This window comes from Bos javanicus, chromosome 12 (assembly GCF_032452875.1).
Source record: "Bos javanicus breed banteng chromosome 12, ARS-OSU_banteng_1.0, whole genome shotgun sequence".
Classification (NCBI taxonomy): Eukaryota; Metazoa; Chordata; class Mammalia; order Artiodactyla; family Bovidae; genus Bos; species Bos javanicus.
Genome location: NC_083879.1, coordinates 2,270,924 through 3,424,356, shown reverse-complemented (window position 1 = coordinate 3,424,356; position 1,153,433 = coordinate 2,270,924). Strand labels below are relative to the sequence as shown.

General features: G+C 39.9%; 1 protein-coding gene, 4 long non-coding RNA genes and 2 pseudogenes across 13 annotated transcripts; 4 read left to right on the top strand and 3 right to left on the bottom strand.

Moving 5' to 3' along the window:
* Positions 1-291,993: 291,993 nt before the first annotated feature.
* LOC133258147 (uncharacterized) lies at positions 291,994-337,442 on the bottom strand. 3 transcript variants are annotated; one of them, XR_009739826.1, is made up of 4 exons: positions 337,094-337,438; positions 328,417-328,500; positions 299,072-300,374; positions 291,994-293,120 (listed from the first exon to the last, which is right to left on the bottom strand). It is a non-coding gene; the product is annotated as an uncharacterized LOC133258147 (long non-coding RNA). The 3 variants fall into 3 exon arrangements; XR_009739827.1 differs by lacking the exon at positions 291,994-293,120 and having other exon boundaries at positions 298,958-300,374; positions 337,094-337,442; XR_009739828.1 differs by lacking the exons at positions 291,994-293,120; positions 337,094-337,438 and adding an exon at positions 331,452-331,546 and having other exon boundaries at positions 298,958-300,374.
* Positions 337,443-533,608: 196,166 nt separating this feature from the next.
* Positions 533,609-1,096,043, bottom strand: DIAPH3 (diaphanous related formin 3). 7 transcript variants are annotated; one of them, XR_009739822.1, is made up of 29 exons: positions 1,095,776-1,096,043; positions 1,066,422-1,066,454; positions 1,043,753-1,043,920; positions 1,020,087-1,020,191; positions 963,111-963,241; positions 927,968-928,042; positions 927,816-927,885; positions 922,897-923,033; positions 921,033-921,138; positions 900,834-900,944; positions 900,428-900,546; positions 899,509-899,625; positions 893,453-893,571; positions 890,780-890,844; positions 885,299-885,403; positions 882,378-882,662; positions 881,507-881,621; positions 840,084-840,179; positions 828,559-828,653; positions 824,375-824,476; positions 782,750-782,989; positions 768,607-768,736; positions 749,729-749,852; positions 741,763-741,928; positions 712,848-712,983; positions 675,403-675,498; positions 674,857-674,916; positions 664,514-664,706; positions 534,772-534,860 (listed from the first exon to the last, which is right to left on the bottom strand). XR_009739822.1 is itself a non-coding variant. In XM_061434433.1 (29 exons), the coding sequence occupies exons 1-28, from the start codon at positions 1,095,953-1,095,955 to the stop codon at positions 670,288-670,290; spliced, it is 3,318 nt and encodes a 1,105-aa protein (XP_061290417.1). In that variant the 5' UTR covers positions 1,095,956-1,096,043; the 3' UTR covers positions 534,778-534,860; positions 670,249-670,287. The 7 variants fall into 7 exon arrangements, 6 of the variants coding, with proteins under 6 accessions (XP_061290413.1, XP_061290414.1, XP_061290418.1 ...); XM_061434433.1 differs by lacking the exon at positions 664,514-664,706 and adding an exon at positions 670,249-670,319 and having other exon boundaries at positions 534,778-534,860; XM_061434429.1 differs by lacking the exon at positions 664,514-664,706 and having other exon boundaries at positions 533,609-534,860.
* Positions 608,453-609,091, top strand: LOC133258141 (large ribosomal subunit protein eL31-like; annotated as a pseudogene).
* On the bottom strand, positions 638,457-664,507 carry LOC133258144 (uncharacterized). Its single transcript, XR_009739823.1, has 2 exons — positions 642,410-664,507; positions 638,457-641,485 (listed from the first exon to the last, which is right to left on the bottom strand). It is a non-coding gene; the product is annotated as an uncharacterized LOC133258144 (long non-coding RNA).
* LOC133258143 (large ribosomal subunit protein eL30-like) lies at positions 802,338-804,149 on the top strand (annotated as a pseudogene).
* Positions 828,604-846,198, top strand: LOC133258145 (uncharacterized). Its single transcript, XR_009739824.1, has 2 exons — positions 828,604-828,691; positions 845,871-846,198. It is a non-coding gene; the product is annotated as an uncharacterized LOC133258145 (long non-coding RNA).
* Positions 896,309-897,070, top strand: LOC133258146 (uncharacterized). Its single transcript, XR_009739825.1, has 2 exons — positions 896,309-896,467; positions 896,838-897,070. It is a non-coding gene; the product is annotated as an uncharacterized LOC133258146 (long non-coding RNA).
* Positions 1,096,044-1,153,433: the final 57,390 nt, after the last annotated feature.

Genomic DNA, 1,153,433 nt, shown 5'->3' with positions numbered 1-1,153,433 from the left:
ATCAAATCTGGAATTTTTTTCAAAAACCTGAATGTTTTCTGCACCGTTTCCATTTTCTTTTATAATGTTCTAAAAAACATTATTGTGCTGCATAAGTCAATGTGATGTGTAGTTATCTGCATAGTCTAGCATAAAGAGTTCAGTATTTTATTTTAGAGTTCCTTCCATTACTATTTAACTGTTCATTTATGCATTTCTTTACTCCCCCAAAGAGAACATACTCCTTCGAAGGCAGAGATTTCACCTATTAACTTTTAGTATCTTCCACAGCATCTAACACAAGACATAAATCAACATTCTGCAAATATAAAACAAGGAAACAAGTATTAGTCTCTTATTGTTAATTGAAAACTTATATATGCAAATTTTCAGAGAAAACTGAAATACTTCAAAACAAAAGCAATATTTTAAATATAGAAAGAAAAATAAGACAACATAATTTTAATTCTCTTTGATAATTAAAAAGGCCTTCTAACATCTTAGAAACCAGTTTTTGTTGGCTTGGCAAAGTATATGTACCAGAGTAATTATAGTTATTTGCTTTGTCCTTAATTTGGGCCCTTGTAGTTATTTTACAAAGCATTTTGGAGGACCCTGAAGACAGGGCTGAATTGCCCCTGGTTAATAAGGACACTTAGTTAATAACAAGAATACTCCAGCTGTTAGACTAACCTCAAGAAGCAACTGATGACCCAAGTTGGATCGTTTTCCAATATACACTGTCATCTTGGCCTTGCTTCTAAGTTGACAGAATCTCTACATCTGCTTTAAAAGCTTTCTACTTTTTATTTTACCAAAGCCTCTTTAAACATTGCCTATGCATACTGAGGCTTTTTCAAACAAATCAGAGATTTTTATGTCTCTAAAGCAGCTATGAGGACTTTATGTTTTCACAAAGGGAATAAAAGATGGAGGTGATAAAGAGTGGTATATGGGAGCCTTTGTACTTATAACTAAAATGTTTTAATGAGCTTATTGATGCATACAAAATAAAGGGAAATGGTTAAAAAAAACTACAAACAATTATTTACTATCTTAACCAGTGAAGTTATGTCAATGAATTTTTCTACTTCTATGGAGAAGAAAATTAAAAATAATTAACATAATTAAAATGATAATAATACTCTAAAATCTCACACATTATAAAACTATGTATTAGTTTCCTAATTTAGATTCTAGACAAAATGTTAATGGAACAGGTTAATATATATTTAATTATATAATTTTAATTTTTTTTCTAATATTCTAAGCAAGCTTGAAAGTGACAAATAATATCTAAAAGATAATAAATTAGATTGCAAAATTTATAATGAAGCTATTACATCTTATAATAGCTTCTTCATTTATAGTACTGAATAATTACACAGAACATACATTTCTAAGAAAAACATGCTATTTTACTAGGTATTTATTTGCATAGTAGGTATTTAATTACTATTTCCAACATACCAATATTATTATGTATCAGCAATAAATTACCATTACATTTTATGTTCTCGATAAGGATGAAAAACTCCTCATGATATGACATGCATGTTCAAGAAAAGTAAACATTTAAATTGATAACAAAATATAAGACATTCAAGAAAAGTAAACATTTAAATTGATGTAAGTTCAAGAAAGGGAGAAGGCAATGGCAACCCACTCCAGTACTCTTGCCTGGAAAATCCCATGGACAGAGGAACCTGGTAGGCTGCAGTCCATGGCATCGCTGCATCGGACACAACTGAGCAACTTCACTTTCACTTTTCACTTTCCCTTTTCACTTTCCTGCATTGGAGAAGGAAATGGCAACCCACTCCAGTGTTCTTGCCTGGAGAATCCCAGGGACGGGGGAGCCTGTTGGGCTGACGTCTATGGGGTCACACAGAGTCGGACAAGACTGAAGCGACTTAGCAGCAGCAGCATGTTCAAGAAAAGTAAACATTTAAATTGATAACAAAATATAAGAAATTCTTTAAATGGCCCAAACTGTTCACCGACCATAACATGGTTTGATAGTCCTTTATAGTTCCACATGTACCATAGCTCTTTCCAGAGATAAATGAAACATTATCCTACTCTATTTCTTATTATATGAAAGGTATATACCCTGTGGCTAAATGATATCAATGAATTCTCATGAGCATTTATCAAATGAATGAATGAGTGAATATGTGAATGAAGGACTGACTAAAAATACAAATACCACTGTGCTTAACTAAGACTGAATAGAGTGTTATGTTGCTTTTTTATGTCTTGAGATGTCATTCTGTATCCAGCATGATGATATCCAAATATTTCCAGCATTAAATAAGAATTTATTATTTTTATTAAGACAACATGATTAACATTCCATCCAAAAAATGTCATAAAGATTTGCCTTTGTTCATTTTGAATTAGTAATGCTTACCAGAAGTCTCCATTTTTCACCTCAAGTGCCTGCTCAATTGAAAGGATTTTCAATTTTTTCCATTGTTGTTAGTCACTAAGTTGTGTCCAACTCTTTGTGACTCCATGAACTGCAGCATACCAGGCTTCCCTGCCCTTCACTACCTCCCAGAGTTTGCATAAGCTCATGTCTATTGAGTCAGTGATGTTGTCCAACCATCTCATCCTCTGTCACCCCCTTCCCCTCCTGCCTTCAGTCTTTCCCTGCATCAGGGTTTTTTCCAATGAGTCGGGTCTTTGCATTAGGTGGCCAAAATATTGGAGCTTCAGCTTCAGCATCAGTCCTTCCAATGAATGTTCAGAGTTGATTTCTTTTAGGATTGACTGGTTTGATCTCCTTGCTGTCCAAGGGACTCTTACAAGTCTTCTCCAACACCACAGTTGAAAAGCATCAGTCCTTTGGTGCTCAGCTTTCTTTATGGTCCAACTCTCACATCTGTACATGACTACTGGAAAAACTATAACTTTGACTGTACAGACTTTTGTCAGCAAAGTGATGTCTCTGCTTTTTAATATGCTGTCTAAGTTTGTCATACCTTTTCTTTCAAGGAGCATCTTTTAATTTAGTGGCTGCAATCACCATCTGCAGTGATTTTGAAGCCCTCAAAATAAAATCTGTCACTGTTTCCATTTTCCCCCATCTATTTGCCATGAAGTGATGGGACAGAATGCCATGATCTTGATATTTTGAATGTTGAGTTTTAAGCCAGGTTTTTCACTCTCTCCTTTCATCCTCATCAATAGGCTCTTTAGTTTCTCTTCATTTTCTGCCATTGGAATGGTATCATATGCATATCTGAGTTGCTGATATTTCTCCTGGCGATTCTTTATTCCAGCTTGTGAGTCATCCAGCCCAGGATTTTGCATGATTTACTCTTCATTATGTACCATTTCATTGGACATGAGCTTGAGCAAATTCTGGGAGATAGTGAAGGACATGGAAGCCTGGCATGCTGCAGTCCATGGGGTCACAAAGAGTCAGACACAGCTGAGTGACTGAACAACAAATCTGCATATAAGTTAAATAAGCAGGATGATAATATACAGCCTTGACGTACTCATTTCCCAATTTAGAACCAGTCCGTTGTTCCAAGTTCAGTTCTTACTGTTGCTTCTTGACCAACATACAGGTTTCTCAGGAGACTGGCTAGGTAGTCTGGTATTCCTAGATCTTTAAGAATTTTCTACAGTTTGTTGTGATCCACACAGTCAACAGCCTTAGCATAGTCAACAAAGCAGAAGTAGATGTTTTTCTGGAATTCCTCAGCTTTTTCTATGATTTCTTCCATAGGCTTTCATAAATATCACCTCTGTTATGCAATGAGTCTATTTTTCCCTCTTCATTTTACACATTATAGTTTGAAAGTCTGTGTTTAATAAACAACAACAAACAGGCAAAACAAAATAGCACAAGCAAATGGATGTACAAGATGGAAGCCTGAATTCCTCCAGGGTCGTAACAGAAAATAAAAACCAGGAAGAGAAGATGGACCTTGTCATCCTTGGTGTGCGCCAGAGGGTAGCATTGAACAGCGTGGCTTCTTCTCTGGGGCTGCCTGAGTCTGGATCCCAGCTTTGTTTCAAAGGACCAATAACCTCTCTGTGCTTCAGTATTTTCCTAAGTGCAAGGTGGACGTTATAGCATCTACCCCGTAAGCTTACCAAGACAAACAAGAACATGCCTACAGTAAGTATTCAGTCAACATTTGCTGTTACTATTATTACAGGAAAACCATATTCTTTCTGGGAAATAGACAACATTTTAAAATTATATGTATTTCTCCAGTATCATTTGCCCTAAAATTGATCCATGAATTAAGTACTTTTTTTCTTTCCTAAATGTAATGTAGATTATAATTTTGAATTTAATCTTTCCCTAGCATTAGTTTCAGCCTGTTTATGCAGGGTGAGGGGGAAGGACTGTCCCTATTGAAGATCTGTTCCTTGACAAACAGGAGTCATTTATTCCAGATGGCAAGAAGCCGGCGAGACCCCCTTTCGTTTGCCCTTGGTTCCCCGCTGCCAGCCTCCCTCCTCTGTCTCCCCTTCATGCAGGCTTTTCCTGTCCTCAAGATGTTACTTCAATATAAAATGTGGTGAAAAATAATTGTCACTAAAGGATTCAAGGTAAGTGACACGTTCCATGACGCTTGCATTTTAAAAGAGGCCTTTCTGTAATAGTCATGCTTAGTATACTGTGTAAGCCTCAACTAGTGAAATTTCAGTCACTGTGCTATCAGCTCTAATACAAAGGTAATCTGAGAGTATATAGGAGCAAGTACACATTTGATGAAAAGCAAGAGAAGTGAACCTAAAAATGATGGCCTGGTAAGTCTAATATCAACAGTAAAATAATAAAACAGCCCCAAAGAGAGAAAATTTATCAAAATCTGGAGGATGATGGAATCATGAGCAATAAGCAGGGTTTTATAAAGAGCAAATCATGCCTGACACAGTCAATAGCTCTTTTCAGCAGAGTGACAAAATTAGAGGATGAAGGGAATCAGGTAAATGTTGCCTATTTGCACTATCACAATGCATTTTAAATGGTCCCTGTGAATTTTAAATTTAACTGTAGATAAAACTGATTCAGTTCTGAATGCCTTCTAAAAAGGCCTGAAAAAAAACCCATAAAATGTCATAGATAATGACAATGGGGGCCGTTGTGGGATGCTGGAGTTAATAAAGCTCATTCACTGCATTTCCCACACTGATGAAAGGGAAAAGGGTATCAAAATTGTGCATAACATTCTTGATGAATAGCAGATTTCATGGAACACAATTAGACAGATTTTAAAATACAATGGGTAATCTAAAAGGATCCTACGTGACATCCAAGAAACAGCTATGTCTGTTCTGAAATAAAACAGACTAAGCTAATTGGGAAGCCCCCAGGATGAAGAATCAAGAAATCCTGGGTTGTGTCTTTCTACCTTCTCCAAGTGCAGCTTCACTGACTTATTTACTGTCTGGGCTTCCTTCCCCAACCCTGATTTCGGGATTAAATAGAATACAGCAGGAACCCGATGGTGCCCACTGGGCACACTGACTCTTTGTCCAGAACTTGACGAGACAAATTTATAGAGACTTCCTCGAGTCTGACGCCCTTGTTCGCAGTTAAGAACAAACACAGCCTTGGCCCAGAGATGCTCTCCTGGCCCACAGTCTGAATAGAGAGGAAGACAGGAGTCATAAATAGCTACAGGGCCATGAAATAATGAGTAATAATGCAGTGTGTACAAAGTTTTAGAGTAACTCAAATAAAATAATGAGACTAACAGAGGAAACTGGGTGAGCTTTCAAAGAAACAACGTTTGAACTGGGCCTGGAAGGTCAGGCAGAGCAGGGGTGGGACTAAAGTAAATGCCATAAAGGCATAAAGCAAGTGCAGGAATTCTCCTCGTGGATATCAAGAGAAGGATGATTACTCCATCTAGCACAGAACTCTGCTTTGAAGAGCAGACGGAAGGACCCATATGACAGAATTTTGTAAAAAGATTACAAAATACAAAAAAAAAGTTTAATTATATTATGAGCAGTTGAAAATTGCTTTGAAATATTACCCAGTAGGAAAAAGTTAGGTGAGGCTTAAGCCCAACACTACCCGAAACATGGCAGCATTAGGGTCTCCCAGCTCTAGCCACCTCTCCAACTGTTTCAAAATCCTGAGTAGGGCAGGGAGAGGCCTCCTGCAGAGGAGAGCTGAGTTTTGTTCCTGGTATGTGTCCTCCAAAACGGAGCATGACTCACATGTGTGGAGTAGGAAACCACCCACAGATCAGCATGGATTCACAGGCGGCAGCTGCCACCATCCTCCTCTGCAGTTATGTTCCCTGTGAAAAAGGGGAATCGGTGCTCCCATCATCTAAGCTTAAAGGCTCCGACCGCTTCTCCATGTGCTGTGAACCCACAGTAACTCATGTTGCTTGTACTCATCTTTTCATTTCCTTTCACGCTGACACCAGTAAATCTACCATCTCAGCTGAACCATTGCAAGGTCCCTGACCTGGGGTCTGCAAGCCTCTCTCCCTCCCCAAATGCATCTTCCACATCAAGTTGGCATATAAAAAGTGCTTCAATCCTGATACATTCAGATTCAAAATTCAAGCAATTCCCAATAGCTTACATCAGTGATCTTCAAAGTTTATGTGCATAAATACCATGTGTGATATTTGCTTAAAATGAAGATTCCAGTATGTTCCTTCTTTTTCTTATCCAATAGTGATCGGGCCCTAGAACCTTCATTTTTAGTGAACAAAAACTTAATATATGAGGTTTTAATTGCTTATTTTTTAAATTAAATTACAGTTATTGTGTTAGTTTCAGGTATGCAGCCAAATGATTCAAGCATATATATAGTCATATGTATATATTCTTTTTTCAATCATTTTTCATTATAGGTTATTGCAAGATATTGAACATAGTTCCCCATGCTATACAAATAGGTCCTTGTGGTTCATCTATTTTGTATATGGTAGTTTGCATCTGCTAATCCCAGACTCCTAATTTATCCCTCCCTCCTCCTTCCTCTTTGGTAACCATAAATGTGCTTTCTACATCTGTGGGTCTGTTGCTGTTTCACAAATAAGTTCACTCGCATCTTTTTTTTTTTTTTAGATTCCACATAAAAATGATATCATATATTTGTCTTCCTCTGTCTGACTTATAAGTCTCTCACTTAGTATGGTAATATCTAGTTCCACCATGGTGTCAATTTTATTATTATGTGCTTTAAAGACATACCTACAAGAGAGATCAGCTCTTCTTGGTCTCTGGACCTGAACTTTAAATACCTGTTACCAACTGTTATTTACAGTCTTTTAAACATAATCACTTCATTTAGGCATGATTACAAAACTGGGAATATAATATACAATTTATATGTGTTTATAACGCATATCTATCTATCCCTTTATCTATCTAAACACACAGTATGATATGAATAAAGTACAAGCTGAAATGCCTTTCTGCTCCCCAAGGGGCTACTAACCGGTCCAAAGATATCTGTTGAAATGGCTCACAGTTAAAAATAAAAGATGCTAAACTCCATATAGTCATGTTCAAAGGAAGCTTGATTCATGGGCTTAAAATCTCACAGTGTAATAAGTCTCCAAAATTAACTCTTCCTGCCAGGAAGGGAGGGCTGTCTTCCTGAGAAGAGTTAAGTCATAAGATAGCTATTTCTTCCCCTTTTTCCACATACTGAGGTTGGCAGTGGCAGAACACTGAACTTATTTCTCCCACAATGATGCCCATGCAGCAATCCCCAAACTGGAGACTTAGCCCTGCCTTCTGTTTGAAAGTGACCAGTGGCAAATGTACTCCATTTGGCTGAGTAATATTCAGCAGAAAGAGTGAACTGAGAGACACGTTATATGGAAATAGCTTACATGCCCAGAAATTAGCACTTAGGGCTCATACATGTGACATGGTCAAAAGAATGACATGTTAGGCCATTGGGACCTATCTCAACTTTCCAGGCACAGCTGGAGTGAAAACAGCCTAAAAGAAAGGTTTTTCAGGGACCATGCCATTCATGGAAAAAAGGGAGAAGGAGGCTGTATATCACTGGGGTCATCAGACCAAGAAATGAACCAACAAGGTCCCCAAGGAACCACCAATGAACCTCATGAAAGGTCTTGCCTTTGGGGGCCCACAGTCCAGAAAGAACCAAAGGCCACACTGGTTAGACAGTTGTAAGACAATTACAGAAAAGGACTCTCTCCTCCTGAGGTCACTCACAGAGCCTGGGCTGAAAGAGACTTGATACTCGCGTAGACCATAAGCTTTAACAATTTAAAATCAGCTTCTCCACAGTTTATAGAGCCTCTACTTTGTCTCCTGGAGAGAAGTTATTGAACTGAGGAGTTCACAATACTAAATTGACTGACCCAAACCGGAAGTCTCAGAGTGTTATAGGATAAAAGTATCATTTATCAGAAGGGATCAATGTATATGTAAAACTGATTTTTTTTTTTACAGCAAAGGTTCACTTTGCTGTAAACCTGAAACTAACACAACATTGTAAATCAATTACACTCCAATAAGAATTAAAAAAAAAAAAAAAAGAATGCATGGAAATAAAGCCAACTGGCTACTTTAAGTCTGAACATAAATATCAGTTTTTGGTATTCTACTTTGAAAAAAAATGACCACAAACATAATATGAAATTAAAATAAAACAAATATAATTCCAACATATGTATTACTAAGTCTTTTCACTTTTGAATTTCTCTAAGTGCAGCATGGTGCAAAGAAAAAAGCTCTGGATTGCAACCAAAGACTTGAGGTCGAGGACCGACCAAAACATTTTTCAAAACTAGGTGAGTGGTATAAGCATCACGAGCTATAGCTATTTATCTGTGAATTAGGCACAGTAATTATTGTAGTACCTACCCAAAACAGGTTTGAAACAAATGAGATATGTAATACTATTATCCATAGTACTTTTCAAATTCACTATTTAAATCTTAATATTTGGTAGATATATTTAAAATGAAAACTCCATCTAACATCAAATCTCATTTTACTCCTTGAAAGTTTTTGCCAAGTTGATCTCTTTCACAATATTTTAGGGTATTTATCTAACGTTTACTTCTAAAATCTCTTATCCAAATGAGAGAATTGAACTATAAGTTTTCTAAGTTTCCATTCAGCTCTTAAGAATTTTGTGATTCTATCTTTTTCTTTTGCTCTTAGAACACATTTTATTAGAACTATTAATAAGTATGAACATAGTCTAATTTCAGTTTTCCATTAGGGTAATGAGGAGCAAAAAAATAAAATGAAAACAAGAATCTAGAAAGGGGAAAAATAAGAGGGCAAAAATTTGAAGAGAAGCCATCTGAAAAATCAGCTAAAGAAGTAACCAAGAGCTACCTTTCTGTTCATCTTAATACAGTGTTCTATAAGACATATTTTACATACTTACTGGTTACTGGGTTTAAAAAAAAATTATTATAGTTGAAGGTTAAATGTTCATGAATAATTAGACAGGAGGTAATTGTCATTTCCTGTGTTGCTGCTGCTGCTAAGTCACTTCAGTCGTGTCTGACTCTGTGCGACCCCATAGACGGCAGCCCACCAGGCTCCCCCGTCCCTGGGATTCTCCAGGCAAGAACACTGGAGTGGGTTGCCATTTCCTTCTCCAATGCATTAAAGTGAAAAGGGAAAGTGAAGTCGCTCAGTCGTGACTCTTAGCGACCCCAGGGACTGCAGCCCACTGGGCTCCTCCGTCCATGGGATTTTCCAGGCAAGAGTACTGGAGCAGCAGCAGCAGCATAGGAAGTGACAGTTGCCTCCGGTCTAATTATTCATGAACATTTAAGCTTCAACTATAACCATTGTTTAGATATTATATGAAGGAATTACCAGCCGGAGATAAGAGAGTTAAAGAACTTCACAGTATCTTTTGTGAATTTGAACTGTCTAGAGGGAAATGGTTTCTAGGAGTCAGTGCTTTTGCAATGTGGAGTCACGGCATGAGGCATTCTCCATGTTTCCCTTTTCCAGCAGAGTGAGCTGAAGCATCGCTGGAACAAATCCTGACAGCAGTCTGATCCCGCGTTTGCGATGCTCCATTCCCAAGCTCATGTCCCTTGGTTCAAGGACAGATAATGGGTTATAAGCACCTAGTATTGCAAGGGTCTTGATTCTGCCCACAACTACTAAATTACCTATGTATACAACCCAAATATTGATGGTAAATAACTTGTAAAGTAAACATGGTAATGCAGAGAATTCTAAAGTAATCAGGCAGGAAGCAAGAGAAGCCAAAGAGAGACTTTCATATCAGAAACCTGTTCACTTTTCCTGCTGAGGCTAAAGTAACCACGAATCATTTTAATTAATCTGCCATAAAATGTCACAGCCTAAATGAGTTCAAAGGATTTCAATTCAATCCATAGTGCATCACAAATACCACCATGAACCAGAGTCAATGCTGCAGCCTTAAATCTGAGAGACACGCAGATAAGAAGACAGGTGTATGCATAAAAGAATAAAGTATAGTAGAAACCAATTACAGCAAAGTCGTTTTTCTTCCATAAGAAAAAATTTTTATTATAAAAAGAAAAATTACTACAATGAAGGGAACTGATTTCTCTAATGATTGAAGTATCTACATACTTTCTTGATGAAATGAATTTCACTCAGGGTGAATTATAAATAAATTGTCCAGCTTGCCATGAATATTATAGTTCTAAAAAAATGTACCACCTGCACTGAAAGATATATTCACCACCTCATGTCCTAAACAATGTGATGTAATTAATGGGGCAGTTATAATTAATATGATGCTTTCATATCTAAGATTAAATATACAGATGGTGACAAAAGTCTAGGGTACATCTGGTTCCAAATAAGAGCCTGACAAAGGCTCTCTTGCTTGATTTATTACTTAAATATTTGACAGGGTACAGAGATCTAATATGTAATTTTGCAGGTGAACATCACCACCCAGTTAATCCTACTGTGGATATCTTTATATTTCAGATCTGTGGTATTCTTTCTACTCGAAGCAGATTGCTTTTTGTGGCAGCTGAATACTTAAGAAGAGCAAAGATGTATTATTAGCAAAAATCTGGCTTATTATTCAATTATCAATGGCTGGTTGAACTCTCAAAGTAGACTAAGTATGGCTTTGATAAATATGCAGAAGTTTTCAAAATGTTCTAAAATAGTAATATCACAAAACAAAGCTTTTCAGGACTTTTTTATTATTATTATTTCTAAGGTATCTTTCTGTCTCATTCAAAATAACTAAGACCATATTGTACCAAAGTGAACTTCAGGAGTTTGTTGATATTTTAGGAGTGCTCATGTGTTTAAAAAAAAAAAAAAAGATGAGGGGAGGATGAATTTATTCCTTTTAATTAAAGAATTGTGCTAGACAATACACTGGTAGCTACTACTTAACACAACGATGAGGTTTATTATTATTACTATGAACTAAAAATTAGCTGCATAACTGGAAAAATTCTAACTTTTCTAACCTCAGATGTGGTCACAATGATAATAATATTTCATAATATTGTATAATTATTAAATAAATATGCCAAAAACCTAGTATAGTTGTGGAGACTAGGCAAGTATTTATTATATTGGGGTTTTTTTTCTGCTTTGAGTAACATTTGCTTCCTTTCTTTCTTCATCCCCTAATCTTTATTTTCTCTCTTCCTTCCTGACAATAATTTTTAGATTTCAGAAGGGCAAGAAAATTTATAGAAATTCAAGTACCTTCCATTTGCCTCATTATATCATTGTCTTTCATCCCTCTGTAATAAGTGTTTTCATAAGCACTAATATTTGTGTTGTATTTGCCCTTACTTGCCTAATTTTTCAACTTGACAATAAACTCTTGAAGAGAAAGAGCATATATTTACATGTTCCCATGCTTTGACCCTAGTTCATTTAGAAGACAATAAACTAACAATAAGATTTCTTGAAAAAAATCAATATTGGGAATATTCAATGAGATCCCTGTCCATAAATACAGAACACAAAAAATATGATTACATAATTCTGTACAGACTAAAAAATGCATCCATGTACATATTCCATTTTGGTAATCCATACAACAATGTTGAGGTATATGTTAGCATGGCAAAAAAGTAAAATGTCCTGTGTTCAAAACTCTGTCATTACCAGTCACCTCACCTAAGGCAGTGACTCTGAGCCTGTCTTATCTTCAAACAAGATTAATATCCACCCTGCCTCCCTGGTAGGGTCATAGTTAGAATCAAATGAGAGATTGTACACCTAGATATATATGAACTGTAAACGTATACATGTCAGTGAAAGTGTTAGATGCTCAGTCATGTCCTGTCTTTGTGACCTCATGGATTGCAACCCACCAGGCTCCTCTGTCCACGGAATTCTCCAGGCAAGAATACTGGAGTGGGTTGCCATTTCCTTCTCCAGGGGATCTTCCCAACCCAGGGATCGAAACCCAGGTAGCCTGCATTGTAGGCAGATTCTGAGCCACCAGGGAAGCCCCAATACATGTACGAAGTATCTACAAATTCTAACCTGAAAGGTAGGTTATAAATTATTAGCTATGAGTTGTCTTCTTCACATAACAATTAAAAAAAGAACCCTGAAGACCAAAAGGCCATATTTTGTACAGAGAAATTTGTAAGTAAGATTGAAATAATGGGAGCAGTTAAAGAAGAATGCCTTTCAGAAGTCACGAAGCATCTGAACCTTGAAATCTGGTAGAACCTGGATGGGAAACGAGTGAAAGGGAGGATGTGGCTGGCAAGAACGTTTGACAACAGGCTTGACGTAGAGCACAAGCGGATTACTTGGGGAATTGTAAGCTTGTCCCTGTTGGAACTGAGTACTGGTATAGGGAAATAATAGATGAACCTGGAGAGCTAAGAAGTCAGGGTGTGGACGGTTATTAACATGCATAAACAATGGAAGGAAGGAAGGAAGGGAAGTTACTGTAGTCTATTCAGAAATGAATATCAAAAAAAAAAAAAAAAGAGCTTAAGGAGTAAGCTCCTAAGAGTGGGAAGGGGGAGAAGTGATGAATTCAATGCCATAAGTAAGGACTATGGAATTAGTAGAAGTTTCAGATATATACAACATGGTCTTAGAACACACAAGTGAAACATGCTTAATTGACCAGATGCATGGTGGAATGCCTATGAGTCCCTGGGGTGTTTAGGTCTAGGAGGAAGCCCATCCTGTCAAACCCTTGTCTGGCATGAATAAGTAAATGTGAGCATAGCATTATAGAAAGGGAATTCAAACAGTATTTGAGAATACAGCTATGGAAAATCAAAGTCTTATTTATATTTAAATAGTATGAACGTCATAAATTTAAATCTGAATATGAGACCCAATATATAATATTTAATCCCTATAAAGTAATTTGCTATAAAGAGTGTGAAGCGGTCCACATAAGAATAATGACCAATAGTAGGATAGCAACATTTTGCATTCTAAAATCATTACTAGAGAATTACTAGATCCTTAATTAAGGGGAGAGGATGCCAAAGAATTCCCCAAAAGCTTTTGAAGGAAGCTGATTAACTGGGATTCTAATACCTAGATGAGAAATAAACACACATAAAGAGAATGTAGTGGTTAACTTTATATGCCAAATTGTCTGGGCCTTGGTGCACAGATATTTGGTAGAACACTATTTTGGGTGTTTATGTGAGAGTGCTTTGGGATGAGATTAACATTTAAATTACTGGACTTTGACTAAAGCAGACTGCCCTCCGTGATATGGCTAGGCCTCATCTGGTCAGCTGAAGGAGTGAATAGAACAAAAGACTGACCTACACCAAGCAAGAGGAACTTTGAAGTTGAACTGCAGCATTAGCTTTTTCCTGGATCTCCAGGCTGGCAAGCTAATCTCCAGACTTGTAACTTGCTAATCTCCATAACTGCATAAGCCAGTTCCTTAAAATATATCTCTTTCATAGATAGATATAGATATATCCAGCCAATTGATTATGTTTCTCTGGAGAACCCTGACTAACAGAGAGAGCGATGCACACATAAGAGCAACATGACACCTGTATTGAATATGCGGTGAGATATGTGAGCACTCCATAAGGTGGATATATGCAAATACTCAATAATGTTGTCTGTAAATAAAACTGAAATTTTGAGTCGAGATTAATTCTAAGTTCTGAAATGTTTTGTATCAGATCAGATCAGATCAGATCAGTCGTTCAGTCGTGTCCGACTCTTTGCGACTCCATGAATCTCAGCACCCCAGGCCTCCCTGTCCATCACCAACTCCCAGAGTTCACTCAGACTCACATCCATCGAGTCAGTGATGCCATCCAGCCATCTCATCCTCTGTCGTCCCTGTCTCCTCTTGCCCCAAATCCTTCCCAGCATCAGAGTCTTTTCCAATGAGTCAACTCTTTGCATGAGGTGGCCAAAGTACTGGACTTTTAGCTTTAGCATCATTCCTTCCAAAGAAATCCCAGGGCTGATCTCCTTCAGAATGGACTGGTTGGATCTCCTTGCAGTCCAAGGGACTCTCAAGAGTCTTCTCCAGCACGACAGTTCAAAAGCATCAATTCTTCGGTGCTCAGCCTTCTTCACAGTCCAACTCTCACATGCATACATAACCACAGGAAAAACCATAGCCTTGACTAGGTGAACCTTTGTTGGCGAAGTAATGTCTCTGTTTTTGAATATGCTATCTAGGTTGGTCATAACTTTCCTTCCAAGGAGTAAGCGTCTTTTAATTTCATGGCTGCAGTCACCATCTGCAGTGATTTTGGAGCCCCAAAAATAAAGTCTGACACTGTTTCCACTGTTTCCCCATCTATTTCCCATGAAGTGGTGGGACCAGATGCCATGATCTTCTTTTTCTGAATGTTGAGCTTTAAGCCAACTTTTTCACTCTCCACTTTCACCTTCACCAAGAGGCTTTTTAGTTCCTCTTCACTTTCTGCCATAAGGGTGGTGTCATCTGCAATCTGAGGTTATTGATATTTCTCCTGGCAATCTTGATTCCGGCTTGTGCTTCTTCCAGTCCAGCGTTTCTCATGATGTACTCTGCATATAAGTTAAATAAACAGGGTGACAATATACAGCCTTGACGTACTCCTTTTCCTATTTGGAACCAGTATGTCGTTCCATGTCCAGTTCTAACTGTTGCTTCCTGACCTGCATACAGATTTCTCAAGAGGCAGATCAGGTGGTCTGGTATTCCCATCTCTTTCAGAATTTCCCACAGTTTATTGTGATCCACACAGTCAAAAGCTTTGGCATAGTCAATAAAGCAGAAATAGATGCTTTTCTGGAACTCTCTTGCTTTTTCCATGATCCAGCAGATGTTGGCAATTTGATCTCTGGTTCCTCTTCCTTTTCTAAAGCCAGCTTGAACACCAGGAAGTTCACGGTTCACATATTGCTGAAGCCTGGCTTGGAAAATTTTGAGCATTACTTTACTAGCATGTGAGATGAGTGCAATTGTGCCGTAGTTTGAGCATTCTTTGCCATTGCCTTTCTTTGGGATTGGAATGAAAACTGACCTTTTCCAGTCCTGTGGCCACTGCTGAGTTTTCCAAATTTGCTGGCATATGGAGTGCAGCACTTTCACAGCATCATCTTTCAGGATTTGGAATAGCTCAACCGGAATTCCATCACCTCCACTAGCTTTGTTCATAGTGATGCTTTCTAAGGCCCACTTGACTTCACATTCCAGGATGTCTGGCTCTAGGTCAGTGATCACACCATCATGATTATCTGGGTCGTGAAGATCTTTTTTGTACAGTTCTTCTGTGTATTCTTGCCACCTCTTCTTAATATCTTCTGCTTCTGTTAGGTCCATACCATTTCTGTCCTTTATTTAGCCCATCTTTGCATGAACTGTTCCTTTGGTATCTCTGATTTTCTTGAAGAGATCCCTAGTCTTTCCCATTCTGTTGTTTTCCTCTATTTCTTGGCACTGATCGCTGAAGAAGGCTTTCTTATCTCTTCTTGCTATTCTTTGGAACTCTGCATTCAGATGTTTATATCTTTCCTTTTCTCCTTTGCTTTTCGCTTCTCTTCTTTTCACAGCTATTTGTAAGGCCTCCCCAGACAGCCATTTTGCAAGCATTTCTTTTCCATGGGGATGGTCTTCATCCCTGTCTCCTGTACAATGTCATGAACCTCATTCCATAGCTCATCAGGCACTCTATCTATCAGATCTAGGCCCTTAAATCTATTTCTCACTTCCACTGTATAATCATAAGGGATTTGATTTAGGTCATACCTGAGAATGGTCTAGTGGTTTTCCCTACTTTCTTCAATTTCAGTCTGAATTTGGCAATAAGGAGTTGATGATCTGAGCCACAGTCAGCTCCCGGTCTTGTTTTTGCTGACTGTATAGAGCTTCTCCATCTTTGGCTGCAAAGAATATAATCAATCTGATTTTGGTGTTGACCATCTGGTGATGTCCATGTATGGAGTCTTCTCTTGTGTTGTTGGAAGAGGGTGTTTGTTACAACCAGTGCAGTTTCTTGGCAAAACTCTATCAGTCTTTGCCCTGCTTCATTCCGTATTCCAAGGCCAAATTTGCCTGTTACTCCAGGTGTTTCTTGACTTCCTACTTTTGCATTCCAGTCCCCTATAATGAAAAGGACATCTTTTTTGAGTGTTAGTTCTAAAAGGTCTTGTAGTTCTTCATAGAACCGTTCAACTTCAGCTTCTTTAGTGTTACTGGTTGGGGCATAGACTTGGATTACTGTGATATTGAATGGTTTGCCTTGGAAATGAACACAGATTATTCTGTCGTTTTTGAGATTGCATCCAAGTACTGCATTTCAGACTCTTTTGTTGACCATGATGGCTACTCCATTTCTTCTGAGGGATTCCTGCCCGCAGTAGTAGATATAATGGTCATTGGAGTTAAATTCACCCATTCCAGTCCATTTCAGTTCGCTGATTCCTAGAATGTCAACATTCACTCTTGCCATCTCTTGTTTGACCACTTCCAATTTGCCTTGATTCATGGACCTGACATTCCAGGTTCCTATGCAATATTGCTCTTTATGGCATTGGACCTTGCTTCTATCACCAGTCACATCCACAGCTGGGTATTGTTTTTGCTTTGGCTCCATTCCTTCATTCTTTCTGGAGTTATTTCTCCACTGATCTCCAGTAGCGAATTGGGCACCTACTGACCTGGGGAGTTCCTCTTTCAGTATCCTATCATTTTGCCTTTTCATACTGTTCATGGGGTTCTCAAGGCAAGAATACTGAAGTGGTTTGCCATTCCCTTCTCCAGTAGACCACGTTCTGTCAGATCTCTCCACCATGACCTGCCCATCTTGGGTTGCCCCATGGGCATGGCTTAGTTTCATTGAGTTAGACAAGGCTGCGGTCCTAGTGTGATTAGATTGACTAGTTTTCTGTGAGTATGGTTTCAGTGTGTCTGCCTTCTGATGCCCTCTTGCAACACCTACTGTCTTACTTGGGTTTCTCTTACCTTGGGCGTGGGGTATCTCTTCACGGCTGCTCCAGCAAAGCACAGCTGTTGCTCCTTACCTTGGACAAGGGGTATCTCCTCACCACCGCCCTTCCTGACCTCCAACATGGGGTAGCTCCTCTAGGCCCTGCTGCGCCCACGCAGCCACAGCTCCTTGGACGTGGGATAGCTCCTCCCACCAGCCGCCCCTGGCCTCGGACATGGGGTAGCTCCTCTCTGCCATTCCTGCGCCGTCGCAGTCTGGTACTCTTGGCCGCTGCCCCTGACCTCGGACGTGGGGGTAACTCCTCTTGGCCACCACCCTTACGGCATGGGGTCCTCCCGGTTTCTGCCCCTGACCCCAGACGTGGGGTGGCTCCTCTTGGCCACGAGCCGCCTGCGCTTAGCGCGCCGGTCAAACAGTATAAACTCTACAGTATAAAGTCTAGCAAAAATCAGATATTCTCTTATTTTTGTATGTTATAACCTGTCGTAGAACATATTAGGAAGTAAGAAAGGTATTCCAATTCTGGAGTAAATCAAGGTAATTTTTAGATATTTAGGAGCTCTCTCTTACTACTTTTAAGTTAATAGCTCAGGATGGGGAACACATGTATACCTGTGGCGGATTCATTTTGATATTTGGCAAAACTAATACAATTATGTAAAGTTTAAAAATAAAAATTAAAAAAAAAAAGAAAACAAATATTTGAAATTTTAATTAATAGAAGTCTTCATTTTCATAGAGCTTTACAGTTTACAAAACACAAATGATTATTATGTATATTTATTGATATATACTAACAGATGTTTGTGAGACTTTTTCATAAACTGTAAAGCACAGATGCAAATGTAAAATATTGATAGCTATGTTATAGTCATTTTGTTAAACAATTTTAACTTGTTCATGTATGTCCTTTAAATAGCTTTATTTTTCTCCTGTCATTGTGAAATTTAAGGATATCTTATGCTTAAATCTAAGAGCCCAAAGATTTGGTGTCACATTCAGCCTTAAAAGCATAACCTAGATTAGTTTAAAACTCCAATCTCATATGTCCCTCTTCCCTCCAAACCAGCCATCAGCCTCTGAGTTGGGGTAAGAATGATCTGCTTTTTGTGCCCTCTGCTGCTCTTTCTTGTCTTAGCTTCTCTCAGGAAGAAGATATATTATAGAAGGATGGAAGGAAAAAGGACTAGAGTTTCTTCATGAGGCTGTAATCCTACTTAGCTGTCACTGTACTGCAGCTAACACTGATCCCAAGGCCCTCACTGTGGAAGTATTCACTGCTAACTCTCCCAGCACCACTTACCTACTGAATACTTTCTTGAAATATATGAGCAAGTTATAGCATGGAGATTTCTAAACTCCCTCAACTTCTACCAGGGGATCAAACCATAAGCAGTCATCATGGGGACCCCTAGCCTCATGACCAATCAACTCTCTTGATTAGGATAACAGCTCAAATAGGCATGTAGGCAAACTTGGAAGTCCACTCCCTAATTAGAATCCCTGTGATGGAATACATGCTAATTGACAGCAGATGTAGCATTTGTTTCTTGGATGTGACTCTAAAAGCATAGGGTAGCAAAAGAAAATGTAGACAAACTGATTTTATGAAAGTTTAAAATTTGTGTACATCAAAAGACACTATCCACAAGTAAAAAGTCAACACACAGAATGAAAAAAAACACTTCCAAATCATATATCGATAAAGGATTAATATCCAGAATATATAAAGAACTCCAAAAACTAAATACAACCCAATTCAAAAATGGGTAAAGGACTTCAGTAGACATTTCCCCAAAGAATATATACAGATAGTCAAAAAGCACATGAAGAGATGCTTTACATCACTAAACATTAGAGTAATGCAAATTAAAACTACGATATATACTATCTCATAACTGTCAGGATAGCTATTATCAAAAAAAGAAAAAAAGATAAAACAACATGTGTGATGGGAAGAAATTGGAAGCCTTGTGCGCTATTGATGGGAATGCAAAATGGCGCAAGCTGTTGTGAAAACAGGTTGGAGTTTCCTCAAAAAGTTAAAAATAGAACTATCATACGACCCAGAAATTTCCATTCTGGGTATACATCTAAGGAACTGAAAGTAGGATCTTAAAGAGATATTTGCGCGTCCATGTTCAGAGCAGCACTACTCACTGGAGGTAGAACACAGAGGCAATCCAAATATCCATCAACATAGTAATGTATACCAAAAAATGTTGTATACACATACAAAGGAATAGTATTCTGCCTTAACAAGGAAGGAAATTCTGCAATTTGCTACAACATGCATAAAACTTGAGGACTTTATGTTAAGTGAAATCAGCCAGTCACCCAAAGACACAGATTGTCTGACTTCACTCATATAAGGTAGTTTAGAGTAACAGGAATCAGAAAAGTACAATCATGACTTCCAGGAACTGAAGGGAAGAAAGAATATGAGCAATAATTGTTTAACAGGTGAGTTTGCTTCATAAGATGAAAAGAGTTCTAGGGATGAAGAGCAGTGATCATTGCCCACCAAAGTGAATGTATGTAATACCACTGAACTGTACCTTAAAATGGTTAAGATGGCAAATATTACATTATGTATTTTAACACAATAAAAAAGTAAATAAAAGAGTTGGGGGGAGGATTCCACCTGCTATTAGAGAAAACTGAAGTCACACTGAGAGGGATATGGATACAAGAGGTGGGAGGGCCTGAGGGACTCAGTCTATTTTGCAAGCTTTTGGTTAGATGGGGATCACCTCAGGCCAGAAAGGAGAGAAAAGTCCTGGCTGAGGAACAGGGCACACAGACTTTGTTCCCCAGGCCTCTGCTTAAAGAGGTAAAAGTTCAGGAGACACTGTATTGCCAATCCTTGGGACATTCAGAGCTTGTGGAAAGTGGCTTCTATTTTGATGTATGGTTTTGAAAAATATATTTAATTCATATTTCTTGAGCTCCAACTGTGGAATATAGTTGCTAGTTCTGAGGTCACTTCACATTCTATTATTACAGCATCATTATAACATTTAATCTGATTGGGTAGATAAAGCTATAATTTAACTTTATTTATCAGATTGACCTTTGGAAAGATTAAGGACCAGAACTCCAAGGCACACAGCTGGGAAGGGGCTGAGGTCCCAACCTTACCTAAGTGTTCTGATTCCAAGGCTTCTTATTTGCCATTTTGAGGGGTCTGATATTGCCAATCAGGTTGAGAGGACAAACTAGAAAAATCTTTTTTGAAAGTTACCTGTACGTAGCCCTTAACATAGATTGAAAAATACTCAATTTTCCACTTAAAAAATGGGTGAAGGAGTTGAAGAGAATTATGAAGAGAGCTAATGATGGTCCTCTCCCACAAGCCAGTACTTGGTGATGCCTTTGCTCTGAATCCGATGCTCTTCCCATGACACAGCCCTGCCCTTTGTTGTGGGTAGTACTGTGTCCTCTAAAAAGATGCACTGATTCCTAACCTGCAGTACCTGTGAATGTGACCTTATTTGGAAATAAGATCTTTACAGATGTAATCAAGTTAAGGATGATCTGAATTAATCTGAATATGTGTCTTTAAAAGATGGGGGAATTTTTGGACACAGACACACAGGGAAGAATATCGTTTGACCACCAAGGCAGAGATTGGTGTGGTCTATCTATAAGCCTAGGAAAGCAGAAGATTGACAGCAACCACCAGAAGCTAAAAAGAGGTTTAAATAAATAAAAAAAAAAAAAATCACCTTCTAGAATCTTCAGAGAAAGCATAGCCCACATGATACCTTGACTTCATACTTCTAGCTTCCAGAACTATGAGACAATAAATTCCTGTTGTTTGAAGTTACCCAGCTTGCTGTAATTTGTTATAGCAGCCCCATACACTTTTCAACTTCTTCCAAATTTTTACGAATTTCTTTCATGATAAATATCCTAGTACACACCTTGTATAAGTTAATGAAGAGAAGAAGAATCACAGGCAAGTCAGTATTTAATATTTCTTAGAATGAAGAAGGGAGGAGTGAGAAAGAATGGAGGACTTTTGCTTTAAAATATGTATTTTTCTCTCTAGTTCTCGCAAGGTCAGCCCGCTAACCAAAACAGCCATTTGAAGCTAATCTCAGAGTTCCCAGAATAATTTTATTTGAGCTTTACCTTACCAGGCAATGGACTATTTCATCTCCTTGGACTGTTATGAAAGGCAAGTCTCAAAGTGTTCCTTTCACTGCTCTGCTTGGAAATCTAAAACCTGTTCATCCTAAAAGAAACCAAACTGAGAGTGCCAAGGGATGCGATAGCAAAACATATTTCATACACTATTGAGAAAAAAATATCCAGAGAAGAAAAATGAATAAAATAAAATAGCTTGTTTATCTGAAAAGCATGTTTTTTCATGCTAAGTACCATGTTTATGGAGCCAATACATCATGTCCACCAGTAAGTGGAAGTGAAGCATGTTTCTTCCACACATTGTTTGACACGGCAAGTGAGTATTTTATTGGCACTGGGTAATTTAAACTCACACAGTGGTGTCTGGAGTCTATTAGCAGTATACCATGCAAAGACTAGATTGTTCAGCAATTTGGGTACTAGAGAGAAACAATCCAATATAATTCAGGAGAGAGGCAAGGGCAAAAAGTGTGGGAACGCTTCAGTCGTGTCCAATTCTGTGAGACCCCATGGACTCTAGTCCCCCAGGATCCTCTGTCCATGGGATTCTCCAGGTAAGAAGACTGGAGTGGGTTGCCATGCCCTCCTCCAGAGGATCTTCCCGACCCAGGGTTAGAATCTCATCTCTTAAATCTCCTGCATTGGCAAGCAGGGTCTTCCCCACTAGCACCACCTGGAAAGCCCCTGGGGAAGTTGTTTTCTATCAGACAAACACAGGTGGATAAAACATAAACAGCCTAGCATCCAGTTTGCTAACTACTAGTTTATATGGCAGAGTTGCAGCCAATGATCTGGAAATGCTGATTGAACCACACATGCAGAGCTGATACCTCCTCACCTCATCTTTTGCATTCATTTTTCTTACTTTTTCCCTCTCTCTCCTATCACAGATAGCATGTAAAGGTACACACACACATACATACATGCCCCCCAGACAAACATCCACATACATATTTATTGCTATGAGAAACAAGCTGAATTGTGGTTTAAAATTGTTGTATCTGTAGTTAGACAACCTAAATTTGTATCCTAGGTTTGCTATTTACTGTTACTGCTGAAGAGATTATATAGTTCAAATCTCATTGTGAACTCTTGTGACAAGCATCAAAAGAGATACTGCACACAAAATGCAGACTGAGGCACAGAGTAGGTGGTCAATAAATGTCAGATATCATCAGCAGCAGCAGCATTATCATCATCACTATTATAAACATGCATACTCTTGGTTATCAGTGTATATCTGTACAACCAAAAGCATGTATAGGTTTGTTTATAAATTTAGAAGCCTGTGAGCTTAAGAAGGTTTCAAGTTTGAGAAAATTACATTAATTTCTCCTTTTAAAATATTGTGAAGATAACATCAAATGCTGGCAAGAACATAGAACAATAGGACTTTCATTCATTGCTCGTGAGAATGAAGAGTGGTACAGCCGTTTTGGAAGACACTTTGGCAGTTTCTTATAAAACTAAACATACTCTTACCATATGATCCAGCAATTGCTCTGCTTGGTATTTATTGAAAGAATTGAAAACTTCTGTTCACACAAAACCGTGTACCTGAATGTTTATAGCACCTTTATTCACAAATAAAGGTGAAAATTGGAAGCAACCAAGTTGCCCTTCAATAGGCAAATGGATAAATAAATTGTGGTCCATCCAGACCATGGACTATTACTCAGCATTAAAAAGAAATTAGCTATAAGCACAAAAAAGACATGAAGGAAACATATGTATATCACCAAGTGAAAGAAGCCAGGCTGAAAAGGCTACATACAACTATGTATGTTGTATGGAGATAGTAAAAAGATATTCATTGTGAGAGGGTGGGGGAAAAGGGGATGATAAATAGGCAAAGTGCAGAGAATTTTTAGAGCAATGGAACTATTCTGTATGGTACTACAATGGTGGATACATGTCACTGTATATTTGTCAAACCCATAGTATGTCCAGCTCCAAAATGAACCCTAAGGTAAGCTATAAACTCTGGGTGATCATAAAGTATCAATGCAGGTTAATCAATTATATACTGAAAATAACCCATTCTGGTGAGGGATGTCAGTAATGAAGGAACCTGCATGTGTGGGTCAGGGAGTATATGGGAAATTTCTATACTTTCCATTCAATTTTGCTCAAACCTAAAACTGCTCCAAAAAAATAAAATCCTAAAAAATATATTAAGAAATAGAACTGAAAACTCAAAACAACCTGAAACTCAAGCTTAAAACTGTTTAGTTTTTACTCATAGCTTCCCTCAGAAGCCTCTTTACTGTGGCTCAGACAGTAAAGAATCCACCTGCAATGCAGGAGACCCAGGTTCAACCCCTGGGCCAGGAAGATCCCCTGGAGAAGGGAATGACTACGCACTCTAGTATTTTTCCCTGGAGAAGTGCATGGACAGAGGATCCTGGCAGAGTACAATCCATGGGGTCGCAAAGAGCCGGACATGACTGAGTGACTAACACTTTTACTTTTCATGATTTATTAGTGAATGAATAAGAACCAGGATCAGTAAAGAAAACGGGCACATGGGGCCAAGTCTGGGGAAAGCAGGTGTGAACTTCCAGAAATTCTATCCCAATGCTATTGTATCGTACAAGACATGCCTATTCCTTCAGCTACAAACTACAGCAACACATATGAAGTGCTGTATGTCCAGGAAGTTTTATTGGAGTCTAGGACTCAAACAATAAAATGCCCAATTAATTTAATAAATAAAGTCTACTCAATATTGATAGATTTTGTCAGCTAGTCAGCCTAGAACAGCTTTGTCTCATCTGTGCATTTATGGACTATCTGAATCACTCTATTAAGGAAGAGATAACATGATCAAAGGCAAAAAGTAACTAAAGCCAAAGATGTTGAGGAAGGGTAACAAATATGTCAATTTTTCTGACTCACCAAGTCATAGCATAAAGCACAGTAAGCGAAAGTGAAAGTCGCTCAGTTGTGTCTGACTCTTTGTGACCGGAATTCTCCAGGCTAGGATACTGGAGTGGGTAGCCACTCTCTTCTCCAGGGGATCTTCCCAACCCAAGAATTGAACCCAGGTCTCCCACAATGCAGGCGGATTCTTTACCAGCTGAGCCACAAGGGAAGCCCAGAGCATGAGAGACCTGAGACAAATCTCAACTTCCACCCTCTGACCTGCAGTACAGACATCAGACTCCTCAGAGCCTCAGTGTTGGGTTGAATATTCATTTCTCCTATAAACAAATGTTTAAGTGAGCAACTGTATGTCAAATTGCTTTCTAAGATTCTTCAAATTAGTAAATAATAATAGACTTTTTAATTAAATCCACTATAAGAAATCATCTTAATATGTAGTTTAAAAGTAAATAAAAGTAAATAAATAGCTCCTACTTGTTTATTTTTGTTTCTATATCTCTTACTCTACAAGGTGGGTCATAAATGATCTTGCTGTGATTTATGTCAAGAGCATTCTGCCTGTTTTCCTCTAAGAGTTTTATAGTTTGCGGTCTTAAATTTAGGTCTTTAATCCATTTTATAATGGATTATATAGTGAATAGTGTTAGGAAGTTTTCTAGTTTCTTTTTTTTTTTACATGAAGCTTTTCAGTTTTCCCAGCACTATTTATTGAAGAGACTATCTTTGCCCCATTGTATATTTTTGCCTTCTTTGTCAAAGATAAGGCTGCCCATAACTCCGGGTTTATCTCTGGCTTTCTATCTTGCTCCATTGGTGTATATTTCTGTTTTTGTGCCAGTACCATACAGTCTTAATAATTGTGGTTTTGTAGTATACTCTGAGGTCAGGAAGACTGATTCCTCCAGCTCCATTCTTCTTTCTCAAGATTGCTTCAGTTATTCAGGGTCTTTTGTGTTTCCATATGAACTGTGAAATTTTTTTTGTTAGAGTTCTGTGAAAAATGACGTTGGTAATTTGACAAGGATTGCATTGAATCTGTAGATTACTTTTGGTATTATAGTCATTTTCACAGTATTGATTCTTCCAACCCAAGAACATGGAATATCTCTCCATTTGCTTATATTGTCTTTGATTTCTTCCATCACTATCTTATAATTTTCTGTATACAGTTTTTTTATCTCCTTAGGTAGGCTTATTTCTAGATATTTTTATTCTTTTTGTTGCAATGGTAAATGGGATTAATTTCTCTTTCTGATTTTTCATTGTTAGTCTATAAGAATGCAAGTAATTTCTGTGAAATGATTTTGTGTCCTGCAACTATACTAAATTCACTGATTAGTGCTAATTATTTTCTGGTAGTATCTGTAGGGTTTTCTATGTATAGTATCATGTCATTTGCAAACAGAGTTTTACCTTTTCTTTTTCAATCTGGATTCCACTTATTTCTCTTTCTTCTCTGATTGCCGTAGATAGGACTTTCAAAACTATTTTGCACAGCAGTGTCAAAAGTGGGCAACCTTGCCTTATTCCTGATCTTAAAGGGAATGCTTTCAGTTTTTCACCATTTGAGAATAATATCTGTTGTGGATTTATCACATATAGCCTTTATCATGTTGAGGTAGGTTCCTTCTATGCATCTATGCCCATGTTTTAAAGAGTTTTTATCATAAATTGGTGCTGAATTTTTTTTGCTAAGTGGCTTCAGTCGTGTTCGACTCTGTGCGACCGCATAGACGGCAGCCCACTAGGCTCCTCTGTCCCTGGGACTCTCCAGGCAAGAATACTGAAGTGGGTTGCCATTTCTTTCTCCAATGCATGAAAGTGAAAAGTGAAAGTGAAGTCGCTCAGTCGTTCCCGACTCTTAGCGACCCCATGGACTGCAGCCTACCAGGCTCCTCCATCCATGGGATTTTCCAGGCAAGAGTACTGGAGTGGGGTGCCATTGCCTTCTCCAAAAGATTTTACTATGTTTATTGAAATTACCATATAGTTTTTTATCTTTCAATTTGTTAATATGATTAACAACATGGATTGATTTATGTATATTGAAGAATCCTTGCATCACAATAAACTGTGGAAAATTCTGAAAGAGATGGGAATACCAGACCACCTGATCTACCTCTTGAGAAATTTGTATGCAGGTCAGGAAGCAACAGTTAGAACTGGACATGGAACAACAGACTGGTTCCAAATAGGAAAAGGAGTACGTCTGGGCTGTATATTGTCACCCTGTTTATTTAACTTATATGCAGAGTACATCATGAGAAACGCTGGACTGGAAGAAACACAAGCGGGAATCAAGATTGCCGGGAGAAATATCAATAACCTCAGATATGCAGATGACACTACTCTTATGGCAGAAAGTGAAGAGGAACTCAAAAGCCTCTTGGTGAAAGTGAAAGTGGAGAGTGAAAAAGTTGGCTTAAAGTTCAACATTCAGAAAATGAAGATCATGGCATCCGGTCCCATCACTTCATGGGAAATAGATGGGGAAACAGTGGAAACAGTGTCAGACTTTATTTTTCTGGGCTCCAAAATCAGTGCAGATGGTGACTGCAGCCATGAAATTAAAAGACGCTTGCTCCTTGGAAGGAAAGTTATGACCAACCTAGATAGCATATTCAAAAGCAGAGACATTACTTTGCCAACAAAGGTTCGTCTAGTCAAGGCTATGGTTTTTCCTGTGGTCATGTATGGATGTGAGAGTTGGACTGTGAAGAAGGCTGGGCACTGAAGAATTGATGCTTTTGAACTGTGGTGTTGGAGAAGACTCTTGAGAGTCCCTTGGACTGCAAGGAGATCCAACTGGTCCATTCTGAAGGAGATTAGCCCTGGGATTTCTTTGGAAGGAATGATGCTAAAGCTGAAACTCCAGTACTTTGGCCACCTCATGTGAAGAGTTGACTCATTGGAAAAGACTCTGATGCTGGGACGGATTGGGGGCAAGAGGAGAAGAGGACGACAGAGGATGAGATGGCTGGATGGCATCACTGACTAGATGGATGTGAGTCTCAGTGAACTCTGGGAGTTGGTGATGGGCAGGGAGGCCTGGCGTGCTGCGATTCATGGGGTCACAAAGAGTCAGACACAACTGAGCAACTGATCTGATCTGATCTGATCTGCATCCCTGGGATAAACCCAACTTGATCATGGTATATGATCTTTTTATGTGTTGTTGTATTCTGTTTGCTAGAATTTTGTTGAGAATTTTTACATTCATGTTAGCCTGTAATTTTCTTTTTTTGTGATGTATTTGTCTGTTTTTGGCATCCAGGTGACGGTTGCCTCATAGAATGAGTTTGGAAGTGAACAGGGAAGTTAGGACATGGAAGCAACCTAGATGTCTATTGACAGATGAGTGGATAAAGGAGCTGTGGTTCACATATACAATGGAATTTACTCAGCCATAAAAAAGAACACACGAGTCAGTGCTAATGAAATGGATGAAACTAGAGCCTATTATGCAGAATGAAGTAAGTCAGAAAAAGAAAAACAAGCATTGTATATTAATGCATCTATATGGAATCTAGAAAGATGGTGCTGATGAACTGTTTGCAGGGCAGCAATGGAGACACACACACGGAGAACAGACTGATGGACACAGGTTGGGTGAATGGAGAGAGTAGGATGGAAATGTACACGACCATAGATGGAACAGACAGCCAACGGGAGTGTGCTGTATGACTCAGGGAACTCAAACAGGGCTCCGTGACAGCTTAAAGGAGTAGGAGGGGTGGGAGGTGGGGGAGAGGCTCAAGGGGAAGGGTACCATATACACACCTATGGTTGATTCATGTTAATGGATGGCAGAGAACAACACCGAACTGTAAAGCAATTATACTTAAATTAAAAATAAATAAACTTTAAAAAATAAATATATACAAGTAGAAATGCCAGTCTAGAGAAGTTGGATTCTCCACTCCAGCCCATGGAAAACCAGCAAAGAAATTTTAAGAAATGAGATCATCAGAATGTTTCAATGGTTTATTAGGTCATGTTTTTATTCTTGCAACATAGATGAAATCACAATATATTCTATAGAATATATTTTTGCTCCTTAGAACTTACTATAACAAATATGCATTAAAAAGCAACTTGTGACATTTGTAAGCATGATTCCCTGACTATCACCTGGCTTTACATTGCCACAAATGAAAACACTTAAAAGAAGAAGATTCTAAAAACCTATCAGAAATGGATTTTTGTTTCATGTAATCATGTTTGGTTCTGCTTTTAAAGAAACATGACAGGTTTTCTTCTGATATAATTGCACTGGATTTGCTTTCTACCATACTCTGTCAATATGCTGCTGCTGCTAAGTCACTTCAGTCATGTCCGACTCGTGCGACCCCATAGATGGCAGCCCACCAGGCTCCTCTGTCCCTGGGATTCTCCAGGCAAGAATACTGGAGTGGATTGCCATTTCTTTCTCCAATGCATGCAAGTGAAAAGTGAAAGTGAAATCGCTATAGTAGGCCATATTCTTGTTCAAAATACTTGCTGCCTCTCCCAACTCTGACTTGATTGAAGATTTGTTGCTCAGTTTATCTCTGTGATTTTCTTTGACCAATAAAATGTGGGTGGAAGTGACACATCACTTCCAAATGGAAACTATAAAACCTTTCACATGGTTTCATACCATTTCCTTATTTCTGAATACCAAGGGAGAATGAAATAATAAAAGTTTCTATACTCTTAAGAAAAAGACTGTCCTGAACCCATGGAATGAGGTAAATACCAAAATTCTTTAAAATTGTTTAATTGATCAATGGCAGTTCTACAGTCATAGTAGCAATCACAACTGCTTAGGAACACCAGCAAACAGTGGCAGAATTTTGCTTCTAAAAAAGTCATCCAGTGGGAATGGACTTACAAAAGAAACATTCTCTGAATGTCAGTCAGTCAACAACAGTTTCACTGTAGTATCCATGCTCCTACAGCTGATGCAGGCAGAATCGCATCCCCAAATTCCATTCTTGCAAAAGTTCTGAAAAAAATCAGTTCTCCACTTTGCTTGAAGAGTACATGCCTGATTGCTCACTCACTTAAGGAACAAATTTAATGTTAAGATTTTTGTTTTAGATGATGGTCTTATCCTTTGATGGCTTCCCTGGTGGCTCAGATGGTAAAGAATCGGCCTGCAATGTGAGAGCTGCTGCTGCTAAGTCGCTTCAGTCGTGTCCGACTCTGCAACCCCATAGAGAGCAGCCCACCAGGCTCCCCCATCCCTGGGATTCTCCAGGCAAGAACACTGGAGTGGGTTGCCATTTCCTTCTCCAATGCATGAAAGTAAAAAGTGAAAGTGAAGTCACTCAGTCGTGTCTGACTCCTAGCAACCCCATGGACTGCAGCCTACCAGGCTCCTCTGTCCATGGGATTCTCCAGGCAAGAGTACTGGAGTGGGATGCCATTGCCTTCTCTGGCAATGTGGGAGACCTGGGTTCAATCCCTGGGTTGGGAAGATCCCCTGGAGGAGAGCATGGCAACCCACTCCAGTATTCTTGCCTGTAGAATTCCCATGGACAGATAAGCCTGGTGGGCTGCAGAGTCAGACGCGGCTGAGCAACTAAGCACTTACCCTTTGACACATGAAAAAAAAAAATGACTAGATATGGGCTAATCTGTCAGTTTGCATCCTCCAATGAAGAGCAGAGCCATGGTCAACCCATAAAGCACATAAAACATTAGTGAGAACTCTTATCTGTGTAAGCCCCTGAGATTTTCAGGTAGTTTGTAAATATAGAATAACTTAGATTACACTGAATTATATGGTCTGTAAATTTAAGTTATGACCATAAGACATTACACAAAGAAAACAAAGTCATAATTTACATCTCCCCCTCCAGTGAAAGATGAGTTTTCCTCTTTGGAACTAGGTTTCTCTCTTGTAATGTAACCATGATAGTTATGTTAAAAGCTTCATTATATTATTTCACTTGAAAATTATTTCTTCTGTCAAATATATGATTTTAAAAGATTTCTATTGTGCAGAAAGACTTGGCCAAAACAATAACAACATGAGTAAAAATTATAAAACAATAAAAAATTTAACAAAAGAAATATTATATTTCATTGCACTTTATCCAGCCATAAATATTCAATTACTAAGTAATTCCTCCTACAAGATTCTTTACTCAATTTTAAAATGAAAACAAATACAAAAATTAAAGTTGTCTTTAAAACATGCTTAACTTTACTAGAATATATATTACAAAGGGAATTAGTATGTCTATATTTGTATCTTATTTGATACATAATTTTTAAAAATTTTTATTATTTGGTTGTACCTCATCCCACTCCAGTACTCTTGCCTGGAAAATCCCATGGACGGAGGAGCCTGGTAGGCTGCAGTCCATGGGGTCGAGAAGAGTTGGACACGACTGAGCGACTTCACTTTCCCTTTTCACTTTCATGCACTGGAGAAGGAAATGGCAACCCACTCCAGTGTTCTTGCCTGGAGAATCCCAGGGACGGGGGAGCCTGGTGGGCTGCCATCTATGGGGTCGCACAGAGTTGGACACGACTGAAGTGACTTAGCAGCAGCAGCAGCATGTAATTTACTTTGAAAGACAGTTAATCATAAGAATGCGGTTATCATGGAAACCCAGTGAATCATTTAACAAGTATGTGATGAGAACATATTAAATGTAAAGTATAGATTTAAATGCTGTTGGTGTTCAAAATCTAAAAGTAAACAGAATTTACCTTCAGGTCTAGAAATAGAAAAGAAAAAATATAATGTATAATCATAATATAATGTCAGATTGATAAATGGTATCAGAAAGATATAAATGAAATGATATGCAAGGTCTAAAGGATTAGAAACCAGCTGAAGAAAATCAGGGGAGGGTTATGGAACTGGTGCATCTAAACTGGGCCTGAAAATATAGGTAGGAAAGACACAAATGAGCCTGGATCTAACCCATATAAGCAAGAAAGAATCACTTCTCTCTTCAATGTTGCCCTGATCTAGCAGGGCAGAGCTCTTCTTCCAGTATCAGGACTCATCCCCTTCCTGACATGTATGTACCATCAATACCCTCTGAGATCTGGCAGGAGGGAGAGAGGTTATGTTTTAGGCTCTACTCTTGAATTTTCCCCACTCACTTAAGCAGCATAATTTAACCCAACACTTCTTTTAACAAATCTTAGTGAAGCAGAGATTTCAAACCATACAGGTCATTGGAAATTAATTCAGGGTCTGTGCATCTTTCTGAATTGTTGGCCTATGAAGGCCCAGCCTTGTCAATACCTTGAGTCAGAATCTTTCTCAGAGTCGACTACCTTTCTAGATTTTATTTCTTCTGTATAGGTCAGAGCTTTAATCTGAAGCACTGAACCTCAGCCCAAGATTAATAGTGGTAAAAATTGTTAGCTAATGAGATTTGATGGAGCAGAGGACTGATAAGGCTTGATTATAGGCCTCATAATTTACAGGGAAAACTTCATTAGTCAACATTTTTTCTGACACTCCCTTTCTACTAATAGTCAAAATATAGTTCTGTAGCCCTTTCCTACAACTGCTTTTCTCACCTGAGAAATTCTGGGACATAGGGGTTTTAAAAATGTAAATCTTTCACCCCAAATCTTACCTATGAAAGTGGGCAGCAACATGATTTGGGGAAGTTTCCTGAAGTCATGATAAAATTTATAGCAGAACAAAAGCCACCTGGACCTGTTATTTATTTCGCAAAGCAAAGTAAAATGTTTTTTAAAACCTCATATTCAATTTTATTAAGCAATATTAAAAAGCAATAGCACTTCCAGGACACACAAGAATATAGTGCACATATCATTTATATGCAGTTGTGCATAAATCATTCCTCTTTATTTCAGATGAATAGAATCGGAACTTCACAGCACTTGCAGAAAACACCCACTTAACTCTCAAGAATAACCCTATAAAAGAATGCTTATCAAGTTCCCCAGAATAAAAATCAGGACTAAATATGAAGACTTTGCCATTTTACAGTCATTCTTCAACCCATGACTTAGTGAAGTTAATATCATTGCTGTCATTATGACTTAAAATAAATGGAATAATGGCCACTTTCTGGGGGTAGGGAGGGACAGTATATTCACTGACAAGCCCATGAAACTTAAGTTTCAATGTTTAAAAAAAAAAAAAAACGTTCCCTGGCTAAAAACGTAGTCATCAGCAGCCACTTTCTAAAAAGAAAATAAAAACAAAACAGCCTTTAAACTCCCCATCTGAATTTCACTAGTGGGCCAAACTAGAGGAAAAAGTACTGGGTAATGATTCAGAGGCCCTTAGCTCCAGACTGAGTTTACTAGCTGACATGAGTTGACTTTCTGTTCCTCGGTTTCTTCACCTGAAAATGAGAATCAAATCTAGGATTTTTCCAACATCAGGTTTAAAAACAGCAAGTAGAATCCTAGAATTTTCCAAACATCAATTTCCAAAAACACATGCAGAAGTAATCTGTAAACTATAAAAGGTAAGAGATCACTCTTTCCCCACTTACCAAGTCCCTGTGACCTTGAGTTCCTGTACACAGGGCTCATCAGTTGATCCCTTGGGTATTTATGTCCAGACCCTCTTGGCCTTGACTTTCTTGGTACTGCTAGATGGGTCCCTACCCTCTCTTTTCTCATTCTTCCCGCCTGTAAATCTGAGTTGATCTCCACTAGTCACAAATATCTGTGAAGCACATAAATGTTTCAAAAGTTCTCTGAGAGACTCAGAGAAAAAACAAAACAGACTGAAAATTCAAAGTTCTAGTAAGATTTTCATGACACTAAAGTATTACTGCATCTCTCTGGAATTTGTAGGTCTTTTCTATCTTTAGGACAAAGTAGAATAAATTGGATGAGGGTTACTGGGTCTTTGAGAGCAGCTCCAGGCAGCCAGGTACGCACACAGACTGTGGCCAAAGCTGAATATAGAGCCTCAGAATTTCATAATGAAACTGTTGGATGAGGCTATTTTTCCTACATACATAATGAATAAATTATCTCAGGCTTCCAGACTCTTTTGAAACTAGACATATGTCACTTCAAATTGAGGTAAGCAATTTCTGGAAAAACTGACAATCTGCACCACCAACAAAAAAAAAGTTCCGAATGTTTTCTTCTGCAGCCAGGTACATTTAACCATGTGGAGAGAAGGGGAACTAATCTATGTTTCAATTAGTTCCCAGTGACTCCAGTGAGCTTTGATGGATTAATCAAATTCTGGCTTTTGTGGGGAAAGATTTACTTAAAATCAAATTGATCTGTTGTTCTCATATTATCACTGCTAAATCTATATTTACTCTGCTTTAGGGCTTCTGAGGAGTAATAAATTGTCACCTCTCCTGCAGTCTGCCCAAGTCTCAAGTCACATGTGAAATGAGTTTAATATTTAGAGCCCCTTTCAAAAGTACTGTTGCTTGGAGACACTCCATCGTAAACTTTCCAACAACAGACAACACCATGGTAGAGGCAAGATTTCACAAAGGCAAAGTCAGGTTGTAATTTTTAATTTTTCTTGACGTTTGAGGACAAGGAAGATGCTTTCACCAAACAAAAGCAAAATTCAAATAAAAGAGCATGAGAGGTGAGTGGGCTGTGCGTGTACAGTGTGTGTGTGTGTGTGTGTGTGGTGGCTGACAGAGGTGGAAAGAAGAAAAAAGAAAGTTGCTCAGTTGTGACTGACTCTTTGTGACCCCATGGACTATAGCCTACCAGGCTCTTCCGTCCATGGTTTTTCCAGGCAAGAGTACTGGAGTGGGTTGCCATTTCCTTCTTCAGGGGATCTTCCCAACCCAGGGATTGAACCCGGGTCTCCCACATTGTAGGCAAATGCTTTACCATCTAAGCCACCAGGGAGGTCCGGTGGGGGTGGGGAGGGCAGCTAATTGCTAGTCCACTATGGCTTCCACTTGGTGAATCATTCTTCCTAGGCTCAGGCATTCTGTTCATTAGATGAACACCTACAACAGGCAAACCATTCAATCTCACAGTAATCCAAGTCTAGCCCCAACCACTAATGCTGAAGAAGCTGAAGTTGAACGGTTCTATCAAGACCTGCTAGAACTAACACCCAAAAAAGATTCCATTTTCATCATAAGGGACTAGAATGCAAAAGTAGGAACTCAAGAGATAATTGGAGTAACAGGAAAGTTTGGCCTTGGAGTACACAATGAAGCAGCGCAAAAGCTAATAGAGTTTTGTCAAGAGAACACACTGGTCATAGCAAACACCCTCTTCCAACAACACAGAAGAAGACTCTGCACATGGACATCACCAGATGGTCAATATCAGACTCAGATTGATTATATTCTTTGCAGCCAAAGAACGAGAAGTTCTACACAGTCAGCAAAAACAAGACTGGAAGCTGACTGTAGCTCAGATCATGAATTCCTTATTGCCAAACTCAGACTTAAATTGAAGAAAGTAGGGAAAACCACAAGAGCATTTAGGTCTGACCTAAATCAAATCCCTTACGATATACAGTGGAAGTGACACATAGATTCACAGGATTAGATCTGAATTACAGAGTGCCTGAAGAACTTTGGACAGAGGTTCATTACATTGTACAGGAGGCAATGATCAAACCCATGCCAAAGAAAAAGAAGGGCAAATGACTGAGAAAAAAAGAGAAATGAAAGGCAAAGAAGAAAAGGAAAGATATAGCCATTTGAATGCAGAGTTCCAAAGAATAGCAAGGAGAGATAAGAAAGGTTTCCAACGTGAACAATGCAAAGAAATAGAGGAAAACAATAGAATGGCAAAGACTGGAGATCTCTTCAGGAAACTGAGAGATACAAAGGGAACATTTTATGCAAAGATGGGCTCAATAAAGGACAGAAATGGTATGGACCTGACAGAAGCAGAAGATATTAAGAAGAGGTGGCAAGAATACACAGGAGAACTATACTAAAAAGATCTTAATGACCCAGATAACCATGATGGTGTGATCACTCACCGAGAGCCAGACATCCTGGAGTATGAAGTCAAGTGGGCCTTACAAAGTATCACTATGAACAAAGCTAGTGGAAGTGATGGAAGTCTAGCTGAGCTATTTTAAATCCTAAAAGATGATGCTGTTAAAGTGTTACACTCAACATGCCAACAAATTTGGAAAACTTAGCAGTGGCCACAGGACTGGAAAAGATCAGTTTTCATTCCAGTCTCAAAGAAAGGCAATGCCAAAGAATGTTCAAACTGCTGCTGCTGCTAAGTCGCTTCAGTCGTGTCCGACTCTGTGCGACCCCACAGACAGCAGCCCACCAGGCTCTGCCATCCCTGGGATTCTCCAGGCAAGAACACTGGAGTGGGTTGCCATTTCCTTCTCCAGGGCATGAAAGTCAAAAGTGAAAGTGAAGTCGCTCAGTCGTGTCCGACTCTGTGCGACCCCACAGACAGCAGCCCACCAGGCTCTGCCATCCCTGGGATTCTCCAGGCAAGAGTACTGGAGTGGGGTGCCATTGCCTTCTCCAAATGTTCAAACTACATGCTAGAAAAGTAATGTTCAAACTTCTCCAAGCTAGGCTTCAACAATATGTGAACCTAGAACTTCCAGATGTTCAAGGTGGATTTAAAAAAGGCAGAGGAACCAGAGATGAAATTGCCAATTTCCATTGGATCATAGAAAAAGCAAGAGAGTTCCAGAAAAACATCTGCTTCATTGACTTCACTAAAGCCTTTGATCATGTGGGTCACAACAAACTGGAAAATTCTTCAAGAGATGGGAATACCAGACCATATTACCTGCCTTCTATGCAGATCAAGGAGCAACATTTAGAACCAGACATGAAACAATGGACTGGTTCCAAATTGGGAAAAGAGTGCGTTGAGGCTATATATCATCACCCTCCATATACCACTTATATGGAAAGTGGTACATCATGTGAAATTCAGGGCTGGATGAATCACAAGCTGGAATCAAGATTGCTGGGAGAAATACCAATAACCTCAGATAAGCAGATGACACCAACCTAAGGCAGAAAGCGAAGAGGAACTAAAGAGCCACTTGAAAGTGAAATAGGAGAGTAAAAAGCTGGCTTAAATCTCAACATTCCAAAAACTAAAATCATGGCATCTGGTCCCAACACATCATCACAAATAGTTGGGAAAAAAATGGACAATAGTGACAGACTTTCTTTTCTTGTGATCCAAAATCACTGGAGACAGTGACTGCAGCCATGAAATTAAAAGACACTTGCTCCTTGGAAGAAAAGCTATGACCAAATTAGACAGCACATTAAAAAACAATGACAAAAAATAAATAAATAAAAATAAAAAGCAATGACATTACTTTGCCAACAATGGTCTGTCTAGTCAAAGCTATGGTTTTTCCAGTAGTCATGTATGGATGTGAGAGTTGGATTATAAAGAAAGCTGAGCGCCAAAGAACTGATGCTTTGAACTGTGGTATTGGAGAAGACTCTTGACAGTCCCTTGGACAGCAAGGAGATCCAACTAGTTCATCCTAAAGGAAATCAGTCCAAATATTCATTGGAAGGGCTGATGATGAAACTCCAATATTTTGGCCATCTAATCGGAAAAACTGACTCACTGGAAAAGACCCCGATGATGGGCAAGATTGGAGGCAGGAGGAGAAGGGGATGACGGAGGATGAGATGGTTGGATGGCATCACTGTCTCAATGGACATGAGCTTGAGCAAGCTCTGGGAGTCGGTGATGGACAAGGAAGCCGGGCATGTTGCAGTCCACAGGGTTGCAAAGAATTGGACTTGACTGAGTGAACTGAACTGAAGTGACAACAGCCTCCATTTTGGGCATACAGTCTGTGGGTATTAATTAGAAAAGCCTGCACATCACTATTTCCTTATCATCTTCAGGAACTGTTGTTCTTTGTCCTTCATGGGACAGAGATGATAAAAACTTCAAGGCTCTGAAGTTTAAATACATATTCATGCATTCAAAAAGCATCCAGGTGGCACTTCTTGCCAAGAGAGCTAGACTGCTAATTTGACACATCAAATGAGCCTTTTGAACTGCAAAGGGTTAACCCAGCCTGCCAGCCAAGCTGGGAGAGAGGAGCTGACTCCCAGACGCCAGTGCTAGCAAAATTCATCCTGGAGCTTAGCATCTGGATGCTTCACCTGCCAGGCAGGCCCCAGCAGGTCCTTTTTGTCACTGGACCAGATTAAAAGAGAATGATGAGCAGAAGAGGTTCTGCACCACCAGAGACAAAAAGGAAAATGGCAAAAAGCCATCATCTGCCAACAGCAAGGCTCCCCACCGCCTCCAGGTACTAATGTCCTGGAAACACTGGACAGGAGCGTGTGTTACCTTGTCCAGACACCACCTCAGCTGTCTGGCTGCTGGAGGAAGGCTCGGGAACATCAGAAACCACAGGGTAGGCCAGGCTGAACCAGTCCCAGAACCTTCAGGGTGCCACCTGTCAAGTTTTCACCTGAGCAGACAGGATTTTTAAGTATGTTCTTTGGTTTCAGGCTCCTGGCAACATTTGTCAGGACACCCAGCCCCCATCTCCACCTGGCATTTTTTTCCTGCTTTGTTTGCTTTGCACTCAACAGAAAATTAAACTTTCTCAAACCCGTATGCCTTCTTGATCTTCTCAATCTTAAGAAATTTTTTTTTTAAACTCCAAACTTTTCTTGTCTTCATAGGTATTTGTTTTTTACATTTTCCAAGTCTAGCATTTTTAATGTTGTTTTAAACATTAGAAACACAATTACAGTGTTGGGGAAATGGTCAGTGCCAGAAAAACACTCCTTTCCATGTATCTAGATGAATCTGATGGGACAGCAAAGGGCTCAGAAACACAGGAGGGAGGGCCAGGAGGACAGAGCTGATTTGCAGGGCAAGAACCTCAAAGAAATAATGAGGCCCCAGGAGAGGGCAGCTCTGATGTAGGGGATTGAATCCTTCTCCAAGACTTTTCATAAGATGTGTTTTTCTTTCCGCTGCCAGATAAAGGTCTGTGTGGGGTAGAGGGGAAGAAAGGAGGCGAAGCATTTGATGAAAAATAGAGGATGGTTCAGCGCTTGGCTTACCGGTCAGGTAAAGTCTCCTTCAAAGGTACCACGAGCAACTTAAATAGGAGAAGTGTCTGGGAATTAAAGAATAAAGCAAGATGGAGACGTGCATTTCCAAAGATCATTACGAGGGACAATATTGTTTCTGTTGAGCAGACGCACCTCAAAGTGGATGGAAAGACATTGCTTAAGATGAGTACAGTAGACCTCTGAACATGAAGACTTAGTTCTAAGTTTTTGAGCTACTACTTTTACAAACGAACTATGTCATCTCCCAAGTAAATAGCTTGAATTAGTGTGTGTCCTCTGAAAAAGAATAGTCGGTAAGCCAAATCTCTAATGTTCGATTTGTTCTCATAGCAAGATAAAATAATTATTTCCAAATGTGAACATTAAAATGCTAATGGTTAATTGAATCTAATGGTAATTTGACTTTTCTATAGAGGTGATTTTTTTTTTTAAATCAACCTGTTTTATAAGGAAATAACACCCTGTGCAACTTCTTCACTCAGCTTCATGAATGCATGTGATTCTCTTACTGTTTTCAAAACTATATCTCTCAGTTTGCCCAGTACAGTCCTGGCTTTTTCTTGTTATCTAGGTGAAATCTTTAACAGCACCCCTTTAATTATGTTTTGGTTTGGATGATAAATTATATTGTCTCCTTAGGACGACAATGTTCTCAGGTAACAGGTTGAGGCCATTGGGTGTGGAGACTGAAGGGTGGCCCGCACAGCGATCCTAGGGTGGGGCGTGGACCTCAGCCCGCAGTGGAGAGCTGACTTTGAGCTCAGCTGTAGCTAGGATGCCAGTGCCCACTAGGAACAGCGCATCCCTTCACATGAAGTCAAGTCTGGTCAAAAGCTCAGAGAACTCTGAGCTGAATTAGGCAGAATTAAACAAATGATCAGTGTCCACTTTGGGGCCTGACTGTAAAGAGATGCAAACACCCCAAATCCAGAACTGTGACAACAGAGATCTGTGAGAAGTCATCCATGAGGAAAGGATCCATCCATAAGGGTCGGTAGCTCTTCAGCCAGGAGCACGCTTCCCAAGATGCTGGCCTTAGAACACCTGGCCTTTGTTTCATTAAAGCAATCAGTAAATTTTGTCTTGTGATGTGTTCAGTCACTCAGCATGGTCCAATTCTTTGAGACCCTATGGACTGTAGCCTCCAGGCTCCTCTGTCCATGGGATTTCCCAGGAAAGAATATAGTAGTGGGTAACCAATTCCTTCTCCAGGGGATCTTCCAGACCCAGGGATCTAAACTGCGTCTCCTGCATTGCAGGTGGATTATTTACCACTGAGCCACCCTGGAAGCTCCCCCATTATATTGAAGAATACCTAGATGTTTAAAACTGCAGTAAAGGAAGGAAAAACAAAACATTCACAATAAATGCCATTTACACTAGTGAGATGAGCAATGTGTAATAAGTGTAAAATAATGCAATAAGTATACACTAATTTAAATAATGCAGATGAGAGAAAGTGATAAATAATCAAAAGCAATTTCAGGGCATTAACACTACTCTATATACAGTTGTAAAAGCCTCAATTTATTTACTTCTAGATTCTAAAGAACTTATCTGAAAATCAAGAAGAAAAAATTCTGATTACAGTTGTATGAAAGTAGATATTCACTCAATGTACAAATATGTATTAACATAATACCATCCACAATTCTTTAATCGGGGCTCAAACAAATAACATCGGGGATATTTAAGCCTTGCAGAAAATATAAAACATACATGCATTTGTAAGCAACTAACATTTCAAGGTTGTATAAGGCTTTTCCACACCCTTTATTTCATTTGATCTGCCGGACAGTATATTTTACAGGTGAACCAAACCAAATTCATAGATGTTAAGTGAGTGATTCAAGAAAGTAAGTAAGAAAGTAAAAAACAACAACAAAAAACATAGTTCCTAGCTAAATTTTCTTTGACAATAGTTCTATTTCTTACAGCATCAGCTGCACTCAGGAAAAGAATATGACACAAGATTTCAGTACAGCAGGAGGTAGACAAATAAATGAATAAGGATTCTAGTCACATACCATGATAATTTAGAAAAAGTTCTTGACTTTCTATTTCTTCCTTTGTGAAATAGATTATTGTTGCTTTTTAGTCACTAAGTTATGTTCTATTCTTTTGCAACTCCATGAAGAATATAGCCCGCCAGGCTCCTCTGTCCATGGGATTTCCCAGGCAAGAATAGTGGAGTGGGTTGCCATTTCCTTCTCCAGGGGATCTTCCCAACCCAGAGATCAAGCCATGTCTCCTGCATGATTCTTTACCACTGAGCCACCTGGGAAGTCCATGAAATAGATCAAATAGTTAAAATACTTCATGACTTACACCCTTCATAGTATCTCATAATGAAATACTCTTGAAAGCTCCATAAGGGATGAAAAATTTTATTCCCATTAGAAACTAGAAATAATTAATGACTCCATCAGTTATTTTAACTAAGCAAGGCATTTTTCCAAGGAAGAATTTTAGATTGGGGGCAGGAGTATGTACTAGATGCCTGTACTGGTATAGTCACATGAGTTGGTAAATTTTGAAATACTTCTCAACTGACTGATTAATTGACATTTTCTCTAGTCCCTTGAGTGCCTTGCCCCTCCCCTGGCAACCTCAAGATCTCCCCATGAATCAGAAAGTAAAGGATTAATTAACAGCAGGAGATTCATATTTCAGTACTAAGGCCAGTACCAGCCTTACGATCCTTGACCTCTGTCCTAACCTCATTGGAGACACTCCTGACCAATAAAGGCAAAACTCCAGCTATGTGTCTGCAGCTTGCTTTCTCATGTGACCAGAGTCATGTCACCAACCTGTGTTCCTGTGATTAATGCTCATGTGAAAATAATATCACTGTTTCTACTCACTACAAGATAATAATTCCCAGAAATATATATTTAAAAATGTGGTTGGGATAGGATGTTTATCAAAATGTGATGCTTGACCTCAAGGTATATTAGTACAGCTATAGAGAAAGTCAAAGCTTGAGAGATCTGGGAGCAGTGTGGGAAGGTTCTTGATTATTTATTCAGCATCTTGGACAAAGGAATAACTAAAGAGTGCTTCAATTATCCAAGACTTTATTCCGCAACACACAGCAATATAATGTGGTTGGACCAGGAAATGATCTCTCCCAAGTCAGGTGATCCATATTACAGAAAGACCGTCTAAACACCAGGAATTTCAGAAACTCTTAACATCAAAAACCCTCCCTTCCAGTTTAAAGCCTGAGACAGCTCCAACAGCTGTCAAATGGCTAGTGAGGTTAACCCAGAGAAACCACCAAAACTGTTTGCTGGCAAATATCATGGTAGGATATACTCTGCTGATTTGGGGGGGAAAAAACAATAAAACCAAAGAAAAAATAGGCATAATTCTTATGGAAATAGTCTACACTTTAAAAGTGAAAACATAAGTACTAAAAATACAAAAGAAAAACATAACTTTTGAGAAAAATCTATTATAGGAAATGGTCGAAGAAAAATGGCTTAATGTTTTGCAGAAATCTTATTTTCATTCCAAATGATATTGAAGAAAACATGAACTATGAAATAATATAATGTTAACATTTAGATAGAGAGGGAACTGACTATATCAAGGAGTTAGATTTTTAAAAAAGAAGGACACACTGCAATGATTAAAAAAATGCAATAAAATTAAATCATCCATTTAAAATGTCTTTATGAAGAGCAAGGCAATCTCAGGAAAAAAGATGAGCAAGATATTAGAAGCAATATTATTGAAAACTAAAGCCATTGAACAAGCAACAAACTTAAGAAGCACTTCAAGAATGCAGAAGGTGTTGGTTCCTAGACTGGCTCCCATACAGGAAAGGCAAGCAGAGACCAAAGTAAGATGCAGCCACTGCAGATTGGTAGCTGGAAGGTTTAATGAGCAAAGGCACTCACATATGAGGTTCAGACAGCCACGGGGCAAGCAGACCTCCACGCCCCCCACCAAATCTTAAAAGTTTATATAAAGGCTTTAACTGGGTTCAGTGAGGCACACTGTTCAGATGATCTCAACACCACACTGCTCTCTCAAGGCTGGGTCCTTGAAAGAGCTCCCAGTGTGGATATGGAGGGTAGAATGTGCATGCCAAGCACCAGGAAGCAGGGAGGAATCTCTGATTGGCCAGGGCCAGCTCAAGGGTCAAAAGGCAAGTCACGTGCTTGTCTCAGAAGGACAAGAAAAGAAATTATATGATTAAAGGTGATTAAGGCAGAAGACAGAAAGTAAAGATATAAGAAATGAATAACGGATTTCCTGAAAAGAAACCAACAAATATGACATAATAAATAAATGATACAAAACAATAGGGTTCCCTAATAAAGTAAAACATTCTTATCTTCCTCCCAATAGATTAAAGTGTTCCTATTGTTTTCCTAATTTATATGGTATGTGTGAGTTGCTCAGTCAGGTCTGACTCTTTGTGACCCCATGGACTGTAGCCCAGCAGGCTCCTCTGTCCATGGGATTTTCCCTGGCAAGAATACTGGAATGGGTAGCCACTTCCTTCTCCAGGGGATCTTCCCAACCCAGGGATTGAACCTGAATCTCCCATATTACAAGCGGATTCTTTACCCTCTTAGCCACCAGGGAAGCCCTGAGGGCTTGGATTAAAACTTCTTACCTTTTTCTCACCATACTCTGGTGAAGCTGTGAATTTCAAGGGAAAATAAGAGCAAATCATGCAACTTTGAAGCTGGGGCAGGACACACAGGAGAAAACTCTCTCAGAAGAAAACCTCTCTCGGAAGGAAATATCTGAAGCTGTCCCTAGGCTTCTCTGTAGCATCAAAAGCCAATTTTAAAAAGGCACAAAACAACTTAAGATGTTTTGAGAAAGAAAAGAGTTGCCAGAAAACCTGTACTCAACCAAGTTATCATTCCAGTATGAAAGGAGAAAAATATTCTTAGTAACACACAGGCTCACAAAGGCTGTCTGCCAGAGTGCTCCCACAAAATGTTAATAGTTCAAAAGATCAATCAAAAAGAATGCTGAGCATCTGTTGATGGGCACTTAGATTGCTTCTATATCTTGGCAATTGTAAATAATGCTGCTATGAACATTGTGGTGCATATGTCTTTTTGAATTAATGCTTTCATTTTCTTTGAATATATGCCCAGGAGTGAAATTGCTATATCATATGGTAGTTCTATTTTTAATTTTTGAGGAAACTCCATATTATTGGCTATACCAATTTACATTCCCACCAAACAGCATATTAGGGTTCCCTTTTCTCTACATTGTTATCAACATTTATTATTTGTTGCCTTTTTGGTGATAGCCAGTTTGACAGATATGAGGAGAAATCTCATTGTGTACATGTATACAGTAGAATATTAGCCATAAAAAAGAATGATATTTTGCCATTTGCAACAACATGAATGGAATCAAAGTGTGTTATGCTTTAGTGAGATAAGTCAAAGAGAGAAAGACGAATGCTATATGTTTTCACTTCTTTGTGGAATATAAAAAATAACACAAAATAGAAACAGACTCATAGATACAGAGAACTAACTAGTGGGAGAGGAGTGAGCAGATGGGACAAGATAAAAGTAGGGCATTAAGAGATACAAACTACTATACAAGATACAATGCACAGCACAGAAAATATAGGTGTGTGTGTATATATATATATATATATATATATATATTACAATAACTTTAAATAGAATATAATCTATAAAAACATCTAATCACTATGCTGCAAACCTGAAACTAATTTAACACTCTAAAACAATTATGTACTGTGCTTAGTTTCTCAGTCATGTCTGACTCTTTGTGACCCTATGGACTGACAGCCCGCCAGGCTCCTCTGTCCATGGGGATTCTCCAGGCAAGAATACTGGAGTGAGTTGCCATGCCCTCCTCCAGAGGATCTAGCAACCTAGTGATTGAACCCAGATCTCCTGCATTGCAGGTGAATTCTTTACTGTCTGAGCCACCAGGGAGCCCAAAATCAATTATATTTCAATTTAAAAGAAGAAAAAAAATGCTAAGAATTCAGCATGTGGCATAGGAAGGCACTAAACTCACTTAAATGTAATAACAATTGTGAAACAAACAAAAAAGAAAATTATTTAGAAAGAATAACTAGGTAATGTCAATATATAGTAAATTAATAATTTATTATAAATGATATTTATATCATCGTCATGGTGGAGAGGTCTGACAAAACATGGTCTGTTGGAGGAGGGAATGGTAAACCACTTCAGTATTCTTGCCTTGAGAACCCCAAAAGCAGTATGAAAAGGCAAAAAGATATAACACTGAAAGATGAAATCCCAGGTCAGTAAGTGACCAATATGCTACTGGAAAAGAGTGGAGAAATATTCCAGACAGAATGAAGAGATGGAACCAAAGGGAAAACAATGCCCAGTTGTGGATGTGACTGGTGATAGAAAAAAAGTCTGATGCTTACAGACAGTAACCTGGAATGTTAGGTCCATGAATCAAGGCAAATTGGAAGTGGTCAAACAGGAGACGGCAAGAGTGAACATCGACATTTTAGGAATCAGTGAACTGAAATGGACTGGAATGGGTGAATTTAATTCAGATGACCATTATATCTACTACTGTAGGCAAGAATCCCTTAGAAGAAATAGAGGAGCCCTCATAGTCAACAAGAGTCCAAAATGCAGTACTTGGGTGCAATTTCAAAAATGACAGAACAATCTCTGTTCGTTTCCAAGTCAAACCGTACTATATCACAGTAATCCAAGTCTATGCCCTGACCAGTAATGCTAAAGAAGCTGAAGTTGAATGGTTCTATGAAGAGCTACAAGTCCTTCTAGAACTAAAAAACAAAAAAAGATGTCCTTTTCATCATAAGGGACTGGAATGCAAAAGAACTCAAGAGATACCTGGAGTAACAGGCAAATTTTGCCTTGGAGCACAAAATGAAGCAGGGCAAAGGCTAGCAGAATTTTGCCAAGAGAATGCCCTGGTCATAGCAAACAGCTTCTTGCAGCGACACAAGAGGTGACTCTATACACAGACATCACCAGATGGTCAACACCAAACTCAAACTGATTATATTCTTTGCAGCCAAAAATGGAGAAGCTCTATACAGTCAGCAAAAACAAGACCCAGAGCTGACTGTGGCTCAGACCATGAACTCCTTATTGCCAAATTCAGGCTTAAATTGAAGAAAGTAGGGGAAACCACTAGACCATTCAGGTATGACCTAAATCAAATCCCTTATGATTATACAGTGGAAGTGAGAAATAGATTCAAGGGATTAGGTCTGACAGAGTGCTTGAAGAACTATGGATGGAAGCTCTTAACATTGTATAGGAGGCAGTGATCAAGACCATCCCCCCAAAAGAAAGAAATGCAAAAAGATTGTCTGAGAAGTTCTTACAAATAGCTGAGCAAAGAAGTAAAAGGCAAAGGAGAAAAGGAAAGATATATCCATTAGAATGCAGAGTTCCAAAGAATAGCAAAAAGAGATAAGAAAACCTTCCTTAGTGAACACTGCAAAGAAATAGAGGAAAACAATAGAATGGGAAAACTTTTCAAGAAAATTAGAGATACCAAGGGAACATTTCATGCAAAGATGGGCTCAATAAAAGACAGAGATGGTAGGGGCCTATCAGAAACAGAAGATATTAATAAGAGATGGCAAGAATACATGGAAGAACTATACAAAAAAGTCTTCATGATCCAGATAACCAGGATGGTGTGATCACTCACCTAGAGCCAGACATCCTGGGGTGCAAAGTCAAGTGGGCCTTAGGAAGCATCACTACGAGCAAAGCTAGTGGAAGTGATGAAATTCTAGCTGAGCTATTTCAAATTGTAAAAGATGATGCTATTAAAGTGCTACACTCAATGTACTAGCAAATTGGAAAACTCAGCAGTGGCCATAGGACTGGCCAGTTTTCATTCCAATCCCAAAGAAAGGCAATGCCAAAGAATGTTCCAACTACCACACAATTGCACTCATCTCACATGCTAGCAAAGTAATGCTCAAAATTCTTCAAGTGATGCTCCTAGAACTTCCAGATGTTCAAGCTGGATTTAGAAAAGGCAGAGACCAGAGATCTAATTGCCAGCATTCATCAGATCATAGAAAAAGCAAGAGAATTCCAGAAAAATATTTACTTCTGCCATATTGACTACACCAAAACCTTTGACTGTGTGGATCACAACAAACTGGAAAATTCTTCAAGAGATGGGAATCACTGACCACATTACCTGCCTCCTGAGAAGTCTGTATGCAGGTCAAGAAACAACAGTTATAATCAGACATGGAACAACAGACTGGTTCCAAAATGAAAAGGAGTACATCAAGGCTGTATATTGTCACCCTGCTTATTCAACTTATATGCATTGTACATCATGTGAAATCCTGGGCTGGGGAAATCACAAGCTGGAATCAAGACTGCTGGGAGAAATAGCAATAACCTCAGACACATAGATGACACGACCCTTATGGCAGAAAGTGAAAAGGAACAAAAGAGTCTCTTGATGAAACTGAAAGAGAAGAGCAAAAATGCTGGCTCAAAGCTCAACATTAAAAAAACTAAGATCATGGCATCTGATCCCATCCCTTTATGGCATATAGATGGGGAAAAAAATGGAAACAGTGACAGACTTTACTTCTGAGGGCTCGAAAATCACTGCAGATGGTGGCTGCAGCCTCAAAATTAAAATACATTTGCTCCTTGGAAGAAATGCTATGACAAACCTAGACAGCATATTAAAAAGCAGAGACATTACTTTGCCAACAAAGGTCCATCTAGTCAAAGCTATGGTTTTTCCAGTAGTCATGTATGGACATGAGAGTTGGACCATAAAGAAAGCTGAGCACTGAAAAATTGATGCTTTTGAACTGTAGTGTTGGAAAGGACCCTTGAGAGTCCCTTGGACTGCAAGGAGATCAATCCAGTCAATCCTAAAGGAAATCAGTCTTGAGTATTCTTCGGAAGGACTGATGTTGAAGCTGAAACTCCAATACTTTGACCACCCGATGCAAAGAACTGACTCATTCGAGAAGACCCTGATGCTGGGAAAGATTGAAGGCAGAAGGAGAAGGGGACGACAGAGGATGAGATGGTTGGATGGCACCACCGACTCCATGGATATGAGTTCGAGCAAGCTCTGGGAGTGGATGATGGACAGAGAAGCCTAGCGTGCTGCAGTCCATGGGGTCACAAGGAGACATACACAACTGAGTGGCTGAACTGACTGACTGAATGATATAGTTTAGAAATTTCATATCATATGAAAAAAACATATGAAATGGAATGAATAAAAGGGGGTACTTGGTGGAACATGTGGGTGGCAACAGTTTCTGGTGCATTCATGATATTGATAATCAGCCATTTTTTAATTTTACAGCTACCCTCTAAAATGTTGTTTTCAAAGATATTTTCTTCCCAATTGTCAAGCAACAAAATTTAAAATGAACACATTTCACAAGACAAAAAGAGCAAACAGAAAAATTCTGAGAGGCAAAATATACAAAACAATATAATACAAAATACAGAAATCTCCAAACAAAATGACAAAGTAAAATCAAACAATATTTATAGTAACAAACACTTCTGCTAAAAGATAACTGCTAGATTTATCTTTAAAACAAAAGCTAGGAATAATAGTCCTCTCTAAAGCAAAATAACAGAAATCCTAAAAGTAATTATGTGGCAAAATGCAGCAGTTAAATACAAGGAAATAGAAATAACCAAAGTATATTAATAACAGAAAAAGAGCCTTCAACAAAAATTGAAATATGTATCATCTTATTTTTTATAAAGATACAGTTTATAAGTATTTATAGTTATGATACTGGAGTCATGGAAAAATTATACTTTATAGTATTAAGATCAGCCACTCACTCATGTCTGACACTTTGCGACTCCATGGACTATAGTTCTCCAGACTCCTCTGTCCCTGGGATTCTCCAGCCAAGAATACTGGAATGGGCAACTATTCCCTTCTCCAGGGGCTCTTCCTGATCTAGGAATTGAAACCGGGTCTCCCAATTGCAGGTGAATTTTTTACCATTTGAGCCACCAGGGAATTATACTTTATAATTTAATTTAAAATACATGAAAAAACTGTTAAAATATAAGAAATAAAAAAAAAACACAATATAAGGTAGAGATTTGAGTGCAATATTCATAGTCTTTGGTAAAAAAAAATAAGATGAAAAATAATATGAAAAACCTAAATACTTTTATTTATATTGAACTCCATTTGAAAAATATAAAAACCTAAACTTTTTTCCCAAGTCTAAATAGAACTTTTGCAAAAATTTTTCTCCTATAAGGCCATTTCAAAAAATCTAAATAAATTTAAAACCCCAGAAATTCCATGATACAGTCTTTGATACAAAATTGCTGCTAAGTCACTTCAGTCGTGTCCGACTCTGTGCGACCCCATAGACGGCAGCCCACCAGGCTCCCCCGTCCCTGGGATTCTCCAGGCAAGAACACTGGAGTGGGTTGTCATTTCCTTCTCCAATGCATGAAAGTGATAAGTGAAAGGAAAGTCGCTCAGTCGTGTCCAACCCTTAGCATGGACTGCAGCCTACCAGGCTCCTCTGTCCATGGGATTTTCCAGGCAAGAGTACTGGAGTGGGGTGCCATTGCCTTCTCCTGATACAAAATTTAAAAACCTATAAAATAATATCAAAATATTAAACAAAAAATTCAAATGTTTGAAAAATTATTAACTTCATAGATTACTGGTATTAAAAATAAAAATAACAGAAAATTTTAAAGTAACATTATGATAAAACTGCATACAAATATCTGGGAAGTAGCCAAAGTTATGCAAAAGACGATTCTTCTCATTCCTAAATACTTTTATTATAAAAAAAAAAAAAGAAGAAAGGAGAAAAATGCTAACTAAATTGTTAATTCTATAAGCTGGAAAGAAAGCACAACAAAACAACTTTAGGAAAAGCAGAAGAAACAAATTATAAGTGCAGAGAAATTAACATTTTAATGTGAAAGTTAAAAAGTAGGATTATTCTAAGTCTCCCTTTGAAAATAAAAGGATGCAGTCAAAGTAACCATTCTCCAAAAAATAATGATTCTCAAAAAAGAAATCCTAATACATAGGTACAGTATAGAGGTGGTTAAAACTAATGCTGTGTATTTCATGATGTTAAATATAATAACAATAATATATAATTTTATACAATATAACATATTATATAATAATGCTATGTGTTAGCTTATGCTAAAATTTTGTTAACATCAATGAAATATACGTTTTTCTCTAGGAAATTTAATTAGCAAAATTGACCCAGAAGAGGTAGTAATCCTGGAAGGAATTTAAAAGTTACTCAATCACTCAACAAAAATGTGCCAAATTAAAACAAGGTATCATACCATATAAATCCCTCTGGAAAGCAAAAGCAATTAGGTTTCTTTTATAATTTTTTGCATAACCTTAATGCCTAAGTATGAAAATAGGCAAAGAAAGAATTCAGGCCTACTTCACATATACACGCACATTTGAACATTTTAGATAAATCTTGGTATTACATGTTCCATTTTAAAAATTATTCCCCACAAGTGCATACAAGTCATGCATGCAAGATGTGACAGGCACAGAGAACACAGAACAGCCAGTTCTGCAGATGGGGCCCCAGGAGGGTTTACACAGGAGGGACCCTTGAGAGAGGCTTTACAAACGAGCTGATTCTACCAAGATGAGACGATGCAGCCTATCCAGGGTAGGAAAAGCCCTGGATAAAGGCAGCGAGGCTTACAGGCAGGTCAGAGAGGGCTCAGTTTGGAGACGGGGCCAGGGACAGAGCGCAAGGCTGGAAAAGGAAAGGCGCGAGCACTCTTCCTGGTCAGGGACCGCAGGCCGTGTTGCCTTGGCTGAGGGAAGCCGGGCCTGATGAGGTCCCACACGAGGCTGCTGCTCCCTCGCCTTCGCAGACACAGCCTCCCCGACCCTGCTCCGTCTTCTCGAGCTTTCTTTCCTTGTGGGGAGGGGCAGAGAGGGAGTCAACAAATCTCCTGCTCCTACAGGTGTGTGTGTGCTCAGTCATTCCTACAGGAAAAGTAAGTAAAAGACACCCTATCTGTGTGAGCCACTGATACTGTCTTCATAAAGAAATGACTAAACATTTTGTTATTGTCTTTATTCTGCACACTTGAAACCCGAAAGGTTGGAGGTTAACTTGGATCATTATCCTGCTTGACCAGAAGATATTTGTGCCATCTCGTAATGCCTTTTAATACCTCCTCAAGATTTGTGTTCTGCTCTTCCTCCTCTTCAAAGTCTCCCACATATTTTTTAAGACAAGACTTGGCCCCTAGAGACTCCCTTCCAACCATTGTTTGGAGTCAAAATAATCGCAATAAATGATATCTCTCTTTGCTGGTAAACTTTCAAAAACAAAAAAACTGCTCACCATGACAGCAAGATTGATTGATTAGCCAGATAGACTTCTTGCAAGAATGCAACAAAAGTTTACTTCACGTTAAGAAATCTCTTAAATATCAAATAATTGCAAAGAAGGAAAATAGTTATCAAGAAATTATCTTAATATCAAGAAATTATCTTAATATATACTAAAAGCAACAAAAGTTTACTTCACGTTAAGAAATCTCTTAAATATCAAGTAATTGCAAGGAAGGAAAATAGTTATCAAGAAATTATCTTAATATATACTAAAAGAAATTAAGAAATTATCTTAATATATACTAACTTAATATTACTAAAATTTTGCATGTATACCAATGTACTAACAAAAATTCTCCCCTCCTCCCCAAAAAAGTTCCCAGATCCAGGAAATCTTCAAAAGACCACAGCAAGAAGTTCAGAAGTCTTGAGTATAAATTTGCTATACTGTGTCACTATATATATGGCTGCATTTTGAACTCAGACCCAGTTGACAACTACAGAACCACTCTATGGTGTCTGTGAGGTGAGGCTGCTGTTCACTGTTCAGTCGCTAAGTCATGTCTGACTCTTTGTGACCCTGTGGACTGCAGCACGCCTGTCTCCTCTTCCTTCACTGTCTCCCGGAACTTGCTCAAACTCATGTCCATTGAGTCGGTGATGCCATCCAATCATCTCATCCTCTGTTGCCCTCTTCTCCCCCTGCCCTCAATCTTTTCCAGCATCAGGGTCTTTTCCAATAAGTCAGCTCTTCGCATTAGGCGGCCAAATTATTGGAGCTTCAACATCAGTCCTTTCAATGAAATTCAGGGTTGATTTCTTTTAGGATTGAGGTTTCTTGACAAACCACAGTCTTCATCCATGTCCCCAGAGAAACCTATTCTTATGAAAATTTATTGTGATAGTACTGTGGTTTGCTACCTAGATTCTACTTCAGGGAAGAATTCATTACCCAGACAGACGCTAGGAGTCCTAGCAGCAGACAGCCTTCAGCTCTCAGCCTGTTCGAAATTAACTCAAACACAGAGAACTGCCTAACTCCAGGTCACACCTTCTCTAGGTTGGCCCATGTTCACTGCAGGAGTATAAAATGCTGGCCATCTTGACCCAAGTCAGGACAACTCTGAAAGATCACTCTTGCTCTGGAGCTCCTTGGAAGTGTGTTGCAGCTCATCCTTGTCCTCTGCCCAACACTGCTTTCCTCCCTTCCATTTCACAGGTGTTCATCCCAAAGGCACTCCTTCATAAACATCCTGCAAGCTAAACTCCATTTCTGAGCCCACTTCCTAGGAAATGCAACCTACGACTTTGTGACTTATAATCACGTCATTTTACTTAGTGCCTGGCCCTAGTACTGCATTTCAGACTCTTTTGTTCATTATGAGGGCTATTCTATTTCTTCTAAGGGATTTCCTGCCTACAGTAGTAGATATAATGGTCATTTGAATCAAATTCATCCATTTCATCCATTTTAGTTGAGTTCAGTTCAGTCGTTCAGTCGTGTCCGACTCTGTGATCCCATGGACTGCATTACACCAGGCTTCTCTGTCCATCACGAACTCCCAGAGCTTACTCAAACTCAAGTCCATTGAGTTGGTGATGCCATCCAACTATCTCATCTTCTGTTGACCCCTTCTCCTCCTGCCTTCAATCTTTCCCAGCATCAGGGTCTTTTTCAATGAGTCAGTTCTTCATATAATTTTAGTTCACTGATTCCTAAAATGTCAATGTTTACTCTTGCCTAACACCTGGGCCAGACATTAAATCTTGAGCCAGGGACTTAGAAATGTGTCTAGAACATCACCCTGGGTTGCTATCTCAGGTTCTATTTCTGAGGCTGTGAGCCTCAGTTTATCATCCGTAAAATACAGAAATCTAAGAGATTTCTAGGCTTTTTTTCAATTCAAATGCCATAAGATGGGATTTTCAAATATGATTTAGGGCTTTCAAATATATGTACCATTATGTCATTCAAATAATTTTCTAAACAACATAATACTATAATCACTTGGTCAAAGTAAATTGTCAGACAGTTTGAGGTTGGACCTAGAATAGCTATTTGGAAGCCAAACAAATTAGGAGAGATAATGAACATCATCTTCATTCACTCATTTGCCAACTTATTTCTTCATCAGCCACCTACTATGCTCTAGGCATTGTTCTATGTTGCTGTTCTTGAGAGCTCACAATTTAATGAAGAAAAGGGATACTTAAATAATATAACAATAATCTACTATATTCAGTAATAAAATGCAATGAGTTCTGTAGGACCATAGAGGAACGAATACAACTCAATCCAAAGGGCGTAGGAATGGCTCGCCAGAGGGGTTGACAGTCCCTGGCATTAAAAGTCATCCAGAAAAAGGAAGCAGTATCCATAAAGATGTGTTCTCAACAATCAGCATGGTGTTTGGAGAATGCTATCAGTAACTAAGTGTCTCAAGGAATGATCAGGGCAAAGTGAGAAAGACTTAGTGAATCAGTTTAAGGATCCTGTAGAACAGGGACCGCTGTGTTTCCTAGCATTACCTTCCCCGCCCCCACGTGCTCAAGATTCAGCTTCTCCAGGTGACCTGAACCAACAAGCCAAGTTGATTGCGTTGATTTGGAGATGGAACCTACAAATTACAAGACAAACAGAGGGTGCCAACGTATAATGGTATCCCTGGGACAGCCTCACTTACACCTGTTATCGCTCACTCGTGTCCGACTCTTTGCAACCCCATGGACTGTAGCCTATCAGGCTCCTCCGTCCATGGGATTTTCCAGGCAAGAGTGCTGGAGTGGATTGCCATTTCCTTCTCCAGGGGATCCTCCCGACCCAGGAATCGAACCCGGGTCTCCCACATTGCAGGCAGATGCTTTACCATCTGAGCCAGCAGGTAAGCCCGTTCTCTCAGCATAGTTCAGTGATAATTTCACCGTTCACTCTCAGAAGTGTTCCTGTCTGAGAGATAGATTATTACAGTCACTCTCATTCCACATGGGTATGCTGCAGGTAACCCAGGGACCGCAGAGGACTGTAAGGAGTAAAGGGTGGTCTAAAGGCTGAGGCTCTGGCCCTCCCCCTGACTCAGTTGGATCAAAGTCACACATTGGAGATTTCTTCTACAGAAAAGTTCAGATGCTTGAAAATGAAAAGGGGAAATAATTGAATGGTTTTTAATATGTTTTTAACTTGGTCAGATGGATACATGACCTTGAGAGGAATAGATAGACCATTTGGTAGCTGTGTAAACCATGAAGAAATGGGCAATCCAAATAGGAATCCGTTCAGCTGCCCAACAGAGTGAAGGCCCTAAACGAGATAAGGAAACAATGGGAAATAGTCAAGAAATCTTAACTTGTGGCAAGTAACTTTACAAGAACGGAGTGAAAGATGTGGGTAAGTTATGAAGGATTTCCCATGTGTACATAGACCACTAAAGAAGAAACCCTGTGAATGTTCATTATTTAACCTCTTAGGAAAATCTCCAAAGGGCAAAAAGATTGTTCAATGAAAAAGAACAAATCTCTTGCCAACATACACAATAACAACAGCACTTTATTTCACTCATAAAAATGTTATATTTCATTAAACTTTGCCAAGCATTTTTAGATTGTCAAATTAAACCCCCCAAATAAAATTATAACACTGAGATAGAGAATCGTTTAAGTGGCATAGTAGTAAAGAATTCACCTGCCAATGCAGGAGACACAAGAGATGTGGGTTTGATCCCTTGATCGGGAAGATCCCCTGGAGTAGGAAATGGCAATCCATTGCAGTATTCTTGCATGGAGAATCCCATGGACAGAGGAGCCTGGTGGGCTACAGTCCAGGGTCTCAAAGAGTTAGAACGACTGAGCACTCACATACAGTGATGTCAAATTTTACTGGTATATAGAAGTGTTTAATCATAATTCTAAACCAGGATTAACTCAGGATTTGGGGAAGTAAAGATAAAATTTTGAGTGGTACCTTAAAAAAAAAGAATAGAAAATTGGGTACCAATTTACATTTTTATTAGGAAAAATACAAATTACAAGTTTTAAAAATATGAAAACATCACAAAGCCCAGAAAATATAAAGTATTTATTAATTACTTGTTCAACATCTTTCTCTATATTTTTTCCCATATAGTTGGCTATATCCTCTTTGATCATCTCTTCATCATAAGATTTTATATCATTTTCTGTAGCAGGGTTTCTCAGATTCGACCATTTCGTCACTGTTGACATTTTGAGCTGGGTAATTCTTGGTTGCGAGCAGGTGGAGGAAAGAGGGGAGATGATATCCTATGCACTGTAGGAATTTTTGCAGCATCTCTGGCCTCTACCCACTAGATGCCAGTAGCATCCCCCAGTTGTGACCATCAAAAATGTTTTCCAGGCATTGTCAAATATTCCCTGGGGGGGACAATCACACCCAGTTAAGAATCACGGTTTTGCAGAAAGAAGAGAAGGATAGTGTCATAGTCCACTCAGGCTGCCATAACAAAATATTATAGACCGAGTGGCTTAAACAACAGGAATTTATTTTCTCCCAATCCTGGAGGTTAGAAAGGCCAAGATCAAGGTTCTGGCAGGTTCAGTGTCTGGTGAGAGCCCTCTATAGTTAGCCATGTTCTCACTGAGTCATCGCATGGCAGAAAGTGAGAGAGAGAGAGAGAGAGAGGGCAGGAGAAAGAGAGTGATCTCTTCTCATGATGTCACTAACCCATCAACTCATTGTTTTTGCCTTGAAAGTGAAAGTGAAGTCGCTCAGTCATGCCTGACTCTTTTCGACCCCATGGACTGTAGCCTGCCAGGCTCCTCTGTCCATGGGGTTCTGCAGGCAAGAACACTGGAGTGGGCTGCCATTTCCTTCTCCTCTTCCCAACCCAGGGATCAAACCTGGGTCTCCTGGTTGCAGACAGATGCTTTACCATCTGAGCCACCTTACTTTGTCTTAATTATTTTCTTGTAGACCCCTTCTCCAAATACAGTTACCTTGAAAGTTGGGGCCTTAACACATGGAATTGGGGGAAAACACAATTCAATCCATAGCAGATAAATAATTAAGCCTTTAGTATGGTTAGTCAAAACTGTTTCAGTATTTTGGATAAGTTTCTATACGTTTTATAACTTTATTGGTAATATGTACATTTTTATAATTGCTGTCAAATTTGAGAACATACCAAGTTTCTTTCATAAACGGCCTATGAGATTCTGGGCATTTCAAGTTTTCTGACACTCGTTTGCCAGTTTTTCACAGATGTCCTCATTGCAGTGGTAGTGGTATATTATGGATTTTATTATAATGTTGTCAGTGTTAGAGTTTCATGTCACATTAGCAGGAAATTAATAAGAAATATGCATAGGTTTAGTTGGGCCAAGGTATTTCAGAGAAAGGAAGGAGCATAAACAAAGATCTCTCCCAGCAATGACAGAGTCTGCATAGCAGAAAGGCAGCAGCCTAGGATGAGAACATTAGAGAAAATACTCCAGAGTCAGGAGGAGAGGCGGAAATATTGTCAGACACTGGCCAGATGAGAACAGATGACCATGGCTTGAAGTTTGGGTTAATGAATCAAACATCAGCTGATGTACCACTAAGGACATAAAAACAGTATCATGTGAAAATCATTAGCATCAGAGTCTGCCAAACCTCTATTTAAGCAAAGATCTGACCCAAGCTATCCTGGAAAATCTTTCATTGCATCAGTTCATGTCTTCTGATGAGATGGAATTAGGCATGCAAGAGACTGCAGGGAATGTCCTCAGAAGATAAAGAAGAGTGTGACCACAACAAGGCTGTGCTGTAGAGCACAGGGAGCTCTGCTCAGTGTTATGTGGCAGTCTGGATGGGAGGGGAGTTTGGGGGAGAATGGATACATGTATATGTAGGGCTAAGTCCCTTTGCTGTTCATCAGAAACTATCACAACATTGTGAATTGGTTATACTCCAATATAAAATTAAAAGTTTTTAAAAGAGAGAGAGAGTGACCAGAAGATAAAGAGAAACTTGCAAACGTGATGAAGATTTGACACCTGTGAGAGGAAAGAGAAAAGGAAGGAAAAGTGGGTGGGAGAACCCTAAGACTGCTGTGCTGTCTTAAGAAAATCCATATTCCAGGGCAAACACCACCCATTTTGTGTCAGGCAGGAATGGTCTGGCTCTGGAACTCTGGCCATGCTCAGTCACTGGCTGCATTGGCTGAGAGCAGCCTAGGGCGAGTACGGCCTCGGTGTGAGGTCATGATGGATCTAAGGGTGTGGGGGCTGCAGGAAGCATGCTGAGATACTCTCTCGCTATGGAGGTCTGAGCTGCACACCTTCAACCCTGCCCCACTAACCATGGCTTACTTCTAGAAGTAATTCCTAAACACATAAATCCCTTCCAATATACTCAAACTAAATATATCTTGCATTCTATTTGGCCAAATACAAAAAAACCTGTCCAGGCCCACCTCAGTGCCACCAGTGATGAGTGGGATTATGACAGAGTAGAAATCGAAGTGAAAAGACACAGTGGTCTTCACTGGTTGAAATCAAACTAACTACTTTTGCAAATCATTTGTCTAGGCAAACTCATTGCAGGAGCCCCAGTCTGGGCGTCAGAAGGAGCCCATGCAAATGAAGACCCAAGAATTTAGGATTCTTTAGCCTCACATAAATTCACTCTGCTTCTAGAGGTGGTGATGATTCTTTGTACTGGACTCGCACAAGCATCAAGGCCCAGTCCCACTCCTAATTCCCCAGAGCTCTCAACTGAGCTAAACTAGCATTGAGTGAGTATGTCTGGACGAGCAGAAGAGCTGCTCCCTCCTGGAATACAAACTCACCAAGTCCAGTGGGGTCAGGCAACTCTCATTTTTCAACTCAGGCCAGAGTCAATATTTACTGGAGTCAATATTCAAGGGAGAAGGGCAGGTACACTTGGGGTGAGGACGTTCAAGGTGGGGGCAGCTCTCATTACAACGTTCAGCAAAGGTAAGAGGAGACATATAGGACAATGTAAAACAAAAGCAGACCAAAAGTGGGATCCAAGCCAGGTCAAGGAGCTGGCAGCATCTAAAGAGAGACCCGGAGCCCTCATCAGCAGTCAGGGCTGGCCTCTGGAGTTAGGGGACCAGTACCAGACCTCCTGGTCGGTGGACGGACTAACCAGGTGTGCAGTGAGGGTGGGCAGCTAGACCATCGATCCACTAGCCCCACATATCACTGGCGAGGAGGCAGCTGCTGGAACCTTGCCACAGCTTCCCAATCACCTAAGGGACTGAGCAAGGGGAGACAGGCCCTTATTACCCGCATGTAGCAGAATAGAGCGAGGAGACAGGCAATGAATGGGGAATTACATCCGTGCTGCGCGAGACTCTTTAGAAGGCATCCAAGCCTCAGAGCTCTAAATGTGCTTCTCACCATCGCCAGGCTGTCAGGATACAAAGCTAATAAAAGGAAATCCTGGCCAAGATAAAACCCTCAGAGGCACACAAAAATACTTTCCAAAGGAGAATAGAAACAGCAATCGTGTGTGCAGGGGCACGTGCACTTTATCGGTACAAAATGAGATGCAAGCAAGTCAGAAAACAATCCTGGTGGGGAAATCAAGGGAGACGGCAAAATAACAAGAAAGACGTGGCAAAGAGTTCCTCAGGAGTGTCACAGACAAGTGGCCCTTTGCAATTATGGCGTTTGTATAAAATCCAGGTGTAAACAGCAAAGTTGGCACATCCTTAGGTTTAAAAAATCTCTTTCTTAAACAGAGCTAATTTGTGTCCCAAGTTCCTGGTTATTGGTCTCATGTTTCCCCTAAAAAATAATTTAGAATCTCTGAGTGGGCAGTAGGAACTGGGGATTCTCTCCAGTTATAAATTATTTATCACCTTACTCTGCTCTCTTTAACTTCATTGGGATGCTTCCAGATTGACAAAGAAACCTATTTACTGTTAATTGATCACCACTCTAAATTCATTGAGATTGAAGCAGAAACAGGCATCTCAGGTATTTCAGCTGAGATTAGCTGTATCACATCACAGAAGAGGAGGCAGGATGTGGCTACAGCGGGGTCTCCTAAATGACAGTAGACTTCCAATTTTAAGTGCACATGCTTCAAAATTCAATACGACAGTCTGAGTTTGTCTGAAAGTCAAGCTAAAGTGCAGAGCTTCATCTTTGCAGCACAAATGATGGTCAGTGGGAATTAAGTCGGGAGAAGAAAAAAGAATCCTTACATCTTCCACTACATGTTAAAACCTACTAAAAATAGGTAAAAACTCTTGATAACATATCTGTTGATAGCATAAAAAAAGGTTTTCCTTTTTCACTCAGTTCTAGTTTCCCAAATATAATAAGCATTAAATTTTAAAGCAAATAAAATAAATGCAGCAGAATCTAGTGTTATATGGGCACAGAGAAAATTTCTACACAAAGAAATGAGCTCTAAGGAGATGCATTTTATTTCACAATATTTTTGCCAGAAATGACTTGTTTATAATATTATTCATTCAGTTTTAAGGTTCTAATGTATAAATTGCATTCCCCAAAGGTGAGAATATTTTTTATCAAAGCCAGAGTTAATTATACTAAAGCTATAGGTTAGTGGTACAAAAACAATCAAAGAAAAAGTAGTTAAAATTCTTATCCTTAAGAACTTTGAACTCATCTACAAGAATGAAACATTATATCACAAATATTAACATCAATTTATTTGTTCAACAAATGCAAATTGATTTACTAGTTCAAATCAAACATTATTCTAAGCAAATCTGAGAAGTCTCTGTCCTCATAGACATTATATATGGAACATAGGATAGAGAGTATTGTGAAAAGAAAAATGAGCAAAAATATACAATGTTATGGATGATGAATATTGTAGAGAGAACTGAAGGATGAAAAGAGTGTTGCCATTTTATAATGAGTGGTCAAGATAGACTTTCTGACAAGGTGATATTTTAGCAGAAATGTCAAAAAAAGTATGGAATAACAAAGTAACCTATGTGCCTATCTAGCAGAAGAGAGTTTCATCCAGAAAGAATGCAAGTGCTTGCAGGTTTGAGGAAATAAAATGTGACCAGGGAGGCTAGAACAAAGGAGGCCTGGGAGATCATGGCCCATCATGCTGACCATCACATCAGAGCTCGGATCAAGCCGGGTGATGGAGGCTGCTATACAGACTTTGGATCCTACATTGTCGATGGACAAACGCGGCTCATCAGCAGATGGTAAGCACAGGCAGATAGAGAAGTGTGGGCAGAAGGACCACATAGGACATGGTTGAAGCACTTCAGGCAAAAGATGTGGAGGGAGGTCACAGTGGAGGGTGTCATTGCTGTTGTTGGTCAGTCATCAGTCGTGTCTGACTCTTTGTGACCCCATGGACTGCCACATGCAGTGGCACTGTCCATCACCACCTCCCAGAGTTTACTCAGACTCATGTCCATTGAGTCGGTGATGCCATCCAACCATCTCAACCTCTGTCATCCCCTTCTCCTCCTGCCTCCAATCTTTCCCAGCATCAGGGACCTTACCACTGAGTCAGCTCTTCACATCAGGTGGCCAAAGTATTGGAGCTTCAACTACAGCATCAGTCCTTCCAATGAATATTCAGGACTGATTTCCTTGAAGATGGACTGGTTTGATCTCCTCACAGTCCAAGGGACTCTCAAGAGTCTTCTCCAACACCACAATTCAAGAGCATCAATTCTTTGGTTCTAAGCTTTCTTTATGGTCCAACTCTCACAACCATACATGACTACTGGAAAAACCATAGCTTTGACTAGACGGACTTTTGTTACAGAGTAATCTCCTCCCTTTTTAATATGCTGTCGAAGTTTGTCATAGCATTTCTTCCAATGAGCAGTTGTCTTTTAATTTCATGGCTGCAGTCACCATCCTCAGTGACTTGGAGCCCACAGTCACAGAAAACTAACCAAACTGATCACATGGATCACAGCTTTGTCTAACTCAATGAAATTATAAGCCATGCCATATAGGGCCACCCAAGATGGATGAGTCACGGTGGAGAGTTCTGACAAAACGTGGTCCACTGGAGAAGGGCATGGCAAACCACTTCAGCATTCTTGCCTTGAGAACCCCCAAAACAGTATGAAAAGGCAAAAAGATAAGACACTGAAAGATGAACTCCCCAGGTTGGTAGGTGTCCAATATGTTACTGGCGATCAGTGGAGAAGTAGCTCCAGAAAGAATGAAGAGATGGAGCCAAAGCAGAAACAATGCCCAACTGGGGATGAATCTGGTGGTGAAAGTAAAATCTGCTGCATAGGAACCTGGATTCATAGGCCCATGGATCAAGGCAAATTGGAAGTGGTCAAACAGGAGATGCAAGAGTGACCATCAACATTTTAGGAATCAGCAAACTAAAATGGACCGGAATGGGTGAATTTGATTCAGATGGCCATTATATCTATTACTGTGGGCAAGAATCCCTTAGAAGAAGTGGAGCCCTCATAATCAACAGAAGAGTCCTAAATGCAGTACTTGGATGACTTGTGTGCAGTCTCAAAAATGGCATAATGATCTCTGCTTGTTTCCAAGGCAAACCATTCAACATCACAGTAATCCAAGTCTATGCCTCAACAACTAATGCTGAAGAATATGAAGACAAACAGTTCCATGATGACCTACAAGACTTTCTAGAACTGACACCAAAAAAAAAAAAAAGATGTCCTTTTCATCATAAGGGACTGGAATGCAAAAGTAGGAAGTCAAGAAATACCTGGAGTAACAGGTAAATTTCACCTTGGAGTACAAAATGAAGCAGGGCAAAAGCTAAGAGAGTTTTGCCAAGAGAACGCACTGGTTATAGCAAACACCTTCTTCCAGCAACACAAGAGATGACTCTACACACAGAGATCACCAGATGGTCAATACTGAAATCAGATTGATTATATTTTTGCAGCCAAAGATGGAGAAGCTCTATACAGTCAGCAAAAACAAGACCAGGAGCTGACTGTGGCTCAGATCATGAACTCCTTATTGCCAAATTCAGACTTAAATTGAAGAAAGTAGTGAAAACCACTAGACCACTCAGGTCTGACCTAATCATATCCTTTATGATTATACAGTGGAAGCGACAAATAGATTCAAGGGATTAGATATGATAGACAGAGTGCCTGAAGAACAATGGACAGAGACTCATAACACTGTATTATGTTATGGCAGTGATCAAAACCATCCCCAAGAAAAAGAAATGCAAAAAGATTGTCTGAGGAGCCCTTAAATAGCTGAGAAAAGAGAAGCAGAAGGCAAAGGAGAAAAGGAAAGATATAACCATTTAAATGCAGAGTTCCAGAGAATAGCAAGGAGAGATAAGAAAGCCTTCCTCAGTGAAGAGTGTGAAGAAATAGAGGAAAACAATAGAATGGGAAAGACTAGAGATCGTTTCACAAAAACTGAAAATACCAAGGGAGCATTTCATGCAAAATGGGCACGATAAAGGACAGAAATCATATGGACCAAAGAGAAGCAGAAGATACTAAGAAGAGGTGGCACGAATACACAAAAGAACTATGCAAAAAAGATCTTAATGACCTGGATAACTCAATGGTGTGATCACTCACCTAGAGCCAGACATCCTGAGTGCAAAATCAAGAAAGCCTTAGGAAGCATCACTATGAACAAAACTCATGGAGGTGATGGAATTCCAGTTGAGCTATTTCAAATCCTAAAAGATGATGCTGTTCCAGTGCTGCACTCAGTATGCCAGTGGACGGTGTGACAGTTTATGGAGGGATCAGTTGATGTGCTAATACATCCTGCTGCTGGTTTCCATAGGGAAGGAGGAGTTGAGCATGGCTGAGGTTTATGTATGTTGAAAGGCAGAGGAACCAGAGATCAAATTGCCAACATCCGCTGGATCATAGAAAAATCAAGAGAGTTCCAGAAAAACATCTATGTCTGCTTTATTGACTATGCCAAAGCCTTTGACTGTGTGCATCAGAATAAACTGTGGAAAATTCTGAAAGAGTTGGGAATACCAGACCACCTGACCTGCCTCTTGAGAAATTTGTATGCAGGTCAGGAAGCAACAGTTAGAACTGGACATGGAGCAACAGACTGGTTCCAAATAGGAAAAGGAGTACGTCAAGGCTGTATGTTGTCACCCTGTTTATTTAACTTATATGCAGAGTATATCATGAGAAACACTGGACTGGAAGAAACACAAGCTGGAATCAAGATTGCTGGGAGAAATATCAATAACCTCAGATATGCAGATGACACCACCCTTATGGCAGAAAGTGAAGAGGAAATAAAAAGCCTCTTGATGAAAATGAAAGTGGAGAGTGAAAAAGTTGGCTTTAAGCTCAGCGTTCAGAAAACGAAGATCATGCCATCTGGTCCCATCGCTTCATAGGAAATAGATGGGGAAACAGTGGAAACCGTGTCAGACTTTATATTTCTGGGCTCCAAAATCACTGCAGATGGTGACTGCAGCCATGAAATTAAAAGACACTTACTCCTTGGAAGGAAAGTTATGACCAACCTAGATAGCTTATTCAAAAGCAGAGACATCACTTTGCCAACAAAGGTCTGTCTAGTCAAGACTATGGTTTTTCCAATGGTCGTGTATGGATGTGAGAGTTGGACTGTGAAGAAAGCTAAGTGCCAAAGAATTGATGCTTTTGAACTGTGATGTTGGAGAAGACTCTTGAGAGTCCCTTGGACTGCAAGGAGATCTAACCAGTCCATTCTGAAGGAGATCAGCCCTGGGATTTCTTTGGAAGGAATGATGCTAAAGCTGAAACTCCAATACTTTGGCCACCTCATGCAAAGAGTTGACTCATTGGAAAAGACTCTGATGCTGGGAGGGATTGGGGGCAGGAGGAGAAGAGGATGACAGAGGATGAGATGGCTGGATGGCATCACTGACTTGATGGACGTGAGTCTGGGTGCACTCCGGGAGTTGGTGATGGACAGGGAGGCCTGGCATGCTGTGATCCATGGGGTCACAAAGAGTCGGACACGACTGAGCGACTGAACTGAACTGAACTGAGGTTTATGTCCTGGAGTTTCCACTTATTGAGAAAAAGAAGAACATGGACTGATTTGAGACACTGAAACTGAGTTCTCTTCTGATCATATCAAAACTGAGATGACAGACATCTGAGAGGAGATGTGTGTCTTTCCATAGTCATTCTACTGAGAATAATCAATATTGCCACTAGTAAGGATTGAATCATGGATTTAAAAAGAAAATTCTCAAGAAGAGATACCAGAGACACCAAAAGACTCTTGAACAGAAAAAGCTAAAATGCCATTAGCTGAATGAGCTCAAGGTATCAGACAATCTTTCAGAGACTGGGAGGTCTCTCATCTTTAAGAAAAAGAAATATGACTAAATTCCACAAGTGAATGACTCAGCATTTCCAAATTCAAAGAGGAAACAAATCCTTCCAAACCACTGCTCACAAACAGAGCCCTCATGTCCACACCTGGGGCGGTGGCAGATCATTTTTTTAGATGAGGACAATTTCCTGTTTTGGGACTCAGGACTTGTTTGAAGACTTAGGAGCTAAAACTCAGACTGGCTTGCCTTTTGAAGAGGCTGCAAAATGAAGACAGAGAAATGTACAAGGAACTCCAGCACGTTCCATCTGACTGTTCTGGCCAGAAACTGGTAATGCTGCACAGATCTCCAGAATGCCACACAAACGTCCTCATCTAGAAAAGAAACCAAGTAACACCACTCTCACACAGTGGCTATGAAGATGTAAGAAATAAAGGATTGAACACCACATAATATGGTATAGATTTGCACTACACCATCTGATTCAGAGCCTCCTGGGTGGCTCAGTGGTAAAGAACCTACCTACCAATGTAGGAGACAAAGGAGACCTGAGTTCGATGATCCCTGAGTCAGGAAGATCCCCTGGAGTAAGAAATGGCAACTCATCACAGCTTTCTGGCTTGGAAAATCCCACAGACAGAAAAGTATGGTGGGCTACAATCTATAGGGTCACAAAGAGTCAGACACAACTGAGCACACACATATATGATTTAGAATGTACTGCAATTCCTACGTATTACAATATCTCCACCACTCACTCCACAGCTTGAGGGGAGCCGGACAAGAACCAAGCCCGTTGGTGTCAGGATCTGATTAGTCCTGTAGGCGAATGAGTGAGAGCTCGCAACAACATGAATTAATTTACACAGTGGGGAGGCTGAGAGAACTACACTTTTAGCATCTACTATACGCAAGGCATTTTGTAAACATTGCTCAAATTAATCTCCCTAACAAACATACCAGGTAAATATTTTCATCCTATTTTGTAAATAAGGAATCTGAGGCTCTGAAAGGTTAAGTGATTCAAGCAACACCCACAAGATCATGCAACCAGTAATTGCTTCTCAGACACACTTGGTTCTGAAGCCTCTTTCCCTGCATGACTTCTCTCCCTTGAGGCTGCTTCCCACCCTGCCTCAGTGGCCTGGAGAGGTTTTGAAATATGATGATGGGAACAGGTCTTCAGACTAAGAATAGACTGTGAACGTGACCTGTCTAGACGTATGCCTGCCCATGCCGCTCTCCTCTCTGAATCCCACCTACCACTGTGCTCTGTCTGCACTTCAGTTTTTATGATCAAAGGCCCTCTTTAAATCAATGTTATTTCTGATCAGTCATCTGGCCATGCTTCCAGACAGCACCTTGGTCTGCAAATCTACCTGTAATCCTCTTTGACTACTGTTATTCAACTTTGAAGAAATCTACAAGTTTTCTTCAAGTTTCCTCTCTCAGCCAGTCCTTGGATTTAATCTAGCACCAAGATCTTTTGCTTCTACATCCAAATTATCTCTTGAACCTTCCCACTTTTGGTTATTCCCATAACCATCCTTCTCCTCCAGCTCACCTATCACCTCTCATCTGAATGTCTACAATAGCCCCCAACGATCTTCCCAGCTTCTCTCTTTTCCAAGACCTATCTCTTCTCATAGAAAAGTAAGATTTTTAAAGTAGCCACAGATTCTGTGCTTCCCCTCAACCAAACAGATAACATCTGTAGCTTCTCACTGCACTCTGGGAAGCTGCAGATGTTATTTGGTGGGTTTCCTGGTGGTCCAGTGGTTAAGAATTCACCTGCCAATGCAGGGGACATGGGTTTGATCCCTGGTGGGGAAAGATCCCACATGCCATAGGACAACTAAGCCAGTGTACCTAACTACTGAGCCTGTACTCCAGAGCCCTAGACCACAATGACTGAGCCCACAAAGTTACAGCCTCGTGCTACACAAGAGAAGTCACTGCATTGAGAAGGCCACGCACCACAGCAGAATATGCCCTAGAAGAAAGTGAAAGTGAAGTCGCTCAGTCATGTCCAACTCTTTGCAACCCCATGGACTGTAGCCTACCAGGCTCCTCCGTCCATGGAATTTTCCAGGCAAGAGTACTGGAGTGGGTTGCCATTTCCTTCTCCAGGGGATCTTCCTGACCCAAGGATCAAACTGGGGTCTTCCACATCGCAGGCAGATGCTTTACCATCTGAGCCACTTGGGGAGCCCCAAATATCCCCTGCTTACAAAGATCCAACAGGGCCAAAAATTAAAAAAAAAAGTCAACTTTAGGTGGTGCATACTACCCCCAAGTCTGCATACCCCGCCTCTAGCTCTCACCTCTGCTCCCTGCCCAGCACGGCGTCTCCTCTCATTTCCAAGAGAAACAGCTCTTACTCTCTGAGGGGTGGGCAACTTCCTCTCTTCCTCAAGTGCCCACCCCTGCTCCTCCCTCCGGTTTCAGGATGACTGTGGACTGTCTGTCTCCACGCTCCCTTCCGTGGCTTTATAACAATTCACAGTTGGTAACTGCAGGCAAGTGCCTGCCAAGAGAAAAGAAAAGAGCTCTCCAGGCAGAGGTAAGAGCAAAGGCCAGCGTGTGCAAGGGTTCTGATCAGACATGAGAAAGGGTTGCGTGTGTTTAAGGAACTGAAATTAGGGTTTCCCTGGTGGTTCAGAGGTTGAAGTGTCTGCCCGCAATGCAGGAGACCTGGGTTCAATCCCTGGGTCAGGAAGATCCCCTGGAGAAGGAAATGTCAACCCACTCCAGTATTCTTGCCTGGAAAATCCCATGGACAGAGGAGCCTGTCAGGCTATTTAGTAGCCGACTTAGCAACTACATAAATAATAATAAGAAATAACAATGGACTATGTGAAGTACTTTTGAACTGTGGTGTTGGAGAAGACTCGTGAGAGTCCCTTGGACAGCAAGGAGATCAAACCAGTCAATCCTAAAGGAAATCAGCCCTGAATATTCATTGGAAGGACTGATGCTGAAGCTGAAGCTCAAGTACTCTGGCCACCTAATGTGAAGAACTGACTCATTGGAAAAGACCCTGATGCTGGGAAAGATTGAAGGCAGGAGGAGAAGGGACAGCAAAGGATGAGATGGTTGGATGGCATCACCAACTCAATGGACATGAGTTTTAGTAAACTCCGGGAGTTGGTGATGGACAGGGAAACCTGGCGTGCTGCAGTCCATGGAGTCATGAAGAGTCAGACTTGACTGAGCAATTGAACTGAACCGAACTGAATGTGGAGTACTATAAAGTTACATATTAATAGTAAAAGGTTTGAATGTATAAACCCATAATACAGAGTGAAGGATTGAAACCATGATACAGTCTACTACAGAATTCATAAAATTAGTCTCTGAGTTCAAGGAGCAATCTTGGATCTGGTTACTTAAAGACAAAATAAAGAAATTCTTTTAAAATTAATTTAGTGACAAAAACGTTTATTTTGAGATGTAAGTTTACATATAAACTTAAAGATAAATATGAACAACTGTTTTAAGAATATTATTAAATAGAATGTGTCAAAAGTAGAAGCTGGCAGTTCCAAAATTCCTGTATCCAAAGAAAAAATGATTAACAGTGAGTCATTTTTAAACCTGTCAAATCAGTAGTCATTAGCTACTAAAATTTATCATAAGGTGTTAGTTTACAGATCTCACCAATATAAAGATATAAAAGTCAATGCAAAAATAAGATTCTAGTTAATATATGGGCTCAAAGAATGTGTTCAAATTCATGAGGGTAGAAACAAGAAATGTCTTGATAAAGTTGCTCATATTGTAGTGTTGCTGAGAAAATAAGAAAACCACAATTTATAAAACATGGCCAAATATCTTGGGTAAAAATGTTAAATGTTAGAAATAAAGTAGGAAAAAAAACACATATACAAAATCATTTAAACATTTTCTTTACCTCGGAGATATTACTGCTTTAAATATTAAAAAATTACTTCTAAATTCTTAAGAAGTTGGGATCATTATGTCACTTAACAACACTGATTCACTTTATTTTTTTTATTTTATTTTATTTTTAAACTTTACATAATTGTATTAGTTTTGCCAAATATCAAAATGAATCCACCACAGGTATACATGTGTTCCCCATCCTGAACCCTCCTCCCTCCTCCCTCCCCATACCATCCCTCTGGGTCGTCCCAGTGCACTAGCCCCAAGCATCCAGTATCGTGCATCGAACCTGGACTGGCATCTCGTTTCATACATGATATTTTACATGTTTCAATGCCATTCTCCCAAATCTTCCCATCCTCTCCCTCTCCCACAGAGTCCATAAGACTGTTCTATACATCAGTGTCTCTTTTGCTGTCTCGTACACAGGGTTATTGTTACCATCTTTCTAAATTCCATATATATGCGTTAGTATACTGTATTGGTGTTTTTCCTTCTGGCTTACTTCACTCTGTATAATAGGCTCCAGTTTCATCCACCTCGTTAGAACTGATTCAAATGTATTCTTTTTAATGGCTGAGTAATACTCCATTGTGTTTTAGAAGTACACAGACCAATGCCAAGATGAAGAAATCAGTCCACTTCCAATTCTTTCCACCTCCTGATTTTTTTTTTTTTTTTGACTATTTCATTGTGGTTTATAACATTTACATTTTCCTACCATCCCACCCACTGGCTCAAACAGCCACGATGACCCTCTTATTATTCCTTGTCCCTGCTCTGATCATCCCTGCCTTGGGTTCCTTCTATTATTACTTATCTCTTCCTCTTCCTGCCACACTCTTTCTCCAAACATTTGCCAGGCTGGCATCTTCTCAGCAGTCAGGTCACACACAGTTCAAATGCCACCCTCTCAGAGAGGCTTCTCTGACCACTGACCCTCCAAATATTCAACATATCACTGTGTTTAATTTTCTTTAGAGCATTTATCACTATCAGAAACTCCCTTGTTCAGCACTTTATTTTCTGTCTTCCCCCACAATTGTGTAAACTCCATGATGACAGGAATGCTGTGTTTACCACTGCTGTTCAGAACTGTGACACTTTTGAGGAAACCTGTTCTCTCTAGATTGGAGAAGACTTGTGTCGTATCCCAGCAGATTCTCTTATCTCAAGCTAGGCATGAAGCATCTTAGAGCTTTGTTTAATGTTTTGCAGTTGGAAGTTGTTTCTTTTACTTTTTTTTTATTTTTTAGCAAAATTTGACCTGAAATGCCATGAGACTCTGTATAAACTTCATTTACTCCACTTGCTCTAAATAAATCTTAACACATTTTACTGGGAATTATTAATGTGTTTGAATAGTGGATAATACCCCAGACCCTGCTTAGTTAGCTTCAGTTATTGTTTGGAAGTTGCTTGGAACTTGCTTCTTTAGAAGTTGCTGGATTGGAATTGAATTGGATTAATTTGGAAGTTGCTTCTTTATCCTCATTGAACTGAGGACAGTTTTTAAAGAATTAAACACTATTTTCCTTTTTATTGCTATTCCAAGTATTGATCATTCCAAGAGAGGAAACTTAACTAAAATCCTCCCACACCAATATTACCAGTTTGCATTCTTCAAACACCTTGCTGCAGTCCACAGGGTAAAAAAGAGTCAAACATGACTTAGTGACTGAACAACAACAAAACACTGTAAATATTTTAATTTTCCTCTTAAATCTGTTTGTATGAGACCACATTTAAAAGGAAGAGATGATGATGGAAGCTAAGTAATGGGAACCACTACTGCCATCATGAGCTGCAGGTGCCTTTGGGAGTCTGATAAAAACATATAAAAGATGAACAGGCAGACCTTTATAGTCAGGCTATTAAATGCAGTCCCCAGAAAACCTTTTCACGGACTCCTTTGAGAACCACAGACTACGCATACTGCATGTTAATTTCATGTCGGATTGCTCCACATTAACATTTGAACTTCTCAATATACACATAGTTTTTCAATAATCTGAATTACTCAAGCCAAAATAAATCCTGCCACACCCCATCAGGTATCATCCATTTAATTAATAATATGTTAATGTTGACAAGTGTTAAGATTACTGCCTGGAACATACAGGGCACTATATTGTTTGATAAATATATAAGACAAGAAAAATTGTTTTGAAATAACTCCCATTTCCCTCAGTTGTTCAAAATATATTACTGTTGCATGGCATTATTACAGTGAAACAAAATACATGTCTTGGAAATTATATTTCAAATGCATAACTACCTGTGGTCATGTATGGATGTGAGAGTTGGACTGTGAAGAAGGCTGAGCACTGAAGAATTGATGCTTTTGAACTGTGGTGTTGGAGAAGACTCTTGAGAGTCCCTTGGACTGCAAGGAGATCCAACCAGTCCATTCTGAAGGAGATCAGCCCTGGGATTTCTTTGGAAGGAATGATGCTAAAGCTGAAACTCCAGTACTTTGGCCACCTCATGCAAAGAGCTGACTCATTGGAAAAGATTCTGATGCTGGGAAGGATTGGGGGCAGAAGGAGAAGGGGACGACAGAGGATGAGATGGCTGGATGGCATCACTGACTCGATGGACGTGAGTCTCAGTGAACTCCCGGAGTTTGTGATGGACAGGGAGGCCTGGCGTGCTGCGATTCATGGGGTCGCAAAGAGTCGGACACGACTGAGTGACTGATCTGATCTGATCTGATCTGATGATAAAAAGAGCATGAATATTTTTTATCATAAGCTGACCAAAGCTTTGCTCTTGGAATACAAATGAGGCAGGGCAAAGGCTAACAGAGTTTTGCCAAGAGAACACACTGATCATAGCAAACACCCTCTTCCAACAACACAAGAAACAACCCTACACGTGGACATCACCAGATGGTCAACACCAAAATCAGGTTGATTACATTCTTTGCACCTGAAAATGGAGAAGCTCTATACAGTCAGCAAAACAAGACTGGGAGCTGACTGTGGCCCAGATCATGAACTCTTTATTGCAAAATTCAGGCTTAGATTGAAGAACGTAAGGAAGACTACTAGACCATTCAGGTATGACCTAAATCAAATCCCTTATGATTATACAGTGGAAGGGATTAGATCTGATAGACAGAGTGCCTGATGAACTATGAACGGAGGTTTGTGACATTGTATAGGAGGCAGTGATCAAGCCCATTCCCAAGAAAAAGAAATGCAAAAGGGCAAAATGGTTGTTGGAAGAAGTCTTACAAAGAGCTGAGAAAAGAAGAGAAGCTAAAGGCAAAGGAAAAAGGGAAAGCTATACCAATCTGAATGCAGAGTTCCAAAGAAGAACAAGGAAAGAGAAGAAAGCCTTCCTCAGTGAGCAATGCAAAGAAATAGAGGAAAACGATAGAATGGGAAAGACTAGAGGTCACTTCAACAAAATTAGAGATACCAAGGGAACATTTCATGCAAAGGTGGACACAATAAAGGACAGAAATGGTATGGATCTAACAGAAGCAGAAGATATTAGAAGCAGAAGAGGTGACAAGAATACAGAGTTCAGTTCAGTTCAGTCGCTCAGTCCTGTCCAACTCTGCAACCCCAAGGACTGCAGCATGCCAGGCTTTCTGGACCATCACCACCTCCCAGAGCTTGCTCAATCTCGTGTCAGTGATGCCATCCAACCATCTCATCCTCTGTTGTCCCCTTCTCCTCCTGCCTTCAATCTTTCCCACCATCAGGGTCTTTTCCAGTGAGTCAGTTCTTCACATCAGGTGGCCAAAGTATTGGAGTTTCAGCTTCAGCATCAGTCCTTCCAATGAATACTCAGGACTGATTTCCTTTAGGATCAACTGGTTTGATCTCCTTGCTGTCCAAGGGACTCTCATGAGTCTTCTCCAACACCACAGTTTAAAAGCATCAATTCTTTGGCTCTCAGCTTTCTTTAGAGTCCAACTCTCACATCTATACATGACTACTGGAAAAGAATACACAGAACTATACAAAAAAGATCTTCATGACTCAGATAACCACAATGGTGTGATCACTCACCTAGAGCCAGACACCCTGAACTGTGAAGTCAAGTGGGCCTTAGGAAGCATCACTACAAACAGACTTAGTGGAGGTGTTGGAATTCCAGTTAAGCTATTTCGAATACTAAAAGATGATGCTGTTAAAGTGCTGTACCCAATATGCCAGCAAATTTGGAAAACTCAACAGTGGCCACAGGACTGGAGAAGGTCAGTTTTCATTCCAATCCCAAAGAAAGGCAATGCCAAAGAATGCGCAAACTACTGCACAATTGCACTCATCTCACACGCTAGCAAAGTTATGCTCAAAATTCTCCAAGTGAAGCTTCAACAGTAAGTGAACTGAGAACTTCCAGATGTTCAATTGGATTTTGAAAAGGCAGAGGAACCAGAGACCAAATTGCCAACATCCATTGGATCATAGAAAAAGCAAGAGTTCTACAAAAACATCTACTTCTGCCGTATTGACTACACCAAAGCCTTTGACTGTGTGGGTCACAGCAAACTGTGGAAAATTCTTAGAGACGGTAATACCAGGCCACCTTACCTGACTCCTGAGAAATCTGTATGCAGGTCAGGAAGCAACAGTTAGAAATGGAGATGGAACAGCAAACTGGTTCCAAATAGGAAAAGGAGTACATCAAGTCTGCATGTTGTGACCCTGCTTATTTAACTTGTATGCAGAGTACATCATGAGAAACGCTGGACTAAATGAAGCACAAGGTGGAAACAAGATTGCTGGGACTAATATCAATAACCTCAGAAATGTAGATGAGACCATCCTTATGGCAGAAAGTGAAGAGCTAAAGAGCCTGTTGATTAAAATGAAAGAGGAGAGTGAAAAAGCTGGCTTAAAGCTCAACATTCAGAAAACTAAGATCCTGGCACCTGGTCCCATCACTTCATGGCAAATAAATGGGGAAACTATTGAAATAGTGACAAACTTTTATTTTCTTGGGCTCCAAAATCACTGCATATGGTGACTGCAGCCATGAAATTAAACTACACTTGCTCCTTGAAAGAAAAGCTATGACAAGCCTAGACAGCATATTAAAAATCAGAGACATTACTTTGCTGACAAAGGTCCATCTAGTCAAAGCTATGGTTTTTCCAGTGGTCATGTATGGATGTGAGAGTTGGACTATAAAGAAAGCTGAGCACCAAAGAATTGATGCTTTTGAACTGTGGTGTTGGAGAAGACTCTTGAGAGTCCCTTGGACTGCAAGGAATTCCAACCAGTCCATCCTAAAGGAAATCAGTCCTGAATATTCACTGGAAGGACTGATGCTGAAGCTGAAATTCCAATACTTCGGCCACCTGATGCAAAGAACTGACTCATTGGGAAAGATCCTAATGCTGGGAAAGATTGAAGGCAGGAAGAGAAGGGTATGACAGAGGATGAGATGGTTGGATGGCATCACCAACTGGATGGACATGAGTCTGAGTAAACTCCGGGAGTTGGTGTTGGACAGGGAAGCCTGGCGTGCAGCAGTCCATTAGGTCCAAAGATTCGGACACAACTGAGCGATCGAAGTGTCCAAAAGCTGTGGGAGATTTTGTAGCTGTAACAGGAAGAAAGGACACAGGAGAAACTCAAGCAGCAACTGCCTAAATGTTTCCAAACTGCTTCCAGGACCTCAGGAGTGGGAATTTCTTATTTCTCCTAGTCCAGGATTTTTTATTTCTCAGCTTTTCTCCCAGGCAGTCATGGTGATAGTGAGTTCCAGAAAGGTGAGTTGGATGTAGAATATTGATGTGATAAGAGTGAGTTGACAGCCTGGAACCAGCAGTCCCTGGAGGCCCTCTTGTGCACGCAATACCATTCATCTATTTCTCTAAAAGTCATATTCTGTGTATCAATTACATGTTTTGTAGGACCAAACCTCCCAATTACTGCCATACTTGACCCATAGTAAACGTAATGAGGTATCTGCCTCTTTAAAAATGTGTACATCTTGATCCTAATTATAATGTCAGTATCATAAGGTGAATGTCCTATTGCCAAGGCAACCAGGAATGGGATATCTTGCATCAATGGGGCAACTTTGATTAAGAAATTGAACTCCATTTGGTCCGAGTACTTCTTGGTATCGAGTCCCTCACACTTAGTTTAAAGAACTGCAATTCCTTCTGCAGTGGAGCCATTCCCTCCTACTCTTATCTCTCACTCCTCAAGCCTGAATGACCTCCACAGATTTATTCCTCTGACCCACACTGCTTCAACATCTCTCCACTTTTAAGAGAAATTTCTAAAATTTTATCTCCTTACTAAAAAAAAAAAATGAAGCCTATTGTTGAGTTTTATTGTTAAAAAATTGCTTGGTTCACCTTTTTTCACTTTATATAATTGCTATTAGAATATAGTAGTCTTGAAGAATAATAACACTCTTCTTTATTATAATTCTTACACAAAACCATATACAATGCCAAAACTTACAATTTCTTGTTAATCTAAACAGTGACATTCCCCTAACCTAAAACAATCCCTGAATACAGAAGCACATCTTTTGACCACTGTGGATGTCTTTGTTCTTTTTCTTCATTCAGTTTTTTCCCACAGGCAAAATAAATCCTGAAGTTTCTCCCGAGATGGGCCAGTGTATTCTCAGGTGGCAGCTCAAATGTTGACCATAGCACCAAGCCAAAGGGGCCTTGTCTCTACACATCCCTAGGTCATGGAGCTTCTGTGTCTCTATGTGCTTATATTATCCCTTTGACTGTCAGCCACTTGGGGTTACTTTATTAACATGCAGTAGGGATATAAAAGGGATTTTTAACTGCCAGATGCACTAGAGCTAGATTGTATCCCAGTCCAATTAACTCCCCCGTGAGCCCAGCTTCATACATAATATTTGACCTGTGTAATCCACGTGGCATTCTGAAATACTGAAAACATCTCTACCAGAGGTGTCCCCACTACTAGCAGAGCACAGAAATAATGCAAAAGAAGCCATTTTTAGCTATACAAAACAGCAGTGACCACACACCTCACCTACCACCTGCAAATGCACTGTCTATATTCAAAGATATCCTATCAGTTCAGTTCAGTTCAGTTCAGCCACTCAGTCGTGTCCAACTCTTTGCGACCCCATGAATCGCAGCATGCCAGGCCTCCCTGTCCATCACCGCCTCTATCTATACAACCTGGCAAAACAATAGAGCTAAGGTACTGTCTAAATTTTTAAATGATCCATCCTACTCTTTTTTTTTTCCTTCAAATAAATTGTTTGCTATCATATTTATTCAATCGTCACAGAAAACTAAGGCAAGTATAAATGCAGCCAGCCCTGACAAATAGGGCTTCCCAGGTGGCTCAGTGGTAAAGAATCTGCCTGCCAATCCAGGAGACGCAGGAGACACAGATTTGATCCCAGGGCCGGGAAGATCCCCTGAGAAGGAAATGGCAGCCCACTCCAGTATTCTTGCCTGGGAAATCTCATGTACACGGGAGTGTGGTGGGCTACAGTCCGTGGGGTCGTAAAGAACTGGACACCACTGAACAACTGAGCACACGGTAAAGAAATACCAACAGCTAATGTAGCTGATGTATTAAGATGTGGGTTATATCAAGGCAGGTTATTTCCGTAGGGACTTCATTCCCACAAATCCTCAAGCACGTAGGGTGGTACATACCAGATTGCTCAGTCAGACATTCTGCCTCTGAATTCCAGGTGTGCTCAGTTTGGCATCTGTTACTTCACAAACGCATCAGACTTGAACAGCAAACCATATGGCTTCCCTTACTGGACTGACTTTTTATCACAAATATTCACCGATTACCAATACAGAGGCTCTGCCCTCTGAAAATGCCCAGAGTGAATGGTGCTGGGTTGGGTGTGCAGACATAACTCAATATGAGTTTACAGCAGCCCTGAGTGTACTGTCTGGGGCTTCCCAGCTGACCTTGATCTATGGTATCTGGATAACAAATGTGCACATTTAGAATATTTTGTTCGGTTACAGCTCTGTGCTGGGAATCAAACAAGTTACAAATAGCCCCAAGTCCAAATACAGTAGCGCCATGCAGTAATGGTGTCATTATCAGACAATAATTCTATGCCTATCACTGACTCCCACTAGCAATAAAAATGGTAGCCGGCAGCAAAGCAGCAGCTCACAGACACCAGCAAGGGGGCAGCAAATGACACTTGGGCCCATGGTTCTATCCTCAGTTAGCTCTGTGTGTGAATGTGAGTCTGTATCCACGTGTGCCTCCATGCTCATGTGTGTGCCTGCGTGTGTGTGTCTCTATATGTGTGTGTGTCTTTATGAAAGTCTTAATGACACAACTTGAATGCACGTGTCCAGTCATTAATTCACTGTCAAAGAAAAATTAAGTAAAACAAAAAGGGAATGTTCATTTTTCAGAATTATTTGTGGGCGCTGCTACATGACAAGTTATCATCAAGGGTGCTTTCACTGAACAGCACTTCCTTTTATGACATAGCCATGGACCGCCAAACATTCCCTCAGGAAGAGATGCTTTTGGAGAAGGGAACTCTCTGAAACTTCCATAAAAATATGGAAATGCTTCTGTATAGTTCTTCAACCAAGAGAAAGGTGTCCAGAGTAGAAGATCTACTTGAAATTCCCAAACAAGGAAAAAAACTAAAAATTTTTTGACCCTCACATATTCACAGCACCTTAAGAAAGACCTAACAGTTATGATTGTTATTACATCTCTTTCATCAAGGACTTCTCATAATCACTGCTTGAGGCAGTCTCGGATTATCAGGGCTTTATTATGCAAGGGAAACAAAAGTTCATGCTGCCCTATTGGCATTTTTATCATTCCTTATTTACTTTATGAATCATAGAACGGTGACAGAGCAAACATGTAAAAGATGGCCACAAATCAACACTTTTAACAGCATTCAAAATCAGTCTAATTTTAAAATAATTTTAAAAGGTTACAAACATTAATACAAAGATAAACAACAGATTGAGACTGGCAAATTCAAAACTGGAACAAAAGCTAACACTGCTAAAAAATGTTGAGTCAGTTCAGTTCAGTCGCTCAGTCATGTCTGACTCTGCGACCCCATGTATCGCAGCACGCCAGGCCTCCCTGTCCATCACCAACTCCCGGAGTTCATCCAAACTCATGTCCATCGAGTCAGTGATGCCATCCAGCCATCTCATCCTTTGTCGTCCCCTTCTCCTCCTGCCCCTAATCCCTCCCAGCATCAGGGTCTTTTCCAATGAGTCAACTCTTCCCACGAGGTGGCCAAAGTATTGGAGTTTCAGCTTTAGCATCAGTCCTTCCAATGAACATCCATGACTGATCTCCTTCAGAATGGACTGGTGGGATCTCCTTGCAGTCCAAGGGACTCTCAAGAGTCTTCTCCAACACCACAATTCAAAAGCATCAATTCTTCAGTGCTCAGCTTTCTTTACAGTCCAACTCACATCCATACATGACCACAGGAAAAACCATAGCCTTGACTAGATGAACCTTTGTTGGCAAAGTAATGTCTCTGCTTTTCAATATGCTATCTAGGTTGGTCATAACTTTCCTTCCAAGGAGTAAGCATCTTTTAATTTCATGGCTGCAGTCACCATCTGCAGTGATTTTAGAGCCCCCCAAAATACTCTGACACTGTTTCCACTGTTTCCCCATCTATTTCTCATGAAGTGATGGGACCAGATGCCATGATCTTCGTTTTCTGAATGTTGAGCTTTAAGCCAACTTTTTCACTCTCCTCTTTCAGTTTCATCAAGAGGCTTTTTAGTTCCTCTTCACTTTCCGCAATAAGGGTGGTGTCATCTGCATATCTGAGGTTATTAGTGTGCTGTTAATCTAAGATTCCAAGGGCTTTGATTGGCATTGCAAGCTTAGTGCTAATCGAAGCAACAGATAACATAGGACCAAAGTTTGCTCAGATTACTTGGCTCTCTCTGCTTCTCTTTACTTCCTAGTGTGAGGCTGGCTGTATTTCAGTGTTATTTACTTACTTGTTACCAACTTAGGCAATGAATTATACAGTCAGGAGCATCACATGCTTTCTTTCTTTTGGCCAATTGTATTGATTTAGTTCTTTCTCATTGGCAGATAAATTCAGCTTACGTAGCAGCAATTATCCAGAGGGAACAGTAATAAGATCCAGAAGATATAAGGAGCTTGCTTAAGCCTCCTGAACCACCCTTAAAACCTGACTTCGAGACTATCTTTTATTTGTGCAAGACAAAAGTCTCACCAGCTTCACCTCATTAATCTTGAATGTAATGTCACAATTTACAGTCTAGAGGTATAACCTTAATAAGCACAGATCCTACCTTTACCAGAGCTTGACTTGAATCTTTTTTTAAAAAATAATAGCCACTTATGTTTGAGGATCAAAGCCTTGACAGAGATTCATGACTCTCACCCAGGTAAAGTTATAAGGAGCAGCAGTGTCTGGACTCCTGAAACTGGAACTCCACCACAGGGAGAACATACAAGATCGCTTTGTGACAAGCTGAGAAGGTCTCAGTTTTAATTGGTTCCATTTCCGTGTACTACCTCCTGCCAAGTTACTAATCATCATAAATTATGCAGGAATAGACTGAAGAGAACAGAACAGACCAGACTTCGGCCATGTAGTAACCAAAATAATGATTAACCAAGTAAAAAAGGGAGGAATGTGTTACTATGTCCTTAATAATATTATTAGCTAGCAGGTCATTAGAATTTAATAAATAAAAATTTATACCATCTTACTATTGCCCCATTCCAAAAGTTCTAAATTTACCATTTATTTACCTGAGCAGACCAATTTTCTATTCACCTGGCATGGTTAAGAATTCTTTCTAGCAAAGAATTGGAGAATCAGCATTCTACTGCTTCCAACACAGTTGACTCTCCTGTTTCCAAATTAGGAGATATTCTCTCACATAGGCATTTACTCCATGAAATTGATATAATACCGTACATCTCTGGCATTCTCAATGGATATATACTCAGCACTCTATGATCCTCAAAATTACAAACTACATTAATTAATTGAGGTACAGCTGAGAAACTGGTTAGGTTTCCTAACTAGTAAATTGAATTTATCCAATTTCAACACTAGCAGCCATGGCCATGTGACTCAAATTCACCTTGCTGTTTTCAAGGGGTATGTTATTTAATGTCTCTAGGAAGTAGGTATGTTTTTCCTTATTTCAACTATAGACATTTAGATCCTTCAAAGAATGTCAAAAGGATAAATGCTAAATTTACTAATGCCAACAATTGCAAAACTCCTAAACTAAGTGTTTTTTGCTTTTGATAAGAGTAAATAAATTTTTAATATTAAAGCAATAATAAAGCTGACTTATGCTTAATTAAGTGTTGAGTAAAGTTTTACAGATTTCCATTGAATACTAAAGTGCAACCCTTACTTTTTAACATATTCATGCATGTAAATCCATGTTGTATTTCTCTACAATGCTTTGGGAGCTTTTAAAATAATCTGCAAAGTAAGAAGTAGATAAGTTTCAACTCTAAGTTACAGTGAAGTAGAATGCAATGGCTTATCGGGTAACACTTAATTTTACCTACAGATATGAAGTTAAAGAATACAAAGAGAAAATAAAGTGATGATCTTAAAATACATATATAAAGGAAGCAAGAATTTCCGTAAAATATGTGGTAACAAAGTGATCAGAAAATAAAAATGGATTTATCAAAGATAAAAGATAAAGAGTAGGACCCCAAAATTAATGCCCTTAAAATTTCAACCTTTCAAATGATTGAATAACTGGGCTGCTGTTGTTGGGAATCCAGCTCTTCAAATAAGGTGATTCAGTCTTCAACAAGAAATGAGAGCTGAAGCCTTTAGAAACTGCTTAATATTCGCAAAATTCTGAGGTCAACAGTAGATCCCATGTAAGACTGTTAGCTGTACTGTAGTAGCTTTTCTCTTCTTCTTGTTAACATTTCCTTCTTCCAGATTTTTTTCTGGATACCTGCCTGCCCAGAACACTTCCGCCCTCTGGCCTCCCTTACAGGTCGATGTGACCACAGGCCAAAGTTTACACAATGGTAGACAAACAGAAGTCAAATGGCAGTTTCCAAATGCTCTTGTAAAGAGCCATGTAGTCACACTTCTGCCCTGTTTTTCTTTCTCTCTTTTTGATGTTTTCTGGAATGCTATTTTGATCATAAAACCTGGACTACCCCTTCGGGACCATAAGTCACCTTGAGAATGAAAGACACCGATGATAGAACAAGTCGGAAAAATATCTGTATCCTGGTAAAATGCCAGCCTTGAGCCTGTTCCAGTGACTCATTCTGGCTAGAACCTGACTTGCTCTGGCCACATTTATCTGTTGCGTGAAGTTAACAAGGGGAGGCTCTCTGTTCACTCAGGGCCCGGTCTCTTGGCTCTGTTCATCCACAAACAATGGACATTTATTCTCAACCTTCAGGCTCCAAAGAAATAATGAGGCAGGTCAGGCTCCCTCATCCTGCTCCTGCTAGTGGAGAGACTAATGCAAGACAGGGCGGGTGGAACAGAAAGAACCATTTCAGGCTCAGGGCCAAGCCCATTTCTAAAATTTAGCTGAACTGTGCATGAAGAGGGCAATCAGTTTAATCCCTATCCTACCCTGCTGTGACATCAACAGATCAGTTTAGGCCTTGAGGAGAAAAGGGATATTAATGGGGCCACCCCACCAATGACATTCTGTGCTTCTTCTCAGTGTTTAAAGTCAAATCAGGAATGTAAGTGGCCCTTAATTCTCCAGTTCTGTATGTGCGTCCATTTTAAGTAACTGTGGTTATAAAATTTTCATAGAAATCATGTTATTTTTATCTTTAAAAATATATCCAATAAAACAACACACAAAAAGCATCACCACTCTGTATTTTAGTGATCTGAGCTTGAAACATAGCATCACAATATTGTACCAGTTTCACTCCACTGAGCATGTCTTCAGCAATGGCAATAGGGAGGCAGTGCCCAGAGAAACAAGAGTAAACTCCAGGTGTAGCGAAGTTTATTTATGGAATAAATTTGTGGAATCTTAGATATTCCTAAGAAACATGTCAGGAAATAAGTCTTACACAGTTGAGAGCAGTTAGATGTCATCTTATCCCAGTAGATGGCAGAGAAGGAGGTTTGTACTTTGCAGCAGTATCATGCCAAGCTATATAGGAGCCTGAGGCAAAAGCAAAAAATCAGTTGTCCTGGGGCTACCTTTATTTTAAATTTTGATATTTTATTCATCATGGATTTTTTGGTACTACTTTTGGTTTAAATATTTTCTTGAAACATTATCTCTATTGTTCCTCCTTACATTTGGCACCCAAAACAAAAGGGTGTGAGGATACATAAAAGGGTCTTGGGGTCTCGCCCTAGTCCTGGCCATGCATTTCAGAGTCCAGCCCTGGCTATCTGCATGAATTCTGCCAAGTTCATCTGCCTTTCTGGACCTTAGAGCACCTGAGATGTGTCACCAGATGATGTTTCCTCGCTTCACATTATTATCTGACAGTTGAGAAAGCCAGTGCCATGTACGATGCCTGAAGAGCTGGCATTAAACAACACCAGAGCAGCCTTGCTGTTGTCAAAAATGCAAGCCCCAACCTGCATGGGGCAGGCTCATAACAGAGCTGGTCCCATCATCCCTGAAGTGGGAGCCACTTCGACACGTCAAAGAGCTCCAAATGGGGTAAATAATCAGCTGTGAACCCTTTAGGAGGAGTTTTCTTCTTTTTTAAAAGGACCGTGCACAAAACTATGAAAACCTGCAGATATTTAATAAGAACCAGCATCTGTGCTTTGCCTGCTTCCAATTACACAGCATTATCCTAGTACCAGACTGGGGCTGCTTACACGCACTGATGCTTAAAGCACAGCCATAGCAAAAGCTGGACTGACATTCTTCTTTGCCTCTAGCAATTGCTCAATGTTCTGTTTTATTTTATTTGGCTTTTGGTTGGCTGCACTACAAGCCCAGCCTGCAGCGACAGCAAATACAGTTCCTTCCAGCCGACTTGCAAGACTTCTCCAGCGGTCCTCACACCCTCTGCCTGGTTGGGGACAAAGATGGGGCAAACTCCTTCCAAGGGGCCACACACAGACACATCCTGAAAGGCACGTTCCTTCTCCCAGGATGAGTGCCATCTGCAATGTTGAGATTGTCAGCAAAGAACAACGGGAATCTTTAGGGATAAAAGCATTACCTAAATGCAAGATTTTGTCAGGTAATGACCTCACGATTTTCAAAGTATCTCACAATTGCTGTCTGGTGGTGATTTTAGGGTAGGGAGCTGTGTGGTTCTTGGAAAGGTCCAGATTAGGCTTGGGAGGGAGGTAAGGTGTCTGGCTGGACTGACATGTAATGAAAGATTATAAAAACCCAGTTTCTCCGGTCTGACAATGAGCATGGTTAGAAAGGAACTTAATTGCACCATTTAAGATTAGGAAAGGTACAGGGGGGAACAAAGTTATCAATTCCAAGCTTAAAATGCCATCGCACAATATGAGAATAAGTACTCATATGAATGGCGCAGCAAGAAAATTTAAAAACCAATAAAATGAAATACTTCTGCACACAGTAGAATTCAGTGCTGCAGGAGATCAGAGAGTCAAATGCAGTAGCTGTATTTTAAAAGGAAGCTGAATAATTTTATGACCACTATAAAAGAGGAGACAGGCTTAAATTGCTGCAGGAGGTTAGAAATGAGGAAAAACTTCATAACTATAAAAGTAGTAAGACCCGGGTGTGGGCTTAGTCAAAGTATTTTGATTTGCCACATTTTCTTTAGCTTTACCAGAATTTGTCACTCCTGTTAGACCCACAGGAACCTGTTCAGCCTCTAAACCCATGCTCTTCTGTTTTCTTCTGGGTGGCCCACCATCCTCTGTCTTCCCCACTTATAGCATCACCAAGGCATTTATCACAGACTCCCTGGTGATTCTTCCTCAGAAACGCATCCACCAAAGTGACCGGCCAGATGCCGTTTACTTTGCACACAGATTCCTGAAACCCACTTTATGCCCTCAGTCTCTCCTCCACTTCAAATCACATTATAGCCCCCAGGAGATATTGGGAGCAGACTCCAGACTACACCCAGAAATTCCATTAGATTTCAGATCAGTTGCCTTAACCTCTTACACACCACAGACCACAATAATCTATCAGACCATGCTAGTTTAACCACCTCCTACCTCTCCCCAGGAGCCAAACAATGGGCTTCTAGATAAATTAGGATTTTCATTCTGTTGATTGTCTTTTGCATCATTTCTTGGAGGTTGGCATCCTGAAATGATCTTTGTATTGGTGTAGCACTTCATATTTTTGTATCTGTATCACTTAATAATCATAGGAACTCACTGTAAAAGTCAGGGTAGGGCAGATATTAACATAGACCATTGATAAATGAGGAACCAAGTTTCATTTCTGCTCAAGAGCTTTTATTTTCTGATTCCTGGTCCTTTTCAGTACAAAAGATAATTTACTGTAGCTAAGCAATTGGTCATTTTACTCACAAATTTCCCTCCTTCCTCTGCCAACTTACTTAAATGTTCTACCACACCTAGAATCATCTAGTGTTTCTTTCTAATAGTTTTAGTTCCTAGAATGCTATTTATTCCATAAAAACAACCTTCACTCACTTAGAATGATCTCATAGCCCAAGCAGTTATTCCTAATACACACATTTCTCAGGATTCTTTCCCTAGTCTGCTGAAAACTCATGTTTGCATCCATAAAATACCAAGATACAGATAAGGTGAATAAAATCTATGATGTTTGTCATTTTATATGCCTCACAAATTCAGACCATCTTCCATTTGAGTGTTCATATTTTCTTTCATTTATTCAATAAATATTTGAGCATCTTCTTTATGCAAAACACTGTGGATATGTAGCAGAGAATAAAACAGAACAGCATTCCTGCCTTTACTGAGTGTAGAGTTTAGTGAGAGAGACAGAAAACAAAGTAACTAAGAAATTTATAGAAGTGTTAGAGTATAAAAACATGCAAATTTAGTAAAGGAGGAGAAAAGTGTCAGGATGGAGGCAAAGAGATAAAGAGGGTATATAAGTCCTCGCTGAAAAGATGACTTTTTAGTGAAAATGAGTGAAGCAAAAGAGATACCTATGTGACTGTATGCTGTTGTTCAGTTGCTCAGTCATGTCCACCTCTTTGTGACCCAATGAACTGCAGCATACCAGGCTTCCCTGTCTTTCACCACCTCCAGGATGCTTGCTCAAACTCATGTCCACCGAGTCCATGATGCCATTCAATCATCTTGTTCTCTGTCGTCCCCTTCTCCTCCTGCCTTCAATCTTCCCCAGCATCAGGGTCTTTTCCAATGAATCAGTTCTTCACATCAGGTGGCCAAAGTATTGGAGTTTCAGCTTCAGCATCAGTCTTTCCAGCGAATATTCAGGACTGATTTCCTTTAGGACTGACTGGTTTGATCTTGCAGTCCAAGGAACTCTCAAGAGTCTTCTCCAATACCACAGTTCAAAAGATTCAATCCTTTGGTGCTTAGCCTTATTATGGTCCAACTATCACATCCATGAGTACTGGAAAAACCATAGCTTTGACTAGATGGACTTTTGTCAGCAAAGTAATGTCTCTGCTTTTTAATATGCTGTCTAGGTTGGTCATAGCTTTTCTTCCAAGAAGCAACCATTTTTTAATTTTGTGACTGCAGTCACCATCTGCAGTGATTTTGGAGCCCAAGAAAAGAAAGTCTGTCACTGCTTCCACTGTCTCTGTTTATTTGCCATGAAGTGATGGGACCAGATGCCATGATCTTACTGTTTTGAATGTTGAGTTGAGTTTTAAGCCAGCTTTTCGACTCTCCTCTTTCTCCTTCATCAAGAGGCTCTAGTTCTTCTTCACTTTCTGCCATAAGGGTGGTATCATCTGCATATCTAAGGTTATTGATATTTCTCCCAGCCATCTTGATTCCAGCTTGTGCTTCATCCAGCCCAATATTTCTCTTGATGTACTCTGTATATAAGTTAAATAAGCAGGGAGACAATATACAGCCTTGATGTACTCCTTTCCCAATTTGAAACCAGTCTGTTGTTCTATGTCCAGTTCTGACTGTTGCTTCTTGAGCTGCATACGAGTTTCTCAGGAGGCAGGTAAGGTGGTCTGGTATTCCTGTCTCTTCAAGAATTTTTCACAGTGACTATATGAGGGAAGGGCATTTCATATAAAAGGACAGCAAATGCAAAGGCTCTGAGGGACAGCTCTGGCTATGTGCTTCAAGGACCAGCAATGAAGCTTGTGTGGTCAGAGTGGAATTAAGGAGGACAACAGTGGTAGAACCTAAGGTCAGAGAGACGCCAGGGCTGATAGTGATTCAGGGCCTGGTAGGAGGTGGAGACCATGTCAGAAGAGAATGATATGAACTAAGTTATACTTTACACTGTGTCTATCTGATTCATTGAAAAGAGGCAAGAACAGAAGCAGGAAGATTAGTTAGGAATCTTTTGCATTAATCCAGATACTTGACTCAAGAGTTACAGTGAGAATGATAAGAATGAGACAAATTCAGGATATATTTTGAAGGGTAGAATCAGTTTGATTTATGACAAATTATATGTAGAGTGCCAGAGAATGAAGAGGCAAGGATAACATGCAGATCTGGGGCTAGAACAATAGATAGATGAATTTTGTATTATGAAAATATGGATGACAACCGTTAAGACAGATTTGGAGGTAGGGAATATGAGCAGATCTACTTGGAAAATGTTAAGTTGTGGTGCCCACCAGACATTCCTGTGGAACCTCAAGTAAGCCCTGTGTGTGTGAAATATTTGGATGCATTTGGATTTTTAAGTTCAGAGGTGGGGTACATGGGGAGACTTAAACATAGGCATTGATAAGCGTGTAAATAGATGGTGAAGATATACCTAGAAATGAAACAGTATGAGGTCCCCTGGGGAGTGGGAGAGAAGGAATCAAAAAGAGAAAAATCTAAGGAGTGGGACCTGCACATTTCGACATATAGTAATTGGACAGATGGAGATGGTAAAGACGTAGCTAGAAAAGTAAAAGTAAAGATAGGTAAACGTGCATCTCAGGAGGCAAGTGAGGAAAGTGTTTCAAGGACGGAGTGATAATCTGTGTCAAATGCTTATGAGAGGTTAAGTGAGATGTAAGAAATAATCTTTAGATTCAGCAAGAAGGAAATCATTGATGACCTTGATGAGAACGGTTTCACTGGTGTAGTGAGGAGTAAAGGGTGATTTAAGTGGGTTCAAAGGAGAGAGGAGAAGAGTAATGGGAAGCAGAAAGCCAGCAAACACAGATAATTCTTTCAAGGAATAATGGGATCATAGTTAAAGATGGAATTAGGGACATGAGAGGTTATTATTATCTTTACTATTAGAAAAATAAAATTAGAAAAATATTAGAAAAAAAATCCAATTTAACGGGGTTTGGTGAGCTACAGAAGAAGTGTCGTCTCTAAGGAAGGAAGGCAGGTTGGGGTGGAGTCCCTCATGGAGTATTTGCCTTAGCCAGGGATATCAACTTCCCTTACAGGAAAGAAGACAAAGTAGATTTGAGAAAAGGGTGGGTGATTGGAGCATGTGGAAATTTCTTCTGATTGCTCTAAAGCAGTATTATTCGGCAAGAGTTAGAATGAGGCAGGAGGATTGAAACCGAGGAAGTACATAGCACAAACCTTGGAGACTGAGAGAATGGATGGATTGGCAGGATAAGCTGTGCCGTGAAAGTAATGATCATGGGTTACAAGTGAAACCAGTCATTGCAAGGGTGCATTTTGTCTCACTTATACTGGCTGCCTGGACTCAATCACAGAAGCACTCAGAAAGCTTTTCTCACCAAGGTTGTTATTTAGCCAAGTATAACGAAGGGAGTGGGGACCAGGGAGTCGAGAGTACAGTAGGTCCTCCACAGGCACGCGCACCACATCCAGGGGGATTCAATCAACTGGAGATTGAATTTTTTTCTTTTTTTAAATTTCAGAAAGTTCCAAAAAGAAAAATTTGAATTTACTACACACTAACAACTATTTACATAGCATTTACATTGTATTAGATATTATAAGCAAACTATACATTATTTAAAGTATCTGGGAGGATGTGTGCAGATTGTATGGAAATACCCTCTTATATATGGGACTTGAGCATCTCCAGATTTTGCTATCTCTGGGGGGAGAGGAAAGAAGGAAGCGTTCCTGTAACCAGTCCCCTGTGGATACTGGATTCTTAGGGAAGACTGTATTTGAAAATGACAAGTGAATGAGTATAATTATTGGCCATAGATTTCAAACTAAATAAGAGGTTAGGATAGGAGGTCAGGGATCTAGAGAAAGTGAGAAGGTGGCAGGATCCTGAGGGGTGGGGGCAGTGAAAATACTCGCACTTGAGGGAACTGAAGAAGCAAACTTGGAAGAAGGGATGGGGAAATAATCAGTAATGGGATGTTTGAAATTGTGGTAACATGCATTTGATAAGGAAAAGATCCAGGTTATAGCCACAGGACTCATTGGCTGATGTCCAGTGGAGGCTAAGAAACTGTGAGTGCAGAGGACTAACTGGAAAGATGGTATGTATGCGTGGACTTTGAGTCACTAAGCGTGTGACAAGTGGTACTGGAGTGAGGAGCAGTAAGATAAATCCTCAAAGGATACAGCATACTAGCCAAAGGGATGGATGGATGGGGCAGTGAATGGTGGCAACAAAAGATATAACAGATGGCACTCTAGTCTGATGACAGGAGAGTAACAGTTCATTCTCTTCAAGGAAGAGGAGAATTGAAACAATTATTTGGAAGTGGTCAAAAGTAAATGGTATAATCCATCTCATTCTTTTCCACAAGGAATGTAAGAGATAAATGTTATATTTGATGGGTCTTCCAGGAAAGTAAGGCAGGTTTTAGTTAAATGATAAAAGTGAAAAGAACTGACAGAACAGGTTAAAAACAGATGTTTTTTCCAGTTGACCCTTTGTTTCAGAAAAGTGAGCATGGCTCAGGAGTGAGGAAATGAGAATGAGTCTGGGATGAGTTCCTGGGCTTCTGCTGGTAACTACCTGAGCAGGACTGAAATGCATGGTAAGGTCAGTCCTCATGGCCCCAAGGCTGTGAGCTATCTTCTCATGTGTTCAGTCACTCAGCCATGTCCAATTCTTTGCAACAATCCCATGGACTGTCATGCACCAGGCTCCGCTGTCCATGGAAATTTCCAGGCAAGAACACTGGAGTGTGTTGCCATTTCTTCCTCCAGGGGATCCTCCTGACCCACCTGTGTGTGTGAGCAAAGTCGTTTCAGTTGTGTCCAACTTGGTGTGACCCTATGGACTGTAGTCTCCAAGGCTGACGAGACTGGAAAGGCCGCAGTCAGCCCTCCTCTCGGCACCTCCCTCCCAGCGCAGCGGTAGCCTAAGTCATCTACAGAGAGTGAAATGGCTCAGTTGGCTTGTGAAGAGTTTTAAGGAAAACCCTAACCATACTTCCATATATATTCATTTTATTAGAGTACATACATATATTTCATTCATTAGAGTATATGAAATATTCACACACAAAAAAAAAGTCTGGAAGGAGGAAATATTGGAAGCCTACAGCTTCAAAAGAAAACTACCTGGTCTCCTTTGGTTATTAATTCCTTTTTCTGAGTGTTAACACATCAAGTTTAGCCTGAAGAAATGCAGAGTTGGTACTAAATTCTATATGTTTTCCAGATAGCATTACTAAAGAAAATACAGGATAGCCAATTAAATAATAGGGCTTCCCAGGTGGCACTAGTGGTTAAAAACCCCTGCCAGGGCAGAAGACATAAGAGACTCTGATTCAGTCCCTGGGTTGGGAAGATCCCCTGGAGGAGGGCATGGCGACCCACTCCAGTATTCTTGCCTGGAGAATCCCATGGACAGAGCCTCGTGGGCTACAGTCCATAGGGTCACACCAAGTTGGACACAACTGAAGCGACTTTGCTCACACACACAATTAAATAGTAACTTTTTAAAGTATAAGTGTGCCCCATGTCGTTTTTCTCTTTATTGTATTTATACTTGCTATATTTGACAACCTTTTCCCTAAGGGAATTTTAGGAAATTAATAGGTATGTTCAGATGGCTAACAGTGGTCTGTCTTAGAGTAACAAGCCCTGAATGCATATGCTTCAGAAATAGTGAAAGGTTTTAAAGCCTCCTTCTCCCAAGTTATCCATTCTAGCTTTTCTGTGTCACCAGTTGAGTTTGAAAGGATACAGCTGAAGCTGAAATAAGCCAATAGTCACCTAAGGTGTTTTCGCTCTGTTTTCCCAATTCATTACTATTGTTGCTCTTCAGTCAATGAGTCGTGTCTGACTCTCTCTGACCCCATGGACTGCAGTACTCTAGGTGCCTCTGTTTGCCCAATACACCCCATTATTTTCAATGGCCTCACAATTTCAAGGGATGGCTTAGAGAATGAAGACAAAAACAGTACAAGAGAGTGGATCTAGTAACCATTAAAAGGTGGTTTCAACGAGATTCCACAGTAATGGAACAAAAAGAAGACACTCTCAGGGATGGTGCCCAAAACAACACCCCATCCTATCGTAGGCCTTTCACAGCACTAGCCTTCCCTGTGGGGTTTCTGCATAAACCTGGATAAATAAATATTCTACATATTTTCACCCTAACAAATTTTAAAGAAAAAAATAGAAGATGGAAAAAAATCTTTTCCATTGAAATATTTCAAAATTCCCAATTTAAATGTAAAGAATTTAGAATACTACATTGTTTGCCAATTGTGTTCTACTTACTTAGAGCAAAGATGATGTTCCTTAATTACTGAAGGTCAGCAGTCACCAGAGCATACCCTGTGTTATACAACCAAAAGTGAAGCCACATGGATGACTGAAACAAAAGAAATACATTATATTAAAATCTACTATCAATCCAGGAGGCAGGAGCCAGATGGATAAATCAGACAGACTTCAGATAATCACTCTATATGAACCTGCACATTTATCCACATCCCTGTCTCAAAAGCTAACACATTTCATGATCTTTCTCATATTTAAATCTAGATAAGTGAATTTCCAATATCCTTTGAGGATGCAGCTGTTGTTTAACACTGTGATTTCATATTTATACAGCTCCTCTCATCATAGGATCTTAGACCATTTTACCAGCATAATTCAGTATTAATAACCATAAAAAAACAATAATTTCAGCTACAGTATTCTACTGGGCAACTAGTCAGGAACACATTTATTTTCCTGGGCATTTGGAAGTCCCTGTTTTAACCTCAAGGAGAAAATACCACCAAATCTTCTGATCCCCCAGAGGAAAATAAAAAATAATCAAGGCCAGCCAACAGGACAAAAGAGTGATGTTTCAAAACAAACTCCATTTTCAGGAACATCTAGAAAACCCTTTATGTGTTTCAGGAAAGAGGAGATCAGTTTGGTAATGTGGTGAAAATTTTTGACAACATTTATATAGGAAAAGAAACCAAGATTTTTGCACAGATTAGACTAGTTGGATAAATTTATATTTTTTAATTAATGTGACAACTCCCCCAAATAGAAAGAACTACAAGCAAGAAAATAAGCAAGAGTACTTATTCTGTCTTATAACCAAGAATACCATCTTGTGTGTGTGAAAATTAACTGTAAAACTTGGCAGATTCTCACCAGATGCAGAGAATGATTTTTAAGCAGTTCAAATAACTAGGATAACTAGGCCTCATTAAACAACACTGTGCCTGTCACCCCCTTACAGCACAGTTTGTTTTGGTTGATTGGCATATCGAAGTTCTTGGTGCTGAATCTTTTGTCCCATTTTAAAATGAAATCTCCTCTTGAAAGTTTCTTTTTCTTTTCTTTGTTTTGAGTCATCCACATCAAACTTGCTCCCCACAAGTGGATGTCATTCACTCAAATTGGGTCATGAACTGAAGAAGTAGCATGCTGGGAAGACAGACTGAACCCTGGACATCATTAGACACTGTGGGATTACTAAGTAGCTCCAGAAAGAAATTGTATTTCCCTGTCACAGTGATCCGAGATGGATTTAGGACAAGACAAGGAAAGTAATAAGGATGTCTGTTGAATGTCATGAATCCTACTAAATCAATTAGTTGCTAAGATATAGAAGATTGTCCCTACCCTCTTCCTCACCCCAGTGCTACAAAGGCCATGAAGTTAACAAGCGCAAGGGACTGGAGTGCTCTGCCAGTGCTCAGCTGCTGCAGGGGGCTCCCAAATGGAAAATTACTCTGATTGTGGCAGAACAATTTGAGAAGGCAAGTGTCGTCCACAATACTGAACCTCTCTGCTAAAGCTCAGAAAAAGGCCTAAGTGTTTATCCCATTCTAAAGACACAATTAGCTCAAGTTTTTATCTCCACATCTGAAGAGCTTACGTCAGCCTAGTGCTGCAGGAGCATTTCTGGTGGAGAAAGGAAGGATGGAGTCCCACACCGGGTTGGTTCCTTTTTTCTTCCACTACCTGGCTTTTTGAATAAGAAGCAATTAATCACCCTCCTCTGCCTATAAAGACAAAATTAGAGCTTTGTATTCTAACTCTATTTGATGAGTATTTAGGGTGAAGAAATAGCAACGTGGTCAGCACCTTCAGCATCAAAATAATAGCTTATGCAGAGTGTCATGAATGAGCAATTTTTTTATCTCCACAAGAATTTTTTCAGCACAAATTATTTTTTAAAAATGGAAAGCTGTTGAATCATCTTTGGAGGGGTATAAAGCACAAATTAATACATTGCTAGTGATCTCATCAAACAGGTGCAAAGAACATTCAACCAAAAGGGTGTTGCCCGTTAATGTTACTATAAGAGGCTACACTTGATTTTTCACTACTCTGTATTCTTTCACTGAACTCTCTAAATATTTGTCCTTTGAAGCAAAATCTGATTTTTTCAAATTTGCAAAATTTGTATGGAAACTCATCTCATCTGATGAATAAGAGCCCCTAAACTGACCACATTGAAAAACAATATTCCTTGGTGAGCGTCATGTTTATCACATTCACTCAGACTGAGAAATTGCCCTGTGTAAGACTCCAAGATGGAAAGGTACGAATAAGAATACTTGTGTAACCTAACCACCCTACCCATTAAGGAGCTTAAAGTCTACTGGGGAGAGAAAAGCAGATACCTGGGCAATTGCAGAATACCTCAAAGAATTTACAGAGTGATCTAAGAGCACCTAAAAAGGAATCATTAATGAGAAGATTGGCTGAGAATGTTGAATTTAATCTGGGCCTTGGGAGATGAGTAAATCTGTAACAGAAGAAATCAGTGATGGATGGAAAGGAAGTTCTAGTGAAAAAAAATATGAGAGCAAAGTAACAACAGACAAGAAAGTTTAGAGTGTGTTTATGATGCCACAATTATCCTGTTGTAAGTCAAGGCTTATGTGCAAAATAAGAGGCTCGAAAAGTAGAAAAGTGGTCATCAAAAAATGGACCACTGGATAGGACCTGAGAGAACATATGATTCTGCTCTCTTCTTTCATAGATGAAGAAACAAAAACTATCTAGTCTAAACTGTAAGTTCCCAAGGATCACTAGACCCAGACAAAAGTCAACCCAAATCTGCCAGTTCCCTTCGCACCACTCCACATGTAGGTTGGCATCACCTTGTGGAAGGCTGTGCTTGAAAGCAACAGTGAGTATGAAGTATTTGAGCAGGAGAATGATGTGATCAGATATGTATACAGTATAGGAAACTCTGAAAGCAGGTAGAACAGACTGGAGAGAGAAATACTGATGAAAAATCTTCTATAGCCATCAAAGTTGGAGAATAATCTGCACCAGATCTGTGATGACCGAAATAGAAAGGAAGCAGGGGATTCAAGTGTCATTTCAAGAATAAAATTGCTGCAACTTGGTGATGAGAGAGAGAAAAGAATTACAGATGATGAGAAAGCTTTAGGACTTGAGTAAAGCATAATATCCTATCACCTGAGAAAGGAAAAGGAGAAAAAAGAAAAGACTTGGAGGGATAAAACATTTAACTCTGTGTTCTCCAATCATGGTGAAACATTCAATTGCTCATTAGAAACTAAGATCTAAGTCTCTGCCCAAGTTTCTGGCCCTTAGAGAATGCATGCAAAGATCAAAGACAGAAGAGGTTAAAACAGCAGCTTTATTAATGACTGGTGAAGAACAACAGCAAAATGTTAAGTTTGGGGACACTGTACACTGGATATGTACAAAAAGAACTTTTATTTTTCACCCAAGTCAATTGTTTGGGATGAAGAGTAATTTGTCTACAGGGCAAACCCTGAGTCAAATTCCCAGACAGCATTAGGAATTCAGTTTAGTTCAGTTGCTCAGTTGTATCCAACTCTTTGCTGCCCCATGGAATGCAGCACACCAGGCTTCCCTGCCCATCACCAACTCCTAGAGTTTCCTCAAACTCATGTCCATAGAGTCAGTGATGCCATCCAACCATCTCATCCTCTGTCATCCCCTTCTCCTCCTGCCTTCAATCTTTCCCAGCATCAGTGTTTTTTCAAATGAGTCAGTTCTTCACATCAGGTGGCCAAAGTATTGGAGTTTCAGCTTCAGCATCAGTCCTTCCAATGAATATTCAGGACTGATTTCCTTTAGGATGGACTGGTTGGATCTCCTTGCAGTCCAAGGGACTCTCAAGAGTCTTCTACAATACCACAGTTCAAAAGCATCAATTCTTCAGCACTGGAGCGACTTTGAGGAGATACCCCCTGCCCAAAGGCAAAAGAAAAGCCCCAGAAAGACAGTTTTGAAATTGCTTTTAGAATCAAACCCCACATCTGCCTGAGATGCTCAGAAGGCTAAAATAAACCTTGTGCACACCAGGACCCAGAGAGCCCACAGAGACTGAGACAGAACTGCGTTTGAGTGTTTCCTGTGAAGGTACCTGTCAGCAGTGGCCTGCTGCAGGGACAGGGGCTCTGGGTGCGGCAGACCTGAGTGTGGCATAAGCCTCTTGCAGGAGGTCACCATTAACCCCATCATAGAGCCAGCAGAACTTACACAGGACTGGGGAAACAGACTCTTGGAGAGCACAGACCAAACCTTGTGCGCAACAAGACCCAGGAGAAAGGAGCAGTGACCCCACAAGAGACGACCCAGACTTGCCCATGAGTGTCCAGGAGTCTCTATCAGAGGCATGGGGTGGAGGTGGCCTGCTGCTGGGTTGGGGGCACCGAGTGCCTCCTTTTGAAGGAGGTAGCAGTTGTCTTCATTACCTCCATCATAGTTTGGTCTCAGGTCAAAGAAGAGGTCAGGTCAAACCCTGCCCATCAACAGAAAATTGGATTAAAGATTTACTGAGCATGGCCCCGCCCATCAGAACAAGACCCAGTTTTCCCCACAGTCAGTCTCTTCCATCAGGAAGTTTTCATAAGCCTTTAATCATTCTCCATCAGAGGGCAGTTCAGTTCAGTTCAGGTCAGTCGCGCAGTCATGTCCGAATCTTTGCGAGCCCTTGAATTGCAGCACGCCAGGCCTCCCTGTCCATCACCAACTCCCAGAGTTCATCCAAACTCATGTTCATCGAGTAGGTGATGCCATCCAGCCATCTCATCCTCTGTCATCCCCTTCTCCTCCTGCCTCCAATACCTCCCAGCATCAGAGTCTTTTCCAATGAGTCAACTCTTAGCATGAGGTGGCCAAAGTACTGGAGTTTTAGCTTTAGCATCAGTCCTTCCAATGAACATCCATGACTGATCTCCTTTAGAATGGACTGGTTGGATCTCCTTGCAGTCCAAGGGACTCTCAAGAGTCTTCTCCAACATCACAGTTCAAAAGCATCAATTCTTCGGCGCTCAGCTTTCTTCACAGTCCAACTCTCACATCCATACATGACCACAGGAAAAACCATAGCCTTGACTAGACAGACCTTTGTTGGCAAAGTAATGCCTCTGCTCTTGAATATGCTATCTAGGTTGGTCATAACTTTCCTTCCAAGGAGTAAGCGTCTTTTAATTTCATGGCTGCAGTCACCATCTGCAGTGATTCTGGAGCCCCAAAAAATAAAGTCTGACACTTTCCACTGTTTCCCCATCTACTTGCCACAAAGTGATGGGACCAGATGCCATGATCTTCGTTTTCTGAATGTTGAGCTTTAAGCCAACTTTTTCACTCTCCTCTTTCACTTTAATCAAGAGGCTTTTTATTTCCTCTTCACTTTCTGCCATAAGAGTGGTGTCATCTGCATATCTGAAGTTATTGATATTTCTCCTGGCAATCTTGATTCCAGCTTGTGCTTTGTCAGGAGCGTTAGGCATTATTGACAAAATGGAGGCACAGCCCCAGCCCCCTCTCCTCATTCTACAGGCATGGACCCGGGATGAAAGACTTAGCTCTTGTGAGTCTGACTTGTTTCTTCCTTTCTTCGGTTGAGTTGCCTGGAAAGAATGTTAAGGTGCTTATTGTTCTCGAGAGAAGCCTGAGAAAGCACAAAGCCTTCTGCAGTTGTGCCTAGAAAATAATCTATAAAGTAACCATTGACATTTGTTCAAGGATTTTTACAAAGAATGTCCCAGGATGAGCGCGTAGGCCGCAGCTTGAGGCCATGGGAAGGATTTTTATCTGAGACCTGTTTGTGAGGGAAATGTTTAAGACAAAGGAGGTTTGCTGAGTTTAGGGTTTAGGAATAATTAAAAATAGTTAGAAGCCTTTTTAGGAGATAGTGAGCTTAAGATACCAGGGGAAAGCAGGATATAGAAAGATAAGAAATAAACCGAGGAATGTGGTATGAAGCCCAGACATAAGCATGAGTTACAGTGTAATCACAAGTAAACACCATTCTGAGAGAATCGCTGAAGCAGGAACTCTGTTTGAAGAGCAACAATGAGACAATAACCTGGGTGAGGGGGAACTGAAAATGTCAAACCTCTGACCTAATGCTTTTGAAAAAGTATAAAAGAGAACATGATGCTTGAAATAAACATGTAGTCCCGTACCTCGAGTCAGAGGCTACATCATTTCCCGCCGACACCGCTCATCCCTTCAAGCTGATCCCCTGGCTGCTGGAGCTGGACTCCGGCAGTGCTTCTTCCAGCCCAGAGTTTCTCATGATGTACCCTGCATGTAAGTTAAAAAGGCAGGGTGACAACAGCCTTGACGTACTCCTTTTCCTATTTGGAACCAGTCTGTTGTTCCATGTCCAGTTCTAACTGTTGCTTCCTGACCTGAATAGAGGTTTCTCAAGAGGCAGGTCAGGTGGTCTGGTATTCCCAACTCTTTCAGAATTTTCCACAGTTTATTGTGATCCACATAGTCAAAGGCTTTGGCATAGTCAATAAAGAAGAAATAGATGTTTTTCTGGAACTCTCTTGCTTTTTCGATGATCCAGCGGATGTTGGCAATTTGATCTCTGGTTCCTCTGCCTTTTCGAAAACCAGCTTGAACATCTGGAAGTTCAGGGTTCATGTATTGCTGAAGCCTGGCTTGGAGAATTTTGAGCATTACTTTACTAGCATGTGAGATGAGTGCAATTGTGCGGTAGTCTGAGCATTCTTTGGCATTGCCTTTTTTTGAGATTGGAATGAAAACTGACCTTTTCCAGTCCTGTGGCCACTGCTGAGTTTTCCAAATTTGCTGGCAGATGGAGTGCAGCACTTTCACAGCATCGTCTTTCAGGATTTGGAATAACTCAACTGGAATTCCATCACCTCCACTAACTTTGTTCATAGTGATGCTTCCTAAGGCCCACTTTGCTTCACATTCCAGAATGTCTGGCTCTAGGTCAGTGATCACACCATCGATATTATCTGGGTTGTGAAGATCTCTTTTACACTGTTCTTCTGTGTATTCTTGCCATCCCTTCTTAATATCTTCTGCTTCTGTTAGGTCCATACCATTTCTGTCCTTTATCAAGACCATCTTTGCATGAAATGTTCCCTTGGTATCTCTAATTTTCTTGAAGAGATCTCTAGTTTTTCCCATTCTGTTGTTTTCTTCTCTTTCTTTGCATTGATCGCTGAGGAAGGCTTTCTTATCTCTTCTTGCTATTCTTTGGAACTCTGCATTCAGATGCTTATATCTTTCCTTTTCTCCTTTGCTTTTCGCTTCTCTTCTTTTCACAGCTATTTGTAAGGCCTTCCCAGACAGCCATTTTGCTTTTTTGCATTTCTTTTCCATGGTGGTGGTCTTGATCCCTGTCTCCTGTACAATGTCACAAACCTCCTTCCATAGTTCCTCAGACACTGTTTATCAGATCTAGTCTCTTAAATCTATTTCTCACTTCCACTGTATAATCATAAGGGATTTGATTTAGGTCATACCTGAATGGTCTAGTGGTTTTCCCTACTTTCTTCAATTTAAGTCTGAATTTGGCAATAAGGAGTTCATGATCTGAGCCACAGTCAGCTCCCAGTCTTGTTTTTGCTGACTGTATAGAGCTTCTCCATCTTTGGCTGCAAAGAATATAATCAGTCTGATTTTAGTGTTGACCATCTGGTGATATCCACGTGTAGAGTCCTCTCTTGTGTTGTTGGAAGAGGGTGTTTGCTATGACCAGTGCGTTCTCTTGGCAAAGCTCTATTAGCCTTTGCCCTGCTTCATTCCGTATTCCAAGGCCAAATTTGCCTGTTACTCCAGGTGTTTCTTGATTTCCTACTTTTGCATTCCAGTCCCCTATAATGAAAAGGACATCTTTTTTGAGTGTTAGTTCTAAAAGGTCTTGTAGGTCTTCATAGAACCATTCAACTTCAGCTTCTTCAGTGTTACTGGTTGGGGCATGGGCTTGGATTACAGTAATATTGAATGATTTGCCTTGGAAACGAACAGAGATCATTCTGTCATTTTTGAGAATGCATCCAAGTATTGCTTTTTGGACTCTTTTGTTGACCATGATGGTTACTCCATTTCTTCTGAGGGATTCCTGCCCACAGTAGTAGATATAATGGTCATCTGAGTTAAATTCACCCATTCCAGTCCATTTTAGTTTGCTGATTCCTAGAATGTCGACATTCACTCTTGCCATCTCCTGTTTGACCACTTCCAATTTGCCTTGATTCATGGACCTGACATTCCAGGTTCCTATGCAATACTGCTCTTTACAGCATCGGACGTTGTTTCTATCACCAGCCACATCCACAACTAGGTATTGTTTTTGCTTTGGCTCCATCCCTTCATTCTTTCTGGAGTTATTTCTCCACTGATGTCCTGTAGCATATTGGGCACCTACTGACCTGGGGAGTTCCTCTTTCAGTATGCTATCATTTTGCCTTTTCATACTGTTCATGGGGTTCTCAAGGCAAGAATACTGAAGTGGTTTGCCATTCCCTTCTCCAGTGGACCACATTCTGTCAGACCTCTTCACCATGACCCACCCATCCTAGGTGGCCCCACAGGGCATGGCTTAGTTTCACTGAGTTAGACAAGGCTGTGGTCCATGTGATCAGATTATGTGATTCTGTGATTATGGTTTCAGTATGTCTGCCCTCTGATGCCCTCTGGCAACACCTACTGTCTTACTTGGGTTTCTCTTACCTTGGATAAGGGGTATCTCCTCATGGCCACCCCTCCTGACCTTGGACATGCAGTATTTCCTTTCAGCCCTCCTGTGCCTGTGCAGCAACCACTCTTTGGACATGGGGTTGCTCCTCTGGGCAGCCTCCCCTGACCAGAGGAGAGCAGACTGAATGAAAACCACAATCACAGAAACAGTCAAACTCATCACATGGACCACAGCCTTGTCTAACTCAGTGAAACTATGAGCCATGTAGGGCCACCCAAGATGGACTGGTCATGGTGGAGAGTTCTGACAAAACATGGTCCACTGGAGAAGGAAATGGCAAACCACTTCAGCATTCTTGCCTTGAGAACCCCGTGAACAGTATGAACAAGTGAAAAGATAGAACACTGAAAGATGAACTCCCATGTCAGTAGGTGCCCATTATGCTACTGGAGAAGAATGGAAAAATAATTCCAGAAAGAATGAAAGGCTGAGCCAAAGTGAAAACAATGTCCAGTTGTGGATGTGACTGGTGACGGAAGTAAAGTCCAATGCTGTAAAGAACAGTATTGCATAGAAACCTGGAATGTTAAGTCCATGAATCAAGGTAAATTGGAAGTGGTCAAACAGAGGATGGCAAGAGTGAATGTCGACATTAAGGGATACTTCAGCACTTACATGAAGATAGGCTGCAGACAAGAGTCCCTCCCCTAAGAGTCGACAAAGGAAAAGGAGATCTGCCTGGTTCCTTATTTTGAGGACAGTAGCTTCATCCTCTAAGAAATGATTGTCCAATGAACACCAAGCTGAATAACTCATCTTCCTCCTCAAAGCAAGCTGAGAGAAGCAGAAGCTTCCTGCCAGCATGCCTCTGCAAATGCCAGATTTCGGACAGAGTAAAAAGAACAGAGAACTTCCTTGTTCTATGTCCTAAGGCAGAAACCTCAGAGTCACCTTCAACAATATTCCCTTCTCGCAAAACAGTTGCCTGATCCTTAAATCCAATCAGTTGTGTCTCCTGAACACAGCCCAACTCTGCCCTCACCTGCCCATCTACACTGGCACTGCTTTCATATCCCCCTTAGGTCAGCACAGGAGCATCTCCCTAGCAATGTCCCAGTCTGTGGCTTCACAACTTTCCATTTCATCCTTTACGATACTGAGAGATACTAAAATGCAATATAGGGACTTCCCTGGTGATCCAATGGTTACGACTCCTCGTTTCAAATGCAGGAGGCCTGTGTTTGATCCCTGGTTGGGGAACTAAGATCCCACAGCACAGCCACAAAAAATAAATAAATAAATAAATAAATAAATAAATAAATGCAATGTAATTCTCTCTCCTCTCACTTAAAGCTCTCCACGTGCTCCAAGTCATTTGGATAATATCCAAATACTTGACAGTATTAAATTTGTTACAGTTATTTGTTGTCAAATTCTTCTATCTTACTAAATTTTGGGTTCTTTTATTGCAGGAACCTTTTCTAATTTATTGCTTCAAAGCCTAGCAATGTGTTGAAGTGTTCAAAAATGTATTTTGACCTGTACAAAATCCTCAAATATTTGAGCCTGCCTATTTCTCTAACCATGTGTTCTACCTGTGACAGCTTCATCAGTTCCTGCCTACCTTTCATACAAGTTTTAATCCCAAGTATATCAAACTATTTGCTAGTAACTGAGCACTTTTTTGTGACAGAGGATGAGATGGTTGGATGGCATCACTGACTGAATGGACATGGCTTTGGGTGGACTCTGGGAGTTGGTGATGGACAGAGAGGCCTGGCGTGCGACGGTTCACAGGGTCACAAAGAGTCAGACACGACTGAGCGACTGAACTGAGCACTTTTTTGCTCTTTCTCCTCACATTTGCATATAGCCTTTGCCTCTTTCCATCTGTTTCTCTTTTTCTCCTAGATATATTCCTGCATATTATCTATATTTAAAAATATCAGCTTATGCCCCTTTCCTCTAAATAGATTTTCCTTTTAATCCTTTCTTCTCATTGCGCCACTGGGCCCAGAGTGAATAGAAAACTCTTCCCATAGCTATCTATGCATGTCTCTATCTCTTCATTTATCAAACTGTTTTTTAATGGTTATTTATCTTCTTCTTTTCCTATATAGATGAGAAAACAAAAAATACTGCAGGCCATATCAGTAAACAAAGAATGTTGCAGCCATCAAGCCATCACATTACAGCTGCCCAGATGGTGTGCCCTGAGGGGACTCAGGATGAGAAAACACTGGATACTGGCCACAGATAGCTGAGGTGCATATCAAAGGAATGATTTCAATGAGCCCAGACTTCCATCTTCCAGTATACCTAGAAAAGCATTAAATTACTTATCTTGAGCTATTACTTTGCTGTAATTAACATTACTCTTATACTTTGGATGTTCCAACTCCCTGGTCTTTGTTGCAAAAAGTCCTACATATCCTGGATGTCCCAACCTTGTCTTTTTGGAGCAGTCTCAAGAGTTATCTGAGATGCTGTGTTCCAGGCTTAAAAGCTGAAAGTGTTAGTCACTCAGTTGTGTCTGACTCTTTGTGACCCCATGGCTTATAGCCCATCAGGCTCCTTTGTCCATGGAATTCTCCAGGCAACAATCCTGGAGTGGATAACCATTCATGGGATCTTCCCAACCCAGGGATCAAACATTCTCCAGGGGATCTTCCCAACCCAGGTCTCCTGCATTGCAGGCAGATTCTTTACCATCTGAGCCACCAGGAGTGTCCCAGGCCTAAGACCTCAGATTTGTCCACTGAATAAAACATAATTCTCAACTTTTTAACTGTGAAATTGTTTTAGTTGACAGACACTGTTTCCTGTAGAGAAGCTGAGTTACAGGCACAGGTCTTCATGTGGATGATACATACAGAGATTTGGTAACTGTAGAATGAAAGGAGGGAGGGATGGAAAGAAGAAATGAAAGGATAAAGCAAGGAAAGGAAAAAGAAGTTCAGGATTTTACATATTCAGTTTTTCAATAGAACATTCATCGGGAAGTGTCCAACAGATCGACAGGGTGGAGTGGAGAGAAGGCTGAACATCTATTCCTCTGTCTTCCTGATAAATACTTTGTTTTACCAAACCTTCAGAAACAATTCAGCTACTAAAGAGTTCATTCTAAATTGCATTTCAAGTTGTTAGGAGACAGTAAAAAAAAAATCTTTTAGGAAAAGCCAAGTTTTATTAAATATTTAACTTTCTCCTAAGGCTTATGCAAGTCAGAAAAGATCTGCTATTCAATTAAATAGTGCAACTATAAAAAGTAAATAAGGTCAAATTTGCCTATATTTATGAATTATTTGACAATTCCTCTACTGGAAGAGTATCACATCCCTCCAAATACTGTTTGATTGCTGCCTTCTCTCTGGGCTGTTGCATTTCATGGCCATGGTCAGAATCACGAAAAACAACATTCCAAAAATTAAACTATACTCCATTATTTTCCTCTGATGAAAGACAAGTGTCCTTCAAAAAATTCTTACAGGAATAAACAAGAACACATAAAATACTTTAAAAATAAAACCATTACAGCTTAATAAGTTAAACCTGGAGGAAGAGCTTAGGACAATAAGAGATATCTAGATCCATTTAAAGTACTATGCAAGTAAGTTGTAAGAAAACAAGAAACTTTATTCTGCAAAGTTCTGCTTTCAGCACTTCTGCTTCTTTGGAGAAGAAAGTAAAACAAAAAAAATTAAGATTCCTCTCAATGATTGTAAATATATAATGGGGCTGAAACTTCCATTCAACTTGTTTTGTCTTTTCCTTGTCTATTCTCATTTTCTTGACAAACCTATCTGACTAGGGTTCTACATTCAGCCCATAAATGTTTGCTGGTGGTTTAGTCGCTAAGCCATGTCCGATTCTTTCAACCCCATGGACTGTAGCCAGCCAGGCTCCTCTGTCCATGGAATTCTCCAGGCAAGAATACTGAAGTGGGTTGCCATTTCCTTCTCCAGGGCATCTTCCCAACCCAGGGATCAAACCTGGGTTTCCTGCACTGCAGGCAGATTCTTTACCAATTGAGTTATGAAGGAAGCCCCATGGTTCATAAATGTTTATATATGCCTATTATATAAACACAGTTTAATTGCCCTGAAGGTAATTTAAAAGAACCAAAGACAAAATCAAGGTGTGATAAGGGCTAAACTGGGGAAGCAAGTAAAAAGAAAACAATCTTGTCTGGGAGGGGCTAGAGTGAGGACTTCCAGGTGGAGGTAACTGCTAAACTGGCATAATCAAGCAAAGAATAGTGGCTTGGCAATAGGGCAAAGGAATCAGAGGACAGAGTGGAAGTTTCCATTTGAGGGAGCAACATCTGCAAAAGAAAAAAAAATACTTGTAAGGGATTTACCAATGTTTTAGAATCTTATAATTTATACTGTAAATGTGTATACTGTAAATTTATATGTAATGGAAGAAAAGACAGGAGATGAGATAAAAAAGACCAAAACAGCAAACTCATGAGAAGTCTGAAAGGATAAGTAAAGGATTGGGATCTTATCCTGAGGACTGTGAGTTATACTGCTGCTGCTGCTAAGTCACTTCAGTTGTGTGCGACTCTGTGTAACCCCATAGACGGCAGCCCACCAGGCTCCCCCGTCCCTGGGAGTCTCCAGGCGAGAACACTGGAGTGGGTTGACATTTCCTGCTCCAATGCATGAAAGTGAAAAGTGAAAGAGAAGTCACTCAGTTGTGTCTGACTCTTCGAGACCCCACGGACTGAAGCCCACCAGGCTCCTCCGTCCATGGGATTTTCCAGGCAAGAGTACTGGAGTGGGGTGCCATTGCCTTCTCTGAGTTATACTAGAGAATTTTAATCACATCATCCGGGTTTTAGAGAGACCATAAGCTGTTAGTGTAGAGAAACACAAGCTTGGAGATAGTTTAAAGATAGTTTAAAGACTGATAACCTAGGTAAGAGGTGATGATGGCCCAACTCATGAGAGCAGTGATGTGTGATAGATATGGAGATGGTCTTAGGGGCAAGGAGCTATAGCAGAATTTGATATGTAGGCTTGGGAAGTTAAAAAGGAAGAAATTGCTCTTTGGGTTTTTTATATCATGTCTTTTTTTTTTTCTTTTTTAACATGATCCATGAGTTTTGCCTGGATCAAAAACCCCTGGAGAAGGGTTAGGCTACTCACTCCAGTATTCTTGGGCTTCCTTGGTGGCTCAGATGGTAAAGAATCCACCTGCTATACAGGAGACCTGGGTTCAGTTCCTGGGTTGGGAAGATCCCCTGGAGGAGGGCATGGCAACCCCGCTTCAGTATTCTTGCCTAAAGAATCCCCAAGGACAGAGGATCCTGGCGGGATACAACCTATGGGGTCACAAAGAATTGGACACAACTGAGCAACTAAACACAGCACATGAAATCTGTGCACTGCACTACTGGTTGTTGAATACCTATGAAATCATGGAAGGCAGCTGTGGGGAATGCATTCAGTTGTTTACACTGATGAGTTAAGGATAGTGATAAAAAGAAATGAAACATCCTGCTCAATTAACAGAAATTTTGTCACTGCTCTAGGAAAATGGGATATTCAACATTATACTTAGGAAGATGAATGAAAATTATTTGAAAAGGTAAGGAGAACAAAGACTGAGGTTTGTGATCATGATTCTCCATAAAATTACTAAACCAGTCATAAATGTTTCTATGAATCTGATGTGTTTCAGAATTTAGTTCTGTTTCAAAACAAAAGAAGTTTCTGTTCATATGATGATTATTTCATATGAGTTCACATCTCATGTTTCTTTTTTTTGAAGCTACAATTCAAACAAACCTCAAATCTAATCATGAAACTTCAGGGTTTTTTTCCCCTCCAAAATCTGAGAATAGACTGAAATTCTTTTCACATTTGCATGAAATCTATATAGGAAATATAGTTCCATATTAAGAGATTTCTCAACCAAAGATAAACACAAGCAAATTTCAAAATGTTCCAAGGAACTGTCCAGTCTTATTTTTTTTTTTTTTTTTTTACTACTTTAGCCATGAGACAAATAGGAGAAAAGAAAAAGTACTGTGTGCCTTGACCAAACAGAGAGGAATAACAGTGAAAATCTAAACATACTCCTGATAGTCTCCTTTAAGGAAATAAAAGTAGACTTCTGAAAAGTTAGAAGTGCCATGAGGCACTAAAATGATCAGTTATATTACAAGGAGGGAGAGGAGGGAAGGAAACTATTCATAAGCAAAAATCTTCCCCAAGCTCCACATAACAAACTAACCAACATAATACTCAAGAGAACTTTATTCTTTTACTGCTCCACTCTGAATGGTCAGAAGTACAAATCTAGTAAATGTATGTTGATAGGTTTGAGTCTGTGGAAAACAGTATCTTAGCATTACAACCCTTGGCAATAACCCAGTGAATATAGAACCAAACCAGAAATTTCTCCAACCATTACAACAGAACCACACAGCAGAGATCAGAAATATTTTAAGTTCCTATTTTGGAGAAGGCAATGGCAACCCACTCCAGTACTCTTGCCTGGAAAATCCCATGGACGGAGGAGCCTGGTGGGCTGCCGTCTATGGGGTCACACAGAGTCGGACACAACAGAAGCGACTTAGCAGCAGCAGTGGTAGCTGAGTAGTATTTATTGCCACCACATCCCTAATGAAAGAAAGTGCCTTAAATTTTTGAGATGAAACTTTTTTTAAAAAAAGTGTTTTTAGAGATTTAAGAAATTAGACAAATTCCTACCTTGATCTAGCACCCCCCCTTGGAAGGATAAAGGCCCCTGTGATGATTACTTTATGTGGAAAAAGTATCTTGGCAGATGTGATTAAATGAAAGGTTTCAGATGGAAAGATGATCCTGGGTTATAGGGTTATCTGGGTAAGTCATAAATGCCATCACAGTGTCTCTGCAGACAGAGGCAGAAGGAGATTGGACTCAGAAGAGAAGGTGATGTAATCACAGAGGCAGAGAATGCAGTAATGTAGCCAGAAGCCAAGGAATCACCGAGTCACCAGGAGCTAGAAGAGGTCAGGAACAAGGCTACCCCAGACCTCCAGACCAAACTCCGCCTACATGCTGTTGTTCAGTCACTCAGTTATATCTGACTCTTTGCAACCCCATGGACCGCAGCATGCCAGGCTCCCCTGTTCTTCCGCATCTCCCAGAGTTTGCTCAAACTCATGTTCATTCAGTCGGTAATGTCATCCAACCATCTCATCCTCTGTCATCCCCTTCTCCTGCCTTCAATCTTTCCCAGCATCAGGGTCTTTTCCAACGAATCAGCTCTTTGCATCAGGTGGCCTAAGTATTGGAGCTTCAGCATCAGTGTTTCCAATGAGTATTTAGGGTTGATTACCTTTCAGATTGACTGGTTTGATCTCCTTGCAGTCCAAGGGACTCTCAAGAGTCTTCTCCAGCACCACAGTTTGAAAGCATCAATTCTTCGGTGCTCAGCCTTTCTTATGGTCCAGCTCTCACACCCATAGATGACTACTGGAAAAATCATACCTTTGACTATATAGATTGCTATTGGCAGATTGATGTCTCTGTGTTTTAATATGCTGTCTAGGTTTGTCACAGCTTTTCTTCCGAGGAGCAAGCATCTTTTAATTTCAAGGGTGCCGACATGGGTGATCCTGATTTCAGACTTCTTGGCTTACAGAATTGTAAGAGAATAAATGTATCTTGTTTTAAGCCACCAAGTTTAATGTGACTTGCTACAGCAGCCATAGGAAGCTGAAACAGACACCTCGACTATAGTGAGGGAGTGAGATTCGTCTCATCTCTCACTTTTCCATTCATCAGTTCTCCTACACACTTCACTTGCAGCCTTGGGCGTGTTACCTCATAAAAGAGGCAGAGCTTTGACTCGTATAACTGAAGATAGTCCCCAGGGTGTCCTTACACCAGAGGAAGTAGAAACTTCTGTGCCATCAGAACATCCAAGCCCCCCTCAGGAGCAGCGTCAGGAGGTGCGTACTCCATCCTTCTCAATGCACTTCCCGCTGCCAGTTATGCCTGGAACCATTCTGGTAACAAGTCAATTTGTATGACTCACTAATAAGGAGAAATCAGAGGCCAAGTGTGGGCTGGTGGGAACACTCCTGGAGAAGGAGGCGCCCATCTCTGGCACAGCATTCACAAGCAGTGTGACTCTGGGCAAGTTGCTAACCTATTTCACAACAGTGTCATAGGGCAGCTTCACAGTGAATTTGGAAATGCCCTTTGGCCCACAGAAAATCCGTTCTGCCTGTGAGATTTGTTATCTCCCAGAGCTACTCATCTGCATACCATGCAGCTGTGACAAGGCAACAAGCAACTACCTGCAGTAAGGACCCATGCAGAGTTCTCTTGCAAACTCAGATTCTCTGCAAGATCCGCATAAAAGCATAAGAAAGGAGAGGGAGTCTCTTCTATTTGTTTCAGTCCTACTGATGAAATCCAATTTGACAGATTCTGATTCTGTTTAACAAACAGGTATATTGGCAAGCATTTATTTCCTTGAGCCCTGTGAGGCTGTTGGCAAATTATGTTCAGATGCTTTCAGATCCTCAGGAAAAGGGCACTATATAAATCCAGGGAACCATTATGTGAGAGAGACAGAGACTTTATCTTCTAGTCTTAATAAAGAACTAAGCGCAGGGCCTATCAGACTTGTGGTTCCAACACCAAATTGACCCCTCTGGGATCTGGGAAAGTCTCAATCTCTCTCCTGCCTTATATAGCGGCGGTAATAAAAGAGCGTGCACTGAGGATTAACTAAAGTTCACATCCTGCCTTGAAGAGAAAAGTCTTTATTTAAGTGCCGAAAATTTATATTAGTGGGAGGGGAAAGACTGGAGAATGTCAAAAAGAATGGAAAGCTAAAGAAAGTTATAATGAAAAATATAAATTGAAGCAGGTCTAAGGGGAAAATGAGAGATCAGATGCATCAAGATAGGGTATAGCAAAGATTGTCCCCCAAAATAGACTTTTCCTCCATCTGTGTTGGCTTGGGCAGGCTCCTCGAGTCCTAAGGCGAAGTGTATCCTTTAGATAACAAAAGAAGAGCAATGCCAAGTGGAGAAAAGAGAGAAAGCAGCAGTGGAGTACCAGGGAATGGGAAAAGGAAGCAGAAGACAAAGGACAGAAAGGTTAAGAGACGGTAAGGGACATGATAAAACAAAGGGAACGGAATTCATGGGCTCTGTAACAGGATCTAGGAGAGGAGGCCTTCACTCTCCAATCCATTCTAAGCACAAAAGTTGCTCTGATCTTATGAAAGCAGAGTTGGCCCACACTGTCAGCTTCCGGCTTCAGAAACAGTGTGACCAAATCAACCAGAGATATAGTCCAGCCTCTTGGCATATGGCAAAAGGAAATGTTTTACTCACATTTAGAATTCCTAACATAAATACTCTGACCACCGAAGCTGTAAAGCTGTATTTGCACAGGAAAAAGCAATTTGGCAGAATTTTTTAAGAAGTTGAATACAATGAACTTGGTTTCCAGGCTCCTATAATCGAGAAAATGGTTAGTTTTTTTGTTTATGTTTGTTTTTAACAAAAGTTGCCTAAGCTTTACATACACATAGCCGACAATAGTGCTTACAAAAGGTAACATTTTCAGATTTACCTAAATTGTTAGAGGCAAAGGTATGACACTGCATTTTGATTTTGTAGTGGATAATTCCAAAACCATTTCATGGTTTTATAAAAATCTTGGCCAAATTCCATCAGAAAATAGTCACATCTCTCTTTGTGATGTGAAGGGGAGTAGGGAAGGCAGGTGGCAAAATTGGCCTGCGCTGCAGCCCACAGCAAAGTCAGCATTTCCCCAGCTCAGGAATGAGCAGATCTCAGATTATGTGACTGTTCCTCAGGCTCTGTTTTCTTCAACAGTACTCAGGTCTTTTACTCTATTTCAAATGATTAAACCATATCATCTATGTAGCTTTTTAAGGTATAATGATCTTAGTTCCTCAACAGCGTCATTCATTTATTGGACAAAAGTATTGAATAGAATTCAGTTAAGGAATAACTAGCAGACTAGTTATTTCAATAAGGGATGATTTGTACAAGGAATGATTTGTACAGGGACTGATTAGGTAGGTGTTAAACACGGTTTTATCACAAGTAGTAACAGCAGAAGGACCTCCCCTGGGCCTGAAAAATGAGGGAAGATGTTGCAAATATTAAACTTTGAGTGGTATCATCCAACATGGCAGCCACTAGCCACATTTGGCGTTTGAGAGCTTGAAATATTGTTAATCTGAATTGAGATGAACTGAAACTAGATTTCAAAGACAAAGTATGAAAAAAAGGAAGGTAAAGTATTTCGTTAATTATTCTTGCATTGATTATAGACAGAAATGATAATATTTTTCAATATCTTGGTTAAATAGCATACTTGTGTCACCTATTTATATTTACTTTTATGCCATAAGGAAACAAAATATTACAAATGACTTGCCTTTCCTTTCCACTGGGCAGTGCTGGCTTCCAGGCTTAGAAGTCTCCCTGGAGCTGGAGTCTTTTGAGAAGGGCTCTGCAGGTTGTTGTCAGTGTGTTTGAGGGACAGAGAGGGGCCTGGTTCTGGCAGCATAGAAATCTGCGAATCGGCACCGACCGTAGGCGCCCACAGGAGCAGTAGGAACATGAACAGAGAAGGTCTTTCCCTTCCCAACCTTGTAATTTTCTTCTGTTGCCCCCAGTCGACAGAGCCTAAAAGAAACCCAACTCTAGGAGAGTAATGTGATTTGCAGGTTCCCAGCCTCAGAGACATAAAGCACAGCATAGAAATAGGAGTTTGGTGTGGAGAAGTAAATGGCTTAACAACCAGCATGACAGATATTCCTTGCTGTCAGGCATGGTATTAGGGATGCAGCCATGAACTGAAGCCCCTGACTTCATACAGCTTCCATTCCAGTGAGATTAGCAGACATAATAAATACATTAAACAGGATGGTTTCAGAGTGATAGGTGTTACAGAAAGAAGAAAACAGGGTCATAGGTTGGGCTTCCCTGATGATTCAGACAGTAAAGAATCTGCCTGCAGTTAGAGAGACCCAGGTTCAATCCCTGGGTTGGGAAGATCCCCCTGGAGAAGGAAATGGCAACCCACTCCAGTATTCTTGCCTGGAGAATCCCGTGGACAGGGGAGCCTGGCGGGCTATAGTCCACGGGGTCACAAAGGGTCATAGGTTAGAAGGTGTCAAAATGAAGGAATGAGTTGAGCACTGTTCCAGATAATGAGATCAGTAAAGGCCTCTCTCAGAAGATGACACTGGAACTAATGGAGGGATGGAGATGAAAGAGGAAGCATTCCAAGGCTGAAGGAATAAATTATGCATAATCTCTGAAAAAAGAATGATCTGGGATGGTAGCTGAAGCAAAGCTGCCAGGAGGAAAGATGGTAAGGGATGGTTGTGACTGGATTAGGTAGGGTCCCTGTAAATCGTGGTAAGTAATACAGGTTTTAACTTAATTGCTGTGGGAACCAGTGCAGGATTTTAAGCAGGAAAGGGGTATGATTTGATTTACATTTGTAAAAGGTCATTCTGGCTGCTGTGAAGAGCAATGGACTCTAGAGGAGTCAGCATATGAGGGAGACCAGGAAGCTATGGCAATACCCAGGGAAAAGATGAGAATGAATCCCAAGGCTGCAGGGCAAGCAGTGGAGACTGTGAAAAAGTGCCTGTCTTCAAAATATGGGTTAGAGGTTGAGCCTACAGTGCCCGTTAAGATTGGGGTGATTCATGCAATTCATTTGAGTAAAATTTCCAAAGTGCTAAAACACACTTTAACCACTGAAATTTTTTACAAAAATTCTTGGTTTTCTTTCATGGAAACAATTTAAAATTGTACAAAACACTCCTTGGGCTTGTTCTATAGAAATCCCAACTGAATTTACAAATTGTTATTTTGACTCCAGGTCCTGGCCTCCATTTTTGTCTGCCATCTGACACAATCTCTGTCAATTTCTTGAGTTCCTCAACTCCAATTACTTAGACTCCATATGTTAAAACTCTGCTTGTTTTGAGGCAAGTCTTAATTAGGATGAAAAGATGATTTTCTAGCTAATCTAATCCACACACTGACTATGCCATTTAGGTAGAAACTGCACCTGCCTGGCTGAGGTCAGCACCTGCCACCCCAGTCTGTCCACAAAGCCTCTGTTCACAGAAGCCCTCATCTAACCAAAATTACCCTAGCTTCTGAGACATCAGTCATAGTTAGCTGTTGTGACCCACCAAGGTCAAAATCAACCTGATCTCTATTTACAAAAGCTGAATAACCAGTCATTCAGAAAACCTTATCTCCATATTATTTTAACTCTCAATTTCCAGTTCTTGTCTATTTTTCAATGTTCCTAGCCAATTCATAAAGTTGCTAGGCTTTTTAAGGGGCCAATAAATGACCTTTTTTCATCTGTCAAGATGTGAGTGGAAGTTTCAACTAAAATTCACATTATCATTTACTGATCAATCTGAACTAGAGACAGTGGCTTGGATTTAAGGTTAAATGTCTTTCTGAATTCAACTTAATTTGCCATACAACAAACTCACCCCCTTCAATGAAATGGTGAAGGTGAAAATCAGATTAGAATTGGATGAAAAGTGAACAGAAGGTAAAGAGGTAGAGATAGAAAATAAAGCTTGATCATTCACAAAGTTGGGCTCCTGAGAGCAATGGAGAAATGGAGCAGAGTTGATGGGAATGTCAGGTCCCTGAAAGACTGCATTTTAAGAAGGAAAGTAGTGAGGCATGTTTACACGTACGTGGAAATAAGCAAGAGGGAAAGACCAAGGATGTAGGAAAGTGTGTGCATAGCAGGAAAGGTGACTGAGAGTCCCTGAGAGTGTGTGGGCGAGGCTCAGAGCCATGGTGGAGAGACCGCCCTCCATAGTAACAGGCGGGAACGCAACAGACACGAGGTAAAGGAGCTTAGGTTTCTAGATTTAGCTGTGGGCAGATTGGGTTTTCATTCTATGTTTTCTATTTTCTGAATGAAAAATAAAGTGATGTATTCAGCAAAGAATGAGAGGGTGGGAAGTGTGAAAGACAGAAGGTTTGAAATTAAAATCTTGCTGGGGAGCACAGTTACTTTAGAAACATTTCTGAATGGTGGTGAAGGTCCATCCATGGCATCAGATCAGATCAGATCAGATCAGTCGCTCAGTCGTGTCCGACTCTTTGCGACCCCGTGAATCCCAGCACGCCAGGCCTCCCTGTCCATCACCAACTCCCGGAGTTCACTCAGACTCACGTCCATGGAGTCAGTGATGCCATCCAGCCGTCTCATTCTCTGTCGTCCCCTTCTCCTCTTGCTCCCAACCCCTCCCAGCATCAGAGTCTTTTCCAATGAGTCAACTCTTCGCATGAGGTGGCCAAAGTACTGGAGTTACAGCTTCAGCATCATTCCTTCCAAAGAAATCCCAGGGCTCCTTCAGAATGGACTGGTTGGATCTCCTTGCAGTCCAAGGGACTCTCAAGAGTCTTCTCCAACACCACAGTTCAAAAGCATCAATTCTTCGGCGCTCAGCCTTCTCCACAATCCAACTCTCACATCCATACATGACCACAGGAAAAACCATAGCCTTGACTAGACAGACCTTTGTTGGAAAAGTAATGTCTCTGCTTTTGAATATGCTATCCAGGTTGGTCATAACTTTCCTTCCAAGGAGTAAGCATCTTTTAATTTCATGGCTGCAGTCACCATCTGCAGTGATTTTGGAGCCCAGAAAAATAAAGTCTGACACTGTTTCCACTGTTTCCCTATCTATTTCCCATGAAGTGATGGGACCAGATGCCATGATCTTTGTTTTCTGAATGTTGAGTTTTAAGACAACTTTTTCACTCTCCACTTTCACTTTCATCAAGAGGCTTTTTAGTTCCTCTTCACTTTCTGCCATAAGGGTGGTGTCATCTGCATATCTGAGGTTATTGATATTTCTCCCAGCAATCTTGATTCCAGCTTGTGTTTCTTCCAGTCCAGTGTTTCTCATGATGTATTCTGCATATGAGTTAAATAAGCAGGGTGACAATATACAGCCTTGACGTACTCCTTTTCCTATTTGGAACCAGTCTGTTTTTTCGTGTCCAGTTCTAACTGTTGCTTCCTGACCTGCATACAGACTTCTCAAGAGGCAGATCAGGTGGTCTGGTATTCCCATCTCTTTCAGAATTTTCCACAGTTTATTGTGATCCACACAGTCAAAGGTTTTGGCATAGTCAATAAAGCAGAAATAGATGTTTTTCTGTAACTCTCTTGCTTTTTCCATGATCCAGCAGATGTTGGCAATTTGATCTCTGGTTCCTCTTCCTTTTCTAAAACCAGTTTGAACATCAGGAAGATCATGGTTCACATATTGCTGAAGCCTGACTTGGAGAATTTTGAGCATTATGTGATGGTCCAAAGGGAAGCAGTCAGCTCAGACAGGTAACCTTCTCCAGCAATATTCCCCAGCTCGGGGACCCCCAAGGAGAAGATGGGCATGTGAATTCAAGTAAACAGAGTTACCACAAGTCAAGGACAAGGAGAAATGGAGAGTCAGGAAGCTAAGGACATTTGCAAGAGTGTGATTATATTAATTTATTTAGCAATAATCCTTCAACTCCTAATACATGTCAAGGACTAGTCAATACCTGTGGTGGATTCATGTTGATATATGGCAAAACCAATACAATATTGTAAAGTTAAAAAATAAAATTAAATTAAAAAAATAAACTATTTACCATAAAAAAAAAAAAATATCCAACTGACTGACTGGTAAGTGTAGGTACAGGCCACCGCCTGGCTCTCCCAGAAGTGGGTGTGGTCTTCTTCTTTACCCTTTTATTTCTCGTAATGCTTCTTAGGAAAAAAAAGAAGGAAAAGAAAACAACAACAATGAAAAAGATAACATATAATTTAGTACATACTATGCTTCAGGTACTCTGCTGAAGATAATTCAAAACTGATCTTACAGCTCCTTATATCAATATTATCAGAAAATCACTATTACTAGCCCCATTTACAGATGAGGGAAAAGCGTATGAAGATATTAAGCAACCTTTCCAGATAACCACCCTGCATTCTGAAATCCTGGCTTTAGGGCCCCTTTCTTGCACAGGTTAAGTTCTCATAACATGGAGGGTAAAAATGAACACTTTTCATTAAATATTTTAAGTTTTCCACTTTTACTTTGATACATAAGAATGGATCATTTACTTGGAGCTCCTTTTAGAAGAAGTAAGAACTTTAAACTCTGTTATGAAATGGAGTAAAATTATTATTCCAAATCTTCTGATTTTAAAAATTGAGTGGTTTTTCCACACTAGTAATTGTTTAAAAACTCTACATAGAGGTAAATTACTACTCTATCTCCTTCCTTCCTAAAGTCCCTTGTGGGTAATATACGCTGAAGAAAATATTTATGCTTTACCTAATATTTTCTACTTAACAGAAACAATCCGAATTTCTAAATTTGGTCCGGAAAATAAACAGAACAATCCCTCCTTAATTCCTCTTCCTTCCTTCCTTGCTAATCAAACCAAAATAATTGTTCTGTTGTAGATAATGTTCAGTGAGTAATAGATACTATTTTTTTTTCCTATGCAAAGTCATACTTAAAGAGACTCCCCATCATATTCATCAAGAATCACAAAATTAGAGAGAAATTAAAGGAGTCAGGCTTTAAAACAAATGCTGTGTAGGGGTGAAAGTCACTCACATTTTAATGTGAAAAGTTTGACAGGGAAATAGGAAGTGTTCTCATATTATCTAGGAAAAACATAATTTCTACAGCTGAATAACACAAAGTTCTTTTTGACGACTTCTATTTTTTAAGACTATGTCATATTTGAATATATTGTATCATCAGTATCTGGAAAGACAAATCCAGGTCAGACAAACATATAAAATGAATCATGCTTGCGAACTGCAGAACTGATTGGTCATGCATGACTTTTAACAAAGTTTGCTAATAGCTATCATTTGTTGAGGATGTACTGCATTCTAATCCAGAGATTCTCAATCTTGATTACACATTAGAATCACAGGAGACTTTTTAAACTTTTGATTTTGAGCTAATTTTAGACTTATGGAAAGTTGCAAAAATAGTACAGTGGGTTCTCATATAGTCCTCACCTGCTCCCTCTGACATTAACCCCTTACTCAGGACAATGATTAGAACCAAATTAGCATTGGCACAATACTAGTAACTAAATTACAGATATTATTAGAATCTTAGGAGTTATTCCACTCATGTCTTTTTTTATTATTATTCAGGACTGCATTTCCCTGTATTTCTTCTTAGTTCTATCCAACTTGTGATTTTCTGTCTTCCCTTCTCTTTCACAACCTTGATCCTTTTGAAGAGTACTAATCAGTTATTTTGTAGACTTTCTTTCAACTTGGATTTTGCCTGGATCTGTTTTCTCATGATCAGAATAAAGTGATGATTTTTATAAGAATACCCAGAAGTGATGGATCCTTTCAACATGTTGTATTAAAGAGCTCATGATATCCATTGTCTTTTCCTGGTGATGCTAACTTGGATAACTTGGTTAAAGTCGTATCTATTGTATTTCCCCACCATAAGGTTGCTGTGTCTCCCTTAGTAGTTAACAAATATATTGACACTTTGAAACTTCACAAATCCTGTTTCTCCTCAGACATTTATCCATGAATTTTAGCAGCCATCAGTAGATCTTTTCTACAACAATTATTACTATAATCTTTATCTAAAACTAAGTTTCTATTTCCCTAGTTTCTTCTGTATTTATTAACTGGAATTCCACCTGATACTGAACCCCCACCCCAAGTCAATTAAATGAAAATATACAAAGCATATTATTCCTGGTCCTCACAATGTGGCTATAATCAAAAGCTAGTATCTGCATTGGATATGAAGAAATGGATACTCATAAAGACAACATTTATATTTTTCCAGCTGGTAAGTAACTCTGATCTGCTGTCACCAAAATTCATGCTCTTTCCACTTTCCCATCTTCTTCCCTTTCAAGTTCACCTCAGTGTTTCTAATGTCCACATTTGTCCCATTTAAAGCCTGCTCTCTCTACTAACTCTAATCATCTGTAATTTTTCCTAGATCAGCCCAAGTTTAGACTCTTCTATTTTTTCCAAGAACCTTTTGACATTGACCTTCCTAAAGAGTAAGGAAGAGATGCCAGCTACATCTTTTGCTTTCATCTAGACAATAGATCATTGCAGAACAATATGTGGGTAAAAAAAGAATATGTCATATACGTATCAAATCCTTTCTGTTTTTAGGCTGATAGGCAACTTTTAAATAAGCATAATCCAAATATTTTCTGAAGGAATTCAACTCAGCAAGTACTTAAATTTGTGTGTGTAATGGTTAAGAGTGAGGTTTTCTCCTACACTGTTGGTGGAAAGGTAAATTTGTGCAAGCACTATGGAAAACAGTATGGAAGTGCCACAAAAAACTAAAAATACAGTTGCCATATAATCCAACAATCCTATTCTTTGGCATAACTCCAGACAAAGCTAAAATTCAAAAAGCTACACACACCTCTATGTTCATAGCAGTACTATTTACAATAACCAAGACATATGCTGTTGTTGTTGTTGTTGTTGAGTCACTCAGTCGTGTCCAACTCTTTGGAGCCCCATGGACTGCAACACACCAAGCTTCCCTGTCCTTCACCATCTCCCAAAACAACTAATGTCCATTGAGTCAGTGATGCCATCCAACCATCTTGTCCTCTGTCATCCTCTTCTCCTCCTACCTTCAATCTTTCCCAGCTTCAGGGTCTTTTCCAGTGAGTTAGTTCTTCACATCAGTTAGCCAAAGTATCAGAGCTTCAGCTTCAGCAGCAGTCCTTCTAATGAATTTCAGGACCGATTTCCTTTCGGATTGACTGGGTTTATCTCCTTGCAGTCCAAGAGACTCTCAGGAGTTCTCTCCAATACCACAGTTCAGAAGTGTCAATCCTTTGGCCCTCAGCTTTCTTTATAGCCCAACTCTCACATCCATGCATGACTACTGGAAAAACCATAGCCTTGACTAGACACACGTTTGTTGACAAAGTAATGTCTATGCTTTTTAATATGCTCTCTAGATTGGTTGTAGCTTTTCTTTCAAGCAGCAATTGTCTTTTAATTTTATGACTGCAGTCACCATCTGCAGTGATTTTGGAGCCCAAGCAAAGAAAGTCTGTCACAGTTTCCATTGTTTCCCCATCTATTTGACATGAAGTGATGGGATCAGATAACATGATCTCTTTTTGAATGTTGAGTTTTAAGCCAGCTTTTTCACTTTCTTCTTTCACCTTCATCAAGAAGCCCTTTAGTTCCTCTTCACTTTGTGCCATAAGGGTGGTGTCATCTGCATATCTGAGGTTGATGATATTTCTCCCATCCAACTTTGATTCATCCAGTCCAGCATTTCATATGATGTACTCTGCATAAAAGATAAATAAATAAGGTGACAATATACAACCTTGTTGTACTCCTTTCCCAGTTTGGAAGCGGTCAGTGGTTTCATGTCCAGTTCTGTTTCTTCTTGACCTACATCCAAGTTCCTCAGAAAGCAAGTATGGTGGTGTGGTACCCCCATCTCTTTAAGAATTTTCCACAGTTTGTTGTGTGATCCACAGAGTCAAGAGCTTTGGGGTAGTAAATGAAGCAGAAATAGATGTTCTTCTGGAATCCCCTTGCTTTCTCTATGATTCAACAAACATTGGCAATTTGATCTCTGGCTCCTCTGCCTCTTCAAAATCCAGCTTTTACATCAAGAAGTTCTATGTTCACATACTGCTGGAACCTAGCTTGAAGGATTTGAGTATAACCTTGCTAGTGTGTGTATAACCTTGCTATAACCTTATACAAGCATACAGTAGTTTGAACATTCTTTGGCAATTTCTTTCCTTTAGATTGAAACAAAAACTAACCTTTTCCAGTCCTGTGGCCACTGCTGAGTTTTCCATATTTGCTGACATATTGAGTGCAGCACTTTAACAGCATTATCTTTTAGGTTTTGAAATCACTCAGCTGGAATTCCATCACCTCCACTAGCTTTGTTTGTAGTAATGCTTTTTAAGGCCCACTTCACTTCACATTCCATGATGTCCAACTCTAGGTGAGTGCCCACATCATCGTGTTTATTCAAGTCATTAAAATTTTTCTTATATAGTTCTTCTGTGTGTTCTTACCATCTCTTATTAATCTCTTTTGCTTTTGTTGGGTCTTTACTGTTTCTGTCCTTTATTGTGCCCATCCTTGCATGAAATGCTCCCTTGATACACCCAGTTTTCTTGAAGAGATCTCTAGTCTTTCCCATTCTATTGTTTTCCTCTATTTCTTTGCATTGTTCATTTAAGAATTCTTTCTTATGTCTCCCTGCTATTCTCTGGGACTCTGCATTCAGTTGAGTGTATCTTTTCTTTACCCTGTTGTCTTTCACTTCTCTTCTCTCCTCAGCTATTTGTAAAGCCTCCTCAGACAACTTCTCAGCCTTCTTGCATTTCTTTTTCTTTGGGATGGTTTTGGTCACTGCCTCCTGTACAGTGTTTTGAACTTCCGTCCATAGTTCTCCAGGCACTCTGTTTATCAGATCTAATTCCTTGAATGTCTTTGCCATCTCCACTGTATAATCATAAGGGATTTGATTTTGTTCATGTCTGAGTGGCCTAGTGGTTTTCCCTCCTTGCTTCAGTTTAAGCTTGAATTTTGCATAAGGAACTCATAATCTAACCACAGGCAGCTCCAGGTGTTGTTTTGCTGACTGTTTAGAGCTTCTCCATCTTTGGCTGAAAATAACATCATCGATCTGATTTTTGTATTGATCATATGGTGATGTCTATGTGTAGAGTCATCTCTTGGGTTGTTGGAAAAGTATGTCTGCTATGATCAGCATGTCCTCTTGACAAAACTCTGTTAGCCTTGGCTCTGCTTCATTCTGTACTCCAGGGCCAACCTTGCCTGTTACTCAACAGTATCTCTCAACATTCTACTTTTCAACCCAATCCCCTGTAATGAAAAGGAAATTCGCTCTAGCCAGTCTTGTAGGTCTTCATAAAACTGGTCAGCTTCAGCATCTTTGGCATCAGTGGTTGGGGCATTGACTTGGATTACTCTGGTGTTGAATGGTCTGCCTTGGAAATGAATCACTCTGTTGTTTTAGAGGTTGTACCCAAATACTGCATTTTGGACTCTTTAGTTGTCTATGAGGGCTAGTCCATTTCTTCTAAGGGATTGTTGCCCACACTAGTAGATACAATGGTCATCAGAATTAAATTCACCCTTTCCCAGCCACTTTAGTTCACTGATTCCTAAGAGGTCAATGTTCAATCTTACCACATCCAATTTATTTGATTCATGGACCTAACATTCCATATTCCTATGCAATATTGTTCCTTGAAGCATCAGGTTTTATTTTCACTACCAAACACATCCACATCTGAGAGTCGTTCGGCCACATTGCAGGCAGATTCTTTACCATCTGAGTCACCAGGGAAGCCCCAGTTATTAGATTACTGGATAAATGAATGAATACCTTGATAAATTCTAAAGACTGATTAGGAAGCTTAGATACTAAAGAAGGGTATGTCACATTACTTACAGGTCTTTTCTGTTAATAAGAGAGTTAAAAAAAAAAAAGTTACAGAGCAGGGCTGATTTTTCTGGTCTATAGAAGAAAACCTAGGTTCACCTACAAGCTGCACTTCTTGTCTCCTCTTCCTTTAGCACTTCCTCCTCCTTTAGCATCTTTTCTAAATACTTGTTGAACACATTAAAAAATAATAAGTTTTAAAAAGATGCCCAGTTATTAACCTGCTCAGGACATGTACAAATCTTTTAGACCTTGGCTACAAGTCACTGAAATCAGTCCTGGAGAGTCATTGGAAGGCCTGATGCTGAGGCTGAAGCTCCAATACTTTGGCCACCTCATGCGAAGAACTGTCTCATTGGAAAAGACCCTGCTGCTGGGAAGGATTGAAGGCAGGAGGAGAAGGGGACGACAGAGGATGAGATGGCTGGATGTCATCACTGACTCAATGGACACGAGCTGAGCAAGCTCCAGGAGTTGGTGATGGATAGGGAAGCCTGGTGTGCTGTAGTCCACGGGGTCGCAAATAGTTGGACACAACTGAGTGATGGAACTGAACTGAAGAAAGAAGAATGCAAGACTGCTACTGCCTTGGTCCTATCACACATACTGCTTGAGGATATAACCTCTCCCTGCACACTGGAGGCCGATGCATGTCTTCAGTGTCCTGCCGCTGAGGATTTGGGCCTCCTGATTTGCACAGGACTCTGGACTTCCCAGGTGCTGCTAGTGGTAACGAACCTGACTCCCAATCAACACAGGATACACAAGAGACCCTGGGTTTGATCCGTAGGTGGAGAAGATCCCCAGAGGAGGGCATGGCAACCCACTCCAGTATTCTTGCCTGGAGAATCCCATGGACAGAGGCATCTGGTGGCCTATAGTCCGTGAGGGTCACAAAAGTCAGACATGGTTGAAGCCACTTAGCACGTATGTCACTGAAAATTGTATTTGTACAAAGAAAAAATCATTGCTTGCCCAACTATGAAAATGTGAAATAAGATGCCATTGGCAATTATTTGAAGTTGCTTTTCTCCCTTTCATGTTTAATAAAGAGCCCTGGGAAATGTGCCTAGCTGAAAAATTCTATTTCCCAATCACAGCTGTAAATAGAAGTGGCCATTGAGATGTAAGGGATCTCCAGGGAAACTGCCTTGCCCCTTGCTCCTGTATTCACCCCTGCAATAAAAATATGATGATTGGAGCTCCAAGAGTTACCTTGTGATTCTGAGGATGATGAACAAAGATATAAGGAAACCGGGTCTCTGATGATTTTCTAGAGCTTTCATAACAGTGTCTATCTCCAGACTTGATTTGTGTAGGAGAAAAACAAATGTCCATCCTGTTTAAGTGACTATAGGGCTTCCCTCATAGCTCAGTCAGTAAAGTAGCTACCTGCAATGCAGGAGACCCAGGTTTGATTATTGGGTCGGGAAGATCCCTTGGAGAAGCAAATGACAACCTGCTCCAGTATTCTTGCCGGGGAAATCCCATGGACAGAGGAGCCTGGTGGGCTACAGTTCATGGGGTTGCAAGAGTCGGACACAACTTAACGACTAAGCCACCGTAAGTGACTATAGTGAGATCAGTAGCCAATACAATTTCAGTGTTGCACCCCATCAGATGAAGTGTGTATAGCTGAAATGGCAGAATCTAAATATGTGTACTCTGGAGAAAGAAAGCAGTTAGAAGTTTTAATTGACAGTTTGAGTAATCATTAAGAGAATGGGAAGAAACTATCGTGCGCAATTTAAACAGATGCTTATTACGAGAGCACTGGTATCCAGTGTAGAGATAAATAGCTGAGCTTTGGCATAGCAAGTGTTTTTGTCAGTAATTGGCACATGTAGTATTGAAAAGAATTATAAATCACCTACTCCAATTATTAATACCTATCTGATGCTCAACTCTTATCTAGACATTTAGGTAAGAAGTCATCCAGCTTATGCTTGGCTACATCAAGTGATGAATAACTCTGCTTCCCACGCTAGCCCATTTTTATCTTTGGACAGTTCTGAAAGTTAGAATGCTGTTTCTTACACTGAGCTGAAAATCTGTTTTCCTTTAGCTCTCATCCACCCATTCCAGCATTCATCTTTAAAGCCATGTTCAGTATAACCAATCCCTATTCTAAATGATAAGCCTTCAATTATCACACTCTTCTTGAGACAGCTGTCCCTCTGAATTTTCATGCCACAAAATCGTGCTGACCATGTTTCTGAACATATTGAAATCTACTTTCCCAGAATCCAGGGAATATGCAATGACTACTCTTTCCTTCCCTTGGAATCATATACCTTGAAAGGATATGGCCACGTCCTTGTAGTTATATAACAATTTCAATTTTGCCAAATACTGTCTCTTTGTTACTCAAATACAAAGTAATCATTATTCCCAGTTGCTTTCAATAACTCTGAGAGATACATTTTGAGACAAAAGCAAGTAAAGAAGTTTTACTATTTGCTGAATGAGACTCCCATTATACATCTCCCCAGTTTTTAGATTTTCCTTCTTACTGTGTATTGTATGCATGCAACTTATTTGACTTACATCAGAAATAAGTCACTTTTTTCTTACATGGGGCCATATGACATTTGGTACATCTTCATGGTAATATCACCCGTCATTTCACCCTTTCATACACACTCCAGTGGTCTCCAATACATTTCTGCTCTGTGGATTTTGGATTTCTCAGCAGGCATAAATGATATTGATGTGGAATACTGTTGTGAGTTTCTCCACTAAACAAAGTCTATTTCCACTCAATTGGATCAAACAGACCCCACATGCCAAACTTTGGTAATACCAAGAGGTTTTTACCATCTGTGTGGTAATATTTAATTCAGTTGGTTACCTGTTAAATTCAATTGATTACCTGTTAAAATCAAATATATTGAGCTCACAAAATGTAATAATAGGCAAATTAAGTGTAACCTAAAATTTATTTCTGTTCATTTTAAAAAATGAAACTGAAATTTGACCAACTAGCAATGGCATTGTAAATTTAATCTGGAATTAATCTATGGAACACCTAAGGGCAGACGTCCCATAAGTAATGTCTGCTGCTTTTCTCTGTTTCTACTACTGGTGTTATGTCAAAGAGGCAACATGAAAATAATCAGGAACTGCAGTTACCCTGTACCAGGGGAGCAGAACTCATTTTTCAGGCTAGATTTTTAAGAGTAAAACAGCCAGGTTCACAGTTTAGGAGAAACAGTTTCTCATTCACAATCTGTCTTCTAGTCAACCTATCCTATTACCAATATCAGGAAGGCCCAGAGATAAAATATAGTTAAAACTTTCAAGCCCTCAAACCAGGCTGGCTGTCAGAGAGGGGCAAGGTCAGAGGCTGACCTGCTGGAAGAAGGGAGAACTGCTGACGACCACAGTGGTGATATCAGTTTTTCACCAGATAAGTGTGAGCTGGGATGGGATCAGCAGAAGGTGAGAGTTGGGTTGGTTGAAGTTTATGCTGTGGACTTGAGAGACAGATGTGCCTAGAGAGAGTTAGGTTAAGTAACAGGTGAAGCAATGCATGTTCAATGTGGAGATAAAGCCTCTGCAATCCCTGGGAATCATCCCATTCTCTACGAAATGTAGAAAAGATTTGTTTTTGAATCATATGCATCCAAAAAAATTATTTTCTTCTGGCCCCCGAAATTTCCTGCCCATAGCACAGGAGGGAAAGATGAGCTCTGTCTACAAGCTTATTCATGTCCTTAATTGGCTTCCATTTCAACATGTATCTATTTTTCCTTCTCTTAAAAAATAAAGACATTAAGATATGTTAGTGGGATACCCCTTGGGATTTTCATTCTTATGGCATATTAGAAATAATTATTTAAATTATGCAATTATTATGTGGATGGCAACTTATTATTAGCTTTCTGAGTTGGTATTGACATTTTACAGACAAAAGAGAAAGGATAGGTTTCTTCTGTCTTCACAGATGCCGCAGCCTAGGAGAGAAGGTAAGACACACATAAATACCTAATACATAATCTGTACTGCAGTGTGTACCTTAAGAGAAAGCTAAAGAGTCCTAGAGTTCTAGGGAAAAGAAGGTTAAATCTGAGCTCAAGAACACCACAAGTAAAAAGGCTACTGAGGTTTGAATGTTCATGCTCCACTAAATTTGTATGTTGAAATCCTAATGCCTAGCGGGATGGCTTTAGAAGAAGGGGTCTCTGAGTGCAGAGGGGGTCCTTAGGTCATGGGGGTGGAGCCCTCACTTAAGGGGATTGTTGTTGTTCAGACACTCAGTCGTGTCTGACTCTTCGCAACCCCATGGACTGCAGCATGCCAGGCTTCCCCGTCCTTCATCTCCTGGAGCTTGCTCAAACCATGTCCATTGAGCCAGTGATGCCATCCAACCATCTCGTCCTCTGCCGTCCCCTTCTCCTCCTGCCTTCAATCCTTCCCAGCATCAGGGTCTTTCGTAATGAGTAGGCTCCCTAGTGCTTTACAAAAGAGGCTCCAGTAAGATCCTTAGCCCCCTTTCCTATGTGAGAACAGAGCGAGAAGGTAGTCTATGAACCAGGGTGAGAATTCCACCAGAAGGCAACCATGCGGCCAACTTGATTTTGGACTTTCCAGCTCCCAAAACTGTGAAAGATCAATTTTTGTCATTTATAAGCCATTCAGCCTGTGGTAGAGCAGCCCAAGCAGACTGAGACAGTAGCTAACGGCAGAAGGACAGGACTCAAAGGTGAACACGGTGTATGCTGATCTCGGTTTACTGCCCCGAAATAGCCACTTCATTTCACTGTGCATGAGTTTCTTCAGCCATTACATGAGAAAGGAAAGCGGCTTTCTTGACCAAAGTACTCATGCCCTCTGGAGACAGCTCAGAGATGAACACATCAATAGACAGATCCCAAACCAAGCAAAAACATCGCATTGTTCATGGAAAGCTTCACAGAGCTCAGAATAGAACAGAAGTGTCATCGCTGCCCACCACTGCCATCTTCCAAACGTTACAGTCTTTAGGGGAGTCCCACAAACTGAGACTTTATTGTCAGGCTGGAGTAAAACCAGATGTTCGCATCCAGCCAGTCTTAAAAGAAGGTTAATTTGCCTTAGCAAACTGTCAAATAACTTGTCATATCTAATTATTTTTCTTTACAAACATCTTTCCCCACCCTCAGCATAAAATAAATAAACAGAAAAATAAGGTCTTCAGGACTGTGTGATAGCTGATCTTTCAAGGTGAATTTGTGGCTAGATAAATAAAAAGAAAAATAGAAACATTGATATTCCAGGATTTTTTTCTCTCTTTGAAGATCCTGCAAAGCAATAATGATGATGTAAATTCAAGGACAACTGTTTTATTCTGTATAAACTTGAATTAGTAAGTTGATCCTCTTCATCCAGCATGTTATTAATGCACAGAGAGACAACATTTGCTAAGTTCATAAAGAAAAAAATTACATCAGTACAAGTAAGAGGTGTTAACAGAGTATAGGCAGTGAAAATGAATGAAACAAACCAAAATACAAAGAAAGTGATGGAGTCCCTATTGTAGTATGTAAATACACTGTTAAAATGATGATTGATATTATACTTCCTATTTCAAAGACTCCCTTTATATAACAAGTCTATTGTCAAGACTGATAACAAGAAAATACTTTCTCAAGAGCATACCTGCCCATAAATTATTCCTATAAAATTGTAGGCATGAGAGAGTTATCTGAAATAATGGCACATCTGAAAATGAGAGGTAAGGAGATGAATTTAAAGGAAGAAAATGACACTAAAATATATCACTTTAGAATGCTTTTTTACAAAGTATATTGCATAAAGGTGCTGCAAAATATTCAAAAAAGGGCATGCAAGATTATATTATTTAAATCTATATAGCACTCCATGTTTTCCGGTTACATGTTTTCCAGAATTCTGCTTGAATTCCTAGCAGTGTTCTTCTATAGTTATCAGATTATATATTAGATAACTCTCTCCCTTTCTTTTTGTCTCTCTCAGTATTCTTCAATAGTGATCTGATTTAGTTCAGTTCACTTAGTCACTCAGTCGTGTCTAACTCTTTGCGACCCTATGAACCACAGCACGCCAGGCCTCCCTGTCCATCACCAACTCCCAGAGCTTGCTCAAACTCATGTCCATTGAGTCAGTGATGCCATCCAACCATCTCATCCTCTGTCGTCCCCTTCTCCTCCTGCCCCCAATCCCTCACAGCATCAGAGTCTTCTCCAATGAGTCAGTTTTTCACATCAAGTGGCCAAAGTATTAGAGCTTCAGCTTCATCATCAGTGCTTCCAATGAATATTCAGGACTGATTTCCTTTAGGATTGACTGGTTGGATCTCCTTGAAGTCCAAGGAACTCTCAAGAGTCTTCTCAAACGCCACAGTTCAAAGGCATCAATTCTTGGGCACTTGGTTTTCTTTCTGGTCCAACTCTCACAGCCACACATGACTACTGGAAAAACCACAGCTTTGACTAGATGGACCTTTGTCAGCAAAGTAATGTCTCTGCTTTTTAATATGCTGTCTAGATTGGCCATAGCATTTCTTCCAAGGAGCAAGCGTCTTTTAATTTCATAGCTCTAGTCACCATATGCAGTGATTTTGAAGCCCAAGAAAATAAAGTCTCTCACTGTTTTCATTGGTTCTCCATCTTTCCATGTTTCCATGGAGTGATGGGACTGGATGCCATGATCTTAGTTTCCTGAATCTTGAGTTTTAAGCTAGCTTTTTCACTTTCTTCTTTCACTTTCATCAAGAGGCTTTTTAGTTCTTCTTCACTTTCTGTCATAAGGGTAGTGTCATCTGCATATCTGAGGTTATTAATATTTCTCCTGGCAATCTTGATTCCAGCTTGTGCTTCATCCAGCCCAGCATTTTTCATGATGTACTTTGCATATAAATTAAATAAGCAGGGTGACATATATAGCCTTAACATATTACTTTCCCAATTTGAACCAGTCTGTTGTTCCATGTCCAGTTCTAACTGTTGCTTCCTGACCTGCATACAGGTTTCTCAACAGGCAGGTAAGGTGGTCTGGTATTCCCATCTCTTTAAGAATTTTCTGCAGTTTGTTGTGATCCACAAAGTCAAAGGCTCTGGTGTAGTCAATACGGCAGAAGTAGATGTTTTTCTGGAACTCTCTTGCTTTTCCTATGATCCAATGGATGTTGATCTCTTGTTCCTCTGCCTTTTCTAAATCTGGCTTGAACATCTGGAAGTTCACAATTCACGCAATGTTGAAGCCTGACTTGGAGAATTTTGAGCATTGCTTTGCTGGCATGTGAGATGAGTGCAATCGTGCAGTAGGTTGAACATTCTTTGCCATTTCCCTCCTTTGGGATTGGAATGAAAACTGACCTTTTCCAGTCCTGTGGCCACTGCTGAGTTTTCCAGATTTGCTGGCATATTAAGTGCAGCACTTTAATAACATCATCTTTTAAGATTTGAAATATCTCAACTGGAATTCCATCACCTCCACTAGCTTTGTTCATAGTTATGCTTCCTAAAGCCCACTTGACTTCTCACTCCAGGATGTCTGGCTCTAGATGAGTAATCACACCATCATGGTTTTCGGGGTCATGAAGATCTTTTTGTATAGTTCTTTTGTGTATCCTTGTCACCTCTTCTTAATATCTTCTGCTTCTGTTAGGTCCATGTCATTTCTGTCCTTTATTCTCCTGATCTTTGCATGAAATATTCCCTTGGTATCTCTAATTTTCTTGAAGAGATCTCTAGTCTTTCCCATTCTATTGTTTTTCTCTTTTTCTTTACACTGGCCACTGAGGAAGCCTTTCTTATCTCTCCTTGCTATTCTTCGGCCTCTGCATTCAAATGGGAGTATGTTTCCTTTGCCTTTCACTTCCCTTCACAGCTATTTGTAAGGTCTCCTCAGACAACTGTTTTGCCCTTTTCCACTTCTTTTCCTTGGGGATGGTGTTAATCACTGGTTCCGGTACAATGTCACAAACCTCTGTCCATAGTTCTTCAGGCACTCTATTAGATCTAATCCCTTGAATCTGTTTCTCACTTCCACTGTATAATCATATGGGATTTGATTTAGGTCAGACCTGAATGGTCTAGTGGTTTCCCCTACTTTCTTCAATTTAAGTCTGGATTTTGCACTAAGGAGTTCATGATCTGAGCCACAGTCAGCTCCCAGTCTTGTTTTTTCTGACTGTATAGAGCTTCTCCATCTTCACATGCAAAGTATATAATCAATCTGGTGATGTCCATGTGTAGAGTCTTCTCTTGTGTTGTTGGAAGAGAGTGTTTGCTATGACCAGTGTGTTCTCTTGGCAAAACTCTGTTAGCCTTTGCCCTGCTTCATTCTGTACTCCAAGGCCAAAGTTGCCTGTTACTGCAGGTATCTCTTGACTTCCTACTTCTGCGTTCCAGTCCCCTATAATGAAAAGGACATCTTTTTTTGGTGTTAGTTCTAGAAGGTCTTGTAGGTCTTCATAGAACCATTTAGTTTTAGTTTCTTCAGCATTACTGGTTGGGGCACAGACTTGGATTACTGTGATATTGAATGGTTTGCCTGGGAAACGAACAGAGACCATTCTGTCGTTTTTGAGATTTCACCCAAGTACTGCATTTCAGACTCTTTTCTATGAGGGCTACTCCATTTCTTCTAAGGGATTCTTGCCCACAGTAGCAGATGTAATGGTCATCTGACTTAAATTCACCCATTCCAGTCCATTTTAGTTCACTGATGCCTAAAATGTTGATGTTCACGCTTGCCATCTCCTGTTTGACCACTTCCAATTTACCTTGATTCATGGACCTAACATTCCAGGTTGCTGTGCAATATTGTTCTTTATAGCATTGGACTTTACTTCCATCACCAGTGACATCCACAACTGGGTGTTGTTTTTGCTTTGGCTCCATCTCTTCATTGTTTCTGGAGTAATTTCTCTATTGAATCTCCAGTAGCATATTGGGCACCTACTGAGCTTTTGAGTTCCTCTTTCAGTTCATATCTTTTTGCCTTTTTGTACTGTTCATGGGGTTCTCAAGGCAAGAATACTGAAGTGGTTTGCCATTGCCTTCTCCAGTTTTATCAGAACCCTCCACAATGACCTGTTCGTCTTGGGTGTCCCTACACAGCATGGCTCATAGTTTCACTGAGTTAGACAAGGCTGTGGTCCATGTAATCAGTTTGGTTAGTTTTCTGTGATTTTGGTTTTCATTCTGTCTGCCCTTGGATGGATCAGGATAAGAGGCTTATGGAAGCTTCCTGATGGGAGAGACTGACTGTGGGAGAAACTGGGTCTTGTTCTGATGGGCAGGGCTGTGCTCAGTAAATCTTTAATCTAATTTTCTGTTGATGGGCAGGGCTGTGTTCCCTCCCTGTTGTTTGACCTGAGACCAAACTGTGGTGGAGGTAATGAAGATAATGGCGACCTCCTTCAAAAGGTCCCATGCACAAACTGCCCCACTCAGTGCCCCGGACCCTGCAGCAGGCCACTGCTGACCCACATCTCCACCTGAGACTCCTGGACACTCATGGGCAAGTCTGGGGCAGTCTCTTGTGGGGTCACTGCTCCTTTCTCCTCGGTCCTGGCGCTCACAAGGCTTTGTTTGAGCCCTCTGAACGTCTCTGGCAGGTATGGGGTTTGATTCTAAACACGATTTTGCCCATCCTACTATCTTGCTGAAGCTTCTCCTTTGCCCATGGACACGGGGTATCTTTTTTTGGTGGGATCCAACATTTTCTGGTCAATAATTGTTCAGCAGCAATTTGTAATTTTGGAGTTCTCACAGGAGAATATGAGCGTATGTCCTTCTACCCCACCATCTTGCCAGAATTACCTGATTATATACTAGGTTACTGTCTCTCTTTCTCTTTCTGTCTCTCCCTCTATCCTTCTAATGAAGAAATTGAGAAAGAAATGAGTCAAGTAAACTGAGTCAAGTCATTTGCCTCAGCTCATTCTGACTAAAGACAAGCTTTTGGACATCAAATAAGAGAATTTTCAAATATGGTAAGAGGAATCATGTCTGATCAACTTATTAAAAATAGAGAAAAAAATAAGGCCTTTAATCAGACCTAACATGATGTTTGTTGATACGTTATAGGTTGCAAAGAAGAGACAGGGAATTTCAAGTTATTTCAAGTAATAGGGATAGCTTCCAGCTTCCAGTTCAACATGTAAAAAACTTGGAAGTTGTCACTCCCCTCTTCACAGCAAGGAAAGAGCTGAACAATCTGAAAACCAGCAACTCTTCTTAGATCCTGCAGAGAAATGAGATGATGGAGTAAACCATAATACCTGAGCCTGGTGAAACAGGCAGATACAGAGAACTACAGCTTACTAGGAGAAGGAACTGCAGCTAGAGCCAGCATCCTTTAGAGATGCTTAAAGGGTAATTAACTGATTTCTGGAGAGTGAGTATGGACAAGGTTGAGAAGTAAAACCTGCTGGAGATCCAACCTTGGCGGTGTTCCCCCAAATTTTCTTGAGCAGCCTCCAGCAGCCCTACCAGGTTCTTACTGAGAAATCAGAGAAAAATCAGGAGTTTCTAGAAGAGGAGAAGGAGAGTAACCATTCTGAAATATTCCTAGAGCATATCTTTTTCTCCTTAACAAAGATTTCCCTTAAGGGAAACTGTTCTACCAGAGCCTAACTGACTTGGGTTTTGACAGAGTTCAACAGATCTGGAGGAAGGGAAACATCTCAATCTAATCCCTCCTAGTCAGGTAAACAAAATAAAACAGATATGCACATAGTCATAGGACCATGGAATGATGCCCTAATTCCCACTTGCACCTCATCAATAGCAGTCCTGAATAATAATGGGGAATTATAGTAAAAGATTACTGCATAGCTCAGACCTTATTTACAAAGGAGACTTTAGGGAAACCTGATTACAACAGAGAAGACAAAAGCTAGGAACTACAAGAAATGGCAACCCACTCCAGTATTCTTGCCTGGAGAATCCCATGGGCAGTGGAGCCTGATAGGCTACAGTTTTTCCAGTAGTCATGTATGGATGTGAAAGTTGGACTATAAAGAAAGCTGAGTGCCAAAGAATTGATGCTTTTGAACTGTGGTGTTGGAGAAGACTCTTGAGAGTCCCTTGGACTGCAAGGAGATCCAACCAGTCCATCCTAAAGGAAATCAGTCCTGAATATTCATTGGAAGAACTGATGCTGAAACTCCCAAACTTTTGCCACCTGATGGGAAGAACTGATTCATTTGAAAGACCCTGATGCTGGGAAAGATTGAAGGCAGGAGGAGAAGGGGACGACAGAGGATGAGATCGCTAGATGGCATCACCAACTCAGTGGACATGAGTTTGAATAAACTCCGGGAGTTGGCGATGGACAGGGAGGCCTGGCATGCTGCAGTAATGGGGTCGCAAAGAGTCAGACATGACTGTGCGACTGAATTGAACTGAACTGAATAGTTAAAGATTACTGCATAGCTCAGACCTTATGTACAAAGGAGACTTTAGGGAAACCTGAATACAACAGAGAAAATAAAAGCTAGGAACTACAAGAAATGGCAACTCTCTCCAGTATTCTTGCCTGGAGAATCCCATGGACAGCGAAGCCTGGCAGGCTACAGTCCACAGAGTCACAAAAGAGTTGGACATGACTTTGCGACTAAACAACAAACAACAACAACAAATAATTTTAGCCTCTGACATCTACAGCTACAATAGTGCACAGCTTAAAGTCTAACCAGATAAATATAAAACCTCATACTAGAGAGCTCATTACCTCGGCTCCTAATACCCAATATATCATGTCTGGCTTTCAGTTCAAAATTACGAAAAGACTGCATTATAAAAGACAGAAAAAGCACAGTCTGAACAGACAGCAAAGCTTAGAAGAGGACTAAGATCTGGCAGATATTTTGGAATGGTCACACCTAGAACTACCTATATCCTTAGGCTGCCAATGGAAAGGGAACCACGTGCAAGAACAGATGGGTAAAATAAGTAGAGACAAGGAAACTCTAAGAGAGAACTAAAAGGAAATGCTAGAAATAAAAAATACAGCAACAGAAATTAATGTCTTTGATCTGCTCATCAGTAGACTGACTGCAGCCAAGAAAGAATCAGTGAGCATGAAAATATGCCAATAGAAATGTCTCATAATGAAAAGCAAAGAATTTTTTTAAAACTGTGGGGATGTGGGAGTGAGGAATGGAAAATGCAAGATCTGTGGGACAAATGAAAAGGCATAACATTTACCTAAAAGTGATTCTATAATGAGAAGAAAGAGACAAAAGAATGTAAGGCATGTTTAACATGTTAATGAAATGATGAGGATTGGGAAAATTAGGAAGTGCAGGCAACCATCTTCAGCTGTTTGTTGTTCTAGGAAACAAGTTTCATAGAAAACTTGAATGCCTTCTTTCTCATCATGCCCACTCTCCCAGTCACTACTCACAGATGACTTTTCTGCTGTGAGTGGGTCTGGTCTGTTTTCTAACTACTTTCCTGCTTCTCTTCCTCCTGTTTTTTTTTCACATGGCTTCTACCACGGCATGCCTGCTGTGCATCTCTTAGTTTTGTGATTAATTTATTGTCTGTGTTCCTCTCTGGATGTCTCTATTCCACTCACTAAGAGAGAATCTGACTGGGTTAATCACCCTCCGGTGTTAGAATCTCTATGAGACAGGATTCCTTTATCAGATCACCTGGTAGGCTGCTGTGTGTGTGCTCAGTCACATCCAAGTCCTTGTGACCTCATGGCCTGTAACCCACCAGACTCCTCTGTCCATGGGATTTTCCAGGCAAGAACACTAGAGATGGTTGCCATTTTCTTACTCTAGGGGATCTTTCTGACTCAGGGATTGAACTTCTGTCTCCTTCATCTCCTGCATTAGCAGGTGGATTCTTTACCACTGAGCCACCAGGGAAGCCACAGTTAGGTTTATGGCCAACCTATAAAATGACTATATGCAGTTCAGGGGCTGATTACTAATCCAATCATCTCTGAGCTAAGCAAATGGATCACGTGATAAGAGGAATTAAGAACCAGAAGCTGCTTCTTAGTTTGTGTTTGGAAAGGACTATTGGCATGTTAGTCTCTGAGTAGAATATGAATTTATTTGAATTACCTGGCACTTTGGCAGCATGTTTCAAAATGCAAACTTAAGCACCCCCCCCAAAAAAATGGTAGCTTTGATTCAATATATCCTTTTCTCCTTGAGTTCTGGTTTATACCATGTTACATAGTCCCTACCACCACCAATGGGGGGACAGGGAGTGGGAAAAGTAACACTGCTGCTGACAGCTCCAAGGTAAATGCTGAGATTCAGAACATGGACCAGGCTGCTTCTATGACCCAAAGCACTCTGGTGACAGACCGAGGCAGACAGCTCCACAGACAGTACCCAGACTAATCCGATGTCCCCAGGAACAGCAGTGCACATCCGTGATGGTCTAATTCTTTGAGTTATTCCACTGTATCACCTGTTGCTTATATTTTCATCCATCCTCTACTAAACAGGGCTGAAAGACACAGAGGAAATGTATGTGCTGAAACAGAGGGGTGTGTGCATGAAAGTTTCCCCTCAAGAGTGCAGTATGCTTGAAAATTATTTTTCACTTACCTGATTTCAGTTTAGGCTATTAATTTTCTGAAGCAGATGAAATCAATGTAGGAAGAGAGCAGTATTCTATTAGTGTTCACTTTTCACTGAAATTCAAGTTAAATATGAATGTGCTTTCTCTTCACTAGTTTCCACAGGATTGTATTTAGCTGACTTCCCTGAATACATGTGATGCACAGCAGTGAGGGAGAGGCGTCAGCATCATTCTCTTTAGTTCTTGACTGTGTTTGACTTTGAACGGCACTTTTCTTAGGGAGGGAAAGAGTGTTTTGCTCTACCTTCATGGAAGGGGTTGTGAGTGAGTAAAGCCTACAAAGAAGAAGATAAGAACCCTATTCCTGTTTAACTCTGGCCTCAGAATCAAAAGAATTGTCCTCCTGCATGACATCCTGTTTATTATCTTTGCCCGCTGTGCATGCTGCTTCTTGGAAAGAACTAGAGTGGCGTCTTATGCTTTCCTAGTACAGACCAGTATTTAAGAAATTGACATAAAATGTGCACAAGTACACTCTTCCCATTTTACCAGTTTTCTTTGATTCAACATACCTTAAAACCTGACTGTTGCATGACTGTAAACAGCATATTTCATCCTAATCTGTTTCTTATGATAGATTTTTAGGGGAGAAAAGATAACTTTTAAACATTATTTCTTCATAAATCCTTTGTCTTTATCAAGAAAAAAATGTTCACCGTTGTCCCTATTCAATTTGCAAAAGAAAATATCAAGGTGATTTATTCAGTCATCAAAGTGTATTAAGTGCCCCCAAGACTCAAACAGCCTTTATTACATCTGTGGGAACTTAAGTTGGTCAGATACTATTCCTATTTTAAAGATGAAGAAACTAACTCACAGGGAAGTTAGATGATTTATCTAAACTAAAAAATGGAGTATAACTGCAAAAATAAGGTTATTTTTAAAGTCTGGATTTATGACTTTCAGCCAAATCATTTCACTTACACTTTCACACAGCTGTTATAAATGTTACCATACATCAGGACCCATATAAGTATCAGATCTGTATCTTCTGTAACATGCATGACATGTATGTTACAGGAATTCTATCTCATGTAGCATTATGCCAATTTTTTGTTTTTACCTGTCACATAAAATTTATGGCGAATTTATACTTAATGTTAATTGAAAAAAAAATGGCCATCGTCAAAAAATCTACAAACAATAAATGCTGGATAGGATTTGAAAAAAAAGGGGAACCATCTTGCACTTGTTGGTAGGAATGTAAATTGAAGCAGCCACTATGGAGAACAGTATGGAGATTTCTTAAAAACCTGGAAATAAAACTACCATATGGCCTAGCAACCCATAACTGAAAAGAACACATGTACCCCAATGTTCACTGAAACACTATTTACCACAGCTAGGACATGGAAGCAACTTGGCTGTGCATCGACAGATGATTGGATATAGAAGTTGTGGTACATATATAAAATAAATATACTCAGGCATAAAAAGGAATGCATCTATGCTTTTGAGTCAGTTGGACTGAGGTGGATGAACCTAGCGTGTTACACAGTGAAGTAAGTCAGAAAAAAACTAATACCATATATACGAAAAATGGTACTGATGAGCCTATTTTCCGGTGAGAATAGAGACCTAGACATAAAGAAAGGACTTGTGGACACAGAGGGGAGAGTAGAAAGTGAAAGTGAAGTCGCTCGGTCGTGTCCGACTCTTTGCGACCCCATGCACTGCAGCCTACCAGGCTCCTCCATCCGTGGGATTTTCCAGGCAAGAGTGCTGGAGGGGGTTGCCATTGCCTTCTCCAGGAGATCTTTCCCACCCAGGGATTGAACCCAGGTCTCCAGCATTGAAGGCTTTACCGTCTGAGCCACCAGGGAAATCTGGGGAAGGCAGAGTATGGGACAAATTGAGAGAGTAGCATTGACATATATACACTGCCACGGGCAAATAGATAGCTAGGAGGAAGTCACCATATCACACGGGGAGCTCAGCCCAGTGCTGTGTGACCGTCTAGAGGGGTGGGGCGGGGATGGGGAGGAAGGTTCAGGAAGGAGGAGATAACATGTATACCTAGGGCTGATTCATGTTGTTGTACAGCAGAAACTAATACAACCTTGTAAAGCATTACCCTCCAATTAAAAATTTTTAATAAAAGAGAGGAAAAAACATTCATAGTCAACTTTATTTTTCATTAGCAAAAAACAAAAAACAAAAGATGACAATTGGACAGGTTTACTTTGTTCCCTCTCCTAAGGGCCTCTTGTGCATGATTTAGCATTAATGAAGGGAGTGAGAAAAGTGAACTCCCTGTACCTGGACAGCAAGCAAAGCCAGATGTGTACAGAGAGCTTAGTGTCCACAACACATAATAGTATATCTGAAGAGTAGTGAACTCCACATTCAAACAGAGGTCGGCAAATAAATCCAGAGTTCCTGAGAGCTTGATTTTTCCTTTTGAAAGACAAGCTAGTCTGACGGCTGGAAGCTGTCGTTGCCCACCCCAACACAGAGCAGTCACATATGCAAATATGGACATGATGCCTGCGGTCTCAGTGCAGATTAATTACTGCTGGCCGCCAGGAGCCACGAGTGAGCTATGTTGTTTCTGTGATAAACCCAACCCTCCCTCCCTCAGAGACAAAAGAAACACAGGCGTGAAAAGGCCAGAGCCTCAAACCATAGTTATTTCACCTTGAATAGACTTTCAAAATGAAGCCCTTTCATTTCGTTTTCTATATTAAACATTGAAAATGAAAAAGGAATTTCAAATCGTGTTTCTTCATTGGTGTATCACAAACTGCTAATTAGAAAAGATTTCTTTTACTAAATGATTATCTCTTATGTCTTTTTTAACACTTGAAAAGTTACAACTTCAGGAGAAGAGGAAAAAGCTTTAATTAAAGAATGAATTATTGAATATTCAGTTTTAATTGATGTTGCCCTGTGCTATTATTTTGCATGTTTATGGATGTTTTATGTGATTCTGTTATCAGAATGACTAAAGAGAGACACATTGACTATTGAGCCTAAAAAAGGGGGAGGGTTTCTGCCTGATCTCATTCAGTCATTTAAGTTCAAGAATCATCTGAAGCATGGTTTCCATGACAACAAGTCACTAATTGTGAACATAAAATAAAAACTCAACCTTCCCTGAATTTGGCAGTTACATGGATGATGTCTAATTTTTTTTAAGTAGTAAAATGGCACTTTTCTTTAGTGAATTCTTCGAGTCAGTTTCCTGAAATGAAGAAGCCACTTCATTGTGGAGTTAACTCTACTGTGGCAAAGGTGTGGGCTTAAAGCTGTCCAGATCATCAGACAGTGACTCTCAGCACATAGCTCTTGCTAGAGACATGGGAGAAGGTTGTAATGAGTGAGGAATTTTTGCATCTTTGAGCTAAGAGAGTTGCTGAGGTGGATGAATGAACCCAGAAAATGCTATCAAGCACTGGATTTGAACCTTCTTTAGACTGGGGACAGAAAAAAAACAATTGAGGGGAAAAGAGTTAAAACCTAAAATCAGCTACCTTTCATGGGGTTAGTCATCTACGCTCAATCACTAGCAAAAGCTTCTGGTTTCTCTGTCTGGCATATTAAAAAAAAAAAAAAGTGAACCCTTCGGGGCTTGAAAACCTATTCATCTGACACAATGGCACCACTGAAAATTCATCGGTTGATGACCTGCGCATATCATTTGTAAAAATTGCTTCAGTCTGAGTTACCTTTCACCAGCTCTGTAAGTCTACTCACTAGGTCACTAGAAGTGAGTAGAACTTTGTGACAAATTCTGTTTCCATGACAATGAATGAACCAGTGAAAATGGGGAGGAGAAGAAAGATCTGTATTCTGTAGAATACTCTCAAATGTTTGCCTGTTTTCTTTTTTAGCCGTTTAGTTCTCGTGGCTCTGTTCCAGGACTCTTTAATTTGCCAGTAGCTGTTTTTCCTACACAGATTACAGGAGTAATTCATCAGTGAATGTTTCACTCCATGGTCCCATCTAATGCAAGGAAACATAAAAATGATTTTTTTCCAGTTATGTGTTTTTGTTTGTTTAGAAAGAATGTAATAAGCTTTTTTCCTTTCTTTTTTCACAATCTAGCTTTAATGTTCTTATTCGCTCTTATTTATTGACTATTACTTTACACAGACTACAAATGCAATTTGTAAGTTGTGGGATCTGCTTTTAAATGCCAATAAATCCCAAAAAGGCAATGATTTTTGAATTTATTGGACTAAAACCCAGAGGGGGATGTAAAGAGAAAAGGAACATTAAAATATGTAGACCCAATACACGCTAGAATGAAACAAAGTGTTTAGGAAAAATTAAGAGAGCAACAGAGCCTTTCCTTTACTAAATTACCTTAAATTGGCTTACATATTTACATACAGTAGGATGTGTTTATATTATTTCAGCTCTTATCCACTTCCTGAACTTAGTGATAGCGCTACTATTTCCTGGGGGAGAGAGGGAAAATTGATTCCAATGGTTTTAGTTTTTAAATGATGAAAACAGCAAAAAGAACTCATGTTTGCACCAGGAAAAAAAATAGATATGCAACTATTTCTTTCTGAGGTATGAAATAAGAAAAATATCCCCTGAAACCATGTATTTTCAATTTAGCTTTAGTTTGTATCTCAACAAGTAACTAAGCTCATTTTTAAAGCTAAGTTCAAATAATAGGATTTTCCCCTTGCCTTCCTTTTCAACTAAAACAAAGAAAATTAACCAGTCTTCAATTTTCAAGTGTTTATTCTGCCATTTTGTAGCCACAGACTTAAAGGACAATTATTTCTTTTCCAACTTCATTCCTTTGCTCAGAGCAGGAAGAAATGTTACTCCTAAATGTTGTAGACTGTCAGCAATGAACAAACTAATCAGATTTCATCTTCATCTGAGACTAAATGGGCAAAGGTCCTTGAGATTCACAGAAAGTAAAGCATAAAACTATTTAACATTTATTATGCAAAGCTCTGCCAATCAGAACTATTTTTTTCAAAATTTCAATAAATATTAATGCAATAATATATTTTTCCATGAAGAACTGTTCTTCAGGGTCATATTTGCTCTGAGAGCTTAATTTCTCTACCAAGAACAGAAAGAGCTCTCACGTTGAAAAGAATATGGTAATTTTCTTTTCCTCCCTTTTTAACACATATACACAAAAATATTAATATTAGTGGATCTCAGAGAATGTGCATGATTGAAAATCAAAGTAATTGTCTTAATGAATAAACTCTAGTTGTTTTGCAGCCGATATCTATAAACTATTTAGAAAGAAAGCCATGCCATTCTGAAATCCATGTTGGCAGCCCTGAATTTGTTCTTCTTGATTTGAAGTAGTGAGGGCAACGGTGTCAGTTGACTAGATATGAACAAGGTGAAGTCTAATGACTACTTTTGTTCACCTGCCATATGTAACTCCTTCCACTCTTTACGGGCAATGTGCATGGTTCTGCTGGCAGTGTCATGCTTCCCTTGCTAGACCTAAGATCATAAAGCAGGTAGCTGGCATTCAGTTCACACTGATGTTAATAGCGTGAGACCCCTCAGCCAGCTGCTGTCTGGGAAATAAAGATGGCATGACCCACCCAAGAGACACCTGCCTCCACACCAGCATGACCCAGAGCTGGTATAAACAGTGCAGGAGCCGGCTTGTTAACGCTAATATCTCCAGCAACATAGGAATAAACAGCCACTCTCTCAGTCCTATAGATTGAAAGTGTCACAAAAATACTGTTGGGCTCAGTTGCTGATCATTAAAAATGAATACAAATGAGAGGAATAATGACTTGTTGATCCACCAAGTCAAGTTGACATCCTTATGATACTATTCACAACTGTATAGATATCTTTCAGGTATTAGGAGGAGAGAGGTTGACAAAGAAAATAATCATGAGATTTCCTGACTTTTGGGTTAAAACTGGTAGATAACAAAGATGTAAATAAAGTGTGTGTGTGTGTATATATATATATATATATATATATATATATATATCTGAATCACTTTGCTATATACCTGAAACTAACACAACATTGCACATCGGCTAAATTTCTACAAAAATAAAACTGGTCAATAACAAAACACACTATATACTCCGATGACTTCTTTTCACAATGCACATTAAATGTTGTGCTCAACAACTATTTCATATGTCACGTATGCTACAGAATATCTATTATTTAAAATTGTTCTTAACAGTGACAGGACACTACATAAATATTCAGGACAATGACATTTTCAAAGGCTTATTACTCTGTGTATGAACATAATACATATATAAATATATAGTGTTTATCATAAATGTGGTCACATTTAAAAAACAATGAAAAAAGATATTGAATGTATATTCATATAGCACTATAAGCATTAATAAGGAAATATATATTTATAAATCTAACAGGTGTTTTCTAATACTTTCAATCCATTCCTGAAAAATTATGTGAAATAGTTTTTTACTCATATAGTTTTTAATCCACTGAGATGTCACTACTTAAATACATTTTGTGGGCAACATGTTAGTAGAGCCAGAAATACATTTGCAGTATGAAGACTATTCTTTTTATCTGTTTTTCAGCTTAATTTTTAATACCTATGATTTTAAAATATGCTTAATAGTAAACATTTAAAGCACATGTATACTTTTATTGTTGGCATTTTTTCCATTCTTTCCCCAGAGGTGATGCTGAGAGGTATTGCTTCAAGGTTATCATGTTGAAGCAAATTAGATCTGACCAAGACTGCTGGCCCAGGATCCAACATCCCGCATGCCCAGAATCCAACCCCAGTGGCCAGCCAAATCTCCCTTTGGTGTTTTGGGAGTGTAAGAGATTTATTCTATACATGTAGTTGACAGCTCAGGATCTCTGACCCAAGCCAAGAAAACATCTATTGAAGGATCTTTAGATAAATGAATGTCATAGTCTTCTATTTACTGTATAAGCAAGGCTATCTCCCATCAGTAAATCATGCAAAATTTTCAACTGCATTGAAAGATCATTACTTTTAAAAGACCTTCAGTAAAGTAGATTGTTACCAATTTAGTGTGCTGACAGTCATTCACTCAGTAATATTCTTTATTTCTTCTTCCCATAGTAGACAAGGTATGCACCAAAGATAAATAGAGGTAGAGTTTAAAAATCTAAAGATTATAAACAGTATGGAAGACTAACCACAGAAAAGCAACCAGAATAATTGCACTGGAGGATTATAGAAGTGGGTTATCGGGGAGAGCACAGTAAGGTTTAACAATGTAATAATTAGGGAAAGGATGTTGCATGCAAAGAAACAGTTGAACAAAGACAGAAAAGTGAAAATCAACCTATTATAGATAGACAACCACAAACAGCTCACTGTTAACTGAAAGAGTGACTGAGCTGCACGGGGCCACATCAAGGAGGTCCCACGGTCGTTAACTCCTTGCATGTTATTTTATCCCAATGACCTTTTGGGAGATGAAGATGGCAGTTCTGATGAAAAATAATGACAATGACAGAAAATATGCAACAAGATGAATTGGGGAATTGTTTTGAAAGTAGAATTGTCAAACCTTGGGGATTATTTGGGAATCTCATGAAGAGATGAGAGACTGCAAAATTCTATATGATGCACAAATTCTACCCGGAGCAACTGGGTGGATGTCAGTGCCACCAAGCAAGGGAAAAGAGCCAGCTTCAGGGGAAAGGGTTGAAACAAATGTGTCTGTGGGACATTCCTGTAAAGATGCCCACCTAGGAACCAGGTAGATGAGTCTGGAGTCCAGAACACAGACCTAGAATTGGGATCCACTGGTAAATAATGTATGCTGAAATGAGGAGACTGAAGGAGACTGCTCAAAGAAAATAAAAAGTGAAATACGTTATGAATTCAGGATCCAAACCTGGGGAAGAATAATTATTTAAGAAATTTCCAAAAGAAAATGAGCCAAGAAAGGAAACAGAAAGGAGTTGACCAAAGGAGGAGGAGAATCCATAACATATTAATATTATGGAAGCCACAAAAGTGAAAAATGCAGCAGAGGGTTCCAGGAAGATAAGATGAAAAACTACAAATTAATCTCCTGTTCTGCCTCTCCCTATCTGAATACAAATCTGCTGCTGCTGCGTCGCTTCAGTTGTGTCCGACTCTGTGCGACCCCATAGACAGAAGGCCACCAGGCTCCCCCGTCCCTGGGATTCTCCAGGCAAGAACACTGGAGTGGGTTGCCATTTCCTGCTCCAGTGCATGAAAGTGAAAAGTGAAAGTGAAGTCGCTCAGTCGTGTCTGAGTCTAGCGACCCCATGAACTGCAGCCCACCAGGCTCCTCCGTCCATGGGATTTTCTAGGCAAAAGTACTGGAGTGGGGTGCCATTGCCTTCTCCCGAATACAAATCTACATCATTGGAAATAGAACTCAGATTAAGAAACATCTAGGAAAGGCCATGGTGAGCATACTCACATATTATTTAGAAGTTTGGTAAGTTTTTTTTTTTTTTTTAATTCCTTTTATACCTTATCCTCAAAGCACCACAAATTCTTTAGATAATATTCCTGAATTCATTCTTCACAACTAAACTTTTAATAAATATTATGCAAAAGTCAGTTCAATGTTATTGTCATTGACAAGGACCAGGAGTGAAGATTCTGTTACCAGTTATGGGTGGAAACTTTGGCTTTAATGTCAAGCTGAGAGTACAATGGATATTTTGTGAAAGATGAGAAGCCTCTGCATTAACTGAGTCCTAACAGAAAAGCATAACATTCTTGAATGCAGACAAGAAGAGCAAGTTTCACAATGGAAGGAAACTGGGTTGTAAAGCCACACGGAATGAACACAGAATGCCAAAGCCTTTGACTGTGTGGATCACAATAAACTGTGGAAAATTCTGAAAGAGATGAAAATACCAGACCACCTGACCTGCCTCTTGAGAAACCTATATGCAGGTCAGGAAGCAACAGTTAGAACTGGACATGGAACAACAGACTGGTTCAAATTGGGAAAGGAGTACGTCAAGGCTGTGTACTATCACCCTGCTTATTTAACTTATATGCAGAGTACATCATGAGAAATGCTGGGCTGGAGGAATCACAAGCTGAAATCAAGATTGCCGGGAGAAATATCAATAACCTCAGATATGGAGATGACACCATCCTTATGGCAGAAAGTGAAGAACTAAAGATCCTTTTGATGACAGTGAAAGAGGAGAGTGAAAAAATTGGCTTAAAGCTCAACATTCAAGAAAACTAAGATCATGTCATCTAGTCCCATTCAGTTCAGTTCAGTTCAGTTCAGTAATTCAGTCCTGTCCGACTCTTTGCGACACGATGAATCACAACACGCCAGGCCTCCCTGTCCATCACCAACTCCCGGAGTTCACTCAGACTCACGTCCATCGAGTCAGTAATGCCATCCAGCCATCTCATCCTCTGTCGTCCCCTTCTCCTCCTGCCCCCAATCCCTCACAGCATCAGAGTCTTTTCCAGTGAGTCAACTCTTTGCATGAGGTGGCCAAAGTACTGGAGTTTCAGCTTTAGCATCATTCCTTCCAAAGAAATCCCAGGGCTGATCTCCTTCAGAATGGACTGGTTGGATCTCCTTACAGTCACACCACAGTTCAAAACCATCAATTCTTCTGCGCTCAGCTTTCTTCACAGTCCAACTCTCACATCCATACATGACCACTGGAAAAACCATAGCCTTGACTAGACAAACCTTTGTTGGCAAAGTAATGTCTCTGCTTTTCAATACACTATCTAGGTTGGTCATAACTTTTCTTCCAAAGAGTAAGCGTCTTTTAATTTCATGGCTGCAGTCACCATCTGCAGTGATTTTGGAGCCCAGAAAAATAAAGTCTGTTTCCACTGTTTCCACTGTTTCCCCATCTATTTCCCATGAAGTGACTGAACCAGATGCCATGATCTTCGTTTTCTGAATGTTGAGCTTTAAGCCAGCTTTTAAACTCTCCTCTTTCATTTTCGTCAAGAGGCTTTTTAGTTCCTCTTCACTTTCTGCCATAAGGGTGGTGTCATTTGCATATCTGAGGTTATTGATATTTCTCCCAGCAATCTTAATTCCAGCTTGTGTTTCTTCCAGCCCAGCCTTTCTCATGATGTACTCTGCATATAAGTTAAATAAGCAGGGTGACAATATACAGCCTTGACATACTCCTTTTCCTATTTGGAACCAGTCTGTTGTTCCATGTCCAGTTCTAACTGTTGCTTCCTGACCTGCATACAGACTTCTCAAGAGGCAGGTCAGGTGGTCTGGTATTCCCATCTCTTTCAGAATTTTCCACAGTTTATTGTGATCCACACAATCAAAGGCTTTGGCATAGTCAATAAAGCAGAAATAGATGTTTTTCTGGTACTCTCTTGCTTTTTCCATGATCCAGCGGACGTTGGCAATTTGGTCTCTGGTTCCTCTACCTTTTCTAAAACCAGCTTGAACATCAGGAAGTTCACGGTTCACGTATTGCTGAAGCCTGGCTTGGAGAATTTTGAGCATTACTTTACTAGCGTGTGAGATGAGTGCAATTGTGTGGTAGTTTGAGCATTCTTTGGCATTGCCTTTCTTTGGGATCAGAATGAAAACTGACCTTTTCCAGTCCTGTGGCCACTGCTGAGTTTTCCAACTTTGCTGGCATACTGAGTGCAGCACTTTCACAGCATCATCTTTCAGGATTTGGAATAGCTCAACTGGAATTCTATCACCTCCACTAGCTTTGTTCATAGTGATGCTTTCTAAGACCCACTTGACTTCACATTCCAGTCCCATTACTTCGTGGCAAATAGATAGTGAAACAGTGGAAACCGTGACAGATTTTATTTTGGGGGACTCCAAAATCACTGCAGATGGTGATTGCAGCCATGAAATTAAAAGACGCTTACTCCTTGGAAGGAAAGTTATAACCAACATAGACAGCATATTAAAAAGCAGAGACATTACTTTGCCAACAAAGGTCTGTCTAGTCGAGGCTATGGTTTTCCAGTAGTCACGTATGGATGTGAGAGTTGGACTATAAAGAAAGCTGAGCACCAAAGAATTGATGCTTTTAAACTGTGGTGTTGGAGAAGACTCTTGAGAGTCCCTTAGACTGTAAGGAGATCCAACCAGTCCATCCTAAAGGAAATCAGTCCTGGGTTTTTATTGGAAAGACTGCTGTTGAAGCTCAAACTCCAATACTTGGCCACTTGATGCGAAGAGCTGACTCATTTGAAAAGACCCTGATGCTGGGAAAGATTGAAGGCAGGAGGAGAAGGGGACAACAGAGGATGAGATAGCTAGATGGCATCACCAACTCAATGGACATGAGTTTGGGTAGGCTCCAGGAGTTGGTGATGGACAGGGAGGCCTGGCATGTACAGTTCATGGGGCAAAAAGTCAGACATGACTAAGCAACTGAATTGAATTGAATGAACATACTGCAGATTCCTGGGTATGGGACAGCAGAAACACAGTGGACTGTTGACATCTCGGCATTGTGCACAGGAACAACTCATCAATTAAAGACAATAACTAACATGCCATCAAAGCTTTGTTGTCAGGCACTGTCAGATGCTAGTAACAGCCCAGCCCTTCCCAGCTATGTGTCTTTGGTAAATACTTACGATCCTAAAGTCTACTTTCCTCATTTGTTCCTACCCTAGAATCTTGTTGTGAAAATACACATGCAAAGCATTATTCTAGTACAGTAGTTCACAACACAGGGTGATTTTGCCCCACAGGGGACATCTGCAAATGTCTGGAGACATTTTTGGTTATCATGACTCAGGAGGGGTTGGGCATTCACTGTCATCTAGAAGGTAAAAGTTTGTGGATGCTGTGAACATTCTATAACACACAGGACAGCATCCAAGAATGAAGAATTATCTGATCCAAAAGGCCAACGTGCTAAGAATAGGAAACCCTGATCTAGCCATCATGCATACATTATAATAGTCCTTACCCCATGCTAGAAACTACTTAAGTGCTTGACGTCATCTCAGCTAACCTCATCCAAACACCATGAGATTAGTCCTAGTATCATCCCCTCTTTACAGATTAGGAAACTGACAGACAAAAAAGAAGTTCAGTAATGTAAACAGGGTCACGTAACTAGTAGTGATAGAACTAGGGTTTCATAGATGTTAACTCTGACTGTATTTCATAGAAAAGTGACATTCTTTCAGGTATTTTCAAATACTCAACTTTTGGCATCAAATAGCAAAGAGACTGGTATTTCAGCTTCCATGCAAACATTGACATAAACCCAGGCAAAACTGACATGTTGCATGCTTTGGCTTCCTTACTCAAGTTTTTCTTTAAATGAGGACAAAATGAAAATGGAGTAATGTTAAAAAGGAGGAAATTTAGCATTTCTTAAGAGCATCTTAAAAAGACAATTGCCAGACTTCCTTTTAGAGAAATCTTCTTAGTGTTAAAAATCAGTAAAACCTGACTTCAGTAGCTGGCATTAGGGCTCCTCTAATGTCGAAGTCAATAGCTCCTCTTGTAGCGGTGTTATGGTTTAAGCACTGCTTCAGGCCTATGCGGAACTTGAATGTGGGATCAAAGAGATAAAAGTCACCTGACTCTATCACTTCACTTTATAGCCTGAAATTCCTAGGATGGTACATTTATGCAATTTTCAGTGATGTATCATTGATTGTTTTTAACAATTCTTTGCATCAGTGTGTTTTGGAAGGTATTTCTCTCCTTTTTAAACCTCCCTTTAGGGATGCTGAAATGTAAGCTGTTGAGTGTAGATGTGTGTGGACCTAAAACCCTGAAAGGCAACAAATACTGAAATGTTAGCACACATATAAATATTTTGACAATTGTAACAAAATAGTTACGGGATTTTGGCATCCTGAATTTTCAAGATAATTGCAAATGGAGTGAAAACAATACAATATAACAGTACACTATAGTGCAGCATAGTGGCTAAAAGTATGAGGTTTATTCTCAGATCAGTATTCAAATCTAATCCTTTAATAATAACATGATCTTAAAAAATGACTTGACTACTCTGAATCTCAGTTACCTTTCCTACTGGAGAAGGAAACAGAAGGTTTGATCATAGAATATTCTCCAAAAATAAAAACTATCATATGCCAAGCACTGTTTTAGACAGTAAGGGTACTATGATGAACTACCCTCAAGCAGCTTATAATTAAAAAATTAAAATGGAATATCATCTCAGCGATAATTGGTCCAAAGGAAACAATTCTGAATAAGCTGATTGTGATCAGACAAGCATAGAGGCCAATAAGGCCTCTGAGGGGGTGCCATTTGGGCAGAGATCTGGACACTATGAATCAGTGATTCACGTGAATACCTGGGAAGGAGCGTCCTAAGCAAAGGCAAGAGGAAATGGAAGCATCCCCAGTCTGGAATACTCCAGTGAATTTGAGAAAAATCAAGGGGATCTGTGAGGCTGATGCTCATTGACTCATGAGTTGAATTTGAAAAGTAGCCAGGGATTATCTCTTGCAGGAACTGATAAGCTATAGTAGGATTTTGGATTTTATTCTATGATGGGAAATCATTGGACATTTTTTGTAGGGGAGTATCACAATGCAATTTATGTTTTGAGAGGATTGCTATGGGTCCTATGTGAAGAATAGACTCTAGGAAGCAGGGGTAGATGCTGGAAACCAAGAAAAAGCAATTGCAACAGTGAAGGCGAGACGTGGTGGTGACTTCAAATAGGAAGATGACACTTGGCAGCAGCCAAAGGGATTAGAATCATCATGTATTTGGAAATAGATGTAACATAACTTCTGATAGATCGAACATGAATTGTGAGAAAGAAACTAAAAGTGATTTCAAAATTTGGGGTCTAAGTAGCTGGATGAAAAGAGACTGGATAATGAACTGGTAAAAAGAAAGAGGAATTACACAGAGTTTAGTTAGAGATACTAATTCAGCATCCATGTGGGAATATTCAGTTGACCACTGGATGTACAAGTATTCAGGAAAGAGGTCAAGAATGGATCATAAAATTTGCTCATTATTAGAGTATAAGTATATTTGAGCCAGGAGAACTGAGTAAAATCACTATAGGAGTATGCTGAAATTGTAAAGAAAAGAGATTCCAGGTCTAATCTCTATGGGTCTCCAATATTTAGAGGTCAAGAAAATGAGACAAATGAAGGAAAATTATAGAAGGAGAATTTCTTAGATCCAAGCAAATGAAATGCTTCAAGAAAAAGAAAATGACCTACTGTCATATGCTACAAATATAGTGAGTAAGATGAGGGAAGAATTGACCATTGTCAAGATAGAGGCCATCAGTGATCCCAGGAATAAACCATTCAGTGGAGTGATGGGTATAACACCTTATTTCATGGACTGAGATCAAGAAAGAATGTGTGTTGGGGGCGGGGGGAGTGGGGGTTGGTGCCGGGAGGGGTACAAATAGAGAAAGGAAAAATAATTAACGCATGTTTGTGAAAATTAAATAAGAAAATATATGTGAAGCATTTAGGTCCAGGCTTGGTACATTACAAAGTGCCAGTTAATAGTCACCATCACTCTTTGTATAATTTTTATATAGTCATTCCCTATTACTTAAATATTAACAGTATACACAGTCAGAAATATATGTGTGCATTAATACATTAATATTTTCATTAAGGTGTTATATATATATATGAATAATTATATTTTTTCTCACAACATTCTGTAGAAAAAATCTATATTGTCATGTGAGTTTTTCCATTTCACAGCTGACAAAGCTTAGGTTCTAATTTATGACTTACCCAAAGTCACATATAAAACTAGAAGTAAAACCAAGAACTAACAATGCTTGACTCTTTTTAACAATAAAGAATAAAAGTTCAGTTTTATCACTGAAGAGGAAAACAAAAATATCAATGAGAATTAGACAACATAAATACAAACATATATCACTTTAGTGAGCTTTACTTTATTGTCCTTATCAAATATTGTTGTTTAAAAATTGAATATTTATAGCAAACTTGTATTAAACAAGTCTATTGACATCATTTTCAAACAGATTTTACTCATGTCATGTATCTGTGTCACATTTTGGTAATTCTTGCAATATTTCAAACTACATTATTATTATATTTGTTATGGTTATTCATGGTCAGTCATCTTTGATGTTACTATTATAAAAAGATTACAGCTGACTGAAGGCTCAGAAGATAGTTAACATTTTCTAGCAATAAAGCATTTTTAAGGTATATATATTAGTTTTTTTTTAACATAATGGTATTACACATTAATTTACTACAATATAGCATAAACATAACTTTTACATGCACTGGAAAACCAAAAACTTCATATGACTTTCTTCACTCTGATCTTCACTTCATTGCAGTGGTCTGGAACCAAACTCATAATATCTCAAAGGTAAGTCTGCATCTGTCTTGAATAATGAACATCCAAAAGATATTTGTGATTCATAAATCATTTACACGTGTTCTGTTAACCATCTTATACAATTTGTTCTTTGCAGATATGGTCAGATAATTCCATCAAGTGAGAAAATGTTCTGCCATAATGACAGATTAAAATGTTTCTTCATAAAAATTACATAAGGGGAGGGTAGATAAAAGGGAAAGCATTTCTTCAAGTATGCATTTAATCAATCAAAAAATACAGTGCAATTACCCATGCTGAGTAGTTGTCTAGGTACTGGGCATACATAGAGAGATATAGCAAGCATGATTCCTGCTCCCTTGATATCTATAGTCTAGTGAAATAAATAGTAATCAAAATTAAGAGCCAGAGGAATATGTTCCAAATGAAAGGAATGATGACACCCAGAAAAAGAAATAAACAATGTGGAGAAAAACAGTCTATCTGATGAGGAGTTCAAAGGAATGATCATAAAGATGCTCAGTAAACTCAGGAGAAGAGTAGATAAATAAAGTACAATTTTAAAAAAAGAATTACAAACAAAGCTGAAGAATATAATTACTAAAATAAAAAAGACACCAGAAGGAATAAACACTAGATTAGATGATGCAGGGTAATAGATTGACAAACCAGCATACAAAGTGATGGAAAGCATCCAAATTGAACATAATAAGTAAAAACAAGTTTTAAAAATGAGGATAGTTAAAGAGAACTCTTGGACAATACCAAGCATACTAAACATTTTCATTAAAGACACCCTAGAAAGAGAAGAGAGAGAAGGAGTGGACAGAGAACTTATTTGAAGAAATAATAGCTAAAAATTTCCCTAACATAAGGAAAGAAACAGATGTTCAGGTTCAAGAATCACAAAGAGTCCCAAACAAGATCAATTCAAAGAGATATACAAGACACATAATAATTAAAATGGCAAAACTTAAAAATGGGACAAAATCTTAAAAGCAGAAAGAGAAAAGCAACTAGTCATGTACAAGGGAATTCCCATAAGACTATGAGCTGACTTTTCAATAGAAATTTATGCCAGAGAGGGTGGCATGATATTTTCAAGGTGATGAAAGAAAAAAGAACCCTATAGCTAAGAATATTATATTATCAAGGCTATGATTCAGAGTTGAAGGCTAGATAATGAGTTGTACATACAAACAAAAGCTAAAAGAGTTCAGTATCACAAGGCAGCTTACAAGTAATGTTAAAAAGATACCTCTAAGAAGAAGAGATCACAGCTATAAATATTAAAATTATGAAAAGAAAAATCTCATTCAGTTCAGTTCAGTTGCTCAATTGTGTCCGACTCTTTGCGATCCCATGAATTGCAGCACGCCAGGCCTCCCTGTCCATCACCAACTCCCAGAGTTCACCCAAACTCATGTCCATCGAGTCAGTGATGCCATCCAGCCATCTCATCCTCTGTCATCCCCTTCTCCTCCTGCTCCAATCCCTCCCAGCATCAGGGTCTTTTCCAATGAGTCAACTCTTCTCATGAGGTGGCCAAAGTACTGGAGTTTCAGCTTTAGCATCATTCTTCCAAAGAAATCCCAGGGCTGATCTCCTTTCGAATGGACTGGTTGGATCTCCTTGCAGTCCAAGGGACTCTCAAGAGTCTTCTCCAACACCACAGTTCAAAAGCATCAATTCTTTGGCATTAGCAAAGGTAAATATACATAAAGGTAGTAGATGAATTACTTGTAATACTAGTAGTAATGTTAAAAGACAAAAGTAGCACAATTAACGATATCTATAACAAGCAATTAAGAGATACATGAAACAAAAAGATGTGAAACATGATTTCAAAAACACTAAACATGAGTGGGGATTAAAAATTTCAAGAATATGGGATTTTTATAATGTGTTTCAAACTCTATATTATCAACTTAATATATCAATAATATATGATGTTATATATAAACCACATGATAACATAAACCAACAACCTATAATATATGCACACAGAAAAAAGGAAGAATCCAAATAGAGCACTAAAATAGTTATCAAATTACAAAGGAAGAGAAAAAAAACAATTACAAAACAACCAGGATATAATCAACAAAATGCATTAAGTACATATCTATCAATAATAGAATTATTTCAAATGTAAATGAACTATATGGTCCAGTCAAAAGGCATAGAATAGCTAAATGGATTCAAAAAGACAAAAGACCATTAATATGTTTAGCTCACAAGAAACTAACTTCAGATGGAAAAACACAAAAATTGAAATTGAGGGGATGAAAAATGGTATTCCATACAAATGGAAAGAAAGAGAAAGCCTAAGTAGGGACTTCCCGGAGGTCCCACGGTTAAGACTTTGCACTTCCACTGCAGGGAGCACAGGATTGAACCCTGGTCTGGAAACTAAGATTACAGATGCCAAGTGACCAAAAACAGACAGACAGACAGAAAGAAAAAGAAAGCCGAGGAAGCAATAATTAAATCAGGCAAAATAGACTTCAAACCAAAGACTGTTGCAAGGACAAAGAAGGACATTACAAACTGATCAAGGAATCAATCAAAGAAGAAAATATAAAGATTGTGACTATGTATGAACCTAACAAAGATCACCTAAATATATAAGGAAAATATTATCACATGTAAAGGGAGAAATTGACAGTAACACAGTAATTTCAGGGGATTTAACACCTGACTTACATGAACAGACAGATAATCCAGACAGAAATCAATAAGGAAACACTTAATACATTAAGCCAGATGTACTTGATAGATAGATGTTCCATTCAAAAGCAGCAAAACGCACATTCTTTTCAAGTGTACCTGGAACATTCCAAGGATAAATCACATGAGTGAAAGTCATTCAGTTATCTCCGACTGTTTGCCACCCCAGGGACTATACAGTCTATGGACTTCCCCAGGCCAGAATACTGGAGTGGGTAGCCTTTCCTTTCTCCAGGGTATCATCCCTACCCAGGAATTGAACCAGGGTCTCCTTCATTGCAGGCAGATTCTTTACCAACTGAGCTATCAGAGAAGCATATAAATCACATACTAGGCCACAAAACAAGCCTTGGTAAATTTAAGAAGATTGGAATAATATTAAGCATCTTTTCCAATGTAATGACACTAGAATTAACTACAAGTAAAAAAAAAATGCAAAAATCATATACACTTTGGAGGATAAACAATATGCTACTAAACAACCAATTGTTAACTGAAAAACTCAAAAAGGATTTTTTTTTTAATATATGGAAACAGAAGTAGATGTAGATGGTTTTTCCAGTCGTCATGTAATGGATGTGAGAGTTGGACTATAAAGAAAGCTGAGCACCAAAGAATTGACGTTTTTAAACTGTGAGCTTGGAGAAGACACTTGAAAACCCCTTGGACTGCAAGGAGACCCAACCAGTCCATCCTAAAGGAAATCAGTCCTGAGTTCTCATTGGAAGGACTGATACTGAAGCTGAAACTCCAATACTTTAGCCACCTGATGTGAAGAACTGACTCATTGGAAAAGACCCTGATGCTGGGAAAGATCGAAGGCAGGAGGAGAAAGGGATGACAGAGGATGAGATGGTTGGATGGCGTCACTGACTCAATGGACATGAGTTTGAGCAGACTCCAGAAGTTGGTGACGGACAGGGAGGCCTGGCACACTGCAGTCCATGGGGTCACAAAGAGTCGGACACGACTGAGCGACCGAACTGAACTGAACTGATATGGAGACAAATGAAAATGATAGCACAACAATCCCAAATTAATGGGACACAGTGAAAACAATTCTAAGAGGGAAGTTTATAGTGACACAAGTTTACCTTACTTCAGGAAACAGAAAAATCTCGAATAAACAACCTAACCTTACATCTAAAGGAACTAGAAAAATAAGAACAAACAAAACCCAAAGTTAGTAGAATGAAAGAAGTTGGAGAAGAAATAAGTGAAGTAGTCTTAAAAAATAGAAAAAAAGTCAATGAAACTAAAAGTTTGTTCTTTGAAAATAAACAAAATTGATAAAACTTTAGCCAGACTCATCAATAAAAAGAGTGCCCAAAGAAATAAAATCAGATGCAAAAGAGGAACAGTTGCAACCAGCATCACAGAAATATAAAGGATTTTAAGAGATTGCTATGAGCAATTTTACATCAATAAAATAAACAACATAAACAAATTGAATAAATTTCTAGAAATGTGCAATCTCCCAAGATTGAATCAGGAAGTAAGAAAAAATATAAACATATTAGAAGTAATGAAATTTAATCAGTATTAATAATAAAAAATAAATGAATTTATTTCCCAACAAATTAAAGTCCAGAACCAGAAGGCATCACAGGTGAATTCTATCAAATATTCAAAGACAAATTAGCAACTTTCTTCAAATGATTCAAAAAAACTGATGAAGAAATATATTCTGTGGCCTTCTGAACTCAGTCTATAAGATCAGCACCACCCTGATACCAAAACCAGACACTGACAACACACACGAAAAAAAAGAGTAGTCAATATCATGGATACCAAAAAAAAAAAGCAAAAATCCTCAACAAAATAGCAAACCAAATTTAATAATATAGATCAGGAATTTAAAAAGTATACCCACTGTTGCCACTTTTCCCCCAGTATAGCTCTGGGAGTGCCAGCCACAGCAATCACACAAGAAGAAGAATTAGAGAAATACACATGGGAAAGGAAGACTGAAACTGTCACTATTTGCAGATTACATGACACTATGTATAGAAAGTCCTAAAGATGCCATCAAAAAGCTATTAGAACTAATGAATGAATTCAGCAAAGTTGTAGGATACAAAACGAATATGTTAGAAATCTTTTGCATTTGCATACACTAAAAACAATCTATACATAAAAGAAATTAATAAAATAGTATTATTTACAATTGCCTCAAAAGCATAATATACCTAGGAATAAATATAATCAAAGAAGTAAAAGGTCTGTACTCAAAAAATTATAAGATATTGATAAAAGAAATTGCAGCAAAAATGATTGAAAAGATACATGGTGCTCATGAATTTGGAAGAATTAATATTGTTGAAATGACTATCTTACCAAGGTAACCTACATATTCAGTGCAATCCCTATCAAAATACCAATGGTAATTCTCACAGAACTAGAACATATAATCCTAAAATGTGTATGAAAATACAAGAGACCCAAAATAGCCAAAACAATCTTGAGAAAGAACAAGCTGGCAATATCATGCTCCCTGATTTCAAACTATATTACAAAGCCAAAGTAATCAAAATAGTATGGTACTGGAACAAAAACAGACAAATAAATCAATGGGACAGACAGAGTCCAGATATGAACCCACACTTACATGGACAATTGTCCTACAACAAAGGAGGCAAGAATATAAAATGAGGAAAAGACAGCCTCTTCATTACATAGTGCTGGAAAAACCAAACAACTGCATGAAAAAGAATGAAACTCAGCTATTTTCTCACAATATACACAAAAAGAAACTCAAAATGCATTAAAGGCTTAAATGTAAGGCCCAAATCCATAAAAGTCCTAGAAGAAAATATAGGCAGTATGCTCTTTGACATCAGTCTTGGAAATATTTTGGAGGATCTGTCTCTTTAGGTAAGGGAACTAAGGCAAAATTAAACAACAGGACTACATCGAACTAAAAAGCTTCTAAAAGCACAGTGAAAGAAACTATCAACAAAATGCAAAGGCGGTCTGCTGAATGGAAAAAGATATCGGCAAACAGTATGTCTGTTAAGAGTGGTCCCCTGTCTTTTTGGCAGCAGGAATTGGTTTTGTGGAAGACAATTTTTCCAGGGACTGGGCGGGGCAGGGGGAAGATGGTTCCAGGATGATTCAAGAACATTACATTTACTAGCACTTCATTTTTATTATTATTACATCAACTCTATCTCGGATCATCAGGCAGATACCAGAGGCTGGGGACCCCTCTGTTAAGGTGTTAATGTCCAAAATAAACAAAAAACACATTCAATTCAAAATTAAAAAAAAAAAATAGGTGATTAAAAAATTGGCAGAAAAACTGAATAGACATTTTTCCAAAGAAGATATAGAGATGGTCAACAGGGACATCTAAAAAGATGCTCAAAATCACTAATCACCAGAGATATGCAGATCAAAAGCACAGTGAGATACAACCTCACACGTGCCAGAATGGCTAAGATCAAAAGATAACAAATAAAAAGTGTTGGTGAGGTGGTGTAGAAAAGGGAATCCTTGTGCACCTCTTTAAATCGATGCATCCACTGTGGAAAAAAGTAGGTAGGTTTCTAAAATACTTAAATAGAACTACTATATGATCGAGAAATTTTGCTTTTAGGTATTTGCTGAAGAAAACAAAAACACTAATTCAAAAAGAAATATGCATCTAATGTTCACTCCAGTGTTATGATACCCAATACAAGAGTTCCTTTCATGGATCACAACCTTGCTGTGATGAAGGGACATGCATAACTCAGTGAAGCTATGAGCCATGCCATGTAGGACCACCCAAGACGATTGAGGCATATTGCAGAGTTCTGACAAAATGGATCCCCTGGAGGAGGGAATCACAAAACACTCCAGTATTCCTGCCTTGAGAACCCCATGGAAGTATGAAGAGGCAAAAAAAGGTATGACACCAGAAGATGAGTTCCCAGGTCAGAAGGTGTCCAGTATGCTATGGGGGAAGAGCAGATGGCAATTACTAATAGCTCCAGGAAGAATGAAGCGGCTGGGCCAAAGAGGAAACCACACTCTATTGTGGATGTGTCTAGTGGTGAAAGTAGAGTACAATGCTGTAAGAACAATACTGCATAGGATCCTGGAACGTTAGGTCCATGAATCAGGGTAAATTGTACATAGTCAAGGAGAAGACAGCAAGAGTGAGCTTCGAGGTTTTAGGAATTAGTGAACTAAAATGGACAGGAATGGATGAGTTTAATTCAGATGACCATTGTATCTCCTACTGTGGGCAAGAATCCCTTAGAAGAAATGGAGTCCAAAATGCAGTACTTGGGTGCAATTTCAAACAACAGAACATTTTCAGTTTATTTCCAAGGCAAACCATTCAACATCACAGTAATTCAAGTCTATGCACCAACCACTAATGCTGAAAAAGTTGAAGCTTAATGGTTCTATGAAGACCTACAAGACATTCTAAAACTGACACCAAAAAAGATATCCTATTCATCATAGGGGATTGAAATGCAAAAGTAGGATGTAAAGAGATACCCAGAATAACAGGCAAATTTGGCCTTGGAGTACAAAATGAAGCAGGGCAAAGGTTAACAGAGTTTTGTCAAGAGAACACACTAGTCATAAACAAATACCCTTTTCCAACAGCACAAGTGATGACTCTACACATGGACATCACCAGATGGTCAATATCCAAATTAGCTTGATTACATTTTTTGCAACTGAAGATGGAGACGCTCTAACAGTCAGCAAAAGCAAGCTCTGAAGCTGATTGTGGCTCTAATCATGAGTTCCTTATTGCAAATTTCAGTCTTAAATTGAAGAAAGTAGGGGAAACCACTAGGTCATTCAGAGGTGACCTAAATCAAATCCCTTATGATTATACACTGGAGGTGATGAATAGACATGAAGAATTAGATCTGGTATGCAGAGTACCCTAAAACTATGGACAAAGGTTCATCTCACTATATAGGAGGCAGAGACCAAAATCATCCCAAAGGAAAAGAAAGGCAAGAAGACAAAGTGGTTGTCTGAGGAGGCTTTACAAATAGCTGAGGAAAGAAGAGAAGCAAAAGGTAAGGGAGAAAGGGAAAGACATGTTTAATTGAATGCAGAGTTTCAGAGAACAACAAAGAGAGACAAGAATGCCTCCTTAAATGAACAATAAAAGAAATAGAGGAAAACAATAGAATGGGAAAGACTAAAGATCTCTTCAAGAAAATCAGAGATATCAAGGTTCACATTTCATGCAAGGATGGCACAATGAAGGACAGAAATGGCAAGGACATAACAGAAGCAGAAGAAATTAAGAAGTGGTGGCAAGAATACACAGAAGAACTATATTAAAAAGGTCTTAATGACCTAGATAATCATGATGATGTGGTCACTGAACTACAGCCAAACATCCCGGAATGTGAAGTCAAGTGCACCTTAGGAAACATTACTATGAACAAATCTAGTGGAGCTGATGGAACTCCAACTGAGCTATTTAAAATCCTAAAAGAAAATGCTGTTCAAGTGCTGCACTCAGTATGTCAGCAAATTTGGAAAATTCAGCAGTGGCCACAGGACTGGAAAATGTCAGTTTTCATTTACATCCGAAATAAGGGCAATGCCAAAGAATGTTCAAACTTCCGTACAATTGAGTCCACTTCACATACTAGTAAGGCTGTGCTTAAAATTCTTCAATCTAAGCTCTGGCAGTATGTGAACTGAGAACTTCCAGATATACAACCTAGGTTTAGAAAAGGCAGAGGAACCAGAGATCAAATTGCCAACATCCGTTGGATCACAGAAAAAGCAAGGGAATTCCAGAAAAACTGCTTCATTGACTATGCTAAAGCCTTTGACTGTGTGGATCAAACTTGAAAATTCTTACAGAGTTGGAATATCAGACCACCTTACCTGCTTCCTGAGAAACCTGTGTGCAGGTCAATAAGCAACACTTAGAACCGCATATGGAACAATGAACTGGTTCAAAATTGGGAAAGGAATACGTCAAAGCTGTATATTGTCACTCTGTTTATTTTACTTCTATGCAGAGTACATCATATGAAATATTAGGCTGGATTATTCCACAAGCTGGAATCAGGAGAAATATCAATAACCTCAGATATGCAGATGATACCACTCTAAAGGCAAAATGTGAAGGGGAACTAAAGAGCCTCTTGATTAAGGTGAAAAAGGAGAGTGAAAAAGTTGGCTTGAAACTCAGCATTCAAAATACTAAGACCATGGCATCCAGTCCCATCACTTCCTGGCAAATAGAAGGGAGAAAATTGGAAACAGTAACAGATTTTATTTTCTTGGGCTCCAAAACCACTGCAGATGGTGAATGCAGCCATGAAATAAAGACACATGCTCCTTGGAAGGAAGCTATGATAAACCTGGGCAGTGCATTAAAAAGCAGAGACATCACTTTGCTGACAAAGATTCATACAGTCAATGCTATGGTTTTCCAGGAGTCATGTACGAATGCAAGAGCTGGACCATAGAGAATGCTGAGTGCTGAAAAACTGATACTTTCAAACTGTAGTGCTGGAGAAGACTCTTGAGAGTCACTTGGACTGCAAGGAGATCAAACCTATGAATCCTAGAAGAAATCCGCTCTGAGTATTCATTGGAAGGACTGATGCTGAAGCTGAAACTCCAATACTTTGGCACCTGATGTGGAGATATGACTCACTGGAAAAGACCCTGATACTGGGAAAGATTGAAGGCAAAAGAAGAAGGGCTAGCAGAGGATGTGATGGTTAGATCAGATCAGATCAGATCAGTCACTCAGTCATGTCCGACTTTTGCGACCCCATGAATCGCAGCACGCCAGGCCTCCCTGTCCAACACCAACTCCCGGAGTTCACTGAGACTCACGTCCATCGAGTCAGTGATGCCATCCAGCCATCTCATCCTCGCAGCCCCAAATCAATGGACATGAGTCTGAGCAAACTCCAGGAGACAGTAAAGGACAGGGAAGCCTGACATGCTGCAGTCCATGGGGTGTCAGAGAGTCAGACATGACTTAATGACTGAACAACCACAGCAACAATGTTACAAGTGTCACTGATGGTGTACTAGATAAAGATATATATGTAGATATATATATTTATAATGGAGTTAAATATTTATATATATGATGGAAAAAAGTCATAAAATGAATTAAATCTTGCCATTTGTGACAACATGGATGGATCTACAGGGTATTTATTATTCTAAGAGAAATATTATATACAAAGACAAATGATCTCATTTATATGTGGGATCTAATAAACAGTATAAAATGAGAACAGATTTGTAGATACAAAGAACAAATAGTGGTTGCTAGAAGGAAGGAAAATAGAAAGTTGGGTGAATTAGTTGAAGGGGATTAAGAGTAGCAAAGCTCTAGTTATATAATAAATAATAGGTATATAATCTACAGCAGAAGGAATATTGTGAATAATATTGTAATAAATTTGTATGGGCATAGATGGTTACCAGACTTATGTTTATCATGTTATAATGTATGCAAATGCTAAATCATTACTGAGTACACTAACATATACATATCTACCATATATGTTAACATATATATATATATGAAAATAACATATATGTATATATCAGCTGTATTTCAAATTTAAAAAAGAAACACTTATTAAACCAACAGAAAACTTTTTACTAGTAAACAAGTTCCAGAAAACAATAAATAATATGTTCAAAGTTATAAAGGAACATCTCTGTTGATCTATAATTCTATACCCAATTAAACCATTGTACAAAAGGAAAGAAAATAAAGATATTTTGTATGAATGAAAACACAAAGCTAGAAAAAGTTTTCTCTTAAATTCGTAGGCCTTATATTGCATATAAGAATACTGGATTGGAAACACTGGAACATTGCCAAAGCCTTGTCAAGCTGGGAATCAAGATCCATCCTGAACTCCTCAATATCTTTCACTCTTCACCCCATATATATTTACTTTTCAATACCTATGTATTGAAATCCTTAAAAATCTCTCATACCCATCCACTGCTCTCCATATTCACAGCCATCACTCCAGTCCAAGTAAGGTTATCTATTTCTACAATTACTGCAATCTTATCTGTGCCTTTGATATTATTTCTCACCACATTCAATTCTGCACTAAGCCAAGGTGCTTCTTGTATTGGAAGACAAAAGAGAAAACAGATACATAACTGTGGCTGTTTTTGATACAGAGACTTTTTGCAAATTCCAGGGGAAATGTATGATGAAGGGAAAACTGTATTGAGGTAGAAAATTTTTAATCATTTTGCTTATGGAATACTAAAGTCCTTGAGGTTAATTTGTACTGTGAGTGTGTGTGTGTGTGTGTGTGTGTGTGTACGTGTGTGTGTGTAAGTCACTTCAGTTGTGTCCAGCTCTTTGCAACCCTATGGACTATAGCCCACCAGGCTCCTGTGTCCATGGGATTCTCCAGGCAAGAATACTGGAGTGGGTTGCCATGCCCTCCTCCAAGAGATCTTTCCCACCCAGGGATAGAATGCATGTCTCTTAAGTCTCCTGCATTGTCAGGCAGTTTCTTTCCCACTCGTGCTACCTGGAAAGCCCCAATTTGTACCATAATTACAAGTAAATAATATAATGAAATTAGAAAGTGCTTTTTGGGCAATAAGAATTTGTTGACTTGGTTGTTTCATTTTTAGTACAGTTAAGATTTATTTCTATCTCAAAGCTTTCAGCCAAAATTGATTCCTGGGGAAGGAGGGCTCTGCTCTCTAGCTGTGGAGGGCAAGTCTGATAGGAACTCAACCATAATGGTGATATATGACCTGAAGTTCACACCTGTTTCAACTCCCAGTGAAGGAGATGCCATAGCACAAGGAATCCTTACACATTTTTTATCTGGCTTTGGTCTGGGAGTGATTCATTGATCAGGACTACTTGGGTCTCCCTCCCTAAAAGCAATGGGCCTGGGAAACACAGCTTTCTGTGTGCCCAGAATAGAGAACTGGATCATCTCTACAGAGTCAGTCTATTCACTCTACACCCCAGTCACTTTCTTTCCTGTGTAGAGACTTTTCCCACCCACCCACTAAAGAAGACAACCCCGTTGCACACTAAACACAGAGCCAGGCTATTTCTTTTCTTATCCAGGTCACATGTGATCCTTTGATCTCATTCTGAGCAATAAAGGCCAGTTTCTGTCACTTTATCAGATGACTAGCAACGACAGCTCCCTGGCCCCTGGAGTGATCTGGTTAGAGCTGCATAGGGGCTGAACCTGAGTGGGCCGCTTTGTATCTGATGATATGAAAGAGGAACAGCTCCTGTGGGATCTGAAAACAGAGGTGGTAAAGAATGATGTCTGTGTGGCCTTTACAAAAAAGCTTCCTGCCATTAAGAGAACATATGAAAAAACGGATGTGACTCCCACATCCAGAATCAGTTTCATCCACAAATGTGCACATAATGTGTGGTGATGTATACTGCTTCATGATCCTGGCGTGCTGTGAGAATTGGGTTCAACCTCAAGGAGAGTGTGGATCATGGCAGTGACTTGTTTCTTTTAAGGTGAGGGTATGTTAGATTGCCACCTGCCCAGCCAGACAAAGGAGTTACTCCTCTGTTTACTTTGGGTGGGATTCTTGGGGCAGTTGGGACTCAGAAAAGGGAGGAAGTGGGGAAAGAGGCTGTGGAGTGAGAACAGAGGGCAGATTGCGTCAGTCTGTAAGGGTGGCAAGAGCCAAGGGAAGAAGTCAGCAAGCCCCCTCCCCCACGACAGCTAATGACAAATTAGCTGACTTCCAGGTTTTCTTTTTCTCCTCCGTAATCCTCTTATGAAAGCCTCACATATTTAGCAAAGCATGCTAGTATAGCCTCGGGGAAGGAAATAAATAGATTGTATTTATTTCTGTGGTGAGGCAGCATGGGAGAGGCCCACGCTCACAGGGCAGCGATGGACAGGCCAGTAATGTGTGTGAGGAGCCTCAAGCCGTGCCGAGGAGTGAGCAGCAGTAACGGGAAAAACAGAGCCCTCCTTTCTGGAGGTCCTCAGACAAAATTTTGTACTTGGAGCAGATGGAGTATTTTTCCCACAAATTTACGTTGTCAGTCACTAACACTCTCGTAGGTGCTGGGGGAGAGAGAACAGAACCACCACAGCCTACACCTCGTGGGGCAAGAGTACTCAAGCAAGACAATCGAAAAACACCCTCGTGCTTCCAGGTGGCAAGTAGCGAAGGATCCGCTGCCCACACAGGAGACGCAGCCTCGATCCCTGAGACGGGAAGGATTCCTGGAGGAGGAAATGGCAGCCCACTCAGTATTCTTGCATGGAAAATTCCATGGAGAGAGGAGCCTGGTGGGCTACAGTCCGTGGGGTCCCCAAGAGTCAGACACGACTAAGTCACTGAACACACACACACAAGTTGTGTCCTATGGTGGTAAGAGCTGTGCAGAAAATAGTGTGGTGATGGGATGGCAGGTGCTGGGGGAGGGTTCCGTGCCATTTAAGAGGAGACCGGAGGCCCTCTCCAAGAAGATGACATTTGAGCAGAGAGCTGAAGGAGGTTGTGATTGATCCATACAGATGTCTGCAAAAGAATGTTCTAGGCAAAGGGAACAAGTGAAAAAGACAAGCCTGCAGTGTGCTTGATATTTTTGATAGCTTAGTAAAGAAAGAAGCTCCATATGTCCATGTGACTCACTGCTATCCCTACTGGTATATATTGGCATCAAATCTTATTTTCCACTGAGAAAGTCATTAAATTCATCAGAAACTGAGCGTGATTGACTGGTTTTTCTTGAGGATTTAGTCAAGAAATGGAAGAAAAACATGAACATTTTAACTTTTATACCAGAGTTTTCTGATCTTCCATAGGGCAAATCTGGAAGCATTTGATTAACCTCCGGCAAGATATGTCCCTATTCGTTTTGGGGGTTTTGTTTTGTCCTTTTTTGTTTGGGGGGTCACTTTGGAGAGTCAGGGGTTTGGGAGGTTTTTTGTTTTGTTCTTGAGAAAGAGCAAAAAGACTAGACAACTCTAATAGTTTTTCAGAACAGAGTCAATTCATGATTTGCCTTACTTGGAAACCATGTTTGGCCACATTAATGTGATACATCTTTTTACTCAAGGTCTTCCATCACTGTCAGTGAGGCTACTGCAAGAATATGTGCATTTGGGTCAAGTTGCTCACTTCTGCAGGGAAGATTGAAGGTAAAGAACTATATAAATGTAATGTTAATAAAGTGTTTCCACAGTCTAGAATTAAGAGTGACCAAGCTTTAATGTCTCTGCAAGCAGAAAGCTGCAGATACCTGGAAATAAAAGAAAGAAAGAAAAGGAGAAATGAAAGGAAGAAAGAAAGGGGGAAAATGTAGTGTGCTTTTGATGTAAAAAAAGCCAGTGATTACTTAAACATTTATTTTTATTTTGATGCCAAGAATTATGGAACACCCTGACTTCAAAGGCTGAGGTAGGAAGTGTAATCAACCGTCTCACAGTTTACCCTCAGATAAGAGGGGACTTGTATGGGGAATTTCAGAGATCAGGTTTCCAACCTGAGCAGCTGAATTCATGTAACATCATTTCCTTTGTCTTCAAATCAAAGAAACTCCCTTTAAGAAGAACAATGACACAGATGCTGTCCGTGGCAGGAAAATTACAATAAATTCATGCCTGATTTTTAAAGTCACCTAAATAAAAGTAACCCTTAAAAAACTTAGTTTCTTTCTTTCCCTTTCTTTCTCTTTCCTACTTTCTTTTCCTTTTCTTTCTTCTTTTTATGTTTACAGATATCTGCAGCTAGCTTGATTTCTCCTATCCTCTCTCTTCCTTTCTTTCTCTTTTGTGAATAAGTTTAAAAGCATATTAAAATTTACTTTTAAAATCTACACAAGTTACAATTATGTTAACTTTTTAGGAAATGACCATTTGTTGTTGGTATGAGAGAGCATGACTGAAAGATGCAGTTATTTGTAGAGACTGATTTTACATTCTGTCTCTGAAAAGAAATCAATTTTCCATTCAATAGACTACCTTGTATGCACTTCTTATGTATATGTGTGTTTACATGCAGTTTCCTAGGAACAAATATATAGCTTTCATCAAATTCTCAAATGGCTTTCAAAGGAATACAAATTTAAAAAGCCAAGGCCCACTGCCTTAAACCAAACCCTAGCTCTACTCTGGGAACGGTTCTTCTATTCTCTCCAGTAGAGTCTATTAAATTCCTCACATTTCACAAATCTCAGCACCGGAATATGATCCCCACTACCACTTCCAAACCACTCCTCACCAACCATCTTGTATCCTGTTTATCCTCATAGTATCACTGTCTTCCACCAACTTCCTTTTCTTTGTCCTTTATCTACTTATAAACCTCATAACCTAATTCTTGGTCTTCCTCTCCACTACATGTTCTGCCAGCATTAACAGAAAGTTGAGCACATAGGTGAACAATATATCCAAAACTATCCTCAAACATCTGTTTATTTTTATAATTTCAATGACTTTCCCCATCATTCTAAATCTGTCGTCACTTGAAATGTTCATGTCTGATTTTCTATACTTAAGCATCACAATCTAATAACCAAAACTCCTAACCTTTCAACTGTCAACTTAAAAGAATGCACAACACGAGAGTTGCAAGTTAGGTTTCATTTGGGGCAAAATGAGGACTGCAGCCCAGGAGACAGCACCTCAGATAGCTCTGAGAAACTGCTCCAAAAGAGGCAAGGGAGAAGGCCAGTACATACGTGATTTCAGTGAAGGGAGAATACGAGAAATCGGTTCAGTTCAGTTTAGCTGCTGTCATGTCCAACTCTGCAGCACGCCAGCCCTCCCTGTCCATCACCAATTCCCAGAGCTTGCTCAAATTCATGTCCATTGAGTCGGTGATGCCATTCAATATATATAACCATCTCATGGTTTTATATATAACCATGTCCTCCTCTGTCGTCCCCTTCTCCTCCTGCCTCCAATCTTTCCCAGCCTCAGGGACTTTTCCAATGAATCAGTTCTTCACATCAGGTGGCCAAAGGATTAGAGTTTCACCTTCAGCATCAGTCCTTCCAATGAATATTCAGGACTAATTTCCTTTAGGATGGACTGGTTGGATCTCCTTGCAGTCCAAGGGACTCTCAACAGTCTTCTCCAACACCACAGTTCAAAAGCATCAATTCTTTGGCACTCAGCTTTCTTTATAGTACAACTCTCACATCCATACATGACTACTGGAAAAACCATAGCCTTGACTAGACAGACCTTTGTTGGCAAAGTAATGTCTCTGCTTTTTAATATGCTGTCTAGATTGGTCATAGCTTTTCTTCCAAAGAACAAACATCTTTTCATTTCATGGCTGCAGTCACCATCTGCAGTGATTTTGGAGCCCCAAAAAATAAAGCCTGACACTGTTTCCACTGTTTCCCCATCTATTTCCCATGAAGTGACTGAACCAGATGCCATGATCTTCGTTTTCTGAATGTTGAGCTTTAAGCCAGCTTTTAAACTCTCCTCTTTCATTTTCGTCAAGAGGCTCTTTAGTCCTTTGCCTTCTGCCATAAGGGCGGTGTCATCTGCATCGCTGAGGTTATTGATATTTCTCCCGCCAATCTTGGTTGCCGCTTGTGCTTCACCCAGGCCGGCATTTTGTATGATTTACTCTGCATATAAGTTAAATAAGCAGGGTGACAATATACAGCCTTTCCCAATTTGGAACCAGTCTGTTGCTCCATGTCCAGTTCTAACTGTTGCTTCTTGACCTGCATACAGATTTCTCAGGAGGCATACAAGCAATAAAACACATATTTTTCCAGATTTCTACTAGTCTTGTGACATTTTTGCTAGTCATGAGTAACAGTTGTCACCATGAAGGATTTTAGAGCTTTTCTGGATCAGAGGAGATACAAGAATTGGGTTCATAAAATGGCTCCTGAAAATTTCTAACTATATGAAGAAATGCCCTGCCGGTTTTTCCCTGAGCACAGAGTGCATCATTTCTGCTCCTTGAGAGGTTGTTGAAAATCAGCAGCACATGATTTAATCCTTGTAGAAGTAGAGAGCAAGTGCCCATGGCAAGTGCCAGTTTGTAGTTGACAGTGATTCTTTCACTCAGCTAGTTACCTAACACCTGTAGCTGCAAAGCAGCCCAATGGTTACAGCAAGAGCTCTGGAACAGACACTCTGGGCTTAAGAGCAGTTCTACTACTTATAAGATGTATGAACATGAGCAAGTTTTTTAAGTTCTCTAAGCCTTTGTTTTTTCTTTTGGAAATAACAGTTGTTGTTGAGAAGATAATATAACCCATAACATTTAGCATGATGCATGATGCTACTGAGGAAGCAGACAATAAATCACAGTCCTGTTTGTTATTATTTGACCTTAGCAAGGTCTCTAGTGACTTCCTTCCTGAAATCTCTTCTTTGTTAACTCATTTCTAAACTCACTTCCCTCCCTAAACAATGTAGTCTTTCACTTTAGACATTCTCCTGCCAATGTGTGTAATTCTTTTACCCCTCTCTGCTTCCACTACCCACACTGAACAAAACCCCAGCCCTAGATTGTCATCAAAAAATAAAAAATCCTATGATTTGGTATGCTGTATTGGGACCAGTATAAGTGTTCAATAAATTGTGAGTGAATTAATACTATCGTAAATTCAAAGCCTTCAAAGACCCTCAGAGCTGCTCAGTAGACTTATTTCTTAGTCATCTCTTTCCTTTTTTTCAAAACAGTTTTTTCAAACATTCTCTACCCTTTTCTATCACACTGCCTGATTTCCCAGGAATTGCAATCTATGTATTTTCTTCTCCCTCCTGTGTCCTACTCTTTGGGACCTTCTCCATAAGCCCTGAATTGCATATGAGTCTCTCTCCAGCCCAGATGCAAACAAAACCATACTTCAAAGTCAAATCCATTCTTCTTCTTCATATCCTCTCCAGTGTTCACCCATTTCTCTTTTTTTCCAGTCAAATTTCTTGAAAGTGTTGTCTAAGATTGTCTGTGCTTTCTCACCTCCCATGTACTCCTCAATATGACTTGTACCCTCACCAGACAATTGAAACTGCTCCTGCGAATGTTACTTGCTGCAATAGAAGCTTGACATTTGGCATCAATTGACATTTTGACCTCTAGATATTTTCCTTTGAATGCTTTCTTCCCCTGAGGTTATATATATGTATACATATATATATAGTAGCTTTATTGAGATGTAATTCACATACCGTAAAGTTTACCCCTTTAAAGAAGACAAATCAATGGGTTTTAGTATATTCACAAAGTTGTGCGTTGATCACCATGATCTAATTTCAGAATATTTTATCACCTCCCAAAAGAGACCTTGTACCCAGTAATGGTCACTCCATATTTTCTCCTGCTCTGGCAAACATGAATCTACTTCCTGACTCCCAGATTTGCCTATTCTGTTCATTTCATATAATGAAATCATATAACCTATGGCTTTTTGTATTGGGCTTCTTTCACTTAGCACATTTTGAAGGTTCATCTATATTGTAGCATGTATCAGAGCTTCATTAATTTTTGCGGTTGAACAACATCACATGAAGTTGTGGCATATGTGTTGTCATTATTAATTAGTTAATGTACATTTAGATTGATTCCATTTTTTGGCTACTATGAACTTTCATGTGCAAATTTTTTGAGTATATACCAAGAAGTGAAACTGTTGAGTTACACGATCACTGGATATGTAACTCTTTGAGGAAATGTCAAGCAGTTTGCTAGGGTGTCTGCACCAGAAACGTAAGAGGGTTCTAATTTCCTCACATCATTGACAATGTTTGGTATTATCTATAATTTTTAATTATAGCCATTTTAGTTGGTGTGAAATGGTATCTCATTGTAGCTTGAGTTTGCATTTTCCTAATGAATAATGACATTGGACATCAATTTTATTTGCTTCTGAGCCATTTGTTTATCTTCTTTGGAGAAATATCTATTTTCTCTTGGTGTCTATGAAATCATACTTTGCTAGTTTTCCACCCTGTTATGTAGGTTCCTTTTCATTTTGAATATTGGTATCTCATTATTTTGTGCCAGATTTTATCCTGAGGTGACCTCATCCATCCCAAATATTCATTAAAATCTAAATATCAAATATGCTTACATCTCTACCTCTTGTTCAGCTTTTTCCTGAGGTCCCGATTTGGCTATCCAAGTATATTCTGGACATCTTCATCTGCATAATCTAAAAACATCTCAAACTGAGCATGATTAAACTTAATCCATTGCTCTCCACCAACCCAAATCTGTCCTTCCCATGACCCAGCCATTCAACCCAAACCAACATGCTAGCTATCTTCGTCTTCCCCTTTCACTAAACCATGCAAGTAAAATATCCAAATCCACTTTGTTCTATTTCTTCAGTTCTCTGAATAGGGTCTTCCATCATGTCCCTGTAATCAGTGCCTTAGGTCAGACCTCTTCATTAAATATCGAATCACAGATTAGAGTGGAAAATACTACAGGCTGGCTCCCTTAACACCACTCCCTCCTGTCCTGCCAACATGAACAGAGACTAGTATCCTTAAGGGCTCTATTTCCCAAGGTACCTTCAACTGGGGTTTTCCATACTGATTTACCAAGCAGAATTATCTTCCAGGGTAAAAGAGAGACGTAAGTATGATGAGATGGCAGTCACTCACTTCTGAAAGCACTGGCAAGGAAGCAAACTGGTTATCCCGTGGCGCTTTTCCTGGACATCCTGAGATCCTTATGCATGCTTCTTAACCTGTGCTCTGTGCCAACATCATCTGGAGAGGTTTTTTTGTTTAATTTTTAATATGACTGGCCCTGCTCCAGGGCAAGTAAATACAGTCTCTGGAGGTGCAAACCCAGCATCAGTGGCTTTGTAAAGGTGATGCTAATGTGCAGCCAACTTAGGGAAAACTTACTCGGATGTCCAACTGGTCCCTAACTTCCTGGTTGCCAAGTCTAACCCACAGAGCAGCCATAGCTCCTGATTCAGCAGTTTTCCTGAGAGTGGACAAGGCAGTGTGATTCTTGAATAGGAGTGGTAGCAGCAAACAGCAATTCTTTGGCCACCCAGCACGGGAATGTGAATTGTGCAGTTGTTGTTTTAGGAAGCTCAGACTAGAATCAGCTCTGCCAGTCCTTCCAACAAGTCTATAAGTTGCTGACTAAGTCACTTCAGTTCAGTTCAGTCACTCAGTCGTGTCCGACTCTTTGCAACCCCATGGACTGCAGCACGCCAGGCCTCCCTGTCCATCACCAACTCCCAGATCTTACTCAAACTCATGTCCATTGCGTAGGTGATGCCATCTAACAATCTCACCCTCTGTTGTCCCCTTCCCCTCCCACCTTCAATCTTTCCCAGCATCAGGGTCTTTTCTAATGAGTCACTTCTTCATATCAGGTGGCCAAAGTATTGGAGTTTCAGCTTCAACATTAGTCCTTCCAATGAATGTTCAGGAATGGTTTGATCTTGCAGTCCAAGGGACTCTCAAGACTTTTCCCTTGAGAAAGAAGTTTGAACCACAGTTCCAAAGCACCAATTTTTTGGCGCTCAGCTTTCTTTATAGTCTAACTCAGAAAAGTTATGACCAACCTAGACACATATTAAAAAGCAGAGACATTACTTTGCCATCAAAGGTCCATCTAGTCAAGGCTATGGTTTTCCCAGTAGTCATGTATGGATGTGAGAGTTGGACTATAAAGGCACTTCAGTCTTGTCCAACTCTTTATAACCCCATGGACTAAAGCCTGCCAGGCTCATCTGTCCATGGAATTTTCCAGGCAAGGATACTGGAGTGGGTTGCCATTTCCTCCTCCAGGGGATTTTCCCAACCTAGGGATTGAACCCACATCTCTTATGTCTCCTGCACTGGCAGGAGGATTTTTTACCACCAGCACCATCTGGGAAGCCCAAGTTGCTTAGTACCCTGTAATAAATCCCTTTCTGGTGAAACTGGCAAGGAATTGTTCAGTTGTGTGCTACTGAACCATACCCAATACAGATACCTAAAATTCAAGTCAGACCACATCACATTCATGATTTAAATAATTTACTGTTCCATTCTGTTCTTACAATAAATTTAATAAATTACAAGGTTTTTTGTGACCTGGCATCTGCTTTTTTTAAAGGCTCATTAGAAATATGTATTAAAAGTAATGTAGAAACGCGTATCTTCATTGAGGAGCTTTTTTGTTGACTCAGACATAAAGAATCCACCTGCAATGCAAGAGACCAGGGCTTGATCCCTGGGTCTGGAAGACCCCTGGAGAATAAAATGGCAACCCACTCCACTTTTCTTGCCTGGAGCATCTCATGGACAGAAGAGCCTGGTGGGCTACAGACCATAATGTTTCAAAGAGTTGGACACAACTGAAGCAACTTAGCATGCATAGTTGATTAACAATATTGTGTTAGTTTTAGATATACAGCAAAATGATTCAGTTTTACATATACATATATCTATTCTTTTTTCAAATTCTTTTCCCATTTAAATTGTTACAAAATATTGAACAGAGTTCCCTATAGGTCCTGGTTGATTATCCATTTTAAATATAGCAGTGTGTACATGTCCGTCCCAAATTCCCAGTCTATCCCTCCCTCTCACTCTTCCTGCCTGCTAACCATAAGTTCATTCTCTAAGTCTGTGAGTCTGCCTCCATTTTGTAATTAAGTTCATTTGTATCATTTTTTAAAGATTCTGCCTGTAAGTGATGTTATACGATATTTGTCTTTCTCTAACTTAATTCATTTAATATGATAATCACCAGATCCATCCATGTTGCTGCAAATAGTGTTATTTCATTTTTTTGATGGCTGAGTAACATTCCATTATATATTTGTATCAGGTCTTCTTTATCCATCCCCTGGTGAACATTTAGTTTATCATGTTTTGGCTATTGTAAACAGTGTTGCAATGAATATTGGGGTGCATGTATACTTTCAAACCAAGTGCTTCTTTGGATATATGTCCAGCAGTGGGATGGCTGTATCATATGGTAGCTCTGCTTTCACTTTAAGGGATACTGTTCTCCATAGTGGCTATACCAATTTACATTTCCACCAACAGTATAAGAGCCTTTATGCCAAACCCTCTCCAGTATTTATTGTTTGTAGATTTTTGATGATGACCATTCTGACTGGCATGAAATGATATTTCACTGTAGTTTTATTTACATTTCTCTAATAATTAATGGCACAAATAGTCAGACATGACTTAGCAACTAAATAACAACTGCAATTAGTGATGTTGAACATATTTTCATGTGCCTCTTGACTATCTGTATGTCTTCTTCGGACAAGTGTCTATTTAGATCATCTGACCAATTTTTGATTGTTCGTTTTGATGATATTGAGCTGCATTCATTGTTTGCATATTTTGGAGAATAATCCTTTATCGGTTGCATCATTTGCAAATATTGTCTCCCTTTCTGTGGGTTGTATTTTGTTTTCCTTATGGTTGTTTATACAAAAGCTTTTGAGTTTAATTAGGCTCTATTTCTTTATTTTTGCTTTTATTTCCATTACTCTGGGAGACAAATCAAAAAGGAAATTGCAATTGAAGTCAGAGAGTTTTCTGCCTATGTTTTCTTTTAAAAGTTTTGCAGTATCCAGTCTTACATTCAGTTCCTTAATATGTTTGGTGTTAAAGAGTGTTCTAATTTCATTTTTTACATGTATTATAGCTATCCAATTTTCTCCGCACCATTTATTGAAGAGATTGTCTTCCCTCCATTGTATATTCTTACCTACTTTGTCATAGATTAGTTGACCACAGATGCATAGATTTATCTTTGGGCTTTCTATTCTGTTCCATGGATATGTTTTCTGTTTTTGTCCCAGTGCCATCCTGTTTTGACTACCATAGCTTTGTAGTAGAGTCTAAAGTCAGGAAGTCTGATTCCTCCAGCTCTGCTTTTCTTTCTCAAAATTACTTTGGCTATTTGAGGTCTTCCACACAAATAGCCAATTGTTTTCTAGTTCTTGAAAAATTCCATTGGTAATTTGGTAAGGATTGCAGTGAATCTGTAGATTGCCTTGGGTAGTATAGTCATTTTGACAATATTGATTCTTCCTATCAAATACATGGTACATCTTTCTACCGTTTGTGTTGTCTTCAATATCTCACATCACCTACTTATGGTTTTCTAATTAAAGGTCTTCTGTACCCTTTGCTGTTGTGATTAAGCTGCTCAGTCATGTCTGAGTCTTTGAGACACTATGGACTGCAGCACATCAGGCTTCTCTGCCCTTCATCATCTCCCGGAGTTTGCTCAAACTCATGTCCATTGAGTCAGTGATGCCATCCAACCATCTCATCCTCTGTCATCCCCTTCTGCTCCTGCTTTCAATCTTTCCCAGCATCAGGGTCTTTTCCAGTGAGTGAGTTCTTTGCATCAGGTGGCCAGATACTGGAGTTTCAGCTTCAGCATCAGTCCTTCCAATGAATATTCAGGACTGATTTCCTTTAGGATTGACTGGTTGGATCTCTTTGCAGTTCAAGGGACTCTCAAGAGTCTCCTTCAACACCACAGTTCAAAAGCATCAGTTCTTCAGTGCTCAGCCTTCTTTATGGTCCAACTCTCACATCCATACATGACTAATGGAAAAACCATAGCACTGACTAGACAGAACTTTGTTGGCAAAGTAATGTCTCTCCTTAACAGACTGTCTAGGTTTGTCATAGCTTTTCTTCCAAGGACCAAGCATCTTTTAATTACATGGCTGCAGTCACCATCTGCAGTGATTTTGGTGCCCAAGAAAATGAAGTCTGTCTCTGTTTCCATTGTTTCCCCATGTATCTGCCATGAAGTGATGGGACCAGATGCCATGATCTTAGTTTTTTGAATATTGAGTTCTAAACCAGCTTTTTCACTCTCCTCTTTAACCTTCATCAAGAGGCTCTTTTGTTCCTCTTCACTTTCTTTCACAAGAATGGTGTCATCTGCATATCTGAGGTTACTGATAGTTTTCCATGCAGTCTTGATTCCAGCTTGTGCTTCATCCAGCCTGGCATTTCACATGATCTACTCTGCATTTAAGTTAAACAAGCAGTCAACAATATTCCTTTCCCAATTTGAAAACAGTCCATTGTTCCATGTCCAGTTCTAAGTGTTGCTTCTTGTCCGGCATACAGATTTTTCAGAAGGCAGGTAAGGTGGCTTGTATTCCCATCTCTTTAAGAATTTTCCACAGTTTACTGTGATCCACACAGTCAAAGGCTTTAGCATAGTCAATGAAGCAGAAGTAGATGTATTACTGGAATTCTATTGCTTTGCCTATGATTCAGCAATGTGGGCAATTTGATTTCTGGTTCTTCTGCCTTTTCTAAATCCAGCTTGAACATCTGAAAGTTCTCAGCTCATGTACTGTTGAAACCTGACTTGGAGAATTTTGAGCGTTACTTTGTTAGCATATGAAATGAGTGCAATTGTGCAATAATTTGAACAGTCTTTGACATCGCCTTTCTTTAGAATTGGAATGAAAACTGACCTTTTCCTGTCCTGTAGCCACTGCTGAGTTTTCCAAATTTTCTGGCATATTGAGTGCAGCACTTTCACAGCATCATCTTTTAGTTTTATAAATAGCTCAGCTGAAATTCTATCACCTCCACTAGTTTCATTGGTAGTGATATCTCCTGAGGCCCACTTGACTTCACATTCCAGAATGTCTGGCTCTAGGTGAGTGATCACACCATTGTGGTTATCTGGGTCATTAAAGTCTTTTTTATACAGTTCTTCTGTGTATTCTTGCCACCTCTTCTTAGTGTCTTCTGCTTCTGTTAGGTCCATACCATTTCTGTCCTGTATTGAGCCCATCTTTGCATGGAATGTTCCTTTGGTATCTCTAATTTTCTTGAAGAGATCTCTAGTCTTTCCCATTCTATTGTTTTCTTCTATTTCTTTGCACTGATCACTGAGGAAGGCTTTCTTATCTCTCCATGTTATTCTTTGGAACTTTGCATTCAGGTGGGTATATCTTTCCTTTTCTCCTTTGCCTTTTGCTTCCCTCCTTTTCTCAGTAGTATGTAAGGCCTCCTCAAACAACTATTTTGCTTTCCTGCATTTTTTTCCCTTGGGGATGGTACAATGTCCATCCTGTACAATGTCACTAACCTCCATCCATAGTTTTTCAGGCACTCTGTCTATCAGATCTAATCCCTTGAATCCGTTTGTCATTTCTACTGTATAATCATAAGCGATTTGATTAAAGTCTTACCCGAAAGGCATAATGGTTTTCCTTACTTTCTTCAATTTCAGTCTGAATTTGGCAAAAAGGAGTTCATGATCTGAGCCACAGTCAGCTTCTGGTCTTGGTTTTGCTGACTGTATAGAGCTCTATTTTTCAGTGCAAAGAATATAACAAATCTGATTTCAGTATTGACCATCCGGTGATGTCCATGTGTAGAGTTGTCTCTTGTGTTGTTAGACAAGGGTGTTTGCTATGACCAGTGCATTCTCTTGGCAAAACTCTGTTAGCCTTTGCCCTGCTTCATTTTGTACCCAAGGCCAAACTTTCAGGTTTCTCTTGGAAACCTTCTGTTACTAACCTTCTGTTACTCAGGTTTCCTGCTTTTGCATTCCAGTCCCCTACAATGAAAAGAACATATTTTTTTCATGTTAGTTCTAGAAGATCTTATAGGTCTTCATGGAACCATTTAATATCAGCTCCTTCCACATTAGTAGTTGAGGCATTGACTTGGATTACTGTAATATTATGTTTGTCTTGGAAACAAACAGAGATCATTCTGTTATTTTTGAGACTGCACCCAAATACTGCATTTCAGACTCTTTTGTTGACTATGAGGGCTACTGCATTTCTTTAAGGGACTCTTCCCCACAGTAGTAGTAGTAGTTATAGTGGTCAACTGAACTAAATGTGCCCATTCCAGTCCATTTTAGTTCGCTAATTCCTAAAATGTCAGTGTTCATTCTTGCCATTTCCTGTGTGATCACATCCAGTTTACCTTTTTCATGGACCTGACATTCCAGGTTCCCGTGGAATATTGTTCTTTACAGCATTGGACTTTGCTCTCACAACCAGACACATCCACAGCTGGGCCTTGTTTCTGCTTTGGCTCAGCCTCTTTATTATTTCTGGAGCTATTTCTCTGCTCTTCTCCAGTAGCATACTGGGCCCCTACTTACCTGGAGAGTTCATCTTTCGGTGTCATTTTCTTTTGCCTTTTTATACTGTTCATTTGTATCCTTAGGTAGGTACATTCCACAGTAATTAATTCTTTTGATTTGATGGTAAATGAAATTGTTTCTTTAATTTCTCTTTGTGATATTTTGTTATGGTATATAGAAATGCAATAATTTCTGTGTATTAATCTTGTTTCCTGCAGATTCATTGAATTCTTGGACAATCTCTAGTAGTTTTCTGGTAACAACCTTAAGATTTTCTGTGTATAGTATCATGTTACCTTCAAACAGTGACCGTTTTGCTTCCTCCTTTCCAATTTGGATTATTTTTCTTCTTCTTCTTCTCTGATTGCTATGGCAAGGATTCCAAAAACTATGTTAAATAAAAGTGGTGAGAGTGGACCCATTGTCTTGCTCCTGATTTTAGAGGAAACATTTTCAGCTTTTCATCGAGTACGATGTTAGCTGTATGTATGTGTGTGCTCAGTTGTGTCCAACTCTTTGCAGTCTCGTTAACTGCAGCTCATCAATCTCCTCTGCCTATGGAATTTCCCAGGCACAAATACTGGAGCGGGTTGCAATTTCCTCCTCCAGATGATGTTAGGTGTAGGTTTGTCATATATGGCCTTTCCTATGTTGAGGTATGCTTCCTCTATGCTCACTTTCTGGAGAGCTTTATTATAAATGGGTGTTGAATTTTGTCAAAAACTTTTTCTCCATCTATTGTGATGATCATGTGGCTTTTATTTTTCAGTTTGTTGATGTGGTGTGTCACATCAATAGATTTGTGGATATTGAAATATATTTGCATTCCTGGGATAAATCCCACTTGATTATGGTGTATGATTCTTTTAATGTGTTATTGGATTGGATTGCTAGTATATTGTTGAGGATTTTTGAGTGTATGTTCGTCACTGACATTGGCTTGTAGTTTTTCTTTTGGGGGTATTTTTTTCTGGTTTTGGTACCAGAGTCATGGTGGCCTCGACGAACTTGGGAGTGTTGTTTCCTCTGAAATTTTTTGAAGTAACTTGAGAAGAATAGGAGTTAACTCTTCATTAAATGTCTGATAGAATTTGTTTGTGAAGTCATCTAGTTCAGAACTTCTGTCTGTGGGGAGTTTTTAAATCACATTTTCAATTTTAATATTTGTGATTGGCATGCTTGTGTTTTCTATTTCTTCCTTGTTCAGTCTGGGGAGATTGTGCCTTTCTGAGAATTTGTCTGTTTCTTTCAGGTTGCCCATTTTCTTGGCACATAGTTGCTTGTGGTAGTCTCTGTTGATAATTCCAATTTCTGGTTTTAATTTTATATTTGTGTGCAGACAATTTTCTACCTTTATTATATTTTGCCTTTGCTGGTGCACTTTTCCATTTACAATTTTCTTGTTTCTAGTTATAACCTTTTCTTTTCCACATAGAGAAGTTCCTTTAGCATTTGTTGCAAAGCTGGTCTGGTGATGCCGAATTCTATTAGTTTTTGTGTGTCTATAAAGCTTTTAATCTCTCTGCCAAATCTGAATGAGAGCCTTGCTTGGTAGGGTATTCTTTATTAGGTTCTTCCCTTTCATCATTTTAAATATATTACGCCATTCCCTCCTGGCCTGCAGAGTTTCTGCTGAGAAATCAGCTGATAGCCTTATGGCCATTCCCTTGTACGTTATTTGTTGTTTTTCTCTTGTTACCTTTAATATTTTTTTCTTTGTCTTTAATTCTTTTCAGTTTGATTACTATGTGTCTCAGTATGTTCCTTCTTGGATTTATACTCCTTGGGACTCTCTGTGCTTCCTACACTTGGGTGACTGTTTCCTTTTCCATGTGAGGAAAGTTTTCAGCTATTAGCTCTTCAAATATTTGCTCAGATCCTTTTGCTCTCTCTTCTCCTTCTGAGACTCTTATAATGTGAATTTTGGTGCTTTAATGATGTTCTAAAAGTCTCATTTCTTTCCATTCTTTTTTCTTTTTTTTGTTCCATATCAATGATTTCCATCATTCTATCTTCCACCTCACTTATCTGTTCTTCTGCCTCAGTTACTCTGTAATTGATTCCGTCTAGTATATCTTTTCAGAGAAGGCAATGGCACCCCACTTCAGTACTCTTGCCTGGAAAATCCCATGGATGAAGGAGCCTGGTAGGCTGTAGCCCATGGGGTCGCTAGGAGTCAGACACGACTGAGCGACTTCACTTTCACTTTTCACTTTCCCGCACTGGAGAAGGAAATGGCAACCCACTCCAGTGTTCTTGCCTGGAGAATCCCAGGGACAGGGGAGCCTGGTGGGCTTCCGTCTATGGGGTCGCACTGAGTTGGATATGACTGAAGCGACTTAGCAGCAGCAGCAGCAGTATATCTTTTATTTCAGTTATTGCATTGTTCACCTATGTTTGTTTGTTCTTTAGCACTTCTAGGTCTTTGTTAAGAAGACAATCCCTAGAAGGCAATGGCAACCCACTCCAGTACTCTTGCCTGGAAAATCCCATGGATGGAGGAGCCTGGTAGGCTGCAGTCCATGGGGTCACTAGGAGTCGGACATGACTGAGCGACTTCACTTTCACTTTTCACTTTCATGCATTGGAGCAGGAAATGGCAACCCACTCCAGTGTTCTTGCCTGGAGAATCCCAGGGATGGACAGTCTGGTGGGCTGCTGTCTATGGGGTCGCACAGAGTCGGATACGACTGAAGCAACTTAGCAGCAGCAGTAGGTTTTTGTTAAAACATTTCTTGCAACTTCTAGGTCCTTTCCTCCATTCTTTTTCTGAGATACTGGATTATCTTCACTTATTTATACTAAATTATTTTTTTCTAGTAAGTTGCCTATCTCCACTTCACTCTGTTTTTCCTCTGGGGGTTTATCTTGTTCTTTCATCTGGAACACATTTTTCTGCCATCTCATTTTATCTAAATTTCTGTGATTGCTGTTTTTGTTCTGCAGGGCGCTAGACTATATTTCTTGTTTGCCCTCTAGTGGATAAAGCTATCTAAGAGCCTTATGCAAGCTTCCTTATGGGAAGGGATGGTTCCTCCCCAATGGTTGTTGGGGTGGTTCTTGTCCCTCTAGTGGGCAGAGCTGTGCTCAGGGGAAGACTGGAAACCACTTGCTTGCTGATAGGTGGGGCAGCGTTCCCATCCTTTCTGTTGTCTGGCCTGAGGCATCCCAGCACTGGAGCCTACAGGCTGCTGAGTGGGCCTGATGGTGTGCTCCAGGTGGGCTCATGCCAATGAGCGCTATCCAGAACTGCTGCTGCCAGTGTCTTTGACCCCGTCGTGAGCCAGGGCACCCCCTTACCTCTGCAGGAGACCCTCCAATATTAGCAAGTAGGTCTGGCACATTCTCTTATGGGGTCACTTTTTCCCCTGGGTCTTTGTGTGCATGAAACCTTGTGTGTGCCCTCCAAGAGTATAGTTTCCATTTCCCCAAGTCTTGTGAAATTCCTGTGGTCACACCTTGCTGGCTTTCAAAGGCAGGTTCTCTGGTGTCTCCTCTCCTATTGCTGGATCCCCAGGCTGGAAAGCCTAATGTGGGGCTCATAAATCTCACTCCTTTGGGAGAACCTCTGTGGTATAATTGTTTTCTGGTTTGTGGCTTATTCACCTGGTAGATATGGAACGTGATTTTATCACAGTCTTGCCCCTCCTCTTGTTGTGACTCTGTCTTTGGATATAGTGTATCTTTTTTGGTAGATTTCAGCTTTTTTTTTTTTTTTGCCAATGGTTATTCAGTGGTTAGTCATGACTTTGGTGTTCTCATAAGAAGGGGTAGGCTCATATCCTTTTACTCCACCGTCTTGAGCTAATCTCCCCTCAGTGATTTCTTATACTTTATTCTTATTTCTCAATTTTTTTTTTCAAAAAACATGTATTTGTCTATCAGAAAAAAATTAAAAAAATTAATAAAGAGAGCTTCACTGTAGGAGAAAGAATTTTATGTTTACAAGAGAAAATAGAATCAGATACACCACCCTCCTTAGAGAACAATGCCTTTAAAAGTCAGGATTCTTTCTGGGTGACTTAATGGCCATGTGCTATCCATTAACAATTTCCTTTTGTGTAAGCCACTTTGGTCATTTCTATGGACTTTATAATGGCTAGAAGGTGAAAGGATATATTCCAACGATGTGAAGAAATTCAAATATCTTATGAAGTGTTTATTTGCTTTGCCTGCTGAGTAAAAGTAAAAGAATCCTAAACAAAGAAGAGAGATAAAAGCAGACCTAAGGAAATTAGGAGAAATCATCAATAATTCTGCTACCTTCTTCGGCTTCCTTTGTCTCTTGCATGAATAAGATGTGTCATAGCAAAAGGAAAAGCAATTTGGTATTGACTAATGCACATACTGATAAAAAAAAAATCGTCAAAACATGTTTCCATTTTCTAGCATTCACCAGAAGCCATGGGAGGAGCTTTAGGTAATAGATAAATATCATTATAATCTCTTAGAGTATCTTATCTGGCTCTTTCAATAACCTTGTGTTATGGGAATTCCTGCCTCATCACTTTATAGGTAGGAAAACTGAGGTTCTGGGAAAATCAAGTTATCTTGCTCAGGTCAGCATAATTTATAAGTAGCAAACAAGGTTTCTTAGCCAGACTTTAGTATTCTCTTAAGTTCTTTTTATGAAACATTTAATTTCCTAAATCCTATTTTATTGTGGTATGAACACTTTAGATAACCTTTACCCTCAATGAATTTTAAGTGCACAGTATGTATCGTTGACCATGGGTACAGTGTTGTACAGCAGAGCTCCAGAGCTTATTTCACTTTGCTTACCTGAAACTTTATGCTCAATGATTAGTAACTTCACATTTTCCCCTCCTCTAGCCCTTGGTACTCACTTTCCATTCTTCAAGTCTGTGAATTTTACTGTTTTGGATACCTCATATAAGTGGAATCATGTCATATTTGTCTTTCTGTGACTGACTGATTTCACTGAGCATAATATCCTTAAGATTCACACAAGTTGTCACATATTGAAAAATATCCTTATTTTGTAAGACTGAAATATAACACATTTCCTTTATCCATCATATTTCCTTTATCCATTCATCAGTCAATGGACATTTAAATTGTTCCCACATCTTGGCTATTGTGAATAATGCTACAATGAACATGGGAGTGCTAATACCTCTTTAATACCTTTCTTTTGGATAAATACTCAGAAATAGGACTTCTGGATCAGATGGTAGTTCTATTTTTAACTTTTTCAGAAGCTTCAATACCTTTTCCAGAGTACTTACCAGAGGTGAAAGACTTGTGTATTGAAAATGACAAAATATTAACAAAATAATTTAAAGAAGACACAAATAGAAAGATATTCCACTTTCATGAATTGGGAGACTTAATATTGTTATCATGCCAATTCTACCCAAAGAAATCTACAGATTCAATGTAGTCTCTATCAAAATTCCAATGGGACTTTTTATAAAAATAGGGGAAAAAAAATTCTACCATGCATATGAAACCACAAAAGACCACAAGTTGACAAATATATGCTGAGAAAAAACAAAACTGGAAGCATCACACTTTCTGCTTTCTAAATATATTGAAAATCAACAGTCACGTATGTTTTGAAAAGAAAATTCACAGAAATCATTCAGGTCTTAATGCCAGGTCTGCAAGTGTAAGCAAGAAGGAGAAGAGGGGTGAGGGAAGAAAACAACATTTTCAGGGAGATTTTCAAGGGAGTGAGTAGTAGGAGTGGTCCCCCTCAGAGCTTCTTTACAAAAGCAAATTTGAAGAAACTCTCCCTTTTGGGAAACAAATTTAGTGGTTAGCACAATGTGTGTGTGTGTGTGTGTGTGTTTGTGCTCATTTATTCTATGGAGACAGGAAAGAATCCCTTCCCTTCTGTTGGCTCCAGGAAGGACCATCCTAAACCAAGGGGTCCAAGTGTGTCTGTGCCGTCTTCTTCTGCCTTCCAGAGTTTGGGGAGCTCACTACACTGCTCATTTTTAGTTGAGAAACTCAACTTATAGTAAATGTCTACTTTTAAAACATGAAGCAATGCTAAAGTAAATAAGAAACATAAAGAAAAGGAAATTCTCACCTCTAACTTTTTTCCCACTCTACCACCTGAATTTTTTCTCTAAAGGTGACTCTGGGAAACAGTAGCATTTTTCCTACGTGGCTGAAATTCCTGCCCAGAATACAGCCTCCCTTCCTTACTTTCAGCAGTCAGTTTTAAAGACCACTCAGTTTTAAATACACACCATTACATCATATACATGGATGTTCATTGTAGCACTGTTGATGACCATAAAAAATTGAGGGAAAAGATGCCAATCAATAGGAGTGATAAATAAATCATGAAAGAGCCATACCCTGGAACAAAAAACAACAATTAAAAATTAAAACTTGGACTTTGAACAGGAATGTTTAGAAACAGCCACCTAACAGCAGAAACCAAAGAGGAATTCAAGAGCCTCTGATGAAGGTGAAAGAGAGTGTAAAAGCTGACTTAAAACTCAACATTCAAAAAACAAAGATCATGGCATCCAGTCCCATCACTTCATGGCAAATAGATGGAGAAGCAATGGAAACAGTGACAGACTTTTATTTCTGGGGCTCCAAAATCACTGCATATGGTGACTGAAATTAAATTTCAGCCAAGAAATTAAAAGGCGCTTGTTTCTTGGAAGAAAAGCTATGACCAACCTAGACACCATATTAAAAAGCAGAGACATTACTATGTCAACAAAGGTCCATCTAGTCAAGGCTATGGTTTTTCCAGTAGTCATGTATGGATGTTAGAGTTGGACTATAAAGAAAGCTGAGCACTGAAGGATTGATGTTTTTGAACTGTGGTATTGGAGAAGACTCTTGAGAGTTCCTTGGGCTGCAAGGAGATCCAACCAGTCCATCCTAAAGGAAATCAGTCCTGAATATTCATTGGAAGGACGGATGCTGAAGCTGAAACTCTAATACTTTGGCTACCTAATGGGAAGAACTGACTCTTTAGAAAAGACCCTGATGCTGGGAAAGACTGAAGGCAGAGGAGAAGGGGACGACAGAGGACAAGATGGTTTGATGGCATCACCGACTCAATGGACATGAGTTTGAGCAAGCTCCAGGAGATGGTGAAGGACAGGGAAGCCTGGCGTGCTGCAGACAATGGGGTTTCAAAGAGTCGGACATGACTGAGCAACTGAACAAAGAGCAACAACAACACCCCTCCTCATTAGGGTCCTGATTCCTGTCTAAGAGGGAATTTAGGTTGGGGAGAAAGCTTTTTTAGCCTAAATAGCTAATTACAGTGCTCTTCAACCCGAATCCTTATAGGGGACTGACAAAAGTGAGGTGGCAGTGCATCTGGTAATATAAGAAGCAAATGACTCGTGTGAACTGAAGGAGGTCAACACGATTAAACTCTCCTAGTGAGAGATTTAAACTATTGTTGCTACTGCCTTGACTATTTTGCTACTGCTCCATCCAGGCATCCCACATATTCATGTTCTCTCTCTCTTCCTGCTTTCAGCTCAAAGGCTGATCTGAAATCAGTCATTTACAGCTTAGTGGGAATGTGTTTCAGAGCCAATGCAGGCCTGGCTGAATCACTCAGGCACCTATTCCCAGAAGTTCCTGGGCTAGAGTATTTAAAATAATGGTACACTGGAATTGCTTTTTGCTGTTTCCATCATTTTTTACATTTTCGTTACAAGTGCATTGTTTTATGCTACAGAGAGGCAGTTGTGTTTTTATGGACTGGGCTGACTGAAAGATAAGGATAATTTTCTAATATTGTTCAGTGGGAAGGATGTGACCCAAATTTCAAAATTTCTAACATTCACATTAGAAAGGGATCTGCTTCTAAATTTTGAACTACATGGATGCTCCCTCAGAAATTAAAGGTGGTTAACCACCACAGAGCATTCTTGAAGAGATGTTTTTGCCTTTGGAGCAGGGATCTGAGTGTCATTGCTGAAGGCAATGGGAAACCACTGAAGTCATGAAGAAAAATGACAAAAATAAAAGTGACACTTACAGAAAATCAATTTGTTAGTGGAGAGTGGACTGGAAAGGATGGAGGTAGAGGCAACCAGATTAGAAAGCTCCTGTGTGTAGAGTCACTAAAATGCACACTGTCCATACCTAGCCTCACTCATCATGCCAACAATCTGCCATAGATATTTTGATATTTATTTTACAGATGAGAGAACTGAGGTTCAAGGAAATAAAGTAGCTCTCGCAGTTTCACATTGCTATTAAATATCAGTGCCAATCTGAGAAAAAAGAGAGTATAGAGTAAATGTATAACCTCCTAGGACCTAGGATCAGTTACTTTGATGATTCTCTCCCTAAAGCAATGCTTCTAACTCGACTGGGCACTGGAATCACTTGAACAAGGTTTTAGAATACCAGCCCAGCATTCCACACCAGAAAGATTCTGATTCTCAGTCAGGTTTGTGAAGCTCTGTTGTCATCTTTGTGATCTTCTGGTCATTTTACTAAAAGAGAAACTAGCTGAAGAGATGGTTAATTTAGCATTAGACTTGTTAAATTTGAGATACTGGCAAGGACCCAGTAGACTCTTTGCATAATTTAGCTGGAGACATGAAAACAGAGCTGGGAAGCAATGTCAGGAGGCAGGAGGCAGAGGCCCCACCCCTCCGCCCAGGGTAAAGCAATTGGAGATTTATTCCCTACTGACTGAAACTCCGAGAACAGCAGGACAATTAAGAGAGGAGGCAGGCCCTGCCCAGACCACATTTTTCTAGTTCTCAAAGTCAGGAGAACTCCGTGACCACATATGAGCAGAAAAGCTCCTTGGAGGTCTGAGATGAGTGATGCCGACTAAAGCCAGGCTCCCCACAGGCCTCTTCGGTAGAGTCCATCTTGGCCGAGTTGCGTCTGCACACGTGGGAGAATCCTGAGATACACCAAACTAGGGACTGTGAACCAGGCAAATCAAAATGATTGGCCAAATAAAACTTGTACGAAATACCCCATAAAGTAATTCAAACTGCAAAGAGGGCGCAACACAGGGACTTTCCTTCTGAGTCCGCCTGTATCTATCCACACATACTGTACTTTTTTCCTCTCACTAAATACTTTCCTTGGTTCACTGCTGTCTGTCTTTGCGGAAATTCCTTTCTGCAAAGCTGAAGGGCCAGGGCCATCGTCACTGACCTCTGGCTGAGTGGCTGGAGGCTGGGGCTTTCATCCCCATGACCCAGCCCAGGCTCTAGCTGGAAACCCAAGCCCCGCTCCAAGCCATGGCACACTGAGGCCGCCCGAGAGCATCAGGACTCAGTTCAGTTCAGTTCAGTCGCTCAGTCGTGTCTGACTCCGCGACCCCATGAATTGCAGCCCATCAGGCCTCCCTGTCCATCACCAACTCCCAGAGTTCACCCAAACTCATGTCCATCGAGTCGGTGATACCATCCAGCCATCTCATCCTCTGTCGTCCCCTTCTCCTCCTGCTCCAATCCCTCCCAGCATCAGGGTCTTTTCCAATGAGTCAGCTCTTCGCATGAGGTGGCCAAAGTATTGGAGTTTCAGCTCCAGTATCAGTCCTTCCAATGAACACCCAGGACTGATCTCCTTTATGATGGATTGGTTGGATCTCCTTGCTGTCCAAGGGACTCTCAAGAGTCTTCTCCAACACCACAGTTCAAAAGCATCAATTCTTCGGCGCTCAGCTTTCTTCACAGTCCAACTCTCACATCCATACGTGACCACTGGAAAAACCATAGCCTTGACTAGATGGACCTTTGTTGGCAAAGCTTTTTAATATGCTATCTAGGTTGGTCATCAGGACTAGAAGAATACACTTAGGATTGATTTGCATGGAGGCGGTAACTGGTGTCACAAAAGGTCTCTGGGGAAGAAATGAAGGGGGAGGGATAGATGCTGAGGGCAGATCTCCAATAAACACCCACAGAGATGGAAGAGGAGGAAGAAGGAACAGGGAGACACAACTGAAACATCCTTTTAAACAGAAGGAGAACCAGGAAGATAAACTGCCTCAGGAGTCAAATAGGGGGAGTCCAATCCTAAATTCATTAAAGGCAATGGGCACTAAGGAAAATTCTGGATTTAATAATTGAAAAGTTACTGATAGACCCTGAGATTATTATTCAGGATAGAAAATAGATGATAGGGAGTTGATGCACTCAGTGAGAAATGGAAGGAAGCAGATATCAGGCTCAGGGAAGTCTGGTTATGAAAGAAGGGAAGAAAAAATTGTAGCATCTGGACCATGAAGCTTAGTGGAGGGTGTTCTAACTGCCATTGTCATTGGAGTGTTTGGAGAATGTTGAGTAAGTGCAAATGCATAATATTAAATTTATGAAACAATTCACCCAAAGCCAGAAAAAGTATTCCCAGTACTAAACATGGCTTGGTTATGGTACCAACAAATGTTTATTGAATTTGATCTATTAAATTTGACAAAGAGGCTAAGAACAGGATTCAGTTTAAAGTTCAAAAATTAAGTTTGGGATCATATTGGGATCAGACCAAAGGAGAGGTGTTCCTGGGGCTCTGGACATCAAGTTTAACACTTCACATATGTACACGTGTGACCATCTGCTTCAAAGGAGAGGAAGAAAAACAAGTCTACCACCTCACAAAACTGTTGCAAAAATTAAAGTATGTATGTATGTATGTCTAGGCTACGACAGTCATTATTCATAAATTTATTTTAATCCTATGCAATGTAACACAAGACTAATAAGGGCAGAGAAAGTCTTAAATTTGCAGCTTTAACCCCTGTATGTAGAACAGTACCTATTATGTAGCAGATGCTTGCTCATTGCTTATCAATTGAAGAATGGTCATTCCTTATATATAAAATAAGTTAAATCAATAGAAAACTCTGTAGAGTGATTTAGTCCTACTCCTTAAAATGTCAGGCTCTCCTTAGAGGAATTTAATTTAAAGGTTCTGAAAATAATATACAGTCACACATATGAAAGGGTGTTTTAAAATTGAGATGGTAGAATACACAAATCATTCCTTTAAAGATAACTCCAAGACCTATGTCCCTAGTTAATTGCCATTAATACTTGAAAATCAAGTCAAGCATTATCTCCTCCAAAAAGTCTGCCTTGACTACCCAGTCTCGGCTAAATACTCTCCACAACCCCACCACCGACCCACAACACCCAGACCTTCTGTAGAACAGTGGGAATATCCCTTTCACAGCACCCTTCCTGTTGCTTTGAAATGTACTGGTGTCATCCCACCAGTCTTTAAGTCCCTTTAGGTCAATTGGGTTGTCTTATTCTTCTAATGGCTGCTATTTACTAACATAGTATCTGGCACGTAGTAGATGCTAAATAAGTTTTCACTGGCGTGAACTGAATTCATGATGACTTTCACAGATGGTATCAATTTTGTAACCTAATTCACTCATGCATTAGCTTTCGGCCAGTTTTTCAGCTAATCCCTGTTCATACCTGGAAGGAATGATAACATATCATTTCATAAAGACTTTCAGGACCACTTTCAAGTTACCAAACGTCATTTTAAAGGAATTCTGATCAGTACTAGCTTAAATTAGATATCAGAAAATGCAATGCATACATAAGTGTTTGCAGTGTTTATATAAAGCTAAACTCAACAGTTTCATCTGTTTCCTTTCCTTGAACTGCTGGGTAAAGCAAATGCATTTCTATTAGAGCCAGTTTGTTTTGTGAGATTTTGCCAACAGGTGCTCCAGCTTCTTCATTCTATGTACACTTTCCCTTTACTTGCTTGATTACTAAAACTAGAATTCTGTATTAAAGAATTTACTGTGATCTCTATAAAGACTGATCTTTACAAATAAGGCTTTGTGGGATTACATACAAAGTGAAAATTTAAGGACCAACTGTTCCCCAGCATTGTACAACATGTGGTCAGTTGACAGTGTCCTGACGTTTTCTTACCTACTCCTTTGCTCAGTACTGAAATTCTGGTGGTGGTAAGGGTGGGGAGGGGAACAGGGAGAGATATTCCAGGGACGCATCTTTATATTCACAACTCTCAGTATGCCAAACACATACAAAGTCCCACTCTAAGAAAATACAGTTTAATCTTTCCCTTCCACATATGACATGCCAGCCTATGTCCATATATTCCAGATAACTCTCTCTGATAAATATATACTTTGTGTTACCCATCTGTGCAACCACCATACGGTTTTAAAGCCCCACAGTTCACAGAAAACTGTCTTAGAGAAACAAACAATGGAAAAAAACATATAAATATCTGATTTATTTCTCTGAATAGGGACCTCCCCAGAAGAAAATATACTACAACATCTTCAAAGCATGTGGTTTATTTTTGAGAGAAGAGGGTGAGGGTGAAGGAGGCATCATTTTTCTGCAGTTTTAAGTGGTATCTCTAGTGATATTTGTAAAAATATTTATGATTCTCATGAGTTTTAAAAAGTTGGCTTTGCTCTGTACTAATTAATCTTAAACTCCCCCAATACTGCTTTACTCTTCTTTTCCCCAGAAATTCATAATATAGGCATGCGCACGCACACACACACACAACACACTTTATTTCCCTGGCTAATTACAATTGTATTCATTATCTTCTGTCCTTTTCCCTCCTCCATATCTCTTGCCCCAACAGAGCATTCTTGCACATTTTATTTTGTCTTATCCTGCTGAACATCCCCAACTATTATTACTCTGCAGCAGCCCCTGCTGGTAAAACGCATCATTCAGTTTATCTGTCCTTAGCTGTGTGTGTCAGGCTGGTGCTAAATCCTCAACAGGCCATGCCATGGTCTAGCCGTGGGCGACCTGCAGGCCCGGTGGGGCCTCAACAGGGCTGCCAACCCTCTGCAGGGGAGCAACTGTGCCTTGTTTCCAGTGTGGAAAGAGCGCCAGAGAAACACATAATTTTCAGGAGGCTTTATTTCCCTTGTTTCTAGAGCACAGAAGGAAAAGGGGGTTTGAAACTGTTTGTGACTAAAATGATAAAAGAAAATCAATGCAGCAAAGCGTAGACTACCAGAAAATCTTTGGTTGAAGCACAAGTTGTGACATGATGTCAAAAAGGCATTCTTTTCACAGAGAAGGCGTATTAAATTATGCGAGTGCTGACTGCTTCTCCAAGGACTGTTGATAGATGCTTAGGAGGGGAAAAATCTTCCTTCCTGGTTGACCTTAAAAACTGTCTTACTCCAGGCCTTAAATGTTTAAATGTGAATATAAAACACTTTTTCATTGATCCTAGAAAAAAAATATTTTCAACCTGTTCTCTTTGGTTGTGGCTCATCATCTGCCCATGTATAAAGATCTATGTATGTGTAGATGGGTAGATAGATGTATAGATATATTAATTCTCAGCTAAAGAGTAAATACATTTATCATTCAGAATGACAGAACTAGAGTGGAAAACACCCAGGTGATTGCAATTTGCTTTGCCATGCACCCATGAAAAGTCCCTGTAGTGGAAAGAAAATAGAGCAAGCAGGTTATGATAATAGAATATATCTATTTTTCCTCACATTTGTCACTATATTTAAGCCAATATTCCCAAACAGGGTAAAATGTATACATTTGTAATATGGATACAATTCCCCCAGGACTTTGATTGTGGCAAAAGCTGTGGAACTAATCTACAAGCAGGTCAATCATGTCACAGAGCAAACAAGGCGTTGATTGGGAAAAATAGAAGAGAACAATGGGGGACAGGAAACAGGACACAGAAGACAAACCGATTTGAGAATCTGGAATATGTGGCTATTTTGGTATCAGGAAACCTATCTTTAAAAGGAAGGATGAATAAGCCTAGAACAGTGGGAGACGCATAATTTTAGTCTGCGATATCAACACGAACAACATCCCTTCAAAGGGTCATCTTGGGGCTACTCTTAATTCAATTATGATGAGTAGGGTAATTTTATTTCATAGCAAATAATACCACCAGGTGTGCCAGCTATCAAGATGCTGTTAACCCAGCCAGGCATCCCAAGCAGATCAGGTTGTGATACTTGCAGGCTTCTCCTGAACACTCTCACACAGGGTACCCAAGGCCAGCAAAGCGTGATGGGCAAGATTAGCATCTCCTTTAATGTAACAGTATCATCCCAGGGCTTTGTTTTTCTATCTGAAAACCAAAGTTGACCCCAAAGAGCCAGCCTTAAGCAACACAATCTAGGCTGATACAATAGGAACCTCTTAAGCAAAGCTGCTAAACAGTTGTACCTTTTAAAGTAAATAGACACCCCCCCAAAAAAAAAAAAAATCAAAACAAAACACTGTATGTTCCCTCAATGCAAAGGATGAAGTTTCTTTTAAAAAAATTTTTTTGTTTATTTATTTGGCTCTGCCAATCTTCATTGGGGCATGTGGGATCTAGTCCCCTGACCAGGGATCAAACCCAGGTCCCCTACACTGGGAGTGTGGTGTCTTACCCACTGGGCCACCAGGGAAGTCCCAAAAGGTAAACTTTAAGTTGTGACAAAGGGCTTTTACTTAATATCAAACCTGACCTAAAGAATCAGTGTGTGGGGTCTTGTGTGTTGGCTCAGTGGTAAAGAATCCACCTACCAATACAGAAGACACAGGTTCGATGCCTGGTCGGAGAGGATCACACATGCCGTGGAGCGACTAAGCATGTGTGTCACAACTACTGAGCCCGTGCTCAGAGCCGGGAGCCGCACTGATGAGCCCAGCAAACACAGCTACTGAAGCCCGCGAGTTCTCAAGCCCATGCTCTGCAACAAGAGAAGCCCCCATGTGAGAAGCCTGTAAACAAATGGAGAGCAGCCTCTGCTCGCTGCAACTCGAGAAAGCCTGCACACAGCAGCGGAGACCCAGCACAGCCAAAAATCAATAAATAAGATTATTAAGGAAAAAAAGCAGTGTGTGGATGAGAAGCTGTTAAGTCATCTGACCTTTGTCTACTATTTGGCAGGCACCCACAAAAATGTTCCCCAAGCAATATCTCTATGGTAAAGCAACGCAAAAAAGTCACTAACATAATACGATATCTGGTAAAAGGAATGGTCTAGAATTTACTCATTAATGAATCATCAATAGGAGGAGTATATGTATATATACTTTCTGCAAAAAAAAAAAAAAAGTAAGGCTTCATTATGCCAATGGGTATATGCTCCTTTGACAACCTTCTTGGCAGTGACTGTAAAAGCAGAAACTTGGGGGGAAATGCCATGAGGACCCAGCTTATTAAATTTTGTAAATCATAAGGCTTGTCTGCAAATGCAGAACACTGTAGCTCATTTAGCCATGGGCCTAGAATCTCTGCTCTTAGGACCATTAAACTGGTCCAGAGTTTAAGTTGCACAGTAAATTACACTCAAAAGAGACAGTCAGAGATTTTGCCTCTTGTTTTCTGTCTGTGAAGAGCAAACCAGCTGCACCACAGTGGCCCTTGAGATGGTATCAGACTTTTACATGAATATGTCACGTACTGCTCCTTGGTTGAGCCTACCTGAGAGGATTGCAGCATTCTCCTGTGAATTTTAATATCAAAAATGGAGAGCCAAATTAAATTAGACTTTTCCTATTTGAAACATTTTCACAGCTGGAATAGATACAACCAATATTCTTTTTAGGCTATGCCAGCTTTTACAGTCACTTTCAACAAATAGCTATCATTAGAAATAGCAAGGATAATACAGTTGATCGTTTAAAAATAAAAGGTTGTCATTTTGATTTTTTTTTCTTACAAGAAATAATGAATTGCCTATAGCCACTCTGACTGAAACACCCCTTTAGCGGCTACAAATAAATGAGGCCATAAAGAAAGCATAGTCATATGTCAAAGAAACCTGATCCAATTAATCACTCTTTGTAGTAATTCTGTCACAAAACTTTCTAATGTTTTGTTTCTATTGAGATGTAAACCGTTAGCTGGTAATTTGCAGCCTACTCAGTTATTTAATATTATATTCATTTTTCAAAATGAAGGTTTCTTCTAAACAAGGCGAAAATTTTCAAAGTTCCTAATGGCCAAGTTATAAATAGCCGATTATTTCATAAGTAGTGGGAAACGATTATTTTCTGAAATAGAGAGACTGTAGAAAAATGCTTTGGAGTATGTAATATAACATGAGTGTGTTTATATTTTGAAAAAGGATTACATTCTTGGGGTAAACATTTAATTGGCTAAAATAAATACCATAATTGATGCCCATTACATGGATATAATCTGGGAGTATGTTTTTCAATCATTGTAGAAAGAAGACTGTGCTCCTCAGCATCACTTCCAGAATGGAGCCCGACACACAGTAGACACTTACGAACGCTGGTTGTTGATAAGCAAGATTCCGCCCATCCATCCTATAGACTTGGTAAGCGTAAAATTCTGATTCAGTTTTCCATGTCAAATTAGCGGAAACCAATCGTCCTTGGTGATTTATAGCCACAAAACCATCTTCAGGGCAAAAGAAAATTAGTGTCAATCATTTATTGAGTTCTTCCTACTATCTCCCAAGATTCTGCATACCTCGTACTCCATGATGCAATGCAAAAGAACACTGCTTGCTTAAATCCATTAAAAAAATTTTCCCACTTGGACATTTTTTTATGTTAAGACACAAAAATCTAGTTTGGAAGATGTGATTAAAATGTGGTTTGATCTCAATAGAAGAAGGAAAGGGCAAAAATCGATACTGTGGGAGCTAATAAAGACAAATGTTCTGTGATCCACCAGGGAAGAAATAATGGATGAAAAATTGAATATGATTCAGCAGTGTAACACTGTCACCAAAAGGCAAATGCTATATCGGATTGCATTAATAGACATATCATGTAAAACAAGCTAGGTAATTTTTCAACAGCAGTAGCTCTCAACATTATTGGTTAGGCCAAAATTAGAAGAGTGTCTGTTCTTTGGGGCACAATCAGCACATGAAATATTGTATAGAGTTCACAGGAGAACAAAAGACAAACACACACACACACAAAAATAAATGAATTGATACGGATTGATAGGTAGATAGACAGATGAGCTATCAAACACAAAGTTTAGAAAACCAGGCTTGCTTTCAAAGAACAAAAGAATTAAGTCAATGTTCAATTGAAAGCAAAGCTAAAATCAGCTAAGGGAGGACATAATTACCATGAAACCAAATGAATAAAGGGAACAAGATCCAAAAAAAGATAGGTAGTAGCTGCTTTTATTAGGCAGTGATACAACCACTAACAAAAAAATTCCAGTTGTTTCAGACAATGATTCAGATGAAACAGAAAGAAAAATCCCTAGCACACAGAGAGGCGTGCAATGACTCAATGGTATGCCTGGGTCCCAGTCACCAGAAGTATTCGAAATAATCCGCATATTCAACCATTCAAAATGATCTGACTAGTAACTGAAGACACCTCTAAACATTTAGAGTTGTTCTGTGGTCTACATAAAGTGGCATCTAGTCAGATTACTTTACCAAAAGAGCAAAATGCAAAGTAACAGCTGAGGAAGTTCAACCTAAAGTACACATTCCAGGGATTACTGAATCCCCACTTTGTCAAAAGTAATCTCAGAATAAAAAGATAAGGAAAATATTTAGCTAATTTTATTGAAAACTTACTATATACCAAGCACTGTCCTTTATTTTACATACTTATAAAATCTCATATAGTCACAAACAGTCTAAGAGCTATTTACTATTATTATCTCCATTTACAAATGAGAAACTGGGGTATAAGGAAATTAGATGACTTTGTCCACAAAGTCCCACAGTCAGAATTTTGATCTTCAGCAGTGTAGCTGCAGGGCCTAGAGGGCTATCTGCCCCTCAGTTAACTCGGAGTATACCACAGACTCAAAAGTAATAAGTGTTAATAGAATGGGCTGGGATGACACTATCAATAGGTAAAAATGGTTAGAGACCAAAGAAATAACAAGAGGAATACATTTAAATCAGGAATAATAAAAAATTTACACTTAATGGATGACATTAAGATTAGAATGCACATTTTAAAAAGCTAAGGAATATTCTCTCTAGTCTCTCTAAAATTTTCAGTAGTTTAGATTTTCTTTTAGCGATGATTTAGCAAGATTTCTTTTGAATGTAGAATATTACATTAAGTCCTCCCAAACTCTTTTATAGCATACAATTTACATAAATCATAACATTGCTTAGAAACATCACGCTAGAGGACTTCTAAGGGAATATTTAATTTCTGTCTAATATAGATTAATTTAATATTTAATTTCAGTCTAATATAGATTAATCTCATTAATAGAGGCAGCTGGCTACATAATCATATTCCCAAATTTTGCATCTCTTGGGCCCCATTGAAAGAATAGGCAGTTAAAAATGGGAATAGAAAAGCTATCTAGAACATACTTATGATTATGACAATTACCTAAATTGCATCACTTGTAGTATAAGCAAACCCAATTGAGAAGCATTCTTCAAAAATGTATTCATAACATAAGAAAGAAAGTCTAGCTGTACAACAGACATTGTATTAATGTTGTTTTTTATAAAAATCCAATGATTATAACTAGCTTCCTCTTGCCTTGTGTTAATATCTTCCAGGTATTTCAATATACGTTGGTATTATGCTTCTTTTCTTTTTTCTCCCCTTCCCTGAACTGGTCTCATTGAAAGCACACTTCAATTTTGGTCGAAACAATGAGTCTGCAGTTGATGCAAGACTTCTTCCTCCAATGCACATCTCCGTTACCACCTTGAACATGTAGCACCGGTTCTTCTGAGGCTCTCCCCATTGTGCTATTACTTTGTTCTTCACAACTAAGGGTCTTTAAAAGGCATTTAGAACAACATTGTCTTCTTTTGTAATGGGTTCATTCATCTGTCCATTGTGGATAAAATTGCACAACTGAGCATTCTCTTTCTGCTTAAGGAATTTTCTCATTAAAATTCCTATGTTGGTGATTAAAACTTTTTGTCCAATATAAATTTTAATTCTCACATATAGTAGTGGTAAATTTATGAATTGAACACTACAGTCAAAAATAACATGCTTTCTCTCGATCCTAAATCCTGAGACTTGTTTAAAAAAATCAGCAGCGTTCTTCATATAAAATGCTGCTTCTCCACTGTTCTTCACTGAATATTCACTAAGTGACAAAACATTGTTTATACCTATGTAGGTATAAGACAGATAGGATTGGTTCAAATATTGGTTCTATGACTTACTAGCTGTATAAATTAACAACTCTGCACCAATTTCTGTATGTTTAATAATGGTAATAACTTTGGGCTTCCCTAAAAGCTCAGTTGGTAAAGAATCCTCCTGCAATGCAGGAGACCCAGGTTTGATTCCTGGGTCAGGAAGATCCGCTGGAGCAGGGTAGGCTACCATTCCAGTGTTCTTGGGCTTCCCTTGTGGCTCAGCTGGTAAAGAATCCACCTGCAATGTGGGAGACCTGGGTTCGATCCCTGGGTTGGGAAGATCCCCTAGAGAAGGGAAACGCTACGCACTCCAGTATTCTGGCCTGGAGAATTCCATGGACTGTATAGTCCATGGGATTTCAAGGAGTCACAGACAACCGAACAACTTTCACTTTCATTTTCAATGGAAATAACTTTACTACTTTACTTAGAAATCCAAATCAAATTACCACAATATCTTGCACATGGCAGATACATAATGAATGGTAGCTTTTAATATTATGTTTATAGCCTAATTACATATAAAAGCGCATTAGAAAGTCAAAGAGTTTTCCCAAAGGCAGCAGATTTTTGTACAGAAAATCTGAAAAAGAATTAAAAGAGTGTCTCACAATCTTCCATTTCTGTGGACCTACTTTGTGCCTCCAAGACTTCTAAAATGATCAAGTGGTTTTAAGAAGACAGATCCCCAAATCCCACTCTTCTTTCATCAGATAATCTCAGAATTTGTTTTGTGGACTGGGCTTCCTAATTAAGGTTTTATTTTATTTAAAAAATTTATTTTAGTAGAATAACCTAGGAAGCTATGTGAGATGTTCAGAATTCAAACTTTTTTTTTTTAATTCTAGAGTTGACATACTAAACAATTTTTTAAGTATATGAAAAAATCAACAATATTGCCAAATTTGGGGTCTCCAATGTTTGAAGGAAAAACATTTTATGTATTTTAAGAGCCAAAGATAAGCAAAATTCAATCAAGAGGTATAGCCATCTAAAAGAGGATTATAGAGTAATCCGACTTATGGTGTATGATTAGCTGTAGCTTTAAGTTATGAAGTCCCTGTCAAATGAAATATATAAGGATCAATCCACTTTATCCACATCACAGACAAAGAATCTGTTGCTTCCTGATCAGAACTTCTGATTGTTAATTACTGCAGCAAATTGAGAAGGCAACCAAAAACATCCCTCATGAACCACTCTAAACAATGAGGCAATAAAATTACATCCCCCAAAGGAAATGTTGTTCAAGCCATGTATATTTAGAATTAAATATAGAGTCTTCAAGATAATCATGTATGCTCTTTATTTATCCATTCATTCATTCTAAAGTATCTACTGCCTGTGTGCTAGAGCCAGGAACTCTTCTGAGAACTGTGGAAACATTAATGAGCAAAATAGAAAAAGCCTCCCTGTGTAAATCTTGCTTCTCATCAGGGAATAAATATAATAAATGAGCAGCACTGATGATGCCAGTGCCCTGCTTACTTTTTCTCCACACTCATGGGTTGAAGGCTATTAATTGTGAATAAATAACTGCAAGTCTGCCTGAGCAGCAGGCGCACAGTCTTCTGACACTCCAGGAACAGCAGAAATGAGCTTTGAAGTCCTGAAAAGAGCCCTCATCCAAAGACAGAAGTGGTGCTGGGGGATACACACCCCGGCTCCTAACGTCTTGGCGAGAAGCAGTTGAGCCTCAGTGGTCCACCACGATAATCTGCTCGATAACCTGCCTCTTCTTGACCAGCGTCCTTGCACCCCTATCTGTTTTTCTTGGGGGTCACATCCCAAACAAACTACTTACACTCAAATTTTGTCTCAGGATGTGTTCTAGGCAACAATTACCTTGAAAAGTGAAAGTGAAGTCATTCAGTCGTGCCCGACTCTTCGCGACCCTATGGATTGTAGCCCACCAGGCTCCTCCGTCCATGGGATTCTCCAGGCAAGAATACTGGAGTGGGTTGCAATTTCCTTCTCCAGGGGACCTTCCCGACACAGGGATTGAACAGAGGTCTCCCGCATTGCAGGCAGATGCTTTTAACCTCTGAGCCACAAAAAAGGGATACATGCTATAGAAAAGACAGAACATAGTAAGAAGGATCTAGACTAAAAGGCAAGGGGCAAGATGGTGAAAGGTTTTTGGACAAAGACTTGGGGAGGTGAAAGGGTAAACCATGGGAATATAGGGAAGAAGGTCCGTGCAGAGGCCCTGGAGTAGGAGGATGCGTGCTGCCTTCAGGACTTTGGAGACCACTGTGACTGCCGTGCAGCACGTGCAGGGGGGAGTAGAGTGTGGGCTACGAGTGAGGGAACAGATGTGGGGAGGTATTTCAGATTCTACAAGGGCTTGTAAAGACTTTGGATGTTAGCCCAAGTGATACCATGATATGGAAGATTTGAGGAGGGGAGTGACATAAAGTGACACATTCTAAAAGCTTCTCTTTAGTTACTATGTTGAGAAAAGACCGTAGGAGGTCAAAGACAGAAGCAGAGAGAACAGTTGGGCATCTATTACAAAATTACACACAAGATGAATGGATATATAAACTGTGGTATTTACATACAATGAAATATTATTCGGCCATAAAAAGGCATGATACATGCTACAAAGTAGCATGCACCTCAAAACTATTATGTTAAATTTAAAAATGCTAGACACAAAAGGTCACATATTGCATGATTCCATTTATAAGAAATACCTAGATTAGGGAAATTCATAAAGATTCATAGTAGTTTCCAGGGCTTGGGGGGAAGATGACTTAGGAAGTAACTTCTTAATGGATATGCCATTCTACTTTGAGATGATGAACCTATTCTGGAACTAGATAAAGGGGTTGGTGAACAACATTGTGAATATGCCAAATGCCACTAAATTATTCCCTTTAAATGGTTAATTTTATGTTATGTGAATTTTATCTCAATTTTTCAAAAGTAAAAGGGGGGAAATATATGCAAGAAATGATGATGGCTTGGACCAGAAGGCTAGTCTGGTCTAGTGAGGCTAGTGAGAATGGTATGATTCTGGACATATTTTGCAGGTCGAGTCTAGACAATTTCAGGACCAAATGTCAGTGTGAAGCATCAGAGATGACTCCAAATTTGTGGGCTTCAACAACAGTAAGGAGAAAGTTGGCACTTATAGGAAGATTGTCACTGGAGCATGGATTGGATAAAAGATCAAGAGTTCAGTTTTGAATATGTTAAGTTTAAGAGATTTATAGATAGTTTAAGATTTCTAGCATTATGGCAAAGCTCTAGAATCATATTCATTGTATTATTATGTTCACTGAGCAATGAGTCAGTGAACATTTGGTATTTTAAGTATGTGTTGCATTTAAGAGAACTTAGATTATTGAAATAATACATCAGGCTTGTAATTCTGAGTTAAAATGTATAACCAGAATTTAGATACATTGATGTTTCTAAGTGAAAATTTTGGGTTTTATGTATCAGATCATGAAAAAAAAAAAAACTTTTTTATATTTGTAGTTTTAATTTATTAGATGCATAAGAAATGATAAAATTCTTGAGGCTTGCCAGTCATATCATCAACACAGTTAAAAAGAAAATATTAAATCTACTAATGAAGTTTAAATGATTTAAAGGTGTAGGTGGCTCAGCGGTAAAGAACCCCCCTACAATGCAGGAGAAGAGTGTCCGATCCCTGGGTTGGGAAGATCCCCTGGAGAAGGAATGGCAACCCAGGCCAATATTCTTCCCTGGGAAATCCTATGGACAGAGGAGCCTGGCGGGCTACAGTCCATTGGGTCACAAAAGAGGCAGACACGACTTAGCCAGTAACCAACAGCAACAACACACTTGCAAATAGACCCAACTGTTAATCAAATGCCTTTAAGAGTTACTATAGACTTTTAGAGCAAATTTTGTAAAATAAACCTAAAAGCTTAAGGAACAACTCAATTTTTCAATCTCTAACTTTAATAGATTGACTATTATCCCTTAAAAGCAAGTTAACTACTGAACATTTTTTTCTGTACCTGAAGGCATCAACAAATATACTTGTAATAGCTTGCTCTGATGAAAAATGAAGAAGTTGAGTGTCTACTGTCTAGCCAAGCAAATTTCTGAGGACCAAAGAAATTAAATGTACTACTTAAAATTTCCAAGCCTAGATTTCTGGATATTCCTAATGTTATTCAGGCCTAAAGGGAGTTGTGGTTTAATTGTGAGTTATTTTGGAAGCTTTGGCATTCTATGTTCCATGTCATGTTATTCAGGAAAATGTTTGGAAGCTCATCTTGTTAATGTACATGTTGTCTTCTATTACTGCTGTTGATTTAAACATTCAACACAGCATATCCAGAATTTCGATCCAGTGCACTTTGTTACACAATAGTCCTGCCCATAGGAGAGAATGAAGCTGCCCAGAATGTCCCAATATGTCACAGCCAAGGCAATAGCAAGTACTCAGCAAACAAAGGGAAGAAGTTACATATGGGCATGTGAAAGGTGCTGAATTCACTGTTTTCTAGCCCATTAACATATCCAGATAGAGATCACATCAGAAGTTAAAAATATTAAGAATAATTTGAGGATACATATGAAACTGTGCTGATCAATTTTTTAATTATTATGTATAACTAATACAGAGCTCTATTGGATTACAGCTATTTCTAAGTTTATAACAAGAGTTTCACTGTGCTTATTCTTTATGGACTTAATGACTGAAGGCAGCTGATATTTTGAGTTGCTCTGATAGTAGAATTAATTTAGTTGCTTTGATAACTGATTATTTATGAGGCTGACTAGAGGTGGAGTAGTAATATGAAAGTAGAAAATTAGTTTAAGCAGCTGAAATTTCTGGCCAAGCTTTCTGTATTAGTTTAACTCATTAGGTAATTCTTCATTCCTCTCCGAGATTTTATCTTTGGGGAACAGACTAGCAGAGAAAATTTAAAGAAAACAATTAAGAGTTAACCACAGAAGAGTGGAACATGGGATTTTGTAGAACTTAACTTTCACTTTCACTTTTCACTTTCATGCATTAGAGAAGGCAATGGCACCCCACTCCAGTACTCTTGCCTGGAAAATCCCATGGATAGAAGAGCCTGGTAGGCTGCAGTCTGTGGGGTCGCTAAGAGTCTGGCATGACTGAGTGACTTCCCTTTCACTTTTCACTTTCATGCATTGGAGAAGGAAATGGCAACCTACTCCAGTATTCCTGCCTGGAGAATCCCAGGACAGAGGAGCATAGTGGGCTGCCATCTATGGGGTCGCACAGAGTCGGACACGACTGAATCGACTTAGCAGCAGCAGCAGCAAGAGAAAAGCAAAGATAACCTATTGAAGAATAGCAGTCCTGTCATTTTTGTCCAATTCACCTGGCCTTATATTTAAATATTTTATTAGCTTATTTCCAAATCTTCAACTTTAATGTAAAAGTTTATTTAATTTTTTAAAAAATTCTTGCACATTTTGCAAATTCCTTTTTTGCAAAATTGGGAAAAAAATAAGTATTTCAAAAAGAAAATAAAAACTTCCCATAAATTTACTACTCAGAGTCAATATTTTGTTGTATTTCCAGGGTTTTTTTTTTTTTTTTTTGCCTGTATATAATAAGGCTGGATGGCATCACCGACTCCATGGACGTGAGTCTGAGTGAACTCCCAGAGTTGGTGATGGACAGGGAGGCCTGGCGTGCTGTGATTCATGTGGTCGCAAAGAGTCAGACACGACTGAGCGACTGAACTGAACTGAACTGAAAAAGTTTACTATTTTAATTTTGGATTATGTTTTTCATGTAGTTTAGTATTCTTTTCTTTCATAGGTAACTTCATTTTGTGGACATTTTTTCAAACCTATAAAGATTCATGAAAAAAGTTTTTAAATGTTTATATAATATTTCACTGTATAAATATTTCTAACATTTAACCATTATACTGTGCTTGAGTATTTAAGTTTTCTGAGTGTTTATTACTACATAACAACCTAATTAATATTTGAAAACCTCTGTGTACCAATAGAATAAAAGCTGACTAAAATATGTATTATAGGGAAGTTCCTAAAGAGTTAAAATATCATTTCTTATTTTTAAAAATCTGTTCTATCATCCTTCTCCTTAAAGATTTGATTGTATAATTTTAGTACTTAATACCTATTTTGATTTTCCTCTTTTTGCTCATAATTGACTATGCAATTATCTTTATCCTGTGGCTCTAATGTTCCTGAATTGTTGACATGCTAAATTTTCGTTTTTATCTCAGCTATATTCGTTTGAGAGATTTACTTCTGATCACTTGTATCAACACTTTGCTTTTTATGTTTTCTAATATATTTTTTGAAATAGTGAGGACAGTTCAGTGAGATATTCGAATAATTATACAAACATTGCTGTTAAACATGTCAGCACCAAACATGGAAGATAAAATGGTAGCTGACATTTCATCTGTATATACCAGCAGGGATCAACTTCAGCTCCCCAATGTAAGGGGGGGAAATGCTGGAGAAACATGAGGGCTTTCACAGGACCAGAAGGAAGTCAGCACAGGAACAGACAGAAGGCAGCTGCACAGGTCCCTGTGACCGGAAAACGCTGGAAGTTTTGCCCTGGGATCGCTGTGACTAGAGTTTTAAAAATCTATTTCTTCTTCCATCATCACATTCAAGGCTCAGTTCTCCTTGGAGAGTGTGTCTGACTGTGCAAGCTGCCCTTGACAGTGCTGGAGGTGAGGAGAAGGATCCGGAGTGAGCTAGCGTGTGAACTAACCTTAGGAGAGGGAATTCCTCGACGGGAGTCCCGATACTACTCAGAGATCTTGTTATTGTCCGCTGATGCTACACATGGAGAAGGAAATGGCAGCCCACTCCAGTGTTCTTGCCTGGAGAATCCCACAGACAGAGGAGCATGGCGGGCTGTAGTCTTCGGGGTCGCACAGAGTCAGACACGACTGAGCACAGATCCCTCAGGATGCTACATGTGTGTGTGTGTGCTCAGTCATATCTGACTCTCTTCGATCCCTCTGTCCATGGAACTTTCCAGGCAAGAACACTGGAGGGTGTTGCCATTTCCTACTTCAGGGGGTCTTCCCAACCCAGGGCTGGAACCCGTGTCTCCTGCATCTCCTGCATTGCAGGTGGATTCTTTACATCTGAGCCACCAGAGAAGCCAAATGCTACTTATACTAGGTGCTTAATAAATATTTGTTGAATCCAATAGAACTGAGTAGGCAAGAAAAAAAGAAGAGAGAAGGGAGGGAGGGAGGGAAAAGAAAAAAGAAAGGAAATGAGAACTAAACATAATGCATGGTAAATATTTTCTTAATAAAGTTAAGAGCCAAGCTAGATGACACTTTTTCTTAATATGAATAAGGAGTGACTCTCAGCAATGTGATCAGTTTTCCTAGATGGCTTGCATATGGACTTTGAAGGCAATTTTCAAAGGGAAGTTCTGAAATGATCTTAAACAATGGCAGTAATGCCGATGTAATAGAGAGCTTCCCTATGGGGACGTTTTAAAGGACTCATTTAGATGTATAAGTCCTTCTAGGTAGGCTTTTAAAAAATTCATTTGTGATTACACATTGCATATTTTCCATAAACTAATTGGTTAAGGAAAGCAATATAAGGTAATAAGAAAACTGAGAGAGGCGCCGGAAGAGCACCACTCTAAACATGGTAGGGTTAATAAGATTTGCAAGTCAAATACAGTTTGGGGACCTAAATGATTTTTTAAAACACATTTGCCAAGACCTGCTAAAAGCTATACTAATAGTGACTATATATCTAACATTGACTAGGTATAAGGCACTTTACATTAAATTATCTATAATACTCATAACATCCACCAAGCTAAACAGATATCTCTGTTCCAGTTTTACACGTAAGGAAATTGAGGGTCAGAAGAGTTGAGTTGTTCAAAGTCAGGCAATAAAGCAAAACAAAGCTGTGATTTGAACCAGTCTATTCAGTACCTCACCCTGAGTGTGACATAAAGCAACACTCTCCAAAAGCAACCAAGCAAATGAGACAATATCCCTTTGTCCTCCTCAAAGGTACAAACTTATGACCATTTTTACTCCCTACATGTATCTCCAAAACATTCATGCAAACTATTTAATATATTTCCTAAATGATGCTAGGGCTTTCCTCATAGCTCAGTTGGTAAAGAATCTGCCAGCAATCCAAGAGACCCCGGTTCAATTCCTGGGTCAGGAAGATCCCCTGGAGAAGGGACAGGCTACCCACTCCAGTATTCTTGGGGTCCCTTGTGCCTTAGTTGGTAAAGAATCCACCTGCAATGCAGGAGACCTGGGTTCGATCCCTGGGTTGGGAAGATGCCCTGGAGAAGGGAAAGGCTACCCACTCCAGTGTTTTGGCCTGGAGAATTCCATGGACTGTACAGTCCATGGTATCACAAAGAGTTGGACACAACTGAGTGACTTTCACACACAAATGATGATAAAGTCAAGCAAACATTTAATGTTATCAAACCCATGTTTCCACTTTTGTTCTTTTCAACCCAATTTATGTTACTGGTTTAAACGTCTAATCATGTATTTAATGCACTTCCCTGGTGGCTCAGACGGTAAAGCATCTGCCTGCAATGTGGGAGACCCGGGTTCGTTTCCTGGGTGGGGAAGATCCCCTGGAGAAGGAAATGGCAATCCACTCCAGCACTCTTGCCTGGAAAATCCAATGGACAGAGGAGCCTGATTGGCTACAGTCCATGAGGTCACAAAGAGTCGGACACGACTGAGCAACTTCACTTTTACTTCCACTAACTTTTAAAATCAAAATACCTGAAACCTTACCAAATAGATGGATAGTGATGAATGTTCTACTAAATGAATGGAACTTTAGCACATGATTTGCATTTGGACTAAATTCTTATTTTATGGGGAAAAAAAAAAAGTCTTGTTTTTTGTATGACCAAGGAATAGGTCTAGAGATATCCCTTTGTTCAGGAATCTTTGATGCCAGAGCATATCAGCATGAAAAAGTAATAAAAGAGAGCTCACACAGATCTAAAAAGTTTAGGAAAGAACAGCTACTTCATAATGAGTTTCCAGATCACAAAGTAGAAAGAAGAAATCCAACTATAAATCTATATTCAGAGTATGACGGAGGAAATAGGATATGAGGTAATTTTTGCCTTACCTTTTTGAGCAGCACAGATCTTATGAACAGAGGTGGAAGCTATTCAATAACATTTATTGCGAGGCCTCATTCAGTGCCTTCCACGGGTGGGCAGTCAATAAATCTTATCTGGAGATGATATTTATGCAATGATAATCAGTCTAGCTCAGCACAGCAATTTTGACGGGGAATATTGTCTGTGGCGAGGTTAAGCCTTGTAAAGTAAAATGATAAAAGGAAGGGCAAAGACCAGATGTGGAAAGTATTCAAAAAAGAAATTAAGGTTTATGCAATATTTGCATAAGCATTAGCAATTACAATTTAGAAAAGTAAATGCATTTTTAGAAAAATTTGAAGCACATTTTGGTAAATGAAGGGAAAGCATTAAAATTAGACATGATTCTCCCCTCCTCTCCAACTTCACCAACCAACACATATTTATTTGCTCATTCAAACACCAAAGACACAGAAGAAATCTGACTTTGTTTCAAGGCAGGGTGGGATCAATCATATAACAAGCCCTTTTATCTTTGTTCCTTGACTCTGCATATTCTAAACTGACATGTTATAAACATGACCCCTATAGTTTTGCCACAAAATATCAAACTAAGTAATTTCATACGCTAACTAAATGGTTTGGTTTAACTGTAAAAAAATAATTTAAACACAGAAATTAGGTTGGTTTTAAGTTGAAAATATTTATTTTCTTTGAACGAAATAAAATGTATTACCTCATTGCAACACACACACACACACACACACACACACACACATATACACACCAGGGCACTCTCAGTGGACACTCAGGTGCTGATATGTGAGTTGGTCTTGTGTTTAGAAAAAAATATCCCAAGCAGAGCTGACAGTTAAAGTAGAAAAAAGAATCTATATTTTCCTTATGAACCATTTATTTTTACATAATTTTGGTATGGAATTTTAAAATAATATAAATTTCAATTATTTTTTTTTCTATTAGTAAAAAACCCTCAAATTTGAGGAATGAGTTATGGAAATGAATAAAATGGGGAGTAGACTAAGAAAAAGGTTCCATGACAACACTTCTCTAAAGGTAGCATGCAGAGTTACTTCACTCCATTCACCATAAAGTTATCCAACACGTATGTTTTAGAAATTGCTAACAACTAAAAAATAATATGTAAAGTAAAAAATATAAATAACCAGAGCTAAATATGTCACCTTAACAGTCTAATTTCTCATTGAATATTTGTATGATCAGTAAGAAGCAGCTACATAGCAGACAGGACTCTCTGTAACGAACCCAAAAAAGAAACAGATAATTGATGGCCAACTTTGGATTACTTGACCACTGAAATCATTTCTGTGTTAGGGTCTAATGTTAATTTTCTTAGACTTGCCTACAGCCTTCTTCTTTTTCCCATTCATAAACCCAGTCTGAAGCTCTATGGCTGGCATAATTCCCTGAGATTTCAGCAGCCAGCTAGAACAGTAACTCTTACCCAATCCTCTCTTATTGAGAAAATGGAGAAGAAAACCCAGGCTGTTCAGTTAGCAGAGACTATCAAATATAAAAAACAAGAGGTTTCTTTTTCATAGTTGGAGGAGATATGTAAACAGGTCAGGAAAGGGAAGTGTAGGAGGGAAACTGGTCCCCAGGAACTGCCATCAGGCAAACAACCAGAAAGATAAACTGAGAATCAGAATGATTTCCTTTCTCCAGGGCTTCTCGTTTTCCACAAACTCCTCACTACATCTGTACTCCAACTTCATCTCTGACTTCTCTCTGTTATCACAATTCAAGTGAGCAAAGTTTACAATCAATCTTTACAAGACAGTTAAAGCCTTGGGAGCAAGTCACTCTGAAAACCTGGAGAAGACAAAACTCCAGAGTACACTGAAACCAAATCAAATAAATTATGGATTTGTGCCAGTATATTTTGGAAACATATTGGACATAACACAGAGACGCATACACTCACACACACAGACACACACACTCAGACGCACAAATTAACAACTTCTGACATAAACACGTGTGCATATCCATGCATGTGTATGTGTGTGTGAGAGACAGAGAGACAGACAGACAGTGAGACAGGCAGAGGGAGAGAAACAGAGAGACAGAACTGTAACAAAACCCAAAAGAATATAAAGATGAAAAAAAGGTTTTGCAATGTTCAAGTACTTAGAAATAATTAAATTAAAATATGCCCTCTTCAGGAGAAAAAGTTTCAGGTTAGAACTGGGGGAAAGTCTTTTGGCACAAGACTCTATATGAGCTTAGTTGAATTAGAGGTGGTCAAATAAATTAAGCACTAGTCAAATTTAGGAACATCAGCTAAGACAAGGTGCAGACAAATAAAGTGTTCAGCAAGAATTTATTAAATATCCACTCTTCATCCATTCAACACTCATAAATATTTATTAAGCACATACAACTTTCCAAATGTAAGCTTTGCTTTCAGTGACTTCACAGATAATCTTGTGCACGTGGCCAATGGTAACACTTCTGGCAATCAGGCAACAGGGATCAGAAATTCAGGCTAAACACAACGAAAAGAAGGATCAGATACCTGACCAGACAAATGAAACCAAGAGAACCTGGAACCCCAGCCTGGTGGATCCGCCTCGCTTAGCAGAGATGTGTGTGTGTGTGTGTGTGTGTTTAGTTGCTTCAGCAGTGTCCAACTCCTTGCAACCTCATGGACGGTAGCCCACCAAGCTCCTCCGTCCATGGGATTCTCCAGGCAAGAATACTGGAGTGGGTTGCCATTTCCTTCTCCAGGGGATCTTCCCAACCCAGGGATCAAACCCAAGTCTCTTGTGTCTCCTGTAGTGCAAGCAGATTCTTTACCACTGAGCCTCCTGGGAAGCCCTAGCAGAGAGGTCCTGAGTCTCAATTCAGAAAGGTTCTCATACCACAGATGGGAAAACTAAAGCTGACCCAAATCCTATACAATCCTCTCTGTTTCCCCATCAGTCCCCACAGCACCTACTCTCACCCCTACCATTGCTTCTGTCTTTGTACATTTCTGCTCAAACCCTCTAATTGTTCTAAATTTATTTATTTATTTTCAGGCGTGCTAGGATTTTTGTGGTGCACATGCTCTTCACTGCAGCGAGCAGAAGCTACTCTTTAGTTGCGATATGCGGGCTTCTCCTTACAGTGGGTTCTCTCGTTGCGGAGCACGGGCTCTAGGGTGTGGGCTCAGTAGTTCTGGCCTGGGGGCTTAGTTACCCTGTAGGAAAGGGGATGTGGGTTTCTGGACCAGGGATCGAACCTGTGTCCCCTGCATTGGCAGGCAGATTCTTAACCACTGGACCAGGAAAGTCCCCAAATCCCTGCATTTTAATACAAAAAGACCTCTTTTTTCAAAAAGACACACCCTCTTCACACAGTTGAGGAAACCAATTTCAGATTTGCATGTGCAACACACTCTTTCACACTTACATGCTTCTACCAGAGCCTCCATGTGACAAGTGCTCACACATGCTAGGTATCATGCCAAGTGCTCAATGTGAATTACTTGTATAATTCCCAGGAAGAAGCTACAGTGCTTATTACTGTCTCCCAGACAAGGAAACTGAGACCTGAAGAGTTAACTAACTTACATAATTCACAGCTATGCGTTGAATTGAGGTCCAAAGCCTTGAAACCTGCCTCCAAATCAATATTATCATGAATCAGATCACCTTTGCGTTAACAACTAATTCCTATCCCAGACAAACTCCTGCACTCCATTATTTGACTTGGATGTTGTTTTCTATTTTTTTAATTTATTTATTTTTTATTGAAGGATAATTGCTTTACAGAATTTTGCAGTTTTCTGTCAAACCTCAACATGAATCAGCCATAGGTATACATATATCCCCTCCCTTTTGCACCTCCCTCCCATCTCCCTCCCCATGCCACCCCTCTAGGCTGATACAGAGCCCCTGTTTGAGTTTCCTGAGTTATACAGCAAATTCCCGTTGGCTATTTTACATATTGTGATGTAAGTGTCCATGTTACTCTCTCCACACAGCTCAGCCTCTCCTCCCCTCTCCCCATGTCCATAGGTCTGTTCTCTATATCTGTTTCTCCACTGCTGCCCTGCATATGAATTCTTCAGTACCATCTTTCTAGATTCTGTATATATACATTAGCATACAATATTTATCTTTGTCTGTCTGACTTATTTCACTCTGTATAATAGGCTCTAGGTTTATCCACCTCATTAGAACTGACTCAAATGTGTCCCCCCTTATGGCTGAGTAATATTCCATTGTGTATATGTACCACAACTTCTTTATCCATTCATTTGTCCATTGACATCTAGGTTGCTTCCATGTTCTAGCTATTGTAAATAGTGCTGTAATGAATAATGGGATACATGTGTCTTTTTCAATTTTGGTTCCTTCAGTGTATATGCCTAGAAGTGGGATTTCTGGATCACAAGGTAGCTTTATTCCTAATTTTTTAAGGAATATCCATACCATCTTCCATAGTGGCTGTATCAATTTACATTCCCACCAACAGTGAAAAAGTGTTCCCTTTTCTCCGCACCCTTGCCAGCATTTATTGTTTGTAGACTTTTTGATAATGGCCATTCTGACTGGTGTGAGGTGATGTCTCTTTGTAGTTTTGATTTGCATTTCTCTAATAATGAACGATGTTGAGCATCTTTTCATGTGTTTGGTAGCCATCTGTATGTCTTCTTTGGAGAAATGTTTGTTTAGGTCTTTTTCCCACTTTTTAATTGGGTTGTTTCTTTTTCTGGTATTGAGTTGTATGAGCTGCTTGTATATTTTGAAAATTAATCCTTTGTCAGTTGTTTCATTATTATTTTCTCCCATTCTGGGGGTTGTCTTTTCACCTTGCTTATAGTTTCCTTTGCTGCGCAAAAGCTTTTAAGTTTAATCAGGTCCCACGTATTTACTTTTGTTTTTATTTCCCTTACTCTAGGAAGTGGATCATAGAGGATCTTGCTTTGATTTATATCATCAAGTGTTCTGCCTATGTTTTCCCCTAAGAGTTTTATAATTTCTGGTCTTACATTTAGGTCTTTAATCTATTTTGAGTTTATCTTTGTGTATGGTGTTAGGAAGTGTTCTAATTTCATTCTTTTACTTGTAGCTGTCCAGTTTTCCCAGCACCACTTATTGAAGAGGCTGTCTTTTCTGCATTGTATATTCTTGCCTCCTGTGTCAAAATAAGGTACCCATAGGTGCATGGGTTTATTTCTGGGCTCTCTTGCTCCATTGGTCTATATTTCTGTTTTTGTGCCAGTACCATACTGTCTAGATGACTGTAGTTTTGTAGTATAATCTGAAATCGGGAAGGTCGATTCCTCCAGCTCCATTCTTCTTTCTCAAGACTACTTTGGCTATTTGGGGTCTTTTGTGTTTCCATATAAATTGTGAAATTTTTGTTCTAGTTCTGTGAAAAGTGTCATTGGTATTTTGATAGGGATCGCATTGAATCTGTAGATTGCAGTTGGTAGTATAGTCATTTTCACAATATTGATTCTTCCTACCCAGGAACATGGAATATCTCTCCATCTGTTTTGTCATCTTTGATTTCTTTCATCAGTGTCTGATAATTTTCTATATATTCTTTTCTGATATGGATTCCTTTTATTTCTTTTTCTTCTTTGATTGCTGTAGCTAGGACTTCCAAAACTATGTTGAACAATAGTGGTGAAAGTGGACACCCTTGTCTTGTTCCTGATCTTAGCGGGGATGCTTTCAGTTTTTCACCATTGAGAACAATGTTTGCTGTGTGCTTATCATATATGGCTTTTACTATGTTGAGGTCACTTCCTCTATGTCCATTTTTTGAAGAGTTTTAATTATAAATGGGTGCTAAATTTTGTCAAAAGCTTTTTCTGCATCTATTGAGATTATCATATGGTTTTTATCTTTCAATTTGTTAATGTGGTGTATCACATTGATTGATTTGCATATATGGATGTTTTCTATACCCTCGAAATAGTTCATCACTCGTCTGTCACAACACTTGTCACACTCACCTCATTGCTCCATTTACTTGACTGTCTTTTCTCCAGTGTACAGAATAAGCCCATGGATCCCTGACACTTGCAGAATTTAGCCCAAGGCCTGGTATCTGGAAGGTAAACAATAAAGATTGTTGACTCATTCAGGAATAAATAATTGTTACATGGTTAAGAAATCACCAGAACTGGAAAGATTGAAATACTGGTCCATCTAATTTCCAAATCACTCTTCTTTCAATGTACATACTGGCTCCCAGCTAATTGTGGATAAATTGAAAACAAAATTGTCCATTCTGTCATCCTTGAGTTAGAATAGTGGGAGTCAGTCAGTTCAGTTGCTCAGTCTGAACTGAGTATAAAAAAAGTTTTTATACTCTTTGCAACCCCATGGACTGCAGCACCCTAGGCTTCCCTGTCCATCGTCAACTCCCATACTCGAACTCATGTCCATCGAGTCAGTGACACCTTCCAATCATCTCACCCTCTGTCATCCCTTTTTCCTCCTGCCTTCAATCTTTCCCAGCATCAGGGTCTTTTCCAATGAGTCAGTTATTCACATAAGTCAACCAAAGTATTGGATTTTCAGCTTCAGCATCAGTCCTTCCAATGAATATTCAGTACTGATTTCCTTTAGCATTGACTGGTTTGATCACCTTGCTGTCCAAGGTGATCACCAAGACTCTCAAGAGTCTACTCCAACACCACAATTCAAAAGCATCAATTCTTCAGTGCTCAGCTTTTTTTATACTCCAACTCTCACATCCATACATGACTACTGGAAAAACCTAGCTTTGACTAGATGGACCTTTGTTGGCAAAGTAATGTCTCTGCTTTTTAATATGCTGTCTAGGTTGGTCATAGCATTTCTTCCAAGGAGGAAGCGTCTTTTAATTTCATAGCTGCAGTCACCATCTGCAGTGATTTTGGAGCCCACGAAATAAAGTCTGTCACTGTTTCTGTTGTTTCCCCATCTATTTGCCATGAAGTGGTGAGACCAGATGCCATGATCTTAGTTTCCTGAATGTTGAGTTTTAAGCCAGCTTTTTCACTCTCCTCTTTCACTTTCATCAAGAGGCCCTTTAGTTCTTCTTCGCTTTCTGCCATAAGGGTGGTGTCATCTGTATATCTGAGGTTATTGATATTTCTCCCTGCAATGTTGAGTCCAGCTGGCACTTATCCAGCCCAACATTTCTCATGATGTACTCTGCATATAAGTTAAATAAGCAGAATGACAATATACAGCTTTGACGTACTCCTTTCCCAATTTGGAAACAGTCTGTTGTTCCATGTTCATTTATGACTGCTGCTTCTTGACCTGCATACAGATTTTTCAGGACGCAGGTAAGGTGGCCTGGTATTCCCATCTCTTTAAGAATTTTCCACAGTTGGTTGTGATCCACACAGTTAAAATTGTTGGCATAGTCAATAAATCAGATGTTTTTCTGGAACTCTCATGCTTTTTCGATGATCCAACAGATGTTGGCAACTTGATCTCTGATTCCTCTGCCTTTTCTAAATCCAGCTTGAACAACTGGAAGTTCACAATTCACTTACTGTTGAAGCCTCACTTGGAGAACTTTGAGCATTACTTTGCTAGCGTGTAAGATGAGTGCAATTGTGCAGTAGTTTAAACATTCTTTGGCATTTCCATTCCTTACCTTGACATTTTCCAATCCTGTGGCCACTGTTGAGTTTTCCATGTTTGCTGGCATATTGAGTGCAGCACTTTCTCAGCATCATCTTTTAGGATTTGAAATACCTCAACTGGAATTCCATCACCTCCACTAGCTTTGTTCATTGTGATGCTTCCTAAGCCCACTTAACTTTGCATTCCAGAATGTCTGGCTCTAGTCCAGTGTTCACACCATCATGGTTATCTGAGTCATAAAGGTCTTTTTTCTTCTGTATGTTCTTGCCATCTCTTCTTAATGTCTTCTGCTTCTGTTAGGTCCATACCATTACTGTCCTTTATTGAGCCCATCTTTGCATGAAATGTTCCCTTGGTATCTCTACTTTGCTGGAAGAGGTCTCTAGTCTTTCCCATTCTATTGTTTTCCTCTATTCCTTTGCACTGATCATTGAGGAAGGCTTTCTTATCTCTCCTGTCCTTTGGAACTCTTCATTCAATGGATATATCTTTCTTTTTCTCCTTTGCCTTTAGCTTCTCTTCTTTTGTCAGCTATTTGTAAGGCTTCATAAGACAACCATTTTACCTTTTTGCATTTCTTTTTCTTGGGGATGGTGTTGATCACTGCCTCCTGTACAATGTCACAATCCTCCATCCATAGTTCTTCAGGCACTCTATCAGATCTAATCCCTTGAATCTATTTCTCACTTCCACTGTATAACCATAACAGATTTGATTTAGGTCATACCTGAATTGTCTAGCGGTTTTCCCTACTTCAATTTAAGTCTGAATTTCAAATTCAAATTTTAAATAAGACTTCAAATTAAGTCTCATCCAGCATTAAAATCTACTGTTTCTTAAATCTAGCACACAATAGGAGCTCAGTAAAAGTTTATTGAATAAATAAACCTGGTCCTGGCATATGGGTAGCTGCTGGCTCCTCACATAGGTTGACAGTTAGCAACCTGTAAAGTGTGTTTTACTCATATTGTGATTCATAGGCCAGTAGGATTGGTATCAGCAGGAAATGTGTCAGAAACACAGAATCCCAGGCCCTACCCCAGACCTACTAAACCATAATTTGCACTTTATCAAGATACCCAAGTGCCCAGTGTACATGGTAAAGTTTCAGAAACACTACTCTAGAATATATAATGTGTATGGACAGGTGGATCCCACTCAAGGGATTTGCAATTTAAGTTACAGAGAAAAGTTCTCCCAGTCATAAAATACAGTAGAGTAGCACCATGAAAAAACATTAATGCAAAGGAAGAACAGCATTGTTATAAATCAAAAATCATAAGTGAAGTGAGGTCGCTCAGTCGTGTCCGACTCTTTGTGACCTCATGGACTGTAACCTACAAGGCTCCTCTGTCCATGGGATTTTCCAGGCAAGACTATTGGAGTGGGTTGCCATTTCCTTCTCCAGGGGATCTTCCCAACCCAGGGATCAAACCCTGGTCACCCGCATTGCAGGCAGACACTTTACCATCTTAGCCACTAGGGAAGCCCAAAAATCATAGAGAACATAATGCAGTATTTCAAGGAGGCCTTCTTAGGCAGAGGACACAGAGCCGTCCATACAGGTGCTGTGTTTAAAAGACTGGTAGTGAGCTCCCTGCCCGGCATACCTGCCTTTAAATCATAATGAAGACAGGCCTCAGAAAATCCATGTTGCTGGCTTCATATCACAACTCAAGATGAACATTTGTATAATGGATATGAGTCAGGATCTGGAAGTAAACAGCCTACGGTCAAATCCCACCTCAATCACCGACCAGCTTGGTGATCTTGACATTGGACACATTGTTTAAATCTCCGTTCCTTTTTGGAAAATGAGACAATACAGGTACCTAACTCAGAGAGTTGCAATGAGCATGGATGAAACAATCCCTGAAAAGCACTTAGCAGGACGTCTGGCACAAATAAGCACCCAATGAAAACAATTATGTAGTTACATAAATGTAATCATTATTGAAATATGTAGGCAGCTGGCTTAGTTTGGCATGGCTCCCCTGTCCCGACAGGCTGATGGGTGGCCTGGGCTGTCCCATCGCTGCTTCTATCTTCCCACCCCCAAGTGCGGCTATTCGTCTCCTGGTCAGGGATCAAGAACTAGGGCATAGCTGACCTTCTTAAGCTTATGTGAAAATACTATGTGTAGAAATATTTGTGCATGTTTCTTTGAAAATGTTCATAGCTTTTACGAGATTTTCAAAGGCATTGATGGCCTCAGAAATGAGTATTCTAAATGAGGTGGGATGGCACGTCAAAATTGGGTAGCAACCACAGACTTGAATTTGATCCTGACTTCACTAGCTGGGTGACTTTTTTAAAGGTATCTTCTCATCTTTAAAGTGCAGATAATAACCCCACCTTAATGACATCATTTCCTGTGAGAGACTGTGTCAGAGTCTATTGAGATGCTGTATGAAGTGGTACTCCAGTTGTAAAAGGTGTTAGTGACAGACGTTATTATTAGTGATTTTTCCAACATCTTCCACTCCAAGGAAACATGCTCTTAGGGAACATCCCCCTTCAAGAGCCACCAGTCAGGTAAGCTTGGTAGGGAGTTTCAGTGCCCACAACCTGCACCCCTGGGATGTTTACAGGGATGCACATGGCTGAGTGGAGAGAGGTAGAAGCAGCAGCAGAGGAGTGGCTCAAAGAACTATTGCTTGGGCAGGAAGAGGGGATGTGGGGCATCTGGCTCAGCCGCGGGGGGTTGCGATAGTCACGTCTCCGGACAGGTGTCAGGCAGACAGGCCCAGGCAGGGCTTCCAGCCAGAGGTATTTTCTCTTCAGCAACCACATCTCCAGGCAGCCTTGCTATGACATTTCCATTTATCAACAGCAAAAGTGAGTGGAATAGAGAATCCAGGAGTCAAAAGACTACTTCTTTCATTAGAAGAGGTCCGAACAAAGCAGTATAGAGAAAGGAAGGGAAAACAAGCTCCATGAGTCGATCAGGACGTCAGCCTGGCTTTGAACCTAGACATTTCCACACTGTAATCAAGTGCGTTGTCAGGAAGCCATGAGTGTGTGGCTGAGGTGCAAGTGAAAATGAGACTGCAAGGGGTGTGATAACAGCTCTACATCCCAACACTTTCATCTCAGAGGACTCTGGTGCAGCAAATGCATTTGCCAGCAGCTTCCCTGCCTTGCAGGCAGGAATCTAGCTGGAAGACCGCAAAACAGAAACTGTCCAGAAGTTAGATTCTGCATACATGCCAGAGGGACAAGAGTGGGCCAGCCCTGCACCAAGCACAAAGATGACTGCAGAGTTTTTAAGGACGTGTTATAGTCTTAATCTTGTTCTTAAACAACTCATTCCAATCAACCAGGCTTTCCCAGCTACCATTCCTTCTGAATTTCAAAGAGGGAAATGTAGGCTTTCTGTGTCTTTCCCTGAATGCTCTCAAGTCAGAAATATGGATATTAAATCAGTTCCTGAAGAAATGACATCGGAGAGCTATTTAAAACTTCCGATTCTTGATAATATGGAAAAATAGATGATGTTGGGTGTTTTCTGTCTCTAGGATTGAATCATGTTTATGTCAGCCCATGTCCATGTAGAGCTGATGTCTATGTTCTGGCGTTTTGTTTGCACTTCTTCTCTCTGAGTTTTACTGCTTGAACAGTGGTAGTAATGAGAAAAAACATATTTGTCTCTCGTAACTGTCAGAGATGACACAGAGAAGCAAAAGGAATGTGGGTGGTGCTGTTTTGTTTCTAATTAATAAGGGTTTTCAAGCATTTGTGTATAAAAAAGAAGTTGACTTTCAAAAGGTTGAAATCCATTGCCCTGTTCAATGTTTTCCTTTAAGGGGAAAAAAAGGTAAATTTTTATGTAAAAGAAATATTGTGTGTGCAATTCAATGGAATGATAGGGATGGCTAGAAATAAAATATGAAAAAAATTAAATCACCCAAGTACCATAAAGCAATGCACAGCTGAAGGTACCTTATTACTTTATATTATACCTTCTCATTCTGAATAACTACTGTTATATAATATGAATCATTGATGTTTAATAATAGAAATAACCACAGTCAGATACCAAATCAAGGAGAAAAGATCTGCACTTTGAAAAAAGAACTCTCTTAATGTACATGCCACATAAATGTTCAGGGCTTGAGCTCTGAAAGGGATCCTGTGGTGGGAAGCTATTGAGAAAAGCAGTTCTGAGCTACAGAAGTGGGGGTGGGGGCCGATCCAGTTCCAAGTCTGGCTGTTTCTCAGTTGAAGTAAGTGACACTATGAGAGCACATCTAGCCCAGCTGTGTGTGTGTGTGTGAATACCACCACACACTGACACCCTCTCTGGTTGCCTAGTAGCAGCTGGCAGAATTCAATATGCAATGTGTCCATCCATCAGAAATACCTGCTGAAGTGTCTAATGAGAAGAGAGCTCTGTATTACTCATCTTACGGGAATAAAAAATAACTAGACTTTATGACTCAAAGACACAAAGCAAAACATAGGAATATCGCTAAGAACATCTCTCTACAGGATAGCGTAGCAACAAATAGAAGGTATTCATATTGCAAAATATATCACATTAACAGTGCAAAGTCAGGAAGTAAAAGGGATGTCCAATACAGTGTTTAATAATCATCATAAAAAGAAGAGAATATACTCCTGATGCAGTTGTTGGTTCAAACATTTATTATGTTTTCCTGAAAGAGCAGAGGTTTTAGCAGATGAGAAATGGAAATGTATGAGAATTCACAGGTGAATGGAATATGTTGGTCAAAGTTACCATATCCAGAATTTAATCAGTCACCAGTAGTAACAAAAAAAAAAAGTTATAGACAGCAATTCAAAGCAATGGGATTTTCTTGTTTCATGTAACAAAAAGCCTAGAGGTAGGCAGCTGCTGGTATTAGTCCTGCAATTTCAGAAGATCAAAGCTGGAATTTCTGTGATTTGGGGGATCTTGTCCAGCTATCACAACATGGCTGCTGCAGTTCCAGTCATCATAACTTCATTCAAGGCAACAACAACAACGCCAACAAGAATGAAAGGAAGACAGAGGATGGGAGGGGAGGAAAGAAGGACTGATTAGTACTTACGGTGTATGCAATATATGTCACTTATACTAGGAAGAAGTAAAAGTTTTCCCTGACTCCCTTCTGGACTTCTGTTTGTATTTTATTGGGTAGAATGGTTTCTCAGAACTACAAAGGGATTCTGACAAGGTGAGTCTTGAGTTTTTCCGGTCTCCAGAATGGCTGGCAGAGAGTTGAGGAATATCTTATGATAGTCTAGCAAAAGTTGATGCCTGCCATAACTGGACAGACAAATAAGGGAACACACAGGTGATGGAGATTCACTTGAGGGACTGAAACCATCTAGATGGTATTTTGAGAGGTTTTACAAAGCCCTCCAAAAAAGCACAAAAGTAAATTGTGGGTAGAAATAACATCTAGCATATCTTGCTTACAAAAACATTCACACCCTCATAATACACTTTCACACTTTTATGCATTGGAAAATTTCTACCCATGACAGAAGAGCGGCCATCTCTGAAACAGGATATGGCAATAATTTGCCAGGCTGCACACAGGAATTCTACAACACAGGTTAAGCAAGCAAAGAGAAACCACTTTCCCCAGAGCAAAACTACAAAAAGAGTCATAATACTAGAATATATCTACTTAAAGAATCTCCCACGGAAGTTCCACATTTCACCTTCTCTCTCCTCCCATCTGTTATCAGATAGGTGACATCTGTCTTTTGTAATGCCCAAGCACTTTGTTTGGGGATGTTTTATTTGCTTTCAGGCACATCCTGCTGGGAACCTATGTCCTAAACCTGAAATGAGGGGGAATTGTAGGGGGTTTTGCTCTCTGTTTGCTCCATGTCAGTGAAGTCTTTGCGTTGGGAATTTTGAGACTCCTCACAACCTGTGATTTAAAGTATTCCTATCCCAGTTTGAAAGGTGGGCAGCCTGAAGATTAGAGGAGTTAGCTGACTGAGAAGGAATATCATGGAGGAGCGGCCTGGGCACCAAACCAAGCCTGTCAGACCATAGACCCCGCTGCAGTTTCTCCTGAGCACCTGTGACTCCAGAAGTCTAAGAGACTAGCCCCGAAATGCAGCAACTAGCAAAACTGCTGGATTATGTTAGATGTTGAACAAGTGGAAGAGACCAATTCTACTGTGGCCTCAATATCAGATCAAAGCAGTCACTCAGTGGTGTCCGACTATTTGCAACCCCATGAAATGCAGCACGCCAGGCCTCCCTGTCCATCACCAACTCCCGGAGTTCACTCAGACTCACGTCCATCGAGTCAGTGATGCCATCCAGCCATCTCATCCTCTGTCGTCCCCTTCTCCTCCTGCCCCCAATCCCTCCCAGCATCAGAGTCTTTTCCAATGAGTCTACTCTTCGCATGAGGTGGCCAAACTACTGGAGTTTCAGCTTTAGCATCATTCCTTCCAAAGAAATCCCAGGGCTGATCTGCTTCAGAAGGGACTGGTTGGATTCCTTGCAGTCCAAGGGACTCTAAAGAGTCTTCTCCAACACCACAGTTCAAAAGCATCAATTCTTCGGCACTCAGCCTTCTTCACAGTCCAGCTCTCACATCCATACATGACCACAGGAAAAACCATAGCCTTGACCAGACAGGCCTTTGTTGGCAAACTAATGTCTCTGCTTTTGAATATGCTATCTAGGTTGGTCATAACTTTCCCTCCAAGGAGTAAGCGTCTTTTAATTCATGGCTGCAGTCACCATCTGTAGTGATTTTGGAGCCCAAAAAAATAAAGTCTGACACTGTTTCCACTGTTTCCCCATCTATTTCCCATGAAGTGATGGGACCAGATGCCATGATCTTCGTTTTCTGAATGTTGAGCTTTAAGCCAACCTTTTCACTCTCCACTTTCACTTTCATCAAGAGGCTTTTGAGTTCCTCTTCACTTTCTGCCATAAGGGTGGTGTCATCTGCTTATCTGAGGTTATTGATATTTCTCCCAGCTATCTTGATTCCAGTTTGTGTTTCTTCCAGTCCAGTGTTTCTCATGATGTACTCTGCATATAAGTTAAATAAGCAGGGTGACAATATACAGCCTTGATGTACTCCTTTTCCTGTTTGGAACCAGTCTGTTGTTCCATGTGCAGTTCTAACTGTTGCTTCCTGACCTGCATACAAATTTCTCAAGAGGCAGATCAGGTGGTCTGGTATTCCCATCTCTTTCAGAATTTTCCACAGTTTATTGTGATCCACACAGTCAAAGGCTTTGGCATAGTCAATAAAGCAGAAATAGATGTTTTTCTGAAACTCTCTTGCTTTTTCAGTGATCCAATGGATGTTAGCAATTTGATCTCTGGTTCCTCTGCCTTTTCTAAAACCAGGTTGAACAACTGGAAGTTCACGGTTCACATATTACTGAAGCCTGGTTTGGAGAATTTTGAGCATTACTTTACTAGCATGTGAGATGAGTGCAATTGTGTGGTAGTTTGAGCATTCTTTGGCATTGTCTTTCTTTGGGATTGGAATGATAACTGACCTTTTCCAGTCCTGTGGCCACTGCTGAGTTTTCCAAATTTGCTGGCATATTGAATGAAGCACTTTCACAGCATCATCTTTCAGGATGTGGAATAGGTCAAGTGGAATTCTATCACCTCCACTAGCTTTGGTCGTAGTGATGCTTTCTAAGGCCCACTTGACTTCACATTCTAGGATGTCTGGCTCTAGGTCAGTGATCACACCATCATGATTATCTGGGTCGTGAAGATCTTTTTTGTACAGTTCTTCTGTGTATTCTTGCCAGCTCTTCTTCATATCTTCTGCTTCTGTTAGGTTCATGCCACTTCTGTCCTTTATCGAGCCCATCTTTGCATGAAATGTTCCTTTGGTATCTCTGATTTTCTTGAAGAGATCTCTAGTCTTTCCCATTCTGTTGCTTTCCTCTATTTCTTTGCATTGATCGCTGAGGAAGGCTTTCTTATCTCTTCTTGCTATTCTTTGGAACTCTGCATTCAGATGTATATATCTTTCCTTTTCTCCTTTGCTTTCACTTCTCTTCTTTTCACAGCTATTTGTAAGGCCTCCCCAGACAGCCATTTTGCCTTTTTGAATTTCTTTTCCATGGGGATGGTCTTGATCCTTGTCTCCTGTACAATGTCACGAACCTCATTCCATAGTTCATCAGGCACTCTATCTATCAGATCTAGGCCCTTAAATCTATTTCTCACTTCCACTGTATAATCATAAGGGATTTGGTTTAGGTCATACCTGAATGGTATAGTGGTTTTCCCTACTTTCTTCAATTTCAGTCTGAATTTGGCAATAAGGAGTTCATGGTCTGAGCCACAGTCAGCTCCTGGTCTTGTTTTTGCTGACTGTATAGAGCTTCTCCATCTTTGGCTGCAAAGAACATAATCAATCTGATTTTGGTGTTGACCATCTGGTGATGTCCATGTGTAGAGCCTTCTCTTGTGTTGTTGGAAGAGGGTGTTTGTTATGACCAGTGCATTTTCTTGGCAAAACTCTATTAGTCTTTGCCCTGCTTCCTTCCGTATTCCAAGGCCAAATTTGCCTGTTACTCCAGGTGTTTCTTGAGTATTCCAGTCCTCTATAATGAAAAGGACATCTTTTTGGGTGTTAGTTCTAAAAGGTCTTGTAGGTCTTCATAGAACCATTCAACTTCAGCTTCTTCAGTGTTACTGGTTGGGGCATAGACTTGGATTACTGTGATATTGAATGGTTTGCCTTGGAAACGAACAGAGATCATCCTGTCGTTTTTGAGATTGCATCCAAGTACTGCATTTCAGACTCTTTTGTTGACCGTGATGGCTACTCCATTTCTTCTGAGGGATTCCTGCCCGCAGTAGTAGATATAATGGTCATCTGAGCTAAATTCACCCATTCCAGTCCATTTGAGCTCACTGATTCCTAGAATGTCGACATTCACTCTTGCCATCTCTTGTTTGACCACTTCCAATTTGCCTTGATTCATGGGCCTGACATTCCAGGTTCCTATGCTATATTGCTCTTTACAGCATCAGACCTTGCTTCTATCACCAGTCACATCCACAGCTGGGTATTCTTTTTGCTTTGGCTCCATCCCTTCATTCTTTCTGGAGTTATTTCTCCACTGATCTCCAGTAGCATATTGGGCACCTACTGACCTGGGGAGTTCCTCTTTCAGTATCCTATCATTTTTCCTTTTCATACTATTCATGGGGTTCTCAAGGCAAGAATACTGAAGTGGTTTGCCATTCCCTTCTCCAGTTGACGACATTCTGTCAGATCTCTCCACCATGACCCACCCATCTTGGGTTGCCCCAAAGGCATGGCTTAGTTTCATTGAGTTAGACAAGGCTGTGGTCCTAGTGTGATTAGATTGACTAGTTTTCCATGAGTATGGTTTCAGTGTGTCTGCCCTCTGATGCCCCCTTGCAACACCTACCACCTTACTTGGGTTTCTCTTACCTTGGGCGTGGAGTATCTCTTCACGGCTGCTCCAGCGAAGAGCAGCCATTGCTCTTTACCTTGGACGAGGGGTATCTCCTCACTGCCACCCTTCCTGACCTTCAACGTGGGATAGCTCCTCTAGGCCCTCCTGCACCTGCGCAGCCACGGCTCTTTGGACGTGGGGTTGGTCCTCCCGGCCACCGCCCCTGGCCTCGGGCATGGGTAGCTCCTCCAGGCCGCCGCCCCTGACCTCGGACGTGGGGTAACTCCTCTCGTCGCCGCCCCTGACCTCGGACGCGGGATAACTCCTCTAGTCGCCGCCCCTGACTTCGACGCTGGGTAGCTCCTCTTGGCCGTTCCTGCGCCGTCGCAGTCTGGTACTCTTGGCCACTGCCCCTGACCTCGGACGTGGGGTAACTCCTCTTGGCTGCCACCCTTCAGGCATAGGGTCCTCCCGGCTTCTAAGGAAAGAGTAAAAATGAATGAAATGTTTTCCGACTTTGAAAACACCAAGCCAGTATGAATCAAGCCATTGTGGTCACCTGAAAACCATTGTGTGCTTCACAGAAAGTAACCAGGCTCTACTATGGACAAACCTAGCCACGCTAGGGAAGTCCCTGACTATTGGCAGGGCATGAGTTAACAGGATCCCATGGAAAGACTGGGGGCTTTAAATAATATGGCCCTGAATGCAGCGCCTCACTCTCTGCATCACCAGTCAACACCCGCAGTTAGTAGCTGAGTTCTCAGTCTTCATCTCCTCTTCTGTGCAGTAGGCTTCCCAGTGTCTATCCAGTTGAGATAATACGTGCAAAGCACCTTCACAGTGCTTGATGCAGACGGCCGATACTCTAGAAGGAGAGCAGGCTTGAATGCTTGAGTCTTCCGGTAGCACAATGGTCTCCACACGGTTTAGCCACAGGCTGAGGACCTTTCAAGGTGAGACCTCAAAGTGGGATGAGGGAAACTGAGTCAGCAAGACAGTTCTCTCCACCTGGCCAGCCCAGGACAGCGCAGTCCAGGGCTCAGTGCTACCTGAACAACACATTACCACGGTGTCAGGAGAGTTTGAGCCCAGAAGGTGGTAGAAAGAGCAAAAGATTAAGGCTGTTGAGAGGAGGAGAGGTGAAAGGGAGACTCAAGGGAACGTGCTGCTGCTGCTACGTTGCTTCAGTCGTGTCCAACTCTGTGCCACCCCGTAGATGGCAGCCCACCAGGCTCCCCCATCCCTGGGATTCTCCAGGCAAGAACACTGGAGTGGGTTGCCATTTCCTTCTCCAATGCATGAAAGTGAAAAGTGAAAGGGAAGTTGCTCAGTCGTGCCCGACTCTTAGCGACCCCATGGACTGGAGCCTACCAGGCTCCTCTGTCCATGGGATTTTCCAGGCAAGAGTACTGCAGTGGGTTGCCATTGTCTTCTCCGGGAACATAAGTCTTGCTAACTGAATTGACCTTTTCCAAGTTACCTTGTTTTGGCTTCCTCGCCTGTAAAATGGGGTTAATGTTAATAATATCGTCCTCATAGAGATGTTTTGAGCATAAGTGAGTTAGTAAATGTGAAGAAGCACTTAGAACAGTATGCTAAAAAAGAACAAAATAGATAAGCCAGGAAGATCAAATGGTCCCCAAAGAAGATGAGGTGTTAAGATATTTTTAAAGCCTTAGAATCATACAAAGTTATGCTACTCTCAATAGTGGAGTGGGGTGGAGTGGAATTGTTAGTGTGAACTAGGAAATGGGTGAACAAGCCATGGAAACCTGGCAGTTGAAAGCCAGAGATGCTTTAGGATGGATTTAGGGGTAAAGCCAGCTTTTGGAGGGGGTTATTTGGGGTTTTGTTTGTTTGTTTAATTAATTTATTTATTTTAATTGGAGGCTAATTACTTTACAATATTGTGGTGGTTCTTGCCATACATTGACATGAGTCAGCTATGGGTGTACATGTGTTCCCCATCCTGAATCCCCCCTCCCCATATCCCATCCCTCAGGGTCATCCCAGTGCACCAGCCCCAAGCACCCTGTCTCATGCATCAAACCTGAACTGGTGATTTGTTTCACATATGATAATATACACTTTTCAGTGCTATTCTCTCAAACCATCCCACTCTTGCCTGGAGGGGGTTATTTGGGAGCAGGGTTTCTTAACCTTGTCACGACTGATGTTTGGCTAAATAATTCTTTGTTGTTGGCTGTTCTGAGCATTGCAGAACGTTTGGCAGTACCTCTGGCCTCTACTCACTGGATGCCTGTAGCCCTCCCACCTCCAAGTCTTGGCGATCAAAAATGTCTCCACACTTCACCTGCCCTTGGGGTGTGGGGAACAGAGAAAGGAAGGGGCTGCAAAAATCACTCAGTTGAAAAACACTGCTTTCCAATGCAGAGACCAGGGTATGTTTCAAACCACAAAGAAACAAAATATATAAATAGTTTCAACTTCTTGTCACGTCAAGCTTTTCTTTTTCATATCAATATAGAGGAAAAATGCCAAAATTGCAAATGGTAAACAGGAAAAGGAAACATAGCAATGACTGTCAACTTGAAAGGAGGGGAATCAGCAATTCTTTGTTGCTGTTTTTCTGTGCAGTAGTGCGAGTAAAGACAACTGGGGGGAAACCTTGAACTGTACTTTTATTTAATTTCAGAATATGGCCAAACTAATAATAAATAGTAATAATCTCTATTTACAGAATAGAAAAATTCATATTAGCTTGAAAGCAAATTTCCAACCAAGAATTGTGAAAAAACTCAGTTGGCTTACAGTAGTGTGGGCAGCAAGAAGAAATGAATACGATAAGAAGTCCCTGATACCTTCAGCTTATCTTTTGTTTTTTCAGATGTGATGCATTTGAGTCTTTCAATTGTTCTTACTTCCTGGTTTGCTTTCAGTATGAAAGCTTTAGAATTCAGTCATGAAATACTGCACCCCACTTGCTCCTATTTTTAAACAGTTTCTGCAGAGTTGATATTAGTATAGTTTAATGTTTTACGCATAAGTTCAAAAAATAAATAATTCAACCCCATATCTTCACTTAGTCACATATTAAAGAAATATAATTTATAATAAACATCTGCTTTCCAGTAATAGTGTAACAGACGGCAAGGAAAATTGGGTGTGAGAAATGACATACACACATGCATATATGTAATTAAACCTTAAAAGAATAGCTAAGTGATTTTTTTCTTTTAATATCAGTCTAGGAATTAATAACATTCAAGTCAGTGTCAGCTCTTATAAAAGCACCATCTTAACTCTATGGCCTAGCCCAGTGACAGCACCTGTTAAGGTCTCTTTCTAGACAGTGCTCTGAAGTACATGCTGAGGGTGCTACATGCAAACAAAACAACTGGTCAGCTCAGACGGAGGGAAATCAATACAATTGATTATCTGGCATTGTGAGCACACTCTCCAAAAACGGTGATCACGTTTAATTTTCACTTTCCAATTGTTTGCTTTAAATTGCTTTGATAAGAACTTACAGGAAATTACTACAGCAATTGCTGTGTTATCTTTATACCAAAATATATGATGCTTATATTTTCTTCTGTCTCTTATCAAATATGCCCCTGAAGAAATAATGGATATTTGAAAAAGTAATTGCTGGACTTTCTGGAAAATTCCCCAAAGATAAGGACTTTAATTTTAAAAATATCCATAGGTTAAAACCAATAAACCCTGGTGTAGAGCATGTTGCAAATGAGGTCAGACTCTTGAGTTAATTCTGAAATAAGCTGTTTATTTTGGTTTTGTTCCATGACTATAGATTGCAGCTTCCACCCACATCAGCCAAATCAAAACCACAGATGTTAGTCCAAGACTGCTCTCTTGGATTAATGAATTAATTCAAGCCCGTGACCATTACTGGAAAAACAACTCAAAATATACCTACCCTAAAACATGACCCAGTAATGGGGAAAAAACCACCCCACAGGCCTTGTTCTTATGATTAATCAATAATGCTGCTGTTGTTTGTTTGAGTAGGGTGGGGGCGAAGCAATATAGTTGCCATTTTAAATTACAATAAAGGAAGGAAAATTCTACATGTGGCTCTAACTCAACCTCAGATTACTAGTTACAAAGTATCTTTTTTGGTTCAGTCCTGTGAACCCTGTTGTGATCTATGTCCACCAGTATCCACTGTCCCTGGAATTTTCCCAAGAATTGTCCCAAGAATACTGGAGTGGGTTGCCATGCCCTCCTGAAGGGATCTTCCCCACCCAGGCATCGAACCTGTGTCTCCTGAATCTCCTGCTTTGCAGGCAGATTCATCACTGAGCCACAAAATACCTCTGCCTCCCTATAAATCAGCAAGGCCAGTCAGCACACATGGCTTATAGAGTCACAGTTAAGTCATAGCCAGCCTCAGTCAATTGTTTAAAGCCTTTATTAAACAGGATTTGAAATGCCATTTGTTGAGAGATGACTCAGATTATAGAGTTCCAAATGGAAAAAAAGTTATAACAGTGTAGGGAGGTAGAGCATCCATATTCTATAGAATGAAGCTCCAAATGACCAACAAAACCTTTATTGAAAAACAGTGAAAATCAATATTTCATTCTATACAATAAACATACTATAACCACAGATATCTGGCACCCAAACACTTGAGTCTTAAAGCAAACTGACAATACATAATATTTTGAATGCTGCAAAGAGATGATGATAAAAACGGAAAAGAAGCTTTTAGTGTTGATTAGGAAGTATCTTGGAAATGACTTCATCTGTTGGTAATTTTGCAAAAACAAAACAAAAAAAAAAACAGCCATATTATCTCACCTTAGAGGTCGTGCAAGTTGTTCATTCACCACATTACTTTTATGAAAATGAGACTAAATAACAAGAACATGTGCTGGTATTAGGGATTCCTTTTAAAAAACAATCTTATCATCCATACAGTTTCTACCCACTTTCCCAACTTACTGCATTCACATCTTTAATGTTCACCATAATTGATGTTTAAAATATTTAACTCAAGGCACTGTAAGAGTCTGAAAAGTCAATTTGTGTTTAATATGTCTTGTTTATTAAAGCATAAAATTAGAAAATACATTTTCAAAAACGTGTTCAGAAGGTATGATTGCAGCAAAGAAACAGAAGTTGGGATGATAGAGACATAATCAGATGGCTTATATTCAGCCATGCCAGAAAACTGAACAGTGACCAAATATTTATAGTTCTGTGCAGAGCTCTTTTCAGTCAAGCTGCTTAAATTTGCTCTCCATCAATGATTCTCCACCTCAGTGTGCAGGAGGAGAGAGGATGTGGGGGCAGGGTAGGGACTAATGAACAGGACATGTCAAATGCCCAACTGCATGCTGCTGCTGCTGCTGCTAAGTCACTTCAGTCGTGTCTGACTCTGTGTGACCCCATAGACAGCAGCCTACCAGGCTCCCCTGTCCCCGGGATTCTCCAGGCAAGAACACTGGAGTGGGGTGCCATTTGCTTCTCCAATGCATGAAAGTGAAAAGTGAAAGTGAAGTTGCTCAGTTGTGTCTGACTCTTAGTGACCCCTTGGACTGCAGCCCACCAGGATCCTCCGTCCATGGGATTTTCCAGGCAAGAGTATTGGGGTGGGGTGCCATTGCCTTCTCCGGCCCATAGCTCCTCTCAAATATATCTGATTCTAAGGCAGAGGGGATCTTGTGTAGACCTGTGTAATGAGTAACCCAGGTGATTCTGCCCATGAATGAAGCTTACATTAAGAAATGCTGTTTGATTTGCATTTATCTGATAATGAGTGATGTTAAGCATCTTTTCATGTGTTAGCCATCTGTATGTCTTCTTTGGAGAAATGTCTGTTTAGTTCTTTGGCCCATTTTTTGATTGGGTTGTTTATTTTTCTGGAATTGAGCTGCAGGAGTTGCTTGTATATTTTTGAGGTTAGTTGTTTGTTAGTTGCTTCATTTGCTATTATTTTCTCCCATTCTGAAGGCTGTCTTTTCACCTTGCTTATAGTTTCTTTTGTTGTGCAGAAGCCAGTCCAGGTTTGATGCAGGATACAGGAAGCTTGGGGCTGGTGCACTGGGATGACCCAGAGGGATGGTATGGGGAGGGAGGCGGGAGGGGGGTTCAGGATGGGGAACCTGTGTACACCCGTGGCGGATGCATGTTGATGTATGGCAAAACCAATACAATATTGTAAAGTAATAAATAAATAAATAAATGAATAAAAAAGAAATGCTGTTTAGACTTCCCTGGTAGTCTAGTGGTTAAGACTCCGAGCTTCCGCTGCAAGGGGGAGGGGTTTTATCAGTGTTTGGGGAATTAAGATGCTGCAGGCTGCACGGCCAAAAGAGACAAAGATACAAAAGAGAAGGAACTGCTGCAGCATTCTGCCTGACACTCAGGAAGCCTTGCTTACATCCTTAATAACTCTCTACCAAACACTCTCAGGAATGCACATTGCCCTTAAAAGATTCCTCCTTATTTCTTATCATTTCCTCAGGGTATCTTTCCAGTCTCTGCTTCTCGAATCTCCTGGAATCTCTCCCTGCCTCATTTCCTTCAGCTGGACTTGATAGTTTGGACTGTCCTTTACTTCCTGAAACTGAGCTTGCCTGATCTGAAGATTCTAGTTCCCCTGAAAATGTAATTTTCTGCAAGGTACAGACAGTTCTGTTCTTCTTCAGTATAGCTGCTAAGACAAATTTATGACATTATTATTCTGAAAAAGGCAGAGTGGTGTAAGACAAACAACCTGGGGCTGGAGTCAAGTGACTTAAGTTTGCATATTGATGCTTCTAATTCTGACTCAGGATATTGGGAAAGTCATTTTATGCTCTGACCTCGTCTCCTCATCTGTAAAATAAGTCAAATAATGCCTACCTCTTAGGACATTAGTTTGGGTTAAATGAGATACAGTCTGTAAAAACTCCTTTGGAGATTATAATTTCCTATATAGGGCTTCCATCATAGTGCAGTTGGTAAAGAATCCACCTGCAATGCAGGAGACCCCAGTTCGATTCCTGGGTTGGGAAGATCCGCTGGAGAAGGGATAGGCTACCCACTCCAGTATTCTGACTCCAGTATTCTGGCCTGGAGAATTCCAGGGACTATACAACCCATGGAGCCACAAAGAGTCGGACATAACTGAGCAACTTTCACTTTCACATATAGATATTGGAGTATTAGATAAAATTTGAGATATTTTTGCAAAGCAAGACAAAAACCGGCCTATGATAATTTTGAAATCTTCATCTCATATGAAACAAAATACAGAACGTCTAGCTTCTTTTTCATGAAGGGTAAAAAGCGTAAGTGTTGAGTGTTAGTCGCTCAGTCGTGTCCGACTCTTTGTGACCTCTTGAGTCGCAGCTTGCCCAGCACGTACGTCCTTGGAATACTCCAGGCAAGAACACTGGAGTGGGTTGTATAATAATTTAGTTCTTTAGACATCAACAATGCTAATCCTTTAGCGACTCAGAGATCAACTGTTCTGGATACGCTTCCTTTTTCCCCCCGCCTTTCTTCCTCTGCGCCCAGAATGTGGTCCATGCCCACCACGCTCCTGGGCTCTCTTGCTGGCCGCCTTCTGAGCAAGGCTGGCCAACAGAGAGACGCAGGAGATGGTTGGCGGGAGAAGAAGCTGGCATGTTTCTTCCACATGCATTCTGTTTTCTACGGTGGCAACTGTGTCCGTTCATTCTGACAGCAACCCTCTCCCTGCACAGTCTCAAGGCTCACTGGGGTCTGGTTTACATATTTGCTTTCCTCAGCCTCTGAGTCAGGGCGAGGTGATGACTTCCTGCTTCAGTCCTGAGTGGACCACCTGCTCATCCTTCATTGGTTCTCGTTTGATTCCAGCCTGCACATTCCTTTAAGTATTCCCTTTATTAAAGTTTTCTCATTTGAACCATCAGTAATGAATTCTGCAGGGACCCTGATTGATACACCAGTGTAGTCGTAAGCCAACTACATGCTGAAATTTTTGAAGGACATGGATTTAAGTTCAGTTTTATGATCAGGGTTTTTTGTTATTGTGGATTATTTTCCATCTTATTCTTAGTCATAAACAGACATTACTGTTAATATTGAATTGTTTGCCTGGGGCAACATGATAAAAATGTTATTGCCCTAAAGCTAAATAGAAGCAAATTCTCTCTCCTGAAGAATCTGTCTGAAGTTTCTTGTTACCATGGGGTACTCTGGCTTTGGAGTGTTTTTATTTTGTTTCTTTGTTGTGTTTAAAGACACATGGAAGTTTTCCAGTGGAGGGGAGGTATTGTTTCCTATTACTAAGGTGGGGTGAGAGATGCTTTCTTCTTTTTAAATAAATGTTTGTAGGTTTTTTAAATGGATTAAGGTCCTTCAATATTTTTATGAGGAAAAAATTTAATGAAGAAGTTATTAACAGTGGAAAATAGGCTTTCTCAATTACAGAGTAACTTTTTCCCAATGGTTTTCCTAATATTTATATATTAACATTATAATGACTCAATAGAAATTATACAACTTGGAGCCATTATTGTGAAAAAAACAAGAGCCACTAAAATAATATCTCCATCTTACAGACAGACTCAACACGTGGTAATGGCTCACAGGGAGCCAAATTCAAATTCAGGAGAGGCATGAAGTTGTGTCATGGTCTACCAGGCCGGGTAAGGAATATTCATTTCATAAGGAGCCAAGTAAACAGTTACAGAAACAGGAAAAGTCTCTCTAGACTCAGTGTGTGCACAGGCAATTATTAAAATACGGATTATGGCAGATTCTTTTTTTCCTTTTCTCCAGGTTTCCCCTTTTAATAAGAACAAAAGTAAATCAAACGCGTATGCACAAAGACACAGAATATATTCTAATAACTTTGAGGACTCTGTTTTAATCGACTAAAAGGATCTATTTCAGAGTAGAGAAATGACATCTGGAGACCCCTTCATTCTATCTGGGTGTTACAGCTGAGATGGGCCTGTGTCAAGCAAGCTAAGAACAATACGTGCTGTTCTGATGCCTGAATATTAGAGGTGCAGCAATAACAAGCTTGCAGAGCTTCAAGGAGCAGAAGCGATTTCAACCTTAATAACCCCCGTGGCATTTTTCAATTTTCCAGGCTGCCAGTCAAATGAATGCATGTCTGGGGCAGAGAGGAGACAAGAAAGGGGAAAGATTAACCTCTGAGATCCATGATATAAACTCCATTGGCTAAAACTGGTCATGTGTTCGAAAACAAACACAGATAGCAATAACTCTCTCTATACCCTGAGCTCAGATGTTAGAAGAAAGGTTCTAGGAGAGAAACTGGTATCTTCGGGATTGCCTGGCTGAAATAATCTTGGAATATTAATCATTCTTGGTTTCTTCTTCCTCTAGATTGAAAGCAGCTCAGCAGTCTCCTCCTAATCTTCAAGCTAATTAGTTCAAGAGATAATTCTTTAAAAACCATAAACTGTCTTTTCAAATGAGAAAAGTTTGCAGAAAAGGCAGATCTGCCCCTGCCCAAACTGCTGGATCTCACCAAAGTGAGAAAACAGAACTCTTGGTATGGCACCTTCCCCATACACAGCCCTTCCCCTGGCTTCCTTTCTCCGTAGGGAAATTAGAAACTCCCTCAGGAGGTGAAGATCTTGTAATTACAGGTGCTGTAAGAAAGCTAAGATTGCTTCTTTTGCCAAAAGAGCAAAATACAGATTATCTGCAGAATGAACTTGCTCCAAAGAAGGAGCCATTGTGCAGATGTCTCACCGCATCTTGACTTACTTATATTTTCTGGTATCAAACACTTTCAAATCTTTCCAAGTGTATCTTGAAGTTGTGCCTTTACTTTCAGTGCTCCTCCCAGAACCTTTGGGCAAGAACTGAGCATTCTGAAAATAAGACAAGGAACCACCCATTTCTGGAGTAAGGTCCTGGCAAGTAAGAGGGAAAACCCTGAGGAAGAGTCTGTTGATTCTGTCAGAAATCACAGGTCCCAGTCCTCAAGCCTGGGACAGTGTCCCACACTCCTGCAAGTCTGAGTTCCCCTGATCTGATCCTTTTTCATTAGTTCATCTATTTGTCTACTAATTTATTCATCTGTGAAATATGTCTGATGAATATGCACATCACCAAAGAGAGTCTGTCCCACCTTCATCTAATTCTTGTCAAGTGATTGTAACAGTGTCCCACCTGGCCTCTTTTGCCCACCCAATTACCCTTCTAATCCATCCACACTGCCCCCATACCAGTGATATTTTCAAACGCAGCTCTGCTGTGTCATCCACTGTCTAAAACCATCACAGCCTTACACTCACTGCAAGATAAAGACCAACACTCTTAAGATGGTGCACAAGGTCCCTGGGACTTTCCATCTTTCTTTCTTCCTTAAATAATCTTTTAATTTGGAATAATCTTAAATATGCAGAGAAGTTGAATAGGTAGTGGAGAGTTTCCATACACAGCCACCTCAGTTTCACTTCCCTCTAATGTCACCATCTTCTGTGACTGTGATGTGTTTCTCAAAACTTAGAAACTGACATTAGTATGTTACTATCAACTAAACTCCATACATTACTTAGATTTCACCAGTTTTTCTACTAACGTCCTTTTTCTGTTCCTGGCTCCAATCACCCCGCCCTTCCTCTATGTGCTTGCCCCACATACGGCCTTTACTCATGTCACTGCATCACTTAAAACCTTCTCTTACCCTCACTCTCCCCCCAGCCCTCTTCACTATGTGCTTTCTGTCCACTATTCAGATCCCAGTTCAGAAGTCACCTCCTCAAAGGAACCTCTCTGAAGTCTGGGTCTCGGGCTGGTTTCTGTGTATGTATCTTTATACAACCACGTGTCCTCCCTTTATAACACTTTCTCTTTAATGTGATTATTTAATTTTGTCCCTATTTGTCACAAGACTCTAAAGACCATGAAAGCAGAAAGTGGGTCTGTTTTTCTTAATCTTTATATCCCCCTAGATTTAGCATGGTATGTGGCATATCATATGTATTCAAAGGATATGTTGAATTAATAAATGAATAATGACTGAAAGAGAAAAGTTAAGTGATAATAGGAGGAAACACATTACAGAACATCAAAATGAGTAACCCAGGCAATACAGATGATCACAGAGCTTCAAAAGAGCGAAAGATCTAAGTGAGTTCATTTTAAGCAAGGAAATGGTATGATTGGTGTGACATGTTATAAAAATAATAGAGCAATAGGGGGGATGGATTGGTTAAGAAGAAGCCAGAAAGTTAAAAAAAAAAAAAAAAGTTAATAATCTAGCTAAGAAACACTGAGATCTCAAACTAAGACAGAGGTATGCTGCTGCTGCTGCTGCTGCTGCTGCCGCTAAGTCGCTTCAGTCGTGTCCGACTCTGTGTGACCCCATAGACAGCAGCCCACCAGGCTCCCCCGTCCCTGGGATTCTCCAGGCAAGAACACTGGAGTGGGTTGCCATTTCCTTCTCCAAGACAGAGGTATAGAGAAAGGAAATACTGAGGAGGTCAACTCAACAAGCATTTGGCAGTAACATATATTAGAATAAGAAATCCCCAGGGGATTAAACAGCTACAAAAATTAGTTGAGTGAAAAAAAGGCATGGATATCTGGAATACAGTGATAATACTTCCAGGTTGAAATAAAGGGCTCGTGATGGAAGCAATGGAATAAAAACTTGGATAGATAAATTCTGCTTTTGAAAAAGTCAAGGAGATTGGACTTTATTCTATTAGTAATGAGTCATTAAGCAACAGTGACATGATGAAAAGGAGATATAGGATGAAGAGAATTTAGACAAAAGCAGGTTCATTGAGAAACTGATGAAAAAACCTAAGCACGTGCTTTAGAGTGTCAGCATTAGAAATAAAGAGGAAGTGACATACCCACCACATTCTATGAAAGAAGATCGATTTACAGGTGCCTAAATCAGCGTCCAGGTACTATAGGCACAGAGTGTTTTATTCTGAAGAGCTTCCTTTGACTTACTCTTCTTTCTAGAGAAAGCACCCTGGAAGACTAGTAGGCTTTACATAGCCATAAATATTCATTGAAAACCCTTCATATGACAAGTACATGGAGCATACAGAAAACGTACGTATGTAATCCTCCCTTGGACTTTCAGTTTTAGTCCTGCTTTCAGGAGAAATGCATGCATGTGATATATGTCTGTGGTCATGAACCTCCACGACGACCCCCGCGATCTCCAGCTCCACCCAGTTCACGCGCTGCGTAGGCCCCTCCCTGTCGCACTGGGGATGGACTGGGAAACCAGTGACCACGGCAGAACTCACGGCTTAGCATTTCCCAGAGGACACATAAAAAACAGCATCTTCCGTTTTGGCTTTCTCTCCTTCCTCGGATGACTCACTCTGGGAGAAACCAGCTGCTGTGTCATGAGTGCGTTCAGGCCACGTGTGAAGAAGTACCTGGGGTAGAAGGGAAGCCTCCGGACAACAGCCAGCGAGGAACTGAGGCCCGCCAACGACCACACCAGTGAGCTTAGAACTGGATTATCTGGTTCCAGACAAGCCCTGCTGCACAGCCGCTGCTGCCAACAGCCTGACTGCAGTTGGAGACTGTGAGCCTGAACCCCCTCCCCGCTTAAGCAGCTCCCTGCTTCCTGCCCCTGAGAAGCTGTGAGAGAGAATAAATGTTCGTTGTTTCAAGCTGCTAAATTTGGGGGTAATTTATTACACAGCAATAGATAACCAAAGCAACTTTATACTACTGAACATTGAAAACTAAGCAAGGGAATCATGTTTCCATTTTTGTCCTAGCTGCTAAGAGATATAAGCTAAATGTTATTTCTGATTGTGGTTGGTTTTCTCAGTCAATACTTGTTGATTTATCTTCTTTTCACCTCCTTTTATTTTTTGTTTCCCATCCACTGTCCACTGGTTTTTATTTTATCCTTCTTACTCATTTATTGTAAAGCTTCTAAAATCTTTTTGGATATAGATGCACGGTAAAACAGCAAAGTAAGAACAGTAGATATTAAGATAGGGTTCCAAGCACTATCAGAGGGATCACAATCTCATTGGAGTGAAAAGTGATCGAGCAGTGTGGCACAGTATATTACTAATGTTCAAGCAAAGATTGCTGTTAGAATTCAAAGAAAGGGGATACCAGGAAAGTTGTATTTTCAGTCAAGTTCCCCAGGAGCAGACTTTGAGATAGGATGTGCATTATGAAAAAGCTCTCAAAATAAACTGCTAAGGAAATGAGGAAAGTAAGACAGGGAAGAGGAAGAAGCTATTTCAAAGTCTCATGGAAGATGACTCCAACCAGGTCCTGCATGAGAAGGCTGGAACGTGAGAACACTTCAGAAAGAGGCCTGAGCTCCCATGCTTCTCTACCGGTCACCCACCGGCCCAGGGCCTCTGAAGGACAGGGACGCTCCCAGCACACCCCCTCTTAGGGCCCCTTGAACATGCAGGCAAAGGCGCTGCAGCAGCTTGAGGGAAGTCCTCTAGAGACCCAGAAGCTGTCAGTGGTCCGAAGAAAGAGCACGCTGAAACCAAATGAGGACACAGAAACGTTGAAGCGATCTGAGGGCAACTGCCTAGAGGATCGAGGTCTGCTCTGTTAGGGAAAATTCCATTCAAGGAGTGGCTCATGACCTGTAAGGAACCTCATGGAATACACTGAATTGGGATAGACATGAAGGAGAAAGTATTACAGAATCTAAGTGGTAAAATACTTGCTTGGCGACTCAGATGGTAAAGAATCCACTTGCAGTGTGCGGCGGGGGGATCAAAGTTCCACCCCTGAGTCGAGATCTCCTGGAGAAGGGAATGGTTACGCACTCCAGTATTCTTGCCTGAGAATTCCATAGACAGAGGAGTTTGGTGGGCTACAGTTCAGTGGGTTGCAAAGAGTTGGATCTAAGTATAACAACTAATCCCAGTGACAAAGGAGACAAAAGCTCTCAGGCATTCTAGAATGACTTGGTATTATAACTTAGACTCTTTATTTATTTTTCACCCTATTTTTAATTCCAAGGCGGGATCTTAGGCCTATCTCTTATTTAGGTTATTAAAATACAGTCATTTTCTTTAGCAAAAAGGTAGGGAGAGGTTTAAAAAAAAAAATCTCATGCTTCTTCTAAACCTTAGCAATGCTATATTTTCACCCATTCTGTTTCTAAAATACAAATACAGAACAAAGCTCTAAGCTAAATCTTAAATAAAAAGAAAGCCTGGTGGAAGAGGATGAGACTCCCTAAAGTGTTTTAAGACTCCCTCTTCTATTATTATCATTATCCCTGGGCTGCTGAAATTTGGAAACCATTTCAAATACAAGCTGTTTAATAATATGTCTCTCTCTCTCTCTTTTTTTTTTTTTCAGAATGTATTACATTTACCAACCAGTAAAGTGCTGCAATAGCTTTTCCTTCTATATGCACTCTAGGATATAGTCTAACTTTATCTGGAGTTGGGCATGAAGGCATAAATCATTAAGCCCCTGCTTGCCTGATCAAGAGCTTATCTTTCAGAAAAATCAGGCATCCAGGGGCTGCTGTTCACAGAAGCTCTATTTTCTGGCTCTCCATCAGGATTGCAGACACTTCTCCCCAAGGATTCATCAACTGCCAAACAAAGAGGAAGGCAGGTCAATGATACCAAAATCTGCAGCTTCAGCAGCTTCTAAAGCTCCCAACCAGAAAAAAAAAATAAAACAAAGAGAAAGACTGAAAAAAACACAGATGCAAAGGAACTATAACAAATGGTCTTAAAATTCATAGGTTGCATTGTGGAAAGGAGACTCTTAGAACCCTACAACAAGCATCTGGTGCTCTAATGATGGACTACCAACCAGCCTAAGGAGATACTGGCCATGACTGTTTTAGTAGCTACAGTCCAGTTTTGTGTGCCATTCTGTCATTTTGACAAAAGAAATTCTTCATGACACCTTTTGTCATGTTATCATGACTTAAATGTGGATGAGCCGTACTGAAAGCGTCACATCTACAGAATGTAGGCACTGCCTTCTGGTTGAATATTTCTCTTTCAATTTGTTCCCAGATACCCTTGCACTTTTGCAACCCCAATTTTTAACCACAAAATGTTAGGATCCTACCCAAAACAGGAACTACTGCATTGAGAGTTGCTACTTATTTTACAGGTGAGAGAGCTGTGACTGAGAGAGGTCAGACAAGCCTGCTCAAGGCCAGTCAAAGCCTGCAGTCACCTGTGTTTCCATCCAGAGCTCTTCCAGCTACACCACAGTTCAACTAAGAAGGTAATAGACAAATTTAAACTGCAAAGTGGTTCTGTGTAAGATGTAAAGAATCTTTTGAAGGTGAGACATAGGCAATGAAACTTGGATCAGTTCAGTTCAGTTCAGTCACTCAGTAGTATCTGACTCTTTGCAACCCCGTGGACTGCAGCACACCAGGCCTCCCTGTCCATCACCAACCCCCGGAGTTTACCCAAACTCATGTGCATTGAGTCGGTGATGCCATCCAACCATCACAGATGAGAGGAAAAGCAAACCCTATCACTTCAGCTCCAAATGACAGAATGCCATGGTCAAGGCCGGTCAGGGCTGGACTGAAGAAGAACCACAACCAGCTGGGGCTGGAGGCAGAAAGTATGGGGTGTGGGGTGACTGAGTGAGTGGGGTGGCTGAGCTAGGTTTCTCAAGCCTCCTGTGGATCAGAGCGAGTGGGGTGGCTGAGCTAGGTTTCTCAAGCCTCCTGTGGATCAGTGAATTTGAATTAACAGGTTCCAGGACATAGGGGCTGCCCTCGTGCCATCTGGCTCTTGGGAAATTAAGGTGGGTGCCTAATAGCCAGGGAAAGCTACCATTTTTCCAGTGGTCATGTAAAGATGTGAGAGCTGGACCATAAAGAAGGCTGAATGCCAAAGAACTGATACTTTCAAATTGTGATGCTGGAAAAGACTCGTGAGAGTCCCTTGGACTCCAAGGAGATCAAACCAGTCAATCCTAATGGGAATAAATCCTGATTATTCATTGGAAAGACTGAGGCTGAAACTGAAGCCCCAGTAATTTGGCCACCTGATATGAAGAGCTAACTCACTGGAAAAGATCCTAATGCAGGGAAAGATTGAGGGCAGGAGGAGAAGGGGACGACAGACGATGAGATGGTTGGATGGCATCACTGACTCGATGGACATGAGTCTGAGCAAGCTCGGGAAAACAGTGAAGGACAGGGAAGGCTAGGTGCTGCAGTTTATGCAGTTGCAAGGAATCGGACATGACTTAGCAACTGAACAACAGTAATAATCCTGGAGTGTGGGCGCTCCATAAGGGAAGTAGAATGCAGACGTTACCAATTGTTCTGAGAAGGGAAACTCACCAGCCTTTAACCATGGCCTTAAAGTTGGGTGAGCAAACCATCTCTGAAATATTTGCTACAAGTGGTAATGAAAAAAAGTATTATCCTGCTTCAAAACCACAGGTACCCACAGAAGCAGCTGTGAATAAATGAAAACAACAACACCATCAAGAATCAAAAAGCCTGGGGTTGAGTCTCTGTCACTCATTTGTTATGTGGCCTTAGACAATTTATTTAACTTCCTCTGGACCTCAGGCTCTTCATCTGTGCATTGAGAATTCACATAATTCACCTCATAGGACTGTGGTAGAGATTAAATATAATAATGTATATTTAACAAATACACATATTTCATGCTTACATAAAATATATACTTGTTAACAAATTAATTTTCACCCTAGTCACAGATATTACGTAAATGGAATGGTATCAAAATATTTTTAAAGGACCATAGTCTTATCGCTACATATACGCACAATCCTTCTAGCTCTCAGGGAGTGTCTTTTTACTACCAAATAGACAGAGCTATAAATTGTAGATTCTTGATATGATAGATCAGGATAACTCCTTCCAATGTGTTGTGTTCTATTGCCTCAAAATAATAAACTGCCAAGACAATATCATGCATCATATTACTGGCAGATTATTCAGTGAAACTCCCAAGGAAAGGAACTTGCAGCTCACAGACAGATGCTAAGTTTCGTCCTTTGTTAACTCATCCTTCTTTGTAAAGTCCTGAGTTTCACAGAGTAAGAAAAAACTTAAAATAATCAGAAAAAGACATGATTCATGAAAACACTCCAAGTTCTTGGAAACACAAAACTTTAAAGTTATCAGGAGTAAAAAGCAAGATAAAAATAAATCAATTTGAACTTAGAAGGACTACGTTGGGGGCAAAGATTTATAAGGGGTAACAAGGAGTGGGAGTCTGACTATAAAACATTCGGAGTTCTTTTCCAGACTTCAGAAGTTCTCAATGATTCTCAGTTCCTTTTTTTCAGGAAGCACCCTGCTTTTGATATCAATAAAAGAGACTCAAATGGGCCCATAACTGAGTCTTTCTCATTAAAATCCCTTCCCTCATCAGAAAGGGCGGTAGAGCAGACCCCCAAGGAAGGAAAAGGTCTGTCAGTTAAAACCCTTGTTCACATTCTCTCAAATGCTGAAAAGGGTTTTCCAGGAAGACCTCAAACGTTTCCAAGAGACAGAGCTTTTCTTTTGTGTCTTTTCTCCACAGAAACAAGACTGGTGAATTCCTCTATTTTTTCAAAGCACCATAGTGTGTACACTTTTTAAATGCTTATAAAGCAGTAGTCTGCATAGCACAGTTCCCGAAGAACTGATACTAATGAAGTCCATCCCAAGCATAAATTTCCACTCCTTACTTACAAATCCCAAATATTTAAGAGTATCCACTTACAAATGCATAAAACTTGTCATCGTGTGTTTACTTGCCTACTCTGTAACCTTGAAACTCCTGGAAACCTTCCAGTAGCCTAGTCCAAGTGCGTATATTCTCTTACCACTCAGCTGGTTACTCCTCCTATATCAGTGGCCAGATAATAGGAAAGAACAAATCTGACTCCATATTACATCCATTTCTTTTACTTTAACCTTTGTACTATATTGCTTTTACTTTAAGAATATTGACTATATCCTAAAATATACAGGATAGCCCATTCTCAAGCTTCTGACCTTTAAGGGTATGACACTTTTGCATTCATACAGAGATAAAAAATTGCAAAATAGAGAATAACTTTTGTCTTAGTGCAGGTTTACAGGAACCTCATGACCTGACCTACTTGGACAGCTGCAAGAACAAAGAATTCTGACACTAAGAAGTTTGCAATAACAAACCAAACAAACAAACACCATCTCTCTTTAGCATAGAAGAAGCCTGAGTTCTGACTTGGGTAAGATGATTCTCTAGGACACTAGGTGGCCATCTTCTCAGACTTCCAGCTTTCCAAATAAAGTCGCTATTCCTTGCCCCAACACCTCATTTCCTGATTTACTGGCCTGTCGTGGGGCCAGCAGAATGAGCTTGAACTGAGTAATAGTCACACATTCACTTCTGGTGACACATCCAGTCACTGGTGAGGGGCATTAGACTAGCGCACTTGGCTTAGACAAGTTGGGACTTTGTGCTGAATCATGTGTGAAGGGGTTGGCAGGGCACACATTAAGTTCTAAAATGGCCATTGGGTAGGAACCCAGCAGGGTCTGTTAGCAGTGTCATGAGTACTGCACTTAGCATGTTAATACAGGTTTTATTTAATCATCAAATACCCATGAGGTATTTACTACTATTCTCATTTTATACATGAGATGACAGTTGTGGGAAGAATTAGTAATATTCCTAAAAGATCAGTGATATGCCCAATGTTACATCATTTTTCATAGTGGAGCCAGAAACTATACCTAAGTTGGTCTGATTCCAAAACCTTTGCAATTACCTGGTGTGCTGAACTTTGCAGTAAAACCTTCAGCAGATATGGTTTTTGTTGGATCATCATCATGAGTTGCTGTTGAATCATTGATTCGATTTCTTTGGAAGCTCTTAGCAAATAACAGGTGAAAGATACTGATCTTGGACAATTTTCAGTGAGTGTGTGTTAGTCACTCAGTTGTGTATGACTCTCTGCGACCCAATGGACTGTAGCTCGCCAGGCTCCTCTGTCCACAAAATTCTCAAGGCAAGAATACTGAAGATTCCCTTCCCCAGAGAATCCTCCTGAATCAGGATCAAACCTGGAGTCTCCTGCATTGCAGGTGGTTTCTTTGCCATCTGAGCCACCAGGGGCGCCCCAGACTCTTTTAGTTACTCCCAAACCAATTCAGTCAGATTCACCTATACTGAGACTGTTCAACGAAATGCCTGTATGAAAAAACAAAGAGAACTACAGCCTTGCCATGAGACACTGAGAATAGTAGAGTTATTAGGAGGAAATACCAAAATATCATTGATTCGCGGGAGAAAATGTTCCTGTTCTGATCCTTGCATGCTAATACTACAGATGGACCCAGCTTAGCTGAGGCATGCTCTGTGCTTCAGCTGTTTACTTAAGCAGCACCAGGTTCTCAGAAATAGTTGCTATGCCAACCAGCCCCGGGACTATATATACATTCATGACCAGGGCTTATTCTTTGGGCTTTGTTACCTCTCTTTCAGAAGTTTGAATTGCTTATTGCTAAACTGCTTGCATTCATGCATTACTGCCTCTGATAGTCAGAGAGCTTCCTTTTCTCCAGCAGGAGAAAAGCCCAAGTGGAGGTTTGTAGCCTGTGTAGAGCAACCTTCTGACGTCACAATTTTATAGTCAGGGACCAGACTGCTCTTTTTCCCCAGGTCTCTGAAGATTTGGTATTTAGATGATAAAGGGCAGTGCCTTTGGTCATCTATTATTAACTGTCACATGTATGCATTGCCATGGAGGTTCTCAGAGGGGGAATAAAGTGTGCTTTGAGGTGCCATGATTATCATGCTTTTTTAATTTCTTTGCCACATTTTTAATGGGGCATATTTCAGAACAGCATTAGCCAACAAATTTGTCCAATCAATCCAGCTCAGGTCTCTTGCTACAGCTGTATTTAAATAAACCTGTAATGCTGAAAGCTGAAGAGAGAAAGCTCTTTAATTACCTTTTCTCCTGTTTATGTTACTTTGATGGCTTTTGTTCAAATGCCTCTGAATTTTCAATCTGTTTATTTTCTAATTATTGGATGACTACATGCAGCACTACCATTTCAATTAGATTCTGATGGCTGATAAAGCCATTGTTGACAGGGAGTGCACAAATGAATTTTCGTAAACCAGATTAGTGATGTTTGTGTTGCTGCATTTAAATAAAACCAAATATCCTGGTAGCAATGTGATCAAATGTAGAAAAATTTTTGTAAAGAAAGAAAAAGCAGTTCTGTGAGAAATCAGGTTTTCAACAGAGAAGCTGTTTCCTGTTAAGACATCATTTTAAATCCCCAAGTATGCTGCCAGTTCTTCAAACAGATTACAAACCCAAAAAACAATCATATAATCTCTTCTAACAAGACATTTGCAACTAGATAGATTGCTTTAAAGGAGAAAGAAGTAGAAAGAAAGTCAAGATCTAACTACTGATAATGCATGCTAAATCCATTTGAATTGATAAGGTAGAGAAAGCATGGTGATAAAGCTTAAGGGGTGAAGACTTTATGTTCTGCCCAAGAGATCAATACTTCTGGAAGAAGAAAACTTGGAAACATTTCCATCTCCAGTTTACATCTGAAATATACATGGCAGATGAGGCAAAGAAGAAACAGACAGGCTATTTCCCTGGAACCCACCCTGCTCCAGCCCCGCTCAGGCTTGCTTTGTTACTGATGTAACAACTGTGCGAATGACAATCTTGAAGTGTTAAAATATTTGCAAAAAGGAATGAAAATCTGCTGTTTCTCTCAAGTCATTAAAGCAAAGCCAGAGAGCCTAAATAAAACAGAACCATGTGTCAAACTGAACAGAAACTAACATCCGTGCAGAGCGAGTCACCAGCCATCCCAGCGCTCAGCTCCAGGTCGTGATACAGCCTCCCAGCTTGGAACTCATCGCCCACCTGGCTGGCCGAGGGCAGAGCTGTGGTAAGGACCCCGGAGTGAGTCCCATGACTGTGCTCTTGCCATCTGGTGATGGCCGGTGATCTAATTTGATTTCATCTTATATTCACTTGCTGAGCTGTGCTGTGCTGAGTCACTCAGTTGTGTCTGATTCCTTGCAACTTATCTGCTATTTTCTTTGCCCTCTTTATTGAGCAGATGCTGAGGTGTTCACCAAGAAAACTCAGCAGAGTTGGAAGTGAGCGAGAAGCACTGCCCACCCTGTACATGTTCACAAACAAAGCCTGGTGTTAGATCTTGGGGACAACAAAGCCCAGAGCGGTTGGCTATGCTTCTCACCTTTCAATCATACATTTTGATATAACAGAGTAAAACCAGCTAACAGGGGCTTCCCTGGTGGCTCAATGGTAAAGAATTGGCTTGCAATCTAGGAAACGCTGGTTCAGTCTTTCAGTTGGGAAGATCCCCTGGAGAAGGAAACGTCAACCCACTCCAGTATTCTTGGCTGGGAAAACCCATGGATAGAGGAGCCTGGTGGGCTACAGTCCATGGGGTTGCAAGAGTTGGACACAACTTAGGGACTAAACCACCACCAGCTAACAACTAGATAGACTTTTCTCTATGTGAGGCATTTTCCTAAGCACTTTACAGACAGCTCATCTAATCATCATCACAAACGTTAGGGGCTCATTTCCACCACCCCCTTCTCACAGATAGGGAACAAGGGACAGAAAGAACTCTCATCTGCTTAGTAAAAGAGCTGGATTCTGACCTAGGCAATCTTGCTCCAGAGTCCACACTGAGCCCAAGTGGGCAGCACGTGACCCTGCATCATGCACGTGTAAGCGGTACTTACATCTAATTGTATATCTCTGGCCAGTGGAACAGTGAAACAAAATTGCTTTTCTATTACTTGTTTTTCATGACTATTGCTGCTGATAGTTGGCCTGATAAAAATGTGTTTCTAATTGTTATAAAGTATAGAATTTACAACATTTCCCTATGCCAAATTTATAGATAATATATTTATACCCTGTTTCACAAGTAAATAGCCTATATACTTTCACACTAAAGGAAAGAACTCTCTGAAAGTAACATACGCTTATAATGTATCCTATACCTACTGTTCAAATGTGTAGAGCATTTCATTTGGTCCTCACAGCAAGTTCATGAAGTAACATAGGTGTTATTTTCTCAGAGTGAAAAGCAAAGAACCACGCATGGGAAAATCAAAGACAATAATCAATCAGATTAGTTCCAAAAAATACAAGAAGGAAAATGACAGATGTAGTGATTGATGAAGTTGGTTTGCCCATAACAACTGTTGAATAAGTCAGACAAACTGCTTAAGATACTAAGGAGGCTAGGCAGAGGTCTGTAAGCCCATTAAGACTATTGTGTTCTGAATACCATTCCATGGGCTGCATGGGGGTTACATAAGGAGAAAGCAAACTCTTTAACCTTCAAAGACTTATAATTTGAAGAGATACGCACTTAAGTCCATGTAAAGAAGAAAGATATTTAACACAGCTCCATCTCTCTCTCTTTCTTTTTTTAATACTTCACAGCTTTTGGGATCTTAGTTCCTCAATCATGTCCCCAGAGCTGGAAGCACAGATTCCTAACCACTGGACTGCCAGGGAATTCCCAACACAGCTCCATTTTATCTCCTGATAAAATACTTGAAAAAAGTGCCTGTCTGCTAATCAAATATCCAAATTATTTACAGGATTATTGTTAAAGTGTTAAAGCTATTATTGAGGGAAGAATAAATAGCACAGTGAAAGCACTGGGTAAGTTTCTCAAACGGATGGAGAGGATTTAACGTTGACGGGTAGAATGAAGCTGCAGCCAGAGGAGCTGTTGTAACTCGCTTGCTGCTAGAAGTCAGGAGTCACTTTAATAAAAGTTTCTATTGTGTGAACTCAGAACTGAGATCTGAAATGCAGGTAATGATGGATCTTGAGGGTAGGTAGCATGTAGGAAGAGTAAGCACTGAACTCTCTTGATTTCTTGTTCGGCAGTAAGGTTGTGTTGCAGAAAAGGAGTTTTATGATGATAAAAATTCTATACTGTATTTCTAGTTTGAAGATTACTGCCTTTACCTGTTGTGATCTTAGTTGCACGTTTTTGACTGTTGTGCTGTGCTGAGTTGCTCATTGCTCTGACTCTTTGCAACCCCATGGACTGTAGCCCACCAGGCTTCTCTGTCCATGGGGATTCTCCAGGCAAGAATACTGGAGTGTATTGCTGTGCCTTCCTTCAAGGTATCCTCCCAACCCAGGGATTGAATCCAGGCCTCCCACATTGCAGGTGGATTCTTTACCCTCTGAGACACCAGGGAAGCCCATGAATACTGGGATGGGTAACCTATCTCTTCTCTAGGGGATCTTTCCGACTCAGGAATCAAAGCAGGGTCTTCTGTATTGCAGGCTTGCAGAAGATTCTTTACCAACTGAGCTACCAGGGAAGCCCTTGATAGACATAGCTTATTCATCTCTCTTATTTGACCCCTCCCTCCTACCCTCTTACTCACAATACACTTCAAACATTTATGGTAATGAAGTAAAACAAATTCCAGTGGACTGGGTCAAGGTGTACATGTGAGAGCTGACTGAGGAAAAGAAAGAGCCGATTCTTATCAGCGTGTTATGACAGAACCGGGCAGACATACCACACGTACCCAGGAGCTAGACCCAGGGATTATTTCAGAGGTCACACCAAAACAGCTGCATTTCTGCTTTTAATTCCAATTACATATGACAGTTTACCTCAACATAACCTACAGATAAATTCAGAACCTGAGAAGGTGTAATAGTTACACATCTTGTCAGAATGTTGTTTACTACAAACCTTACAGTCTTACTGTTAAGCAGTATATGGCCTTAAAACACTATGCCAATTTCTCTGAATGTCTATTTCTTTATCTGTAAGGGATGGGATTGAACTGGGAAGAGATGTAAACTCCCAAATCAGCTAAAACTGTGATTCTAGGCACTGTGACATGCAGAAATGATCTTTCAATACATTGTGTTACCTTAGCATGCTTCAGCCAGCTCTTCTCTCATTGTGTGATAAAGAGATGCCCTCCAGAAAGCAATACTATTGTTTAATACTTGAACTCACATTTATTTTTGCTGTATCATTACTAGCATTTTATTTATATTTTAATGTTTTTTTTCCTTGTCATCAAATATAGTTGTTTCTTCACATTGAATTCTCAGAAGGAAGAAAGAAAGCTTATATTCTGTTTCAAGTCAGTTTCATCTTTTAAGGCTTGAAATACATGGCATGTTAAGTCTCACATGGATGTATTGATAATCAAAGTATCTAGGGAAAAATCAAGCCACCCCTCTCTTCTCATCTACCCTTCTGTTAGAGGAAATGTAACAAAGGGAGGGGAGGAGAAACAAGGAAAATAGAAAAAACGCTTTTCAAGATTTTGAACTAATCACAATCAAAATAAAGTGCTTACAAACGTCCTTCCCTGTAAACACAGGATGCTGAGAGTCTAGCCTGTCTTGAGAGCGTGTTTCTTGCCCCTCCTGCTCCATGCCGATTGCTCTGTGCAGCTTCACCCCTGCCCTCCTCACCGTGATTGCTTCCCTCAGCTCTGCCTTCCTGGTGCTCTGCCTGCCCTTCACACCTCTGCTCTGATTGCTCTGTCCCCCCGTGGCTCCCTCTAAGCTGCCCTGCTCCTCCGTTATCTTCTACTTCAGTAACCCTTTCCGTGCGCTCCGTTTCTCCCCCTGCCCTCCAATCACTCTTGTGATCTTTCTGGCCCATGAAGCTTTTGCTGTGATCGCTTTCCTTGATTTTTCTCTGATTTCTTTGCCCTCTCTGGCTTTCTCTGCTTACTTTAGAACTCATAAAACCTTTAAAGGTTCAGAGATTAATTTCAGTTTGGATAAGCACCCAAACTTGTGAGTGCTTATGCCAATTCTTTACTAAAACTCTGGATCTAAAAATCTCACTGGGAAGGTGAGCATTATAAAAGTTCAAGTACTTGGAATTTTATCAAGAGAATAATTTCCCCTCAAATACTAGCCTTTCTGCTTCTAATTCTGGGTACAAAGAAGATGGCCATTGTTCACTGTGCATAGTGTATCATCTTTCTTTGCACGTGGGCTCTATATAAGATTAGAAAACCTAGGAGGGTGCTGAGAAGGAGCCCAAGCAAGCACTTTTTTAAATTCATTCAGTATAGGTTTATTAAATGCCTACTACATGCTGCTGCTGCTGCTGCTGCTGCTGCTAAGTCGCTTCAGTCGTGTCCGACTCTGTGCGACCCCATAGACGGCAGCCCACCAGGCTCCCCCATCCCTGGGACTCTCCAGGCAAGAATACTGGAGTGGGTTGCCATTTCCTTCTCCAATGCATGAAAGTGAAAAGTGAAAGTGAAGTCGCTTAGTCGTGTCTGACTCTTAGCGACCTCATGGACTGCAGCCTACCAGGCTCCTCTGTCCATGGGCTTTTCCAGGCAAGAGCACTGGAGTGGGGTGCCATTGCCTTCTCCCTACTACGTACTAGAAGTGCACAAAGCTATACTTCAATCTCAATGAAATAATCATAGATTGACCTTCCATAAATACATTTTATAAACTGTGTGTGTTGTAACCATAAATTATATAGGAAATGTAAAAACTATTATACCATGTCTCCCTACCACTCTTATTTCACTGTCCAGAATTTAAAAATTAGATATTGGTATTTACGGGCTTCCCTGATGACTCAGCGGTAAAGAATCTGCCTGCAATGCAGGAGACCACTTAATGCAGGAGACCCGGTTCGATCCCTGGGTTGGGAAGAAGCCCTAGAGAAGGAAATGGCAACCCACCCCAGTATTCTTGCCAAGGAAACCCCGTGAACAGAGGAACCCTGCAGCGTACAGCCCATGGGGGGCTCAGGAGTCAGACACAACTTAGTGACCAAACCATCACCACCACTGTTATTTACTTTCTGTTGAGGTAGGAATTGCTAGGTAGTCAGAGTAGGACTCTGAGACCTCGGTCTTATTTTCAGTAAACATCCTGCTCCATTAACCTAAAACTATACCCTTTGTCCCAAATTCCTGGAATGTGTCTTGGGTCTGATAAATGATCAGCACTCAGATCCAGGGAAGGGCGGTAATTCACTTCTGTTCCATATGCCTGAGGGAAAAACAACTGGTGATCTTAATCTTAAACCCATACATCTGGTTGATTGTGAAATGAAAAAGGGTGGTGACTTAATCTGAGGATCAAAAGAAGCCACAAAGATATAAAATTAAGCATCTTGACCTTTAAACTGATGGGTTAAAAATGACATATTTTAAGGATAGGAGCCAACCAAAAATGTACAGATTAATATTAGTAAAGATATAAAACTGCTGCAATCCCTGACTTTTGGGGGACTCTTTACCCCCTCACAGTGTCTATGCTGAGACCTTTGTACCTTCCTTCTCTCTAGTAAATCCTATTCACTTGCTACCATGAGCCTTTGTGTGTCCATGAAGTTCATTCTTCGGCTCCACAAAGAGGAACTTGGATTCCCGTGTCACGGTTACCTTAAAATATGTATTTCCATCATCCCTATCACAGAGCAGCTTAGGTACTTTTAAATCTAAAGTTTTCCCTCATTCTGTTACCAAACAAAGTTTGTGTGCCTGACATACTGCTGCTGCTGCTAAGTCACTTCAGTCTTGTCCGACTCTGTGTGACCCCATAGACCGCAGGCCACCAGGCTCCCCCGTCCCTGGGATTCTCTAGGCAAGAACACTGGAGTGGGTTGCCATTTCCTTCTCCAATGCATAAAAGTGAAAAGTGAAAGTGAAGTCGCTTAGTCGTGTCCGACTCTTAGCGGCCCCATGGACTGTGGCCCACCAGGCTCCTCCGTCCATGGGATTTTCCAGGCAAGAGTACTGGAGTGGGGTGCCATTGCCTTCTCCGCAGGAAGGCTTACTATGGGGCAAAGCACGGAGAACAAGTAGTTAATGCTCAAAAACACCTACCTCTCTGATGCTTTGTGAGGGAGAAGTTTTTATAGGCAAAATGTGGGGTATGGGGTGCAGAGTGTGTGACTTCCTTCTGATTGGCTGGTGGTAAGGTGATAGAGAAGTATCCCAGGAATCCTGTGCTCAGCCTGAAGTCATCATCCTCCACCTGGATGAGGGCCTTAGGTCTACAAAATAAGTGTTATTATATACTTCCCTGGGTATATATTGTATACTCCCCTGGGTATATATTGTATACTCGCCTGGGTATATATTATATACTCCCCTGGGTATATATTGTATACTCGCCTGGGTATATATTATATACTCGCCTGGGTATATATTGTATACTCCCCTGGGTATATATTGTATACTCGCCTGGGTATATATTATATACTCCCCTGGGTATATATTGTATACTCCCCTGGGTATATATTGTATACTCGCCTGGGTATATATTGTATACTCGCCTGGGTGGCCTCAGAACCCAGCCCAAAGCAGCACTCTTTCTTGACTGCTCCTGCCTTGTCTCTGCATCCCCTCCCTTCCACGATTAATAACTATTTGAACCTGCCCTTTGGAAGTCATGGAAGATCAAGGAAGCCTATTTCCTACAAACAAGAAATGGGACATAGAAAGGATTTGACCCACAAGTTCCACAGGGTCCTGCTTGGTTTCAATTTCTTCCTTTCCTGGTCAAGTCCCTACCACAAAGAATGAAAAATGAATAGGGTGAAATCATAATTCTTTTGCTTGATGCCTCCATCCATTATGTAGTACAATTCTTTGTTTAGCTTTTATTTTTACATTCTGTAGGAAAGTTGGAAAACTGATTTTTTACAGGCAACATTAAGTCAGATTGCATAATCTGAAAATATCTGAAATGCTAAGCCAAAAAGTAAACTCTATCTTCTGTCCTACTAATATATGGGCATTTGCTCCTGTATCCCTTTGTTATAGGAGTCCCAAACTCATGAGTCACGTCTGTCAAAAGATCTGTTTCACTTGCCTGTAAAATATTTGCAAAATCTGAATGTGAATTCTATAGCAGACTGATAACTGCCACTTTGCCATTCTCTCCAGTAATATCTAGTCATCTACTGCCCTATTTCACACATAACGCACCTAGTTCCATAGGCATTTGTATTTGTAATTCATAACTGAGTATTAAAAGGGAGGTGAGATGTGGAGGGACATGAACTTTTGATGATAAATAGCTCAATACACCCTAACAACAGGTGTGCTTGAAATGTCGTGGGAAAATGTAAACTTTGATTAGGGCTCAGTCTCCCACAACTTCTTCATATGGGTTTCTTGATAAGTCCCAAAAGAGCCTTATGCAGTGTTTGGGATGAGTGGGTCTGCAAAGAATTCTCTTGTAGTTGAAGCTGGCAGGAATAAGAACTTTCTTCCAAACATGGGGATATTGCTTTCCATTGCTAACTTTGGTTTCAGGATCGGGAAAATAATGTTTATAGGAAATCCCTTAAGTAAAATTGCATAGGTTGTCAGGCTCTTTTATGATACGGTGAAGTAATGCCTGAGTATGTAGGGCAGTAAGATTACAATTTGTCCATATCCTTAATTCCAGCAGAATCTTACACAGAAAGTATCACTGACAACTGCAAGTTCCTTCAGAAAATCTAGGGGCCAGAAATAAGTTGAATTTACACTGGCTATGCTGCTTCTGAATTCGCCCTGTGGAGCCACCTTGTTTAATATCAGTATCAAATGGAGAAGGCAATGGCACCCCACTCCAGTACTCTTGCCTGGAAAATCCCATGGACAGAGGAGCCTGGTAGGCTGCAGTCCATGGGGTCACTAAGAGTCAGACACGACTGAGCGACTTCACTTTCACTTTTCACTTTCATGCGTTGGAGAAGGAAATGGCAACCCACTCCAGTGTTCTTGCCTGGAGAATCCCAGGGATGGGGCAGCCTGGTGGGCTGCCGTCTACGGGGTCGCACAGAGTTGGACACGACTGAAGCGACTTAGCAGCAGCAGCAGCATCAAAAGTATTGTTGCTACTATACTTCCTACTGTTTTGGAAGCAGTCAGAGTGTGGTATACAGGACAGGATTAACTTTGCCCAGATTTAGGTTTGGCCGTTGCCCTCAGCACTGGGAGGTAATTTCTAAACCTTAAGAATGTCCACTGATAAGAGTATCTTTGTTGGGGGTGAGGGCGGGGTGCAGGGCGGTGCTAGATAGTCTACACTAACAAAATGACTTGTGGTGGAGAACCTTGTCCACGTGGCCTCAGCTCAACCCCTGGATGGGCTGGAGACTAAGGTCAGCCACAGGGACGGTCATCTGTCACATAACTGAGCCCCAACAACACTCTGGACGTTAAAGACCGGGTAAGCGTCCCTGTTGGCGAAGCACATGTGTCGAGACACCGTGTTGAGAAAAATAGGCCCTGTCCACATAGCCCCTCTGGGAGAGGACCACTGGACGCCCCAGCTCTTGTGTCCTGGATCCCCCTCTCTGCAGCTCTTCCCTCTGCTGACTGCATCTGCATCCTTCCCTGTGACAAACGCAGACCATGAATATCACAGCTATTCTGACTTCTCCAAGTCTTTCCAGTGAATTGTTGAACTTAAGGACAGTCTTACAGACCCCTGAAATTGCAGGTGGAGAAGGTTGAATGAGAATCTGAGAATCTGAGAAGGTTGAATGAGAATCTGCAATACTTTAGAAATTCTACAGTGACTTTGTCAGTGGTCCAGCCCTACAACGCCAACTGTTGTCAGAAGACAGAGCCCCTCAGACTTTCAGCCTTTATCTAGCTCACAGAAAAGCATCTAGGCATCCAAGCAGAGTAGCCTAAGCTTTCAAGCAACAATACGTGGATTCTTCCTCTTTCCAACTTAAGGCCCACAAAGAGAAAGGAAAGGCAGCCAACTCATCTTTTCTTCATTTTCAACACCTTATTCAATAAGTTTTCCTAAAGCTGCTTCTCAGTATCATCTCATTAAGGAAAAAGATAATTATGATATTAATGCCTTGCTTCCAGTACTGAGTGAAGCCACAGGCATTTAACTTCACACTTCAAAGAAGTGGGTACCAATATAAACCTGACACCTATTATTCAAATGCAAATCTCAGAGTGAGACTGAAAACTCAGTTTCTTTTCATTTCTGACTACAAAGAGCAGATGGCATTTTCAGTGAACTGATCTCAAACTGCCTGTGGGACTGGAGGGAAAACACAGGGATGTGTATAGCTCCACCTTCGAAAGTAACGTATTATATTTGGAAAGATATACATCCAGACTAATTCCACCCCTGATACTAATAACATGCTGCCAAACACTGGGAAAGCTTTTACCCCTACCTATCACTTTCCTCTTTAGGATGAAGTTTCAAACCCTAGAACAGAAACACAGAAAGCCTGCTGGTACACACCCAGGCTTTCCTCTCTCCGAGTATATCTTCTACAAAATAATCACAGGGCACAGCCAATGTGGAACCCGGTACAGACACCAGGGCGGCTACGGACGCCTACTCCTGCTACTTATTGAAGTAGTTATCGAGTACCTGTCACTGTGCGGAGCACAGTCGTTACCTCCTTCCATCCTCCCTACAGCCCTGGAGGGAGGAGGTGCTACTCTTCTCATTTTATAGAGATGAGGAATCCAAAGTTTAGAGAGAGTCAAGGACCTCCGCAAGATCACAAATCTAGCACCTTCGAAATCAGCCTTCCAGCCCCACTCTGTCCACCTCAAAACAGTTTTTTAATTGATGCACATTCGGTGCTTTGGTTAATTAAAGATTCTGATTCTAGCAATTTATCTTCTGGATCCTTAGTGGATTGCCAGTTTTCAAAGAATTAAAGTACAGTAAAATATCCTCAAGATTAAAAATACTCAAATTATGCAGAATATAATCAAATTGTTCTTGGATGCTTCAGATGATCCTTTACGTACTGGTAACGTCTCAGGTGCATCAACCAGCAGAAGAGTGATTGTGCTAATGAAGTGTAGGTCAGAAGAATAACATATAGATCAGCTTCCACGTACATATAATCATTACCCTAATTCTCACAAATACTTTTGCAGAGTTCATGATGTAGCAATCTACTAACTTTTATTCAACACAAGTTAACAAATCTTCATCCAGTGCTTTCTGTGTGCCAAATCCCAAGGTAAGCTCTAGGCAGCCATAAGAGTGATATAGTGTCGGTTCTTAAGGAGGACACATTCTGAATTTGGGACAGTGTATTATCCTCCTTGCAACAGAATTACCTTGGGGCTTGCAACAGAATCACCCTGACAATATTTAATTTAATTAACTATGAGGCTTCCCTGGTGGCTCAGACGTAAAGCTTCTGTCTGCAATGCAGGAGACCCGGGTTCTATCCCTGGGTTGGAAAGATCCCCTGGAGAAGGAAATGGCACCCCACTTCAGTACCCTTGCCTGGGAAATCCCATGGACATGGAGGAGCCTGGTAGGCTGCAGTCCATGGGGTCGTGAAGAGTCGGACACAACTGAGCGACTTCTCTTTGAGTGGAATAGTAACAGCAGCAGATGTACATTTTTTAAAATGACAATTGGTATGTTCACTGATATTGTAAAGTGACTACTATTCTCTTTCTTCTCCTCTCCTTTATGTTATCTTTTTCAATGAGCTATAGTTTTTACCTCACACGTCACCCAAGCTCTTTTTGAAACTTTCTCTCTCTCTTACACACACATACATATCTTAGTAAATAAATCATTGTTGGTTGTGTTTATGGTATTATCTAGTATCTATCACTGTTGCAAAAATCCCTCTTATGACACTTGGGAGGGAAGAGAAGCAGGGAAAAAAAGCAGAAGGAAGAAAGGAAAGAAGCATAACCTTCCCTTTGGCAGATGTCTGGGAAAAGGAGACCCTTTATGAGATCACTGCATCAAAAGGAAGTAAGAAGTTTCCAGGCTGCCAGTCAGGAAGCCACCAAAACTCACTTCTAATGAAAAAAGAAACTGTTAACTCCTGCACTGTTGTAAAATACTTACCAAAGACACCTTCCCTGCTAAGCGTCATTCATTTCAGGAGTGAAATGCTGTAACAGAGAAAAACGCCCAGGGCAACTGGGAACCGGGAAGTGTGTGGTTCAATTGTCCCTTTAGGGGAGGGAAAGCATCTTTCCTTGACAGCTACCCCTACTTAACTACTGTGCTGTCAGCCCTCCCCCGCATCAGAGAAAATTCAGCCTTCCAGCGGATTCCCTGCCATCTGCCTGATGACTATCAGCCTGCAGTCAACACACCTTGAATGCTTAACATCCTCAGCAATCCCAACGGCTGCCTCTGGGGGGCAATTAGAAGATCCATGGGAAGAAAATCTTTACTTTGCCACTTGGCTTCTGTTTCCAAATTTAGTTGAAATTCTGGAAGACAACATTCAGCTAATTGTTCTTTTCTCATTTTTTTTTTCTTCACCTTGATGCTTTTGGGGTATCCATAGCCAACAGCCACGGAAGCTGAGGGGGTGACAAATGGCCATCAGGAAGACTCGAGTCCCCAGAAAATCAGCAGAGGGTAGTAAACTGACAGTGGGGGGGGAGGGTAGGAAGGAATGAAAACAGAACAGAAGAAGCTCAGGTTTTGGCCCCAGAGCTCCACCAGGTATGTGCCAATTTATTCACCCTGAAATCTAAGCGATTCCAGATGGAAACATTTTCGTTTGTTTTTATTATCTCTTTACTGTATTGGGATTTAAGTAGTTAGTATTTGAAAGTTTCCTTGTATAGGGCTAAGAAAGAAGTTAAGACAATTACTCAGAATGTATGGAGGGAAGTAGGGGAGCTTTAATCACTTAGATCACTAGAGTATAAGACTCAGTAAAGTCAAGATCTGCTCTTCCAAAATGTATTCTCATGAGAAATAAAAAAAAAAAAAAGGACAATTTTTTTTTTTTTTTTTAATACAAAACACATGACTGGTCTTGAGTACAATCGAAACATGTCTCCCTCATCCATTCGGGCCCTAGCAATACCCAAAGCTAAATGACAGTCCACCAGTTCAGTCCAGGGCCTGAAAACTTAGATAATTGCTTGGCACCTTCAAAGTTTGAAAAGTCTTGTGAAAAGTGGTGTGGCTGGTAGAAAGAGTTTTTAATTCAGCCAGTATTGTCCTCCCTGCTACATTTTTGTCCCTGGGTAATTTCTGTCTAATTCCCATTGTTGCATGATTTCTGTACATTTGAACTAATAAACCGTTAAAACTCTTCAATTCAGATCCACGTTAAGATTCATAGCCTACTCGCTTTCCTAAGGCACCCACTTAAGGAGGTCATCAGCTCAAACATATATAATGCCTATGAACAACGGCATTTTTCAATACCGTATTTAAAATTACACTAAAGTTGAAACAAAATCTTCCTAGTTAAAATAGGAAGTGGCCTGGTTTCAACAAAATACGTATTCAACCATTCAACCATACTGTACCTATGTTCCAAGGACAGTTTTTTACCTTCTTAAAGACATTTTAAAATGCAGTGGACATTTCCTGTAACATCTTAACATGGTTTTCAATCACTTTCATGCAGAATTAAACTTAGATTGACTTTACAATCAATACTCAGTATCCTTTTTTCCTAGATTTTTTGGAGACAAGAAGTAGTTCTCTACATTGAAAATAAGAGGGTTTTTTTGCATTCAGTTCAGTTCAGTTCAATTCAGTCACTCAGTCGTGTCCGACTCTTTGTGACCCCATGAATCACAGCACGCCAGGCCTCCCTGTCCATCACCAACTCCCAGAGTTCGCTCAGACTCACGTCCATCGAGTCAGTGATGCCATCCAGCCATCTCATCCTCTGTCATCCCCTTCTCCTCCTACCCCCAATCCCTCCCAGCATCAGAGTCTTTTCCAGTGAGTCAACTCTTCGCATGAAGTGGCCAAAGTACTGGAGTTTCAGCTTCAGCATCAGTCCTTCCAATGAACACCCAGGGCTGATCTTCTTCAGAATGGACTGGATGGATCTCCTTGCAGTCCAAGGGACTCTCAAGAGTCTTCTCCAACACCACAGTTCAAAAGCATCAATTCTTTGATGCTCAGCTTTCTTCACAGTCCAGCTCTCACATCCATACATGACCACAGGAAAAACCATAGCCTTGACTAGATGAACCTTTGTTGGCAAAGTAATGTCTCTGCTTTTCAATATGCTGTCTAGGTTGGTCATAACTTTCCTTCCAAGGAGTAAGCGTCTTTTAATTTCATGGCTGCAGTCACCATCTGCAGTGATTTTGGAGCCCAAAAAAATAAAGTCTGACAGTGTTTCCACTGTTTCCCCATCTATTTCCCATGAAGTGATGGGACCAGATGCCATGATCTTCATTTTCTGAATGTTGAGTTTTAAGCCAACTTTTTCACTCTCCTCTTTCACCTTCATCAAGAGAAGAATTTCTATTTTGAAGATGCAAATACCTATATATGTGAAATCTAAAATCTGACATAAAAGAACCTATCAACAAAGCAGAAGCAGACTCACAGACATAGATAACAGACTTGTAGTTGCCAACTGGCAGAAGGTTGGGAGAAAGATGGACTGGGAGGCTGAGGTTAGCAGATGTTAGCTCTTGTATATGGAATGGATAAACAAGATCCTACTGTATAGCTCAGGGATACGTTCAATATTCCATGATACTGGAAATAGCATAACAAAAAGATTATAAATAAGAATGAATGTATATGTGTGTGTGTATGTTTGTGTATCTCCATATACATGCATAACTGAATCTCTTTGCTGTGCAGCAGAAATTAACATTATAAAACAACTCTACTTCAATTTTTAAAAATTTAAAAACAAAAGAATGTCTACCTGTCAGAATCCGAATCAAAAGGAACAAGCATAATAATTTTCTTTTAACTGAAAAGTGAGTGAAAGACCTCAAGAGTATGACTTACACATATCAACTCTCAGGTCAGAGTCCTGGAACAGCAAACAGCCTGTTTCCAGCCTCTAGATCCCGGTTGCATTATTTGAGATTCCCTCGTTAGTAGTTCCTAGAAGCTGGAAGTGAGTTCCAGAGATGTGACTGATGCTTTGAACTCAGTAGGTTTCTGCAGGATGAAATTTTACACCAGGGTTCCAATTAGAACCTAAGGCTGATTACTTACATTTATAGACCTCCTGTCTAAATCCCAGCTTTCCTCATCACTTGATCGATGTTTCCTCACTAGATGATTGATTGTGGGAGCATTTTAGTGATTCTTCCTCAGAGATCTTCTTTCTATTGCTTTTGGGGAAGCTCCAACGGCTTTGCTTTAGCAAACAGAGAAGCTGGTAGTTCTGGAGCCTCCCTGCCTCCATTTATAACCCGACAGAACCACTTTCAGCAGTACCATCTTGAGCAAGTTCCTAACCTTCTCAAAGTCTCAGTTTCCTTATACATCAATGTAAATACTTAACACACTGATCTTAAGGAGTCCCTTTGAAAATTAACTGTATAAAATATCATAACTGTATAAAATATTCTAAGAGTAACTATAAAATATTATATAGTTATATATAATATATAACTGTATCAATATTATAACTGCATAAATATATTTATAAAATATTATAAAATATATAGTACATACTATAGTAAGAACTCAAAATATGAGCTACTATAAGTTTTTATTATTGTATTATTACATACATTATATATGTGTTTTATATATTATTAGGTTTTTCTGGTTCACTGGAGTCTCACTGGGGTATAACACAAATTACAGCATAACCTAACACACCCTTGAAAATCTCCCTAAGGTAGTATGAGCACTTTTGAGTACAGAGCTTTGAAAAGACACAGCATTTATAGCAAATGTGGTCAGTGCCCTGTTGATATCCTCTTGTGTGTCTTAAATCACTTACTGCATGCCAACACCTAGAACTCTCTGCCCAAGGAGTTTCCATCAGTCTGTGATCACACTGGAGAGTTGATGTCAGGTTGGCCACTCTGGAGAGTTAATGTCACTCAGAATTTTCAATCAATGACAACCAAGGAAGTAATAGGTTAATGTCACTTTTTCCTTGGCCGTCAGTTGGAATAAATGAAATATGTTCACACTGACCTCCAGATTCCCCTTAAGGAACTGAGCTCCAGACATCCTCAGAGATGGATGAAACTGCTCAGAAGACAGCTTTAATTGTGTTCATCTTCTTCTCTACTATCCCAGTATTTGCTGGGATGACCTCCTAAACACATCACTTACGCCCAAATCCTTGTCTCTAAGTCAGCTCCCAGGAAACCAAGAAGAGCTCTGGATAAAACCATTATAGTCATGTTTTCATTCAATGAGTGTGGAAATACTATGTTGTCTTTTGCTTGGTGGTTTAGTCACTTAGTCTTAGTCAGACTAAGTTGTGTCTGACTCTTGCAACCCCATGGACTGTAGCCCGCCAGGCTCCTCTGTCCATGGGATTCTCCAGGCAAGAATATTGGAGTGGGCTGCCATTTCCTTCTTCAGGGAATCTTCCTGACCCAGGAATCAAACCAGATAAGATCAGTCGCTCAGTCGTGTCCGACTCTTTGCGACCCCATGAATCACAGCACACCAGGCCTCCCTGTCCATCACCAACTCCCAGAGTTCACTCAGACTCACGTCCATCGAGTCAGTGATGCCATCCAGCCATCTCATCCTCTGTCGTCCCTTTCTCCTCGTGCCCCCAATCCCTCCCAGCATCAGAGTCTTTTCCAATGAGTCAACTCTTCGCATGAGGTGGCCAAAGTACTGGAGTTTCAGCTTTAGCATCATTCCTTCCAAAAAATTCCCAGGGCTGATCTCCTTCAGAATGGACTGGTTGGATCTCCATGCAGTCCAAGGGACTCTCAAGAGTCTTCTCCAACACCACAGTTCAAAAGCATCAATTCTTTGGCACTCAGCCTTCTTCACAGTCCAACTCTCACATCCATACATGACCACAGGAAAAACCATAGCCTTGACTAGACGAACCTTTGTTGGCAAGGTAATGTCTCTGCTTTTGAATATGCTATCTAGGTTGGTCATAACTTTCCTTCCAAGGAGTAAGCGTCTTTTAATTTCATGGCTGCAATCACCATCTGCAGTGATTTTGAAGCCCAGAAAAATAAAGTCTAACACTGTTTCCACTGTTTCCCCATCTATTGCCCATGAAGTGATGGGACCGGATGCCATGATCTTCGTTTTCTGAATGCTGAGCTTTAAGCCAACTTTTTCACTCTCCACTTTCACCTTAATTAAGAGGCTTTTTAGTTCCTCTTTACTTTCTGCCATAAGGGTGGTGTCATCTGCATCTCTGAGGTTATTAATATTTCTCCCAGCAACCTTGATTCCAGCCTGTGCTTCATCCAGCCCAGCCTTTCTTATGATGTACTCTGCATATAAGTTAAATAAGCAGGGTGACAATATACAGCCTTGAGTACTCCCTTTCCTATTTGGAACCAGTCTGTTGTTCCATGTCCAGTTCTAACTGTTGCTTCCTGACCTGCATACAAATTTCTCAAGAGACAGGTCAGGTGGTCTGGTATTCCCATTTCTTGAAGAATTTTCCACAGTTTATTGTCATCCACACAGTCAAAGGCTTTGGTGTAGACAATAAAGCAGAAATAGATGTTTTTCTGGAACTCTCTTGCTTTTTCCATGATCCAGCGGATGTTGGCAATTTGATCTCTGGTTCCTCTGCCTTTTCTAAAACCAGCTTGAACATCAGGACGTTCACGGTTCACATATTGCTGAAGCTTGGCTTGGAGAATTTTAAGCTTTACTTTACTAGCATGTGAGATGAGTGATATACCCCACACACAAGGTAAGAGAAACCCAAGTAAGACAGTAGGTATTGCAAGAGGGCATCAGAGGGCAGACACACTGAAACCATACTCACAGAAAACTAGTCAATCTAATCACACTAGGACCACAGCCTTGTCTAACTCAATGAAACTAAGCCATGCCCTTGGGGCAACCCAAGATGGGCAGGTCATGGTGGAGAGATCTGACAGAATGTGGTCAACTGGAGAAGGGAATGGCAAACCACTTCAGTATTCTTGCCTTGTGAACCCCATGAACAGTTCGAAAAGGCAAAATGATAGGATACTGAAGGAGAAACTCCCCAGGTCAATAGGTGCCCAATATGCAACTGGAGATCAGGGGAGAAATAACTCCAGAAAGAATGAAGGGATGGAGCCAAAGCAAAAAGAATACCCAGCTGTGGATGTGACTGGTGATAGAAGCAAGGTCCGATGCTGTAAAGAGCAATATTGCATAGGAACCTGGAATGTCAGGTCCATGAATCAAGGCAAATTAGAAGTGGTCAAACAAGAGATGGCAAGAGTGAATGTCAACATGCTAGGAATCAGCGAACTGAAATGGACTGGAATGGGTGAATTTAACTCAGATGACCATTATATCTACTACTGCGGGCAGGAATCCCTCAGAAGAAATGGTGTAGCCATCAAGGTCAACAGAAGAGTCCGAAATGCAGTACTTGGATGCAATCTCAAAAATGACAGAATGATCTCTTTTCGTTTCCAAGGCAAACCATTCAATATCACAGTAATCCAAGTCTATGCCCCAACCAGTAATGCTGAGGAAGCTGAAGTTGAATGGTTCTATGAAGACCTACAAGACCTTTGAGAACTAACACCCAAAAAAGATGTCCTTTTCATTATAGGGGACTGGAATGCAAAAGTAGGAAGTCAAGAAACACCTGGAGTAACAGGCAAATTTGGCCTTGGAATACGGAAGGAAGCAGGGCAAAGACTAATAGAGTTTTGCCAAGAAATTGCACTGGTCATAACAAACACCCTCTTCCAACAACACAAGAGAAGACTCTACACATGGACATCACCAGATGGTCAACACCGAAATCAGATTGATTATGTTCTTTGCAGCCAAAGATGGAGAAGCTCTATACAGTCAGCAAAAACAAGACCAGGAGCTGACTGTGGCTCAGACCATGAACTCCTTATTGCCAAATTCAGACTGAAATTGAAGAAAGTAGGGAAAACCACTAGACCATTCAGGTATGACCTAAATCAAATCCCTTATGATTATACAGTGGAAGTGAGAAATAGATTTAAGGGCCTAGATCTGATAGATAGAGTGCCTGATGAGCTATGGAATGAGGTTCGTGACATTGTACAGGAGACAGGGTTCAAGACCATCCCCATGGAAAAGAAATGCAAAAAAGCAAAATGGCTGTCTGGGGAGGCCTTACAAATAGCTGTGAAGAGAAGCAAAAAGCAAAGGAGAAAAGGAAAGATATAAACATCTGAATGCAGAGTTCCAAAGAATAGCAAGAAGAGATAAGAAAGCCTTCTTCAGCGATCAATCAAACCCAGGTCCCCTGCATTACAGGCTGACTCTTTACTGACTGAGCTACAAGGGAAGCCCTGCTTCTTGGTTGAGGACCTAGCAAAGTATTATAACTGACTTGGTTTAGAGGCTATACAGTACTTGCATGTACTTATATTACTCACATGTATGTGTGCATTCTTGAGACTGTAGTGAGGCTCAACCATGTGGCTCTGCCTTCTCACTCCAACTTCTAGAAGTTGCTCCAGTTTTCTGAGAAAGTCATTTAGTATATGGATCTTAATTCTCCCTCTTCTCTTCCTTTCTTGAAAAACTGACCTCAAATAGTAGCTGGGGCCAAACCAGATACATAGCTTTACATTTCTGGGGAAAGAGGGAAGGCAGCCCAAGGGTATGAGAACTAGGCAGGACGAGGAGAGCTGAGCAGTCAGGAAGATGGACTGGAGTGCATGTTTGAACCTAAGTGCTGCATACATACCATAGAGATCAGGGTTTCTAAATAGTATTTTCTACTAAAAGAGACTATTAAATCATATCCTGGCTTCTCAATGATCTTGTGGCTGGAGAAAAAGAAGTCCTCCAGGAATGATGGGGCTGCATCAGAACTATACAGTGGTCATCTTAGCTCTTACTGGTCAAGTCCAGGGCATTTTGAGCATCAATAGAAAATAATATCACAACTAATTATAACCATTGAAGAAAATACAAATCTGTGAGTTCATGCTGATCTCAACTAATGAATTAAATTTGATGAAAAACAGGATATTTACAAAAGCTTGAAGCATCTCCCACACAAAACACTTCTTAATTACAAAAGGAAAGAAGTAACATTACTGTGGAGAATCCTGGCAAACACCACCTAACTCAAGTGTTCAAATTTAATATCACTAATAACAGAACAAGTCAAAATTATGCACCACCCTGTGATAGGTTGCATAAGAAATTTACTGCTGTGATATTCCTGCTGAAGACACATCACATAACACGAAAATAATCAGAAGGAAATATCAGTAAAACACAGAACAGAAGGACATTGCACAAAATATCTGACATTCACAAATGTTAAGGCCAATAAAAGTTGAGGAAGAACTGAAGAACTTTCCTAAACTGAAGGAGACTAAGAGATACAAAATCAACATAGTAGTCTAGCCTAGATTCTTTCCACAATGGACATTATGGGAAAACTTAAATGGGGTCTGAAAGTTAAGTGCTAGCAATGTTAATTTTCTGATTTTGGTGGCTATGATTTGATTTTATAAGGAAACATCCTTATATATAGGAAATACACACAGAAGTATCATGTAGACCACTTACTCATAAATGATAGAGAAAAAATTATATATATTCACTATTCTTAAATTTTTTTTCTGTAAATTTGAAAATTTTTCTACTTTGGTAGACAGAGAAAATACCTATAGTTACCAATACTTGGAGAAAGTGAAACAAATGAAAGCAAAAGTCTCTCAGTCGTGTCCAACTCTTTGCAACCCCATGGCCAGAATACTGGAGTGGGTAGCCTTTCCCTTCTCCAGAAGATCTTGCCAACCCAGGGATCAAACCCAGGTCTCCCACATTGCAGGCAGATTCTTCATTAGCTGGTTCCGCCCCAAAATATCAGTTAACCACTAGAAGACTCTAGTCTAGAAGCTCTACCAACAGTATGCAGGTTTTGTCAGTTTTCAGTGCCTCATACCAAAGCATGAATGATCAACCAAAGATCACTAAACTCTTTAGAAAAGCTTACAACATGCCCAAACAAACCAACAAGGGAAAAGTGATCCAGGCAAAAATATACATAGGAAAAGAGCATTGGTTCGTTTTTTTTGAATAATACCTGTGGAGCCCTCACAAAGTCCACACACTAGAGATGTTTTTTGAATGAGTTCCCCCATTTCCAACACAAGTTTTCAATTTCCCCATGTTCTTTTACATACTCTCCCCAGATAGCTGAAATTTACTAAAGCTATCACTGATTGCTATTTTTAAGAGAGTTGATAAAGCTGAAGATTACTCAAGTAGTAATTACCACATAGGTAACTACTAGATAATTTAGAACACCTAGGTAATTCAGAATCAGACAGACTCGGGTTCCAATCATAATGTGCTAGATTTCCTTCCTGTCTCTTCTCTCCTCATCTGCAAAATGGGGATAATATGGTTGTGAAGAGTAAATGAGATTATATCCACAGCTTAGCCTAGCACATAAAAGGTACTCCTGCAATGATGCTATTGATGGGATTTTTATTATTCACCATTAGCTTTTCATAATCTCAAGATAAGTAGGTCTTTTTGGAAGAGGCCTCAAGCTCATCATGTGTCTCAATCATGTTCTGTCAAAGAACATCCGTGACCTGTGTCTACCGACCACTCTACTCGTGACACCCATTCCACCAATCAGTATCGATGACCCGATTTCCTAGTTATTACACTGTTGTCTCTCAGCATCAAACCCGACCTTGTGTACTCTGTTTGGCATCACCAGGGCTGAGACTTGAAGACCTTTTCTCCTCCTTTGCCAGCAGCTCCACGTTATGCTCTCCCACAAGGGGATGCTAGAGGGAAGTTGTTTCTTCCTGTTTGCATCCTGCTTCCATTCTGATTTTCTGTTGTCACGTTACTTTTCTCTGCCATCTCACTCTAACAGCCCTTCTTCACCCTGACGGTTGGTTCCAGTAGAGCTGTTGATTCCACTGTGCAACCCTCAAAGGACCAGCCTCAACACGTGACTCAGGGGCAGCTATACAGACCCCCTCTCCAAGCCATTCAATGTTAGTAATCCCAACCTCCTCCCTCCTCCTGCAGTCTGGAGTTGCACTTACTGCTCCCTCTGGGCCTTTTGATTTCGGTAGTACCTATTAACAACAGGTGTTGAACAATTCTTTAAATTCTTTTTATTAAAATAGTGGTTGCATTTTTTACCTCCTGTGTGGACTCAGAGTAGTAAACATGGGTTGTGCATCCTTCTTAGAGTTCCCTTTAGACTCCATCCTAAGGTCCCTTCTGGGAGTAATCTTGAGCCATAAGCTTAGTTCCACACCAACCTGTTCAGTGGAAGCGTTTCTCAAGTAACTTTGATCTCAGTGACTGTTCGGGCTAACCACACCTCCCTCAAGGTAACACTTACCACCCCTTCTAATCTTCCATTCAGGTCCACTGGTCCCTTAGACAAGGCGTGTGTGCTTTACCAGGCTGCCAGTCACTTATTTATAGTCTGCCATTCATAGTCTCCCACTGAGATCACCTGTAAAAGGTTCTTGACTCAGACTAATAACATAGCTGACTGCTAAAACCAAAATTAGTGGACAGAGATAGACAAATTCATATGTATCATGTTTTTATTCTGCCTCTCTTCCATTCCTCTATCTCCAGGTCACTCCAAAGATGTCACCAGTGTTTTCCCCAAACATCATTTTCATCTTGGCACTCCCTTCCTCAAGCAGGTATGTATGATGACTCCCTATTGCCTTGCAGATCAAGAATAAACTCCTAAATTAGACCCTGGGTATCATTAGAATGCTCCAACAAATTAGACTGACCAGTTTCTAGTCTTGAACTGACGTTTCCAGATTGTAGGTCTGATCATTTTTAAAAGAAAGAACTAGTCACAGTCTGTAGGTATTCCCACTGGGGGAATAGGGTGCCCAGGAAGTGGGCACAGATCCAGCCAGTCTCAAAGCCAACACTCTGGAATGTGGTGTACAGGGGAGAGGGCAGACAGGATGCCAAGTCTCCACAGTTCAGTTCAGTCACTCAGCCTTGTCCGACTCTTTGCGACCCCATGGACTGCAGCACGCCAGTCCTCCATGTCCATCACCAACTCCTGGATCCTACTCAAACTCATGTCCACTGAGTTGGTGATGCCTCCCAACCATCTCATCCTCTGTCATCCCCTTCTCCTCCTGCCTTCAATCTTTCCCAACATCAGGGTCTTTTCAAATGAGTCAGCTCTTTGTATTAAGTGGCCAAAGTATTGGAATTTCAGCTTCAACATCAGTCCTTCCACAGAATGTGATAAAGTCTCCATGCTGCTGCTATTGCTAAGTCGCTTCAGTCGTGTCCGACTCTGTGTGACCACATAGATGGCAGCCTACCAGGTTCCCCCATCCCTGGGATTCTCCAGGCAAGAACACTGGAGTGGGTTGCCATTTGCTTCTCCAATAGGTGAAAGTGAAAAGTGAAGTCGCTCAGTCATGTCCAACTGGTAGTGACCCCATGGACTGCAGCCTACGTCCATGGGATTTTCTAGGAAAGAGTACTGGAGTGGCTTGCCATTGCCTTCTCCGAAAGTCTCCATAGAATCTCCATAAAGTCCAAGAGGGAATCCCTCCAGAAATGGTGCAAGCCTCTTGGAACAGCCTGAAGTTCTTCTGATCTCAGTCACATGCTCTTAGGGGCCAAAGCACATCTTCAGAAGTATTGGTGGCCCAGGAAATCTTTCCCTGACACTGGGAAGGCTGTTATGCCCCTTTATAGAAGGCCATTTGTGTACAGTAAATGAAGTTCTTTACCTACATTAAAAGAACTTGAATATTTTGCCTATCTCAGTGGGCATTTTCATTAGCTAAACATATCTATCAGATAAATTAGTATTAAATGACTTTTTAAAAAATACTTATTAAATATATATATGACGGTCATCTTACATAATAAGCTACAATCTTGAACTGATGAATAGTCACTTTTTAGGTTTTATTGCATTATATGTTACCTACAAGAAATATTATCTGTGCCTAATTCATAAGTCTAAAGATGTTGTTCAAGCTATATCTATATGATGCTAAGTAGCCAGCTAAAACTAGGAAATTCAGTCAAATGTCTGCATTTCTGTTCTACATGATATCAAACACCTAGATATTTAAAGATACCTGGACAATTGACATGTCTTAGAGATCAGCCTAAGGAAGGACATGTAAAATGTATTCACACATTTTTAGTGTTCCTACTGAATTTTTACTTAGCTAATTATAATTTTGCTTTAATGTTAAATATTATGTTTGGGTTTTTCCTTAGAAGTTGACTTTTACTAAATTATCCTTATTTTTGATGTGCCTGTCATGACTTTAAATACATTAGCCATCATTCATTTCAACATTTTTTCTCAGTTACAGTCTTGCCATTTACTCTATTTTAGCTGTTTCATGATTAGGATATGGCATATTTCAACTTTTTCACTCTCTTTATTTCTCAAGGATTTATGTTCTTAGCTTGATTTCTTACTTAATATTACAAACTCCTCTGATTTCGGGAATCTATATAAATACTGAGTGCAAAATGAGGGTTATAATCAAAGGAAAGCTTCTGTTAACCTGATTTCACCAAAAAATGAAGATCTGATGAGCAGGGTGGAGGTGGGCGGTACTGCCTATTTAAATCAGTGGCCCACATTGTAAGCTTCACATGTGCCACACACAAGATACTTTAAAATTTCTACTTCTTTCTGTGAAATAAAATATGTTTACTACACATGTATTACTGAAATGCAGTTTATTCATACTTGAACGTGAAGAATATACTGCTGTTGATGACTTATCTGGAGGTGGTAAATGTAAGTAGCAGTGTATTTATTTTTGTAAATGTCCTTTAGCCCACACTGCTGGCCAAACTTCAGGTTCAGCTTCATTTTACATGTTTCTTAAAGAAGAATTACTCTTACTTAAAAATAAATAAATTCTTAACAATCAGTAATAATTACTTCTATTTATATTTCCTTGGAACATATCATATATTGTATAACTGAATTTAAATACATTCTCAGATGACTAAAATGCCACTCATTTCAGAAGTCCTCTGGAACATGCCTCCCCCAAGAATATCAAGATGTAATTAAGATAAAATACAAACTCTTTTACCCTTATCGTCAAGGCCCTGCCTGATCTGTCAATTACTCATCAATTACTACTCCCTTTGTTCATCAATAATATATCCCAGCCATACCAGTCTTCATTTTACATGCTATTCCCTCTACCAATAAGGGGAACTATAGCTTCCCTGATGGCTTCCCTTCCCCGATAGCTCAGTTGGTAAAGAATCCGCCTGCCATGCAGGAGACCCCGGTTCAATTCCTGGGTCAGGAAGAGCCATTGGAGAAGGGATAGGCTACCCACCCCAATGTTCTTGGGCTTCCCTTGTGGCTCAGCTGGTTAAGAATCTGCCTGCAATGCAGAAGACTGGGTTCGATCCGTGAGTTGGGAAGATCCCCTGGAGAAGGGAAACCTACCCACTCCAATGTTCTGGCCTGGAGAATTCCATGGACTGTATAGTCCATGGAGTCACAAAAAGTCGGACACGACTGAGTGACTTTCACTTTCACTGCCAATAAGGCTGTTCCTCCAAGTCTTTGCATGGCCAGTCCCTTCTCTTTTGTCACCCCTTACCTCAAGTGCTACGTCCTTGGAGAGGCTGTCTCTGAAATCCCAGCTGCTCTGGGCTCCATTGCCTTGGGTCCTGACGTTATCTGCATCTGACATCAGGGACATCCTCGCTGCTGCCTTCCGTAGGCCGAGTCCCCGGTTGACCTCACTATTATTATTAGCTTGCGCCTTTTCATCCTTTCTGACCATCCAAGTCTGGTCCTTGGATTCTTTCCAGATTCCTGATTTGTTCTCCCACTCTCTGCTGGGAGAACCTGCCTAAAATTTTGAAACGTTTATCTGTGGCCTTAATGCTTGTCTTCCTCCCACCAACACCTTCTGTCTCAGAACTACATGTGGTTCCCTGTACCCTCTTGCCTTGTTTCCACAAAAAGGCCTTTCTAAAGCTTCTTTTCTTTAAGCTTCACTCACTAGATCAGAATTTTTGGCTTCAACCTAGGAACTGATTGAACACTCACCTCCTTAAGAAACAGGCTGAGCATGAGGACTGTTCTCTTACTTCTCCAACATTCCTTGAGATGGTAAATTCCCTTGACTCTCTAGTTTTCCTTGATATTTTCAGGAACTTCATTTCTAGAAATAAATGGTTTCTTCTGAATTTTATCAGGATACCAAAACATGATTCATGCCGCTTAATGCAGGCAAAGCATAGAGTGAAGTGGTCAGTTGCTTGAGTCTGGGTTCAAATCCTGGCTGTGCCACTTGCTAGCCATGTGAAACTGGAGGCATTTGTGATGATCTCTGAGCCTTACTCTCCTAAGCATAAAATGAGGGGAATAAAATAATCTTCCTGAAAATATTGTTGTTAGGATTCCGTAAGATAAAGCAAGTGTTAATATCTATGTCACACATGCTCACACACTACAGAGGTGCAGAATGATACAACCATATGGAGAGGAATTTGCAATATGTAACAAAACCTCTTGTGTATTTTACCTTTTAGTCCACTGTTACGCCTATAAGTACAGCTCTACAAGTAGAGTACGAGTAAGCACCAGGTTACTTGTCAAGGCTTTGATAGCAAAGTGTTGAAAAAATTTAAATGTGCCACCAGAGAAGGCTGACTAACACAACAGACACCATGCAGTTGTGAACAGAGTAAGAAGTACATCTACGAACTAATATGGAGAGATTCCTATGATATATTAAATGAAAAAGCAGAGGAAAAGGATATTATATATATAAAACCTTTACCATAAGACAGAAAACCAGAAATATATGTATCTACACACACACATGGGTTTCCCTGGTGGCTCAGATGGTAAAGAATCTGCCTGCAATATGGAAGACCTCAGTTTGATCCCTGGGTTGGGAAGATTCCCTAGAGGAGGGCATGGCAACCCACTCCAGTATTCTTGCCTGGACAATCCCCGTGGTCAGAGGAGTCTGGCTGGCTACAGCCCATGGGGTCACAAAGAGTCGGACACGACTGAGCAACTAAACACAGCATAGTATAGCACACACACACGTATAGAGACACTCGTATATACTCACGCATATGTGCTACGTGCGCTGTGTGCTTAGTCACTCAGTCATGTCCAACGCTTTGCAACCCTACGGACAATAGCCCACGAGGTTTCTCTGTTAATGGGAATATCCAGGCGAGAATACTGGAGTGGATTGCCATTCCCTCCTCCAGGACATCTTCCCAACTCAGGGATCAAACCCAGGTCTCCTGAATTGCAGGCATATTTTTACCAGCTAAGCCACCAGGGAAGCCCACGAAAACTGGAGTGGGTAGCCTATCCTTTCTCCAGGGGATCTTCCCAGCCAAGAATGGAACCAGGGTTTCCTGCATTGCAGGCAGATTCTTTACCAGCTGAGCTACCAGGGAAGCCCATATCTATGCGTATATATGAAATTAAAAGATGTTTGCTCCTTGGAGTAAAAGCTATGACAGACCTAGGCAGCATATTAAAAACCAAAGACATCACTTTGCCAACAAAGGTCCATATAGTCAAAGCTATGATTTTTTTTCAGTAGTAACGTACAGATGTGAGAGTTTTACCATAAAGAAGGCTGAGTGATGAAAAACTGATATTTTCAAACTGTGGTGCTGGAGAAGATTGGAGCGTCCCTTGGACAACAGAGAGATCAAACTAGTCAATCCAAATAAATCAACCTTGAATATTCACTGGAAAAACTGATATCGATGCTAAAGCTCCAATACTTTGGCCACCTGATGTAAAGAGCTGACTCATTGGAAATGACTTTGATGCTGGGAAAGATTGAAGGCAGGAGGAAAAGGGGATGACAGAGGATGAGATGGTTGGATGACATCACCGACTCAATCAACATGAGTTTGAGAAAATTCTTGGAGATGGTGAAGGACAGGAAAGCCTGGCATGCTGCAGTTCATGGGATTGCGAAGAGTCAAACATGACCTATCAACTGCACAATAACAAAATTCATATATACATATATATTCGTATATAATTTATTTGCTTACTTTTGTAAAGTGAAATATAGGAAGAATAAACCAGAAATTAATGAAAAAACTACTGAGAAATGGTAAGTAGAAATTTGGAAAAAGATAGAAATAGAAATAAAGACTTCTCTGAGTAGATTTTTTAATACAGTTTTGTCTTTTGAGCCAAGTAAGTGTTTTACATATTCAAAAATTAAATTTAAATTAAAAAGGATTTACAAAAAGCAAATTCTAAAATTAAATATTAGCAGAAACAAATGAGCCTAACTGTACATCAACTTGATGACATAACCACACAGAAAAGAAGTAAGTCTTGAAATTTATTGTCTGACTACGTGTGTATGTGTGTATATATATATATATATATGAAATGGCAATCCACTCTAGTATTCTTGCTTGGGAAATCCCATGGAGAAGCCTGGTGGGCTACAGTCCATGGGGTCACAAAAAGTCAGACATGCTTAATTACTGAGTATGCACACATATATACATACATATACACGTGTGTATATACATACACACATACACAGTACTGTTGGTGGGGCTTTATCAGGTACATCCAAATTGTGGGACTTTCTACTGGGCATCTGTCTTGGAATCTTCAAAAAATATTGATAGCACAATTAACAAATTAGGCAAGGGGAACTGTACTAAGTGAATGGAGACCAAAGAGACAAGACAATGAAATATAATATGGGATCCTTTTTTGGACTTTGAATTCAACAACAAAAAATAGCCATAAAGGACATTATTGGGACAATTGGCGGAAATTTGCCTATGGACTGTATGTTACAATATACCATCATACCAATGCTAAATTTCTTGGATATGACCATGATAGGGTGTTTTTGTTCTAAGAAAATATATACTAAAGTAGTTAGAGATGAACTCTCATGATTCTACATGAACCTAACTTTTCAACTTTAGGCCAAAAAAAAGAGAGAGGGAAAGCAAATGTGCAAAATGTTCACATTATGCTTTCAACTATTCTGCAGGTTTGAAATTTTTCAAAATAAAAATTTGGGAGGTAACCTCCCAAACAAACAAACTAAAAAAGATCTGTGCCTGCCAGCTATTACTATCGCTGATTCTCCCAATCTGGGAGGCTGTGAAAAGGAAACCTGGAATAAATACATATGGCTGATAAATAAAAAAGAAATCATGTACTGGGATCTATTTTCAGCCTACTGAAGCATGTCATTTGATACTTATTCATTTCCCATAAGATTTGCCCAAACAAATAAAATTGCCTCCAACTTTAAAAAAGGAAGTAAGACCGTCTCCAAGCTTCCCTGGAAAGAAGCAGTTAAATCTTATCCTTATTTTACCTCCCTCTTATTTAGTGATGTGTCTTGGCGGAAACTCAAGGCAAGTATATCTCCAGCCAGCCTCTGGAAAAAACGCAGAAAACGCTACCTCTCGCTCCCATGAGTTACGCTGGGGAACTTGCTGCTTTCCAGCCTGCCCATCTCAATTGGGCTGACAAAGCACCAGGCCAAGAAGCAGACCCCTAGGTAGCTGGGTCTATATTATTTCAGATTTTAAATACTGAAAGCAAGACAGAAAGCCTTTCTCCCAGGTCAAGGAGTGGGAAGTATAATTTGCAATAGATTAAGCTTGCCATATCTGGGGAGCATTTAAAGGTCTATAGGCTGTTCCTTTTAAATTCCCGGTACACAGCTGACCTAACAAAACACCTTTGCTATGCTATGCTATGCTAAGTCACTTCAGTCGTGTCCGACTCTGTGCGACCCCATAGATGGAAGCCCACCAGGCTCCCCCGTCCCTGGGATTCTCCAGGCAAGAACACTGGAGTGGGTTGCCATTTCTTTCTCCAATGCATGAAAGTGAAAAGTGAAAGTGAAGTCACTCAGTCGTGTCCGACTCTTAGCGACCCCATGGATTGCAGCTTAACAGGCTCCTCTGTCCATGGGATTTTCCAAAACACCTTTAGATACTCCTAAATTACATACTTTTAAAAAATCTTTTTCCCAGATATATAATATTTGCCCCACAAGATGATGAAATGACAATTTGCAGCTGGTCTTCTCTTTTCCTTTCTTTCAAGACTTAAAAGCCTGTGTTATTTCTATTGCAGGACTGTGTCCAGGCTTAGAGAGACACCCTTTGTAACTGGTTAAAAGCTCCAGAAGGTCTCTATTGAAACAAAATGTTGCTCATATCCCAATCTATCCCAGGAGGAATAAATCCCACAAAAGCACCTAAAGAAAACCATTTTAGAGTTACTACTGTGTTACATTAGCTGACAAGGGAGAGATGATTACATTTATAGATTTGTTTTTTCCTTTTACAGAGACAGTCTCTATGCAGCTGAAGAATTGTGTACTTTCACCACTGGAATTTGAATTCAGCTAATGAGAACTAAGAGTAAAACGAAGATGCCTTGCAAGGCTCCTTGGTCTCGGCCCTGTACACTGGCCATAAAATTAGGCTGCCTCCCTTCCCTTTGGGGCTACAGCCCTGCTCTATAAATGCATTTCAAACCTATAAAAATATTAAACTTCCTTAAAGCATTCATCCTAAGCTAATTATGAAGCTGAAGCTATTAATACAGAGAAAATTATAAAATAATATCTTATATTTACATGGTGTTACATACCTCTGTGTTTGAGAGCACAGTCACAGACATTATCTCTTAATCCTGGAAACTCGTGAGGTAGATTGAGCAGTTCATTTTTCCATTAGGCAGTTAAAGCAATGCAGCAAGACATCATGCTCGATGCTGAAACTTTATGTCTACCATTTATCAGAACTGAACAACTCCGACTTGAGAGAGAGAGCAAGCGGAAGAGAGAAGCGCCCGATTCTGTCAGTCTAGCTGTGTGACCCAAAGGAAATGATCCAGCCTCTCTGAGCTTCAGTTTCCTCAGCTGCAAACTAAGGGAAATAACTATCTCTTAAAAATGGGTAGGTAAATTTTTATGACGGTTAAATCCATTTTTTTACCTTACACTCACAAATGATAACTATTTGGGACTTCCCTGATGGTCCAGTGGTTAAGAATCTGCATTGCTATGCAAGGGACATGGGTTCAATCCCTTGTCAGGGAACTGAGATCCCACATGTCCTGGGGCAACTAAGCCTGTATGCCACAACTGAGAACCCACTCAACCAAATAAATAAATAAATACATTTTTAAAATGATACCTATTTATGTACTAACTCATTCAATGACTTTTAGTGTTTTCCTGAGGATCGTGTAGTATTGAGGATTGTACAGTAGTGTACTATTTATAACTGAGAAAAAAAAAAGCCACATATAAGTGAACTCACACATGTTCAAACCATGTTACTCAAGAAAGTGTTAGTTGCTGAGTTGGGTCCAACTCTTTGTGACCAAATGGACTGTAGCCCTCCAGGCTCCTCTGTCCATGGAGTTCTCCAGGCAAAAATACAGGACTGGATTGCCATGCCCTTCTCCAGAGGATCTTCCCAACCCAGGGATCAAACCCATGTCTCTTGCATGGCAGGCAGATTCTTTACCAGCTGAGCCACCAGGGGAGTCCTCAAGGGTCAACGGTAATCTGTACTTCAAAACAACAAAATACTTTAGTGTAAATGTGTGACTGCTTCGTTAGCATAGCTTCTTCATTTCCCATCAGCCCCTAGTCTCCATTTGAAGATAGTTCTAGAGATTTTCCAAACAGAATGAGGTCCAAAAGCATTATTGATAATGCTGAGGCATCTGTAAAGGGCACACTGTGGCCAGGAGGGAAGACAGGCTTGGAATAAAACTGACACATGGCACACAGATTGCAGTGAGAGAAAGAATCCAGACTCCTGATGACTGTACTGAACCTGCAGGTCGAGACTTATCTGAAGCCCCCCTACCTTGGGATCTTCAGTAATGAACCAATACATAGAACCAATACAATTCTATTTATTTCTTAAACCAGTTGGAGTTTTGCCATCTATTTCTTTCCATCAAAAGATTTTAACTAACACAAGTGCTAGTGAAAGACTCAAAACAAAGAAGTAACATTTCATTAAAATATTACTGACAGCAACTGGGAAAAGAATGTACAGGAAGAGGCCAGAAGTCAATGGAATAGCCTTTCATCAAATTCTAAGCAAAAAGGGAAGACAAAGAATGAGCTGTATATCTTGTTATACAAAAAAATTATTTGTTCTTCCCTGGTGGTCTAGTGGTTAAGAATTCGTCTGCAATGCAGGGGGCATGGGTCTGATCCCCAGTCTGGGATGACTCCACGTGCCTTGGGGCACCTAAGCCCATGCACCTCAACTACCAAATCCAGAGTACCCTAGAGCCTCTGTTTTGCAACCAGAGAACCCACCGTAGTGACAAGCCTGAGCATGGCCAAGAAGAGTAGCCGCCACTCACCACAACTAGAGAAGGCCTGCACTCAGCAATGAAGACCTAGTGCAGCCAACAATAAAACTAATTAATTAAAAAATCGTCAAGTAATATTTTTCAAGGCAAAAACAAGTTGCAAAACAGTATAATATAATCTTGTTTTAATTATTAAAGCCTTCAGTATTTATATGCTTATGTGTCATTTCATATTTTGCTATTATATTCTGTCTGAATTTTTTAATGAGAATTCTTCTGTACAATTTAAAGAAAGAAAATTTAAGCAATAATGACCAGTGACTCAACAATGTGGTCTTGAATGGAAAGGATGAATTGGAAAGACATCTGGAAGTCAGTCTATTTAAAGCCATCCTTTTAAGAAAAGTTGTAGCCCCACCTCCTACATGATTCTTCTCTGGAATACCCCTGTCCAGGATTATTTTTCTCCTTTAACTCCTAATTCTTTCTTTGGATGTTTATTCAGTCTTTCCCACATTCTGCCTTGTGCTGAAGATTACATTTTCATGAATGTATATCTCCAAATGGATATCATCTACAAGAATCTTGGTTTCTGTCATATTAACAGCTCCACCGTGTCTAGCTCAGTGCTTTGTATATAGTAATTATTCACATATCTCCTGGTTTGCTGAGTGCTCTTTTCAGCGCACTACACCACCCACCTTGTTCCCTGTGTCCCAGTCAAACCCCAGCCATTCCTCAACCCAACAGAGAAGCAGGCCTGGAAATCTCCTGAGAGTGCTTTAGGAGATGCTGTCCTGCAGTGTTAGAACTCTCTCAGTTTCTATCAACAGTTTTCAAACTGCCTCTGTATCACTTTCACGAGTCTCTTTCTATCTGGAGAGGCCAAGATTAAGAATCAAGGTAACTAAGAACCTGTGAGGCACAGATGGAAAAAGTAGGCTGGTGCAGGAAGATGACATCGAAGAAAACACATGAGTCGACTACAAAGTGGAACTTGCCAAGAGCAGTTGCCAGTGACTGAAAAAGCAGTTGCCAGTGACTGCTGCAGCGGCTGACCTTCAGCACTGCCTGAGAATAGTTAGGGTGGAGAGTGAGGCAGTCTGTGCTCCAGGGAAACTGGTGGGAAACGTCTTAAGATAATGAGATAGTTTCAGGAACTGACTTCATAATCCCTATCCTTGCATCTTTTCATATCTAGAAAATCGCTAAATCCCTTCATGTGACATCAGCTGTTCATGACTAGCAGAAAACATTTTGTAAAGGAGACATTGAACTTCCTCTTCCCCTTCAATTGATGGCATTGAACTTCCCTTCACCAAAATCTTACATATTGACCTTCCCGTACTACTTCTTTAGAGAAGTCTCTCAGACCTATCTAAGGTGATGTCTCTTGGGCTGCAGCCCTCATTTTGCCCCCAAATAAAACTTAACTCACAACCCTCACGTTATGCATATTTTTAGTCAACACATGTCTGAAGGAAGATAGTTAAAGTTCATTCTCAAAAAAGTAGAATTGATAAAGACATCCATTTGAGAAAAGCAATGGGACAGAGGACATGACTAGAGGCTTTGCACCAGAAACCGGGATCCAAGTAAATAAACTGTCCTCAAATGACTAGAATAAACATTACAAACAGATCTGATCTGGTTGTGTTTTGTTGTCAAGGTCATTTACTCAATATATTCATTGAGTTTCTATATCTATGAAGCACTTTGATCAGTATTGAGACAGTAGTAAACAAGACAAGCATGATCTTGCCCTCATGAAGCTTTGGTTCTAGTGAAGGATAAAGACAAGTGAACTATTAATTGCAATACAGTATGAAGGTGCAATATTGGGAGGGCAACACTCACATTGTAGTGGGTGTCCTTGGACACTTGCATTTTGCCCTGAAGGGCATTTCATGAACTGCACCACTGGGAGGTGCTCTGGACAAGAAATATAATGGGCATTATGGACTGAATCTGTGGTGTTGGAGAAGACTCTTGAGAGTCCCTTGGCCTGCAAGGAGATTGAACCAGTCCATACTAAAGGAAATCAACACTGCATATTCATTGGAAGAACTGATGCTAAAGCTGAAGCTCCCATACTTTGGCCACCTGAGGAGAAGAGCTGACTCATTGAAAAAGACACTGGATGCTGAGAAAGATAGAAGGCAGGAGGAGAAGGGGACAACAGAGGAAAAGAAAATTGTAAAACTGGAATCCAAGTTCTTGTTAGCTGAGCCAAAGAATGAACTTCATGAATACTCACTCACTCACATTAGCAACTGATAAGGATTTATTAAAGAGAAGGAAAGTACAAAGCCCTCAGCATAGACACTGAGAGGGGGAAAAGAGTCCCCCAAAAGGTAGGCATTACAGTAGTTTTATATCTTTACCAGTAGTAATCTGTACATTTTTGTTTGGCTCTTGTCCTTAAAGTACATTATTATTATTTTTGCTGGATTTTACTTGGTTTTCTTAATATAAATTTATTTATTTTAATTGGAGGCTAATTACTTAACAATATTGTAGCAGTTTTGCCATATATTGACATGGATCTGCCACGGGTGTACATGTATTCCCCATCCTGAATTTCTCTCCCACCTCCCTCCCCATCCCATCCTTCTGGGTCATTCCAGTGCACCAGCCCCGAGCACCCTGTCTCATGCATTGAACCTGGACTGGCAATTCATTTCACATATGATAACATACGTGTTCCAATGCCATTCTCCCAAATCATCCCACCCTAGCCCTCTCCCACAGAGTCCAAAAGACTGTTCTATACATCTGTGTCTCTTTTGCTGTCTCACATAAAGGGTTATTATTACCATCTTTCTAAATTCCATATATATGCTTTAGTATACTGTATTGGTGTTTTTCTTTCTGGCTTACTTCACTCTGTATAATAGGCTTCAGTTTCATCCACCTCATTAGAACTGATTCAAATGTATTCTTTTTAATGGCTGAGTATATGTGTATACGGCTCCATTGTGTATATGTACCAAAGCTTTGTTATCCATTAGTCTGCTGATGGACATCTAGGTTGCTTTGGGGTACATGTGTCTCTTTCAATTCTGGTTTCCTCGGTGTGTATGCCCAGCAGTGGGATTGCTGGGTCATAAGGCAGTTCTATTTCCAGTTTTTAAGGAATCTCCACACTGTTTTCCATAGGGGCTGTACTAGTTTGCATTCCGGAGGGTTCCCTTTTCTCCACACCCTCTCCAGCATTTATTGCTTGTAGACTTTTGGATCGCAGCCATTCTGACTGGCGTGAAATGGTACCTCATTGTGGTTTTGATTTGCATTTCTCTAATAATGAGTGATGTTGAGCATCTTTTCATGTGTTTGTTAGCCATCTGTATGTCTTCTTTGGAGAAATGTCTGTTTAGTTCTTTGGCCCATTTTTTGATTGGGTGATTTATTTTTCTGGAATTGAGCTGCAGGAGTTGCTTGTATATTTTTTAGATTAATTCTTTGTCAGTTGTTTTGTTTGCTATTATTTTCTCCCATTCTGAAGGCTGTCTTTTCACCTTGCTTATAATTTCCTTCATTGTGCAAAAGCGTTTAAGTTTAATTAGGTCCCATTTGTTTATTTTTGTTTTTATTTCCAAATTTCTGGGAGGTGGGTCATAGAGGATCCTGCTGTGATTTATGTCGGAGAGTGTTTTGCCTATGTTTTCCTTTAGGAGTTTTATAGTTTCTGGTCTTACGTTTAGATCTTTAATCCATTTTGAGTTTATTTTTGTGTATGGTGTTAGAAAGTGTTCTAGTTTCATTCTTTTACAAGTGGTTGACCAGTTTTCCCAGCATCACTTGTTAAAAGAGATTGTCTTTTCTCCATTGTATATTCTTGCCTCTTTTGACTTAGATAAGGTGTCCTTAGGTGCATGGGTTTATCTCTGGGCTTTCTATTTTGTTCCATTGATCTATATTTCTGTCTTTGTGCCAGGACCATACTGTCTTGATGACTGTAGCTTTGTAGTAGAGCCTGAAGTCAGGCAGGTTGATTCCTCCAGTTCCATTCTTCTTTCTCAAGATTGCTTTGGCTATTCGAGGTTTTCTGTATTTCCATACAAATTGTGAAATTATTTGTTCTAGCTCTGTGAAAAATACTGTTGGTAGCTTGATAGGGATTGCATTCAATCTATAGATTGCATTGGATAGTATACTCATTTTCACTATATTGATTCTTCCAATCTGTGAACATGGTATATTTCTCCATCTATTTGTGTCATCTTTGATTTCTTTCACCAGTGTTTTATAGTTTTCTATATATAGGTCTTTTGTTTCTTTAGGTAGATATATTCCTAAGTATTTTATTCTTTTTGTTGCAATGGTGAATGGAATTGTTTTTTACTTTCTCTTTCTGTTTTCTCATTGTTAGTGTATAGGAATGCAAGGGACTTCTGTGTGTTAATTTTATATCCTGCAACTTTACTATATTCATTGATTAGCTCTAGTAATTTTCTGGTGGAGTCTTTAGGGTTTTCTATGTAGAGTATCATATTATCTGCAAACAGTGAGAGTTTTACTTCTTATTTTCCAATCTGAATTCCTTTTATTTCTTTTTCTACTCTGATTGCTGTGGCCAAAACTTCCAAAACTATGTTGAATAGTAGTGGTGAAAGTGGGCACCCTTGTCTTATTTCTGACTTTAGGAGAAATGCTTTCAATTTTTCACCATTGAGGATAATGTTTGCTGTGGGTTTGTCATATACAGCTTTTATTATGTTGAGGTTGTTCCTTCTATTCCTGCTTTCTGGAGGGTTTTTATCTTAAACGGATGTTGAATTTTGTCAAAGGCTTTCTCTGCATCTATTGAGATAATCATATGGTTTTTATCTTTCAATTTGCTAATGTGGTGTATTATGTTAATTGATTTGTAGATATTGAAGTATCCTTGCATCCCTGAGATAGAGCCCACTTGGTCATGATGTATGATCTTCTTAATATGTTGTTGAATTCTGTCTGCTAGAATTTTGTTAAGGATGTTTACATCTATGTTCATTAGTGATATTGGCCTATAGTTTTCTTTTTTGGTGGCATATCTGTCTTGTTTTGCTATTAGGGTGATGGTGGCCTCATAGAATGAGTTTGGAAGTTTACATTCCTCTGCAATTTTCTGGAAGAGTTTGAGTGGGATAGGTGTTAGCTCTTCTCTAAATTTTTGGTAGAATTCAGCTGTGAAGCCATCTGGTCCTGGGCATTTGTTTGCTGGAAGATTTCTGATTACAGTTTCAATTTCCATGCTTGGGATAGGTCTGTTAAGATTTTCTGTTTCTTCCTGGTTCAGTTTTGGAAAGTTATACTTTGTCCATTTCTTCCAAGTTTTCCATTTTATTGGCATATAGTTGCTGCTGGTAGTCTCTTACGATTCTTTGTATTTCTGTTTTGTCTGTTGTGATTTCTCCACTTTCATTTCTAATTTTGTTGATTTGATTTTTCTCCCTTTGTTTCTTGATGAGTCTGTCTAATGGTTTGTCAATTTTATTTATCTTCTCAAAGAACCACCTTTTAGCTTTGTTGATTTTTGCTATGGTCTCTTTTGTTTCTTTTGCATTTATTTCTGCCCTAATTTTTAAGATTTTTTTCCTTCTACTAACCCTGGGGTTCTTCATTTCTTCCTTTTCTAGTTGCTTTGGGTGTGCTGCTGCTGCTGCTAAGTCGCTTCAGTTGTGTCCGACTCTGTGCGACCCCATAGACGGCAGCCCACCAGGCCCCGCCATCCCTGGGATTCTCCAGGCAAGAACACTGGAGTGGGTTAGGTTATTTGACTTTTTTCTTGTTTCTTGAGGTATGCCTGTACTGCTATGAACCTTCCCCTTAGCACGGCTTTTACAGTGTCCCATAGGTTTGGGGTTGTTGTGTTTTCATTTTCATTCGTTTCTATGCATTATTTAATTTCTTCTGTGATTTGTTCATTATTCAGCAGCATGTTGTTCAGCCTCCGGATGTTGGAATTTTTAATAGATTTCCTCCTGTAATTGACATCTAATCTTACTGCATTGTGGTCAGAAAAGATGCTTGGAATGATTTCTATTTTTTTTAATTTACCAAAGCTAGATTTAGGGCCCAGGATGTGATCTATCCTGGAGAAGGTTCCATTTGCACTTGAGAAAAAGGTGAAATTCATTGTTTTGGGGTGAAATGTCTTGTAGATATCAATTAGTTCTAACTGGTCTATTGTATCATTTAAAGTTGTGTTTCCTTGTTAATTTTCTGTTTAGTTGATCTATCCATAGGCGTGAGTGGGGTGTTAAAGTCTCCCACTATTATTGTGTTATCGTTAATTTCCCCTTTCATACTTGTTAGCATTTGTCTTACATATTGTGGTTTTCCTATGTTGGGTGCATATATATTTATAATTGTTATATCTTCTTCTTGGATTGATCCTTTGATCATTATGTAGTGTTCTTCTTTGTCTCTTTTCACAGCCTTTATTTTAAAGTCTATTTTATCTGATATGAGTATTGCTACTTATGCTTTCTTTTGGTCTCTATTTGCGTGGATATCTTTTTCCAGCCCTTCACTTTCAGTCTGTATGTGTCTCTTGTTTCCAGGTGGGTCTCTTGTAGACAACATATATAGGGGTCTTGTTTTTGTATCCATTCAGCCAGTCTTTGTCTTTTGGTTGGGGCATTCAAATCATTTACATTGAAGGTTATTATTGATAAGTATGATCCCTTTGCCATTTACTTTGTTGTTTTGGGTTCGAGTTCATACACCTTTCTGTGTTTCCTGTCTGGAGAAGATCCTTTAGCATTTATTGGAGCTTTAGCTTGTCTGTAAAGCTTTTGATTTCTCCTTTCATATTTGAATGAGATCCTTGCTGGGTACGGTAATCTGGGCTGTAGGTTTTTCTCTTTCATCATTTTAAGTATGTACTGCCATTCCCTTCTGGCCTGAAGAGTTTCTATTGAAAGATCAGCTGTCATCCTTATGGGAATCCCCTTGAGTGTTATTTGTTGTTTTTCCCTTGCTGCTTTTAATATTTGTTCTTTGTGTTTGATCTTTGTTAATTTGATTAGTATGGTCTTGGGGTGTTTTGCCTTGGGTTTATCCTATTTGGGACTCTCTGGGTTTCTTGGACTTGGGTGACTATTTCCTTCGCCATTTTAGGGAGGTTTTCAAGTATTATCTCCTCAAGTATTTTCTCATGGCCTTTCTTTTTGTCTTTTTCTTCTGGGACTCCTATGATTCAAATGTTGAGGCATCTAACATTGTCCCAGAGGTCTCTGAGGTTGTCCTCATTTCTTTTAATTCTTTTTTCTTTTTTCCTCTCTGCTTCATTTATTTCTACCATTCTATCTTCTACCTCATATATCCTATCTTCTGCCTCTGTTATTCTACTGTTGGTTCCCTCCAGAGTGTTTTTGATCTCATTTATTGCTTGGTAGGCTGCAGTCCACGGGGTCGCTAGGAGTCAGACACAACTGAGCGACTTCACTTTCACTTTTCACTTTCATGCATTGGAGAAGGAAATGGCAACCCACTCCAGTGTTCTTGCCTGGAGAATCCCAGGGATGGGGGAGCCTGGTGGGCTGCCGTCTATGGGGTCGCACAGAGTCGGACACGACTGAAGCGACTTAGCAGCATTGCATTATTCATTATATATTGACTCTTTTCTATTTCTTCTAGGTCCTTGTTAAACCTTTCTTGCATCTTGTCAATCCTTGTCTCCAGGCTATTTATCTGTAACTCCACTTTGATTTCAAGATTTTGGATCATTTTCACTATCATTACTTGGAATTCTTTATCATGTAGATTCCCTATCTCTTCCTCTTTTGTTTGGTTTGGTGGGCATTTATCATGTTCCTTTACCCGCTGAGTAAAGGATTTCTCTGCCTTTTCATCTTGTTTATATTGCTGTGTCTGGGGAGGCCTTTGCATATTCTGACAGTTTGTGGTTCCTCTTTATTGTGGAGGTTCTTCCCTGTGGATGGGGTTGTACTGGTGGCTTGTCAAGGTTTCCTGGTTAGGGAAGCTTGTGTCAGTATTCTGATGGGTGGAGCTGGATTTCTTCTCTCTGGGGTGCAATGAAGTGTACAGTAGTGAGTTTTGCGATGTCAGTGGGTTTGGTGTGACTTTGAGCAGCCTGTATATTGCAGCTCAGGGCTATGTTCCTGTGTTGCTGGAGAATTTGCATGGTATGTCTTGCTCTGGAACTTGCTGGCCCATGGGTGGTGCTTGGTTTCAGTGTAGGTATGGAGGCTTTTGATGAGCTCTTATCAATTAATGTTCCCTGGAGTCAGGAGTTCTCTGCTGTTCTCAGGTTTTGGACTTAAGCCTCCTGCCTCTGGTTTTCAGTCTTATTCTTACAGTAGCCTCACGACTTCTCCATCTCCTTTCAAAGACAATGGGCTGCCTTTCTGGGTCCCTAATGTCTTCTGCCAGCATTCAGTAGTTGTTTTGTCAAATTTGCTCACTGTTCAAATGTTCTTTCAATGAATTTGTGGGGGAGAAAGTGATCTCCCCATCCTATCCCTCCATCATCTTAGGACCACCCCCAAAGTACATTATTTTTAACCAATCAGTTTAAAGGTAAAAATGGTTTAACAACATCTTTATGGATCCTCTTGATCCTTGAAATAAGTTGCCACCATTTTTCCTGCCCCCTGGCTGTTTTACAATGGATCAGTTGGATGGGCTTAAGATTAGTGAAGTCACTCAGTCATGTCTGACTTTGTGACCCCATTGACTGTAGCCTACCAGACTCTTTGGTCCATGGGATTTTCCAGGCAAGAGTACAGGAGTGGGTTGCCATTTTCTTCTCCAGATTAATGATCACCAATTGTTTTTCCCTCAGGTATATGGAACAGAAGTTAATTACTGCCCTTTCTTGCTGACTGCTTAGCAATTTCTACCTCAATTGGATGGAATCACTGACTCAAAGGACATGAGTTTGAGCAAGCTCCAGGAGATGGTGAGGGATAGGAGACCGGGTGTGCACAGTCCATGCAGTCACAAAGAGTCAACTGACTGACTGTTTGTGTCTATCTGAAATTTAGGTAAAGCCCCAGCCCCCAAGGTACCTACATTTAGAGGCAGAGTTTTTATGAATGTAATTAAGTTATTAAGGTAAAATGTTCAGTTCAGTTCAATTCAGTCACTCAGTCGTGTCCAACTCTTGCAACCCCATGAATTGCAGCACTCCAGGCCTCCCTGTCCATCACAAACCCCCAGAGTTCACTCAGACTCACGACCATTGAGTCAGTGATGCCATCCAGCCATCTCATCCTCTGTCGTCCCTCTCTCCTCCTGCCCCCAATCCCTCCCAGCATCAGAGTCTTTTCCAATGAGTCAACTCTTCACATGAGGTGGCCAAAGTACTGGAGTTTCAGCTTTAACATCATTCCTTCCAAAGAAATACCAGGGCTGATCTTCTTCAGAATGGATGGATCTCCTTGCAGTCCAAGGGACTACTCAAGAGTCTTCTCCAACACCACAGTTCAAAAGCATCAATTCTTCGGCACTCAGCCTTCTTTACAGTCCAACTCTCACATCCATACATGACCACTGGAAAAACCATAGCCTTGACTAGATGGAACTTTGTTGGCAAAGTAATGTCTCTGCTTTTGAATATGCTATCTAGGTTGGTCATAACTTTCCTTCCAAGGAGTAAGCATCTTTTAATTTCATGGCTGCAGTCACCATCTGCAGTGATTTTGGAGCCCCCCAAAATAAAGTCTGACACTCTTTCCACTGTTTCCCCATCTATTTCCCATGAAGTGATGGGACCAGATGCCATGATCTTCGTTTTCTGAATGTTGAGCTTTAGGCCAACTTTTTCACTCTCCTCTTTCACTTTCATCAAGAGGCTTTTTAGTTCCTCTTCGCTTTCTGCCATAAGGGTGGTGTCATCTGCATATCTGAGGTTATTGATATTTCTCCCAGCAATCTTGATTCCAGCTTGTGCTTCTTCTAGCCCAGCCTTTCTCACGAGGTACTCTGCATATAAGTTAAATAAGCAGGGTGACAATATACAGCCTTGACATACTCCTTTTCCTATTTGGAACCAGTCTGTTGTTCCATGTCCAGTTCTAACTGTTGCTTACTGATCTGCATATAGGTTTCTCAAGAGGCAAGATCTGGTATTTTCATCTCTTTCAGAATTTTCCACAGTTTATTGTGATCCACACAGTCAAAGGCTTTGGCATAGTCAATAAAGCAGAAATAGATGTTTTTTTGGAACTCTCTTGCTTTTTTGATGATCCAGCAGATGTTGGCAATTTGATCTCTGGTTCCTCCTCCTTTCGAAAACCAGCTTGAACATCTGGAAGTTCACGGTTCATGTATTGCTGAAGCCTGGCTTGGAGAATTTTGAGCATTACTTTACTAGTGTGTGAGATGAGTGCAATTGTGTGGTAGTTTGAGCATTCTTTGGCATTGCCTTTCTTTGGGATTGGAATGATAACTGACCTTTTCCAGTCCTATGGCCACTGCTGAGTTTTCCAAATTTGCCGGCATATTGAGTGCAGCACTTTCACAGCATCATAAGGTATAATGAGGTCATTATTATAACCCAGGTGGCACAGTAATAAAGAATCTGCCTGCCAATGCAGGAGACAAAGGAGACAAGGGTTCCATCCTTGGGTCAGGAAGATCCCCTGGAGAAAGAAATAGCAACCCACTCCAATATTCTTGCCTGGAGAATTCCACAGACAAAGGAGCCTTACAGGCTACAGCCTATGGGATCACAAAAGAGTCGGATATGACTGAGCACACACACACACACACACACACACACATGGGTGGAGCCTTCATCTGATGGGATTAGTGTCCTTAGGGAAAGACACTTGAGTGGAGAGAGCTCATAATCTTGAAAGGGACTATCTACAAGCCAGGAAGAGAGATCCCACCCGAAACCAATCCTGCCAGACTTTTGTCTGGGACTTCCAGCCTCCAGAAAATTTCTGATTTTTAGCCATCTAGCTTGTGGTATTTTGTGATGTCAGCTCTAGCAGAGTAATTCAATGGGGAAATCACAGATCATTATAGGAGCACCAAAGGGTTCATAGAGTCCTCCTAAGAGAAAATGAAATTTAATATTAGATCCCCAGAATGAGTATGAGTTAGCAAGTCAAAAGGAGAGATGGTAGAGGGGCTGAGGGACAGTGTTGTGTGGAAATGCTTCCCAGGCAAACAGAGAAGCACCTGCAGAGAGCAAGACACATTCACAGTCCACCCTAAGTGGGAGAGGTGCAGTTGAGGAAGGACTAGCAGGACACAGTCACACAGGTCTTTTATAAACGTTTGTAAGAAGTTGGATTTTACCCACAGATCATAAAAATGCTATTGCATTCATAATATCATAAAAATTAACAATAACTGGAATCTTTTGTTCTATGTAAAACAATTTGCAATCTGGAAGGAAATTTCACTTTTGCAGTTTTTCAATCATTTGCTCAGTACCACATGGTTGGCCTTCAGTGACATTTGTTTAATAAATGATGGATTTAGGCCTTTTCTGAGGATATCATGATGCTCATCTTACAATTGAATATACCCATGGTTCCAAATCAAAAGGTTTTTTTAATGACCTCTTATCAACATGATAAGGGGGTCTTTCTCTAAAGAGATTCATGTTAAAACTCTGCCCTAAAATTCAGCCTTACAGTTAGTCAGGTTGCCACCTAAAATTCAGCCCTTGCATTATCAGACCAGCCAAACAGTATTGGATTTGTAAAAGTCAGGTTTTAACCATCCACTCTGGCCTCCAGAACAATTCTGTGTATTCTTGCTCCTTCTGTAAGCTGCCGATCCTTGGATAAGTGTGACCATTACAGTTTTACATTTCTCATCCTTCTGGAAAACAATAGCTAAAACATCAGAGTATAAAATAATGTTTTGTTCTGGGGTCTGCCAAGCGTGTCAGGTCAAATTCTCCTTTATTGGCCTTCAAATTGTTTTTTGAACTCCCCTAATAATATTGTACCACATTTGGTCTTCGGGAAAACAGGCTTTGAAGACAAGTGTTGATGGACCCTGACTGCCTGCTCTTTAGCACGGGAGACAGGTACACTGTCATCCTGGGGTCCTTGGTCCTCCTCCAGTCCTTCCACATAGCACGGGAGACAGGTACACTCTCATCTTGGGGTCCTTGGTCCTCCTCCAGTCCGTCCACAGCACTGTGAACTCACAAATGCTAGAAGTCCACTGCCTGCTAGATACACCTTAGTCTCAGCATTTGGGAAAGATGGCTAGCTCTCAGAAATCTTGAAAAATTTTTTTTCATATTGCCCATTTTTTTAATATGTATCTGGTCCACGGGAAGAAGCTCAATATGATAAAACTAAGAATAAGAGCTATGGGATGAGGAACATCACAACCCAAGCCTCAGGTCAAAAATGTGAGCAAACCCCTAGCCCCACCTGGCACCACTGCTGACCGGACTGGCAGTAAGAAGTTATTTGGAGGAAAGGTGTTTCCGTGATCAATAATCTTTGAACATTCTATTCAGAAATACCAGGCTTACATCTCAACAAGAGTCTTCCTGAGAAAGCAAGATGTCCAAATTGCTTCAGAAACAGCTGTCATTCAACCCTGATGAAATGCTAGAGAGATTGGTGAGTGCAGCTCTCCTGAATTCTTCAGCATTCTGTGTGAAGATCACTCTGGCCGAGTCACTGGATCCATTTCACATAGAAATGGTGTTACCTACCTTCCCTCCCTGAGTAAACAGCTCTCACCTCAGCGCAGGGTTCTCTCTGCTGGAATCCTGACGGTGCTCTTTCTTTTGGAGCAGCTACCAGCCTTGCCATGAAATTAAAAGACGCTTACTCCTTGGAAGGAAAGTTATGACCAACCTAGATGGTATATTAAAAAGCAGAGACATTACTGTGCCAACAAAGATCCATCTAGTCAAGGCTATGGTTTTTCCAGTGGTCAGGTATGGATGTGAGAGTTGGACTGTGAAGAAAGCTGAGTGCCGAAGAATTGATGCTTTTGAACTGTGGTGTTGGAGAAAACTCGTGAGAGTCCCTTGGACTGCAAGGAGATCCAACCAGTCCATTCTAAAAGAGATCAGTCCTGGGTGTTCTTTGGAAGGAATGATGCTAAAGCTGAAACTCCAGTACTTTGGCCACCTCATGCAAAGAGTTGACTCATTGGAAAAGACTCTGATGCTGGGAGGGATTGGGAGCAGGAGGAGAAGGGGACGACAGAGGATGAGATGGCTGGATGGCATCACTGACTCAATGGACGTGAGTTTGAGTGAACTCCGGGAGTTGGTGATGGACAGGGAGGCTTGGCATGCTGCAATTCATGGGGTCACAAGAGTCAGACACGACTGAGCGCTGAACTGAACTGAACTGAACTGAACCAGCCTAGCCACCACCAGTCAAGGACAGAATCCCTACTGGCCACCTTTTCATTTTCACTCATCCTTGTCTGCTTGTCTGTCTTGGGTCAGGCTCTCTGGAAACACACCCTGAGATGAGATTTGCACTCAGGTTTATTTGAGGATGCGGTTAGGACTGACGCGTCCACAGGAGTGAAGGATGGAAGTGATCGGAAAGGATGTATGGTAGAGGAAGGCAATGCATTGGGAGATGGTCACACAGGGGTCCATCCTACAGAGACCACTGAAGCTAGCATGGTCCCTCAGAGTTGTCCCAGTTGAGGCAAGGGGGCCAGGGCTTTGGATTTCTAAATTGGCAGGTTCTTAGAGCAGGAGTGCTCCAGGAAGGGGTCATGGTCTCAGGCAAGGTAGTTCCAGCAGACAAAAGTGATTCCTGGGGAGGCACTCAGCTGTGAGCCTTCAGCAGCAGCACCCCCAGAATCTGGGGCCCTGGTGCTTGAAGGGGCACATGGGTGGGGACCCACAGCATTCACTACACTCTCTCACCTGACAATCTGAAGGGCAGCAAGGGGTGGAGGGGGTCTGGCTTAGGGTGATGAAGTCATGTTTTCTCCCCTCTGCATTTCGATGGGCATCCCCTGTTCATTCTTCCTCCCTCCTAAACTCCGGTGGTACATTAGGGAAATGCCCCAAGGGGGTCTTGTTTCGACTTCTTCAAAGTATCAGACTAAGGCAGGCAGCTTAGGCCAAGGGGCTTGTGGTTTTAAGTTCTGCAGTGCTTAGTGAAGTAAAGTCGCTCAGTCGTGTCTGACTCTTTGCAACCCCATGGACTGTAGCCTACAAGGCTCCTCTGTCCATGGAATTTTCCAGGCAAGAGTACTGGAGTAGGTTGCCATTTCCTTCTCCAGGGGATCTTCCCTACCCAGGGATTGAACCCAGCTATCCCACATTGAAGGCAGACGCTTTACCATCTGAGCTACCAGGGAAATCTCTAAGTACTTAGATAGGTTTAAATATATTATGTAATGTTTTTTACAAAATTCTAATGCTTCTAATTTCTCTTGCTAGCTTTTAACTGCAAAATGCATAGGACTTCAGCTACATTCTGGTCCAATCAATTTTTGTCCACCATCCAAGAAGCCTTACAGACATTGTTTCTATGGGAAAATGTATATTGAGTTCCAGCTACTCAGTTCAAAAGAAGTCTTGGAACATTGCCCAGGTGGAGAATGCCACCCAGGTAGTGGCTGAAATGAGCACGCCACAATTGTCAAACCCTTCAAACACACAGAGGGAGACCAACCAGCCCATTAAAAGCCAGAGCTGCTCAGACTGGGGCTGGAGGGCCCAAGTATTGTTCTCGTCAATTTCTCCCCAACAAATAAATGCAGTAACACGCATTCCAAGACAAGGGAGGCTGACGCAGGAGTTCGCTCACTGTCAAGGAATGCACTTGATCACTGGGACAAGCACACCTTGTCCAAGCAGCTCAACTGTCATTACCAGTTCGGTCTAGTCCCTGCTCCCTCATCTCCAGCACTCTCCCGGTCCCCTGCGAAGGGGACCAGCTCTGAGACAGGATGCGGGCTGCAGAGGCAGCTGGGGAAGGCGGCAGCCTCCACCTGCGACTCGCTCCCTATGGTCTGGGCGCTTGAAATGTCCCTTAACTCTCCTTGGCTCTTTTACCTGTGAAACAGACTGCAAACAGCCTTTTCCAGGAAGACTCAATGTTCAGTCACTAATCAGAGAAAAACCCGCCCTCAAAGGAGACACAGAACTCAGCACAGTCTCTGAGGAGTGCCTTTCTTTCTTCCTCAATGTGCGAGTGCCTGCTAAGTCACTTCAGTGGTGTCTGATTCTTTTCGAACCTAGGGACTGTAGCCCGCCAGGCTCCCCTGTCCAGGGATTCTCTAGGTGAGAACAGTGAAGTGGGTCGCCATGCCCTCCTCCAGGGGATCTTTCTGGACTCAGGGGTTGAACCTGCATCTCTTATGTCTCCTGCATTGGCAGGTGGGTTCTTTACCACAAGTGCCACCTGGGAAGCCCTTCCTCCTCAAAGAGGGTCAAGATATCTGCGGTTGGAAGCCCTCTGATTCCTTTGAGCGGTGTTCACAATCGCAGGTGCTCAGCAGGCAGGGCAGCACCACGAAGGAAAGCAGAATTGGGAGATGCTCCCAGAGCAAAGATGCAGGCTAAATAAGTACCATTCATCACCTCCCAACAGTCAAGAAGTTTCAGATCCTGTCAATTCATCCCATGTGAGGGAGATGATGTGATTTACAAGTTCAAGTGCCCCAGTGGTTTGATTTGCATAAGCAAAGACTTTGGGGGCATGGAAACAAAGGATCAGTGTGCAGGACACGAGTATATTAGCATAGAGCATTCTGATTTCCAGACAGCCCAGGCCAGGCAGACAACCCCCACCCTCCCCACACGCGCTGAATTTACAGAATTTGACAATTTCTCATCTATGGTAAGGAGAGAGGGTAGGGAGTTGGGGTGTGGAATGAGGTTTGTGGAAAGCCTCTCTTCTTAAGCACAATAATTAGTCTTCCCTCCCTTCTCCCACTCTTTCTCTTCTGACGTTCATTCCAAGGCAGATATACTCCACCTGATAAAACTGGGAGAGGCGGTCATCACCATTTCAAACACTGGAAAGCACAGGTGGGAGCTCTACCCTCTTCAGTACACACAGACACACACCCACACACACACCCACACCCACACCCACACACACGTATTTATTTGTATCCTGTTTTATCATTCATTCATGGAATGTTGATTCTGCTGTGCTGTGTTTAGTCACTCAGTTGTGTCCAACTCTTCAATTCAGTTCAGTTCAGTCACTCAGTCGTGTCCGACTCTTTGCACCCAACTCTTGGAGACCCCATGGAGAGTAGCCCACCAGGCTCCTCTGTCCATGGGGATTCTCCAGGCAAGAATACTGGAGAGGGTCGGTTAGGAAACTTGGAGTCTTGGGTTTAGTCCTGACTTTGCCACATTTGCTCTCTGGGCAGGTCACCTGTGTCCTCTGCATCCCAGTTTTCTCCTCTCTAAAATAGAGATGGACCAGAAAACCTCTAGGCTTCCTTCCATCCTTAACATGAAAGAAATGAGTAAGACAGCCCAGTGCATGGTCATAGCAGACAGGCTCAACCACTGGCCTGTGAGGGCTGAAGACCACGGGGAGTGTCCCAGAAACTCCACCTTAAGCTTGCTGTTACCTGTCACTGTAAGAGTGTGTCACCTACCCTCCCTGAGCCAGTCTCTACTCCTTTGAAAGAAGACTGTCGACAAATGTGTCTTAGGGCTGTTGGGTGAGTTAAATATAGTACTTCTATGTGAAAAGCACTTTGCAAATTATAAATGCAATACACTGTTACTAATGTGTTAACTCAGATGAAATTGAAATACCAAGTACTAACAGCAGGATGTTGTGAAGCAGCCCTTTAATCCATTGGTTTTCAGGGGAGTGGAGTTGGGAGTGATTTTACCCCCCAGGAGACATTTGGAGGGTCGTAGAGACGATTTTTTTTTTTTTTTTTTTTGGTCACACCCAGGGACAGAGGACAGAGTCTATTGGCATCTGCAGGATAGCGGCCAGAGATACTGTTAAATGAGCGTGGAGCACCAACACTTAGATCCCAAAAGCACCATGACAGTGCTCCAGCCAAAAGCAGTTTCCCTGAGAGATTTCATCACCAAGCTCTTAGCTGTAAGATTTCGGATGAAGCTTGTCTTATAACCAAAACACACCATACTTGGAAGGGCAGAAAAATCATGAGCATGAAAATAACTCTGTAAAGGATGTACTTTTTTACTGGGGTCGGGGGAAGAAAGTCAGATCTCTGAAACACATTTATTACATGTAATTTGGCAACAAGAGTTATAGAAAGAATGTATGCAGATTGTACAAGGCATCAGTTAGACTGTGGGCTGAACTCTTTGAGTCAGAATGTATTCCATCCTGTGCAAAAGAGTCACTCATTCTCTCTGGAAATCTGCCAATCTAAAGGTCTGCTGTGACAGACAATGTAAGAGTTTAAAATATCTGCTTTAATTGATATTTTTTTCAGTTACTGTTTAAAAAAATGTTTGGTCACTCGCCAGGTGTTAAGAATTTGAAGGGAGAGTAGTTCCACTGAATGTCTGTTGAGCATTTGTGCTGGAAACATTGCTTTCAACCCAGGCTGAACAGTGAACGTGATTCTGTTGGATCTTTAGTGGGCTGATAGTTTTAGTCTCCAACTGGTTCAACACCTCAGATGGAGAAAAATAAATTCTGAAACCAGAAACTTTTATTTCACATTTAAATAGCAATGTTTTTGTCCCAAAGGAAAAAAATATAACTTTAAACACATTTGAATTATTTCTCACCATAATGACTTAAGGAGGATGGTACCATAAATGCGGGGAAAAAAACTGTAAGGAATAAAAAAGCTTTGAAAATGAGATTAGAACTCACAACTTTTAAGTTATTGAAGCTAATACCAACAATTCTGAAAATACAATAGTTACCCTCTCTACACCTACTCCTTAAACTTGGCATTTTTGTGTTCCATGTTACTCCAATATGTTCTCTGAAAGGTTTTTTGGGTTTGTTTTTTTTTTTTTTTGAATCACAGTGACTTGGTAGACGAGGGTGTTGCAGTGCTGACCCATTCCCTCTTGACTTGACATGATCAGACCAGATTTGAGGCCTTGGGCCTGGTGTTAAAGTCTCTGACTCCTGACACTCTGATGGAGCTGAGAGTTCTTTCTTTTCCCTCTTGAAATTGTGTGGGCCCTGGCACGGACCCTGTCCACTGAGACGAAGGGCCTGGCAGTGAAATCGAGTAGTGGAGGTGAAGCCCTTGTGAAACACACTGCAGAAGCTTCATGGCTTTGAGGCGAACAGAGGTCACTGCTCCTGGGAGCTCGGTGAAGAGGCACTGGCCACACCTTAGGAAGCCCTGGTTCCGTAGCACGCCGGCCACTGTGGGCTCTTCACGAGGAGGCGGCTGATTAACGTATATGCAGGTAACACTCCAGAGTTTTCCTGTGTCTGAATATAAACTTGGCCCTTTTGAAATGGCATGAAATTGTCAAGTCACTGGGGTGCCATTTTTTAAATTCCTTCTACAATGAACTAAGTGGCACCTCCCGAGATTTACCCCATGTTCAAAAAGTGTTCTTATAATTAAAGGATAGACTCTCCTGATAAAACTTTATAATTTAGGTCCCAGAAGAATCCAACTATTGGGGGCTTGCTTTTGTCCCTGTTCTTCCCCTAGGACCTAGGTGAACTCTGAAACTTTCTAATTAACAGTTGATGATAAAAACTTTGTGAAAAAGCATTATTCTACGATTTCCTAACATGCATGCACACATATACATTTTCTTTGTAGAACTCACTTTTGAGGTTTCTGGTTAAAGACAACCCCAGCTTCAAAAAGGCCTTTTGGTTTGAGGCAGCAAGAGAAGAGCTCAGGAGGTGCCTCTCAGAACAGTCAGATTGTTTTCATTCAAGACCGAGATATGGGAACGGCTGAAGGCGGAGGGAAGGAGGTTTATTCTCCACTGACGTGCGGATGTTCAAAGTGAAGACCTTCTCAGTGCTGCCTAGGTTGGGAAATAAGTGAAGTGAATGTGTTAGTCACTCAGTTCAGTTCAGTTCAGTCGCTCAGTCGTGTCCGGCTCTTTGCGACCCCATGAATCCCAGCACGCCAGGCCTTCCTGTCCATCACCAACTCCCAGAGTTCACTCAGACTTACATCCATTGAGTCAGTGATGCCATCCAGCCATCTCATCCTCTGTCGTCCCCTTCTCCTCCTGCCCCCAATCCCTCCCAGCATGAGGGTCTTTTCCAATGAGTCAAGTCTTCACATGAGGTGGCCAAAGTACTGGAGTTTCAGCTTCAGCATCATTCCTTCCAAAGAAATCCCAGGGCTGATCTCCTTCAGAATGGACTGGTTGGATCTCCTTGTAGTCCAAGGGACTCTCAAGAGTCTTCTCCAACACCACAGTTCGAAAGCATCAATTCTTTGGCACTCAGCCTTCTTCACAGTCCAACTCTCACATCCATACATGACCACAGGAAAAACCATAGCCTTGACTAGATGGAACTTTGTTGGCAAAGTAATGTCTCTGCTTTTGAATATGCTATCTAGGTTGGTCATAACTTTCCTTCCAAGGAGTAAGCGTCTTTTAATTTCATGGCTGCAGTCACCATCTGCAGTGATTTTGGAGCCCAAAAATATAAAGTCTGACACTGTTTCCACTGTTTCCCCATCTATTTCCCATGATGTGATGGGACCAGATGCCATGATCTTAGTTTTCTGAATGTTGAGCTTTAAGCCAACTTTTTCACTCTCCATTTTCACTTTCATCAAGAGGCTTTTTAGTTCCTCTTCACTTTCTGCCATAAGGGTGGTGTCATCTGCATATCTGAGGTTATTGATATTTCTCCCGGCAATCTTGATTCCAGCTTTTTTCTTGATTCTTCCAGCCCAGCCTTTCTCATGATGTGCTCTGCATATAAGTTAAATAAGCAAGATGACAATATACAGCCTTGACATACTCCTTTTCCTATTTGGAACCAGTCTGTTGTTCCATGTCCAGTTCTAACTGTTGCTTCCTGCCCTGCATACAGATTTCTCAAGAGGCAGATCAGGTGGTCTGGTATTCCCATCTCTTTCAGAATTTTCCACAGTTTATTGTGATCCACACAGTCAAAGGCTTTGGCATAGTCAGTAAAGCAGAAATGTTTTTCTGGAACTCTCTTGCTTTTTCAATGATTCAGCAGATGTTGGCAATTTGATCTCTGGTTCCTCTGCCTTTTCTAAAACCAGCTTGAACATCAGGAAGTTCACGGTTCACATATTGCTGAAGCCTGGCTTGGAGAATTTTGAGCGTTACTTTACTAGTGTGTGAGATGAGTGCAAGTGTGTGGTAGTTTGAGCATTCTTTGGCATTGCCTTTTTTAGGTATTGGAATGAAAACTGACCTTTTCCAGTCCTATGGCCACTGCTGAGTTTTCCAAATTTGCTGGCATATTGAGTGCAGCACTTTCACAGCATCATCTTTCAGGATTTGGAATAGCTCAACTGGAATTCCATCACCTCCACTAGCTTTGTTAGTAGTGATGCTTTCTAAGTTAGGGGACCTTAAATAAGCAGGGAGGAACTTTCCCTGAGAAAGCAGTACCATCCCTGGTAGGGCCACCTACACAAGCTGGTTTTGTTAGCACAATTGGCACAGAAGCGCCTCAGAACCAAGCCTCTGGGAGAACAATCACCTAGAATAACAAAGAGATACAGGGAGGAAACTCATCTTAGTGAAAATGATGTTTATTCAAAAATACTTCCAGAGGCTATCACAGTTCAAAGAGTAAAGATACTTTTTTCTCTCTGCAACAAGGAAATTGAGCCAGTCACACTGTTAGAGCAGTAGTGGCAAAGGAGGCTTGGCCAGACCTAAGAGGTAGGCAGGAGCGTGTAAGACCCTGAGGTGCCGTGCGCGGTCTCTGCTGAGAGTGAGGGATTCTGGGAAAAGAGGCGCAGCAAGCATCCCTACAGTGTCTGCCTCAGAACAGTAAGACAACGTCCTGAGATCAAAGCACACCGGCTCACCCTCGCCTAGATTTTATATTGAAAATAATTACCAGTATACATCTGACACAGAAGTGCTTTAAAATAGAACGAAATGAGCTTGATAAATATGAAAGGGCAAGAAGGTATACCTAATTATTTCTATTCCCTTTGCTAATAACTTACCCTTTGTGGCTCCCTCTGTTTCTCAAATCTGAAGTTGTTATATGGATCAAAACAAAGTCAATTTTTAAAAAAGACTTTAAATAAATGACTTTACTTTTTAACTTTATTTAAATAAATAAAAAAGACTTTGAGTAAAGGAAGAAAAAGAGTCTGTTTAAAGAAATATATTCTGAGACACATTTGTTTAGTTTCTTCATTCCCTACCCTGATATTAAGCCAATGTTACACACACTCTCCTAGTGAAATGTTTAAGATAAAACAAGATTTAATAAATGTTTCCAGTTTATCTGAGAACAATCACCCTTCTCCCTCTGTCTCTTCATTCACTACATTTTTGCACATAAGGAACGCCATATCTGAACAATCCATTTTAGAAATAAACAAAGTTCTGTGGGTGGCTGATCTCAGATTGGGTCTGAGATTCATCTTCATATCAACACTAATCTGTGTTGTCTTCCAGTCCTGGCGCTTCCTCAGCCTCCAGTGGAAGGCATTCCCCTAGCAAACAGAAGATCCATCTTTCAGTTGTCCCAGAAGGTTCTTTCTCAACATGAATGTTTTCATGAGTACTTTGTATCCTGTTGACTATAACCCTATTACCTCAATTGGGACCAGATGTTGTATGTTGTGAAAAACTAATATTCATCTCAAAAATTTCATTTAGGTCATTGTATGTGAAAACTGAGAGATAAATGCAGGGCTAAGGCAATAGAGTGCAAAAACATGGAAAAATTCTGAAATAGCTTATTCTTGCTATGCACTTTATCTTCTGGAAGTAAAAGCAGCAAACTTTGCCAAGAATTGATTAGGAATTAATTATAAAAGTCTCTAATCTAAATCAAATAATAAATAATATGAAAATAGAATTATTTTCATATAATGAAAACTATACTTTCCTGGGTATATCTGTTTTATTACATAGTATTATATACATTCTTAATAGCACTCTATGCTCATCAACATCATTTACTTTATACACATTTTTAGTTCAACTCTACGTCTAATGACACAGGATTCCAAACACACACAGTTTTAAGGAAAAATCCATCTTTGGTAAACTGCCCAGTAGACACTAATAATGTCAAATATTTTTAAAAGCTTACCAAATAATGGTAGACTTTTTAGTTATGATTAAAGTTTTGAAACAGAATGCCTAATACATATTGACCAACCCAGAGAAATTGTTACAGGATTCCAGAACAGTGAGGTGCTATTAGGTGGTGCTCTTAGATGTTCACCAAAGGCTGTTCATTACTCAAGATCAGGAAGTAACTGTGAGGCTGCAAAAGAAACGGAGTGTGCCCATTATTCAAAAAGGATATTTGAATTCAGGTGTCAAAAATTTGATTGGCATTAGTTTTAGGATGTCCCACTTTTGCATTCCAATCCCCTATGATGAAAAGGACATCATTTTTTGGTGTTATTTCTTTTTTCAGTGTTAGTTCTTTTTTTAATGTTAGTTCAGATATGCAGATGATACCACTCTAATGGCAGAAAGTGAAGAGGAACTAAAGAGCCTCTTGATGAGGGTGAAAGAGGAGAGTGAAAAACTGGCTTAAAACTCAACATTCAAAAAAGAAAGATAATGGCATCTGGTCCCATCACTTCATGGCAAATAGATGGGGAAACAGTGACAGACTTTATTTTCTTGGGCTGCAAAATCACTGTGGATGATGCCTGCAGCCATGAAACTAAAACATGCTTGCTCCTTAGAAGGAAAACTATGACAAACCTAGACAGCATATGAAGAAGGAAATGGCTGCCCACTCCAGTATTCTTGCCTGGAGAATCCTGTGGATGGAGGAGCCTGGTGGGCTGCTGTCCATGGAGTCACACAGTCAGACACAACTGAGGCGACTTAGCATGCAGGCATATGTGCGTGCATTGGAGAAGGAAATGGCAGCCCACTCCAGTGTTCTTGCCTGGAGAATCCCAGGGATGGAGGAGCCTGGTGGGCTGCCGTCTATGGGGTTGCATGGAGTCGAACATGACTGAAGCAACTTAGCAGTAGCAGCAGACAGCGTATTAAAAAGCAGAGGCATCACTTTGCCAACAAAAGTCTGTCTAGTCAAAGCTATGGTTTTTCCAGTAGTCACGTATGGATGCGAGAGTTGGATCATAAAGAAGGCTGAGCACTAAAGAACTGATACTTTCAAATTGTGGTACTGGAGAAGACTCTTGAGAATTGTTTGGACTGCAAGGAGAGCAAACGAGAAAATCCTAAAGTAAATCAACCCTTAATATTTATTGGAAGGACTGATGCTGAAGCTCCAATACTTTGGCATCTGATGCAAAGAGCAGACTCTTTGGGAAAGACTCTGATGCTTGGAAAGAATGAAGGCAAAAGGAGAAGAGGGCAGCAGAGGATGAGATAGTTAGATAGCATCACTGACTCAATGGACATGAATTTGAGCTAACTCTAGGAGATAGGTGTTACAAGAGGGCATCAGAGAGCAGACACACTGAAACCGTACTCACAGAAAACCTGTCAATCTAATCATATTAGGACCACAGCCTTGTTTAACTCAATGAAACTAAGCCATGCCTGTGGGGCAACCCAAGATGGGTGGGTCATGGTGGAGAGATCTGGCATAATGTGGTGAACTGGAGAATGGAATGGCAAACCACTTCAGTATTCTTGCCTTGAGAACCCCATGAACAGTATGAAAAGGCAAAATGATAGGATACTGAAAGAGGAACTCCTCAGGTCAGTAGGTGCCCAATATGCTATTGAAGATCAGTGGAGAAATAACTCCAGAAAGAATGAAGGGATGGGGCCAAAGCAAAAAGAATACCCAGCTGTGGGTGTGACTGGTAATAGAAGCAGGGTCCGATGCTGTAAAGAGCAATATTACATAGGAATCTGGAATGTCAGGTCCATGAATCAAGGCAAATTGGAAGTGGTCAAACAGGAGATGGCAAGAGTGAATGTCGACATTCTAGGAATCAGCGAACTGAAATGGACTGGAATGGGTGAATTTAACTCAAATGACCTTTATATCTACTACTGCAGGCAGGAATCCCTCAGAAGAAATGGAGTAGCCATCATGGTCAACAAAAGAGTCCTAAATGCAGTACTTGGATGCAATCTCAAAAACGACAGAATGATCTCTGTTTCCAAGGCAAACCATTCAAATCACAGTAATCGAAGTCTATGCCCCAACCAGTAACGCTGAAGAAGCTGAAGTTGAACAGTTCTATGAAGACCTACAAGACCTTTGAGAACTAACACCCAAAAAAGATGTCCTTTTCATTATAGGGGACTGGAATGCAAAAGTAGGAAGTCAAGAAACACCTGAAGAAACAGGCAAATTTGGCCTTGGAATACGGAATGAAGCAGGGCAAAGACTAATAGAGTTTTGCCAAGAAAATGCACTGGTCATAAAAAACACCCTCTTCCAACAACACAAGAGAAGACTCTACACATGGACATCACCAGATGGTCAACACCAAAATCAGACTGATTATATTCTTTGCAGCCAAAGATGGAGAAGCTCTATACAGTCAGCAAAAACAAGACCAGGAGCTGACTGTGGCTCAGACCATGAACTCCTTATTGCCAAATTCAGACTGAAATTGAAGAAAGTAGGGAAAACCACTAGACCATTCAGGTATGACCTAAATCAAATCCCTTATGATTATACAGTGGAAGTGAGAAATAGATTTAAGGGCCTAAATCTGATAGAGTGCCTGATGAACTATGGAATGAGGTTTGTGACATTGTACAGGAGACAGAAATCAAGACCATTCCCATAGAAAAGAAATGCAAAAAAGCAAAATGGCTGTCTGGGGAGGCCTTACAAATAGCTGTGAAAAGAAGAGAAGCGAAAAGCAAAGGAGAAAAGGAAAGATATAAACATCTGAATGCAGAGTTCCAAAGAATAGCAAGAAGAGATAAGAAAGCCTTCTTCAGCGATCAATGCGAAGAAATAGAGGAAAACAACAGAATGGGAAAGACTAGAGATCTCTTCAAGAAAATCAGATATAGCAAAGGAACATTTCATGCAAAGATGGGCTCGATAAAGGACAGAAATGGTATGGACCTAACAGAAGCAGAAGATATTGAGAAGAGATGGCAAGAATACACAGAAGAACTATACAAAAAAGAGCTTCACGACCCAGATAATCACGATGGTGTGATCACTGACCTAGAGCCAGACATCCTGGAATGTGAAGTCAAGTGGGCCTTAGAAAGCATCACTACGAACAAAGCTAGTGGAGGTGATGGAATTCCAGTTGAGCTATTCCAAATCTCACATGCTAGTAAAGTAATGCTCAAAATTCTCCAAGCCAGGCTTCAGCAATATGTGAACCGTGAATTTCCTGATGTTCAAGCTGGGTTTAGAAAAGGCAGAGGAACCAGAGATCAAATTGCCAACATCCATTGGATCATTGAAAAAGCAAGAGAGTTCCGGAAAAACATCTATTTCTGCTTTATTGACTATGCCAAAGCTTTTGACTGTGTGGATCACAATAAACTGTGGAAAATAAGACATGGGAATACCAGACCACCTGATCTACCTCTTGAGAATTTGTATGCAGGGCAGGAAGCAACAGTTAGAACTGGACATGGAACAACAGACTGGTTCCAAATAGGAAACGGAGTACGTCAAGGCTGTATATTGTCACCCTGTTTATTTAACTTATATGCAGAGTACATCATGAGAAACGCTGGGCTGGAAGAAACACAAGCTGGAATCAAGATTGCCGGGAGAAATATCAATAACCTCAGATATGCAGATGACACCACCCTTATGGCAGAAAGTGAAGAGGAACTCAAAAGCCTCTTGATGAAAGTGAAAATGGAGAGTGAAAAAGTTGGCTTAAAGCTCAACATTCAGAAAACAAAGATCATGGCATCTGGTCCCATCACATCATGGGAAATAGATGGGGAAACAGTGTCAGACTTTATATTTTTGGGCTCCAAAATCACTGCAGATGGTGACTGCAGCCATGAAATTAAAAGACGCTTACTTCTTGGAAGGAAAGTTATGACCAACCTAGATAGCATATTCAAAAGCAGAGACATTACTTTGCCAACAAAGTTCCATCTAGTCAAGGCTATGGTTTTTCCTGTGGTCATGTATGGATGTGAGAGTTAGACTGTGAAGAAGGCTGAGTGCCAAAGAATTGATGCTTTTGAACTGTGGTGTTGGAGAAGACTCTTGAGAGTCCCTTGGACTACAAGGAGATCCAACCAGTCCATTCTGAAGGAGATCAGCCCTGGGATTTCTTTGGAAGGAATGATGCTGAAGCTGAAAGTCCAGTACTTTGGCCACCTCATGAGAAGAGTTGACTCATTGGAAAAGACTCTGATGCTGGGAGGGATTGGGGGCAGGAGGAGAAAGGGACGACAGAGGATGAGATGGCTGGATGGCATCGCTGACTCAATGGACGTGAGTCTGAGTGAACACTGGGAGTTGGTGATGGACAGGGAGGCCTGGCATGCTGCAATCCATGGGATCTTAAAGAGTCGGACATGACTTAGTGACTGAACAACAGCAACAAAATTTTAGAATATTTGACAAGTGAAATGTCAACTATCTTGATATTTGAGCCCATATAAAAGGAATTTGAAGTTTTGGATAGGCATAAAATCATCAAAGAAGACCTCAGCAACTCTTAGTTGGGCTGTCTCAGTTTAGCCACGCTGTTATCTCTATGTGTGCGTGTGTGCTAAGTCACGTGAGTCGTGTCTGACTCTTTGCGACCCTATGGGCCATACGGCCCACAGTCTCCGCTCTCCATGGGATTCTCCAGGCAAGAATACTGGAGTGGGTTGCTCTAGGGGATCTTCCCAACCCAGCAACCGAACCCTCTTACATCTACCTTCATTGACAGGCAGGTTCTTTACCACTATCACCACACGGGAAGCCCTATTACCACTATGGTATTGTAAAAATTCAAATAAATATTGAAAGTATTTTTCCTCACCTGTTTCTGTCTGGTAAAAGTATTCATGAAGAACTTAAGTATTGGAGCCATGCTTAAGTGGTAGAGAATTATGTGATAGAAGTTAATTATTAGAATTAATAGAACTAAGATATCTGATACAATCCCCTCTATTTAACAGATAAAATATTCAAATCTGGAGAAGCTAAATGCTTTTTCTAAGTACACATGGGGACTCAGTGGGAGACTGTTAAACTTGAGGGTGGGGGTCTTTGAAACTGCACTGCGGTGGGCATCCCACATCCACCACTTGGTGACTGTGGAATCATAGTTTTTCCCTTCATTACTCTTTCTTGGGTTTTATTTCAACTTCTTCCTTTGTAAAACAGACATAATAATAGTAGAGTGGAAGCCCTCTTATTTAGCATTACAAAGACAAATGTATCAAAATGTAAGCAGTGATGTGTTAAGAAATCCACACTAAATTGTTTATTTTTCATCTAAAGCATATTTACCCACCTTTCATACAGGGTCAAGGTCTTTTGAGTTCTCTTAACTGGTCTAATAATTAATTGACCAAGACAGATTAACAAGAGAAAAAGACTAATTTAATTCATAGACACAGAGCTTTCATTGAAATAGGACCCCTGAAGTGAACAAAGTAGGCTGTTTGTATATTATTTTTATACAAAGAAAAAAAGTATCTGTGAAAGAGGCTTGTGCTTGGGGAAGCAGACTAATGAAGAAGTAATAAAGCCTGTTTATAGCTTTCTTAGCCTTGAATTCCCTAACTTTGTTTGTAAGAAATCTCTCTATCCCCCTGGTATAGGAAGGACACTTTCACATGGAAGATTTATTTCCTACTTTCAGGGGAAATGTGGAGGGTAAGAGTGTTTTCTGTATCTTTTTTTACCAACTGCTTCTCAAGTAATTTTAATTCTAAATAATCTCTATGCCATTGAGGTATATGTTGGGGCAGCCTGCCCTTGGCCCTAACACAGGAAATCGATAAATCCTTGTATGTAGATATCATTCTTTCTTCTCTACATTTTTTTTTCACATTGATATTCAAAATTGACTTTGGAAGAAAAAAACAAAATTAACTTTGATTCCCTGTTAAGTTATATTAATAAAAATTACTAGTGGATTACATTATATATCCAGTGTTAGTTACAAGAGTAAAGACTGGTGATTAATTCTAGAATCATGCTAAATACAGTCCCTGTAATATAATAAAACTGTTTTTATTTTTTGAGTTAGTCTATAATTTTCTCACAACTAAGATGCATATAGTGTGAGTCAGATACTGTATGCCACTGATTCTAATCTGCACACTTACCCACATTTTAATATCTTGAAGATCTGGATGCTCTCTTACTGCCCATGGCATGTCATAATTACTGTGGACCAGGTGGCAGTCATAACATACAAAGCTGCTGCACATTTACACTCCTTAAACATATCAACATCAAAATTCAGAAGTGACAGTAACTTGAAGAGAATCACAGAATCAATAGATCAGTCATTTGAGGAATCAGTAGCGATCTCAGTGGCCCAGAGCACCATACAACAGTATGGAAAATTACAAGCACCAACAACTCTGACTTGAAGTAATTCAAAAGAATTTGAAGTTTTAGGAAAATACTCAATTCCTTTCACTTATATTTTTGTTTTTTGCGTATTCACAAGAAGGTCGTATGATCAAAACTACAGTGTAAAGTGTACAGTTCAGTTCAGTTCAGTTCAGCCGCTCAGTCGTGTCCGACTCTTTGCAACCCCATGAATCGCAGCACGCCAGGCCTCCCTGTCCATCACCAACTCAGGCACCAATCATATCCGACTCTGTGCGACCCCACAGACTGTGGCCTGCCAGACTCCTCTGTCCATGGGATTCTCCAGGCAAGGATACTGGAGTGGGTTGCCATTCCCCTCTCCAGAGATCTTCCCGATCCAGGGACTGAACTCGGGTCTCCTGCACTGCAGACAGATTCTTTACTGTCAGAGCCTATATGTTTAACAAATATAAAGAACTGTCATTAATATTATATAAAGATTAAAATGATGCTGACTATAATGCAATAACTAGTACCAGAGTAGCATTCCGATCATAAACAAGTGTAGTAATGGGTCAGATATAGGAGGCATCTGGGTTTCAGCAATGGATCACAAGCAGTTCAAGGCTGTGCTCCCTGAAAAAGGAACTCACAATGTGAGTCTCATTCATGATAACCCAGCTGTCTGACTGGGGACAAGTTAGGGTTTTTGTTGATTTTATTTTGCCCTCACCAGGAAGCATACAGGGGTATTTGTTCCCCAACCAGGGATCAAACCTGTGCCCCCTGCACTGGGAGCATTGTGTATTAACCACCGGACCACCAGGGAAATCTTGGAACAACTTCTTGACTGCAGTGTGGTGAGCTGGAGTCCAGGTGGCAATCCATCTGTGCTAAGAAGGCAGAGATCAGAGTTGGAACAGCTGGAATCTATAGGACCAGGACCCCAGAAGCAGAAGATATACACAGTAGGGACTTTAAATGGTGGACAGAAGATTCCTCATATACCACATGACCAAAGGCTGTGCTGTGCACGGTCAAACTGATATCACAGAAGGCTTCCAGAAAGCAGCTGCTGCAGGGTTAAACCTAGAAAAGAGATAATAGTGGTCAATCAGTGCTTGTTAAAATTTCACTAGCACTTTGGATATCCTCCAGGACAACAAAACACTGCCTTTTAGAAGTAAGACCTATGCCTTTTTCCATATCTACCCAAATAAAATCTAAAACCAAACCCTGACAAGATCTCCTGGAAGACAAAGTGCAGAAATTGAGTCCCATCAAGTGAGAGGCTGGAAAACCCCTCCAAACGTCTTTCCAAACATCTATCCTAACAAAGCAGATTACTAAGGCCAAGACTATAAAGTCAAAGATGACCAGCCAGTAATTGAACTGCCCACCAAAATAAAATCAACATTTTCCAGAATCTCTACAATGTGCTATCAAAGATGACTACTGAATAACCAAATCCATAAAGAAACAAGAAAACATGAGTCATATTCAGCAAAAAAAAAAAAAACTGCCAAAATAATTCATCCCGCAGATTACTCATGTGTTGGATTTAACAAAGACTTTAAAGCAGCAACTGTAAATATGTTCAAAGAGCTAAAAATTCTGACAGAGGTAGATCAGAGTAAGGCAAGGGCAGCCAAATCATGCATGTTCAGAGTCAGTTTCTGTCTTTTTTAAAAGTTTGATATTTTGCTCATCATGAGCTTTCTATATTGTTTAATTTTTAAAATATTGGATTTTTTTTTTTTTTTTTTTATCTTGAGTACTTAGTTTCCAGCATCCCTTTAACTTCTGTGCCTGAGACAAATGGCTTGTTCTCCTCACCCTTGTCCAGGCCAGATCCCGTCCTTCCTACGTTCTGAACTCTGTATCCTCAAGTCACTGGGACCCACAGGCTGGCCTTTGGTTTTCTCTCCCAGTTATGTAGTCAGAACACCCTTTCCAGTTCATTACCTGGGGCAGTTATAGAAAGCACCTCAGCTCCTTTTCTTCTCCTGGAATCACTCTCCATTTCTCATCTTCCAGTGGGTGAGAATCATTTTTTACATGTTTTATCTAGTTTTCTACTAGCTTAAGAAGGGAAGGTAATTCTGGTCCTCAGCTCCATTATACCTGAAGCAGAAGTACTTACAAGAGTTTTGAAATGTATTTTTATACTTAGTGTTTGTACGTTTAAGTGAATATGGCAAGCTTCTCAATATACCTCAATTTATACTGGTTTAGAAGAGATAGTTATACAAAAAAATGTTAAGTATTACTAATCTTTAATTTATATTAATATTTTGCAGGTGGCCTAGTGACCATTAATTTTTATAATGTTGCCTTTTATTAAGCCTAAAAATATGTGGTTATTACTTGCAAGAATGCTGTGGAAAGTACACCAAACTTAAGTTATAGACAACGTTGGAGTGTGTGACATATGACTGTTGGAAAGAACCAGAAGTTTCCGGGTTCCTTGAATGACAATGAAGTTATTTCTGTCTCACATGTGAAGATGTAGTCCATCTGTATGAGGCAGGCTAGAGATACAAAAAATTTGTATTCTTGCCTCTATTGCTATGAAACTTTGAAGATGTCTTATCTTTACTTCCCAATTCAGGGATAAAGAAATAAATTCCAGGAAGGTGGACTAGACTTAGAGAGAAAGGTCGGTTGCTCTCAAACTGCTGGTCTCTGGTCTAGAATCAGGAGATGAAGGTGGGAACTGCCAGGAGGACAAGGAAGCTTCAGGTTCCTGCCTATGAAATGAAGATCAGAGACAGCGGGAGGTTAGAGGCATCAGCTCATATAATCCTCAGACCTGAGAGTGGAAGGAATAGCTTGTGACCCAGCAGCTGCTGCCCACCTGCCCATTCAGTTCAGTTCAGTTCAGTCACTCAGTCGTGTCCAACTTTTTGCGACCCCATGAATTGCAGCATGCCAGGCCTCCCTGTCCATCACCAACTCCCGGAGTTCACTCAAACTCACGTCCATCAAGTCGGTGATGCCATCCAGCCATCTCATCCTCTGTCGTCCCCTTCTCCTCCTGCCCCCAATCCCTCCCAGCATCAGAGTCTTTTCCAATGAGTCAACTCTTCGCATGAGGTGGCCAAAGTACTGGACTTTCAGCTTTAGCATCATTCCTTCCAAAGAAATCCTAGGGCTGATCTCCTTCAGAATGGACTGGTTGGATCTCTTTGCAGTCCAAGGGACTCTCAAGAGTCTTCTCCAACACCACAGTTCAAAAGCATCAGTTCTTCGGCACTCAGCTTTCTTCACAGTCCAACTCTCACATCCATACATGACCACTGGAAAAACCATAGCCTTGACTAGACAGACCTTTATTGGCAAAGTAATGTCTCTGCTTTTGAATACACTGTCTAGGTTGGTCATAACTTTCCTTCCAAGGAGTAAGAGTCTTTTAATTTCATGACTGCAGTCACCATCTACAGTGATTTTGGAGCCAAAAAAAATAAAGTCTAACACTGTTTCCACTGTTTCCCCATCTATTTCCCATGAAGTGATGGGACCAGATGCCATGATCTTTGTTTTCTGAATGTTGAGCTTTAAGCCAACTTTTTCACTCTCCACTTTCACTTTCATCAAGAGGCTCTTTAGTTCTTCTTTACTTTCTGCCATAAGGCTGGTGTCATCTGCTTATCTGAGGTTATTGATATTTCTCCCGGCAATCTTGATTCCAGCTTGTGCTTCCTCCTGCCCAGCGTTTCTTGTGATATACTCTGCATATAAGTTAAAAAAGCAGGGTGACAATATACAGCCTTGACTTACTCCTTTTCCTGTTTGGAACCAGTCTGTTGTTCCATGTCCAGTTCTAACTGTTGCTTCCTGACCTGCATATAGGTTTCTCAAGAGGCAGGTCAGGTGGTCTGGTGTTCCCATCTCTTTCAGAATTTTCCACAGTTTATTGTGATCCACACAGTCAAAGGCTTTGGGATAGTCAATAAAGCAGAAATAGATGTTTTTCTGGAATTCTCTTGCTTTTTCAATGATCCAGCAGATGTTGGCAATTTGATCTCTGGTTCCTGTGCCTTTTCTAAAACCAGCTTGAACACTTTGCTGCTGCTGCTAAGTCGCTTCAGTCGTGTCCGACTCTTCACGACCCCATAGATGGCAGCCGGTCAGGCTCCACCGACCCTGGGATTCTCCAGGCAAGAACACTGGAGTGGGTTGCCATTTCCTTCTCCAATGCATGAAAGTAAAAAGTGAAAGTGAAGTCGTTTAGTCGTGTCTGACTCTTCACAACCCCATGGACTGCAGGCTACCAGGCTCCTCCATCCATGGGATTTTCCAGGCAAGAGTACTGGAGTGGGGTGCCATTCCCTTCCCCAGCAGGCCTTAAATATTTCATCCAGAGGGAGAGGTCATTTCACTCTAGTGTGATCAACAGCATACACTTACTATAGAGAGCAGAAACCATATAACAACAATTAAGAAATTTGTACTCATAAATTTTCTCCCTAAGGAATAAGATATTTAAATTAGTTTAGATTAAGAAAGCTATTTTTTTACTTCCTCTTACTCACCAACCATAGAGCAGGCTTCAGCATCTTCAAGCATTGCAGCAATAGGCTTATTGTAACACAAATATGAAAGAAACTGCCACTCTGCAAGGTGTAAAAGACCCATTCTTTCTTTTTTTTTTTTTTTAGTAAATTTATTTCTTTAGATAATATTGGTTTGCATCAAGTCACATAGTATTTTTGCTTGGAAAAATAAAGTTGTTAATCTAATAGAAAGTTCCTAATTTCACACTGATAGATGAACATTACTCTAATTAGATCTAACTAAATATACTTGGAGCATAATCTCAACTGTAATTTTCTTTTTACTTATTGAAAAATGCAAAATCTAATTATTTTTTAAACAGAATTTACACATCTTATAAAGGCCTTGACATATGGTTTGAGTCTGTGGATTCTCTTTGCTATACAGGAAAAACTAAGACAACATTGTAAAACAACTATACGCCAATAAAAATCAATTTAAAAAATAAAAAAATTCGCCAAATCATGGGTGACTGCTAACTGATTAGAAAGTATTTCCAGTGAGGAAATTGGTGGCAGTAAATATGTTCCAATGGTCTTCTGAAAACATGTGATTGTTGAATTAAAGAGCCCCATTCATTCCTAAAATGATTTCATGCTCTCCCTGCTGATGCTGCCAGCCTCCTGCCAGTTGTGATGTATTTTATGATATAGACCAAGGGAGCTGGACAAGGATCACAAATTAATTTCCTTCCCAACAAATGACAAAACATACCATGAAAGCAGTGACCACTGGGTCTTGTCTTCTACCCCAGAGAAAACAGTTTCTCCTCTTTGACAACTGCTTTAAACTTGGAACGAACTCAGCAGTTCTTGCCTCTGTGGCCACAACTGTCTAAGCCAGGTCTGTAAACAGAATGCTTGGAGAAGACCGCACAGCACCTCTGATCCAGACCTCCCAACTTAGACAAGCCAATCAACACCCAGGAAACTATATGACTTGCACAAAATCAGCATAAATCAAAGACATACAACTCACACACTTATCCAATTATGAGAGTCAGGGGTACCTTTCTTACTTGCCTTATCCTGTCTACACAGCTTAAAGGTAAGCTTGTTGTTGTTCAGTCGGTAAGTTGTGTCCAACTCTTTGCAACCCGTGGACTGTAGCCCACCAGGTTCCTCTGTCCATGGGTTTTCCCAGGGAAGAATGCTGGAGTGGGTCACTATTTCCTCCTCCAGTGCATCTTCCTGGACCAGGGATCAAACCTGTGTCTCCTGCATTGCAGGCAGATTCTTTACCACTCAGCCACCTGGGAAGCCCCAAAGATAAGTATATTTTTATCCAAATTATGAAACTACATTGCAAATATGTGATCAGGCTTCTAAGAGAGCCAACTAAAAAATCTAACTTAGTAAACATAAAATTAAATAAATTGAATTTGTAAAAAGATCAAGCCAAGGAAAAAGCAGGTATTAATTCCACCATAAAACACTTGAGTGTTTATAATGGACAAGGGTGGGCTAGGTTGTAAGGAGGCTAAGGGGGAATATGAAAGAAATTTAAGATAACCTTTAGCATCAGCTACATATTGCTGCCAAAACCAAACAAGACAGAAAATGAAGCTGAGCATGTTAAGAACAATTTATCATTGTTTATTTATCAATTCATCATCAAATATTTCGGGATTTTGGGGGCTAACCACGCAGTTCTTCCAATCTCAACTGGACTCTGTGTCTGCAGCAAGCTGGTGGCTTGACTGGAACAGTGTACCCTGATGACCTGGGCCCTAAGTACGAAAGCCTGAAGTGACATATGCCTGGGCCTCTCTCCACTTGCTCTTTCATCCTGGGCTTCTTCACTGCGGCCGAGCGCTGCAAAGGAGCAAAAGCTACAGTCTTCTTGAAACCCCCACAGCACTGATTCTATTATGCTCTGTGGGACAATAGGAGGAGAAAAAGTCCAGCTCAGATGTAAGTGAAGAGTATACGTTCTAGTTGGTTATCTATTTTATATACAATAGTGTGTAGGTGTTAGGAGAAGGCAATGGCAACCCACTCCAGTACTCTTGCCTGGAAAATCCCATGGACGGAGGAACCTGGTAGGCTGCAGTCCATGGGGTCACACAGAGTCGGACACGACTGAAGCAACTTAGCAGCAGCAGCAGTGTAAGTGTCAATCCCACACCCCTAATGCATCTATCCTCCCTTCCCTTTTGGTAACCATAAGTTTGTTTTGTCTATGGGTTTATTTCTGTCTTGTATGTAAGTTCACTCATATTTTCTGAAGGTTCCACATATAAGTGATATCATATGATATTTGTCTTCCTCTGTTTGGCTTGTGTGTGTGTGTGTGTTAGTCGCTCCGTCGTGTCCGACTCTTTGCGACCCCATGGACTGTAGCCCACCAGGCTCTCTGTCCATGGGATTTTCCAGCAAGAATATTAAAGTGGGTTGCCGTTTCCTTCTCCAGGCTGTTCGGCTTACTTCACTTAATATATGATAAGCTCTGAGTCCATTCATGTTACTGCAAATTGCACTATTTCATTCATTTTTATGGCTGAGTAATATTCAGTTGGGTGCTTCCATGTCTTGGCTATTGTAAATAGCATTTCAGTGAACATTGGGATGCATGTATCTTTTCAAATTATGGTTTTCTCTAGATGTATACTTAGAGTGGGATAGCAGGATCATATGACAGCTGCAAGCCAGACTTCAGCAGTATGTGAACCGTGAACTTCCAGATGTTCAAACTGGATTTAGAAAAGGGAGAGGAACCAGAGATCAAATTGCTAACATCCACTGGATCAACAAAAAAGCAAAAGAGTTCCAGAAAAACATCTATTTCTGCTTTATTGACTATGCCAAAGCCTTTGACTGTGTGGATCACAACAAACTGTGGAAAATTCTGAAAGAGATGGGAACACCAGACCACCTGACCTGTCTCTTGAGAAATCTGTATGCTGGTCAGGAAGCAACAGTTAGAACTGGACATGGAACAACAGACTGGTTCCAAATAGGGAAAGAAATATGTCAAGGCTGTATATTATCACCCTGCTTATTTAACCTATACGCAGAGTACATCATGGGAAATGCTGGGCAGGAGGAAGCACAAGCTGGAATCAAGATTGCTGGAAGAAATATCAATAACGTCAGATATGCAGATGACACCATCCTTATGGCAGAAAGCAAGGAAGAACTAAAGAGCCTCTTGATGAAAGTGAAAGAGAAGAGTGAAAAAGTTGGCTTAAAACTCAACATTCAGAAAACGAAGATCATGGCATCTGGTCCCCATCACTTCATGGCAAATAAATGGAGAAACAGTGGAAACACTGGCAGATTTTGCTTTTTTTGGCTCCAAAATTACAGCAGATGATGATTGCAGCCTTGAAGTTAAAAGACGCTTACTCCTTGGAAGAAAAGTTATGATCAACCTAGACAGCACATTAAAAAGCAGAGACATTACTTTGCTGACAAAGGTCCATGTAGTCAAAGCTATGGTTTTTCCAGTAGTCGTGTATGGATGTGAGAGTTGGACTATAAAGAAAGCTGAGCACCAAAGAATTGAAGCTTTTGAACTGTGGTGTTGGAGAAGACTCTTGAGAGTCCCTTGGACTGCAAGGAGATCCAACCAGTCTATCCTAAAGGAAATCAGTCCTGAATATTCCTTGGAAGGACTGATGCTGAAGCTGAAACTCCAATACTTCGGCCACCTGATGTGAAGAAGTGACTCATTTGAAAACGCCCTGATGCTCAGAAAGATTGAAGGCAGGAGGAGAAGGGGATGACAGAGGATGAGACGGTTGGATGTCATCACCGACTCAATGGACATGAATTTGAGCAAGTTCAGGGAGTTGGTGATGGACAGGGAGGCCTGGCATGCTGCAGTCCGTGGGGTCACAAAGAGTCAGACACGAATGAGCGACTGAACTGACTGATGTTTAGGTCATTAAGGAAGCTCCATACCACTCTCCGTAGGGGCTATACCAATTCACATTCCAAGTAACAGTCTAGGAGGGTTCCCTACTCTCCATACCCTCTCAGCATTTGCTGTTTGTAGTTTTGATTTACATTTCTCTAATAATTAGAGATGTTGTGCATCCTTTCATGTGCCTAATGGCCATCTATATGTCTTCTTTGGAGAAATATCTGTTTAATTCTTCTGCCCATTTTTTGATTGGGTTGATTTTTATTTTCTTGATACTGTACTGTATGAACTATTTGTATATTCTGGAGATTAACTGCTTGTTGATGGCATCATTTGCAAATATTTTCTCCCATTCTAGAGGTTGTCTACAGTCATATAACCCTAAATGTGTCCAATATCATCTCATCTCAGAAGTTAAGGTGGGTCAGGCCTGGTTAGTACTTGGAAATTCAGTTCAGTTGCTCAATCGTGTCCAAGTCTTTGCAACTTTATGGACTGCAGCACACCAGGCTTCCCTGTCCATCACTAACTCCCAGAGCGTGCTCAAACTCATATCCATTGAGTCAGTGATGCTACCCAACCATCTCATCCTCTGTCATCCCCTTCTCCTCCTGCCTTCAGTCTTTCCCAGCATCAGAGTCATTTCAAATGAGTCAGTTCTTCGCATCAGGTGGCCAAAGTATTGGAGTTTCAGCTTCAGCATCAGCCCTTCCAATGAATATTCAGGACTGATTTCCTTGAGGATGGACTGGTTGAATCTGCTTACTGTCCAAGGGACTCTGAGGAGTCTTCTCCAACACCACAGTTCAAAAGCATCAATTCTTTAGCACTCAGCTTTCTTTATGGTCCAATTCTCACTAATACATGACAACTGGAAAAACCATAGCTTTAACTAGATGGACCTTTGTTGGCAAAGTTATTTCACTGCTTTTTAATATTCTGTCTAGGTTGGTTATAACCTTCCTTCCAAGGAGCAAGTGTGTTTTAATTTCATGGCTGCAGTCACTGTCCGCAGTGATTTTGGGCCCAAGAAAATAAAGTTTCTCACTGTTTCCATTGTTTCCCCATCTATTTGCCATGAAGTAATGGGACTGGACGCCATGATCTTAGTTTTTTGAATGTTGAGTTTTAAGTGAACTCTTTCACTCTGTTCTTTCACTTTCATCAAGAGGCTCTTTAGTTCTTCTTCACCTTCTGCTGTAAGGGTGGTGTCATCTGCATATCTGAGATTATTGATATTTCTCCCGGCAGTCTTGATTCCAGCTTGTGCTTCATCCATCCTGTCATTTCACATGATGTGCTCTGCATATACATTAAATAAGCAGGGTGACAGTAAACAACTTTGACATACTCCATTGCCAATTTGGAACCAGTCTGTTGGCCCATGTCTGGTTCTAACTGTTGCTTCTTGACCTGCATACAGATTTCTCAGAAGGCAAGTAAGGTGGTCTGATATTCCCATCTCTTGAAGAGTTTTCCACAGTTTATTGTGATCCACACAGTCAAAGGCTTAGGTGGAGTCATAAAGAAGAAATAAATGTTTTTCTGGAACTCTCTTGATTTTTCTATGGTCCCAAGGATGTTGGCAATTTGATCTCTGTTTCCTCTGCCTTTTCTAAATCCAGCTTGAACATCTGGAAGTTCATGGTTCACATACTGTTGAAGCCTGGAATGGAGAATTTTGAGCATTACTTTGCTAATGTGTGAGATGAGTGCAATTTTGTGGTAGTTTGAACATTCCTTGGCATTGCCTTTCTTTGGGATTGGAATGAAAACTGGAAGTACTTGGAAGGCTGAACTCTTGTTAATATCTGGAAAGAATCTGCTTCCTATTTCACCTTGGTTTTTGAAGGAATTCAGTTTCTAGCACTTGAAGAATTGAACCTTCATTCTCTTGCTGGCTGTCAACTGAGGGCCACTCAACTCCTAGGAGCCTCTCTCTAGTCCTTCCTGGTGGGTCCCTGTATCTCAAAGTCAGAACAGTGCATGAAGTCTTCATCACACCTAGACCCTCTACCTTTTCCTTCTGCTGCATCTCACTGCCTCCTCTCCTGCCCCATCTCTTTGACTACAGCCAGAGAAGGGTCTAAGGGCTCATGTGATAAGACTGAGACCACCTGAGTAATACAGGATTCCTCCCTTATTTTAAAGGTCTGTAACTTTAATTATGGCTTCCCTGGTGGTTCAATGGTAAAGAATTCATCTGTCAATGCAGGAGACACAAGTTCAGCCTCAGGGTCACGAAGATCCCCTGGCAAAGGAAATGGCAACCCACTCCAGTATCCTTGCTTGGAGACTTCGATGGAGAGAGGAGCCTGGCGGGCTACAGTCCATGGGGTTGCAGTAGAGTCAGACACAACTATGTGACTAAGCAACAACAACTTTAATTACACTTGCCAAATTTTTATTGCCCCATAGTTTAACACAACACAGATTCCAGGAATTAGAAGATAGATATCTTTGTAGGCTATTCTGCCTACCACAGGTACAGAGGTCCGAGGAAAGTGAGACCATGAGGGTTAGGGCTAGCAAGTGTTCAGAGACAGGAAACAGGAGCTGGCTTTTAAGTGATGCAGGAGAGGTGCTCTTTTTGTTGGGGAGGAGGAAGTAAGTGCTCATGGGGGAGGCTATTCCAGTTAGTAACAAGAATTGCACAAGTAAAGACCCACGGAGAACTATAAGGCTTTTGTGGTAAACGACAATGAGGAGAAGGATGGGCTTGTGGAAGCAATTAGTGGGAAGACATTTTAGAATGCAGGTTAAATTTAGCTGGTGGGAAACCATTAATGCCACATAGAGGAATTTGTATTTTATGTTACAGGCAACAGGAAGTCATTACATTTTTTAGAGAGAAGTGAAAATTAAAATGATCTTCTGGAAAAAAAGAATGCCACCAATGTATAGCAAAGACAGGACTGAGGAGGGCAAGAAGAGGGCAGAGTACATTAGGGGACTATGAAAGTCACCCAACTGTGCTGCAATAAGGGGGGATGGGCTTCCCAGGAGGTGCTGGTGATAAAGACCCTGCCTGCCAATGCAGACGTGGGTTGGATCCCTGGGACGGGAAGATCCCCTGGAGGAGGGCATGGCAACCCACTCCGGTATTCTTGCTGGAGAATCCAGTGGACAAGGAGCCTGGCAGGCTACAGTCCATAGGGTCACAAAGAGTTCAACACCACTGAAGTGACTTGGTAACCACGCACTCAAGGGTAGCTAGAAAGGAAGGGAACTTGGCAAGAAATCTCCGGAAGAAGAAACAGCTGGACTCTCAGATTGATTGAAAGTTGCATGTAAGAGGAAACTATGATCTCAGAAAAATGGTGAGGGGTGGGGGGAACCTACTACAAAGAGGAAACTGAATGCAGCTAAGCACTAAGTGGGGTCCAGGCTGGGGAGAACACTCTGTCCTCACAGGGAGGGCCTGGGCTCAGCGTCCTGCCCAGCCTTCCGGTCCTGCCATCTTCCTGCAGGTTAAGAAAGGCCCGCCTGAGTCCCCCTGACTTCAAAAGCCACATCTCCAGGTGCAGGAAATCAGAGAGACTTTTCCCCTTGAAAAGTTCCTTTTAATATTTGGAGTTATTTTCCAAACAGTGCTTTAATTAGTGTTTTTAATTTCTGCATGTAATGAAAAATTTACAGCTCCATGGTTGCTTCTGAGAATTCTATGTGTTTGTGGGAGAGCTTTTTTCTTTCTTCCTGTTTTTATAATGCAAGATTTTTATAGACTCAAAATCCTCTGAACTTTAATCTTTGGGGGCATCTCTGCATCTCAGAATTGATGTATATAATAATAATAAAAAATATCCCTGCTGTACTAGAGGATGGATTAAGAGATCACTCTTGAAGGCACTTCTTAATAAACATTCTTTGGCAGGCCTGAGATTTACAGGGGCCATCATCAAAGCAGCCATGTAAATGGGGACATATTGACAACTTTCCCCCATAAAGGCAAAGCAAAAAGGATTTACACGCTTCAACCACAGCTCTCTAGGGAACTCAACAAGGGACTTATTTTGTTTCTCTTTTAATAGCTCCTCTTGGGTACTTTATGGACCAGTTCTCTCATCTCAAGTGTCTGATCCCAAGACATAAATTAATTTTAGGTGCACCTTTTATCCACCTTGTCTGCTAAGGCAATATTCACTATTTGTTTTGGTTGCCATGGAGATAATTGACTTCCTGCTGTGGCAGAAGTCTTGTTTGGGGGTATTAAAGGGGTTCGGGTCCAAGGATTCTTTAATATCCACACAGTGAGGAAAGCCATTTCATCAATGGAGTATTTTTATACATCACCCACTTATAATTGGAATAATTTTTTTATCACCTTATGAAATTTCCTTTTTTATTTTCCATCACTTCCTTTTTTAAGGTTTAACCTCTACTCTCCAAGGTGCTGACTAAAACCACAGCAAAGGGCAAACAGTCCATTTATTACTGTTTTGTAAGATGGTTGGACATAGCCTCCCAGCAGAATATTATCTGAAAAAACAGCTGAAAAATCTGAGAAAATGGTGGATTATAGGACCCCATTCAGGCTACATTTTATTAAGGCAAGAAACACTTTGAATACCAATTCATAAAATCAGTCTCCCAGTGACCCACTCAGGCTGCTGCAGATTGGGTCCCTCTAGAGTTTATGTACTAGCTCTGATATTTACAAAGGCAATTGTTGGATTCTCCTGTAAACCATTAGAACAGGCAGCCTGAAAGCCTTTTCAACTACTATGAGAAAAATTAAGAAAGTTTTAAAACACTCTCTTTAAGGTAAACAATAAAATGATAAAATATAACATTTTACACATATTCCCTCTCACCATCCACATTTTAACTGCTACTACAGTCATGAACATTTGCATAACAAATTATAAAAAGATCTTTAAAGGCGTTTAAAAACATAAATACTAGAAACATACCATATTTGTTGCATTCCACAAAAATGATGTTTGAAAATCATATGAGTTATGGTATTTCTACACATATATTTACAACACCCAAAAAAGTACCTTAACAATTATCCACAGGGCTAATATTTTTGCTAAAATAATTTTTTGTTGTAGATCAAAATGCTATTACTGTAAGAAAAAAATTAAATCAATGATCAGGATGAGAATGCTTAGGAGCAGTAATAGTGAACAAAACTCTAAGAACCCACTTCAGTTCTTTTAAGTGCACAGCACAAAATCAATTTGCTATGACCCTGAGAATCAGCCTTCTTCACCACATGACAACAAAAGAAATGGGGATGAAAATAAATTAAAGTAGGTTCTTAAAAGTCTTTTTTGCCTTCCAAAGGTTTCAGGGTCTCTTTGAGCTATGAAACTTTTAAAGGCAGCTCTCTGAATGTTTATCAATATCGTTATATATTCTTACAGTAATAGCTTTTAGGCTGACCCTAGAAATTCATGATTCACTTTCTGATTCCTCTTTCATTCTTATTATTGGCTTATTCCACAAATGTTTTCTGAGGGAGTATCATGAACATAGCACTGTGCTAGGCAAAGGAGGGGAAGAAAAATAATGGACACAGTCTAGACACACACTCGGTAAGGATAACACAAGGAGGATAATTCCGTGTACACGCCCAGAAGAAAAATTGTCAACAGCACCCAAAGTGGAGGGGCTGCTCCCCTACAGTGTTCCCATACGTAGACTCGTATAAGGCTGCTGATTCTCTGAAAAGGGAGGACCTAGTAGTTCATCTGATTTACTGATGACAAAGCTATCCTTTAAAAAGGACTTGATAAAGAACAGAGGCTGGATATGCTACTCCAGATCTTTCTGATCCCTAATGCAAGCACTAAACCATTGACCTATATGCTTCCTTAGTGAAAGTTTTATACTTGACTTCAGTGATGGCATTTATGGGACCAGGAAGGTATTAGACACGTGTAGGAGAGGAAAAGTTATTTCAAAGGAAAAAGCATGTACATAGGGAGGCCAGGATGCATTGAGGCAGATAATAACTAAGTCTTCCAAGGCACTCATTTGCTGGCCCAACAGTGTTCTGAGTCCATTCTATAGGTTAACTTGTTCCATCTTCACAGTGACACCCTCATTCTTCAAGGAGAGTAAGTACTATTCTCATTCCCTCTGTCTAAATGAGAAAGCTAGGCTGAGACCTAAGTCCTGTCCACAGTCAAAGCTCCTCCGTGGCGGAGAGGACCGGAGAGTCCCACTCAGAGCCAGGCCCACGCCCCAGGGCGTGCCCCGCCGCCCCGAGACCGCTGGGGGGACCCGGCGAGAGGGCCGGGAGCACGGGAAGGGGAGCGCAGGCCAGGCCAAGGGGGCCACCCCCGCCGCCCTCTCTAGGCCCCAGGAAGTGACATTTTCCTTCCCTTTTTTCTCTTGAGCAGGGATAAGCTAAACTCAGCTTTGTGCCTCAGAACGATAACCTTTAAACAAAGAGGAGCTTGGATTGAAGGGCATAAAATTTGGAGGGACTTTTCCTTCTACAAAAGCATATTTATAAATAATCCTCCTCACACATACACGCCACACACAAATCTCACATAATCTATTGCACATACACACGCATATTCCACATACACTAAACACATACACCAAACACACACATACACACACAAACACACATGACAGGCACACATACATGTACCACACAAACAACATTCACACATGTGCACATAAGAGCAAACACACACACACTCCATGGAACACATCCACTCGCCCACACGCACGGGCCGCATGTAAACCACACACATACACACACATTCACAACACAAGCACACTGATTGCACGCTCACATCCATCCCCTGGCTTCTATTATGAAGTAAATAAGTTCAAAAGGGCAATGCTCACTAAGATTTCTTTATATCACTTATTTTCTCTTCTCTGAACACAGACTGGACATTGTCAGCAATCCTGAGCCCGCAGCAAAGAAATGTTGCAAATCTCCTTTTCCTTCTATTTCGAATGACCTGCCATTGGTGTTCTCTAGATTAACTTGGATCCTTTCTGAGCTCAGTAAGCATGCCAGGGGCGGGGCTACCCTGAAGGACCCCAAAATGGACCTCGGGCAGCACTGTCCTCAGCTATTGCTTATGTCTTAAATTAAGAAAAAAATATAAAACAGAGGAAGGGGACATGGGTGTACCTATGGCTGATTCTTGTTGATGTTTGACGGAAAACAACAAAATTCTGTAAAGCAATTATCCTTCAATTAAAAATATATGTAAATTTAAAAAAAGAAAAAAAAACAGTTCATTTGGTTTCCTGAATTTTGTCTGGTTTTCTATTTAAAAATTGTCTTGTCTTAAGCCTGGACAAAATCAGTGTATAGAATAGGACAGTGACTCTAGCCTGCCAAGGGACCCTCCCCCACCCACGAAGATATGTGGACTAATTTTTGCAATTTTCTTAATGTCTAATTTTCTACATTTCTTGTATAATTAATCCACAAGTATAATATTCATCATTTAAAATAATAATATTTCCATATTTAAACAAAATAAAAGCATATTTTCACTCAAAATAACTGCCACCTAGATAGTAAACTATATTCCTATTGTGATTCATGCTGTACACTTCTTAAGCCTTCAGGAAATTCTGGAAAGCAAAATATTTTTCAGCGCACACACTTTTGGTTTCACTTAGGGACCCTGAAAAACACATCCTTTAGAACACACAGAAGGCACTTACAGTAAATGTGATCCAGGAGCTACAAAGCCCCTGTTTAGTCTGAATGGAAGATCACATTTTCATAGGTTAAGGTCAAATTACATCAGTTTCTTTCCAGTAAAAAAAAAAAAAAAAAAACAAAGGATAATAATACAATGTTAATGTATTTAAAACCTCTGAGACACAATATCGTGATATCTCAGGATAATTTACTGAAGTGAGACTGATAAGGTGCAGCAGCTGTAAATACCCAGAGTTGTGCTTAGGAGAAAAGGATTTCCAGAATAAACCATTTGCAGGGAAAATTCAATCTAGCATCCTTTATTTTGAGAACCTACATTTAGGGTGGAAGGAAAAAACCTCCAATATATATCAGTGCAGAGTCTTCACCCTTTATTATAAGTACGGATAATTTGAGTTGCTGCAGTAATTTAGGATTTATGACCAATATATAACCCTAGGAAATCATTTCATTGAAATAAACAACCAAAGTGATTTCTTTTTGTTTCTTCTCTCTCCTCCCTTTTTCCTCCTTGTCTGTCAACTGTCCAGTATCCAGTGTCTACAACACTGCAACAAAAATATATTCAAGAAGCATTTCCTGAGCCCCCAATCTGCTAGGTATGAATGAGACATAAAACTGCAGGAAACTTCATATTTGCCCTCAGTGAGCCTGAAGTCCAGCAGGAGAGTTAAGACACCTATGGGAATACCTGAAAACAAAAGCCCACTTACAAGGATGAGCAGGGCGGTACAAACTGCTTTAGCAGAGCTGAAGTCGAGATTCGCCAGACTACAGGCTAAAGAAGATATACGCCCAATGCCAACGATGGCAGATGAAATTCCCATTTCAGGGACATAAAGTTTAAGTCTGTTGAGGGACGTTTTGGCAGCAGCAGCAGATGTTTGAGGACCTGTGCTAGAAACAGGGACACTTAATGACTACAGGTGGTTATCATACCGAAATGACAAACAGCAATAACAAAAAAAAAATCCAAAACAATCAGAGTGGCTTCTGCTAGATGGGCTGGCATATTTTCAAACACTGAAAAAGGTTGCTCATCAATTATCTTTCAAGTTGATTTTCTTTTTTCTCTATGTTGGTGAAGTGCTTTAATGAACATCCACACCGTTTTAGTGGAGTTGGTAGTCAGTGCTTTTCAGAAAAGCAAGTGAGGTTGTTGCTAAAGGGCAGCTAAGTGTTTCTGCCTGAGGGGCACAGCAGAGGACTCAGAAATCTCCTCTGGGTCTGGGATAATAGCAACAACTGTCAAAGCAAGAGGGTTTTGGTTCTTGGGGAGTTTTCCAAGTGGGATTTTATGGAAGACTCTATCAGAGCCCTTGAGGCTCTTTCTGAGTTCACAAACATCCCTCCTGCTCCCCTTTGCATCCGCAACCCGATCTTCCTGCACAGAAGCACATCCAGAGCTATAACATAGAAGAGCCAAATTTGATCAGAGACATCCCTCTCTCCCCGACCAATGAGAAAAGCTCCACTATCAATATTTCTGCTGAAGTCTGAGCAGCCCAGAGCCTGTAGGTTAAGTAAACACATTATCAGAATCGCCAGCCTCCAGGAGAAATAGCACCCTGACATTTACAAAACACCTATCACGTTCCAAAGCCTTACATACATTTTTTTTTTCTCTAAACAATAATTCTGTTAGAGAAATTAACAGAATTTCCCTAACAATAATTCTGTAGGGTTAACTACTGTTACTCCTTTTTCATAGGCCTCAAAGGCAAAGTAATCTGCCCAAGACAACATGTAGACCGAGCGGTGAGACTTTCTGACCCCAGACCATTGCTCCTCTCTGTTCTAGGACTAGAAGGAAAATCCACAGGTGAATTATAAATTTCAGTTTTCAGTTCAGTCCAGTTCAGTCACTCAGTCATGCCCAACTCTTTGTGACCCCATGGACTAATGCATGCCAGGCTTCTCTGTCCATCACCAACTCCCAGATGCTCAAACTCATGTCCATCGAGTCGGTGATGCCATCCAACCATCTCATCCTCTGTTGGCCCCTTCTCCTCCTGCCTTCAATCTTTCCCAGCATCAGGGTCTTTTCAAATGAATCAGTTCTTCACATCAGGTGGCCAAAGTATTGGAGCTCCAGCTTCAACATCAACCCTTCCAATGAATATTCAGGACTGATTTCCTTTAGCATTGACTGGTTTGATCTCCTTGTAATCCAAGGGACTCTCAAGAATCTTCTCCACCCCACCATTCAAAAGCATCAATTCTTCGATGCTTAGCTTTCTTTATAGTCCAACTCTCACATCCATAAGTGACTATTGGAAAAACCATAGCTTTGACTAGATGGGACCTTTGTTGGCAAAGTAATGTCTTTGCTTTTTAAAATGCTGAACAAAAGGTTGGTCATAGCTTTTCTTCCAAGGAGCACGTGTCTTTTAATTTCATAGCTGCAGTCACCATGTGCAGTGATTTTGGAGCCCAAGAAAATAAAGTTTCTCACTGTTTCCATTGTTTCCCCATCTATTTCCCATGAAGTAGTGAGACTGGATGCCATGATCTTAGTTTTCTGAATGTTGAGTTTTAAGCCAACTTTTTCACTCTCCTCTTTCACTTTCATCAAAAGGCTCTTCTTCGCTTTCTGCATAAGCGTGGTGTCATCTGCATATCTAAGGTTATTGATATTTCTCCCGGCAATCTTGATTCCGGCTTGATTCCGGCTTGCTTCATCCATCCTGGCATTTCACATGATGTACTCTGCATATAAGTTAAATAAGCAGGGTGACAATATACAGCCTTGACTTACTCCTTTCCCAATTTGAAACCAGTCTGTTCCATGTCCAGTTCTAACTGTTGCTTCCTGACCTGCAAACAGGTTTCTCAGGAGGCAGGTCAGGTGGTCTGGTATTCCCATCTCTTTCAGAATTTTCCACAGTTTGTTGTGATCCACACATTCAAAGGCTGTGGGGTAACTGACACAAATCCCAGTTTAAGCAATGTAAAACCATGGTGCTCCAGTAAGTATCACTGCATTGCGCCAACCCCGAGATAAATTGAACAAAACCCCTGGGGAGCCCAGACCACATTATTCTAGGTTAGAAGAAGCTGAGGAGACAGCTCAGCCTGGGACATAGTAACCTTAACCAGATTAACGATTCCCTGCCCACGGGGTCAGGGTAATGGAATCTTGCTTCTCCTTTCACAGGCATGAAATCCTCTCATAACCTCAAACAAGGGCTTGCTGACTGTCTCATTCACACACAGTGCCTACCAAAATGTACTGGGTGGAAATTTGAACCCAGGCAAGTTACAGCTTGTTGACTTTTCCTTATGAGCAGTTAGTCTAAAAACAGATTTCAAGCAAAATATGGACATTCAAAATTGCTGTGCCATCCTTTATGAAATAAATGCTATTTACCCCAGAATTACTGAAATCTCATCGACTTGAAATGGGCTGACCCCAAGACATAGGGATGAATAGAAATGAAAGATGAAAGAATCTGCCCTGAAGAACGATCATCTTATTCTCCTACCACCTGTGATCTGGAATGGACTAGATCCTGGATTAGGCAAATTTCCCAGCACCTCATAGGGAACGTACTCTCACTTTACCTCTTCTTCTGTGCAGCAGTTGTGTTCCGAGTAAGATGGGTGTTGAGGTGTATATGGAATGCAGGGAGATGACAAAGAAGAGGAGGCGATTAATCCTTTCAGTCATTCATTTCACAAGTATCTGAGAACTGCACTTGTACAAGCTGGGGATATTGTTAAGCAAAACAGTCAACACTCCCTGCGCTTACGAAGATCACATTCTAGTGAAGGGAAAGATGACAAAAAAGAACAAATAAATATGCAGCATGTTAGACAGTAAGTGCTAAGGAGGAAAAATAAATAGAGGGTCATAAAAAGTCTGGTGGTGCAATTTTACATGAAGTGACACGCTAACCTGGGATCCCATGTAACCCACATAAAGACTCCCAATTGGTGGAACTATCCTAACCTGGTATGGTAGACTTAATGTCAGTTAGTGCGTGAGTTTCCTAAGGCTGCTTTAACAAAGAATTACAAACTGAGTCAGTTAAACAACAGAAATGTACTGCTTCATGGGTCTGGAAGCTAGAAGTCTGGGATCCAAGTATCAGCAGGGTTGCATCCTTCTGAAGACTGTGAGAGAGAATTGTTCCGGACCTCTCTCCTGGCCTCCTGGGCTCATCAATAGCATCCTTCCTGTGGCTCCACACTGTCCTCCCTGTCAGCGTCTCTGTGTGTGTGTCTGTCTCTGTCCAAATTTACCCTTTTTCTGAGGACACCAGTTATACTGGATTCAAGCCCACCCTGATGATTTCACCTTAATTTGATGATCTGAAGATCCTGGGCTTCCCAGGGGTGTTAGTGGTAAAGAATCGCCTGCTGATGCAGGAGACCTGAGGGACATGGGTTGGATCCTGGGGTGCAGAGCTGGACATGACTGGCGTGACTGAGCACACATGCACAGGTCCTGGGGCTTAAAAATGTAACATCTTCTTAGAAGGACACAGCTCCACCCAGAAAACTGGGTGAGTATGAAATGTAATGTCTTCTTAGAGGGACACAGTTCCGCCCAGAAAACTGGGGGAGTGTGAAAGGTAACGCCTTCTTAGAGGGACACAGTTCCACCCAGAGAACTTGGTGAGTATGAAATGCTTTAAAAAGGAAATTGTAAAGTCCTGACAATAGCACTTGGAGAGAGGAACCATATAAGGGGTTGACTGTACTCATCAGGGAATGGTAATGATGCCTGCTTCTATATTTAATAAAGGCTAATTTCAGCCTACAAACATTTGTAATGAATTATTTAATGTAACTTGGCAAAAATATACCCATTGAACACAGATGTTGTCTTCTGTTGCTATTGGATTTGGCTATAGAATAAGAAAGGAATTAGTGATCTCTTAGGGACTAGAGCAGCAGAAAATTGGACAGACATCGGTCTCCCTAGCCCAATCACAGCAACTGAGCACACACTGGGCTGGTACCTGTGCTAGCAGCAGCTCAGCATTGCCTCCTGGGTTCCCTAATAGCATATTTTCTTTTCACAAAGTGTATAAAATGTTATCAAGCTAAATTTTTCCCTCTGCCAACAAGTTAGGGATAATGTGCACCATGTGAATCAAGCTGATCACATAAATTAAGCCTTTAAAGCACAATATCTGAGCATTTCCCAACTGAACATTACTTTTCTGTATAAATTAAAAATGTCTAAAAGGGGGTTTATTAGAAGGAAACTATCAAAGCTTTTCATGAACATGCTTTCTCTTTTGATCTATATAATTTTCAAAAAGTGTTAGACATATCATGATTTCTAGAACAACTGGAATTTTAAATATAAGAATCAGAAGGAAAAAATGCAAATAGAAAAGACATTATTTTTGAAGCCATGTGTATTTTGCTGCAATTAGTCATTAAGCAGAGGAAATGAATTTCGGTAAAATGCTTGCATTATCTAACACTTTATCAACCAGAAAGCTCCAGAAAAAAAAGCATTTCTAATATCCCCCAACACAAATCTTCAATCTGTTAACCACAGGACTACAAGAAGGTTGTTATTTGCTTTCTTACTGGTTTAAGAGGAGAGAGAAAATTACATCTTTGCATCAGTGAGCTTTTTCAAACAATGGTGATTTACATGTCAGTCTCCTGATTATTAAATATTATCTATGTGATTTCCATCCACATCCAATAGAAAAAATTTTAATCACAGATGATATTTTAGAAATACTATGTACTTTGAATTTACATAGAGCCTTGGAGAAGATCAAAGTCCTTCCAAAGTATGCTTGTGGATCACTGAGCCAGAACAGCTCTGAAGTGGTCATTTATTTCCTAGCCGTCTCCTCAAGCACGTCAATATTAAAATATCAAATATTAGCAGACTTTTCAGATTCTAGTCTTAAAGAACTCAGCCCATGTGAGACAAGTTAACAGTGCCTCTTTGGGCTCAGGAAATTACCAAATAATACACACAGTGTTCTTAATATGTCCAGGTGGGTGACCATGAGCAGCAATGGAGAAACAGCTGCTGTCTGAGTGGAAACCAGGGAAAATTAAAGTTCATCTCCTTTGAAAGTTTAACCCATCAAGTTACTGGACCACAGAATATTCAAACGATACAAAGTCAAGTATGTTACTTTGCAAGGACTTCCATAACAAACCACAGAGTGGGTGGCTGAAACAACAGAAGTCTATTTTCTCATAGTTCTGGAGGCTGAAAGTTCAAGGTCACGTTCTGGCAGGGTTGGCTTCCTCTGAAGACCACGAGAGAAGAGTCTGTTCTAAGCCTCTCCCCCGATTTGCAGATGGCCCCCTTCTCGTTGTGTCCTCACGTGTCCCTCCTTGCAGGCACACCCCTAGTGTCTCTCTTTCTCTGCGTCCGAGTCTTCTAAGGACATGAGCCAGATTTCAAAGGCCCATCCTAACACACTCATTTTAATTTAACTACCTCTTTAAAGGTCTTATCTTCAGATAAAGTCATCTTTTGAGATATTGGGTAGTAGGACCTCAATGAATGAATTATGAAGTGAAACGACGCTGCCCATAACAGCAAAAGATGGGCATCATCTATTGAGCTCAGCCATCATGACTCCACTGGGCATAAAGCTTTGCATACTCTTCCCACTTGAAGGACGGATGCAGGCACCATCTTATTCAACTGCACAAGCTACGGCTGTGTGATCTGCCTGGCAAGAGAAGACTGAGCACAATATGGACTGTTAACGTAGCATCCCCCCTGCAGCGTGTGAGGCTGCCAGTCTCTCCCTTCTACTCTTGAAATGAAGAGGAAATGCAATGTGGACAATGAGAGTTAAGGCTTTAGAAACCTCAAACTAGAATACAGAGTCCATTGGGAGATTTCAAAACTTTGCCTAGCACAGTGTTTGGTACAATCAAGAGCTCCCTGAATTGTATATCTCTAATAGGTTGTCCTCTATCATTCCCCTTGCTTATATCTTTCAGCAGTGACCCCTATCAAAACAGAGATAAATCACATTCACTAGATTTCCCCGGTTTTAGGCATCCATCATACTATTGACCCTGGAGCAACACAGGCATTAGGGCCATTGACTTTCCACACACTAGAAAATCTGTACGTAACTTATAGTTGGCCCCTCTGTATACACCTTTCCCCATTTCCACAGTTCCACACCCGTGTACTCAACCAGCTACAGATCATGTAGTTCTGCAATATTTGCTACTGAAAAAGTCCATGACTAAGCGGACTCGTGTACTTCAAACTGTGTTGTTCAAGTGTCAACTCTCATTAGAGCCTGCTGATGAGTGAATATACCTCCTCCTCTAGAGGCAGCTTCAGAGCTACCCCAGTCACAGGTCAAGCAAGTTGCATGCTTCCTAAATCACCACCTTTGGCTTTTCCAAGTGATCTGATTCAAATTGCCTGCCCATTCTTGCTAGGAGACAGGCAGTTTAAGCTTATCACTCACAGGTTTTCACTTTTCTCCCCACTACTCTGTGTTGTCTTATTAACTAGTTGAAGGAGACAACTCTAAACAGGATGGACTTTCCATTGATCAGCTTTGCTTCTGGTTTGATTCATCTGAATACCAATCAAGGAAGGGCCTTCACAGGAGTGCAGCCAGCTGGCAGTAAGGGCTTACGTGCTTTTTCACTTTCTACAGTACAGGGTAAATCTTGTTTCTTCTAACAAAATACCTGACATTTATTACATTTCTCACAAAATGTCCTAATTAGTAGGTGAACATGTGCTCACTTACAATGTAAGTTACACGATTATGACTGAAAGGCAACCATGTCCACATGCATTTTTATTGCTACCATTGCCATGGTTCAGGGGCAAGTATCCACCTGCAATTCAGGAGACACAGGAGATGTGGGTTCAATTCCTGGGGGAAGATACCCTGGAAGGGGAAATGGCGACCGACTCCAGTAGTATTGTCTGAGAAATCCCATGGACAGAGGAGCCTGCAGGGCTACAGTCTGTAGTGTTGCAAAAGAGTCGGACGTGACTGAGCACAGCACAGGAACACATGCAGACGTAAAGTCTGTGTGCCTTCTAGGTCCTGTTTCCTGCTCTTAGGACTGCTGAACTCCCTTCATTTGCTGAGATTCCCAGGGAAGAATCATTAGAGACCTCTCCCAACAGTAAGAGGAATCTCAGTACCAGCTCGGCTCCCCTGGCCCTCCTCTCTCCAGCTTCCTGGAAATGAAGGTTATCCCACTTTGTTGAAAGATCTACTGTCCCTGCCTTGCCCTGTGGGTTACAAGGGAGAGAAGAGAGAATAATCAAAATCAAAGGTTGGATGCTGTTTCCAGAAAGGCATTCTCAGATTATAAATTATCTAAAGGGAAAATTTCACTCAACCAGTGATTCGTTCAGCTCTGTGAAGCTGCAGATGTTCTAAAAGGACTCTTTCCTAAAGATCACCAAACCTTGAATTTTTCCTGCCAGAGAGGAGCTGATCGTCATGGATACCCGTGTTATTACCAGACATTAAGAAGGAAGGTGAACTCTGTTCTTTCCTCATAAAACACATTTTGTACCTTCCCTTCTTCTTTTCCACTGAACCCACTATGGTTACAAGTACAAGCTATGACTCTGGAGATGGAAAAATCTGATACCGTCAGCACAAGTGGAACAAAATGAAAAGGGAAAAAAACATACACCCATCTGGACTTCCATATGCTCTGTAGCCAGGAGGCTAATATAATTCCTTGAATGTTGGTTATAAAGCAATGTGCTATGGATAACTGCTATGCACTGAGCTTATTTAGACAAGTGTTCTTTCTACTCAATAAACCTTTGAAAGGATTAAAGTACAATCAGTCCCAATTATCTCCCCGTAAGTCCTTCCCTTCTACCCGAGCTTGGACCATACCCTACAACCGGTCCCTGTTTTCATCCTGGTCTGAGTCCCCGTCCACTGAACCAGGTGACAGGGTGTAAGGAGAGACATGAATTCAGGGAAGGTTGAGAAGTTGATCATGACAAGGCTGCTGGGCACATAGCCAGGCAGAGAGCTGCTGACAAGATTTCCCTAACAAGATAGGAGCCAGGCTGCGTATGGATTTTAACTCTGAGCAGCAGGAACCCTTCGGAATATGTGATGATTTTTTTAAAGCAATAATCCTGGTGCCAGTGTGGACAGTGTGCACAAGAAGAGAAAAAGGATGAAGGGACAACTCATCTGATGGGATTGCCATGGTCCAGCAGAGAAATTAGGAGGCCTAAATGAAGGCAACTCCAGGAGGCATGGAAGGGAAAAACCAAATTCAGTGTTGTTCTCAGAGTAATACCTTGGGAAAACACACTCCCTTCTCCTCAAAGAAAGAGAGCAAAAGTTAAACCCCTAATCCTTCGGGAATCTTTGCAGCCCCTGTTATAGAAAGAACAATATTAGGGACTCTTTTAGTGCCTGTTGAAAAATCTGAGGAAAAAAGTAGGGAGAACCTTAAAAATATAAAACTTATCTCTTTATATTATATGAGCAACAGTCATTAATGTTCTAATTTCTCATATTAACCTAAAAATTACTTCATTATTATTTCAAAAAAATCATATTTTTTGTAAATTTTATCCTGTTATGCTGAATATAAAATTGCCCTTGGTTTTTTGTTCCTTCTCATTTTGTACTGATGACACCTCAGATTTCCACCTACCTCCAAAAGCTCAGTAACAGCCTTCAATATACTTCATAATAAAATTAAAACTAAATGGATTTCAACAATCTAGCTTAAATGTTTTTATGTCCTCTTTTATATACATCCTTTTGCGACCCCATGGGCTGTAACCTACCAGGCTCTTGCGTCCATGGGATTTTCCAGGCAAGAATACTAGAGTGGGTTGCCATTTCCTTCTCCAGGTTTTATATACATCCTTTAAAGTTGGACTCTACACAGTGGGTTTTGTGTCAATCATTCTTTTAAAAAGGAGGGGATTTTTTAAAGATATTTTTCCCCCTTAAAATTTAACCTTCATGCAAAGAAAGTGGAGTCACTCAGTCATGTCCAACTCTTTGCAACGGCATGGACTGTAGCCTACCAGCATCTTCTGTCCATGGGATTTTCCAGGCAAGACTACTGGAGTGGGTTGCCATTTCCTTCTCCAGGGGATCTTCCCAACCCAGGGATTGAACCCAGGTCTCCTGCATTGCAGACAGGCACTTTACCATCTGAGCCACCTCATGCAAAAATCTAGTCAAAACTATTTTTACAGGAAAGAAATGTAAAGACCAACAATGCAGCATGGGTAAATGAATACTATCATAAAATTATTTACAAAGACAGCACTGTTCTGACCAAACTCTCTATTGTTCTACACTTGGAATAATGGTGGGTTTCAATGATTTTACCTTTAGAAAGGATAGACCAGCTTAGAAAGGATAGGCTGGCTTAGCTGAACACTACTTTGTAGGTCAGCAGGTTCAAGGTCATCCCTTAGAATCAGCTTCCCAAGCACTCTAGAGTGTGATGTGAATTAGATAACCATACCAACCTCATGCCCAGATGCTCAGGGACCCATGTCCAGGATACAGAAGAGTCTAGTCTTAGACATTAGAGGTGGGTGGGAAGACAGAATTGAGGGACGTATTTTAAAACAAATAACAATTTCAAAAGGGGTGGGGGGAATCGCCTTATGTCCTCACTGAAGCTTCTTGGGAAGCCTGGACACAAACTCACTTCATCAGAGAAGCAGATGTTTCTGATTTCTAAGCTTTTTTCTTGTTATGAAAATAAGCACAGGTTTAAAGAGAGCGGTGTTTGTGAGGCCATGACGTGGAACATGCATCCCGCAGGTACAGCAGCAGAAGCCCTCACCTGTTTTCTGATGGGCTGAGCAGAGAGACAAGCTCTCGGGAAGTAAACAAGCTTGTCAGTTCACTAAGAAAGCAGCAGACCAGCTGTCACTCTATTGCACAACACTTAGTTTTTAATTTTATCCCGAAGACACAAAAGCAAGCATCCAATATCACCTCTCCTTTCTCCTAAGTAACACAATGGAACTAAGATTCTCTGAATCTGAAGAGAAAAATGTAATCAGAGTAACTAGAATAGGGAGAAAATTTTTAAATATATATATATATATATACACATGAGGGAGAAGGAGGCAGCAGCCACTCACTCCGAATGGGATTTTCAGTGGATCTTCCCAATCATGCCTGGAGTCTTTCTAGGCAGCTTCCACTTTCACCAGTATAACCCACATTTCAAAAGCAAATTGGATACCTGCATGAACAAGCAGGCAGTTAGGCAGCTAATTACTGTTTGCAATTCAATTACCTAATTACTGTGGGCAAGTGCAGGGTGTCTGTGAAAGCAAACAGTCCCACCCACAAATACTGCTGATTTGATTAAGGAGGCTTAGGGGCAAAGAACTATGTTCACTGCTAGTGCCTAATAGGCTCAATCATTTTCCCCCTGGGCCCAGGAAGGTCCTGGTTAAACACTCCTGGGAATGGAGTGGGGAAAGACCACCCAAGCAGACCTCACGAGCGTCTCCCCATGTCAGGCTGACACTAAGCTGGAACTCTACCTCACCACTCAAAGAGTGGTTCACGGAGCAGCACCATCAGCATCTTCTGGGAGCTTGTTCGGGAGACAGAACCTCGGGCTCCACCCCAGACCTGCTGAGTTAGAAGCTGCATTATTTTACGATACCCAGGTGATTCATATGCCCTGTGCATTTAAGAAGCACCACTATAGAGGGCTGCTCAGGAAGCAACGCTGCCCTTGACTCTCATTTTGCAGAGTTAGGTTGGGGAGTGGGGAGCGGTTGAGTGTTGTCCTAAGAAGCCTTCCTTTCAAATGAGATCCAGGATGGTAGAAGGAGGTGACCAGTCATTATTCAGCCACCATGAGTAAGCTTGAAGCTTCAAGAAAAATCCAAAAGTGGTGACTTTTCAGGAACAAACTGCAAATGCTAATACTGAAAGTTCTCAGCCCATGCCCTGGGAGGGAGCAAAGGCCATGGAGCCCCTTCCCCCTCCCCAAAGGCTTTCACCCTTCACTCCATGAGCATCCTCCCCTCGTCTAGGAGCCATTTGATTGGTGACATCTGTCTTCATCTGGGACTACATGTTCAGCTGCAGAATCGTTCTGTGAATGTCCTCAAGCAGGACTTGGAGCCCAGTTAATCAGTGCCATCGGCTTCCCCAGACGGGCACCTAAGAGTGCTCTACCTTGAGGTCTCTGCCATCTCCACAGAGGCGGCCACACTGATGTCTTGACCTGGGTGGTGCTGAGAGCATGGTCGTGCAGCCTCAGGAAGAGGCTTTTCCACTCCCAGATAGACTGCTGCAACCACCTCATCAATCTTGCTCACTCTGCATGGTCCTGGACCCTGAGAGCAAGCCGTTTCAGGTGAAATGGTGCAGTTTGTCTTCATGATCTAAAGGAAAAGCACTGCAAAGGAACCAGACACCTGACCCGCCACTTACAGCTGGCAACCTCGGGTTCAGTCTCCTCATCTGGAAAATGAGAGGATGGGACTGGGTGGTCTCCTTAATTCCCTTCCAGCTCCTACAGTAATTTGTCTTCATCCTCCCATACTTGGGCTCACAGCTTCTAAGTCTCCCTCCGGACTCCCCATGGAGCGCATGAGACCTTCCATTTCCCAGTGTGGTTTCTCAGCTCTCTCCCAGCTACACTTTCTTGCTATTAATTTCACCCTGTTCAGAGCTTCCTTCACTAACTGTTCCACTGGGCACCTTCCAGGAAGCAGTGCTCTGCAGTACTAGCAGCTAATTTAAACGCGTGAATTTTCCCATGGAGTATTTGGACTTGAAAGGAGACCTCCTGCCTTAGCACAAAGAACTCAGTTTCTAATGATGAAATTTTAAACTTGCTCCCTTGATAAAGAAACTGTGGCGTTTCTACACATAGCCAAGCATTAGGCACGAGGTCACAAAACACAGTCTGGCTCTTTTCATTCCAGCAGCTGAGGCTCTGAGAGATGAGTTCACTTGCCCAAGGAGATACTGCCAGGATTAGAATGAACATTTCCTGAATCCCAACACAGTGAGAAGGTTCATCTTTTTTACTGTTACTGTTATTAAAGCATCTGCAATTCGAGGTATCAGCACTTACCCTGAGATCACTAAATTTGTCTCCCCAAATGTCAATGGAACACCAGATCTCAGGAAGGAAAAGGATGTCATTTTAGGACTTCTTCTGTAAAGGAAACAAGAAAGTATCTTTCACAATAATGCTTTACAGTAGTGATCCAAATGAAAGCTGCGTTTGTGCATCCTCAGTCGCTTTGGTCGTGTCTGACTCTTTGCAACTCCATGGACTGTAACCCACCAGGCTCCTCTGTCCATGGGATTCTCCAGGCACGAATACTGGAGTGGGTAGTCATTCCCTTCTCCAGGGGATCTTGTCGATCCAGGGATCGAACCCGCATCTCTTATGTGTCCTGCATTGGCAGTCAGGTTCTATACCACTAGCACCACCTGGGAAGCCCAAAGGAAAGCTGCTGCTGCTGCTGCTGCTGCTAAGTCGCTTCAGTCATGTCTGACTCTGTGTGACCCCATAGACGGCAGGCCACCAGGCTCCCCCGTCCCTGGGATTCTCCAGGCAAGAACACTGGAGTGGGTTGCAATTTCCTTCTCCAATGCATGAAAGTGAAAATGAAAAGTGAAGTCCCTCAGTCGTGTCCAACTCTTAGCGACCCCATGGACTGCAGCCCACTAGGCTCCACCATCCATGGGATTTTCCAGGCAAGAGTACTGGAGTGGGGTGCCATTGCCTTCTCCTAGTGGGCTCTTAAAATCAGTCATTCAATAACCCAGTGGGAAAAGGCAATGTTGCTGGAAGTACAGAGATTATCACAAGAGACCAAGACAGAGAAGAGGAGACAGTGAAACCTCAGGGACTCCAACTGTCATCCATTGGAGTTAATGACTTTGCATCTTTGTTTGATGTTGGATTGGATGATCTCAACATTTCTGTCATACTCTGAAAGGTTTTTTGAAGAGTGTAATAGGTAGAAATAATGAAATAATGTAATAGGTAGAAATAATGAATCGACCCCAAAATGAATATTAAAGTAAAAGTAAAGTTAGTTGCTCAGTCGTGTCCAACTCTCTGCGACCCCATGGACTGTAGCCCACCAGGCTCCTCTGTCTATGGAATTTTCCAGGCAAGAATACCATAGTGGGTTGCCATTTCCTTCTCCAGGGGATCTTCCCAACCCAGGGATGGAACCCAGGTCTCCAGCATTGCAGGCAGACTCTTTACTGTCTGAGCCACCAGGGAAGCCCAAAATGAAGATTAGTAGGAATAAATAAATGGTCTGACATGCTGTTGTTGTTCAGTTGCTCAGTCATGTCCTACTCTTTTCAACCCCTTGAATACAGCACACTGGGCTTCCCTGTCATTCACCATCCCCCAGAGTTTGCTCAAACTCAAGTCCATTGAGTCAATGATGCCATCCAACCATCTCATCCTCTGTCATCCCCTTCTCCTCTTGCTTTCAATCTTTCCCAGCATCAGGGTCTTTTCCAATGAGTCAGTTCTTCATATCAAGTGGCCAAAGTATTGGGGTTTCAGCTTCAGCATCAGTCCTTCCAATGAACATTAGGGTTGATTTCCTTTAAGATTGACTGGTTTGATCTCCTTGCAGTCCAAGGGACTCTCAAGAGTCTTCTCCAGCACCACAGTTTGAAAGCATCAATTCTTTGGTGCTCAGCCTTCCTTATGGTCCAGCTCTCACACCCATAGATGACTACTGGAAAAATCATACCTTTGACTATATAGATTGCTATTGGCAGATTGATGTCTCTGTGTTTTAATATGCTGTCTAGTTTTGTCATAGCTTTTCTTCCAAGGAACAAGCGTTCTTTTAATTTCCTGGCTGTAGTCACCATCTGACGTGTGGATCCATATAAATGGCTGTACAAGGACAGGATGAAGTGCAGCCATTGCGTAGAAGCTCTGATTTTTTTTAAATCACTGATTTCAATCAATCTCATATGACTTAGAAAGGATTAATTTGAGTCCAAGCAGAATGAACATGTTTATTTTTACAAAAATTAAGAAAACTTGCAGTCTTATTCTGCATGGTTATGCCACTTCTAGAGTTGCATTTCATTTTGATGCCGTACCTATGTGGATGCAGCATCATCCACATATGGATGTGGACAGGAGAAAGTAGCCAGAATGGTGAAGAGAGTCTGGACTTTGTTTTGTGAGGAATGATAGAAAGATGCAGAATGTTTAGTCTGAGGAAAAAAAGGTTCTGCGTGGCTTCATGACTACATGAAGGGCTGTCATTTCAAAGAGGGGTTGGCACTATTCCGTGCAGCCCCAGCAAGTGGAGTCGGGGCCGGTGCAAAGGAGATGCAGAGCAGGAGGGCTCTGAGCCGTCAGGGGCATCCGAGCACAGAGCGGGCGCTTCAGGGGGTCAATCACCAGAGCAGCCCAAGCGCTTCTGCTTGTTCTCCTTTGGAAAGCATCCAAGCATCAGATGAGTGAATGAACAAGGTGACCCTTTCCAGCTAAGAGTCTGTGAAATGGAGGGAGGAGCTGGACAAAAAGGGAGCAGGGATGAGCACATACCAGGTGTGTATTACTGCTTTAAATGAAGGGAAGAACAGGAAATCATTCATTTTCACAGAGGAGTGTTTTTAGTCTATTTCGCTAACATACATGGAAGGCACTTCTACAGCATTACAATAATTAAGGCACTCTTGATGTCACTGATACAGCAAGGTTATCACCTATTAGTAAGTTTTATTTTTCACTAATGAGATACAAATGTATCTTGTGTTTATAACTAGAAAACTCATTTTTTTCCATACCTAATGTGTGAATTCACTCCACGTGCCATATTTAAAGTTGTCATATCTCATTAGCAAACTTTATTTTTACTTGACTGGTTGAAAACTCATCATGTTAATGGCAACTCTCATTACTTTATGAAGAAGTGTCTATTTGCTCTGTATTCATTCTAAGTTTCTTTGTTGCTGCCAGTGTAACTATAATTTATTAAGATATGACTGTATTCAGTGGTGTCACCATCTGTGTTATTAATATGAAAGCAAAACAAAATCTGCTCCTTTTATCTTATAGCTACCGCTGCCCCCACCCCCAAATCTAATGATCCCCTTGTTTTGACTCACCCTAGAGGCATGAATTGTTTCTTGATTTTAAAAGCTTCCATTTGGAGAGTGTTTGAAGTTCACCACTTCTTTATAGACACAGGAGAAATCACTAAAACTCTGACAAAACACATCACAGTCAAATGTGCAGATGTCTACAACTATTAATTAGCACAGATATTGGAATTATCAGAAAATATCATTCCTCTGCAGTTTGTATCACTATAGTCTATTTTGAAATTGTGCTATATTACACCCCAATAAAATCCTGGAGACAGAGAAGAAAGAGATTCATTAAAAAGTGATTCATTAAAAAGAGATTCATTAAAAAGTGATAATTTTTAATAATTAAAAGAATAAACCACTAATTCTTTTTAAGAAAAGGAAAAAAGGGAGCAGTGATTTTTGGACAGCTAAGGGATAAAATAAGGCCCCTGAATGTTACCAAGAAAGGGAAAAGCACCTACCACAATGTTGGAGAAAGGTCAAAGGGGATGTGAAGACATCAGAGGCCATTTTTACCTGCTTTTTAGTTCATCCTGGGTTATAATGAGGCCAGTAGCATATTGGGCACCTACCGACCTGGGGAGTTCATCTTTCAGTGTCCTATCACTTTGCCTTGTTATACTGTTCATGGGGTTCTCAAGGCAAGAATACTGAAGTGGTTTGCCATTCCCTTCTCCAGTGGACCACATTCTGTCAGAACTCTCCACCATGACTGGTCCGTCTTGGGTAGCCCTAAATGGCATGGCTCATAGTTTCATTGAGTTAGACAAGGCTGTGGTCCGTGTGATTAGATTGGTTAGTTTCTGTGATTGTGGTTTCAGTCTGTCTGCCCTCTGATGCCCTCTCTCAGTGCCTACCGTCTTACTTGGATTTCTCTTACCTTGGACGTGGGGTAGCTCCTCTTGGCCACTTGCCACTCCAGCACCCTGCAGCCACAGCTACTGACCTTGGATGTAGGGTATCTCCAATATGCTACTGGAGATCAGTGGAGAAATAACTCCAGGAAGAATGAAGAGATGGAGCCAAAGCAAAAACAACACCCAGTTGTGGATGTGACTGGTGATGGAAGCAAAGTCTGATGCTGTAAACAGCAATATTGCATAGGAACCTGGAATGTTAGGTTCATGAATCACGGCAAATTGAAAGTGGTCAAACAGGAGATGGCAAGAGTGAACGTCGACATTCTAGGAATCAGCGAACTAAAATGGACTGGAAAGGATGAATTTAACTCAGATGACCATTATATCTACTACTGTGGGCAGGAATCCCTTAGAAGAAATGGAGGAGCCATCATAGTCAACAAAAGAGTCCAAAATGCAATACTTAGATGCAATCTCAAAAATGACAGAATGATCTCTGTTTGTTTCCAAAGCAAATCATTCAATATCACGGTAATCCAAGTCTATGCCCTGACCAGTAATGCTGAAGAAGCTGAAGTTGAACAGTTCTGTGGAGACCTACAAGACCTTTTAGAGCTAATACCCAAAAAAGATGTCCTTTTCATTATAGGGGAGTGGAATGCAAAAGTAGGAAGTCAAGAAACACCTGGAGTAACAGGCAAATTTGGCCTTGGAGTACAGAATGAAGCAGGGCAAAGGCTAATAGAGTTTTGCCAAGAGAACACACTGGTCATAGCAAACACCCTCTTCCAACAACACAAGAGAAGACTCTACACGTGGACATCACCAGATGGTCAACACTGAAAGCAGATTGATTATATTCTTTGCAGCCAAAGATGTAGAAGCTCTATACAGTCAGCAAAAACAAGACTGGGAGCTGACTGTGGCTCAGATCATGAACTCCTTATTGCCAAATTCAGACTGAAATTGAAGAAAGTAGGGAAAACCACTAGACCATTCAGGTATGACCTAAATCAAGCCCTTATGATTGTACAGTGGAAGTTACAAATAGATTTAAGGGGCTAGATCTGATAGACAGAGTGTCTGATGATCTATGGACATTCATGACATTGTACAGGAGACAGGAATCAAGACCATCCCCAAGAAAAAGAAATGCAAAAAAGCAATATGGTTGTCTGAGGAGGCCTTACAAATAGCTGCGAAAAGAAGAGAAGCAAAAAGTAAAGGAAAATAGGAAAGATATTCCCGTTTGAATGCAGAGTTCCAAAGAATAGCAAGGCGAGATAAGAAAGTCTTCCTCAGTGATCAATGCAAAGAAATAGATGAAAACAATAGAATGGGAAACATTAGAGATCTCTTCAAGAAAATTAGAGACACCAAAGGAACATTTCATGCAAAGATGGGCACAATAAAGTGCAGAAATGGTATGGACCTAACAGAAGCAGACGATATTAAGAAGAGGTGGCAAGAATACACAGAAGAACTGTACAAAAAGATCTTCATGACCCATTAACCACCATGGTGTGATCACTCACCTAAAGCCAGATATCCTGGAATGTGAAGTCAAGTGGGCCTTAGGAAGCATCACGATGAACAAACCTAGTGGAGGTGATGGAATTCCACTTGAGTGATTTCAAATCCTAAAAGATGATGCTGTGAAAGTGCTGCATTCAATATGCCAGCAAATTTGGAAAACTCAGCAGTGACCACAGGACTGGAAAAGGTCAGTTTTCATTCCAATCCCAAAGAAAGGCAATGCCCAAGAATGCTCAAACTACCGCACAATTGCATTCATCTCACACACTAGAAAAGTAATGCTCAAAATTCTCCAAGCCAGGCTTCAGCAATACGTGAACCCTAAACTTCCAGATGTTCCAGCTTGTTTTAGAAAATGCAGAGGAACCAGAAATCAAATTGCCAACATCCACTGGGTCATCGAAAAAGCAAGACAGTTTCATAAAAACATCTATTTCTGCTTTATTGATTATGTCAAAGCCTTTTGGAGAAGGCAATGGCACCCCACTCCAGTACTCTTGCCTGGAAAATCCCATGGATGGAGGAGCCTGGTAGGCTGCTGTCCATGGGGTCACTAGGAGTTGGACACGACTGAGGGACTTCAGTTTTCATTTTCACTTTCATGCATTGGAGAAGGAAAAGGCAACCCACTCCAGTGTTCTTGCCTGGAGAACCCCAGGGACAGGGGAGCCTGGTGGGCTGCCGTCTATGGGGTCGCACAGAGTCGGACACGACTGAAGCGACTTAGCAGCAGCAGCCAAAGCCTTTGACTGTGTGGATCACAACAAACTGTGGAAAATTCTGAAAGAGATGGGAATACCAGACCACCTGACCTGCCTCTTGAGAAACCTGTATGCAGGTCAGGAAGCAACAGTTAGAACTGGACATGGAACAACAGACTGGTTCCAAATAGGAAAAGGAGTACGTCAAGGCTGTATATTGTCACCCTGTTTATTTAACTTATATGCAGAGTAAGTACATCATGAGAAATCCTGGACTGGATGAAGCACAAGCTGGAATCACGATTGCTGGAAGAAATATCAATAACCTCAGATATGCAGATGACACCACCCTTATGGCAGAAAGTGAAAGAAGAACTAAAGAGCCTCTTGATGAAGGTGAAAGAGGAGAGTGAAAAAGTTGCCTTAAAGCTCAACATTAAAAAAACTAAGATCATGGCATCTGGTTCCATCACTTCATGGCAAATAGATGGGGAAACAATGGAAACAGTAGCTGACTTCATTTTGGGGGCCTCCAAAATCACTTCAGATGGTGACTGCAGCCATGAAATTAAAAGACATTTACTCCTTGGAAGGAAAGTTATGACCAACTTAGACAGCATATTAAACAGCAGAGACATTACTTTGCCAACAAAGGTCCATCTAATCAAGGCTATGGTTTTTCCATAGTCGTGTATGGATGTGAGAGTTGGACTATAAAGAAAGCTGAGCACTGAAGAATTGATGCTTTTGAATTGTGGTGTTGGAGAAGACTCTTGAGAGTCCCTTGGACTGCAAGGAGATCCAACCAGTCCATCCTAAAGGAAATCAGTCCTGAATATTCATTGGAAGGACTATGCTGAAGCTGAAACTCCAATACTTTCACCACCTGATGTAAAGAGCTGACTCATTTGAAAAGACCCCGATGCTAGGAAAGGTTGAAGGCAGGAGGAGAAGGGGATGACAGAGAATGAGATGGCTGGATGACATCACCGACTCAATGGAGATGGGTTTGGGTAAACTCTGAAAGTTTGTGATGGACAGGGAGGCCTGGCGTGCTGTGGTCCATGGGGTCGTGAAGAGTCAGACACAACTGAACTGAACTGAACTGAATGAAGCCAATTGCCAAAGAAAATCGTCATGTCAGCTCGTATCTGGGCAGACTGACAGAAGAGGGGCCCTGGGTCATCCCAGTGCAATCAGACCCTCTCCCTCATAAAGACCTTTATGCTGAAGAGCTACTCTGTCCCTCAGTAACCCTTCAGAGCCTCTCAAGAAACATTCTTCAAGAGATTATTCTCGGGGAGTTCAGTCCATTTAAATAACCTGAATTTTCAAGCTCATGTCTTTCTCTTGATCACTACCATTTTTACCAAGTTTCTGGCACAGGGGAAGGAGGAAGAAAGTCCAAAGTGAAAGTGGAAGTCACCTAGTCGTGTCTGACTCTTTCCTACCCCATGGACTATACAGCCCATGGAATTCTCCAGGCCAGAATACTGGAGTGGGTAGCCTTTCCCTTCTTCAGGGGATCTTCCCAACCCAGGGATTGAACCCAGGTCTCCCACACTGCAGGCAGATTCTTTACCAGCTGAGCCACAAGGGAAGCCCAAGAATTTGGAGTGGGTAGCCTATCCCTTCTCCAGCAGATCCTCTCAACCCAGGAATCAAACCAGGGTCTCCTGCATTGCAGGTGGATTCTTTACCAACTGAGCTATCAGGGAAGCCCCAAGAAAGCCCAAAGCCCACAACAAATAGGACAGTCATGTTCCTAACCCTTGGAAGCCACTGACCCTCACTGGACCTCCTCCCCACCAATCACAGCTGCCAGAGAAACACAGCCCCAGTCCAGGTCAGCCTGCTTTGACAGCCCCGTGTCAGACAGTTAGTGACCTCTGAGGAAATGAGGAAAGTTACTTGAAACTTTGCTCAGTGCTGTCTAGAGATGGGTAGAGGTGAAGGGGATTATTTTTATATTTTTTATTTCATTTGACTTTCCAGACACAACTGAAAGTTATCAAAGTAAATATCACATTGGTCAATGCACAAAAGAAGAAATCAAGGCAAGAAGAAATTCAGGCTTTTCATAGTTATTGGTGTCACTCAACTCTGGCTAGTAATTCAAAGGTCAGATGGTGATAAACAAAATTAAGATTAGAACCCCGGTGCCCAAATCCCTTATTGAAAGCTCTTCAGCCAAGTCAACTGCTGTCTTTCCAATACTATTTAATTCTCCTCAAAAAAATCTATCAATTCTGCATTAATTCCAGAAACTTCTAAATTCTGATGAATCAGTCAAGTCCACAGAAACTCAATATTTTTAGGTTAGACAGGTCAGTCAATAATTACATGATTTTTTACTGTAGATAATAATAGAAGTTTAAAGAAGATGCTGGAAGAACACAGTAGAAAAAGAAAAAAAAAACCTCTTTATTTTGTCTGAGGATGTCAAATGTAGTAATATTTGAACTAGTTCTTAAAATACAAGAGTTCCCAAAGTAGACAAGAGGCAAGAAATGTCCCCGAAGAAAGCACAGGGTAAATAAAGGCAGAAAAATATACAGACCTCAGGTGTTCCGAAGGAATGATCAAGGAATCAGAGCTGCTACGTGGGAGCTGGGCTGTCAAGGTGGCTGTTTGCTGGTTAGTCAGCCCCGAGCGCCGAGAAGGACCCTCTAGAGACAGTGAGTAATGACTGTTATCAGCAGCCTGTTCGGAGCAGAGTGCCAGGTTGCAGATCGCACTCTACTGACACGCCAGCATGAACTGAGAACAGCAAGGCCCCTTTTGCTTATATTATTACTAACCCTCTTCTCCCAAGCTGACATCATCACTTCACCTCCCCTTCTACATGATCCTGGAGGTCTCCCATGTGCGTAACTGAACATCCACAGCAAGTTCTCTATTTGCAGTGAATGGAGTCATTCATCCCGTTCCAGGATCTTCATTATAATTGCGTGACGTTCTCACTGTGGGCTGCCTTAGGACAGCCAGCTCAGGGCTGGCATGAGGCAGCGGCTGGTAGAGCCAGCTGCTAATATGTCCAGCTTTGATGCACAAAGTGAATGGGAGTTTAAAAAAAATTTGATGTCCATTATCATCGCAATTCATCTTCTTCCATCAGCACAAGGACTTCCCAATGATGCTGTCTGACTTTTGGGGAAAAGCTCTATGGTCAAGCTGGAGGGACAGGGCTGTCACTGACAGTCAGGGCTCCTCTGAGGTCCCTGCTTCGGACACTGTGTTCCAAGCTCAGCCGAGCCAAAGTTGGCCTGCACAGGGCTAAGAAAGCTTCCATAAAACAGAACCTGAGGCCTCCTCCTCCCACTAAGAGAAGAAGGAAGCAGTGTAAATGACTGTCATTTTCTTTTTCTGTGGTACCAGAGCATGGAGAAATATCACAAACATGAGGCAGGGGAAACGGGAGATCTTAATCCTGAGCTGCTGAATTCACAGAAGCTGAAAACCACAATAGGTAAGTTCACACCCAACACCGCTTGGCATTTCACCTGGTGTTTTCAAGAATCTTGGGAGCAAGGACTTTGAAAATACAGCCATTTCATCTGCAGACAGGCACAGACTGCCTGAAACCTTGGGATGGAGCTATGGAGCTCTGAGTGCCTGTATCCGTGAGGATCCAATCAGAAAAGCAATGTATTGCTGGGATTTGGCTTACAAAATTGAGGGAGCTGGTAAATAGTCTCTGAAAAGCTATTGTCTCTGCATCTAATGCTGGAGCTTGATGTCCAGAGGGCAGGAGGCCCAAAAGGGAAGGTGGATGTAAAGTGGGCAGAGAAGACGAGCTGGCACCGGGTGGAGACACCGGGTGGCACCTCACTGTCCCCCGCAGGAGAAAAATGAATCCTTCTTACAAGGTCAGACACACTCTTGGCTAGGAGTCAGAGAAACTGCAAAAGGACCAGGGGAAGATGGACCAATCATAGACCAAGGGGTGGACAAGCAGGCGTGAACCTCTGTGCAGAGTGACAGAAGACCCGGTGACCCTGCTCAGCCTTCTGAGCACAAAAACTATCCGGTCGTTGCAATTACAGTTGTGCCCCCTAAAGCTTGCACAAAAGTGTCTCTTGTGCCACCTTGATTAGATGCACACAAGGAGGAGGATTCTGCAACATGGTAGGCAGCCCAGTCAAGCCGAAATGCTGCACAGCAAGCACATACCTTTAGAACTGACTTTGGGACTCGAACTGAAGGTGGATGACGTATAGGTGTTGTGTTACTTTCTTGGTGCTTATAATAAAGTGTCACAACCTGGGCAGCTTGAAACGACAGAAATGTATTTTTTTCACAGTACTGGAGGCTAGAAATCCAGAATTGCAGTGTCAGCAGTGCCATGTCTCCTCCAGAGGCTTTTCCACAGCCCAGAGAAGAACCCTTTCTTGCTTCTAGTTTCTGTGGTTGTCAGCAGTCCTCTGTGTTCCTTGGCTCATGGCGCATAACTCCAGTTAAGCCTCTGTCTTCACTGAGGTCTTCACTGAGGTCCCAGGTTCTCTGTGTGGCTTCTCCTCTTTTCTCCGGGACACCAGCCATGCTGGGTTTAGGGTGCACCCTAATTCAGTCTGACCCTATCAATTGTAAGGTAGCTAATTACATCTGTAGTTGGGCTTCCCTGGTGGTTCATATGGTAAAGAATCTGCCTGCGGTGTTGAAAACCTCGGTTCAATCCCGGGTCAGGAAGATCCCCTGGAGAAAGGGATGGCTACCCACTCCAGTATTCTTCTTGGAGAATTCCATGAGCAGAGGGCCCACCATAATTCAGTCTGTGGTGCACGCATGCTCAGTCGTGTCTGACTCTCTACAACCCTGTGGACTGTTGCTCACCAGGGTCCTCTGCCCATGGAATTTTCCAGGCAAGAATGCTGGAGTGGGTTGCCATGCTCTAGGGGCTGTTCCTGACCTAGGGAGTGAACCCACATCTCTTGGCGTCTCCTGCATTGGCAGACGGATTCTCTACTTGGAACCTGATTGTAATGTAACTAATTATATCTGTAGAGACCTTTCTAAACTTTCAAATAAGGTCATACTCTAAGTTTCTGCATCATGAATTCTGTGGGGGACACTATTTAACATAGTACAGGTATCATAAGGGAAAATCTAGACCAGGAAATAAATGGAAATTTTAAAACAGAGAATTCAACCCAAGAAGAGCAGCCTCATTCCAAAGGATCATGTGTTCAGAAATGCGTCAGGATCCCAGTGGGACCCTAAATCTGTGGACCTTGGAATTCAAACATATCTAGAAGACTGGGAGGCATGCATTTATTGTTATTTATTTCCTCATAGTATATACCTTAGTCTTATTCAAATAAAAAAATCTAGGCTCAGATAGGTTAAATAATATGACCAAGTCTATACAATCAGAAAGGAGTAGGGTAGAATTTGAACTTAGAACTGCTAGCTTCCATAGGATATCTTCTATTATGGACATCTTATAACAATAAATAATACTGAGTGAATATTAACAAACTTTTCCAGACCATCTCTTACTGATTCTTCAATGTTTATATTAAGTATTACATCCTTTCTGCAGATTCCCCTGACTGCAGTTCTTCCACTGACCTCCCACATTTTGATCACAGTTCCAAGAATGCACTGATTCCATTGTTCTGAAGTTAACTATTTTCATACCTGTTTCCTGTCTCCTGCATGAGTACAATTTTTATCATTGCAGTATTCCTGCACCCAGCCCAGTGCCTGGCATATAATACGAGTTCCAACCCTAATTGATTGAAGTTTTTCAGAGAAGAAGCATCACTTTCTAAAAATTTCTGGGAATGTTGTGTCTATATCCTCCCCCGATACACTATTTTCAGACTTTTAGAGACTCTGAACTTCTCTCATATGCCAAATAAAATACTTCTACTGCAATGCAAATTTTTATTTCTCTTCTTTTTTCTGAAAAGATATAACTAGTCTTCAAAACTTCAGAAAAAGTAGCAGGTAATTTTATGTGTCTATTTTTCTTTCTCTGGTTAATAATCTCACTTCCATAACCTAATTTTATGATTTTTTTGAAAACCTGTTACCTGTACTTATGAACACACATAAATGCTTTTCATTTCACTTTTGTTTTTAGATCATTTCAGAACCTTTAGAAATCCACATTAATCCCAGCCATGCTTTGGTTCTATTTCTCTCATGTATCTTCTCTACTTCTTGCTACTTTGATCATATCTCTAGGAAAAAGCATCTGTGCAAGCTTTCTAGATCAAAGCAATCCTTCATCAGACTCACTCACTTCCCAGGGAAACACATCACCATGAAAACTGCCCCAAAGTAGAGGAAAAAGGCAAGGCGAGATTTACTCAGGACCACCACCTAATTTTAGACTCACTGATTCCCCTGGGCCTTTCAGCAACTCAATTTTATTTTTATTTATCTAGTAGCCTTCAATTTGCTCTTTGTTATCCACAGTAGAGGCTACAAGTCAGATCCATTTATTGTAGCTCATGACCAACTCTCATTTCATTAAATATTTCAGTCCATACCTGGCCATGTCCTAGATCCTGGCAATCAATGTGTATACCACAGGCCAGCATCTCCCAGGAACTTGTCAGAAATGCAGCATGTCTGGCCCCTCCTCAGATCTACTGTGTCAGAATCTGCACTTTGACAAGCTCCCCAGTTGATTCATACACAAAAATTTGTATTAATTTTTGAGACCTATATCCCTAGATAATTGGAGGTGACTGTGAGTTAGAGGTAATAAATGTAGATGGCATTAAAAAAAAAATTATTCTGGAATCTCTGAAACCCTGGTTCTTCTGTATTTCTACCTATGTGAGCTTTGGAAAAACACACAGCATTTCTGACCCCCAATTTCCTCAACTGTATATAAACACTGTAAAGTAATCCAAGAGCCAGTTGCATCAGAGTCGTAAGTGCTACTCTATAACTACTAAAGCAGAATTTCTCAGAGATTTACACTTTTAACAAGTTTTGAGGTGACTCTAATCGCATGTTAATTTCAGAGGGTCACTGTTACCAATGCATGCAGAGAACTACCTTTTCAATCTTGACATCAATGCTAATGACATGCAGGCCAGTTCTAGTAATGCAGAGGACGGGGATTTAAATAATTCTGACTAAATTGGTGTCTAGACTGTGTTTCATCTTCCTTCTTTAGTCTCCATCATACAAGAAGTGGTAGTGTTTCCTCAAACTGACTCATCGCAGGAGGACTGCTTTACGGAAGAACTCAAAGACTGACAATCATTTGAAAACATTCTGGCAAGACAAAGGCATGTGGTGCCTAGAGAGTTATTATTATCAGTGGCTATTCACTGCTCTTCTGATTTGTCTAAGAATACCGAAAAGGTTTCCAGGGAGATGTAGCTCCCTACTTTCTCCTTCGCAAGATGTTTCTACACCTGGCGGTTAAATAAGATGCCGAAAACCAAGCACTCCCTTCTCACTGCTGTGCAAGCTTTCTGGATCAAAGCAATCCTTTCAGCAGTCCTATGCAATTAAGCAGTTAGAGAGCAAAAGGATGGAAATCAACAGTTGGTGAGCCTCTCCTACATGCCAGGCACTATCCAGTACTAGTTATCCTATGGTTGCAGATACAGAAAAGAAAAAAAAGTATAACCTTAGTAGCCAGGGGTTTATTTACTGCATTTTACAGATAATGATGAAAATTGGCATTGGACACATTATACTTTATTTTCAGGCATACGTTTGATTCTGAGCTTTATTAGCTCATTCACACATGCTCAGTCACTCCTATCCGGCTCTTTGTGACCACATGGAATGTAGTAGCCTGCCTAGGAATTTTCCTAGGTAAGAATGCTGAAGTGGGTTGCCATTTCCTACTCCAGGGGATCTTCCTGACCCAGGGATTGAACCTGCATCTCCTGCATTGGCAGGCAGATTCTCTACCACTGAGCCACCTGGGAAGCCCCAGTCAGCTCATTAGAAAAACCTAAGAACTAATAGTCCAGCAGTGCTCAACTGACAATTCATTCACCATCTAATCCCATTTATAGTTTTCGATCTCATAGCATCATGCAACTTAATTCATGAGATACTGTTTAGTGCTGGGTCTGCTCTCTGGGCCTTGACAGGCAGGGTGAGGGAGGGTTAATACCAAATGATGATAACACCTAGGAAGACTGCCTCACATCCTGCTCTAAGATGGGGTTGGTACAAACAAATGAGTTGAGACCACACGAGTAAGGAACATGTACTCGGAGACGAACTCTGGAAACTTCCACTGATAACTGGCTGAGGGGGACAGACAAGCACAGGAAGGATCTTAGCCTGCTGAGGTGGAGAGCTGAGCATCACAGGAGAAAGATCAGATAAGCGCAGGACAGACAGCAGGGCAGGTCAAGGTCTAGTCAAGCAAACAGGAGGGCCCCCATTTGGTGGCAGCATAGCAGATATGCAGGGGAGACCTGGGAAGACGGGATATATTGTGGAAAGCCTTGAATGTCAAGCCAAAGAGTGTGTCATATATTCAGGAGGTTTTGGAGCAGCAGAGCATTTGACAAAAGCTACACTTTAAAAATCACTCTGCCAGCTCTGTGTAGGGTTCCTGGAGGAGAAAGAAAGATAGAGCTAAGAAAGGGGGCTGTGAAAATGTTAGTAACTCAGTCATGTCCAACTCTTTGCGACCCCATGGACTGTAGCCCACCAGGCTCCTCTGTCCATGGGATTCTCCAGGCAAGAAATACTGGAGTGGGTAGTAATTCCCTTCTCCAAGGGATCTTCCCAACCCAGGGATTGAACCCAGGTCTCCTGCATTGCAGGCAGATTCTTTACAGTCTGAGCCACCAGGGAAGCCCCTAGGAAGGGGCCTGTAGCCAAACCAAAGCCCCTGAGTGGGTGAGAGTAGAAAGCGCAGCTGATGGGAGAAACAGAATGTGTGCACCTCGCCGGGGACTGAGTGTCACCAGGAAGGCAGACAGCACTGAGCAGAGGCCACCTGTGACCCTTGACATCAGCTGGATGGCATTTGTATCCCAACTCACTCAGCTACCACACCTCTTTGAATTTGAAAGCTTATTTGTAATGGGGAAAAATTAATTGTACAGAGCTGTGAGAGAAGGAACAGAGCAAACTTGTGAAATGTCTCATTCCGAGTGCTCTTGATACCATGGCTTCCTCCTCTCCCCATCCTTTTTACTTAAAACACAAGGTGTGTTGGGTGGGGATGGAGCGGGAGGTTGGGGTTAGCAGATGTAAGCTATTTTATATGGGGTAGATAAACAAGGTCTTACTGTATAGCACAAGGAACTATATTCAATATCCTATGATAAACCATAATAGAAAAGAATATTTTAAAAGAACAACCCAATCAAAAAGTGGGAAAAAGACCTAAACAGACATTTGTCCAAAGAAGACATATAGATGGCTAATAAACACATGAAAAGATGCTCAAATTCACTCATTATTAGAGAAATGCAAATCAAAACCACAATGATGTATCATCTCACACTGGTTCGAATGACCATCATCAAAAAGTCTACAAACAATAAATGCTGGAGAGGGTGTAGAGAAAATGGAACTTTCTTACACTATTGCATACTGGGAATGCAAACTAATACAGCCACTATGGACAACAGTGTGAAGATTCCCTAAAAAACTGGGAATAGAACTGCAATACGACCCAGTAATCCCACTGCTGGGCATACACACCGAGGAATTGAAACCACAATTGAAAGAAACATGTACCCCAATGTTCATCACAGCACTGTTTACAATAGCCAGGATGTGGAAGCAACCTAGATGTCCAACAGCAGATGAATGGATAAGAAAGCTGTGGTACATATACACAATGGAATATTCCTCAACTATAAAAAGGAATGCATTTGAATCAGTTCTAATGAGGTGGATGAACCTGGAACCCACTATACAGAGTGATATCAGAAAGAGTAAGACAAATACTGTATATTAACACATATATATATGGAACTTAGAAAGGTGGTGCCAATAATCCTACATGCAGGGCAGCAAAGGAGACACAGATGTAAAGAACAGACTTTGGGACTCAGCAAGAGAAGGTGAGGGTGGGATGATTTGAGAGAATAGCATTTAAACATGTCCTTTACCATATGTAAAATAGATGACCAGTGCAATTTTGATGCATGAAGCAGGGCACCCAAAGCTGGTGCTCTAGGACAACCCAGAGGGATGGATGGGGAAGGAGGTGGGAGCGGGGGTCATTATGGGGGGGCACACGTGTATACCAGTGGCCGATTCATGTTGATGTATGACAAAACCCATCACAATATTGTAAAGTAATTATTCTCCAATTAAAATAGGTTAATTAATTTTAAAAGAATGTATGTGTATGTATAGCTGTATCACTTTGCTGTACAGCATAAACTAAATCAACTATATTTGAATTACAAAATGTAGACCCTCATAAATCTGCCTTTTGACATGATCCACAAAGATTTCCATTCACAGTAAAGTCTGAGAAGAATTACCCTATGCTCCCAATCCAAGTTCCCCAGCTTTTCTCTGACTCTTTAGCTTTGACTCCCTGCTTCTTTCTTCTGCCTCCCATCCTCCAAGAAGAAATGGAGAAATGAAGGGAAAAAATACTGTAGAGCCTGGAAGAATGTCCTCTGACTCTAATGTTATAACACTAATTTTTCTCTTTTGTTAAAACTGTCACTAGAAGGCATTTTAAAACATTTCTGAGAAGTAAGTTTCAAAAATGTTTGAAGAAAAATGACTTTTAAAGACAGATTTAGTTGACAGTTTTTCTGCTGTGTTTGTAGGAAGTGGGAACTGTCTCGCTATTTTATTGGCACACCTGCAGCAAAATTTTTAGATTGGCTGATAAAAGGAAAAGACAGGGCTCCAGTGACAGCAGTAATCCAATTTTATAAGGTAACAAGCAGGACCTGTGGCTGAGAGAGGAGAACCTTTGATTTTGTGGATTAAGGATCAAGCTTAGTCCTGAACGCCTGTGCATTTGGCTACCATTCAAACCAAAGCTTTTAGGCTCTTGACATTGTGAAACAACACAGTAAAGGATCAAAGGACAGAGATTTCTTCACAAGTGAGGGTTAGTTCAGGCTCTGGCAATGTAGGTATTCCCTGCATAACATCTGCAAGCATGGGGAAACTGCTAAGCTGGTGAGCCAGAGGCTCAAGGCAGCAAAAACAGACATTCTGACACGAAGCAGAGACGACAGCACCATGATCTCCAAGCCTCAGGCTTGCAAAACTGTGTTCATGATGAGAACACAAAAGCCACAAAACGAAGAGCCCTGCATCAACACCTCAGAAATTCACCAACATGGATCCAGGACTCTTCACCAGAACAGTCCTCCAAATACTTTTCAGTAGTAATGGGAAAAACTTCTGGAATCTTCTAACCCTGATGAGAATTTGCAACCAATAAAACATCCCCTGATTTTATTTCAGTCTTAATAAGTGAGGACTCCATGGAATACAAAGTATATGCAGTTGAGTGGGTAGTCTATCACATTTAACATAATTTCATATTAGTGACAGCACAATTACGATAGAGAATGAAGAACTAGGAATGTGATAGTCCAAGTAAATTGAAAGCTACCTTTAAGTAATTGTGTGGTTGTCAATATTGATAATGTTAATTTACATTTATTAAGCAATGGACTGTTCTTACAAAATGTTACTGTAAGAGTAGTAGATAATTTCCACTATACAGATGTTAAAGGGACTCCCTTGGTGACTCGGACAGTAAAGAATCCACCTGCAATGCCGGAGAGCTAGGTTCAATCCCTGGGTCAGGAAGATTCCCTGGAGAAAGGAATGGCCACCCACTCCAGTATTCTTGCCTGGAGAATTCCATGGACAGGGGAGATTGGCGAGCTATAGTCCATGGGGTCACAAAGAGTCAGACACAACTGAGCAACGAACACTTCCCTTCAATTCAGATGTTAAAACTGAGACAGAGAGAGGTTAATATCTTGTCCAACAATACACACAGCTAACAAAAGATGAATCTGCACCTTATATTTATATCTTTCTGGCTCCCAACTTCTATCCACTAATTCATATTGTCTCCACTAAGTCATTTCACCTGTGCCTCACTTTCCTTACCTATAAGGAAGTCTTCATACAAGTCTTCATTTTATATGAAGACTATGCAGTATCCCATGTCCTTTTCTACCCTGACATCTTTGGTTCTCTGTGAGGCTAGGTTAGTCAATTTACATAATGCAAGACATTGTGATGGTTAATTTCATGTGTCAATTTGGCTAGGCTATGATATCCAGCTGGTTGGTCAAAACTAGTCCAGATAATGTAAAGAAGGTATTTTTTAGATGTGATTAACATTTATAACCAGTTGCCTTTAAGTAAAAGAGATGATCCTCAATAAGGTAAATGGGACTTATTCAGTCATTTGAAGGCCTTAAGAGAAAAACTGAGACTTTTCACAGAGAGAAAGTAATTATGCCCCAAGACTGTAGCATAGAAACTCTGCCTGAGTTTCTAGTCTTCTAACCTACCTTACAGAGAAGGCAATGGCACCCGACTCCAGTACTCTTGCCTGAAAAACCCCATGGATGGAGGAGCCTGATAGGCTGCAGTCCATGGGATCGCTGAGGGTTGGACATGACTGAGCGACTTCACTTTCACTTTTCACTTTCATGCATTGGAGAAGGAAATGGCAATCCACTCCAGTGTTCTTGCCTGGAGAACCCCAGGGACAGGGGAGCCTGGTGGGCTGCCGTCTATGGGGTTGCACAGAGTCGGACAAAACTGAAGTGACTTAGCAACCTACCTTACTGATTTTAGACTCAAGACTGCAGTTCTTACCTGAGTTTTTAGTACAATAACCTGCCAAACAGATTTAAAACTTCCCCCCACAATCCTGTAAGACAGTTTCTTAAAAGAAAAAAACTATATACATAATTTTTATTATAATTATTTTTTTCTGAAGGTTTTAATTCTCTGAAGAACCTTAACTAATATAAGTGATAGGAAATCATTTGTAAATATTAAATACAGTGTTTTTCAATCATTTGGCCTAAATGAGAGTTCTAAACACAATCAAAAAGCAGGTATATAGAAGAGTGACATTATTAATATGGAAGAATTGACCTGCCAGGAGATTGATTTTGAACTTCTCAGGCTTCAGAATTGCAAATAAATTCCTGTTGTGTATAAGCTACCCAGTCTGTGATATATTTTAATAACAGCCTGAGAAGACTAAGAGAAAAGACTAAAGAACTACAAGACAGAAAAAAACTAACAAAATGGCAATAGTAAGTCTTTTTCTATTAATAATTGCTTTAACTGTAAATGGATTATACTCTCCAATCAAAAGACATAGAATGGTTTAATTAATTTAAAAGCAACCAAAAAAAAAAAAATCTAATTCTGTGCTGTTTACAAATTCTACATTTAAGGACACTCATGGGCTGAAAATGAAAGGATGGAAAACATATTATGTGCAAATGGTAACCAAAAGAAAGCAAGAGTGGGCATAATTATATCAGACAAAATAAACTTTAAGTTGAAAATTGTCTAAAGAGACAAAGATAAAACATCATACAATGATAAAAGATATCTTATTATATCATTATACAATGATATATCTTCTTCACAAGACTATATAACAATATATTAACATAACATCAGAGATAGCTCAACATCAGAGGTGGATATACCTAAATACATAAAACAAACATTGACAGAACTGAAGAGAGACATAGACAGCAGCTCAATAATAGTAGAAGCTGTCCATACCCCACTTTCAATAAGGGATAAAATATCCAAACAGAAGATTAATGAGGAAACAGACTTGAGCAAGGCTAAACGTCAAATGGGCCTAAAGGAATATACACAATGTTCCAACAAACAGCAACAAAATATATATTCTTCTCAACCACACATGGAGTGCTTCTAGAAGAGATCACATGTTAGGTCACAAAACAAGTCTTAACAAACTTAAGAAGATTGAAATCATAGCAAATATCTTTCCAACCACAATGAAAACCAGTAACAGACAGGAAACTGGAAAATCTATAGTATGTGGAAATTAAGCAACACACTCTTATACATTGGGATAAAGAAGAAATCAAAAGGGAAATTTTAAAATATCTCAAAAAAAATGCAGCATAACTAAATTTATGGGATATGGCAAAAGCAGTACTAAGAAGGAAGTTTATAGGGATAAAGGTATGCAGTAAAAAAGAAACAACAATCTCAAATATATAACCCAATTTTACAACTCAGATAATTATAAGAACAAACTAAGCCTAAAGTTGGCAGAAGGAAAGAAATACCAAAGATTAGAGCAGAAATGGAAAATAGAAAAACAACAGAAGTCAACACAGCTAAGAGTTGTTTAAAAAAAAAACAACAAAATTGACAAACTTTTAGCTAAACTGACCCAGAAAAAGAGAAGATTAGAATAAACAAAATCAGAAATGAAAGAAAAGATATAAACTGATGCCACAGAAATAAAAATGATGCTGAGACAACTATAAACAATTACATTCCAACAAATTGGATGACCTTGAAGAAATGGATAAATTTCTAGAAACATGCAATCTACCAAGATTGACTCATGAAGAAATAGAGAATCCAAATACACTCATAACTAGTAAGATTGAATCAGTAATCAAAGAAAAGTCCAAGACCAGATGACTTCACTGGTAAAGTCTACCAAATAAGTAAAGACAAATTAACACCAATTTTTTTCAAATTCTTCAAAATATTGAACAGAGCACACCTAAACTCATTTAACATGAGCAGCTAATGCTGATATTAAGCCAGAAAAGACCCTTTTTGTTGTTATTCAGTCACTAAGTCAAATCCGAATCTTCGCAACCCAATGACCAAATCTTTGCAACCCAATAACCAAATCTTTGCAACCCTATGACCAAATCTTTGCAACCCTATGGACTATAGCATCCCAGGCTTCCCTGTCCTTCACTGTGTCCCAGAGTTTACTCAAACTTATATCCATTGAGTTGGTGATGCTATCTGAGCATCTCATCCTCTGTCATCCCCTTCTCATCCTGCTCTTAATCTTTCCCAGCATCACGATCTTTTCCAATAAGTCAGCTCTTCACATCAGGTGGCCAAAGTATTGGAGCTTCAGCTTCAGCATCAGTCCTACCAATGAACAGTCAAGGTTGATTTCCTTTAGAATTGACTGGTTTGATCTTCTTGCTGTCCAGAGGACTCTCAAGAGTCTTCTCTAGCACTACAAGTCGAAAGCATCTATTTTTCTATAGAAGAAGCAAGAACTACAATCCCACAGCCTCAAACATGAAAACAATAATCACAGAAAACTAACCAAAATGAACACATGGAATACAGCTGTGTAACTCAAGGAAGCTATGAGCCATGTTGTGCAGGGCCACCCAAGATGGATGGGTCATCGTGGAGAGTTCTGACAAAACACAGTTCACTGTAGATGGGAATGGCAAACTACTTCAGTATTCTTGCCTCAAGAACCCCATGAACAACATGAAAAGTCAGAAAGATATGACACCAGAAGATGAGTCCTCCAAGTAGGAGGTGTACAAAATACTACTGGGAAAGAGGAGAGAAATAATTCCAGAAAGAATGAAGAGCCTGGGCCAAAGTGGAAACAATGCTCAGTTGTGGGTTTGACTGGTGGTGAAAGTAAAAATCTGATACTGTAAAGAACAATATTGCATAGGAACCTGGAATGATAGGTCCATGAGTCAAGGTAAATTGGATGTGGCCAAGCAGGAGATGGTAAGAATGAACATCAACATTTTAGGAATCAGTGAACTAAAATGGATGAGAATGGGCAAATTTATCTCAGATGACCATTATATCTGCTAGTGTGGGCAACAACCCCTTAGGAGAAATGGAGTAGCTCTCATGGTCAACAAGAGTCCAAAATGCAGTACTTGGTTACAATCTCAAAAATGACAGAACAATCTTGATTGGTTTCCAAGGAAAACCATTCAACTTCACAGTAATCCAAATCTATGCCCCAACTACTAATGTCAAAGAAAAGATACTTTGAGGCCAATATTCTAATGTATATATATATATTTTTTTAACCCTCAACAAAATACTACCATACCAAATTCAACACACCTTAAAAGGATCATACATTATGACCAAGTAGAATTTATCCCTGGGATGTAAGTATGTTTCAACATATGGAAATGAATCAATGTGAAGGATACATCATATTAACAGAATGAAGACTAAAAATCACATGATTATCTTAATAGATATGGAAAAAACATTTGACAAAATCTGACACTCTTTCATCCTAAAAAGCCTCAACAAACTAAGAATAGAAGGATTATACCTCAACATTATAAGGGGCATCCATGAAAAATCGGTAACTAACATTATACATAACAGAGAAAACCTCAAAGCTTTTCTTCTAAGATCAGGAGCAAAACAAGGATGCCCACTCTCACTGTTTCTATTCAACATAGTACTAGAAGTCCTAGCCAGATGATTAGTGAAGAAAAACAAATAAAAGGCAGCCATATCGGAAAAGAAGATGTAAAATCATCTCTGTTCACAGATGTTGTTGTTCAGTCACTAAGTCTTGTCTGACTTTTTTTCACAGATGAAATAATGTTACACATAGAAAATCCTAAAGATTACACACACACACACACACAAATTAGGACAAATAAATTAATACAGCAAACTGGTAAGCTACAAAATCAATAATCAATTATGTTTCTATAAACTAGCAATAAATAATCCAAAAAGAAATTAGCAAAACTATTCTATTAACAATAACATCAAAATGAATAAAATACTTAGGATGAAACTTAACTAAGGACATGCAAAACCTGTACACTGAAAGCACAAAACATTGCTGAAAGAAATTAAAGAAGACACAAATAAATTGAAGGGCCTCCCGTATCCAATGATTGGAAGACTTAATATTATTAAAATGTCCATACTAACCTAAGTAGTAGTTGATCTACAGATTCAGTTCAATCTCTATCAAAACCCAAGGGTTTTTCCATGGAAATAGTGGGGGGCGGCGGGGTGGGGCGGGGGGAAGAATCCTAAAATGCATATGGAACCACAAAAGACTCTAAATAGCCAAAACAATATTAAGAAAGAGTAAAGCTGAAGGCCTCAAAATTTTTTATTTCAAAATATGTCACAAAACTACAGTGATTGAAACTGTATGGTACTAGCCTATAGACAGACATAGATGAATGGAACAGAATAGAGAATCTAGAAATAAACCCATACATATATGATCAACTGATCTTCAACACTGGTGCCAAGAATACACAATATACAATTATTGTAGATAATAATATACAATGCATTATTTTTTTCAAAGGGTGCTGAGAAAAATGGATATTTAAACACAAAAGGATGAAAATGGATCTTTATTTCATACCTTACACAAAAACCAACTCAAATGGATTAAAGACTTAAATGTAAGATCTAAAATTGTAAAATTCCTAGAAGAAAACATAAAGGCAAAGCTTCTTGATGTTGGTCTTGGCAATGGATATGACACCAAAAAGCACAGAAAACAAAATAAAATTAAATAAGTGAGACTATATCAAACACAAAACTCTTCAAAGTAAAGAAAATAGTCAAAAAGAGTAAAAGGCAATCTGTGTAACTGGAGAAAATTTTTGCAAACTCTATGTCTCCAAAAGGATTAATGACCAAAATATTTGAAGAACTCCTATAACTCATTAGAAAAGAGAAAACAAATAATTGGATTTAAAAATGGGCAAAAGGTTTAAATAGACATTTATCCATAAAAAGGCATACATATAACCAAGTGTATGAAAAGATATTCAATATCACTAATCAGAGAAATGCAAATCAAAACCACAATGAGATATCATTTCATACCTGTTAAGATGGCCATTATAAAAATAAATAAATAAGACATAGAATAACAAATGTGGGTCAGTATGTGGACAATTTCTATTAGCAATTCCTGTTGCTAATAGGAATGTAAAATGGTACAGCCATGGTGGAGAACAGTATGTATATTCTTCAAAGAGTGAAAAAGAGAACTACTATATGATCCAGTAACCACTTCTGGATATTTTATCCCCCACACACAAAAAAACTGAAATCAGAATCTCCAAGAGATGCATTCACTCCCACGTTTATTACAGCATTGTTTATAATGACCAAGAAGTAGAAACAAGCTAGATGTCCACTGATGAATGAATGAAGATTATATGCATACAATGGAAAATTATTCAGCCTTAAAAAGCAAGGACATCCTGTCATGCACTACAACATGAATGAAATTTGAAGACATTATGCTGATGGAAATAAGCAAATTCCAGAAGGGTAAATACTGCATGATTCCATGCAGAAAGTAGAATGGTGGTTTCAGGGCTGGAGAAGAGGGAAACTGGAAGCTGCTGTTCAGTAAGTGTAACGTTTCAGTCAGGCAAGATAGAAAAACTCCAGTGATCTTCTGCACAACATCGTGCTTATAGTTACTGCAATACTGTAATGTACAATCAAAAATTTAGGACATTAGATCTCGTGTAATTTTTATTACAATTTTTTTAAAGGTAGGTATATGTTAAAATTGAAAGTAAAATCAAATTAGTGACAGGAATTATAAGAAGTGTAATTTTTGCCTCCAACCTATGGTCAGCCAAAGTCAAACCATGTATAGTTTTTTAAAAATAAATTCCATAATTTTGCACAGAAACTCCCTCCACTGTCCTTAGAAATCCATCTTTAAAATCCTTAACTCTGTTCTGAGATATGCCATTTGATTCTTGTCCTAAGTCTAAAAGTTTTATTCCGTACTCGCCCATGCCCTTAGCGTTCTCTTTATACTTTTTCTTTCTTGTACAATAAAAACGTTTGAATGGCTCTGAGACTTTACCATGCTATAAACCACTAACATTCCTTGGTATTGACCAGCAGATTGATGATCCTTAAACTTCATTATGAAACAACCAATTCAGTCAGCAAGATGGATATGTCATCAGATTTTATTCTCTTGGCTGTGCTTTCATTTTGTTACATAGCTCTTGCCTTTCAAAATGCATAAAATTAGTGTGGGTTTACCTGTGCTAGCCACATGTGGCTAGTTATATTTAAATTTAAATTATGTAAAATTATATAAAATTGAAGATTCTGTTTTCTAGTCATACTAGCCACGTTTCAAGTGCTCAGTGGCCACGTGTGGCTAACCATCGCTGTGTTAAGCAATGCAGATATACACAGGACATTTTTATCACTGCAGAAAGTTCTGTTGGACAGTGCTGCTCTAGATCCTTTTTCCACCCTCCAAAACCCCACCCCTAGTTGGCATATTAGCAGAACACTGAGCCTTTAAATAAATTCCACTTGTTTCATCTGAAAAGTGAGAATAACGTTTCTCTGACTCAAGAAAGAGAGCTGACCCAGATTACTTTGAGGTTCCTTACTAGTGTGATAGCCTCATTCCTGCAAATCCACTAAGACTTGACCCTTTGTCAAGAAAATAGCTCCATTATAATAATGCTTCTCTGGAAAAAATCAAAATTGAATTACATCATCTCAACTCACAGTCTCTTTGCCAAGAATGTAACCTACTTAAGTGTCAAAACTGCATTCCAACTTCACAGATTCCTTAATGGATCCAATATGGCAGGTGGTACTTAAACTGTATCTTTTCACACCCCAAGAGGCCTTGAAAAACTGTGATAAGAGAACCAGCCTCTCCATGAAGGGTCACAGTATTCCTACAAGAAGGCATCTGGGAAGCAGAACATTCATTTCAAAATGCAAACTACACAGTCCTGTAAGTAATTAATTGGGGAACATAAGTTATACTTGAACTAAAATGGAACCTTTGATTACACTTAATGTCTGGTGGATGATTAATGTTTAAACTGCTTCTGTTTGCTCAACAAGGGATTTGTCTTTTCTTACCATCTGAAAAATCTTGTTTAAAACACTTAGATTCAGAGATGTGATCATTTCTTTGAAACTTAGTGGACTGTTAAATTGAATTCATGTGTCCTTCCATGTTTCCAACCTATGCAAGAAACATGAAAATGGAAACTGATGGGCAAGGCCTGGACATGTTTCCACAACCACGGTGCTGATGCTTATTAATTCAAGTCAGCCCTGTACAAAGATCTACCACCTGGGCCAAGATAAACAGGGAAAGCAGACCTTGCTGCTTGGGCAACTTCCCTTCCACATCCAAAACAGAAGTTTCCTAACTTGGAATATTATTCACTATAACTGCAAGCTTCACTGAGACCATTATTTTAATAAGTCCCACGTCCCAGTGTCTATGGACTCGGAATGAAATCACGTCACCAACGAAGTTATTCCTTCTACCACTAGAAGAGGCCTGTGGCTGGCCTCAACACAATGACCAGAGCTCTATAAAAAGAAGCAGGACTTTGGGTGCTAAAGTCAAGAACCCCTCTCTGGGAATTCCCTTTTTGTCCAGCGGTCAGGACTTGGTGCTCTCACTGCTCAGGACTCAGGTTCAATCCCTGGTCCAGGAAGCAAGGTTTCACAAGCTGGGCAGCACTCCCAAAACCAAACAGCAACAAACAAAGACCGTCTCTCACCCCCAACTTTTAATAGTTGAGATGTGATTAATAAACATGGATGGTGGACTCTAAGTGCTAAAAAAATGGCCAGTGATGTCTGAAATTGATTGCAATAAGACCTACCACTATTTGTTGTGGGGCCAATTTACACACATTCTTCCATTTAATATAAATAATCCTTCCTGTGGGTATGACTTACCTTATCTTGAGATGAGAAAAATGAGGCTCAAATTGGCTAAATATTGCTTGTGTTCAAGATAACAAAGTTAACATGTTACAGTATCAAAAGTAGATCCCAGGTCACTCTGATTCAAAAAGCTTGTTCATTAATATTGCCCAGCTAGGAATGTCCTCCCATACTCTAGGCAAGGACCACCAATTCTCCAATCAAGCCCCTTGAAAGTGAAAAAGTGACACATCTCATCATTCTTTGGGAAGGACAAAATAAAGCTAATTTTAGAAGTCGATTGAAAAAGGATTAAGGTACTTCCTGTTAGACAGTCAACACAAGCAGCTCTCATTAGCACAAGGAAAAGCCAGTTTGTATGATAGGCAAAAGAAGCAGCCTCAGCTTTCTTTTGTGATTCTCAGCTGGGTTGCCCCTTTAAGAAGCTTAGCCCACGTAGTCACACTCATAGATCCTCCAAATCAAAACCTTTTTCAAAAACCACCCAGGAGAGATTCCTAATTACCGAGGAGTAAGACATATCTTCTCAGGAAAGAACATTGAAGAGGTTTCTCTGAAAGCCAGTGAGTTTCAACTTTTCAAGAGAAACCCATCTAGAGGGGTGATTTCACACAATTTGTGAGCTTTATTCAATTCCAGCAAACTTTTATTGGTACCTGCTCTATGTAGAAATTGTTCAAAATACTGCAGAAGAGGCAGAAATGTGTAGCATGAGATAGCTGTCCACCAGAGGTGCACAGTTCATAGGGAAGGACAGATACACACCTAATATATATGGTCTGGCAGACAGTAGTAAGTTGCAAAATTGATCTCCGAACAAAATGCAAGAGGAGAGCAGGTCAGGGAAAGAATGATGCTAATGAGTGGGAAGGGTAGAGACAAGCTGAGAAGGGGTTGTGGAGAATGGGAGTTCTTTGGATAAAGAAAGGCAAGTAAGACATGGACGGGGGCTAACATCCCAAAAGCACCAAAGACAGCACATATGCATCCGAGAAATACGGACAGCCTGGGAAGCTCGAACAGTAGCGTGACTGTGGGGAGCTGGAACGGGAAGGGCAATCAGCCAGGGAAGATACTGGAAGCCTAGTGCACTGCCGTCATCAGACTGCTCCTACAGACCCTTGATGCTCAGGGTGCAGTTGAGGGGATTCCCTGGCGGTCCAGCGGTAGGACTTGGCACTCTCACTGCCCAGGGCCTGGGTTCAATCCATGGGTGGGAAACTAAGATCCTGCAAGTCATGTGGTGTTGCCAAAATAAAGAGTGCATTTGAGAGACCAGCAGAAAATTGTTAGATGTTCAGAAGCCCAGGCCCCACCCTAGACAAATCACACCAGGATCTGCAATTTTTTAAGACCCCCCAGGTGAATTTTTGCACATTAAGATTTGAGAAACACTGCCAAGGATTGTGGGGATCCACTGAAAGTTTCTGAAAAAGGGGAGAAGTCTGACCTTAGATGTGCTTGGTGAATACAACTTTGTGAAGCAACATGGAGGGCACACAAAATGGCCATTTGATGAGCAGTTATTCAGTGACCACATTCTTCACAAAAATACAACCAGTTGTCTTCTGGAATAATAAGTATTAAATGATACCCCAGTAGTCATAGCTCTATCACATTTCACTTTGATGTAACTTGGATATTAATTTTTTAAATGCCATTTATTCATCAAATGGGAAGATGAAGGGAAATCTGCTTGCTGCCAAAAGTAGACGTATTTTTCACTCTAATTAATAGATCTGGAATCTATGTAACCATGCTGTATGATTTTAGATGGTTCAAACCCTTTTAATGCTACCTGAAATCTGACAGTCAAGAACCCTGTAATATGAGATAAAAACTAATCAGGCAAGCCCAATGCCCTAATTCTAGAATAGTCTGTAGCAACTCACACCCTCCCACATTCCCCAAACACTCATTTTGAGATAGCCAGGATAACCTTCCTCATTTCCTGCCCAGACAGTTGTGGAGTGTTGTAATTCATTGTTAGACAGCTGCAGCCTTCCTCCTTGGAAAAGAATACTTCTTGTCAAGGCTGCAGTCATTCTCAAAGTTTTAGTTTGTTTCTCAAACAGTGATGTACCCACCAGATGTTGAAACAGCCTAGCCCTAGAAACCTCAAAGACAGGCCACAGCTAACATGTGCATCCCTGCTTAGAGGTCAGTACTACAAACACCCTCCCTAGGTTACTTATAATCTCCTCTGCTTCAGCAAACAGTCTAAACCACTCCTGTTGGCAAATCCTGAAAATAACTCCTTACTAGCTGAGCAAACTTTAACCTTCCCCTACAAGCAGATAAGAAAATGCCACACAGCTAGAAGGCGAGGGGTAGCCAATTTTAATCCCCAACTATCTCCTGCCTCCACAAAACAGCCCTGCTATCTTCTGATCTTTACTATGAAACTGCGGAGACGAGAGGAGAGAAAAAGCTGAAAAAAGATAAAATCTCTCCACTCCGCGTGTGTGCACGTGCATGCGTGCACACAGTCATGTGGGAGGGGGACAAGGCACAACCACATAAAGACAGAAAATCACCTCAGATGACGACGAGGAGGTGGGACTTGGGAGACTCTGGGGAGCAGAGATGATTAGAGTGAGTGGGCATGTTGGGAGAGGGCTAAGAGGTTAGATTCTGTACTTAGATTATTTGGGAAATGTTGGACTTTGGTCAAGGGAGGTTTGTTACTATGCCATGGTCTGTGATCTAGATATAACAGGTGACAAGTAGGAGGGAAGCATTTATTCTCTAAAACCACTTTTTCTGTGTTCATAATAACCTCTTGTTTGGCACTATTTTCATTTCTTAAGGCACCTTAGTGTTGGCAAAATGGGTCCAGAAGCAATTAGATCCCTCTAATTTCTTCTGTGAAATTGATGTTTAACAGCTATTTGGGGAGTTTCTCCCCAATAAAAATTCCATTTTCCCCCATTTCTATTTCAAGATCTCTAATAGTCATTAAATTTTGTTTGACAAGTAATGCCACAAGTAAAGCCACTTCTTAACTTCTTAAAATCAGTCACAAACTTCCTTGTGGTAAGAGGAGACAGTCTGTTCATTGGCACAGCCCGGAAATCCTCAGAAATCAGACTGCAAACGTCGGCTGGTCTGATGTAGTCAAAACCTCTCTGAATCCCTGTGAGCACCTCCTGCGGAGCAGGGGCTTTGCTAGGGAGAGGCTGCGAGAAGACAAATAAGGCATACAGCCTGTCTCACAAGCTTACATAATGTGAGGGAGACAATCGAAGAAAGGGTCATTTTAATCCAGGTTTATTCTACAAATCAATATAGGGGTGGCTACCCATGAAGGGTCAGAAAAAGCTTCTTGACCTGTTAGGGGGAAATCTGTCCAAAAGTCAGTTCTTAGGAGTTCATTCTGATGGAGAATTTCAGTAGAGCTGGAAATGACCAGGCAGGGTTAATCAGCTCTGAGACCAAAAGACAAATATCATACAATATTAGTTGCATGTGGAATTTTAAAAAAAGAATGATACAAAGGAACTTATTTACAAAACAGAAACAGACAAATAAAAAAAACATGGTTACCAAAAGGGATAGCAGGGATGGAGAGGTGTGGGGGGATAAATTAGGAGTTTGGGGTTAAAACATACACCCTACTATATATAAAATTGGCTTATCTGGTGATTCAGATGATAAAGAATCTACCTGCAATGCTGGAGACCCAGGTTCAATCCCTGGGTCAGGAAGATCCCCTGGAGAAGAGAACGGCAACCCACTCCAGTATTCTTGCCTGGAGAAGCCCATGGACAGAGGCGCCTGGTGGGCTACAGTCCATGAGGTTGCAAATAGTCAGACACAGCTGAGCAACTAACACTTTCACTAGTTAGTCGGGACGCATCACTGTCTAGTGGTTTAGAATGAGCAAGGCCCACAGAGCTGGATGGACTGTCTGGATCTGAACCTGGCTCCCCATTTACCACATGCTAGACCTTTGACTCAACCTTTCTGTGCCACGGTTTCCTCATCCGGGAAATGGGGATAATCATAACATCTACCTGCCTCCTGAGAAACCTGTATGCAGGTCAGGAAGCAACAGTTAGAACTGGACATAGAACAACAGGCTGGTTCCAAATAGGAAAAGGAGTACATCAAGGCTGTATATTGTCACCCTGCTTATTTAACTTATATGAGGAGTACATCATGAGAAAGGATGGGCTGGAAGAAGCACAAGCTGGAATCAAGACTGCCCGGAGAAATATCAATAACCTCAGATATGCAGATGACACCACCCTTATGGCAGAAAGTGAAGAGGAACTCAAAAGCCTCTTGATGAAAGTGAAAGAGGAGAGTGAAAAAGTTGGCTTAAAGCTCAACATTCAGAAAACTAAGATCATGGCATCCGGTCCCGTCACTTCATGGGAAACAAATGGGGAAACAGTGGCAGACTTTATTTTTCTGGGCTCCAAAATCACTGCAGATGGTGACTGCAGCCATGAAATTAAAAGACGCTTACTTCTTGGAAGGAAAGTTATGACCAACCTAGATAGCATATTCAAAAGCAGAGACATTACTTTGCCAACAAAGTCTAGTCAAGGCTATGGTTTTTCCAGTGGTCATGTATGGATGTGAGAGTTGGACTGTGAAGAAGGCTGAGCATTGAAGAATTGATGCTTTTGAACTGTGGTGTTGGAGAAGACTCTTGAGAGTCCCTTGGACTGCAAGGAGATCTAAAGGAGATCAGTCCTGGGAGTTCATTGGAAGGACTGATGTTGAAGCTGAAACTCCAGTACTTTGGCCACCTGATGTCAAGAGCTGACTCATTTGAAAAGACCCTGGTGCTGGGAAAGATTGAGAGCAGGAGGAGAAGGGGACGATAGAGGATGAGATGGTTGGATGGCATCACCGACTCAATGGACATGGTTTGGGTGGACTCTGGGAGTTGGTGATGGACAGGGAGGTCTGGCGTGCTATGGTTCATGGGGTCGCAGAGTCAGGCACGACTGAGCAACTGAACTGAACTGATAGTTTCTACATCCTAGGATTGTCATGAGGAGTAAGTGAGTTAATATTTGTATGGTCTTTAGAATAGTGCTTAGCCCTTAGTAAATGTTTTAAAAGGTTATGGTAAATAAAAGTCAATATCATGAGCCCCGTCTCCATTCAATATGTATCAAGATAGGGGGTGAACCATAATTTATTCCAGATAATACCTGCTTTTCTATGGATGACATGACCTTTCTCTGGGGGAAAGAGACCATCTGTCTGAAGTAGCCTTGCTCTCTACTAAAAAAGGTGCTCTAGGATTATATTCCAATCAGACAGCTCCATGTTCCCTTCCCACCACTGAGTGAATGGCATTCATTTTCCTAAGATACTGGCCATGGCCATCATCTCCCTCTTGTAGGAAATATATAATCATCCAAAGGTAAGAGGTGGCCTCACTGTATGGGAATAGAGATTCCAGGATAACAAATCCTTAAACTATAGTCCTATATTTTTTTTTATCACTCTTCTCTTAAATTCAACACTGAAATTAATGACATTAATTGGTTTTTTTGTCTAATCTCAGACTATAAAATTGATCATTTTAAATCTTCTGTTTTTCCTATTGGTCTCCACAAAAGTTAGCAAATAACCTTCCTTCTCTAGACGGAAATTCTTGTAAAAAATCTTTCTTAAAAATTTCACTTAGGCATCCCCATTATCCCCAGACTGACAGACTTCTACAAAACTAATTTCCCCGTGGTCTTATCAGAGGTCTGTACTGAAGCAGCAACCACATGGAAACTATTTATAAGCTGTATGAGGCAAGTAAATGCCAGGAAGCAAAATTGGCTGCCTTTAAGATTTTACACAGATATTCCAAGTCCCAGAGCTATTTCTTTTCCAAAATTTTAATAATTAGTCATTCTCTTAAGCTTCGACCCCAGAAAAAAAGGAAAAGAAGAAAGAGCAAAAGCTCTCTTCGGAGGACTTTAGGACTGTATTAGCCTCCTTTGTCAGGCGGCTTAATAAGCTTCCCACTGAGAGGGTCAGGAGCCACAGCCACACACCTCCCGGGGCCACTGCAGATAAAAACTCAACTGACACTCACTGGAGGCCCTGACCTGAAAGTTCACACTCCCTGTGTGTCCAGACGGCCATTCTCCTGAGTGCAGGCTGACAATCCTGTCAAACGAGGCTACCACCAGCCTCATTTTCAATTGTGAGTAAAATCAGGATTTGAAGCCAGGTTTCTGAAGATCAGGCACAATGATATGAACTTGGTCCCCTAATAAATCACCGTGGGCAAGAGACCAAATGCTCTATGATGCTGCTGGCAAGATGAATTCTATTTCAGCCTCACTCATCCCCTTTCGCCTCAGCTTAAAACTTTCCAAGAAGTTTAATCAGAGTTTTCAAAACTCCATGTTTATCCTTTGTTTAAAAGCATTTTTTTTTGTTGTTCCTTTGGGAAATCATCTTACAGATGGCCTCAGGAGGAAAATTATATATTTGATATTTATTCTGAGGGCTGTGGGTTCTCACAGGAGCAGAGTTTAGAGCAAAAATCTTATGTGGATTTAGGAATTCTGAGTGAAGAAAGAACAAAAATTACATATCAAGCCATTTTTGAGAGAGCAAAAATTATATATCAAGTCGTTTTGAAGTATTTTTAACATTTTACATTTTCTGTCTAGAAATGCTGAAAGTAAATAATAATGCCTGAAAATTACAATTTACCTTCTGAATTTGGCTTCATTGGAGCAGGTAATACTTAAGAAAGCATTGCCAGTAAATATTGAAACATCATGGAAATATTGATGTCTTACTCTGTGCTCTTCTTAGCAATTTTTAAATGTACCTAATGGTATAAATTCACCATTAAACCTGTAGAGTACAAATATTTCTTTCTGATCTTTAAAGGAGAGATGTGTGCTCACAAAGAAAAATCAATTTGTCAACCTTGTGTGTACACGACATTTTTCATTTTCCCGCTCGCTGAGAAGAAATGCAGACAACGCACGCTACTGAATGAAGCAACATTCAGAGAATTGTGATTTTTTTCATCACTGCCTTAGTCACTCTTAAAATTTTTATTTTAAATATTACATGATAATCATTTCCTACCTATTTGAAATCCAACCAGCGAAATTCCTTGCAAGGAAGCAAAATTTTCACCTTCTCAAATCACCCTTTTATGCTTATTGTCAAAATGATACATGTAATGGCATCAAAAAGGCTGAACAAGTAGAAAACTCAGGCTCTTTGGGTGATATTTTACAAATTGTATCCAAGTTTTCACTTGCCCTAAAGTCACTTTTTTTAAACCTTGAACTTGTTCTTTCCAGATCTAGCCCATCCTTAATTTCATGACCATATGATTCAAACTGCTGAACTAGAAGAAGCTAATTTACAGTCTCACATGGCTCAGTGGGTAAAGAATCTGCCTGTATTGCAGGAGATGCAGGAGACACAGGTTCGATCCCTGGGTCAGGAAGATCCCTGGAGTGGGGCATAGCGACCCACTCCAGTATTCTTGGCTGGAAAATCCCATGGACAGAGGAGCCTGGCAGGCTACTGCCTATAGGGTCATAAAGAGTCAGACGCAACCGAAGCAACTGAGCACACGTGCACACACATCATGAAAGCAACATGTTTACCTCTTGAAAGAGGTAGTTGATCATTGATGGTTATTGCCTTCTATATTTAGAATATTCTTAGTCATATCTTGCAATGTGAAAAATGATTTGGGGAGAACCCTGCTGTTTTGCCCACTGAGCACCTTTTCCTGAAGTACCTTCATTTTCCTGAGTTTCTCAGCTTCCCTGATGTGGGACAACAACAGACACCCCAGCCATCCGGCTTCAAGCATGTCATACTCTGGGAAATGAAGGTCTTGTTCAAATCAGGCCAGACCCAGATAATTCTTTCCTTTGTTTCTTGAAACAGAGTGCTGCAGGATCTGGCATCTTATCGCATTTCTAGTTGGAAAAACAGACTCAGAAAGGTCAGAGGAGTTAGGTTCCCTTAGCTATCAAGAATTTGAGTCTAAGTTGTGAAATACATGTAAATCAGTGAAGTTAGAATACACTCTCTCTCACCATATACAAAAATAAACTCAAAATGGCTTAAAGACTTAAACATAAGACATGACACCATAAAACTTCTAGAAGAGAACATAGGCAAGACATTGTCTAACATAATCATATCAATGTTTTCTCAGGTCAGTCACCCAAGGCAATAGAAATAAAAACAAAAATAAACAAATGAAACCTAATCAAACTCACAAGTTTTTGCAGAGCAAAAGAAACCATAAATGAAGCAAATAAATAAATAAATAAATAAAATAACCTAAGGAATAGGAGAAGATATTTGCAAACAATGTGATTGGCAATGTTTTAATTTCCAAAATATGCAAATAGCTCATACAACTCAACAACAACAACAACAAAACCAACCCAAAAATGGGAAGAAGACCTAAGTAGATATTCCTCCAAAGAAGAAATACAGATAACCAATTAAATTAAAAGACACTTGCTCTTGGAAGGAAAGCTTTGACAAACCTGGGCAGCATATTAAAAAGCAAAGATATTACTTTGCTGACAAAGATCCTATTTGTAGAGTCAAAGCTATAGTTTTTGCAGTAGTCATGTACAGACTTGAGAGTTGGACCATAAAGAAGGATAAGCACTGATGAACTGATGCTTTTGAACTGTGATGTTGCAGAAGACTCTTGAAAGTCCCTTAAACTGCAAGGAGATCAAACCAGTCCATCCTAAAGGAAATCCGTCCTGAATATTCATTGGAAGGACGGATGCTGAAGCTGAAACTCCAATATTTTGTCCATCTGATGTGATGAGCTGATTCCTTAGAAAATACCTTGATGCTGGGAAAGACTGAAGGCAAAAGGAGAAGGGCTGGCAGAGGATGATTTGGTTAAATAGCATCACCGACTCAATGGACATGAGTTTGAGCAAACTCCGGGAGACAGTGAAGGACAGGGAAGCCTGGTGTGCTGCAGTCCACAGGGTCACAAGGATTCGGACATAACTCAGTGACTGAACAAAAACAGCAAGTCACACTGATGACACTGAGAGAAGAATATCATATGATAAACCAAAATGGGAAAGAATATTTCAAAAAGAATGTGTATATATATATATTATACATATATGTGTGTATATTATATATATACATATATGTGTGTAATATATATGTATATATGTATAATATATATATATATTATATGTATGCGGCTTCCCAGGTGGCACTAGTGGTAAAGAACCCACCTGCCAATGCAGGAGACATAAGAGACCCAGGTTCAATCCCTGGGTTGGCAAGATCCCCTGGAGGAGGGCATGACAACCCACTCCAGCATTCTTGCCTGGAGAATCCCATGGACAGAGGAACCTGGCAGGCTATAGTCCCTAGGGTCACAAAGAGTCAGACACGACTGAAGCAACTTAGCATGCACACGTGCATACATATGTATAACTGAATCACTTTACTATACAGCAGTAGTTAACACAACATTATAAATCAACTATACTTCAATTTGGAAAAAAATAATTTGCATCTAATTGGTCTGCCCTCAAGGCTTGGATTCCATAAGGAATTACCTTGCTGCTGCTTCAGACCACAAACAAAATATAATGGTGAGGGTTTGAAGCTTGTATTCAAATCCCACCTCCGCCCCTTCCCAGTTTGGAAAAGTGAAGTAAGGCTAGAGATGGACAAGGCCCAAAAGACCTTTGGTTGTAAATATTGGAGAGTATGTAAAAAGCACTTGGCACAGTGCTTCCTGTGTAGCAAAGTGTTCAATAAGAAAGGGGCTATCAGAGCACGGCAAGTCCCAAGCTCATTTAAGATACTCCACATCATACTGCCTTCAAAACATCTGTAGAGTTAAGATACTCCACATCATACTGCCTTCAAAACATCTGTAGAGTTAAGATGCAATAGTCGGAGCTAGTTTTTTAGTCAACCAGGGCTTTAATAATCTTAATTAATAAAAGCATCTTTCATTAAAAGCTTACTACAGCCAGGCACCTTGATAAGCACTTTCTACCCAACATCTTCATTGATTCTCACAATCATGCAATGAGCTAGAAATTAAACCTGTTTTATAGCTGACAAGCCAAGGACTTGGAGCGGTTCTGTATACAGCCAGCTAGTTATATGGAGGAGTGGAGCTATAAACACAGGCTTTTACTATAGTTCTGTGAACTACCCTTTGATTATCTCCATAGCAGGATATGTAGTCACCTGTCTAAATGTGCCTGAACTATTTTTTCTTTGCTACATTAAAAAGATGGAATGCAAGCATTTCTACTCACTTCCTAGAAAATGTGACAACTGAGACTTCCCTTCCTTCCAAGAAAGGGAAGAGGCACAGAAACAGCAGCCTCAAGCCCAAAAGTCAGCCCCACCAATGACAGGCTGAGGGCCTGTCTCTTCTGAAAGGCAGAAGCAGAAGTGATGAAGAGCATCACTTGGAAGCCAGCCTGCCTCGGAGCAAACCCCACTTCCACTGCTGACAAGCTTTGTGACCTTTGACAGGGGCCTTAACCTCTATGCTACTCAAAGCTGCCTCAGTTTTCCCTTCTGTAAAATGGAGGTAATATTAGCATCTACCTTATAGGGTTCTGAGGATGAACTGTTAAGCCACTAAAGAGTGTCTGGCCCAGAGTATATGCTTAGTAAGTGTGGGTTATTATTTATACAATATTTGCAAGCTTTGGAGTGGGCAGAGCTATGTCACCAGGAGACCAAAATAGACGACACACATACCCTCTGCTTGCACCAGCAGGTTCTCCTGTTGGGGCTCAGAGAAGCTCATTCCTGAAGAAGGAGGACATTTTCCCTCTACTCTTCCAGGTTCTTGGCTGAGAACTCCCGTGACAGAAGATTAGCAGGAGAAATGCAAACACATATTTAATATCATGTATACTTCTTGTACCGGAGAAGGCAATGGCACCCCACTCCAGTACTCTTGCCTGGAAAATCCCATGGACGGAGGAGCCTGGTGGGCTGCAGTCCATGGGGTCACTATGAGTCGGACACGACTGAGCGACTTCACTTCCACTTTTCACTTTCATGCATTGGAGGAGGAAATGGCAACCCACTCCAGTGTTCTTGCCTGGAGAATCCCAGGGATGGGGGAGCCTGGTGGGCTGCTGTCTATGGGCTCGCACAGAGTCGGGCACGACTGATTGTACACTTGGGAGATATTCAGAGAAACGGAGCAACTCTCCAAAATGACCAAAGACACCACCTTAAAGACCATCTCCAGCTAAAGACAAAAGATGCTGGGGAGTAGGGGGATGGCCAGGTATGGGTGTTTACCAGGTAAACAGCAGTAAACAGGGGCATGGTGTTTCTGCCACTTTGATTCCATGCATTCCCCACTGATAAGAATTTCTAGAGATCTGACCATCCTTCTCCTGGTACAAGGAAAACATACTTAGAAATGCCCTTATGCATGTAAATATCTCTTACAAAAGGGTAACGGCTACTTAGTCTTCAGAGTTTCCCCATGGTCTGCTCTTTCTTTAAAATAATCAGCCTTAAATAATCTTTACACCAAAGAGGAGTATTTGGGGGTAAGAAATCGTGCCCCACCTCCAACCCAATAGTACACCTGCAATCTCCGAGCTGGAATAATTCTGCTCTGCCCCTTTCAAGTGCCATGTGGGCCCACTGGAATTCCAGGGTCAGAAAGTCTAGTAAAGTCAGAGCCCACATGACTCAGAACTGGAACTCCAGCTCCTGTCTCTCTCTCCCTTTCCCCCACTTCACTCTATTTTACTTAGTTCTTCATCTGTAAAATAAAACCACCACCCATCCCACAAGGCGTTATAAGATATAAGTATTAACTGAGATAATAAATAAAAAGCAACTAGTGTAGTGCCTAACACATAGTAGGTCATTTAAACGATTCATTTCCTCCCTTCTTTCCTTAAGCACAGGACAGCACTTACTAGACATGAAGGGGTTAATAAAAGGTAAAATCCTAATGGGAAGCAGCAAACCAGCTCTAGCACTAAAACACTACTGCCCATACCGTGCACACTGACTTATTCCTTCCCCAACTGTTTACTTCTCATGATGTTGACAGGTCAGAGAGAAAAACTTCAATGTAGGAATAAAATGAGGATGTGATCGTAATGATCATTAATAATATCTAACTTCAGATACATTGGAAAAGTGCCTTCTGTTTCTTTAATAGAAACATCTATGCTTTTCTCTTTATGTCCCTAGAAAACTGAATAATAATTTATGCCTGTGTGTTGGGAGATTAGTCCTGCTGAAGTCACTTTGCATGCTCTCTTGCTAAGTCATGTCTGACTCTTCATGACCCCGAGGCTTATAGACCACCAGGCCACTGTCTATGGCTTTTGCAGGTAAGAATGCTGAAATAGATTGTCATTTCCTTCACCAAGGGATCTTCCTGACCCAGGGATTGAATCTGTGTCTCCTGCATTGCAGCTGAAGTCACTAAACTCATTTAAGTCCACACAGCAGAAGGAGACGTTACGGAGGTCCTCTTTCATTGTGAAATGAGCATACATGTGGCATTGACAGAAGTGAAGGAGATAAAATCACTGAGGAATAAAAGAGAAAAAGCACCAGCATAAAAAATAATCAGATTTTACATATTAGTGGATAGAGACCAGCCATCTGTTTACCACACCCGCCGTGTGCCAACCCGAGGAAGGTCACGAGGAAAACCGCCAGAAGGGCCCCAGTGCATCAGAAACAGAGGCTCATGAAGGACCAGTTACATTGCAACACCTCACTCCTCAGCAGGACAGGTGATTTCTCACGCCAATCAGCCCACTGCTAGAGTGCTGAGGAGGAAGAATCCCTGCTGCACACTTCCCTGTCTTTCCCCAGATTCTAAATTTTCACACAGAAATCATTTGCAAGCACATTCATCTCTAAGATTCAATTAATTCTCCCTCCCACCTCCCTTTGTTCCTTCAGTCCTGGGGGGATGCTCCAGGTAGACGGGAAACAGGGCCCGGAAGCATGGCGGCCTGAGTGAGTCCCGTTTCAGGAGGATGAGTGATCCTCAGTCTCCTCCCATTAAACTTACTCGTTCTATCGTGGGATAAAATTTAAAGAGTCCTGGCTTCTGCTCTCAGCACAGCCCTCAGGACCCAGAGCCTGTAAATGACTTGGTGGTATCCTCTGTGCTCTGAGTATATAATTTCAGCAATCAGGGCTAGCTATTGGTATTTTCATATCATGATTTTTTTAGGCAGGATTCCTTGTTCCCAACCAGTAATATCAATCCCAATCTTGGTTACATCTCAAGAATCTATCTCAACGGTCACGTGCTGGTTAAATAGAGTGGATACAATATATGCATATCACTTTCTAATTAGTTCCCTTTTTTCCTCTTGATTATAAAATGTCATTGAAAGTATCCTTAAAGAAATAAATGAGAGATATGTGTGTGCTGCTAAGTCGCTTCAGTCATGTCTGACTCTGTGCGACCCCATAGACGGCAGCCCACCAGGCTCCCCCGTTCCTGGGATTCTCCAGGCAAGAACACTGGAGTGGGTTGCCATTTCCTTCTCCAATGCATGAAGGTGAAAAGTGAAAGTGAAGTCGCTCAGTCGTGTCCGACTCTTCGAGACCGCATGGACTGCAGCCTACCAGGCTCCTCCATCCATGGGATTTTCCAGGCAAGAGTACTGGAGTGGGGTGCCATTGCCTTCTCCGCAGATATGTGTGTAGTCCACACAAATATCTCTAGGTAGCTGGGTTTCACCCAAATGAACCCAGACACAGAAAATGTATCTGCATTAACTAATAAGAACAACTACTCTTTTCCTCTCTTATTGAAATGGGATTGCAGGCTAGGGAAGTCAGGGATGATTGATGTAGAGAATTTGGGGTTCAAACTGATATCAAGAGCACAAATGTGCCCAGAACTGCCTCTAACCAATACGATAAATGTGGACACATCCCACTCCCGCCTGACCCTGAGCAGAGGCAGTCCTATGAATTTCAGATCACACAGTGACGTCAGTTAGCGTTGTATGTTCCACAGACAGCACAGTCAGGAGAGCCTCCGTGTGCCCAGGGCACATCCTGCAGCGGAGTGAACCTGTGCTGGTAACAGGAACCATCCCAAAGGTAAGTCTTCAAAAAGGTGGCCTCTCCCCTGTCCTTCTGATTATGTGAATGGAAGTGAAAGTTTCTCCCATGCATGGCAAAAAATCAAGGAAAAAATTACCACCATATGTCTTGCCAACATCGTCTCCTGGATGGGGTGAGACTTTGAAGGCAGAGGGAATGATCACCTGGCTCTTTGTATCTGGAGCAAACCAGTTTCTTCTTCCCTGTTGGATTCATGCTTTGGGATACCCAGTGCTGCCATGAGAAGTACCAGTGCACCAAACAGCCCAACACACAAGCAGTTCATGTGGGAATGGCTTTAGCTTGTAATCAGATGTAAGAATTGAATGATCGTACTCTTTAAATACATGGGATACATTTTACCTTTCCAAATAAAAATTCTAACACATTACCTCTCACAAATGAAATAAACAAAAAAGTCATAATCAAGAAAGAAGTGAGAACCCACCCAAATAATTTCTTCTGAATCATCTATCTGCTCCTTTTCTCTTTTCCCCACCTTCCCAGAGTCTGTTGTTGCCCACGAGGAAATATGAATGCTGAAGCAAGAAGAAAAGGAAAACAGAAACATATATTTATGTAAACTTGTATTGATTCAACTAGGAAGAGACCCCACAGCTTTCAAGGTCTGAGTCACAAATCATTATGATCAGAAATGGTGATGTGCTAGGAATACACAAGGACTTTTGCTTGTTACCACAGCTCAGGCCTGTTGCAGAGCTAAAGTTGAGCTAACAAACACTAAATATAGTTTTGAGCCTCCATCTATCAGGTGATATTTTGGGAAGGGGAGAACACGGTGGCCGGCCATGAGCCCAGGCTTGTATATTCTGCTCCCCCTATAGTCACAGACAGATCCTCATTCGGGAAAATCAGAGGGAGGTCACGTCACCTTTCCAGACAAGAGAAAACTTTGTTCTTTCCCAGATGACCCAAAATGTTCTAATTATTGGTTATTCCCTCTGGTTGGTGATGCAGCCAGCAGGCACATAGAGTGCAGTGAACCCGCACACGCACAGCTGTTATCTTTGACTTGTGGCCAAAGCAAAAACTGGAACTGAATTTACCCAGACAAGTGTAAAGGCTTCTGTTTAAAGCAGCTATTTTCTAAGCTAGATAAACAGCTTTGAAATGGAGAAGAAATGAATTCTTTTCTAGAACGTCTGAATCAAAGTGAGGTCAACGTCTTGAAGACAAGATGTTAACACAGATTACCCACACAGGCTGCACAAGTCTCCAGGAGAAGAATCAGGCTGCTTCCATGCCTCCAGGCTGCCTGTGCGTCTACCTGTTTCATCGACTCGCTTTTTGTGTTTGGAAACAACCTTCTGCATTCGGGAATGGGGGCTATGTTGAGTTAGCTAGCACATGACATAAAGCAGCAAAGGACAGCAAACCACTGTGCTGGAAGCTTCCATGAGCTGGCAGGGGCATAAGCCAGTGGCCTCTTTTGCCAGTAGCCCAAGAGTCCTTGTCTGGCAGTCAGAGGGCAGGATGAAACACAGTAGTTTCACTCTGGGCTTGAGTCAGTGATTCTGCCCTGTGAATTTTCACCAAGAGATGACATTAACAAATACCTCGCTTTTTACAGTAAGCAAAGGGACTGGTAAGAAATAGCTGCTGGGAGAAGCAGGGAAAAATCACTTTCCCTGTTCCTTAGACAAACTCCTTGTGCCTGTGCTAATCTGGCAATCCATCTTGCAATCACCAAGCAGAGCCGAGCAAGGCAGCAATTCGCACGGCAACAGTGCTCCTCAGAGCTTTTCATAGCGTGATGCCTATCGCGGCTGCTTATATTGCAGCAGCAGGTGGGTATAAAATAGCAGATTCTGATCCTACAGAAGCAGCGTCCCAGGGTAGAAGAGGAGATGATTTTTTTTTTTCCAGTAGAGCAAATATGCATATCAATGTACCTGAATGGAGAGCAGGGTCCTGGTGAGCTCTCATCAGCAGCAAATTCATCTGTACTTCCATCTCAAGTGGTCTATTTTGGCAATAACAAGGCTCATGTAGCAAGGGTTTGAAAAGCCTACTTCTCGATCCCAACGGGGTTGCGGACCACGTCTGCAGTGCAGACAGCCCTCCACCTACTCTCAGCTTTTATGCGTTCCCCAGTTCCCTCTCTAAAATGGCACCAGTTTTCAAGGCCTTTCAGCACGACGCGGCCCAATGTAGTAAGGCACAACCAGGCGTCGTGGCCTGTTCTCAAATGCTCTATCATGAAGGCAGTCAGCTACATAATTGGTGTTGACTTCATAGCCAGTGGGCAGGGACAGTTATCAGAAGTCCATTGAACAAATGGATGGGATGTTTCAAACTTATAAGCATCAAACTTCTCCAAAAATAACAAGAAGTGACAGCTGAAGTCATGCTTAACAGAATTGGTTTTAAAATGTGAAATGGGTTTTAGAAGCAGCCCTGCCTTCACATTGGGTGTGAATGAGGCTTAGTGTGAAATATCACAGGAGGGGAAATCCCTGTCAAGGCCAAGGCTCCTGCTTTGTTCCTGCGGTTGACAAGTAGACATCTCTAGATGACACATGAAAGGACGACAGCATGTGGGCAGCAGATGGGTGGGTGGCCGAGGCTGTGTGAAACTGCTCCAAGAAAGCCTTCCTGCCAACCTCTCCTTGTAACAGTTCCAGACCTGTTGCTTCTCTGGTAATTTGTTCATCAGAAGTCAGCAACAGAAATTGTACCTTCACCTTCCTTGGACTGCTGGTTGGTTGTCTGGTTCTCTCACCCTTCCACTCAACGCATGGTTTTCTTAGAATTCTCCAATAATCGAGTCAGCAAGCATGCTCTGTGAAAGGGCAGGTGGCGAATATGTTAAAAGTTAGCAGGGCGTACAGAGTCTATCCTGGAGAAGGAAATGGCAACCCACTCCAGTATTCTTACCTGGAAAATTCCATGGGCAAAAAGAGCCTGGTGGGCTACAGTTCATGGGGTTGCAAAGAATAGGACACGACTTGGCAACTGAGCACCCACAATCTCTATCACAGCTACTTACTCAGCCCTTGTAGCAGGAAGCCAGTTACAACACAGACTAGACACAAATGAGTGAGTGTGGTCGGTTTACAATAAAACTTTATTTACAAAAATAATTTGGAATGGGAAGTTTAAGGAGGAGGGGATATGTGTATACATGTAGCTGACTCACACTGCTCTAGAGCAGAGACTAGCACAGCATTGTAAGCAATTATATTCCAATAAAAAAAGATTGAGGGGGCCAGATTTAGCCCCCAGCCATAGTTTGCAGACCACCTTCTCTAAAACACTGTTATCATAAACAAAACTGACCCTGGGAAATACCGTGAGTTTTCTGTTTCTCACCCACATTTCGGTAACCTGTGATAGATTGTTAAGAGTTAATTCCTGTGCCCCCCATCTGTTCAAGCCTCCCACTAGCCTTGTTTCTGAGCAGTCTCCTGCCATATTGACTGTTACAAGTTGAATTGTGTCTTTTCCAAACCTCAGTACCTAGAATGTAATCATATTGGGAGATCAGGCCTCTAGAGGTGACTGAGTTAAAATGATTATGTTAAGGTGGTGCCCTGATCCAAACTGATTGGTTTCCTTTTCTGAAGAAAGGACCCCAGGGGAGCACAGGCAGAGAAAAGACCAAGCGAAGAGGCCACCTGCAAGCCAAGGAGAGAGGCCTCAGAAGAGACCAAGCCTGCCAGCACCTTGACCTTGAAGGTGCAGGTTCCCAAACTGTGAGAACACACATTTCTGTCTTGAAAGCACCCAGTCTGTGGTGCTTTGTGGAGGCAGCCTGAGCAGACTAATATGCTGACTCTGGGCCAAGCATGTGACTCCCTCAGGCCAGTGAGACAGGAAAAATACGACATAAGCAGAGCCTGGAAAAGTGGCTCTTGCTGCTCTCAAGACCTCTGCCAGTGACCCTGTGAGCAAGTCTGTGTTAATCTGCTGGATGGTCAGAAACACATGGCCAGTCCCGTCATCACCCCAGCAAGCAAGTCAACCCCAGAGGCAGCCACCTCACTGACCAGCAACTACCCAGCAGTGCAGGAGGATGCAGCTGACCTGAGCAGGAGGACCAAGGAGCTGACCATGCTAACCACTGACCCACAGGCAACGGCTGGTGTTTGCAGCCACTAGGCTTGGGGGTAGTTTGTTACACAGACTAGATACCTGCTCTGTCATTAGCACCTTCCATTCTTCTCTACCCCAGCACTCAGACTGACCCCCCTGCTTCTGGCTCACCTGGACTGCTGCAAAGTTGCACTTCCCTCTCCCTCCACAAGCCCCAGTGGTTCAGTCCATGCTCATCCAGCCAGGACCCAGCTCTCTACTCACTGGCTGTATTCATTTCCTATTGCTGTGATGACAAAAACAAATGACCACACACTTAGAAGCTCACAGCCACACACTTTTATTATCTCACAGTTCTGTGGGTCAGAAGCTTGACATGGGGCTCCAGATTCAATCGAGGTGTCAGCAGAGCTGTGCTCATTTATTGGCGCCTCCAGGGGAGACTGTTTTCCAGCTCATTCAGACTGTTGGCAGAATTCAGTTCCTCACTGCTATAGGAATGACATCCTTGTGGCCTTGCTGACTGTCAGCTAAGGGCCATTCCCAGCTTCTAGAGGCCACCCACATGTCTTAGCTCCTGGCTCCCTTCCTCCATCGTCAAAGCCAGCAAGATGGGTTGAATCCCTCTCAGAGTTAGACTCCACCCTGCATTTTCATCCATCACATTTCTCTGGAAAATTTCCCACTGGAAATTTTTTCCCAGCTGAAATTTCCCCAGCTGGAAAATTTCCACTCTTTAATGTCCATGGGATGAGATTGGATCCACCCTGATAATCCAAGAAGGACATGGCAACCCACTTCAGTATTCTTGCCTGGAGAATCCCATGGACGGAGGAGGATGGCAGGCTACAGTCCATAGAGTGGCAGTCGGACATGACTGAAGTGATTTAGCACATGTGCACCCAGATCATCCAGGATAATCTCCCATCTCCATAATTTTTATTGCATCTGCAATCACATTTTTATTACATCTGCAATCAATCACATCTGACTGTCCTAATCAAGATGGAGGAGTAGAAGGACATGTGCTCATCTTCTCCTGTGAGAACTCCAAAATTACAATTGGCTGCTGAACAACCATCGACAGGAGAATGTTGGATCCCACCAAAAAAAAAAAAAAAAAAGATACCCCACATCCAAGGGCAAAGGAGAATCCCCAGCAAGATGGTAGGAGGGGTGAAATCGCATTTAGAATCAAACCCCATACCTGCCAGAGATGCTCAGAAGGCTCAAACAAAACCTTGTGCACACCAGGAGACCCCAAAGACTGAGCAAGGCCTGCCTTTGAGTGTTTGAGTGTCTCCTGTGGAGGTAAGGGTCAGCAGTGACCTGCGCAGGGGCAGGGACACTGGGTGCAGCAGTCATGGGTATGGCATAAGCCTTCTTGGAGGAGGTCATCATTAACCCACCATAGAGCCGCCAGAACTTACACAAGCCAGTGGAAACAGACTCTTGGAGGGCACAAACAGCCTTGTGTGCACCAGAACCCAGGAGTAAGGAGCAGTGACCCCACAAGAGACTGACCCAGACTTGCCCGTGTGTGTCCAGGAGTCTCCACTGGAGTTGTGGGTCAGCAGTGGCCTGATGCAGGGTTGGGGGCATTGAGTGCAGCAGTGCATGCACAGGACTTTAGAAAGTGAAAGTGAAGTCACTCAGTCGTGTCCGACTCTTTGCAACCGTATGGACTGTAGCCTACCAGGCTCCTCAGTCCATGGAATTTTCCAGGCAAGAGTACTGGAGTGGGTTGCCATTTCCTTCTCCAGGGGATCTTCCCAACCCAGGGATCAAACCCAGGTCTCCTGCACTGCAGGCAGACGCTTTACCATCTGAGCCACCAGGGAAGCCCCAGGACTTTGGAAGAAGGACTTGATCATCTTCATTACCTCCACCATAGTTTGGTCTCAGGTCAAACAACGGGAGGGAACACAGCCTGGCCCATTAACAGAAAATTGGATTAAAGATTTACTGAGCATGACCCTGCCCATCAGAACAAGACCTAATTTCCCCCACAGTCAGTCTCTCCCATCAGGAAGCTTCCATAAGCCTCTTATACCTATCTTTCAGTGTGCAGACAGAATGAAAACCACAATCACAGAAAACTAGTCAAACTGATCCCATGGACCACAGCTTGTCGAACAATGAAACTATGAGCCGTGCCAGGTAGGGCCAACCAAGACGAATGGGTCATGGTGGAGAGTTCTGACAAAATGTGGTCCGCTGGAGAAGGGAATGGCAAACCACTTCAGGATTCTTGCCTTGAGAACCCCATGAACAGTATGAAAAGGCAAAAAGATATGACACTGAACGATGAACTCCCCTGGTTGGTAGGTGCCCAGTTTGCTACTGGACATCAGTGGAGAAATAACTCCAGAAAGAATGTAGAGACAGAACCAAAGCAAAAACAACTCCTAGTTGTGGATATGACTGGTGATGGAAGTAAAGTCTGATGCTGTACAGAACAATATTGCACAGGAACCTGGAATGTTAGGTCCATGAATCAAGGTAAGCTGGAAGTAATCAAACAGGAGATGGCAAGAGTGAACATCAACATTTTATGAATCAGTGAACTAAAATGAATTGGAATGGATGAATTTAACTCAGATGACCATTATATTTACTACCGCAGGCAAGAATACCTTAGAAGAAATGGAATAGCCCTTATAGTCAACAGAAGAGTCCAAAATGCAGTACTTGGGTACAGTCTCAAGAATGACAGAATGATCTCTGTTCCTTTCCAAGGCAAACCATTCAATATCACAGTAACCCAAGTCTACGCCCCAACTAGTAATGCTGAAGAAGCTGAAGTTGAATGGTTCTATGAAGACCTACAAGACCTTCTAGAACTAACACCAAAAAAAGAAGAAGAAGAAGAAGAAGATGTCCTTTTCATTATAGGGGACTGGAATGCAAAAGTAGGAAGTCAAGAAATACCTGGTGTAATAGGCAAATTTGGCCTTGGAGTAGAAAATGAAGCAGGGAAGGTGTTAACAGAGTTTTGCCAAGAGGAAAACTGGTCATAGCAAATACCCTCTTCCAACAACACAAGAGAAGACTCTACACATGGACATCACCAGATGGTCAACACTGAAATCAGATTGATTATATTCTTTGCAACTGAAGATAGGGAAGCTCTATACAGTTAACAAAAACAAGACCTAAAGCTGACTGTGGCTCAGATCATAGACTCCTTAGTGCAAAATTCAGACTTAAATTGAAGAAAGTAGGGAAGACCACTAGAGCATTCCAGTACGATCTAAATTAAATTCCTTATGATTATACAATGGAAATGACAAATAGATTCAAGGGATTAGATCTGATAGAGCACCAGAAGAACTATAGATGGAGGTCTGTGACATTGTAGAGGAGGCAGTTATCAAGACCAACCCCAGGGAAAGGAAATGAAAAAAGGCAATATGGTTGTCTGAGGAGGCCTTACAAATAGCTGAGAAAAGAAGAGAGGCTAAAGGCATAGGAGAAAAGGAAAGATAGACCCATTTGAATGCAGAGTTCCAAAGAATAGCAAGGAGAGATAAGAAAGATTTCCTCGGTGATCAATGCAAAGAAATAGAGGAAAACAATAGACTGGGAAAGTCTAGAGACCTCTTCAAGAAAATTAGAGATACCAAGGGAACATTTCATGCAAAGATGGGCACAAAAAAGACGGAAATGGTATGGCCCTAATAGAAGCAGAAGATATTAAGAAGAGGTGGTACAATTAATGACCCAGGTAGTTTCACTCACCTATAAGCCATGCTGGAATGAAACATGCTAGAATGCGAAGTCAAGTGGGTCTTAGGAAGCATTACTACAAACAAAGCTAATGGAGGTGATGGAATTCCAGTTGAGCCATTTCAAATTCTAAAAGTCTATGCTGTTAAAGTGCTGCACTCAATATGGCAGCAAATTTGGAAAACTCAGCAGTGACCACAGGACTGGAAAAAGATAGTTTTCATTCCAATCCCGAAGAAAGGCAATGCCAAAGAATGCTCAATTGCACTCATCTCACACACCAACAAAGTAATGCTCAAACTTCTCCAAGCCACGCTTCCACATGAACCGTGAACTTCTAGACGTTCAAGCTGGATTTAGAAGAGGCAGAGGAACCAGAGATCAAATTGTCAACTTCTGTTGGATCATCAAAAAAGCAAGAGAGTTCCAGAAAAACATCTGCTTCTGCTTTATTGACTATGCCAAAGTCTTTGACTGTGTGGATCACAACAGATTGTGGAAAATTCTGAAAGAGATGGAAATACCAGACCACCTGACCTGCCTCCTGATAAATCTGTATGCAGGTCAGGAAGCAACAGTTCAAACTGGATATGGAACAACAGACTGGTTCCAAGTAGAAAAAGGAGTACGTCAAGGCTGTATGTTGTCACCCTGCTTATTTAACTTATATGCAGAGTACATCATGCAAAATGCCAGGCTGGATGAAGCACAAGCTGGAATCAAGATTGTCAGAAGAAATGTCAATAACCTCAGATATGCAGATGACACCTCTCTTATGGCAGAAAGTGAAGAAGAACTAAAGAGCCTCTTGATGAAAGTGAAAGAGGAGAGTGAAAAAGTTGCCTTAAAGCTCAACATTCAGAAAACGAAGATCATGGCATCCAGTCTCATCACTTCATGGGAAATAGATGGTGAAACAATGGAAACAGTGAGAAACTTTATTTTCTGGGCTCCAAAATCACTACAGATGGTGACTGCAGCCATGAAATTAAAACATGCTTGCTTCTTAGAAGAAAAGCTATGACCAACCTAGACAGCATATTAAAAAGCAGAGACATTACTTAGCCGACAAAGGTCTGTCTAGTCAAAGCTATGGTTTTTCCATAGTCATGTATAGATGTGAGAGTTGGACTATAAACAAAGCTGAGTGCCGAAGGATTGATGCTTTTGAATGTGGTGTTGGAGAAGACTCTTGAGAGTCTCTTGGACTGCAAGGAGATCCAACCTGTCAATCCTAAAGGACATCAGTCCTGAATATTCATTGGAAGGACAGATGCTGAAGATGAAACTCCAATACTGTGGCCACCTGATGTAAAGAACGGACTCATTGGAAAAGACCCTGATGCTGGGAAAGATTGAAGGCAAGAGGAGAAGGTGACGACAGAGGATGAGATGGTTGGATGGACAAAAGTAGAGTCTGTTACTCTGCCCACCATGGGCAGCAACTTGTGGCAATGTAATCAGAGACAGTAGTTCTTGCCAGCTCTCAGTTACAATGGGAATTTTTGAAAGGCTCACTCCAAACCCTGTGTGGTCACTTTCCCACTTAACCACCATCACAGCTACTCCATCATTCATTTATTCTGGACTAGTCTTCACCCACTTCTATGTACTCCTCCATGTCTGCAGCTCTTATCCATACTTGGTTGGAAATTAGGGTAGGTGGACTATGACTCCCTGAATATGAGGTTTCCAAGAATAGTGTCTGGATTCCCTCATGCCATTGTCTTGGGCAAGAAAGCTCTAACAGGAAGTCTTTTTTCTAGCCAACTGTTTCAAACTCTACTAAACTTACATCGGAGATTGTGTGCAAGAAAAAATGTCCATGTTATAGGCAATGTCACAATTTCCTACCCCTCTCTACTTAAAATTTTGCAGACTGGTTTATTGCAGTTAATTAGAGCTAGCAGAATCCATTCTGTATCAGTTAGGATGACTTCAACTGCAAGTAAAAGAAACCCTGATTTAAACTGGCATACACAATATGAAAAATTACTACTTCCCATTACAAAAAGCACAGACACAGATAAGACTTCAGGGTTAGTTAATTCTGTGGCTCAGAAGAATAATCAAGGTTCGAATTTTGTTCTCTCTCTCTTCACCCTGCCATTCTTGGTATTGTCAAACTGGAACAAGATTTCTGCTGCACTTCCTGGCATCACATCCAATTACAACATCCAGAGGAAGGAGAGAGTGCCTCTTCTTGCGTCTGTTGTGAGGGAACATTTTTCTACAGTTTCCCCAGTAGACTTCCCCCTGGTTTTATTAGCAGAACTGACGTCATTTTAAAGCAAGACAAGGGAAGGAGAGTGTAAGACGTCATCAAGCCCTTCCCCAGACACCCTTTCAAATAACAACTACTCCCCAGCACCGTCTTCCTGCACTCCCCTTTGGCCCTGCCGAGGCCCCATTCTCCTTAGTTTTCATCACCATGTGTTTTGTTCTGTTGTTTGTGCATTTCTTTCCACATATACTATGACATCAACTTCATTGTGTAAGGAATCTGGAACTTTCTTACTCAACTAAAATAAGGCTTGGCCCATAATCAAGGCTTGGCCTCTATATTTGTTAAATAAACATGATACCCCTGGTACCAATCAGGCCCTTGGAACTGGAGATACGATCTGCTACCTCCTTGGGCTGCAGTGGGGAGGACCGGCTTCTGAACAAAAGTGGGCTTATGTTAAGGGTAGATGGGGAGAGGGAATGTTAGATAGGCAATAGACAACCTCACTCCAAACCCCATTGGGTTTCTCACCATCATCGCCTCCTAGTGGCCTGAAGAACCATGAAAAGAGACTGGTCACTGCGGCTCTCAGGGGGATTCTCTGGTTTCAGGCACTCTTCCGAGACGAACCCGACTCACAGAAGCTTCTCTTCACAGATCCATTCATCCTAGCATCACTCAGAGTAGAAGGGAAGGTTACTGAGGCTGTCAAGTCCACTGACCTTTATTTAACCCTTTGCTACTTTAATATTTGTAACACTTTATATGATTTACCCATGTAACTCTGAGGATACACTTGTATTTTGGTACCCATCTCTCTGCTTGTATATATCAAAGTCAAGGAATTTATACTGATGCTGATTTCAGGCCAACACCATGGATTTTGTTTTAGCCTTCCCTCTTCCTCCAATAATGAGAAACCTGGTTTATTGCCTACTTTTGTTGTTGTTCAGTCGCTAAGTTGTTTCTGACTCTCTGCAACCCCATGGACTGCAACACACAGGGCTCCCTTATCGTTCACTGTCTCCTGAAATTTGCTCAAACTCACGTCCATTGAGTCAGTGATGCCATCCAACCATCTCTTCCTCTGTTTCTGCCTTCTCCTCCTGACCTCAGTCTTTCCCAGCATCAGGGTCTTTTCCAGTGACCTGACTCCTCACACCAGGTGGCCAAAGTATTGGAGCTTCAGCCTCAGCATCAGTCCTTCCAATGAATATTCAGGCTTGCTTTCCTTTATGATTGAATGGTTTGATCTCCTTGCTGTCCTAGGGACTCTCAAGAGTCTTCTCCAGCATGATAATTCAAAAGCATCATCTTCAGTGTTCAGCTTTCTTTACAGACCAACTGTCACATCCCTACATGCATACTGAAAAAAATCATAGCTTTGACTTTACAAACCTGTGGCAGCAAAGTGATGTCTCTGCTTTATAATATGTTGTCTAGGCTTGCCATAGCTTTCTTTCCAAGGAGCAATCATCCTTTGATTTTATGGTTGCAGTCACTGTCTGCAGTGATTCTGGAGCCCAAGAAAATAAAATCTGTCACTGCTTCCACTTTTCCGCATTATATTTGCCATGAAATAATGGAACCAGATGCCCTGACCTAAGTTTTTTGAATGTTGAGTTTTAAGCCAGCCTTTTCACTCTCTTCTTTCATACTCATCAAGAGGTTCTTTAGTCCTCTTCACTTTCTGCCATTAGAGTAGTGTCATCTGCATATCTGAAGTTGTTGATACTTCTCCTAGCAATCTTGATTATAGCTTGGGATTCATCCAACCCAGCATTTAGTGTAGTCAATGAAGCAGATATTTTTCTGGAATTTCCTCACTTTCTCTATGATCCAGTGAATACTGGCAAATATGATCTCTGGTTTCTCTGCCTTTTCTAAATCCAGATTGTACATCTGGAAGTTCTCAGTTCATGTACTGCTGGAGCCTAGCTTGAAGGATTTTGAGGATAACCTTACTAGCATGTGAAATGAGAGCAATTGTACAGTAATTTGAACATCTTTTGGCATTTAGGATTGGAAAGAAAACTGACCTTTTCCAGTCCTTGGCCACTACTGAGTTTTCCACGTTTGCTGGCACACTGAGTACAGCACTTGAACAGCGTCAGTTTTTAGAATTTTAAATAGCTCAGCTGGAATTCCATCAACCTCCACTAGCTTTGTTCATAGTAATGCTTCCTAAGGCCCATTTGACTTCACACTCCAGGATGACTGGCTCTAGGGAAATGACCACACCATCTTGGTTATCTGGGTCATTAAGATGTTTTTAGTATAGCTCTGTGTATTTTTCTTCATCTTTTCTTAATCCCTTCTGTTTTTGTTAGATCCTTACCATTTCTGTCTTTTCTCATGCCCACTCTTGCATGAAATATTCCCTTGATAACTCCAATTTCCCTGAAGAGATCTTTGGTCTTTCCTATTCTGTTGTTTTCTTCTACTTCTTTGTATTGTTTATTTAAGAAGGCCTTTTTATCTCTCCTTGCTATTCTCTGGAACTCTGCATTCAGTTAAATATGTCTTTCCCTTTCTTGCTTGCCTTTCCATTCTTTTCTTTTCTCAGCTGTTTGTAAAGCCTCCTCAGACAACCACTTTGTCTTCTTGTCTTTCTTTTTCTTTGAGGTGATTTTGATCACTGTCTTCTGTACAATGTTATAAACCTCTGTCCGTATTTCTTCAGGCACTCTGTCTATCAGATCTAATCCCTTGAATCTATTCACCTTTACTGTATAATCATAATAGATTTTATTTAGGTTTATACCTGAATGGCCTAGTGATTTTCCTACTTTCTTCAATTTAAGTCTGAATTTTGCAATAAGGAGCTGATGATCTGAGCCACAGTTAGCTCTAGGTCTTGTTTTTGTTGACTGTATAAAGCTTTTCCATCTTCAGTTGCAAAGAATATAATCATCCTGATCTCAATATTGACCATTTGGTGATGTCCATGTGTAGAATGGTCTCTCATGTTGTTGCAAGAGGGTGTTTGCTATGACCAGTGTATTCTCTTGACAAAATTCTGTTAGCATTTGCCCTGCTTCATTCTGTACTCCAAGCCCAAAAATGCCTGTTACTCCAGTTATTGCTTGACTTCCTACTTTTGCATTCTAATCCCCTGTGATGAAACAGACATCTTTTTTTGGTGTTAGTTCTAGAAGGTCTTGTAGGTCTTCATAGAATCTTTCAACTTCAGCTTTTTTGGCATCAGTGTTTGGGGGACAGACTTGGATTACTGTGATGCTGAATGATTTTCCTTGGAAACAAATCAAGATCATTCTTTCATTTTTGAGATTACACCCAAGTACTGCATTTTGGACTCTTTTGTTGACTATGAGGACTACTCCATTTCTATTAAGGGATTCTTGCCCACAGTAGTAAATACAATGGTCATCTGAATTTAATTTGTCCATTCCCGTCCATTTTAGTTCACTGATTCCTAAGATGCTGATGTTCACTCTTGCATCTCCTGCTTGAGCAATTTACAATTTACCTTGATTCATGGACCTAACATTCCAGGTTCCTATGCAATATTGCTCTTTACAGCACTGGACTTTACTTTCATCACCAGATACATCCACAACTGAGTGTCATTTTGTTTTGGCTCAGCTGCTTCATTCTTTCTGCAGCTATTCATAATTGTCCCCCACTCTTCCTCAGGAGCACAATGGACACCTTGAGACTTGGGGGGCTCATCTTCTGGTGTCATCTTTTTGCCTTTCATACTGCTTATGGGGTTCTCATGGCAAGAATACTGGAGTTGGTGCCATTCCCTCCTCCAGTGAGTCATGTTTTGTCAGAACTTTTTACTATGACTCATCAGCCTTGGGCATGGCTCTTGGCTCCATCAGTTCAGTTCAGTTCAGTTCAGTCGCTCAGTCATGTCCAACTCTTTGCAACCCCATGAATTGCAGCACGCCAGGCCTCCCTGTCCATCACCAACTCCTGGAGTCCACTTAAACTCATGTCCATTGAGTCAGTGATGCCATCCAGCCATCTCATCCTCTGTCGTCCCCTTCTCCTCCTGCCCCCAACCCCTCCAAGCATCAGAGTCTTTTCCAGTGAGTCAACTCTTTGCATGAGGTGGCCAAAGTACTGGAGTTTCAGCTTTAGCATCAGTCCTTCCAATGAACCCCCAGGACTGATCTCCTTTAGAATGGACTGGTTGGATCTCCTTGCAGTCCAAGGGACTCTCAAGAGTCTTCTCCAACACCACAGTTCAAAAGCATCAATTCTTCGGTGCTCAGCTTTCTTCACAGTCCAACTCTCACATCCATACATGACCACAGGAAAAACCATAGCCTTGACTAGATGGACCTTTGTTGACAAAGTAATGTCTCTGCTTTTGAATATGCTATCTATGTTGGTCATAGCTTTCCTTCCAAGGAGTAAGTGTCTTTTAATTTCATGGCTGCAATCACCATCTGCAGTGATTTTGGAGCTCAAAAAAATAAAGTCTGACACTGTTTCCACTGTTTCCCCATCTATTTCCCATGATGTGATGGGACCAGATGCCATGATCTTAGTTTTCTGAATGTTGAGCTTTAAGCCAACTTTTTCACTCTCCTCTTTCACTTTCATCAAGAGGCTTTTGAGTTCCTCTTCACTTTCTACCATAAGGGTGGTGTCATCTGCATATCTGAAGTTATTGATATTTCTCCCTGCAATCTTGATTCCAGCTTGTGCTTCTTCCAGCCCAGCATTTCTCATGATGTACTCTGCATAGAAGTTAAATAAACAGGGTGACAATATACAGCCTTGACGTACTCCTTTTCTTATTTGGAACCAGTCTGTTGTTCCATGTCCAGTTCTAACTGTTGCTTCTTGGCCTGCATATAGGTTTCTCAAGAGGCAGGTCAGGTGGTCTGGTATTCCCATCTCTTTCTGAATTTTCCACAGTTTATTGTGATCCACACAGTCAAAAGCTTTGGCATAGTCAATAAAGCAGAAATAGATGTTTTTCTGGAACTCTCTTGCTTTTTCAATGATCCAGAAGATGTTGGCAATTTGATCTCTGGTTCCTCTGCCTTTTATAAAACCATCTTGAACATCTGGAAGTTCACGGTTCACGTATTGCTGAAGCCTGGCTTGGAGAATTTTGAGCATTACTTTACTAGCATGTGAGATGAGTGCAATTGTGCGGTAGTTTGAGCATTCTTTGGCATTGCCTTTCTTTGGATTGGAATGAAAACTGACCTTTTCCAGTCCTGTGGCCACTGCTGAGTCTTCCAAATTTGCTGGCATATTGAGTGCAGCACTTTCACAGCATCATCTTTCAGGATTTGAAATAGTTCATAGAGTTAAGTAAATACCTTCACTGCAGCAAGGCTGTGATCTGTGAAGAGGAGTGTCTACTTTATTATTTACCATGTAAGTGGATATGCAGTCTCATTTGTGCAACTGTTGGACATGACTGAGCATCTTCACTTTCACTTTTTGCTTTCATGCATTGGGGAAGGAAATGGCAACCCACTCCAGTGTTCGTGCCTGGAGAATCCCAGGGATGGGGGAGCCTGGTGCGCTGCCGTCTATGGGGTCGCACAGAGTCGGACACGACTGAAGTGACTTAGCAGCAGCAGCAGCAGTACATAATCAAATGTTTCAGGATTTCTAACACAAACCCTGTGAGAAGCATATTCACTAACTAGATTACAGCATTTATATAGTGTTACTTTGTCTTTGGTCTTACAATATTCAGTCAAAATACTGTTTTGCTAATTTACTGAGGTTCACTCTTTTCTAGCAGCAGGCCTCTTGACTGAAGGCTTATTCAAGCAATATGTGTCCCTTCTCATAGGCATGGGACTACTTTTTTCATATACAGATGACCTTAGAACAATGGGTTTTAACATCATGACCCCTTTCTTCTAACGGGGAGGCACATTTAAACACACTCTTAAGGTCCTACTTTTAGATCCTCAGCCTAAACAAGTGTCAGGTATATGTTGTTCTAGATCTTTAAATGTCTTCTTTATAAGATTAAACCTCTTAATTAAAGAAGGAGAATGGGCTCGAGTCCTGTGTATATTGCATTTATGCTTTATTATTTTTCTATACAATACTTTGGATGCCTGAGATGATCATTATAAATTTCTTTTTATTATTCTAAATTTGTATTATCCCCTTAAGTGGTATATTGGATTGCTACAGTTCACAACCTCCAGCCATAAAATACAAAGCAATAAAATCTTCTAATTAATGCACACATATGCAAAGTTTGTAATTAAATGCAAAGCTATAATTGGACCCAGTGCCCCATCTAACACGAAATAGCAATAGCAATGAACTAGAGTGGGGGAAAGAGCTGGAATATTCAGCATTGAAGTTGAATGATTATTTACAGTAACTTAAACAAAAAACATTATTCCATATTTTAGAAGAAATAGCCATAAAACCAAGAAGGAGAAAATTTGTCTCAACTTATCATTACATAGGAGGATAAGATCTACTATACTCATGACACACCAAGGTGGGGGAAGACTGTAGCAAATTTATAGATGTGGTAGCTAAGAAAATAAGCTCATCTATAGACTATAATCTGCCCACATATACTCCTACATAAACACACACACACTTTCTCTCTCTTCCATTGGGAGCCTTAAATTCCCACTTCCTTTTGAGTTTTTGTCCTCCATATTTCTAAACATACATTATGCCTCTTGCTATTAATGCAGTTGTTCGTCTTTGACTACATGTTAAGGATGTAGTCAATGATAATTTCAAATGACAATTTCAAAAGATCCACAAATACACTTTTCACAAATACCTTGTTTACAAATTTTAAAAAACTAAAAATAATGATTTAGGAGTTCTGAACTTTATATGAAATGAAAAAAAAAAAACATTATTGTATTAATCTGGGGCCCTAACAGACCAAAATGGTTTCCCCTTTAGCCTTCTGATTGAACACTAACTGCCACCACCATCGCCACAGTTGCGAAGCAGTGTTCCGGAAATCATCTGTCGCTCCTCACTTTCCCTCTGCCTGAGGCACGTTAATCCATCAGTACGTCCTACTAGTCTGTCTCCAAAATGCAGTGTGAGTTCTCTACTGCCACAGTCCTACTCCAGCCTATTTTTATTGATTAGCTGGGCCACTGAAATTATCCCTTAACTGTTATTACCCAATAATCATTTTTTCCCACCTTGGATCTATTCTCTATACTGCAGTGAGTGATCTTTCATAAATATTAACTTATAACTCCTCTCTAAAAGAATGGTAAAGGGTTTTTTTTTTTTTCTTTTTTTTTTTCTCTTCTGAGGGCTCATCTTGACCCACACTTCACCACATTCTCTGAATGCAAGCCCACAACCATCCTTTGGTTCCTTTCTGCTCAGGGCCTTAACCCATTCCTCCCACTCTACACCTAGTGAGTTCCTACCCATCAGTCGCATCTCAACTCAGATGTCACTTCCTCTAAGAATCCTCCCTAACCTCACCAAGTGAGAAAAGAACATCTCACCTGTTCTCAAAACATAATACACTTTTTCTCCTTAACACTGATTATAGCTGAAATGCTACATTTACTTCAAAAATTATTTAATTACTGTTTTTCTATCCCTCCCCAACTGTACTAGTCAGAATTGTGTCCATTTGCATTCCATACAGCATCCTTAGCACCAAGGAGAGGACGCGTCTGGCACTTAGTAGGTGGTCAATAAATATTTATTCAGTGAATCCTGGATAGAAAAGGAATAGCCTGAGTATATGGCACTTCCACTTTTGTCTCCTTTATCAACCATCAACAGCAGGTGAAATAAAAATCCTGTCAGTGCATGTGAATCTCCTATTGTGATACCTGAAGTTCCACTGAGCTTCAGACAGATGGAAGGCCTGCAGCCAGCTCACAGAAGGGCTCTCAGGTTTGACCTGCATACCAAGCAGAGAGCAGGAGAACGCTCCAGGGCGGAGAGCCAGCAGCCTGTTGACATCCCTAAAATCCAAGGCCGGCTCTGGCTTTGACCCTCTCACGTCCAGTAAAAACATGGTCAAGATGGAGAGCAGGAACAGGCTGATTTCTTGGAATTATTCCAGAAAAGCTGAATATATGACCAATATTTGAATATATGACCATTTATCAGTCACTCTTCTATGACCTAATCATGTGCAATCATCTTTTCAGTCTCAAAAAGCAGGAAACTAACTGTTTCAATGGTAATTTTTCTTCTTTCTGCCATGTCCAGGTGACATATTTCAATAAGATAAAAATGAGGGTAGTGCTTTCCAAGTCTGTCTTTTCTAGCTCCCAGAAAACATCCTGACCTTGGAACATGGAGGCAGGAGAGTAACCAATCTGGAGAGGAGACACAGCACCTCCTAGAAGGAGCCAGGAGCCAAATACTGGGCCCAAGGTGTGCACTGAAGGCTCGCCTTCTATGGAATGGAGTGGCATGCAGGGATCTGGTCCCAGGGGCCTGGCTGGCAAAACAAGGCATCTCCAGGTGGCAGGATTTCTGGGCATCAGATGGTGCCTGAGGTGGACTGTGAAAGATGCAGTGCAAAGAAAAGGGACACTAGGAACCAGGCAAGTGGAATCAAGGTCCACAGCTGAGCAGATGGTCTGTGAATAGGGGAAGGGAGAAAACTGAAAAACAAAGAGGGTAAAGCTGACCGGGCTGACTCCCTCCCTCAGCACACTCACTTGTCCTTGAATCTTACTGAGACTCTATTTGCAGGCTCTTACTGAGTCATCTTGTGATCTTTGTCTCTTGAACGAACCTGCCAGGAAAACCTCCAACCCTGCATCAATTCGCCTATCTACCCTTCCACTCACATACCTGATCAGATGATCATAGAGCTCAGGAGAGAATTCTCGTGTGTAGAATGGCACAGTTCCTAATGAATGACCCCCTCCCTCATCTGAGCCCCCGCACGCCTAGTCACTTTTCACCAGATCCATCCAAAAATGTTAACACGTGAGCAGGCTCTTTTGCACACTCTCTTCTGCCCTCAAATTCTGTTTCTAGCTTGACTCTCAGCCAACTGCACCTTCTATTCTACTGAGGAAACTGAAAGTCATAGAGTAAGAAATACCTCAACCTCCTGACCCTACTTGTTGACCTGAAAAGCTGTCTGGATCTTTGCTCTCTTCCTTTCCACCTCAGAAGAGATGGTTCTTCAGCTGCTGGAACCAAACCCCACCTGTGCACTCGGGATCACATTTTATCCAAGTTCTCATAGAACCTACTCCATCAAATGCATCCTCCTTTCATCTCCTGGGTCTTCAACTTCTGTGCGACTCACTGTTAACAGATAAGTCTCTCCCTGTTTAAAATAATTGTTATCCTTTTAACCCTTTCCTTCCCTACTTTCACAGGTGGCTTAAAAGGTTTTTTTATACCTAACGATTTCCACTTTGTCACCTCCTATTCACCTGGCAGGTTTCTGAGCTGGCACTAGTGATAAAGAATCTGCCTGCCAATGCGGGAGACATGAGATGAGGGTTCGATCCCTGGATTGGGAAGATCCCCTGGAGGAGGGCACGGCAACCCACCTCATTACTCTTGCCTGGAGAATCCCATGGGCGGAGGAGTCTGGTGGGCTACAGTCCATAGCGTTACACACAACTGAAGCGACTTAGCATGCAGGCATTCACCTGGCACAACTGAAACAGCTCTCACCAAATCAACAACCCCATGAACATTTTTCTGCCTGTATTTCCCTCCCTGCATCTGACACCATGGGCCAACTTCTCTTCTCTCGGTTCCTGTGACTCCAGCCCCCTATCTCTCCATTCCTTTGTGGTCTGTCCTGCTGACTTCCCTTCTGCTCCTTTTCTCTTCTCAGCATTTCGTATTACTTCTAAGATCTCATCCACCAGGCATCACCCAACATTTATATACAGACGAATTTCAAATAACAATCCCGACCTCCTTAGTTCCAGACTCCTCCGTCCAACCTGAAGAACACAATTACTACCCCTATTAATGTTATTTGGGTAAACCAGGCCTGCAAGCTGTTTTGTGACCAGTGCCCTCGACCAGTGCCCTCCACTATTTGTGAACAGTGAACTTCTCGAGTGCCAAACTTCTCTCTTTCCAACTGAACAAAGGTGATTCTGTGTATCTGGGTTTGCGGGAAAAAAATAAAGGGCTGGATAAAGGAAACTTCCTTTGTACAACTATTAGATATGATTAAAAACAAACAAAAAGTACTTAATGTTCCCAAACCTTTCATTGGAGCAGGATGCAGCCACAACTTCTGATATGAAGACCACAAACCACTGCCCAAAAATGGAGAAACATATTTCACTTCAGTAATTACAGCCAGAGAAGTTAAAAGAGAAACTAGCTATTATATTTTAGACATTTTTAGCCTTCTCACACTTTACAGTTCTAGAATTCAGAGAGGATCATGTCATACAATTAAAGTCTCTCCATAAATATATGAAGCAATTATAAGATGTTTAGTATGGTGCTTCACACAGAGTACATATAATACATGGTCACTGATGTTGTTATTCGCATTAATTTGATCATTATCTACCATAGTCCACTAGGGATATGATCAGAAAACAGAGCCAATCAGAAGTCTATCTTCTATTTAGGTGATAAAAACATAGACAGATATAGATGAAGGGCTTTTGTAGTCATCACATCACATTCACTTAGGAGCCTGTGAGGTGGAAAGGTAATGTAATTATCCTAACTTTACATATAAGGAAGGTGACCCCAAAAGCAGATCAGTGCCCCCACAGCAATCAGTTGTGAGGTTTGAACATGCAGTTCTGCCTTCAGATTCCTCATTTATTTCTTCTCTTTGAGACTGAGAGAAGGGTGCAAAGGAAACTGGGGGACATGGATGCAAAAGACATCAGGGGATGAGAGAGAGTTATAAGGGTGTTGTTTTCCAGGTTTCCTCTGTCCCTCAAACTGTACAAGGTATCAAGTTGTCAATTTATTAGTGAGTGTGACTTTTGAAATTTATCTCTTTACTTTATCATCCCTGTAAACTGTTTGAAAATAGACGTTAGCCTACATTCATGATTTGTTGCTTCTTGCACCAGCATGAAAAGTCAGGACACAGCACTGTATCCTACAAAGGCTCAAACTTCTCTTTGAATTTATAATACTTGTTCTAAAAGGAAAAGTGAGATTCTGACAAGGATGGGTCAATTGCCCATCATGTTCTTGGCTTCCTGGCTGATCAGCTAGACCTTCCACAGTGCCAAGCATACGCTGACTGCCCTGGATCACCCAAGGTATGCTGGAGGCCTTAGGAGACCATATGTTAGGCATCTGACATATGTTTAAAAAGGAGCTGTTCATATTTCCAAAAAGGATTTCCATAATGTATCTTCGGCAATGCTAGAATCAGCCCTGCAGCTCATCATGTTTAATTCATGCTTAATTACATTTGAATTCGTGAACTTTCCCATGAAGCCTTCACAATCACACTCCCACTGTAGTAGTCTTACTTGCTGAATTCTTCTGTGCGTAAGCACAAATGTCAGTACCTTGTGAAGTCTCACAATTATGCTATTCACTGTCATTCCTCATCCAGCCAGGACTCAACATAATTTGATGCTGCTGCTACTGCTGCTAAGTCGCTTCAGTCGTGTCCAACTCTGTGCGACCCCAGAGATGGCAGCCCACCAGGCTCCCCCGTCCCTGGGATTCTCCAGGCAAGAACACTGGAGTGGGTTGCCATTTCCTTCTCCAATGCATGAAAGTGAAAAGAGAAAGTAAAGTCACTCAGATGTGTCCGACTCTTAGCGACCCCATGGACTGCAGCCTACCAGGCTCCTCCGTCCATGGGATTTTCCAGGCAAGCATACTGGAGTGGGGTGCCATTGCCTTCTCCTGATAGCTGCACAATTATGAAAATACTATCAAGTAGACATCACACATGTGCACCTAGTGCTAAGCATTATTGTAATGAAGTCAGGGAAATGTCATGAAATTCCTACCCAGCCTGAACTTAACAGAACATGAAGTCATTTAACTTAATTGAAGGTATTCACACTGAGTGTTTCTAGTTCAGCAATGGAAATTCCACACAAATTAGAGCTGCTTAGGGAAGGACTGCCTCCAGAGTTGCTTTTCACACTGAGACAACAAAATGACCAAATTTACCCTGGCCTTTCCTAGTCACTCTGTCTCCCTCTCTAAGTAGCATTTAATAATCTCCTACCACCATGTTTAAAGCAAGTCCTACAAAGTTCCATATCAGAAAGTCACGGAATCACAGCTGAAAGGAACTTCGCAGATGACCTCATCCTTGACGTTCATTTCACAGATGAGAAACACAGACCCAGAGTCTCCTAATATCACAGCTGCCGAGCAGTAACCTGGACCTGGGACTCAGATTTCCTGACGTCCAAGCTAGGAAATGATTTTCAACATGTACTAGGGCACATCTCCAAAATGGTAGCTGAATGTTACAAGTGAAGTCTGAAGCTTTGTTCCAACCTGACCAATGGGACACCAAGGCTCAAGCTTTGTCTCCTTCCCCACACAGATGGACCCACCCCCCTAGTCCATTTTTATGCCTGAAATCCTCACCACTAGAAGTTCTTCTTTGTATTTAAACCATTGGGTTCCTAGGGGAATCTTCCTAAATAGAAAGAATGCATTAGACTGCAGAGGCTGGACCCCGAAATGGCCCAAGAAAGCATGGACTTCAAGTCAAGAATCAGGACCTGAATGAATGGCACAGAAGACAGATGATATTCAGAGGTAACAACTAAGGCCAGGGAGGATAACCTGGGCCTGGTGCACAGCCCTGGCAGGGACCTGGAGTCTGAAGGTCTGGGTAGTAAACACGCCTCTGGAGGGGCAGAGTGGGTGCTTATGATAGATGGGGGATGAAGGGACAGAGACTCTAATGAAGAGCACTGAAGCAGGCGCATGACCCATATCCACATATTAGGGCCCATGAAAAGTGACCAGTGACCAGCAGCTCCTTCTCGAGAGAAGCACCACACCTCCTAGCAGCATTTTACTTTTTCATTCCTTTCTCAGAAAAGGGAAGAAAATTTTTGCCTCTCCCTTAGCTACTTTGGCCCAAGGTTTTCTCTAACCGTCTATTAAATACAGGTGCTCATCCCTTAGCTAGAAAGGCCATGGTTTGAGAAAGTCTTCTGAGTTAAGTTCCCAAGCAAATCATCCTCCTCTCATCCTTTTGGTCCAAAGCTTCCTCAAGACAGCTTTGGTCAGTTTTGAAGTCCATCAAATACAGGAAATAAGCTGTAACTGCCTAGCAGCGCCTCTGTCTCCCGCCCCTTTTCTCTGCCTTTGTACCTTATCCATGGGGGCCACACACAGCAGTTACAGTGACACTTAGGTGTTCTGGGACCAGCCCTGCCCTGCTTTAAAATGGTTGAAGATGGAGTGAGTCAGGCAATTCCCGTAGAGGGGTAACCTCCACTGGGGGTGAGATGCTGTATTATGGGTCACTTTCTGGTGTGTATAAGTGAATCCACTGGGGAGGCCCTGTGCCAATCAATGAGAGTGGAAAGAAAAACCCAGGAACACAGGTCCTATTCTCCAGAGCTTCTGATCCAACATAGGAGAGACAGTATATGTGCAGAGATAGCCCACAAAATACCAAGATAGTGAGAGGAAAGGAGAGGGAAAGGGGGTGCATGAGAGGCGTGAGGGAAAAGGAAAATGAAAATGGGTGAGGGAGAAGGGCTGGGGCATGCGTCTCTAGGTAGAGGGTGGCACCAGTTAGGTGAGCACTGTGTTCCTGGCACAGTGCTGTGATTATATTATCTTATCTGATGGTGTTTGTGATTTAAATATAAAATCTCCAGGAAGAAACTGGAATAGTTAGTCGTCTCCTCAGTCTTACCTCTGGGAAATTAGAGGTAAGTCTTACCTCGAGGAAAAGGAAGTGAGCAAAGGTGCACCAGTTATAGATGACAAAGCAAAGCTGGGGCCTGTGGGTTTTGTTTTTTTCTTTGAACTTTGGCTGTGCTGGGTCTTCATTGTGGCTTGAGGGCTCAGCTGTCCTGTGGCGTGTGGGATCTTAGTTCCCCAACCAGGGATCAAACTGTTAGGTAGTCAGAAGAGGGAAAAGGAGTCCAGAAAGGCGGTGGTTAAAAAACAAGGAAGGGAAAAGCCCGCGAAAACAGAACAAAGGAAGGTCTGAGGACTGGAGTAAGGACCTCGGGTAGAACAAACAGCACTCCTTGCTGGCCCAATTTACACAGGGCAGGCCCAGGGGGAGAAAAAAAACATGTAAAAAGGGGAACCAAAGGGCCAGGGGGTCTCTCTCTCCCATGCGTGCGCTCTTTCTCTCTTTCTCTTCTCTCCACGTCGGCACGCCCTCACGCCTTGAGGATGTATTTTCCTTTATTTTCGTATTTTCCTTTATTTTCTAAATAAAACTGATAAATAAATTTTATTTATTTTCTAAATAAAACAATGCTATAACATTGTCTGAGAGCAGTGACACGCTAAGGGCTTTAAAGTCCATCATTTCAAATTTTTGTTGAGATGAGACAGAACCAAGGAGATTACGCTCCCTTGACAAAACCTACTTACCTCCCCTGCGTTGGAAGGCAGATTCTTAGCCAATGGACAGTCAGGGAGTCCCAGGCCTGCAGTTTGATAGCAGTGACTCAGTGGCAGAAACTCTGCCTTACAGCACCTTCCTCTGGGAATATTATCTGTCATTCTGTCAGCTTGGCTGTCAGAGTCCCCTCATATCTGGACGGCACAGTTGCCCAATATCTGTATGTGGGTTTGCCTTGAATTGTAACTTCTCCCCTCCTGAGTGACCCCGCATTGTTGTCATTAGTGAGTGACCAAATCCTTACCCTTCAGCTTGTCAGCAATTCAAGTTTCCAGCATGCCGATGGGACAGACCACTGTGGACCTTTGGCCCATCTCTCCCAATACGCTCAGCCATTACAAGTCTCCCTCCTTTTCCTCCACACACCCACCTGTTCCTCTGAGCACAAAGTCACTCTCAACTGCCAAGAGCACAGTGGAATTGAGAGATTAGTGATGCAGAGGTGGTGGGAAAGTGGCCGGGAACAAGGGAGCAGGAACACTTCACGCTGAAGACTTTCTCACCCAGAGTCAGCCAGGCCTTTGTGCGCCAGCTTTGAAAGTGCTGGCCACGACCCACCCTGGGCTTGCCAAGATCAGAGATTCTATTGTGGAATGCTCTCTAGGCTAGGGGGAATAATTATTAACTGTGCCTTCCACAGGCTAGGATTATGCCAGGTGGAGAAAACCCTGGACTTTAATCTGCTCCATCTGAAATGTCAAATTGGGCTTAAACACTTCCTAGGGCTCTAAGTGCTGCTGGGAGAGTCAAGCTCTTGATGGCTGAGACCTTCTGTTCTCAGCTCACCCTTTTCTTTTGCATTTCCCCATTAATTAGAATTCTCGGCAAGGGAGAGGATAATCGTTCTGGTTATTATGTACTATCAACAGGCCATTTTCAAGCTTTTACCCAAAATTTAGTGATTAGACCTCAGTCAGCACACTTTCTGGTTATTCTCAGTTGGCCCTTCACACTTGCTGAGTAGACAATTGTCAGTCCTGTGGTTCTGAGATTGAGAAAATGTTAGGCCTCCTTCCACCCTTTATCTCTTTGCCAACAGAGCTCTGAGAGGGGAGGACCAAAGTGCAGGATAACTCACTTCCCTAAAAGAGACAGAGAAAGGCCTCCGGAGGCAAACAGGAAATGAGCCCGAAACAACATCTGGCCACTGGAGACAGCTGGGCACAACCAGGCTGGGAACACGGACCTTCAGAGAGGTGGATTGGTCCTGGTGCAGTTGTTTAGTCCTGTTTGGCGTTAAAACAAGGCCCGGGCTGAGGGGCCCCTCCAGATGGAGACTCGAGGGGGCGCCTGGCGCTGTCAGGCCGGCCTGCCTCGTCATGGCCATCACCGCCATGGGCGCTGGCCCGGTGCCTGGCAGGTTACCAACCCAACAGGAAATGCAGTTATCGCTCAGTCTGTCTCTCAGCTCCATCCACTCCTGGGAAGTCAGAGGATTATTTTCCCAGAGTGACGAAGGCCTGTGTACCCCAAGTTCTGAGGAACAGTCAACACTGTAAAGAGAAGGCGCGCTCCATGCCCCGTCGCCGGAGCCGGCCCCACCCTGGCAAGCCCCTCTGTCGGCGCTCAGTTCAAACCACGCGAGACACGAGCCGCGGTGGGAGGCCTCGCCCCACCCCTGCCCGCTGCGGCTCCGGCTCCGTAACCAGCCTGAAACATCCCTTCGCTGCTTTCTTAAACCTCCTCCAGACCAGCTTGGGAGCCTGCTTTATTCTTCTCAGAAAGCCTCATTATGTGAGTAATAAGCATTTTCACACCCTCTTGGTGCTGTGTAACGTCATCAAGACCACTGTTGAGGTAGAGGTCCACCCTGGCTTGGTGGATGGATCACAATACATTGTTCAAAATGCATACAAGCAAATATTTAAAACCTTGACTTGGGGAAATTCTCAATTTGTATTCTTAAGCGTGGAAAGCAATTTGTAAAACAAGGGTTGTGTGACTCCTTTTATACAAAAATAAGTATTTGTATATATGTTTTATCTATAAACTAAAACCTGTTATGGTTGGATGCTCTTGAGCAGGGAAGTGGAGACCAGAAAGGGATTGAAAGGTTATCTTCTTCGTTTAATCTGTGCTTACATAGGTTTGGATCATTTATCATAGATGGTATAATGTGGTTTATATATAAGGCGCTGCTGCTGCTGCTGCTGCTGCTAAGTCTCTTCAGTCATGTCCGTCTCTGTGCGACCCCATAGACAGCAGCCCACCAGGCTCCCCCGTCCCTGGGATTCTCCAGGCAAGAACACTGGAGTGGGTTGCCATTTCCTTCTCCAATGCATGAAAGGGAAAAGTGAAAGTGAAGTCGCTCAGTCAGGTCAGACTCTTTAGGACCCCAAGGACTGCAGCCAACCAGGCTCCTCAGTCGGTGGGATTTTCCAGGCAAGAGTACTGAAGTGGGTGGCCATTGCCTTCTCCAATATAAGGCACTACTGAAAATTAAAATAAATTAAAATGTTGAACCTAAAATAATTTTTAAACAAATTTTAAAATATAAATATAATATAAATATAAATAAAATATAAAAGATAAATATATCTTATCTAGATATGTATCTTATCTAGATATATATCTTATCTAGATATATATATATACAAATAATATATCTAGATATAAACATACAGATGTATAGATATAGATATGGCCTCAAATGATCAAATCCTTTGATCCAGTCATTTCATTTCTAGTGATTGGTCCTAAGGGAAAAATTAGAGCTGTGCATAGTAATTAAGAACCCCTATTGCATTATTTTGAAAGTTAATTTTTGGTTCCATCAATGGAACACATGCACACAGTTTATTTTTGTGTGTGTGTGTGTGTAATAAAGTTTTATTAAAGTATAAAGGAGATAGAGAAAGCTTCGGGCATAGGCATCAGAAGGGGGCAGAAAGAGTACCCATGCACACAGTTTAAACATGAAGCAGGTTATAAGACTTAAGCTGAACGTAGCAGCTCCTGCCTTCGTATTTCCCATCTCAGAGTCCATTCCACAGATTCCATCTCTTTCCACGTTTTTGATAGTTTTCTTCTGTATGCGTAACTCCATATTTTAAAGTAATATGTTTATCCTGCTACCTTTTGATTTATTCATTGTAGACATAACATAATCTTATTATGGTGTCTGAGGGGCTTCCCTGGGGGCTCAGAAGGTAAAGAATCCACCTGCAATGCAGGAGACCCAGGAAGATCCCCTAGAGGAAGAAACGGCAACCCACTCCAGTATTCTTCCCTGGAGAATCCCATGGACCCAGGAGCCTGGTGGGCTACAGTCCATGGGGTCCCAAAGAGTTGGGCGTGACTGAGCAAGTAAGCGCACGCACGCGCACACACAGACACACACACATATACACGGTGGCTGAGACTTCAACATTGCTGCCTCATCCTCAGCCCCATTCATCCTTGCTTCCCATCCCTTCTTCCTCTCAATATTATCTCATAATTTGCTGGGGTCCTGCCCCAGCTGATCCAGGGTATTCGAAGCAGGGACGGCGTCGGTGACCTATTTATTTAAATATTTTATCAAAGATATAAAGAGTAATAGGATGAGGATAGCTCAGTAGGAAAATTCAGTGGAGAAAAGAGGCTGAGTAGCTTGGTTTACGCGGGAGACCAGTAAAACTTCAAGACAAGAAGTTTGCACCACTTACGTAGGCCGCAGGTGTCCTTCCGTTCTCCCGAAGGAGAGGAGACACTGAGGCCTCCCCGGTCGGATCTTAGAAGCCCAGGCATAATTAGTAAGCATGGTGGGTTCCGCGCTCCAGATGGAGACTCAACCAGAGTGAGAGAGAGCGCGACATGGGGAGACCAGTATTTCGAGAAACTGATCCCAATTCTTTATTTTCCATGGTCTACTTTTATACACTGAGATGTTATGCAAAAGTCACGTGGGGTCAGCAGTCCTGACTTTTATCAAAGCCAGGTGCTTCAGACAAATGTATACAGAGGTCTTAGGGGTGTTACATCATCTTCTGGCCAGGGGGGCCTGCTGACAATTTACGACCCTCTCCTTGTGACAGCGGTCAGTCAATCAGGACACTTATTTCTCCAGGGCTGATTATTCTCAAAACAGACGCCACCCAAATAAAGTTACATTCCTACAGGGTGAGGGTGTAGTGGGTTTTAGTTAAGGAAAGAATTTACTTAGCCTAAGGTCTAATGTGATTAATATCAAAGGTTAATATTTATTTCTTCTATATATTCATTAATGTGTGTAAGGGCGGGGGATGTGGAGACTTAGCAACAAACATTGGCTCAACAAATGAAAAACCCTTCACCAACACAATTTCTAATTAGCCCACTATACTTATAGTCTTCTAACTTCTCTAAAGAACCTGTTTTTAGAGGGTTTAAAGCATCTCGTGCCTCTCACGGTTGGGAGGCTGTGAGCAATCACATGTGGCCCGACGAGCCTGTCAGGCAGGCTAGAGAACCTTCAGAGGAGTTTGTAGGTTAAAACACTCTTATCACGCCCAGGAATTATTATTAACTGGAGCTCTAGATTAACTCCTTCTCCGAAAGAGGTGGTGGGGGACAGCCCCCGTAAAGTCAGAGGTGTAGGTAAGAGCACAAAGTAGTAAAGTAGGCAGGCTCTGGTTATGGGGGTAGACGCTCGAGGATTTCCAGGGGAACTCCTGAGGCTCGATCCCGCCTTTGCGTATGTCGAGCCTCCTTCCTCATGACCTTTGTCACGGGCGGAGTACCTCACTCTGGCCCCCAACAATAATTGTTATTTTCTGTTATTATAGCTACACAAATACTGTACTGAGTCAACAAGTGTGCTACAGTTACATTTCCTTTCTTGTACATTATCTTTTCTTAAAGTTAATTGTTTCTCCTTTTCTCTGTAATTGTCCCTAATATTCTTCCAGTTTTTAACTAGATGTCGATCTAGATCAGGTTGTCAGCTCCTCCTCCCAAGCACATCTAAGGCTTTGTTGTCTTCCTTCTTGTTTTAGATTGTTGATGTTGTTATTTTCAGTCACTTAGTCACGTCCGACTCTTTGGGACCCCATGGACTTCAGCACACCAGGCTTCCCTGTCCTTACCAATCTCCTGGAGCTTGCTCAAACTCATGTCCATAGAGTCAGTGATGCCATCCAACCATCTCATCCTCTGTTGTCCCCTTCTCCTCCTGCCTTCAGTCTTTCCCACAGGATCTTTTCCAGTGGGTCAGCTCTTCAAATCAGGTGGCCAAAGTATTGGAGCGTCAGCATCAGTCCTACCAATGAACATTCAAGGTTGATTTCCTTGAGGATGGACTGATTTGATCTCCTTGCTCTTTTCCATGGCTACCCACTTTTCGGGGTCTTTCTCTGTTTACTCTCTATTTGCCTGAGCTCATCTTCCAGCTGCCTCCCAAGAAGGAAAACAGGGAAGATCCTTTTTTTTTTTAAGTATTCTCATGACTGGAAAATCTTTTATTATTTTTCTTATAATTTCCTCATCTTTGTTTTTATGTCTCTCTTACTAGTTTGATATTAGACTTTCTGGATTGATTTTCTAATTTTCTTTTCTTTCTTCTATTTTCTGTCCCCTTTGGTTCTATTTTCTGAGATCCTCAATTTCATCCTCTAGTCCTTTTATTGAATTGTGTATTCTGCTACCATATTTCTAATTTTAAGGGCTCTTTCTAATCCACTGTTTTTTTTTTTATAGCCTCTTGTGTTTGTTTTATAGATATAGTATCTTTTATTGCTTTGAAGATATTAAATATAGATTTTTGTTTGTTTTCTTCTGCATTGTCTGTGTTTTATGGGAACTTTTTTACTTGTTTGTTTGTTTTTCACTTTAATGGTGGATGCATTCCTCAAATATATAGTGATCCTTGGCTGAACATTCACATTTAAGGCTGGCAATTCCAAAGTTGCTGGTTAGAAGTTCAGTGTTGCTGAGTATGACTTGTCCATCAGTGGAGCATGGTGCACACTGGCATGACTTCTCCACCCATGAGCTAAACTGGATGATGTTTAGTTCTGAAGAAAACAAGGCTTTTGGTAAAAGAGAAATGTCAGTAGCTGGAGATCTCTTTATCTGGAAGAGTTATTTCTCAAAAAATTCTCTAATCCCTCACTGAGGGCAAGGGAATTTTGTGAAAGGCACCATAAAACTGGCTATTAGTGTTACCCAACCAAATGAGGGTCCACTCACTGGCACACAGTATAGTCCATCTGTTGATCCTGGTTTATGGTAAAGGAAAGTGCAGTGTTTAAGGCTCCACACAAGGAGTTCAAGACAACTAGTGCTCAAAGAGCCCAGACTCCACGATGGGTTTCAGCAAAGCATTTTTAAAGGCAAGATGAGGGAGGACATCCCCGGCTATGTGATCGGCTCATACACAATTCTCTGACTGTTTGATGATGATGTCACAGGGATTATCATTATCAGTCCTCAGGCACCAGAAGACCTGGGGCCATGTGCTCATGGTCATCAGTAGAGTAGTTAATTTCTCCCATTTGGTGGGGATTTTAGCATTTGTAAAACAGTTCATTGGAAGGACTGATGTTGAAGCTGAAACTCCAATACTTTGGCCACCTGATGCGAAGAGCTGACTCATTTGAAAAGACCCTGATGCTGGAAAAGATTGAGGGCAGGAGGAGAAGGGGACGACAGAGGATGAGATGGTTGGATGGCATCACCAACTCAATGGACATGGGTTTGGGTGGACTCCGGGAGTTGGTGATGGACAAGGAGGCCTGGCGTGCTGCAGTTCATGGGGTCGCAAAGAGTTGGACACGACTGAGTGACTGAACTGAACTGAACTGAAAACAGTTCAGGATTTGCGCATCAGATACTATTATCTATGTACTTCAGAGAGGAGCTAAAGCAGAGGATATGGGGAAGGGAACTTGGGGGATGCTCCATAGGGTTCTGTTTAGCTGTATTTGCATTCAGAAGAGCAGTGGCAGGGAGGGGGAAGGTGCTGTGAACGTGGACGATTCCCAAAGATTATTGTGTTTTAATGGCCCTGCTTACAGCTCTGTGACCTGCCCACTGCAAATGCTATGACTCTACTGTTACTAGGAGAGGGACGGACAAATTGACTGAAGAGGCAGGTCGAGTGTAGAGTCGGAAAGAACCAATATGTTACTGGGATGGTGTGCCTTACTCCTCAGAATGTATGGGGCTGGAGCCTTCAGGAAGGCCAGTATAGTTTATTGACACTCAAGATTTCCTAAAGATGAATCCTACTCTTAGGACTAACTCTGACCAACATAAGGAGATAAAATGTTGTAAGCTGGATAAAAAGTACCAGGCAGCAGCCTCCACAGAGCTATATTGCTAAAATAAATCTTTCTGCTAGCTGGTCTGAAGCTCACTGCTTCTGTGTATTGAATTTCAGCCTATTTTTATAGTCATGCATTCCTATAAAGACGCTTATTACAGAATGCAACGACCTGATTAGGAAGAGTAGCTACAGAAAATGAATTATGCAAAGAAAAGAGCTTGCATTCTTAATAAACACACTTGTTAACAAATATGTAGCAAAGAAACAACAGGCTAAGAGCCACTACCCTAGAAATAAATGCTCGTTATTCTAAGAAGAGTATCATTTAGAAATAAACTGTATCATTTGGCAGACTTAGGTAAATGACATCTTAGGACTCAAGAAGATGAAAAGCAATAGCCCTTGTGCCATCACTGGAGAGAATGAAAAATCTCTTTGCTCTCTTCCTGAACTTTTAGTTCAAGCCATGCTCATGTTAGGATCAAGAAAAAAAATCACTTCCACAGCTTCCTTTCTACCTTGCTCAAAGAGATAAGGAGAAGCTTCCAAAAGAAATGCTCAGAGATGGCTCTGAGCCATGATGACCAATGCAAATTTGTGTTCCATAATACTGGTTTCTCCCACCTTGAGGGTAGTGATTTCTTGCTATGGAAAATTGAAATTTTGCTTCACTGAAATTCTCTGTATATGTAAAAAATCTTATATTACTCCAGGGAGGTAGGCTTAGTACAATCTCCAATAGACACTATATAGCAACTCAAATATTTAATAACCATAAAACCACATATCCACCCATGACTACCAATGCCTATATATTATTAGTCACCATAAGTGATTAAATACCTATGAAATGTCCTCAATTCTCTAGACTATAAATAAGTACCCCTACTGTATGCTGACACGTATACTTGCTCAATCCTAGCACTGCTACAGTCGTCTATTGGTATATCTAGTTCCTTCTAGACCCTTAGTTATGAAGGCATGGATAGAGCTGCTGCTGCTACTAAGTCGTTTCACTCATGTCCAACTCTGTGCGACCCCATGGACAGCAGCCCACCAGGCTCCTCTGTCCACAGGATTCTCCAGGCAAGAATACTGGAGTGGGTTGCCATTTCCTTCTCCAATGGATAGAGCATCATCCATCATTATATATCCTGCCCAATGCCTAGCACACTGCTGGGTACATAGCAGATGCTCAGAAAATACCTACTGCATGAAAGAGTAGCTTGCTGCTGCTGCTGCTAAGTCACTTCAGTCGTGTCTGACTCTGTGCGACCCCATGGACTGCAGCCTACCAGGCTTCTCTGTCCATGGGATTCTCCAGGCAAGAACACTGGAGTGGGTTGCCATTTCCTTCTCCAACAGTAAGACAATAGTAAGAGTAGCTTACTATGTCTTTATTTAAAGCTCTTCATAAAGGTTGCCTCACTTCTCATTTCAGCTTCTAAATAATTGAGGGATAAGTGTGGAGGTACAAGGGAAGAAAGCATGGATAAGGATCAAATCATCAAATGAATTCAGCTCTTCACATATCTATACTTACTTTTGGATCTCAAATATTGAAAAAAACTCCAAGTATTTAAATGTTTTGAAAGAATGTAAGTTGATGCAATCCCCTTAGCAAGCAATTCAGCACTAGCTTTTAAAGTTGAACTAGTGTAGCCTACAACCCAGCAATCCCATTCCTACCCTCTTTAAGATCTATTGAATAAGTGCACAAGGGGACATGCACCTGAATATTTACTGCAGCTTTGTTCACACCAGAGAAATGGAAACATTTAAGTGTCAGTTGATAAGAGAATGTGGAAGAATGGTGAGTGAGCTGAAATGAACTAAAACTACACAAAACAAGGGGGAATCTTAGAAACATGTGATGGTTGATTTTATATGTCAACTTGGTCAAGCTATGGTGCCTGGTGGTTTCCTCAAACACTAGCCTAGATTTGCTGTGGAGATACTTTTCAGATGTGAGTTAAGATGTATAATCAGTAGACTTTAAGTAAAGCAGATTATCCACCATGATGTGGGTTGTTGTTCAGCCGCTCAGTCGTGTCTGCCTCTTTGTGACCCCATGGACTGCAGCATGCCGGCCTTCCCTGTCCTTCACCATCTCCTGGAGTTTGCTCAAACTCATGTCTGTTGAGTTGGTGATGCCATCGAATCATCTCTTCCTGTCATCCTCTTCTCCTCTTGCCCTCAATCTTTCCCAGCATCGGGGTCTTTTCCAATGAGTTGGCTCTTCGCATCAGGTGGCCAAAGTATTGGAGTTTCAGCTTCAGCATCAATCCTTCCAATGAATATTCAGGACTGATTTCCTTTAGGATTGGCTGGCTTGATCTCCTTGCTGTCCAGGGGACTCTCAAGAGTCTTCTACAACACCGTAGAAAGCATCAATCCTTCAGCACTCAACCTTATTTATGGTCCAACTCTTATATCCATACATGACTACTGGAAAAACCATAGCTTTGACTAGATGGACCTTTGTTGACAAAGTAATGGGCCCATGATGTGGGTCCATGAGTGGCCTGTGATGTGGGTGGGCCACATATAATCAGTTGAAGGTCTTAAGAGCAAAGATTGGCATTTTCCTGAAGAAGAATTCTGCCTCAAGTCTGTGATGTAGAAACTCTGCTGGAGTTTACATCTCCAGCCTGCCAGCTTGGTATACAAATTTCATATTTGCCAGTCCCTATTATCATATGAGTCAATGCCTCAAAATAAATAAAATTAAATATATATCTCCCACAGGATCTGCCTCTGTGGAGAACCTTGACTAATACAAGAAATAAACATCAGTGATAAAAGTATTTAAAACTACATCCAGTGGGACCATGTTACCATATTTATAAAGCTCAAAAAGAGAGAAGACCAACCAATGTAACGCTTTGGGATGTACACATATGTGGAAAAAATATTTTTACAAAGGAAAGGATAAGCCCCACATGTATGACTCCACACACGCTCTGTGCAGGGGGTCGGGGATGGGGCCCAGACTTCCGTTCTGCAGGGTGTTGGTGATGTGCTAGTTCCAACATAGAGCAGCAGGCTTGTGAGTATTCATTCTATTATTTTTGTCTTATATTTTGTATGTATTTTAAAGGAAGAGTTTTATGAAGCAAATATTTTATGTTTAAAACTTTTAAAATAATGCGTTTTCTAGGCACCTATGTAAAAGAACATTGTGCTGAGTTCTTTTGGTTGGCTTAGCCACTGTTTTAACATAAAATATTTCTTCCTGGAAGCCTCTCTCTGTTCCTTTTTATTTAGTAAAACTCTTTCCTCTTTTATCCTTGTCCCACTTATACTTTTCACAGCTTCTAATCCATTAACCACTCTGACATATGGATTTAAATGCCCTTCTTATTACACTCTGTTGGATTCCATTTCTCCGGGTCTGACTTCTCCAACTCTGCTTCATAATCAGTAGCTTTCCATTAACCTTGATTTCCAGCTCCTTCCTCTGGTGGCACTGCCAGCTCCCTCATGCTCACAGGGCCCAGGCTCTGAGCCACGTCCCAGGAGAGTGCAGTGTCTCCTGCTGACTCCTTGGGCTTTGGTTCTCTCTCCTTTGACCTTGTTCTTTTGCTTAAATAATTTCTCTTAGCCAAAAGTCCACACCTGTTCCTGTAAATTTCTTTCCTTCAATTCTCTCTTTGACCTTCTCTAATCCAGCTTTTACCCACTCCACTCCACTGAAGCACAGAACTACCAATTACCTCCTCCTGGGGGCTGAGCCTCTGGGCCAGCTGGGCCCCCTTGACCTCACAGCTGCCTTTGATCTTGTGAATCACTCTCCCTGAGTCCATTGATAACTCCCACAAGGACCAGGCAGAATGTGTTCTTTGCCCAGAAAGCAGAAGAGTAGCGAGCAGCTGGTTCAGGGCATTTTGCTTGCTCCACAGTAGTTCCCAGCTCAGGGAGGGGAGCCCGAACAGGAGAATCCTGTTTCATCTGAAAGGGTTGATTGTGCAGGCTGAAGAAACTTGAGGAAAGAAAAGAGCTGCTGATTATCAGAAATGCAAATCTTTCAAATAATTTTTCATCAATTTATAAGTGGTTGAATAAACTGAAAATTCTGAGGGAATTTGAACTGGGGCCAGTGTTCACTGTAATAACTTGTCTTCTCTCTCACTTTTTTACCATTTTCTGAGCAGCATTATTTGGGATTTTATTTTATAACTAAATATGTGAGCAGCACATAGGGAATTATTTGTTTGCTTAGTGTTTTTTTAGATTTAGAAAGAGCTAGAAATAATCTTTTCTTCTCTGAAATCATACTTTGAAAAATCTTCCCAACATGGATGGACCTAGAGATTGTCATACTAAACGAAGTAAGTCAGACGGAGAAGGAAAAATATCCTGCGACACTCCTTATATGTGGACTCTGAAAAGAAAATATACAAATGAACTTACAAAACAGAAACAGTCTTCAGACTTAGAGAATGAATTGAGGGCTGTAGGGAAGGGAAAGATAAGGAGAAGGGAGAAATAGGGAGTTTGGGAGGGACATGCACACACTGCCATATTTAAAATGGATAACCAACAAGGACCCACTGTATAGCACAGGGAACTCTACTCAATGTTATGTGGCAGCCTGGATGGGAGGGAAATTTGGGGGAGAATGAATACACGTAGATGCATGGCTGAGTCTCTTCACTGTTCCCCTGAAACTATCACATTGTTAATCGGCTATACCCTTAAAACAAAATTTAAAAAAATTTTTAAATCTTCCTTTACGGTCCTTACAGTAATTTATCACATATGAAGACAGGATGTATTACTTATAATATAATTGTTTGGATTTGAGTTGATAATCTGTACTTGGACATTCAAGATAGACTCACAAATGTATATCCAAATTAGTATTACTAATTTATCTCTATAATTTCGTATACCTCAGGACTCTCTTCTCCCTTTGCCTTTACTATCCTCTTCCATATCTCTGCTCCTGTAAAGTTTTTTTGATTATTGTTTTTGTTTGTTTGTTTCCTGACTTAAAGACCTCCTTGCCCTCTCATTTCCTCTGGTCAAAATTCCTCCCGTTATTTGACCAGCAGTAGTATTCGGCTTATACCCTCTCTGACCTTATTTTGTTTTGTGTATTTGCTATATTATATCTTTAACTTTTTATTTGGAAATAATTTCAAACTCATAGAAAAGATGCCAAAATAATACAAAGCATAATACCTTTTACACAGAGAAACAAATTTTAACATCTGCAATATTTGTTGCATCTTCTCCTTTCTATGCATGTGTTCTGTCTAATATTTCCTGTCTAAACTTGTTTCAAATAGATAGCATCTATCACGTCCCTTTATCCCTTAACATTTCAGTATAGATTTGGTAAGAATAAAGCTATCATTTTATGCATCATTGGTACAACTTCAGAAAATTTAACATACATATGCTTTTTATCTAAAGCAGTCCATATTCCGATATTGTCAATTGTTCTAATAAAGTCTTTTATCATTTTTTGGAACCTCCAACACAGGATCCAGCTTAAGATCACATATTCCATTTAGATTGTATTTAATCAAAATCATGTCACTGCTTTGAATTTATCGTTACAACTAATAAGTAATCTGGAGGTAATCATATTAAGAATATATAAAAATCCTGCTCTTCATCACACTCTTCCCTCTAGATTTAGTATCCAGTAATGATTCGTGCTCCAAACCAATCTTTTTATGGTAATTGAAAACTGGTGAATTTCTAACTCTACTCTTCCATCCACATTTATCTGTCTGAATTATTCTTTAAGGAAGAACTCTCTCTTTTCCCAATTTTTTACCATCTAATTATTATCAGCATAGGTTCATATATTCCTGTTTTATTCAGTGGGTTACTACTCTTGATTACTGTGATGCTTAAAATTGTCTCAGATTTGGCCAGCAAAAGCCTCTTCAAGCTGACTTTTGTGTGCTTTTGTTATGTCCACACATTTTTCTGGGTCTCTTCTTTACTTCTGCCATAACAAGATGGTCCAGGCTCATCTTGTATCTTCCTATCCCCGCCCTAGAATCAGCCATTTATTTATGCGTATCACAAACATTACTTTAGTACCTGCATGTACCAAGCATTCTTCTGGGCTTCACAGATGAAGTTAACGAGATGAGACCAACATTAGTATTTTCCCCATATCTCACATGCTTCATCCTATCCCTGTGTGGGGAAGTACATGAATTTCTCACAGGTCAGATTGCTTATGATCTGACTGAGTAAAGTTACTTTCTTAAGTAATTTTCTGGTTATCTCAAAATTTCTCCCTTTTCTAAATCAGGAGCAGGGTGATTGTATGGGTCAGTAAGAAGTAACTGAGTCTAAGGCTGTTTTCAGCCAGCAAGGAGGGTTGCTGCAGGGGTTCCACCGTGGGAGGAGAGCACTCCCCAATGTCCCTGCTGTAGTGCCCACCTGCTGGGGACACTGTTGGATGGGAGAGCCACGATGTTGGCTGTCGCGAGCACAGGGTATGGGATCAACGCTTTAGGGAGGAAGTTATATGGCCAAGTCAGAGATCTGGATCAGTCTAAAGCAGCACGGTATAGTCCATATTTCATTTCCTGTGGAATTGGTTACCCATAGTCTACAGTTGTTTGAAAATATTAAATGGAAAATTCTGGAAATAAATACAACTTCCTGTCTTCTGACTAGCATGATGAAATCTCTGGCCAATCCCACCCAGTCCTTTCCGGACCTAAATCGTCCCTTTGCTGGGTGCGTCTGAGCTGTACACACCACCTGCCCATTAGCATAGGAAGAAACAGTATGCACGGGGCACTGTGATAACCTCGGTTTTAGGCATCGTGAAGGGGTTTTGGAACACACCCTCGCAGGTACAGTGGAGGGCTACCATACTGCTGAAGACCATGTGACTCTCCATCCTGCTCCCTGTGCTTCAGCCACAGAGCCTTTCTTGCCATTCCTCAAAAAAGCCAAGCTCTGCAGGCTCTCTGTGTTCCCCACAGTTCCCATCTCTCACCTCCAAGACCCTCCCCTGTTCATTTCTTTAACATTACCTTTGCAAACTGATTAAAAGACATTTGCTCCTTAGAAGGAAAGCTATGACTAAGTTAGACAGTGTATTAAAAAGCAGAGACATCACTTTGCCAACAAAGGTCCGTATAGTCAAAGCTATGGTTTTTCCAGTAGTTATTTATGGATGTGAGAGTTGGACCATAAAGAAGGCTGAGTGCTGAAGAACTGATGGTTTTGAACTGTGATGTTGCAGAGTCTCTTCGACTCTCAAGAGCAAGGAGATCAAACCAGTCAATCCTAATGGAAATCCTGGATATTCATTGAAGGACTGAGGCTGAAGCTGAAGTTCCAATACTTTGGCCACCTGATTGGAAGAACTGACTCATTGGAAAAGGCCGTGGTGCTTGGCAAGATTGAAGGCAGGAGGAGAAGGGGACGACAGCGGATGAGATGGTTGAATGGAATCATCAACTCAATAGGTCGATAAGTTTGAGCAAATTCTGGGAGCTAATGAAGGACAGGAAAACCTGGCATGCTGCAGTCAGTAAGGTCACAAAGAGCTGCACATGACTTAGCAACTGAACAATTATACACTGCACAATATTCTTAAAGAACATGGCAAGGAGCTTGGGTTTTCATTCAAGGGCAAGAAACTTTTTACAAAAAAAAAGAACCATCATGATGTTTAAGGTAATTGACTATAGATGTACGTACCCTCTCACTCGAGCTAAGAATTTAACAACCTAGATGAAAATGTTAATACTCTCACCTCTGTAATCTAGAAGACTTCCTTGCAATCTGAAAACCTAGAAATGAACAAATCACTGCATAGAGATTCAGAATACATGAAATGTCCCATGGTGAGGCTTTAAGCAGAATCTCCTGCTTTATTTAGGGGTGCAGCTTCCTTCCTTGGTCATGCTGCTTGAAATTATTAGTGGACTGTTAGGTAGACCTAAGGGACTGTTGACAGTGTAATTTACAACATTTAGTATAGATGAAATGGGAATATTTTTCATACCCAGTTGTGCAAAGCTGAATGCAAAAGGCAAATGACTGAAAAGGTGTGTTTGTGTTAGTAATGCTTCATTTGGAACACCTTTCTCTCTAAAACCCCACTCACTTTTTTTATTTATCTGGAAAGTAGTAGAAAGCAGCAAAATGTCCCTGAAGAAATGGAATCCTGGAAGCTTAAATATCTAGATTTTTAGAAATTTAGACTTTGAAAAAATATGTAATCAATCAATCTGATAATTGGATGGCAAAATAATCAGATTGTGATTGCTTTATTCACCAACAGGTAAAATTATTCATAGTCAAGATTGGAGAGATTAGCTAAAAAAAATAGATATGAAGAAACATTGTTATATGTTTTTTTAAATTATTTTTTCTGATTATAGAAGTAACATTCAAAAAGTAGAATGTCTTGAAATAAATGAAATAAGTTTGCTACACTCTCCTCATCCATATATACTATTATTACTTTGATATGTCAGTCAAAGAATTGAGGTCATACTGTAAAGAGAATTTTATATTCTGACTTTCATAATCATTTTCTATTACGAGTATTTCTTCTTATTAAATAATCTTCAATACATGATTTTGAGTGCATACATGTTATTTTGGCATGCATGTAACACCTAATATATTCAACAGCTTCCTTGTCTCAGGAAATTTAGATTGTTTCTGATTTCTAGTTAAAATGAATAATATTTTAAAGTTCTGATTTGAAAAGTGGCAGGTAGACTCCAAGCACTTTAGCCCTCTGCTTTCTCAAACCTGGCTAAAATATCAGTAAAAGGACATTAATCCACAAGGAAAAAAGAGCGTGCAAGAAGAGACCTCAGGAGATTAGAGATTTCAGGACAGTTTTTGGAAGCTAGAAAGTGTATAAACGAGAGTGACTGGCTTAGTGAAGAAGACAAAGAGGAGCCAAAAGGCTGCAGAGGAGGTAGCAGAAAGAAGCCAGCCAGTTGACCCAGCAAATGCTGAGAGGTTCTGCTCTTGGGAATATATTGCTATTAATATTTCTTCCCTATGGGTACCCTTTTTTAAACATCTGTCTTTCTGCAATACCCAGTCAAGAATGACAGTCATTTTTAACCTTGACCAAGTTAAGGGTCAATGACCTCTCAAAGGGCAAGGTCAGAAGACAGAATTTTTGATCACTGGTTACTCAGGGAGAACCTTTACTTTTAATGTGAAGTAAGAAATAGGGAGTAGGCACACCCTATATTTTGATCTTCCCCTCTGCCCCCAGCTCCATCCCCCTATCCCTCTGTCCAGTTTCTCCTAAGTTGTCATTTGTAAGATAAATAAATATAATATACCTTTATAAGGTAACAACTTGCTTTTTCAGAATATTTAAGCAGTGTACAACTCTAACATTTCATTTCAGTAGACCCCACCTCTAAGCTTTTCCTTGCATGCAATGTAGATTTTATATCTATATATATAGATATACATATATATAATTTTATTCACTGTATATGTTGAAAATCTTTAAACATATACAATTTACTGAGTCATGGAAGAAACTATAAATCTATCTATGTGATTTTGAAAGTAGACCAGCTTGTACCAGGAAACTTAACATAAGCTACTGATGGTAAAATAAATGGGTTCTTATTATGTTCAAATCTGAGTGCTTGGTTTTTGACACTTGCCCTTGATGTTGGTAACACCACACTTGAAGATTTTCCGCCTCCATGTGATCATAGCTCTTACATTACTGCATTTATCGCATAGCATTGTAACTATTTACTCAAAGACCTGTCTCACACACTAGCCTAGGAGATCACTGAGGCCAGAAACCATATTTCCATTCCTTCAACACATATTTTTTGAGCATCTGTTATGTATCACTGTGTGGCAGGGACAGGAAATACAAGGAGGAATAAGTAAACATGGTTTATTTCACCAAATGCAACATGGTCTGAACCCCAGACTGGTATGTTAATTAGCTATTTCCACTGTGATGCTCTATCACAAATCACCCAAAACATGGAGGCTTATAACCACAAGTATGTGTTCTGCCCACAGGTCTCCTAGTTCTCTGTAGTTTGCTTAATCTGGGCCAGGCCTCAGCATACGTTGTGCTTCAGGCCAAAGGTTGGCTGGAACTGGATCATTGTTGTGAGTTAGGTTCAGGTCTAAGTCATTTGTGTTCATTCTGCGGCACAGACTTCTCAGAGCATGCTCTCCTCGAGGGGGATCACTGCAGCACAAAATGTCAAATGCATTAACATCCTCTGCTCTTTGACATCCATTAACTTTCCATTGACCAAAACAATGGAAAATGTCAGCGCAACCTCAATGCCAATGCAACGGAATGTGACCTCTGTGGAAGGGCACTGCCAAGTTCCATAGTCTGGTCATTATGGGGTGGATGTCAAGAATTGCAAATGGTTTTTCAATCTACTCTACTAGATGACTATTTTGTTACACCAAACCATCCTACCTCCATTCATCACACTTTAAACAATTTGCTCAGTATTGTCTCCCTTTTCATCAGTAAGCGCCATAAAGATGGACATCTGGCCTGTTTTAGTATCTAGTCACTAACTTATCCTATACACAAAGAAAAGGCTCAGTAAATTAGTATTTGAATTGAACTGGTGGTGAGTGTCATGCTAGGGAAGTTCAGAGAATAAGAGATCATATGGAACATACGGTATACCGTATCATATGGTAGCATAGCGTTACCTGCTTAGTAGTATCACCTGAGGAACTTTAAAAACTATCTGTGCCTCACTCAGCAAAGCAGAACGTTCTAGTTTTAATCTGTGAAAGCAGAATGTTTCAGATGCATCCCAGGTGATTCTAACATGTAGCTAGAGATAAGAATCACTGATCTGGGAGCAGCTATCTTGGATTTGGGCTGTCAAGGACGAGTTTGTGAAGAAAGCATATTTAAACAGAGACTAAGACTGACGGGGCTTGCTGGGTGGAGCTAGTGGTAAAGAACCCACCTGGCCAACGCAGGAGACATGAGAAACCTGGGTTTGAGCTCTGGTTTGGGAAAATCTCCAGGAGGAGGGTACGGCCACCCACTCCAGTGGAACATTCCATGGACAGGATCCTGGCTGGCTACAGTCCGTAGGGTCACCAAGAATGGGACACGATGGGGGCGAATGCGCACGCACTTTCTGCGCATGCTCGTTGGCACCACAGGACTGCCAGAAGTTCGGTTTGATCCCGGTGGCGGAGAAGATGGCCGTGGAGGGAAGGCGTTTAGCAGAGGGGGTTGTATGCGAGAGGCACGGAGGGAAGAGGGCCTCCACTTGGTGTCTGGATCAGGGTGCAGTGAGGGATGTATGTGGAAACTAACAAATGTCACCCTGGGCAGAATTCTTACACAAAACGACCGGAAACGCTTAGGATTGGGGGTGGGGGGGCCTTCCCAGCCAGGAAGCAGGGGTTTCTCAGGAAGGGTTCTGCCCTGTCTGAGCAGCTTCACTCAGCTACTTGCCAAGGTGAGGCTTTTGTTTAGTGCAGCTTTTGCCTGAGCGTATTTTTGTTGCTGCTGTTATGATGCTGAACTCTTTCCAACTTTTCTTTGTTTATGTAGCTCCAAGCGGCCATCTAATTTTGAGAATATGAGAATCTTTCCATGCAACGTTTTTGTCCAAGGTGACTGCTGAGCTACATTTTCATAGTAGGCAAGCAGATTTATTTTTGTTCATGTATCTGTATAAGAAATAATCATACCAAGAACATTTCTGCTTTTGAAAAATTCTCTTTAACATAGACTTCACGCAGCTCAGTAGTCTCCCTCTACAGATCCATATGATGAATCTATTTCAGACTATTTTTTAACCAATAAAAGCTTGTCGCTCTTGTCAAAATGATTTACTTTCTTTCATTCAATAATGAAAAATATTTATCCATCATGTTTTATTTCTTGTCTCAAGAAGCTTAGAGCTAAAATTGCAGAATTCAATATTAGCCCAGGCTTGGAGTATAATTCTCTTCCTGCCTATCACATTTGAATTCTTTCCCTTTATCTTTAGCAATTCTACTCTCCGTGTGTTTTTAGTGGTAATCTACCTTCAGTAGTCTTTTGAAGCAAGATTACAAATTACAGAACTCTTACTAGATGTTATGGCCAAAAAAAAAAAAAAGGCATGTAAGACTCATTCACTGTCCAGGAATCTTCAACCTACTAAATATTCAGAAAGGAATTTCTCTTCCAATAAGTTTATTAATGCTGCTGCTGATGCTAAGTCGCTTCAGTCGTGTCTGACTCTGTGTGACCCCATAGACGGCAGCCCACCAGGCTCCCCCATCCCTGGGATTCTCCAGGCAAGAACACTGGAGTGGGGTGCCATTTCCTTCTCCAATGCATGAAACTGAAAAGTGAAAATGAAGTCACTCAGTAGTGTCCAAATCTTAGTGACCCCATGGACTGCAGCCCACCAGGCTCCTCCATCCATGGGATTTTCTAGGCAAGAGTACTAGAGTGGGTTGCCATTGCCTTCTCTGGTTCATTAATGAAAGGCTTATAATTTTCTAGACCTCAAATTATGTTGACAATAGGCCAAAACTAAAATTGTATTTCCTTGCATTCTATCTGAAAAATCAAAGTTATAGCCACTTTTATTCAAAATTCTTCCAATAGCATATACAGAATATTCTTTTCTGCAAAGACATATATGTGTGGATTACACACACCTATGAAAAGGCAGTAGTAGTTGATAGTGACCAATGTATCATTGTGAAGGTTGGCAAATATGAAATGCTTATTTGCAGCAGTTAAGAGTTGGAAGGTATATGGGCACTAATAATGAAATAAATGCATAAATAGTTGCTGCCTGCTGCCTTTTCTGCAGCTTTCCAGAGGAAAAAGGCATCAATTGAAATCAAATAATTTCAAGCCTTGTCATTTGCAACAGAGAATAAAATCTAAGAAAACTGAGTATTCTGTCCCAAGGAAGCAATGAAAATAGGATTCAATAAATCAGCAAATAGAGGCCTTCCAAAGAAAATAGGCCATTCCAGATCCCAACACCAGGGTTGTATTCTAATCTACCTCCTTTGAATAAGAAAAGTAATTTTTTTTAACTCTCTAAAAAATATTCCTTGCCACAGTTCTACCTTCCAAATCTAATTAGCAATTTTATTACTTCATTTTATTAACATCTGTTAATCTTGAAAGACATATTAATGGCTTTCTAGTGATCCCTTTCTGTTCTGTATCTTTGAAGAAGAAAACTTATTTCTATTTACCAATGTGAAAGAAAAAGAGATATAAGGCAAGATACTTAGCATAGAAAATGTCATAAACTTCCACCTGAATAAGCAGAAGAGCAGACACGACAAGATTGCTTTGGTAAACAGCACCGTGTCATAGACCAGTCAATACATTTAATGCTAATTGTAATGTACTGTTGTCAAAAACTGTACTTATTCTCAAACTTAATTTCTGATTTATGTCATTTTACATAAAGTAATTCTGAAAAGCTAAAGCTTATTGCATTCAGTTCCTGCTAATGGGAGACTGACATGATATAAGTATCTTCTATTTTGAGTATTTGAATATCAGGTTTGATATTCTTTGTGGGTTCAGAGTGGACTGGTGTTTGCTCTGTCAACCTCTACCCACCCCAGACTTCCAGTAACACAGCTCAAAATACCAGTGAATCAAGACTGACAGGTCTTGACCTGAGCCGTATTTATAGAAAGCACTGGTTTGTCTCCAGAGGCAATATCCTTCACAAAGGCCTATAGAAATACTCATAATGCACTGTGGAGTGCCTCGGTCATTTTGTTCAATAAGAGGTGCATTTCTAAAATAGGAGCATAGAAATTCAGTTTTTTTATTTGATTACAAGTCTCCAGTGAACTGTTCTGTGGTTGTTCCTTACACACCAGTTCCTATTCCTTGGGACAAAGATAGGAACTATAGGATACGGAGCCATAACATGCTGTTCTACAGAAGCTGGAAGGTATCACAGTGCCTTGCTGCTATGGATGTAGAAAAGTCCTGCCTGGTCAGAGAAACTGCATAACGCAAACTTGTGCTGAGCACTGGTTCTTGGTCCAGCCATCCCAATCTCTCTCTCTCCTCCCTGGCTCCGTTTCTTATTCTATTTAAAACTACCTGGTTCACATTTACCTTTATAGAAACTTCTGACTAGATAATTCACACCCTTTTAAGGGAAAAACATAGCAGAATGCCAGGTTCTATAAGACATTCACAGAAAAGAATCTAATAATTTCCTACAGTTATTCTTCTAAGCATGGTATGGAAATACATTCACTGCGTAATTTTCTTTTCCTTCTCATTGCCAAAATTATTTGTTGCTGAAAACTGAGGTGTTGTATTATAGTTATTATTTATTTTGATTATTTTAAAAATTCAGTTTGATAGGAATCTTAAGAAGAAAAAAAAATCCCACAAAGTTTAAATGTGGTTACAAAAGGCAGCAGAGGAATTTGAAGAGAACAGATCTGATGAAAAAGAAAAATGGTTTAGCATTTTCAACCAACCGGAGTGGAATCAGTGAAAAGCAGGAAGTCTCAGAAGGAAACAGCAACAAAGTAAAAAGGGTTTATAAAAGAATAAATAGCCACTTCCACAGTTGTGTTGAAAGGGATAAGGTGATATTTTTTTATCTGAGGCTATAATGAAAAGACCAGAATTACAGATTTGATGCCTCTATGGGAATCAAACTTTTCCAAGACAACAAACAGACTTTCTTCCCTGGCTAAGAATCTTGAAAAGACTTAGAAACATGGGCCTGATAATATAGAGTTGTTGATCACAATCTGTGATGGAAACAACACATAATAAAGGGTCAGGGTGATGATGATAATTGAGAACAGTCCCACAAACTAATCTGAATGGCTTTTAAAGCTGGAGCCTTCTTAGGCGATGACTACCTATAGATTATGAAATGAGTGGATTAGGATGCAGTCTTCACTGTTACTGCTGCTGCTGCTGCTGAGTCACTTCAATCGTGTCCGACTCTGCGCGACCCCATAGATGGCAGCCCACCAGGCTCCCCCGTCCCTGGGATTCTCCAGGCAAGAACACTGGAGTGGGTTGCCATTTCCTTCTCCAGTGCATGAAAGTGAAAAGTGAAAGTGAAGTCGCTCAGTCGTGTCCGACTCTTAGCAACCCCATGGACTTCAGCCTACCAGGCTCTTCCGTCCATGGGATTTTCCAGGCAAGAGTACTGGAGTGGGGTGCCATTGCCTTCTCTGTCACTGTTACTAACTGTGGAGATTGTTCTGCAATCAGTTCTGCCTTGATTATTGTCAGTAGCCCAGGTGGCATGAGCAAATGGTGTGCTGCAGTGGGGAACCCAAGGACTCAAGGTGAGGCCTGAGCCTCTTTTCTCTTCTACTACCCAACCATTTAATGCCCTGTGTGGGGAAGCCCTATACATCCCCTATGTCTTAGTTTCTTCAACTTTCAGATAATAATAATAATACTTGCTAGTATTCACTTATCTATACTCTGCTGGGTTGTTATGAGTATCAAATTATATGAAAGAAGGAAAAAATCTTAGAAAAGATTTAAACCGTTGATAGATTTATTGATCAATGCTACCAGAAGTCATTCGTGCATCTCCTCAAAGCTCAGATTTCATAGCGATTTATAGCATGGCTATTAATTTTATCATTTTCTAAACTTTGTCTCTTAACATATTCCTACTTAAAAATAGTAGATGAGATGAATTTTGCAAAGGGGACTTGTCTTTTACTCTTGTTTTATTTTGCTGTAAGTCTGAAAGTCCTATTGTTAGAGACTCGATTTTTAGTACTTGGAAGACTTAGAAAAGAAGTTCAAATTCAGAGACAAGTTTTAAATCCCTTTCACAAGTATTTCTGTGGTGGTGATAACAGTATTAACTGCATTGACAAAGACCTTGACTTCCTCTATGGTTATGTCAAATGCATGCTGTAGTTTGAAAAAGATAGAGCAATACTTTCTGGGAAAAGCCAGCTAGCCTCCGACAGGTTTGCACAGAGCGGGAGATCCTCAGTACAGTCTCCAAGGGTCTGGATCATGGATGCAGGTTGGAAATTCAGTATGTTCTTGAATAACTGGACTCAGGGGCATACTCAAACCAACACAACTCCTAAGGCTGACATAAGACTCCAGACCACCAATCTATTCACTTACAGCAAAACTGTCTCTCTTCATGGGTAAATCTAGGCAGGGCGATGCTCACCAGAAGATTGTCTGATGGGCATGAAATCAAAAGTTTTTGCCTAACCTGAATATCTGCTCTGAGATGCCTGCATGCACAGGCCAGGGCCTTGGGCTCATGGTTCAGGGCACCAGTCTTCTGGACAGGACTGGAGATGGATAGTCCATGCCCTCTTTGACTACCCTATTATTGACCTTTTTGTTGACTTAAGCTTTCAGATTAAGACATTTATTTTTTCCCCTTTGCCATATGAGTACTTTCTATTCCATTTTACCCTAGGAGGCATTCTACCTCTGTGAGGTCATCATATATCTTTGCTCTAATATATTGTTTGTTTCGTAGAAATACTTGGAAGGTGATTTTTCCAAGTTCCTGGGCCACGCCTCACTGTGGCCACAGGCAACACTCCAGGTAACTTCTCACATTTCTCCAAACTTGCTCTGGATCTTTGAGCTCAGTTCGATACGGAATATCCGCTATATCCTCTGAAATTTCAGTACCACTTTACAAGTTCATTCCTTTGTGCCCACTGGGTAGGGCTAGTGTTCGCTAAGAGAGCTACATCACCCAACTCAGTTAGACTGTAGGGCTTAAGTCATTGTGCTTGCATAGCCCTTCCCTCCAGTGGACAAAAATAGAGAAAGTGAATTATCCTCATTTTGCAAGAGTGACAGTGTTGAAATCAGTCTTCAAGGACTCATTCTATTTCATGTGCTCCTAGTAGCTGTAAGCCTTCCTCTTGACTAGCAAGATTTTATCAAATTAAAAAAAAAAAAAAGGTTATCAAAGAAAAATATTGTGTCCTTAATCACTATAATCACTATAATATTTAAGATTTAAGCAACTACACCATAACTGAATCACTTTGTTGTATACCTTAAAATACCACAAATGGTAAAAACCAACTATACTTAAATTTAGAAAAAACAAGCAACTATTCCAGCCCTAGATTCAATGGATTACATGTGTAATTGCAGCTAATATTTCTTGAGTACTTACTCTGCGCTAGGCTGAGTATTAAGCATTTTCTGTGGATTACTTCATTCAGTTCTTACAATGACCTTATGATATAAACACTTGTGTGTTTGCATATTAAGTCGATTCAGTCCTGTCCAACTCTTTGCTACCCTATGGACTGTAGCCCACCAGACTCGTCTGTCCATGGAATTCGCCAGGCAAGAATACCATAATGGTTTACCATGCCCTCCTCCTGATCTTCCTGACCCAGGGATCAAACCAACGTCTTCTGCATTGGCAGGTGGGTTCTTTACAACTAGTGGCACCTGGGAAGCCCTATAGGTAGTTAAATTATCCCATTTTATGGATGGTGAAATGGAAAGTAAAAACAGACGTAGAAGATGAAGCCAGGACATAAACCTGCTGATGAAATCTGAAGCAGTGTGGTGACAAGAGTGTTCATTTCCAAAAGCCTTTGTTTTTCCCATGGTACTTGTCTCTGAGTTAGCCTGATCCCAATGGCAAAGATAGATCTAGATATTTGCAAGTGCTAATCATCTTGGCAAGACCTGGGTGAATGAAAAGTGAAGTGTAGAAACTTGGGTTTCTTTGTTACAGGAGTTGTGTCAGGCCCTGCTTGGATCAGCTATGGTTCCCAGCAGACAAATTTCTCAGCTGCCACAGAGCCATAAACACAGATCTGGGATCTACCAATCAGTATTCTGAGCTGTTCTGGAGAATGTCATACAACTGAGAAGTACTGAATTAAGATTTGAACTGAGAGGCTTCCCTAATGCTCCAGTGATTGAGGCTTCGCCTTCCAAAGCAGGGGGGTACTGGTTTTATCCTTGGTCAGGGAACTAAGATTCCACAAGCCTGGTGGCCAAAAAATCAAAACATGAAACAGACACAATATTGTAACAAATAAAATACTTTTAAAATGCCCCCCCCACACACACACACAAAAGACTTGAACCAAACAAAGGGGTTTGTGCACTACAAAACCATAACTCAAAAAAATTGTCCAGCGTTTTTGAAGGCTCATAGTTTTCACATAATTTCCAGAACATTAGATATTTGCTGGTTGTGTATATGCACATTTTCTACTTCCAGACCTACGTTACTTGGGGACACAGTTTTCTCCTGAGAGCCCCGTGGAGAGAAACTTATGCCTCACCCAATACTCATAGGATTCAGTTCAGTTCATTTGCTCAGTTGTGTCCAACTCTTTGCGACCCCATGGACTGCAGCACTCCAGGCCTTCCTGTCCATCACCAACTCCCAGAGTTTACTCAAACTCATGTCCATCAAGTCAGTGATGCCATCCAACCGTCTCATCCTCTGACGTCCCCTTCTACTCTAGCATTCAGTGTCTCCCAGCATCAGGGTCTTTTCAAATGAGTCAGTTCTTTGCATCACGTGGCCAAAGTATTGGAGTTTCAGCTTCAGCATCAGTCCTTCCAATGAATATTCAGGACTGATCTCCTTTAGGATGGACTGGTTGGATCTCCTTGCAGTCCAAGGGACTCTCAAGAGTCTTCTCCAACACCACAGTTCAAAAACATTAATTCTTTGCTGCTCAGTTTTGTTTATAGTCCAACTCACATCTATATATGACTACCGGAAAAACCATAGCTTTGACTATATAGACCTTTGTTGGCAAAGTATTGTCTCTGCTTTTGAATATACTGTCTAGGTTGGTCATAACTTTTCTTCCAAGGAGTAAGCATCCTTTAATTTCATAGCTGCAGTCACCATCTGCAGTGATTTTGGAGCCCAAAAAAATAAAGTTTCTCACTGTTTCCATTGCTTCCCCATCTATATGCCATGAAGTGATGGGACTGGATGCCATGATCTTAGTTTACTGAATGTTGAGTTTTAAGTCAATTTTTTCACTTTCCTCTTTCACTTTCATCAAGAGGCTCTTTAGTTCTTCTTCACTTTCTGCCATAAGGGTGGTGTCATCTGCATATCTGAGGTTATTGATATTTCTCCCAGAAATCTTGATTCCAGCTTGTGCTTCATCCAGCCCAGCATTTCTCATGATATACTCTGCATATAAGTTAAATAAGCAGGGTGACAAAATACAGCCTTGACGTACTCCTTTTCCTATTTGGAACCAGTCTGTTGTTCCATGTCCAGTTCTAACTGTTGCTTCTTGACCTGCCTTCAGATTTCTCAGCAGCCAGGTCAGGTGGTCTGGTATTCCCACCTCTTGAAGAATTTTCCGCAGTTTATTGTGATCCACACAGTCTAAGGTTTGGCATAAGTCAATAAAGCAGAAGTAGATGTTTTTCTGGTATTTTCTTGCTTCTTCCATGATCCAGCAGATGTTGGCAATTTGATCTCTGGTTCCTCTGCCTTTTCTAAATCCAGCTTGAACATCTGGAAGTTCACAGTTCACTCATAGGGTTAGAGATAGCAATGTATTTTCCTCCTAGAAAACCAGTAAGGACTTCCATCATAAAGGGCCCACAATCCCTGGGTGTACTGCTGCATCTTCAGTCACACTATTTGCTCATCCAGAGGAAGCCATTGTGCAGGCCAATGCCAGCCCCTGTGCGGACTCGGCCAGCAGTGATATCCAAGCACAACTCACCGAGGACTTCTGACCACTCAAACCCGTGAATTTCGCACCCACCATGTGCAGACCACTTTGCTATCAACCTTCAGTGTTTTAAGTTTTATAAAAGTACCCAAATACTGAAAATCATTTAGCCAGTCTGAAAATGTTAGATCCATGCTTCATATGTATATGAAATGTCACTTAGTCAAATAAATTGCGCTCTTGTGTCATTTGGACCAGGAACCATGCCTTTTAGAATCAGAAGGCACTCAACCCTTGAAACCGGTTGTTACAACTCCCTCCCTCATTCATCTTTCCCCCACATCCACATCCATTTCCAAGTCACCTCCTCTCATCCTCTACATACGAACACACACTTCATCAAAACAAACCTGTGGAGCAGCTATTCGCACGGCTACTCCATCATTAAGATCTATCATTTTCCAGCACCTTATGGTTGTAATAGGATTCCCCCTCCCTTTGATGGATACTTGTTCAACATCTCTCACACTTGCCGACCCAAGAAATTCTTTCCTGGGAGAGGAGACAAAATTATACCTTCTTTTACAGTGAGTCAGCAGAGAAAATGAGATCACCCAACACACTGCAGCTTTTATTCAGTGAAGCCACATGCTCTCTCTTGAGAAACGATGGAAAATGAGCTGCCAGCTAAAAACTCCTAAAGAGTGTCACGATTACAACTTTTCACTGGTGCTCCTAGTGATGGTACTTCTGACCTAAGACAACTGAGACACACAGACATACTCCTGAGTCTGCTCATTAGCCTAATGAGGATGGAGTCAGGCAAAGAGTTAATTTGACTAATTTAATCAGCATGCCCTTCGGTGAGTCTACTGGGAGAGCACCAAAGTGACGAAGACAAACACAGAAACACAGAGAGGAGAGGGATTTGCTGAACTGTGCTTGTGATTAGGCAAAGCCCTAGTTTGAAAACATAATAGAATCAAAGCTGGAAAAAGTCATAATGATTGCTTAGCCCAGTCATGTCAATTTAATTTTAATGAGGTTAAGAAATCATTATAAAAATAAAACTTATTACAAAATGAGTAATACATGGGAAAGCATTTTCAAAACTGTAAACTGCTATGTGTATGCTTATACAAAATATCATTGAATTGTTTTCCCAAACATTAAAGAAGAACTTAAGCAATGATTACATTATTACATATTTTCATTAAAGAAATACTGTAAATAAATGTCTTCCCTTTACATCCCCAGCCTCTAAAAACTTGTTTCTTTAGCTGTGTGAACGCACTTCAGACTCAGTCATCTGATAAGGATATAGTTTGAAATTATTATAAAAAATTTTCTCCAAACTTCCTATTCTTGAAGAGCGCTGATGAATGTTATTTGATGATGAATGTAAATTTTAGTTTTACAAGATTTAGGGATTTTCGGTTAATACCTGGTGTAGGTGATTTATGCTTTTGATTAATGGTTTTTGATTTCTTTAAAGTTCCACCTTAAAATGAGCACTGTATAATGTCTATTTAATGTTGGCAGTACTCCTGACAATGTGCCTTGATCTTACAATTAGAGATTAAGCCACAATTACTCATCAGATTCAGTAATTCTAAGAGAGTTGATTGAGGGTTTTTTTCCTGGACAATGGAATGTCATTTGCACTGATTATTTCATTATATTAATTTTCTCATCACTTTTCCTTTTTTGTTTTCATTTGAACATTATTAAGCAAGTTTCTTTTTTTTTTTTTTTCCAAGAGGCTCAAGCCTAAGGGGATGAAAAAAGAAAATGAAGGGATTTCTTCAGTTAAAAAAAAAAAAGAGGAAAAGAAGAAAGAAAGGCTTTATAGGGATATTAAGCCATATAGCCTGTAAACTGGTCCTGTTACCTTTTTTCCTTGATAATAGTTTGTAGAATTAAAACAGAATGGGGAAATTTATACTTTGAGGGTGAATCTTTTAAGAAATTAATCTTCTATAATGTCCTTTCATTACAATTGCACTCATCTCACACACTAGCAAAGTAATGCTCAAAATTCTCCAAGTCAGGCTTCAATAGTACATGAACCATGAACTTCCAAATATTCAAGCTGGATTCAGAAAAGGCAAAGGAATCAGAGATCAAATTGCCAATATCCATCAGATCATCAAAAAAGCAAGAGAGTTCCAGCAAAACATATACTTCTGCTTTATTGACTGTGCCAAAGATTTTGACAGCATGGATCACAATAAACTGTGGAAAATTCTTCAAGAGGTGGGAATACCAGACCACCTGACCTACTTCCTGAGAAATCTGTATGTAGGTCAGGAAGCAATAGTTAGAACTGGACATGGAACAAAAGACTGGTTCTAAATTGGGAAAGGAGTACCTCAAGGCTATATATTGTCACCCTGCTTATTTAACTTATATGCAGAGTATATCATGAGAAATGCTGGGCTGGATGAAGCACAAGCTGGAATCAAGACTGCTGGGAGAAATATCAATCACCTCAGATATGCAGATGGCACCACCCTTATGGCAGAAATCGAAGAAGAACTAAAAGCTTGCTTAAAACTCAACATTCAGGAAACTAAGATATGGCATCCAGTCCCATCACTTCATGGCAAATAGATGGGGAAGCAATGGGAACAGTGAGAAACTTTATTTTCTTGGGCTCCAGAATCACTGCAGATGGTGACTGCAGCCACGAAATTAAAGGACACTTGCTCCCTGGAAAGTTATGACCAACCTAGACAGCGTATTAAAAACAGCAGAGACATTACTCCACCAACAAAGATGTGTCTAGTTAAAGCTATGGTTTTTCTAGTATGTATGGATGTGAGAGTTGGACTATGAAGAAAGCTGAACACCAAAGAATTGATGCTTTTGAACTGTGGTGTTGGAGAAGACTCTTGAGAGTCCCTTGGACTGCAAGGAGATCCAACCAGTCCATCCTAAAGGAGATCAGTCCTGAATATTCATTGGAAGGACTGATGCTGAAGCTGAAATACTCCAATATTTTGAAAAGCTCCAATACTTTGGCCACCTGATGTGAAGAACTGACTCATTTGAAAAGACCCTGATGCTGGGAAAGATTGGAAGCAGGAGGAGAAGGGGATGACAGAGGATCAGATGGTTGGATGGCATCACCAACTTGATGCACATAAGTTTGAGCAAGCCCCAAGAGTTAGTGATGGACAGGGAAGCCTGGCGTGCTGCAGTCCATGGGGTCTCACGGAGTCAGACACGACTGACTGAACTGAACTGAATGTCCTTCTTATTTGAATGATATTTTCACCATCAGGCCAAGTAATATATAATGTTCCTTTTCTGTAATTCTTAAAAATAATTTTTCTTTACTCAAATTATTGGATTTCCCTGGTGGCTCAGATGGTAAAGAATCTGCCTGCAATGCTGGAGACCCAGGTTTGATCCCTGGGTTGGGAAGATCCCCTGAAGAAGGGAAAAGCTACCCACTCCAGTATTCTTGGCTGGAGAATCCCCATGGACAGAGGAGCCTGGTGTGCTACAGTCCATGGGAGTCACAAAGGGTCAAACACAACTGAGCGATTTTCACTTCACTTCATTCAGTTATTGATACAGGTCCTATTATGTATACTAGGTATAAAGTTTATATTCTTGTGAGGGAGATAGACTTTAAAAATAAGCAAATAAATATGACTGTAAAATATAAATGCAATAAAGGGAAATAATTGTTTTCATGAGAGAAAAAAGGGGATAAACTTTTTATATGTGAGTGTGTCAAGGATGGCCTCTCTGAGAGAGATCAAAAACAGGTGCAAGGTTAGACTCATCAAGGATGAGAAGAGGGACCAAAGTAATAAAGTATGTAAAAGATCCTGAAGCAAGAAAGACTTTGGTGGGTTCAAGGAATATCACAAAGATCAGTGTAAATGGAATAAATGAGAAAATGGTACAAGATGAGGCTGGAGAGCAGGCCGGTGTCCAGATTGGAATGATTGAAGAGTCAATAGAGAAGCTGAGGTCGACTCAGGTAGAGAAGCTGAGATAGTGAATTGAATGCAGGATTGAATTTCTCCACTTCCTCCTGAAATCCATTGTAAAATGACAAACAGAGAATGACTCTTTTATCAAAGACATAAACCCCCAAGAACAAAGAAAGATGCAAAAATTTTAAAGTCTGAAAGCATGTGAGCAAGTTGTATTTGATTTATCAACTCTGAGAAAGTCTGCAGTAGGGGAAGCCGAGAAATTACCCAATTTACCAAGTCACCTCTAGGCATGGAGTAAAGGTGAGGCTAAAAACAGAAGGACTGGTTGAAAGTCCATCAAGAATCACTGAGATTCTGTACCAGTCAGGAAGTGATTCAATACAGAGAATTAGATGCCTCAAAACTGTTGAGAAAATTAGAACAGCGCAGTTCAGAGAAAGCCACGGCTACTTTTCAGACTTGCAGTCAGTCCTTTAGAAAACCGAGAAGCTTCAGAAACTTCAGAAAACTGCCAAGGATGATCACAGCTGTCTGAATCACAAAGCAGGTGGTTTTCAAGAAAATACTCCGAGGCAACTATAAAATCTCATGTTTGCTGAAGTCCACAAAATTGCCTACAACTGCTAGAGGTCAATGATGTGGTTTCTACCTTTCTTATACCTCCCAGTCTTGCAGGCATGTCTCTTATTGGAAGACATGAATCCAGAAGTTGGCCAGCAAATAATTCTAGGAATGTAGTTCCTGGGCTTCTAGCTCCTGCAGTACAAGCAAGATTTCAAAAGGGTCATAATGGCAGGGGGAACAAAAGAGTACCAAAGCTGAGTTGCTCCATCTCTTCAACATGGAGCCCCTCCCAGACCCCATTCCCCACGTGTGCAACTGAGCAACCACCCTTCTCTCCTGTAGGCAGAAGATGAAGGCTAGGACAAATGGTCTTTTGCCGCTGATGCTCAGTCACATCCAACTCTTTGCAACGCCACAGACTGTAGTCCACCAGGCTCCTCCGACCATGGGATTTCCCAGGCAAGAATACTGAAGTGGGTTGCCATTTCCTCCACCAGAGGATATTCCTGACCCAGGAACTGAACCCATATCTCTTACGTTGCAGGGTATCCTTTATTGCTGTGCACCAAGGAAGCCTGGTGGTCTCTTGACTGGAGCACTAGACTCAGCTGATGGCTGGGAGATCATTCTTAAGCCTGGAAGGTTAGAAAAAATGAACACATTAAATGTTGAGAACCAATCCCCAGACCTTTTCTCCCATTTAACCCCACGTTTAAGCCCCCAGGCCAGATTTTATAAAAGCCTTCCCTAGAAAACCTGACTAGCCCAAAAGATAAGGCCACAGAAAGCTCATATTAACAATTTCTCCAGAAAAAGTGCCCCACATAAGCAAACAAAATCATGTAAGACAGAAGTTACACAGGGAAGAGAAAAGTGTCAGAGACAAAAAGTAGCATCAATTAGCCTCGGAGAGTAAAGAGGATATAGTTTTTATTGAAAAATATGTTAGCAGATCCAAAAAAGTTCTGCTTTTAGAAGTTTCCTGGTAGAAATTTTAGAAGACAGTTTAAAAAATATGTCAGAAGTTACAGTAAAAAGGCAAAGAGGTTTAAAAAAATAAAAGGAGAGAAAATATAGAGGATGATTCAAATAATAGAGAACTGAAGAAATTTTTTTAAAAAGAGAGAGAAGAAATTAGAGTGGGGATAGTTGAAGATAATGTACCAGAAATGAAAGACGCTGTACTTAACACAATGACTGAATATGGGCCAGGATACATCAGAACACTGGGGACAAAATCTTACAAATCTTTAAAGAGGAAACCAACACAGGACTTGGATTGGTAAGCTTCTTCTATAAAGAGTCAGGTAAAAAAATGTTTTAAGACACTGCAGGCCATACAATCTCTGTCAAAGCTATGCAACTTTGCAGCTACAGTGTAACAGCAGATATAGACGATATGCAAATAAATATACATGGCTATGTTTCAATAAAACTGTTAAAAACAGGCAGTATGGGGACATTCCTGGGGGCCCAGCTATTAAAAATCCATGTTTCCACTGCAAGAGGCGCTGGTTCTATCCCTGGTCAGGGAAGCAGGATTCTGAATGCTGCCAAAAAAAAAAAAAAAAAAAGGAATCAATAATGAATCAAAAGTCAAAATGGCATCAGACTTTGCAATCAATAGATGGAAGACTTTGTTCATTCACTTAGCTATGTCTGACTCTTTGCAATCCCGTGGACTGCAACACACTAGGCTTCCCTGTCCTTTGCCATCTCCTGGAACTTACTCAAACTCATGTCCATTGAGTCAGTGATGCCATCCAGCCATCTCATCCTCTGTCATCCCCTTCTCCTCCTGCCTTCAATCTTTCTCAGCCTCAGAGTCTTTTCCAATGAGTCAGCTCTTCACATTAAGTAGCCAAAGGATTGGAGTTTCAGCTTCAGCATCAGTCCTTCCAATGAATGTTCAGGACTGGTTTCCTTTGGGATGGACTTGTTAGATCTCCTTGCAGTCCAACAAGTCCAACTTGTAGTCTCGAGTCTTCTCCAACACCACAGTTCAAAAGCAGCAATCCTTCGGCACTCAGCTTTCTTGAGTAAGTTTGACTAGATGGACCTTTTTTGGCAAAGAAATGTGTTTCTGCTTTATAATACACTGACTGGATTTGTCATAGCTTTTGTTCCAAGGAGCAAGCATCTTTTAATTTCATGGCTGCAGTCACCGTCCACAGTGATTCTGGAGCCCAAGGAAACAAAGTCTTTCACTATTTCCATTGTTTCCCCATCTATATGCCATGAAGTGATGGGACTGGATGCCATGATCTTAGTTTTTTGAATGTTGAGTTTTAAGCCAGCTTTCTCACTCTCTTCTTTCAAGCTCATCAAGAGGCTCTTTAGTCCCTCTTGGCTTTTTGCCATAAGGATGGTGTCCTCTGCATCTGAAGACTGGATAACAATTTTTCAACGTTGGTAAAATTTGGAAGGAAAAGTATTTTTCATGTAGAATTCTATTTGTAGACAAATTATCAAATAAAGTGAGAGGAGAATAAGGTCTCAAAAATGTTATTTCCCACTGACCACTTATCCAGAAGCTAACCAACAGTGGACTTCATCAAAATGAGAAAGAAAGTCAATAAAGAAAAAGATGTAGGATCCTGAATCCAGGAATTAATTTCTTAGATCTCAAATTATGGTAAGGCAAAATACCAAGCCTGCAAGTCATACAGCACAAAGGGAACCCATTCCAGACTGGAGCAGGTCACAGGTTTTGATAGAAGCAGCTTCACAAAGATGTAATTGAGAGAATATCAATTATGGTTATAAGGACACACCTCACCATAAAACTATCCAAATAAACAAAATGACTTATTAACTCCAAAAGGAACAGAAAGCTGTGCAGGAAGAAATGTAATCATTGATCACTGTATGCTCAAATCTGATTCTCAGAATCTCAGACTCATAATAAGCATTGATCCTATCCAATTATGATAGAGGAAATAAAGGCAAAAATTAAAATACAGCCTAATTAAATTAAAAGCTGTAAACAGCAAAAGAAACCATAGACAAAACAAAAAGACAATCTACTGAATGGGAGAAAATATTTGTAAATTATGTGACTGATAAGAGATTAATATCAACATATATAAACAGTGGATGCAACTCAACATCAAAAAAATAAAAACCCAATTAAAAAATGCACAGAACTGAATAGGCATTTTTACAAAGAGAGAATGCAGATGGCCAGCATGCACATGAAAAGATGCTCCACATTGCTAATCATCAGGGAAATGCAAATCAAAAGCACAATGAGATATCACCTCACACCTGTGAGAATGGCCATCATCCAAGAACACAAATAACAAATGTCGAGGATCTGGAGAAAAAGGAACTGTTGTACACTGTTGCTGGGAAGGTAAATTGGTGTAGCCACTGTGGAAAATGGCATGGTGGTGTCTCATGAAGCTAAAAATAGACCACCATTGTCCATTTGCTAAATCCTGTCCAACTCTTTGCAACCCCATGGACTACAGCATGCCAGTCTCCTCTGTCCTCATCTATCTCCTGGAGTTTGTTCAAACTCATGTCCATTGAATCAGAGATGCTATCTAACCATCTCATCCTTTCCTATCCCCTTCTTTTTTTCTTCAGTCTTTGCCAGCATCAGGGTCTTTTCCAATGAGTCAGCTCTTTTCATCAGGTATTGGAGCTTCAGCTTTCATACCAATCCTGACAATGAATATTCAGAACTGATTTCCTTTAGGATTGATTGGTTTCATCTCCTTTCTGTCCTAGAGACTCTCAAGAGTCCTCTAGCACCATAATTCTAAAGCATCAGTTTTTTGACACTCAGCTTTCTTTATGGTTCAGTTCTCACATCCATACATAACTACCAGAAAAATCATAGCTTTGACTATTCAGACCTTCGTTGGCAAAGTGCTGTCTCTGCTTTTTAATATGTTATCTAAGTTAGTTATAGCTTTCCTTCCAAGTAGCAAGTGTCTTTTAATTTCATGGCTACAATCACTGTCTGCAGTGATTTTGGAGCCCAAGAAAAGAAAATCTGTCACTGCTTCCACTTTCCCCCTTTTTATTTGCCATGAAGTAATGAGACCAATGGAGAAGGAAATGGCAACCCACTCCAGTGTTCCTGCCTGGAGAATCCCAGGGATGGGGGAGCCTGGTGGGCTGCCGTCTATGGGGTCACACGGAGTCAGACACGACTGAAGTGACTTAGCAGTAGCAGTGGCAGCAGTGAGACCAAATGCCATGATCTTAGTTTTTTGAATGTTGAGTTTCAAAACAGCTTTTTCACTCTCTTCTTTCGCCTTCATCAAGAGGCCCTTTGCTTTCTGCTATTAGGGTAGTATCATCTGCATATCTGAAGCTGTTGATATTTCTCCCAGCAATCTTGATTCCAGCTTGTGCTTCATCCAGCCTGGCATTTCCCATGATGTACTGTGCATATAAGTTAAATAAGCAGAGTGACAATATACAATGATGTGCTCCTTTCCTAGTTTTGAATCAGTCAGTAGTCTGGTTCTAACTGTTGCTTCTTGACTCACATACAGGTTTCTCAGGAGACAGATAAGGTTGTCTGGTACTCATGTCTTTAAGAATTTTGTTGTAATCCACACAGTCAAAGGTTTTAGCATAGTCAGTGAAACAGAAGTGGATATTTTTATGGAATTCCTTTGCTTTCTTCAAGATCCAATGAATGTTGGCAATTTGATCTCTGGTTCCTCTGCCATTTCTATATCTAGTTTGTACCTCTGAAAGTTCTTGGTTCACGTACTACTGAAGCCTAGCTTCAAGGAATTTGAGCATAACCTTGCTAGCATATGAAATGAGTGCAAGTGTACAGTAATTTCAACATTCCTTGGCATTGCCCTTCTTTGGGATTGGAATGAAAACTGATCTTTACGGTCGTGTGGCCACTGCAAATTTTCCAAATTTGCCGATATATCAAGTGCAGCACTTTAAAAACATCATCTTTTAGGATTTGAAATAGCTCAACTTAAATTCCATCACCTCCACTAGCTTATATCATAGTAATGGTTCCTAAGGCCCACTTGAATTCACACTCCAGGATCTCTGGCCCTAGTGCATGACCACACCATTGTGTTTATCAAGATCATTAAGACTTTTTTGTCTAACTCTTCTATGTGTTCTTGCCATCTCTTCTTATTCTCTTCTGCTTCTGTAAGATCCTTACCATTTCTGTCCTTTATGTGCCCATGCTTGCATGAAATAGTCCCTTGATGTCTTCAATTTTCTTGGAAATATCTCTAGTCTTTCCAACTTTATTGTCTTCCTCTATTTCTTTGCATTGTTCATTTAAGAAGACCTTCTTATCTGTCCTTTCTATTCTCTAAAATTCTGTATACAGTGAGCTATATGTTTCCCTTTCTCTCTTGATTTTTGTTTCTCTTCTCTTCTCAGATGTTTGTAAAGCCTCCTAAGACAGTCACTTTGCCTTCTTACATTTCTTTTTCTTTGTGATGGTTTTGGTCACTAAATTCTGTACAATTTCACGAACCTCTGTCCATAATTACTCAGGCAGTTTGCCTACCAGATCTAATACCTTGAATCTATTCTTTACCTTCACTGTATAATCATAAGGGATTTTATTTAGGTCACATCTGACTGGCCTAGTGGTTTTCCCTGCTTTCTTTAGTTTAAGCCTGAACCTTGCAATGTGGAGATCATGATCTGAGTCAGCCAGCTCTAGGTCTTGCTTTTGCTGACTATATAGAGTATCTCCATCTTTGGCTGCAAAGAGCATAATCAGATTTCAGTATTGACCATTTGGTGATGTCCATGTATAGAGCTGTCTCTCACGTTGTTTTGGAAGAGGGTATTTTCTATGACCAGTGTGTTCTCTTGACAAAATTCTGTTAGCCCTGCTTCATTTTGTACTCCAAGGCCAAACTTGCCTGTTACTCCAGGTATCACTTGACTTCTACTTTTGCATTCCAATAGAAGGTCTTATAGGTCTTCATAGAACCAGTCAACTTCAGCTTCTTTGGCATCAATAGTTGGGACATAGATTTGGATTACTGTGATGAGAATCGTTTGCCTTGGAAAAGAACTATTTTCTGTCATTTTTGAAGTTGCAACCAAGTACTACCTGTCAGACTCTTTTGATGACTATGAAGGCTATTCCGTTTCTTCTAAGAGATTCTTGCCCACAGTAGTAGATATAATGGTCATCTGAATTAAATTCACCCATTCCCATCCATTTTTAGCTCACTGATTCCTAAGACTTTGATGTTCAATCTTGCCATCTCCTGCTTGACCATGTCAAATTTGCCCTGATTCATGGACCTAACATTCCAGGTTCCTATGCATTATTGTTCTTTACAACATTGGACTTTATTTTCACCCCAGGTGGCACAGTGATTAAGAATCCACCTGTCAAAGCATGAGATGCAAGAGACAGGGGTTCAATTCCCTGAGTCGGGAAGATCCTCTGGAGAAGGAAATGGCAAACTGCTCCAGTATTCTTGCCTGGAACGCTCCATGAACAGAGGAAACTCATAGGCTACAGTCCATGGGGTCTCAAAAAGTCGGAGATGACTGACTGTGTGAGCACACACATGCACACACCCTGTGACCCAGCAATTCCACTCTTAAGTGTTTATCAGGAGGATATCAGAACTTTATCAGCATAAGTTCTGCAAAGACTTTACTCAAATATACCGAGCAGCCTTGCTCACAATAGCACCAAAGGGGAAACAACTCAATGTCAACAGATAAATGGACAAACCATGATTTGTTTGACCAGGGGTTCACTGGAGAAAGAGAACAAATCATCACTTCCTTGACATAAGAGAACTACCATATAATCCAGCAATTCCAGTTCTGGGTATATATCTGAAAAAAGACACTAATTTGAAAAAATAAATGTACCCTGATGTTCATAGCAGAATTATTCACAATTGCCAAGATGTGGAAGCAGCCTAAGTAGACACCATCATCAACAGATGAAGTAGACACCTTCATCAATAGATGAAGGGATAAAGAATATGGAGTATATTTGTACTATTTCAGTCATAAAAAGAATAAAATTTTGCCATTTGCAGCATCACATGGATGGATTTATAGTTCATTACTCTAAGGGAAATAATGCAAAGCAAGAGAAATACTGTATGAAATCACATGTGGAGAATCTAAAAAAATACAACAAATGTGAATATAGCAAAAAAAAAAAAAAAAAAAAAGCAGACTCATAGGTACAGAGGACAAAACAGTGGGAGACAGGGGCAATATAAGGATGGAGTGGGAGGTACAAACTTTTGGGTCTAAGATAGGTTCAAGGATGTATTGTACAACACAAGGGGTCTAGCCAATATTTTGCAATGGCTGTAAATGGAAAGTAACCTTTAAAAATAGTATATTTTTTAAATTTTTGATAAACACTTAAATTTTTTTTTAATTATAATAGAACTATGTGTATAGAAGAGATGGAGGAAAGAGACCACAGTGTGTGGGAGAGGTGGGTATTTGTGCAAAAGAGAACTAAAATTGTCTCTCACACTGTAAAATCAAACAGTATGTAAAGCTGCAAAAGTTGTGTCACAGTATTCTGCATTAAGGGTGACAAGAGTCATTTAACAATTCTTTTGTAAGGAAATTTGGAAAACTCAGCAGTGGCCACAGGACTGGAAAAGGTCAGTTTTCATTCCAATCCCAAAGAAAAGCAATGCCAAAGAACGTTCAAACTACTGCACAATTGCACTCATCTCACATGCTAGCAAAGTAATGTTCAAAATTCTCCAAGTGAGGTTTTAACAGTATGTGAACCGAGAACTCACAGATGTTCAAGTTGGATTTAGAAAAGGCAGAGGAACTAGAAATTAAATTGGCCAACATCCACTGGATCAGTGAAAAAGCAAGAGAGTGCCAGAAAAACATCTACTTCTGCTTTATTGACTATGCCAAAGCCTTTGACAGTGTGGATCAGAGCAAACTGTGGAAAATTCTTAAAGAGCTAGGAATACCAGACCACCTGACCTGCCTCCTAACAAATCTGTATGCAGGTCAAGAAGCAACAGTTAGAACCAGACATAGAACAATGAACTGGTTCATAATTGGGAAAGGAGTACATTAAGGTTGTATATTGTCACCCTGCTTATTTAACTTATATGCAGAGTATATCATATAAAATGCCAGGCTGGATGAAGCACAAGCTGCAATCAATAACCTCAGATATGCAGATGAAACCACCCTTATGGCAGAAAGTGAAGAAGAACTAAAGAGCCTCTTGATGAAAGTGAAAGAGGAGAGTGAAAAAGCTCACTTAAAACTCGACATTCAGAAAACTAAGATCATGGCATTCAATCCCATCACTTCATGGTAAGTAGATGGTGAAACAATGGAAACAGTGAGAAACTTTATTTTCTTGGGCTCCAAAATCACTGCAGATGGTGACTGCAGCCATGAAATTAAAACATGCTTGCTCCTTGGAAGAAAAGCTATGACCAACCTAGACAGCATATTAAAAAGTAGAGACATTACTTTACCAACAAAGGTTTGTCTAGTCAAAGCTATGGTTTTTCCAGTAGTCATGGATGTGAGAGTTGGACTATAAAGAAAGCTGAGTGTCAAATAATTGATGCTTTTGAGCTGTGGTGTTGGAGAAGACTCTTGAGAGTCTCTTGTACTACAAGGAGATCCAACCAGTCCATCCTAAAGGAAATCAGTCCTGAATATTGATTGGAAGGACTGATGCTGAAGCTGAAACTCCAATACTTTGGCCACCTGACTCATTTGAAAAGACCCTGATGCTGGGAAAGATTGAAGGCAGGAGAAGAAGGGGAAGACAGAGGATGCGATGGTTGGATGGAATCACTGACTCAATGGACATGAGTTTGAGCAAGCTCCAGGAGTCGGTGGACCGGGAAGCCTGGCATGCTGCAGTCCATGGGGTTGCAAAGTTGGACACAACTCAGCAACTGAACTGAACTGATGGAACAGTGTGACCCTTTTAAACTCTGAGTGTGTATAAAATTTTGGTTTTCTAAGTTAATTTTGGGGTTTTGCTGGTGGCTCAGATGGTAAAGAATACACCTGCAGTGCAGGAGACCCAGGTCCAATCCCTGGGTCAGGAAGATCTTCTGGAGATGAGAATGGGAACAGACTCCAGTATTTTTGCCTGGAGAATTGCATGGACAGAAGAGCCTGATGAGCTACAGTTCATGGGGTTGCAAATGATAGAACAAAACTGAGCAACTAACACTTTCACTACTTCTTTCAATTTAATTTTTAAGAATAATGGCTATTTTTCATCCATCTTCAGCATTCGCTGGATCAGTCTGAGGAGTGGGTCAGCGCCTTGCAGTGGGGATGCCACAGCCCCAATATCTGTTCGAAGTAAAGAGTTGCTTTATCGAATGCATCTCTTTTATCACAGAGGAAATCTATCTTTACAACCAAAGTAGACATTTCCTTAGGTTGCATTCACCAAGGTGGGGTTACGTGCTCATGACATAAGTACAAATGGTGAAGGAAATGAGAATCTAATCTTTGATGTCTAGAGTGGGAGGCAAATTCTGACACTGGGCAAGTGGGAGTCTGCATAGGCAATCAGCAGCAAGTCTCACTCACTTTGAGTGGCTCAGTACATCCATCCACCACCATACCCCACAGAGGGCACAGCAGTGCCATTGGACATAGCCATACTAGCAGAAGTAGCAGCCATGCCTACCAAAGATTCAGTTCAGCCACTCAGTCACATCCGACTGTTTGTGACCCCATGGACCACAGCACGCCAGGCCTCCCTGTCCATCACCAGCTTCCAGGGTTTACTCAAACTCATGTCTATTGAGTCAGTGATGCCATCCAACCATCTCATCCTCTGTTGACCCCTTCTCCTCCCATCTTCAATCTTTCCCAGCATCAGGGTCTTTTCCAATGAGTCAGCTCTTCGCATCAGGTGGCCAAAGTATTGGACTTTCAGCTTCAGCATCAGTCCTTCCAATCAATAATCAGGACCAATTTCCAACTTTCACATCCATGTATGACTATTGGAGAAACCATATCCTTGACTAGATGGACCATTTTTGGCAAAGTAATGGCTCTGCTTTTTAATAAGCTGTCTAGGTTGGTCATCGGAGAAAGCAATGGCAACCCACTCCAGTACTCTTGCCTGGAAAATCCCATGGACGGAAGGGTCTGGTGGGCTGCAGTCCATGGGGTCGCTAGGATTCGGACACGACTGAGCGACTTCACTTTATTTTTTCACTTTCATGCATTGGAGAAGGAAATGGCAACCCACTCCAGTGTTCTTGCCTGGAGAATCCAGGGACGGGGGAGCCTGGTGGGCTGCTGGCTATGGGGTCGCACAGAGTCGGACACAACTGAAGCGACTTAGCAGTAGCAGCAGCAGGTTGATCATTACTTTTCTTCCTAGGAGCAAGCGTCTTTTAATTTCATGACTACAGTGACCATCTGAAGTGATTTTGGAGCCCCCCAAAATAAAGTCTGTCACTGTTTCCACTGTTTCCCCATTTATTTGCCATGAAGTAATGAGACCAGATGCTATGATCTTAGTTTTCTGAATGTTGAGTTTTAAGACAACTTTTTCACTCTGCTCCTTCACTTTCATCAAGAGGCTCTTCAGTTCTTCTTTGCTTGCTGCCATAAGGGTGGTGTCATCTGCCTATCTGAAGTTATTGATATTTCTCCCGGCAATCTTGATTCCAGCTCATGCTTCATCCAGTCCAGCATTTCTGGTAACAGTATCCATATCAAAGGTGGTGCCAAGTGGAAGCCTCAGTGCTGCCAGCAGACACAGTAGTGTCTAACAGAGATCGCCGAGTCCAGCACAGAGACAGTCTACAGTTGCACTGTTTGATATGGTCACCAGGATCCACAAATGGATCTTAAACAAAAATTAATTAAAATTTAAAATTTATCCAGTGATTTGTCAATTACAAATAAAGTTTCCATACCCCAGCAGTTGTACCTATGGAGGATTTCAGCTCCTGAGTTTCTACTCTTGCCACGGAAATATCTAAACCAAAAGTTCTGGGCCCTAAGCTGTGACCTGGGGTGACTTACATCATAGATCTGGCAACACCTGTTAGAAAAGACACAGCAGTGATAATGGGTCACAATACCCTTACTGAGATCAAGCCCAGAGTCTTTGGAGTGGGAGCACTGACTCCAAGACCCTAGACTGCCAGAGAACTAACCCTAGGAAGTATCAAATAGTGAGAACTCACACAAAGGAAACCACTTGAATACAAGACCTGACATCACCCAACCACCAATAGCACCCTGTGCTGGATGCCTCATCTAAGCAACAAACAAAACAAAAATACATACCCAGTCATCAACAGACAGGATTACCACCTCACTCAGCCTTGCCCATCAGAGGAAAAGCAAACAAACAAAAACTCAGCACAAATCTCACCCTATACGAAACTTACACAAACCACTGGACCAACCTCAGGAGGGCAAAAACCAAAAGGGAGAAAGAATCCAACCTTGAAGCCTGGGAAAGGAGAATGCAAACACAAGAAGTTAAAAAAAAATGAAAAGGCAGAAAAATATTACACAAATGAAGGAACAAACTAAAAACACAGACATCCCAATAATTGAAGAGGAAATAGGCAACCTACTTGAAAAAGAATTCAGAATAATGATAGTAAAGATGATCAAAAACCTTGCCAACAGAATGGAGAAAATGCAAATATCAATTAACAAAGAGCCAGAAGAATTAAAGAATAAACATACAGAGACAAATGGATTACTGAAATTAAAAATACTCTAGAAGGAATCAATAGCAGAATATCTGAAGCAGAAGAACGAATCAGTGAGCTGGAAGAGAAAATGGTGGAAATAACTTCTGAAGAGAAGAATAAAGTAAAAAGATTGAAAAGAACTGAGGATAGTCTTAGAGACCTCTGGGACAATATCAAACACACCGACATTCAAATTATAGGGGTCCCAGAAGAAGAAGAGAAAAAGAAAAGGTATGAGAAAAATTTTGAAGAGATTAGAGTTGAAAATTTCCCCAACATGGAAAAGGAAATAGTCAAGTCCAAGAGGCACAAAGAGTCCCATACAGGATAAACACAAGGAGAAACACCAAGACACATGCTAATCAAACTAACAAAGACTAAACACAAAGAAAGAATATTAAAAGCAGTAAGGGAGAAGCAACAAGCAACATACAAAGGAAATCCTATATACTTAAAAGCTGATCTTTCAGCAGAAACTTCACAGGCCAGAAGGGAATGGCAGATATATTTGAAGTATTGAAAGGGAAAAATCTACAACCAAGATTACTGTACCTAGCAAGGATCTCATTCAAAATTGATGGAGAAATTAAAAGCTTTTCAGACAAGCAAAAGTTAAGAGAATTCAGTATGACCAAACCAGCTTTACAACAAATGTTAAAGGGACTTACATAGTCAAGAAATACAAGAGAAGAAAAAAGATCTACAAAATCAACCCCAATTAAAAAAATGGCAATAGGAACATATATATCAATAATTGCTTTAAGTGTAAATGGATTAAATGCTCCAACCAAAAGACACAGACTGGCTGAATGGATACAAAAGCAAGACCCATACCTATGCTGTCTACAAGAAACCCACTTCAGACCTAAAGACATCTATAGTCTGAAAGTGAAAAGATGGAAAAATGTATTCCATGTAAATGGGAAGAGAAAGAAAGCTGGAGTAGCAATCCTCATATCAGTCAAAATAGACCTTAAAATAAAGATTACAAGATATAAGGAAGGACACTACATAGGATCAAGCAATCAATCCAAGAGGAAGACATAACAATTGTAAACATCTAGGCACCCAACATAGGAGCACCTCAAATCTAAGAAAAATACTAACAGACATAAAAGGAGAAATTGACAGTAACACAATAATAGTAGTAGACTTTAACACCCACTCACACCAATGGACAGATCACCAAAACAGAAAATTAATAAAGAAACACAAGTCTTAAATGATGCATTTGATGAGATGGATCTCATTGATATCTTCAGGACATTCCATCCAAATGCAGAAGAATACACCTTCTCAAGTGCACATGGAATGTTCTCCAGGATAGACCACATCTTGGGTCACAAATCAAACCTCAGTAAATTTAAGAAAATTAAAATCGTATCAAGCATCTTCTCCAACCACAATACTATGAGACTAGATATCAATTACAAGAAGAAAAAAACCTGTAAGAAACACAAACACAAAATTAGTAGAAGGAAAGAAATTATAAAGATCCGAGCAGAAATACATGAAAAAGAAATGAAAGAAACAACAGTAAAGATTAATAAAAATAAAAGCTGATTCTTTGAGAAGATAAACAAAATTGACAAGTCTTTAGCCAGACTCATCAAGAAAAAAAGAAGAATCAAATCAACAAAAGTAGAGATGAAAAAGGAGAGGTTACAACAAACAATGCAGAAATACAAAGGATTATAAGAGACTATTATGAACAAGTCTATGGAAATAAAATGGGTAACCTGGAAGAAATGGACAGATTCTTAGAAAAGTTCAATCTCCCAAGACTGAACCAGGAAGAATTAGAAATTATGAACAATCCAATTATAAGCACTGAAATTGAAGCTGTGATTAAAAAAAAAAAAAAAAACTCCCAAAAAACAAAAGCCCAGGACCAGACAGCTTCACAGGAGAATTCTATCAAACATTTAGAAAAGAGCTAATGCCTATCCTGCTAAAACTTTTTCAAAAAATTAGAGGAAGGAATACTTCCAAACTCATTCTACAAGGCCACCATCACCCTGATACCAAAACCAGACAAAAACAACACACAAAAAAAGAAAACTACAAACCAGTATCACTGATGAACATAGATGCAAAAATCCTCAACAAAATTTAGCAAACAGAATTCAGCAACACATCAAAAATCTCATACACCATGATCAAGTTGGGTTTATTCTAGGAATGCAAGAATTCTTCAATATATACAAATCAATGTGGTACACTGTATTAACAAATTGAAAGATGAAAAACATATGATCATCTCAGTAGATGCAGGAAAAGCCTTTGGAAAAATTCAGCACTCCTTTATGATTAAAGCTCTTCAAAAAATGGGCCTAGAAGGAAACTAGCTTAACATAGTAAAGCCCATATATGATAAGCCTACAGCAAACATTATTCTCAATGGTGAAAAACTGAAAGCATCCCCCCTAAGATCAGGAACAAGACAAAGGTATCCACTTTCACCACTATTATTCATAGTTCTGGAAGTCCTAGTTAACAGCAATCAGAGAAGAAAAAGAAATAAAAGGAATCCAGATCAGAAAAGAAGAGGTAAAGCTCTCATTATTTGCAGATGACATGATACTCTACATAGAAAACCCTAAAGATAGTATCAGAAAATTACTAGAGCTAATCAGTGAATTTAGCAAAGTTGCAGGATTCAAAATCAATACACAGAAGTCACTTGCATTTCTCTATACTAACAATGAAAAATCAGAAAGAGAAATTAACGAATCAACCTCATTCACCATTGCAAGAAAGATAATTAAATATCTGGGAATAAACTTACCTAAGGAGACAAAAGAACTGTACACAGAAAATTATAAGACACTAATGAAAGAAAGATGACATAAACAGATGGAGAGATATTCCATGTTCCTGGGTAGGAAGAATCAATATTGTGAAAATGACTATACTACCAAATGCAATCTATAGATTCAATGCAATCCCTATCAAATTGCCAATGGTATTTTTCACAGAACTAGAACTAAAAATTTCATAGTTTATATGGAAATACAAAAGACCCCAAATAGCCAAAGCAGTCTTGAGAAAGAAAAATGGAACTGGACTCCATTCTTCCTGACTTCAGATTATACTACAAAGCTCCAGTCATCAAGACAGTATGGTACTGGCACAAAAACAGAAATATAGGCCAATGGAACAAGATACAAAGCCGAGAAATAAGCCCATGCACCTATGGGTAACTTATTTTTGACAAAGGAGGCAAGAATATACAATGTGGCAAAGACAGCCTCTTCAATAAATGGTGCTGGGAAAACTGAACAGTTACATATAAAAGAATGAAATTAGGACACTTCCTAACACCTACACCTACACAAGGATTGACTCAAAATGGATTAAAGACCTAAATGTAAGATCAGAAACTAGAAAACTCTTAGAGGAAAACATAGGCAGAACACTTGATGACATAAATCACAGCAAGATCCTCTATGGCCCACCTCCTAGAGTAACAAAAATAAAAACAAAAGTAAACAAGTGGGACCTGATTAAACTTAAAAGCTTTTGCACAGCAAAGGAAACTATAAGCAAGATGAAAAGACAACCCTCGGAATGGGAAAAAATAGTAGTAAATGAAACAACTGACAAAGAATTAATTTCCAAAATATACAAGCAGCTCATACAACTCAATAGCAGAAATGCAAACAACCCAATCAAAAAGTGGGAAAAAGACCTAAACAGACATTTCTCCAAAGAAGACATACAGATGGCTAATAAACACATGAAAAGATGCTCAACATAACTCATGATTAGAGAAATGCAAATCAAAACTACAATGAGATATTACCTCACACCTATCAGAAAAGCCTTCCTCAAAAAGTCTACAAACAATAAATGCTGAAGAGGGTGTGGAGAAAATGGAACCCTCTTGCACTGTTTGTGGGAATGTAAATTGATACAGCCACTATAGAAGACAATATGGAAATTCCTTTAAAAACTTGGAATAAAACCACCATATGACCCAGCAAACTAAAATTGAAAAAGACACATGTATCCCATTGTTCACTGCGTCACTATTTACAATAGCTAGAACACGGGAGCAACCTAGATGTCCATCGACAGATGAATGGATAAAGAAGTTGTGGTGTATTACTCAGCCAAAAAAAGGAATGCATTTGAGTCAGTTCTGATGATGTGGGTGAACCTAGAACCTATTATACAGAGTGAAGAAAGTCAGAAAGAAAGATAAATATTGTATTCTAACACACATATATGGAATCTATAAAAATGGTTCTAAAGAATTTCCTTACAGGGCAACAATGGAGAAACAGACATAAGAGAACAGACCTATGGATATGGGGAGAGGGGAGGAGAGACTGAGATGTGTGGAGAGAGTAACATGGAAACTTACATTACTGTATGTGAAATAGATAGTCAACGGGAATTTGCTGTATGGCTCAGGAAACTCAAACAGGGGCTCTGTATCAACCTAGAGGGGTAGGGTGGGGAGGGACATGGGAGGGAGCTTCAGAAGGGAGGGGATACATATACAGCTATGGCTGATTTGTGTTGAGGTTTGACAGAAAACAGCAAAATTCTTAAAGCAATTATCCTTCAATAAAAAATAAATTTAAAAAAATTAAAAATAAAATTCAGTTCCTTGGTCATACTAGTCATATTTTAAGTGTGGGGTCGTGAAGAGTCAGACATGACTGAGCGACTTCACTTTCACTTTTCACTTTCCTGCATTGGAGAAGGAAATGGCAACCCACTCCAGTGTTCTTGCCTGGAGAATCCCAGGGATGGGGGAGCCTGGTGGCTGCCGTCTATGGGGTCACACAGAGTCGGACACGACTGAAGTGACTTAGAAGCAGCAGCAGCAGCCACTAGTTGCTACTGTATTGGTCATCATAAATCAAGGAAATTTCCATCTTTATAGAAAGTTTATTGTTTGAGCACTGGGCTAGAGCAAGGGAGAACTTCTTAAGTGATAAATCCACATTTTGTTGCAATGAGATGTATTTGTAGTTCATCTGCAGGCATCTCCAGGGATTCCTGGAGCTATGGTACAGACCTTTGGCCGAGATAGCAAAGAAATGTTCTAGCTAATGATTTATGGTATGCTGTTTAAAGCCCAAAATTGTCCTGGAGATACCCAGTGCCAGCTCATCTGCCTTGTTTAATGACAATGTATAGATTGATGGTTCCTCACCTGGTTTACTTGGTCACTCAGACTGATTTTGGCTGTGTCATCAGGGAGGCATGAAAGACCTCCAAGAAGACTTGTGCCTTGTCTTCCTGGAACAGATTACCTCATGGTGACATTCGTGGCCCATGATCCTGAAACAGAACATATTCTTCACAACTGAGAAAAGGACTCTGAAAGCTGTGCCCAGGTGTTCCAGGCTCCCATACTGTTGCTTTGTGTTTTCTGGATCTTGGTACCATGCAGCCTTTGCTTGTCATAAATCATTCATGAGCATACCTTATTAGAGTCCTTCGAGTCCTTTCAATTATCTGACCCCAAGTAATTGGTGCAACCCATGGGCGCCAGTCAAATTTGGTCATTAACACATATAAAACATCCTCTGGACACTGCTAGAAATAACTAGACTGAACTTTACAAGGCTCTGGAGCTCGCACTCTAGCAGGTGTGAATAAGAAACGCCATGATACATAAAGATTTTGCTGTTTTCTTCACTCTTACATGTCAAATGGGAATCATCAATGAAGTAATGTAGTTTGACATGAATAATCGAAGAGATTATTTATGTTCAAATTCTTGGAAAGATCATTTTACCCCCTATACCTCAATTTTCTTTTCTGTAAGATGGAAACTTACAGAATTCATATCATAGAACTGTTTGAGGGTTGATTTGTATGACATGTAGTAAGTAAAATGCTGAGCATAAAGTAAAAACTCCAGAAATGTGAGCTTTTGCTATTTCTCTCTCAAACAAAGAGATCTCTTAATAATTAACATTCATAATAAACAGAGTAATACATCTCCTTAAAGATCTTATTGTCTGTCTTGGGTCCTTTTTTTTTTTTTAATCCGGTAGCATTGTTTCAATTACCATACATCTGTTTTGTTTTCTTTTAAATATTTCACACAAACACATACTGTATCTGAGTAGAGTGCTACATCATCCAAACCCAAATATCATCATATTTGCATGTGCTCTGTTGATGAGCTTAGTTTTTATTAAAAAGCTATATTTTTATTCCATGCATGACACTTGCTCAGTGGGAAAATTATGAATGTAATTGTTAGGCCCCTAACTCAAATTTTTTCCCCTGGTGGTTAATCATGGTTTCTAATTCCAGTGGCATAAATGGCTTTCTAGCAATCTGCTGGTGTAATCTTCTCACTTTATAGTGAGATCTCACAGCTAATAAATGATAGAACTGGGACTCAAATCCAATCAGAACCATATAAATGCTGAAGTTATAAGAATATATACATGAAAAGATGCATTTTGGGAGAGGGTATCATTAATGACAGAAATAAGAGATTGTGAAGAGATAAAAAATATTTTAGGAAATTGCTTGAACCAACTTATAGGACAAAGTTGCAGGAGAGAAAACAAAGTATAGGGTATTGTTCCTACTGTTAAGGAACTCAGATCCCTGATTGGACTTGTCCTCTTCAAGCTTCTTTAAATCACGTGAAAGGGAACTAAAATAAAATTGTGATTCATTGTAAGGCTATCTCAAAGAAGAAAAGGAAATACAACTGAGCCTCATGTAAAATATGTTGGAAATCAGAACGGTGCTAGGAATTAAGGCAGGTGCTTAATTAAGAGGCGCTCCCTCTCTTGATGATGAGTTCTCTAAACTCTGCCTCTCATAAATCCTTTGCTCTGAGTTCTTTTCTGTCTTTCCTGGTTTCCACTGCTCACATATCTGAACATGGCCCAATGCAGCCTGACTCTGAGCTCTAGGGTCCATCACCTCATTGAACAGCACTATGGTTGTCATTTCTGCTGGGCAACATTCTCCTCACTGTTATAGTCACTCTGCATTGCCTGCCTTTAGCTCAGAAGCTCATCTGTTTATCAGTTTGGCTGGAGATTTGTGAGCACCTAGAGCTTTATGGGTCTGTGGAAAGTAAGCACCTCCAAATATATCCTTTATACATATAAACACTCACACAATTGTTCAAGAACCACTTGAGGGCAATCGTTTAGGGTTATCCCAGTAGTGCCATATAAGGTATACAACGAATATGTAATGAAAAGGGACGTGCTCCAACATTCGCATGGTAATAGATATCCATGTGGGTGGAAGCTCTGGAAAGCCTGTATAGAGGAGGCGAATAGTAAGGGGTATCTTGAAGAATGAACATATAGTGACATGGAAAGACGGTAAAAGGGGTGTTCCATTCAAGTAAAAGGGCATGAATGCATAAAATATTAAGTCTCATTCAAGTAACAGAATATTTGAACTGGAGCAGAGTATTCATATACAAATTTAATCAAAAAATAAATTTGTGGGCGGTCCTAAGATGGCAGAGGAATAAGATGGTGAGACCACTTTCTCCCCCACAGATTCATCAAAAGAACATTTGAACGCTGAGAAAATTCCACAAAACAACTTCTGAATGCTGGCAGAGGACATCAGGCACCCAGAAAAGCAGTCCATTGTATTCAAAAGGAGGCAGGAAAAAATATAAAAGATGAGAGACAAAAGAGGTAGGGACAGATATCCGTCCCGGTAAGGGAGTCTTAAAAAGAGAGAAGTTTCCAAACACCAGGAAACACTCACTGCTGAGTCTGTGGTGAGCCTTGGAACCACAGAGGGCAACATAACCGGGAGGAAAAATAAATAAATAATTAAACCCACAGATTATGTGCCCAACGGTAACTTCCAGCGGAGAAGCAGCATAGATGCCTGCATCCGCCACTAGCAAGCGGGGGCTGGGCAGGGAGGCACTGGGCTGCATTACTTAGAGTAAGGACCAGGCCTGAATGCCCCAAGGGCAATCTGAGGGAACTAAGGATAGCAAACCAGACTGTGGGATAGCTACCACGTGAAAAGCTCTAACCTAAGACACCGCCAGGCCTGCTCACAGAACAAAGGACTGACTAGAGCTACGCGGAAAGCCCTAACCTAAGACACCATCAGGCCCACGCACAGAAAAAGGACTGAGCAGAGCTAGCTGGCTGCAGGCCGGCCTATCCCCCTCCAGTGCAGGCAAGGGCACCCAGAGCCAGAAGAGGGCAATCGTGGCCCCAGAGAGGCATTATCTACCAAACTGCAATCAGGCTTTGTTGCTAAACAGAACTTCTTGGGATTCTGGACAGTCAACATCTGCCTGAGAAGGTGCACTGGTTGTACACCCAGAAAACCAAACAGCAGGGACAGGGGAGGTAATAAGTTGCAGCGACTGCACTCACCAAACACCTGGTCACCTGAGCTGCTCGGACCTGGGAAGGGCACAAAACGCAGGCCCAACCAAGTCTGCACCTCTGAGGAGTACCTGAGTACCTGAACCTGAGCGGCTTAGACCTGGGAAGTGCATACAACCCAGGACTGGCCTCACACAGTTCCTGGCAGAGCAACCTAGAGCCTAAGCAGTGTAGACAGGGAAACCACACACACCATGAGCGGGGCAAACCCAGTGTGGCCGAGACACTGTGAGCACATGCCATTGTTACTTATTTGCACGACTGAGCAAGTGAGCCTAAAAAAGTGTCCACCACCACCCCCTTGTGTCAGGGCGGAAATTAGACACTGAAGAGACCAGCAAACAGAAGAAGCTAAAACAGAGGGAACCGCCTCAAAAGTGACAGGTGCAATAGATTAAAACTCTGTAGTTAGTACCAAATACATAGGAAGGGGCCTATAGATCTTGAGAAATATAAGCCGGATCAAGGAACTATCCAAAAATGAACTGACCCCACACTGCCCACAACACCACCAGAGAAAGTCCTGGATATATTTTTACTGTTTTTACTATCATTTTTAAATTTTTTTTATTTTTAAGTCCTCTATTACTTCTTTAATTTTCATTTTTGTAATCTACTATTACTTTGCCAAAAAAAGAGACCCTATTTTTTAAACTTTTGTGAGTTTGTTTTTTTTTTTCTTTAATATTTTATTTTTGAAAATCCAACTCTAGATTTTAAATCTTTGCTTTTCGGTATTTGTTATCAATTTTGTACCTTTAAGAACCCAATCTTCAGTACCTATTTTTACATGGGAATGAGATTACTGGCTTGACTGCTCTCTCCCCCTTTGGACTATCCTTTTTCCCCACCAGGTCACCTCTATCTCCTCCCTCCCCCTTCTCTTCTCTACCCAACTCTGTGAATCTCTTTGTGTGTTCCGGACGGTGGAGAACACTTAGGGAACTGATTACTGGCTGGATCTGTCTCCTTTTGATTCCCCTCACCCCCTTATCCTGCTGGCCACCTCTGTCTCCTTCCTCCCTCTTCTCTTCTCTGTATAACTCTGTGAGCATCTCTGAGCGGTCCAGACTGTGGAGCGCACATAAGGAAGTGATTACTGGCTAGCTTTCTCTCTCCTCTTCTGATTCCACCTCATCTCATCCTGGTCACCTCTATCTCCCTCCTCCCTCTTCTCTTCTCCATGTAACTCTGTGAACCTCTCCGAGTGTACCTTACTGTGGAGAAACTTTTCATCTTTAACCTAGATGTTTTATCAATGGTGCTGTATAGATGGAGAAGTCTTGAGCCTACTGTAAAAATAAGACTGAAAACCAGAAGTAGGAGGCTTAAATCCAAATCCTGAGAACACCAGAGAACTCCTGAATACAGGGAACGTTAATTGACAGGAGCTCATCAAATGGCTCCATACCTACACTGAAACCAAGCACCACCCAAGGGCCAACAAGTTCCAGAGAAAGACATACTATGCAAGTTCTCCAGCAACACAGGAACACAGCCCTGAGCTTCAATATACAGGTTGCCCAAAGTCACTCCAAACCCACTGACATCTCATAACTCATTACTGGAAACTTCATTGCACTCCAGAGAGAAGAAATCCAGGTCCACCCACCAGAACTCCGACACAAGCTTCCCTAACCAGGAAACCTTGACAAGCACCTGTACAACCCCACCCACAGTGAGGAAACTCCACAATAAAGAGAACTCCACAAACTCCCAGAATACAGAAAGGCCACCCGAAACACAGCAATATAAACAAGATGAAGAGACAGAGGAATACTCAGCAGGTAAAGGAACAGGATAAATGCCCACCAAACCAAACAAAAGAGGAAGAGATAGGGAATCTACCTGATAAAGTCTGAATAATGACACTGAAAATGATCCAAAATATTGGGGAAAAAAATGGAATTACAGATAAATAGCCTGGAGACAAGGATTGAGAAGATGCAAGAAAGGTTTTAACAAGGACCTAGAAGAAATAAAAATAGAGTCAATATATAATGAATAATGCAATAAATGATTTCAAAAACACTCTGGAGGGAACCAATAGTAGAATAACGGAGGCAGAATATAGGATATGTGAGGTAGAAGATAGAACGGTAGAAATAAATGAATGAGAGAGGAAAAAAGAAAAACTAATTAAAAGAAATGAGGACAATCTCAGAGATCTCTGGGACAATGTTAAATGCCCCCACATTCGAATCATAGGGGTCCCAGAAGAAGAAAACAAAAAGAAAGACCATGAGAAAACACTTAAGGAGATAATAGTTGAAAACTTCCCTAAAATGGGGAAGGAAATAATCACCCAAGTCCAAGAAAACAGAGAATCCCAAACAGGATAAACCCAAGGTGAAACACCCCAAGACACATATTAATCAAATTAACAAAGATCAAGCACAAAGAACAAATATTAAAAGCAGCAAGGGAAAAACAACAAATAACACACAAGGGGATTCCCGTAAGGATAACAGCTGATCTTTCAATAGAAACTCTTCAGGCCAGGAGGGAATGGCAGGACATACTTAAAGTAATGAAAGAAAATAACCTACAACCCAGATTACTGTACCCAGCAAGGATCTCATTCACATATGAAGGAGAAATCAAAAGCTTTACAGACAAGCAAAAGCTGAGAGAATTCAACACCAGCAAACCAGCTCTCCAACAAATGCTACAGGATTTCTCTAGACAGGAAACACAAAAAGGGTGTATAAACTCGAACCCAAAACAATAAAGTAAATGGCAATGGAATCATACTTATCAATAATTACCTTAAACGTAAATGGGTTGAATGCCCCAACCAAAAGACAAAGACTGGCTGAATGTATACAAAAACAAGACCCCTACATATGTTGTCTACAAGAGACCCACCTCAAAACAGGGGACACATATAGACTGAAAGTGAAGGGCTGGAAAAAGATACTTCATGCAAATAGAGACCAAAAGAAAGCATAAGTAGCAATACTCATATCAGATAAAATAGACTTTAAAACAAATGCTGTGAAAAGAGACAAAGAAGAACACTACACAATGATCAAAGGATCAATCCAAAAAGATGATATAACAATTAGAAATATACATGCATCCAACATAGGAGCACCACAATATGTAAGACAAGTGCTAACAAGTATGAAAAGGGAAATTAACGATAACACAATAATAGTGGGGGACTTTAATACCCTACTCACACCTATGGATAGATCAACTAAACAGAAAATTAACAAGGAAACACAAACTTTAAATGATACAATAGACCAGTTAGACCTAATGATATCTATAGGACATTTCACCCCAAAACAATGAATTTCACCTTTTTCTCAAGTGCACATGGAACCATCTCCAGGACAGATCACATTCTGGTCCATAAATCTAGCCTTGGTAAATTCAAAAAAATTGAAATCATTCCAAGCATCTTTTCTGACCACAATGCAGTAAGACTAGATATCAATTACAGGAGAAAAAATTTTAAAATTCCAACATATGGAGGCTGAACAACATGCTGCTGAATAACCAACAAATCACAGAAGAAATCAAAAAAGAAATCAAAATATGCATAGAAAGGAATGAAAATGAAAACACAGCAACCCAAAACCTGTGGGACACTGTAAAAGCAGTACTGAGGGGAAGGTTCATAGCAATACAGGCATACCTCAAGAAACAAGAAAAAAGTCAAATAAATAACCTAACTCTATACCTAAAGCAACTAGAAAAGGAAGAAATGAAGAACCCCAGGATTAGTAGAAGGAAAGAAATCTTAAAAATTAGGGCAGAAATAAATGCAAAGGAAACAAAAGAGACCATAGCAAAAATCAACAAAGCCAAAAGCTGGTTCTTTGAAAGGATAAATAAAATTGACAAACCATTAGCCAGACTTATCAAGAAACAAAAGGAGAAAAATCAAATCAATAAAATTAGAAATGAAAATGGAGAGATCACAGCTTTCCAAAACTGAACATGGAAGAAATAGAAAATCTTAACAGACCCATCACAAGCACGGAAATTGAAACTGTAATCAGAAATCTTCCAGCAAACAAAAGCCCAGGTCCAGATGGCTTCACAGCTGAATTCTACCAAAAATTTAGAGAAGAGCTAACACCTACCCTGCTCAAACTCTTCCAGAAAATTGCAGAGGAAGATAAACTTTCAAACTCATTCTATGAGGCCACCAGCACCCTAATACCAAAACCTGACAAAGATGCCGCAAAAAAAGAAAACTACAGGCCAATATCACTGATGAACATAGATGCAAAAATCCTTAACAAAATTCTAGCAATCAGAATCCAACAACACGTTAAAAAGATCATATACCATGACCAAGTGGGCTTTATCCCAGGGATGCAAGGATTCTTCAATATCCACAAATCAATCAATGTAATACACCACATTAACAAATAGAAAAATAAAAACCATATGATTATCTCAATAGATGCAAAGAAAGCCTTTGACAAAATTCAACATCCATTTATGATAAAAACTCTCCAGAAAGCAGGAATAGAAGGAACATATTTCAACATAATAAAAGCTATATATGACAAACCCACAGCAAACATTATCCTCAATGGTGAAAAGTTGAAAACATTTCCCCTAAAGTCAGGAACAAGACAAGGGTGCCCACTCTCACCATTACTATTCAACATAGTTTTGGAAGTTTTGGCCACAGCAATCAGAGCAGAAAAAGAAATGAAAGGAATCCACAATGGAAAAGAAGAAGTAAAACTCTCACTGTTTGCAGATGACATGATCCTCTACATAGAAAACCCTAAAGACTCCACCAGAAAATTACCAGAACTAATCAATGAATATAGTAAAGTTGCAGGATATAAAATCAACATACAGAAATCCTTTGCATTCCTATACACTAATAATGAGAAAATAGAGAAATTAAGGAAACAATTCCATTCATCATTGCAACGAAAAGAATAAAATACTTAGGAATATATCTACCTAAAGAAACTAAAGACCTATATATAGAAAACTATAAAAGACTGGTGAAAGAAATCAAAGAGGACACTAATGGAGATGGAGAAATATATCATGTTCATGGATCGGAAGAATCAATATAGTGAAAATGAGTATACTACCCAAAGCAATCTATAGATTCAATGCAATCCCTATGAAGCTACCAACGGTATTTTCCACAGAGCTAGAACAGATAATTTCACAATTTGTATGGAAATACAAAACACCTCGAATAGCCGCAAGCAATCTTGAGAAAGAAGAATGGAACTGGAGGAATCAACCTGCCTGACTTCAGACTATACTACAAAGCCACAGTCATCAAGACAGTATGGTCCTAGCACAAAGACAGAAATATAGATCAATGGAACAAAATAGAAAGCCCAGAGATAAACCCATGCACCTATGGACACCTTATCTTTGACAAAGGAGGCAAGAATATACAATGGAGAAAAGACAATCTCTTTAACAAGTGGTGCTGGGAAAACTGGTCAACCACTTGTAAAAGAATGAACTAGAACACTTTCTAACACCATACACAAAAATGAACTCAAAATGGATTAAAGATCTAAACGTAAGACCAGAAACTATAAAACTTCTAGAGGAGAACATAGGCAAAACACTCTCCGACATAAATCATAGCAGGATCCTCTATGACCCATATCCCAGAATACTGGATATAAAAGCAAAAATAAACAAAGGGGACCTAATTAAACTTAAAAACTTCTGCACAACAAAGGAAACTATAAGCAAGGTGAAAAGACAGCCTTCAGAATGGGAGAAAATAATAGCAAACAAAACTGATAAAGAATTAATCTCAAAAATATACAAGCAACTCCTGCAGCTCATTTCCAGAAAAATAAATGACCCAATCAAAAAATTGGCCAAAGAACTAAACAGACATTTCTCCAAAGAAGACGTACAGATGGCTAACAAACACATGAAAAGATGCTCAACATCACTCATTATCAGAGAAATGCAAATCAAAACCACAATGAGGTACCATTTCATGCCAGTCAGAATGGCTGCGATCCAAAAGTCTTCAAGCAATAAATGCTGGAGAGGGTGTGGAGAAAAGGGAACCCTCTTACACTGTTGGTGGGAATGCAAACTAGTACAGCCACTATGGAGAACAGTGTGGAGATTCCTTAAAAAACTGGAAATAGAACTGCCATACGACCCAGCAATCCCAGTGCTGTGCATACATACCGAGGAAACCAGAATTGAAAGAGACACGTGTACCCCAATGTTCATCCTAGCACTGTTTATAATAGCCAGGATATGGAAGCAACCTAGATGTCCATCAGCAGATGAATGGATAAGAAAGCTGTGGTACATATACACACTGGAGTATTACTCAGCCATTAAAAAGAATACATTTGAATCAGTTCTAATGAGATGGATGAAACTGGAGCCTATTATACAGAGTGAAGTAAGCCAGAAAGAAAAACACCAATACAGTATACTAACGCATATATATGGAATTTAGAAAGATGGTTAACGATAACCCTGTATGCGAGACAGCAAAAGAGACACAGATGTATATAACAGTCTTTTGGAGTCTGTGGGAGAGGGCAAGGGTGGGATGATTTGGGAGAATGGCATTGAAACATATATGTTACCATATGTGAAACGAATCACCAGTCCAAGTTCAATGCATGATACAGGATTCTAGGGTCTGGTGCACTGGGATGACCCAGAGGGATGGGATAGAGAGGGAGATGGGAGGGGGGGCTCAGGATGGGGAACACATGTACACCCATGGTGGATTCATGTCAATGTATGGCAAAACCAATACAATATTGTAAAAATAAATAAATAAATAAGAAACAAAATTAAAAAAAAAAAGAACGAGAAAAACTAATACCGTGTATTGATGCATATATATGGAATCTAGAAGGATGGTACTGATAAACCTGTTCACAGAGCAGCAATGGAGACGCAGACATAGAGAACAGACTTATGCACAAGGGTGGGGGAGAAGAGGGAGTGGGTGAGATAAACGGAGAGAGTAGTATGGATGCATTTATACTAACATATGTAAATCGATAGCCAATGGGAATTTGCTGCATGACTCAGGGAACTCAAATGGGGGCTCTGTAATAACCTAGAGGGGTGGCAATGAGCAGGAAGTGGGAGAAATTCAAGAGGGCAGGGGCATATGTACACCTATACCTACAGTTAATTCAGGCTGATGTATGACAGAAATCAAACCAATACTGTAAATAATGATCAGTCAATGATAAATAATTTTTAAAAGCTTAAAAAAAGGTTATTTAGAAATTATCTAAAACGTCACACTTGAGAGAAAAAATAAAAAACTTAATATGCGGTCAAAATAAATAAATAAATTTGTAAAAGGTAAATTGTAATTAAGGAGATTCCAGAACTTTATATTATAGAAAATGAATTTCATTTTAGAAGCAAATTTGGATAAAACATCTTTTAAAATATTTGTTTTTGGAGATACATAGGGCGAAGGTTTGGTATTAGGACTGTTTGAAGATTGTCTTGGATGGTCCAGGACTGGAAAAAAGAGGAAAATTGATATCTACATCACATATTCTACTTCTAAGACACCAACCTTAGGAAATTATAAAAGAGAAAGACCAAGATTTATGTGCCAAAATATTCATGGCAGCACTACAAATAACCTAAAAGCCTGGAAATGATTTAAATACCTAACAACATGAGGTTCATTAATAAATTATGCATATCCAGATGTCATGTCATTAAAAAGAATGTTTCTGAAGAATATTTGGTGATGTGGGGGGAGGGGAGGTAGAGCTCCTCATTATATATTAAACATAAAATTCAAGGACAAAAATAATGTTTATGCATATGTTATGTTTAAAACTTAAACATCCAATCTTCAGAATTTTTATAATTCACTCTCTACTTCTCAGAGGATGTTAACATTATTGTTTACATGTTTGATAACAGATGCAGCAAGCAAATATTGGTATCTTCTATATATGTTGAAGTAAATGTTAAGTTCCTGTAACAAAAAGTCACTAAAAATAGAAAGGCTTTCATAAGACAGAGGTTTATTTCTCTCCTGTAATTGTGTGGATAGTGTAGCCTTGTTGAGTAGCTTCTCTTTGAAAAGTCACTCGGGAAACCAGATTTCTTCTGTCTTGGTTCTTCAACTTCTTCTGGATTATCTTTTTTCTTGCATGATCAAAGCTGGGTCAATGCCACGTCTCTGTTCTAGCCTAAAGGAAGGAGCAAAGGGAACAGGTCCAATCGACTTTATTTTTAAGGATGTGCAGCAAAGTGGCTTCTGCTCGTTTCTCAGCAGCCAAAATGTGGTCACATGATCACAGCTAACTGTAAGGGAGTCTAACAGTGGGAGGTGGTGTACCCTGTCACTTGAAGGAAGGACAGACGCTTGGGGACAATAAACTCTTCCACACCTGCCACTTCCCCAGGGATCCTTGATGAACTGTTCCCTCCAAATCAAAGGATTTTATTTTCTTTATGTCCGTAGTGTGAACCCTCTGTGACTTTCAGTAAACCAGTTATCCACTTTAGTTTACTACTCACCAGGCAAGTAGATAATCAAATAGAGCAAAGAGAACTCTAAGACCACAACTTAGGTGGGAAAAAGCATTTTTACTGTTTTATTTAAATCTCTTTAACTCCAAGATCCATGCCATTTGGCTGACAAGAAATAGCACTCTTTGGTGTCACTGGTCTCTTCTCCCCAGGTTGTGTCAAGGTTCCCCTGAGTTCCTGTGGTCATCAGTTGTCAGTGCACACCAGATGTAGGTTTCCTCCAAGTGCCTCTTTCCTGCTGCTCACAGAGCCCAGGAGTATTTCTGTGGCCACATGTGCCTAAGACTCTGGGATCTTTCAGCATCAGTTCCTACCCCCTCCCCCAGCCCTACAGGGATCAGATCCCAGGACTGCTGCAGGCAAGGCCTTCAGTTCTACTTTGACCTTCCCAGTCTTGTGTAAACCTTTCTCCTCTCTTGCAGTAACATTTGCAGAAATATTGTGAAAGCCTGAAGTCCAGACTGACATCACAAATGACAGAGACAGCTCTAGCTCTTCAGCAGGCTCTGCTTCCCACCCTGCATAATTTCTACCTGCTTAGAAAGGAAGAGGAGGGAACACAGCAAACACACACAAAGAATCACCAATCTGGCCACCAGCTTGCTGGAATTGTGTATATAATCAGAACCAATGAATTGCAGTATGTGGACTATCTGTTTTGATCTGGCAATTTCTTTTCTGCTTGGGTCCTAAGTCAGATTTTGTCAGATTTTGGAGAGCTGGGGAGGTCAGTCAACCTGCACCTAAGTGATGATCCATGTCTGAGTTTCGGGAGGAGAAAAGGAGAGTGATGACAGGACATGTGAAAGAGGAAAGGTTTTTCAATGGCTGCACCTAAAAGTTTGCCCCAGTCTAAGATGAAGAGGCTGTCATACAGCTTGGAGGGCATGTATTCATTATCCAAACATAGGCTGGCAGACAGATGTGGACAGTGTAAGGAGCCCTGAGCAGATCAGAGAAAAGGGAAAGATGGAAATACATAAATTTCACCCAAAACACACCTGGGGACAGGTAAATGAGTTCCTTTCTTTAGGCTTGTTTTTTATCTATATCCACCTCCTGAGATAATAGAATTCTTTGGCTTAAATGTTATTCCTCAGTTCTTTGCCTATCTGACTTCCCAAATATCAACATTTCAAATTTTTAGAAATACTTGACATTTTTTCCTGTTGATTTAACAAAAATCAGTGATTTTTTTTAATTTAAGAAAACTCATTTTAACACAGTGAAAACATGACAAGAAGCAGCATGCAGCCAAGTCCCTGTTAGCGGAGGGGCCACCGTCTCAGCAGACACTTGGGAGGGCCTCAGACACCAATAAAACAAGGAGAGGAGCTCAATATTTTATGTCAGGAAACACTCTACATCCTCCCCTTTTCCTAAAAGTGAAGTTGTAGCAACTTTCCAAGATGCTCATGGCTGACATCTTTATTAATGATCTAGCAGAGACAGCAAATGGTACTTAAATGAAGTTTGCAGATGATACTACATTGAGAGCTGTTGCTAATAACAGTGAAGACAACACAGTAATAAATAAACCTGCAGTGGTTAAAAATACAAAGAAGGAAAAAAGGAAGAGATACAGAATATGTAATACATATATGACAGCAGTCATAGAATATGCACATCTTATGATGTTACATGAAAGCTGCCATTTCCCACCCCAAAAGGAGACCTATCTTGGGTTAAATACAAAACTATTGCCTTATGCAGAGAGGAAATCCCATGTCCCTTCATTCCAACTCTAATGGATCTGAACTTAGAATAGAATGTCTAATTTGGAGCCCTGTATTCAACTTGAGAAGGTTAAACAGCATCACTGACTCAGTGGACATGAGCAAACTCCAGGTGAGGGACAGGGAAGCTTGGCATGCTGCCGGGCATGGGGTCACAAAGGGTCGAACATGATTTTGTGATTGTACAATAACAACATTCTATTTGAAAAAAAAATCAGAGAATAGAAAACAAAGCTGAACTGAGAATCACCAAGTATGGTGCAAATAAAAAGGTTAATGGGGATAAATATTTATAATTGCAAGACTAAAGAAATGTCTGCAATTATTTGGAAGGTGCAAACACTACAAACAGCATTTATTTAGCCTGGAGAAAGTCTTAGAAATAATGAAGTTAAGTATCACATTGTTTAAGAAATATCAGGAAACTTTTTTCTAATCCACAAAAGCTATTATATCTAAGCAATAGGTGCAAAGAACATTTTTCCAGAACTTTCATTCTGTGGGGAAGAGGAGAAGTACTGGAAAGAATAGCAAGGTAGTTTAAGAGAAAAGAGCAAAGACAGGGAAATTAAGAGATCAAAGAGCAGGGAAATCAAGGCCTAAGAGCTCGGTAGCACCAACAAAGGCCCCTGAGGGCTTTGAGGTGGGGAGCTCTGGGCCAGATTACACAGCTAAGGGAATGCATTACAACACAATGAGGAAGATTCCTGATTTCCAGAACGCCTCCTTCCAGTCCTAGAAAGGAAGAGCAGAAAAGCTTCCATTCACATATTATGGGAAATGCTTAGAAGAGATTTCTGAACCATATTCCTGGTGTCCTCTACAATCTCTTCTGTGATGGCAAGTGACTTACTCATCAGAGCAGCAGGTGTACTGAAAACAGACAAAGCTTTCAAGACAATATTGATACTCTCTGACAACAATGAACTCAGAGTGCAGTCGTGACACTCTCAGGTCTGACAATTTCTCCTCCCATCCCGTCCAGATAGTTAAAAGAATCACAGGATAGAGCAACACACTACTGGCAGGCCTCAGACCTGCCACCTATTAAGTTACTTGACTCTTGTGAGCCTCAGTTTTCCCATCTATAAAAATGGATATTGTAATAATATCTAGAAACTGCCATTTGCCTACAAAATCCAAGAATCTTCCTAATCACCTAGATGAATGTTTCATAAACTATTGTGTGTGTGTTAGTCACTCAGTCATGCCCAATTCTTTATGATCCCACGGACTATAGCCTGCCAAGCTCCTCTTGGCCCATGGATTCTCCAGGCAAGAATACTGGAGTGGTTACCATATCCTTCTCAAGGGGATCTTCCCAACCCAGGGATCAAACCAGGGTCTCCTGCATTGCAGGCTGATTTTGTACCATCCAAGCCCCCAGGGAAGCCCCTCATAAACTATTAGTTTTATAAGTATTAGTTTTGTAAGTTAGGAAGTGGGCAATGGATAATATCAGACAGAGCTCTTGATCACATACAACAAAGCCAACTCTGTTGGTGATGAAACAGAGGAGTTTTCAAAAGGGATATTTAACAAGGACAAAGATGCTATGGGAAAATTGAATATTCACCTGCAAAAGAATAAGCCTAAATGCTTCTCTTATACTGCTCACAAAAAGATTAACTCAAAACAGATTTCAGACTTAAATGTAAGGCCTGACACCATAAAACTCTTAGAAGAAAACACAGGGAAAAACTCCTCCGCATGAGTCCTGGCAATGATTCTTTTAAATAAATTTAATGAAAGAAATGAAAAAATGCAGAAACAAAGAAAGGCAGTCAAACAGGATGAAATAATAACAGTTAACTTATTAAACAAAGTCAAAGACATTTAGTTCCTCCTCAAGAGCTATAGATAAATATTCTGTGTCATATCCTCTGAGCTATTCTGCAGACACTGAAACCCCTACCCAGGTGGAAGAAGTTACCAACATGATGACTAGACTATAGCTTTGACATTAGTTGCTCCATCTTATACAATTGCAAGAACTGGCCTCAAAGACATGGGAACAAACTGATCCTGGAACTGAAGATTAGCTCTACTTATAACAATCAAGATGACACTGACCAGACCACTGCAGAACTAATTTCAAGGTAATCGTCAGAGCTGACTGTGCTGTTTTGCACATAGCTCCCTTGCTCTGCTTATACCCCCATAAAACTCCCCTTTAAAAGGTCTTGCCCCCAGTCAGCAGTGGGGAGTTGACTTTTGGACATTAGTCCACCTTCTCCTCAAGTTGCTGACCTCCTGAATAAAGCAATTCCACTCCTACCAACACTTGTCTCTCAAGTATTGTCTTTGGAGTGGCAAGCACCAGAACTTGAGTTCAGTAACACAAGGATAAATAAAAACTGTTAAGGATATTTGGTGATAATAATGAGATATGCCACACTTCTTTGGTGTCAGGACTCCTGTGTTCTGGCTGTGGAAAAAACAGCACCAGATATTGGTCACTGGCTCAGGTTGAATCCATGTCTTGTAGAATAACATACAGGCTGCAACCCAACCAGAGTGGTAACTGAGTCTTCATGGACCATCCCACTGAGCTACTAAGCCAGCTGTTTCTGGATGTCAGGGTACACAATAGGGCCGGTGAATCCCATGGCATGGGCACATTGGCTCAAGGCTTTTGATTTGAAATAAATTCTCTCTTCTGTAAATTCTGGTCCCAGCTAAGACCTTGTGAAAAGGCAATCTTCTTACACTGCACAAATGCATAACTACTGGGACCTTGCCTCCGAGAAGTTCTCTCCTGATCCTTTACCAGGCAGTGTAGAGGGCCAGGGAACACAATTCTCAAGATTCTTCAGAATCGCACACAGCAATCACAAGTAAGGCATTCCAGCCCAGCAGTCTTGTATCTCCTGTCTCCCTATCTCCTCCTCCTTCCTCCTCCGCTCCTCTTTTTTTCCTTCCCGTTTTACTCCCTCCTCTTTCTTTTAGCCTTTTTGTTGTTATTCTTTTTCATTCTTCCTCTACCTTTTCTTATTCCTCCCCATTTTTCCTAATTCTTTCTTCTCCTTCTTCACTTTACACACTCTTTATCATTTTTGGAGTTTCAATCACTTACACTCTTTTCCAAACAGGGAGAAGCCCGATTCTTACCTAAATTTCCCAGGGCAATATTTATTCCATTCAATTCCCAAGCATACTGTAACTTAGAACATACAGGGGAGGAAAAAAAAAAAAAACCTTTGAGACTATTACACTAAATTATTCTCTCTAGCATACAAACATTTCTCATTTGTCTTTATTTGAAAAGTTCAAGCTTTAATTCTTTCACTTAAAAAATTAGTTATTTAGATATCAGAGAAAGTGTTTTCAAATTCCTTAATACAATCTTCACAAATATTCTCAATTTCTATCCAAGATAATCTTTCTTTCAAATAAAATCTTCTTTCACATCCATGGTCTCATTAGATAACTGTGTTTTAAATTGAGCATTTGATAGGCTTTTTGGGGGGGGGGATTCAGTATTTATTTATTTTTTAGCTCTTTTTATTTATTTATTTTTTAATTAGTTTCTTTATTTTAATTGGAGGCTAATTACTTTACAATATTGTGGTGGGTTTTGCCATACATTGACATGAATCAGCTATGGGTGTACATGTATTCCCCATCCTGAACCCCCCTCCCACCTCCCTCCCCATCCCATCTCTCAGGGTCATCCCAATGCAACTAGCCCTGAGCATCCTGTCTCATGCATCAAACCTGGACTGGCGATCTGCTTCACATATGATAATATACATGTTTCAATGCTATTCTCTCAAATCATCCCACCCTCACCTTCTCCCTCAGAGTCCAAAAGACTGTTCTTTACATCTGTGTCTCTTTTGCTGTCTCGCACATAGGGTCATCATTACCATTTGAGAGGCTTTTAATCTGTCTACATATTTCTGTGTTTGTTTACTGTGTCTGACTTAAGTACATATTTTCAAGAACAATACTTTCCTCTTAAGATATTTTCTTATATCTGTGTTGCTATTGTTATTGTTGTTTTACCTTTTTCTAACTTGTGCCAACAAATTTTACTTTGTGACTTTGATCTTTAGTAATACATCTATGATAAAAGTAATCATTATTTCTGTAATCTGACATCTTTCAAAAGCTTTGAAGCCCAAGTTTAAACATTCTCTGTTGATTGTCAGACATCTGTTTGTACTAATAATATGGTTTTATGGAAAAAGATAAAGAATTGCTTAAAATTTCAGCAAAGATTTTTCAATTGAGGCATAAATGTGAATGTTTGAAAGAAAAGGCAATTTATTACAAATAGCATATGAGTAGAAATGGTCTAAAATGGAAGGAAATTTTCTAAGAATAAGAAAAGGTAGCTGGAATGTGCACACATGCACACACACACACACACACACACACACACACACAAAGATATACATACACTCTCCTCTTAATCCTTCTGGGTTTTGAATTCCTTTGAGGCTATAAATAAAGCTGTAGACTTCATCCCCAGAAAGAAATACACTGATACATGATATCCATGGACCCTAACTTAAAAACCCATCAAACCATCTCTAAGGAGTAATATTAGATAATTAGTCTAAGTCATAATACTCTCTTGCTCTCCTTCTGCCCCAAAGCCCCACTTGGGGCTGGTGCACTGGGATGACCCAGAGGGATGGTGCGGGGAAGGTGGAGGGAGGGGGGTTGAGGATGGGGAACTCGTGTATACCTGTGGCGGATTCATGTTGATGTATGGCAAAACCAATACAATATTGTAAAGTAATTAACCTTCAATTAAAATAAATAAATTTATATTTAAAAAAATTTAGCACAATAGTTCCTTGGTACCCATGGGGTTTGGTTCCAAGACATTTGTGGATACAAAATTTGTGAATACTAAGTCATTTGTGTAAACTTCTATAGTATTTGTATATAATCTAAGCACAGCCTCCCATACACTTTATTTATTCATTTTGTTTGTGTTTGTAATCGACATACAGCACTGTATAATTTTAAGGGGTACAGTACAGTATAATGATTTGAATTACATACACTATGAAATGATTACCACGATAAATTTAGTGAACATCCATAATCCCATATAGATACAAAACAAAAGAAGTAGAAAAAATTTCTCCCCTTTGATGAGAACTCTTAGGATTTACTCTCTTAACAACTTTCATATATAACATACAGCAGTGTTAATTATATTAATCATGTTAATTATATTAATCATTACATCTCTAGTACTTATTTATCTTATAACTGGAAGGTTGTACTTTTTGACTAATTTCATCTAATCTCCCTTCCCCTAATCCCCTAATACAAATCTGACCTGTTTTTCAAGAGTTTGTTTAGTTTTGAAGTACAACAAACCTAGAATATTATTTCAGTTCTTGATGCACAATATAATAATTCAAAATTTCTATACATTTCAAAATAATCACGATAATACATCTAGTATCATTTGTCACTATACAAATACATGACATAATTATTGACTATATTCCTGACATTGTACATTTCATATTCATGACTCATTTATTTTGTAACTGGAAAATAGTACAGCTTAAATCCCCTCTCCTGTTTCTCTCATGTCCTACCCTGACCCCGACAACCACCAGTTTGTTCTCTGTACTTATGACTCAGTTTCTGTTTAGTTAGGTTTTTTGTTGTTTGTTTTTTTAGAATCCACATGGAAAAGAAATCATAGTGTTTGTCTTTCTCTCTCTGACTTATTTCACTTAGCATAACACCCTTTACATCCCTCTTGTTGCAAATGGTAAGATTATGTCCTTTTTTATGACTCGTAATCTATATATCTATATATACACAATAGAATATATATATGTGTGTGTATGTATGTACCACATATTCTTTACCCATTCCTCTATTGGTGAGGACTTGGGCTGCTTCCACATCTTGGCTGTTGTAAATAATACTGCAATGAGCATAGCAGTGTGTATATCCTTCCTCTATAGAGTTTAAATCATTTCTAGAATACCTCATACAATGTAAATGCTATATATAGTTTTAGCTAAAATGTAAATGCTATGTAAACAGTTGCTGGTGTGCAGAAAATTCAAGTTTTGCTACTTAGAAATTTCTGGTGTTTTTTCCCAAATATTTCAATCCATGGTTGGTTGAATCTATGGATGCAGAATCTGTAGATACATAGGGCCAACTGTATTCATCCTGACATAAAAGTAAGGTCACTAAAACCTGTGGCTTAACCTTCTATCCATGACAACTGAGCAGTAAAATAAAGAAAGAATGAGTAAATGAGTGAATGAAACAAGCACAACTCAATATGGGTGTGACCATGTGAAAATACTGTGGGCTCTGGTTTGGAGAAAGTCATTCCAAGCAGACAGAGGTCCATCTAGTCAAAGTTATGGTGTCTCCAGTAGTCATGTATGGATGTGAGAGTTGGACCATAAAGAAGACTGAGCACTGAAGAATTGGTGCTTCTGAACTGTGGTGTTGGAGAAGACTCTTGAGAGTCCCTTGGACTGCAAGGAGGTCAAACCAGTCAATCTAAAGGAAATAAGTCCTAAATATTTATTGTAAAAAGTGATGTTGAAGCTGAAGCTCCAATACTTTGACCACCTGATGTGAAAAGCCAACTCATTGGAAAAGCCCCTGATGCTGGGAAAGATTGAGGGCAGGAGAAGAAGGGGATGACAGAGGATGAGATGGTTGGATGGCATCACAGACTCGATGGACATGAGTTTGAGTAAGCTCTGGGAGATGGTGAAAGACAGGAAAGCCTGTTATGCTGCAGTCCATGGGGTCATAAAGAGTCGGACATGATTGAGAGACTGAAGAACAAAACTCTAAGCAGAAGAGATCCTTCTGGGCGGAGGAAGAGGCGGCGGCATGAAGTGCCATGCTCTGTGTGGCCGTCACCAGTGTGAGGGGCAGTGGAGGAGATGGGGTCACTCAAGGTGATGGGGACGGAAGCAAAGCATGTAATGATTGCCATCTAGAATTTGCTCTGTGGAGAAAGGGCTTTACACAGTAGATTAACTGCTCAGTTTTGAATGCCAGACTGTGGAGAGTGCATTTGAGGAGGATAAGACCAGATATTGGAGGGAAAGACACCATTGGGAGATGGTTGCTGAAGTCCAAGACAAAGAAGATGAGAGACTGAACTAAGGCAGTGATGGTAGATATAGCAAGAAGAGGTGAAAACAAATTTTTTAAACATACAGTGAATAAAAAACACAGGACTTGGTAATGAAGTAGAGATTGGAAGTGATGGAAAAGTCAGTATACCTTCCTTCTTTGGGGCACTGGTGTTTCACAGAGGATTTAAATTGTAGAATAAACAGCTTTAGCATCCCAGAACCAGTCCATTGAGGACTTCAGGTGGTCTCACACTGAGTACACAGCCTCATCACATGACATTCTTCTACGATGTGACAGTCAAGACTGAAGTTAAGAAGCAGAAAAATTAAGGGGGATGAAATAAAGGAGGCTCACAAAGAGGTTGATACATCTATAAATGTCCTTGTAGTCTTTCATGTTACACTCACACGCACAGACACACACACGGAGCCCCACAAATGCAGAGCGTCCCCATCAAAGTCATATGCCTACAGTTTGTTTGGCCAGGATTTCTGTGCTACATAAAATGCACTGTCATTGAGTGCCTAAAGTATGTTTTCTTTGATTTTCAAAATATGTTCTTTCATATTGACAAATTGCTCCCATAAGTGCTTACCCTAGTAAAATCACAGTTATGATTCATATGCCTGATTCTGCTTCACTGAATTTTAACTCTATTTATAACTGATATATTTGGGGGATATTCTCTAATTTCTGGTAAATTCCCTCTTTTTCTCTTCTTTAAGTCACTGGCCAATTGAAAAATAGAGGAACCAGAAAGAAAAAGCAAAGAATGTGTGTATAAGAGTAATCTGAACCTGTATTAACTCTTGATGGTTATCACAGAGCCCTTCACCCAACTGCCTTCTCTCCATCAAGCACAGCACAGAAGGTGGCTACTGAGAGGATTTTGGCCCCCAGTAATATCCATTAGTGCTTCCCTTAAGCAATCCATATATAGAAATATATATAGTTAAAACAATGATTTTGGTTTTATTTGCTAATCCAATTACAAGCCTCCGAAGTTCCCACCTCCAACCAACTTGCTGTTCCTAAGCTCTTTCCATAAGGTTGAACCACACTAAATAACCTTTTTTAACATCAAGAATGATTGCATGTCAGCAATTTCATGTAGCTGAACTTAATGTTGTAGAAATTCTGGAGCCTCTGATGTGTTCCTTCCTGAGATTGTAAGGAAGAAAAACATTCTGAGCCGCTCTCTCTATGAATGTACCTGTTGCAACACCTCTGTGAATCCCTTGTTCCTCCTACACCACTTGAGGATCTTCCCTTTTGAAAAATTTGTCTGAAGTTGAAGGAGTAACGACAGATAGTCTGAAAAACTTAAGAGTTTGCTTGGAAAAGACCAAAGAAAAGCCCTCTGCAGCCTAACTTGTGACAGACTCAGTGCAATAGTGCAGAATTCTCCTGCAGCTTCCCAGGACAACCCAGCAAGGCCTACAGCAGTCTTGTGCTGAGGACATGGTGCCCAGAACGCAGCAGTACGAGAATCCATTCCCTTTCACTAGACCCGAAGCACTGCCCTGGCCTCTAAGAAAGATTCTGCCCTCCTGCATGTAAAAAGAAAAAATATAGGTTTTTTTAAGATGTGGCTACCAAGAGAAAAATAAAGAATCCAAACTCTGAAGACCCTGATGGAAAAATTCACATCTGAGTTTAATAATCAATAGCATAGGCTGCCATGCAGCTGTCTTAACACACACTGTATGCTTGCAGGCTGTAATACAATCAACCTTTCATTTATATTTATGTGACCAGGAGGACTTTGTATTTGATGATTTTAAAAGATGCATGGACTCAGCTCTGTTTAATTCTGATGCATTGGTCTATTATCCACAAGAGGCCATTGGCTAAATTGTACTATTCACATGAGGGTCCATGATGGAAATTTATCAGAATGATAGAGAAATATTCAGATTTCAGTTTCCTTCAACAGCAAAATTTGAAAATATAAGCATATTGTGCTTCCAAATCGCTATCAGAACTAGATTTAAGAGAACTTCATTGTACAACAAATGCATTATTAAAACAGTTTGTTATGCTGCATTAAAAGAGAAGCAGCTTGACAACTGATGGAGCAGGAAAGGCCAGATCCACAGAATTGCAGCAGATGAAACCACAGAGTCAGAGAGTCAAATTCAGCAAGCCTGGAGGAGGCCGCTAACAATGAAGGAAGCTGGCATGTCAAAAAAAGAAAGCAGAGTTATTGAAGTTTTTATTTTGCTTCAATAATGCAAGATGTACTTAATTTTCTCAATGCTAATTCCATCTAGACAAGTCACTCCAGTTATCTAGGCCCTTTCATTCATTCAGCATCTACAGGTTGAGTATGTCAGTGAAGTGAAAGTCACTCAGTTGTGTCTGACTGTTTGCAACCCCATGGACTACACAGTCTATGGAATTCTCCAGGTCAGAATACTGGAGTGGGTAGCCTTTCCCTTCTCCAGGGGATCTTCCCAACCCAGGGATCAAACCCAGGTCTCCCGCATTGCAGGGCAGATTCTCTACCAGCTGAGCAACAAGGGAAGCCCAAGAATACTGGAGTGGGTAGCCTATCCCTTCTCCATTGAATCTTCCCAACCCAGGAATCGAACTGGGGTCTCCTTCATTGCAGGCAGATTCTTTACCAACTGAGCTATCAGCATGATAGTTATTATGATGGACAGAAATTTCAAGTGGACTACTCATAGTCACTGTCCTTAGGAATCTGCTAGCCCAGAGAGAAAATAGAACACCCTAGTTTAGTGGTCCTCTTGAAGGAGGTGAAAAGTAGCAGGAAATTCCTGGTTCCCAGTGGGAATTAGCATCAAAGAAAGGCATTTGGGGGCTATGAGCCCCAGGGAGCATGTTCCCCTCTTAACATCCTTGTTTAGTGGGGCCTTTACGGGGCAAGATATGTATCTGCCATTGCTTTAAGCAGTGGTGATTGGTTTGCATTTAATCATTTTTGTGTGCAATCAATGACATGCATATTCAGGATGCTAGTCTTGATAAGTTAAAATAATCGACATTATACACAACACAGGGGATTAAAAATGCATTAGGCTTGGGGTCAGAAGGCCTGGCACTGAGTTCCATCTCTGCCACTCTGTGCCTATGCTACCTTGAAAAAAATCACTCCAGTTGCAAGGAAATCACAACTATGAAATGTTGATGGAATACTGAACGTCACTAGAGGCCTAAGTTTCTGTGGCTTAGTGGAACTGAGTCTTTGCCCACCAAGCCTAACCAAACAGCTTTAAATGAAGGCCACTTCGTTTAGAGTATTTTGACTTTGTCCCAGAGTCACATGTAGACTCTTTCCTGCCAAAGGCCACATGATCAAAATGGTGAAGCATATTTTGTTGTCTTGGGACAGTATATATTGAGAACTAAAGACTAAAGATCCATCCATTCAATGGGGATAAAACATAATCCCTTCCCCTGCCTGCATCAGGCCAGATCAGGAGCCCCACAGAGAGCAGCTTTGAAGGGACAGGCGACTGCAGACACTTGAATCTGCAGGCTTCTTGTCAGGGGCGACTAACAGACTTTGCAAAGCAAACAAAAATTCAAGGTCTCTAAATACTTAAAAACTATCTTATGTTCTGCTCTCCTGCTTATCCATTCTACATTAAAAATATTATAAACTTTCTTGGTGCTTTACATCAAGGCCATTAAAAGATATCTCCATAAACCCTCCATTTAAAGCCCATCACTACTATGGGCTTACTGAAAAAATCTCCAAAATTAAGTTCAAATGTGCAAACTTACTGATTAGAATCAATTTAATTAACCATAACATATGAAAACAAGCACAGTTTCTTCTTCTGGCATAAACTGTAGTTATCCAAAGGAATTTTTCATGAAGAACCAAACAAAATTGTAAATGGAAGACTGGGAATACTCTAAATAAAAGAAGCAAGTACTCCACCATCCACTTCCTGACTCAGAAGGGTTCCTCCAAGGTAGAGAGAAATACGGCTCCCCAGGTGGTCCTCCTCGACTGGATACAGAGCCAAGCCGGTGAATGGGCGATGGGTAACTTCAGTGAGGACCACCCTAGCTCTTCACTGCGCAGACTTCACTCCGTATAACTTCCTTCTTGCTGCTGCTACTGCTGCTGCTAAGTCGCTTCAGTCGTGTCCGACTCTCTGCGACCCCAGAGACGGCAGCCCACCAGGCTCCCCCGTCCCTGGGATTCTCCAGGCAAGAACACTGGAGTGGGTTGCCACCTCCTTCTCCAAAAGTGAAAGTGAACGTGAAGTCACTCAGTCGTGTCCGACTCTTTGCGACCCCGTGGACTGTAGCCCGCCAGGCTCCTCTGTCCATGGGAATCTCCTTCTTACATCTCCTTAAAATGTTTTGATTAGCTTCTCATCAGACTTTGCAAAGATGGAAAGTGACAAGTTACAAACTAACCACACTGGACCTGAATGAAAGGAGTCAAGGAGGACTGGGAAGCTGATAAAATATAAAATTTCTACCCTATCCTTTAGATGCAATGATAATATCAGTTCATTCTTTTCTACTCAGGAATGTTATGCATCATCAGCTCCCAGTCTCTGAGTTTTACAATTTTAATAATCCCTAACCAATAGATCTTCATTCTAAGTATAAAAATCCTAAGGATTTCTCTAACTGCTGGACAAGCAACTTGTGAGGGTTTTTTTTTTTTTTTTTTTGTCTCCTTTATGCACAAATGCTAATGTTATCAACAAAAATCAGGCTTGTCTCAGGAGAAAGGGAGCATAGGGCAGTATTTTAGCCCTGAGAGAGCTTCATTGTTTGAATACATTAATCCAATTAGTGACCCTTGTACCCTTCCAGCTAATTTTAAACCTCTATCAATAGGTGATTACCCCATATAATTTTAATGAAAAGAGTCAAAATTTGAGAAATAAGCAAGAGTGCACAAAAACGGAATGTGTGATTATTCTAACCAACATGAAAAAAAGCAATTTTAAGTTTTCAAACTCAGCATGTGTCCTCTCACAACTTTTGTGTCAGGGTTACCACTGAGCACACTGATAATTTAGCAGTTCTTTAAAGAGGCATCTTCCGAGGGCTCTGATACCACATCAGCTCTCTTTTTCCCTCTCGCATCCCAAGGTCCATACACCAGACCATTGATCTGAGCAGATAGAGTCAAAGCAGACACTGGTAGCCCTGGGAGGGCTTTCCAAGGACTGTGGGAATTCCTATAGATGTTTGGGCATTCTTTTTTTTTTTTTAATGAGATAAAATTGACGTAACATTACATTAGCTTCAGGTGTACAATGTAAATGATTCAATATGTGTATATACTGCGAGATGATCATCACAATCAGTTCACACCCATCGCCACATATAGGTACAAAATTTCTTTTTCTCTGATGAGATATTTCAAGATCCACTCTCCAAGTTCCTTTCAAACATGCGCTGCAGTGTTATTAACCATCACAGCGTGGCAGGGGCGAGGCGTTAGGACTGGACTGTGTCCCAGCCTCTCCTCCCTGCTTCCACTTGGGCTTTCTCTCCTTCGCCTAATGTGTCGCCAGCTTTTAGGTTTTGTCCAGGAGAATTTGTTCTACACGGAGCTGTAGATCTGGAGTTCCTCTATGCCACTATCCTGAACCAGAATCCCCCCGACAGTTTCTCTTTCTCCTTTTCTTTCTTTTTGGTTGCTCTGGGTCTTCGTGGCTCCCCACGGACTTTCTCTGGCTGTGGCGAGCCAGGGCTGCTCTTGGTTGCGGTGCACAGACTTCTCACTGTGCTGGCCTCTCATCTTGGGGAGCACGGGCTCTAGCAGTTGCAGCTCACGGGCCCTAGAGCCCAGGCTCAGTAGCTGTGGGGCCTGGGCTTAGGTGCTCTGCATCATGTAGAATCTTCCTGGACCAGGGATCAAGCCTGTGTCCCCTGCATTGGCAGGCAGATTCTTATCCTCTGTACCATCAGGGAAGTACCCCACTATAGTTTCAAGAAAATAAGTTCCAGGTTCTCAGACTGCATTCATACCTTTTCCTTAGAAGGATTTGCCTGAGAATGTACCTGGATTCACCAATGGCCCCTTTCTCACTTTATGGAAAGTAAGCCAAGGCCTCACTCCCCAGCCCCTTTATAAAGATTATCAGGGGAGAGGACCTTCGTTCATGACTCTGCAAGACACTCTAAGTTCTTATGACTTCCAGTCCTTTCTTCTTTTTATGTACTTCTGATAAGAATGAAGGTGAGCATTAAAAATGAAGAGCGCTTTGACCTAGCTCCACGGCCTGCAGAGCATTCAGTATTAGTTCCATTTTAAAAGGAAGACAGTGAGCTCTGAGAGGTAGTGTTCTGATGTCCTGCCTAAGAAAAATTTGCCTTTCCCCGTGTCATGAAGAATTCTGGGAAAAAACTAAAACCCTAAGAGATGTGGTGGTTGCCCCCATTCACAGCACAAGGGTGTCACTGAAAGTGGGCATTTCACAAGATGGCAGAGTAGAAGGACGTTTGCTCATCTTCTCCTGAGAGGAGCTAGATGCTGAGCAACCATCAAGAGGAGGACGCAGGAACCCACCGAAAGAAAGATACCCCATGCCCGAGGACAGGGAGACGCTGCAACAAGGTGGAAGGACGGGAGCAATCACATTTAAAGTCAAAGCTCATACCCTCCAGAGACACTTGGAGGTCACAAACAAATCGTGTGCGCCAGATTCTAAATGCACATATACAGTAAGGTGGGGCTGATGATAATAAAAGTAAAATGCAATAAGAGGGGAGTAAATTGATTATTTTTGCTTAATGACTTTACTTCTTCTATTTCCTGACTGTTATCAAAGGATTCTTGAGGGAGGGGGGATTCATGAGGGAGAATCTGTTGACAGCAAAGTAAAAAGAATATCTGTAGGAAATACTGAAGACAAAAAAGTGGCCCCTTCTTTTTATACATTGAAATATAAGCACTTTTTTCAGCTAGTCTCGAGGCTCATCCCTAAGACATGTTATAAGCTGGGAAAAACGCAGCTTGCATCAGACAATAAAATGCACTATCAGCCAAAACAGAATGGGTTTGTGACACAGATCTCTTAAACATTAAGTAGAATGTTTCTTAGGATTCCAAATTTTGCAAGGTGGATTAGATAAAACCCTCACATAAACCCCTGTAAGATTTCTTTCAGAAATTGGTGTATATTATTAAATAGTGAAAGGGAAAGTCACTCAGTTGTGTCCAACTCTTTGCGACCCCGTGGACTATACAGTGCATGGAATTCTTCAGGCCAGAATACTGGAGTGGGTAGCCTTTCCCTTCTCCAGGGGATATTTCCAAACCAAGGACCGAACCCAGGTCTCCCACATTGCAGGCAGATTCTTACCAGCTGAGCCACCAGGGAAGTTTAAAACTATTTTATCTAGTCATATTTTAAAATATTTATTCTATCTTCATCTTATGAAAAATTTAATATTGCTACCTGTTAGTAATAAAAAACTATGCTACTGCCAGACCGATTCATTCTCAGAAGTTTATATACCTTTCTCTTTTTTTCATATGTAGAAACTTTGATCATAGTGTTAAACTAAAATGATGGGGTTATTACTTACTTATGTGTGTACCTGAATATAATTTAATTATAGCTAAAACACAGACACCAAAATATGACACATACACACACATACAACATAATGCATGTGCCCACACATTTACCTAAGTAATGCCATGACTATTATAATAATCTCTAATTTTTGTGAAATAATTTTACCTATACATTATACTACATTGTTACAAATTAAGTAATGAGAAACTATATATTGAATTATTTTGTTTGTATATCTTAGTACAAAATAGATAAATTAGACATATTAAATCAAAAAATTTAAATATAGAACTAATATTTTAGTAATCATTTTTATAAGATGAATTTCATACTTTTTCTTCAGAATGTCTGTTATATACTTGAAAAATCTACTTATTGATACATTTATTTAATTTCAAAATAAAGTCAGAGAGATATACAATTCTAGGAAAAGATGGAGTAGACACACTTCTCTATATTCCTCCAACTAAGTACAACTAAAAATTCAAGACATTATATAAAAAGCAAATAAGTAGCCTCTGAAAGGAAGAGAGAAGGCAGACCAGTGAGGGACCTTGCAATCTGTGGAACTGCACAATGATAGTTTCCCTAGTTTTTCTGTTTGCCTTCTATATATTCTAGACTGAGCACAAGAGAAACCAGAAACATACAGGTACAGGGTTACAAAACTCCCCCAAACCTGCTTTCTACTCCAGGCAGATACTATGAAAAAAGTTGAGCTAGATCCTCACTCCCAAGATGTACCTCCCTGCTGTCAGGGTGGTGTCAGACAAAGCTAAGCAGGAACCCGTTGGCGTTTACCATCACCCAGTGGTAAAAAGAGCTCCCACTGGAGGCAAGACGGGAAGCTTAAACACCCACCCTGCCCAACAGTGATGAGGCGCCCTACCCCAGACTGTTCACGGAACATCGACCTCTGCTGCATCTCGTAGGGTATCCACCTTTGCCCACCAGCATGGTGTCAGAGGAGGTCTGCCAAAACAAAATATTTAAATGAAATCCAGCATCTCGAGACACAACACTCAAAATGTACAGAATACATAAAATTCAGTCATCATACCACAAACTAGGAAAATCTTAACTCAGATGAGTTAAGAAAATCAATATACCCCAACACGAAGATGACACAGGTGGTGGAATTATCTGATAGAGATTCTAAAGCAGCCATGATAAAAGGATTTCAATTAGCAATTACAAACATGATTTAAACTAATTTTAAGAAATAGCAAGTTTCAGCAAAGAAATAGAAGATATAAAAAAGAACCAAATGGAAACTTTAGAACTGAAAAAACCAATAGCTGAGATTTTAAAAGCTCAATGTTGAAAACAGCAGCAAATGACTTGGAGAGGACAGGTGAAAAAATCAGTTGACTAAAACACAAAACAGTAGAAATTACCCAATCTAAATGAAAAATTAACTAATAACAGCACAGCCTTAAAGATTTGTGACTATAACAAACAATCTAACATTTCTGGTTTTGATATGTAAATGTAACCACTGGGAGAAACTGGATGAAGTGTGCCTGAGATCTCTCTCTACTGGTTTTGGAACTTTATGTGAGTCTATAATGACCTAAAAATATTTTAATTTTTTTTTAAAAAATGAAGTTAGACATCTTCTGAGATAAAGTAAGTCTGATTAAGTTCATCAGTTTAACAATGTGCATATGCTCTCTAAGTAAGCCCTATGTTGGTCATTAATGAGCTAAATTTTCTACTCCATGATTTATATGAAAAACTATTTAAGCCACAAGCTAAAACGAAAGTATTTTTGGTAACCTATAAGGGAAAAGAATTTGAAAAAATAAATATATAAGTATACCAAAAAAAGTATTTTATCAAATATATAATGTGGCAAAAGTGAAGTAAAATTAACAATATATTTATTTTCCCTATCCTTTCTGAATGTATATTTGATTTGGATAAATAGGATGCCTATACATTTTAAAGTAGTAAGTAAAATTAATTGTCATTTGATAGAATCTTTTTATACTGTACTTCCTAAAATTGGAAACTTAAGTTCAAGGAGACAAGGAAAATTACAACAAAAGTTTCCAAACTTAAGAGCATAATTATATATATTTAAACTAGTGGATATTCAATCATTATGATAATTAGATTCCACTGGATAATTTAAAAGAGTAATATAGTCGTTTTATATTCAAATGTCAATGTTTAGAAAATACTAGAAATTGCACCTTTTTGCAATTAATAACATCTTCGAGGTCATTTTAAAAATGTGTAAAAGGGAAAATATGCAAATAATATTTGAGGACTGTATATATAAGCCCAGTATCTCTCAGAACTGTCCTTCTTCCTCACTGGTCCTGCACCACTCTGGGTACTAACCATCTATCTCAACCACATGGCTACATAGCCACTCACAAATAGCCTCTCCTATTTACACTTTTTTCATAGTCACTACTGGACCCTTCCTAGAGTCAGTCTTAGAGTCAAGTGTTCTGAGTGTGGAGATAATATAGTAGACTTTCAATGCAATGCTAATCTAAACAAAAAGTGAAAGAGAGGATTAGCCAAGGAGAAATGCACACTTTTGACCTAGGACTGCTTCCAACCCATTTGATCTTTTTATGCTGGCTTTGTCAACTCTTGATCTCCTTTATAATTTATTTTAAGAAAAATTTATAAAAATCTTCTATATACCAAATAGCCTACTTCATGCATACATAGAGGGGTAGGTAGATAATTGGATGGATAGCCTATATATCATCACATATATGTGTTTACATATATGATGGTATGGCCTATATATCATCACATATATGTACTTAAATATATGATATATAATTTTATATATATATATATGTAGCATCACTTGGCTTTTAAGAAGCTTACAGCTAACAGATTTCAGTAGATTTGAAACAATCTGGAGGACAGGTGCAATAACAGAATATACAAAAATAGTTTTTTACCTTATCAAATCTAAGATACTATGAAGTATAAAAATGTACTGTTATGTAAAGACTCATTAAGAAAAACTACTACCATTTAAATTATAATAATGCTTTCTTATCACTTTATAAGCAATATAAATGCTTTCTTATTATAAAAGCTTTATTTTATACTTACTGAAAGGACCTTTAAATGTACCATTTTATATTGCATATACATTGAAAGGAAAATATGAGATAAGTTGATTAATACACTCCTGAAATTTCTTCCAATTCAAAATTTGTCTTTTCAATATCATTTTTTGAGTCAGAGCTTTTCAAGTTTACATCTTTCAACGTAAAATAGGATTTTATTTCAAGTTGCTGATACTCTTTCTGCAAGTATCTGATGCTTTTTTCTTGACTTTATGGAGAAGTTGTCAACAAAAGATTTCAAACGAATAAGATTCATGATCCTTCTTTGAAAGTCTTCTTTAAATAGTGTGTTGACAATGAGGGTTTACAGTTGTCAGTCATGTTTCCATATATAATAACCAACTTTAAGCATGTGCATAAAAAATAACTATGTTATGACTGCTGCCTGCCTGGCCACCAGTGATCATAAGATACCAGCAGTGATAAAGTTCTCCTGATTTCAGAAATGATAGGATGTAGGGGGGGAATTGTTTAGATTGATTTAATATGATAGCATGAAGGAAAGAATCATTAATTTTCTCTGGGATTGTCTGGGTTGATTCTCACAGGTCACACCTGAACATGATTCTGATTCATTTGTTATTTTATTGCTGGATAAACCTCCATTGGAGAAGGCAATGGCAACCCACTCCGGTACTCTTGCCTGGAAAATCCCATGGACGGAGGAGCCTGATAGGCTGCAGTCCATGGGGTCGCTAAGAGTTGGACACGACTGAGCGACTTCACTTTCACTTTTCACTTTCATGCATTGGAGAAGGAAATGGCAACCCACTCCAGTGTTCTTGCCTGGAGAATCCTGGGGACGGGGGAGCCTTGTGGGCTGCAGTCTATGGGGTTGCACAGAGTCGGACATGACTGAAGGGACTTAGCAGCAGCAGCAAACCTCCATCAGACAAGGAAGAGGGAGGAGAAATGTGGAAACATGAAGCAACTGGGGTATTAATGAGTTGGAGGAGATCCAACCAGTCCATTCTGAAGGAGATCAGCCCTGGGAGTTCTTTGGAAGGAATGATGCTAAAGATGAAACTCCAGTACTTTGGCCACCTCATGTGAAGAGTTGACTCATTGGAAAAGACTCTGATGCTGGGAGGGATTGGGGGCAGGAGGAGAAGGGGACGACAGAGGATGAGATGGCTGGATGACATCACTGACTCGATGGACATGAGTCTGAGTGAACTCCAGGAGTTGGTGATGGACAGGGAGGCCTGGCATGCTGCGATTCATAGGGTCGCAAAGAGTCAGACACGACTGAGCGACTGAACTGAACTGAACTGAACTGAGAGCTTAAGATGGTCTAAAAGCTAGAAGGAGCCTAGATCTCAAAATAAGAACCTTAGACTTTGTTAGGTCAGCTATTATGAGCCACTGAAATTTTAAAATACCATTCCTATTGCCCAGTAAATGGATGGATTGCCAGAGAGTAAAGAAATCTTCTGACAGCAATAGATCAGAGGTGAGTGGGTGCTAAGACAACTGCAACCTCTCATCAATCCTATAAAGAACCAAAGCAGCACCTACAACATCTACACCCATGATGCATGAAACCCAGCTCCACACATTTCTGAGTAGACAAACTCATAAAGAGAATCTGGTGCTGGGGTGAATCTCTAGTGGTGATCCTTTCCTTTTGACCTTTCAGATCTCAATTAAGTCTAGTAGGCAAGAGAAAAATGCTGCTCATGCCAACCCGTCCCCAATTCAACCCAAGATGCATTAAATCTTTACAACTAAGAAAGGGAGTTTTATAGGTACTCTCCAGTAGGAGGCCAGCCATAAGAACTAGATAAAGTTCTTGTTTTCCAGAAAATATATTAATAACTCAACAAACATTTGCTGAAGTGGGAGGCAGAGAGCAGGGGGCAGAGAGAGGAAGGAAGAGGGGAAGAAAAAGAAGCAGGAGGAAGAAGAGGGAGAAAGAACCTTAAAAAGAGTCAGTATTTCAAATAGGAGATGCTATTTTCATTTTGAAAGCTTAGAACAGTTTTAATAGATAGTAGAATCTAAAAAGAATTTTTTCCTAAAGGGTGAGATTCTGGTAAATTTCTTCATGCCCCCTTCTTTACCCCAGCTATATTTACTCACATGAGGATCAGAATTAGGATTTATTTCATTTCTCCTCTGTATCTGAGCCTTCAGTTTTACTTATGTTAAATTTTTGCATCATTCCATAGGACCCTGAGACTCCATTCAATTTTTTCAATCTTTTTCTATGATTCAGGTTTGATCATTTTTATTAATCTACCTCAAGTTAACTAACTTCCCTCCATCATCTACATTCTATTGCTAAATGCATTCAGTAACATTTCAAAATTTTCAGGCATTGTATTTCATTTCTACAACATCCAAATGACTTTTCCTTCTGCTGAGATTTTTCTATATTTTCATTCATTGAAGACATATTTTTCTTTATATCCTTAAGCATAGTTAAATATTTACTTTAAAATTTTTGCTAATTCTAACATCTAGTTCATCTCAGAGTTTTCCTTTCTCTTAGAAAGGGTTACATGTTTCCAGTTCTTTAAAAGTCAAAATATTTAGGATTGTATCCTTGATATTGTAAGTATTATGTTTTAGAAACTGAATTTTTTCATATTCTTCTGAAGAGTGCAAAATTTTCTATTTTAGCAAGCAATTATTTGGTTGGAGTTGAAACAGGAATCTGAGTTCTTGTTCACGAAGCTGAAGAATTAACTTCACGAACATGCTAACTGTTAAGGTAGCAAGCAAATCGGATTTATTAAAGAGAAGGAAAGTACAAAGCCCTTAGCACAGACACTGAGAGGGGGTAAAGAGTCACCAAAAAGTCAGGCATTACTAGTAGTTTTCTATCTTTATCAGTATTAATCTGTACATTTTTGGTTGGCTCCTGTCCTTAAAATACATCATTTTTAACCAATAAGTTTAAAGGTCAGGATGCTTAACTTAGTCTTTATGGCTTATCTTGATCCTCAAATTAAGTCACCACCCTTTTCCATGCCTGGCCATTTTACAATGGACCAGTTGTATGGGCTTAATGATGTATGGGCTTGATGATTAGCAGTTGTTTTTCCCTCAGGCATATGGAACACAAGTTAATTGTGTTAATTCCTAGAGCTGAGTACTGATAATTTATCAGACCAAGGACACATTCCAGGAATCTGGGACAAAGGGTATAGATTTAGGTTAATGGAGCGGGATGTTTACTGAAAACAGACAAGGTTTCAGAGTTCTACACTGATTGCCTAGCAATTTCTACCTCAGAGTCAAACTGAAAATACTGCCTTTTGGACAATACCTTAAAATTCAGTTCAGTTCTTTAATATTTTGGCTAGAATCTGTCCCATGCATGGTTTGACAGTTAGTCAGACTTGGGCAGATTTTATTAAAAAAAACAAACTTGGGCATTAACGTCACAAACTCTCCAGAATTTCCTCTTTTTTGTCAATAGCTGTTGTTGCATGAGTTTATCCTCTGTTTCTTTAGGCCAGAGTTTTAGTTACATCTCAATGCCAACTTTGGCCTGCCCTCAGACTAAATACTATTGAAATAAGTAATTTGTCCATGTAGTTCCCTTTTTTAAGGTATCTGCAGCTGCTGCTAAGTCACTTCGGTCATGTCTGACTCTGTGTGATCCCATAGGCAGCAGCCCACCAGGCTCCCCCACCCCTGGGATTCTCCAGGCAAGAACATTGGAGTGGGTTGCCATTTCTTTCTCCAATGCATGAAAGTGAAAAGTGAAAGTGAAGTCGCTCAGTCGTGTCCAACTCTTCGAGACCCCATGGGCTGCAGCCCACCAGGCTCCTCCGTCCATGGGATCTTCCAGGCAAGAGTACTGGAGTGGGGTGCTCTTGCCTTCTCCGTTTTTAAGGTATCTAATCCTGTCCAGACCTGCCTGCTTTTGTTCACTCTCTCATGCCTTTAGGTCATTGGTTTTTCAGTTTTGTCCAGAACTTTCAGTTATTATCAACAGGAGGGTGAGGAATATCTCAAGCCACACTGGAAGGGGAAGACAGATTATGACTAATCCTACTTAGGATTTAGAATCACAACAAACTGGAAAATTCTTAAAGAGATGGGAGTACTAGACCACCTTCCCTTCCCTTGAGAAACCTGTATGCAGGTCAAGAAGCAACTGTTAGAACAAAACATGGGACAACTGACTGATTCGAAATTGGGAAAAGAGGACAGCAAGGCTGTATATTGGCACCCTACTTATTGAACTTGTATGCATGAATCTGAGCAAACCCTGGGAGACAGTGGAGGACAGAGGAGCATGGTATGCTGTAGTCCATGGGGTCACAAAGAGTAAGACACAACTTAGTGACTAAGCAAGAACTGAGACTTTGCTCTGGATGGGAACTGTGATAGGTAGATAGATGATAGAAAAATAATTTCATTTAATCGTACAAGAATCCTGGAAGAGAGGAACTGTTGTTGTTTATAGTTTACAGATAAGTAAATGGAAGTTAAGAAAGGCTGGAGGTCACACTCCAGTAACAGATTCAAACCCAACTGTTTTGGAGTCCAAAGCCCAAACTCTTATTTCTTTAAGGCGGAAAAGTAGTTCTCCCAACCAAAAGGTGCCCTGAGGCACCAAAGACTGCCTCAGGCAGGTTTCTTAATCAGAAGCCGGCTTTAAACCAAATAATTGCAGGTGCTTAGAAATTCATTTCCTTATTCACTTAAAGCAGTGTTCCCCAACTTCGCTTAACAGAAGGATCACCGGAGGGGAATCTCTGGCTACAGATCAGAGACTTTGAATCAGTCTCCAGGGGCAAGGGTTGAAAATCCAGATATTTAACAGGCTCTCCAGATGAGTCAGTGTTTTTGCCAGTTTGAAAGCCCTCACTTAGAGGAATGAGCATCTGCCTGGTACCCAAACACTGTATTCACAACTGTGCTTCCTGGTGTAAATAATGCTGATGGGAGGAAACGCTAATTATCACCCAGAGCTTACCTCCGGCGTGGCAGGCGCTTTTCTAAATATTTTACATGTATTATCTCCTTTTCTTCTCTACAAAGAATCCTTTGTTGAGAATTCTCCCAACAAACCTGTAAGTCACTACCAATTTTATGAGGAAACTTTCCCACAATCATACCAGTAAGTAGAGGAGCAGGGTTAAAGTAGACTGTTTGAACCTCCCTGCCATCTCCCGTCCCATCCCACTGTTCTAGGTTGATACAGAGCCCCTGTTTGAGTTTCCTGAGCCAGACAGCAAATTCCTGTTGGCTATTTCACAAATGGTAATGTAAGCTTCCATGTTACTCTTTCCATACATCTCACCTTCCCTTCAAAAGGGAGGTGATATTTGTATACCTATGGCTGATTCATGGTGAGGTTTGACAGAAGACAATAAAATTCTGTAAAAGCAATTATCCTTCAATAAAAAATTCATTAAAAGAAAAAAAAAAGTAGACTGATTCTAAGACCAGTCTTTTTATTACTGCACTATTTCATTTCCACTTATCCAATCCGTCACAACCACTCCTAAAAAGAAGTCTGGGTAAATATGTGGCCACAATACATGTTTCCCAAGGGCCCAAGAATAAAATTCATAACTCAGCCTAGAAAGAGTCCCTTTTCCTTGTCTGATCCCACTGAAGCTGTGGGTTGTGCCCTGAATAGCATCAAAAGGTCCTGCTTCTTTGATTACTTTCAGCAAGAAGGTTGGAGAAGAGTAGGAAGGAGCCCTGGAAAGCACAGCCAGCTGATTCACAAGTTAGTTATTCCCACACACGTACCATAGCGGCCCCTGCACTAGGTTCCTGTGTATAAGCCAGATGAGGAGTTCACATTCTAAGGAAATAGGAAGACCATAAACAAGATGCCAACTACTACAAACTGACCCATTGACCATATGACAATTCTTAGGCTCTTTTATAGAAAATGGTGGCCACCAAAGAAGCTTCCCTGGTGGCTCAGACAGTAAAGCGTCTGCCTGCAATGTGGGAGACCCGGGTTCAATCCCTGGGTAGGGAAGATCCTCTGGAGAAGGAAATGGCAGCCCACTCCAGTATTCTTGCCTGGAAAATTCCATGGACTGAGGAGCCTGGTAGGCTACAGTCCATGGGGTCACAAAGAGTCAGACACGAGTGAGCAAATTCATTTCACTTCACTTCAGAGAAGTTTCAGGTAGAGAGAGTCGGCTATTTCCTGACAGTAGGTTATGCGAAAACCAAGTCAGACCAATAGATGTTTATTAACTAAAATTTTATTAGAAAAGCAAGTATTAGGATAAAATTCATATGACTTCTGTAGATTGAAAAAGGCGTCCACTCTCCTCCCTTTCAAATGCTTTAACCACTAGCTACATGCAAGGCTCATTTTGGACAATGCCAAGTTTCAAGAGGCAAGATTCTGTCACCTGGATACCCTGACAGAGTCTAGAGTTCATGGCTACAAACCAGAACTTTAAAGTGCAGTCCCTGAGGGTGCAGTCACAAGATTGCTGGATTCGTATACCCTATTTATGCTGTTTACTAGACATTCATTGTATATTAAATATCTTAATTTCACAACTGACAGTTCATTTTCTAATATCCCCCACAGTAAGCAACAGGCTACATTTTATGCAAATAGAAATCTATTTCTGAATATCAATATGCTAATTAGAAACAATCTGTTGTTGATGGAGATGTGGATAACTGGAGGGCCTATGACAGTTACATCTGGAGTGTGGTCCTTTCTGATACTGTTATCTGACCCTTCAGCTGTATGTAATTAGCATCCTAGCTGACCATATCATGACCAAGCTTTTGAAATTAATCCCTGTATAAGAGCTTCCCTGGTGGCTCAGTGGTAAAGAACCCACCTGCCAATGCTCTTCCTGGGTCCAGAAGAGCCCCTGGGGAAGGAGATGGCAACCCACTCCAGGATTCTTATCTGGGAAATCCCATGGACAGAGGATCCTGGTGGGCAAAAGTGCAAGGGGTTGCAAAAGAGTCAGATGTGCTGTGTTAGTCAGTCAGTCATGTCAGATATGACTTAGCAACTAACCAACAACAATGGGCTTAACCTTAAGTTTTACATCTCACAATATCAGACCGTAATGTTAAAGAACTTTGAAGATAATTGCAGATGCTAACAACAAAAAAGAAACTGTATCATAGAAACTATAATATTACATTATAGAGACTATAGTAAGTGCTATAAAGGAAACCAAATACAAAGTGTGTGACAGTAAGAAGGGAACTCGTTTCCTCTCCCCAGGGCCCCAAGATGGAAGAGGTGGGGAAACTCAGGAGTCAGGAATCATCTTCCTGCTTTTTTTCTCCCCGTCTTACTGCCTCAATTGTCCAGAAGTACAAGCAGGGCAGAGCAGAGGCTGTTTGGAAAGCATAGGTAGTTGGAACCATGAAAATTAGCCATCAAGCATAGGTAACTTGCATGCCTGGAATCAACAGGAAAGCTTCCTGAAAACATCCCAACTCACACCTTCCCCAGCACCCAGCAGAGCTGAAGCTGTCGTCTCAGTGGTCCTTAAGTGCCCAGATTCCTTCTTCTCAGAATGCAAACAGTTCTAGGCTCTCAGAGCCCGCGTCTCCCGCAAACTACCTCTAACCCTGTAGTCACTGCAGCTGCCTCCACCATTTCTCCTTAACTCCTTCCTCTATGCAACCTCATCTAACACTTCTCTACAGAAGCCATCTCTGGTCACTCATACGTTTGCAGCACAGTTTCTCCTCTGCTTCCTATTTCCTAAATCACAACAGTGAGCAGATTCTGTTCATTTTTATACCTCCACTAGTAGAGCTTTTTTTTCCACAACAAAAAAGTTATGTTTCATATGCTCATTATACAAAGAAATCAAGCAGTATGCAAAAGAATAAGGAATAAAGCAATAATCACCTTAAGTCCTACCACCCAAAGAAGTGTCAGTAAACTTTCAAATATCTTGCTACAAATAAATACACATAAAATTGTATAATTTTCCATATACAGGAACATATTATACATGTTAATTTTATCATAGCTGTATTTTCTAAACACATATTTTGGCTTGCTTCCACATTCATACATTTTAATATAATCAAACAAACATACATATATATGGCCAAGTTGTCTTTGTTTTTAATGAAAACATGTTATGAATTCTTCCTTTCATCTTGCTTTTATCACTTAACACTGCATTATGAAAAATCCTCCAAGACAATGGTTTAGATTTCTTTTTTTTATGTCCATGTAATATTTCATGACATCAATTACTAGTGTTTAACCATTCCCTTTATGAAAGTTATTCATTTGTTTCCAGATTCTGTTTGTTTGGCTTTTTTTTGGGGGGGGCACTATAAACAATGAATGAATACCTCTTTTACATATAACCTTTATATATGGTCACTTTTATTTCTTTGCCTGTATCAGGAAAATCTGCAAGCAATTAGGGATTGCTTTAAAAAATCTTACTACTAATCAATAAGACTACAACAAACATTCTAGATTATATCGCTGATTGTTTCTTAAACTTACTAAAAGTTAAATTAGCAGATTAGTGAGGTGGAATATTTTTACGATTCTTAATGTACAGTGCCAAGTTTTGCTCCAGAAAGACTGTGGTGGTAGCCTTTTCGATCTTTCTAGCAACGTGTCAGTGTGCCTATCTCACATCTCCATCGCTAGTACAAGCCAGTCTCACTTCTTCACTAATGCTACCTCATAAAAGCAACCCCAATCACAATATCGTTTTGTGTGTCCTCCTCTTTCACCAGATACTGACATTTTAACACTCAGCTAGTGCTGAATGTTGAATTTATTTTTTTTAATGTGGCATTCTCTGTGAAGTACTTTTAGTAACTTCCAGAGCAAAAGGAATTCATTTTCCTCTGGAGCAGTTTTCACTATTGCTGATTACAATCTAATTTATATCCCCAAACAGCCAATAATTTTATCTTCCAAAGTAGATCAGCTTTATCCCTTGAGTGTTATAGCAGTGATGGATATAAACTACCATGATGGGGGTTGTCTTCTTGACAAAATACAGATAATATTATGCTGAGAAAGACTTAATGTCTTCCTTTCTTCAAGACTTTTGTTTCTCAAGAATATCTAGAAACAAAATATCCATGAGAATTTATTTATCCCAATGATTCTCAAAGTGAAAGTGCTATTCAGCTCAGTCATAGCTGACTCTTTGTGACCCCACAGACTGTAGCCCTCCAGGCTCCTCTGTCCATGGGATTCTCCAGGCAAGAATACAGGAGTGGGTTGCCATTCCTTTCTCCAGGGTATCATCCCCACCCAGGGATCAAACCCAGGTCTCCTGCATTGCAGGCAGATTCTTTACCATCTGAGCCACCAGGGAAGTCCATAAGGAAGGTTGAGCACCACAGAATTGATGCTTTTGAACTGTGGTGCTGGAGAAGACTCTTGAGAGTCCCTTGGATAGCAAGGAGATTAAACTAGTCAGTCCTAAAGGAAATCAACCCTGAATATTCACTGGAAGCACTGATGCTGAAGCTCCAATAATTTGGCCACCTGATGCAAAGATTCGACTCATAGGAAAAGACCCTGATGCTGGAAAAGATTGAAGGCAGGAGGAGAAGGGGGTGACAGAGGATGAGATAGCTTGATGGCATCACTGACTCAGTGGATATGAGTTTGAGCAAACTCTGGGAGATAGTGAAGGACAGGGAAGCCTAGCATGCTTTAGTCTATGGGGTCACAAAGAGTCGGACATGACCGGGCGACTGAACAACAACAACAACAAATGATTCTCAAGCCTAAAGTCTATCAGAATCACCCAGAGAGCTTGTTAAATGGGCTGTTGCTGAGTCCCAACCACAGAGCTTCTGATTCAGTAGGGCTGGGACCACGTTCCAGAATTTGCATGTCTAAAAAGTTTTCGGGTGATGCTAATAATGCTGGTTCATTAGCATTACTTGAGAACCACTGATGTCTCCTACCTTCCCCCATCCCATTTTGGTAACAGAGCCAAGTATTAAATAGGCCTTACCATGACGTCCTATTGAGTCTCTATAAAGTATCCTTCTTTTTCTTAGTTCTGTCCTCTGTGACAGTTAAGAGAAGCTGGCCAGTGCCTTCCTCATTATAACCTTTCATATCCTTGAAGGAGAATATTAAGTTTTCTCATTCTCCTTTCATCTATCTAAAGTCCTGATTCTCTTGGCCTTTCCTCATAATCATATATCCACCTGCTCATCATTTTTATTGCTCTTCCCTGAAGCCCATTTTCAATTTCCCCCCCTTCCCACTCCTGTCCCCACCTCTGTTCCTAAGAGGATGTGAGGGGAAGGGGATGTGCCCGCAGAAACATTTTGAATGCGTAACTTTGACGGCTACTCTCCTAGGTCTTTCATGTAACTTCACAGGAACTGGTAACTTTTTTTTCTCAGTTTTTATTTTAAAAATTATAGTGTTACATGAAAGGGTAGAAAGTATTGGTCACTTTCTTCATATTTATTCAAACATAGTCAACTGCATCCTTTGGTACCAAAAATATTCATTTATTTAGTCCTCAAATATTGATTGAACACCTAGAAAGTGCCAGGCACTGTGAAGACTGTATCTGGAGGATGTGGAGTTCCCTTTTGTTCAGCTCATTCTATTTAGGCAGGTCCTAATCACTTGAGAATGTGGAAAATGTTTCCACAACTCTACCAACGGTATGGCTGAAAAGATAAAATTTAGCCACTGACATGTGGTTTCTCTGGTGGCTCAGTGTAAAGAATCTGCCTGCTGAAGCAGGGTTCAACGTGGGTTCAATCCTTGGATTGGAAAGATCCCCTGGAAAAGGAAATGGCAACCCACACCAGTGTTCTTGCCTGGAAAATTCCATGGACAGAGAAGCCTGGCAGGCTACAGTCCATGGGGTTGCAAGAGAGTCAGACACGACTTAGCGAGTAAACAACGTCTACCATATTCATATAGAAATTAACCTAGATTATAATCAACTTTCCAGTATCTGAAAGGAGGTAATAATATTTTCTGTTATTCAAGTTGGAACGTTATCCAAAATAATCATTCTGTTTGTCTTTGATGTGTGTTCTGAAACGTGCACGTCACAGGGAGCACTGACTATGTCAGTCACAGATTGTGTCTGAAACCATCTTAGTCCTCAGACGGTGGAAGGAGAGTGACGAGTCTGTGCGGCTCTTTCATAAAAGCATGAATCCCATTCGTGAGGGCTCCACCTCATAACTTAAGCACTTCAAACAAGTCCCACATCCTAATACCATACAACTGGGCATTAGGATCTCAGCATAGGAACTGGGGGTGTGGGAGACACAAGTGCTCTGTTGATGGCAGAAGCATTTTTTAAAAGTTACTAAGTGATTTTCCCCTGCCCTGTACTTTCTGTACTTTGAGACAGCAAAAATATGCATGGTGAACTGCATTGTGCATTCGTGCTATGCATTCTTGCATCACGCTTGCAGTGCTGGGACACAGGAGGGGGATGGGTACCGGTTAGCTAAGGAGTGTTCTTCCCACCTTACCCTGCGCGGAGTGCTCTGAATGTGAATTGTTTAATCCTCTTACTACCAGTTATTCTGGCTTCTGATAAATGGACTTTGACTCCTAATGCCCAACAAAGTGTATGAAAATTAGGATTCTGAACCTATCTCAAGGAAACAACAACAATAAAACCATCTCATGAAATGGAAAAAAACACAAGTTTTATGGTAGCTTGAGTCTCCTTTAAGGAAAAGAACATGGAAAAGGAAAGAAAAATCTGTAGACAATGAGGGATTGGTGCAAATTCTTTGACCTAACAACAGCTGTGAGACGTCATCACAGCTGATGCCGATCTGTGGCTTCCGAGAATTTGAATAAAATGAGGACTGATTTCCAATGTGAAATACCAGTCCTGTTTCCTTAGGGGCTATGCTGATCCTTTCCTTTCTGATGTCAGTTCCATCCCTTCCAGGAATACATGGACCACACCCTGAGGGGAAGTGAGGCAGGAAGTGAGCCCAGAGGCAAGCCTCTCAACTTCACACCCTTCAAACTAATTGTGAAACTTTATATGAAAGTTCCAAATACAGTACTAGTGAATTAAGTTCAAGAAAACCTTATAATAATATTTTCATAGTCACCAAGCATAACTTGTTAAGAGTAAATTTGTTAATATATCTTTTCAAAAGTCAAAATCATTAGGAAATGTTATAATAGTACATTCTGAAGACACATTTGATAAAAATTTACTCCCATTCTTAATTTTAAGACTTCTAAAAATTAGGAATAGAAAACTATTTTCCTACAATAAATATCCTTTTCAAACCAAATAAAATACTGTAAGCCTTTCTACTGAAAATTTAGTGAAGCAAGAATGCCTACTATGATAATTGTACCCATATATGCTAAGTCACTTCAGTCATGTCTGCAACCCTATGGACTGTAGCTCACCAGGCTCCTCTGTCCACAGGATTCTCCAGGCAAGAATACTGGAGTGGGTTGCCAAGCCCTCCTCCCGGGGATCTTCCCAAGCCACAGATCAAACCCATGTCTCTTACATCTCCTGCACTGGCAGGCGGATTCTGCCCACCTGGGAAGCACACTATAATAATTACTACACAAAAATCCCTCTTCTTTATTCAAAAATATATATTAAGCACATTTTTTCTAGGCATTGGGAGTATAACAATGAACAAAAAGAAGTCTGCTGTCTTGGAAGTTCTCACCCAACAAAAAGATATAAAGCTATAGCTATTGGAAAAGCTACACTTTCACTTTATTGGAAAAGAGAAAGAAAATTATTGTTACTTACAAATTATGTAAGTTTATGTACAGCAGTTTATATAGAAAATAGATAATAAACTGAAAATGAACTAGAATTAATAAGTGAAATTAACAATATAAACGCCCCCAAATTAATATTAGGAGGAAATGTTATGCACAAAGTAATAAGATAAAATAACTAGGTACCTTACCAAGGAATATGGAGACACCAGAATGAATGTGAAGAGTACTCCAAAATCATTGCAAACAACAACTGTAGCCATGAAAGTATAAGACATTTGCTGCTTGGAAGAAAAGCTATGACAAACCTAGACAGAATATTAAAAAACAGAGACATCACTTTGCCAACAAAGATTCGTATAGTCAAAGCTGTTTTTCCAGTAGTCATGTATGGATGTGAGAGTTGGACCATAAGAAGGCTGAGTGCCAAAGAATTGATGCTTTCAAACTGTGATGCTGGAGAAAACTCATGAGAGTCCCTTGAACAGCAAGCAAATCAAACCAATCAATCCTAATGGAAATCAACCCTGAATATTCATTGGAAGGACTGATACTGAAGCTGAAACGCCAATCCTTTGGCCACCTGATGTGAAGAGGCAACTCATTTGAAAAGACCCTGATGCTGGGAGAGATTGAAGGCAGGAGGAGAAGGGGGCAACAGAGAAAGAGATGGTTGGATGGCATCATTGAGTCAATGGACATGAGTCTGAGCAAGCTCCAGGAGATGGTGAAGGACAGGGAAGCCTGGTGTTGTGCAGTCCATGGGGTCACAAAGAGTTGGACATGACTGACTGAACAACAGCAATGCATGGTAGAGACCCCAAATGAATAACTCTCCCAAATGGCCAAAACCTTCATCTTAAATGCTATCTTAAAGTGTCTAGGGCTTCCCAGGTGGCACAGCTGGTAAAAAATTCACCTACCAATACAGGCGATACAAGAGATGTGGGTTAATCCCTGGGTTGGAAAGATCCCTTGGAGTAGGAAATTGTAACCTTTAACTAAAAGCAAAAGTGGGTGTTGTGGGGTAGGGATCTGGGACTTCCAAGGGGAGGAAAACAATTCATGTGGAGAAGGAAAACCAAATGTTTGGTAAACAAATGTCTGCTGTTCCATGCAGAGATGGTGGGGCACAGAGAGGAAATTTAACAAAGAAGCCTTGCTGGGTTCCTCGCTGCCTACCACACCTGGTTAGTTCATAAAATATTTATCTACGGTGATAGCGCCCTTCCTGGAGCAAGTCCTCAATCTACATTCTTTTGGGCAGTTATAGGGAAGCCTGGAGTAAGAAATGGCAACCCACTCTGGTATTCTTGCCTGGAAAATCCCATGGATAGAGGAGTCTGGTGGGCTACAACCTGTGGGGTCACAAAGAGTTGGACTCAACTGAGCACATGTACGCAAACAAGGAAGGTCAAAAGTTCTTCTTTTGGGTCTTAAAAATAATCAGCCTAAATTAATCCTCATGCCTAAAGAATACATTTTGGAGTGGCAAATTTTGCTCTGTACATGTTATACTAAGTCACATATTTTATAAATTAAATGGTTGTTTATATACAAAAATATATATGATACATTAAAAATATATAATAAAATATATGTATAAATAGTTTTGTGAATTTCACCTCAATAAAAATGTAAGTATACAAAATTACAGAAGAAAATACGGGTGTATAGCTCAGTTGATAAAGAATCTGCCTGCAATGGAGGAGACCCCAGGTCGATTCCTGGATTGGGAAGATACCCTGGAGAAGGGTTAGGCTACCCACTCCAGTACTCTTGGGTTTCCCTTGGGGCTCAGCTGGTAAAGAATCCACCTATAATGCAGGAGACCTGGGTTCAATCCCTGGGTTGAGAAGATGCCCTGGAGAAGGGAAAGGCTACCCAGTCCAGTATTCTGGAGAATTCCATGGACAGAGGATCCTGGCAGGGTACAGTCCCTGGGGTTGCAAAGAGTCGGACACAACTGAGAGATTTGCACACATACAACTTCCACTTCTATACATGAAATCATGAAAGAAGTCAAAGGAAAGGATGAACACACTTGAGCAGTGAAAATATGTATAATTTTGTGTGTCAGACTAAATAACAAAACCATACTATATGGATGGGATTCTGGAAGAATTTGAGTCATTATGTCACCAAACTTGTCCTTTTCCATTTGCAACTCTTCTCTGCCTCTCTAACAATTGCTAGAAAAAAGAAAAAAACATCAACTCCACTTGTTAATCTGACCTAGAAGAATATAAGACATATACATAACATTTGTTTCATAGCTTGCAACAGCATGAAATAGGCCTTTAGTATAGGGTTTATGAAGACACTATTTATGCCCACAAAGCATTGAATTTAAAAAGAAACAGTCTATAACAAGATTTGTCATAAGTCTTAAGTTTGTTTCACCTATAAACAGATTTTATTAGATATTTATTTAGATACTGTGGCCAGATTGCTTTAGCTTTGAAATTAAGTTTCCAGGTTGGCAGTGGAGTTTTAAATACTTCAATTCTAGAAAGGCAGCAGCTTTTAACCTTTGTATTTCTCTTTTAAAAGCTAATTAGAAAATCAAATCCAAAAGGACTGAATCCATAAAATGTTGGCTTTGTAATACTGATGGAACAATTTAAGTCACCTGCTATTTTGGTGTCATCTCCTGATTAGTCACTGGAATGAGGTATTCAAAAAAATCTTAAAAGATTTTTAAAAATAATTTAGGAGCTCCACCACTTTTGTTAATGTTAGAAGCTTTTATTACTTGGAAAATTAAATCAGAACAGAGAAGTATTTTAGACTTTTTATCACCCCTGCTAAAGGTTTCCTTCATTTATTATGCACTTGATCAGTCGGTAAACTCTGGGGAGAACTCCTGGCCGTGGTGTCAGCTGGAGCTGCAGAGCCTGCCCATTATCTCTGTGGGCGCCCTGGTGCCCCGTGGGCACTCACCACAAACAGCTGGAGTCCACTGAGGGAAGAAAGCAGCACTAAAGCTCTTTTTTTTACCTCCAAAGGTGTTTCCAGCCCGTGAGCACTTGAAATGCTCAGCGACATTCAAAATTCCCCTTTCCTTCAGCAAAATGTCTGTTTACAGCTAGGACCTTCGACCTCCTCCAATGAGTCTAAAGTATCTCCTTTTATCTTAAATATGGCCAGGATCCTATGAAATCCCGGTGTGCAGGGAGACCCAGGCGTGCGTGCCTCGGCGATGAGCTTCCCCAGTCAGCATCTCCATTTGAACTTTCCTCCCTTAAATACCAATCGTGTGGAGCATCTTTCTGGTTAATTTAATCCTCAAGAACAAACAGGTCTTTTTTTCTGTTGGACAAATGAAACTCCTGAAAGGGAGTGGGACCCTGTGGGGCCCTCCCAAGGACAAATCCTTTCCATGTCCCTGTTTCTTATTTGTAAGAAATAGGCTTCCTTCCGGGTCCTTGATTTTCCCTGAGCTCCAAAGGGAAGGTTCAGACAGTTGCTGTGCAGGGATGAGAGGGGGTGCAGAAACAGGGGAGGAAGGAACAGAAAAATACAGTACAGCAACCCGAAACGTGTCCTGGAACCTCCTCAAGGCATGAAACAGTCGATGTGGAGCTGTGAGTCCTTCCACAGGAGTGAGGCCCACCCCAGCCCGGCTGAGGGTGACTACCTCAGGCTGAGCACAGTGAGCCCCAGACCATTGGAACCAGAAGGCTGATGGTTGAGATTCCTGGAATCCCACCACTACCTCGGCACCAACCAATCAGAAGAAAGTCACACACTCCCAACCTTTTGCCCATAAAGCTCTTCCCTGAAAACCAAAGGGAAGTTTAGAACTTTAGACGAGCTTAGGAGAGGTGGATGTGCCAGTGTGTAATTTAAACAGTGTGTGCAGATGGCCAATGAGAGGAGGGGAAAGCAGGCTTACTCCTGAAGATGGGCCAGTCTTGGATCTAAATTCCCAGACCTTGAATACGTGCTGATCCTAGTGTGCAGGGCCAGGTTCAGGATATGGGTGGTCGCTGACGCCATGCCCAGAGGGGCCCTCTGTTCTGTAGGCAACAGGGAAGCCACTGAAGCTGGGAGGTTAGTGTGACTGGATCTGAGCCAGACCTTCTAGCAGTGGTGCGCAGAAGTTCTGGGACTGTTCCATTCACGCCAGTAGGGAGGGTGGGAGCCCCGAACTGAGGCCAGACAGGACAGAGAGCAGATTCAAATGTGCTAGGGAAGATAATCTACAGGATTTGGAGCCTGTTTGGACTTGAGGTTGAGAGGCAGAGACATTAAAGAAAACTTGTTCATTCATTCAATTCTGATTTACAGCCTACTAAGTACCAAGCTGAGGACTTCTGAGCCCTGAGGATAAAGCAGTGAATTAGACATTTGGGCCCTCATGAACTTATATTCTAATGAGGAAAAAAAGCAAATGGGTTTAAATGAATTTAGGATTCAATTTGTAGTTAATGCCCTTTCTATTAAATCCGTCTTCTCATATATCAGGCAGCATACAGGAGAAATGGACAAATTTCCAGAAAGTAAAACGAGCTCCTTAATTTAACATTCTGATGGTGATCCATAGACAGAGTGTCTGGGTGCTGGAGAGAATTCAGGACTTGTTCTTCAATGCAGTTGGACCCCGTAAGGAAATCAGACATACGGGGGTCAAAGGAGTAACCAGAGCTGTCTCTCGTGATCTTTGTGCCACGTGGCCAGCAGGAAGCATGAGGGACATGCTCGAGCCAGAGATGCAGTGACTCGTTGATTGTTCTACAGTCAGGTACACATTTGTTAGTTCAACAAATATCCATCATCTGACTGCTGGGCATATCGCACTGAAAAAGAGAAGGCAGACCCTCAATTCATGGGACTTGCATTGCCTTAGGAAAGACAGATAGTAAACAGGTAAAGAAACTACATAAGATCAGTATAGAGCTACCTATTGCTGCTGTAATAAAATATCATAGACATAGTGGCTTAAAATGCCACAGATTCATGACCTTACGATTCTGGAGTTCAGAAGTCTGAAAATGGATCTTACCAGCTGAAATCAAGGTGCCAACAAGACTGCATTCGGAGACTCCATTTTCTCGGTGTCTCTAACTCTCAAGGCCCCTGCACGGCTGGCTCACGGCCCCCATCCTGCCCCAGCCTCACTCTGACCTCCGCCTTCTTTGTCTGTGGTCCTCCCTGACCCTGATCCCCCTGCCTCCCTCGTGTAAGGGCTCCTGCCCCACCCAGATAATCCAGCATCATCTCCTCAACTCAACTTGACTTGATCACATCTGCAAAGTCCCTTCTGCTATGCAAAGGGACAAACATATTGACAGGATCTGAGGATAGGATGGGATATCTTTGGGGACTGTTATTCATCCAACCAGGGCTTCCCAGGTGGCGCTAGTCTTAAAAAAAAAAAAAAAAAGCCTGCCTGCCAACGTAGGAGGTGTAAATGACATGGGTTCGATTCTTGGGTGGGGAAAGATCCCCCTGGAGGAAGAAATTGCAACCTACTCCAGTATTCTTGCCTGGCGAGTCACAATTCATGGGGTCACAAAGAGTCAGACACGACTGCAGTGACTTAGTACACAGGCACATTCATCCAGCCACAGTCAAGTTCTGACTTCTATGAAAACGATAAAGCAGGGTAAGCAGACAGAGAGTACGACTGTGGAGAAAAGGAATAAGAGGAGAGGTCAGGTTGGGGGTCTGATTATATAAGGTTTTTAAAGTGTGGTTAGCACTTGGGAATTTATTTTCAGTGTGTGGGGAAAACGCTGGAGGACTGACCGGCTAAGTGTGGCATAATTTGATTTGCAGTTTTGAAGGTTTTCATTGATGCTGTGTAGAGAAATTCTTAAGGAATTTTCTTCCAAAGAGGAACAGAAAAAAGGGACTGAAGGGCAATGTGTGGTCAAGGGAGGTGTTTTGTTGCTTTTGTTTTGATTCAGCTTTTCACATTGGAGATATACTGGCAAGTGTATGTGCCTGTGGGAATAGTCTAGAAAAGAGGAGAAGTGGGTAACGGGGAAGAGAAGGGGTTAAAAGTAGAGGGAACGTCCTGGGCTGGGCAGAAGGCCATGGGGTCCAGGGCACAGGTGGCGGGTTAGCGCGCTGTCGGGGCAGAGACTGTTCTTCAAGTGGGGAAGGTGAAGCCTCAGGGAAGAGAGAGGTAGGGAGCCCAGTGCCCCGCAACTCCTTCACTGCTGTGATAAGAATCAAAGGCATCGCTGAGTGTGTGTGGGGGAGGGAGGGTTGGAAGCGGGGTGTTACAGGAGAAAAGTAAGTGTGAAATATTTGAGAGTTAGAGGGTGCACTGACTATGGAACTGTTGTGGGTTCCCTGTGCGATGTTGAGAGCCCCTTGAGGACATTCATTTAAAGCCAGCAGCATTCTGTGCATGCTTTTTTTTTTTTTCCAACCATTATCAGCTTCTTGGGAACAGTAAAGAAGAATGTGAAAAGTTGGATTTGATCAAGATTAGAGTTTTGAATGTGATCACAATGGAGAGAGAAAGTAAGAAGGGATTTGAGGGTGATGTAAGGGAACAACTATAAATACGGAGTCTGGCATCTAAGTTGTATAACGGAGAGAAGTGAGGATGTAGGACAGTGATGGGCAGCAGAAAGGGGTAGAGTCCAAGGGTGAAGGTCTGTGCTGAGTCACTTCAGTCGTGTCCAGCTCTCTGTGACTGAATGGACAAGAGCCCACCAGGCTCCTCTGTCCATGGGATTCTCCAGGCAAGAATACTGGAGTGAGTTGCCATGCCCTCCTCCAGGGGATCTTCCCGACCCAGGGATCAAACCTGTCTCCTGTGGCTACTGCATTACAGGTGGACTCTTTACCGCTGAGCCACTGGAGAAGCCCCAGATAGAAGGTCTAAGGGGGTAAAAAAATTATTGATATGGAGGTATTAGAGTGAGATGAAAAAATAGGAGGTAATGATCAGAGAGGGATGCCTCAAATTGAAATTTTGAAAGCGATATATGTAACGGGTAACAAAGCACACCATGGGTTTGGATAACTAAGGTGCAATGGAAGATAAGCTCATGAGAAGTAAAGACAAACTGTTGGACAAATTATCCCTAGATGTCTATATACATAAAAACACAAAGGATAATATAATAGTGATAGGGATGCTTCCAGTAATTCTGGGCCTAAATCCTTCAACTAATTACGCAAAAGATTAGAAAATGGTAAGTCATTATTAAAAAGAGGGTATCAAATAGTATAACTGAAGACATTGTGTGGAATCAGGGAGGCAGGAAGAATGATGGTCTGGATGGTAATGAAAAGTATCTCCGCTCTAGGTCCCATGGTCCATGGGGTGGTGGAAGGAAGACAGCCATTATTTGAGAGGGCCTCAGCGACCGAAGTGACTTAGCAGCAGCAGCAGCAGCGAAAGCTGGGGTTTCCCAGGTGCCACTCGTGGAAAAGAATCGCCTGCCAGTGCAAGAGATGCAAGAGACCTGGGTTCGCTCCCTGGGTTGGGAAGATCCCCTGGAGGAGGGCATGGCAACCCACTCTAGCACTCTTGCCGGAGAATCCCATGGATGGAGGAGCCTGGCAGGCTACAGTCCATGGGGTCGCAAAGAGTCAGACATGACTGAGCGACTGTGCAGTCACAAGGGAAAAGGCTGGCCTCAAGGAACAGCTAGGTATCCACAGGAACAAGAAAACGCAAGGCACTTTGAGGCTTAGGATTTAGGGGATTTTGCTGATGACACTGAGTTCTAGAGAACACAGATGCCAAGAGTGGAGGCTCAGAGAGTAGGAGCTGGGCTTGGAGAGACCTTCATAGACCCGGGCAGGGGTTGATGCTCTGGGCATCCATGGGATCCATCTGATGTTCTGTCCAGGCAGAGGCCAGCATCCTTCTGTAAAGATCCAGATAGGCTTTGTGGAACATAAGCTCTCTGTCAGGATGACCACTCAGCTCTGGCCTTGCGGCCTTAGATTCACAAACATGTGTGGGTGGCCGTTCCAGTAAAACTTCATCAGAAAAAGCAGGCATTCAGCCGACCCCTGCCTGAAGTGGCATTGGCTGAGTGCTGGGGACTGTTATCCGGGTGGCTTCAGGGATAAAGCAGGTGGAGGTCAGAGAGGGATGCTGGGAATAGTATTGTCAAGAGCAGTCCGTGTTATTCTAGGGCCCTGCACCCCACCAGTGGGGTGAGGGCTGGGGTTCTCTGGGGAACCTAACCTCTGTGTGGCCCACCCAGACCCTCTGAGGTCTCCTGGGTCTCGGCTAGACTAGCAGCAGGTAAACAGTGTGCCCATACTACAGGGCACAAGAAATGAGGGACAGCCATTTTTGAGGGAATGTTGAGTACCACTTGCGATGTTGACTTTGAAGTGTCTGTGAGACATCAAAGTAGAAACGACCCAGCAGACTAGGATCTGGAGCTCACAAGATTTCTGCACAGGATGTACAAATGAAGGCGTCCTCCTTGGGTAAAGGATAAATTGAAGTCTCATCCAGGCTCCAATTGAAGGCCATCTCCTTGGGAACATTTAGGGCAGGCAGAGATAGTCAGATTCAGAAATCCCCTCTGAGTCCTGAGGTTTGCAGTTTTATATACTGATAAAATCAAACCCATGTTTTCTAAATCCCATCCTCATTTTGCACTGGATGGGCACCAAGATTCTGAAGAATATAAGATGGGAAGTGTCCACTGATCAGATAAATGCACTACTTGCTTAAGGTTGTGTAACCAAGGAATGAGTGCATGAAAAAAGTCTTGAAACTCCTGCAATTTTTCCTAGAGCGGCACTGATTAATGAGGTAAGGGTTGAAATTCCCTCTCTCCTTTGGATGGCTCATTTTTCTGCCCATCATCATCACCTCTAGAAGACGACAAAGAAATGAAATCGTTTAACATTACTACCAATTAACATCTTCTGTGGAGAAGCTAATGTAAACTCTTGCGTAAGTGGACAGTTTTAGGTTGTTTCTTTTTGGGCCCTGAGAACCCAGAAAATCAGTATGAGGTCGTGGAAATGTGGTTTGTGCAGAGAATCCGAAGACCTGAATTTGAGATGGTTTAGGTACACACAGAAGATGTGACCTTGGGATCCTCACTTAACCTCTCTGCCCGCTAGTATTCTGACTTGCAAGTGCCAACTGCATGCTAAGCATATGTCAGACGCTTTGCATACCCCTTGCTTCATTTAATAATTCCTACCTAAAACAAGGTTTCTGTGAGAGCCATGGGAAATGGATACAAAAGCACTTTATAAACCATAAAGCAATATACCGGGCTTCCCTGGTGGCTCAGACGGTAAAAGAATCGTCCTGCAATCCAGGAGACCTGAGATCAATCCCTGGGTCGGGAAGATCCCCTGGAGAAGGGAATGGCAACCCACTCCAGTATTCTTGCCCGGAGAATTCCATGGACAGAGGAGCCTGGAGGGCTGCAGTCCATGGGCTTGCAAAGAGTCGGACACAACTGAGTGACTAATACAGACACACACACACACACACACAAAGCAGCATACCAGTGTAAGGCATTCTGTAACACTAATCGCTTGTTTTCAGTGGCCCTAATTGCCATAAAAATAACAGTCAATTTGCCCATGCCTGAAAGCCTCATTTTTTGGTTCAGTTTTCTTTGGTGTTGCTGTTTTCCCTCATTGTTCTCAGGTTAAGGAAACATCCTATTTACTGCTTATGTTTTATACTAAAGTCACCAAATTCAGAAAAAGGGAAGGTGAAGTTCCAGAATTTTTCGGTGATCTGAGCCCCAGTCCTCTTACTAAACGTGCTGTGCCTTCTATAAAGCCCCGGTCTGCCGCCCTTTCTAAAGCTCCCCTTAGCAAAGTAAAGGGTTTGGAAAAGGTATCCACAGGGGTGCTCTTTTCTGGGCGGAGGAGGCACTGCCGTTAGAATATGACGGCATTCTCGCCTTATAATTTACACCTGCATTTCATGCATTTTATTCACTGCCAATAATTATTGAATAATTACTGTGTTCTCCCACTGTGGCCTCTCTTTGTACTCCCAGGTCTTCCTAGGGTTTCAGCTAGATTGTTGCCTTTTGAAAGTTTCTTTCCTTCTGAAAAGGAGGCAGGTGGCTTGTAATTCTTATTTTTGAGCCAAGCATTTAAATAGGCAAGCTACCCAGTAGCCTGTCCTGTCTCCCAGGTTTCTGTGTGTACTGATTACTGGAAGGATAACAGGAAGCAGTTAGTCCTAGGAAGTCACTTCTGCTTAAAGACCTTAAAATTCATGTGTTTGCGACTCCCATGTTACCTATTTTCATGTAGTATCTTCCAAATCTGCTAAGCTGATTTGAATTGAGATAAATTAGATCATTTGCAGCTCAACTTGCCTGCCAAATTCAAACTGGCACTTGAAGCGCTTTATCTGTGTTTGGGGGTTTGTTGGAAGACAAAACCATCAAGACATACACAGTGAAGGAGTTTGTTTGTTTTCCTGTATGGAAAACAAGTAAACTCCTGCTTATTTTTGTTATTCAGTCCCTCTGCTGAAAAAAAAAGGTCCCAGTCACTTGGTTAGCCTGTTTTCATATACATCCTATAACTCAGAGCTTCCTGTCCTTTTGCCAGGAAAAAAAAAAAAACTTCAGAAATAATAGATGAATCTAAAGTACTAGCTGTAATCTGATGGCTTTATCCACGTGATCTTTTAGCTGTCACTGCTCCTGGGGAAATTTTTGTTAAGACCGGAATCTTTACTCATCACTCCTTTCTGTTAAAAACATATAATTACTCTTGGAAGGAACTTAAACTTTTGTTAGTCCCCTTAGAGTGCTTACTCTGCATCCTAGTGTTCATTGGGGTTTTGCCGTGTACTTTATCACCACAGTGGATCTCAATAGGTGATGGTTTAATAAACAAGCCTCTCTTGAACCTTATTATTGAAAGCTAGTCTAGACTCCAAACCTTTGACTTAGTATTGGGCTGTTTTGTGTATTTATTCAACCTTTGAACTTGTAACCAAAATGACCTGAGCCCTGGTATTACAGGATAATTGAATACTTATTATTAGAAGGCAGCTTTCATTGGATAAATACAGATATTGCTCAAATGGGTGGTATAATGTAACACCCAGCACTTACTAAGGCAAAGCTGTTCACACTCATCTCTCAGTTAATCCTCACATCAAGGTCTCCTTAAAGAAGGCAGGTGGAAAGTAGGAAATAATCTGATGCTCTGTTTCATATCATAGGAGACGAGCTACTTGAAATCAGTTTGGATATCTAAGCTTGGGACACTCAGAATATCACCCTGTTCCCAGGAGCCTCCTCAGTATGAAGAGTTTCCAAGTGACTTTCCCATAGGAAAAGAGACAGTAGAGTCATAGGAGTGTCTGAAACTTCATTTTATGTTGTTGTAAATAGAGCCCTCCTTTAAACCATGTCCCTCTGTAAGCTCTATTGTCATGTCACCCAACCGTCTCTATCATAAAAATCTCAGATTTGGGAGATAACCAATCAGCAACCCAAGGCCCAGATTGCTATAAAATGTTTGATAAAGCTGAACCCTGTGTTCATTGGTCAACTTATTAATAGATACTGCACTAGGGGCTGATAGTAAAACAAATAAAGCTTGGCTCCTGCCCTCCCCAGGACCCTCAGGACTGCTAAAGTAAAACCAGAAACAAAATCTAAGAGATGAGTTAGTTGAAGAAATGATAGATCTCAAGAAATAACCTGTACATGGCTAAGATTTTACAACACCAATACACAATCATACTTGCATTGAGTCAGAGATATTATCTAATCCAAATACAGTAAATGGAAGAAGTTGGAGTAATTCACTAAGTTCACTTACTCATATATCATATATTTATTGTTCACGTACCTTTCCGTGCCCTCATAGAGATTACAGCACTTATTTACCAGTGTCTCTCAGCTTTCCCAGCTGTAAACACCTCTCTCTCTCTCTCACTGGATCAAGAAAGGGATGAAATACTGGTTTATACAGTCCACTGTTGCATGTAGCCTGAAAATAACACTTTCCATTACAGAAAAGAGCAATCAAGCAGAGCTTCAACACGCTCTCGCTCAGGGAGCTTGGGTTTACCTGCCAAAAGTAAAAAGTAAACTCAGGTCCGTGGATGTGTCTTTTAAAAAAACAGCCAAACTGGCTGAGCCATCAGCAGAAAGGAGTGTCCTCATGTGTCTGATCGCTTTCCCTTGACACATCCATTCATTTGCCTTCACCAAATTGTAGAGATCATCCTCGATTCATCTCTTTCCTTTAATCACAAACCTCCCCTGACCTCTCACTCCCAAAACAATTCAGAAACAAACTTGGCCAGCTCCAAAATACTCTGAATGTACCTCTGCCTCACAATCGCCATGCTCCCTGCTCTTGTCCAGCTCCATCATCTCTTCTCTGGACTTTGGTGGAGTCCTAACTAATCGCCCTTCCTGTATGCTCTCCTCCCAAACCCAACACACACACCTTCCAGTTGTAGCACAGCAGCCAAATTTTTTAAAACAGAAATTGGTTATATATCAATTATATCTCAAATTTTTTTTAAACGGAAACCAGATTATACTACTTCTCAGTGTAAAGTCGCTTCCCTTTAATGGAATAGAATTCAAACTCCTTTTGGGGGGGTGATAAAATCCAATACGCTCTAGCCCCTGTTTTTCTCTCCAGGCTCAGCTCCTACTGTTGTGGCCCACTCCAGGCCATTGTGGACTTTCTGTGCCCCAGAGTCACCCACTTCCTTCCCAACTTTGAGCCTGTGTATAGGCTGGTCCTCCTAAATGTGACATGGCTGCTTGGTCCCCTTATCACCCAGATCACACCACAGAGTCACAGCCCCAGTTGTCTTCCTTGAGCTCTTCCTTGACCACCATACCACCTCCAGTTTAATTCTCCACATAGCACTTATCATACTTGGAGGGTCCCCTTATTATTGGCTTTCATGATCTTGTTTGTCTTCCACCATTAAAATTATAGCTCCTGTTTTTCTATCATGTTTCACCGTTGTGCCTAAAACAGTGCCTGAAAATGTATCCAGTGCAATAAATGTTTGTGGAATAAAAGGATGAATGATGTCAGCTGGAAAAGGAGGGAAGAATGAGGAACTGGAGGAAGAGGGGCAGGGAGGAGAGACTGAGAGATGGAAAGATTTGGAGAGAGGCCGACAAAGCAGGAAGAAGAGTGAGAGCTAGAGACAGCGAGAGAAAGTAACTGAGACTCCAAGGACAGAAAGCAGTTTAAATACAGCAGGAGAATAAAGTGGGGTGCGGAAGAGGCGGTGGAGGGCGGGGGAGGTGAAGAAGGGGCAATGAGCAGTGGGCAGATCATCAAGACGCCTGAAATCCAGGCAAAGGCATTTGTGTTTGATTCTATGGAACCCAATTAAGGTTGGAGCAGGGGAAGTGACAGGATCAGATTTGTGCTTTAGAAAGATCACTGTGGCTGCCGACAGAATGCATGAATTAGAAGAGAGGAGACGGAAGAAAAATTATGTTAACAGCAAGGAATGGTCAATGTGGCAGTTTAAACAAAGGGGAGTTAGAAAGCAAGGGTTTGGCAGTGTTTTTCTAGCACTGTCAGGGAAGGAGCAGTCAATCTGCGGTTGGAACACTGCGGCGAGTGCAGAGGAAGTATATAATGGTGGCTACGGGCCTGGGTCTGGAGGCAGACAGACCTGGCTTTAACCTCAGATCCATCACTCTGTAGCTCATGAGATCTAATACAAGTTACCAATTCTAACTGGACAAGTTCCTTTCCTGTAAAGTAGGAATAAAACCTGTGAGCATGTGAACTGTTTAGGTCTCTGCCTATTAGGTCTGGATGCTAAATAAGTATTAGTTTTAATGTGACATAATTAGGTGTGCCATGTTATAGCCGTGAACCCTTCTAGCAAGTTACCCCATGACTGGGATGCATTACCTACACCCCATAGTCTGCACCTCTTTGGATGTGATTGTCTGCAAGTCAGCAGCTTGTTCATTACTAACTCGACTTCCTACATACCTGACTCATTAGTATCCTGGCTGCCAGTAAAAGCGTATTTCCCGATGAATATTAATAAGATAATACCTTGTCTACATTTAGACTCTTGAGTTTGGTTAGCTGGAGTCCTCGGGGGGAAACACCAGACTCAGAGGGGCGCGGCCTCTAAGGCTGTGCTGAGCCGCCCCGGGGGAGTGGCCTCCGGCTGACCTGGACGCGGCCCCCGCTGTGCACGTGGACTCCCCGCTGCTGTGATCAACCACTCTTCCACAGGGTAACTCTTCCATTGCTGCAAATGTCTTATTTATCTTCCCCCTCCCTCCCTCCCACCTCCCGTTGAAGATGGATATCCACATAGAATAAGAAATCACCAGGGCTGTTTCACAGTTTCGCGCTTCAAATGGGTCAGGAGTGATGCCCGCCGAGGCATTTGATGTGTTTTTCTTTTCATCTGTCTTTGGGGGAAAGGTCTGTATGTTATAGATTTAACATTTTTAGAAATTTAATAGGCTCATTTAGAGATAAATATTTTAAACGGGCCCACCCATGAGTTGCTTTAACTATACCTTATTGCGGCATTATCACAGAGGCTTCAAACCTCAGGGGCCCAGAAACCTTTTAACACTCTGTTTAGTAAACGATAAACTTGGTTGATGATCTGAGTTCACTCTCCCTTAGTGCGGATCAGGCTGCCGAGGCGAGTGATACTTGAGTCATTTGAATGTCAGTCTAAAAGCACGAAGGTCTCTGCCACACACCATCAGCGCCCCAGCTCATTTACACTTGTGATTGGCTTACTTCACAGCCCAGGGCCTTCCCCGAGCTGCTGTCATTCTGACCCCGAGGCCGCCCTTCACAGCCTCCTGACTCCAATCCCCACATCCTCTTTCAAGCCGATGCAGAGCAGAAGTTGACCTTGTTCCATCAACCACTTACCCACACAGACCCAGTTAATCTCTGGTTGCCAGTCAGTCTACCTCACTCCCCTCCTTGAATACTGTAGAATCTCCAGAAGGGATGCTTGGGCTGTGTTTGCCTCCACATGGGACGAGCTGTGGCTGAAACAGATGCTGTCTATGGAAGGATTTGAGGGCCCTGGAGACCAAAGGCCTCTTCTTGTGGAGTGTTAGGGTGTGGGAACCTCCCCGACTCCTTTCCTTTGCTCCGCAGGGTTGCTTTCCAAGGATAAGAAATTCCTGGGTAATTAATCAATTGCTTCTAACCCAGGAGTCTGCCCTAGGACAAATTCCGCCAAAAATAAGGGGATATGGATGATAATGGGCACCAAGGAGGCATTTTGCATGTCTCAAGAGGGATGAGGGTGCTGGGTGCCTATGCATAGTGAGTGTCCCGGTGAGTTCAACCACGGCCGGATTTGGCTTCAGTCGGGGACACGAAAACATAAACCAGTTGGTGTTTCAACAAATGGAGGACAGAGTTTATAATGAGGACTGAGTTTAGCGGTCAGTGTTGAGAATGTTCAAAATGTATGCAGATCACTCGTAAGATGATAACAATTGTCTCCATGAGAGGCCTGTGTTGGCCCTGACCTGGACTTGATGAACTGCTCACCAATGGGCAGAGTGACACTTGGACTTGGGGAACAAGGCCTGAAAAGAAAGATGGCCTTGCTCATGGAAGGAGAGCCTCGAGCAGGGAGGAAGCTCAGTGGTCCCACACCCCTTCTGACCCCAGGAACAGCATGCCAGGGCGCCATCCCTGGAGTCTGTGAGGCCCACCCATTGTAACAACAGCTGGGAAGATACTTGGATCCTGTGGTAGGCAGAAGAAGGCTCCCACCACTCAATGCATCCATGTCCTATTCCCCGGAAACTTTGAATATGTTAAATCACATGGTAAAGGAGAATTAAAGTTACAGATGGAAAGTTAGGGTCCCAATCAGCTGACTGGGAGATGGGCAAGATTATTCTGGAGTATCTGGGTAGCCAAACGCAGTCATAAAAGTCTTCAGAATTAGAAGAGGGACACAGAAGAGGAGGTCAGAGTGATGACTGCAGAAGGGCTTCCCTGGTGGCTCAGTGGTGAAGAATCTGCCCACCAATGCAGGAGACACAGGTTCAATCCCTGGACCAGGAAGATGCCCCATCGCAAGGAGCAAGTAAGCCCGTGGGCCACAACTATTGAGCCTGTGCTCTAGAGCCCGACCACAACTACTGAGCCTCGAGCCACAGCTTCTGAAGCCTGGACGCCTAGAGACCGTGCTCAGCGGCAAGAAAAGCCCCCTTGGTGAGAAGCCCACACACTGCAAGCAGAGAAAAGCTCACACACCAACGAAAACCCAGCACGGTCAACAACAACAAAAAAGACTGACTTTATTCCTACGGCTGCTTTTGCAGATGGAAGGAGGAGACCACAGAGGCAGGAAGAGTCTGCACTGGATTCTCCCCTGGAGCCACAAGAAGGAACACAGTCCTGTGGATGCCTTGACTGTGACCCATGAGACCCACACTGAACTTAAAACCCATAGAATGTGTAAAATAGTACACGTGTGTTGTTTTCAGCTGCTCAGTTTGTGACCACCTGTTACAGCAGCCACAGAAGACTAGTGCACATCCCTCCCAAGAGGGAGATCCAGATGCCCTCTCACCAGGGATAATTTGTCCAAAGTAGTGAATCATTTTTCAGTCTCTGAGGCAAGCACCTGCTCATCTTTAACCAAAAGCTAAAAGCTTCCCAATCCCACTCTCTCTTTTGGCATGTGGTGTGTAAACCAGCTCCTCCGTGGCTGCAGGCATTCAGAAGCCCTGCGTGGGCAGCTAAGGGAAGAGCATCCATTATTGGAAGTCAATGTGAAACTTACCTTAGAACTTTTCAGCCTGCTACTTCAAAAGAAGAGCTAAACGCGAAGGGTGTTGTTAGCTATCCAACTGCTCAGCTTTAGGAAAACAAATTCAGAGACAAAACGTGTCCCATATCTCAAGTTTACCTTTATTGTTCCAAAGAATGGCAGGGATCTTAGAAGACTGTCATCTTAAAGCGCCATGTGTGGAGTTAGAGACGGAGTGGCAGTATTAATGGAATTGCCTTGCTTTAGTAGGGTTAGGGAAAATCCTCAACATTATTTTCCTGCCGTTTTCTAAATTAAATTTATAAGAAATATTATGTATCCTGCTGTGCAGTGTGAAAGCTGTATTCTTGTAAAGGGCTTATAATCATATTAAAAAGCTGGAGGGTGAAGTTTGTTCATGCCATCAAAGTCACAAAGTAAAAAATAGAGTCTCACATTGTGCATTTTTATAATGGTAATACCTTTTGGCGTATAAAACACCACAAAGTGCTTTCCTGATACTGTTCCGTTAATCCTCAGAACATCCCCACTGGGGAGGTATATTTTTATCTCCTCTTTGCATATGGGAAAACTGAGGCACAGCGAGTGTCGGCAGTTTGCCTGGGCCTGCCGGTGGGTTGGCAGCACAGCTGGCATCGAAACTCCAGGCTCTTAGCCCGAAGATGACTCACGCCGTTCGTTAGAAGACAGTCCTCTCGCTAATCTGCCTTTCTGCAGGTACAGACACAGCTCCAGGAGGACTTCGGCATCGCTCAAATTTTATCTTCAGGTTCCTCAAGGAAAAAGTCCTAGAGATAGATATTTTTGTTAATTCCACTATATCTGCTTAAAATATTCATGAACAGTCAGTAGCTTGGGGTGGAAGGGTTCAGAGCAGGGGCATTTTGCAAAGTGAGTGGGAACGTGGATGCTTGAGGAAAAGCTGATGAGGACAGGGTCTGGAGAGCTGGAGCAGGACCGGCGGGGCTGGATGCTCCCACGGCGGCCCTCTAGCCGGGAGCACTGGTTTCCCGCAGACCAGGAGACAGCACTTTCAGGGAGTCACGGGCGGTCAGGAAGCTCCGGGCACAGAGGTCACTCCTCTTTTTCTGCAGACTTAGATTTCAGCCTGGCTCATGACAGCTTGGCATGCTGTCAACTAACTCTCAAGATCCTCAGTCTTGAGCATCTCGAGAGAACACTACAGTGACTTAAAATCTCTAGCTCTGCCCTGTGCCCTTGAAGAAGTGGGAGGGCCCAAATCCCCTTCTTCCTGCTCATTCCCATGGCCATGTGTCCCTGAGAGACAGAAACAAAGGCTTGAGCATCTTACGAACAACAGACTGAGTAAATGACGTTTTAAGTCCTGTGGTGCTGGACTTAGTCACTCAGTCATGTCTGACTCTTTGTGACCCCATGGACTATAGCCCACCAGGCTCCTCTGTCCATGAGATTCTCCAGGCAAGAATACTGGAGTGGGTTGCCGTGCCCTCCTCCAGGGATCTCCCCAACCCAGGGATCGAACCCAGGTCTTTTGAATTGCAGGCAGATTCTTTACCAGCTGAGTTATGAGGGAAGCCCTTAAGCCATGTGCAGGCATGCATCTCATCATGTCACTCCTTCAGCCTCACTAGAACTAGACTAACCCTGTTGTTACACAAGAGGAAAAGTTGTCCACTTAGGTCAAACTACTAGTGAGTGGTGGAGCTTGGATTCCATTCAGGGCTGACAGGACTTTCCTACCTGCTTTGAACCACCACACAGCTCCTTCACTGCTAACGAAGTTTTGTATAGTCAAAGCTATGGTCTTTCCAGTAGTCATGTATGGATGTGAGAGTTGGACCATAAAAAACGCTGAGCACCAAAGAATTGATGCTTGTGAACTGCGGTGTTGGAGAAGACTCTTGAGGGTCCCTTGGACAGCAAGGAGATCCAAACAGTCAATCTTAAAAGAAATCAACTCTGAATATTCATTGGAAGGATTGATGCTGAAGCTGAAGCTCTAATACTTTGGTCACCTGATGTGAAGAGCTGACTCATCGGAAATGACCCTGATGCTGGGAAAGATTGAGGTCAGGAGGAGAAGGGGACAACAGAGGATGAGATGGTTGGATGGCATCAACAACACAATGGACATGCTGCTGCTGCTGCTGTGCTGCTGCTGCTGCTAAGTCGCTTCGGTCGTGTCCAACTCTGTGTGACCCCATAGACGGCAGGCCACCAGGCTCCCCCGTCCCTGGGATTCTCCAGGCAAGAAGACTGGAGTGGGTTGCCATTTCCTTTTCCAATGCATGAAAGTGAAAAGTGAAAATGAAGTCGCTAGTCGTCTCCAACTCTTCACAACCCCATGGACTGCAGCTTACCAGGCTCCTCCATCCACGGGATTTTCCAGGCAAGAGTACTGGAGTGTGTTGCCACTGCCTTTTCCACAATGGACATGAGTTTGAGCAAACTCTGGGAGATGGTGAGGGACAGGGAAGCCTGGAGTGCTGCAGTCCATGGGGTGGCGAAGAGTTGGACACGACTTGGTAAGTGAACAATAGCAACAGCAATTGCTCCCTCTGATATCCTGTGACTCTGCCAACCACAAATAGTGATGTACTCAGCATCATTTGCTATTTGTGTCTTTCTGTGGTGTTCCACCAACAAACCTGGTACACCTGCCGAATCTTGTTAGTTTAAGGACGTGTAATCCTCAACACCCTTTAATAAAAATATCAGGACACTGTCCCTAGGCCTTCTTTCTGAGAACTTATTTAAGACAGAGAGTCAATTTATTTGGACAGTTGACACTTTCTATTCCTCTTCTTCCTTTGCCCACATGCTCTATGTGCCACTATCTAGGTTGCAAATGCTCAATTGTTCTGTGAGTTATTTATACAAATAGTTGATTGACTAGCTGCACAAGAGCACATTTTATTTTATTTTTTAAATTTTTATTGGAGTATAGTTGATTTACGATGTGTTGGTTTCAAGTGCGCAGCAAAGTGAATGAGTTATACATCTACGTTTATCCACTCTTAGGTTCTTTTCAGAAGCTAATTTTGGAGCACAGTTTCCATCCCAGGATTAGGATTACCCACAGGGAGATGAGCAGCTTCTTCGCTGGTTCCCTGCTGGAGCGGACTGTCTCCCAGCCCTGCCGGCCGAGCCTGCCATCTCCTCTCATTTGCACCATCCCAGTCTGTGCCAGTGGCTCCATGACGCCAGCGCTGGGGCTCTGTCCAAGAGTTCCTGCTGGCCACATGCATGCTCAGCGGGAGAAGGGAATGGGTCAGAGGTGTTGGGGAGTGACCATCCCTGGCATAGCCCTAACCAGCTGCGAACTGAGTGGAGTGGATCAGAGTTCCACCTTTGGAGCCTCTCAGGGAGAATGTACCACCTTCCAGAAGCGCTTACAGGATACAACCCAGCTGCCAACAGAAGTGACCCGCCCTCTAATGTACCCTTCAGTTTCCCATCTCCTTTCCCCACTCCTTGTTGGGGGGGCCCCTGGAATAACCTCCCCAATAACCTCAAGGCTGGCTTCTGGGCATCCCCAACCTAACTCACCCACGTTTCCTAGACTTCTGTCTTCCGTTGTCATCTAAAATATCAGCCTACTGAGTGGCACAGGGCCTTGCAAATCATCTAGCTGCTGACAGACCTCTGGAGAGTGGAGGAATGGCAAGCAGGCAGGACTCTGGCCATTTTCTTCAGTTACAGCAGGGGAATTTCTATATGTTTACCACTTACTTGCTTTCCCAGTAATGCCCCAGCTGAACTAAAGGATCTAAACCTTGAAAAAGTTGCTTGAAAACCATGGACCTAGGGAAATAGATTTCACCATAGGGGAATCCCATCAATATTAGTTTCCTATTGCTGCTGTAACAAATTTCCAGGAACTTAAGACCACAGAAATTCATTCTCTCAGTTCTGGAGACAGAAGTTTGAAATAAAGATGTCAGCTGGGCCACACTGCCTCCAAAGGCTCTGTGGGAGGATCTGTTCTGCCTCCTCCAGTGTCTGATGGCTTCAGACACTCCTTGCTTTGTGACAGCGTCACTCCAGTCTTGGCCTCCATCTCCACACGGCCTTGTCCGCTGGGTTTTCATCTTCTTACTTTTTGATGTCGAAGCTGAAACTCCAATACTTTGGACACCTGATGCGAAGAACTGACTCACTGGAAAAGACCCTGATGCTGGGAAAGATTGAAGGCAGGAAGAGAAGGAGATGACAGAGGATGAGATGGTTGGATGGCATCACCGACTCAATGGACTTGAGTTTGAGCAAACTCTGGGAGTGTTGGACAGGGAAGCCTGGCGTGCTGCAGTCCATGGGGTTGCAACTGAGCAACTGAACTGACCTGAACTGAACTTTTTGTATTATACAAGGACAGTTCTTATTGGCTTTAAGGCACACCTAGATAATCCAGGATGATCTCAATTTGTTTATATCTGCAGAGACCCTTTTCCAAGTAAGATGTTGTTTCCCATAGGTTCTTGATATTAGGATGTGGACAGATCTCCTGGGAGCCGCCATTCAGCCCATGACATCATCCACAGTGTCTTTGGCCATCATGGCACAAACCAGGAATGATTAGCAATTCCTTCCATCACAAGGGAGCTGATTCCATCCTTGCTAACCTCATAAAGATAGCCCTTTATGGGCTATCTATTACAAGATAGCCCTCGTAACATGCCAATACCGTGTGCCCAAATCTGCTCTATATAACTCCCTCCTCTTGTCCTGCTTCTGGAGATACCCAAGGGAAATTCAGTTCCTTTCCAATGAGATTAATATATAAAGTGAAAATGAAGTCACTCAGTCATGTCTGACTCTTTGGGACCCTGTGGACTGTAGCCTACCAGCCTCCTCCATCCATGGGTCTAGGGGATCTTCCCAACCCAGGGATTGAGCCCAGGTCTCTCGCATTGGAGGCAGATGCTTTAACCTCTGAGCCACCAGGGAAGATTGAATGAATAAAGCTGAGCCTAAAAATGTTGGGTCAGAGAAATATGGAAGTTTGTAACTTCAGGGCAATCTGGATAACTAATTCAACTTAATTCATCAGTTATTACATGTCTATGCATTGCACAGTGGTGGATGGTACAGGAGATTCAAAGGTGGATGAAAGAATCCAGGATCCGCAGAATGTGAGCATCTAGGGGTCTCACAGAAGCAACGACTAGACAAGGGGAAGGGTGATGGAGGTCATAAAGGAGAGTTAACAAAGTGTGCTAGGAGTTAGAGGACAGAGAGGGTACATTTCCATCCTCTCCAAACTATTCTCCACACAGAAGCCAAAACAAGGCTTTTTTGTTTGTTTGTTTTGTTCTGTTTTAATCAGAGCATATTCTCTCAGGCTCAAAACTATACAAGTGATTTTTCATGAAAAAAACTTCAAACTCCTGTGGGCTCCAAAGCTCCTCCAGACTGGGCTCTGCCTGCCTCTCAGCCTTGCAGTCTGCACATTCTCCCTTGCTCTCTGAGAAGGCACCAGTCACTTGAGTCTGCATCAGTCCCTCAACCTTGTCAAGCTCTGTTCTGCCCCAGGGTCACCTCCCCGGGACTCCTGGAGCCTGGAACCCTTTTAACCCCTGTTTTTTCACCATTTAGTTCTCAGCCTCTCTTGATTCTTTCATTGAAGTTGGGTTTCCTGTCATATTCTCTTCTAGCACCTTGATGTTTCTTTATACCACTTATGAATATGCCATCACATGCCTAGATGTGTGGTTGTTCGATGTGATTCTTCTATTCAGTAGTGAGTTTATCAGGGCCTTTATTTCCACAAGGCCCACATGGCCTATCACAGAACCTGGATGATAGATGCTCAGTAAAGACATTTGCCAAACAAGTGATTCAATGGTCAAGCGATTCAAGAGCAACTGGATAAAAGGTTTATTCCATTGGTGACATTTGAGGAAAATTTTGAAGGGATGGTAGTATTGGGGCAGGAAAAACCTTCCAGGAGAGCGAGGAATATATAAGTGGGAAGTACAGGGCTTAGTGTTTGGAAAGTGGCAAATTACAAAGTTTGGTTTTAATATAAGGATATGTCTAGGACAGGAATCAGCCAAATTTCCTAAGTGGCCAAAAGGCAAGGATGTTAAGCTTTGTGAGCTGAGGTGTCTCTGTGGCAACAATTCAACTCCGCCACCACAGTGTGCAAAGTGACACGGATGGCATGTGAACAGGTGGGTATGCTTGTATTCTAATACAGCTTCGTTTACAAAACAGGTGATGGACGGAATTTGGCTAATGGGTTGCAGCCTGCTGGGCCAGGGAGTAATGAGAGGGCTAACTTTCTCTTGAGGTGGTGCAGCAGCCCAAAGCCTAAACTGTGATTCAGTGAGTTACTAGACAGGTAATAGGCCCACATACGGCCCACAGAGCCATAGCAAGCTTTTGGATTAAAACAAAGGTACGTGACTAGAGTGATTTTTCAATATGATTAATCTGGCAGCATCCTCCAATGAACTGAACCAGAGAGATTAGAGACACACAGAGAGGTAGTTGGGTGTCTATTGTAATAACAACAATCTCGGCAAGAGAAGGTAAGAGTCTTACCTAAAAAGATTGAACATGAGGTGATAAGGGAAACTGAGACACTGAGTCTGATGTCTTTATCCTGGGTTAGAAAATGGTGCAAGGAAGTGGCCAGCTGGGTCCCTACGTGTGCAGTCTAAGGTGTGAGAGCACATCAGTGGGGGATCCAGCAGACAGAGAAGGTTTAGCGTTCAAGCGAGGGGTCTGAGCTGTGGCTGAGACCCTACAGGGAGGGAGGGCGTGATGCCCCCGACACACTGGCCACGCCCTTCCCTGAGGAGGAGGAAGGCTTTGGGAGGTGATCCTGCTGCAGAGGCCCAGGAGGCTGGTGGGGAGGGTTCACAGGAAAGGCAAAATCAGGCCCCAACAAATCTGCCTCCAGAAGCGAACAAAAAGCAAACCTGTCTCTGGAATTATTTTTAAAACTGTATTCACAACATGGTGCATTAACCAGAAATGATGCACAAAAATTAGCGGTGTGAGCCTGGCCTTAAGGTTGGCCCTGCCCTAATCCATTCTAGAACGTGCATGGCAAAGAATGTGACACAGAAAAGCGACAGACCTATTTGCTTTCTTTATCCTAGGCAGCATCGCATACTGCAAATGACCTGAAAACATCCAATAATCTGTTCATTTGCTAGAGTCTCTCTCTGAGACTGCATTGATGGGTGATTTATCAGGGCTGCGGGGGCAGCACAGGGTCGTTCTCTGCGTTTGCTCCGATGCTCTGATGCCAAAGCACATCATCAGGACTGAAGGAAGTGTTTCCATGGAAAACAATGACTCATGGTTAACACCACCCTGTTGGCACATAACGGGGGAGATGACTGGCGCTAATGTGAGAGCTGAGCGTTCACCGCCGCTCCCGTCTGTCCCTCAGTGGAAGCCTGTCCGCTCTGCACGCTCTGGCTGCCGTGCATTCCCAGGAGGAGCGCCGTGTCTGTTCTTACAACAAAGACTTGGCTGAAGGTAAAATCAGGAGGGACAATGTCCGCTGGCAGAGGGCTGACAAAGGCTGATTTCACTGGGTTTTTCACTTCCCACTAAGTGAAAGGCATTTGACCGCAGATTCGTGTGGTTAGGCAGCAGAGAAATTAGTGGTAGGAGAGCAATGATCTCAAATAACCTTTCCTAGAAAGGCCCCAATTTATCCTCACCTGCTGATCCCTGCACACTTTCCAGGTACTCTTGGATGTACACTATTGTTTCTTAGTTTCTCTGGATTCTCTTTGTGAAAAATGTACCATTCTGCATTTTTGGGGGGAGAAAAATAAACATCTTCGGCAGCATTTCCGGGGCTTTTACAATCAAGAAGTAGAAATCGTTTTTCGAAGTCGAAGCTGATGAGAGCCTGTCCTGTACTAGATGAGATGTGAGGTTCCGTGTCTGCAGAGGGAACAGATGGAGACAGCACTCTCTGCTCACTGCTGCTCTCCGTCACCAGAAAATTCTCACTCCACCACCTGACAGGAGAGGCTGGCCGCCGGAACGAGCTGTGCTGCAAGTGAAAAACAACTGTTACCAATTCAGGTAACAGTGCATGGAATTTTCACAGTGTCACCCGGCTACAGAATAACGAGTCAGGCACTTCTCTAGAATGACTTTCCACGGAGTCTCTCCGTGAATATCTTTCAAATTTTAACAACACTACAGTGCTGCAAGTGTAAAAGCTACCAGGCCATAAATTGAGCTGTGCTGTCTTTCACCTTTGCCCCTATGCATCCATTTTCCCACCGCCTCTGTGCTGCAGGAGAAGCTTTCCCCGAAGCTCCTCTTTCTCTGGCTTCTGATTACTGCTGCTAAGTCGCTTCAGTCATGTCCGACTCTGTGCGACCCCATAGATGGCAGCCCACCAGGCTCCTCTGTCTCTGGGATTCTCCAGGCAAGAACACTGGAGTGGGTTGCCATTTCCTTCTCCAATGCATGAAAGTGAAAAGTGAAAGTGAAGTCGCTCAGTCGTGTCTGACTCAGCGACCCCATGGACTGCAGCCTACCAGGCTCCTCCGTCCATGGGATTTTCCAGGCAAGAGTACTGGAGTGGGGTGCCATTGCCTTCTCTGGCCTGTCCGATGGAAGGCACAACAGGAAACAGAGGAGGGAAGAGGGAGCAGGGTACAGGGCCCTTCCTCGCGGGGGCTGGGGCTCCTGCCCCATCCCCTGCTGGCTTCTTCGTACCTGCCACACCTCTGGAAGCAGTCCCTTCACTAACTTCTCTTCTGTGAAGCCCTTTAAAGACACGATTACTTTCGTGATTGCTCCCTGAAGGAAACCACAGCAATATTTTAATGATACTCATTGTAAAATATGTAAAGGGGAGTATGGAAATAACTGCATATTTCCTAGTCACAACTTTAACAAGACTATCAGGAAACTTGATAGAATAACTTAATAGAAACTTGATAGACTAATTCTTAACTTCATCTGGAAGAAAAAATATTCAAGAACATGGTTAAAAATTTTCTGAAAAAATATTTAAAAAGCAAAAGTGATGAGTGATGTCTCAATTTAGCTGACACTTCAGTTGATTTGAAAACTTCATTAATTGAAACAAATTAACTCTTGCGCAAGAAGACAGATGAGTTAAAGAAAATAGAGCCTAGAAATTCACACAAGAAAATACAGGAATACTATTAATATTCAGGAATATATTTTATGAAAATGGAAGTATTTCCAATCCTTAAGGAAAATAATGATTCCTTAATAAAAGGTGTTAGGGCAACTGGCCACCATTTGTAAAAAATAAAAAGCTGGATTCCCAACTTCATTTCTTATATCACAACTAATTGAAAAGGAATCAATCATTTTAATGAGAAAAAACAACCAATAAAAATACTAGAAGAACACACATTTATAATCTTGAAGCAAATGTGAATAGGTGTTTCTAATTATGTCAAGAAAATATGAAATAATAGTTTTCAGTCTTGTTATGTAAAATACAAAATTCTGTATACTTAAAAAAACTAATAGGACATATACAAAGAAAAAATATTGACAGAACTTATGGCGCTATTGTAGAATACAAAGCCTGAAAGTGTTTTCCCCTGAAAAAAATTAACAGTTTTTAAGCTCTTTAAAATGTATTACTGAGCTGGGAAAAGCATAGTAGTTTGCAGAGGTCAAAAGTGGAATTGTAGAACCCTGTGAGATACGTGAGGGCTGAAACAGTTTTCGCTCTGAAGGTGTCTGCCAACCCTAGTGACCCAGATGTCTTTTTTTGTTGCTTGTACCATGAGAAGGGGACAAGGTAACTCAAGGCCCTGCCTGGGACCACTATACCTTTATTGTAAAAGTGAATGAGAACTAAGGCCTGTTGTGTGCCAGGAGAGAGCAAAGAAACTTGCCTGTCACTGCCTTGGCACTGCATGGACAAATCTATTTCCAATGAATGGAAAAATCCTACCCCGAGGATTGGCCAGCCCTCCTAGGGTTCTGCAGTCAGAATTCTCATTATCTGGTGCAGTTAGTCCGAAAACACTTCCAGCTGGCAGTAGCCTCAGGCAACTGGCAGAAGCAAGTACAGATCCTCTCTGTAGGCATAAAAATTCAGCCTAAACCTCAAAGAACTCTAGAGAGAAGATTCCAAAGAAAATAAGCTCACATTCAAAAATAAAGGAAATAAAACACCAAAAGGAAGAGCCAGCAGATACAAACTGGCAAGATGTTTTGACATAAGAATGATCAGATGCTAACTCTAAAATACTGTGTTTAATATGTGTAGATAAATAAAGGAGAAGCCTGAAAATATGAGGAAGGAATAAGAGGCTACTAGATGCAACAAAGCAGACCTGAAAAAGAAGTGAACAGCTTTATACAATGAACCATGTAACAGTACATGTTAAAAACAGTGGATGGATTAAACAGAAGATTAGACACAGCTGGAGAGAAATTACTTTTCTGGAAGACAGACTGGAAGAAATTATACAAAGCACAGTTAAGAGACAAAGAAAACTGACAACATCTTGGACATATCTGGACTTCCCTTGTAGCTCAGTAAAGAGTCTGCCTGCAATGCAGGAGACCTGGGTTCGATTCCTGGGTCAGGAAAATCCCCTGGAGAAGGAAATGGCAACTCACTCCAGTACTCTTGCCTGCAGAATCCCATGGAGAGAGGAGCCTGGCGGGCTGCAGTCTATGGGATATATCTAATAAGAGTTCCCAAAGATGATAGATAGAAGAGAAACAATACTCAATGAGAAAACAGCCATAAATTTTTAGAATTGTGGAGTGACAGCAAAACTCATATTCAGGAAATTAAATGAATCTTGGGGAGACTAAATAAAAACAAAGCCACACCTGTATAAGTCATAGTGAAATTGCCTAACCTCAAAGACAAATCTAAAAAGTATTCAGCAAGAAAAGCATTAGATCTAAAAAATTTAGCTCTAAAAGATTAGCTCTAAAGAACAGCAGTTAGACTGACAACCCTCAATAGCAACAATGCAATTTGTGGAATAATATCATCATTGTACTAAAAGAAACTATACAAATGTAAAATCTTTCAGGAATGAGAACAGTATAAAGAGAACTTCTCAAAAACTGAGTTTACTACTGATAAAACTACTTATTTTACTACTTCTCACTGAATGAAATTCTGAAGGCACATGCAAAATGATTCCAGATGAGTTTGAAATAAAACAGAAATGACACTGGTAAATATAAGATAAATTTAAAAATTATGTGAAACATTAATTTATGAAATTAAAGAAAGATTACATGTACTTTTGAAGAGTTTAGCAGATGTTAAAGTACTTAAGGAGTTGTATTATTTGGAGGAAGAGTGAAATAATAGAATATAGATATATGTGTGTGTGTACACATATATATATGTGTGTGTGTATATATATGTGTGTGTGTGTATATATATATATGTGTGTGTGTGTATATATGTGTGTGTGTGTATATATATATATGTGTGTGTGTATATATGTGTGTGTGTGTGTATATATATATATGTGTGTGTGTGTGTGTGTGTGTGTGTATATATATATATATATACACACACACACTTCTATGTGGTGCTAGTGGTAAAGAACCAGCCTGCCACTGCAGGATATGTAAGAGACACTGGTTTGATCCCTGGGTTGGGAAGATCCCCTACAGGAGGAAATGGCAACCCCCTCCAGTATTCTTGCCTGGAGAATCCCATGGACAGAGGAGCCTGGCGGGCTAGAGTCCATAGAGTCGCACAGAGCTGGACACGAGTGAAGGGACTTAGCATGAGCACGTTATCTGCATGTGGTGCCTGGCACAGAGCCTTGTGATTTTCTGGGTGATAAGACCACAAAGAACATCCCTTGTTCTAACGTTTAGTCTTTGACCCCATCCCTGATACAAGGCTTGGAAACCCTTGTAAATTCTTAAGTGACAAGAGCACTTGGTATGTTTTGTTCTAATGAGGTGACTCCATGTGTGTTCTTGGATGGAGGCTGTTCACCATAAAGACCGAGCCATGAAGAGAAGCGTGGAATTTGCAGCTTTACCCTACTTTCTTCAGAGAAGGGAGAGAGGCCGGATCCCAGGAGTCGGGAGTTTGGGGAGTTTTCCAGGTTGCTGAACTCATTCACCCTGGGAAGATACCCCAACTCCAGGGCGAGAGAATGTCCTGTGCTTGGGACCCTCCCAGACCTTGCCTTAGGTACCTTGTCATCTATCATGGAGACTCTGATCTCCAGCTGGTGCACACAAAATTCAGGAAACTCATGGAGATTGGACTCCAAGCGTGGCTACTAGTCTGGGTTCAGTGGAGTCACCAGCAGGATGGACTTGCAAGGACTCCTCAACTGTCTAGAGCAGGACTTGGGGGAGGCGTGTGTAGACTGCTTCTCAGCAACACCTTCAGGAGCTGAAGGAACAATGGTGCAGATGAAAAAGATGCAGATTAAGAGCCCAGAGCCCCGCCCAGTTCGCCCTGCACGTTTCAGCCTGGGGACCTGTGTGACCCCACGGAGGACTGAGAGGGAGTCCTCAGAGCGTCTGTGAGAGAGGCTCCACTGGCTCTACTTACAACATCTGATAGAAAAGTCAAGGAACCAGGTTTTTTTTTTGTCTGAAAACAATGTGTAAGAAAAATCATTTCATCCCAAAATGTTAGTGGTGATGATTTTCAGTGAAATTTAAGGTATTTGCCAGTTTCTTCATAATTGCATTTATAATATTTGCATAAAGCCAAGGTATGTATAAAACGAAACTGTTCTGACTATAGGACATTTAAAAGAGAATTTTCTGTGTTTTGCAAAGGCCAGTGTTTGTAATTCCCTAGAGGTTTGTCCTGAGACCATTTTTTTTTTTTTTTTTTGCAGTTTCTAATGTTTTAACTGAGTTTCCTAAGGTGGACTGTGTTTATGAACAATCAAGCCCCATCTGTGTTGCTGTTGTCCCTGTCTTTCCTCCATGGTGAGTATTTAGCAATCACTCTTCCCTCAGGAGATCATTTTCACATCATAAATGTGTCATCTTATAATGTTTTACAACTGTGTCATCTTTCAACAAAAGACCCTCATATTGTGGGCCCTTCTCTAATGATTAATACATGGAAATGGGGCTTCCCTGGTGGCTCAGTGGTAAATGATCCACCTGTTAATGCAGGGGCCACCTGTTCAATCCCTGGTCCAGAAGATCCCACGTGCCACGGAGCAAGTGAGCTTGTGCACCGCAGCTACTGAGCCCGAGTGCCAGAGCCAGCAGGCCGCAGCTGCTGAAACCTGTGGGCCTAAAGCCCGTACTCGGCAACGAGAGAAGCCATGGCAGGGAGAAGGTCTCACTGCGACTGGGGAACAGCCCCTTTTGCTGCAACAGGAGAAAAGCCCGTGCAGCAGCTAAGACTTGGTACAGCCAACATGAAAATAATAATAATACATGAACTTTAAAAATACGTGTAAATAACATTTCTATTATTTTCCCTCTTCTGCTCTGTCCTGTTTATTATTTTCCCCTCATTGCCAGAACTCCTCCACCTTCCACACTTCTCATTCCTCCCCTCAAGCAAACATGCACACCCACACTCGCACACTTCCCAATTCTTTCACTTTTTATCAATGGCACCATCATTGTTTTGATTTCTTGGACCAGGAGCAATGATTTTGCCCCTTTCTTTATACATATTAACTCGTGTGTGTGTGTGTGTGTGTGCTTAGTCATGTCTGACTCTTTGTGACTCCGTGGACTGTAGTCCACCAGGCTCCTCTGTCCATGGGTTTTTTCCCAGGCAAGAATAGCAGAGTGGATTGCCATTTCCTTCTCCAGGGGGTTTTCCTGACTCAGGGATTGAGCCTGCATCTCCTACATTGGCAGGCAGATTCTTTACCACTGAGCCACTTGGGAAGCCCAAGATTACTGTTAATTAAAGAGAACTAGACATTTCATGGAGAAGGCAATGGCAACCCACTCCAGTACTCTTGCCTGGAGAATCCCAGGGATGGGAGAGCCTGGAGGGCTGCCGTCTATGGGGTCGCACAGAGTCAGACACGACTGAAGTGACTTAGCAGCAGCAGCAGCAGACATCTCAAGCTAAGGGATTTAGCATTTTTCTATGTATGGGAAGATGCAGGAATCTGGGCTTACTGAAATCAGGGAAGCCCTAGCTGATCAATATTAAATACAAGTACATTTCTCCAGTAAATAATATTCCTAAAGGCAGAAAATAAGATTACGGAGGTGGCTGTGGCAGACAGCGTTCACTTCCCCTCTGTCCTCCCCTCCTTCGGGTTTGCAGCTGCGGTTCAGTCCTCAGCTTCCTCGCAGCAAGGTAATTCACCTCCTGTCCCAGGAACTAGAAACAAATGGTGCCTGCTCCCCCTAAGTCTGGCTAGAATCCACCCCCCATGCCCCCTCCTCTGTGGTCTTTTTCTTTAAGTTGCCTGCTCCCCCCTTTTCCCTCCTCCCCACTGAGAGCCACCCCAAAGCCAGTGCTAAGAAGCACAGTCATCCCCAGCCCGGCTCTGAATGGTTTGTGCGGTATTCTGCCCCCTCTTTGGATGGTCAGCTGAGCAGGAAATTAACTGCCACAGGCTTGAGCCCCAAGTCTGGGTCTCTTTATCTCCAGTGTCTCGCTTGCCCTAGCTCAAATAGTGGCAAATTCTCAAGAGTTGTTCATAATACCCTGAAAAATAACATTTTTTCTTCTAACGACTTTCCGTAAAGTCCTTTACAGACGAATCCTTAAACACTGTGTGGTTTCACCCATGAATGTCAAATCTACCTCATTAGTTAATTTGATCTCCTGGGTGCACAACTGTTCTCTCTTCACTCAGTGTGACACAGAGGCTTGCTCTGTGGGGTACATCTCAGATGCCGAAAGTGGAGCAGAGAAGTATTCTCCACTAGAACCGTTTGGTTTGTTACAATTACGGATGGAAATGTGAGCTGGAAGCTGAAACTGCACTTCTGGAAGTGCAAAAATAGCAGCAACAAGTCATATGTTTAGAGGAAACAAAGGTTTAAAATGACAGTTATAACAAAAACCAGACGACATGGGCAGTTCTGGAGTAGGCTGCAAGCATTCACATGAGTTGTCTCCTGTTTGGATAGCTAGGTGTTGCCCAAGTACAGCGGAGCCGTTTATATACATCCCACAAATTTGACTCCGGTTGCCTTAGAAATCATCTGGGTGTTTTTTAAAAGGCCTCAGGAAGGAGAGCTGCAGGGCTGTGTGGTCCACACAGGAAACCGCCTCCGGGGCCTCAGCACCGTCTCACCGGGGGCGTCTCTACTGTCTTCTACCCACTCCTGCTGTCTGCTCTGTTCTTTTCAGTGTAAATCCTACTACCCTTTTCTACAAATTCCCCAAATATTCCACTCCTCACTCATCACTCTGACCTCCACAGAGAGAACCAAGCAAGAGCATGTGGGTTGGCAGGAAAAAGGATGTGAATTCCTCCACGTTGATTTCTTTTTGTCCCTATCATAATGACATGTGAGTTTTATGGGATTATACTGATCGGATGATTCTTTTCTGGGCTCTTCCCACTCTGGAGGAAGAAGCTCTTGGCACTCCCAGCCCCACAGCCCTTAGCTGAATGAAATGGGAGGCCGTTAGGGAAGTGCAAGGCTCGGTGTATGCTGGAATGCTCCGCTGCCAGCTGGGGAGGCTAGTGCTCCAGGTCACCGACAAGTGGTTGGGAACTATTCCGTTTATTCCTATTTCCCCCAGAACTCTCAGTCTAGGGAGGTCCTAGAGTCACAGTTGTGTTAGGATTGTGTGTCCTTATACAATCTTCAGGAACAGGCTGTTTATCTGAAGACTTGGAGAAATAAAGGAACAGGGTCCTTCCTTGTCTGAAAACACAGAGCAAACTGGCAGGTGCTCCTGTCCTGGCCCTCTGCTGGCCATGGTTCAATTCAGATTCTTGTTCTGCAATAGGGAATGGTGGGGTTACCAACACCACCAGTTCCAGCTCCCACAGACCCCGAGGGTTGTGACAGGCTGATTTCCACCAGCCGGTGAGCCCAGACGCACAGGAGACACCTGCCTTTTCTCTGGTCCCAGTCTAATGACAGTCGTGTTCTCAGCGAGGAGTGCCCGGGGCACTTGCCTGGTCTGTAGGACCGAGGGGAGCCCCCGGGGACGCGCCCTCCCATCGCAGGGGCAGGGGGTGGCCCGCGGCCCCTGCGGGTCTCAGGCTCACACGACGCCGTCTGGTGAACGGTCATCCGGGGACCTGAGGAGGAAGCGTCATCGCTCACAGGTGCTGGCAGGATACAGGGCACAGTGTGGGTGAGGTCGCCAGACAGGGAGGGAGCGTCAACCTGGGACCAGCCTTTACTAGGGTCCAAAGTTGGGGTTCAAGGGCTTTACTCTATTGGCAAACTGAAAGCTTCGAGGCACTGGAAGAGAGAGACAGGGTCCCCTAAGTGGTCAGTCATCCAGTTACACGGGGCTTTCTCGAAGGGGAACGTCACGGGAGGGGCGGCCTGGCCCCTCACCTGCTCGTGTAGCTGGCAGTGTGCTAACTTGAGGCGAGTGTCTGTGACACGCACACCCCAGCGAGCAAAAGCTTCCCGTCAGGCCCTCAGACGATGCCGACCCCGGTGAAGCCCTTGGAGCTGGGAATCCTGGCGTCAGACGACTCTCTTCATTTTACTGACGGGGTTAAGAGCATCCCACACTAGAACTCGGGGTCCTAGGAGGTTCAGGTTTCATTTGTCTCACACCCTCCGTGGCTGGTGGTCAGCCGGCACCTCACTCCTGCAGCTTCTGCCTCAAGCTCTGAGCGCAGGGTCCCCGCCTCCCTGACAGCCTCACGTTTCCCGCCATCATTACCTATGTGACCTTTACAGTTGTCAAACGAGCTTATGGTCTTTTTTCCCTCTGGTGCTTCACCCCGAAGTGAAATAAAGCTACACATTAATCAACTTGGGCCGCCAGACACTTTGCTTTGAGTGCCCTCTGTAGTTGTCTGCTGGCCAGGGGAACATGCGTGTAGCAGCAGCGAGGTCGCTCTGCCCTTTCAGCATACACCATGTTCTCTGAGGCAGCGTGACAGAAGCTTCTTCAGATGAAAACGTCAGGCCTGTTTTGGTCGCTTCTGTTTGGCTTATTTGCCTTCTTTGAGATCATGTGGAAGTTTCATGCTTTCTGGGTATGTGACATTAATGAAGCATAAATTAGTTGGCTGATCTATGGGTTTTTTGCTCTATTGTGTGAAAATGACTGTCTTTGGGAAGCTCCCTAGTGGATACAACCTAGCCTGCATGGGTCTTAGAGAAAACATCACTGTTAGCATTTGTTAGAAAAGTATGCATCTATGGAGGAAAAAAAAAATAGAGTTCTCTGAAAAAGCAAGCAAAACGCTTATTTCTGCATACTCTTATTTTTTCCTCCTTATCATTTCTAAAGAATGTATGTCCCACAGTGGTGTGGGTGATCTAATGGCATGTACCAGTAGTGTTAAAAGTTAGAGAGACATACTGAATCTTAAACCCTATGGCTGTTTTCTAACAAATGAAAGCATATACTGAAAATGTATTAGTAGGAAGGTGATATGCTTGCCTTAAATACCGAGATAATTTAGTGCAGACTAATTTTTTACCATAATTAATATAGTAACAGGTGTTCACCTAATACCTTAAATATAAATCTCGATGCATGTAAAATTAATAAAAATTTGAAGTTTCCTAATTTGGTTACATTTTGCTTTTATAAAGATGAAACAAAACTTAAGGATGTTTGATACCATGAGTTAGTTCTTTTCCTTGTGTAGGTGGCTCAGTGAAATTTATTCAGCCTCCTGTCAAGTTAAAAAAAAATTTCAATGGTTCAAGAAAAACATGTCTGTGTGTTATAGAGGAAGCAGGATGCTGGCTTGATTAGCTTCCACTCAACCTCATACCTATTTTGTGCCCCTAAATGAAAATTTCATGCAGTTTAAATCTGCAAAACCTCTGTGGATGTTGTTCCCTCTATCTGGAGCTCTCTCTCTCTGGAGAGGTTTGCCATCCTCTCCACTTGAAGTCACCACCCAGGAGAGCTTCCCTGATCCCTCCGTTAGCCCAGTTAGCCTCCCATTATATTCTCCTAAAGCCTGTTTCTTAGCCCAAGCACATCTATCCTGTTCATCTTCCTTGCTGAATTATACACATCTTAATGGCAGGGGTTCTCCTCCTTAACCCTTATGTCCCCAGTTCTCAGCAGAGTCCCTGGCATTATTGACTGAGTGGACTTATAGAAGGATTCATATCTGAACAGCTTATGATGGGCCCTTGCAACTAATTGATATTTTATAAACATACAAATCATTAATTATTTTCAACACAGTAGAAGTACATCTTAATGAGCTTTATGGTATCATGCAGGACACTGGAGATACGGTAGTTAACAAAGTATAGAGCTTGTTTTCTATAAGCAAGTAAAAAAAAAAAGACAAAAAATATAAGCAAGTCAGATAATGGATATGTAAGCCATGAGATTTGTGTGTAAGAATAATGTCAGTAACTTTTAACTTTAGAAGAATTACATTTGAGGACAAAAAAGATAGACAAATAGAAACCTTATATGTTTTAGTAATAACAGGAAAATTTGATTTTCATTTGTCTTTTAAAAATCCCATTATTTATTTGTTAGTATTGCTAGATACAGAATAGAAAAAAAGCATATATAGGGAAGAAAATACTGGTTCAGTTCATCTACAATAAATCTCTTATCTGCTGTATGAGTGGAACATAAATTGCTGCTCAAATAATGGAATTCAGAAATCTCTTAAAGTATGTTATTCCAAAGTGCACTGCTCAGTACTAATCAAAGATACGAGAAATATCTTGATGAGTGGACCACCTTCTAAAAAATTTACACATTATGAATTTATTTTTAAAACAACCTCAAACTCAAACGTACTCAATTTTCTAGATATTATTAAAAGGCCTATTTTAAGCAAAGTGATTGTTTTGGCAAAAAAATGTCTTGTCAAAATTATGACTTACGTATTGTACTTCCACTTCCCCCCATATTCAGAAAGAAAAAAGGAAGCCAAGGGAAAACCAAAAATGATGTACATTGTTATTTTGCTGAGAGGCTAATGGTTTGGGAAGAACTCATCTTTTGTACGTACCATACTAACAGAAATCTCGCAAGTCTTCAAAACACAGAGGGCTTGACAAGCTGTTCATCTGTGCAGGAGAAGCATTCCTTGTGGGAGTGGTGTCTGCAAAGTTGACCAACCTCAGAGGACCTGATGTTCCTGTCATTTTGACCAGCAATGGCAACAGATGTTCATGTTTAAACTTAGTTGCCTTATATTTATGTGTGTGATTATTTGACAATACTGTACTCAAAGAGACACATTGATGACAGGAATTCAAATGAGAAAATATTTTATAAAATTATCTCTTTTCATCTTTGGTATATAAGTATAGGAGATTCTGGGAAATCGTAGCATTTCCAAACAAAATAATGAAGCTGAGTGGTGAGTCATCTCTAATGGCAACTATAAAACTGCAAAACAAAGCAGGCAGGGTGTTTGAATCTTACCTCTGGTGTTTTTCTAAAAGATATTTTACAATCACAAAAGGAGACAGGATGGCTTAAGATTTCAGGGTCTGAAGTTTTGGAATGCTTAGATTTTAACTCTGAATTCAGTCTGTATTGTCTGGTGACCATGGATAAATTCCTTAACTTCCTTCTCTACTTGTTCACTGGTAAAACGAGCTCTGAGAACAACTCTTCTTCATTAGGCTGTTACACACATAAGTGAGGTAAGACACATGGCACCCCTGGACAGTGTGGAGCCCACATCAGTGTTTTCCACGTGCCAGGGGTGAGCTGCCGTGTGGCTCAGAACGAGGCAGCCTCGTGGCCCAGGTCCTCAGCAGCTCTTTCCCACTAAGCTCTCTGCCTTTCCAGACCGCTTCTTTCCAGGGTTCAGTTCAGTCGCTACTTCTTTCCAGGGTTCAGTTCAGTCGCTCAGTCATGTCTGACTCTTTCTAGGGGTGGAAAGATTTATTTCAGTTGCAAGACCTGGATCAGGTACATGAATAAACCAAGACAGTTACTATGTTCCTCAAAGAGATAAGCAGAGTGTGTGACAGCACAGAGGTGATAAGCCCCAGGCTGGGGGGCCCACTTATGACTCCATACAATCACTGAACCCAGATTCTGAGAGCGATCAAGTCCTGCAGGGCTTGTACATGCCCACCCTCTACCTGAGTCATAGGCTCCTCTACTCTCTCCCGGTCAGAGGCCAGCCTTCGCTCGCTCTGGTGGCTTGGTGAGGGCGGCTGTGTGAGGAGGGCGGGAGCTCACAGACCAGGAGACGGTCTCCTGGGGTGGGGGGCCGGCAAGTCCATTCACCTCAGGTGCGGAACAGGGGTTTGAAGATGACTCAAAGTCCCTCACAAGGTCGTGCCTGAATTCTAAGGCTTGATGACATCCTAACTGTGATGGACAGCCTCTCATCTCTGGGGGCTCTGTGGTTGAAATACTTTTCCAGCTAGGCTGCTGGCACCAGCGCTGTCCTCTGGAGACACACAGGGTAAGCTCGCTATGTTTTCCACACTAATTGTGGAGAGACCGGCAGGCTGCGAGCCTGTCCCGAGTCCTCCCGGGCTCTGAACACAGGCACACTGTTACTGCGTCTGCATTGCTTCCAGCCCTTGCCTTGGAGAATGCCCCGCTTGCACCCTCAGTGAACCTCCTCTGACCTTGGTGGCCTGTTTGGCCCTCCTCCTAACACCCCACACATGTGCAGGCTTCTGACCCACCCACATCCTGCAGTCAGTACACCACCCCAAACACAAATCAACAAAGATGTCAAACCCGGGGTCTGTACAGTGTCAACACGATACAATACAGTTCAAGCAAGGCCTGGCGTCTTATTTCTGAGCTTTAGGCAAGGCTAAAATACCCATGGGTTTCCATAAGGGCTCAGACAGTAAAGATTCTGCCTATAACACAGGAGACTTGGATTTGATCCCTGGGTTGGGAAGGTCTGGAGAAGGGAATGGCAACCCACTCCAGTGTTCTTGCCTTGGGAATTCCATGGGCAGAGAAGCCTGGCAGGCTATAGTTCACAGGGTTGCAAAGAAGAACACCCCTCATATACCGTGCCCAGACAACCCTGATGAGTGTGTGGGCTGGGATCCTGGGACTGAATCAGTGGCTGCCATTCTGGAGGACACCCGAAGCTGCCACAGGGTGGGTGGCACCTCAGGAATGGGTCACTAGACCCCTCCTACTAGAGGACTGCAGGCCCCAGCTTCTCCTCAAAATAAGGGGGGACTGCTTGCTATGGAGGATGAGAACTCTTGTTTATTAGCCTGAATGTCCTGATACTTCCTCCTACCTCTATCTGTCCCTCTGCTTTTCTACTCAGAGCTTTGTTAAATGTTTTCAAAATCTCATCTTTGCAGGAGGATGGAGGAAAGGGACTTCTGTCCATGCTTTGACCTCAGTAGTGAAGGGGAACTGTCTCCCTTGAAGACAAGATGGCAGCGGTGTGAGACGGAAAGAATTAAGGGTAGGGTGGGACGCAGGGTTCCATTCAGTGTGTGGGGGTGGACTCCCTCACCGTGTCTCTTCTCAGTTCTCCTTTAGTAGACCTTCAACTCTTACAGGTCATATGTAAAATGCACGTGCCCTCAATGAAGGGTAACACTGCTGTTGTTCTTTGTTGTTCAGTTGCTAAGTCATATCCATCGCTCTGTGACCCCACAGAATGCAGCACATCAGGCCTCCCTGTCCTTCACTGTCCCCTGGAGCTTGCTCAAATTCATGTCCATGGAGTCGGTGATGCCATCCAACCATCTCATCCTCTGTCATCCCCTTCTCCACCTGCCCTCAGTCTTTCCCAGCATCAGGGTCTTTTCCAATGAGTCAGCTCTTCACATGAGGTGGTCAAAGTATTGGAGCTTCAGGTTTAGCATCAGTCCTTCCAATGAACACTCAGGACTGATCTCCTTTAGGATGGACTGGTTGGATCTCCTTGCAGTCCAAGGGACTCTCAAGAGTCTTCTTCAACACCACAGTTCAAAAGCATCAGTTCTTCAGTGCTCAGCTTTCTTTATGGTCCAGCTCTCACACCCATACATGACTACTGGAAAAACCATAGCCTTGACTTAGACGGACCTTTGTTGGCAGTGATGTCTCTCCTTTTTAATACGCTGTTTAGGTTGGGCATAGCTTTTCTTCCAAGGAGCAAATGCTGTTGTCATACACATAAAGAACTCAAAGGAGGTTCAAGTATAGACGAGGAGAAGCCATAAGGATGGAGAAGCTCAACTTATGAGGAGCACTTAGCATCAAATGTTACCTTCCCCATGCTCTGCCTGGGTCAGGCCCAGGGAACACTCATCCTAACCATGGTCGCCCTCCTGAACTGGGTCTGTGGTCTCTATGGGCATGGATGCTGTCCCCATGAGCCACAAACATCGTTATGCTTAACAGTGTCCTTGAAGTGTGCCTGTTCTTACATAAGTGTGCTCTCCAGCACATCAGACAGAAGTTGTTAAGCTTCTCTGGAGAGCATAAGGAAAGCCATTAGAACATATCAAAAAAACTCCCTTTGTAAGTGGAATCAGAGAAAGTGCCTGAGAGGCAACTCTCCCGAGTGGCTGTCAGGATAAAGGAACTAATCATTGAAGAAGTGGGTGGAAGATTGGTGAACTGGGTGAATACATCATGTTTCTCATAACATCCTGAGACCCCAGAAGTGATTAAGGTGTGAAGCTGGACACCTCTCTCTGAGGTCCTTTAACCTCTAAGAGATCTTCAGGATTCATTTCATAATGTGAGATATACATTTAATCTAATGGAGGCAGTAAATGTTCGGCAGAAAACATATGGAGCGAGTTCCAGGACACTTTAACTGACTTTCTTATAAACTTGAAAAAAACCCAGATTTGTTTTCTTCAGGTCAGCACTCCTTTATTTGGAGGAGAGGCTGCGGAAGGAGGGGAGGGTAACGGATACAAGCTATAATTCAGGAGGGTGACACAAGGAAGGTCAGGCGGGACAGAATGATGTGTGAGATCACGTTAGAAATATCACCAGGTTCCTTGGGGACTTATAAAAGCGCCTTAATTCTTGTCCTTGCCAAACATCCTATAAGAGTACGACAAGATTTTATTTATCGTCAGTCAGATTGGACTCGCATGCTCACACTAGGCTGCAGGCGTGGGATGTCAGTCAGTGCTCTCGCAGGCATCAGAACGGCCCTTGTTAGGTCATGAAGCAAAGGAAGGGAGTCAGGACGCAGCCCTCCAAAAAACGCCATTATTTTCAGGCTAGAGAGGCACCTGTTTGCTTTTATTAGGCACCTGCTTGGTTTTGTACGGAAAAGGTCAAGTATTTGTGCCTGACAGAAGGGAAGGGGAAGAAATGCCTCACCTTAAAATTGAGCTTCCCTCAGAAGTCAGGTACTTTAATTATGAGTTCTAAATTCTGTTGCCAGATTTTGGTATATTTTAACAGAGAATGCTTTACACATACCAAATTTTGAAATTATGACAAAGCATGTAAATAATAATGTACATATTGTTAATGTATCTACACCATCTATAACTTTCCTTTATATGTATTATTAAATATATTGTTAAATATGTATGCTACTAAACATTTCTGGTTAATATACTTTTTTTTTTTTTTACATAAACATAGACCTGTTCTGTCAGCATCAGCCATGCTCCTGAAAACAGACACTTCAGGGAAAATTAACTGGACACACTCACCTGAGAACTTGATCCTCTTCTCAAGAAGTAATTCACCGGATGCTTGATTCAATGTTTATTTTGTTATAGCTTCTTTGTATTTGACCACCAATTACACCCAAACTATATATAAAATATTTAGATTGTCATTGGAGATGCACTTTAAAATAAATTTTTAGTAACCCATAGTTAGAAAACAAGGGAAAAGAAATTTTTATTAATAGGTTTTTAATCCAAACATAACATGGAATAAAAAATACCAAGAGAAAATGAAAAGTCTCAAACTTTATATACAATTAAAAAAAAAAAACACTAAATACATAATAGACTTACATAACAGGGCTTCCCCAATGGTAGATGGTAAAGAACCTGCCTGCAATGTAGGAGACACAGGTTCAATCCCTGGGAAGATTCCCCATAGAAGGGAATGGCAACTGACTCTAGCATTCTTGATTAGAGAATCCCTATGGACAGGAAACTAAGATCATGGCATCTGGTCCCATCAGTTCACTTCAGTTCAGTTGCTCAGTCAAGTTCAACTCTTTGTGATCCCATGAACCGCAGCACGCCAGGCAAGATCCTTGTCCATACCGACTCCCAGACTCCACCTAAACTCTTGTTCATTGAGGCAGTGATGCCATCCAACCATCTCATCCTCTCTTGTCCCCTTCTCCTCCTGCCCTCAATCTTTCCCAGCATCAGGGTCTTTTCCAATGATCAGCTCTTCGCATCAGGTGGCCAAAGTACTGGAGTTGCAGCTTCAACATCAGTGCTTCCAATGAACACCCAGTACTGATCTCCTTTAGGATGGACTGGTTGGATCTCCTTGCAGTCCAAGGGACTCTCAAGAGCCTTCTCCAACACCACAGTTAAAAAGAATCAATTATTCGTCGCTCAGCTTTCTTTATTGTCCAACTCTCATGTCCATACATGACTACTGGAAAAACCATAGCCTTGACTAAACGGATCTTTGTTGACAAAGTAATGTCTCTGCTTTTTAATATGCTGTTTAGGTTGTTCGTAACTTTCCTTCCAAAGAATAAGTGTCTTTTAATTTCACGGCTGCAATCACCATCTTCAGTGATTCTGGAGCCCCCCAAAATAAAGTCAGCCACTGTTTCCACTATTTCCCCATCTATTTGCCATGAAGTGATGGGACCGGATGCCATGATCTTAGTTTTCTGAATGTTGAGCTTTAAGCCAACTTTTTCACTCTTTTCTTTCACTTTCATCAAGAGACTCTGTGGAAAAAAAAAAAAAAAGAGACTCTGTGGTTCTTCTTTGCTTTCTGCCATAAGGGTGGTGTCATCTGCATATCTGAGGTTATTGATATTTCTCCCGGCAATCTTGATTCCAGCTTGTGCTTCCTCCAGCCCAGCATTTCTCATGATGTACTCTGCATATAAGTTAAATAAGCAGAGTGACAATATACAGCCTTGACGCTTGTTCGATGATCCAGCAGATGTTGGCAATTTGACCTTTTGTTCCTCTGCCTTTTCTAAAACCAGCTTGAACATCTGGAAGTTCACGGTTCATGTATTGCTGAAGCCTGGCTTGGAGAATTTTGAGCATTACTTTACTAGTGTGTGAGATGAGTGCAAATGTGCGGTAGTTTGAGCATTCTTTGGCATTGCCTTTCTTTGGGATTGGAATGAAAACTGACCTTTTCCAGGCCTGTGGCCACTGCTGAGTTTTCCAAATTTGCTGGCCTTTTGAGTGCAGCACTTTCTCAGCATCATCTTCCAGGATTTGAAATAGCTCAACTGGAATTCCATCACCTCCACGAGCTTTGTTCACAGTGATGCTTCCTAAGGCCCACTTGACTTCACATTCCAGGATGTCTGGCTCTAGGTCAGTGATCATACCATCGTAATTATCTGGGTCGTGAAGATCTTTTTTGTACAGTTCTTCTGTGTATTCTTGCCACCTCTTCTTAATATCATGTACTTCTGTTAGGTCCCTACCATTTCTGTCCTTTATTGAGCCCATCTTTGCATGAAATGTTCCCTTGGTATCTCTAATTTTCTTGAAGAGCTCTCTTATCTTTCCCATTGTATTCTTTTCCTCTATTTCTTTGCATTGATCACTGAGGCAGCTTTCTTATCTTTCCTTGCTATTCTTTGGAACTCTGCATTCAAATGGGTATATCTTTCCTTTTCTCCTTTGCTTTTTGCTTCCCTTCTTTTCACAGCTATTTGTAAGGTCTCCTCAGACAGCCATTTTTCTTTTTTTTGCATTCTTTTCCTTAGGGATGGTCTTGATTCCTGTCTCCTGTACAATGTCACAAACCTCCGTTCATAGTTCCTCAGGTACTCTGTCTTTCAGATCTAGTCCCCTAAATCTATTTCTCACTTCCACTGTATAGTCATAAGGGATTTGATTTAGGTCATACCTGAATGGTCTAGTGGTTTTCTCCACTTTCTTCAATTTCAGTCTGAATTTGGCAATAAGGAGTTCATGATCTGAGCCACAGTCAGTTCTCAGTCTTGTTTTTGCTGACTGTATGCTACTGCTGCTGCTAAGTCGCTTCAGTCATATCCGACTCTGTGCGACCCCATAGATGGCAGCCCACCAGGCTCTCCATCCCTGGGATTCTCCATGCAAGAACACTGGAGTGGGTTGCCATTTCCTTCTCCAATGCATGAAAGTGAAAAGTAAAAGTGAAGTCGCTCAGTCGTGTCTGACTCCTAGCGACCCCATGGACTGCAGCCTACCAGGCCTTTCCGTCCATGGGATTTTCCAGGCAAGAGTACTGGAGTGGGTTGCCATTGCCTTCTCCTGCTGACTGTATAGAGCTTCTCCATCTTCGGCTGCAATCTGATTTCGGTGTTGACCATCTGGGGATGTCCATGTGTAGAGTCTTCTCTTGTGTTGTTGGAAGAGGGTGTTTGCTATGACCAGTATGTTCTCTTGGCAGAATTCTATTAGCCTTTGCCCTGCTTCATTCTGTACTCTGAGGCCAAATTTGCCTGTTACTCCAGGTGTTTCTTGATTTCCTACTTTTGCATTCCAGTCCCCTATAATGAAAAGGACATCTTTTTGGGTGTTAGTTCTAGAAGGTCTTGTAGGTCTTCATAGAAATGTTCAACTTCAGCTTTTTCAGCATTACTGGTAGGGGCATAGACTTGGATTACTGTGATATTGAATGGTTTGCCTTGGAAACGAACAGAGATCATTCTGTCATTTTTGAGATTGCATGCAAGTACTGCATTTCAGACTCTTTTGTTGACTATGATGGCTCCTCCATTTCTTCTAAGGGATTCCTGCCCACAGTAGTAGATACAATGGTCATCTGAGTTAAATTCACCCATTCTAGTCCATCTTAGTTTGCTGATTCCTAGAATGTCGATGTTCACTCTTGCCATCTCCTGTTTGACCACTTCTAATTTGCCTTGATTCATGGACCTAACATTCTAGGTTCCTACGCAATATTGCTCTTTACAGCATTGAACCTTGCTCCTATCACCAGTCCCATTTGCAACTGGGTGTTGTTTTTGCTTTGGCTGCATTCCTTCATTCTTTCTGGAGTTATTTTTCCACTCATCACCAGTAGCATATTGGGCACCTACTGACCTGGGGAGTTCATCTTTCAGTGTCCTATTATTTTGCCTTTTCTTGCTGTTCATGGGGTTCCCAAGGCAAGAATACGAAGTGGTTTGCCATTCCCTTCTCCAGTGGACCACATTCTGTCAGACCCACCTGGTCCCATCACTTCATGGCAAATAAATGGGGAAAGAGTGGAAACAGTGGCTGACTTTATTTCCTTTGGGCTCCAAGATCACTGCAGATGGTGGTTGCAGCCATGAAAGTAGAAGACGCTTGCTCCCTGGAAGAAAAGTTATGACCAACCTAGATAGCATATTAAAAAGAGAGACATTACTTTGCCGACAAAGGTCCGTCTAGTCAAAGCTATGGTTTTTCCAGTAGTTGTGTATGGATGTGAGAGTTGGACTATAAGGAAAGCTGAGTGCTGAAGAATTGATGCTTTTGAGCTGTGGTGTTGGAGAAAACTCTTGAGAGTCCCTTGGACTGCAAGGAGATCAAACCAGTTCATCCTAAAGGAAATCAGTCCTGAGTGTTCATTGGAAGGACTGACGCTGAAGCTGAAACTCCAATACTTTGGCCACCTGATGTGAAGAGATGACTCAACCGAAATGACCTTGATGTTGGAAAGGATTGAGGGCAGGAGAAGGATGAGATAGTTGGATGGCATCACCAACTCGATGGACATGAGTCTGAGTAAACTCAAGGAGTTGGTGATGGACAAGAAGGCCTGGCGTACTGCAGTCCATGGGGTTGCAAAGCGTTGGACATGACTGAGCAACTGAACTGAATTGAACCGATAGACAGAGGAGCCTGGCGAGCTACTGTCATGGGGTCAAAAAGAGTCAGATATGACTGAGAGACTAATGCTTTCACTTTGAACCTTAAATAATGCATAATATGTTAAAAGGCTGTTGTAAAGGAAAATGAATAGGCAGTCCTGAAATGATAATCTAATAATTTGGCTTCCAATTTCATCATCAGAATCCCTTTAAAAAATTTAGGTATCAATTAGCAGAACATGTATAACAACATAGATCTGTAGGAACCTGGATTTATGTTAATGATATTCACTGGAAGAAGACAATTTCTGGAATTTTCAAAGCATTTTTATACAATGGCTAGAATTTCAAAAGGGATAGTAAAGGGGAAAAAATATCATTTTATGGTTTCCGGAAATAAATTAAGATTCCTTTTAAGCTCCTGTCGTCTTGGAGATGCTGAAAAGAGAGTATGAAGCCAAATGTGACGCTCAAAATCTAACAAGGTGAGTAGCAGGCAAAGAGACCCTCACAGTCAAACTCTAATTAGGGGCATGGCTCACTTTCATTCTACCTCAAACTCCATTCCCACCTTAGCTGTAACCTATTCCCTTACATCCACTTTAAAAGGCAATCGCCTACTTAGGAATAATGAAGTTTTATGGTTTAAGGTTCCATTATTTTCTTTTTATGGGGAGATTTGGATTCAATTCTGAAATGTCATCCAGTTGCTGTGGCTCTTTGGCAGCTCCACGTGTTTTGCTAAACAGTAGCTCTTGAGCATAATGATTGAACAGTTTGGCCCTAGAACCTATTTTAAGAATAGTCATGCCTGGCAAGGGTGTGTAACAGCTACCACTGACCAATTCACCAGACAAAAATAAAGAGTGGGTCACTGATAGCTACAATTCCTGGATCTCAAAATTTTTAATAATTAACATGAAGAAAAAGACAATGAATGCCAGTTTAAAAAATTTTCATTCACATTAGCCGTTTATATATTAAGACCTACAGACAGTAAAGCGTCTGTCTACAATGTGGGAGACCTGGGTTTGATCCCTGGGTCGGGAAGATTCCTGGAGAAGGAAATGGCAACCTACTCCAGTAGTCTTGCCTAGAAAATCCCATGGACGGAGTCAGGCTACTCTGTCCATGGGATCGCAAAGAGTTGGACACGACTGAGTGACTTCACTTCACCTCACAACTTTCCAAAAGTTACACTCTGTACAAAAGGTTGCCACAAAACTTACTACCAAAATCCACTGATGCTTATCTATAAAGGAGAGTTTAATAAGATGAAAGATTTGTACATTATAGATTTAGTTTCTAACTAGTAAACTCAGATCTACACTGAATTACACTTTAGGGGGTTCCCTGGTGGCTCAGCAGTAAAGAATCCACTTGCAATGCAGGAGATGCAGAAGACTCAGGTTTGATCCCTGGGTGGGGAAGATCCCCTGGAGAAAGAAATGGCAACTCTCTCCAGTGTTCTTGCCTGGACAATCCCATGGACAGAGGAGCCTGGTGGGCTCAACTGAAGTGGCTGATCATGATATTTTAAAATGAGAATGAATAACCTAAGAAACAATCATTTGTGGCTAAACTAACATTTTGAAATCATTAATAACTCTTGTTTTTGAATAAACACTATTGTAACAACTAAGAATTTTAGATTTACTTAATATAAATAATTGCATTTTTTAGCTTTAGCAGAAGTTTTTTCAGATAAGTTACTGAAATGTTTACTTGCTAACATAAACATTAGATGTTTGGCATATTTTAACTATTCAAATACATGTTAAGAAAAGGATATATATGTGTATATAGTTAGATTAGATTGCTTTTCTTATTTTTAAATTACTTTAAATATTTTACTGGGAAACTTACGGCTTCCCACAAGCAGGTCTTTGCTTTTGGACCCCTTGATGATCACTTAGTTGTCTGTGTTCTTGCTAAATTCTCTCCTTGACCTGAGAGAAAGGGGAGGGGAATCTATTTTGGGGTGTGTCACTAGCTTGGATGGAGCATCCTTGTCAAGGTACTGACTCTTTATTCACTAATTCAAATAAACAAAATCTCCTTGCTCAGAAACACAACTGTATCTCAAGGTCTGCCTCCCTATAGTTTTCATCCAAAGTTGACTAAAGGAATATTATGACTTTAAAAATCCTAATTATACCTCCTTGCTTATTGTTGGAAGAAACACTTGCATCAGAAACCAGTGTTTCTTGGTTGCCTCTTACCTCTGTCAACTGTTCTGTGCTTCCCCTCATAGCTGCAGCCTCCTGTCCAGGCCTGAGCATGTCCTTCAGCCTCTGCAGACAGATGCCCTGGGGCAGACTGCTCAGTTTCGGGGCTTCCCTGCCTTCCTCCACCCCTGGGAGACTGTGTCAACTTCACTCTCCTTTACTGGCCAGACGGCCTCTCCCCTGTGTCTGCTCCCCAGTCCTAAATTGACACTTACCTGCCATCTGGTGTGTCCAAACTTTTAGGTTGAATTTTAGTTTTGTTTCTGAAAATCTCAAGCCTTCGCAAAATCATGTGAAGACCAGATAATCAGGATTCCTGCATTTAGCTTCCTTCCTTGCTGTTAAGGGCTCCTGTCTGCTTAAATGAGTAAATATCCTTGATCTTTCCTGATTTTTAAGATGTGTTCTCAGGAAAATACGAATTGCAACTGGAGGGTAAAACACACATTTCAGCAACACAGATGAGAACAATTTATTCCCACCTTGACTATGGATCACACTCTGTTCCCCAGTGTCTATAAACAGGGCCTGGTTCATTGTTCTAATTAATTAACTTTATTAACCTGGAGCTGAAAGGAGGTGGCAACTTAAACAAGGAAATAAAAAGCAGTGGACCTCGCCAGACTAGTTCCATATAACTGCTTTTTAACTGAAGGTAAAAGAGCAGTCACTTGCTTACTGCATGTCATAAAGCAAAAGAGATGCTTAGATAGACCGCAGAGCACAGTCTCTTTCCCCCTAATCCACAGAATATGCTAATTACAAAACAAAAAGGTGCAACTTTTTTTATTTAGTGCAAAGAACAAAGTTTATTTTCGTTGATATAGAATTAATAGAATTAATGATGCCCCCAATGGGATAAAATTGCAACCTTTACATAGGAAGACTTTCCTTGAAACACTTCAGATTTTTGTTAAAGTTATTGATTGTCAGATCAAAGCAACTGCAATTTCAAGTCTGTTCACAGAAATTAAAAATTCTTAATGTGGAAAGTTTCAAAATGGCAATTCGATCCCAGAATCATCATTATTAGGGGGAAAAAAATGCTCTCTCCCCTAAGAGTTTCGGCAGCACTGTAACATGGCATCCATTTACACAAAGGTATGTGTGTTCTGCAAAGAGAGGACATCTATTCCTATTACATCAGTTTTGGAAATGTGTTCAGTTGCCATATAGTCTCCAACAGGGTCTAATTAACATGAATTCAACAATGATCATAATGAGCTTACCAATCATCTCCTCACAGCTTTATTATATCCAGTTTTATGTTTTCTGTGCTATGTTAATAGCATACAGATCCCAATTAAGGAGGAACGTGGCCCTTTATAAATAACATACACGGACTATACATGGATAAGTAGCAAGACTGGAGGCTGATGATTTGATGTTCACTAATGCTGAAAATAGTAAAGTAAAAATCACAGTGACTTGAAAAGATGGTATTTTCTTAAGGACACACTGTTGAACACCTGGCCACCTACCTGCTCTCTGAAGCATTATGTATAATTCAACCACCAAATATAGAACACACGAACACCAGGAGACAAGAAAAGCATTTAGAGCCCATTACAATCTTGAATAAGCCAAAACTTCAAGTACATAGGAAAAGCACTGCAATCATGTATTTAGCTTTATTTTTCTAATATATATCCTAATTTAAAACTATATAAAGTCACTGATATAAAAAGCAATTTTTTCAAGTGTTACAGCTTACAGCATGGCTTTATATTTGGCTTAATCATTTTTTACCAGTTTAATTTATAAAACTCGTAATCTTGCCAGCAGGGCTTCAACTTCAGGAATGGGTTCGTTTTTAGAAACAGAGCCAATAAGTCCCATTTCCTTTTCTCTGTTGCTTTCTGCATCACAGGCCTCCTTCTTCTCAACTGCCTTGGTCCTCCCTGTAGACGTGTGAGTGTCTAGATTATAATTAAGCTCCTTGGCGACTGCAGTCCTTGTTGAGCTGCAATTGATACTGTAGTGTGAATGTGGCCCTTCTGTCAACTGCAACTTCTGATTTTCTACAGTAAGGAAGAAAGAAACATTAAACTTATTACTGTGATAAGCAAGGATTGTGCACATTATGAAACACCGAAATAATTATTCTCAACAAACAAGTCCTTTTTGACAGACTAAACTAAAAAATATTCAAGAGTAAGGAAGATTTAAAATAAACACACAGAGGTTAAGAATAAGCTAAAAAATATAAACAGGCAACTATCTCATTAGTATTAATGCTTACTTCCTGCTTCCTTTGTGCCTGAAACGCCCATCACTCAGTTATTAGCAAGGTTGGTCCTGCATTTCATTCAGGTCTCTCCTCAAGTGCTATTGGGAGAGGCCATCTCTGATCATCCATCTAAAACAGCACTCACCTTTTCAGCACTCTGTCTTTTCCTTCACAAAACCTATGACCACGGGACAGATCGTATACTTGCTTACTTGTCTGTTGTCTATGTCTTCACTAGAACATAAGCTCCGCTGAGAGCAAGGACATTGTTCTAAACACTGCTTGTAACACTGGTGCCTAGGACGGCTGTGGAGCAAAGTAGGTGCTCAATAAATACGCAGTGGGCAAATTATTTCTACACCTAAGACAGGCATTAGTTTGAATAATAATGAGATTAATTTCCTTTTGAAAATAAAAAGAAGAAAAAACTAACAGGAAATTAAAAATCAAATTGTCAAAATTTCCTAGCAAATCAAAATAATGTCATAATTTGCCAAATGCATACACATGTATCAATACAGACCTGTAAACTATACACACATGTATGTTCTTTGGTAAGTGACAGCAATCCCAACTTCTCCAGGCTGTGAGGGAAGAGGTATAATAGCTAACAGCTAAATGACTCTAGCCAATTGACTTTCCCAAAGAGCAACAGATTTTCTCCTAATTAATTCTCACATCGTACAACTTTATGAGTAATCTCATGTAGATCTCAAACTCAAAAAAAACCAAACACAGAACCCTCAATATTCTCATAACCTTGAACGTGGCCTGAAATGGCTTCAACAAACTTGACATGACATTTAAAGTTTTTTGGTTATTCGCTGAGAGATGTTCCATTATCCCAACAGCGATGACTTTGGAGCAGAAGCAGTCACTCATGACAGTGTGTTTTATGTGAGTGCTGAAAATTCCAACTGAAAACAGCTTGTACATTAAAAGGCAGCTGCTGAAGGTATTTACTGCACTGTCATTTCCTGTCCGGGGCTCCCGGTGATGGATGAGTGTTTTACTCACTTTTCTGGACAATCTCAACAAATTTTAGAAGTCTGATCACCTTTTAGCTGTTGGAAGAAAATAAATACACTCTTCCTGTCACCTTCTTTATCAGGTGGGCAATTGTTACTCAAAAGTAAAAATCTACAGAGCAGTGACTTTCTCTTAGAATGTTTATCTCTCTAGTTTATAACATGCGTATCATGTTTGCAGTAAAAAGCACAGCTAACACTGTATTCCTACAGTTCCCAAGACCACACACAAAAGTTTTTTTTTCTAGGATCAACTCTCCTGCCCCAAAGTGTTTGAAAACTGCATTGTAGCTAAGTGCAAATTTTTAGTCTGCTTACTGCTCCTTCCCAAACGTTCCTATCTTTTCTTGTCATTTGAGTTCTTGTAAACAACTCCATCATGATGATATCTCCAACAAACTATAATTTATTTTGCTGCTGGGCAACTCTCATTACATTTTTGATGGCAGAGAAGAGATTCGATTGGCTAAAATACAGGTCTATATTGGACATAGGTAGTCTTCCACGCCTTTCCCGGCTATGACGTATCAAGCCCAATCCCACACGTGGCAAAGTGAAAACAGCATGGGATTCTAAGGTCCATCGGGGTTGAAGTCCAAGTCCCACCCCTTGGCTTTACAGGTTAGCTCACCTCTGTGAGTCTCAGGTTTCAACAGTCAGACTCCGAGAGCAGGTGTGAGAACTAAAGGGAAGGATGAGGGTGACAGTTCCTTCGAGGTACCTGGCTGTGCATTCCTCTGCCCAAGCCTTCCAAGTGAGGCTTCTGCCACCCAAGGCTTGTTGTTCAGATGCTCTGACCTTTCTGACTTTCTGGTGATCGTACTCATGAGGGTTGAAATACCATTTTATTAATAGCTTGTATTTATGTAGCACTTTTATTTTTAAAGCATTTGTTGTACTTGAAACATTGCCACTGTCATTTTATAGATTGAGAGGTAAAAGCAAAAAGAGGTTAAATCATTTGCTTAGACTTAGTTACTGAGTAAATCAGGGGCAGGAGCCAAATGCTGTCTCTGGAGATACTAAGGCTGTCTTAAAGAAATTTAAAAAGCTTTTTTGCCAAGAAAAAGTGCTAAGTAATTCAAAGCTAAGTTTTGTAATAGCAATGTCCTGTACTCATGCTTCAAAATGCTTTCTGACAGACTTCCTGCCCGCATAACTCTGTGGATGGTGTACCTATGTCAGCTACCTCAGCATCTCCAAGGTCACACGCAGACTCCTTTTCTCTCCTGGTACTACCTCAACTCCTGACTCTGAACTTCAGGTACAACCTTTACCCCGACAGGGCCCTGGCACTCCTTGTCCATTCTCCTAGCCCATCCTCTCTCTTTTTGCTCTCTCAGCAAACACCCAGCCTGCTCCCCCTCACCTTCACCTCACTCACCACAGAGGGATCAGAAGAGACCCTCCATCAGCTGCTCACTGCAGCATCCACACTCCTTCCCCCCCGTGCTCCCTCTGAGGACCACTCCTCAGGGTGGGCACCTGCCTTCCATCCTGTGGCAGCTGTGCCTTCTTCTCTCCTGCATTTTCAAGGTTTCCTTCTTCAGGCAACCATTTCCCTCAGCATACAGGTACTCTGCAGTAACGACCCCAATCTTTAAAGAAGAAATGTCTCCGTCTCCATATCCTGCTCTATTCCCTTTTCCACTGTTGGCTGCCTTGGTAACAAAACATCTCAGAAGAACTGCTGATACTGCTGCCTCATTTCCTTTCTTCCCTTTTTTTTCTTGAACCCGCTCCAATCATGCTTTTGACCCTTTATGCTCAGACACTCAGTTGTGTCTGACTGTTTGGGACCCTGTGGATTGTAGCCCACCAAGCTCTCTGTCCATGCAATTCTCTAGGCAGGAATGCTGGAGTGGGCTGCCATTCTCTTCTCTGGGGGTCTTCCCTTCTGACCCTTCACTCTTCTGAGACAGCTCTCGTCAAGGCCACTAATAAACTAGTGTTGCTAAAAACAAGGTTGGCTACCCCTTGGATACTTCTGTTCTCCTTTACTTGACCTATATCAGATCCAAGGATGAAATGCCCAGCAGAGGATGGGCTTTTCTTTTACCATCTGCTTCTGCAGAGAATTAGGTGGATAACACTGGGCAGCCAATGCAGGCAAAAGCGTTTCCACCCTATTGAGAAAACTTTAGATAGTTTTGGGCTAGCTTTAGGCACAAAGTGATAAGAAGAAAAACCAAGCTGGCATGTAACTCTTCTGTGGTTTTAGACGGAGAATCTTTCTTGAGAAGCAATAGACAAGACAGAATAACATAAAAAGAGGTCATTCCTGAGACCACTGAAGAAATAAAAAAGAAAGTAGAGAGCTCCTTTTAGAATGAGCGTATAGCTGTTAGAAATTCCTTGGTAACACTTCCCTCCAGCCTGCACCTTTATCTCTCAGCATCCCAACAGCCTCCATCCTGGTTCTCAGCCTTGGGAGGCCCAAGCTGTAGCACTGAGGAAGTCACATCCCAAACTGCAAAGTACGAATGAAGTTAGGTAGGTGAAGGATCCCCTGTCCCACTGCAAACTAGAGAAAATGTTTATGAGTAAAGAAAGCTCCCAAGTTGGAAGTACTCTTTTATACAGACATTTTATTACAATGTTGGTTCAGGTGTCTTTTGCCATTATTATTGATACTATTTTAAAAGTCTGCTATTGGTGGTTTCCTGTGGGCTGAACTGGAGACCCAAATTCCACACAAAAAACATGCACTTAATTTCTAAATGGTTCACTTCAAACATCAGGGCGATACTGCAACTCTGCAAGTTGGCGAAAACTCTATACAGGTGCTCAGAGTTACGAAATAAATCGCAATTTGACGCCGGTAGGCTTGTATCTTTTTTTATGTGAAATTAGTTCCAAATACAAGGTGACACACTTGGACACATGGGCTCTTTAAATGGAGATGAAAGCATCAAGGCAAAGTAGAATGCTTCCTCGGAGAGGGCAGTGGCACCCCACTCCAGCACTCTTGCCTGGAAAATCCATGGACGGAGGAGCCTGGTGGGCTGCAGTCCATGGGGTCCCCAAGAGTCGGACACGACTGAGCGACTTCACTTTCACTCTTCACTTTCATGCATTGGAGGAGGAAATGGCAACCCACTCCAGTGTTCTTGGCTGGAGAATCCCAGGGACAGGGGAGCCTGGTGGGCTGCTGTCTATGGGGTCGCACAGAGTCGGACACGACTGAAGTGACTTAGCAGCATCAGAACGCTTCCTTAGTTCTCCAAAGACAGGAAACTTCTGCTATTATTTTATGAATCAAATCCAAGGTTTTTTTTTTTTTTCACCTTTAAGATATTATAATTGATGTCTGTGAAAAGAAGTATGATCTATCTAGGACTACTGCTAATATCCAGGCCATTGGTGATTGGAGTACAGATGGGCCAGGGCCAGCTGCTATTTTTAGTGCTAGGCCAGTAAGGAAATCCAATCTACACATCTTGTATTTATGTTTCTGTGGCAATAAACAGGGTGAGAATACACGTCATTATCCTTTAAGATAGGGAAACTCACTTATTTCCATTTAATTCCTTATGTGATTCTTACTGTAGACTTGGTTCTACAGTCCCACACAGTTGTTGTTGTTGTTGTTGTTTTCTGAAACTAAATGAAAAGTTGGAAATTGTTGAAAAGTTGAATGGGTCTCAAATGCAGAGAATCTGCTAGACCTGAGAGAGAGAGAGAGAGAGAGAGAGAGAGAGAGAGAGAGAGAGAATAAAAGCCTTAAACCACAAACTGGGCTGGATCCAACATGACCTTGGCAGAATACAGATTTGGATGACAAAGAAAGTTAGAAACAAAAAACCATGCCCAACCCACCCTCCTGAGTTAACTTTTCCATCATTTCTTGAGTAACATAAAAGACACAAGAACCGGGAAAGTCGCTGAGAAAAAAGAAAATATAAATGTATGTAATCCAGCATCTAAATGAGGAAGTATTTCAGCCAACAGCTGTTATGTTTCCTGAGCTAAGAAGGCAAGGCTAAGGCTCTGGCTGACAGCCCTTGGGGAAAACCCTCTCTGCTACAGGAAATATCAGTTATGGTTCAGAAAGAGGCATTATTTCCTTTAAGTCAGTATTGATCCTCCATCACATTGTGGTTCTAATGGGCACTGGGTTCTTAGAAGTGCCAATTCTCAGATGAAATATGAAATAGAGCTCCTGCCTTTTGTGGTCAATGGTGAGCCTGTGGTAGTTTGACAGGAGGAAGAATAGAGAACTCTGGTGTCCTAAATTGACTGCATCTCTTCAGTCTTCCTGAAATTTGATCTCTCCTTACAGTTCTTTACCTTTTGCTCTTAACTATTACTTTGACCTATTAAGCAGCTGTTTGGTTTACCCAGTAATACCATTTCTTTGGCAGGAGAAAAAATGACCCATAAATATAATTTTAAAGCACTACTGGGCCTACATGATAGTAAAGTGTGTGACAAATATATGTTTTTAATCTATGCAATAACTGAAGTTACTGCTGGCCACCTGCAGCCTTTACCCCTGTGGTTTTCCTTACTATTGATTTACTGGTGCTATAAATAATTGTCTTTTCTTTGCTTCATTTTGCTGTTTATTTTACTTTTTGTATTGAAAACATATAAAAAATGATCAAAAAGATAAAAAAAGATAAAAAAGATCAAAAGGGCATTTTGTATGTATCTAAAAATCTTTTAGGAGTGTCAAGAAATTCTTATAGAAACCAATTAAGTAGAAACAAAAATGATAAAAAAAGATTACTCCCCAAATTTAAACAAAAGAAAGCAGAGATGACAGATAAAAGCCATTTCTGAATAAAGGAGATAACTGACAATTAAATTAGGATTTTTGCATTAACTAGATATATACACTTCTATTCACTGGTCATATCAAACACTCTCTTCCAATAACAGAAGAGATGACTCTACACATGGACATCAGCAGATGGACAATACCAAAATCAAATTGATTATGTTCTTTGCAGTCAAAGATGGAGAAGCTCTATACAGTCAGCAAAAACAAGACTGGGAGCTGACTGTGGCTCAGATCATGAATTCCTTAGTGCAAAATTCAGACTGAAATTGAAGAAAGTAAGGAAAACCACTAGACCATTCAGGTATGACCTAAATCAAGTCTCTTATGATTATACAGTGGAAGTGACAAATAGATTCAAGGGATTAGATTTGATAGACAGAGTGCCTGAAGAAATATGGACGGAGGTTCGTAACACTGTACAGGAAGTGGTGATAACCATGTTCATGGATTGAAAGAATCAATATAGTGAAAATGAGTATACTACCCAAAGCAATTTATAGATTCAATGCAATCCCTATCAAGCTACCAACGGTATTCTTCACAGAGCTAGAACAAATAATTTCACAATTTGTATGGAAATACAAAAAACATTGAATAGCCAAAGCTATCTTGAGAAAGAAGAATAGAACTGGAGGAATCAACCTACCTGACTTCAGGCTCTACTACAAAGCCACAGTTATCAAGACAATATGGTACTGGCACAAAGACAGAAATATAGATCAATGGAACAAAATAGAAAGCCCAGAGATAAATCCATGCACATATGGACACCTTATCTTTGACAAAGGAGGCAAGAACATACAATGGATTAAAGACAATCTCTTTAACAAGTGGTGCTGGGAAAACTGGTCAACCACTTGTAAAAGAATGAAACTAGAACACTTTCTAACACCATACACAAAAATAAACTCAAAATGGATTAAAGATCTCAACGTAAGACCAGAAACTATAAAACTCATAGAGGAGAACATAGGCAAAACACTCCCTGACATACATCACAGCAGGATCCTCTATGACCCACCTCCCAGAATACTGGAAATAAAAGCAAAAATAAACAAATGGGACCTAATTAAACTTAAAAGCTTCTGCACAACAAAGGAAACTATTAGCAAGGTGAAAAGGCAGCCTTCAGAATGGGAGAAAATAATAGCAAATGAAGCAACTGACAAACAACTAATCTCAAAAATATACAAGCAACTCCTACAGCTCAACTCCAGAAAAATAAATGACCCAATCAAAAAATGGGCCAAAGAACTAAACAGACATTTCTCCAAAGAAGACATACAGATGGCTAACAAACACATGAAAAGATGCTCAACATCACTCATTATCAGAGAAATGCAAATCAAAACCACTATGAGGTACCATTTCACACCAGTCAGAATGGCTGCAATCCAAAAGTCTACAAGCAATAAATGCTGGAGAGGGTGTAGAGAAAAGGGAACCCTCTTACACTGTTGGTGGGAATGCAAACTAGTACAGCCACTATGGAGAACAGTGTGGAGAGTCCTTAAAAAACTGGAAATAAAACTACCTTATGATCCAGCAATCCCACTGCTGGGCATACACACTGAGGAAACCAGAAGGAAAGAGACACGTGTACCCCAATGTTCAATGTTCATCGCAGCACTGTTTATAATAGCCAGGACATGGAAGCAACCTACATATCCATCAGCAGATGAATGGATAAGAAAGCTGTGGTACATATACACAATGGAGTATTACTAAGCCATTAAAAAGAATACATTTGAACCAGTTCTAATGAGGTGATGAAACTAAAGCCTATTATACAGAGTGAAGTAAGCCAGAAAGAAAAACACCAATACAGTATACTAACGCATATATATGGAATTTAGAAAGATGGTAACAATAACCCTGTGTACGAGACAGTAAAAGAGACACTGATGTATAGAACAGTCTTATGGATTCTGTGGGAGAGGGAGAGGGTGGGAAGATTTGGGAGAATGGCATTGAAGCATATATAATATCATGTATGAAACGAGTTGCCAGTCCAGGTTCAATGCACGATACTGGATGCTTGGGGCTGGTGCACTGTGACGACCCAGAGGGATGGTATGGGGAGGGAAGAGGGAGGAGGGTTCAGGATGGGGAACACATGTATACCTGTGGTGGATTCATTTCGATATTTGGCAAAACTAACACAATATTGTAAAGTTTAAAAATAAAATAAAAAAAAAAATAAATAAAACCAGCTTGAACATCTGGAAGTTCATGGTTCACGTATTGCTGAAGCTTGGCTTGGAGAATTTTGAGCATTACTTTACTAGCATGTGAGATGAGTGCAATTGTGTGGTAGTTTGAGCATTCTTTGGCATTGCCTTTCTTTGGGATTGGAATGAAAACTGACCTTTTCCAGTCCTGTGGCCACTGCTGAGTTTTCCATATTTGCTGGCATATTGAGTGCAGCACTTTCACAGCGTCATTATCATCAGGAAAATGCAAATCAAAACCACAGTGAAATATCACTTCATACTTGCTAAAATGGTTATTATCAAAAGACAAATAATAACTGTTGGAGAGGAGGTGCAGCAAAGCGAATCCTTGTGCACTGTTGGTGGGAATGTCAATTTGTGCAGCTACTATGGAAAGCAGCATGGAGGTTCCTCAAAAATTTAAAATAGAGCTGTCATATCATCTAGCAATTCCATTTCTGACTATTTATTTGAGGAAAGTGAAAACACTAATTTGAAAAAAAATATGCACACCCATGTTCATTGCAGCCTTATTTACAATAACCAAGATATGGAAACAGCCTAAATGTCCATCAGTGGATGAATGGATAAAGGAGATATAGACAACAGTCAAAATTTACAGTCTTCCAGTTATAAAATAATTTGTAGGATGTAATGTACAGCATGGAGACTACTGTTAATAATACTATATTGCACATTTGAAAGTTGCTAAAAGACTAGTTCTTAAAAATTCTTACACTGAAAAAAATTATGTAACTGTATATGGTGATGAATGTTAACTAGACTTATTGTGGTGAACATTTCACAATATATACAAATATCAAATCATGTTGTACACCTGAAACTAATATAATGTTGTGTGTCAATTATACTTCAATAAAAAATTTTAAATGTCAAAAAAAAAAAAAAAAGGAAGTGGTGATAAAAACCATTTTCAAGAAAAAAGAAATGCAAAAAAGGCAAAATGGTTATCTGAGGAGGTCTTACAAATGGCTGAGAAAAGAAAAGAAGCTAAAGGCAAGGGAGAAAAGGAAAGATACATTCATCTGAATGTAGAATTCCAAAGAATAGCACAGAGAAAAAAGAAAGCCTTCCTAAGTGACCAACGCAAAGAAATAGAGGAAAACAGTAGACTGGGAAAGACTAGAGATCTCTTCCAGATGATTAGAGCTACCAAAGGAACATTTCATGCAAAGACGGGCACAATAAAGGACAGAAACTGTATGGACCTAACAGAAGCAGACGATATTAAGAAGAGGCGGCAAGAATACACAGAAGAACTGTACAAAAAAGATCTTCATGACCCAGATAACCACGATGGTGTGATCACTCACCTAGAGCCAGACATCCTGGGCCTTAGGAAGCATATCTAGAAACAAAGCTAGTGGAGGTGATGGAATTCCAGTTGAGCTATTTCCAGTCCTAAAAGATGATGCTGTGAAAGTGCTGCCCTCAATATGTCAGCAAATTTGGAAAACTCAGCAGTGGCCACAGGACTGGAAAAGATCAGTTTTCATTCCATTTCCAAAGAAGGGTAATGCCAAAGAACATTCAAACTATCACACAATTGCACTCAGTTCACATGCTAGTAAAGTAATGTTCAAAATTTTCCAGGTGAGGCTTCAATAGTACATGAACCGAGAACTTCTAGATGTTCAAGTTGGATTTAGAAAAGGCAGAGGAACCTGAGATGGAATTGACAACATCCGCTGAATCACTGAAAAAGGAAAAGAGTTCCAGAAAAACATCTACTTCTGCTTCACTGACTAAGCTAAAGCCTTTGACTATGTGGACCACAAGAAACTGTGCAAAATTCTTCAAGAGATGGGAATAACATATCCTTCCCTGCTTCCTGAGAAACCTGTATGTGGGGCAAGAAGTAACAGTTAGGATTGGACACAGAACAACTGACTGGTTCCAAATTGGGAAAGGAGTACATCAAGGCTGTATATTGTCACCTTGCTTATTTAACTTATATGCAGAGCACATCATGAGAAACGCCAGGGTGGATAAAGCACAAACTGGAATCAAGATTGCTGGGAGAAATATCAATTGCCTCAGATATGCAGATGACACCACCCTTATGGCAGAAAGTGAAGAAGAACTAAAAGCCTTTTGATGATGGTGAAAGAGGAGAGTGAAACGCTGGCTTAAAGCTCAACATTCAAAAAACAAAGGTCATGGCATCTGGTCCCATCAGTTCAGTTCAGTTGCTCAGTTGTGTCTTTGCAACCCCATGAATCGCAGCACGCCAGGCCTCCCTGTCCATCACCATTTCCCGGAGTTCACTCAGACTCATGTCCATCGAGTCGGTGATGCCATCCAGCCATCTCATCCTCTATCGTCCCCTTTTCCTCCTGGCCCCAATCCCTCCCAGTATCAGGGTCTTTTCCAATGAATCAACTCTTCGCATGAGGTGGCCAAAGTATTGGAGTTTCAGCTGTAGCATCATTCCTTCCAAAGAAATCCCAGGGCTGATCTCCTTTAGGATGGACTGGTTGGATCTCCTTGCAGTCCAAGGGACTCTCAAGAGTCTTTTCCAACACCACAGTTCAAAAGCGTCAATTCTTCGGCGCTCAGCTTTCTTCATAGTTCAACTCTCCCATCCATACATGACCACTGGAAAAACCATAGCTTTGACTAGACGGACCTTTGTTGGCAAAGTAATATCTCTGCTTTTCAATATGCTATCTAGTCCCATCACGTCATGGCAAATAGATGGGGAAACAGTGACAGACTTTATTTTCTTGGGCTCCAAAATCACTGCAGATGGTGACTGCAGCCATGAAATTACAAGATGCAAAAAAAATAAATAAATAAAAGATGCTTGCTCCTTGGAAGACAAGTTATGACCAACCTAGACAGCATATTAAAAAGCAGAGACATTACTTTGCCGATGAAGGTCCACCTAGTTAAAACTATGGTTTTTCCAGTAGTCATGTATGGATGTGAGAGCTGGACCACAAAGAAGGCTCAATGCCAAAGAATTGATGCTTTTGAACTGTGGTGTTGGAGAAGACTCTTGAGAGTCCCCTGGACAGCAAGGAGATCCAGCCAGTCAATCCTAAAGGAAATCTGTCCTGAATATTCATTGGAAGGACTGACACTGAAGCTGAAGCTCCAATACTTTGTCCACCTGATGAGAAGAATGGACTCATTGGAAAAGACCCTGATGCTGGGCAAGATTGAAGGCAGGAGGACAAGGGGATGACAGAGGATAAAATGGTTGGATGGAATCACCAACTCATCAATGGACATGAGTTTGAGCAAGCCCTGGGAGATGCTGAAGAACAGGGAAGCCTGGCATGCTGCAGTCCTTTGGGTCTCAAGGAATCTGACATGACTGATGAACTGAACAATAATAATAATTCAGTCTTGGTCTATTTCACTGTCCTTTGAATAAAAATTTAAAGACAGCACTGCTGTTTTGCACAATCACAGAACACATTTTCAATTCAAATTTTCACGTGCAAAGCAACTCCCTCTTAACTTTTATATACCAAAACCAACCAAAGCGTCTGTTTACTATTACTAGTCTTGCTATCTGTCACTGACAGCTGTCTCAAGCTACCAGGCACTAGTGGTCACCAGTGTGTGGCTTAGCAGCCATTAAGTAAATGGTTTTTAAAGTATGCAATTGCCTGTCAACTGATGGATACCAGATAGTAAATAAATTCATGGGTTGGTCTGGTGGTTTATGAGGAAGAATGTAGGCAAATTATACAGATATATAGCTTGATATTACAGTTAGTGGATACATAATATATGTTAAACCTTTTGCTATGCTATGCTAAGTCACTTCAGTTGTGTCTGACTCTGTGTGACCTCACAGATGGTAGCCTACCAGGCTCCCCTGTCCCTGGGATTCTCCAGGCAAGCACACTGGAGTGGGTTGCCATTTCCTTCTCCAATGCATGAAAGTGAAAAGTGAAAGTGAAGTCACTCAGTTGTGTCCGACTCTTAGCGACCCCATGGACTGCAGCCTACCAGGCTCCTCCGTCCATGGGATTTTCCAGGCAAGAGTACTGGACTGGGGTGCCATTGCCTTCTCCGTGTTAAACCTTTTACGTGTTATTTAAAAATGTTTCCAACAACTCTAAGATAAAAGTATTAACAACTTCTCTGGTCACTCAGACGGTAAAGAATCTGCCTGCAATGTGGTAGACCTGGGTTTGATCCCTGGATTGGGATGATCCCCTGGAGAAGGGAATGGTTACCCACTCCAGTAGTCTTGCCTGGAAAAATCCCATGGACCGAGGAGCCTGGTGGGCTACAGTCCATGGGGTTGCAAAGAGTCGGACATGACTGAGCAACTAACACTTCGACTAACATTTAATAAATGAGGAAACTGAGGTTTAGATAAGTCCATGAACCTCAAGGTCACAGAGACTTCGATATTTGCCTCCAGCAAACATAATTCACATCTTACTCCCCCACAGCTCTGGGGGCAGAGGATGAGGCCATGGCAAAAGACATATTGTGAAAGGAAAAGAGCACTTTACACTTGAGATTTGAGGAGAAGCCTATACCCCATGCTAATGACCAGGAAGCAGTACTGGAAAATAACCAGATGAATACTGTAGGAACTAAATATTTTCCTTAGGCCATTTCTAAGTGGGATCTTATAGTGTGCTTATGTATTTATATTTTGTATATTTCCTACGTCAACATTTACTAGATACCACAAACGCAGTTTTTTTTTTTTTTTCCCCTAAATGAGTAAGGTATGCTATTTCAATTCCATTTCACTTTCACAGAATCATATAATATCGAGGCCAACCTCAGGTTTGGAAAGACCCTTAGTGAGTTGCCAGAACCATCTATCCAAAGCCTGAATTCCCTTTACTCAGAATCCCATCCAATGGTTGTCCAGTCTAAATCTGAAGACCTCTAGTCATAGTCTCACCATCTCACAAGGCAATATATTCCTCTAATAATTAAATGTTTTAACTTATATTTATCTAGTGTTTGTTCCCCTAAGATCTTAGTCACTAGTCCTACTGATTTTTCCCACTAGGGCCGTATTAAGAGAGTCTCAAAAATATACAAGCAACTCCTGCAGCTCAATTCTAGAAATATAAACGACCCAAACAAAAAGTGGGCCAAAGAACTAAACAGACATTTCTCCAAAGAAGACATACAAATGGCTAACAAACACATGGAAAGATGCTCAACATCACTCATTATCAGAGAAATGCAAATCAAAACCACAATGAGGTACCATTTCACGCCAGTCAGAATGGCTGCGATCCAAAAGTCTACAAGTAATAAATGCTGGAGAGGGTGTGGAGAAAAGGGAACTCTCTTACACTGTTGGTGGGAATGCAAACTAGTACAGCCACTATGGAGAACAGTGTGGAGATTCCTTAAAAAACTGGAAATAGAACTGCCTTATGACCAAGCAATCCCACTGCTGGGCATACACACTGAGGAAACCAGAATTGAAAGAGACACGTGTACCCCAATGTTCTTTGCAGCACTGTTTATAACAGCCAGGATATGGAAGCAACCTACATATCCATCAGCAGACGGATGGATAAGAAAGCTGTGGTACATATACACAATGGAGTATTACTCAGCCATTAAAAAGAAAACATTTGAATCAGTTCTAATGAGGTGATGAAACTGGAGCCTATTATACAGAGTGAAGTAAGCCAGAAAGAAAAACACCAATACAATATACTAACGCATATATATGGAATTTAGAAAGATGGTAACAATAACCCTGTATGTGAGACAGCAAAAGAGACACAGATGCATAGAACAGTCTTTTGGACTCTGTGGGAGAGGGCGAGGGTGGGATGCTTTGGGAAAATGGCATTGAAACATGTATGTTATCATATGTGAAACAAATCGCCAGTCCAGGTTTGATACATGATACAGGACGCTCGGGGCTGGTGCACTGGGATGACCCAGAGGGATGGGATGGGGAGGGAGGTGGGAGGGGGGTTCAGGATGGGGAACCCATGTACACCCATGGCGGATCCATGTCAATGTATGGCAAAACCAATACAATATTGTAAAGTAATTAGCCTCCAATTAAAATAAATAAATTTATATTACAAAAAAGAGAGAGTCTAATTCCTCTTCCATTCACCAGTTCTTCAACTATTTAAAGACAGATATCGCAATCCCCAAATCTTTGCCAAGCCAAACATCCACAATTTCTTCAACTATTCTTCCAGAGATCATAAGCTGAAGTCATTGTTAAGTTAACTCATTAGTTAACCCGCTGAATACTTATCCACCATGCTAGGTGCTCAGGCCTTGAGACATTCTGGGTCCTGTCATTTCTATTATGAACATGCAAAACCATTATTTAGTTAGTCCAAAATTCTGCAGAAAAAACAAACCCAACTAGTGTACCAGTACCAAAACACACGAGAACTGATGCTCATAGAATCTTTTTGAATATAACCTTATAAACTTGAAGTTGATTTTCAGCCTAATAAAAATCTGCTTAAAACTATCTGTGTTTATTCATTGGAGAATTCAGTCCTGCAATGCATGTAATGAAGATGATTTTAAATGAAATAACTTTAGGTATGACTTTATACATAAAAATGTTCCTTTAGGTCTCCCCAGCCTGTCACCACATATAGAGTCACATTCACTAGCCATATCGAAACAAAAGCAGCATGTTCAAGGAGCAAGAAAAACAAACTCGTATCATCTAATTCTGATCTAACTTGCTAGAATGTAAGCTCCACAAAGGCAACAATCTTTGTTTCATTCACAAAGAATAAATAAAATAGTTCTTAGAATAGTGCCTGCTTTATAACAGGTGTTTAAAACATTATTTCTTGAGTGACAAAACCTAAGCGTGCCATAGTTTTACCACCTGACTTCATATTAATCCTTCCCAAAGAAAACACTTCAGAAGAACACTCTGAGAAACTGATGACATGTCAACTTTTATTTCATGTACACATTTGTGCTTTCTGGCCTCCTGAGGACCTAGCTTCGAGTCTAGAATGGCACTGTCCAATAGAGATACAACAAGCATCATGAAAGTGAGCTACACATGCTACTTAACACTGTCCAGTGGTCACCCTAAAAACTGGGGAAGGAAACCAGGTGTAACTAGTCTGAACAAGGCAGTTTACTTAACCAATGTTAACTTTATCATTTCAACATGTAAGCAAAATAAAAAATATACTAGCGAAATCCTTAATTTTTCTTTTGTACTAAGTCTTCAAAATCAAATATGTATTTTATAGTTATAGTACATATTTTTTCCATATATTTTATTCACATATAAGGACAACAAGGCTTTGTTATATCTAATCTTTTCAGGCTGATATAGAAAACTGGTAATTCCCCCTAAATTCATTAATACAGGTGCAGATTATACTTCCTGTTATTCCTTGAAGCCCCATATGACCAGAAACTAGATGGGGCCACTGAAAGTAAATGAAAGCAACACGTTGAATTTCCCATCTATGTCCTTAAAAGAAAAAAATTTTATTTATTTCTCCTCCACAAAGACTTAGTGTGAGAGGCAGAGTAGCTGTTTCAGAACCCAAGAAGGAGGTTCCATGTCGAGGACGGCAGCACACAGGACACAATGAAGCAGCAGCCCGCGAGCCTGTGGGAAGCGTTTTGTGCTGTGTATTTTCATAATGCAAAATATTTCTGTATTTTATAATCAATGTTACACTTCGATCTTTGTAATAACATTCTAAGTCCACAATTTAAATTATAATATACATATTTTAGGGCTTCCCTGGTGGCTCAGATGGTAAAGAATCTGCCTGCAATGCAGGAGACCTGGGTACGATCCCTGGGTTGGGAAGATCCCCTGGAGGAGGGCATGGCAACCCACTCCAGTGTTCTTGCCTGGAGAATCCCATGGACAGAGGAGCCTGGCGGGTCACAGTCCATGGAGTCACAGAGTTGGACATGACTGAGCAACTAACATATACACACATACATGTAATAATTCAAAGACAGAGTTAATTCAGAATTCTGTTCTATATGTTATAAATTTGTACTGTATAAGCACACAATTAAATATATATTTTTATAAAAATAAATATATATTTTCAGATAGATAATTTAATGAATAAATAACTGAAAATAGTTTTCTATTCAATAGAGAAATGGTATCTTTTCTGCTATCAGTTTGAATGTTTCCAGGCTTCTTTGTAGCATTTGAGAAAAAGGGAAATAGTCTCAATTTGGAGAAGCCTAAATGTACCATAGCTCTTGAGCCAAACTAGTTACATGGAAGATTGGCAAAGCTCAAATTAATTTAAGTTAAATAAAACATGTCTTAGTTTGCTATTGAATTGGAATTAGCTGTTGTCTTTTTCCACATTATTAAATGTTGAAATGACCAATGGTTCTATGCTCCTAGTTCTTCTATTCAGTAGCTATTCTCTTTTATTTTCTATCTATATATACATGTCTCAAATACATATGCACAGCCAAAACTTACTTCCTTCACTCAAAATTCATAGACCCTATTGCAAGCACATCTTAATTCAGACTAGTCACAGTCTGAGAGCTCAAGAGCCACACACAGCTATTGGCTACTGTCCTGACAGCACAGGCCTAGAACCTGGGGTTTCTACCAGTGCTAACACCTGTAAGAGTTTTGAATCAGGTGTCTTTATAGAAAACTCTAGTGATGTTGTGGGAATGCAAACTTAGTACAGCCACCATGGAGAACAGTGTGGAGATTCCTTAAAAAACTGGAAATAGAACTGCCATACGACCCAGCAATCCCAGTGCTGGGCATACACACTGAGGAAACCAGAATTGAAAGAGACATGTGTACCCCAATGTTCATCGCAGCACTGTTTATAATAGCCAGGACATGGAAGCAACCTAGATGTTCATCAGCAGATGAATGGATAAGAAAGCTGTGGTACATACAAACAATGGAATATTACTCAGCCACTAAAAAGAAAACATTTGAATCAGTTCTAATGAGGTGGATGAAACTGGAGCCTATTATACAGAGTGAAGTAAGCCAGGAAGAAAAACACCAATACAGTATACTAATGCATATATATTGAATTTAGAAAGATGGTAACAATAACCCTGTATGTGAGACAGCAAAAGAGACACAGATGCATAGAACAGTCTTTTGGACTCTGTGGGAGAATGTGAGGGTGGGATGATTTGGGAGAATGGCATTGAAACACGTATGTTATCATATGTGAAACGAATCGCTGGTCCAGGTTCGATACACGATACAGGATGCTTGGGGCTGGTGCACTGGGATGACCCAGAGGGATGGGATGGCGAGAGAGGTGGGAGGGGGGTTCAGGATGGGGAACACGAGTACACTCGTGGCAGATTCATGTCGATGTATGGCAAAACCAATACAATATTGAAAGTAATTAGCCTCCAATTAAATATATATTAAAAAAAAAAGAAAACTCCAGTGATGAGTAACTATCTCAGATGGAATTTGTACTATTCACTTCAGTTCAGTCACTCAGTCGTGTCTGACTCTTTGCGAGCCCATGAACCACAGCACACAAGGCCTCCCTGTCCATCACCAGCTCCCGGAGTTTACCCAAACCCATGTCCATCGAGTCAGTGATGCCATCCAAACATCTCATCCTCTGCCGTCCCTTTCTCCTCCTGCCCTCAATCTTTCCCAGCATCAGGGTCTTCCCAATGAGTCAGCTCTTCGCATCAGGTGGCCAAAGTGTTGGAGGTTCAGCTCCAACATCAGTCCTTCCAATGAACACACAGGACTGATCTCCTTTAGGATGGACTGGTTGGATCTCCTTGCAGTCCAAGGGACTCTCAAGAGTCTTCTCCTACACCACAGTTCAAAAGCATCAATTCTTCGGCGCTCAGCTTTCTTCACAGTCCAACACTCACATCCATACATGACCACTGGAAAAACCATAGCCTTGACTAGATGGACCTTTGTTGGCAAAGTAATGTCTCTGCTTTTGAATATGCTATCTAGGTTGGTCATAACTTTCCTTCCAAGGAGTAAGTGTCTTTTAATTTCATGGCTGCAGTCACCATCTGCAGTGATTTTGGAGCCCCCAAAAAAGTGTACTATTAGAAAGCTAATAATTAGTATTAACAAAATTTAGGGATTATACCAAAAATAATTTTTAAGCTTTAGTTAAAAGTTCTAATTGATATCCTAGTAGAAATTAATATTGTCCATTTCCCCATATTTGCTAAAAATACTTCTAAATTTATTATGTCACCATATAGGGGGATGTACAGTTCAAAGGGCTGAAGTAAAAGTTATAAAATCAAGATCACAAGCCCCAGCTTTGTATGGATATGCAGTTTGGAATTTTCCTCCTCAGTATCAGGAATGCATTTAAATCAGCAAGTTATTTCCCTATGTAACTCAGATTAGAAATCTTAGTTTTGTTCTATGGTCACAGATTGTATGACAATAATAATTAGATATCAGGTAAATACGTGCTGTTTGAATTATATAGGGAAATAAATTGCAGATAAAAATACAACCCTAAAACTGAGGGGGAAAAAATTTCCCAAATACATACCTTATTGAGATTAGGTCCATAAGTGAAAGATAAGGTATTAAAGGAATCAGTTACTACAGAAGGAAAACGCTTTTCAAACATTATTTTTTTTAGCTACATGAAAAACATCCAAGTGAAAGAATGTAATGTTCCAAAATTTAGCATTTCATTGTGATTTTGTTTTATAAGGAAAGGAAGCCACAGTTGTACATTCCCAGGTAATTTGGATTTATGTAACTTCTGTGAACGGGAAAATAGGCAATGACTAAAGATTCAAAGTGCAATCGTGAAACTGAATGCTATAATGACATACCTATTGTTTCCACTGTCTCTGCTTTGACGTATGTTTATCCAGCCACCAAGGCATAGGGAGACCAAGTTACCATTCAGATTCTTTTACTTTGCAGTTCTGTAGACGTTTTAGTAAATCAGTGAAAATTAGAAGGATCTAACATACCAAATGTGACTCTCCTTCTTTCCAAAATGAGATTGACCTTTATTTCTTGCCATTCTCCTATTCAAACTGGAACAGGACCTACACTGGGCCAAGGTGCAGAGGCACCTGTTAAAGCTGATAGACCTGCCTTTTCTGATTGTTCTACTCATAGCCCAGCACCATTACCTTGTACTGGATTGATGGTACCAAGTTTCACTATAAAATCCGAAATGACTAAGATTTTGGTTTCCTGTATTTCTAGAAAATGAGTAAAAAAGATTTTGGCATGAGTCACAGTCATTACCTTAGAGAGCAGCTCAGGCTATTATATGACTGCCTCCTGCTGTTGTCTGAGCTAAGTAGGAGGATCTTATTCAACCATATTCTTTTTACAGATTTATAGCTCACTGGCCTTCTTCCTCCAAAGTACAATTCTGCATACTATGCCCTTGGACCAGTAATCTAGGAAGATATGTTGATAGTGTCTCAACATATCTGAGTTCCGTCCCTGTTTAGGCTACGAAATACCTGACAAAAATCCAGGAAACACCCCTAGTATGGATCTTATCTATTGAAAAAGAGGCTGCCTTCAGCAGTAATTCCCATGCACATATCCGAAGGAAAAGGCATGAAAAAATATGTTATTTTGAAATCTTTTAGCAGATTTCTCCTAAAGAAAAATATTAACAAGTATGAGTTAAAATAATGTGGTAGGAAACAGAAATGTTTAAAGGCTTTAGATTCTGTTTCTAAAATATGGAAGGCGTACAGGACAATTTAGGGTAAAAACTACTTATTTTTAGAACTAGCATATTTGGATCAATGATTTGGGTGCTGGTTGTAGAGTCCCTTGTGCTCAGCCTGCAATCTGACTTCTGATAGCTTCGGCTGAGTCAAAGAATATCGATCTGCATTTTAAAGGTGAAATTTTTGATCGGCAAAATAAGTCAGGCAAAGAGGATCTTTCTTAGAAGCTGCTCCCTTTTAATGAGGAAACATAAGTCAATGTCACTTCAGTTATTTTCTTGCAATAAAAATCTAAGCTTGGTTCCTATGAAAGCCCAGGCTGCATCGAGATTTTGGAAAAATTGGTTTCTGTAAACAACTCATTCTGAATGCAGCATCGGCTGGGCCTGTGCTTCCTAAGATGCTCTGGACACACAGTCAGGTCTGACTACGTAATTCCCTCTTTCCATTTACTGCTAGATTCCTGCCTCAGGCTTCTCTAGCCAGCAGGGACAGTTTCCTCAAAGACCCGCATCCACCCATCTTCCTAGGGCTTTGGAGCACCTCCTGTCTCCATGGTAACACAAAACACAAGGCGGGAGAAATGTATCACAGAGCAGGCAGAAAAGAAAGATATTATGGTGCAGTACTCTTGGTAAGCTAAAGAAGGTGCTGACTGTAAGAAAGTGGTCACAGGACAAGATGGGGCAATTGTTGGCTGTCCCATTTCTTGTATATTCTCCTAAAAGAGCTACAAGTGTTAGCACAGAAGAAACCTTAAAGTATGTGGAACTTTATAATCCACATCGTACCTGAAATTTTAAAAAAATTACCAGAGACCCACATTAATAATAATCTAGCAATTTATAGTTGATTAAGCTATTGAGATGAAAGGACTCAGTTAGTTGAGATACCAAGTATGAAAAGAAAAAGTTAAATAAATACTCCAGAATGGTTTATGTTAAAGACAAAGGAAAGCGTGTTAATATCACATGGCAGAATGTTCCTCTTTGAATTATTCAGCCTTAGTATTAGTGGCTCAGCTGTGTCTGATGACTCTTTGCAACCCCAGGGACTGTGATGCCCTCCTCCAGGGGATCTTCCTGACCCAGGGATCGAACCCAGGTCTCCTGCATTGCAGGAAGATTCTTTACCGTCTGAGCCACCAGGGAAGATAATGTAAATTTTCCTAGTCTTTTTCAGTTTGGGGCACCAATCTAAATGGAGTATATAAGTCTATTTAGTACAGTGGTTTAGTATTTTCAAATTGTTGGTCAGTTCCAGCCTCTTGCTTGTTTACAAGCAGCATCTATAACTCATGGTGCAGTAATGAGGAATGGTAATGCTTCAATTTGAAGCAGAAGACATTCACACAAACGTGTAACATCTACACATTATGAAACACACATTCATGTGGATATTTACCAGATACCGACTCTAAAAATACTTCATGCAAGCCTCTAAAATAATGCTGAACATCAACGCTAGAAGCTTGCTGTGAACTTCAGAACGTCTGTTAAAAACGCTGCACAGAACAGCTGGCTACGAGGCCTTAGTGCGGCACCTGTGGATGCATTTCAGGCACCGGGACTGAGAGGTCCACAAAGTTGGCTCTGGACTCTGCTCTCTGAGGCAGCACACCCACAGTCAGACCGGCAGAGATTCAGGGAAGCTAAGCATACACCTGTAGAACTCGTAAGAGCTGAGATTTCATCAGTCAGTTACGAGCTACTGCCACCAGAGGTCAGATAGTCACACTGTCACTAGTCATCAAATGGGCACTAGAGCACCGAGAATAATTTATCTTTAGTGACTTAAAAATATGGAACGTAATACATTCTTTTATAACTGCTACAATACAGTAATAATATGTTTGCTAATTAACTATTCTATTTCTAATGACCTTAGATTTCGTCATGGTACCAGCTTTCCATACAGGCTCTCACTTGACTGGAACAGGAAAAAGATCATTTCAAGTAATGGAATCCTGTAACATAAAACAGCCTCTTCTGCAGTAGATCAAAGAAGTTCTGTGTTCTGCAGTTCTACCAAACCCATTTGGTGATCCTAATATTCAGGGCCTTTCCAACACCAATGATTTTATGTTTCTAATGTAATATCTTGTGTCTGTTTTCTTCCGGAACAGGCAAGCCATATCATCTTACATCTTATCCAAGGAAAGAAATAATCAGTGCTGCAAGCTTGCTGTGAACTTCAAAATGTCTAATTATAATGAGGTGAGTCATTCCTCATTTGTCCAATGAGCTTTATTTACTATGTGTCAAACCAAGAATACTTGGTTAAAAAACAACAAAAATTTCAACTACAACACAATTTGCAAACATGAAATTCAGATTTAGTTCTAACAAAATATAGTCACTTTATCACCATCTGATTATAATGAATAAAATTACAATTAATAAAATACAGTAAGTCCCCTAAACATGAACAAGTTGCAAACTTGCGAAGCTGTGAACGCGTGTGCCATCAGCGTCAGGCGTGGCTGCCATGGCAACCTGCCCCCCGTCTCTCATCTCATCTCTCGGTCCTTGGCTCTCCCGTCCCCAACCCCTCCCTCCTGCATCAGTAACTCCTTTCCTGTCCACTGGATGCCAGTCCCATATGCCAGCTGCTGTATTTGTTGTTCTACTATACTTTTCAAGGTACTATACGGTAAGATTTTAATGATTTTACTTCTTGCATTTGTTTTTTCTGTATTATTTGTGTGACAAACTCTGTGAATCTATTAGAGTACAACACTATAGCCACCTGTGCTAGGACTGCACCTAGGCTAGCTTTGTTGGACTAACAAGCTGGACTCACAAACGCATTTTCCTAATGGAATATGTTCACATGCAGGGCACTTAGTGCAACTGTATGTTCTTCTCCCAACTTCAGGTTTTGTTTTATAAAAGACTAATAAGAAAACAATATTAATGTGTTTGATACCAAGGAAACATTTCATGCAAAGATGGGCTCAATAAAGGACAGAAATGGTAGGGACCTAACAGAAGCAGATGATATTAAGAAGAGGTGGGAAGAATACACAGAAGAACCGTACAAAAAAGGTCTTCACGACCCAGATAATCACGATGGTGTGATCACTCACCTAGAGCCAGACATCCTGGAATGTGAAGTCAAGTGGGCCTTAGAAAGCATCACTACGAACAAAGCTAGTGGAGGTGACGGAATTCCAGTTGAGCTATTTCAAATCCTGGAAGATGATTCTGAAAAAGTGCTGCACTCAAAAGGCCAGCAAATTTGGAAAACTCAGCAGTGGCCACAGGACTGGAAAAGGTCAGTTTTCATTCCAATCCCAAAGAAAGGCAATGCCAAAGAATGCTCAAACTACCGCACGTTTGCACTCATCTCACACGCCAGTAAAGTAATGCTCAAAATTCTCCAAGCCAGGCTTCAGCAATACATGAACCATGAACTTCCTGATGTTCAAGCTGGTTTTAGAAAAGGCAGAGGAACCAGAGATCAAATCGCCAACATCCGCTGGATCATCAAAAAATCGAGAGACTTTCAGAAAAACATCTAGTTCTCTTGACTATGCCAAAGCCTTTGACTGTATGAATCACAACAAACTGTGGAAAATTCTGAAAGAGATGCCTGACCTGCCTCTTGAGAAATCTGTATGCAGGTCAGGAAGCAACAGTTTGAACTGGACATGGAACAGACTGGTTCCAAATAGGAAAAGGAGTACGTCAAGGCTGTATATTGTCACCCTGCTTATTTAACTTATATGCAGAGTACATCATGTGAAACGCTGGGCTGGAAGAAGCAGAAGCTGGAATCAAGATTGCAGGGAGAAATATCAATAACCTCAGATATGCAGATGACACCGTCCTTATGGCAGAAAGTGAAGAGGAACTAAAAAGCCTCTTGATGAAAGTGAAAGAGGAGAGTGAAAAAGTTGGCTTAAAGATGGACATTCAGAAAACTAAGATCATGGCATCTAGTCCCATTACTTCATGGCAAATGGATGGGTAAACAGTTAGAAACAGTGGCTGACTTTATTTTGGGGGGCTCCAAAATCACTGCAGATGGTGCCTGCAGCCATGAAATTAAAAGACGCTTGGTCCTTGGAAGGAAAGTTATGACCAACCTAGACAGCGTATTAAAAAGCAGAGACATTACTTTGCCAACAAAGGTCTGTCTGGTCAAGGCTATGGTTTTTCCAGTGGTCATGTATGGGTGTGAGAGTTGATACTATAAAGAAAGTCAGCACTGAAGAACTGAAGCTCTTGAACTGTGGTGCTGGAGAAGACTCTTCAGAGTCCCTTGGACAGCAAGTAGATCCAACCAGTCCATCCTAAAGGAGATCAGTTCTGGGTGTTCATTGGAAGAACTGATGGTAAAGCTGAAACTCCAGTACTTTGGCCACCTGATGCGAAGAGCTGACTCATTGGAAAAGACCCTGATGCTGGGAAAGATTGAGGGCAGGAGAAGGGGATGACAGAGGATGAGATGGCTGGATGGCATCATTGACTCAATGGACATGAATTTGGGTAAACTCCGGGAGGTGGTGATGGACAGGGAGGCCTGGTGTGCTGCAGTGCATGGGGTTGCAAACAGTCAGACACGACTGCAAGACTGAACTGAACTGACTGAACTGAACGTGTGTGAGCACTTATTAAGTGTCCGTCTGCATGAGGTGTTTTAAATGAGTCATCATACAATCTAATCGAGTGAGATGTTGATTCTCTCCATTTCACAGAGGAGGAAGGGATGAGCTGAGAAGTTAAGAAACTTGCCCAAGGTCAGGAGCAACTTGAGGGTAGAGCTCAAATTCATGCACAATTGGAACCAGATTCAGCTCCAGGCTTCAAACTATAGCACTGTTATTTAACTGGAAAAAAAAAAAAAAAAAAAGCTATAAATGCTGAAGGAGAAGTAGACAGTATTCCTGTGTTAGCAGAAGGAACCAAGAGGAACTATGAGACACTTCACTTTTAACGATATTATCTCTGACAAATAATTTAAAAATTTATTGAGCTCTCTAGTTAGACAGAACCAGGAATCTATTTTTCCAGGGTTTTTGCTTGTGTAGTATGAAGTACTGTCTATATTTAAAATTGCAATATAACTAGTTATTTATAGAAGAAGAAAAATTTATGGCCCAGATTCACTAATATGTTAGGAAATACATAAAGCTAGTTATTTTGACAAATAAACCAGAATTGAGTGGCGAAACCATACACTACTGGGAGCAGGACCTGTGCTTTGCTCACCCCTCGTGGTGTTGAGAGCAGTGCTCTGCATGCAGTACGTTGTACTCCCTGAGCGTTACGCTCAAGGGGCAGAGGCTATGTTCCATCAATTTCTGGCATGCTGTACGATCCAAGAGGGACAACATGTGTTCATTCATTGAGTCCAAAAGTATGAACAGTGGGTGCATTATGCTAGGTGTCAGGAGTACAGCAGGAATGAGCAGACACATCTCCTGCCTTCAGGAAGCCTACAACCTAACCACCTTGATATATCTATATTTCCCTACATATATCTATATTTCCCTATCATCTATATATGTTGTATCTCTATATATAACAAGGAGAAACAGCAAGAACTGCTTAAAAAGTGTTCTGAGCTGTCAATTATGCCTCTCATTTTGTAAATGCATTATTGAATTTGGTATCTGTTATGATATCTTTTAGCAAAATTAGGATCTGTGCCTCTTAAATAATACACACAAACACTTACGTCCTGTGGGCGTGTTAGATTTCAGAAGAGAATGCTTAGAGTAGAGGGGAGGGGATGTCCCTTTTGGCAGATGACAAATGAAGGGAACGCAAGCAGAAGGTAACAGGCTCTGGTTAGAGAACGTCTTCTAAGGAGAGCCAATGAATGAGGCCATTTGGGGGACGGATGGAAAGGCAGGAGATGGGAGAGAAGAAAGAGCCTACACAGGAATGCAGGAAAGGAGCCAATCAAATCGGGGAGAGCTCATAGCCGGTGAACTGGGCAGGATCTGAGGAGCAACACATGAAGGAGATGGATTTGGACTCAGAATTTCTGAGTCCCAGGCACTTGGCTCCAGACGCAGATGAGAGCGGTGCTGCCTCCCCCGTTCTTCCCTGCAGTTAAAGCTCTGTTAGTCTCCTTGCGGGCAAGGCTGTGCTCACAGGGCGCAGAGTGACCTGGATCCACTGCCCTACACGGGCCTCTCTTGGGAGACTGGTGTCCGGTTTCCACTCTCTGTGGTCAGTGTGGAATTAGTCACAGCGTTCCAGCAGGGAGGCCACTCCCCAGGAAGTGCCCCGGCCCGCCTTGTTCATGCTCATTGCATCCTCTTCTTTTCCTCCTGCATTTACCAGAAGCATGATGGGTTTGGGTAACTGACTATTAATGTATGCCTTCTCCACTGCATTCTACCAGACATCTCTCATTGGGTCTCAGTCAAATGGAGACACTGCTGCTGCTACCATGCACTGTGCCTCTGTGTGCTGGACACAATGAGCGGGCGGCTTCAGTGACTGCCCCATGCCATTCTCTGGGAAGCTGCTGCCGACAGCCCCGTTACACAAGAAAACCAAGGCCCCGAGGTCGGCTACTCCCTGTTAGACCAGGACAACACTCCTGGCTCTGCAACTGTGTCTCCCCCACTAGAGAGGCTGTGACGATTGCCTCAGACGGATTAAAGGCCCTTATGTTGGGGGCAAGGTTAGCTTTACTCCCTCTGCTGCCATCTCTACAGATTTGATTTTAGCTGAGCTTACTGCCACAGAACAACCTTTCCATTTATCAAGCTGTAGGCTCACTGATTTGTTTGTTCTTTAGAGTTACATGAAAAAGAACCATCAGCAATTTCCCTGGCTCATCTGGTTAGCTGCAAACTCCACACCTGTGGTGAGTTGGGTCAGAGGGTGCTCTCTTACAGGGCTGTGGGTGGTGGTGATGAAGTCGTTCAGTTGTGCCCGACTGTTGTGACCCCGTGGACTGCAGCCCACAGGCTCCTCCGTCCATGGGATTCTCCAGGCAAGAGTACTGGAATGGGATGCATGTCCTCCTCCATGGGTCTTCAAACCCAGGAAAGACATATCTTGCTTGATCTCTCCTGTGCTGCAGGCAGTCTCTTGCATTGCAGGGGATCCTTTACTGACTGAGCCACCAGGGAATTACACTTACGGGTTAGTTTATATCTAAAAGGGCCTCCCAGGTGGCGTTAGTGGTTAAAGAATCCAGGAGATGCAAGAGACAGGTTCAATCCCTGGTTTAGGAAAATATCCTGGAGGAGGGCATGGCAACCCAGTCCAGTATCCTTGCCTGGAGAATCCCACGGCCAGAAGAGCCTGACAGGCTACAGTCCACGGGGTCGCACAGAGTCGGACACAACTGAGCACAGCACAGCAAAAGGAAAAACTGTAAGGGATTCTTCTCAGCACTCTCATTCACTTTTTATACCCTAGAATGATTCTCTTCATCTCTATTTCAGCACCTTTCTTTTTTTACTTGCAAAGATTAAATAAGCCAAACCTTCACAGGATGTTTATGACAAAAACCTGTAGAAAAGCTCTCAGATGTGGAGAGACCACCACATTGTATGCCATTATTAGGGTCTACTCATCACAAATCTTGATGTGTTTTGCCCTCTTCTCTGATGGTTACAGCAGGAAGATTAGTAACATGTACTCCTGAGGTCATGTAACTCTGAGTAAAAGCTGAGCCGTAGATGCTTTAACAGAATAATTGATCAAGCAAGATATGTCTTTCAATGTAAAAAACACAAACTCACTTCTAATATTTTCAGTATAACCTATTTCATCAGTGAACTGGCTTATGCTTACATGTAGTATCATTAAATTCATGGTTAAAGTGATAAACCAGTCATGCATATTTATGTGTTAACTTTCTGGGAATAGGTGGGTAGATATCCAAATTTTGACTATTATCTGATGAGAATGGCAGCAATACTACTTATGAATTATAGCTCTTTGTCATTTAAAATAATCTCCTTAAAGCATGATAACAGCAATACATTTAAGAATCAAATTTAAGGATCTCAGGGCCTCTATTAATAAATTATGAAAAGCTTTTTTTTTAAAGTGGTGTGAGGGAGACACGCTTGGGGTAGGAAGGAGATTTTTCTTCCTTAGAGCCAGAGAAATAGTTCACATTTTTGTAAAATGCTGGCACTTTTCTTAGTGACGTCCTTCGACTATCCTGAAAAAGACGTATCTATGGCTTTTTTTTTTGAGTAGTAACTAACACATTATGTTCACGAATAAACTGAGAACGAGGAAACAGGCTACGAAGAACCACTGAAACCGCTAATCAAACACAAGCACTCTTGCTCTTGTATTCTTGCCTTTCCCAAGTGTCTTCCTGATTCTCCTTGGCTGTCAAATACAGGTCTCAAAGAAGCAGGTGTGTGCACACATTAGCACACACGGCGTTCATTTAATCCCCCTGTGAGGTGGTTACTGCTTATTTCCATTTACCAACAAGGAGATTGAGCCCAGACAGTGAGTGGGTTGCTCCGTGGCCCGGCGAGGAAAGGCAGAGGCAGCACGAACACGCAAGTCCCCGTGCGCCGCGCGGCGCCCTGCCACTGTCTTCGGGGTCACAGTCGAGCCGATCTGCTGAAGGCGGTGCTCTGTATTGTAGATGTGGCTGGCTACTATGAAGAGAGATGGCAAAGTGGTGCTGGTGTTTGCGTAGGAAAAAAATACAGTGGAGCTGCAGGAGAGCAAAGCAGCTAGGAGCTTAAAGACTTTGTAGGAAAAGAGTCTGAGGGAGAAAAAGGCAAAGTTTTGCTGATCATAACTTTGGCTTTTATGGGGAATATATGTGGGGTCTGATACATTTATTCTGAAATTACCTTGTTTCTCTTTTATTTGCTTTAATCCGAGATGAATGAAAATCTATATTCAAAGTTAACATTTCAGTGACTTAGAACTGAAAATCCCCAAATAAAATGTGCCACTACCTGTGGCTTTCTGTCACCTAGACTCAGCTTTGTCATTCACACGAGGAACACTTTTCTAAGATCCTTTTCCATTCTAAAGTCCTTTGATACAATGAAGAAAATAAAATTACACAAAAAATAATGTGATAGATATTTGTTAGTAGAATCTTCTAAAGGAGAAAGAAGTAGATAAACCACGGAAAATGTGATGCTCAGCCTTTCACCCTTTCTTCTGAAACGAAGGAACATGCAGGAGCCTCACTTCACACGCTATGACGACAGAGCATTTCTAAGCTGTCAATCTGCCCATTGCTGCTGGTTGGACTTAGCGCCTTGGAGATGCCGTGTACGCTTCTTATCTTATACAGTAAGAACACCATCACAAAGGCTGTCTAGTCACATCGATGTTCTACTTGAAAAAGAAAGACAGTCACAGGTGGTTGCCAGCAGGCGTCCTCACAGGTTCTAACAGAATAAACAGGAAAATGATGAAGCACTTTGGGCTCTTCAGAGAAAAGTTGCTGATATTTAATAAATTCAAGGATCTTTTTTCCCATTGGAATAACGTAAAGAATGCTTTCATTGACAAAACAGGGCATTCACTTTTAACATATTTTTAGACATTTCCTTTGTTGCGCCAAATACAGTGTCCAATAAACTTAGGGCTAGAGGTACAGAAAGTTTTGTAGACCAGGAAGGCTTTTTGCCTGCTTGGTGCCAGAGGTTTATCACAGTTAATACACCAGGTGAGCACATTCTAAAGCAGATCCCATCACACACCCTCAGGCAAAACCATGTGCACCAAAGCATTGCAGAAACAGCCTTCAGAAGTAGAACAGAGCGTGGCACAACAATGGAAACACTGCAAAGACCAGAACCTTTCATGATCTTTGACAAGTGATGGTATATAAAACGGAAACAACTTCAGAGCCATGCGGGTGCTGGGGGTTCATGTAAAAGCAGCATCCCTTTCTCTTTGTCTGCTCTTAGTGGAGCCTCTGCATAAAGAGAGTCTAGACCAAAAGGCAATATTAAAAACAAAAGGTTAGAGATCATCATGGGACATTAATTATGCAAAAGAAGGCAAACTGAATTTAATCAGAAGCAGCAGACTCAGGGCAGGAAGAATTTTCTCTTTTTGACAGAAGCAGTTAGGGAAACATTTATGGTAATACCATAGCATCTGCTGATTACAGTCAAAGCTGCAGGACACCAACGTTAAATCACTGAGCCATCCTGACAGCTCCTGGGTACTCAAGTCACATCGAACAGAAATTTACAGTGAAATTCATCCAAGTCTAAAAATCAGCCAACATGTTTAAACCAGAGAGAAGTAACTTAGTTTGGATTAAAAAAAATTTTTTTTAAAAGGAAATTACAGCTGATAAAACTTTTCATCTAATATATGTCCTCAATAAGTATATATTTTAAAAGAACACATGAATTTTCAGATCTGTTAATGTACTTTGAGATAATAAGGTTTTGAAATTTGGAGAAAGGATTTTATAAGGTCAAAAATATAAGAAGTAGAGTTTTAACTCTTTTTACAAAAAAGACAAAATCTGACATCTCAGTGCTTTGAAATGATATATCTAAAGGATTCAGCATAATTAATTAGAATAATAACTTTTGAACAATTAACTTGGTTGCTAAGCAAATGTAAGTAAAACTAAAAGCTCACAGAAATAATGAACTACAATGCAGTGTAACATTAGGATGATTATTCTATAAAACGCCTATAGAAAAACAGACATTACCCATCTGGGAGTTACTAAAATGATAATTTAAAGACTAATGAGCTTCTATAGATATTATTAACTAAAACTGTCATACTTAGGTGTTTCAGTGGTCTTTCTAGTGGTCAAAACCACAAAGATTTAAATTTAAATCTTTGAATGACCCAGAAGCCCAGAGAACAAAACACTGTGTTCAAATCTTCGAGATTAAAATTCACAAAAGTAAATGTCTCATATTTTATCCAAAATCAACAGCAAAGATTTTCTTTCCCCAGTTGCTTTGGGAGTTCATCTAAATATTATTCATAATATGAGAGATTAAGGGAAAAGGAAACAAAATACTTTAAAATGACTATTTTTGAAGGAAGTCATTGAAACTCTAGTCACAAGGGATGCCTCTATTGTTGTTTTTTCCCTCAGCCAGATAAACTGCTTAAAAATATGTTTGCTTCAGTTAATCACTACCACAACATTCATTTGCAATTTCAAAAGCTGAACTTCTTACTAAATACATTAGAAATGTCTCTAGACCTCTATTTATAGACATAACCTATTGATGGTAAAAATGCAACTGAGTAGTTGAAAACAGACCAAAAAACCACTAATAACTGAAAAGGTCAAAATATGGAGCCACTGAAAATTTCAGCTTCACAAATAAGCCAATACATAATTGAATAATGAATTAATGAATCTTTTTTGTGCACCTATATGTATGAGCTATAGAGTTACATACCACCAAGAAGTTGGAGGTACTGTTAATGGTCTGAAAGGGATCATGGACAAAAGGAGTGCTTATTTGGCTCACTTTTAGTCTCAGGGAAGTACTAGGTGAGTTGTGCACACAACAAATGCACTAGGATTTCAGAGGAGTGAGGTCTTCCTGAAGATAGTTTAAGTGAAGGCAGGCTTCACACTGGCAGGGACTCAGTTGAGCTTTGCAGTAATAACGGGACTAAGACACTTCAGAAACAATTTGCAGGGTATCCCTCTTAAGGGGAAATCTACTAAAAACTATTACAAAGGTCCCATCTAGTAGATCTTAAGGTTCAGGACAAGTGACACTCATGTAGATGAACATATGAAGACAATCAAGACAACATAACATGGGTCATCGAATACTAACTTTTTTAACATCAAACTGTGTCAGGGAAGACACACAGAAAACATTCTTCTAATGGTGCCTAACCCAATAACAGCTGTCTCCCTAGAAGGGGTTACAGACTAGTTGACTCTGAGGCATGGAAGGAAAACAATGATTGTGCGAGAGGCAAATTTGAATCTCTTGTTACGGATTAAAAGATTTCAAGAATTTAGCAACTTATTTCTTTTGTTCCAGCAAAGTCTCTTCAAAGGACACAAATATTCTGGGAAGTTTAAATATAGGGCAGCAAATTAAGAGGGTTTGAATAGACTGAGGAAAGAGGCATTCAGCCGGTCGGAGAGAAGGGGGTGAGCCTCCAGCATCTTGTCTGGACAGCAGACCCCGCTGATCCACCGCACTCTGTCCCCTCCGGCACCCACACAAGGAAGGAATGAATGAGCTGGGGAAGCGGGAGGCACAGGTGGCATGGTAAAAACAGACGAAGGCGCTAAAAGGGGTTGCACTAAAATAAACAAACGGAGCAGTCATCACAGACAGATGGCTGCTGATAGAGAAGAAAGCTGATCAGACAGCTAGCAGCATACTATCTGGTGCTCCAGAATCAATGGAGAAACCTCCCTCTTCCTGGGAAGGAATACAATCCAGGGGAAGGAACGAGAAGAGAGCTCTTCTCCAAGTTTGGGTGGAGACTGCCATGTGACAGAAGTTCACTCCTATGTAGATTTTGACAGCCGAAGTTGGGGAACACGTTGATTTTTAAGGTAGGCATGCTCAGCAGACTAAGGAAACAACTGTATAAAACAGTAAAGATATAAAGCATGCAAGTGGGGCTTGTGTGAGTCGCTTAGTCGCGTCCAATACTTTGCGGCCCGGTAGACTGTAGCCCACCAGGCTCCTCTGTCCATGGGATTCTCCAGGCAAGAGTAGTGGAGAGGGTTGCCATTTCCTTCTGCAAGTGGGGCTTGGAGCAAACTGATCACAGAAGAGAAAACTGAAGAAACTCAGACCATATTGATTAGCCTCCAGGACATTTTTAATCCCACCAAAGTAACCACTCTTTCCAGATAGTATTAAGTATAGACATTGAGAACTGGAACGTCATCAACTCCAAAGGCATTTTGCCCAAGAGGAAACTAAGGCCCAGGGAGATTGACTCACGGGTCCTAGAACCCATTATGAAAGGAGGGTAACATGATGGTTAAGCAGCTCCCAGCTTTGGGGGCAGGCCAAATGAGGTTTAAACCCTAGATCTTACTCCATTAAATGTTTATAATTCAGTTTAATTTCATTTGTCTGTAGGTACTTTATTCCATGATACACATCCCAGTGTTCTCCTGTATGTTTCAATGTGTACTTATACTCTGCTCTTTCTTCAGGGAGCAGGCAAGAAATACCAAGTTTGGAGGACACAGATGTACAAAGTTGGGCCAAACGACTTACTAGGCAAGCTAGTGAAAGAAGCTTGGCCTATGTGCAGTTCTTGTTGCTGGGACACAGTACATTTGCCCATTGATGCAATTTCCCCAGTATTGCAATTCTACATAGAAGAGGAATTTATTTACTTAATGGAATGAAAATATGGCACATTTGTACCAGTGTTGGTTTCTGCTATTTTTCATTACAACTGCATGGCGTTTCAGCTACATTATGGGTTAAACAGACTCTTGAGGGCTAGCCTGGGAAGGTACCCATCATGTGTAACATTTATAACATTGTTTCTGTGGGAAATTGCTTTGCGAATTTCAAAACAACTGATTTAAAAATTAACTTTGGGAATACAACTGGTTTCAAAGTAGAAGATTGTACCTCCACATTTCATATAATTGGTTACTTAATTCATGCATTGAAGAAACAGTAACAGATTGCCTACTATACACTTACCAGTCATGGTGCTGGGGCTGGGAACGCAAAGGCAAAGAAGGTCCTAAACCCTGAGGCACTCAAGGCACTCAGGAGGAGCACTGCTGGGTCCTAGTAGCTCTAGTTTTAGTTTTGTAAGGAACCTTCATACCGCTGTTCTCTATAGTGGCTGTATCAATTACATTACAGTGTAGGAGGATTCCCTTTTCTCCACTTCCTCTCCAGCATTTACTGTTTGTAGATTTTCTGATGATGGCCATTCTGACTGGTGCAAGGTAATATCTCATTGCAATTTTGATTTGCATTTCTCTAATAATTAGCAATATTGAGTGGCATTCTTTTCACATGCCTCTTGACCATCTGTATGTCTTCTCTGGAGAAATGTCTATTTAGGTATTCTGTCTATGTGTGTGTGTGTTTTATATTGAGTTGCATGAGTTATTTGTAAATTTGGGAGACTAATTCTGCATCATTTGCAAATATTTTCTCCCAGTCTGTGAGCTGTCTTTTTGTTTTGTTTATGGTTTCCCTTGGTGTACAAAAGCTTGTAAGTTTGATTAGGTCCTGTCTATTTTTGTTTTTATTTCCATTACTCTAGTAGATGGCTTGAAAAACATATTGCTGTGATTTATGTCAGAGAGTGTTCTGCCTATCTTTTCTTCTAAGAGTTTTATTGTATTTAGTCTTACATTTAGATATTTAATCTATTCTGAGTTTATTTTTGTGTATGGTATTAAAGAATGTTCTAATTTCATTTTTCTTACATGTAGCTGTCCAGTTTTTCCAGCACCATTTATTGAAGAGACTGTCTTTCCTCCATTGTTTAGTCTTTCCTTCTTTGTTGTAGATTAATTGACTAAAGGTACATGGATGTATTTATGGGCTTTCTCTCCTGTTCCATTGAACTATATTTCTGTTTTTGTGCCAGTACACACTATTTTGATGACTGTAGCTTTGTAGTATAGTTTGAAGTCAGGGAATCTAATTCCTCCAGCTCCACTTTTCTTTCTCAAGATTTCTTTGGCTATTTGTGGTCGGTCTTTTGTGTTCCACACACATTTTAGGATATTTTGTTCTAGTTCTGTGAAAAATGCCACTGGTAATTCAAAAGGGATTGTATTGAATCTGTAGATTGCCTTGCTAGTATAGCCATTTTGACAATATTGATTCTTCTAATCCAAGAACATGGTGTATCTTTTCACCTCTTTGTATCATCTTTGAGTTCTTTTAGCATCTTACAATACAGGTTTTTTGTCTTCTTAGGTAGGTTTACTCTGATGTATTTTATTCTTTATGATGTGATGGTAAAGGGGATTGATTCTTTAATTTCTCTTTCTGATTTTTCATTGTTAGTGTATAGAAATGCAACAGATTTCTGGGTATTAATTTTGTATCCCACAACTTTACCAAATTTATTGTTAAGTTCTAGTAGCTTTCTGATAGCATGGTTAGGAGTTTCTATGTACAGAATCATGTCATCTACATCTTATTTACTTATTTTACTTTTGGCTGCACTGGGTCTTCATTGCTGTGTGCAGGCTTTCTCCAGCTGCAGAGACTGGGGGTGACTCTCTGCTGTGGCGGCAGGCTTCTCACTGCAGTGGTTTTCTCTTGTTGCAGAACATGGTGTGTGGGCTTTAGGCATGTGGCAGTCAGGCTCAGTCGTTGTGGCACATGGGCTTAGCTGTCCCATGGCATATGGGATCTTCCAGGACCAGGAATCAAACCCATGTCTCCTGCATCGGAAGGCAGATTCTTAACCACTGGACCACCAGAGAAGTGCAACAGTGACAGCTGTACTTCTTCTCTTCCAGCTGCATCCCTTTCACTTCTTTTTCTTCTATGACTGCTGTAGCTGGGACTTTCAAAACAATGCTGAATAAAAGTGATGACACTGGAATCCTTGCCTTGCTCCTGACCTCAGAGGAAACGCTTTCATCTTTTCACCACTGAGTATGATACTAGCTGTAGGTTTGTCATATCTGGCATTACTACATGGAGGTATGTTCCCTCTCTACCTACTTTCTGAAGTTTTTCTTGTTTTTAATCATAAATGGAGGTTGAATTTTGTCAAAAGCTTTTTCTGCATCTATTGAGATGATGATATAGTTTTATTCTTTAGTTTGTTGATGTGGTTGATTGATTTGCAGATGTTGAAAAATCTTTGCAACAAAAGCTAAAGGAACTTTTCTAAGCAGTAAAGAAAAGGCCATAACTAGAAACAAGAAAATTATAAATGGAAAAGCTCAGTGGTAAAGGTAAATATGGAACAACAGACTGGTTCCAAATAGGAAAAGGAGTACATCAAAGCTGTATATTGTCACCCTGCTTATTTAACTTCTATGCAGAGTACATCATGAGAAATGCTGGGCTGGAAGAAGCACAAGCTGGAATCAAGATTGCCAGGAGAAATATCAATAACCTCAGATATGCAGATGACACCACCCTTATGGCAGAAAGTGAAGAGGAACTAAAAAGCCTCTTGATGAAAGTGAAAGAGGAGAGTGAAAACATTGGCTTAAAGCTCAACATTCAGAAAACTCAGATCATGGCATCCGGTCCCATCACTTCATGGGAAATAGGTGGGGAAACAGAAACAGTGTCAGACTTTATTTTTGGGGGCTCCCAAATCACTGCAGATGGTGATTGCAGCCATGAAATTAAAAGATGCTTACTCCTTGGAAGGAAAGTTATGACCAACCTAGACAGCATATTCAAAAGCAGAGACATTACTTTGCCAACAAAGGTCCATCTAGTCAAGGCTATGGTTTTTCCTGTGGTCATGTATGGATGTGAGAGTTGGACTGTGAAGAAGGCTGAGCACCGAAGAATTGATGCTTTTGAACTGTGGTGTTGGAGAAGACTCTTGAGAGTCCCTTGGACTGCAAGGAGATCCAATCAGTCCATTCTGAAGGAGATCAGCCCTGGGATTTCTTTGGAAGGAGTGAAGCTGAAACTCCAGTACTTTGGCCACCTCATGCGAAGAGTTGACTCACTGGAAAAGACTCTGATGCTGGGAGGGATTGGGGCAGGAGGAGAAGGGGACGACAGAGGATGAGATGGCTGGATGGCATCACCAACTTGATGGATGTGAGTTTGAGTGAACTCTGGGAGTTGGTGATGGGCAGGGAGGCCTGGTGTGCTGCAATTCATGTGGTTGCAAAGAGTTGGACACAACTGAGTGACTGAACTGAACTGAAGTGAAAGGTAAATATACAGCGCGAGCTCAGTTGCTTCAGTCTTGTCCAGTTCTCTGCAAAACCGTGGACTATAGTGCACCAGGCTCCTCTGTCCATGGGATTCCCTGGGCAAGAACACTGGAGTGGGTTGCCATGCCCTCTTTCAAGGAATCTTCCCAACCCAGGGATCATGCCCATGTCTCCTGTGTCTCTTGCATTGCAGGCAGATTTTTTTCACCACTGAACCACTGGGGAAGCCCAAACATACAGTAAAGGTAGGAAACCATCTCCACACAAACACGATATCAAAACAGCAATTGTAAGAAGAGGAGAACACAAGTGCAGTATATTGGAAGTGTGTTTGAAATTAAAAGACAGCAACTTAACCAATCTTGTTTATATATAGACTGCTATATCAAAATCTTATAATAACTGTAAACCAAAAATCTACAACAGGTATGCACATAAGAAAGGAAAAGGAAAAACACAACACCGAAGTTAGTTATTAAATCACAAGAGAAGAGAACAAAAGTGGAACAGAAGAAAAACGACCTATAAAAACAAATCCAAAACAATTAACAAAATGGCACTAAGAACAAATATTTCAATCATTACTTAAATGTAAGTAGATTAAGTGTTCCAACCAAAAGACACAGACTGGCTGAATGGATACAAAAACAAGACCCATATATGTTGTCTACAAGAGATCTACTTCAGATCTAGGGACACATACAGACAGAAAGTGAGGGGATGGAAAAATGTATTCTAAGCAAATGGAAATCAAAAGGAATATGGAGTATCAATAACATAGAAGGCAAAATATAGAGTTTAAAGCAGAGACTCTTACGAGGACAAATAAAGACAGCATATAATGAATAAGGGATCAATCTAAGAAGAAGATATAACAGTTGTAAATATATATGCACACACGTAAGAGCACTTTAATATACAAGGCAAATACTAACAGCCATAAAAGGAGAACTTGACAGTAACAAAATAATGTTTTGGAAGACTTTAAACCTCACTTACACCAATGGACAGATCGTCCAGATAGAAAATCAATAAGGAAACTCAGGCTTTAAATGAACCATTAGACCCGATGAACTTAATTGACATTTACAGAACACTCCATCCAAAAGCAGCGGAATACACATTCTTCTGAAGCGCACATGGGACATTCTCAGGGCTGATCACACGCTGTACCACAAGGTGAACCTTGGCAGATTTAAGAAAACTGAAATCATATCAAACATCTTTTTCCCACCACAAAGCTCTGAGCCTAGAAATCAACTACAAGAAAAAAAAAAAACACAAAAACTGTCAACAACACAAACACATGGAGGCTAGACAATACGCTACTAAACAGCTAATGGGTCACCAAAGAAATCAGAGAGGAAATAAAAGATATTAGAGACAAATGACAATGAAAGCGTAAGGATCCGAAACCCATGCGTGCTAGGTCGCTTCAGTTGTGTCTGAATCTCTGCAACCCTAAGAACTCCTCTCTCCACGTGATTCTCCAGGCAAGAATATTGAAGTGGGTTGCCATTTCCACCTCCAGGGAATCTTCCCAACTCAGGGATTGAACCCAAGTCTCTTACGTCTCCTACACTGGTGCAATGCAGCAAAAGCAGTTCTAAAAGGGAAGTTGACAGTAATAGAATCTTACCTCAGGAAAACAAGAAAAATCACAAATAACCAACCTTATAACTAAAGAAAGAGAGACAAACAATCCCAAAGAAGGAAAGAAATTAGAAAGATCAGAACAGAAATACATGAAAAAAAAAAAAATGAAGAAATCAATAGAAAAGATCAATGAAAGTAAAAACTAGTTCTTTGAAAAGATAATCAACATTGTCAAAACTGACAAACCTTTAGCCAGACTCATCAAGAAAACAAGGGAGAGAGTTGTTTTTTTTTAATATTGTGTTGTGTGAGCTGTTTGCATATTCTGGAGATCAGTCCCTTGTTGGTTGCATTGCTTGCAAATTTTTCTTATTTTGAAGGTTGTACATTTATAGAATGGAACATTACTCAGACATAATAAAGATGAAACAATGCCATTTGAAGTAACATAGATGAACCTAGAGATTATCATGGAGAAGGAAATGGCACCCCACTCCAGTACTCTTGCCTGGAGAATCCCAGGGACGGGAGAGCCTGGTAGGCTGCAGTCAGTCCATGGGGTCGTGAAGAGTCAGACACGACTGAGCAACTTCACCTTCACTTTTCACTTTAATGCACTGGAGAAGGAAATGGCAACCCACTCTAGTGTTCTTGCCTGGAGAATCCCAGGGACGGGGGAGCCTGGTGGGCTGCTGTCTATGGGGTTGCACAGAGTTGGACACGACTGAAGTGACTTAGCAGCAGCAGCAGCAGAGATTATCATACTGAATGAAGTAAGCCAAACAGAAAGACAAACATATGATATCACTTATAATATGGATTCTAAAAAAAATGATACAAATGAACTTATATACAAAACTGAAATAGACCCACAGACATAGAAAACAAACTCATGGTTACCAAAGTGGGGAGGGGTGAAGGGGATAAATTAGAGGAGTTCAGGATTAAAATATTCACATTATATATAAAATAGATGACCAACAAGATCTTTTTCTTGATACCAAGGGGAAAAAAAATATGATAACCTGTGAAATGCAGATTGTAAAATGTACTTAAGGTATACAGGGAATAAGAAAGAAGCTCAGGGAACTATACCTGATATTTTATAATAACCTGTAAGGGAAAATAATCTGAAAAGAAGATTGTATATCTGCATAATGAATCACTTTGTTGTACATATGAAATTAACACAACATTGTAAATCAACTGTGTTGTTGCTCAGTCGCCCGGTCATGTCTGACTCTTTGTGACCCCATGGACTGCAGCACGCCAGGCCTCCCTGTCCCTCACCATCTCCCAAAGTTTGCCCAAGTTCATGTCCATCAACTATACTTCAATATACTTCAACAGAAAAAGAGAAAAAACTTCTTCAGCAAAAGTGAACCCTATCCCACCCCAACCCCCAAAAGGATCACAATTAGTATATAAGCAAAGTTGGTCCATCTTGGGGCCTCTTGGACTATCTTATCTTCTTGTCTTTTCCAAAGGAAAGAAGATGACTAGATCCAGAAAGTTACAGAGATTCCTGCCCTGCACGGAGAATGGAGATTTCTGCCTCCTTATCTCATTTCATTAGTATTGTTTTTAACTCTGTGTGTTGTATTATTAACCTTCACAAATCTTTTGCTAAATTATATGAAATCAAAGATGATAAGAGCTTGCCCAATGATATTTAGTGTTTTAGGAAATATGATAAAGGATCAGCATGTAAAATAAAAGTTGGCTTATCTTAACAATTTTCTTATGCTTACTTCTGTTAAACTAATGTGCTTTTACATTAGCAAAATTATGATTTTTTTTCACTATAAGAAACCATTTCACTGTAAACACATGCTTCAGGAAATTAAAAATAAAAGTTCATCTGATACTTCAGTGTGTACACAGATCAATTTTAGTTAATGCATGTAGAACTAATAACTAAAAGAGAGGAAACAAAGCTAGAGAAACAGAAAGGAGACAAAAAGGGAAGTGTTTCTGCTCAAGTACATTTTATGTTTACCAGGAATTTTTTTAATATTCAAGTACATATCCATTTGCAGATGGCTGAAGGAGAGTGTTTAGGACTAAGTAAACTATGCTTCTTTCATGTGTAATATAAATAAAAGGACATAGTCCACTGATCCATTATAAGCACTAGTTAAAAATAATCCCGACCCTTCAGCATGAAGCTTATGCAATGTACTCATTAGGACTTCATTCAGCCTAAGGCAAGTCAAAAAGGGTTTTAAAAATCCACACATAAAATTCAGAATATAGGATACCCCAGCTATAGTTGTTAGTATTCTGTTCTATGCTTTTGGTGAATAAAAATGGAATTAAATTTTATGTTTTTCCTATCTTACTTGGTTCAGATTCCTTACAGCTTTGAGAAAAGTGGTTCCCCACCCCCCAAGAAAAGAATGTCAGTTTTCATAGCTATTTTCCTGAATCCTGAGAATTTGTCAATAAAATTTTGGTGAGCAAAAGGAGGGCTGAGGTTTAGGAGTGGGATGCTAAAAAGGGGTGTAAATGATAAATATTGGTAACATGGTAAATTTGGAGCCAAAGAGATTATCAGTTTCTAATTGTGTCCCTCCTCCAGCCCTTCTATACTGCACGCCATCCCTCCAAAGCAAGAAGTTCTATACTCTTGGTTGTCTGGAATCCTCAACATGGTTCCCACCTATAACCCACGTTCTAGAAAACAAAGAATGTTAGAGCCCCAGTCTCACTCTATTCTGTTTGAGGCTGACAATATTATAACCACAGAACTTCAGGTTTTCTTTCACAGGAAACTGAAGCTCAGAGTGGTCAAGAGACATGCCTCAAATGAACAGTTAGTGCACACACTTTCCATATAAAAACCACCCACCACCAGCGCCCTTCCTCTATGAGGCCTCTGAAAACTAGTCTACGCACCTCCTCTGCGACACAAAGAGCCTCTCCTGGATTTTATGGTTGGTGGGCTCTGTGTTGCTCCTTGGGAATTATTTTGTTCGAATTTACCTGTCAAAAGTGTGAAATACTGAATATAATAAAGTCTTTCCTCTGACTCCAACTCTTTCTTTAATCATAGAGCTTATGTTCTATTGGGAGAGGCAGGCATTAAACAAATAATCCAACAAATATGTAATTATAACTTGTAAATGCAATGAAGGAAAAGTAAAGGATGCAATTATGAAGTGTAACAGGGGACCTGACTTAAGTTTCAGAGACAAGGCAGTTATAGGAATGCTTCAGTGAGAAAATAATATTTGAGACCAGAAAGATAATTAAAGACTTAGTGATGCAGGTTTAATGGGAGAACATCATTCCAGGCAGAAAACTCTGCATAAAGCCTGTGCGTGGAAGACTCCTGTGGTTAGAAAACGTGACCTAAGGCAAGTGATTCAGTCACTCAGCTGAGACCTGGAGAGGCCTGGGATCTTACTCCAAGAACCACCGGGGGCCACTGACAGATATTAAGCGGGAATGTGACCTGCCGAGATATGTATCTCTCTGATGGTCCTTGTCATAAAACTCAGTTTTAACTTTTTATTTTATATTGGAGTAAGGCAATGGCACCCCACTCCAGTACTCTTGCCTGGAAAATCCCATGGATGGAGGAGCCTGGTAGGCTGCGGTCCATGGGGTCGCTAAGAGAGCAACTTCACTTTCAGTTTTCACTTTTATACATTGGAGAAGGAAATGGCAACCCACTCCACTGTTCTTGCCTGGAGAATCTCAGCGGTGGAGGTCTGATGGGCTGATGTCTATGGGATCGCACAGAGTGGGACACGACTGAAGCGACTTAGCAGCATAGATGATTAACAATGCTGCGTAAATTTTAAGTGTACAGCAAAGTGATTTAGTAATATATATACACGTATCTCTTCTTTTTCAAATTCTTTTCCCAATTTAAGTTGTTACTTAATATAGAGCAAAATTTCCTGTGCTATACAGTAGGTCCTTGTTAGTCTATACTACTATATTTAAAATGGATAACCTACCTGAACTCAGCTTTTATAGTATATGTCCTGAGTTCAAAGAATGAAGAGAGTTATCAGTGCAAAGTCTTCTCTCTTAGTTGTAAAAACAATTGAAGGCAAGAGCTCTTTTGATAGTCCATAAGTAGCATCATACAATATTTAGTATCTTAGTACTGTAATCTAAGATGAAAACAAATTGCAGAGCAAAAATAGCATACTTTCCAATCTTAGAGAAAAGTAACAAAGTTCATGCAAAATTCAAAAAGTATGTGCTACCTACAAAATAGTGAAAACTATATAGTGTTTTTTAAATAAAAAGACAAAGGAAATTGTTACAAAATTATATGACAAATTTGAGTACCTCATGCACAAAATTAAAAGATGCTTACTCCTTGGAAGGAAAGTTATGACCAACCTAGACAGCATATTAAAAAGCACAGACATCACTTTGTCAACAAAGGTCCGTCTAGTCAAGACGATGATTTTCCCAGTGGTCATGTATGGATGTGAGAGTTGGACTGTAAAGAAAGCTGAGCATAGAAGAATTGATGCTTTTGAACTGCGGTGTTGGAGAAGACTCTTGAGAGTCCTTTGGACTGCAAGGAGATCCACCCAGTCCATCCTAAAGGAGATCAGTCCTGGGTGTTCATTGGAAGGACTGATGTTGAAGTTGAACCTCCAACACTTTGGCCACCTGATGTGAAGAGCTGACTCATTGGAAAAGACTCTGATGCTGGGAAAGATTGAGGCCAGGAGGAGAAGGGGACGACAGAGGATGAGATGGTTGGTCACCAACTCGATGGACATGGGTTTGGGTGAACTCCGGGAATTGGTGATGGACAGGGAGGCCTGGCGTGCTGCAGTTCATGGGGTCGCAAAGAGTCAGACACAACTGAGTGACTGAACTGAACTGACTGGACTATAGCTGATTTACAATGCTGTGTCAGCTTCACGTGTACAGCAAAGTGATTCAGTTATACATATATCCATTCTTTTTCAGATTTTCCCCCCTATAAGTTATTACAGAATATCGAGTACAATTCCCTGTGCTATATGACAGGTCCTTTTGATTATCTATTTTGTATATATTAATAGTGTGTATATGTTAATTCCAATACTTAATTTATCCCTGCCCCAAACTCTTACCCTTTAGTAACCAAAGTTTGTTTTTGAAATCTGAGACTCAAAAATCCCACTCCTGGGCATATATCTAGAGAAAACCATAATTTGCAAGATTATGTGCATCCCTATGTTCATTGCAGCACTATTTACAATAGCCAAGACATGGAAGCTACCTAAAGACCCACTGACAGAGGAATGGATAAAGAAGATGTGGTACATATGTACAGTGGAATACTACTCAGTCATAAAAAAGAATGACACAATGCCATTTGCAGCCATATGCATGGACCTGGAGATTATCATACTGAGTGAGGTAAGTCAGAGATGGACACACGTATGATATCACTTATATGTGGGACCTAAAAAATGATACAAATGAACTTATTTACAAAACAGACTCACAGACTTTTTTAATCTGAATTTTAATGGATATTTATAATCCTCTTTTTTAAAAGGCCAAAAGTAAATTTTCAATGAAATACTTTCTGAAACAAACATGAAATGATAATCTTTTTAGCATACAACATTCTAAATTCACCACAAAGAAAAATCCTTTTAGCAATATCCTGAAAAATGTGATTGTTCAAATAAGTTTTATTTTAGTGATTCTGGATTATTCTTGTGGTGCTATCTATAAACCATAGTTGCTAAATACTCCACCTTCATTTGCCTACCGTGATATGAGACACTTCTAAATTTCTTGGCCTTGAAATTAATGACCAATAATCAACCTCAATAATACCAAGAAAAATAAGTCTTTGACTAGATCTGATCAAAGTAAAACAAAATCAGAGACTGGCAAAACACTCAGAGAACTGTGCATGACTGCCAACCTCTAGAGGACACTGAAGATTTATTTGGTGTAAGAATTAAGAATCTCTTCTTGGGTCAGAGTTTTTATTCCAGGAATAAGTTTATGAGGTTGATACATTTTTATTTTGGTCTAGCTTACTAGAAAGGAAGACATGTCATTTTTCATTTGTAGCACAATTCCTAACTGAAAAATGTAAAGCTCTATATCAACAAGTTACATAATTCATTGGAGGAAAGCATATTTTCATAGTTTCTAAGGTTAAATTTGTTTCTTAGTTGGGTACTTTAACAACCTAAGAGCTGAAAACATTATAAACCAACTAATTTTGATAGCTTCTAAAATACCAGATTGTTACAATAAATAATGCTCTTGGGATGCCACATTTCTACTTAATAAAGGAAATTAGCTTTAACATAGCTTCTTGGTGAACAGAAGACTTTAGTATATATTTGCTTTGCTCCCAATTCTTAGGGAAATGTTATTAAAAACAAAAAAAGAGAATAAAGAAAATACAGTTACAGAATAAAACAAAGTTGTTTAGTCATCTGAAACATCTGGTACTGAATGAGGATTTCTTAATTATTGAGAGGGCCCTGAAATATAAATATTCACAGGTTCAAAAGAGTGCTGCCAGATAGGTTATCAAGCAAAAAAACACGCAACCACCTGGAGAACAAAATCCATCTGTCTGACTGAATTTAGTTGAAAATAATTTTTTAGACTTGTTAGTAAAACCTTCATGTAAAATTTATTTGATTGAATAATTTACCAAGAATATTTCCATAAGCATCATAAAGTGCTGCAGTTGATAAAAATGAACATACCGATCATCTTTCTAACGTTGAATCACTGCCACAGCTTCTAATGAATATATTTTGTAGGTTTCTAGTTAGGCTTCATCGTGCCTTATGTCTCAACTTGAAGAACAGGATTGCTGTAGCTATAATGTAGCCTCCCAAGTGGCACAGTGGTAAAGAATCTGGCTGCCAATGCAGGAGATGCAAGAGCCATGGGTTCTATCCCTGGGTTGGGAAGATCCCCTGGAGTAGGAAAGGATAACCCACTGCAGTATTCTTGCCTGGAAAATCCCATGGACAGATGAGCCTGGTAGGGTACAGTCCACGGGGTCACAAGAGTCGGACATGTCTGAGTATGCACACACACATAATGTGGCCAGCTCCATTTACAGGGAAAGGGGGTTAGCAGTAAATACTGCTGGGTGCTGATATTTACTTGAAGCAAGCATGGATGTCTCTCCCTTAGAGATGAGCACAGTGGGACTCTCCTCATCTTTCTTGGCTCTAGAACTCAGGTGATGGCTAGAGTTAGGATGAAAAAGGCCAGGGGGAGTAATATTAACCTTCTATTATCTCTTGGGACTTGCATTTGCAAATAAACTATGTATTTGGAAATAACCCACTCTTCAATATATTCAAATAATTTCCACTTCAAATATTTACCAGTTAAAAGGAGAATTGTTAAATGAGATAATAGAAGGTATGTAAAGCATTAAATATGGTACTTCTCACGTGAAAGTCGTGACACAAATAGCTCTATCAGCGCCCACTGCCCGTCCTCCTAAGCATCAGAAAAGTGAGCAGCAAAGCTCCTAACAAAGAGAGGTCAGCAATCAGGTAAAAAGGATCTTCTATTAAGTGAACTGTCAAAACCCATTTGGATTCAAGGTTCTGATACTAAAACATGCATCTACTCTTTCTGAAGACTAAAAGATGTACTTAAGAAGTAAGTATTAAACTTTTACAAAAGTAAGAGTATGCTAACAAAAGGACATTAAGTAGTAGGATAAAATGACCCTTATCTAAAAAAAGAATGACAATTCAAGCTGAATCAGGCAATTAAAAAGATATGCACTGGTACACTTTCTTCTAATCTAACAGTAAGGAAAAAAATGACTTAAAACAGTTCCTTGTTCCACCACCAAAACCTTTCAGAGTGGTTATCTTTAGAACCAAAATAAAAATCAGAGACTGAGGTACATTCTCACATCTTTCAAATGGAAGAAAGCAGCAGCTTACTAAATAAATCCTTACTGAAGCTTGAAAGGTAAGGGTGTGGCAACTTTTCTCTTTCATTCAAAAGAAATTCTGTGTAGTTGTATCCAGTCCCATTCATCAGTGTCGGTTCAGATGAAACGGTTACTTGATCTTAGGCTTTTAGCCAGAGATCAACCAAGATAATCTACTAAAATCAAAATGGCACACTATTTAATTAATGATCACTTTTTAGAAATAGCTCATTGGATTTCATATCAGATGAACTGACTTTTAAACATTAAACAACAGATGGTTATTAATGGTATAATATTAGAATATAAAATTTGGGGCGCTCTGAAAACCTGTCAGTTGACATGACTACCATTTGAGAACATGTGGAGTCATTTCTTAGAGACAGTGCCATGTTCCCTGATGTCATAAACTTGTTCCCATGACAGGAAGGACAAACGCCCGCCATGCTGTGCTACGCATCCTGTTATATTGGGTTCATTCATATTTATAATACAATCTGTGATGTAGATGCAGTCACTTTAGATCTCACTGTTATTTCAAACAAATCCATAACTGAGTAAAAAAAGCGGATGTTGACAGGAGTTAATGTGGGTTTTACACTGTTTACAATTGCTTTCTAATCTACCAAATGGCTGTGAAAACTGACGCCCTGCTAGGGGTGCCTTCATACACTAGTACAGATAAAGAGCTGTTGGGCTGCAGCAATCTCTGTAATGCTAAACTGAATTTTCTACAGTGCTTTCTTTATGTTTTCTCTATTTGTATGCGATGAGTAGGCGCCTGATTTTATGCAAACCCTTAATGAAGAAACCAAAAAATCTTCTCATTTTATTAGTTGAGATGTATTAATTGAGATGTATGGGCTTGTAATTCTATCCTGCTGCTGCTGCTAAGTCACTTCAGCTGTGTCCAACTCTGGCGACTCCATAGACGGCAGCCCACCAGGCTCCCCCGTCCCTGGGATTCTCCAGGCAAGAACACTGGAGTGGGTTGCCATTTCCTTCTCCAATGCATGGAAGTGAAAAGTGAGTAATTCTACCCTAGTTACTTGTAAAATACAACTTGAATTGTATTTCAAATAGATTAAGGAATTACATCCCAAGAAATTTGGATTATTTTAAGTCTAAATTTCCAAATGATTTACTTGGACTAGTATGTGGTATATTGAGGGTTACATAACCCAATGATAGCTGTAAAAATTTAGACACATTAATATGAAATATTATTAGTAATACATCCTCAAAGTACTCTACATTTTGACAGTAACAAGCAAGAGGGCAGAAATGCTTTTCAAAGAAGGAATTGAGATTCATGTACCAATATCTATAATTATGTGTGTGTGTTTATATATACATTATAGTGTTATTTAAATATCACCACAAACAGGCAATGAGTGAATGCACATTAATCATTATAGCTACCAGGAGACTGTACTGCCACTTTGGCTGAGACAGACATACTGTAACACGTGACAGACCTAAGAATCACTCCTCCCGTCAGTGACTGAGACTCCTGTTTCAGGCTCACCACTGGAACTATCTGGAATCTGAGGTTCCACTTCCATACAAGCTATGAACAAAGATTACCTTTTGATAAAAGCAATGACAAGTGTTCACGGTATTTAAAAACAACTTTAAATCACCTAGCCATTTGTTTATTACACTAATCTTTTCATATTTAAAGAAAGGGGTTAGGAATAATGAATGATTAGGCTTTCCCTGTCAGATGTTAATTGTGCTTGTAAAATGGTTGCTTCTATATAACATTTTATTTAGAAATAAATAATGCTTCCGGCTGTTTTTTTAACTAATATTTTAAGTACTGGTGGTCAAAGAAAGAAAAATTCTGTTATGTGTTGGTAAGAATTAAACACCTAGGAAAGTTCAATAAAATACCTTTGCCCAAACATGCATAAACTGAAGCATGCTTATTTTATGAGTACTGAAACAGGGGCCTGTCTTCCTTTTTATAGGTATCAATACATTTCATACTCTTACTATTTTTCTCTCTACAAGTTACTGCATTGACATTTAGTAAGTGCATTGTTAAGAAAATTAAATAATTGGTTGTCTGATTACAATTTCATTCTGAGCTTAATATGGGTTTTAAAACCTTTTCCCATTCGCTGCTCCAATTCCCTGTGGTAAAGTGGTCTTTTCAAAGACTTAAAATAACTTAAAATGATGTCTTTCTAATGAAGGAACACAAAACTGTTTTACTGCCTCAAAACAACTAAAAAAAAAAGGAGAAAAAACCAAAAATACTAACAATGAACCTTCTATGAAAACGTGCTACATCTGGAAATCAGAAACTTAGAACTTAACAGTTATTGAAGCAACTTGACTGTGAAATTAAATTTAATGATACTAAAGATAACAAAGCACCAGCAAATATTCCTTTCATCTTAAAAATCTGTTTTAAAAATATTATGGAATGAATATGCGAAAAACAGGTGATGTCAAAATGGTGCATAAAAAAGTACTGTAATTGTATATTTTGACAAAAAGAAGCACATAAGCTATATTCCTGTTTCCTTTAAAAATAGGAAGTAAGCAAATATTCTTATTTCCTTAAATCAGCTTGAAGCAATTTATTTCCTATGAACAACACAAATAATACCCAGCAAGGATTAACAGAGCTAAGAGAATTGGGATGGCATGGTGAAGTGGTCCCCAACAGTGCTCCCAAGTGTTCACTGAGACAGAATGACAAAAATGATGACTCCTGAAGCTAAATTTATATACATTGAGAATTACCAAATGTCCTTTTCTTGGGGGTGTTAAAATATTCTCATTAAAAATGAAATATACATGTAATAAAGACAAATATTACATGATGTCACTTATATGTGAAATCTAAAAAATAATACAAATGAATCTATAGGATATAGAAACAGACACAGACATAGAAAATAAGTTTATGGTTACCAGAGGGGAAGGTAGGGGAGAAGGCTAAATTAGGAATTTGGGATTAACAGATCCAAACTACTATACATAAAACAGATAAGCAACAAGGATTCACTGTATGGCAAATGGAACTATATTCAATATCTTACTATAACCTATAAAGGGAAATAATCTGAAAAATTATATATACATATATATATATACACATACATATACAACTGAATGACTTTGTTGTAACACATGAAACTAACACAATACTAGAACTCAACTGTATTTCAATAAAAAAAGGAAAAAATAGAATATAGGTGACCACAAAGGACCATTTTTCTATCCACTCATTCATTCAACAGTTCCTGAACCCCCATTATCAATCCGGCTTTTTTCTAGAAAGAGCAAACAGAAAAACTGAAAACGTTCCTGCCCTCGTGAGCCTGTGGTCTGGGGGTGAGGCAGGGGAGAGTCACAAGAGACAAATAAAACAAGTAAAGACATCAGACGTTAGAGGGTGGTCAGCGTAGTGGAGAAAAAGGGCAGAGTAAACACACTGAGGGCTGGAGTCATTACTTTACAAAGGATGGTCAGAGTGAGCCTCTCGGGTCAGGAGAAAACAGAGCAGTGATCGGCAGGAAGACAGGGTCAACATGCATACATTCTGGAAGGAACAGTTTCAGGCAAAAGCAACAGCAGGTGCAGATGAGGGCGTTCAGGGGTGGCAGGGAGGCTGGGGCCGCTGACAAGCCAGCCAAGGCAAAAGCAGCAGAAACGAGGTCAGAAACACGAGCGGTGGACGATTCAGCCTTGTGGGTCCCTTATCCCACCGGAAGGTTTTCAGATGAAGAGCGCCCAGTCCGACCCACACCTGGGTTTTCTCATCTCCAAACTGGGTGGAAAGACCTACGCTCTGTCTTCCTTTTCCTTCCAAACCTCTCAGGATATCCTTGCTGCCCCTACAGTCATATAGCTCCTTCACTTCTACCCTATGATCCTCTGAGCTCCAACCTCACTCCCTCTATATGTCAACCTTAATTGTTGGCACTTTCTTCTAGAGAGCTCACCTGTGCCCATGGCTTCAAGTGTAGGCTTCTGGCTCCAAACTTGACACTTGATGCTAAGCACTTCTCTGAGCTGCAGACCCCAGTTTCTATCTGTGTGCAGGACGCCATCTTCTCTTTCTTCAAATCCCTCATGTCTAAATTCGACTTCTCTTCTCCCTGGGAGAAACCCCTGCTCTTCTTCCTCCTTACCTTCCCATTTTGTTAGTGGTACCAACAGTGTGCTACTCAGCCCATCACGCTAGTTCTATCCTGGGGAAGGACAAAGAGGCAGGAACAGGAATTCTAACAGCACATTTCTGTACAACAAACCGTCTGCTTCCCTTTTATCCAGCAATTGCTCAGACAGAACTCGATTTCGCTGGGGGGAGTTTCTTGTTTTGGCAAACCCTGGAAAAGAGGGAGGCATGTACGTGTGTGCAGGGGTGCACACACAACTTCGTTAGGCCACCACATGGTTTTGCTGACACTTGTCCACAAAGAACGCAGTACTGAAAGGTGTAGCAGAGACGGCGCTCACCAAGTAGTTCAGGTGCCTTCCGATACTCCCTGGCCTGCTCTGCGGTTACGGTGGGGCCATGTGACTAGTTATGGTCTCTGACTGAGCTGAAGTGACGTGTGTCACATTAAGGATAAGGCAGTTAGCCAAAGTGTCTCCTTCCCTCCTTCCCTTCAGCAGAGACTGTAGTCTTCTAGAGGGTGTAGATACACGATGGAAGGGGGTCTTCTAACCTATCCTGGACCTCGTGTGGGAGAGAAATTAACCTGCACTGCGTTAAGTCAGTGAGATTCCAGGATTTGTTTGCTATGACAGTTAAGTCATCGTTGTGTGTGTGTGCTAAGTCGCTTCAGTTGTGTCCTATTCTTTGAGACCCTATGGACTGTAGCCTGTCAGACTCCCCTGTCCATGGGATTCTCCAGACAAGAATACTGGAGTGGGCTGCCATGCCCGCCTCCACAGAATCTTCCTGACCCAGGGATCAAAGCCAAGTCTCTTATGTCTCCTACATTGGCAAGTGGTTCTTTACCATTAGTGCCACCTGGGAAGCCCCGACTAATAAAGACTAGCTACCTTTGGTAGTGCTGTGCTCAGTCGCTGAGTTGTGTCTGACTCTTTGCAAGCCCATGAATTGTAGCCCACCAGACTTCTCTGTCCATGGAATTTTTCAAGCAAGAATACTAGAGTGGGTTGCCATTTCCTCCTCCAGGGATCTTCCTGACCCAGGGATGGAACCCATACCTCTTGCATCTCCTGCAGTGCAGGTGGATTCTTTACTACTAGTGTCACCTGGGAGCCTTAAACGTTAAATAGATTATTTTGGTACTCTTTCTAAAATCTTAACTTCCATTAATATTTGCTTCTAGCATCATCTTTAGGATAATGAGTCCTGAAGTTTATTTACTTAGTAAAGGAAGTTACTCAGGTCAAGCTTCAAGGACAATCTCTTTTATTCTAGTATTGAGGGATTTGGTGAGTAAGTCTTTGCCAACATTACATTGACTCTCACTTAGTTTCTGCCTTCTAGTCCAAAATATCACACACTTAAAAATTGCTCTTGTCCTTCTGTTCATATTACTTGCTTTATTCCACTGCACCTATTATGAGGTATATCAGACCTACAGATATACATATTTGCAATATAGCTATAATAAAGATATCTTTCTAGACTTTTTTGGGTGAAATTTCGATTGAAGGTAACCACTGGATGTCAATTAGATGCTCCCTCATAACCATCTCTGAAATCCCCATTTCACCCCTCAAATATGAATTAGATGCCTCGTGAGGCACTCTCACGGCATTTTAGCAAGGGGGTGCGAACAGTTATCACATTACAGCACAAATGCTTGGTGATCTATCTCCTGCCCAAATTGTAACTTACACAAGGTTACATACCAAGTTTGTCTTTCCAGTACTTTATACAGGGCCAAGATTATAACTGAAGTTCAGTAAATATTTGTTCCCTCAAGGAAAATTATTTTGGACTTTTAAGTTAGTTCAAGACCATCTTGAAACATAACTTCTTGTTATGAGGATTATGAACTTTTCCTTAGGAAAAAGTTTGTAACTTTAATCAGATTTTCAGAGTACTCTTCAAAAAGGAAAACAGCCACTGCTTTTAAGTTGTGCGCACACACACATGACTCTGACCAGCCCTGGGCTGCTGCATTTGCCCATCTCAGCACTCAACCACACTGACCCCCACACCCATGCACAGAACTGCCTAAGCCTCCCTAAGGACCCTCACCAGGGTACTGACTCTTTTCTACTGCAAAGTTTTGCGTTCTCTAAAACCTCTGATATTTGGCCAAGTACTGCCTTTCTCCAGATTATTTGTAAAAGTGTTAAGTAAGCCTAGAGCTAATATCAGTTCCTGAAGAGCCCTAGCCTTTTGTCTCTTTTGTCTGTTCCTTCACCATAATTAGTCCTCTCTTCAACTTCAGCAAGTGAATTTTCATATTTATTTTTCCATCTTGGCTATAGGAATTACATTTTTAAACACTTTTGAGTAGTAAAACAATATATAATACTCATGCATCCTTTGTTTTTATATCTTCATTTCTCAGGTGAAGAAATGCCTTATCTTTTTAACCAGATGATCTTCCTGTCCCCTAATAGACAATATACTGAAGAATAAGCTATTTATAATTTTAAAAATGCATGCTTAACTAATTGAATGTGGCTATTTTTAATCTTTAAAATAGAAAAAAAATGTAAGAAATTTGAAATTGAATAACTATTGATTTTCTTGATAAGCTATTACATTCACAGTGTGGAAAAGTTGTTATTTAAAAAAAAAACAACTATGCTAATAGAGGGCTTCCCGGGTGGCTCAGTGATAAGGGATTCGCCAATCAAGCAGGAGACATTAATTCAATCCCTAGGTCAGGAAAATCTGGAGAATGGCAGCCCACTCCAGTGTTCTTGTCAGGGAAATTCCATGAACAGAGAAGTCTGATGGACTACAGTTCACGGGGTCACAAAGAGTCAGACATGAATTAGTGACTAAACAACAACATGTGATCATATCCCAGAGACTAGGGGAAAGGGACTTCTGAAAGTCAATCTCCAAACAAACACACAGCTACCCAGACTCTTCATACTGCATGCTTAGGGGCACACTTCTGATGGCATTGCATGAATTTACTAATCAGTCACTCTTAGGAAGTATTCTTTCAATTAACAACAGAAGAAAAACCAAAGCCAATTTTTAAGCCTTAAGATCCCCACTCTTAATACTGTAAAAATGAATAAAGAGAAATCTCAATCAAACTAGAGTTAGGAGGCCAAAGGGGGAGTTCTCACACCATAACAATATCAGCACTCAATACGAAGAAGACAGACTACCTTTCCTGGAACGTCCCTGGTAGTCCAGAGGTTAAGACGGCTTCCCTGATGGCTCAGTGGGTAAAGAACCTGCTGCAATGCAGGAGACACAGGGGATGCAGCTTCGATCCCTGGGTTAGGAAGATCCCAAGAGGAGGAAACGGCAACCCATAGTATTCTTGCCTGAAAAATCCCATGGACAGCAGAGCCTACTGGGCTACAGCCCAAAGGGTTGCAAAGAGCCGGACAGGAGAGCACACGCACACGCTGTGGCCAGTGGTTAAGAATCTGCTTGCCAGTGCAGGGCACATGGGTTTGATCCCTGGTCCAGGAACTAAGCTCCCAAAGGCCATAGTGCAACTACGCCTGTGTGCCACCAGTACTGAGCCCGAGTACCCAGAGTCTGTACTCTGCGATGTGACCACCCATGGCAATGAAGAGCCTGTGCGCTGCAACCAGAGGAGTGCCTGCTGGCCGGAACCAGAGAATGCCAGTGTGGCAGTGAAGAATCTGCGTGCCACGGCAGAGACCCAGCACAGCCAGAGAGAGAAGACCGCATTTCTTGCCTGGCAAGGACTCATAATAAATTGAGACTATCACAAATGAGCCAATGAAAAGCCACTGTTACTTCAAACTCCCAGTTCCTCCCAGAAAATCTTTGCTTACTACAGCCCTCTCAGCGTCCCTTCCCCACTTTGGAAGAGTCTTCTTTCCCTCCTATGTGGGAACTTGCACCTAGCTTGCCATAGTTGCAAACCCTGAATTACAATTCTTTATTGATTCTGAACAAACTCATTTTTGGTGGAGAAATAACTGGCATTGTTTATTGTAGTTCAATAATATGAAGAGAATAAACAGAACATGAAAAGGCAGAGATAAAGGCATGTGTTGGAAATAGTATGGGTTTGCTTCCAGACTACTGCAGTAAAGCAATAAAGGCTGTCACACAAATTTTTTGGTTTCTCAGTGCATATAAAAATTATGTTTATACTATCCTGTAGTCTATTAAGTGTTTGCAGCATTATGTCTTAAAAATGTACACACTTTAATTTAAAAATACTTCATTGCTAAGAAACTATCATCTGAGCCTTCAGAGAGTGGCAGTAACATCAAAGACCACGGATCACCATAACAAATATAATAATAATGAAGAGTCTGAAATACTGAGAAAACCAGCAAAATGTGACACAGAGGCACGACATGAGAAAATACTACTGAAAAAATGGTGCCAAGAGATTTGTTCTATGCACAGTTGGCACAACTTTCATTCGGGTTAAAGCCACCAAAGACCCTTTGAAGCATAATAAAATGAGGTATGCCTATGTATTCTTTATCTCTAAATAAACTTTAAGAAGTCTATCAAGGCTTTATGTGATCTGGCTCCCCTTTGCTTCTCTGACCTGCTGCTACTGCTAAGTCACTTCAGTCGTGTCCGACTCTATGCGACCCCATAGAGGGCAGCCCACCAGGCTCCCCGTCCCTGGGATGCTCCAGGCAAGAACACTGGAGTGGGTTGCCATTTCCTTCTCCATGAAAGTGAAAAGTGAAAGTGAAGTTGCTCAGTCATGTCCGATTCCTCTCGACCCCATGGACTGTGGCCTACCAGGCTCCTCCGTCAATCTTCTCATTTCTCTGTTAATCCCTCCATCACATACCACCCTCCTTGATGTTTTTTAAAAAATGCCAGCATATTACTACCTCCAGACACTGCCTTCAATCTTCTTGTCTCCTCCACAGCCAAAGCCACCTATACCTTCATCTCCATGTCTAGCCCTCAGTATTGCCCTTAGAGAGGCCTTCTCTCATTTCTTCCTTTAACGTCATATACTTCATGTTCCAGCTACCAATACTTAGCTGTATTCATCCCCTTTCCTACCTAATCTTCTAAAAAATATTCCTTCTAACTACTTTCTCTCTTCCTTCTGGGGTCCCAACCACATACACGTAGACCTGACCTGCCAAGACGGCAGCCACAGCACATGGAGAGTCTAGACTGAGATGTGGCCAAGTGTATGTAAAACATACTTTGCGTGAGTAAAGGAAAGCAAAGTATCCATAAGAACATTTTCACGTTATTACATGTTGAAATAATATTTTATTTAATACTGGGTCAAATAAAATATATAGTTAATTTCAACTCTTTGAGTTACATATGTATCCTACCATCTTACGTCTTTTGGTCAGTGCTAGTGAACATACTAGGGTGTCTCACGTTCATTACATTTTTTTCTTTTTACCCCTCTGTGTTTCTGATTGGATATTTTCTAATGACCTGTCTTCCAGGTCATTAGGAAGTTCATCAGTTTGGTTTTACCTATACTGACATTTTAACATTCATTTTACCCATCAATTTGTTTTCATATGTTGTATTTTTCAACTCTAGAATTTCCCTTTACTTCTTTTCACTGCAGATTATGACTGTAGCCATGAAATTAAAAGATGCTTGCTCCTTGGAAGAAAAGTTATGACCAATCTAGACAGCACACTAAAAAGCAGAGATATTACTTTGTCGACAAAGGCCTATCCAGTCAAAGCTATGGTTTTTCCAGTAGTCATTATGGATGTGAGAGTTGGACTATAAAGAAAACTGAGCGCCAAAGAATTGATGCTTTTGAATTGTGGTGTTGGAGAAGACTCTTGAGAGTCCTTTGGACAGCAAGGAGAGCCAAACAGTCCATCCTAAAGGAAAGCAATCCTGAATGTTCATTGGAAGGACTGATGCTGAAGCTGAAACTCCAATACTTTGGCCACCTGATGTGACAAACTTATTCATTTGAAAAGACCCTGATGCTGGGAAAGACTGAAGGCAGAAGGGGACGACAGAGGACGAGATGGTTGGATAGCATCACCGACTCGATGGACATGAGTTTGAGTAAACCCCAGGAGTTGGTGATGGACAGGGAGGCCTGGCATGCTGCAGTCCGTGGGGCTGCGAATAGTCAGATACGACTGAGCAACTGAACTGAACTGCATTCTCCAGTAAAACACTCTTATCTTTTTATCTATTTTATTTTTTAAATTTTATTGAATATTTATTGAGATTGAATATTTCAATCTCATTTAAAGTCCTTGTCCAACATCTAACAAGTTTGATGTCTGGATCATCTGCATATATATTTCTTGTGTATGTGTGTTCATATGTCCTATCTCTTGACATATATAGAAATGTTTTATTGCAATCTAGACATCAAGTATATACTTATTTGTTGTTCAACCACTCAGTCTTTGCGACCCCATGGTGACTGCAACACACCAGGCTTCCCCGTCCTTCACCATCTCCTGGAGTTTGCTCAAACTCCTGTATATACTTGTGCCCAGATAATGGTTCTCCCTAAGGGTTCATACTTTCATCTCCTAGTAAGGGTGAGTGAGTGACTATCTTAGGATTCACTCAATCAGGGACTGAGCTAACCCCAGTCTAAGCTATAGTTTTAGTAAGACTCAGTCTACTCCGATTTGCCCCAGTTTCCAGGGCATTGCCCTCAAGAGTTTCTAAATGCTTGCCTGACGGGCTGTGATTTCCTCAAAAAGACATTTTCTACTTAGACTTTGAGTCTACTGCCATTCCTGACTTCCCACACCTTTGGAATACAGTAGTAAGCATCACAGAGGGAAACTGAGTCTGTGTTGAGGCCCCACCAGGCTCGTTTCTGCCAGCCCAGCCCCACACGACTGTCGGAGCTTGGCTGGTTCCGCTGCTCTGAAGCAGCCACCCTCTTCCTGGGGCCACAGCGAGAGCCCCAGCCTTGAGCCTTAGCAGTGCAGGTCTCATCCCACAGGAGCAGGCATTAGTGAGAAGCCAGCTCCTCTCCAGGGTTCGTTCCTCTGAACTCACTGCTTCTGTATCTCTTGGATGATCTGTATGTTTTATGTGGCATTCTATTTTTTCCGGCAGGGATGATGACCGGCGGCCAGCTCCACCCTCACCCGGAAGCAAAAGTTTGCTATATTGTTTTTTTCGTAGCAAACTTCACCATCTAACACACTAGGTATTTTATTCATTTAGTTTATCATCTTCTCTCTTCTATAGAATGTATCCTCCAAGAGAAGTTGAGTTTTGTCTATTGTTTTGACACCTGCACCTTCAGGTCTCAAAAACGGTGGAAAGAATAAAAGGATGAATGTGTGATCAATGTATTGGTAAGATAAGAGAAGCCTGAATAATAATTATTCTTAAATAAGATAATTTGTCTTTCCAAGAAATACTTAAAAATTCTACCACCATTTAGTGGGTCCTTATCATATGCCAAACAGGGTTGTGCATTCAAAACTGAGCAACAGCACAGACAGTAACTATACACAACGTATATACAAATGTTGAGTCATTATGCTGTACATCTGGAACTAATATAATATTGAATGTCAATTACACGTCAATAAAAAAATAAAACGGCACATTCTGTACACCAAAGACACAGACTGGCAAAAAATTTTGATTATAAACAAAGTCCTTTCTTGGCATGACAAGAGAGCAACAATGAATTTTTAAACCTATAAGGACCCTAATTAACAATAAGCCCTTCAAAAGTTTCTTTGAAAACTCATATTCTCAGTCCCTGATAGCCCTCAGATTCTGGTCAGAACAATCTGTCATTTTTCTATTTCAGGGCCTGCAGCGTCTTTGTTTTCAATAGTGGCTGGAAAAGTTTCCCCTGGAAAGTAGATATGGCCTTAGGAAAAAAAAAACAGAATCCCTTTGGAGCGAGGTTTGATAAAAAAGGCAACTCATAAAATTTCTGATCAATGAGGGAAGACTATGAGGTAAATGGGATTTCTTGTGGGGTTTGTAAATTGGCTCTGAAGGCAATTTCAAGAAACTGGAAAATTACTAAGAGTGAAATATGGCTGAAGTAAGTATTTCAGGATTTCGTTTATAGTCCTACGGTTAACCGTATAATTTTCAAAGTATACAATGTGCACTGGAAAGTGAGAAGTAAGAATACATGGAAGAAGAGTACGTGGAAGTACATGGAAGGTTATGGCAGATGAAATTACTCAGATTTCACAAAGTCTTTTCTAGATTTATCATGGTGATCATTTCACAATGCATGCAAATGTCAAATCATGATGTAGTACACCTGAAACTAACATAATATTGCATATCAACTTTATTTCAACTAAAAAAAGAATTGATGGAGAAAAACAAACAAAACATCCCACAAAAAACCCAAACAAAGCCTGTATCTCTAGGCTTAGAATGTAACACTTCTCTGTGCCAATGTCACTAAGCAGGTCTCTAACAATTCTATTCTGTTTCACGGAACTGAACAGTGTCCATACAGTTTATAGGCTTCCTCACTCTTGACTTCCCTGGTGGCTCAGATGTAAAGTGTCTGCCTACAATGCAGGAGACCCATGTTCGATCCCTGGGTTGGGAAGATCCTCTGGAGAAGGAAATGGCACCCCACTCCAGTACTCTTGCCTGGAAAACCCCATGGATGGAGGAGCATGGTAGGCTACAGTGCATGGGGTTGCAAAGAGTCGGACACGACTGAGTGACTTCACTTCACTTCACTCTTGATACTGCTGTTATCACTTAAGATACATGTATGCATGTAGTTCTTATATCTTATAATTCTTAGACACATTGAAACTTAAACTTAGTAATACATAAAATGAAAAAAATAGTAAAGAAATGAAGCCACCTCTTCCTGGCTTCAGTTGAGGACTTACTAGATCAAACAGAGAAGAAGAAATGAGAGTCATTAAGAACATGAGTAGAATACAAACTGTGGAACTGAAAGCTGGCTGCAAATAATGGTGCTTAAGTTACGTCAGTATATTTTCTTAATATACTTTGAAGAATGTTCTGATATTTTGATTTGTAAAGTAAGAGAAGACCTCAAATGAAGAGACACTCAAAGCTGGCCAAAGCCACACATCATCAGTTTAACAGGTTATTTCTTTTGTTATCTAGATTCTTAAACAAGAATTCTTAAAACAAGCTTTAGCTGTGAAAGATCTCTGTTTACTAACATCAGTAAACAGACTGGCCCCCAAGAGATAACCTCTCTTCCTTCTCTGTCTTCTCTCTCCTATTAGTCATTCTCAGATGTTGTGGATAATTTAGTTATATGAGCACTTTTGGACAGTAAGAGAATTATGTTGCTTTCTTCAAATTGAAACTACCAACAAAAATGTTAATATTTTATATTAATAACATATTTTCTATGGGAATATTTTGATTGAGTAGAATTGACACATACATATAAATGAAGTAATTATGAATTTATTATTAGCAGTTATTGTGGAAATAATTTCAGAAAATGGTTATATCCATCTGTCTGAGAAAACAGACTGTAACACAAAGTGAAATCATATTCATTACATGAAAAAAGTGATTAGAACCTACTAGTAGCGCCAGCTGAATGTGTTTCTCCCAAGCTCCGAGTGTAGGTTTTAATGCATTTTAAAATGTTTCTGGTCTCAAAACATTGAACAGCTGACAATTTCCCCCAAGAGAACAATACCTTGAGGAGAAAGGCAATTAGAATACGGATTGACCAGCAATCAGTAATCATTACTTGGTACATTAAATGTAGTATGTTGGCACCTGGTTAAGTAATTTAGAAACCAGTTAAATATCTGGAAAACAGGGCTTTCTCAAGTTAACTGTGAAAGCTCAGAGAAATAAAATGGACTTTCTCACAGTTACAACATATCAGGAAGAAAAGTGCTGAGTAAGGTTTGAGAAGGTTAAAATTGGGTGAACATATTAGAGGTAATTGGAATCAAAGGGACTGAAGGAGAAAATCTGGTATTTGTAGAAAGTTTAAATCCCCCACAGTTTATAAGTTACAAGAGGAGAAGATATATTTCATACCAAGGTTGAATATTTCTGTGAAAGTAGTTTAAATAAACTGTACAATACAGAAAAAGCTTCCCATAAAATTCTTAAAGTAGAAGACAAGAAATGAAGATTACTTACAAACTGGTGAGGCAAGAACTACAAAATCCCTTCACTGTGCCATCCTTCCCCTGCTTCCCTCCCCACAACACCCTGCCTTCCCTCCATCTCCACCATGAACCGGTCCAGCTCTAAGGAGGCCACCCCGTCCTCTGACCCAGACCACACAGCCTCCCATTCAAGGACAAGACTCCTGCGACCCACTCACCATCTTCTTACAGCATCAACTTCTATCTGTGTCCCTGGGTTCTTCTCTTTAGCAAACAAATGCACTTTCATCTTAAAACAAACAAATACCCTTTCCTGGACCTAAATTTTTCCTCAGACTACCAATTCATTCTTCTCCTTCCTCTTATATCAAATTTCCTTGAAAGAATTATCTATAATCTCAGTTTCCAATTCCTCTTATTCCCTTTTGAACCTGTTTCAATCAGGTATTTGTCCTTCCCTTTGCAGAGTCTCCTCCACAATAAGAAAACCAATGGTCCCGTCTCAGTTCTCACCTAACTTGACTCCCTCCGTGGTAGTGAGCCTCGGTGTCACTCACTCGACCTGAGATCGCCCTGCTTGGCTTCCAGGACATCAGAACGCTTGGTCTTCCTCTCAGTGTTCTGTGTGTCTCCTCGCCGTCCTGAGCCCTTAAGTGTTATCACAGCAAGTCCCAGGGCTCAGGCCCTGAGCATTACCTTTCTCCCCACACTTATTTTTGAGGTCAGCCACTCAGTCTAACTGTTTAAGTGACATGTGTCTATTGAGAATTCCCAAATTTGTACCCCACAAGCCTAACCTATATCTGGAATACATTTTCTGAATATTTTAAAGCTGTATTGCTTTTATAATCTCCCCCCACCCCATATACTGTCTTTCTTCTGGACTTAAAAAAAAGGGGGGACTCTCCTTATTGTAGATAGTCAAAAACTAAAAGTTCATTGTTTCAAAAAATCTATATTGACATGTATGATTTTCTTAACTGCTAAGTATGATGGCTATAAAAATGAATAAATCACCTCTTTCCATAAACTACAGATAACTATGTGAGACATATATAAACTTATTAAAATCTATAAAAAATACACAGGATCTATGTCCATTTGAAACAAAATAGCAATTAAAAATGTTTTTAAATGGGCATATATCTTTTTAAACTATTTATTTTAATTGGAGGATACCTTGGGCTGCAAGGAGATCAAACCAGTCAATCATAAAGGAAATCAGTCCTGAATATTCATTGGAAGGACTGATGCTGAAGCTGAAACTCCAATACTTTGGCCACCTGATATGAAGAACTGACTCACTGGAAAAGACCCTGATGCTGGGAGAGACTGAAGGTCAGAGGAGAAGGGGATGATAGAGGATGAGATGGTTGGATGGCATCACCGACTCAATGGACATGAGTTTGAGTAAACTCCCGGAGCTGGTGATGGACAGGGAGGCCTGGCATGCTGCAGTCCATGGGGTCACTAAGAGCCAGACATGACTGAGCGGCTGAACTGAACTGACTTATGGTGTTTGCCATACATCAACATGAATCAGCCATAGGCATGCATGTGTCCCCTCCATCCTGAACCCCCCTCTCACCAGCCTCCCCACCCCATTCCTCCAGGTTGTCACAGAGAACCGGCTTTGGGTGCTGAGTCATACATGAAACTCACACTGGCTATCTATTTTACATACGGTAATGTATATGTTTCAGTGCTATTCTCTTGCCCTCTTCTTTTCCCATAGAGTCCAAAACTCTGTTCTTTATAACTGTGTCTCGTTTGCTGCCCTGCATGTAGGACTGTCAATACCATCTTTCTAGATTCCATATATATGCATTATTATATGATATTTGTCTTTCTGAGTTACTTCACTGTATAATAGTCTCTAGATTCATCCACCTCATTAGAACTGACTCAAATGCATTCCTTTTTATGGCTGAGTAATATTCCATTGTGCATATGTACCACAGCTTCCTTACCCATTCATTTGACATCTAGGTTGTTTCCATTTTCTAGCTATTGTAAACAGTGCTGCAGTGAACACTGGGGTACATGTGTCTTTTTCAATTTTGGTTTCCTCCGGGTATAAGCCCAGTAGTGGGATTGTAGTTTTATTCCTAGCTTTTTAAACGAATCTCTACACTGTTCTCCATAGTGGTTTTATCAGTTTGCATTCCCACCAACAGTGTAAGAGGGTTCCCTTTCCTTCACACTCTCTCCAGCATTTATTGTTTGTAGATTTTTTGATGATGGTCATTCTGACCAGTGTGAGATGATACCTCATTGTGGTTCTGATTTGCATTTCTCTAATAATGACTGATGTTGAGCATCTTTTCATGTATTTATTAGCCATCTCTCTGTCTTCTTTGGATAGAGAAGAAGTTTCTATTTAGTTCTTCTGCTCACTTTTTGACTGGGTTTTTATTTTTCAGGTATTGAGCTGTGTTAGCTGCTTGTATATTTTGGAGATTAATTCTTTGGCAGTTGTTTCATTTGCTATTGTTTTCTCCCATTCTGAGGCTTGTTTTTTCATCTAGCTTATCGTTTCCTTCACTGTGAAAAAGATTTTAAATATAATTAGGTCCCATTTATTTTTGTTTTTATTTTCATTACTCTAAATGTGGGTCATGGAGGATCTTGCTGTGATTTATGTCAGAGAGTGTTCTGCCTATGTTTTCCTCTAAGAGTTTTATAGTTTCTGGTCTTATGTTTAGGTCTTTAATGCCTTTTGAGTTTATTTTTGTGAACAGTGTTAGTGTTCTAGTTTCATTCTTACACACACAGCTGACCAGTTTTGCCAGCACCACTTGTTGAAGAGACTGTCTTTTTTCTACTGTATATTTTTGCCTCCTCTGTCAAAGACAAGGTATCTGAATGAGAACATATCTTTTGTGTTTTTCATATTTTTAATGAATAACTTTTATTTCAGAGTGAGCCTGTAATTTTATAGAATCATTGGTTTTAACATATTTACGTTTATTAAGTTGGTCTTTTTGAAAAATAGCAGATGGATGACAGTTAAGGTAGAAAATTTGGGCTTAGAAAATTACAATATCTGCAAACACTTTTATTTCAAAAATAGTCATTTTTATTTCAAATGTACTCTCTACATTTAAAGTTAGTTAAAAAATGACATAACACACGATAATCAAAACTGCAATTTGAAAAAGGCATGAAATTTACAAGGAAGTAGATTGGGATATGTTAATAAAATGATAAAGGACAGAAATGGTATGGACCTAACAGAAGCAGAAGATATTAAGAAGAGGTGGCAGGAATACACAGAACAAGTGACAAAAAAGATCTTCACAACCAAGATAATCACGATGGTGTGATCACTCACCTAGAGCCAGACATCCTGGAATGTGAAGTCAAATGGGCCTTAGAAAGCATCACTACGAACAAAGCTAGTGGAGGTGATGGAATTCCAGTTGAGCTATTTCAAATCCTGAAAGATGATGCTGTGAAAGTGCTGCACTCAATATGCCAGCAAATTTGGAAAACTCAGCAGTGGCCACGGGACTGGCAAAGGTCAGTTTTCATTCCAATCCAAAGAAAGCTCAACTACCGCACAATTGCACTCATCTCACATGCTAGTAAAGAAATGCTCAAAATTCTTCAAGCCAGGCTTCAGCAATACGTGAACTGTGAACTTCCAGATGTTCAAGCTGGTTTTCGAAAAGGCAGAGGAACCAGAGATCAAATTGCCAACATCCGCCGGATCATGGAAAAAGCAAGAGAGTTCCAGAAAAACATCTATTTCTGCTTTATTGACTAGGTCAAAGCCTTTGACTGTGTGGATCACAATAAACTGTGGAAAATTCTGAAAGAGATGGGAATACCAGACCACCTGACCTGCCTCTTGAGAAACCTGTATGCAGGTCAGGAAGCAACAGTTAGAACTGGACATGGAACAACAGACTGGTTCCAAATAGGAAAAGGAGTACGTCAAGGCTGTATATTGTCACCCTGCTTATTTAACTTATATGCAGAGTACATCATGAGAAACGCTGGGCTGGAAGAAGCACATGCTGGAATCAAGATTGCCAGGAGAAATATCGATAACCTCAGATATGCAGATGACACCACCCTTATGGCAGAAAGTGAAGAGGAACTAAAAAGCCTCTTGATGAAAGTGAAAGAGGAGAGTGAAAAAGTTGGCTTAAAACTCAACATTCAGAAAACGAAGATCATGGCATCTGGTCCCATCACTTCATGAGAAATAGATGGGGATACAGTGGAAACAATGTCAGACTATTTTTCTGGGCTCCCAAATCACTGCAGATGGTGACTGCAGCCATGAAATTAAAAGACGCTTACTCCTTGGAAGAAGAGTTATGACCAACCTAGATAATATATTGAAAAGCAGAGACATTACTTTGCCAACAAAGGTCCATCTAGTCAAGACTATGGTTTTTCCTGTGGTCATGTATGGATGTGAGAGTTGGACTGTGAAGAAAGCTGTGCACTGAAGAACTGAAGCTCTTGAACTGTGGTGTTGGAGAAGACTCTTGAGAGTCCCTTGGACTGCAAGGAGATCCAACCAGTCCATTCTGAAGGAGATCAGTCCTGGGAATTTTTTGGAAGGAATGATGCTAAAGCTGAAACTCCAGTACTTTGGCCACCTCATGCGAAGAGTTGACTCATTGGAAAAGACTCTGATGCTGGGAGGGATTGGGGGCAGGAGGAGAAGGGGACGACAGAGGATGAGATGGCTGGATGGCATCACTGATTCAATGGACGAGAGTCTGAGTGAACTCCAGGAGTTGGTGATGGACAGGGTGGCCTGGCGTGCTGCGATTCACGGGGTTGCAAAGAGTTGGACACGACTGAGCGACTGAACTGAACTGAACTGAATAAAATGGTGATTCAATGCTCAAAAAAGTATGGAATTCAACTTTCACTGAATTTGAACTCAATCCTTATCCAAACATTGCTAAAGAAACAAAGATAAAGGAATAATAAAGAACTTGTTCAACTAACAACACGGCTAGAAACATGGGACGTGAATGCTGGCTCTTTCTCTTCTGAGTTGTGTGAGTGTGGGACAGTCTAAGTTTTAGTTTCTTTATCTGCAAAATGAAGAGAAGGCTGGCTCTCATCATCTCACGATAGTGATTACTAAATGAGATAACGCATCTTAGCACAGTGCCTGATCTATAAACTAAGAACTTAATAAGTGTTAGCTATTATTATCATTATATTTAATTTCTTAAACTTGTTTACTACATCTTTTTTTTGAAGAAATTTTCCTCCACAAAAACTATTCAAAAGAAGAAATTAACAAAAATAATTAAAATAAAGAGAGTATTCACACTGAGCTCTGAATTTTGCCTGAAAGTTTTTAAGCAACACAGTTACAGAGAACAAAGCTCTACTTTGCAATCAGTTTGTTCTGTCAAAAAGACAAAACGCTCAGAGGATGTAATTGAACAACTAATAGCACCCTGGCCAAGAAGCGGGGCTTTAACGTGCTCTTTAAAATACATGCAAGTGAGCACTGTTCTTTCCATTTTAATATAGACTTTCCACCCCTAAATTGACTTTCTGCAATAGTTAGATAATTGTACACTTTTAAGTCACTTTTTCAGTGTTCTTGAACTGTGAAAGTAATTCAGGATTGAACTCATAAAATACACTCTCCAAGGTCCAAGTTTAAGTGAGCACAGTGATTTGTTTCTTAACAATAGAGACCAACTAAATTTAAGAACTCCTTTGTACTGGACAGTCCTTGAAGCCTTGAGTGTCTTCTTATTCACAGCCCTTCTGAGGAAAGCAGCCAAGGGCGGTTTTGTTGCCATGGTCAACTACTAGCACGCCCCACCTCATGATCCACCGTCCGCTCTTCCCTCCCTCCGCATCACACTGCCCACAGCCTCAAAGACTTCTTTTCCTGCTCTCACGACATCGCCCTTACCCCTATATTATTTCTCATGATAGATTACTAAGCCCTTGACTTATGCCATGGAATCCTCAGGACAACTTATGAAACGTATTAGAAATAGGGAAGTCAAAGCACAGAGACTGTTAGAATAGTTTTTGGCCTGTGTTCACAGACTTGGTGAATGGGAAAGTCAGAATTTTACATTTTAATAACTGCAAAACACAAGTTCTTTCCATGGCCCAGTGTATCACTGGCATGAATCTAATGCTAAAAAAAATATTTGTTGCATAAACAGATAAATACAAGTCACCACATTTTGGGTCATAAAGCAGTGGTGATGGGTCCCTGGACAACTGGCAGGAGACTCTGACCTACAGGATATTGCAGACTTGCTAAGTATCTAGCTCATCCTGTAAATTCCTCTTGTGGGACAATGAAACCCACAGAGAGTACAGGAACACTGAACTCGAGGGCCAGAGCGAAGGGAGACGGTTAAAGGCGTAGTGAAGACAGCAGTGTAAACATAAGCCACACAGCTCAGAGGTGTTCCATCTGCGGGTGCTGACCACAGAGCAGACGGAGGGAGAGACAGGGACACGTTAACTGGAGGGCCTGGCGCCTCGGGCTGTGCTGTCCGAACAGCATTCTGTCCGGCAACAGCAAGTGGCTGACTGATGCAGTAGCTGGCACCACGCTCTCTCAAGTCTTTCTTTCTTCTCTAACCAAGCCCTGATCCGTTTCTCAGGGAACAACAGTCGAATCCATGTGCTCACGTCACAGGTTCATTCCCCACATACGGTTCCTGACTGTGTTCCATGTTCTCTTTCTGTCCTCTCTGCTTCACTTCTGGTTCCCCCCACCACCATCTCCTGTCTGGGTCCCGACATGTCAGTCAGTCTCCATCTCTTTCCCCCACGCCTGGCCTCCGTCCTCACCATCTGCACCTGGCAAGGACCCACTCAGCTCTCGTTTAAACACCTTCTTTGGGGAAGCTCACCTGCAGAGTAGGGTTTGTCCTCCTGTTAGTAAGTCTCCTGTCACTCTCTACCTTTCTAACGTTTGTCACACTGACTTACAAATACTTGTTCAATTTAATGTCCTTATTCCTAGATCATAGGCTCCTTGACAGCATTACAGTGTTCATTTTGTTCAATCCTATACTCCAAGTACAGTGTCTGACCCATAAGAAGTATACCATAAATATTTGCTTAACAAATACTCATGACTATCTTCACATAATACATCATCTGCCGTATCCCGAAGGTCCCTGCTTTTAGAAATCTAAAAACACATTCAGTGTATGGTCTTAAAGCGTTCACCAGTAGGACTAAGACCCAGCCTGACTCCATGCAGGACTGGCGTCATGGATGTGCTGTGCAGGCTGATCTGGGATGGGGAGGGCAGGGAGTAGGTGACTCCCTTCAGTGTCTCAAGGGGAGCCACCAACAATCACTGAGTGTAGAATGACCTGATCAAATCTCTGTTTTCAGTAGAAACATTCTGCCGCAGGGGATGGGATAAAGAAAGTAAAGATGTGAAGAAGGGAGGGCACCGGGCTGCGGCTAGAAGGCTACAGTGAGGGCTCTTCAGTGGCAGAGACGGCCTCTCCACTGGCCATGGTTTAGTCCTGGCAGAGAAGGCAGCTAAACTGCTGGCAAAGAGCTTTCCTTCCTGAAAGCAGAGACTCAAAAGAACAGAGCTGTTCCCTAGACCCATCTGTCTTTGGATGTGGGTGTTTGCTGCTGTGATGTCAGTTACCTTGCAAGCATGAATTGATGAGCCCAGGAAAAAATAGCCACAGAGAGCAAAGAAGAAGTCCAAATCCTTGATGACACTGTTGAAGCCTTTACAAAAGTTAAACTAAAAAAGTTTTACTTAAAAGAAAGATGTCAAAATCTTAAACCTCTTTACCTTTTCTCCTGTCCCTCTTCCTTTAATAAGATGTCATATCCCCAACTTCACCTTCACAGGGCTCCTTCTCTCAGCCCATTCAAATCAAGATGCTCCAACTTCAAGAGACACATTACTTATTAAAGTGACTTAAACAGGAGGTGTATTTATTACCCTGTGTATCAAGAAATCTAAGCTTTCTTAGCTTCATGGGATGGCTGACAAGGGCTCTCAGGGAGCTGGCTGGTATATGCAGAGTATGTAGTCCCATTTTCTAGCATACAATATACAGTTCAATTTTATACTAAAAGTGTTTCTGGTATTCTACCCATCCCGCCCGCCCCCACCCCCCAAAAAACTTCCCCATTTTAAATAAGAAATCAGGGAGACAAATGAGGAGGGGCAGCGTGAAATAATTTTCTTTTAACCAAAACTTCTTATAAGTTGAGATGTTTATGTGCCAGAAGCAGGTCCTATTTCCCCACTTATCTATCTATATGAGGCACATGGTTGTCTTCTTTCCTTTCAGGCATCCATTATTTGTTACTGCTTACCATATAACCATCTATTATCTAGATGTCAATGGTGGTGGTGGTTTAGTCGCTAAGTCGTGTCCGACTCTTGCGACCCCATGGTTCCTCTGTCCATAGGATTCTCCAGGCAAGAATACTGGAGTGGGTTGCCATGCCCTTCTCCAAGATGTTAATGAGCACACATGAATTTATCTGTCCTCAAAAAATTATTCAGAATTCACCTCCAGAAGACGTCACAAATTATCTGCTTAGCAAAGTTCCCAATAACAAGGTAAGCAATCCAATATTTGTTTAACGCACCTGTCCTCTAGCATTACCTTTGTGAGGGTCTGAAGCTCTGTGACAGCACTGATAAAGCCTCTGTGACGCGGCGTCTGATTAGAGGGGTGAGGACACGGATCTCCAGAGGGCACGGTCTTGCGTCTTGGGGAGACCTTCACTAGATACAAACCCAGTCGCTCACAGAGACCTGAACTTTTCATAGCATTCCTGTCAAACAACAGTTCTGCCTGAGCTTGAATCTTAAAACTGGGAAAGAGGTCGGCCCGTCCTAAGGGAGTCAGCCTGTCATTGTACCGTCCCAACTGTGAGCATGTTCTTTAGATTGAGACAAAATCTTTTCCCCAGTTAACAGAGGAGAGGAAGTTCCCACAGACTGTCCCAATTATAGCACTTCTGGGCTTCCCTGGTGGCTCAGATGGCAAAGCAATGCAGGAGATCTGGGTTAGATCCCTGGGTTGGGAAGATCCCCTGGAGAAGGGCATGGCAACCCACTCCAATATTGCCTGGAGAATCCCATGGACAGAGAAGCCTGGTGAGCTACAGTCCGTGGGGTCTCAAGGAGTCGGACACGACTGAGTGACTAAACACGGCACGGCACAGCACTTTGAGAAAAACAGTGGCAGTTTAATGGAATTAAGAGTGACCTGGGGATACAGGATCAGGCATGACTTTGAACAAATCCTACAGACTCTCTAAGACTGATGTTTTCTTTATCTAATATGAGAATGATAATCTTCACCTGCACACTTACTGTAAAAAGTAAATAAGATACCATAAGTGAGCATATACAGTGCTTGCTTCCACGTAAGCATTTTTTAAAGTGTGCATGAAGATAATGACACCACTGAGCACCTCTAAAGATTTGCAGAAGGATGAGAGTGTTTAAAACCTACACTGTAAAGTGGACCAGCCATATTAATATCAATTAGATTTAAAATCTCAATGCACAGATATGTAATTCAACAGATAACCCACAAGCAGTGGGTTACAATGGGTAGAGCCATATTATTCTCTTGATGAAAATTTTTATATTGAAATGCATAAATATTCATGATTTCACTTTTCTTAAATTCATGGCAATAATGCTGGACTTGGACATCCAAGAAACGTTAATTCAAAACTGACGATAATGAAAACGATGTCGGCAACAAAAATACAGGTTCCTCTCAAGGGCAAATGCTCTTTGCCAGGCAACATGCAGACCAAACTCTTGACATCTGAATAGCTTCAAGTACTCATAGAGACCTTTTGAAGTAGATATTATTATCTCCATTTTATAAATATGATACTGAACATAAGATAGCTTAAACAAGTCAAAGAAGGTTTCACTATAAGTGGCTGATGGAAAATGTGAAACCTGATCTTGGAAGTTACATTCCCTCTACTATCTCCTAAACACATAAAATAAGTGGGTCTAACAGAATCATTATAAAACACATTCACTCATTGAACTCTGTTTTAAAAGAGATGAACTATCTAACCACCAGTGGGATGTACTGTGCTGAGTCGCTCCGTCGTGTCCAGCTCTTTGGAACCCCTTGGACTGTAGCCCACCAGGCTCCTCTGTCCATGGAGAGTCTCCAGGCCAGAATACTGGAGTGGGCTGCCATGCCCTCTTCCAGAGGATCTTCCCAACCCAGGGATTGAACCCAGGTATCCCACATTGTAAGTGGATTCTTTATTGTCTGAGCCACTAGGGAAGCCCAAGAATATTGGAGTGCGTAGCCTATCCCTTCTCAAGGGCATCTTCCCGACCCAGGAATCAAATTGGGGTCTCCTGCATTGCAGGCAGATTTTTTAGCAGCTGAGCTACCAGGGAAGCCCAACAGGGGGATACTTGACTCAAATTATTACCTCATCTCTCCTTTGTGATGATTGTAACTACAGTGACATGGGTGTCTATTAAAAAAATAAAGGTAATAATAATAAATTCTAATTTAATTTAAAAAATTGCACACTGGAGTAACTCTCACAAAATGCACCCAGAAACACAGAACAAATATATTCAAAAGACCAACAGGGGCTGGGATAATTTAAGAAAAAAATACTTAGAACTACTCTGAGTTTGTGAAACAATTAAAAACTCTTATGATCATTAAAATGTTAAAAATGCATAATATATTGGTACAATTTTTAAAATGTCAGTTTTTAACCTATATGCATTGATTTAAGCTGTAAGCACTTAAGAGTGTCTGTAAGTGCTTCTCAGGGGCATACTCGACAGTCTGCCCAGAGGGAGCCGTCTGTCGGCCAGCCACCTTCAGCGCCACCCAGTGATTCACTGGGACAGAACTTGTGGTCTCTGTTGCTTCGTCTAGTTCCAAGTTCTGCATTAATCTGTCGTCCAAGAGCCCAACGTTCCTGGTCCAGCCAAGGCTTTGGGAGAAGTCTTACTTTTTGGCTATGTATTTACTATTAGGTAATGAATGACCATTATATACTGAAAATACTGTATTTATAGAAAAGCCCCCACAAAGCCCATAACGAGGGACGTCCCTGGTGGTTCAGGGTTAAGGATTCCTGTAAATGCAGAGGCCGTGGATCCAGTCCCTGGTCGAGGAAGATGCCATACGCTGCGGGGCAACTAAGCCCGTGAGCCTGTGCGTCGCAGCCACTAAGCCCATGTGCTCAGAGCTCCCCCCGCCCCCACAACCGGAGAGAGCCCGCACGCATCACAGAACATCCAGAACGGCCAAGATAAACAAATAAGGAAGATCTGCAACGACTACATTACGCTTCCAGTTACCCATGCAACAGAAACAGTGGTGACTTTTCTCTACAGCCATAACCCACCTCAAAATTACTACCATTGAGTTTACAGCAACCAAGAGAATTATGTATAGGAGGATATATCTTCCAAAGTGCTAGCCTCTGAATTCCAAATGTTTAAAAAAAAAGACAATTATTAAAATGGGCAATCCTATATGTCACTAATCATAATGAACTTTTAATCTCTAATCATCGCTGCAGAAATCACTAAACCACAACAGGGAAATTTACCAACAGAAAGAAAGAAAAATCAGTAATTACTGAACTAGCATGAACCAGGTACTAGCCAGATCCTTTATATATTCATTTTTAGACTCATAACAATCTTTTATTGTTGGAGTTACTATTTCAGTGTTACAGTGAGGAAACAGGCTTAAAGGTCAAGGTTATGCTGTTGGCTGCCTTCCTGACATTATGTCACCTGTGGTGAGGAAAAACTCACATTCAACTTTCCTCCCTTTAAAAAGAATAACACTGAACATAAACCACTAAAGATCCTAAACCTTTAGAGAAGGTACTGTGATAAGTCTTGTAATTACAAAGCTAAATTCCTCTTGTTCTAAAGTCTACCTTTGAATAGCTCAAAATCAAATCTGTCTAGCACTTGACAAATCATCCAAATTTTCAAAAATATTGATAGTGTTTTATTTAAGGAAAAACATTATAAATTATAAGTACCAGAGTGTTCCTGGCCTAAATAAAACACCCTATCTAATGCTATTCATAGCTACTGAATGGGAAATGCTCAATGAATTAGCTTAATGTGATAAGCCTGTTAAAATGATACCAGGAAGGAAGGAGATCACCATAAGCAAGTTTCCAAAAGTCAGATGGTACTGTCTGCTAATAATATCTCTTTAAAACAAACTCTTCCACTAATGCATGTACTATATAGTATGTGTAACTGAGAATTTTTGATAGTGAAATGTTGAGAAAGGTGGGAAAAAGTAGTATCTTTTTTTAAAAAAGTAATTATTTGTGAAATACTTTTGGTAGGCTCTAAGCCAGTACAGTAACCCTTTGAGCTGGTTTTTACTTTTCAGAAAGATTAGAAAGGAAATGAAACTATTATCTCAAGGAGATATTTATACTCTTATGTTCATTACAGGATTATTCACAATAGCCAAGGTATGGAAATAACCTAAGTGTCCATCAAAGAATGAATGGATAAAGAAAATGTGGCATGTGTGTGTATATATACACACACACACACACATACATATATGTGTATACAATATGTAATGTAGTATTATTCAGTCTTAAAAGGAAGGAAGTGCTTCCATTTCATCCTGACATCATGGATGAATCTGGAGGGCCGTTATGCTAAGCAGAATAAACTAGACAGAAAGTACTGCATGGAGTCACTTCTCTGTGGATCCAAAAAAGAAAAAAACAAAAATGAAACTCAGAAACAGAGATTAGAAAAGTGGTTCCAGTAGTGGGAGGTATGGGTAGGGAAACAGGGAAAGGTAAAAGGGCGCAAACTTTCAGTAATAAAAGGAGTAAGGTCAGAGGATCTAACGTATAATAGGGTGACTACAGTTGATAACACTGTACTGTATAACTATAACCTGCTAAGAAAGCAAACCTTAAATGTTCTTGCCAAAAGAAAGAAAAAAAGAAAAAAACAGGTTGCTCCTGAACAAAAAGGTGAAATACTATCAGTGAAGCCTGCCTCTGGCTGCTGCTGCCCCTGCTGATGTCCATCCAGGGCACACTTTCGCACCAGCTGCTCATGCCCTGTCCACGACAGGCATTTCTTTCACAGGAGTCCCCTGTAATCCGCACTTTTCTCTGCATCTCCTCTTCTTGATGTTGGGGAAAGCTCTATAAAGAGCTAGGACCTTCCGCTCTTATTGACTTCTTTCTCCTCCCTGGAGTAACAGAAATGACAGCTAGCACTCCAGGAGCCAAACTGGACGAGGAAGCAGCCTTGAGACTAGAAGCTAAAGGATAAAGACGGTAAGCATAAAGACCGTTAGAGCCAATTCCTCACCCGCATTTCTTCCAACCTGGACCTGGAAGAATGGCTCCTGCAAAGCAGAATGGTGAGAAGGCTTGCCATGAATGAAGGGTGACCGGAGAGCACACCATCAACATTCACAAGCACTTGCACGGACTGGGATTCCAGACGCACGTGCCTGTGAAGGAGGCGGGCACCCCAGACGTGCACAGACACCGGACTCAACAAAGCAGAGCCAAAGGGACAGTGATGGCCCATCCTGGACCCCCGTGCGGTCCTCCAGAAGATGGAAAGAGGATGAAGACTCACCAAACAGACTCTACGTGTTGGTTACCGATGTTCTTGTCACCACCTTCAAAAATCTACAGTCAATGTGGATGAGAGCTAACCAATGACGGTCAAAGTTATACAACTGCAAACAAAAAAGACAGGAGTCCAAGTCCCTGATGACACTGTGGAACTTCAGTATAAGCATCAGACCTCTAAATCTCTCTCAGTGAAGTATTTAAGTCAATGATATTTGAGTCTTCTCTTATATGCACTTGAATCTAATCTTAACCAATATGCATTTTTGCTGGGAAGGGGGAAACTGGCTGGTTGAAGGACAAGGGGAAGAGGGACTGCTCACTGTATTTTCTTTAGAAATTCTCAATTTGAACCATGGGAATGATTTAGTCAAAATTAAGTTAAAACACAGAGTCTAAAAATTAATAAAAAATAATATCTGAAATATTAGAAACTATTACCATTTAATGAAACCATTTAGGCTTATTATTTGAAAAAATAATATTTTTTTTTCATAAAAATCTGGAAATAACTTATTTAATAAAAGTGGAAAATGTGATGTAATGTCAGTAGTTTCTTCTGTAAAACATGGAAGTACAATCAGGTCAGGTAACACCGTGCCACTTTTGTAAGAAAGGTTCTACACGTGGTTGCTCAAAGATGCTGGCTGAATGGACGAAACACCATCAAATACATCACCACTGCAAGTATTCTTCTCTGTACGCGCCTGACTGTTATCTATAAAACTGAATGTATGAGAAAGACCTTAGGCAAACAGAGGAAAATGACTAGAATTTTCAAAGCTTAGCAGAATACACTTATAGACAGTTATTTAAGCTAGTAAGCAAATATTGTAAGGCCATTTATTTATCTGCCCCAATAACTCATTTTCATTGACAGACTAGCATATGTAACAAACCAAGTGAAAATTTAAGAAGAATTTATGTGGGGTGGGGTATACGGTTGCTATTAAAGAAGTATTGTAGGAATTTAGCTTTAATTCCCAAAATTTTTATCCTATTAAAGCAATCCAAAAGAATGCAATTTACTAACTGTATACTTGGCTGAATTTTCATACTGAAAAATTCCATAAACAGCTCTTTAACCATCTATATAAGTTGAGAATTTTGATTTATATTTTACATTCTTACTATGATACATCTTTTTTGGTTCTATTTTTAAAAAATCACCTTTTTCCCAAAAGGATGGATAACAGTTACAACCAATTTATACGAAAATTTGATTAGAAAAGCTCAAATGGAATTTGTAATTAAGGCCTTTTTACTGAATAAATACATGAAATTTGCAAAAGATTGATAGGAATGTATAACTTACTTTGTCAGTTTCATTTTTCATGTCTTGGTAATAAATATTATTTTGATAAATAAAGATGATTTTTATTGCATTTACTGCTCTGTGATTTTCATACAACAATGGTTCCTCAAGTTACATAAAAGGAGGAACCGTACTTTAGTACTCAAACTGTAAACTCGTGGTTCTTTAAAGTTATTGTCAACATATCCACAACTGTGTAAGAATGAAGTGAATTAATGATGTGGGTTTGTCTATTTCCTACAAAATAAAAGTCCTGAGGGAAAAACAGCCCTAAGTGTTTCTGGACCATCACTAATTCTATCCTATTTGCCTCTCAGCATTGCCTTTTCAATTTGGGTCCATTTGAAAAGTAATGGCAAAGAGAGAAAAGAAGGTTGTGCTATAAACAGAAGAACCTCTGGGCGGGTCTGAGTATGCCCACTGTCATCAACCCGGCCGTAATAGTAGGTGAAAAGGGAAGGAATGCCAGTCCCATCAGGCTACCTGCTCGTGTGTGGAGGAACCAAAGCAGAATCAGTCAAGGCAGATTAGTTCTGAAAAACAGTTTCTGAGCACCATCAAAGTAACAGCTAGAAAGGCACTGGCAGCTGCTGTCCTTTCAGGAGTCAGATTTCACTTGACAACAAAAGCAAGGCAAATGTTTCTGAATAAAGATACAATCACATAAAGAGGGTTTTACATTTGATATAGAACTGTGGTCAAAACATTGTCCGTAAGACATCTCATTATCCCTGTTGGAGAGTCGGTGTTCAAAGTCCTTCGTGTTCAAAGCCCTTAGGAATTTAAAGCGGGGGAGGGGGGGGGGACTTCCACTGTTCAAGAATTGTATATTACCTTATAGATGAAAATACTAATGATGTAAGTTACAGAAGGTCCTCAGAAACATTTTCTAAAAAGCATGTGAGAGCCTTGTAACATGGCCTTTATTGATTTTTCCCTTCTGTAGGAGGCAGATTAATTACTAAGATATGCCGATTACTTGTAAACAAGGTTATGTATCCTGGTTATGGAGAACTGACACTCAACATCCATTTTAACCACTTACTGCATTGCCTTCCTGTGTTATACTGGCTGGAAAACTAAGAACCATTTCAAAAATCACATCCAGCTTGGATGTGATTTGGTCTGGCCAGTCTCCGAACTGCTCAAGGTTAGGAAGGTAGAAGTAAAGTAGAGGCCACAGTTTTGCTAATTTTGCTCACAAATGTGACTTTGGACACATTGGTGAGTTCCAAGGATCTGGTCACTAACTTGGTGGGTGCTGAAAGGCATAAAAATTGGGTATCTGCTATGCTGGCATAGACCATGAGGGCACTGGACAGTTCTGAAGCTGAGAGTAACTATGGGGGCCTCCAGATCATGGGGACTTTATGTCAGGACTGGCAGTGAGGTTCCAGAGCAGCAGCTCCCCAGCTTGGCAGGCAGTTTCGTCTCACAGAGGAGTGAGTGACTGCATTGGTGGCCTGTGGTCTGGTTTTGATGTTATTCAGAAATCTTGATCTAGATTGTCTCTTCATTTCTCCCAATGATACTGTAATGCGTTTAATATGCCATTATACTTTTCTGCTTAAACTGGATTCTGGTTTCTGCACCCTCTAAACACATGCCAGAACATAAATACCCCTTCCAAGAAATGGACTTCCAGTTTGTGTGCAGAGAAAGAGCAAGGCAGAGTTTAAAGTCTATAGTGAAAGGACCACTCCAACATAATATTCAGGGACTAATGGATGCTACTCTGTTCTTGGGCACTCAGAATGAAGGTGTGTTCTTAGTGACACTGACATGTGTTCAAGGATGAGGAGAGGCCAATGCTTAAACAGTCCCTTGATGCGAAGTGTTCAGATTGTTAGTCTAAGTACTTTCAGAATAATATCCAGAATTTAAAACCCCAAGGACAACAGAACAGTATATACAGTGAGACCCTTCTTTCCAGGAGTGTGTTCTGGAAACTGCGGATTTCCACTAGTTCCTGGATGTAAAGGAGCTAAGATAACGCCGCGTCCAGTCCTGCCATGCAGCCATCCAACTTCCCAGAAGACACAATCTCTCCGGCAATTTTATTAATACCTGGAAACTTAATTTAACCATACTCTGGGTACGTGTATAAGTTTGTGTTCTTTCATAGCTCACTTGAAATAACCAGGTCTCTTGATAAAAGTTTCCTTTTTCGTTTGGTTATCATGTAGGATCTAAAGATCCTTTTTAAGCCTCTCTTTGTTAGCAAACAATGGTCTTTCTATTAATGGCCATCAACGTCTCAACCAAAGTTTAAAAAAAAGGAAAAAAAGGATGCTTACTATATAACACAAGGAATTCTACTCAGTAGTCTGTAATGGCCTATATGACAAAAGAATCTAAAAGAGTAGATATATGTACATGTATAACTGAGTTACTTTGCTGTGTACCTGAAGGTAATACAACACTGTAAATCAACTCTACTTCAATAAAAATGTAAAAAAGAAAGTTTTGGTGATAAAGGAACAATCCCTTATTATAGTTTGTGAGGCTTACTTGCAGGTTGTGGGTAGGGTTGCCAGACTTACCAAAGCAAGAATTTGAATTTCAGATTAACAATTGTTTCAGATAAACCATGAATAACATAAGGGGTATATTTATATTTTTAAAGTATTTATGGGACATACTGATATTAAAAAAAGGATTCATTGTTTACTAGAATTTAAATTTAACTGACCATCTGTGTTTTATCTGTCAATCCTAGACAAAACAGGGGGAAAAGCCCTTGCATGCACTACCACTTCTTATTTTATACCAGCTTAGGAGCTGGTATAAATGGATGTTTAAAAGATTGTCTAAAAGATTTAAGACATTTTCAGATGGAAGGAAAGGGCTCAGTATGGCTAATTCATGGCATTTTAACTAAAGGGGAATACAGAGTAAATTAAACTCTCAACTTGCCCCGGACTCTTGGAATTTCCTGGGTTTTGTTTCCTTGAACCTAGATTCAAACATGCTCTTGCCCAGAGAATTCAGCTCAAGTTTTGTTAGTCTAGAACCCACTCTGCTTCCTTTCTTACATATGGCTGTTAGGAAGCTCAGAAATAAATCACAGTACTGACTTTGCAGTTACTTCTTCATACTTTAAATAGAAAAGTTACCTTAAAATCTTTTAAAAAAAGAGAGGGACCATGAAATGCTGACCAATGAGCTGGCTTTCCTTTATGGTAGTCATGGAGAATCAGTGAAAGAATTAGGTCTAAAAATGACACAGAAAAGTAGTCACCTTCCTAATTTTTCCAACTGTGGGGAATAAAACTTTTTTTTCTAAATAGTTATATGTTAGTATTGAAAGAATATTATATACTACTGTTGCTGTGATGAAAATACAACCCATGACAGAAAAACTATTCCAGGGTTTCAACTTTTCTTTATATACTAAGGGATGTACTGGATAGCACAGAGAAGAGAGCAGTGTATCAAGCAATTTTCATTTTTATTTGTTAAAAGTGCCCTGCTGCTAAAGTATGAGAAGTGAAAATGTGGTTAAACTTTGAAATGTAATACATATCTGGAAAATAAAATAATCTGTAGCATAGTTAAGTTCTGCTCAAGTCTGGAGAGAGAACATGAAAAATTCTCATACTAGCAATTTGCTGACTAGAAAACCGCTGTATTTTCAATCAGCCTAATATGGCAGCTGTTTCTCATAGGCAAAGAAAAGCTAAAGGAGACTTACAGCCTGCAGATATTTGGTCTAGCTTGGCAAAATTTAGCTGCTAGTTTCATCTTATCCTTGTTATACGTTTTCCATATGGGACTTATTATTATAAACGAGAAGAAATAATAGAAGCAAACGGGAGCAAGAGGAAAGGTTCAGACTGGCATGCATTAACTGCTTGTCAACTACGGTTTTCCTAATGAAGTGCCCTGTTGCTCTGTATGTCACTGATTACAGTACAACAGCTTTCATTAGTCACTGCAAATAAGACTTGGTGCCATCTTATTTACATCCTATTGCAAATAATTAGCATTTCATATTAGAATCGTCCAAGGCACTTCTGAACCTACAGCAAGACTATTTGACATCATCTGATACTTTTTTTTCCATCCTGAACAAGTGAAAACAGATTCTGTGCTTTTTAGTTACAACGGTGTCACCAATGAATTCTACCATGGCTTAAATTCCTGCCAATATTGTGGCTGGGGATATCAAAACGCTGCAGTAATTAGACCTTGCAAGCCTGACTTCCCTAGTGGTAGAACTGTCACGGAAGGGGAGGAATTGATATTCAAGGTTTATAATAATTCAAACCTCTACAATTATTGCTAGAACACGAACACTATCATTTTAAACGCAGAAAATGACTTAAGAAAATGCCTCATTACCACGGTAAGAGATGGAAAAGAAAATATCACCATACACTTTGTTGACCAATGCCTTTTCTCTGCTAAAAATTTACAATCACTTATTAAAACTCAAACCTGATTATTAACTTGGGGAGGAAGTACTTGTTTTGAAAACATAGCTGCCATATTTGATAGATTGCAAGGTCCATTCTATCACATATTTTAGAACTTCAGTTTAGAAGTGCAAGAATTAAATATATAGGTTTACATATGTTATTTCATATAACCAAATTCACAGAAAGAACTTTGTACAAAACCAATTATTTCTACCCCAATATTAATAATATTTTATGTATGTGTATCAACCTCCATATGTATTTAAGTATGTAATTCTTTATATGTAACTGATGTTTTCTCCAGCACACACATACAGTATGACAGGAATCAATGAATCAATTCTGAATTTGTTTGAATATGCTGTTCACAGATACAGCTAGCTAACCTAAACATTAACACCTGGGGAGAGGGTAGCCATCAGCCGCAGGCAGTGAAGGCTCTCATCTCCCGGACCTTTCCCTCGCTGGGCTCTGCACTGTGTGCACAGATCCTGGTATCATGAGATACCTGTAGGCCTCAGGAGATAATTGAGCCCCCTGGTCCAGTTAACCAGCCAAGGAATCCTCAACCCCTTAAGCATTTCTTCCTGTTCCACTGAGGCACAGATCCAGAGGCACAGTCTCCAGATGGCTGATCTTGCAGCCCCTCACTCTTAAGAGGGTTGATCTTTTAGACTCTTCCTGTCTTAGGATTTCAGTTTACAACTGATCGTTAACTATCCTCACTAGATATTTGATGATAATAATAATTTTAAAAATTAACCTTAGGCACAAAGAAGTAAATATAAACACATTAAAAATGATAATGTATGACTGCTGGCTAACAGCTCTCAGTGAATATATTAAAGATTAGAGGCTAGAAATCAAAGATGATAATAAAATGTACTTAGTTGATAAAGGGGTCTCATACAAACTATCTTTTCTATAAAAAGACTGAAAATTTTCAGAGGGTCTCTTTTTCACATGAAGTGTTTTATTGCTTACTATGCTTCTCAGTGGAGGCAGTGAATTAATTCTGAGAAGCCTCTTCAAAAACAAAGCCAGTCTCTGCGGATGTCCTGCAGGGTCAGTGTGACCTGAAGGAACAAAGGGGTGTTACTTTCCCTCTGGCAACAGCTAGGTGGTCAGATGCCTAGGGGCACTGCGTGTTGTTTAGGAGACTGGGGTAATAATTAGGTCTTAAATCCTTTAGGTCACATAAAACAGAGCAACCATTACTTGATATTCGGAGAAGAGGCCTATTCTAACTTGTCTGGGCTGATACACAGTCACCTCTTTCCCAAATGTCTGCCTGAAATAAACTGGAATTTGGAAATCCTGTCCCATAGGTGTATTTATCCTCACTCATCCATTTCTCTCAAACAAAGGATATGTACAAATGCATGGGTTTGAATCCCACCTGGGACATTTACTAGTTGTTTAACCTTGAGCAAGTTATTTAGCAACTTTCTGTGAAGTTCCTCTTTTAGACACACACACACATTCACACATAAATACCTATGCCTTATGGGACTTTAGTGACAATGGAATGAGTTACTTACATGTAAGGGCAAAACACTGCCTAGCTACATAGAAGGAGGCAGTGGAGGCAACATCATGCAGTTCCAAGCTATAGTAGGAGCTACATAAATGTTGGCTGCTATTTCTATTATTAGGAAGATGTGATGTAGAGAAAATAAACCATCATGAATTATGGAACTTAAAAAAGGAATTTCTTGTCTGGTCTATTATTAAAGTGGCCTAGTTATGGTCTTATACAGCCAGCCTACAACTATATACAATCATCCCTTAGTATCCATGGGGGATTGGCTCCAGGAATCACAAGGATACCAAAATCCATGGATGCCCATCTCATGCATTAGGTTGGTGCAAAAGTAATTGCAGTTTTGCATTGTTGAACTTTGCCACTTGATATTGGAATGCATTTTTGAATAAATGTTATGTTGTACATAATTTAATGAGCATTTCTTGATTTATATCTTTGCTAATTACTTATTAATTGCTGTTTATTTTATATTTATTTTAGACTATGGGAATGAGGTTAGACAAAACGCAAATTTGAGAAATTTTCTTATTTGAGCTCAAAATGGGTCGTAAAGCAACAGAGACAATTGCAACATCAACAATGCATTTGGCCCAGGAACTGCGAATGAACTTACTGCGCAGTGGTGACTCAAGAAGTTTTGCAAATGAGATGAGAGTCTTGAAGATGAGGAGAATAGTGGTTGGCCATCAGAAGCTGACAATGACCAATTGAGAGGGTCACTGAACTACATGAGAAGTTGCCAATGAACTCAACGTTAATGATTCTATGGTCATTCAGCATTTGAACCAAATTGGAAAGGTGAAAAAGCTTGATAAGTGGGTGCCTCAGGAGCTGACTGAAAGTCAAAAACATTCTTTTTGAAGTGTTGTTTTCTCTTATTCTACTCAATAACAAGGAACCATTTCTTGATCAGGTTGTGAAATGCGATGAAAAGTGGATTTTATATGACAACCAGTGATGACCAGCTCAGTCGCTGGACTGAGAAGAAGCTCCAGAGCACTTTTCAAGCCAAACTTTACCAAAAGAAGGTCATGATCACTGTTTGGTGGTCTGCTGCCTGTCTGAGCCACTATACCATTCGGAATCCCAGTGAAATCATTACATCTGAGAAGTATGCTCAGCAAATTGATGAGATGCACCGAAAACTGCAATGCCTGCGGCTGGCACTGGTCAACAGAAAGGGCCCAATTCTTCACAACACCTGACTGCACGCTGTACAACCAACACTTCAAAAGCTGAATGAATTGGGATATGAAGTTTTGCCTTATAAAGTCTGTGCTATGTCCTTTTAACACTACCCTGGACTTTTGTTAATGTGTTCCTACATTTTGGCAACAAGATTGGACGTGAAGTTTTGTCTCATCTGACCTCTTGCCAACTGACTACCGTTTCTTCAAACATCTCAACAACTTTTTCTATGGAAAATGTTTCCATAACCAGCAGGAGGCAGAAAATGCTTTCCCAGAGTTCATGGAATCCTAAAGCACAGACTTTTACACTACAGGAATAAATACACTTATTTCTCATTGGCAAAAATATATTGATTCCTATTGGAATCAATCAAACATATTGGTTCCTATTTTGATTAATAAAGATGTGTTTGAGCCTCGTTATAATGATTTAAAATTCACAGTCTGAAACCACAATTACTTTTGTACCAACCTAATAAAATGGCATAGTATTTGCATAACATTTATGTAATCCTAGAACACCCTCCAACACCCTCCTTATATTTATTTTTACTCATCTCTAGATTGCTTAAAACGCCTAACCAATGTAAATGCTATGTAAGCAGTTGTAAATACAATGTAAACACTACATAAATAAATGCCAGTGTGCTGCAAATTCAAGTTTCTGGAATTTTTAAAATATTTTCTTTCTGAAATTTGGTTGAATCTGTGAATATGGAGGGCCAACTGTGCATAAACTGATATGCAGCCATAATGCCCACATTTTGGTTTCTAACAGCCTTTTCTGTTAAAGAAAGTGAGTGCTGTGGAGAGTAGCTGATTCCAAATTTTGCAGCAGGGAAAGTCAATAGTCAAAATGAGCCTGGAACATCTTGTTGCCAAAATGTAGGGACACATTAAGAAAAATCTGGGGTAAGAAACTTGAAGAGGGTTCTTACTGGACAACAAGTCTGACAATTTCGGCATTAAAAACAAAATAGAGAAATTAATTTTTCGTGAGTTGAAATACGTTGTCCAAATATCCTGTTTGTTGCTTTGTGCTATATAACATATCTGGTAAGGCTAGAACCCCACTAGCCAGTTTCTCTCTCTTTTTAAAATATTTTTTCTAGTTTTCGCTTCTTTGTTTTTCCATTTGAATTTTATAATTAGCTTATCTATTTCTAAAAAAAATCTGTAGATAATTTTATTGTAAATGACTTAACATTGATATTTTATAGGACATGCAGTAATATAAAAACAGGTGAATATCATAAGATATTTAATTTTTTACTAATTTAAAAGAAAATGAAGTCTGTTGTGGTGATGGTTATTGTTGACTCGTGTCTTCAATATCATCACAACTATATTCCAAGGATGGAGGTATGATCTCGATTTGTATGGATGCACAGTTTTTTCATCTGAGATCGTCATTAGTAGGTTGTACACACTTTGTTGAAATGACAAATTTAATGCTCTTAACTAGAAAACATCAATTGTTACAGAAGGGACAAGACTCAGTCACAATCACCTACACAGTCAAATGGCCTGACTTTCGGTGGTCATGACCAGAGATTCTAAATTCTGCCCCTGATCAAGAATAATACAACAGACTCTCTTCTGAACATTACTGTCAAAGCCAGGACCAGCCACAACAGCACTGACAACAAAAGACCATGTGTCTGAGGTGGGGTGTTGGGGTCATCTTAAATTTCCTGTATATATGATTTATAAACTGGATTTGATCCTTGTTCCATAGAGAAGCAGTGATACTTAGTGAAAAAAGTCAATACACTTACGTAGATGAATTTTTCTCTATCTGTATAAAGAGATATAGGACTTTCCTGGTGGCTCAGACAGTAAAGAATCTGCCTGCAATGGAGATCTAGGTTCCATCCCTGGGTGGGAAAGATCCCCTGGAGAAGGGAACAGCTACCCGCTCCAGTATTCCTGCCTGGAGAATTCTATGGACAGGGAGCCTGGCGTGTGACAGTCCACGGGGTCATTAGGAATAGATGATGTCACTCTGGATGACATCACTAATCATGATACTCAGAAGGCAAAATAATGCACTTGTCAGAATAAGTTGGAACCACTTGTGACCAAAACATTCTCGAGGTAAAGAAAACAAGCACCAGATTTCCTGACAAGGTGTTGACTCTAAAAGTCCCATGAATGCAGAATGCTGCTGGAAGAGACCGTAAACTTCGTAAGGTCCGTCAATAGTAAAACCAGCTAGAGTTCCAGAATCTCTGACAGGTGTTACAGGAGCTATACAATGAACATCTTTCTATTGAGTGAATTCTCAGCTTCAACTCCAAAACACTGATGAAGAAACTCTAGATTCTGTCCAAAAGCGAATCACATTTCAAGCTTAAGTTTTTAACTATGATTAATGTTTCATAAAATGCAAAAGAAAATCCAATCATATAATTATATTAAAAAGAACACTTGGAATGCTGAGACAAGCAAAGCACAACAACAAAAACGAGTGCCATTTTGATAAATATTAAGCAATCTAATTAGACAGCCACCATACCTTCTTCTGCATAACATTTTTGACCTGCAAATTGCAACTTCACACAATATAGGCAGCCCTGTAATTATACTGATCACCACAGTTAAAAAGCTTAGAAACAGAATGAGCTAGTAAATCAACGTAAAAGACATAATTGCCATATTTGAAGATCGTATAAGGCTGCTTGTTATCTATAGTTCAGTATAATTATTTTTTCTTAAAAAAAGGAAAACAGCTAGAACCAAAAAGTCAGGTTGCTTGGATTTTCACAGCTGAAGTGAAAATGCTTGTACTCAAATTTAGAAAGATATCTAGCTAATTTTCTGCTGGTTTTATTTGAATTTGAAGACTTTTAACATCTAGAGGGTCTTTACTGATCATCTGTCAGAACCCTGGTGTCTATGTCACTGAAAATATTTAAAGCTTATTATTATGAGAACTGATCATTGTGCTAAACTATGCTGAATTTTTGTAGGATATTAGAGTAATTCAAAACCACAACAGTGAGTTAACAATCTCCAACCTTGAGCTTCACTGTTCTGTAAAATTTGATCTGTCATGTTTTGTTCATCTGTATAGAATGCTATTAAAACACCTTCCCTAAACAGTCCTTTTCTGGAGAAAAACAAATTTATCTTTGTCTACTCCTTCAAAATTTAGCTCAAAACCATTTTGTTTATAAAGTTTTTTAGTCTATCCATATTCTTCTCATTAGTATAACCCAAATATTTATTTGTAATTCTATTTGTTATAAGGTTAAAAAGGTTGGCTGTTAATGATAGAACATATACAGTTGTATTTACATTTCAGTCTATAAATTGTGACGGCCAGGAGCTCAATTTCTCTCACATCTTAATAGGAGACTGTGAGGTTTGCATTAATTTACTACTAATATTTTTTTCTGTTTCCACAAAGGGTACCTCTCAGTTTTGGTTTTAGTGACTTAATGAATAAACTGAGAAAATAAGTTCAGAATAGTATTTTCTAAAATATCAGGTCTCGATTGTTATTATATTATTTTTAATGAAATACAGTAGATTAGAAAAGAAAATAGACTACATCACAATGAAGTAAAGGTAAAAACTGAACTTACTATTTTCTGACTTTAAGTAGGTGTGTGTGCATGTATGTGCAATGTGTATGCGGGCATACTCAGTCGCTTCAGTCGTGTCCGACTCTCTGTGACCCTGTGGACTGCAGCCCACCAGGCTCCTCTGTCCATGGCATTCTCAAGGGAAGGATACTGGAGTGGGTTGCCATTTCCTCCTCCAGGGAATCTTTCCAACCGAGGGATTGAACCCGTATGTCCTGCATCTCCTGCATTGGCAGGCAGCCTCTTTACAACGGAGCCACCTGGGAAGCCTCTAACTAGTGTGTTCTATCATCTAAGTTAAAGAATAAAATATCCTGAAAGATTTCTGGATGAACTATCACCATTGATGAATTCATTACAGATAAAATTTGAAGAATGATATCCAAGATACCAGGGTTTAGGTATATTCAAGTCTTCTGTGCCTGCAGTATCTATGATGTCTTAAATTTCTGATATATATTAATATTTGCTTAGGAAGAGAAAACCCCAAACAAATGTGCATTCTTCCCTTGAGAATGCCATGGACATGGGCTACAGTCCATAGGGTCAGAGAGAGTTGGACATGACTGAAGTGACTGAGTATGCCCGCATGCACATTGCACATACATGCACACACACCTACTTAAAGTCAGAAAATGTAGTACAAAAGGTGTCATTTTCATAAAGATGTCATAATCAGCATTGAACACAGACATCACTAGATGAGCACGATGTTTTTTCCAACTGAGCCTTTCCCTATGCAATGCTTCGGGAAGCGACTACCAGTCAACAGGCTGTTGAGAGGAAACATTTTCCACATCTGGTCTAAATCAGAATCCACGCATGTGAGAAAACTATGGCAGAGAAAGCAGGTTGTCAACACACACACGCATAAAACACACACATACACACACGCCTGTATGTTTGCTCAACTGACTAATACTTATACACCTAATGAAATGCTTTTATTTAGATGATGAGGCAGATATAGTCAGTAATTCAAGCCTTCTACTGTGTTTAGTTCTTGAAGGTGCTTCATTCGAGGAAATTCAATGTATTCATATTCTCCAAAATCAGGAATCAAGGTCATATACGAAGGTAGATATCTGGTCCATATGGTCTCCCTTTCTTTGCTCTCCAGTAAAACTCACATTCCCATCAAATGGTTTAGTAATGGGAGTGACATATAATACATGATGTTCTGCATTAAAGCAAATATAATAAGTGTAATTTATAGACAACAGAGTCATGGGGGGTAAAAAGGAAAATATAAAAGGCTAGTATAATCCAACAAAAAGCACCATAAAGTCTAACTTAAAAACTAGTCATTTTTGTTCATCAACATCATTTCATATCAAAAGTAGAGTTTATGAGTTATTGAATTGGTAGGTAAATTTGCCCCTCTAAATCATCTGACTGCCTCTGAGGGCTCACGTCACCTCCTCTTTATGTCAATGTCTTGCATGGTTCAGTGGCCACGATCGGCTCTGGCCACTAAAGCTCAAGTCATTCAGAGCAATCAAATCAATTATAAGAGCCGTTGCTGTCTGACACCGACGACCAGCGATTGATAACAAAACCCGTCTGTTTTCAGTTCTCATCTGACAGCAACAAACCAGTCCCGGCCTGCTCCTACTGGCATTTGTCATAAATCAGTAGCAATTCCACCATGGTGAAAGGTGCTGGAGACTCTCTTTAGTCCACCTGGCCTCATTTTCTTTTCAAGTTTTAAAAATATAACTATTTTTTATTTTAAACTTTACATAATTGTATTAGTTTTGCCAAATATCAAAATGAATCCACCACAGGTATCCATGTGTTCCCCATCCTGAACTATTAAGGTAGATTAATGCCAAAATTTATTTCTTACAGTGTCTAATAGTACAAGCAAGTAATCTCATAATTTAATACCACACAATGTTCCTATTCTTTGATTTTTAAAGTGAATGACTAAAATACTGCTAAAACTTTGAAAGTGGAAATTTTATATTCAAATTCTATGATTTTAGACATAATAGAGAAAAATGACATTTCCTTTTATATTACAGATCTGACATCATGTTTTTAATTGATTATTTAAGAAATATTTTAACAAAATTTCCCTAAATGAGACTTTTTTTGTTTTTACTATTTCGCACTGTCATTACAAAATGAACTAAACATATAAATATAATATAATAAGCAAGTATTAGTCAACAAGCATTGAATATTAACCAAATGTAAAGATTATATTTCACAGATATGAAAATATAATTTTTTCTGAACAAGTTATTACTTATGAAGTAAGGCCAGTACACTTTAAATATTTTGTGGAGTTAAATAACACTAAATCATCTGAAGGAAAAGAAAAGAGCCCTGATTAAATTTGCAGAATTTGCAGAACACTTTGAGAATTAGTAACACCTCACTATTCAATTTTCAGCATCAAAAAATAATATAAAATCTGGATACATTTGGCATCATATTAGGTAGAAAACTACTTTAAGTGAGAATGAATAATTCTCACAGGAATCTTACACAATAAAAATAAAATAAAGATCATTCATAATAACACAAAGCATTTCTTTAAGGGGAGAGGAGAAAGGGAAGAAATATTAAGGACCTATTTCACATGAGGCAAAGACAGGGCCTTTACATGTGTGATATCACTGCCTCCTCAAACACCAAGGGTAGACATGTTTATTTCACTTTATAAAGAAGGACACAGGGGCATGTCAAACTGAACTCGAAGTCAGTTCAACTTGATTTCAATGCCTATATTTTTTCTATGTTCATTTATCATTTCCTTACCACTTAGCAAAAACCTGTTATGTGTTTTATGCTAAACAAAGCATTAGATATAGAAAAACGAATAAAACACAGGCAGGTAAACAAGACCGAAACCAACCAAGGAGGCTGAGGAGATGGTGGATGTAGAGTGCTGCAGTGAGTAAGGCAGTAAGTCCTACCAGCTCCAAACCCCAGCACACACGTATTCACACAGCTTGATTCAAATCTCAGCTCAGCTACTAATAACTGGATGTACGATGCAAGTTACTCTCTCTTAGTTTGCCTTTTTCTCACCTATAAAAATGGACTTACCTCAAAAAGGTTGATTTGAGTTTGAAATGAATTAACCTATTCAAGAAAAGGCTGAATTTTCAGTGGACATTTGGTAGTTGCTCATTAAATATTATTTTCACTGCTCCCCTTATACACAAACCCTCACCTTCAAACACCTGATGTTTAGTTGCCAAGCCTCAGAAATGTATGATACCTATCTTCTTCATTTAAAATGTAAAATTACCCATTTTATAGAATTCCCTGACCACAGCTGGTACCCCTGTTAACAATGGTTTGAGGCCAAAAAAGACCTTCGGTAAGAAGACGGCCTGAGAATGGGTGTGGACCACAGCAGTAGGGGCTGATGAACATGATCTTGGCACCTGAAGTGGTTGCTGAAGCCGGGAGGGCTCAGCAGAGCTCTCCCAGAGCGACTGCGCTCCAAGCGCTGGCCAGACCCGAAGACACCGGCACGCCAAGCAGTACCTACTGCTGAACACCGGTCAGATTTCCTACGGAGCGCTTCCTCTCCTTCCACTGGGAAGGGGACGCCCTGTTAGGGCGCCTCCAACTGGAAGAGATTTGCTGGACTGTCAGATACTAAGACTACCAAGGAGAAAACACGCACGAGAGACTATATTCCTCAACATTATACAATTAAAACCTGTAATTCCACTAATCCATGAAGACAGGTATAAGTGGCACCACTTTGAAAAACTTACTCCTTCATATAACAGCATATTGTAGCACCCATAAGGGAATTCTGTAAATCAAATCAGTTCTGCCTCTTTTCCAATAACAGTGACAGATTGACCTGAATGTCTCTTCCTAAATTTAAGGCAGTCAGTTGACCCCTGAACATTATTCCTTGTCTCTCCTTTATACTGAAATATTTTCACCAATATATCATCTGTTCACAGAAACTTGACTGGGTTTACAACCAATGGCTTTCCCAGTTTTGGAAGGTGTGTGTGTGTGTGTGTGTGTGTGTGTGTGTGTGTGTGTGTTGGTCAAACAGCAATGAAGTAATTCAATTTCACATATTAAGAGCATTTCAGGGGTGAAGTTTAAACCAATGGCTTTCCCAGTTTTGGAAGGGGTGTGTGTGTGTGTGTGTTTGTGTGTGCGTGTGCTGGTCGAACAGCAATGAAGTAATTCAATTTCACATATTAAGAACATTTCAGGGATGAAGTTTAAATTCTCTCTTTACTTTCTGTTTCTCTTGACTATGCTGTAAGGATTTATCCCTCATGTTTAGGCCCAAGTTTTGAATTTGCAGTTTATTAAGAAGGTGATCCTCTAGAATAACGTGCTGCATGAAACTAAACTAATGACATTTCATCTGTACTGTGCTTAGTCACTCAGTTGTGTTCAACTCTTTGCAACCCTATGGACTGTAGCCCGCCAGGTTTCTCTGTCCATGGGATTCTCCAGGCAAGAATACTGGAGTGGGTTGCCATGCACTCCTCCAGGGCATCTTCCCAACTCAAGGACTGGACCCAGGTCTGCCACACTGCAGGTGGATTCTTTACCATCTGAGCCCCCAGGGAAGCCCAAGAATACTGGAGTGGGTAGCCTACCCCTTCTGCAGGGTATCTTCCCGACCGAGGAATAGCACTGGGGTCTCTTGCACTGCAGGCGGATTCTTTACCAGCTGTGCTGCCAGGGGAACCTGACATTCCATCTACTGATCTATATTTTGAATCTTGAATGCATTTGACATTCTAATATTGAACTACTGGAAGCTACAAGGTATACTAGAAAACCCACATTAGATGTTGCTTCAGTCGTGTCTGACCCTGTGCAACCCTATGGGCTGTAGTCTACCAGGCTCCTCTGTCCATGGGATTCTCCAGGCAAGAATACTGGAATGGATTGCCATTCCCTTCTCCAGGGAATCTTCCTGACCCAGGGATCAAACTGGTGTCTTTTATGTATAAACTGGACTGGCAGGCGGGTTCTTTACCAGCAGTGCCACCCAGGAAGCCCCACATTAGATCCAAGGATCAGAAACTCTGTATTCTGTATTTAGCCACGTGAGATAGTCAGTTAACTACTCTGAGTATGCATTTTCTCATCTGTTAACTGGGAATACTAATATCAACATGTGTGGCTCACAGTGTTATTCAGAGAATTGATGACAATACCACCAGTACGAGTAACATTAGAAATATAACACAATCTATGGTTTTTCATGTCTGTTAAGTATTATTTCACACTAGGCATTCTGTGAAAACCCTTGACACAGAACAATTAAGTTCTAAAACAATTAATTAAGATTAATTAATACACCTACAGCAATCTACAAAATACATTTATTTTATGGACTGTAAAGAAGAGGTATATAAAGAGTAAACATTAAGTAAATATCAAACCAGGTATTTGAACCCTGGTCTGCTTATCACAATGCATATCCTCTTACCACAGTGCTACATTGACTACTGTTAATTTAAGTGCTACAAAAATGCAACTGAAGGCACTGGAAAATACACAAGAGTGTACATACTTACATGTCAATCATGAAGGGTTAACAGAGATGCACCATTCATGGGGATACTGTGTCTGCACCCTTCTCACCTACCTCTTCAAGGGTAGGTTGCAGAATCATTTCTTAAGATTCTTCCCTTGTATCTTTGGAAAATACCCTCTTGTCTAAGAACAATTAAAGACAGATCTAAAGAGATAACTATTTTGGAGTCAGAAAGATCCAAGTTCCAATCCCTTCTTACCATACTCTACATATAAGGTCATATGTTAATGATGTCACCTCTCTCTACTGTGGAAATAGAACAGTCTGACTTGCTTCACAGCATCATTATAAGAGTTAAGATAAGTACACAGTACCTGTCACATACAGAACGCTCAGTAAATGCTATTTTCTAATATTAATTACAAAGATAGTACTAATGACATTTAATTAGCCTGTGTACTGGGATTTCCCACATGCTACGTCTAACACCATGGACCTAGGCCTTCTAGAAACTACAAAATTAGCACACAATGAACATCTAAGAAGGAAATAAAAATGCCATGGAAGAAAGTAAAAGCAAGCAAATTCTAGCTTTGGTATCTTGAGAAAAACTTCATCAAGTTGTATGCAAAGGTTCAAGAAACTTTGAACAACTTTGAATTAGATAACTTGTCTGCCTTTTTAAAATAACTTATATCCATCTGATCTATATTAGAGAAACACTATACTTATTCCTCCCTCATACTCTACACTACAGTAAGGTGGTGAGGAGCAGGGGGTGGCAGAGCAGGAAGATGAGTTGACAAGGTACAGCCTGGAAGCGTGGAGGGCATTTTCTCAGGGCTGGTGAGCAGAGGGGAGCTCTAAGTATCCACACCCAAGGCCAGTGGGGATGGTGAGCACACGGGTGAGGTGAAGTGGTGACCGGGAATTACAGGGAAACCAGGGGGCAGGTGTTTCCTGTGGCCCACTCGTATCATTAACAGGTCATTTTTAGTTTAACCAGCCGTCATGCCTGGTAAGACACATATGATCATCTTGAAGAAAAACTTAAAATCAAGCAGGTGCTATTTAAAAGAAAGGGATGGAAAGAAGACACAGGGAAGGTTATTTTCCCCTTGAATTTCTTCCTGTTACAGGGATATTTTAGGAGTTCATGCATGGAAAATAAAAACACAAAGAGAAAATGTCAGTAAATATAAAGGAATAGAAAAAAGTTCCAATACTCCTTATGCTATTGTACTAGTTATTTGAGTTTCTCATTGCTACGTAACACTACACATTTACTATTAGAGATGCAAGCGCACTTTAGAAAGGATACCAGTGGGAGGCACTGTGAGTGTAAGAGGACTGTGAAGACTGCTGGCCACAAGAGAAAGGGATGCACAAAGAGTTTAGCAATATATTCTACTCTGTAATACTAAACTACTTACATAATCTTAAACAGGTTAAAAATAATTAGGTAGACTGATAAAGATTTCATGTAAGAATAAAATCTATAGCTCAGTTCAAATATAGTTAATATGCCTAAAGTAAAAGCCTAGAAAATAAAATCTTTTACATTTCAAACTTTGACCTATTTGAATATTATTCATTGTAACATGATTTATAAATACAAAAAGAAGTCCGTGGAAATTATTCATAGTTTCTTAATTGATTTTTTGTCAGGAGCATTGCCTTAAATTGACATAAGAATACTTTTCAGCCTCCTTAATGTAATTTCAATAATGCTAAATCATTTAACACAAATTTTTAAAAAATGAACAACAAAAAATTTTCAAAATATTTAAGTTTTGCTCTTTTTTGACAGTGCACTTTAAAGTTATGAATTAGGATTTGTAAAAATTTGGGATTAAGAGCTTACAGTATCTTTTTGTACACAGGTCTGGTGCTAACACTGCTACAAGAAAAGTGGAAAGTATTAAAAATATTATTGTATAAAATATATAAATAAGACATGGAGCTAGTGTTTACTGAGTACACAGTTGAGTTAGGGAAGACTGAAAAGTTCTGAAGATCGAGAGTGGGGATAGTTGAACAATAATATGAATGTATTTGATGCCACAGAACTGTACACTTAAAAATGGATAAAATGATAAATTTTGCATCACATATTTTACCACAGTAAAGTACATGAATATACATATGAAAAAGGATGAAAAATACAAGAGAAAGATATAAATAAAAAGAATAAAAGAAACATTAAAGAATTCATATTCTGAACAGTAGCATTAAATATAGAACCTTTTATTTTCAAAAAAGCTTTTAGAAGAAAATAAGAACATATTTATGATGTTGAGAAAGGCAAAGATTTCTTAACCAGGACACTAAAATTGTTAACCATAAAGAAAAGCTCAATTAACTGGACTACATTAAAAGTAAGATCTTTTTGTTTTAAAAATAAAAAACATCACTGAAAAAGTGAAAAAGCAAGCTACAGAGTGGAAGACAGCTCCATTACATATATCCACCAGAGGACCTGGGTCCAGAGTATACACAGAACTCCTCAAACTAACAGCAAAGAGACAACCTAGCAGAATACTGGACAAGGACTTAATCAAGCACTTCATAAAAGAGGTTACAAATTAAAGGAAATACAAGTTAAAGCCCCAGTGTAATACCAGTGCACACCAACAGAATGGTTAAAATTAAAAAGAACTTTTAAAAAACTGGCAATACTAAACATTGTTGAGCATGTAAAGCAATTGTAATTTAATCACTGCTGACTGAAGGATAAATTAGTAAATTTTCTTTGAAAAATCTACGGGTAGTACTTGTGAAAGGTAAACATTAGCATACACTGTGATCTAGCAACTCTCCTCCTAGGTGCTTACTTGATAGGAATGTCCACATCTGTGCACCAAAATGTATGTTTGAGGATGTTCATAGTAGCACTATTCAGAACAGCTCCAAGCTGGGAGCCGATCAAAGGTACTTCAACAGCAGAATGGACAAATTATAGGCTAATCAAATAGTGGAATATTAGCAATAAGAAATAGGAAACAGTTGCTCTGCGTAATATCACAATTGACTCTAACAGACATGTTGAGGGAAAGAAGGCGAATTCCAAAGAGAACTGACTGTGATACTCTATTTACATGATGTTCAAAAACAAGCAACAGTACCCAGCGGTCTTAGCAGCACAGAGTGGTTATCCTTGAGAAGCGGCGGTAGGGCAGGGGTGGCAAGGACTGGGGGGAATGGCAATGGCACTCCTGGGGGTACCGGGGTTGCTCTGTTCCTTGCAGTGAGTGGAGTTACAGGGTATGTTTATCTTGAGAAAATATATTGAGCTATTTACTTGTACAATTTGTACCTTTTTCTGCACATATGTAACATTTCAGTAAAAAGTTCAAAAATGAAATAACACATATATATCAAAACTTAAAGCAGAAAAAGGTTAAATGACAATGTAAAAAACCCCTCAATCTTCAATGACAAAATGGGAAGAATCATAATGCGCTAAAAGGCTTGTCTGTGAAACACTGAATTGGAGGATGGATACTGCTGACACACCCCTGCGGATTTTCACCAAACACAAATTCTCTAGGTTTAGGTTTCAGAGCCCTGAACAGCATTTGATTTAACAGCCAAATGAAGAAATGGCCGGGGCAAGGTAGAGACAAGTCAGAAACTACAGCATAGTACAGACTGTGGGCATGAAGGAGAAACAACGGCAACAGGGCACTCTCCCAGCCAAGGGAGTTGGCTCCAGGCAGAGCAGTGATGATACTGGGTTCTGATACAAAAAGCCTGGGACCTAAGAAGCATCACTATGAGCCACAATTATGTGGACACTGACAGGCAAAAGATGACCCAGGGCAATAAGAGAATATTTGAAGAAATTTGAATCTCAGCTTGAAATCACAGGAACTCACTGTCACCACCTACACATTGCATGCCATCCCTACAGTATTTCCAGCAGTCCACAAATGAGTAGTAATCGAAAAAGACCAGTGGGAGAACCCAATCGCATGTTCAAAGCCATGGAATGGACTTGGAGACATGAAGCATAGCGAAAGTGAGACATTTAATGTCGGTCTTGCAAGATCAGGTGTCTGGCATGCAGGCATACCCACAGCGGTTACAACAAGCAAATTATTCCCAAACACGCAGGTCCCTTCTCACCAGTTCCTCGTTGGCTAAGTACTATGGGCTGTACTGGGAAACTCAGCAGTGGCCACAGGTCTGGAAAAGGTCAGTTTTCATTCCACTCTCAAAGAAAAGCAATGCCAAAGAATGCACAAACTACCGCACAATTGCACTCATCTCACATGCTAGCAAAGTAATGCTCAAAATTCTCCAAGCCAGGCTTCAGTAGTACGTGAACTGCAAACTTCCAGATGTACAAGCTGGATTCAGAAAAGGCAGAAGAACAAGAGATCAAACTGCCAATAGCCATTGGATCATCAAAAAAGCAAGAAAACACCAAAAAACATCTACTTTTGCTTTATTGACTCTGCCAAAGCCTTTGACTGTGTGGATCATAATAAACTATGGAAAATTCTGAAAGAGATGGGAATACCAGACCACCTGATCTGCCTCCTGAGAAATCTGTATGCAGGTCAGGAAGCAACAGTTAGAACTGGACATGGAACAACAGACTGGTTCCAAATCGGGAAAGGAGTACATCAAGGCTGTATATTGTCACCCCGCTTATTTAACTTATGTGCAGAGTACATCATGCAAAATGTTGGGTTAGATGAAGCACAAGCTGGAATCAAGATTGCCAGGAGAAATATCAATAACCTCAGATATGCACATGACACCACCCTTATGGCAAAAAGCGAAGACGAACTAAAGAGCCTCTTGATGAAAGTGAAAGAGGAGTGAAAACATTGGCTTAAAGCTCAACATTCAGAAAATGAAGATCATGGCATCCAGTCCCATCACTTCATGGGAAATAGATGGGGAAACAGTGTCAGACTTTATTTTTTTGGGCTCCAAAATCACTGCAGACGGTGATTGCAGCCATGAAATTAAAAGACGTTTGCTCTTTGGAAGAAAAGTAATGACCAACCTAGATAGAATATTGAAAAGCAGACATTACTTTCCCAACAAAGGTTCGTCTAGTCAAAGCTATGGTTTTTCCAGTAATCGTGTATGGATGTGAGAGTTGGACTATAAAGAAATCTGAGTGCCGAAGAGTTGATGCTTTTGAACTGTGGTGTTGGAGAAGACTCTTGGGAGTTCTTTGGACTGCAAGGAGATCCAATCAGTCCATCCTAAAGGAAATCAGTCCTGAATATTCATTGGAAGGACTGATGCTGAAGCTGAAGCTCCAATACTTTGGCCACCTGATGTGAAGAGCTGACTCCTTTGAAAAGACCCTGATGCTGGGAAAGACTGAGGGCAGGAGAAGAAGGGGACAACAAAGGATGAGATGGTTGGATGGCATCACCAACTCGATGGACATGAGTTTGAGTAAGCTCCAGGAGTTGGTGAAGGACAGGGAGGCCTGGTGTGCTGCAGTCCATGGGGTGGCAAAGAATTGGACACAACTGAGCGACTGAACTGAACTGAACTGATGGGGTGTACAATCCTCCCGGACGTCACCTAAGCTTCATTATTTCCTTATAGGGTATCCTTCTTTCTCCCTTTCCAACTTATATCTACATTTCTTAACAAAGACTTTCTTGCTAGTTTATCCTGTCTGCTAACATCATATTTGCTTAGATAACCCTCCAGGTGCATGAACTGTCAAGTCTGCAAGCCTTTAGACAAGTTTAGAGCCAGGGCCCAGGCAATGGGTGGGGCCCTATCTTCATTAGGATCCAGTCTGATCTCCCTCCCCCATCCCTAACTTTATCTAAAGAGTTCAGGTCTCAATTTTATCATGTTTGCATGTTTAGCTGTTAGTGATTTTCCACTCAAGAGTTTTTCTCTTGAAAATGGACCACTTCAAGTTTCTATTTCTTACAACCAGCATGTGATCTGAATACAGATACTACTAAAAGGAGAGAAAAAAAGGGAAAAAGAACAGATCAAGACATGTCTACTCTACACTAGGTCATGTTTCATACTTTACTTCATCACATTTTATGTTTATATTGAAGCAGCTTTGATAGTTCACCCTTCACACATGATGACAAGACTCCTCAGAATTGAAGAGATGATAGACTTTAAGGGTGAGAGTTCTCAGAGTGCGAGTTCACATTTTTAATCTTAATAAAAATTTGAATGTGAAATACCAGAGAATACCAGAGAAACCATTCCTAGAAGACGAAGGAATTAAACAAGTTGAAATGTTTGAGCCATACTGGGAACAGCAAATGGTTTAAGCATAGCCAATGGTAGCGTCTGGTGACAGAGCACAGAAAAGTGCGTCTGGGGTACAGGCAGGGTCACTGTGTGTGTGGGGGGGAGTTACATTCTGAACGGCTGGCATTTGCACGGAGCACGAAAATGTCTGTAATTTTAGATGGTCTCTTCAGTAGCAGGCAACCCACTCCAGTGTTCTTGCCTGGAGAATCCCAGGGACGGGGGAGCCTTGGTGGGCTGCTGTCTATGGAGTCGCACAGAGTCGGACACGACTGGAGTGATTCAGCAGCAGCAGCAGCAGCAGCAGTGCATAGGAGTGAAGTGGATGGGAGGAAACCTGGAAGGAAGGAGAGTGAAGGGAACCCCACTGATATAATAAAACCAACTGTCTAGGAACCGGGAGGGCAGGGAAGGCAGTGGCACTGAGGGAAGGCCAGCTGTGGCAGCCTCTCAGAGCGGGGAGAAGTCTACTCAGGACCCTGGCCTGTGGTGGTGCTCAGGGCACGGCTGGGGCTTCGGTCGCGGGGATGGTGATAAGGGCGGGGGCGGGGGGCCCGAGTGGCTCCCGAGGCCTGTGTCTGGCTGGGGCTGGGGTGCAGAGGGAGGCCTCCAGGGACGGCGTGCTCTGTCTTCATCTCACCCTCACAGGTCCCTATGACAGCCCGCACTGAGGGCTCTCCAGAGAGAGTGCGGAGTTTCCTGTGCTGAGCATTTTAAGAGAAAGTGGCCAGTTATTTCTCTGTAAGGCTACTCATAGATCCACTGAAGAGTCTCTTCCAGCCTTATGATTCTAAGACAACTGCCCTTTTCAGAGTCATATAGGGATGCTTGGGGAATTAATGGGATATTTGTAAATCATCTTCATTTCCTTTAAAGTTTTTATTTACAATCCATTTACATACATTTAAATGCTGCTAGAAAAGCATATTTAAATTCAATTTCCTTTGAAATTGTCAAGGGAATGCAAAAAGGAGAATTTAAAAAGCACTTTAACAGAGGAAAAAAGTCTACTTGCCACAGGCATCACTGTCACTTCCTTGTCTAAACACACACACACACACACACAGAATCAAGTAAAATGGTGGCAAATCATTTCCAACACTAACTTCATATCAAGATCAGTCGTGTCCAACTCTTTGCGACCCCATGGACTATAGTCTGCCAGGCTCCTCAGTCCATGAGATTTTCCAGGCAAGAATACTGGAGGGGAGTGCATTTTCTTCTCCATGGGAACTTCCCAACCCAGGCATCGAAGTCAGGTCTCCTGCATTGCGGGCAGACTCTTTACCCTTTGGGCCACAAGGGAATCCCACATACGAAGAGCAATTCTTTATTATTCCTGGTAAGCTTCTATATCATTGAAAAACCATATAGATGTTGGTTATATGGCAAGTTCATTTTGAGAACACTGAATTCATGATGTGTACATCAGTCATGCACAAAAACTCAGTCTTCTGCAGTATGTAAAATTTAAAAAAGACTGTAGCAAGTAAAAATAAAACCTAATTTTTTTTTTAAACCTAAGTTTTAAAGATGATTAAAAGTGTGATACCACATGAAGATGTAATATCCAATATTTGGATTGTGATACCAGTCAATTACCTGAAAAAATATGATCTAGAGACAAATGAGACTGTTGCAGGGAAGAAGTCAATTCTGACTCCATGTTGAAATTTTTGTTTGACTTGCTTTTCCTTGCTCTTAATAGTACTTACCGGCTTGCCTTGGGGACCCTGCCTTCTGCTTGACTATAAACTAAAGTCCCTTCAATAAGCTCCTAGAGAGATAATATGTCCCTACCCACCTGTGAATAGAAGAGATTAACACAGCACTTCCAAAGGCTGGACGTTCCCTTGGAGATGTTTTGCAAGACTGAAGACCCTTTCACTTAACTTCCCCACTGCCTCTCCCTCTCTCCTTTCAATTTTAGTTCCTCATTGCTTCTTTCTCTCTGATCTATAAAAGAACCTGGCATCCAGACCCTGTTAAGATGGTTATTTCGAGGCACTAGCTTGCCATCTTCTCAGTCAGCTGGCTCCCCGATTAAAGTCTCTTCCTGGCCTCAACTCCTTGAGCAGCAAGTAGAGCAAGCTTGGACCCAGTAACAACATTATGGGTAGAAATAATAATAACCACTAAGGTTAGATAGCATCAATAACTCAGTTCAGTTTAGTCACTCAGTTGTGTCCGACTTTTTGTGACCCCATGAATCGTAGCATGCCAGGCCTCCCTGTCCATCACCAACTCCTGGAGTTCACTCAGACTCACGTCCATCGAGTCAGTGATGCCATCCAGCCATCTCATCCTCTGTCGTCCCCTTCTCCTCCCGCCCCCAATGCCTCCCAGCATCAGAGTCTTTTCCAGTGAGTCAACTCTTCGCATGAGGTGGACAAAGTACTGGAGTTTCAGCCTCAGCATCATTCCTTCCAAAGAAATCCCAGGGCTGATCTCCTTCAGAATGGACTGGTTGGATCTCCTTGCAGTCCAAGGGACTCTCAAGAGTCTTCTCCAACACCACAGTTCAAAAGCATCAATTCTTCAGCGCTCAGCTTTCTTCACAGTCCAACTCTCACATCCATACATGACCACAGGAAAAACCATAGCCTTGACCAGATGGACCTTTGATGGCACAATAATGTCTCTGCTTTTCGATATGCTATCTATGTTGGTCATAACTTTTCTTCCAAGGAGGAAGCGTCTTTTCATTTCATGGCTGCAGTCACCATCTGCAGTGATTTTGGAGCCCCCAGAAATAAAGTCTGACACTGTTTCCACTGTTTCCCCACCTATTTGCCATGAAGTGATGGGACCAGATGCAATGATCTTCGTTTTCTGAATGTTGAGTTTTAAGACAACTTTTTCACTCTCCTCTTTCACCTTCATCAAGAGGCTTTTTAGTTCCTCTTCACTTTCTGCCATAAGGGTGGTATCATCTACATCTCTGAGGTTATTGATATTTCTCTTGGCAATCCTGATTTCAGTATGTGCTTCTTCCAGCCCAGCGTTTCTCATGATGTACTCTGCGTATAAGTTAAAGAAGCAGGGTGACAATATACAGCTTTGACGTACTCCTTTTCCTATTTGGAACCAGTCTGTTGTTCCATGTCCAGTTCTAACTGTTGCTTCCTGACCTGCATACAGGTTTCTCAAGAGGCAGGTCAGGTGGTCTGGTATGCCCATCTCTTTCAGAATTTTCCACAGTTTATTGTGATCTACACAGTCAAAGGTTTTGGCATAGTCAATAAAGCAGAAATAGATGGTTTTCTGGAACTTTCTTGCTTTTTTGATGATCCAGCAGATGTTGGCAATTTGGTCTCTGGTTCCTCTGCCTTTTCGAAAACCAGCTTGAACATCTGGAAGTTCACGGTTCACGTATTGCTGAAGCCTGGCTTGGAGAATTCTGAGCATTACTTTACTGGCGTGTGAGATGAGTGCAATTGTGTGGTAGTTTGAGCATTCTTTGGCATTGCTTTTCTTTGGGACTGGAATGAAACTGACCTTTTCCAGTCTCTGGCCACTGCTGAGTTTTCCAAATTTGCTGGCATATTGAGTGCAGCACTTTCACAGCATCATCTTTCAGGATTTGAAAGAGCTCAACCGGAATTCCATCACCTCCACTAGCTCTGTTCATAGTGATGCTTTGTAAGGCCCACTTGCCTTCACATTCCAGGATGTCTGGCTCTAGGTGAGTGATCACACCATTGTGATTATCTGGGTCGTGAAGATCTTTTTGTACAGTTCTTCTGTGTATTCTTGCCACCTCTTCTTAATATATTCTGCTTCTGTTAGGTCCATACCATTTCTGTCCTTTATCAAGCCCATCTTTGCATGAAATGTTCCCTTGGTATCTCTAATTTTCTTGAAGAGATCTCTAGTCTTTCCCATTCTGCTGTTTTCCTCAATTTCTTTGCATTGATTGCTGAGGAAGGCTTTCTTATCTCTTCTTGTTATTCTTTGGAACTCTGCATTCAGATGCTTATATCTTTCCTTTTCTCCTTTGCTTTTTGCTTCTCTTCTTTTCACAGCTGGATATGAATCTAAGCAAACTCTGGGAGACAGTGCAGGACAGGGAAGCCCTGCATGCTGCAGTCCATGGGGTCGCAAACAGTCATACACAAACTAGCAACTGATCACGACCACCACCAGGACCACTTATACACATTTGCTGGGCACTCTACTAGGTATTAGGGAGTGGGAGATGGAGACAATGACCCCCGCCATCTAGGAGTTCATGTTCCAGTAAGAATGACAGTAAGCTTACCAGGTGGAAGGCGGGCAGAATGCACTACAGCAGCACAGAGCCGCAGGGACTTTTTCTTTGACCAGGAGTGGGAAGGAATGTAGGCCTGGAAGCTGACATCAAAGGGAGCTTTGAAACCTGCCTGATGAGGGAGAAGACTCTCAGGGAGTGATATGTGGAGCCACTAAAGCACTTTACTTCGGGACGGAGAGTCAGTCTAAGGACAACTTATAAAACTCGGGCCTTTTTGGTCCAGAAAGGTTTCTTGTTGTAGTTGCTTTCATAAGACCTAACAACTTTAGCCTGCCTGGAAGGAAGTTATTTTAAAACTTAAGGCACTTTTTTGTCTTTGCTTTTCCTCTGGTTTTAACACACAGCCTGAGGTTTGTCACCATGTTTAACAAGAACGAAGCAAGAGAATCAAAAAAGCAAGTGAAACAGAAAGAGACAGGACCAAAACCCAACATGGCAGGGCCAGTGCCATCTCAAGTGTGATTATTGTTTAACCTAAGGGTTAGCTATTTATAAGAACAGAATGCCAGAGGTTTTAGGAATTTTTCTGGTATATCTGAAAAGTGATCCTTCCAATACTAGGGGAGAACTTGGAAAAGGTATTTCAGACAAGCAGTTCAAGGGTGTTGAGTTCTCTTAAAATTTGAGTGGGAAAAGAGAAGAAACAGACTCACTAATGGCTGGCATGGCAGGAAACTCAGCATGGGGCTGGTACCGCTAAGTGAGCTCTCTAAGACGGAGGCCAGAGCCACTGAGGAAGTGGAGGTCACGCATGTCCCAGCCTGGATGGAACCTGACCTTTTGTTATCGTCCCAACTCAGAACACTAGCCAGAAAGTGAAAATACTTATCAAACTCTTACAAAATCAACTTGGGACAGACATTCCTCAAGGATAAACATTTCCTTTCTTGTGTCAGAATACAGCCTCATGGTTTTGCTTTATAAATTAAATTCTTTCTCTTCCCTGAATTTGTATCTCCCAAATTATAATTCTTAAAACTCTTCTTTTATTTGCTTCCTTACATGTTTTCTTTTCTTTTTTTGATGACACTAGTGTGTGCAACAGACAATTTTTGCTCAACTGAGAAATGCCTGCAAGCCAGTGGTTACCAGTTCCCAAGTATGTGTAATATTATAAGGCAAACTGAGGTTGTACCTACACATAAACATAGGTTAAGTTGTCCCTCATTATAATTCCATGCCCCAGAAGCCCAGACTTTGTTGAAACAGTGACTTGCCATAAGCCAGAGAACTGGAGGCTAGACCTAGAGCTATCCTTCTCAGCTCTAGGTGAACTGTCACCAGCAAACTGACTAAAAATGAATGCATACAATCAATGTACACTTCAGGGTTTCCTAAAAATTATTTTTTAAACAAAGACATTTTCTAATTAAATTTCAGCCAATTATGTCTGCTCTGTTTGTTTGGCAATTTCGCTAATGCTGAAAGTATGTTTCAAACTAGTCTAAGTAAATAGTCTGGAAGGATATGGATTAAAAATGAATCTTTCCAATCTACTGGTTCATGCAGTCCCAATTATTTTTTTTTTTTTTGCACTCTGGGGTGTTCTTTTATAACAACATTTTACACCTTTAAACCAGCAATTGTGTCCATGTTCTATATATTGCTTACATTTTATTTCTAGTTAATAAGATTTACATTAAGAATCCTCCTGCAATGCAGGAGACCCAGGTTCAACCTCTAGGTGGGGAAGATCTGCTTGAGAAGGAAACGGCAACCCACTCCAGGATTCTTACCTGGGAAATCCCATAGACAGAGGAGTCTGGTGGGCTACAGTCCATGGGGTCGCAAAGAGTCGGATAGAACTTAATGACTAAACCACACCACCACCTGTGTTTTTTTTTTTTTTAATCCACTACGTATTTAACACCATTTTTATGTACATATCTTTAACAGTCAAATATTTGAAATACTTTCATTTTAGAGAAAAAGAAACAGCAAAAAAGAACAAAAAATAAAAATATGAGCCAGTTAGTTGTATTCCTGGAACCTTGTTTTCACATTGAAACCAGACATCAAAAAGTGAAGAATATCACCCTCAGATCACTGTTTCCAAAATGTTCTTTCTCCCACTAGGGATATCTTAGGGACACAATAATCATCTTAGAACTCTGTTTAAAAACAGTTCCTGAGAACCTACCCCAGAAGCTCTACTTCAGTAGTTCTGGAATGAGGCTTCCCAGTGTTTCTGACACATAGCAAGAAGGTTTGGAATTACCAACAGAGTTGTTCATTATGTATAATTTATAATTTAGAGAGTGATAGTTTCTGGCTTTTGACTAATAATTTTCATGTAATGACAAGGAGAAAAATGAATCGAAGTTTTAAAAATTAAAAACTTGAACTATCATCCAAAGTTATAAACATTAATTCTTAACTAGTTTTCTTAGGAGCAAATTGTTTAATGCTGGGTACAATGAAAAAGAAGGCTAAACTATGAATAAGACATGGTTGACTAAAAATAATTGAGAAATAACTGTAAAAATGAACTAAACTGCAAACCTCAAAACTGCTAAAAAATATCTAACAGGTTGCCAAGGTGAACCACGTTACCAACTACCACTATATGAAAAAAAAACCACCACTGTTATTCAGGACTATCAGTGAGCTGTATGTACTTAGGAAGGGCTTGAGTGTGGCACAGATCACAAGGAACTGAATCTTCTAATAAAGAGCCATATGAGGTACAGATTTTACAGTCAGATTTTTAAGGCAGGCTTCCTCCATCTATGTATTGTGAGAATGGCTCATCAATCTTCCACGGAGAATCACAGTGGGACATAAGCTTCTTCAAGCTTCCTTGACTTAAAAGGAGGGACAAGGAGAGAGTGTTTGAATGGGGGTTAACAAAGAATTTTAAAATTTAGGTCGCTCACTCCCTCATTTTCCCACCAGAGTGGTTCTTCTAAGCCATCAGGTCCCGCCTTCATTGCTGATGGAGTGGAGGGCACCTAATGGGGCGTGCTCATGTGCCTCTCCTAGGTTTCCTGACACACGCCCCAGGAGGTGTCTCTTCTTGAGAGGACAACTGTCTCGGATGTGAATGATCCATCATGTCAGGAAGAGAGTATCCCACCACCCACACCGGACTGAGGCAGGAGAAGCAGCTCGGGCCCCGGACTCCTCCTTCCACGGTCAACTCCTGCTTCCCAGACGGAGCTTGTTGTAAGACTCACTCCTACCAAGCAACCTGATTCTAAATGCCTGCGGGCTGTCACCTTCCCTGGAAGTTGTTTGGGAATGCTTCAGTTTGTTTGGCCCAAGTGAGCCAGGTGCTGGCATGTTACATCATTCAGAGCAAAGTCCTACATATCACCCAACAGGACAAGCTGGGCTGTGGGTTTCCCCAGTGGTCGGCTCTGGACACAAGCAGCAATGGTCTATTTCTGCCCCTGGAAGAAAGCTGTAGGTACCTCAAAGAGCTGGCTTTTTGGATGAGGCTTAATTTCTATGATGTGAGAGCATTACTCATCCCATAATCAGATTTTAGTCTTTTCATCTCTAGCTATTAAGGAAAAGACCCTTGGTTGACTGAGGATGGATGGTCTACTCTGATTTCTCCAGAGGGCTACTGAGGACTGATCATGATGGAAATCTATCTGGCCAGTTATCATCCAGTCCACTGCTAAATGGTGTGTTGACAAAAATTCTCTCTGTGCAGGCTGGTGGTAAGGTTAGACTTCAATCATTCTTGGAACTCTATGGGAGACCTAATCATTTAAGGGGGGCCAGAAGCCATGCTCGGAGAAGGCAATGGCAACCCATTCCAGTACTCTTGCCTGGAAAATTCCATGGACGGAGGAACCTGATAGATAGGCTACAGACCATGGGGTTGTGAAGAGTCGGACACGACTGAACGACTTCACTTTCACTTTTCACTTTCACGCATTGGAAAAGGCAATGGCAACCCACTCCAGTGTTCTTGCCTGGAGAATCCCAGGGACGGCGGAGTCTAGTGGGCTGCCGTCTATGGGGTCACACAGAGTTGGACATGATTGAATCGACTTAGCAGCAGCAGCAGCAGCAGCAGAAGTCATGCTTGGTGGTAAATTTAACAATAACTTGATTTTTGTAGGCTGAGGAATTAAAGGCATTAATAAATAAATAAGCTCTTTTTTTCATTTATTATACTGAGAACGTAGTGTTTTAGAAGTACAACCAAATATTTTAATGTTGAAGATTCAGTAAAAATAATCTTCAAAATAACTCCAAAAAAGTTTATTAAGGAATATCTGTAATATCTTGTATATGAAGTTCACAAGTAAGGTATAGATAATACTCAAAAATAGTGTTTATTATATAGTTTACAGATATTTTCTTCTCTTAATTAAAAATTATGAAAAGAAGAAAACTGTGTATCTTAGAAAATTTCAACAAATTTCAAATCTTCTCTTCTTGGAATTTATGGGCTGAATATCTATTTTAAACAATGGAATAGGACTAATTTGTTTAGTGTCTGAAGCACACAAATGACTTCTTATGATCACTATCATCAGAAACCAATTTCTTTCAGTACACTGAATGATATTCTGGTAGTTGCCTCCCTGTAAAGAGCAAGAAAAGCGATAAAAATATTAAATATACATGCAGTTCTTTTAAGGAAAAAAAAAAAACCACACTGACTTGAAAGACTTCTTTCCCTACGCCCCAGTAAAAAGAGGAATCTGTGGTTATGATGCACTATCCTTATAGCTAATTTGACCATCTCAATACAAACAAAAAAACTATGATGAATAGTTTTGTATAACAAGCCTATGATATCAGTTTCTCTACATTTTAAGGACATTTCAGCCAGGATGTACCTTCAGTCTATTAATACAGAGGCACATATATTAAGAGGCAGATACATTAAATTTATACCTTATAAAAACTACCTTGAAATTTATTAGTATGCTTACATAGAAGCTAGTTTTTAAAAGTCTCATGAACTTGACCAATCTTTATGGGTCAGTACACTTCTAGAGGGAAAATGTAATGTAATAGTATAATTGTGCCTCACATGTTTTCTCTTACCATTATAATATTTTTTTTCTTACCCAAGTACCTATAGCAATTAGACCTTACAATGAATTATGAGCTAGGTTAATAGTATTTTCTTGAATTAAAGTAGCATGATAGACCACATAATTGGTAGATATTACTTGGTCATTTATTTTTCAAAAGGAGTCTGTTCTCATTTATGTTGAGATGATTTTCAGTTTCAACTCATTTCTGGCAGCTAAATCATGAGTCTCTAAAAATAAGGGATTATAAAGAGAGGGGGGAGTTACCAATATTAACTGAATCTAATACCTATGTGAATTACAATTGGTTGGTTCCAACCAAATGAATCATTTTACCTTAGGCCACAGTAATGCAGTTTCGGATGGAAATGAAAGGAAGAACCACTGATCTGTCTCCCATAGCCTCTGGGCATTCCAGTACTGCTTTTAGCCTGGATAAACAGTTGTTATGATATGCCTACCTACCTCCAAGGGACTGATGTCAAATTAATCTCCATGTCATCAGCAACTTCTCAACAGGTTTCAGCCTTCTCTTTACCTCCCAGGCCCAGCTCAACAGTTGTCAGGCCGGAGCCACGCTGTGCTTCTGCCCACACAGCGGCACTGCCTGCACCGGCGGCTGCTCCAGTGATTTTTTAAGCAGAGCAGCCGGTTGCCTTCAGCAGTAATGCTTTTGGGGGCACTCCGTGCTGTTCACCCAGAATCTCTGGCTGCTCTACAACTGTGCTAGTTAAGGGATCGACAGAAGGAACAACAAATGGCTACAATTAGCATTCGCCCTGCTCCCGCAAAAGAATTTCATTGCTATGGCAACGGGAGTTGCCCAGACAACACAGGGCTTTGGCTGAGAATAGTGCACCACATTACACCAAGTACAGATCCAAACAGCCAGAGATCAGGCTCTGGCTTCACAGCACAAAGATCTCTGCCGCCGTCATATTTAAGTGTAATTAATAAGAGCTGATTTCTTAATTTTGGAAGCCAAGGTTCTGGATGCAAATAGCCTGAAACAAAAACCCATTATTGATACATTCTTTTAAAACTCCGGTAAAATAATTAGTGATCACATTAGATGCCTCTTAACTTGGTTTTTCTATTTCCTATTTTAAGAGGCAGCTGTTACTTATATTGCTGCAACAATATACAAACCCATTTTTTCCGCAATCAGTTGCTATATCAGAAATATATACAACCTTTGAAAAATTAACATTGAGCTTCCGTACACCTGGATATTCAACCAAGCCCTAGGTGTTTGCAATTTTATGGAGGAAGGAGCAACAACATCTAAGCAATTTTTATGTGGAGCTAAAATTGTGTAGCTATAGAAAACCATTTAAAATCAAACAGAAGCCTATTTATCACTGCTTTTAAAAGTAAATTTTGAAAGCAGAAAACTGGAAATATCTTGCAATGGGTTTGGTAGTAATACAAGTTAAATGGAAAAATTAATCTAAATGACATAGAAATAAGCTACCTTGGCTACCACTAAATGGCTCTGCAGGCGAGCTACATAATTGGATCAGTGCCACTCACAGTCATGTAAACCACTCTGCGGATCTGATCCAAGAGCACTTAACGAGCCAGGAAGGGCAGGATGTGCAGGCAGCATGGGACAGTGAGGCCTAGTTGCTAGAATTTGGCAGAGGACAATCTTCCTTTCATCTTTGCTAAAATTTTCAAAACTCAAATATTTCCCCTTCTCAACCAACACTCCTGTCAGCATGGAACCAGCTATTATCATCAATAATAACAGTTAACTTTTAATGAGTACACAGTATTGTGCATGGCTTGTTAAATTCAGTTTTCACAGTCATCCTATAAGGTGGGCATAAATTCTCCTCACTGGCATTAGATGAAACCAAGGCACAAAGAGAATCAGTAACTGCCAGCATATAAGCAGTAAAGCTGAAATTCAAAACCAAGTCTATAACATTCTCTTTACCTCAACTGTGTTGTGCTATACAACTATTATTAGTAATTCAGTAATTCTAAAACTTCAGTTTCCTTTTCCCACAACAGTAAGCACAAATTCTAAAATGGAAAAAGTCTAACTGAAAACAAAATTAGTGGTACGTACAGTAAGCATAATGATATTCAATTTACTCAGACTGCTTAAATTATTATCTGGGGATGTGGTGAAGTTGGCGTAAAGAGAGAGAAATGAACTCTCACTGAGCACACTGGCTATGGGTTTTGGTATAAGATGTCTGAACACATACATAATAAACAAGCTGATCAGAAATTATATCCCTTTACTAAAGCACACATTTATTTTCATTTTATAAAGGATTTAAAAAAGTAAACTCTTTATTAGTAGTGAAAGTGAAAGTGTTGGTGACACTATGGACTTTACCTTCTGTACCTGGGATTCTCCAGGCAAGAATACTAGAGTGGATCGCAATTCCTGCTCCAGGGGATCTTCACAATACAGGGATCGAACCTAGGTCTCCTGCACTGTGAGCAGATTATTTACTGTCTGAACCACCATGGAAGTCCTTATTAGTAGTAAGAAGCTGTTATTCGTTATTAGTAGTAAGTATGAAAAGTAAGAATATTTTATTGTCTGCTAGAAATAATCCTATCAGCTTCAAAATGGTATCTCCAGAGTTCAGACTGTACTGTAATACTATTGTATTACTTAGATTTTCAGTTAAGGACAACCAAACCAGGTCAAGAACAAGAACAAATAATCTTAGAGTTAAAAAAATTATTTATATATGCACATAAATAAACCTAACTCACTCTAATTTCAGTTGAGTTCAGTTGTTCAGTCGTGTCCGACTCTTTGCGACCCCATGAATCACAGCATGCCAGGCCTCCCTGTCCATCACCAACTCCCGGAGTTCACTCAAATTCATATCTATCGAGTCAGTGATGCCATCCAGCCATCTCATTCTCTGTCATCCCTTTCTCCTCCTGCCCCTAATCCCTCCCAGCATCAGGGTCATTTCCAATGAGTCAACCCTTCGCACGAGGTGGCCAAAGTATTGGAGTTTCAGCTTTAGCATCAGTCCTTCCAATGAACACCCAGGACTGATCTCCTTTAAAATGGATTGGTTGGATCTTCTTGCAGTCCAAGAGACTCCCAAGAGTTTTCTCCAAAACCATAGTTTTGGAGAAACTTTTGAACTACAGTTCAAAAGCATCAATTCTTCAGCGCTCAGCTTTCTTCACAGTCCAACTCTCACATCCATAAATGACCACTGAAAAAACCATAGCCTTGACTAGACGGACCTTTGTTGGCAAATGTCTCGGCCTTTTACTATGCTATCTAGATTGGTCATAACTTTCCTTCCAAGGTGTATGCATCTTTTATTTTCATGGAGGCAATCACCATCTGCAGTATTTGGGAGCCCCAAAAAATAAAGTCTGACACTGTTTCCACTGTTTCCCCATCTATTTACCATAAAGTGATGGGACCAGATGGCATGATCTTAGTTTTCTGAATGTTGAGCTTTAAGCCAACTTTTCACTCTCCTCTTTCACCTTCATCAACAGGCTTTTTAGTTCCTCTTCACTTTCTGCCATAAGGGTGGTGTCATCTGCATATCTGAGGTTATTGATATTTCTCCCAGAAATTTTGATTCCAGCTTGTGTTTCTTCCAGCCCAGCGTTTCTCACGATGTACTCTGCATATAAGTTAAATAAGCAGGGTGACAATATACAGCCTTGACGTACTCCTTTTCCTATTTGGAACCAGTCTGTTGTTCCATGTCCAGTTCTAACTGTTGCTTCCTGACCTGCATACAAATTTCTCAAGAGGCAGATCAGGTGGTCTGGTATGCCCATCTCTTTCAGAATTGTCCACAGTTTATTGTGATCCACCCAGTCAAAGGTTTGGCATAGTCAATAAAGCAGAAATAGATGGTTTTCTAGAACTCTCCTTGCATTTTTGATGATCCAGCAGATATTGGCAATTTGATCTCTGGCTCCTCTGCCTTTTCTAAAACCAGCTTGAACAACAGGAAGTTCACGGTTCACATATTGTTGAAACCTGGCTTGGAGAATTTTGAGCATTACTTTACTAGCATGTGAGATGAGTGCAATTGTGCGGTAGTTTGAGAATGCTTTGGCATTGCCTTTCTTTGGGATTGGAAAGCAAACTGACAGTTTCCAGTCCTGTGGCCACTGCTGAGTTTTCCAAATTTGCTGGCATATTGAGTGCAGCACTTTAACACCATCATCTTCCAGGATTTGAAATAGCTCAACTGGAATTCCGTCACCTCCACTAGCTTTGTTTGTAGTGATGCTTCCTAAGGCCAACTTGACTTCACATTCCAGGATGTCTGGCTCTAGGTGAGTGATGACGCCATCATGATTATCCTGGTCGTGAAGATCTTTTTGGTATACATCTCCTGTGTATTCTTGCCACCTCTTCTTAATATCTTCTGCTTCTGTTAGGTCCATACCATTTTGTCCTTTATCGAGCCTATCTTTGCATGAAACGTTCCCTTGGCATCTCTGATTTTCTTGAAGAGATCTCTAGTCTTTCCCATTCTGTTGTTTTCCTGGATTTCTTTGCATTGATTGCTGAGGAAGGCTTTCTTATGGCTCCCTGCTATTCTTTGGAACTGTGCATTCAGATGCTTATATCTTTCCTTTTCTCCTTTGCTTTTGGCTTCTCTTCTTTTCACAGCTATTTGTAAGGCCTCCCCAGACAGCCATTTTGCTTTTTTGCATTTCTTTTCCATGGGGATGGTCTTGATCCCTGTCTCCTGTACAATGTCATGAACCTCCATCCATAGTTCATCAGGCACTCTATCTATCAGATCTAGTCCCTTAAATCTATTTCTCACTTCCACTGTATAATCATATGGGATTTGATTTAGGTCATACCTGAATGGTCTAGTGGTTTTTCCTACTTTCTTCAATTTAAGTCTGAATTTGGCAGTAAGGAGTTCATGATCTGAGCCACAGTCAGCTCCTGGTCTTGTTTATGTTGACTGTATAGAGCTTCTCCATCTTTGGCTGCAAAGAATATAATCAATCTGATTTTGGTGTTGACCATCTGGTGATGTCAATGTGTAGAGTCTTCTCTTGTGTTGTTGGAAGAGGGTGTTTGCTATGACCAGTATGTTCTCTTGGCAAAACTCTATTAGCCTTTGCCCTGCTTCATTCTATATTCCAAGGCCAAATTTGCCTGTTATTCCAGTTGTTTCTTGACTTCCTACTTTTGCATTCCAGTCCCCTATAATAAAAAGGACATTTTTGGGGGGGTGTTAGTTCTAAAAGGTCTTGTAGGTCTGCATAGAATTGTTTAGGTTCAGCTTCTTCAGTGTTACTGGTTGGGGCATAGGCTTGGATTACCGTGATATTGAATGGTTTGCCTTGGAAACGAACAGAGATCTTTCTGTTGTTTTTGAGATTGCCTCCAAGTACTGCATTTTGTTGACCATGATGGCTCCTCCATTTCTTCTAAGGGATTCCTGCCCACAGTAGTAGATATAATGGTCATCTGAGTTAAATTCACCCATTCCAGTTCATTTTAGTTTGCTGATTCCTAGAGTGTCAACGTTCACTCTTGCCATCTTTTGTTTGACCACTTCCAATTTGCCTTGATTCATGGACCTAACATTCCAGGTTCCTATGCAATACTGCTCTTCACAGCATCAAACCTTGCTTCTATTACCAGTCACATCCACAGCTGCGCATTGTTTCTGCTTTGGCTCCATCCCTTCATTCTTTCTGGAGTTATTTCTTCACTGATCTCCAGTAGCATATTGGGCACCTACCGACCTGGGGAGTTCCTCTTTCAATATCCTATCAATTTGCCTTTTCATACTGTTCATGGGGTTCTCAAGGCAAGAATACTGAAGTGGTTTGCCATTCCCTTCTCCCGTGGACCACATTCTGTCAGACCTCTCCGCCATAACCCGCCCGTCTTGGGTGGCCCCACACGGCATGGCTTAGTTTCACTGAGTTAGACAAGGCTGTGGTCCGTGAGATCAGATTGACTAGTTTTCTGTGATTATGGTTTCAATGTGTCTGCCCTCTGATTCCCTCTCGCAACACCTACTGTCTTACTTGGGTTTCTCTTACCTTGGACCTTGGATGTGGGGTATCTCTTCACGGCTGCTCCAGTAAAGCACAGCTGCTGCTCCTTATCTTGGACAAGGGGTATCTCCTCACGGCCACCCCTCCTGATCTTGAACGTGGATCTAATTTCAGTCTAATTTAGTCCAACCTAACTGTAAAGGACCACGACCTACGTGCCAGGACCAGGAGAAAGGAGCAAAGACCGCACACAAGTCTGACACAGACTTCCTATGAGTGTCCAGGAGTCTCCGGAGGAGGCGTGGGTTGACAGTGGCCTGCTGCAGGGTTGGGGTACTAAATACAACAGTGCACACATGAGACCTTCTGAAGGAGGTCCCCATTATCTTCCTTACACCCACCATAGTTTGGTCTCAGGTCAAAGATCAGGGAGGGAACACACCCTCTCCACCAGCAGAAAACTGGATTAAAAATTTACTGAGCACGGCCCCGCCCACCAGAACAAGACCCAGTTTCCCTCTCAGTCAGTCAATCCCATCAGGAAGCTTCCACATCCTTTTCCAGCAGAGGGCACCGGAAAAGAAAACCACAATCACAGAAAACTAATTAAACTGACCAACCGATCACAGCCTTATCTAACTCAATGAAACTATAAGCCACAGCCACCCAAAACGGACTGGATATGGAGAAGAGGTCTGACAAAATGTGGTCCCCTGGAGAAGGGAAGGGCAAAACACTTCAGTATTCTTGCCTTGAGAACCCCATGAACAGTATGAAAATGCAAAATGATATGACACTGAAAGATGAACTCCCCAGGTGGATAGGTGCCCAATATGCTGCTGGAGAAGAGTATAGAAATAACTTCAGAAAGAATGAAGAGACAGAGCCAAAGCAGAAACAACGTGCAGTTGTGGATATAAAAGGTGATGGAAGTAAAGTCAGATGCTGTAATAACAATATTGCATAGGAACCTGGAATGTTAGGTCCGTGCTGCTGCTATTGCTAAGTCGCTTCAGTCGTGTCCAACTCTGTGCAACCCCATAGACGGCAGCCCACCAGGCTCCCCCATCCCTGAGATTCTCCAGGCAAGAACACTGGAGTGGGTTGCCATTTCCTTCTCCAATGCATGAAAGTGAAAAGTGAAAGTGAAGTCGCTCAGTCGTGTCCGACTTAACGACCCCATGGACTGCAGCCTCTCAGGCTCCTCCGTCCATGAGATTTTCCAGGCAAGAGTAGAGTGGGGTGCCATTGCCTTCTACGTTAGGTTCATGAATCAAGGCAAATTGGAAGTGATCAAACAGGAGATGGCAAGAGTGAACACTGACATATTAGGAATCAGTGAACTAAAATGGACTGGAATGGGTGAATTTAACTCAGATGACCATTATATCTATTAGTGTGGGCAGGAATCCCTAAGAAGAAATGGAGGAGCCCTCATAGTCAACAAAAGAGTCCAAAATGCAGTACTTGGGTGCAGTCTCAAAAATGACAGAATGATCTCTGTTCATTTTCAAAGCAAATCATTCAATATCACGGTAATCCAAGTCTATGCCCCAAACACTAAGGACAAAGAAGCTGAAGTTGAACGGTTCTATGAAGATCGACAAGACCTAGAACTAAGTCCCCCAAAAGATGTCCTTTTCTTCACAATGGACTAGAATGTAAAAGTAGGAAGTCAAGAAATACCTGGAGTAACAGGCAAATTTGGCCTTGGAGTACAGAATGAAACAGCAAAGGCTAATAAAAAGTTTTGTGAAGAGAACGCACTGGTGGTAGAAAACACCCGCTTCCAACAACACAAGAGACAACTGTACACACAGACATCACCAGAAGGTCAATATCAAATCAGACTGATTGTATTCTCTCCAGCCAAAGATGGAGAAGCTCTATACAGTCAGCAAAAACAAGATTGGGAGCTGACTGTGGCTCAGATCATGAACTCCTTATTGCCAAATTCAGACTTAAATTGAAGAAAGTAGTGAAAATCACTAGACCATTCAGTCCAGTTCACTTCAGCTGAGTTCAGTTTAGTCGCTCAGCTATGTCCAACTCTTTGCGACTCCATGTGGAGAGTTCTGACAAAATGTGGCTCACCGGAGAAGGGAATGGCAAACCACTTCAGTATTCTTGCCTTAAGAACCCTAACAGTATGAAAAGGCAAAAAGATAGATCATTCAGGTATGACCTAAATCAAATCCCTTACAATTATACAGTGGAAGTGACAAATAAGATTCAAGGGATGAGATCTGATAGACAAAGTGCCTGCAAACTATGGATGGAGGTTCATGATACTATACTGGAGGCACTGATCAAGACCATCCCCAAGAGAAAGAAATGCAAAAAAGAAAAATGGTTGTCTGAGGAGGCCTTACAAATAGCTGAGAAAGGAAAAGAAGCTAAAGCAAAGGAGAAAAGAAAGATATACCCATCTGAATGCAGAGTTCCAAAGAATAGGAAGGAGAGATACAAAAGCCTTCCTTAGTGATCAATGCAAAGAAATAGAAGATAACATTAGATTAGGAACGACTAGAGATTGCTTCAAGAAAACCAGTGATACCAAGCGAACATTTCATGCAAAGGTGGGCATAGTAAAGGACAGAAACGGTATGGACCAAACAGAAATAGAAGATATTAAGAAGAGGTGGCAAGAATACACAGGAGAACTGTACAAAAAAAGAGCTTCACAACCCAGATAACCACGATGGTGTGATCACTCACCTAGAGCTAGACATTCTGGAATGTGAAGTCAAGTGGGCCTTAGGAAGAATCACTATGAACAAAGCTAGTGGAGGTGATGGAATTCCAGTTGAGCTATTTCAATCCTAAAGGATGATGCTATGAAAGTGTTGCACTCAATATGCCAGCAAATTTGGAGAACTCAGCAGCAGCCACGGGACTGGAAAAGGTCAGTTTTCATTCCAACCCCAAGAAAGGCAATGCCAAAGAATGCTCAAACTACCGCACAACTGCACTCATTGCACAGGTTAGTAAAATAATGTTCAAAATTCTCCAAGCCAGGCTTCAGCAATACGTAAACCTTGAACTTCCAGATGTTCAAGCTGGTTTTAGAAAAGGCAGAGGACCAGAGATTAAATTGCCAACATCCGCTGGATCATGGAAAGAGCAAGAGAGACCCAGAAAAACATCTACTGCTCCTTCACTGACTATGCCTCAGCCGTTGACTGTGTGGATCACAATAAACTGTGGAAAATTCTGAAAGAGATGGGAATACCAGACCACCTGACCTGCCTCTTGAGAAACCTGCATGCAGGTCAGGAAGCAACAGTTAGAACTGGACATGAACAACAGACTGGTTCCAAATAGGAAAAGGAGTACGTCAAGGCTGTATATTGTCACCCTACTTATTTAACTTGTATGCAGAGTATATCATATGAACACTGGGCTGGAAGAAGCACAAGCTGAAATCAAGATTGCCAAGAAAGATCAATAACTTCAGATGTGCAGATGACACCACATTTACGGCAGAAAGCGAAGAAGAACTAAAGAGCCTCTTGATGAAAGTAAAAGAGGAGAGTGAAAAAAGGTGGCTTACAGCTCAACATTCAGAAAACTAAGATCATGGCTTCTGGTCCCATCACTTCATGGGAAATAGATGGGGAAACAGTGGAAACAGTGTCAAACTTTATTTTTTTGGGCTCCAAAATCACTGCAGATGGTGATTGCAGCCATGAAATTAAAATTCACTTCGTCCTTGGAAGAAAAGTTATGACCAACCTATAAAGGATATTAAAAAGCAGAGACATTACTTTTTAGACAACAAAGGTCAGTGTAGTTAAGGCTATGGTTTTTTTCCAGTAGTCATGTATGGATGTGAGAATTGGACAATAAAGACAGCTGAGCGCTGAAGAATTGATGCTTTTGAACTGTGTTGTTAGAGAAGACTCTTGAAATCCCTTAGACTGAAAGGAGATCCAACCAGTCCATCCTAAAGGAAATCAGTCCTGAATATTCATTGGAAGGACTGATGCTGAAGCTGAAACTCCAATACTTTGGCCACCAGATGCAAAGAATTGACTCATTTGAAAAGACCCTGATGCTGGTAAAAGTTGAAGGCGGGAGGAGAAGTGGACGACAGAGGATGAGATGGCTGGATGGTAGCACTGACTCAATGGACATGAGTTTGGGTAGACTCCGGGAGTTGGTGATGGACTGGGAGGCCTGGCGTGCTGCAGTCCATGGGGTTGCAAAGAGTTGGACACAAATGAGCGACTGAATTGAACTGAAACTCAAGAGAAAATCCGTCAGTTGCTTTTTCCAATTTACTCCGTCACAAAACAGGAAGTAGACAGTACCTCTGTCTGCACCTTATCTGTCTGCACTCTAAATCATTTCTGAGTGCATCTTCTACTCCAGAAAAAGCAATCTGACTCCATTCAAGGGCAGGCAGTTTATAGAAGTGACTTAGAGAATGGACTGTGCTGCCAACAGATCTGGGTTGAATTCCTAGCTCTGCCGTTTATCCACTTTATGATTTGGGGCAAGGATTACTTAACCTTTTTGAGACTTTGAATGGGACAATATAAACAATGCACTCAAGAATGTTTAACACATAGTATATGGTCAAATATTGGCTTCTTTATTCTTTATGGAATCTTATTCTTTCAAAAAAGATTCTCGCTCACCTTACCCCTCATGTCTGGGGCAATCTCTTCTCTCTGTCGCTACCATTCAGCAATTAGCATCTTGCAGACAGAAGTCCTGAGTTTGAATCCTGGCTCTGCCACTCAGTAGTTACAATTAACTGCATAGAACACTTTCCATGTTAAACAGAACACACTGCAAATGAAAATCTAAACTATCTGCTTACAGAAAAACATGCTTAAACTTGTACGAATGAAAAGTTCCAGAGTAGGACAGGTCCCAGATATCTTAGTGTCAATTATTAATGATCAGTCTTGTCAAACCAAATCTTAAATATTTTCTACTATCAATTGCCCAATTAATTGACTTAATCATTACTATTTATTTGTACTGTTCCTATGTACTAGGCTCTGTTGAGAATCCTTCATGCACTATCTGATATAAATTTTTACAACAAATCAAGGCAAGAACGATCAAAATCACATTTTATAGATGAGAAAACTGAGGAACAAGGAGCAAATAACTTGCTGAAGGTTACACAGCTAGTAAAAGGCAGCTGGCACTCTCAGTCTCCGCTCTATGCAGCCACAGTGTGCGTCAGGACATCCACTGACCAGTGAACTAGAGACAGTGCGCAACTTCTGTGTTTATATGCTTATACATCCTGTGCTGTTCACGCAGCTCATGCTACAAACATATTCTCCGTAGACTTAAAACCACTAAGAGTCAGATTCAGCACTTACTTTCAACTATTTACAAGTCATGAACTTGACTCAATAACACACAACATTTAAGCACTAAATAAATGTTCACTGATAATGAAGAAAATGTGCATGGCCAGGGCAAAGTCAAGGTAGCATCACATGCATGCTAGGAATAATTTGCAATAAAATTTTAAAACATTAAAACTTAATGAGCACAGTCTCAATTAGGAAATTGAAAATCTGCTCATTAAACTTGCAGATGATACTTATTTGGGCAGGAGTTAAACACTTTAGAAGAAAGAAAGAATTTAAAATGACCTTGATAGATTAGAGAAATAGTTCATCAAAAACAGATGAACTTCAATAAAGAGAAGAACAAAACAGCATATTTAAGAACCAAAAGCATACCACACAGATAAAAATGGGAGTGAGTAGCTGGGCACATTGATGGGGGGCAGGGGGCAAGGCACAGAGGGAACCAGCTGACTATTTGCAGGCAATACAGACTATTCTTCCATCTATGTATTACAACCCTGGCTGAGCACTCGAACCACCAGGAAAGGTTTCAAAACTATTGTTTCAGGCTCCATCAGGGACCAATTAAATCAGAATCTGTGGAGATAAGCTTCCATATTGGTTACATTTAAAAACTCTCTAGGTGTGTTTAATGTGGCCAGGTTCAAAATAACCAGAAATTATAACCAATCATATCCTTTATATTTATATGAAGAAACTGATGAAAATGATAACACAGCTACTATGTGTGATCAGATAATGAGCTATAAAGAGAAACTATTTAATTAAAAAATCTAATATTAATCAGTGATGGTTCCCAAAACTCAAGAAACAAAAAACAGCCTAAGATCTGTGTTTCTCCAAGTATGGTTCCTTGGATGAGCAGCCTCTGGGGATTCATGAGAAATGCAAATTCTCATGCCTACCACAAACCTGAATCCATAACTCTGTGGTGGTCCTAGCAACCTGGGTTTGGATAAGCCCCTTAAGGGTTTCTGATGGATTCTGAAGTTAAGAATTATAGCTCTAAGCTAAGAGGCCAACTTGTTTCTCTTTTCTTACAGCATCTGTTTTCTGTTATAATTACAGGATTGGTCTGTGCTTTCTTTTCTAAGTCACCTCAAAGTCTTCCTAGAAGTAAGGTATATAAATTATAAATTAAAAAATTAACGTTTTAGCAAAGTAATCATATTCAGAATTGTCTTCATTATTGAAATATCTTTTATTAACTGGATTCATGTAATAAACTCAGTGAAAAATAATCTGTTAAAATTGTGGCCAAAGTTGTCCAGAGGAAAAGTTTGCTGGTTGGCTCAATTTCTTTACTTTTCAGCAGGCTCTGCTGATATCAAGTAGACCCAGATTAGTCACAAGAATCTACAGAGATCTATTAGCTGCTGCCTAGTAACCCAAATCCCCCAGGGTAGGATGGGTGAGTATGCCTGAGATCCTAGCTTTCCTTTCACAAGTCACTGCCACTGGGGTTTAGGTTTGTCTGTGATTTCCATCTGTCTCTCTCTACCTCATTGCTCCAATAAAACAGGAGTTGGTTATATGTATTGTTATTAATAACCAAAATGTAAAAATAAAACCTAATCCTGGACTAGCAGCATTGAAAAATCATCACAAACAAACAGTAATAATAATTGCTCCTAGTTGAGAAAAAAAGACAGAAGAGATAACATTAAATTTTATAGTTTTTCCTTAATGGATAACATATTTTGATAAGAAATACTGAGGAGGTTTCTATCCTTCCCCACTGTTTCTGATCTCCCTGTCCCTAATATTTTCTCAAATATAATAAGAAAAAAGAAGAAACAATTTCATTGCTAATTAAATATGCAAAATAATGAGACAGCATTTTGTCTAACTGTTGAAAAAATTTTAAATGCATCTAGTGCTGGTGAGGGTTTGAAGAGTGGACAAGTCACTAGATGCTGGTAGGAGTATATATTCATATAATCCCTTCATCCACCCCACATCACTGCGGCAATATGTATACCAAAGCCTTAAAGTTGTGAACGTCTATTAACTTATCCTGAATAAACTGCTATTTATTATAATGATCAGAATTTTGTTAAAGGCAAAACTCTAAAGAAGCTGCTCAAGTATGTATGGCCCATCCTTACTATAGGGGTAGTCCAGTATGACATTTCAAGAATAAGGAAGCAGGCTAAGTGATGAACTTAGCAATGCATATTTAGTGAACTACATATTTTTCCCCCTTCCATGGATTTGGAAAACACAGAGGAACCAGAGATCAAGTTGCCAACATCTGCTTGATCATCGAAAAAGCAAGAGAGTTTCAGAAAACCATCTATTTCTACTTTATTGACTATGCCAAAGCCTTTGACTGTGTGGATCACAATAAACTGTGGAAAATTCTGAAAGAGATGGGAATACCAGACCACCTGACCTGCCTCTTGAAAAATATGTATGCAGGTCAAGAAGCAATAGTTAGAACTGGACATGGAACAACAGACTGGTTCCAAATAGGGAAAGGAGTACGTCAAGGCTGTATATTGTCACCCTACTTATTTAACTTATATGCAGAGTACATCATGAGAAATACTGGGCTGGATGAAGCACAAGCTGGAGTCAGGACTACCAGGAGAAATATCAATAACCTCAGATATGCAGATGACACCACACTTATGGCAGAAAGTGAAGAAGAACTAAAGACCCTCTTGATGAAAGTGAAAGAGGAGAGTGAAAAGTTGGCTTAACGCTCAACATTCAGAAAACTAAGATCATGACATCTGGTCCCATCACTTCATGGCAAACAGATGGAGAAACAGTAGAACAGTGTCAGACTTTATTTTTGGGGGCTCCAAAATCACTGCAGATGGTGACTGCAGCCATGAAATTAAAAGACGCTTGCTCCTTGGAAGGAAAGTTATGACCAAACTAGACAGCATATTAAAAAGCAGAGACATTTTTGCCAACAAAGGTCCGTCTAGTCAAAGCTGTGGTTTTTCCAGTAGTCGTGTATGGATGTGAGAGTTGGACTATAAAGAAAGCTGAGCACTGAAGAACTGATGCTTTTGAACTGTGGTGCTGGAGAAGATTCTTGGAGAGTCCTTTGGAGTGCTAGGAATTCCAACCAGTCCATCCTAAAGGAAATCAGTCCTGGGTGTTCATTGGAAGGACTGATGCTGAAGCTGAAACTCCAATACTTTGACCACCTGATGTGAAGAACTGACTCACTGGAAAAGACCCTGATGCTGGGAAAGATTGAGGGAAGGAGGAGAAGGGGAAGACAGAGGATGAGATGGTTGGATGGCATCACCGACTCAATGGACATGGGTTTGAGTAAACTCCGGGAGTTGGTGATGGACTAGGAGGCCTGGCGTGCTGCAGTCCGTGGGGTCACAAAGAGTTGGACACAACCGAGCAACTGAACTGAAAGGTTAGAATCAGCATTCAAAAAATAAGAGTATACATATGTATACCTATGGCTGATTCATACTGATGTTTGGCAGAAACCAACACAATACTGAAAAGCAATTATCTTTCAATTGAAAATAAATAATGTAAAAAAAAAGTAGCTTCTATTTAATATTAAGTTTATTAATTTAAAACTATCTTAATTAATGTGTTGAAATTTGACCTTGCAAGATATACTTTTTTGTGACAAATAAATGAAAATAATGTTCTAGAAGAAATGTATACATTTATTTACTTAATCTGGTTCTAACTCATCAATAATAGAGTCATGTGCATTGCACTGAATTTTTTCTTTGGTAATAGACTATTCAAAAGTATTTTATAAAAAAAGTTACTCAAATTTTATAAAATTAAATCTAAGTGCATTGTAAGTTTGTTACTTTGAGAGTTTACCTCTGATACAGGTTTGTGAGTTACAAGTTGAGGATAATGTTTTATAGCAACAGTTTATACACTTGGCAAGATGCTGCTCTTTTAACATATACTGACCAGACCTGTCATATAAGGTCTCTCATTCAAAGATCTGAGTGATGTGGAATATTATAGTACTATAAAGTAACATAGTCTTGCCTTTAATGGGCAGTTTGACATAAGTATTATGATGGAGTTCTAAGCTGTATCAAATCTATTTATTCTCAATATGAAAAACACCTACAAGCCAACAGAAAAATATGCAAAAGACTCAGGTAGACACTTCACACAATGAGATAGTATGTGAAAAATATTATGTAAAAAGCCAAAGGAACATGGAATAGTATTTATGTTACTCATGAGAGAAATGCAAAATGAAACCACAATGAGATATCTCAATTCAACCAGAATTATTGAAATGAATTCTCATACACTGTTGATGAAAGTATAAACTGGCACAATTATTTTGGAAATCTGTTGGGCAGTATTCACTAAAGCTGAACATAGGCTTATTCAGTGAACTACACGCCTACATATATTTCTGACAGATCCAGAAGACACCTACAAGGATGTTCTTAGCAGTACTATTTATAATACCCCAATTCTAGAAACAGTATAAATATCTACCAATAAAAGAACTAACATTCATATATTCAGGGTGGAATACTAAATAATCATTAGAATAAACAAATTATAACCACATACAACAATATGGATACAAAATGTAAGACTGTATTCATAAAAAAAGAGACAGAGTAAGCCTGGTTACTGCTGTCACAGTCAGGACAAGGGTGGGATGTGAGGTTACGAACTGGAGGAAGGAGCTGGAAGGGGCTCCTTTCCTGATCGAGGTATTGGTTACACAGGTAAGTTCACTTTATGAGCATTCATCAAGCCAGATGCTCAGAAGTGTGTAGTTGTAGTTTTATACACGTTATTCTTCTATATAAAGTATGTATCTAAAATGAGGCAAGAACTCTAAGGCTTACTGGTGAGTCAGCAGGAAAGAATCCAGTTGCAATGCAGGAGATGTGGGTTCAGTCCCTGGGTTAGGGAAGATGCCCTGGAGAAGAAAATGGCAACCCACTCTAGCATTCTTGCCTCAGAAATTCCATGGGCAGAGGAGCCTTCGGGGCTACAGTCCATGGGGTTGCAAGAGTCAGACACAACTAAACCACCAGCACTACCACACCATCACCAAGAGTGTTGCAAGTGTTAGTCGCTCAGTCATATCCAACTCTTTGCAGCCCCATGGGCTGTAACCCACCAGGCTCCTCTGTTGATGGGATTCTCCAGGCAAGAATACTGGAGTGGGTTGCCATGCCCTCCAGGGGATCTTCCTGACCCAGGCAGATCTCCTGCATTGCAGGCAGGTTCTTTACCATTGTGAGCCAGCAGGGAAGCCTACCACCATCAAGAAGTGTAAGAGAATAAGAAAGGTTTAAATAAAACAAAATACTACTTCCCAGTGCAGTGCAATGCACAGTGCCAAGTGCCTTAGTGACACTGAGAGAGGGTTTTGCTGAAGCAACAGTCTGTATATTTACAGTCTTTAATGCCCGATTTTGATGTAAGATCAGATACTATACTTGATCTTAGCAAAAAGGCACAGAAATAATAACTGAATCACTTTACTGTACATCTGAAACCAACACAACATGGTGAACCAACTCTACTCCAATAAAATTGTTAAAATTTTTTTTAAATAATAAAAATAATTTTATTAAAAAAAAAAGAATGTAGAAATAGTACATGGTATTTCTTGAAAGAGGACATGGACAGAGTTAAAGAAGATCTCTACAAAGAGATTCTAGATAGGACTACAGATCTGTCTAGAAGAGGAACACATGAGGGACCCTGTGGGTCTACAACATGGAAACTAACAAATCACACTTCTCAAAACAGACAGGCACGGACGCAGGAGTACAGAGACCACCACAGCGAGGGTTAGCAGCAGGGCAGGAAAACTCACCACAAATGCTGAAAAACAGCGCCTTCCAAACCTTCCCTTTTCCTGGCTTTAAAATAAAAGAATATGTGGAAGACTGTTACTTTCTAGGAAAATCCCAAGTTTCTACAACATAGTACCCAGTTACTGACTCTGTCTGCTTCATTCTGTTACTGCATATATGTCTCTCTCATCCTGAGCAGATCATGTCTTTTTGTATTTATGTGAGCAAAGGAAATGCGGATCAGTGAACAAAGAGGTAAGAGGTTAACATCAGTAGAGTGGAGAGTAACAGGCCTTGTCCAGTTTCCAGCAAGTGAGTAGCAAACAGGGAGAGCAGTGTTTAGGACATGATGAGAACCCTGAGACGTATTAGAGAGGACAATACTGCCAATGGTGCAAGTGTGGCATGGACCCAGGGGCGCTCTCAGGAGGAGGTGCTTTTCTCTGCTTGGAGACTCCACTGGTTACCTCTTCATGCACCATGCCCTTCACTGACTTGTGCCTGCATGTTCAAAAATAGATGATCATCATCATTTGAGAAGTTGCCTCATTGACAGGTCATCATGAATTTTAAAAGATCCTTTTCTCTTTTTTCTCCTCCTCTGAGACATGAGAAAGACTAAGAAAAAGGGATGAAATTATACTTTTCATCCAATGATAAAATATACTTTGGATTAAATAAAACTCTGCTCATGGTTTATCAAGCATCAGCTTAAGGACCCCTTAGCCTAACTATATTAACAAGAATAATAAAAGGACTAATAATAAAAGTCTCCTGGTTGTATCTTATATTTGTAGCCTTGATATTCGACACATCTTGAGTTATTAACTTGTCAGAATCAAAGTATAAAATGTTACTAACATTTTAAATGCTCAATCTAAACAGTGTTTATTGGTTTATCTTTCAATGTGGATATATTGGTAAATAAGAATTTTGTTTTTATTTGCATATCACATTAGGACTTTTCTGCTGCATATGTGCTTTAATGGAAAGATATATGCATATAATTTAATAGGCCCAGTCATATTTCAAAATAAAAAAAATTGCCAGAATCTTTTAACCTTGATGCTACTATAATGGACTGAGTGAGGGTAAATGAAGCCAATATATAAGGTAAATGGTGATGCACTAACACTTTCTTTAGCATACTTCAGTGTTCCTTTATTTCATTATTCCTCTAGAAATCAGGATTAGGCAGCTCCTCTGACTAATTAACCCAAAGAGGTTTGACTAATACAAGGAGATTGCAAGCATGATTAGTTAAATGATAATGTACATAGCACTTAATGATCATTATCATTTATTCTAATATCAGAGCTAATAAATGGTGAAACTGCTTAAGCCAAATGCTGTCATATTATAATAACTTACATCATGGCTAGCACTAATAATTTCTAATTTACTTGGGAATCGATGGGACATGTAGCTTTCTCAATGCATGTCAATGCTTTCTTAAATAAATTTATAGATGCTTTTAAAGTAGAAAAATATTTATCTCCTTACCTAGACTATGTAACAAGTAGTCATACCACCATTCCCCTCCAAAACACAAACAGTTCTTTTAGCTACACTAATGCATCCTTGGCTTTCATGAAGCCAGTATAATGTATTAAGACAACTTATTTACAAACAGTCAATAATAGTAACTAGTATGAATTCCAAATGCAAATCTCATCCCATTCCCTTGCTTTCTGAGGATTCAGTGACTAAAGATTAGACAACAAGTTCTTATGTAGCACTGGAAGGCTACTTTGCTCTAAAAGCCAAACCCCCCCCCCTGCCCACACACACAGAGTAGAGGGACCTGATTTTCTCTCATGCATTTCAATCATTTTCTCTCACATTAAGAATTGCAAAGGACAAAAATAGTCAGATACATGCTGCAAAATCACTGGTCAGTGTTGTCTACAGGACACAAAAGAAGAAGGAAGATGGCCTGACTCGCATGGAGAAGCACAGTCACTATCCTGAGCCAGAGGGACCCCCGTCACTGACTCATCACTCTGAAAAAACACACAGTGAAAAGCACTTCAGTCTCTGGATCACATAAAAATGAAAAGCTGAGAGCTAGAAGAGAGAGAAGTACCTTTTATACATAGTATTAGAAGAGAGAAAATGAAAAATAAAAATAAAATCAGTGTATTTTAGTAAAAGAGATAGATAACCAATGACTGTAAGGAGAACTTTGCGCTTCCGGTTATTCTTAACAGAGATAAACTGAGTCACCAGGCATTTGCCAATCCTGACTGCCCATGTTGCCCATTTAGAACTTTAATATTTCTAACCTTAACTTCTAAGAAAGTTAATGGCTACTTTATAAAGAAATCCAAAAGACCTCCAATAAAATATAAAAGTCCATTGTCCTTGACTCTCTTGCCTTATTGACGCTTTTCCTGTTATTTCTTGATTCATTGACTATAGACATTGATTTCCTGTTGTGAGATTGAAGCTTAATATCCTCACAACTTGGGTCTCTCCATAGGGCTTCTTACAACATAGCTTCCCCCAGAACCGAGAAAGGGGGAGACACAGCACCCCAGAGGAAAACCACAGTATCTGCTGCAACCTAATCTCAGATGTGTGTGTGTGATTCATCTCTCAGTTGTGTCCGACTTTTTGCGACCCTATGGACTATAGCTCACCAGGCTCCTTTGTCCGTGGGACTTTTCAGGCAAGAATACTGGAGTGGGCTGCCATTTCCCCCTCCAGAGGACCTTCCTGACCCAGGGATCGAAGCCACATCACCTGTGACACCTGCATTGCAGGCGGATTCTTTATCCACTGAACCACTGGAGAAGCCCCAATCTCAGAAGAGATATACTATCATTTCTGCCCTATTCAACTAGTTGCAGACTAATCCTAGAAAATGTTGCTGAGGTGAGCTACATAATAAAGAACATTAGGAGGCAAGGATCACTGAGGGCCACCTTGGAATCTGTCTACCAGAGTGTTTATTACTATTATGACTATAAAATAGCATATGAGGCCATGTTAAATTCAAGTAGAGTATCCTACCCCTGTACAATATGGGGTTAGGGGATCTGACCTCTGAGCATATGAAAATCTACATATGATTTATAGTCATATGTGAGGTTCCTCCATACATGAGGTTCCTGCCAACTGTGGTTCCACATCCATGGACTCAACCAACAGACGGTGTAGTATTATAATGTTTACTATTTAAAAATTGCACATAGAAGTGAATCCATGTAGTTCAAACCCATGGTGTTTAAGGGTCAACTGTATATCATTTTTTTCTAGAGTAACTGTCTCATTTTCCAAGTGCCTATCACTCTTTCCATACTTGTCCTCAAAGCTTTGCAATACAATTATACAATTGTACATCACTTCAATTCAGTTCAGGCGCTCAGTTGTGTCCGACTCTTTGCAACCTAATGAATTGCAGCACGCCAGGCCTCCCTGTCCATCACCAACTCCTGGAGTTCACCCAGACTCATGTCCATCGAGTCAGTGATGCCATCCAGCCATCTCACCTTCTGTCGTCCCCTTCTCCTCCTGCCCCCAATCCCTCCCAGCATCAGAGTCTTTTCCAGTGAGTCAACTCTTCGCATGAGGTGGCCAAAGTACTGGAGTTTCAGCCTTAGCATCATTCCTTCCAAAGAAATCCCAGGGCTGATCTCCTTCAGAATGGACTGGTTGGATCTCCTTGCAGTCCAAGGGATTCTCAAGAGTCTTCTCCAACACCACAGTTCGAAAGCATCAATTCTTCGGTGCTCAGCCTTCTTCACAGTCCAACTCTCACATCCATACATGACCACAGGAAAAACCATAGCCTTGACTAGATGGACCTTTGTTGGCAAAGTAATGTCTCTGCTCTTGAATATGCTATCTAGGTTGGTCATAACTTTCCTTATATACAATTATACAAATATTAATATAACAAAAATTATAAAGTTAGATACATCATATTATTTGTAAATTCTGTCTCTTATCTGTAAATTCTACATTTCCCCCCTTATCTTCCCTATAACCAACTCTGCTTATGCTTTTCCAAATATTGTACTATTTTTTTCTGCTACCATCTTTTTCATCCAACAGATTTGTTTCTAATCCTTTTATATATATACCGCATATATTATAAATATGACATATCACTGAGATACTTGACATCTTTGCAATTTTTAATTATGGTGCTTTCCTCCACATTTTCTCTGTTCACTAAAAGCTCCTCTGGTTTGTTTTCCCTTGTTGTTTTAGGTTGAATGTTTTCCTCAAGTGTCAGCTAATGAATCCTTGACCCCAATGAATAGTTCAGAGAAAAAAACTTGTGTGAGTAGGTTTGTTAACCAGTGGGCTTCTCTGTGGAGTACTCTTGTAATAAGCTAGCAGTTTTTGAGGGAAGAGGGTCCAAAACACCAGTATCTGAAAGCCTTCTCTCTAGACTGTCGGTTGTCCCCAGGAGAACCCTCTGTCCTGTGCCTGGAGTGTGAGCTGGCTCACACTGAGCGGTGGCTGGGCCCGAACAGGACTGTCCCACTGACATCCCCTCCTCTCCTGGGACCCGCCTCTGTGTTTGGGTAACTCCTGTCTTCACGCACTACCTTGCCTCCGACAGGCACCCCAGCTCTAGAGTCTCTGCCTGAGTTTTCTGGACGCCATCTGTACTCTTACCTGCTCAGAGAGGAAGAAATGCAGTGCAGCCAGGGGGTCGCAGGTCTGGCTGTGGCGCCTGCTACCTGCGTGGGGCCACTCTGCCCCCCGGCACCCTGCTTCCTGCTGGACGCCCTGCCCCTCCTGTTGGCGCCTCCGGGCACCCGTGGCTGCTGAGCCGTTGGGTGCTCCTGTGAGGGCACATGAGTGCTTCTCACTGGGGTCCCTGTTGCTGCGGACTGAACTGTACCACCTGAGACTCATGTCAAAGCCCTAGCACCTGGTGTCTATGAAGGGTACCTGATTTGGAAACAGGGCTTTTGCAGATGCAATCAAGCTAAGGTGGGGGGTGTGTGCTCGCAGTCGCTTCAGTCATGTCCAGCTCTTTGTGACCCCATGGACTGTAGCCCACCAGGCTCCTCTGTCCATGGGAGTCTCTAGGTGAGAACACTGGAGCGGGCTGCCATGCCCTTCTCCGGGTTAAGGTGGGGAGCCCTAACCAAAAGATTCAGGTCCATATAAGAAGGTCACGTAAGGCCCTTCCCTGGTGGTCCAGCGGTTAAGACTGCGCTCCCACTGCAGGGCGCGTGGGTCTGATCCCTGGTTGGGGAACTAAGATTCCGTGTGCCATGTGGTACGGCCAAAAGCAAGGGCACATGAAGACACAGAGACGCATCGCGGGGCTACGTGCGGAGTCTGGGATGAGTGTGACGCGGCGCAAGCCGAGGAACCTGGAGGACAGTCACCTCCAGAAGACAGACGGGGGGACGGGGCCTCCCTCAGAGCCTGCGGGAGGAACCCGCCCTGCCCACACCTTGAGTTTGGACACCCACCTCCAGGATCCCCACAGAGCACTCCCAGGCCCTCAGTTCGGGGAATCTGCTTGGAAGCCGTCAAGCCCCCGGATCCCAGCTCCCTCCTCCCACAGTATTCTCTTTCCTGTCTTCACATCTTGCTGTTCCAGGCTGACCATGTCTTGACTTCACAGAATTTGATGCTGGTTTTTGCTGTTCTTTCTCCTTGTGGCTTTGCGGTAACACCCAAGGGGAAAAGGAGGTAAAAACACCTTTATTATTTTGTTTTAAAACCAAAGTCTCTATAGACTTTTAAATTTTTTTCTTTTTCTCTTCAAAACTAGTTCATGCCACATCTTAAGTACAGTATAGAGACTACCGTATGTAAAAGAATTAATTTCCATCTCTCTAATTAGTACACCATTCTGCATACTACTGCCACTGCACAAGAATTTATACTAACTTTCCATTGACAAATGCATCATGCAGGGTGGGCAGAAAAGGAGAAAAAATGCAGAGGAACTACCAAACACTGAACTTACGGCATATCTACTCAGTTGTAGGTACATGCATCATGCAGGGTAGGCAGAAAAGGAGAAAAAATGCAGAGGAACTACCAAACACTGCACTTATGGCATATCTACTCAATTGTAGGTACTTTGGCTTCCCAGGTGGCAACAGTGGTAAAGAAAGGACTTGCCCGCCAACGCAGGAGATGAAAGAGGTGAGGTTTCGATCTCAGTCAGGAAGATCCCCCGGAGAAGGGCATGGCAACCCACTCCAGCATTCTTGCCTGGAGAATCCCATGGACAGAGGAGCCTGGCGGGCTACAGTCCACGGGGTCGGAAAAAGTTGGACACGACTGAAGCAACTTAGCACGTCACACAGGTACTTTAGTAGAGTCCTTTCACATGTTTTCACTTAATGTTCTAAACAGTCTAAGAAGCACATAGTATAATTTCTTTTTTTTACAGCTGAGGAAAAATAAATCCCAAGGTTAAATAAGTGGCTAGGGTTTCCTTTCATTAGATCAAGAAGTCACAGCAAGGCCTAACTGCCCCTGAAGCCAGTGCCTGATTCCACGCTGTTTTCAAGGTCAGACTATTTGGCCAGATCACCCAAGGCTTTTAGAAACGGGATTTAAAAATACGAATACTTTTACAGATAGTCAGTGAGTACAAACAGCCATTGCTTTAGTAACTACTATGCCCGACAGGCATTTGGCAAAACGTTTATTTCTGATACTGACCACACTTGGAAAGTGGTTTCTATCTGTGACTACTCCAAACTGACCTTTATTTTTAATGAGGACAAATAAAATAAAATATAAAAACAAATCTAGCAGTCCCTTAGAAACCAGTGTTTAGCACCAAGTGTTGTTGTAGGAAAAGACCTCAGACACATGATGTAGCTGGCACCTGCCTGGAGGAAAACCAGCAGCATGAGGTCACTGTCATCCCTGATAGAATGCCTTCCTCAAATGTAACAGAACACCCAAACCACGCTGAAACATACATGGTACAGCCGTTCCAACAGAGTTACCTCGACTTAATCAGTTAACTGCTACACTGTTGTAACTACTACTACATGGAACACCTTATCCTCTCAAAACCAGGATGACTCTGCCTGGCTGGTGCCCTGAAGCTCACTCAGCTGGCCCACTGCCAAACTGATCCCTACCGTTACACTTGGAGATTAACCCTTAGAGTTTTCAGGAAACTGGAGAACCAACTTTGCCACAGGACCTGGGGAGCACCTCGGCTACTTTTCTTTCCCTCAGGTTTTACAGACAGTTACTTATACACAAGTAATCTCTCTTTTCAGCTGGACCATTGATGCAAACATTTTCCTGCATCTCCTGAGCAGTAACGTTTCACAATCCATCTAGGAGACGTGCTATTTTCTGCTGCCCTTGCCCCCCTTCCCCACACAGCCTGCCACTTGCAGGAGAAGCCCTTGCATTCCAGTTCTCAAAGAAAAAGGATATCATCAGGTGAGACCCCCAAGCTTCTGACTCAATATTCACGTCTACTTCTCTCCACACACACTTCCTTTTCACCATCCAGGTGCTCAAACCTGTACTCTCGCATCCCATCCCCAGGAACCTCACCCTCACGACCGCCCCAGCAAACACACATCTTTCCCCACCAGAGTGCCTTCCCTTTAGAATGGGTGGTGAAGCCAATGCCACACAGAAGACAAAGAGTCACGACCCTCTCAATGAACTACAACCTGTTTTAGTTCCAGCTATTTCCCTTCTGTTTCATTCTTTCATACCCAGACTTTTAGAAAGGACAGCCCCCATGATGCCTGCACTCAGCACTGTCTGCTTCAGTTTCTACTGTTCTACCACAAACGCTCTGCCAGAGGTTAGAGGTGTTGTCTGTGCCCTTGGGTCCGCTCTGTGCCCGGTGAGCCTCCATCCGTGATGGACCTGGCTGTTCTCAAGCCTATGGCTTTGCGTACCGCTCTGTCTCTTGGCCCCTCAGAGACTGTTCCTTCCCAGCTGCAGTCTAGCGAGTCTTGCACATCTTCCTGCCCGGGAGGTCAGCATGACTAATGACCGTCCTCAGTACATATGATATCGTCCGCTCCCTGCATCCTGAGTGAACCTCCACAGCGGCGCGGGTTCACTGGACCTTAACTGCTTATCCTAAACAGCTTGTCACTAGGATTACAGACTCATCAACCATTTGATATGTTCCCCACATTTGTGACTATGTCAATTAAAGATTAGTTTTCAAATGACAAAAAAATTACATTAAACATCATGAGACTCTTACTGATGCAGTCACAAATGTGGAAAATGCATCATGCATATATGTATAAAAATATAACATGTAGAAACAGAAAATTTGTAACAAACCAATAATCAAACAAGAAAAAAATTATTTTTTTATTCTTTGGGGAATTTGATAAAATCAACAGATCCTTTTAGCAGGGGGTTGTCAGGGCGGGGGTGGGGGAGGGCGTGGAAAAAAAGCCCCAGCACAAAATCTAGAACAAAAACAGAGTTCAAGGAGTTTCTAAAGTCCATCTACTGCTGCTGCTAAGTCACCTCAGTTGCGTCCGACTCTGTGTGACCCCATAGATGGCAGCCCACCAGGCTCCCCGTCCCTGGGATTCTCCAGGCAAGAACACTGGAGTGGGTTGCCATTGCCTTCTCCAATGCATGAAAGTGAAAAGTGAAAGTGAAGTCGCTCAGTCGTGTCCGACTCTTAGCAGCCCCATGGACTGCAGCCCACCAGGCTCCTCCGTCCATGGGGTTTTCCAGGCAAGAGTACTGGAGTGGGGTGCCATTGTCCATCTACTGACTCCTTATAAATCCAGATTCTGACCCTATGCTTTAAGAAAAGGATAGATTTAGAATGGACCAAAAACATTTAAAAGTAACAATTATAGTCCACTAAGTAACACAAACAGATACATACTAACCATAACAACTATTTCAGGGGAAGTCAAGGACATCCCTTTCTTCATACAATGGTCCTTTATCTCCTTTTCACTCAATTTAGTCTCAGCCTTCAGCCTACAACTGTGAATGCTCATTAAATGAAAGGCATTTGTTATTTCTTGCTTAAATGTCCTTTTCAAACAATTTGAGGTCCTCACTACTTGAGAATTTTCTAACCTGTTCACGCTTAAGAGTCTGTCTCATAAGGACTGACCAAAAGGTTGTCCCGCCCTGACTACAAACGGGAAAGGCCTTTCTGTCCACTCACAGGGCATCGGGCCCTGGGCAGGAGCCTAGAGTCTGTTCTCCTGTGCTTGACTGCACAGGAAAGAGGAGAGCCTGATGCCTGAATAAAATGTAGAATCACCCAAACTGTTTTACATTCCTGGCCTAGAAAAGTCTCCTTAAAAAATATTTATGTCTTTTGACAGTTACAGGTAGTATTTAATTCCGCTTGAAAGCCCAAGTGTAAGGGTGTCAAAAACAATTAGTATTTTAATAGTTCCCTTCCTTAGACAGGCACAAATTCATCAGAAAGAGAACAAAAAATAAACTCAAGAAAATAAGCCATATTATTCGTTATGCTTTTCTACTTTAAAATAGGACATTATTATTATTTTGTTTAATGAAAATGGTAGCCCATATTCTACTTTGATAGATAAGGTTTTCTAGACAGAGACTGGTTTGGTATTGTCCTCCCTATTTTCAGAAAAGCCTGAAGGCAGCTCGTGCTCAGTAGACACCACTGAAAATCTTACAAATTTCATAATTCTGCCTCAAGACAAATTCTTGCTGCTCATGGAAAAGGTAGGTCAAGAAATAAAGGGACTGAAGGCTGAGTGCAGAAGGGAGGGGGGATGGTTGTGTGTGAAGTTTTAATACATCGACAACAAACCTGTCCTGTGAGCTTCCTTTAGAGTTATTTTGTGAGAAATATGCTAATTCAAAGATATCTAACTAGCTTCACATTTAATTCTGACTTCCAATCCTAGAGTGGCAGAGCAGCTGTGCCTGGAGGCAATACAATCTTATTTCTATAAAAATCTCTCAAAGCTCCATATATAAGTGGAAGAGTAAAAATAGATAATCAAATCCAAATTAAGGCTATTAAGAATTGATTTAGTGTAAAGATAATATAGCAAGATTTTGTTTAGGTTATGGATGTTCACTAAAAATGTGTAATACTTGTTTGCCTAAAATTTTGATTATGTTTTATCTTATTTTGTCACAGTTAAATAGTTTTATCATTAGGGATTTTAATTGCATATAGTTTATAGAATTCTTTCTGATTACTCTATATCCATTTAACTGAAAAAAAAAATTCCACAGTACCACTTAATGAAAAGAGAACCATCTAATGAGATGCAATCAAACTGCTAGCAGATGCTCCATAAGATGTGGTTGAACAATTCCTGTTTGTGAAACCTTTGTCACAAACGTTTTAGAGTCTACAGGGGAAAAGAAGTCCCTGAAGAGAGTAGAAATTACTGTACCCTGAAAAACACTGGTTCCTCAGTTGTAATACCACTAAGTTTTATAAAGATAAAAGGAAAGCAACAACTAAAGAAAAAAAATGGGGTAAACCACATCCTTGAAAATCTTCTTCCAACCTACACTGAAGGTTCCTCTATCATGTGATCTTCCTTTTCATCCATTATCTGCTTCCATCACTGCCTGTGTCCATCTCTAAGGCTCAGTCCTTGTACTCTCTAAGTTAGAGGATTTCCTGCAGATAACTCATCTGCGTATGCAGTTGTGAGCATTTCTCTATGAGGATCTCAACACAGAGCTCTAGACCTGGCTTCTCTCCTCACACCCTTATAAGCTCTCTGACTTTCTCCATTCCTTGAAGCCAATCTATGGAAATTTCAAAGTGGCTATTAGGTCCTTTCCATTCTTTGTTCTAACATGCGTCATACAAATTGCTCAGACTTGTCATTTTCCTGCTCAAAAGCCTCAAGAGTCCAAGTTCTTGGCCTGGCATCAGACTCTCAATATACTTCTTCCCTATCTGGGCCTTTATTTTTAACCAGGTCAGTTTATTCACTAATACCCAAATATGGTATGATTTTATTAAAATGCATTAATAAATATTTTGATTATCTTGAGTTACTATTTTCTATCAACTGTAGAAAATCTTTAGATTTCAAATGCACTGTGTTGAGTAAAGAAATGAGACAACGCCCTGTACATATTAGTAGATGCTTTCATTTATTTACTGTTGTTAAACTTTGCTTGATTAAGCAAGGGAAAGAAATCAAATTAATAAGTTACTCCACACTGCTAAGGAGTGAATAATCTAATCAAGATTGAACCTCACCCTTCACATCTGATGCAATAATCTTCAAACCTGTGATGATCAAATATCTCCTTCTGATGACAGATAATATTCTAGGAAGAAGATGAGAAGGAGTTACTTGGTCACAGTTGGGGCTTTAGCAAGTGACATACTAAGGCCTACATATTTGGGTAACAACTGCAGATGTGATTTTGCTCAATGTACATTAATTGTTCTATTCAAGTCTAAGCACAGACATGTCTATATTCATTCAACACATTCTTACTAAAAACATCCATGTGTCAGGCATGAACCCAGCGAACAACTGGGGCTTTAGCAGTTAACAAGGCAGAGACCCTCCTTGCCTGCACCGATAGGACTGAGGAGTGATGAGGCAGACACTGTATGAGAACTCTTTAAGGGAAATGCATGGTGCAAAACGGGAAAAACCAGGGTGCTAGAAAGAGCATACAGGTACTAGTAAAAGCAAAGAGTTTTTTTTTTTTTCAGTTTATTTTTAATTGGAGGATAATTGCTTTATAGTATTGTATTTGTTTCTACCATACAACAATGTGAATTGGCCCTAAGTACACATGTCCACTCCCTCTTCAAATTCCTTCTATCATATCCCACCCATTCCACCCTTCTAGCTTGAGCCCGCTGTGTTATGCAGCGACTTCCAATTAGCTATCTATTCTACATATGGTAATGGAATATTAATCAGCCATAAAAGGGAATGAATTTGAGTCAGTTCCAGTGAGGTGGATGAACCTGTGTGTGCTCAGCTAGGTCTGAATCTTTGTGACCTCATGGACTGTACTGCTCTGTCCGTGGGTTGAACCTGGAGCCTGTTACACAGAGTGAAGTGAGTCAGAAAGAGAGAAACAAATGCTGTCTATTAGCACATGTACATGGAATCTACAAGAATGGGACCGCTGAGCCTACTTGCAAGGCAGGAACAGACACAGACGGGAGCACAGACTGTGGACACAGAGAGGGGAGGAGAGTGGACGAAGGGAGAGAGGAGCACTGCAGGGCGCACAGCCTTTCAGGGCTCAGACTGGGAGGGCGCGCACATGCTGCTTCTGCTTTTTGCCTCACTCTTGCCATCAGGGTTTTGCCTCATTTCTGTTTATCCTTCAAAACTCAGCTTTGATTTCAGGTCCCTCTAGAGGCCAAATCTGAACTGTCTCATAAAGTCTGGATTGGTCTTTACGGTATTCCAAAAGCTCTGTGCATTACTGCCATCTTGGCATTAACCAGACACATGAGATCTGTTACTCAGCTGTCTCCTAACTGGCTGGTGGATTCTTAGACGGTATTTCTGCATCTAAAATGTCCAGCAATGCTTAATACATTTTGCTAAACAACTGAGTAAGTGAAGGCTTAACAAAGAAAAACACCACACACAATTTCTTACTAGGTCTTAACAGACAAAGCAAAAGATAAAACAGCTAAAGGTTTTAACCAAAGTATTTTGAGTAGAGGTTTAGCCCAGCACAAGGACTGGATTATTCAGTGTGTACAACTTCTCTGTTTGTTAGGTTTATAGGAGTTAGAGTGCTTCAGGTCATCTTTTGCCAAAATATATCTTGTGAAACTTTAGCTCCAAGGTCTCAGAGGATACATTATCAGGATTTTCTCATTCTGAAATAAAAAGACTCTTTCTAGTCTACACACACATACAAAGTCTATATTTATAATCTAAAACTTTCATGATCTTTCTAACAGTATAAGTTTATTAAATTAATATAGATATTTTAATAGAGTTTATTAAAAGAAATAAACAATGGTCCTAATTCCAGAAGGTGATTTATTCTTGCGATCCAAGACTCAGATAAAAGTGCTATCTAGTGTTTCTACCTGGGAACAAGGGAGGAGACAGACCAGAGGCTAGAAAATGTCTGAGTGCGTGTGAGAGTGTATCTCAACAGCATGAACTTATGTCACAAGACAAAGAACATGGACATACGTGGCTCATCAGGATGATGAGAAGAGGAAAAAAGTGATTCAAGCTGCTGTGTTCAGACACGACATAGCACAGAGAGGAAGAAGCTGGACTCGGAACTCAGGCAGACCTCTGTCTGAAACTTGGCCACAGGACCAGAGGCAAACTATGAGACCTGTTCAATTTTTGGTTATATTTTACTATAAAATAGAGATAAAAACAATGACTATCTGACAGGATTATTAAGAAGATTAAAAAGGATATATATAAAGCATTTCAACATACTGCCTGGCTTCTAACTCAAATAACTCAATAAACAAAGTAATGTAGTCAAAATTAGCCTATTAATACTATTATTACTATTAAGATGCAAAGATAATTAAAATATTGTAGAAAATCTCATAGATCTTTGAAAAATAATAAGATATCAACTACTATATATTTTTAGAAAATGCAAGTGTCAGTTGTTAGTTTTAAGTACATGAAGTGAACTTGCTTCAGTCGTGTCCGACTCCTTGCGACCCCTGTGGACTATAGCGTGCCAGGCTCCTCTGTCCATGGGATTTTCGAGGCAAGAATCCTGGAGTGGGTTGCCATTTCCTTCTCCAAGTACATGAAAGTAAATAAAAAAACAAAAGGGGTTTACATTACATTTCAATCACATAGTTCAGTTGTACGGTTAATATTTTTAGTGAAAACAAAGTAATTTTTCAAAATAGATTTAAAAATGAATTCTAAAATGTATCTTTTCAAAAAACACTCATGATCCTTGTTGTAATGTTCTTAACCAAATTCTGCATTTTTCAAGGTCTAGTCTAATAAATCTGCCATTATACATGTATCTTTAAAAATCAGTCTGTTCATTTGAATTTTGTTTTTTACTTGGTGAGAAACATAAAGGGAAAACATAAATATCAATGGAAATAAGTTTTTAAAATACCTTAACCCATTACATGTATATTAGAACAGAGAATTTGATCTTTAAGATATATCTCCTTTGACTTGCTATATAATTTACTTGCTTAATTATCACAAAAGCTTTAGACTTAAGATAGTATATCAGCCTTGATAGAAATAGAAGTGCAATTCTTACCTGCTTTTTTCCTCTGGACCAAAAATATCACAATTCATAATTATAGACAAACCTTTGTAGCCTGGACACGTTACTAACATTATAGTCACAAAAGGACTGTTCTTCTCAAGGCCAGTATACAAATTTATCTTAAAAAGTTTTCCCCTTCATAGCAGTCAGAATACTTAATCACAGCATGGGTATCTGTATGCCATTATAATCATATCATATCATGACTGGGTCTTTTCTTTAATAACTTACAGTGGGGGCTGAGTTATTTCACATACTGCATTAATAATAATAATTAAAAAATCTAAGTACACATATGCAATCAAATAAGAAACATGATGGGAATCAACACTAATATTACAGTTGTGTCACTAACTAGCTCTGTACTCTTAAAGTTCTCAGACTGTCTGAGTTTCTCTATTCTCTACACTTTTTGCCAATATTTAGTAAATAATTACCCAAAGCTAGGAATTAATTATCCACAGTGAATTTTTCTGACTTAGTACAATTTTTTCTTCCTATTTCTAGAATAGATAAAAGCAAAACAATAAAAACAAACTGTTGAAAACAGTCAAAAGATCTATTTAAAATTTTGGTGTACATTTTTTTACCTTTTATTTCATTTATTAAGCATCTATTATGTATACTTCATCTTGATCGGTAAGCATCTACACATCTATTAGAAGATCATTACATTTGTGCCCCTTTCTATTTACGTCATATTCTTTTTAGGTTATTCTAGAAATCCGACATAAGTTTTTCTATTCAGTCACACCTTAATACTTCTAGAACGTTAACTCATCTGTACACAAAACAACCCAAATAAAGTCTGTCAAGTATCTTTTCATTTATAAATCTAGTAAACTTTGCTAACACCTCACTGGATAAATGTCAATCACGATGGATGAATTTGATTTTGACTAGGAAAGGGAAGCAGAAACCATAATACACAACAGTGAGAGAAAGGAAGCCAAAGTAAACAAAGCCCAGTACACACGAAATGGCGTCTTGAAGACAGAAAGAGGGCTCCATGCACCGGGGGTTCAGGAGCCAGCTGGGGATGTACGAAAGGAGCCAGTCTCAGATAAACATGGGAGACGAAGGCAGCTCGCCTTTCTTAGTGATTCTAGCACACCCTTCCACAGTAATACCACATGAAGCTCATCTGTGTTAAAGATTTGGCCGCAGAGCTAGTCACAGTGTCTCACACTGTACTGGCAAACATGGTAGAGTAAGACAGGTAACAATTCAATATTTCAAACTGTATCTTAATGTAAAGCAAATACACTGCTCAAAATAGGATTAAGAGAAAACAATGTTTTTGAAAGGAGACATTGGACAACAATGATTATAAATGTGTGAGGTAACTTCAAATAATAATAATAAAAGCAAACTGTGTACTTAAGACCTGAAAGAAGAATCTTTGACACTACCTCAAGGCACTAATGGAGGGATGGAAAAACATGAGTGTACAATCTCATCACAAATATGTACATCCACACATTTTTACTATTTTAGTCACATTGAAACTCAAGAACATCACAGCAGCCTACTAAAATCTCAGATCAACAGGATAAAAGTAGATGAGAAGAATGTGCAATTTATGAATACGGTTTATTACCATGGTTACAAACTTTCAGAATAGGCCTCCGAGACGCTGGACTGAGACTCTGCCGAATATCTGTTAAAAATACATATATATAAAAGAAACTTAATATAGAGCTCTGTTCACCTCAGGAAGTATAACAATGTTAGACATTTTTCCAAGGTTAAGTATTTCTGGAAGCGATGCAATGCTTCAATACCCTGATATACTTGAAGCAATAATGTTATGACTTCTACTTCTCATTTAATTATGCTACTGTGAACTCCACTGGGATAAGGTACATATGGTCCCTTAGATGAGACCTGTCCCACTAATCAGGCTTTCCCAGGTTCAGCGCATTGATTTGTTAATATGCTAGTGACACTGGCCAACTGGAACGCTTCTCTCTCTGACACCTGTCATTGCAAAGGAAGGATTAAGCGAATTTATAAAACTCCTGAAGAGTTGTTGCCCAGAGCACTACATTCTTGACACGCGACTTTAAAAGAATTATAAAAAAGGGGAGTGTTGTTCTTTGTTACAGTTCCCTAGAAAGTAACATGAAAGAAGCATAATGTTCACCTTTTGGCTTCGGTGTCCTTTTCCTTCGGTCGCGGAAGGCAGCCCCCGACTGCAAGGCCTCCAGCAGACTATCCATCACTCCTGTCTCATCACCCTCTGTGAAAAGAGAAGCCGGGAATTCCATCATCCCTCTGAGTTACCATAGCAATGTCAAAGCATGCGCAGGAACTGGTGATGGTATGGTAGGGGGAAGAAGATCAGATGCCAGGACTAAGCCACAATTTCAAAATATGAAAGGACTTTAACTCCCCCAGAAATCAAATGTCTTTTAATGCAATCTGTCTCATTAATGCCTCGGCCACTGTCCACTAAAGAGAACCAAATTCCACTGATTCACTTTAGAGCACTGTTTTTATAGTCTGGTGGCACAATAACTGTAAATGCAATGTGGGTCTAGTCGTATCTGTGTCTCGGGTTATCATAAATCACATTTCCCTCGTAGAAATGGGTTATTTTCAAGGCATCAGAGCTCCTATTCTAAAATCGACCAGGTGTGGGAGAATGTTTCTGTTGTTATAGAGATTCTGCTGTCTAAATTTATTGTACAAAATTATATTTCCAGGCCAACTTCTGTGAACATGCTCCCAACAGCTGATTCTTCGTATCAGAGGGTAATTGTCCTCAAACTTTCAGTGACACAGAACAATCACTGCAAACTTTTACAGAAAGTATGAAAAGTTTGTCTTTTTAATGAAAGATAAACCAAAAGAGGCTCTGAAAAATCTGAAGGATAGAAACACATTATGATTAGTTTAAACTGACATTCTACATATAATTGATGAGATTCTGGATATAGAGCCAGCTCTCTGTATTCAGTTATTTTGTAATCTACAGTTACATATGCCCATGCTAAATGTTTTTTAAAGGAAGCTGTTAAAAAAAAAAAAAAAGGTTCAAAGAAACTACTGGTTCAAACTAAATCTACGGAAATGACAAAGATTTTTTTTCTTGGTCCCTGAGAGAGTAGTGGCATTCTCTATGAAGTTGTGTGACTGGTATACAGTCATATCTAAAATACTACATAACTATTTTCCTCTGGATTTTTTACTTCTTTTTTTGAAATGCAATCCTATTCTAGAGAACATATGACAAATGAATGCAGTAGAGTACAAACAACATACTCATTTATGGTTTATAAACAGATATATAAATATGTATCGGCCGCTTGCAACCTGGTTCTGTTTCATTTTTAGAAAAGTACTAAACTTCATAGGTATAATGTGAAAAAAAGGTGGGTGAGCAATAGAGTATTTGGAGGTTGTTAACTTACATGTAAATTTAGTTCTAAAGTGGCTTGATGGCTATTTTAATTAAAATACATTAAATATTTCAGATATTTTAATTATTATCTAGCAATCTTGGAAATTTACACTCAAACTCAAGTACATTTTTCCTAAAAAGAACTGCAGGTAAAGCTAAATATATATCTCATTAGGGTGATATTATCATTAGTGTGACATTAGTTGTGAATATATCTCATTAGTAAAAGGAAACCTTGAACTTTCCACAGTAAGTTTGCTGTTGACAGTAGTATTGATGAAGTGATTGTGAAACTATCACATGAGTATTGTAAGCCTGAGCAGATGGGTAGACACGTTGATGCAGAACATGGAATGCTTGCTGGGAAATACAAATACTGAGTGGGAGAAGGAGAGGAAGAACCATGAAGTGCTGGATTAGACAGAAAGGTATCAGATAAGCTCAAGCTTTGAAAAAAGTACTCTTTCTAGCTTTGTGGTCCCACAGAGCCGAGAAGTAATGACACCACAGGAGCAATGAGCACACTTGGCCCTCAAATCTTGGCTTCTAAATACTATTACTCACTAGTAGGAACTGGAATACGTAGAAAAAGGGCTGATTCTAGGGCTGAGATCAAGGAAGAAAGAAATGAGTCAGGAACATACAGAAAATGTCTGTGCCAGAAAATAAGAAAGTGCTCAAAGACAGATGGGTGGAGGGGCCAGACTGAAGAATGAAAGCGAATGTGAAAGTGTGAGTAGCTCAGTCATGTCCAGCTCTTTATGACTCCATGGTTTGTCCATGGAATTCTCCAGGCAAGAATACTGGAGTGGGCTGCCATTCTCTTCTCCAGTAGATCTTCCCGACCTAGGGATCAAACCCGGGTCTTCTGTACTGCAGGCAGATTCTTTACCATTTGAGCTAACAGGGAAGCCTTAGCTAACAGGGAAGGAAGAACAGCCTTAGCCAAATTTAGGACAGTCTGACCACTGAATCGGAGAAGGCAATGGTGACCCACTCCAATACTCTTGCCTGGAAAATCCCATGGATGGAGAAGCCTGGTAGGCTGCAGTCTACGGGGTCACTGAGTCGGACACGACTGAGCAACTTCACTTTCACGTGCTGGAGAAGGAAATGGCAACCCACTCCAGTGTTCTTGCCTGGAGAATCCCAGGGACAGGGGAGCCTTGGTGGGCTGCCGCCTATGGGGTCGCGCAGAGTCGGACACGACTGAAGCGACTCAGCAGCAGCAGTAGAACACTGAATAGGTAATGATGAGAATGCATTATTATACATTGGAAAAAAAGAATCATGAATCCATACTGACACTAAACATTTTAAATTTTATTTAAAAAGGGGAAGAAAAAGCTGTATTGAAAAAAAAAATTCACCACATTACAACTCACACAGTAAGAATTAAGCAGAAATCATCAATGGTTACAAAAACTATTGTATGTGAGGTTATGGAGCAACATGGCATGGAGAAATCTCACAGGTAACACCTTATCCAAATAATCAAATTTGACATCACCAGTAGTGATGGACAACAACTGTCTCCTGAGGTCATGCACTGAAATGGACACAATATAACCTGTGAAGAAATATTTAACTTGAATCCAAATGGAAGGAAACAATATTTTGTGAAGCAACTAGTCTAGGTTCTTAAAAGTCATCAATATTGACCAAGAAAGAAAAAAAGAGAAGAAAAGGTTAGCGAAACAGCATTTTATGTTAGAGGAGATTAAAGAGACATGACAACAAAATGCAACACACAATTTCTGATTAGTTCTTGTACTGCAAAAAAGCTACATATGACATTATTGGGATAGCCCAATTTTAAAATGTGTTGGGTATTAAATAATTATATTATACCAATGTTAGTCACTTGAGTGTGATGATTATATTATGGTCAGGTAGGATAATGCCATTGTTCTTAGGAGACAGATGCTGACATGGTCAGGCTCACTAAACAACTACCTACAGTTTCACATCCTCAATTTCATGCCTTTGATCATGCTGTTCTGTCTGCATAGAACATCCTTCCTGCTTTCTTCACCAAGCCATCTCCTTCTCCTTCCAGACAGACAACTAAATATCCTTTCCTGACCTATATATGCTGAACTAGGTGCCTTTCTGTGTCCTAATGGCTTGAGGTACATATTTCAATAAATCCTCTATAATATTGTTTATGTGATCATTTCTACCACGAGACTATGAGTTCACTGAGGGCAAAGATTATGGCTTTCATTTAACATTTAGCAAAGAAGGTGTTTATCAGAGTATGTTGACTCTATCAGCAAATGAAGCAGGGGTGTGGTCAGCTGGAAGGAGTCCCCACACAGAAGAACAGAAGTCATGATGGGGGTGGTGAGTGGGAGCACACCCCCGTCACCAGTGTCAACAATGCTGACTGGCTCCCTCCTTCCTCTGGCCACACGTGTCTGTTCAGCACATGCCAGTATCCCAGGAAGTGATCCACTGTTTCCTTTTCTGACTAAACTTAATGTCGGTGGTCTAGAACTGAACTATTTTTCACTTGAAATACTGTATGTGTTGCCTGAAATGATACTGCTTCTAGTTTCTCCCTAATTCAATTCATTCCATACAGCACTGAAGCAGAATTATGATCCCCTAGTCACAAATTTTCAAAATCACTCACTTGCCACAATATAAAGTCCCAACTCGTTCTCTTGGCCCTGACACTGACACCAATTGCTCTTTAAATCATATCTCTGATTTCCAACATCACAACCTGTTCCTCCACTAAAGGCAACTACCTGTGTTTCTCCACAAACATTTTCTCCCATCCATCAGTCTCTACCTGGAACTTCTGTCCCTGGACTAATTCTCCAGTGTTAACATTTTGCTTGGCTTCCATTCCCCACTCTTATAGTGAAAATTGTATAGCATCAGAGTAAGAAGCCCTGCATTCTAGTCTGAGCTGTCAACTGGCTACGTAATCATTCCTGACATGCGTGATAGCGATAATACATGTCCATGGTTCAGGAGACGATCAAATGAGATCATACAAATGAAAGCACTTGGTAAATTGCTAAGTGATACAAAAATGTATGGAAATAAATTCATAAATGAACTCCATGGTACACTATAGGAAGTTTATGTACTGTTCAATTATGTTCTCAGCATTGTTTCAGATACATTATAAATTAAATAACTCTTTTATAGCATATTTGATTATGCCTTTGAATAACATCATTTCTAAGGGAAGTTCAGATCAGAAATACAAGAAGACTCTTAAAATAGTCCAAAGGGTAAGATGGAGACACAAAATAAAGATGTTTTTCCAAATGCTGAAAATGCATTTGAAATTTTCACTTAACACACGTTTACTGAGGGCTATGATGCACCAGAATATTACTAGGCATTCAAGAATTAACTAGCTCCCAAGAATTAACCAGAGGTGTTTTCAGCTCTCCAGAAGCAGAAAAGTGAGCTCAGTATGGAGGGTTATATTGGATACGTAAGTTTTCCCAGTGAATTAGAACCTGTTAGCAACATGAGTGGACATGGCAGGGACTGGGGAGGGAACAACACATCTGGCAGAAGAAAGGCAGATACAAAGGCAAAAGTTAAAAATAAAAACAGAAGTGAGGTATAACAAAGGATTTTGTTGCTGTTGTTTAGTTGTTCAGTGGTGTCCAACTCTCTGCGACCCCACTGACTATAGCCTGCCAGGCTCCTCTGTCCATGGGATTTCTCAGGCAAGAATACTGAGGTGGATTGCCATTTCCTTCTTAAGGGATCTTCCAGACTTAGAAGAAGTATTTAAAAGACTCATGTTTACACTATTCTAATATAAACCAGAGAAATAAAAATTAGCCATTTTTATTATAGACTAGAATTCAATTTCTTTAACTACAAGTCAATTGATATTCAAAATATTTATAGCCTCTCTCCTGCTGTGAAAACTCTTTAAAATAAATAGACTAACTGCAATAGTCAAAGCTGTGCTTTGTCTGAATAACATATCACCTTGCTTAATTTGTAAATCGTATTTTTAAAAGTCACTTGGCTTCAAGGGAAACAGAGGGAGGGTTAGGGATGAGATACTTCTAAAGAAGAGTCAAGAGGGTATGGGGACAGGCAGAGAGGAGATCTGTTAAGGAGATCACAAGGGGGACAACTAGGCTACAGGAGAGAAAGGGGGCCAAGAAACCAGAAGCAAGTCTGCTGGCGTGGGCCATTTACAAAAATATTCTTTCTTATTTCACAGACCTGTCAGAAAGTTGAAGAGAACAGTGATAGGTATACACAAATACCAAGCAATTTTTGTTAATTACTAGTGAATTACCTAGAAATAATATTGCTGTCCTACAGGAAGCAATCATGCAATACTAACTAGAGGGGTGAGGAGTATTGACATCATTGCACTATTATGTATGTATGTCTGCAAACTCAGTTGTGTCCGACTCTTCGCAATCCTTTGGACTGTAGCCTGCCAGGCTCCTCCGTCCATGGGATTCTCCAGGCAGGAATACTGGAGTATCCCCTCCTCCAGGGGATCTTTTCAACCCCAGGGATCAAACCCAGGTCTTCTGTGTTTCCTGCATTCACCGGCTCTTCTCTGACCATCAGGTATGAAATAGTTACAACGTGGTGACAGTGGAGGTAAAGGAGAAAGGGTGTAATGAGGACAGTGTAAGTGGGGAGAGGGCACAAAGGAACTAAACTTTTTGCCACTTAGGAACTCAAGGTCTAAAATGAAAAACTGACAATGATAGCCTGTGTTACTAGAAATAAAGAGGAGGCAAATATCAGAAAAAAAAGAGGGACCTAAGAATTAAAAGCGGTTACCTCTGGGAAGTGGGAGTTGAGAGGGTGAAGGGAAGGATCATTTACCATGCTGTAAGCATGCTGTATTCCATTTAAAAATCTGTAGAAATCACATCGTGGATCCCCTTGTGGCTCAGACGGTAAAGTCTGCCTGCAGTGCAGGAGACTCAAGTTTGATCCCTGGGCCAGGAAGACCTCATGGAGAAGGAAATAGCAACCCACTTCAGTAATCTTGCCTAGGAAATTCCCATGGATAGAGAAGCCTGGCAGACTACAAGTCCACAGTGATGGTAAGTACGAAAAATCTAAAAAATTCCCAACAGGATGAGAAAACCAAAAAAGAGAAAGGGAAGAGAAAGAGGTTGCTTCTTGACCTAAATGTACTTTCCTATGACAAGGGAAAGAAGACAGGTAACAAAAGGTCTAATACACAATGGAGAATAAGGCAATGGAGATCTCCACCGAGGAAGGACCTCTGGCAGAGGGCAAAGAGAGAGGGGACAACGTTCATAGAAGGCATCCTGGAGACCTAAGACTTAAAGAAGTCATTTGCCAGAGGGCAGGCCCTGCAGAGGGCCCAGGACAGCTGTACAGGGGACATGAAACACAGGGGAGAGCTCCCACGTCCGCAGGAATGGAGGGCAGGGTACCAGTAAGGCTGCTGAGAGGTGATGCTGAGGTAGGGGCCAATTCACAAAACACTGAACATGCCAGACTGTGGAGTTTGAGGTTTGCCTTTAAGGGAGCCATTAACTTGTTCTAAGTGAAGAACTAATGAGGTCAAAGTTTTATTTTAAAAAGATCACTTGGAGAAGAGACAAGACAAAGAGCAAGGAAAATAAAGAGAAGGTAGCTTTACTGACTTTAGTTCAGTCATGTCTGACTCTTTGTGAACCCATGGACTGCAGTACGCCAGGCATCCCTGTCCATCACCAACTCCCGGAGCTGCTCAAACCCATGTCCATTAGTCAGTGATGCCATTGAACCATCTCATCTCTGTCATCCCCTTCTCCTCCTGCCTTCATTCTTGCCCAGAATCAGGGTCTTTTCCAATGAGTCAGTTCTTTGCATTAGGTGGCCAAAGTATTGGAGTTTCAGCTTCAGCATCAGTCCTTCCAGTGAATATTCAGGACTGATCTCCTTTAGGATGGACTGGTTGGATCTCCTTGCAGTCCAAGGGACTCAAGAGTCTTCTCCAACACCACAGTTCAAAAGCATCAATTCTGTGCTCAGCTCTCTTTATGGTCTAACTCTCATATCCATACATGACTACTAGAAAAACCACAGCTTTGACTAGACAGACATTTGTTGGCAAAGTAATGTCTCTCTTTTTAATATGCTGTCTAGGTTGGTCATAGCTTTTCTTCGAAGGAGCAAGCGTCTTTATTTTCATGGCTGCAGTCACCATCTGCAGTGATTTTAGAGCCACCCCCCCCCCCCAAATAAAGTCTGTCACTGTTTCCATTGTTTCCCTATCTATTTGCCCTGAAGTAATGGGACTGAATGCCATGATCTTGGTTTCCTGAATGTTGAGTTTTAAGCCAGCTTTTAACCTCTCCTCTTACACTTTCATTAAGAGGCTCTTTAGTTCTTCACTTTCTGCCATAGGGGTGGTGTCATCTGCATATCTGAGGTTTTTTATATTTCTCCCGGCAATGTTGATTCCAGCTTGTGCTTCATCCAGCCCAGCATTTTGCATGATACACTCTGCATATAAGTTAAATAAGCAGGGTGATAGTATACAGCCTTGACATACTCCTTTCTTGATTTGCAACCAGTCTGTTGTTCGATGTCCAGTTCTAACTGTTGCGTCTTGACCTGCATCCAGTTTTCCCAGGAAGCAGGTAAGGCAGTCTGGTATTCCCATCTCTTTCAGAATTTTCCACAGTTTGCTGTGATCCACAGTCAAAGGCTTTGGTGTAGTCAATAAAGCAGAAGTAGATGGTTTTCTGGAACTCTCTTGCTTTTTCGATGATCCAACGGACGTTGGCAATTTGATCTCCGGTTCCCCTGCCTTTTGTGACTTAAATCCAAGCAAAATGCAATTGCAGGAACCAGATAAAGAGCAAAAGTGTTGAAAAAGGAAAAGAAAAAGGACAAAGAACAGAAAAACCTTGGTTTTTGTGGATGTGTGTATTACAAAGTGAAGTTGAGGCTAATATGCAAGTTTCTGATTCAGCCAATTGAATATAAGTTGGTATTATTCATGAAGTACTGAATTATTTTTGCTTCATGGTACAATGCTCCTGAGCCAAGAGAAGAACTCAGTTTGTATATGTTGAGATGATCATGAGATATCCAACTACAGGTGATTAATAGTGTCTAGAAGGCTTACAGGTTTAAAACTCGGGGCAGAAGAATTGGTTATAGTATTAATAATAGATTGAACTGTAGAAGCATATTGGTCATACTCAAAGACACAGAACAATACATAAACATAGTGAAATGGTAGTGAATACAAGTTTTGAATTTAGACAACTTGAATTTAAATTCTGGCTTTCCAATTAGAAAACTGGTGTGACTGGGAGAAGTACTTAACCTTACTAACCCCCATTCTTTTTTCCTCAACTTTAATGTGTGACTAATAATAGCACCTATTTCATAAGATTATTGGGAGGATTAAAGAAGCTAAATCATGTGTAACACTCAACAGAGTTCCTGGCACATTGTAAGAACTTAACAGTTAATCTTTGCCGTGGTCATCATTGGTATTACGACAGAGCATGAGCTCTGTTAGGAAGGGTGTGTGTAGATATAAGAAAAGAGAGTCGAGGGTGAAGCCACAAGGCAAACTAATACACAACTAGTATGTAATGTAAACAGTTCACAACTGTTCGCAACTTGTGAACATCTTTCATTGTGTTCACTTTGAATGTGCATCCAGAGCTTCCACCATCTCTGGCACACCTTGTTTAAGTCTCACCACATATGATATGACTTCAGTAATAATAAAAGATATATTAACTGCCTAGAGTTTGGCATAGGATAGGGAAGAAAAGCTCAGTTTCTGCAAAGAAGTGTTGAAAGTGTGCAACTGAAGTCCAAAATTCAGAGGCTCAGAGTTAAACTTAACTCTTTTTAAAAGAAACACAAGACAGTGGATACAACAAAATTACATTAATTTATTGTTCATGCTGCTAGTTAAGACTGTCTGGGTCACCAAATTCAGTCTTCAGCCTTCTAGAACAAAGCTCAAAATATGACTTAACCCAGATAGCAAAAAGACAGGAATAACTTAAAGTGATGTCTTTAAATGTGTCTTTTTTGTGGGGGGCTGGTGGGGGTATGGAGTAGTGGTACTGTACAAGACTCAAGAGTTCCGTGGACAGCAAGGAGATCAAACCAGTCAATCTTAAAGGAAATCAACCCTGAATATTCATTGGAAGGATTAATGCTGAAGCTGAAGCTCCAATACTTTGGCCACCTTACGTTAAACACCAGCTTATTGGAACAGACTCTCATATTGGTAAGGCTTGGGGGCAGGAGGAGAAGGGGGCGACAGAGGATGATGGTTGGGTGGCATCACCGACTCAAAAGACATGTGTTTAAACAAACTTCAGGAGATAGTGATGGACAGGGAAGCCTGGCTTACTGCAGTTCATGGGGTCACAAAGACACGACTTAATGACCCCAAAACAACAGCATAGTAGGAAAAAATAGCTTTGCTATTATTATATGTATTTTGCTGTTGTTCAGTGTATACAATACTATTATCACAATTAGCATTATTATTGTTTTGCCAAGCAAAGGGGGACACAGTATGGTAATGCCCTGAAAACTACGTGCCCTCCAAATGTGTCTTAATCTAGATGTGAAACTGAAAATTTGACTCAGAAGAATTAAAAAGTCAATTTTCGTTGGAATTTAAGGAATAAAACAATAACTAGAACAGTTCTCTCTTATACTATAATTAAATGAGTGGCTTAACCATGAAAGTGGAATTTTATATTTAAAAACCCAATACTTTAGTATTTCTGGTTTTATGCACTATTCTTCATTATTTGCATATCTTAAATTAAATATATTTCCTATTACAAGTTAGAAGGAAATGTTTTGTTCTAGTTCTGTGAAAAAATGCCGTTGGTAATTTGATAGGGATTGCACTGAATCTGTAGACTGCTTTTGGAAGTATTTCTTCCAACCCAGGAAATGGAATATCCCTCCATCTGCTTATGTCATCTTTGACTTCTTTCATCAGTGTCTTACAGTTTTCTGTATACAGCTCTTTTGTCTCCTTAGGTAGGTTTATTCCTAAGTATTTTATTCTTTCAGTTGCAATGGTAAATGGGATTGATTCGTTAATTTCTCTTTCTGACTTTTCATAATTGATACATAGGAATGTTACAGATGAAGCAGTTTGCAGAGCAGCAGTGGAGATGCAGACATAGAGAACAGACTGATGGACACGGGTAGGGGAGCAGAGGGAGAGGGTGCGATGAATGGCGAGCAGCGTGGAAGCCTACACACTAACACATGTAAATAGACGGCCAGGGGGAATTTGCCCTGTGACTCAGGGAACTCCAACGGGGGCTCTACAATAACCTAGGGGGTGGGAATGGGTTGGGGGTTAGAGGGAGATTCAAGAGGGCGGGAACATACGTACTCCCACGGCTAATTCATGCTGATAACAGAAATCAAACCAACATTGTAAAGCAACCAATTAAAAATACGTAAATATTTAAAAAACAAACAAAAAACAAGTTAGAAGGAAAAAATTAGAATCTTTTACAAAGAAGAAAGTTCCTCTTTTTTCCCAAAACAAAAATGAAGTCAAGGAGCCAAACTGCTGCACTTAACTCGTGGCTCTCACCAGCTGTGTGCCTGCCTGAGAGACCGCCTGCGCCTCCCCGTTTCCTCATCTGTTAGACGGGGGTAATAACAGCAACCGCCTCAAAAGGCTGCTGTGAGGATCAGTGGGCTAGTCTACGTAAAGAGCTCAGGATACTGCCTCACACAGCAGGGTTTCAGTCCATATTACTGTTAGTTTTAATATTATGATGACTACTCTTACTCACTAACATGGCACACACTGCTGACCAGCCAACACAACACAGCCATTCCCTATCCTCTCTTGGTCTGCTTCCACTACAGAGGCAGGAAAAGCTAAAACCTCATTTTCCAAAGCTCCCGTGTAGTAAACCTGAGGGTGGCCCTCTGAGGTATAATATATACATCTGATATATATAATATCTGACTGATAAAGCTAAGTGATCACCTGCACGGGGCTGCTAGAAGCAGAAGAGGCAGATGTGATAACCGCCCCCCACCCCCCTGCTCCTCCTGTGTGGAAGGTCCACTGGCACCGTGACAGCTGTGGTTGCCGTGGCATGAGGCTACCCTTTCCTGCTGCGTGGATAAGCCTGGCGCCGTGACAGTCATCGTAACTCTGAGCACAGACCACAGGGCCATTCTTTAAGGTGCTCTGGATAAAATATAAGACTATATTTTCAAAGCTTGAGTGAAAAATAATTTGCAGATAAATTTGACTGTATAAACTATAATTATTATACTATTTGTTACATTATATTCAGATTGGAATCTAAATTTTCATGCCATATTAAAGTTATAGAGGCATTTGTAAAAGAAAGAATTTTTCTTATATGAACTTTCCAGTCTCAAAAAAAAAAAAAAAAAGAAATCCATTACTGGATGTCATGTTTAAAGCATGGTTCTATTTTAATTATATAAACAACCAGGAAAAAGTGGTAATATAAATTTACTGTTATAAATCAAAATGTATTGTTATAAACTTTTAATTTCTAAATTTCTTACAATTTAGATAGTTGTAAGAAAATGACTTTGTCATCATAGTCTTTTAGTTTAATTCATGAAGCTATCTGATTTACCTTCTTCTGGAATTTTTTATGAAAGGTCTTTCATTTCAAAAACTATTAATAATATAAACAACTGATAGGATTTCAGAAAAATCAGTTATCATCTGCTCATTTAATTCTCCTCTCAAATAAAAAGGGCACAACCACTTTTGGAATATAAACACACATAAGGCACAGGATTTAAAGAAACCATACAATCTATGAATGAGTTTGTTATTACAAAATATTATCAAAAAACTTATTTGTGTTGTATTAAATAGAAAACCAATATATTAAAAAAAAAAAAACCCCACCAAACACAACTTCAGTAGGTCAGACAGAATGTGTGCCACAGAATATGAGCCTCTGAGAAGTTCTGTGTGTTCGTGCATGTTGTGGGGGTGTGGAGGGGTGTGGTGGCTCTGTGGTCATACAGATGTGGAAAATAATACACAGTACATATGGCTCTTGGTAATTCATACTGAATAAATGAAATTCATGACTGAAGTTTACAGTGAATATGAAAACTCAATTCATGATAAATGTGGCATTTCAAATCAGTAGAGAATAAGAGAAGACTCAATAGCCGCTGCGATGGTAGTTTACTTGGATCCTACCCTCCTACTAACAGCAAAATAAATCCCAAGTGGATGAGATGTTTCAACACTAAAAAAAAAAAATTGCAAAGAATAGTAGATAATATGGAAAAGTGTATTTTTCATTAGGGCTGAAACGGGAAGATCATCCTAGGAAAAATCTGAATACCCAGATGTCGTATGGTCTGTACTATAATACACATCTACAAATCACAAGAATAGCAGAACAAAGTCCGCACTAACATAAACAACAAAAGGAGAAACTAGGGAAATATTTGAAAACGGGCATTCCCTAAAACTGATTTTCTTGAAATAAAGAACTTTATGACTCAGAAAAAAAAAGCAACAGTTCAATAAAAACAAAAAGCAAAAAATCAGACAAATGATGTATTCAGGAAATGCATCATGAAGACAAACAAACGGGGCTTTTATACAGAGGATAGAATCCTCAGCCTCATTCATAATTAAGGTTTCTCAAGTATGTCAATAAGAGACCATTTTTCACCTATGGGCATGGCAATAACAACTGAGGATAACTGGTGAAGATTCGAAGACAGATCATTTCACACACTGTTAGGCGAAATACAGAACTAATGCAACATCTTTGCAATGCAATTTGTATCAGAAATAAATCGCACATACTACTTGATGAAATAATTTCTTCCTAAGAAAATTATCTTAACTCATATGTGCACAAGGATGTTCACTACAATGTTGTTTATAAATAATAAAAGGAGATTGAAAACAACTTAAATGTCAATTTGCAGGAGACAAACTTAGTAAACTATGACATTCCTACACCAAAGCATGCTGAGACAAGAAAAAATAATGAAACATATTTAAATTGTTGATATAGACAAAATCCAAAACATAGTAACTGGAAAAAGCCAATCACTTATTAATCAGTGAAGACACTGAGTAGACCTTTCCATGATCACTCACAAATATTACTTACAAAGCAGAGGATAAATTTCCTGACTTTCTGCTTAGCAATTACTCCACAAGTGACCCACTCTGATTAGCTTGTTCATGGTGACCTATTCTAATAGTTACTAAAGAAAACACATTTAAAATCAGTATTGACTCCCTGACAAAATAATGTTGACAAAGATGTCTTTGTGTGTTATATAGGGTTAAGGGTGCTGAATAGAGGACCTCAGATACAAAAAGCACAGAAAGTCATGGGAAAATAATCTATCTATTGAAATACATATGTCGATGTGAAATGATGATGACATTTAACAAGATGAGACTCTCACACACGATGAACACCCATGACCCTATAATCACACAGTAACCCAGAGAGCAAAAGGTTAATTACATGGCACAACATCACTATTCTAAGTAGAAGCTCACCCACAAGAGCTTCATTGTACTCTGAGAAATAAGTCTGACTGTGTAACTGCTTACTTCCTATTGAAAACATATTATCATATATTTTAAACTTGTTTTTTAATGTTTTCATATATTAGAAAATTTGGAAGAAGACTTTTCAATGGTTTTGTTCCTCACAGAGTTTTGGAACAAAGAATGAAATGACTTCAGATAGAGGAAATAAAAATGATTAATTCAATACCAAGAATCCAGGGGAGACTAAGCTAGGGAATAGAAGTGATTTCACAGGAATTTTCCTTCAGAAGAAGCTGGGACAAATGGGCTCGAGGCCGTGGGGGCCCCTCTTCACCAGCAGTGGCTGAGCCAGTGACCAGGGCCCAGAGGGACCCAGCAGTCAGGCTCTGACAGCAGCATATGGTGCCGAGAGGGGGTGAGGGGAGCCGGGCTCAGGCTGGAGAGCTGCCACGGAGGGCTGCTGACAGGTGTGAAAGAATCAAAGTTGGACTTCACTATGATTAAAGCTGGCATAGTGTGAAAATGTCAAGCCTGGGTGACGAGGCAAATGGTGGTATCATTAACCCACAGTGAGAACATAAAAACCAGGTTTTATGTGGAACATGATATGGTAGGTTTTCAATGAACTGATTTTGAGTCAAACTGCTTTGTCCAAGAAGCAGTTAGAAATATAAAACTATAAAGTCTGTAGTTCAATTCAATCCTACAAATATGAAACTAAGGAATATGGAGCAGGCACTGGAACCAGCCCCTGCCCTGTTGTCACGGGACCTAAGAGTCTAAGGGCAATTTCAACACGTAATCCTGACTATCTAAATGAAGAATGCTCCGAGAGAGAAAGCAAAGTGGTATGAAACTGTTTACTACAGAGGCAGTAGGCCAGAGAAACAGCCACCGCTGCTCAGTGGTCACTTCAGAGATTGCTCTTTGGTATCTGTACTAACCAAGTGGCTCAAGGGTAAACAGTCCGCCTGCCAGTGCAGGTGATCCATGGGTCGGGAAGATTCCCTGGAGAAGGATATGGCAACCCACTGTAGTATTCTTCCCCAGGAAATCCCATGGAAAGAGGAGCCGAGTGGGCTACAGTCTATGGGGTTGCAGGGAGTTGGGCAAGACTTAGCGACTAAACAACAAAAACAATCTGTACTTGTATTTGCACTTACATTTCTGAAGACGGTTTTACTTGTACTGTAAAACACACAACCCTATAGATAGCATGTAAACAGTGAAAATTTGTGTATTAATCTTGTGTGTGCCAAGAAAACTCCTAGTTAAATGCCACCTCACTTCTGCAAATCTTGCCAACACAAAGTAATTTTTACTAGATTCAAGTTTTAGGTTCATTTTAAGTATGAATTTGTGTTTCAAAGTACTAAGTATTCTTTATTTTTTCAGTACATTTCAAATGACAAATACAGATTTATTCTGCACGAGTATTTCTTCTTCAATCAGATGTGGAAATTGAGGCATTAATGTTACAAACTAAAGATTTTTAAAAATCTTAATCAGGGTGACAGCACCATATTTTTGAAAGAAAAGAGGTCAGCAAAGACAGTAAGGCCAGTCTGAATGAGTGGAAAGTGAGGAGGAAAAGGAACTGACATATGCTTTGAGAAAGCAAGTAGCACAGAAAAGAAATGAAAATGGGAGACGATGAACTTCTGATGAACTCATTAACAACTGCAAAGAGACTGGAGGCAAAACTGTGCTCAACTCTCAAGGGAACAAAGGAAGATTCTGCCCTGACTACAAAAAGCTGACAAAGGAATACAGAAACCCCCAGATAAAAACTGGTATTACATAAGTTTGAGAACAACTTTATTTAGAAAAGAAAGAATGCATATCAAAATGAACATAAACTAAATGTGAGCTAGGTATATGAGGAGCCATCACTGAGTTCCCATGTACTAGGATCTGTGTGGAGCATTTTACCTAGATTCTCTGCTTTAAGTCTCACTCCAGCCCTGCAGGGCAGCTATTACCAGATGTATTTTAAAGCCAGGGAACCTGAAGCTCTAGGAGGTGAGTAATGCACCAAAAGCGCTGTAACAGGCAGGCAGCAAAGGAGAGGTCTGAACCACTGTCTTTGACCCTAAAGCTGACATGCTTTCCACTACACTGACTTTTCCTGACCCTCTGCATTGTGACCCTCTGACACTATGAGCCTCTTGATACTCTGTCTCTGTGTTGTGTGATAACTGAAAAGTACTCAGATCCTCAGCTTTGCTGAGCTGTACTCAGAGTTGTTTCAGGAAATGCCTCAAGGCAGAAAGAAACAGTGGCTTTCATAGCTGAGAACTCAACAAACAGTCACAGATTCGGTTTCCCCAAATTCACTGGAAGCCAGATGCCTTTCTCCAGAACCAGGTGATGAATGAGATACACGTCACTGATGACTACTTCCTCATAGGAAAAGAGCAGAGACATCTTCCTTCTCCGAGGACCAGGAGTATCCAGAAATACCAGAATCAGGCCAGTCTGCAGTGGCCTCCTGGTCCCTCCTACAAGCCACCTACTGGACAATGGCTACAGTTAGATTAAAGTGTTGAGGCCAGTCACACCACTATCACTATCATTCAGTCACCACATCTAAGAGGCAAGTCCTTTCTGACCCCTCCTTCTTGCAATATTTATTAACATAAGCAACTCTCTACTACCTTGGTGTCTTCAATGAAGACTCCATTGACCGCTACTGTTAAACTGGAGAGATGGTCTCCCTGCCCCTTCTAGAGATGTTGCTCATCCTCTCATATGTCTTTACCATCTGACTTTGTCATCTGATTCAGCCTTCCTCTTCTAGCCAAGTCTTGCCATCATCCTGCATGAATTCAACTCCATATGAACTACCAGTCTAACAGCAAATTAGTTCCTTGACCTCCTGAATCTTCAGGTTATCAATCCTACATTACCCACTCTCACAGCCATAATCTGAGCTTTGCTACCACCCACAACTCTTTTACTTTTATTAACCTGCATTCATACAAGCCATCTGTCCTTTTCCCTCCCTTTGTTCATCTCCCTCCCCCTCCTCTCCGCATCCTGTCCTTTCTCCAGGAATATGTTCTGTGCCCCGGCCCCACTGTCATCTCCTTGCCTATCTGAGGTTCATCACTTTGACCATGGTTCACAAGCCATTATTTTACTTTCCTCCTCCCGTAGGGTCTTTTTGCAGACTCTTAGTAAAACTTAAATGAACTGAAAATTCTATCTTCTTGGCATTACACACTAGCTGCTGAATAACTGTGGTGAGAAACAGCACTGCAGAATCAGGGCTGGTACATAATCACAGCTGCCAACCTCAACTGCATTCTTCGTGCCATCCAGCACTCCATCTATGTTTACCTGGAGGCTCTCACACCCACTCCCTATACAGGTTGTTTCAGTGCTTCTTTCAAGCCCTTCAACCAGCTACCCTTCCTCAGCAAAGGACTTGCTCTGTATCAGATATAAAATGCAATGACTTGATAAAAAAAACCCTTAATCTCCTACCATTAAATCTACAAATGTATCTGCACTGGGTTCAGCTTTTCTGCCTTCTCACCCATTACATTAGCAGAGGTCGTTGCGCCCAAGACAATTTCCTCTGCCTATACCGACACCACATTCTCTTCACTCTGTCCCACTGCCCTCAGGATCTTGCTCTGTTTGAGATCAGTCTTTCCCCGCCTCCTTTCCCTTCTCATTTCCCTCGATCTACATTTAAACAAATGCAGCACATGCTTCGTGCTCTGTTGATCCTGAACCCCTCTGGTGCCTACCCGACTTAGATCTCAGTCTCTCTTACTCATTCATCAACCCTCTTCCCTGCCCCTCGAGCTGATGTCAATAGGATATTGTCAGTCGGTTTACTCTATGTATCTGGGCAGCATTTGACAATACTGACTAACTCTTCTTTGAAACAGTCTCTCCCCTTGGGCTTCATGATATGAGGATTTCTTCATTCCGTTCCCTCCTCCATGTGACTGCTTCCAAAACTCTCTTCCCACCTCCTCTTCCTCTGTCCACATTTACACCATCCGTCACATGCTCCATCAGCATTTTAATAACTGCTATAGCTCTGCAAACTAAGAACTCTAAGTTTCCACCACCAGCAAAACTTCTACTCCTGAGCTCTGACTACACTGACCGAAGATTAAGGGGTTTCCTGGAATACAGGGATGGGAAAGCCTCAGGCCAACTAGGAGGAGTTGGTTACCATAGACCATAGGCAATCATTCACCAGACATGGGAACTCAGGTGTCCTACAGATACTTCGTCCCCATTTCCCCCAAACTTCATCTCCTCCTGGTGTTCCTTATCTCAGAGAACAGCACTACCTGTTAAAGTCAGATGGCAACTATTGAAGGATACATAAAAGGATCTGTCAAAGCACACAGTTCCCAGTCACTTTTCATACTGGGGAAATATCCAATAAGAGTCTTACAGAACCTGTTGTTGTTGTGTCATTGTGCTTAGTCACTCAGTCGTGTCCGACTCTTTGAGACCCCACAGACCGTAGCCCTACAGGCTCCTCTGTCCATGGGATTCTCCAGACAAGAGTACTGGGAGTGGGTGGCATGCCCTCCTCCAGGGGATCTTCCCTACCCAGGGATCAATCTCAGGTCTCCTGCATTGCAGGCAGATTGTTTATCGTCTGAGCCACCAGGGAAGCCCAATCAGCACTTATAAACTCTTTCAATGAAACAACAACAAAACTACAGCATCCTTTATGTGAAGAGTTACAGATCTGTTGGATAGCTCCAGTGGTGCAACAGTTCTTTACTCTTCTACATTCTTCTACAATTCATGTTCTACAATTTATAATTTTGACCACCATTTAATCCATTATAAAATTTCTTCTTTAAACATTTTTGGATATTTATAACATGCTGTTATGGAATGATTAATTTTCCTCTTCAGTAAGATAAAGCACTGTTTCTCGAGTAAGGAAACTCTGGGAAACAACTGATACTAACTTATGAATGCCTCAGCCTAAAGAAATGGTACACATTCTGCAGGTCACTAGGAAGCAAAATGTTTGCCCTTCACATCTTATTCTGTAAATAAATGGTCTGTGGACCTCAACTATCTCCACACGACTCCTGGCTCTGGGTACACTTAAACAATGCCTTTAAACTTTCTGGGACAAGTAAAATACAGTTCAGTGCACAAAAGAGAGAATTTCCCAGGTGTCGCTAGTGGCAAAGAACCCACCTGCCAATGCAGGAGACTTAAGAGACTCCTGTTGATCCCTGGGTCTGGAAGAACCCCTGGAGGAGGGCAAGGCAACCCACTCCAGTATTCTTGCCTGAAAATCCCATGGACAGAGGAGCCTGGCAGTCTATACTCCACAGGGTCACAGAGTCGGACATGACTGAAGTGCCTTGGCATGGCATAGCATGGCAGGCATATAGGAGGATGAAAGTTTCAGATTAAAAACCTAGAAGATAAGAGCCAAATCTAAGACTCGTCGAAAGTGAAAGTGAAGTCGTTCAGTGGTGTCCGACTCTTTGCGACCCCACGGACTGCAGCCTATCAGGCTCCTCCGTCCAGGGATTTTCCAGGCAAGAACACTGGAGTGGGTTGCCATTTCCTTCTCCAGAAGATCTTCCCAACCCAGGGATTGAACCCAGGTCTCCTGAATTGTAGGCAGACACTTTATTGTCTGAGCCACCAGGGAAGATGAGCCAAAGGAAGATCAGCTTAAAGGAAGACTCTTCAGGCTGAAGAAAATAAGGGAAGTAAATAACTTCATGTGCTCAGGTTATCACACTGACATCTCATCTTCATTCAGCATCAGACAGTGAACAGACTAATACTACAATGAAAACCTGAGATCAAATTACAGAAGGAGTTATTGGAAAAGAAACAATTAACACAGGACCAGACTGCCTACGATACTCTCTTCTATTCCTGGGAGTTTAGGTATAACACTGTTGACGTGGGAGGCTTGCTGTGCTTTCACAAACTGAAACCTCTTCCTAGACACACAGCTACCAACATGTAGTAATGATTCGCCATGGCTCCATGTACTCGTCTAAGCCTGAGGTCCCTGTTTTCATCCTCTTGCCAGCCATCTTGTGACCATATTTGTACATATTAGTGCTTTCACCAGGGGGTATATGCATCAATAAGAGGAGAAGTTGAAATTAGATTAGTTAATTTGCTACTTCATTAACAGCTGTGGTAAAAAGTCCAAAGAGAAAGGAGCTTGAAACTAGCTAAAATGAGGGGTTTGTATTGTAAGCAAATCTAAATTATCTATGTCCCCTACTCCTGCGGATAACTGGGAGTCAGCTGTGCACACATCTGTGGGTGTTTATAAACATCCACCATCTGTGAGAAGCTTATGGGTTGTAAATGGTGAGCTAATTAGTGAAATGCTAGTCATTCCTAATGACAGTTGTTATGGATAAAGGTTTTATCCAGGTTATATTGATCTCAGATCTTGTTGCTCATGGGAGGCCACTCTACATTTTATTACAAGACTAAGGACCCACACTAGGCTGCATAAGTCAGACATTAAAGATACATTATAACTAGATCAGGCTGCTAGTTTATGCATGTTAATGAGCTCTGCTCTTAACAGACGGAAGTGCTGACTGAGTATTGTCAAGGAAAATAAGAAGTTGTCAATCTGTGAAAGGGTCAACCAATTCTATAATCAATGACATTTTCCTTTCTGTTCTACATACATACTAAACACGTTCCACTCAGAAAATTAAGTTAATATAGAAGCAGACTAGTAATTCACACAAGACAATTCATTACTGAAAAGATCTGTTCATATATACACACACACATCTGCATACATACATATTTTCCCAAGTTCCTCTTATCAGTAACTTTTTCTAAACACATATCTTTCTTTCACTGATCAAAGCATGGGGAAAACATTTTAAACAAGTTAACTTTCACATTTGTCCTACAGCCAAATGGAAAGAAAAATAAAACAACACACTGCACATGGGGAGACACTGCTAGTCACTGCCAAATGCAAAAGAGTTTTATCATAAAAGACTTTGTATTTTAATAGAGGACAATGTTACAAAATGAGTTGGAGAGCTAAACACATTTGATTGTTTGTGCTCTAACACAGTACATATTTTACTTAAAAATTAATTTGTAGAATATCAATGAGATTTCAGAGTCAAAAGGAACCTTGCTTTATGGATGAGAAGACTTTGTTCTGGGAAGGTAACTGATCTGCTCACTGTCGTGGCCGGTAGAGCTGGGGTTGGAAACCCGGGCATGTGGACCCCGAGGCTGGGGCACTCAGCACTACAGCATGATGCTCACAGTCCGCAACAGGGCGAACCTGGGCAAGTTAAAAACATGTCACTCCTTCCCTACTTCCTATCCCCACGACCCTGCTTTATTTTATTCTCTTCAGAACTTACTGACTTCTAACACTACAGTAAATTCATCTTAAACACTGTCTTCTCTGCCAGGATGTAAGCCCGCAAGGGCAGGCATGTTTGCTCGTTTTACAGTGCCATGGCATACTATGTGTTCCATAAGTATCTGTTAAATGAAGGCAACATTTTCACCATGACAGTAATAATCTAATAATTCTATTAAAGAAGGAAGGCACTCCAATGCCAATTTGTCCATTTTTTGGTCAGAAATTTAAAACCACAAGAGTAAATCACACAGAAACCTTAGGGCTGTCTTTTGTTCTGCTGGATAAGGTGTGATTAATGCTTTAAAAAAATCACAAAATGTTAAATCACATCATATATGCCAGATAAATAAATATGAAAACAAATTTCTACACTGAGAATCCCAGAGCGTTGGCACTGAAATCTGAGCTGATATCAGCTAAGGTGGAAGGAGGAGGAGTGACCCAGTTCCCTTCAAAGAGGATGACGGGACACGCAGTCTGTGTTACTTGACCCACGTCCCAAGCCTCGGTCAGACTCCAGGGGGGAGCTGCCCCGAGCTTATATCCTCATGAGCTAACAGGATTTGCTCTTAAGTGGCCTTGGTTACTGTACTTACTAAAATGCCTAAGACAACTAAACTGTCTTTGTTAACAAAGAAATTTATTTCCTTCCTCTAAGAAAAAAGCTAACATTTATGTGCAGTTGTTGTGCCATAACCTTATGCCAGGTCCGTTCAGGCCTTAGCGTGCCTACTCAGTCACAGACATACCGGACTCTTTGCAACACCATAGGGTATAGCCCACCAGGCTCCTGTGTCCATGAGATTCTCCAGAAAAGAATAATGAATTGGGTTGCTGTCTCCTCCTCCAGGGTTCTTCCCGACCCAAGTATGGGACCTTGTCTCTTGTATCTCTTGACCCTTGACCACTAGCACCACCTGGGAAGCTCAATTGCCATCCAAATAAAAAGGCTTGAAAGTAGAGATCCAAACTCAATGTGTCCTAAAGCTATATAGACATCATCCACCCTGTCATGTAAGTTTCTCCAGGCTCTGAAAACCCAATCAACAACAAAAGCCTATTGCTACTACCTCTAACTGCCTTTCCAATCCATCCAGTCTTCCTGTTTTGAGTACATCCTAGTTCAGGCATTTGCAATTTAACTCTTGCAAAATTGCAAGTCTCCTAATTTCTCTCAGTTTTTCTACTGCCCGCCATTTTCTAATCGATATGCTTTTTTGCTATCGGAAACATCTCTCTATGAAGACGTTACCACTTATCTGCACAATGCCCTTGAAGTGTGCCTACAGGATGAAGGAAAAATCCAAAACACAGCAGCATACTCTCCCATCTTCCAATTTAGCTTCCTCTTTTATTACAGCTAAGTCACTTCAGTCATGTCCGACTCTATGTGACCCCATAGATGGCAGCCCACCAGGCTCCCCCGTCCCTGGGATTCTCCAGGCGAGAACACTGGAGTGGGTTGCCATTTACAGCTGTACTAAACACTCACCTGCTACTTTGGTTTTTGCTATGAAAATATGGATTTCATGCCTCTGTGACTTAACTCACTCAGGCCAGTAGATTCCCAGGCATGGAAGCCCTGACTTACATCACTATGCGTTCATTCAGTATCCACCTACTTCAGGATTCTGGAATTCTACAGAACAGCAGAGGCGTCAGGACAGCTGCTCAGATGCCAGCCCAATCTCCCTTCTTCCATAAAGTGGAAGCGTAAAGAACCATTCGAATACAGGAGCTCTCCACATAGGAGAGAACACACACCACATACCTGGGTTATAGACGGAAAAACCCCCATCTGGTGGGAGACTAGAAAACAGAGAGAGTCCACACAGGGTGGGACCCTGGCACAACGCCCCTCATTCCAGAGGAAATGGGACCACACGCAGAATCCCCCATGGAGTCATGGAGAGTGGAATAAAGAGTGGAAGCGCCTTGTGCCCAACAAGCAGATCCAGGAAGCATCAGGCACGTGCACTGTGTGCCTAGATCTGGCCCAGGAGCAAGCGGGTTGCAGAACACCCCTTACCCCAGGACCTGAGAGCTGCAGGAGGAGCAAGAAACCCCCATGGGCCCTGGCTGGGGAGACAAGCAGGCTAGAAAGCCCCATCAAAGAACTCAGATACACGTCTCAGCATCGCAAACCTAGACGGCAAGATAAAAACCAGAAACATCACTTAGCAAACAAAGGTCCATCTAGTCAAAGCTATGGTTTCTCCACTAGTCACATAAGGATGTGAGAGTTGGACCATAAAAAAGGCTGAGTGCTGGAGAATTGATGTTTTTGAACTGTGGTGTTGAGAAGACTCTTGAGAGTCCCTTGGACTGCAAGGAGAATGAACCATTCAATCTTAAAGGAAATCAACCCTAAGTATTCACTGGAAGGACTGATGTTGAAGCTGAAGCTCCCATACTTGGGCCACCTGATGAGAAGAGTCAACTCATTGGAAAAGACCCTGATGTTGGGAAAGACTGAGGGCAGGAGGAGCAGGGATTGATACAGAATGAGATGGTTGAATGGCACGATCAAATCAATGGACATTAGTCTGAGCAAACTCCAGGAGATACTGAAGGACAGAGAAACCTCGTGTGCTGCAATTCATGGGGTCGCAAAGAGTCAGCCACGAATTAGCAACTGAACAACAAGAACAAATGTCAGGGAGCAAAGGAGGTATCTAAGAGCAACCCATCAGATCTCATGGGTCATGATTCAAGAGCAAAGCAGACATCATTTTTACCAAAAGCAGGCAGAAGAAATTATATCTAAGCAGGGAGGGTGTTTGGTGTCCAGACAGAACTCAGTCAAGAAGAATACACAACCTTAGAAGTGTACCCCAAGCTGACTTTCAAGCTTGGAGTTCCTTTAGGGAGAGACCTTGGCAGGGAATTTCAAACATCAATAACTGGATTCTACACTAGAATTACTGAGCTAAAACACACAGAGAATTACCTAAGTTCTTTACCAATAGGCAGGCTGGTGGTTCAGAGTTACAAATTAAACTCTATTTATAGAAATACTGTATCTTTGCAGACCTGAATTTGTTCTCTTGACTGAAATACCTATTCGATATCAATGCTATAGGAGCAACAAACTTGACAGATGTCATATCTTGTAATGGGATTGGGTCAGTTTATCTTTAAGTCAGTCAGACAGTTCAGTCACTCACTCGTGTCCAACTCTTTGAGACCCCGTGGACTGCAGCATGCCAGGCCTCCCTGTCCATCACCAACTCCCAGAGTTTACCCAAACTCATCTCCATTGAGTCGGTGATGCCATCCAACCATCTCATCCTCTGTCATTCCCTTCTCCTCCTGCCCTCAGTCTTTCCTAGCATCAGGGTCTTTCCAATGAGTCAGCTCTTCGCATCAGGTGGCCAAAGTATTGGAGTTTCAGCTTCAGCATCAGTCCTTCCAATGAATATTCAGGACTGATCTCCTTTAGAATGGACTGGTTGGATCTCCTTGCAGTCCAAGGGACTCTCAAGAGTCTTCTCCAACACCACAATTCAAAAGCATCAATTCTTCAGTGCTCAGCTCTCTTTATAGTCCAACTCTTACATCCATACATGACGACTGGAAAAATCATAGCTTTGACTAGACAAATCTTTGTTGGCAAAGTAATGTCTCTGCTTTTTAATATGCTGTCTGGGTTGGTCATAGCTTTTCTTCCAAGGAGCAAGCGTCTTTTAATTTCATGGCTGCAGTCACCGTCTGCAGTGATTTTGGAGTGAGTCTACTCAAATAGAATGTGTACAATTGAGGGATTTTTGTCCTACAGACATGAATTTCATTAATATTTTAAAAGTGCTTATTGAACACCTGCTATGGAAAGATACTGTATTAAAACAGAACTCACTTTGAAAGGTTTATTTTTTTAAAATGTGACTTATTTTTGTATGAAAGAATTTTAGTTTGTAAATTTCTTAAGAAATTTGAGTAGGTTTAATTGTCACGTATAAAGCAGCTAAATCAGAACATTAATTGAAGTGTCAAAATAACTGTAGTAAATGTTTTGTGTCATTTTCTTCTTTTTTCATATTTTATAGAAGAGACGTATCATCTAACTAATGAAATGAGAGAAACTTTTTACTCCAAAGAGGGCTCTGATAAGCTTTTAGGGACAGTACACCAAATTCTTGAAACATTTGCTTTTTATTTTCATAATTAGTTGACCTCTAATTGAAGCAGGGTAAAAGCAATCACACACACACACACACACACACGCCTCCCTTAGCTAAGCTGTACCACTGGGTAATTTCTCTACCTGATTCTAACAATGCTAAACACTGTTGTGGATACGTCTCCCTTCTCTTCTTGGTGTTCCCTTTTTATAGTCGATAGATGGCAATGAGTTTGTATTCTATTTCTAGTCCATCAAGGTGCACTGCTTTAGGAATAGGATGGTGCAAAACATAAAATTGAAATTTCCTCTTGGGGAGGAGGAAAATTGGAACACCAACTCTCCTTCCCAAGTTTTCCCCCATGATGTGAGTGCAGTAGTTCTGAACAAAGCTTGCCATCATTTGGGCTCTTCTAACTTTCCAGGCACAGAAGAGACAGTTCATAAATTCTCCACTATGCCTCTAAGTGTATCATGAGGCCATTCTATGTTCAATCTCAGCAGATACCCCCATGATTCAGGAAACATCACTGTCTCAGATTGCAACACTGGGCACAGCAAAGTGCTGAAATAGGAGAATCAGTTAGAACACCAAGTTCCTTGAGCATCCCATGGAACAGTTCTCCAAAGGCTGCAGTCTGTGGGGAAGGTGAGCAAACAGTAGGGCCTTTCTGCAAGGATCAAAGGTGCTTCCCATGATCACAGTGATACTTTCATCTACCAAAGCTGAAATCAGAGGATAACAGACAGAGACACACACTTAACAGATTTATTTACTTACTGATTTAACCTCAATCTAATAAAAATACTCCATGCAATGAAGAAATAGTGACTAACTACTATCAACAATTACTATGCTTTTTTGAGACCTCAACATTGCTCCATATTAAAATAAATAATGGAGGGCAAAGAAAGAGAAAAGTAAGTACTTTTATTTACCTGTGAAAACATAATCTAATTAGCATGGAGAATATCTATTGGAAACAAGTGATCATAATTTCAATTCAATCAATACTTACACATTTTAAGTGCAATAGAAAACCTGCCTTTTTCTTAATTCTTGGCTTTTAAATAAAGAATTCCTTTTGTTCACCAATCTTCTTGACTTTATGACATTTGAAGAATATTCTGCAGTTGAGCTAAAAGGAGGAAATGTTGCACACGGGAAGCCTGGAACTAACGGCAGTGGAGAGGGAATGGTTTTGGAGGGCACTGCAGGCTCCTCCTGCAATGATCCTTTACACAACTCTCCTGAAAGCTGGTGATGGAGCCTCTAACTCAACACTAATTTTGACAGAAATGTTTCTGCTTTGCAAGAGTTCCTTCATGAATACCACTAATAGTTTAAAAATGAACATTCAAAGGATTCTATTAAACTAAAATTACTGTCACTTTTACCCATTAATGATAATTATTGGTGAAAGTTCGATGGTGACATAATTCACTCTAGCTGGCAATGTCTCTCGAGAATTGCTTGTTCCAAAAACAGTCAGTCATCTATTTTCTGTATTACAGCAGTCTGTCAAATTCTTCCTGCCTTAGGGCATCCTCGCCTGTGTAAAGGCTGTCCTCAGTGTTAACTTCATTAATATTACACTGCTTCTAATTTTCTAGAAGAACACTGGCTATCTCAGGAAGGAAGCTATCCAGAAAACAATATTTTAAAATCCTATTACAAAATAATGTCTAATTTCATCTAAGCACTAATGCCTATTTATACCTTTTTCAAGTAACACATAAATATTCAATTTCTCTGGTTAATTTTCCCAGTCTGCCTAAGGGTATACTTAGTCATCATCAAAGGCCAAACACTACTGAGTTTCTTTTTACTCAGCAAGATAATCACTTCAGACTTGGAGCAACTTTCTTGACCAAGTTCAATACCACTGAATGAATTTTCTTCAATTTTAGGGATTTAATGTCAAAATGACCAAAAATCGGAAGAGAAGAGAGACGGCCTATTAATAAGGAAATAAACACCTGGCTCCCCCATACCTTTTTGACACATAGATATTTTCATATCAAAAGACACACAAACAATAGCACAGAAACGCTGTGGACAAAGCGCGGATGAAAGGGTAGGAGGACAGTGGCCATGCTGGCTGGATCAGGACCAACTGGCAGTCCCGGCTTTCACTGGCACGTCAGAAGTTCAACTGCACAACTCTCCGTTCCAAATGAACAGAACCTAAAAAAGTCAGGTAATCTGCTGCTGGAAATGCATACCAATATTTTTTACTGATTTAACCACCAGCTCCTCAGTTTGCAATGCAGATGAGCCAGTCTGCAAATGCACGCTTTGGCCACAGGAAGATTAAAAAAAAAGGTAATAGAACAGTTTTCATTTTAACTCAGTGTTACCCAACTGAAAGAACAGTATCTATAGATTACTGACATATATTAGGAGTTGGAGATTTTTTCTCAAAAAACCAGTAGCAAATACGAGACAACGGTGTGTGTCCTACTCACTCAGTTCTGCACTTGTACCACAGAGGCAGCCATAGACAATATGTAAAGATATGAGTGTGGCTATCTTCCAGCAAATATTATTTACAAAAATAAGTGCAGGCTGACTTGGCTCAAGAGCTGTAGCTTGATCTACATTTTTACTTTCCATGTAAATAACAATATGCTAAACTGAACACAAAAGGAAAGAGATGTCTTTCAAGCAGCTAACTATGTATCAATTTTTTGGCAAATCTTCTAAGTGTCTTTCTGGGTATTTACTATGTGCACACAGTGTGCTAGGTCCTATAAAAAGAAGAATGCATAAGGCCATGCTCTTGAAAAATGCACAACCTATTAGAAGCATAAGACTAAAGCAAATAAAATGAGCATAACCAAATATTCAATACATAATTAATATGGCAAGATTATATTAGTTTATAAAAAAGAGACTGTCTACAATCAAGGGCAAATTTTCAGAGAAGACTTTTTGGAGAATACAAGAATTGTTAAATCACATTTTGTAAGATTCAGTCAGTTAAGAATTAGGAAAAAAGTACTGATGGCAGAAAGAACATCTGACATAAACTCAGAGAAGTAGTCATGACTAGGCCAGAGGTGGAGTGGATGGTATAACCAGTTCAACACAGAGGAGGAGAGTCACTGAGAAGTTCAAGGTTACAGTCTCTTATCTGTAAGCTCTGCAGTCAGCTATTTCAGAACTGAAGTCTTGCAGACTGCAGAAAGGTCAAAAGGTGTACACATTGTAAAATCACAACATACCCGGAGCAACTTAGAGCTGCATCCTCTAATTAAAAATCATATTATTTCTGCAGCACGAATATTCACATTGGATGGAGCCGCCTATCAATTCAAGTCAGGTTTGGCATCAAATCAGTTTGGACACAAAAGTTTTTGATTTTCAGAGCACCACACATTTTTGAGTTGTAAAAGGGGTTGTAGATATATTTACTGTTCAAATGACCTAAACAATTCTGTGTTGGTTGAAATTTTCTCTGATTGGCTGCCCTGCACAAATATATATATATATATATATATATATATACACACATACACACACACACACACATATATATAATAGTTGAAAAAAAGGTGAAATTTATATCATCCCTGATATGTGTGTATACATATGTATAAATAGTGTAAAGTGATAGATTGGATAAAGTAACAGTCGGGTTCAAAAGTCTATACCCTCTGGATCTAAAGCAACTGAAGGTTTATGGAGGCCTCTGTTTCTTAGGGTAAATGCTAAAAAAAGAGATTTATGTAACGTTTAAAGGGAATGCATTAGACTATGGAAATGAGATAAGTTTTTTAAAAGACAGAGGTTTGTGATCATGACTGAAAACAAGACAATATTCAACATCTATCTCTGAAATTAAGGATAACAACTTCCCATCAAATACAAATAATAATTCCACTCAGAACTGGCAATCTGACATGGAAGGGCTCATGGTGACAATAACGCACTGTTTGGAAAGTGTACAGTGTATTAATAACTACTGATTAGGGAGACGTTATCTAAGGAGTACTCAAGATTATACATAAGGATGATGCTATTGTGATCGAGTCCTCAACTACATACAATAAACACAGCTGATGTTATTAAAGTTATAGCATCTTTGCACTGTAATAAGATCAAAATTATTGACTCAGCGACTGAACTGAACTGAACTGAATATTATATAATTCTCAGAAGAAGGGCAATGCAAGTGATTTTTAAATATTGGATAAGCCATAAACCAATTAGTGTGAAGATGTACCATAATGATGTTTAACAAAGAAGGACACATTTAAAGTAAAAAAAAAAAAAAAAAAAGAATCAAGGTTTCAAGGTTCATGGTGCTAGAGAAGTTTGCGAGCCTCCTCTCCTAATTTCTCTTTTCTGGGCCTTTTTCAAGGAGACAAAATGGCACGTGAGCACTGCGCAGCCACACAGAGGAGACATCTGTGAGGCACACAAAAGCTGCTCTCTGACTGAGTTTCCACAATTGAAGCTGTGCTTTCCAGTGAGAGACTTCTGCACACAAATGAAAACCTGCATTGTACTGGTGAGACTCTAGGAAAAGTCTCCCACCAGACAACCCTTGATTCTACTTCATGGGGTCTCAGTCTCAATACACTCAGGAAAAACAAAAGGTCACAGGGTAGAGCTGGGGGTGGGGTGTCTCAGGTCACTTGAGCTCCAGTAAAGCACACAAAGGTATCTGTGCCCTTCCAAAAACACGGCACAGTGAGTCCCTGGGTCCCTAACCTCCAACCTGGGTCAAGCAGTGAAAATCCTGGTGACATTTTTGCTCCCTTCAGAGCTACTGAGCCATGGGCTCAGAACTATCCAGACCACTGAAAAATCCCTCCTCCAAATCTTTGAACGAGCAGAAGACTCAAAGAAGCATCAGGGAAGCACTCCTAATTTGGCAGTCCTCTCAGAACTTCCGAGGACAAAGGGAAGCACCTCTCAAAGGTTTTCAGAGAGGACAATTCTCCACATAGGTATAGTCCAGTGCCTGTCACCAATTACTAAGGTTGTTTTGGTCCCGTTTTTCTCTATACTGGTTAAGTCGTCACCAGTAAAGGAGTAACAAAATATACAACCTTTGGGTTATTAACCTTATATCATACTAAATGAAGTAAGTCAGACAGAGAGAGACAAATACTATGTGATATTACTTATATGTGAAATCTAAAGAAATAATACAGATCTCCTTATTTACAAAACAGAAACAGACTCACAGACATAGAAAACAAACATCATTACCAAAGAGGACAGGAGGAGGGGAGGGATAAATTAGGAGCATGGAATTAACAGATACACACCACTATATATAACATAAACAACAAGGATTTACTGTACAGCACAAGGAACTATATTCAATATCCTGTAATAACCTATGTGCGCATGCTGAGTCACTTCAGTCACGTCTGACTCTTTGTGACCCTATCGACTGTAGCTCACCAGGCTACTCTGCCCATGGGATTCTCCAGCCAAATACTGGAGAGGGTTGTCATTTTCTTCTCCAGGGAATCTTCCCAACCCCAGGATCGAATCTGCATCTCTTAAAGGGTAATAACCTATAATGGAAAATAATCTAAAGCTGTAAACTTGAAATAATACAGTACTGTAAATCAACTATAGGCCAATTTAAAAATTTTTAAGAAATAAAAATAGAAATATGAACTCTGGTCAGAAAACATGAGTGCTGGCTTGCTAAATTTGTGACTGTGTACAAAAGGAATTAATTGACTCTGATAAAAACAGTCTCCCAAGATCATTGCAACTATTACATGCAGTAATGAACATATTCAGAGCCTGGAAAACAATATGTGATCTATAAAATGGTCGTGGGTAGTAGTAATAATAACAGTAATATTGGATGTTATTGCTTCTATTACTAGTATTATTAGTATTATTTCATAAAATCTGAAGGTAAGAAAAAAAGCAATACCAATTTATTATATTCTTCTAAGCAGAGAAATAAATTACTGTCTCTCATGCATCATCAATAGCCAAAAGATGCTACAAAACTGATAGCACCAGAAAAGAGAAAGTCTATAAAACTAGGCTATATCCAATTATGGAAAATAATCTAAGTTTTATATATATGTAGAGGAAAGGGTAAATGTCAGTCCTTTGTAAAAGCAAGTACACACATTAACTGCATCTCTGTTAAGACTGGCAGAGACATTCCCAAGCAGTATTTCTGTAATATGCATTTCCTCTAAAATGGAGGCCTAATTGCTTAGTTATTCTAAATTGCAAAATAGAAAACAAAGGAGCAGTTTTGGCCATGTGGGTAAACAACAGATTTCTAAAAGCTAATTATCTCTTTATTTAATAGACTGAAGTTGTACCAAATGAGACATTTAAGTCTAATAAATAATAAACAAATTGCAACCTAAAGACTAAAATGTAGAAACTGCTCATATAGTTTTTATTGCTCCATTAAATAAGCTCTTATTTACTTCCTCCACAAAACATAATTACATAACACTGGGTCCATTTCAAGACCATTCTGATGCACAATTTAAAAATTAAGTGAATCAACTTACATACTTGGGAAATCTTAAAGCATAATACTTGAATTCTATTATCAAACACCCTATTCTTTCCCATGATTAAGAAATCGAAGTGCAGTTTTGAAAAAGTCATACATAATCACATAAATTCACTATTGGTCTCACTAGAAATGATCACATATAATGATAGCTATGCACTTTAAATAAATTTTAGTGTCTATACTTACAAATTTCTACATCAGATATTTAATACTTTCAGTATCTTGCAAATTAAAATAACTCAAATTTAAACATCAACCTTAGAAAATGTATTCAAAATTCAACCAATTAAACAAAGACATCTTGAAAATGCAGTTGTTTGTTTGTTTTATGTAATATCAAACCATTCAACAGAAATAACCACAAACTGCACATGTGAATATTTAAGAGACCTCCAGGCTCATCATTTTCAAAGAGAACGAAAATGAGACAAACAGCCTTTTAATCCCATCACATGATAACACGAGATGTGGTGCTGCTTAGTCTTGCTGCTCTAAAGGGTTTTTAATGCTGCATTTTTCTTCTGAGTAAAACTTAGCGCACTATTCAGTGTTTATTTTCATTCTACTAACAAAAATAACATTCTGAAATGATAGTGATAATAAATAGTAGACTTGAAAATAGTTGTTCGCTCTCTTGCCAAGGGCAAGTAGTGATTTACGATGGATAAGAAAGAGCAGGAATTAAATTTACTCCACTACCTCAGGTGGTGATGCAAGAATTTGTACCTCTGTGAAAATATAGTTGTTATTTGCATGATGAAAATACTACAGTCATAAAAATAGGTGGAAGGTAGCTCCCTGTGTATTTAGGGCAGGGCTGGGTTGAAGATTTTTCTCCCCTCTATCATTCAGGGGTATGTGTTCTACACACAAAAACAAGACAAAACAAACAGTTCCTGATCCAGAGAGGTGACAAACACAACTGTAAATTAAACAATGTGCCCTTCTATTTTCTTTAGATAAAAGGAAAGTCAGGCTGGTAACTTCTACAAAGATTACAGTAATAGTATGTTCTCTATGAAAACAAGAACACCCACAAAGAAATACATGAAATTTTAGATGATCTTCACAATAAGATGTTTAAAAAGTTCACAATATTAGCATATATAGGATAGTAAATCTCATGAGCCTATTTATCCTAACAGTTTATAAGGAGTTTTGTAACCAATACTCTAAATTAGTAAGTCTGCTATCTTAATATTCTCCTTTCTGAGTTCTGAGGACCAAAATTCATCAAGTGCACTCACCAACACGGCCAGTCTCCATTTCTATCTCATTATCTTGTCTTACTTCACATAACCTTTTTATAATCTGAAATTATCTTATATATGTGGTTATGTATAAGATGTATAAGATAATTACAAATATAAGATTATAAGATAATGACCCTTGTATTAGAATTTTAAACTTCATTACAACAGAAATCTTATTTGTCCTTATTTATCACTGCAATTCTAGCACACTGAGGAGGGAAAAAAACTGTCTGAATAGAAGAAACAAATGTGGCATAGCTATTACTTTTTTCTATACCAGTAAAATAATAATGGAAGACCTCAGCCCTTATATTTTTCATAACAATATAATATCCAATGACAAAAAGCATGTTCTACATCTAATATGGAAAGAATAAGGTTACTTCATATTTGTACTGTTTTTAAATATGAAGAAAGGTATCAACAAATCAGTAATAATATATTTGATACTTAAATGACTTACTTGGTTATAACAGCTACAATAATATTGAGACTGAATACCTTGTTTTTCTATGCTAATAATCATGGTATGTTTAAAGCAAAATTAAAGACCATCCAGAATAATCATTATTTACTGGGATTTCAGAAGAGGTCTTTTACTTTAGTGAGAAAATTATATGTTTATGTACCATAAAATTTGGGATATAGCCCTAGATTCTAGATTCTTTAAAATCCTATAGTCTATAAGAAAAAACTTGAGTTCCAAAATTTTCAAATGTTTACAAAAGAACTACATCAAAGCTTTCTGTTGTACCAAAAGTTGTATCATCTTTTATCAAAAGGCTTTGATTAAACCTTTTAAAAGTCACACATAATACATAATATTTTTAAGATGTATTAAAGTATTTATTTAATAGTTTATGTAAGTCAATGTCAGCCAGAATATCCTTTAAAGAATTCTCTCATGGAAAATGACGAATGTATGGCATAAATGGGCCTCAGCATCTAAAGGTTTTGGAAATTCCTATCAAGTGAGATGGAGAAGGAAATGGCAACCCACTCCAGTGTTTTTGCCTGGAGAATCCCAGGGATGGAGGAGCCTGGTGGGCTGCCGTCTATGGGGTCGCACAGAGTCGGACACGACTGAAGCGACTTAGCAGCAGCAGCAGCAGCATCAAGTGAGAGCCTTACATTTATTTGAGACTCATCCATGATGATACTTTTCACACCATGTTGGGGGAAGAACAGTACGAAAAATGTTCTATAAAATAATCCAGTAGGTCATAATTAGCAAAGGATGCAACAGAAAACTTTAATTTATTTTAAAATAAAAATATTCAATTTATTTTAATAATTAAGAATAGAAAAGTAACAACCTTAACACAATATAAACAAACTATTGGCCATAAATGATGGTTAAAAATAGAACAGTTTTGACAGAACTCAGAAACAGATTCTAGCATATTAAATATTACATGTCAAATATATAATAACCAAGAAAGAATTACAAATAAATGGAGAAAACAGTATTACAAATAACTTAAACTGAAAAAAAAATTGAAGTAGAATAAGAAATTATCAAAGGAACGATTTTCTAAACTTAGCTATGATAGGAAAAAAATCACAAAAGCAAAGATTACAATAAAATATTACATAAAAAGGAAGCAATTTACATGTGGGATCTAGAAAGATGGTACTGATGAACCTATCTGCAAGGCACATGGAGACGAAGGCAGCGACTGATGGGCACAGAGGGGAAAAGAGAGGGTTGGAAGAATTGAGAGTAGCACTGAAACATATGCATTACCGTATGTAAAATGATTAGGTTGGTGCAAAAGTAATTTTGGTTTTGCATTGTTGAGCTTTGCCATTTGATACAATAATACATGGTTATGTTATTTAAAAAAAAAGTAATAAAAAATTTTAAATGTAAATATTGATACATAATGAATACATAAATCTATGAGAAAAATAAGACAACGCCACTCACAAAGGAAGAAATACAAATGCACTGTAGACATTTGGAAAAAAGTTCAGTTTCAGTAGTATTCACAGAAATGCAAGTTCAGATAATAAAATACAACTTTTTAATCTATTAGGTTAACAAAAACCTTACAAAATGAGAAATATCAAACCAAGGCACATTCATAAACTAAATATTACAAGTTGGTGAAAGTAGAAAAATATTTCTGGAAATCAGTTTGGTAGCATGCACCAAGAATCTTAAAACTATTTAACCTTTTTTCTTTCATATTCTAATAATTACAAACACTTTTCAATTACTTATGCATTAGGTATGCATAAATAACTATCACACAGAAAAGTTGAAAATAAATATTGCTCTATGACCTCATACTGACAAATATAAAATTAACTGCAAGTTAAATTAGACATGATACTTCCAATGGATGCAATAATATAGATATTAAAAATTACAAATTAAAAATCACAATTTACATAAAATGAAACATTTTGGAAATTCAGGAAGTAATGTGAGATACTAAACTGTCTGTTGGCTAGAATCATGTAACTATTGTTAAAAGATAGAAGCTTTTAGAATTGAAAGAAAAACAGGTCAAGATACTAACAGTGATTCTTTGGATTATGGTCTTTTGATTCAAATACTTTTTAGGTATCTTCTATAACATGAAATTACTATTTTCAGATTGGAAAATAAAATAAACTTAGGGCTTCTCTGGTGGCTCATAAAGTAAAGAATCCACCTGCAATTCAGGAGACCCAGGTTCGGTCCCTGGGTCAGGAAGATCCCCTGGAGACGGGAATGGCCACCCATTTGTCTTCTACAACATGAAAATATTATTTTCAAATTGAAAAATAAAATAAACATAGTTATCTTTAAAAATGGAAGCTTCCTTCTAAAGAAAAAGAAATTTAAATGAAAATATTATTAAGATTACATTGGATATGAAGGTTCATTAAAATTTTTGCTTTCTGTCAGGTTTCAACTTTACAGGTTGATTGCTAAGAGGCTTTGTATGACAGACCCTTAGGTAAAATCCCCATACAATACACAGTCAATCTGCCATCAAGCAACCCATCCAGATGACTTGTTAACCAAAACTCAATGAACTAATAATGTACAAACACCTGAATGTCTGGTCAACTAGGCAGTAATATATTATTTTAAAAGGTTTCCAGAAGCATCTTTTAAAAATCAATGCTAAATTGTCCTGATCTACATTATGTTAACACTTTAAGATATTTCTGAGAAGACTTTATGAATTTCAAGTGTACTCTTATAAACAAGAAATTGTGCTTGGACGATTTTTTAACCCCTGGGAAAAACTTGTGCAATATATTATGGTACTCAGCTTGCTTTATTAAAGATAAAATACGTCTCTAAAAATGGAAGTGAAGAAGGAAAAAAAGGCATCTTGGTCTTTACCCCCAGGGAAACTTCAGCTGAATTTGCAGCCCTAAGTTGTAAACTATGGTAATTTAGCAGCGAGGCTGATAGATTTTAATTAGTCTTCCAGTCCTAGGTGGCTTGGAGGTGGAAAGAGCCAGGATTTTCAGGGGGCAAAAATATAACTATATTTTACCTCTTTTGCTTCTAAGTTAATGATACCTTTTAAATTTAGAAAATACACATATATGTTTCTGCAAAACAATAATTTTTATACTTTTCAATTTTTTCTAAAAACTTTTTGTTAAAGAAAATTTCAAAATAGAGAATTTCAAAATTTCAAAGTAGAGAAAATGGTATCGTGAACATAGCCTACCCTCCAAGTACCTATCACTCAACTTTACTATTATTTGTAGTCAATCTTGTGTCATCTATACACATGCCTATTCCAGTCATGTAAGGCTATTTTGACTGAAATCTAAGACATTACATCTCTTCATCTTTAAAACTTCACCATGAGTCTCTAAAAGACACTTTAAAACATATTCACAACAATGTTCTAATAATGTCTACAAGAAAAACTAAAGCATTCAAATTTTTCAGACTACGTTTTTCTACATTTGTTTGGACTGCAGTATACATGAGTTCCATTTATAACAGCTGGTTGATACGTCTCTTAATCATTAAGTGTCCCTTCCATCATTTTCTCCCCCTTCTTTAAGAGTATTTTGTTAAAGAAAATAGGTTACCTGTCCTGTAGAGTTTCTCACAGTTTCCTATAGTTGTTAATTTATTCACTGAAATAAATTACTGCAGACTAGTTATTTAAGTAGTAGCCAAAGAAATGCTCATATAATGGAACTACAGCAAAACCACCCATGACCAATGTCAGAATGAAAACACTACTTGTTATTAATCTGAAGTGGGGAAAGCCCATAAAAGAAAGAATTGCTCTACTGTTTAACTACAGACATAAGTGAACACGTCTTCCTTTTTCACAGAAGGATATTAAACTGCCGATTAATCTTGGTACACAGTATAAATAGCAAATTTGATAGTACTCACCAGTCTTCATCTCTAATAAGCGCTTTTTCTTTTGTTGGCGTTCAAATCTTTCCTTCTCTGCCAATTCTTTGGCTATCCTGGCACGTTTTTCTTTTTCCTCTTCTTCTCTTTTTTTGACATTCTCCTTCATTGCTTGCTGTTATAAACAAATTTTGGAAAATGATCAATTTTAACTACAATGATTAAACAAAGAAAATGTAAAATTATTCACCTGTAAAACTGTAGTTAAATATCTTTTAGGTAATGGTTACTTCTTTAATTAGTAACACAGTCTTTTAAAAGATTAGCACATGAACCCTTGTTAAATGTATTATGTGTCTAAAAATACAACTGTTACGTTTAAAGCACCTGCATCTTAGTGAAATCAACTAAGAGAAGGAAGACAGAAACTAAAAATAAAAAAGGACTTAATTTACAAATCAAAACTGTTTTCCTATATGTACTTCCAAAAGAGTGCCTAGCAAATGTATTACTCTCCCATACCTCCTTTAGTAAGTAAACCACTGAATACAAGAAAAATAACTGATGAAAAAATGATAAAGAGCAGAAATATTGTAATGGTTACCTTATATGATAATCTATGTTTAACAATTTCTTTCATACAGATAGAAGTATCACAAGGATGACTAAAGAAATACATGGCATTTCAAAGTCAGGGCCTCTGACTGTTCATCAAAACCAATAATGACAAGTGAAACATAAGATCTCAATAGATATGAGATTAGTTATTTTTGTACTTTTTATAAGCTTTATGCAAATCAAGAAATGTCATTCCTGTGGCATTTGTAGGAATCAGCAGGTAAACATGAATTTTTCAAAGTGCCAACAAACAGCATGTCATCATATTACAATCTCCTGTGGAGACTCAGGCTTCTCAGTACCGATGAAGCTAAAGAGGTTATCTAACTGCTAATTTATCACTAATAGAATTAAGTAGAAAAGTGTATAATTAAACAAGTATGTGCCATGTTATTTTGGTGAGGCTTTAATCTTCTTGACTATAGTGTTTTTTTTTTAAACCCAAGAGATGGGGCAAGTCCTTCATTAGAAATCAAATAATAAAGTTTGGTATTACTGATCAAAATAATTAAAAGGAAAACTACAAGAGAAAAAAGGAGAAACAAAAAGAATAGAATAGAGGGAGTATTAACTCATCCATGCAAAGAACATTTACTGAGAGACTGAGTTGTAAATGCATACATGCGAGCATGCTCAGTCTCTCAGTTGTGTCCAGCTCTTTCCAAGCCCCTAGACGGTAGCCCTCTAGGCTCCTCTGTCTCTGGGATTTTCTAGGCAAGAATAAGAGAATGGGTTGCTCAGCCCTCCTCCAGGGGATCTTCCTGACCCAGGGATTGAGTCTGAGTCTCCTGCGTCTACAGCACTGCACGCAGATTCTTGACCACTGTGTTACCTGGGAAGCCCTAACAGTAAGTGGTACTGTGTTAAAGACTTTAGATACATATTAATAGATCTAAAACAAGTTTACATTCTGTGTGATAGGCTGGGTCCGGAGGCAAAGACAGATTATAAACAATTAAAATCTCTAACAAGTATAGTACCACAAAAAAAGGAGGGATGTGATAGAATTCCTAGAGAGTTATTTTATCTTAGTTGGTCAGATAAGGCTTCCCACTTGGTATTAGTGAAGTGACGTGAAGTTGCTCAGTTGTGTCCGACTCTTTGCAACCCCATGGACAGTAGCCTACTGGGCTCCTCTGTCCATGGGATTTTCCAGGCAAGAATACTGGAGTGGGCTGCCATTTCCTTCTCCAGGGGAACTTCCCGACCCAGGGATCGAACCTGGGTCTCCCGCATTGTAGACAGACGCTTTACCGTCTGAGCCACAAAAAGTCAAGGAGCTATCTAGGTAATGATCTGCTGCTGCTGCTGCTAAGTCATTTCAGTCGTGTCCGACTCTGTGCGACCCCATAGACAGCAGCCCACCAGGCTCCGCCATCCCTGGGATTCTCCAGGTAAAAACACTGGAGTGGGTTGCCATTTCCTTTTTCAGTGCATGAAAGTGAAAAGTGAAAGTGAAGTTGCTCAGTCATGTCCGACTCTTAGCGACCCCATGGACTGCAGCCTACCAGGCTCCTCCATCCATGGGATTTTCCAGGCAAGAGTACTGGAGTGGGGTGCCATTGCCTTCTCCAGGTAATGATCTAGGGAGAGCCAAATGCAAAGGCTTTTGGTGGGCTGGCAAGAGAAGAGGCCAGTACGGTGGTGTTAAATGAGGTCAGGAGGTATGCAGGGACCCGATCATTTAGGATATTCAAGAACAAGATGAGGAGTTACAGTTTCCTTCAAGGGAACTAGGAAACAACAAAAGATTTTCAAGTAAGAGAGTAAAACTAAGATGCAAGCCTAATGAAGCATTTTTGTTCCAAACTACCTTTTCAAAGATATGAACAGTCTTAGAAAACAGAGGCAGTTTTCCCCTCTTAAGTGGATTTGTTTCCTGTCCAGAATGATAAACTGGGGCAACGGTTAAATAGTCTTAATTCTGAAAGAAGACTGGGTTTTCAGGATTTCCCTCCAGTGATACAAAGCCCTGTGAGTGCAGGTATTAAACCCAGCCCTTTTCACATCGCCTTGTGGGAATTCTGAGCTCAGAAATGCACAAATCTGTTTACTTTGGCTACTATTTTTGCTATAATAAGCTATTCTTCGTTTCTGACCCATGGTCTTTTGGCTTCTACCAATATTGATGAAATTATGGAAATCAAGAAACTTTGGTAAATTCTGAGAAACTTCACAGATCATGACATATATTAACATTAAATGCTATTGGTAAGCTATGAAATTCCAGCTCCAAAAATACACATTTTAATATGCAATTAATTGTTTCCTCAAAATGGAATCTGCATCCTCTATTCTGGCTCAGAATAATTCTGTTCTAGTTCACTACAATGAAAGCACTAAGAGGCAGGCGCAATACCTGAAAGCTGCTTACGGTTTCTCTTTTCTCTGCTCTGTGCCTTCATATTGATGTAGTATACGTTAAGCACCAGGTACAGGACGACAACTGCTATAAAAACCAACGTAGGCTAGGAAAGGAGAAGGCAACCCCAAAGTAGAAAATAAGTGTGCTCTTACAGGCAAGTGTGTACGCCTCTGTGTGCGTGTGCACCCATGTAGGTATGTGGAAGATGGGAAAGGAAACCTGAACAGTGGTAGAGAAAAGGACAGGCAAATACATGGGGATCAAACTTGTTTCTTGTTTGAGGGAGGAGTAAGAGGACCAGGTAATAGGTAAAAATATCGTGTAGCTTTTCTTTGAAACTTATTAAAGTATACAATTTCCAGATGTGAATTTTCTACTTTAATGACTAGATGCATTTCAATGAGAACATCAAATAGGTAACCTATTACTAGATATAATTGTCACACCTTTTTAGTACTCTTTGGGTAATAAAAAGTCAAAATTACTTCTCGGGATCTACAGAAATAATGTTTACCTTGAGAAATAAGGTCTGAAGGAGTCCTTAAAGCTATATTGTTCTATGGAAAATGCACTATTGATTTCCATTTAAAAGACTATTTCATTTAAAAATATCTTATTCTGACATTAGAAGAATTATAGCTGGAAAAATACCAACAGACAGCACAGAAATAGGCATTTAGTCTGAAAATACTATCTCAGTTCAAGTGGTAATTTGGGGTTTTTTTTAATGCTAAATTTTGAGAAGTAAAAGTAGCCTAAAACAGAAAAGTTGGTCCTAAAACCACATTATTCTAGATATAATTGCCTATTAGTTTCTTCAATTCCAAAATTTGAAGCCAGAAAGGAAGTTGAGGGTGAGTCATAGATGAAGGTAAGAGCTTCTCAGGTGTTACAGAGGTAAAGAATCTGCCTGCCAATGCAGGAGACACAAGAAAGGTGGGTTTGATCCCTGGGTTGGGAAGATCCCTAGAGTAGGAAATGTCAACCCACTCCAATGTTCTTAACTGAAAAATTCCATGGACAGAGGAGCCTGGCAGGCTACAGTCAGTGGGGTCGCAGAGTTGGGCATGACTGAGGGACTGAGCACACACATGCACATACATGAAGACAGTTAGCTATCAATTTCTCTAAATCATCCTATGCTTTACCTGGTTTACTACATAGTCAGTTGGCAACTAAAGTGCACTGCCCCCAGCTGTCATCTATGTAATACCAAAAGAAATCCTGCGTGCTTGCAGAACTTGCAGATACAACCTGGTGCATGCTTTTGTCTGAAAGATCCATGGGCTTACCAGTCTAGAGCAACAACAGAGGGCTTTCAACCTTCAGACACATCTGGACTATTCATGGTGAAGGCATAACCAATAATCCACCTCCGTTCCTAAGGCTCATGTGCTTTTAATAATAACAAAAGACTCTAAAATATCTATAAAAATACAGTAATAAAAATATACAGGAATACTAATGAATGTATGTATGCTGCTAAGTCGCTTCAGTCGTGTCCGACTCTGTGCGACCCCATGGACTGCAGCCCACCAGGCTTCTCCGTCCATGGGACTCTCCAGGCAAGAACACTGGAGTGGGTTGCCATTTCCTTCTCCAATGAAGCTCAGTCGTGTCCGACTCTTAGCGACCCCATGGACTGAAGCCCACCAGGCTCCTCCGTCCATGGGATTTTCCAGGCAACAGTACTGGAGTGGGGTGCCATTGCCTATACATGTATGTTAACAAACAGATCCACTGGAGGAGGGCATGGCAACCCACTCTAGTATTCTCGCCTAGAGAATCCCATGGACAAAGGAGCCTGGCGGGCTACAGCCCATGGGGTCACAAAGAGCTGGACGCGACTGAAGAACTATACATACACCCATGCCATGTACGCACATGTATGGGTGCATGTGTGTGTACTCTGGAAGGAAATAAAATACACCAGTTCACAATTGGTTTACTGTAATATATGCTTTCTACATAACTAAATGCAATAACAAGAACTTCATCACAACTAGTTTAAATATACATTACAGCATTATACAACATATTTTCTCTCAGAGAAACCAAAATAACCTAAAGCCAGTAAAATTAAATGCATGTGTAGGAATGTAAAATTTAGAAGTCTGGCGCTGTAATCTTTTATAAGATGTGCCTACTGTAATCATTTTTTTTCTTTAGTTTTTTTGATATTTGCTGTATCCTAATAAGTAAACTACTATGATTTGTTTTCTTCACTCAACATAATATTTCTAAGATTCATCCATATGTTTATGTATAAATTGTGCTTGCTTGTCACTGTTTATAAAATTAAATTGGGTATTATTGTTTACTCTTCTGTCAGTGGGATGTGGGTTGTTTCCAATTCTTGACCTATGATGAATCATGCAGTTACAGACATTCTTGTACATTTCCCTGTGTATATATGTAAGAGCTTTCTTTTTTTTTTTTTTTTGTAAATGGCAGGTCTCATTGATTCTTAGATTTGTTTAAAAACTGCTGACAGATATTCTTTAAGTGAAAGAGCACACTCCTTCATTATAGAACATAACATTTTAGAACATAAGGACTGATATTAATGTTTGTCTCAATTCTAAAAAACACATAATATAAAAGTTTTAGGTTCCATTGTGGGTGAGGACAAAATAGTTTGAAATTCACTGCTTTCTAGGATAGGAGCACAACTGATGAACAAAAGAAGAGGTTCATCTTCCGTTTTTCTACTAAATGAGGTCAAAATGCTTTCAAAGTGACTGAGTATACTCCCACCATCAATACATAATCATAGCTAACATACTCACTAATACTGTTATCAGTCTTCTATCTATACAGCCGGTATATAATAGTATTACATCAGGTTTTTAACCTGTATATCTATGGTTACTAATTCAAGCATTTTCTCACCCGTTTACAAAACATTTGCATTTCCTATTCTAATGAAATGCCTCTTCATATCTCTTATCCACTGTTTTATTATATTATCATTTTCTTAATGATTTACAGCTCTTTAAATATTCTGGATACTATTTTTTGTTAACTTTATATGCTTTTTAAAGCATAAATATCCAGCATGTAATTTCCTGGCTTTTACATATCATTGTGCATTATTTATGTTGCCTTTTTGTAAACAGAAGTTCTCAAATTTACATAGTAGCCAAAAACCTCTTTTCCTTCATTGTTCATACCTTTAATACATTATTTAAGAAATCCTTCTGTACATGAAAGACAACGATATTCTTCCATGTTTTCTCCTCAAATTCTTAAATGATGTTGTTCATATTTCAGCACCTATGTTATTTAACTGGGATCAACATTTATGAATACATTTGTGAATAAAATGAGGTATGATTCCTCATATTATTTAATTTTTTCACATGAAAAATGAGTTGATCCATAATGATTTCACAAATAGCCTATCCTTTCCATCAATGACTTAACAAAGCCACTTATCTGGATTTTAAGTGTTGATGCTTTGGAGCTGTTTCAGTCCATTTGATCATTGTATTCATGTCTGCCCCAATACCATGCATGTGTGCATGGTAAGTTGCTTCAGTATGTCCAACTCTTTGCGACCCTGAGGACTGTAGCCTGCCAGGCTCACCTGAGCATGGGATTCTCCAGGTATAAATACTAGAGTGGGTTTCCACGCCCTCCTCCATGGGATCTTGCTGACACGGAATCAAACCCACGTCTCTTTTGTCTCCTACAAAGGCAGGCGGGTTCTTTACCAGTAGTGCCATCCATTCTGTTTTAATTATTACAGTGTATTAAGGTGAGCCCTCTTCACCAAATGATGGAAATTTAACTCTTAACTAATACAGTACAGTACTCAAGAATGAAAAATATAAAAACTGGAAAAGAAGAAGCTAATTCCTTCTTATGTTATCTATGAATAATTCAAAAAGGAACCAACAGGAAAATTATTAATAAGAGACTTTATCAATGGAATATATAGAATGAACTATTTTATACACTAGTTATAAAATATTGGAAATTGTAATTTTTTAGAAAGTAATCATTTGTAATGAAATAATAAATGATAAAAAGAGAAGACACAGATAACAAAATATTTTTTTTCTTCTTCTTTAGAAATGACTTCACTATTCTCAGGCCTTTGCTTTGTCATCTATAGTTCAAAACAGACTTATTAAAGTTGTTGAAAATGCCTATTACGATTCTGAACAGAACTACTGATTCTGTAGTTAATACAGAATTTATATCTCTATATTAGTGTTTAATCTCTACACGTATGAACATGATATGGCTCTCCATTCAGTTCTGTCTTTTAAGAAAGTGAAGGTGAAAGTCATTCAGTCATGTCTGATTCTTTGTGACCCCATGGACTATACAGTCCATGGAATTCTCCAGGCCAGAATACTGGAGTGGGTAGCCTTTCCCTTCTCCACAGGAACTTCTCAACCAGGAATCAAACCCAGGTCTCCCACATTGTAGGCAGATTCTTTACCAGCTGAGCTACAAGGGAAGCCCAAGAATACTGGAGTGGGTAGCCTATCCCTTCCCCAACAGATCTTCCCAGCACAGGAATCAAACCGCAGTCTCCTGCATTGCAGGCAGATTCTTACCAACAGAGCTACTGTCTTTTTAAAGTCTACTGAAAAAAACTTAGAATTTACACCATTCAGGTCTTTTGTTATTTGTATCTTCTTTTTGTTGCCATTTATTATTCCATTGTAAGTGATATCTTTCTAAAAAAATATAATTTCTAATATTTTGTAACTAATGTATAAAATGTAGTTCATTCCATATATTTCATTTATAAAGTCTCTTATTTTTAACAATTTTCCTGTAGGTTCCTTTTTGAACTATTTATAGATAACATAAGAAGTAATGGGCTTCTTCTTTTCCAGTTTTTATATTTTTCTTTCTTGAGTACGTACTGTATTAGCTAAGAGTTAAAATTTCATTAGGTGATGGAAATTCACATTGCAAGATAGAAGTTTCAACTAGATTATTTCCTTTGTTTTAAAAACTGAAAAAGGGTTGGATTTTATTAAGCGTTTTCTCAATGTATTGAAACTATTAATGTAGTGATGTAAATAGTCTAACAAAACACACACTTCCATTTCTGAGATAAACTCAACTTGGACATGGAGAATGTATCCTTTTGAACATTTGGTCATAATTTTTTTTACACTCTATTAGTTTAGAATAATCATTTAAAAATTGAGAAACCTCATCTATAAAACTTTTCAGGCCAAGTATTTAATTTTTTGGCAGATTTGAAAAGTCATTAAATTAAAATTATTTTGGAGAAAACTCTTGAGAGTCCCTTGCACTGCAAGGAGATCCAACCAGTCCATCCTAAGGGAGACCAGTCCTGGGTATTCATTGGAAGGACTGATGTTGAAGCTGAAACTCCAATACTTTGGCCACCTGGTGTGAAGAGCTGACTTATTGGAAAAGACCCCAATGCTGGGAAAGATTGAGGGCAGGAGGAGAAGGGGACGAGAGAGGATGGGATGGTTGGATGGCATCACCAACTCGATGGACATAGGTTTGGGTGGACTCTGGGAGTTGGTGATGGACAGGGAGGGCTGGCGTGCTACGGTTCATGGGGTCGCAAAGAGTTGGACACAACTGAGCGACTGAACTGAACAGACCTATTCAAGCTTTCTATTTCCTTTAAAGTCAGTTTCAATATGAAATCTTTTTCCTTATGAACTTATCTATCTCATCAATCTTTCCAATTCTGGCCTGCAAATTTCTTATACTATGCTTCTCTTTTTAGTATCTTTTACATCTAGAGTTATATTCCTTCTTATATTCTCCTTACTTTTTTTTTCTTTAATCAATCTCTTCAGAAGTTTAACTGTCTTTCCAAAATAACTACATTTTGGTTTTTAAAAATTCTCTAAAGTCACTTTTCTCCCTTCATTTCCTTCTGTTTTTTTTTTTCTGGATTGTATAACTGTTTATAAATTTCTCAAGTCAGATGCTTAGTTTATTAACTTTGCCTTTCTGGTATTTTATTTTTTTTTTAATTTACTCATTTTTTAATTGAAGGATAATTGCTTTACAGGATAATGTTTTCTGTCAAACTTCAACATGAATCAGCCATAGGTATACATACATCCCCTCCCTTCTGAACCTCCCTCTCATCTCCCTCCCCACCCCTCCCCTCTAGGTTGATACAGAGCCCCTGTTTGAGTTTCCTGAGACATACAGCAAATTCCCATTGGCTATCTATTTTACATATGGTAATGTAAGTTTTGCTGAGGCTGAAACTCCAATACTTTGGCCACCTCATGTGAAGAGGTGACTCATTGGAAAAGACCCTGGTGCTGGGAGGGATTGGGGGCAGGAGGTAAAGGGGACAACACAGGATGAGATGGCTGGATGGCATCACTGACTTAATGCACATGAGTTTGGGTGAACTCCGGGAGTTGGTGATGGACAGGGAGGCCTGGCGTGCTGCAATTCATGGGGTTGCAAAGAGTAGGACACGACTGAGTGACTGAACTGAATTGAACTGAATGTAAGTTTCCATGTTACTCTCTCCATTTAATACAAAGAATAGCATATAAATTTCTTTATATCACTATTTCTGTGCCCCACAAATTCTGATTTATTTTAAATATTGTTCTGGTCTATTTTTTTCTATGATTTCTTCCTTGATACATGAGCTACCTAGTATGTTTTTAGATTTTTTTCTAAGCGGTTTTAAAACATCACCCTTTTAAATCTTATTTCACATTTCATATTATTGTGGTCAATGAATAAAGCTGAAATTTGAAAATTTATTAAAATTTATTTCAAATCTATTGGATAAGGAAATGGCAACCCACTCCAGTATTCTTGCTGGAGAATTCCATGGACAGAGGAGCCTGGTTGGCTGCAGTCCATAGGGTCAGAGACAGTCAGATCCAACTAAAACGACTCAGCACACACACATTTCAGATCTCTAGTATATGATAAACTTGATAAAAGATCCACCTGTGATTGAGAAGAATAAGTGTTCTTTAATTGCTGGGTGGGGTTCCATATACATGTATAATTGAATTGTTTAAAGCTCCCATGTCTTTAGTAATATGTTTATGCTCGACTCATCTGTAAGTCTATGGGGTCACACAGAGTCAGACACGACTGAAGCAACTTAGCACCAGCAGCAGCATCTGTAAGTTAGAGAATTTTGTTGTTGTCCAACATAATGCTATATCTGTCAACTTATTCCTATAGTTTATCATATTTTACATGTCTGCCTTGGTATGTTATAATGCACATTCAAGTTTTTGAACTGTATCATTCTGGTGAATTAAGCTTTTTATCATCATGAAGTAATATTCCCTTAAGTCTATTTTATGTTTTTCAGATCTTACACTATTCCTTCTATTTGTCCTCCTTTATCTATGCTCCTTTTAGACATTTTTGTGTGCTTGTTTTACTTCATATATCTTTCTTAATCCATTTCTCCTCTTCCAGTTTGGAACTTACACTATTTTTTACTGGCTATACATGTAATTTTATCACACAAATTAACAAAGTTTCAAGTTAATTGATATTTTGACCTCCCTTCTTCCTCTTTGAACAATACAGGGAATATAAATAGCTGAACTCCAAACAACATCTCTTTCAAATTACTTAACAATTTGTCCAGTAGTTAAGCTCTATCCCATTCACTGCAAAAGGAACTACACATTGTTTTATTGTATACTTTATTGCTAATTTTTTTCTTAAAAAGAAAACTGCTTCTTGAAATGTCTCCTTCAGAGCAGGGGTAAGCAAACTACAATTCTTGGATTAGTTACATACTTTTATGAATACAGTCTTACTGGAACATAGTCACACACATTCATTTATCTACTGCCCATGGCTCTGTTTGTAAGCTATAGCAGAGCTGAGTAGTTGCAACAGAGACTCTAAGACCTGCATGTATTTACTATCGGATCATCAAAAAGGCTGCCAAACTCTCCTCTAGAAAGTCTTCTAACAAAGGGGTATTCACAGGAAACACCTTTATTATTAGTTAATTTGTAATTGGTTTAGTTTTGTCCTTGTTCTATAAAGAGCTTATGCTGAATATCCCATTTTAAAAGAACTTTTTTTTCTTAACACTTGAAAATACCTCAGTTGTCTATTTGTTCCCATTTTTGCTAACAGAAAGTTATTTGCATTTAATTGTTGATGCACACCGATCATGTGTTTTCTTTCTGTCTACATTTAAGATCTTGTATTTTACTATTCTAAAGTTTCACTACAATATTTTCTTCAAGTGAATTTCATTTTATTCATCTGGCTTGGCATAGGTTGTGCTTCCTATTCTGTAGATATTTGATATGGAAAACTCACAGCCATCATTTTGAATGTTGTCTTTCATTCATTCCTTTGAGTATCTATTTGAGACGTTTCATTGTAAAGGATGAAGGCCTTCTACACACTGTCTTCCATGTTTCTTAACTGTCTTATACACTTCTAATCTTAGTCTCTCCTTGGATTGTATTCTGGACAATTTCCTTAGAGCTAGTGTCTAATTCAGCATTTCTTTCTTCAGCAGAGTATAGTTTGCTGTCTTGGTGTTGTAGTTCAGTCACTCAGTCGTATCAGACTCTGCGACCCCATGAACTTCAGCCCACCAGGTTTCTCTGACCTTCACTATTTCTTGGACATTGCTCAAATTCATGTCCACTGAGTCGGTGATGCCATCCAATCATCTCATCCTCTGTTGACTCCTTCTCCTCTTGTCCTCAATCTTTCCCAGCACCAGGGTCTTTTCCATTGAGCCAGCTCTTGGTATCAGGTGGCCAAACTATTGGAGCTTCAGCTTCAGCATCAGTTCTTCCAATGAATTTTCAGGGTTGATTGCTAATGAATATTCAGGTTGACTTCCAATGAATATTCAGGTGGACAGTGACTGTAGTCATCATCCACAGTGATTTTGGAGCCCAAGAAAAGAACGTTTGCCACAGTTTTCATTGTTCCCCCACCTATTTGCCATGAAGTGATGGGACCGGATGCCTTGATCTTGGTTTTGTGAACACTGAGTTTTCAGCCAGCTTTTTCACTCTAATATTTCACCTTCATCAAGAGGCTCTTCAGTTCCTCTTCACTTTCTGCCATAAGGCTCGTGACATCTGCATATCTGAGGTTATTGATATTTCTCCCTGCAATCTTGATTTCAGCCTGTGCTTCATCCAGCCTGGCGTTTCTCATGATGTACTCTGCATATAAGTTAAATAAGCAGGATGACAGTATACAGCCTTGACGTACTCCTTTCCCAATTTGGAACACCATGTCTGGTTCTGTTGTTTCTTAAGAATTCAGCATACAGATTTCTCAGGAGGCAGCTAAGGAGGTCTGGTATTCCCATTTCTTTAAGAATTTTCCAGTTTGTGGTGATCCACACAGTCAAAGGCTTTAGCGTAGTCAGTGAAGCAGAAGCAGATGTTTTTCTGGAACTCTCTTGCTTTTTCTATGATCCACCTGATGTTTGCAATTTGATCTTTGGTTCCTTTGCCTTTTCTAAATCCAGCTTGTATATGTTGAACTTCTCGTCTCATGTACTACTGAAGCCTAGGTTGAAGGATTTTGAGCATAAACTTGATAGTATGTGAAACGTGTGTCTGCTGTTTAATGCATGTTTAATTTCAACCATCATACTTAGATTTTCTTAAATTATATTTGGTTCTTTTGAAAACCTACTTGGTCATCTTTGGTAATCTTCAGTTTCTCTCTTTAATTTCATCTGCTATTTCCTTTAACATTTCACAAATTGTAATTCAATATGTAGAGTCTCAGGGTTCTTACAGATCATTTTACCATACAACCCCTTGTTTCTCTGTGTGTTTGTTGATTGTGATTAAGTGTTCTTATTTGATTAAATTTAATTTGTGAGAATTTTAAGGATCTAAATTATAACTGCCGCCTGCACAGACCTTTTAATTTGCTTCTATAAATAATCAGGTATCATTTGTAACCTGTACAAGTTTAATTTCCTTTTGTCCTTTGACCATAAAGAAAGCTGAGCGCCAAAGAATTGATGCTTTTTAACTGTGGTGTTGGAGAAGACTCTTGAGAGTCCCTTGGACTGCAAGGAGATACAACCAGTCCATTCTGAAGGAGATCAGCCCTGGGATTTCTTTGGAAGGAGTGATGCTAAAACTGAAACTGCAGTCCTTTGGCCACCTCATGCGAAGAGTTGACTCACTGGAAAAGACTCTGATGCTGGGAGGGGTTGGGGGCAGGAGGAGAAGGGGACGACAGAGGATGAGATGGCTGGATGGCATCACTGACTCGATGGACGTGAGTCTCAGTGAACTCTGGGAGTTGGTGATGGACAGGGAGGCCTAGCGTGCTGCGATTCATGGGGTCGCAAAGAGTCGGACACGACTGAGCAACTGATCTGATAGAGAGCATACTGGTTAGAAGGAACAAATCTTAAGTTATACTGTCTTTGTTTTAAACTCCACCTGGCACTAAATAGCTGTGTGACTTGTATCTCAGTTTCCTCTTCAGTAAAATGGGCAAAATAATACTTACTTTATCAGGATATTGTAAGAATTACATAAATTAATACATGAAAATGGCTCACAGAAGTGCCTGACACACAGTAGCCCTTATATAAATGTTAGTGCCTATTCCTACTATTATTAGTAATATTATATTACTACAAACTTATAAAATTATTTTCATTATTACTAGATCATTAACCAAATACCTCAAATACACAATTATTTATCCAGCAACAAATCAAGGAAGAGCCACTTTCCAGCTTACGTCGTTTATATATTTCTATCAAAAAATGGGCTAATGCCAGTTTTCACAGATCTTATGAGAATTATAAATTCCTTCCATCCAGAGACGTTGGAATATGATTGGACATGGAGTTGATAGGAAGCACTATTAAAGCATGCATACAACACAGTTGGATTACTTGGCAGGGAAAATAAAGAGTTGAATTAAACATGGAAGTTAGATGTATTCCTGACTTCAAGTCTAGCTATTTAGCACTAAAGACTTAATTCTTATATATATGAATTGCACTTACACATATACTTTATGGGGATACTGTAATAATTAAATGAATTAATACATTTAAAGGGCTTACAGAAGTGCCCAGCATACACACACACAGACGCTCACATTGTTTTTAAAAATCTAATATACTTTATGAGACTTTTTTTTTCTTCCTGGAAGAGTTTAGTTTTCTGTGCTTTCCCAAAAAATTCCTCACTTGAAATCTGGCATTTTTGATAAATTAACTTAAAACATTGCCCAATGATACAATTAATAATTGCTTTATTTTCCCCTCAAAGTAAAATTTTTTAAATTTATTTTTAGTTGGAGAGTAATTGCTTTACAATATTATGTTGGTTTCTACCTTACATCAACATAATCAGCCATAGGTATACATATGTGCCGTCCGTTTTGAACTTCCCTCCCACCTCTCACCTCAGTCCACCCCTCTAGGTTGTCACAGAGCTCCGGTTTGAGTTTCCTGTATAAATTTTAAAAAATCAATGTGCCTATCATCCTCTCCTCAAAAAGCCTAAGAAATAGTGTATATTCCAAATAGGCCTTTACTTGACAAACATATGTCGTATTTATAAGATAAAATTGTACTAAAATATAAAATTTTGAGTACACAAGTAGACTTGTACAGATCCTGACTTTCTGATTTTATTTCTCTATTTGATTGTTGCCTATTTAAATAGTTTAATCTGCCCACCTCAACACTGTTCAACACAAGATAATTTCTTGTATATTTCTATAACAGAAAATTCATGGCAATTTTATTAAATAAAAAAAGTTACAAATATCTCCTTGTCCAGAGTTACATGCTTGTCAACATTAACGGATATTTAAGCTATGTAAGCCAAGAAATTCTTAGTACAGTTTTTACTAAACTCAAAAATCTTCTCTTCTTGCCTAAGTGGTCAATTTTGTCTCAGGTCCTTGAAATGAGATAAGACAAAGTGAATTTAAATCTGCATGCTTTTCAGAGAGATGGGTATTAGGACTATGAAGACACAGGCTAATTTTCTCAAAGTAAACAATCATAGAGGAGTCTAGCACATTCCCACTAAATGCTTGTTAGGACTTTACTGCTACTGATGCTGCTAAGTCACTTTAGTCGTGTCTGACTCTGTGCGACCCCATAGACGGCAGCCCACCAGGCTCCCCCATCCCTGGGATTCTCCAGGCAAGAACACTGGAGTGGGTTGCCATTTCCTTCTCCAGTGCATGAAAGTGAAAAGTGAAAGTGAAGTCGCTCAGTCGTGTCCGACTCTTAGCGACCCCATGGACTGCAGCCTACCAGGCTCCTCCGTCCATGGGATTTTCCAGGCAAGAGTACTGGGGTGGGGTGCCATTGCCTTCTCCAGTTAGGACTTTACTTAACCTTAAAAAGAGGCAATACTCAGCTTTATTGCATGACTGCTTCCTAGAAATTCTTCACAACTACCTTAAAAATGCATTCCTGTACTCCTACTTATATGGAACATGAAAGAAAAAAATTAGATAATTACTACCAGTCAAAAAGCCTCTAAGGATATAAAAGGTAGATCTGATCTATGTATCAGCTTTCCATCAAAATTATTTTTTAACTAAATATAACTACTTCATGAAAAACAAATTTATTCTTAGAAACCTCTATTTGCAATAATTACAAGGTAGATGCTTTAGAAAGGCATCTAGAATGACAGTAAAAATTAATCAAGTTATGTCCTCTGGTATTACCAAATCCAATTTAAAAATGCTATCAATGAGAACTGCGAAGCATGATATCCTGGCACCAAAATTTCATCACCTTAACATTCATGACAAGGTGTTATTAGTTGAACTCTCCACGACCTGTGAAACTTATGAAAACAGAAAACTATCCTTTGAGAATGTCCCAAAGGATGCACAGGTGCTTATGATTAAACAGTTTTAGCTTCAAGTTGCTCTTTACCAAATTACATATTAACTCATTAGGGACTTAATGTTACTGGCCTTTCATGATCATGTTATGAGTTTGTTTGCAATTCCTTCAAGAACTTTCTAAAATTTTCAAATAAATGAGATTTTTCAAACTATTCAACAACGTATTTAACAAATACAGTATGAAATGTTCATAACTAAGATTTTCCCGAAGTAGAACTTGATTTTTCCATTAAATATGTTTTCTTCACTTGTATTTGGAAGTGATATACTATAAATATTTTCTTTTTATATCCCAATCCAAAGGGTAAATAAAGGCACGACTAGAGACAAGACAGCAACCATGAGGAAGAGTGCTTAGAGACAGGCCTGTTGACAGGACAGCCTTTTTTTTTTAACTATTGTTAATCAGTTCTTCAGGGAAATTATCCAGTCAAAACCCAGCAACCTTCATGTAAACCTGGTAATGTTTAAACATAACACAAAAAGTAGCCTTAACTCAGGTGTTTTTTTTCCCTCCTTCTCTCTCTTTGCTCAGAACATGGAAGACCAGTATATTTAATGTACAAAGAATATGCCATTTTATTCACTTTCATTTGTGGTATGCTATTTAAGTGCTATCTTTTCAATTATGTGAATTAATATACTTATTATGATCTATCAGCTACTTAGTTGAGTTCTTTTTTCTCCATTATCAATTGCCATGCTTATTACTGTATTAAATTAATCTAGTCTTTCCAGATAAAGAAGATGCAGTACATATATAAAAAGGAATATTACTCAGCCCTTAAAAAGAAGGAAATAATGCCATTTATAGAAACATGGATGGACCTAGACTGTGGCACAAAGTAAGTCAGAAGGAGGAGAAATATCATATGACATCCCTTATATGTGGAATCAGGAATGATATAAATCAACTTACTTACAAAACAGAGACACACAGACGTAGAAAACAACTTATGGTTTCAATGGGAAAGGGAGAGTTAAGAGGTCTGGGAAGGTCATGTACACATTGCTATATTCATAATGGATGAACAAGGCCCTATTGTATAGCACATGGAACTCTATTCAGTGTTATTGCCAGCCTGGATGGGAGGGGTCTGGTGGGAGAATGGATGCACATATATGTATGACTGAGATCCTTCGCTCTTTACCTGAAACTACAATAACACTGTTAATCGGCTATACCCCAATATAAAATATTAGGTTGGTGCAAAAGCAATTTCAGTTTTGCATTGTTGTACTTTGCTGTTTGATATTAGAATACATTCTTAAATAAATGTGATTACATTATTTTAAAAAATTATCTAGTCTTTACTTTGTGAGATATTATTTCAGTAAACAAAATATTTAAAATGTAAGAGATACATTAATACAAATCACCAGTAATTTATTCATACAAAATCTGTCAGTCAAATGCATTTATTATCCCACTGAGCAATGCATAGTAAGAAGAAATCTTTTAGGAAAAGAGAAAAGTTAAGCCAATTAATCTAGGTGTAATCGAGAAAAAACATTAGAAGAACCTAACAGAATTCATTTTCAAGTTGCAAACCCAAATTTATTCAGCACATGGAACCGATGTAATTCTTTAAATAAACAGACACTAAAGGATAAAAATTAAAGAAGATCCAATAGAATATTTATTTTGTTCTAGGTTTGGAGCTTTATACTTCTAAGTATGATCTCGGAATAACAATAGTTCCAGTGAAGGTAATTTTCAAATTGTATCCCCAACAAAATCAGGATAGAAGACACTCCCCATTAGAAATATATAAGCTGGCTTGACAACCAATCCCAGGAACTTTACATGATTTTCTTCTCTCTGATAAACTACAGTAAGCCCATCTTCAAAATTTCAGGAACACATAGAAGATGCTTAGTGCCCTTGGAGTTCCTGCTGGTCACCTACTTGGTCTATACAGTAATCATCACAAATGTTGACAAAAATCAATTTTGGGTAATTTAAATGACTTGGCAAATGAGATTTGTGCTAGCTGCCCTATATACAAAAATTTTACACTAAAAATATCTTCTCATTGGATGATTTCATTTTTATTCAGCAAATCACTAGTTTTAGTATTCATTGGAAAGATAAGTTGGATTTAATTGACAAAAGCAGCAGGACAAAATGAGTTACAACTGATTTTATATTTGCTTACTACACAGTATCTTTCAATCACATGAAACAAAATTCAACTTAAAGTCCGCAAACATAAAAGATAAATCTTTAACTAGATGAAACATAACTTTTACAAAACTGTAGACATAATTTAAAGAAGAGCTATTGATTGAAAATAGGTAGCTATTTATTTCCAAGTATTGTATAAAGAAGCATAAACGAGATAAAGTATTTAAACTATCAAGCTTACTATAATGAAATGGAAAAGTTGAAAATTACTTGTATTCTCCATAAAGAACTCACTTATTTTGAGGGTAAACGAACATTATGTCATCGGATCTTCAAACTGTAAAATCCCTAAGAAACGCAAGCTGTTATTAACAGGGAGCTGGGGCTCAGTAAATTAGGTAACCTGCCAAAGTCACACCACCCAAGGCACTCGAAAGACAGAGCCTGCACTGCCAGCCAGGAGTGTCTCCCTGCTGTCTCACCAGTCGTGACAAGGAGAGCAAAACGTCACTATTACAAACAAACAAAGCTGAGGCTTATCACAGCGAGAATTCAGCAATCAGTTAAAATGTGAAGAAATCGAAGGGGATTCTTTTTCTTGATTGTAATCAAACGTAATTCAGATGGGAGGTATATATGTGAGAAACAAAATTGAGGGAGTAACAAACTGGACTTTATGGACTGGAAAATAATAATTGGAATGTTCAGCACATACATCGAAACCCAAAGCACACACACACAAGAAAACGACAGTGCTCCTCCAACTTTTGTGTATCCAACAGTAATCCCTTTTAAAAGGCAGGGATTGCTTTCTGCTGACCTCAAAACCCTAACCCTAAACTGAGGTGTCCAGATATATACGGTCTTTGAACTTCTTTATAAAGCAGGATGCCTAGTGATTTTTCCCAGTACCTCAACATCCCAACAGACAATGTGCATGTGACCAGGATAAAAGCTACATGAACCAAAAAGTCTGGCTTCTTTAAGTGTAAGCACATCAGTTCTATACATGAATATATAATACGGTAAACGTAAAAAGTCTACATAGTTCAGTTGACTTCAGTCACTCAGTCGTGTCAGACTCTTTGTGACCCCACGGACTGCAGCTAGCCAGGCCTCCCTGTCCATCACCAAATCCCAGAGCATACTAAAACTCATGTCCAGCGTATCAATAATGCCATCCAACCATCTCATCCTCTGTCATCCCCTTCTCCTCCTGCCTTCAATCTTTCCCAGGATCAGGGTCTTTTCAAATGAGTCAGTTTTTCACATCACGTGGTCAAAATATTGGCTATTCAACTTCAGCATCAGTCCTTCCAATGAATATTCAGGACTGATTTCCTTTAGGATGGATTGGATGTATCTCCTTGCAGTCCAAAGGATCTCAAGAGTCTTCTCCAACACCAGAGTTCAAAACCATCAATTCTTTGGTGCTCAGCTTTCTTTATGGTCCAATTCTCAGATCCATACATGACTACTGGAAAAACCATAGCTTTGACTAGACAAACCTTTGTTGGCAACGTAATGTCTCTGCTTTTTAACAGACTGCCTAGGTTTGTCATAGCTTTTCTTCCAAGGAGCAAGTGTCCTTTAATTTAACGGTTGCAGCCATTATTTTCTTGGAGCCCAAGAAAATAAAGTCTGTCGCTGTTTCCATTGTTTCTCCATCTATTAGCCAAGAAGTGATGGGACTGGATGCCATGATCTTCATTTTCTGGATGTTGAGTTTTAAGCCAACTTTTTCACTCTCCTCTCTCACTTTCATCAAGAGGCTTTTTAGTTCCTCTTCACTTTCTGCCATAAGGGTGGTGTCATCTGCGTATCTGAGGTTATTGTTATTTCTCCTGGCAATCTTGATTCCAGCTTGTGCTTCTTCCAGCCCAGCGTTTCTCATGATGTACTCTGCATATAAGTTAAATAAGCAGGGTGACCATATACATTCTCGGCGTAATCCTTTTCCAATTTGGAAGCAGTCTGTTCATGTCTGGTTCTAAATGTTTGTTCTTAACCATATAGATTTCTCAGGAGTCAGGTAAGGTGGTCTAGTAGTCCCATCACGTAAAGAATGTTCCACAGCTTGTTGTGATCCACACAGTCAAAGGCTTTAGCACAGTCAATAAAGAAAAAGTAGATGCTTTCCTGGAATTCTCTTGCTTTTTCTATAATACAACCCATGTTGGCAATTTGATCTCTGCTTCCTCTGCCTTTTCTAAATCGAGCTTGAACATCTGGAAGTTCTCAGTTCATGTACTGTTGAAGCATAGCTTGGAAAATTTTCAGCATTACTTTGCTAGTACGTTCAGATCAGATCAGATCAGTCACTCAGTCGTGTCCGACTCTTTGTAATCCCATGAATCCCAGCACGCTAGGCCTCCCTGTCCATCACCAACTCCTGGAGTTCACTCAGACTCACGTCCGTCGAGTCAGTGATGCCATCCAGCCATCTCATCCTCTGTCATCCCCTTCTCCTCCTGCCCCCAATCCCTCCCAGCATCAGAGTCTTTTCCAATGAGTCAACTCTTCACATGAGGTGGCCAAAGGACTGCAGTTTCAGCTTTAGCATCATTCCTTCCAAAGAAATCCCAGAGCTGATCTCCTTCAGAATGGACTGGTTGTATCTCCTTGCAGTCCAAGGGACTCTCAAGAGTCTTCTCCAACACCACAGTTCAAAAGCATCAATTCTTCGGCACTCAGCCTTCTTCACAGTCCAACTCTCACATCCATACATGACCACAGGAAAAACCATAGCCTTGACTAGACAAACCTTTGTTGGCAAAGTAATGTCTCTGCGATGAGTGCAATTGTAAGGTAGTTTGAACATTCTTTGGCATTGCCTTTCTTTGAGATTGGGATGAAAACTTTCCTTTTCCAGTGTGGCCACTGCTGACTTTTCCAAATTTGTTGGCATATTGAGTGAAGCGCTTTCATGCCATCATCTTTTAGGATTTGAAATAGCTCAGCTGGAATTCCATCACCTCCACTAGCTTTGTTTGTAGTGATGCTTCCTAAGGCCCACTTGACTTAGCACTCAGATGTCTGGCTCTAGCTGAGTGATCACACCATTGTGGTTATCTGGGTCATGAAGATCTTTTTTGTATAGTTCTCCTGTGTATTCTTGCCACCTCCTCTTACTATCTTTTGCTTCTGTTAGGTCCATATCATTTCTGTCCTTTACTGTGCCCAGCTTTGCATGAAAAGTCCCCTTGGTGTCTCTAATTTTCTTGAAGAGATCTCTAGACTTTCCCATTCCATTGTCCTCTAATTTTTTGCACTGATCACTGAGGAAGGGTTTCATATCTCTACTTTGCTATTCTTTGGAATTCTGCATTCAGATGGGTACATCTTTCCTTTTCTCCTTTGCCTTCAGCTCCTCTTCCTTTCTCAGCTATCTGGTAGGCCTCCTCAGACAACCATTTTGCCTTTTTGCATTTCTTTATTCTTGGGGATGGTTTTAATCATCGCCTCCTTTACAATGTCACAAACCACTGTCCATAGTTCTTCAGGCGCTCTGTCTATCAGATCTAATCCCTTGAATCTGTTTGTCATTTCCACTGTATAATCATAAGGGATTTGATCAGGTCATATCTGAATGGACTAGTGGTTTTCCCTACTTTCTCAATTTAAGTCTGAATTTTGCAATAAGGAGTTCATGATCTGAGCCACAGTCAGCTTGTGTTCTTGTTTTTGCTGACTGTATAGAGCTTCTCCATCTTCTGCTGAGAAAAATTTAATCAATCTGAATTCAGTATTGCCCATCTGATGATGTTCACGTGTAGAGTCGTCTCTTGGGTTGTTGGAAGAGTGTGTTGGCTATGACCAGTGTGTTGTCTTGGCAAATTTCTGTTAGTACTTCATTCTGTACTCCAAGGCCAAAATTGACTGTTAGTCCAGGTATCTCTTGACTTCCTACTTTTGCATTCCAGTCCCCTATGATGAAAAGGACATCTTTTTTGGTGTTGTTTCTAGAGGTCATCATAGAACCGTTCGACTTCAGCTTCTTTTGCATTATTGGTTGGTGCATAAACTTGGATTACTGTGTATTGAATGGTTTGCCCCGGATATAGAGAAGATTCTGTCATTTTTATGATCGCACCCAAGTACTGCATTTCAGACTCTTGTTCACTATGAGGGCTACTCCATTTTTTCTATGGGATTCATCACCTACAACAGTAGATATAATGGTCACCTGAATTCTGTTCACCATTCTGGTCCATTATAGTTCTCTGATTTCTAAAATGTCGATGTTCACTCTTGCCATTTCCTGTTTGACCACTTCCAATTTGCCTTGATTCATGGACCTAGCACTCCAGGTTCCTGTGCAATATTGTTCTTACAGCATCGGACTTTACTTCCATCACCAGTCACATCCACAACTGGGCACTGTTTTCCGTTTGGCTCCAGCTCTTCATTCTTTCTGTACCTATTTCTCCACTCTTCTGCGGTTGCATATTGGGCACCTACCGACCTGGGGAGTTCATTTTTCAGTGGCCTTTCTTTTTGCCTTTTCATACTGTTCATGGGGTTCAAAAGGCAAGAATGCTGAAGTGGTTTGCATTCCCTTCTCCAGTGGACCACGTTTTGTGAGAACTCTCCACCATGACCCATCCATCTTGGGTGGCCCTACACGGCATGGTTCATATCATTGAGTTAGACAAGGCTGTGGTTCATGTCATCAGTTTGGTTAGTTTTCCCTAAGTCTGGTTTTCTTTCTGTCTGTTGTCTGATGGACAAGGATAAGAGGCTTGTGGAAGTTTCCTGATGGAAGGGAATGTTTGTTGGGGAATATCTACATAGTTAGATATGTCTAATTAAAACAGAAAAATATTATATTCTTCAAAATAAAATTTATTAGAAATTTTGTTTTTAAACATGTTACTTATAAGACAGCAAATAACAAAGGAATTCTAAGAAGTAAAAGCACTTAGACGTATCTGTCGAAGATGCAATGTTTAGCAATATAAATGAGGTATACGGTGAAATTTGCTCAAGGAGTTAAGAGTGTTGTTTCAATGTGCTACTAATTCTGGTTAAAGAAAGAAAGTAGCAAAAGACCTTTCAATGATAAAGAACCTAAGCATTATCAGGATAAGAGGTGAGAGTCTTGACAAAGAAACCATGTAATTTGAGCCTAAGGATGTAAAAGCAGTTTGAACAAAATTCTGTAACGTGAAGATGAGTGGGAAGTGGGACCAGGACAAACATATTCTTCAAAGTCACAGTGACCAATGAGAGAAACTAAGATTAGTCTTAACCTCTAACAACAAACACAAGCATGCTACAGCTGTTGGATAAAATAAAGACGGACAAAAGGGTTCTTTTAAGATCCGACAAAAATTCATCAGTTCATCCTGGAGAAGCATTTTATCCCTATTCATAACAGGTCCATTGGTAATGGCATATAACAATGAGTTTAAAACCAGACCAAAATGGAAAGCAATCATTGTTATGGAATAGTACGTGACTGAAGGCACAAATTTTGGTGAAGTCTCATGCCTGGTGGGCCACCAATTCCCTCAGCCTACAGTGTGAGGTCTGACATTCCACCTAGTGCCTCCAATTTGAACTTTATTCCCCACATCAGTCTTACAGGAAATAAAAATCCATTACAGAGAGGTACTGACTCTCTACCCCTCCCCTTAACCCTCACCTCACCACAAGGGTTTGTATTAATAGGCCTCTAATTTTAAAAGTGAACATTTTAGGCTTTGAAACAGAACCAGACCTGCAAACATTTTTCTATCATGCACTCGTCAATGTAAACAGAAAATTATTCTATGAAGGGGTGAGGAAATGAAGAATGCTTTGTGATGATTCCCTCTAGTAAGTTATCAAAAATACCCTTAGAAATTACATTTGGAGTTTTCTTACAAACTCTCTGACGAACAATGTAGTTAGAAATGATATTAAAAATGAGAAAAATACAGGGTGTGGAGTAAGGCAGCCCTCCGTCTGACCCCGTGCATGGCAATTCTGAAGCAGCTCTGCTAAGGCATGGACTGTTATCCTCCGGCCCATAGTTTCCCCCAGGTAACATTCTGTACCTCACTAAAATGCTGTGCAGAAAGTGGGATGACACATGAAGAGCATCTAGGACAGGGTCCTAGCAACTCCATCAGTGGCAACTGTATTTGGCTGAAGATAATAAGAAAAATAAAGCTAAAACATTACAATGGAAGCTTACTCCCTAATTCTTGGTAGCTGATCAATAGTTCTAAACAGATACCATTCCCAATGAGCACACCGCCCACAACAGATTGCTAAAACAACAATAATAAATTGATTCCTAGTTGAGAATCCCCAACTAGAAAAGATTGGGGCAAAACTGCTGTCACAATGAACAGCTGTTTCTCAGAGGAAGCCACAAGATCATGAAAGCCTCCCTGTTAAAACAGACGAGAATACACGTTCCTTTGTTAACTAATGCAAAAAGGGTCTGCGAGAGGAAAAAGGAAGGAAGGAAGGAAGAGGCGAGGGAGAGAAGAAGGGAAGGACAGAGGGAGAGAGAAAGAAAAGAAGCTGAACAGCTCTTCCTATACACATTAGATGGGAGATTCTAGTAACACTGGGGAGACTCCCTGGACTAGCATCTCCATTTGGTCACCTGTTAGCTGTGTAACAATGGGCAAGTCACTATCTCTCTAAGCCTCAGTTTCCTCATCTGTAAAATGGGAATAATCACAGTACACATACCACATCTATTTGTTGTTATAAGGATTAAATGATAGAATAGCACCTGGCATTTGACTGACAGTAGATGTGTTAGCTATGAGAGAATGTCACCCACTGTAGTTGGGGGCATCTGATACTAGATGAAGAAAAGTCTCAGCAGAGATCAGAAAGGTGAGCACAATAAACAAGCCAGGCAAAATATGGAGGGAGTGCACCGGGCACTGGGAAAAATAAGCAGAATGACCTGAACTCCAGAGCAAACACTCCACAGAAAGCTGCTGTAGTAGAGGGCAGGTGTAGAATGAGTGCTCCAACTTCTTATGTGCAATACCAGACAGATCTCTACTTTCTGGAGAATTTCCTGCTCATTCATGACCTGGGTCACTAATGCCTGTGAATGATGTAACAATGTGAACATATTTTAACATATTCAGCATTTTAACAATGTAAACATATCTTAATAGAAACTTAAAGAGAAAATATGTGTTTGTCTAGTGTATTTTTAAAAAATTTTATATTGCAAGATATTTGCTTCCTAATATTGTACTGGTTTCTGCCATACATCAACATGAATCAGCCTTCCCTCCCGAACCCCCTCCGCCACCTCCCACCCCAGACCGCCCCGCTAGTCGCCACCGAGCACTGGGCTGAGCTCTCCGTGTCACACGGCAAATTCCCACTGGGTATTTCTTTTACATATGGTAGTGTACGTGTTTCCATGCTCCTCTCTGAATTTGTCCCACCCTCTCCTTCCCCCACTGGGTCCACAAGACTGTTCTTTGTGTCTGTGTCTCCACTGCGGCCCAGAACATAGGCTCATCAGGATCATCTTTCTAGATTCTATACACATCCATTAATATACAAGCAGCTCAATACCAGAAAAACAAACAACCCAATAAAAAAATGGGCAGAAGACCTAAACAGACATTTCTCCAAAGACATATGGCCACAAAACACAAGAAATGATGCTCAACATTGCTTATTATTAGAGAAATGCAAATCAAAGTTACAATGAAGTATCACCTCACACTAGTCAGAATTGCCATCATTTAAAATTCTATGAACAATAAATGCTGGAGAGGATATGGAGAAAAGGGAACCCTCTTGCACTGTTGGTGAGAATGTAAATTTACACAGCCACTATGGAAAACAGTATGTATATTCCTTAAAAAACAAGAACTATGACCCAGGAACCCCATTACCATATGACCCAGCAATCCCACTGCTAAGTCACTTCAGTCGTGTCTGACTCTGTGGGACCCCATAGACCTAAGCACCCCACCAGACTCCCCCGTCCCTGGGATTCTCCAGGCAAGAACACTGGAGTGGGTTGTCATTTCCTTCTCCAAAGCATGAAAGTGAAAAGTGAAAGCGAAGTCGCTCAGTTGTGTCCGATCTTTAGCATGGACTGCAGCCTACCAAGCTCCTCCGTCCATGAGTTTTCCAGGCAAAAGTACTGGAGTGGGGTGCCATTGCCTTCTCCAAGCAATCCCACTACTGGGCATATACTCTGAGAAAACCACACCTGAAGGAGACACATGTACTTCAATACTCCAATGTTCACTGCAGCACTTTTTACAACAGCTAGGAAATGGAAGCAGCCTAGATGTCTATTGTATTAATGTGACTTTCCAGAACAACCTTCAACATATGAAAGTTCCACATCTATCCCTAATATTTTCATACTAACTCACTGAAATTAGCATAGTTTCTGAAGTTGAATAGTATGGAATTAAACAGCAACCTAAGAGATCAGAAGACAATGACAAACAGACATTTATTTCTCAGTAATTTCTATTAGTCTTGACACTGTGGTCTTTCTAAACGTCTACTGTACAGCACTTTTCTCCCAATTAAAAAAAAAAAAAAAAAAAGGACACAATCTCTAAAATTCAAGAACTATAACCATAAAAAAAGGAAGAAAAAATCTGTCTGCAAAATTGTACTTCCCTTATAGTCTTCTTTATGCTTAATTTTATTCTAAAGAAAATTCCCTCTCCAAATTATTTATTCAAATACAGTATTTTATACTTAGCTCTAATGATTTTAATTTAGTACAACATGAATATGAGCGAGTGTGTGCATGTCTGTGTATGTAGGAAGTGTGTGGTAGCAGGTACTTCCAGGAGCCATGTGAACTCTGAAACAAACTATAGCTCTCACCTTATCACCCTCCACCTTGCACCTTTCTCCACTCGAACACTTTTCCCTCTGCCCACCGCCTACTAAGGATGCTAAGTTACCCACAGAAATCCTACCAGATCTAAGGCAGATGTGGAATTAGATGTGATTCAAAACCATACAATATGGACTTGGTCTCTTTCTTCATTTGCTCAAGTGGGGAACAGAAACAGCAAAAGGATGCAGAGTTATCAGGAAGACTGGCTGATACGTGTAAGGCATTTGGAAAACTATCTTGTTCACAGAAAATATTCAGTACCTGATGGGTATTATTATTTTGTAATTTTATGTCATGGATCCTCAAGACCACCCTTAGGTTTGATAATTTGTTGGAAGGAGCCACAGAACTCAGAAACTTTGTTATACTCGCTGTTACAGCTTCTTACAAGGAAAAGATACAGAGTAAAATCACAGTTGTCTTCTCCCAGTAGAGTTTCATTATTCCAGCAAGGACACGTCACAACACATGTGATATGATGTACTGCCAAGAAGGGAAGTTCAACCAAGCCTTGATACCAAGAGTTATTGAGGAGGTCAGTCATGCAGACCAGAATGTAGACCACCACCACCATGAATGACCTTGGCCCCTCAGTCTTCAACACCACACAAAGGATGAGGCGACACAGTGTGGCCCCAGGCCCCAGGTGAACAAAAACAAGTGTTCATAATAAACCACATTTTTTTGCATAACTATCTAGCTTGGCCCAAGGTCCCGGGTATACAAAAACTACTTTATTGGGCAGGATATTCCAAGAGTTTACAGTTGTTCTCCCCAGAGCCAGCCAAGGACCAGCAATTTCTTTGAAATGTGCAGGGTTTGAGTACCTCAAGTTTACTGAGTTAACCCGTCATGGCATAATAATTAAGCAACTACCATGTACCAAGAGCTGTGATACTTAATACTTATCTCATTTAGTATTTAAATACTACCCTCAGAGAAGAATTAACATTTCCTTTTACAAATATGGAAACTGAGGCTCAAAAATGTTACAAGTATTTATAGTCATATAACTAGTGTGGAATCCAAACCCTGTTCTCTCAAACTGTAAAGCCTTTGCTATTTCTACTAAACCATGTTGACTCATAAAACATAAAAATTAAAGTAGCATATTATGCAGTACATCACACATATGGGCACATAAGTATATCTAATAGTCAAAGTTTTTTCTGCTAGTGAAAAAATAATTTTGAAAAACACTGTGAATTTATGGAGGAAGTAAACTAGACTTGTGAACCAATTTTCATTTAAAATATTGACTTTTTATTGAAAGGCTATCTAGTCATAATCAGGTGATTATAACTAAGTCCAATAAATTCAGCAATAAAGCTTTCCTGAAATTAAAAATAAATTCAACCTTCTTTAAATTCAATCTTTTTTTTTCTTTATACCTCAAAAGTTTTTAATCCCCAAAAACATTTGCTGAAACACAAAAGTGACTCACCCATCTATTACGAACAATGTAATTTTTCATCGTAGAAATGAAAATGTATCACCAGTTTCCCTAGGGAGACAACAATGCTTTCTCACTTTAATATGTGTGTGGGTTTTTTCCCCCATTTAATCAGCTAATACTTTTCAAAAGATCTTTTTAATGCCTAAATGAAAGGATTCCACATCAGAGACCTGACCTCCCTATTAAAGCATCTAAAGGAAACCCTAGGAACTTAAAATCCATTCAAAGGCAAATCGCAGGTAGCTTATTGTACAATGCATTAAGAAAAGAAAAGGGAAAAAAAAGCTTCATAAAAACCGTACAGAATTTGGTGAAATTATACCACAAAAATAAAAATTGATCTTAAGCATAAAGAAACAAATTCAGAGCCAAAAACTTATTATAAAAGTGCTTTGTAATCAGCCAGGAGGGGAGTCTTTATGAAAAACTTCAGAATTTGTCACTTTTTCAATCAAAATTTCTGATTACAACTTAATGTTGGGAAGGCCCAAAAGAGAACAAAACACACATTTTTCAATAGATTTAAAAATCTAAAATTTTTAAAGCTAAATTTCAACATCTGAAAACGTAAGTTTTACTACAGACAACAGGAGTAGAATGAATTACTAAACAGTAAATGAAGTAATATAGATATAAATACTTTTTAAAAACAAATTAAGATTTTTAACATACCATAAACATGTTTCTGAAGTTATTCAAATCAGTCAAGAAGTCTTCTACGGACACCTTCTTCACGTCGATGGCATAGTACGCCATTATATTCTGGTATAACTTGTCCATGTTTTCATGTAATTTTGAAAGTTTCTCATATTGTTCTTTTGCACTGATAACAAAGCTGTATATTATAGTTAAGGTACTCTGAAATTTACAAAGAAATGTTTTAGGGAAAAAGAAATCCTTAAGTAATATGTTTTAATTGTTAGCCATTATTACACATCTCCAAAATGCCAAAACTATTAGAGTTAACCATTCTTAGAATTCAATCCATACTGTACAGTGATGAAATCTTCACTGTGATTCCTAATTAACAGTGGTAAAACAATCAGAAAAGTTAAATATTTCACATTTTGCTTTTACGATTGGGTTCAAGGATATTTTTCTTCTAATTTGCCTATCTTATCAGATCCCATAATATGATTTAAAATCATAGTTCAGTAGTTTCAATAATATTCAAATGTCTCCTTATACTTTCTAAAAATCTAGATCAAAATAGTACTAGCGGGCAATGCATTTATATCTAGTATCATTTTTAATCCTTGAATGAACAAGATTCTGTACCTAAAATCAAAAAATCGTAAGCAATTCTAATAATACATACATGTATCTCCATATACTGTCTTGTGAAACAACCATATTTGTGAAATGCTATAGGTGAAGTGAATTTATGTAAATAGAAATCACATTTCAAATGCATTCAGAAATTATCATTACATGGAATTTTTGCTGATTCATTTGTAATGTACAGTAAGCATCCCTTTATTTACCTACCAAGTTCAGAAATCAATGTTGGTTCATTTATTCAATCTATGAACTAAAACTTATGTCCCAAATACAGACTACATCCACACAGATCATTTATATAGCCTTAGTGAAGTCACTCAGTCATGTCCGACTCTTTGTGACCCCATGGACTGTAGCCTATCAGGCTCTTCCATCCATGGGATTTTCCAGGCAAGAATACTGGAGTGAGTTGCCATTTCCTTCTCCAGGAGATCTTCCCTGACCCAGGAACTGAACCCAGGTCTCCCACATTGTGGGCAGATGCTTTACCATCTGAGCTGCCTTAACTCTCATTTAAAAGAGGAATCGTTTTCTGCCTTTGCTTGTCCAAACCTATCATTCTAAGCTTAGTTCAATTCTTCCTCTTCCATGAAGCCCCCTTGTCTAATCTCTGCGGCTAAGAGTGATTACTTGTTCCACTGAGTACACAGCACTTGCAGTCCACTGTACTCTGTGCAATGAAGTTCTTTGTCCTTCTAGTTCAATCCCTTAGACGTGCTTTGTTCTTGCTTCCCTGGTGGCTCAGATGGTAAAGCGTCTGCCTGCAACATGGGAGACCCAGTTCAATCCCTGTGTTAGGAAGATCCCCTCAAGAAGGACATGGCAACCCGTTCCAGTATTCTTGCCTGGAAAATCCTATGGACGGAGGAGCCTGGCGGGCTACAGTCCATGGGGTCACAAAGACTCAGACACGACTAAGCAACTTGCCACATTTGGGGGGCTAATCACCTGTGACTGTCTGCCCTTTCTCTAGATGTTGTATTAAGTCAAATCATTTGCAACTGTATTGGTGGTGATGACTAATTTCACTCTACTGTCATCACTCTTAAATTGTGGTAGGAAAAATAAGAAGTCTCAAAAGTCTGATGTGAGAGGATATATAGATATATATATATGACTAATTCAAAGCTGTATGGAAGAAATCAACACAACATTGTAAAGCAATTTTCCTCCAATTACAAAATAAATTTTTTAAAAGCCTAATATAAATCATGGAACTCTCTTCATAAAATCGTGCATATATACATTCATACACAAACACATACAATTTTGATGTAATGTTATGAGCTAACAGAGTTCCTAAAAAGTAGTTGCCCTGGACAACAGGTTGTACTACATGGTGGGTATTCCTAATTGTATGTTCTACAGGTACTCATATTTTGCCTCAACATGACTTATAAGGCTTTCAGGTTTTTGTTTATTTATTTTTAATTGTAGGATAACTGTTTTATAATATTGAGTTTGTTTCTGCCATACACCAACATGAATCACTCCACAAATACTAATAACTTTTTTCTAATACCTAGGAATATGCCCATTCACAGGAATCAGATCAGATCAGATCAGTCACTCCGTCGTGTCCGACTCTTTGCGACCTCATGAACTGCAACACGCCAGGCCTCCCTGTCCATCACCAACTCCCGGAGTTCACTGAGACTCACGTCCATCGAGTCAGTGATGCCATCCAGCCATCTCATCCTCTGTCGTCCCCTTCTCCTCCTGCCCCCAATCCCTCCCAGTATCAGACTCTTTTCCAATGAGTCAACTCTTCGCATGAGGTGGCCAAAGTTCTGGAGTTTCAGCTTTAGCATCATTCCTTCCAAAGAAACCCCAGGGCTGATCTCCAGAATGGACTGGTTGGATCTCCTTGCAGTCCAAGGGACTCTCAAGAGTCTTCCCCAACACCACAGTTCAAAAGCATCAATTCTTCGGCACTCAGCCTTCTTTCACAGGAATAGGCTTGGTAAATAAGTTAAAATAAAGCCCTATTATTCAATAACACTTCTTAGATTTTCAGGTAAGAATCAAGAGTTAATAAAATGTCAGAAATATGCCTGGACATACTTAATAAAAATAGCAAAATTCCATTAAATGATATGATGTGAAAGAGGATCAAGAGCCAAAACCATGGAAATTACATGGTCTTTTTCAAACAGCTAGAGTTTTAAATATTCTTATCATTGTTATCTGACGGAGGAGCCTGGTGGGCTGCAGTCCTTGGGGTTGGTAAGAGTCAGACATGACTGAGCGATTTCACTTTCACTTTTTACTTTAATGCATTGGAGAAGGAAATGGCAACCCACTCCAGTGTTCTTGCCTGGACAATCCCAGGGACAGGGGAGCCTGGTGGGCTGCTGTCTATGGGGTCACATAGAGTCCGACACGACTGAAGTGACTTAGCAGCAGCGGCGGCAGCAGCATCATTGTTATCTGTATAACAATTTGCTCCCAAAGGAAATGAAGTACAACTTTAAATAGTGGAATTACTGACAAAAAATGCTAAGATTGTGATTGAATTGCAATGATGTTGGAAATAGCCAAATAAATTCTCAGAAGTATAAATGACTATCTGATAGAATGGAATAAAGGGCCACTTTAATGAGGCTAGTGATGGGTACTATCTCATTAAGAGATAGCAGAACCTTCAGATTAAAAAAAAAAAAAATCATCATCATTTGAAAGAAAAAGCAAACACAGGTGTTCTCATGCCAATTGTTGAACTTCAGTTAGAAATTAATGCCCATAATTGTAGTAGTAACAAGGCTTTATTTTTTCCCCAGCACAAGTCCTATATTTATAAAAAGCTTTACAGAAAGGCAGGCTATTCAACAAAAGTTTGATAAAATTCATTACAGAAACATTGATATATATCCAATTACATGACACTTTTGTGAAATCTATTTTCTTTTCCTTTATCAAGACTAAGGCAATATTCTGATGAACTTCTACTTGACCCAGTGGAATTTCCCCATTTGAAAGGTACAGGAGAACCAGATCTGTGTTCACACACGCTGGACAACATATGTTTAGTTTTGGCCAACTGAGTAGTCAGACTGAGATTTGGGATTTAAACAAATTCTGTTCATTCGCAAGCAATACAGCACAAATAGATTCTACTTTTATTGGCATATCATTGCACCTCCCCACCTAAGACACCTTTTACTTCCATTAATCACGTTACAAGGATCAGCTTCAACCAGTGCTACACATCTAACACCTTTAAAAGATCTTCTCAATGACCTGGGACCCAGACGGCCAGGCAGTCAGCTAATCTACAAGTATTCACGAAGCCCCACTGAGAACATCTCTTCTAGACACAATGGAAAACCCTGGCTAACAAGGTAGCAAAGTCCCCATTTCCATGAAACATGCGTTCTAGAGAGTGGTGACAGACAGTAAATAGATGAATGAGATATTCAGACAGGAATAAGGGTGATAAAAACAAACGTTTGTTCGTGATATTGTACAGGGCGACAGAGCCTAACTTATGCAGAGTAGTGAGGGAACTCCTGGCTGAGAAAGTGACAATGACCGATGCATGCCTGTCAAGCCCAACATGGTGAATGTGCCAAGACCTCTGCGAAGGAAGAGATCACTGTAGACCTGAGGCTGTACAGAGGATGAAGAGCAGCATATTTTAACCCAAGTCTTTAAAGTTTGTTGACAATGTGTTAAATGGAAAATAAGTGAGGGAAAGCAAGGGGAAAAAAAGGAGGAAAGACTAATTTAAGAGAAAAAATCTGCTCTTACAAATCACTCAATTACCTAACTTCCCACTCTTGCAAATGGACCATGTATTATGCAAGTTTACATTTCACTCATTCCACTCTTCCATTTTACTTCCTAATCACACTTAAATTAAATTAAAATGTCCTAAGTTGCTTTACCAGAAAAATTCTGTGCTTTATGCAGTGTGAAATATAGATACAAGTAATATGCAAGTTTTTCTCTCAAGGAATTTATTGGGACAGTTTTAGCATCTACCTAGTAATTTCTGGAGTGTCCAAAATATTGTTATACAGCGGGACAGCAAAAAGGAAAATGTGAAAATAAACTGTGATCACAAAGAAGAAATTTGAGGACTAAAAAATTGAAAAGTGACAAATAACTTGTCATGTAAGTTCTATGGCAAATACAAAAATATCAAGTAAAATGATTTTTTCTACGAGACTTGGGAGACAGTGGGACATGGAGAAAAGAGAAATGCAAAGGCCTGTGTAAGGAGAATTCTGAGGGTGATGTGCTAGGATCTATTTGTTATTTTTCCTTAAGATATATTCCAGAATGTAAAGGTCAAAAGAAAGGAATAAGCATCGCATGACACCAATCCTGGCATTTTCCCAGTTTCTCATGGACAAAGAATTTTAAAAGTATGTACACCTAACAATATTGGTGACCCTACCACAAATCACATAACAAATATTTCAGGCAAATGCTTACAGTGAAATTACTCTAATTACACTTCTCACCAGACTTATTAGCAACTGAAAAGTAGGGTAATTATTACTAAAAAGTTAATGTGATAATGAAATAACTGTGTATGCCTTTTAAAGAATATAATTTTGTATTTTTTAATATTAAGATGTGCATGTAAAGAAAACAAGTACTGCTAGAATAAAAATACAATATACTATAATTGAGTGCTACTCATGAAATTTCATGAAATTACAATAAAAGTGTATCACTATAATATAAAACAATTAACAAATTATTTAATAGTTCAGTAAATCATGATTGTTCAATCTAGATATCTATTTGCATAAATGAACCATTAATAACTTTGATAACACACATATTCTTTCAGAATTAACTGATGAACCAAACATTTGATATGTCTTTCAACTAATAAGCACTAATACCTAAAACATAAACAAACTGCCAGAGTTAATAACCCCAACTTTAGTTAAACACAGGTTTATTTATTGTGCATTTAGTCCCCAAATTCTTCCATTTTCTAAGATGTAAGCTCACAATTTTCCATTTTAATAAAATCTGTATAAATGTATTTAATATTCAAAATCTGACTTGTTGTCAGTCCTAATTAAACAAAGCTTTGCAATGAATGAATTTAATTACTTAGAAACTAGTATGTTTAAAATGAAAAGCAAACGAGTGCAATCTAATCTCAGCAAAGAATATTTATGATTACAAGCTTTGTCAATAGCAAAGTGCACCAACTGTTCATGTATCTGACTTCCAAGAGATACATGAATGCTAATCAGTTCATTAGAGGCATCTAGGTTGTGATATTTAGCGACAGGATGTAGGAGCTTTCTTGTCCATGGAGTATAATTGTACTCAGAATGAAAAATTGTTTCCAACAAAGCTTCATCCTTCCTGTTTCTGATTTCCTGCTGGCTGCTTTTTATGAGCTGCATACCTTTCAATAAGCCAACATCATTCAGCTTCTGTGTCATATGAACACAAATATGGATAGGTCCTGAATTGTCTGCTGAGCAGGATTCTACTAACCTTATTCTAATCTCAAGAATTTATTTCAGGTCCTATGTTCCAGATAACTGAGATTCATAATTAGTACATGCACAACGTATTACTGGAAATTGTATGCAAGCAAAACCTTTTCAAAAATGCTTCCTATCTATAGGGAACAATAAAAAGTGCCTCAATGAACAGTTCTTAATGATCACAATATTGTCACATATTAATATTGTAACATCATAAAATGGTGGGTGGGGGGAGTTAAGAATGATGCAACATGTAATTCTACAATAATAAATTAGGCTTAACCATACTTTGCCAAAGGAGAAGGTGTGGCAAACACCTTGGATAAACACAGATTTCATCTTCAGTTTTCAAAACATAACCTTCTCAAATGTAGTGATAAAGATATCCTGCCTAATAAAAGAAGAAACTGTGTGGATAGGAAACATATGAAAGGAAATAAACACATTAGCCTGAATTGATTATTGCTCGAGTGAATTTTTATGATATTTCCCAAAAGAGATGGTGCAGAAAGCTAAAATTGAACTAATTCACAATTAAGCTGAAAGTATACAGGACAATAAATATTCTATGACAAGCCAAATAATAATTTTGTGACTTGCCAAATCTCAGGGAAGAAGAAATGAAAAGAGGAAAAGTAGTTATTTTAAGTATCTCAGTTTAACATAAAATATTAGGAGTATCTACTTATAAGTGCTTGTTTAGAAGTGGGTTATCCTTTCACATGGAATTCTGAAGCCCATATGGGATTTTAAAAATGTACAGTTGTAATATTTTATTATAAGGCAAAAGATATGTCTCTAATTTCACAGAATGGTTTGGAAAGCAACTCAACATTAGTTTCTGGAAATAAAAAAAAAAAGTTTATTACTTCAATTACTCATTACAGATGAGTTCACTGACAAAGTGGGGCTTCCCTGATAGCTCAGTTGGTAAAGAATCTGTCTGCAATGCAGGAGACCCAGGTTTGATTCCTGGGTTGGGAAGATGCCCTGGAGAAGGGATAGGCTACCCACTCCAGTATTCTTGGGCTTCCCTTGTGGCTCAAGTGGTAAAGAATCCGCCTACAATGCGGGAGACCTGGGTTTGATTCCTGGGTTTGAAAAAACCCCTGGAGAAGGGAAAGGCTGCCCACTCCAGTGTATAGTCCATGGGGTAGCAAAGAGTCGGACATGACTGAGCGACTTTCACTTCCCACTGACAAAGTTAGTGCAACCAAAGATAATGAAATTCAAAGAACCTTAAATTAAGCAGGACACTCCTAATGTTATTAGTTTTTATGTATATATGCATATCTACAGACATACATACACACATGTATTGGTCCATTTAACTTGGGTCAGGAAAATACCTATACCAGTAAGACTGTGTAAGTTCAGTTTTGCTTTTGGAACAGTGTAGTATTTCTAAAGGAAATTTTAAAGTTTCTCGAATATGCGTTAATTTTTGATATGTAAAAATTCATTGTTGAAATTAAGCTGACAGGCACACCAGTTTATAAAGTCTTCTTCTGCTTCAAAAGTATTGGTCCATTTCAAAAGTATCTATATCACAGCATGATATTAAATTCAAACTTCCTCAAATTGAATCTTTCTATCCTTTCAATTTACCATGAACATCAGAAGGAAATAGGGCATATGGAAGAAAAATGAGGAGAGAATGTATTAGATTAATAAAAAGGAAAAAAAGGAATAAAATTAACAGAATAAATCTCTGTATTATTCACTACAGGCAAAACCCTTGATAAATTTCCTTGCAAGAAGGTAAAGGATAAATTTTCTGTAATTGGGCATTATACAGTGATTTCTGGTTATGCAAGTACACTTAAAAGGTTAAGTAAATTGTATTCCTAATTGACTAGTCATTTAAAGTTATTTAGATATCAAAGGATATGGACATCTTTGTCACAAACTTATCATGCAAGTCTTCAGGAGGGGGAAAGATTTTCAAATCTTTCTCAAGCTGTTGAAGTTGTCTTCCCATCTGCTTCAAGTTCTTTTCCAGGGTTTCTACAGAAACTAAAAGAGAGAATATTATATGCCTTAAAAGGACAAAATCATAATATAAAAAAGTAAAATATTCTAGAAACAAAACACATGAAAAACCTTACAATAACAATGAAAAATCCACAAAAATAAAGGAAAGGTGAATTTCAGTTAAAGTTTTAAAAACCTTAAAAATTTTAAATCCAGAAATGAAGAAAACAAAAGATTTTTAAAAACAGGAAAATTTTGGTAAAGCTCACATACACAAACCACATTTAAGAAATATCTTTTGTTGAAAATCAAAGTCCTTGACCTGCATAAACAATACAAAATAATCAGTCAATTAAGAAAAAGACGGCATAGATCAGTCTTATGGACTTCTGTGGGAGAGGGAGAGGGTGGGGGGATTTGGGATAACGGCATTGAAACATGTATAATATCATGTATGAAACGAGTCGCCAGTCCAGGTTTGATGCAGGATACTGGATGCTTGGGGCTGGTGCACTGGGACAACCCAGAGGGAGGGTATGGGGAGGGAGGAGGGAGGAGGGTTCAGGATGGGGAACACAGGTATACCTGTGGCGGATTCATTTCGATATTTGGCAAAACTAATACAATATTGTAAAGTTTAAAAATAAAATTAAATTTAAAAAAAAAGAAAAAGATGGCAAAGAAAGAGTATGTTTTTAAAATTAAATCTATTTCAACACAATTTGAGCACTTTTCAAAATGATGGTCTTTTGAGAGGGGAAAAATGTACAAAGAAAAGATGGGGAAACTCTGCTCTCTTGTCCAAGGTCACCTACATCAAGAATGAAAAGATATCAGGGGTTCTTTGAGTACATGGGAAACAAATTTCAAACTTTCTTTACTGTTACTCTGAGAACAAGTAAACTCAGTTTATTAAATAATAAAGTGTTTTTGTGTATACATCCTTGCCTAGTAAAAGTCACAAGTAATCCACATAAAGCTAAACCCAGGGGAATATACTTAAGTATTCTGTGGATAGATGGATGGTTGGAAGACAAATAAACTGTATTTTTAATTAACATTTAAATTAAATGTATTAACACATTATTGAACAAAATCACATACTTAAAATATTATGATTAAATCACTGATCACATTTTACTACACACAGACAAACATCAAATCTGGCAGATAGATATCTAGAGAAAAGACAAATAAGTCTGAGGAACTTCCATGTAACAAAAAGCACAAGGCAAACACTGGGAAGGAACATAAGTGGATTATTTGTTTTTATCTGATGTCTAATACATCATTCTAACACCATCCACTTCTCCAGTACCTACTGGTGTCTCCCAATTCACTGATACTCATTGCCTGGAGTTAGCCCAGAACCCACATGTTTAAGGACTCAGTCCCATAAAGACTGCCCTTATTTGAGAGGGCAAGTTATGGGGATCACCTGTACTTCTAACCAATGATAAATTCAGAGGTTCTCATGCACTCCCCGCACCCCTTTTATTTTCTATAATTTACTGGGATGCCTCACAGAACTTGCAGAAGTACTGTACCTGCTACTACAGCTTTTATTGTAAAGGATCGAACTCAGGAATAGCCAAATGAAGACATGTACAGGGCAAGAACACGGAAGGAGGGCTGCACGAGGCCCCACATTCTCTGGGTGCAGTGCATGCATGGCCTCCCGGAGCACCCACGTGTTCACTGTAACATAAGGCCTCTGTGCCTCTTCATCTCAGCGTCTCAGCAAAGCCTCACAGCACAGCTGCGATTAACCTGATCGTGGGCTCTCTTGCCTGACCTGGAGGCGAGAGGGAGGGCTGAAACGTGTGTCCCTCTGACCTCCTGGTTGGTACTTCTGTCAACCAGTGCCCCATCCTGAAGTTCCCCAAGCTGGCCCTGCTCCCACCTGCCCTGAGTCATCTCGTTGGCATACAAAGACACTCATGATGTAACAAGGATATTAGGAACCAGGACATAAGTCAAATGCATAGTTTTTCCTCTGTCCCATGGACACGGCAGTGTGTGTCTGGTCAGCAGGCGGGACCCCAGTGCCTGCAGGCAGGCTGAGAGGGGCGCACTTCTGATCCACGAGCTGTCCTCAGAGCTGCCTGGCGGCCAGGCCTGTGCTCAGCGGAGGCCGGCGGCTCTTGACTGGAGACAGAGCGCGAGCTCCTCAGGGGGTGGGAGAAGGGCTTCAGGCAAAGGCTTCCAGGGGATCCTGGGAGCCCTTCCCAACTCATGGGCAGCCAGCTGGGTCAGGGATGATGTTCTATCACCACATGAGCAAAAGAGGAAGAATGTCACCTCATATTTTACCTCACTGATATTTCATAAATATCAACTGCTGTAATATAGGATGAAGAATTGTAAAGTTTAAAAATAAAATAAAATTTTAAAAAAAATAAAAAATAAAAATAAAATGGATTATGAGATGTTAATCTTATTCGGAGAACTCAGTAAGACTCAGTGAATGCCTTAAAGACTAAAGCAATACTAAAATCAAAGGAAACAAACAAAGAAACAAAATCACCACAACCATCATCATTGCCAGGAAAAGTGCTGTAGAAAGAAAAGTTGCTAATTTTAAGAGTAAAATGTTTGGGATGTTAGGAAACTCTAGGGCATATTCAAACATCTAAGGTTGGTATCATAAGGAGAAAAAAGTTGTCTCACAAAATGGTTCTGTGGCTACTTAACAGATAAGCTAAGCGAAGTCGCTTCAGTCGTGTCCGACTCTGTGTGACCCCATAGACGGCAGCCCACCAGGCTCCCCGGTCCCTGGGATTCTCCAGGCAAGAACACTGGAGTGGGTTGCCATTTCCTTCTCCAATGCATGAAAGTGAAAAAGTGAAAGTGAAATCGTTCAGTCGTGTACGACTCTTCACAACCCCATGGACTGAAGCCTACCAGGCTCCTCCGTCCATGGGAGTTTCCAAGCAAGAGTACTGGAGTGGGGTGCCATTGCCTTCTCCGCTTAACAGATAGAAACCCCATTAAGCCATTATCTAAGCTTCATCAGTTCTACTTGATTACATTATTTGTGCATTATAGTTAAGGTAATTTAACTGTAATTGATCAACTTTTCACTGCTGGTTTTTAAATAAAGACGAAACCACAGTCAGAAGAAAGAAAGGTGCATGCAAGTTCTATGTGAATAAAATACAACTGAATGCTCAGGGCCATCTGATGTATAAACTAAAGAGCATCTAAGAATGTCCTTGGTGCTCTTCAGTAATTATATATATGAAGACAGTACTCACATACATCTTTGGACACAGTTTAACCACATAGCTTAACTTGAACGTGTCTCAAGTTCTTTGAAGTCAGTGATGATAATTTTTGCTATTAGAAGTCCCAACGGGAACAGAGAATTTTAAACTGCACTCCTTGAAAGTGTTAATTTATTGGTATCTCTGTATGTGATGTGTATGAATTTTATCTTTCAATTATGTCACATTTCTTGACCAATAAGTTAACCTTATCTTTTTATTCCTTTTCATTATTTAGAAGTAACAAAATAGTCATCATAAAACAGAGTTGACTAGATATTTTTAAGGCACTTTCAACTTCTGCATTATACTGTTTTCAGTCAGATGGGATATCCCTGAGTCACCTCAGACACTGTGTGTTTCTGCTCCCAGCCAACCGCCCATCTGCAATATCCATATGACTGTGGGCAGTAAAACCATAATGCTGTCTTCTGTGCTGGAGACCTGCTAGTCTTGACCCTTCCTCCCTTGAACTCTCAGATCCAAAGGATTGTGACATCCCTCACATGGTACTTGACAAATAAAACCTACTTGCTTGCTAAGTTGAAAACCACTCAAGGGATCTGGAACACTAATCTCTTTTTTGACCTCTGGTCTCCTACTGTTTCTCTCAGAGCCATATCCAAACTGTACATGGAAGTTTTCAGACAAACATTAGTTTCAAGATACTCTGCTGCTATTGCTGCCAAGTTGCTTCAGTCATGTCCAACTCTGTGTGACCCCATAGATGGCAGCCCACCAGGCTCCCCTGTCCCTGGGATTCTCCAGGCAAGAACACTGGAGTGGGTTGCCATTGCCTTCTCCAATGCATGAAAGTGAAAAGTGAGAGGGAAGTCTCTCAGTCGTGTCCGACTCTTAGCGACTCCATGGACCGCAGCCTACCAGGCTCCTCCGTCCATGGGATTTTCCAGCCAAGAGTACTAGAGTGGGGTGCCACTGCCCTCTCCGAAAGATACTCTACCTCTGCTTAAAAACCAGACAAGAAACTCCTTACACAGCAACATCAGAGTTCCACCGACAGCGCAGTCCTATTTCCTAACCTGCCACACTTCATACCCCAATCAACTCCTAGTTTGATTCCACCCAATGCCCTTCACCTATTCCGTACCTGATGCCGGAACAGTGTTGTCTATCTGCTTTGCCCACTCCACCCAAGTCACTCCTGTTCATACTTTTAGAGTAAGAGGCCGAAACGCCAATCTGGTCCTGGTGATGCCCCCTCCCACCTGTCAGGCCTAGCAATCATATCTATCTTTGCAAGGATGACACCCATTATTTTTAGCATGTGTCTTCCTCTCCTAACTGCCCAGGGATTCCTGAGGAGAGAGACCTATATTTTATGCATCTTTGCACCTTGGTTTACATAACACAGGGCAGATACTCAAATATTTGTTCAAAGAATGAATTTGGGGTTTAACTTTAACCTCTCAAGAGGTTAAAACACTAAAAAGGGAAAACATAATAGATTAAATATCTAAAACTTTAAAAGCTAAGACACAGACTTTTCTCCAAGTGGCTAGTCATTATGATAATTATACACTAGAAAAGCTCTGAATAAAAGTTAAAATCACAACTATAAATATTTAGATTCAGAAATCATGATACAGAAATCATGTATATAGGTTCTCTGCAATATGATGTCCTCTATGATTTACCACATTAAGATTTCAAATAAAAATGGAGAAACTGCATACATTTATGTAATCTCTGTAATTAAATACTAATCATCTATGAATATCTCCTGGAGGTGTTGGTCCTTATTTCATAACAAGCTTACTAAGAAATGTCACACTCATTTTTACATACCATGATACACTACTGAGGAGTTGATGTCATTGAAGAATGCTTTAAAAGCAACATATTGCCAAAAAAACATTGTAAACACGCAAACTAAATTACCCTTCCTATTCTAAACACAATTGTTCTATGAGACAAACTAAAGCCTATAGCATTTAAAGCTCCAAACATATGATTTTTCCTAGACAACTGTAATAATAAAGCTTTAAGAGTATTTCACAATATGCACGTCAAAAATAATACACTGGATGGACATGATGGACAAAAACCTCAGTAGCATTAAAAAAATCTTTAATATTAAGTAGGCTGAAGACAAAATCTAAGTTCTAGAGTATCATTATAAAATGCATTATGTTGACAGAAAGTATAAAACTAAAATAAGATGGTACAACAGCACAAACTCAAAATAAATTGCAGTTTGGTTCATAACAAGCAAACGTGTAAACTTAAAAATGCAATGCTTCTTTTAGCATTATCGGCCGATAACGACTATCGGCCATGACTGGCCGATAATCCTCAGCTTGCCTCCTTCTGCTCAGTTTTTCCTTTTTTTCATTGTCTTGATTCTTGCATGCATAGGAGCGTGCTCAGTCGCTCAGTCCTGTCCAACTCTGTGGGACCCCATGGATTGTCGTCTGCCGGGCTGCTCTGTCCATGGGATTTTCCAGGCAAGAATACTGGAGTGGGTTGTCATTTCCTCTCCCAGGAGATCTTCTCAAGCCAGGGAGCAAATGTGCATCCCTGGTGTCTCCTGCCTTAGCAGGTGGATTCTTTACCACTGGGCCACCTGGGAAGCCCTGTTCTGATTCTTGTTGTTGTTCTTGTTCAGTCGCTCAGTCCTGTCTGAGTCTTTGTGACCCCATGGACTGCAGCACGCCAGGCTTCCCTGTCCATCACCCTGTCTGATTCTTGAGGGGATCCCATATAATAATACATTATAATTTGCATTAGGTATTAATTTGCTTATGTTCCACTTAGGATTTTTCAACTTTATGATGGTGAAGAAAGCGATATGCTTTCAACAGAAAGCATACTTTAGACCTTGAATGTTGCTCTTTCTCTGGGCTAGCAATGTTTGGGACATGCTCTCATGATGATGGAGAGCAAGCTGCAGCTCCCAGTCATCCCATGTGGGTGAAGAATTAATATACTTACGATCTGTACCCATACAACTACTCTGGTTTTCACTTTCAGGACAGTAATCAATAAACAGTATAAGACATTCAACACCTTCTTATAAATTAGGCTGTTAGATGATTTTGCCCAACTAGAGGTGAATATGAGTGTTCTAAACATGGTTAGGCTAGGGTAAGCTGTGATCTTTGGTTAGGAAGATGTATTCAATGAGTTTTCAACTTAGTTTCAACTTGTGAGGGTTTATCTGAGTGTAACATCATCATAAGTCAAGGAAGATCTGTTCAGACAATGAGGGTTTTGTTACATTTTTCTACGCATCACACTGCAAGGGAACCACCTCTCTCTCTGGTGGAGTCTGGAGGAAGGGAAGGCAGACAGAAAAAAGGCAGGCAGAGGAGAGGAGGCGCACAGTGGTGGTGGGCTCTGGTCGGCCCTGCGGAGCCGCGTCACCCACGCCAGGGCGAGAGCAGCAGCCCTGCCCTCCCCCACCAGGAGGAGGGCGTGAAAGACACAAGACTGTTAGAAGAGAAAGCAGTACTGATGGGAGAAGTCTATTTAATGGAAAACCATATTTACCTAAGAAGCTGAAAACTACTTTCTACCAATAAGATGTTCAAGACTATGGTAAATACTATACAAAACAGACCAATAATAGAGATGTTTGTAACATTATTCAAAATGTTCCCTCAAGATAATGATTTTGTGCACGTGTGTGTGGGAGGGAGGCTCAGATGGTAAAGAACCCATGTGCAGTGCAGGAGACCCAGGTTCCATCCCTGGTTCGGGAAGATCTCATGGAGAAGGGAATGCAACCCACTCCAGTATTCTTGCCTGGAGAATTCCATGGACAGAGGAGCCTGGCAGGCTACTTTATGGGGTTGCAGAGTTGGACATGACTGACTAAAAACACACGCACATGGTAAATATTAAGAATAGACTGATTTTCAAATTTTGCAATGAGTTTTCATGTATGGCTACAGGAGACCATGCAGGCTTACAAGTCTTGGACTGTGTATCTCTCAACTTGATACATGACAATTATTTTTGTGCTGCTTAGATCTTTGCCCTGAACTCCAATTTGCTGGTTGAATATCTTTCCTTAATGTTTAATAGGCATCTTAAACTCACATTTTCAAACTGGAACTTATCTTCCTCCTGGACTATGCTCCTGCATCTCAGTAAATGACTGGTGTTATGACTCCCCTCTTTCCCTCATACCCCACACATCCAGTCCCAGGATAAATCCAGTTGGTTCTACCTTCAACGTAGATGCTTTGCTTAAACCCTCTCACCTCCCTTGCTACCTCTTCCTGGTCCCAGCCAACATTCTTTCTCCCTGGGATTATTATTACAGCATCAAGTGGTTTCACTGCTTCCGTCACTGTTCTCCATTTTTCCTAACAGAGCAGCCAAAGCAATCCTTTGAAAATGCAAGTCAGCTGTCACTCTTTTGCTCAAAACCTTTCCGATGGCTCCCCATCTCAGAGCAAAATTAAAGTCCTTACAATGACCAGCAAGTCCCATGGGATGTCACCTCTCTGATCGTATCACCTGATACACCCTTCTCCACCCCCAATCCCGGGTCACACCTGTATCTAGGGCTTAGGCGCCTGTGCGCCCCTCTTGTTATGTGCTTCTCTCACAGACCTTGTCTTACCTCCTCACACTTTGTCAGGTTTTCATGCAAAGGTCTTCTCTGATCTCTTAAATTCCAAAAAAAAAAGTACATGGCCTAGAATTCCACAGCTAACCACCCAACATGATATACACTGACTTCTCTCTGGTCTGTATAAATTTCCAGAGACCAGAGACTTCTTTTGTGTTCATGTACTCTATCCAGTGGGCTTCCCTGGTGGCTTACGGTAAAGAATTCACCAGCCAATGCAGGAGCAGTGGGTTCAGTCCCTGGGTCGGGAAGATCCCCTGGAGAAGGAGATGGCAGTGCACTCAGTGTTCTTTTCTGAAGATCCCATGGACAGCGGAGCCTGTGGGCTATATAGTCCATGGGGTCACAGAAGAGGGGAACGTGCCTTACAAGTTAAACAACAACAACAACTCTCTCCAGTACCCCGAATGGCACCTGAGATACAAGATATATTCAAAAAACAACTCATCAAACACTGACTGAGTGAATGCATCATATATGAGCCGCTGTCACCTTTTTTTCTGTCACTCAACGTCAGTCTAAGACTTATTCTTTTTTGTTTGGTTGATTTTGTTTTCTGTTAGTCTAATCCTTATTAGTATAAGTGCCTAGGACAGTGTTTCCTAGGCAGTGAGAGTTCAATAAACATTTTGAAAAGAATCCTTTCAAAACACATCAAAAACTATTAATGAACACTATTTCTTTTTTTCAGAGAATATGTAGTTTGATAGACAGCTGCTGAGAAGCTGACATGATGGTGACAGACATTTATATGCCACATGGGTCTACCAACTGATCAATTTTAAATCTCTGCTTCTGAGAAGAGAGGGGAAGGTTATCTAAGAAGACATTTTCTTCAGGTTTTCCTATGAATGTGAATAAAATCTTTTTGAATGTTTCTATTATTTTTATCATTTATGATCAGTATTAGTTCATATTTCCATATGGCATTTCTCAATAATCCTGGGCTAATAAACTTGATCTCACATAACATGCAAACATCTGCAGAAAAAAAGAACTGTAAGTCACTGAAGACCTGCTGGAGACTACTTGGTTTCAAAGGCTATTTAGTAGTAGAAACCTTTTTTTCAAAAGAAATCTTCTACCAAACTTCAAAATACGAAATAAAACTCTAGTGTCAGGCTGCAGCACAGAGGGTAAAGAGAATCCATTTTCCAAATTCCACTCCCTATGCTGATGTATCCAACTGGTGAAAATGCACTGGGCTATACATTTATGATTTGTGCAAATTCTTTTATGTATGTTATTCTATAATTTTTAGAAGAGTACAAAAGTCTTTTAACAACATAAATCTACAAAATTCTTGGTCCTGTACGCTAAAGCTTCCATATATTTCAGGCAAGATGCAGCTGGAAACCGTTCAAACAACTTTTGAGAATATACATTAAAATTAATAATACATATTTACAGAGATCCATGTTTACTGCATCATTAATAACAGCATAGGAAGATATGTGTAAATAAGAAATTATTACTGAAAAGCAACAGCAACTACAACTACTACAAAAGCAGAGAATATTACACAGTGCTTACTAGGTCCTATATACAATTTTATAAATATTTACACACAGAAACCTATGGAGTCCTCACATCAAAGCTCTAAATTAAATACTAGTATCATCCCCAGTTTCGACGTAAGAAAACAGGGCCCAGCGAGGATGAGAAATGGGCAGTCGGGAGTTTAAACCCCATCTGTCTAGTCTCAGAGCCTATGATGGTAACAACAGCCTCTCCCTTAATATAAGGTAGAACTATTCTGAAAGAGATGGGAATACCAGATCACCTGACCTGCCTCGAGAAACCTATATGCAGGTCAGGAAGCAACAGTTAGAACTGGACATGGAACAACAGACTGGTTCCAAATAGGAAAAGGAATATGTCAAGGCTGTATATTGTCACCCTGCTTATTTAACTTATATTCAGAGTACATCGTGAGAAACGCTGGGCTGGAAGTAGCACAAGCTGGAATCAAGATTGCCGGGAGAAATATCAATAACTTCAGATATGCAGATGACACCACCCTTACGGCAGAAAGTGAAGAGGAACTAAAAAGCCTCTTGATGAAAGTGAAAGAGGAGAGTGAAAAAGTTGGCTTAAAGCTCAACATTCAGAAAACGAAGATCACGGCATTCGGTCCCATCACTTCATGGGAAACAGAGGGGGAAACAGTGGAAACAGTGTCAGACTTTATATTTTTGGGCTCCAAAATCACTGCAGATGGTGACTGCAGCCATGAAATTAAAAGATGCTTACTCCCTGGAAGGAAAGTTATGACCAACCTAGACAGCATATTAAAAAGCAGAGACGTCACTTTGCCAACAAAGGTCCATCTAGTCAAGGCTATGGTTTTCCAGTGGTCATGTATGGATGTGAGAGTTGGACTGTGAAGAAAGCTGAGTGCCGAAGAATTGATGCTTTTGAACTGTGGTGTTGGAGAAGACTCTTGAGAGTCCCTTGGACTGCAAGGAGATCCAACCAGTCCATTCTAAAGGAGATCAGTCCTGGGTGTTCATTGGAAGCACTGATGCTAAAGCTGAAACTCCAATACTTTGGCCACCTCATGCGAAGTGCTGACTCATTGGAAAAGACTCTGATGCTGGGAGGGATGAGGGGCAGGAGGATTAGGAGACGACAGAGGATGAGATGGCTGGATGGCATCACCAACTCGATGGACATGAGTCTGAGTGAACTCCGGGAGTTGGTGATGGACAGGGAGGCCTGGCGTGCTGCGATTCATGGGGTTGCAAAAGTCGGACACGACTGAGCGACTGAACTGAACTGATCACGTTTTTATTTCACTCACTGAAGTCATTTATTAGAACTATTGAAATCATCACTACCTGTCAATAAAACCTCCTTAAATTCAGAGGCATGTTAATAAATTTCAGTTTTAATTGCTTCACAAGCTCATCAACAATAACCCTTAAATGCCCAAACATTTCACAACATAATATAAATGTGTTCCATATATAAACCTAACAGTGTACTCTTATTTTATAATTAGTTTTTATAATTAATTTTAGTATTATTTTATAATACTCAGAGATGATGGTGCTGCCTCCATGCACTTATGGGAGTTATAACAAGGATGGCAGGATTCGGTTGAGTAGTGTCTCCCAAACTCCACATCCACCCAGCTCAGAATGTGACTTATTTTCAAACAGGATCTTTGTAAAGAGTTAAGGATCTCAAGATGAAATCATCCTGGTGGGACCTAAATCAAATGACTGGTGTCTTTGTAGTGAGAAGTGAGAACACAGGGGCACAGAGAAGAAAGCACTATGAAAACAGGGCAGATCAATGCAAGACTTGGCGACAGCCACCAGGAGCTGAGAGAGAGGCACTGGATGGCTCCTCCCCAGAGGCTCCAGAAGAACCCAATCCTACCAACACCTGGATTTCTGTATTCTAAACAGCTAGGTACTAAATTTATGCTGTTTAAAGCGACCGGAGTGTAGTGATAGCTCATGGCAGCCCTAGGAAACTAATACAACTACTAATTCAAGACTCTGTAAGCTGTATGAACAGTCTGGTTCTGGGAAGCAGTTAGCAGTTCTACCTTCAGCATCTTTTCAGCTCCACGACTCTTCACCCAGTTGGTTACATGTCAACCTTGTGAGTAATGAAATTTAGCAGCCAGCCAGAACTGTGTTTGCTCCATCCACTGCATAGGCGTCTTTATAGTACATAGATTTGTTATATTTAAGCTATCCTTCAGAACACCCTGGAGTTTTATCTACCTGGTTTGTAATTTCCCACTTCATGTTGCAAAACTGAAGTGCAGTAAATACTGCTTTCCACCCAGAAGCCTAAGAGAGCTCCAAGACCTTGGCTGTCCCTGTTGCCCCTGGCCTGTTACTTGACGCTAGCTCTGGCTCATAGGTGATGCTGACAGAACTGTTCAAGTAGCTATTGCAAATCTGCAGGAGGACAAAAATCTGCAAACACTGTAAACTGCTAGTTTCTCAAAAAGATTAACACTGTATTGATGCCACTTTCAGTCTGCTAACCTCCAAAAAGATATAGAGGTCTTCCTGATGCAGTTTTCTTCTTCATCATCATCTATCAGCCCGAGCAGCAGCCAATTCAGGAAATGTTCCCAGCTCCATATCTCAGAAAGCAATCTTTAACTGCAAGTAGTTCCTTCATGCCAGTGTATTTCAATGTCAGTCTACAGAGTCCTTAATCCTTCTAGAGATTTTGGCCATAATCTTTCTGTATTCCTTTCTGCTGCCTTCCAAAACAGTTTACATTTGTATTATAAAATAGTGTAATATTTACAACCTCATATGCAAGTCGCCAATTTCAACTTTAGATGCCAAATTTACATAGACAGTCCGTGGAAATAAACTGGCAAGATTTAAGTAAAATCCTGCTCACCAAACAACGTGAACCTATTGGTTCTTTACCAGTACACCACATTCCCAGTGCACTATAAATATTTTTCATAAATGCTGCAATTACCTTGTGAATGGTTCACTTGTATTTCATCATACCCTTTTATGTTGAAAGTGTTAACTTGCTGAATGTAAAATTTTACATAAACGGCTCTTTTAGTAAGTATATGCAAACCTACATGTGAATTGCCTTTTTAAAATAAATTTATTTTAAATTATATTTAGTTTGTAGTAATATTAAAATTGTTTTACAATTCCTGAGTATTAGATGGCTAGAGATGGTCAAAATAGATCATTGAGACATAACTAAACAGGAGTCACAGACTAGCTTTTTGACATAGCTTCTTACTCTCCATCCATATGTAGAATAATATTTTCACTATTTCCACATGCTAATAAAAAAAAGGGTAAAACCATCTATTCATATCTCAATTTTGGAAAAGTGTCAATAGATAATTCAGAGTTCAACTAGTCTTTGTTGGCTACTTGCTTACCAGAAAAATTCAACTATTATATAGTAGCAAAACAGAGAGAGTGGTAAAGAAATATATGCAGATGTAGTGAGCAAAGACATGATGAAACGAAACTAAAATTTGTAAATTTAGCTCAATGTAAATGAATGCATTCAAAAATAAAATCCAGGAGATGTAAGAACGCATTCTGAAAATTAAATGTAAACACTCATGAATATATTTATTTAGAATGCCTCAATATTTCCTCATACATATACTAATTTATGTGTCATGCCTATAGTCAAGAAAGAATTGATGCATACTTGTAATAATTATTTAAAATCATGTGATAATTCATGGTTTGTATAAGAACCTTTGCTATTCCTAAACTGATTACTAGTGAACACCCAACACTGCAGGTCTATAACTGTTTCCTTAAATTATCTGATAAAGTAAAAATCATGCAGTATAGGCCACTCTGGGTTTCCTAGGGGACTTAGTGGTAAAGAATCCACCTGCCAAGCAAGAGATGCAGGTTCAGTCCCTGGATCTGAAAGATCCCTTGGAGAAGGAAATGGCAACCCATTCCAGTATTCTTGTTTGGGAAATTCCATGCACAGAGAAGCCTGGCGGGCTACAGTCCATGGGGGTCACAAAAGAGTCGGACACAACTTAGCAACAACAACAAAAAATAGGCCATTCTAATGCCAAAAAACTAAGCAAGAAAAATGTTTCAAGTTATTATATTAATTCGTAAGCTTGATTTCTTCTGAAGCACCTCTCCTTGGCTCTTACTCTCTCTTGTGCACTCACAGGGCTGGTCTTTGTATGCTCAGCCATGATGTCTCCTCTGTGTATTCAAATTGCCTTTTCTTATAAGGACACAAGTCAGACTGTATTAGCGCCCACCCTAAGGGTCCCATTTTAACTTAATCACCAGTTTAAGGGCCCTATCTCCATATACAGTCACATTCTGAGGTACTAGGTTCAACATAGGAAGAGGTTCAACATATGAAGGGCTCCAACATACGGGGACAGAATTCAGCCCACAACAATATAGTTTTTGCTCTTTATTGACAATTCAGTTAAAGTGATATCCTACATGGTTGTTTTTTCTTTTAAGTAAATTATATTATAAATGCCACCACCCCCCCACTAATGTGTCCTGTCAAATTATTTCATTGTATTGGTGGACATACACACAAATGTGTATATTCCTAAAACTCTAGTATTTTACAGTTGATCTGAAATACCAAAATAATTATTTATCCTGCAAAACTATGAGACTCCAACGTTAGTCTTCATGACACAATGGTTCCAAAAATTATGTTAGCTGTGCTGTTAATTTTGTTGTACAATAAATACTTTTATATATTTACAATATACACTTAAAATATAAAATGAAGCTGAAATAATAAATAATACTGAATATCTAAAATACATATCCAACTTGCTAATACATTTTTAATTGTCATTTTTGGAAGTCTATAGCATAAAGAGGTTAATGGAAGACTTTGAAAATGCTTTCTGCTTGTTACAGCAGATGAATTGGAAATTTTCATACACTGTGCATTTCCAGGTGGCAGCCACCTGGAAATTAAGCGCTCTAAGTGCTCACAGTAGGTGAACAAAAGACAAACATTTGGTATTTAGTAAGGCATTTATCATAAAATGTTGGAAAGTCATGAGGAATTGAAAACCAGGAGATGTATTTGACTGACAAATATTTGAGTCAGACCAAGGAATTACTAGCTAAAAGCAAACAAACAGTCTTAAAAGCAGAGAGATCTATAAAATGGAGCAAACAAAAACTCAAATATAAAACATCAAATAATGCTCCTGAAAGCTGAAAATGTAGAAATGGAAAAAGTTAAAAAAAAATAAGAAACAGGCAATCATTAAACCCACTCTGAAAATACACTTATTATTGCCCTCTCTCTGGAAGCTACTTCCTCTCTCAGCACTTCCAGGAATAGTGTCTAACACAGAGTAGTAGTCCTTAAATAGTGGTCTAAGACCTTCTGGAAAATCTAAAAATTTACTCTTAAATACAGACTGGAATACACAGACACTTAGGTGAGGCTCCCAGCAAGCACCAGGAAGAAGTACCAAAGGAAAGGACATTTCCTGTCAGGTTCCTGACACAGGAGAGAGTGAGAGGCCCTTCCAGCACAGCAGCCACTCCCCATGGAAACTACCACACATTCTCAGTTGAGGTGCTAAGGGCTGCAAAGGGTCACGGAAATGAGAAAAAGGAAATCAGAAGAAAGTGGACAAAGAAGGATTTTTTCAAGTAAATCAAATTTGGAGAAGAGACAGTAAGGGAGTTGTAATCAAGAGCCACATTTACAGCAAAGGGTGATCTATACATTGCAACATAGCTAGAGATTGAAAAGTAAGCTGTTAGATATACAAGTGTGGGGCTTAGAAGAAAGTCTAGAAAAAAATTTGTAAGTCATTAATTTAATGATTCTATTTAAGCCCTTGGGGACTAAAGAGATCACCTAAGGAGAAGCTACAGGGAGAAAAAAAGGGAAGGACTCAGTATCAGACCAGCAATAACAGCACTACTGAAAAGATGTATAGAAGAAGAAGAAGAAGTCAAATATGTGAGAGGAAAAGGGAGGAGTCAGTTGGGACAGAAGTCAGATGAGAGTAAAGTAACTGGGGCTACGCCAAGACACAGAAACCACACCTTGGACCAGCAGCAAGACAGTCCACAGTAGTCACACAGCATGCGCTTGTTAAATGAATGAATAAGTGAGTTACAAAGCACATTAGCATGGCACCTCGAGAATTCAGGGTTAACTATCTAGAGAAGAATGGAAATATCTGGAAGAGCTATAGTAGTAGTAGTAATAGTAGTGTTAGTCACTCAGTCGTGTCCAACTCTGGGACCCCATGGACTGTAGCCCGCCAGGCTCCTCTGTCCATGGAATGCTCCAGTCAGTATTGGAGTGGGTTGCCTTTCCCTTCTCCAGAAGATCTTCCTACCCAGGGATCGAAACCAGGTCTCCTGCATTGCAGGCAGATTCTTTACCATCTGAGCCACCAGGGAAGAGCTATAATACCCTAAAAAGACATGGGTTCAACAAGGTGAAATTGTAAATTTACCTTGGTATTATTTTAATACATTCCAAAATCCCCAAAGTTTGGTCATATTTTCTAATCATTAGTAAAATACCATTCCAATTTAATGATGAAATTATTGTGAAATAATCAGTAACACCATCATGGATTAGAGTTCATTAATTTCAACTGTTTAGACCAGGGGAAAATGTATCCAACCCTTCAAAATCCATAAAGGAAAGAAATATTACAATGGTATACAGAAATATAATAATGACCCAAAATATTTTCACTGAAATACAACAGAAAAGCTGTAAGCCATTATCTTTTAGCAGAGAAGCAGCCCTAATAAAGTAGATTCTTGAAAATTGTCATACGGGTAAGCTCATTAGTTGTAATGAAAGTTCTCCCTGCTGATCCAGGAGTACCTAATGGCCAGGATTTGTTGTGTCTCAAAAACAAAGACACTTTTTAATTCATGTGATAGCTCATTGAGGAGACTTCAAATCTGGAAACTTTCAAATGATGATATAAAATACAAGAGCACTAAAACTTTCCAAAGCAAACATAGACTTATTTCATCTAAAACATTAAATTTGTTCCTCTAAAATCTCATCCATCAATAAGGTAATACAATCATAAAAAGAAATTAGGTTCAACAATCACCTACACTATAAAAAAATTTCTCTCAGTGATGGCTTTTCTATTTCAAATATGAAGTCGGCTGCTCCCTGTGAAACTCGTTCATGGTATCTGCTGACCCATACACATATGCACGCCTCTACTGTAACAGATGGAAACTAAAGCCTCCAAGGCCCCAGAATGCCCCCACAGAAACACCGAAAGAGAAAGCAGAAGAATCTCATTACCGAGTTACAACTCTGCAAGCAAGCCCTTATGAAAGTTAAACATTTCTCAAAAGCAAAATACAATGTTTATACTGGATTTTTAGCACAATCAAATGAGTCAAAATAGATAAATGATATTTTGAAAACTTAATTCATAGCAAAAACTGTTAGAAAATAAGTTTTACCATAAAAAATGCATCTGAGAACTCACATGGTGGCACAATGGATAAGTATCAGCCTGTCAATGCAGGGGACACAGGCTAGATTCTGTTCTGGGAAAGTTCCGCAGGCCTCAGGGGCAATGAAGCCTGCACACCTAGAGCCTGTGTTCCACAACAAGAGAAGGCAGCTCAGGGAGAGGCCCGCACACTGCGACCAGGAGCAGTCCCGGCCTGCCACAGCTAGAGAAAGCCCAGGTGCAGCAAAGGAGACCCAGCGCAACCCCAATAAAGACGTAAGTAAAAACTTTATTTTTAAAAAAGGACATCTGAAAAAGAAGCATATTCCAGCTTACTGTTCGGTTTTAGAACTAGTAGAAAAGATGGTGAAATGATCAGAAATCCAAGCTGCTATTATCAGAAAAGGCCCACACTGATTTAATTCTTTTTAAAGACATAATGCTGGTATAAGCTGTTATAAAAACTACTCAACAATCTTTTCCACAGGAAAAGAAATTCCTCCATATTTCAAGGCACTCGGTAACACTTTTTCCTCTGTTACTTATCAAGCTTAACGTTCATCAAGAAAACCCACTTTCAATTCTTCATCCTGTATAGTCAAATTTTATTCCAAAATGTAAGAAAATTCGTTTTAAGAATGTTATCATCCTTGTATTAATGAACTTAATCACTGAAAAGCTATTTTGAGTATCAGTGAGTCATTTTTAATGTTTTTCTTTTTTTCTCTGTGCTCTTTTGCTCAATCTCACATTGCTAATTATGAGAAAATTATTTGGATTATTTTCCCTTTTTAAATTCCCTTAAAACATTTACACTTAGACATACAGACATTATCTTCTTATGCTAAGAACATTTTATGGAAGCACAAGTGCAAACTAAGGAGTAATCCAATGTCATTAGAACATTAGACTGCAAGAGAGAACGTTTAAAAGTTTAGTTTATGTCTTAAAAAAACATTGTTTCCAACTTTTTTTTTTTGCAACAGCTGTACAAGATATACACTTGAAAGAAACATATATCTCAGGAAAAAATGTGAAAGAATTTCTCATGCAGTCACATGTCTCTGCAAAATACGTGCTATAAACCCCACTTTATAGAAGAAATAAGTTTCATAGGAGTATAAAATGATACAAGTGATTTTTAAAAGAAATATTCAGTATAATGCAGGAAAAAAGTATTCTTCTTTAAGTTGATAAATAACCAGTGGCCTACACATAAAGGATACAGATATTCTCCTGGTCCAAATGAAGTATCATCCAAAATATATATCCATACATTTGTATATATTCATACACAAGTGTACTCATAAATTCATTTTTTGAGTCAAGTTTTTTCCCACAGAACTGATTTGATATACAACCTAGATTCTTCAGATGATCAAAAAATTGCCTAAGTCATATTCAAGGCGAATATAAATAATATCAATAAGGCCTATCCTGTCTCTGATCCTTTGTATAACCAGACATAAATCCACAGTGGGGATAAGAAGGTTAGAACCTGGGGCTTTAGGGAGGAGTGACTGGAATCTCTGGCAGTTTGGTACCTGCTGAGGCAAAGGAAGCACACTCTACGTGCAAGGCGGGTGGATGGAGATTCGGAATTCAGGCCAAGGGGATGCTGCCTACGGCGCTTGGCTCAGACTCACACTCGTCCCAGGTGTTCGGAAGTGACCCACGTGCAGGGAGCACCGTGCAGGCCACAGCGCGGGGCTTGGCAGAGCTGGGCTGCAGGGGTCCACGGGGCCGAGACTGCAGAGCTCCCAGCTTCTGAACAGAGGGTCTCATTACCCAGTCAAACAAACTAAACTCACAGCTGCAGAAATGACAATTCATAAAGCAAATTTCCAGTGACTTTCTAATTTTAAAATGATGCATTCAGTATGAAAACACTGTGACAAAGAGGCAAATACGTTCAAATAAAAGGCATTATTTTCTATACCAACTTAAGACCCAGAATATGAAAATGTTTTCTATAAAAGCACAAACCTTTACTAGCTTTGTCCAAATGTCCCAAATCATCCACAAAATTCAGGATATCAGGATGCTTTTCTTCACATATTTCCACAAGAAAATGAAGAAGTGTTGTTTTCTGATCTGCTGATTTTGTGTCCTTTAGCTAAACAGAAGGAGAGGGAGAAAAAATTACAGAGAATCAAAAATATTTTGATAATCTTTTTATTTAAATAACGTTAATCCTGTTTTTTTTACAGATAAGAAATAAATCAGTTCTAAAACTAGTTAATGCTGTATTTGAAAAGCCAATGTTTAAACACTTGAAAAGCTACTTATCATATACTGTTCTTTGGTCTAAATCATTAATATTTCCCATAAAGAAAGAATAAGCTTAATTCAATCTAGTATGCACTATTTCATGGGGGGAAAATATATGGTAAAATGCTCAGGAAAACAGGACAACCTAAGAATCTATACAATATTAGCACTTAAAGCAGCCTCACACACTTGTTCATTTTTTCATTTGGCACATATTTATAGAATGCCTGCTAGATACTACAGGATTTGGAGATTCAGCAACAAATAAGCTGTTCCTCAGGAAGCCGTTTAGTGTAAAAAAAGGAAAATATACATTTATTCCTATGTGACGAAGAGTATGGTAAAAATAATCACACAGTGTGCCTAGGAGGACAGGGTACCTGAACTGAACAGCAGTAGACAGGAAGTGGTATGTGGCTGCAGAAGCAAAGCAAAAACCTCAAAGGCACAGTAGCAGAGCATTTGAATAAGACCGAAGATGACGAAGAAAGTGGCACTTGAGAGGAGTCTAAGTGACTCCAGAATAAAAGTGTATGTTGGGGGGAGGGGGAAGTAGAGAGAGTAGAAAGAAATCTGAGAAGGAAAAAGCCAGAAAATTAAAATAAAGGCAGACCATTCTGCGGATAAAGAATTCTGATCCCTAAGAACCGGGAGGTTTTTAACTAGATGAGAGATAATCAGGCGTCCATTTTAGAAAGATCCTTCTAGCACAATGTGGATAAAAGATTAGAACAAGGGTAAGCACAGAGCAGGAAGAATGATTTTTAAAGCTGCAGTAATTATCCAGGCAGTGGAAGAAAACAGACTGCACTGCGGTAAGGCCTCTGGCATGAGATAAGGGGACGAGGTGGGCACGGACCGGCACGTGACGCCATTCACAGAAGCTGAACAGGGAGGGCGAGGAGAAAGGCCTGGGCAGGGCAGAGGGAAAGGATTGCTTCAGTTTCGGACAAGGGAGCTTGAAGCTTCTACTCAACATCTAAATGCAGACATTGGGAAAGGATGGAGATGTATGTAAGTGTATATTATATTTCATTTCTTAACTTATTTTTCATTATTGCTGACTAAGTTTTTCAGGCATGTTTTTCCTACTCATTTGTAAATATGAAATTTAAAAATGATACATACACTGTATATCTGTTTCTGTACTGCATGGACATCTATGCTTTACACAAAAAGACTGTAAGACAGGAAAGACAATTTTGCTCCCTAAGAACCAACTTTTTATCCCTTGAGGGTGATAAACTGTAGAGAGCATACTTAGAATTTAAGATTATGGCATCTGGTTCTATCACTTCATGGCAAAAAGATGGCGAAAATGTGGTAACAGTGTCAGATTTCCTTTTCTTGGGTTCCAAAATAAATGCAGACAGTGATTGCAGCCATAAAATTAAAGGATGCCTGCTCCTTGGACAAATAGCTATTACAAACCTAGACAGAGTATTAAAAAGCAAAGACATTTTTAATACCTTTGCCGACAAAGGTCCATATAGTCAAAGCTATGGTTTTTCCAGTAGTCATGTACAGATGTGAGAGTTGGACTATAAACAAAGCTGAGTGCCAAAAAATTGATGTTTTTGAATTGTGTGTTGGAGAAGACTCTTGAGATCCCTTGGACAGCAAGGAGATTAAAACAGTCAGTCCTACATGAAATCCGTCCTGAATATTTATTGGAAGGACTGATGCTGAAGCTGAACCTCCAATACTTTGCCCACCTGGTGTGAAGAAACTCATTGGAAAAGACCCTGATGCTTGGAAAGACTGAAGGCAGGAGGAGAAGGGGACGACAGAGGATGAGGTGGTTGGATGGCATCACCAACTTGATGGACATGAGTGTGAGCAAACTCAGGAAGATAGTGATAGACAAAGAAGCCTGTCATGTGATGGGGTCACAAAGAGTGGAACACGACTTAGCAACTGAACAACAACAACAATACTGAATTCTTCTATTCCCCACCTCCCTCTTTAAAGCGATGGCTGGAAAACACTCCTCCTTCTATGAACTTCCGGCTCTTGACTGTCACCAGTGTACTGCCTTCCTCATGCTCCAGTCACGTGAGTCCAGACACATGGTCTGTGTGGAATGCTGATTAAAACAAGTGCCTGCAAGAGCTTCTAGCTCTGTTTGTGATGTAACTAAATGGCCAGCTATTTCAAGGATTGAAATATATCAAGAAATGTCTATGATCCAATAATAAGCAACTGGATCATTTTGATCTTTCCTCAAGAGTGATAAGATTTCAGAATTAGAATTCTGGTACATACTATAGGTTATGGCATCTACAAATTTAATAAATGTTAAGGATGTAGGCCAAATAGAGATTCAAATATATAGAGACAATCATAAAGACAACACACTGAGGGAGGAGGGTTCTATCCTGGCTGTACGGTTGACATCAGCAGGTTAGCAACTCCCATACAGGTCACCATCTATCATTTGAAAATATACTCACTGAATAATAAATAAGTAAAAGTCTCCCCTTCCTCCAAAATCTGTATTTAACAATTATGAGCTTAAAAAAATACTCAAATTCCAAATTAGATTTGAAAATATACCTAATAAAAGATAAGAAGTTAAGAAACACAGATAAGTGACAATTTGTTCATAATGGATGAACTTAATAAACTACTAGTTGCTCGAAATTCCAGGACAGAGATTGTTCATTCAGTTCCTAACATTCTCAGGAAAAAGTGCACAATGCTGAGAAGGTATTCTTACTGCCTCAATTACTCTATTCCCTTCCTTCCTTCCCCCAAATCACGTAAAGGAAAAAAAAAAAAAATCAAAAAACAAAAATATCCTTCCAGAAAGCATGTGAAAATGTATGAAAGCACAACAAAATACATGTATCACAGTCTTCACTTATGTGATCAATATTTTTTTTTACCTTTTGATAAACATTAAAAACAAAAAGGGCACACTCTATTTCTACTAATTATCCATCATACATGATCAGCAATTGAGCTAGAACAAGGAAAGCTTGAGAGACGATGCTAATTTTGTTAAAGAGAAAAACACAACTTGAACATAGTCTTTCCCTTGTAAAGAAAACGAAGCTAAAATATCTGCTTTAAAACGTTATTCTTAAGTTTAAGAAATATGCTTTATTTAAATGGTCACTAACATTGCTTGACAGGATTCCTTTGGTATCACTGTCAAGAAATTATGTTACTGATGAGTAATCATTACTGTTAAGGAGAATTTCTTATTTATATATTGCTTCTTAAAGGTACATTTAATGTGCTGTAGATGTCAAATAAACAAAAAGATGGATGGAGTTTCTTCAACCACTCTGTTCATTCCAAACAAAATAATGTTAAAAAGAGATCCTGTAATAAATCATGGCCTGGTTGTCAGTTGGGATAGAACACCTTTGTAGCTACAATGAAAGGTTTTGGAATATTTTTAAGGTATTCAGCACATATTTGGATGACATTTAAAAACCATTTCATTGTTTTAGTCACAAGGAAGAAAATACTCCAAATTAAAACTAAGCATCTTCTCGGTAATTTTCAGAATCCAAAGAACTACAACCCCTTATAATCCGAATAATGAAACTTTTATCTTAAGAATACTGTCAGATTTGTAACTGTTTCTCATTATATATGTTCCTGTACTCTAATTACATTATCAAGCTGGCACTGACTCTTGAGATGTTGTAGACATTGCTGAACACCAGGAAAATGAAAAAATTATGAGGGTCTGTAATGACTCCGCAAACATTCTAGAAGACCCTACCTTGTGAATAATGCAAACACTGAGGACAACAGCGGCCACTCTTGTTTGTGTGGCACTTACTACGAGACAGGACTAGCCAAATACTGTAACACCAGTTAAGTGCTTACAACACACAACATCCCTATGAGGAAGCAGCTGGTATTATACTCATTATTAAGAGAGTACGAGAGACTGGAAAGATCACGCAGCACATCCCAGAACACACAGCTAATATGCAATAGAACCAAGATTTATTTGAACCCAATTCTATGTGAACCCAAAGCTCTTAGCCACTATAAAATACAGCTCTTCTACAAAATATTTAATCTAGATTACAGTCCATGGGGTTGCAAAGAGTTGGACACAAATGAACAACTAAGCACACACACACATACACAAACACGCACACAAACAATGCATCAAAAGAATCAAAATTCTCAGAAACACAGTGGTTAAAAATAGTAAGACAATAAAAGAACGCTAATGAACGCAACTTAAAGTACGGAAACTCTGTAATATGTTAATTCCAGCCTGGAAAGCCTCTATTTCTCTACCTTGAAATCTCTTCTAGTTCTGAAAGCATGGAATTCTTTCTACTGATCCATCTATACAATTAATAAAATGCTACCTGAATTTTACCTCAAATGCAAAAGTGAAAAAAGTGAAAGTGTTAGTCACTCAGTTATGTCCAACTTGTTGAGACCATATGGATTTTACCCTGCCAGGCTCCTCTGTCCATGGAATTCTTCAGGCAAGATTACTGGAGTGGGTAGCCATTCCCTTCTCCATGGGATCTTTCCAACTCAGGGACTGAACTAGTGCGTCCTACATTGCAGGCAGATTCTTTGCCATCTGAGCCACCAGGAAAGCTCAAAGTCTTTCCATATTGCTAACAGGATCAGTGCTGACAAAACATGATACCAACATGTGTGAATGAAACTATAAAGTTTCACATTTGAGAGACCTAGCCAAGTAGATTTACTAACATCACATTCCGTCTTAAATCACCTGCAGAATAAAGTCCTTAGTGTATCTTTGAAACAACACCTCTATATGTAAGTTCCATGTACCCACACGTAAATGGATGTCTGAATATGAACTGCCAATGAATAGATCATAATTGCTCAGATATGAAGTTAAAAAAGTCAATGTCTAGGTCCACAATTACTAAGGAAACCAACTACAACTATAGAATGAACTATTTCCTGATATGTTTAAATGCACATTTAAAAAACAATCACTGTGTTGATTACACTTTTCAAAAATACTGTGTATCTCTCCAAAATAAATGGATATTTAAAATCTTAACATAAACAAGATGCTTTGGATCTTCTATGCCACTGCCACAACCATTAACACATGTAACAAAACTTTCATAATAATTTTAAAGAAGGTAAAGATAAACTATATTAGGTAAAACAGTTATTAAATTTATGGGCATTCACATATAAAAATAACTTATACCAATGATTGGTTTTCATTTTAAAATGACAAGAATTAAAACATTAAATAAGGAAGAAAATGCTTTCAATAATGTCAACTTCTATAATTAAACTAAATTTTTGCCATACCCTCACAGACACACTATCTCTTAATTATGTTTTAAACATACTTCTATTGGATTTTAGTGAGCATGAAAACCATTTTTGCATTTTAGTAAAATTTTATCTTGTTGGACTATTATATTGTTCGATCTTCTATTTACACTATCCCCTTATTCCACAAGAGATTCTAAAGAGATCAGTGTTCTTTAGTTAACATAAATGGATCAAATACATTAATTTTAAATGGGTTTTATCATGATTAATTTATTTAATTAACAGACTTTATATTTTAGAGCAGTTTCAGCTTTAAGACAAATTGAGGAAAACATACAGATTTTCCATATACTCTCTCCTCTACACATACAAATTCCTTTATCAATAACATTTTCCAGTAGTGATACATTTGTTAAATTGTATTTACCAATATTGATATTATTGATACATTATTATTAAGAACCAAACTTTTTTTGGACTTCATTCTGTCTGTCAAAGTTGTATGGGTTTTGCCAAATGTATAATGTCACATAGCTACCATTACAGAGTCACAGGGAATACTTTTACCACCCTGAAAAATTTCCTGTCCTCCACCTATTCATCCCTTCCTTCTTTCTCCTCCCACACAGCCCCTAGGAAATGCTGACCTTTTTACTATCTCCATAATTTTGTCTTTTCCAGAATGTCAGAGTTGGGGATAAGAGTATATAGGCTATTCAGATTAAGTTCTTTTATTTAATATTATACATTTATCCATGTTTTTTCTTGGATTAAGAGAATACATTCTTTCAGATTTATTTATTTAATTTTCATTTTTTGGAAATAAAGCCTGTCACTGTTTCCACTTTTTCCATATCTTTTTGCCATGAAGTGATGGGACTGGATGCCATGATCTTAGTTTTCTGAATGCTGAGTTTTTAAGCCAGCTTTTTCACTCTTCTCTATTACTCTCCAAGAGGCTCTTTAGTTCTTCTTCACTTTCTGCCATAAGGGTGGTGTTATCTGCATATGTGAGGTTATTAATACTCAAGCCGGCAATCCTGATTCTAGCTTGTGCTTCCTCCAGCCCAGCGTTTCTCATGATGTACTCTGCATGTAAGTTAAATAAGCAGAGTGACAATATACAGCCTTGACGTACTCCTTTTCCTATTTGGAACCAGTCTGTTGTTCCATGTCCAGTTCTAACTGTTGCTTCCTGACTTGCATACAGATTTCTCAAGCAGCAGGTCAGGTGGTCTGGTATTCCCACTTCTTGAAGAATTTTCCACAGTTTGTTGGGATCCACACAGTCAAAGGCTTTGGCATAGTCAATAAAACAGAAGTAGATGATTTTTTGGAACTCTTTTGCTTTTTCGATGATCCAGCAGATGTTGGCAATTTGATCTCTGGTTTCTTTGCCTTTTCTAAATCCAGGTTGAACATCTGGAAGTTCACGGTTCACGTGCTGTTGAAACCTGGCTTGGAGTATTTTGAGCATTATTTTACTAGTGTGTGAGATGAGTGCAATTGTGCACTACTTTGAGCATTCTTTGGCATTGCCTTTCTTTGGCATATGAATGAAAACTGATGTTTTCCAGTCCTGTGGCCACTGCTGAGTTTTCCAAATTTGCTGGCATATTGAGTGCAACACTTTCACAGCATCATCATTTAGGATCTGAAATAGCTCAACTGGAATTTCATCACCTCCACTAGCTTTGTTCACAGTGATGCTTCCTAAGGCCCACTTGACTTCGAATTCCAGAATGTCTGGCTCTAGCTGAGTGATCACACCATCGTGATTATCTGGGTCATTAAGATCTTTTCTTTTTTTTTTTTTATCTCTAAGCACAGTGGAGGAATCTGAGGCTGTCAGCTTCAGAGACAGGGAGTTTGACAGAACAGGAATTCTGATTTTGAAAGCGGGGAGAGGACAGCACATGAGCAGCACATTGACTCTTCATGAACAAAGCCACCTGGGTTTTATAATTCTAATAAAGGGATAATTCTAATTTTAAGAGCAACTGAGAAAACAAAGGTAATATGAATAATTTATCAGAAACACTATTTAGTAAAGCTAATTAATTATTTCTTGGAAAATGCTATAGATTAAATATGTTAATGAGTTAACTCCGATAGAGTTAAGCAGTCTAAGGAATTTCACACTGCTTTGGAAGTCAGATTTTTCACAGACTTAATTGGCTGGATGTGTGGCATTTGTTATCTTCAAGTCTTTGGCCAGAAACTGCTTTATTTTCAAAGGATGCCAAAACTTACTGGGGTGGCTTTCCAATCCGATAGCAAATAAAAATTCTTCTAAAATCCTTCTGAAAAACCAAATGCCGTTGGAACAATGGGTTTGTTTGACAAAGGTCTTTCTTAAAAATAACTTCAGATAGTAAAGGAAAAGGTGATATATACAAGAATTAAGATTTCACGAAAAAAGATGGCGAGTGGTAACCTGTGTGACTATGACAAGCTTGCAGAATATAAACCACATGTAACAGGTAGAGGGATTTGCTTCCTGCTCTTCATAATCATTGAAACTTTGCTTTCTAAGATCAAGTCCTGAAAAATAACTCAGGACACTGACCATCAACTTATTTCAGTTGCACCGTGTCACTGAGCTTCATACTCCTTTCACTCATTTTCTTCACTTTCAGAACAGTGTTCAGCGTGGCACCAAAGAAAAGCAGCAGTTTTGGGGAATATTCTCACCACTCATCCTTAAGTGAGGAAATAGAGTTGTTTCGTTTTTGTTTTGCTCTCATATTGGTTAGGTTTAGCTTCTGCATGTTTGTTGGATGGTTGGTTCCAGGCCACCTATAAGGGATTGTTCATTCTGGGGTAAGTCGGGCAGAAGACAGATAAAATGATTCTCGGTTCAGTCTGAACATTAAAGATCACCTGTGGGATCTTTTTGAAGATGCCACGCATCAGGATCCGTATCCACGCCTGCTGAAGTACCTGATCTGACGCAAGGCTGACACACTGCTAATTGTAAAGGGTGCTGTGGGGTGAGAACTGAAGCCCTGAAGGAGAGCTGTGCACAGAGATCACTTCAAGAGATCACTCACAACAGCTGGCAAAGGCACCAAAGAATGAAGAGACTAAACACATTTCTAAAAACTCTCCCCATCACAGCTTTGGTGAAATTATCCGACTTTTGGTTAGTCTATGCTTATAAAAGAAACATACAGACCAAATAAGAATTTCACGCACTTGAAAAGGTAACAGACAAAATTCAAACTGGCCTGCCACCATTGCATTTAATATCTAACTCCTGATACCAACCGTCTCATTATTACATATGCTTTGATAGCTTCACCTCTGAAATGAATTAATTGAACATTCTACTGCCACTGACAATAGGAAATTTCCTATAAGTGACAATATGGATAAATTTATAGATAAATCAACAGTGATGTTTTTCTGTAATCCCTCCCCTCCAACTAACACTACATAAACTGATATAACTTCTTATAACCGGTAAACTCTTCTAAAACTTATATTTACTATCCCAGTACAGGTAGTCAGTTTAGCTACCTAGAACAATAGCTCCATCATTCAACTGTACTGATTAGGATGATTCGTTATTTAGAAATCAAACATTTTAGCAGACATCAGTAATATATACAAGCATGTTATAATCATTGTTTCTGAATTGACAACATCTCTTCAAAAACAAGTTAAAATCATCTCATATATTTGATATGGTGTTGAGTTTGATGGTTGAGTCAACCCCCTTTTTCTAGAATACTGACTTACCTGGCTCCACACAGATTCTCTAAAATTACTAATTTTAGCACCAACAACATATACATATTTCTAGGTGGGCATTTTGGTCAGACAAGCACCTACCTGATTGCTGATTGGATTTCTAAGAATACAAATTTGCATTTAGTCAAGAGCAGGTCCGGATAAAAGAATGTAATCTCAAACTGCTTATTAACAGATGATATATCTGTACTTTTCAGTTATAGTAATGCTATCCCTAGTTTAAGCAAAATGGTATAAGTGCCTTGCTTTCTGATGGCTTGGCTTTTTAAAAGGATAAACATCAGACTATATAGAAGAATGGAGAGAGTGTTTGTCATTCGTAAAATCCTCCAAAGATATTACTTATATTTGGATAATAAGCAGTTTGAGATTATTATACTTTATTCAGGACCTGCAGTACTCTTGCTTCGGAAATTCCATGGACAGAAGCGCATGGCAGGCTACAGTCCACAGGGTCTCAAAGAGTCGAACATGACTGTAACTAAATAGCAGCAGAAGCAGCATCTCACTATGAGGGCTCTCTTAGAGTGTTACCCTGTAACACGCTCTGAGTACATATTTGCAAGGGAAGGGGGTGGCTGATGGGGGGGGGGGGAGATGTTTCTAAAAGAAAGATCTTCATGACATTGATTTTTTTCATTTGCTATTTAAAAGAACACTGCTCGACATCCTATGTTCCATTTATAATGAAATTCAGGCAAAATTTCGCATGAAGTGCAGCCTTGGCTAATAAGAGAAATTAAAATATTTAGTTCACAAAGTCTCATGACCATGTTCTGCACTTCACTTTTTCCATCAGAAAGCCTCAAGCCTACCACCTACTTTAATTTACCCTTACATCTTAATACATTCTAGTCTATGGTTACTTTATGTCTCAAATTTTATCTTTATATTTATCACAGACCCTATCAAATCTTTGGGTAAAAGAAAGTAAAATCTTTTCTTTCTGAACTCATTTATTATGGTTCAGTTCAGTTGCTCAGTTGTGTCCAACTCTTTGTGACCCATGAACTGTAGCACTCCAGGCTTCCCTGTCCATTACCATCTCCCAGAGACTGCTCAAACCCATGTCCAATGAGTCAGTGATGTTATAGTTTTATTGTAATATAGTTTATCATAATATAAATTATAATATAGTTTATTAGTCATCTCAATCAGATATAAAAGAAGATAATATAGTCCCTAAAACCAAATTACAATGCATATAGAATTCACTATTCATGTATTTATCTCTGAACAATGCAAAGTTAACAATTTAACTTTCCATACACTTAAGCTAAATTTATAAAGCACACTTAAAAGTAAAGATTTTGGATATAGAATATTAAATGGCATATAATTACCCAGCATGTTTGAACAGATTAAAATATTACCCTGTCTTTCTACTGTCAAATAAATATGGAATTCCTTGTATGGGGCTTATCATCAAAGCAAATGCTTCATGCTCAGTGTGAAAATTCAATCACAATTGTCAAAGATCAAGCTGCTACTTCTGATAACAAACATGATGAGATACCATCTTGTTCAATATATGCTTTCAACTTGACATGTAGGCTAATAAAAAATATGAAGTTGTAGTATTTATTTTGTTTCTTGTACAACAGAAGGCTCCTAACAGGGAAGATCAAAATATCCAGTAACGCTGACTGAAAATACAGTCAACCCTATTATCTGGAGACAGATTAACAGGTTTATAGCTTGACTACAGTAAAATATTAGCAGCAGGCACTGTATTTGCAAAGGGTTTTAAATCATTATGCATCAGCAACTGTGTATCAATATGAGAGGATATCTGTTTTCAACTACGTAACAACACTGTCTTTACACAACACTGAATGTACTGCTTTGTGCACTGCTATCCATTCAACAGCTATTTATTCAGCATTTACTACGGACCAAGCACTACACGAGGCACTTCCTCTTCGTTAATCAGACCTAACCTCTTGTCTCCACCTCTCTTTGAAGGAAGGCATGAGGGAAGGCATGTGGTCAGCTTCTTGTGAGCTGGTCATTGTTCCGAGATACACAATCTGAAGCCAGAACAGATGCTCAGCAGTTTGAAGCAAACTCCAGTAGTTTCCACGTGTGGACTCAACTTCTCTGCCATCTCACCCCCAGCCCTATTTTACTTCCTTTCTTCTCAGGGGAAGCTTGAACTGGCAATCTTGCTTGCCTCCTTGCCCTTCAGACTCCAAACTCATAATCACCATGCCTTCCCAATTCCTAGATGTTCCTTAAACATGGACACTTCCCTCCATCCCCTCTACCCCTTTGCAACTACCTTAGTCAGACCTCCATCATCTCAGAGCACAGTGACCATTTCATAGTGGACCCTCAAATATATGTAAAATATATAAAGGAGGCAGCTTCAAGCAGATGCCTTTTAAGACACTGAGGTAACAGAGACTGTTGTTTGTGGTTTAGTCACTGAGTCGTATCTGATTTTTGCAACCCCAAGAACTGTAGCCCACCAAGCTCCTCTCTCCATGGGATCTCCCAGCCAGGAATACAGGAGTGGGTCACCATTGCCTACTCTAGAAACTAGAGATAGGAAACACCAAAATCAGCCTGAACTCATCTCTCTTTTGAGCAACAGTTTCAAACACGTCAGTAGCAAGGAATTATCTTTGAATCCTCCCTTTTTCCTCTTCCATCCCCAGCTATCCTCTCAGCTCCATTTCCCCTGGTGCCCTCATAGGTTATGTGACACAGGTCAGCCAATCACTGAGTCTCTCCCCACTATAACCCTCTAACCCAATGCTGTCCAATACAACAGTGATGGAAACGTGCTATACTTACGCTGTCTGCATGTATGGACACTGACTCACTTGAAACATGCTAAGTGTGACTGAGGAACTAAAAATTTTTAAGTTTACTTAAATAGTAATTGACTGAAATTTGAAAAGTCATATATGGCTAATGGTGACAGTACTGGAAGGTGCAGCTTGCCTTTCTTCCATCCTGCTGCTACAATTATCTTCCTGGAAGACAGATGATAACATCACTTGATCTACAGAACATGCCTTCATAAAGCCTTTACCATACGGCATGACACATAAGCTCTTCATCATTGAGACCAGCTTATTATTTCATTTCTATTTTCTCCACTCCTCCTCCATCCAAAAGGGAAAGTGTGAGTCGCTCAGTCATGTCTGACTCTTAGCAACCCCATGGACTGTAGTCCACCAGGCTCCTCTGTCCATGGAATTCTCCAGGCAAGTATACTGGAGTGGGTTGCCATTTCGCTCTTCAGGGGATCTTCCTGATCCAGGGATCGACCCCAAATCCCCAGCATTGCAGGCAGATTCTTTACCATCTGAGCTACCAGTGAAGCCCCTTCAACAATAACTGATCACTTGGTATACTCACACATGCCATGATATAACCCTTTATATGAACTGTTGATGCTTTTTTAGAATGCTTTTTCCTCTCAGGGAACACCCACTCATCCTTTCAGATCCAGCTCAAATTCCTGCTCCTTTCCGACTGAGTAACTGCCCTCCCTTAGTCCAGCTAGCCGTTCTCTCTTAACTCTGCTACCATAACTTTAGTATACAGGTCCACTGAAATATTTAAGTATGCTTAATGGCTTACATATGAAAAATATGAATTCCATGTATCCCAGGTAAATATTAATCATATACACAAAATGAAATGATGAGGACAAGTGTTTTACACAAGAGTAAGCACTCTATAAATGTGCAGTCTTTAACACATGTCTTATGAATCCCATCTTAATTCTTGCTAGGGATCTTCACTGAACATAGCAGGCTAAGAAAACACGGAGAGAAGAGTGAAAAGATGGATATGGGAGAGGAGAAAAGTTCACAAGGCACTGCTACCAAAAGGAGGCATAAGCCAGGGGAATCGTGCAAGAAAAGCCAGGAAAGCACCAAGAGACTAACCATTCAGTAACCCACAGCTAAAGCTGAGCGTGTTTCTCACCTCCCCTATCAAACTGGCAATAACAATAATCAAATTCCTTAATCAGGGAGTGTAGATGTGACCAGGTCAAGAATAAGAGAAAGCTTTTCTTGTGCTGTGTAACTGAGAAGAATTTGGTGTAAGCAGATCAATAAAGCACTATTACTATGGCCCGCTTCTTAGAGCTCTGCTATATAAAACACTGAATGGATTTGCTCTAAGAAAATTTAACCTACAGAAAAAACTGAAGGGAAAAAAACCTCTAAACTTACTAAATTTTCATCTTCTCCAACATTATATTTAAATAGAAATATCTCAAAATCATTAATGACTTCTGAGTTATGTTTATTCCTAATATGACTTTCCTTTTATATAAAGCAGTCTCAATTTACTTTCCCTTTCGTCAGCTTTCAAAAAAGAAAAATGCAAAGAAATATTTAAATAGCCAAAGGTAAAAATTTTAGTGGCAATCACAAGCAATTCTCAATATATATACTGTTATATGCAGGTATTTATATTGAATGAATATTAGGCTTAAATAATATTTTGATGTTCCATTTCATCAGTTTGAGAAGCCATAGATTTACAACACAATCTTGCTATTAAACAAAAATCCTTCATTTGAATTTGCAGATCAGAGATAAGTAATATTTGGATTTAGTTCAGAGGTTGAGTAAATTAGCTCAGTTCACTCTGGGTTTGGGTTGATGGTTCAGTTTAAGTTATTGACAATGAGCATATCAAATTAAAGAATAAATAATGCAGTCAGGGCTGACATTTAAGAATAAGTGTTCAGAGGGAGGTGATATATATGTATAATTATGGCTGATTTGAGCTGTTGTATTGCAGAAACCAATACCACATTGTAAAGCAATTTTCCTCCAATTAAGAAATAAATTGGAAAAACAAATAACAAACTCACTTTACAGAGAGAGCTAAGGTTAAATCCAAAGGTTTGTGCATTCCGGGAGCCAGCATTCATGTAGTTTCCCATTAGCAACACCAGTTCCAGCAACTTGCTGAAGCCCCTGCTCTTCTTGATCTCTTCACAGGCAGCACTGACAGCCATGATGTCAGGTTTGATGTTGTTCACCTGCTCTTCAAACTGAAGCTTAAAGAGAATAGCACTGAGCCGTGGCCGTAGTCTCTTCACATTGCTCATCTGATTAAAGAGAAAATAGCAGATTTCCTTTAAAATGCATGGTATACTTTAGTACTGTGTGGCTGCAAGTAATCTGGGATGATTTATTGGTATGACAGTACGGAAGAAGCAATATGTCCCCTAAAACTGATAGCGGGAAGAGAGAAAAACCCTGCATGTTTTTGTGAAGAATCCAGAGTCATCCCTCAAAGAAAAAATTAACAATTTAAATGCTTGTTGAAAAGAAACCTTCAGTTAAGTGACAAAGTTTAACTGAGAAATAAAGTACACATAATTTTTTAAAAAACAATTTTTAAAAGGTAACAGGATACAGATGCAACAAATTACAGAGCATTCATACATAGCACTGCTTTAATTTTTGTTCAATACTGAAAATGCTGGGTATGACCAGCATTTATTTAACAGATTAATTTAACAGATTCAGACAGGTCTAAAGAGGGTTTGTTTTCTTCAAAGAGCAACTGTTGTCTGCAAGAACCGTGCTGACTAACAGTGTGTGTTAGATCGAGGGACAGTAAATAGGTCTCAATTTGTGCTAAACTGACTTCCTTCAGAAACACAGGGCTGCAGAGTGACACCCACCACGGGCTTGGGGCAGTTAGAGCTGGGAAGCGCGCAGAGCAGGAGCCCAGCGGCGGCCACAGTCGGCCACGCACACGAGAGGCGCAGTCGGACTCGGGCTCCTGTCCTGGGTGTGAGAGAGGCTGAGAGCATCGCAAAGAACAAGGGGCTAGAGGGCCAGCAAGCTCCGGCCTTCAATCTACCACCAAACCACATCCAAACAACACACGAGGAAGGAGCCGGAGGACTTGGGATGTACATTGTTTAAGTTACATGTGAATTCTTTGACCAAACATATTAGAAATTTGAGACAAAGCAGATTGATGGTGCAGCAGTACCAAAACCAGTGAACTTCAATAACAATCATAAACATCAGTATTTTGAGGCAAGGTCAAGGAAAAAACAGTGACAGAATATAAGATTAAAATAGGAAAGAGTTGTGTTTGTCACAGACCCTAAAGGAAAAGCTAAAAAAAAAAAAAAAAATGTCATGTGAAGCTTATAGGATTTCATTAAGGAGACAGAAAGCTATCTGCTCATAATATAATGACTGTTATTTAAAATAAAATATACCGTACAAAAGCCTGAACTTATTAGACTCCAACAGGACACTACAGATACCACCTAACTAACACAGAAAGATAACCCAGTTAACTCATCTAACAAAACTGGAGCAATAAAGAGTTCTCAGGAGATACCTCTGAGAGAGTATCTTCAGATGAACCGAACTCTCAGAGTTACTACTTTCTCAGCAAATAATTTAAATATCTAATGTACATATAGTATTCTCCCACCCATTTGACCTGTTAAATGTTTACGTGTATACAATCAAGATTCTAAAACCTAAACTAATACAGTTATTAAGAAGTCCCTCTACAAAGTACTCTAAGGAATGTCTTAAAATTCCTTGATTCCAAGCAATGTCTTCAAGTTCCCATATAGAGAAAATATTTTCTCCTAGAAGGATAGAAATTGTAAGCTCAAAAGGGACATTTTTTTAAAGTATGGGAAATATTACTAATTACTTTATAGAATGACTCTAGTAATAAAAATAAATTTTAGAAAGACAAAGTGAGGCCTCTTAGGATACTCATTCTTAGTGGGCACAAATCATTGTTTGGATGTTGTATGCCTTAGCACAGAAAGTAGATATAAGCTGTGATTACTTCTCATAAAGTCATTTCATTTGTTATACAATGTTTCCAAATGGACTTACTTACCTGGAATTTGTATCCTTATTTAAATATTACAAATTTACTATTTGTACATAACTATATTGTACTGGACCATTCTGTATGATACTCTATTCAGTCAGTTCAGAACACTTCAGTCACTCAGTCGTGTCCGACTCTTTGCGACCCATGAATCGCAGCACTCCCTGTCCATCACCAACTCCCGGAATTCACTCAGACTCACATCCATCGAGTCAGTGATGCCATCCAGCCATATCATCCTCTGTCGTCCCCTTCTCCTCCTGCCTCCAATCCCTCCCAGCATTAGAGTCTTTTCCAGTGAGTCAACTCTTCGCATGAGGTGGCCAAAGTATTGGAGTTTCAGCTTTAGCATCATTCCTTCCAAAGAAATCCCAGGGCTGATCTCCTTCAGAATGGACTGGTTGGATCTCCTTGCAGTCCAAAGGACTCTCAAGAATCTTCTCCAACACCACAGTTCAAAAGCATCAATTCTTTGGCCCTCAGCCTTCTTCACAGTCCAACTCTCACATCCATACGTGACCACTGGAAAAACCTTAGCCTTGACTACATGGACCTTTGTTGGCAAAGTAATGTCTCTGCTTTTGAATATGCTGTCTAGGTTGGTCATAACTTTCCTTCCAAGGAGTAAGCGTCTTTTAATTTCATGGCTGCAGTCACCATCTGCAGTGATTTTGGAGCCCCAAAAATAAAGTCTGACACTGTTTCCCCATCTATTTCTCATGAAGTGATGGGACCAGATGCCATGATCTTCGTTTTCTGAATGTTGAGTTTTAAGCCAACTTTTTCACTCTCCTCTTTCACCTTCATCAACAGGCTTTTTAGTTCCTCTTCACCTTCTGCCATAAGGGTGGTGTCATCTGCATATCTGGGGTTATTGATATTTCTCCCGGCAATCTTGATTCCAGATTGTGCTACTTTTAATTTAGTCTTCAGAACAATAAGACATACAAGGGAGCAGTCACACGCACACATATGGTTATAGCCATTCAGAAGGGGTATTATGGACCCACAGCCATCTCTGCTTTCAGCCTATGCCCTCAGTAATGATTATAAAGTCAGGTATTTGGTACTTTGCTGTAAACAAGAACCATGAAACTAAAAGACACTTGCTCCATGGAGGAAAAGCTATGACCAACCTAGAAAACGTATTAAAAAGCAGAGACATCGCTTTTCCAACAAAGGTCCATCTAGTCAAACTATGGTTTCTCCAGTAGTCATGTACAGACATAAGAGTTGGACTTTAAAGAAAGCTGAGATCTGAAGAACTGATGCTTTTGAACTGTGGTATTGGAGAAGACTCTTAATGCTGAAGCTCCAATACTTTGGCCACCTGATGTGAAGAACTGACTCACTGGAAAAGACCCAGAGGTGGGAAAGATTGAGGGCGGGAGAAAAAGGGGACGACAGAGGATGAGAGATGGTTAGATGCAATCACTGAGCTGCTGTTTATGGGGTTACAAAGAGTAGGACATGACTTAAGAGACTGAACATGAACAAAAACAACAATAAACAAGGAAAGAATTCTTTAATACCTGATGCAAAATATTATTTTTGCAAAATTTTATATATATATTAATTTTAACATATATTAATATACTACCTCATGTGCAAATAGAAAAAAGACTACCTAAAAGCCTATATTAAACTACCCCAAAGTTTGTTAAAGCTTTCCTGCTGACAAGCTCACCATATGTAGCCAGTACAAAGTAATTAATTTTCCTAGAAAAATATAACCTAGATTTATATGAGTAATGAGTCTACCTGGCACTAGGGACAGGTTCCTTGAAAAAATAAAGTCTGTGATGTAATGCAGGGAAAAGTGCTATGAGTTTATGGAAAGTCCCAACAAAGCAAAGTCAGGAAGAATAATGTAAACAGATCTTTTAACACTTTTTGTAATTAGATGTCTTTTTCATATTGTTTTTTTCCTCCCAAATTTGAAAAGTTAGTATCTTGACTGAAAATAAACAAATGCATTTTAGTGAACAAAATTACCATATTGGAAAGGCACTTGAGAAATCACCAGAACTTGAGCCTGTTTATAGTCTACCGTTCAGCCTACACTGATGCCCCAGACCAAATGGCTTTCCCTTTTATTTAAAAGAAAGAAAAGACCTCAATGAAACCTAATGTTGTAAGACCTAAATCTTGTGATCTACAAAGATAACAGCAGTTATTTTTCTTATTGGTCAAATCAAAGTCTAGTTCTTCAGATGGGATCAAAGAAAAAGGTTAAAAATTTAAAAATAAATTTTTTTTAAATCCTGAGGGTTTCTTCAGCCCTTCAAACTGGACATCTGCACTCTGGTTTTCTTCCTCAAAAATTTATCTGCCAAAGACTAGACTGGATGGAGAAATGGAGAGCTATGATGCTCAAAAAATATTCTCAAAGCTAACAGAAAGTCATTAAAAAAAAGGAAAGACTATTATAAAACTTAACTATAAGACAGCAAATAATTAGAAGGTTAGAACAAATTAGAATTCATTTTTTCCAGAGGCATCCTTTACATTTTTTACTACAGGGTCTTAGCAATGTAAACTCACAGCACCAAAATCTGATAACACTGAGTTATACTTTGGAGATCAAACTAAAGGCATAAAAAAGAAAGTAAAAATGTTTTGATTTTACTACTATTTTTTGAAGGCAGGGAGCAGTGCTCTGGCAACCACCCCATCACATGACCATAGACGTCACATACCAGAATGAAAACACCTAAGAACAGAGACTGGATAAAATCGAAAGCAATATCCAGAAAACAAAGAGTAATTTTTATTTCAAGATTTTGTTCACTGCAACATTTGTATGGTTGGAGCAGGTACAAAGTAAGACAAAAAGACCTTTAGAAAATCAATGAACCAACAAGCATTGACTGGGTGCCCACTCAGTGCTGTGAGCGGCACAGAAGTCGTGGTTGCTGCCCTTGTGTCATCAAATTCTTGCCATCTGTCTGAAAGGGCAAAAAGAAGGAAAAGTCTTCCAGGAGATATAATCTCCCATAATCTCATTATGGTTATGTTTTTCACATATAATTTTAATTTTATCTATTATTTCATGGGGGAGAAAAACAGAATCTATTTGACATTTTTATACCAACTACATTTAACACCATATCTGGTCCTCTTTATTCAGTTTCTTTTACAAACATGGTATTTCAGGAGCAAACTTTTTCAAAACTTGTTGGGTTTTCCCACTTCTTGCCTGCAGCCTTGCACAGGCACACCTCACAAGAAGTTTGAGAACACACTCCATATCTTGTTGTAAGTTGTTGTAAGACTAATTAATCATTCATTTAACTTTCTAACATAAGCAACGTGCTGACTGAAAAGCTACTAGCTTGAGTCTGAATTAATTTATCAATACTGCTTTAAACCTTTACTTTAGACACTTTCTAAATACATAATTATAAGGAACAATGGGACAGTGTTTCTGGAAAGTTAAATGACTCCTGCAAGGTCACAGAGCCAGAGGGCATGAGTCTAGAGCTAACTTGCTGTCAACTAAGTGTGCAAGACACTCAGAGCATCATAACATGAAAGTTAACAACTGCAACTTAAAAGCCATCTGATACTCAAACTACTTCTACCGTATTTTCCTACGGACAAGAACACACTTTAATTTCCCCATAGCAGTTATTAGATAAAACACTATGGAGACGAGATACCCTGTTGTGAGCTCTGCCTGCTACTCTTCACATTCCATTCTTTCCTTCTGGGTATACCCAACTACCCTATATATTTTCAGATCCACTTTTACTGTCCCGATACTGCACTGGCCACTCACATTTTCATACTAGCTAAGTCTTCCACTCCCTGTAAGACAGGTGTGAGAAGTAAGGAGAAGGTGAAAAAAACAAGTGGATCTTTGCGAAAGACAAGACTATAAAAAACGACACAGGGATGGGAGGAAAGTGCCATCTGAGAAGGAAGAAGGTCTAACAAGAGACTAAGATCCTTCAGAAGGGGTTTAGAACTTGATTTTCCTAAGCAAACTATATGAAAAATATCTACCTTTTACTGTTTAGCTGGCCAATATTTTCATGATCTCCAGAATCCTCAGAATAAAAAAAAAAAAAAAAAAAGTTCATTGCACTTCAGGAAAGGCATCAAAAACATAGCTATTCAAGTGCCTTATTCCTGGATAGTGCTCAGACTATCAAGACTGTTCTTTTAAATAAATGTGCCCTTATGATAATAAAACTGATAAGCTAAAGTTATTTTTTAAACTATACAACAGCAAAGTACACATGGCATTTTTTTTTACATTTTGCCATAGGAGCAAGATAAAGCCAAGAATTATACAAAAAATATTAAAAGGATAAAACGTATATTCCTTCAGCTCATCAAGAAATAGACAATTGCTATAGACATCAGATATGCTTTCTCTTTTTGTACAAATGCTTATCAATTCTGGACCACTAAGGATTTCACAGCAGGTCCAAACGAGTTCTGCCGATACTCAGGATCTGCAAGTTGTGAAGTTAGAGAGCGAGAGGCTTCTTATTTAATTTGCCAGTCTTAGCAAAACCCTCTTCACACATAAGTTTCATATCTGATGAATTAAAAAGCTGGCATAACACCCAGAACCATTCTGGTATCTTAAATTCATTCACGTCTGCTTCCAGACAATCCGCACGCTAACACAAAAAACCAATGTTTTCACTGCTATCATTATAACTAAGTTTTGCCTGTTCTTGAAATTTATATAAAGGAAACTTTCAGTAAGCACTTTTTGTATCTGATTTCTTTCACTCAATAAAATGGCTTCGAGATTTGCATACACGTAGTCTGACTGAGTATTAAAGACCTCCAGGTGAGACCATGCAGGATTTAGGGTGATCCCTGAATCTAATGCCACGCCATTTTAAGGGAAAGGAGAGAGAGAGACACACACAGGAGAAGGAAACGTGAAGAATGGGAAGGAGCAAAGAATGGCATGTTGTTCCAAGTCAAGAAATACCAAAGGCTACCAGGTGCTAGGAGAGAGGCAGAATACAGATTCTTCCTCAGAGTCTCCAGAAGGCACCAACCCTGCCAAGAGTGTCATGCGGGACCAAAGGTCTCCACAAGTGTGACAGAATAAATGACTGTTGTTTCAAGCCACTGACACTGTGGACCTCTGCTGTGGCAGCCCAGGGACACTCACACAGGATACTATGAAAACTCTTGTCTGAGTCTTCATTTCTATTAAATATCTAAAAGGGAGAGTGTAAATGTATACTTAACCGAACAAAAATTGTCAACCTTTTTACAAAGTGGTTTATACCACTTACTCCTGTCTGCCAATGTTAGGCTTTATTCTGGAAGCCTTATCTTTTCATGTGTAGGTCTGTAGACCCCCTTCATTGACTAGTCTGTATGGTATGATGAGGGCTTCCCAGGTGGCGCTGGTGGTGGTTTAGACTCTTGCAACCCCATGGACCATAGCCCCACCAGGCTCCTCTGTCCATGGGATTCTCCAGGCAAGAATACTGGAGTAGGTTGCCATTTCCTTCTAATGCAGGAAATGTTAAGAGACGCAGGTTCAAGCTCTGGGCCACGAAGATCCCCTGGAGGAGGGCATGGCAACCCACTCCAGTATTCATGCCTGGAGAATCCCATGGAAAGAGGAGCCTGGTGGGCTACAGTCCACAGGGCTGCAGAGTCGGTCACGACTGAAGTGACTTAGCATGCACACATGGTATGATGAAGGACTTTTCACAGCACCATTTGGTACAAAGAAGTTCCTTTCTCTACTCGCTAGCCTTCAACTCTTTGTTGAAAATCAACTGATGGTATCTTTGTGAGTCTTTAAACTCTAAACTTTTAAGAAAAAAGTTTATATATCTTTAAGAGAAAACATTACTGTCGTGATAACAAATCAGTACTCTAGGTCCTTCAAATTTGTCTTTCTCAAAATTGATTTTGTCCATTCCAAGTCCTTTGCATGACATATGAATTTTTGTACAATCTTGTCAGTTACTATTGTAAGACCTGCTGGGACTGATTGAGACTGAATATATTAGGAATCTATAGACCATTTGAGGGAAAAATGTAATCTTAACAAATTTAGTCTTCCACTCTAGAAGCATGGTATATATATCACCATTTATTTACAACTTTTATAGGTTCTCTCAGCAATAACTTGGTAGTTGTAGTATAGAAAATTTGCACATATTTAGTGAAATGCGTCCTTATATACTTTACATTTTTGATGCTACTGTAAATTGTACTATTTTTAATTTGTTTTCCAATATATCATTGCTTATATAGAAAAATACAACTGATTTTCATATAGCAACTATTTTGTGACCTTCTAAGTTTCCTATAGATTCCTTATCTATTCACATAGATAATAAGTTCACTTACATCATTTCCAAAATACAGGCCTTTTATCTCATTTTCTTATTACACAAGTTAGAATATATATTATAATGCATAAAGGTGATAAGAATAGATTTCCTTGTCTGTTTTCACAAATTATAAATGACAAAGAATTTAATCTTTTGCAACTAAGCATGAGGACAGTCCCATGTTTTCCACAGATGTCCTTTATCAGGTTGAAAAAGTTTTCTTCTATTTTTACTTGCTAGGAGTTCTTACATATCATAAACAAGATAGAATTCTGTCAAATGCTTTTATTTTGTATATAGATAATTGTATGATTTTTCTCCTTATTGTTTTATAATATGGTCAACTACATTAATTAATTTTCAAATGTTAAACTAACCTTGTACAAATTGGTAACAATACACTCTCCTTTTTATGCACTACTTGATACAAAAATATCTTATTGACAATTTTTACATGTATGTTTATATATGATATGGGTCTGTAGTAGATTATTTTGGCCCTTCTTTGATTACTGATTGAAATTTGAGAATTGTTTTATTTTTTCAGTGCTTTCATTTTCATGAATTTCAAAATAATTTCTTCTTTGACCCACAAACAATTTAATACTATGTTATCCAATTTTCAAACAGTGAGAGATGTTCTATTATTGTTTTTGTCCAATTTAATTCCAATTTAGACAGAAAGCATACTCTAAAAGATTTCAATCTTTGGAAAATTACTGAGACTTATTTTATGTTTCCATATGGTCTACCTTGGTGAATGTTCCATGTGTATTTGAAAAGAATGTATATTTTGCAGTTACATGGGAAATTTTCTATAAATACCAATTAGAACAATCTGGTTGATAGAACAGTTTTGTTTCTCAAATATTTACTGTCTTCTTTTTTGATATACTTTTACTAGAATTAAATGAAAGAGGGGCATTAAAATCTCATTATGATTGGGAAGCTATCTATTTCTCCATTTAATTCTACAGGATTTGTTTCATGAATTTTAATGCTCTTTATTAGGTACATACACATTTAAGATGACTGTTTCTTGTAAATTACTCCTTGTATCCTTGTGTAATGCCACTATCTCTTAAAAGATGATTTGTCTTGAAATATGCATTCTCTGAAATATACATAGCTATGCTACTTTTCTTACTGCTTATTATGTGTTTTGTATTTGTCCTGTCTGCCCTTTACATCTCTGTTCTCCTTTCCCGCTTTTGTGTTTGTCAAGCAATTTTTAGTACTCCATTTTTTTTCTTCTGATTTTTCCTGGTTCCTGTAGGACGAACAGTATGCATCTTTATGTAGTCTATTTAGAGTGACTGTTAAGTCAATATTATGCTTTTTTACGGTTTTCATTTCCTGACTCCCCCCTTTAGCATTTCAGTCACACTTCACACTCTGATTCATTTCATGTGTGTCATAATGTTACAACAGTGCAATTCCATCCATCCTACCCAACCATTTGTGCAACTACCATCACAGCTTTTGCTTCTACACAAACACTACCCTGCAATGTCATTATTTAATTATTAGGTTTCTGTTAAGTAAATTATGAGAAGAAAAAAAAGCACAGTTCATTTATTATTTCACATGGTACTGATTCCTTTTTGTGGATACCAGTTTTCATCTAGTATCACTTTCATTTGGCCTGCAAGGCAACTTTAGCTTTTCTGGTAGGACAGCTGTGATGGGCACAAACTCTTTGCTTTCACATAATTAAAAGTGTATTCACTTTACCCTATTTTGGAAGGGTATCTACTAAATAGAGAATTTTGAGTTTACAGAGTTTGTTTACTTCAGCATTTTAAATACACCATTCTGTTGACTTCTGCTTTTGATTATTTCTAGAAAATCAGCTATATCCATCTCCTTAATTTTTCATGTTTCCTTTAGCCTCAAATTACTTTCTCGTCTTTGTCTATAAGCAGTTTCACTAGAATGTGCCAAAGTGTCTTTTTCTTTATATTTATCCTGAATGTAGTTTACTGAGATTCTTGAACCATAAGTTTATTTTTTCCACTCAATTTGACATTTCTTTGCCCTTATTTCTTCAAATATTTTGCCAGCCACAATCTCACTCTCTTGTCCTATTGGGACTACAATTACAGGTGTTTTAGATTGTCTATTTCCAATATACTTAACCTACAAATTGAATATTTTAATTCAGTTACTGAACTTTTCAGTTTTGCTTTCCTTTAATTCTCAAAGATAATTTCCTTTAGTTCGTTAAACATATTTATAATATCCACATTAAAGTCTTTACATTTGAAATCTAAAATCAGGCCCCTCTTGTTGATTTGACTGCTTTTTCCTTTGACTATACATTCTATTTTATTAACTGTGAAAGTGAAAGTTGGTCAGTCCTGTCCAACTCTTTGCGACCCCATGGACTATACAGTCCATGGAATTCTCTAGGCTAGAATACTGGAGTGGGTATATTTTCCCTTCTCCAGGGGATCTTCCCAACCCAGGGATCGAACCCAGGTCTCCTGCTTTGTAGGCAGATTCTTTACCAGCTGAGCCACAAGGGAAGCCCGAGAATGAGTGGGTAGACTTTCCCTTCTCCAGTGGATCTTCCTGACCCAGAAATTTAATTAGGGTCTCCTGCATTGCAAGCAGATTCTTTACCAGCTGAGCTACAACTTCTTAAATAATAAAATGCCATAATAACTACTGAGGTATAATACTACTTTGAAGAATGTTCCTTCTTGATTTAGCAGGCAAATCAATCATTGGGTAATCACCTTTAAGTTTCTCCATAGGCTTATTTATAGTCTTAAAAGGCTTAGTCTCACATTCTGTGGAAAGCAGGAGGTGTTTCCCTGGCCCCTCTAACTTGTTAGGACTCATTCTTCCCAGAGAAGACTGTAGATTTAATTTTGCTAGGGTCAGTTTAGTGTAGGTACTCCTTTAGGATGTTGGTCATGTTTCCTGAGGTGCAACCTTACTAGTTGTTTGATTGAATGCCAAGTATGTTAGTGAGAGTTACCTCTACTCTGGCAGGGCCAGAACTCCAATGACTCCTAGGAATGATGGACCCCTGGTATCTCTGTCCTACTCTCACTGTGCAACAGGTGCCATATGGCAAATCTTGCTCCACATATGCACAGCCCAGCCTCCAGGGAGACCCCCACAGATTTTTAAAAATTTGTTCCTAAGTATTTTATGGTTTTATTACTGTAAATGGAATGTTAAAATGCTTTTATTACAAGTTTAGTTTCAAAAATACAAAAAACTCTTTACCTAGATTAACCAAATATTTCCATTTTGTATCATTTGCTTCATCATATTTTCTCTCTTCCTCTTCATATATATGTATACTAAAGGAAAAATATGTGTGTACATATATTATAATAATACGTAATATTTAGCTAAGGTGATGTCCATCAGTTTTTCCAATGTAAAGTTACAATACTTTCTTATATAATGTTATTTATAGCAAGATGATTTAAGACTATATAAATAGTATGGATACAAACTATTTTCATCCAATGTTCACCTTTGTGTTAAAGGGGACAGCCATTAAATATAGAATATTGGTTATAGTATTCACTCAACTGTACTAAAAATGTACGTTTATAGAGCTTTCCAGATGGCTTCAAGAATAAGATATAAAATAAACAAGTCAATATCTATTGTAATTACACCTTAAGCCACCAGCACAATAAAATTGTCTAACTCTATACTAACTTAGTTCCATAAGTCCAGTCTCCCATTTTCCATTATGTTTCCAAAACGGTCTTAGAAGACAGTATCTAGATCTATATAATGAGATTTGCAGAATACAGGAAATGATTCTCAGGCACTAGATAATACTCAAATCTAAAAATCAACCTTAAAACAATGTTGTCTGAAAAGTGAGGACTCATAAGAGACCTTTTTGCTTATAACTAAAAAATCCTTTAGACTTGTTTTCAAATGAATGATTCATGGCTAATAATTAGTATGTGACTATAATGATGTTTTGTTTTGTTTTTGCAAACGAAACACATTAAGTGGATTGTGCCATAAAATTTCAATACTACATAGATGGTCTAACAAGAAACAATCGTGTTTCTATACCAAAAAAACAACCATAATTCTTATTATGGACTCAAATGCCCCACTTTTTAGTTGTCTATTTAGAAGATTTAAAATACCAAAGTAGAAAAAGTAGCAACTTGACAAAATTCCCCGAAATTAATTTTAAATTCAACAGCTCAATAATTTAAACTCCTCCATAAACATACTAAGTAATTTGTATTTATCATTAACTCAAGTCAATCTTTAAATATTAAAAATAAATTTGCTCCAGTGATGAAGCATACAGAAACCAGGGCTAAAAGCAAATTCAAGTACAGGGGGAACCTACAGCAAACACACAAGAGTGACTGCCACCATAAAAAAAAGGAGGCTGTCCTTCAGCATCATAAAAGTATGGTTCACAGCTGAGCTGTACTAGTTACTAGATGGATGAACAAGCTGCCTCAGCAATGAAAAGTTAACGACTACTTCTGGAGTTATATGAGAGACAGATAAAATTACTCATTCATTTATATATCGAATTATTTACTGCATATATATTATGTGCCAAAGAATCATATTGAATATAAGATGACAGGGACCTGGTCCAAATGGATGTACTAAAGTAAACAGATAAAGAAAGGGAAAGAAAAGGAGAAACAATAATATAAATAGGTAAGATCATTTTAGATAAGGATAATTGCTCTTGAATATGCAGGATAACACAGAGAATGGTGGGAGGCATCAAGATGATGAGTCCTGCCACAGGGAAGGGGTATCTGGGCCAAGGCAGAGCGAGTGGCAGGCGTACAGCAAACCTGAGCAGGGAACAGAAAATGAATGCAGCTGAAACCAGTGGACAAAGAAGGGAGTGGTGACATCTGAAAGTTGCTCAGTTGTGTCGGACTCTTCATGACCCCATGGACCTCGAGCCTGCAGGGATCCTCTGACGGTGGGATTCTCCAGGCAAGAACACTTGAGTGGGTACCATTCCTTTCTCCAGAGGATATTCCCAACCCAGGGATGGAACCCGGGTCTCCTGCACTGGCTAAAAAACAGATACTAGATCATTTTACAAATTGAAATGGATTTAGAAATCATTAGAACAATCGGAGAGAAATTCCCCTTCAGGCCAAAAATGGAAAAACAGGGACTGCATTTATCTCCCTTCGCCTCCACACCCAGAGGCAATAGCTTTCAGACAAAGACAGATCGAGAAAGGGGAAAACAGGTGCATTCCATGACTGCTCCAGCTTGCTGTCTGAAAAGGAGCCCAGGGGGAGCCAGGAGGTGTCACGACCGAGACAGAGGTAAGAGCTGGGGATGGCAACCCAGCTGAATTCTCAGGACAGAGTACCAGACAGGAAACGGTAATGCAGACAGAAAGCTCCAGCATTCTCAAAAGGTTCCGCTTATGTCTTTAACTGTAGTATACACCACACGAATGTGAGAAACTACTGAAGACTGAGGAAAGAATCAGTCAGAAGCACTGGAGGGAACCACACCCAACTCTCAGATAAAGATGGGGACAGTACTTGCTCTCAGGAGGCAAAATGGAAAACTCATAATTCATGGGATATTGAATGAGACAGGAAACTTTAAAGTTACCATAACTCATGTGCTTAACAAGGCTGAGAAAAGATTAAGGATTTTAAGTAGAGACATGAAAGACGTTTTTTCAAAAATACCTGCACTGAATTTCGACAATAGAAAGCTTTGCTATCTGAGCTGACTGAATAGAAAAACATCAAATAGCATAAAAGAAAAGATTAGTGAACTGAAACACATGTCCAAAATGAAAAAAAGAGAGAAGAAAATAAAAAGGGCACCAGTGAGCTGTGGAACAACTTTGAGAAGCCTGACATGTATGTAATAATAAAATATATATGCAACTTAAGTTTCAGAAATAGAGGAGAGGAGATGCAGAAAGATATCTGACAAACACAATGGCCATAAAACTTTCAACTTTAGAGGGAACTACAAACCCAGTATCCACAGATTCAATTCAGTGAAACCCAAGGACAAAACATGAAGAAAACTATACACCCAAACTACATTACAATCAAATTAATCAAGCGAAGGAGAAATCGTCAAAACAACCAGAGAAAAAGAGAAACATGTACAGAGAAACAAAGTTATGAGTTATGGCAAATTTCCTGCCCCAATAATTCAAAAAAGAAGACAGTGTAGTAACATGTTTAAAACTATGAAAGGAAAAATGATCACCTTGGAATTCCATACCGATGGAAATACTTCAAAATGAGGTAGAAAAGACTTCTACATATATAGAAAAACTGAAAGAATTCATTAGCGCTGGAAGAAATGTTATGGCAGTTTTTCATGTGGAAGAAAGCTGATTCCAGATGGAAGTCAAGATTTACACAACAGAGTGAAGAATGCTGGAGTGTGTAGATAAAAAAGAAAATCGCTTTGTTGAAAGTAAAAATCACAACATGGTAAGAGTTTTAAACATAACCCAAGGTAAGACGTGTGATAACAAATACACAAAGCCCCAACGGGAGCATATTATAGTGAGGCTTCTATACCACACGTAGAGTGACATCATATCATTTGAAGGAACTTAAAAATGTATCCTGTAAAAAAAAAAAAAAATGTATCCTGTAAACCCTAATGCAACGACAAATAAAACATAGTGACAAACCAAGCAAGAGAAAGATAAAGTCATTAAAATACTCCACCCAATAGTAAAATAATACCAAAGAATAGATGAGGAAAATAGAAAATAAATAACAAGATGTGAGATTCAAATCCCACTAGATTAACAACCACATTAAAAGAAAATGACCACTCTACTTAAAAAGGCAAAATCACTACACTAGACTTGAAACAAAAATGCAATATTCAACAAATACGCTGCCTATAACAACAATAGGTTAAAAGGAAAAGGACAAAAAATGGCTTTATTAATATAACAAGGTAAATTTCAGACCATTAGTGTATTCTAAGCTTAGAAGTGACATAATCACAATTATTTGTATACTAAAAGATCTCCAGCTGCTATGTGCAAAAGGACACAATGTTCCACATGTGAGCTATAGGACCTGAAATACAACAGGTTATCAACAAATGGAAAATACAAAATATATACAGTTGTGACAGGCTGACCCACCATTATCACCCTTTAGAGTTTCTTATATCTCAAGCACATTATTGTAAAATGAATACCCACAATTTATTCCTATTTCTTTTTGTCTTGCTATTGTTATTCATTCAAAGTTCAGTTCAGTTGCTCCGTCGTGTCCGACTCTTTGCGACCCCATGGAGTGCAGCACGCCAGGCCTCCCTGTCCATCACCAACTCCCAGAGTTTACTCAAACTCATATCCATTGAGTTGGTGATGCCATTCAACCACCTCATTCTTTGCCATCCCATTCTCTGCCTGCCCGCAATCTTTCCCAGCATCACGGTCTTTTCAAATGAGTCAGTTCTTTGCATCAGGTGGCCAAATTATGGAGTTTCAGCTTCAGCATGAGTCCTTCCAATGAAGACCCTGGACTGATCTCCTTTAGGATGGACTGGCTGGATCCCCTTGCAGTCCAAGGGACTCTCAAGACTCTTCTCCAATACCACAGTTCAAAAGCATCAATTCTTTGGCGCTCAGCTTTCTTTATAGTCCAAATGTCACATCCATTCATGACCCATGACCACTGGAAAAACATAGCCTTGACCAGATGGACCTCTGTTGCTGAAGTAATGCCTCTGCTTTCTAATATGCTATCTAGGTTGGTCATAACTTTTCTTCTAAGAAGCAAGCGTCTTTTAATTTCATGGCCACAGTCACCATCTGCAGTAATTTTGGAGCCCCAAAAATTAAAGTCTGCCACTGCAGCCATGAAATTAAAAGACCAATACAATATTGTAAAGTAAAAAAATAAAATAAAAAAACTTGCTACTCAAGAAAAAAATTAAAGACACTTACTCCTTGGAAGGAAAGTTATGACCAACCTAGATAGCATATTCAAAAGCAGAGACATTACTTTGCCAACAAAGGTCCGTCTAGTCAAGGCTATGGTTTTTCCAGGGTCATGGGTCATGAACGGATGTGAGAGTTGGACTGTAAAGAAAGCTGAGCGCCGAATAATTGATACTTTTGAACTTTGGTGTTGGAGAAGACTCTAGAGAGTCCCTTAGACTTCGAGGAGATCCAACCAGTCCATTCTAAACAAGATCAGCCCTGGGTGTTCTTTGGAAGGAATGATGCTAAAGCTGAAACTCCAGTACTTTGGCCACCTCATGCGAAGAGCTGACTCACTGGAAAAGATTCTGATGCTAGGAGAGACTGGGGGCAGGAGGAAAAGGGGAAGACAGAGGATGAGATGGCTGGATGTCATCACTGACTTGATGGACGTGAGTTTGAGTGAACTCCGGGAGATGGTGATGGACAGGGAGGCCTGGCATGCTGCAATTAATGGGGTCACAAAGAGTCGGAGACGACTTAGAGACTGAACTGAACTGAACTGTTTCCCCATCTATTTGATATGAAGGGATGGGGCCAGATGCCATGATCTTAGTTTTCTGAATGTTGAGACTTAAGCCAACTTAATCACTCTCCAGTGTACATCATGAGAAACGCTGGGCTGGAAGAAGCACAAGCTGGAATCATAACCTCAGATATGCAGAGGACACTGCCCCTATGTTAGAAAGCGAAGAGGAACTAAAAAGCCTCTTGATGAAAGTGAAAGAGGAGAGTGAAAAAGTTGGCTTAAAGCTCAACATTCAGAAAATGAAGATCATGGCATCTGGTCCTATCCCTTCATGGCAAATTGATGGGGAAACAGTGGAAACAGTGTGGGGAAACAGTGGAAACAGTGTCAGACTTTATTTTTTTGGGCTCCAAAATCACTACAGATGGTGACTGCAGCCATGAAATTAAAAGACGCTTACTCCTTAGAAGAAAAGTTATGACCAACCTAGATAGCATATCGAAAAGCAGAGACATTACTTTGCCAACAAAGGTCCATCTAGTCAAGGCTATGGTTTTTCCAGGGGTCATGTATGGATGTGAGAGTTGGACAGTGAAGAAAGCTGAGTGCCGAAGAATTGATGCTTTTGAACTGTGGTGTTGGAGAAGACTCTTGCAAGAGTCCCTTGGACTGCAAGGAGATCCAACCAGTCCATTCTAAAGGAGATCAGTCCTGGGTGTTCTTTGGAAGGACCAATGCTAAAGCTGAAACTGCAATACTCTGGCCACCTCATGCGAAGAGTTGACTCAATGGAAAAGACTCTGATGCTGGGAGGGATTGGGGTCAGGAGGAGAAGGGGATGACCGAGGATGAGATGGCTGGATGGCATCACTGACTCAATGGATGTGAGTTTGAGTAAACTCCGGGAGTTGGTGATGGACAGGGAGGCCTGGTGTGCTTTTCTAAATCCAGCTGGAACACTGGAACTCACAGTTCACGTGGTATGGAAAACTGGCTGGAGTATTTTGAGCATTATTTTACTAGTGTGTGAGATGAGTACAATTGTGTGGTACTTTCAGTATTCTTTGGCATTGCCTTTCTTTGGGATTGGAATGAAAACTGACCTTTTCCAGTCCAGTGGCCACTGCTGAATTTTCCAAATTTGCTGGCAGATTGAGTGCAGCATTTTCACAGCATCATCGTTCAGGATTTGAAATAGCTCAACTGGAATTCCATCACCTCCACTAACTTTGCTTGAAGTGATGCTTCCTAAGGCCCACTTGACTTCACATTTCAGGATGTCTGGCTCTAGGCAAGTGATCACACCATCGTGATTATCTAGATTGTGAAGATCTTTTTTGTGCAGTTCTTCTGTGTATTCTTACTACCTCTTCTTAATATCTTCTGCTTCTGTTAGGTCCATACCATCTCTGCCCTTGATTGTGCCCATCTTTGCATGAAATGCTCCCTTGGTATCTCCAATTTTCTTGAAGAGATCTCTAGTCTTTCCCCTTCTATTGTTTTCCTCTATTTCTTTGTATTGATCACTGAGGAAGGCTTTCTTATGTCTCCTTGCTGTTCTTTGGAACTCTGCATTCAAATAGGTATATCTTTCCTTTTCTTCTTTGCCTTTCACTTCTCTTCTATTTACAGCTATTTCTAAGGCCTCATTTGACAACCATTTTGCCTTCTTGGACTTCCCTGGTAGCTCAAATGGTAAAAGCATCTGACTACAATGCGGGAGACCCAGGTTAGATTTCTGGGCAGGAAGATCCCCTGGAGAAGGAATTGGCAACCCACTCCAGTACTCTTGCCTGGAAAATCCTGTGAATGGATGGAGGAGCCAGCCAGGCTACAGTCCATGGGGTCGCAAAGAGTCAGACATGACTGAGTGACTTCACTTTCTTTCTTTTTCTTTTTTGCCTTTTTGCCTTTCTTCTCCTTGGGGATGGCCTTGATTACTGCCTTCTGTACAATGTCACGAACTTCCATCCATAGTTCTTCAGGCACGCTATCAGATTTAATCATTTGAATCTCTTTGTCACTTCCACTGTAAATCATAAGGGATTTGATTTAGGTCATACCTGAATGGTCTAGTGCTTTTCCCTACTTTCTCAATTTAAGTCTGAATTTGGCAATAAGGAGTTCATGATCTGAACCACAGTCAGCTCCCAGCCTTGTTTTTGCTGACTGTATAGAGCTTCTCCATCTTTGGCTGCAAAGAATTTAATCAATCTGATTTCAGTACTGACCATCTGGTGATGTCCATGTGTAGAGTCTTCTCTTGTTTTGTTGGAAGAGGGTTGCTATGACCAGTGCATAAAGCACCTTAGGTATGGCAATCTTAGGTATGCCTGACTTTCAGAATTTCACTTAACAAAAGAGGGATTCTGAGAAGTCTTTAAAATATCATAATCAAGATGCTAACATTCAAGAGCCACTTTACCTAAATCCTATAGATTCACAATTGGTTAACTTATTACATATTCAAGATTAATCAGTGGTCCAGGTAAAGGTCAGTCATAGAGTAAAAAGGCAAATTGGAGCTGGATACCAAAAAACAGAACTCAGACTCTTGGACGTAATGGTAGCCAGCTGACCCTTTCTTCGCTTCCTCCAGAAGCTGACCTCACTGACAGACACTAAAGTTTGGGGTGCACTTCAGGGAGGCAGGGTCAGGGTGGTGGGGGTAAGAGAAAGTGACACAGGAGAAACTGTGCTGTAGATTAGTTTATTCAGAAGTAATAAAAGAAGTTTCTCACTCCCTGGCTATCTTGACGGCTGCTTGTGCTTGGGGGCATCCCACACCTAAGGCAGGAAGATGGTGGCCACATAAAAGATGAAAAAGTCACTGGAGTTGATCAAATCTAGGCTCCAACTGGTTATGAAAAGTACAAGTGGCCTCTGAAAATGATCAAAGATCAGCCTTGAGGAAATCTGAAGCAGAGCTCTGTGCCATGCTGGCCGAGACTGGTGTCCATCGCTCCAGTGACAGCAGTGCTGACCTGGGCACAGCGCGTGCAGAACACAACCGAGCATGTGCACAGCCTCACAGATCCAGGTGATTCCCCTACCATTAGACACATGCCAGAACAGACAGGTGAGAAGTAAATCATGTACAATTTTTCTTTAAAAATCTGGGCAGATTTTGGTTTTTTAAAAGAGTAATATAGAGGACCTTTTCCTATAACATTTGCTAAGTCATATTTTAAAATAATAACTCTCCCTAAAATACTCTTAAATGGCTGATTTCTTTATCTATTTTTCCTATGCCATTTTATAAATATTTGCTCTTTTTCTAATGCCAGAATATTAATGGCAAAGGTGTTTCTGCATTTATTCCAAACAGAAACCCATTAAAAATGACACCTTGCTGTGTTTCTTAGTATTGATTGTTCGCAGTTTCTATTCTGTTTCTACATTAGGACAAATAAAATTCATTCAAGGGCTTCTAAAAATAAATCAATGGCATTTCAGAAATTCATTCAGTATTTGGGATCATGTTTCAGCTCAAGCCATTGACTTGGTGGGTGTGTTTTGGGAGCATTCAAATTAAACCGCTGTGATACCTTTTTCAGGTGATTCCTCCGCCCTTCAGTAATAAAGTATGTCTATTGCTTTGTCTGCAGATGCCAGAGGCCGAGTCTGATGTGCTTTCCGGCAGCACGGGAGAACTGCATGGCTCTCACTAAGGTGCACCAAGACACAGCGAAGGCTGAAGGCAGGGTTTAGACAAGGGGCATAACTAATTAAGGATTAGGCTATAGTTAAGACCCATGATTAGGAAAAAATAGGTAGAACCTGAATTTTGGGGTGGTTAAAGTTGGTTGAGGGAGTAGTCTTCAACTGGCAAGAGAGGTTATTACTAAAATTAACAGTAGATAGGAATACAGACAGTTCCAGAGGAGGTTATAAAAATCCACTAAGAAATTAAAGGCTAAGAAGAAGAAAAGCAAAACTAGGCAAAAAAAAAAAAAATGTGCAAAGTAATAGAATCAGAACTGAATAGCAAACAGACAACTAAGCAATAAAGGAAAGGCCTGTCGTGAAGCTAACCAAACTAGCTTCCTCTTAATTACATTCAAAATATAGAATGCCTCAAAAAATTCTGGCTCAGAAATTAAGAAAACCATAAATAAAGACAGTGTCATGGAAAGTCACAATACAAAGCCAGTAGAACCTGAAATCCTTTCAGAGTACACTGGCGTTCAACTGATCAGAACGACTGAGGTGCTGCCTTGTGGCTAGCAGTTCCGGGGGAGGCACTTACAAAATAAACATTGATAAACAGGACCGAAGACACTGCTTGCCCACAGCATAAAATTTCAGTGCTGTCACATAGTTTTCTACAGGAAGAAACACACAATGTGACCCCAATGACCAAAACATCAACAGAATACTAGTCCAGTCAGTTTCAAAATAAAACTCCAAACCATGAGAACTCAAACATACTAAAATTTAGACTAAAGTGAATAATAACTTTAATGTCAGCCAATGGTGATCAATAATGGAAGTCAATAAGTGATACCACACACACACACACACATACACACAGAGAATTAGATTTTTCTAGCAGATGGAGAAGGCAATGGCTCCCCACTCCAGTACTCTTGCCTGGCAAATCCCATGGACAGAGGAGCCTGGTAGGCTGCAGTCCATGGGGTCGCAAAGAGTCAGACACGACTGAGCGACTTCACTTTCACTTTTCACTTTCATGCATTGGAGAAGGGAATGGCAACCCACTCCAGTGTTCTTGCCTGGAGAATCACATGGACGGCGGAGCCTGGTGGGCTGCCGTCTATGGGGTCGCACAGAGTCGGACATGACTAAAGCGACTTAGCAGCAGCAGCAGCAGCAGATGGGAATTTGGACAAAAATAAAAGTCAAATGATTTTGCACTAGTGATACTGGTGTAATAAAGTTAATGTTAGCTTTTCACTAAAGAGGAGAAAAGCTACTTTGTTCCCTATCAGTCCTTAAATAAATATGTCACCTTGGATATAAAATTGGCATTCTTGGTAAAGAATGAAAAATAGCACTAATAATGGATAATAGCTGAGTTGCAGGACAGGAAACTTGACCCAATGTTAGAGAAAAGAAAACAGTTGCATTTATTCTTTCAAAAAAGCCAAGCCTGGTGTGGAAGATAAGGATGTCTAATGAAACATACAATAACAAAATAAAAATATAAGGACTGAAAAAAAAAAACCAAAGGACTGAAACTTCCCCACAAACACTCCGTGCCAGGAGCCACAGTGCAAACTAGGTTGAGTAAAATGTAAGCAATTGAGATTCTGAGCATCTAAAGGAGTTTCCAAAGGCTCTTACTCTGGGCCTCAAAGCACCAGTTCCCTGTCAACCCGGGGACAGAAAATGAGGGGAAGGCTTCTCAAGCGAAGCGAGTAGTCAGAGAGTAATAAGCCGGACGAGGCAGTTGACATGCCAGCTCCTTAAGGAAGAAGAGCATTTATTTCCCTCCCATATGGGCTCTGAGTTTCTAAAGAAAAAAAATGGTTAGCTTTTAGTTTCTGCAAAGAAAAGCAGAGGCGGGACTAGTTCAAGCAAAATTGCAATGCAGGCTAAAGACTACCTTGAAAAACTTTCCCTTTGCATTCATTTGCCTTTTCCTACCTCTTGTATACATACAAGACTGTGCCAATAGATCGAGAGTCTTGTTTCTAGAACCAAAGAAGTAGAAACTCTATATGGTATAGAAATGTGGAGTCAGAAATCTCGAGTTTGAATCCTTCTCTTCTGTTTGTGAGGTGTGGGATTTCTTGGTTAAATCACATATTCTAAATGAGTTTCAGTTCTTATAAGCCTAAGGGACTGTTGTCTCAGAAGGATAGATGCATCAGATACATGTATATAAATATACCTTGTGAACTGTACCTCACTTGCCTGGTGGCTCAGATGGTTAAGAATCTGCCTACAATGTGGGAGACCTGCGTTCTGTCTGTAGATTGGGAAGATCCCCTGGAGAAGGGGATACCCACTGCAGTATTCTTGCCTGGAGAATTCCATGGACAGAAAAGCCTGGTGGGCTATAATCCATGGGTTGCAAAGAGTCAGACACGAGTGAACAACTATACCTTGCACTTTCAAATTCAAGTACTATAACTGTCATGCACTTACCTGAGTGTCCTATAATTGCTAATTTGATACAATACATATGTCATTGACCTGAAACTCCAAAATTAATCTCCCTCTTTGTTCCTATTATCCACACTCTCATCTTCTAAGTGTTAACAAGTCTCAGATGCTATATAAAAAAAAATTATCAGACTAAACTAATGTAGAGTAAGGTTTTAATCTCCTCCAGCTTTCCTACTGCATGACACGATTTACAGCAGAGGCTAACTTGCTGCTTTATAATATCTGAGACAGTCAAAATGAATTTGTGGAGTATTTTTTGTTCTTAGCACACTTTCTATAATAACTATGAAGCTATTATTGTATGCAACTGGATGATTTTAATTTCAGGAGATTCCTAAGGCTAAGATCCTCAGTTGGATATACCTAGTCAGAGAGCTAGAGGTAGAAAGCTTTTAGCTCATATTTCTGGCTCCAACACATGCAACTAATATGAGATGTTCATTCTAATCAGTTTCTCGGTAATTTCAATTGTTCCCTTGAAAACTGTTCCCATGAATAGAATATAAATACTCTACCACCATAACTTATCATGAGACCTGGAAGTCATGGCAGCTGATCAGAACTGAGATGGCTCATGAGTCAGTACTGGCCTTTATGTTATACTCCTAACTGATGCCCTTTGCCACTTTGTGACATTAAATTGTGTATGTTTAAAAGTTAAAGTACAAAAAGACTGGGAGCTCTAAAAAAAATAGTCAAGAGTTATTAGAAAACAATTGTGGAGTGAATAAAACCCTTGAGAAAGAGGAAGGTACGAAAAGAGAGCAGAGGGAAGACTCTGAGCAAAATGCTCACTGAAGTGTAAGAAGAGGTAGAAAAGAGCCAGGATGGCGTCAGAAAGGCAGTACCAGGGAGAGAGAGGAGAGGAGAGAACAAGAGAGCAGACTCAGCCAATAGAGTGAGATGCTGATCACAGGTCAAGTGAACACCAGACGAGAGATGAAGGGTGCGTGCTGGACCTGAAACTATGTGGCTGTGCATACCCTAGGAGAGTATTCTTAAGACAGTGATGAGGCAAAAGTACAAACATAAAACATGCTAGAAAATAACAGGGTGAGAGAGAAAATTCTAAATGTAAAGTAAAAACCAGCTTTAAAGAAAGAAAGTAGGTCCTGAACTGGATCATTACAGATGAAAAGAAAAACATTCAAAATAAACTTATAATGAGGACAACAGCAGCTAACAGAATTGAGCACTCACTATTCACTATTGACTCCAAACATGCACTCTCTCCTTTAATCGCTACAATCTAGAGAGATAGGCCCTAAATTCACGCACATTTTATAAAGAGAATTACACCGAGGGGTATTAATAAACTTACCCAATATTTCAAAGCTAGTAAATGGTAAACTAAGAATTCAAACCCAGGTCTGTCTAATTAGACTAGAAATGCAATGAAGGATATTTGCAGGAATCTCAAATACCAAGGTGAAGTTGTTTTAACCCAGATTTTGTGTTCCAGTGCTACGAACATGCTGCATTCAAGCCTCAGTAAGATAAGACTAAATAGTTGTAGTTTTTCAGTATCTAAAATTAACTATCAAGCATCATAGGGATAGTTATTTATTCATCTATCAGATACCTATTATGCTTATTACATGCCAGATATTGTTCAAGATACTAGAAATTCACTAACATATGTCTAAGAGAATGATTCGTGTTGTGACCATGACCATTCTTATCATAAACTAATAGACAGGTTAATGGACAGAATACCATATAGTAAATGAGAAGGTAATGAGAGCTTGGGAGAAAAATAAAGTAGGGAAAAGACAAAGAAGTGATATGAGCAACTGGACATGCAATTTCAAACAGGGTGCTCAGAGAAGACCTCCAAAAGTTGACTGAGGAAGAAATATCAAAAGGATATGAGGCAGCAAGCCTCATATATATAGAAAATAAGTCCAAGGAGACCATACAGCCAATAGGACAGTATGGAGGCCACATGGTTAAAGCTGAGTTAGCCAGAGGAGTATGGTGGAAAATGAGGCACAAAACATCGGGGCCGTGTTACATATGCAGAAACTTGTCACCTATAGCAAAGACTTAGGCTCCTCCTCCAAGGTGGAAGCCAGAATAAGGTTACAGGGAGAGACAAAGCATTCTCCACCTTATGTCACTGCCTGCTTACACGTGTGCTCAGTCGTGCCTGACTCTTTGCGACCCCGTGGACTGTGGCCCACCAGCTCCTCTGTCCACCGCATTTCCCAGACAGGAACACTAGAGTGGGTTGCCATTTCCTTATGTCACTAGCTGCTATGTTAAGAACAGACTGCAGTGAAGATGAGTTGACATAGATATCACTTCTTAGTATTATCAAATTATTTCACAACATTTTACATTTTTACATGCCTGTAAGATAGAACATAAACAATACAATGTACCTTTTGCTAACACATGAAAAAGTGGTTAGACCAATATACATCACACTTGAAAATTCAAACTTTTTGAGAAACTCACGAGAGTTAGCAACTCAATGAAATAGCATATTGTTCTGATCATGCTGTGTTTTTATTAGTTTTCATAAATTAAAGAATTGCAGAGTTATTTAACATAGCTGACATTCTACTAATTCCAGGGGAATATGGGTAACAAATGCTTCTAAGAGAATTCACTCAGAGTTCAATTCCACTTACCTTCCCACTCTACAGAGAACACAATCGGTAGTAGAAGAGTGATTTTTCCCATTAATGACAGGATTTGGTATTACTATTTTGATGTAGATTTGAACTAAATGAACTCTATCCCTTGAATAAATGAGAGTTACTGTATCACAGAATATGTCTGCACACTTCTGGCATTTTAACATTATCTTAGTTCATAACATAGGCACTATACATTTTTTACTATATCAGAAATGATTCCATTTTCCTTCACAAGAGCAAGATCTGCAGGCAAAAGTAGTTTTTTCTTTCTTTTCACAGATACATATTCCATGACCACTGTTCTCATGACCACCAGCTTCTTTCCAAAAGTCCCTGATGAATTTTATCCCACAAATGCCAAACAGCCCTCTCACCCTGCCTCATGCCTAGCTTTTGAAACAAACTGCAATAGTGTCATATCAAAAAATCACCTTGTACAATTCCCTAGACCCGGGATTGCAGTTTTCCTCAGAGAGGTGGTAACCAGCAGCAAAAACAAATAAACCCTTGCAGATGGTGAGTCCCTCTCCAGGGAGAAGACTGAGATAAACAGTCAGGTTTGCATATTTTGTTGTGCCCTCATGGCCTCCTGTGTTACATTTCTGATTCACACCCTGGGTGATCTCATCTAGTGCCAGAGCTTTAAATTCCACAAGTATGTGACTAGCTCCCGAATTTATGCCTTCAGCCCTGACTTCCAGCTTACATCCCAGCTGCTTTCTGTATAGGTCCACTCACACAGATGTTTCAAGTGATCTTCCCTCCCTGAGTCTGCTTCTCTCTCTTAAGTCTTCTCCTATTCTCTGGAAATAGGATCTCCTATCTAATTGTACAGGGCAAGCACCTTGGGGTCATCCTGGACTTTTCTTATTCCCTAAATCCAACCTATTGGATACCCTGGCTTCCTTTATTTTGAAATATTATATGGCCCTTCGTACCATGGACACTGCCATCAAGCCACCACCCTTTCTCACCTTCATCATTGTTATAGCATGTTAAGTGGCCATTGGCTTCAATTTATGCCCCTACCCCACCACCTGTTCCTCACACAGCTGACAGAATAATCAACCTGACCTAAACCTAAAGCACAGACCAGATAACTTCACTTCTCCATATAAAGATCTCCAGTGATTTCCTAGCATGACGGCCATGGGCCCCACACCCTGCAGGCACGGTCCTGGGGCCTCCCTCTCCTTTCTCCTGCTGCCCGCCCCTCCACTCGCTCTGCATCAGCCAGGCTTCCCTGTGCCAAGCCCCACTGTCCCCAAAGCCCGGTGCTCCTCGGCCTCTGTCTGTGGGCAGTCCCCCGAGCCAGTCACTCTGGTGCTTGCTCAGAGGGCAGAGGCCCTCCCCAGGCATTTGATCACACACATGTACCCACCTCGTACCACCATGGGCTGAGGAGTACTGAGGGTCACCTGACCCAGAACTTTCATTTCTTATCTATTGTCACTATATGCGACTACAATGTAAAACCAAGGAGGAGTAAGAGACATATTCCCTGCAACAAACTCAGAATCCAGAAAAAGGCCAAGCACAGAGGAGGTGTCCAATAAATATTTGTCAAATAAATGTACAAATGAGTGAATCACTGCTGAACCAAGAGGACAGGTACTGAAATGAAACACATGAGATAGTGGTTTCGTTACCAATATAATCTCAAGGTCTAAATTCATCCATACAAGTCTGGTAATTCAGACCCACTAACCAAAGGCTAGTGGACATGGAGCCACTTTCTCAGAATCATCTAAATGAGAACTCAAATTAATATCAGAAATGTTCTTAAATATACTCAATCTACCAACAGTGAAGCCATGTTAAGTTCAACCATAAAAAAAAGTCTCTAATTTTCTGTATATTTCAGTATATTTGCCTAAATCAATAAATCTGTTATACATTATTTTATACTACCAAAAATCATGTAAAGAAAAGGTGTAAATGGCCTTTTAGGAGTTTTGTCAACATGTACCTCCACCATGTCATATGTAGGCAGAATTAAGATGAAATCTGTGAGAGAAAAAAAATCTTCAGAGAAAATACTAGGATGGGTGAAACAGAAATTTCTCTTACCTGACAACTGATGTTTAACTACTTAAACCTACAAAATTTCTATAAGTTTTGCTAAAAATTCAAACGGCATTGTGATCATTTTGACTTGGACCACTGAGATGAAAAGCAGAAATCAGATTATAAGGAAAATGACAGCAGCATGACATGTCTCAAGAATTTCAGGCTACAGACCAATGACAACTGAAAGCAAGCTAAATTAATAAGCTTTAAACTAGGTGGAAGAAAAGCCATCTGTGCTAGAGAGCCTATATTAAGTACTGGATCCTGGTAGAAACATGTCAAGAAGGTTGCAAAGCAAAGAGACAAGAATAACTGAACAACAACTGAATGTTTATGATCTTAAGAGAAGCAGACCTTTAAGATTTAAATAGCTATGGACAGAGTTATAACAGTTTATTATTCTAAACAAACATCCTCCTGGATGGTGAAAGATCTGCAAATGAGGTTGCCAAAGTGCTGTCTAGAGCATACTGAAATGTGAAGGACCTGGGACAAAGGCCGCAACTGAAGACAAACAGGGCTCCTATCTTCCAGGAGGAGAGACTGGAGAGATTTATGTCACTGACAGACAAGACTGAAGAAGAATACTAAGGAGAAAAGGAAACAGTAATTACAAGAAGCCAAAATGGATTCTGAAAAGAAGAAACCGATAATTCTGTGAAACATGAACGATTTTGAATCTGGACATTTGCAAAGCACTCCAAATAATCAACACCTGAATGAAAGAGACGTGGATATGTTAAGTCTGGGAAAGCGATGACTCAGTGGACATATTCTTTCAGGTTCCACACCAACTCTGGTCAGTCTCTTCTGAAGTTGTTTCAATAAGCCATGATTCTTAAACCAAACCAGAATTTCCTCAATACCTTTGAAAATATTCAACTTCTTTTGAGTACCCAAAGCAGCACTGTATAAGGCAGGTACCCGAGTGTTTCAGTACCCCAGACTGAAACAGCACGGCCTCAGGAGTAAAAAGGATCAGGAAAAGTCCAGCATAGGTGTGGCACCACGAGAAAAGTGGAGTAAGTCTACAAACGGACTGAGTCTACAAAGTGACAAGTTCACAAAGTAGGTGGCAGAATCATATAGGGTGGTTATCTTCTGTTTTGAATACAAGTATAAATTGAGACTTTTACGCTCAAAATTGTTGGCTACTTGATATACTTTTAAATTAACCCCTTCTTACCAAAGAAATAATTGGCCAGAGACTCATTTTAACAAAACTTAAAATCACTATCTCAAAAGTACACAACATTTTCATTTCAAAATGTAATTTTTAAAAACAACTATCTGTATCATACCATAATGATGGACACACGTCATTATCAGTTCAGTTCAGTCGCTCAGTCAAGTCCAACTCTTTGAGACCCCATGAAACGCAGCACACCAGGCCTCCCTGTCCATCACCAACTCCTGGAATTCACCCAAACTCATGTGCATCGAGTCGGTCATGCCATCCAGCCATCTCATCCTGTCGTCCCCTTCTCCTCCTGCCCCCAATCCCTCCCAGCATCAGTGTCTTTTCCAATGAGTCAACTCTTTGCATGAGGTAGCCAAAGTACTGGAGTTTCAGCATCACCATCAGTCCTTCCAATGAACACCCAGGAGTGATACATATTTGTCCTAATCCACTGAACATACAACACCAAGAATGAACCCTAAGGTAATCGATGGACATTGAGCAATTATGATGTGTTTGTGTAGGTTCATGAAGTATGATAAATGTATCATTCTACTGGAAGATATTGATAAAGGGGGAGGCTATGCATGTGCATACAGAAAATCTCTGTAACTTGCCCCCAATTTTTCTGTGAACCTTTTTTCTAATAATTGTTGATAATTTCAAAGTATTACAAATTATTATAGTCAGAAAACAAATTAAAAAGTAAAATATCAAAAACAATTCTTAACTTCATTTTTATTTTACTATTCTTGCTATATATACTTTCCCTCCTTTCTCTTCCTCTCTTTCGTTTTTCACATATTCACTTAGCCTGTATGGGGTAGCCACCATGTAGCTCAAGATGGACCATGGGTCAGGAATATAAAGATGAGTTCGTATACTTCAGCTTGTTCAAAAGTGCCAAGCATAAATGAAATCTGTGGCATACTTCAGGGAAATAAGAACCATCTACAGAAAGTACCCAGCATTATGATAACAAAGAGGAAGGATCCTGAATTGTGCAAGGAATAACAGAAGTGCTAGAGAAAGAATTCCAGAGAGCGTTTCCCAAAGCAGAGAATAGGGACAGCAGGCTTTGGACGGGCCTGGGCACGGGGCCTGAGAACAGGGTAAGTGGTCTGGGAGATAAAGCACAGGGCAGGCGAGACAAGGGGCGGAAGGAGTGGCTGTGGCTGCTCCTCAGAGACCTAACGCTGGTGCCTGAGCGGGCAGGAAGGAGAGGCTCACGGAGAAGTCTGAGAAAGCACTCGGGGTTGATGAGCATGTTCATTATCTTGATTATGATGATGGTTTCACAAGTGCACTTATATCAAAATGAATCAAATTCTACAAGTTTTAAATATATGCATTTTTACTGTGTACCAATTATACTTCAATGAAGATTTTTTGTTACTTTGTTTTTAAGGGATATTATTTTAAGAATTTTAGACATCCACGTGAAAGTTATAGGAAGCAAGCGAAGTAGCTTAGGGAGACAGTGAGGGACGGTAAGTGGCATTTCACTCATTCTATAACTTTACAGGATGTTCCACACCATCCAAAGAAGACTTAATCAACTGCTATTTACACGTACTTATAAAACCACTAGACCATTCAGGTAAGACGCAAATCAAATCCCTTATAATTATACAGTGGAAGTGAGAAATAGATTTAAGGGACTAGATGTGATAGACAGAGTGTCTGATGAAATATGGATGGAGGTTCATGACATTGTACAGGAGACACAAATCAAGACCATCCCCAGAAAAAAAGAAATACAAAAGACCAAAATGCTTGTCTGAGGAGGTTTTACAAATAGCTGTGAAAAGAGAAGCAAAAAGCAAAGGAGAAAAGGAAAGATATTCCCATTTGAATGCAGAGTTCTAAAGAATAGCAAGGAGAGATGAAAAGCCTTTCTCAGCGATCAATGCAAAGAAATAGTGGAAAACAACAGAATGGAAAGACTAGAGATCTCGTCAAGATTATTAGAGATACCAAGGAAACATTTCATGCAAAGATGGGCTTGATAAAGGACAGAAATGGCATGGACCTAACAGTAGCAGAAGATACTAAGATGAGGTGGCAAGAATACACAGAAGACATGTACAAAAAAGATCTTCACAACCCAGATAATCATGATGGAGTGATCACTCACCTAGAGGCAGACATCCTGGAATGTGAAATCAAGTGGCCCTTAGAAACCATCACTACAGACAAAGCCAGTGGAGGTGCTGGAATTCCAGTTGAGCTCTTTCAAATCCTGAAAGATGATGCTGTGAAAGTGCTGCACTCAATATGCTAGCAAATTTGGAAAACTCAGCAGTGGCCACAGGGCTGGAAAAGATCACTTTTCATTCCAATCTCAAAGAAAGGCAATGCCAAAGAATGCTCAAACTACTGCACAATTGCACTCATCTCACACGCTAGTAAAGTGATGATCAAAATTCTCCAAGCCAGGCTTCGGCAATACATGAACAGTGAACTTCCAGATGCTCAAGCTGGTTTTCGAAAAGGCAGAGGAACCAGAGATCATATTGCCAACATCCACTGGACCATCGAAAGAGCAAGAGAGTTCCAGAAAAACATCTATTTCTGCTTTATTGACTATGCCAAAGTCTTTGACTGTGTGGATCACAATAAACTGTGGAAAATTCTGAAGGAGATGGGAGTACGAGATCACCTGATCTGCCTCTTGAGAAATCTGTATGCAGGTCAGGAAGCAACAGTTAGAACTGGACATGGAACAACAGACTGGTTCCAAATAGGAAAAGGAGTACGTCAAGGCTGTATATTGTCACCATGCTTATTTAACTTATATGCACAGTACATCATGAGAAACGCTGGGCTGGAGGAATCACAAGCTGGAATCGAGATTGCCGGGAGAAATATCAATAGCCTCAGATATGCAGATGACACTGCCCTTATGGCAGAAAGTGAAGAGGAACTAAAAAGCCTCTTGATGAAAGTGAAAGAGGAGACTGAAAAGGCTGGCTTAAAGCTCAACATTCAGAAAACTAAGATCATGGCATCTGGTCCCATCACTTCACGGGAAATAGATGGAGAAACAGTGGAAATAGTGTCAGACTTTATTTCTGGGGGCTCGAAAATCACTGCAGATGGTGATTGTAGCCATGAAATTAAAAGATGCTTACTCTTTGGAAGTAAAGTTATGACCAATCTATACAGCATATTAAAAATCAGAGACATTACTTTGCCAACGAAGGTCCATCTAGTCAAGGCTTTGGTTTTTTCAGTGGTCATGTATGGATGTGAGAATTGGACTGTGAAGAAAGCTGAGTGCCGAAGAATTGATGCTTTTGAACTGTGGTGTTGGAGAAGACTCTTGAGAGTCCCTTGGACTGCAAGGAGATCCAACCAGTTCATTCTAAAGGAGATCAGTCCTGGGTGTTCATTGGAAGGACTGATGCTGAGGCTGAAACTCCAATACTTTGGCCACCTCATGTGAAGAGTTGACTCATTGGAAAAGACTCTGATGCTGGAAAGAATTGGGGGCAGGAGGAAAAGGGGACAACAGAGGATGAGATGGCCGGATGGCATCACCAACTCGATGCACACGAGTCTGGGTGAACTCCAGGAGTTGGTGATGGACAGGGAGCCCTGGCGTGCTTCGATTCATGGGGTCGCAAAGAGTTGAACATGACTGAGCGACTGATATGGATTATGTGCAAAGGACTGAGCTTGTCCTAAAACACAGAACACGCCTTGAGTGAGGAACATGACTCTTCAATTCATTTTCATAATCAAACTTCGAAAACGTAGGATACAGAAGACATCATAAACAAACATGGAAGGACAAGTGAGAGGCAATAGGAAAATCTGTAAATATTTACAAAGGAATAACACATAGGTTATATAAGGAGCTTCTACAAACTATAAGGAAAGAAAGATAATATAGTAAGAAAGTGAATCCAGGAAGAAGTATAAATAACCAATAAATATATAATAAACTGTGTCAATCTCATTCGGTAGCCTGGAAATATAGAGTGAAGAATAAAATCACAAGTGGAATAAAAAGGTCATATTAAGTACTAGTGATGGTGCAAGACAAAAATCCTCATGTATATTGTTCATAAAAATATAAATTGACATAATTTCTAGAAGGTTAACTTGGCAGGAATGACCAAGATTAACAGAAGTTTTCACCTAGGAATTCAAATTCTGCAACTTTTACAAAGAAATAATAATATTAATCACAAAAGCTAACCCTTAGAAGAGTTTGGATTACAAGCTGATTTACACGTATCAGTTCAGTTCAGTTCAGTCGCTCAGTCGTGCCCGACTCTCTGCGGCCCCATGAATCGCAGTACGCCAGGCCTCCCTGTCCATCACCAACTCTCGGAGTTCACTCAAACTCGCGGCCATCTAGTCGGTGATGCCACCCAGCCATCTTATCCTCTGCCGTCCCCTTCTCCTTCTGCCCCCAATCCCTCCCAGCATCAGAAGTATTAAATAGACATGACCACTGGCCTGTAGTAGTGGAGGCAGACACGACCACTGGCCTGAGGCTGGCAGAATCGTGATTCCCCCAAATAGGGTCACAGACTAATCCCCAAAACTTCTGAATATGTTAACTTACATGGCAGAAGGGACATTGTGGATGTGATTAAATTAAGACTCTTGATTATTCTAGATTAGCGAATATAAACACAATGTCCTTATGAAAGCTGAGGAGAGAGCCAAGGAAGGAGATGACAAAAGGAGAAGGGAGCGGGATGGCAGACGGTAAGCCAGGAGTGTGGCAGCCGCCAAACGCAGGGAGGGCCAGGAGGAAATCCTTTCCAGAGCTCTCAGAGGAACACAGTATTAACGACCCATTCCAGACTTCTGACCTCCAGGATTCTAAGACAATAAATGTATTTCGTTTCAAGCCACTAAGTCTGTGGTACTTTGTTATAGTAGCAACAGGAAACTAATGTAAGTTTCACAAATACGGAAAGTGAGGTACAGGAAAATGAACAACTACCCAAGATCACAAAGCTTGTAAGGTTGATATAGGATTTAAACCCAGAGTTCATGCACATAACCTCTATAAAACACTCCCTCCAAACACATACACAAACAAGGCATGCAGAATTTTTTTTTTAAAACCTGGGGGAATACAAAAACTAACCATCCTTCATTGAGGAAATAGTTATAGAAAAAGTCAAAATATCAGTAGGCGGCACAGTGGTAAAGAATCCGCCAACCAGTGCAGGAGACTTAGGAGACAAGGGTTCAGCCCTTGGGTCAGGAAGGCCCCCTGAAGTGAAAAATGGCAACCTCCTCCAGTATTTTTGCCTGGAAAATTTCATGGAAAAAGAGGCTGGCAGGCTATAGTCCATGAGGCTACAAAGAGTCAGACAAGACTGAGCACAGCATGAAATACCATATAGGAATTTCAAAATATCACATCATAAAAACAAAGTCTCCAAAACATTTCACGGTGAAGTTTTAGAACAATGTGCAAATGAGTATGCACACATTTGTAAATACAAAGAAAAAGGATTGGAAAGCCAGCAAAACATTTAAAAAGATCATTTATATGGAATGCAGTGGGTAGTGAGATACAAGGAAACTTCTACATTGTATTCAATATTTTTATACATTATTTAAATGTTTTATAACAAGAATATTTAGGTGTATTTTAAAATGAGGCATTTTTAATGGAAGAAAATTTGCATGAACTTCTTGCAACATGTTTTGGTTAAAAATAAAAGTCTCTACTGCACAAAGTTTAAAAGCCCTGCCCTACAGTGACACCAAATGGTGATAGATCAAAATACAGTACACAAACAAAACATTTGTTCAATTCAATTTCCTATAAACACTACAATTGCTTTGAAGAATTGGCAGCTTAAAAGAACTAAATAATGTGGATACAAATACTCAAAAGCTTAGAATTTTTAATCAAAGAAATTCTAGTATACCGAGTTTCAAATGCAAATTTTAGGCCTCTTTCTAAGCTTCAGCTAAATCTTGTGATCCCATTGAATATTTACATATCTTACTTCTCACACAGTTAACCAACCGTACTACTGTGAGCACAGTGATTTTGCCTAATGGCTTATTGATCAAAAGATGACTGCAAATATAAAAAAATACAGTCATACAACTAAAATCAGGTTCTTTCAACAGAAACCAGCCTTTGATGAGTAGGCAGTATTTGAGGGAAATAAACAAGGAGATAGTAAGGCTGAGAGGAAAAATAAGGAATCCAGGAAAAAAGACAGCTAACTGATCCAATGAGAGTTTCTAAGCAGTATATTTTCCTTTTGTAATATTACTGATAGAAAATTAAGCTGAATAAAGCATGAGACTAGGGCATTCCAAATATGAAACAATTTCTCAACAAAGAGTTTTATACTGGACTGTCTAGGGAAAACAATGTTTCAAATTTAGCACATTGGTTAGTATTCAATGTCTTCTGCCCAAAACCTAGAAAGTAAAACTAGCTCAGTCGTGACTGGACTCTTTGCGACCCCATGGACTATAAACAGTCCACGAAATTCTCTAGGCCAGAACACTGGAGTGGGTAGCCTTCCCCTTTTCCAGGGGATCTTCCCAAACCAGGGATCGAACCCAAGTCTCCAGCGTTGCAAGTGGATTCCTTACCAACTGAGCTATCAGGGGAGCCCAAAACCTAAATCAACAAATAAAACTCACTGTAAATTGTCTCATTCATTTCACAGTACACAAAACGATATAAAGATGGACCATTTCTCAGAACCCATCTCTAAAATAACAAAATATCATTCGAATAGAACACTTGGTCTGAGAATTAAATGACAGCTTGTTCAGACTATTTGACGTGTTCTTTTTTCCTTATGCCAAAATTTCCTGGAAAGCATAGCTATCAGCCACAAAACAAGTCAATAATATCAATAAACTCCTAGGTCCTGAATTCGTAGCACTGGGTTATCAGTTCTAAAAGGTACCAGCTATCACCATGTCAACAGCACTACTAGACTACAAGCATCAGCAGGGCCACCTCCCACACCTGGGGACTGTCCTGCTCAAACTTGCCAAGGCTTCAGCTAGAAGGGCTGCAAGAATAAGTTCAGGGACGCAACTTAAGATTCTGAATTACTGGGAAAAAACATAAATAAGATGAGCAATTAAACGTTTAGTACCATAAAAGTACCGAGATACAGCTCGCCTGCATTAAGACTATTTTTTAAAGAATAGAGATAATATCAGGATTAAAGAACTTTGCTTCAACTTCAAGGGAGAAATAAATAAAAGTGGATATGTAAACTGTATTATAGGAAATGTGGAGAGAATATAGACATAGTAAAAGGTTTAGTGTTTCAAAGAAAACATACTGCTACTGCTAAGGTGCCTCAGTCGTGTCCAACTCTGTGTGACCCCACAGACGGCAGTCCACCAGGCTCCACCATCCCTGGGATTCTCCAGGCAAGGATACTGGAGTGGGTTGCCATTTCCTTCTCCAAAAGTGAAAAGTGAAAAGTGAAGTCCCTCAGTCATGTCCGACTCTTAGCGATCCCATGGACTGCAGCCTACCAGGCTCCTCCATCCATGGGATTTTCCAGGCAAGAGTATTGGAGTGGGGTGCCATTGCCTTCTCCAAGAAAACATAAGGGACATAAAATTTAATGGATATTCACACATTTCTGAATAGTATATATGAATATCATACTCGATAGACCACTCAGTTCAGTTCAGTTCAGTCATTCAGTCGTGTCTGACTCTTTACGACCCCATGAATCACAGCACGCCAGGTCTCCCTGTCCATCACCAACTCGCAGAGCTCACTCACACTCATGTCCATCAAGTCGGTGATGCCATCCAGCCATCTCATCCTCTGTCATCCCCTTTTCCTCCTGTCTCCAATCCCTCCCAGCATCAGAGTCTTTTCCAATGAGTCAACTCTTCGCATGAGGTGTGCAAAGTACTGGAGTATCAGCTTTAGCATCAGTCCTTGCAAAGAACACCCAGGACTGATCTCCTTTAGAATGCAGTGGTTGTATCTCCTTGCAGTCCAAGGGACTCTCAAGAGTCTTCTCCAACACCACAATTCAAAAGCATCAATTCTTTGGCACTCAGCTTTCTTCACAGTCCAGCTCTCACATCCATACATGACCACTGAAAAAACCATAGCCTTGACTAGACGGACCTTTGTTGGCAAAGTAATGTCTCTGCTTTTTAATATACTGTCTAGGCCGGTCATAACTTTCCTTCCAAGGAGTAAGCATCTTTTAATTTCATGGCTGCAATCACCATCTACGGTGATTGTGGAGCCCAAAAAAATAAAGTCTGACACTGTTTCTACTGCTTCCCCATCTACTTCCCATGAAGTGATGGGATAAGATGCCATGATCTTCGTTTTCTGTTAAGCCAACTTTTTCACTCTCCTCTTTCAACTTCATCAACAGGCTTTTTAGATCCTCTTCACTTTCTGCCATAAGGGTGGTGTCATCTGCATATCTGAGTTTATTGATATTTCTCCTGGCAATCTTGATTCCAGCTTGGGATTCTTCCAGCCCAGCATTTCTCATGATGTACTCTGCATATAAGTTAAATAAGCATGGTGAAAATATACAACCTTGACGTACTCCTTTTCCTATTTGGAACCAGTCTGTTGTTCCATGTCCAGTTCTAACTGCTGCTTCCTGACCTGCATATAGGTTTCTGAAGAGGCTGGTCAGGTGGTCTGGTATTCCCATCTCTTTCAGAATTTTCCACAGTTTATTGTGATCCACACAGTCAAAGGCTTTGGCATAGTCAAGAAAGCAGAAATAGATGTTTTTCTGGAACTCTCTTGCTTTTTCCATGACCCAGATACTTGTATGTAAGTAATATATGACAAAAGTAGAACATACTTCTAATTTACATGTTGTGTTTTATATATTCTATTTGGTATTTTGGGACACACCACAGAACATGTAGGACCTTAGTTACCTGAGAGGGGATCAAATCCACGCCCCCTGTATTGGAAGGTTGGAGTCTTAACCACTAGATGGCCAAGGAAGTAGCTTCTATTTGGCCTTTAATTGACATTGATTACCAGCAGTTTGGATGTGTTACTTTCACAAACCACCTTTCTATGAAACAGAAATAATAGAGACAAACACTGATTTCCAGGTAAGCTGGATTTTGTTTGTTTGCTGTTTTACATAATTCTTGTGTGGAATTAAAGCAGATTATATAATGCAAACAACTTTAGTAACTTTATCCACTGTATCAAATTTGAGTGTTTATTTAAATAGACTACATCTGTAATTCATATGAATCAAATTAATGAATTTACGTAATTGGATAAAACAAAAATGTAAACTGGCAACGAAAATAACTGCAGGGTTTTAACTGATTTCTATAAAAATGAAAACAATGTTAGAAATGACAGTATCAGTGCACAGAACCTGAAGATGAAACAGTTAACACCAGTCTATCTACGATAAAAACAAGTAAAAAGACAAGTTTCGATCCTATTTGGGGTGGAATGACCACCTCTGACTCTTTCTTGTTTGTGACTCTGAAGATTTTTCAGCCAGAAATGATTAGCACTTTAAATATAGGTTTAGTCAATAAGTAAAGGTTTTTCTATGAGAGCAAAGTCTTGTAAGAATCTGCAGTTTAGTTTACCTCTAGTTAACAGCCCATCTTCAATATATATACAAGTATACTAAGCTTATTACTTTAAAAATGAAACAGCATTATGAGAATCTTTAAAAAATACACGTGGTAATTATAATCAATTTCTTAAAACCAAATTATGGTATAATTTATATAATGTTGATAAACTGAAAAGACATCACTCTTTAATCAATTAGTGAACTCACTGAGTTTTTAAATTAGAAAGAATAGAAAACATCAGGCATCACATGTGGTTCATCATTTTCGGGGTAACTCTCAACTGTATAGAACTTTACAAAAGTTTTCCTGTCTTTTGGGTGATGCGTGGGGGTTTGAGAAGTAGAGAGCCAGACTGAAAATGGTGAAAAACTGGAATGGAAAAAAAGATGAAGTGAAGAATATTACTATTTGCTACCCACTTCCCCCAAAAAACTTCATATAAAACTTCACATTTTTCTTCAACTGTCTTTCTTTCTTCATCAAAACAAATATATTCTAAGATATTCAGTTTAGTTCAGTCGCTCAGTTGTGTCCGACTCTTTGTGACCCCATGAATCGCAGCACGCCAGGCCTCCCTGTCCATCACCAACTTCCGGAATTCACTCAGACTCACGTCCATAGAGTCAGTGATGCCATCCAGCCATCTCATCCTCTGGCGTCCCCTTCTCCCCTGCCCCCAATCCCTCCCAGCGTCAGAGTTTTTTCCCAATGAATCAACTCTTTGCATGAGGTGGCCAAAGTACTGGAGTTTCAGCTTTAGCATCATTCCTTCCAAAGAAATCCCAGGGCTGATCTCCTTCAGAATGGACTGGTTGGATCTCCTTGCAGTCCAAGGGACTCTCAAGAGTCTTCTCCAACACCACAGTTCAAAAGCATCAATTCTTCGGCGCTCAGCCTTCTTCACAGTCCAACTCTCACATCCATACATGACCACAGGAAAAACCATAGCCTTGACTAGACGGACCTTTGTTGGCAAAGTAATGTCTCTGCTTTTCAATATGCTGTCTAGGTCGGTCATAACTTTCCTTCCAAGGAGTAAGCGTCTTTTAATTTCATGGCTGTAGTCACCATCTGCAGTGATTTTGGAGCCCAAAAAGGTAAAGTCTGACACTGCTTCCTCTGTTTCCCTATCTATCTGCCCTGAAGTGATGGGACCGAATGCCATGATCTTCCTTTTCTGAATGTTGAGCTTTAAGCCAACTTTTTCACTTTCCTCTTTCACTTTCATCAAGAGGCTTTTGAGTTCCTCTTCACTTTCTGCCATAAGGGTGGTGTCATCTGCATATCTGAGGTTATTGATATTTCTCCCGGCAATCTTGATTCCAGCTTGTGTTTCCTCCAGTCCAGCGTTTCTCATGATGTACTCTGCATATAAGTTAAATAAGCATGGTGACAATATACAGCCTTGACATACTCCTTTTCCTATTTCGAACCAGTCTGTTGTTCCATGTCCAGTTCTAAGATGTTAGTGTAACACAAACCAGAACTTGAAATAGTATTTTTAGAAATGTTCATAATCAACAGATAATAGCAGATGGTTTTCAACAGTATCACTCTTGTTCTCTTTATATTCCATTTGTAGTCAGTTATGATCAGCACAGAATGTGTAGAGTCAAGGTCAAGTTTGCATTGACATGTGCTGAAACTATTTCTGTCTTAAAATCAAAATTACCATGTCTAAAGCCCTGGTATCTGGGAATATACTTATTTTAACTTTCTGACCCCTCTAAGTACAACACTTGTAAGTCATGCCTCTTTGACGGGAATCCTCGTTTTTCAAAGGCAGCCATAACCTGGCTATTTAAATAAACCTAAAACATCTCCAAGTTAGAGTTCATTCTTCTGTGACAATCACCAGGAAAAACATGAGAATAGTTTTAAATCTCTGTGATGATATGCAACATAAAGAGTTTCTTGGTAAGCAGATATTTTCATATAAGTTTGTGTTTCATATTTAACATGGATAGGAATATTTTAAAATTGTAATTTTACATGCTATGATTTTCATTCAAGAGTCAAAAAGGACGAACAAACATCAAAAATCTAAGCAGCTTGTGGTTAAAAATGTAACGCAAATTCTCTCTTGTCTTATATGGAAGATATTGTGTCACAGGGATCAAGAGAAAGACTGATCAGGTGACAGAAAATAAACAAGAAAATAAAGAAAGAGAGAGAGAGAGACAAGAGGATAAAAGAGCTCTCTGGAGAGACTCGGGTTAAAAAAATAGCATTTTTCTAAAAATAACGTTTAAAAGTTTTATAATAAAAATTACAGGGCTATGAAGAGGAAAAACCTGCCTTTTTTTTCTTTCTAATCTGAGTCTGTGAACTTTGGGGGCAGGAGAGTCACTGCAGAGAGAGCTGAGTAGATTGGATTTATGAAGAGACAGGAAGAAGTTTAAAATCAAGTGTCAATAACATGACAAATAATAGTATGTAAACACAGTCCTTTAGTAATCCAATCCAAGCTTTCAGAATTATAGAAATATAATACTACCACGTCCCTGGAGGTTGGTAATAATATAGCTGAAGACTCTAGGGAAAAAAAATCTTATATATTAGAAAAAAATGAAATAGTACTTTAAACATCATCATGATGGCTGAGGTACCCAATGTCAACATGATAATTTAATGGTAGAAGGTAAGAGCAGGAGAAAAGAAAACTTGATAAAAATCTTAAATTCATGTTGCAATAGAGCTAACATATAACATTGGAAAGTCTTTTTTCATCTCTTTAGATCCCAACTTCTATAAAATTGGAGGCTGGAAGTCTTGAAGATTTTATAAAATGCATTCATTTTTTCATCCTCATTGCCAAAAAGAAATTGTATTTCTAATTTTAGAGTTTAAAACATGAGAGGAACTGAAGTGATTGAGTAGAATGAGAAAGTGAAGCTACTCTTGCGATATGTTGGAACACACTGCTCGAGAATAAAGCACAATCCACTCTAGTCGTAGGAGTGCAGGTTTCATTTTACATTTTCACATTAAATAGAAAAGATAAAAAATCACGTTTGTACTTTTGAAAGAACTCCTTAGATTTCATTTATGGTTAGAATTTCAACATGCATTTTAAAATCAAGATAATTTTCCATAAATATCCTCAGGTTAAGAAGAAAAGCAAGGTGGACATTGAATGCTTGTGAATAGTACTGACGTGAAAAGCCTCACATTCTGTTTCCTCTGTGCACAGCACAGACGTCCCCTCCAGAGAGCTGACAGGGTACTCACCACGACAGCAAACTGCTCGGGTTCACATAGGTTGCTATATTCACTCTGGTACTGAGACAGTGAATTCAACTGTTCTTGATCGGGAAGATGCTTTATTAAGTTCTAAAAGTAAAACCAAAAGAAAATATCTTCATTAATGTGCTTCTTAAATTCTAGGAAAATTTATTAATAAACTGTGAGAAGGAAATCATTGACCAAGTTAATCTTCAGTTTTATTTCTAGTTAAATTCCCAAATACTAAGCCTTAAGCTTTCGTCTCTGTATCTTGAAAGCAACTAATTTTCCTCTTCTCTATCCAGGATTATTACATATTCAAATCAAGCACTACTCAATGTTTATTTGATTAGCTATATAATTGAGAAAGGAGAATTCAATCTATACCAAAGGAACAGCTTTCTCACCTGGATAAATGTGATCAATTACATTTCAGCTATTGGCAATTAAATGTCAGAAAATTTCAGGCAAAACCAAACATTTTTTAGCACTTCACTCAGGGGGACAAAAGATATCATATTGCTTCTAACAGGCAAGAGAAAGAATAGAAACGAAATCAAGGGAATTTTAATGACAGCACTTGCAAGATTTAACTAATATGATTACAGTTTTAATAATAAAAATGAAGATATCTCTAAAACAAGACAACCTAACTTTTCTGATGTGAAAGAAAACTTGAAAAGGCATTGAAGACACAGGATGATGAACCTTGCAGATAAAAGAATACAGAGAGAACTTAAGTGCCATGGCTGTCAATGGTCCTTTGCCTCAATCATCTTCAGCTCAGAAAGGGAATACATATAATATGCTTCCTTGTTAGAACTTAAATGATTAAACCATCCCTTTGACAAAGTCTATACAGATCCTCTGTATCAAAATATGATTGACAATAATAGTATTATAGCAAATTAGTATACTGACATTAAAATTAAGAAAAAAATAATGGTTGGTGCTCACAATTCCAAATTACAGCATAAGCAAACTCTGTACAAGCCCAAAGTCAAATTCAAATTATAATTAAGCCTATACCATGCGAGGCTTTAATATATATATTTTAGGAAATATATTTAAGGAAAAAAAATATATATAAGGAAATATATTTAAGGAAAAAAAAATCCCCAATGGTGTTATTAATTAAAAAATAATGTTAGAGAATGTTATGTATCAAAGAGTTAGATCAAAGAACAAGTTTTTCACTCACTATGTACCTTTGGACAAAAACTTGATTGACTAGCCAAAAACAAAAAAGTGGCAATTTAAGATTATCTCTAAAAAAATATTCAACATTAATACTACCAAACTGAATAAAAATAAAGGAATATGATTTTCCCTTATAAATAGAAGTTTCTCTCAGTAAAACTGCCTAAGACCAGAAGACTCAGTTATTAATAAAAGACTCGGTTTTTTTTAATCTTTCTAGTTGATAGCTGACCTATTTATTACACTGAATTTCTTCAGCATCTTTTTAGATAACCATAAAATCATCTTAATTAATATTTTTAGTGAATATTTTTAGTTAATATATACTTAAATTTTAATCTTTCATCACAAATTCATTACTTTTTTTACTTCATTATTTTTGTTTTCTAAAGTAATAAAACTATTAGATTTGTAAAATTACAGGCCCAACATTTCTTTGTGTTCCCCTTATCATATTTCCCATCCTAAGTTCCTTTCAAAATAAAGTCTTCAAAGTTGCCCCACACAGCTTTTCTCTCACAGGATCCTTCTGCTGGAAGGACTAATGCTGAAGCTGAGACTCCAATACTTTGGCCACCTGATGTGAAGAGCTGACGCATTTGAAAAGACCCTGATGCTGGGAAAGACTGAGGGCAGGAGGAGAAGGGGATGACAGAGGATGAGATGGCTGGATGGCATCACCGACTCGTTGGACATGAGTTTGAGTAAGCTCCGGGAGTTGGTGATGGACAGGGAGGCCTGGCGTGCTACAGTCCCTGGGGTTGCAAAGAGTCAGACACGACTGAGTGACTGAACTGAACTGAACTAATTTCAACCTTTAGGGACCTTTACACACACATTCAGGCTTCCCTGGTGGCTCAGACAATAAAGAATCTGTCTGCAATGCGGGAGACCTGAGTTTGATCCCTGGGTCAGGAAAATCCCCTGGAGAAGAGAACAGCAACCCACTCTGTATTCTTGCCTGGAGAATCCCATGAACAGAGGAGCCTGGCGGGCTACTATCCATGGGGTCGCAGACTTGGACATGACTGAGCAACTAACACATACACACACTCACACACATTCACATACCTCACATATTATCTAGGTCTAACAATCTCAATACAGCCAGGTTTACCTTGTATTATAATCATATATATACATATATATGTGTGTGTGTGTGTGTGTGTATATATATATATATATAAATGCCATCTCCCTTGCCACACTATAAACTCTACAAAGGTAAAGTTTGTGTCTGATCAAGCCTATACCTGAGTGAGCCTAACACCATTCCTTTATATGGTAGGCACTATAAAATATGTGCTAAATTAATTAATGATTATTAACAAAGTACTGCTTTTTCTATGCTCTGTTCAAAATAGGCAAGTTCTTCACTGTACAATTAGAAAGTATTTTTAAAATTAAAAATAAGACTTCAAACAGCATGAAATTCTTATTTTTTAATGAATATATAAAGATTTTGCATATGTCCACAGTAAATTTTTAGATTTTCAATTCATAAGACTGGATTTATATTTACCAAGTGTGGTAAGCAGAATGATGACCCAACCCCACTAAGAGCTCTTCATTTAATTCCCTGAACTTATTAAATATTAACTTACACAACAAAGGGAACCAAGGTTTAAAATGGAATTAAGTTGCTATCAGCTCACCCTAAACCAGAGAGATTATCCTGGATTATCCGGATGTGCCCAATATAACCACAAAGGTCATAAAAAGTGGAAGAGGGAGAGCACAATAGTAAGAGGAAGATGTGAACAGAGGCCACCTCTACAAGGTTTCTGTGAACAGAGGAACAGAGCTTCAAAGACACTGGCTGAGAAAAAATGAAGGAGTGTGTCCACCAGCCAAGGAATGCGGGCGGTCACAGGGGCTGGAAAACAAAAACAGCTTGAAGCCTCCAGAGAGGAATGCAAGTCGGCTAACACCTGGACTCTGGCACAGTAAGGCCACACCAGACTTCTGTGCTACAAAAATGCAATATATTTGTTTTATAGTAAGCCACTAAATTTGTGGTAAATTGTTAAAACAGTAATAAAGAAGTAATATGTTAATAAATTATGTGGAACTGAATATTCTTCGGACATGAATTTTAAAATCCAAACTTTTTTCCACTCAAACAAGAAGACATGATCGTGCAAAATATTTATATAATCAAGTTAAAAGCTACTGTCTAAATATAAATATTTATATATTTATAATACTTACAAATGCATTATAAAAACTACATATGCATTAAGTAGAAACATTTTAGTGGAAGAACTTGGAAATCTAATCCCAGGAATAAAGCACATACACAATCAAAAGGAATAAAGACAAAAACTATGAGAAACTGCTGGAAGAAAAACAAGCTTGAACAAAGGTTGTTGAGTTAAGTAGTTTAAAGAGTCTGAGACTTAGCAAAAGTCACTGATGGAATTATATATTTACACCACATTTAGAAGACAGGACGGAAAAAACCTAGAAGTTCCAGCCTTCTGAATGACTGAGAATACTATGCAAACAATTTCTAGTATTCATGGAAACACAAATGACTCAAGTAAGGGTTGTTAGTAACAGTAATTCTAAATAAAGAGAAAACTCCCTCAATCTTCTTTACCAAACAAAAATACAACTTTATAAGTCATACAAGCCCAAGTCATGTATGACTTTATAAGTCATACAAACAAATTTAAATTAGCATATTATTAGACTTAACTGTAAAAAAAAATACATATATGTAAAAGTAAACAATCTGCCTTTCAGAAACAGTCATTTAAAATAACTGAAATGTAATCATTTGATAGCATTATATTTAGTTTGCAGTTACAAGAACATGCAAAGCTCTATCTCCTGGCAACGCAGAACTTATGCTAAAAGTAATTATGCAGCGAAGATTTTCCAGTTGAATGATTTGGTTTAATAATTTTGCTTCACTTACAGATTTCTGCTTAATGAGAAGCCTGCAATGAAATATAGGAATTTAAGCTCTCTGTCTGTTTGTTTACCTGAATCATAGACTCTGCCAACTGTGTTTCATCCACTTCCAATATCATCATTTTGATTTCCTCGTATGGCACCCGGAAAGAGCTCAGGAAGATTGCTAAGAGGAGGGGAAAAAAAAGAGCCATAGTAAAGAAGGTAAGAAAAGAATATTTTTTTAATTTATTTATTTTTAATTGAAGGATAACTGCTTTACAGATGTAAGAAAAGAATCTGAGATGTACTTCTAAATATAAAATAAAAAATGATTCATAAAAAGAGAAATTTTAAATACTCAATATAACTACTGTGGAGGAATCTTTCAGTAACACATTTCTTACTCTTCCTCAGTTTTAGAACTACATTTAAACAACAGTTCTATATTATTATGTTGGTTCTGAGGATGATTTTTAATCCTTAGTTACTAGCCTAATATAGGAATGTGCCAATTTTGATATGATTTTTTAAAAACTGAAATGGATTAGTACACTATAGAGGTATCATATTGTAATGAAAAGAACCATAAAACCCCAATATGTACACATAATATTTATCTAGACGTGTGTGTTATTAGTCTACATAATATCTTCTGCCCTTACTAAATAGTTTAAAAAAGTTTTTTGTTTTTTGTTTTTTTTTCCAGAAAATTGTTTAACATATGACCCAGCAACCCCACTACTGGGCATATACCCTCATGGAACCATAATGGAAAAAGACACATGTACCCCAATGTTCACCACAGCACTATTTACAGTAGCCAGGACATGGAAGCAACTTACATGTCCACTGACAGATGAATGTATAAAGAAGTTGTGGTACATATGCACAATGGAATATTCCTCAGCTATAAAAAGAAATGCATTTCAGTCAGTTCTAATTAGACGGCTGAACCTATAGCCTATTATACAGAGTGAAGTAAGTCAGATGGAGAATGACAAATATCATACATTAATGCATATCTATGGAATCTAGAAAGCTGGTACTGATGATCCTATTTTCAGGGAAACAAAGGAGATGCAGGCATAAAGGACAGACTTTTGTACACAGTGGGGCAAGGAAAGGGTGAGACGATTTGAGAGAGTAACATTGAAACAAACATTTTCAGATATAATAAATAGCTAGTGGGAATCTGCTGTATGATTCAGGGAGCCCAAAGTCAGTGCTCCGTGAGAACCTAGAGGGGTGGGGTGGGAGGAGGCAGAGGGAGGTTCAGGAGGGAGGGGACACATGTACACAAATGGCTGATTCATGCTGACGTATGGCGGAAACAATCACGATATTGTAAAGCAATCATCCTCCAATTAAAACAAAAAAACTGCTAAGCAGTGCACAACACTTTTACAAGTCATAAGAGCACCCTCATGTTCAGACAATATGCCAGAGAAATACATTCTGCATAGAACTAAAGCTTAAATATGCAATATTAGAACACAAATTTTAATGGAAACTATCCAAATGGACTAGAAGGGATAAAATGGTATTATTGAGAATTCAACATTATTTACATTTTTTATACCTCACATGGGCTTCCCTGTGGCTCAGATGATAATCTGACTGCAATGCAGGAGACCTGGGTTTGATCTCTAGGTGGAGAAGATCTCCTGGAAAAGGGATCTGGCGCCTCTGTCCGTGGAATTCTCCAGGCAAGAATACCAGCAGCTATCCACTATTCTTCCACTATCCACTGCCATATACATCCACTAATTCCATGGACAGAGGAGCCTGGTGGGTTACAGTCCATGGGGTCAGAAAGAATCAGACACACTGATCAACTAACTCACGCCTACCTCATACATCTTACATACATACATGTTCAAACCCAATGATCTTCTCAAAAGTTACTGAAGTGTATAAGAATATTTTCAGAGCATTAGATTTAATGTTTTACTGGTTCCCCCTTATTCTACTACTATTGTTTCTTTTCTCCAGTGATAGATGTTACTTCTTGAACACACTCAGACCTCATTACCACTACCCACTACTTTTATATACCAAACTTGTTATCATTTATTTGTAGGTATTTTCATATAAAAACACTATTTTTCATGAAATTGAGAAAACATGATGCTTCTTTCTCGGAGTAAGACTATATTCCTGAGGATACCATGGATCAACTAGAGATGAATAATAAGAACATCATTTGTGTTCTTATCATCAGCTTCATTCACACATATTGAACTCAACAGTTATAAATGTGGGATATGCTGCTAGAAATAATAATATGTATAATCTTCAATAATGCAAGAACAAGAAGGAACAAATGAGCTAAATGATACTGCAAAAGAGATTTCTGGAATTACTAAAGGATAACCCATTAGTAGACACCAGAAAGCACAAAAATATTATATGATCTTAAAGAGATAATTAATGAATAACTGAGAGGGAATAAAATCTAAATCTATACATCATGAATAAAGCAAGTTGCATATGATCCTAGGATTAAATGTAAACATTAATATGAAATGAAGTGAAGGTCGCCCAGTTGTGTCCGACTCTTTGTGACCCAGGCCAGAATTCTCCAGGCCAGAATACTAGAGTGGGTAGCCGTTCCCTTATCCAGGGGATGTTCCCAACCCAGGGATCAAACCCAGGTCTGCCACATTGCAGGCAGATGGATTCTTTACCAGCTGAGCCACAAGAGAAGTCCAAACATTAACATTCGAATACTAAAAGAAATTGAACATGGAAAATTAGCTCATTTATGATTATAGAATTTACTCATAATAATCAATGAAAGAACATATGAAAAGACTTATATCTGACAAAATAAAAAGAAAACACTCATGTCAAATTACCTAAAACAATGGGATGAATGTGCCTCAAAATTCAGAAGGCTTTTCCCCAGTTCATTCAGAATACAGTGAGGTCCAAATAGAAAAATGAGAAAAATGTATGATAACTCAAAACAGCAAGAAAAAATGACCAACGAATAATATGTAATTTGTTAAACATCAGAAATAAGCAAACTGAGAAGGTAAATTGCTAAGATATTATCTGGATTGCAAGTTTAGAAGGATTAGTAAGATTAATCACAATCCTTAAAACTCCCTTTGAGAAACAATAAATTCTATTTGAAACCTAACTATGGACACAATAACAAATTGTAGAAAAGGTTTTAACATTAAATAAAAAGATTAAAAGGATCAACAGATAAGGAAGTTGTGGTTCAGTTCAGTTCAGCTCAGTTGCTCAGTTGTGTGACTCTGTGACCCCACGAACTGCAGCACGCCAGGCCTCCCTGTCTATCACCAACTCCCAGAGTCCACCCAAACCCATGTCCATGGAGGGATGAATCTGAGTCAGTTGCAGGGAGGTAGATAAACCTAGAGCCTGTTATACAGAGTGAAATAAGTCAGAAAAGGAAAAACAAATATTGTATATTAATGCATAATATGGAATCTAGAAAAACACTACTATTTACAGAGAAGAAATGGTGAAGCATTCATAGAGAATGGTCTGGTGGCTACAGTGGGGAAAAGGGAGGGTAGAAAAACTAAGAAAGTAGCATTACCATATATACACTCCTATCTAGTAAAATGGATAACTAGAAGGAAGCTGCTATATAACAGAGGGAGCTCAGCCTGGCGCTCTATGATGACCTAGAGGCATGGAATTGAGAGAGGCTCAAGAGGGAGTTTTTTATTTTATATGTGTCTGATTCTTTCTGACCCCATGGACTATAGCCTGCTAGGCTCCTCTGTCCATGGAATTCTCCAGAAAAGAATACTGAGACTTGCCTGGAGAATCCCATGGAGAATTCCATGGACAGAGCAGACAGATCCCTTCTCCAGGGGATATTCTGAACGCAGAGATCGAATCTGGGTCTCCTGCACTGAAAGCAGAGTCTTTACCATCTGAGTCACCAGGGAAGCCCATACCAGGTATAAAAAATGTAAAAAATGTTGAATTCTCAATAATACTTTTAAATTTCATAATAAAAAACTCTGTATTTTATATATATATAAAATTGTGACTGACTTGTGATGATGTACAGCAGAGACTACCACAAAATTGTAAAGCAATTATCCTCCAATAAAAAATAAAGAGTATCTTTAAAAAAAAGATTAAAAGGAAAGAATTACATGGAAGCATAACATAATAATTGAGGGAGAAATAAATCATAGTTTTTATTTCAGGCGGCATGGCAAAGTGGAGAGAACTTTGAAATGTTTTTTAAAAGTTATTTTTACTTTAATCTTTAAATCCTTTTCTGATCTATCCCAAAAGAAAGGAAATTAGAAAACCTGGAGAAAATGAAAAAAATACTTAAAGAAATGAAACGAAAGTTTGAAACATTGAGCAGGAAACAAAAGAACTGTATTATAAAGAAACAAGTATTTGAGGGAGAAAAAAAAATCTTTAAAAATATGCATATCTAGCTACTGAAGTAGAAAATTCATATGGATTAGACATCAGATAAAGAGAAAACAGGTAACATAAGCAGAGATGTTCTCCAAACCACAAAGACAAGGAGATGGAAAAATACTAAGTTAAGAGACATGGAATACGAGTATGGACACCTACAAATGTCGTCTTGGAGTTCTGGAAGGAACACACACACACACACACACACACACACACACCAGGGAAGAAGCGTATTTAAAAAGAAAATGTCACTTTCCAAAATTTTAGAGACAGACAAATCATCAGAACAATGAAGCTAAACAAGTCCTAAACACGGTATTTTTTTTTCTTTAAAGCTACACTAGCTTCTTGTAAAACTCCAAGTATTAGAGGGGTGGTAGAATGGGAACATTCAAAAGCTCTGATATTGGAAGAGAAAACTGGTACAAATGCAGAACCGGTATATACTTATAGTAGCAGTTGTTGTTGTTCAGTTGCTAGGTCATGTCCAATAGACTACAGCCTGCCAGGCTCCTGTGCCCATGAGATTTCCCAGGCAAATTTCCTTCTCCAGGGGATCTTCCCAACCCAGGGATGAAACCCATGTCTCCTGTATTAGCAAGCAAATTCTTTACCATTCCAGGGAAGCACTATACTCAAAGTAGAGGTTACCAAACTTTTTCTATAAATGACCACATTGGTAAATATTTTAGGTTTTATGAGCCTATACAATCTGTCACAGCTACTCAATTCTACCATTGCAGCCCCAAAGCGGCCATGCTGCTGCTGCTGCTACGTCGCTTCAGTCGTGTCCGACTCTGTGCGACCCCCCAGAGGGCAGCCTACCAGGCTCCCATAGTAGTAATGAATGTGTTAGCAGCTCAGTCACGTCCAACCCTTTGCAATCTCATGAACTGTAGCCCACCATGCCCCTCTATCCGTGGAATTCTCCAGGCCAGAATACGGGAGTGGGTTGCTATTCCCTTCTCCAGGGGATCTTCCCAACCCAGGAATCTAACCCAGGTCTCCTGTGGGCAGATTCTTACTGTGTGGCAAACGATTAAGTTTACCCAAGTGAGGTCTGGCTCCTATGAGGTACTCTGTAAGCCCTTGGAATGTCCTACTTAGTAAGAGTGTCTTTGTTTACTAGGAGCTTTGGGCCACAGCCTATTAGCCTGAACTGTGGAGGGTCTGGAAACTAAGGTCAAACATATGGGGGAATCAGCTATATCAAGACCCAGTGCAAACTAAATACCAAGGCTTGGGTCCCTGCTGGCAATAATCTGTGAGAAGTGTCCCCCATCACTGCTGGGAGAAGCCAGTGCTGTCCTTGTCACCAGTGGGAGAGGACAACTGCAACGCCATGCTTACAGCTCTCCTGGACTCGGCCCCATGGGCCTCTTCCTTCTTGCCGTTTGCCCCACGGGCCTTTCCCTCTGTATCACTTTGCTGTAATAACCATGAGTAAAACAGCGGTCAGTCAATTCTATGAGTACTTCAAACAAATTATCAACCTTAAGAGTGGTCCTAGGGACCCCTGAACTTGCCACTGGTTTCAGTAGTGACAGCAGCCCTGGGAACCCCCTAACTTTGCAGATGAAACACCTCTATGATCTCACTTACACAGTTATCTAATCATATAAATATAAGCAACATTAGTTACCCATGCTATTTATAACTAATAATACATGTTTAACAATAATATATGAAAGACAAGTTAAATTTGAATAGAAAAATCAACTTTGCAGATAGATATAACTTACTTAATTTTCTTCTATATTTGTAATTCATCCACTACTTTCAGGTATTATTCCATGATTAAAATAACATATATTTATAAAGACTGAAATATGGGGGGGGGTTTTTGCTTATGAATAACCTTTTGGGAAAACATTTGCCATAACTAAGGGCAAGAATGGTAGAATGGATATGAGTTTGGGTAAACTCCAGTAGTTGGTGATAGACAGGGAGGCCTGCCCTGTTGCGGTTCATGGGGTCGCAAAGAGTTGGACACGACTGAGCGACTGAACTGAACTGAACAGCAAGTAAATTACACAAGAGCTGAAAATGAACTAATGCATAACACACAAATCAAAAGAGAAGCACAGATCTTTAAAACACTGTATTTAAAAGTTATGGAGAATAATATAAGATGTTTATTTAAAGCATCCAAAATACACATTAAACTGAATATTTTTACTAACATGCATCTTATCCCTTAAAATGTGATTATATTGATCCCAGTCGGAAGTTCTGAGTGCAGTAAAGGAGTGTAGAATGTGCAGATATTAGAACCAGTCATACATGTTTTCTGCAAGGGAACTTATAAATATTTAAACCTTTATACTAATTTCTAGGTTCCAGGTTTCCCCCCTTTACAGCTCTAATATCCACTCCAAAAAAAATCTAGTAAAGCATAGAAACTTGTAAAACTCCCAAGCCATCTCTTCATCCTAGAATGGCTAGAATTCTTTTACCCTGAACCCAGACTCGGATAAACTTCAGAAACCCAAAATATACCCACTCCAGTACTCTTGCCTGGAGAATTCCATTGACAGAGGAGCCTGGCAGACTGCAGTCCATGGGTCCCAAACAGTTGGACATAACTGAGAGACTAACACACACAACCCATTTTTAAACAAATAGGTAAATAAATCAATAGATTTTAGATCCTTCCCCAAAACTCTGTGAAATGTTTCGGTTACGAGAAATTTAAGAGAAAGTACCTTAGGCTTCTAAGTGATAAGACAGAGTCTTGTCACCATCATGTGACTCTTCTCAGAATTCAGTATCTCAGAAGACTGAATTTCATAGACAAAAACCAGCTGTGAATCAGACTATAATTACAGTAAAGATTATAGGCTGCTAAAGCCTCTTAAAGCTTAAATCATAACACTTGCTACACTCAGAGAGGGTAAGAATGATTCGAGATGGATTACATCATAATATGATGACCTGGTATAAATTCTGACCTTTTGATCTTATACTTTAAAATGTGTCTAATAATTAAATGAATGGATTCACATGCTCAGCTACAGCAACCCAAACAGTATCCATCTTTATTTTGTATTCTCTAAACAGCCATTTTTAAAATCAGCAATCTTTTTCAAGTCACTCAACTGCCATGCTACCAACAACCTACATACACTGTCAACAGAACTACTGACAAGGAGACTCTGCAGTAAAGACTAAACAGGCACATCCTGAACCAGCACGTCAACTACTGCACTTGAACCTGGAATCCTGTTTAGTATATGTGTGTAATGCATAACTAATACTAAAGAACACTGCTCAAAATACCAATCATTCAACTTTCAGATGGCTATTTAGGCTATCTTACCACAGCTAACCCACCTAAAAAGAATCATATTCAAGATAATATTTCTTTAGGACCCCGAACAAGACAATTTATAATGGAGGCCATTAACAGTTTTCAAGACAAAAAACATTCTTAAAATCACAAAGTACAGAACGTTTTGACATTATTTAAGTTACTAATCATAGGGGACTGGAATGCAAAAGTAGGAAGTCAAGAAACACCTGGAGTAACAGGCAAATTTGGCCCTGTAGTACGGAATGAAGCAGGGCAAAGACTAATAGAGTTTTGCCAAGAAAATGTAATGGTCATAGCAAACACCCTCTTCCAACAACACAAGAAGACTCTACACATGGACATCACCAGATGGTCAACACCGAAATCAGATTGATTATACTCTTTGCAGCCAAAGATGGAGAAGCTCTATACGGTCAGTAAAAACAAGACCAGGAGCTGACTGTGGCTCAGACCATGAACTCCTTATTGCCAAATTCAGACTGAAATTGAAGAAACTAGGGAAAACCACCAGACCATTCAGGTATGACCTAAATCAAATCCCTTATGATTATACAGTGGAAGTGAGAAATAGGTTTAAGGGCCTAGATCTGATAGATAGAGTGCCTGATGAACTATGGAATGAGGTTCGTGACATTGTACAGGAGACAGGGATCAAGACCATCGCCATGGAAAAGAAATGCAAAAAAGCAAAATGGCTGTCTGGGGAGGCCTTACAAATAGCTGTGAAAAGAAGAGAAGTGAAAACCAAAGGAGAAAAGGAAAGATATAAGCATCTGAATGAAGAGTTCCAAAAAATAGCAAGAAGAGATAAGAAAGCCTTCCTCAGCAATTAATGCAAAGAAATAGAGGGAAACAACAGAATGGGAAAGACTAGAGATCTCTTCAAGAAAATTAGAGATACCAAGGGAACATTTCATGCAAAGATGGGCTCGATAAAGGACAGAAATGGTATGGACCTAACAGAAGCAGAAGATATTAAGAAGATGTGGCAAGAATACACAGAAGAACTGTACAAAAAAGATCTTCACGACCCAGATAATCATGATGGTGTGATCACTCATCTACAGCCAGACACCCTGGAATGTGAAGACAAGTGGGTCTTAGAAAGCATCACTACAAACAAAGCTAGTGGAGGTGATGGAATTCCAGTTGAGCTATTCCAAATCCTGAAAGATGATGCTGTGAAAGTGCTGTACTAAATATGCCAGCAAATTTGGAAAACTCAGCAGTGGATACAGGACTGGAAAACGTCAGTTTTCATTCCAATCCCAAAGAAAGGCAATGCCAAAGATTGCTCAAACTACCGCACAATTGCACTCATCTCAGACGCTAGTAAAGTAATGCTCAAAATTCTCCAAGCCAGGCTTCAGCAATACGTGAACCGTGAACTTCCTGATGTTCAAGCTGGTTTAAGAAAAGGCAGAGGAACCAGAGATCAAATTGCCAACATCCGCTGGATCATGGAAAAAGCAAGAGAGTTCCAGGAAAACATCTACTTCTGCTTTATTGACTATGTCAAAGCCTTTGACTGTGTGGATCACAATAAACTGTGGAAAATTCTGAAAGAGATGGGAATACCAGACCACCTGATCTGCCTCTTGAGAAATTTGTATGCAGGTCAGGAAGCAACAGTTAGAACTGGACATGGAACAACAGACTGGTTCCAAATAGGAAAAGGGGTATATATATATATATAATAACCTCAGATATGCAGATGACACCACCCTTATGGCAGACAGTGAAGAGGAACTAAAAAGCCTCTTGATGAAAGTGAAAGTGGAGAGTGAAAAAGTTGGCTTAAAGCTCAACATTCAGAAAAGGAAGATCATGGCATCCAGTCCCATCACTTCATGGGAAATAGATGGGGAAACAGTGGAAACAGTGTCAGACTTTATTTTTTGGCCTCAAAATCACTGCAGATGATGACTGCAGCCACGAAATTAAAAGACGCTTACTCCTTGGAAGGAAAGTTATGACCAACCTAGATAGCATATTCAAAAGCAGAGACATTAGTTTGCCAACAAAGGTTCATCTAGTCAAGGCTACGGTTTTTCCTGTGGTCATGTATGGATGTGAGAGTTGGACTGTGAAGAAGGCTGAGCACTGAAGAATTGATGCTTTTGAACTTTGGTGTTAGAGAAGACTCTTGAGAGTCCCTTGGACTGCAAGGAGATCTAACCAGTCCATTCTGAAAGAGATCAGCCCTGGGTGTTCTTTGGAAGGAATGATGCTAAAGCTGAAACTCCAGTACTTTGTCCACCTCATGCGAAGAGTTGACTCATTGGAAAAGAGTCTGATGCTGGGAGGGATTGAGGGCAGGAGGAGAAGGGGACAGCAGAGGATGATATGGCTGGATGGCATCACTGACTCGATGGACGTGAGTCTGAGTGAACTCTGGGAGTTGGTGATGGACAGGGAGACCTGGCGTGCTGCGATTCATGGGGTCGCAAAGAGTAGGATACGACTGAGCGACTGAACTGAACTGAACTGACTGAAGTTAGTAATGCTTTTCCTTTCCTTTAAGAGGGAAGTTTCCTGAAACAACAAATACCAAAATTTCACTGGTCTAACCTCCCGGCCCCAATACCTTTCTACTTTAGACCACATGTTCAGCAGACAACAGGAACACAGGCCCCCTGCCTTACAGTTCTCACGTTGGGAGGACAATGCCCTGAGTGCAGGCAGAGCGCCCTGGAGCTGGTCCCACAGCAGGTAAGTCCTCCACGCCGCATCCCTGCTGGCACCTTCCTGGGCCCAACCAAGCCACATGGCTCCACTGCAAAGCGGCAGCTATGCACAATCAGCAGGTGCCCAGAAATGAAAACACTGCTTTTGCCAGAACAATAATTTCTTCACACTGTCCATAGGACCTTGTCAAGCTTATATCCTGTCAGGCGTACACTGCAGAAAAAGAGACAGCTCTCTGCCAAAAGTGAGCAGGGTAAGAAGAGGCTTCCAGAGCTTTCACAAAGGAGTGTCAACCCCACCTTCTCCGGACACTGCTCTAACTCCCTCCTGCATCAACAGCATGGAGGCTCATCCTCTCGCCAAGGACTGTTTTGTCCAAGTGATTGCGAAAAGCTCACTTGAAGCACTTAATAACTGAACGGCAGACTACGTTAGCTCTTCTTGCCTCTAAATTCTCCACATTTTATCCATCTTGTAGCATCAAAAAGTAATATATCCAGATTACATTATCTCAGTTCCAAACAGAAGTGTCTTTGACGCATTTAAGATGCAGCTGAAATGAGTCAGAAGCAAACCCATTTGCCCTCTTCTCCCACAGCAATTCAGCCAGGAAGACAATTCAATACTAAGTATTTAGCTCCTGTAACAGTAATTAAATCTAAAATATTTCAAGGCAGTACTTTTGAGGAAAGGCTTTGAACTGCTCAGATGGGATAACAGAATTCATTTTAATCACCATCCTTATTCCCATTAATATTCCAAACTCCTCTGTGTCTGATCAAGTATCACAAATAACAGTTTCAGAGGTACAAAAGAAAAAATCCACTACCAATTTTTTTCCCAAAATATGATGTCATCACCTAAATTCCATAATTCTTTATTGTTATATTTAAAAGAAAGACTTTAAAGGGTAGGTCTATTTTCAGTAATGGGAAATATATTTTTATTTTAAATCCCTTTCCTAGCTTTATTTTCTAATATGCATTAATCTTTTGAAGAACTTAACTTATAATTCCTTCAGGAATTATGAGTCAAAGGAAAGCAAAGTTAACTCTTAATCTAAGTGATAATAATAAAATTAACAGAAAATGAAAAAAGTCAAAAAGAAAATGACATAATTTAAAGGAACCAGTGTGTTCAATGGTGTGTTTTTCTAATTTAATTATATTGAAATCTGATACTTACAAAGGTTCTGGGCAGTTTTGGAATCTAGAAATTTAAGTTCCTTAATTCGTTTCTTAATAGCTTTCTTCTCTTCAAAATCTTCCTCTTCTCTTTTCTCTGTAAAACCAAGGATAGATCCATGTTAGGCACTGAACTGTCAGAAGATATAAACTTTGTCATGAAATAATCCTAAAAAACACATAAACAGTTTAAATCAGTTAGAAAAAGAATAGTAGACATCCCAAGACCCAAACTATTTCATATAGGGTCTGGCAGTTCTTTCCCTAAAAAACAACTAAGAGTAAATATTTAAAAGTCTAACAGAAAAAACATAAACAAAGTTGTTGTTCACTATGGAAACCAAAGCCATCAGGTGAAGAATAAGCACAGTGAGTTCATCTCAACAATATACAGTACACGATCATAAAAATAAATGTACTGACACTTGGGATAGGTTAAGGAGTTAGCTCTAAGAGTGTTAAGCAAACACTCAGAGGTTTTGTGTTTGAAACACCTTATTTATTTAAAAAGACATATAAAACTGGACAGTAGAATGTTTATAATTTGTTTTCCAAATACTTGAAAAATACTCAAATTTTAATATTCAGCCTACTTTATCTGAGCTTTTAAAAATCAGCAAATGTATTTAACCTCTCTGTCCTTGCTAAAAAATAAGTAAGAGAATAAATACATCCTGCTGAACAATATATGGACTGTGATTACAGCACAGTACATGACAGTCAAGGTTAACAGCTGTTAACCAGTAAAGTGATCCTGTCCTGGTTCCTCTCCTTTGTACACATGGACAGCACTTCTGACGAAAGTCATTCATCTAGACAAAATCAGGATCTCGAAAACAAAAAACGGACCAAATCGTTTAGCTAGATGTGTATAAATAAATCACTAATGTTGAAGAAACTTCAAAAACAATCTTCATATATAAGATAGCACATTATAATTAGATTTTTGTATATCAGAAAAGCATTATAATTACATGTTTGGGTCCATAGTGTGAAACAGGGATCAAATTTTATGTTTTTCAAAATGTTTATTAACTAATTATCTCTATCATTTTATGAATAATCAACCATCTTTCTCAACTGATTTTACATTACACTTTTAGTCTATATTTGCTTTCCTGGACGTCTAATTCTGCTCCACGGTTCCACATACTACTCTTGGGCTACTATCATCCCGCCTTCAGCACTGTAGGATTTATGATATATCTTACTAATTGGCTGTTCAAATTATTTTTCTTTTTAAACATTCTTCACTTTTTTCATTTATTTTCCACATGAACCTAAGAGCAATCCAAAGTTCTAAAAATAAAATCCATTTGAATTGTATTTGAATTGTAAGGCATTCGTGAACAGATTGAGGTAAATCTGATATGTTGACAATTTCCAAACTTCCTAATCATGAACATGACATCTGTCTATAATTTTTCAACTTAACACAGCATTCTGCATAGGCATCCTGCATACTTATTGTTAATGTCAGGTGCCCTAAGTATTACACTCCTAGGTCTCTGGACATACTGATTAACTCAAACTTTCCCCACTATACTTTGTTACTAGTTACTGGTAGAATATAGAAATTTTGTTGAATTTTGCATGTATGTTTTATAGTCATTCACTTTACTTATTTATTCTTTCATTCAAATAAGTATCTACTAAGCACCAACTAAAAAAGAACATGCTAGACAAAACGGACATGTCTTGGCCTCAAAAAATTTAAGAACCAATCCAATTAAAGTACATACGTAGATATATCTACAGTGTTTGGGTAAGAACCACAGGAGACTAAAGAAGATTAACTCATACTTTTAAGGGGTAGTCTCTATGGAATGAATGATATCTAAACAAAAGCTAGAAAGAGAAAAGGAATTAGGCAAGTGAGAAATGTTTGGGGTGGGAGAAGGAAGGACACAGATTATGGAAGGATAGTGATTCAGGTTCTGCGAGGGCACAGAAACAAGTAAGATAATAAGAACAAAGAATATTGGGTGGAAATAAATGGCACCAGAATATGTGAGACCTTTTAAGCATTACTTTGTCAACAAAGGTCCGTCTAGTCAAAGCTACTGTTTTTCCAGTAGTCATGTATGGATGTGAGAGTTGGACTATAAAGAAAGCTGAGAGCAGAATTGATGCTTTTGAACTGTGGTGTTGGAGAAGACTCTTGAGAGTCCCTTGGACTGCAAGGAGATCCAACCAGTCCATCGTAAAAGAGATCAGTCGTGGGTGTTCACTGGAAGGACTGATGCTGAAACTCTAATACTTTGGCCACCTGATGCAAAGAGCTGACTCATTGGAAAAGACCCTGATGCTGGGAAACATTGAAGGCAGGAGGAGAAGGGGATGACAGAGGATGAGATGGTTGGATGGCATCACCAACTCAATGGACATGAGTCTGGGTAAACTCTTGGAGTTGGTGATGGACAGGGAGGCCTGGCATGCTGCAGTCCATGGGGTCTCAAAGAGTCGGATACAACTGATCAACTGACACAACTGAGCGACTAAACTGACTGACTGAAGAATTCTGGCTTTTCTTAGAGCAACGTGAAGCCACTGAAGTCTTAAGCATGAGAGAGACATCAAAAGAACTATATTTTAGAAAACAACGCAGCCCACTGCCGGTGAATTGAAAGCCTGGCACAAAGTAACAGTAGAAGGGCAAGACAGAGGGGAGTGGTAGCAATCCACGAGAAATGGGAACACTCTTATTGCGACTGCTCAAGTCACAAAGCTTAAAGTCACCCTTCTTTTCACCAACCCCTAACTACATCTAGACCAAGAGTGAATCCTGTCAATTCTAACTCAAAATATTCACTAAAATAAGCACCCCTTACTGGATCCCTGGCTACTACATTCCCCCACACTGCTTGTAGCTACTATCCTTTCTCACCTGTATCACAACTGCTTTCTAACTAGTCTCCCCACTTCCAAGTCTGACCAGCTGCAGTCTCTTCAGGACACAGAGCGAAAGACTCCTGTTAAACCCCAGCAGCACAGGTGTGCTCCCTCACACAGACCAGCACGCGTTCCCGCCTGGTGTGCCCCATCACCAGCGCTCTGCCTGGTTCCTCCTCTGAAGCCCTTACTCCCACATAACATGAATTTGATATCGTCTCTCTCCCTGCATGAGAAAGCAAGCTGTTAGAGGCAGTTACTTTGTTCACCAGTGTATACTTAGCCCCAAGCCTGGAACACAGCAGGACCTCAGTAAAGCTCTGTTGTATGTATATGCGCATGTACCTGTGTACCTGCAGACTAATGGAGAAAGAAAGGGACCCTCAGGTTTAAGCAATCAGGCAGATGATGACTGAGCAACAAATGAGGAACATTTTTGACCCAGTCCAGTTTTAAACATGTGCAGTTTGAGGAGCTCTTGTACTTCCACATGTCAAGAGGTAAAATGTATCCATCCTAGTAATTATTTTACTGGTTGTCATAGGTTATCCAGGTATCAGCAAATAACCGCACATTCATCTCCTTATTCCTAGTATAGAAGTCTTTTCCTTGTCTTTTTGTATTGGTTAACATTTTCAGATGAAGGATAGTAAAAATTTTATTAGTGGAGTGCCTTTCCTTAACCTCAACCAATGATAATCCTTTACTTTTTAGAAAATGTATACATTTTATCTTCCTACCTTGATCCTCAACTAAAAGGCTTGTCTCTACATTTTTAAAAATCAATTTATTTCTCAACAGCAGTAACCTATCACATTCTGAAATATCTTCTGGTCTACATAAAGAAAAAAGTCAAATAACCTTAAATTTTAAATAATATTGACTGAATATCTGCTAGGCATTACACTGAACAATTCCTGATGCACTTGCTTATATAACTTACATAAGAGTAATACTACTTCTGTGACTATTGTCATCATCATCATAATCATTGTGAGAAAAATAATGCTTGAGGTAAGTATCTTTAAGCAACAGATCTAATGAAAGAATGAAGGTCACTACACTTTGACTCAACCTTTCTACTAGTTGCAAAATATGTTAGATGTCACATTAAAAAAAGTTTATCTAGCACTCTTCACTACTTCAACCTGCAAATCAGAAACCGAGGCCACTTCAATTTTTTTTTTTAAATAAAAACAATAAATTAAACTCTTGTGGAGTTTAATGTATCAGCATACACCATGCAATGGACACCATGGCTTTCTCCTCTCTTCTCTGCTACCAGATAGTCAAAGGACGGCTGGGGAAAGATGGAATGGAAATAGAGTAAAGAGACAGGAAGAAAATGAGTTTCTAAACTAAAAAGAAATTCATTAAAAAAAAAAAAAATAGGATTAAAAAAAAGATACAAACCCACTTACATAGTTATGAAACCAGATAATCAAGTCTATTATCCAAACAGACTGATTTGGTTAAAATCTTTCATGCCGAGAAATAATGAGAAGTACTGCTGTGGGGGAAAAAAAACACACACAGCCATATCATGAACTGCCTCAAATGAGAGTAAAACCAGTGAAAATGTTTATGCAAAGGTCACTGATAAAGCAGGATATACATGTTGCCAACAATAAGGATGCGTTAAAGAGAAATATGGGATCACAAAGAGTCAGGCACGACTGAGCGACTAACATACAAAGACAAATAAGAATAAAGGAGGCTATTAGTAAGAATGAAAATTTTCACAAAATCCAGTTACCCATGCTGATGGTAACTCTGTCGAATACTAGCCAGGAGAGTGCAGGGTTCTGCAGGGAACTTGAGCTTGGGATCCCAGTGCCAGAATCTGAAACCTGGCCCCTGAGGGCCAGACAAGAAGCCCACTGTGGCTTACATCCCTGCCCCACGGGCACTGCCCTCTAAGGACTTGTGAGAATGAAGGGAAATAATCATTACCTTCCCGAAACCATCCCCCAACCCCTGCAGTGACAGAGAAATGAGGGGCAAGAAACAGAGTGCATGACCGCAGCTCAGGAGCCCAGAAGCCCAGAGGAGAGCACCTTTAGACACTCCCCGCCTACTGCTGGCGCGCCTTCTGAAGCCAGGACCAACACCCTTTCTCTAAAAGACTGGCTTTCCTCAAGTATGAGTCAGGATGTCAGATTATTAATGCCATCTATATTTGTGATGTCGCTTTTTTGCCATTAGAAGTCTGTGTTTGATCTCATTTCCTAGAGATGTCGAGTAAAGCTGCATTTTTCTGAGAAGATTAATCCTGTTCACGAATGGTTCTGATCACTAACACAACCTACGCCACCTTTCATAAGGGTTTATGTCAGAATTAAGTCAAAGACGACAAAGCTTTCTTTGTTGCCGAGAGCCATGAACTGAAAAAGTCTTTTTTAATTATATTTTCTCTTTATTCTTTTTTTATTTTCAAAGTTTCAAAAATAGCTGCAAAATTATATAAAGAATCTCCTTTCAAAATCTCTTCTTTCATACTACATTTTCCGTTAAAAATCATAGTTCCATGGTACATGGTTATACAATTTATTCTAGTTCATTTTACATTATGTTCTAATCAGATTGATTAAAAATGTGACCTTTTTCTTTATGTGGAGTAAGATTCCACATAAATTTTAAGGTTCATTTATTTAAGGTATAATTTAAGGACTGCAGAAAATTCTAGAATATGCAGTTATAAATGTGTAAGTAGCTAGTAGAGGCACAAAATATAACAGTTTTCTACTTCTATAATTGAATATTTTAAACAATAAATGCTACTAATAATGTTTTATTCTATATATACATATAATTTTTTTATTTGTTAGTGCTTTCTGGTTATTCTATCTTATGACAATTTGTCTTTAAAGTACTAAGCATTTTAATTTTTTTCTAGTTTTCATTTGCTGCTAAGTCACTTCAGTCGTGTCCGACTCTGTGCGACCCCAGAGACGGCAGCCCACCAGGCTCCCCTGTCCCTGGGATTCTCCAGGCAAGAATACTGGAGTGGGTTGCCATTGCCTTCTCCAATGCATGAAAGTGAAAAGTGAAAGTGAAGTCGCTCAGTTGTGTCTGACTCCTAGCGACCCCATGGACTGCAGCCTACCAGGCTCCTCCATCCATGGGATTTTCCAGGCAAGCGTACTGGAGTGGGGTGCCATTGCCTTCTCCGAGTTTTCACTTAGCACAACTGCTATTAAAGTTTACGTTATATGTTTAAATTACCATTTTTTTGTTCATTAGATTATCATAACATTAGCCTTCAGAGGATAAAAGGAAGTGCACCCGATTGAATAACCATTCTCGGTGACACTGAGAGAAGCCAGTAAGAATCATCTCAACGTAAAGTATATGACCACTGAAGCCGACCACAGCCTTCAGGCGGGGTGGAAGGTGGGGGCAGACAGCTATAAACTAGTCATCATCTGCATAACTGTGGTTGCTTTTCTTTCCAGCTTTGCTAACTACTGGCGTTTTAAGACTCCAATAAAGAGTATCAAAAATTTACAGCATCCACATTTATAGGCTCTTGAATATGAAGTTTAACCATCTCATTATATCAATGAGGAAACATGTATGAAGCCCAGGTTTTTCTGTGTCAAGTACAGAAAATATGAGTTACTTGCCCGAGGTCACAAAAAGGCCTCAGTTGTCACCAGATCCCAGACAAGAACCCTGGTCCCACACCACAGGCCCAGATCAGCTCTGGGGCAGGGGACCTGAAGCAGGAGAATAGTCTGCAACCGGCTGAGCATGGGGTCCCCCCCAGGCTTCACGGTTCCAGGTGATGGGAGACATGCAGTGGAAGTGGACCGGGGAAGGAGGAGAAATGCTTGGTCTCTTGAAAACAATGAGCAGGATTAGGGCCATGGGAAAAACTATATAGTTCCAAAGGGAGAATCAAGAGTTCACTCATCACTACTCTCACATGGCGGCTCCCTTAGGGGGAGGCTCAGTTATTCAGCCAAAAGAGGGGAATGGAATGGATCACTGAGACTCAGGGGTGTGAACTGAGAACAGATGAAAAGCTGAGAAAAGAAAGCAGATTTCTGAAAGTTACTAACATTGGAGACTGTGATAAGACGATATGGTTTCAAAGAAGACAGGCAGCTCAGAGGCAGAAGATACAGAATACATAGAAAAAAGTGAAAACCTGGAATAAATTAGTTATTTTTTCATTGGCAATATCCCCTTGGCAAAATATCAAAGTAAACACTTTGGTACTGAAAACTATAATTGTATAAATAGCTTCAGTCACACCTGATCTGTCAAACCCAGTTTTAATATTTCTAGGCACAAAGATAAATGGCTATGTATCTAAATACAAAGAAAATAAATAGGGGAGAAACAGGTTATTTTTCTATTCAAATATTAATATGACTGCCATAACTAATAAGAGCATTTTACTAGCAAAAAGCTGTCTATCTGGTAATTCAAGGCTAAGAATTATATAATACATAAGAGAGTAGCTTAAGCACTAAATAAAACCTTATAGAATGAATGATTCAACAACAGCAACCATCAAAAGTATAGCGAGTAAATACATTTCTCTTTATGTGATTAGAAGACAAGGACATAAAAAAAATTTTCTTGAAGGACTTCTCTCTGCAACTCAAGTCCTATATGGATACGGAGAAAGATTTCACTATTTATCAAGCCTTTAACTAGAGTCATAGCTAGACTTTTTTTTAAACCATGTACAAAAGGATTATTAAGGCACTGGGAATACACTTTATAAGGAATTTAATGCCTATACTTCAAAATACTTATGATTTCTACCCACTTAACTAAAAGCACTTGTCTTCCCCATCTCTTTTTCCTATATGAAAATACAAACTTTTCAAAATAAATGTTACAGAAGTGCTTGATCCTGAGGACCTCTGCGATCACAGAAATGAGCTATTTTGCTCATCTGAAAAGTATTGCCATTGTAAACTAAAAGAACCACTTCCTGTAAGTTCCCTTGTTGTAAACACCCCTTCATGACCAAAGACTTAGCAGAAAAACAAGAGTTCAAACCAAGTAAAACATCAAGTCCTTCTAAATCACATATTCAACAGCTTTTTTAAATTAAATAAGCTGTGCTACGGAGAAAAATAACCCTCTTCCCTCATAGTTCAGTTGGTAAAGGATCCACCTGCAATGTAGGAGACCCTGGTTCAATTCCTGGGTCAGGAAGATCCACTGAAGAAGGGATAGGCTACCCACTCAAATATTCTTGGGCTTCCTTTGTAGCTCAACTGGTAAACAATCTGCCTGCAATGCAGGAGACCTGGGTTTGACCCCTGGGTTGGGAAGATCCCTTGGAGAAAGGAAAGGTTACCCACTCCAGTATTCTGGCCTGGAGAATTCCACGGACTGTATAGTCCACAGGGTAGCAAAGAGTCAGACACAACTGAGTGACTTTCACTTTCCAGACAGTCAAGCCTATGTATCAGGTTATGTCTTAATGTTAACTGTTTTAATTAAATTAATTACAAATTGAGATGACTTCTGACTGAATAAACCATAGGTTATGAGGGAAAAAAATAAAAAGAATCATGAAAAAGTTAAACACTCAGCTACAAGACAACCGAAGTTCATCCTCACACAATCTTTCTTGGCTCCATCACGACTTCTCATAAAAACATCCCTAAATTGTATCCTCAAAATCTCCCCACTACAAGGAATCTTTCTAGTCCTTACCCCTATGAATTCCTTCTGAATTTTGTTGTTTCCCAGTCATGGATTATTACATGTATTCATGAAAAATATTTTTTCTAACTATTGTTTTTGCCAGTACAAGCTCCTCCCATATATCCTCTGATGATATTAGAAAGTAGAAATATATTTCTGCTAAAGAAATTACACAACAAAGACTAAAAGTTAATGCTTGACATGCTAGTGCATAAGAAGAAAATCTACTGAAGGGGAAAAAAAACAACCTATTATGAAAAGAATGAGAACTTAGTGTACATTCCTAATTTAAAAGAAGGATTAAATTCAAATGAGGACAGAGGTAATTCTGGATATCTAGCGTGGTGTAGAATGGAGAGACTTAATAAGCCAACTTATTAGTATTTGTTTACACAATGCTAAGCAACCTGGGAATAGAAAAAGTAATGATAAATTATATTAACTAAAGATAAAAAGCAATGCCATATTAAATAGAGAACAGGTCATCCCTGATGTATCAGTGTGCAGGGAAAACATGACACAGAGTTTCATCAAAATGGTCTGCAAGACTACAAAACTCAGTAGAAATGTGATCAGACATAAAAGCGATTACTCCAAAATACTGAGAAAGAATTTCAGGTTTAAGAAGCAGAATTTTACAATGAACATAATTCTATTCAGTAACAGCATGCCTACATTCTTTAGGATCTAGCAATTTTGCAAAAACACTAATCAGAGTATAGAGCATCAACATGAATTTCACATTTCAGTGTTAGAAAAATGAAGCTCTGGTACTTTATCATAAAAACCTTGGACTTGTCTCCAACTATGGACTTGGCATTGTCCTAGGAAAGGGGTATAGGTGTCATCCCCGATCAGAAAAATGCGTGTGTGTGTGTGTGTCTGTGTACATGTGCATACACAGAAGCCAGTTATGGGGAAGAAGAGATGGAGATAATACCTGGATGTTGATTTGGTTCAATTCAACCTTAATTACACAGCCTTTCTGATAGGTAATTACGCTGTCCTAATTGTATATACCCATCTCTGATAGCTCAGTTGAAAATTCAAGTTATTTCCTTGATTTCTCAGTTACTGCATTTTATTCCTCTATGTTCCAGGATGCTGCCAAGGTTCCAGATCATACTGGCCTCCAGTTACCCTATCTAAATGGAACTCCATTATTTGTCCTGTTTTCTAGAATCAACTATTATGTGCTAATTGCCTTCCCATAACCACCCCAACTTTGGACTATTATTTTTAATCTGGACTTTAGATAGTTGTGTACCTATGATATTGTCCTTTCAGGCTCGATCTCACACTGTGTAAATCCAACACAGCCATGGAGACCTCTAGCGCGTGTACACATCACTGCCCTAGTTGCAGCTCAAAGGTCCCACACGCACCGTCCCACTAAACGGAAGTGTCTAACGGAGCCTCAGGAAGGAACATACTATACTGTGACTGCGGGAACGTTTCAAAACAAGATTTCTACTTAGAGAGACAAGAAAATGGGGGGTTAGTGCTTAATGGGTACAGAGTGTCAGATGAGGAAGATGAAAAAGTTCTAGAGCTGGATGGCAGTCATGGCCATGAAACAATGTGAATGTATTTAATACCACAGAACTATACACTTTGAAATAAGTTTCATTGTAAAATTCTGTTATGTAAATTAACCACAATTTTTTAAAATAGGAAAAATTATTCAGGCTGGATTTCAAATCCTTGTTTTTCTTAAAATGTTAATTTGACCACTTCTTGATTTGAAGATGTATGTAGGAATGATTACAGTCTAAACATTTTTTTTTTTTTGCTATTTTAATGAAGGGACAGAAATCTAAGTGATTTCCAAACTCTTGAACTAGATCAGGCTGGGACCACTTATAACACAGATTGTTCCTCCCCGTTTCCCAAGAACTGGTGAGGCCACGATCGCGCTCCTGCCTACACAGTGCCCCACAGGTGTGATGGTGTAACTCCTGTCCTCCCGCACAGTGCCTCACAGGCACGACGGCCTACCTCGTCTCCAGCTGACGCAGAAAAACTGCTACCAAAGAGTCCTTCCCCTCTCACCCCCACTCTGTATTCTCTCTCCTAATTGGACAAGGAACTTAATTCTTGGGTGTTTTAAGTACCTAATCACATTTCTGTTTTCTTCAACGTCACAACCCAGCTCTCAGATATCTAAAAATATGGTAGCCTGTTATCAACTACTTTGTAATCAGAGATAATAGGTAAAAAAGCACGGGCAGCTTTTTATACAAAAGGAGATCTAATGGCTCTCCTTCCTTCCTTCTATCCCTCCACTCTAAGAGATGAGGCACAGACTGTAATCTTCTCACTTGTTAACCCCTCCCTTGCTAAAGAGCCTACAGCAGGTAGGAGGGTCAGGTACTTCCTAGCGCTGGCGTCAACCCTCTCATCTGCTTGGTCACTGCTCCATCTAGACAGCTGCTGTGTGGGTCTTCAGCCTCAGACCACTACCTGAGATTCACAGTCCTGTTCATGCACTCAGACAGAAGTCACTATAAAAAATGGTCTCATCCTTCTGTGCTGTGCGTCCCTATGCGGGTATCGTATCAAGGAAAAAGGAGAGCTGAGTCAAAACTGAATTCGGAACCCCTTATGCTTTATAATTGCCAATGTCCAACAAAAATTTCTTAGAATTTGTCTTCCAGCCTGCCTCCCAAAAAAACATCTTACCTTTAGCAGACTAACCAAATGTGCTATTAAAACGAAAAAAAGAAGACAGTACTTAACAGAACCATTCTGTGAAGGGGAAGGGAAGAAACCTTTCATTAACGGAAATGCAGTGGCTTAAATCTATTAGAGAATCTCGCTATAAACTCAATTACTTCACAATTATGTTGGGCCACCTGACAATTCAGAAGAGAAGCATTAACATCTTAGTTGAGAAGAATCTTTACAGGGACTGAAATATAACTTACTATAAACTATCTAACCTTACTAATTAGAAACTATTTCCAGATTAAATGCTTCATGAAAATGTCACAGTAAAAGTTACTGATCAAAGGACATATACCAGCAAGGCAATGCAGAACAGGAAATGAAATACTAAACAGAACAACACTTCTGACACCTAGGAACACCTACTAATTGTGACTCTCTGGTGCATGTCAAATTTCCTAATCTTTAAAATGTTTAAATAAATCGTATTTCTATTCTTAAGACAACTTAACTTCATGCTCAAAACATCAAATCCATATATCAAATGATTACTTGAATTTCTGAAAGTTTCAAACCCTTTTTCTCCCAATTAAAATGGATAGTAAAAAGCCATGTAATAGAAAATCTCAATTTATAACAAAAAACTAAGGCAGAGGAGGTTAAGAATCTGGTGAGTACACATCAGGCTTCTGAACTCCTGTTCTTGTGCATATTCCACTCAGGAAATTTTTCTGTCCTGGCCACTTCGAGCCTATCTAGTCTGCCCATCAATGGAAACTGCAAATGTGATGATAATTAAACAGAATTAAAGGTGGAGAGTCATTCTACTCTGCAGAGAAAGTACAGTCCGATAGTAATTGGAGATGATTACTGAAGATTAATTTCTTTCTTTCCTGAGATTTTTCCCAGAGACTTGTCATTTCAGGATCAATGGCATTTATTTCCTCTGGGGGGAAAGATAACACTTAGAATAGGAGGCCATCCTTCAACTCTGAGCATAAAATTAGATTACTGTTAATACCAACAGTGAGACAAAAGTCTTAAAAGCTTTGTGGTTCAATTGCAAGAACTGAGTACTTAGAAAAAAATTTAATGGATTTATAGAATTTTCTTTAGCTGTGTAAAACTAAGGACAAGATCCCACTATCAGCAGCTGAAAAGAAAGATGCAGAATTTAAGGGAAGCACAAAGTCTTATTGTGTTGTGGTTGTTCAGTCACTCAATTGTGTCCAACTCTTTGTGACCCATTAGGCTCCTCTATCCATGGGATTTCCCAGTCAAGAATACTGGAGTGGGTTGCCATCCTTCTCCAGGGGATCTTCCTGGCGTGATCGAACCTGGGTTTCCTGCTCTGCAGGCAGATTATTTACCACTGAGCGACAATACAATATGAAATACAATGTGAAAGTGAAAGAAAGTGAAGTCACTCAGTAGTGTCCGACTCTTTGCAACCCCATGGACTGCAGCCTACCAGGCTCCTCCGTCCATGGGATTTTCCAGGTAAGAACACTGGAGTGGGGTGCCATTGCCTTCTCCAGGAGATCTTCCCGACCCAGGGACTGAACCCAAGTCTTCTGCTTTGTAGGCAGATGCTTTACCATCTGAGCCACCAGGGAAATACAATACTAGACCTCAAAATTCTCAAATTTAAAATCTTATCTCAATACATAGTCCTCCTAGTTTACTTGAATATACACAATTCTTTCACAGGTTTTCACAAGCTGCTCCTTCCAAGCCTGAGAAGTGAAGTGAATTCTCTCAGTTGTGTCCAACTCTTTGCGACCCCGTGGACTGTGGCCTACGAGGCTACTCAGTCCATGGAATTTTTCAGGTGAGAGTACTGGAGTAGGTTGCCATTTCCTTCTTCAGGGGATCTTCCTGACCCAAGGATCAAACCCAGGTCTCCCGCATTGCAGGCAGACCCTTTACCGTCTGAGCCACCAGGGAAGCCAAGCCTGAGAAAGATACATGCAACTTTTCACTTCATCAATTACGGCTGTCCTCACACTTGAGCAAACATTCTTCAGGAACAACCATTACACAGATCCCCTCTATTACAAATGAGTGTCCCTTTTGATCACTGGCACCATTTGGAATAATTAACTATCAAATATATTGCTTTCTTAATGCAGTTTACTGAATTAATGGAACCTTGCTTACGTTATATATTTGACAAAAATTTCTTTCACTTCAGAAAGCTAAGGTGATTCCTGTTTAAAAATAAAACAAATGACCTATATATATCTTGTTACAATTTGGGGGATTCATTTATGTTGAGTAAGATAAGTCACTGTTTTACTTTCCAGTTAAACAATACACATATAAAATATATAAGAACTAAAAAAAAAGAAAAGAAAAGAAAAACTAAACATACTATTCCAGCTAATTGCCCATTTATTCTGGAATTCTTCTCTAGGAAAAATAAATTTTAAAAATTCATTATAAGGCAATTCAAACAGTATAAAAGTACAAAAAGTGAAGGCTGCTTTACCTTACTACATGTTACTACAAACATTCCCCAAAGAAAACCAGTACTGGTGATAATAACTAGTAACAAAAAACTGCCACTGGTTGTCTTCTAAAAGGCTACATATAAAATGTGTCTGAGTATAAACACAGACAGATGTATACACATACATACAAAAATATACTTTAGAATTCTTTTTTCCTTTTTAACTGAATTAGATTTTACCCCATGTTTTACATTTCACTTATTTCACAAAGCAATAATCCCTTAATACTTTTTAATATTGGTATTTATGGATTGACCACATTCTTTTTAAAAGCTTCATAGTATACTCCTAGGTACAGTAATTCAACAATATCCCAATTTAACTATTTTCCTTACTGGTGAGTCTTTAAGTTGTTTATAAACTTCTACTATCGAAAATCTCATTACAATGAACATCCTTATACATATATAAGATTTGTTGTGTCTACTTTTAATTGTGCCAAGTGATCATCTATTCCCTTACAAGGAAAAAAAAAATGTTTGATCAGTTTACCACTTTTAGCACAGTTCTAGTTCTAGTAACTAGAACTAGATAAAATTCTAATTCCAGATAAAATTATAATCTGATTATTATTATTATTTAAAACCAGATGATTTTAAAAATTTATTTTGGTAATTTATGAATGTTAAACTAAAATGAACTCTGGTTTTGTTGATATGTAACTATGGTTAGGAGAACTGACCTCTTCAAGGCCAACAACTACTAATGGCAGATTCAGGACAGGAATCCAGCTTGACCCCAGGCCATTCTCACTGTTACCACCCTCCACTTCCTGCAGGAGGACACCCAGGGAAGAGAGCCCGTTAGAGCAGTGCCAACAATGAGACCTGTGACAGACGTCAGGGTGCAGCTCCCCAGGGACACCTGTCACTAGAAAGAAAATCTGAAGTCTCACTCACTCATTCACTCACTCAGAAGGCACTGAGGCTATCCACAGGACACAGAAAATAAAACACTCCCTCTCCTTAAAGAATTTTAAAGTTTTGGCAGTAAGATGCACAGAGATAAAATATAGAATGATATAATAATTTATATCAAGTGAAAAGTTTTAGAGAAGCACCATTTGATACATGTCCAATAAAAAACCTAGTAAAAGAGTTTATTAAAAAATGAGTAAAATTTTGAATGACAAAAGGAAATGAGGTCTATCAAGAAAAAGATGCATGAAGGTTCACATGAGCAAAACAAACAAACAAAAATAACATATGGCTAGACTGATGACGGAAATCTTCATAAAGGGTATCACAGACATGGGCCTTAAAAAATGGACAGACAACACAAGACTTGAATGCATTCTGTTTCTCTCATCTCCATGAAAAGTCACTTTCTGTATATATATAAATATATATATTTGTATACACACACATTATAGTAAAATAATAGTTCTCACTAAGTTTTCTATAGAATGCAGAAAGAAAGCTGAGTAAAAACCAAATCCAAAGGGCAAGAGCTTCAATCATTTCATCTTATTCCACTTAAGGCAGCTGAAGAACAGGAGGGTTTAATTTACGAATAATCATCACACATGAATTCACTGTGAATCTCAGGGGAGAAACCAACCCTTAAAGGGAAGCTGAATTAAATGATGGACACCCATGATTTGGATTCAGTGGGATTTTTGATTATTTATTTATTCAAATATATTCATTTCTTAATGCATAGTTGAGTAAAAGAACTAATTTATTTCAAAAAAGCTTTTCTGTGTGTTAGAAATAAAGGGGCTATAGACTCTTTTACCTCTTTTTTAGAGAAGCAAGTTCTTTAAAAAGAATTTTCCGTTGGCATCAGTCTTTGTAGGCTGGAAGCAGGTCACACCCTAGCTCTGTAACACCACCCACCCCTTCACCTGGCCATCAGCGCCATCATCACCATCATGGATCTTCCTACGCCCTAAGGCAGAAGGCAGCTCAACAGTGTGTCAGCTTTTCCTCTGCCCCCACCATTCCTTCTTCAGGATTAGTCTCATGCTTCCTCCTTGCTTTCAAAAAGCACAGCCACCCTCCAGAACAGCTCAGATTTTCCAGAGAAGGCTTCAGACTTCATATTCTGCCATTTTCCCCTTCACATAATACGCTCAAGCCACACTGAACTTGACAGATCCTGGGTACCAGACTCTTTCCAACCTGAGCAGTTCTGAACATGCAGCTTCCTTTACCTGGAGACCTTGCACCTCGATCCCTTGGCGGGCAAATTTCTACTTCTTTTTGAGTCTCCCTTTAAACGTCACGACCTCAGAGCCTTTCCATGACCATCCTCTCCAATCCAACACCATCACAACTTGCTCATTACTTTCAGAGCACATTCCAACACCACGGTTATTTTTCCTTATCTACCTATTCATTTTCTATCTTCTCCATTTGAAAATATATTATGTCAAAGCACAATTTATATCTGTCTTGCTCAGCACCACATCCCAGGACATAGGACACTACCTTTCATAGGGGAGGCATCCAGTATTATTTGTTGTTTGGCTGACTGGCTGGTCAGCTAAGTTCCATGATGTGCCGTGATTTATTCAATAACCAAAACCGGAGCCTCTGCTGCTGATGGCAGATAACTGCAATCCTAGGCATAGTATTAAGAAGTAGCTAGCCTTGAGGGAGTATGATTTGTATATCCAGTTTCACTCACTGACAGAAAAAAAGCCACAGGAGCATGAAAACTTCAGCACTTAATACAATAGGGATTACAGAGCTCTGAGGAGAAATAGTCCTTAAGCACAAAGCTGCTGGGCTAGGAGATAAGGCCCTCTTCTTCAGAGGAGGATCGATCCACAGAATAGATGTGGGAACCATTGCCAAAGGTGTGGGTGGGTGTTCCAGTCCTATTTCCTTCAGAACTCAGGGTGCATGCATAAGTATTTTCTATAATAATCATGAATTAACTTTACTGAAAAAAACTTTAAACTATAAATTAAATTTTTAAAAGCAAGCTTCACTTATTAAAATATATCTATATAAAAATTAAGAATAACACTATGGGTTATTATTAAAAACTCTTACATTAAATAGACAATGAATTACAGGGTATTGTCTCTATAAGGCACATAAAAAGGAAAGAAAACATTTCTCAATGGTCAGCAAATAACCCAAATGCATTCAATGATGGTTCATTTGACAAACAGTTTAAGTCAACTCTGCTTAGCTATCAAATTTTCACCTATCAAATGATAAAATGATCACTATAGACCCTATTAACTTTCTAATTTAATGTTCACTTAACAAACATTCCCACTTTTTCTATTTGTTACAAGATGCAAAGCACTGTGATCCTTATGGATTGTCCTTTCAACTAAAAAGGTTAAAAACAAATATCTGTGTAACATTTTACACTTTACAAAGCATAAAAGCTGAAAACCAAGTTCTGGTTTATTAATTATGAAGAAAATAAGAAAGCCTTATCAACACCACTTAATACTGTTCCATGCAGTCATTTCTTTAAAAAAAAAAAAAGGCTGTATTTTAAGTTTTTGGTCAATATATAGCATGTGAAATGCAATGTTCACAAAAATCAACTCAAAAGATTCCTAGGGAATATATACACAGCTAATTTTAATTAGCATACAAATAACAAATGCTAAAAATTATTTCAGTCATCATTTCAAAATATGTGCAAACTGACACAAAGAGAAAGAACATGTGCTGATGAATACTGGCCCATGCTTATCAACATGAACAGCTACTGGATACAATAATTTGATCATACTTAAAATTGCAGCTATTAGTCTAAAAAACATAAGTACCTAATGCTGCTGCTGGTAAGTCGCTTCAGTCATGTCTGATTCTGTGTGACCCCATAGACAGCAGCCCACTAGGCTCCCCTGTCCCTAGAATTCTCTAGGCAAGAACACTGGAGTGGGTTGCCATTTCCTTCTCCAATGCATGAAAGTGAAAAGTCAAAGAGAAGTCGCTCAGTCGTGTCTGACTCTTCGTGACCCCATGGACTGCAGCCTACCAGGCTCCTCCGTCCAGTACTGGAGTGGGGTGCCATCGTCTTCTCCGAATACACATATTAAAAAAAAAAATTTAAATGACACCACCACTGCCAGGCACATCTTTCAAATAATGTGTAATATAAAATGAGAGAATGTGAAAATCTCGTACAATAGAAAAAAATGAAAACTGTAAAACAAAACTGATGCTGAAGTGTGGTGCTGCACTGGGGGTCAACAACACTGTGTCTATTGTTGAGCTGAAACACAGAATCTGCCTTTAGATACCATTTTAATGTTCAATCAAAAACTGTCAATCAGCACCATTTGTTTGTAATCCCTCATCAGAACCCATTGCCTCAGTCTGATCATTCACAGGAAAGCATGCAGAGAGCGTATCTGCAACCACTTAACCTTCATCAACCAACATTCATGCACACTCATTAACATTTTTTTTATCCCACTTTCGAGCATGACACAGCTCATACCGGAATAATAACTTGCTGATAATTGTTCAAGACAACAGCTGGACAGGCAGAGTGCAGAGGTGAACACTCTCATAGATTATGGGGTACAGTAATGCATTACAATTAGTATAAAGACTCATATGCTCATTTTCAATAGTTTTCAAAAAAAGTTAAGAAAATGTCATTAGCAAAAGCAGCAATTCTAGCTTTAACTCTGCATAGCTCACTCCCTGATTCTTTTAACACTTTACGGTTTTGAAATAAACTGATGGCAAGCATCGACCCTAGTTACTGTGCCACTTCATCAATAGAAGCAATAATTCTGATGCAGCAACATCAGACACTGGAGAAGGAAATGGCAACCCACTCCAGTGTTCTTGCCTGGAGAATCCCAGGGACGGGGGACCCTGGTGGGCTGCCATCTATGGGGTTGCACAGAGTCGGACACGACTGAAGCGACTTAGCAGCAGCAGCAGCAGCAGTAGCAGCAATGATCTAATTTAAAGACTACCAAGAGAAAGGGACAGTTTCACAACATTCTAATAATATTTTTTATAATAAATCTCATAAGATTGTAATTATTCAAAAGAGTGGGACTAAATCCTATGCTTTAAATATGGGAAGTCAGAGAAATAAACTAGTTATCACTGAAGAAACGTGGAATTATATTAATAAAAAAGGACTCTTAGATATAGAAGAGAATGTCATTGGAATATCCAGTCCAATTCCCAGTCATTAAAGCTTCGACAGCTATTCTACTTCTTTGCCATGATGCAATACAAATAAAATGAAACTAATATGATAATGATAAAAACGTTGCCATTTTTGAAGTAATGGGAATCAGGTTTCATGCTAGGCATTCAATAGACACAATCTCATAATAATCCTTTCAGTAGCTATTAACTCTGTTTTTCAAACAAGAAAATTAAAGTTAATCTGAAAAATATTGTGAAAATTTATCCAAAGTCGAGAAAAATCTGGGAGACGGAATTCCTTCCAACCAGGCAATCTGATTCCAAAGCTGAAGCTTTTCACTGTTAATTTCTACCTTAGAATCTTGCTTCTGTTTCCCCTATTTCATTCTAACATTCTGGTTGCACAATTGTTAGAATAAGAACTATCTCTGCAAGGTTATTATTCCAAGATGTAGTACTTAAAATTCCACAGTTTTCTACTCTTCTCATGTTCAAGAAACTTGCTCTTAACATTCATAAACTCTCAGGACACCCCTGGCAGTCCAGTGGTTAGGACTCCATGCGTGCACTGCAGGGGGCACATGCTTGATCCCTGATCAGGGAACTAAGATCCTGCAAGATGCACGACACAGCCAAAAAAGAAAAAAATGATAAAATCTCTACACCTGTACTTCTACCGAGTTTCCTGCTGACACCCAATCAATCTTTATTTCTCTCACCACCCAGCTTAGATTTTCTGATCAAACTTCTTAAGGTAGCTCCTATCATATTGTTTCTCTGTCTTACTTATTCGACATTTAATCACAAATGTCTGGGAGGTGGATTTATTTCACATTTAAATACAATGTCCATTTCGCTAGTCCTATTTTCAGTTAGTGATCACTGATGAAGGATATCACACAACCTCCACTGGGATCCACTATGCATTAATGATACAATCTGAAATAAAACCTCAGTAACATAACCCAGGGGTCAGAAAACTACAGCCCCATGGGCTAAGGCCTATCTGCCACCTGTTTTGTACACAAAGAACTAACTGGAACAGAGCCATCCATGACTACTAGTAAATACAGAGTCTGTGGCTACTTTTGTACTATAATAGCACAGCTGCGTAACTATGCCAGTTGCTCGACAGCCCATAAAGACTAAATAATTATTCTTGCCTTTTACAGAAAAGCTTTCCCATACTATGCTGGAGATCCATAATAGCATCCCAAGCCAACTGGATAAAAACGAGTTTGTCTTCAGCCAAAAAATCTATAAACATCAACCTAACTCATGCTATAAACCTAAATCACTTCATGGCTCTGCACTTCTTTCAAAAGTCCATCAGCCAATAATTACCTAAACCTGGTTTACTATAATCCACAAATCTCTCCCATCTATGCATTCCCATGGAAGTATTATAGATTCAGAACTTCATCACTAATCCCCCATTAATTATATTAGTGTCTTAATTGATATCCCAGCCTATGGACTTTCTAGTATGACACAGACCAGCACAACACTAAATTTTCATGCTAAAGCATAGATTATATCATGCTATACTTCTATTCAAAACATTCCAACCTTTGTGACAGAATTTAAGATATTTAATATTTTAAATTAACTTATATATAAACAAGAGACAGACCAAAATTTAAATCCTTAAATTTGCACATAAAGGCCTCCATAATATAAACACAACTCTCTGTACATTCATCTTCCAATGACACTGTCCCATCCCTCTCCCCATCTCCAGAGACTAAAGTTCACTCCATCAGCACGTGAACCTCCAAGCCCACATATTTGCCAAACATGCCCAGCAAACATGTTCACAGTCTCAGCTCCACCACCCTCTGTATTCATTTGCTCATCCATCCAACTGGCTTATTAAGCTCAATTAATATAAGACACTGGCCTGAGTAAAGGGAAAACAGAGGGGAGAAGACATAATTCTGCCCTAAATGTAAAGATTACAATCAAATATGAAAAGCAAATATTAAAAAAAAAATACAAATTTTGTTTGAATCACAAGCCAGTGTTATGAATGAAAAACAATGAGCAATATGAGATTGAATCACAAACCTAATTTGGAAAGTCATAGAAAGCATTTCTCTAAGAAAATGACACTAAAGCCAAAAGATGAATTATGTATGGGGTCAGTAAGGTGAAGCTACCTCCTTTATAAAGTCTTTTCTAATTACTCCGGTGTAAATCAACAAATTTTAAAATGTCTAATAGTTGTGATATAATGATTTGATGTAATATGGTCAATCAAGATATGATAAAAGCTACTTAGCAGAGAAACCATGTGTGAAAGCAACAAAAAATTATACTACATATACAAATATTAAAAGGATAAAAGGAAATATACTCAAGTCTTATGATTAATTCAAGAAGGGTAGTGGTATTTAGGATGGTATTCTTTTCTTCCATTCACTTCTAAATTTTCCGTAACTTAGTTGTTTTATAATGAATAAATGTAGGCAGTTTAAATAGTCAAGAGTAATTATCTTTATACAGTTTTAATAAAGACATAAGTAATATTTTGTTACTTATTAACACATATGTACTACTTCATAGTTATAATACAAAATAACCCACAAAACATTTATCTTTCATGTAAAATCTCAAGCTTCCCAGTTATAACCATTTGAATCTTATACTACACGTCACTCAATAAATTTGTTATAACTAAATTTTATTTGTATCCTGAGGTTTCTCTATGTAATTAAAGCTTTCATTAGCCTCTATAAGAAAAGAAGTTAACATCCTTGACTTTCTTTTCTGTGCCCGAATCTTTATAAAAGGACAGTTCTCAGTAAACTCTTAATATTTTTACAACTCAAAATCAATCAGATCAGATCAGATCAGTTGCTCAGTCATGTCCGACTCTTTGCAACCCCATGAATCGCAGCACGCCAGGCCTCCCTGTCCATCATACTTATCAATAAAAAATGAAAATAAATGTTGGAAGGATATGGATAAACTGGAACCCATGTACATTATTGGTGTGAATGTAAAGCAATTCAGCTGCTTTGGAAAGCTGTTGGATGTTATTCAAAAATGCCAAAATGAGCCGAAAACCTATACTCAAACAAATATACGTACACAAATGTTCATAGTAGCACTATTCACAATAGCCAAAAGGAGGAAATAGCACAAATCAAGCAAAGAACAGGTAAACAAATCATAACACGTTTTTGCTGTTCAGTTGCTAAATCGTGTCTGACTCTTCACAATCTCATGGCCTGCAGCACACCAGGCTTCCTTCCCTGTCCTTCACTTATCTCCTGGAGTTTGCTCAAACTCACATCTGTGGAGTCAGTGATGCTATTCAAGCAACCCATCCTCTCTGTTAGCCCTTTCTCCTCGTACACTCAATCTTTCCCAGCATCAGGCTCTTTTCCAATGAGTTGGCTCTTTTCCAATGAGTTAGCTCTTCACATGAAGTGGCCAAAGTATTGGAGCTTCAGCTTCAGCACGAGTCCTTCCAATGCATATTCAGGGATGATTTCCTTTAAGATTGTCTGGTTAGATCTCTTTGCAGACCAGGGGGCTCTCAAGAGTCTTCTCCAGCACCACAATTCAAAGGCATCAATTCTTCGGTGCTCAACCTTCTTTATCCATACATAACTACTGGAAAAAACCATAGCTTTAACTATATGGACTTTTGTTGGCAAAGTGAAGTCTCTGCTTTTTAATATGCTGTCTAGGTTTGCCACAGCTTTCCTTGGAGGAAAGGAGGACATTATTCAGCCACTAAAAGAAATCTATTTCTCTCAGTGGTGCAGTCGGTTAGTGCATCTGGCCATCACAAAAGGCTGCTGGTTTGAGCCCACCCAGGGGCGGAAACTCAACCTTCTGGGTTTCCTTGATGGCTCAGTAGTAAAAAATCCACCTGCCAATTCAGGAGACACTAGTTTGATCCTGAGTTGGGAAGATGCCCTGGAGAAGGAAATAGCAATCCACTCCAGTATTGCTGCCAGGGAAATCCCAACGACAGAGGAGCCCGGTGGGCTACAGCTCCAGGGGTCACAAAAGAGAAGGATACAACTTAGCAACCAAGCAACGACAAAAGGAATTTAATATTGATACACCCTACAATGTGGATGATCCTCAAAACTATCATGCTGGAGGACGCCAGATTAAAAAAGTCACACATTGCATAACCCCATTTAAATGAAACATCCAGCTAAGATCACTTTAGACACAGAAAACAGACTGGTGGTTGCCAGGATGAAGAGGAAGAGACAATAGGGAGAAACTGCTGAGTGAGACAGGGTTTGACTTGATGGAAGTCATCTGTAACTAGACAGAGGCAGTGGTTGCACAACACTGTAAGTGTACTGTAAATGTACTAAATGCTGCTGAAAAGCATACTTTAAATCAGTTTATTTCACACGACGTGAATTGTACCCCAATTAACAACAACTAAAAAATCAACATCCAACAAAGGAGCAATTTTCAGGAAAAATAAATGAAAAAATAAATAAATGAATTCTTACAATCTGTTTGCTAACAGTTGTTCTTGGGGCTGTTGATTCAAATCAAGGTTCATCCAACAATAACAGCATTTACCTAAACTCTTTCAACCACCTTCTATTCTCTTAATTTTTTACCTGATTTACAAAAGAGTCTATCACTCAGCAGAGCTAAAGTCATCAGTGGTAGATCATTTAACCAACTCTACTCTCTTTGCAAAATTCCCCATGGTTCACTAGGTAAAGAATCTGCCTACAATGCAGGAGACCTGGATCGATCCCCAGGTTCGATTCAACCTGGGTCTGGAAGATCCCCTGGAAAAGGAAATGGCAACACACTCCAATGTTCCTGCCTGGAGAATCCCATGGACAGAGGAGCCTGGCAGGCTACAGTCCATGGGGTTGCAAGAGTCGGACACGACTTAGAAATCTACTGATCCAAAATTCCTATTTGTTTAAAATTTAAAAAGACAATTTGCTTGAGGAAGTTGAAATTATTATATGTCTTCTTTAAAGGAATGAAAAACCGTTCATTTCAGCCAAAATTAATCTGGTGCCCACTAGGTGCCAGGTGGCAGAGGATGAGATGATTAGATAGCACCACCGACTCAGTGGACATGAACTTGAGAGAGTTTCAGGAGACAGTGAAGGACAGGGGAGCCTGGCATGATGTAGTCCATGGGGTCACAGAGTCAGACACAACTTAGCGACTGAACAGGTGCCAGGCAAGTCTCCTAGGTGCTTAAGACACATTAGTAAATGAAACAAAGCGCTCTCCTAAAGGATTTAATTTCCAGTGAGGGCACAGAGAGAAAATGATAAATATGTACCTCATAAATAAGTAATAATTAAGATGTTAAAAGGTGATGAGTGGGGAAAAAAATGAAAAATAAAAGGGAGAATTGGATTGAGGAGGTCACGGAGGAACACACAGGCTAACAGAACTAAACTGGGAGGTAAGCATAAGAAACTCACTGAGAAGGTGACATTTGAGTCAAGACATGGAGGCAGTGGGGGCTGACCCAAGCAGTTACCTGAAATAAGAGCATTCCAAGTAGGAAAGAGCCCATGCAGGAGTGCCCCCGGCATTTCTGAGGTGTACCCCAGAGGCTCTGCAGTCCGGCTGAAGTGGAAGAACTGAGACGAAGGTGGGAGCAGAGGGAGTGAGAAAGCTAGGGGGCAGGAACGAGGCCTCCAGAGCTCTGGTGCATTCCGAGTAGAAAGGACTGGCTGGTCCCTGTGATGGCAGGCGCGGCACTGCACGGAGGAGGCCAGGAGGGCTCTCCAGTGCTAACCTGTCAATGACACGCTGGCAAGAAGGCGGCAGCAGCTCCCATGCGGAATTTTCCTAGAAGCCAAAGAATGGGTAGGGACTGCAAATTAAAAAGTGCAGAGTAAGTGATGAGGACCCAGAGAGGGGCAATGAAACGCACAGCCAAATTTAATGGAAAAGTAGATCAAATGTACTGGAGTGTGGTGCACAGAGCAGAAAAACAGGGAGAAGTATACAGCTAGAAATAAGTTTAAACCTGAATGCAGAAAGCTACAAATGTGAGACAGGGAAGGCCCGTTTTCTTTGACTCCCTTAGAATGTGTACACACATGGGAGATGATTAATGTGACATCTCTGCTGCTGCTAAGTCGCTTCAGTAATGTCCGACTCTGTGCAACCCCACAGACGGCAGCCCACCAGGCTCCCCCGTCCCTGGGATTCTCCAGGCAAGAACACTGGAGTGGGTTGCCATTTCCTTCTCCAATGCATGAAAGTGAAAAGTCAAAGTGAAGTCGCTCAGTTGTGTCCAACTCTTAGCGACCCCATGGACTGCAGCCTACCAGGCTCCTCCGCCCATGGGATTTGCCAGGCAAGGGTACTGGAGTGGGGTGCCATTGCTTTCCCCGGTGATATCTCTAGAGATGATAAATCTGAAGATAGTTTACATTACTGTGTTGAGAATAGAAAGACTACGAGAAAACAATATGAAAAAAAAAAACGCTGTAAGAAGGTGACTAATGAATGAAACAGCTACCACAGCTTCTAAGGCTGACAGGACTGAATTATGCCATTATGTGACATTATGCCGCACTGCAGTCAGGGAATGGGTCTCGGGTCACGGGGACACCTGTGTGCAGGGACTGCCAGCCAGGCCCTCAGCGTGCTCACTTCCAAGCCCATGTGCAGGGACTGCCAGCCAGGCCCCCAGCATGCTCACTTCCACGTCGGTGTGCAGGGACAGCCAGCCAGGCCCCCAGCATGCTCACTTCCACGTCCGTGTGCAGGGACTGCCAGCCAGGCCCCCAGCATGCTCACTTCCACGTCCGTGTGCAGGGACTGCCAGCCAGGCCCCCAGCATGCTCACTTCCACGTCCGTGTGCAGGGACGGCCAGCCAAGCCCCCAGCATGCTCACTTCCACGTCCATGTGCAGGGACTGCCAGCCAGGCCCCCAGCATGCTCACTTCCACGTCCGTGTGCAGGGACTGCCAGCCAGGCCCCCAGCATGCTCCCTCACCTTCCTCTCCCACCTTTCCTTCAGAGTCTCAGCAGGAGAGAGAGGCGTGAGCTCCAGGCATGAAGTCAAGAAGAAATGAACCCCTGACTTTCAACGCCTTTCTAAAGATGCAACCTGGAGACTTAGATTTCTAACTGCTCAGGGCCTAAGCCTCTCACATGAACAGACAAAGGCCGGACTCTTACGATGTGAGGCCTGGGCCCACTCAGGAGCTGAGCAAGCACCTATTTCCCCTTTTCTTGTAAGTCAGCTCCTTTCTCTCACTTCTTTTTGATTCTAGCAGCTGTGAGGCCTTCTTACAATCCTAGTATAATGAAGAATAATGAGAAATTGTGATTTATTGAGGTTGTAGGTTATGCCTATTCATCATGAACACATTCACGAAAATAGCTCTTTTGATAAAGCACACCTCAGAGGTACAAAAGTGGGCTTGGGATCATGATATCCATTGCCTAATCTGCACTCAACAATCTAGCTAAGGAAAAAAGATGGTTCAAAAAAACAAAAACTAATCCACTGATTAGTCATTTTTGGACTGACTAGTCTATGGAACAATATATTTTCAGATATATACACACGTGTGTATATATACATATACATGCATATACGGTACATCTATCACAAAAGTACTATTACCACATTGAACCTGACACAGACTGCTGTTTTCCTTCCTATTGGTATTGAAAACACTGCTAAATCTGCTTAAGTCTAATGGAAATACAAATGAGTGGTCAATTTTTAAAGTTCACATTCAGGGGAAGGCGCCAAGATGGCGGAGGAGTAGGACGGGGAAAACACTTTCTCCCCCACAAATTCATCAAAAGAGCATTTAAACGTCGAGTAAATTCCACAAAACAACTTCTGAATGCCAGCAGAGGACATCAGGCACCCAGAAAAGCAACCCAACTCCTCGAAAGGAGGTAGGAAAAAATATTAAAGACAATAAAAGAGACAAAAGAGGGAGGGACGGAGTTCCGTCCGGGGAAGGGAGTCTTAAAAAGAGAGAAGTTTCCAAACACTAGGAAACCTTCTCACTGCCGAATCCGTGCCGAGCTTTGGAAGCACAGAGGACAACATAACAGGGAGAAAAATAAATAAACAATTAAAACTCGCAGATTGCGAGCCCTACGGTAACTCCTCCAGCGTAGAAGCAGAGCAGACGCCTGCATCTGCCATTAGCAAGCGGGGGCTGGGCAGGGAGGCGCGGCGCGGGCTGCATCGCTGAGAGTGGGAGTCTGGCCTGAATACCCTGAGCACTATCTGAGCGAAATAATTTGGGCTAGCAAACCAGACTGTGGGATATCTACTATGCGAAAAGCCAGCCCTAACCTAAGACACCGCCAGCCCGCGCACGGAACAAAGGACTAAACAGAGGTAGCCGGCTGCAAACTTTCCCCCTCCGGTGACAGGCAGCCAGAGCCGGAAGGGGGCAATCACAGCCCCAGAGAGACATTATCTATAAAATTGGCTTCTTTGCTAACTAAAACTTATTGGGGGTCTGGACGGTCAACATCTGCCTGAGAAGGTGCGCCGGTTTTACACCCAGATAACCAAGTGGCGGGGAGGCGATAAGTTGCAACATTGGCACTCGCCAAACACCTCATCACCTGAGCTGCTCGGACCTGGGAAGAGCACAAAACGCAGCCCCAGCTGAGTCTGCGCCTCTGAGGACTACCTGAGTGCCTGAACCTGAGCGGCTTGGACCTGGGAGGTGCATGCAACCCAGGGCCAGCCTCGGATTGTTCCCGGCGGAACAACCTAGAGCCTGAGCAGTGTGGGCAGGGAGGCTACATGCGCCATGAGCGGGGGCAGACCCAGTGTGGCTGAGGCACTGCGAGCACACGCCAGTGTCATTTGTTTGCAGCATCCCTCCCTCCCTCCCCATAGCGCGACTGAACAAAGAGAAGAAATACAGCTCCACCCATCAGAACACCGACACAAGCTTCCCTAACCAGGAAACCTTGACAAGCCACCTCTACATACCCACACACGGTGAGGAAACGCCACAATAAAGAGAACTCCACAAACTGCCAGAATACAGAAAGGACTCCCAAACTCAGCAATTTAAACAAGATGAAGAGACAGAGGAATACCCAGCAGATAAAGGAACAGGATAAATGCTCACCAAACCAAACAAAAGAGGAAGAGATAGGGAATCTACCTGATAAAGAATTCCAAATAATGATAGTGAAATTGATCCAAAATCTTGAAATTAAAATGGACTCACAGATAAATAGCCTGGAGACAAGGATTGAGAAGATGCAAGAAAGGTTTAACAAGGACCTAGAAGAAATAAAAAAGAGTCAATATATAATGAATAATGCAATAAATGAAATTAAAAACACTCTGGAGCCAACAAATAGTAGAATAACAGAGGCAGAAGATAGGATTAGTGAATTAGAAGATAGAATGGTAGAAATAAATGAATCAGAGAGGATAAAAGAAAAACGAATTAAAAGAAATGAGGACAATCTCAGAGACCTCCAGGACAATATTAAACGCTACAACATTCGAATCATAGGGGTTCCAGAAGAAGAAGACAAAAAGAAAGACCATGAGAAAATACTTGAGGAGATAATAGTTGAAAACTTCCCTAAAATGGGGAAGGAAATAATCACCCAAGTCCAAGAAACTCAGAGAGTCCCAAACAGGATAAACCCAAGGAGAAACACCCCAAGACACATATTAATCAAATTAACAAAGATCAAACACAAAGAACAAATATTAAAAGCAGCAAGGGAAAAACAACAAATAACACACAAGGGAATTCCCATAAGGATAACAGCTGATCTTTCAATAGAAACTCTTCAAGCCAGGAGGGAATGGCAAGACATACTTAAAATGATGAAAGAAAATAACCTACAGCCCAGATTATTGTACCCAGCAAGGATCTCATTCAAGTATGAAGGAGAAATCAAAAGCTTTTCAGACAAGCAAAAGCTGAGAGAATTCTGCACCACCAAACCAGCTCTCCAACAAATACTAAAGGATATTCTCTAGACAGGAAACACAAAAATGGTGTATAAACTCGAACCCAAAACAATAAAGTAAATGGCAACGGGATCATACTTATTAGTAATTACCTTAAACGTAAATGGGTTGAATGCCCCAACCAAAAGACAAAGACTGGCTGAATGGATACAAAAACAAGACCCCTACATATGTTGTCTACAAGAGACCCACCTCAAAACAGGGGACACATACAGACTGAAAGTGAAGGGCTGGAAAAAGATTTTCCATGCAAATTGGGACCAAAAGAAAGCAGGAGTCACAATACTCGTATCAGATAAATTAGACTTTAAAACAAAGGCTGTGAAAAGAGACAAAGAAGGTCACTACATAATGATCAAAGGATCAATCCAAGAAGAAGATATAACAATTATAAATATATATCCACCCAACATGGGAGCACCGCAGTATGTAAGACAAATCCTAACAAGTATGAAAGGAGAAATTAACAATAACACAATAATAGTGGGAGACTTTAATACCCCACTCACACTTATGGATAGATCAACTAAACAGAAAATTAACAAGGAAAAAAAAAAAACAAAAACATGTATCTATAAAGCTCACTAAAGCAAAGCACAGTAAAATGAGGTATGGCAATGAAAGGCGTTAAATTTATCAAAAAAAAAAAAAAATAATAAAGTGCTGAAAAATTAAAAAAAAAAAAAACACTAAAGTTCACATTCACTTTTATATAGCTAGATAAGATTTTAAGTGAAGCTAAATAAAACTCAGGAAAGTTAAAAAGTATTCAAAACATGAATAATTGTTAAACAGAAAAACACAAAAGCTCTAAAAACAAATGTCCCTTATTCAAAAACAAACACAATGATCCCACTGGCTATTTCAACTCTTCTGGATTGAATCTTACAGTAACGGGACCAAGAGCGCCAAGCTCTCCCACTGAGACCTGAGAAACCCTGAAAAATAACTGGCTCTCTAATTGAAGAAGAAAAGAAGATTAAAGAAGGGAGAAGAGCCCTACTTCAGGAGGAATGAGTCTAAGGCAATATGATGACAGAAGAGGACATTGGCAAGTAACTAAGAGACAACAATTAAATTAAAATAAATTGCTTTTTCTGTGTGAAATGCAGCTGTATTAGATCTTTTGATAAATGTGATTTCTCTCAGTGATGAAATTTCCCCAATTAAACTTTTTTTATATATATTTTAAATTATCTAGTGAAATATGCAGTTATAATCATTTATATGTTCATATCCATTTGTAGATGCATATTAGGTTTGAGCATTATATAAATATTCTTCAGATAAAAATACTGTTGTGAAATGTCATAAAACAAACTGTACTTTAAAATATAACTAAACTTCAAAGTGAGAGAATTAAGTTTTTCAAGAAGGCAATACAGAAACAGTTATCTCCCAACAAAAGTTTATAAGTTAAACAATATAACACATTTCTTTTTCTAAATTAGAAAATAATTAAATAATAATAATTAAATGATAACAACTGAAAGTCAAGAACCAATTTGCTTATAGATACCAGTGGCTCTTTACTGCAGCTTTCTGAAGGGTATTTCTGAATTGGGAAAAAAGTAAATATATATATATATGCAGAATTTATTAATATCTTAGAAAAAAATGAAATTAATTGTATATATTACAAACTGGAAAATATACAGTAGGATATGGTACCTGTTGCACATTAATTAAATATAGTATATTTAAATAAAGAAGAGGCAAATTAATGCCTGGCTCTTAGACATGATATGACGATTTTGCCTAAGGCTTTGGAAAGGCACTTAACTATGGAAACAAAACCATGTTAGTGTGATTAGTAAAGATCCACAGATCAATAAATATTTAGTGAACAGAACAAATGATTTAAATAATTAAGTCAAAATGCCCCTGGACCCAAAAATAGCATTCCTATTAAGGGAACGCAGAGCTAAAAGGAAACATATAATTTTAATGAGCAGAATCAACAGGGTCAAGTGTCTTGTGAAATGTTGTACTTTACGGCCTCCTAAGCCCTGTTCCTGTGGTTGCGTATGGATGTGAGAGTTGGACTGTGAAGAAGGCTGAGCGCCGAAGAATTGATGCTTTTGAACTGTGGTGTTGGAGAAGGCTCTTGAGAGTCCCTTGGACTGCAAGGAGATCCAACCAGTCCATTCTAAAGGAGATCAGCCTGGGATTTCTGTGGAAGGAATGATGTTGAAGGTGAAACTCCGGTACTTTGGCCACCTCATGCGAAGAGCTGACTCAGTGGAAAAAACTCTGATGCTGGGAGGGACTGGGGGCAGGAGGGGAAGGGGATGACAGAGGATGAGATGGCTGGATGGCATGACTGACTCGACGGACATGAGTCTGAGTGAACTCCGGGAGTTGGTGATGGACAGGAGGCCTGGCGTGCTGCGATTCATGGGGTCGCAAAGAGTCGGACATGACTGAGCAACTGAACTGAACTGAACTGAAGCCCTGTTCTTCTCTGTCAAAGATTTCCAAATCCTAATTCTTGGAGCCTGTTTTATACGTCACCTTACAAAGAAAAGAGAACTTTGATGATGTGGTTAAGGTTAAAAACCTTAAGATTAGGAGAGTCTCCCTGATTATCCAGATGGGCCCAATTTAATCACTAGTCTTTAAAGAAACTTTCCTGATTTAGGTCAGAATCTGAGAAATATGTACTCAAGGATATCAGGTGAGGGAGGCTCAGCTCACTGCTACTGGCTTTGAGGAACTGAAGAGGAAGCCACAAACTGAAGAATGTGGGAAGCCTCTGGAAGCTGGAAAGCAGGGGACAGAGTCTCCCTAAGAGCCTCCAGAATGCAGCTCTTGATTTTAGCCCAATGAGACCCACACAGGACTCTAACCTACAGAACCACAAGACAGTAAATTTACGTGGTTTAACCTACTAAATTTGGAGAAATTTGTTAGAGCATCAATAAAAAACTAATACAAAGCCCCATCTGTGAGCATGAGCATGATTCCCTCCCGCTTTGCCAGCTGGGCTATGCTGAAACTGGGGTGAAAGACAGGAAACAGAGGAGAAGTTAATCTAATGTCACTGGATACTGAATTTGCCATCCCTGGGACAAACCACCAGGCTTCTTTTAGTTAAAATCACTTTTAACTGAGTACTATTTCCTGCAGGCAAACTTCCTTTTCTGTATTCATCAGAAAAGACTAATTTACATACACTAATGCAGCATGTAAATTTCCAAGTTCATCTGCCAATCTCATGTTTCCAGGCTGTAAATCATTCAGAGATAAACACTTTTCAGAGTTTTGCCTCCCCTATTATTACTAGACAGGCTATTGGAGAAGAAGAAATACAATAGCCATTTTCAATTACATTCTAAAGACATTTCTTTATGTATTTCTTCAATTTGTCACCTGTTTAGGAAATAAGAGTTAGGCTAAATGATATGTATAAAAGACAGTGTTATACAATTGACCTAAATAATTTCTTTAGGTTACATCACAGAGCTAGAAAAGAAGAAGAGGAGGAGCCTGTTCTTGAGAAATGATCACTCCTCTGAACCTCTGCTAGCGCTCTATGAAACTAAGAAAATGAACAGTTCTCATCTTTCCTGCAAACCCTGCAGGGATTTAGGCCAAAAGCTCTACTTGGCACTCTGATTTGCCTATCAACTAAAGGCTCCTTTTGCCTTAAAGAGGGGTCTCCAACCTCCGGGCTGTAGACGAGTACCTCCTGTCAGATCAGTGGTGGCATTAGGTCAGAAATAAAGTGCACAATAAATCTAATAAATCTGGTCCACGGAAAAACTGTTTTCCACAAAATTGATCCCTGGTGCCAACAAGGTTGGGGACTGGGACCTTAATGCATCCCAGTTCCACAAAGACATTAAGCCATTCATATCACCCTCATTAGGCTGAAACTATAAATAACCATCAAGCATAATGAATTACTAACAAGATCCAGTAAGGTTTTATAAAGAACTGAATGAGCTTTCCAAGATCATTTTCATCAGCTCAATAATCTAAAACAGAATCACACCAAGAAAACCAAAGTTAAAATTTTCAGTTATTAAAATTATACATCGTCGGGCACCAGCTCCATTAATCACTCAAAAACTGAAAGAAAAAAAATACAGAAAAATTTTTAAAAATAGGGAAATAAAGGTCTTTACATTGATTCAACAGATCCTTCTCCACAGAATCTTAATAAAGTATTTGACAGTTGAAGATGTATACAAAAACGAAAGAAACAAGATATACCGACTGGTATTCTAGAAGTCTTCATACGTAACTACTACCAGAGGTCCATTAACAGAGCAGTTTAGAAAGCTTCATTGGAAAGTGAGGTCAAGGTGAAGGGAGGTCATTTAACTTGTTACTATTGTAGAAGATTCAGAGATGATACACAAAACAAGGCAAGTAAAGATGAGCCTGCGTTCTCAGAATTTAAGTTCAGCTAATATTTCTTGAGCAACTACAATGAACTGGGCATTGCAAAAGATGTCCTAAAATATTCATTATACAATCCTCAAAATAACCTTATGAGCTGGATCTTATCTCCTACATTTTAGAGAGGAAAGACCTACAGCTGTAACGGCTGGGGTCACACACTTGTAGCTGAACTCCAGTCTCTCACTTCTTCCACACACTCCACAGCGTGATGTTAGTATTTACAGCTCAAATACTTACAGAAGTGAAAAGAGGTACCGAATGATGAAAGATGGTCTTAATAAAAAACGGCAGGTTTTTAAAGCCTTTAATATAAATCGTGGGATGAGGATGAACTGCTGTGGGGCAGTGGTAAGGTGGCAGGAGATGAGAGGAAAATTATTTTAAATCAAAGAAGAGCACTTTAAATAAAACATAATAGGATTTCTTTTAATCAGAGAAGCAGCATGGCATAGAAGAAGGAGCAATGACTTTACACTCAGATCTGTATTCCATTCAGAGTGGCAGCTCCTTTTAGCTGAACTTCACTTGAAGAGCACAACTTTTTCTTAAAGATAAAATGTATGGAACATTTGCCTGGGGTGCTTCACAGGATTGCTTTGGGGAGCAAATAAAATGACATAAATGAAATAAACATTACTTTTAAAAAGGACACATTATTAATATTGTTGCTTTCTTATTATCTAATTAGGGAGTAAGTTTTATATTTGTTCCACATTTGATACATGTTTGTATTAACAAATGCATTATTTAATAAATGGATGTCCAGATGTTGGAACCATCATAAAAATTACTCTAAGTTGGATGAAATATCTCATTACAAATAACACACTGGGCCCTTCAATTACAAAACAAGCAAGCCCAAAAGCCACGTACATGTGAAGAGGTGGCAGGTGAGGGCAGGCCCCTGACCTCAGTCTCACCTGTACAGTAGGGCCTGCAACATCTGCAGGCACGGACCCGTACTGCGATCAGAGAGGTAGACCCCTTCTCTTGATTTTAAATGCATAAAAAGTACATACTAGTTCTAAGGGAGTAAACTGTTCTCAAATGCAGTTATTAAAACACACTGAATGCCAGTTTGTGGACCAGTCACACATCTGACAACCATGGAGATGGGATGCTCAGATCTCCCTTCAGAAAAGAACTTTCCAGTCAGCTACAGAAAGAGCACCCTGAGCTCACAGGCTACGAGCCACGAGCCCTCCCGGCCCCTCCACAGCTGGAGCCCCAGCCAAGGCCCGAGTGTGGCAGGAGTGCCCAGGCTCCAATCCGGGATTCCCCCCCTCCCCCCGTCCCGCCCCAACACGCATCCTGGGCTCCAGGGCTGAGAACTTCTCAGATTTGCAGGACAGTCCTGGTTCTTCCTGCCCAGTCCTGCTCTCACCATCTTTTACCCTTCACATCCATTACCCACTGCTTAACTCTTAAAAATCCCTCCTGTACTTCAACATCTCAGCATTTGTTTCCAGGAGAACCCAACTGACAAAATAAGATTTTTTATTCAAGTCTTAAGTAACAAAGTCTAGCTGACAGTCTAAAAATTTATATGCTAATGTTGAAGTAGTGATGAGTTTCAGTGATATTTCAACGTACCTGAAACAATTCTCATGTGATATAAAAGTACACGGACTTCCCCGATGGCTTGGCAGTAGAGAATCTGCCTACAATGCAGGAGGTGCAGGAAACACAGGTTCGATATCAGGATTAGGAAATGCCCTGGAGGAGGAAATGGCTACCCACTGCAGTATTCTTCTCAGGAGAATCCCATGGACAGAGGAGCCTCACAGGCTTCAATCCATGGGGTCACAAAGAGTCGGATGTGACAGAGTGAATGCACCCACGCAAGATGCAAAGTACACACAAATACATTACATAATGTAATGTATTCCATTACAGATAGAAATGGAATAGCTTCTGCTCTGTTTATTGTTTATAACTGAAGGAAAAACTAAATATTGATTAGAGGTTAGTGAAAGTAATGATGTTACTTTTATTTTTCTTATCAAAGTTCATAGACTCCAAGTTAAGAACTCCTGGGATACAGCGTGTCTAACTTTGAAATATCCACTCTTTTAAGGCACAGACATGCACTTGGACAAGTCAGACCTGTGATAAACAAAGGTCTCTAAACTAGCATTCTCCTCAGATGCCATGACATTCATGAAAGCTTATTCTATACATAGAATATGTTCAAAGTTTGAAAGTATATGCCCAAATGACCTGAAATATATGCCTAAATGAAGGGGAGCGGGGGGAACACCCAGCTTAACTAAACACACAAATACATAATCCAAATCTAACTTAGGAAATTCAAGGTTACATAATTATAATAAAGTTATCTCCATGAGAAATTTTCTTTTTTTTTTTTCCTCTTACAAATAAACTTAATACACTGTTTCTTATCGAATTCCTATAGCTTGGAATTCAGCAAGGAGCACCCATCTCCTATGACTCTCCTACCACGAGCCCACTCCTTGCCTGTGCTCCAGAGATGGATCAGGTACAGTGCTAACTCCACGTGATTCTCGGTCTTCAAAGCCTGGCAAGTGGTGTGTGTGGAGGTGGGCCCAGGGATGAGAAGGGGCAGGAAAGAGCAGAGAAGAGGGGAAGTGGTGAATGGCCAGATTTACAAAATATTGCTTTAGATTAAAATAACACACTCAGAAGGAAGAGCCTCATTTTTATTTTCTGGAGAATAATACTGTGCACTAATTATGTGGGAATCCTGAGCAATAGAACATACTGCAGACAAGGCAATTGCAAAGTGTACATTGAGTAATCAGACGGTAACAAGAGATGCCAGTGTAAATGAGGAAGAAGGCAGAAGATGCAGGAAATGGACGAGAAATCCTAAGAGAAAAAATCCTAACAGATGATGACAGAATGTAACAAATTTACAATTTTGTTAAGGTGCACCACAGAAAACTGCTACCAGAAATAAAATACCAAGATGAATTACTTGTAAAACAGGAGACGGCACTGCCCAATCTACTGCTAGTCAAATGACTCTAGTCGAATCCAATGCCCTGATACCATTCCGTTCTCTGATGGAAGAAGAAACAAAACAGAGAAAAAAGGAAAGGGGGAAAAAGCCGCGTTTATGGGCACACACTCCCCAATACTATATAAGCAAATCCAACCCTCCTCCCTTTCTGTTTACAGCATCACCACAGTATATAAGAAAACATGTCTACTTACAGGGACTTTTAAAGCTTCTATCACAACATGCCAAAGGTATGCTGGGTAACTAAGCACGTGACTGACGCATTCTGTGGACCTGAAAATTGCCTGTAGCTCTAACCTAAACAACCCCTTTCTATACCCTCTCTCTCTAGGTTTACCTCACTAAAGCTTTCAGAATAAATTCTGGTTTCTTTTGCAATACAACAGAGAATACAATTGGTAACAATGAGATACTCCCTAATGGTGAAACAAGCATGACATTCCTGACCTACCTCATAATTTCCTTAAAGTTGTTTTCAGATTCAGTCACACAGACAAAAACCAAAATAGATCCCTAGAAAAATATTTAATTCTCCACAAACTTCCTCCCCAATCTTCCTAAATTAGTGTTTGTCAAATGTCTTCAGAAATCTGCAAGATATTGAAGATATGTTCATTTTGGCATCATTTCTATATTAACATGCCCTCAAGAACCATATTTCTCTGTTACAAATTATATTGTTCATCTTAATGCAGGCTTCGGAGGTAGTTCAGGATTTTTATACACTTTGGCTTGTACAGAGTAATAAATTGTGTTTCAAACACAAAGACACATCCTGAACACAGCCAAGTCACTGGGATAATCCATGGTTTATCACTCTCTACCTCAATACTTTGTCCACTGAACTATGATGTCAGAAATCTAAGCTTGATTTGTTTTTAAGTACATAATCCATTAACTGTTTCCATATGCCATAACTGTTCAGTTGAGAAATTATTTATAAACCAGTTTATTGACTCTATCTGGCAAAGAGGACACACCTGTTATAAAATGTGATTACTTCAGAAAGCTAACAATTGTGGAATCACATTTTCATAATTAATCAGTCTAAACGAATTAGACTATTCATATACTTTCAGAAAGCCCTTTAATCCCTATTAAGTTAACAGTTTGTGAATAATGAATGTAATTAATATTAATTTTACTTGATAAATCCAACACCAATAACCTGTTAGTATACGTTAATCCATTTGCCAACAGCCTGTAAAAATTAACCACCAGATGCTTCCAATCTGGTAAAAAATACACAGGTCATTAGCATTATTTTGATGATACCAAATGTTCAGTATATGAATATTGTGATTAAATTTCTGAGAGATATATAAACAATGCTCTTTCATAACCTTGTTAAGTCTTAGCAGAAGCCTGAAACAGTAAAACATAGTCATCTTTTCTATAATCAAGATGAGCACTGGTTATCTCACTCCTGGTTGTTACACTTCAGCTGCGAACTTGAGTGCACAGCACCGAGGCCACAAGGCCGTGTGATTCTAGGGCCAAGTCCGCCTCCTCACCACAGTGTCCCCCGTGCCAAACACAAGTCTTCACATACGATATGTCCCCTGTAAATACTTGAGGTGAACAACTGTAGATAAACAGGATAGAGAAAAAGCAGGAGAAATTAATGAGGCAGATGAGAAAAAAAATATATGATTAGGAAAAATGCCAACATGTTATTTTCAAAAGAATCTAAACTATAGAAAACTAAGATTCATCTCAAAAGTTTAGGATGGAGAGAACCAAGAAAACTAAAGTGAGATACTTACAAGGGAAATAAAGTATAAAAAAGAAAATGATATAACTGAATCAGAAAAAAATATTGATTTCATAGGAAAGGACTTAGGAGTTTCTGTACTCCTTATGACACAAAACACGTTCCTATTGAAGCAATGGTATAAAAGTCATAGGAAGGAGATTAGTTTAAAAAGCAAAATAAGTAAAATCTAACTGGAAAAAAAGAGAAGAAAAATAATAAAGAGAAACATGAGTTAAGAGGAAAGGCTCAACTCTCTCAAGAACATCTTGCTCCATCTGTGAGTTGATGGGGCAGGGTGGTACTGTGTGGTTACAATTGTTTCAATCAGCAGACCAAGAGAAAAACCTCAGAAGAGATGCAGTAAAGATTAAACAAGGTCACATGAAGACGACCCAGTTCAGGGCTGGCATACCACAAGTGCTCAACAGGAATGATTAGGTCCTCTTCCTTTTCTGGGTATGAGCCCTCTGAAACCCAATTATCTTAACCTAAATGCCTCATAAACCTAAAGCGTTATAAGACAAAGAACCATACTTGGTAACAAAAAAAAATAAAGAACATGAGAGAGAATTCCAAGGTTCTTTTTAAATTACTGGCTTCAGTTCTGTTTTGTTTTTGTTTTTTTTTCTTTTTCCTTTCTGCCAATTTCAAATGCACAAAGACTGGTGTCTACCATTTAAAATGCCTGGAATGGAACATTCACCTTTGTAATCAGAGAAAGAGCCTTGGTTCTTAGTCCAAAGAGGTACTACAAGTTTAAAAAAAAAAACAAGCAAAACACACCTTTTCTCTAAAAATCCGTTAATTTTTCAGTAATCTGAATCCTGTGTCCTTCCTGCCAAACTGTGATGCAAGCCAACAATCAATCAACCCATGTTCATGCCTCTATCGCCCCCTGCCTGCTAGAGAGGGGAGAGCAACTGCATTTCCATTCTGAATTCTGCAGAAATGACAAAACTGATTCAAAGAAAAGTTTGGCATCATGGGAAATAGGCAAAAGTTGCAGCCAGGCCATGAATAAAGGAACAAGGAGCAACCTATCCAACACCCCTGTGTCTTGTCTAAGTTTTCCAGGCACCTTTGTCTTGCCTTCCTTTCTTGTCTTTCCTATATCTACACAAAGTCCTGTCCTTCTGAAAGCAGTAACAAATGATCTTTTCTAATAAAATACTAATCAGGCCAAAAAGCACACTTAAGGCTCCTCAACTAATGCTTTCTAGGAATTATTCTTTAAAATCCTGACCAAAAAAACAGTCGCCCTCACAGCTTGCCTCCTGTTGGCATTGTAAGATGTTGGCATTGCCCAGCATTATGACCATGGGCTTCCTCATTTTTCCAATGATCATTTATATAATGTCAGAGAAAAGAGGAAGCTGCATTTGAGTTGAAAGAAAAGATGTCGTAGACCTCTGCCAGCCTCTAAGTCAAACTGAAGAGAGATTTGGGGCACTGGGGATACACGCAGAGTCAGAAAGATACTGAAATATGGAATATTCAAAAAAGGATCATCATTTCCTCACCTTAACCTTTACAACTGATATTAGATTGAGCTAATGTCTATTTTTTTCAACCTTAAATCATAAGGCTAAAGTTAGATGACTTAGGAATTTTTTAAAGGTCCAATTATTTCATTTAAGGCTACACTACAGCTAAATTGAAGGCATGCTAACAAGTTTCCCTTTTGAGCCTCATTAATTAAGAAAGTAATCAGAGTACAGAGAGGAAAAAAAGAGTAGCTGGATGGCAGTATTACTTAAACAGCTTTTAGATATCACCCTTTCCACCTACAAGAAAAGCAAAGGGAAAACTAATCAATTCCAGATTATGAAATCTGAAATTCTGAAGTGTTTTACATGCAAATACACATTTTAACTGCCATATATTTTCCTTGATTGCCTGAAGAGTGCACTAATCTTTTTTAAAGAAAATTTTGATTCTCCATAATCAAAAGGTAAAATTAAGATCTGCTTACTTCACAAGTTTTACTACGGTTAGCCTACTAAGAAATTCCCCTGGTTTTCAAAGATCAAAATATATTATTTTTACTATTTTAGTCAGGAAAAATGGTGTTTCAAAATATCTGATAAAGGCTTTGGATTTAAAACAAATTCTAGAAATCTAATTTACAATTAACCTGTTAGAGTTTCTAACATTATTTTTTAGAAACAGTTTCTAATTTTAATTTAGAAAGCATTTCAAAGGAATGCAAATGATGTTTTTGGTATCTGCCAGCACCCCTTGGCTGCTGTGATGATCAAGTTAAATCAGATACATAAAGCCTCTGGCATGGTACCTAGCGTGCAGTAGGCACTTTCAGAAGTCAGCACTTCAGTCTACACCAGGCATTCCCAGCTCTGTCCAATGCAATCTCTCCCTACCACCTCTCTGTTTGATGAGCTCAGGGATATAAGTGGCATAAGTCTGTTAAAAGGTTCCTTTCTGAAAAATAATAGATAATGCCTGATGTGAAGGGTTTGTACTACAAATCTAGAATGTATTACTCAAAAATGAAATAAACAGTATATGTGAGTATCAACCCTGAAACATAAATGGTAGGCCCATAACAAAATCAAATTTCAGACAAGAGTAATTCCTAAATATAATTGTTAAAAAGAGAAAATTCACAGTGCATAGGTAAAAGCTATCTGTGGGTAGCTCTTGAAAATGAATTTCATTGTTCATAATGAAAAGATGATATAATCTACTCACAGACTCTATTTCAAGCTACCTTTCAAGATAATCTATAAATCTGATAATTTCTATCCCATATGAGCCATACTAATTAATTACATGGTACTCACTGCAACATTAAAGAGTGGGAAAATTATGACTAGAGGAAGACTCACACTTTGATTTTGTTTTTCTATTTCTCATTGACTAGAGGGAATTTTCAGGAGAAGGCAATGGCACCCCACTCCAGTACTGTTGCCCAGAAAATCCCATGGATGGAGGAGCCTGGTAGGCTGCAGTCCATGGGGTCGCGAAGAGTCAGACACGACTGAGCGACTTCACTTTCACTTTCCACTTTCATGCACTGGAGAAGGAAATGGCAACCCACTCCAGTGTTCTTGCCTGGAGAATCCCATGGATAGAGAAGCCTGGTAGGCAGCAGTCCATGGGGTCGCGAAGAGCTGGACACGACTGAAGCGACTTAGCAGCAGAGGGAATTTTCATATCAAAATTTTCTCTGAAAATATCCTCCTTTATGAAAGTCTAACTGAGAATATCTTCAAAGAAGGTATCGTGTAGAAATTTTTTAACTCTGGTATTAATCATTTGCATTTTAAAAATTGCTTGGTTGATCCTCTACATAAAAAAACTAACTTCATTTATCCATTATTAATGTAAAAACATCATTTATAGGATACAAATAATACTATTGAAAGCATCTAAAGAGTTGCAATATTAAAACACTAAAAGTAACAAATAAGCAAGATATTAAACTTACCTTTTGGTTGGCAACAAAACGTATTCTCAAGTTTACAAAGCAAATCCACACTTTCATACTTATTTTCATTTGCTTTTACCCAGAAACAGTCTTCAGTCATTTCCTGAGGTCTGATCTGCAGTCAGAGAGAAGACAGATTCACAAACGGTTGAGTGTATCATCTGTCCCCTACCCAGTCACCATCTACACACCCAGTATCCCAGAGCTGCCAGCAGATATTTATGGAGTAATCTCCATAATATTTTTTACAAAGTGTATCCAATGAAATACAAGTTCTGTAGAAAGTTAAGGTGTTATTAGGGAAAAGGATTAAAAAAAAAAAGGTTCCACTCTCAAATAGTTGGGGACTGAAGCTGAATGCAATGAAGTTTGTTCTTTCTCAGTTATACTTCTCCTAATCTTTAACAATGCTCAGTTTATGTGATCCGTGAAACCATCTTTCTGCAGGATTCTGAATTCCTGTGTCTCTACTAAATATCCACCTCAGCCAGCAAGTAATAATTTTTGCAATAGCTACCAACATAAAAAAGTTCCTAAGAATACTAACTATTCTGTATTTTTTAAAACATTTCAAAATACATGGTATAATCATGATAATATTAAATTATGTAATGTATGTATTTAAATGTTATGTATGCATTTGATTATAAACCAAATCCCAGTCAATTATCATAGACTCCTACACAATTTATAAACTAGAAAGCTTTAGTCAACAGTAAAGGGCTTTAAACTCAACACTTTTCTTAAAAGAATTCCTGTTTATTTAATACCATTTTGCATAAGGTTCCCAAAGGAAATTATATACCAGTAAATACAAATTTAAGCTTTAATCTAAGAAATAGTATTATTTCTCTACTTGTTTCTGTTATACCTTTAACCAATTTAATCTTCTCATGCTGGTTTCCAGTTTAAATTCTTTCTTTGGTTTTAACCCAAAAGGCAGGATCTGTGGAGGTGGAGCGGTCTGTCCAGTGAGAAGTCCCAGCGGAGGGGGCGGGGGCACAGGCCCTCCGCCAAGCGGTAAGGGCAGCCCCGGGAGCGGGGGTGGGGGCGGGGGCGGCGGGGGCGGCGGGGGCGGCGGTGGGGGCAGGGCTGGAGGGCCGGTTCCGTTTCCATCTGAAGGAGGCAAACAGGTACCAGGTGGCAAGGCACCAAGCTACAGGGGAAAAACAATAAGAACCATGACAAAGAGCTCTCTACAAGGCAGGTTCAAGCATACGTTTCTCAAGAATTTTGTTTGAAACCAAAAGTTTCTCAAAAATTTTGTTTGAAACCAAAAACAACTGAATTTCAGTAATGCCATGTGGTTTAACCTACAAACAAAATTTCAACAAATTTTTGTCCCAATTTAAGAGTATTATTATAGCTTTTGTTTTCTTAAAAATGTAACTGCCAGAAAGATGACTCCCCATTTTAAGGTAGTTATGGTCATGTGGGTGGAAATGTCCAAGAGGCGAATAGTGACCCGGGTCTAAAAGATCTGCAAGTCAGCAGTCTCAAGAGGACAACTGAAGAAGCCATTTGTGCAGGTAAGTTCACCCAGAGGACGGAGCATGAGGAAAGGTTTATATACAGAATTCTGTGGGACACCAGCATTTAAGTTAGTAAAAATTAAAAAAAAAAAATAAGATCCAGAAAAAGAGAGGGAAATAATATTGCCACATTGCCCTTGAGGAAAAATTAACTAAGATTTTTAGTAAGACCTGCAAAAGCAAGACATGACCTGGTTACCAGGCACTTCTATCCTTATGCTTCTGTTGCTTAATAAAAATAGATGCATTTTTACTACCATGAAGGTGATAGGAGTTGATAAATAATTTTTGTGATGATGATTTCCTGAAACTAACTTCAACTCTAAGCCATATAGCTATATAAGTATTAATAAATCATTTAAAAATTTTATGGTAAAATTATGGAAAGTAGATTATGCACAAAGGCCTGAAATCAACATCCAAAATCAGCAAAAAAAAGAAAAAGTATTTAAGAGAAATTGAGACCACAATCAAACAACATGCCTTATCAAAAACATTACATATAAAGAAAGAATCACTTTAGTGTTGGGCTGGGTTGCTGTGATAATGGATACCACAGCCCTTTGAACGTTAAGGATGTATGTACATCGTACTCACATTCAATAGGCATTTATAGTTAACAATTAATGTCTTAAAACAAAGGTATAGCTGCCTTTCTGCTCTAGACTTTGATGAGTGTGATTGAGAATGTCACTGCTGAGGCCAGACACTATTATCACCGTGCCCCCAGTCTGTGCCCAGCGTCTAACAGTGCTTGGCTGTTAAGTGACACAAGGAATGAAATCATGGATAACAGAACACATTTTATTCATAACCTTTATAATCAAAACAGCTCTGATCAAAGAGAAATATATTAAGACAAATGCAAATATTCCATGAGAAATACAAACTAATCCAAAGAAAGGATTTGTCATTTGTTCTTCAAAGCTGAGTATGTGGTCAATGTCAAGTCTCTAATAACAGGCTTTCTTCTGATAGACATAAACAGAGGTTATCACTGTACACAATCTAAAACAACATAGGAGACTGCTTGATTTAATCTGTTTCAAAATGTAAATATATTCCCGTTTTATATAAAATCATATGCAGCAACAACATATTCAAACACAGTGAATATGTTTTCTATAAACTAAAATTTTCTAGCATAGATTTACAAGAAATGCTTCAATTAGGAAAAATTAAAAGAAAGGAAAGTCTAAATTTATACTAGCCTGGACCAGGAAAAAATTGTCATGAATATTTCAGTGTCTAAAGCTCAATCTGAAATATAGAAAACACAGCCGAATGTTTCTTTAATATGAGGGAGAGGGAACCACATAAGAAAGATGAAAACTTTCAACAAACTGTGGTACCTTCTCTTGCAGCACTAGAGAAAGATGATCACTGAGAATTTTCTTAAAGAAAGATTCTATTTTTTTCCCCCAAAATTGAACACTAACAGATAATTCCTAGAGTATCTTCAGACAGACTCTGCAACAAAACTATACACTAACTAAAAAAAAGAGAACAAAATTGCAAATAACATAGGGAAAAGTATGCCTAACATTATTTCAACATAACCATAAATTAGGATGAAAGGAAGATAGCAAAACTATACTTACTGCTCATCATCTTGCATGTAAATCTACATGAAGGAATTTAGCTATGAATTTTCTACTTCCTTACTTTCATCCATGTAAAACATGTAGATAATGTATTTCTTGCTACCTAACTGTTTTGTGTGCAGAGAGTATATATGTGAGCTATCTACTTTATAATCCAGACTTGCTCCCTTTTTTGTTGTGTTTTAAATGTTTACTTTTGGAAATTGAAAAATTATCAGAAAATGTTCTCATTCAGCTAGAGGTTATCTTTCACTGCAAGGTACCCATAGGCTGAAGATTTTGAAAAATAAATAGCTTGAGCAATAATTTTCTGTAGTGGGATAAAGATCAGTGATGAATGACAAATCTAATAATAAAAGACTTTCTTACCCTTAGTGCTTAATTATCTAGCAAACACATGACATCAGGAACAAAACCCAAATGAAACACAAGGAAGAGATTAAACATTTTAAAAAATGCAAATTAAAAAAACAAAAAAGGCAAAATAACTTAAAAAATTTAAACACAGCAGAATAGAAATATATATAAACAAAAATATGAAAACATACAAGAAAAATTAAAGTTTCAAAATTTTGATGCTGTGAAGACATGATACAACCTTTGTTACCCTGTAAGTTTTCAATACCCAAATTCACTCCAGGTAGATAGTATTTTACCTGTGATTTAAAAGCTTGTAACTCTGCTTGAAGCTCATTAATCTCTGCCTCTTTTTTCTGCAGTTGAGCTTGAGTTTCTTGGTGGTCGGTAAACTCTTTTTCAAACTGGGAAAAAAAAAAAAAAAGAAACATACAAGACACAGAGAAAGATGAAAATAAAAAGCACTATTCTTCATAAAGAAATTTGACTCTAATGCTCTGTTAGTGGCACATAACTTTTCTGAAAGGAGTGGTGGTAGCTTTCTGCTAAGTCGCCCACAGCTTTTCTCTAGGTCTCTCAGGGTCCCACCAAAATCATTCATTTGCAAAGGAGCAGACAAAGCCAGAAATGAAATCTGTGCCCTTCTCCTCTCTTCAGAACAAACTGGGCTTACAGTTATCCAGAACGCTGGCATTTTTCTTAAGGGTCCCCAAGTATCATTGCAACTTTGTGTAAAATAATAGAGAGCAAGGCACTGTACTGAATTCCCTGACCCTTACCTGTGAAAACGTATACTTGAAACTTCCCAAGTTTATCAACATGATTTAAAAGAATTCCATTTCAATATTTTTTTATTAATAAATAACTCCACTTTGCAAATGCATCAATTATTTCCTATTTTTGTAAAATAACATCAGAAACTTAAGAACCCAATATAGGTTCTAACCTTCATAAAAGTTTAAGAGGATAAACTCCATCTTCTTCATCATTAATCTTTAGAAAATTAATGATAAATTAATCTTTCAAAGACCTTAGTGCCACACTTTGAAGGAAGAAGGCAAATGATAAAATTTGGTAAATCCAATGAGTCTTCTAATTGATATAGGCACTTGTCACAAGTCACCATCCTGCACTGAAAACAGTTTCACCTGGCCATCATCTTCACTAAAATCCCTCTACTAGCAGAGATGAACATGAGTTCTGTCTCATGATCGAGAACACGTACTTGACTCCCTTTTAAAAAGGAAGAAAGTAATCACTAAAAAAGACAAATAGTTCACAAATGTAGCCTTGAGACTTTAAAATACTGTCAAATGAGGGTTAGGCTTTGGATTAGGAATAAGGTCTCCATACACTGGTGGCTTCCAAGTTCCCATCACCAGCTCCAGATTCACAACTGCATTCCAGACTGCAAACCAGTCTATAAATATATTTCCAACCTAAGGAAGGTTTTTCAAGAGTAAGGAAGCATTCCAGTATTTTCAAAACCAATACTGTCTTTCTCTCTACAAACTTTGTTTTTTTAATACTGCTATTCCATCCAAAAGATAGCTCACATATCATGACTCCTTTGTCTTAAATCTTTAGTGGCTTCATTATAAAAACCACACTTATTAACCTAATACCTAAGAACCACCTGATATCTGGTCCCATTCCACCTCTTTCCTTTATTCAACAAATATCCAACAGCGTGACTATTACGTGTTTCTCAGAGTGGCAGGGACTAGGGGTACAGAGTTTAAAAGAATATGATCATTGTGTTTAGTAAGCATAGTGTCTGGTGGCAAAATGAAAACAAACTAACCATCCAAAATCTATGAAAATTATTCACAATAGAGAAAGGACAGGAGGCATGTGTGTCATTCCTGGAGCAATGATGCTTGATCTAAGGTTTGAAGAACTTAAGTCATTAGCTGAGAAGCGTAGCTTGCATTTCAGATAGTGACTAGTACAGTGCATACATGAATGACAAGCCATCCCTTGTAAGGGCCACAAAATGAAGTCTGAGAACAAACTGCAGAGGATGAAGCTAGAGATACACCAGAGCGAAACTATGGAAAGGAAGTTTACAGTAAACCAAAAAGCTTTTTCTTTTCCCTAATAACTACAGACAATTTTTAGAGTATTTATCACAGGAAAGCAATGTAATCAGATCTGCACTTTGGAAAACCCAACGAGCAGCAGCACGGACAATGGACTGAAGATAGACTAGAGTCACAGAAACGAGGCGCTGCAGCTATCCAAGCAAGGATGCAAGCCCTGCTGGAGCACGTCAGAGAACAGGACAAGAAAACAGGGAAAGAAAGGGGGGGGAATATATACATAACAGAATCGAAAATTAGCATCTGACTGAACAGAGGAAATGAGCGAAGAGACTATAACTAAGATAACTACGTTGTTCTGTTGCTTTGCAAGCTGGCAAAAAACGATTATAATTTGAGGGAATGACATTTTTAGAGACAAGAATAAAGAATTTGGTTTTGAAGATGTTAAGCTTGATATAAGAAATTCAAAATAAATGTACTTATGCCTCCTCCTCAGATAGTCACTTTGCTGCCTCCCACTATCCAGCAGGGCTCACATTAGCCATCACTTCCTAGGGCAAGTGTTCCCTGGCCACCTGAGATCCTTCCTACAGGCTTACACACCACACAGGGTTTTCCTAAAACATCAATTATCATCCTGTATTATAAAACTATCAAAATGTAGTATCATACACCTCAGTAATGCTCACCAACCTGGAAGCTCACTAATAATGAGATTTTTCTGCTTTATTCATCACCTTTCCAAAAGCTTTATATTTATAAATTAAACTCATTTGTTGAGTGAAATCATCAGCCAATTCCTGTCAAACTTTCCTTTATATGTTGAATAACCATGTCAATATCATAAAGGTCCTCAATCTCCCAGTCTCAAAAATCTCTATGAGGTCATTTTCGCTATTCTCCTCTTTATGATTGCTCAGTCGATGTTTACTGCTGCTTAGCAAGAAATAGAAAACTAAATTCTTATGAGAGTAAGAATGAAGCCGCCTTTCTCATAATATCAATATGTACACTGTCCTGTCTTAGGTCTTAGAATAAGATGCAGAAGGAAAAAGAATTATTTATCGGAACAAAAATAAAACTATCAAAACAACCAGAATCATAGTTACTATACTCAAAGAAAGCTTACAAAATTAACTTTATCATACTGAGAGTATCTGTATTACTTACAAGAGAGAGAAATTTCTACATCCTCCCCTATAAAAGGATCAGACAAAATATAAACTTTGCTTTAGCATTTTTATAATATCCATAGTCAAATCACAGTAGCCTTGAGGATAAAATGAATCTCCATTAAAGATGCACTTTACAAAAACTGAAATGATAGGCTTCCTCTCCGAAAGGAGTCAGTAGAGCAATATTACGCTTACAAAATTACATGCAAAAATGTCAAGAAACGCAGTTAAGGTTCAGGCTCTACTTAATTTCATTCCCTCAGGTAAGTGAATTAGTGCATCTATACAAGAAGGTTGATAACTCAATACTCTCTATGTACTTTCTGACATTTCTAGTCTTCATTTTTCAAATTTATGCATTAAAATAAAGAATGTGTCTAGCAACCATGATAGCTTCCTGCCTAAAGCAAAGTATTTACATGTGTCCTTATAAAGCTATCAGAAAAAATTCTTGCTGACACATACAAAATGGTATGGCAATAGAAATCTTTTATGGAATGAACAATATTTTCTGAGTATACCTAAGACACATAACTGCTGACTAAAAGAAGACAACTAACCTTGAACAAGGTCTTTCTTCTATTTACATTAAAAGCTTACAATTTTAAAACAGTGTTTTGAGAAAGTTATCATATTCAAATACTGTAAACCAAAAAAAAAAAAATGATTATAAAAGCCAATTTAAACTCTCTGAGATTCATTCAAACCAAATAACTTGAAAGCGTGCTACTCCCTTCCTACAGTGAGTGGAAGTATTATTTACTGAGCTTGGAACACAGAGTCAGTGGGTGAGAGGTCACCATACAACACAAACATCTATCAACTAGAACATTTATGACACGTAATTTAAAGTATCTATTACTTTGTTTCCCCCATTAACTAAGTCACTTTGCAAAAACAGCGATCTTAATATCCTCAGCTGTAATCTGAGCCTGCAGCCAAAGGCCTGGGAGATAATATTCTCTAAGTATTTGGAGAAACTTAGGATGTCTTAGGGCACTTACAAAGTTCTCCATGTGAAAGTGAAAGTCAGTCAGTCATGTACAACTCTTTGCAATCCCATGGACTATACAGTCCATGGAATTTTTTTTTTTTTTTCCATGGAATTCTCTAGACCAGAATACTGGAGTGGGTAGCCTTTTGCTTCTCCAGGAAATCTTCCCAACCCAGGGATGGAACTCAGGTCTCACACAATAGGCAGATTCTTTACCGGCTGAGCCACAAGGGGAAGCCCAAGAATACTGGAGTGGGTAGCTTATCCCTTCTCCAGTGGATCTTCCTGACCCAGGAATTGAACTGGCCTCTCCTGCATTGCAGGCGGATTCTTTACCAACTGAACTGTTAGGGAAGCCCTAACATGTTCTAAAGTGTCTTCCTTCAATGCGGGAGACCTGGGTTCGATCCCTGGCTCGGGAAGATCCCCTGGAGAAGGAAATGGCAACCCACTCCAGTATTCTTGCCTGGAGAATCCCATGGACAGAGGAGCCTGGTGGGCTACAGTCCACGGGGTCACAAAGAGTCGGACACGACTGAGTGACTTCACTCACTCTTTCACTCAAGATGTTCTATCTTAAAAGTCTATTAAAAATGTACAATTCTCTCAAGGTTCATTTAGGGCTTGACACATCAAAAATGTAGACTCACTAGCATGGTGCCTAACTCAGTCTAAATGTTCCTTGAGTACAATGTTCATTGAAGCAGTGGTAGCAGTTACTGCCATGATTCCTCCAATGAAAGGAACCAGCCCCAAGAATTCAAAATCAGAATAAACTACTTAAAATGTGAAGAATCCAACAACAAAAGATAATAAATTTTAAAAATAAAATTTTAAGATCAAAGAACAAGTGTAATAGGTACCCACTAAGTAGAGACAAAAGCATAATACACTAACTTAAAGAAAAGGGGGGACGCCTGGATGGTCAACAACACTCCTGGGACAGAAACACATGAAACTGCTAACATTCAATACTTATGACTTATGAAAAAGACAACTTTAAATGGTTCTGCTTAGTCTTATGAAGCAACTTTAATCGAAACCAAAACCAAGTTAAACTTTCTCTTAAAATTTTTAGATATAATTTCAATCTTAAGGGCCTAAATTATCTGAGGCCTTGAGAAATACTCCAACCTTAAAATTCTGATTCTATATACTGTCAATCATTTATTTATTCACTCATTCAAAAAATATGTTTAGTTTTCAGTCCAGGAATTGTTTTAGGTGCCATGATAATGAATAAAGCTAACAAAAATCCTTCATAAACTTTATTACAGAGGGAGAAACAGACAAGACATTTGCATATACTCACACAGATACATAAATGGTGTAGCACGTCAAATGGTGATAAATACAACAGTAGGAAAACAAGGACAGAAGCATACGGAAGGTCAGAGTTGGGAGTAAGGAGTTTAAATGTTTAAATAGGAAGTCCTCAGAGGATGGCATTTGTGCAAACACCCAAAGGAAGTAAAGAAGGAAATTGGAAGAACACAGAGTCCCTGAGGCAGAAATATAGCTGCAGGAGCCCCCCTGTAGTCTTGCAAAGTTAGTCAAACTACTTACTTTCTTGTTAAGTTCAGATGCTTTCTCTTCAAACCCTTCTAGTTTTGCTTCATCTATGCAAATATCTAAAATTGCAATGACAAAATTTTTCTTAAATTCACTGTTACTTTAAAAGTTTACAAAGAAAAAAAATTACAGAGAAAAATTAGAAATAATGTCAGTAATAAACAAAATGGAGAAATATATAATGTTGGAATGGAGAATGATTTTCTAAGTATGATACCAAGGTCATAAAATATAAGAGGAAAGATAAACCCAACCACAATTTTAACCTTGTGTTAAGCAAAAGGAAGAGAGAGTTCAACTGTACATATAACACCCAAATGTTGCTATCCTCAGTTCATATTTTGAAGGAAAAGGAGAAGATGATAACCAATACAAATAGGGAAAATGTACAATAGCAATAAGCATAAAATTAGGAATAAAAATCTAAAAATTGATAAGTCATAAGAACAGATAATTGAATTTTCCTAATAATATGAAAACATAAAAATATTTAATTAGAAATAAACAAAGATTAAATAATCCCTAATGCCAAGTACTGGAGATAGCATGGGGAACCCAACTCTCCTAAAAGCAGCTGGAAGTATAATTAAGGAACTTTGCTAATAAGAAACTACACAATATGTACAAAAACTTACTTTCTTTCACCCAGTAATCCTATTTTTAGGACTCTGCTTTTAAGTAAGAATATTCATTAAAATACTGTTAGCAAAAAACTGTAAATAACTTAAATATCCACTAATAATAGATTAAAAGGCTCTGATAGGAATCCACCTGACGGGATACTTCACAGGAGAAGTAATTCATATGGATGTCTCATGATTTACTATATCCCTTCTTTCTTTTTTAATGAAAGTAATAATGAACATTGTTTAATAAAACAAACTACAAAACAACTTATGAGAAACAAGAATCAACCAAATCACTACATCCAAAACTAGTCCCACTTCCTAAGTGGGACCACTCACAGCTCTTTCTATATTAGATTACTTTGGTGGTTAGCTTCTTAACTCTAAATACAGTATGTACACAATTATTTCTTGATTTAACTATGTAGGGCATTATGGATAACTTCCTAAGAAAACTCTTTCCTGTATAATCCCAATTCTCTATAATTTTTTGTTCATTTGGCTGGCTCTGTAGCACTAAATTAATACTTAATCCTCTGATTCTTGTTACACAGACAGCATCTCTTGAATCCCCCTTAGTATGTTATCTGTGCCCTATACTCTCCAACATCTGTCTCCCATCTGAACATGTTAACACAGTGACACTCATTGTGTCTCTAAGTTTATTTGAAACTTTTATAATCAATAAACAATAAATTTCTTTAACTATGTAACTAATTTCACTTATATAGCCAAAAAGTATTCAAAGATTTTATTTCCTTCTCAAGAATTCAATGTCAAAACCTCTCACCTACTCAAGAAAAATATTCCTAATGTCCAGGTAGAAAAACTTTCTCTTCAGACACTATTCAAAATCATTCCATATTTTAGTTTGCTACCTATTTAGAGAATATTTTCCTTTATTTCTATGTCCCTCCCACCCCCAGGAACTTCTAATGTCTTCTCTCTTAGGGAGAGAAACAAGTATTTGCTTTATCAGTGTCATTAGTATTATCTACTACTTTCTCATTCTATACATCCCACACTTCTTCCTGAACTCAAATATTTTATGAGGAAAAAATCAACTTCATGCAAATAATACTCTTTGAATATTAAATCAAGATTTGACATATGGTAACTTCTTAAACATTAGTTACCATGTGGAATCACATATCATTTCAAAGACTGTTTTGCACTCTGTTACTTTTAAATCATTTAGACACATCAAGCCCTGGTCATCTGGGAAAGAGTGGTTTACAGAGTCATAGAGATCCTTCAGATGGTGATACATCTCATGATACAATGTCAAAATAATCATATAGGGTAATATCACCACTAATCTCATCAGAAAAAAAATTTAGCACTGCAAAGCTGACAAGATGACAGTAGCAAATCCAAGTTTTCCAAATGCAGATTTTTATATAAATGCTTGGATTTTATATAGTCTATCATCTTCATTTGATTTTTAGGAAAGTGTGTGCCAAACACTCACATCTAAGTAGCCACAATTTGTATAACAATCATTTTTTCAAAGATTAAAAGAAAAAAAAAAAGGCAGGCATCTCAGCTGGCAACTCAGACAATTACACAAGTACTTCCTTATGGACTCCGGTTTGCAGCACAAGTGACTCACAAATACAATATATTGAATTTTGAATATATTCACACAGAATATATTCACACAGTATACACAAAAGTAAATGTCTAATAAAATTATTATTTTTTAATTCTTTATCAAGGACATTCTTGAGTAAAAAATAGCAGTTTCGTTTCATTTCTTTTGTTTTACCAAAGAACCCCAGGGCTACTGGGGTTTGGTGCCACTGCCTTGCTTCACAACAACGTGCCAGCAGTTTTCTCAATATTACTCTGCAAATATCAAGACAGTGAAAAAGGCAAATAAGGTTTCAGTACTATTGTGAAAATAGATTTGACTAGTAGGACCTTCTGAAAGGGTATCCAGGACCCTCCAGAGTCCACATTGCAAGAAACAACACTCTAGCGCTAACCCATGGGTAAGGGACAGAAGGTATTTCCATTTTAATAACAGAGACACACTCACCAACAAACTGACTTAAATCTAAATCTAGTCTTTTTCGATATGTGAAGTCTGGATCCATCCCATCTCTATGCAGTACAATCTGAGATACACACTCATCAATTAATTTGAAGTACTGTTGCCTAGAACCAAGGAAAAGAATAAAGGTACACTCAATTTATCAGTGTAACTTTACATCAAAACAAAGCTATTTCATTCAGTAGCTTGATTTCCAGTTCAATAATATACTACTGCACAGTTTTAACAGTTGATATAACAGACTTAACATGGGAGTGAGAGTAAATACAAATGTCACTTTCCTTCTAATTATTTTAACACATTAATGTTTTCATAATCTTTTAGTTATAAATACAGTGTGTGTTAAAGATCATCTTCTTATGAAAGTCAGAACCTTGACTTCATTAGTAGGCAGTGAAAAAGAGAATATTCAAATGAAGTGATACTGATACATGCTTAAACACAGTCCTCTGCAGACATCATCAGCCTATCACTATACTGTACTAAAAGGGTTACGATTAACTCATTTTATTTTACAAATCAGAAGACATATTTTCTAAAAAATTATCTGGAAGTTTCTTAAAACCATACAGTTCACTGTGTTTCTACAATTTTTGGAATACTGTGTATTATAAACAGTATCAAAACAATACTTTTTACTTAAAAGAAAGCTAGAAAAATTCAGTTTAACAATTTTTCTCCAACGTTTAAATTTACTTAAAATCCTCAAGCAGGCTTCATTTGTAACTACAATTAAGTTCAGTCCACCTGTATGAGTAACAAGTTAAAGAACATCCTTTGAAACAACTCAAGCCAACAAATGCAAAAAAAGTATCCAGAAGATTCTACAAACAAAACCAAACTACAGTTATGGGCAGGGGCAGGGGGCACAGGCCTCCATCCCAACCACCCAGGAAGACTTACTTCTTCTCAATGACATTTTGCACAGTTTTTCCTCTCCACCTCCTTTTCACTATGTGATGGCACCTCAGCAACTTCAGCTTTCCATCCCTATAACCTATGATCTGCTGCTCTGGACCTACTTACTTACACCCAATAAACCATTTATTACACTGAATAAAATAAACTACAGTTCAACATTAGCAAATAAGAAAATGTTCATTAACTGTCATAGAGTAACAGTATTCAAGAGAGTATCCTTAGGTACAGATCAAGGCAAGAAGGCCTAATCATTGCTTTCCTCAATTTTCTCAACTTCTTTCAAAGAAATAATCTCCTAGCTAATATCTTAGCTATAATAACCACATTTACACTTGAGGTATTAATATATAAATTGCACACATTTCTATCACATTTAAAAATTGAGATGACACATTCTGTCCCTTTTTTACTCTTATTTAATGTCATCTTGATGCTATTTTAATAAAACATTTCTTATATTAACACAAGTTATTTTGTGTCATTTTTTTAAAACCATAATTTCATTAAATGCTTTCTCAGTTCCACCATTCTAAATTATGAGCTCATTTATAATGCAGATGAAAACTGATGCAGAAACTCTTTCAGCAAGGCAGTACAAGTAAAGAACAATATACTTATGGATTCCATAAACGTAAATCTAGAAAATAATCTCGATGTGAGATATTAGTAAGGTAGTGAATATGTCAGAGGAATATGTAAACAACCTAATTAAGGAATAAATATAAATGTCATTACTTCACTAACAAAATGTCATTTTTGCTGGAGAATATTTTGAAGTCACCTTCACTTTCTCTGCAGTTTTTTACCAAAATCAGAAATTATCTCCATGCACATTCAATTCACATGCTATTTTGCACACAATAAGCCATCAATAATTTGCTACAGAATTGAATTTGATCTTCTATTCACCTTCCAATTATCTTGCTGCATTTGATTTTTCGTGGGGCCTTTGCTGTTTACTTTCCAACTGAGTTCCATTTCAGTAAAATTTCCTTTTGTCCCAAAAGCAAAATTGAGCAAAGATTTAAATTCATAGATTGAATTCTTTTAAGTGAGAATATTTTGCAGTCTACAATGAAAAATAACTTATTAAAACCTTTAAAAATGTTATTAATTATCAATATTAATTCTAAATGTTCAAGTGAAAATGTCCAAAAAACTGAAGACCTCTGAAAGGTAAAATCCAGGTCCATTTGAGATAGCAAAACCAAAAAAAATGAAGAGGTAAACCCAAAAGAACAAGGTACATAGGACTGCACAACAAAAAGTAAAATTTACTGTATGTGAACTAAAAGGTAAATAACAAAAAAAAAATTTTAAAGAATATATAGCAAAAGTATTATGTAAATGACCATAATTCTGACTCTATCCTGTAATAAGTATATTCCCACTATAAGAATAAACAACCTAGGGGGTGAGATGGGGAGGGAGATGGGAGGGAAATTCAAAAGGGAGGGGGTATATGTACACCTATGGCTGATTCTTGTTGAGGTTTAATGGAAAACAACAAAATTCTGTAAAGCAATTATCCTCTATAAAATAAATAATTTTTAAAAGAAGAATAAACAACAACAAATAGTAATAAATAAGTGAGAATTTTGGTCCATGGGAAAGAACCAATGGGATCTTTACTAAACAGTCACAAGAAGAACTCTGCCTTCATAACAACCACATCTGGAATGAATACCAAGGGCCTTGGGCTGAAAGAGCCAAGAAGGGAACACAGATGATTATCAAACTTCAAAGGTGATACTGAAAAACTGAGGAAAGGAGGGGAACTTCTATGGCTCACTAATATAACTTTGATAATGCTACTATGACAGAGCACAGCGAGGGCAGCCCTTAGCATGGAGCCGTTGCTGGGCAACAGTACTCTGCCCGTTACTTGGCAACAGGTCCCACTCAGTCATTGGTTGGTGCTACAGTGGGCCCCGCCCACAGGCGACCACCTGTCAGGAAGCCACGGTGGGTGGGGTGGTCAACCAAGAGTCGGGCGCGGCCATGACGGGGAGTCAGGGAAGAGCAGACCCTGGCCTCTGCCAGGGCTCTCCCACCCGTTCCCTGGCCTGGGACCAGCGGGTGAGCTGGGCACCCAGGGAGGAGGCCGGAGGTGCGTCACGGAGGCTCCGGAGACTTCCCCACGGCCACCCACGAGCCGGGGCCTTGAGGCCCTGGGGAACTGCTCTGCAACCTCTGTCTCTGTGAGCGGAGAGTGGCGGCCGTCCGGCTGGGCCGCAGACTATGGGCCCTGCCTCCTGCCCCCTTTTGGGGGCCTGAGGAATGGAGGGCCCGCTGGATCCTGGGCACCGGGTTCCTCAGCGATGACGTCTGGATTGAGTCTGGGAACCTGACCCTGAGGGAGCTGCCAACCGAGGTGGGCCTCCTCTTGGCCAGGACCTGGGCTTTGGAGGGTGAGAGCTGTGCCCTAGGACTTGGTGCTTGTTGTCAGGACAGAGAAGAACATTTGTTTGGTAGAGATTTACAGGAACATCGTCACCTGAATGTGACCTGACTTCAAGAACAAGGATTTCACACCAGGAAGTCTGTACCAACTAACCACGTCCCTACCCACCTTTCCTATAAAAGGGCTTTGTTGAAAGCTTTGGGGGAATTTGGGATTTTTAAAGCATGAGCTACCCATCTTCTTGGCTGGCTCTGCAGTAAACTTTTCTCTGTTCCAAAGTCCAATGTCTTAGTGTTGTTTGGCCTCACTGTGAGTCAGACACACAGACTTGTATTTTCAGTTACACTACAATGTAATATTTCTCTAGACAGTTGATTCTACTAAAGTGATAGGCTTGCCTGAGCATTCCCCACAAGAGTTGTGCTTTTTAATCTGTTCTGAGGTTTAAAAACCACATGTCCCCTAGAGCACAGATATAAGGGACTAGGATCCTAAGTAAGAAATAACCTCCTTCGCAGCACTATGCGTGTGTGCTAAGTCGCTTCAGGGATAGTCCAACTCTTTGCGACCCTGTGGACTGTAGTCTGCCAGGCTCCCATGCATGGAATTCTCCAGCCAAGAATATTGAGGTGGGTTGCCAAGCCCTCCTCCAAGGGATCTTCCCGACCCAGGGATCAAACCCACGTCTTGTGAGGCTCCTGCATTGCTGGCAGATTCTTTACCACTAAGCCACCAGAGAAGCTCTTTTCCACACTATAGACACATTCAAACCTTCAAAAGCAATGAACAGTCTTAAATTCTTGGAAAATACAGAGATCAAGAAAAGGATGGGGTTACTTTAGAATGAGTAAAACTTTCAAGTTTACTTTTAAATTTTCAGAAGAGTACAATGAAATGGCAACCCACTCCAGTACTCTTGCCTAGAGAATCCCATGGACAGAGGAGCCTGGTGGGCTGCTGTCCATGGGGTCGCACAGAGTCAGACATGACTGAAGCGACTTAGCATGCATGCATGCATTGGAGAAGGAAATGGCAACCCACTCCAGTATTCTTGCCTGCAGAATCCCAGGGACAGGGGAACCTGGTGGGCTGCCATCTATGGGGTCACGCAGAGTCGGACACGACTGAAGCGACTTAGCAGCAGCAGCAGCATGATTCTCAAAAATCTTATTTAATCAAGTATTAGTATTTTTTATCTAGCATTTATAGAGTGGTTCAATAAACTGTCTTATTTTAATAAAGTATGAGAAACAAGCAAATGAAGCCTCAAACAGGTTCCTGACTCATATTTTAAAAGACCTTGGGATTTACCGATTCTACAAAGGAATGAGGTAGGGCAGGTGGTCATACTCATCTCAACCTAAAGTTTTACCTTGTTTAGATTTCTGTTCACTTGTTAGGTACATCAAAAACCTAAATTACTCCCTCTGACATCACCCAGAGGACACAGCCTGAATGAAACTAACAACTCCTACTTGAAATCAGAGTAAGAAAAGACATACTATCCACAGTATTTGAGAAAAAAATTTCAGCAAAGTTAAAGGTGGCCAAAACGGCTTCATACTCAAAAGATCTTAGCTTCCTTCATAAAACAGTAATAAAAAAGGAAAGAGGGTATAGAGAATATTTATTGAGCATACACCATATCTGGCTAGGAGTCTCACTCATGTTACCATTTCAATCTTCTTAACAATAGAGCAGCTTCAGTGCTGCTATCCATATATAACTACAGATGGTGGTGCTCAGTCACTCAGTCGTGTCTGACTCTGTGACCCCATGGACATGCATGTAGCCAGCTAAGCTCCTCTGACCATGGAGTTTTCCAAGCAAGATACTGGAGTGGGTTGCCATTTCCTATGCCAGGATCAAACCATGGATCAAACCTACATCTCTTGAGTCTCCTGCATTGACAGGTGGATTCTTTACCACTGATCCAACTGGGAAACCCATACAACTACAGGCAGATATGGATAACAGTTAATTTCTTTAAACAATTTGTTGAGCTTAAGATGTCTAAGGTATAATCAAATGACTTCAAAAGTTATTGGTCTAGCTTTCTGATACATTAGCAACATTAAACTTAACTGTACTATTAAGGAACTTTCTAGCTACTTGAAAGTGAAGTCGCTCAGTCATGTCCGACTCTTTGTGACCCCATGGACTGTAGCCTATGAGGCTTCTCCATCCATGGGATTCTCCAGGCAAGAATACTGGAGTGGGTTACCATTTCCTTCTCCAGGGGATCTTCCCGACCCAGGGATCGAACCCAGGTCTCCCACATTGGAGGCAGAAGCTTTAACCTCTGAGCCACCAGGGAAGCCCTACTTAAACACTAATAAAAGTGATGTTTTAATATCTTTTTTATAACTTATGAAAAGAAACTTATCAACACCATTCCTACTGCCTAAGGACTAACCAGAAAATATTATCCATCATGCAATAAATTAGTAATAAATAAATTTGTTGCCAGTTCTTATTATTATTCAGATGAAAAGTTGTAACCAAGAATCTGCTAGAGCTTAAAAAGTAATAGTAGTATCATTTTATACCATCATCTATCTAAATATATGCCCATAGGAAACACTGCATACTATGAATTAATACTATGAAAGAAAGAAATCTTAAAAATATGTGCATGCTCAAATCAAACAGCTGGTGAATTTCACAATATAATTTTATTAGTGAAAGAAAATATTAGAATATAGCTTCCTCTTACCTTATAAAATAATCATTTCGAATCAGCAAAAGATGCTGCAGAATTGAAATGAAATATCCCTCTGCTCTGGTTTCCTTAACTGTGTTCCACACCATGTTGTAAAGATCATTCACTTCAGTAAATTGATTAAGGAATATGTGGATTTATTTATTCTCTACACCAAATAACTGCGGTAATGTGACACGGAATCTGCTGTGTAAGGCCTCAAAAGATTACTCTCTTACTCTAAAATAGGTATCATATAGACTAAGCATATAATAAAATACAGAGGGAAACTGTGCAAATGATAACGTCACCTGATACTTTCTGGCTTCTCCTCCACAGTTGACTCTAACCAATCTTACTCTCTTGAGCCAAGACGCTCTGGCAGAAAGTGGCGGAGAGCTGGTCACAAAGGCTGCACTGGGTTCTGGGGCAGCCGTGACCGAGAGAGCTGGTGCCAGGCATTACCTACCGTGGCGCTCCCCCGTGAAGGACAGATATGTGGCTCATTTCTGGACAAACACAGACATCTGCAGATGCACACAGCCAGCAAAAGCCCCTAAGAAAATACACGCAAGGTACAGGGCAGAAATAACCAGCAGGCTAAGGGGCCTCCTCCTAAGGCGGGAAAGCAATGGGCAAGGGGGCTCCAAACAGAAAGAACAGACTGCGCAGGTACACATTAAGAGGCCTACAGCATCCAGATTTCAGGTGCCACATTCAGTTATATAAGCATGTTTTCATAAAAACACATAGAAACTAATAAAAAGGTTTACACAAACATCCCTCTGATTCAATAAAGTTTTGATTTTATAGCGTTTACCTAGAAATGGCTTCTGAAGTTTTATATTTTAGGGCTAGGGGCTGACTGTTTGAGATTTAGCAGTAATTATTAGTAATGAATATATATTTGATTGAACATCACACAAAAGGATATTCAAATTCAGCTCTAATATCTTCGAGGCGATGGGAGAACTCCATCAAATCTTCTTCCTTATGCTCATCAAAGACTTTAAGTTGGATATCCAAGCCATCATTCTTAATATGTTTTAAATTCTACAGATATTAAATAGAAATTACAAGGAACTGTTTGGTTTTAATAATACACAAAATTAATGAAAAATATAAACAATAAATGAACCACTCAACTTGATTTATAGCATTCAAAGACTTAAAGTGTTAACTAATACTCAAAACTTATCGTCTGTATTTCAAAAACAGATTTTATACTCAAGCCTTTTTTCCCATAGATAAATTATTCTTGAAAGTAATTTATCTAAATTTCCCCCTACTCAAGTACTTCTCTAATTTAAATATTAATAAGGAGACTGCAGGGCACTTACTGGCAATATCTCTTTCAATCCACAACGCATAAATTCATTTCTGATGTGAAGCCTGAAGTCCAAGTCATCAGGAGATGTAACGAGGGCATTGATGAGCTGCATACACGCTACCTATGATAAATTACACAGCAAGACTTAGACTTGGATCAGACATTGAAAAAGGAGTACTAGAACTGAGACATCAAGGCTGTGTTCCAAGTATTTTCAAATATCTTCCTTCACAGGTGAGTCTATTAAAACGATAATTTGAATGTAAAATACTTTAGTCAATTATAAATTATACAAGAAATATATTTTCAGAGGAGTTTTTAATTCACTCCAACCAAAAGTTAAGTTCTTGTCCAAAAATATCATTCCATGCACACAAGACATAAACTGAACACACATTAGTTGAAAAACTATAAATATCCTTAGATAACACTTACCTAAACTAGGATAATAAAATAACTTCCTATTCATCAAGAGAAACTCAAAGACTTTAAGTCAATAAGAATTAACTAAGGCATAAATTTAGTTAATGTGGTTGCTATAACCAAAAACTGTATTATGAACATTGTAAGGCTAATTACTGGTTTGATCCCTGGGTTGGGAAGATCCCCTAGAGAAGGAAATGGCAACCCACTCCAGTATCCTTGCCTGGAAAATCTTATGGACAGAGGAGCCTGGTGGGCTGTAGTCCATGGGGTCGCAAAGAGTAGAGCACGACTGAGTGACTAATACTTACTTACTTCCTTAACTGACCAGGCACTGGTCCCTGCACTTCGACAAAAATTCAGACCTACTGTATGTTATGTTTATTAAGAAGACATAAAGAAATAACATGGCCAACTGAGCTAAAATATTAAAAACTCATTTTTTTCTCAACTTTTACCCTGGAACTCCAACTTTCAACTTGGATATCGTTTTTTGTTTTTGTTTTTTTAAATCACTGGTTGAATTGTATCTTTCATTATCAAAAATCTATATAATGAAAACAAAGGAGGTAGTTTCTAGGGAAGCAAAGAATTCTTCGTTGTTGTTGATGGTTATTTTTCTAAGTCTGCATTCTACCAAAAGCCAACAAGAAAGACTAGCCTACTGATCAATATGTTTAACCTCATGCTGTTCTCTAAATTGTCCTTTCTCCATCCCTTAAGGCAAGGTTTATATGAATTTAAAATGCCATTTTGGGATTAAAACACCAACAGGGGTCTGAGTTCCAGCTGGTTGAAATATATTGTAATTGTTCTGTTTGATATCTAAACACTAAAATCTAGCCAGCATGCCTCTACTGTCAAAACCTGAAAGAGAGGGAAAAGAAAAACATATTTAGAAAAAAAAGAAAAGAAAAACTTAAAACAGAGTCTACCTTTCAGTACATGTTCGCTCAGCTGTAAACAGTTCATGTCAAAAAGTCAAGTTTAAAAGGCTTTCTTTGCACTTCCTTGCCAGTCATTACCTAGTAACCACAAATTTTTTTCAGCATTATAAAAGATCTCAAACAGCATACGAATCATGCTTCTCTACGTACAGAGAAATTAAATTAGCATTAGTCACCAGGTTTCCAGAAAAGATGCAAATTATAGACAACCCAAAGAAAGCAGCAAAAATAAACAACCTAAAAATTAGCAGCAAATATCACCTAAATGGAAAGTCAATATGTATAGAACAATATTAGCACAAAATTGAGGAGAAAGAAAGGGAAAGGATCATCCAAATTGCTTCCAGGAAACACTTCAAAGGCAATTTCCCGTAAAAGGAAAAATAGGAAATTGACAAACTGAAATAATGAATTTAATTCTTTAAGATCCCTTCCTAATTCTAATGGTAATTTACCATTATCATGACCTATACCCACTCTTTGATTAATTTATATCCTGTAAATATATGTCTACATACAGTAAAATGTATTGATTTATTTTCTTACAGATGAAAAACTCTATAATCAAGGTAAAGACCAAAGAGTTTCTTCTAGGTTTCTAATACATACATTGAGATATTTGGACCTGTTTTACCACACGATTTCACACTGATACAGCATACCAGCATATAAATAAATTTCTATAGACAGTAGAAAAGGCTCAGGAACTCAAAAGGCACATGTTGGCTACCCTAGTGAAGATAAGTAGGTACAATAACATAAATTCACTCTAACAGATTTATGAGAATATACCATGTGAGCATATGGAGACAGTAACAAAAACAAGGACAGCTGAGGAACAGAACTGACTCTCAAGGATTAATCGGAAGACAAGCAGCCAGATGAAGAGGAAGACCAAGGTGTTCAAATATAAGAGTTAACATATTCAAAGCCCTGGGGCGTTCTGTTGAATCACAAGGAATTCAGATTTTCTGAGCAGTCTGTAAAGGTAGGAAGTGGGAGTGCAGGGGAAGGACTCATTAAAGATGAGGCCAGACAGATGAAGCACAGCCTCCTAGGCCAAATCAGAGAGTGCTGGTTCAGCTGGAAATAGGGAGAATCATAAAGGATTTCATGCAGAGGAGAGGAAATAACAGAGGTAACAGATTAAGTGAAGAAGTGATCTTAGAATTCCCCTAACGGTCCAATGGTTGAGACACAGAGCTTCCAAGACAAGGGCCACAGGTTCAATCCCTGGTCATGGAACTAAGATCCCACATGCCACACAGCATGGCAGGGAAATAAAGCTATCATAGTGGTAACCTCAGTGAGCAATGAGGAGGTCTTGAACAACCTTTCTAAAACATGTGATGGCTGGGTGAACATGTGGTTGAGACCAAAGAAAAGAATTCGCAAGTTCTCCCACCTTTCTTTCTCAACAAGATAGGAGGTAGGAGTATTAAGACACATGAAATGCAAGGAGAGAAAGAAATTTCACAGGACTCTAGAATAAATTCTGCTTTTAAAAATGAAATGTACATTAAGAATCACACATTCATTTAAAAAATTAGTTATTGAATGCTAGGATATTAACAGAAACTCCAGGAAATAATGAAATTGTGATATTCATCATAAGGAATTAATCATCATGTTCTGCTCGATGTTCCAATTACATAGCATATATGATCTCCATTAATTTGCATTAACTATGCCATACTAACAGTTTCAAAGGCAGACAAAAGCTACCTCACCCCAGAACTGATAACTGAAGAGGGTAAGAAAACAGAAGTTTCTGCCCTCCTCCTAGGAGCATCCTAAGTTAAATAAAGGCTCTCTCTTTGGGCATCAGACCCTCTCTGTTCATTAGGTTATGCATTTCATTCCTTCCAAGCCTGTTAGTGATGTCTACTTAAGGACTTGCTGGTACTGGGGACACAACTATGAAAAGACAAGACAGAAATCACTACTAAAGAAAGGGAGGAGGCGAGACTGACTCCATGACTTCTGACCAGGGCAATTGAAAAGCTGACAGTCATTTATTAAGATGGAAAATAAATAAGGATAAACAGAGGAAACAGGTTTGGGAAGAAAGATCAGGAGTTGAGTTTTAGAGATGTTAAGTTGGAAATATCTATTATTGATCCTTATCCAAAGAAGTAGAAAAGGAAATTGGATATAGGAGACCCTAGATCAAGAAAGAGATTACCATAGCAATTGCATGTAAAAAACAAATCTCAGATGATCATCAAGAGAAGAGAAGAGAGAGAGAGAGAAGAGGTCCAAGAACTGGCTGTGACATTTCAGTTTCATCAATTTCAACTTTAGGTTTTGATTTGCAGGTTGGGGAAATGAGTTAAAGAAAAGTAGAAAGCTATAATGTGGTACAAAACACACAAGAAGAAGTCTGAAAAGTATGGGAGGAAAGTGTGTCAACAGAGAGAGTGATCAACTGTGTCAAATAAGATCATTACCACTGCATTTGGCAAACTGGTGACAACGAGCAGTTTCTACAAAGGGACAGAACTGCTCTTCCACATGGAAAACTCTCTCTCTCATGTCCCATCAACAACCAGTACATGAAAGCATACGATTAAACTGACCCTCAAATACTCTCCTCCTTACTGCAAACACGTGTTTAGAAACACTTTATTAACACTTTATAACACTTTAGAAACACTGCTTATTGACCTTTGGTTCAAACAAGGTTTCTAACTAAGACATCTTTTAGGTGTTAGATCATGGACTCCATTTTAATGATTTAGAAAGTAAATACTATAAACTTAATTGTTACTCTTGCCCCAATTATGAAAAAGGAACCTTACATGAGAAAAGCTACTTTTAACACAACTTCTAGCTATAAAGACATGTCTGCACACATGCGCACAGGCCTGCCAGCTAGAATTCAGGATAGCTGAGGATTTCCTCAAGAGTAGCAACAAACTGAAAATGCACTGCAAAAACTGAGACCAGCAAAACCCACACAGCCAAGGATGAGGAAAATAAGTAGCCAAAACCGTAATCACAAATAGTGGGGAAAGTATCAGCAAGGACATAAACTAGAAAGGGGGACAAATAAACTGTAAGCAAAACTCGCAAGGATATTCAATAAGAGGGACAGAGCTTGTCAAAGGCAATCTTAGAACAAGGTAAATGATCAAAGGAAACTCATTAGAAGTAGAAAGAAGTTAAAAAGCAAGACAAAGACACACACAGGAATTAACATCACTTAATCAGCAAAGTAATTTTCCACCCTTGAAAATGAAGTGAGGAGGTTTCTTCATATGTAAATACATATTACCTAAATTTCCTCTACCACATAATTTAATGTAATGCTATCTATCACTATGTGCAAAACAAAAGGAGAAAAACATTAACATTTTATGTATCTTTAACTTTCGGTTCCCAACCCTTTTTCGACTAACAAATTTGAGCACAAAATTCCAGGCACACTGAGAGCTGTGATGCTTAAGACCAACCACGGGATTGTTCGGGTTATGCCGAGGCCAACAACACAGATGCTTTCTCCAAGATTATGCCAAAGGAACTGAAAAGGTATCCAACAAACAGCGAAAGAAAGTGTTCTTTAGAAAGCTCACAATTGGGCAACAGGTTCATCCTGAATATGAGGAGATGTTTCAATATGTAAAATGATGGCGATACTACACTGAACACATATCAGCTTCACAAGCTGAATGCAGACTGCAAACCAGCACCAGTAAAGTACTTAAGTAACAATTCTATCAGAATCTGTGAATACCTGCTATCTGTGCCTGGAAGAAACAGGTTATACAGCTATTCATCTTCTTAGCTCCACAGCAGGAATCATCTGTCTCTCTTTGCACAATCAAATTCCACATTTATCAAGTTAAAATGAGTAAATGATGCTTATAGACAAATATCTTGCCTCCAGTGCAACAAAAGAAATAGCCAGGAATTTTAAAATCTCAAGCATTAATCGAGAAGATAAACAACCTGACTACTACATTACGAAGACAAACTCAAAAAGGGTTGGATTATGTCAGCAAATGTAAAGTCCTATACTTTACTTATATTTCTAATAAAATTGCTATAAATGATAGACAAAGTAAGAGGACAAGTCAGAGCTTGTGGTAACTGCATATATCTCATACAAATTCAGGCAAATAAATTACAGGATCAAGAGGCTCTAATTTACATGAATATGGACAGTTGAATTCAAGACAAAACAAGGATTTTTAAGGATTTATTCTGACACTCCCCCTGAGATACCCATGAATTCTTTCTGTGTTCTTCCATTTTGCTGAGATTCTAGTATCGCAATATTCATATGAAATATTAGCAAGCTCTGAATTCCTGAGTATCAGTTTCTTAAGAACTTAAGGAGTGTATTTCATTCATCTTTATTGTTCTAATATCTAGCAGAACCCAGCACGGCAATCACTGAATAATTAATTGACTGGTTAATTATGAAACTTTGCAGTTACCTTGAGTCATGAGTTACCTTCATCTTTCTGGTGGTCTCTTACAGCATAAGTGAAAAAATGCATTACATAGATTCAGAAAATTGGCAGTATACTCTAGGATAATAATGTTACCCACTAGTTTACTATACTGAGGTGTGTACTCCAAATGACAATGAGTTTACATTAGAATATTATTTTACTCTTGCTTCTTTAATGTTTATTAGCTTAATGGCATATTATTTACTTGTTCATTTAATATATTAACCTTTTGATTCATACAGATACAGTAACCATACTGTTGCAAGCCTCAGTAAAAGTAGTAATCAAAAACAGAGAGGAATTAAAATAATTTGATCTCTGCATCCTTTTGGAAGGCCCCAACAGTGGTCTTAAAAAATAAAATGTCCAACTATACCCTGTAGTCTTCATTTGGGCCTTCAATAAATGTGAGAATGACTTACTTGATGTTAAAAGTAACTTTACTTATCATTTACTTTTTTCAGGGGGTAGGAGATACTTGAAACAAAAAGAAACAGTCAATCAAGTTATAGGAAGTTATATGACGATTCCTTATAGGAAGACCTTTGTTTGGTTGTGGGCAAAATTAAACTCGGGTACATTTTGAGCCTAAGGGCCTTAAGAGTCTTAACCATGAGGGAAATAAACAAAAGCTAATAAATTTGGCTAAATTCAAACCGGCATTGTAACATTTTCTTCAATGTCATATCTGTCAATTATTGGCCAGTGCTGGAAGAAATATCATTAACCTCAGATATGCAGATGACACCACCCTTATGGCAGAAAGTGAAGAGGAACTAAAAAGCCTCTTGCTAAAAGTGAAAGAGGAGAGTGAAAAAGTTGGCTTAAAGTTAAACATTCAGAAAACTAAGATCATGACATCTGGTCCCATCACTTCATGGGAAATAGATGGGGAAACAGTGTCAGACTTTGTTTTTCTGGGCTCCAAAATCACTGCAGATGGTGATTGCAGCCATGAAATTAAAAGACGCTTACTCCTTGGAAGGAAAGTTATGACCAACCTAGACAGCATATTGAAAAGCAGAGACATTACTTTGCCAACAAAGGTCCGTCTAGTCAAGGCTATGGTTTTTCCAGTGGTCAGGTATGGATTTGAGAGTTGGACTGTAAAGAAAGCTAAGCACTGAAGAATTGACGCTTTTGAACTGTGGTGTTGGAGAAGACTCTTGAGAGTCCCTTGGACTGCAAGGAGATCCAACCAGTCCATTCTAAAGGAGATCAGTCCTGGGTGTTCACTGGAAGGACTGATGCTAAAGCTGAAACTCCAGTACTTTGGCCACCTCATGCGAAGAGTCGACTCATTTGAAAACCCTGATGCTGGGAGGGATTGAGGGCAGGAGGAGAAGGGGATGACAGAGGATGAGATGGCTGGATGGCATCACCGACTTGATCGACATGAGTTTGAGTAAACTCCGGGAGTTGGTGATGGACAGGGAGGCCTGGCTTGCTGTGATTCATGGGGTCGCAAAGAGTTAGACACGACTGAACTGAACATATTTCAAAGCACAGTGATAGCTGAATTGAAGGTCACTTTTCCCGCTCTGGTTCTAACACTTTAGTGAACGGAAACCAGTTATCCAATAGGTAAGCATCTTTCTAGGGGGCTGGCTGTGCTGTGCAGTCTGTGGGGTCTTAGTCTCCTGACCGCGGGCTGAACCTGCACTCCCTGCACTGGAAGCATGGCATCTTCACCACCGGACCACTAGGGAAGCCCCTCAATTTTTTACATTAAAAAAAAGGAAAAACTTCCTTTTTTTTTTTTTTTAGTATAATGGAAAAATTTGATCCAATCAAATTTGCAAAGACCTATTCTGTAATTGAACTCAATGAAATCCATAGAGACTGATAAACCTTTTATTTTCCCTTTTTTTTTTTTTTTAAGTTAAGAAACCTCTGTCACAGACCTATTCTGTAATTGAAGTCAACAAAATCCACAGAGACTAAAGAAGCTTCCCCCCTCCTTTTTTTTTAAGTTAAGAAACCTCTGTCTTTATAGCAGCCATGAACATGTACTTTTAATCTTTGACTGCAGTGAGTATAAACAACCAACAGCCCCGGCTGCAGCCCTGTGACACCCATCACAACAGGTGTGACAGAGCTGCATTTCCCATGGGCTCCACCAGCCAACCCAGATGAACAGTCTTGGTTCCACAAGGCAAGTTGCAGCAAGAGTATTATTTTCAAATTATCTAATTTAATGTTATGTATATTTTACCACAATTAAAAAAAGAGAAAGAAGTAGAATAATGGCTATGTGCTTCAATAATGGGTGAAGAGAAATTATAAGATTTGGGTTATTAGTAAAAACTATGTAGTCCAGACTTCCCTGGTGGCCTAATGGTTAAGAATCAGCCTTGCAATGCAGGGAACACGGGTTCAGTTCCTGGCCAGCGAACTAGGATGCCATGTGCCATGAGTACGGAGCCTGTACACTCCAGAGCCCGAGCGCCAGACTACAGAGTTCCTGCCCTGTGTCAAAGGACCCCGCAACAGAGCGCAGATCCATGCACCGCAACCAACACCCAAAACAGCCAAATGAACAAAAAAACAGTAAAAAATAAGAGTGGTCCACAGAAATACAGCAAAGATCCAGCTAACTGTAAGTATCTAAGAATACTAAGTCAAATTTTGAGAAACCTGGAGGCAATTACGGATTTAAGTTTATTTAAAGTATGTATGCACGTGTGTGTGTGTTAGTTGCTCAGTTGTATCTGACTCTTTGAACCCGCCAGGCTCCTCTGTCCATGGGATTCTCCAGGCAAGAAGAGTAGAGTGAGTTGCCATTCCCTTCTCCAGGGGATCTTCCTGACCTAGGGATCGAATCTGATCCCTTGCATTGCAGGTGGATTCTTCACCATCTGAGCTACCAGGGAAGCCCATATTTAAAGTATGTTTATATTTAAATATATTCTGATCAAGCTCAGAAACTAAAGCTGCTACAGGTTGGCATCAGCACATCGAAGACCAGAGAACCAGAACTTTACCCCTCCGAGCCGTGCGGCCCCACAGGCCCTCACTCACATCTGCTTTCTGATGGGGCTCGTTCTCCTCCTCTCTGATGAGAAACTCTAGAAAACACATTTCCCTTTAAACAGCAGTTAGTGTACTGTCACACGAACCAAAATGAGTGAAGGCTTTGTTCCATGCATGTGACATCAAGGCACAGCAAGTGTACAGAAACACCACCAAGAGCATCAGACTGAGGGAAAAGAAGCCACGCAGGAGACGGGCAGAGGGGCAGGGCTGTGCTCGCCGCCGCCAGGAAACGCTGCGTGGGGCTCTCAGGGGTCTGAAAGCACTGCAAGTAGAGGTGGAGACCACTTTTCTTCTGCAAGACTTTTACCAGGCTGTCTTTACAACAAACCACCTTGGAAGACAGAGACTGCATCCACCCTCCAGCCAAAGGGCAGGCAGACCCAAGCCCATTCTGAAAGATCTGTGCTCCCCAAGCTGAAAATTCCTCTCCTGTGACTCAGCTGCCGTCTCTGCCAGGCCATCACACAGCCCCTTCAAAAACAAAGACTGGACTCAATGTTCTGACCAGCCAGCTGGGAGGCCTCACTGAAAGCACTGTCACCCAGCAGCTTTCCAACTGACAGAGATCCCAACTGGGGGATCCCGAGAACTACAGACAACATGTCCCACCCAGGAGCACCTGCACCTTCAAAAGCCAGGTGTTTACTTGCCTCTCAGTGCAAAACACGGACGTGCACCTCAGAGGCACGCATAAGAGGTGTTTATCTGTCTGAGGAATCAGGACCTGTACACGTACAGCCTTAGATAGCTGTGGTCATCTTTCTACCCTGAGGCAACTCTGGTTCCTCTGGAAAGTTTCCTGGAGAGAAAGTACATACGTGCCCCAGCAGACAGATCCCTACCATGAGACACTAAGGGAACAGGCCCTGAGAAACATGGCCCTGGCTTTGCCTGGAGTGGTCAATGACATGGCGTCAGCCCCAGAAGGCACTCATCAGCTTCAACTCACCGTCAGGGCTGTCATGGATGAAAGAGTTGCCCCGATGTCCACCTTGCTGAACAAAATCTGTGCAATCATTCAAACCTAAGCTTCAGTGAAACTGCAACAGAAGAAACTAAGAAAGCTTTCTGAAGTCCTAACATAAGACTCTGAAGAAGGCAATGGCATCTCACTCCAGCACTCTTGCCCGGAAAATCCCATGGATGGAGGAGCCTGGTAGGCTGCAGTCCGTGGGGTCGCTAAGAGTCAGACACGACTGAGCGACTTCACTCTCACTTTTCACTTTCCTGCATTGGAGAAGGAAATGGCAACCCACTCCAGTGTTCTTGCCTGGAGAATCCCATGGACGGAGAAGCCTGGTAGGCTGCAGTCCATGGGGTTGCACGGAGTCGGACACGACTGCAGCGACTTAGCAACAGCAGCAGCAGCAGCAACATAGACTCTAGTGGTTTATGTCTGGCTGGCAGGATCTGCGATCTGAGAGGCAGGGCTAAGGTCAGTAGTGCAGAGCAGCCTCAACCTGCTGCTTGAAGCACTGCTGACCAGCAGGCTTCATCAAATACTCAAGAAGACAAACTGAACGAATCTCATCACAGCCTGTACTGGTCAGAGTAACTGCTGCCCAGAGTGTCTTTGCTCTAACGTGACCCCTCCATTTGGAATCTGGGGCTCGAGCTACTGCTATACCTGTGAGTAAAGGGAGTCCTTTGTTTTAGACCTAGGAGTCCGTGTCTTTGGACAGCAGCACCCCTACAAGGGTGGCAGACAAACACAGCAGGTTATGAGTGGCAAGAAATCACAGATCCTTTGTGCTCTTGACCCTCCCAGCCACAAGTCCAGGAACACTGGATCAGGAAGACACCGTAGGAAGGGAAGGTGCAGCATGCTATCACTGAGGACACAGGCGCAGAGGAAAAGTAAAACAGCCCCCCAAAAACACTCTAGGATTCCCACACTTTGATTCCATTCCTTATAAAAATATACCACAATTCCATCAACCCTGTGCCCCAAAACACAGGTTTGAACAAGAGAAGAGAGAAAACACACATAGAAAAATTAACTACAGGAGAGAAATGAAAATCAAACTGTGACAGACACTAGAGACTGGCCCATCCACCTTATTCCAACCCGCGTCTCCAGAAGACACAGGGACCACAGGAGGCTAATCACACAAAGGCAGGCTGGACTCTGTGAGGGAAGCTGTGGGGTGTGGCTGAAGCTCTCCCCGCAGCGTGGCAGAGCCCCCCAGTGCCACCCAGGGCAGGGATTCTGAGTGCTGTTTCTCCTGGGACACTCCTGGATGTGGTCTGCTCTCTCCTCTTCTGCATTCCTGCTGCTACATATATCCACACATGGGCCACAGCCTACTAAAAATTCTGTAAGGCACTCAGCCCCATTTCCTGCTTAAATTAACCAGAGAGAATTACTTTCCTTGAAGATGAAAATCTCTGTATGACACAATTGAGAAAAGAAAGTAATGTACATTTAAGTGCATATTTACATTTATACTTTCTTTTCTGATATAAGACTATAAGGTCTGAAATGGAAAAGTAGGAAGTCCAGAAACACCTGGAATAACAGGCAAATTTGGCCTTGAAGTACAGAATGAAGCAGGGCAAAGGCTAATAGAGTTCTGCCAAGAGAACGCACCGGTCATAGCAAACACCCTCTTCCAACAACACAAGAGAAGACTCTACACACAGACATCACCAGATGGTCAACACTGAAATATGACTGATTATATTCTTTGCAGCCAAAGATGGAGAAGCTCTATACAGTCAGCAAAAACAAGACCGGGAGCTGACTGTGGCGCAGATCATGGACTCCTTATTGCCAAATTCAGACTGAAATTGAAGAAAGTGGAGAAAACCACTAGATCATTCAGGTATGACTAAATCAAATCCCTTAAGACTATACAGTGGAAGTGAGAAATAGCTTTAAGGGACTAGATCTGATAGACAGAGTACCTGATGAACTATGGACAGAGGTTCCTGACATTGTATAGGAGACAGGAATCAAGACCATCCCCAAGAAAACAAATCCAAAAAAGCAAAATGGCTGTCTGAGGAGGCATTACAAATAACTTTGAAAAGAAGGGAAGTGAAAAGCAAAGGAGAAAAGGAAAGATATAAGCATTTGAATGCACAGTTCCAACGAACAGCAAGGAGAGATAAGAAAGCCTTCCTCAGCGATCAATGGAAAAAAAAAAAATAGAGGAAAAACAACAGAATGGGAAAGACTAGAGATCTCTTCAAGAAAATTAGAGATACCAAGGGAATATTTCATGCAAAGATCGGTACAATCAAGGCCAGAAATGGTATGGACCTAACAGAAGCAGAAGATATTAAAAAGAGGTGGCAAGAATACACAGAAGAACTGTACAAAAAGATCTTCATGACCCAGATAATCACGATGGTGTGATCACTCACCTAGAGCCAGATATCCTGGAATGTGAAGTCAAGTGGGCCTTAGGAACCATCACTACAAACAAAGCTAGTGGAGGTGATGGAATTCCAGCTGAGCTATCTCAAATCCTGAAAGATGATGCTGTGAAAGTGCTGCACTCAGTATGTCAGCAAATTTAGAAAACTCAGCAGTGGCCACAGGACTGGAAAAGGTCAGTTTTCATTCCAATCCCAAAGAAACGCAATGCCAAAGAATGCTCAAACTACCACACACTTGCACTGATCTCGCACTCTAGTAAAATAATGCTTAAAATTCTCCAAGCCAGGCTTCAGCAATACATGAACCATGAACTTCCAGATGTTCAAGCTAGTTTTAGAGAAGGCAGAGGAACCAGAGATCAAATTACCAACATCTGCTGGATCATCAAAAAAAGCAAGAGAGTTCCAGAAAAACATCTATTTCTGCTTTACTGACTATGCCAAAGACTTCGACTGTGTGGATCACAGTAAACCGTGGAAAATTCTTAAAAAGATGGGAATACCAGGCCACCTGACCTACCCCTTGAGAAACCTGTATGCAGGTCAGAAACAACAGTTAGAACTGGATATGGAACAACAGACTGGTTACAAATAGGAAAAGGAGTACGTCAAGGCTGTATATTGTCACCCTGCTTACTTAACTTATGTGCAAAGCACATCATGAGAAACGCTAGGCTAGATGAAGCATAAGCTGGAATCAAGATTGCCGGGAGAAATATCAATAACCTGAGATATGCAGATGACACCACCCTTCTGGCAGAAAGTGAAGAGGAACTAAAAAACCTCTTGAAGAATATGAAAGAGGCAAGTGAAAATTTTGGCTTTAAAGCTCAACATTCAGAAAACTAAGATCATGGCATCAGGTTCCATCACTTCATGGCAAATAGATGTGGAAACAGTGGCTGACTTTATTTTTCTGGGCTCCAAAGTAACTGAAATTAAAAGACGCTTAATCCTTGGAAGGAAAGTTATGACCAACCTAGATAGCATATTAAAAAGCAAAGACATTACTTTGTTAACAAATGTCCGTCTAGTCAGGGCTATGGTTTTTCCAGTAGTCATGTATGGATGTGAGAGTTGGACTATAAAGAAAGCTGAGCGCCAACGAACTGATGCTTTTGAACTGTGGTGTTGGAGAAGACTCTTGAGAGTCCCTTGGACTGCAAGGAAATCCAACCAGTCCATCCTAAAGGAAATCAGTCCTGAATATTCACTGGAAGGACTGATGTTGAAGTTGAACTCCAATATTTTGCCCACCTGATGCAAAGAGCTGACTCCTTTGAAAAGACCCTGATGCTGAGAAAGATTGAGGGCAGGAGGAGAAGCGGATGACAGAGGATGAGAAGGTTGGATGGCATCATCGACTCAATGGACATGGGTTTCGGTGGACTCCGGGTGTTGATGATGGACAGGGAGGCCTGGAGTAGTGCGGTTCATGGAATTGCAAAGAGTCGGACACAACTGCGTGACTGAACTGAACTGAACTGAAATCCTGAAATAATTTTAAGTTATTGATGGTACTCAATTTGGCACTTTCTTACTATACTATTTGGAGAAAGGGGTGGAAGTCTGCTCAATTCTATCAAAATCAGAAGCAGTCACATTATCTTCATAATTACTATTACCAGACTCAAGAAAATGTAACAATCGTCCTTTAAAAAGTACTTTGGAATAAATATATTTTGCAATAAAAAAACAATGAGGATTTTTTTAAATGTTACTATCTCCCATTTTCTCCAATTTAAAGGCAAACAACTGGTTTCTACCTCATTCAGAGACAAAGTTTATTTTTTATTTGATTTGCTAGTATCACTCCTGTCTAGTACATTTTAATAAGTGCAACTTATATAGCTAATGGAATAAAATGGGTGCTTAGAGCCTTATTGGAAAACTGATAACTGGCCAGTGCTAAAATATTTTTTATTTGTATTTAATTGAGAAACACCCAAAAAGAAAAGATACTTAGCTATTACTACTACAGTATTGTTTGACGATTTCAAAGGAAATAGAGCACAAGCAATCCCAGAAAAAGAATTTAGTTATCTCCCCCTAAGTTAGCTATCTGGAAAATAATATCTTTACTTTTAACTTCTTACCTGTTAGCTATTTCATATATTTGGCTTTATAAGAAGAAACGTCCATTAGTGTAAAAACTCTCAACAAAACTATTCAGTAGGGATATTAGAATTTAGCAAAATTCTTCCCATTGTCTGTTCTTAATCAAGACCACACAAATTTAACCTGAACTTATCAGAAAAACAACAAAGAAATTTAAATGATGCTAATGACCTTTACTTCTCAATGAAAATTAAACTTTAAAAATTTTATCAAGAAACTTCAGTGTTTATAGGACTTAAAAAAAAATATTACTAAGCATAACAGAAAATATAATTAATAAGGCAATTGGTTTCATAAAAGCAAATATAATCAGCCACCTGCATCCTGGTAACAATTTCTCAAGAAGTGAATTGACTGCATGGTTTCACAGCTGTCCAGGAAGTGGCTGCTGCAGGCCCCTCCTCTCCACCCTTAACGCCCCAACACTAAGGCAAATTATCAGCTGTTTAAAAATATCATCTCCACAAATATTCACAGTAGCATTATAATAACCAAAAAGTATAAACCACCTAGGGCTTCTCAGGTGGCTCAGTGGTAAAGAGTCTGCCTGCCAAGCAGGAGACCCAGGTCCGGTCCCTGGGCAGGGAAGAGTCCCTGCAGGAGGAAACAGCAGTCTGCTCCACTGACCCTCCTGGGAAGTCCCATGACAGAGGAGCCTGGCGGGCTACAGTCCACGGGGTCACAAAGAGTTGGACACAATTTAGTGACTAAACAACAACAACAAAGGTCAAACTTCCCATTTAATGAGCCAACGCTGTAACGTGCCTAGGCAGAACTTGGCTTAGGTCTTAGCAAGCCCTTCATAGCTTTTCCCTCACACCTTTCAAATATCAAATGATGTAATAATGATGCAAAAAAAAAAGTTGGAAGCTCAATTTTATCAAGATTTAAACCTTTTATTTTGATGTAATTACAGGTTCATGGCAAGTTTGGGAAAAAAAATACATATTAGTCCTCAGTACTCCTCACACAATTCCTCCCATTGGTAACATCCTGCATCAGTATAGTACAATACTGAAACCAAGAAGCTGAAATTGCTACTATCCACAGAGATTTTTCAGATTTTACCAGCTTTACACTCAACTGTGGATGCATGTACAGTTCTACACAATTTCATCACATGTACAGATTTCTATAACCATGTGCACAATTAAGATACAGAACAGCTTTAATCACACAACATTCCTCCCTGCTATTATCTGTAGACATGTCCAGCACTTTTTCAGACCCCATGACAGCTTTTGAAAACCAGTAAAGCAGTAACTTGTTCTTAGAGAACTGCTCTCTATAATTTAGTTTGATTCCAGGAATGGAATCACATTCCATTTGATTTCAAGAATGGAATCACACAGCGTGTAACCTTTTAGGACTAGCATTTTTCAATCTGGATAATTCTCTCAAGATCCATGCAAGTTATATAAATCAGTAGTTAATCCTTTCTAATGTCGAAGGGTATTCTAAGTACAGGTGTACCACAGTGTAACCACCCACCTGTTGAGGGACATCGGGGTTGTTCACAGTGTGGAGCTATGACAAATAAAACCACTATAAAAATTTGTGCATGCATTCATGTGTGAATATAAATTTTTTTAAATAAATTTTCATTAAATGTTGCATAGTTAAGTACCAATTTTAATATCAGCACTGGTAATGTTTGCTTAAAAAATGGAAGATCACATTTAATCTCCACGGACTTTGTCTTTTCAATTTACTAAAATACTTTTCAAAACCAGCATTTAGTGAATGCTTCTGTTAATGAACTAAGCAGTGTACTAAGCATTTGAATTCATATCCTATGTAATCCTTGCATCAACAATGAGCTAGGTACTGAGATTATCGCATCTTGAAACTGAGAAAACTGAGGTATAGAAAAGACTGAGGAAGAGATCTAGAATCTCATAAAGGAAGGATGTGAAAAGCTGGATTCAGATTCAAGTCTGGCTGATTCAAAATTCTATTCATTTTATCATTCCTGTATATGTGTGTCATTAAATATGAAAAGCATGTATTAGAACAAAAAGATGTTTACTTAAACTTTACATGTAACTATCACATTTTATACTGAGATTTTTTAAAATTAGAGATAATTTCTAATATGCTGCAGAAATTACCAAAATTAATCTAATAACCTACTAGGATTTGCACAAATACTATACAAGTTAAAGGTACAAGAGTCTTAGAGGAAAATTCAGATAAAGTGATTGCTCAGCTTTTCTCTACACAGGTTCTTTCAGGTTCACTCTTCATTAGAACTGTGGTGAACAAGAAATCCGGGGCCAATGAGAAAGGAGGGAAGGGGAAAAAAGGGTAAAGGTATACGAATGAACAGGCCCCAGCCCACAAGCAAACGAGAATCAGGACTGAACTCAGGAGCAGACATACAGCCCAGCCTCCACTCCCACATGAGGAAAGACGGGCTCATTTCCAGAAGCTCCAGGGACTGGACTCATGCAAGAGTGACCACACTGGACTCAGACCTTCAAAGCTGCCTACTTCCCAGAGACACCAATCACACAGGGCTCATCACTGCCATCAGCAAATGCTGCCATCAGAAGGAGATTCACAAACACCATCCTCAGAAAGGTTATAAAAAATCATTAATTAGGCAATACCTTACTTTCTGGCCTTGGAGTACAAAATGAAGCTGGACAAAGAATACTAGTTTTGCCAAGAGAAGGCACTGGTCATAGCAAACACCTTCCAACAACACAGGAGAACACTCTACACATGGACATCACCAGATGGTCAATACCTAAGTCAGACTGATTATATTCTTTGCAGCCAAACATGGAGCAGCTCTATACAGTCAACAAAAACAAGACCGGGAGCTGCCTGTGGCTCAGATCATGAACTCCTTACTGCCAAATTCAGACTGAAATTGAAGAAAGTAGGGAAAAGCACGAGACCATTCAGGAATGACCTAAATCAAAGCCCTTACAATTATACAGTAGAAGTGACAAATAGATTCAAGGGATTAGATCTGATAGACAGTGAAGAACTATAGATGGAGGTTCATGACATTGTATAGGAGACAGTGATCAAGACCATCCCCATGAAAAAGAAATGCAAAGAGTAAAATTGGTTGTCTGAGGAGACCTTACAAATAGCTGAAAAAAAGAAGAGAAGAGAAAGGCAAAGGAGAAAGGAAAGATATACCCATTTGAATGCAAAGTTCCAAAGAATAACATAGAGAGATAAGAAAGCCTTCCTCAGTGATCAATGCAAAGAAACAGAGGAAAACAACAGAATGGGAAAGACTAGAGATCTCTTCAAAAAAATTAGAGATACCAAGGGAACATTCATGGAAAGATGGGCTCAATAAAGGACAGAAAGAGTATGAACCTAATAGAAGCAGAAGATATTAAAAAGAGATGGCAAGAATACACAGAGGAACTATACAAAAAAAGACCTTAATGATCCAGATAACCACGATGCTGTGATCACTCACCTAGAGCCAGACGTCCTGGAATGTGAAGTCAAGTGGGCCTTAGGAACCATCACTACGAACAAAGCTCGTGGAGGTGATGGGACTCCAGGTGAGTCAGTTCAAATCCTAAAAGTTAATGCTGTGCAAGTGCTGCATTCAATATATCAGCAAATTTAGAAAATTCAGCAGTGGCCACAGGACTGGAAAAGGTCAGTTTTCATTCAAATTCCAAAGAAAAGAAATGTCAAAGTATGTTCAAACTACTGCACAATTGCATTCATCTCACACGCTAGCAAAGCAATGCTCAAAATTCTCCAAGCAAGGCTTCAACAGTATGTGAACCGAGAACTCCCAGATGTTCAAGCTGGATTTAGAAAAGGCAGAGGAACCAGAGACCAAATGAAAAACATCACTGGATCACAGAAAAAGCAACAGTTACAGAAAAACATCTAATTCTGCTTTATTAACTTCACCAAACCTTTCACTGTGTGGATCACTAAAAACCGTGGAAAATTCTTAAAGAGACGGGAACAGCAGACCACCTGACCTGCCTCCTGAGAAATCTGTATTGCAGGTCAAGAAGCAACAGTTAGAACCAGAGATGGAACAACAGGCTGGTTTCAAATTGGGAAAGGAGTACATTAAGGCTGTATATTATCACCCTGCTTATTTAACTTCTATACAGAGCACATCATGTGAAATGCTGGGCTGGATGAAGCACAAGCTAGAATCAAGATTGCTGGGAGAAATATCAATAACCTCAGATACACAGATGACACCACATTTATGGCAGAAAGTGAAGAGGAACTAAAGAGCCTCTTGATGAAAGTGAAAGAGGAGAGTGAAAAGGCTGGCTTAAAACTCAACATTCAAAAAAGGAAGATCATGGCATCTGACTGCATCATGTCATTGCAAATAGATGGGGAAACAATGGAAATAGTGACAGACTTTCCTTTCCTGAGCTCCAAAGTGACTGCCGATGGTGACTGCAGCCATGAAATCAAAAGACACTTGCTCCTTGGAAGAAAAGCTATGATCAACCTAGATAGCATATTAAAAGGCAGAGACATTACTTTGCCAACAAAGGTCTATCTAGTCAAAGCTAAGGTTTTCCAGTAGTCATGTATGGATGTGAGAGTTGGACTATAAAGAAAGCTGAGAGCCAAAGAATTGATGCTTTTGAACTGTAGTGTTGGAGAAGACTCTTGGAGAAGAAGAGTCCCCTGGACTGCAAGGAGATCCAACCAGTCCATCCTAAAGGAAATCAGTCCTGAATATTCATTGGAAGGACTGATGCTGAAGCTGAAGCTCGAATACTTTGGCCACCTGATACAAACAGCAGGTCCTCTGAAAAGACCCTGATGCTGGGAAACATTGAAGGTAGTCAGAAAAGGAGGTGTCAGAGGATGAGATGGTTGGATGGCATCACCAACTCGATGGACATGAGTTTGAGGAAGCTCAGTGAGTTGGTGATGGACAGGGAAACCTGGCAAGCTGGCAAGAGTCACACACAACCGAGCGATTGAACTAACTGAACGTTTTCTGATTTGTCATCAAATATCGTGCTCATTTTTATTAATTTAACACTATGATCTGGCTATTCTACTCCTACCAAGTTGAGAACAATTAAATGGCTAAGGTATACAGTTTTAAAATAAAATTTAAAACTATAATGTCTAAGTGTAAAACAGATTTACTTCATATCTATTAGCAACCTCAGTTTCCAAATTTTATTATGCATTAAAATCATCTGAGGATCTTTAAAAATTCTCTATAGCCAGGTCCCAACCACACCAATTAGATTTTTTAAAACTTGAAGATAGAAATCAGGCTACAATAATTCTTTAAAGATACTCATGTTTGATTAGCAATGGCTATAACAAAAATTATAGCAATAAAATTATTGTGTCAAGAAAGAAAAATTAAATGAATATTAGATAGGTAACTTGGGTACTATAATGTTTCAATCTAACATGATGTTTTGGGAGCACTTAAAATATCTGAACATCTCTACGTATACCTCAGTCTCTTTACTCATGAAAACTCTCAATTTTTCAGATAGGAGGACTGATACTGAAGCTGAAACTCCAATACTTTGGCCACCTCATGCAAAGAGTCGACTCACTGGAAAAGACCCTGATGCTGGGAGGGATTGGGGGCAGGAGGAGAAGGGGATGACAGAGGATGAGATGGCTCGATGGCATCACCAACTCGATGGACATGAGTTTGAGTGAACTCTGTGAGTTGGTGATGGACAGGGAGGCCTGGCATGCTGCAATTCATGGGGTCGCAAAGAGTTGGACATGACTGAGTGACTGAACTGAACTGATCTGAACAGTTTTACATGTTATTATTAAATATAAGTCAGTCAGTAAACATTTACAAAATATATTAATGATAAACATGAAACCTACTTGCAACTGAACTGAATTGTGCCGAAGACCTTCCACAATAGAAGAAAATCTGTCAATTCTTCTTTCTTCTCCAGCTGATGTTAAAGCTTCTAAGACTTCTTCAAGGCTATTGGAAAATTACAAATTAAACTGCAAACAGCAAATAACCCAAGTAACTCAAAATTAGTAGCTTAACCTACTACGCTCCAGAGTCACTACTTCTAGGCAAGCAGTAACATTTTATAAGTGTCTTACTGACTACATAGCACATATCAAGCACAAACCATGTTACATATTCATTTATTCCTCATAATAACCCTATGATCATATTTATTTGTCAAACATTTATATAGTGCTTACTATACATCAGGTACTATATAAACTGTTATAAATATTAATATTAGCTAGTTTTAATGTACGTCATTCTATAAAGTAGGTATTATTGCTATTCTATTCTGTAAGTTAGGAAACTGAAGCAGAAAAGGGTTAAGCAATTTGTCTAAGGTCTCACATCTACTAAATGGTAGAGTGCTAGAGCAAGGATGAGGATCCAGACTGCTTTTAATCACTACAACTCTACTCTGCCTTGAGTGTAAGTAAATGAACTTCTGGTGGCCAAACACATACAGCAGTAAGTAATTATAGTCAAATATAAAGAATGGTGGTTATGTAAGAAATATACTTGCTATTTCTTTAAAGAATACTCATGCTAACAGTACCCAGTATACTGTAAAATCTCAGTTTGTGGACATAGACACTTTAGTCCTAACAGTTCTTTACATCATTTAAACAATCTATCTGAAGTCAAGAAATAATAAAAGTAATATGGAAGTGAAGGAAAAAGAGTAGAAGAGGAAGGAGGAAAAGGAGAAAGAGGATAAAGGAAGAGAAGGACAAGAAGGGAAGAGGGAAGAGAAAAGAGAAGGCACAGGATGCAGGGGAGGAGGGGGAAGAGGAAGAAGACACAGGGAGCAGAGAGAAAGAGAGGCGAGGGGAGCACAGAGGAGGCACACCATGCTTCTACATTAAATTCACCCTTGGGTGGCCTTCTTAAAACGGGAGAGTGCTAAAGCTGCACGCATGGCTTTGCAGCTGGGACTGCAGCAGACTTGGCCTCATCCAGGGAGGGGCACCAGCCACGTGGTGCCTGCTGCCTCCCCAGCAAAGTCCAGCTGAGCAGGGCTCCAGTCAGCGGACCCACAGGCCCCCCATGGACAAGTTTCCAATGTGTGCTGGGGGTTTCACTCACAGGGCTCTGCCCACACTTAGGAGGTCAGAAGGCCACTTCTGTTTGCTCTGTTGGTTGTTCAGTTTGAATATCTTTACCATATATAAAAGGCATTTTAAGTAATTTTTAAATGCTCTCTTGTAATAAGAACACTAATCTTCCTTAAAAAGACAAAAGGTTTATCTTTATCTTTCAATACATGTAATGGCTTTTTAGTTACAGCTTTAGAAATTGTAGATAACGTCTTTAAAGTTTAAACTTTACGATACACTTTATGGTCAACACATTCTACCCTCAACCATTACAGTATCAATTATTCACTAATACTTCTATCTGAAAAAAATCATAAGAAACAGAACCAATCTGTATATTTTTCAAAGTCTTCATTTAGACTGTTTATTCAAGGTCTGAGTTCAAAACAGTTTAAAAATAATAAAGAAATCCATTTTTCATAGAAACATGTCAGTCCTTAACTACTGTATCAATTAAGAGAAAAAAATTTTTCATTTCTGTTCAGCCAATATGAATCTAAATAAGCTGCTTAAGTATACTTCATTTATTTAAAATAAATTCTAGACTAAAATAGAATAATGAAAACATTATTGAATCAAACTGTATTAAATTACTGTGTAACAAGAGAAACAAGTTGAGACTTACATGCTTTCCTCCCCTACGATGCACACTGCAGAAAGGAGCTTAACCACATCCATCATCATGCCAGGCTGCTCAGGATCAATGGCTCTGGCTAGCAAAGAAAGACTCCTCTCTTCACTCATAATTCTTTCCAAGCCATACTACAACATTTGGAGAAAAAGGGTTAAATTTTAGTGGTAAGAAAATGCAGTTATTAAAAGAATGTTTATAAGAAACTATACTCGTACATGTAGTAAAGTGAGAAAATATAAAGAATGTATAACATTCTAAAAAAATTTCATATAACTATTCCCTTTACATTAAAAACTAAAAAAATCAATCAAATACAGATGACCGCTCACAGGTAATTTTCAGCAACATAACTGACAATTATTAGATAGGCAGGTGGCCAACTAGAGAAAGGGAAAAGCAGTGAGGAATACTGAGATCCCCAACAGGCACACACAAAATGCACAGGAGGAACTCTCCTGTGGGAAGGAAGGGTGGTAGGAGGTACAGAACCACAGAGCACTGTCCGAGAATTACAGTGTGAACCCCTGGCACTACGTAAAATGCCAAGCAAAACTCAATTTAATAGAAGCGTTTCAATACATCCAAAAGGTCATCATTTCAACATGTAATCACTACAAAGCATTTACTGATGAGATATTTTCACTTTTTCTTTTCTCCTAAGTATTCAAAATCCAATGTGTATTCCACACTCAGAGCACATCTCAGTTCAGAGTGGTCACATCTCAAGGGCTCAGGAGCCGCACGTGATAACCACATTCCACACTGCAGGCCTAGACAGTAACACTTGGTTCATAAATGGGCAGAAGCTGAAGGGTGATTTGGGCTGATACCATGTAGAAACTACTGCAGAATATATGTATTCTGATCAGAATGATATTTTGTCATCAGAAAGACAACACATAATATTAATATAAATGGGATGATTTTGAATGTAAACAAGGTTTGTTTGCTACTGCTAGGATGTCACATCCTACTGGAAGATAAGGAATTATATTAACGACTCAGTATTTTGATTTAAAGATGTATACCTCTCTTAGGGCCCACTTACAATCTATGGGAGATAAGTATCAAATAACAGAGGATGAATGAAAGCAATACAACAGTACTATTTATTCACGCTACATCCCAGAGGATCCTTTTAAAGAGTGAGAAATTAGTTAAATAGAATTACTATTAATACCAAGCTCTAAAAAGGACCTTAATCCCAATTAAACTCAAAATTAGCATTAGATATCAGTATCACCAGGCTTCCCTGGTGGCTCAGAGGTTAAAGCTTCTGCCTCCAATGCAGGAGACCTGGGTTCGATCCCTGGGTCGGGAAGATCCCCTGGAGAAGGAAATGGTAACCCACTCCAGTATTCATGCCTGGAGAATCCCATGGACAGAGAAGCCTGGTAGGCTACAGTCCACGGGGTCGCAAAGAGTCGGACACAACTGAGCGACTTCACTCACTCATTCACTCATCAGTATCAAAGTTAAATCTGTAACAATCTTAGATCCAAATGCTTTGAGTGCTATGAAATCTTATTTATCTTTCCTATCTTGTAAATGGCATTTATTTAAAGAAGCTTCACATTGTAGTGAAATATTGCACTCACTTCAAACCACTGTCTAAGGAACACAGGTAAAAAGAAGGAAGTACAAACAGAAGGGCCAAGGGCCCCAGGGTATGATGTCTGAAGTGACTTCTCTATCCTGTTGGCCACAAGGAAATGTTTACAAAGAAGCAGCCAAGAAATGCTCACTTTTGTGATATCCGAAGCTGTTTCATACCTGGAAACAAAGAAAAGCAGGCATGGAGCCAGAGACTATAACATGCCTTGACAATCATTCCAGGGAATTGTCAGAGGTTTGTAAATTATCACTGAGACCCAATTCAAAAAGTCAATCAGCCACTGATTACCAAGTACCAAAAGGCTGGCTCTGTCCTAATAACCCGAGGCTAGCACTTCCCTGCCCTTCCCACACACTGGGCTGGCCTGGGCCAGCACCTGCCCTTCCCGCATCAGAATGGGAGCATTCCCTGATCTCCTGGTTCCCACCAGCGTCCTGTGAACTCAAAGCTTCTTCACAGGCAATATTCTCTTGACTTTGCCAATAGAATATTGGACGGTGCTTGTTTTGAGACTGGAAGGAGGCCAGATTACCACAAATGAGTATCTAGAGCTAAAGACTGAACTGCTTCATACTTCTATAGAATTTTTCTCATTCGATTATTTAAAAAAATAATAATAATAAAACAAAACCCACGGACTGTGAGAGAAACAGTCAACTTACCAGCACTGGCATTCAAAGTGCATTAAATAAAGGCTACTATAAGGTTAGAGAGATGATGGCAAATTGCGGAAGGTCTGAGAATGTCTCTCCACTTAATGTCAAGGATCCACTTCAGATTATAGGAAAACACACGCGTTCTAAACTGAGAACCAGTGCCAGGTTCCATTTGCATTCTACTTGAGGCCTATTATTACTTAAGAGATGGAATTTCGGGCCACTGAAGTTGTGTTCGATGGGGGAAGGTGAATCCCCTAAATCCTGTGTAGCATGCCTAACACACGAACACTAGTGCTGAATAACTATCCACAATGAGTTAATCCCAGCAGCAAAGAGGAAGAAACTGGCTTCAGAAACAAGGCGAGCTAGCTGAGTGCCATAAGAAACACACCAAAAGCTATCTTGGTTTTTATTTTCTCATAAATAATCAAAATTTTCTTCTAGTTAAAAACTACTATAAACTTCTATTTAGTATTCTATTGCATGCAATGCTATTAGATTTGCTCATAATAGGTATCATACTTGTTTTTTCTCTTAAAGACTATATTTTTCATCATTCAATTAACTTTTATACAGATTTGACAGTAGGTACGGGAAAAAAAATTAACCAAAAATCCCACATACAATTAACTTTACAATTCAGACATTAAAATACTAATTCCAAGTACCAGTAAAGTTTTTTAGTAATTTTTTATTTGTATCAGCATGAGTGGTAGCAATAAATGCAAATAATAATATATTTAATGTATATACATAAACTATATATAAACTCCATATACATAAACTAGAAACAAAATCATCCACTACTATAACAATTAAATCACATTATATTAATTAGAATATAAACACATAAAGTTTACTCTCTTTCCAATTTGATCTCAAACCAAGTAAGAATATTACCTCCTATATAACCCCTCACTTTAACCATGACATTCTTCTCAAATTCAAATTATGATTCAAATACTCCTTTGGTTTTTAAAAAACATTCCTGAGTTTTTTTTACTCAGCTTTCACCACTGATATTCCCAATTCATATTCCTACTTTAGGCGGTCCCACCCCCCACCCCAACTGCCGCCACAGCAAGTATTACAGGCTCAGTTGGGAAACCCCTTATTAACAGTCTGATTCCTTTATTCACTAAGTTACATAATATATCTAAAATCAAACTGTCACAGAACAATCAGTTCAACATAGAATGGGGTTGTGATTTCTATAACAGAAATTTTCCCTGAAATTATATCTGATTAGAGAAAGCATGGAGGTTAAAAATATTTCATTGGCTAAAAACAGAAATTTAGGCTTCAGAAAATGATGAAAAATTCATAAATAGTCCAGTAAGAAAAATAATTAGAAAATGTAACTTTTTGCTGCATTTAATCAATAGAAAAGTAAATGTTAATAATTTAACAAGTACTTAAGTATGAAGTTCTCTAAGGATTTATTTTTAAAATGAATTTTTAAAAATTATCAGAACTATACAGTTTTGCCATAAAACACACATCATCTACCATAGGTAAAATTTCCTCTCCCACTGTCTAATGAACGAAAACACTTATCATTTTTGCACACGATCAGGAGGTAGATGCATTTATATGTTAGAGCTAGAGACACATCCTGGAACAGAGCTAACTTCTGCAGTTAACAGTATGAAAGAAAAGAAACACTGTTAGAGAAACCGAACTTCAGTACAGGGCAAAACCATTTCTCTCTTCTAATGTATGCTCCTTAAATATTCAAACTGCAGATTCGCCATATTATATTTGGTTTCAATATTACAGCTGACTCTTGCACATCACAGGCACTACGGGCACCAACTCCTCAGGCAGGCAAAAATCTGAGTATAATACTTGATTCCCCAAAAACTTACTTACTTAGCCTACTCTTGACTCCTTACCAATAACAAAAACAGTTGATTAATATATTTTATATGTCAAATGCATTATATACTATATTTTTAAAATAAGGTAGAGAAAAGAAAATGTTATTGAAAAAAACCATAAGGAAGACAAAATACTTTTACAGTACAAATATGTATTTATTTAAAAAATCCTCAAGTACGTGGATCAGTGAAGTTCAAACATGCATTGTTTAAGCATTAGCTGCACTTGCATTAAGTATCATTGCTCCACCTCTGGGATCTATTCATATCTGTTCACATTAATTTCATTAAAGATTTAAATTCCTAGATTATAAAAACTAAGTTTTTCCAACTTAATTCTTTGGTAATAAGTATTACTGAAGATCATATTTAATAATCATGTATGACTTCCAAGCTGATTCATGCTATACTTTTGAAAATTAAAAAGGAAGGAAGGGAAGAAGAAAGAGGAGCCAAAACGCAGACAGACAGGGAGGTACTGAGGTAGGGAGGAAGGACAGGAGGAAAAGAGAATTAATCTGTGTACAAAGAATGAAACAGCAGAAGAGGGTCTATTTATCCCCAAGTATCTCCTGTTGATACACAGTTCATTTGACACAAAACCAGAACAACACAATTCAAAATTTTTCCATTATAAACTGAAGAGCTTACCAAAGCAATACATTACTTTGGTGCAAATTCTGTATTACATAACTCCACTTCATAAAACTTTCTGTAAGAACTAATAAAGAACAATACAGCTACCTATGTGCATACCTGGGTATTCATCAAGGCCTTCAGACACTGTATGACTTTGTGCTGATTCTTCTTCACAATTGTTTCTTGTCTGCATGAAAGATATCAGTGTTGGAATCATCCATGGACATGCAAATGTAGCTTAACTGGAAATAATGATTAGCAATACTTACATTTTGCCACTAATCAGCTTTTCCAAGATGTCCAGTAATAATCCAAGCCCCTCATGTCCAAAGCTTTCCACCCAACTGAAAAACAGAAAAACCGACAGTCTTATATTAAGTCAGTATTCGAGTTTTATCATGATAATGACATATACTCACAAATATTCTGCACTTGTGATAATCTAGTCATAACTACAACAAAAGAATAACACTATAATATAAAGGTATTCATGATTCACAATCTTAGTTGTGAAAGCAGCAGCAATAATGGGACAGCCAATGGGATGCGGACCCCAGCTTGCACTCAGCTTTGTGAGAGCTTCGCATGCCCAGAGCGCCCCTACCCCATGTCCACTGACATCACATGAGCAGTTAAAACCTGCCATGTTGGAAGTACTGACACGACAGAAGCAGCTGACGCTGCTGGTCAGAGCACCATCTCACCCAGAGAGCTGGCGGTTAAACATTCACCAGCTCACCACTGGGCAAGCCCCAGTCTAGACTGTTCCGAAGAGCAGACACTGGGCAAGGTAGCAACATTTGAAGAGACAGGACTCTGGTCTACATAAAGAAAAAGATTACTGAAAAATGTAGTCAAAATACTGTAAAAAGCATGTTCTATGAGAATTTTCCGAATCACTAAAATACATCCTTATACATGTTAACAATTTCTTAAAATTTCAAACTTCATCTGTATTTTTCAAAAAAGCTTCATTATTATTTTTAAATGAGTATTTCCATCTTGACACAACCACCTCCATTCTGTAAACCCATTAATATAATCAGAGTATGTATGTAACTGGGATTTCTACTGGTGGCTCAGTGGTAAAGAATCCACTTGGCAATGAAGGAGGTATGGGTTCGATCCCTGGGTCAGGAGGATTCCCTGGAGAATGAAACGGCCACCTACTACAGTATTCTTGTCTAGAAAATCCCTCAGACAGAGGAGCCTATGGTCCATGGGGTTGCAAAGAGTCAGACACGAATGAGCGACTTCACTTTCACCTTCCCTTAGCAACTAAAGAACAACATGTAAGTAATTAGGATAACTCTGCCAACAGACAACAGCTCACACCTATTATAGTAAAACTACCCTAGGAGAATCAGCAGTGATCTGAAAAACCTAGCACAATAAATAAAATAATGGTAACAATTTATCTTATAAAAAGTGGGGGAAAGGCAGGTAAGGTAGTCTGGTATTCCCATATCTTTCAGAATTTTCCACAGTTTGTTGTGATCCACACAGTCAAAGGCTTTAGCATGGTCAATAATGCAGAAATAGATGTTTTTCTGGAACTCTCTTGCTTTTTCAATGATCCATCGGATATTGGCAATTTGATCTCTGGTTCCTCTGCCTTTTCTAAAACCAGCTTGATTTTAACCACCACCCAAAAAAGAATCTGCCATTTAGATTGACAGACTCTTCTCAAACCATTTTACTCATCTCTTATCCATAAGAATAATTCAAGAATGCACTTAACAAATTACCTGTAGTCATTTCAAATCTACTTTCACGTTTCATGAAAACACCTATAACATCCCACTTAACTCCTTGATGACATCCTATTCTGTACTTATTCTAATTTCACTTGCAGCAGGGAAGCTTGAAATCAAACACACAAGAAGTAATTAGAGGGTTTTTTGAGAGCTGGCACTAAGATATGTGGACAGACTCTGCTCATCAGGCCCTCCTGTCTTAGTACTTCACAGTAAAAGTTAGTGAATTTCAACAATCTCTGTTTTCAAAAGTATACCCATAAAAAATATTCTAAAGCTAATATAAAGATCATTCATACTTATATCACTTTCAATCGTTATGGAAAATAAACTTGCTACTCCTAAAACTGCCTTATAACAAAATATACAGATACTTTAAAATTATACTAATGGAAAAAGAAGATACTATTGCACATAATTCCCAGGTGCTGCCAGTGGTAAAGAACCCAGCTGCCAATGCAGGAGATTTAAGAGACACGGGCTTGATCCCTGAGTCGAGAAGATCCTCTGGAGGAGGGTATGGCAACCCACTTCAGTATGCTTGCCTAGAGAATCCCATGGACAGAGAAACCTGGCGGGCTACAGTCCATAAGGTCACACAGAGTCGGACACAACTGAAGCAACTTAGCACACACACATGCATGCACATAGTATGTTCATGTTGGAGAGCTATTTCAAAAATTTATCATTACTAATATAACAACTAATAATAGAATACTGGGATCCACAGAAGTTCTCAAATCAACTATTTCTGGACAAACTAAATAACTGTTTTCTACAAAGCAGAATATGAGTCATTACAGTAAAAATCACACCTAGTCATGCATATTCAGTTCAGTTCAGTCACTCAGTCGTGTCCAGCTCTTTGCAACCCCATGGACTGCAGCACACCAGGCTTCCCTGTCCATCACCAACTCCTGGAGTTTACTCAAACTCATGCCCATTGCATCGGTGATGCCATCCAACCTTCTCATCCTCTGTCATCCCCTTCTCTTCCCACCTTCCATCTTTCCCACCATCAGGGTCTTTTCAAATGAGTCGGTTCCTCGCATCAGGTGGGCAAAGTATTACGCATGAACTAATTCTCTATAAAAGCTGAATGTAAAGAAGCACTATACCCTGTTACTTTACACGATAAGCCTTTAACTCATGGTGGGAATTGATTTATCAACAACAATAAAATCAGAGAGGCTGGCAACAGCCTTCTGAAAGCCAGACTACACTTTACATTTTGTAAAACATACCAAAAACAGGGCAAGTCAGACAGGATGCAGGAAGAGGAAGCTAAGATGCTTGATAACAAAAGAAGCACTAATATTTAAACATAAAATGAAAGCTGGTGAATGCAATTACTGAATATGTAATGGTTTAAAACAAAATAAATGCATAAAAAGGTTTCTTGTTTTTCTTAAAAATTTGCAAGACCAACATATTGTATTAAGAAGTTATCACTCACAAACTCATTGTCCCAAAAGCTTTGCCCTCAGCCCTACAATTTTCAGCAGTTATTTTTAAGAGTAGGGGCAAATATCATCTCCTATCTTTCCTGGAAAAGATGTTCAAGATAAAAAAGTGATATTGAGTAGGTAGGTTTGCAGTCCTGACAGAGGTTTATTAAAATCCATAGCTTTCTACAGAAGTGAAAAATTTCTCATCATCAGTGTAAGAAGCAACCTGGAAAAAAAAATTATCAACTGATCTATAGACAATGAATCTTCAGGAAACAAAATCTGTGCTATGTATTCTGTGCCTGTCAGCACAGCGTCATAGGGCACCACGGGTTTAACTAAAATTTGCACTCATGAATGAAGAAGCTCTGTGCAACTGTTTTTTATTCATGAATAGAAATGACAGAGATTAGTATGACATTTGTAATGGAAAAAAAATTGCTTTAAAACAGCAAAAAGTAACATGCTAAGTACTAATTTAACACAAAAGCTACCTCTTAAAATTATACGACAGGAAATACCAAACTCTTCTCTTTTAATTGCTTCAAGATTCTAAGTGTATTACCATTTAGCACTTCCTAGAAGGGTCTCAATGCAGAAGAAAAAAAAGAGGTGAAATACTAACAGAAGAAGAAAGGAAAAAAAAAAAGAGGAGAGAGAGGGGCAGCTGGTCTTGGATTAAATGTTCAAACCACCTTTAAATGTTCAAAGAAGCTTAGGCTTTGAAAACTGTTACTTCTTCCAGACACAGGATGACATCAAAAGTGCAAAGTGGTTTCTGGTGTATTTTTGGCTTTATGAAACAAATACAGTCACCTCAAAAAGCAAAAATGATAATCGGGTCTCAAATTTACTTCCTGGCCAAAGAAAAGCACTATCTGTTTCCTACAGACAAAAGTTATTACCTCTCTTCCCAAGTGTGCTCTAAAGAAGAAAAAGACAAACACATCACAGATTGTCAGAGGTGGAATAAACCTACCAGATAGGGACCATTGCTTATTTGTGTTTAAATCACCTGGCACAGACTAAGTCTGGCACAGACTCAAATGGTTTTAGAACGAAGCTGAAGAACCTCCCACGCTGATCCTTGAACAACACAGCTTAAGGTCACTGACCCCCCACTTGGTCAAAAATCAGTGTATGACTATAGTCAGCTCTCCATATCCATATCTGGGGTTCCTCCATATCTGCAGATTTAAGCAAGCTCAGATTGTGCAGTATAATAGTATTCACAACCGAAAAAAATCCACTTAGAAGTGGACTCATGTGGTTCAAATCCATCCTGTTCAAGGGTCAACTGTATAGGTAACAGGTCACCTTAAGAGAAGCTAAGGTCGCTTGAAACAGCATCTAGGTCTGCCAATGCCCAGGCTCCTGCCCGGAACTTTATACATGTAGCAAAAGGCACCAAGTGATGACATGCTCCATGCAGCATCACCGAGCCTGTCTCAGCCTTCGAAACAGAAACATCAATCGTGATCCCAGAACTAGTTCTTGTCCATCCTGAACCAAGGATGATGAACCTGAGTCCCTGTCCTACATCACACTTTAGGACTTGACTGCTGCTCGAAGGTTGACGTTTCACCACTACTAAAACAACCGTTCATTAATCAAGTCAGTCAGCCGTTAGTAGGGGTTCACTGTGTGCTTCATACTGCACTCAGTTCAGTTCAGTTCAGTCGCTCAGTCCTGCCCGACTCTTTGCGACCCCATGGACTCCAGAACAGGCCTCCCTGTCCATCACCAACTCCCGGAGTCCACCCAAACCCAAGTCCATTGAGTCGGTGAGGCCTTCCAACCATCTCGTCCGCTGTTGTCCCCTTCTCCTCCTGCCCTCAATCTTTCCTACCATCAGGGTCTTTTCAAATGAGTCAGCTCTTCGCATCAGGTAGCCAGAGTTTCAGCTTCAACATCAGTCCTGCCAATGAACACCCAGGACTGATCTCTCCTTGGATCTCCTTGCAGTCCAAGGGACTCTCAAGAATCTTCTCCAACACCACAGTTCAAAAGCATCAATTCTTCAGTGTTTAGCTTTCTTCACAGTCCAACTCTCACATCTATACGTGACCACTGTAAAAACCATAGCCTTGACTAGACAGACCCTTGTTGACAAAATAACGTCTCTTGCTTTTTAATATGCTGTCTAGGTTCCTTCCAAAGAGTAAGCGTCTTTTAATTTTATGGATGCAATCACCATCTGCAGTGATTTTGGAGCCCAAAAACTAAAGTCAGCCACTCTTTCCACTGTTTCCCCATCTATTTGCCATGAAGTGATGGGACCAGATGAATGAGAAATACAAAGCTGAAAAAACACGTTCTTTGCCCTTAAGAAAATGCACAGACTATCAGTTAAAAGAAATGTCAAGCAAAATTATTTCCATAAAGTAAGTAGCACTATAATCATGGCAACAAAGGAACTGAAGGTGCAGCAGCATCGACCCCTCCAGGGGCCAAACAGGCTGATGTCTGCCTTGAGTCTTAACAGATCAGTGGCAGAAAGAAATAGAAGTCGCTAAGCCAGAGGGAACACGTGCAAAACCATTAAATACCAAAGGTAAGGCCTATGCCAAGCACAAGTAGCTGGATCAGGACCTTGTAATAAACACATAACAAGGACCTTGTGTAAAACCTATGCACAGTCAGCACTTCATATCCACCAGTTCAACAAATTGCAGAACAAGAACATTTGAAAAAACAAAAATTCCAAAAAGTTCCAAAAGGCAAAGGATGAACTTGCCACATACCAGCAACTATTTACATAGCCTTTCTGTTGTATTAACACCAATTTGCCTAGCCTAATTTACATTGTATTGTGTATTATAAGCAATCTAGAGATGATTTAAGGTATACATGAGAACGCATATAGATTATATGCAAACACTACTTTATGTAAGAGACTTACACATCACCTGATTTTGGTGCTGACCACGCACATGAAGGAATGACTGAACAATGCCACGGGCACCGACAGGCCACGGCAGGGGAGGCAGCCACCACTGGGTGCACATGTGCCAGGCAGAGCAACCCCACTCCCGTCCAAGTAAGACGGTCACGTCCTAACAGCAGAAGCTAGGAAGGCATTGCCTTGCACGAGAAATGGGAAATTAATTACAGAGTTATGACTACTATCATATGACTTTAAAATAGAGAAACTAGATTATCCAGAAGAGCCAAATATAATTACATAAGTCACTAAAGCTGAGACCCTTCCCCAGCTGGGTTAGAGAGATGATACGGAAAAGAGATTCACAGCTTGAGATGGACACAACGTGCCGTCAGAGGCTGTAAAGATGGAGGAAGGGGCTATGAGCCCCAAGGAATGCCCGGGGAATCTAAAAGGTTGAGACAAGTATAAACTGACAGCAAGCAAGGAAACCCGGATGCCAGTCCCAGGACTTTGGGAACTGAATTCTGCTAATAACCCAAAAAATCAAGCAAACAGGGCTGGGTCTTCTCATTCTTGAACACAGGATATCTCTTCATTTATTTAGACCTTCTCTGATTTCCTTCATCATAATTTTGTAGTTTTCAGCATATAAATCCTATAGATAATTTGTTAAATTTACAATAGAGTTTTTTTGGAGGAGTGAAAAAGTGTCGTTTTCCAAAAGTAATTTCTAGCATACAGAAATACAATGTATCACTTTGTTCAGGTGAAAAAAAAAAAACGGAAAATAAAAATATACCCTCTGAGGAAGCTCTATACAGTCAGCAAATACATGACAGGGAGCTGACTGTGGCAGAGTCAGACTTAAATTGAAGAAAGTAAGGAAAACAACTAGACCATTCAGGAATGACCTAACTCAAATCACTTACAATTATATAGTGGAAGTGACCGATCCAAGGGATTAGATCTGACAGCCAGAGTGCCTGATAAACTATGGATAGAGGTTCGTGACATGTACAGGAGGCAGTGATCAGGACCATCCCCAAGAAAAATAAATGCAAAAAAGCTGTCTGAGGAGGCCTTACAAATACCTGTGAAAAGAAGAGAAAGAAAAAGCAAAGGAGAAAGGGCAAGATATGCCCATCTGAATGCAGAGTGCCAAAGAATACCAAGGAGATATAAGAAAGCCTTCCTCAGTGATCAATGCAAAGAAGTAGAGGAAAACAAAAGAATGGGAAAGACGAGAAATCTCTTCAAGAAAATCAGAGATACCAAGGGAACATTTCATGCAAAGATGGGATCAATAAAGGACAGAAACAGTATGGACCTAACACAAGCAGAAAATATTAAGAAGAGGCGTAAAGAATATACAGAAGAACTGCACAAAAAAGATCTTCATGACCCAGATAACCACGATGGTGTGATCATTCACCTAAAGCCAGACATCCTGGAATGTGAAGTCAAGTGGGCCTTAGGAAGCATCACTACGAACAAAGCTAGTGGAAGAGATGGAATTCCAGCTCAGCTACTTAAAATCCTAGAAGATGATGCTGTTAAAGTGCTGCATTCAATATGCCAGCAAACTTGGACAACTCAAAAGTGGCCACAGGACTGGAAAAGTCAGTTTTCATTCCAATTCCAAACAAGGGTAATGCAAAAGAATGTTCAAACTACCGCAAAACTGCACTCATTTCACATGCTAGCAAGGAAATGCTCAAATCGTTCAGCTAGGCTTTAACAGTGCGTGAACCAAGAACTTTCAGATGTTCAGTTCAGTTCTCTCACTCAGTTGTGTCCGACTCTTTGCAACCCCATGAACTGCAGCACTCCAGGCCTCCCTGTCCATCACCAACTGCTGGAGTTCACTCATGTCCATCGAGTCGGCAATGCCATCCAGCCATCTCATCCTCTCTTGTCCCCTTCTCCTCCTGCCCCCAATCCCTCCCAGCATCAGAGTCTTTTCCAATGAGTCAACTCTTCACATGAGGTGGCCAAAGTACTGGAGTTTCAGCTTTAGCATCAGTCCTTCCAAACAACACCCAGGACTGATCTCCCTTAGAATGAACTGGTTGGATCTCCTTGCAGTCCAAGGGACTCTCAAGAGTCTTCTCCAACACCACAGTTCAAAAGCATCAATTCTTCAGTGCTCAGCCTTCTTCACAGTCCAACTCTCACATCCATACATGACCACAGGAAAAACCATAGCCTTGACTAGACGAACCTTTGTTGGCAAAGTAATGTCTCTGCTTTTGAATATGCTATCTAGGTTGGTCATAACTTTCCTTCCAAGGAGTAAGCGTCTTTTAATTTCATGGCTGCAGTCACCATCTGCAATGATTTTGGAGACCCAAAAAACAAAGTCTGACACTGTTTCCACTGTTTCCCCATCTCTTTCCCATGAAGTGGTGGGACCGGATGCCATGATCTTAGTTTTCTGAATGTTGAGCTTTAAGCCAACTTTTTCACTCTCCTCTTTCACTTTCATCAAGAGGCTCTTTAGTTCCTCTTCACTTTCTGCCATAAGGGTGGTGTCATCTGCATATCTAAGGTTACTGATATTTCTCCCGGCAATCTTTATCCCAGCTTGTGCTTCTTCCAACCCAGCGTTTCTCATGATGTACTCTGCATAGAAGTTAAATAAGCAGGGTGATAATATACAGCCTTGACGTACTCCTTTTCCTATTTGGAACCAGTCTGTTGTTCCATGTCCAGTTCTAACTGTTGCTTCCTGACCTGCATACAAATTTCTCAAGAGGCAGGTGGTCTGGTATTCCCATCTCTTCCAGAATTTTCCACAGTTTGTTGTGGTCCACACAGTCAAAGGCTTTGGCATAGTCAAGAAAGCAGAAATAGATGTTTTTCTGGAACTCTCTTGCTTTTTTGATGATCCAGCAGATGTGGGCAATTTGATCACTGGTTCCTCTGCCTTTTCTAAAACCAGCTTGAACATCAGGAATTTCACGGTTCACATGTTGCTGAAGCCTGGCTTGGAGAATTTTGAGCGTTATTTTACTAGCGTGTGAGATGAATGCAATTGTGTGGTAGTTTGAGTATTCTTTGGCATTGCCTTTCTTTGGGATTGGAATGAAAACTGACCTTTTCCAGTCCTGTGACCACTGCTGAGTTTTCCAAATTTGCTGGCACATTGAGTGCAGCACTTTCACAGCATCAACTTTCAGGATTGAAATAGCTCAACTGGAATTCCATCACCTCCACTAGCTTTGTTTGTAGTGATGCTTTCTAAGGCCCACTTGACTTCCAATTCCAGGATGTGTGGCTCTAGGTGAATGATCACACCATCATGATTATCTGGGTCGTACAAGCTGGATTTAGGAAAGGCAGAGGGACCAGTGATCAAATTGCCAACATCCTTTGGATCACAGAAAAAGCAACAGAATTCCAGAAAAACATCTTCTTCTGCTTCATTAACTATGCTAAAGCCTCTGACTTTGTGGCTCACAATAAACTGTGGGAAATTCTTAGAATAGAATACCAGACTACCTTGCCTGCCTCCTGAGAAAACTGTATGCAGGTCAAGAAGCAACAGTTAGAACCAGACATGGAAAAATGGACTGGTTCAAAGCTGGGAAAGGAGTACATCAAGGCTGTACATTGTCACCCTGCTTATTTAACTTAGATGCAGAATACATCATGCCAAACGCTGGGCTGGATGAAGGACAAGCTGGAATCAAGACTGCAGGGAGAAATATCGATAACCTGAGATAGGCAGATGACAATAGCCTTATGGCAGAAAGTGAAGAAAAACTAAAGAGCCTCTTGATGAAGATCTAAGAGGTGAAAAGCTGGCTTAAAACTCAACGTTCAAAAAATAAGATCAAGGCATCTATCTTATGCCATCGGTTCAGTTCAGTTCAGTTCAGTCGCTCAGTCATGTCCGACTCTTTGCAACCCCATGAATCGCAGCATGCCAGGCCTCCCTGTCCATCACCATCTCCCGAAGTTCACTCAAACTCACGTCCATCGAGTCAGTGATGCCATCCAGCCATCTCATCCTCTGTCGTGCCCTTCTCCTCCTGCCCCCAATCCCTCCCAGCATCAGAGTCTTTTCCAATGAGTCAACTCTTCGCATGAGGTGGCCAAAGTACTGGAGTTTCAGCTTTAGCATCATTCCTTCCAAAGAACACCCAGGGCTGATCTCCTTTCACTTTATGGCACATAGATGGGGAAACAGTGAAAGACTTTCTTTTCTTGGGCTCCAAAATCACTGCGTATGGTAACTGCAGTCATGAAATTAAAAAAAAATTTGTCCTTGGAAGAAAAGCTATGACATACCTAGAGATTGTATTAAAAAGCAGACTCATTACTTTGCTTACAAAGTTCCACATAGTCACAGTGACGGTCTTTCCAGTAGTCACATATGGATCGGAGAGTTGAACCATAAAAGAAGCTAAGCACCGAAGATTGATCCTTTTGAACTGTCGTGTTGGAGAAGACCGTTCAGAGTCCCTTGGACTGCAAGGAGATCAAAGCAGTCAATCGTAAAGGAAATCAGTCCTGGATATTCATTGGAAGGGCAGATGCTGAAGCTGAAGCTCCAATACTTTGGTCACCTGACGAGAAGAGCCAACTCATTGGAAAAGATCCCTGATTTGGGGAAAGACTGAAGGCAGGACGAGAAGGGGGCGATGGAGGATGAGATAGTTTGATGGCATCACTGACTCAATGGACATAAGTTGAGCAAACTTCAGGAGATGGTGAAGAACAGGGAAGCCTGGCATGCCGAAGTCCATGGGGTTGAACAGAGTTGGACACAACTGAGTGACTGAACAACAACTCTCAGAATGTTTAGGTGCCTAGTACACTACTGTCAACTGCACGCCCACAGTTGTACAGCAGAGCTCTAAAACTTTCCTCTTGCAAAACACACTGGTTTTTATCTTGAATCCTGTAATCTTGCTGAACTCAGTTCAAATTAGTTCTTGAACTTTGTGTAAATAATTATGTCATCTCCAAAATGGACAACTTTATTTCTTCTTTTCTGATTCATATGTATTCTATTTCATTTGTGGCCTCAGTGCTCTGGCTAGAACTTCTAGTTGATTAAGAGTGTAAGAGGGAATGTCCCTACTTTGCACCAAATCACAGGGAAAATCATTCAGTTTTTCACCATTAAATACGACAGTATTGATAGCTCTAAGCCTTTTTTGTAGACTCATGTTATCAAGTTAAAGTACCCCTATGCACTAGTTTCCTACGATTGCTATAACAAAGTGTCACACATTGGGTGACTTAAAATAACAAATTATTCTCATAGTTCTGGAGGATGGACGCTCAAAATTAAACTGTCAGAGCAGAATCAGACTCCCTCTGAGGCTATGGCAAGAATTCTCCCTGCCTCCTCTTAGCTTCTGGTGTAACTGTTAATCTAGGCCCATCCTGTCATCACATTGTGTGCTCTCTGTGTCTCTTGTTTTCTTATAAGGACACCACTTATATGGGATTAAAAAGTAGAAGTGCTAGTCGCTCAGTCGTGTCTAACTCTTTGTGACCCCATGGACACCCACCAGGCTCCTCTGTCCATGGGATTTCACAGGAACGAACGCTGGGGTGGGTGGCCATTCCCTTCTCCAGGAGATGCTCCCAACTCAGGGATCAAACCCACATCTCCTACATTGCAGGCGGATTCTTTACTGTCTTAGCTGATTACCAGGGAAGCCAATAAAAGACTACATCTGCAATAAAGTCACATTCTAAGGCGTCAATTAGAATTTAAACACATCTTTCTGGGAAACACAATCCAATCCATAACACCTGTTCTTATTTTACTGAGAGTTTTTATCATGAAATAGGTGTTGGGTTTTGTCAAATGCTTTGTCAGCATTGATTGACATGATCATGTGACTCTTTTTCTCTAACTTTATATAGTATATTACAAAAAGGATTTGTGTGTCTCTATTCACGATGGACACTGCTATGTAAAAGTAGGGGGTTTCTTTTTGTTTTGTCTTATTGTCTTTTTCTTTTTGCTATCTGTGCAAACTTTATAAAACAAATTGCAAACTGTTTCCTGCTTTTGTATTTTCTGCAAGAGACTGTAGAAATAATACTATTTTCTTCAAATGTTTGGTAGAATTCTCCAGCAAAATCGTCTGTACTTGCTCTTTCAAGGAATTTTAAATTAGTAATTCAGTTTCCTTAATAGAGGTCTATTCAGATTTTCTGTCTCATCTTGGGTATGCTGTAGTACTTCATGCTTTTCAAAGAATCAGTCTTTTTCATCTTAACTAGTCAAATTTGTGTGTTTACAGTTGTTTGTAGCATTCCCCTATTACCTTCTTGATGTACGGCCTGTAGTGATACTCTGCTTCACTGCTGGTATTAGTAATTTGTCTTCTCTTTCTTCCCTCATTAATATTAATAAAGGCTTGTCAATTTTATCAATCTCTCCAAAAAACTAGCTCCTTCTTTCACTGACTTACTCTATTGTTTTTCTGTTTTCAATTGAATTGATTTCTACTATTTATTATTTCCCTCCTTTTGCTTACTTTGAGCTTATGTGCTCCTTTATTTATTTATTTATTTGGCCTTGCGGCAAAGTTTATGGGATTTTAGTTCCCCAACTAGGAATTAAATTCGCACTCTCAGCAGATTCCTAACCGGTGCACCACCAGGGAATTTTCATTTTGTTGGGGTTTTTTTTGATTCTTAAGGTGTTACCTAAAATTACTGATTTGAGGCTTCTCCTTGTTTCTAATGTATGTGTTCAGTGCTATAAATTTCTGTCTCAGTACTACTTTAGATGTGTCCCACAAAATTTTTAATGTTGCATTTTCATGTTGTATGCAGATCAGATCAGTCGCTCAATCGTGTCCGACTCTTTGCGACCCCATGAATCGCAGCACGCCACGCCTCCCTGTCCATCACCAACTCTGAGTTCACTCAGACCCACATCCATCGAGTCAGTGATGCCATCCAGCCATCTCATCCTCTGTCGTCCCCTTCTCCTCCTGCCCCCAATCCCTCCCAGCATCAGAGTCTTTTCCAATGAGTCAACTCTTCACATGAGGTGGCCAAAGTACTGGAGTTTCAGCTTTAGCATCATTCCTTCCAAAGAAATCCCAGGGCTGATCTCCTTCAGAATGGACTGGTTAGATCTCCTTGCAGTCCAAGGGACTCTCAAGAGTCTTCTCCAACACCACAGTTCAAAAGCGTCAATTCTTCAGTGCTCAGCCTTCTACAGAGTCCAACTCTCACATCCATACATGACCACAGGAAAAACCATAGCCTTGACTAGACGAACCTTTGTTGGCAAAGTAATGTCTCTGCTTTTGAATATGCTGTCTAGGTTGGTCATAACTTTCCTTCCAAGGAGTAAGCGTCTTTTAATTGCATGGCTGCAGTCACCATCTGTAGTGATTTTGGAGCCCAGAAAAATAAAGTCTGACACTGTTTCCACTGTTTCCCCATCTATTTCCCATGAAGTGGTGGGACCGGATGTCATGATCTTAGTTTTCTGAATGTTGAGCTTTAAGCCAATTTTTTCACTCTCTACTTTCACTTTCATCAAGAGGCTTTTGAGTTCCTCTTCACTTTCTGCCATAAGGGTAGTGTCATCTGCATATCTGAGGTTATTGATATTTCTCCCAGCAATCTTGATTCCAGCTTGTGTTTCTTCCAGTCCAGCGTTTCTCATGATGTACTCTGCATATAAGTTAAATAAACAGGGTGACAATATACAGCCTTGACGTACTCCTTTTCGTATTTGGAACCAGTCTGTTGTTCCATGTATGCAGATAACACCACTCTAATGGCAGAAAGTGAAGAGGAACTAAGGAGCCTCTTGATGAAGGTAAAAGAAGAGAATGAAAAAGCTGGTTTAAAACTCAATATTCAAAAAACTAAGATTATGGCAACTGCCCCCATCACTTCCTGGCAAATAGAAGGGGGAAAATTGGAAGCAGTGTCAGATTTTATTTTCTTGGGCTCCAGAACCACTGAGGATGCAAAATTTAAAAGATGCTTGCTCCTCAGAAGTTAAGACATAACAAACCTAGCTCTAAGTATACTCAGTTGGTCAGTCACGTCTGACTCCGTGACACAATGGACCGTAGCCCATCAGGCTCCAGTCCACGGGGTTTTCTAGGCAAGAATACTACAGTGGGTTACTATTTCCCTCTCCAGGGGATCTTTCCAACCCAGAGATCAAATTCATGTCTCCTGCATCTCCTGCACTGGCAGGCAGATTCTTTACCACTGAGGCACCTTTAAAGCCCACATGATAAATGTAGACAGTGTATTAAAAAGCAGAGACATCACCTTGCTGACAAAGGTCTGTTTAGTCAAAGCTATGGTTTTTCCAGAAGTCATGTACAGATATGAGAATTGGATCATAAAGAAGGCTAAAGTAATAAAGAATCCGATGATTTCAAATTATAATGCTGGAGAAGATCCTTGAGAGTCCCCTGGACTACAAGATCAAACCAGTCCATCCTAAAGGAAATCAACCCTGAATATTCATTGGAAGGACTCCTGCTGAAGCTGTAGTTCCAATATTTTGGCCACCTGATGCCAACAGCCAACTCACTGGAAAAGACCCTGATGCTGGACTGAATGCAAAAGGAGAAAGGGGTAGCAGAGGATGAGATGGCTAGATGGCATCACTGACTGAATAGACACAAATTGGAGCAAACTCTGGGAGATAGTGAAGGACAGAGGAGCCTGGCATGCTACAGTCCATGGGGTCACAAAGAGTCGGACACAACTTAGTGATCAAACAACAACAACAATTCTCATTTTCATTAAGTTTGGGTATATATTTTTAATTTCCTTTAAGACATCTTCTTTGACCCAAGAACTATATGGAAGTGTATTACTTGCTATTGTTGTTTACTTTCCAGATGTTCAGAGATCTTCATGTTATCTTTCTAATTTGAGACCATTTTGGTGAGAAAACACATTTGATATGATTTCACTTTTTTTTAAATGTGATGAGGTTTGTTTGCTCTCTAGCCCAAGACATGGTCTGTCTTGGTATATGTTCAGTGATAATAAGAAGGAATTCTGCTACTATTGGATGGAGTCTCCTATAAATATATACTTTTGCTTGATGGCGGTGTTGAGTTTCTTATATACCCTCAGTGGTTTTCTGTTCATGTGTTGTATCAATTATTAACTGAATTGTGAAGTCTCCAAATCTAATTGTGGATTTATCCATTTTTCCTTTCAGTTCTTCCTTTTTCTTCTTGCTTCTTGTGTTTTACACATCTGTGATTTGACACATACATGTTTAGGATTGCACTTTTGGTGGTATGACTCATTATATACAATCAATCTCTTTTATTTCTTTACTCTGAGGTCTAAATTATATTAAAATAGCCACAAGTGCTTTTTTATTAATATTTATATATATATATATATATGTATAATATTTTTTACTTTCCATTTGCCTATATAAATATATTTGAAGTAAATTTCTGATAGAAAATATATAACTAGTGATATTTTTAATCAACTCTGCAAATCTCCTTTAATTAGCATATAACCATTTACACATAATATAATTGTTGATGTGTTAGTGCTTCATTCTACCATTTCTTGGCTTTTGTTTGTTCACTTTATCTTCCTTTTCCTGCTTTCCCACAGTTTATTTGCATGTGTTTCACATTCCATTTTGATTTACCTACTGTGTTTTTATGTATATCTCTTTGTATTGCCCTTTGAAGTGACTGCTCTAGATGTTACGTCATAATGTAATCACATTTTTTCTTGGTGTCATCACTTCACAAGTCTGAATGAATTATAGAAATCTTCCCTACTGTTACAGATGGAAAAGTGAAAGTGAAGTCCCTCAGTTGTGTCCGACTCTTTGCGACCCCATGGACTGTAATCTACCAGGCTCCACCCTCCATGGGATTCTCCAGGCAAGAGTACTGGAGTGGGTTGCCATTTCCTTCTCCAGGGGATCTTCCTGACCCAGGGTTTGAGCCCAGGTTTCCTGCATTGCAGGCAGACGCTTTATCTGAGCCACCAGGGAAAACCACCACAGATGGAAAAGTGTCCCTCAAAACTCATACGCTGAAGCCCAAAACCACAATGTGATTCCATTTGGAGATACAGTCTTTTAAGGAGTAATTAAACAAGGTCATAAGGGGAGGGCCCTAATCCAGTATGACTAGTGTCCTTCTAAGAGGAGGAGACACCAAGGATGCAGAGGAAGGGCCAAGTACAGACGCGGTAAGACAGCAGGCATCCACAGGTCAAGGAAAGGGGCCTCAGGAGAAACCAACCCTGTTGGCTGCTAGCCCCCAGAATGTGAGAAAATAAATGTGTTGTTTAAGCCACCCAGTCTGCAGTTTCCTCCCTTTACTTTTCCCATTATAGAATCATTGTTTTTTAAGTATTTCTTCCTCACAAATTTAGAATGGCATCAGACAGTGTTATAAATTTGGCTTCTACTATCAAGTTTATAAACATCAAGAGAAGGAAAGTATATTGTATTGACTGTTACCTTTACTTACAGTTTTCCTTTCTTCTACCTAATATCCCAAGGCTCCTTCTTCTAGTTTTTCCTTTCTATGTAGAAAACATACTTTGCTCATTTTCTTAGGCTAAGTTTGCTGGCTAAGGATTCTCTTGGTTTTCTTCCCTTTGAGTATGTCTTGATTTTCCTTCACTACTGAAGGATATTTTCTCAGCATGTAAGATTCTGAGCTGATTGTTATTTCCTTTCTTCACACAAAACTTTCACCACTTGTTTTTGGCCTTCACAGTTTAATGAGAAATCCAAAGTCATTGAAATTGTTTTTTCCCATAACTAAAGTGTAATTTCTTGCTGCTTTCAAGACTTTTTTCTCTGCCCTTAGTTTTCAGAAGTTTCACTATGATGTGTCTTAGTGTGAATTTCTTTGGGTTTATCCCACTTCTGGCTCATTCAATTTCTTTAATCTTTAAGTTGATGTCTTTTGCCAAATTTGAGGAGTATACAGTCACCGTTTCTTCAAGCAATTTTTTTTATCCTGCTCTCTTTCTCAAATCCTTCCAGGACTCTGAAGACAGAAAATTTAGACCTTTGATAATAGTACCATAGGCCCCTACGACTCTGTTCTTTTCATCTATTTATTTATTTTTCTCTTTATTATTCAGATTAGGTAATTTTTAATTTTATGTATTCTACACTGCAGTTCACCAATTCTTTCCCCTCATCCCTAAATTTTGCTATTGAGCCCCCTCCAGTAAACTATTTTTTCTTTAATTTCAATCACTGTATTTTTCACTTACACAGTTTCCATTTGGATCTTCAAAGAAGAATAAAGTTTCTATTTCTTTGCTGAGACTTTTCATTTTTTTCGTTTGTTTCAGCATGTGTATAATTGCTAACTAGAATAGTTTTATGATGGCTGCTTTAAAAATCCTTGTCAGATAATTCCAGTATTTATGTCACCTCAGTGCTGGTATCTACAAACTGTCTTTTTTCATTCAGTCTGAGATCTTACTTCTTGGGATGACGATTTTATACTGAATCTGAGAAACTTGGGTATCAAGCTAGGAGATTTTGACCTCTTTAATCCTCTTGTTTCCAGGCTGGCTCCCTGTGACACTGCTCCAGTAGAGGACGGAGAGGCGGCACACCAACTCTGCCGGCTGGGAACTGAGCCCAGGCTCCACGCCTGGCCTCCACTCAGGGGAGAGGTGCTTGACCAGGTGGGAGCGTGGGTTCCCCACCTGCCCTCCGTGGCACCTCTCTGGCAGGGAGAGACAGGACTGCTTCTTCATGCTCTGCACGGAACTTCCACCGGCACCAACATGGGAGGTGGAGAGGAGAGCGAGCTTGTGACTACTGGACTGTGGAGACAGTTCTGACTCTCCGTGACGTCCTATGGCGCCCCCACAGTGGGGAGAGACGAGCTCCGCGTTCCTGCGGCCTGGGGCTCTGAGTCCAGGGCTCTAGCAGGCTCTGATGGAGGGCTGGGTGAGGCAAGGGTTATCCTCTGTGGTCCTCAGAAGGCCTGCACCGGTTAGTATCATAGCTTTCTATCTTGCCGGCTGCCTTTTCATGGCCCTTTGGCTTAAGAGTAAACAGCAGCCTTTTATCGGAATTCTGTCTGTGCTTACTGGTGTTTCTAGCTTGCTGACTTCTTTAGGTCCAAAGTTGGGGTAGAAGAGGCAAAAGAAAATCCAGAGAGCTCACCTTCATGTTATCTCTTGGGTCCCAAGATTCCTAGCCTATATGTCACTAGGGATTTATTTCACATACAATGTCTTATTCTTTTAGTTATGCCTAGTGGGAGGAATAGGTAAAAGTGTACCTACTCTGTCTTCTTAGAAACACAAGTCTGAAGCATCTACAGTTAACATGTGAGAATACAAAGAAACTCTCCACCAAGGCACCTGAGAAAAGACAGTGAAGATGACCTAATAAATCCTAAGGAACACACCAGAAACTAACACAACATTGTAAAGCAACTATACTTCAATAAAAAATATTTTTAAAAAATACAAATCATGTGGAAAGAGAAAATAGATAAGAGGCAGGGATCAACTGCTCAAGTGAGCTCAAATAAAAACCGAAAAGAACCATTAAAAAGCTCAATTCAAGACCAGTTTATAAATAACTCTGAACAGTAAAACAGTGATTGCAGAAGAATTAAAAAAGAAAAAGGGTGATAAGAGTAGACAAAATAAACATAATAGGGGACAAAGATTTGATGGCAGAAATTTGAAGGAAAAACAATTAAAATAAGCTTTAGGACAAACATAAAAAAAAGGATGCTAAAGCAGCAGGTAAGATAACTACTGAACATGGCATGGGCTAGGAAAAAATCCTTAATCAAAGAAACTTTTATGCCTACAAACTTGCTATGGAAATATGCTAACATATGTGAAGTTTAAAAAGTAGATATGGTAATATGGTATTTTACCATATGGTAATATGATATTTTCTACTTTTTTTTTCAAAAGTACATGTTCTTGTTCATATTTTGGAAATGAGTCATGTATGCAGAGCCACACAAACACATTGTTAATTATCTCCTACCCAATCAGCTCACTTACTTACCTACTGGCTTCCTCTTCATGTCTGAAATACAGGCTAACATCCATGGCAAAATGAACACTCCCTACATCCACACACTTCTGCTCCCACTAAGAATCAGTTGGATTTGTTTCCAAACCCATTTTTGCAAGTTGCACTTCTTATTATATAATCTAAATTACACAGACAACAAATCATTGGGAAGAGTTGCTGTTTCTATGAAAACTAAGTCTAATGCTTTGCAAACACTTTTTAAAAGATGACATTTAAAAAGTGCCATAGAAGTAGGTGTAGACACAAGTGTAAACTTACTGGGAGAGATCAAAGAGAAGTTTTCTTTAAGAGTAAGGACTGTATACTCAGGTTGCTCTGCAGAGCCCTCACAGTTCTGCTCCACAGACAACACCGCCACGAGGACAACGACACAGCTGTGGCTCGGGCAGGCAGCCTGTGTCCCCGCAAGAAGAGCTCTGGGCTCCACGCCTCATGTCCAGGAGCAAAATGCAGGCTGATGTTGTGAATCAAAAAAACCCCACTAAGGGTATACATGAATCGTTCAGTTTATGGTTCCCTACTTTACCAACACTTTTAAATGAGCCCCACGGCACTAAACAAGGGCGCTTCCTTATCCACCCCCACTTCCACCCAGCAGTTACAGTGTCTTTGCACACAGGTGATGCTGTTCATTTCTCTTTCATTTTGCTTTCGTGTACTGTTTATTTTCCAGGCAAGAATTTATACTTTTTGCTGTAAGACACTATGTTTTACTTACCAAAAATAATAATTTTCCACTAATGCCTAGGGAAATACAAAATTATTTTGCTAAAAATCAATATAAGGAGTTCTTGAAAGAGGAAAAAATATATTACTGGCCACATGTAACAAAGAAACAAATTTCAGATCTTAAACTTAGAAGGTCAGTTTTAATATGTATAATATCCAGATCCAATTTATATTCCTCTGTCAGAGCACTATATCACCAATGCTGAATATAATTATAGCTTATTTTAAGCTTTCATTCTCACCCACTCTTAGCAAGGTGACTAAATATTAACACTTAAGATGAAGAGTTCTAGGGGAGAGTACAAGGCAATTAACATGCCCAGCAGGGCAAAACAAACACACCCACATCCCATTCAATAGTCTATCCACAAAATCTACACTATATTATACAGGCAGACAGGGAATTCAGGAACTAAATAATGCTCTGACTGTAAAACATACCAAACTTCAAAATACAAACAATTAATATGCATATTTTCTAGGAATTAACTTTTAAAGAAATTATGTACTTAAAACTATTCACCCCCCTCTAATATTAGATGAGATAATGAAGAAACAAAGTGAATAACCCATTCTCATAGTTATTTTAGCTACAATATATTAAAGGGGATAAAATGCTCAGAGAAAGTATTACAGATAAACTTAAAAGAAAAGCAGACTAACTGCAATGATGAAAAAATGAACCACCTTATACAAGAAACATGAGTTCTTTATCTTTAGATGAAACTGCAGGAAGAGAACTATGGATTTAAAATAATATATACCATTGGGTGAGCTTCCCAGGTGGTGCAGTGGCAAAGAATCCACCCGCTAATGCAGGAGACATAAAAGACACTTCCATCTCTGGATCAGGAAGATCCCTTGGAGTAGGAAATGGCAACCCACTCTAGTAGTCTTCCCTGGAAAATCCTATGGACAGAGTAACTGGTGGGCTACAGCTCAGGGGGTCACAAAGAGTTGGACGTGACTGAGCGACTGAACACATACACACATACCACTATGCGCTCCATTCAAAACTTGTCAACCATTAAAAGAAACAGACTGCAGAAAATGAAATAGTTTAAAACTATCAGATAGTTTAAGTGTTAGTAAGTAAATTTCTTAGTATCAAACGTATTTTTCTTTAGGAAAGCATTAACTAAATTATTCATTTCAAGTACAAACTAATTTGGCAGCCAACATACATGGAAAGAAAAACTGTTACCACATTTCAGACCTTCCATTATTTGCTCCCATTCTAAATACTCGCCACTACTGCTCAATACTTCTCCACTACATCAGATCAATTCATAAACTTAATTATTAAGTTCATAATCTGCCCTTGATTCTATCAAGGTCATTCCTAGCTTCACTCACAAGGCTCCCCTCTACAGAATTGCCTCTTCTGTAACAAATGGAATGATCTCATCTTTCAAGGATCAATTCAAGTTTCCTTCTTGGTTCAGTTCAGTTTAGTTCAGTCACTCAGTCGTGTCCGACTCTTTGTGACCCCGTGAATTGCAGCACGCCAGGCCTCCCTGTCCATCACCAACTCCCGGAGTTCACCCAAACTCATGTGCATCGAGTCAGTGATGCCATCGGTGATGCCATCCAGCTGTCTCATCCTCTGTCATCCCCTTATTCTTCTGCCCCCAATCCCTCCCAGTAGCATCCTTCTTGTTTGAACTCTGGCTAATTTAAGTTTCTCCATTGGCTCAAAGAAGCAACAGTTAGACCCAGACAAGGGACTGGTTCAAAACTGGGAAAGGAGTATGACAAGGCTGTATATTGTTATGCTTCTTATTTAACTTATACGCAGAGTACATCATGCAAAATGCTGGGCTAGAGGAATCATAAGCTGGAATCAAGATTGTTAGGAGAACTATCAACAATCTCAGATATGCAAATGATATCATCCTAATGGCAGAAAGCGAAGAAGAACTAAAGAGCTTCTTGATAAAGGTGAAAGAGGACATCATGGCATCCTCATGATCATGAAGATCATGGCATCCAGTCCCATTACTTCATGGCAAATAGATGGGGAAAAAATGGATATAGTGATGGACTTTATTTTCTTGGGCTGCAAAATCACTGCAGACAGTGACTGCAGCCATGAAATTAAAAGATGCTTGTTCCTTAGAAGATTGGTATGCCAAACCTAGACAGCATATTAAAAAGGAGAGACATCACGTTGCCAAGAAAGGTCTGTACAGTCAAAGCTATGGTTTTTTCAGTAGTCATGTTCAGTTGTGAGAGTTGGACCATAAAGAAGTCTGAGCACTGAAGAACTGATGCTTTTGAACTGTGGTGTTGGAGAAGACTCCTGAGAGTCCCTTGGACTGCAAGGAGATCAAACCAGTCAATCCTTAAGGAGATCAGTCCTGAACATTCATTGGAAGGACAAATGCTAAGGCTGAAACTCCAATACTTTGGCCACCTAACATGAAGAGTCAACTCATTGGAAAAGACCCTGATGCTGAGAAAGGTTGAAGGCAGGAGGCGAAGGGGATGACAGATGAGATGGTTGGATGGCATCACAGACTATAGAGTCTGACCAGCTTCCACCTAAAAGTTTCACTGTGGGTCCCTTATTTTTTCTGGACTGATGACCTCTTTTGTTTCATTAACTTCTATTCTCTACGTCCTTCCCCAGTATGCCTCTTGGTACTGTGGGACCTCACCCAGGTAGATTAATACACCCTCTGCTGTACTCTAGGGGCATGTTATCCATACCACATACCTAAGAACTTACTGAGATCACACCTGATGGTACCATTTACTCTTTAATGTTTGTTAAGACATTCCTCTCCAGACGGACTCTCAGCAGTGTGAGAACCAGGAGAAGCACCTGCAACTCTTCTAGCTTTGTAACAGGAAGGTCCACAGAAACACGCAAATACCTGCCCTCGATCCTGAAGAACGAGCAAGCCAGGCTCATGTCACTTCCTTTCACGCTTGAATTTCCCTATTCTTTCATTACTATGCAAGTTTATTTAACCTGCCTCTGATCTTCTCTTCTGAGCCCCATATTAAGGCTCTACAACAGTGGAACAGTTTACCCCCCACCTCGGAATTTCACAGCATGATAAAGGGAGCAGCCATATCTACGCGTAAGAGTGCAAAGGCTCAAAACAAGTGCAACGGTAAAATTATATGAGTTTCGGATCTCTACAAGAGTGCTGTCCAACAGGGTAACCACAAGTAACAAGTGGATATTTAAATTTAAATTAATCAAAATTCAATGTTTCTTTTCTAAATTTTAACAAAATATTTTTCTTTTGTAATTATACATCTTTATAATTTTATAATTTTCTTTTATAAATTTTAACACACAAAGGATGTTTAACATATGAAAAGTATACCTGTTTCTTTCTAATGTACATTACCCTTTGTAATAAAAAAACTAGAAATATGCAGCAATATAAAACTGCATTTACTCTATATGGTTTTCTGAATCATGAAAATTGAAACTTCTTTCTCTTGCCTTTCTTTATGTACAATTACATATTTCTTTATGTACAGATATGTCAGGGAATACCAACACAAGGATCATCATACTTTAAATCCTTTACTTAATGCACACAGCAATATATTTTAACACATAGTAACAAGGCCAAAAAATTAAGTCTCAGAACTAAACTAAACTATTTAATTTTCTTGTATGTAGGATACTAAGTAGCTAGAAGCTTTAGTGCCTACAATACAATAATTTCCCACTAAAAATATTTATCTTTACCAAAGAAACCAAAGTATTCAGTAAATAACATCATACTGATAGCTGTTACAGATTTGAGACAGAAGGTTTACATTCTCTGAAAATGGAGACAGTTATCATTGGAAAGAAGTAATTTTCTTATATTTTGTCTCTAGATACATGAGAAATTGTTTTAGATTAACAGCAGTATTTTTCCCAAATTGTTATGGCATAAAACTTTTTGTAGTCTTCTAAACAGTAACCTGGAGAAGGCAATGGCACCCCACTCCAGTACTCTTGCCTGGAAAATCCCATGGATGGAGGAGCCTGGTGGGCTGCAGTCCATGGGGTCCGGAAGAGTCGGACAGGACTGAGCGACTTCACTTTCACTTTTCACTTTCATGCATTGGAGAAAGAAATGGCAACCCACTCCAGTGTTCTTGCCTGGAGAATCCCAGGGACAGGAAGCCTGGTGGGCTGCTGTCCATGGGGTTGCACAGAGTCGGACACAACTGAAGTGACTTAGCAAAGAGCAACCTGATTTTACAAATAATTAGTTTTCATTCATACATTATTCCTTTTATGCCTAAATATCAAATTACTCTATTTTAAAAGCAAAATTTGAGACCCTATGTTATACTGTAACTGACTTAATATTTGAATAGGGTTTTTTAAATTAATCTTGGCAATTCAAACAGCAATTTATATTTTATTTTAAAAAGACTGGGAGACATATTTTAAAATACATTGGCAGCACTTTATAATTCTAGGACTTTTCAGCTCATGTATAAATTGAGCTATATATGCTCTATTCACCTTGTGCAGAAAATATGTATTTCTCTGTTAAAAGCAATTACTCTATTTTCAACGTACTCTACTTTTATTGTTAACCTTGCCTTCAAAGTCAAAGCTTTAAGTACAGGCAAAGTTAACTTCACAACCAAATAATTATAATACATTTTAATATATCAATAAGCCAAAATCAAGCTACAGTATGAATGACAATACACAAAGGAGAAAGTCTCCCAACCACGGGGGAACACTGAGTCTTCCAGAGAGGCTCTCAGAAAAATGACACCAGCTTTGGACGGGCTGTGAATGCACTGGGAAGTAATAGCTTGCCCTTCAAAAATATCAAGTTAGTATGCACCTGAAAACATTAATTTTCTTCCAGGGCATTTTTCATTAATATTTCATTCATTTCAACCACTTCAGAAAGAACAGCAAAATGGCCTAAAATTAGAGGTCATTTTCAACAAATATTTCTTTATTTTTTTTTTTTTTAATATTCATTGTCACTTTATTTTTTTTTTCTTTTTTTTTTTTCTTTAATTTTTTAATTTCAGGTATACACGTGTTCCCATCCTGCAAGCATCCAGCATCGTGCACCGAACCTGGACTGGCATCTCGTTTCATACATGACATTTCACATGTTTCAATGCCATTCTCCCACATCTTCCCACCCTCTCCCTCTCCCACAGAGTCCATAAGACTGTTCTATATAGATGTATAGAACAGTCAAATATTTCTTTAATAAGCAATATTATCATAAAAGTTATGAATCCTGAATGATCATTTACACATAAATAATAAAAGACATATCCTAACATATATGGCAGTACCTAAAGAGGTAAAGAACAGTAACATCCTACCTTTCACTTTGACTTCTTATTGGAAAACAACCTGGAAAAATTGCTTCTAAGAGGTAAAAGTATGCACATCTGTGAGGAAAATTCCGTTTAAAAGAAACATGCACCTCACTAATATGTTCAACCTACCAAAGAGGATGTTTCCATGACTTCCAGGATGTGCCGTATTGGTGATTCCCTCATCCTGACTACAGGCGGCCCCAGTAAAGCTACCACGGACCACAGCTACAGCACGGCCTGTCACCCCAGCCCCTCCCTTCCTTTCTGGCTCTGGACATTGCTATGAAGCCCACTCCCTTAGCCATGTACTGCTAAGGCAGCAGTCCCTGTGTAGGCAGCCTCCCTTAGGTCAGGGTCCCCAGCCAGCACCAGCAGAAGGTAAGCAGCGGGAGAGCCAGCAAGGCTTCATCTGTCTTTACAGCCACTCCCCAGGGCTCGAGTTACCACCTGAGCTCAGGGCTCCCACTGACTCTGTATTACAGTGAGCTGTTTAATCTTCTCACTACATACCACAATATAAGAATTATAGAAATAAACTGCACAACACATGTAATCATGTGAATCATGAATCATCCCCAAACCACTGCCTTCCCCCCATCCGTGGAAAAACTGTCTTCCATGACCAGTCCCTGGTGCCAAAAACGTTGAAGACCGCTGCCTTATATCACTCTTTGATTCTCTTTACATGAATATTCATTCATCCTTGGAGGTTTTAAAAAATACCCTTTAATCTTTCAGACTTTAATTCCTTATGTATTTTCACAGTCCTGAACATAACTTTGAGAACATAGCAACCATGTAATAAACATATCAAAGAAATGTTTGATATCTTTATGTATATATACAAAAACTCAGAAAAACCAAAGCATTTAAGCAGCACTATCTAGTAAAATACAACAGAAGCAGTACATACGTGTTGTCCAACATGGGAGTCATTAGCCACATGTGCCTCCTGAGCACTTGAAATGTTGCCTTTTTTCATTAAATTTTAATTAATAGCCATAAGATAGCTACTGTAGTGAACAGCATAGGAAAGAAAACACAGAGTCACCTGCATTGCATATCTTCCTGACATAACTATGGAAGAGAAAGAGAGAAAAGGCAGGAAAAGGCAAGACAGAAAGACTACAAGAATGTACATCTCCAAGGAAAACGTTTACTTCTCTTGCCCATTTCAGAAATTATCACTGTGACTATCACTGTAAATCTGCACATATTGCTGATTTTTCTAAGGCTGGTTTTTTTCTTAAGAAACTTTATATTTCACGTCTTAATTTAAAATTCTGAAACATCATGAGAATGAAAACAAACTAGAGCATGTTATTAATAAGAATATTATCCACCCTCCCTCACTTCTACAGGGGGAGAGGTCTTCTTCTATATTTCCCAGAAAACAACATTAAGGCTTACTTCTGGCCACTCCTTTCATCTCCTTATTAGAATATTCCCCAAGAAGAACTGATTTATCAATCTGATGAAGTACACAAAACACACACGCACAGGACTCTGGCCGGCAGCTTCCTGGTCTTTCTAGCTACGGCAACACGGTAAACGATTCAGTGGAAAGAAGTTAAGAAGTACATTTCACCTTCAAGTCCCAGTTTTGTTTTTCACTCTATTTTCCAGCAGTACAGCTGATTTTGTTCCTTGCTCTTTTTCTGTATCTATTTTTTTAACATAGTTCAGAAAACAAAAGTAAAAATGAAGTGTAATTAGTATTGCCGTAAAACCCAGTATTTTGCACATGTCAAAGAGGACAGCAGCTGCATTACAGGAAATTGAATAAATGGTAAAAGGTCTCTTTTTTGTGGGATTTAGGGATGAGTCATAAAGAAGGTTCTTGAGAGGCCAAACAAAAGAAAGATACTAAAAAAGGACTAAAGTAAATGTAGGACCTGAGAGAATGAAAAAAATTTTGACAGGAAAGCCTGCCTCAAACTTCATTTGCTCTGGGGCCAACATAAAGCCCTGGAAACCCAACATCTCCTTTGTGGGAGCTGAGCAGAGCAAATGAGACAATAATTACAGCCTCAAGCCACCATCAAGCCTGAGACACACAAGGCTCTCAGAAGGCCACACCTTCAGTAGGAAAGAGACCAGCAATAGACAATCCAATAAAGAGGGACATCAAGGCAAATGTCTTCTGATAATTCATAACCCAACCTTGCATATGTATGTGGAGGGAAAAAGAAATCAATTTATTTTAAGGCAGCCCTCGGTCACTATGCACTCAGTAATAGAAAAACAAAAATTTAATTAGACTAATCATTTAGATTAATTCAAAATATCTTCAAAATAAATCTCAAAGAAGAAGCTCCAAGGAATAGGAGGACACATTCTAAACTTAAAAACACACAGACAATCGAGAAACAAGTAAAGCAGGAAAAAAAAAACCTCCAGGAGTAGGCCTAGGAAACCTTTATTTGCTGGAATTACAGTCAAAGAATATAAAATATGTAATATATTTAGAGAAATAATAAATAGGACAAAAGTAACAAAGCAAAAATTATGAATAAAGATACAGTTTACAGTTCAGTTCAGCTGCGCAGTCATGTCCGATTCTTTGTGACCCCCATGGACTGCAGCATGCCAGGCCTCCCTGTCCATCACCAACTCCCAGAGTTTACTCAAACTCATGTCCACTGAGTCGGAGAGGCCATCCAACCATCTATCTCATCCTCTGTTGTCACCTTTTCCACCCTCCTTCAATCTTTCCCAGCATCAGGGTCTTTTCCAATGAGTCAGTTATTCGCATCAGGTGGCCAAAGTATTAGGCATTTTAGCTTCAGTATCAGTCCTTCCAGTGAATATTCAGGACTGATCTCCTTTAGAAAGGACTGGTTGGATCTCCTTGCAGTCCAAAGGATTCTCAAGAGTCTTCTCCAACATCACAGTTCAAGAGCAACAATTCTTAGGCACTTAGCTTTCTTTACAGTCCAACTCTCACATCCATAGATGACTACTGGAAAAACCATAGCTTTGACTAGACGGACCTTTGTTGGCCAAGTAAAGTCTCTGCTTTTTAATATGCTGTCTAGATTGGTCATTGCTTTTCTTCCAAGGAGCAAGCGTCTAGGGATGAAATTATAATGGAGTGGAAATTTAATATACAACATACAAATTAAACAACAGATTAGACAATGGAAAAGAAAATAATTAGGAAACTAGAATATATTAACAGTACAGAGAAATAGACAAAACTTCAAAGAGGTTAGGAAATAACACTACATGGAGTAAGAACATAGAAAACATACAAAATGGGGAGGGCAGTCAATACTCAAAGAGTCAATGACTGATATTTTCACAGAATTTATTAAAGACACCATTCAACCCAGGAAACCCAAAAAAATCCCTAGTAAAAATAAAGAAGAAAAAAATCCACCTTGACACACAGGACAAACTAGAGAACATCAAAAACAAGATATAATAAAGCCAGAGAGAAAAGGCAGATTACCTAGAACAGAATGAGTTTTAGAGAAAGAACCTGCCTCTCAAAAAAGCAATGTAACAAAGAAGAAAAACGGTATCAATATCTTCAATTGACTAAGAAAAGATCAAATAATTTCATGCCCTTAGGAAAACTATTGTTCAAAAAAGTAAAGGCAAAGAAATTCACTTTCAAACAAAAGAAAGCTTTACCACTGAAGTACTCTCACTAGGGAAATATAATGATATATTTGAAACAAAAATAAAGTTAGAAAAAAAGAATGATGAACCAAAACCAAATGATAAGTATGTGTATATAAACACATATAAATATTTATCTGCAGCATATATTAGTGGTGCGTGTGTGCATGCTATGTCTCTTCAGTTGTGTACAACTCTGTGGGATCCCTCGGACTGTAGCCCGCTAGGCTCCTCTGCCTGTAGGATTCTCCAGGCAAGAATACTGGAGTGGGTTGCCATGCCCTCATCCAGGGGATGTTCCAGAAGCAGGGATCGAACCCGTGTCTCTTGCACTGGCAGGCAGGTTCTTTACCAGTAGCATCACCTGGGAAGTATCTCAGTAGAAAAGACAGCTAATTTACAATATGAAAAAAGAAAAAATTAAAACATCACACAGAACTAGCATACAAATTAAGAGAAGATGATTGGTGTTGATGTATTTTAGGTTCAGAAGAAAAGATATTGCTTTCTTCTGTTCCTTAAAGTACATGCAAGCAGTTTCCTTTCTAAGTATGTGGATGTTAAACTTCTCTTCTATTTAAGATCAAAAAGAAAGTCTTCCAAATTAGTAAAAGAAGAAAAATAAAACGAGAAATTTTAAATCTATTAAAAGAATCTGAGCAAGAAGAAGAAAAAAAATACAGAGAAGAATAGGGGAATTACGAACAGAAGGAGGAAGAAGAGGACCACGGAAAAAGCAGCATAAGCTGAAATTCTGAAGGGAAACATCATATAAATTCCAATATATTTCTAAACTGATATGAATTACAAAGTCAACACAGGATTATCAGACAAGATTTTTTTTTAAAAAGTATTCATATACTACTTAAAGGAATGCTTTAAATAGGAATAGTAAAGGAAAGATTATACCCATTTGAAATCAGAGTTCCAAAGAACAGCAAGGAGAGATAAGAAAGCCTTCCTCAGCTATCAGTGAAAGAAACATAGGAAAACAACAGACTGGGGAAGACCAGAGATTTCTTCAAGGAAATCAGAGATACCAAGGGAACTTTCCATGCAAAGATGGGCTCGACAAAGGACAGAAATGGTATGGACCTGACAGAAGCAGAAGATATTAAGAAGAGGTGGCAAGAATACACAGAAGAACTATACAAAAAAGATCTTTATGACCCAGATAATCATGGTGTGATCACTCACCTAGAGCCGGAAATCCTGGAATGAGAAGCCAAGTGGGCCTTAGGAAGCATCATTACAAACAAAGCTAGTGGATATGAAATTCTAGTTGAGCTGTTTCAAATCCTAAAAGATAATGCTGTGAAAGTGCTGCACTCAATGCCAGCAAACTAGGAAAATTCAGCAATGGCCACAGGACTGGGAAAGGTCAGTTTTCATTCCAATCCCAAAGAAAGGCAATGCCAGAGAATGCTCAAACTACTGCACAATTGCACTCATCTCACACTCGTAAAGTAATGTTCAAAGTTCTCCAAGCCAGGCTTCAACAATGTGAACCATGAACTTCCAGAAGTTCAAGCTGGATTTAGAAAAGGCAGACGAATCAAAGATGAAATTGCCAGCATCCACTGGATCATCAAAAAAGCAACAGAGTTCCAGAAAAACATCTACTTCTGCTTTACTGACTATGCCAACGCCTTTGACTGTGTGGATCACAACATACTGTGGAAAATTCTTCAAGAGATGGGACTACCAGACCACCTGATCTGTCTCCTCAGAAATGTGCATGCAGGTCAAGAACCAACAGTTAGAACTGGACTGGTTCTAACAGACTGGAACAGGCTGGTTCCAAATCCGGAAAGGAGTATTGTCAAGGCTGTATATTGTCACCCTGCTTATTTAATTTATATGCAGAGTACATCATGAGAAAAACTGGGCTGGATGAAGCACAAGCTGGAATTAAGATTGCTGGGAGAAAAATGTCAATAACCTCAGATATGCCGATGATACCACCCTTATGGCATAAAGTGAAGAACTAGAGAGCCTCTTGGTGAAAGTGAAAGAGGAGAGTGAAAAAGTTGGCTTAAAGCTCAACATTCAGAAAACTAAGGTCAAGGCATCTGGTCCCAACACTTCATGGCAAATAGATGGGGAAACACTAGAAACAGTGACAGACTTTATTTGGGGAGGCTCCAAAATCAATGCAGATGCTGGCTACAGCCATGAAATAAAAGATGCTTGCTCTTTGGAAGAAAACTTATGACCAACCTAGACAGCATATTAAAAAGCAGAGACATTACTTTGCCAACAAAGGTCCATCTAATTAAAGCTATGGTTTTTTCCAGCAGTTATGTATGGATGTGAGAGTTGGACTATAAAGAAAGCTGAGCACCAAAGAATTGATGCTTTTGAACTGTGGTGTTGGGAAGACCTGGTCTGAAGGAGATCCAACCAATCCATCCTAAAGGAGATCAGTCCTGCGTGTTCATTGGAAGGACTGAAACTCCAATACTTTGGCCACCTGACTCGAAGAACTGAGTCATTGGAAAAGGCCCTGAAGGTGGGAAAGATTGAAGGTGGGAGAAGGGGACGACCGAGGATGAGACGATTGGATGGCATCACCGACTCAATGGACATGGGTTTGGGTAGACTCTGGGAGTTGGCAATGAACAGGGAGGCCTGGTGTGCTGTGGTCCACAGGGTCACAAAGAGTCAGACACGATAGAGCAACTGAACTGAACTGATAGCATTTAAAATATAAGAAAAAGGTATGAAAAATGCTTGTTATGAAATGTGAGTAGCTGTACACAACAGCTATAAATACATAAAAACTGAGAGGAAAATGAAAGTCTTCAAAGAAAACACAGAAGATGATGCCATTTAAGTACTTAATTTTAGATCATTTTAGATCAAAAGATCTAAAAACCAAGAAGAATATCAGGGACACATACATGATTATCTACAATGCAAAGAAAGAAATGATAAATCCAAAATTCAAGTGATCTGAATTGAGGAGGGGGGCATGGAAGCTTCAAAGTCATAGGCAACATTCTGCAGGTTAGCCTCATCAGTAGCCTCATCAGTGAAAAGTGGGTATTTGTGTCACTGTAGCCTTTCTAATGTTAAACATTTTATACAAATAATTTTTATAATAAGTCAAGCTATCAGTAACTTCAAATTTGGGTCTTGACTTCTTTTCTTCAGATCAGGCTGACAAGAAGGAATATAGCGATCTCATCACTCACCACAAGCTCTTCCATCTCTGTTCTCACACATGCGGCGCATGGCACAAAACATTCAGCAATTCCAAAAGTAAGTTCTCCTACCAGTTTTGTGTTTTCAAGCCCAGAAATGCAGAAAACCTACATTCCAAACATACTGATTAAATGGAATAATGACACACACAGACTGCTTACCTGCTTTTCAGTAAACATGTGCTTACTCACTCAGTCATCTGACTCTTTGCAACCCCATGGACTGCAGCCCGCCAGGCTCCTCTGTCCATGGGATTCTCCAGGCAAGAACACTGGAGTGGGTTGCCATGCCCTCCTCCAGGGGATCTTCCCAACTCAGGGATCAAACCAGGTCTCCCTCATTGCTGGCAGATTCTTTACCAGCTGAGCGACCAACTTACATCTTATGAAAAAATTTCCTAAAGTGATTTTCTCAAAGTTTCAGTTATTAACTTAATCAAACCTAGTTCCAAAATCTTGTTACAAATCTTCTAACCAAATGGTATCTTGTAAAATAGTAACAGTAAACTTCAAAATGTACACATTAACTGTGAATAAAAGAAACTAATGCCTAAAAGTCACAAAACACAAAGATCCAAGAAGACTGCTGTTCCTGAGACAGAAGTCTTTTTCTTGACAGCCACGTCAAACTGGGCAAATGAAGATGCATTCTATAATTTGCTACTTGCAAAGATGAGTACGGACTAAAATGCACATCAATCATAATGATACTAGTATCTACTTTTTACATCTTTACATCCATATATTTGAAAGTGTAAAGATAGTTGTTGACTCATCTTTTAGTGGACATCAACTAAAACGTTACAAAGGAACTGTCTTTAAGCTCAAAATTGTCCTTAAGAATGTTGAATAATCAATAAAACTTCAAACAGAAGAACTATGTGATCTTCAAATCAACTCTTCATAAAACAAAGCAAATAATTTGGTATTTTAAACACTAGTTTACACTTAATTCCCTATCCAGATAGTCAAAGGATAACATATTTCATAATCACTAGGCAAAGTTTCAGAGGTTGATGAATGGCTCTAAAATATTGCATATCAGGGATGGGGCGCCAGGGTGGGGCGGGGGGTTTGCTCCTAATTTTTCCTTGATTTTTGATTTAAATAAATCTTGATCCAAAACCATTATTAATCAGTTCACTTGCTTACTTTACTTTTCAACTGTATTCACAGACATTAAAAAATTTAACTCTGATTTTCTCAGTAATACTACAGATCTAATAATAATCTCAAAAACTTACAAAAAGTTAGAATTCCTTCTCTCTTGAAATTTAATCACATAATGTATTAAAAAGAAAATATGAAAAATTGATTTTATCAGCTAACTGCATCATAACTGCAAAGTCCAAAGATTTGATCAGAGACACAGATTCACATTTCACATGTTCAGCTCAGTTTCTCCTCTCATTGGAGCACTGGGCACAGAAACGTTCCTGAGTACCTCAGTTTCCTTCTACATGAAGCACCATGATTTCAGAAACATTTCCCTAATAATATGGTTTTCTATTCTTTCCAGTCAAAAATACTATTTCATAGGAAACAAATACTTGTGACTTCCTGATAATATATTCTAGAACTGGCCAGTCTCAAGGAAATAATTCCACAAACTTTTATTTTTGAAACAAGATTCAAATGAAACATACAGCATCATCTCCCAGTGCCTTTAGGTAGAATCACAGGAAATACTAAATCCATTGTAATATGCTTGAATTCACACAGACAGTCCTCTCACAGCTTTTTTCTCTAACATGTTCAAATACTCAAAATAAGAAGATGAGGTAATGGCAGAGTCTACTTCTAATTACATTGAAATTCTGTGATTATCTCCAGTGTCAGGTGGCTGGAGATAAACTGAAAATGAGTATAGCTCCTCAGTTGACCCCAACAATATCCTTTTCCTACATTTAAACTCTACAGGAACAGGGCCTGGACCTACTCTGCTGTTTATTCAAGCCACACATCTAAGATGGTACTTAGAAAACAGCAGGTGCTCATCAACATTTTTTAAATGAAAACATTTAACAGTACAGATTAAACTGGAAACCAGAACTCTTCATATATGACTACACCTGTCAAATAAATATTAAGACATGAAGTCCCTGGTCTCACGCCCACCATTAATTTACACCCTAGCTGCTGCTGCTGCTGCTAAGTCGCTTCAGTCATGTCCGACCCTGTGTGACCCCATAGAGGGCAGCCCCCCAGGCTCCTCTGTCCACAGGATTCCCCAGGCAAGAGTACTGGAGTGGGTTGCCATTTCCTTCTCCTTATACCCTAGAGAATAGACTAAAATGGTAAAATATGGAAAAATAAAGATAAAGTTGAAATAATAGAGATTCTTTGCTCACTCTTCATACTCCTTAGTTAAACCTCACTCTCATGTCTCTCAGCAGGTAGGGTCTTTTTATTTTAAAAATTATACTGTCAAGGATTTTTATCTTACTGTAGCCAAAATTAAGAAATATCCAGAATATCAGAATATCAAAAAAATTATTTTACATATCATTAACCTCCAAATATAGTTTGTCATTCTGGCCCTCTGGCCCTTTATCTACATTTTATACACACATACACATATATATGCATATAGAGAGAAGACTAGAATATATTTATATATATATATATATATATATATATATATTTACATAGAAATAAGCATTCATTTATTATACAAATAAGAAATCAAAACTAACCTACCTTCAACTCTTACAGCTTGGAAATTCTATGACTGCTCATTTTATAACAACCCCTATTTAAAATTTTTCAAGACTATGCTGGGCTAAAAAGTCTAAAAATTGGTTTATCAAGGAACCTACTGTAGTATGGCTAGATACAGGGCACCTAGTGAAATCTGGATTTCTGAAAATAACAAATAATTTCTTAGTGTAAGTACGTCTAAAATCCAGATTTTGCCAGGCATCCTATATATTTATTTGCTAAACTTCACAACACTAACCTATGGGCTCCTATAAAGATACCCCTTCCAATAAAAGAAAAAAAAACAGTTATTGGCATTTCTTGCTATGTCAAACAGGAATGAGCCAGTATATACACAATGCCAAAATTCAGAGTGAAACTCAACCACATTAAATCAATAGTTTCTGATCATGATTAATTCTCTTTTGAAAAATAGCTTAAGTTTTTTAAAATTCTAAGGGAAAAAAGGCATGATTTTTTTAAAGCTATATATTACTCAGTAATAAACACAATAAGTATATTGAGACTATATTTCCACACGCATATAAATATTATGTATTCAATTGTTGCCTTGAGAAATTGTTGAGATAGACCAGCTATTTATTCACAGGCACCATGAAGTATAAAAGTGACAAATCATAGCATCTGTTTAATTCAGTAACATGCCCTCATGTTCAGATAGACAAATTACCTCACAGGATTACTTGTCAAAGACACGCGGAGGGACTCCAGGTACGTGAAGAGTCTCTCATCCGCAGACCCCATCTTCAGTTCATAGATGAATTCCTGAGGTGAGATCTGTCGATTACTCTTAAGACTTCCCTGAAAAATAAGTTAAAAAAAACTGAATTCATGCTGTGTGAAGATTATTAAAATAGTTACAACTGCATTAATCGCACCTTTCACATTAACAGCAATATTTCAAGAGAATGATTTCCTTACTTCTGCCCATAAATCTATAAATTCATAATCCATGGTATCCATGAAACATAGCAACATATCATCAACAGGTTTTCAAATTATAAAATAATGGCCTTGTCAAATCCAGACTATCACAGAAAACAAAGGAAATATCCAAAAATATACCAATGTGTTTTAGGAACATGCAAAATAAAACCAAACCTCAATATAAGAATAACTCCATTAAAATAAATATTCTAAGCAATACAGAAAAAGTTGTAAATCATTAAGCACCTAGTTCAAGGCATTACAGACACAGAGATTATCAATACCTAAGTCTGGAAGGAGAAACCCAAGCAAAAAAAAAAAAACAGTACTTTTCAGTGCAGTCTAATTCTTCTAGCGCTAATTCACATCTAACTCTGCAACCCCATGGACTCCTCCCACCAGTCTCCTCTGTCCATGGAAATCTCCAGGCAAGAACACTGGACTGAGTAGCCATTCCCTTCTCCAGGGGATTCTTCCTGACCCAGGAGTCAAACCTGGATCTCCTGCACTGCAGGCAGATTCTTTACCATCTGAGCCACAAGGGAAGCTCCTAATTTCTCTAACATGACACCAAAGGCTCAAAGGAAGAAGAGCCAACTTGGCAGAGAGAACAGGGAAGAAGCAAAGGGAAAAGTAAAGAAGAGTTAAGAAGGCAAAAACTTAGTCAAGAATACCTTTCAGACAAAAATATAACACATGAGCACACCCCCAAAAAATATACGAAAGCACATACAATTGAAAATGAGAGGCCAGGTTGTAGAGCAGTAGAGCACGACTCCACAAACAGCTCATCACATCAGAAGCAGTATGAAACTCAGATGAGAAGAGCTGGTGTTCACTCATTATTCAACACACGTTAATTCCCTAGTAAGTGCCAGTCAATGTCCTAAGTGCTGAAAAAAGACCAGTGAACAAGAGACAAAAATCGCTACCTGCACAGAACTTTACTCTCCACAGGGAAGGGTAAGGAAAGACAGACAGTAACTGAAAAGTAATTATAATACATCCAAATGTAGATAGTGTTAAGTGCTACAGAGGAAAAAAAAAGTAATAGGAGGAATAAGCAGCATAGGAAGTGGGGTGAATTTCAAACAGGGTGGTCAAAGAAGTCTCCCAGAGAAGACTCTTAAGGACTCAAACTTGAATGTTAGAATCAAAGTCTGAAGGATGTGAGAGCTTGAACCTTGTAGAAGTCTGGAAAGAGATCTGTGATGGAGAGGACTGTAGGCCTTATAGGCCACCAAAGAACTTGGACTTCCACTCTGAGATCCGAAGCATCAGAAGCAGAAAGACCTGTTGAACAGGTGTACGTGTATGGTCCAGATGGACCACATGAGAATGTCCATCTAACAGATGGACGTCTAAACATGAGGATGTCCAACCAACAATAAACTTCAGAATTCTATTTAAATTACAGATTATAAATCCAAGGGGAAGGAAAGGTTCTGTACATGTCCAAAGTAGATTCGTTGGGATGGTAGGAAATTAGATGTATTTTTCCCATTTCTTTTTCATTTTTTTGCTACACTGTTGCACAAGGAAACATTCCCATAAAGCAAAACAAATTAGCCCTGGTAAACAGGTGATTTTCATTGTCAGCAAGTCCTAATTTACTAAAGAAAATTTCAGGGCAAAATCTCAAAGAACAAATGATAAAATAAAAATGAAATGGTGAGAAAACTGAAAATATCAGATTTTTAAATTAGTGACTATGCTATCTCTCATTAAAAAGAGAATATATTCAACTTGTACCAGTATATCATTTATCCATCTCTTTGCTTTAAATTATGAATCTGCTTCTTATTCAACACAGAAAATTTGGAAAACAGAAAAACAAAGAAAAAGTGTCTAAAAATAACTATTAGTTTGATATTTCTATGTCTTAAGTATTTTTTCTCCTACATTATATATAATATATAAACTTTCATGCTTATAAAAATATATGATATTTTATCAGTGAGTAATATTTAAAGAACATAGTCCAGTATTAACACTTAATTCCCAAAGAAAATTATTTTCTTTCTGCCTACAGACTGTTATTAACACGCTGTGCTGTGTGCTGTGCTTAGCTGCTCAGTTGCATCCTACTCTTTGTGACCCCACGGACTGTCATCTGCCAGGCTCCTCTGTCCATGGGGATTCTCCAGGCAAGAATACTGGAGTGGACTGCCATGCCTTTTTCCATGATTAACATACTACCACTTATCTAATTTACACCATTATTAATGAGCATTTAGTTTGATTGTATCGTAAATTTTTTCAAGGTTCTGATGTAGGCTGCCAGGCCAATAATTTTATCCAAATATATATCAACAGAGGTTAAACTAGATAATCTTTTGTAGTCCTTTCTGAATTTATTATTGAAAAGAATTACAACTTTGGTAGAATCAAAATAAACCAAGACTGAATAGATGAATGGTTTCCTTCAACAATACTTAGGTAAACTCCAGTATTTAAAGAAAATACTTCTAAAATATAAGAATAACAGCAATAAGTGCATTTGGATTAAAAGTGATATAAAGGTATTTTTTAAAATAAGTAAAAAGCCACCTGCCCACCTCTTAATCCTATCTCACAAAGACAGCCACTTTTAAGTCCCTGAACAGTTTCTTCTGAGAGCTACTTAATATATGTAAATTATGTGCTTATTCTGATATATTTAAACTTGTAACCTTTCAATATTACCTTGGACTTCTGTTATAAAATATATAAAATATAAAGACTTAAAAATATAAAGACTTATAAAAACATTAGAATTTCTACTCTCCCTCCCTCTGGCTGGAGAAAGCAATGGCACCCCACTCCAGTACTCTTGCCTGGAAAATCCCATGGACAGAGGAGCCTGGTAGGCTGCAGTCCATGGGGTCACAAAGAGTCAGACACGACTGAGCGACTTCACTTTCACTTTTCACTTTCATGCCCTGGAGAAGGAAATGGCAACCCACTCCAGTGTTCTTGCCTGGAGAATCCCAGGGACAGGGGAGCCTGGTGGGCTGCCATCTATGGGGTCGCACAGAGTCGGACGCGACTGAAGCGACTTAGCAGCAGCTCCCTCTGGCTACAGTTATAAGTAAATTAAATTGAACCAAATGATGCCAATCCATGAAATGAGAGCTAGCTGAATTCACATTCTATGGGATCCTCACAACAAAGTTCCTAGAGAGATGAGCACAGGCATCCAAAAACCTTAACAATGCTTTAATTTGCTTTAGGGACACAGAATAGGGCACTCGATGAACAGAATGTCTCCATTCATAAAGTCTTCCAACTACTATAATTTCCTGTTAGCCAAATCAACATGTTGGCTGCCCCTAAAACTGGGAATATGAGAAGCAATGTCGGCTCCCATCATTCTATTCAGGAACATAGCAAGGTCAATAATAACAACAGCACACACACAGATTAGAAAGGAAGAGTAGACCTGTCTATAAGCAAACAAGATGATTATCTACAGGAATTTACCAAAGTCATAGAACAAAACTCAACATAGAAAAATAATTCTTATTTCTAAATACTATCAGCAATTGGAAAACAAAACTTTTAAACAAACCATTTCTAATAACATCAAAAAATACAAAATCATTAAGAAAAATTTTAACAGAAGAAGAGAACTATCTATACATTAAAAACTATAACACTGTGGAGACAAGATGACCTAAATAAATGAAAATGTTATACCATGTTCATGGATCAGATGACTCAATCTCCAGAAATCCATTAAGAAAAACAGCTTTTGAAAAATAATCTACAAAGTCAATATAATAACCATCAACATCCCAGCAAGCTTTTTTGAAGAAATTGAGAAGCAGTTTCTAAAATTAATATGGACATGCAGGGAACCTACAACAGAGTAATTTTGAAAAAAATAAAGTTGGGGACATTTCATCTGATTTCAAGATTTACTGAAATGCTACAGTAATCAAAGTAGAATTAACAGAACGAAGTATAGAAATATACTTGAATCTATGTAATGAATGATTCTCACAAAGATCTCAATGCAATTCAATCGGGTATTAACAATCTTTTCAATAATTGGTGCTGGAATAACCGAACATCCATATGAAAGAATGTAAGCCTAAAAAAGCTAAAATTAAAAAATATCTAGAAGAAAACATAGTGAAAACCTTCACTATCCTGGGGAAAGCAAAGATTCCTTAGCATACAAAAGGCACTAACTATAAAATTGGATTTCATCAAAATGTAAATCTTCCACTTCTCAAAAGACTCTTTTATTAAGACAGTTTCATTAAAAGGAAATGTAAGCCACAGATTGAGAAAACACTGCAATACATGGCAAGAACTATGCAGAGTCTAATATTCTACTCTATATACGAGCTAAATTAGCCTGTTACTGCTTCATGAGTACTGAGAGAAAACTTAAGACTTCTGAGTTAGTGACAAAAGGACTCTATCACACATGTTGGTTCCCCAACCCAAACAAAGTCCCAAACAGATGATGCAGAGATCGCTGATGATGGATGTCTACACATGCAAGGGATCGTATTCAATATCACAAGAGAAGAACCCTGAGCTTAGGGTAATCACCACTTCTACAGTGAACAGTAACAAGCCCATTAATTATCCACAGAGATATAACTTCATCTCTAAGGTTGTAAAAGTGAAAGTTGCTCAGGCCGACTCTTTGAGACCCAGTGGATTATACAGTCCATGGAATTCTCCAGGCCAGAACACTGAAGTGGGTAGACTTTCCCTTCTCCAGGGTATCCTCCCAACCCAGAGATCAAACCCAGGTCTCCCACATTGCAGGCAGATTCTTTACCAGATGAGCCACAAGGGAAATCCTCTCTAAGGTGATCTCTAAGGTTGATTCACTGTAAACACAATCCTGAAAAATGATCTGGATAAACAATCCTCAGGCCTTGCACTGCTGGCATAACCAGAAAGAATATACAGGAATATCTAGGGTCCACAGGAGACTTCATCTCCTAATATAAATATATCTCATAAAAGATTTCTATTCAGACCATTTAATAAACTCCTACAACTCAACAGTAATAAGAAAAGCAGTCCAATTAAAAACATGAATAAAAGACTTCACAAGAGACGATATATGAATGGGCAATAAGCACAAGAAATAGTATTCAGGATCATTTGTAATCGGAATTGCAAAACAAAACAAGAAGCAAAATAATCCTACACCCCTCCTAGAATGGTGAGGGTGTGAAGCACCTGGAATGCTTCCACACAACTAGTGGGGACGTGAAATGGCACCAGCACTTTACAAAACATTTAGAGATTTCTTTTAAAGTTAAATACATACTGACTCAGCAAGTAGACCGTGAGGTATTAAGCAGGAGAGGAAAAAATTCCCTGTGACATTCAGAACAGCTTTATTCACAAAAGCCAAAGACTGGGAACAATGCAAATACTCATCAGCAAGGTGTTGTATAGCCATACAGTGGAGTGTGTGCAAGCATGCTCAGTATCGGACTCTGCGACCCCACGGACTGTATCCCACCCGGGTCCTCTGTGCATGGGATTCTCCAGGCAAAAATACTGGAGTGGGTTGCTATGCCCTCCTCCAGGGAATCTTCTTGACCCCGGGATTGAACCCGCATCGCCTGCGTCTCCTGCACTGAGGCAGATTTTCTGTGGGTACAGAGCCACCTGGGAAGCCCATACACTGGAATACTATGAAACAGTAAAAAAAAAAGTTCACTACATAATGCAACAAGATAGATGAACACAAAAACGATGCTGAGTTAAAGAAGTCAAACAAACAAACAAACAAATAGAACACAGTGTATGTTTCCCTTTATAGGAAAGACCAAGAGCAACCTGTCAGTGTTTCCTCTGGGGCCACGGTGACTGAAGACAAGAAAGCAGAGCTGTTCACTATCACCAGTGCGCCTGGGTAGAGAACGAGGGGTTACAGACAGCGTCTGAAACGGAGCAGTACACAGGCTTTTCCAACAGACGCTGGGCAAAAGAGAATAAACTTACTGGCAAAAGAGAATTCTCTATTTGAACCACATCCAGTCTGTCCAGTCTGAACCCTCCGCTTCCGCACTGTCGTAAGGCACTCCCTGCCTCAGCGTGCTCACCTCGACACCACACTGCGCGCCTGCACGGGCTCCCCCGGCATCAGTCGCACCTCGCGGAAACTACCGTACCAGGACCCGGCTTCTCTAAGCCACGCAAACTGAGTCCTTGCCCTTATCTATGGATTTCTTTTTCAAAACACTCACCACTCTGCACTAAACTACCTTTCAGTTCAGTTCAGTTCAGTCACTCAGTTGTGTCCGACTCTTTGCGACCCCATGAATCACAGCACACCAGGCCTCCCTGTCCATCACCATCTCCCGGAGTTCACTCAAACTCACGTCCATCATGTCGATGATGCCATCCAGCCATCTCATCCTCTGTCGTCCACTTTTCCTCCTGCCCCCAGTCAATCCCTCCCAGCATCAGAGTCTTTTCCAATGAGTCAACTCTTCGCATGAGGTGGACAAAGTACTGGGGTTTCCAGCTTTAGCATCATTCCTTCCAAAGAACACCCAGGGCTGATCTCCTTCAGAATGGACTGGCTGGATCTCCTTGCAGTCCAAGGAACTCTCAAGAGTCTTCTCCAACACCACAGTTCAAAAGCATCAATTTTTCGGAGCTCAGCTTTCTTCACAGTCCAACTCTCACATCCATATATGACCACTGGGAAAACCATAGCCTTGACTAGACGGACTTTAGGGGCTTCCAACTGCCCCCAGGCACTGAGGCACCGCACACCAGCCAGCAGGAGACGACCCTGAGCTCCCCAGGGTGGGTGCGTCCTACGCCAGCCAAGCCCAGCAGGTCACCCTCTGCTGCCACGCCAATCAGCACACTGCACGCAGCACACCACCAGGTGCCACAGGGTTTTAGTGGGTGTCACTCCTGCCTTTCTCTGCACAAGCCTTCCTGGACCAGAAGATGCCCCAGGCAAAAAAAAGAACCAGCGGCCTTGGCGTGGGAAGAGGGGAGACTGAATTCCTTAAGATTTGCCAATTCTGTGACCTTGGGTACGTCATCTATTTTCTTAGACTATTCCCTCCTTTCTTTAAAAAACACTGTAGAGACTTCTAGACAGGGGGTTGCAAAGATGAAGAGCCAAGTGGAGTGTGTTACAGGCGAGAGAAAGCCGCCTGAGAGCTATGATTTCCGTTTTTCGAGCGTGAGTGCAGACTGTGGCCCTCTACAAAGCTCACTCAGAAGCCCTGGAGAACCCAGAGCAGAATCTGGTCGTCCTGACTCTGCCACACTGCAACTCCACTCTGGCCGAGCTGTGAGCTCAGTGACGCAGAATGGCATCTATCTGCGTAGAAGCTCTCATGAGATTTCAGAGGAGAACATGCCTGAGGTTGGAAATCTATCTCAGAATGCCACTGTATCAGATCAGAATAAAGGTTTTCCCAAACCTGTTTTACCAAGAAGGAAACAGCAGCCCACTGCAGTATTCCTGCCTGGAGAATCGCATGGACAGAGGAGCCTGGTGGGCTGCAGTCCAGGGGGCTGCAAAGACTCAGACACAACTGCAACTAGGATGCGCATACAAGCCCATTCGCCCTAATTCTGTGGAACATCCGCTCTCCCTTTTGCAGATCCCATCCCTGCCCTCTGCTCTGCTCTGTCCTGTCCCTGCACGACACAGCTTCCCAGGCTTCCAGAGCATCTGCCTTCAGGTGTGGGTTTGGCCAACGGGAGTCAAAGGCAGGAGACTGGAGGTAGAAGGGAGGGAAAAGCTGGGTGCTTTCTCTTTCCCTATCCTGTGTGAGCTCTGGCACGTCTCCAGAAGCACACAGGCTCCCCTGCAGCCCCAGCTCCTATAGGATATGCTGCACGGTTCCAGCTCCCACAGGATGCTGCTTCCCCAGGCTCCATTAACGTCACCTCCTCCATCTGTCCCTCCAGATTAGGAGTGTGGGCAGCTCCTTGTTTCTGCTAACCTCTAGGTTGTCTCATTGTCCTCTCTTGGGTTTCCCAGTCCTTTCATCACCTCTGTCACAGTGTCACCAAAACCCAGCATTAAATTCTGTGCTTTACATACTTGGAGAGGTTCTTCTTTGCCTGGCTGGACCCCAAGTGATGCACTAGTATTATATATAATACACCAGTATTACACCAGGCAGTTTGTAGACATTATTTCTTACACCTCAGAAGTCTTAGGTGATAGGCTGCATTGTTTCCATTTTCAGGAGCAGGAAGTTGAGCCTTAAGTCTAAGGTAATACAGCATGGATCCTATTTCATCAAATCTAGCATGAGCACTTTCCCCTATATTTTAATATCTTTGAAGCAGAGGTGCTTTTTTTTTCTAATAGACATCAATGTGAAGTTTTAGGACTATCAAGAAAGTATAAGATGGCCCTTCTGATACTCAGATAGTGATGATACTAGCAGAACATAAACCATTGCTGGTTTTTTTTAAAAAAAAACAGGAGAAGAAACAGACCCAAAATGGAGTCTCTGCCCCCAGGACAGCAAACCAAGACTTGATTGCAGTTTCAATCTTTCCAGGGATGTGACCTATAAACAGGCAAATCTGAAATTTCCTGATAAGCACTAGTGAGGCTAGTGCTTCTAGTGAGGCTAGAAGACAGAAGACCCGCTTCTGTCCCCTTTCCCCTGAAAAGAAGAGATGACTGGGACTGAAAAAGTTCTTTCTTTTGCTGAAAACTTCCCTACACACCACTCCTTCCTTCTGTAAACACCTTCCATTTTGTACAGTTCCTCGGAGTGCTTTTCTATTTATTAGATGGGATGCTGAATTAATGAATAAAGCCAAATAAATCTTTTTAAAAACTAACTTTAACTACTATTTATTACTTAAACGATATATTGAGTACCTACTATGTACCAGACATTGTTTGCATCATGTGGATACAGTGGTGAAATAAAAGTCAACAGTGACTCCCAGATACTAGGCATGAGCCAACTGTAGTGCTAACTACCTAGATGGGGAAGACAGAAGAAAAAGAATGAGTAGTAGGGGAAACAGCTATTTAAGAATCATAGGTCTGAGCAAATGACATTTTTTTCTTTCTAAGAAAATAAAACCTAGGGACTCCCTTGGTAGTCCAGTGGTTAAGAGTCTACCTTGCAACTCAGGGGACGCGGATTCAATCCCTGGTCAGAGAACTAAGATTCCACATGCCACAGAGCAACGAAGCCTGTATGCCGCAACTAGAGAAACCTAGTGGTGCAACAAAAATCCAAAGTGCCACAGCTGAGATTCAATGCAGCCAAATAACTAAATAAATATTTTTTTTAAAAGAAGAAGAAAAGAAAATCTGAGAAGAGAGCAAAATGAAGAAAGGAAAGGAGCACAGGCATTCTGGGAGAAGGGTCCTTCAAGCAAACAGAAGAGCAAATTAAAGCACTAAGGCAGGAGGGAACTTGGCATATCTAAAGGACAGCAAGGAAACTCATCTGAATCCCAGTCAGGGTGGCAAAGACTTATAGATGACAGGGACAGATAAAACAGGCACGGGATTGACAAACCACAGCCCACAGCCAAATGTTTTCATATGATTTCAACGAAGAATGGTTTTCACGTTTCTAAAAGCTTGCAATACAGAAGAGGAAGAGGAAGATAAGACAGAAGAAGAGCAGCAGCAGAAGCCACTGGAGACCATACATAACACACAAGCCTGAACTGTTTCAGATCTGGCCTCTTAAGAAAGCTTCCTGGTCCCAGACAGTCTTATAAACCATGGTAGAGACTTTAGGTTTTATTCAGAATAGACGGAAAAACATTTGAGAGTACCAGGAATAGAAATTGTGAGACGTAATAAACATTTTTAGAAGATTATTCTAGCTACAGTGTGGCAACACAGAGGCAAAACATGAAACAAGGAAACGAATTAGAATCTGTCTTTTCCAGCCTCTGGTCAAGAGTTGAAAGCAGCCTAGTATCCAGTGCCAGTGATGGAAGGCATAGATTTGCTCAGTATGAAGGAAGATCAGATTAGAATTACAGGCAGTCTGAATGGGAGGGGTGAGGTGTGAAAGAATGAAAACACAAAGATGATGAGAAAGCTATAGGTGTCAACAACTAAGTGAATGGTGTCACCACCTACTGATAACTATCACCTTGATAAGAGACTAGAGATAAGCCAGATCAGAAGTTCAAGGGACAAAGCAAGAAGAATGGGAAACTTTTCTGAGAAGATTCTGTAAATGAGAGCAAAGAATCAGGAAAACTAGCTAGAAGGGAACCCCTGTGGTGTGATACCCGGGATGAGGGGAAAACCACATCCTGTTTGCATACTGATGGGAATAACCCAAGCAGACAGGAAGAAACTGGTAGATGCAAAGGATAGGTACTGATGCAGGAAGACAAAAAAGTAAACAATAACAACCAAAATCCTTAAGAAGGTTTTTCAAGATGTGACCTACCTACAAGAGGAAGGATTGACCTTACGCAGTAGCAAGGAAACTGCACTCTAAAAAGAGCAAAAGCAAAACCAAAGGGAACACACTGAGGTAGATTGTCAGATCTGCTGATTAGGAAGTAAGGTAGGGCAGTTCTATTCTGATTACATCGACAGTCTCAGTGACAGAAGCAGCAATACAATCAGCTAAAAGTCAGGGTGCAGAGCTGCAGGTATGAGAGAAGATAAGAGACCGTTTTGAGAAAGCAAAACAGGACACTGACAAGGGTCGTGTGGTAGAATACCTGTTAAAGGCTCGCTCTGTCATCTGTGGTCATTAGAAAACACTAGTCAGGGTGGCTGCATGCTTCCTCCCAGACGCATGCTTCAAATGGGTGTATCGTTCCTTTTCTCCTTTGCTTTTTGGTTCTCTTTTATTTCCAGCTATTTGTAAGGCCTACTCAGACAACCATTTTGCCTTTTTGCATTTCTTTTTCTTCGAGATTGTCTTGATCACTGCTTCCTGTACAATATCACAAACCTCTGTCCAGAGCTCATTAGACACTCTATCAGATCTAATCCCTTGAACCTATTTGTCACTTCCACTGTATAATGCTAAGGGATTTGGTTTAGGTCATATCAGAATGGTCTAGTGGTTTTCCGTACTTTCTTGAATTTAAGTCTGAATTTGGCAATAAGGAGTTCATGATCTGAGCCACCGTAGGCTCTGGGTCTTGCTTTTGATAACTATAGCACTTCTCCATCTTTGGCTGCAAAGAATATAACCAATTTGATTTTGGTACTGACCATATAGTGATATCCATGTGCAGAGTCTTCTGTGTTGTTGGAAGGAGGTGTTTGCTATGACCAGTGCGTTCTCTTGGCAAAACTCTATTAGCCTTTGCCCTGCTTCATTCTGTACTCCAACACCAAATTTGTCTGTTACCCCAGGTATCCCTTGATTTCCTACTTTTGCATTCCAGTCCCCTATAATGAAAAGGGCATCTTTTGGGGGAGTTAGTTCTAGAAGGTCTTGTAGTCTTCAAAGAAACATTAAACTTCAGCTTCTTCAGCATTACTGGTCGGGGCATAAACTTGGATTACAGTGATAATGAATGGCTTGCCTTGGAAAGAAACAGAGATCATTCTGTCGTTTTTGAGACTGCATGCAAGTACTGCATTTCGGACTCTTTTGGTGACTATGATGGCTACTCCATTTGTTTTAAGGGATTCCTGCCCACAGTAGTAGATATAATGGTCACCTGAGTTAAATTCACCCATTCAAGTCCATGTTAGTTCACTGATTCCTAAAATGTCAATGTTCAGTCTTGCCATCTCCTGTTTGAGCACTTCCAATTTTCCTTGATTCATGGACCTAACATTCCAGGTTTCTATGTAATATTGCTCTTTGTAGCATCAGACTTTACTTCCATCACTGGTCACATCCGCAACTGGGTGTTCTTTTTGCTTTGGCTCCATCTCTTCATTCTATCTAGAGTTATTTCTCCACTCTTCTCCAGTAGCATATTGAGCACCTACGGACCTGGGAGTTCATCTATCACTGTCCTATCTTTTTGCCTTTTCAAACTGTTCATGCGGTTCTCAAGGCAAGAGTACTGAAGTGGTTTGCCATTCCCTTCTCCACTGGACCACATTTTGTAAGAACTCTCCACCGTGACCCATCCATCTTGGGTGGTCCTATCTGGCATGGCTCGTAGTTCCATTGAGTCAGACAAGGCTGTGGTCCATGTGATCACATTTGAATGCCCAGTTGCAAAGAATAGCAAGGAGAGATAAGAAAGCCTTCCTCAGTGATCAATGCAAAGAAACAGAGGAAAACAATAGAAGGGGAAAGACTAGAGATCTCTTCAAGAAAATTAGAGATACCAAGGGAATATCTCATGCAAAGACGGGCACAATAAAGGACTGAAATGGTATGGACCTAACAGAAGCAGAACATATTAAGAAAGGGAGACAAGAATATACAGAAGAACTATACAAAAAAGATCTTTATGACCCAGACAATAATGATGCTGTGATCACTCACCTAGAGCCAGACATCCTGGAATATGAAGTCAAGTGGGCCTTAGGAAGCATCACTATGAACAAAGCTAGTGGAGGTGATGGAATTCCAGTTGAGCTCTTTCAAATCCTAAAAGACAATGCTGTGAAAGTGCTGCACTCAATATGCCAGCAAATTTGGAAAACTCAGCAATGGCTACAGGAATGGAAAACGTCAGTTTTCATTGCAATCCCAAAGAAAGGCAATGCCAAAGGATGTTCAAACTACTGCACAATTGTACTCATCTCACACTAGTAAAGTAATGCTCAAAATTCTCCAAGCCAGGCTTCAACAGTATGTGAACCGTAAACTTCCAGATGTTCAAGCTGGTTTTAGAAAAGGCAGAGGAACAAGAGATCAAATTGCCAACATCTGCTGGATCACTGAAAAAGCAAGAGCATTCCAGAAAAACATCTACTTCTTCTTTATTGACTATGCCAAAGCCTTTGACTGTGTGGACCACAACAAACTCTGGAAAATTCTTAAAGAGATGGGAATACCAGACCATCTGACCTGCCTCTTGAGAAATCTGTATGCACATCAGGAAGCAACAGTTAGAGCTGGACATGGAACAACAGACTGGTTCCAAATTGGGAAAGGAGTACGTCAAGGCTGTATATTGTCACTCTGCTTATTTAATTCATATGCAGAGTACATTATGAGAAACGCTGGACTGGGTGAAGCACAAGCTGGAATCAAGACTGCCACAGGAGAAACATCAATAACTTCATATATGCAGATGACACCACCCTTACGGCAGAAAGTGAAGAACTAAAGAGCCTCTTGATGAAAGTGAAAGAGGAGAGTGAAAAAGTTGGCCTAAAACTCAAACTTCAGAAAACTAAGATCATGGCATCTGGTCCCATCACTTCATGGCAAATACATGAGGAAACAGTGGAAACAGTGACAGAATGTATTTTGGGGGGCTCCAAAATCACTGCAGATGGTGACTGCAGCAATGAAATTTAAAGACGTTTGTTCGTTGAAAGAAAAGTTATGACCAATCTAGAAGGCATATTAAAAAGCAGATATGTTACTTTGCCAACAAAGGTCCATCTAGTCAAAGCTATGGTTTTTCCAGTAGTCATGTATGGATGTGAGAGCACCAAAGAACTGATGCTTTTGAACTGTGGTGTTGGAGAAGACCCTTGAGAGTCCCTTGGACTGCAAGGAAATCTAACCAGTACATCCTAAAGGAGATCAGTCCTGGGTATTCATTAAGGGCTGATGTTGAAGCTGAAACTCCAATAATTTGGCCACATGATGCAAAGAACTGACTCATTTGAAAAGACCCTGATGCTGGGAAAGATTAAAGGCATGGGGAGAAGGGGTCAACAGAGGATGAGATGGTTGGATGGCATCAGCGACTCAATGGACATGAGTTTGAGTAAATTCTGGGAGTTGGCAATGGACAGGGAGGCCTGGCGTGCTGCCGTCCGTGGAGTAGCGAAGCGTCGGACACAACTGAGCGACTGAACTGAACTGAGATGTATGCTAGGCTGACATGAAAACACAGAGCAAGCAGATAGTTCCATTAACCAACGGCAGAGTGTATGTGAACAGAGAGGCAAACGCACTGAATATTTATGAAAGAGAACAAAGGACTGTGCATCTACGGTCAAAAAGATAAGAACAGGATGAAAATGACAAGGTGATGGACATGAAAAAACTGTAGAGTCAGTAGATTGTGGTTGTTTAATTGCTAAGTCGTGTCCTAAGGATTTCCCCGGCAAGAATATTGAAGCGGGTTGACATTTCTTTTGCCAGTGAATCTTCCTGACCCAGGGACTGAACCCAAATCTCCTGCATTGGCAGGCAGGTTCTTTTCCACTGAGCAACCAAGGAAGTCCAGTTCTTAAAGGGTGACAGAATTCTTAAAGTGGGAATATTTAGTAAGTATGAGGTTAGATAATGCTCAGGAAAGGAAGTTTGCAACCATATTTAGAGGTGGTATATTACTATCCAAGGTAATGGGAGGTTGAGACTGGGTAGAAAAACAGAGATTTTTGGAAGTGATAAAGTCAAGGAAATGACAGCATGAGATGTTAAACTGACCATCTACAGGAACGATCAACGCAGGAAGGATGACGACAGTGGTGGAGCAGAAGAAAAGCAATGAGCTTGGTGGGCAAAACTTCTAGGAACATCACAACCTCTGTGTGCTGCCATCTCCTCCACTAGAACACAGGTATTAGGGCAGCATCTGCCTCATGGGAACTGAATTCAATACTGCGTCACCAGTGCCTTGAAAAGTACCTAGTGTTCAGTGAATGAATGGGGTTGTTAAACAGAAGCCATACAGAGACTACGGATAACAAGAATGGACAAACAGGTAAGTCACACACAAAAAACACTCTTACGAATGAATGCTTAGTTTGATAGGAATATTTCAATTTAAATAGGAAATAGGTGATTGGTTCAAGATGGCAGAGTAGAAGATCCTGCATTCACCTCCTCCTTTGACAGCACCAAAATCACAACTAGCTGTTCAACAACCATCGAAAAGAGGACTCTGGAACCCATCAAAAAAAGACAGCCCACATCCAAAGGCAAAGGAGAAGCCACAATTAAGACAGTAGGAGGGGCGCAAGCCGAATGGGCAACCCACAGACTGGAGAACAACAGTATCAATGAAGCAGTCCCACTGTTATAAAGGTTCTGAGCCCCACGTCAGGCATCCCAGCCTGGGATCCAGGAAAGAGACTAGGAGGCCCCAGGGAATCTGAGGAACAGAGACTCCATTCTTGGAGGGCACAAACACAATCGTGTGCATACCAGGACCCAGGGGAATGCAGCAGTGAGCCCATAGGAGACTGAACCAGAACTACCTGCTAGTGTTGGAGGTCTCCTGTGGAGGATGGGTAGGCAGTGGATTCACTACAGGGACAGGGCACTGGCAGCAGCAATCCTGGGAGACGCCCCTTGGCATGTGCCTACAATAGAGCCTGCAGACTCCAAGGCTGGGAATCCTCAGGTCAAACACTACCTGGAAGGGAATGCAGCTCCACCCATCAGCAGACAACTGGCATGAGGCATGGCCCTGCCCAGCGTTTCTCATGATGTACTCTGCATATAAGTTAAATAAGCAGGGTGACAATATACAGCCTTGACATACTCCTTTTCCTATTTGGAACCAGTCTGTTGTTCCATGTCCAGTTCTAACTGTTGCTTCCTGACCTGCATATAGGTTTCTCAAGAGGCAGGTCAGGTGGTTTGGTATTCCCATCTCTTGCAGAATTTTCCACAGTTCATTGTGATCCACACAGTCAAAGGCTTTGGCATAGTCAAGAAAGCAGAAATAGATGTTTTTCTGGAACTCTCTTGCTTTTTCCATGATCCAGAGAGTGTTGGCAATTTGATCTCTGGTTCTTCTGCCTTTTCTAAAACCAGCTTGAACATCTGGAAGTTCACGGTTCACGTATTGCTGAAGCCTGGCTTGGAGAATTTTGAGCATTACTTTACTAGCGTGTGGGATGAGTGCAATTGTGCGGTAGTTTGAGCATTCTTTGGCATTGCCTTTCTTTGGGATTGGAATGAAAACTGACGTTTTCCAGTCCTGTAGCCACTGCTGAGTATTCTAAGTTTGCTGACATATTGAGTGCAGCACTTTCACAGCATCATCTTTCAGGATTTGAAAGAGCTCTACTGGAATTCCATCACCTCCACTAGGTTTATTTGTAGTGATGCTTTCTAAGGCCCACTTGACTTCACATTCAAGGATGTCTGGCTCTAGGTCAGTGATCACACCATCATGATTATCTGGGTCATGAAGATCTTTTTGTACAGTTCTTCTGTGTATTCTTGCCACATCTTCTTAATATGTTCTGCTTCTGTTAGGTTCATACCATTTCTGTCCTTTATCGAGCCCATCTTTGCATGAAATGTTCCCTTGGTATCTCTAATTTTCTTGAAGAGATCTCTAGTCTTTCCCATTCTGTTGTTTTCCTCTATTTCTTTGCACGGATCGCTGAGGAAGGCTTTCTTATCTCTCCTTGCTATTTTTTGGAATTCTGCATTCAGACGCTTATACCTTTCCTTTTCTCCTTTGCTTTTCATTTCTCTTCTTTTCACAGCTATTTGTAAGACCTCTTCAGACAGCCATTTTGCTTTTTTGCATTTCTTTTCCATGGGGATGGTCTTGATCCCTGTCTCCTATACAATGTCACGAACCTCCATCCATAGTTCATCAGGCACTCTATCAGATCTAGTCCCTTAAATCTATTTCTCACTTCCACTGTATAATCATAAGGGATTTGATTTAGGTCATACCTGAATGGTCTCGTGCTTTTCCCTACTTTCTTCAATTTCAGTCTGAATTTGGCAATAAAGAGTTCATGATCTGAGCCACAGTCAGCTCCTGGTCTTGTTTTTGCTGACTGTATAGAGCTTCTCCATCTTTGGCTGCAAAGAATATGATCTGATTTCAGTGTTGACCATCTGGTGATGTTCATGTGTAGAGTCTTATATCCAGAGTACATCATGAGAAACGCTGGGCTGGAAGAAGCACAAGCTGGAAACAAGATTGCTGGGAGAAATATCAATAACCTCAGAGATGCAGATGACACTATTCTAATGGCAGAAAGTGAAGAGGAACTAAAAAGCCTCTTGATGAAAGTGAAAGAGGAGAGTGAAAAAGTTGGCTTAAAGCTCAACATTCAGAAAACGAAGATCATGGCATCTGGTTCCATCACTTCATGGGAAATAGATGAGGAAACAGTGGAAACAGCAGCTGACTTTATTTTGGGGGGCTCCAAAATCCCTGCAGATGGTGATTGCAGCCATGAAATTAAAAGACGCTTACTCTTTGGAAGGAAAGCTATGACCAACCTAGATAGCATATTGAAAAGCAGAGACATTACTTTGCCAACAAAGGTCCATCTAGTCAAGGCTACAGGTTTTCCAGTGGTCATGTATGGATGTGAGAGTTGGACTGTGAAGAAAGCTGAGCACCGAAGAATTGCTGCTTTTGAACTGTGGTGTTGGAAAAGACTCTTGAGATTCCCTTGGACTGCAAGGAGATCCAATCAATCCATTCTAAAGGAGAATGGGTGTTCAATGGTAGGACTGATGCTGAAGCTGAAACTCCAATACTTTGGCCACCTCATGTGAAGAGTTGACTCATTGGAAAAGACCCTGATGCTGGGAGGGATTGGGTGCAGGAGGAGAAGGGGATGAGAGAGGATGAGATGGCTGGATGGCATCACCGACTTGACAGACATGAGTTTGGGTAAACTCTGGCAGATGGTGATGGACAGGGAGGCCTGGCATGCTGTGATTCATGGGGTTGCAAAGAGTCAGACACAACTGAGCAACTGAATTAACTAAACAATGGCCCTGCCCGTCAGAGCAAGACTCAATTTTTTTCCACTGCTAGTCCCTCCCATCCACTTGGACACATCCACTAGAGGGCAGACAGAAGAAGCAAGAACGAGCAAGAACGACAATCTTTCTTCAACCAGAAGGAAAATTCACATCATAGGAAGTTAATCAAAATGAAAATGCAGAGGATTATATCCCAGATGAAAGGATAAAATAAAGTCCCAGGAAAACAACTAAATAAAGTGCATATAGGGCAACTTCTAGAAAAAGAATTCAGAATAGCGATAGTGAAGCTGATCCAAGATCTCAGCAAAAGAATGGAAAAGATGCAAGAAATGCTTACTAAAGACCTAGAACTAAAAACCAAACAAACAGAAATGAACCATACACTAGAAGGAATCAAAACCAGAATAACTGAGGCAAAAGAAAAGATAAATGACCTGGAAGAAAGAATGGCGGAAATCACTGCTGCAAAACCAAATAAAGAAAAAAATAATTGAATAAAAAAGAAGAAGACAGCCTAGGAGACCGCTGGGACATTAAATGCACCAATGTTTGATTATAGGGGTGCCAAAAGGAGAAGAGGGAAAGGACCCAAGAAAATATCTGAAGAGCTAGTAGCTTTAAACTTCTCAAATATGGAAAAGAAACAGTCAACCAAATCCAGGAAGCACAGAAAGTCCCAGGCAGGATAAACCCAAGAAGGAACGCACCAAGACACACAGTAATCAAACTGACAAAAATTAATCAAAGATAAAATATTTAAAGCAAAAAGCGAAAAATGAAAAATAACATACAAAGGAACTCTCATACGGTTATCAATTAACTTCTAAACAGAAACTCTAAAAGTCAGAAGGGAATGGCATGATATATTTAAAGTAATGAAAGGAAACAACCTACAACCAGCCAGATTCTCATTCAAATTTGACAAATCAAAAGCTTTCCAGACAAGCAAAAGTAAGGAGAATTCAGCACCACCAAACCAACTTTACAACAAATCCTAAAGGAACTTCTTTAGGGAGGAAATGCAAGAGAAGGAAAAGACCTACAAAAAATAAATCCAAAACAAGAAAATGGTAATAGGATCATACATGTCAATAATCACCTTCAATGTAAATGGATTAAATGAGCCAAGCAAAGGACACAGACTGGCTGGGTGGATGAAAACATGTGAATGTATGCACTTTCATTTACCACATCACTCTATTTAATCCCTCAAATAGTATGCAACTATTTTATATTAGGTTAATCATGTTTCCATTATGGCTTGCAATTGTAATTATCTTTTATTTTTTGACTGGCTATTGATTGTGAAAACTGAAATATCTTTACAAAGTGATTATTAACTACTATTCCTTTTATTATCATTGTATCATGATTGATCAACAGAAAATAATAGAACTATCACTAAAATTACCTTTTAAAGGAAAAACCTATAATCACTTTTTAAAATTCAGATGCACATTAGAATTATCTTGGAAATTTTTGAAAAATATAAATGCCCAGGTATTGTTTTTTCCTCCAAAGCTCTACATATGATTCTAGTGAACCTATGTGCTCAGTTGTGTCCAACACTTTGCAACCCCATAGAAATACGGCCTGCCAGTCTCCTCTGTACATGGAATTTTTGAGGCAGGAATACTGGAATGGGTTGCCATTTCTTACTCCAGGGGATCTTTCCAACCTAGGGATTGAACCCATGTCTCTTGTGTCTCCTGCTTGATTCTTTACCACTGAGCCACCTGGGAAACCTCTGTGTATACACACCTACATATATATATATATATATATACACATATATATATGTGTATATATATGTATATATATAGCATGTATATAAAATAAATAGCATGTATAATAAAATATAGATATTTTAGAAAACTTACAAATTTTATGAAAAATCTATAACATTTTTGCTCCCAGTTGTTTGACTAAGTATGAATAGAGTGCTAGATTTCTAATTTATATTCAATAAAAACTTTGATATAGTTCCATTTACTCTGGCAACTAATATTACTCCTAAAGGCTAGAAAGCTTATTATTTTAGTTATTTTTTTAATTTGAATGAGGCTTGAAACTTCTAATCCAATTCTGAGAATATTAAGAAACACCATGTATCCAAACAAAATAAAACCTAAGAAATTAATATGTGATATAGTATTACCAACTAAAGCACAGATTTTGTTCAAATTTCACAAAATTTATGCTAGTGTCCATTATTTTTGTTTTCATACCTTATTCACGATTCCACATTGTATTTAGTTGCATTGAGTAGCTTCAGGTGCATGCAACATATTCTGAAAATTTCTCTTTTCATTTTTATTCTGTTACAAATATTTTCTAATTTTCCTTCTTAGATAAATCCATCATTTAAAGTAAACACTTAACTTCCAATACATGGGTGTTTTTTTAAGTATCTTTGATATTAATTCCTTATCTTGAAATTAATTTCTGACGTAAATGCTTTCTGCTCTGCAATTACCCTCCATGCTTTATCAGTCTTTTAACTTTATTGAGGCCTTCAATCACTAAGTCAAAGGTCTCTCTTGGTAAATGTCACAATGCACTTGAAAATATGTGGGTTATTTTATCTTGTGATATTTATTTCTTACTTAATTCCACAGTGATAAGAAGACTGTACGATTTCAATACCTTCAGATCATAAAATTTTTGCACCTTGTTTTATGTCCCTGGATATGCTCCAGTATCTCTCGGTTTACAGTGTCTGGGAAGTTGAACAGAATCTGTATTATGCTGTTGTGTGAAAATTGTATAAATCTTAATTATGTCAAATTGGTCCATAGTGTTTTTTGGATCTACTATACCCATCTACCTTTCTGTCTATTCATTCTAGTAATTTTTCAGAGCTTGATACTGAAACTCCAACTAAAAATCTTAATTTATCTACTTAAAAAATAATTTCAATGTATACTGGATCTATATTTAACTTTGCTCTGTATTTTCCCAGTCTTCTATAAATGTGTTATCACACTTTTATAATTTAAAAAATAGAAAACTTTAAAAATAAAGACATAGGAAATAAAGATAAACAAAAGATTAGTTTTCAGCACCACTTCTCCCCTATTATATTACTATCAAAATACATGTACAAAAGAAAAGAAATTCAGGGGAGAACGTACTATGTTACATGAATAATCAGAACTATGCCTTTTACACACGGCCCTTCTTGTGTTTCTTTCATTTCACATAACTTCAAAGGAAGCAGGCAGCCAGGGAGGGAGGAGGATACTCATGCCTGCATGTTTCTAAGTCCATTAGCCACGAAGATGAAAATACTTAGAAAGCTTTATCCCCTGTGGTATCGAAACACATTAGTGAGATAAGGCTGTATGCCTGACATCACAAAAATTAGAAGGGTATTTATCCAACACAGTTTTTAAATCTTTTTTAATCCCTTAGTAAATTCTATTCTAAAATACCACATGCAGGATAGACAGAAAAGTACATACATTATTCTTGTCATATTTTTTTATTAAAAGTATTCTAAAGTACAAAAAGTAATATATTTTCAGTACTTATTTCCCTTACCATTTCTATTTTTCTAAAATCAACATTCTTTCTTTTGCTATTGAATTTTAAAGAAAATAGCAACCACTTTCTTTGACCTCTTAGAACAGATTCATCTGTACCTGCCTCAATGCCTGCATTTCATCTCAATTCAGGTGTAAGATTTATCAGCATATGTTTTTTCATTATTCTGTCTCATTTGTTTATTAGCAGTCATTTGGAATACCATTTCTATGACAAATTAAAAATATGTTATATTTCCAAGGTACTAGTGAAAAGTCGGAGAAGGCAACGGCACCCCACTCCAGTACTGGAGAATCCCATGGACAGAGGAGCCTGGTGGGCTGCAGTCCATGGGGTCGCTAAGAGTCAGACACGACTGAGCGACTTCACTTTCACTTTTCACTTTCATGCATTGGAGAAGGAAATGGCAACCCACTCCAGTACTCTTGCCTGGAGAATCCCAGGGATGGGGGAGCCTGGTGGGCTGCCGTCTATGAGGTCGCACAGAGTCGGACACGACTGAAGCGACTTAGCAGCAGCAGCAGCCGCTGTTAACGGGAGAAGGCAATGGCACCCCACTCCAGTACTCTTGCCTGGAAAATCCCATGGACCGAGGGCCTGGTGGGCTGTAGTCCATGGGGTCGCTAAGAGTGAGACATGACTGAGCGACTTCACTTTCACTTTCCTTTCAGAGTGTCTAATTGCAGTAGAAAATGGCAACCCACTCCAGGATTCTTGCCTGGAAAATTCCATGCACAGAGGAGTCTGGTGGGCCACAGTCCATGGGGTCACAAAGAGTGGATCACAACTGAGCACACGCATACACACACAGTGTCTAAAACATGGTAGTTGCTTTAAGCAAAACTCTGCCCACTTTATCTGAGATATCACAGAAGGCAGACACTACATTCTTAACACATTACTCCAATCACTGTAAAATATCACTCCGCTTGCTAAATCGGAAGTAATTCCTCTCAGAAAGTAGGTACTCGACACCAAAACTCACCATGCAGCATCCCCAACTGCAGGCAATTTGTTAGTTTTGTAATTACACATAAATCCATCAAGAAAAATCAGCATTTTTTAACATGAATATCCAAAGTACAGCCTCTAGAGATTACAAACTTAAAATATTGGGGGACTGTAAAAATAGATTGGAATTTTAAGTGCTTTTTTGTATGAAAAGTTACTCGACGCAGGACCATTCTCCATGGCATTCACTTTGTAATTTTCAGCAGGTTAACTGCAGAAAATAGAAAAATTTCATCAATATAAAGCCAAAATAGTCAAAACACCTAAGCTCACAGAGTAAAGAGAGGGTGTGTACTCTTGCATGAGTGTGTATATGTCTCTATGCTTGTCTATTTATGTCAGTAACTATTAAATTAACTGTCTCATTTCACTAGCATTGCCAATTCCCCAATTCTTGATACTTATTCAGGTGATGAGACTTGAGAAGATAAATAAAATGATAAAAAATGTGAAGACTATTTAAAGAAATAGTTTGCATTGATAATAACAACATTTTTAAAAAACAACAGAGTCAGCACTGTACAAAAAGGGGTAAGCACAGTTGGTGCCAAGAAGGTCATTATAACCAAAATTACTATCATGGATATTGCTATTAAAATGCACTGGGACAATTTCCTTGCATTTTTCAAATGATTTTTAGCATCTCTAATGTTACTTATCAAAAGAAATACTAAGCTGTCACTGCAGTATGAATTACTTGTTTCCAGAACATTTACAACCCCAATAGATCTCCATTGCCAATAAAATCTGCTATTCAGAGATGATATTATGCAAACTCGCAGTAGAAACAATGAGTGATGAAAAGCACTACAGAAAGGAGCATTCACTAACAAAACTAAGTTTAGCACAGAGCTCTCATAAAGAGTTAAGGTTATTTTTCTTCACAAGCATTTGAAGAACACGATTATGTGCCAAGAATTCTTCCTATAACTTTAGAAGTTGCCTTAGCATACAGTAAAAATAGCATATGTTAAAAGGTTAGAATTACTACCAAGTACATTTTACAAAGAAACATGATAAAATACAGAAAATCTGCTGCTCTTCTCCCACTGTTTGTAAAATATCTTTACAAAGAAAAAAAAAAAAATCTGATCCCACATTAATTTTAGTCTCTAAGATATTAGCTTGAATAAATTATAGAAGACATTCAACATGCTATGTTTCTTGTATTATCTACCTATACTTAACTAGCATCAATTACCCTTCCATTCAGAAGAAAGCTTTCCTTTGCTGGCCCACTTGAATATTTAGACTATTTTTACTTAAGAAGTGTTGCTCCAACCATTGAATGCATAATAACTTTTCCACCTACTTAACCATGATTAGAATTGAGGTGTTCTTTAGCTTTTAAGCCTCAAAAGGGGACTGCGATAGCAGTTAACAGTCAGTTGCTTCTACCAAAGGCTAGAGGATAGTTACTGAATAAACCACAGTGAGCCACAACCCACAAACACACTGCACCACACACACAAAGAACCAAGTAGAGAAGATGAGAGAATGGGACAGCAAGTGACAATTCTCTGAATATACCTTTTTGTATAATTCAGATTTTTAGTACTATGTTGATGTTTCATATACTCAGAAAGAAAAAATAATTAAGAACAACGGAAAGACAATCTTAAAATTAACTCAAATCAAATAAACCTAATTGCATTTTAAGTGATCAATAACGTCAGAAAAATAAGCTAGAGTATAAAATTTGAAGGTGTGGTTTTGACAGAGAGAGGGGTGCATTTGAATGGATAAATACATAAAGATAGGAAAAGAAACACATGCAAAGATGGTAAAAAATATATTTAAGATGGGTGTCTGTATACACGTGATTTTCACATATGGATGTACATATATTTTATATGTATTCATTATACATATACATATGTAATATCCAAATATGAACACATGTATATAAATGTGTCATATACCTTCATGCACAGCATATATATATGTCTGTGAACATACACATACATAGGACATATTCGTGTCCTAAATTTGTCTACAGGGCGTAGAAGTTTAAGACATCCTATTAGAAGACCTAGCACTCATGATTTTTAAATTGCATTCTCCACAAAAAGGACAGGCTAGGACAGCACAAGATGACCCTGGAAGATTTCATGCTGGATGGAGAGTGACGAAGTGCTCAAAGAAGGAAGGGGGTGTGCTGAAGGATAGACGAACCAGTTTTGAAGAGGCTTCTACGGGTCAAATATACAGGAAGTAGGGGGCGGGGAGTGGCTGCTGAAAGGGCACGCAGTCTCCCCTGGTGTTAATGAAAATGTTCTAGAACTAGATGGTGGCAATGGGTGCACAACACTGCAAAGATAATAAATGCCAATAAGTTGTATACTTTATGATGGCTAAAATGATGAATTGTATGCCACCACAATAAACTTTTTAAAAAATATTTATAAAACAGAAAAAAAAAATCTGTAGTGTGAGATGTCAGGAGAGGAATTATCTGAGGAGGAGGGTGGGCAGGGACCAGGACACTGGGGCTGCCAGTGCTGCCAAGTCCCCAGTGAAGCCGTGGTCATGTGGGCGCACTTATTCTGACGTAGTTTGCCCAACACACACTAAAGATAGGCAGACTCAATGCCTGTAAAGTGCTAGAATGCCATTTCCAAATATACTGGTTTTGATGCTTTATGCTATTTCTAAGGTTAGATAGGTACATGCAAATTGAATTCCTTTTAAATGTTTAATTTACATTTTAAAACATGGCATTTAAAGTATTTTATATAAAATTTTGTATATTTTCTTGCTAAAAAGTTACACTATGTCAAATAAGGACACTTCTTTTTATTCGGCACCCTCAAGTTTTATTTTTTGGAATTGGGGAGGTGGAGTCCAAAGTCAGGGTGGAGAGAGCTGATTAAATAAACATGGATGTTCTAATTTGCCAGTCTCTATTTGATGGTTCAGTGAAGGATAAAGATCTGGCACATCTGAAGAAAAAAATGTGCTGATGCTCTTAGTCATTGGTTCATTTTCTTCTTTATTGTGTTGATTATGTTTATGTAGAAAGAAAAACACAACAAAACTTCATTGGGAATTTACCAAAAAATGTTGGGGGAGTGCTGTCAAAACCACCAGCTGTTCCAGCCTTTAAAATGAAGCAATTTGTTTTTCTATCCCTCCAGCTAATTACACAATTATTTGCCTCCACAATTCTGAGTAGTACTTTCAAGTGTCACTGTTAACATTTATAGTGAAAGCCCGTCTTCCTTTGTTCCTTCTTTTCCTTGATTTACAGAAGAAAATCACCCTGCCTCTTCACATACACAAGGTACCCTACAGATCTAATCTGTTCATGTTAGTAAAAAGCTCAAAAACATATAACAGCATAAAAGCTAATCTGTTTCTCAGATTATTCTTCTTATAAACGACAGGGCTTCCCTGATAGCTCAGTTGGTAAAGAATCCACCTGCAATGCAGGAGACCCCCGGTTTGATTCCTGGGTCGGGAAGATGCCCTGGAGAAGGGATAGGCTACCCACTCCAGTATTCTTGGGCTTCCCTTGTGGCTCAGCTGGTAAAGAATCCGCCTGCAATGTGAGAGACCTGGGTTCGATCCCTTAGAGAAGGGAAAGGCTACCCACTCCAGTATTCTGGCCTGGAGAATTCCACGTTGCAAAGAGTCAGACATGACTGAGTGACTTTCACTTTCACAGCTAAATATGGGACAAAATAATTAGCAGAGAGGAAGAAACAAGATCTTTGCATCAGAATTACATCCTACTCTGATCTCTGGTTTCCTCGGTGTAAAATATTTACAGTGTTAATGGAGTGGATGAAGCTGTAAAAACTGAAATATGCTTGAAACATACCTTATCTGATTTGTTATAACAAGCATATATTCCCTTCTTTTAAATTAGATTGTAAGGGACTTCCCTGGCAGTGCAGTTGCTAAGATTCCACCTTCCAAAGGAGGGGACACAAGTTCGATCCCTGGTTGGAGAGCTAAGATTCCAACATGCTGCAGAGCAACTGAGCCCAGACACCATACTAGTGAGCCCGAGTACTCAGGAGCCCGTGCACCACCACTGGAGCTCTGGCGTGCCACCACTGGAGAAGCCCACGTGCTGCACAAAAGGCGCACAGCACCCGTGTCCCTGCGTCAGCAGGTGGGTTCTTGTCCACTGTACCTCCAGAAGTCCTGATGTTTGCTCCTACAGTTTCAAGGTTCCCCTTTCTGGAAGAAGCTGATCTGTAGTCAGAAGACATCAGTGTTCAGAGGCCAAAGGACAAGGGGAGAGATGGTCCTGGTATGAGCTCTTCATCCTAGCCACACCCTTCTCTTCCAGGGAAGAATCAATCAACTGCCTTTATTGCTCTAGTTAGTTTAAGTTGGGCTTCTATAACTGACAACTAAAAGAGATTTGGTTAGTATGCAATGCTGTTTCCCACATGAATTGCTAAGTTTGATACACTACGGCTTTGACGCTAGTACTAGAAAATCGGTACTGTACAAATCATTTCCTATTCTCACTACCCATGTCAATGTTTCTAAGTCTCCACATGTTTATACAGAGAAAATATCACTACATGGTTTAAGAAAAATGAATCTAATTATTTCTTAATGCACAATAGCTAAAGCTTTTGAAATTTAAGTATAATTGACAGTATTATTTAAATTACCCCTAAGAACGATGGTAATAATACACTTAGAGTTTCCATTTGACAAATGTGTCTTTTGCTCAGCATACAATTTCACAGAATTTTTATCCTTTGAATTTTCTATCTTTTTATACCATAAGTGATGTAAGCTTCATTTCCAGATACTGGGCTAGAAAGTTATGGATATAATAGCTAATCCTTAATTTTGGAAAGTACTTACAATTTTACATTTTAAAACCCAGATTCCTGAAGGCTTTGTTTCTGTATATATAATTCTACCATTCTTTTTCTTAACAATTAGAGAAGATGAGTTCGTCTACATAATAACCATTTGATAACAACCACAGAAGGCAAAATTTCTGGCCATATTTTCTGCCCCAAAACCTGGTGCTGAGCTCCTCTCATGCTGGCAGGAAAGGAATGAGGATTCAGACCCACAGGCTCAGCACCCAGGGGAGCAAAAGCAGCTCTGACTCAGGAGGGACAGGAGCTCTCAATCAGGCAAAAACAGCCCCCAGAATGCCTCTCTAAGAAGTTTTACTAAAGCTCATTCTGGATTTACCCAACACGACAGGCTGCCACAGTGCCTTCCCGGAGCTTTGGAAGACTGTATGGAGGTGGCAGCGGCGCGGACTCAGGGAAGCATCGCACGCTGTTTATAGCACTCACATGATGGGATCCCAAAGAAGGTTCCTGACACTCACTCCCAACAGCAACCATGAGTCAATCCAGGAGCAAAACACTTCTCTTTAGTCCCACACTTCATTCCCAACACACACACCACATCATCTAACCACTCCCAGAGGGCCAGTCACGTGATATTAACCTCATCTGTTACACTGCTTCTGTACATCTCTTGACTTCCAGACTCCAAGGAAGCACATGCTTAACATGAAGTTCTCAGATCCACATGTTGCTTCTTCCTTTGGCTGATTTCCTAGAATATATTCTAGCTCCTTATCTGACCTTCTGCTATTCACTTGCTCCTCAACCTGGCCTTAATCCCCGAGTCACTTAAACTGGTGCTATTTGTCCAATCTAGACTGTCCTGGTCTATTCGTAGTTAAACAGAAGATGACATTATAGTTCCAATTTATCACCTTCTTTTTCTGTGCCTCCTACTTGTCCCCATCAGGACAGGCCATGTGAATCTCTACTGCATACCCTTCCAGGCTTCGGTAGACACGGCTAGAGTTGACCACAAGGGCATTAACCACAGGCTCTCCAGAGACGTGACGGGGGAGTGGGGAGGGAGCTACATAAGACTATATTTTCACAAACGCTTCATATCACACTAAAAAGAATTTTCATTAGTATTTGTTCATATCTTCCAACCTCAAATGGGCTTTCCAGAGAATTTTCAGATGTTTTTACTCATATTCCATTCCTTCAACACCGGTTTAACACCCATCAGCTCAGTTCTATCCCTACCTTTGCCTGACTATTAGAACAAAGACTCAGAACAGTGAACAGTTATCTTTCATCTTCCATCAAGGAAACCAGTTTCTTCCATCTTTACAAGACTCCCTACACAGAGAAACATGTGTGCTCCTTTATTTTTATGACTTTTAACATTAAACAGTCAGTCTAATCCTAGCCCCTACTTCCCTTTCTCTGTATAGTGATTCCATTTCTACAAACCTTTCAACCAGACACACCCTCACTCAAACCTCCCTCAATTATTCTGCTTCCCCTCAGGTTACTAATTCATTTCTTTCTTTTCTATCACCACTAAAAACTGACAAGTACACTGTGTATTCACTGTCCCTCCTTCTTCAATATACTCACTGCTTAAGCCTTCACAGACATGCCCTCACCAGCTCTCTCCCAGAGTTTCTCTTACAAATGACCAACAGAAAACTCCTAATCCATGTCTCTTCTCAGTGCCCCTCTGCCAATCTTCCTGAGGCGAAACATTTTTTTTTCCACCTGAGCCCTCCTCTCCCTAGAATATACCATTTAATTCTTCTCGAACTCTCTGTATCATATCTACAGTTGAAGAGAAAGCTGCAGTACCGCCTCAGAATTTTTTATTGGTGTTCTCTCCCTCTATTCCTTTAACAGAGGTTTTCCAAAATGGCTCCATCATTTCCCTGTTCTTGCTAAGTTAACTTCATTAAGAAGTTTTCAATCATGTCCTTATACCAGTGAACATGAAAACTAATCTCTGGCATGCCACGACCGATTTCTGACATACTGTGACCAACTTCATGAATTTCAGGGAAAAAAATATACTCATTGATACTCTCCAAAGACAAGTATTTGATCAGACTGAATTTTTATATATACAAACACTAAAGTTTTGTTTGAAATGGAGCATTGTGAAAGTCAATCAGTCGTGTCCGAATCTTTGCAACCCCATGGACTATACAGTCCCTGGAATTCTCCAGGACAGAATACTGGAGTGGGTAGCTAGCTGTTCCCTTCTCCAGGGGATCTTCCCAACCCAGGGATCAAATCCAGGTCTCCGCATTGCAGGCAGATTCTTTACCATCTGAGCTTGGATAATATCAAAATACATTTAAATGACAAATGTACTTTTTACAAACAGTATCCTATACTACTTATAAGGTTACAGTTACTAAGGGTCTCTAATAAGTATCAGAATAAGAAGAGTTAGAACATAATGAAGACACTGCTAAAACAAAAAAGGAAAAACAAAAATCAGAAATAAGGCTGAAACTGTAAAAATAATGTTCCTTTCATTAGTACTATGAGATGCTTTACCTAACATATGTGCCAGACACCATACGTGCAGTCATAATACACAGTATTTCATACTACCTCTTGAGCTGATAGTCTCAGCCTCATTTTCCATACTGAATAAAAGTAACCAAAAATGTTTAAAAACAGTTATCTCTGGTGAAGAAATTGTGGATGGCTACTTTTTTTTCTTTTTGGTTTATATGTTGTCAGCAATGTGTTATCTGCAATGATATACATTCAGATCAGATCAGATCAGTTGCTCAGTTGTGTCTGACTCTTTGCAACCCCATGAATCGCAGCACGCCAGGCCACCCTGTCCATCACCAACTCCTGGAGTTCACTCAGACTCACGTCCATCGAGTCGGTGATGTCATCCAGCCATCTCATCCTCTGTCGTCCCCTTCTCCTCCTGCCCCCAATCCCTCTCAGCATCAGAGTCTTTTCCAATGAGTCAACTCTTCGCATGAGGTGGCCAAAGTACTGGAGTTTCAGCTTCAGCATCATTCCTTCCAAAGAAATCCCAGGGCTGATCTCCTTCAGAATGGATTGGTTGGATCTCCTTGCAGTCCAAGGGACTCTCAAGAGTCTTCTCCAACACCACAGTTCAAAAGCATCAATTCTTCGGCGCTCAGCCTTCTTCACAGTCCAACTCTCACATCCATACATGACCACAGGAAAAACCATAGCCTTGACTAGACGGACCTTTGTTGGCAAAGTAATGTCTCTGCTTTTGAATATGCTGTCTAGGTTGGTCATAACTTTCCTTCCAAGGAGTAAGCGTCTTTTAATTTCATGGCTGCAGTCACCATCTGTAGTGATTTTGGAGCCCAGAAAAATAAAGTCTGACACTGTTTCCACTGTTTCCCCATCTATTTCCCATGAAGATGCCATGATCTTCGTTTTCTGAATGTTGAGCTTTAAGCCAACTTTTTCACTCTCCACTTTCACTTTCATCAAGAGGCTTTTGAGTTCCTCTTCACTTTCTGCCATAAGGGTGGTATCATCTGCATATCTGAGGTTATTGATAAAATGATATACATTACTTTTTGAAAATATATTAAGATAAAAACATCAAGTTTTTGAAAGCAGGGAATAATACATGAGAAGCATTTCCTGGTAAAGGGAGGAAACAAAGAATTTTCAAAAATGAAAAGTAATTTAGATGTTATCAGATCTAGCGCCCTAATTATTTCATACTGATTACAGTAATACTAAATAAATTCTAAGGCAAACAGAAAAAAAATCACAAGAAATACTTCAAATATAAATAATTCTTTTCATACATTTTTAATGTGCTAATACAACTCTTATGAGTCAAGTCTCCAAGGTTTCCTATATTTTTCATTTATTATGGTTTTTACATCATCCAGCATTGTCACGCATAGGTAAATGCTTAATAAACACTATTTGGCAATGATCACAAACTAAACATTTAAATTAGCCATAGATTTATCCAGATGTTTCCAAAACTTAAGTTCTAGTAAATAAAAGTGATTATTAAATGAGTGCCAATTTACTACAAAAATGTAAAATGAATTTGTGTGCTATTCCAAGTTGTATTTAAAAGCTTTGCAAACAGCATACTATTAACTCTGCTGATTTGTTTTTATTTTCCTAATTGAAATGTGGTCCGTGTTATCAGGCCATCTGCACTATGGCAAAATCACTTGGTAAACAAGACAAAAATGGTATTTTATATTAGCAACAACATCAGATTTTGATTCTGCTAAGAAAATATTATTCTAAAAAGACAGTTTCTGGTACCAATACTGAAAACTTGGATAAAGGAAGCTGCAGTAGGAGCGGCCCACTGACCTGCTTAGGGCACCAGCCAGGTGACTGGGGAGAGTCCAGGGTCTCCCCATGAGCCCCCCCCAAAAAAGAACATGAGGCATTCTCAACACAGCTGCAGGCAACAATCCAGCACCTTACTATCCACTTAGGGCCCACGGATCCCATTGTACTGATTTCATCTGCTGACACATGTTGTCTCTACCAAACTGTGAGCTCCCTGACATACTTGAGACCTTGTCTTACATTAGCTTCCCAAAGTTTCTTGCATGTGGTAGAAGCAAGACCGGCTTACTGCAGCCTGAAATAAAGAAGCAGGCACCTAGCCGCACGCAAAAGTCTGATGTAATCTGGTCAGTGACCATTCTGCTCTTCACTCCACATCATCCTCTTTGCTCTTTGTCAAAAAAAAAAAAAAACACTCTTTACATCTTGAGAAATACACAAAAACATCAAAAAGTAGATCATACATAATCCCAGGACTCCTTTTATTTAAGGATGAGACAAAAATTGAAATTCTTGCCTCAATTTCTCCAATTCTAGCCCCAAATGACAGACATCTGCAAGTGCTTTTAAGTAGTTTGGTTAGAGTATATCAATAGTTTTCCTTAAAATCGATAAATACACACAGGCACCAACTCATTCACATATACATGTATGTCTTCACAAAACAACTTTCTTTAAACAAAATTTGGTTTGTGCTATACACATGCTTCTCTATCATTTTCTGTATCAGCTAACTTTCCAAATCATAAATTCATTCATTTTAATAGCTGTATTACTGATCACAGCATGAATGTGCTGTAAATTACTTAACCATTTCTCCACTGATGGATACTTTAGTTATTTTAAATTCCTTTGCTATTTTACCAGTACTACAATGAACAATCTCTTACATCTTTTATCTTCAAGGTATTGTGATAAAAATAGATTTAAAGTAGTGGGATTGTTAGATAAGCAAGCTATGCAAGTTTTTTTTTTTGAAAAATACTGCCAATTGGACTCCAAAAAGGCTGCACTACTTCATATTCCTACACTCTCACCAAACACGCACTGTCGGCACTCTTTGAGCTTTCTATTGTGACAGATGAAAAATGCTCTCTATATCTATTTTAATTTACATATTGAGATTGAACATCTTTTCAAGTGGCTGTTTGCCATTTGTATTTTTCTTAGGTAAATTGCTTACTCATATTAAGTAAAGAATTTCCTATTGGGTTATTCATCTTTTTCCTAATGATTTGTAGGTGTTCTTTACACATTAGTAACATGCAGCAACTATTTCTTCCATTTTTTTATTTCTTCTAATTTGGTTTACTCCCTCCCTCTCCCTCTCACTGCCCATACAGAAACCTTAAGTTGTTACATTAACAAATGTACAGACTTCCCTGGTGGCCCAATGGTTAAGAATCCACCTTGAAATGCAGTAGGCTTGAGTTTGATCCCTGGTAGGGGAACTAATAGAGAAGGAAATGGCAACCCACTCCAGTGTTCTTGCCTGGAGGATCCCAGGGACAGGGGAGCCTGGTGGGCTGCCATCCATGGGGTCACACAGAGTCGGACACGACTGAAGCGACTTAGCAGCAGCAGCAGCAGGGGAACTAAGATCCCACATGCCACAAAACAAGTAAGCCTGCGCGTGGTATCTCCTGAGCCCACACACCACAACTAGAGAGTTTGTGCATCAGAACCAAAGATCCCGCGTGATACAACGAAGATCTCAAGAGCTGCAACTGAGACCCAAAGCAGCCAAATAAAAGTTTTTTTTTTAATGTACCTACCTTTTCCTTTACATTTTCTGGATTTAAACTTCCTTAAGAACACTCTCACTCCAAGATTATTTTTAGTCATATCACCCCTGAGTAATACTCTATACATCATATAACATACCCAGCCTAGCAAGGCTGCGTTTTCCTTACTGAACAGATAGGCCTAATATTAAAACCTCAAGCTTCACTAACTTAAAGTTCCTCCCATTCCTCAGCGTGGCCTCACTGAGATTAGGAAATCTATAATGTTGAACATGGCTGAGAAGCTTCACTGTTTTCCCACCTTGTCCTTCAATTCCATCATCCCTACTCATCCGATTTCCTCCAACACCTTTGGGGCTAAAGAGAATAGGGAGGAAAGAAAGCTAAGGCATGGAAACTACTATAATCAGGTGTCACTGCCACACCGTCCTCTGTCCTGGCTGGCAGGCAGATGCTGCAAATGTGGGTGACTCAGAGCCTCCCTCGCTGAGATCTGGCAGTCCAGCCCATACAGGCCTTCTCTGTGGGGTCACTGCATGTGCAGGTGGGCCCCTTGGACAAAATTCCTTCCAAGACAACTCAAAGTCAACTCCCTTCTAAGAGGCCATATCTAGTCACTGTTCTGATAAAAGCCCAAGTTGTTCCAACACCAGGTCTAATCCTGTCTCCTTGCTTTGACACCAAAGCAGCTCACATAGCCGCTTGCCTCAGAAATATCATTCACAGACAAGAGTCAGTTTCCAGTTCCTATGTCCTTAAACTGAAAAGAATACAGTCAGCTCCTGAGTGGGTCTCTCGAGTGTCTACTCATCTGGTTCCCATTCCCTCAAAAGGTGCTAGAGATAATGCCATAGCTGACACCTGTACCTCCAGAGAAAGCCTCTCTTTCAATTTTCTATTTTTTAATATTTGTAAGCTATTGTTAGCTTAAAATATTGAGCTAATGTTAGGTCATTCACAACCCACTTCAGTCTCTTTTCAAGGCCACACTGTTCCGGTATCTTCTTAGGCAGAAGCCCAAAGGCTAAGGATAGCAAGTGGGCTAAGGATTCAGTTCAGTTCAGTCGCTCAGTCCTGTGCGACTCTTTGTGACCCCATGAACGGCAGCACACCAGGCCTCCCTACCCATCACCAACTCCTGGAGTTTACTCAAACTCATCTCTATTGAGTCGGTGATGCCATCCAACCATCTCATCCTCTTTCGTCCCCTTCTCCTCCAGCCTTCAATCTTTCCCAGCATAAGGATCTTTTCCAATGAGTTAGATCTTTGCATCAGGTGGCCAAAGTATTGGAGTTTCAGCTTCAGCATTACAGTCCAGAAGGACTCAATGGACATGAGTTTGGGTGGACTCCAGGAGTTGGTGATGGGCAGGGAGGCCTGGCTTGCTGCCGTTCATGGGGTGGCAAAGAGTCGGACACGACTGAGCGACTGAACTGAACTGAATCTTTAGCCCATTTGCTATCCTTAGCCGTTGGACTTCTGCCAAATTGCTGACACAGAAGGAAATGTCACATTTAATATTTCTACTATTGAAACCTTAGTTTTATTGTTATAATAATTCCTCTTTAGATTCTTTTATTCTTTTTTAGACTGTATCTTGGGTTGATAGATTTTCTTTCCTTCTTTATGATGTCATATTTTCTAAACTTTCTGTAACAATGGAAGTATTTTTGAAATAAGAAAAAAAATGTTAAAATTGATAGTTTTAGTACCTTTATTCAGTGCATTCCCCATTAGTCACATTAAAGCTTTATACAAAACTAAATAATTACTTACAGCCATTTATTTATTTTTAATTTTCATATTAAGATGATATTTGAATTCTGATCATATCTCATAAAAAAACATACCTCTACAGAACTTTTAATGTGAAAAGTATTGAAAAATCATATTCCTTTCTCAGTAAGGAATAACAGACAAAAGCAATAGAATAGTTAAGAAATTATTCCACATTGGTTGAAGACCACCTCATTAAGTAATACTCTTATCTTTTTAAGATGTATCTTTGATTTTAATAATTTAAAATTTGAGTATCTGAATAAATGAATGACACTAGAATGTTACTTGATTACAAAGTAAGTTGATCTCAGAATTTCTAATCATTTTGATCATTTAAACAGCCTTCGTGTCTTAAGGAAATTTATTTTAAATGACAGGGGGAAATGTATAAAGATCACAAGCTATAAAAATAAAAATACTTAGTGAAAGAGTAAATGAGGACAACAGCTCCTGTCACATCCTCCTCTAGAAGGACTTAACAAGTGAACCTCAAGGGAGGTGCATTTTGCCAACTGTTACAATGCCCTCATCCCTTAAATTACAATTGACTTCAGATGATGAATTAGTAAAAATCAAAATATAACAGATAATAAGGCTCCTATTAAAATGACCCAAGAATTTACACATGTGCACCAAGACCAAGTGTAACCTCAAGATAAAATGAATTTATTTTAATTACAGTATAAAGTATGGCCTCAGGAATTCAGGGGTACTCTAACAGTAGGGAGTATATGCTACATGAGGAGGCAGTCTGTGGGGCTACTTGCACACATATCCAGAGACCCAAAGTTCTTCAGAGTTCCACGGAGACTCCCCCGGAAAAGGGGCACCAACGATCTCATTTCTGCTGCATTAGGAATTCCCTGTCCACATGGAGCTTCTCAATTAACTCAAGGAATTAACTCATTAACTTCTCATTAACTCAATTAAGGTAATTCATACATGAAGTATGATGACAGTGAAGACAGGGAAAGCACATGATGCTATAGCACACACCCCAATATCTTCACAGTGACTCATCCAACAAACCAAGTAAGCAACTTCCTGTCATGTGACATTTTATATACACCAGCCGACAAAGAGAGAAGGCAATACAAGAATTTTCTCCTCAATAATAGTATTTCTGATTGTGTAATGTTAAAATAATATTTGGATTTTAATACATTAGATTAGATTGTATACCTGCCCACAAAATACATACATACATCTTAGAATGTTGAACATCCAAGTTTGTCAGGCTTCAAAATCTGTCACATGTAGACAGTCATAAGTTCACAAAGATAATACTGTCACAAAGGAATCTATGTTGTCCAGATGACACATGACCTTGACGCGTGTCTTTCTTTTTCCTCCAGGTACTATACAAAAAGGCCCGGGTACACGTACCTCCTCAGGACGCTCAAGCACTAACCAATGAGCAAAGAGAAAGCTCATTCATGCTTGTGCTCAGTCGTGCCCCATGCTCTGGGGCCCCACAGACTAAAGCCTGCCAGGCTCCTCTGCCATGGGACTTCCGAGGCAAGAATACTGGAGTGGATGGCCATTTCCTCCTCAAGGAGATCTTCTCAATCCAGGGATCAAATTCACTTCTCCTGCATCGCCTGCACCAGCAGAAAGACTACCACCAAGCCACCTGGGAAGTTTAACACCTAACTAAATTAGCAAGGAGAGTGGCAGTGCTGAGATCAAAACAGCACAAATTACACCTTTAATAAATGTGGCTAAGTGGAGCTATTTCAAATCCTAAAAGAGGATGCTGTGAAAGTGCTGTACTCAATATGCCAGCAAATTTGGAAAACTGAGCAGTGGCCACAGGACTGTAAAACGTCAGTTTTCATTCCAATCCCAAAGAAAGGCAATGCCAAAGAATGCTCAAACTACTGCACAATTGCACTCATCTCACACGTTAGTAAAGTCATGCTGAAAATTCTCCAAGCCAGGCTTCAGCAATATGTGAACCGTGAACTTCCTGATGTTCAAGCTGGTCTTAGGAAAGGCAGAGGAACCAGAGACCAATTGCCAACATCCACTGGATCATCGAAAAAGCAAGAGAGTTCCAGAAAAACATCTACTTCTGCTTTACTGACTATGCCAAACCTTTGACTGTGTGGATCACAATCAACTGTGGAAAATTCTGAAAGAGATGGGAACACCAGACCACCTGATCTGCCTCTTGAGAAACCTGTATGCAGGTCAGGAGGCAGCAGTTAGAACTGGACATGGAACAACAGACTGGTTCCAAATACGAAAAGGAGTACATCAAGGTTGCATATTGTCACCCTGCTTATTTAACTTATATGCAGAGTACATCATGAGAACGCTGGGCTGGAAGAAACACAAGCTGGAATCAAGACTGCCGGGAGAAATATCAATAACCTCAGAGATGCAGCTGACAACACCCTTTTGGCAGAAAGTGAAGAGGAACTAAAAAGCCTCTTGATGAAAGTGAAAGTGCAGAGTGAAAAAGTTGGCTTAAAGCTCAACATTCAGAAAACGAAGATCATGGCATCCGGTCCCATCACTTCATGGGAAATAGATGGTGAAACAGTGGAAACAGTGTCAGACTTTATTTTTGGGGGCTCCAAAATCACTGCAGACGGTGACTGCAGCCATGAAATTAAAAGACGCTTACTCCTTGGAAGAAAAGTTATGACCAACCTAAATAGCATATTGAAAACCAGAGACATTACCTTGTCAACAAAGGTCCGTCTAGTCCAGGCTATGGTTTTTCCAGTGGTCATGTATGGATGTGAGAGTTGGACTGTGAAGAAAGCTGAGTGCTGAAGAACTGATGCTTTTGAACTGTGGTGTTGGAGAAGACTCTTGAGAGTCCCTTGGACTGCAAGGAGATCCAACCAGTCCATTCTGAAGGAGATCAGCCCTGGGTGTTCTTTGGAAGGAATGATGCTAAAGCTGAAACTCCAGTACTTTGGCCACCTCATGCGAAGAGTTGATTCATTGGAAAAAACTCTGATGCTGGGAGGGATTGGGGGCAGGAGGAAAAGGGGATGACAGAGCATGAGATGGCTGGATGGCATCACCAACTCGATGTACGTGAGTCTGAGTGAACTCCGGGAGATGGTGATGGACAGGGAGGCCTGGCATACTGCGATTCATGACGTTGCAAAGAGTCGGACATGACTGAGCGATTGAACTGAACTGAACTGAACTGAAGTGGAGGATGGGAGCTAATTACTGGTACAAAGACAGAGGAACCAGAAAGGGTTGATGTGGACAAGATGGAAGTCAACAGCAACTTCAAGGAACAAAATTCTCCCCCATTAACAAAGGTTACAGCACGCTTGTGTGTGCTCCCAGAACATTCCTGAATGGGTATGACAGATTCTGTCCTAAGAAGATAAAAATAATGGGTAATTAAAGTTAAAAGGGGATTTAAAATTGAGGGTTAGAGTACAATTTTTAGAAGAAAACTAATAAAAAATAGTTAAAAATTTACTTTTAAAAAGGTATCAAGCCCATTAAAACTGTATAGTTCTTAAAAATAACAGATCAGATCAGATCAGTCGCTCAGTCGTGTCCGACTCTTTGCAACCCCATGAATCGCAGCACGCCAGGCCTCCCTGTCCATCACCAACTCCCAGAGTTCACTCAGACTCACATCCATCGAGTCGGTGATGCCATCCAGCCATCTCATCCTCTGTCGTCCCCTTCTCCTCTTGCCCCCAATCCCTCCCAGCATCAGAGTCTTTACCAATGAGTCAACTCTTCACATGAGATGGCCAAAGTACTGGAGTTTCAGCTTCAGCATCATTCCTTCCAAAGAAATCCCAGGGCTGATCTCCTTCAGAATGGATTGGTTGGATCTCCTTGCAGTCCAAGGGACTCTCAAGAGTCTTCTCCAACACCACAGTTCAAAAGCGTCAATTCTTCGGCGCTCAGCCTTCTTCACAGTCCAACTCTCACATCCATACATGACTACTGGAAAAACCATAGCCTTGACTAGATGAACCTTTGTTGGCAAAGTAATGTCTCTGCTTTTGAATATGCTACCTAGGTTGGTCATAACTTTCCTTCCAAGGAGTAAGCGTCTTTTAATTTCATGGCTGCAGTCACCATCTGCAGTGATTTTGGAGCCCAGAAAAATAAAGTCTGACACTGTTTCCACTGCTTCCCCATCTATTTCCCATGAAGTGATGGGACCAGATGCCATGATCTTCGTTTTCTGAATGTTGAGCTTTAAGCCAACTTTTTCACTCTCCACTTTCACTTTCATCAAGAGGCTTTTTAGTTCCTCTTCACTTTCTGCCATAAGGGTGTTGTCAGCTGCATCTCTGAGGTTATTGATATTTCTCCCAGCAATCTTGATTCCAGCTTGTGTTTCTTCCAGTCCAGCGTTTCTCATGATGTATTCTGCATGTAAGTTAAATAAGCAGGGTGACAATATGCAGCCTTGACGTACTCCTTTTCCTATTTGGAACCAGTCTGTTGTTCCATGTCCAGTTCTAACTGTTGCTTCCTGACCTGCATACAAATTTCTCAAATTTGGCCTCGGAATACAGAATGAAGCAGGGCAAAGACTAATAGAGTTTTGCCAAGCAAATGCACTGGTCATAACAAACACCCTCTTCCAACAACACAAGAGAAGACTCTATACATGGACATCACCAGATGGTCAACACCGAAATCAGACTTATTATATTCTTTGCAGCCGAAGATGGACAAGCTCTATACAGTCAGCAAAAACAAGACCAGGAGCTGACTGTGGCTCAGACCATGAACTCCTTATTGCCAAATTCAGACTGAAATTGAAGAAAGTAGGGAAAACCACTAGACCATTCATGTATGACCTAAATCAAATCCATTATGATTATACAGTGGAAGTGAGAAATAGATTTAAGGGCCTAGATCTGATTAGAGTGCCTGATGAACTATGGAATGAGGTTCATGACATTGTACAGGAGACAGGGATCAAGACCATCCCCATGGAAAAGAAATGCAAAAAAGCAAAATGCCTTTCTGGGAAGGCCTTACAAATAGCTGTGAAAAGAAGAGAAGCGAAAAGCAAAGGAGAAAAGGAAAGACATAAACATCTGAATGCAGAGTTCCAAAGAACAGCAAGAAGAGATAAGAAAGCCTTCTTCAGCGATCAATGCAAAGAAATAGAGGAAAACAACAGACTGGGAAAGACTAGGGATCTCTTCAAGAAAATCAGAGATACCAAAGGAACATTTCATGCAAAGATGGGCTCGATAAAGGACAGGAATGGTATGGACCTACATAAGCAGAAGATATTAAGAAGAGATGGCAAGAATACACAGAAGAACTATACAAAAAAGATCTTCACGATCCAGATAATCATGATGGTGTGATCACTGACCTAGAGCCAGACATCCTGGAATGTGAAGTCAAGTGGGCCTTAGAAAGCATCACTATGAACAAAGCTAGTGGAGGTAAAGGAATTCCAGTTGAGCTATTCCAAATCCTGAAAGATGATGCTGTGAAAGTGCTGCACTCAAAAAGCCAGCAAGTTTGGAAAACTCAGCAGTGGCCACGGGACTGTAAAACGTCAGTTTTCATTCCAATCCCAAAGAAAGGCAATGCCAAAGAATGCTCAAACTACCGCACAATTGCACTCATCTCACACGCTAGTAAAGTAATGCTCAAAATTCTCCAAGCCAGGCTTCAGCAATATGTGAACCGTGAATTTCCTGATGTTCAAGCTGGTTTTAGACAAGGCAGAGGAACCAGAGATCAAATTTCCAACATCCGCTGGATTATGGAAAAAGCAAGCGAGTTCCAGAAAAGCATCTATTTCTGCTTTATTGACTATGCCAAAGCCTTTGATGGTGTGGATCACAATCAACTGTGGAAAATTCTGAAAGAGATGGGAATACCAGACCACCTGACCTGCCTCTTGAGAAACTTGTATGCAGGTCAGGAAGCAACAGTTAGAACTGAAAATAACAAGTCATCAGTAATTTGTACGTTGTATAAAAATATATGAGTAGGGGAAAAAGAGATATTTATCTGTTTGTCATGAATCTAACATACCTAAAGTGTGATGAAAAACTACAAAAAAAAGAATTTGTGAATAAGACAAAAATATTGTCTAATTAATTATTAGTACTTTGATTTATATTTTAATATCCTCAATTCATTTATATATTACAGATAAAACATTAATATATTAATTTATATATGAAGTATTAATATAATGGATATGTTTATAATAAACATTTATTGGCTTATTAGCATAAGAGCTTCCCATGTGGCTCAGTGGTATACAGAGATGCAAGAGTCATGGGTTCAGTCCCCGGGTTGGGAAGATTCCCTGGAGAAGGGAATGTCAACCCACTCCAGTATTCTTGCCTAGAGAATCCCATGGACAGAGGAGCCTGGTGGGCTGCTGTCCATAGGGTCGCACAGGGTCAGGCACAAATGGCAACCCACTCCCACTCCAGTACTCTTTCCTAGAGAATCCCAGGGATGGAGGAGCCTGGTGGGCTTCCACCTATGGCGTCGCACACAGTCGGACACAACTGAAGTGACTTAGCAGCAGCAGCAGCAGCAGCAGCAGCAGCCAGTATCCATGCCTAGGAAATCCCATGGACAGAGAGGCAGGCTACAGTCCAGGGGGTCACAAACAGTTAGACACGATTGAGCAACTAACACTTTCTTCTTTCCAGTACTCTTGCCTACAGAGTCCCATGGACAGAGGAGCCTGAAAGGCTACAGTCCACAAGGTCACAAAGAGTCGGACACAACTGAGAGACTGAGCATAGTACACAGCACTGCACACACATATGATCAGTTGTTTTTCTTTTAATTGATAGGGTAAGTGATCAAAAATTTTGAGTCTGCTAACCTAAAATACAGAAACTTAAGCCAGAAGCTTCTATAAACCATCTAGATACAGCATGGAAAGAACCTACATGAATAAAGACAAGACATGGCAAAATAGTACTAAGAGATACAAAAGACACAGTCCTTATGTCACTTGAGAATCCAGATCCAGGCCTCTCTGAAGCCAGCATACCTCAGGGCTTCTTAGATGCAGGAGCCAGTATCTTCCTGTTTTTCTGACCCCATTGGAGAAAGGAAAGAAAAAAATAAAGTTCACCAGTGTGTGACTTCTTTAACATGCTAGAGACAGACATCCAGTATCGGGCTTTCCACCAAACTGTGTAACACAGAGTGATCAAAGCCCAAAGTATGCTGTAGGCCATACTCCTAGGAATCGAAATCTGTAAACACCAAGAGCTGATTTTTTAAAATAAACCCCAGACTGTTTATGAAGTACGATAATTTTGTTCTTGTTAATGTAATAATATATGAAAATGAAAATGGTTGCTTCTGTGACAAATTAATGCTTAGAAAAATCAAGATTAGGATGACCTGCTTTTGAAAAAAATTAATTTTAAATTAGGATGATCAAGATAACTGAAAAGAGCTCACTATAAAAATCATACAAATCTTGTAAAGCTGACCTTAGACTGTTTTTACAAGTATAAATTCTTGGTTGAATTAAAATACACAAGTGGTGATCATGGATGATGCTTCATGCTTTATGTAGAAAAAAGTAGGAGAAACTCCTACTCAAAGCAAAGGGCTTGGCTCTAGATTCAGTACTAGCAGATGAATATATAATTTTATCTTCTATGTAAAAAAAAAAGACTATGTATTTTTAACAATGACCAGTTTTAATAATTTGTATTCAATTTTTTATTCCAGTATAATCAGATTTAAGAATGCTTCATCTACAGCATTCACCCAGTCCCATTTTATACTTTACCGTAAACTTCAGTAAGATGACTTAGCAAGAGACTTAAAATAAAGATAACATGAGACTTTAATCATTGCCCTATGTCTCATCCCATCATTCTCATACAAACACTCCTAAATTTTATTGTTCAGTAAACTAAGTCTTTAAGAGGTATAATGAATGTTCTGGAATCACAAAGCTAGAAATAACAAAGTAATTCTCAACCTCTGAAGACAAAGTACATTCTGTGTGATGAGTAAAATAAGCTTTTATAAAATATTATAGAACAGAGCTTTAATCCACACCATCCAGAAAAAGTATAAGGTATTCTTTGTTCCTATTTCAAATCACTAGTGTTACTATACTATTTCAGTAATTTTCTTAGTATTTAAAAATAGTTTCTAAATATAATTACTCACCATTTTTGTAATTTATTTTACTACAGTATACATAATAAAGTCCTAATGTCCATAACATTTTACAATGTGTTGCAAAAACTGATGAGTTTAATTACTTAATGTGTACAAATCAATCTGAAATAAATTGAAAATGAGCACACTGTACACTCTAATCTTGTTAAGACAGTCATTCAGAATTCACTTTCTAATTTGCAAGTCAGTATGTTATATTTTAAAATAATAAATAGAAAATTTTCTTTTACATCTCAGCAGTTTAAAGCCAAAGCAATTAAAGGAGAGGGAATTCCCTGGCAGTTGAGTGGTTAGGACTTAAGGGTTCAAGTTCAATCCTTGGTTTGGTTCAGCAACTAAGATCCCACAAGCCACTGGGCTCTACCTATAGACTAATTTTCAAATGAATTATAGGCACAAAAGTAGACTAATTAGTAGGCAAATGAAATAACGAGGAAAAATATTCATTCAAAGTCAATTCTAGTTGGTTAGAGATATACAGAACCACATCCTGAAGATGAGTAACACATTTTCATTTAAGTAATACAGGTATACGCGTAAGGGGTCACACATCACTTTTTACGGTGCTGAACCATCTTAAAGCACAAGGTGACAGAAACTCTCAGATACCTATGAACTCCATTTACATGGAGTACATCTCTATAATTTTTTAAATATATTCATATTCAAATCTGAGAAACATGATTCCGAGCTCATCAGGCCTGCTTAATTGCACCAACATCTGCAATCAATTTAAATTCTTTAAGATAGTCTTTCAGCACTTGAAGTGATTTCATGCTGAGATAGATTTAACACACTCACTAATTTATAGACACACACAAGCAGATGAGACCTGTTTTTCCAGGGTGGGGTAGAGTATTGAAGGGCAGTCTGAATTTCCCAATGATCAATGGGATATAAATCACAATGCATTCTGCATAACTTATTTAAATTATATTACATGATAGCACTGCACAAATATAATATAGAAATTAAGACTAAAGTTAGTGCTTTATTTAATTATACTTGTAGGTCATGAACCATTAAAAGGTTTGATGACAGTTTATGAATGAAACAAGCAGCAAAACCTTGTGCTATCAGTTGACATTACATAGGAAAATGTTATGCATTAATATACCATTTTCTCCCCTGAAAGTCAAGACTGGGTGGGGCAAGCAAGAGGAAGAATACTAACAATTCAGAAACAGTTTTTAACCAATGACATAAACTGACCAAAAATAAGGAAAAGAACACGAGACTCAAAAATCAGAAGACTAGAGGATCTGGGTAGGTGACAGCAACAGTATAGTTTTTGGATCCCCACAGAAAAACAAACAAAACAACTAAACAGCAAAACCTAACAATACTGAGCAATAAGGTATCTCCATGATCCTCAAAATCCAATCATTTGGAGAGAAACCACTTAACAGTCACAAAATCTTCACAGCATCATGGTCTGATGTAAAGAAGCAGAGAAAGCAACAAGACATCTGAAGATGTGAAAACATATCAGAAACAGCCCAGAGCTATTCTTAAACAGCGTGAGAACAGCAGCTGGAACCAGGAGGGGTGTGGCCCACCCCAGCTCTGGGTGCAGGTCAGAGGTAGGAAGATCTGCAGATCCTGGAGTCGCCGGTGTCCCCGTGAGGACACTGTCCCAGCACTGCGGTCAGGGCTCCCTCCAGGATCCCCGCTGTGGAGAGAGTGCTGAGAGGGAGACCAACACGGGGCTGAGCAACCCTACTGACAACAAAACACAACCGGAAACGTGGCAAACTGCAACTCACCATTTCAAAATGAACTAAGAGAGATGAATATATACATGTTAAAAATAAATGAGACAAACACAGAAAGCAGAATTATTAGGTGGATGCAAAACTAAGTGTGGTTTTGCATTGTTGAACTTTGTCATTTGATATTAGAATACATTCTTAAATAAATGTAGGTATACATCATTTTAATGCACATTTCTCACTATGTTTTTTTGCTAATGACTTATTATTTGCTATATGGTTTATATTTATTTTCAATTCAGTTCAGTCACTCAGTTGTGTCCAACTCTTTGTAATTCCATGGACTGCATCATGCCAGGCTTCCCTGACCATCACCAACTGCCAGAGATTGCTCAAACTCATGTCCATCAACTTGGTGATGCATCCAACCATCTCATCTCTGTTGTCCCCTTCTCCTCCCACCTTTAATCTTTCCCAGCTCCAGGGTCTTTTCAAATGAGTCAGTTCTTCGCATCAGGTGGCCAAAGAATTGGAGTTTCAGCTTCAGTATCAGTCCTTCCAATGAATATTCAGGACTGATTTCCTTTAGGATGGACTGGTCGGATTTCCTTGCAGTCCAAGGGACTCTCGAGAGTCTTCTCCAACACCACAGTTCAAAAGCATCAATTCTTCGGTGATCAGAAACTCTCACATCCATACATGACTACTGGAAAAACCATAGCTTTGAGTAGATGGAGCTTTGTTGGCCAAGTAATGTCTCTGCTTTTTAATATGCTGTCTAGGTTGGTCATAACTTTCCTTCCAAGGAGTAAGCGTCTTTTAATTTAATGGCTGCAATCACCGTCTGCAGTGATTTTGGAGCCCAGAAAAATAAAGTCAGCCACTGTTTCCACTGTTTCCCCATCTCTTTGCCATAAAATGATGGGACTGGATGCCATGATCTTAGTTTTCTGAATGTTGAGCTTTAAGCCAACTTTTTCACTCTCCTCTTTCACTTTCATCAAAAGGCTCTTTAGTTCTTCTTCATGTATTTATTTTAGACTATGGAAATTATATGACTTCCCTGGTAGCTCAGACGGTAAAGTGTCTGTCTACAATGCGGGAAACCCGGGTTCGATCCCTGGGTCGGGAAAAGCGAATTCAGCAATTTTCTTATTCAATTTCAAAATGGGTCATAAAACAGCAGAGACAATTCACAATAATCAACAACACATCTGGCCTAGATATTACTAATGAATGTACATTGTGGGCGGTGGTTCAAGAAGTTTTGTGAAGGAGATGATAGCCTTGACGATGAGGGGCAGAGTAGTCAGCCACTGGAATTGACAACAACCAACTGAGAGAAATCACTGAAGTTGACCCTCTACAGTCACACAAGAAGTTGCCACAGAACTCAATGCTGACCAATGGTCATTCAGCCTTTGAAGCCAATTGAAAGGTGAAAAAGCTTGATAAGTGGATTTCTCAAGAGCTGAGCAAATATCAAAAAAAAAAAAAACTGTTGTTCTGAAGTGTCATGTTCTCTTATTCTATGCAACAACAAAACATTTCTCAATGAGATTGTGACATGCAACAAAAGGTGGATTTTATACGACAACCGGAGACAACCAGCTCAGTGGCTGGACTGAAAAGAAGCTCCAAAGCACTTCCCAAAGCCAAATTTGAACCAAAAAGGTCACGGTCACTGTTTGGTGGTCCGCTGCCAGTCTGACCCACTACAGCTTTCTGAATTCCAGCGCAACCATCACATCTGAGAATTATGCTCAGCAAATCAAAGAGACGCACTGAAAACTGCAACACCTGCAGCCAACACTGGTCACCAGAGAGGGCCCAGTTCTCTTCCACGACAACGTGCGCCCGCATGTGACACAACCAACCAGCGCTCGGATTACGAGGTTCTGCCTCATCCACTGTACTCACCTGACCTCTCGCCCGTCGGCTACCTCTTCAAGCATCGCAACAACTGTTTGCAGGGAAAACGCTTCCACAAGCAGCAGAAGCAGAAAATGGTTTCCAGGAGGTCACTGAATTCCACAACATGGATTTTTTTTTGCTAGAACTAAACACTTATTCCTTTTTGGCAAAAAATGTGTTGATTGTAATGGTTCCTATTTTGATTAATAGAGATGTGTTTGAGCCTAGTTATAATGATTTAAAATTCAGGGTCCAAAACCACTGTTCCTTTTGTACCAATCTAATAGTAGAGGCTAAAAGAATATAAAATGTAATGGCTATATACTCCATGTAAATATAGTATAACAACAAAAACAGTTGGAGATGTGGACAGTAAATGTAAAAGAAAAAACTTTTAAACACATACACATTTATTTTTTTCCTTTGCTATCTCTCCACTGAAAAGGCCTACAAACCGTAATTAACCCACTAGCAATAAGTATCATTGACAACCAGACTGTTCTTGAAGTATTATTTCCCACCAAAAGAAATGACCGATTCCAGGTCTAGTGTGGGAAAAGAGGGGAGTGCAGGTCATCTTATCCCACCAGATAGAAATGAAACTATGTAGAACAGCAGGGTCACCTCAAAATGACTAGAGGCCAGCTGGACAAGATCCCACTGGTTGAAGATGGGAAAATTTGAGCTTCATTAATAATACCAAAAATAAAGGATCACCTTTTTTATAGGATGATAGGGAACCAATTCAGTATCTTGAAAACTGGCAAAAAGAATCAAGGATTTATCCTAAATTTCCTATATCACACGGTAATCAGTATTTGAGAGAAAATGCCTCTTTATAAATATATTCCAACTAATAAATGAAATCAAAATTACAGAAATCAAAATTACAGAACTATAAAGTATATATAAAGTAACCTCTGATACAGAACATACTCCTATGGTCCTACCAAAGGGATCAAACCTGAGTCTGATCTAGCCTCTGAACTAGCTGCCATTTTGCAGGAAATAAAAAAGAAAGAGAAAGAGAAACATTAATGTCATCACAAGGATGCAATCAGTAAAATCCAGACTGCCTCAGATAAAATAAAGGGAAGGAGAGGAACTTGAATATTTAAAATATTTTAAAATATCTTTAAGATATTCCAAATATCAAAACATAAGCAACAACAAATGGTATCTGGTAATACAATTTTCAGTGATAAAATTAAAGAAAATCAAGGAAATAATTCCCATAAAATTCAAGGTAGTGATTTAAGGATAAAAAAGCAAAGTTTGACAGGGTTTATGATGGAGTTTCTAAGATGGCTGCCAAGGTTCTGTTTATTGATATCATGATATTCTTATAAATCATTAAGCTACATATTTATTAGTATTTTCTATAACTGTGTTTTACTTTACAATAAAAAGGTTTAGAAAATCAGAAACCCTAGTTTCTGGTCCTAGTTACTATCTGGAGGTTCTCACATACTTCATTTGAAAAATGTTGAAATGCTCTAAGATAATTTCAGACCTAATATAAGTAAAAGACCACCTGAGTAAATTAAAAGATCTCTACCATATGAAAGAGAATAACAAAACTATCCTTAACAAAAACAAACAAAAACAGCAAAATTATTTTTAACTCACTGATCAATGCAATACAGCTTTCCCAAAGGCTACCAAAAAAAAAAAGACTAGTTTAACAGCAATTATATACAAGGAATAGACAAAACCTTTCCTGGTGGCTCTAGTGGTAAAGAACCTGCCTGCCAATACAGGAGGCATAAGAGATATGGATTCAACCCCTGGGTGAGGAAGATCCCCTGGAAGAGGAAATGACAACCCACTCCAGTATTCGTGCCTGGACCACCCCATGGACAGAGGAGCCTGGCAGTCTATAGACCATGGGGTCGCAAAGAGTCAGACACAACTGAAGCAACTTAGCACACATGCATGCAGACAAAAAGATTGTCTGAATTTACTTTTGGACAATTTCATACCTCACAGAAACCCAAGGACAGAATACTGTACCAGTGAGGAAATGGTAGTGTATCAGGGAAGCACAAAATTGGGAAGGAATGCCTTCTGTACACAAGATGGTCAACCCACTTTTAAGCATGGATAGGATTTACTCTCTTTAGGAGTAAGTAAGAACTGAAAGTATGTCTATTAAGTATTAATACAAACCAAAATTAAGAGGAGTTTAAATTTATTGGCACCACTGAAACTTGAAAACCAGGTACACCCTCTCCCTCCTTGCTGGGCATCTTTTTCCAAAAAAAAGACCAAGTTCTTCCATCTGTTATAGTAGATAACCTTCCCCTACTTTGATGATTTTTCACAAGAGGCCAAGTGTCAGAGAATTTCTTTGTAGTTACAGCATGCCTTTGAACATTCATTTTCACTTACACACAGGCAAACTAGCCCAGAACCCACAGTTGCTTAATAACGGCTTCATGAGTAAATGTTCACCATGCTCAGCCTTTCAATCCTATTAACTTCTAGTCTTTGGCTGAACTAAGGTTACATGAAGACACCTAGTGACAAGGTTCACCCTGTCCAGTCCAGTAGTTCTCACCCTTGACTGTACTCTGGAATCACCAGGAGAGCATTACTAAACACTGATCCCTGGGTCCCACCTGACTGAATTGAAAATGACAGAACCCAGACATCAAGATTTTTAAAGCTCCCCAAATGACTCTAATGGATATATCAAGGTTGAACACCACTGTTCCTCAAATAAAATTCTTTTCTATTCTTTATTATAGATTGTTTGTTATTTCCACTGACATACTTTTCCCTTTCATTCACTGAAAAACAATCATACATACACAGCATTTTTCTCAATTTTTCACTTATTCTTTAGAACCGTTCCTGCTTTCAGAAGGTCCATTCCATACAGATACCTGCTCTTCCCTTTCATCTACATCATAATCACAGGCCTCTTCTTTCTGGCACTTGCAAAGTTTTCACTCCTTTTGCAGTTATCAGACATAAGATTAATTATATTCATAAAATCTAAAAAGTAATCACAAACACAGCAAAATATCATAGATCAAACAACAACTCAATAAGCAAGATGAAAACAATCTCAGATGACCTCTAATGCCACAACTGTTTACCGGTAAAAGCACCACTGACCCTGTCAGGCTCTAAAATTCTAGTCAATTTTACCAATAAATAACAGTGTTTCTGTATCTGATGAATCTTTTTTAAAGTGCTATAATAACAGTAAGATTTTAAAAAAACCAAAAATATACAATTCTAGTTTGAATCCAATATAATTTCTTCCTATTAAAAAAGAAAAGATCACCGTCACCTTTATATTCATCTCCTGCCTAAACAAAAACACAATACGGTAACAACAGAGAATACAATATACCACTGGTGCTGCTCAGAACAACTCATAAGAAAGCTGGATGAATTTGAGCTGTTGAAAGATAATTTTAGTTGTACATAAATAAAACCTGCCCTGCTGCTAAGTCGTTTCAGTCGTGTCCAACTCTGTGCAACCCCATAGACGGCAGCCCACCAGGCTTCCCCATCCCTGGGATTCTCCAGGCAAGAACACTGGAGTGGGCTGCCATTTCCTTCTCCAGTGCATGAAAGTGAAAGGTGAAAGTGAAGTCGCTCAGTCGTGTCCGACTCTTCGAAACCCCATGGACTGCAGCCCACTAGGCTCCTCCGTCCGTGGAATTTTCTAGGCAAAAGTACTGGAGTGGGGTGCCATTGCCTTCTCCAAAAACCTGCCCTATAAAGGCACAAATGAAAATGAAAATGCCAGATAGATTAGGAAATACTCTCAACAAGAAATTGGTCCATTGCTCTGAGGCTCTGAAATTTTCTCTCTTCAAGACCTGGAGACAAACAGGCCAAGTATCCCAAGAGCACTGATGATAAGTGTCTAACACCAAGTACCAGCACACACTTAACCAAGCTTTTATGTTACAGGGGTGCTTTGATCAAATCCGAAACCTGAAATATAAGCCAGAAAAATCCATGCTAACTCTACCAAGAATGTGTAACTAATTATGATTCATCTAAGTTTCTATGTTTAAATAACCATAATGACAAAAAGTGAGGAAATAAAACAGAGACAACAACTTGATTGACCTATATCTGACTATGTTTCCAAAATTAACATATGAAACTGAACTCTAAAAAATAAAATGCATACTAAAAGGTATGAAAATACCCTCACTGATATTAAATATTAACAAATCAAGTCTAAGATTTTCTACCTAGAGAAAAAGCACACATACAAATGAGCATACAACTAATATTTCCTCAAAGTGGTTCTTTCCTGGTCAAAATATGCCTAGAAGGCTGATAATGCAGAAAACCACGTCCTCCGTGTTTGAGAATACCACGTCCTACTGAGCTATAACAAGTGCTAATACCTTTCAAAAAGACTTTTGAACACTACATATACTCACCTATATACATACATTCATGTATGTATATATATATACATATATGAAATCTATAATCCTACATTTAAGAACTCAATATACGCTCAGTCATTTCATCACACTTTTTGAAAAAATTTTGTTTGAGTCTTCTATGTATCTTTTAAAATTATGTTCTTAATAGTTGCCATTTATATTTCTTACTAAAGAAGACTAAAGAAGAAATAATATTTAAGAAAGAATTCAAAGAGTAAAGTTAAATGCCATCCAAACTTCTCTAACAGAGGAACACTTGAAGCCACTTGATTCCACTCGACCTGATAACCTAGGAAAGAAAAAAACTAGAAACAAAGTCAAAGGAAGCTAGTAAACTTCCAGGCGCATTTATAAAAGAGGGTTTATGCTTCATTCCTTGGATAAAGAAATCAAATAGGAAAAATCAAGACACAAACAGGGAATGAAGGATGGATGCTTTCATTAGGCACTTTAGAAACGTGAGGTTGGGTCTTTTCATGAAGCCCACCTAAAATGAGCTTGTTACCTGTAGCAGGGACAGATTCCAAAGACATATGGATGGGAGGGCAGGGGGAGGGAGGCACGGGCTGGGGAGCCTGTAAAAACTTTTGATTCCAAGCTAGCACAATCCTCAGGAACTAGAAGTATACATTTTGAAGAAAGATCTTTAAAGCATTATATCTACAACCAAAAAAGACTATATGCTGACAGGTGTCTGGCTGTAGTCTGTATAGAAGTGAACTTGCCTGGACAGTGTCATCATCTCAGTATATAAAAATAAATTAGGGAAAAAGAAAAAGAAGATGAATGGTCCTTCTTAGAGACACAGTGGTTCTTTTTTTTTTTTTTTTTGACACAGTGGTTCTTAAAGACATAATAAAGGTGTTTCACTATATAGGGTAAAACACAATGTCCTTCCAAACCCTTCAAATGTCTCTCCCTCTCTCCCCTGAAACCCCACGTCCCCAGGGCACCAGACACCCCTCCACCCTGTCCCTTCTCTCCAGACCCCCAATTTCCCCCTCGTCCCCACACCAGATGCCCCTCTGCCCCATCCCTTCTCTCCAGACCCCCGATTCCCCCCTCTTCCCCACACCAGACGCCCCTCCGGCCCATCCCTTCTCTCCTGGCCAGGCTGACTCCTCTCCTCACTCCCTCTCACAGCTCTGACCGTCTTCTTCTTCCAGAGGGTTTGCTTTCACTTTCTAAGATACAGGTTTTGGCCTCTCAGGTTGTCTCCATTTTGAATCACCACAAATTACCCTGAAAAAGCCTAAAAGTGGAACAGCAAATTCTTTCTTCTCAACAGATGGGAAAGAGATTTTTACTAATCCTCTGCAACAGGCTGGGCTTCCCCAGTGGCTCAGCAGTAAAAAATCCATCTGCAACGCAGAAGACAAACAAACAGGAGATGCCAGTTCGATCCCCGGGTCAGGAAGATTCCATGGAGTAGGAAATGGCAAGTGATGTGTGCTCAGTCGTATCCAACACTTTTTTTTATATATAAATTTATTTATTTTAATTACTCTTTGAGACTTATGGATTGTAGCCAACCAGGCTCCTCTGTCCATGGAATTTTCCAGGCAAGAGTACTGGAGTGGGTTGCCATTTCCTACACCAAGGGATCTTCCTGACCCAGGGATTGAACCCGCATCTCTTCCATCTCCTGTATTGGCAGGCGGATTCTTTACCACTAGTGCCACTGTCTTTTTGAAAGAAGTGTTCTCCAGTAATTCCCAGATGGTGCGAGTGGTAAAGAACTTTCCTGCCAATGAGGGAGACATAAGAGACATGGGTTCAATCCCTGAGTCAGGAAGATCCCTTGGAGAATATGGCAACCCACTCCAGTATTCTTGCTTGGAGAATCCCATGGACATAGGAGCCTGGAGGGCTACAGTCCATAGTGTTGCAAAGAGTCAGATATGACTGAAGCGACTAAGGATGCATGCATGCATTTTCCAATAGGTTTAGTCACTAAGTCATGTCCGACTCTTGTGACCCATGGACTGTAGCCTGCCAGGCTCCTCTGTCTATGGGATTCTCCAGGCAAGAATACTGGAGTAGGTTGCCATTTCCTTCTCCAATTTTCCAACAAACTTGCTGCTAATCATCTAAAGCAAGTCATTTACCAAGAAATGGCCACCAAGCCTTGCAGTGACTCCAAAGATCTTTTAGATACTTCTTTGGATAGCAAGGCGATCAGTCCTGGGTGTTCTTTGGAAGGAATGATGCTAAAGCTGAAACTCCAATACTTTGACCGCCTCATGAGAAGAGTTGACTCATTGGAAAAGACTCTGAAGCTGGGAGGGATTGGGGGCAGGAGGAAAAGGGGACGAGAGAGGATGAGATGGCTGGATGGCATCACTGACTCGATGGACTTGAGTGTGAGTGAACTCCGGGAGGTGGTAATGGACAGGGAGGCCTGGTGTGCTGCAGTTCATGGGGCCGCAAGGAGTAGGACATGACTGAGCAACTGAACTGAACTGACTTGGTTAGAAAGAGAAATTTCCAGAGGGAATTAAAGAGACACTCCACATACCCAAAAGGACACCTGGATGGCCTACAGGATGTTTACAGCAGCAAAGCAAAACCCAGCTCCAGGCAGCTTAAATAACAGCAGACACCACCTCACGTCACAGCACAGTCTGGCACAGGCCTGCACCGAGCCAGAGCAGCAGCTCCAGGGCGTCAGTTGCCGAGCACTGCATACCCAGCCCAACCACGACCAGCAGGAAAGGCAGCCTGCCCACTCTGGTCCAGGGAGAGCATTCTCGGAAGCCTCACCAGAGCCAGCCATCAGACTGCACAGGCCAAAAGGCCCTAGGAAGTTAGAAACATGTGAGTATGGCATTTTTAGCTTCTAAATATGACATTTGCTTAGTACATTTTAATAATATTTCCTAACTGAAGAAATTCAGTTGTAGTATTCAGCCACCTAAACCAAAACTTGTAAGATCTTGAAAACAATCTAGTTTGATTGATGGCTTTTTTAGTGTTCCCCTCCCCCCTATTTTAAAGTCAAGCTGATCTACTTCAGGGCTAATTTAAGGGTTAACATTGCTAAAGTGTTATCAAATCATCAATATACTATCTTCCAAAAAAGAATATTAATGCTTACCCACAAAAGAGAATCTCAAAGCAGATTCTAAGGCTAAAATGGTAACATCTGACACAAACTTGCCACATTCTCCCTAGAACAACCTATCTATGAACTCATTGCCTTTCTCAGAGAAATTTTTTCAGTACTCATTAACCTAAATATACTGGCATAACAAAGTCCACATCCTATACTTAATGAATGTGTTTTTACTTCCACAGCAAAAGTAGATGTCTGGTCAGCTTGAACTCTCTACAATGTTAACCATTTGCCAAATTATTCAGAACCCTTCTAGGAGAGTCATGACCCTTCACACACCAATTAAAAGCTTTACTCATACTTCAGATAGTTAATCTATTTCAATTCTGATAATCTAATTATCTAATTCGGGGAGTCCAAAATAATTAGAGGATTAAAGTTTAAAATCAGTGAATGTGAACTGAAACAGATCCACTGTGTAGAAGTTCAGAATGTTCTGTTCTATTAAAAAGTTTATCTGAAATCCCAGAATTAAACTGCACTACTATGCCAAGGTTGTCTAAACCAGTTCTAACTAATGTATTATCTCCTGTAATTATATTAAGTGAATTCATGCTTGTTGGATTTAAAATTCTCTAACAGGAGACTCTGGAGAAGGTAATGGCACCCCACTCCAGTACTCCTGCCCGGAAAATCCCATGGACAGAGCCTGGTAGGCTGCACTCCCTGGGGTCGCTAGGACTCGGACACGACTGAGCGACTTCACTTTCACTTTTCACTTTCATGCATTGGAGAAAGAAATGGCAACCCACTCCAGTGTTCTTGTCTGGAGAATCCCAGGGTCGGGGGAGCCTGGTGGGCTGCCATCTCTGGGGTAGCACAGGGTCGGACACGACTGAAGCAACTTAGCAGCAGCAAAAGCAGCAACAAGAGACTCTGCCCGATGACTCTACAGAAACCAGTTACACCATCCCCACTCCCCCTGCTTTCCCCCCACGTCACATTTGACCTCCCATGACATGCTTGTGTGTTTCTGTCATGTGTGTCCCATGTTGCTCCATACAACACAATGACACACTATTCTGGCGCTCAATCACTAGGGCCTTAAGTAGTGCCTTACGTACAGACACTTAATAAACATGTTTAGTGAATATCTTAGAAATGCAGACTAATGAGAAACTTGTATTTTACTAAGATACATTTACTTATATTTTTTATTGTGTTTTGTAGTATAATGATTTCAACAGTAAGAATAATAAATCACAAAGAAAAATAAAAAGTAAACAACTGCTACTACAACCTCTGCTACCACAAGAGGCAACCAACCAGTTAAAAATCTGTTATGTTCTAATCACAGTTAATTTAATTCTGACAACAAGCATATGGTGAAGTTAGTATTAGCTCCATCTTATGTAGAAGGTGACTGAGGATCAAAAAGACAAAATTAGATGTCCAAGATCAAACAGAAGATAGTCAGTCTAAAACACAGTCTAAAGCCCCACTGCTAATTTCAGTGGCAGGATGCAGGGCCCATCTATAGAAAGAGCTGGGAAAAACACAGTACTCAGTGAATTCCACATCTGAACATCAGGCTGCCAAAAAATGAGACATGCTTAAAAATTAAACATCACTTGAGTCTTTCTTCCAAAAGAAATACCTGAGTCACTGACTGGCCTAAGTAGATAAATGGAGTCACAGTATAAATAACTCATATTCTTGTAAACTGGCCATAGGTTAAAGTATCCCGTGAAAACAACAGTGTGTTTAGTTATTTTTCTCCAGTTCAGTTCTATTTTATGTTCAGCCAAAAGCATTCTCTATTGTCTTTTTACTGAGCCTTGCTTCCTCATTAGCTTCCACTGTATATTTTTCATCCAATCCATTTAGTCACAATTCTATGACTGGTCAAGCTCATTTGTTGTTCCATGAAATAAATTCTATGTGCCAGTCGTGTTTCTCAGACATTTAGTCATTACTTCCACCCACATACTTCATGTTTCCCTAGAAAAGCAGCAGCCATGTGGAGACGTAAGGCTCCTCTCAGTGTCTACATTTACAATTTGTTACAAGCTAATTTTATCCACAGGGAAACTCACATTAAACATATGCCTCCAAGCCACGATTATGCATTCTGAGTTAGGTAGTTAGAGTCAAATCAGTCTCACTTTTCTAAAATACAAATATTATCCTAATTTATAAGTGACATGAGAGATCAATACCCATCTTAATTCACTAACAAGGAGAGATGACCTAAAGTGAGCAGATCAAGCAACCACAGTGTTTCTTAACACTGTGAATGGCTAAAAAATAAAAGTTTAAAAGCCACAAGGTAAGAAATACTTGCAAATTAAACAAACTTACTATAATACTTGTACCTTTAATTATACATTTAAAAGCTCTCTGACTACAGCTGCCCGCAAACTTAGGTGCTCCATTAGACACATGCATTGTTCGCTGTACTATGACATGTTTCAGCAGTATTTCTCAACTTGACAGCTTTACTTACTGTCTTGGAAGCAGTATTAATGTACTGCATCACCATTTCTTTTTTGATACTGAAGTCCTTTTCCCGCAATGGTGCCTTTTTATCTTCATTTAAATTCATATCTTCCTGGAAAACACAATTAAAAAGCCTTGTTTTAGAATCTAAGTAGAGCAGCAATTCTACATACACAATGAACAGAAAATCAATAATTTGTGACTAAAGCAGCAGTAATTGTTCTGGAATGATTTCCATGTAGCTCTGCCTGGAGGAAAAAAGAAAGAAAGAAACTTTGAGATACAGAGAACAGTATTCTAGATCATTTGAGCAGGTAAAATACTTACCAGAAAAACTTAAAATTCACAACAGGCTAGTAAAATTACACTGACATCATTATAGATAATTAGACAGTTGAAGATTTCTGCCTTCCATAAATATATTAGGAGTCACAATTTATACATATTTGTGAAATATATATTATATAAAAATATATAAGCTTTTTTTTTTACAACAGTTGCACCTAAAGCCATCTTGCACCATTCTGAAACCACCGTTTCACATATCGTAAAAAGTAAAAAATAAGCCAATCCCTTTCCAGGTTCTGATAAGCTGCAAGCATATCAATTCAGTTCATTTCAGTTCAGTCACTCAGTTGTGTCTGACTCTTTGCGACCCCATGAATCACAGCACGCCAGGCCTCCCTGTCCATCACCAACTCCCAGAGTTCACTCAGACTCACGTCCATCGAGTCAGTGATGCCATCCAGCCATCTCATCCTCTGTTGTCCCCTTCTCCTCCTGCCCCCAATCCCTCTCAGCATCAGAGTCTTTTCCAATGAGTCAACTCTTCGCATGAGGTGGCCAAAGTACTGGAGTTTCAGCTTTAGCATCATTCCTTCCAAAGAAATCCCAGGGCTGATCGCCTTCAGAATGGACCAGTTGGATCTCCTTGCAGTCCAAGGGACTCTCAAGAGTCTTCTCCAACACCACAGTTAAAAGCATCAATTCTTCGGCGCTCAGCCTTCTTCACAGTCCAACTCTCACATCCATACATGCCCACAGGAAAAACCATAGCCTTGACCAGACGGGCCTTTGTTGGCAAAGTAATGTCTCTGCTTTTGAATATGCTATCTAGGTTGGTCATAACTTTCCTTCCAAGGAGTAAGCGTCTTTTAATTTCATGGCTGCAGTCACCATCTGCAGTGATTTTGGAGCCCCCAAAAAACAAAGTCTGACACTGTTTCCCCATCTGTTTCCCGCATATACCAAATACCTAATACTGATCCCAACAAAAGGCAAAGAATTTTACAGTTTGAACTGTCACTTCTTTACCCAGCAAAGAAATGAAGTGTTAAGTGCTCACTTGTGCCCAACTCTGCAGCCCTATGGACTGTAGCCTACCAGGCTCCTCTGTCCATGGAATTCTCCAGGGAAGAATACTGCAGTGGGTTGCCATCCCCTTCTCCAAAGGATCTTCCTGACTCAGTGATCAAACCCAGGTCTCCCACATTGCTGACAGATTATTTATTTTCTGTTTGAGCTATCCAGGAAACCTATCCCTATCAAAAACATACATTAATTAATTTATTGAATATTCTAAATCACATAAAAGTTGCTCTCACGAAAAGAGGTACCACCTAAAAACCTAACATTTCTTAACAGCACCATTCAAAATAAGGGTTTATGTAACCTAGATCCAGCTATAGGTCTAACTGTGACTAAAAAATACAAGTCATGAATATCCAGATAAAGATATGAAATGCAACCAGAATCTATCAATTAATCTGCTTAAGGAAAAGGTTATTCTGACAAAGGAAGGGAGGCTGAGGTAAGACAAAAGTGGCTGAAGGAAAGAGCAGTTCAAATGGACTTCCTTCTGATCTTAGCCTTGGGTCATTTGTGTGCAATGCTAAGACATTTGAATGTATATAAACTCCATATACACTCAGAACTGGGCCCATAAAAATCAGGGCTTTGGATCACCTAGGGAGGCTGAAAGCTAAATTTTTTTCTAAGTTTTATAAGGGTGCTACAATTCAGACGCTACAGTTTATGCCTTTAGCTGACTCAGGTTTTGGCTACCAAACCTCTGAAGCACTTAAAAGTCAAAATTCCCTTCATTTCACCTTGATATAAAATTTCAGATCTTAGAAGTTGTTGCATTTGAAATTCCAATAAAAGGTAGTAATTAGTAATGTCACTCTTGGCTGTTCAGGTTAGAAACATCCTATTATGTGAATAATTATTTATTTTCTTATTTTCTCTCTAAGCCAGTGATTTTCAACAGGCCTTAACACTACTTAGGAAGCATTTTGGAAATGTCTCAGGGCATTTCAGTTGTCATGGTGACTGAGGTGATGCTACCAGTATTTACAGGGGAAAGGTATGCTAGACATTCTGCGACACATGGACTAGTCCTGCACAAGGAATTATCCTGTCTCCCACTGAGAGATGCACAAACAGAGAGGGAAAATCATAATTACCTAAGCCTAGACTCCAATTCCGTGAAATTAGACATACAATGGAATTAATAGGTAAGTTGTTACCTATTTAATACTTTATATTATATATCTTTAATATATATTGAATTTTCCAAAAATCCAACTACTGTGTAAATTATAGTTCCAGTTTTCGTTTTAAGCTGCACCATCATTTGTGCTTCATTTCTGAAATTCAGGTATCCCAGAACAATACTGCTTGTGGTATCTGAATCAACAGAACAGAACAATACCTATATCAACCTACATTGTAGCTGTTGTATTCACAGTGGCATGAGGCAAAGATTTCAGGACGTGACTTTATTGCACCTTTTTGAGTAGTCAATGGCCAATTGTTTATATTACTCCCCGGTGGCTCTGCTACTAAAGAATCCTCCTGCTCATGCAGGATACACAGGAGATGCAGGTTTGATACCTTGGTCAGGAAGATCCCCTGGAGAAGGAAATGGCAACGCGCTCCAATATTGCATTGAAAATTCCATGGACAGAGGAGCCTGGCAGGCTACAGTTCATGGGGATCACAGAGTTGGATACAATTGAACACACGTACACACACACACACACACACACACACACACACACACAGGATTTCTTTGGAAGGAATGATGCTAAAGCTGAAACTCTAGTACTTTGGCCACCTCGTGCGAAGAGTTGACTCATTGGAAAAGACTCTCAGACTGGGAGGGATTGGGGGCAGGAGGAGAAGGGGACGACAGAGGATGAGATGGCTGGATGGCATCACTGACTCGATGGACGTGAGTCTCAGTAAACTCCAGGAGTTGGTGATGGACAGGGAGGCCTGGCGTGCTGCGATTCATGGGGTCGCAAAGAGTCGGACACCACTGAGCGACTGAACTGAACTGAACAGTAAAGTAATAAATTGATTTTTTAATTATGAGTGAAGACAGCTTATATGATCTATAAACAATATTTAAGGAAAAGTGGTGAGGAAGTTAAGAAACAATTGTTACAAAAGGTAGGAGTGGGTACATAAGAACATGTGTTTTAAATTATTCACTATGTTTTTTAGTTTCCATCTAATGGCCAAACATGATCCAGCCTCTTTAACCTGCAAATTAAAATACTTAATAGATACAGAAAACTAAAAAACAGAAAGCCCATTACTGTGACTGAAATCAAAACAAAATTGTAAGACGGAGACTTGTAAGAAAGAAAAGACTACTGCTTTCTTTCGTGAAATGCCTTTTCAAGATGACATGAGCTTATGCACAAACGTTGTACATGTGGACTTAAGGAAGAAACCCAGAACTGCCATAAATAAATTAAATTATATATATATATTAAAAAGCAGCTGCATCTAGATTCTCACTTGAGCCTGCAATGCAGTGGGCAGTAGTAGTCCCTAGATGGACAGACAAGCTTGACACCACCCGAGTCAGTCAGCCACTGTCTGCAGGAACACGGCTCCCTGAAGCCACGGCTCTGGATTAAGATGGCAGCTGTGAGCCACCAGGAGTCAACACGCACACCCACGTGTGCCTGTACCAGCCATGCAAAGGGGGTCTTAGAGGGGCAGCAACGGCATCCAGGACACCATTTGAGTACAACGTACTTAGTGTTATAACAAGGTTACTTTCTAAGCAGAACTGAATAATACAGAGGGCCTTGTGTATGGCTGATACAAGCAACATAAACTTATGCATGTTTACCAATTCTTCCATTCAAGCATAAGTCAATCAATACGTCTACATATTGTATGGACAGAGAAGGACACCGTAGTTATGGATTTTATAAAAGCCCTAAAAAACAGTTTATTTCCATATATGCAAACATTGATATATAATTCATTAAATACCTATAATAAATAAAATAATGAACAAATGATGCATAGAATACATAACTTTACAAGGTCTGAGGAATACTTTGAATGAGACTAATACTTCCATGGATATAAGATAAATATCAATTTCCTAAATTGGAAAAACCTTATCAGTTGGCTATTTAACAGAATATATCTCATTCAAAAATATTTTTTGAGCAGTCATCAATCAAAACTTCAGTTTTGATCAGTCTAAAGAGTAATTATCAGTTTTGTTGCTAAAGTACTACTAATGCCTTAGTAACATACATTGTAAATTAATTCATTTATAGCACTACCTTCATATACATGTTTAAACACAACCTTTTTGCCTGGGGAAATTGGGATTTGCAACACCAAAAAGTAATTTTCCTCTAGTTAATTACTTTCTAATTAAAAGCTACACCTAAATTGAATCACTGTGCTGTTTTACTATGTGAGTCTGACTAGCACTAGGGACAGATTTCAAAAATACAGGGAAGAAATACTGAAGGAAAAAATACTGAGGGGCATGATACAAAATAAGCAGGATTGTTGGAAAGTGTCAAGATCATCAGAGATGAAGAAGTACCACTGATGAGGAGACGAAAGAGACATGGCAAACCAAACACAAGATGGGATGCTGGGCTGGATCTCAGAAAAGGAAAAGCACTTCAGTGGGAAAACTGCCAACATCTAAATCAAGTCCGTGGTTTAGTAAGAACCAATGATGGTTGGTTAGAAACTAATTAATTAGAAACTAATTAATTTCTTAGTATTAATAACAGCACTAAAGTTATATAAGACGTTGGCATTCTAGGAAGTTGGGTGCAGGGTATAAAAGAATCCTCCATACCGTTTTTGCAACTCTTCTAAGATTATTTCAAAATAAAGTTCTTAAGAACTAAATTAAAATACTCATAAAAATTCTGCTATATAAAATAACTTGAAAAGAACAAGAAAAATTGAACATCCCACATTTTTTAAAAATACAGTAATTTGGGGGGAATTCCCTGGCAACCCAGGGGTTAGGACTGTGCACTCTCACTGCCAAGGGCTGGGCTTCAACCCCTGGTCAGGGAACTAAGATCCCACAAGCTGCACAGTGAGGCTAAAAACAAACAAAAAATATATATAGCAATTTTTTAAAAGTCCATTAAATGAAAGGAGTACATTTGTAGTGTATTTGGTTACAGTAAATACACAAACTTGATAGAGGAGAGGGAAGTAAAGGAACCACTATCGATAAATCTGAATCAGACACACGTTAACAGAAGTCCGTTAGAAACCTAAAGGTCAGGTATCTTTTGGAATTTTCCAAAACACAAAGTTCAAATTGTTCACATGTCCTCCCATACCCATTCCAAAGGTGCTCTGTGAACCACCCTTCTCACTCACTCTCCTAGCATCCCTTGCTACATCTTTTCACAAGGACCATGTTTCTAATCTTAAACAATGGTTAAATTCAAGCCAGGCACTGTGCTACAACACTCAGAAGCACCATTTGTTTAATACTCAGTAAAAACCCTTTGGGTTATGTACTGTCTCTTCTTTACTGATTAGAGAAGTGAGACGGAAGGAAGTTCTGTAAGCTGACCGTAAGCCTTGCAGCTCAGCTTTGTGCGTCCATTCTTATCTCCATATTATGTATCTCTACTATCTGCAGCCCCCTTCCTTTGGGGCTAATGCCATCTCACACCCTTGGGAGCGGATTCCCCCTACTGCCCATGCTGTGACACCCCTCCTGCCTTCCCCACAACCAGCAACCCTCATTTCCATTTTCCTTACCCGTGGTCTTCATGACCACACCTGGGCCTTTTATCTAAAAACAGTCCTACCTCGAGTACCATCATCATGTCCAAGATCCTCCTCTCTGATCACAATCTTCCATCTTTTCACTTCTCCCACTTCCAAGCCACCTATTTCTCGACCTCAGTGAAACCTCAGTGTTATGACCTACTCCATTATCTCCCAAGCAGGCTAACTTTGTGATCTACCTGTTCCTCTAACATTGATGGGAAATCACAGGAATCTCTCCTCACATTTCCTAAAGTACTTATTTCAAACTGGCCATTCGCCAGAAGCTACGAAACCATCATGTCTACCTATCATTTTCAGTAAGCACATTTTAATTTTCTCCAGGAAAAGGAACACACCATCAATTTCCTGTTTGTTCTATTACCAATTTATCTGCACACTCATTCTCCTGTACCAACTCCTATATCGATTCAAAGATAATCCCACTCATTTATCCTCTGGATCCTCTTTCCTCTCCCCTCCTAAAAGGGCACTGCACATCAATTACCTTGCTTCCATCCCATCTCACTAAATTCTTCTAGCTTGTTGGGTCTCATTACATAAAGATGATAATCCCTAATGGATTAAAAATTCAAAGAAAAAAGCCTCCCCTCAACCCTAGTTCTCCTTTATATATGCTTTTGTTTTTCCTCCATCACAGATAATTTTTAAAAGATTTTTTTTCTACACTTGCTGTGTCATTCACAGTGCATATACTCTTTAGATATCTATCAAATGAGACATCAAAAAAACTCCCAAATAGAATTTGCTAAACTTCTTTGGGACAAACATGAAACGTAGGTAGTTTTCTGGGAGATGGAGCTGGAGCCAGAGCCAGAGATAATAATCAGAGTCTGAGACTAGAACAATGACGGAAACCAGGTCCAGCTCCAGAGGCAGGGTCTCCAGGCGGTGGTGCCAGCACTGGCCAAGCTAAAAGTCTGTCATGTCTTCAGGGAGCACGAGCAGAACCACACGCAGCCACTCACCTAGATCAGCCTACGCCTACACAGCAGCCCCTGCTTGAGATGCGAATAAGGCTGAGATACCGCCAAGACAGAGGGGGTGACTCTGTGCGGTGCTGCATCCTCTTAGAGGAAAGAAGGGGCACACATTTTCCTAACCTGCACAAGAACACCAAATGGGGAGCTGTGGCCCTCACCTGGAAGCCAGGTCAATGACATGGAGTCAAGCCAGCAGCTTTTAAGATGCTCCAGAGAACTCTTCCTGTGTGTCAGATGGGGCTGGAAGTTCCCACAAACCAGGATAATTCAAGTTTGCTATTATCTTTACATACCTTGACTCCATCCTAGGCTGATAAAACACTGACACAAAATATATACCTCCCACATTTTCTTTGGCAAAACTGAGAAAGGGAAAAAGATGTAATCTTAATTATCACGCGCATACACGCAACTAGTGAGCACCGAGGAGTAATCAAGCAGAGAATGGCAAACAGAGAGTGAACACTTTTTCAACTGAACTACAAACATTAGACTATTTTCATTCATGAATGTGGATTTTACAGGACAGCATGCTCATTAAATTTACATACATCAAGTTGAGTGGGATAGTTAATGCCATGGAGAGAATAAATTTAAAATGATTGACTATTTGGAGAATTAAGCAAATATACAAGCAGCAAGTTGAAGATGGTCAGGTGCAAGGAAATTCACCCACAGTGGAAAAACACTACAGACAAGCAGAAGCATGACTAGAGTTATAAAATAGGTGCTAGAAAAACAGTACAACAGTGGATCAAAACATCCATATGGATGAATAAGCAAAATATTAAAATGTAAAAACCGGAAGCAGAGCAATACCAAAATCAAGCATTCTTACTAAGTCAACAGTTATCATCTGATTTCAATAGTGTTCAGTGCTTTATTCCATGGGTTAAAGCCAAAATAATTGTTCTTGGTAGCAGTTTTGCTAAATTTTTTTCCAGTACAGCCACAAATTGGTTAAGCATTTTAAGAAGTCCACACTGATCCCCTAATTACTTCTGAGACCTCAGAGCTCAACATACTATAAGCACAATTTTACCCGTATTTCTTCTAGAAGTGTGATTCTATGCTTCCCCTCACTGGAATTCAGCTTCCCCATCACACAGTGTCAAAGGTCTTACCGATGCTTAGCCCTACTGAGCTGTGTTCTCACCACCAGGAACAGTGTAGTGCCAAATGCAAAATCGAAGGCTTCATGATCTCATTCCAGGTAATCACATACTCTCAAACAGTACACGATAACTGAATCTCACATAGCTCAGCAATTTAATAAACTCCATTCTTAGATTAAGCCTAAATAAAATCAGGAAACCTGTAAAAGATAAGTACAACCAAAACCCTGGAACTTGGAATTAACTTTATATTACTACTTTATATTCAAGATGCCCATAAATGTGCTAAAGCTATAACACAGCTTTTCTTTCTTTGTCCATCACGTTTACTATGTTCTTAAATAAGTGTTAGTTGCTCAGTCGTGTCCAACTCTTTGCAACCCCATGGACCACAGCCTTCCAGGCTCCTCTGTCCATGGGATTCTTCAGGCAAGAATACTGGAGTGGGTTACATTTCCTTCTCCAGAAGATCTTCCCAACACAGGGATCAAACCTGGGTCTCCAGCATTGTAGGCAGACTCTACCATCTGAGCCACCAGGGAAGCTCATGTTCTTATATAAACCTTTATAATAATCCTTTCATTTTTATACAGAACTATGATTATGAAGCGGAGAAGGCAATGGCACCCCACTCCAGTACTCTTGCCTGGAAAATCCCATGGATGGAGGAGCCTGGTGGGCTGCAGTCCATGAGGTCTCTAAGAGTCGGACACGACTGAGTGACTTCACTTTCACTTTTTCACTTTCATGCACTGGAGAAGGAAATGGCAAACCACTCCAGTGTTCTTGCCTGGAGAATCCCAGGGGCAGGAGAGCCTGGTGGGCTGACGTCTATGGGGTCACACAGAGTCGGACACGACTGAAGTGACTTAGCAGCATGATTATGAAGAGTCAGTTTTTTGGTTTTACCAATAGTGGGGTTAGATTCACTATTCTATTCTCAATGTCTTTACTCATTCCAATTAAAATTAATGGGAAATCAGATGGCTAGCTCAGTAACAGGACTGCAGCCAGAAAACAGCACTTATCCAGAGGTTGACAGTGAACTCATAAAATTCTTATTCAACCAAATATTCTAATTGGAGCTTGCACAAAGAGTTCAAACTATCTCCATTTGAAACCAAATTTCAATTTAATCTAAAGCCAGTATCAGAGACTAAACAAACACACAAGAAACTTAAGTATCATTTTTCACATACTATAAATTTCAGCAGAACAGACAAGAAATGAGAGTAACACTCAGCAAGCTGCTCAACTCTAATTTATTTTGGAATAATCTGGTTGGAACTGTTCAAGCTTATGCATAAGCACCTACAATCACAGCTGTTACATAGTCCAGCAGAAAAGAACAGTGCTACTTTTAAAAGGGGTTTAACTCACTTATTTGCTCTCCACAAATGGCCAATTCTTCATAAATTACATAAAGGATAATAAAATGGTCATCTGACAAAACACAAAGGCCGACTTCCCTAGAGAAGAAAATCAGACTGAAAAAAAAAAAAAAACCTTCACCATTGGAAAAGGCTCTACTTGCACACTTCCTAATTAGCGACAGCAGAATCTTAAACATTAGCATAACCTTTATCCTTTGAAAACTCCCCTTTCTAATCATTTGACTGGGTCAACAAACTCCCATCAGGCAAAATCCAATGCTCCTAAATCATTTATTTTCTCATTTATCTGGATCTAGAAGAAACAACGCAGCACTGACATCACTCCCCTGACAAACACAGCCCATGAATCAACTTGACAATCGCCTTACACTTCCACCCTCTCTTTCTCCTCCTCCTCCTTTTTGGATTATTATTTGGATTGCTTTTAAACAACCTTTCCCCAAATTTTTCAATTTCTACCTAAAGGAGAGGGAGAAAGGTGACAACTAATAGATCAGAACAAAGCATTACCATAGAACCTCTCTCATTTTATCTCGCCAACCCAAAATACACTTTTATAGTTTTTAAGAAATAAAAAAAACCCACAATACAGAAAAAGTAGATTTGTAAAAACTGCTAATGCTTGAAATCAACAAAGTGCTAGTAGGAATCTACAGCAGCCAATAAGCACTTAGGGAACTAACACAAAGGAGTCCTCCTTGGCTTCTGTTCCTTCAGACTCCTGGTGGCCCTTAAGACACCACTTACACATCAAACACAACAGGGATTCATTCATTCGTCTGACTGAAGAAATAGCTAAGCATAAATCCTTAACACCAACTATGAAAAAGGAAAAGAAAAGATTAAAAAAGAAAAATTATCTTTAGCATGTGCCCAAAGAGTGACAACAATGAATACAGACAGTGAGATGAACTCTGCTCCCAGCAACCGTACCAAAAAGTATCAATTCGATTTCATTAGTTCACCTGAGCTCTGCTTTTTTTCCTCTGGACCCTACATTTCAAAGATATCTGAACTGACTACAAAGCTGAGAACACAAAGCTACTTCACTATTTAACTCTATATGTACTTATCTCTTCTTGCTTAGACATGGTATTCACCAGAGCAGAAGAAACAAAGCAACTCATTCAACAATTCATGCAGTATACTCGTGAAAGCATAAAGGGAACAAAGGGAAACAGTTCAATGTTCAAAGCCCATTAAAATACAGTTCTTATGAAAGTACTAGAAAACTGATCTAATGAAATAATGAATAAAAACAGTCACTCATTTGATCAGTAACGGATGATATACTCAACTCAAAGGATAAAAATTAGCAGAGCCATGCGTCTACCCTATCAGAAGAAGATTCTAGTGAAGGGCTGGCCAACTTTATTCACATAACTGAAATGGAAAATGAAGAAAAACAAAATTCTTTACTAAATACTTTAGGAACAGAGGGAAAAAAAACATATGAACTCTTTTCTGGGGTTTTCTACTCAGTGCAACAAAAGGAAAAAGAAAGGAATAAGAACAGAAAAAGATGTAAAAGTTAGCCACAGATATCCTGATTATATACATTGAAAAATATGAGGAACTCTACAAATAATAAAAACTGAGAATTCAGTAAGATTACTGAATGTTAAAAGGCAATACACAAATTAATAATCTTACTAAAAATTTTAAGTTTTTAAAAATATTAGTTACATTTTAGAAACAAACCAAGGTATAAATCTTATAAAAGATACACACAACCTCTAAGGGGAAATTATAAATGTTACAGTTTAGGAACAGAAAAATCTCTAAATAAATAGATAGATATAATGTATCCAATGTTCACAGGAAAATTTAATATCACAAAGGTATTGATTCTATCTAAATCAATAAATTTATTGCAATTCCAATCAAGATCCAAACAAGATTTATAATAAAACTTAATTGACTGTAAAATTAATACAAAATCACAAAGTGGCCAAGAACAGTCAGGATAATTTTGAAGAGAGGAAGTCCTAGATATCAAGGCTTATTATAAAGTAATTAAGACAATGGATATAACTGCGAGCCAGACAAATAGAACAATGAATCAAATCAGACCTCAGAAACAAACACAGATACGAGTAATAACTTGATATATAACAGTGGAGATATTACAAATGATGGACAAGAATGCTTATTTAATATAATATTCTATTATTTAATAATGATATTAATATAATAGAAAAACTAGTTACCCATGTAGGAAAAATACTGTCTCATATCAGATTTTAGGAATATAGTAAGAACAGACCTATGATGTCAGGATAGAGAATTTCTTGAAAAATATACTGATGATATATTTAAGACTATTTAAAAATCAAAATGGAGTAACTATGGTTCAGGCATCCAAAGGGAGCCAGACCATTATAGATGTGGTTTTAGACACATTCCTGCTTCACTGAGAATGTGAATTTTCTCTCAACTTTAACAAACTCAAGAACACAACCAACCACTTCAAAATAGTATCTGCTAGCTGCACGCTTGTAGTTTTCTAACAAAGAACAAACCTGACTGCATTCTGGATCGATTCCTTTAGCTCTAACCTTTGTGCTCTGTTGCCTTGCTTAGTCATGCTGGCTCTGTATCTTTGTAAAAAATGTTGCCTATAGCCTGAAATATACTTGGTAGCCTATTCTTAAGGCTCTACCTTCCAGGTTTAACCCTTAAATGTATAGCACTTTACTCACTGGGCTTTCCTGGTGGCTCAGCCGGTAAAGAATCTGCCTGCAGCACAGGAGACCTGGGTTCAGTCCCCGTGTTGGGAAGACTCCCTGAAGAAGGGAATTGCTCCTCACTCCAGTATTCTTGCCTGGAGAATTCCACGGACAGAGGGATTAAATATTTAGTCCTTAAATGTATAACATTTTCATTTATATAGAGAAAAAATGTTGAGGAGCAGAAATAATATTTGTGTTGTTGAAGACTTACAGGAACCATGTGGACAATGGCAAGAACAAAGAATTTCTGCACCAAGACGTCTGCAACAACCTCCACCTGAACTCTAACTCAGATAGGATGGTTCTCTGGGGAACCTAGTCCACCATCTTCTAGACCTGCTGGCTTTCTGAAAAAATTATCCCCTGCCCCAACAGCTTGTCTCTCCACTTATTGAGAAGCAAGAAGCAAGTACCAGCTTGGACTGGGTTAACAGGTTCAAAGTCCGTCCCCTTCAGAACTGTGGAATCATTTCAGACCCCAGCCTATCCCTGTTCAACAAGTACCCTTACTTCTTTCCAACTGCAGTTCTACTAACCTTGCAGGGCTTTTTGTCTTCCTAAGCCTCCCCCAATTTGTAGGCCAAAGGAACACAACTCAAGTGCTCCTTGAATCTGTATCTCCTGGGCTACAGTCCTAACAAACCCCAATCTTTATTCAGTCAGGTCCCTGTTTCTCTGAAATTTTGGTTAACAACACAAAAAGAAAGATGGAATTGAAAGGAGTACACCAGGTATTTCAATTAATTACATGTGTTCTATTCTTTTTTGTATACCTCAAAAAGGAGGCTGGGATTGCAAAAGCACACCAAGTAGTCCAATTAATTATATAGGTTCTACTGTTTTTGTGTACCTCAAATACCCTATTTAAAAACAACGCCATTGAACAAAATAGATTCAACTTTATAATACATCTGAAAATTGTTTCAAAATTAAATTTTGAATGGCTTCAGTATTATCTGTACTATGTTTCCTCACACTAAAGCTAAAATATGTATTAAACAGCAGGTCATCTAAGCTCTTAATGCCAATGGACACTTCAAACACACGCTGAAGAGACAATACTAATGGCAATCGATAAATGCACTCTCTCCTACATTACAACAGAGCCTGGGAAACATATTCTCAAGAAAAGATTAGAGCATTACTATTCATACTTAAGTACTCTGTGCAATTTTATTAGATCATTTCTTCCATGCTTACAAGTGATGACAGGAAGTCCAGAATTTAAATAATTTTTTTCAAAGTAATTCTGTCATCACTGGCACTCATTTAACGCCTGTTGATGATCACAGCTTGATAGATGACCTTGCAGCTTTTGTTCTCTCAACATACAGTGAAAGTGAAAAGACAAAAAAGGTATGAATATATGAAACTTCTCTTCCTATTCATTATTTTAACATTTTTAAGTTATCCAGCAAACCAAAATTTGATAAAGTTCAGTTCAGTTCAGTTCATTTGCTCAGTCGTGTCCGACTCTTTGCGACCCCATGAATTGCAGCACGCCAGGCCTCCCTGTCCATCCGTCCATCGAGTCGGTGATGCCATCCAGCCATCTCATCCTGTCATCCCCTTCTCCTCTTGCCCCCAATCCCTCCCAGCATCAGAGTCTTTTCCAATGAGTCAACTCTTCACATGAGGTGGGCGAAGTACTGGAGTTTCAGCTTTAGCATCATTCCTTCCAAAGAACACACAGGACTGATTTCCTTCAGAATGGACCGGTTGGATCTCCTTGCAGTCCAAGGGACTCTCAAGAGTCTTCTCCAACACCACAGTTCAAAAGCATCAATTCTTCAGCTCTCAGTCTTTACAGTCCAACTCTCACCTCCATACATGACCACTGGAAAAACCTTAGCCTTGACTAGACAGACCTTTGTTGGCAAAGTAATGTCTCTGCTTTTCAATATGCTATCTAGGTTGGTCATAACTTTCCTTCCAAGGAGAAAGCGTCTTTTAATTTCATGGCTGCAATCACCATCTGCCATGATTTTGGAGCCCAAAAAAATAAAGTCTGACACTGTTTCCACTCTTTCCCCATCTATTCCCCATGAAGTGATGGGACCAGATACCGTGATCTTAAAGTTCACCACCACCAAAACATAGAGTTGAAGGTGAAAAGAAACATCAAATCTTAAACATCTTAAAAGTTAGAAAGATACACTTAATTCAACAGGCAGTTGAGATGATAAACCAGCTGGATAATGTTGCATGGACTTAATCTAGCATAGAGACATATCAAAACTATAAATAAAGGATAAAATTACACAAGGAACTTACACACAAGCTCTGAGGAGCGAACAATCTAGACACTCATCACTGTTAGTCACTGATGAAGAAAACTACAAAAAACACACATAAATAGAAAAATATCCTGTGTTCATGGGTTGGAAGAATTAGCATAATTAAAATGTCCATCCTATTCAGAGCCATCGATATATTCAATGCAATGCTATCAAGATTCCAATGGTATTCTTTATAGAAAAAAAGAAACAGAACCACCAAAGACTATGAATAACCAAAACAATCTTGAAAGAGAACAAAGTTGAAGACATGACACATCTCAATTTTGAACTATATTACAAAGTTACAGAAATTAAAACAATACGGCACTGGTATGAAAACAAACCCAGAGAACAACAGAACAGAATCAAGAGTACAGAAATAAACCTACACTATATGATTGACTAATATTTAAAATGGGAGCCAACTATACTCAATGGGGAGAAATAGTCTCCTTAATAAAGAAGGAAAAACTGGATAATCACATGCAAATAAAAAAGAAAGAAAAGAAAAAACTGGACCCCACCTTATAGCACTCACAAAAATTAACTCAAAATGTATTAAAGACTTAAATGTAAGACATGAAACTCTAAAACTCCTAGAAGAAAACATAAAGGAAAAGCTTTTCCATGTTGGTTTTGGCAATGAGCTTTCTGAACATGACACCAAAAGCACAAGCTACAAAAACAAAAATAAATGTGAAGGATTTTATCAAATTAAATAGCTTCTTCACAGCAAATAAAAAAAAAAAAATTTAATCAACAAAATTAAATAGCAACTTGTGAAATAGAGAAAATATTTGCAAGCTACATATCTGATAAGAGGTTACTATCCAAAATACATAAAGAACTCATACAACTCAAAAGCAAAGAAATATTATCTGATTAAAATTGGAAAGAACTAAAAAAACATTTTTCAAAAAAAGTTAAACAAATGGCCAACAGGTACATGAAAAGAGACACAACATCACTAATTATTAGGGAAATGCAAATCAGAATCACAACGATATATCACCTCACACAGTTAGTGAAGTGAAGTCGCTCAGTCGTGTCCGACTCTTTGCAACCCCGTGGACTGTAGCCTACCAGGCTCTTCCGTCCATGGGATTCTCCAGGCAAGAATACTGGAGTGGTCACATAGTTAGAATGGTGTAAAAAAGAAGTATCTAGTGCTGGGAAGAATGTGAAAAAAAAAATGCACTCCTGGTGGAATGAAAATTGTTACAATCACTATGGAAAGTAGTATGGATGTTCCTCAAAAAATTAAAAATAGAAGTATATGATCCAACAATTCCACTTCTGGGTATTTATCCGAAGAAAGTAAAAATACTTGAAAAGATATCTTCATGCCCCTATTCAATGCAGCATTACTTACAATAGCCAATATAAAGAAACAAATATCTGTTGAGAAATAAATGGATAAAGAAACTGGTGTGGGTGTGGGTGTGGGGGGGTAGACGGGGTACAATGGAGTACTATTCAGCCATTAAAAAGGAAATCTAGCCACCTGTGGCAACACAGATGGGCCCTGAGAACACTATGCCAAGTGAAATAAATCAGGTAGAGAAAGACAAATGTGTATGCTATCACTGAAATGTGGAATCTAAAAATACCAAACTCATAGAAACAGCATTGACTGGTGGTTGCCAGGGGCTGAGGGGTGGAGAAATGATCAGTAGGTACAAATTTACAGTTATAAAATGAATCAAATCTTAGGATGTAATGAACAGTATGGTAACACTAGTTAAAAAAAAAAATCATACTTGAAAGATTTGAAGAGAGTAAATCTTAACGTTCTCACCACAGGGGAAAAAATGATAATTATGTGAGGTGATGGATGTGTTAACTGACCTTATTGTGGCAATCATTTTAAAAAATATACATCTATCAAATCATCACATTGTGTACTTTAAGTTTACACAATATTAAATGTCAATTGTAACTCAGTAACACTGGGAAAAAATAAAAAAATGAATTGAGGTTTAATATCTTTTAAAGAGCTCTCAATTATAGCTGCTCTTTGTAAAAGACACAGCAGAGTGTCAGAATATATGGGATATTCTACAAAATGAAAGGGCTCCAATTCCCCAGAAGGGGTGTATAGTGAACCAAGGTAGACAAAGACGAAACAAAAGCGACAGACGCAACACTCAGAGGAAATAAAAGGACAGACAGAGGAAGAAACATGGAAAGTAAACCAGTATGAACTGGCCAGAGGAGGAAACTCAGGAGAAGGAAGAAGTGTCCTGACACCCAGAGGAAATGAGAAACATAAGAGGCCAGCTATGCAGTGTGACACAGTGCAAGCAGGGGCTGACAGCTGGGCAGCCACCTGCAGCTAGAGGGGCACACATCTGCAACAAAACAATCCCCAAAGGAAAAGCTGTGAGCAGAAAGCGCCAGAGTCAACTATGCTTTGTGGAGGCCAGGCTCTGAATGGAACAAGACAGGGGCTGGGGCACAGCACACACTAGCTTCCCACGGAGGATATGGATCCTGGAGAGGAGCAGGCCTGGCCGGCTCAGAGGCACTGCACCCCAAGGGGACCCACGAGAGGAATGGGCTCGTGGGAGGCAGGGGGAGAAGGTTCCTCTGATGTTCAAAGGAGACGCCACCAGCACAAAGGTGACACCGTGATCAGGAGAGCCACAGAGATCCACAGGAGAAAGGTGTTTGTAATCACGTCTGTAATCTCTCATACTGCTAGCAGGGGCTTCCCAGGTGGCTCAGTGGGAAAGAATCTGCCTGTCAAGGCAGGAGACACAGGTTTGATCCCTGGGTCAGGAAGATCCCCTGGAGAAGGAAACGGCGACCCACTCCAGTATCCGTGCCTGGGAAATCCCATGGAGAGAGGAGCCTGGTGGGCTACAGTCCTTGGGGTTGCAAAAGTCAGACACGACTTAGTGACTAAACGACAACAATACCTGTGGCAGGCAAAATGGACCCCCAGAGGTATCCATGCCCTAAACCCTGGCTTCTGCAAATATGTTAAATCACATGGCAAAAGGGGCTTTTTCATTGTACTTAAGGTTACAAACTTTAAATCAGTGGAAGTATTTTGGATTTTCTGTTTGAGCCCAATCTAATACACAAACCCTTAAAAGCAGAGAACTTTCTCCACATGAAGGCAAGAGATGCCACAGAAGGGGGATTCAGAGAAATTCTAAGCGTGAGATGGATTTGATGTGTCTGAGACGTGAGGACTCATGTGAAGGAGAGGAAAGGGGCCTCTCAAGGCTAAGGCAGCCCCAGATGACAGTCGGCGAGGAAACTGGGACCTTAGACCTGCAACACCTGGGCACTGCATTTTGTCAACAATATGAACTCAGAAGAAAGAGTGTTCCCCAAAATCTCTGAAGAAGAGTCCACCCATCCAACACTGACTTAAGCTTTGTCACCCTAGAGAAACCAGCTGAGTCATCCTGGGCTTCAGCCTACAGAACTACAAGGGGCTGATACACTGGTGTGGTTTCAAGCCATCAAACCTGGGGCAATAAGCTACAAGCAGCAGTAAAACACCAACACGACACTCCATGACACCAGGGCCAGACTATAAACACCCCTGGCCGGCAGAGTACCCTTGCTCTCCTCCCTTCACCTCCAAGCTCACCCTGCAGGAGACAGACTGGGTCTGAAGAGCAGGGGGAGGAGAAACACAGGGCGGGGAACGGAGCAGGGCCCCCCACAGCCCCACCAAGAGCGCGGCAGGCTCTGAGCGGAGAAGCCCTGAACGGGCAAGGGAGAGGCTTTCTCCGGATAGAGGTTAACTTATTTAAATTAAACTAGGGTTGCGTTATCTTAAAAGCAAATGGATACCTCCTGGGCCTGTGGTGAAAGCTATCTGGCAGCAGGCAGGAATAAGTTGAAAGGGCTGGTTGAAAGAGGCACTGGGTGGAACAACGGGTCACTTCCAATCTGTACCTGCCATGTTCACCTTGGTCAAAAAGCCAGCTACACAGACCCACCGTGAGTTCAAGAGCAACCACTGAAATCTGACATCCCGAAATCAAAGTTGTGTATATAGCGATGCTCATACAACTATTTCATGTATCTAAGATCCACAGAGGAAGCAAAATGAGCTTTCAGATCAAAATTCTCCTTTCACTAGATGACAACAGGGGGGAAAAGCCTTTAAGTAGCAGAACTAAAAACTCATCATTACTTTTTAAAAATTCACTAAAACTGTTACCCAGAGACCAACTAAATCATTTTCTAAGTAAAAGTGAAATAAGTACGAATGTTGAAGGATGACACTGTACTTCGCACTAAGCAATCAAGTCAGCACACTGTCTCTCAAAGGACCATCGTGAGGAGGAAAAAGAGAGGAAAGGAAATGGAAAAACCTTTCTCTGTTTCGTTCTTTAAAACAAAGTTTTTACTTCAATGCAAAAAAAATCAGATATCTAAGTACTTATGAGAACGTAAGTTTTTTAAACTGTACAATGCCAAGACAAAGAATCTAGACACTACTTTTAAACGAAATCTCATTTTAGCAAATGCCAAAAAACAAAAACGGGAGAGTATTCAACATTGCCTCCTCTGAAGGATTTTAATTAATAAAAATGATACAGATAGGCAAAGCCAAAAATAAACCCCAACTTAAATCTAGCATTCTCCCCAGACCTAGAAATAGCTTTAAATGTGTCAGAAATGTGGTACTCTGCTTGACAAGCCTGAGAAACACCAGTTGAGTCCATATTTATAGGAGGAGAAAGGCCCTTCTCAGCTTCAGCTTGGAGAACTTTTCTCCAAGTTCTCCCTGCAATGTATTGTAATACGGTCAAGGTATCAGAAAGGAAAAGAAGAACCCAGTCCTTATTTCTTTTAAAGCCTTTAGTTGTGACAAACTCACCATTAGCAAACTGGCAGTCCTAAGAAAGCAATAATTCACTTTACTTCTGCTGAGTAAAGTGAGTTGACTGCAAAAGATCTTCTGCCAACAGGGAGACTTGTTTAAGATTTAAAAAGTGATCTGGTCCAGTTATTAAACATATAAACACTTCAAAGATGCCAATATCCATCTGCCTTGTTCATATAAATAAAACTAATACTCTTAGCTAGGAGAAGGGTAAGACTAACAGAAAAATACTTCTAAAGTCATCATATTCAGAACAGAAAACCATCGACTGTGTTCTGTACTTCCTATGTGGTTATACTTTAACAGCTGGTGGTATGCCTTCGCAAATGCCTATCACTGGCCTACTTGCTCTACTTACTCAGATGACACCAGCAACTATGACACAAGGGAGAAAACTGTCTTAATAGGTGAACCAAAACAGTACCATTCCAGAATATCACAGACAATTTAGGCAGTGGTTCAAACACACGATGCATGAAGAAGGGGGCAGTTTACTATTTTGAGTCCTCAAAGGCAGTGTTAAATAAATCTGCCTTATACAAGTCTCATAAACAGATGCAAAGGCTAGCAAAAAAAAAAAAAAACAAAAAACGGGTTATATTCTTTTTCTTCTAGACTGAAATTATATTAACTCATGGTTAATGAATCAAGGCAAATTGGAAGTGGTCAAACAAGAGATGGCAGGAGTGAATGTCGACATTCTAGGAATCCACCAACTAAAATGGACTGGAATGGGTGAATTTAACTCAGATGACCATTATATCTACTACTGCAGGCAGGAATTCCTCAGAAGAAATGGAGTAGCCATCATGGTCAACAAAACAGTCTGAAATGCAGTACTTGGATGCAATCTCAAAAACGACAGAATGATCTCTGTTCGTTTCCAAGGCAAACCATTCAATATCACAGTAATCAAAGTCTATGCCCTAACCAGTAATGCTGAAGAAGCTGAAGTTGAACAGTTCTATAAAGACCTGCAAGGCCTTTTAGAACTAACACCCAAAAAAGATGTCCTTTTCATTATAGGGGACTGGAATGCAAAAGTAGGAAGTCAAGAAACACCTGGAGTAACAGGCAAATTTGGCCTTGGAATACACAATGAAGCAGGGCAAAGGCTAATAGAGTTTTGCCAAGCAAATGCACTGGTCATAACAAACACCCTCTTCCAACAACACAAGAGAAGACTCTATACATGGACATCACCAGATGGTCAACACCGAAATCAGATTGATTATATTCTTTGCAGCCAAAGATGGAGAAGCTCTATACAGTCAGCAAAAACAAGACCAAGAGCTGACTGTGGCTCAGACCATGAACTCCTTATTGCCAAATTCAGACTTAAATTGAAGAAAGTAGGGAAAACCACTAGACCATTCAGGTATGACCTAAATCAAATCCCTTATGATTATACAGTGGAAGTGAGAAATAGATTTAAGGGCCTAGATCTGATAGATAGAGTGCCTGATGAGCTATGGAATGAGGTTCGTGACATTATACAGGAAACAGGGATCAAGACCATTCCCGTGGGAAAGAAATGCAAAAAAGCAAAATGGCTGTCTGGGGAGGCCTTACAAATAGCTGTGAAAAGAAGAGAAGTGAAAAGCAAAGGAGAAAAGGAAAGATAATAAGCATCTGAATGAAGAGTTCCAAAGAATAGCAAGAAGAGATAAGAAAGCCTTCTTCAGCGATCAATGCAAAGAAATAGAGGAAAACAACAGACTGGGAAAGACTAGAGATCTCTTCAAGAAAATCAGAGATACCAAAGGAACATTTCATGCAAAGATGGGCTCGATAAAGGACAGAAGTGGTATGGACCTAACAGAAGCAGAAGATATTAAGAAGAGATGGCAAGAATACACAGAAGAACTGTACAAAAAAGATCTTCATGACCCAGATAATCATGATGGTGTGATTACTGACCTAGAGCCAGACATCCTGGAATGTGAAGTCAAGTGGGCCTTAGAAAGCATCACTACGAACAAAGCTAGTGGAGGTGATAGAATTCCAGTTGAGCTATCCACATCCTGAAAGATGATGCTGTTAAAGTGCTGCACTCAGTATGCCAGCAAATTTGGAAAACTCAGCAGTGGCCACAGGACTGGAAAAGGTCAGTTTTCATTCCAATCCCAAAGAAAGGCAATGCCAAAGAATGCTCAAACTACCGCACAATTGCACTCATCCCACACGCTAGTAAAGTAATGCTCAAAATTCTCCAAGCCAGGCTTCAGCAATATGTGAACCATGAGCTTCCTGATGTTCAAGCTGGTTTTAGAAGAGGCAGAGAAACCAGATCAAATTGCCAACATCTGCTGGATTATGGAAAAAGCAAGCGAGTTTCAGAAAAGCAGCTATTTCTGCTTTATTGACTATGTCAAAGCCTTTGACAGTGTGGATCACAATCAACTGTGGAAAATTCTGAAAGAGATGGGAATACCAGACCACCTGATCTGCCTCTTGAGAAATCTGTATGCAGGTCAGGAAGCAACAGTTAGAACTGGACACGGAACAACAGACTGGTTCCAAATAGGAAAAGGAGTACGTCAAGGCTGTATATTATCACCCTGTTTATTTAACTTATATGCTGAGTACATCATGAGAAACGCTGGACTGGAAGAAACACAAGCTGGAATCAAGATCGCTGGGAGAAATATCAATAACCTCAGATATGCAGATGACACCACCCTTATGGCAAACAGTGAAGAGGAACTAAAAAGCCTCTTGATGAAAGTGAAAGTGGAGAGTGAAAAACTTGGCTTAAAGCTCAACATTCAGAAAACGAAGATCATGGCATCCGGTCCCACCACTTCATGGGAAATAGATGGGAAAGCAGTGGAAACAGTGTCAGACTTTATTTTTCTGGGCTCCAAAATCACTGCAGATGGTGACTGCAGCCATGAAATTAAAAGACGCTTACTCCTTGGAAGGAAAGTTATGACCAACCTAGGTAGCATATTCAAAAGCAGAGACATTACTTTGCCAACAAAGGTTCATCTAGTCAAGGCTATGGTTTTTCCTGTGGTCATGTATGGATGTGAAATTTGGACTGTGAAGAAGGCTGAGCGCCGAAGAATTGATGCTTTTGAACTGTGGTGTTGGAGAAGACTCTTGAGAGTCCCTTGGACTGCAAGGAGATCCAACCAGTCCATTCTAAAGGAGATCAGCCCTGGGATTTCTTTGGAAGGAAAGATGCTAAAGCTGAAACTCCAGTACTTTGGCCACCTTATGTGAAGAGTTGACTCATTGGAAAAGACTCTGATGCTGGGAGGGATTGGGGGCAAGAGGAGAAGGGGACGACAGAGGATGAGATGGCTGGATGGCATCACTGACTCGATGGACGGCATCACTGACTCGATGGACATGAGTCTGAGTGAACTCTGGGAGTTGGTGATGGACAGGGAGGCCTGGCGTGCTGCGATTCATGGGGTCGCAAAGAGTCGGACACGACTGAGCGACTGATATGATCTGATCTGATCTGATAGAAGAGTTATGGAGAAGGCAATGGCACCCCACTCCAGTACTCTTGCCTGGAAAATCCCATGGACGGAGGAGCCTGGTAGGCTGCAGTCCATGGGGTCGCTAAGAGCCGGACACAACTGAGTGACTTCACTTTCCCTTTTCACTGTCATGCATTGGAGAAGGAAATGCCAACCCACTCCAGTGTTATTGCCTGGAGAATCCCAGGGACGGGGGAGCCTGGTGGGCTGCCGTCTATGGGGTCGCACAGAGTCGGACATGAATCACTGAGGTGACTTAGCATAGAAGAGTTATAAAGGCACACCCCAAAGCAAGTGAGTTCAAGTGTCTGCAGACTTAACTGTTGCAGGACTATGCAAACATGGTTATTGTGAGAACTAAGAGCTTAAACAAGGTCCAAAAATCAGCATACTTAACAACACACACAGCAAAGCACTATGATTGTCATTCTCAAATGCAACTGAGCCAGACATAGCACTTAGATAATCTATTCAAGATAAAAGTATATCTGATACTTTAGAGGGTTTATGTTTTATGTACTTCTGTGTAAAACAACTGGTATGACACTTTTCTTCAGATTTTTATTTTTGTAATCCTAAACCTCTCTATGCCTTGAGTGCTAGCTATCTCAATGATATCAGAAATCACCTATGGAACCTAAGTTTCATACACATTTAGTTCCATGAACATAAGCCAAAGCTAAGGCTTTTACATCAAAAATTTTATAATGAATCAAAATTCTTACCATCATCTTTTCAAAAAGCTCTAAGATTTCCTTCTCTGACAGTGGTTTTGGAATGTTTTCATTCATTTCTGAAGAGCAATCATTGTTTGAAAATGCAGTCCTCAGGTTGGAAAGTGGAGGCCTCTCTTTTTTGCTCCCTGGAATTCTTATGCTGGCAAATCTATCCATCTATGAAGAAGGATAAAATAAAAAGCACACGTGTAAGTAATCCCTTCTCAACAATACTTATTTGATTTCCAAAATGAAAAAACAGGGTCAGATGTATCATCATTGTGATTTCATCAGGAGGCATTCAATTTAGCACGTAAATTTTAAGATTAAAAGAAATAATAAATATAAAAATAAGTGAAGAGTCTTCATAATTATCCTGTCTGAAGGCAGGAGAGAGAGAAAAACTCAAAAGATTCCTTCCAATCTTAAGATTATAGAATGAAGACTCTAATGATAAATGACCTTTGCTACAGATTAACAAATTAAGCATTTTTACAAAGGTAATTTAGCTAATTTGGTGGTTTAGTCACTAAATCCTGTCTGACTCTTACAACCCCATGGACTGTAGCCCGCCAGGCCCCCTCTATCCATGGGGTTCTCCAGGCAAGAACACTGGAGTGAGTTGCCATGCCCTACTCCAGGGATCCTCCCATCCCAGGAATTGAACCCTGATCTCCTGCACTGCAAGTAGACTCTTTACCAACTGAGCCACGAGGGAAGCCCAGCTAATTTGGTGGCTGGCAATCACACTGGTACTCAGAGTTCACCCTCGAGCCCCCTCCTCCAGCGTCCTTTTCATAGCACATACTACACTAGGACTGGGAGGGGATGGGAAGATGTGATTTAGGCACTTTGAGAACTGAATTTTACTTATATCTCCATAGCTTGGCCTGAGAGACATCACATTTCTCTTTACTCAGATCAGTCTGTATTTGAACTTTATGAATAACTACAGAGTAGACTTGGAGAAGGAAATGGCAACCCACTCCAGTATTCTTGCCTGGAGAATCCCATGGACAGAGGAACCTGGTGGGCTCACAAATCCAAAAGTCAGATAAGACTTAGCGACTAAACCACCACCACCACCACCACCACAGAGTAGACTGAAGCCTCAAGAAATAAAACTGGATTTTTATTGCAATGAGATTTCTTCTACAATTGTATCAACAAATAGTCCACGGATATTTGAAAATGCATAGATTATTTTACAAAGCTAATTGTTCATTCATTGAAAATAGCGTGTACTTATCAAGTTCTATTCCTCACAGAGAATCCAGACACACACAGTTTCAAGTGGTAACCATCAAAAAGGGAAAGAAGGGTACTTAAAAAACACTATGATTCTGGAACTGTTCAGCATAACTGTGCACACATTAAGCTACTGTTTTCACCATATATATGTGTAGTACATAAACCTGTACTATTCACTGTGGTAGCCATTAATTACATGTGGTTATTTAAATATAAATTAAATTTTAAAACTCAGTTCCTTTGCTGCCCTAGTCACATACCAAGTGTTCAAGAACCACAGAGACTAGTGGCGCCCATATTGGGCAAAACATAAAGTATACTTCTATCATGACAGAGGTTCTACTGAATAGAGCTACTAGGGCCCATTAAAGAAATATAACACTTAAATTCTCTATTTAAAAAGATAGTAAGTCACAGTATTGATTATTCACTTCACTAAAGAAATAGGATTTTTTGCAAATAATAATGTTCTGTGCTTGGTTGCCAAGCCATGCCCAACTCTTTGCGACCCCCATGGACTGCAGCAAGCCAGGCTCCTCTGTCCATGGAGATTCTCCAAGCAAGAATGTCCAAGTGGGTTGCCATGCCCTCCTCCCCCGGATCTTCCCAACCCAGGGACTGAACCCAGAGCTCACACATTGTAGGATTCTTTACCAGCTGAGCCACAAAGGAAGCCTTCAAATAATAATATGCAAAGATAATAAGACTTGTCTTTCAAAACAGGCCTTTAAATTCACTTTGAAGATAATCCTAAGGAAAAATACCATGTAATACATATACTCACACATGGCCCATCTAACACAAACTAAATGTTAAAGTACTAACAACACGACAGCTTCTGGCAGGATTACAGAGTAGTCCACAACACCACTGCTCTCATCCTAACAACCAAAAGAAGCCAGACACCCTACAGAATTCTTCTCGCTGTTGTTTTCAACCCATCAGGAAGCTGAGGACACAAGGAAACCGGTACTGACTAAATACTGGGAGGAAACAGACTGCTCTTATCCCTGACAGCAGCTGAAGAAGAAAAATAAATTCAGTACAGGTAAAGAAAAACCAGCCAAGTTTTTTAACGAACTATTGACAGCCACATGAGCGCTGGCATGACTTCCAGGCCCTGGGTCATGAAGTCCCAGCCATGGAGCGAGTCTGCACCCTCCGATCAACTCTTTCCCTCAATCTTCACACACTGCATGGGGTAGATGCCTGTGGCCAGGGTTAGAGAAGGAAAGCCGAATATGGGGATGCTCCGAGGCAGGAGAGGCCTCTCCCAGTGCAAAGCAGCTGCCTGCCAAAGCCTCTGGACCAGCCAGGAGACCTGAGAGAAACCCAGACCTTCAGAGCACACACGCCAGCTGCTATCTGAAGGCTGGGGGCAGGATACCAAGTCTCTGAAGAAAGAGAGTCAGCAGTGGAACTGAAAACAAAAAAAGAACACTACAGAAATCCTAAAAATGGGCATCAAGACTTTAAAGCAGAAAGAGATATTCCATGGTTTCCAAAGCCAAAGTTCAAGTGTTAATGCCAAAAAGCAAATTGCCAGAATCTCATTAGCACTTAGATCCCAAGTCCACAAAGCATTTGAGGCCACAGACAAGCTGAATAAAACTCTAGCAGCAGGAAGACCAAACCCAGCTCAACTAGCAATCACAGAGACACAGCCCCCATTTCAAGAGTCTGAAAGAAGGGCATGCCCTCCCTTGGAAGCAAATATTATTTAACTTCTACTGTAATTAAATAAAATGTCCACCATACAATCAAATGTTGCAAGACACAAAGGAGCAAGAAATGTGGCTCATGGTCAAAAGAAGTGACCGAGAGATGGCCTAGACGGCAGAATTACTAGACAGACTATTTAAAAGAAGATTCATAAAAATAATGCTAAAGGGTATAATGAAACTACGACCATCATTTGGGGACTTTCAGTAGCAAATCATGGACACTATTTTTTTAATCTATTAGAATGAAAAGTGTATCAGAAACGAAGAATTCATTAGATGGGCTTAAAAAGAACCTGAACACTGCTGAGGAAAGAACTGGTGAACCTAAACACAGATCAATAGAAAGTATTCAAACTGAAACAAACAAACAAACAAACTAGAATAACCAATATTCATGATACACTATGAAATGTTGTGACACAAGTGTGGCTAGGGTCCCCAGCAGAAGAGAAAAGAGTATTATAAATACAGATATAGACATATGCGTCTATCAATTCACAGATCCAAGAAGCTCAGCAATCCCCAGAAAAAATACAAAACAAGCAAACAAAACACCCATACGTAGGAACCTCACAGTCAAACTACTGAAAATTAAAAATAAAGAGCAAACCATAAAAAGAAGACATTAAATACCGAACAAAAATGATACAAATTTCTCACCAGAAACAATGCCAGCAAAAGACAACCGAATGGCATCCTTGAGAAACTGAAAGAAAAATACCTTCATCCTAGAATTCAATGTCTAGTAAAACTACTTTTCATAAACAGACGCAAAATAAAGACATTTCCAGACAAGCAAAAGCTGAGAGAATCTGTCTACAGCAGACCTCCACTACAAAAAGTGTCAAAAGAGGTTTTTCATGCAGAATTGATGGAAACGGAATACCAAATACACAAAAAGAAATAAAGAGCAAGTCAGTGATACAAAAATAAATGAGCTATGTGAATGTAAATAACTAACAATCAGGTGGAGGAGACAAGCACATAAACAGGTAATTATATGGCTATGTAGAAAATGTAATAGGAAGTATATACAATGTAGCAAAAGAAAAAGGGCAGCTAAGTCACCAACATAAAACCTCCCTGCTGTGAAACAGCTCAGAAATATGAAATTATTTCACATGAATATATGTCCACAAGTTATCTCTATGGACATCAGTACTTCAATTCTTGATACTTGTTTTAAAACACTAGGGACATTGAACAGTTAAGAAACGGGGTTGGTTCCTCAGTCTTTTGAATCACTACTTCATTGCCATTGAGTCTATACATGTAACATCAACCCTTGAGTGTAGAAGCTATACTGACTCCTCTTCACACCACACACACAAAGTGCATTAATAACTTATAAGGAAGCGAAATTAAGCAAAACACTATTAATGCAACATCAATATTATAAACGTAAACATGTCAATAAATGGGAGGAGTAAGCTTAAGCAATTCACAAGCTAATTTATGAATACTTAGCTTCCAACAGTGGTAGAAGAAATCAAAATTTTAGTTTTCACCAAAAATCAAAATGCTTTAAAATAAAAATCTCTAAAAGTCATAAAAATAACAATAATTATTAGTTGAGCCCCTTCTATATCTACACACTGTACTAAGAGACTGAAATGAACCATCAAGTTCAATGCATTTGTTTAATTCTTCAATGAGGAAACTACTTGTTTAAATAACAAAAAACAAGCTCCAACACACTTTTATACATAAAAATGTCATGCTATTTAGACTGCAGTGACAGACTTTATTTTCTTGTGCTCCAAAATCACTGTGGACAGCGACTGCAGCCATGAAACGAAAAGACACTTGCTCCTTGGAAGAAAAGCTATTACAAACCTAGACAGTATATTAAAAAGCAGAGACGTCACTTTGTCAAGAAAGGTCCATAGAGACAAAACTATGGTTTTTGCAGTAGTCATGTATGGATGTGAGAGTTGGACCCTAAAGAAGGCTGACCCTAAAGAAGCATCAGAACTGATGCTTTCAAACTGTGGTGCTGGAGAAGACTCTAGAGATTCCCTTGAACAGCAAGGAGATCAAACTAGTCAATATGAAAGGAAATCAACCGTGAATATTCACTGGAAGGACTGAAGCTGAACCTCCAATACTTTGGCCACTGAGGTGAAGAGCCAATTCATTGAAAAAGACCCTGATGCTGGGAAAGATTGAAGGCAGGAGGAGAAGGGGACAACAGAGGGTGAGATGGTTGGATGGCATCATCAACTCAATGGACATGAGTTTGAGCAAGCTCTGGGAGTTGGTGATGGACAGGGAGGACTGGCGTGCTGCAGTCCATGGGGTCGCAAAGAGTCGGACACGGCTGAACAACAAATTTAGAGTACAAAATAGCACAAAGAAAATTTTAAAACTCAATGCATTATGATTTTAGACATAGAACTGTATTAGTATCAATAAATAATACTACAATTTGTACAATAATAATACAGAATTAGCACATCTCCACCATATGCTTAGCACCTGAACTCTAGGCGAGGGTTGGCTTTTATCCAAGTGTTGAAAAAAATGTGCACCAGATCTCTAGCCTAGCTAGCTAATGACAAGATAGGAAAAATTAGCACATCCCCCTTCTGACTCCTAAATCTATAAAGATGCAAAAAAAAAAAAAAAAAATCAGTGTTTCATAATTTCAATGCTTTCATTTTCCTAGATCAGAAAGGAATGAAAGACAAAATAAGGAAGGAGCCACAGGAGAAAAATAAATCCAACCCTTCCTCCTATACTAGAACAAACAGTAAACTGAATTTGTTGAAGACCTCAGGGTTAAAGTGAAAACATTTCCAGGTATGTGATGCTCTATCGAGTGCTACAAGAAGATTCCAAATACTGTGAGCACGATTACAAAGCCAGGTACAGAGTGAACATTATTATCAAATCAGTGTAAATGTTCTAAGGAAGTTTTATCTTTTTTAAAGGGATGATTCTATGACTTTACTCATAAATAGGGGGGAAAAATCACTCCTAATTCATCTTTCATGGAATTACACACACAATTTGCTTAAAGCAAGGCACAAGAGAACATAAAAGCAAACTTTTAAAACAGTTTTGTATATAAAAACATGACAGAAATCACCATCATACTGTGTTCATTGCTTGTTGTTTACATTTGGCAATTTGACTGCAACTGTATGTATTTTACAATGTGCACTTGGATGGCTACTCTTAATTTCATGTGAAATTCTCTTAAAGTTGAGATAGAAACACAACCCAAGTAGGCAAAGTATACAGTTTGCCTTTGTTGACGAGCTGGTTAAATATACAGAACACTGAGGGAACCCCATTATAATGCTATTTGGAGGTGGTACACACAACTTAATTAATATGGCTTCAGCTGTGTCTGGGGTGTACTGGATTTTATAAATTAATATCACTTATCTTCAGGGGAAGTTAAATGAGCACCCTATTGAGTATTATCTAACAGTGATAATCAGTAATGACAGTTTAAAAAATTAATTAAACCAAAAACAGGCTCTAAAAAACTATCTGGATGCTTAGCTATTTTATAACACTGTAAGAGTGGAAACACACTTTTTACTGTTACAATGTTTTTCAATACTAACAGAGTAGTGATTTTTTTACATTTAAAACAAAAGGAAGATATGTAATTATTAGTCATTTTAAAACTTAAAAAGATGGAAAAACTATGTGTGATCATAAACACACATTCTTAGAATCCAGAAGGGAGAAGATATTTTCATGCAATCCAGGAGAATATTAAACAAATAAAGGTTCATTTTAATTATTGAATTAATTCTATTTCAACACATACCTGAAATAAAAAAAAAAAAAACACTCAAAATTATCAATCGCAATCTTGCACTACATTGAAGAGGAGGAAAAAAACCTAACAGCTAAAATAACCTGGCTTTTTAATTTATTACTAACCAAGCAACTTGCTGATTAAAAATAGAACTCCAGAGTCTGACTTCTGAATCCTGCCCAGCCCCTCACTTACTGGGTTACCCTAAGCAAACCCCTCAAATTTCCACAATAGCATCTTTGTTGAAGAACTGGTTACATTCACAGAAGACTTGAGGGAGTGCCATTATAATGCTATCTGGAGGAGGGACGCCATGCTTAATTAATATGGCTGCTGCTGCTGCTAAGTCACTTCAGTCGTGTCTGACTCTGTGTGACCCCATAGACGGCAGCCCACTAGGCTCCCCGTCCCTGGGATTCTCCAGGCAAGAACACTGGAGTGGGTTGCCATTTCCTTCTCCAAAGCATGAAAGTGAAAAGTGAAAGTGAAGTCGCTCAGTCGTGTCTGACTCCCAGCGACCCCATGGACTGCAGCCTACCAGGCTCCTCCGTCCATGGGATTTTCGAGGCAAGAGTACTGGAGTGGGGTGCCATCGCCTTCTCCAAATTAATATGGCAGTGAGCCATATTAATTAATAGAAATAGTTAATAGAAATAAAAGTACCTCTCACCTCTCAGCGTCAGGTTAAAAGGCAGACCACTCCATCTAAAGTAGTATATGAGCCCACTCACGTTCCCGTCTATCACAGCACACGGTTAATTTCCTTCATCTGTGCTGAGTATGACTTAAGAAAGCTTGTCATTTTCTTCTGTGTTGAACTCTGCCTCTCTCCCACTAAAATGTAAGTGCCGCGCTAGACAAATCTTCAGCTGTCTCAGCTGTGCTGGCCATTCTCAAGGACAGTCCTCAGGGATCTCCTGACTTGTATAAGCAACAGCACACTATGAAAATTATGGAGTGTCATTTCCAAGACTAGGTCACAAAAGACATTACAGCTTTTGTCTTGCTCCTTCTTGGATGACTCACTCTAGGATATGCCTGCTGCCAGATCACAACGACACTCAAGAAGACCTAGGGGAAGGCCCATGGGGCAAAGAACTGAGCTAACGAAGCTAGAGAAGCAGGGAGACATCCTGCCGACAGCCACGTGTGTGAGCCATCCCAGAAGCCCCAAACGTTCAGCTGATGAGAGCTCTAGCCAACATCTTCACTGCAACCTCATGAGACACGAAGCCACAACCACCCAGCCAAGCAACTTCCAAACTCCTGACCCAAAGAAACAATATGACATAATAAATGTTTGCTGATTTCGCTTAATTTGTTACACAGCAGCAGACAACTGATAGGCACCATTGTGTGTTTAGCCTACAAAATAGTAGCTGGCAGTCATACCTGAAGGTATGACTAAGCAATTACTGGATGATAAAATATACAAAAAATAGTGCCATCCCACAGATGATTACCACTTGGGGAAAAAAATAATACAGTAACAAATTACAAATAAAGGTAAAAAATACTGTAAACGCCCTCGAGTAAATTAGCAACAGATAGAGACCAGTGATTAATTCTGGGGTGGAGAAGGAACCTCAAAAGAGTCTTTGGAAAGGGATGCAAAGAAAATCAGGTGAGGCTAAATCAGAATTACAGGAGATGGTGCATGTGAACAGCTAACGAGTCCCATGCTCTTTAAAATGCTAGTGACATCACTGTCACAGAGACATCTTTCTGGGGAGGAAAACTGGCCATTCACTGTTTCAAGTGGATAAGCTAAGCATCTCAGTCATAGGTACAATCTTATCACCTGGTAACAATTCCCACCAACCTACCAACTACTACACCCTACCTTCAATGCTCCTAAAATGGCCATTTCCCACTCTTAAATTGTATTACTGAAATTTATAAAAAGTTCTTTAACCAGAGGATCCTTTGAAAAGATGAAAATGTATCACCACCTCCCCAAAATTACTTACTTACAATGATTTGTTCACATTTAGATTTTATACAGTGTTTTAATATCATTAAGTGAGAAATACGCTTAACAGTTATAATCTTGAAATTCCTTTAAATTGCTTGAAAATAAGTTATGCCATGAAATTAAAAGACACTTGCTCCTTGGAAGAAAAGCCATGACAAAACTAGACAGGATATTCAAAAGCAGAGACATTACTTGGCCAACAAAAGTCCGTCTAGTCAAAGCTATGGTTTTTCCAGTAGTCATGTACAGATGTGAGAGTTGGACCATAAAGAAGGCTGAGCGTTGAAGAACTGATGCTTTTGAACTGTGGTGTTGGAGAAGACTCTTGAGAGTTTCCTGGACTGCAAGGAAATACAAACAGTCCATCCTAAAGGAAATCAGTCCTGAATATTCATTGGAAGGACTGATGCTGAAGCTGAAGCTCCAATACTTTGACCACCTGATGCGAAGAGTCAACTCACTGGAAAGGACCCTGATGCTGGGAAAGACTGAAGGCAGGAGGATAAGGGGACAACAGAGGATGAGATGGTTGGATGGCATCACCAACTCGATGGACATGAGTTTGAGCAAACTCCGGGAGTTGGTGATGGACAGCCTGGCATGCTGCAGTCCATGGGTTCAAAGAGTCGGACAAGACTGAGCAACTGAATTGAACTGAATATGCAATATGTATTCCACAGCCAAGTGCCATATGCAGACTAGCCAGTGGAAATGCCCACACAGGAAAGAGGCTTTCTTTATCTGTGATAAAGTCACAGGCCCAAACCTACTGTTCCTATGTTTAGCTGGTCATTTGGTTTTTTGTCTTGCTTATGTGTATAATTTTTTTAAATACTAAATTTTACTTAAAGCTTAATTTAAAAGATTTAATCCTTTTCCCATTAAGTTCAATTATACCATGAATTCTACCACAGACCCCTTGGGGGACCACAGACCCCAGAGTAAGCGTCCCTGGTAGGTACGAATGGAAAAATAACATAAATAGTGGTGTAAAAGAGAGGAACTTAAGTTCTAATGCTTGCAATGAATCAATGGGAGGGATGAGATGACCCACAGTTGAGACTAACATGGAGAAATGCAATAGAAATGCTCAAGAAGAGCTGGAAGCCTTTGAAGGAAAAAGCTAACAGGAAAATAAAATCTTCAAATAACCCCTAGGTTTCAAGTACTGCAACAAGGAAAGCAAACATTCAAAGATGACAGACTTTCAGTTCCAAAGGGCAAAGTAGGAGGGTTTTTGAAGGCTTCAGAAGTTGGGTGATACTGTCAGATTAGAAAAATACACGGCCCTGGACTGGGGGAGAAGCATACAGATGCATACTGAAGATGTGGACTCCTGAGGTTGTCTCCAGTCAGCAGAAAAGTGATTTGAACTATAATAACTTTAATGAAAATTAACTAGCAAACATAAATCAAACCAAGTGGACCGTATCTTAAGTCATCTTGCCTCTGCCCTCTGCCGCTACCACTGCTGCCCTATTTCAGGCCACCTGGACAACTGGTATAGCCTCCTAACTTGCTCCAGTGTCTCCACTGGCCCCTGCCCCTACCACTCCCCAAACTAATCTCTGTGCAGATCTTACTGAAATCCAAACCAAATCATGTCCCTCACTGCTGTACTTCAGACCTTTCAGCATCTGTAATCCCGCGGCTCAGAGGATGACACTCAAATATCTTACCATGGCTCAAAGGCCCACTTTGACCTTAATCTTACTTCCTCTTAAGAAAATCTCTTCGTGACCCCACCACCATTAGACTATATCATCTAGACATAATGAATAACCTAAAAACTTCTACACATGCACAAGATATTTCTTGTGCCTAGAACCTATCCATTTATCTGGATAATTTCAATTTAGGCTTCAGTTTGCACAACGTCTCATGCAGTAGCCTTTCTGACACCTCAAGACTGGATTAGATGCCCATACACCTAGCGCTTCCCCATTATATAGTATACCACGTGTTAGTATATGTGTACCACTCTAAGTCAAAAAGACAGGACACTGAAAGTTGAACTCCTCAGGTCGGAAGATGCCCAATATGCTACTGGAGATCAGTGGAGAAATAACTCCAGAAAGAATGAAGTCAAAGCAAAAGCAACACCCAGTTGTTGATGTGACAGGTGATGGAAGTAAAGTCTGATGCTGTAAACAGCAACATTGCATAGGAACCTGGAATGTTAGGTCCATGAATCAAGGCAAATTGGAAGTGGTCAAACAGGAGATGGCAAGAGTGAACGTCAACATTCTAGGACTCAACGAACTAAAATGGACTGGAATGGGTGAATTTAACTCATATGACCATTATATCTACTTCCGTGGGCAAGAATCCCTTAGAAGAAATAGAGGAGCCATCATAGTCAACAAAAGAGTCCAAAATGCAGTACTTGGATGCCATCTCAAAAACGACAGAATTATCTCTGTTCGTTTCTAAGGCAAACCATTCAATATGATGGTACTCCAAGTCTATGCCCCGACCAGTAATGCTGAAGAAGCTGAAGGTGAACAGTTCAGTGAAGACCTACAAGACCTTCTAGAACTAACACACAAAGAAGATGCCCTTTTCATTATAGGGGACTGGAATGCAAAAGTAGGAAGTCAGGAAATACCTGGAGTAATCAGCAAATTTGGCCTTGGAAACAGAATGAAACAGGGCAAAGGCTAATAGAGTTCTGCCAAGAGAATACACTGGTCATAGCAAACACCCTCTTCCAACAACACAAGACAAGACTCTACACATGGACATCACCAGATGGTCAATGCCAAAATCAGATTGATTATATTCTTTGCAGCCAAAGATAGAGAAGCCCTATACAGTCAGCAAAAATAAGATCAGGAGCTGACTGTGGCTCAGATCATGAACTGCTTATTGCCAAATTCCAGTTCAAACTGAAGAAAGTAGGGAAAACCACTAGACCATTCAGGTATGATCTAAACCAAATCACTTATGATTATACAGTGGAAGTGACAAATAGATTCAAAGGATTAGATCCAAAAGAGTGCCTGAAGAACTATGGACAGAGATTTGTGACACTGTACAGGAGGCGGTGATCAAGACCATCCCAAACAAAAGAAATGGAAAAAGGCAAAATGGTTGTCTGAGAAGGCCTTACAAATAGCTGAGAAAAGAGAAAAGAAAGGCAAAGGAGAAAAGGAAAGATACATTCATCTGAATGCAGAGTTCCAAAGAATAGCAAGGAAAGATAAGAAAGCCTTCCTCAGAGATCAATGCAAAGAAATAGAGGAAAATAATAGAATGGAAAAGACTAGAGATCTCCTCAAGAAAATCAGAGATACCAAGGGAACATTTCATGCAAAGATCGGCACAATACAAGACAGAAATGGTATGGACCCAACAGAAGTGGAAGATACCAAGAACAGGTGGCAAGAATAAACAAAAAAATTATACAAAAAAGGCCATCATGACCCAGATAACCACGATCGTGTGATCACTCACCTAGAGCCAGACATCCTGAAAAGCAAAGTCACGTGGCCCTTAGGAAGCATCACTACAAACAAAGCTAGTGGAGGTGATGGAATTCCAGTGGAGCTCTTTCAAATCCTGAAAGATGATGCTGTGCAAGTGCTGCACTCAATATGCTAGCAAATTTGGAAAATTCAGCAGTGGCCACAGGACTGGAAAACATCAGTTTTCATTCCAATCCCAAAGAAAGGCAATGCCAAAGAATGCTCAAACTACCGCACAATTGTACTCATCTCACATGCTAGTAAAGTAATGCTCAAAATTCTCCAAGCCAGGCTTCAACAGTATGTGAACCGTGAACTTCCAGATGTTCAAGCTGGATTTAGAAAAGCCAGACGAACCAGAGATCAAATTGCCAACATCTGCTGCATCATTGAAAAAGCAAGAGAGTTCCAGAAAAACATCTATTTCTGCTTTCTTGACTATGCCAAAGCCTTTGGCTGTGTGGATCACAATAAACTGTGGAAAATTCTGAAAGAGATGGGAATACCAGACCACCTGATCTGCCTGCTGAGAAATCTGCATGCAGGTCAGGAAGCAACAGTTAGAACTGGACATGGAACAACAGACTGGTTCCAAATCGGTAAAGGAATACGTCAAGTCTGTATATTGTCACGCTGCTTATTTAACTTATATGCAGAGTACATCATGAGAAATGCTGGACTGGAGGAAGCACAAGCTGGAATCAAGACTGCCAGGAGAAATATTAATAACCTCAGATATGCAGATGACACCACACTTATGGCAGAAAGCAAAGAGAAACTAAAGAGCCTCTTGATGAAAGTGAAAGAGGAGAGTGAAAAAGCTGGCTTAAAACTCAAGATTCAAAAAAGAAAGATCATGGCATCTGGTCCCATCACTTCATGACAAATAGATGAGGAAACAATGGAAACAGTGACAGACTTTATTTTCTTGGGCTCCAAAGTCACTGCAGATGGTGACTGCAGCCATGACATTCAAAGACGCTTGCCCCTTGGAAGAAAAGTTATAACAACCTAGACAGCGTATTACAAAGCAGAGACATTATTTGGCCAACAAAGGTCCGTCTAGCCAAAGCTATGGTTTTTCCAGTAGTCATGTATGGATGTGAGAGTTGGACTATAAAGAAAGTTTTTCGCTGAAGAATTGCTGCTTTTGAACTTTGGTGTTGGAGAAGATTCTTGAGAGTCCCTTAGACAGCAAGGAGATCCAACCAGTCCATTCTAAAGGAAATCAATCCTGAATATTCATTGGAAGGACTTATGCTGAAGCTGAAGCTCCAACATTTTGGCCACCTGATGTGAAGAACTGACTCATTTGAAAAGACCCTGATGCTGGGAAAGACTGAAGGCAAGAGGAGAAGGGGACAACAGAGGATGAGATTGTTGGATGGCATTACTGACTCAATGGACATGAGTTTTGTAAACTCCTGTTGTTGGTGATGGACAGGGAGGCCTGGCGTGCTGCAGTCCAAGAGGTCGCAAAGAGTTGGACATGACTGAGCGACTGAACTGAGTTGAACTGAATATTCAAATATCTCAAAGTTATATTTATCCACATCTACTTAAAGTACAATTTCTAATTACATATACTCAAATATTATACTACTATATGCTTGAAAGGAAATATAAATTAGTTCTATAAATGTTACATTATTTTCAAGACCTAGACCAATCATACCCAAAAATTACCTGAAGATATCAACAATTGCTTTCTACCTGCCAACCTGACATAGGCACTGTAATCCATTCCACTGATATCCACGAGTAAAATCATTAGAAAGAAAAAAAAAATTACTACCACTCCTCCCAGTCTGTATTCCAACCTGTCCTTTGAAACAGCTGAAAAGTCACCTTCTCTATGAAGTTTTCTCCAAGACCAAAATTGACCTTACCATTCACCATTCCAGCCCACTTCAACTGCATACTGGTTTTGTACACAAGTTTTTTTCCTCACTGTTCCCAGAGGGCAGAGACATATTATTCATCTTTGCCATGTCTATAACAGTACCAAGCCCTCAATAAAGGCTCCATGAATTAATGGATAAAAGGATGAATAAACAAGTCTGCATACCTTACTGCATCTTAGCATACTCAGCTCTGAGAACTCTTGATCTTATTTCCAAGTTCCTACTGATTTGAGGAGGAGCTCTCTAAACCAGCCCATAAATATTTAAAAATCCAAGATAGCACTGAAGTGTTAACTACTGAAAATCTAAATACAGGAAGTGCTAATTAACTCATATTAATGTGCTCTGAAAGGCCCACCAAACTGAGTGAATAGTTGAAGTTTTTTACGACTTATTTTCAGGTATATTCAGTTGTCCCGCTGGTGCACCTCCTTTATTCCCTTATTGGTTGATTCTTGGCTGCGCTGGGCCTTCGCTGCTGTGTGCCCGCTTCTCAGTGCGGGGACTTCCCCTGCTGCAGAGCGCAGGCTCGAGGCCCGCAGGCTGCCCCTGGGACCTGGAATCCTCCCGGACGAAGGCTCAAACCCACTCCACTGCACTGGTAGAAGGATTCTTAACCACTGCACCACCGGGTAAGTTCCTGGTATATTGAATTTCCACAGAATATTTTGAATATATAATTTTGCAGGACAGCTGTGGAATATATTATGATACATTTTGCTTTATCATTTGTTTTTAACTTTAAAAGGAAAAATAAATTAATAAAAATGCAAAATAAACTTAAATTCAGTACAGAAAGCTTTAAATCTTACTAGGCCCAATGGCAGCCCACTCCAATACTCTGGCCTGGAGAATCCCATGGATAGAGGAGCCTGGTGGGCTGCAGTCCATGGGGTCGCGAAGAGTTGGACACGACTAAGCGACTTCACTTTCACTTTTCACTTTCATGCACTGGAGAAGGAAATGGCAACCCACTCCAGTGTTCTTGCCTGGAGAATCCCAGGGACAGGGGAGCCTGGTGGGCTGCCATCTATGGGGTCGCACAGAGTCGGACACGACTAAAGCGACTTAGCAACAGTAGCAGCAGGCCCATATGATAAAATTATTTTAAACTATTCTTTTCCATTGAACTTTAAAAAGAAAAAGTTAATGATTTAGGTTCCATGACCAGACTTCGGAGTTAGGCACAAATTCAGATAATCAAAATCATTTTATTTTCTTTCATAACTGTGATGTTTAATTTATATATATTCCACAAGACACCACACATCCAGGTAGGTACAGGCACAGCATGCTGCTGCTGCTGCTAAGTCGCTTCAGTCGTGTCCGACTCTGTGCGACCCATAGACGGCAGCCCACCAGGCTCCCCCGTCCCTGGGACTCTCCAGGCAAGAACGCTGGAGAGTTGCCATTTCCTTCTCCAATGCATGGAAGTGAAAAGGGAAAGTGAAGTCGCTCAGTTGTGTCCAACTCCTAGCGACCCCATGGACTGCAGGCTACCAGGCTCCTCCATCCATGGGATTTGCCAGGCAAGAGTACTGGAGTGGGTTGCCATTGCCTTCTCCACAGGCACAGCATGCAGGTAGACAAATCGGAGGCTGGGCAGGCACACTCGCCTGAGTTCTCAGCCTGCAGTGCCCAGCAGCAGAAGGAAAAACACCCGGGAACGCAGCAGAGTCAGGTACACCGAGCGGGTCTGCAGGCCCACGGAGCACAGGGGGAGCTTCTCACAGATCCCCCTGCATGCACGCCCAGACCACGAAACCACAGGCAGTCTGGAGTCCCTTCCAGGAGGACGTGGGAGGGGCACCTAGAAAGCCTACCTGTACACCTGGGGGCAAGCTGCCACTGCTGCAGGACTGTGGTTTCCAGACAGAAGTTTTTCTATGTTCTTTGCAATTAAGAAAACATATCCTTTACCTGTTGCTATTTCTCAGTCACACACATCACTACTCCTTTGAGACGACTTTTCCAGTTTTGTTTACTTACTAGAAATACTCAAAACACTTCATTTCTTATCACAGAAAACTCCTTAAATACAATATGTCTTTACTATTATAATTTCTTAGGATTAAGATCAATGGCTAGGATACAACTTTTCCTGGTCAGTTTCAAGGTCAGAAGACTCATTCCAATGACTACAGGAGAAAAGCACAAAATAAGGAAACACTTTCAGATTTTACACTGAGACAGGGACAGAGCTTAAGTGGCAGTGTAAGTCTCGTGGCAAAGATCATGCTCCCTGGGGCCAATCTGTCAGTTTTCCTGGCTGCTTCACATGACTTTACACAAGTTACTCGTACTCTCTCTTGCCTCAGTTTCTTCATCTTTGAAAAATGGAATAGTAACAAGGCCTACTCAGAGGCTTGTTGTGGAAACTAAATGTGTTCATAAAGCTAATATTTGGAATGCTACTTGGCACACAGCTAATAAACAGTCCTCATTATCACTTAACACACCTTTTTCCAAGCAGCAGCTGTTTTTTCACATTCCCTGAGTAAATTCTCCAGCAACTTACTTGACTCCTGCTTGCTGACTGAGAGACGTATATCAAGTTAGAGAAGCAGGGTCCTACCACGGAGGCCTATGTGCCACAGCAAAAAGCTTTAGGCTTGACCTATAGGTAAAGGTGCAACTACGCAGTTACAAACAGGGCAAAGTACTGTCAGGCATGCAATTCAGATAGGTCATTCTGGTTGCGGTGCACGAGGCTGGCTTTTTTTTTTTCAGTTTTTTTTTTTTTTTTCCCCGACATGGTGGACCTTAGTTCCCTGAACCAGGGATCAAACCCATGTGCTCTGCATGGCAAGTGCAGAGTCTTAACCACTGTACCACCAGGGAAGTACCCCCAAGAAGCTGGCTTCTTAGGAAGCAACAGAAAGTTGTGAGTCCTAACGAAACATTAGAAGGGTGAAGTTACCTTCTATGAAAATACAGGACAGAAATATGCTTAAGAGGGAAGTGACAAATTTAATTCAGGACACAAAGAGTTTCACATAAAAACGAGACATCGATCTGAAGGTATTCAATAGGCCAACGCATGGATGCCTCAGCTTGAGGAAAAGTCAAGACAGATACACACAGAGGTGATCACCCAAGCCAAGCACCAGAGACAAAGAAGAGAAGAGTGGCTGCAGGAGAGCAGGCTGAGAGATGACAACAGTCTACAAGATGTGTAAGGTTAAAGGCAGAGGAGACACACACACAGCAGAGACAGAGAAGGAACAGTCCAAGGGGTATGAAACCTATACAGTGTGGGCCACAGAAGCCAAGTCTTTGTTCTTCAAAAGGGAAGGAGATAACTGTATCAGGCAGAGCAGAGAAATCCATTAAATGTGCAAAGACTAAAAAGTAATGAATATTACTGAGATAAAAAGGATCATTTCATAATGATAAATTGAAACAATACAAAATGTATATGCACTTAATTGCAGAGCTGCATAAAACATGAAGCAAAAGTTGAAAGAACTAAGAAGAAAAATTTAAGAATCCAAAATTACAGTTGGAGACTTCAACACTCCTCAGTAATTGTTAGAAAAAGCAACAGAAAATCAGAATATAGAAGACGTGAACAAAACTATCAACCACCTTGGCATATTTACTACTTATAGACCAATTCTAACACAAACAGAATACACATGGAGTATCCACCAAGACCGCCCACATTCTGGGGCAGAAAGCAAGCCTCAAACTGAAAAGACTGAAATCACACAAAGTACGAAACCACTGGTCACAAGGGACTTAAATTACAAATCAGCAACATAAAGATACCGGGAAATCCTCAAATATTTGAAAATTAAACAAGATATATCTAAATAATCAATGGGGAAAAGAAGAAATCAATAGGAAACTTAAAACTATTTCAAATATTCAGAAGATTAACAGCTAAAGTAGTTCTCAGAAGGAAATTTACAGCATAAAATTCTCATTGGAAAACTAAAGTTCTCAAATAAATTATTTAAGCTTCCACCCAAAGAAGCTGTTAAAAGAATAAAGCAAAAGTATAGAAATAATAAAGATAAAACAATTAAATGAAAATAAAAGAACAATAAAGAAAATGAGTGAGACCAAAAGCCAGTCCTCTGAAATAATCAATAAAACTGTAGACTATTCGGCGTCATGAAGCCCACTTAGTGGACTGGATCACCTTTCTTTTTTTTCATGGGATGGATAGGAGTAAAAGGAGTAGAAAGGAAGGGAAGGAAAGAAAAAGATCAGAGTTCATTAGGCTTTGTTGTTGTTGTTCCGTCGCTAAGTCGTGTCCGACTCTTTGCGACCCCATGGACTGCAGCATGCAGGCTTCCCTGTCCTTCACCATCTCCTGGAGTTTGCTCAAATTCATGTCTATTGAGCCAGTGATGCCATCTAACCTTCTCACCCCCTGTCATCCCCTTCTCCTCTCGCCTTCAATCTTTCCCAGCATCAGGGTCTTTTACAAAGAGTCGGCTCTTCGCATCAGGTGGCTAAAGTACTGGCGCTTCAGCGTCAGCGTCAGTCCTTCCAATGAATGTTTGGGGTTGATTTCCTTTAGGATGGGCTGGTTTGATCTGGTTTAACCATTACGCTTAGAAACATTAAATATAGGTTCCTAAAAACTTTTGTTTCAACAGAGAGAATCTGTGTTTGTTGTGCTGGGCTACAAACTAAAGTGTACTTCTTACTGTGGATCCTAGTCAAAGAAGCTTGAAAACCATTGCTGCAGGCCACACAAGGGATTACAATAGTAATGCTGGCTACAGCGAGATAAAAGGAGAGAGGACGATCAGCAGGAGGACTGCACTTTAGACAAATGGTTCTGAAGGACAAGGGAGAAAAAAGCAGGTCAAAAATAACCCCTTCCCCACAAAAACACCCAGGGGACACTTTGATGGAAAACTTAGCATGGTGACACGCACATTCAATTTCATCCAGCTTACCTTTCACACTTGGCCCTGACTGTCCTCCTCCCAACCTTTTTGTCTCTACAAGGAAACCTTTCTTTTCAACCCAGGTATAAACAAAAGAGTGTTTTAAGCTAAATTACTTTTTTCACCTTTATATTACCCTAGCACCTTGAACAGCATTTTACACACAGCAGATGCCCAGATATTCATAGGACGAACACTGTTTAAAGTATATTAATTCTGCCTATGGACCTCAAGGCTACAGTAATACTCCGTTCTCTTAATCCAACAGTGTCCTATGAAATTTAATTCTGACAGTAATTTAAGAAACTACCTTGAAATGTGAAGTGCTTTTGCAGGCCTTTAACAAAAAGCAACCTAAGATTAGTTTCTAACATTAGTGTTTCCCAAGATGTCTCGACTAATGTTTTTAAAATATTGTTATTCAAACACATGACTACAGCAGACATCATTCCTATATGCCTTGTCCCAAGTCCTGCCCCAAAAAAGTCTATTCACATCAGGAAGTTCTATATTAAAGGCATACATGCAGCACACGTTGCAGTGGTGGGAAAGTTTAATTAGAAAACACATTGCTGCTACTGCTGCTGCTAAGTCGTTTCAGTCGTGTCCGACTCTGTGAGACCCCACAGACAGAAGCCCACCAGGCTCCCCGTCTCTGGGATTCTCCAGGCAAGAACACTGGAGTGGGTTGCCATTTCCTTCTCCGATGCATGAAAGTGAAAGGTGAAAGTGAAGTCACTCAGTCATGTCCGACTCTTCACGACCCCATGGACTGCAGCCTACCAGGCTCCTCCATCCATGGGATTTTCCAGGCAAGAGTACTGGAGTGGGGTGCCACTGCCTTCTCCAAAACACACTGCTAGCACACATCAAACATCAGTGGCAAATGCTTCCATGTGCTGCAACTCATCAGAAACAGTTTAAAGAGCCCTCAAAGTATCCAGCTTTCCTTTCTCTCCTCAAATCTGTACACGATCTATCACACACACACCCCCTGTAAGACTCAACTGCAGATGAATCGGTCACACCACCCCTCTGTCCACACCGGGAAGTATCTTTTAAAGCTTGTAAATAGGGACAGAACTGAATGCAGCAGCTCAACATACTTGAGCTTAAATGAGATTCACCAAAACCCTAAGAGGAAAGCAGAAAAGGTATAAGATTAGTCCTGCTTTATGTGTAAGTGAACCATCTAAGAGATCTACCACGGTCACAGAGCAGAGAAGTGGTGAAGTTCTGTCTCCCAACGAGAAACTCCTGATTCCGCGTCCACTGCTCTTTCCACAGGGCAGCGTCAGCAGTGGCCAAGAAGGGGCTGACTCAGGGTCTCCTGCTCAAGACAGCCATGCTTATTCTCTGGCCTCCAGAACCCTGGGCCAGCTGCCCAGACTAGCCTGCCTGCTCAAGCCTCCCCTGGGAGAGAAGGGGAACATGGAACCATCTAAGCTGAAGGCAGGCAACAGTCAGTGACCCAGGCAGGTGGTCGGAAAGGCTGAGAGCAGGTCCTTGTCAAAGCTGCTCCACCCTGTGGAGAGCCAAGATCCATCTCTGGAAAGCCTGTCAGGGCTATGCCAGGACCAGATGCAAGACAAACACAATACCAGGTTAGCAAAACCGAGACTCACTCTTTCATTTGTTCAACAAACTGATGAAAATGCTTAACATGTGCCAGACAACTTGTCTGGAAGTATTAATAACAACATACTGTCTCAGTCTTCAAAAGATTTAAACTAGTGAGAAAGACGGATCATAAATCATATACTGCTTTGACAAAAATATGCACAGGGTGTGGTAGAGCCCAAAAGTTCTGACCAAGGGACAAGGAGAAGGAGAAAGGTGAGGAAAAGAGGCGGGAGGGAGAAAGTCTTCCCTGAGAAGGAGCCCATTAACTAACAGAAAATCAAAGCACACTGGTTTCCAGCGCAGTAGGCTGCAGCCACTCTAGAACGTGGGGTAGACTGAGGGGTGGCAAAGCAAAAAAAATAAAAGAGTAACAAAACAAAGATAAGGGTGGGATCTGAATGAAAAGAGGGAAAAAAACATAGAGTGCCCATAAAATACGAACAAGCCTCAAGAATATCATCACACAGAAAGCACTCAGCAACAGAAGGAAGCAATGACACAGGCCACGACATGGATGCACCTTGAAAACACGATGTCCAGTGAAAGAACTCAGTCACGAAAGAGCAACCGATTCCATTTACATGCAATGTCCAGAAAATGCAAATTTACAGACAGAAAATAGACTGGCCATTGCCTAGGGCTAGGTGAGTTGGGAATAAATTGGGAGTGACTGTTTATAGGTATGAGGTTTCTTTTTAGGTGATGAAAATGTTCTAAAATTGATTGTGGTGATGGTTTTACAGTTCTGCAAATATATTAATACTAAAAAACCACTGAACTGTCCATTTTAAATAGGTGAACTACATGCTATATGAATTATATCTCAATGAGGCTTTACAAATATACCACTGTAAATTCTCATAAAAGATCACACATAATAATCGCACATGGTTTTACTGTCGGCCTTAAGAAATCATCTGAAAGCTAAGTCAGCACAGCAAGCGTGTGGGTTTGGAGCAAGGAGGAACAGGACTTCAGCCACAGCTACACCACTGCCAGCCGTGCACATGCGGGTGAGCCACCTACTTCAGTTGCCTGAGCCCCGCTGCGCTCAGCACTAAATAAGGACATCACCCACCTGGCAGGGTGAGAAGCTATACCCAAAATCTGCATTACTGCTCAATATTACCACCGTTTCTGAATATTATCCTATTAAAAAAATGTTATCCAGAGAAGCTTATATAAATATCCTTTCCTTAGATTCTACCAGAGAAGTAAAATGTAGAATTCTAATTCAGTTTTTTAAATCGTGCATGTCCAGATCTATGTCTCATTCATCTTTGTATGCCCCCTGAACCACGTGCCTAAGATGGTACTTTGGATAGCGAGGTGCTGAAGTTTTTGAGTGCTCACTGTATTTTAGGTACTGTTTCACATTTGACATAAAGTGAAGCTGAATTCAAATCCTCGTTATTAGAGTGCTGTGTTTGGCCCTTTATCATGCTTCTGTATTATTTATGTTATTGTTTATCTGGGTCTTGTCATCCTTTACCAATAACCTAGTGTTACATTCAAAAATATATTTCTCCGAAAAATTTATTTGAATATATAAAAATCTATAATGGTTCTATGAAGTTTTAAGTACTTATAAGAGCTTATTATTTTCAGCATGCACAATACAGGGTAAGGCATATCTAGTTCTCTCATTTTTAAACAAACCTTTAAGAATATATCAGTGATGTTTTAGTCTGGCTTACTTTAATTAGTAACTACGTATTTTTGAAAAGCTGACATGTCTTTAACTATTTTTTGTACCTCTTTTTGCAGTGTGCAATTCATCCCCAAAGAAAGAGAAATGATTTGAATGATTCCAAGTTGACTAACAACTTGTGATTAAACAAAAATTTTAAATGAACATATTGACTAGTCCCTTTTATTTTCAAAAGCAACAATATATTTCACCAGTTCAATCTTTACTTTAGCACAATAAAGAGTCCATTTTCAAAACATGCAGTTTGTAGCAATCTTAAAGGTGTTAGTGGAGCACACCATCAACATAAGAGGGTTAGTTAAGATTTATAACAAAGGAAACCTCAAGGATCATCTTACCATATCATCCGTCAGTGTCCTGATATTCAAATGCTGCAAATGAAAGAAATCAATCATATCAGTAATTTATAACAGCTTTTTTTAATTTTAGTTAATAGAGTACATTTAAAATTCTACTAAATTAATTAAATTAGAATTTAGTTAATCACTACAAACTGGAAACTACAAAGTTGAATATAATTAAATTCCTGAGAGTCTAATAAAAATGCATTGTATATTGTTTTAATCACTTTCTCAAAAAGATGGACAAAAGTTACCTTGAATGTGATTAGTCTCCTAAAATTTCTTGGCTTTGTAAACCTCACAAACTAGAAACCTCACTGTGGTACAATAAATATATTCTCCCAAATAACAGTATTAGTTACCATTAAGTATACAGACTTAGATGGCAATGGATGTAGGAATTTAGATAAGATTTTCAGAAAATTTTTCAAATGATAAAAGTGAAACTTTAAATCTGCCATTAGCATGCAGCATAATAGATAATGAAGTACTTTGCTAGCTTAATTAACTTAAACAATTCCAATAGCAGAGAAGAGAGTACTGGAATGACTATTTGCATCTTTAACATCAGTTTGATTTATCACCAGTGGTGACAGTAGACACTTTTCAATTTCATTGCTACTTCTTTGAGAACCCTTTTGCTGATTTCCTTGCTAGACAAACACTAGGCCACTTTAGAAAGTGAATAAATTGGTTTCCTGCAAAGTAGAGTTCAAGAGCAAAATTAAGCATTTGGGGGAAAAACAATCCAAGTTTTTATAAATTCTGGAGTTGGGGGAGATTTGTACTCAAGTAGCTGAAGTCAGTTTCACTTCTCCTTATTATTCATTGTAGCGTTAGACCTTTAAAATGGTAGAGAAAGGATCGAGCACCATTTCCTAAGGAGGAAATGAGGTCAAGTCTACGATTAGTATAAAAGGACATAGGTTAGCAGTGAACATCTAATCCTGGAGCTAGAAATGGCAACCCACTCCAGTATTCTCGCCTGGAAAATCCCATGGACAGAGGAGCCTGGTCGGTTACAGTCCATGAGGTAGCAAAGAGTTGGACACAACTGACCAACTAACACTTCATCATCTAATGGAATAAGTGGCACGTAGGTAAATTCAACATTTATCGACAGAATGCAATTTATCATTCACACTTGTACATAGTGGAATTCACTGTTACACTCATGAATCTATTCTCAATGACAATCCAGATTGAAAATCTGTACAGCATAAATCACTACCCTAGACTCTTCTCCCTTTCAGAGATGCTCTTCCTCATAGAGCAGGAGAAACGGGGATGGAAGGGGCCCAGCATGAGCTGAGTGTACACCAGAGAGAACGTGAGCATGCCACTAGGCTCCAGACTGAACTGCCGGATCAGCAGACTACATACTCTCAACTAGGAGCAAACTAGCAGTAATACTGGATTAATGAAAGAGTAATGTTGAAGCCTGGGCTGTAGAATTTAGTTAATCACTACAAACTTCAGCACTGAAATTAACAAGTACACACAGGGGCCCATGAGAGCGGGAGTGGCCCTGAGGCGCGAAGAGGCCAGTCTCGGCCCAGAGACCGGGACTAGAATTAAACCTAGGTCCACCTTGCTCCTGAGTTTGCAGAGAAAGGAGCAGAGGCAAGCCTGTGTGGGGTCCCCTCCTCTAACTGCCAGCTGTGTGTGTGCCCTCCCGCCAGCAGAGGCTTCCAGCACTTGGTTAACCACGTGTGTGTGTCATCAGTAGCTTCAGTTGTGTCCGACTCTTTGCGATCCTATGGACCACAGCCCGCCGGGCTTCTCTGTGCATTAGATTCTCCAGGCAAGAACGCTGGAGTGGGCTGCCATGCTCTCCTGCAGGGGATCTTCCCATAGGAGGAATCCAACCCATGTCTTTTATGTCTCCTGCATTGGCAGCAGGGTTCTTTACAACTAGCGCCACCTGGTTAAACACACAGCTCTCTTATTCTCCAACTAGAAGTATCAGCCCAATCGCAACTCACATCACACCTGAAATGGATCATTTCAAGTTCATCTGAGAAGAAAAAAGGAATAGAGCCAACTTCTGATACACAGCATTCTAAGCGGCCTAAGGCTTGAAAAGGGAGACTAATGAAAAAGCATCATGCTGAAGTCCTACTTGGGAGAGTATGTCTTAAGACAGTGAAAAACTGTTATGACACAAATGAATAATCCCAAAATGCCAGTTTGAGTTGTCTGAGGAAAATGCCATAAAGTGATGTTAAAGGAGAGAGAAAAAACAACAGAAGCATACAAACAATTTTAAGAGAAACGAGACTAGAACCTATGCAAGATTTATGAACTAAAAACAGCACAGAAAATGTAGAGAATATAGGTTACACGATGTAAAATTCAGAACATGTAAATAAACAAGAGGAATATTTTTATCTACCTTCAAAGACCTAAAAATAGGACAGCCTTTTAAACTAGAGTTGGACTCATAACTTTCAGAAAAATAGTCGCTCTTGAGTAGAAACAAGACACATAAGGATTCATTTTTGGGTAATAGTTTTTTTTAATGTCGTTAAACTACTTCATTGAGGGTCTAGCAACTCAATCAATTTGTTAAATGCTTGGCCTGTTCTTCAGAAACTATACAAGCATGCATGTAAGTCCAATTACAAACTACATCATTACAGACAATCTTTCACAAAAAAGAACATGTGATGTATTACAACAGAATTGTAAGGCTTACACAGAAAAGTGAGAAAAGTCAAAGCATGGGAAGGGGTAGCTTAACAGTCTGAGAGACGAGCAAGAAGTTCAGGTCGGGTTCACAATTCCGTCTCTCCCGGAACACACTGATCTATCCGTTCTCCCTCCAGCAGAAGCCGATAGGCACAACGGCAGCAAGTTCCAGGGCCCATGGCAGGACGAGAGATGCGGACTTAACGAAAACGCATCTGAAAGTGTTGGTTGCTACATCAAAACAGTAAAGATAGAATAAGCAGTAGAGCTTACAGATTCAGCTTACAGCAAACAGAGATTATATAGCTATTTGTTCAGCCAACACGCAATCTAAAACAAACCACTAAAGACAAACTAGCTCTAAAAAAATCTGAGTAGATAGAAAGGTGAGTAATTTCTCCTAAAAACTTAATTGTCTAATCACAGTCCATTTCAAACATGATAGGGGGTGGGGGAGGAGAAATACTAAATATTTAGTGAAAAAAAGTACAGGTTAGATCAAGCGGCATCTTTTGTAGGATCTCTGAAAATCAATTATTAATTCAAATTTATTATAAAATTTAGGTTATGTCAAAGTCCTACCTGTTTAGATTACAGACTTCTAAAAAAAGTTGAGACAGAATGACATAGAAGCCTCAGATAACTGTGGAGTTCTGGCCTTGCTTCTGTAGATACAAAACTATAAGGGTGACACCCTTAATTTTAAAAAAAAAAAAAAACTTTACTATATTATTGGTCTTATACTAGTACATAAAATACTGTTTAAATGTCTGGTTAACCAAGACACTTAAAGAAATGAAGAAGTATTTCTGTTTCATAGCTACCAGCATGCCCCTGACTACGTTGTCTGGTGGCGAAAACAGGAATGGCCCCATCAATCCAGTTTATGAGCAGAATTTGCTGACATCCACACCAGAAACGAAACAGAAACATAAAACCACTAGTAAATGAAATCAAATAGGAACACTTTTAAAAATAACAACCTGATAGCAACATTAGGGTTGTATCTGCGGGAGTGGGGGAATAAAGTTAAAAGCACAGAATGTTAGACCTATTAAAGCATTTACACCTAGATGAGGCTTTATGACCTTTAGTTCCATTATCTGGCCTATGATTCTATAAGTGTCAATGCTTTATAACCATGGGATAAAAACAAAAGTGGTGATAATATCAAAATACCAATAACTCTGAAACCAGGACCACTGGTAACTGGTTAAGGTGTGGTACTTGCACACTGGGAGTCTCTTCCTCAGCAAAACCTCACCCATCTTTCTGCGGTCTGATGTATCTCAAATTGCTAATTCTATTTCTCCCTAAAAAGCAAGCAGCTCTGCATATAGACAGGCCTTCTACTAACGACAGCTCCTAGGATGAATGGTCAACAGGATCACTCTGAAATTGAAAGAGAAAACAAGTCTTTAAATATTTTTCTTCAAAAGAACATAAGAATCAAAAAGCTGGGGCGGGGCGGGGTGAGGACACAGAAACACAGAACACAGGCTTCTATATTCCCATTTAAGCAAGGCATCAAAACCTTTATTGAAGACAGCACATGCTGTCAAAAACCAGATCTACAGCTTTCAGAGTACTGTGCAAAACGCTGTCAATATCAAGAGGTATGAAGAACAGTCCTTCTCCCACCAACTTAGTTAACAAGTAACAAAGACCAAATAAATTATATAATACAAAGCAACATACAAACCTCTGAGGTTCATATGCAATGAGAAAAAGATTCTAAACTGTAGCCCAAGCCTCTTAGCAAATTTTACCTTTTCTTTCATTGGTTGGCACTTGTGGGTTAGCAGGGAGCAAGGGATCTGTCTACTGATGTCCTCAGACACATGAAGGCCCACCAGGCATCAAGCTAGCAGGCTCGGATCACTGTCAGCAGAGTCAGAGCGTGGAAATATTTCAGAACAATTGCAACCAGCTGTTGCAATTAGTTCTATTAAGTTTATACCGCTTACTTGGCTCATTATGAGAAATTACCAACAAGAGGAAAACTGTAAGACTGAAGTCTTCAAACACAAGTGACTCAGACCCAATTCTGACCAACTTGACCGTCCAGACCAGCTGGTTTTCAGCTTGTTAGTGTGCACAAGAAACACACCAAGACTTGCTTTGTAAAAGCAGGTGACAGGCCTCAGCTTCTGAAGGTCCTGGTACAGCAGGTCTAGGGTGGGGCCTGGGATCCTGCACACTTTGGGGCCCAAGAGAACTCTGCTGCAGTGAGCCCAGGACCCCACTCCACCACCATCAGCATTAAACATCCCCGGGACGGCATCCAGACCAACACCGGTCCCACGGCCCGTTTAAAACCCATGTCCCTGAAACAAATGAACAGAAGGGTGCAGAGAAGAAGCAGATGATTTCAGAGAAGTGAGAGACAGGGAGTCAGTAGTTGGGGACAGTCCCTGAAGGCACCCATTAGCACTGATTTAAGGGAATTCAACAATCTCTGGGTGCAGGATGAACTGCCAATTGCATTGTTTATTCAAATGCTTAATCTCTTTCTAAGGTAATATTCAGTCTCATAAGCATATATTTAGTACCTAAGTATCAAAGATTGTTTATTATATCAAACCACAACATGACACTATTTGCTTGATAAAATGAGTGACAGGTTCTGACCAACACAACAAAGTTACACCTTGAGGGCAAAGGGCCCGACTCAACCCTCTCTTAATCACAATCTGCTCAAAATTTTTTTTTTAAGTCCAGATTATTCCCTTCCACTAAAGCAGTAATGAATATGTATTTTAACCTAGTAACATTTCTGGCCCACACACACACCTGTCTTTATTTTGATATCAATGCTAATTATAAAGAGTATAGAAATGGGAAACGCTACCACTAGCAACCGTGACACTAGACACACCTGTGGATAAATCTAAGGGTCATCTCCCAGGAACCACACGATACACCTGGAAAATACTGTTCTTCAAGGGCTCCAATATCTCAGAAGGGTTCAAAAATAACACTGACGCTTCCCCAGCCCTGAGGACTAGAGCAGAGCTGGCTCTTCGATACTACAAAGTAAAGCTTTTTTCAGTCGCCTCACTGTTCATGTGGTCATTTTTGTAGTTTGAGGTAGAAGAAAGTGAGTGAGGTGATGTTAGAACAAGTGAGAAGCAGAAAAAGCTCACCAGCACCTTCATCTGTTCCTTTACTCAAAACTGTAATCCTGCCTATTTCAGGACAATAAACACCTGTCCATTGTCCATTATCTATGGCTTCAGCACTCCTACCCTCTAGGAAGCCAGACCTGCCTTCTCCATAACTCCTTCTTTATAAAAGACCATCTTTCAGGAGGAGGCATCATTCAACCATTTACACATGTGAAAAGAAAAGATTCATTTCTAAGAGGGCACAAGGTTTTCAAAAGGATCAAAAGTCTGCCACGTAACTGCGAGAAAACAACTACCTCTCCAGAAAAAGCAATTCTCAAATCGCTGCTTGGCACTCTCACCTGGATTACACATCACAGGGGCTGAACACCTTACAAGTCATGTTTTATTCTAGCAGAATTCTAGTGTTCCTCTTCCTTCAAAGGGAAAACCTAATGACTAATCCTAGGAACACAGGTTTCGTATCTATTTTAAGATATTCTCTTCAGCTGTTCCAATTTCTTTCACCTAAACTGCCCAATCAGAAACTCTTCTCTAATGGGTCCAGGAAAAGACAATTCACACCCCTGAGCCCCTTTACAAGTAAGTCGTGTTCCAGGTCATGAGAACCGAAAACCTTTTTCATCACCCGAAGAAGGCTGGGTATTGGCTGTAGGAAGATTTTAAATGGTCCCAGAGATTCCAGCATCAGCCTGAAGCTTATCCAACTACTAGGTTATTTTTGAGACTGCCTCATCTCTTAGATGTCACGCATAAGACACAAAGTTAGACTGGATATTCCTGAGGCTCATATGGTACCAAGCATCAGTGCATCTATTATTTGAGAAGGATTTTGTTTGTTTACATTCTAGCATCACCATAAAGAAAATAAATTTGGTTAAACCTTAGAGAACAATTTTGGTGAAATAAATCCAATGTTCAAACTAAGAATTCTACTAGTAATTATTCTTTAACCTAGTAATTCTATTTCTAGAATCTACAGAAAGAATAAGAAATACAATCAAGTATTCTTATATACAAACATATATATATATCACTACACTGTTATTTTAGATAACCAGAATTGCAATCAACCTAAAACTCAGAATATGGGAAAGAGTAAATAGATTACAGTTCTGCCATAGGGAAAATGCTTATAATATAATGTTATATGAAACAAAGTTGAAGTAAAATTGCATTTGCAATATAATTCTAACTTTGTTAATATATACACTTATAGGAAAAAATCAGACAGGAACCATTGTTAATTTTATCTATCTGAATTGTGGGATTTGGAACTTTTTTTATTTTTATATTTTTTTTCTGTATTTCTTCAGTTGTCTAGAATGAGCATATTTATTTTTTAATGAGGAAAGGTTTTTAATTACTATGGATAATACTTTTCACACCAAGCAGAAAATACAGATTAGTTCCTTTTTAAATAAAAATGTTATATATGAGACAGTAAAAGAAGAATAAAAATCTAATAAATACTGTGAACAGCCTTTTTAATAGGCTGAGTTTCTTGCTGCATATTTTCAAATATGTCAGAATACATTAAGCACATTATTCATTTGTTTTCTAATCCACATATATAAATTAACCTATCTCAAAAGGCTCCTTGGTTTTGTGAATTATTGATGCTGTCACCTGCTAGAGACTTAATTTCAAGAAAAATATATGAATCACTACATCACAAGCACAAATCCTTTTGACATAAATTCAATTTCTGTGGCAACAATAATATATTGACTTAGCTTTATTTTTCTACTTTATGACACTTATTAATGTCAGAAATAAAAGAAATCTATCTTTGTTCCTTATTGTAAATGTAAGTGATCCCATGCCATCCTGAGAAAGCTAAGGTAAATACCACTCACTTGATAACCCCTTAATGCAAATGAAGACAAGATAACAAAGTATAAGAAATAAGACATGATTTTTCAATTTAGTCCCGTAATCCTTATTTTGGCTACTACACAATACAATTAGGCTCCCAAAATGTGCAAGACACTCGGTAAATATAAAGAGGACCCAAGCCCTGCCCTTACAAGTTTACAACCAAAGGATGAGCATGACAAGTGAATGAATAACCAAATGCAAGGCAGTGGGACAAGCACCATAACAGAAGTGTTTAACGCTGACAGGGAGAAAAGGCAGAGTCTCTGCTGTATGCTAATTATATTTGCTAATTATATACTAATTACATTTGCGTAAATACTTGCTAATTAACATGCAAATATTTAATAATGATCTAAAACTAAAGCAGAAATAAGTTTTAGCCATGATTTAGGGAAAACTAGTAGGGCAAAATTTACCCTCACAGAATGAGATTCCTAAAACATTCATTCATTCAACATTATTTATTAAATATTACTACATTACTGGCAAGGGATCCATCAGTAAAACAAAAATTTCTGTCCTAGAGAAGCTCACCTTCCACTGGGGAAACAGACAACAAACACAGTAAGCTACAGAAGATGTTAGAAGGTGATGAGAGCTCTGTTAAAAATGAAAAGTTCTTCAAAGGAAGGCAGGCCCGGAAAGCAGAGTGGGAGGGTTTGCAGGATGCAGTTTTAAAAGGAGGAACTGGGGTGAGCATAAGACTGACTGAGAAGGCAGCAACTGAGCAGACTGGAAGTGGACTAAGGAGGTAGCTACGTGGACAAGCGGGGAAAGTACTGTAGATAAAAGAGCAGCCAGAACAAAGGCGATTAGGAGAGAGCCCATCTAGTGTTCAAAGGAGAGAGCCAGCGCAGCTGCAGTGACAGGAATCAAATCAGAGAAGAGGAAGAGGGGCAGATCCGAACCAGGCCATCTAGAGGATGAGGGCCTTCATTCTCCGAACGCAACAGTTACAAATGCTTACGTATAACAACACGCTAAAAGTATCAACATAAACGCTAAGTGACAGTTGACTCCACTTTATCAGCAACTCTGCTTCTGTTGTTGTCAGTCCCTCAGGTGTGTCCAACTACTTGTGACCCCATGGACTGCAGCATGCCAGGCTCCCCTGTCCTTCACCACCTCCTGGAGCTAGCTCACACTCATGTCCACTGAGTCGATGAAGACATCCAACCATCTCTTCCTCTGTGGTCCCCTTCTCCTCCTTTCCAACGAATCAGCTCTTCGCATCAGGTGGCCAAGGAGTGGACCTTCAACTTCAGCATCAGTCCTTCCAATGAATATTCAGGACTGATTTCCTTTAGGACAGACTGGTTGGATCTCCTTGCAGGCCAAGGAACTCTCAGGAGTCTTCTCCAACACCACAGTTCAAAAGCATCAATTCTTTGGTGCTCAGCTTTCTTTATAGTCCAACTCTCACATCCATACATGACTATGGAAAAACCATAGCTTTGACTAGATGTACGTCTGTTGGCAAAGTGATGTCTCTGCTTTTTAACATGCTGTCTAGGTTGGTCATAGCTTTTCTTCCAGGGAGCAAGTGTCTTTTAATTTCATGAGTGCAGTCACCATCCGCAGTGATTTTGGAGCCCAGGAAAATAAAGTCTGTCACTGCTTCCATTGTTTCCCCATCAATTTGCCATGAAGTGATGGGAACAGATGCCATGATCTTCATCTTCTGAATGTTGAGTTTTAAGCCAGCTTTTTCATCCTCCTCTTTCACCTACATCAAAAGGCTCTTCAGTTCCTCTTCGCTTTCTACCATAAGGGTGGTGTCATCTGCATATCTGAGGTTATTGATATTTCTCCCAGCAATCTTGATTCCAGCTTGTGCTTCATCCAGCCTGGCATTTCGCATGATGTACTCTGCCTATGAGTTAAATAAGCAGGGTGACAATATACAGCCTTGACACACTCTTTTCCCAATGTGGAACCAGTCCACTGTTCCATGTCTGGTCCTAACTGTTGCTTCTTGACCTGCACAAAGGTTTCTCAGGTTTTGCTGAGTGTCAGTGGTATTCAACCACCCTCCTTTCAGCTGCTGGCATCTCTCACATGCTGCCATTTTTCTTTGGGGCTGAGAACTCCAATCAGCAGCAGTTTCTCAGCACCATCCCTAAAGCCACCATGCTGCCTGGGCCTCAGGACATCGACAGCTTCAGGGGAGAATAAGATGTGAGGGAAGCCAACAGACCGAGTAGGTAATGCACATATACATTTACAGTACGCGTGGGTGAACCGTCAGTATTGTCAGGAAATGGTGACTCTACCTCTGTTGTCCATGGCTCTTTCATTTACAATCACTATCTGGCAGATCACGTGTATATCTTTTTTCTCTTTTCTTAAACATATCAGGAACCTTGTTTCCCTTATCTTTGAACTAGACATACCACAGTGAGGGGAACATATTAAGCCAATGGTTTAGAATTTTTGTTTTCTTTTCCTAATACAAATGCCTGAGTAATATCCCAAAGCAACTGAATCAAAATACCCAAAGATAGGGCCTGTCATAAGTACTTGAGCTCCTCCTGGTGACTCTAGTATATAACCATTGCCCACTAAATTGGGCAAACTATTACGAACTCTGTCTTTCAGTGCCTAGCATCAGGGAATCTGCAAAGTCCCACAGGTGCAGCTAAAGCAGACATCTATTGCTTTATGTGTCTCAAGCACACAATCCCTTCTTGCTATCAGAGGGGGGACTGGCAGTCCTCCTGTTCTTTGAAAGCCAGCCCTGCCACAGCTGAGTAAGCAGAGCTCAAGCAAAGCCAATCAAACCCTCACTCTCCCAGAAATCAGGACTTGGGATTCAGATATGAGAATTAGGACCGAGAGCGTTACATACACCTAGGACTGTGAGGCTCTGGGATTAGCTGTGTGAAAATCAAAGCAGTAGAAGCAACACAATGCAGACATACAAGAGTGGAGCAGATGCCTCTTAGGAGGCAACAGGGGACAGTGTGATCCCAGCAAAGGGAAGCTGCCAGCTTTCAGCTCTCAGCTCCAGACCAAGAGAGGAACAGCTAAACTTGCTGTTCTTGATCCCAGGGACAGCCCCATGCCTCTTTACAATTGCTCTTTCTAAGCTTAAACTACATCATGTATGTGCCTTTAAGCCCAAAAAAGGCCTTGACTGAGACAGAAACCAAGACTGAAAAATGAAGGCCATATGATATAGCCCACTGCACATCACCATTCCTAGCAACACTTAGTGAGCCTTATTGTAACTACTAACACACCCAACAATCTTACAAATTAGCCATTATCCCACCTTGGTTTAGTCACTAAGTCGTGTCTGATTCTTTGTGACCCCATGGACTGTAGCCCGCCAGGCTCCTCTGTCCATGGGATTTCCCAAGCAAGAAAATTGGAGTGGGTTGCCATTTCCTACCCCACAGGATCTTCCCAATCAAGGCATCGAACCTGTGTCTCCTGCATTGCAGGCAGATTCTTTTACCACTGAGTCACCAGGGAATCCCCATCTCACTGATCAGGAAACTGACTGTCACACAAGTGATCTACCAGAATGGCCAGTCTGAGAACGGAGTCTTGGTCAATGAGACTCAAACCCAGGCTCAGACCCCTCCCTTTCCCTTCCCTCAGTCTTCGCCGTCCCAAACCTAGGGAGGAAGACCCACAGCAGAAATAAAGCAGTTTCTGAGTTGTTTATGAGGCAAAGAAATTGAAGATAAAATCTTAGCAAGAAACACAAGCGTAATTCCAACTGGACTGTTATTAAGTGTTATAATACTGACTAAAAAGTTTTATCTTGAAAGTTGAGGTGAGTGAATATAAGAAGCCAGGAGGATTGTAACTTCTGAAAATTGACTAAATTTTATGTTTAGTCAATTTTATATGTTTATAACATATATATGCAAAAATATATGTTTTGCTAGGGAGTTTCCCTTTTATTTTTTAAAGTTGCTTAAGTGTAAAATAGAAATGTAATGAATATTTTTTGTTATTCACAGAATTTACAGTTTAGTACATGCCTTATATACCACGTGCTTCCAAATAAGACTAAACATAAGCCACAAAAATATCCACATTTCAAAATATCATTAAAATACATACATACACAAGTCTAATTAAAGAAAATTTCTTTTAAATTATTGATAAGTTTGAACTTTTTTAAATAACATTTTAAATCACCACTAAGTTTTCTTGCATAATTTGATTACTACTTTTTATTACTACTTCTAAATTGGTTTGTTACTTAAAATGAGTTAAAAAGATTATTGTATATTTACAAATTTGACGTCTGAAGAAGGGAGAAAAAGAGCACAATTCCAGCTCTTACATACAGTCCCAGTACTATACATAAAATGTGGTTACACTTGACACTTCTTTTAGAAATGCTAACCAAGCAAGATATCATTATTGAGCATCTAAGATAGCAAGGGGTTTCCCACACAGCACTAGTGGTAAAGAACCTGCCTGCCAATGCTGGAGATCTAAGAGATGCAGGTTCAGAAGACCTCCTGAAGGAAGACATGGCAGCCCCTCCAGTACTCTTGTCTAGAGAATCCCATGGACAGAGGAGCCTGGCGGGCCATGGTCCACAGGGTCGCAAAGAGTCAGACATGACTGAAGTGACTCAGCATGAATGCAAGCTAGCAAGACATCATGTCTGGTCTGGTATATAAATACCTATAAAACAGAGCATCTGCCCTCAAAGGAGTTTACAATTCAATAGGTTTCAGAGGAAAAAATAAATAACCTAGGTCACTTATTTCCCTTTTCCACTATTCAAAAAATAATATAAGTAACTATCTTTCCAGTGCTACACGTGCTGAAACACATGGGTTCCTCACCTTAATATTCTTCATTGCACTTCTTATCCAAAGACATTTGAGATACTTGGAGACAGAAATTCATGAATGAGATTAGATACAGAGCAGTCCAATACTGTATCAAACTTACACTGTGTTACATGATGACACAGCCACATTCCAACACATAACATTCTATGTCACAATTTGGGTTTTGAACACAACAATTTCTATAGTCAAGCTGCAAGATCAAGCAACTGCAGCCTAAACTGCCCTTGGCAATCCTCCAACAAAGCCAAGGAGACTTTAGTGATGACTCTCTAGTAATAACCCAAGTATATTTGTAAAGACTTCTGAAAGCACATAGTTTTATATTGATTACCACACCATTCAAGCACACTAACAAGTCAGCAAGGGTTATGGGGGAGTCAGCAGCTGACAGCCACAGGCACGGAAGTCTCTCAGTGATCATAATAACCTAGAGCAAATGACTGATTACTGTCGCTCCTGTGAGGATATGAAGATAAATCTACTGTGCCTGCTTTTTTTTTATATTATGGAGATATAATTTACATATAATATTGTGTAACTTTAAGGTATACAACATGTTGACTGATACATTTATGTTTTGCAATATGACTGCCACAGTAGTTTTAGCTAACACTTTTATCACATCACATAATTATCATCTTTTTAATGCTGAGAACATTAAGATCTAATCTCTGAGCAACTCTGATTTTATGATACACCATTGTTGACTATAATCACTGTGCTGTACATTAGATTTCCAGAACTTATCTTCTAATTATAAGTTTATACCCTTTAATTCATCTCTCCAAAGTTGATCTCCTTTAACACATTCCCCTACCCTGCTTTTTCAGATTCTACATATAGGTAATATCATACAGTATTTGTCTTTCTCCCTCAGGCTTTTCTCACTTAGCATAATGCCCTCAAGGTCCAACCACGTTGTCACAAACAGCAGCATGTCTTTCCCCTGGATGAATTTAATCCCACTGTATATATTCAGTGTATACCGTATCTTCTTTATCCGTTCACCTGGGGATGGGCACTGAGGTTGCTTCCGTATCTTGGCTCCTGTGAATAATGCTGCAATAAACATGGGAATCCAGGTAGCTTCACTTTTGGCTGCACCAGGTTTTGTTGCTCCATGCAGGTTTTTCACTAACTGAGGCAAGTGGGGGCTACTCCCTAGTTGCAGTGCATGGATTTCTCACTCCAGTGGGCTTCTCTTGGGGAGCGTGGGTTCTAGGCACACAGGTTTATTAGCTGTACTTCACAAGCTTGAGAGCAAGGGTGCAGTAGTTGTGGCCCCGGGCTCAGCTGATCCGTGGCATGTAGAACCTTCCCAGGTCAGGGATCGAATCCATGTCCCCTGCATTGGCAAGCAGATTCTTGACCAATCTAGACCAGGGAAGCATCACAGATACCTTTTCGAGGTTCAGTTTTCATTTATTTTAGATATATACCCACAGCTGGGATTGATGAGTCATATAACAGTTCTATTTTTACCTTCTGAAAAGCCTCCATACTGTTTTCCTTAGAGGCTGAAGCAGCTTACATTCCCCGCAACAGTGCGCAAGGGCTCCCTTTCCTCCACATCCTCACCAACACTTGCTCTCTCTCCCCTTGATGACAGCCGTTCTAACAGATGTGATCCCAAGCCTGTTTCTGTTATCACTGATGGCGTTTCACTAAAAACCCATCGCTGAGGGTAGCTTCAGAGGCTGTGAAAGTGCATCATCTTTGCCTGAACAAGATGTGCAAGTTATCCAGTAGGAACAAACCATCACATCGCTGAAAGGCAGTCTGACCTACAAATAAAGACTCTGAGACCACAGGCAGTCCCTGAATGTGGGTCAAAGTATGGCATTAGCCATTAGTCACATATGGCTATTTCAAAAGTTAATTCCAACTAAATCAAATTAGAAATCAGCCCTCTAATAGCATTAGCCACATATGACTGGTGAATATCAAACTGGACACAGCAGAACAGAAAGCTCCATCATCACTGAAAGCTGTACTGAACAGCACTGACACAGGTAGACTCCTGTATCACTAGGTAGCTAGTGAAATGAATGAATCCATGCTGGAAGGACATCTTAAGTCAAAAAAAGTAAAAGGTCAAAAAGATAGTACTTAGAACACCAAGAGGGCAGGAAGATAGATAAGCAAACATTAGAAGAGAAGAACAAGTTAGAGCAAACATGTGAAGAAATGATGGGTCATACTCTGAAGTCTAGTAAGATGAAGCTCCAATACTTCGGCCACCTGATGCAAGGAACTGACTCATTTGAAAAGACCCTGATGCTGGGAAAGATTGAAGGCAGAAGAAGAAGAGGACAACAGAGGATGAGATGGTTGGATGGCATCACTGACTCCATGGACATGAGTTTGGGTAAACTCCGGGAGTTGGTGAAGGACAGGGAGGCCTGGTGTGCTGCAGTCCATGGGGTTGCAAAGGGTCGAACATGACTAAGCAACTGAACTGAACTGAACTGAAGATGAAGACCAGCCACTGGGTTGGCAGTTGTTGACCTGTCAAATTTTAGTGGAAAGACAGAAGCAAAAGTTGAGAAGCCTGTGGGAGGTGTCTGAATCCTCCCTTTATGAGCGCTCTCTACCCTTGGCTAATGCCATCATGACAGGAGCAATGAGCTGAGAGCTGTTAGTACTTACGTGTTAACCCCCAATGTAACATTGAAACACCATGTCTAACTGTAATTCAGGTACTACTGTTCCCACCTCATAGATGAATAAACAAACAACAACAGTTACAAAAGTAATTTCCCAAGGTCACAGAACTACCAATTTCAGAGCCAGGACTTAAACCCAGGTTAACTTCAGAGTCTGAGTTCTTAAAAATGACACAACATGGGTTCCCTGGTAATACTGCCCACCGTCTCCCAGACTGAGCGCAAGCCTCCTGAAGTCAGGGACCAAACTGTACCCAACTGTGCCCTTCAAACATTTACAGAATAAATGAAAACAATGAATTCACAGAATTTGGCTATCAGGGAAGGAAACAGAGCATGGTACAGAGAGGTGTCTGGGTCATGGGAAAGTTGGGAGAGGAAGGCTGTTTGGTTTTGCTCCTGCTTTTTCTTTCAGGGTAGAAGATATCTGAGCATTTTAATAAGACGGGACCTGTGGAGAGTGAAACAGCCTCTTGCAATGGAACTGGATCAAGATCAGGGGCCAAAGGGTTAACCTGACACTTCTACAGATACTGGAGGAGAAAGGAGGAAGAGCTACAGATATAGATTGTTGGTGCAACAGCAGGAAATTAAGCCGGTTCAAGCAATATGGCCTTTATCTTCTCTCTGAAGAAGGTGTCAAGGCTGAGTGTGGAGAGGCAGGAGAAACGATCTCTACGACAGTTTCAACGAATGCTATCCCGGGGCAGCTCCAAGAGGGAGCTACATATACACACAGAGTATCAGTAAAGCATCCAAGTGAAAATAATGAAAGTCATCACTGTTTCTGTGTGGGGAAATCTCAACTGGGATGTAAGGGAGTCAGTGAATTTCACTCTGAACTCTTATACTGTTGGGCTTTTTAAGAGGTTCATACGTTACCTTTTCAATTTAAAAAACTGTTAACAACAAAAAGGAATCAGACCCATAGAGAAGGTAAAAAGAGTGAATAGTCTCAACACAAACGCTGAGAGAAGTAAAAAAGGATGTAACCAGAAAGTGGGGCTTTCCAGTGGCTCGGCAGTCAAATCCTGCTGATGCAGGCGTGAGATGCAGGAGACATAGGCAGGAGATGTGGGTTCGATCCCTGGGTCAGGAAGATCCCCTGGAGAAAGGAAATGGCAACCCACACCAGTATTCTTGCCTGGAAAAATCTCAATCCATGGGGTCGAAAAAGAATCAGACACAATGGGGCAACTAAGCAACAGGAGCAGCCAGAAAGCTAGCTCAAAGCCCGGGCCCTGGCCCATCTGGCTGCGTGCCACCCACAGGCTCCGTCCCCAGCCACACCTTGGGACGGCCCACACCTCTCTCCTCACCTCAGTCCCATCAAGCGTAACACCAGGGTCGTGAGAGTCCTGCTTCAAAGCACCGTGGTAAGTGATTAAAGGAGTGTACAGTCCACCAGAGAGCAGAGTAAGTGCAGTGCCAGTGATAATGCCTGTGACCGACAGGCTGAAGGCCCTGCCAATCAGTAGGTCCACAGAGTCCCGATGTCTAAGGTGCAGTCTGCAGGGCTGGCGGGGTCTCCCCCAGGCCACAGAGCATGGGTCCATCACGAGCCTGTCAGGTCGCTCCAGGCTTGGAGACAGGAAGCAAGTGGACATGGAGGCCAGTGCTCTTTTATTTATTGATATTCCATGTTCTATCAGGTTTGAAGAGGCAAAGAATGTGAAGGCATCCTAGTTCAAAAAGAGTCCTGGGTTACTTCTGTACGGTGTGGAGCAAATGCTGTCAGCAGGAGGCTGACAGAAAGAAAGAGAGGTAAGGGCAGAAGATGAAGGTCTAGATGAAACAGAAAGGAGCAGAATGCATCCAGGGACCAAGCTCTTTATGTGTACCCACTGGAATTGAGGTCGGGTCCCTGGACACAAGAACAGGGCCCTGGACACCAGGAATGGGGGAAGGAGGGTGGAGGGAGGTGAGCAGCGGAAGGAGAAAGGTCAAGACGCCGTCAGTAACTGAGATCTGGTCACCTGCCCTTCAGGATGTCCGACACTGCAGAGGCAGATATCTCCCCCACTCTGGGGTCTGGGAAAGACTCAAAGGAATACAACTACAGTCTCCCATCTAGAAAGGGGTGACTTTACGATGACGCAAAACCTATACTTACTCACTAGACACTGTACTCCAGATGTTAAATTCTGGCCCTTCCTAGGCTAGCAACACGTACAGGGTCCTCTCCTGATGCTGGGCAGGGAGGCGCCTGTAGCCCCGTCAGCCACGTGGTCACGGCGGAAGCAACCGCTCCGGACAGGACGACCAGCCTGTCTACCACCTTCAGAACAGTGTTCAATTCATGACAAGAGACATTCAACACTTCATCACAGAACAGGCTTTCTGCTAGAAGAGTTTGCTTGACTATAAGCCAACGTAATGTTCCAAGCACGTTTAAAGTAGCCTAAGCTAAGCTATGATGTTCAGCAGGTAAGGCATGGTCCATGCACTTTTGACTTATGATATTTTTAACTTTCAACTAGTTTCACTTCAGTTCAGTTCAGTCGCTCAGTCGTGTCCAACTCTTTGCGACCCCATGAATCACAGCACGCCAGGCCTCCCTGTCCATCACCAACTCCCGGAGTTCACTCAGACTCACGTCCATCGAGTCAGTGATGCCATCCAGCCATCTCATCCTCTGTCGTCCCCTTCTCCTCTTGCCCCCAATCCCTCCCAGCATCAGAGTCTTTTCCAATGAGTCAACTCTTCACATGAGGTGGCCAAAGTACTGGAGTTTCAGCTTTAGCATCATTCCTTCCAAAGAAATCCCAGGGCTGATCTCCTTCAGAATGGACTGGTTGGATCTCCTTGCAGTCCAAGGGACTCTCAAGAGTCTTCTCCAACACCACAGTTCAAAAGCATCAATTCTTCAGCACTCAGCCTTCCTCACAGTCCAACTCTCACATCCATACATGACCACAGGAAAAACCATAGCCTTGACTAGATGAACCTTTGTTGGCAAAGTAACGTCTCTGCTTTTGAATGTGCTATCTAGGTTGGTCATAACTTTCCTTCCAAGGAGTAAGCGTCTTTTAATTTCATGGCTGCAGTCACCATCTGCAGTGATTTTGGAGCCCCAAAAAATAAAGTCTGACACTGTTTCCCCATCTATTTCCCATGAAGTGATGGGACCAGATGCCATGATCTTCGTTTTCTGAATGTTGAGCTTTAAGCCAACTTTTTCACTCTCCACTTTCACTTTCATCAGAGGCTTTTTAGTTCCTTTTCACTTTCTGCCATAAGGGTGGTGTAATATGCGTATCTGAGGTTATTGATATTTCTCCCAGCAATCTTGATTCCAGCTTGTGTTTCTTCCAGTCCAGTGTTTCTCATGATGTACTCTGCATATAAGTTAAATAAGCAGGGTGACAATATACAGCCTTGACGTACTCCTTTTCCTATTTGGAACCAGTCTGTTGTTCCATGCCCAGTTCTAACTGTTGCTTCCTGACCTGCATACAAATTTCTCAAGAGGCAGATCAGGTGGTCTGGTATTCCCATCTCTTTCAGAATTTTCCACTATTTTTCAATGAGTTTATCGGACCCTAATCCCATGGCAATTCCAGAAAGAGCTGTAATAACAGCTGTCATGTATTAACTGCTAGTTTTGTGCCCAAGCTATTATCATAACAAGCATTACCTCGACTAATCCTCACAATACTATGACTATCTATTCCATTTTACAGACAGGGTAACTGAGGCACAGAAGCTAATTCACCCAAGGACATATAACCCTAGCCTCTCTAACACAGCGGTTAGGGGCGGGAGGTAGGTTCTAAGCCACGCTGCCAGGCCTCTGGAGGACCTGAGTCAGCAGGCTCAGTCCTCCAATGACCCAGATGTGTCTCTGCATGCCCTCCCAGGTGGTGTTAGCGGTAATGAATCCACCTGCAAAGGGGACATGGATTCAATCCCTGGTCAAGAAGATCCTCTCGTGTAGGAAATGGCAATCCACTCTGGAACTCCTGCCTGGAAAATCTCATGGACAGAGGGGCCTGGTGGGCTATAATCCATGAGGTCGCAAAGAATCAGACACAACCAAGCGACTAAGCACACACTTACATGCCCTCACCGCCCCCCAACTGCAATCTTTTAGAGAAAAGAAAATAGACATTAAAGGTATATTGATAACATTTAAATGTAAATTAATCATGAATAGATTAGTGAATCAGGTGGTGTAAGATTACAAGAACAGTTTTGCATAGATTTTCAATTAACCAAGTGTTCACATTATAAGCTTAAGCCTATATCAGGCACCACCAAGAGAAAATGACTTTCAAAGCTTACAAACATATGCACATAGCAACTAGAGCAGGCTGGAGATAACATATCAATAAGAGCAAAATAATACCCTCAGAAGAGAGGTGAGTGCAGTGAGAACATGGTTTTAATGGAAACCATCACTTTTTATAAAGAAATGAAACTGTCACATTGGATTTCTGAATATAAATTATGTGCATTCTATTTTTCATGTTCATTTCTCAGACTGTCAAATTTTTCATTAGAAATGAATTGTAATTGTCATTTGAATTGCATTCCATCCAAAGTTTTGGTAAACAGCAACAGTTTAATACCATAGCACAATCCATAATTAATGCCACCAATTTGCAAATCCTGTTTAAAGACTGAATGTTAACAAAGTTTCATTTTTATGACACCCAAATAAACAGCCTACCTCAGCAAAATGCAGTGACTACAGGAAAAAGTCCCCCACATCCTGTAAAGATACCTCACAATAAATTGGAAAAATAAATGTAACATTATGTATCTTACAATTAGATCAATCCACATATCAATATCTTACTGAGAGTTTTAAGAAATTCTACACCAGAAAATTATCTCCAAAAAAAGCATATTCTTTTTTTTTTTTTTAACATCTATAATAGCCTAGAATTAGCAATAATTTCTTTGATGAGTTTTGGACAGGTTACTTAGCTATCTTTTCCTTGAAGGTCTGACACAGACCACAGCTATCTGGGAATATCCCAAGGCCCTTAGCACACAGGGAAGTCTATTTCCCATTAAGTGATGGGACCAGATGCCATGATCTTCGTTTTCTGAATGTTGAGCTTTAAGCCAACTTTTTCACTTTCCACTTTCACTTTCATCAAGAGGCTTTTTAGTTCCTCTTCACTTTCTGCCATAAGGGTGGTGTCATCTGCATATCTGAGGTTATTGATATTTCTCCCGGCAATCTTGATTCCAGCTTGTGTTTCCTCCAGTCCAGCGTTTCTCATGATGTACTCTGCATATAAGTTAAACAAGCGGGGTGACAATATACAGTCTTGACGTACTCCTTTTCCTATTTGGAACCAGTCTGTTGTTCCATGTCCAGTTCTAACTGTTGCTTCCTGACCTGCATATAGGTTTCTCAAGAGGCAGGTCAGGTGCTCTGGTGGGTCTATTTTTAGGGAAAAAGAGATATATATAAATTGGAAACCCCCTCACCAAAAAAAATTAAAATGGAAAAAAAGTTTAAATCACATAAGCCCTTATTTCAAAGAAATGAAAAGCAAAGATAATAAGGAGACACAGACAGAAGGGGAAGAAATGAACATTTCAGTAGGATTTATGATGTTTCACTTCTGAAGCTCACTGGTGAGCAGTACATGGTGTTCTGTACCACTTTTGTAAGATAAAATGTATTTTTTAAAGACTGCAAGGGAAATGCTGACCCTCAGAAAACCATTTAGAGGTAGACTGTTTTAAAGCACATTATATACAATCCTTGGAGAAGGAAATGGCAACCCACTCCAGTACTCTTGCCTGGAAAATTCCATGAACTGAGGAGCCTGATAGGCTACAGTCCATGGGGTCGCAAAGAGTCAGGACATGACTGAGCGACTTTACTTTCACTACTGATAAATACTAATCACTTCTGGTCCGCTACTGATAAATACTTACTAATCACTTTTAGTTCATCACAAAATGAAACACTAAACAAAGGGACAAACTTTTGCTTGTTCGGGGACTCTCCTAACTTCTTAAGTCATCTCCAAGTTCCTCAAACTGAGGTCTGCAGGGCCCTTCTACAGACTCTCCAATTCTATCAGAATTTTAAAACTTTCTATTTTTTTAAGATTATATTAAACATTAGAAATAAAGCAAGCCCATTCTGGTGAAGAAGGAAATGGCAACCCACTCCAATATTCTCACCCGGGAGATCCCAGGGACAGAGGAGTCTGGCGGGCTACAGTCCACGGGGTCACAAGAGTCGGACACAACTTAGTGACTAAACCATCACCACCAAGCACGTCCTGGACAATCTGAAAGTGAAAGCTGCTACAGTCCATGGAATTCTCCAGGCCAGGATACTGGAATGGGTAGCCGTTCCCTTCTGCAGGGGATCTTCCCAGCCCAGGGCTCTAACCCAGGTCTCCCACATTGCAGGTGGATTCTTTACCAGCTGAGCCACCAGGGAAGCTCTCTCAACCACATTCCCTCAGGCACTTTTGGTGAACACGCCTGCATTTATGTGCACTACCAACATGGTGTCAGCAGGCCCAACAACATGGACAGCATACCAAGGTTTCACAACTCCTACACTTTGGAAGAATTCAGGTCCAAAAAGCGGTATAATTCGAAAATGACACTATTCAAGGAACAATAAACCTACAGCTACAGAAAGTTAAGAAAAAATGAATACAGGGTCTGGTGGCCTTGGCTCCAATTCTTTCTGCTCTTTTTCAACAGTTTCATATAATTTACTTAAAAAAAATTACATATGGCTCTTTTTTATCATAAACACATTACAAGAGTTCACTACTTCAGCCAGAAGAGCCAGTGAGACTGTTCACTTTAGAGCCTCAAGCCCAGGCCTCATGAGAAGGACAAAGGTGTTCGGTGACAGGACTCCACCCACCATGTGGAGCTGGACCTTTGGATGTTCCGGTCTGTGCTGAGCCTCCTCAGCTCTGGAATTCCACTTCTGCCCCAAGAGCCAAGGTGACAAAAGGAACCCAGCAAACCACACACATCTTTCCACTATTAAATCTAATAATGAGGATGCAATTTCAACAAAAATCATCAATTACAGTAAATCAGTGTTACCAACTTAAACTTTATTGGTTTTTTATAGTTTTCTTTTGGATTTTATATATAAATCTGTTTTGTAAAAGAGCCAAAAGCATAAAGATTTATACTTAACTTTTTATATATACATATGTAAGTAACATTATTTTTACTATCATTCAATTCACAATGGAGTGTCACAAGAATTTTTTCCCTAAATTTGAGGTTGTTTCCTTTGCAAGTTCCTTTTTGTAAGCTTCATTGGTACTCAAGTTTCATAGTTGCATGAAACTCGTTTTACAAATAAAAACATTCCCCTCCCAAGGATTCAGAAACTTGCTCTGACCTTTCAGTGGTAAGAATCAGAAGTCTCCATCACTGTGCATGTCAGCTAATGTCAGGGTAAAACTAGGGAACAGAATGCTTCCATCTCATCTGAGGAAAAAGTATGGCCCAATTAAGATTTCCCAATATAAGTTATTCAAATATGCACTGTAATGTTCCCAATGCCCTAAAGCCTACACAAAAATTGTACTACCACTACTACTATTACTACCAATGATGACAACAACAAAACTATAAATCGTAAATATTTAGATAGAGGCTAAAGGCTGTTACAGGTACCTCACAACCCATCACATTTAATTTCTAATCTTCCCAACAGCTTCCTTTTACACATGAGGAAACGGGCACAGAGTGAGGTTAAACAACTCGCCTGAGTTCACACAGCTAATAAGTGACTCAGTGGGAACCCAAGCCCTAAAAGTGATACAAGTCACTGCCCAGAAAAATTATTCATAATGTCTCTTCTACAGAAAATTTGTGAGAAAGGATGGCAGTGGATCGTTTGAAGAACAAAATCTACGGCAAGCATTTCCAAGTAGTTTTCATTAGACGGTACTCTGAATACTCCAGCATCAAAACTTAACTTACTGAATCTCTTAAATTCTCCCCTAAGTTAACAGTCATTATGTGATTTGCTATTTGCGAAAATTACTCTCAGCGCTAAGGGGTTTTAATGCCACCCTGCTGCTATTGAGAGAGAGTTACCTTTGTAGATCCTGTTCAAAGAAAGCTCATGCTTTGATCCTTAATATCCCATGAAGTAAAAGGTTATGCTTAATCTATATTTTATAGATCTAAAAGTCAAATTAGTTTCTGCGATAAACAAGCAGAGTGTGTTGGTAAGCACATTCTGCAGCATTCATTTCATTCCAAGTTTGGAGACAGTATACTATGTGCTGAGTTAAAGACAACTGCATTAGTGTAAGACAAAGCAGTTTTGTCTTGTATTATTCTGTAAGCATAAACAAGTTATACACATGTTAATTTACATTCCATATAAAAAGCCAATTTTAAATCCAATTTATAAGGCAATAAATATATAAAGATTCTAGGACACAGCAATAAAGTTATGCCATAAAGCAGAGTTAATTTAAGACAACAATAATAAAAGCATGACAAATTTTAGCATTCTACCAACTGCACAAAGGTGTTTCAGGTAACATCTGTTCAGAAGCAATTGCTGCAAGACAGACTAGATGAGATGCAAGGTTTCACAGTGCAATAAATGTATGTCAGTTTGCTGCTTCATAATTAAAGACATGAGTCTTTGAAAAAAGCAATTAAGCCCTTCTCTAAAACAATCATCCCTGCTCCCACCCCTTCTTACTCACAAAGATCCACATGATCCAGAAGTGTATGTACCATCTATCATCTATTTTCAGCAGCTAATATACTCCCCAAAAGCCACTGGATATATTTTGTTTCTTTTAATAAGTCATATTAACAAACAAAAGTAAACATTTTTTTCTATTGGAAGGATAGAAAGAAAAGAAAGCCTGAGATGATTCAGAGCAATTTACATTCAACCTTCTATTATCTGCAGGTTCCAAGTCCGAGTAGTCAACCAACCACACATCAAAAATATTTGGGGAAAAAAGCTTCAGAAAGTTCCAAAAAGCAAAACTTGAATTTGCCACAGGATAATCCATGGGGTCTCAAAGAGTCGGACACAACTAAGCGACTAACACACTGTGCATAGGTTATATGCAAATGCTATGCCATTTTATGCAGGGGACTTGAGCACCCATGGATTTTAGCATCTAAGGAGGGTCCTGGAGCCAATCCCCTGTGGATACCGAAAGACAACTCTGCTTAGAAGACTGGGCTGAATAAAGCGATTTTACTTTAAATAGGTTTCTGTGCCTGCTGGGTTAGGTGGAGTTTTGATATGAATAAAATCCAGATGCCTAAAGCCTTCAGCTAAGAACATAATCTCCAATTCTTGACAGTACAAATCTAGGACAACTGAAAGCATCACTTTTCTGAGGACTCAATGAAGAAATTAATTCAAAAAAAAGCACACAGAAATCGCCTGTATCATTATCATAGTCGCTTTATGAGAAAGATACAGCACAGCAAGATGAATGAAGGTTCTAGTCTTTCCAGGAAACCAAACTGTGGTCATCTTTTCACTCAGATCACAAATCTAAAATAAATGATAGCACAAGAAGAGATTTAAATGATCTGATGGTTCTCCTAAAGCATACACTTACAAGTTGTGAAGCCAACTTTCAATGTGGTCAACCTCATAACCACACCTGCCGTTAGTTTCCTGTGGCGGCAGTAACAAATTATTAATACCACAACCTGATGGCTTAAAACAACAGAAATGTTTTCAACTGGGCTAAAATCAAGGTGTCAGGAGGGCCGATCTCCCAGGAAGCTCTATGGGGAGCAGCCCCTTGCCTCTCCCAGCCTCTGATGACAGCAGCATTCTTTAGTGTGTCACTGGATCTCCCTTGCAGTCACCTCACCTTCTTCCTTTCTGTAGTCAAATCTCCCTTTACCTCCTCTCCTAAGTAAATGTGTTTGCATGTAGGGCCCACCCAGATAACGCAGAATATCTCCATTTTTTTAAACTTAATTATGCATGCAATGTCGTTTTTTGTCATAAGGTAACCAGGCTCCAGAAATTAAGATGTGATGCTTTTGAACTGTGGTGTTGGAAAAGACCCTTGAGAGTCCCTTGGACAGCAAGGAGATCAAACCAGTCCATCCTAAAGGAAATCAGTCCTGAATATTCATTGGAAGGACTGATGCTAAACCTGAAGCTCCAATACTTTGGCCACCTGATGTGAAGAAGTGACTCATTGGAAAAGACCCTGATGCTGGGAAAGATTGAATGCAGGAAGAGAAGGGGACGACAGAGGATGAGATGGTTGGATGGCATCACGGACTCGATGAACATGAGTTTGAGTAAGCTTTGGGAGTTGATGGACAGGAAGGCCTGGCGTGCTGCAGTCTATGGGGTCACAAAAAGTTGGACACAACTGAGGGACAGAATTGAGCTGAATCTTTGGGGGGGGATCATTATTCAGCCAACCACTTCTACCTCCAAAGAAGCCCAAGGAAATGAGGTGGGCAGACAGGATTCTCACCAAGCCCACCCCAATTCCAGTTCTCAAGTTCCCAGTACAATAAGCAAAAGTCCTCCAACCTAACACCTCTTCCCATCTCACAACATGCTTACAATCAGGAAATCACTAAATCTATATAGCTTAAAGACATTACTAAATAGTGTTAATGGTTCCTGAATGAAAAACACAGCTGCTGCTGCTGCTGCCAAGTCACTTCAGTCATGTCCGACTCTGTGAGACCCCACAGACGGCAGCCCACCAGGCTCCCCCGTCCCTGGGATTCTCCAGGCAAGAACACTGGAGTGGGTTGCCATTTCCTTCTCTAATGCAGGAAAGTGAAAAGTGAAAGTGAAGTCGCTCAGTCCTGTCTGACTCCTAGCGACCCCACGGACTGCAGCCCACCAGGCTCCTCCATCCATGGGATTTGCCAGGCAAGAGTACTGGAGTGGGGTGCCATTGTCTTCTCTGAAAAACGCAGCAGTAACGAGTAAAACTCCCACTAGCATGGGAGAGTAACACAGGACAGGGACTAAGGATGTGTCCTCTGGAGCCAGCCTCCCTGGAGTCAAATCCCAGCTTCGCCCCCAGGCAACAATGCAAGCAAAGGCAGTTTAACCTCTGTACCTCAGTTTCCCCTTCTAGCAAACAAGGCTAATTCATAGTATCTACCTCACTGGGTTGTTAAACAGATTACAGGAGCTGAAATCTATGACACACCTAAAACAGTGCTTGGCTCATTATGGTTAACTGTTATCACTAACAATGATCAACCACAGTAGACATACAGATGTTAATGGATCTGGTGAAAAAGCTCTCATTTCAAAACTGAGGATACTGTAATGACAGAACTAGATACTGTAATAACAATCTATACAATGGAAACCATAAGATGAGATATGAAATTTACACTGAAGTCTTTGAGAACTCTTAAAGGATATCCTAACTGAAAAAGATGAGCTACTTTGCCAGCTTGGATCACAGAATTTACAGGCCCCCTTTCAAAGGGGGACCCACATCCTGGAGATGGAGACCACCTGAAGCCACACGTCCTGCTCTCGCTTTGGATCTGGGAGCGTCCCCATCTCTACTGTGCATTTCTAGTAATGGGAGGTAAGAATTAAACGCCTAGTGTCACTGAAGAATTTTCACAATGAGTAGGAAACCGTTTTGTTTTGTTCTAGAAGGGAAATAGAACTTGGGTCCAGGTACGAATGGTGTGACCTAAGGCAAGTACCAGTTTAATGATCCTACTGAATTCTCTTCACCTTCACGAAGTCTTCACCCAGGCTCCTGCCTTGTCCTTCCAGCCTCCACTGGTGGCACGCTGTCCCCAGTAACTATCCCCAGGACCTTCTCACACTCACACTCACACACACACACACACACGCTGCTTGCCACATCCCTTGCTGAAACCAAGTGGGTGAGTTCACAAGCAGCCCAAAAGAAGCTGATTTATTGTGCAGCCAAACTATCCTATGTTTACAACAGACAAATCTCTAGTATTTTCATACATCTATGGGGAGAAGGTCTATGGTACAGACGTGTATACACAATTCAAAACTAACTAGAGGCCCACAACTGTACAAGTAACAGAAAACAAGGACTCTTCTGCTTTATCTAGGTTCAAAGTACAACAGAAATTCAGTGGGGACCAGAGCTCCTACCTTCTTACACTAAGGAGCCAGTGGCCAGTTTACCCGCAGTTCCACACAAGCTTGCAGCTCTGCGGCTTGCAAACACCAGTCACGCACATTATCACCAACCTGCATGACTTGTTACAGTCAAAAGCAACCAGGTGACCTAATGACTATGTGACCCGGAGGGATTCAGACTAGCTAGCATCTTCATTCCAAATCAAGAGAAAGCCAAAAACGGACTTGAGGTCCAGCAGTACAGCAGACTGAACGACAGAACAATCACTATTTGGGGCACTGCTGAGATCTCATGAGGAAGGAGTAGTGTCCAAAATCACCCTTCAACCGATTAGCAAGTGTCATTGAAGTGGGACTGAGAACAGCGAGAAGCAGGCGGGCTGGGAACGCCTGCTCAGAAGGTAACCTTGATACTGGGATACTGAGCCTAGGCTAGAGAGTTAGAGTTGACCCTGGAACTCCAGGCCCTCTAAGAGTCCAATCCAACGGAGAGATGGCTCTTTCAGGCTCCTGGTAGACATAGACTCAGATCATGCCCAAAGAAAACTCTCCCCAGTTAGGCCTCCTAGAAGACAGGTTAAGACTAAGCATTGAAATTATCAATACAAAATTTAACAAGCACAGAGGGAGAGACCACTCTACCACGGGTGCAAGTCAGTGTACGTAGTCCAAAGGTGCACATACCATAAATGCCAAATAGAGAAGAAAAAGAGTAAAGTAAGCAGTGTCAATGGCAAGCCACTCCAGTACTCTTGCCTAGAAAATCCCATGGATGGAGGAGCCTGGTAGGCTGCAGTCCATGGGGTCGCAAAGAGTCGGACACGACTGAGCGACTGAACTGAACTAACTGAACTGATGGCCAACTTTATACTTAATTTTGCATCATTAATCCATGTTGTCCTTCATTTTCAATATTCTGATACATCTCCGGCTCTGCTCTGTTTTATTCATGTATCATTTTTGACTGTTATATGTAGCTACTCACTCCTCCTCCACAAGCCTTCATCCCTTAATTTGTGTATCTTGACTCATATTTCTAACAATGTTCACAGAAGGAACAAGCTGTACTCTAAAATTTCACCTACGACTAAAATGTTTTTCTGTATTCCTAAGTAAAATGGAGGGGTATTAAATTTTCAATTCTGTCTCACTCCAAATGTATCAACCCTCTATGTAATTTGCTTGTGGTTTATTTACACAGACAACAAAACAATCTTCTCTGTCTGTTCTTTCACTAGTTAGTGCCAATACAAAGATTTACAAGGCGCTAATCACGACACTTCTTTGACCGTTAAAGTGAGTAAGAGAAGCAACCGGAATAGCAGGTTTCAAATACTCAGACTTCTTTCCAAGCTAAACATAACATTCTTTAGCGGTGACTGCACGACCCGCCAAGTTTTAAAAAAAAGCCGTTTCAATTCGTAAAGTTATAAAGAGTTGACTCATTGGAAAAGACTCTGATGCTGGGAGGGATTGGTGGCAGGAGGAAAAGGGGACGACAGAGGATGAGATGGCTGGATGGCATCACCGACTCGATGGATGTTTGAGTGAACTCCAGGAGTTGGTGATGGACAGGAAGCCCTGGCGTGCTGCAATTCATGGGGTCGCAAAGAGTCGGACACGAATGAGCGACTGAACTGAAAGGAACTGAATCTACTTTTAAAAACTTCTTCGTGGGAATTAAAACATGAAGCAGAAAAAGCAATCCTATCAAGTAAAGATCACTTCCATATATCTCATACTCTAAGATGCTATGGGAAAAAGGAAAAGTTTAACTTAAAAATGCAAAGTGCACGAGAGACATCAGGACTTATACTTGAAGCTGCTTCTCACGACAGCCTTAGGAAGTTGGGGCAGTGATCAGGTGTTTGTCAAAGGATCCAAATAGAACTGGGCCTGCCGTCGTAACCCGTTTAGAGACCGCAACTCTTGACGATCTAGAATAAAGCGTAGCTCACGGCTACGCCCAGGGAACCCGCCCACGCTGTCGGCCACGCTGGAGCTGAGGAAAGGAGCTGAGGAAAACCGAGGGACCTATCACCGGGTCGCAGCCCGCCCGGACCAAGGCCCAACTTACAAACTTGGGGCGCTTCTCCGCAGGCGCCGCGGGGCCGCGGGGGGCCGGAGGGCGCTGCAGGCCCTTCCGGCGCGGCGCCTCGCTGTCCCGGCGGCTGCGGCCCAGGGAGGACGCAGGGTAGGCGGCCCCGACAGCCGAGCGCTGCGCCTGGGCACGCAGACGCGGCCGGTGCCGGTCCATGCTTCCGCGGCTCCGGGAAGGCGAGGGGGGAGAAGGCCGCAGCTCTGCAAGCCACTGGCGGGAGCCCGGCGTCCGCGGCGCGCGCGTCCCTAGTCCCGCCGCCGACGGCGCCTGCCCGGATCAGTCCAACCGCTGCCTCCGGGCCGCCACCAACACATCCGAAAAGTCCCGCCGCCGACGAGTACCTGGGCCCAGCCAATCCGGGGCCGCCGCCGAGCCAGGGCCCAGCCAATCCGAAGCTGCGCTCGGAGTGAAGCGCCCTGGGCACCGCCCCTTCCGGGCAAGAAGAAGCGTGATTGGCGGGTCCGCCGTTCTCTGCGGCGCTTGAGCCTCTGGGGTCCCAGGCGGCCGAAGTTGAAGGGTACTGGGTGCGGCCTTGGAAATGTGGAAAGCGTACCGGGAAGTGACTAGTCTGGGTGTGTTCGGAATTTGGAGAATGGGTTCCGGCTGACCTGGGAACCAGGCGGGACCCGCCCAGCGCAGCCACTTGAGCAGAGCTTGGAGGCGAAGTCATCTGCTTCCCGTTTCCGCACGTCTCGGGAGGCCCCGGAGTGACGGCCACTGGGAAAAGTAGTTCCTCTGGGATCTGTACTTGAAGGGCCGCTAAGCAGGAGAGGACCGCAGCTCCCAGGACGCCCCGGAGCACGCTTTCTCCACAGACTGAGCACCTGTTGAGAGCTGGGAGCCCGCTCAAGGGTGGCAGAGGCAGCCACCAAAAACTAGACAGCGCTTCCTAGAGGAGCTCACAGTCTAATAATATGCTTCACAAATCCTTACACAGATGAAATAACATAAATGTTATAGCAGTTAATTTAAAAGTTCTTGAGAATAAAAAAATGTATTAAATCTGAAGGAGAGGATTTGGAAAGAAGAAAGGAAGGATGCAAAGACTTTCTTAGGACAGAAAAGAGTGGCGTGACTTTCAGCAAAAAGACGTTCCAGGCAGGGGCAAGGTCTAGAGGAGTCATAGTCAGAACATCGGAACAACCTAGATGTCCATCTACTGATGAATGGATAAAGAAAATGTAGTACATAGGTACAATGGGATATTACTCAGCCTTAAAAAGGAATGAAATTGGGTTATTCGTAGGGATGTGGATAGATTTAGAGTCTGTCAAACAGTGATGTAAGTCAGGAAAAGAAAAACAAACATTGTATATAAATGCATATAAGTGGAATCTAGAAAAATGGTACAGTTCAATTCACTTTAGTCACTCAGTCACTCTTTGTGAGCCATAGACCACAGCACGCCAGGCCTCCCTGTCCATCAGCAACTCCCAGTTTACCCAAACTCCTGTCCGTTGAGTCCATGATGCCATCCAACCGTCTCATCCTTTCTCGTCCCCTTCTCCTCCTGCCTTCAATCTTTCCCAGCATCAGGGTCTTTTCCAATGAGTCAGCTCTTCACATTAGGTGGCCAAAGTATTGGAGTTTCAGCTTCAACATCAGTCCTTCCAATGAACACTCAGGACTCCTTTCCTTTAGGATGGACTGGTTTGATCTCCTTGCTGTCCAAGGGACTCAAGGGTGTTCAGCACCACGGTTCAAAAGCATCAATTCTTCGGTGCTCAGCTTTCTTTATAGTCCAACTCTCACATCCATACGTGACTACTGGAAAAACCATAGCCTTGACTAGACGGACCTTTGTTGGCAAAGTAATGTCTCTGTTTTTTAATATGCTGTCTAGGTTGGTCATAACTTTCCTTCCAAGGAGTATGCGTCTTTTAATTTCATAGCTGCAGTCACCATCTGCACGGATTTTGGAGCCCCCAGAAGTAAAGTCAACCCCTGTTACCACTGTTTCCCCATCTATTTGCCATGAAGTGATGGACCGGATGCCATAGATCTTAGTTTTCTGAATGTTGAGCTTTAAGCCAAATTTTTCACTCTCCTCTTTAACTTTCATCAAAAGCTTCTTTAGTTCTTCTTCACTTACTGCTGTAAGGGTGGTGTCACCTGCATGAGTGAAATTGCTCAGTCATGTCCGACTCTTTGTGATCCCATGGACTGTTGCCTACCAGGCTCCACCATCCATGGAATTTTCCAGGCAAGAGTACTGGAGTGGGTTGCCATTTTCTTCTCCAGGGGATCTTCCCAACCCAGGATCCAACCTAGGTCTCCCGCATTGGAGGCAGACGCTTTACCATCTGAGCTACCAGGGAAGCCCGTCATTTGCATTTCTGAGGTTATTGATTTCAGTCCAGCTTGTGCTTCATCCAGAGAAGTGGTACAGATGAACCTATTTCCATAACGGGAATAGAGACATAGAGGGAGAGAACAGACATATGGACACTGTGAGGAAGAGAAGGGTGGGACAAACTGGGAGATGAGGACTAACGTATATACACTACCTTGTGTAAAATAAATAGCCAGTGGGAACCTGCTGATTAGCACAGGTTCCTCTGTGATGTCCTAACTGGATGGGATGTGGGCTAGCACAGAGGTTGAGAAAATGGGCCTTGTTCAAGTAAAGTCTTCACACTACAGTTGGGCAGGGGAGGGAGGATTGTTTAAGTTTATTTGTTTTATTTGTATTTGTTATTATGTTTATTTATTTGTAGGAAGCTTCTGTGCCAGTCTCTATACTCAGAAAGTACCTAATCTTTAGGGGAAAGTTCAGGAGAACAGAAAGGTCAGGAGAACTGCAAGTATGTAGTAACTACCTATGGGGGATCATTGGACCCATATGCACATTTTACTCCTGTTATTTACTAGCTATGTGATGTTGAAGGTGATGTTAAAATTTCTTTCTTTTGCTTTTTCAAATGCAGTAGGGGGTAATAATAATACCTAACAATCAGAATTGTCAGCCTTAAATGAGACAGCATATGTAAAGTTCTTAGAAATGTCTGTGAAAGCCCCTCCCAGCAAAGACTACCAGGAAGGAGTAACGCATGTAGTTGAACCACTGGAATTTTATTACTCATAAAGAATGAGAACATGCACTTTGGGATGGGGTTGCTCAGTAAGAGGTGCTAGAAAGGCCTGAAAGGATTTGGACTTTGGTTAGGTGATTTTGGAAGACTCTTCAGAAGCAGAATGAGAAGGGTTACTCTGAATTTCAGTGCTGTCCGGGATTGGGGACTGTTTGAAAATTCGGTAACAGTAAATCTTATCTGGTTGGATGGCAGGCTAAAGAATGAGCCTAAAGCCATAATTGACAAAGGAGGACAGTCACTGATAGTCTCGGAAAGTTTAGTAGTGACTTCCCACCAACCGTATTCTGTAAAACTGGTTGTGTCCTTGAGAAGAACAATAAGGCCTATCTGTGAATGTCAGGCCAGCTTCCAAAAACACCAAGGCCCACCTCAGGTCCTGGGCATAGAGAAGGTACTAAATATAAATAAGCAGGAACTATTATTATAATTGATTTTCAAGCTTTATATAGAGCACCTTTACATTTTTCTCATGGAAATTCTTTGTAACTATAATGCACCTATGAAAATATCTTTGTCTATTAATAAACTTCACATTTTTAAAGTACATTTTATATATGTTTATTACTTAAACACCACAGCAGCATGCACTGCCCCTCATTCTGATGCCCCAACAAGAAGTATATGATGAACCCCCGAGTCAGCAATTTTGGAAGCGCTACCTTGTGCCGGCCTCCATGCCCAGGACTGGAACAAAGTTGAATGAAGCAAAAAGCAGACCTGGAGAAGATTGGAATCTAGGAATGTGTTTCTTGGCTTTATCATTTCTGTTCAGTCTAAATGTCCAAACAATTAGTAATGCAATCCTTATGAGGGTTCACTCTTAATGATTATATAAGCAAGTTGTGAAAAGTTGCGGGAAGGGATGGATCATTTCCATTCAATATTTTTTTTAATGACAATTCTATGAGATACCATTTTACCCTCATCAGACTGGCAAAATGACAAAGTTCCATGTCACCGAGTTTTCACCTATGTGTAGGGATTTCTGCATAGATGATAGGAGTGCAAAACTGGTAAAGCCAGTGTAGGCAGCAACTTGGAAATGGTAAAGGTGCATGTACTTATGACCCAGCAATTCCATGTCTCATGTCTCCCTGGAGAAGCTCAAAGATGTTGTGCAAATATATTTCCTGAACATTTATAAGAACTGAAAAGGGTAAAGCATTTAAATATCCTGCAGTCAGGGAGAGAATAAAATACAGAGAGGCTTGTTATGCAGTAGACTTCTACACTGCATTTAAAACAAATAACTAGACCTACATATGGATAAATCTCAAAAATAGAGAAATTAAGTGTCTACATACATTTATATATAGCATAATATATATAAATGTAATGTGTATGTGTGATAACACTGCAAAAACATGAGGGAAATAAACACAATGATGTCATCTAGTTCCGAAGAAGAAAGGAAGAATAAGGAAGGAACTAAGCTGAAATGTTATTGCTAAAGTTTCTGTAAATGTTTTTATCTATTAAAAGGAAAAGATCCTGGAATAAACAAACCTTGTCCAGCATATTGAATTCTGCACTCTGCTATTCCTTGATACATAGGAGACACACCAAGACCATTTCCCTGATGGTGGTATAAAAACCTGATTGTCCGCACCATCTACTGCAAATCTGTGGCAGCTAGTGGTTTTATAAACCATACATTCAAATGTCTTTTTGCAGATATTAAAGTTTTATTGTAGGGTCAGTTTAATATCCACATGTATGTTAACTCTTTGCATACTGTAATTAAATTAATTTCTTGTGATGGTGGTGGTGACTAATGCTCACTTAAAATCCACCCAAGCACTTATTTCCCTCTTCTTAACTGAAACTCATACTTCCGAGGTATGGTACCCATGATCCATAGTGTAGTCGTGAGTCAAATTCATATTTTGTGTATCTGGCTATAAATTTTACACAGTATTTAGTTTGATACTATAAATCTATTTGATTTTAATATAGTGGTGTGTGTGTATGTGGTGTGCACGCACTTTAGTTTCATGAGCCTTGGGAAACTGATTCCACAAATATCATAAATAGATATAAATCTATAAGGCTTATTTTTCTGGCAAAGCAATCAGTACATTCCTCTTATTTATTGAATCACTGACTTTGGTCTTATGTAGAGATATTTGTAAACCAATTTCAGAACAGAATTAAAACATTATGAGAATTACAGCTTTAAAAAAAGGGAAAGATCCACAGTAAATCTGGCAGAATGGTAACACATATTTAATCTCAGTAAGTGGGAATATTTGTGTCTATTTTTTGGTAAAATTTTCTATTTATTGGAAATGTTTCATATTAAGGGGTTTTTGGCATGAAAATAAGTTTTTTTAATATCAAATCTTTAACAAAATACATAAACTGACAGAAATAAAGGAACTTCAGATATAGCTCCCTTAACTCTTCCAATTTCTTCAGAAAATTTTAATTTGTTGGCATTGAGCTAACATGTAAGGAAGTTCATTTTAATTAAAGTACTTATTAATTAAAATAATTAAAGTAATTATTTCATTTTTCCTTAAGTTCCTGTAAAGAAAAGTGAAGTAATTAATTCCCTTTTAGGATGACGTTGATTTTTTTTAATTTTGAGTAATCAAACATATATCCTTCTCCACCTGCCTTCCCACTTTTTTCTATTCTCTCCTCTCAAATGCATTCTCTCACTTAAATTAGTACAGAGCAAACAAGGAAAATCACTATATTTTCCTCTTTCAGTTAAATTACAAATTCTACTCTGCCAGGAATACTTTCCAAGTGGTCAGTGTATTAAAATACAAACCATTAAGAAATGGCAACCACTCCAGTATTCTTGCCTGGAGAATTCCACGGACAGAGGAGCCTGGCGAGATTCATGGGATCACAGATATGACTGAGCAGCTAACACTTTAACCACACTCACTAATTCAAACCTAGTGAAATTTAATATTACCATTTTCACCATTGCTTTAACACCTGACTCCAGTGGAGGAATGCCTCACTATCCATAAATTCTGTAGCATTTTGTGCTTAATGACAGGGTATTCAAATAATTGTCCGGCCATTAGTAATGACTTTGTACTTTCCTTCCAAATCCTTGATGGCAAGATAAAGCAGTGCTGCCTCCAGGACTGGATATGAGTCATGGCTTCTACCACTCTTTCTACATGTTTATCTGTCTTGGTTAAAATCGCTGCTGTTTTACAATAGAATGTTAGGTTAGAAAAGTCAAATCACATTCACAGAATTATCACGGACACATCATGCATGGGTCTATACAAGGTTTCTCAACTCAGCACTATTAATTTCTGGAGCTGGATGTTACAGGAGGGACCATCCTATACAGTGTAGTAGCATTCCTGACTTTAACTACTCACTTTCCCCAAACATTGCCAAGAATCCCTGAAGGACTGAGATACAATGGGTTGGCCGAAATGTTCATTCGGTTTTTTCCATAAAATGGCTGTAGCAGCGCTTAGTTGTCTTTAACTTAATTAGAAACAATTTTTTAGATTGTGTGTGACAGCTGTCTTCTCAGTTGCATTTAAAAGAAAAACAAACAAACATTAAAATTGGTGAATTTTTGTATAGCCATTTTAACAGCGAAAATGGAGGAAAGCAATCAACATTGTCAGTGTATTGTGCTTTATTATTTCAAGAAAGGTATAAACATAGCCAAAACACACAAAAAGAATTGTGCAGTGTATCGAGAAAGTGCTATTACTGATCCAACATGTCAAAAGTGGTTTGCAAAGTTTCATGCTGGAGATTTCTCACTTGATGATGTTCCACAGTTGGGTAGACCAATTGAAATTGATAACAATCAAATCGAGATATTAATTGAGAACAATCAATGCTATACCATGCAGGAGATAACCAACATACTCAAGATATCCAAATCAAGTGTTGAAAATTATTTGCACCAGCTTGATTATGTTATTAATAATCACTTTAATATTTGGGTTTCACATAAGTTAAGCAAAAAACACCTTCTTGACCACAATTCCTCATGTGATTCTCTATTGAAACATAATGAAAATGTTCCATTTTTATAACAAATAGTGACAAGCAATGAAAAGTGGATACTGTACTATAATGTGAAAGGGAAGAGATCATGGGGCAAAGTGAAATGAACCACCACCAACCATACCAAAGGCTGGTCTTCATCCAAAGAAGGTGATTGTTGTAGGTATGGTTGGATTGGAAGACAGTCCTCTCTTATGAGCTCCTTTGAGAAACCCAGACGATTAATTCTAACAAGTATTGCTCCCAATTAGACCAGCTGAAAGTATCACTCGATGAAAACTATCTCACTGACTGAAAACTCATAATCTTCCATCAAGGTAACACAAGCCCACATGTTTTTTTGATGACCGGCCAAAAACTGTGACAGCTTGCCTGGGAATTTCTGGTTCATCTGCCATATTCACCAGACAATGGAACTTCAGATTTCCATTTATTTCAGTCTTCACAAAATTCTTTTAATGGAAAAAATTTCAATTCCCTGGAAGACTTTTAAAGGCACCTGGAAGAATTCTTTGCTCAAAAAGATAAAAAGTTTTGGGGAAAAAAAGTTTTAGGGAAGATGGAATTATGAAGTTGCCTGAAAAATGGGAGAAGATAGTAGAACAAAACGATGAGTATATTGTTCAATAAAATTTTTGATGAAAGTGGAAAATGTCTTTTTACTTAAAAAACCAAGGGAAGGTTTTGGCCAACACAATATTTCGCTGTATGGGTATAGCACATAACACATTTTGTTTATCCACTCATCAATTAATGGTCATTTGGATTTTTTTCTTTCTTTTCACTATTATGAATAATGCTACTATAAATATTCATGTATGACTTTTTGTGTGGCTTTAAGTGTCTCTTTCTCTTGGATACATGCACAGAAGGGGTATTACTGGCTCATATGCTAATTGTTTAAAGGAACTGTCATATCTTTCCAAAGTGGCTGCACCATCGTCCATTCCCATCAGCAGAGATGGTTCCAATTTCTGCACATCCTTGCCAAAAAAAATTTTTTTCCCTGACTTTTTAAATTTAGCCATGGTAGTGTGTGTCAAGAGGCACCTCACTGTAATTTTTATATGCTGCTTATTTTTTGTAAAGAAAATGTAATTGCAATAGAGCTATGCCTATTCTTTTATGTGTTGTCTATAGCTGCTTTTGCTCTGTAACTGTAGCATACTTGGGATAGATACACTGGCCTGAAAAATCTAAAATGTTTGCTATCTGGCCCTTTATAGAAAAATATTTTCTGACTCCTGATAAATTCTTTTCCCCCTTGGTGTATCACAATTAGTTTTATCCGGTTTTTTCCTCAATGAGAGCAATATTCTAGTAAGAAGAAAATATTAACTTTGAACAAATGTTCATGATAGAACCAAGCTCTTCCCTTTGCTATATTATATAATCACAGAGGCTTTAACATTTAAAAAAATAATCTATTTAACAAGGTCAAGAAGATCATGCTACCATAATGAATCATTGTGGAGAACAGTTGATTTAAGGTATGAAAAGCAAAATTATTATATAGTATGCTATTCTTCTTAAAACATATTTAAGTAATTTGTGCTCTGCTAAGTTTTCTCCAGGGTCTTATGCTGTAAGTTCAAATAGAAATTTTTCATAGGAAATGTAATTAGTATAGCATAGTTTAATGTCATGCTTAAAAGTTTCCTATGATGCTGTTATTAGAAAAATAATCTGCCCAAGTTTGTAGATGACAGAGCTGTTTAAAAGGAAACAGGAGCATTCCTTAAATATTAATTAACTTACATTAGCTAATATTAACACTTAGCTAAGTTTCAGTTGGAGTTTCCCTGGTGGCTCAGACAGTAAAGACTCTGCCTTCAATGCAGGACACCTGTGTTCAATCCCTGGGTTGGGAAGATGCCTTGGAGAAAGGAATGGCAACCCACTCCAGTATTCTTGTCTGGAGAATTCCATGGACAGAGGAGCCTGGCGGGCCACAGTCCACAAGGTCGCAAAGAGTTGGACACGACTGAGGGAAGGCAATGGCACCCCACTCCAGTACTCTTGCCTGGAAAATCCCACGGACAGAGGAGCCTGGTAGGCTGCAGTCCATGGGGTCGCTAGAATCGGACACGACTGAGCGACTTCACTTTCACTTTTCACTTTCATGCATTGGAGAAGGAAATGGCAACCCACTCCAGTGTTCTTGCCTGGAGAATCCCAGGGATGGGGGATCCTGGTGGGCTGCCATCTATGGGGTCCCACAGAGTCGGACACAGCTGAAGCAACTTAGCAGCAGCAGCAGAGGGACTAACACTTTCAAGGTTCAGCTGAAACTGTTAAATGTTACTACCAGATCACACTCCCAATATTTGAAATAAATAGCAAAAAGAAATTAAGAAATCATTAAGACTATGATAAGATTGCAGTTTAATTCCTTCATATTAAAACACAATTACTAACACATAGATATAATTTGTTGAGTCACTTGGATGATAATTAGTCTAACAATAACAAATAGTAACTATATCACTCAAAGCTAAAAAATACATGTAAAATTAGCTAGAATTCTATGGTACCCTACAGAGATTTTCATATATTCTTTTACTTTCATTAATATCTCTTTCTCATCACCATATATGTTTCTCTTTTTTTTAATCTTAGATGAATTGTTGTATTCTGGGCATTCTATAAAATCTAATATAAATCTAATAAAGCCTTTCTTTACTGAGGTCTCTTCTAAAGGCATTCTTTTGTATGCACTATTTGCATTGGTTCTAATTCTTTAGCTGAGCTCATCCTAATACAGTAGACTGACAATGATTTTGTTAATTTGCTGTGACTAACCTATTGATGTCTCTATCTTGTCATGAAAGCGTATTGTATAATTAGTTGCGATGCCTAGCAAAGTTAGCATCCTTAGGTTTTTTGCCTACATGTCTGAAATATTTACAATTTCCAATGAAATCAGGCTCTGGCTGCACATTACTCTGAAACTGCAGCCACATGTGATCAGATAATTTTATGTCAGATCTCAATCCTTGATCACCTCTCCATTTGCTGCCATTGATAAAGTATCGTTCTTTTTTTTTTAGTTGACATGTAACATTGTATTACTTTTAGGTATACAACAAAATAATTTTATATTTGTACACATATAGGTATATATGACCTTATCTACCAGACGGCAGACAGAATGGAAATCAAAATTACAAAAACTAATCAAACTGATCACTTGGATCACACCTTTGTCTAACTCAATGAAACTAAGAGCCATGCCATGTAGGGCCAACCAACACAGAAGGGTCATGGTGGAGAGTTCTAACAAAACGTGGTCCACTGGAGAAGGAATGGCAAACCACCTCAGCATTCTTGCCTTGAGAACCCCATGAACAGTATGAAATGACAAAAAGATAGGACACTGAAAGATGAACTCCTCAGGTTGGTAGATGCCCAATATGCTATTAGAGATCAGTGGAGAGATAACTCCAGAAAGAATGAAGTGATGGAGCCAAAGCAAAAAGAACACCCAGTTGTGGATGTGACCAGTGATGGAAATAAAGTCTGATGCTACAAAGAGCAATATTAAACAGGAACCTGGAATGTTAGGTCCATGAATCAAGGCAAATTGGAAGTGGTCAAACAGGAGATGGCAAGAGTAAACGTCGACATTTTAGGAATCAGTGAAATAAAAGAGACCAGAATGGGTGAATTTAGATCAGATGACCATTATATCTACTTCTGTGGGCAAGAATCCCTTAGAAGAAATGGAGTAGCCATCGTAGTCAACAGAAGAGTCTGAAATGCAGTTCTTGGGTTCAATCTCAAAAATGACAGAATGATTTCTGTTCATTTCCAAGGCAAACCATTCAATATCACAATAATCCCAGTCTATGCCTCAACCAGTAATGCTGAAGAAGCTGAAGTTGAACAGTTCTATGATGACCTACAAAACCTTCTCTAACTAACACCAAAAAAAATGTCCTTTTCATCATAGGGAACTGGAATTCCCTAGGAAGTCAAGAGATACCTGGAGTAACAGGCAAGTTTAGCCTAGGAGTACAACATGAAGCAGGGCAAAGGCTAACAGAGTTTTTCCAAGAGAACATACTAGTGATAGCAAACAACCTCTTCCAACAACACGAGAGAAGACCCTACACATGGGCATGACCAGGTGGTCAATACTGAAATCAGATTGATTATATTCTTTGCAGTCGAAGATGGAGAAGCTCTATACAGACAGCAAAATCAAGAACTAGGGCTGACTGTGGCTCAGACCATGAACTCCTAATTGCAAAATTCAGACTTAAATTGAAGAAAGTAGGAAAAACCACTAGACCATTCAGGCATGACCTAAATCAAATTCTTTATGATTACACAGTGGAAGTGACAAATAGATTCAAGGGATTATATCTGATAGACAGTGTGCCTGAAGAACTATGGACAGAAGTTTGTAACATTGTACAGGAGGTGATGATCAAATCCATCCCTAAGAAAAAGAAATGGAAAAAGGCAAAATGGTTGTCTGGGGAGGCCTTACAGATAGCTGAGAAAAGAAGAGAAGCAAAAGGCAAAGGAGAAAGAAAAGATATATCCATCTGAATGCAGAGCTCCAAAGAATAGCAAGGAGAGTTAAGAAAGCCTTCCTAAGTGATGGATGCTAAGAAATAGAGAAAAACAATAGAATGGGAAAGACTAGAGATCTTGTCAAGAAAATTAGAGATACCAAGGGAACATTTCACACAAGGATGGGCACAATGCAGGACAGAAATGGTATGGATCTAACAGAAGCAGGAGATATTAAGAAGAGATGGCAAGAATACATAGAAGAACTATACAAAAAAGATCTTAATGACCCAGATAACCACCATGGTGTGATCACTCACCTAGAGCCAGACATCCTGGAGTGTGAAGTCAAGTTGAACTTACAAAGCATCAATACAAACAAAGCTAGTGTAGGTGATGGAATTCCAGTTGAGCTATTTCAAATCCTAAAAGATGATGCTGTGAAAGTGCTGCACTCAATATGCTAGCAAATGAGGAAAACTCAGCAGTGGCCACAGGACTGGAAAAGGTAAGTTTTTATTCCCATCTCAAAGAAAGGCAATGCCAAAAAATGTTTAAACTATGGCACAATTACACTCATCTCACATGCTAGAAAGGTAATGCTTAGAATTCTCCAAGCTAGGTTTCCACAGTATGCAAACTGAGAACTTCCAGATGTTCAAGCTGGTTTTAGAAGAGGCAGAGGAACCAGAGATCAAATTGCCAACATCCAGTGGACACAGAAAATGCAAGAGAATTCCAGAAAAATAGCTACTTCTGCTTAATTGACTACCTCAAAGCCTTTGACTGTGTGGATCACAAGAAACTGTGGAAAATTCTGAAAGAGATGGGAATACCAGACCACCTTACCTGCCTCCTGAGCAATCTGTATGCAGGTCAAGAAGCAACAGTTAGAACCAGACATAGAACAATGGATTGGTTCCAATTTGGGAAAGTACTAGGTCAGGGCTGTATATTGTTACCATGCTTATTTAACTTCTATGCAGAGTACATTATGTGAAGTGCCAGACTGGATGAAATACAAGTTGAAATCAAGATTGCCAAGAGAAATATCAATAACTTCAGATATAGAGATGACATTACCCTTATGGCAGAAAACAAAGAGGAACTGAAGAGCCTCTTGATAGGTGAAAGAGGAGAGTGAAAAAGCTGATCAAAACTCAACATTCAAACAGTGAAGACCATGGCATCTGGTCCCATCACTTTGTGCCAAATAGATGGGGAAACAATGGAAACAGTGGCTGATTTTATTTTGGGGGGCCCTAAAATCTCTGCAGATGGTGACTGCAGCCATGAAATTAAAAGATGCTTACTCCTTGGAGGAAAGCTATGACCAACCTAGACAGCATATTGAAAAGCAGTGACGTTACTTTGCCGACAAAGGTCGGTATAGTCAAAGCCATGGTTTTTCCAGTAGTCATGTTTGGATGTGAGAGTTGGACTATAAAGAAAGCTGAGCGGCGAAGAATTGATGCTTTTGAACTGTGGTGTTGGAGAAGACTCTTGAGAGTCCCTTGGACTGCAAGGAGGTCAAATCAGTCAGCCCTAAAGGAAATCAACCCTGAATATTCATTGGAAGAACTGATGCTGAATCTGAAGCTCCAATTCTTTGGCCACCTGATGCAAATAACTGACTCCTTAGAAAAGACCCTGATGCTGGGAAAGATTGAAGGCAGAAGGAGAAGGGGATGACAGAGGATGAGTTGATTGGATGGCATCACCGACTCGATGGACAAGAGTTTGAGTAAACTCTGGGAGTTGATGATGGGCAGGGAGGCCTGGCATGCTGCAGTCCATGGAGTCACAAAGAGTTGGACATGGCTGAGCAACTGAACTGATGAACTGAACTGAACTGAACTGATGTTCGTATGTGTGTGTATATATATATATATTTTTTTTTTTTTTTTCTTGGCTGTGCCTCTTGGCTTGTGGGATCATAATTCTCCAACCAAGGATAGAGCCTGGGCCCTTGGCAGTGAGAATATAGAGTCCTAACCACTGACTGCCAGGGAATACCTTGTACATATTTTGAAATGATTCCACAATAATTCTACTTAACACATGTCACCTTATATAATTACAAAAAAAATTTTTTTCTTGTGACGAGTATCCTCTCAAACATCTCTACTTGCTTATTTCTCTTGATGTCTCTCTAAACGGTCTTTCCCTGACCTTTGCTGGGTATAACATCTCACCCTGCAGTATGCCTCAAGGTAGAAAATCTGGTTCAGTTCCACTTTCTACATGGCTTTCAAGTAACAAAATAACTAGAGGAGTTCATGATTCTATGATACAAGAACGTATCAGTTTTCTTATCTGCAAAATTAAGAGGTTAAATTGTTCTTCAGATATTCCAGCTAAGATGCTCAGAGCTCTAATCTTTCATATCAGTCCTTCCAAGGCCACTACAGACAGGGAGGGAAAAGGAAATGGAATGATTCTGGGCCCTCTTCCAAGGGATATTTAACACTGCTTTTACTTATAGTACATATAATTCTTCAACACAAGGTTTCATGTGAAACAAAAAAGGATTTGGAAAAATAGAGTAAAAAAATTATTAAATAACATGAGATCTAAATCAGCTTTTCTCAATTTTGTTCTTTATACTATCACACCCTTAAAGAGTCTTCATAGACGTTTCTCCTAATTGCCCCCTTGTACATTTTTAATAGTTTGGATACACTGTCTATTGTACTTATTTATCAGTGCTTCATACATAAAAAGAGGACTTTTTTTGCCACCTAAGAACCAGCTTTCATACTTTTGGCATGAGATTAAAAAAAGTGAAAGTTGCTCAGTCCTGTCTGACTCTTTGCAACAGACAGGCTCCTCTATCCATGGAATTCTCCAGACCAGAATACCGGAATGTATAACTGTTTCCTTCTCCAGGGGATCTTCCCAACCCAGGGATGGAACACGGGTATCATGTACTGCAGATACCCGTGCAATACACGGGTGTCTTTACCATCTGAGCCACCAGGCGTGAGACACCAGCAGTGATATCAGCTCACTTCTCATCCTCTAAATGCTGTAAAATATTCACTATATAACTAACTAACTGGGTGACTTGAGCTACTTACTCATCCTCTGAGAATCTCTATTTCCATTTACAAAACAGGAGAAATAATTTACAAGCATATTTTCAAGATTAACTAAAGTAACATATACAAAATGGTTCTGGGCTTCCCCAGTGGTGTTAGTGGTAAGTCCAGCCTGCCAATGCAGGAAATATAAGAGATGCTGATCCCTGAGTCAGGAAGATTCCCTGGAGGAAGGCATGGTAACCCATTCCAGGATTCTTCCCTGTAGTCTCCCATGGACAGAGGAGCCTGGAGGTCTCCAGTCCATAGGGTCGCAAAGGGTCAGACATTACTGAAGCGACTTAGCACACATACGAAAGGGCTCCAGCAAAGTGCTGGGTACACATCAGGTGTTCAGTGTTATTCTTCCTTCTCCTTGAAAGTCCCATCCAGGCTGACATTTTATGATATCACAATTCTAGTATTTTCCCAATTTAAACATTTAACAAAACTGAACCTCTCACAATCTCCATCCCAATTGCTAAAAGGAGTATGTCAAGGCTGTATATTGTCACCCTGTTTATTTAACTTATATGCAGAGTACATCATGAGAAACACTGGACTGGAAGAAATATAAGCTGGAATCGAGATTGCCGGGAGAAATATCAATAACCTTAGAGATGCAGCTGACAACACCCTTATGGTAGAAAGTGAAGAGGAACTAAAAAGCCTCTTGATGAAAGTGAAAGTGAGAGTGAAAGTGAGAGTGAAAAAGTTGGCTTAAAGCTCAACATTCAGAAAACAAAGATCCGGTCCCATCACTTCATGGGAAATAGATGGGAAACAGTGGAAACAGTGTCAGACTTTATTTTTCTGGGCTCCAAAATCACTGCAGATGGTGACTGCAGCCATGAAATTAAAAGACGCTTACTCCTTGGAAGGAAAGTTATGACCAACCTAGGTAGCATATTCAAAAGCAAAGACATTACTTTGCCAACAAAGGTTCATCTAGTCAAGGCTATGGTTTTTCCTGTGGTCATGTATGGATGTGAGAGTTGGACCGTGAGGAAGGCTGAGCGCCGAAGAATTGATGCTTTTGAACTGTGGTGTTGGAGAAGACTCTCGAGAGTATCTTGGACTGCAAGGAGATCCAACCAGTCCATTCTGAAGGAGATCAGCCCTGGGATTTCTTTGGAAGGAATGATGCTAAAGCTGAAACTCCAGTACTTTGGGCACCTCATGCGAAGAGTTGACTCACTGGAAAAGACCCTCATGCTGGGAGGGATTGGGGGCAGGAGGAGAAGGGGACAACAAAGGATGAGATGGCTGGATGGCATCACTGACTTGATGGACATGAGTTTGAGTGAACTCCGGGAGTTGGTGATGGACAGGGAGGCCTGGCATGCTGCAATTCATGGGGTCACAAAGAGTCAGACACGACTGAGAGACTGATCTGATCTGACCACCATAGTTCTTCAGCATTCCAGGCAGAAATCCTGAAAGTTATTTTTGACATTTCTTGCCTTTGACAACTTATACCCACGTCAAGGTGGTACAGGGTGAACAGTGAGCACCAGCCCAAAGTATGAAAAGGAGGAATGTTTGCCCCTCTGAGAATCAGATAATTAAAGCTGTTGGGTTTTTTCCTAGGTTAAAGGGTTGATAACTTTGACATCAAGAGTACATTAATCTTTGTTAAGAAAAATATTCATCAGAAGGCTGGCAGTCAGAACTGGAGAGGAGAAAAAAAAAGATCATCCCACAGACACCTAAATCCAACACACACAAAAGTGAGATCAACATCTTTCTGCCTCTCACTCAGTCACCTCAGCAGACAGCAGCATGGCCGACCCAGTTACCTATGCAGAAACCTGCACCGTTTCACATTCAGCCTCTAAATCCTGTCAATCCTCAATACACCTCAAATCAGTTCTCTCCACACCACTGCCCTGCCCCAGGCCCTGTTTTCCTGCAAGGCTGAACCGACCTCCCACCCAGCGCACTGTACAGACAGGGGCCATAGAGCACTCTGAAAGGTTATCGATTGCCTACTTTCTCCTCAGGTTTAAAATCCAGCTCCTCCAGCTACCACAACTCCCTGATCCCTCTCAAGAAGAAGAGGGGAAACCTCTCAGGCAGAAACTGCCATAAACCAACGTGTCCTGCAGGTTGCCTTAACTGGAGAATAGGCAGCCGAAAAGCATTCAGACTAGTTCCCTGAAGTCAGGAAATATATACCTTTTGTTGACTTAAAAGAAAACGGCCTAACCTGGAGAATGGAATGATTTTAGCAAGGCGTTTAGCAAGCTCTTAATATGTTTAGGTGGTCACCACACTGCGGAGACTTCTCTCTACACTGTCTCTGCTTTTCCTCCTGGACATGAAGAAGAGATCTGCATTTTAATAAGCAGAGAATTCACTAAGTTTATCTTCAGTGTCAAATGGTTTGGGTTAGTTTTATAAATAATTTCTTTGGGATCTCTCTTCAATTTCTCAGTACTATTCTATTCTTTCTATCGTTAGGAAGCCTGATTCATAGTGTTGTTTAAGTGACTGTTTTTCCTTTTTTCATCTTTCTAGTTTCAATTTTACTGTAAAATGTCTTCAAGAGTCTGCAATTTAGACCCTAATGTCATCTCTCTTTCTTCTATTTTCCAGTAAATCCTTTCCTTGACCTCAGGTTACATCTTCATAAATAAGTTTCCAAGATTTTCCTTTTCTTAAAGGCAAATGCTGGAGCCTAATTACTATCTCACCATATGGTTTCTCCTCTCTCCTTTATTCCTCAAAACAATCACGCAGTTCTCCTGCGATTGCTATCGAAATTCATCTGACCTCTTCCCATTATATTTGTACACCTCTAAACTTACCATCTGTTGTTGTCTTTCAGATGGTTACTAAATCCTGAATTCATTTTAAGGTCCTGCCATTGCTCTAACTCTATTTTCACCTCTCTCAGTTATGTGATTCCCTAAACCTAATTTTCATTTCTTACTACCAGGAGGCAGTGAACTGTTGTAAACAAAATAAAACATCCTCTCTTCATTTACACCATGACAAGGAAGAGCTGCACTTCACCCGTTTCCTGAAAAGTGGTGCTGACCAAGGACAAACTAGTCTGGCCAAGGAAGAAATGAGCATTCAGGAGGAGGCTGAACAGACAGCCGGGTACATGAGGCCCTGTTAAAGTCTTCAGGGGGACGGACACCCAGGACACTCAGGCCCAGATTTTTTTTCCTAATTCTTGTATTTTTGACAGACAGAACCACAAGGCGATGAAAACACGTGTTAGCCCTCCACCAAAACTTTGTTAAACCTTAGTGTTCAGTCTTAATCTATTTATTGATACTTTTAGTAGCCACATGTTCCTCTGTCCTTAATAAATTTGCTCAAATGCTTTTAGAAATTAAGTACTACATTTAGTTTAACCTAACTTTCTAAAGAAAGCTGAGTGCCAAAGAATTAATGCTTTTGCACTGTGGTGTTGGAGAAGACTCTAGAGAGTCCCTTGGACTGCAAGGGGATCCAACCAGTCCATTCTGAAGGAGATCAGTCCTGAATATTCATTGGAAGGACTGATGCTAAAGCTGAAACTCCAATATTTTGGCCACCTGATGTGAAGAACTGACTCATTGGAAAAGACCCTGATGCTAGGAAATATTGAAGGCGGGAGAAGAAGGGGATGACAGAGGATGAGATGGTTGGATGGCATCACTGACTCAATGGACATGAGTTTGAGTAAACTCCCGGAGTTGGTGATGGACAGGGAGGTCTGGCATGCTGCAGTCCATGGGGTCGCAAAGAGTTGGACACGAGTGAGCGACTGAACTGAACTTTCTAAACAGATTTTAGTGCCGCTTATAGCAATATGTTTGGAGAAGGCAATGGCACCCCTACTCGAGTACTCTTGCCTGGAAAATCCCATGGATGGAGGAGCCTGGAAGGCTGCAGTCTATGGGGTCGCTAAGGGTCAGACACGACTGAGTGACTTCACTTTCACTTTTCACTTTCATGCATTGGAGAAGGAAATGGCAACCCACTCCAGTGTTCTTGCCTGGAGAATCCCAGGGACGGGGGAGCCTGGTGGGCTGCCGCCTATGGGGTCGCACAGAGTCGGACCCGACTGAAGTGACTTAGCAGCTTAGCAGCATAGCAATATGTTGTATATATAAACATTTTATAAACTGAAAATCACTCTAAAGTATGTATATAATTTTCCCTGGCATGCATTTGCTGCCTGCTATATAGGTATCATATATGCTTTTTTTAAATTTATATTTTATTTTAAGTATTTACATTTTATTTAAATGCAACATACATATTTTTTGGAGTTGTTAACATTAGTTTTCATTCCATGGACGATCTAACTGATGTTGTGAAGTTGGCTGAAAGCATGACAGATGGCAGGAAAACAGCATTTAGTGTTAAAACTGTGGCATAAATCATTCATAAGTGAATAACTTATCCTTCCATATGATCAAGGGTTGATGTTTTCACCTGAAGACTGAAGACTGATAGAAAGTGCAGGTTTGAAGATATGCTTGTCACAAGTGTTTCCATTGCAAGTCACAAATTCTCAACTCAAACTAGCTTACGCAGAAAAGGGCATGTCTTTTTAAATAACAGAAAAATATAATAATAAAAAGAACTAGATCTCAGAAGCTGGACCCAGGGTTTGGGATTGGTTATATAATTTGCATAATGAAAAAACAAGATGCCTTGTTTAAAATTTAATAAGGTATTCATGATGGCTACAGCAGAGCATTGAACTTTCTGTGTGAGGCCCTTCCAAGTTCACACTCCTGTGCGACGTGCACGTTGCATGGCCGTGAGAATGGTGCGCTAGATCAAGTCAACCGGGACCTTTCCTCTCTTTCTCCCTGACATCTCTCACATCCACTTTTTCTCTCCTACTGAAATGGTTTAGCTGGTCTTCACTAATTCAAGCAAATAAAGTTTAAGGAGGGCTCTGATTGATCACATCTGAGTGAAATGCCTAGGTTTGTTGAGGGGAAGCAAAATGGGGCAGAGGAGAAGTCACACAAGGGAGAGAATGAGGTGGGCAGGTGCATTCAAATCATGAGGAATTGCTGTGGAATTCCTAAAAGGAGACTGGGATGCTTGCATCAATCAAGGTGAGGTGGAATAGTATCCTTACCAGGCAAAACTGAGATATCCACACAAAACCCGTGGGGTTTGACTGGTCATCTTTATTGTTTGCAGTTTTTTAATCTTTCTGATCCACAGTGTAAAGATTAAATGAGATGAATAATATTACAGTATGAACATTCAATAAAGATTAGTTTCTTATACATTCTCTAATGCTAGTGTGCATCCAAGGGTATAAAAAATGTCATCATTAAATTGGGATTATGGTAAAGTTTTTGGATTTTTATATAAAAGATAAACTGGAGAAGGCAATGGCACCCCACTCCAGTACTCTTGCCTGGAAAATCCCATGGACGGAGGAGCCTGGTAGGCTGCAGTCCATGGGGTTGCTAAGAGTTGGACAGGACTGAGCGACTTCACTTTCACTTTTCACTTTCATGCATTGGAGAAGGAAATGGCAACCCACTCCAGTGTTCTTGCCTGGAGAATCCCAGGGATGGCAGAGCCTGGTGGGCTGCCATCTACGGGGTCGCACAGAGTTGGACACGACTGAAGCGATTTAGCAGCAGCATAGCATAAAAGATAAACAGCACAGTGAGTCTTGCTGGCCCTAACCCTTTTCTGCAAAACTCACACATGACGTGACTGAGAGGACCAATGGACGGACAGTGACAGGAAACGTGTGTTTACAGTGTGAAGACCAGGGCTCTTCTCCAGGGCAGGTTTTCATAAGCAGAGCCAGTGCACATTATCTATAAGGATTTGACCTCTCTCACAATTCCCCTCAGTGTAGATGGGCAGTCTGCCATGATATACAAGGCTCGTCTGAAGATTCAGAAATAACAAGAGGGAATTTTAAACATTTACCAGGTGTAACTTTCCTAACAATCCTAAGAATCCCTTTTATACATTCCTTACCTGCCATTACCTATTCAGGTATCCAGACTATTTTATTTCTTTGCTTTTCTCATTCAACTTTTGAACTATATTCTAGAGTTTCCTTTCTTCTATATGTGGGTTTACTGACTACGCCTTGGCCCATGCATTATTGAAAGTTTATTGAAGAGTAGAAAGAGGCTCTTCATACTCTCAGAGAGAAAGGAATTAAGTTTAATTTTTAGGAAGAGCTCAATTGGGAATTTATTGCAGACTGAATTGGTTAAAAAAAAAAAGCATAAAGATAGAATCAACATTTTGCTTTTGTTACCCAGAGTAACAAGGAGAATCGCCCAATCACTAATGTGAATTGCCAGTCATCTTAAATGCTAAACATTTTGAAAGTTATTGGTTTGATTACTCAATTCTTTTCACAGCTTTATTTTTGTTAATATGGACTATATCTTGAGGACTAAATTGAGAAGTAAAAAGAAATTTTAATCATGGTAGGTGATTAGTAGGTTTGAGTGTGTGGTTACAAAATAAAGCACATAAATTGAAAATACAGAGATTTTGTATATACTGATTCATGGAAACTCCTCTGTACATTTTCATGAAGAAATCATGCTAATGTTAATAAATGACTAATCTATCTTACCCTCTCTTTGTCTCTCTCTCTCTTAAACTCTGAAGAGTCAATGCTTTTGTAAAAGTCCTGGAAATAGCTTCAAGAGGAATTTTCATATGGATTTGGAGATAGCTGGGATCAAGCAAATAGTCTACTTGCCTTAAATGCCATGTATAAGACTGAACAACAGATATTTTCTTACATGTGGCTTGCTAATTTATTTCATTCTTTCTGTCTCTTTACATGATCCATTCTGAAAATTTGAATTGAGAAAGTGTAATTGAATCTTCTGCTCCTCCTGAAAAACAAAATCTAATTTCTCCCATTAATATGTTATCTTTCAATGCCAAAACTTCGAGAGAAGAATGCCTGTTACCAACCACAGCTTTACATTATGTGCAAATAAAAAGTCCACACCTTCCTTTAGCTTTATCCAAAAATACCAACACACTCTTCTAAGAACAGCAGCAGGAGAGCAAACACAGCTATCACACTATCATGCTTTCCAAGGTATTTAACATCTATAAAAGGTTATCATTGTTACTTATAAATTCTGGCAATTCAATCACTCTCCCCCTGCCATATTTATGCACATTCACACATTCTCTGGAAGTCACAAATTTGCCCACAATTATTTTTAAAGCCATAATTTAGATGTGACTGGTTTTAAAGGAAATGAATGACTTCTAAAATTACTCAACATCAAGCATGTTTTAGAAAACTTCTTAGATCAAGATCCATTTTTCTATTATGTCTGCCTAATAGTAATCCTAAAGTGCCTTGATTCACTTAAGGAGGAAACTGACATGGTTTTTCATTATATAGTAGAGCTGACCATAGAATATTTAAATTGGTTTCAAATTTTAGGTTAATGTTCTCACTGCTGTCCTGTTACTTACCTTCATTCATCTTAGTATTTTACGGTGTTAGACACTACCTTCTGCATAATGATCACAGAAGTTTTAGTGCAGGCCTCCTCTCTCCTCATTAATGCTACTACTAAACTTCACTTCTTAAGGAAAAATGATTATATTATATGCATATTTCAAAACAGATAATTATGCTGTAGAATGATTACTGCCCTATGTAGTACTTTAATTCTTATGTGGTGTGAAACTTGATTGTAAGCACCCAGAGAATATGTACTAAGTTTACCATTTTTCAAGTTATAAAAATAAAATAAATATGGTAATAAAAAATCCAATTCATAGAAGATTATAAAACACAAAGCAAAAATCTCCCATTCTTTACTCCTAGTACTATTTAGCAGAGATAACTACATTTACCTGTTTTTATTTCAAGTTCCTTTGGTTATTACTTGTGTAATACTGAATATTATACTTATGTCCTGTTTTCTCAGTTTAATAGTATTCAACAGTATCAACTGACTGTATTATGAAAGATGAGAAAATTAGCTTACCCCTACCTCTTCTGCTATCTTTCCCTTTCAAAGTTTGCTAATTGAACTTTTATTTCTGTTTAATGTTACCTTTATTTTTATTTACATATATACACAAATATTTGCACACGCTTATCATAAATACATAAATGTGATAATACGGTATATGTTTTTATCTTAACGCAGTTCTTTCTTTCTTTCTTTCCTTTTTGCCTAATTTTCCCTCTGTTAATTCCCATTTCAAAAATGTTTGTTGCTGTTGTTCAGTCACCAAATTGTGTCAGACTCTTCATAGCCCTACGGACTGCTGCATCATGCCAGGCTTCCCTGTTCCTCACTGTCTCCCGAAGTTTGCCCAAGTTCATGTCCATTAAATTCATGATGCCATCCATCCATCTCACTCTTTGTCGCTCTCTTCTCCTTCTGCCTTCAAGCTTTCCCAGCATCAGAGTCTTTTCCTATGAGTTGCCTCTTCATATCAGTTGGCCAAAGTATTGTAGCTTCAGCTTCAGGATCAGTCCTTGCAATGACTATTCAGGGCTGATTTCCTTTAGGTTTGACTGGTTTGCTCTCCTTTCTGTCCAAGGGACTCTCAGGAGTCTTCTCCAGCACCACAGTTTGAAAACATCAACTCTTCAGTGCTCTGCCATCTCTATGGTCCAGCTCTCACATCCATACATGACTACTGGAAAGACCATAGCCTTGACTATGCAGACCTTTGTTGGCAAAGAGATACCTTTACTTTTTGACACACTGTCTAGGTTTGTCATAGCTTTCCTGCCTATTAAACAGCCAATTAAACCTTTTGATGTTTCTTCATGTGGTGCTAGAGAAGACTCTTGAGAGTTCCTTGGACAACAAGGATATCAAACCAGTCCATCCTAAAGGAAATCAACCTTGAATCTGCATGGGAAAGACTGATGCTGAAACTGAAGCTCCAATACTTTGGCCACCTGATCTAAAGAGCCGACTCATTGGAAAAGATGCTCATGCTAGGAAAGGTTGAAGGCAGGAGGAGAAGGGTGTGACAGAGGGTGAGATGGTTGGATGGCATCATCAATTTAGTGAACATGAACTTGAGCAAATGCTGGGAGATAGTTAAAGACAGGGAAGCCTGGCGTGCTGCAGTCCATGAGGTCGCATGATTAAAACATACACATCGCTCAATGGATGAAGAGTTTCAGTTTTGCAAGATGAAAAATTTATGGAGATCTATTGTACAACAATGTGGACATACTTAACATTACTGAACTACATACTTAAAATGGTTAAAATGAGTAAATCTATAGCAAATTTTCACTTTGCGCAGTTACTACGTAAACAGATTTTTCTGACCACAGCTCAGTGAAGTAACACCAGTCTTCTAAGAACGTGGTTTGAATTTCAGTTGCCACAATACATTAACTGTGAATGCACGTATAAAGTACAAACTTCACTGCCAACTTGTTAGTCTACAAGTCACCTTGTAAATAACAAATATACATTATGATCATGACCAATCATGACACTTTTTTCAAAATCTGTTAGTGACTGATCACTGCCTATTTTTTTATTCAGTGTGTTGACAGCAAAGCATGTAGTATATTGTTTCCTTGTCTCCCAATGGTAAAACTATGTAACATTTTGCGAAATGAATAATCAAAACTGAAAGTATACAACAAAGAGGAAAGTGCAGGAAAAAAATGGAAAGTCACAATGCTGAAGTGAAACTCCAACTGAACATGAAAATACTGGCCATGGGGATGCTGACACTACTGCCCTTTGAGAGACTCCAGCTACGCAGCCAGAGGGACCGAGTGATGGTGAACTTACCAACATCAGTAAAGAACGTGATTGTGATGGGAGAACGGGTCCCCGAGGAAGTGACGCAAATAAAAAAGAAAACTTCACATTAAGTTGTTTCTAGAGATATTTTGCAATATTAAAAGGATAAAACATCAGAAGCTGAGTCAGTCTTTAAAAGAAGAATGACGGGAGTCCCTGGTGGCCTAGCCGTTAGGATCCTGGGCTTTCACTGCCACAGCCAGCATTCAAACTCTGGCTGGGAGCTGAGACTGGCCCAGAAGCATGGCGTGGCCAAACACAGAGAAGGAGAGCAATGTTTGCCAAGGCACAGAAAAGAGACTTGGTCCGCTATAGTGAGTTACCCAGTGGAGAAGGCAGTACTCTTCCAATCATCCTTGGTAAGTTTGTTTTAATAGGTTTTTTACAGTGAAATAAAATCATTTAATTCTTAATGATCCCAACATTTGAACTTAAAGTGTAGTAAATATATCATTTTACATTTGATAATTTCTCCATACTTTTATACCTAATTCTATATAATTGGGGCTTCCCAGGTGGCCCTAGTGGTAAAGAACCCACCTGTCAGTATAAGAGACTTGAGACACGAGTTCAGTCCCTGGGTTGGGAAGATCCCCTGGAGGAGGGCATGGCAACCCACACCAGTATTCTTGCCTGGAGAATCCCATGGACAGAGGAGCCTGGAGGGCTATAGTCTGTAGTGTCACACAGAGCTGGACACTACTGAAGCGACTTAGCGTGTTTATGTAGCATGTATATGTGTAATTGACACTGAGAGAACTAAAGTATTGACTAAATTTGTTAAGGCTTTCAGAACAATCATAGTTTTCTCTACTGATTATTAAATCAATGTGCAAGGTTTCAGCTGACACAGTCATTTTTTATGATCTTATTCTACATGCAAAGAGACGATACCCATAGTTTTTTTTGCTCATTAGTTATTTTACAAAATTGAGATCGTGTTACCAACACTTTACTGCATTTTCCTCTTCTTGCTCATTTAGTATAGTTATGAGACACCTTTTAAACAGTTGAAGATTTCATAATATACATGTACTATGATTTCTTGAATATACTTTTATTAATGGCATGAAAAATGTTTTTTGCTTTGTGCCACAATGATCACTGCTATAGTAAACATTCTATAGTGTATTCTTAGGTGCTGTTTATCCCTGGTGGCTGAGCAATATAGAATTCATCTGCAATGCAGTAGACATGGGAAATGTGAGTTTGATACCTGGATTGGGAAGATCCCCTGGAGGAGGAACTGGCCACCCACTCCAATATTCTTGTCAGGAATATCCATGGAGAGAGGAGCCTGGTGGGCCACAGTCCATAGGGTTGCAAAGAGTCAGATACGTCTCACTGACTGAGACAAATGAGTATTCTTCAGTTCAGTTCAGTTCAGTTGCTCAGTCGTGTCCAACTCTTTGAGACCCGTGAATTGTAGCACGCCAGGCCTCCCTTTCCATCACCAGCTCCCGGAGTTCACTCAGACTCACGTCCATCGAGTTGGTGATGCCTTCCAGCCATCTCATCCTCTGTCGTCCCCTTCTCCTCCTACCCCAACCCCTCCCAGCATCAGAGTCTTTTCCAATGAGTCAACTCTTCACATAAGGTGGCCAAAGTACTGGAGTTTCAGCTTTAGCATCATTCCTTCCAAAGAAATCCCAGGGCTGATCTCCTTCAGAATGGACTGGTTGGATCTCCTTGCAGTCCAAGGGACTCTCAAGAGTCTTCTCCAACACCACAGTTCAAAACCATCAATTCTTTGGTGCTCAGCTTTCTTTATAGTCCAACTCTCACACCCATACATGACTATGGAAAAACCATAGCTTTGACTAGATGTACGTCTGTTGGCAAAGTAATATCTCTGTTTTTTAACATGCTGTCTAGGTTGGTCATAATTTTCTTCCAAGGAGTAAGTGTCTTTTAATTTCACAGCTGCAGTCACCATCTGCAGTGATTTTGGAGACCAAAAAATAAAGTGTGACACTGTTTCCACTGTTTCCCCATCTATTTCCCGTGAAGTGATGGGAACAGATGCCATGATCTGGTGTCATGTTCACGCTCGTTTTAGAAAAGGCAGAGAAACCAGAGATCAAATTGCCAACATCCACTGAATCATCGAAAAAGCAGGAGAGTTCCAGAAAAACATCTTTTCCTGCCTTATTGACTATGCCAAAGCCTTTGACTGTGTGGATCACAATAAACTGTGGAAAATTCTTCAAGAAATGGGAATACCAGACCACCTGACCTGCCTCTTGAGAAACCTATATGCAGGTCAGGAAGCAACAGTTAGAACTGGACATGGAACAACAGACTGGTTCCAAATAGGAAAAGGAGTACGTCAAGGCTGTATATTGTCACCCTGCTTATTTACCTTATATGCAGAGTACATCATGAGAAACGCTGGGCTGGAAGAAGCACAAGCTGGAATCAAGATTTGCTGGGAGAAATATCAATAACCTGAGATATGCAGATGACACCACCCTTATGGCAGAAAGTGAAGAGGAACTAAAAAGCCTTTTCATGAAAGTGAAAGAGGAGAGTGAAAAAGTTGGCTTAAAGCTCAACATTCGGAAAATGAAGATCATGAGTATTCTTCAGTGCTATTTATTTCTATGGTACAGATTCCCATGAGTGGAACTCCTAGGTGTGACCTATGACTCATTTTTCCAATGAGTCAGTTCTTCACATCAGGTGGCCAAAGTATTGGAGCTTCAGTATCATTCCTTCCAATGAATATTCAGGGCTGATTTCCTTTAGGATCAACTGGTTGGATCTCCTTGCAGTCCAAGGGACTTCTCAAGAGTCTTCTCCAACACCACAGTTCAAAACCATCAATTCTTTGGTGCTCAGCTTTCTTTATAGTCCAACTCTCACACCCATACATGACTATGGAAAAACCATAGCTTTGACTAGATGTACGTCTGTTGGCAAAGTAATATCTCTGTTTTTTAACATGCTGTATAGGTTGGTCATAGCTTTTCTTCCAAGGAGCAAGTGTCTTTTAATGTCATGGCTGCAGTCACCATCTTCAGTGATTTTGGAGCCCAAGAAAATAAAGTCTGTCACTGTTTCCATTGTTTCTCCACCTATTTGCCATGAAGTGATGAGACCAGATGCCATGATCTTCATTTTTTAAATGTTGTTTTAAGGCAGTTTTTTCACTCTCTTCTTTCATTTTCATTAAGAGGCTCTTCAGTTCTTCTTCACTTTCTGCCTTGAGGGTGGTATCATCTGCATATCTGAGGTTATTGATATTTCTCCCAAAATCTTGATTCCAGCTTGTGCTTCATCCAGCCTGGCATTTCACATGATATACTTTGCACATAAGTTAAATAAGCAGGGTGACAATATACTGGTTCCCAATTTGGAACCAGTCTGTTGTTCCATGTCCAGTTCTAACTGTTGCTTCTTGATCTGGATACAGATTTCTCAGGAAGCAGGTAAGATGGTCTGGTATTCCCATCTCTTGAAGAATTTTCCACAGTTGCTTGTGATCCACACAGTCAAAGGCTTTAGAATAATCAATGAAGCAGAAGTAGATGTCTTCCTGGAATTCTCTTGCTTTTTCTATGATCCAGTGGATGTTGGCAATTTGATCTCTGGTTCCTCTGCCTTTTCTAAATCCAGCTTGAACATCTGCAAGTTCTCAGTTCATGTACTATAGAAGCCTAGCTTGGAGAATATTGAGCATTATTTGCTAGTGTGTGAGATGAGTGCAATTGTGCAGTAGTTTGAGCATTCTTTGGCCTTGCCTTTCTTTGGGATTGGAATGAAAACTGATCTTTTCCAGTCCTTAGACCACTGTTGAGTTTTCCAAATTTGCTGGCATATTGAGTGCAGCACTTTCAAAGCATCATCTTTTAGAATTTGAACTAGTTCAGCTGGAATTCCATCACCTACACTAGCTTTGTTTGTAGTGATGCTTCCTAAGGCCTACTTGACTTCACAGTCCAGGATGTCTGGCTCTAGGTGAGTGATCACACCATCATGGTTATTTGGGTCATTAAGATCTTTTTTGTACAGTTCTTTTGTGTATTCTTGCCACCTCTCCTTAATATCTGCTTCTTCTATTAGGTTTATACAGCACAATGCAAATTTCACTCCCTTGCCATTAAGGTAAGTATTCTTTTACTTTGCATTCTCACTGGAAATAGAAACTTGAACTCTCAAATTTTTGCCAGTTAGATAGGGTAAGGTTATATATCTTATTGTTAATTTGTGTGTGCTGAGTCACTTCAGTCGTGCTTGACTCTTTGCAACCCCATGGACTGTAGCCCCCAGGCTCCACTGTTCATGGGATTCTCTAGGCCAGAATACTGCAGTGGGTAGCCATTCCCTTCTCCAGGGAATCTTCTCAACCCAGGGATCGAACCCATGTCTCTGGCACTGCAGGTAGATTCTTTACTCTCTGAGCCACTAGGGAAGCCATTGTTAATTTAATAGATTGTTACTGCATATTGGAGAGTTTTATGTTTGTTGGTCATTTGAATTTGCTTTTTTTTGGTAAATAACATTTTTTTGGTCAATTAAAAAATTGATGTGTCTTTTTCTTATTCATCTTGAGCTCTTTGTACATTGTAGTTTAAGTAGCCAGTAAAATTAGAAATGAAAAGCTATTCGGATGGGGTCACAGCTTTTGCTATTAAGCAGCTAGAGCATGCATCAGCACATCCATAAACTGTTGGTATAGGAAGAGGCAAGTGGGTCTGTAGAACAGAATAGCCTTCAGAGACAAATCCACTTACATATGACAATTCATTAAATTTATTTTATTTGTTTATAAAAGTAGGAAAATGATGGATTATTTAATAAAACTTTTGGTAAAATTGACTAGGCATACAGGAAAAGTCTAATTGGACCCTCTACTAGCCAGAAAGTAAACATCACATGAATTAAAATTATAGCTGTAAAATTTTAAAAAAGCATCCTTACACAAAACAGACATTGATAACAGACATGTGGACACAGTGGGGGAAGTAAAGGGTGGGACAAATTGGGAGCACAGCCCAGAAACATATATATTATCATATGCAAAAGAGATAGTGGGAATTTGCTGTGTGACACAGGGAGTTCAACCCGATGCTCTGTGACAACCTAGAGGGATGGGAGGGGGGTTCAGGAGGGAGGGGACATAGGTATAACCTGTGGCTGATTCATGTTGATGTATGGCAGAAACCAACACAATATTGTAAAGCAATTATCCTTCAAAAAAAATCTAGCATACTCTATGTATAATTTATAGATAGGAAAATTTTAATTTATGGAAAAATGATGAGATACATTTGAATAAAATTTTTTTAATTTTATACAGCAAAATCTATTTACAAAATCAATAAAAATGATGTGTGGATTATATGTAAAAATGTATACAAATTTGTATATTCATTACTGCTACATAAAAAACTACCCATGTAATAGGTGTATAATAATAAATAATATAACAATAGCATTTACTCTCTCACAGTTTCCTTGGGTGAGGAATCTGGTGTGACTTAGCTCAGTGCCTCTGACTTAAGATTTCTCCTGAGATTGCAGTCGAATTACCAACCAGGATTTTGGTCTCATCTGAAGGCTCACCGATAGGGAAAGGATCACTTGCTGGCCTTCCTGGTTCACAATGCAAGGAAGCACTCAGGCTTAAAGTCTCAGTCTTCTCTTTATCACCTAATCTCAAATTGATAGCCCCTCATTTCTGCTGTGTTCTGTTTCCTAGAAGTTAATCAATAACCCGAGCCCACGCTCAAGGTGAGGTGATGGTACAAAGACATGAATACTGGAAGTAGGGATAATTGTGGGCTACTTAGAGACTGCCTACCACGATAAGTTACCTCACAGTGGTTTTAAATAATATGCATACTTGAATCTTCTTTCTTAGATCTCAATCGGGCTAAAACTAAGGTGTAATAGAGCCCATTCCTTTCAGCATCTTTAGATGAAATCTCTCAACTAGCATAAAAGGAGGAAATTAATTCCTTCCACTTCTCTCAGCAGTTCCCCCTGCCATGTCTATCATTCACATTGTCAATGTTTATAACATTTGCCTGGCAAATGTAATGAAATCTATTGATTATCTTCACCTGAAGGGAAGGAATAGACAGGACATCCTCTTCTCTCCCATCTTGCAGTCTGAAGGAGGCTCATTCTGGTAGATAATCCCCACTCTAGATCCTTAGCCTTCTCTGGCAGTTTACCTCATTTGTTTTTAATCTAGAGATGCTGATGAGGAAAATTGCACAGCTGATCTTTAGACTTTGCTTCACATAATCACCTTGATTTCCATCTCATTCTATTTTAAAACCATCCAATACGGATTCTGAAGTCTCCCAGGGCTTGGCAGGAAATAACTGTACTTCTAACAATTCTTTGGCCACCTGATGCAAAGGGCTGACTCATTAGAAAAGACCCTGGTGCTGGGAATGATTGAAGGTGGGAGGAGAAGGGGACAACAGAGGTTGGACGGCATCATTGACTCAATGGACATGAGTTTGAGCAAACTCCGGGACTTGGTGATGGACAGGGAGGCCTGGTGTGCTGCAGTCCATGGGGTTGCAAAGAGTCAGACACGACTGAGCAACTGAACTGAACTGACTCTCCCTGTCAACTTTCTTGTGTAGGTTTTGATCTGTACGTTCTTCCAATCCGGGTTACTCACAAATATGCTGCCAACTACTCTGTATCTTCCCAGGTGGCACTAGTGGTAAAGAACTTGCCTGCCAATGCAGGAGACATGAGAGACAAGGGTTCGCTCCCTGGGTGAGGAAGATCCCCTGGAGGAGGGCAAGGCAACGCACTCTGGGATTCTTGCCTGGAGAATCCATGGACAGAGGAACTTGGGCTATAGTCCATAGGTTTGCAAAGAGTCGGACACGACTGAAGTGACTTAGCATGCACACATTCTCTGTCTTCCACAAATTCATTAAAATCTCTTGTTTGTTGATGTTTCCACTCTTGTTTTTGACTCTTTAGTCAATGTATTCTCCTATTTGCTCCTATGCTAATAATATAATTCTGAGAAGAACGGGAGCTGAATCCCTTCACTCAGTTGGTCACAGTGGAACAGAACCAACCCTATATATCTATAAGAGAGTTAATGGATGATAGAATAAATTAATTAGTATATTAACAGTTGGAGGTGAATGTGATTGTATTAGTTTTCTATTGTTGTCATACAAATTACCAAAAACTAAACTTAAAACAGGGCTTCCCAGGTGATAAAGAACTTGCCTGTCAATGCAGGAGATGTGGATTCAGTCCCTGGGTTGTGAAGATCCTCTAGAGGAGGGAATGACAACCCACTCCAGTATTCTTGCCTGAAGAATCCCATGGACAGAGGAGCCTGGCAGGCTACAGTTTATAGGGCTGCAAAGAGTCAGACACCACTGAAGAAACTTAGCACGCACTTAGAAGCTTAAAACAACAGAAACATTTTGTTATCTTATAATTCTGGAAGTCAGTTCAAAATAGGTCTCAACCAGGCTAAAACTAAGGTGTAATAGGGCCGATTCTTTTCTGGAGGCTCTAGGGGAGAATGCATGTTTAGACTCATGCAAGATTTTGGCAGAATCCACATTGTACTGTTGTAGACTGAGATTCCCATTTATTGCTGACTGTCAGCTGAAGGCTCATTCCGGCTTCTACAGACCACTCACATGCATCAGCTGATGGTCCTCTCCCTCCACATTAAAGTAACTTCAGAGCAAGTCCTACTCAAGCTTCAAATCTCACCTGCCTCTTCATGTTGTCATCACACCTCTACTGACTCTTTAGGCTTCTCCTCTGTTTTTAAGGCTCCACCCAAGTGATTAAGTATAATCTCATTATTTTAAGATCTACTGATTAGCAACTTTAATTCCATCTGCACCCTGACTTTTCTTTTGCTTTGTAAGGTAACGTATTTACAGATTCCAGAGATTAGAACACAGACTTCTTTGTGGGGCCATTATTCCGCCTTCCACAGTGGTCAATGCATGAGTGCTAAGTAGATTCAGTCTTGTCTGACTCTTTGTGACTGATGGACTGTAGCCCACCAGGCTCCTCTGTCCATGGGATTCTCCAGGCAAGAATTTTGGAGTGGGCTGCCATTCCCACCTCCAGGGGATCTTCCCAACCCAGGAATTGAACCTGCATCTCTGCGTTGGCATTCTGGTTCTTGACCACTAGCACCACTTGGGAAGCCCACAGTGGTCAATGTCTATTGCCATTTACTATGAAGGCAATTGCACAATTCTATGGTTTTGGAAAAAGTTTAAGGAACAGTAATAGGACTTCAGTAAGGCTGGGAAGAAGGTAAGGAATATACTTGACCAAGAAGAGCAAGCTATTATGTAGGTGGCAGTGAAAAAGAAAGCATGAAACATTAATTCTTGAGCATACAGGTAGAATAAATAACTGTGGACAGGGTGTCCTATGTCTCAGTGTATTCTACTTATAAGTAACTAAAATATTCTTATAGCAGAACTTATATATTTGCTTCATTTACAAATTAAGGCAAAGGGGTAGTTACTTCAAACAAATGTATACTACTAGGGCTAAAAGTTGGATGAAATGGTTGGATGCCATCACCAACTCAACAGACATAAGTTTGAGCAAGCTCTGGGAGTTGGTGATGGACAGGGAAGCCTGGCATGCTGCAGTTCATCAGGTTGCAGAGAGTCGGACATAACTGAGTGACTGAACTGAATTGAGGACTAAAAACAGGAATGGAAAAATTAATTTGCTAAGATTTGCAGAGATATTTCTGGGTAAACTGAATATATGAACCCTGAGATTTCAAATAGGTTCCCTTAGAGAGACAACATATGTATGAAGATAGTGAAAATAACAGTTTGCTGGAATATATTGAAAATGATAATTTTGTTATACAAAATTTAATCTTCCCCTAAAATCATAAAATCCTTATTCCCATATTTGCAGTATAATAAAGCCAAGTGTCACATTCTGGGAAGTAGTAAATATCATTTTCTCCATTATAAAGAAAAAAGACATTTTTTTTCACAGAAAAATACCTCCATTAACAAATTTTGAGAATTTAATTGCTAATGCATACAGCCTAGAAAGGAAAGAACCTTGACAAATGAAAAAAGTTAATTTTTCATAATGATGAATTTTTCTATTTTACATGGTATAAGAAAAAATATACTTTTAAAATGTCCATTTATTGTTGTTATACTATCATTTATATTAGTAAGTTTGCAGTTATATTACATATTTCCAAATTTGTCTCAATTGTTTTACTCAATTCTTGCTTCTAATGCCAGATAAAGTAAATCTAAAAGATGGGTTCAGACTTTCATTTAGAAATTGATTATACTACTGTACTATGAAGGCAAAAACAAATAAATAAAAATGTTCTATATTTTACTGATGAATATATTGGTGAATTCACATATTGGTAGTGCTAAGTTCAAGAAGGCAATGGCACCCCACTCCAGTACTCTTGCCTGGAAAATCCCATGGGTGGAGGAGCCGGGTAGCCTGCAGTCCATGGGGTCGCTAAGAGTCGGACACAACTGAGCGACTTCACTTTCACTTTTCACTTTCATGCATTGGAGAAGGAAATGGCAACACTCCAGTGTTCTTGCCTGGAGAATCCCAGGGACGGGAAGCCTGGTTGGCTGGCGTCTATGGGGTCGCACAGAGTCAGACACGACTGAAGCGACGCAGCAGCAGCAGCAGTGCTAAGTTCACTATCCTTAGTGCCTATTGAGTTGTCATGTTGCTAAGAAATGTATCTTTACCATGTTTAAATATTCATATAAACATGTTATATTCATATAAACATTGAAAGCTGATCTGAATATACATTTGCTAGTATTTCCTACAAATTGCAGAACTCAATATGTGATCAAAATAAAAAGTGATTGTACATCACCAGGTTGAAATATGTACCTAATGTTCTTATTTGTAGTTCACAATCACAAAAGTTACAAAGTAGATTGCAAATATCTTTAGGAATGTTAATTTTATTTAATAAAATTCCTCTACATAATTTCTTTGTTCAGATGGAATTTCTAGGTAATATTATTTTTTAATGACTATAATATCATCCTGACATCAAGTGATGGTTGTGGGTTTATGAGCATTTTTATAATGCCAGAATTTTAATATTTTAATTGTGAATTCTTAATAACATGAATTCATTCTTCTGTGCTAGCTCTGACGTCTTTTCTTTTACAAGCGAATACATAATTTTATTTTAAGCAGAACAGATCAGTATTTATTCTCTTAAAATTACCATTTGTTTCATTTTTGTGCCTTTTATAAAGAGTATTAGATAAATTGAGAAAACTCAGTTTGTTTCAGGGCTTTATCAGAAAAGAATAATGACTATGTCACTCCTTTATTCTTTCTAATTGTGCTTATTTGAAGACTTCTCTATGTGCCATCTAAAAGGGTAACAAAATGAAAATCCTGTGAGAAATATATTTCTTCTATGTTTTATAACCATAGATGTTCAATTATTGTGCACCCTTACTATATCTTTGCAAATTTCTTTTTTTCTAAAAACCACCACAATGCATAATTTGTGCCCTAAAATGAAGAGACAGCTCACTGTACACAAATGTTTTGTGTTTATGAGTCACTTCATGGATGGTCCTGAAAGTTGCTAAGCACAAGGCTGATTTAAATATAATGTGGGTTGATAAGCTAGCTTTACTTACTTGCTAAGGGACAGCTACCTTGTAAGACAAAGAATAAAAATAATACCCACAGAAAAATGGCAAACTATTATATAATATGAAAATTTGGGGTTTACTAATAATTAGTGATAAGAGAAAAAAGTCCCATGTGTGAATGCTTGAGAATTATTTACCAGGTATAATTTTCCAGTGTGAATGTTTGTAACTGTTTGTAAAATCTAAAGGGAAGTCAAGTCAAATGTGAAAGAATTAAGTGGAAGCTTTCAGGAAATAGTTGAGAAATTTGGGTCAAAGAAATGTTGCAGTATAATGTGATATGCCAGGAAGTCTATTAGAAATTGGACACAAGTTTTAATTCTTCCACATCACGTCTTAAGTCTCATTAATCCTTTCATGAAATGAAAAGTTGTACTCAACAGTTTTGGACTACATCCCTGGCAGAAGCTTAATGAACTAAGAACCCACTAAGACAGCAGCAGGAGAGTGTCAATCCTTGCATGAGATTAAGGATTCATGCTTTAAATATTGGAAAAGAGCTAGGTCTTAAGATATCCCAGCCATTGCTGTTAGTTTGGCTTTTGTGTTAAGCTCTCTTTTTATCAATCTGATTGCCTGTCTGCTCTGTCTTCTTTAGAACACACCTCCTCTGACTTTTGACTTTGCCTGTTCTCCAAGCCACCCGACATGGAAGATGTATTTCATGGCTACTGGCATATTTTCTGTGTTGATATCTTCTGTTTAACCATACGGGTCCACTCTTCACCCTCTCCACCCAGCCCTGTGCCTTAGGAGGGTGGTCTGTATAGACTGCATTGGCGAGCTCCTCCTCTCCATGGCTTTCAGATATTTTCAGCTACAGAGAAACTTACCATGAGAATGGACGGAGGGGAAAGAAGAAGCTGAAGCACAAACTCTCCACAGAGGCAATAATAACCTTGCAGAAGGTGAAAATTGGTACATAAGGACAATGAAATTTAGCTCGTTGCAATGGTTTGTGGCTATATAAAGGGCCACAGTGAAGAAACAAACTAAACCTGCACTATTAAACTTTCAGGAGGGAGTGGTGACTAGGTAGAAATCTCTGTAAAGGATCTCTGAGACAGAGATAGGGACCCACCTTACACAGTCCTTGCAGTGGCTGCATTCTCCAGCTCTAGGAACAGCTGTTCTGAGACACAGGGTAGGTAGAAAAGAGAGATAGTGGGAGAGATTAGAGGAGCTCTCAATTAACTTTAATTACTCAGAAGAAAAACAAGAAAGAATTAAGTCTTCAAAAGAAGAATAAGAAGGCCTCTCTTTTTCTTTGTTTCTCTAACATCAAGAACTCCACCTAATCTTATTTTAATGTATACACTTTCCCCCAGGTCAAACCTTTACCCTTAAATCAATTAACATCATGTTTCTTGATCCCTTACATAAATAAGGGAGTCTCAATAAAACTTAATTTATGTAGAGTGTGTTACAACTTACATAGCTCTTTCAATAATGTGTTTATTTTATTCTCAAAATTACTTCATATTAACACCTATAGATGAGGACTAGACACAGATCACTTAGGTAACCCAATCAAGATCATAGTAAACTGCAGTACCAGGACTCAAACATTTCCTAAAACAGATTTGGTGAATTTCCCATTTCAACAAGTTAATCACTATATTCTTAAATTAGTTCTTTATTTAAGAAGAACTTAATTACTCAAATCACTATCTGGAGGGCCACGGAACGCCAAAAAAAGGAAAGAGGCCTGTGACTACAAACCTAACCAGTGTTTCTGGGACGAAAAAAAACGGGAGGGGTGCAGACAAATTCAAATTTATTTCAGTTTCTTACCGTCACTTAGTGCTTAACCCTTTTGAATTTGGCTTCTCCCTCCACTACTCAACGTACCTCTTACTCTTATTAGAGATGCTGTTTTCTCAGGCCTCATCTTTCCATTTCAGTAGCATTTGCCACTTTTAATTCACTCTCTGTGGAGCTTTTCTTCCTCTTGGGTCCTTTTTCTTCTCTTAACCATAAAGGTGTACTACTCTCCTTTCTCTTATTTTTGGGGCATCTCGTCTTCTGTCATGACTTGAACTATCCTCTTGGGTTAAATCCTACATTTTTATTTGGCCCTAATCTTAAATTCTGTGCTATGTAGTCAGGGTAACTACAACCAATTTTCTCCAAATTCCAGCAACACTCTGTCCAAAATAGAACTGATAATTTTGCACACTGTCTACAACGACCCTTGAACAATGCAGATTTGAACTGTAGGGGTACTCTATTTAAATAGGCAGGTATGCCTATTTTAAAAATAAACACTACAGGACTATATGATCTCTGGTTATTTGAATCTGTGGTTGTAGAATCAGAATCATGGATGCTGACTGTAAAGTTATCCCCCCACTCTCAACTCTGGAGGAGTGGAGCCCCTAACTCCCTTCCCCACTCTGATTGTTGAATAGTCAACTGTACTTGCCTCCTCCTCTGACTTTCTTATTCCTTTAAAAGGCACTGCATCTGCTCAGCCACTTGAGCTGGAAACCACAGCTTCGTCTCTAGTTCTGCCCTCTCCCTTTCCGCACATATCCAGTCCATAAATTCAGAATATTCTGTCTTAAACACAATCTCCTGAAGTGTTCTCTCCATTCCCGTTCATGCTCCTGTATTATTGCTGTATTCTTCCACCTGGTCTCCTTTTTTTCTAACCATTTTTGCTGCTTCTTAATTTTATCTTTCCAAAGCATTGGTTTTACGTCTTACTACTACTTGTTTCTGGAAAAGGAAATGGCAACCCACTCCAGTCTTCTTGCCTGGAGAATTCCATGGACAGAAGAGCCTGATGGGCTACAGTCCATAGGGTGACAAAGAGTCAGACACATTTGAGTGACTTACACATTTTAAATGTTAGATTCTTAAGATGTTGCAGAAGAGATAGAAGACAATGCCTCTTTTTTTTAGGAAATTTTAAGATCTTTTTTTGTTGAAATATAAATTAGTATTTTATAGAACATAATGGGCTTCCCTTGTGACTCAGCTGGTAAAGAATCAACCCGCAATGTGGGAGACCTGGGTTTGATCCCTGGATTGGGAAGATCCCCTGGAGAAGGGAATGGCTGCCCACTCCAGTATTCTGGCCTGGAGAATTTCATGGACTGTATAGTCCATGGGGTCGCAAAGAGTCGGACACAACTGAGGGATTTTCACTCACACTCACATAGATATAAAAGCAGATATTGGTAGAGAAAATTAATGTCTCCAGTATAATAGGCTCCATTATAACCCTCACCAGTCTCCTCTGTCCATGGGATTTTCCAGTCAAGAATACTGGAGTGGGTTGCCATTTCCTTCTCCAGGGGATCTTTCCCACCCAGGAATTGAACCTGTGTCTCCTGCATTGCAGGCAGATCCTTTACTGACTGAGCCACCATGGAAGCCCAGTATTTTCTAGAACATTATGGATATAAAAGCAGATATAGGTAGAGAAAATTAATGACTCCAGTATAACATTAGAGACTTGACTATATAATAATTCATGAAAAAAAATACACAGTTAATCCAAGTGCAGAATAAAAATGTTAAATCAAGAGGTGTGAAGGAATTAGGATTTTAATGCAAACCCAGCATAGCTTTAATTCCTTAAAGAAATGGAAACTCTATAGAACAAGTGACTTGAGCACATACCACTAAAAGATTTTGATGAATAAAATCTATTTGGGAAATAAGAAGATGACAAGGAAGTAAACACATCAGATAAGGGGTAACTTTAGTTGAAAAGACATATATATTTGCAAGTAAGCAAAATATTCTATTAATATAAAGGATTAACACTAATCAGCAGAGTGTTAACAAATATATCAGGGGAAGAAATTACAAAGAAAGAAAGCAAACTTACTAATAAATAAGGGTAAGTACTAAATTAATTATGTCCTTTGATACTGGAATTTTTTAAAAAAAATTTTCTATAACAAGAAAAACGAAGAGATGTTTTTACTAGTTAGAAATAGCGAAGATCTTGAAAAGGAACAATTGATAACAAGCATGATAAGGAATTTAGGTATTCTGGACACATAAATCTGCAGCCAAAAGTGACTAGCTGGTCAGAGGTGAAAAGCAATTAGGGAGTTTGTTCGGTTCCTTGTTAAAAGCTAGTAGATATCTTTGGAAAGAATTTGTAGAAAAGAATTTCGTGCTGCTGAAGAGAAAGGTCAAGGAAGCAATGCAGAGGAAATGACCATCTGGGAAATATATTGTTAACTATTAGCAAAATAATGGTTTCTCCACTACAGGAGAAAAACTGTATCGGAAAAAAGTGGTTCCAAGAAAAATGAATAACAGCACATTATCAAGATAAAAGAATCCTATTCAGAATTATCTTTTCTATAAAATTATCTAGAAAATGTCTGGTATTTCAACATTCATAGTATTTTCATGCAGTCTTCCTGAACTTTTTATTGGACAAAAATGAATTTGATTTAGATAGAATGTGGTCAAGAGAAATCAAAGCTTTCTGACTGTAGTAAAGATTTTAAGGTGAAAATATGTCAGATACTTTTCGTACAAGCTACTTGAATTTATCAGTGAAAAAACATAATACTCAACTTTTAACCAAGCTGTTTTAGTAAAACTAAAGATTCCTAGATTGAAGATATCTGACATTTAGAAATATTCAATACAACAATTTTTAAGTCACAGCTGTTAATTTTTTTTTAAATAAGTGCATTGGTTTTGGTTCCATTTGTAGCTTGCCAATTCTTGAATAGGTTTGTTTGCTGACTGAAGTAAGTTTCAATTGTCAGACAAATGTGAGGGGAAAATTATAAACACTATGAATTTTAAATTTATGTTTGTTCTTTTTAATAGCTATGTGGTATTCCACAGCAGTGAACCCTAGCCTTTTTGCCACCAGGGATTGATTCCGTGGAGGACAATTTTTCCATGACCAAGGGATGGGGGGGATGGTTTCAGGATGATTTGAGAATTTATTGCATACTTTATTGCTATTATTATTATATCAGCTCTATCTCAGATCACCAGGCATTAGATCCCAGCATCTGGGGACCCCTGTTTTACAGTATCACTTACTTAGTTATTTTAAGTGGAGACATGTAGGTTATCTGGAACATAACCATAATAGTATTTGTTTAGATAATTCTTCATTTATATCAGTTTATCAAGAATGTCTCTGCAGGAGTTGCTGATACTTGAAAAAAACCCCATGTTAAGCACTTTTACCTATAAAACAATTACATACATGAATTTCTCTCTTTACTACTTACAACTTCTCAATATACACATGAACACAAACACACACACACACACTCAGGCACACACACCTCACAGAGAACCAAGGGCAACACTGTGTTTAAATATCAAGGCTATGAAAATTATTTTAATTTAAAATCACTGGTTAGTTCCTTAATTTCACACACAAAAAACTGCTTGCTTTACTATCAGTTAAATAGCATGACTAAATTGACTGTTCATTTTAGTTAAAATATTTGATCTGGTAGTCTAATATAAACACTGCCCTGAGGTTCCCCATTGGTGATTTTAGAGGATTCATTTATTTTGGAGATGCAACTTATATGCCTACCTAACAAAGCAGACAGAGCTCTCTGGGGAGGCAATTCTGGTGTGCCCAACAGTGATTCAACTCCAGTCACCTAAGTATACACTGAAAGAAACTATCTAGAGACTAATGTTCCAAACCATCTCAAAAATTCAAATAATTCTGCAAAGAACAGACATGGCAGAAAGAAATCTCAGATAAATGGATTTTAGAGTTTATTAATTTGTAGAAGAAAAAGATGCTAAGTGTGACACCTAGTGGAATCACAAATATTAAGTGACTGTGCTTTCTTTGGGACAAACTGTTACAAACATTACTGGATAACTTCAGAAAGTTATTCAGCTGACAGTTTTTAAAGACCCTTACTCTTCAGTTGGCATCCCTGGTAGCTCAGTGGTAAATAATCCGCCTGCCAATGCAGGAGACACGGGTTCAGTCCCTGAGTTGGGAAGATCCTCTGGAGAAGGAAGTGGCAACTCACGCCAGTATTCCTGCCTGGTAAATCCCATGGACAGAGGAGCCTGGTGGGCTACAGTCCATGCAGTTACAAAAGGATCAGACACAACTTAGTAAAAACAACAAATCTTCAGGTAAACAAAGTACACCTATTTATTTATTATAAAATTAAGCCGGGTGATGTGTCAAGGAAATGTCTATCTGTAACTATGTTTGCATTGTTTATTTGTATAATATGGCCAAGATTTTGGAGAAGGAAGAACTTGACTGAGCTCCCCTCCTCCCATGGGCACACCAAAATTACAACTATCTATCGTGCAACTATCTACAAGAACAACCCGAAGACTAGCAGGGGAGGTTTTCCACAGATGGAGGTATAAGAAACAACAGTTAGAAGAGGGGCGCAGGCTTGGTATGGTTGTGACCCAGATCCTCAGATAGGCAGCACATAAATGGGAGGATAATCCCAACTGTAGAGGTCCTCCTAAAGGAGCAAGTGCTACAAGCCCCACGCTGGACTCCCCAAGCCAGGGGTCCTGCTTCAGGAAGATGAGCCCCTGGAAGAACTGGCTTTACAGACTAGTGGGGCTTGGATACAGGAGAGCTGGGGAAAACATAGACTCTACTCTTAAAGAGTACAAGCGAAATCTCACACTCTTCTAGCCTCAGTGCAAAAGCAGTAAGTTGAAAGGGTTCTGGGTCAGAGCCACTTGCTGATCTTGAGAGCCTCCTGAAGAGGCAGGAGACAACTGGAATTCCCCACAGGGGCATAAATGCTGGTGGCTGCCGTTTTTGGAAGCTTGCTCTACAAAGAAGGTATTGACGCTCTGTAAACAAGTGGCATTTTGAAATCCCCCTTTTAGCCCATTAACACAGGGAGCTTACCTGCCCACCAGCATGGACTGCCCTTGGACCTGACCCCACCTACCACCAGCAGGCTGACGCCAGCTTCGGGGTCCCCCTGGTCCCACAGGTAGATCCTGCCACACAGCAGTGGGTCGGCAGCCACCACATGAGGCAGGGCCTAGCAGTCCCCTGCGCCATAGGCCAGCCCTGCCTACTAGTATACCCACCGTGGCCAGGCCTTCCACAACAGAAATGCCCAAGCAGCTCAGATAGGAGATAATCCTGGAGCATATATATCTGATGACCTGAGGGGAGTATGCAGCTGGGGCCTGTTGATGTCTCCTCCATAAGACCACTACTCCAAATTGGGATACATAACTAACCTACCTAACACGTAAAACTAAACACAGAAAATTAGTCAAAGTGAGGTGAGAGAGGACTATGTTCCAGATTAAAGGATAAGATAAAAACCTCAGAAAAAATACTAAGCAAAGTAGAGCTAAACAAACTACCTGATAAAGGGTTTAATGGAATGATTATAAAGATGCTCAATAAACTAAGGAGAAGAATGGATGAACACAGTGAACAGTTTGCAAAGAGTTTCAAAACATAAAGAACTAGACTGAAAGACTGCAATAACTGAAATAAAAAAATACACTAGAAGAAATCGATAGCAGCTTAGATAATACAAAGGAATGGATCAGTGAACTAGAGCACAGAGTGGTGGAAATAATCAAAATTGAACAGAAAAAGAAAAAAAAAAGTTTTTAAATTGAGGATAGTTCAGGAGATGTCTGGAGCAACATCAAGCATACTAGCATCCACATTATAGGACCCCAGAAAGATAAAAGAAAGAGAAAGGGTCAGAGGATCTATTTGAAGAAATAATAGCTGAAAACTTCCCTACAGGACCAGGAAGCACAGAGAGTCCCAAACAAAGGAAATCCAAAGAAGCCCACACCAAGACACTAATTAAAATGGCAAAAGTTAAAGATCAAGAGAGAATCTTAAAAGGAGCAGGGATAAGCAACTATTTTGGTAGAGTGAAACTCCCATAAAACTATCAGCTGGCTTTTCAGCAGAAACTTTGCAGGCAAGAAGAGAGTGGCAAAATATGTTCAAAGAGATGAAAGAAAAACAAACAAAAAAAACTATAACAAGAATGCTGTACACAGAAAGTCCATTCAGATCTGAAGGAAGAGGAAGAATTTTACAGACAAACAAAAGAGTTCAGCTCCATTAAACTGGATTGACAAGAGGTTAATCACAGAGGATGAACACAGTGAAAAGTTCGCAAAGAGTTTCAAAAGATAAAGAACTAGATTGAAAGACTGCAATAACTGAAATAAAAAAATACACTAGAAGAAATCAACAGCAGATTAGATAATACAAAGGAATGGATCAGTGAACTAGAGCACAGAAAGAGACTTCTGTAAGCAAAAGACTGCAACTAGAAATATGTAAATTATGAAAGGAAAATAATCTCATTGGTAAAGGCAAACATACAGCAAAGGTAGTAGACCAATCATTTATTAAGCTAGTAGGAAAGTTAAAAGACAAAGTATTAATAGCAAAATCATCTACACCCACAATAAGTAGTTAAGGGATATACAAAACAGTAATAGAAAATAAAACAACATTAAACATAGGGAAGTAGAGAGTAAAAATGCAAGGCTGTTCCAATGTGTTCAAACTTAAGAAACTGGACTTCCCTGGTGGTACAGTAATTGGGAGTTAACCTGCCAATGTAGGTGACATGAGTTCGATCCCTGGTCCAGGAAAACTGCACACACCACAGGGCAACTAAGCCCGTGTGCCACAGCTTCTGAGTCCACACTCCACAACTACCGAAACCCACGCCCCCTAGAGCCTACGCTCTGCAACGAGAGAAGCTTGTGCACCATGAGTGACCGGATGAAAATTAAGTACATACCCACGAACAATTAGTTAAGAGATATTGATCAAATCTATAGATTGCTTTGGGGAGTATGGTCATTCTAACAAAATTCATTCTTTCAATCCATGAACACATTCTGCTTTTCCATTTGTGCTGTTTTCAATTTCTTTTTTCAGTATCTTATGGTTTTCTAAGTATAAGCTTTTACCCCCTTGTTTAGATTTATCCCTGGGTATTTTATTATTTTTATGCAATATGGCAGAAAGTGAAGAGGAACTCAAAAGCCTCTTGATGAAAGTGAAAGTGGAGAGTGAAAAAGTTGGCTTAAAGCTCAACATTCAGAAAATGAAGATCATGGCATCTGGTCCCATCACTTCATGGGAAATAGATGGGGAAACAGTGGAAACAGTGTCAGACTTTATTTTTCTGGGCTCCAAAATCACTACAGATGGTGACTGCAGCCATGAAATTAAAAGACGCTTAATCCTTGGAAGGAAAGTTATGACCAACCTAGATAGCATATTCAAAAGCAGAGACATTACTTTGCCAACAAAGGTTCGTCTAGTCAAGGCTATGGTTTTTCCTGTGGTCATGTATGGATGTGAGAGTTGGACTATGAAGAAGGCTGAGTGCTGAAGAATTGATGCTTTTGAACTGTAGTGTTGGAGAAGACTCTTGAGAGTCCCTTGGACTGCAAGGAGATCCAACCAGTCCATTCTGAAGGAGATCAGCCCTGGGATTTCTTTGGAAGGAATGGTGCTAAAGCTGAAAGTCCAGTACTTTGGCCACCTCATGCGAAGAGTTGACTCATTGGAAAAGACTCTGATGCTGGGAGGGATTGGGGGCAGGAGGAGAAGGGGACGACAGAGGATGAGATGGCTGGATGGCATCACTGACTCAATGGACGTGAGTCTGAGTGAACTTCAGGAGTTGGTGATGGACAGGGAGGCCTGGCGTGCTGAGATTCAAGGGGTCTCAGAGTCGGACATGGCTGAGCGACTGATCTGATCTGATCTGAAATAGGATTGTTTTCTTAATTTTTATTTCTGATAATTCATTGTTAGTGTATAGAAATGCAACAGATTTCTGTATGTAATTTTTTATCTTGAAACTTTGCTGAATTTATTTATTAGTTCTAATACTTTTTGGTGGTGTCTTTAGGATTTTATATATATAGTATCACATCATCTGCAACCATATATATATATATGAAACATTCTATCATATATGTGGAGCTATATATAATAAATAAATAATATTCCATTATATATAATATTTCACTCAGCATAAAAAATAATGAAATCTTGTCATTTGCAACAACATGAGTGGACATAGAGGATATTATTCTAAGTGCGATGTCAGACAAAGACAAATACCATACGATTTCACTTCTATGTGGAATTTAAAAAGCAAAACAAGTGAACACACAAATCAAAACAGAACCAGACTCACAGATATAGAGAACAAACTGCCAGAGGGGAGAAGGGTAAAGGGTTGAGTGAAATAGATGAGGGATATTAACAGGGACAAATTTCCAACTATAAAATAAATAAATCATGAGGATACAATATATAGCATAGGGAATATAGTCAACAATATTGTAATAACTGTATTATAATGGTAACCAGCCAGTAACTTGTTATACTTGGTAACAAGTTTCCAAGTGTGACATGGTAACTGGACAGTAATGTGGGGATCATTTTATAAAGACATGAAGATATCAAATCACAAAATATCACAATAACACTAATATAAAATTGTATGTTAAAAAGAAAGAAAATAATAGTAAGATTGGAGACCTAAATGCAACCATATCAATTAAATAAATAAATACTTTGGGGGGAGAAAAGTAGAAGGTTTTATTTTTAAATGTTCCTGCTTAATCCAAACATTCAGATATCACATTCTGCAAATCACCAACAGTACTAAAATTAAAGGCAGGAGTGCTAGCTAAATCAGAACATTTAAAGGAATGATTGACATACTTGACAATCTAATGGAGGCAGAGAAACCATAGAATTAAATAAAAGAAAAAAGATAAGTGACAAGCATAGGGAAAAATGTTGTGATGGCATGAAAAAGCTTGTATGAAGAAGGCAATGTAAAAACAAAATGGGCTGAGGATATGACTGATGAATCTAGAGAAGGTCTTTGCCGCCCCATGGACTGTAGCCCGCCAGGTTCCTCTGTCCATGGGATTCTCCAGGCAAGAATACTAGAGTGGGTTGCCATGCCCTCCACCAGGGGATCTTCCCAACCCAGGGATCGAACCCGGGCCTCCCGCATTGCTGGCAGATTCTTTACAGTTTGAGCTACCCTGAAAATGACCAGTAAACATTTAATCCAATAGTCAAAGGCATACAAAATAAAATACCAATTCAATATTATTGTTGATCCATTGTGGATAAAGAAAAATTGCTAACTCCTCTGATTGGACAGAGTGTGGATAAAGGGGACTCTCATACACTGGACTATACACAAAAGAAAAACTGGTACTTCCAGCATAAGAGAAAATCAGCTTGGTAACAAGTTTCCAAGTGTAAAATGTGCATACACTTTGAACTAGAATATCTGTTTCAAGGCTTTTTTTTTTTTTTAAAGAAATGATGTCACAACTGATCAAAATTCATTTCTGCACTTTTTAAACTTAGAATCATGTAGGTCTTTATTTTTCATTGGCGTATAATTGCTTTACAATGCTGTGTTAGTTTCTGTGGAACAACAAAATGAATCAACTCTATGTATACATATCCCCTTCCTCTTTGACTTCCTTCCCACTCCACCCCCATCCCATCCGTCTAGGTCATCACAGAGCACTGAGCCGAGCTTCCTGTTCTTTATAGTAGGTTCCCCCCAGCTATCTATTTTATGCCTGGTATGGCACCCCACTCCAGTACTCTTGCCTGGAAAATCCCATGGGTGGAGGAGTCTGGTAGGCTACAGTCCATGCGGTCGCTAGGAGTTGGACACGACTGAGTGACTTCACTTTCACTTTTCACTTTCATGCTTTGGAGAAGGAAATGGCAACCCGCTCCAGTGTTCTTGCCTGGAGAATCCCAGGGACAGGGGAGCCTGGTGGGCTGCCGTTTCTGGGGTCGCACAGAGTCGGACACGACTAAAGTGACTTAGCAGCGCTAATTTCCCAATCTGTCCCACCCTCCCCTTCCACTCCATGTCTACACTATATTAGCAAAAACTTGGCAATCAAAATGTCCATCAGAAGGGAATTAGGTAAATATATTCTGGAGTCACCATATAGTAGAATATTTTATAATCATTAAAAATGTTGGTGGATGACAGATGGATGAATTGTATATTGTATACATATGCAATGGAATGGAATAATGCTATTTGCAGCAACAAGGGTGCAATTAGATATTATCATATTAATAAGCAGAAAAAGAAAGACAAATGCCATATGATATCGCTTATATGTAGAATCTAAAATACGACACAAATGAAGCTACGTTTGTTAACAGGAACAGAATCGCAGACTTAGAGAACACACTGGGGATTGCCAAGCAGGCAGGGTTTGGGGGAGGGATGGAGTGAGAAGTTGGGGTCAGCAGACATAAGCTTTTATATATTAAAATGGATAAACATCAAATTCATAGTGCATAACACAGCAAACTATGTTCAATATCCTATGATAAACCATAATGAAAAAGAGTATTTTTTAAAATATATATATTATATATATATAATTCAATCACTTTGCTGAACAGTAATAATTAACACAACATTGTAAATCAACTGTACTTCAATAAAAACTGTTGATGGAGGTTTATATGAACAGAGATAAATTGTGGTGATATTAACCCAGGTTCTCTCTCCACCTATCACTAAATCAATGCGTTTATTGGCTCAGGAAAAGAACAAATTAAACTTAATATGTATGTATGTGAATGAAATTTTAAACTTAATATTAGAAAGCTTAGGCTTAAAGAGCTGGACTTTGTGAGAGAAAGATGTTCAGTTTGAAAAGTTTGGTTGTTCATATTAGAAGTCGAAGTCTTAAAGTGTTAAAACAAGTAATAGATTTGGAAGAGTAACTGTCTAGTGAGTTTTTCTCCTTTCTGGGCAAAGAAGCAGCTTTATTTTTCACAGAGAGAGAGTAGAGTAACAAACCTGAACGCCATCAGTGTTCTCTGAAAAGGAATATCATTCTCTGCGTTCGTGTTGACCAAGCTTTGGCAGTGGGGTGAGTGGGGAGAATAGGAACCCAATTTCAATTAAGGCGTACCCGTGAAGAGGGTGCCTATGCTTTACTTCTCTAGGTACTGCCTTTAAAGAAGCTCTATGTTTGGTATGTGTATTAGTTTCAAATTGCTGCTATAACAAATTACCACAAGTTGGTGACTTAATACAATTTATTACCTCATAATCCTAGAGGTCAGAAGCACAAGATCAGTCTCGGTGTGTTAAAATCAAGGTTGTTGTGGAATCTACATTCCTTCTGAAGGCTTTAGGGGAGAATGTATTCCTTGCCTCTTTCAGCTTCTAGAGATTTCCTTCGCCCATAACCCTTTTCTTATTTCTAATGCCAGCAGTGTAGCATCTTCCAGCATCTCCCTCTCTCTGTTTATCTCCTTTGCAGCTTCTGATCTTCGTACTTCCCTTTTCAATAAGGCTCTTACGATTATGTTGGGCCTACCAAGATAATCTGATGTAATCTATATCAAGATCTTTAACTTAATCACATCTGCAAAGTCCCTTTTCCTACATAAAGTATCATACTCGTAAGTTCTGACCATGAGAATGCACATCTCTGAGGGCCACAGTGGCATGGTGCCCGAGCAGAGGGATAGCAATGCCTGTGTTAGGTGTCTCAGCGGTAGTCCCAAGGCTGATCTCAGCTTGGCATCGGGAGGTGACTGAGAGGGTGCAGATGATGTAATACACCGGATGCTTGTGTCCCTCACAATTCACCTATGACATCCTGACCCTGAAAAGTGACAGTGTTAGGAGGTGTGGCTTTTGGGAGGTGATTTGGTAATGAGGGTGGAGCCCTCCTAAATGGTGTTAGTGCCCTTATGAAGGAGGCTCCAGAAAGCTCCCTGGCCCCTTCTACCATGTGAGGACATGGTTAGAAGACAGTTGTCTACAAACCAAGAAGTAGGCTCTTAACAGACACTGAATCTGCTGACACCTTGATCTTGGACTTCCCAGCCTCCAGAACCGTGAAACAGAAATGTCTATTGTGTAAGCCACACAGTCTATGGTATACTTAGTTTTAACAGACTAAGGCAGATGGGTTGGTGGTAAGACTTGAAGAGACCTTGTGTTTGGGATAAAGTGGATGCAGAATACACAATCTGACAGCCAGCTGTCAGGGAATGATTCCAACTCTCTTACCAGACATAGCAAGAATGAAACCTGCTGCCTAAAGGGCAGATAAAAGGCAGCATAAGACAGAGGAGCATCATTAAGGGTCTAACCTTGTTCTTTCTGCTGCCCAGATGATTCATAGCCCTTGACCATTAACTGAAAAATCACCATGGGTGAAGTGATTGAGAAAGAGAGAAAAAATCCCAAAGTGCTGTGACTATGTCAAACCATAAGTAACCAAGAAAACAGTGAACTAACAGAGTCCACCATGAATTGCCCAGATGGACTTTTCTACTAGTTGTGGTCTTAAGATAAATTAAGCAGTATATCTGTAAGTTTTGTGCACTTTAGTAAATATTTTAAAATTTATAAGTAAAACCTATATTTATTAATATGTAAAGATGTCTAATTTATTTTATAAAAAATGCAGTATAAAATGATATGTGTTATCCTATTTTAATTGTTACATTTTTTGTTTGGGGTTTTGGGGGAAGCCATAGCTATTTGTTTAAATTTTATTTATTTAGTTTTGGCCGCGCTGTGTCTTCATGGCTCTGTGGGCTTTTCTGCAGTTGTGGCGAGCAGGGACTGCTCGCTTGTTGCTGTGTGCTGGGCTCTCATTTCAGGAGTTTCTCTTGCTGTGGAGCACAGGCTCTAGGGCGTGTGGGCTTCAGTAGCTGTGGCTCCTGGGCTCTAGAGCACAGGCTCTGTAGCTGTGGCACACAGGCTTACTCGCTCCATGGCATGTGGGATCTTCCTGGACCAGGGATCGAACCCATATCTCCTGCATTGTCAGGTGGATTCTTTACAGCTGAGTCACCAGGGAAACCCTGTTATATTGTATTTACATTTGTTTATGCATAGAAAAATGTCTTAAAGATGATGCTTCTAATTAAACATGGGTATTTCTAGGTGATTGGATGATGTGATTTTTCTGTACTTTTTTCTTTACATCTCTCCAATCTGTGCAGTTATTTATACAATGAGCATGTTTTGTTTAAATAATCAGTAAAAACAATAAAGCTATTTCCACTTAGCAAAACTTATGATAAAGGATGCATGCTTGCTAAGTTGCCTCAGTTTTGTCTGTCACTTTGTGATCCTAAGGACTGTATCCTGCCAGGCTCCTCTGTCTGTGGAATTCTCCAGGCAAGAATATTGGAGTGGGTTGCCGTGTCTTCCTCATTTATTTTAGATAGTAAGAAGTTGTGGAAAGAACACTGAACTTGCTGCTGGCAAAATAAGATCAGGTATCACTTTTTAGTGTACTGATCATGTGACTTTGGACAAGCCACCTACGGTTTCTGGGCCCCATCTGAAAACTGAGGACAATGATTCTAGCTATTCTACCTTACAGTGGTACCATGTAGAATGCATCGGGCTTGACATTTAACGTGTTCAGATCAGATCAGATCAGTCACTTAGTCGTGTCCAACTCTTTGCGACCCCATGAATCACAGGACGCCAGGCCTCCCTGTCCATCACCAACTCCCGGAGTTCACTCAGACTCACGTCCATCGAGTCAGTGATGCCATCCAGCCATCTCATCCTCTGTCGTCCCCTTCTCCTCTTGCCCCCAATCCCTCCCAGCATCAGAGTCTTTTCCAATGAGTCAACTCTTCGCATGAGATGGCCAAAGTACTGGAGTTTCAGCTTTAGCATCATTCCTTCCAAAGAAATTCCAGGCCTGATCTCCTTCAGAATGGACTGGTTGGATCTCCTTGCAGTCCAAGGGACTCTCAAGAGTCTTCTCCAACACCACAGTACAAAAGCATCAATTCTTCAGTGCTCAGCTTTCTTCACAGTCCAACTCTCACATCCATACATGACCACAGGAAAAACCATAGCCTTGACTAGATGAACCTTTGTTGGCAAAGTAATGTCTCTGCTTTTGAATATGCTATCTAGGTTGGTCATAACTTTTCTTCCAAGGAGTAAGCATCTTTTAATTTCATGGCCGCAGTCACCATCTGCAGTGATTTTGGAGTCCAGAAAAATAAAGTCAGTCACTGTTTCCACTGTTTCCCTATCTATTTCCCATGAAGTGATGGGACCAGATGCCATGATCTTAGTTTTCTGAATGTTGAACTTTAAACCAACCTTTTCACTCTCCACCTTCACTTTCATCAAGAGGCTTTTTAGTTCCTCTTCACTTTCTGCCATAAGGCTGGTGTCATCTGCATATCTCAGGTTATTGATATTTCTCCCAGCTATCTTGATTCCAGCTTGTGCTTCTTCCAGTCAAGCGTTTCTCACGATGTACTCTGCATATAAGTTAAATAAACAGGGTGACAATATACAGCCTTGACGTACTCCTTTTCCTATTTGGAACCAGTCTGTTGTTCCATGTCCAGTTCTAACTGTTGCTTCCTGACTTGCATACAAATTTCTCAAGAGGCAGGTCAGGTGGTCTGGTATTCCCATCTCTTCCAGAATTTTCCACAGTTTATTGTGATCCACACAGTCAAAGGCTTTGGCATAGTCAATAAAGCAGAAATAGATGTTTTTCTGGAACTCTCTTGCTTTTTCCTTTAACGTGTTATCTAACCCTCAAAACAACTCTTGGGGTGGCTATTATTAACAGCCTCATTATACAAAACCAAATACAGAGAATGTGTATTACAGTTCTTTGAAAAATAGAAACCTAAGCTCTTCTTGCAATATCTTCAAGAAGAAACTCTTGCAGTGCTCTCTGTGTTTGTGGGTGTCACACACAAGCTCTTTAAACGGTTTACATATAAATTGATTCCCAGCATGATGATCAACTTCCTTTAAGATATTCAGCAATTTGAAGAGAGATCTGAGAGTTCCCCTCGTGAAGACAGCCTCTTTAAAACTAGGCTTTTCAGTGATATTCCTTCTGTTACTGCCAGCACACTTGATTTAAACCTTGCTCCTGAGAAATAGGTTGTTGAATGAAAGTATCAGTTATATACCTGTGTTTACTAAATTTGAGGTGGTTCCCAAAGCAGTTCTCTGTGTGTATTTGTGTCACATAAACATATAGGTTTTATATACGTATACATACATATATTCAAATTAAGTGCTCAGCTATCATAAATTACCTAGTACTTCAGTTAAGATGAGATATATTATGGCATGGATATAAATGAGGAAACTAGAATCAGGAATATGGACCAAGTATATTACCATATGAAATTAAAGTGGCTAGACTAATTCTATATAACCTAATTAGAAAAATGAGTACAAATTCACTCTTTTTTACCTAAATCCTTTGAGGCTACAAACATATTAGAATTCAGAGATTTTTGAATTTCAGAAAGATAATCAAATGCATATAACTTATGTAATGTGCTGATGTATAATATAATGTTCCCAACAGGTCTTTGCCCTGTAATCAAGCACATTGTTATTTCTGCAGAGAAATGAATGAATATTCATGCTAACTAGGGTAAATAGTCTTTAAACAGTTGTATATCAGTTCACACTTTGCTGCCAAGTGAGTTTGCCACAAACTTAGGAAGAACTTTTCAGTTCAATTAAATGGGGTGCTTCTGTTTCCAACATGTTTTCAGGTTTTCATTTACTCATTTTCCTGCTCTTGCAATGTGCTGAGAGGGGTTCACAGTTGTAGAAAGAGATAATGTGAAGGTGCCACGTTGACTCCTATCTGAAGCATGATCACTAATGGCAGTAAGAAAGTTGTCTACGGGAAAGAGGTGCTTGCTTCACAACATCAATGTGTATATGCTCCCAGGATGAATAAAGCGTATCCGTGTCACTGCATGGAAAGAGCTGGTAAACAATTTCCCATGTTAAAGCTTTTAGAAGCCTTTCACTTGTGTGAACTTCTAACTCTCGACCTCTGCTCTATGGGCTCTTGCTAATGGTAATGCTTGTCAGCTATTTCAAGTTCTGATGACCCAGTTACAGTTACTGGCAATGTTGATACACTTAGGACTGTAGATATTTTCATAATTTGATGATTATGTGAGTAAGGTGTGTAAAGGGTGTATTTTTCCTGGATTTGGTAGAACATTTCCATTAGCAATAGGTCAAACATAAAGACTGACATGAGGTTGGAAAAAAGTTTTCCAGCAATGATGTTGCTGTTCAGTTGCTAAGTCGTGTCCAACCCTGGGACCCCATGGGCTGCAGCACACAAGGCTCCTCTGTTCTCTACTATCTCCTAGAGCTTGTTGAAATTTATGTTTATTGATTTGGTGATGCTATCTAACCATCCCATCCTCTGCTACCCTCTTCTTTTGCCCTCAATCTTTCCCAATCAAAGCATCAAGGTCTTTCCCAATGAGTCAGCTCTTCATATCAGGTGGCCAAAGTATTGGAGCTTCCACTTCAGCATCAGTCCTTCCAATGAATATTCAGGGTTGATTTCCTTTAAGATTGACTGATTTGATCTTCTTTCAGTCCAAAGGACTCTCATGAGTCTTCTCCAGCACCAGCTGCAACTCACACTTTTGTCTACTTCAAAAGAAACCACATGTATAAGTGTTGATGTCAGTGCTTAGGATCTAATAATGGATAGGATATCCATGAAGATATAATGAGGAGAAAGTTTACAGAAACAGTCCTCTCTCTACCTACCCCTCCTCCGCAAATCTTCCAACTACTCTGTTAAACTAGATCCAAGTGTGATTGAAGAGAATAGGCGTCTGGTATTTTTTTTTGTCTCAAAGAAGGAGCCTCACAGTGGCAGGTTAATGTAGAAAAGTCAATCTGGGCAATTCATGGTGGACTCAGTCAGTCCAGTGTTTCCTTACTTACCCATGATTTAACATAGTTACAGAACTTTAAGGCCTTTCTGTCTCTTTTCTCCTTCCCTTCACTCAGGGTGATTTTTCAGCTAAAGGGCAAGGGTTTTGAGTCATCTGGGCAGCAGAGAGGACAGGATTTGGTCCTTGATGATGCTCCTTGATCCTATGCTGCCTTTTATTTGTTCAGTGGCCTCTATTCTTGTTACATCTGCTAAGATGGCTGGAGCAAAGGTTTGATAGAATCTCTCAACAATCTTGAAAGAGCTATCATCCTACTAGGAATGGGGTAACAGACCAGAAAGGTTAGGTACATTTTGCAAGGATCATGTAGGCATACATTGTCTATTAAGCTTCTAGAGATACTTATGCTTTATTAAATTACACATAAAAATATGTAGGGATACTTCTTAAAATCCCTTTCATGGATCGCAGCCTTGTTGTGGCAATGGGACTTGTATAACTCAGTGAATCTATGAGCCATATCATGCAGGACCACAATACAGACTGGGTCATAGTGAACAGTTCTGATGAAACACGGTCCACTGGAGGAGGAAGTGGCCGACCACTCCTGTATTCTTGCTGAGAGAACCCCATGAACAGTATGAGAAGGCAAAAAGAAATGACACTGGAAGATGAGCCCCATATCTTCCATATGACTGGGGAAGAGCAGAGGGCAATTATGAATAGCTCCAGAAAGAATGAAGCGGCTGGGCCAAAGCAGAAACAATGCTCAGTTGTGGATGCGTCTGGTGGTGAAAGTAAAGTCTGATGCTTTAAAGAACAATATTGCATAGGAATCTGGAATGTTGGGTCCAAGAATCAAGGTGAATTGGACATGGTCAAGCGGGAGATGGCAAGAGTGAACATCGACATCTTAGGAATCAATGAACTAAAATGGATGGGAATGGGTGAGTTTAATTCAGATGACCCTTATATATACTACTGTGGGCAAGAATCCCTAGGAGAAATGGAGTCAACAGAAGAGAATGATGTCAGTTTGTTTCCAAGCCAATCAACATCACAATAATCCAAGTCTATGCTCCAACCACTAAAGACAAAGAAGCTGAAATTGAATGATTCTATGAAGATCTACAAGACCTTTGAGAACTAACATTAAAAAAAAAGTCCTTTTCATCATTGGAACACAAAAGTAGGGAGTCAAAAGATCCCTGGAGTAACAGGAAGTTTGGCCTTGGACTACAAAATGAAGCAGGACAAAGGCGAACCGAATTTTACCAAAAGAACATACTGGTCATAACAAGCATACTTTTCCAACAACACATAAGAATACTCTATACATGACCATCACCAAATAGTCAATACTGAAATCAGATTGATTATATTCTTTGCAGCCGAAGATGGAGAAGCTCTATACAGTCAGCAAAATCTGGAGCTGATTGTGGCTGAGCTCATGAGCTCCTTATTGAAAATTCAGGCTCAATTAAAGGAAGTAGGGAAAACCACAAGGCCATTCAGCTATGACCTAAATCAAATCACTTATGATTATGCAGTGGAGGTGATGAATAGATTCAAGGGATTAGATCTGGCAGACAGAATGTCTGAAGAACTATGAATGGAGGTTTGTAACATTGTTCAGGAGGCAGTGAACGAAATCATACCAAAGAAAAATAAAGGCAAAAAGGCAAAGAGGTTGTCTGAGAAAGCTTTACAAACAGTTGAGAAAAGAAAAGTGAAACAGAAGGTGCCAGGAGCCGGCATATTGCATGTTGAGTGCATATTGCATATTGAGTGCAGCACTTTCCACAACATCATCTTTCAGGATCTGGAATAGCTCAACTGGAATTCTATCACTGCTGGAAGCCAGAGTGAGGAACTCCGCCCATGACAAAGGTCATGAGGAAGGAGGCTCGGCATACGCAAAGGCGGGATCGAGCCTCAGGAGTCCCCCTGGAAATTCTCGAGTATCTACCCCCAAAACCAGAGTGTGCCTACTTTCTGCTTTGTGCTTTCACCTACACCTCTGACTTTACGGGGAGCTGTCCCCCACTACCTCTGTCTGAAAAAAGAGTTAGCTTACAGCTCCAGTTAATAAGTCCTGGGTGTGACAGTGTTTCAACCTACAAACTCCTTTGGAAGTCCTCTAGCCTGCCTGAATAGGTTTTTCCGGCCACATGTGATTGTTCAGAGCCTCCCAACTGTGAGAGGCAGGAGATGTTCTAAACTGTCTAAACACAGATTCTTTTGAGTAGTTAAAAGATTGATTAGAAATTGTATTGGTGAAGGGTTTTTCACTTATTGGGCCAATGTTTGCTGCTAAGTCTCCATATCCCTTACCTGCTGTGTCCCTGGCAGTGTATTGATTAATATGATTGATGTAAGTAGTAGCTTTAATGTTTGTAACCTTGGACCCTTGAGTTAAGTCTTTTCTTGACTGAGCCCACCTCACCTTTGCCTTATAGGAGTGCAGCTTTGTCCAATGCTTTTTTGGAGGCTGGTGCCTGACTTTGGAATAATCACCTTTAGAGAAAAATAAGTTTCTTAAAATGTTAACAGGCCTCCTGGCCAGAAGATGATGTAAATCACCTGAACTTTTGCATATGATAAGTTTGAAAGTCTGGCTTCGATTAGGACCAGGAGCTGCTGTCCTTGCATGACTCCACCCCTTCCCCCATTATCCTCTATGCATAACTTAAGGTATAAAAACTACTTTGGAAAATAAAGTGCGGGCCTTGTTCACCCAAACTTGGTCTCCCCATGTCACTCTCTCTCTCAAATTCTGGCTGAGTCTCCATCTGGAGCGCGGAACCCGCCATGCTTGCTAATTATGCCTGGGCTTCTAAGATCCGACCGGGGAGGCCTCAGTGTCTCCTCTCCTTCGGGAGAATGGAAGGACGCCTGCGGCCTATGTAAGTGGTGCAAACTTCTTGTCTTGAAGTTTTATTGGTCTCCCGCGTAAACCAAGCTACTCAGCCTCTTTTCTCCACTGAATTTTCCTACTGAGCTATCCTCATTCTATTACTCTTTATATCTTTGATAAATATTTAAATAAATAGGTCGCCTATGCTGTCTCTCCTTCGAATACCCTGGATCAGCCGGGGCTGGACCCCAGCAAGAAGGGAGAAAAGGAAAGATATACCCAACTGAATGCAGAGTTCTAGAGAGTAACGAGTAGAGATAAGAAGACCTTCTTCAATGAATAATGCACAGAATAGAGCAAAACAATAGAATGGGAAAGACTAGAAATCTCAAGAAAATTGGAGACATCAAGAGAACATTTCATGCAAGTATGGGCTCAATGAAGGACAGAAATGGTAAGGACCTAACAGAAGCAGAAGAGATTAAGAAGTGGCAAGAATGCACAGAAGGACTATATATAAAAGGTCTTAAAGACGCAGATAATCATGATGGTGTGGTCTCTCACCTACAGCCAGACATCCTGGAGTATGAAGTCAAGTAGGCCTAAGTGAGCATCACTATGAACAGAGCTAGTGGAGGTGATGGAATTCCAGCTGAGTTATTTAAAATCCTAAAAGATAATGCTGTTCAAGTTCTGCACTCAACATGTCAGCAAATTTGGAAAACTCAGCAGTGGCCATAGGACTGGAAAAGGTCAATTTCCATTTCAATCCCAAGGAGAGTCAACAACAAAGAATGGTCAAACTACTGTAAAATTGCATTACACATGCTAGCAATGTCATGTTTAAAGTCCTTCAAGCGAGGCTTCAGGAGGACATGAACTGAGAACTTCCAG

Bases quoted from the DNA above. Each gene is read 5' to 3' on its own strand.
- DIAPH3 (XM_061434429.1), bottom strand. From the start codon at position 1,095,955: ATGGACCGGCACCGGCCGCGTCTGCGTGCCCAGGCGCAGCGCTCGGCT. The intron at 824,477-828,558 runs GTAAACAAACAG...TTTTACTTTTAG, and splicing joins TGGCAGAGTCTATGATTCAG to AACTTAATAAAGCATCTTCC. The intron at 534,861-674,856 runs GTAATAAACCGT...TCCTTACTGTAG, and splicing joins TCTGAAAGTTTGTAACCATG to AAAATCAGAAGTTGCAGTTG.